This window comes from Malaclemys terrapin, chromosome 1 (assembly GCF_027887155.1).
Source record: "Malaclemys terrapin pileata isolate rMalTer1 chromosome 1, rMalTer1.hap1, whole genome shotgun sequence".
Taxonomy (NCBI): Eukaryota; Metazoa; Chordata; order Testudines; family Emydidae; genus Malaclemys; species Malaclemys terrapin.
The window spans coordinates 71,482,089-72,559,030 of NC_071505.1; the positions used below are offsets into that span (position 1 = coordinate 71,482,089).

Sequence of the window (1,076,942 nt, forward strand, 5' to 3'; positions counted from 1 at the left end):
TGTGTGCGTCATAATATCTGTGAAGCAAAGGAGAAGTTTCTGCAGAGGAAGGGCACAGAGGTGGAGCGCCTGTCTGCTGATTTTGAGCAGCCAGATATCAGGACTATAAAAAGTGCTCAACGGGGAGCTATACAGCTCAGGGAGGCTTTGAAGGACCATTTTAACAATGTGCCACAGTAATATGTTACTGTAGTGTGCTGTGTCTGGCATTGGTTTTTTTGCACCCTGGTATGACCCTTGTAAGGAGTGCTGTGTGTGTGTGGCAATAGAACATTTCAAATGCATCTATTGCTATTATCTGTGAATGACGTCAGTCCCAGCAACCGTATGTTGTAGACTAATAAAGTTTCCATAAATAGTGAATTAAGTTTCCATAAAAGTACCTTTGAAAGGGAAAGAACAGTCATTTCCATTTCACAAACACATACATCAACTGTCTCTCTCATAGGTCAGTGTATGTGCAGTTGTGATTGTGTGTACTCTCCTGTGGGGTAGAGTGGTAAGAGAAGTGCTGGTATCCTGGAAGATACATGGAATGGGGGGGGGGGGGCGGGAAGAAGCATAAGGAGGTCCCGGAATGCAGTTCTTTATGGGCTACAGGGGGAGGCAAGCATAGTTCTGTTCAGCCTGAAGTTCAATCAGAGACCGCAATCATATTTCTTTGCTCCATGAGGAGTGCTATCATCTCTTGCTGCCCATTTCTCCTATCCTCACTAGCCCTCTGCAGTCTGTCCTTGAGCATGACCCTCCAAGCCCTGTGCTCAGAATCTGAAGCACAAGAAACTTGCAGGACCTCCTGGAACATGTCTTCCCTTGTCCTCTTCTTTTTCCTCCTTATCTGGCCAAGCCGCTCTGCTGGTGTGGATGGAGAGACCCTCAAGGCCACATTTCTAGCTGCTAAAGAAACAATGGACAGAGGTACTACTGGGAGTGCATTCACTCTCCTTGACAAGTTAGAAGCACACCTTTCACACTTCTCCTGGGGATTCATAAAGCACAGTGGCAGTCCCAGCCATGGTGAGTACAGCCCAGGAAGGGAAGGGGGCAAGTTGAGACAATGTGGTGGGTAGCTCAGGGGCATCAGTATACGTGGATAGGGCAATTGAACTGAATGCTGGCACCGTTTGGTGATTTTAGCTGATATCTCACTCCTGAGGCTAATGGCGGCTGAAACAGAACAGTTCCTGCACGGGTCTGGCTGCAGATCAGGTCAATAGGCTGCTAGCCTGTGTGCTGCAATGGTGCCTGCTGAAGTAATTGCTGACTGGCATGGGAAAGTATCCTACCATGTTGGAAGAAATAAGGCAGCCCTCCACAGAAACCTGCAGCAGAGGATTACAGGCTACTTTCAGGAAAGTTTCCTCTAGATCTCCATGGATGATTCACCGGACATCCCAGTGCACATAAACAAACTGTTCCGCAGGGTCCCCTCTGCCTAGCTGTACAGGGGAATGATAAGTAAATAGCAAATATACCTCTACTGATTATTTCACTACCTCTTCGAGCCTGATATTTTTTTTTTAAAAAGTAACAACGGATGAGTCCCTGCAATATTGAAGCAAACTGCATACTCCCTCACATCTGGCTTGCCAGTGCGGGACTGCTGGGGGTGGCTCGTTCAGGAGTCAAAAAGAGGTCCTGGCTCACCATTCTACAGGATCCCTGAGTCTCCTGTCCCCCATCCTGCTCCTCCTCCTCTTCCTCGTCCAACATCTAGTCCTCAGGGTTTATTCCGATGGCCTGTGACTCCCGTTCCCCTGAACTATCCACGGGGCCCTTGGGACTTGGGTCGTCGCAGAGCATGGCATGCTGCTCCTTATAGCAGTGGCATGTCTGAGGCTCCACACCAGAGCAACTGTTTGCCTCCCTTGCCTTCTGGTATGCCTGCCGCAACTCCTTGATTTTCATGTGGCACTGCTGCATGTTCTTGTTGTAGCCCTTCTCCCCTGCCCCAAATAATCTGTCCGTAGATTGTGACATTTCTATGGCTGGATTGGAGCTGTGACTGCACAAAGCTCCCCACAAAGCCAGGAGATCCACCATCTCCTGTGGACTCCAGGAAGGAGCACGTTTGCTGCATGGAGCCGGCATGGTCAGCTGGGCAGTTGCTATGTGAACTCTCCACACTGAGCAAACATGAAATGGAATTTAAAATTCACAGAGCTTTAAAAGGGGAGGGACATGTTCCTGTGTACCTGACCGCCAGGCAGCAGAGTTCAAAACCATGGTCAGAGCAGTCATGGTGGGGCATTGTGGGACACCTCCTGGATTCCACTAAAGTTGACATCAGTAACATAGTGTATATGCTGACACTGCATCGACCTAACTACATTGAACTAAGCGCTATGCCTCTTGCGGAGGTGGAGTTATTAGGTCGATGTAGCGGGCGAGTTAAATCGGTGGGAGGAACATTGTAATGTAAATGCTTACACAGTTAGGTCAACATAAGCTGCCTTGGATTGACCTAACTCTGTAGTGTAGACTGGGCCTGAGTCACACAGGGGCTGACTTAGAAAGGGAATCCTGTGGCAGTATAGGCCCAGAGGCAGGGCCCCAATGGCTGGTTTGAGTGTGCTGTGGGCTGATACATTACAAATTCTGTCATTCCTGAATCTGCTCTTTATCTGCTGTAAAACTGGTAAGAGCTTTATTCATGTCATGGCCTGAGCGTGTGTTTTTGGTTTCATTTGCTCCCAGCACTCTTAGGCTCTCTCCATTTTATGGAACTGGTTGGTCTCCTTTTTTCTCTCTCTCCACCACCATTTTACCGCTATGGTCCACATTTATTTTCCTTTCCCTCCCCCCTTCTTTCAAGTCATAACTTACAGAGAACAGAAGCATAAAAATGAGAAAGAAAAAACACTGTGACATTCTCGTATTTTTATTTAATTTTTATAGACAGGCCATGATTTTCAGTTTCTTCTCTGATGCCCATTGTAGCTTCTTCTATTCCAAAGCCTCTGTATTGTGACAGTTCTCCTTGCTTAGTGATCATTTAGAGTAGACTGTGACCAAGAGATACAGGGTTAAATATGGGTCTGATCTTGCAGCTTATTGAGGTAGGATCTCTCATGTAATAACTGCATGATTGGGCCCCACTTAATGTCCTTTTAAAAAATGAAAGGTTAATCTAATGTTTTAGAAGTATTGTTGGCCCTGCCTGAGGGCATTTATTCAGGAGGTAACCACAATGCTGATCATTGTGCTTCATGAACGCAGTGGGAAAGGCTAACTAGCACTTCTGGTCAGATTGGACATTCCTCCATGGATCCTGAGTAAGGCTATGAGTTGGTCACGGACTCCGTGATTTTATGTGACCACCGCAACTTGAGCCCTGGGTGGCAGGGGCTCTGGTTGTCAGCCCTGGGTGGCAAGGACTTGGGCTGTCAGCCCCACACTGCGGGGACTGGGTTTCCGTGATTTATTGTTTATTGCCCACATCCTGTCCCTGGTTTTTACTCTCTAGGTTTGTTGCAAGACTTGTCTTTTCTCATGGCTGTAAGAATTCCTTAGGAACTTGGTAGCAATTGGTTTATGGCTAGACACTCATCCTCTTTCCCCTGAGAGGTGGGTAGATATTCAGTAGGGGAGTGAAGTTTGCTTACAGTAAGGGAGGCATCACCACATAGGCTAAATAATGTTTTGTTTGTATAATGTAAAAAAGTCACAGGTGCTTTGACTGGGCTAGGAGGGGCGCATGATGCAAATTCCCCCCACCATCAAAACCCCATACACACACACAGCCCCTACCAAATATGTCATTGCCTTAAACCAGGCAGACTTCCTGTGGAGGACCTCTAAGATAGGGATGTGGAACTATGCAGTTCTCATGCTGCCTTCTCCACATGTGCTAATTTCTGTTCCTTTCTTCTTTCATTATAGGAGGGGTGCATTGGGCTTAAATTATATAAACAAAACACTGCTCAACCCTGTAGGACGTGATTCTTGCATTCCTTGTGCACACAAAACTCCCCTTGACTTCACTGTGCATGTGTGAGTGTGCCAGGGATGCAGTATTGTGTCTGTAAAATTATTGGCACTGAAATAGCTTTCTTTTAACTCACCAAGTAAATGACATATAGAAAGCAGCTGCTGGGGTCTCTGGATCTGGGGACAGAACAGCAGTTTTTATGGACACACTGGAAGTAGGTGTGTGATTTTGGCTCTGAAATTTGTCAAATACCACATTTCCCCCAAGAGCATAGCTAGACCTCTTGGGCTAAATTATAGCTGTTTCTCCATGGTGCATTAGATGGGTGCAAATAGCCCCTTCCTTTACCCCCTCCCTTCCCACCATCATGGCCTAACACACCTGTACAAGAAGCAGTCACACTTTGACTGCTAGAAGTGGGGAGTTGTCTAGCACTGATAGGACCAAAGGGTGTGTATTTGAACTGAGCAGGAGCAGGGCCATAGCTTTCCCCTGGAAAACACCACTAGGGAAGTGTTGGGTATGAAAAAGCAGACTATACTTTTTTTCCCCTGAAGGTGTAGTAAGACTCATTGCTTACTGTGCTTCCAATGGCAGCTGGGGCATTATGACTTCCAGAGTTGTCATGCCCTCATACACTACTGCTGATTTGCGCCCCCTCCTTTCCTCTCCTCTTCCCCCAAATCTAGATGCCATAATATACATCTTATATGTTAATGCATCTTTCACTAAACATACTAAATAAAAACAGGCACATAGTTATGGAACCTATTGCCGTATATTAAAGCTTAATACAAGAATTGTAATCCTGTAATAGTCTGTACTGGCCAAACTATGGTGTATAAAGTGTAGATTACGATTCACCTTTGCACCTGGAGTGGTACCTTTGGCCAATGAAAGGGAAAGATATTAATGTGACATTATTATTTATAGAATTTAACGTTTTCCATTTGGCAATTCTGAGAAACCTTGACACCCTGTGATTTACATGCAGTAATAATGTAATTTAGGCAGGAAAGAAGCTTATTCTTTTTATATCCATTATTTATATTTGCAACAGCTACATTTACATCTAGAACTGCCTCCATTTCCCTTTGGAACCTCCGAGTAGCTCTTTATGTTCTATTAAACATTAGACAAAGAGGACAGGTCTAATTAAAAGTTGAAGAAATGTGCTTCTGTTAATTGAATTTGTGGTACAGTTACATTTTGCGGACCAATATTAATCAAAGCTCCAGTTCAGAGTGGACGGAGCTAGGGAATTAAGTTAGCTGTTATATTTCCTTACCTGAAAACGCCAATAAAATCTGCTCTGTAAAAACCAAAGAACTCAATTATGGCGAATTTTATTTGCAGCCATTGATTAGATGTTACTGCACACGAACTCCTCACAGCTGTAGGGTTGGAAAGCGCCCATCCAGAAGGCAATTAAAAAAAAAAGGAGTATTAAAAAAGGGTCAGAGAAATGAACAAGTTCACCAGCTCCGTTTGCACCTGGAAAGCAGCAGCAGCCGCCTCCTGGGCTCTGTTTCTGATTAAGAATCTTGCTCTTTTACTTTTATTAGTGCCTATGGTTCCTGCTCACCCCTCTGTCCCATCCCCCATCTCCTGCTTTTCTCTTACTGTGCCTCTCTTTGTGGTCGGTAAATGCCATACTATAAATTGCCTGAAGTCCCAGGGGGTGGGGCGAATCAGGTCACCCAGCCGTCTCTATTTCCAGCGCGCAGTTTGCAGCACTGCTTGGGGGTCATCACTTTGCCGGTCCAGAGGACTGATTTGATGTCCTTGATTGTCATTCGCAGGGAACTCCCTCCCGGCCCCCTTGCCCGCTGGGGGGGACAGAGACTAACAGATCCCTGGGATGGGCGATGCCAGCTGAGCAGGTCCACCTATTATTAGTGCTGCCTGATTGGATAGCGGAGGCAGCATCCCCGCCTCTCAGCCAATCAGGCAGCCAGGGCTGGGGGATGATGGGCTGCCTCTCACTGGAGGGATTCCTGGAGAAGCTGCAGTGTGGTGATGCTCTACAAGCTGCACAGCCCCCAGTATCTCTCCTCCTCCTTCACCGCCCAGCCAGCAGCAGCTGAAACTTAACACCCAACACAAAGCGAACCCCACTGAGAGCAGGGGGCTATAGAAACCTGCTGGTGGATGTGGGAGGTCTGCCACACACACACACACACACACACACACACATCTTTTTGTATTGCAGTCTCCTCCCATGAGAGGCAGAGAGAGCGTGTGATTGCTACTAGACAAGGAGGCGAGAGCACTGAAGGACAAACAGACTCCTCCTGCCCTGGTTGCCAGGTAAGGCAGTGGTGTTAGTGCTGCTGCTGGATCTGTCTGCAATGTTTGCTGTCTTGCAGTGACTTGGATTTTGTGGTTACCATGTGGGGGGGATTAAGAGATGTGTACAGAGAAAGAGAGAGGGAGACCCAGGTGGTCTATTGTGTGGGCGGTGATGAGAGCGCACATGTTCCTGTTAACAGAGGCTGGAAAACAGTTTGTCCGGTGTCTCCTGATTTGAACGCTGGGTTCAATTCTGGCAATCCCCACCCGCGCAGTGTTTCTCCTGTCTCGGAGAAGGCTGCTTTCCAGTCCACTGGAAGGTGGCATGGGACGAAATTGGGGGAGATCGGAGGGGTGGGATTCTGCAGGCTAAAGGAAACTGGAGGTAAAAAAAACTGAACCTAAAGCAATCAAACTGATTACAAGCGAGGAAGCAAATCCTCGAACTCCTGCTGTGGGAGAGGGAAAACTGCTTGACTTTACTCGTCTTCCAAGTGGATCTGCCTTTCACTTGACTTGTTCAGCTGGAAATAAATACATGTAATTGTTGGTTTTAAGCGTCAATCACCTGACTTCTCGTTCCTTCTCTGACCCCCTCTTGCATGATTGTTTGACACCGAAAAAAGAGTTTCAGTATCAAAAACTTGAAATCTCAGGTAACAAAATAGAGAAGGATTCGTTTCCAAGATTTGCTTGCAATCTTTGAACAGATAGTGTTCTTATTAAGACTTGTTGTTTGAAAGACTGGTGTTGTTCTCAAGGCACTATTCCCTGGAGGATCTGCTTTTCTGATGGTAGAGGACTAAATTAATCCGCTTTGTATTGCAGTTTAAAAAAAAAACACCTTAATTAAATGCCATGACGCCTGCTTCCCTTTCTTAGAAAAAGCTGACAAATTAATTTTCTTTAGATTTTTTCATATAACTACATCTTTCTACCTTTAAGACTTGCATCTTTCTACTCTCTCTGTCCTCCTCTTTATACTCCCCTTTTGCCTTGTTTTCTAATATTTTGCAGTGTGTATATTATGGGCACAGAGGGTGCTAATATGGGTTCAAAACTGTGTTTAAAAGTTAAATGTGTATTGGCTTAGGCACCTATCACATTACAAAAAGTTTAGGGAGTATAGACAAAAAGTGGCACAAATGTTTAATAATTTTTCACAGAAAATGGTGGTTCTTTTTTGTTTTAAGTCTTGTAAAATAAAGACCTCAAACAACTACAAGCTTCTAGCCCTGAGCAGAGTAAGTAAATTAAATGTACTCATTGGAATGAGCCTTTATGGCAGTTTTAACAATGTGTAATTCAATCATCACTGATACAAGCTGCCTTTTACCATTATTCATCAGACCCAGCTGAATGATTTCTGTCAGATGGGAAGTAGAAGAGAGAAATCTCTAGGTAAATGTAACTGGAAAGCTTTCCAAGAGGAGTCCTAAATGAGCACAGAAAAGCACTTGGCCACAATCTGCAGACAGATGTTAGTATCTAAATAAATCTTTTCCTTTGATTGTCAGGGGGGAAGTCAAGTCTTATTTTTCTTACTTAATATCTATTTGTGAATGAAGAAGAGGGATCTCTGTGCTTAGATGACTATGACCTTTTACATTTAGTGTAAAATGCTGTATTTCAATAGTATTTCCCTATCTTTCAAATGCTGTATTTTCTATACAAAGGTCAGTACAGTAATTTTAGATACTCGTGTGTTGTCGCCTGCAACCAGACCCTCATTCTGTCAACTACATATTGATCCTCTGAACAGATATCCTATTTTGCCATCCGTGTTTCACGTTCATCATTCTTATGCATTTTAAAAAGCGCTTTTTCATCTGTAAGAGTTATTTCTTCTTCAAAACCAGACATTACCAGCACTTGTAGATCTGAGAGGAGACCTTCTCCCTTGTGGAGTGGCATCCAGAATTACATAAATGTAATTATTTTAGGGGTGATCTCATACCTATATTTAAAAACAACACAATACCTATAACCTTCCTGCTCTTTTAAGAAATGATAGATTTGGCTACAATGACAAATGGGCAATAAATTAATTTACCTTTAGTATAGTGTATGTATGTAGGAATTAATAAGCATTAGTCATGGTAAAATGGACAAATAGCAAAAGTATAGGGGAATTCCTTATATTCCTTCCTGATATGGTCAGAATAGTATTTTCTTGTCTTTATTGGGAAAAAATAAAACTTGACCTGGCTTTATGTCTGAGAGACATTTTTTCTCTCCAAGTTTTTGCAGTTGTAGTTCTATTAGTAGTGTCCAAAGGGAATATACCTCAATATGGTATGTTACTTGACTTGTGATGTAGTTGCTCAAAATTTGAATACATGCTGTGCACAAAATGAAAAGTATGTAGCTTGGAAACTATATAGCTTAAAAACATAGTGCAGATAGCCTGAGTGAAAAGAGATAATTTTAAAAAGAACCACAGGGCAGAGGATAATGACATACTGTAGGAAATTATCGTACTACTGCACTTGCAAAAGCATGAAATGTCCTAGTGTAGCCATTTCATACAAACCCAATTTTCCTTCACGTTAAGAGCGCCTAAGTGAGCCATATTAATGTTTGATGCAAAAGATGCTAAATCTATTTTCAAGTATTTATACTGGACTTTTAAGCATTAGCCCATAGATCAAGAGTACTTGTTTGCTTTTCTACACATAAGTATAAAAATAGTTGTTTACAATGTATAATAGTAGCGTAAATGAAATATAGGAAACTCCATAAGAGATCAGACTAGCAATTTATCCTGCCAATAAATCATGGCTACAGAATAATATTTGGTTTACAATACAAAACTTTATCACATCTTACTCTTAACGTAAACCGAATATCTGGAAAACACTCACTGTCTTATATTGGCTTGATAGTTTTAAGGATGTAAGAGAACTGGAAAAAATCTGCATTTGTCCAATTACCATAAAGAAACCATAAGCATAAACTCAGGTGGTTCCCCCCCCTCCCCCCGCCCCCCCCCCCACACATAATCTTTTGACAGGTTCACTATCGCTATATTATATATATTATAGCGCAGGGTCTTAACACAAGTTTTTAGAGCCATTCACCCTTCTGGAACTCAAAGTTAATTGATGCCTCAGATGAAACAGAAACTCTTATTTGTCATACTGTGTCTTGCCTATACAACAATATATAGGATGTTACCGTTTAGGAGATCCTGGTATATAGAATGTTACTGGTAAATGAGATCAAAGTAAAGATGACAGTGCATCCTTATGACATTACATGCTGAGAGACACCAAAGTTCACAATAATATTGTAAAGGGCAAGCAAAGATTTCCCAACGTTCTCAAATAAAAACATGGAAGCATCATTACTTATAGATTCCATGTTCTTCTCAAATCTGCTTATGCAGCGCATCTTCATGTTCAACTTTACAAAGAAAAATATCTGACCACTTTGGGTTACTTTGATCCTCTACAGGATATGTTTGTTTTAAACATTATTCTGTATCTTGGAAGAGCTTAATTAGAAATACACATAAGGGAAGCTTGCTAGCCAACTATGAATTTGTATTTACCAGTGACATTTACAAAAGATACTTCAGGTTAAAATAAAAGCATTTGCCAAACTGAATAAACAAATCATTATGTTAACAAATATTTTCAGGATCTTTATATATGAAAGTCCTCTTTGCTACAATCGGCTTAACTCATTCGTGATACACTCCAATCAAAGAGAGAGGATTACAAAATGCTGGAAATAATATTGTATCTTTTTCAAAAAATAACAGAGTAGTGGAGAGTTCCTCATTAAAAAGAGGACATCTATATAGGGCTTTTAGTGGTTCTTTGGATGAAAGACTAAGACCAGTTAGAGACAATGCTAATATGCTGTCTGTCTAAATCTTTCTCTTTACTCAGGATTTATGTGGATTTGAGGAAAGGTTGTTTATATAAACAATGAGTGAAAAACTTGCCCAGTCAAACAAAATGGAAATCTACACTTAGACATTTTTTGTTCTAAAGGAGAATATATTTTTGTATGCAAGACTTATGATTTGAAAGTATGAGACCGGCTGTGATAAAACTGTTTTCTAATACTTTTATCAGCTGTTGCAATCAAAATGTTTTTTATATTAAGCTCTTATTTATTCAAGGGATTTTATGAGTAGGCTATCATCAGTTTTATGGATTTTCAGTTTTTTGGGTTATTAAAAATCCTTACCAAAGAGTTTAGTATTTTCTTACTATGTTTTTATTTGTCTTTGGGAACTCCCCCAAAACTGCATGCATTTAATGTCTCCTTTTCTTTCTAGAGGGACTGGGGCCTCCCTCTTTAAGATTCTCAAACATTTGCTAAGTCAAGACATCACTTTCTCTTTCAGCCAATTAGCTATTACCTAAAATAAGTGTTTTAACATTCAGCAGTTGTTAATTGTAACATTAATATAAAATCTCTTAGTTAACTGTGATTTAAAAATAATTATGATTACTTAACTATCTTAAGGGTAAATTTCCAATGACTCTTCAGGATATATGGATAAGCACAATTTTATCGTGGTGTGCCTACGTAGTAGAACTGATGCTGTGTGTTGTCTGCTCGATGCGTTTTGTCTGCTCACTGCTGATTTAACAGAGTTTGTTATAATCCTGTTTACCTATTCTGTTTGATACTTTTTGTCTGAAGAAATAATTTTATTGCAATGAGGGTGAAATTCAATTCACCAGTGTAATGTGGGGGAGCTAGGGAGACACAAATCTACCACTATCCAACCTGGATCCAAGACATAAATCTGTAGAAAAGAACCTCATCCCTGTCACTTGGTGACTGAACCTTTAAGAGGTGATGGGTCCAGCCCCAACCTGTGATGCACTTAGCGACACACTTAGCTCACCTCCCCAGGTGTTCGGGGGTTTTTTGTTTTTGTTTTTTTTTTTAAAGCAAAGCTCATGGCAAGCAGGTCATGTGGCTAAAATCAAGCCTTCTGGGGTGGCTATAAAAGCAGAAGTCTCTGGAGAGCCAAGGAGAGAGAGAAGAGAGGCTCCGTAAAGCAGATTTGGACCCTGGCTATTGGAAAGCAGGGAAAGCTGGCTTGAACCACTCCGCAGTCCCATGGAGAACTGTAGAATCCTTAACAAGGAGGAAGGGTTTGCACCTGAGGGGCCAAAGGAGACTATTTTTTATAAAGGCTTAATAAGTTGGACCCCAAGAATGGGAATATTACTCTAAGTACTTTGGACTGTGAACAAGTTATTTGGGGAGTGGCAAGAGGGTGACATACTACACCCTGTGAGCTGAAATGTGACCATTGCTCATTTGTACCTCTTAGAAATGTAGGTCAGTCCAATGGTCCATCCAGTTCAGTACCCTCTCTCTGACAATGATCAATACCAGATGTCTTAAAGTAAGAAGTACACCCACACAGAGGCTCTGACTTCCAAAGTTCTTGGGGGTGGGATGCTCCATCTCCTCTCTGCCCCAGGCCCTGCCCCCGCTCCACCCGTTCTCCCAAACCCCCGCCCAACCTCTTCCCACCCCACCTCTTCCTGCCCCCTATGCTCTGTCCCCCACCTCTTCCCACCCTGTTCTGCCCCCTCCCCTGCTTCTTCCTGCTCCTCCCCCCTGTACCTCCTGCACACTGTTGAACAGCTGATCACCGTCAGGCAGGAGTCGCTGGGGGGAGGGGGGGAGAGCTGATCGTCAGGGCTGCGAGTGGGTGCTGACCACCCACTATTTTTTGTGTGTGTGTGGGTGCTCCAGCCCTGGAATACGCATGGATTCGGCACCTATGCACCCACATAATGGGCAGCTAGCAATAATCTTCCAATAGGCTTACTTTCTTCTTAATTCCAGGTGTTTAGTGGTTGATTTATGAATGGCATGAAGGTTTTTATCCCCTATACATTTTTGTCCTATCTAATGAAACTGCTGGTATTATTATTAACCATTGTCTCCTCTTTGAATTCTATTAACAAGCCTTGGAACACTGGGGAAGTTCCAGAGGGCTGGGAAAAAGCTAATTGTGCCAATATTTTAAAAGGATAAATGGAATAACCCGAGAAACTTTAGAACAGATAGCCTGACACGGCGCCTGGACAACAACATGGAAAAGTTGATGGGGAATGCAATCAGTAGAGAATTAAAAGATGCCAATAATTAATGCCAATCAACATGATTTTATGGAAAATAGGTTTTTGTCAAACTTGATATTGTTTTTTTTGGAATCACAAGTTTGGCTGACATAATATACTTAGCCCCCATGACATTCTGATTTTAAAAAACAGAACAGAAACTCACTATACAACAGGTTTCAGCGTAGCAGCAGTGTTAGTCTGTATCCACAAAAAGAACAGGAGTACTTGTGGCACCTTAGAGACTAACAAATTTATTAGAGCATAAGCTTTCGTGGACTACAGCCCACTTCTTCAGATGCACCGAAGAAGTGGGCTGTAGTCCACGGAAGCTTATGCTCTAATAAATATGTTAGTCTCTAAGGTGCCACAAGTACTCCTGTTCTTTTCACTATACAACATCAGTGCAACCCCTATTAAATCAAAGAAAAGCTGGTTAAGTGATGATTACAAAAATAATTATAAATGGGGAATCATCATTCAGAGAGGGTATTTCTAGTGGGATGTCACAGAGATCTTTTCTCAGCCCAATACTGTTCAATATCTTTATCAATGATCTGGAAGAACATTCGCAAATCCACACAAAAATTGAAGTGGGAAATAGTGGTGGGGCAAGACTGTTATACAAACTGATCTGGATTGGTTAGTAAAGTGGAATGAATTGAGCAATATATAAATGCATATTTGTAAGGTCATAGTTCTAGAAACAAAGAATGTCAATGACACTTACAGTTCCCCTACTTATATCCTGGAAAGATGTGAGACTGAAAAGGACTTAGGTGGTCCGGTAGATAAGCAATTGAATGTGAACGACCAGTGTGATTCTGTATCTCAGAGGGAAATATGCAATTCTTGGATGTATAAGCAGGGAAATATCCAGTAGGAGTAGGTGGTTTTATCACTTTATATGTCATTGGCGAGACTATTGTTGGAAAAATGTGTACAGTTTTAGTGTCCAAACTTCAAAAAACATGATGACCAATTGGAAATGGCTCAGAAAAAAGCTACAAGAGAATAATATTAGGTCTAGGAAACGTCTTCTAGCGAGAAACTAAAGAAGATTAATCTATTTAGTTTATCTAAGAGGTTAGAAGGTGCCTTGATCTTGGGCTACATGGAGAAAAGGTTTCTGATAGTTAGAACATTCTTTAATGTATCAGAAAAGGCACAATGAGATGCAATGGTTGGATTCTGAAGCTAGACAAATTCAGACTAGAAATAAGGCACAGTTGTTTCTTTTAAATAGTGAGAATAATTAACCATTGGAATAATTTACCTAGGGATTCTTGGTCACTTGAAGTCTTTAAAACAAGACTTGATCTCTTTTCTCTTAAAAAAAAATTATAGCTCAAACAACAGTTATGGAGTTCTTGCAGAAATTACTGGGTGAAGTTCTTTGGCCTGTGTATGCAGGAGCTCAAACTAGATGACCATAATGGTCCTTTCTGGCCTTAAAATATATGAATCTGTGAGCCTTTTAGCCTGAATATCTTGTGGCAGTGAGTTCCATAGACTGAATAATTCATTGTGTAAAAGAGTAAAGTATTTTCCTTGGGTAGGGATAGGGTACAGAGGGACCTAGACAAATTAGAGGATTGGGCCAAAAGAAATCTGATGAGGTTCAACAAGGACAAGTGCAGAGTCCTGCACTAGGACAGAAGAATCGCATGCACTGCTACAGACTAGGGACTGAATGGCTAGGCAGCAGTTCTGCAGAAAAGGACGTAGGGGTTACAGTAGACGAGAAGCTGGATATGAGTCAACAGTGTGCCCTTGTCGCTAAGAAGGCTAACTGCATTTTGGGCTGTATAAGTAAGGACATTGCCAGCAGATCGAGGGGGGTGATCATTCCCCTCTATTCGACATTGGTGTGGCCTCATCTGGAGTACTGTGTCCAGTTTTGGGCCCCACACTACAAGAAGGATGTGGAAAAATTGGAAAGAGTCCAGCGGAGGGTAACGAAAATGATTAGGGGGCTGGAGCACATGACTTATGAGGAGAGGCTGAGGGAACTGGGATTGTTTAGTCTGCAGAAGAGAAGAATGAGGGGGGATTTGATAGCTGCTTTTAACTACCTGAAAGGGAGTTCCAAAGAGGATGGATCTAGACTGTTCTCAGTGGTACCAGATGACAGAACAAGGAGTAATGGTCTCAAGTTGCAGTGGGAGAGGTTTAGGTTGGATATTAGGAAAAACTTTTTCTTTAGGAGGGTAGTGAAGCACTGGAATGGGTTACCTAGGGAGGTGATGGAATCTCCTTCCTTAGAGGTTTTCAAGGTCAGGGTTGACAAAGCCCTGGCTGGGATGATTTAGTTGGGAATTGGTCCTGCTCTGAGCAGGGGGTTGGACTAGATGACCTCCCGAGGTCCCTTCCAACCCTGATATTCTATGATTGTATGATTTCTTTTATCACTTTAATCAGTGGCCTTTACATTTCAGAGAGTATATTCCTGATTCTTGTAATATTGGGAGCATGTATTTGAGCTGATCTAAAGCCTGTTGTAAGTCTTCACATTGACTTCTGTGGGCTTTGGATAAGTCTCTATGACTCTCTTATATGAGTCTCTTAATGCCTCAAATTATATTTTATCAATGAGAATTCTGCTTAAAAAGTGATGATACAATAGGGCTCTCTGCTAGGTCCTTCTAGTGTTCCTACATAATATTAGGCATACAGATAGTTTGCTTTCTCACTTTTCCCTAGCACTACTTTTCCAGGCAATAATTACATTAAATGCTGGGTGAATCAGTTTGGATCCTAAATGAATGAACCATTTATTTTTACTCTTTCTATCTTTTAGCCTGTTTCCAATCCATGACAGAATCCTCTCTCTCTCTCTCAAGATTACTTTACCGGCATTAGTGATGGACTTTATCAAAGTCTTTTTTTTAAAATCCAAGTAAAGCTACAGGTGGTTCTTTAGCATGTCTTGTTGTGCAAGATTTAAGGCCACTGAATCTACATAGTGGATGGATTTTGTAGGTCTGTAATATGCTTACATCCAGCAACATGGCTCATGCCAGGCTTTGAAAGGCCAGTTTGGATACCCCTTCGTTAGTATACAAACTCCTCCCAAAGTAGCCGCTACATCAAGGGTCCTCTTCTAAACAAACCTAATGGCGGTCTTGTGTTATGTGGATGGCATTGTCCTGGACCTCTGAACCAGAAGGAATTTCATTGTGCATGTACTACCTTGCTCCAGGGTAACTTTATCTTGTATGCATCACCTTCCAGTCCCTAGGTGCTAGGAAATTATATTTACATACACACGCCATAGACAAGGGGTCGGCAACCTTTCAGAAGTGGTGTGCCGAGTCTTCATTTATTCACCCTAATTTAAGGTTTCGTGTGCCAGTACTACATTTTAACGTTTTAGAAGGTCTCTTTCTATAAGTCTATAATATATAACTAAACTATTGTTGTATGTGAAGTAAATAAGGTTTTTAAAATGTTTAAGAAGCTTCATTTAAAATTAAATTATAATGCTGAGCCCCCCGGACCGGTGGCCAGCACCCGGGCAGTGTGAGTGCCACTGAAAATCAGCTCGCGTGCTGCCTTTGGCACGCGTGCCATAGGTTGCCTACCCCTGCCATAGACTGTTGCCACTGTTTATAAGTGAGTCCTTTTCATTTTCAGTGAACTGCCTTGGTGAATTGACAAGAAAGGATGGTTGGAAGGGGCTCTTCTCCTCTGGGTGTGTCACTGAATTGTAGAAAATGGGAAATTAGGTGGCTCAGGCATAATTGAAAAGATGCTTATTGGGGTGGGTGGAGCAACATCAATCTTCTAGATTTCTTGTGCTTGAAATTAAGAAATGATGTTTCTATTTGAAGGGTCCAAATGTTTAAGTAAACATACATTTGGTAAGCTATTGCTTTTGATATAAATCTACAAATTGATCACCTTTTTATTCTTCTACACTGCATTTTACCATTGCTGTTTCCTGTTTAATAATAATCAGGACACATCATGAATTTGTTCCTCACTTTGATCTTTCTGAGTAACTGATGGTTAAAGCAGAGAGACAAGGGGAACATGTTCAAGTGACCTTGGCGGAGGTCAAATAGATCTGCATGATATACTAGAATCGCTTAAAGCTATGAGCAATCTGATGTGTATTGCTTTTATTTTTATAAATACTTGCAAAATGGGATTGGAATGAGGTTTTATATATTAATGTGTATTTAGTGCCATTTAAACATGTTGGGATAAGTGCTAAAACAGAAGCACTCTGGGGAAAAATCAGCTGGGACAAAATAAACTTGCAGGCATCTAATCTAACTCTGTTGCATTTGTTCTTTTCAAAATTTATATCCATTTTTACTGACCTTGACAATGACTTAAATTTATTTTAATACATGATCTTCAAAAGTTGGATTTACCATTTGTACATTAATTAAGATCCCTGTTAGCTGGTTACACATGAAAATTAATTTCTTTATAAATGTGGACAGAAATCCTGTACTTTTAAAGATGAATAAGGCATAGAACCCACTATGAAAATCAGCAGTGTCTAAGAAAATAGTGGCACTAAATATTTCTAGCTCCCAATCAGGCAGCTACAAGAAGCTGTAATCTTAAATTGATCACTGTTTACCCAAATGTCAACTGACTTCCAAAGTAATAAACAGCTAAGTGTTTACTAAAGGTGATGAATCAGATTCCTGGAGGAATAATTGAGACTGTCTACTCTGACTATTCTTGAAGGATTCAAACGTATCCCTAAAGCCAAAATTTATTTCTGCTTTTCTGACTAACTTGTGGACCTCTTTATCCGTCAATTGGATTCTAAAATGCACATATCACATCTTGGTGAGATGAAAGATAATCAGTGCTAGCATAATGAAAGACGACAGTGCCCCTCTATTGGAATTCCCTTTTTTAAATATCAACATGAGTTTTGAGTAGCATATAACTAATCAATTTGCATTTTTATTGGGTTGAAATTTGGCTCTAAGCAATGGCTTTTTTATTCAAATAATTTTTTGGTTTTTAAAAAGACATAAAACAGTTCAGCAGTCTTAAGGGCTCATTTCAGAGCTACAAGGGCAAATTCTTTGCTGTAAATTGACTCAACTTACTCACAAACCATATGGTGCTCTCCCTCCCACACTGCAGTTTCAGTACAATGGACACCTTCCTGAGATGAACTAAAGCCATCTCCTCTGAGGAACTCCGTATGTACAATTTGTAGTGTGTTAGCCTTGTAGGTTCTCAAGAAGATGAAGGAGTGTAAAGTTAGGGAGATCTGTTGCTGATGCACTAGGGTAGAAGGAAGGGCTCAACATGAGTATGTAGAAAGTAGTGAGCCTTGTTGAAGGTAGAGCTTTTTGTATGATAGTGTAAAAGGTTGAGCACATTTGTTCCCCCTGCTAGGCCAAACATTTTCTACCATACAGGTTATTCTGAGGATAAATTGTATTGCCCCATCATTGTAGTATCTGAGCACATCAAGTATCTAGAAACAAGTAGGCATGCAAAATGTTGGCATTTGTCTAGTCCTTCCCTAGTTACACCCACGATACTACTAGGGCTGCATAAATGAAGTTGCTTTAAGCAGGCTTAGTGGTAATTATGCTGCTCAAATTCTCAGTACAGTTTCTGGGTCAGCTATGATGTCAATAATTTTAAAGTTCTAACACAACTCAAATGTTTCCTTTGAAATCTCCATAAGGGTCAGATTTAAGCCATTTAGGTAAGGGCACTTTAATTTAAAACTGTTGTTCCATCGTCAGTCAGATCACGCTTTCACGTCTTCATGAAGCTATTGCACACATGATCAGACTGCCCACTTTACCATCTGAAATTATAACAGGGCTTGGTGAAGTTAAAGATAATGGCCTATGTTCAGTCCATGCCTGCATGGGTATATAAGGAGGGGGGGAAATGTGTACAGTATTAAAGAGTAGCTGCAAAAATCTGTGCCCATGATGTTGGGGTAAATATGATATATATCATAACACTACCTGCCAGAGTGAGACTGTTGCTTCAACAGGGCTAGGAGCATGGAATGAGCAAATTCACCACAAGGTCAGCCAGAGTCCTGGCAAATGTGTACATAGTCATTCACAATAAGCACAAGCTGGCAGCAATCACAGCAAGTGAGTTGCTCAGAAGACCAGGGAAAGTAGCATGTGCCCTGTAGCACATACAGGGCAGCCTGAAATGGAAGCCTGCACTGATGGAAGGTTTCTTGTTGCAAAACCGGTTGCTGTCCCATATTCCCTTGCGTTTGTGCAGGACTTGGTGCTTTGTGGCACACTCCGCTCTGAACATCCTTGCTTTTGTGCATTTAAGTCACATCTTTCTTTTAAAGCATAGTTCTATAAAATGTAATTTCCTTTCATAGGAGAAGTTTAATTCCATCTTCTAAATTTTAATTTAGATTTCAAAGCACCAGTGAATAAGCCATGTGAATGATGAAGAAAGTTGCACAAAACAAATCATCCCGTGTCAATCATAATTTAGACAACACAAGTCTAAAAGCCTTAACCGGATATTACTTTTCTTTATATCCCATCTCTTGTCCTGCTTTCAAGGGCTCAACAAATGATTGAGAAGATCGGTTTCAAAATGCACTCCCAGTTGTTTGACAAACATAAAATATAGTTGGCAAGTTTCTTCCCTTTTGCCTGAAAAGAAAAAGTAGGAGCGGATGGTACTCAAATTGTCCTTGTCCTCATATTAAAACTATGTGAGTTTATAATGGTGAGTTGCAATCAGTGGCAGCAGTTTCAGAAAGAAAAAAAAAATATTCCCTATCAGGAAGAGGCAGCATTTACTCTGACTGTAAACCTTTCAGAACAGGGACCATCATTTTAGTTGTGTTCATATAGTGCCTAGCACAATGGGACCCTGATCCCTGACTGAGAACTCTACCTGTTGCCACAATACAAATATTAATGTACCCAAGTGCTCTAAAGGTGGGGTCATTTATGGTACCTGCAGATCAATGAACACTTTGAACAGTAGATCTCTGTAACCATATTAACCATCTCCATCATATTATGGATCCTGATTGTGCTTTAAAACTAGTGAACATTCTTTATTTGTTATACTGTTATTTGCTAGATATACAGGAATTGGTAACAATACAAGTTATAATGGGGAACAGATATACTAGGAAATTGGGATACTGGATTTATTAACTATAATTAGAAACTAGTTCTGTTTGGTTACCCAGTATACCAGCTTCCCAGTATAGCCAATAAATCCATGTTCTAGTTTATAAGCAGCACAAGTTTCCCATTATGCCAGTTTCCCAGTATGTTCATCCACCAGTTTCCAGTATAATCCCAGTGAATTGTTTGCTAATTTTAAAATAACTAGCATATACATAGGGCCAGATTCTCAACTGAGATATGGCTCCTTTGCACTATAGAGAACACAAAGGGGTTGGATTTTGGCTGTAAACTGCCAGCAAGGAATTTAAATGGGCTGTAAATGGCAAGCTGATGAGGTGGCTCCTGTTTCAGCAGCCCCCACTGCCTCTGGTGTTGGAAAGGCAGGGGACATGTCAGGGGCCTAGCACTTTTTGTCTTCTTACTGTACGTGCTGCCCACAAACCTGTTTATGTTGGTAGCTGCCTATATGGTGGCCCCCATAAAAGCAATATCTGACAGCTTCACATCACATTAATAAATGCCCTGTTGAAGTAGGGATGTATAAACCTCTTTTTACAGATAGGGGTGGGGGAGAACAGAGGCACAGCAGGTTGAAGTGATTTATCCAAGGTCATTCTGGAAGTGTGGCAGATTTGAACCCAGATCTCCTGAGTCTCAGGTCATGGTCTTAGCTCCAACATCACCGAGGGAAGTAGAATAAGGCCCATGACTGTAGAGCTAGCACAAGAAAGGCTCAGTAGCATTGTAAACTAAAAGATTTTTCTTTCAAACCCACTGTGCACGATATAATTAAGTGGGTTTTGTTTTGGGTGTGTCTTAATAATGGAGGTGTCAAGCTAAAAATTTGGTTAAAATAAAAGCAATCATATATTTATTTACTTTGCTGGAGTTTAGAAGATTGTATTTCCTTAAAGATCATACGTACCCCCACCTCTAGCAGATATTTCATTGCAATATCTTGACAGTATAAGGGAGTAGCTAGTTAAAAATAAACCACATTATTCAGAGCTCAGAGTGTGTGCGCAGTTTTGCCTTATTATAAAGGAATTGATGTGTGTGTTTGCCAAATCCCTGCAGAGCTGTCAAGAAAGAACAAACTTTCTATCCTTGAGCAAGATTTTGAATGGTAATTAAAACTTTACTATTGGCTGCTTAGAAAGTTGTAAAGTTAAGAGCCAGTAAAACTTTAAATGAAGACCTAGCACAATGTTTTTTGGGGGAAAAAAGTTTTCTTTATGTCCTGAATGTGATGGGGGCAGTGGTTAAAGATAAAAGGGGTGATATTTGTCTACCTGCCTACAAGTGTTCAATAGGGAGAGGGTGAAAAGAAGTTTCCCCCTGTCTTATTGCTATTGCACAAGGTTTATCAATAACTGTGATTCCTGAGGCATTCTCCAATGCACATTGAAGTCCATGGGAAAACTGCCATGGTCTTCATTAAGCTTCGGATCAGGCCCGTCACGTTGAAGGAACCAAGGAGTTCAGCACCAACGGTAGTGCCAGAAATATCAGAGGGTGAGAATGATGAGGGTGGAACCATGGCTTCTCCTCTCTGCAGTCTGCAATGTTGGTCTAAGTTGACTAAGCAGTTATGGTTTTTGAGCTGTATTATAAAAAAACGTTTAAGATATTTTGTATTATTTATCTGTACGAACTTGTTCAGAAGATCTGGGTAGCTTGTGACCCCCTCAAAGTCATGGCATCACAGTTCTTTAAATGGGAACAGTATGTGATGTTAAAGCCTCGGGGTGTGAAAACACGTTTTCAGTGTAGTGCTGGAAAATATGCAGGGGAAAAGAACTCTGCTATATAAAGATAAAAGAGAAGCTGGCAATGTGGAGAATAAGATATTATGTATATTTTAGGCTTATAAAGATTTTTTTTTTTTTTTTTTTAATCTGAGACTGGCTGTTGTTTCACAGTATCGTATATTTATTTTTACATCAGCTCTAAAGAGGAGTGTTAAGTTAGAACAGTCTAGGAAGCGAGATTCAATACAGCATGTGAAAAATCAGATCACAGCAAAATGGTCGTCCTTGTTGATCTCATTTGCCACTAAAATGTATCACTCATTTCCATCTTCCTTTAAACTAACAGCTAAATGTGATGTTTTGGTAGTTGATTTCTGGCTTATAAAGGTTAATTTAATTATATATAAATGCAAAATAGTGGGTCTACAACTGATTTCTCTACAAGTATGGAAATTCTCATGTATCTGGTTTTGCTCCCTCTCCTACTTTCCCCTTTGTATTTTGATATGAATTCATGTGAAAGAGGCCAATTATACTTTGACCATAGTATAAATAATGCAAAAGTTGTTGCCATCAATAGAGGAAACAATTTATTTTTAAAAACCTGTGACCAAACACAAGTTGAAATGTTGAGGAGGAGATTAAAGGGACCTTTTAAAAAAGAGAAATAATTTTCATTCTCTTTATCACCTTATCACCTGTTAAAATAAAGTGAAACACAATCTTAACAATTTTAGCTTATGTTGTCTTTTTTTTTTTTTTCTTGGTCTGAGTATTAAATTTGATAATGAAATCCCAGATCATCCTCTGAGAACTGTGTGCGTAAGAGCATCTTCCATGCATTGACCTCCTCCTGTGCTGCCTCTGTAACATTGCCCTCCTATTTTCTCTAGAGCCTGTGGAAGACGATGCACCTTCATTCTCAGTCAATTTTGGGAGAGAAATGTTTACTAGAAGACACCTAATTGTCCTTCTCTGGCCCTATGGAGAGTACCTAGAAAAATTAATACAACCACGGACTGTTATTTTTCTGTGGTTATCTGTAGCTATCTTCAAGCGTCTGCTGTTGTCAGAGGGAGTTCTTGATAGCACTACTTCAATGGAACCATGCTACAGATTACTGGGGAGGTGGGAGAGAGCAGTCTCCATGAATAGATTCGTAGTGACATTTCCTCCCCAGTGATTTCTCCCTTGGGTTTCATTCTGGGGGAGAGTGAACTGGCTTGAAATTTGACACAATCTATACATTAATATTCAGTGGGGCTTATCAACCTCTGTAAATCAGCTTATAAAAATCATCTGTGAATCTTGCTGGACCATATGCCTGCTTCTCCCATGGTGCCTCCTATTGCAGAATCAGCATTGGCTTAAGAACTGACTTCACATAATTACTTGTTCTGTTATCAAAAAGTGGTGCTGTTAAAGGTAAAAGAACCTTTCTAATGGGAAGATAAATGAAATACTGCATCTTCGCTGGGCCTTAAAACAGGAGTAATGAGATAAGCAAGTATCTTGTCTCTCTTTTTAAACAGGGAGCTCAAATTTATGCTTTTCTTCTTTATCTTGATGCTTTCATGATTGAGCTGCTTCCTTCCAGATGGCGCCTATGCGTGCAAGGACTGGAATACACACAGCTCAATCTGTTCAGCTGCAGGCCTCTGCCATCAAAGGGAGCCGTAGGTGCTGGACATGCTCGTCTTTTCAGAGTGGTTCAAGAGTCCATCTCTTAGCAAACATTCTCATTTATAATGCTTTTATTTCCAGCTAAAAAGGCTTTGGAGTAGTTCTTTTCATAGTTGATGATAATACTGTTACAGGATTCAGCTGACAAGAAATGCAAAAATCCAGAGACATCTACCACCTGTCTACAGAGGGAGAATTAATTCTCATTTCCAAACATGTTCATGCCACCACAGAACTGTGACCTAGCATTTTGAGTTTGCTCCAGGCCTTTGCTTCTTAGCGGCCAACTTCTGTTCATTGTGTTGCTGCTAAAATGTCTGAAATGTTCAAAAACATAGCATCATATTGGAGGAAATGCCAGAAAGAATGTTTAAATGGTTGTAAATTTGGCAAGGGACTTCTACCAAAAACCCAAAGAGGTGAAGAGTTTTGATCTGAAAACAAAAACTCAATATGCTTGGCCACAGAAGTGCTGGTCAATCCTGGCAAAGGATCTAAACAAATCTCACATTTTTGGGAAGCTTCATTTTTAGTCCCTCATTGTTTATGCCTCTGGCTAGATTATGTCTAACCAGATTGAATATGTCATTTTTTTCTTATTTTCTCCACTCCCTCCCCTTCACTCTCTCTGATTTCCTCTCCCCCTCCCCCGCTTGAAATGAATACATGTGCAGTAATAAAATTTGATTGCAAGCCAAAGAGACAAAACAGATTTACCATACTGGAAGGCTCAAAAGGTGCCATGTTCATAATCAAAAAATAACTGTCAATAATACAGTAAACAAGATGATTATATACCACGTTGTTGACCCTGTGTGTTCATTATTGTGATTCAGTGGGTCACTCAAGTTGCTATTTGACAGTTAAAGAGGGTGAATTTTTTCAGTGCTGCTACTGTATTCCCACTGGGCGGTTATAAGTTAAAATGTAGTTTCCATGCTTGTCTACATTTTCAAGACCCTGATCCTGAAAGGTGCTCTGTGCATATGGACCCTTAACCTACACAGATCCCCATTAAAGTCAGTGGACTAGTGTGCAAGCAAAAAGATTCACCCACACAAAACATCTTGCAGAATTGGACCCTAAAGATATTGCCATCAACTGATTGCTTAAGGAATTGAGTCCACATACTGTAATGGAAACCTTCATCCATTGCTAGTCATTTTAGTCAGAGACACAAAGCCATTTTTCTATGCTAAGGATCATCTCAAGTAACACATTATCAATATCTTTGTTTATGAAAGAATACTATAGAGATTAATAGAAAATTTTATCCTTGTGTAGAATTCTATGAGACATTTCAAAGAGCCTATGGAGAGAACATCATTCTCTATGACATTCTGGTTACAAATGCCTGTTAAATTTGCATAAACCCCTATTGGCTTAATCCCTATCATTGTTTTCTGATAAGAAAACATTTCAGAAATATGTTTGTTCTTAAAACTGAAAAAAACATAGATTTATGTTTGTTATTGCACGTAAGACTGTGACTGAGGCTCTTTGGTCTTAGAATCTATTTGCCTGGAAGTTTGTCTGTGTTTAGAAACATACATTCTTGAATCAAAGATACATTTGCTCTGCCATATTACAGCAGTGCTAAAAATAATAGCTGTAAATGTATAGGTTCAGACGGCTATCATGGCAGATAGCTGCAAAAGAATGAAGAAGTCCCATGTGGAAAATATTGTCATTATTCGCATGATCTCAACATTTCCCAGAATGATGAAGGTCATTTTATCAGTATCCAGTATTAAAGAGCCCAAAGAACAGAGCCCTTGGAATTGTATTTCCTGTTTCTTTAATGGTCATTTGAGAGAAACGAAAGAGAATTAAAGGACTGCTACTTCTTACTACAATGAGCAGTAAAACGAAAGGAAAAGCAGTCATTCAAGTCACTTGGTGACATCAGTGAACCTTCTGTACAGGTTCAATTTTTATTTTATTTTTTGTGGTAGTCAGAATTGATTTCTCTATTCTGCTTTTTGTAAAAACGAAATATATATCCCTGGAGTCCCCTCCCCACACTTAAAACACCACCATAATACATGTCATGCTAAATTTGTTTCCCTCCACAAGTGGAAGAGCGAGGGGTTTATTTTCCTGTCAACAAGTGAAGACAAATTATATTCCAGTTTTCCTACATCATAAGAAGTAGTGATGTATCATGCCTTTTCATTTAGGTTGTGCTTCATAGCTTTTGCAATAGATATCCTTGGGTCATACTCCAAACTCAAGATGTGGTCAGTGTGCTACTAGGATTATTTGGTTTTGGGTGGTTTTCTTTCTTTCTGACAGAAAATGAATTACCGGTATGTAAAAGAAGCCTCTTCAGTGAACAGTTTGTTGCTTGTACTGCTATAGTTTCAGAAAAGTTAAGTGAGATAAGAACTAATCAATTTTAATGTAATAAATGATTTGACCTCACTGCACATTCCAGGCAAGGATAGGAGCTAGTGCCCTCTTAAAAAAAAAAAAAAAAAAAAAAAAAAAAAGGCTCAGATGAATTCATCTCTTCAGTTTCTTATTGGTAAATGACAGCACTGAATAGTAAATTACTGTTATTGATAAGACTAGTGATTTAGAGTATCCAACTTAAAACACTTTTAAAAGGGCTTTTTGTCCACAAGCGCTGAGTACATACACTTTGGAAGTCAGGCCCTGCACAAGCTCCACCCAAAGGCTATTTTCATTCATGTGTGGCAGAAGCTGAAGTACAATTGGATAAAAGCATTAGGACAGTCCTGATATAGGTCAGGAGAAAGTTAGTTATTCTAGCTAACTAAGGGCCTGACTCATTGATGTACATGGAAAGATTCCCATTGACTTTGTAGGCACTGATTCAGGCCTTAAATGTGTAACAGTGCTACCTAAGAGGCACAACTGGGGCATATTTTTCTCTGCTTCATGGAACTTGCTGTTTTGCCTTGACAAGTATTGAAGATCTGATATCAAATAGGAGGTGGGGAAATTCTGGCTTATCAATTTCAGGCTTCAGTTGCCATAGAATTAGGACACTGATGTCCAAGTGGAGATCAAAGAGCTGTCAATGTTTGTCTCACCCCGCCTTCAAGCAGGAAATGTGAAGCCAGATATTATTGACTAATAAAGAGGAGCTTAGAAAGATGCACAAATTCTACTTTTTTGTGAAATAAATGTAATAGATTTCCCTGGGTATTGACCAGCTAGTATGTATTTATTAGCTACAAATCACTCAAACAATCTGTACTGGTAAGGTAGAAAAAGCACTTTAAAGTAATGCATTCATATGTTAAAATCTAATATTCTTACCTAACAGTGTGCTAGTGAATAGTTTTGTCATTATTCTTCTTTGTATCTGATACATATTTCACTTGGTGTTCTGCAATTGATTTGCATGCATGATGCTTTGATTTTACAAACTTGAATGAATTTCTGCATCTCTTAAAACACAAACTGCATATGACATGAAATGTTCCTTAATAGGCTTCTGTAGAGTGCCTTTCAGTACTCAGTCAAATGTTTACATGATCACTTAATTGGAAAACAGAGCAATTTAAGATTTTTTTTCTTTCTTTCTGTCCCTGGAAACCATAGATATGTGCAAATATCTCAGCCCAAAATCTGGAAAAGATGGTGTTAAATGTAGTTGTGCAAAGCTATCTGAAAGGCTGATTTCACCACCTTTTTACTATATATAGAAATGTATGGAATTTTAGACATATCTTAAGTAAATTAAAATATATTTGACTGAGGATATTAAGGTGTGGTTTGTTTTCTTTCTTTAATATTAAGCTTACATTACCAAGTAAACTGTTACTAGCACTTGTACCTCTCTTCCTTGTCTCATTGGTGAACCCTGTCCAGCATTGCTATAGATTAGATTTTTTTTATTATTATGATTACTATGGTAGTGTCTAGGAACCCCAGTCATAGGCCAGGGTTGCATTGTGTTATAGGAGCTCTACAAACTCAAAACAAGAATTTTGTTTTAAATCAATGTAATATGTACTAGATGGAAATAAACTCCAACCCTTTTCACACCTTCATGAGATAAAATCACTGACCATTTCATGAAACAAGATCTCTTTATTAGAACTATCCACTGTATGTATGTATGTAGATGAATAGGATCATTCTTAAATGTATTCTAGCTAAGGCCCCAATACAGTAATACATGGAATCACTTCTTACTATTAAACATGTGAATAGTCCCATATGACCTGAGATTAGTTTTCTATTTAAGGATTTTGTCATACACCACAGTGGGACTGCTCATATAATCTTAAAGTTACGTGCACTTAAGAGCTTTGCTGGATTTGCTGATCCAAAGTCCATTGAAGTTAGTCTACACTAGATTTTTTGTTAACCTCAGGTTGATTGTTAATTAACTCAAGGTAGTTGATGAGATGCATCTGGAACTGCTCTATAATAATTTATTAATACTGGATGTTGACTTGATTATGAGGATGTTTGCTATATGAATATATTGGATAAGCTGAATAAAGGGATGTTTAGAAAAGCAGGCAGGAAAGACGAATACAGTAGAACCTAAGAGTTAAGAACACCCCCAGGAATGGAATGTTCATAACACTGAGCAAAGCATTATGGTTGTTCTTTCAAAAGTTTACAACTGAACATTGACTTAATACAGCTTGGAAACTTTACTATACAGCAGAAAAATGCTGCTTTTAACCGTCTTAATTTAAATAAAGCAAGCACAGAAACGTTTTCCTTACTTTGTCAAATCTTTTTTAAACTTTCCCTTTATTTTTTAGTAGTTTACATTTAACACCATACTGTAATGTATTTTTTTTTTTGGTCTGCTGCCGCTGCCTGATTGCATACTTGTTGTTCCAAATGAGGTGTGTGGTTGACCAGTCAGTTTGTAACTCTGGTTTTCATAACTCGGAGGTTCTACTGTAGTTCAAGATAGCCACTTCTCAGCAAACACTTGATAGCTGTTAAGGGATAATGCAAGGACAGGAAAAGGCCTGCAAACACTGAAGATCAAAGGAATTTTGGCAAGTTTAAATGGTACCTTCTATCAAGAGAGGTAGCAGCTGTTCAGAGAAACCAGACTGAGACACGGGCACGCTGCGGGTGTCTGCCAAAGTTAGACCTGCATAGGTCACCATCAAAGGATGTAAGAATCTCTAAAACAGTCTACAGGCATGGCTACCTTGCCTAAAGTCCCCCCCCCCCCAATGCTTATTTCCTACTGTTAAAGTAAATAAATGTCCTACTGTTTGCTTATTTCCTACTGTTTTTAAGAAGGTTGCCTGGTCGCTACATAGCACTAGTCACAGGCTCCCACAGGGAAGAATCATGGGTACCTGAACTCAGTTGGGTTAACAGGGTCAGGGCCGGCTCCAGCGTTTTTGCTGCCCCAAGCGGCGAAAAAAACCCAAACAAACCACGATCAGCGGCACTTCGGCAGCAAGTCCTTCCCTCCAAGAGGGACTGAGGGACCCGCCACCAAATTGCCACCAAAGAGCCGGACGTGCTGCCCCTTTCCGTTGGCTGCCCCAAGCACCTGCTTGCTGGGCTGGTGCCTGGAGCCAGCCTGTACAGGGTAAGCACAGTGGATTCGGAGTACTGCAGCCTAGGGCCCGTCTAAGAGTGCGAGAATTGCAGAATTCCAGCCTACGACAGGAAAAGCTATAAGGCCAAGCACCTGCTATAAGGGTGCACTCAAAGGGGACACAGATGCAGCTAAACCTGTAACTGTACATTTGTAAAGGCTAGTGTGGTTACCCCCAGTGTTTGTATTCTGGAACAAACCCTAGGTAAAGCACAAACATTTTTTTGCCTGGAAGAAGCATTTGGAGATCATCCACACTGGTCAAATACGTTAACTGCCAGTTAACTTGAGGTAATCAGTTAACTCCGTATAAAAGAAATCTAATGTAGATATATCCTCAATGTCTATAGTGAGTTTTGGAGTAGACATGAGATTTTTTTTTTTTTATTGGGTTCTTTTATTTGCCGTCTGGTTTTGCTTGTTTTTTAGCCTGGCAGAGGGAATCACATTTTCAAGCTATTCTCTATAACCATGAGAGGTAGAGCCCCTTTTTTTAAATGCAAAATGTGATTCTGGCATAATCATGTGACTCTAAGAGCTGAGACTTTAAGATATTGCAAATATTGTAAGACATTCAGTAAAATCTTGAGATTGACAATACTGCTGTGATTTTCTCTTTCCTGTGTAACCCACAAACAATACATGATTAAATCCCTAATATAAAACAAATCTCACAATGTATGCTATTAATGTTTAAATGGTAATTCCAGTTAACAATATAACATATTGAAAGTGTCTTTAAAAATGTAATAAGTGATTGTGTAACAATCTTATAAGAAAATGTCACAAAATCAAGAATGTTTCCCTAAATAATCCCTAATGGACAATGATGCTAGGGTTAAAAACAAAAACAAAAAACCCCCTCTTTTAAACAAGCAATTATAAAACAGTCAAGAGTAGGTTTAGTTATTAACCATTGAACTTATTTACTGAAAGTTACTTAGGACTTGACTTGTCTACACAAGAGCAATGTGATAAGTAAAACGCACTAACATGCTGCACTTTAATTTCCCTGAGTAGACCCTTCTGGTGAGCTCTAAAAGGTAGGTAGTTTGCACAAACATAGGAGTGTTTGAAACAGGACTAAATTAACTCTAAAAAGTACCTAATATGTGTGTGCCAGCAGGATCTACGTGGCAGTTAGAGCACATTGCCAGCTCTGAGAAGACAAGCCCTTAGTTCATTAGAAGACTAGTGGCATTCAGTAGGGAATAGTAAATAGGCAAGAATTTTTTTTGTTTTTGTTTTTTGCACCACAAGAGAAGAGTAATTCTCAGCATGTTTGGCCTAACAGTCTCTCTAGAAACAGGCATGAATGTTTATAGCATTTTCTCTAGAAAGGTGCAGTAAAATTGAATTATGTTTAAGGGAGCATTTTTAGAAGTTCAAGAATATTTTCTCTTCTCTTTTTGTATCTTTGGAAAAAATAAAATGAACTGAGATGCAAGTCGTCTCATGCTTTACTTATAAGATGCCTGAAGGTGATACTCTACCTTTGTAGTTTAGAACCAAATTCATTTTTGCTCATTAAGGACTGAAAGTTTTGTTCCGTTGCAGACCGTGGAACAGTATACAAAAGACATAATTTTTAACCATATATTTCCTTATATCAGCTTCATGACTGAGCTCTTCTGACATATGTTGTTTCTTGTCACATTGTTCGTGATTTGAAATGTTAGCTAGCTAGCTAGCTAGGTTTACTGTCTTGTCTTTTATGATCTACTTGAACCTTACAGATTTAGTGAATCCCTCTGGAACACACAGTGGGAATAAACCCTTTTATAATGTGCCTGAGGCATACTTACGTGATGTGATTAAAAACGAGGAAACTGTTCAGTTCAATCTACCACGTTAGAACCAAAGTTCACCAATTTCAGTAGACAAAGCCAGCATAGATTCCATTGTGTTACTAGCTGTTTTTTAAAGTGTTGTTTTTGTTTGTTTGTTTGTTATAAATTCAACCTTTTTAAGTTTAGTTTCTAGCTATCTAATTTCATGAATGTGTTGTCTGAAACCTTTCTTTATCAATTATTCTGAGACAAAAAGCCATCACAGGGAATAGAAATAGTGTTACATTTTTATATGAGTTAGAAACTTGTATATCTCTGTTAGTATAATAGCACTTCATATAATATTGGGGGGGGGGAGGAAATTGATGCCTATATTTGGCTCTGGGGCCTGAAAATGTGCAACAGGTAAATTAGTCTGTAGATAGTGAAGAACTGACTAAAAAGAACTGGAAGAATATGCAACTGAAAGTGATCTTTTGTAGTAAGTGTCAACAGGACTGGCGCAACCTATTAGGCGACCTAGGGGGTCACCTAGGGCACTACAATTTGGGGAGCGGCGACTGCGGTGGTATTTCGGAGGCGGGACCTTCCGCCGCCTCTGTGGGGAGCGGCATTTCAGGGCAGGACCTTCTGCCGCCTAGGGTGGCAGAAAAGCTGGCAGCGCTTCTGAGTGTCAAACAAGTCAAGGTCAGTTTCCTGTAGTGTTTGTTAGGCTAATGAGGAAATATTAGCCAAATGACACAGTAAGAAAAGAAATCAAAAAATTAAGATTGGAACTTGAAAAAGAAACTGAAAAACAGCAATAGAGGGAGAAGTGAACAAATGGAAAGAAAAAGGAAATAGCTTTATCTACTAATAAAGATATTTAAAGGAACCAGTAGCTTGGACATTAAATGAAAGAGGGGTCTTCTGTATCGGTATCTGAACTAGAGGGTGTAGTCCTGGTGGTGACTGATGGAGATTGTGGCATTAGATGGCTCAGGAGAATGAGACTTGGAGAGGAGACTTCTGAACAAGGTGTTTCCAGAAGTTCTGCAACTTTGTGAGGATCTGCTTCCAGATATGACTGTCAGCAGTGCCTTGCACCAGAAGGTACAGGATTCTCCAAGGTTCCCAATCACCGGAGTGATGTAAAATGGGATGCTAAAGAATTTTAGTAGTTCCAACTATGCTAGTTGTACAGAAAATATGGGTAAAAATAATGAAGGAACAGCCAGAACTTTTTTTCTGGTTTCTTTTCCTCCTGGATAGGTGAGCCCAGTTACGATGATTCTGACATTATAATGCTGGGTTTTACTGTGATCAGTGAGTACTGGTAGGAAATTTAAATCCTCAGCCAAACATTCTGATTCAGAATTCTGCATCCAATTCAGAGTTCTGAAGATTCTGTCCAGGAAGGGATTTTTGGCTGCCTTTTTCCCCCTGAAATGATGGATGGGCTCAAGATTCCAAAGTCTCTTTGGACTAAATTCTCTTTGGGTTTCTAGGAGACTTGCACTGTGAATGTGATAAAGTGGCTGTAACACTTTGGATGTTAAAATATTATTGTTTGTGACACTTTCTTTCTTCTTTTTAGCTTTTATGGTTAAAGATCTGTGCTTCACTGTTTCTAGAAGTTAGTTGAATACAAGAGCATATGTTGATTGCAGCTGAAGAGATCATGAGGCAGATTTTCAAAAGTGCTTGCCACCTAATAGCCCTCATTTTAAGTATACCATAACTTATGGTTTTTCAACACTTGGGTAACTTCCTGCCCAAAAAAATATTAAAATGGCTTAAAAATCTTGAAGTTTTAAAAATTGTAGGTTCTTTTTATTTGTCTTCTGATTTTTGAGCCTTTTTTTGTGCAACCATGAAGACTTGAAACCTTTTTGTTAAATGAAAGCTGATATTTTCACATCATGGCATGACTCCAGGAGCTTGAGGCTTTAAAAAAACAAATATTTCTGGACTTACACTGCTTTTTGTGAACATGAGAATGGTATATTGAAAGAGCTGATCATTTGAATGGAAAACTTAATTATGTTCTGTTGGTCCTAAAATCTGAATGCTAGAAAATAAAAACAAATAGATTTAAAAAAAAAAAACAAACTGGCCAGCTGCTGTTATCATCCAAAGTTAGGATATACCCCAAAGAACTTAACAAAAATATGGTTGACTGACCATCATGGTTCAATGGAGTTCACTTAGTTGGATTCATAGTGTTTACTGCTACAGTAGTATGTCAATCTGGTTGTGATTTTAATGGTCAATAAATACTTCATACTAACATGATTGCCACTGACACATCATGGCAAATTCAAAATGTTGCATCTAGGTACATATCAATGTTGATATGCAATTTGGCTTAGAATTGATTATTGATGGCATCTATTTGTTAAAATTAATGTGTCAAATTTTGTTTCCTGTCAAATTTCCTGGTAGTGGGATTGCACGGGTATAACTGAGAACAGAATTTGGCTCTCTGATTGTTCTTTTCATTTCCTTTAGAACTTTGAGGCAGATTAAAAGATTACATTTTGGACCACAGTGAGAATTTCTGATCTATAAATGAATAAAGAGGTATAATGATAGCAATACATTAATTTATTTCTACTAAACATGTACAGTAAGATTGAAGCAGCCTGACTCAAATGCAGAGGGGACAAGAGCTTGACCTGGGCTGGGGGTGAGGGCAGAGAGAATAGATTGGGGCAAGGAGCCTGGGCAGGGGAGACTGGAACCAGGAGCTAGGACTGGCTGGGCTAGGCAACTGCAATAGGATGCCAAAGGAGATGTGGTGGTGGTGGTGGTAGTAGTAGTTCTTGGGAGTCAGTGGGGTGAGAGTTCAGATTGGAGGAAGAGCTGTGCAGGGGGATGCTGGGACTGGCTTGGAGAGGAGACTAGAAGAAGGAGTGAGGAAGGGGAAAGGCTGAGGGAGGAGGGACTGGAACTGGAAGTGTGAGGAGAAGACCAGGACAAAAGAGATCAGGCTCTTGGGGAATACAGAGCAGAAAGGTCTGTGACCACAAGACATACTGCCTTTCAGAACCTGGAATAGAACCCAAGATTCCAAATTGTCACTGTTCCTCTGTTAGCCAAAATCGGTGAAATCTACTAGCAAAACATGCGTTCCATCCGTCTCCTTCGAACTGGCTCACATAGAGGGTGACATACCTGTAAGGATATGGAGGATTATATAAAGCTCTGAATGAGAATGGCCCTGGTTATATTCGAGACCTTTTCCCTGAGCCACCACCTGATAGGTATTAGTGGGCAATCAAAACTTTGCTGTGGCAGGTTTGATGGTGTGGAACTTGCTCCCTCCTGAAATCCAGTTCATTTCATCTCACCCATTTAAAAAAAAAAAACTAAAAATTTACTTTTTTCAGAGCTCTTTTTAAATTACTATCCTGGTCACAGCACGCCACAACATAATCACGACCGCTGGCTACCGCAAGAGTCGGTCTGCTGCTCCAGCCATGGTGAGTAAGGCCACGAGGCATGGGGCGAGAGGTCTTGTGCTGCAGCTTTTGTGAAGACATCCTTGGGATCACAGGTTGGAACTGCAGAAAAGCTGCCTTTCCCCTAGCAACCTCCATGTTGCTTGAGAACAGGCACCAGTGTAAAGTCCCCCAAATAGTTTGGTTTTTACAGAAGCGGCACCAGGTTGGGGGGAGGGGGAAGGGTGGAAAGGGAGACAAACGGGAAGCCACCCCCCATTTTTAAGTGCAGATTGCAATACATGGTGATCCCTTCCAACCACAACCATGGCACGTTTAGGAAAGCGTGGTTGTGTGACCCATATTTGACTAAACAGGGTGTGGATTCCTTGTTGAATTGTTTGCAGTTTAAGGGCTAGCAATGAGAACTTCCCCCATTTCCCCTAGGTGACCCTATGCAATATCACTCTCCTGAGGGTAACAGAGGCAGCAAAGGAGCAGATGCTGCAAGCGTCTGGGTACAGACCTGGTCCTTATGCTGCAATGCTGTGTTCTGCAATGATGCCAGCAGAGTTAATACTGGAGTGGCGCGGGAAAGTGTCATACCATGGTGGACGAAATAAGGCAGCCCTTCCCAGAAACCTTCTGCAAAGGATTGAAGAGTACCTCCGTGAAAGTTTCCTAGAGATCTCCATGGAGGATTCCCGGGCCATCCCCGTGCACGTAAACAGTCTTTTTCGGAGCGCACGCTCTGAGTAGCTGGCGCGGCCATCGATTTCCACTACGCCTACTTTTTTGTTAAGATTAAACATAAAAAATAATAGCATGTAACCCCTCCAGTTTGACTGGAAATGTGTACTCACCAGTGGTACGTTCCCCAGCATCACGCTCCGCCGCCAACTTGGTCCTGTGAAGGGATGGGCTCCGGGGTAAAAAACGGTTCTTGGCTACTGGGGAGAATGGATCCTCTGCTTGCCTGCCTCACATTCTTTTCCTTCTCCTCCTCTTCCTAGTCAACAATGTCCTCCTCATTGTTGCTTGAGGTCACCCAGGGCTCCTGGGAGGTATCCACAGAGCATTTTGGGGGTAGTGGTGGGGTCGCCACTGAGAGTTGCATGCAGCTCCCCAGAAAAGCAGCATGTCTGTAGGGCAGAACCAGAACTACTGTTCACCTCCCTTGTCTTCTGGTATGCTTGCTGAAGCTCTTTTATTTTCACACGGCACTGCTGCATGTCCCTGGTGTAGCCCTTCTCCCTCATGCCCCGTGCTATTGTAACCCACACACCTCCTGGGTGTGCTGTTCTGTCCCATCTAGTGGCTCCGAGACCACTTGGAGATTAATGAGTTTGCTCTACATCCTTAATTAACAACCAGTTGGCTTTTAGCTCATGCGGTAGAGACTCATGCTTTAAGTTCCAAAGACCCCAGGTTTGATCCCACCCGCCAACGACCGGGGTCTGTTGGGATTGCACTATCTTGGCATAGATGTCAGCATTTCTTCTGCTGGATAGGAGCTCTGCCTGCACAGACTCTTCTTCCCACACAGCAATAAGATCCAACATGTCCGGTGTACTCTATGCTGGAGCACTTTTGCGGCCTTGAGTCTCAATGATCAGCTATTCTGGTGAGCTCTCCACGCTTATCAAACAGGAAATGAAAATTCAAAAGTTCTCGGGGCTTTAACAGGGGAGCAGCTGTTTCCTGTGTACCTGACTGACGTGCAGTGGAGTTGAAAGTGCTCTCCAGAGTGGTCACAGTGGGACACCTCCTGGAGGCCAATTCATTCCAATTACACAACGCAGTGTCTACACTATCCCCATCTTGACCCATGGATGTCGAATCAAGCGCTACACCTCTCACAGAGGTGGAGTACAGAAGTCAACTTTACAAGCCACTTAGGTCGGCGGAAGGGACTCAGTAGTGTAGACACATATGTTATTAGATCGACTTAATGCAGTTATGTCAACCTAAGCTTGTAGGGTAGACTAGGCCACAGTGGGGGTTTTCTCTCATCACCTGTTGCATGACTGGAACAATAAGCTTCCATTAAGCAATTGATATAAATTGGGAAAATGTATGTGCTTATCTTAAAAACTGTAGTGTACCAGCTCAAAAAATGAAGTTAATTCATTCAATAATAGGTCTTTGTTCATCGCTTAGTCACACAAATTCACGTTGATTTTTCTGTTAAACTAATTTTCATCGTGTGTGCTATTTAATAATAAAAAGATTGTTCAGTTTATAAAAGCAGATCTGCTTCTTAGATGACAGTTAAATGCAACTAAAGAGAAGAATAGTTTTTTTATATATATTAATAAGAGAGAAACTTGTAGAATCTGTTTAATTTAAAAAGTTATCTGCAACTTATTATCCAAAGTTGTTATCCACTTCCTCTGGCAAGATAAAATAAATTACAGTATATTGTTGCATTATTACTCTGTTTCTGAATAATATTGAGCTAGAAAATGTCTGAAATGGTATACGGATAATGGTTGGCTACTTATTTTTTGGTTTCTTTGTTTTGCTTGTTTGTTTTTTTTACTGCCTCTTGCATAAAAGTAAACGATAAAATCTATAGGTGTTTTAGGTTACCGTGACTACTATTCATTAATTGAAGAGCACCATCAGATTGGAAATTTATAGGATCTTTCCTGGGATTTATTCCAAAATCTGGATTATTTTCTTTGTTCTATAAATGAAAGCAGTTTGAAGATCTGAGCCTTTAAAATAAGCCAATTGCCTTAAAGTCAGAATTAGTTGAACAAGAAAGTGGCCTTTTATTGTATTACAAGGATAGTTGAAAATGCTCTTTAAATCCTGCTTTATCTTTCTTTAGCTAACGAAAGCTCAAATTGCAGTGGCTGGGTTAACTCTTTCATCAAGAAAGATCAGAACATACCAGGGCTGAGCAATGAACACAAGAGAACAGCACTAGAGAGATACGTTTAATATGCCAATCTATTAAAAACTGACCAACATGGAATCTGTTTGAAAGATAAGAATTCTGCTAAGATAAAAAATTAAAATATTAATAATTTGTCTTCTGTTTTTTAGATTGGAAAAAAACATTTAGAAAAGGAGATGCAGTTGTTGTTTCTTTTAAATATGTCTGATTTCTTAGGATAGAGTATGTAGTTATTTTACATCATCATATATTAGACCAAATATTCCAAACAAGATGATGATGTTAGCAGAGTAATTGTGACTTTGTGATTTTGCTTCCAATAATAACTAATTTATTGGAAGTAATCTCATAGTCCAGGGGTGGGCAAACAGGCCACGTCCGCTCCGTCTGCCCTTTTAATCCGGCCCTCGAGCTCCTGCCTGGTAGCGGGGTCGGGGGCTTGCCGTGTGGTGCCCGAAAGCAGCAGCATGTCCCCCTCTCCAGCTCCTATGCGTAGGGGTAGGCAGGGTCTCTTTGCATGTTGCCCCTGCCCCAACTGTCGCCCCCTGTAGCCCCCATTGTCTGTGAACCGCGGCCAATGGGAGCTGTAGGGGCGGCACCTGCTGACTGGGCAGCACGCGGAGTCGCCTGGCTGTGCCTCCATGTAGTAGCCAGAGGAGGGACATGCCACTACTTCTGGGCTCCACTTGAGGTAAGCGCCGCCTGGAGCCTGCACCCATGAGCTCCGCCCGTGCCGCAACCTTCTGCGCCAGCCCTGATCCCATTTCCGCCCTCCAAACCCCTTGGTCCCAGCCCGGAGCACACTCCTGTACCCCAAACCCCTCATCCCAGAGCCTGCACCCCTAGCCGGAGCCCACACACACACCCCGCACCCCAGCCCGGAGCCCTCTCCCACACACTAAACTCATTTCTGGCCACACCCCAACCTCCAATTTCATGAGCATTCACGGCCCACCATAAAATTTTTATACCCAGATGTGGCCCTCAGGCCAAAAAATTTGCCCACCCCTGTCATAGCCTGAGTCTGACTTGGGGTGCAAATATTTAAATGTATTTCAACTGGTATAAAATTATAACAGATGTTCATCTTTGAAATCTCCTTCAGGTTTCCATTGGGCTGAACACTGAGTGCTTTCTTCTTACCTGAACCTCAGTGATTCTACAAATTATTATAATCTGAGGTCCCTGGATCTGACTGTTAAAACACAGCACCACGCCACACACCAAGTACTAACCTTAAAAACACTCGCACAGGTCCCATCTGCTATAGGAGAATTTATGCATGTTTGTTAAATGGCAGAATTTGTCCCACCACTGTGATACAGTAGATTGTCCAGCTATACCAAAAGAAGGACAGGAGACACTTGAAATAAAGATTTAATCAGGCCGTAACTTTATTAAATGTCTGGGACTACCTGGCAAATGAGAGTGTACAGTGCAGGAAATTCCATGTTCATTCAAATAACTGCCTGGGGCTTCCACCAGCCCCCGCTTCATTTTCCATCCAGGTTCCCCAGCCAACCCATGGCTGGGACCTTACCATCCAACTCCCCCACACCCCTGAGAGTTAAGGTGGCTATAAGAAAGTGGGTTGGCTCCCTGCCATACCAATTATAGGAGCCCTGAATCCCCCACCCCGTTTTGTTCCTTTAAGAAGCACCTCCTTTTTAAGTCCTTTAGCAGGGCATTTATCTGGTCACTGGGTGCTTTCCTATGGAGTACCTGCACTGGACATCCATCCCACACTTACATAAAGGGTGTGACATCATCGCTTAACTCCCTTTCCTTCTCATCATAATAGGTCCTCCCTGACACCCACTGTGGAGAAGGTGGGGAAAAAAAAAATTCCACCTAAGCCGATATGGTGGTGAGGGAAAAATTCCTTCCCAGCCCCCTACAAAGGAGAAACTCGCTCAATACCCACAGCAGGCCCTAACCCAACCTCATATTTATCACATCGAGGGGAGAGAGGGTGGGTACTGCCTTGCCAGCTGTGTGGCAAAAGCAGGGCCGACTCCAGGGTTTTGGCCACCCAAGCAGCCCAAACAAACAAACAAAAAAAGCCGCAATCGCGATCTGCGGCGGCAATTCGGCGGGAGATCCTTCGCTCCCAGGCGGAGTGAGGGACCGTCCGCCGAATTGCCGCCGAGTACCTGGACATGCCGCCCCTCTCCAGAGCGGCCACCCCAAGCACCTGCTTCAGAACCAGGTGCCTGGAGCCGGCCCTAGGCAAAAGGGCTTCTAACACCAGGGCTTGCACCTTTTAAAGCCTTCCACCCTTATGGTTCCAGGGGATGAGTCAGCATCGCCAAGCTGACCACCACCCACCTTTTTGCAGCAGTTTCTGACCTCCTTTCCCCTGCCCTCCCCCTAATAAAGCACTGCTACCTTCCTCTGGCAAGCCCAAACAATGTCCCCTCTGCTTCGGGTGCAGTGCAGCCAACCTCTCTAATCTGCACTTTCCTAACCCACACAGTTTATAATCTCCACAAATATTGGTGGTGTCTCGTCATCTCTCAGGAAAACTTTAATAGTGAATGCTAATAGCTCTATGATAAAAGCTAGTACAGTGCATTTACTATTATACAAAGAAGCATTATCATGAATAATTAAAATTATACTACAAGTGACCAAATAAATGCGTACATTTAGCAATGCCTTTTTGTTTGTTCGTTTAGGGTCAGGTTTTTAAAAGTACCTAGGTGACTTTCAATGGTACTCCTAAATAATATAGAGTCTTCTGAAAATCCAACTTTTATTCATTAATTTGCAAAGTTCTGTAATTTGCAGTAAATCTTCCACTCGAGGTTCAACTGAACATTGGCAGATGATAATGAATTCTTAATGAGAAACATTTACTACCTTCCCATATATAATTGTATCTATCAAGGACACTGACATTTTTTGTATTGTATTTCTTTCCATTGCAATATTCTAAAGGCCTAATTCCTACTTTTGACCACTGTGGACATCTTTGAGTAATGTATAACCAAAAGTAACAATAAACCGAATTTCTCATTCTATAACTTACTCTGCATGTGCTACTATGTGAACCTATTGGTCCAGACATCAGTGTAGGCTACTTGCCAATTCCCCTTTACCTGTGTGCAACACACGTGGGTTGACAGAGCTGCATATTTCATGCTCAAATAAACCTGGAGGAAACCCAAAAATATTTAACCAGAGAGATGGGACAATAGGCCATTCTTTACCACACCTTTGGAATCTCAGCTCTGGGCTTGGCACCTCACACTAGGTCTGGGCACCAGAATTGAGAATAGGGAGACTGCCTCTCCTGTGCTCTTAATGACTGCATGCTGGGCCTAGGCTTCATGCAGGAGGAAGCTTCCTGCTTTGACCATAATGAGAGAACAAGATCCAGACCAGGGAGAAGGGCATAGAAACTGGCACAAGGATCTTAGGGGGAGTGGACATTGTGATTGAACAAGGACCCCTAAGAAGGAGACTGAAACTATGAGCCAGTGGGGACAGGGAATGCAGGTGGGAGAGGACTGGAAGTCAGAATTGGGAGCAAGAGACTGAATGGTTGAGGAATTGGGGTGGGGGAAGTGTGGACTGGACAAAGAGACTGGGGATAAGGACCAAGAAGGAGGGTGGGGTGCTGGAATGGCTGTCAAGGAGACTGGGATGGGGAGTCTGGAGGAGTGAGAGTAGCATTTTCTGGGGAAGAAGACTGGGACTTGGGACTAGGATGAGAAGCCTGAGGACTGGAGACTGGGAGTGTGTAGGCAAGGAGAATGGGATTGGGAAAAGGAGCTGGGGGTATAGAAGAGACAGGACAGGGACAGTTTGGAGGGAACAGGGCAGAAGCGTCAAGCTTAGGAGGAATGGGCAGAAGAGGCTGTGCCCAGTTAGACCACACACCCCTCCAGAGCCAAGACTCCTGAGTGTACACCGTTCCTTTGCTATCAGTACACATCTGTGAAACCCAAATGGCAAGGTGTCCCATCCCCCTCTAGTGACAAAACCTGCCAGATCTGAAGAGCATATGTGCTGGTTCACATGGAGTATGACAACATACTACTGGTATCAGTTACTCGATGAGCTCAAGTGACAGAGGACTGTGTGGTGAATCTAAAAATGCCATCCCTGCTGATGAACAATGTGAGTATCAATATACCACATGAGGGACTTTCTATTTGCTTTATAAATCTACACAATTACACAGAAACTCTCTATATTAAAAGGACATTATTAAGACTACAGAATCAAGCACTCAAAATTTAGGAAATGCCAGAATTAAGGTTGTCTGTGCATATTAATTCACCCCCTTTGTGAATATACATTATGATAATTCCATGATCACCTACTATTTTTTCCTGGCTTTGAAAGAATCTAAAAATTAATGAAAAGGTTTCAACTTGATGATTTGATATAGTCATAATTATAAAACTGCATAACTGACTCTTCAAACTTGACTTCAACTTATCTGAGAAAACCTTAATGCTGAATTGCCTTATCACAGAGGAATATTTATAATAAAAATAGTTCTCCGCACTTAATAGTATAATTTATGTATAGGCTTTCCTATGGTGATTGAGTGCCTCACAAACAAACATTATTGAATGACTTGCAATACCTCCAAGAGCGTTATGACTTCCTCGCCTCATTAACATCATTGAGACCAGCAGGTGCTCCACACCTTTGAGAAGCAAGTCAAGTTTCACATCCATCTAAAATGAATGGTCACTTTTGAAAATATTGGCTTATGTGACTTGCCCATCACCATATAGTGAATTAGTGGCAGAGATGAGAACAGAGTCCTGATTTTTTGAGTCTCAGTACAAACTTTTAACCATGGACCCATGCTACCACTTTTGGACTTGCATAGATGTTGAAGCATTTCACAACTATTAATGAAGTAAGCCTTGCAACACCTATTTGAAGAAGGCAGGTGTTGTTATCCCCAATTCACAGATGAATAATTTTAGAAGAGCATGTCTGTTTTCGCTCTGCTTCCACAAAAAAACCTTTGCAGATGTTAAACAACTTGCACAAGGTCACACAGGAAGTCAGGCAAAATTGGGAATAGAGTCCAAATCTTCAACTACTAGTCCCATGCCATAACCGCAACATTCAACCACATTATTGGTGGAATAATTTTTTGCCGTATTCAGCCAGCTACAGTGAAATTAGTTCAAAACAAAGCACTTCACAGTTCAGTTTGTTTATTTTATTTCAAGTAATCCTAATTCTAAAATTACCGAATTTAAGTTAATTTTCTTCAGGTTTGTTTTGAAGATGTCAATCTTCACTTAAAAAAAACTTAAACTTTTAAAAAAATCTGTCCAGCTCTGAAGAGCATGGTTTTTTTGTTGTTGTTGTTGTTGTTTTTAAAGTATGCTCACAACATGATTTCTTAAGCACTGGCATATTTTGTCCAGTCAGGCTCTCTGCTCCCCCTAATAGAAGCATTGAGAATGGTACCCATCACAAGCTCTGACAGAGAATTTGCGCAGATGTTTGTGGAAGTAATCCTTCTAATCTAAGGGCTGCTCTACACTTAGGTCAACCGAGCTACGTCACTCAAGGGTGAGAAAAATTCACAACCCTGAGAGACTTAGCTAAGCTCCCCTAAACCCTTGTAGAGGCACTGCTAGATTAGCGAAATAATTTTTCTATTGACCTAGCTACCATCTCTCAAGAGGGTGGATTTACACCATTGATGAGAAACCATCTCTAGTTGCTGTAGCAGGTGTCTACGCTACAGTAGCATAGCTGCACTGCTGGAGATGTGCTACTATAGCACTTATAGTGCAGACACAACCTAAGACTCTTCACACACAATATCAGCCTCAGCTTGAGGAGCATCTAAATGTGTGCCAGCTCACACTGATGCTGCTTCCTGGTATCATGGAGACTGGCTCTAATACAATCAATTTTCTCATCAAAAAAGTTCTAGAATCTCTCCTAGTGATCAACTGATGAACCTGCTTTAGGGAGAGATTCTCTGGATGCACCAGACTCTGATTTACTTCCCTGCTTTACTAAGGATGAAGGCATTCACTTGTGCTAAGAAGAAATGGAAATAGGTGAAGTGGGAATATACCCTGTGCTATCCCTCTGAGTGTGTGGCTGTTTGAGGAGTCCTGATTAGTGGTGACAGTTAAGTGTATTGTCCATTATTGTAATTTGCAGTGATGCAGATTTCCTTCAAAATCGTGCACTGTATGGTTTTGACCCCCTTCTTCTGCCCCAACCCCAGTTGGGACTAACATTCATAACTAAGAAAGAAAACTAACATTTTCAGCTTCCCCAAAGCTAAGAGGGAATTGTATGACCTAAAACAGGGCATCAGACATTTGAGACTGCAGTTTGAGCTTTTGCTTTGTCTGTAGTCCTTTCTTTGTTTTGCTGATATTCTGGTGCCTTTCACTTACTAGGACCATTTGACTGAGTGCTTGCACTGAGGCTGGTCCTTAATGAAAGGTGCTGACTGCTTATCTTGCTCTGTTAGTAGAGCAGCTCTTACAGAAGAGGTGGGGACAATATAGTAGTTGCTGCAGTGATCGATTTAAGACTTGGGATATTGTCTTATGTTCTGATAAGCAGAACTGAAATTTCAGGAAGATGTACTGAGATTACACACATATAAGGGAAGAAAAAGTAATTGTAAATCCAAAGGAGAACACAACTTGCACTTGCACAGGCATAACATTTTTCACAAGCTGTGTTTCAAAACAAGGTTGCCTGAATAGTCATGAGGTGCCTAGAGGTGTGGTCACTTCTGAAATGTGAAATCCCACCACTCAAAGTAGCTGTGAATTATTTGTCTGTGCATCCAATGTAGTTGATTCATTTTCACCTTTAGGGTGAAATTGTTGTGCAGAGCCAGCAAAAGACCTATGCACAATTTAGATCCCAAGTGTTTTGAGGACTCAAGTTGTCCATAGATCTGTGCTGCTATACTGTACAGAGTGAATTTCACTATTAATTAACACTGATGTGTTTAAAATCATCCCAATACAGTACTTTAATCAAGATTGTGAGTTTCAAATGAATGATGAATGGATTTTATTATTATAATTTTTGAAAAAAACTATTAAACATGAAAACCTCCTTTCCCCTATATATCCTGTTAGTAGGCAAAAACCCATCTCTTCTTTTTATTCCCTTTGCAGCAGTATCAATCTGACAGACTACATTTTAAAATTTGTGAGCAGTTTATAAGGGATTTGTAGAGAACATAATTCCTGTCTATGTTAATCCTCTCTGTGATTTTTCATTTCTCTCTCTCCATCAATAAAACTAGTATGCTGTTTCTGATTGAAGCATCTTAGTCACATGGCCTACCAGTGAGAGTGGAACTAGAAGCAGGGGACACAGAATTGTCATGGCATCTCAATGCTGCCTACTGTTGGTAGCCAGTTAAGCTGGCTTTCCAGCTGCTTCATCCTGCCAGAACATAAGAGAAGGTATAGGCCTAGATACTTAAAGCTTGATTGAAATATGATTGAGACAATATATATTTGCAAATACTGGGTTTCAGTTCAGGGAGGAATTAATATAATTAGTGGGCCACAACCCTGCTTACCGTAGTGATCTTGTTTTTTATTTTTATTGTGGGAGTACCTAGGAGTCCAAGTCATAGACCATGGCGCTAGGTGCTATAAATTCACACCCTGCAGTGGGGGTGGTATCATAGAATCAGTTCTGTAGCAGCCGAGAGATTCTCTGTGGTAAATACACCTCTACCTCGATATAATGCTGTCCTTGAATTCGGATATAATGCGGTAAAGCCAAAAACTCTTACCGCGTTATAGGTGAAACCGCGTTATATTGAACTTGCCTTGATCCACCTGAGTGCGCAGCCCTCCCCCCCACCCCACCCCGGAGCACTGCTTTATGGCATTATATCTGAATTCGTGTTATATCGTGTTATAGCGAGGTAGCGGTGTATCACCTATTACATACTAGCTCTCACCCACAACCATATAGACAGTGAACTTCTTAGCTTCTGAACAGTTTATATAATTATTTTTAAACCCATAAATACACATACCACCTACCTCCAAAAGCAATTAAACACATTTTATAGAAAATAATGTGCACTTCTTGACAATAGAGAAAATGGTTCTCAGCTGTGCATGCTAACTAATAATTTAAAAGCAGGAGACCTGCAGCAGGAATCAGATCAAGTCATCCCAAAATCCTAAGAAAAGTTTGTTTTTGGAAGGAAAAAGGCAAAAAATGTTAGGTTCTGTCTGAACCTTTGGGGACAGTAGTCACTGATCCCAAGGCTGCAGCTAGCCTTTGTAGTATTGGCACTTGTTTTCAATTACTCCATATAAAAGACAGTTAAATGGTTGCATTTCGAAATGTAAACAAGCTCAGAAAGTAATTGCCAATACCACTCTTAACTTCAACACACTGTTGGTTCCATGTCTCAAGTATACAATGCAACAAGCTTGTTGGGCCTGAAGAAAAGAAAGGAAAAGTGTCTCATGCAGTTCATGAATGCTCTCCTTTGACTGTACATTATCTTGTGCTTACACTACACTTGAAACTGCATTGTTTCTTTTCAGTGCACAAATTTCTGTGTCATGACCTGGTTTCAGCAGAGTAGCCCTATGAAAATTTGATTATAATTAGCAGGGCATATTATGATTTAAATTACCGACATGTTTGTAGATATTTGAATTTCTAAAATCTATACCTACCTTAGTGTTTGATGTGTAAAATAGCAGTTCAGGTTAGATATTAATGATGAGCAGGGATCCTAGAAATCCATTCCAATGCCAAATTTGTGTTTTTACAGAGAACTTTTAGCTTTTACATTTTTGTGGAGAAAAAAAATAAAAACATATGTTAACTGTTAGCTAAATTTTACTGAAAGTACCAGTGTCACTTTTTCCAGTAATGCCCAACCTTATTACACAGGAGGACCACATAAACCTAAGCCCAACCTTGTGTGGGCCAAACAGATTCTGCATATTTTAATAAAATGTCAGCTGGCAGTGGGAGCCCTGCCACCCAGTCAAATAAAGTAGGAGCTTTATTTTTTGTTCATTTAAAAAAAAAAATTCTGAATACAGACATAGAAGTATTTGTATATGTAAGAAATACACATTTCAATTCTACAGATTTTATTTTATTATAATGATTGATGGCACTGGTAAGCTTTGAACTTGCTTAAAATTGTAAATATATCAATAAAACATTGTGTTCAACTGATACTTTATATATATTGTGGCTAAGGAAACTAAAATTCAGAATTTCATTTTAATTGCAGAAAAGCAGATTATGGGAGGGTTTTTTATCTGAGAACTTTTGGGGGGGTTTTCACAGAAAACTAGCATCACTGATGATGAATGTAATGTCCTTAACTGAAGCCTTAACTATTTTAGAAACTCACATGCTGACAATATAACTTAGTAGTTGCTCTTTTATATAAATAAGACTCTGTCATAGGAGTGAAACATCCCATCACAGACAATGTGAGTTCTGTGTGTAGATGAGCAACCTAACTATCTCTGGTTTAACCAGTCCACTTAAAACCAAGGTCTTGACAAGTTCTCTCCAAGTTCTGGATGAGTAAACCACTGCATCTTAATAATGACGCATTCATTGGGCCAGAGCGAGAGTAAGAATGGCTCTATGGTTTAGTGGTTAGGGCACTCAGCCAGGTACGTGGAAGACTCAGGTTCCAGTTCCCCTGCTCCACATCAGTCAGATTGGGAATTTGATCTAACCACTGGGCTAAAGGTTATAAGGGGAGGCACCATCACCTCTTCCTCTATCCTTTGTGTGGATTTAGGCATGCTACTGGACTGGGTTCCAATGCAAGATAGGCATAGGAAGCCTAGTTTGTGCATCACATTGGGGCTTAGGCATGAGTTAAGTGCTGAGATGTTGGGCAGTGTCAGGACTTGGACAGCTACGCACATGCCCTCCCACTGAAATTTAGGTGACTGTGGAACTTTAATGGTGGAAACTTAGTTGTCTAGGGCAGCAGTTTGCAAATTGTGGGTCGGGACCCCAAAGTGGGTCGAGACTCTGTTTTAATGGGTTGCCAGGGCTGGCTTAGACTTGCTGTGGGCTGAAGCCGAAGCCTGAACCCACCACCTGGGGCTGAAGATGAAGCCTCAGGGCTTCATCGCTGGGCATTAGGGCTCCGATTACAGGCCCCCTGCCTGGGACTGAAGCCCTTGGGCTTTGTCCCCCCACCTGGGGTGTGGAGCTCGGGCTTCGGTCCCCCCTCCTGGGGTCATGTAGTAACTTTTGTTATCAGAAGGGGGTCGCGATGCAGGGAAGTTTGAGAACCCCTGGTCTAGGGACTTTAAGTGCCTATAGGGTTAAGCAGCAGCTGAGCACGGGTTTTGTGAATGCCAGTGGTGCTTAAACATTGGACTTAGGTGCCTAAAGTGGCAGCTCGGTACCTAAGAACCCCTTGTGGTTCCAACCCCCTTTTATCAAAAATGGTGAGTTGATGCCTAATTAGCAGGAAACAGGGTTACCTTCAACTTCTAATCACCACCAGGTTGGGAGACCCAACCCCTTTCCCCCTAATAGTTATATTGTCAAAGTGTAATTTGATCGTTGCACAGGACCAGCTGCCACAGTGCCCCTACCCTTGATCTTAGCTGTTTGAATCTGTCCAGAATCTGGTTTCCATTATTTTTCAAGGAGTTTAGTATTAAGTAACAATTTAGACACAGTTTAAACTCAACCTAAGGCCATGTGAGATTCAACATAACCTTAAAGTGTGTTTGGATGCACTTCCATATTTCACATGTGAAAGGTGAGATATGGTGACGTGGCTAAATAGCAGCCAGAGATCACCTTGTCAAGGGAAGTTACCGGGGATAAGGCAATGGAGCTGTAACTGGGCTGCACAAGTACAAAACATGGCTCTACGATCTATGTATCATGAAGAATTTAGTTTGCAAGGACTTGCTGGAAGGAATTGATACTTTGGAGGCTTCCAAAATGCAAGTGTTAGAATAACTTGTAAATACATTTTGTGTTGGTGATTGGCTTATCTGCGCAAAACGCAATAATAAACTCATCGCTTTTTCCCCAGACACTATAAAAAGCAACAACTTTAATGACCAATTTTATTAAAATATATCTAAAATCCACTTGCACAGTTTCTAAAGTTTCTAAACATTAATAATCGTCGTTCAGTTGCATTGCATATGCATTAAATTAACAATTAGAAAACACGATTGAGGTATTTAACCAAAACAAAATATATTGTCTGTTTACCTCATTATGGGCTTGCTCCAGCTCCCATTGATGTCAACAAAAATGTTCACAATGAGAGCTGATTCAGGGCCAGTAGAAAACTAGCAAAAGTATATTTTTGTCTATTTTAGGAGGAAGGATAAAACATGGAGAGTTATTTTATTTGTCAGTTTCTCTACCTACCTATTTTCTTTATCTTTTCTAATATAGAGGATGGGTTACATGCGTTAGGACTAATCTCCCTTGATCATAGTAATTCATTTTATTTTTGAAATGTACCTATGAAAAAGGAAAGGACAAAAATACAGAACCGGATGACTTTTGATGGTATAAATTAATTTTGGTTTCACTTCTGGAAAAGGGTTTGGAAATGGCAATCAACTTGTAAAATAAACTATTAGAAACTTCAGAATTGCAGATTCCAGCATGATATTAATGTCTTAAATTATTAGCTATCAACTTGGAAAGGTAACGAATGAATTACAAAGCTCATTTAAGAAAAAAACAACAACCCACTTTTGACATGTGCACCCCCCTGTCAAGTCCAAAATGTATTAAGGGATATAAGCATCTTTTCTAATCTTCCTTCCCAAAGCTGATTTTCTTTCTGAAAGCGTAATAAAATAGCAGAATAATTAAAATTTACAGTAGAAAAGATTAAGCAACACAGGATTCTAGATTAGTTCCACTTGTTCCAATTTCAACATCAATAACCCCAAGTAATATCTATCTGTTCTAAAGATGAAGTATACCCTCTGAAAATCATAACAGAATTATCCAACCAGAGAAAACATTAAACCAGAGATAATTCTGGTTGCTATTTTCCACTATGGTTCAGAATGCTAATTATTTGGTTTTTAATAGGGTATCAGAGCAAGTAAAGCGAAGCTCAGGGAGTTTTTAAAATGTGTATATGTACATACAAGTTTTCTTCTCTTTATGAACAAAAAATATTAAACAGGTGGTGGTACTAATCAAGGAGTGCTTTTTACACAACTCTTCTTAACCCATTCCAGCTACTGGATTGTTTCTAATTATGCAGTGCACTAATCAACAGCTCTGATTCCATCAGCTTGATTAGTAATTTTTAATCATTAGAGAGAGGTGGGAGAAAATGCTAATATATTGTAAAATAAAAGTAAATTGAGCTCCATACACCATGTGTGGACATTGTTTTTCCTTGCATAAATACGTATCAGGACTGCCTTGACTAACAGATCAAAGATGCCAAATGACTTACAGATATTAGGCATCACACCCAGGTTGGGATACAAATTTGTCTGGGGGTCTGGATATGTGATACTGGTAGCCAGCAACTGTCATCTCATTGTCATGCCCTTCCTGGCTTGTGAAAGAGTCATGAACAGCTGGTGCCTCTCCTGACCAAAATAGCCAGTGCTTCATTCAGAGAAGGAATCTTCCCTTCCTCCTTCAAATACACAGTAATCAGACCAATTCTGGAAAAAAAAAAAAAAAAAAAACCCCTCAGCCTGGATACTTCAGTTGTATCCAACTATCACCAGTGTCAAACCTTCCATTCCTGAGTAATCTCATAGAGAAGCTAGACAAAGACTGACTACATGCTCATCTAAGTGAAGCCAACATTCTAGACCCAACATAATGCAGATTCAGGCCAAGACATAGAACTGAAACTGCTTTAGTGGATAGAGGACTGACATCCATTCTCATCCTTCTGGACCTCTCTGCAGCATTCAATGCTGTTGACCAGGAGATACTGCTGTCTTGCCCGAGAGAAGGGGCAGGAGTCCAGGCAATGTGCTAAAATGGCTTTAGCTCTTCTTGGGAGGGATGCAACCAAAGAGTAGTGATGGGAAATTGCACTTCCACCCCTAGACTTCTCATCTGTGGGGTTCCACAATTCTCTCTGGTGCTTTTCAATATCTATGTGCAATTACTAGATGAAATAATCAGACATGGACTCAAGTGCTGGTCATAAGAACATAAGAATGGCCATACTGGGTCAGACCAAAGGTCCATCCAGCCCAGTATCCTGTCTACTGACAATGGCCAATGCCAGGTGCCCCAGAGGGAGTGAACCTAACAGGTAATGATCAAGTGATCTCTCTCCTGCCATCCATATGCAGATGACATACAGCTCTACCTATAGTTCACCCTTACTGCCAAGATAGCCCAGAGCTTGGAAGAGATTCGTTCCTGAATGAAGAACAGCTGACTGATGCTGCACCTGTGCAAACCAGAGGTGATACTGATGGGCAGAGGAAAGTATTTTGAGGAGTTTGCAGCCATGGTGCAGTCTCCTTTGATTAAAGGTTCACATCTGCAATTGGTCAATTCAGTACTTAGTCTTGGAGTACTCTTGGATTCCTCTCTGACACTTAGCTCTCACATTGCAATAGCCATGAGTAGTGCTTTCTACCATCTCCAGTTAGCTAGGAGACTCCATCCTATCCTGGCAGATGAAGACCTGGCCTCATTTATTCATGTCTTCATCACCTCTCAGCTGGACTACAGCAATGTGATATACCTGGGTATAAAACCTTCAGCACATGGGAAACTCCAACTAGTACAAAATACTGCAGCATGTCTCCTCAGGAACACAGGCCATTGTGAGCGTATCACTCTTGTCCTCTGCTCTCTACACTGGCTTCCCATAGAATTTTGAATCAAGTTCAAGGTCTTGGTCTTTGTTTTCAAAGCACTTGTGGTCTGGACCCAGGAAACCTAAAAGACCATTCAAAGCTCCGGGATGATGACTGTCGTCCATAACTTCGCTCCTCTGGCACTATGGTGTTGTGAGATGCTACCGGTTTGGTGCTTCTGCTTTCTCCTGTTGATATCACTCAGCTGCGTGCGCATGTTCCCTTTGTGTGCTGCCCCAGCTCTGCAGATAGCTGACACAGCAGACCCGACGAGAACCCCCAATGACCACAGAGTCTAGTAAGGTACAAAGGCACCTCGGCCAGGTTTATTGCGATCTCGGACACAATTGCAGTTCCCTGTAGGTTTCTGAGCCTAATTCAGGGCATACTACGAGAAAAGTGCCTCTTGGCAAGGACCCGGCTCAGTGGCGGGACTTTCCACTGCCCCCGTGGCCGGACAAAGACATCCACTCAGGGATGCATTCTTATACACAGATACAAACAAGTTACACATCACTCCTGACGTATTGAGGTTCAACCCCTCCACGCAGCAAGGTACAACCCCTCTACGCAGTAAGGTGCCGCCTCGCACCTTGTACCTGTTGGTTCGATCAAAACAACTCTATCCATCATTTTACCCTTTTGCCCCTGTCATTGGGATGGGTTGGCCTGTTCCATGTTATCTGTGGAATGTTCCGGTATAGTGTATCTTGGTACCATGTTTATACTGTAACTATGCTAAATGAATATGTATTTCTGCAACATCAACCCTTTCCTTGCCAGCTTCTGTGAGCAGGGCCTGCCTCTTGCTCACAGCTTAACTTTGCTTTATGTTAGCAAAGTCTTGACCATTACTTTAGTTTGGTTCAGGCCTCAGGCCTCATACTGGGCCTTTATTAGGCCTTCACTTACTACATATGGAATTCTCAAGAGTAAGAGTAAAGCTCATCTGTGCAGGAGACAGAACCTTCTCTGGGGGTTGTCTGAGATTGGGCAATGAACTTCTCCAGGAACTAAAGACTATCACAAACTTCATCACCTTCCGTTTCAAGTGCAAGGCACATTTCTTTTACCTTGCCTTCTCTAATATAAATACATAGCAACAGGTATGTTTAACAGCAAACCAACCCCCTCACCAAATCAAGACATTCAACTCCACATGCTTCTCCTTCTGGGGAGAAGCTGAGAGAACAAACAACACATGATGGATGTGTAGTCACGTTGCCCTGCACTACTGGACGACACTCAGATACTACAGTGATGAGTGCAGTTTAAAAACTTATACAGAATAGAATAGAAGTGTGGCTCTGTCTCTTTATAATCTTGGCTAAAATTTTCAAAAGGCGGTCTCTGAATTTTGGTGCCTCCATTTTGGATGCTCAACTTTAAGTACCCATGAGCTTGTTCCACTCCTGCTGGCCTCCTTTTGTGGCAATTTATCTGGAGCAGCCTCACAGGTGGTGAGAAGGACTTTCAGTCTGGATGCTTCATCTCTACACCTCCACCCCATGAAGCCTGACTGCAGGGCCTGTGTGGTGTCATGTCATCAGGGTCTTGCTCCCTGGATGTGTTGGAAGAGTGAGGTTTTGAATTATGGAGACCCCTTGTAGTTTTCTCATTTTGCCATAATCTTGTAATACTCTTTTCAGTTATTCTTTCCTGATGAGATCGGCTTTTCTGTCTGAGCGGTTGTGGATGGCTCACTCAGCCAGTCTGCCTTACTACTTCAACTTCCTCAGACTGATTCTCTTGTTCTTTGTTTTCCAAGTTTCCACACAAGACTTTGATTGCTGGCACTTGGTATTTTTTGCCTTTAAAAAGAAATATAAGGGTATTTTGCCTTCTTAGGTGAATGCTACTGACATGGTTCCTGAAGGCACATAGGAATGGAGGGGATTTCGGACAGATTTAAATAAAATATAGTAGGTTGGTTACTTGTCTGTTTTAAATTTGTCTGATTAAAAATTTAGCTTTGCAATGCATGACCTGAAAACAAGTTCACCTACTCTCCTCTTAGGACATCTCTGAGAACAGAAATAATTGGACTGTGATTAATATAATTTTTATGACAGTGAATGACTCCGTAGTAACATCTAGTTAATGAATCCTAGCAAAAGTCCATTACAACTTGATGCTTTTTTTTTTTTCTGCATAGGATAGAGTGACATAAAGCATACATTAAATCTTGTTTCTTTGGTACTGTTGATTTGTACCATGAAGGTTGTGCTGTTCCCTAGATTTACATATGAAGGGCATACATGCATACATAATGTTCATACAGCTATTACTAAATAAAATATCCCACAAATGCAGTGGTGGTATATGTGAGGCAGCCATGGCATTAAATGTGAGGAAGTGTATGGTCCATGAATGAGTTTTCCCTACCTTTCAGAGCTTATTCTATTCAAACTGTGGGGTTTCCTTTGCTACAACCTACAGGTCTGTAAATGAATGAGGCTAGTTGTTTTGTGCAACATTAGAAAGTGACCTTTTCCCCTGAAACACTGCTTGAGTCATTGCTATATTTGATGTATTTTTCAAAAACAGCAATATGCTGGTACTGTGGTGCAATTGTGATACAATATGTTTAACCAGCTTCCAGATTCTTGACTATAGACAAGCCTCGAGCCCCTAAGCAGTAATTCTTCACTCACAACTCCTCTTTCTGAAATGATCGACCACTCTGGAGACCTAGCTGCACATCTATGGCTCTAAGATAGAAAGCATCTCTCTTCCTGCCATTTGCCTTGTGTTCACATACACGTTTTCCCAATATTTGTACAATATCATGATAAAAGGCCTGGTTCTTCTCCCACTGAGGTCAATGGCACAATGACCATTGACTTCAGTGTGGACCAGGATCGAACCAGTGGTAGAAATTGTGTTTTGGGAGATTAAGGGTGGGATTTTCCAAAGTGTTCATCGACCATCAACTTTAATGAGAGATGAGTTAGGCCAAGAGCAGTCTAGGCCTAAATGTAAATGAAAGATCCAATTACATGAAAATAACTGGAGTTCCAGAGAAATTAGACCCATTAAACATTTTCTTAGTAAATACATTTTGATTCAATACCTTATATTAGGAAAATAACCTCAGCTCCATAGTTTTGGTAGTGCACAATGATGTGAAGAGGACATTGAGAAGAAGAGGGACTTTCTTTTGTTTCTGAAAGTGATGCACTTAAAGTGTAACTAGATCCTGTTTTCCCCCAGAGTCGTCTTATATAAACATAGTTATGCTTAGAACTGTATATACTGCTTTTCGTGTTCAAAACACATTACAAAAATTACCTTAATTAATCCTCACAACCCCTGTGAAAAAGGTAAAGCAAATATAATCCTCATTTTTACAGATTTTATCCAGAAACTTGCGTAATGACACAATGGGAGACATGGTCAGAGCTAGGCTGGGAACTCAAAGGTTCTTTTTTCCCAATCTTTTACTTTGTTTGCTGCAACACAATTCTTTCATACAAAATGCTTCTCAGAGTTATAAATTTTTAAGATATTACTGGTCACTGTTGGACTATAGTGTTTTGGTTTGTGTTTATCCTTTTTGGTCGAAGCAATAGTTTAATCATGGAAGCAATCGAATTCGTTGAAGGTCGAATATAACACAATCCCTTTAAACAAAAATGTCGTGTTACTCGTCTGTTGGGTCTATAATTAGATAGCAAAAGGTAGTAGGCAATGTTGATTATGATTGGTTCATGCAATTCTGCAAAGTCAACAGTCATCTAGATATTTAAGCGTATAATGGAATAGGCACTGTTCTATGAAAGGAAGATATGTTTACTCTTCTCCTGCAATCTATTGGTTCAGGGCACATTAATATAACAGTGCCATATTACAATAAATGCACAACATGCTGCTTGTGAAGATTTTTTTTCAGTGCCATGCATTTTGTTTGACTTCAGGAAAAATGCACATGCTGTGCATATATTTATTGGAGTAGAATTTTCTGTTCTGATAAAAAGGAAAAACAGGATATGGGGTTGGTAATTTTTATCCATTTTTTGAGTGTAGTTTAGAATGCCAGGAATTGAAAATCAATACTGTGCTTCTCCAATTATACTTTGAAGGGAGGCATGACTGTATTGGGTGTCTGCAAAAATTCTAGAGTACCATCTATGTCTTAGGTCTCTAATCCCGCAAGCAGGAAGACATGTAGAGGCTGAATATGTTAAAAGAGTTTCCTATTTGCTCAGCTTTTGAGGGACAATTTGACACAGTATAAAACCCTAGAGAGTCTGGAAGGTTAGTAAATAATACATTTTAAAGGGGAGATGGAAGAAGTAAAAGTTAAAGGAGTGGGATGGAACTTTGGGATGCCCTGAAAAACTCTAAGTCCTGCAGAGCATATATGAGGAATCTTTGGCCTGATTCTCCACTGCCTTACGCCATTTTCACCTGTGCAAATAGATTGCAAAAGCGGGTGTAAAATGCTACCCCTGGAAGTGGAGAATTCTCCATAGGTAGGTTTTTACACCAACTTTTGCACTCATTTACACCTGGGTAAATGGTGTAAGGCAATGGAGAATCAGCCCTTATGAATTTAACTGAAGGACAAGATTTTAGTAATTTTATCTGACATTTGACTGGCTACCTGTGCAGGGGTAGCAAGAAAGAACAGGATCATTTATCCACAGGTAGCAAAATTAGTCATCAGCTGAAGTGTTAGGTAATTTTTCAGGGTAATTATTAAACTTACTACAGTTGCTAGCGTAGTTACTATAAGATTTGAAAATTTGAAATGTCATTAGCTAGCACTCTCCTCCATCCTTTTTAAATTTTAAACTGCAGATTATCCTCTCTTACGATTTAATCAAAGGATTGGATCACATACAAATGTAACTGTTTATGATGCATGTTATCGGAAATAGTCATTTCTTACTAGTCCGTCAGTTCTCTATATAATACATACACTTATTTTACAAATCATGGTTTGTAAGTGCCTTATTCCATTAACTATATAGAAAGTGTTTATCCTTTTTGTTTTTCACAGTATGAATACATTTAGTAGGCAAGAGTTATTTTAAACTGTTCTTGGAATCTTAACATTATACACTCAGTAAATTGCCTCCTTGTCACTGGATTTTATTTAACAACCTCGGAGAATTTCAGAAAAAAAATATTGCAATTTTTAATTATTAACATTAATAGCTATTCCAAATTATTTAGCATTCAAATTTCTTTATTTCTAACAAATTAAATCCTCTGTCAGTGTCCTTCCAAAATAATCTACTATGAATATAGCAGTGATTATTTTTCTTTTGTTAGCTACAAATTTAGTGAGACAAGACATTTTTCAAAAATATGAACACTAAGGACTTTTATTTCTTTCATTCCCCTCTGCTGCAATCTCATGCAAAGGCTTGAGTTTGAGATAATCACAAGGCAGTGCCAGGTTTTGATTTACAAGTCAAAAAGTCATTTTGTTTTGTAAAGTCTTCTGATGGATTTATTCAGATGGTGATTAAGGCTCAGCTGGCAAGTAGAGTCTAAAATTTGAATGTTACATGCACAAACTAAAAGGTCAGAAGGTTACAATCTTCTCTTTCTGATCCCCTTTTCTGTCATCTTTCTCCAAGTGGTCACAGTCTTTCTTAAGCTTCTGTGCTATGGCTTCCAGGATTCTAGGAAATTTTATCTCAATCTCGCCTCAAAACCAGTGAGTCTTCATCATGACTAGATTTCTCCCACAATTCTACTCCATTTTGTACTCAGTGTCATTTCAAGTCACCTCAGAACTCTTGATCATGTGTCGTACTCATCCCTGGAACCCCGCATCACAATGAACTCACACCTCCCTGGTTCCTTCACAACTGGCTAGCATTTGGCTCATTCATGCCTCTCCCAACTGAAATGCATAGATAACAGCAGCTTTTAACAGCTTGGGAATCACTTGAACCATGTCCCTGGGGGAAAAAACTAGTAGACTTGAGTTTTGTTCAAAGTCTTTCTTTGCTTTCCCCGAGTTTATTCCAAAAGTTGGTATTGAGAGGTGCTTTTGATGCCCTGTATTTTTTTGTAAGTGACCTAACATCTGAGCAATAAGGGCACTGATATGGTTACTAAGATAATAGACAGAGCCACAATATGCAGAAGTGTTTAAGTGTGCAGGTATCTGAGGAGGTTTTTATTAGAGCTTCCAGGATAACTTGTTTGTCAGTTTATCAGAGGTTCAGAAAAATCAGAAAAAAAAAAACATTTTGGGTTAAACAAAATGTTTCATTTTGATTTCATGCTTTTTTATGTTTTTTTTTTAATGAAAATTGAAGAAATGTCAAAACCAAGTCACTTTGGATCAAAATGGAAATGTATCATTTAGAAAATGTCAAAACAAAGCATTTTACATTTTGTTTAAATTGTATCTGTTTTTGTTTTTTAAGCAAAACAATTCAGCAAATTTGACAGAAATTTGCAAAATGTTCAGGTTGACCCAAATCTGCATTTGTGGCTGAAAAAATGTTTGTTTACACAGTTCTAGTCATTATAGCAGATATCAGAATGAATAACTTGAGGGGAAATATAATTTTGCAATAAACTGGGCAGATCTAGATAAGGGAAAGACATTTTAAAAGGAGAAATGGAAGTTAAATCACCTGAGTGCAGTCACTCATTGTGAGCAGAAGGTGCCTGCACTATTCAAATAGCTGGCAAAGAAATATAAGACTCTACCTATAATCTAATCTGTCTAGGTGCTTGTGTGTATATAACTGTATGCACACTGAGGAAAACTTCCCCATTCTAGGCTTACCTGAAGGATGGAAGGGAAATGAAAACCCATGAGCGATAAGGATACAGATTGTTTAGAAAGATATTGGAAGGGAAGTATTAGAAATAACTAATACCTCAAATATACTGTTATGTTCAGGTTTGCATAAAAAATAAAACCGAGAAGAGAGATTATGTCCCCAGAGCTCAAACTCTTACATAGCTCCAACAGATTGGTCTGTGACTTCAGTGAATAAAATTCTCTGAAATCCTTGGCATATTGTAACTCCCTGCTCCTTCCTTTCTCTACAGTTTGGGAATGCATAAAGCATCTGAGGATATTATTCTTGCACTGCACAAAAGAGATGAGTGAAACCACATTTGGGATACTGTGCAGAATTCTGAACAAAAGTCTGCATACCAAACCAAAAATAATTTCAGGATAATTCTTTACAATGCAAATAAATAGTACCTGGGATAAATAACTAAGGACAGCAATAAGACAAATAGTGTAGACAGTTTAGTAAGTATAATTATTGTGAATTATAGCAGCTAACCAGATCTGCTTTCGACTTGAAACTTCCTGTGTTCCTGTTTTGTTTTTGTTTTGCTGGTATTCTACTGAGGACTGTTGTCATGAGAGAGAGAGAGAAAGGACTACCACATCTTATTTACTCTTCTTTGCAGGCAGTGATGGAAAGAGGTTCTTTTTTATTATGTTTGATGAGTAATAAATTTTAAAAAGGCAGATTTTTGTTAACAGCTTGTAAGTTCCACAAAGGGTAAGTTTATTAGTTTTTTATTAAGTAGGCATCCTTGGCCTAGTAAATGAATCCATTTCTTACAAGCGACGTTTTCTTGGATGGCAAAGCTTGAATAAAATGTGAAGCAAACTAACCTGATTCTACAGTTATTCTAATATATTTCTTTTGGGTAAGTGTCAGTTGACTCTAGTCCAGTGGATTTTGTACATCTAAAGTGAAGATTAAGTGAAGGAGGCCAGACTTTCCCTTACATCAAAGGAGAAGAATTAATGTCCTCCATAAGCTTGTTATTTTGCTACTGTTCAGTATAATATAGCTGTGATTAATCAACTTAGCCAAATTGTCCTTCGCTCCTGTCAAGGCTGATTTCCCCACTCAGGCATTTTGAGTGCAGAAGGTGGGGGCCCGCAAGGATTCTAAAAATTAATACTAGCCACTCCAGGCTGGTATTAAATTCCCAAGGTTACAGCTTTTCTTTGACCTTGGATGGGTATATGGTGCCACCACCCAAGTGCAAAAAAAAAAAAAAAAAAAAAAACGCTTTGAGAACTCAGGAAGGAGCACTTGGAAATTTCTTCCTGTGGGGTACCCTCAAGCCCCTTCACCCCCACTTCAGGGAAGAGCTGAGAAAGAAAACAAAGAAAATCAGCTGTTGTCACCAGTTAATTAAACAACATGTGCACAAACATCTTAGGACACAAAAATCCAATCTTGTTCTTTAAAAAGGTAAATTTTATTACAAACAAAAAGAAAAAATACATCTAAAAATTCAGACTATTGCTAGATTTTAAAAGGAACCATTTATAAGGAGTAAGCATTAAAATAACTTCCTTGAGGTCCAACTTAAAGGTTACAAGCAAAACAAAAGCACCTGGGGTTAGCACAGAGGAGCCCACAAGCCATAAAGAAATAAGAGATAAACCTAATCGCGTCTTCCTTGACATTTCCTAATCTACTTACATATCTGGGGTTTCAAGTGAGTAGTTTCTAGGTATGATTTTATGATTTTTCATACCTGGCTCAAAGCTGCTTACAGCATTGCTGCTCTGTGTCTCGTCTCCGGAAAAACAAGACAAAAAGGGGACAGACAAAAGGGGAGTCTTGTTTCAATTTTAAAAAGTTATAGCCTTCCCATTGGCTCTTTTGGCCAGATGCCCCCTCACGTCCCTTTAACTGTGCATGCAGTCAGATGTTCTAACCCTTTACAGGTAAAGCAAATAGAGAACAGCTACTAACGGGAATTTAATAGCTAACTGGCTGGCTGGGTGTCCATAAAAGGTAGCTCTTCCCCCTTCATTTATCACACTTCCTATCCCCAATTTACTTCTGAAGAGACTAGGTAAAATATACAAAATGTGGGCAGCATAATTGCTTGCTTATGAAGAGTTTATTTCATTGGAACATTTGTAATTCTAGACTTAAAGTAAGTGAAGTAAAGGTATACATACAAATGATATATAAGCTAATTACTTCTAAAGCATATGGACTCTGTCTGATCCAAATCTCACTGAAATCAGTGGGGTCTTTCCATTGGCTATACTGGGAACTGGAACAAACCCAAACGAATTCAGTCTGGAAAAAAAAAAGTCAGTTGAATAAAGCATGTCACGTGTACTATATAGAAAGAGTATTTAGTAAAATAATATAAATAGGAGCCTGAACTTGATTGTTTTAATTGCACAATATAAAATCTTAATTCAGTACACATTATAGATCAGATATGTCTTGGCAGCAATATCAAATGGTGAACTTTTCAGTGACAGTAATATATATTGCTGACAAGACATCATCTGATCTTTAATGTATACTGAAATAAGTTTTTATATATAATATGAGAAAGAGAGACACTTTGCAGTATCCCACTTTATGATACTTGGTACAATACCGGATGTTTTTTACATGATAGGGAAGTTTCCCACAGTGATTATGTATGAGTTTGTTGTATGCATAAAGTAATTAATGGCATTCATCAAACAGTTTTAAAAATATCTCTTCCAAAATGCAGGTTGTGCAAATACTAATTGTGACCCAAGTGCAGCTACCCTTACTCAAATTAAGCAGTGCTTTTCTCTACAAGGAGTCCCGTTGATTTTTATTGGGACTAGTCACAGAGTAATATACTACTCTGTGTGCAAGTTCAGCAGAACCTGGCCCTATGTTATTATCAGAATGCCTCAGTCAAAAACAATTTTATTTTTATAGCCTTCATTAGAGAGGCTAGTCTAGAGTATCATTTTACAAAATAAAGGCAGCCCAAAATCTGTAAACTAACCTTTATATCATGTTGTTTTTCTACCCAGTTACATGTGCATCGTATAATATTACCTACAGAAAATCAAAGATACTAAGTAAGCCTTCAAGAGGAAATGCGAGAAGCAAGGCTCCCCACACAATTTTAAATTTGTCCACCTTGTGTGTACATGTTATTGTAGTCTTTCCCAACATCCCACGGGAAGTCTATGATAGAGCCAGGAATAGTACCCAGCATTCCTGCATCCCCATTCTGTGCCTTAATGTCAAGAGACCCTTGCTCTTATTGCAATCCTCAGCTTTCTTTACTGTCAATGAAGCAGGGGTCCTGCAGAGCATAATATGTGATTATATAATTCTGTCATACTGCATACACAGGAGGGGGTTGAATTAAGTTTGCTTGGGCTTTGCTCAATAATAACCGCTATAAATTCCACAGAATGATTAATACTGGTAAATGGAAGAGATGGGTGTAGAACCCCTGTTTTCTTCCTGGCTCCTACACACTTCTCATAAATCAAATGTCTGCTGCTGCTACATTCTGTGTAGATGTAAGCTTGGGAGGGTATGAGCGCATCCTTAATGAAGACAGGCTGTTCAAAGACTTTAGCAAGCCTCCAAAAAGCTCTGAGTGTGTCAAGTGGCAACTTTTAGCAGCTTATATGGTGCCCAAATCTAGGTATGTTGTCATGGGAACAGCACAAGGCATCATTCTGGATTCTGAACCATGCCTGTGTCAAATTTTAATCTTCCTATTTCAGACAATGGAAGCAATTGGGGGGACATGGAATTTAACACTTGCAAAACTACCTGTTTTTTCCCCATGTTCGTTCTTGGAAATGGCTGAAACTTTTGCTGCAACTCTCCAAACAAACTTCAGGCTGATGCAGGGACCAGGCATAGAAAGTTTCAGCCCAAATGGTTAAAGTTTGGCATGGATATAAGCAACTGAAAACAGGGGTTTTATAATGGAAAGTATTAGATAATTTTATCTATAGATAACACTGCCAGCTCTGCCTATAGATTTATGAAGAAGATTTTTAATATTATTTTAATACTGACATCAAAAAAACTAGCTACCAGTTAATAAACACATTGTTCTAATAGTGAAAGTCTGAACAATATTGAATAGAGACAGCTCTTCAGCTAGTATAACTTGACATAATTGCATAGAAGTCAATACTTAATATAGTTTAAAAGGAAAAAGAAAGCAAATGCCATCTATGATTATTTTGGGAGCTGTAGAAAATTGTTTTTATGTGACCTTACAAGCCATTTAATGCATAACATGAATAGAGAACAGTAAACCTGATTATTGATCAAATATTAGTAAATTAGTTTCAACATACAATGTTTAGAGTCTGTTACAATGTCTGCTGAAGTAAATGGAAAGACTCCTGTCAATATGCAGCTGCTCTTTAATAATTTATGAATACTTTATGTTGTTGTAACTATTGGGATGAGGTTTACTGTATGTATCTATTGCTTTAACTCAATAGGTGTCTATCTGGATTACTGGACCAACATATATAAGATATTATCTCACCCACTTTGTCTCTGTATCTGACATACAGGCAGGAAGGAAAAGAATAGTTCAAGATAGCTACCAATCAGCAAACACTTAAGAGTTGTTAAGGGAAAGTGCCAGCTCTATTAGCCTTGGTGAGTTTGTCTCTGGTCTCCAGCCAGCCTATGAACCTGGTTTGTCCAGGAAATGACAAGACCTGAAAAACACAGAAGAACAAACAACTCTGAGCATTTAAAAAGGGCCCTGTCAGGGGAGGGAGATCAAAAAGTGGGGGGAGGGGGCAAACTGAAATGAGATGCAGACACAAGAACCCACTGAGGGTGTCTAGAGAACCCAGGCCTACCTAGATGGCCATCATAGAATGGTAGGACTTTAGGCAGAATAGACATGCATGCCAATTGTTCGTTGTTTTAAAATCCTTTTTTCTCTAAAGCTTTGTTCTTACTGATAAATAAAAAACACTTTTATTTTTAAGAAGGCTGTTGGGTGCATCACTGGCCACAGATGCAGGTGTCCAGTCAGTCCTGCAGGGTAATAATTGGTTGGCATAGTGGTTGTGCCCAGATCCCATCTAACAGTGGGAGAAATGCAAAAATTCCAGCTCAAGACAGGCATGAGGTCTACAACCTAGGGGCTGCACTCAGCGAGTCAGAAAGGGGACAGCACAGGAAGCAGTCCCATAACAGTGACAACTCCCATTGATTTCAGTGGGTGTTGGATTAGGCCTTTAATGGACATGTCAAATTGTGCAACATTTAATAACAGAAATGAGTCCAAACCAAAACCGAAGATTTGAACACTTCTGAATTTTGAGGAAGTTCAGATCCAGATTAGAAATTCAGACCTTGTAACCATGGCTAATTATCAATATAGCAGGTGAAATTGATTAATGGTGCATATTGTCAGAGCTGGAGCCTCAAGGAGTGCTTGTACAAACTATATCTTGATCAGATATTTCATCTGACTATGAAATGTAATAGCAGATGTAATTTCTAATAATAATGCTTTTTTTTTCTTGCAGGAGAACACATTTGTATTGACATTTAAGTATTGCTCAGCTAAAAAGTCACACAGCTAAGGGAGAAGGGAAAACTTTCACTTCCCAACAAATTATAATTCTTTCTTCTGAGTGACTAAATTTGACAAGAGGGGAGGGACAGAATAGTAAAAGGGCCACAGAAGGATAAACACTGTTGTTCCTACCTGCCCTTTGCTGTAATGTGTGCCAGTTTTTCAGGGGCTCTCTGTGGTTCCACTTTCCCTCCAGCCTACTCCATCCCCCACCAGCACCCTTCCCTGTGACAACCCTCACCAGTGACCCAGATCTTCATTTTGAAAGGCAATCTGTAGGAGGTGGTTCCTGCAGCCACAGCTCTTATTTTGGGGACCAGCTGCCACTGCTAGGTAACAAGAAGAGAGAACTTGGTGACTAGTTGGCAGGGAGAGAAAATGTTGTTCTTTTGCTAAAAATTGTTGCATCTATTTAAAAACAATCCTGTCACCAATTCTTTCCAAAGACTCCAATAGTTCAGTCTTCCTTAGTCTTTACAAGAATGTAGCTTGGAGTTTAAAGAATTCACTAAATGTTCTTTAAATAGCATCAGATATTACACTTAAAACGTATCTACAGTTATCAGTCTCTTTATGCTGACTGTTGACATGTGCTGAAAAATTTGGGTACCAGAGTTTTCTAGGTGCTTTTTCTAGCAGTCTAGTTTTCCCTAGTATTTAGTAGATTTAAGTAGCGGAATATAGTGTTTATTCTATATCTTCAGAGAAAGAGATTTATAGTCTGGACATGATATACATTATTCTAATCTAATCCACTCTAAATTTACTATGCATTATAAAATTGAAATACTCTCCAGTTACTAATTGGGCCATTTTGGGCCACCATCAAATGTAATCAAGATGCCATATATACTGGAAATATTCAGTTCAGACAGGCTGCTACTGGAACAAGGTATAGTAATAAAAGAATTAACTTCAATCCTTTTGCAAGATCTAGTGAGAGATGTTTTCTGAATTCTGATGAGTTACTGCATCTGTGAACCATTATCTGAATTGGGGTAATGGCTCACTCTGGCATCTGGAGCCTATCTTGAGATGTTCAGTGCAATCATGTAAAATCTTCTGAGGTGTACAAGATTAATCTGCATCAACTCTATATTATGTGCATTGAACCCTGCCTGTTTTGGAGATCAGCAATAGTGCAACCTTGTGGAAGAATCCCTGTAGTAGTTACATATTTAGGATATTAGTGTAATTGCATTTTGTATACCAAGAAGTGTCAGTTAAGAACAACATCTAACGAGGAAGTAAAATGAAAAAGCTGACTGTATGCAAGGTCCCAGTTATCTTCCTAGATAGTTCCACAAAAAAATGACAAATGAAACTCTGGCATCCCTAAAGTCCCATCAGCTTAAAATAATAGTAGTCTTGGATTTGTTTAGCATACACTGAGCTTCTTAATTGACCTTAACATGATGCATAGCAAGGTTACTTCTAGAAAGGCAACAGTGCCAAAAATGTTTGACCATGCAGCGTGAACAGAAGGTTGGTTGACAACTGCACACATTGTATTCATGTGTACCTGTGAGCATTTGTCCAGTGTAATATACGATGGTGGTCCTCAAAGCATGCAGCTGGCTGTTCTTAAGTGTCTTATAAAATAAGAACACAGGTGGTAAAGGTTACATCAACTTTTAATTCTCATTTTTTTAGCTTTCTTAAAGTTCTACAGATAGAAAATAATTTAGATCTAGTTTCAGATTTTTTCTCAAGCTACAGACAAAATAGCAAACACTGTTCAACTTTGACAAACAGCATTTGGAATGCAATTAGTTCATAGATATCCAAGTACAATTGGTATATGAACTAACAATTCTTGTAAATATTTGAGGTAATGAGGTTTTGAAAACTAGCTATTAAGAGTACCTAGTAGACAATTTCAGTAATTACAGGTGAACAATTTTATTAAGGGATAGGCTAAAAGCTAACCCAAACCTGAGCCATTCTTTTTAGGTGACAAATCTGAGGAACTGTCCCAGATTGAGGTGTCATTAGAGGAGGCTTTGGAACAAATTGATAAACTAAACAGTAATAAGTCACCAGGACCGGATGGTATTCACCCAAGAGTTCTGAAGGAACTCAAATGTGAAATTGCAGAACACTAATTGTAGTCTGAAACCTATCATTTAAATCAGCTTCTGTACCAAATGACTGGAGGATAGCTAATGTGATGCCAATTTTTAAAAAGGGCTCCAGAGGTGATCCTGGCAATTACAGGCCGATAAGTCTGACTTCGGTACTGGGCAAACTGGTTGAAACTATAGAACAAAATTGTCAGACACATAGAGGAACATAATTTGTTGGGGGAAGAGTCAACATGGTTTTTGTAAAGGGAAATCATGCCTCACCAATCTACTAGAATTCTTTCAGGGGTCAACGAGTATGTGGACAAAGGGGATCCAGTGGATATAGTGTACTTTAGATTTTCAGAAAGCCTTTCACAAGGTCCCTCATCAAACGCTCTTAAGCAAAGTGAGGTGTCATGGGATAAGAGAGAAGGTCCTCTCATGGATTGGTAACTGGTTAAAAGATAGGAAACAAAGGGTAGGAATAAATGACCAGTTTTCAGAATGGAGAGAGGTAAATAGTGGTGTCCCCCAGGGGTCTGTACTGGGACCAGTCCTATTCAACATATTCATAAATGATCTGGAAAAATGGGTAAACAGTGAGGTGGCAACATTTGCAGATGATACAAAATTGCTCAGGATAGTTAAGTCCCAGGCAGACTGTGAAGACTGGGTGACTGGGCAACAAAATGGCAGATGAAATTCAGTGTTGATAAATGCAAAGTAATGCACGTTGGAAAATATAATCCCAACTATACATATAAAATCATGGGATCTAAATTGGTTGCTACCACTCAAGAAAGAGATCTTGGAGTCATTGTGGATAGTTCTCTGAAAACATCCACTCAATGTGCAGTAGCAGTCAAAAAAGCGAACAGAATGTTGGGAATCATTAAGAAAGGGACAGATAATAAGACAGAAAATATCATATTGCCTCTATATAAATCCATGGTATGCCCACATCTTGAATACTGCATGCAAATGTAGTAGCCCCATCTCAAAAAACAGATATTGGAATTGGAAAGAGTTCAGAAAAGGGCAACAAAAATTATTAGGGGCATGGAATGGCTGCCATATGAGGAGAGATTAATAAGACTGGGACTTTTCAGCTTGGAAAAGAGATGGCTAAGGGGGGATATGATAGAGATCTATAAAATCATGACTGGTGTGGAAAAAGTAAATAAGGAAGTATTATTTACTCCTTCTCATAACACAAGAACTAGGGGTCACCAAATGAAATTAATAGGCAGCAGGTTTAAAAGAAACAAAAGGAAGTATTTTTTTCACACAATGCACAGTCAATCTGTGGAACTCCTTGCCACAGGATGTTGTGAAGCTCCAAGACCATAACAGGGTTCAAAAAAGAACTAGATAAATTCATGGAGGATAGGTCCATCAATGTCTATTAGCCAGGATGGGCAGGGATGGTGTCTCTAGTCACTGCTTGCCAGAAGCTGGGAATGGGCAACAGGGGATGGATCACTTGGTGATTATCTGTTCTGTTCATTCCCTCTGGGGCACCTGGCATTGGCCACTGTCGGAAGTCAGGATACTGGACTAGATGGACCTTGGTCTGACCCAGTATGGCCATTCTTATGTTTATGTTCTTAACCAGTTATACAAATTCCCCCTAACCTTTGAGGAACAAGTTATTACAGTGGTTAGAGCAGATCAGAGGAACTCAAGAGAATTGTGTCCTAATGCTGTTTCTGCTACAGTCTCACTTTTTGACCTCAAGCAAGTCACTTAACTTCTTTGTGCCTTTTCCCTCCTTCTGGATAATAGTATAGATAAAATAAATCCAAATTTTATGACATTTATTCAAAAATACCTGGGCGTTCCTAACCTAATAATGGATTTTTGTATTTTCCTCTGACTTTACAAAAAGTGGCTGTCCCCTGAGACTTTGTAAAATCTAGGTTTACCTGTAATAGCTTTTGTTAAAGCATTCTGACATTCCAGAATGGTGGTTGCTATATACATGTATATTATTGCTATAATAACTATAAAATGGCATCTAGATCCACACCACCATTTTTTACATTTAACAAGATAAAACCTGGACTGGTGAGAACTTGAAAACCCAAAGTCACTCAAAGTTTTGCTGCAGACTGGAATACCCTAACCATGCTGCTACTCCCAAACTCAGAGGTTTGTCTAAAATTGGACAAACATTTGAACCACTCCTATTTTGCAAAACAAAACCAAATCTCAAAGTACTTTACAACCATTATTAAACGTCAGAACACTGCTTTGAGTTGATTAAACATTATTTACCTTATTTGACATATGGGGAAACTATGGCAAATTGATTAAGATGCCAATCCTGTGAGGAGAACTAACTATCTGTGCTAAGTGCTGTGTTTGTGAGGGGTCACACTGAAGTAAGTATAGGCATATACACTTGAAGCTGAGACGCCTCTGTGACTTATGCCAGGCCATGCAGTGAGTCTGTGGCAGAGTTCAGTGTAGAAAATCCTAGGAATGTTGCCGCTAAGTCTTTTATCCCCAGAACTAAGCAACACTTCCCTATTATAACTAGGGCCCTACCAAATTCATGGTCATGAAAAACCCACTCCTATACTATACAGATTTTGGAGGAGGGGTGGGCGAGACTAGTGTTTCTCAAATTGGGGGTCCTAACCCAAAAGGGAGTTGAAGGAGGGGTTGCAAGGTTATTTTAGGGGGGTCATGGTATTGCTACACTTACTTCTGTGCTGCCTTCAGAGCTGGATGGACAAAGAGCAGTGGCAGTTGGCCAGGCACCCAGTTCTGAAGGTGGCATCTTTACCTTACCTCACCATGCCATCCTTACTTCTGTGCTGCTGCAGTCAAGGGCTCTGCCTTCAGAGCTGGGCTCCCGGCCAGCAGCTGCCATTCTCCAGCTGCCCAGCTCTGAAGGCAATGCTGCCACCAGCAGCAGCACAAAAGTATGGGTAGTAGTACTGCAACCCCCCCTTCAATAGCCTTGTGACCCTACCCCCACAACTCCTTTTTGGGTCAGGGTCCCTAGAATTACAACACGGTGAAATTTCAGATTTAAATAGCTGAAATCATGAAATTTATTATTTTTAAAATCCTATGACCATGAAATTGACGAAAATGGACTGTGAATTTTGTAGGGCCCTAATTATAAACTATTCAGATTTTGTAATACGATGAGTTGAAAGCTAAAACCATTTTTGACTCCATTGTAAATAAGAACAGGATCAACTATATGGAGAAAAGGCTAATGCTTTGTATCTAATCTTTACAATTAGCGTGAGGTTTTTTTAGAGTTAAGTGGGGAGGTAAGGCTACCATGTGTTGTTAACTTGTCCTGTTGTGTCTGGGCATTATAGCACATATGGTGCTCTATCAGGAGTTCTAAGAACAGTGGGAGAACTTACAAACCATATGTTCTGCTATACCTAGTCACTTGCAGGGAGTTGAAGATGATGTGGCAGTTTTAACTTATAATTTCTTTTTATTGGTATGTATCTCAACTTTAATGTCCTCATTTGCATAAGTTTAAATAACTATGTAAATTATAGCTTTGAAACTGACATATGGTATTTTTATGTGCACATCTATCCTCTAACATATACTTAAGGAATACAACACTTTGACTAATAGAGCCAAAATGCTATACTAGAGACATGTTGCCTGCTTCTATAGTTTCTACATTTCATGTCTGAATTTAAAAAAAAAAGTCCTTTTTATTCTGCGATAGTTATTATGTAGGATGCAGTTGAGTCTAGCTTGAATTCAAATAGAACACAATATAACAAAAACAGTATGTCATAGTGAGAAGTCTAAGGTATTTACAAAACAGACTTATTTAGATTTTTAAAATCTAAATGGACCTAAAGTTTAATGACTAAATTCTTAATAAGAATATTTTCATGAAAGGAATATTTCAGAACTCTCCCAGAACTCCTTTTTCAGAACACTTGGCAAAATTCTTGTTTGCTTACCTGTATGCTTTACTAAGATGCACCTGGCAATCTTTTACAAAAGGCACCATTACAGAGTTGGCCACTACTGTTTATAGTCTCCACACTGTCACCACAGATACCTCCTGTAGTAAGTATAAGTGAGAACTATGGTAAACTCAGATAAACTCAGTATGTGGTAGTTCTTTGTCAGTGTGATTTTAAATGAAAAGAAGGTACATTCGGGTGATGTTGGTGCATCCATATAAACAAACACAAAACTAAGCGATAGACAACTCAATAAGAAGGAAATATTAAATACAAAAGTTTATGAGTTGGGGAGTTTGACATTATAGAGCACAGGGAGAAAATGGAAGAGTGAATGATGAAATTACTAAAATCCTGAAACTTCATTTCCCTTAAATTAAGGCTGCTGGTTAAAAGCAGCTGTCACTGATGATAGCTGCTATGGAGCTCTATGGCTGGTAGATCCATTTAAAAAAAGCAGGCTTTATTTTTTTTTAAATGTGAAGAAAGATGGGGGATTTTTTTCCAGCTAGCAAGATACTTACCACTAATGTTATTACATTTCATGTTTAATGCAGAGGATCATCCGCTTCACTATTTTATTTCCCTAAGGTGAAATTCTTAGCTCCAGTGCAAACTCTGAGTAAATGGATTTTGCACAGGTGGGGGAAGGATGCAAAACACCTTCACAGCTGATCTTGCAGGTAGAAAGGCTTCACTGTTCACAGACTGGCTGGCCAGCCATATCCCTACTGTAAGTTCAATCTACCTACAAATTCTCCTGTGTACCTTTATGGAGTTCTGCTACATGTCTGCTCTTCCACCTGTCTCCTCTCACCACTGATCTTGTTTCTTGCAGGACCATTATAAGTCTCTTTGTCTTTGAACTTTCCACAGTGGTGGGATGGGTCAGGATTTCACCTTTTGTGAGGCTAGTCAAAGATAAAGGCAAAGAGCAGGAGAAAACGAAACATATTTTATTTTTTCTCTTATTCCAAGTGTAATTGGAGCTGCTTAGCAAATTATGAGTTTACTATTTAAAACTCTGGAATGGGAGAAACAAATATCTCTTGACATATCCTTTTGAATAAAAAGTGGAGTTTTGCCCATAGCTGAAGTGCTCTTAAATCCTGTAGCTGTCCCTGTGAGGGATATGCAGTGAGTAGTAAATCAAGGAAGCTTTTAAAAAGCTAATATTAATGTTGTACTTAAACCATCTGTAGATTAAGAATTTTGTTGTAAATAACTAAACCAATTTATTTTACTAATTTTAAGTTTACTTCCATCCCTTGCCCTAACAATTTTAAAAGATGTTTGTTTGAATTTCACAAAACATGCATGGCAATACGCTGAATACATAACTCCTGTTTTTTTTTTTTAAGTAATCAGAACTATATTTGTTGCAGTGGATACTTTCCCCACCCATTGTTTATTTTCCTTTTTCTTTGTTACAATAAGACTAATCAGATGAGACAATGAACGGTAACTAAATGCTCAAGAATTCCTCTTTTCACAGATGCTTCTATAAATTATTTTTCAAATAAGAATATACATTCACTTTTTAAAACCCAGGTTATAACAGCAGCAACATGCCAAGTAGCTCTGCACTTTTTGGGTGCAAGAAGATGATCTAACATGCATGTTTCATATATGCTTGGCGTATGATTAGAATTCAAATTAAAAAACAAAAACTGACAATGTTGTGCACTTCCAGTTATGGCATCTGGTAGACAGAGCACAGGATTGAGATTCAAGAGACGTGGGTTCTATTCCCAGATCTGTCACTGCCTTACTGGGTGACCTTGGACAAGTCACTTCGCCTCTCTGTGCTATGGTTTTCCCCATCGGTAAAATGGAGATAGTGATACTGACCGCCTGATGAAAAGCACTGTATAAGAGCTAGCTGTTATTTATTATGATAAGAGATATTAGACCATATAAGCCAATGCTTGATTCCTGCATCCTATATAGAATTTATAGTGTAGTCATTTCTAAAAAATATTCAGGCTTAATTTACCACTGTTATTCCAATGTTACACCAATAAAATGTCCTAGAAATCAGTGAAAATGCCATTGAAATCAGTGGTAAGTCAGACCCAGTACACTTCTAAATGACAATGAAAATGGCAGGCTGCTGCTTTCTTCTATTTCGTTTTTCCTCTCTACACCCCCACCGTTAACAAGTGAGCATTTATTTTTTAATATTTTACTCATGTACTATTAAATTAACCCCCTCTCCACACATGTCGCATGTCACCAAGAATTATGCAGGGGGTTCAAGTGTCCAAATTTGCTTCCATTTAAGTCAATGGCAAAATTCCCAATGACCTCAGTGAGAGCTGGATCAGGCCTTTAATGGGTAGGGGATGGATTATTGAAACATACGTACCAACCTGTTGACAGGGCTAGTGGATGCAGTATAGTCTCTCTATGATCAATACTGCAGCCTATGGATGCTTGGGACTATTTAGGAGCTTAGAACTATATAAGCATGAGTCTACCCCCATTCTGCCCAATAATACTGGCCTCTTTGGAACAGCATGGAATAACCTCTATGGTATCTAGGAGGTGTGGGGACCTGCTGCTCCTTTCACATCTCTGCTGTATTGAAGGCCTGTGTGAGCCCTGTACACCTGGGTGGATTTTACCAAAATTTGCAGTTTTCATTCAGCAACATACTCAGTTATCTCCATACTAATTTATACCTGCCTCTGGAAATTTCCATTACTTGCATTTGAAGAAGTGAGGTTCTTACCCATGAAAGCTTAAGCTTCTGTTAGTCTTAAAGGTGCCACAGGACCCTCTGTTGCTTTTTTCAGTTTTCTTTAGCTTCCTTACTTTTCTTTACAGTTGCATTTAAAACGAGCAGAATTGCATTTTGATTACTAGTGAGCCTGATGAGCCCTGCCATTATGAAGCAATCAAAATGCTTTTTAATTACTTTCATTACTATATGTTTGATAGTATTCATTCAAATTGGGGCTTCTAATTGCGTCTTTAGTAGTTCATTTCTCCTAAGGAATGTCATTCGTCTGAAACTCTGCCTTTTCACATCGTTTAAGGTTTTACTTCAGTGTATTTGTGAAGCACCTCCAGTGCAACTTCTATTTGTGCCTTCTTCAATAATTTTTGGTCCCTACACCGGTATCTCCTGCCTATTGTCCTTTCTAGGACAATATCGTTAGAAATACATGCATGATACACCCGTATGCAAGGTTGATGCCAGCTTCCTTATAACAGCAACATATTAAAGCTGCCTGCTTTGACATGCTACTGCGAAATCTCTCTCTCTCTCTCTCTCTCTCTCTCTCCCCCACTCCCCTCACATCCTTGTTTTTCTTTCTTTCTTCTCCAGGGAAAACTCCTCTGTGGAGCCAATGACTTACTAATAAACACTATGGCCTTCCTCCCCAGTGCTGCTAAAAACATCTACTACTATTAAAAAGCTCCGTAGTTTGTTAGGTGACACATTAGCTCCCTATTATTCCAGTCCTGTAGTCAGAATAAAAGGTGCCACCAGGATCCAGAAAACGAAAGCTTGACTTGCTGATTCCCACTGTTTTTCACAGTGCTAAGTAAAGATCACTTATCACATCACCATTATGGAGCAACTGAGGAAACAAATTCACCTGACTGAGAACTGCAGAAAAAGCAGCTTTAACTTATCCAGCCTCTGAGTAGTCTTTCAGCGACAGCAAGTGTGTAATGATGCAAAATGATTCTAATATCTTGGGATTTAGACATTTCAGACAGGGAAACCTCTGAGGCACCCTCTGTCGGGGATTTAGTTCTCTAGATTCTTCATGAATACAAAGTCCTGTGATGCAAACAATTGGTGGTTAACAGTGTTTAGTTGAAATGATTAATTTGAGAACCTGCCAGGTTCTTAGGGAAAAAAAATGAGCAAGTGGATAACTTTTTCCAGTAAGAATCTGGCATATCTGGGGCAAAATTGTATCCTTGTTTTTGGAGGGCACTTTGTGGGGTGGGTGGTGGAAGAGAAGGTGGGTGGGAAAGAGATAGAAGATCCAATGAGCCGCTTGTCTTCTTCATCCCACTGGGCATCTAGTAGTAGAGCAGGTTAAACTTTTTCTGGCGCTCTAGCTCTATGCTTGGCTAACATGCACACTGATGTTCTACAGGACCAGTGGGAGAGGCCATTAACCCCACTGTATGCATGATGCAGTATGCAGCATGGGAAAGGTGGATACAACCACATTCTGGTCCATTGAGGAGCAGAAGAAATGTGTGCTCCAGAACACATTCCCTCGGGCCTCCTTAAGCATCCTGACCTGCACCAACATGATAGATGCAAAAAACTATTTCTAGCAACAGGAAGATTTGCTTTTAATTTTTCAAAAACAAAAACATATTTGAATGTGGTTTTACAGTTATCTGATCAATATGAATGGTGAAACAGGAACTTAGACATATTTCTAAGTTCCTTCCTCACAGGTCTTCATTAATCAGTAGGTTAATAAGATCAGCTGCATTACTAGTGCAAGGTTTTGTGACACCCCAATTCTCTCCCACCTCTGGTTTGTGTTTGACACATCAAGGTTTGATTAAATATGTAATCTTTTAGCTTTGCTCTTCCTAATACATCACCAGTGTTTTCTGGCATTCACTGCACCCGAATAAAACAGTCAGTGTTCCTTTATCTTTATCAGAAACTCCTCTTGCTGTTTATTTGTTTTAATCTACTGATGGACCGACAAGTACATATTTAATACTTTAATTATGATTGTGATAGCAGCTGCTTGCTTAAATATGAATTGACCCAAGTTAACTTTAATATTATGTGTTGGAGCAGGAACACCAGAGAATGTTATACTGTATTTTCTGTTAATTCCCTTGGTCGCCCATGGACATCTGCTCTGTGGAACTACCTCTTGACCCACGGACAGTTCTGCTACCAGATTAATGCACTCTTGGAGTGAAAGAAAAAAGTGAATTTATCTCACTTGATAGCGAAAAGGCTGGGAGGCAAGTGTGAACTGAGTGGATTGGGAAGCGAATTAATGATATTGATGTGTGAATGGGGACTGGTGGAATGTCACAGAATGAGTGGGAGAAAGACAAACACATATTCTCTGTACCTTCATTAAGAAGATCTAGGGAACCAGGAACCAGTAGCTAATGTCAGGCAGTAAAGGGGACCATTCGATACCACAGCGAAAGGGCAACCTTATAAAAAGCCTCAATAGATAAATATACTTGGGAGCAAAGCAACGGCAATGAAAATTGCCTGGTGTCAGTGTGACAAGGGGAAGTTGAATGTAAAGTCTGCTAGAGGGTCATTGCATTTATTTTTCTTTGTCTGTCAGGAAAATACCCAGGTATTTTTAAAATCTAAAGTCCACATAAGCAGCCAAATAAAATGGCTATAAGAGCAAAAGAAGACAAGAAAAGATTTGAAATGGCCTAATAATTCTCTAAGCACTGCTCTTCAGGTCCCTGAGTCGTGACTCCAGTGTATAAAGCTCTGTTAGCCAATAAAGAAACAGGAACATTACCATGTAATTTAGGTGGCCTATTACAAACTGAATGATCATAATAAGTATATATTGAATTTGCATATTGTCTATAGACTGTCATTTGTTCGTATAAATAAATTGACAAACTCTGGCAAATAATGAACCAATTCAGGGAAAAACATGACTGACGGAGCTTACCACAGATCCCAGGAAGTGGCTGCTGGTTCCCTACAGCCCCTAAACACATGGGCGGCCAGGGAGGCTCCGCACGCTGCCCTCATGCCTGCAGACACTGTCCTCGCAGCTCCCACCGGTTGCGGTTCCCAACCAATGGGAGCTGTGGAGCCAGCCCTTGGGGTGGGGGCAGTGCCTGGAGCTTCCCTGGTTGCCCATGTGTCTAGGGGCTGCAGGGACCTGGTGGCTGCTTCCAGGAGCCGTGCAGAGTTAGGATAGGCAGGGAGCCTGCCTTAGCCCTGGGCCCCCCTGCACCACCAACCGGACTTTGAACGGCCCGGTTGGCAGTGCCGACCAGAGCCACCAAGGGTCCCTTTTCACCTGGGCATTCCAGTCGAAAACCAGATGCCTGGCAACTCTACCCCTACTGCGTTTTTAAATGCTAACCTATACACTTGAAGATATACATACCAAAGGGAACTTGTTATGCATACAATAGTGCAGATTTTTATAGCGGCAAGTTGGTTAAAGGGATAGGACATAACAACATAGTGTGACAATGTTCTTGAGAGATTAGTGAGACAGGGTAACTTTCTGAAGGGAGAGATGATGGAGAATGTTTTCAGATGCGACCAGGGATTGGTCAGCATAGATGAGATCATGGATAAAAGAAGGGAAGGGAGAGGGTATGTTGTCAATAGCCAAGGATAAGACTGGGATAAATGACAGGACTATGGAAGCTAAGGATGGAGGTGAAATTAGAGGAAAGAGAGTGAAGATGAGTACTTGACTGACTCCCACTACTCTTAGGCAGATGAGCTTTAACTCCTCAGAAGTCTATGGAGAGCTAGTCCAGCATCAATCCACTGATCTCCAGTTCACTGTGAGGGAGAGAAATGAGAAATGTCTGGGGGTGGTGGGGATACCCCTGACCATCCCCTTGTACAGAAGGTGCACTGCGGATTAAAGGTTGGAGGAGAGAAAAGGCAACTAAAAAAATTGCAACAAAATTGGAGATGAATGCTAAATATTCAGTCATAACTTGGAGTTGGAAGTTAATGGAAAACCAAACCACTCTGCCAAATGGTTTCTGCTAGGTTAAAGGTGGCTAATTTGCAACACCAATATAACAAAATTTGTTATGCTGCCTTTGTTTCTTACACAGAACAGTATAAAAGTGTGTATGTATTCATAGTATTGTATGAAATGATTGAGGTCCTCAGCTTTTCTCCCAGATTTTAAAGTTGTCCCTGGTACCTTCAAACTTGAATAACGTTGGTTGACAGTATTTTGTGGTTTAGATTTATTAATTGATTATTATTATTATATATATTTGCATTCTATTCAATTTGTAAAATCGTCTTTACAAAAACAAATTTTCTCTCTCTCTGTTCATATTTTGGATTAGGTCAGAGTAACCAAAAATAATCAATGGTTAATAACTTACTGTATGAATTCCATCAGATTCAAAGTCATGCCTCCTAACCCAGGCACTTCCCACATTAAATAATCATGAAAGTGCCTACATGTTTAAAGCACTTTTAAATATTTCATTTAATTTTTGTGATTATTTCACTTGGATGGAATAGGAGATGTGAAGGTAGAATGATTCTGCTGCAACTCCTCAAGGATCATAATTACTTGACCCACTTTGCATGGGTACTGTAATAAGCTAGCTGTGTTTGCCTGGAACACTTGCCTCTCCTGTTGTTAGCATGTGTTGCTCCTGCTTAGAGAAGATTTAATAGGACTCTACTGATTCAGAGTCAGGTGAGTTATTAACCTACTGGTATAAAAAGGACATGTGAGTGTGTGGCCCTCTTAGAGGAAACAGGCTCTAAGATGTGGACTGAGCAGTCCTGAGGGGATACTCCTAGGATCACTGAGATCTGGAGAGAAAGTTTGAGCCAATGTTTATTATCGTATTGTTGTCATTGTTAATCAAGTCTAGGGAATGAGTGTGAACAGTGGTTCTAAGAGCAGTTTGGGGAAGGTGTCTGTTTAAACAGGGTGTTGGAAATTATGAAGGGGGGTTGTTTGTTTTTTGTTTTTTTTAAACCCTCTGCAAGAAAGGTATACAAAGGAAAAATGGAAAAGAGATTGAAATGGATGATGAAGCAAAAATGACAGCAAGCCCAAACTACTGCTCAGCACCACCGACTGTGCCAGGAACTGATGTTATAGAAGCTCACTAACCTCAAGACAAGGAATTGGAACTGGCCACAATTTCTGAATACATCTAGGCTTTTTCACCCCAGCTTTGACCTTATTCTAGAGGTGATGACATATACTAAACCCTTTCTTGGAAATTACTGTAAGATTACACTGTCACCAGTGCCTCCACTTTTTGTACACCCACCCAAAATGTTTGAACCCCTCTGAATTTTCATATGCTCTGAACCCCATTTCTCTTGGCTAAAAGTGATATTATAACACCTATATTACAGGCCAGGTTCTCCTCTCCATTATATCAGGGAAAGTTAGCGCTGAACTGGTATACCTAAGTGAAGAATCAGGCCCCATACCTCGCTCAACAACATTAGATAAGAATAACATCAGTGACATTTGACCACTTCTTATTAAGTATTTCCAATTACATTACAGTGTTCTCACCAAGTAATTACTCTATAAATAGATATTTAAGTACAGGTTTGTTACATGTAACTATACATACTAGCAATTTACGTAATTGTTATAATTTGTGATATCTGTAGGTACATAATTACACCAGTTTATTGGATGGATTTGTTGGGTACAAAGTATTCCTTTTAACAATGTCAAGTCTACATTTTCATAGTGTCATCGGTTAGCTCAATTTATAATTCACTACATTTGCCATTATCCTTAATTACACAGATCAGGAGACAGGATTACTCCATTAAATAAAAAGTCAAAATGCACCCAGCTTCAAATCTCACAATGGACTTGTATTGTGCTCTAATTAGACATTTCAAATGTACTTGTTGAATAAGTACATGGACTTCATATTTACAGTCTTCTCCCTATATATGTACTTAATTTAGAATCTCATAATTTATGTATATTTGAGGTGTCTAATGCAGTCAGGAAAACTAAACCTGGAAAAAAATAAGAACAGGTTTATTTCTAGAAATCATCACTTTAATAATTTTCTGGTATGTAGTGATAACATACAAACTTCAGGTACTATGGAAATAAAAGAGACTTTAATGATACTAATTAGAAAGTTTTATCATCTATTCTTGTTTCTATCATCATTGTTTTGCATAATGATGTATACTGTAACTAAGTCATAATTAAGTAATATCTTGGTTGGTTTTCAGAGTGGCAATACTGATGATTACTTCCTGTTATACAGATGGATCAGTATAAAAAGTACTGTATAGCAATGTTCTTTTTTTGCTATCATAACTAATGTAAAATTCTAGCATTTATTTGAAAACTGTGTGAACGTGTTGAAGCAGAAAAACAAAACGGTTGCACAGTAATTGGTTCCTCTTTGACAAAATATGTACTTTCAGCTACTCTGTCATGTTAGCTCTTACACCACTGAGGGGAAATTATTCCCTTAACAAGAGAGTGGCTATCTGTACTGATATTCTCTTTCTGGTGTGTAGGTGTTTTTTGTTTTGTTTATGGTGGTTTCTCTGATGTTTTGGGGATCATCTGGACCAGTAAGTGGTTCTGTCAGCACCTACCTTGTAACTTCGGGTGCTTTAATACTATGCTACTATGACTCAGAGCCCTGGCACCAATAGCCAGTGCACAAGCATGAAGTTTTCACCATGGTTCTCACCAGCTTACTTCCTCCTTGCAGGATGACACTAATAGCCCTGCTGGTCCTGAATCTCCCCAAATCCATCTACCCCGAATTCTTAACTACAAGACACCTGGACTTTTCCCTGCTGGTTCATCACACCTGACGGTGTGAAAACCTCCCCCAGTTATCAGTTTACTTTGGCACCCACATGCCACACAGTTTGCACACCAGAGACCTGCTTGGGGTAAAAATAAACAAAATGTTGGTTTAATCGAAAAATCACAGATTCAAAGATGAAATAATAAGGAAAAGCAAACCCATACAAGTCACACAGAAATAAACATCAAGACACAACTTCAGTCTTTACGTGTCTATATTAGATAAATGTCCTTTTCTTATACAAGTTACCTATTGCCTTTGAACAGTTTCCCAGCATGTCCCAGCCCTAAGGTGCGATCTAGTGTTCCCAGACAGCCCCCACAACTCCACTGCCTTTGAGACTGTCCCTCTGTTCTGGATCAAGACTTCAGTTTCAAGCTCCCTTTTTAAAAGGCCTTTTTTTCCTTTTCTTTTTCTTTTTTTCCTGGTATGGTGACTCATGGTCACTTAGGATAGGGAACTTGTAGCTGGGATTTCTCAGTGTTTTTCCATTAACCCTAATGGCCTAATTTTGTCTTTTTTCTGAGTTGTACAATGCCAGGTGCTTGGAACTAGTCTTCTCCGGTTGTGGAGGCAGCCCCTGCCTGCTTTACTGCACTGTTGTCAGGTGATAAGTTGCATCACGGTTACAATTAGAATTTGCTACATATATAATACATTCATAACTACAACCTATATACATAGCTCATAGGCACCAAGTTCAGAACATTACAAGCTTTCATAAAAGACCTTGACCTATTTTGATACACAATAACATTGTATACAACCATTTGATTCAATTGCTTATTCTTTGGGGCTCAGACCCCCTAGTCTCCTCTTGGGGGGTCTGCACCCTGATAGTCACAGTTTGTTTTAAAAAAATCACATTTGGGATTTGTTGGTTTATATGAAATTGTTGTACAGGTACTTGGAGACATTTTGCAATGGATCCTTTTTTAATACATTGAAAAATAGATATATAATTACAAGGCATCTGATGTTTTGGACCCAAATTCTGCAAGTTACTCCATGTGGGCACATCCCCTGCATCTTCCCTGAAGTCAGTGGAGCTCCTCCCAAAAACAGAGTTAATTGTGGGATTGGAACTTTGGACTGTGATCTCCTTAGGACAGGGATTATGCCACTATCTTTTTTTGGCAAGCCCCCAATATATTGTGAGTGTTACTAGAACTATGTAATAGACAATAATAATTTACTTTGTTTATTGGATAGTTTTGGAGACCTGTCTTACTCTAGACTGATATGACACAGAAAGGGAGAATTGTGTCAGTTCCCTCCCTGCCCCCCTTTGGGATATATTACAAAGCAGTGTGTGTTGAACATCCTCTTTTAAATCTGATCTTTGCTGCCTCATCCTTACAAAATTTAGTATACAGTAGTAAGGAAATCAGATTTAAGACAATCCCAGGGTGGACAGTCTACCATTTCAGAACCCCTGTAGTGCATGGACGTGTCTTCATGAAATGGTCTAAAACTAATATACAAAAACATGTTAGGAATAATTAAAGAGAATATCAGCCTCGATTTTCCACTTTGAATTTTCCTGCTTCTGTGAATCTGATGGTTATTTCACATTGATTTTAATTAATCTGTTTGCTTTAAATTTCATGGATATGTGACTTCTGTGTTTTAGAAAACAGTATTTTTGTTTTGTTGATTATTTTACCTCTAGATACTAATTTTCATCTCATTAATCTTCTACTAGATGTGCTTCATAGTGTAGTATCAAATTTATTGGTACACTTTTGCCCAACCTCTAACCTCAGATGCATAGTAACAGATTGTTTTCAAGATGTGCTGTGATGTGCTCTATGCATTTGACTCTTTCTATGATTAAAGTAATATTTTAGGAACAATTTACTTGACTTTCCCCGGGTGGAAAAAAAATGAAACAATTTTTGCCTTAATTTGATTTTAAAACATCTAATTAACATATTTTAAAAATGCTGTTGGGACTTGTGTTCCCCACCCCATTAGATGAAGGCTATCTAAGGGTATGTCTACACTTCAATTAAACACCCATGGCTGGCCCATGCCAGCTGACTTGGGCTAAGGGGTTCGGGATAAGGGTTTGTTTAATTGCAGTGTAGACATTCAGGCTCACGCTGAAGCCTGGGCTCTGGGACCCCATGGTGGGGGGAGAGAGGGAGGGTCCCAGAGCCTGAACATCTACACTGCAATTAAACAGCCCCTTAGTCTGAGCCTGGCGAGCTGAGTCAGCTGGCACAGGCCAGCTGTGGGCTTTTAACTGCAGCGTTGGCATACCCTTAGAAGTGATTCATTTAGACAAGGGAGTGGAGGAGCATTAGGAGTGCTGGCTGTACTGTTCAGCACTCTTGGTTAATTCCTGGAAGAGCAGGCTGCATATATTACTGCAACATCAGGGGTACAGCTGCTTTCTTTGTGCACTTTCACAACTCCCTTAAACAACTGGCTGATTAGAAATTGAGAAAAAAATGCTGCTCAGCACAAAACAAGAAGGTAGGTGTCTTTCATAGATTCCAAGGCCAGAAGGGACCATTGTGATCATCTAGTCCAGGGGTCGGCAACGTTCGGCACGTGGCTCACCAGGGTAAGCACCCTGGCGGGCCGGGCCAGTTTTCTTTACCTGCTGACGCGGCAGGTTCGGCCGATCGCGGCCCCCACTGGCCGTGGTTCGCCGTCCTGGGCTAACGGGGGCGGCGAGAAGCAGTGCGGGCGAGCGATGTGCTGGCTGCGGCTTCTCGCCGCCCCCATTGGACCGGGACGGCGAACCACGGCCAGTGGGGGCCACGATCGGCCGAACCTGCCATGTCAGCAGGTAAATAAAACTGGCCCGGCCCGCCAGGGTGCTTACCCTGGCGAGCCGCATGCCGAACGTTGCCGACCCCTGATCTAGTCTCACTTCCTGTATAACAGAGGCCATAGAATTTCTCCAAAATAATATCTTTGAGAAATGCTGATCTGGATTTAAAAACTGTCAGTGATAGAGACTCCACAACTCTTGGTAAATTGTTCCAATGGTTAATTACTCTCACCATTAAAAATGTACACCTTCTTTCCAGTCTGAATTTGTCCCAGCCATTGGATCATGTTATACCTTTTTCTGTTAGATTGAAGAGCCCATTATTTAATATTTGTTCCCCATGTAGCTACCTAAAGACTGTAATCTGGCCACAAAGGAGGATGGAGAAACAGCAGGTGGTACAGCCTGATTTAATGGACACAGCATAGAACTGACAGCAGAGTATTCCTATCTTCTAATCCAGCTCCAATATATAGTCTGGGGCCTTAATCATGTTGCTTAACCTTCCTACCTTAATCTCCGTGCCCATAAAATGGGAATATGTGCCTCTGTCACAGCAATGTTATGATGATTGTATAATAAAGCTCACCTGTATGCATACATAGGCCCTCGGTGACTGAGGCTTAATAGACTACAGGCACCTGAGCTAATTAGAGAGAATTTTTTCCTTGAAACACTTTTAATTGTTGGCAACCATGCATGGCACCACGCACACCAGCTGGGCTCCATGCTTCCTCCCTCTGTATATACATTGAATTAGTTACATTTGTTGTTAACTGAGGATCTCACTGACTCCAGACTTCTAAATGCCCTAATCCTGGCCTTGCCTGCACATACTGTTTTCAGTTACATTTGGAGTGGAGTGCAGTGGATGTAAAAAAAAGGTTTTGCAGGCCCACCCCAAAATGCAAAGCCTGGATCAACTTATGATAACAAAATATGTTTTCCAACTACCTCTGCCATCAGAAATTATGGTAATTATTAAAACTCCGCTATATTTCCCATCAGTCACTCTTCTTAGATGGCTGGAGACTTCATTTAACTGTCAACAGGCAAAGGAGGGACTCTTTGAAATTCTACTGAAACCAGTGAATGTGCTACAACAAGGGCAGAAGATGGATTTATATTTATATTCATCTTCACCCCCATCTTATAGAAAATTCCTCTTCAAAAGCCAGGGCACACTATGAAAACAGGACAGACTGCTTACGTTGATGGAACACCTCACTTCAGACAGCCATCAGGGAGTAAGTACTAATCATGCCAGTACTCAGTAAGCCATGTCTGAAAGCTTGCTTGTTCCTCTGGGCTTAATATGGATAAAGCAGGTAGTGAAAAGAAAAATTGGGAAATGTGGTTTTACTGATAAGAAAACCTACCATAAAGTTTGAATTAGTGGCAGTGTAACAGATTTGCATCTGGAGTGTTTCATTAGTATTGTAGGGGCTCCATTGCATTTTAGCTTTCTGCTGACCTGATGTAATTCCTGTTCAAATACATGCATTTAAGAAACAAGCTAGTTTCTCACAATCTCCCCCCTCCCCGAAAAAAATCAGAATAAAATGACAGATTGGACCAGAGACATAGATCTAGTCTGTCCAGGCAGTGAAGCTGTGTATGACAACATTAAGCAAACAGCTGCTGTCTTTGTGTTGCTCACTATATAGGCTGTTTTTTGCAGATCCTAATGAGGACAAAACCAATTAACAGATTAGAAATTGCCAGGAATAAAAGAGAGAGCACTTAAGTAGCACCAAAAGTAAAAATGCCTTTCATCAGTAGTGTTGCCAAGTACTGTTGATCTAAGGATTGTAGGTGAAATCACTGAGCAATACATTGTTTAAAAGGTCATATTTGTCCAACTCTTTTTTATTTTGTTTATTTTAACTGAGATCTTGATGAAATTCCAGCATTAAACAAGTATACATTCTGCAGCTGAAATAGTATGCTTTTAAAATGGAACCTCAGAGAACTGATCAAAGCTAATATTCAAGGGCTACATAAAATAAACTGCAAAACTGAACATGTTAATAGTTTTAAAGTAACATGAGAGATATTTTTCAAAGAATATCTATATCTCATTTAAATGTAAATTTGGGGTTCAGTTATCAAAGCAGACATGGCTTTTTATAGTCCTATATTTCTAGAGATCTGGGATCAAAGTCATTGATTGGACTTGCAAACCAAGTGTTTGAGGTGGCTAGTGGTAGGGTATGAATTGCATCGAAGGTAGAGTTCTTATGTAACTTTTGCAGCAAACAGAATAAAACTGAATTAACAGTAGAGAGATTCTAGAGTAGAGAGATTCCATAATATAAATAATACTTTGTACCTATACAGCATTTTTAACTATGCTCTCAAATGAGTTTATAGACATTAAAAGCCAGATTTTGCCTAGGCAGGTGCAGAAAGGAAAAAGGGGATAGGGGTAGGAGCTGGACATGATAGTAGTTCTTGCTCTCTGGCAGTGCAAGAACTTGGCAGCACCTCTGATACGAGCTTGTGTAAAGGGGGCATGGATGCACCTGGAAAAGACCATGCCTTGGGGTGTGTAGGTGAAGCCGGTCAAATGTAGTGGGAAGTGCCTGCAGCACTTACTTTACTTTGAAGGTGGCATAGCAACTGCAGGCCAGCTGGTACTCAAGCATTGTGTCTTCCTAAGGTATAGTGCACACAATTTAACCCTGACTGATGCATTCCAGGGCAACTCTGTATGCACCTACGTAATCTGTAATCAAGGTAAATTGAAACATTTCTGTGAGCTTTTGGGGGGTAAAAGAAGATGAACAAAAATTGTTCAGGAAAGATTAAATTGAAGGAAGTAGAGTCACTGAGCCAAATTCCAAGTAAATCCAGAAAAACTTCAGTGGAGTGAAGACTTACCAGAAAAGAGATATCGTGTTAATAATCTAGAGAAGTAATGTTGAGTAGCCATATGTTGTAGTGAGACGTAAGAGGAAGGGCCATACATATGAGTGGCTGGTCCATTAAATTGTCAGCAAAATTCAATCAGAAATGTACTTCTCCTTTTCTCTCTCTTCTGTTGAAGTGTATAAGAAATCTGTTTTTATTACTTGTATCACATGCAGTAAGCTGGGGTAGAAATGAAGTGCTGTTATGTCTATTCTTTATGGAATGATGCATTTGTCTTTCCTACCATCTGCCTTTTTGTAACTGTTTGTTCTGATATAGGTGATTTTTATTATGGGTTGTTGTTGTTATTAAAGGAGCTGTCATTTTAATAGGCAATTAAATCTATGGTCTGAAACTGAGAAGTGAATGATTGCATTTCTCTTTATAGTCATGCTAATAGTATGGAACTTCACAAAGTAATTTTTGAAACAGTGTCTGCTGTTGTGAGTCAGGTGTTAGGAAGACTCAGTATCATGAGCCGATCACCACCAATGGGACACTGAAAAACCTCCAGAATAAACAGGGTGGACAGAATTCAATTTTTATTTTATATAACATTTTGAGAGACAATATCAATGTTTAATTTTGAGCATATTTTTATTTTTATCTATTTAATTTTTTTACAGTTGCAGAAAATTATGGGGGGGGTCAGACAATAATTATTTTAATGACAGATTTTGAGATTCAAAAAGTTCAAGCTTTATAACTGTTAAAACACCAAGGATCAACATCACGTGTCAAAAAATGCAGAGTAAATAGCCTTATATCAAACTCTAAGTTTTCAAGCAGCATTTTCCTTACTTTGCCTATGTGTAAACTTTGATCATTATTGATGGAAATATTTTGTCAGTTTTTGTGTTTGTATGATGGAATTGACATTCACTGATTAAAATCTTCTAAGCCTAAGAATAAAGTACAAAACCACCCCACAATGGCAGACCACAGGATAAATTCTATCTGACAACTACTTATTCTATCCAGATAAGTAACTCAGTCACCAGCTCTACATTACTCCATAGTAACCATGTCTTGGAGATTAGATCTCAACCATCCCCAAAAGTGGGCTTTTCCCAGTCTAACCAGACCCTGCCTGTTCACTCAGCATCAGAGAGAATCCTGTGCTTAGCTCTAGGGAAAGGAGTAACTGTACTGAAGAGGCAACTAACCTGTCATCCCCCGTATCCTTAGTCTGATCCTTAGTCATTCTTATTTCAACAGATGACAAGGGAAATACTCTCTAAATATCCCTTTGTAACTGTCTAGAATAATTCAAAATCCCTAAAGTCATGTGTCTAGTTAAATTAGCTTGTTCCTTTATAAAATAGTAATCCAAAGACATTTATTTCTAAAGAGGTCAGAACTGAATGCACATGCATATCTATCATGTGAAGCTATGGTTAATTGAAAGAGCTCAGCAGATATGTTCCATAACCATCCAGGTTTCTTGTATTCATTCAACTAAGTACATTTTGAACTATGTTCATATAAGTTTAAAAAAAATAGCATACCGGTGTTGTATCAACCATTGGCCTCCAAGTATGTTGTTACAATATATTAAACGAAAGTGTATGTATATTCAGAGAGGAAGGATGGTCTACTGGATAAGTCACAGAAGTGGGACTTTGGAGATCCATTTTCTGTTTCTAGTACTGCATTAATATACAGCCGAGGGTCTCGTATACTATGTTGATGAGCCATAGAAAAGCCTTTAACTAAACATATATTTCACCTTCCTCTAGGTAATGAGGGGGATTTCTTATTGTGTATAGAAGTTGAAAATTCCTTACTTCTACCATATGCCAATTTCAGATCAAAATATACGGTCCCAGGTCCTTTGCAGCACAGGACCATTGGCATAAAGCAATCCTGAAATTGGTATAGCCAGCAATGGTAGGATCACCTCACCAACATGGTGCCTCCTATGCCTCATCCCTATTGCAGTTTTACAGGCTTCCTTATGCCCTGGAGAATTAAGGTTGCAGTGTCATTTCTTGAAACTTAAAGCAGGATTGGGGTGGGAACACAGACAGGCCTGCTTAGGGATGTGGGACTTTTGCACAAATCATTTCCTGAGTAGAGCTGGGCAAATAAAAAGATTTTTTGGTTTGCTTGAAAAATTAAAAAAAATATCATTTCAGATCAAACAATGTTTAGCTTGAGCAGAAACAAAACATCTCAGTTTGACTTCAAGGATTTCAAATTTTTTAAAAATTAAATTAAAGGAAATCTTGAAATAGTCATTTTGAATCAAAACTTTTGACCTTTTTCAGAACTTTTTTAGGATTTTTGGACCAAAGCAATTCAGTGAAATCAACATGAACACTCAAATATTTCCATGTTGCCAAATCTGCATATTCTTCCCTCACTATGCCCCCCAAAAAAGTTTCAACAAAAAATTTCACCCAGCTCTATTGCTGACCAATCCAGTGTGTTCCTTGGCCATTGGTGAGGATCTGGTCTAGAGGCTAGGAAGTCCTATTTTGTAATGTCATTCTTACCCTTTGTGAGTTTAACAATTTAAGTTTTATTGCGATGCTCTGATTTTATGGCACTCCCCTATTTCTAAATGTATTTTTATACTCTTTTGTTAAATGTCTGAGCATCGTAGCAGAATTCTTAAGCTAGCATTTTATAAGCTGTCTAAATAGCCAGTAGGCTGCTAGTTGTGTACCGAGAAACAGTATTTGGACTATCAAGAAAGGAGGCTTGAGCAAAGCACAGACACCTGGATCAGAATTATAAATTTGTTCTGGAGGTGAAGCTCAAGCTTTTTATAGAAGAAAGGGGAAACTGGTGAAGGTATTTTAAAGGAGAGACGATATGGTCTGAGTGTCAGGACAAGAGTGTGATCTTCACCATTGAATTCTGTATAGACTGAAGCAAAGAGATAGAAGAGGACAAAGTCAGAGAGGCAGGCGGTCTTGCCTTGTAGTTATGACAGGAATCAGATGTAGAAGGCAGAGCAGGTGTCTAGGTTGGGGAATGAAACTAAGGGTCAGCACCAGAGTCCACTGCCAATTACCAGAGCCAGGGGCCAAGCCAGAGATGGAACCATTAATCAAAGCTGATAGTCAGAGCCGAGGTCAGATACTAAATGCCAGAGCCAAGGGTCAAGCCAGAATCAGAGTCAGAAGTCAGAGGCCAGGATCAGAGCCAGGACTGGTGATTGAAGGCAAGGTATAAGGGCAGGAACTGGAGGAGAGGCGAGGATCCAAGCACTGAGCAGGAGCAGAGGCAGGAGTGGAACAGGAATAGGGTTGGGTACAGGAGACAGGCACAAGCTGGGTCCAATGCAGCCACAACAGGAAATCACCTCACTGGTCAGACAGTTTCCTGTGCTTCCTTTTGGCTTAAATACCATGATTGGCCCAATTGTTGGAGTCGGGTGATCCTCCAATCAGGGCTTCTGGGGGTGGAGCCTTGGCTGAGGCTATAGTCCTATTAGCTGTCTGAGGACTCCCAGGCCTGGGTTCAAGACATGGAATATGACATAAGGAAGATGAAAGCGAACTACCATACCTATGATATACATGGCATAGAGAGATAGACAGGCTGAATTTTGTATGTTATAAATACAGTAGTGATAGGATTTAGTAGCTGTGAGGAGAAAAGGTGAGAGAATTATCAAAGAGGACACTATGATGTCAAGGCTGGATGATGAAGAGGTTGGATGCTCACAGAAGTCTGCAGTAATAGGGTTAATAGAAAAACGTTACAGATGTATGGCTGTGGGAGGAAAATGAGAAGTGGGTCTAGCCATGTTGGACTGAAGTGGTAGAGGTTAAAAGGAAATACCATATAGAAGCTCTGGGATTTAATCTGAGTTTAGTATGGCTTTTTTGCTTAGCTACGGAGAAACATTTTGGAACCTTATGCCAACTTTCTTGACCTCATTCACCCACAACATGGCTGTTAGTGAAATATAATTTTTTGACCTTTGGAAAGAGCAGACAAAATATTTTGCATGCTGATGAATAATGCAAGCACACTGTAATGTGGTGCATTAGAAGTGAATTAAATTTTCTCTTACCTGCCAAATGCTGGGGCATTGTGTAATTTAGCTGCATGTCTCTAAAAAAAACTAGTTTAATTGCTGATAGAATCCAATACTGAGAAAATTTCCTTTGCATTATCTATTATCAATACCCATGTAAATAATTCACTGTTAGATCTCTTCTGTACATTAATGTATTAATGCAGAGCAGTGTCTTCTGAAGTTTCATATCCCAGGAAGCTCACAGGGGTTTCTGTTAAGACTTTTTCTTAGTCATTTATTTATTTATCATTTGGATTTCCTCCTACCCCATTGTTTGTTTTAACTTGTATAGAAATCAGCATGCCTTCATTTTGTTTGTTCCCTGGCATGTGAGGGAACAGTACTGATGATGCTAACAACATTGTGCCTAACTCTGGAGAGTAATGTTTGTTAATTGCTACTGCATATCCAGGAGAGGAAAAACAAGAGTATCAAAGATTGTTGGGTTTCTTTTGCCCAAGTCCCATTTGAATAATGTCTTCTGGGAGGGGTATGTGTCTTTATTTTACATGAAATGTTGCCCAGGTTTCACTACACACTGCTGATTCCTGACTCTGTTTGGCAGCTGGCATAACTTACAGTAAAGTTTAGACTGCTCAAAATTGCACTGGGGGATTGGTCTGCCAAACATCAGGCTCAGCACTCCATCTTTGCACTTCGTCTTGAACAGCGTTGTTTTCGCCTCAGCTGTGGCTAGGGAGCTGTGCCTCTATATTTGATGGGCATACTAATACGAGGTATATAGCTAGATGGGTGTTCCTTTCCCCTCATTCTTGAATGCTTATCTTAATCCAAGATAGTGAAGTTTGTCAGATTTTTTTAGGTAAAAATGAGACAAATTTCTTGTATATATCTCTGTAATGGCCTAATCAATTCCACAATTCTGAACATCATATGCTTTAGAATACTGGACTGAGGTAATAACTTTGAGACTCAAACCCATCCCTTGTACTTGGTGGAATAATGTAATTGATGTAGCTCAAGTTGTTGGGCCAAAAGGTCCCAGTTGGGGAATATTGTGTCAGGTGCTGTACGTACACACACACACACAAAAGATAGTCCCCCAAAGAGCTTACAATCCAAATGTAAGACAAGAGTCAGTAGGTGGATGCAATGGAGCAAGGAGGAGACCAAGTTAAGTGTAATAAATGGGGGTTGCAGCTAGAAGTGGGTGCAACTTTTCAGGCAAATAGCTAATTCTCCCAAAAATACAGTTTTGGTTGAACCAAAACTATTCGCGAATTTGACACAAATTCACCAAATAGCTTCAGAAAAAAAAAAAAAAAAAAAAGGGACTGAGGAGCCATTTGCAAAAGAGGAGGAAGTGGAGGTGGTAGTCCCCACAACCCATCTAACCTTTAACCCAGTGATTAGTGCACACACCTGGGATGTAGAAGATCCAGGTTCTAGTCTTCCCCCTCCAATTAACACTAATTATTTATATGCCGTGGAACAGCTTCAACAGGCGAGAGAGTGAATGAGCCATCCCTGAATAGCCTGGAGTTAGGGCAGGAACCTGACTTCAAATTCCTGTTCCAGAGCAGGTATTCAAACCTGGGTCTCCCCCATCCTAGGTGAATATCCTAACTACTGGGCTAAAGGTTATAAGGGGGCATTGCCACCTTCTCCTCCAGCCATTTTGTGAATCTATCCCCTTAAAATGCTCAGAAACAACCTGTTTTGGATTGAATGTAACATTTAACACAGTCCAAAATGGACTTTTTCGGTTCAGCAAAAAATTCAGATTCCATTTAGTCCAAAATGATTTTTTTTAACTATCACCCAACCCCAACATCAGTTCTTTGCCCAGCTTCAGTCACAGCACACCAATAGCCTAGCCAAGTGACAGTGCTACAGTTTGAGAACCTTGATTCTAATCCCACAATGGATGCATTTTGCAGGCTAGATAATTACTGTATTATGTAATTCAATTTGTTTAGTGATATTTTTTCCATTATTAATTTCATCTAAATTAAAATCCCAGTTCTGCAGCCTTTATACGGAGTAGGGTTTACTCATGTGAGTGGGGCCATTAATTTAGTTAGCAGCATGCCATATAAAGACAACAGATTTGGGCCCTATACTAGCAGTTATGAACTACACATTTTTGTTTTCCAAATTTTAGAGGCCTCTATCCCACAGTAAGGAGTCAGCCAGCATGACTCCATGCCTGTCAAACTTCAGTTTAATTCTCAGTGAAAAATAGCAAGTGATGTTTAATTGTACTTGCCGTATGGCAAAAATGGCTTATGCAGTGACATGAGAAACCTTTCATAGCATTATCTTCTTTGGGTGAAGGCCTTCCACTGGTGTGGAAAAAATACCTCGTGCAACAGGAGGAGTTTCACAAGGATAACAACAAAAGGTGTTGAACCTGATTCATGTTCCTAATTGAAAGGCTTATGGTAATTCAAGTCTTGCATGCAAATATGTTCTCTAATAAATCATGGTGATAGCTGATTTAGGTGAAAGGGATGAATTCACTCTCTACAGACCAGGTTTTTTTAGCTGTATTGCGACTTACAAATGTCAGCATCGTGGAGTTTATACTAAAGGAATTGTAAGTGATTTAGAGGACTAATATTTTATGAAAACACCACCTACCTCAGTAGCATAATATTTAAATGATTAATACAGTATAAGAAATAGTTATGAACAAACTGCAGGCAAGACAATAAATTCTCCTCAGCTAATTTTAACCATTTCATTAAGAAGACCATCAATAATAATAATTTTCTTGAATTACATTCTGTATTGTCAAAGTATAACACGATGACTTGTTTTATGAAACATTTTCAATCTAAAGACATTAGCATCATTTTATTTGCATTATCATAGCACCCAGGAGCCCTAGTTTTGGAGCAGGACTCCATTGTGCTATGAACTGTACCAATACTGAACAAAAGATAGTCCTTATTTCAGAGACTTTACAGCTTAATCATAAGAAAAGAGACAACAGATGGATAGAGGCAAATGGGGGAGTACAAGGGAACAATGAGACAATATTGGTCAGCAGCACTCGAGCAGTCTAACTGTTGTCAATTTTTTTTGTAGGCATAATTTTGAGGAGGTTTTGGGGGGATAATGAGTGAGTTTTGTGGATGTTTATCGGGAGCTCCTCCAAAGGATGAGGGGCAGCAGGGAAGAAAGCATAAAGGTGCTTGTCTGAACATTTACCAAGTGAGTGATGGAGCTAACATCATGGTCTGATCAGAGGCAAGAGTCAGCCTCCAGATAGCAAATGAGAAATGGGAGCGAGAGAGGGGATAGGCCATGAAGGGCCTTGAAAATGAATACAAGCAGCTTATATCTGATGCACTAGAGAAGGGAACTGTAGACTGTGTGCTCAGTCAGTTTAGAGATGGAAGGGAGATGGGCAGTGGGATCAAGGATGTGAGTGTGGTTTTGTTTTTGTTAATATATATGGAAGAGATTAATGCATGATAATATTGGGGGCGGGAGACAGAGGAAGAAATTGGTGAGATCGTCTGTGGAGAGAAAGAAGTGGAAGCAGGAAGAAAGGAAGATTTGAGGAGTGAGTCAAAGGTGGTGAAAAGGATTGTGGGCATGGAATTCAGGTAAGGTGGAGAAAGAGTTGTTTAGCAAGGAAGATGGCAGAACTTAAAGAGGAGAGCATGAATTTGTAATAGAGGAAGTTGGCTTGGTCATAGGATTTCCACCAGAGACACTCTCCAGTGAGAAAGCATGAGTGGGGGAAATGGGTGCAAAGGATGAGCCAGGGTGGTTGTTGACAGGGTGGACTTTGATATAGGAAAGAGGGTAAAAGAGTTAAGGATGGAAGAGAAAGAAGCCTGGAAAGAATAGACAACCATATAAATGGAAAAGAGGGAACACAGGGCATGGAGGAGAAGGCTGAGACTAGATGAGAAGCCACCAGTGCTGGATGGACTGGAAGTCACAGAATGGCCAAGTAACAGGGCATGGGAGGGGGAGGTAATGCTGAAAGGTAATGCTGAAAGACACCAAATGAGGGTGGTAGAGGGAGATGGGAGAGAGAGAACTCCACAACAGAGATTAAAGAGAGAGCAGTGCTTGATGAAGACCAAGTCAAGTGGCTGGTGCTTTTGATGAATGGGAGAGTTGAACTAGAGCTGCAGGTCAAATGAAAAATGTGCAGCTAAGGAGTTGGATGGGTAATCATCAGGGAAGCTTGTGAGGACAGGATAAGAAAGAGAGAGATAGGAGTTGAAATAGGAGAGAAAGGCTGATGGGGAGGAGGAGGTGCATGGTAGATGACAGAAGAGTCTGATGCAGTGCTGTTAACGAGAGAGAGTGGGAAGGGGAAAGGGTGGAGAGGGAGGAGATGGAAGCAGCAGGAACCAGGCAGAAGCCCAGCATGGTCTGATCCAGGGGACCTCATCCTGGAAAAAAATCTTTTTATTTGGCCTTCAAACAACCCCCCCAATCTCTCCAAGCTCACCATTAGAAGCAAACTCTCATACACCAGGACATACCAACTCAAAGTGGCACCAAACCCTGCCAGAACAACAGATGCAAAACTTGCAGACATCTCTCCACTGCTACAATGAACAACACACCACACCTTTCAAGATCCATGGGTCCTCTACATGCCTATCACAATCTGTGGTGTACCTCATCCAGTGCACTGAATGCCTGCATAACAACTATGTGGGTGAAGCCAGACAATCACTATGCTCTCTAATGAACTCTCACAGGGAAATGAATGATAAAAGATAAAAGCATCCTATCATCTGTGACTGAACACTTTTCACAAACCAGTTACTCTATGGCTGACCTATCAGTCCTCCTCCTCAAAGGAAATTTGCACAAGGCCTTTGAAAGACAAGCCTGGGAGCTTAAATTCGTAATTCTGCTGGACACTAAAAATCATGGGCTGAACAGAGACACTGGATTTATGGCTTATTACAACAATCTATAACCCACTAACCCCCTCTTTTTGTCTTATGACTGTGGAGGTGTTAACAGGCCACTCAACTTTGAATGGTCCCTTAGAATATGTGTTGACCATTTATGCTAAACCATATGTTCCACCTTGGATTTAGCTGTGTCACTCAGAGTACCTTTCCCAGACCCGAAGATTAGCTCTGTGTGGCTTGAAAGCTTGTTTCAACAAAAGTTGGTTCAATACAAGCTATTACCTCAGCCACCTTGTGTCTCTAACATCCTGGGACCAACGTAGCTACAACTATGTTTGCATACAACATTTTTAATTACTGGCCATTATCTTGTGTAATACTGAGTTTGGCACTGAAAGTGAATGGTCATGTAGTCTCTAGTCATAGTTCTGTTTGTTGGAAAGGAGCCAATTTTACATGTGGCCAGATGCTTCTGTGGCTGCACGTTGCTGTCCCTTCTGTAGGTGCAATGCCTGTCCAACCAATATCAAGTCCACTACAATTTAATACAGACTTTCAGCTTTCTTTTCAATGTAGCATGCGCTATGAAGTAGCCACTCCCCAGCTCTAACCCCACTCTGGCTTGTCTCCTTCTTTATCCACTCCAGGTGGAGACCCTGAGTGACCTTGTTGATTAATACTTATTTTGGGTGAGTTAAATATATATTTCCCATATATCTCATATGCAAATCTACATGAAAGAAAGGATCAATCTTTCCAGATTTCATGTACCTAACAATATGCTCTAGACTAATAGAGCACTGTGAATGTTAAAATGTTACTGCTCTATTTTTCTGTGCTAGAATGATGGTGGTTGTGGGAGCTGATCTCTTTATTTAATCATATTCTATAAAATCATTCCAGTATTTCACCTGAAATGAATTGCTGTCCAGAGGCCTTATAGGGTCTTATGTCTGAGTTTCTTCTCGAATACTAATGTAGGCTGTAATTAATCATTTGTGATCTTACAAAGCATAAAGCATTTATATGATCTTCATACCTGACATCTGAACTCTCCACAAGAGACTAGCTGAAATAGGACTAAAACAAAAAAGTATATTTCTTCTAGAATGTTCATACATTTGTAATGCTAGAATGTATGTATTTAAAATACACTTTGAGAGAGGTAGTTCAGATATGCCATTTGATCTATAGCTCTGCATACAGTCTTGATTTTTAGTGTTGACATAGTTAGTTCCCTTGTAACTATTCTTAATGTCTAAAAGGTATTTAAATAAAAAAATACTTGCTTTGGTTCAGTACTGGTGTTTTTAGAGAACAAAATACAAACTTAAATGTTAATTAAAATATTTAAATTATTCTGTTAAACTGCCAAAATTGTAATTGTAGCCTTCACATGACTATTTCTGGCTTACAACCCTGTTAGTTAAAATGTTAAAAAAATGAAGTAAAGATGAGTAGTGCCACTCAAGAAATAAGCAGTTTCTTAAAGGACCTCAACACATTTTGCTGTTTTTAGTAACATTGGTAATGTCTTTTTTTTTTTTTTTTAAATCCCCAAAACTTCAAATAAATCAGTGCATTGCTGTAAATAACTTTTTGCCAGATATCAATTAGATTCTGATTTTTTAAAAACATTTCTTTCTTAATAAAGTATTAGCTGTAATAACTACAGGTTTGTATAGTGTCTAGCACAATGGGGCTTCACCCGTGTTTGGCCCTGAGGCTCTATCGTAATAAGCATATTGATGAATAATAATAATCTGAATGGAAATAAATTTCAGTTTCTGTGAGATCTTGTGCCTGATCTGTCACTGGTCAATAGGAGCTATCATAGATGTGAATCTAATTTTCAGTACAAATAATAGTTCTTGTTACCCATGACAGTTTATGAAACCTACTTGCTATATCGTGCTTTCACCTTAACAACGATATTGTAATTAGATAAATATAACCTTATATCTGCACAACTCCTAGCACAGTGCGTTACTAACTGGGATATCTGGGTGCTGCTGCACTAGGAATAAATAAGAATTCTAAGGGGGAAAAAAACATTCATTATAACACTTGGACATACAAACACCATGACACCTTAAAGAATGATAAAACAACTTTTCTTATTTTGAATAGATTAAACAAGGAACGGGATGCTCTTTGGAATTACCATGGATCCATCATGCTACTCATAAAGCCCTGTTCAGTAAAATGCATTAGTATATTCATTTTGATATAGTTTTCCAACATGACCAAATAGGTGTTCTGGATGCACATCTGTGACTGGAAAAACTCTGAATTGCCCATCTGCAGAAAGCCATATTATTAGCAAGTTTTCTTTTCTAAACACCACTGTAAGTCATTTCTTAATAGGAGCATTGTGGAACTTGACTACGGGGAAGCCAGCAGCTGCTACGGCTTGTTGAACAACTGAGTGCTCTCGTAATGAGGATCATACACTTAAATTTGTTCTATATTGTCTTTCACCCACACAAGAAATGGGTGAAGATAACCAACTTTGTAATAACCCTAAAACAAGGTCTTTCATATTTTGCAGGTACATTTTTGTGTCCATAATAAACTGTGGTATTAAATTGCAAGCACAATTAATTGTATGCATAAATAGTATTTAGACATCTGACTTATTGATTGTACCTGCAAACCAGGTTATTAGCAAGCGATATGATCAGATTAGCAATTAAATAAATTGAGTAATAATGTAATAATGACTGCTAAAATATTCTCTCAAAACTGGACATCTTTATTTAAAATGTTGGCTCTGTGTGAAAATGTTAAATATGGCATGTGAAAGAAACATCGAGCTGAGCAAAACATAACCTTCTTGGGCTGGATGGTGGAGAATCATGCAAACACAGAAATTAGAGATGGAGACTGGGGTTGGGTTATCTACTTCACTCAGCCACATTAAAGTTTGATTCCCTTTAGCACACCTGGTAGAGCCACTGCCTGCAGGTCAGGTATCCTCCAGTTTAAGGTTTGTTCTGCTGCTTTGAACATTATACTCTGGTAACTAAATCATGGGAGAAGAGTCTCTGCTAGTTGACCTAGGGCCAGATTTAAAGGTTTTTAGATGCCTAAAGATGTGGATAGGTGCATTTATAAATCTCACCAGATGCCTAGGTGAGTTAAATACCTAACTCCCATTGAAAGTAAATGGGAGATAGACATGTAACCTGCTTAGAAGATTTTGTAAATCCTATTAGGTTCCTAACTCCCATTGACTATCAAAGGGGCTTAACTCACTTAGGACCATTTGTTAATCCCAGTAGGAGTCTAACTACCTTTGTAAATCTGGCCCCTACTCTAGACAGGACCTCATACTAATCATACATTGATGTAAATTAGGGGTAACTCCTATAGAAGCCAATTGAGTTACACTAGTTAAAATCAGAGTGAGTTCAAAATTGGGCCCAATGTCTCTGGTTGTCAGTGGGCAGAGAAAACAACAACAACAAAAATGCAGAAAAATGCATTCTGAAGACAGGAAGACAAAAAATTAAATTACATCCATGTGACACAAAAACATTAGAAGCTTGATAAATCTGGATTAGTTGCATCTTTAACAATAGCTGATATTAAATCCCTGGCCAGAAGATAGATAATTGGAATCACACAATACACAGCACTTTGGTTTGGCATCAATTTCATAATATAATAAAACTTATCATTTGTAAGCTTGTCTGGTTTTTAGAAAGACTTGGAACAATTTGATCTGTCCTGGTACATCAGACAGCACAGTGCAGGTGGCTTAAAAACAAAGCATTTAATCAGGCAAAATTTTACTTAAACTACCTGATGATTCATCATCCAGTCCTTGTTCATTGTCAGTTGTCTTTCTAAGCTATTATTCACAGAATATTTAAACAGCATGGACTGCATGTGCCACTGCCATGAATGCTATTGTACTGTAAATTACAGCTCCAATTTGTTTCAGATTCAGTATAGACTGTCAGCATTGCAGTGACTCATCCTTCTGTGTCTATGAATGCTCTGCAATAGCTATACAGAAAATCAAGCTTTGCCACCAATAATTTCTTGGTGACACTGGAATATTCTTAGACTATTCTTTTGTGGGCTCGAAGAAATACTAGAAATTTAGGCAAATCAGAAATGTAACATTTATTCTTTCCCTCATGTTTTCCCTGCCTCTTATACATGCTGCAGTATCGAATTCTATTGAAAATTGTGCCTTTGACAATATGGGCTGTTATTTAGGTGCAGTCTCTGTGATCCCAGTATCAGCAATGCATTTAAATTCCAAACTGTTAGTCACATTTTACCTGCTTCTCCAGAGTAGTTCCCTGATGGTCAGAGTAAAGCAAAATAAGGAGCTTTCATAACTGCTTTTTGGTTGGATTGCATGGAGTATGGGGAATGTCAGGGCCGTCAGAGGGAAATTGTAGTAGTCAAAGTATGAACTGATCAAGAGCTGCACAAGACTTTTGGCAGATGGAATAGAGATGAAAAGACATCGTTGAAGCAGCTGTAGAAAGGGTGGGGAAGCAGGATTTTCTGGTAGTTTCTCTGTGAGGCATCAAAAATGTCAATATAATTTTGAGGCTGAGAGACAGGAGAAGGTGAAATTGCCATTGGTAGTGATGGGTACAGGACTTGAGAGAGATGAATATTTTTTACATTGAATTAGTGGTTGAGGCTAGAGATGAGAGACTAGGTCGAGTGGGAGAGGTTCTCTGGGAGTATATGACAGTAGTTTTAAGCTTAGATAGAGTGGCAAAGTTAGGGATTGTGTGTAAAGATAGAGCGGGTGAGTCAAAAATGGATCCCCCCAAGGTACACTGGTAGTGACCTGAGCAGGCTGGGGAAAAAAAGAAGTAAAATTTTAATGAAGAATTTTTATCAGTGTCATATTTTCAAAAAAAAAAAAAAATTGATCACTCTGTAAGGTGGTCAAAAAACAGCAAATATTTTAATTAAATTAATTTTTATTAAAATCCAAACATCATCTGGCACTAGCAGTGACCTATTGCTTTTGTGTGTATACTTCTGTATTCATGCATGGTGATACCTTACCACCACACCCCACTGAGCCAGTATTCTAAAGAAGCTCTTTCAGGCCCTACCTGATGTCCTAGAGCCAGTGGTTATCACAATGCCTGGGAACAGCTCAGTAAACAATTTTGTAGGGTTTCGAAAAGAGAGACCCCAATACCCACTGGTACTGTATCATTCAGTGGCAATGACTGACCAACCTTCAGTACCACAGGATTGCCATTAGGTACCGCACAATCATGCTCAGGTACCTACCTCCTTGGCATCAGGAGACACCCAGGAGCAGCAGAAACCCTAGATCAGAGGTGGGCAAACTACTGGCCACATCCGGCCAGGTCCCTGAGCTCCCGGCTGGGGAGGTTAGCCCCCGGCCTCTCTCCTGCAGTTCCCTCCCCTGCAGCCTCAGCTTGCTCCGCCGCTGGTGCAATGCTCTGGGCAGCGGGGCTGCGAGCTTCTGGGGCAGCGCAGCTGCAGAGCCGCGGCCTGACCCGGTGCTCTGTGCTGCGCAGTGGCGACGATGTGGCTGGTTCCAGCTGGGCGGCGCGGCTGTAGCGCTGCCAGCCACCGGTGCTCCAGGCAGTGCAGTAAGGGGACAGGGAGCGGGGGGGTTGGGCAGGGGAGTTCGGGGAGTGGGCAGGGGTGTGGATAGGGGTCGGGGCGATCAAAGGGCAGGGGTTCCGGGGGGGAAGTCAAGAATGAGAGGAGGGGTTGGATGGGGTGACGGGGGGGCAGTCAGGGGCAGGGGTTTTGGAGGCAGTCAGGGGACAGGGAGAAGGGTGGTTGGATGGGGCAGGGGTCCCCGGGAGGCAGTCAGGAAGGAGCGGGGGTTGGATAGGGTGGCAGGGGGGCAGGGATTCCAGGGGCAGTCAGGGGACAAGGAGAAGGGATGGTTGGATGGGGCAGAGGTCCCAGGAGAGCCATCAGGAATGAGAGGAGGGGTTGGATGGGGCAGTGGGGGGCAGTCAGGGACGGTGGTTCCAGGGGCAGTCAGGGGACAGGGAGTGGGTGGGGCAGCAGTCCCGGGAGGGGCCATCAGGGAACAGGGGGGGTTTAATGGGACAGGAGTCCCGGGGGGGGAGGGGCAGATAGGGGATGGTAGCTGGGCCATGACCGCCTCCCCTAACTGGCCCTCCATACAATTCCCGAAACCTGAACGTTCTGGAGCTGAACACAGTTTGTTGTGCAGGCCAAAAAGTTTGCCCGCCCCTGCCCTAGATTGAGGAAAACTGATCTCCATCAACTAAGGCTCAGAACACTACCAGTACCGAGTCCTTTCCTTTGGGCACTTTGCAGCCCACACAGTCTTTACAAACTTCTCACAACACTGATGACCCATCTATGTCAGAGGAGAATAGCAATATTCCCTTACCTGGATGATTGGCTCCCGAGGGGTCAATCAGCTCTACAGGTACACTCGGTGAGCAACATCCAGAACTCTAGCCCTATTTCAGTCTCTAGGCTTTTGCATCAATCAAAAGAAGTCTACATTGACCCCAATCCAAAGATTAGACTTCATTTTAGCCACTCAGGCTCTGGCAATTATAGAGTTTAATCTCCTCACAGAAAGATTCGCCACTCTGTCCAGTTTAGTCTCGACAATACAACACAGCCCACAAACAATGGCAAGCACCTGCCTACAAGTCGTAGGCACGTGTCAGCCCCCACATTCATCACCTTTCATGCAAGACTGCACCTCAAGTGCCTTCAATGTGGCTAAGGTTGATGTGCAACCCAAACAGACATGGTCTCTCCAAACGCAACACAGAACCTCAGAAAGTTCTGGACTTTCTCAGGTGGTGGAAAGACCCAATGAAGGTCTGCATGAGAACCCCATTTTCACATCCCCCACCCTCAAGGATCCTCACAACAGATGCTTCTCTTCTGGGATGCGAGGGGCTCACCTCTAAGGGGCCATCGCCCAGGGCAAGTGGTCCATACAAGAGGTAATGCTCCAGGTGAACATTCTGGAGCTGAACACAATTTGTTGTACTTACCAACACTTCCTTCACACCATCAGGGTAATGCTTGACAACAGAGCAGCAATGTATTATATCAACCAACAGGGAAGAGCAAGATCTTGTGCATAAATTGTGTAACTGGTGCATTTCCCATCAGATAGAAATCTCAACCATCTATCTTCCAGGCCTCCAGAATACAATGGCAGACTCCCTGGGCAGACACTTCCTTCAGGACCACAAATGGGAGATCAGTGATTCTGTCTTCCACAGCATCTGCCAGACATGAGGCTCCCAAGGAGTGGACCTCCTTTGTCAACCTAAACAATGCAAAATACCATATTTTCTGCTCCCAGGGAGGATACAGCTGCAACTCATAGGAAGATGTCCTCATGACACTGTGGCCCCTAACCTACTGTATGTTTACAGACCTCTTCCTCTAATCCTCAAGAAATTACTCAAACCATACCAAGAAAGAGCAAAGGTTATCCTCATAGCACCATCCCCCCCAAGACAAATGTAGTACTTGAACTTCCTTTACCTCTCTGTGGCAATGCTTCTTTGAATATCTCTCAGGAAGGATCTCTTGTCACAGAACTCGGGGGCCCAGATCCATCCCAAGCACTTCTCCTTGAACCTAAGAACATGGTTCTTAAATGATTCTCAGGCATGGAATTCATCTCTTTTTATGAGGTCCAGTCAGTTCTCCTATCTAGCAGAAAACCTAGACCTTGCAAAACTTACCTTCAAAAGTGGAAACAGTTCCACTCCTGGTGTTCCTGTCACTCTTCCCAAACCTCAGATGTTCCACTCTCCAAAATCCTGGGCAACCTCTTGGATTTAAAAATGTAAGGTCTGTCAATGAGCTGAGCGAGGGTACGTTTGGCCACTATAACAGCCATCCACTCACAAATTGAAGGCTTCACAGTGTTTGCCCACCTTCCAACAGCTAGATTCCTCAAGGGCTTATACAACTTGTTTCTCCCCCGCCCTCCATACAGAATCTGGCTTTTCAGTGGGAACTCAGTTTAGTTTTCAATTCCCTGAGGAAACCTCCATTTGAACTTGTGTTAATAAATACAGGTTTCACTGCATCCCCATCCTTGCTTCTCCCCAAAGATCTCTTCAGAATACCACATTAATTAAGAGATACACCTGCCAGTGTTCTACCCAAAACCTCATGCTTCTAGAGAGAAGACCAGCCTATGTAAACTAGATGTCAGAAGGGCTCTCGCCTTCTATCTTGACAAGATTAAGACCTTCCAGGCTTCTCCTAAGCTATTTGTATCACTTGCAGAGAGGATGAAGTGTCAACCTATTTCCATTCAAAGACCGTCAAAGTGGGTTTTGGGTTGCATCTATGAATCCACTGGGATGGAAGCTCCTCATAGAGTGACAGCACATTCCTCTAGAGCTCAGTCCACATCTATGGCTCTACTCAAGTACATTCATATAAGAGAAGTGTATAGGCCTGCAATTTGGTCTTCCATTCATACCTTTGGCCAAGCATCCTACCTGCTTCCAGGGATAACTTTGGCAACAGTCCTCTGAACCATCTTGGACTTCCGTCCTTAGCACCAACCTCCTCATTGAGCTACTGCTTGAAAATCTCCTATGGTGGAGCACCCATAGGGACATTTCCTTGAAGAAGAAGGAAAAGTTACTTGAGTTCTTTGAAGTGTTTTGTCACTACGGGTTCTCCACCTCCTCCCCTCCTTCCCTTTGGGTGTGGAGGCTTTGCTTTATTTTTGAGAAGGAACTGAGTGGTGATGGGTCCACACCAGGGCCGGCTCCAGGCACCAGCTTACCAAGCAGGTGCTTGGGGCGGCCACTTCGGAGAGGGGCGGCATGTCCAGCTGTTGGGCGGCAATTCGGCGGACGGTCCCTCACTCCTGCTTGCCACCGAATTGCCGCTGCAGATCGTGATCGCGGCTTTTTGTTTGTTTGGGTTTTTTGGTTTTTGTTTGGCTGCTTGGGGTGGCCAAAACCCTGGAGCCAGCCCTGATCCACGCCTACTTATATGCCCTAATTTGGAGTCATGAGGTGTTGCTCTGCACAGGTGTGGGCCTGCAGCACTGCTTTTCATTCTCCGGTTGAGAATGCACTGGTGTGTGCTCATCCTATGGTGGAGCATCCACAAGGACAAAAAATCTAAAAACTCAAGTTACTGTAAAGTAAGTAATCTCTCCTTTTTTACTGTGAGGCAGATATTTTTGTGAGTGATATATCTGTGAGGAGCTAATGGATCCAGGTGGTGCCATAGGCACGACTCTGGGGTGCTCTGCGTCCGCCGCCAAACAGCTGTTTGGCAGCGTTGGCACGCTCCAGGAGGAAAGGGGAGGAGTGGGAACATGGTGCGCTCAGGGGAGGAGGCAGGGAAGAGGCGGGGCTGGGGCGGGGATTTGGGGAAGGAGTTGGAATGGGGCAGGGAGGGGGTGGAGTTGGGGTGGGGACTTTGGGGAAGGGGTTGGAATGGGGCGGGGCATGAGTGGGAAGGGGCAGGGCAGGGGTGGGGCCTCATGAAAGGGGTGGAGTGGGGGCAGGGCTGTGGTCAGAGGCGGAGTCGAGCACCCAGGGGAAAGAGGGGAAGCTGGCTCCTATTGGTGGTTCTGTATCCTATTACTTTGTTTGTCAGTTAGGGACATGTTATAAGTAAGAGCTTATTCATGCTACTCACGAACTATCAAGCATTTGTATCTGGTTATTTTCTGCACATTTCATTTTGAGGCCTTGGAAAAATAAAAGCATTAATCTGCAATTAGATCATTTCATCTTTCAAAATGTCTAGTTAAGGTGAAGTGTATAATTAGATGTATAAAATTGCATGCCATTGCCACCCACTCAGAGGCGACATGTGCTATTTTCCTTCCCCATTAAGTCCTGTACAAGAATTCTTTCATGGTATAATAGACCCATGGCTTCCAGGGTAAATAAAAGTAACTGAACATGGTATCTCCATCATTATACTGGATGTTCTAGTATGATAAAATGGATGTTGGGTGGGTATACCGTATATCTAATATATATTAATAGAAGGAAGGTATTGATAGAAAAGACTCAGTAGGTTGTGTAGTATTCCCTCTGCCAAGGCAGGATTGTACCCTACAGTGTACTTTGTTGTATTTGAAAAAATTAGTTTCAAATATCTCAAATATTTTCTTCCAATGTATCTTTTGGGGTTAATTTTGCTCTTGGGGATGTGATCTTTGATGTTCCCCTATATAGTCAGATCTTCTCCATCACCTTGTTTTCCCCCACCCACCCAAAATAATAATAAGAAAACAAATGAAAATGTAAAAACTATATTGGCCTAGCTGAATTGTTGTCTTTTAGGCAACAGAATCTCATACATCTAGTTTAAAAGGAAACAACTCACATTATAGTAAACAGTCTACTTGTTGCAACTAAGCTATAACACAATAAATGACTACATCATGTGAAAATGAAGTGGTAGTGAACTTTTTTTTTTCCTTTTAGTGTGAACACTAATTTTCAAGGGAGCTAATTAAAATCTTTATCTGATCCTTAGCTATGAGAAAGCTCTGCCTGGATGCACGTGATAAGTTCATAGCCTTTGGGATTTTTTTTTTTATTGTATGATTTTGAATTGTCATGACTAGAGGTGGTTTTTTTTAAAAAAAATGATCATAGACATTTGTTGGAGCAAACAGCAACCTCTCCTCTAAATGCTGTTGCTAAGAAACAACCATTTAAAAATGAAAGGTGTGTGTGTGTGTAAATAACGTTTATTTTAGTTCATCATGGCTGACGGGGTAGGGGGAGAGAGACACATCATCTCCCTCCTTACTAGTTAATGAGTTGTTGTCTTAAATTCTGTCCAACAGAGGGTACAGTGTATAGTGCTCAGTGTGATACCTTGGTAACTTGCAAGATCAATAGTCAAAGCTCTGAAAAAAGTATTGTTTTATCAGCTTAAAAAAGTCACACAGAGGTCTTTAGATACGGAGTGATATTCTGTATCAGTTGGACATCAGTAAAGAGCACTAAACTCTTATGTTGGGGTTATAGGCTGTCAGCTGATCACATCAGTTGACTTTAATATTTTCTAAATGAGCACTTACACAAATCAAGAAGAGAGAACCTCAAAAAAATTGCCCTTTTTCTGACAGCTTGTTAGTTTTATGTGTGCAGGTTTTTTTCCCTTGTAGCATTAAAAAACAAGTTTTTTTTCCCCATCTGCACAAGGGTCTTATACCAGCAGATTGATCATGTTTTTTGAAGTCTTTAATAAATTGAAGGTCACACTGATAGTTTAAGCTTGAGATATTGTGCTTTAGCAGCAAGTAAATGAGTTGATCGGTATGGAATTGGGTTGGCAAGGGAGGTCAGAATGTAGACTTACGGACAGGACCTGCTGCATTATAAAGAAATGGTGTAAAATTCATGTGCTTATTGTGTAGTGACCTACGGATTTATTTATTTATTACTGTATATTCCAGCATTTGTGCATAGGGATAAAGCTTATGGGACATCTAAGCAAGAAGCTCTCTGTATATTCTAACCTAGCTATAGAAGAAAATCAAAGTTAATAACTTGAATTATAGTTTAAAACCAAAAATATTCTAAGGGGTAGGAGAGATCCCAATTAGGGTATTCCATCTGATTCTGGTTAATTGCTGACAAATAGTTTGTGTGTCTGTTATAGCCAACAGGTCTCTTCAGAATTTGATGGCAAATGCAGAAGGGACACTAGCAGATTTTCTAGAAGTGTTATAATCTATGTGACAATATTGAAAAGCTATATAATTTGGGGAACCCATGCTGACACAATTTTATAATCTCGCTTGCACAACACTGACACTTTTCTAAAAAACTATATACATTTTATTGTCCTATGACTCTTGAGAAGGAAATAGAGAAAGAGGCCAAACTCTGTTATGTGTACATCCTGAAAAGTAATCAGTTAAAGTAATAGCATTCAAGTGAGTTAAGAATTTTGCACAAAGACTCCTTTACCTGTAGTCCTGGTAGATATATTGGAAGTTAAGAAGAAGGTAAATATTTTCTTGGAAACAAGGATGGCTGATTCTCTTCCATGGCCTTAACACACAAGGTATTGTACAAGTATTCTATTGAACAGAGAACATGAGTCACAGAAAAGTCAAATGGCCTAGAACAATGTGTGAGCATCAGCTGGGTAATGCTGAAAGGTAACACACAGATGTTGGCAAGAGAACTTGCAGGTCATTATTTTTATAGACGTTCTTATAAACAATACCGAATACAATTTATATGAATAACACATACTCTGTAGTGGCTGCTAAGCAGAACAGGAACAGTCCTATTGCATGACAGCCATTCATGTGCAGCACTGGCTTTACTAAGAGTTAGCCATGCCACCAAGCTGGCAGGATCTGGCTAAAGTTGTCTCTATATAAACAGATACAACATCTGTATATAAAAAAGATTATTTATTGTCTCTCATCCCTTATCTGCTACATCCTTAGTTGCAGGAAAAGAGAGTGGGTTGGAGAAAATATCCTGCAGAATGTAATCCCAAGATGGTTGTTGCAAAGTTACTTGGCTGGTCCAGAGTTATTTAATCTCCCGAATAGGACTATATATGCTTATGCAGTTCTTTCTGGTCTTATATTTTGGCAGGAGGACTCAGTACACCTGGTATTGGCACTCTGGTATCCTGCAATAATTTTTGCCAAGTAATGGAAAGGAAGCATCCCAAGTTAAAGCCATAAAAAATAATTTGGCACAAATGAATGTGCACGTTTCTCCCTTAATTTCAGTTCATGATTGGGGCAAAATGCAGAATGCATTCTTCTCCCCATGCTTGCACAGCCTTACCTAATCCCTTGATTGATCAGGCATCAATTTACATATCTGCCTTTGTTCAGATATAAAATGTGGTATAACTCAAGCCTTGCCACTCTGGATGGGATTTTTCATATGTACAGTACTCTACTAAGCCTTCAAATTTTATAAAAATACAGGATTGGCCATTTGTTTCATTACAAAATATTGCAAAACACTTAGTCTCTGGAATACAAAGACTATACCAGAAATCTTCCCATGATAGTTTTTACATCGAGAGAATATAATTTCTCACTGTGCAGTTCTAGGGCAGAAATGACAATACTGACAAATGTTTCCCCACTGCATTATTTGTGGGGTCCATTGTGAACATGTTCTCTATTAATGCTACACAACAGCCCATTAACATTGTTAGTAGAGTTAATTGCAAAAAAATTAATGTGGAGACTCAACATTTGGCTATAGAGTGCATATCAAGTTTTGTATCATCTAAATGTTTGTAATATCCTAGCTATTATTGTACAAGCTGTGTACGAAAGCTATGGAAAAAGCGTACGGTGACATAAGCCGGATTTTGTTGAAACCTGGGCAGTTATCCAAAGTATCAAATAGAAGGGCAAGGAGGATCTGTTATATACCAATGAAGCCCTTATTATTTATATGTTTTGTGATTTTCATTTAGACAGGAGAATCATGTAATAAACTTTTTATATTGTCCCCAATTTAGTGTGGTGTAGCTTAAAGATTGTAGTGTAACTGAATCATAACAAAATATAACGTGATCCAAATAGCTGCGTGTGTCACCTCATGCATTTAGGTCAAGGCTGACTGAAAGCTCTTACTGTATAGGAACAGATGCCAGACTTCTTAGAGATTCTTGTCCCCATTGTTGAACAGAGATAAGTTTTAACCTGCCTCAGACTAAAATAAATGCTATTATGATGCAGGAGATAAACGTACAGTAGGCAATCAGATAAAAGTTGAGATGATTTAGTATATTTTAGAATTATAATATTTGAATTTTACTTGTAGATTAATGATGCTTCCTGAAACTATTCTGTATTTTTATGGCTCTAACATCTTAAACTAAAAAAGGAACAGTGCAACACATTGTATACTATTAAAATCTGATTTGAGAAAGGATTGAAAAGTTTAAAGGAGGTGTGACTATTGGGTCAATTCATAAGCTCCTTGCACTGGGCTAGATTGTGTTAACTGCACACACCCACAATAGAGGGTGATGCAGAGAAAGAATTTTTATTCTGAGCAAGAAAATTCCTCTCAGATTCCAGGTGTGCAATGAAGACACACCTGCTGCTTACACCCTTCCTCTCTCCTCCAAAATACTCTATCTCCCTACATTCTCCATCACCACTTGCAGTTCCAGGATGCTCTCTGTCATTTTGGCTCACAACTTCATTTCCATTTTTGATCGCTGTCCCTTCTCCTTCAACATTAAAACTGTCATTGGTTTTTTTTTCCCCATAACAGCTTCACCAGAAATCTGTCCTTCATCCTGAGTCCAACCCCCAAGCCCTTTGTCCAGGTCTTGATCCTTTTATTCACCTTAGCTACAGTAACTTCCTCTGCTCCAATCTCCCTGATCCTTACTTTACTCCAATGAACCAACCAATCAATCCAAAATTCAGCTGCAAAACTGGTTTACCTTGTTCTCTGCTCTAAACCAGTCTAACCCCTCTATTATATACAGGGCTTTGGAGCTGTGCTCCAGCTCCGGCTCCGCTCCAGCTCCAGGCAAAAACCTGCAGCTCCACTGCTCTGGAGCTGCTCTGCGCTCCAGCTCCGGGCTCCGCTCCAAAGCCCTGATTATATACCTTTGCTGTCTTCTCCTAGCATTCCTGATCAACTTCATGCTCTTTGTACTTGCTTTCAAGCACCTATAGAATTTCTCATTACTACCTCTTGGTACTAGTTTCTCTTCCCTTTCTATTTTATCCCCTTTGCTCTACTCAAGTTGTTCAACTAAACCTCTCCCTTGTCTCCTTCCATGCTTACCTATTCTACAGACTTCCTGTGCCTGGATCCCCCTTCCTGACCATACCCGTCAAGCTTCCATCCTTTCCTCCTTCAAGTCTGTTCAAAACAGTCTTTGGTGAGACCCAATTTTTCCCTTGTGTGTATGTTTTAGAAATAAAAAAAGCCACCTAAAACCCTCAAAGTTTTGTAACCTTCAAGATAGATTAATTTACTAACTTCAGTAGCTGCATAATCCATTACTGTAGCCCTTGTCTTCCCATTCTCTTATCATCCCAGTATTTATCCCCATTCTTTGTTAGATTTTTTTGGTCTTAAACGGCAACCTTCTTGGAGAAGGTATGTGCTCTGCATTGTTTGTAATGGCTCTTAGCTCTCCCACTATAAAAATTGTTCCAGCACCCCTGCTTTGGCCCATTGGAGTTTGGTTTTTTGTGTCTACTGAGGAAATATATACGATACACAAGTTCAACCACTAGCTGTTGAATGAAACCAGTCTGGATTTTTTTTCCATTAAACATTTTTTTTTGGAAAATGTAGATTCATCAAAACTGAAGCTTTTTGTGGAATTTTTTTGGCCAAATAGAATTCTTGTTTTTCAGCCAATCCAGTTGTTGAAGAAACTAGGAATGTCTCATTAAGTATCTCGGCACCAGTTGGCAGATACCAAATACTCTGTTTCACCAAATTTTCCTGTAGACACTACAGTAGCATAAACATATTTTTGTAAGCATTCAGACATGTTAGTTTGACTATCATTACATCATGTCAGCATGAGCTCATTCTGTGGTTCACCAGACCTCTTTTTTGGAAGTCTACAGAGAATATTTTCCTCTTGCAGAAAAATTTCAACTTTTGTAAAATCTCTTTCTCAAGTTACATTGTGTTAGAGATGTTGGGAAGTTACTCGGGCTAACACACACCTATTTATTCTAGTCTTTACAATGCAACTGAAACTATGATGGTCTTTAAAAAATTCTCAAACATCTTCAGATTTAAATAAACACTGCAGTCTTCATATGCAAGCAAAACGAGGGAATGAACTGACCTCTGTATCCTTCTAAGAGGGAGTAAGCACTGAACTGCCCTTCTTGGGTCTGGATAATGAAGTCTACTGTAATCAACTAGTAACAAACATTTTGTTTCAAACTGTGGAAGTGGCCAGTCAACGTTTTTTTGCTTGTTTGGACTGAATTTTTTTCTAGACAAAGTTTAGACTTAATGTTTGATTTTACCTACATCTTCCAGTGCTGCTATTACTATCCTGTACTAGCTGATCACAGACCTTTCTAGATAAGAGAGCCTTTTCCTGCCCATTCATGATGACTTCTCTCTCCTTCTTCCCCTGCCCTTGAAAAAAGACACTAATTGTGCTAGGAGGCTGTCTGAGGATCAGGATCTCAATGAAGAAAGGCTAGTTCATTTTTTTTTTTAAATGGGCTGCCTAAGCCACTAGCTTGAACAGGTATTAATGAATCTGAAAATTTGGATACAAAATGCAAATGGAAAAGATTTCTGCATGTGATTTGTATTTATACAAAAGATATGTCAGAACTTTTTCCATAAAGAACCATTGGTATTCGGCAGTTTGCTACATAGCCCATCAAAGTGCTGATAGATGCAGTATTGTATAGAAATTTAAGGACTATATTCAGGTGTTCTATATGCATCATGCAAATAACTGAGAATTGAGAGTGAGAAGTATTATGAGAACAAAGCATTTAAAATCTGCTAACACTGCTGTATTTCATAACGTTGTAGGATACCAAAAACATCTGCTTGATTTTCCTGCTGCATTTTGTCTCAATAGCCAAGTTTGCATATATTTAGGCTTCTTTATTTCATTATGCAGAGTATTATGCATTGTTCGTCCAATAAGTGAGGCGCTCATTTTGTAACCCAAGGGACTTGTTCTTGGCGATCTAAAACATCTCTTTATACTTACAAATACTTGTTAAAAGATGGATCATGTTTCACTATCACTTCTATTAATAATCTAAAATGTACATTGTTGACTAAGTTATCTATTTCTTCCTGAATCCCAAAAACTAACCCCTGTTGGTATCAAAATATTGCTGTAAATAGAGTTTTCACACAAGGAAGACTCTTAAACAAATAGTACTCACCACCTAAGGTTTGCCCACCAGTTTCCATTATAAGACCCTGTTTTCAGTTGCTTATAACTTCACCAAGTTTAACCGTTGGGATGAAATTTTCCATTCTGGATGTCTGCCTTAGGCTGAATTTATTATTTATGTAGCCCATAGAATTATTTTGCTAGCTATTATATCCTACTAATCCAGCCAGCCGTATCAAATAATATGTTTCTCTTTCTGAATTAATCCATTTCATTCTTGTATTTTATCACTATTAATTCCTTTGAATTTAGGATGTGTTGAGGCATATGATATGTGTTTCCTCATAATTATACATAAGTTTTGCTGAAATGCAAGAAGCCTATCGGCCTGTAAAATCCAGTAAGATCTGCTATATAGCAAAACGTATAATCAATTAAGAGTATGTCAGCATAAAAGCTGGTAACCTTTGGCACAAATAAAAATGGTCCCTGAACTTTGGGGAACCAAAGGGAAGAACTATACACATCACTAAACAGGTTTATCTGGTGTCTACAACCAGTTGGTACCGCAGGGTACACCACAACTTGAAAGTCACCAAGAGAGCCTAGATTGGCAGTTTTTGGTGTGAGATACTCTCTATATATTAATAAGGATTAAGTGTCATAAGTCACTAACCTATAGGATAAGGGTACCCATAAATGTCTTAGGGTATAGTGTCCTATATATAGGATCCTATAAAATACCTTGTAAGGAAGTGTCTTGGAACTCACTCTTTTAGCACTCTTTGAGCGATTCTTCTAGTCTTTAGCTCTTTCTTTAGTTCTCCTATATTCTATAGACTACCTTTTTATCTACCTATCATTCTATCTTCTATCACGCTATCAGCTCAGCTTGTGCAGTATAGTATTACTACTCAACATTTCTAACTATTGGGGGAAGCCAGAACCATCGCCAAAACTTCACCTCCTATTACCAGGTCTTCAAGGAAGGGTGTGAGTATGTTAAGTTAAGGAACTTAGGGTATGTCTACACTACCCGCTGGATCGGCAGGCAGTGATCGATCCAGCGGGGATCGATTTATCGTGTCTAGTCTAGATGCTATAAATCGATCTCCGAGTGCTCTCCCGTCGACTCCTGTACTCCAGCTCGGCAAGAGGTGCAGGCGGAGTCGACGGGAGCAGCAGCAGTCAACTTACCACAGTGAAGACACCGTGGTAAGTAGATCTAAGTACGTCAACTTCAGCTATGTTATTCACATAGCTGAAGTTGCGTAACTTAGATCAATCCCCCATCCCCACCCAGTGTAGACCAGGGCTTATAATAAGAATGTTACCATCAGAGGTTTTGGAATTCTTTTACTATTTTGCAGTTATAAGTTTCATATCATTTATTATTCTTTTGTTAATCTCAATAAAGTTTTTATCAGTTTGGTGTTGTCCTCAGTGCAAGTGTTTTTGCCAAGCATCCCGAGAGTCCTCTCCTGATATAGAACTCTGAGTTCTTGAACCCTGTAGTCTGAATTGGACAAGAACCTATAAATCTTCTAGTCAGATGCGATCAGTGGTGAGCCATAACAACTAACCTATCAAATTCAGGTCAACATTTATTAATTATTATTATTATTTTATTTCAGACAAAATGGTGCAGCTGTTTCCAAGAATGAGATTAGGGAAAATTAGCAGCGACTTGAAATTTGGAAGAGGGGTGGCCTTTTTGTCAAGAGTGTTGTTCTTTGACATCCCTGTAAAAATCCACCCAAATTTGGCCAAGATATATTGGAAAAATTGCAGTGTGCGCATGCTCAGTAGAGACTTGCTAGAGCTTAATAGCTAAAATCTCTGAAGATTCTGTCCAAGGAAGCATGCTTGAGTCTCTCACAGCTCCTAGCATTGATCCCATGGAGCAACTGAGCATGATATATCCCCTCAGAGATCTTACACACGACAGGACTGCATGCTCCATCCCCACAGAGCAACTGAGCGTGATCCAGCCCAGGGCTACAAAGGCTTTCCCTGTAATGGCTGTTGCCAGATGCTCTGGGCTGGAGTAGGACAGGGCACTAGAGGTGAGAGCAGGGAGTCTGTCTCTTCTGTGTTCAGTGCCTCCACCACAACTTGTTCCCACCTGGGTAGTGGGAAGAGGGAGGTGTCTAATTTGAATGCAGAAGAGAGAAAAGCGAGACTTGGGTGGGGGAGGGGGGAGAAGCAAAGAAGTAAGTTGGGACAAGGAGCTTGGGGCAGGGAAAGTGGGAGAGGAGGGGAGAAACTGGGAGTTGGAGGGGGAAGACTGTGATGGTTTGGACAAGGAGACCGGCAGATGATGGGGGAAAACAGGGCTGGGAGGAAGAGAGATCTGACAAGGAGCTGTGGTTCAGAAGAAGAAATGGGACTGTCTGGGCAAAGAGACTGGGTTCTTGTTCCATGGAGGGGGTGTGGTGGGGACTGGAGATTGGACGAGGACCCTGGGGAAGGAGACTGGCGGGCATCAGGGTGGGGAGAGAAGTGGGGAGAGACAAACCAGATGAGGAGCAGGGGAGGGCTGGGACTGGCTGGGCAAAGAGATTAGTACTATGTGTAGGGAGGAGGTGAGACTGGGACCTGGATCCACAGTGTTTATCTTGTGAGTGCCTAGAAAATCACTGGAATCCACAAACTGGAGGTTAGGTGCCTAGGGTCCCTATGCAATGAATGGGATCCATAAACGCCAGCATGCTAGGTGGGGAGCTGGCTATGTCAGCCAGTGGGAGATGCTGGTGAGAGGAATGTATCCTAAGCTCCAACCCTCTCATGAAGTGAAGTGCCCAAGTCTGTGGTGGAGGGAGGTACTTATCTGGTCTTGGGATCCACAACTGGGAACCCCTCACCTGGAGTCAAGTGTCCAAGGTGTTTCCTGTGAGAATGGCTTAGGCATCTAACTCTACACTACATCCAGGGGGTGGGGAGGAGGAGGTGACCTCCCTTATAAACTTTAAACCAGTAGTTATGGTGCTGGGCTAAAGGCTATAAAGGAGGCCTCTTTCTCCCACCCTAAATCTGGGATTCAGGCACTTAAATCCATTTGTGGATCTGGGCCTGAGCATCAGGGGGAGGGGAGAGATTGGGACTTGAAGAAGGAAATGAGAGATAGCTGGGTAAGGAAACTGGGACAGGCGTGAGACATCTGAGGACTGGAGACAGGGACTTGGTAGGCAAGGAGAATAGGACTGGGCCAAGGAACTTTGTGTGGGGAAGAGACAGGACTGGGACAGGGTGGAAGGAACAGGGCAGAAGGGCTCAAGCTTGGGGAGTGGGGATGGGAACATGCAGAATCTGTGCCCACTAGAGCACATTCCCCTCCAAAGCCTAGAATGAAACCCAAGACCCCTGAATCTCACCATTCTAGGAAATAGCTGTGGAACTCACGGGCAAAATGTGTGTCTTATCCCCCTCTAGTGTTGGTCCTCATAATAAGCTACTACTGCTATCAGTTATCATTACCTCAAGTGGCAGAGTCTGGGCAGTAGATTTAAAGGTTCCAAACCTGTTGATAACCGATGTGGGTGTCAGTACGATGTCTCATGATGGAGTTTTCTATTTATTTATTTTTTTAGTTTTCTTCTTTGAATCTCAGAAATTGCACACAAAATAATGTTAAAACATGATTAAAGTTACAAAGTCAAGTACTCAAAAGTTAGGAAATGGCAGAATTAAGGATGCCTCTGCTTAAGTGGCTCTGGAAAAGCTAGATTTGAAAGTAATTATTTCCCAACCGAGGATATTCTTTGAAGATTCACATGCATCATGGGGAATTTTGAAGAATCCTGGATTTATACATAATTCTGTTTTGTCATTTTATCCCTTTTTTTTTTTTTAATACTAAACTGTTCTTTTGAAATTTATACTGGCACAGAAGAAAAGAGGATATTTTCAAGCATCTAAAGAGGAGTTGAAGAAAATAGTCTAAAGCTATAGAAAATATTTAGCAATATCTCTAAGCACAATCTCCTGTTTTTTCTGCAATTTTAAATGTAATCCTGTGCTTTCAGTGATTTTTAAGAAAGTGCATTTAATGTCTTCTGCTACAATTGTTTCCAAGACCTTGCAAATATGGAAAAAGCCTGAACTTCACAATAATGTGAAAAAGTCGCTTACTTTTCTGTGCCTCAGTTCTCCATCTGAAAACTGAGTAGGACACATCATTTCTCCTGTCCTTTGACTGCCTTGTCTATTTAGATTTCAGTTCAGCGACTATCTCTTATTATGCGTTTGTACAGCACTAGCACAGGGGCATATAGTCATAACTCTAATGTTAATAATATGCAGCAAAGGCTATTTAGCTCTTTGGATGCAGCACCCTAATTTGGACTTGCATCAAGAGACCCGTTTGCCTGAAACACCCCACCAACTTCAGTAGGTATTGATCTGGGGGAAAATTGGTTCTACTAAATCACTAGGTGAGGTGATTCATTTACCCCACCTGAGGTCGGATGTAAGATGTGGGTGGAAATTTAGGAGTAGCCAAGACTGTGGAAAAAATTTGAACTGATCTTTGTTACTGCTGCATCTTTGTCCAAGTGGGTTAGCCAATATTCAGGGCCTTGCTGCGTTGTTTCATTAGGAGGAGAAATTGATGATGAGTAAAGTCCTGTTTTCCTGACCCCAATTGGAATAAGCAACAGCAGGGAGTTTCCTTGCTTATCACTTCCAAGCCTGCCTTTCCACCCTCACTCATGCCTTCTTTTCTGCCTTTGTCACCCATGCCCCACACAGAAAACCACAGCTGCAACCAAACAACCTCCCAGCCCTTGTGTTCACAGTTAGTCCCAGGGAGAACCCTCTCACTCTCCCTGAGTTAGTTCTTGCCCGGGTCTTCTCCTGTGGCACAGTGTTGGGGGGGGGGTGGGAGTCTGGTTTTTCAGGTATCTTATTCCATAAATGAGCTTAACTGCTCCTTCCATTTGGATGAATGAAGGGTGGCTCACATGCCTATAAGCTTTAATGAGGTCTATGATTGCCTACAGCTCAAAAGACCTGCTTGCTCTCAGTCATTAACACCTTCCAGCATAACATTATGTTGTTGTGGTTGTTTTCTTTGTTGAAAAAGCTAAACCAAAGGAAGACTTTCCATATTGTGTGAACTGTGTTTATAGAGCAGATTGGAAAAGCCACCTGCTCAGAGGGCCAAATTCTATAAAGACTGATCCAAAGCCTATTAAAATCAATTGGAGTCTTTTGATTTATTTCAGTAGACTATAGATCAGTCCCCATAATCTTTACCCAGAAGAACTCCCATGGTAATCAACTGAATCCATTAGGTATATTAACTGAGTAAGACCTGTGGGCTGTGGCCCAAAACAAAGTGTTATTCCTGCAGAGCGAATTCTTCTATCCTCACATTTTACAGTAAAGAGTTTACTCAAATCTGACTAAAGTAAGGACACCTGGGATTCCTGTCTTCAGTTGCCACAAATTTCCATTGACTTTTCTAAAGTCCATATCAGCAAAGCATTGTGGTGAGAGTGATAAACATTCACATAATTTTGGTTCTGTATTAGGGCCTTTAATCTCAAACAGGCAGAAAGAGGAATAAATGATCAAGAAGTTAAAACTATGGAATCATTCTCTCACATGTTTATCAGCTGGCATACAAGTATCTCATTGGTGTGACAGCACTAGAATGGCAAATTCACCATGTTTGCCTCAGTTTTAAAAAGTGCAGAAAACAAAAAATATTGTCACATTAATAAATTAAATAAATAAAACCCCATGTGTCAATGATAAAGAGTATCAACATAAAGAAGGAAGAAATTTCTTTATCCAAGGTTCATTTTTCTAGATCTTATGATTGATTATCCTTTGTTGCCACTCAACCTCTCACAATCAAGAAATGAAGGGGATAGAACAAACCAAGAATAATTAATGTGTTTTCTAAACAGAAGTTTGTTGTGGGCAAAGAGATAATAGCAAATGCAAGTAGAGAGGTGCCAGACAGTGTTTAAATGGAATCTCTCTCACTTTCTATTTTTAAAGTGAAAAAGAAAGGGGAGCTTGAGCAGTGAAGAATTTAGAACCTGACTGGTACATACTTCACTCGAGATTTCCCTGTGAGCAGAAAACTGCATTGATGCCGATCATATAAGGTATTTTAAAAACACCAACAAATGTTTGGTATCCTTGTGGATTTTGTATAGTTTGTGGTATGTTTTAGTGCAAGATACTTTTCTATAGAGAAAATTATTATTTTTTTCTAAAAATGGCTTTTTCTGATTTCAAGGGTATGTCAAATTAGTGGAGGTGTATTTTTATGGCTCTTATGTTGCTATTTCAGATTGCAAGGATAAGCAAAAAACAATCTGTATGCATTTGCTGACTGTTCAAATATTTCTTGCATTCCTTTGACTTCTTTCACTATCAACTTTTGCTTCATCAAATTCAAAGTTGTCATGGTTCATTAGCCATAGATGATCTTGAGCAGTCTTGCATCATAAAAAAAATATGCTGTGGCATCTGCCTTTGAGCTTTTGTGCACCACTGTACATATCACTTCTAGGCAAGGTTATCTATCTTAGGTTAAACCAATGTTTAATATACAGTATTGATGGGTACAGCAGGATGTATCATTGTTTTACATATGTATGTCTCAATCCATGGAAACTGTATACATTACATTGTTATGAACAGTGTAGTTGTGTTTATAAAATGTCTGCTTTATTGTTTTAGCTAATGAGTTTCATCCAATTCAATTATTTCACAGCTCAGAATCTTCATTAGCCAATCAAATTGCTCCCTCAGTCTGTCATTTTGAGTTCTTGTACTGAATGTAAGAGAGTGTTTTGAAGTTAGTTGTAATTGAATTATGAATAATGATCTTTTTATTCAGTCCCATGTTTTCTGAATATTCAGATTTTAGAAACCATAAATGAATTCCACAATCCTGACACTTTAGATTATTAATATTGATTATATTCATAAAAGTTAATTATGTCCAGACACTCAGAATTATGTTTAATGAATTGAATAACCATAGAGGAAAATAAAGATTCAAGTGGTTACTAGTTTAAAAAATACTTTTTTAAAATGAAAACTTATGCACTTAGATAATGGTAAATAAATGCCAGTTCATGCTCTTTTGTATCCTACAATTCACATGCTGAATGCCTTTGATTAAGGATGTTTTGAGGTTAACATTTCTCTATGTACTACTTTGCTGGGGTAACATTTTAAATTTAATCAGAAGTTAACTTACTATTAAAACTGCATTCATTACTTCTGACTTCTTTATCTGAAAACAGATGCTTTCAGTAGTGCCATTCACTACTAATTCTTTTAGCTTTGTTTCAATGCCTCTTGAATTAGTAAATGTTTGAAATAATATTGTGAAGGCTACTTCCCCACTTTGAACTTTAGGGTACAAATGTGGGGGCCTGCATGAAGACTTCTAAGCTTAACTACCAGCTTAGTTCTGGTCCACTGCCACCATTCTCAAAAACTAATTCCCTTCCCTGGGTAGCCTTGAGAAATCTTTCACCAATTCCCTGGTGAATACAGATCCAAACCCCTTGGATCTTAAAACAAGGAGAAATTAACCATTCCCCTCCTTCCTCCCACCAACTCCTGGTGAATACAGATCCTATCCCCTTGGATCTAAAAACGAGGAAAAATCAATCATGTTCTTAAAAAGCAGGCTTTTAATTAAAGAAAAAGGTAAAAATCATCTCTGTAAAATCAGTAGGGAAAATAACTTTACAGGGTAATCAAACTTAAAGATCTCAGAGGACTCCCCTCTAGTCTTAGGTTCAAAGTACAGCAAACAAAGATAAACACTCTAGTAAAAGGTACATTTACAAGTTGAGAAAACAAAGTAAAACTAAGACGCCTTGCCTGGCTATTTACTTACAAGTTTGAAATATGAGAGACTTGTTCAGAAAGATTTGGAGAACCTGGATTGATGTCTGGTCCCTCTCAGTCCCAAGACGAACGAACTCCCAAACAAAGAGCACAAACAAAAGCCTTTCCCCCCCCCCCAAGATTTGAAAGTATCTTGTCCCCTTATTGGTCCTTTGGATCAGGTGTCAGCCAGGTTATCCAAGCTTCTTAACCCTTTACAGGTAAAAGGATTTTGGAGTCTCTGGCCAGGAGGGATTTTATAGTACTGTACACAGGACAGCTGTTACACCCTTCCCTTTACAGTTATGACCAATATGAACTGAAATAATTGGCTTTATGTACCCAAGTGTAGTTTATTCTTAGTACACTATACACAGGTACTTCTGCCTACTACAGCCCAGGGATCTAGAGACACTCGGGTGACATTCTCCCCTAGGAAGTCATAGCACAAGAGAAACATTAGATTCCCTATATTGTTACAAGCTTGATACAACTTTTGATTAAAATACCGTAGTATGCACCATTCCTTCTGACTGTTGAAAGATATTTTCATAGTCTGAAGTTATTTTCAAGACTTTTGATGTATGTCACACATTATTCATATCACTTTTTTCTTGCTTACATTGCAAGGACTTCATTTCAATAGAGCTTCATGCTGCTTGTATGTGTATGTGTCTGTGTCTGTCCCCTATGAAAATAATACACTTACAAAAGTTTAGTATTATTTTTCTATTTGTAGAGGGGGGTCCCAGTGAAGCGAAGTCTTTCAGTCCATCTGTGACCTTAGCTATGTCTCTTGTTTTGCCAACAGCCTGTTTTATTTTCAGTACAAAAAATTCAATACAACTTTTTGCAATTTGTAAGAAAGGGGAGGAGAGATGGAGATTGGAAAAAAAATTATCTTCTTACTCCCCCAACACTTTCTCACACAGATACTGTTGAAAATGAATCTTGATTGCAGTAGGAGTGTGTTCATTAGGATGATAAAGATTAATTTCCATCTCTGTGTGCAATCATATGTGTCTCAGTCATGTGTAGCTTCTTCTGGGAATATGAACTACTTCTCATGAATGTGTCTGGGAGTTAAATAAGTCACCAGTGTTTAAATCTGTTCTCATAGATAACTCATTCTAACTGAAATGAGAACTGGCAAACATTTTGGGATCTGAGAGCTGAAGTTCCTATTTGAACTGTGGCTTCCAGGACTTGCACTCACATCTGACTGTGTTTGAACCTGGATTGCTACTAAACAGCATACCCACGAATACCTGTGATTGACAATAAGATACGTAACTAAGAACATGGAATAGAATAAAGTTTCCTGTAAAGTAAATATAAAGTGGAAAGTACAAATGGAACAAAACTATGTCTAGGCATATTTCAGAAAAATCTATAAAGGGAATGTTGGGACTGAATGGGCTGCACAAATCCACTTCAAGCACTTTAGCAATGAACTCTAAATGTCTGCCAGGTAGCAATCACCATCCCATTCTTTCTTAGCTGAGCATTCCGGCATTGCGTTTTTAATAGCATCTTCCAATATTGATAATTCTGCAATGTGTTACAAGTTATCAGTAAAATTTTGATTAAAGGGAATTATCTACTAAGATCTCAATTACACAATGGGATCCATGCAGATGGACAATTATGCTGGCACAAAATCCACTGGACTTTACTGGGATCCTATTGCATGATCAGAGTGTGTATCTTTCAAATTACAGATTATAACATTTTGTATCAAGTGACTTCGGAAACTTTGGATAAACTCAACCTTCGGGCCAAACTCTTCCCTATCACAATTACCTTGGCCTCTCCAGAAATTCAGAGTGACTCACCAGAGATGTAAAACCACCTTATCGGAGACCCTAGGGATTCTCATACTTTAAGAGGAATCCTCAAATGGCATAGAGCTGTCAAAGCAGGCCTACTTCAGCCCACCGGCTCTGCCCCTGTCATAGGTGGAATATGCAGGAGAAGGCGGGATAGCCAGTGAACCACTATGCCCCAGTGATTCCCCAGTTATTGGAATGGCCCCTTTGGGACTAGTAGCAATACGAATACTGCATACAGATGTGGTCTCCTCATCTCAAAAAAGATATACTGGCACTAGAAAAGGTTCAGAAAAGGGCAACTATAATGATTAAGGGTTTGGAACGGGTCCCATATGAGAAGAGATTAAAGAGGCTAGGACTCTTCAGCTTGGAAAAGAGGAGACTAAGGGGGGATATGATAGAGGTATATAAAATCATGAGTGATGTGGAGAAAGTGGATAAGGAAAAGTTATTTACTTATTCCCATAATACAAGAACTAGGGGTCATCAAATGAAATTAATAGGTAGCAGGTTTAAAACAAATAAAAGGAAGTTCTTCTTCACACAGCGCACAGTCAACTTGTGGAACTCCTTACCTGAGAAGGTTGTGAAGGCTAGGACTATAACAGCGTTTAAAAGAGAACTGGATAAATTCATGGTGGTTAAGTCCATTAATGGCTATTAGCCAGGATGGGTAAGGAATGGTGTCCCTAGCCTCCCTCTGTCAGAGGATGGAGATGGATGGCAGGAGAGAGATCACTTGATCATTGCCTGTTAGGTTCACTCCCTCTGGGGTACCTGGCATGGCCACTGTCGGTAGACAGGATACTGGGCTAGATGGACCTTTGGTCTGACCCGGTACGGCCTTTCTTATGTTCTTATGTTAATTGCTACAACTTAGAGCTGCCCACAGGCTTTTGTGAATTTGGTGCTTTTGGCCCTAAAATCAGGAACCCAAAGCTAAACAGTCTTGAGAATATGGCCTCTTGAATTCAGTGAAGTCATGCCTGCTTATGTCCGAGCTGAATATGTTCCTGTTTGGCAACTCTTTTGCTTTCTTCTTAACAGTGTTCTGTAGCCCATTGATTCAGAAACACAAGAACAAAATCTGGAAACCTTATTCAGTTCTCATGCTGCAAAACTCTGGTGACTCTAATAGAGTACAGGGATTCCAGGCAAAACTCCATTCTAGTCCATGGAGTTGGCCAGTGGAACAAATGGAGGATTTAGCTCACAGACATTTTATCTTCAATATAATGCACTTATTAATCTTATAAACATATATGAATATATACATATTTTTATGCAGTTAGCATGGAGTAGATATTATGCCAAAGTGTTGCTTCCTGAGTGTTCTTTAAGTGGGTTGAGAAAAATGACAGGTCATCCTAACTAATCCCAAGTATTTTTTCCTCTTTTCAGAACCCTTTTTCCTTGCCAATAGACTTACCAAATTCTCTGGACAATCGAAAGTAAGGCATTATAAAGTGTTTCTATATCAACACCAACTATTTTCTGAAGTAAGGGATAGTCCAGCTGATGAACTCTCACTTGAAACTTGTTCATTGCAAGTGTTCTTCAAAGCTGTTAGAATTTGCAGATTTGTCTCAAAGAACAAAGGTCATAAAGTGTAATAACACCTATGAAAATATGAACATCTGTCCATGTTTCCTCTTTCCCTTCTCCCTCCTGATCTCATAACCAGTACTCCTTTCTTTTCTTAATCCTCCTCTGGTTACCCAGTGATAAATAAAAATCCCTCTATGAAAACCTCTTGGTATTCCCTAATTAACTTGGAAGTAACACAAAATTCTTCATTCTGTGGCATCACCAATACCATCAGTTGCAATGAGACTTCTGGGTTTTTTTTGTTTTTCCCCCAGATATCAACAGTGAACAAGAAGTACCAAGAGGATTTTGCAGGAAAAACTAGAATTTAAAGCAGGTAACATAGCTAAGTACAGGCTTTATTCTCCCGTATCAGAGAGAAAATAGAAATGCTGGTCCAAAAAGTTTTTTCCTCTTGGTGGGGTGCTATATTTATTATAGGCCTTTAACAAAGTTTGTAAAGCCCCGCAGAAAACAACCACAGCCTCTCTACATTGGGTCTCAAGCCTACTGTTTCTGTTAGTCTGAAACAGAAACAATTGTGCACAACCAGTTCAAAAGCTTGAAGAATCACTCCAGCCAACTAATTGGGGTAGGGGCCTTACTGTGAGCTCCCTGCTGTCCTCGGTCTCCCAAGAACCTTCCCAGTGGAAGTCAACAGGGAAGCTGGTCAGGAAATGGGCTTTGTTTCTACAGAAGACTTCAATTTTTTTCAAAAACTTGAAAACCAAAAAGATTTCAGTTTTCATCAAGGGGGAACTGAACAGCTTTTAAGGAAAGACAAGGTTTGCCGCAAACATTTTCATTGGATTGAAAACCCAATTTTCTATGGAAAAAAAGTTTTGAGGGAAATTGTTTGACCAGCCCCAGTCACCAGATTGTGATCCCTAATTGGCAGGGTGATAGGTCCAACTCATTGTTGCACAATATCATTGAGGCCAAGAACATAGCAAAATTCCAAAAGTCATTGAACATTTATATGGATAACAAGAATATCTAGTGTCATCTTAGCAAATTCCAAGAGAAAGTTTTAGAAGAGAGAGAAAACTGCATGTTCAGGGCATGAACCAATCTCCAATTACTAGATGTTAAGAGGAGCCTCCCACGGAGGTCAGATTATACTACATCTAACTGCATGCATCTTCCTCTGAAGTATTTGGTCCTGTCAGATACCTTGAGTCAGATCCACTATTGCAATTCCTATCTCTCTTGCATCATAGTATGAGATAGACCCTCTTCACTAAAAGCTTGATCAAAACCAACAACTTGACATCCAACCATAGCAATCCATTGTGGGTTCATCTGAATAATTACATTTCCCATCCCTTTACTCCCTGTGCATGGAAGGTACTTAAGATAATTAATTAAAATATTGATTCATGCTATTTTTCCAGCAATTCAATTGTTTTGTTTTGTTTTTCTGGTTTGTGCATTGGCTGGAAGATAGGCCAAATTTTTCCCTGCTTGCAACTCAACAGACATCTGGAGGGCAAATTTGGTTCACTATGACACAGTGGTCTCAGAGCTTTGCAATGAAGCATACACTGTGTAACTTCCCCCTCTAGGAATTTAGTAAAGAAATTACTAGGATTAGGCCTGTTATCTTCATTACCTCTTGTTTCCAACTAATGATGCTCATGCAATTTTTTTTCTTATCTTGATGTTTCTCTGTTGTGGTGAAGAAACCTTAGCTGATGAGCAAAAACAAAGAGCGCAAAAAATAAATAGTTTTGTGTAAACTAGGAGACCGTGTAGACTGACTGGCTTATACAAAAAGGCAAATACTCCTCTCAGTTACAGCAGTGTACGTTAGGAGTAACTCCTTTTTAAGTCAGTGGAGTTACCTGAATGTGAGAAGAGTATTTGGCTTAATATACATTTTGGGGGCAATTTTATTTTTCTTCCAGGTGTATAGTGATCCAGAACTTGACTTCCTGGACTAGGAAGAAGTCAATCTCTTTCCTAGGACTCGGAGATAGATTTCTCTGTGCCTCAACTATACTCTTCCCCTTTAAAGGTACAACATTGGTTGCCTTTTCTTCCTTACAGTCTGGAAAAATTCATATTCTGTGGACACAGGGGGCCTGGCTCTTCTTTTATCTTGACATCTAGACATTTATATTTGAACAAATCAGAATGGAGTCTATAAAGAGGATCAGAAGTTTAGTGCTATGGCCTAAGGCTAACAAGGATCTGAACTAGTCTTAGTTTTTATAAATGGTATTGGAGTCATGGACCTGAGAGGGGAAAGAGCCTTTGCCAAAACTTAGTCCTTTCTGTGCAGAAAGGACTAAGTGTAATAGTGAATGACTCCTGACATTTGTGTATGATCTCTATATAGCAAACACTGTGTATCACCTTAAACATGAAATGCACATTTCATATTTGAAGTTACTATAAAGAACAAAACGGAGCTGAGTTTCTATTATTAGCCTATCCAAATGATGAAGAAATTCTACTTGGGGCTTAATCCTGCAGTCAAATTTTTCACATTTAAAACTCCCCGTAAAGCAGAGTTTTGCCTATGTAGGACTGCAGGATTGCGTCCAAAATAGGGTTGCCAGCACTCGAGGATTATCTTGTGGTCTCCAGGAATTACAGATTTATCTTTAATTAAAGATTATGGTCATGGGATGAAACCTCCAGGAATATACCTATCCTAAATATGTATAGTGTTACTGTTTCATAAATACTGAGCCTGATTCTGATGTGGGTTTTTTATTATTATTATTGCTGTAAGAACATTGATTTCAAGGAAGTTCTTCTGTCTTTATGCTTCCTATGAACTCAGAATCTGCCCCAAAGTTTATTTTATGGAAATAATTTTATTTTCAGCAAAACTGTGTTTATGGTAGAAGTGGAGAGCCACTGATTTTTGTTGTTTAATTATTTGTATCCAGCGTGCCTTGAATCTTGTGCTAGTAAAGAAAAGCAAGCAGGCTAAATTCTGCCATGGTGCATCCTACTGACCATACTTCCTATCCATTCAGCCTTGCTGGCCTGATTCAGATAAAGAATGCACAATGTACATAGTATGTGTGTGTTTATAACTACCTCTTAACTGTCATCATTCAAATTCTATGTTAATAATGCCACAAACACCACATTAATGGCCAACTTTCTAATGGCAGCCACAGTATGTAATGACTGGTATTTATATTATATATATCTATATATTATGGAAATGTATAGGGTTAGAGTGATAGCAGCATTCCTACTACTGTTTATTCCTGACATTGTGAGGAAAGACAGAGAACCAAGCAAAGCAATTCACTGACTTTTACAACACGACCAACTGGTTTGAACAGTTTGTCCAAACAATTGGTTTCTTTTCTTCTATCTTTTTTTTTTTTAGACGATATGATGTGAAATCTTTGTATTTTTGGAAATACAACTGCTTATCTGTGCCTGACACCACATCATATCATTATGAGAGGTCCAAAATTTGCAATTCTTTCTTGGATTTAATTATCTAGCACTTTTCAACAGTAGCCTGACTGCTACTGACATGTAGAATTTCAATTTGTTCAAATATCGTGTGTGTATGTGTGCCGCCTCCTTGATATTGATAACAGTGGCTTCTGTTAGTGCTTATCTACTCTGATTCTTAAAATGGAATAAAGAGGGAAAATACAAAGTAATAGCTACATGCTCTAGTTAGCGAGGCAGTGATCAAGGCTTTTTATCACACTAATATTTGGAAAAATACAGTATGCGTGTTGAAGCTTAGTTTTTCAGATATCTCAAGGAAACAGAGATTGCAAGGAACAGGTTTGGCATGGCAAATATGCCCACAAAGCAAAACAAATCATCATCCAAACAAGGAGTGATTGGTCTTGTGGGATTCTTTGTTACATATTCCTGATAGCTTTCTGACATGTTAATTATCGTGTTTATCTCGCTTGCTAGCTACAGTTTTTTGATTCTATGGTGTACTTGATGTTTGGGTTCGTTGCCCAAACACAGCAGAAATGAGAAAAGAAGCCATTGTTAGTTTTTCAGTGTAACATGAACCAGTCAGAGTGGCCAGTCAAGGTAAAGAAAATTGTGAAGAGAGGAACCCTGTATTCTTGTGTTTGCGAAATAAAATAGATTCTCTAAGTAATGAACAGTTGGCAAAATGGAAGCAGAATTGAAAATATGGGTGAATTTGAATTCATCTGTAAAGGAAGTCATAAGATTCAGAAAGCATGGATAATGTAGGCACAGGTCAAGTGTTATATTGTGCTCCCTTTTAAATGAGTGGAAACATTGAAGACCTGTATATTGAAATTACACTATAAAACACAACTTATGTTTATAAAATATTCTTGTGGCCCTGCCACACCCCATCCCAGAGAAAGGCAGTAGAGAGTTCCTCCAAGCTGCCTAGAGTGGCTGTGTGGGAAGCAGCCAACCATGGCCCAGCGGGTCAGTATAAGAAGAGCTGCAGGGCCAGAGTGAGTTCAGTTCCTTGCTAGAGCTGAAGGAGAGTGGATGGTGTTCCAGGCTGGCTGCTGGGACTCCATGAGGACAAGGTCCTGAGGTAAGGGTGAACAGTGTGTGGGAGCCACGGGGAAGTGGCCCAGGGAATTACAGCAGGAACGCAGTTTATTTAAAGGGACATTGTGAATGACTGCTATCTATAGGGTCCCTTGGCTGGGACCCAGAGTAGAGGGCAGGCCCAGATCTCCCCCCCCTCCCCCTCCAGCCACTGGGAAAGTGGCCTGGACTTTGAGGCACTCCAAAAAGGGGACTGAACTGTAGTGGACCAGCTGAAGAGTTGGGGCCAGAAAGGCCCTGAGAGGGTGAAGACACTGCCTCCAGGGAAGGAGCCCTGGAGCACTGCTCTATTCCAGAGCAGGGACAAACAGAGAGACTTCACAGAGGGCACTGAGAGAGGCCCCTGTTGGACTTGTACCCCAAAAGGGGTTTGCATTGCTTTTATCACAGATGGACAGTGTATGCGACTTGGCCAGAGGGCTGAATCACTGAAGACCTGCCGAGAGAGAGTGCAGGCAAATGCTCTCAGCCAGGGGGCACTCGTGAGAGGTGAGTGCAACCCCGTTACAATAATAAATACAGTATGGTGGTGTTTAGTTGACATTTTGGGGGTGAAAATCAAACATAGTCTATAGAAATATGAAATGCTGGTATTTTCTAAGTTGCAATTTACACAAAAGTTTAGTCTTAAAGAATATTAATTCTATTTTTATAGCTGTCACTTAGGAAACTATTTTGGGCAAAGTAAAATGTTCTTGATATACAGTGCCCTAACCAATGGACTGTTGGATGCACACAGGCTATCAATGCCTCTATGTTGTTTTTTTGTGAATCCAGCCCTTTATATCTTTTGCTTTTGTAATGCCCTAACCAAAACACTTTGTGTGACAGACTACATTATTATGTTCACCTTTTTTATAAAACTATGATAAATTTTGTACGAAGAATGCTGTCTGAGGTATCATTTGAAAACTCATAATTTGCTGAACATTATTGTTCTGGTAAAATATGTGTGGCACCATTGTATGTAAAATTTATAAGATTTATCTGTATAACATTGCTGTAACATGTTCCAAAGTTAGAAAAGCAGACCCAAACCAGTTCTTCAGAGTCAAAAAGAGACACTGAGGCCCTGGCCAGGTATTGGCATAATCAAATGGACTATCCTGAACTATCACCTGGCAAATGGCCATTCTTTGGAAGGAAGAAGGGTGTGAGCAAGAACTTTACATATTGGCAAAGACACAACTGGGGTTTTTCCATGTAAACAGACTATTGCCTGAGCCCCAGCTGGAGGTAATCCTCAAATTGGGAAGAAGGGTATAAGAATGAAAAACAGAGGCACCCAAATCACCTCTTTCCCCATCTCTACTCACAACATCAATATCTTAAAGACAAAGGAAGCATTACTGAACTGTGGGGAGGTCCTGGCTGAAGCAATCCAGCCCGACTGCTGTAAGCTTATAGTGAGGAAAAACCTTTTGCTTTTAAGTACACATAGCTTGATAAGTTAGATATTAGTTTGCCTCTTATATTTTATTTTCTTTGTGACCAATTCTGACTTTTATGCCTCATTACTTGTACTCACTTAAAATCTGTCTTTCTGTAGTTAATAAACTAGATTTATTGATTTTTATCTAAACCAGTGTGTGTTGGGAACCTTCACTTGAAATAACAGGACTGTGCATATCAATTTCCATTAATGAAATGTCAGACTTTCTATGAGCTTGTATTATGCAGGAGGTTGCTGGGCAGTACAAGATGAACATTTCTGGGGGACTATCTGGACTGGGAAGTTGCTGGTGTTGTCCTATATATAATTAATGAGTGGCTAGCCAGAGCATTCATGTAATTCATCAGGAATGAATGTTGTAGGTACTGGCCAGGAGTGGTTGTTCTCACAGCAAAGCAGAGTAAAATGCATCCCAGCTTGGAGAATTGAGGGGGGACAGCTGCTGAACAGTCCAGATTGTACGCTGCAGAATATCACACTTTGTTACACCCAAAATGAAACATTTCCAACTTTTTTGATTTGCTGTCAATTCTGAAAAAATGTGGGTTTGGGTGGAATCAACATTATTTTTCACTTTTTTGGAACTGCCTGCTAACAAAAAAATAAGTTATTTGTACCGATGTAGCTTCCATTTCCACGTTGGCCTCCATCTTGTCAATGTCAGGGATTGAACAGGAACTTCCCGAGTTAAACACATGAGTCTGTATAATTTGAGTTTAAGAGCCAAAATTCTGAGCTGTAACACTCAGATATTCTCTCTAGATTGTGTATACAGTGGCAGGGGACATGTAACATGCACTGACCAGCGGGAGGGTGCGGGATCAGTGTGTGTAGAGTCAGAGGGTGGGAAGAAATCTTTCTTTATAATTGTGAGCCTCGCCAGGAGGTGGGACAGTTGGGTACATCTGATATATTGGCTCTTGTAAGTAAGTTTTAAAATCTACTGGAACCGCACTAAAAAATAAAATTAAAAAAAAAAGGAGCAGGTGGAGACAGGACAGAGAGCTTCCATCACTTAACATCATTCCAGTTCTTTCTTTCTTAGAAACAGATGGCTGCAATGAAATGGGATTCCTTTCTATTTTATAAATCTTAGTACACTTTAAAGTAAAATTGTACTTTGTACATTGGAGTTATAACACAGGGAGAGAACGTAGGACTACCTTTCAGGGGAAGGAGAACAGATGAAAGACAGCAGGTTGGCATCCTTAGTATATATGATTGGTTTTGGCTGGAGAGGTGCAGGTCATTTTACAGTATTTACTAAAAGACAGCTGCGTTATGATTTGTATTTGATGGTAGAACTCTCGTCCACATCACTTAAGATGCACATGTACTGGAGAATATAACAAACACCTAAATAATGGACAAATTGTCTTTTGCAAAAACTTGAATAAATGAAGCACAGCGTGTGAAATTTCATTCAACTGCAGCAAAATTGTACATATTTATGTACGTGGGGGATGCTTGATACTTCTTTGGTAAGCTTGGAAATACTTTACAAGTGAATAGTTGTGTACATCACACTGTGACTTACACACATTTTTTCCAGTATATTTCTGCACTGCTGTTCATTCTGCTTCCCTTTTTCACCAGCAACAAAATGGCTTCTTCTGTGTTAATACATTTTCCATGTTTGCTGCTGTAAGAAAGATACATTCTGGTCTTTCTATACTCCATGTTTTAAAATGTGCACTTTGTCCATTTATAAGCAGCACGGGACACTACCTAGCTTTAAAGTCTGGCATGAAGTACTGCATGGAAAAATCACATTATAATAGTGAGAGATGTATATGCAGCTTTATGTTTAGAATGCAGGCTCATCCATATGGCCACTCAGACGTGTTCTATCTTTAAAAGCATAAGGAGGCTGGCTAGATGATTTTAAATTCCCAGACATTTTCCTCTGCTAGGTTTCTGTGATTCAGCTACTCCAATTACAAGCCAACAGGTTTCTTTCTCTTTAATTATGAATATCACAAAGTAGCCAGTATTTAACTAGGGGTTGTTGGGTTTTGTTTTGTTTTTGTTTGTTTTCAGGGGGATTTAATCATCACTTCCCTCCTCTTCTTCAGCCTGTCTATATCACAGTTCACTTACTGCTTGAGTACTGAAGGGTCTGGTGTTAGACGTCACCACTAGGTCATTCTATTATTATGGTTTGGTTAATGTTGGTTCCCTGGAATAAAAATACTTAACCGCCTTCAAGAACCAAAACTTACTAGGACAAAAAACAAATCAGGGAAGCAGTGAATGGAGAAGTGTAAGAGTGTTGGACAGACTGGTTTGAATAAAATAAGCACTGGTCCAAACCTTCACCTGTCCCTAAACCAAAATGTGAAGCAAACACTTTGAAGGTTTGAAAAACTTCTGAACCTCATTTACTTGCCTGTTGCAGTGGATCTTTTGGGGGTAGGAGAGGGCTTCTCCTGTCCCTGAAGAGGTCTACTTCCTTCTTAGTGGGCTTGGTGTCCGCATTTTTAAATGCAAATATACTGTATCACCAATCTTCTGTATAACTTGTGACCCATTGTGTTCCTCTTAGTTTTTAAAATCCCCAGAACAAGTATGAATCCCTATCCCAAGGTTAGCAGGAAGGAAATGAGCTATCTAATGTGCTCTGGAATTTTACTATTCATCACTGCTTTCCAGGAAGTCCCAGAGCGCCTTTCCATTTGAAATATAGTTCAATAGGACTGAGTTCCACATGGTGCCTACTTATTGCATCCAGGTGGGGTTTGGGAAAGCTGTCTACCTCACTGTCCTCTAAAGAGGAAACCTGCTTCCTAGCAAGATGCAGTAACTCCTCACTTAACGTTGTAGTTAAGTTCCTGAAAAATGCGACTTTAAGCAAAACGATGTTAAGCGAATCCAATTTCCCCATGAGAATTAATGTAAATGAGGAGGTTAGGTTCCAGGGAAATTTTTTTCAACAGACAAAAGACTATATTTTATACACACGCGCACACTCATGCGCACACACACACACAGACCGTATAAGTTTTAAATAAACAATTTAATATTGGTACACAGTGATGATGATTGTGAAGTTTGGTTGAGGTGGAGGAGTCAGAGGGTGGGATATTTCCCAGGGAATGCCTTACTGCTAAATGATGAACTAGCAGTTGGCTGAGCCCTCAAGGATTAACTCTCACATTCTACAAGGCAGCAGGAATGGAGGGAGGGGAGATAGCATCGCAGACAGAGACACACACCGTGTGTGAGAAAGATGCGCATTTCACCTTTAAGTACGCTGACCCTACTCGTAAGTAGACTGCCTTGTTAATTAGATCAGCTTGCTGAGACCGCAGCTGCTGCCAGCAAGCTCCCTCCGCGCTGAGCCCTGTTGTTTGTCCCCCCCCGCTCTATGGAAGATGGGGCAAGCGGGGTGCAGGAGCAGGGGGGAGGGGGACACCCTGACAGCCCCCTCTTTCTCCCTTCCCACCTGCACAGCAAGCAGGAGTCTCGAGGAGCAGCTCCAAGGCAGAGGACAGGAGCAGCACATGGCAGTGGGCGGAGGGACAGCAGCAACTGCTAGCCTGCTGGGCAGCTGCTGCACAGGGAACTTAGGGGAGCGGGGAACTGATTGATGGGGGGCTGACGGTCCACCCTGGTTCCAAGCCCCCACCAGTTAGCTGCAACGGGCTGCTCTTCCTGCAAGTGGACAAAGCAGGCAGCTGCCAAACGACGTTAGAAGGGAGCATTGCACAACTTTAAACGAGCATTTTCCCTAATTGATCAGCAACGTAATAACGAAAACGTTAACCAGGATGACTTTTTAAGTGAAGAGTTACTGTAGCATGGACCAGCTGAGCTACTCCTCTCAGCTAAAGTGGATCTGCTAGATGAAAACTGGTTAGGTGAGAGGGTATTCTTTACTGGGGAGGGTGATGCTGGAAGCCTATGGTTAGGACAGTTGAGAGAGATTTTGAATAAACATCTATAATTTCAAGTGCTTATCTAAATCCTTTGAGGTTTGTCCACCACTAATGTATGTTATGTGCTCGCACCACCCATAATATGATCTCTTGCAGGAGCATTTTGTTCAGTTAGTGACTTGGCCAGCCACGACCTGATGACCAGTTAACGTGAGTGCAAAGATGCAGTAATGCACAACATTATGTCACTAAGATCAATTCAAAGTGCTTGACTTGTAATGTTACCACTTTACTTTCCTACCATTGCTTTTGCAGCATGTTGAACATACTACTACCATTACCAGGGGAGAAAGGGCTTTTTCAGCCTGCATGACCAGGAGGAATTCTTTTTGATGCAATTTTTGCCCCTTCTGACCCTCTGCAGCAAATGCCCAAGAAAAAGCTTCAACTCTTGCTGTATTTAGCAGCTGCCGCTTGGCAAAGTGCCTCAATCTTATCTGTGAAATTCTGCTGGGGATATATGGATATTTTTAGCTTTGATTTCTGTCTTATGCAGAACATCATAAAGTAAAGACTTGTAATGGGTGGCAGTGTTGGCCTAAACTACTCCACTCTCCGAACAGATGTTGCTGTTATGGGAGGAAGAGTTAAACTGGCTCTAAATTTCTATGGCAGGTGACTTATTTCCCTAACTGGATGTAAGAGAAGTGGGAGTAACTCTCAAGAGAGATGGAGGATCTAGGGTGGAGGAACTAAGCAGTCTTGGGATAGCAGTCTCTTGGAGCAGTCAATCCTGGGAAGAAGGCTGGAGTTGAACTTTATTTTAATTCAGTTTTTTTTTTGTTAGCAAAGCCAGCATCCAAGAAGAGGATTTTTTTTCTACCCGATGTGCAGACTTAGTTATAGAGCGGGTTCAGAAAGGCACTGCTCTCTGGCTGCTCACACACTCCCGTTGATATTAGTGGTCATGTCACTCACGCTTAGGGAAGAATAGGGCCCTAACTCATTTAGGGTCTGCTCTCCCCTTGCATTCATCTGTTCAAGTCCCATTGATGCTAATGGGACTTTTCAATATGTATTGACAGGAGAATTAGACTTCCTTTTTTCTTCTGTCACTTGGTATTTATATAACTTGACTGCTTCACCGAGAAAACTGCTGTTTTGCCGATAGAACTAAGTTTAAAGAGAGGATCAGATGGTGATGACATAAGGGAGGCTGTTTTTCCTTTTTACTTCAATGTTTTCCTACATGTCTCTCTCCCTACAATTATCAATTTAACTCAGGCTTTTTCATACCCATCCTTTCCTTTGTTCTTGCCCATCACCTTGAAATTCTAACTGTACTTCTGCTGATCCACTGACTTCATTTTAACAAGTGTCTGTTCAGCCAGGACAGTGCTAGTGTTAATCAATTACATGGCTAGGGCCAGCAACCCCTAACTGCCAGTTAAGAGGTGACTGCTAGATTGAACACATCTTTCCTTGAACACCTAATATCACATAGCAACACTGCAATATCAGTGCTAGCTTTGGGATTAGACATAGATTAAAATTATGTAACCCTTCTGCCATGGGCTGTCAGCAGCAAAACGGGCTGTGTTCAAATATCTAGAAGTATGGGCTGGATGAATGGACTGTAAGGTGGATAGAAAGCTGGCTAGATCGTCGGGCTCAACGGGTAGTGATCAATGGCTCCATGTCTAGTTGGCAGCCGGTTTCAAGCGGAGTGCCCCAAGGGTCGGTCCTGGGGCCGGTTTTGTTTAATATCTTTATTAATGATCTGGAGGATGGTGTGGACTTCACTCTCAGCAAGTTTGCAGATGACACTAAACTAGGAGGCGTGGTAGATACACTAGAGGGTAGGGATCGGATACAGAGGGACCTAGACAAATTAGAGGATTGGGCCCAAAAAAACCTGATGAGGTTCAACAAGGACAAGTGCAGAGTCCTGCACTTAGGACGGAAGAATCCCATGCACTGCTACAGACTAGGGACCGAATGGCTAGGTAGCAGTTCTGCAGAAAAGGACCTAGGGATCACAGTGGACGAGAAGCTGGATATGAGTCAACAGTGTGCTCTTGTTGCCAAGAAGGCTAACGGCATTTTGGGCTGTATAAGTAGGGGCATTGCCAGCAGATCGAGGAACGTGATCGTTCTCCTTTATTCGACATTGGTGAGGCCTCATCTGGAATACTGTGTCCAGTTTTGGGCCCCACACTACAAGAAGGATGTGGAAAAATTGGAAAGAGTCCAGCGGAGGGCAACAAAAATTATTAGGGGTCTGGAGCACATGACTTATGAGGAGAGGCTGAGGGAACTGGGATTGTTTAGTCTCCAGAAGAGAAGAATGAGGGGGGATTTGATAGCAGCTTTCAACTACCTGAAGGGGGGTTCCAAAGAGAATGGAGCTCGGTTGATCTCAGTGGTGGCAGATGACAGAACAAGGAGCAATGGTCTCAAGTTGCAGTGGGGGAGGTCCAGGTTGGATATTAGGAAAAACTATTTCACTAGGAGGGTGGTGAAACACTGGAATGCGTTACCTAGGGAGGTGGTGGAGTCTCCTTCCTTGGAGGTTTTTAAGGCCCGGCTTGACAAAGCCCTGGCTGGGATGATTTAGTTGGGAATTGGTCCTGCTTTGAGCAGGGGGTTGGACTAGATGACCTCTTGAGGTCCCTTCCAACCCTGATATTCTATGATCTAGGGGTTCCTCTTAAAATTTACAAATGCCACTGGCGCAAATCCCAACCCAGAAACCTAGGAGAAACTAAATACCTTCCCTGGCCAGCCTTAACAAACACTGCTTCCTCTCTTGCAAGCACAATCTGTGTATAACGCAAAGAACTTTATTAAGGGGGAAACGACCACAGCATTAATTTGGGGAAACAAAAAACAATAAATGTAAAGTATGTTTGTACAAATTGTAAGTAAAATGCAAACCTTGGGCAGTAGTTCTTTGCCTCGGTCTCTTGGCCTGCTGGTTTCAACCTGGGATTGACAAACAGTCCTGGTTTGTTGTCAGTGGTTAATGAAGTCCCAGAGCCCAGGAGTGCACTCGGGCAGGTCCATCTCAAGCCCCTGTAGGAGGGAAGAAGGTCTGCCTGGCTTCCATTAAGAGACACAGTCTCTGCCTGTAGCCACGATGCCATCTGTGTGCTGTGCTGTTACCTCTAGCTGCACAGCTGTCTTATGTGCTGTCGCTCCTAACTGCCTCTATATCACTGTCACTGCACCACTGTCTCCATGCCATCGCTCATCTCTAGTCACAATTCCAGATCTAGGTCTTCCAGTTCCTAACTCAGCTATAGTGATCACAGCTCTTAGAGTTGCTGGTAGATGCTGGATCCAGCTCCTTGCCATAGTCCTTCAGCTCTGTCATTGTACTTGGAGGGAGTTCAGTAGTACTGTATGTAGGACAGTTGAGTAGAGCCCTTGCTACTAGGGATTCACTCCTCCCTACAAGGTAGGAGTCTGTCTTTCTAATTTCCGTTACCCAGCATTTTTGGTTAGGGCATGTCTTCAGTCTGGTCATATCAAGTACAGTTGTATTGCCCTTTTGTCACATAATAAGAATATTATTTTTTATTTGTATAATTGTAGCATATAGGAATTCCAGTCATGGATCAGGACCCCATTTTTATGAATTTTAACCAAAATGCCCCCACTGGGAGGGAGAGTAACAAACATGCAAATAAGGCTTGCTCATTCTAGCTCAGCCTGTCATTCACCAATAGAAGGCAGCAGAGAGCTCATTCCCCGGAGCTGCAAAGTTGCCAGAGGTTTCCATATATTATCCTGCTGCTACTGTTGCTCTGTTTAAAGAGTTGTGTTCTTTAATGATTTCAGATAATTAAAAGTGACAATGAAGCTATTGACAAGCTTTGTGCTAAATTTCACTTCCCCAACCCAGTTAGTCCATTCTGTGAATCATAATACTTATCATAAACTGTGTATATGACACAGATGTGTGCGGGTCTATCTGTATGTGGAGAGAGAGAGACCGAGAGAACACACACAAACATAGCACTAGAGCTTTACAATTACATTTATCCTGTGGGAAAGTAGTTTCTGTATTTTTGGGGTGGAGGGGATGGTTATTTTTATTTTAAAGAACTTCAGCGTTCAGTGTCTTGCAGAACATCCTCTGCAGGAACTGTGAAATCTTGAGGTTCAGAGCTCTGTGTGTGTGTGTGTGTGATATTTATATAGTTATTCAAATATATGCTCCATCAGAGTGCCCATGCCTAGCTCTGACCACCCTTCACAAACTCTTAAAAATACAGATTGTGGCAAGTGCCGACAGATAACAGTACCCTGGCAGCAACATAAATAACAAAAGCTTAATAAATCCCACCAACAAAACCACAGCCAAAGTCTCCCTCCATTCTTTGCATGATTTATATGGCTTTAAAACAGCAGTCTGTAACTGTCTACCATGACTCAAACTTGCACTGCAGAAAGACAAAAGAATCTTGGACTTCTGTGCTCCAAGTAATGGATAGCAATACTAAAGGTCAAACATCATGTCAGCTGCACTTCCAGACTCTGATTGTATTAATCAAAAGTAACATAATAAGCAGTCTAATATTGTATTCTTCATCCCTGTATATTGTAGCATCATTGCAGACCTTTAACTATTTTATGCAAAACTGACTCAAGACTCAAACAATATAACAACCTATCTGTTGAGAAAGAAAAAACTGATGTACTGAATAACTGCTACCTTGTGGTGCTTAAATACATAGGAAGTAAAATGTTTGCTGCAGCCTCTTGTTATGTTACAAATCATAGCTTTTCTTTTCACTTTTTACGTGGATTTTCTTGTAAAACTAATAAATTGGACAAAGCAAGATACAGCATATTGGAGTATACTTTTGTCATAAAATGTCTAATCTCATAAAAGTGAGAGACTACTGGCACAGGCTAAGGCCAGGAATCATGTAGCTAACTGCTATATGAGTTTCCTCACACCATTCTGCCAATTTTGAGCTCAGTTCATACTGGTAAAACTGCTATTTCAATCCTAACCACTCTTGGGCAGAAACTCAGCCACACTAAACTATCCAAAGGGTTTGAACTGTGAACATATATGTACTAGTTACCAAAATCATTTTTACTTTTTACCAAGCTCTAGTGTTGTGCCAGCTCTTGAGAAAGGACCGTGCCTTGCAGTACATGTCCTTTTTATACTGAACTTATAGCTTTATATTGTATAACTACAGACCCAGAGGTCTGTACTGGGACCAGTACTGTTCAACATATTCATAAATGATCTGGAAAAAGGGGTAAACAGTGAGGTGGCAAAACTACTCAAAATAGTTAAGTCCAAAGCAGACTGCGAAGAATTGCAAAGGGACCTCACAAAACTGGGTGACTGGGCAATAAAAGGGCAGATGAAATTCAATGTTGATAAATGCAAAGTAAAGCACATTGGAAACCATAATCCCAACTGTACATATAAAATGATGGAAAGATCTTGGAGTCATCGTGGATAGTTCTCTGAAAACATCCACTCAATGTGCAGCGGCAGTCAAGCAAGCTAACAATGTTGGGAATCATTAGGAAAATGATAGATAATAAGACAGAAAATATCATATTGCCTTTATATAAATCCATGGTACGCCCACATCTTGAATACTGCTTGCAGATCTCATCATTTCATCTAAAAAATGATATATTGTAATTGGAAAAGGTTCAGAAAAGGGCAACAAAAATTATTAGGGGTATGGAATAGCTCCCATATGAGGAGAGATTAATAAGACTGGGACCTTTCAGCTTGGAAAAGCGACGACTATGGGGGAATATGATAGAGGTTTATAAAATCATGACTGGTGTGGAGAAAGTAAATAAGGAAGTGTTATTTACTCCTTCTCATAACACAAAAATTAGAGGTCACCCAATGAAATTACTAGGCAGCAGGTTTAAAACAAGCAAAAGGAAGTATTTCTTCACACAACGTACAGTCAACCTATGGAACTCTTTGCCAGAGGAGGTTGTGACGGCCAAGAGTATAACAGGGTTAAAAAAAGAACTAGATATACTTATAGGATAGATCCATCAAGGGCTATTAGCCAGGATGGACAGGGATGGTGTCCCTAGCCTCTGTTTGCCAGAAGCAAGGAATGGGCGACGGGATAAATCACTCGATTACCTGTTCTGTTCATTCCCTTTGAAGCACCTGGCATTGGCCACTGTTGGAAGACAGGATACTGGGCTAGATGGATCTTTGTTCTGACCCAGTATGGCTGTTCTTATGTTTTTAAGTACAATACAGATTATTTAGGGCAAGGTTCTACCACCCTTGACTATGGTAAGTAGCACCTTACTTCACAAGTAGTCCACTGGTTTTAGTGGGAATAATCATGGATTAAGATGCTATTCAACATGAGTGAATGGCAGAATCTACCCCATAAGGTCCTAGTCTTAAAAACCCTTAAACAACTAGTTCTTGTCAGCAGCTAACGAACTCACTCAAAGGCGAGGAGTAGAAATAAACCTGCAGGTAGTTAACATTACAGCATAGTGTTCATTAACTTTAGCAAAAGGTGATTTTGAGGGGAAATGTTGCTATCATCCAATGTGTTAAATAAGCAATCATACCTTGGACCATATCTTGGATGGTTTAGACCCAACAAATCCTGCATCTGGGCATGGGATTAGACTAGATGACCCTGGAGGTCCCTTCTAACCCTGTGATTCTATACAAACAGGTGATGGGCAGAGATCTGAGAGTTTCCATGAGACAATAGGTGGGAGGCAACTCATTTTTCCCCAACAGATATAAATCTTGCATAGTGAATTGTGTAACTGTAATAAGAAATGTTGTGTGTCAGGTATATGAATCATAGAAGCTGAGAAATTTAAAGACACATTTTGAAAGGGTGTTCTTGTATTTCTTTATTTGTTTTGTGCTAGAGGCCTCTATAGGGGTTCAGGCCTGATTATGCTAGGCACTAAACACACACATAATGGAAAAGACAGTCCCCAACTCAAAGACCTATTTATTTAGCACTAATTTGTTTGTGCTCACTGAATTCAATACTGCAGCAGTTCTCCTCTGTACTGCCCATTAGTTGTGTATAAACATCACTCAGATGTGGAATATTACATCTATAAAAATGTCGATCTTTCAATATGGGTAGTCTGCTTACACATGATGAAATACAAAGAATAATATGATGTGATGAATGAACAGGTTTGGATAAAATAACTCACAACCTGATTCTTTGACCAAATCTTGCATTAAGTAATTTTTTGAGATTTAGGGGGTTAAAAGCATTTTTGTTTTGTTTTTTTGCCAGTACTTTTTAATTTAGCAATCTCATTTGATTATTAGCTTTGGCTAAGAATGAAAGTTTGCAGTTTCAAAATATCCTTAGAAAATCTGTTCTTAGGAAATTTCCAGTTCTCTTGACTTAAAGATTAATATTCTGTAGCTTTGTTCAGCATCTCAGCTTTCAGTGCTCATCCAAACAGAGCCACTGACATGTCTGAGCTTCACTTTTCACTAATACTGTGTGTTCACTTTCACATACTGGGTGTGACTCTCCACTGCCTTAAACCTTGCATGGTCACACCTGCGCAAAAACAGAATGAAACACTCCCATTTGGATTTGCTAGTATTTTATACCTGCTTGGCATAGTCATTTTCACTTGGTCAAGGTACACGGCAATGAAGAATAAATCCCATTGTGTCTGGGTAGGTTTTGCATTATCCTGGATGGGCTAGGGATATAAAGGTATGCAGGTGGTAGTTAAAGATCTCATGGCACGTTTCAAACAGAATAGTCCTCAAGTGTCCCTTTGTAGTGTCCACCCCTTGTTCCACTGAACACTCTCAGATTCTCTACTCCCAAAGGAATAGTACATACTGGCTTACTAGTTTTAACCCAGGATCACCATTCCATTTAACACATAGCACTCAAATATATTTGAAGTGAAAACAAGAATAAATGTATTATCAAAGAACAGAGATTCAAATGATAGCACATAAGAATATTGGAAATAAATGGTTACATATAAAACAAAATCATAACATGCTTTCTAGAGCCTAAACTTAACTCACAAGACATTCCCCTGTCTACTACAGCATAGCTTACCCCAAATCCTTTCCCCAGCTTTTTTGCCCAGGATGGCTGAGATCTTTTTTTCATAAATTAAAGCCTGCTGGCAATTGCCTTCTCAGACCAAAGGATACCTACATCCCAGATATACCAGACCTTTCGATCTTTGCCTGAAGACAGGGTCACCCCACACTGTTAATTTTCTTTGGGAGTCCCCATCCCCCAAGCTCTTCATTAGCATTTGACTTGGTATGGTAATAGACTTCTGTTATAAGATACACACTACACAATGGTTAAGTAAAGGAGATAAGCGTCTCTCACCTCCCGTCTGGAGAAGTTTGTCTCAAGGAATGCACGCTCCCTTTAACTGCAAGGCCTTAAGAACATAATTTCCAACGTATCTTCCAACATACCAATGATTATGATGACCAGTGTGGTGCAGGCTTTCATTAGAGGTTTTAAGTGACATTCTTTGGGACACTAGGATATAGACACCAGACCCAGAGGATTCCTGTAACACTGATTTACTTCTGTGCCCTCTGCCAGTTGGCACAATGAAGGTCACAGGTGGATTCTGTTTTAATAGGTTTGCTTGCATGAGTCCGTACTATTCAGCTGGAGTAAGAGTTGAAGGAATGGGCTATCAGAAGTGGAGCAGGAATCTGAGCTGAGATTAAACCCTTGCTCACCAGACTGAGCAGTGCCTCTACATCCAATCACAGCTTTCTGTACAACCAAATTCTGTCTCCTGTAAGGGAAGTGACAAAGAACCATGGAGAAGAATAATTCAATGACTGTGTGAAGTGTGTGCCATTGTCTTCAGTGGAGAATATTTTTGTAATATTAATCAAAAGGAGTAAAAAATGTTTTCCATTATATGGAACTCAGAGTCCTACAAGAAGTGGAAACTAGGTCAAATTACAAAGGATGAATATAAACAAAACACAAGTACGTAGGGACAAAATTAGAAAGGCCAAGGCACAAAATGAGATCAAATTAGCTAAAGACATAAAGGGTAACAAGACAACATTCAACAAATACATTAGAAGCAAGAAGAAGACGAAGGACAGAGTAGGCCCATTCCTCAGGATGGGAGAAAAACAATAACAGAAAATGTGGAAATGACAGAAGTGCTAAATTACTTTTTTGTTTCAGTTTTCATTGAAAAGATTAGAAGTGATTGGACATTTAACATAGTGATGCCAGTGAAAATGAGGTAAGATCAGACGCTAAAATAGGTAAAGAACAAGTAAAAATTACTTCGATGTCTTAAAGTTACCAGGGCCTGATGAAATACATCCTAGATTACTCAAGGAGGTGACTGAGGTGATATCTGAGCCATTAGCAATTATCTTCGAAAAGTCATGGAAGACAGGAGAGATTCCAGAGGATTGGAAAAGGGCAAATATAGTGCCCATCTATTTAAAAAAAAGGGGGGGGGAATAAGGACAACCGGGAGAATTACATACCAGTCATCTTAACTGATCTGAGTCCAGTTCTGTTCAATATCTTCATCAATTATTTAGATAATGGTATAGAGAGTACACTTATAAAGTTTACAGAAGATACCAAGCGAGGAAGGGTTGCAAGTGCTTTGGAGGATAGAATTAAAATTCAAAATGATCTGGACAAACTGATCAGACAAATGGTCTGAAGTAAATAGGATGAAATTTAATACGGACAAATGCAAAGTACTCCACTTAGGAAGACACAATCAGTTGCACACATACAAAATGGGAAATGACTGTCTAGGAAGGAGTACTGTGGAAAGGGATCTAGGAGTCAAGTTAAATATGAGTCAACGGTGTAAAGCTGTTGCAAAAAAAAGCAAACATTGTTCTGGGATGTATTAGCAGGAGAGTTGTAACCCAGACAAAACAAGTAATTGTTCCACTCTACTCTGCACTGATTAGGCCTCAACTGGAGTATTGTGTCCAGTTCTGGGTGCCACATTTCAGGAAAGATGTGGACAAATTGGAGAAAGAGTACAAAAATTATTAAAGTTCTAGAAAACACGACCTATGAGGGAAGATTGAAAAATTTGGGTTTGTCTGGAGAAGAAAAGACTGAGAGGAGACATGGTAACAGTTTTCAAATACATAAAAGGTTGCTACAAGGAGGAGGGAGAAAAATTGTACTCCTTAACCTCTGAGTATAGGTGAAGAAGCAATGGGCTTAAATTGCAGCAAGGGAGATTTAGATTGGACATTAGGAAAAACTTCCTAACTGTCAGGGTAGTTAAGCACTAGAATAAATTGCCTAGGGAGGCTGTGGAATCTCTATCGCTGGAGATTTTTAAGAGTAGGTTACCCAAACCTCTGTCCCAGACGATCTAGATAATACTTAGTCCTGCCATGAGTGCAGGGGACTGGACTAGACCTCTTGAGGTTCCTTCCAGTCCTACGATTCTATGATTAAGGCAACAAAAGAATTTTTTTGGTTCTTTGTTGTGACTCTCAGTTCTTCATCTAGATGTTTCTTTCAGCTTTCACTTTTTCTTTATTGTAGTAAATGCTAATTTTTTGGCAGTCTCGCCCTCCAATTCAGAAAGCCTGGGAATGTTTAATTTGCATGGATTAAGCGAATGATTAGATTAACTGAGAGGTTTGCTTTAGGTAATTTCAAGCTTTTGTAATTCTACTTTAAGTGCATCCTCTGCTTTAATTATTTGCATGATGAAAGAATTTAAATATTTAAAATCAAGGACCACAGGCACATCAAAGAGTTTCTAAATCATTATTGAACAAAGTCTAGTATATACTGGATCTGTAATGCTACAAAAATGCCTAATTAAAATCACTTTACAATAAAGATTTTCAACACTAGATGCAAACTTTAGAAGAAATTGTATGGAAAAGGTAAGTTTAATAGCAGAATAAAGTATGTCAGTGCGACTCCCCCCTCCCCCCCGGGGATGGAGGGAATAGTAAATTAAAAGTCGTCATGGCACGCGCTTTCTACTCATTCTTTATAATTTACATTCATTAATAACTTATTATGTCTTATAGCTGTGATTTTAGGAGAAGGAATAACAATATATTTCTAGCTTCAAGATGAAAGATTCAACATGCTGCATCTAATCCTCCACAACCAAATGCTTTTGATTTCTACTTTAAAAAAAAATGCTTTGGAAATATAAATATTTTCTGATCATCTCCTCTTCTCCTGGTTGGTTCTTCTGAAATGGTTTGGCTCTTGACCATCCATTTCAGTACCTAGGTAACTATGCTATAAATGGTCTGATGTTATATTTGAGTTGCCCTGAACTCTTGCCTCCAGCTTATTCAATTTATATGCCATGTTAACTCTGGCTGTGCAACTAGTATAGCGTCACTTAAAACTACATTCATTTAATGATCATATTGTCTTTGCAACTAAATTGTTAACAATTCCTATATCATTTGCCCATTCTTAGTTAGGATGAGGGAAGGAATAACTGATTTAAAAAAAAATCCTGTGTGAATAATGAATTATGGTTGGTCGCGCTCTCTCTCTCTCTCTCTCTCACACACACTCACACACACACACACACACACACACACACACACACACACGGTAATATGTGGCAGTACAGTATCGTGATTTTATAACAATAAATTTGCAGTGATCAAATTTACTAATGAGTGAGTTATGTAGGTCATTCCAGCTGAGTGTGCATTAAAATCTTTTTATTCTTCAGCACACAACATATTGTGTTTATACCATATATTTTAGAGAAGTTATATTAGAAAATCTGAGTTTCAGATTTTTGGGTGGATGTAAAAGTATTGTTTTTCATATCCTCTTAACTGTAAAGTCAGTTTGCTTTAGTTCCCATATACAGAGGGGAGAAATGCTATTACATTTTTAAAACCTCTTAAAGTGAACTTCAGTAACAATTTTATAAATCAGGAATTCATTATTTTAAGGTCTGAGCGCTTGCAAACTTCCATGAATCAAAATGTATGTTGTTTCTCACTGGTAAGCCTGGAATCTCAACTTGCCAGTGAACAGAATGTATTTGTAGGCAAAGCAAGTCACACTATCAGACCATAAACTGTCACAGGTATGAACATGAATATTTCCAGTTCTTGATCTTGAACCAGAGTAACTTGCTTCTCTGATTTCATCTGATCCATATTTGGGGGTGGGCTGAAAGGGGGAAGGAGAAATAAATTTTGAAAGATTTTAAATAGCTTCTTTAATATTAGAATTTGATATGTTGGAAATGTAGAAGAAATAATTTTGATCAACTTCAGCTGCAAGGCATGTTAGCATATGCGAAGTATCAATAGTGATTAAAATGTATGTGAGTTCAAAGGTGCAGAATAACAGCAGTTTATTTCATGGTTCTACTGTTTATTCTATGGTTATAGTAATAATGGAATTTAATCCATGCTTATTGACTGTATATGTGGTATAAATAAGCGGGTGTGTAGTTTCAATATCTCTGTAAAGTGGGTCTGAATTGTTGGAGACATGGGGGGGAAATTTTCAAAAAGTACAAATGACATTTAGGTAATGGGAGTTGGGCACCAAACTGCCATTTGTGCTTTTTTTTAAAATCTCCACCAGATTAATTAAAAAACTGAGGTTCTGATCGCTTAGGATCATTAATGAGCCAAAAGCACTATTTGTAAGGGCTCTTTTTATAAAGATACTAATTTAGATTATTATATAGTGTCCACCTATGCCTAAAATTTCTCCTGCAGTAATATGTGTATTTACACAGAATACAGCAACCTCTAGAGTGGAACAGAGTATGGTAGTTTCTCAACATTGCACAGGAACATAACAATTTAGGACAGGAAGTAAGTTTTAAGCATTTGGAATTTTAGGTAAGTGGCCTTAGACACATCCTTCTCTTGCAGAAACTGTGCAAGCTCTTTAAACGTAATATTCAATCAGGATCTGAATTTTATTTGCCAGGACTTCCACTTCACCTGAAAGTGCCTCCAACAACATGATGCCATTTTAACACCATGCCAGAGTACTCTTAGAGAAGTACATGCTAGGGAAGGCTGTGTCTTCACTGAAGAAAAGGTGTGTGTTTATACCAAGATAGCTAACCGAAGAGCGCTGCCTTGATGTATAATCTTAGTGGAGACAAGGCACTGTAGTGTTTACCTTTCATGTAGCTTGCTGAGATCAACCACAAGTGGGTAGTTGATCTCTATTAGCTACACTGAGGTAAAAACTACCTATGTGTTGTCCTCACTAAGGTTTTGTACCAAGTTAGCTATCTCAGTATAAGTTAGCTACATATATGTTACATCAAGTTAGCAACCTCTGATCCAGAAGATGACTGGCCCTGACCTTACTTAGTTTTGATTTCTGGCTGCAGGCAATGAACTAAAATTGATTTTAATGCAAGAGAGAAAATGTACTTGAGAGGCATGTGCTTACACTGTAGTGAGATTCTGTAGTAACAAGGGAATAATTTCTTGGCAGAACATACTAGGCCTGATCCCCCTCCCCAGTGTAACACCTTTGCCATTGATAAAGTTACTACTGATTCACACTGGTGTGATGGGAGAATGGCTAATTAAAAAAATATTGCAGGGGGAGCATAGCTTCATTTCTACTAATTACAGAAAGATTCATTTCATTTTATAATATTATGTACAGCTTTCTTATCTTCTTAGGGCTAATCCCCTAGCAACTAGTGCACTGGATGGTGATTCAGGAGACCTGGGGTTCTATTCCTTGCCTGGCTGTTGGGTGACCTTAGACAACTCACTTTGGCTTTCTCTGCCTCAGTTTCCCCCATCAGTAAAATGGGGATAACAATTCTGATCTCTTTTATAAAGCACTTTGAGATCTACTGATGAAAAGTGCTATATAGAGGTTTGATATTACTATAGTAGGGATAGTACAATAAAACTATAATTAATTTCATTCATTTATTTTGTTTCCCTAGAAAAGAGGAAACAGGTTGAAAGAAATTGAATCTTTATACCACTGTTATGTAGGATGTGCCCTGGAAGTCTGCTTTTACAAGGCTATGGGCCAGTAAATCTTAATTATTGGTCAAATTCACCTAGTTGAGGGTGCGCAGCACCTTACATTATCAGACTCTATGTTCTTGTTTCTGCCTTCTAGTAAAAACATTGTAATCTTTTTGAAGTCAGATTGATTCTGCATACTACCAGGCAAGATTTGAATTATAACTCTGTAAATAAACTATTTTCCACTTTTAATGTATTTATGATAGACTCTTAAGACATCTGTTCATTGAAACTGCCTTAGCTATGAACTCAGTGTGGTTTTAGAAAACAGTCCAGTATGTGAGAGGCTGAAGTCCAGGAAGCTTTGTGAATCAAAGCTTGGGCCAAGATTTTCAAAAGTGTCAACTCATTCAGAGTGGCTCATTTTTGGGTGCCCAACTGGAGATACCTAGATGAGGCCTCAAAATCAGGACCCTTTATGTTGTCTCAAATTGGATACCCAAAAATAGAGGCACCCCCACATCACTAGTCTTTTCAAAATCTTTCAGTGGGTTCTTTTTTTTTTTCTTTCTCCCTCTTCTTTGCTTTGGTGGTTGTTTGGTTTGATTTGTTGTTCTATCTTTCTTTGAGGTGGGGGAAGGTTGGACCCATAAACCTTGTGGCCTTGTACCTTGGGTCTGGCCTAGTTCAGTGCAGGACAATGTGGTCAGGGCACAGATGGCTTTACTTTACAGACCTCTATTCTCAGTTCCTGTCCCTAATTTAAGCATCCAGTGGATATTAGAGCAGCCTGACTGCTACTCTAACTTGTGTCTGGCTGCAGCAGTCTCCAAGGGGCCATCTCAGAGGCTGAAGATCACTGGAGCACAGCACTGTTCCAGCCACATCCTCTGACACATTCCCTTTACCACCCAGAGATTCTTCTGTTCTGGACTGGAACAAGGCACCTACAATCAGAGCTAGAATCTGGCAATATATATTTCCCACTTTATTAACATTAACATTTAAATAACTACTGTCTCATTGACAAAGGTTAAAGGTGCTTAAGTACATCATAGGAGCTTCGTTAAATAGGGACCTATGTTGAGAACGAGTGCACCTACAAAATGTCAACATCACCCAGAGTCTCCTTTTCAGGAAGTCCTCTGTTAGCACAAAAATGACTTTTAGAAGTCCCTCAAAGATCAGAATACTTTGCATTGGAAATGTAAGGGCCTAATTTTCTCTTGGTTTGGCTTCTCTGAAACAAATCTGCAGGGAGAACTTGGTACTAAATGTTGTCAGTACTTCTAGCATTCAGATCTTGTAAATGTTAAAGCTACTTTTTACACTTTCCGTGTCGATTTATCTGAAATGGCATGACTCCTGACAGTCTAGCTGTAAAAGAGTCATTCACTTTACTCTCAGCTCATTAGAAAGCCGTATATTTAAGGGTAGAAAAGAGTAGCAGTTAATTAAGACCTCTATAAAATAAAAACCCAATTTCTTTTAACATCCACTTTTGTGTGCTATAGAGTTTGAGTTAGTGGTGCACTGATTGAGTAGACGGAGCAGTAATACTTTCAGTGCTGCATGGGTGGATGTGGCAGCAGGCAGTAATCTATATTGCCTTACACTTCTACAGAATTATGACTTGTTAAAGAAATTCTATTACAGTTGGGAGATTTTTTAACATAGTGCTGGGACACTGTCCATTTTAATGTTTATGACACAGCTATTTGTAGATAGAATGGAATAAGAACAGCAATAGCAGACTCTTAAAATGCATGACAAGGTTTCTTGTAGATGTAGTGCTAGAAGAGTTAACTGATGCAAAAATATCAACAGATTCCCTAAAGTTTATATTAGGACATTTTACATCACTTTCACTTTTAGATGTACTAGGTGGTTTTTTTTTTTTTTTCATTTCTTTCCTCCAACAGATAAGAGTTCTTAAGAGCTGTGCTTCTTACAGAAACCCATTTCTAATCCCATTTATTTTTCTCCTTTTATTTACATTTTTAGATCTTCATTTGACCTATAAAAATCTTATTTGCTGAGCTGATTTGGGATGTTCTGTTTTTTCTATGTCAAGATTTGTGTGTGTCTGTGTGTCTGTGTGTGTGTGTGTGTGTGTGTGTGTGTGTGTGTGTGTGTGTGTGGTTTTTTACTCCTTTCAGTTTCGTGGTGGTAGTTAATTTTTAAGTTGATGCGTGAAGGCACCAACACCTCTGTGTTAGTGTCTGACAGCTTTTGTTGTGGGTGTTGTGAAATGCAAGGTAGTAGTCTAATAGAAAGCTTGTCAGGTCCCTATACCTAATCTGAACACTCCCCAACCTGAACACTCATCTATGTAAGATAAAATCCTATTCACCTAGTGTATATTTAGATAAACACCAAAGATGTACAGCTCTGTACAAGACACAAAAACATCTCTGGCTCGAAGTCTTTCAGACAAAAAGACAGATGTATGTAAAAGAAGATGCACTAGAAGGCCTATGGATTTTTGTTAAGTTAGCAAACATATTTCCTTCCCCTCTAATACAATATTGAGGTGAAGAGACTATTTAACCAATGTGGATTAGTGTTTGTGACTTCACGCATTAGTGTTTAGAAGTGGTTTGAATTGGAGAGAAGAGTAGAGGCATCTGTGGCACTGTGGTTGCCTTGGGGGCAGCTTGGAAGAGGTCACAAAGCCAGGAGTTAGAAAAGGAGATGAACAGAGGGGTGAAGCTGGCATCACCGATAGGGTGAGGAACAAACAAGCTCTGAGGAGTAGCTTGGAGCAGGGACATGAAGGTGAGAAGGAATAATTTATACTTGATATGATGGGAATTTCAAGAGGATAATTGTGTGATCTGCTTGGGTGAGGAAGATCACTTTAGCTGTTGTATTGTAGGTGGACTTCAGCATACCAATGTGGTAACAGGGAAGCCAGAGAGATGGAGGTTAAATAATGAAGGCAGGAAATGACCAGATCCTCACAAGTGTTTTGGCTGTTGAGAAAGAAGGGTTAGGGGTGGAAGGTTTTTTCTGTATTGTGGAGGAAGAAGTGATAGGATTTAGGGCTTGTCTTTACTACAGGGGTAAGTTGACCTAAGTTATGCTACTTCAGCTACATGAATAACATAGCTGTAGTTGACGTAGCTTAGGTCAACTTACCCCAGCATCTTCACGGTGCTGAGTCAATGGAAAATACTCTCCAGTCGACTTCCCTTACTCTTCTTGGAGAGCTGGAGTACCAGGGTCAATCAGAGAGCACTCTGCCATCAATTTAGCAGGTCTTCACTAGACCTGCTAAATCGATCCTTGCTGCATCGATTGCAGTAGTGTCGATCTCCCCATAGTGGAGACCATCCCTTAGTAGCAGCTTGGTTGTGTGGAAAAAGGGTAGAGTGTGACCAAGTTTATGAGCCTGAGTGATGGGGGAAATAAGGGCTTTGTCCACAGCAATGAAGAAAGAAGGAAGCATTTGGGAAGAAAAATAAAAACTTCAAGTTTGGCTCCGTTAAGTTTAAGCTGGTAGTAGATCACCCAGGATGATACATTGAGAAGATAGAGGAGACTGAACAGTTGAGGGGAAATAGATGTGAGTCATAGGCATAGATATGATAGTTGAACCTACATGAGGTCCCCCAGCGATAAAGTTAAAGAGAAGGTGACCAAGGACTGAATGCTGTGGGGAAGAGGAAGAAGGAACTACAAAAGGAGATGCTGGAAGAGTAGTTGGAAAGGTGAAAACCAAGAAAAGACAAGACCACAAAATCTAAAGGATATCAAGGAACAGGGAGTAGAGAATAATATCAAAGGCTGCAGAGCAGTCAAGGAGTATGAGGAATAGATGCTCTAAGAGTGAATTGGTTGGGAAGAGATCACTGGAACCCTTGGGGAAACCGTTTCAGTGGAGTGGGGGAGGACACTGTCCCGACTGGAGAGCATCTAGGACAGCGTCACAGGAAACAAAGTAGCTTATAAGGTGAAGGGGATGAATAAGATAGTAGATAAAGAGACAGAGGTAAGGTCTGCTTTTTTTTTTTTAAAGAATGTGGACTATTGTAGCATGCTTGTACTTTGAGGGGAAGAAGTCAGAAGAGAAGGTGAGATTGTTGATAAGGAAGAGGGAGGGATAGCACTAGCAGCATGGGACTGCAACAGTCAAAAGAAAACAGGGTCAAGGTAAGGTCATAAAAAGGTTGGAGGCAGAGTGTGAAACACTTCAGTCAGCAGCTAAGAGAAAGAAAGAAAACACAGGAGGAGGGAGGAGGAAGAAATAAACTCATGCCAGATTTTGTCAGTCTTCTCTTTAGAGAAGTCTGAAATAACTCAAGGGCAGAGTCAAAGGTGGCAAATAGGCATTGCAGTTATCGTCATCAGACTCAATGAGGCATGAGAAATGGAGCCATTTGGTGAGGAGAATAGCTGTGCTGAAGTGTGGGAGGACAAACTGAAGTCAAATTGAACTCACAGCTCATATGAGTGAGACACCGAAGGTTTGGTCTATAGTATATTTTCATTACAATCCCAAGTATGAATTGATAGCACATATCGCAGGCATAACACTTCTAATCCATAGATTCCCAGCAATGGCTTAGTCTTTTAAATGTTCAGCAATTAAAAGATTAACCATTTTGAAATACCACATTATTTTGAGTGTTACCAATTCATATTTGGGACTGTAAAGAAAATAAAACTGCGGGCTAAATCCTGTTCAATCAGATAGTTCCACTGACTTCAATTAAAACGGCACATTGTATGTTAAGGGCGTAGATAAGTACTGATCCACCTAGCCCATCCAGCACCCACTGAGAAGAACACCCTGCTTAGCAGCAGGCAGACTCAGTAATATTATTGAAGATGTAAGTACGTGTCAATTCTCTTATGATCATTCTTTTTCCTACTTGCTCCTTCTCCAGTCACCTCTTGTGACAGCATAGAAATGCATCTTCTCCCTTCTCTCAGATATGTCATATTACTCCTTTTTCCAGCTTCCAATTCAGTTATTTTCTATAATCGGATCAGCTCTTTCTCAAGAATACCAATACATGCTCTGATCAAGCCCCCTTTTACTCTTCCTTTAAATGCTGGACATATTCAGAGCTCTTGAAGCCTTTCATCATAAAATAACTTTTTAATCCCCAGATAAGCCCTCCAGCTCTCCTTTGCATCCTTTCAAGAATATGAATGTCCTTAAACTTGGAGTCCAGGACTGGACATGACATTCCAAGTGTGGCATACAAGGTAATGTTTGTACCTTGCATCTGTGGGTTATTTAGCTTTCCAGTGTTAACTGGCCCTGCTCTGTGGGAAGACTTCAGCCTTTCTGTACTGGACTCTATATTCAGTCACCTTTTCTTTGCCTCGGTGGAAGCCTGTGACTACTTCACTATCAACACCCAATTCAGTTTAGATTAAACAAAAAAGTAGTATTTATTGGGAACTAACAGAGCACACAGAAAACAGTAAACAGAAACTAACTAAAATTTGTACTCTAGCATGTACAAATTTCTCTAGTACACTCTTCTCCTACAGGAAGAACCTAAAAGCTAACGTGACGAGTATGAGTTACAGAAGAAGATTTTAAGATTTCCTTGTCTGTACCTTTACCTGTCAGAGATACTGTACCTCCAGGAATGGTGGCTCTTCCGAGAAAGCAGTATTTTGAGCCATGGGAAATCTAGCCCACATGTAATAGGTGGTTCCTGCGAACTCAGTTTGTCAAAAGATAGGTTTCCCTTATGATATTATATCAGAAATATATCCACTTTTGTTGCAGACACCTGGCCCATGTGAAGTTGAGAGTACACAGTTGACTACCCTCCTTCCTCTTGGATTATCACTGATTTTCCTTTTTATCTTCCTTTATATTATTCCAGTTCATATATAGTCATCCTCTATTACCCTGTTTCTGAGTAAATAAAATTATTGTGTAAAGTTTAATCATCTCTTCAAGTTGCCTATCTAAAGATTGACAGGAACACCATTTCTGCCATTAAAAGGGTAAATTATTTTCAATTTTTATCTGCTTTATGTAAGGAAATCTTAAGTTCGCAACCGTAGAGATTTCAACTCTTAAAATCCATATGTACAGTTATTTCAAAGATTAAAAATTTGGAGAGGCTGGATATAGCCTGCAACATGAGGATTTGGTTTAATGTAACCATTATTTCTTTTTATTCATAACTAATCCCTTTCCTTATGCATCCTGAGACCTTACTAGCCTTTTCCTTTAACAATTGTCACACACTGGTATTCTATCTTCAAATTATCACATACTGATTTCAACAGTGTTACCTGAAACGTAGGATATAGGCTTGTATTGCTTTTTGATTTGCTTTCCCCAGGTGCGTAACACTTATTAACCTTAAATGTTATGATTTCATGTTCGCCCCATATTCCTGTCCTATTTAAATCCTCTTCTTAGTCTGGCAATGTCTCCCCTGCTAACCACCTCCAAGACTTGTCTCATCTGAAAATTTTATCATTATTCATTTCAAATCCATTTCTAAATCATTAATATGAACTTTAAACAAAAATGGCGTATACGTTAACAGTTCAAATTCAGCCCAAGCCTGTAGTGGCTGAAAGTCATTATCGGCTGATGTCTGCTTGGTAGTTTATTTGAAGCGAGCCATTTGTTACTCCATTTCTCCAGTCCAGTATGAACAGCAGCATTTTTGACCTTTTTATACCGGCTTCTTGTGAGATACTTTATCAAAAACTCAGCTAAAATTGAGATAAATTAAGTCAGAAGATCTCCCTTTATCTAGTTAGTTACTACTCCATCAAATACTGTGGCTGTTGTTGGAGATTGGATAAGTTTGGTCTGTAATAGGTCAAGTGAAAAATTCTCTAAGTTATATCAAGCACCAGAGTAATCACTGTACAAGTTCTAGATTAAAATATGCAATAATAGACATACACATTAGTGATCCTTCATGATTCCACCTCCTGGTAACTGGAATTAAAGCTGTTTTTTTATGTGTTATGAAATATGTCCATAAGTAATATGTCTGCCTTTAAATAACATTGTTCATATTTAAACAGCTGTTGTGTCTTCAGCTGAGTTTCATTTATGCTGGTTATAATTGCAGTGCTGTACAAAATAGCTATTCTATTTTAATTTAAAGCCTGACATATGAGTAACTTTACAAGTAAACAGAGAGAGGTTTTTCAAAATCGGAATCAATTTAAATATTAACTAACAGCAGTGGTGGAAACATGGGACTGCGGATTCAGACATTTAAAGTAAAAAATACATTTATAAAATTCATGAGTACTTGTGAAGATGAATTATGCTTTATTAGTATGACTTGACTTTTGAACTGGAAAGACTGTTTCCTGAAGAAAAGTGTAAATTTTTTTCTTTTACTTAATGAGTCATTTTCTTTGATTGCAACTGTTGTAAGTGCTTAACAGTGTCAGCTTTTTATATTTCTGCACATGCTTGGGATATTAAATGTCAGTAGCAACAGGTAAAATCTGGCACCTTTGCCAGTCTATGGCAGCACAATCAATAACTGCCAAATATTCCTTAATTTTCAAGAAAGCAAGCTTTTACTAATTCCATTGGGGAAAAAATCAATTAAAATAGACCTTTACTTTCTCATAAATATGTAATTTATTCACTTTCTAATCTCTATCTCTACCATTTGGGTTTCTTTCCATCCTCTTTGCAACACACTTTTGTTTTCCTTAAAATGGGAAAAAACCCTCCTCTAATTTACTCCCTTGCTTCTCTCTGCTACCAAACTCATTTTACTCTCTTGGCCTTCTTCCCTTTGTTCCCCTGTAATTTGGCTTTTACCCCTTTTACTCCCCAGATTAATTTTTAAGCCTTAGAGAAGTGCCTTTTCTTTGTCCTTCTGAAATACCATTCAAGTTTGGCTGAATTATACACTATGAAAATTACCATTTCCCTTCTGTTGTGTGCTTTGCGCAGGAAAATATTGGCAGCTTGCCAGTATCATTGAATATTCTGGGGCCAGGCTCAAATTGCCACCAAAAGCAGCCTCACATGACTGTATTTTCCATTGCCCTGTTGTTTTTTAAAGGTTTAGCACTCCAGAGTGTGAGGTCCTGGCAGCCATGGGCTTTTGTGTGTTGTGTGCTCATGGTTTGATCCTTGACAAATTTCAATAAAATGATCTAATGTGAAATAGTTCAACCTGGTCTGGGAGTGTAGGGGACACGTTATACTGGGAATGCCTGAAAGTTGCTGAGGCAGCTGTAGTTGGGGGTGAGAGAAAGCCAGCTGGACTCTGCCCAACCACCTGCCCCTGAACCCAGCACATGATCTCAGTAAGACTATCCTGGGGTGGGAGAAGAGAGAACAGTGCCCAGGCCACCGCCTCCTCCTCCTCCCCCTTCATTGGCTAGACCAAACAACTGGGCACCAAAGCCTACCTTCCCACCTTTCCCATCCAGTATGATAAGCTTCACCTATGGCTAGCTAAAACAGTTTGTCCTGTAGTTCAGGTGGTTGAACTCTGTACCACAGTGTGAAAGGTTCACATCCTCTTCATGTACAGTTGCATGTAATTTGTTTTTTACCTTTTTTAAAAAAGAGCTTAGGAAATGACATTTAAAAATATGTTAAAAGAACATTATTTAGGTTGCAAAGTCAAGCACTCAAAAATTTAAGAATTGCCAGTATTTAGGTTGCCCCTGAAATCTGAATTCTCTCCTTGATGAATATGCAATATGGTACAATCTTAATTACGTACTCATATACAGATATTTTTGTTCTGTAGAGCCCTTGCCTCATCCTCATTCAGTGAACAGGATGGAGGCACAAGTGGGCAGAATTAAGGTTACACAGGCAACCTTAAACTGGCCTGTCAAAGACAGAGCAGGGCCAGTGTACCTGTGCCACATCAGCTGGACAGGATTAGGCTTTAAAAGAGGGCACATGGGCCTAGGGAAAAGGGATGTCTGGTGAGTCAGAGCTAGGAAGGTGCAGGATGGCCAGAGTCACCTGAGAGGGTAGGCTATGAAAACCTGAGAGGACCTGTTCTGAAAAGGGGGATTCAGGGAGAAAAGCACTGGTGGGTGGTGCTCAGGGAAGAAGGCAGAAAAGATGGGAGCAGGACTGTCAAGAGTTCCCTGGGTGGGGATGGAGTCAGAGTATGTGATATAGAAGGGAAACATTGGTGAACTGAAACTGTTTATTTTTGTTTGTTCTGTTTAAGATTGATGTAGTAAATCTGCCTCGAAAGACTGTGGGTGTGGCAGTGTCTTTCGGAGCTGGGGAGGAGCCCTGCCTAGTTATACATGGTGGAGAATGTGGACAGACAATTGGTCCCTGTAACTGAGGGGAAATTGAAACTTAGATTTGACTGTGTTGGGATTTTGTGGTTCCCAATGAGTTAGATGCTGGGCAGAATCAAGGGACTTCGATTCGATGCGATGCAATTCAATTTGATTCGATTCAATTTGATTCAAAAGGCTTTATTCAATGTGCACAAAGGGAGAGCCCCTGGTACAAAAATCAGGCAGAGTCCCTCCAGGAAGGAGACCCTCCCATTGTTATTTTATAGCATATGGCACTTACATAACAAGTTACATAACACGTTACATAACACAAACCTCTAACCAATCATATTTAGCCTTTCTATATATGGATTTGTTCATCACATGCTCATAGTTCTCCACTCCGCTGAGTTCACCCCCCTCCCCTTGGCCTTCTCTAGAAGGGTGGTGAGCCACAGCATGCTTCCCTATGCATAAGCACCCTGCAAACCACATTTTATCCAAAATGAACACAAGCATACCCTTCAACTGATACCCTCAACCCAATTTGAGTGACCAGGAATTGATGGAGCTGAAGTATGTGGAAGCCTGCTTTGCTAAAGGTAGATCCATCCTCCCAAGTTGGTGCAAGGAAGAATGGCAGCAACTGGAGGAGTTCCTGCTCCAGTTTCCGCAGGTGGCCAGATGACTAAAGCAGCAGGAGGAGGTGCAGCTTGATCTACAGAAGTGACTATCCATACTCAAGGAACAGCAGCAGCAGCACCTCCTGGAGATCCCGCAGAGGGAAAAGATCTGTGGGCACAGGTATAAAACAGTAAAGCGGCATTTGAGGATCATGCAACATGCGGCCCAAAGGAGGGAATGTTTTGCCTCAGGGCAAGAAGGACATATAAGAAGCATTTTTCCTTATGTGAACCGTGCTTTTAAGACTGGCTCAACTGTTCAGAGCATAGAAGAAACAGGAGAGTCCTAGCAGACTGGTTCAATTCGGAAGGGCAGGTGACAGCTGCCAGAGAACAGGGGACCTGAGGAGAGGCTGAAGGCAGGGAGAGGCTGAAGGCAGGAGAGAAGTAAGAGGGGTTTGTTGGCTCCAGAGAGCCAGGGCTGAAGGAGAAGCTTGTCAGCTCTCCAGCCCTGGAGATGACCGTAGGTAGTACAGAGGCTGTGGAGTTCCTACTGGGAAGAGTAGAGGTTGCACTCTAGCTGTAAGGACTGAGGTGGCTGTGAGCAGGAGAGCACTGCACTGAAACCAGGGCATGATGAGGGATGCTGGAACTGCGCTGGAGAGCCCAGGTAAAGGCAGAGAGGTACAGGGGAGTGGAAGCTCATGGTGGAGGCGAAACACTTAATAGCAGGGACCCAGACATGCCTTCGGTTGATCAGTGTGCAGCAAGGACCCAGAGGGCCTCAGAAGAACAGTGTCTGTGAGAAGGGCACAGGTATAGAGATTGCAGGAAAAAATGGATGCTGCAACACTAAATGCATGAGCACACCATGAGAGGAGAGGCGAGGCAAGGCCTGTTTTTTGTGAAGGAAAAACGCTGGGTAGAGCTTACTGCTTCTGAACAGTGCTGGCAGCAAGCCCTAAAATGAAAGGAGTAGCTGAAAGAAATCCGAGAGTTGAAGTTACAGGTTGAGCTCCTGGAGGATGAGTGGGATTTGAAATATATCCAGGGTTTGCAAGAGGTGCTCCAAGGGAGAGATGAGTTATTCTTTGAAATCAGCCAGCTAAAGGAAAAGCTGGAGCAATTACAGACTGAAAAACACATTGGTAAGGCCAGAGATGGGGATGATGCTCTAATGGTGGTGCCCTGGTGTGGTTATGAACTACAAGGCTAGCATAAAACCCAGAGTGGCAGGGTCTGGGGACTTGTTTCCTCCAGGAGTGGGGGGGGTGTGTGTGTGTGTGTGTGTGTGTGTGTGTGTGTGTGTGTTTTTAAGACTTTGAGGAACCCTCTGTGCAGGAACATTCAGGGAATGCACATGGAATAATTGGAGTAAAACATTTGTAGGGAATGTGGGGAAAGTTTGAGAGTCCACTTTGGGGGGCGGGCTGGACTAAGGATGGGTTTTAAAAGGCTTACCCAAGGGGTTTGGGAAGAAGTGATACAGGGTGACACTGGCCCTCTAAAAGGGAATAGGGCCAGTGCACCTTGCTGCATCAGCAGGGCCGGCCCACAACATTTTGGCACCTGAGGCAAGGAGCTCAAATGATGCCCCCAAGTCCCCTCGCTTGGGCCAAAACTTTGAAAGGTCTCAATTCTGCCTTCTTCCTGTTCGTCTGCTCTCATGGTACTGCTCTGCTACCTACCCCAATAAAGGAAAACTAACAACTTAAAATGCCTTGTTCAGAAATTTTAAGTAACACTTAACTTTCAAACACCTGAACAGCAAATGTAACTTTTCTTGTCTGCATAGTAAACACTGGCATTTTTATCTGTTTGAATAATCAAAGTGATGCTTTCCCTGCCTTCTTGGTTGCAAAGATTTGAACTGCTTCCCGCTGAAGGTCCACAGTCTGGGCCAGTTCATGCTCTATTGAGATGGTTGCAAGGCCGACCAGCCTCTCCTGTGTCATTGTGGAGCATAGATGTGTTTTTATTAACTTCAGCTTGGAGAAGCTGCGTTCTCCACTGGCAACCGTTACAGGAAGTGTTTAGAAGTATGCGCAGAGCAACAAAAGCATTTGGAAAGAGGATGGTCATCTTATTTGTGCACATATATTCCAGAACAGCCTTTGGAGTTGATCCTGCTGAAATGTATCTTGAAAGGGCTTTCAGTTCATCACCTAAATCACTCGCATCAATATCGTGCATCTCATCATGTGTCAACACTGTCTCTAGTGCCCTGCATTGCTGGTGTAGGTCTTCTTCAGGTATAGTGAGGAGTTTTGGAATATCGTATAATATACCAAATATACTGCTGTGTTTCTTGAGCTGCATGAAACGTTCTTCAACTGACTGTATTGCACAATCTAGCAGCTGGTTAAAGAATTCAACTTTGAATTTTTGTTTGGGGTTTCTTATGGGATTATCCCGTGCCTCGTAATCAAAATGTCGTCTTCTTCGGTGACTCTTGTATTCTTGAATGGGTGGGAGAATAGCTTCAGTGTGAAGTTCCTCTGCCAACTTCTGTGCACTCTTCAGAACATTTTGAAATCCCTCATCTGATTGGTCAGACTGTAGGTATGACTTTGCTTTGTCCACTTGTTCCAGATATATCAAGATCAACACCTTGGAGTCTCTTGCTTACAACATTTATTTCAAACAGTATGTCATGCCACAACACTAAGCCACACAGAAATTTGAAGTTATGTATGTTTCTGGTGATACCATTTCCCTCTGCCACTGTTCTCCCATGAACAGTTCCTGTCATAGCATTATCCTCCATAATGGCAACTGTGGCATCATCTATCTTCCCAATTTGGTGTTTGATAGGCTTTATTGCCTCCACTCGACTTTCCCATCATGTGGCACTCAGTGGTTTCAGTGTCAGAGAGGATGTTCCCAGATGTTGCTTCAAAATTTGCCATCGATGAGTTGATGCAGAGAAAAATACATAGATGCTTTGAATTACATTAAAAAATTCAGCAGCCTCACTAGAAGCTGATGCTGCATCCCTGACCACCAAGTTCAATGAATGAGAACTGCACAGGACAAAAAAAGCTCGAGGGTTTAACTCTCGGATCCGTGTCTGCACTCCTCTGTTCTTTCCTCTCATGTTGGCACCGTTATCGTAGCCCTGACCTCTCATGTCAGTTATTGCAATTCCCGTATCTTCCAGCTTTTTAAGAAGCATATTTGTCATACCAGCTCCTGTAGTATTATCAATGTCATTAAATTCTAGAAAATGCTCTCTGAAAGTCACCATTGCAGGGACATTTTCACTAGGTTCTGTTGTTGTAACAAAATGCACCCTTAAAATCATTTGTTCCTGTCAAGGCTGTATCCCCACTTTGAACTTTAGGGTACAAATGTGGGGGCCTGCATGAAGACTTCTAAGCTTAACTACCAGCTTAGTTCTGGTCCGCTTCCACCATTCCCAAAGCTAATTCCCTTCCCTGGGAAGCCCTGAGAAACCTTTCACCAATTCCCTGGTGAATACAGATCCAAACCCCTTGGATCTTAAAACAAGGAGAAAATAACCATTCCCCTCCTTCCTCCCACCAACTCCTGGTGAATACAGATCCAACCCTCTTGGTTCTAAAAACAAGGAAAAATCAATCATGTTCTTAAAAAGCAGGCTTTTAATTAAAGAAAAAGGTAAAAATCATCTCTGTAAAATCAGTATGGAAAATAACTTTACAGGGTAATCAAACTTAAAGAGCTTAGAGGACCTCTCTCTAGCCTCAGGTTCAAAGTATAGCAAACAAAGATAAACACTCTATTAAAAGGTACATTTACAAGTTGAGAAAACAAAGTAAAACTAAGACGCCTTGCCTGGCTTTTTACTTACAAGTTTGAAATATGAGAGACTTGTTTAGAAAGATGGGGAGAACCTGGATTGATGTCTGGTCCTTCTCAGTCCCAAGAGCGAACGAACTCCCAAACAAAGAGCACAAACAAAAGCCTCCCTCCCCCCCCCAAGATTTGAAAGTATCTTGTCCCCTTATTGGTCCTTCGGGTCAGATGCCAGCCAGGTTACCCAAGCTTCTTAACCCTTTACAGGGAAAAGGATTTTGGAGTCTCTGGCCAGGAGGGATTTTATAGTACTGAACACAGGACAGCTGTTACATCCTTTCATTTATAGTTATGACAGTTCCGTATGGCTGATGTCAGGTGTGCAGTCCAGAATAACAGAGTAATACCTTGCTGACTTCAGATCTGCCACAATCTTCTGTTTGACTTTTGTTGCCAGTACCTGTATGATCTCATCTTGAATTGTTTTTCCAAGGTAGTGGTGTGCATTTCTTAGGTGGTGACTCTTCTTAGATGCTCCTGGAGTACAGCTTCAAACTCAGCCATCAGCTCCACAATTTTAAGGAAGTTTCCATTGTTTGGCACATACAGCTGATCTGAAGTGCTACGCAGTGCTAGGTTTGGGGTAGCAAGCATTCTCACAATGCCAATGAGCCTTTTCAGAACATTTTGCCAGTAAAGAGTCTCTGATGCAATCTTCTCTTGATGCTGATCATCTATGGTGGCCTTTAACCTTAGTCTCATCTCAAGCTCTTTCCACCTATGGAATGCTCTCTGGTGATTTGCTGCTTTCTCATGCTATGCCAGATTTCTAGCCAGATTTTCCCAGTCCTTTGTTTCTGTAGAATCCAATGTGGCTGGAACATTAGACTGGAAGAGTTTGCAACAAAAACAGTATGCAGCATTCTGGGTTTTTGAGTACATAAGCCATGGCCTCTCCACTTTGTCACCATTGGCAATTTCACGCCAGTAATGTGTTGGATGGAAACTTCTATTTTCATTGTCTTTGGGGAACATGAAGTTTTTCACTTGCTGTGGCCTGTGCAGTACAAGGAAGTCCCTCAGGCTACTGCTCAAGTGGGTTCACAGTCCTGGATCATCTAGACTTAAGGAACTAAACTCAGCAGCAGCTGTTTCTTGAGCTTCCACCACACTTTTCTCTGAGCTACACTTTTCTTCAGGAATGTGCATAGTTACATCCATTTGAGATGGAGATACGGATGCTGCAGTAGCTGCCAGGTCACCTGCACTCTGACTAACTGGAAGATCAGACATCTCCTCACCATTCACATCCTCACTGGGGCCAGAGGGCTCACCGTGAACATTTGTGTCTACGTATTTCAGGAGAGCTCCTTCCTGCTTAGATAGAAAAGCTTCCTTTGCTTTCTTTTTCTGAATGCTGCCCTAGAGGGGCGTTTTCTTTTTTCACTCATGACTGCTGTTCTGTGCCAACTATAGTGGCTCTCAACACTCAATTGAAGGGGACAAATAAGCAGGCTGGTAGCAGGGCCTGAGTGAGGGAAGATATCAGCGTCTTAAGGGCCTAACTGGCTCCTACTACTTCAGTTGACTACCTGTTCTCCTCAAGTGGGTTCACGGAGGCAGCAGGAAACAAGAAGCTCCCTCAGAAGCTGGTGTTAATCAGTCCAGGCTCCTGGGGGTGCTAGAGAGGTACATAAGAGGCTTCTTCTCCTCCTCCTCCTCCTCCTGTCCCTGCGGCTCCTGCTGCTTTCTATTATTCCCTCTCACCTTTTCTCCTGCCTGCTTGTGATGTCTCTTGTGCCCTCCTTCCTCCAGCACAGCACTCCACCCATGTCTGTGCATGTAGAGCAGAGAGAATACATATGCACCAGCAGCAGACACACTTTTCTACACTCTGGGTCCTAGTGGCGCCCCCACACAGTCTGGCAGCCGCCTCAGTTCGCCTCATGGTAAGGCCTGCCCTGTGCATCAGCTAGCCCAGATTAGCCTTTCAAAAAGAGCACCTGGGGATGAGGGAAACTTGGTGAGTCAGAGCTAAGAAGTCCTCTAGGAAGTAAAGTAGTGAGATCCTGAGAGGTAAAGGAGAGATGAAGAATTGTTTGTTGTTGTTCGTTTTATTATTTATTTGTTTTTGTTTTTGCTTAAGTTTTGGACACTAACGCAGCCTGAGACTGTAGGTAGGGCAGCGTGTCTTTGGGAGCTGGGGAGAAGCCCTACCTTGTGATATGGCCTTTCCGAACTCTCAAGTGCTTGACTTTGCAACCTAAATAACATTTTTAACAGACTTTTTATTTTTAATGTGTGTCTGTTTTAAAACCATATTAACAGAGTAACTTAAGTAATTTAACTATTAAGTCTTCTTTCCAGTGACTTTCTAATATACTTATCTTTTATGTTTGTTTTTATGATTGACATCAGTTGAGAACAGCTGACCTGAGTCCAATAGTTCATTAGTAAGATTGGTATGGGAGTTATCGGAGCTTGCAACAGCATAACTCATTAACATAAACATTAAAAATGAAAGCATGTTACTGCTGTCTGACAGATACTCTATTTGTACTAAATGCCTGATGGATAGTTGAATAATGCTGAAGCATTGTCAATTAAGTATGACTCCAATAGCATACTTCAACCTATTTTTTTCCTGCAATGTAGCAGATACAGAATAATTGTGGAAAAGATCCTGGCAAGGACTAATTGTCTCTTTATTCGTATTAAAATATTTTCCTTTTTCATAATTCATCTTACCAGTAGGTATTCCCTATCAAGCAAAATAGATTAATTTTTTCTATCCATAATGTTACACGTTGCTTTTGAATGATACACTGCACCATGTAATGACACTCGCACACTGAGCTGATGCAAAACTTCATTTTGAGAAACAAAACTAGTGTCAATTTATGGCAAGAGAATGAATACTATATTCTTAACTCATATAGGATCTGACATTTCAAAACTAAAATAAATTATTCGGAAGGCCTACCCTCTTCTTCATTGACCTTGGTATTAATAATATTTGTGCCCCCAGCATGTAAATGAGGCCCGTTACCGAGGCCCTTCTCCATCAAAGTAAATTAACAGCTTTTTAATTCATATATCTACGATTTATTTTCAAACAAGTAATTTCCATCTATCTAAATCAATTTAACCAGGAACAAGGTTCGGATGTGACTCATTTGTTTCATGCTAGTGGTTAGCATTACATTGTCAAACAAGAAGCCCTGACAGATTTGTGAACTTTACTGGCTATTTCCAATTAACATAATTCCCAGCATCTTCCCCTGCTAAAGCCCAAATGTGGGATGCAGAGTGTGACAGAAACTTTACATGAAGGTGACAGACAAATTCATCTAAAAATACTTTTAGATTAATTCTTTTAGGGTAAATTCTTTCTATAACCCCAGTTTCACCATTCTTTCTTTGTGACATAAATATCAATCTCAAAAAGGAGGCAACACCAAACTTGTGTGGCTGGAGGTAATTTTGGCACTAAAAGTGAGTGATGTCCCTCACTGAGGGACATGTAAAGAGGTATGCTTTCCATGTCAATAGGATAAGAAACGCAAAGCATTTGCAGTCAGTAAAAATATGGATATTTAATGGGTCAAATCCGCAAATCCCTACTGCTTGCTGCTCAAGGTGAAGAAAGCTTCTTGAGAGGGGTTCAGCGAAGTGCTGAGCTCTTCCCAGGAGGCAGTCAGCACTTCTATTGGATCAGGTCCTCACTCAGGTAAAGGCTCTGTGGAAGTCAACTGGAGTTTGGACTGAGAAAACAATGAAGTACTTCAGGTGTTAGCATTATTAATCAAACCATCCTAATGACAAAAGCAGTAGGCAACAAAAATAAAAACAACAGCAAAATACTAGCTTGGGCATGAAATGTGTGACTCTGTTTCTGGGCACGCATTTGGCATATTTTTTCTTTCAGTTGCACCTGTGAAACCCCAATTTACTCTTCTCTTCGGCCCTGATCCTCTAAATCCACGATCGGCCGAACCTGCTGTGTCAGCAGATAAATAAAACTGGCCCGGCCCGCCAGGGTGCTTACCCCGGCGAGCCGCGTGCCAAACGTTGCCAACCCCTGCTCTAAATGCTGATCCATGCGCTTCACTTGATGCCTACTTTCTTCAATGGGACTGTTCACACATATAAAGCTAAGCATACCTGTAAGCATTCACAGGACTGAGGTCTTTGAGGGAAATGTTTTGGAAATAGTGGTCAGTACATGTAAGCCTTCTTTACTTGCAACTGTATCAAGAAATGTGTTTGTTTACTTAATTCATGAGAAATTCTGGGCATAGATGCTGGATAAATGGACAGAAGTGGAAAGACAGAATCAGGTGTTTAAAATGCCTAGTTAATGAATTGGGTTTATTTTTCTATGATAGCTCAAAGCCTCGTATTTCCAGAATTAGAGTTAATGTTTTTATTTGTTACAGGATCTTTGCTCTTTAAGTAACACTTACTTATTGTAGCTATTATCAGTGTAGCAAAATCTGCAGTACTTTTATGAGTTTTGAAAAGGAAATTAACAAACGAATATCTGGAAGTATGCACTAAAATATTAAAAAAAAGAATTACTCTTTTTGGAATATATTTTTGATCAATGTCCCTTTTTTATTAAAAGATTTTAAAGAATGATAAAACTGAATCACAAGGTATTTGTTGGAGACAAGGAATTAAACACAAGCAAAATCCCCTTTGAACTTGAGGGGGGAAATATTAGTAATACTAAAAGCTAACTTAAGATGAAGCAATATGAATAACTTGTAATGTGAAGCACCTTGATTTTTACACCCAGTCAAAATACTCAGCATAAGGTTGACTAATGTACAAAATTAGTTTGTGGTTAGTTTCCTCCTTTATGGAAGACTCAGTCACAGATGCACAATATATTGGGATTTTTCATTTCGCTGTCCACCAAATTTTGTGGCCAGGATGTAAAGAAAAAGTAGTTACAAAAGGGAAAATATTGTTATTGTTACTGTTTATCTAGCCTAGGTTAATATGAACATGCCCTCTTATTAGATATTCACGTTCTCAGGATAAAAAGTTCCCAGCTATAAATTCTGCCCACTACATTCATATAGAATCATAGACATGTAGGACCATACAGGACTTCAAGAGATCATCTAATCCAGCCCACCTCACTAATACAGGACCAACTATACCTAGAGCACTGCTGATAGGTATTTGTCTAATCTGTTCTTAAAAACTCCCAATGATGGGGATTCCACAACCTTCTTTAGTAACCTATTGCAGTGCTTAACTACCCTTATAGTTACAAAGTTTTTTCCCATCTAATCTAAATCACCCTTGCTGCAGTTTAGTTCTTGTCCTACTTGCAGTGGACATGGAGAACAACTGATCACAGTCCTCTTTGTAACATCCCTTAACATTATTGAAGATGGTTATCAGGTCCCCTCTGAGTCATCTTTTCTCAAGACTAAACATACCCAGTAGTTTAGCTTTCCTCACAGGTCAGGTTTTCTAAACCTGTTATCATTTTTGTTGCTTTCCTCTGGACACTCTCCAATTTATCCACATCTTTCCTAAAGTGTGGTGGCCAGACTTGAACACACAACTCCAGCTAAGACCTCACGAGTGCTGAGTGTAGCTGGACAGTTACCTCTCTTGTCTTTGGTATGACACTTCTGTTACTATACCACCAAATTATATTAGCCTCTTTTGCAACAGCATCACATTATTGACTCTCATTCAATTTGTGATCCACTATAACCCCCAGATATTTTCTGCAGTACTATTGTTTAGCCACTTATTCCCCATTTTGTAGTTGTGTATTTTATTTTTCCTTCCCAAAGTTCTTCCTTAGTCCTTTGCACTTTTCTTTATTGAATTTTATTTTGCTGATTTCAGAGCAATTTTCCAATTTTTCACTTTGAACTCTGATATTGTCCTCCAAAATGCTTTCAATCTCTCCCTGCTTGGTGTCCTCTGCACATTTTATATGCATTCTCTCCGTTCCATTATCCAAGTCATTTAATGAAAATATTGAATAGTATCACACTCGGTAGCAACCTCTTTGAGTATGGTTTTTCAACCAGTTGTGCACCCACCGCATAGTAACTTAATCTAGACCACATGTCTGTGGTTTGCTTATGAGACTATCATGTGGCACTGTGTCAAAAAGTCTTACTAAAATCAAGATATATCTTTTCTACATCTTCCCGCCCCCCATCCAGTAGGCCAATAACCATGTCAAAAAAGGAAATTAGGTTTGTCTGGCATGATGTATTCTTGACAAATCCATATTGGTTGTTACTTATCACCCTATTATTCTTTAGGAGATAACCGTATCCAGTATCTTTCTAGATATCAAAGTTAGGCTGACTGATTTATAATTCCCTGGATCCTCTTTGTTTTCCTTTTTAAAGATATGTACTATGTTTATCCTTTTCCATGTCTCTGGGATCTTACCTGTCCTCCATGAGTTCTTGAAAATAATCCCAAATAGTTCTGAGATTGCTTCAGCTCTTTCCTTACCTAGGGTAAATTTTATCAGGACCTCTGACTTGAATACCTTTAATTTATCTAAATATTCTTTAACCTGTTCTTTCCCAAATCTGGCTTGTGTTCCTTCCTCCTTGTTGTTAATATTGTGTTGAGTATCTCATCACCATTGAGCTTTGTAATCAAGACTGAATCAAAATAGGCTATTAAACACCTCAGCCTTCTTAATATCATTTGTCATCCGCTGTCTCTCTCCTAAGACCTACACTTTCCTTTATCTTTCTCTTGCTACTAATGTATTTCAAAAACCTCTTTTGCCTTTTATGTCCCTTGCTAGAATATAGTAACTTATTTTGTGCTTTAGCCTTATTTTGTGCCTTAGCCTTTCTGCTTTTATCTCTACAGGCTTGAGCTGTTCTTTTGTATTCATCCTCAGCAATTTGTGCATCTTTTCTTTTCTTTTTTCTTTCAGGAGTCCTTTTCGATTTTCAGGTCATTAAAGAGCTCCTGATGCAGTCATATTGACCACTTACTATTCTTCCTATCTTTCCTTTGCATTGGGATAGTTTGCTGTTGTGGCTTTAATATTGTCTCTTTGAGAAACTGCCAGCTCTCCTGAACTCCTTACTCCCTTAATTTTCTTCTCAAGGGACCCTACCTACCAGTTATCTGAATTCATTAAATCCTGTTTAAAAAAAATCCGTTGTCCTTATTCTGACTCCTTCCTTTCCTTATAACTGTGAAATCTATTGTTTCATCATCACTTTCACCCAGATTGCCTTCTATCTTCAGATTTGAAGGCAATTCCTCCCTGTGAGTCAGAATCAAGTCTCACATGGATGCCCCAATGGTTACTTCCTCCATCTTCTGAAACAAGAAGTTGTCCCCAATACATTCCAAGAACTTATTGAAGATTTTGGGGTTTTCCAAATTCTTTTTCCAATAGATATCTGGTAGTAATGGGGGGACTTTACCCAGGTTTTGTGAGTTGGATATTTGTTTTAGAAATGCCTCCTCCTTCTGGCTTCATGGTATGTAGTAGACACCCTACCATGACCTCACACCTGTCCCTTGCCCCTTTTTTCTTCACCCAGAGACTTTCAACTGATCAGCTTCTCACCTCCTTTTTGGACCTCAGAACAACTGCCTACATTATTGATGTATTATGCAATACCTACTCCCTCCTTTCCCTGCCTGTCCTTCCTATACCTCTCTATACCAATATCCCAGTCATTAGATTTATTCCACCAAATCTCTGTGGTGCCAGCTAAGTCATAACTTAGTCTGTGTACTCAGACTTCTAGCACTTCCTGTTTATTCTACATATGCCTTTCATTTGTGTATAGACATCTAAGATATTGAGTAGATTCCCCCATTGTATTTCTCTTGTTGTTCCTGTGATCCTGTTGTAACTTATATTTTCCCACACCAACTTCCAGAACTCTGATAAGGTCACTTTTATTTTTTTTTTTTAAATATCAGAGCTGGAAGGGACCTCAGGAGATCATCTAGTCCAACCCCCTGCTCAAAGCAGGACCAATCCCCAACTATTTTTTTTTGCCCAAGATCCCTAAATGGTCCCCTCAAGGACTGAACTCACAACCCTGGGATTAGCAGGCCAATGCTCAAATCACTGAGCTATCCCTCCCCCACTTACCTATACAGACTTCCTTCACAGAACAGCAACCCCTCTTGTCACACCATTTGTGCAGCCTCACACTCATCTCCAAGATCTGCATGTCCTTGCTTGGTTCCTCACCCCCAATTAGGAGGATGGATGAGAACACCCAACTCCTCCACTCTAATGTATGTGTCGTTCTTATGTGGTGTATGTACAAGATCTGCAGGTTTGTTCCACCTATTCCATCTCACAGGTTGGTTAGATCCTTTCACTGAGAACTAGAACAACATTCTGGAAGTTCTGTCTCTGCTAGAGGAAATTCTTCTTTTATGATAGCATTGCCATACTGGTGACATGCTTTTTAACCTTGTTTAAGGTTAAAAGTGATTTCTTTGGATGTCTATTTTTTAAAAAACAACATAATGTGTCTATATGCACATTTTTAGATGTAGAGGCCAAGATTTTCAGAAGAGGCTAGTGATTTTGATGCCTGTTCTTGGGTCTCCAAATTGAGACCCCTTAAAAGGGCTTAGTTTTTCACCGTGGGTGTACTGCACTTGAAAATCAGCAAGGAGTCTGGTGGCACCTTAAAGACTAACAGATATATTTGGGCATAAGCTTTCGTGGGTAAAAACTTCACTTCTTCAGATGCATAGAGTGAAAGTTACAGATGCAGGCATTATATACTGACACATGGAGAGCAGGGTGACCCCCGATACTTGAAAATCAGGTCTTTTTCAGGCATCTCAGGCTGGGCATCGAAAATCACTTATCACTTTGGAAAAATCTTAGGTGTTTTATGTAGAAATGTAGTACAATTACAGGGAAAACAGAGGTACAAATAACAAATGTATACATACCATTTGTTAAACTGACTGCATTTACAGAGCTCTATCATGTAATGTATTAGGATGGTTGGGTATCGATATCTTACATTACTGTAACTCAGCTAACTTAAACAGTCTAGTAATAGGAAGATATAATTATTATTGTACAGGACCTTGGGACTACCACACAGTATTTATATATTTTTGAGAAGAATGAGCCAGAAGAGAGGTCAAAGAGCAGGGAGGAGAAGGGGGAGAGTAGGATCAAGGGAAAACACTCAGAAAAGGATTAAGTCAAGCTGGGGGGAGGGGAAATGAGAAGTAGAAGGCTTGTAGTTTGAAAAAATAGTTGTAGTTAGAAGCAAGGCAGTATGGAGTCAAGGGGGGATTGAAGATCAGGAGGAGTTGGAGTTTATGAAAGAAGAGAAGGGGGGAAAGGATGTTCAAAGCAGAAAAGTGGGGAGTAGGGGAGCAACAGATGGGTGGAAAAAAGAGGTCAGTGAGGATCATGTTGAGCTGTTTGAAGAAGTCTATAGATCTCATGCAGGGGACCTTTAGAAGGGAGTCAAAGACTAAATAAGTAGAAGGTGTAGCATTCATCTAGAGTGGAGAAGAAGTGTTGCTCAACAAGGAGAGTAGCAGAGCTGAAGGAGGAGAGAGCAGACTTGCAGTGGAAGAAATCCACTTGGTCCCCAGCTTTCTTCAGAGGCATTCAGACTAAACAGAAATATGGTATGGGGCAAGGAGGCTAGAGGTTGGAAGGAGAGGGAAGTACTAAACATGTTGATTATGTTTGAATTTAGTTCTAAATCATTTATAAATCCCATATTTCATTACATTCATCAACTTTATCCTGAACTCTAAACACAAATCTCGTAAGAACTGACCTCTGAAACTCAGAGCCAATTTAGTTATTGCAGATGTCCTTCCAATATCTGAGCAATGTCATTGTATCTATCAAACTTATCTGGAGCCATTCGATTCTAGTGGGAATCAAAATAGAAATCCTAAAACAAAAAGCCAGTTTAAGTATGTTTTCATGTAGCAACCTTCTTATTCTATTGCTATTCTATATGGCTTTTTAAGCCATGCTCATCACCATAGTACCTGAGTGCCTTTCAGTAGTGTACACATTTATCATGTTTGTTCTCTCATCCTGTCCCCAGAGGGAGAAGTGTGTGGAGTGTCTTGTTTTGGTAGGGTGTAGTTTTTATTATTGTTGTTAAATATGCCTATTGCTCTGTGTATGTTAGAGAAGGCGAGGTCAAAGAAATGTGCCTTGCACTTGGAGTGGAAAGTGGTGAGGTTTGTGATGGCCCTTAATTCCTGGGGTAGTTCATTCCACAGTGTTGGACCATTGCCATAGAAGGTTCTGTTTCTCACACAGACAACCTTTCTTTTATTGTTGAGAATTCCATTGTGCCAGAGGAGCAAAGTTGTCAACCACCGTCTTTGTCTTGGAGCTTTAAACAGTCTCCATGGCCTGGGCCCCCGGATTGCTTTGAAGATCAGGACAAAGACCTTGAAACAGATTCAAAATTCCATGGGAAACTAGTGTTAGAGAGCAGAGGTCAGGTGATCAGCTCATGGTAGGCTGTGTTTCTGAGGAGATGTGCTGCAGCATTTTGTACTAGTTGGAGTTTAGTGCTGAAGGTTTTGTGCATAGGTATGTTGCTTTGCTGTAGTTCAGCCAAAAGGCGATGAAAACATGAATAACTGAGGCCAGATCTGCATCTTCAAGTAGGGAATGGAGTCTCCTAGCCAACGGGAGATGGTAGAAAGCATTACTCATGATCACTGTGACGTGAGAGCTCAGTGTCAGTGAGGACTCCTAGACTACAGACTGAATTGACTAATTGTGGATGTGAACCTTAAATCAAAGGAGACTGAGGTGGTAGCAGCCACGATTCAAAATAATGTGGACTTGAAAGGGGTAGTTTTAAATGTTTGGACACTAAGTAATTTTGTTTTAAAAATGACTACAAATATTTAGTTCAGAAAAAACAAGAAATGGTAGGTCAGCTCTTACTAATTGGTTCTCTGACTGCCAACTCGGCGGTGTGGAGCCCACTATTGAGTCATAGGGGTTCTTTTACATACTTTAGAGGCACCATGATCAGGACTAGGCAAAATAATTATTGGTACTGACCATGGCTACTTTATTGTTCAAGAAAAGAAATCTGCTTATTTAAAACATTGTGGTCTATTTCAATGTAGTTGGGCTGAGAGGGAGATAAACAAACAATTTGCAAAATTTTACAAAAGAAGCCATTTTTAAAGCTTTTAATTTCAAAAGCTATTACTCAGTTTCTCAGAAACATCTTGGAAAAATATCCGTTGCTACTAAGAGCTCGACCTTAAAATGTTGAGAATATGGTCATTTTTATTTTTGGAGTTCGTAGGGATAGGACAGTATTCCTGAGAATGGAAGCCTGGTTACAACCTTAACAGCAGAGCTCAGAATTAGAGAGAGCCTACAAAGAGTTCACATACTTTAGATGCGAGCAAGACAGCCTGTATTACCTTTGTAATCCTTTGAGATGACTTGTATGAAAATCTATTTAACCTGAGACATCAAGCAACAAACTGGTTCATGACAAAATACTGAACTTGTACTCTGGACACAGAAGTGTATGATTTCAGAAGGAACAATATAGGTAAGGTCAACAACTGGGTATTCTGTACCTTTTTAAGGACATGAAACTGCTCTCATTGAAGTCAAGTGTGTGTTTTTCTTTGAATCACATGGGCTAGGATCAATTTCAAACTGAGATAAAGGCATACAGAGCTTTGTGCTTATTTTCCTGAGTGGAAAACATGCCTGATAATCCAAGATAATGTCTGTTTGCACATAACAAATGTAATCAAGTCATGATCACTTGCACCTAAGCAACCACTAATACTTAGTTCTGGGATCAATTCCTCCTTACCTGTTTAGATGTGGTCTAATATAGAATTCCCCCATGTTGAATGCAACAGCTTTAGTTAGGAAATTGTCATCTATCATTTTTAGAAATATCAAGGACATTTTAGTACTGGCAGTATGAGACCTCCAGCATATTGAAATCCCTCCCATGACAGTGCAACTTTCCCCTCCTATATATGATAGATCAGGGGCTCTCAACTTTTTCTCTCTGAGGCCCCCTTCAACGTGCTATAAAAACTCCAGGGCCCAGCATAGGTGGGGATGGGGACTCAGGGCACGAGGCTGGGGATGGGGACTCAGGCATAGGCGTAATTTGAATTATATTTTGGGGGGAAGAGGCCAGTGCGGCTTGAGCCAGCTCTGCACAGCAGGGTCCAGGAAGGCAGCGCCACCTCCACCCCGACTCACCTCAGCAAGCCACCCAGACTGTCGGGGTTGTGTGTGGTGGGGGTTCGGCTCAAAAAGTTAGAAAACTGCTCAGGGTACAGAGACAGGGGTAGCTACTGGCTGTGTGGAGCCAGGGGTGTAGCTTGGGGTTCAGGAAGGGGGTAGCTAGGGGCTGTGTGTGGGCAGGAGGGCAGCTCAGGATGCAGGGAGGGAGTTGCTACGAGCTGTGTGCCAGGAGAGCTCCCCTTTAGTCACTGCTCCCCGAGGGCTCTGCCGGCCACAGAGCAGGGTCCCCCTGCCTGGGCAGCTCTTACAGGCTGTGTGAGCTGAGGAGCAGCTGCAACCCCAGGCACCAACAGCAGACAGGGGAACGCCGTTGCTGCCTACTCCATGGCACTAGCCAGAGCAGCAGCTGCGCCACTGCCCATTCCAGCTCCCGCCTCCGACCTGGCCAGGGGGTGGGGCCTCGGGGATAGGGAGAGGAGTAAGGGGGGGGGGTGAAGCTTCTCCCGGGACTGCCTCCCTCTGGCACTGCAATGGGGGAGGCAACCAGTGCTCGGGGTTTCAGCCCTGCGGTGGGGAGCGCCGGGGCTCCAGCTTTGCGGCCCCTCTGAAAGGAGGGCTGCTGCCCCCCGGTTGAGAACCTCTGTGATAGATGGTCAATCTGTTCTTTAGTGTGATTTTACTGGTGTGTAGCAGACAACAACTGGTATTCCATCTTGTGTGTTTTATTGATTAGAGTGTTGATCCATAACATTCAAGATCACTTGCTTCTGAGTTGTCAGTGACCCTGAAATAGATATTTGATGTATCTCCCTCCCCTTTTGCCAGCTTGATCCTACCTAAATAGATTTGTAAAATTGACTAACATTCCAATCATGCACATCTTCCCACCAGGTTTCAATAATACCAACTAAGTCAAATTTATGCTCATAGTAGAGCAGTTCTAATTCCTTTTGTTACCCATGCTCCTAGCATTGGTATATAGGCCATTAAAATGTTTCTTCTCCATGGCCCTTGGTGTCTTGATGAATTTGTTCTTAACAACTTAATTTTGTGCTAATTGAGTGTTCATTTTTTTCCCTCTTCACCCTCCCCTTTTGCTGTTAGTTTAATAGCCTCCTGACTGCTCTAGCTAGCCAGTCCCCTGGCAGATTTGCTCCCTTTCTACTGAAATGGAGGTCATCAAACCTGTATAGCCCTCTTATCCCATAGAAGGTGAACCAGTGTCCACAAAACCAAAACTCTCTATTTTACACCACGTATCTAGCCAGTGGTTTGTTTCTAGAGTCTTCCGACTTCTGTCTTCCTTCACTTGTGGGACAGGGAGGATCACCAAGAAAATCATTTGGATGTTCTTTTCTTTCAGCACCCTTCAGAGTTCCCTGAAGTCATCTGTGAGGTATTACGTGAAGCAGTGTAGCTGGCGCCCATATGCATCATCACCAGTATGGTTCCTTGCATTCCAACTTCAGAAGTCTAGCCAATCTTAGGGTATGTCTACACTGTGAAGTTGTTGATAAAACTTTTGTCTTTCACGGGTACTTAAAAAAGCCCCCCTACGAAAGACAAAAGTTTTGCCGATGCAAGTTGCAGTGTAAATGCAGCTTTGTCGGTAGGAATGCTCTCCTGCTGACAAAGCTAATGCCACTCACGGGGTTGGAAGTATTCTGTCGGCAAAAGTGCCGACAAAGTACTGACAAAGAGCGTTTACACATGCTGACTTTTAGCGACAAGGCTGTGTCGACACAGCCTTGTCGCTAAAAGCTGCGTGGTGTAGACAAACAAGCCCAGAGTCTTATCTCATATTTTGACTCCAGGAAGACAGCACACCATCCTGTTGTCTGTTTGTCCCTTGCAGAAGGTTGTTAGTATAGAACACCTCAACAAGGATCTTCTGTCTTCTTTGGATGGTTGGAGATCATTCTGGGAACACTTGATTGTCTTGCAGGTTAGGCTGAGCTGCCATTCACAGTTGTGTCCTGTATAATGATCTGTTCCATTTGAGCAGCTGAATCTTCAGAGATAACTTCTGTAGTTTCCATGCTGAGAACCTGATGATAATTTGAATACTGCTATCTGTGTGGAATTCCTCCTAGATGTCTTCATTTTTGCTCGGGGCAGCTTGCCATCCTCCACTTTTGTAGAATGCCACCTGGTCCAGTTTCCTCTGGTGCTCTGCCAAGCACCTTCTTTGATTAATTCTCTCTCTAGTTCCTTGATGTCCAGCTTCTTTCTTCCTTGAATTTGGGGTGGTGATGTTTCCTGAATCTTTTACAAAAGAACTCCTCTCAGCCTCTATGCTCCATAGTGTCTGTACTTACAAACTGTTAATCTTTTCTTCCCGCATGGCCACCAAGTTGCATTTCATACACCAGAAATAAAAAAACACAACATATCCATTGCAGGTCATAAGCACTGATTCATTACTGACCATTACATTTTTAAGTTTTGAGTTGTACCTAGAAAGAAAGCCTCATGCACTCTGACATACCGGGGTACAATCCAGACCAGTGAGGGGCCTTGTCACTCCTGCCCTGTAACCTGGGGTGCCTTGCAATGCCTTGCCTTGCAGTCTCCAACCTGGTCTGCTCACAACCAGCCATCTGCATACAGGTCTGTCTGTATGTATTCATGTAACTGCAGCCTGCCAGTTACACCTTGGCTCTCACTAGTGTTGGCTATACTGCAGGATGACCCCAACACTGGACTCTCAGTCCTGGACTCTCCCCAGAAAGATATGTTCTGTACTGCCCAGTCCTCTCCTAGACAGTCCAAATATATTAAGTCTGCTATTCCTTTAAAAGAATAATATACACTAACTTGTTATTTTAAATAGCTACCCAGACACTTCTGCTTAAACACACTGGGTTAGGTAAAACAAACTTATTAACTGCAAAGAGAGATTTTAAGTGAGTACACATGATTTTTATGCCTCATTAGAAATGGTTACAAGAAAAATAAAGATTAAATGTTTTCTGGCACCTTACTTAACAAACTAGATTAGATTCAAGCAAAACTTCTCACCACTTGCTTTCCAGCAAGATTACTAATTAAACTCTTCAGCTCAGGACCACCCTTCTCCCAGTCCAACAGCTGTTTCATTTTCTTTTCTCAGGTGTGGATAATTGGATGGACAGGGGCATGGGGGTGCCTTGGGCTATTTGCCCTTCCTTTTTATAGTTTCTGTCCCCTTCTTAAAAAATATGTCCAGCTGAAAACCAGCAGACAAAGAGTCTATGTGGAAGGATGTTCCCTTCCACCTATTTGAGCATCCTCTGTTTTCCCTTCCTGCTTGATGACTGTTTACTGCTTAAATACAAATTAAGACAAGCAAATAGTCCTTTGTTCAAGACAGACCTGTTTGGCCAGTTTGGTGCTACATGATTCTGAACATGTGTTTTTTAACATCATTCAGGGGAAATCGATAACTTTATGCATAAAGCTGCTGCACACATTTTACCATGATATTACTGATCAGCCCATTATGAGCTTTCAAATGATACCTTGTAAGATATACCTTGTACAAAGATTATTACAATAATGTGTAGGGTGTGAATACAGGGGTGTATTCCGTCACACTCCTTCAACTTCCTCCAAAACTCCCCGGTTTGACACTTTTGTTTGCCTGCCAGAGCTGATCTCACTAGGAACTTAGTGAATAGGCAAAAGCTTGTTGTAAAATCAAGAAACATGTTTCTATATAAACTCTAGCAGCAGTCTTTCATTTTGTACAGAGGCAGGATGCAACTCTAGAAAATAGGGCAATGTAATGGCCTGGTAATTTGGAAAATATAAATCCAATCAATTAAAAAAAAAGGAAGTTTGAGGAACTTGGACCCAATTACTGTCAAAAATACTAATTGGGCAATTAGTGTCCTTGTAGTATTTTCTCTAGTGAGGAATGCGTATGTATCAGCACACCTGCATTGTATCTCGGAAACATGCTCTAATGTGACTTTGTATATTTGTGGAACTAAAATTAATTTGTTTATTTTTTAGTAAGAGGTCTCAAGGACCACATCCAGAATCATGCTTTGCCCTGCCCCCTGCTATCTTCGTTCTCTGATTTTTCTAGGGCCATATGCTACCCTCCCCTATCCAGTGCCAAATTGAATTGGCCTTGTTAGCACTGACCCTCCACTTGGTTAGGCAACTCCCATCTTTTCATGTGCTGTAATATTTATACTGCTTACTGTATTATTTATTCTGTGCATCTGATGAGGTGGGTTTTAGCCCACAAAAGCTTATGCCCAAATAAATGTGTTAGTCTCTAAGGTGCCACAAGGACTCCTCATTGTTTTTGTGGCAGAATAGGATCTCATTTTAACTGTAGAGCAGGAAGAGCAATGGCTCCCAGGCATGCCCTTCTTTGGCCCTAAACATATGAGTAGCCCCACTGGTGCTACTTCTTTTTTATCAGAGGCTTCATGACTGGGGCTTGGTAGAGATAGGAACGTTTGTGGAAAACCTTCTACAAACATATGAGAGTTCACAATCTGAATTAACACATGACACAAGCTGATACAACAAACCGAAGGAATAGAAGAGGAAGGTAAAGGTTGTCGGGGAATATTGTTCACTGGCCTCTAATTTTGTTCCTAAAATCAAGTGCCTGAGAATCAGAGGCAAAACCAGTTGCAAACAAAAGATAGAATTCAGAGGCGGAATTCTGAAGTGCTCAATGTCACTCTAATACTGCTGCTGTTGAAGTCAGCAATTGTTTGGTACCAACTAAGTCCCCAGGCCTACAGTCTGATTCATGCAGGCACCTATTAAGGCTTAAAAGGCTATATTTAAAAACTTGATCTTGTGTGTTCAAACCACTGTACAGACATTAACTAATTAATCCTCCCAACTCCCTTGTGAGTTTTAACTTAACTAAGGTCACAGTGAGTCAGTGGCCAATCCAGGATTAGAGCTCAGGAGTTCTTGACTTCCAACCCTGTGCTCATTCTTCCAGACCATGCTGCCTCCATAATAACAACTCGGTACTCACTGAGAAATTTTTGAAACAGTGAAAAATGTATTTGTCAATAGCTCCTTTTCTTGCCAGTACAAGAACGGTTCCTATAATACATTTTCTAATGTTTTTCTTCATTTAGTTTTAAGTGTCCCAAGCAATAAGGCTTCCACCACTTTTCTTGGCAGACTATCCCCCAGCCTACTATGTCTTAAGGAAGCTTTTTCTGATAGTGAGCCTACACTTCCTTTTTCTTAATTTCATTCTCTTATGCCTACTTACACCTGCTGGTAACTCTTCAAATAGCTCCTCTTCAATCGTGGGTGTTTTCATCCTTCAAATTCTTACTGTGCTAGTGTCTGCTCTGAGTTTTTACCTACCACATTTATATATATTTCCTCATAAATCAATCTGTCCAGGTTCCTAATCACTTTTGACAAAATGGAGGAAATACAGAGAAAGTCTTTTCGTGATATTGATGAGCCCAGAACTGAATGCAGTATTCTAAATGTCATCTCATGAGACCCTTATAAAGCACTATTGCCTCCCTGTAACATGCACTGATGCCTCTGTGGGTGAAGCCTGAGTTACATTGGCTTTTTTTTTTTTTTTTTTTATTTTAGCTGTTACATTGTAAACTCACACCTTAGGACGGTGCACTAGTTAAATGATTGGAATTAGAGCCCAGGTCTATAGTCCTATCAAAGACTTCTGTGTGATTTTGGGCAAGTCACTTATCCTCTGCTTCAGTTTACCCTTATAAAATACTTATTCTATTCTCAGGGATGTTGTGAGGTTTAATTTGTAAAGTGCTTTCCCATCTTGGACTCAGAGGAGCCATTGAGGTGCAAAGAATCCCTTATTACTCTCTTATTGTGCAGATGTGACTCTAGAATTAAAGGCAAGTCTAGCATTCTATTAAGTCCCAATGTGTCTACACTACAAGCAATACAGCGGTTCAGCTGTGGCACTGGAACTATGCTGCTGTAGCGTTATAGTAGTAAGTGCCCATACAACAATGGAAGAGGGTTTTCAATTGCTATAGTAAATCCACCCCCTCAAAAGGTGGTAGATAGGTTGACAGAAAAATTCTTGTGTCAACCTAGCTGCGTCAAGAGGCACAATGTTGCACAGGGCTGAGTGACGTAGCTAGGTTGACCTAAGTTTTAGGTGTAGACCAAGCCTCAAGTTGGGAGGAAGCGGGAGAAGGTGAGGAAACAAGACAGAGAAAGGGGGTGAATCAGGGAGACGGGGGAGATTTTTGGTTTCTTTTCAGTTACATCTTGTCTCTGAATTTTCGGGGTTTCTATTGTTTAAGAAGTACAAAGTGAGGTAATTTTGTCCTTAAATTACTGATATGTGCTATCAATCTTAAATTCAGTTAAACAATTATGTTTGGTTATTATTTATTAACCCTTCTTGCAACTTGTGAGCAAGGAACTTTCTTTGTTGGATCCTAAAATCTCCATGTGTCACAACTCTGTATTAAAGATTTGCAGACTGAATTGTAGAATTCCATCGAGTGAATTTACTTCATGTGCCACACTTCTGTAACCCCAGAGAGAGCACTGAGAGCTGATGGAAGAGGGCTGATTTTGCCAAAGGGAAAAGAAGCAGACATTCAGAGTTTGCTGACTGGATATTTAATATCACTGGAAAGTTGAGATTAAAAAACTGTCTGCATACTTCAAAGATAGTAGAAATTGATTGAAACAGTTGATTGTGTTCTATTCGAGGAAATTGATGGTAGTCATATGAACACCAAATGTGCCAGCCAACTTCAGATTTGTTGACTTGAACTTCAGATTTCCTTTTTACAAAAATTTATATTAAAAGCTTCCCCTCTCCGGATTATCTTTATCAGATGTTTCCCCTTTGCTGAAATGTAATTTTAGACACAAACATTCCACGGAGCAGGGTGGGATTTTTTTTCTCCCCAAAAAATCCATTTTAAATGCTCTTAAAGGTGCTGAAATGACAGCTCCACTTAGTGAAGTCTTGTATGTAATCTCCCTCACACATGCACCCACATATTATTCTTCACTCCACAGCACGTTCAGTTGTGTCCATCTATCATTCATAGTTTTATTTTCCTCAGCCCCTTCCCCTGCCCCAATAAGCTACAGTTGAAAGAACTGTCCAGTGGCATTTGGTAAGGGCTGTCCTGGGACATCCAGCAATGGATGTTTTTGGAGTTGGTGTGAAGGCAGCAGCAGCAGTTTGGAAGCTCAGATGGAGAGAGAAGGAAGAAAATCTTCACTCCATTGCTGGACTGACTAATACTGGGGATGCCATTGAAGAACTGGACAAGGAGGCTAGTAGAAGTTATTTATGTGGAAATTATTGCAGGGGTTGCTCCCTGGAGTTTGTCCATTCAAGCTGTTCTAGAAATAGTAGCATTTCCTTCCTGAAAGAGGTGTGAGAAAGAGCCCTCCTAAAATGTTTAACAAAACGTAATTAAGAGAACATATTACAGTACTATGTACACAATGGCCAAACCTCACTTTGTCAGTGAGAGAAATGAACAAGACCCATTTTGGAGGGTGATTGTGCATTGAGCTAGAGCAGGGGTCAGCAACCTTTCAGAAGTGGTTGGCTGAGTCTTCATTTATTCACTCTAATTTAAGGTTTCGCGTGCCAGTAATACATTTTAACGTTTTTAGAAAGTCTCTTTCTATAAGTCTATAATATATAACTAAACTATTGTTGTATGTAAAGTAAATAAGGTTTTTAAAATGTTTAAGAAGCTTCATTTAAAATTAAATGAACATGCAGAGCCCCCCAGACCAGTGGCCAGGACCCGGGCAGTGTGAGTGCCACTGAAAATCAGCTCGCGTGCCACCTTTGGCACGAGTGCCATAGGTTGCCTACCCCTGAGCTAGAGTGTATACCTGCCTCTAGTCTAGACAATACAGACATCTGTTATGTTTTCTAACTTTGTTTCTTGCTGTTTTGTGCTATGGGTAGTACAGATTGCTTTTGTTTTATAGGTTTTACTAATATGTTTGCAAATTACAATGAAAGAATCTCAGAAAATTACTCCATACATCAGTGCAGACAGTACAAATGATTTTTCTCCTTCAGACTGTTCTAATGTGCCACTTGAGTGCAAATCAGTAGTTATAAAGTGGCTAAAATCAGGTCTGAATAAGGTAGCTATGCTGTAAAGAACCCAATAATAAAATTAAAATGTTTTCCCACAACAACTAGAAAGATTAAATTAAATGGAGGTTTAGGTCAAACGTGGTTCTACAAAGATTTACAAATATTTCTACATGGATTACAGTACTTAGCATCATTAGTTAAACTGGCCCAATTAAAATATTTGCCATATGTCTTTTAGAGTTTCAAATAGACCTGGTTTTCATTTTCCTTGATACAGAGATACCAACATTGAATACAGCACATTTTATTTTAGCTGAATAAATCAGCTATCCCTATCAGATGTCCTCTGGCAATATCTGGCTGAGACTGATAATTTTATAGCCAAATGCAATAGCAAAGTGTCTCTTCTTCATTCAACTATGTAAGAAGCAATAACCTTAACTGCCTTTTTTGCTGTTTCCAGACGTCTCTACCTAGATTCATTGCATGATGTGTTGCTTTCTGATTGGACTGTCAGACTTTCTGAAGATCTTCTTGATGGTTCCTGAATTGTCCTTTCATGTGAATTTGCAAAATCAGGGCTTGTCTTGTGTTGTATCCTGTCACAAATTGCTTGCATTTAATCTGCAAGGATTGCTTCTCTAGCACTCTATCAGCGGAGTCAAGAGTAATAACTGTATAAAAGAAGTTAGGACTGAATTCTGCAGTCTCTATAGTTTTTGCGTCTAGTTTCATGACAAAAGAAGTCCATGGAATTTTTATCTTTAGCACCCCAAAATCTGCATTACAAAAATTGTGTGTATTTGTAAAGTATATGTAATGTTATGAAGGACAAATTTAGTGCATTTCAATATCTAAATTCCTTATCAAAAGGAATTACTTTCTGCTGGCAATAGGATAATCAAGTATCATAGCTGTATAATCTAATAACTTTACTCATTTAGGCCTTTCCAGGGCACAACCTGAATTCGTCAGGTTTTATGTAGGGCTAGCTCCATAGGAAAGTGACATATATCCTCTAAACTGTGGAACGGCTGTGCAGCTACAGTTTCTGAGGCTGCTATAGCCCCTATGGCTACACACCATATCCTCCAATAACTTTCAGAGGCCATGGTCATGCAAGATCTCCTCTCACTCGTTCAGATTATATCTTCTTCAGCAACTTGTATTCTGACCAAAAAGTTCACCATTAGCTTGCATTTATATTAATTACTCACAGGGCCGGCTCCAGGGTTTTTGCCGCCCCAAGCAGCCAAAAAAAAAAAAAGCCGCGATCTGCGGGTCTGCTCCGAGCGGGAGTGAGGAACCTCCGCCGAATTGCCGCTGAATAGCTGGACGTGCTGCTCCTCTCCAGAGCGGCCGCCCCAAGCACCTGCTTGCCAGGCTGGTTCCTGGAGCTGGCCCTGATTACTCAGAGCTCTCAACTTGCATGGATTTTTCACGCGATTACTAACTTTGGCTCTTCCCCTTTGCCCTCCTGGAGTGCCCTCATGCACTTCTCTTCTGTGTCTAGGCAAAAGCTTTGCAGGAGCAGAGAAATCCAGTGACTGGTGCTCAAGTAGAAGTAGTGGAACACCAATCACATTGCTTTGTGCTCCTTAGCCTCTACTTCCCTAGTGATGCTATTTGCTGATTTCCCCAGGGCACAGTCTTACATGTTACCTTGATGATGGGTGATAAAAGTTCCCAGCCAGGTGGGGAAGACAGGTGATAGTGGCAGTAGTAGATTTGCAAAACAAATGTAACCGTTTTTTATAAAAACTAGACTAGTCAAGCCTCAGTGGCACCTCTTTAAAGTCCTGTCTTCTTTACCGCTTGTCAGTTTTTTTTCTTGTTTCTTTTTTCTTCTTTTCTTGTTTTACAGCTTCTGAGAGTTGTAGAATCATCAGCCAATCAAAATGCAAATTTTTTTTACAACTGCATAGTTTTTTCCACTAATTATGCAGAGGATGAATATTCCGATGGCTTATTCCAATGAAGAAGACTGAAGGTGGCATAATGTGAATTCATGTTCTTTTGAAGAAAAAAATTGTAATGAGTAAACAGAGACACTTTTGTTGTTGTTGTTGAAGGGTTAGTAATCAAGTTTTTGATAAATTTGATTAATAAACCCCTGTCTATTTTAGCTTGAAAACATATGACTGGCCACTTTAAAACCTACAAGTAATATTTTTATCAGCAATTTCAATATGCTCCCATTTAAAACTATTAGTGTTTATGAATTTGGTAGGGGACTTTCACAGTGTCTTAAATAAATGGCCCCTGGGTGATTATGACTAAAGACCACATGAAGAGACAAAAGGCCAGACCATTTTCTCATGCAAAGGGCATAGCTTTACTGAAACCAGTGGAACTTCACTCACTTACCTTCACTGAAGAGTGGCCAATAAAATCCTCTTTGACAGTGGTCAGGTGTCATGCAAGGAGGCAAAGGTAGTTTTGTGCTGCACAGTTTCCAGCTCTTTGTACAAAGATTAAAAGGGGGCAGGAGTGTGGTAGAGCAAATCATGTGGCAGATCATGTCTAAAAGGAGTCAGAAAGTGACGCATCTTTATATAATATTAGTTCTGCTACCTGCCAGTCCATGCCTTTGAGCAGTCCTTACCTCTTGGATTAGTAGATAACAGAATGGGGGGGAGTGAAAACTTTGTTTATGATTGGCTTCACCTGAGGTGTGTTTTAAAAATAACACAACTGAAGGGTCACTACTACATGAATAGGTTCATAATTGTTATGTAACCCTTTGGCCAGGTGGTGTAGGCAGCAACAAGGGCTGGATTCAGTATTTCGGGATTCCTCTTAACCATATAAAACAGACCTAGCTCAAGCCCCCACCCAAAAATCTGAGAAAACTGAACACCACCCCTGGCTGCTTCTAAGAAGTAATACTTCCCCACTCACAAGCATTGAGTCTATGTATAACAAAAGAAGAAGAAAACACAGCATTAATTTGGGGAAATATTGCAACACTAACTTGAAAGAACCCAACCAATAAGTAAAACACCCACCTTACAATATCTTGGGCAGTGTCTTTTTTTCTCTGTTTCTTACCTTGCAGTGGGGAAATCCAAGAGATGAATGTCTCTTGGACATGCCACTCCCCTTTTCCCTCCACTGCACTCACTCATAGTTTGTTGTCTAAGGTCAGTTATGTGTCCAAAGTCCAGGCATGTGTTTGGGTGGCTTCACCTCCCGAGGGGAGAGAGTGATTGTGTGAAGCCTCCACTTCTGCTCATCAGTGTCAGTCTTTGGCTGCTATATGTTGCTATCACTGCTGCTGTCATTGCTGTTGCTTGTAGCTGCCGCTGTTGCTGCATCCTCTCACTGCAATGCTGTGTTCTGAGGTCCTACCAGTTAGCTGAAATCCCTGAAGTGTGTTGTCTAATATTTCACTGGGTAGTGGGGAACCTTTCTGCTGCTGCCTCTTTGTTGTCTTTTCACCACAACACTGTCTCTCTAGCAAGTCTAAGGTTCAGCCCCTTACATCAACAACCTTGGCACTAGTGATCACGGAGAAAGAAAAAGTTGCTCAAATGCATCTAGTCAGCTCAGTCTTTAAACACTGGAGATGGAGGGTCAAATGGCTTCTGGGAATCTTCAACAGGGCCACACCACTAAAGAGGAACACCTGTCCCCATCCCCAAATCGCACTTGGATTTGGCATCACTATCCTCTGCTTAGCAAGTGAGGTTAAAGTTAGGATGACCCCGTCAGTTAAGGTGATCCCCTCAGTGAGGTGCCATCCTGCTGCCCTTTACTCAAGATAACATTTCATTACCCCTGAATTTTTACCCCAAACAGCCAAAATTAATCTCTTTAACAACACAGTTCTGTCTGCTGCTCCCTTAAGCAGAGTAGGTGTGTCCATGCAAATACAGTCTGCTCTTGAGGTCTTTCCCCACCCCAGTTCATTACCAGATGTCAGGGGAAAGCTCATTCAGACCCTGGTTATGGTTAGTTTACTTTTATTTTCAAGCTTTTGTTTTACAATAACTTTTAGTTATTAAGCCAAATACCCATTTTATAATAATCACTTTAAGAGGAGTTCCATCATAAGTATTAAAACAATAGTAAAAATTAGAAGGAGCTGTATATGAGAGAACATCTAAGATGCTACTTAAACCCCAGTCACTCTTCAACAATCCATACTAGTTTTAGTGCATTTGTTCTCGTGTACGTCAGAGTAACACTGGCTGTGTAGCTGTTTGGGTCACTCTTAATAGTTTTCTTTGAATTGATGTATCTAAACTGCCAGTAAAGATTGAAGTTGCTGCTGTCTTTAGTCACCCTTTGTGTACTATGGCTATGAAAACAATTTACCCATAGGATTATATTACTTGATCTGCTAAGGTGCTACTTAGCAAGTTAAAAGAGTATGGATTGGATGAATGGACTATAGGGTGGATAGAAAGGTGGCTAGATTGTCGGGCTCAATGGGTAATGATCAATGTCTAGTTGGCAGCCGGTATCAAGCAGAGTGCCCCAAGGGTCGGTCCTGGGGCTGGTTTTGTTCAACATCTTTATTAATGATCTCGATGGGATGGATTGCACCATCAGCAAGTTAGCAGATGACACTAAGCTGGGGGGGAGAGGTAGATACGCTGGAGGGTAGGTATAGGGTCCAGAGTGACCTAGACGAATTGGAGGATTGGGCCAAAATAAATCTGATGAGGTTCAACAAGGACAAGTGCAGGGTCCTGCACTTAGGATGGAAGAATCCCATGCACCACTACAGGCTGGGGACCGACTGGCTAAGCAGCATTTCTGCTAAGCAGCATTTCTGCAGCATTTCTGCATTTCTGCAGCATTTCTGCAGACCTGGGGATTACAGTGGATGAGAAGCTGGATAAAGTCAGCAGTGTGCCATTGTTGCCAAGAAGGTTAACCACATATTGGGCTGCATTAGTAGGAACGTTGCCAGCAGATTGAGGGAAGTGGTTATTCCCCTCTATTCGGCATTGGTGAGGCTACATCTGGAGTATTGCGTCCAGTTTTGGGCCTTCTACTACAGAAAGGATGTGGACAAATTGGAGAGAGTCCAGCGGAGGGCAACAAAAATGATTAGGGGGCTGAGGCAAATGATTTATGAGGAGAGGCTGAGGGAATTGAGCTTGTTTAGTCTGCAGAAGACAAAAGTAAGGGGGGATTTGATAGCAGCCTTCAACTACCTGAAGGGTGGTTCCAAAGAGGATGGAGCTCGGCTGTTCTCAGTGGTGGTAGATGACAGAACAAGGAGCAGTGGTCTCAAGTTGCAGTGCGGGAGGTCTAGGTTCGATATTAGGAAACACTATTTCACTAGGAGCGTGTTGAAGCACTGGAATGAGTTACCTCGGGAGGTGGTGTAATCTCCATTTTTAGAGGTTTCTAAGGTGCAGATTGATAAAGCGTTGGCTGGGATGATTTAGTTGGTTGGCCCTGCTTTGAGCAGGGGGTTGGACTAGATGACCTCCTGAGGTCTCTTCCAACCCTAATCTTCTATGATTCTATGATACTCTTTGGAGTGTTTTATGAGTGAATTGCTGGCCTACATTAATGCTTCGTTGTAAAGCAGTATCAAGACATTTTATACATCAGACTTTCCGAACAAAAAGATCAGCAGCATTTTGAAACATGTAATCATGTCACACAGTGGATTGCATAGCATTTTGTTGGCTCTTTTGTCCTGTGATAAAAGCAATTAGATATTGAACCTCTTAACACTGAAAGATGGCCAAGTGAGTATCGAAGATACTGAAGTTCTTATAAGTGATTGCCACTAGATAAACTAGAGTTGGTTGCATAACATACACCATCTGTAAATGTCAAGATCTATGTTATCTGGCTGGGAAGGAGTTGGAAGACTGATTAATAACCTTCATTTGCTGCTGAATAAAAGCTTTGATATAGAGTTGTAGTGAACAACCCAAATATGATTTCTGAAATCCACTTCATGCTAAAAACTGTTTTATTTCAGATCTAATATAATCAAAGAAAATCTGTCAAATTCCCTTTTTACTCCTAGTTTGTTTAGAAGCAATATAGGGGAAAGTAGTTGATTTATTTCTATGATTCTCCATGGAGAAATAATATAATAGTGGCAGCTTTTTGACTTTTTGTCTAGGAATGTCAGCAAATATTTTGATTCAGATTTGATAAACTACTGTCATCAATGTTGGTAGTTTCTACTGATGTCATGGGAATCTTTACCAAGCAAATTCAAGGTAACTTCTGATGCATAAGCTACTAAGGACTTAATGGCATTAATATGCATGTTCTAATGGTTTTATCTGTGTGTGCATATCTGGACCTATGTTTTGTGCTTCATGTAGAGCCTGAGGGATGCTTATGTCTTTATCTTTTAAGTGGCTTTGGACCCAGGGCCAAGCTAGAGTAGCAGGCCTTGCATTGGATACATGGAAGTGGGAACTGGGGGACCTGTGAGGGGAAAATAATTCTCTTCCCACACCTAGGAACACCTGGAGTCTTGCTACATGGAAGTTATAGTCCAGATACTGAAGAATCCCTCCATAACCCGTTGTTCTGCCCCATCTACCACCTATTCACTGACAGAGAGAGCTCTTTGGAGATGGGTCCCATGCCACCTCCTTACATATCCACTCCCCACCCCTCCTCATACAATAGAACCACATCAGTTCTGCTGCCTGGGGTATCTCCATGAAGGTGAAGCTGGATGTAGCATTGAATACAAGGGAAAAACCATAGTAAAGTTTCAGAACTCATATCTTTTCAGGACCCCTAGATATAAACAGGTCTCCTCATATGAATGTGATTCTAAGTAGCTGATTCAAATACTGATCTGTGACTGTGCTGTCATTGGCTACACAGTGTGTATTGTTTCACTTTAAGTGCTTAATGTGAGAATGATTTTGTGGGTAAATAAAGGTGTCACAGTGAAATAATTAACAGGTTTTTTTTCTCATGAAAAGAGAGCACTGTAATGCCCACTGATTCCTGTGATTGTTTATTGATCATGGTGCTCTGATACAGAGACAAGCGTTATCATAGTTCAGTTATCAGAGTAGTATGTTGTCAAATGATGTGCTCTTTTGACTTGGGATCAAGCTGAGGATGAAGCAGAAGTTGCAGAAAGCTATATAAATCCATCACAAGAGCTATGGGAGCCTTGAATCCTTCCAGGCTTCTGTCCCTATTTCAGTGTGTCCACCTGCTGCAGAGCGATATTGACCAAGATATTTAAATCTCTGAAGTTGTGCTTCAGAGGCTGGGCCCTATTAACCAAATTGCCTCTGAGGCCTGGGCACCAACACTTTTAAGACAATGAAGGAAAATGAAGCTAAGCCCTTCAGTCTGGAATTTCATTTTAAAATGTATAACACGATGGTAACTGGGGCAACACCATAAGGAATGAGATCACAGAGGTGTGCAACAGAGTGGGTTCTGGCAGTACATATAGTGAAGAAGTTGGACTGGTGAGGATGGAGCTAGAGAGGCAGGCGGGCAATTAGGAGTGGCAACAGCTACTGCTACCAGATTACTGAAGGAGCTATAGCTGCCTGCCAGCTATGCACAACAGAGAAACAGCATGTCAAAGGAGAGAGGATGGGGGAGTAAAGAAGTGAAATTGGATGGAAAAGGAAAGACTGATAAGGGGAGTCAGAAGAAGACTGTAAGCTGCAACCCTTTGACCGCTAACAGTTTTGGACTGACTTTTTCCCCTGAGGTGCCAGTGAAGTTATATGGAAGCAATGGTGCTCACCACCTTTGAAAATCTGGTCATTGAGATGTTGGGCTAGCTAGATTAGAATGTGAGTGAAAAGAGGCCAAAAGATTCAGGCCTATGGCGTTGTTGCTAACATAGTAAAAGTGTTTCCAGGGACAATTCTCCTAACGGGCAGGGTTCTGGGGGATGTCTTGGAGGCTGAAAGTGGATTTTGGTGAACTACAGACCAATTTAAATATGAATATCCTAGTTCAGGGTAGGGTTACCATCTTTGAAATGCAACCCACACGCAGCAAGCCCTCCACAACCACAAGTCAACTCCGTAACCCCCTCCAACAGCCACTTATAGTGTCTAGAGAGATAACATCCCACGTCTCCTCACTCTTGTGTGACTCAAACCCTTTCTCACACACGTGCGGTGCACTTGTGCGTTGGTGGGCAGACAGCTGCTGTATTTTCAGCAGTTTTGATCTGTTATCGCATAAACTGCAGAAGTGGGAACACTGCAGCATCTTTAGCTGGACACAAACTTTTAACATTGGCTATTCTAGTGTATTGTGATAATAATAATAATAATTAATTCATAATAATAATGCAAATCTTTAGACCCACATAAAAAAAAAACAAAAACCCAGCAGATTAAATTATTTTTCTAGCAACTGGCAAATCCATTTTTAAAAAAAGGCCAGATAGTAACCCTAGTTTGGGGCTTGAAAAAGTTTGGGGGCTAGTAAATATCTGAAAATTTGGATATTTATCCAAAACTGTGGAGATCCCACAACAGACCCTTCCTCTCAACAAATGTTTTGTCTCTGGATGTCTTCTTGTGAGGAGGCACTCACTGGTGTATTTGGAGGAGGACGACATTCCTCCAGCATCTCCCTCTTGGGGAGAGGGATTGGAGACAGTTTGGAAAGGGATGGTAGGGCTTTTCCTCTCTCTGGGATACTTTCCTTGAGGGGAGATAGGGTTCTCTCATTTCTCCTGATTTAAAATGCCATTTTTCTCTCTCTGCTTGGCCTTTTGTCCTTGTGTGTATCCTCCAATCCTGGCTCCTTCTCTGTCTTCCCATTTCAGTGTGTCCCATCTATCCTCCTTTGTGCGCCCATTCCCTCCACCACCACCCCTCTGTCTCCCTTTCCCCTTCCAAGTAGATTCCTTTTCCATTTCCTTTCCCTTGCCCTCTCTTTCACTGCTGCATTGGGAGGAGGAGGTTCATGATCCTCCTGCACTGGGCAGAGGGACGTAAACAGGGAACTGACACTCCTGCTTCTGTGTAGAACCTGCAGGCAGGCAGCCACATGACACAATTTCCTTTCCTACTTCCTGTATTAGCTTCTCCTGCTGGTGCACTAGAGATTACAGAGAGGCTAAGGAAGGGCTTGGCCCTGCCTGCTCTGTACAGAGACATGTAGTGGCCGGAACACTGTTTGCTCTCATTTGGTAAGTATACCTAGGAGTGCTCATGAAGTTTATCCAGACCTGTACGCAATTTTAGAGGGCTGTTTGAAAACATGGCTCAGATCAGTGTTTGCATTGCCTATGAAAACTTTACTTTTTAACAATACTGAATAGTTCTCAAATTTAAATCAAACATTTTGTATAATACATGTGTGTTTGTGGTGTGTCTGCTCAGCAGAGCACTTTCTGCTACACATTTTTGGTATACAACATAGCGATGACTATTGAACGTCTCCTTCATTATTCTCTCACCAAACTGAGTCATCACCCACAACCATTCAGTACTAACATATTTGTAAAGTAAAATGGATATTATTTTTTGCTGTATACTGTCTACCATTTGTTTATATGGTGGTGAATGCTGTCATTTAAAATTAATGAACTTGAATGAATGATATTTAGTCTTTTTGTTTTTCTTGGTATATTTAAAGGCAGGTTTCCATTCTATTACATTAAAGGCCTCAGTTCAGACAGTAATGACCTGAATAGTGCCTGTTTTAATGTAATCTCTGCTGACTGCTGTTCCAAGAATAAAAATTTAAGCCCAAAGATTTAATGAAATCCCTTGAGATTAGTGCTTACTGTGCTGAAGAAATTGCATATCAACCTTTTCTCTGCACTCTAACCATAAGGTTTGGTGTTTGAATAGAAGGGTGTCCAAGAGAGAGACAACTCTGAGTTCATCAATAATTTACATTTTTGTTACTTACAAACCTGGTATTTGGGATTCTGTTGCTATAGCAATCCATCTGGGCCTGAATGGATAGTGTTTTAAGTGGTGGTTGTATACGGATTCACAGTGTGTGCTTTAAATCCCATGCTAAACTAATCCTTAGATCTGTGCTGTGAATTATTTGAGGCTTCAACAAAATCAGTGTTACTTACAGTTAATGTTACAGACATTGAGCAAATTAAGCTTATTAAATATTTGAATATGAATATTGGGAAAGAGTTTGAAATTGCACTACATTGCAACTTTCATATGAATATGTGAGGCATTTAACAAATTTACACAACTCCCTCTATTCAAAATAAATCTAATTTGTTGCAGATCTGGAATTTATGTAGGTTATGTATTTTGATTTAAGATACAGACCGGCTTTCTACATAATATTACATATCAGGATATTAGCTTGGCTTTCCGAGGTACCATTGTTATGTCTTAAGAACATCCTGTCAGTCATACAGTATAACTCCAGTCAGCATACAGTATAACTCCAGTCTTCAAATAATCTGGTTTTATCTCTGTGAAGGTAGTCCGGGTTCTAAGGCTGAGAACAAGATTTTAAATTCCCATCTGCTTTGCTGACGTTAAACTAAATTTACTATTTGCAGTTGAGGTTTTAAATCCAGCTTCATAAAGCCCAGCAGTTTTATTTCACACTTTGGTTTCAATTTGCATGGTTTTGCAATCCCAAAATTCAAAATGAAACTAATTTGACATCACCTGGTATCTACATAAAACCATAAATCTGCCCGGGGTCAATGAAAAATTCAAAGGCATCTCAGTGAACCTGAGCTGAGTTTCAAATTTACTGCAGAACCAGAAACGAAGCAAGTTTATAGATTCATGGATTCCAAAGCCAGAAGGGACTATTGTGACCATCTAGTCTGACCTCCTATATAACATAGCCCATAGAACTTCCCTAAAATAATTCCTAAAGCAGATCTTTTAGAAAAACATCCAATCTTGATTTTAAAATCCTCAGCGTTGGAGAATCCACCACAGTATTTGGTAAGTTGTTCCAATGAGTAATGCACGCTTATGCTCTAATAAATTTGTTAGTCTCTAAGGTGCCACAAGTACTCCTGTTCTTCTTTTTGCACAATTTTATGTGGCTTCTGTTTTTTATAAGAAAAATTTAATGCGGTTCGAATCTAAAATTATAGTCAAATCTGTCATATGCCGTCATGACTTTATTATCCCAAAATAAAGAAATTCCAGTTTGGAAAATATTCCCAGTGTTCAAAAGAATAGATACGTAAATACACAATGAAGTAAACAAAACCTGGACATATTGATCCAAAAATTTAAGGAGATAGGAATTGTTATCTCCATATAGAATAGACCGCCCCATTCATCTTGGGGGTGTTGTGCATGCAAAACAGTAATAAAGTAAAACTGTCACAAATGTTCCAACAAGTCTTGAAAAATGTTTAATTACTACACAGCTACTCTTTTGAAAACAGGTCTCTCAGAGAAGAAGGAAGCATAAAATAGAGGGGGGTCTAGTTTGCTAATGTTTTTATAAAGTAGAGGGGTTCCATGTTTCCCGTAACAAGTTCCAATCTACTTCTGTTCTATTTAAATGATTTAAAACAAAACAAACCCCTATTTATTTTAAAGTTATAGGTGATATTCTGGCTCCATTGAACTCCCCTTGCCAACGTATTAAGATTTCACCCTATAGCGACATACTCGGCATATTGGACTAGGTTTATTTTAGGGGTCCCTAAAAAGGTTTATTTTGATCCCCTTACTTAATGGAACTGTTCTCATAGTAGGGTACTATTCCGTGTAACTGGGGGTGGAGGAGTTAAAATGAGACCCAAAATGGCTTTATTTTGTTGGGTGAGTAGTCATGAGTAAATGAAATAGACGTTGCAGGTTATTTATGTGACTGCTTAGTGCCCTGAAGTATCTTTTGTAGACACCATATGTAAAATATAGATTATGCTTCAAACAGATATTGTAAAATGCAGCCAAGCATATCTAAATGTATTTTATTCTGTTGGTATTTCTAATGGCTTTCATTAGAAAACTGTTTCCTTTCAAATACCATTGAAATGAAACCAAATCGTGCAAGAGACTAGTAATGTGACAGATGCTACATCTGTAGCTTTGGAAATGTAGTTGTCACTACAGGGGATCTTTCGCACTGAAGACCCACAGGAGCCCATAACTAAAGCTGAGTAAATTAATCTTCCAGCACATCTCATCAAAAATATTCTGTTTAATAGTAAGCAATAGAAGCACAGATGAACTCCCATTGTAGAGACATTTTTTATCTTCCTTTTACAGTATGTATTTTTTATTTCTTTTGTATCTCTATTGTATTTCTGAACTCTGATAGTAACTTTGAGAAGAATTTCAGTATTTAGTCTAGGCAAAGCTTTCTGGTCATTGTGCTATGTTTTTTTTTTTTTTTTTTTTTAACTTATTTATTCAAGGCTGTTAATATGTCACGAACTGTAGCCTAATCTGTGTACCATTATTACCTTGAGGGACACTCCCTCTGTTAACACCAATGAAGGTAGACAGGCTCTCTTTATTTTTCACTTAATAAACCACATGACATGGTCATGATGTTGCATAATTTTGTTTCACTTTTTTTGTCTTCTCTGGGGCAGGGACTATATTTTTATTCAGTCCTTTTCGATTAATACTCAAGTAGGGATCTATATTTTCATAACTTTATCTGGCATTCTCTGTCTTTATGGTAAAAAGAAATAGTTTTCATCTGTGACACATAGTGATAATATGACACAGCTTGACACTGACAGCTTATATAAACAGAGTAAGACTGAGACAGTATACAACAGCGCAGGTGTGACTGTGTGTGTTAATTTGTCTGAGGCTCGGTAGTTCTATCTGTTTTAATACTAAATGTACACATGGATCTGAACCCCAGGAGCAGGTTTGGGTCCAAATTTCTAGCTGAAACATATCTTTGTAATGAACCAAATGTGAATATGCTACAATTTGGGAAGGTTCAGATTTGGGTCTGAATTTCAAATTCCCAAATTTTGGAGGATTTGAACCAAAGTTTGATCTATAGCAGAGGTGGGCAAACTTTTTGGCCCGAGGGCCACATCTAGGTGGGGAAATTGCATGCAGGGCCATGAATGTAGGGCTGGGGCAGGAGGTTCGGGTGCAGGATGGGGCTCAGGGCAGGGAGTTGGTGTGTGGGAGGGGTGCAGCAGGGGGTTTGGGTGTGGGATGCAGGAGGGATTCGGGGTGCGGGCTTTGGCCCGGCACCGCTTCCCTGGAGTGGCTGCAGGGTGGCAGCGGCACGGAGCAGGGCTAAGACAGGCTCCCTGCCTGCTCTGGCCCTGTGCCGCTCCCAGAAGCAGCCGACACCACGTCCCTGCAGCTCCTGGGGGCGGGGGGGGGGGGGGGCAGAGGGATCCGTGTGCTTCCCTCCCCTGCGGGTACCTCCGCTGAAGCTCCCATTGGCTGCGGTTCCCCATTCCTGGCCAATGGGAGCTGCTGGGGGCGGTGCCTGGAGGCGAGGACAGCGCACAAAGCCCTCTTCCCCCTCTCCCCCAGGGGCTGCAGGGATGTGGTTTCGGCTGCTTCCAGCAGCGGCGCGGGGCCCACGGCACCACAGGGGTGGCAATCCCGCTGGCCAGATCCAAAGCCCTAATGGGCCGGATCCGGCCTGCGGGCCATAGTTTGCCCACCCCTGATCTAGTGGTTTGGTTCAGCCCACTGTAGAAATAAGAAGCTGGCATCCAGGAATTTGGATTAGGCCCAACAATGGCAGAATCAACAGAATTTATATTGTATCTAAGAATGACCAAAGTCATTGTTCTATATGCATGCATGAGATTACTCACAGCTGAACTGAAAAATCTGGGGAGGAAATTAGTTCAACCCACAGCTATGTGTTGCTAGATTATTCTAAACCTAACCTCTTCTTTTTGAAATAATGGTCTCCTGTAATCCTGCCAGTCAATTTTCTATTATTTCATTGCTCCAGAACTCTTCGTCATTTTGTCATACCAGCGACTCTGCTAGGTGGAGGAGCTAGAACATATAGTTTTGAAAAAGTTTAAAAATTAATGTTCTATCCCAAAGGCTGCAAAATAATGTTTTTTTCAATGTAATGGAATATGTAACCCATCCAGCTCCATTGTCCAACAGGTGTCTCTAGCTGTGACATGTGAAAGGATGGGTTTTGGGGCACCACAGTGACTGGAAGAACCCCAGCACAGGAGCTAAAATTAATGCTTTAATAAAAAAAAAGGAGGGAAGCAGATTTACAATAATTTACATGCTGAGGCCTTTGCTAATTGTGTCATAAAACATAGTTGCAGGGTTAACTAATTTGGAGTGGGATGATGGAGGGAATAACAAATTATCTTTTTTAAAAATATGATATGGTTTAAAGGTTTTCAAAGAACTCAGCCCTAGGTACTGCCAGTGCTATTCTTCTGTAGAAAGGTTGAGGTAAAAGTACAACTGCATTTACCTCTCTTTGTAACCCTCCACCTGGCTTTCTAGTTTCCACTGTATCAGACAAATTGCTCATCTTCACTTTTAAGTTCCTTCAAAGATTGGCCCTTCCCTCCATTTAATCTCTTATATCCTAGCAACCATCGAGTTCTGCCAATGATGCCTGCCTTTGCCCAGTAGTCCAATTTTCCCTCAAACACCTTCCTGTTTTTACTATGCTGCCTTTATGCATGGGAATTGCTCCTTGTAACAAACTGTGAAGTCACTATGTTACACTCCTCCAAATCCAGCCCTAAAACTCATCTCTGCTGTGATGTCTATAAAACACCTGACAATGGTGAGGTAGCTGGTTGCTGTGATCACTGCTTATCATATAACTGACTGACTGCATGACAAGGTGGAGTGAGGCATGAGGCACCCCTGCAGCATTTTCCCCATTCTTCCTCTGTCAGGGGAGGGAGAAGGCTGAGACAGTAACAGGGAAGAAATAGCGTATGTCTCTAGCCTCTTCATTTTCATGGGGACCCTGTTTAAGAGTTAATACAACCAGAATGTGAAATTTAAGTGGAGGATTTCAGTGGACATTGCCCCTAGGTGAAGGCCTGTCCGCATAAGAGTTGAGGAGAGCCTCAGGAGTGCCTCAGAGGCCCAGATTTCAGAAGATATTGGACAATCCATGGGTTCTGGGGGGGCCAAACTCTCTGCTTCTACTGCAGGATACAAGAGTCAAAACCACTGGGTTCAAAGGAACCTTTGGAAAGGGAACCTTGAAGATTTTCCTCCCACTCTGTCCCCTCCCATGGTAAACCTGGGCTGTAAATCTTAGGCTATGTCTACATTGTAAATGAAGCTGTGATTGTAGCATGGGTAGGAATATCCATGAAAGCTTTGATTGAGCTGGTCTGGGTAACACTGATAGTAAAGTTGTGGTGATGCGGACTAGTCACCTCACTACACGCCCATTCGGGATTCTGTGTATGTTCTCTGGTTGCTGGCCCACACCAGGATCTGTACTCCCTCATCTTCACTGCTATTGTTAAAGCTAGCAAAATTTAGTACCAGCTCTAGCTAAATTTAAACTAGTGGGGGTATGCCTACCCGGGTTGCAATGACACCTGCATTTGTGGTGTAGATGTACCCTTAGAGCGTACACAAGTTAACTAAAAAGGCGAACCTGTGGCATGAAGTAGATGTACCTGATTTGTTTTATGCATATGAGAAATCTAATTAATGTTTTTCTTACAGAAACCTGGAATCCTGAACAAAGAAAAGATTTGGTCACAGAATCTGTATTCTGAACAGTAAGTAGTTTGATTACACACTATAAAGATGAACATTGTTTTTTTTACCCCACTGTAGATAACTTTCCACATTTGCCTTTCTTCTACCTGTGTAAGAAATTTAGTGTAGTAAGCAGTTTCTGCCTTCTCTGAAAACTCAATTTCATTTCACTGGAGTGGATTTTTATTAATTTACCCTATAATCCTCTTAGATAAGATCATGATAATCCATGCAATGTATCTTTGGGTCAGTACGTAGTGAAAATATTGGTGTTGCTTTTACTTTTTTTGTTTTGTTAACAAAAGTGCATTGTTGTAATACTTGAAATTAGCAAAGTAATAAAGAATAATCTGAAAATTGGTCAAATCTGGGATTCTATGTAGTTTAGTGATAAAACAATAGCTGGCTCTTCGGTTTGAGATATACAATTCATTCAACGTGGACAGGGTGAGGAGAGAATTCTGTGTGCTCATGTTATCTCTTTAATCATTAGTTCAGAATCACAAAGTGCTGACATAGTCACCTACAAGCTTAAAACTTACAGCTGTTCTGTAAAGATTAGTCTTTGATTTCTACTGCTTCATAATGCATCAGGAAATTAAAATTGTCTGCAGAGATCAGACAATGAACCATGATGTCTGTGTTGTGAATAATATTGGTATCTTCTTTTAAAAGAATTTTTCAGGTTGGTGATGAAGTTCAAATTGTGGCCTGAAAAAAATGCAGACAGTGTTTTTATTTCCAATCCTCAATAGTATTCTTTGCAGAAAGTAGCAAAAGGTATATTAGTCCTGTATCTTTGGGTATCAGAAGTGACAACTCTCTAATAATCAGCATAAATAAATGTGTTTAAAGCATTTCTATTTACAGTTCAATCCAAACAGCTGCTGTGCATTATGCACTAGTAGAGGCTGCCTCTTTGTGGCAGAATATTGTGGGCAACGTGTATTGTACATAAGACATATACTATTCTTTACTATGCTTTGTATACTGTATAGTTGAAATGAGGGCCTTTTCATGGTCATATTTGAAATCTCTATTCAGATAACTAGTTTGTTGTATAATCCTAAATAGACTAGAATAGAATCACACATTGTGAAGACTCTTCAACAACACAGTGTGGCAATATACTTTGGCTGCATAGAAGATCCATGGGAGGCCATGGGGGGATTTATATATGTAAGTTTTTAAAAGCCAGAATACAGCCCTTGATCTCTGTATGTACCCAGGTTCAGTGAATGGTTTTAAGATTCGGTTAATCACTGACATCATGAAAAGAATTATGTGACATTCTGTTAATGCTGCGTCAAGTGGTACGCTTCTTTGAAAACCTTAAGCTCCATCTTTGCCGTTGTTCATATAGCACCCAAAAGTAGGCACTTCACCAGCATAGAGTGAATGCATGCCCTATACCGCTTATCTAAAAAGAATGCAACATTTTTTAAACGTTTTATCCATCAACTAGTATAATGATTGCAACCAACCCTGAGCTCTTATTTTCCATTTTTAACTACACTAAATATATTTTTATTATTGCAAAATATGTTTAATTTTTTACGCTTTGTTCGTTCCCTGCAACTTTTGTCCGTTCTCCCCAAACTTTACCCTTTCCTGCAATTGTTTTTCCCCATTTCCTACTAATCGTAACCCCATCCACTCCTCCTCCCCACCATATAGCCACACCACAACCCCTAACCTCACTTAGTTTCTCACCACGCACTCCTACCCAAAAATCACCTGTCTTCCTCTTCACAGAGTTGACTTTTAGTATGTTTCAGGTTAAAATATTACAGTATACAAATCAGCCACTGTGGATAAAATTGAAATTACAAGCTAAACTTGTGTCCTAAACTAGGCAAAATGCTTAATTTCCAAGTGTAGTATGGGATAGAGGGCCATGTGTGTCAAGGCAACCTGATAATGCAGTGAATAGGTTCTCATATATATATCTAAGGAAATTGAGAGGGATTGCAAAACATGAAATATGGATGAGCTGTTGCAATTTGTATTTGAAGTTAGACCTGCAGAAGGATAGCTTTTTGACATTGGAAAAAGGTGCAAATAAATCAATTATAATTTAGCCTCAAAGGTTTAGGTTCTAGCAGTAGATCATTGATGGAGGTGTGTGTACATGGATTGTAGCAACTCCCCAGTATTTTGTATTGCATTAATGGTTTATGCATTACAAAAAATTTCATGAACCTCTATATTTCTGTCTATAGAAGGTGAATTTCTCTTTCCTCCCTACACATTCACATACTCTCACAAATCCTCCTCACCTGTCTTCCTCTGCTAACTGGCCAGAACTTTTTAAATAAAACAGCTGTTTCAAAAGAGTGTGAATTTATTTGTGTACACGGAGAATAAATTAATCAACTTTCACTGGTGCTCCATCACATACAGATTCCTTCCCTCCCGCTGGCAGAATAGGATGATGGAACCTTTTCAGAGAATCCATTACTTAATTTATCAGTCATGGTATTATGGTTATAGAATACAAATGCCCTATCCATAAATATATAATTACAGAAACAGAAAAATACAGTGATTATTTAACATTTGTAATACATAATTTATTTAATATCCTCTTTGGAGTATATGTTAGAAATTTATTTTTATATTACACCCATCATCTTCAATAAGTCACATTACTAATTTGATCAGGCTATACATCCAATCATATAGAGTAAATTCAACTCACATTGGCTTTGTACCATTCAGCTTAATGTTTTTCACATGAATTGTACATTTCTTATACACTAGAATGTTGTCATGCGTTTGACCTGGGATAATAAATTATATATTACCATTTTAAAGTATTTTTATTTCTCAACCGTTTCTCACAATGAAAATCCTGAAATGTCTAGAGTTAGTGTAAAAATACAGACCTTATCTCAAAAATAGGAGGAATATAATGAATATTGCATTAAATGCTCACCTTGTTTAGCTATACAATTTGACATTTTGAATTATGTTGATGTGTTATTTTATAGTGCACTTACAGGTGCCCAGAAAATGCACAGAAGACAGACTTCTTCAGATATTCAGTCTAAGGCCCCAGTTCAGAAAAACAATTAAGGATGTGCTTAATTTTAGGCAAATAATTACATCCCGAAGTTCAGAGGGGTAGCCATGTTAATCTGTATCCACAAAAACAACTAGGAGTCCGGTGGCACCTTAAAGACTAACAGATTTATTTGGGCAAGCTTTTGTGGGTAAAAAACCCCACTTCTTCAGATGCATCCTTGTTGTTTATATCCCAAAGTTAAGGACTTGCTGAAGTATTGTCCTGAAAAGGGATACTTTCCTAACTCACATGATGTTCAGTGGGCTTTGGGTCAGGCCCCAAACTATGCATGAGCATATCCCTGTGTTTGCACAGAGCTCTGTTGACTCCAATGCAGCTGCACACCAGTGCCCATTCTATTTGTGTACGTATGATTGCAATATTAGGGACTTGATAACAAACCACTGAAGATATAATACACACCATCAAGGCGGAAAAATCACAGGTTATGCATATACAGTTATGCACTCACTTTGTTCAGGCTGGCATATGTCTAGTCTGTGTCTTTGATGGGTTTCTTTTGTTGTTAAAAATACACTGCTGCTTACACATTAGGAGTGACTCAAGCAAGATTACGATGTAGGCTTGTTAAGTACATTTGCAATAACGTGAATAGTGTCTTCCAAATCTATAAAGTTCTGATTAATAAAAACATTCTTATTCAAGACAGCACTTAAGCAAGTACTTAAATTAAGCATGTGCTTAAGTTGCATGTAAGTTAATTGCCCCATTATGTTTAAAAAGTTACCATCCCATATCATTATTACATCTTTGTCTGTTTGCTATAGAACTAGTGATAACGAAGGGGCTGACTTCCCTTCCATCTTCCTATTGACTTTAATGGGAGCTGGCTCAGGCTCTCATGCTCTTCCTAGAGCTCTTCTCATTTCTGTTTATTTTAATGAGAGTTCATGCAAAGACAGAAAAAGATCACGGAAGGGGCAGCCATCTTAGCTTTGGCTTAAAAGGCTTAGACACCAAAGTAAGTGGGGGAAGAGGGGGATGCAAACTATTCTGTGATTTTTAACTTTTACCATCTTCATTTAAAATGCAGCAGCCCTTGTAATTTGGCTTTGGTATTTTAAAAGTTCAGAATCGTGCGGCTGTGGAGGAAGAAAAGAATCTTGCAATATGTGTACCACAAGCGGTGTTCATCATCCTTCCGCATTTAACTGCAATCAAATTTCATCTGTCACTACACATATTTTGGTTTATCATGTAATTGACAGCTTTGATGGTTTTTAATGGCTGTCTGGTTAATGACAGGTTTTTTTCCATTATTTATGCATAATAAAGAAAAATTCATGTAATGTAATATAAATTAGGAGACTGCTCAAATCAACAATCAGTGCATGAGGAGCCTGGGAGAACTATAGTCTGCTACAATGAGATGAGAGTGGACTTATTCTATTGAAAATAATTGCATGGGCAGTTTCACTCCATTACTTCTAGAGGAATTGAATTCGTGTTTTACTTATTAGCTCACAAATACCCAGTATTATAGTGTGTTGTTTACTCTAACTTCTGTTCTGAAGCTACCGTCATATAGAACATTCATGTATTGTAATATCCCAATAAACAGATCCTATGAGAAGCAGGTATTTTGATTTTGGAACTGTCAATTTTGTATAAGATGAATTTATAAAGATTTGAAAAGAAATAAGTCAGTGTTTTCTGAATCTTTCATGGAAATCAGGATAATGTTATGTTTCATTAAAATAATATACATGCTTTAAAATCTAGAAGCAGCATGCAGTCACCCTCATTCCCCGTGCTCCTAGTTTTCTGATTGCCCATCAGACTTGTGTGCATATACCACAGCTTGGGGGAGGGATTGCTCAGTGGTTTGAGCACTGGCCTGCTAAACCCAGGATTGTGAGTTCAATCCTTGAGGGGGCCACTTGGGGATCTAGGGAAAAATCAGTACTTGGTCCTGCTAGTGAAGGCAGGGGGCTGGACTCAATGACCTTTCAGTTCTAGGAGATGGGATATCTCCATTAATTATTATTAGCTATAGATAAAATAATTCATTCTAATGCTCACACTACCTGACTTACTCCATAGTGTTCTCACAGAAATTGATTTTACATAATTTCTATGAAAGTACAGACTTTTGTTACTGCAGGGTATAGCATTTGCACAGAATAGTATGATTTATTTGTTTTTACCTCTCTTTTCGTTGTCTTCTAAGAACTGGTGAAAGCAGTACATTCTTTGTGACTTGCCTGCTCATGAATTCTTATGCACAAAAACTATTTTCCTTCCCCCATCACTTGTCTGTATCTGATATTAGGGCTACAACATTACATTTTCAGCTGAGAAACCTCAGACATAGATTTAGATTCTGTAGTGCTTTGAGATATACTAGTTATGCAACCTAATTTTGCAAAATGGCTGTCTACATATTTCCCTGGGGCTTCAGTTTAGTTGTCGTCTATCATTTTAGCACCTTGATAAATTAAATAGCAGAGAATAATCAATCTTCTGTTTCTTAGCTTTTTCTTCAGTTGGCAAATACATACTTTTCTAGACATATTTTTAAATGCAGTGCTTGCCAAGTGCCCTAGAAGTGATGCCTGGAGCCACCTCTGGTCAGAAGCTACAATCGTGCTCATCTAGTCTGACCTCCTGCATATTGTACTAGACCCCTAACCTCTGAGTTACTGAAGTCCTCAAATAGTGATTTAAAGACTTTATACCTTATAACTGCAAATTTACTGGCTTAATGACAGGCTTCTTTGTAATTCACAGAATATTTTCACTTTAAAATAGAAAAGTAAGCACATGTTAAGTGTGTTGGTTTACTAACTTTTGACATTTTGAAATATGAAATAACCAACACAGTATTGTGACTTTAAATTAGGTTACTACACACACTTCTGGGAATGTTTTTCCATTTAAAAAAAAACAGGATTTTTTGCATGAAGATTTAGTGTGTATGTACATTTGGCAGCAGGAGTGAAATGACTGACCATAACATTTCCAAGGAAGCTACTGCAGTTTATTGGGTCTGTGATCCATGAATCAAGAAGCTTGCACTTTGAATTTCTTTGCTTTCCTTGTTTTGTGTAGACTTTAAGGCCCAAAAGGACCATTGTGCTCACCTAGTCTGAACTTCGGCACATTGCAGGCTACAGAACCTCACCTACCCACTCCTGGAATAGAGCCATAACCTCTGGTTGAGTTACTGCAGCCTTCAAATCATGATTTAAAGACGTCAAGTTACAAAGAATCCACCATGTACTCTAGTTTAAACCAGCAAATGAGCCATGCCCCATACTACAGAGGAAGCCGCCCCCTCCCCCCCCCAAAAAACAGGGTCTTTGCCAATCTTACCTGAGGGAAGATTTCTTCCTGACCCCAAATATGGAATCAGTTAGATCCACAAGCCAGACACCTGGAAAAGAATTCTTTGTAGTTACTTAGAGCCCTCCTCATCTCTGGCCCTTGGAAACATTTTACTCCTGCACATGTCCAGAAAACAGAGGTGAGGCCTGGGGGACACACCGGGTGATGTGCCACTTTCCCCCCCGGCTCCATTTCTGTGAGTGCAGGGCTACCCGGCTGAAAGAGGGTGCCACTTGCTGACTCTGCAGCTGGATACTGCCTCCTGGGTTCTTGTGTTGGTTGTGCTCCCTTTCTGTGTGCTAGGAGCCATCCTGTTTTCTGTACAACAGTGAGTGCCCAGACCCCCTGTGTTGAGCCCCAACCACCCTCACCTTGACCCTCCCCTGCACAGTCAGAACCACCCAATGAGCCCCTGTGCATCCAAATTCCTCACTGAGCCGCCCACTCCCAGATTGCCCCAACACAGAACCCTCTTGCCCTCCCCCCCGCACACGCTTGGATCCTGCTGAGCTCAGCCTGCCCGCCCACACCTGGGGTGTCTGTTGCAGAGGAGTAGGGCGCCAAAGTGTTTCTAGGGCAGGCCCGGCCCTTGCACTGTGTCAGGGCCGGCTAGAGCCTCACGGCTGAGTCTGTGGCCCAGGGGAAGGGCAGGGAGGGCTGCAAGGTGATCTCCCACCTCTGTGCAGCCAGTCACCTGTGCTTCCCACTGCCATGCTGGAGACTCCACATTTATTTATTGACAAATAAAATTTGCAGAATTTTAAAATATTGTTTGCAGATTTTTTATTTATTTATTGCGCAGAATTCCCTCAGGAGTAATATTTGCTACTAGCAGTTGCATATGGGCCGCAGGACATTGTAGATAATTTCTTCATACCATCTTCTCCATAAGTTAATCAAGCTCAGTCTTGAAACCAGTTAGATTTTTTTGCCTCCACAAATCCTTCAGGGAGGCTGTCCCAGAACTTCACACTCCTCTGATGGTTAGAAATAGTCTTCTAATGTAAAGCCTAAACTTGATGATGGCCAGTTTATATCCATTTGTTCTTGGGCCAACATTGGCACTTAACTTAAATAATTCCTCTCTCTTCCTGGTATTTAACCCTCCTGATGGATATACAGAGAGCAAACATACCTCCTCTCAGCCTGTCTTTGATTAGGCTAAACAAGCCAAGCTCCTTAAGTCTCCTCTTGCGAGAGGGGTTCTCTATTTCTCTGATCATTCTAGTAACCCTTCTCTGCGCCAGTTCCGGTTTGAATTAATCTTTCTTAAACATGGGAGACCTGAATTGCAGGTCTCACCAGTGCCTTGTATAATGGTACTAACGCTTCCCTATCTCTACTGGAAATACCTCACCTGATGCATCCTAAGATTGCATTAGCCTTTTTCATGGCCACATCACACTGGCAGCTCATAGTCATCCTGTGATCGACCAAAACACCCAGGTCTTTCTCCTTCTCTGTTGCTTGCAACTGATGAATCCCCAGCTTATAGCAAAACATTTTGTGCATGACCCTGCACCTTATTAAATTTCACCCCATTTTTTTTACTCCAGTTTTCAAGATCATCCAGATCTTCTTGTTTGATATTCTGGTCGTCCTCCTTATTGGCGATACCTCCCAGCTTTGTCATCTGCAAATTTTATTAGTATGCGCTCACTTTTTGTGCCAAGGTCATTAATGAAAATGTTAAATAAGATTGGAACCAAGACTGATCCCTGAGGAACTCCACTAGTAACCTCCCACCAGCTTGACAGTTCACCTTTCCGTATGGCCTGTTGTAGACTCCCCTGTAACCATTCCTTACCCATCTTTCAATTCTTGTATTGATCCCCATCTTCTACAATTCCCTAATAATTTTTCATGTAGAAATGTATCAAATGCCTTACTGAAATCCAGGTAGGTTAGATCTACTCCATTTCCTTTGTATAAAAAATCTACCTTTTGTAAAACCATGTTGTATTTTATCCCATTTACCTGTATGTCCTTAACTGCTTTCTCTTTCAAAATGTGTTCCAAGACCTTGAGGTCAAAACTAACAAGGCTGTAGTGTCCTGAATCACTTTTTTTCCTTTTCTTAAAAATAGGCAATTCTCCAGTCATAGGGTACAACTCCCGAGTTTACGGATTCATTATAAATCCTTTGCTCTTGGATTTGCGATTTCATGTGCCAGTTCCTGTAATATTCTTGGATAGAGACTATATGGGCCCCCGATTTAGTCCCAATAAACTGTTTGAGTTTGACTTCTACCACAGAGGTCCTTGTTACCTTTATTAAAAACTGAGGAAAAGTATTTATTTAGATGTTGGACCACGCCTAGATTATCTTTAATCTCCACCCCATCCTCAGTGTTTAGCGGTTCCACTTCTTCAGTAAGGTGGAAGCTGTAATTTATCTGAAGGATTTTCTTTGGTTGTGGATTGTACTTAACATTTTGTGGGAAAAAAATCTCTGTTCAGAAAAGCTGTTCAAGTCACAAATTATTAGGTTGTTTTTTTAACTACCTCAGCATAGTTCCAACTGTGCCATATTCCTGCCTTTAAAACAACAAGTAAATAAGACATGCACTTCTCCGAGATGCAATCAACAACCTGGCGTGCACATGTCAAAGACAGTGTGATTAGCAGTTGTTTTTCTTTCTTTGGATCAAAGACTGTCCCTTCACATCCTCCCTCATTCAGGGAAAAATCACTTTGGATTCAGATACATATTTAGTTAATTACCAGTCAGTAATCTCCAGCCCATATTTCATTAAAATGCTAGAGATAGCAAATGTCACAATCCTGTCATACCTCTTGACATACCTTACTGACTTCATCTTATGAGACTATCAGAATTCTCTTTTTCTATCGATCCAGATGTTTGACAGTTATGGCACACGAGGTTTAACTTTGACTTCTCAATGGTATGTTACAAATAGCTGCATGTATAATTTAATATTGCCTGGCTGAGATGGGTCTCCGGTGTGCAGATAACGCTAGCTCATGATATTGAGTCTTTATTATCTTCTAAAAATAATTTGGTAGTTTTGGGTAAGCTCTGTGTAAAGACTTATTCTTCAATGCTACTTTTTCTTGTCTTCCTGCTTTTTCTTTCAAAGATTTCCAATGTAGACTTTCATTTTAGGGATTTGTAGCCACCATAAATATCACACTCTCAGAGATTTTGAATCAAATGCTCAGCCTGTACACATTTTTTTTGTACCTAAGGTTAGAGACATTTTGTTCGATTGGCTGAAGATCAAACTGATTTAAATGGGTTCATCCAGAGTGGGAAAAGGTATGTCTGGAACATATTAACATCAAACTTGACCTTCATCTGTTTTGAGTCAGTGATATGCTGCCAAGATTTTAACATTGAGCTTCTTGTAGAGAGAAGGGAGAGAGGGTTGGGAAGCCTAGTCATTCATTTTCTTAGTATATGAATACTTTTTCAGAACCATAACCAATGAAGGGTAGAACTGCTTGGCAAAATATATTAAATGCATATTGCTAGAGAAGTTTATACTTGATTTCTTACAAATATTTTGCATTACTGGTGATATAGGAATTATTTTTGAAATATCTGTAAATATCTGTTACTTGGTGCTGCTGGGGGCATTTTGAATAAAAATAGGGTTACCATATTTCAACAAGCAAAAAAGAGGACGGGAGGAGCCCCGCCCTAGCCCCGCCCCTGCCCCTCCCACTTCCCGCCCCCCCAGAACCCCCAACCCTCCCCCCGTTCCTTGTCCCCTGACTGCCCCCTCCTGGACCCCTGCCCCTAACTGCCCCCCAGGACTCCACTCCCTATCTAAGTCTCCCTGCCTCTTGTCCCCTGACTGCCCCAACCCTTATCCACACCCCCACCCCCAGACAGACCCCTGGGACTCCCACGCCCCATCCAACCACTCCCCACCCCCTGACAGCCCCCCCTCAGAACTCCCAACCCATCTAAACCCCTCTGCTCCCTGTCCCCTGACTGCTCCAATCCCTCTCCCCACTCCTGCCCCCTGACAGCTCCCCCCCAAAACTCCCAGCCCCCCACCCCCCCACTCCTTGTCCCCTGACTGCCCCCTCCTGGGACCCCTGTTCCTAACTGCCCTCCAGAACCCCACCCCCTACCTAAGACTCCCTGTTCCTTGTCCCCTAACTGCCCCCTCCTAAGACCCCCCCCAACTGCCTCCCAGGACCCTACCCCCTACCTGTACCCTGACTGCCCAAAACTTTTTCCACTCCCCCCAAAAAGCCCCCCCCCCGTTTCTTGACTGCCCCCTCCAGAACCTCCCTGGCCCCCTTACCCTGCTGCTCAGAACAGGGTGTTGGGCTCTGTGCCAGCCGGACACGTGGCTGAGCTCCCCAGCACAACAAAACCCGGTCCCTGGCCCTGCACAGTGCTGCCGGACCGGGCTGCAGGAGGAGGAGCTGCCGGCTCAGAATGCAGGGAGGAGGAAGCTGCTCCGGAGTCCAGCCCGGGACTTTCCTGCAGCCCTCCCAGCCGCTCGCTCTGCTCTGCCGGGGAGGGGGAAATCCCGGACATTTTGAGTGATTTACAAATTCCCCCCGGACGCTATTTTTAGCACGAAAAGGAGGACATGTCCGGGTAAATCCGGACGAATGGTAACCCTAATAAAAATAATTTTGCATTGGAGACGTATTTTTCTGTTTCCTCTGAATAAGGGGACAGAAATTATTTAGTAGCATCCAGAATGAGAGTGAACTCTTTCAGAGGCAAGAAAATCACCTGTCACTTCAATTTGTTGGAGTGTTAACAAGCAGCTCCCACAGCTCCGAGTGCAATACAGCACTGATTTGAGCTGAAGGTAAAAGCTTTCTTAATTACAGGTACATAACATGGTCTAATTTATATTTTTTTAAAGGGTAAGACAACAGGTGGCTGTAAGCCAAGTCTAAAGAAGTCTACATCTTCAATACCATTGTTTATGCCTAGGCATTGCTATACAAATGACAGTACTGCCAAGCCCAAGCACTCAAACATCATAAGTCAGGCTGTTGAAAATCATGAGATTGGCTTGAAAATCATGAAAATTTTTCAAACAGTAATAGATGTGGGGTTGTTTTTTTTTTACTTGCCTTCTGGTTTCTGAGTCCTGACACTGCACTTGGGTCACATTTTCAAACTTTTTTCACAACCATGAAGGCTAGAATCTTACTACTTTTTTTATCTGAATTGTATGAATCCAGGAGCTGGGGCTTTAGGAATAAAAACAAATATTATGAGACCTATTCACTGAGAGATTTGACAACACTGGGTAAGATCCCTCACTGGTCGCAGGACTCTGTTAATACTATTAATCTTTTCCAGATCATGACTTGCCCAGAATCCTTCTCACATGTAGCAGAGACCATCCCCTGCCATTTAGCAATATAAGAAGGGTCAGGTGGTCTTGACACCTGAGCACTTATTCACATGCCTGCACGTTCATGATGGTCTCCAGTTGAGAACATATACTTTAGAGCAAGAGGGTAAGAAAAAGGATAACATGTCACTTGGGACATAGAACCTTAACTATTAATTTTTTTTAACGGAATTGTGCTCTGGGTAACACATGATACAGAATGTGACTCTTTAATTTGAATCAGACCCATAACACAAATAGGGTGTTTAAAGGTTTTTAGCAGTAATTTAGGAACCCCAAAAGGTCTATTAAAGTGCAGTTTAAAACTATTAGCTATGCAATTATGAATTTATCCCGTAGACCACAATGATTCCTTCTGAGGAGTTATGGTCTGTTGGGCAAATATGTATTTAGGGAGCTTTTAACATGTGAATTACTTCCTAGACTATATAATTATGTATTTAGACCTTTCAAAAAGTATAGTAATGCCCTTATTTATACAAGGAGTATCTGTTTTGTTCTAAACTGTAAGTAAAGTAGTAAATCTGCAGTAGTTACATTTCAGTTGCTGTATCTTTGTCACTTTAATATTTTAAGTGAAATTTCTTCCAGGTCATTGATAAAAATGCTAAAAAAATGTAAGGCCAAGAACAGATCCATGTGGGACCCCCATTAGAAACAGACCCATTCAATGATGATTTCCTGATTACAGTAATATTTTGAGACCCATTAGGTAGCCAGCTTTTAATAATATGATGTGTGCCATGTTAATTTTATATCATTGTAGATTTTTAATCAAGATGTTGTGCAGTACCAAGTCAGTGCCTGACAGAACTCTATGTACATTGCATCAACACTACAAATTTGGTTGATAAAGGTAATAATCTCATAAAAAAAAAAGATAACGTTAATTTGACAGGATCTATTTTTCATAAACCCATGTTGATTGGCATTAACTATTTTATCCTCCTTTAATGCTTTATTAATCAAGTCCCTTATCAGCCACTCCATTATCTTGCCTGGGATACATGTCAGACTGACAGGCCTATAATTACCCGTCATTCTTTTTACCTTACATTTTTCTTGCACTCAACGCTTTGTGGGGTTACAAAGGGAGAATTTCCCTGTACTTCCCCCCACTGGCGTATCTTCACAGTGCCAAGTGACAGAGTCACAGTAAATCGGCATTTTCCTTGTTTTTATAGCCCATAATTACCATTTGAGACCTACCATCTGAGTGGCGCACTCAGATACCACCTGCTTCCCAGAGATCTTACCATGGCTTTTTTGCTTATTCATTTTCAATTGAGGAAAGGGAATAATACTTTGGGATGTTCCCTTCTCCACTTGTTTGTCTCCAGCTCTTTCCTCTTTGAAGAAACACGGAAAGACATTTTTTCTTAAGAATGATTTTTAATATGATCACTGTTGTTCCCATGTTCTCTTTCTCCACACCCAATATTTTGGACCCTATGGATTTATTTTATATACATTTTAAGGGGCGGGTAGGTGTGCCCACAAGAGACTTTTTTCATGCTGTCATCAGTAATATTGTGGAGTGGTCTAGAGGAACAAACATAGGATGCAGAGTCAGGAAATCCTGAGCATTAATGCCAGATCTTCCCATAACTTTCTATGTGCCCCTGGGCAACTCACTTAAACGGTCTCTGAGCCAGTCTCCCGACCTTTGAAATAGGGATGATTGTAATTGCATGCTTCCCAGGGGTTTTGTGAGGATAATCCTGCCCTGAAGTCAGTAGGACTTTTGTCATTGACTTAAATGGAAATGGGACTGGGCTTTTAATTAGTTAATATTTACACAGCACTTTGAATATATAAAAGCTACATAAATGCTAAATGTTATTTATTATTATTAATTCAGACTTTGAAAGCTCCATAAATATCTATTTGCTTGATAGACCATAACTACATAGAAGAAGCTGTTATGGTGGAATATTAGGTTAATGAATTTTCTCTGCGTCTAATTATGTTGAGACCATGTTTATTTAAGCTGCTGTTAACTAGAGAAACCTTTAAATTCCTGTTAGTTTTCCTTGACTTCTTGTGGCTTGAAAATAGTTGGTGTAAGTCGGATGAATGCTCAGAATTCCATAGTGGGCTTTTAGTCATCAGTATCCTTGTTTTTGTTGTAATGTCAACATTTGAGTTGGGGGGGTGGGAAAAGGGAAGGCAAGGGGAATATTCTGATATATTACCATCTTGATCTGCTGCCGCCTCTTTTTTTTTTCTGCCTACCATTTAGCCCTTACCCTCCCGCATTTTTTCATGCCCTCATCTCTCTTTTGAGTTTTACTCATCTTCCCCCTGCAAACAGGGAAGTTTGGGAGTTGGAGAAGGAGATTCCCCTGCTGAATGAACAAGGTGCGAGTACTAACATTGGGGTGAGTGAATTTGTTTGGCTGTTTGTGTTTTTCTTTCTCTTTCAGGTTATTTCAGTTACTGGGTCAGTTGGGATTGTGTGTCTGGGGCCTGTTTGAGCCTTTGTTCTGTGGATCATCCTTGATCATCTTTGATCAGCCTCAGTCAGCTTTGTGATCACCCTCACCTGTGTGATTAACGAGGGAGTAGGGTTGACCTAGGAGAGAAGGGCTTAAGAGCCAGAGGCTAAGCAACTAAGGGGAGCTAGCGAACAGGGGAGTTTGAGAGGGAGTTTGTAGGAGGGAGTTGTAATATAGTCGCTATGGTTAGGAAGGGCTGCATTGCCAGTGCCAACACTGCTCCTGTTTCCTCCACCTGCACCTGTATCCAGACAGACAGCCTAATCATGGATGCTGCTACCCAGATCCTGGTGTGGATTTGCAGAGACTGTGGCCTGCATTTCCCACTCTCAGAAAGCAAGGCTGGGGGACCATCCAGCGTGAAAGGTTCCTGCTGGTGGAATTTCTCAGGAAGCAGGTGGGAGAGCTACAGGAGGAGGTGGCTAGGCTGAATAGCATCCGTGCCTATGAGGAATTCCTCAAGGGTATTCACATGGAGACATCCAAGGCTGAGGAAGCTATCCAGCTACAGAGGATTGCTGTCACACCACCAGAGAAGGAGGATATGGCTCTGTCACAGGGAGGACACTGGCAGATGGTTACTTCTGGCAGCAGGCATTGTTCCACCCCTACTCCAACCCACCCACCCTGGCGATGGAAAACTGATATGCTGCCCTGGCAATGAGCGATGAGGAATCACCCCCAGAGGATAAGGAGAAGCCATGTATCCCCAAGGCTGGGAGGATCACAGCCACCACTCCCAGGAGGAAACACAGGGTAGTGGTGGTTGGTGACTCTCTTCTGAGGGGCTTGGAGACACCCATCCGTCGCCCTGCTATGGCATCCCGGGAGGTATGCTGCCTGCCAAGGGCCAGTATCCAAGACATTACGGCGGGATTGTCGAGGATCATCCGGCCCTGTGACTACTACCCTTTGCTACTCATCCACGTGGGCACTAGTGATACTGCAAGGCATTACCCTCAGCAGATCAAAAGTGACTACAGGGCTCTGGGAGTTGGGAGCACAGGTGGTGTTCTCTTTGATCCTTCCAGTCCAGGGTAGGGGCCAGGCAGAGACAGATGCATCCTGGAGGTGAATGCCTGGCTGCGAAGATGGTTTTGCCAGGAAGGCTTCGGCTTTCTTGACCACGGGATGCTGTTCTGGGAAGAAGGATTGCTAAGCAGAGATGGGGTCCATCCACTGAGGAAGAGGAAAAGCATAATTGGATACAGACTGGCTAACCTAGTGAGGAGGGCTTTAAACTAGATTCGAAGGGGGCAGGTAACTAAAGCCCAGGTACCATAATTCAAGAACATGGAAACCTGGGAGAAGGCTTGGAATTTGGGAGGAGCATGGGCTGTTATAGCAGGGATAAAGGAGAAACAAGACAGAACTTAGATGTCTGTATACTAATGCAAGAAGTATAGGGAATAAGCAGAAAGAACTCAAAATGCTAGTAAATAAACACATCTATGACATAGTTGGCATCACAGAGACTTGGTAGGATAATACACATGACTAGAATATTAGTATAGAAGTGTACAGCTTGCTCAGGAAGGACCAGCAGGGAAAAAAGGGAGGATGTTGCCTTATATATTAAAAATGTATCCACTTGGACTGAGGTTGAGATGGAAATAGGAGACAGACTTGTTGAAAGTCTCTGCGTAAGGATATAAGGAGTAAAAACAAGGGTGATGTCATCGTAGGGGTCTACTACAAACCACCTAACCAGGAAGAAGAGATGGATGAGGCTTTTTTTTAAGCAGCTAACAAAATCATCCAAACCACAGGACTTGGTGGTGATGGGGGACTTCAACTACCCAGACATCTGTTGGGAAAATAACACAGCAGGCCACAGATTATCCAATAAGTTATTGGAATGTATTGGAGACAATTTTTTATTTCAGAAGGTGGAGACAGCTACCAGGGAGAGGCTGTTCTAGATTTGATTTTGACAGACAGGGAAGAACTGGTTGAGAATTTGAAAGTAGAAGGCAACTTGGGTGAAAGTGATCATGAAATGGTAGAGTTCATAATTCTAAGGAATGGTAGGAGGGAAAACACCAAAATAAAGACAATGGATTTCCAGAAGGCAGACTTTAGTAAACTCAGGGAGTTGTTAGGTAAGATCCCATGAGAAGTAAGTCTAAAGGGAAAAACAATAGAAGACAGTTTGCAGTTTTTCAAAGAGACATTATTAAGGGCACAAGAGGAAACCATCCCACTGCGCAGGAAAGATAAGAAGTACTTCAAGAGACCACCCTGGCTTAACCAGGAGATTTTCAATGATCTAAAAATTAAAAAAAAAAAAAAAAAAAAAAAGAGTCCTACAAATAGTAGAAACTAGGTCAAATTACAAAGGATGAATATAAACAAATAACACAAGTATGTAGGGACAAAATTAGTAAGGCCAAGACACAAAAAAAGATCAAACTGTCCAGAGACAAAAAGGGTAACAAGAAATCATTCTACAAATACATTAGAAGCAAGAGGAAAACCAAGGACACGGTAGGCCCATTACTCAATGAGGGGAGAAAAATAATAACAGAAAATGTGGAAATGGCAAAGGTGCTTAATGACTTCTTTATTTCGATTTTCACCAAGAAGATTGGTCGTGATTGGATGTCTGACGTAGTGAATGCCAGTGAAAATGAGGTAGGAACAGAAGAGGCTAAAATAAGGAAAGAACAAATTAAAAAGTACTTGGACAAATTAGATGTCTTTAAGTCACCAGGGCCTGACGAAATGCATCCTAGAGTACTCAAGGAGTTGACTGAGGAGATATCTGAGCCATTAGCGATTTATCTTTGAGAAGTCATGGAAGACAGGAGAGATTTCAGAAGACTGTAAAAGGGCAAATATAGTGCCCATCTATAAAAAGAAATAAGGACAGCCCAGGAAATTGCAGACCAGTCAGCTTAACTACTTTACCCAGAAAGATAATGGAGCAGTAATTAAGCAATCAAGTTGCAAACATCTAGAAGATAATAAGGTGATAAGTAACCATCATAATGAATTTGTCAAAAACAAATCGTGTCAAACCAACCTGATAGCTTTCTTTTACAGGGTAACAAGCCTTGTGGATAGATTTATTTGGGCATAAGCTTTCGTGAGTAAAAACCTCACTTCTTCGGATGCAAGTGAGGTTTTTACTCATGAAAGCTTATGCCCAAATAAATCTGTTAGTCTTTAAGGTGCCACCAGACTCCTTGTTGTTTTTGTAGATACAGACTTACACGGCTACCCCCTGATACTTGAAGCCTTGTGGATAGTGGGGAAGCGGTAGACGTGGTATGTCTTGACTTTAGTAAAGCTTTTGATACTGTCTCGCATGACCTTCTCATAAACAAACTGGGGAAATGCAACCTAGATGGAGCTACTATAAGGTGGGTGCAAAACTGGTTGGAAAACCATTCCCAGAGGTACTTATCAGTGGTTCACAATCATGCTGGAAGGGCATAACAAGTGGGGTCCCACAGGGATCAGTTCTGGGTATGGTTCTGTTCAATATCTTCATCAATTATTTAGATAATGGCATACAGAGTACACTTGTAAAGTTTGCGGATGATACAAGCTGGGAGAGGTGGCAAGTGCTTTGGAGGATAGGATTATAATTCAAAACGATCTGGACAAACCAGAGAAATGGTCTGAAGTAAATAGGATGAAATTCAATAAGGACAAATTCAAAGTACTCCATTTAGGAAGGAACAAGCAGTTGCACACATACAAAATGGAAAATGACTGCATAGGAAGGAGTACTGAGGAAAGGGATCTGGGGATCATAGTGGACCACAAGGTAAAGGTGAATCAACAGTGTAACGCTGTTGCAAAAAAAAAAATCCTTCTGGGATGTATTAGGAGGGTTGTAAGCAACACACAAGAAGTAATTCTTCCAGTATACTCCGCTCTGATTAGGCCTCAACTGGAGTATTGTGTCCAGTTCTGGGCACCACATTTCAGGAAGGATGTGGACTAATTGGAGAGAGTCCAAAGAAGAGCAACAAAAATGATTAAAGTTTAGAAGACATGACCTATGAGGGAAGATTGAAAAAGTTGGGTTTGTTAAATCTCAAAAAGAGAAGACAGAGGGGACATGATAATTTTCAAGTATGTAAATGGTTATGAAGAGGAGGAGGAAGAAAAAAATGTTTTTCTTAATCGCTAAGGATAGGACAAGGTGCAATGGGCTTAAATTGCAGCAAGGGAAGTTTAGGTTGGATATTAGGAAAAACTTCCTAACTGTCAGGGTGGTTAAGCACTGGAATAAATAAATAAATAGGGAGGTTGTGAAATCCCCATCATTGGAGATTTTTAAGAGCAGATTAGACAAACACTTATCAGAAATGGTCTAGATAATTAGTCCTGTCATGAGTGCAGGAGACTGGACTAGATGACCTCTCAAGGTCCTTTGCAGTTCTATGATTCCTCTGTATCTCTGTCTCTCATTTTTACCCATTTCTCCAGATCTTTGTCTCTCTTCCCCAGTCCCAAATCCATCCGAACCCCTTCCCCTCTGTCTCTCTCCTCACTCCCCAGAAAAGGTCCCTGATCCCCTGTGACATAAATTGTCCTCCCTGGTCTAACATACCCTCCATTGTCACTCATCACCTGTGTTCCTAATGTCCCACTGTAACAGAGCGCACTCGGCTCTCCTGGCTCCTGCCTCTGCTAGGCTCAGATAAAGTCACTCAGAGACCCTCGGGTTCTGAAACCACTTGTGCTTTTATTTACAAGTTTGTGCTCCCACCACCTTCACACCATACAGCGTACACAGCTCTAGGTTCCTTGTGTTCCTACGTTCGCTCGCTCTCCTCCATCCCACCACCCTGCCTTCCTACTTCCCAGCCTCTTTCATAGCCCTGGGCTAATTGGGCTGGCAGCTGGCTCTCATTCCCCAGTTAGGGCAAGTTCTTTCCAACCAGCTCCACTTTATTCACCTAAATGGGGCTGGCGTGGCAGGGGGTGGGTTCTGCAGTCTTCCTGCTCAGCACCCTGTCACACCCACTACCAAGTTTCTTCCCCACCCCCTGTTCCTAGCTTTGTGGCTGGCCATGGAACAGTGAATGGGATGGAGGTGGCTTCCAGCTGGTGGTGCACAGCACAATTGCCCTTTTAGTTCTAAGTGAAGTAACTGAGAAGAATGAAGACAGTTATCTTCACATCCACATATCCACATCCACATATCCTCATCCAGCTGCTAACAGTTCTTGCGGCATGCTAGAGCGGATGGCATGGTGGTGGGGTAGGGACTTTGGAGCAAGCTTTCTTTCTCAACTGTTTTCTTCATTCCCTGACCTTAGCTTAGAGCAGAGGTTCTCAAACTGCAGGACTGTATTCTGGGGAGAGGGCAAGAGATGCTTTGGAGGGGGGGAAATTACAGCACACATTTTACTCTCAGCAATGAATAACTAGCAAAGCTGATTCGTCCAGACGTATCAGATCCTCGGATGGCGCTGTGCCTTTCACTCTAGATTGGGGTGGGCAAACTTTTTGGCCTGAGAGCCACATCGGGGTTGCGCAACTGTGTGGAGTGCTGGGTAGGAAGGCTGTGCCTCCCCAAACAGCCTGGCCCCGCCCCCTATCTGTCCCCTCCCACTTCCTGCCCCCTCACTGCTCCTCTCAGAACCCCCAACCGATCCAACCCCCCCTTCTCCTTATCCCCTAACTGCCCCATCCCAGGAGCCCCGCCCATCCAACCCCCCTGCTCCCTATCCCCTGACTGCCCCGACCCCTATCCAAACCCCCGCCCCCTGCCAGCCCGCCCAGGACGCCCATCCCCTATCCAACCATCCTCTGCTCCTCATCCCCTGACCACCCCTCCTGGAACCCCCCCGCCCCTAACTACCTCCCGGGATCCCACCCCCATATCCAACCCCCCCTGCTCCCTGTCCCCTAACTGCCCTCCCGATCCCTATTCACATCCCCACCTCCTGACAGGTCCCCTGGGACTCCCACTCCCAACCCTCCCTGTTCCCCATCCCCTGACCGCCCTCTCCCAGAACCTCCACCCCATCCAACCACCCCCTCCTCCCTGACTGCCCCCCAAAACCCCCCGCTCCCCGTCCCCTTACCAGCAGCAGGAGCTCGCAGCCGCAATACCCGGCCAGAGCCAGCTGCGCTCCCCACGCTGCCCAGCAGGAGTGGCGGGCCAGAGCGTGGCCAGCATGGCGGTGTGGAGGAGGAGGGGGGGCAGCGGGGGGAGGGGTTGGGGACTAGGCTTTCCGGCTGGGAGCTCAGGGGCCATGGCCAGATGGTCCCGCAGGCCGGATGTGGCCCGCGGGCCATAGTTTGCCCACGTCTGCTCTAGATGGTGCTGTGCATTTTGACGGATTTCTGTTAAGCTTGCATAGCATTATACAAAGTCATTGCCATCTCTACATTAAACCATGTGCTATGACACGATGTGCACATTTAATTGTAAGCATCGACCACTATAGCAGCTTTGCTTTTCCTCTTATTACAATGGATCGTTGGCTCTGTTTGAATCAATGCCTTACTGTTTTTAATATTTAGTAAGAGTTGCATATTTTGTTTTGTTTTTTATCAGTATATGTACTTGTGTGGTGGGGGGAGGTATAAACAACTACAGACACAAAAAAGGGGGGCATGATTGAATAAGTTTGAGAACCACATGCTTAGAGAGAAGCTCTTTGGACACTGGAGGACTTAGTTTGCTTCATCTGCAAACTGCCTCCTGCTGCTTCACTCCCACCACTTTCTCCCCATTTAGTGACCCAAATGGAGCAATTTTTAAATTATGCAGTAAATGCTACAAGAACTTCTTCCCCAGCTTTTTGTTGGTAGTTTAATTGTTAACATTAGCAAACGGAACTGTACCTAAATTATCTGACTATAACACGCATTGTCTCTGATCTGTTTGAAGAGTTTCTGCTTGCTGCTGTGATTAGGTATTTTAGTGAGAGCTCCATGAAACTCTGTTTATGGGGGAGGGGGAGATTGTTGGGTTTTTTTTATTATGTTTGCTGGAACATCATGTCCTTGGTTGTCAAATAGCTTTTCTCAGCTGAAGTTTCAATGCTCAATTGAAATAAATTAAGCAGAAGCACTGGAAAGTGACTCATTATTACAATAAAACTGAATTTTAAAACACAAACTATTCTAAAACACAAACATTATTTAAAAAAAAAAACCCTGCTATCTCCACGAAAGGCTCACTAAGATACAGTACATAAAAATACAAATGCTGTGACACAGAGATTATGGAACTCCACAATTTTTTTATGATGTACTTGTTTGGGTTCAAAACAAAGCTCCCTCTCCTTAATTCTAAGTGTCCTTTCATTTGTTGCAGTAAGTTAAATCAGGAATAACCCTCCAAGGTGCAACTTCTCATTAACATTAGTGTCCTGGAGGTACAAAGCTAATCTGTAGCAATCAATCAACTAAAGATTGACACAACACAAGAAATAAATATGGATGGTTAGGCAAGAAGACATTAGTGGTACATAGATCATAATATCCTTCTTATTCATGCAACACCAAAAGGAGATTTTTTAAAAATAACTAAAGTATACAGCATTCAATAAATGTATAGCTGCTAATAATGTGTCTTTATTGACTTGTTAAACCAATATGGTGAGTTAGTATGTTTGTCTGAAGGAGAATGGGAATGACAGATTATGAGTTATAGACTTCCAGGAGTTGTGAGCTACAAAGAAAGCAGTTAATATTCATCTAAGAACTGTATGACAGTGGTGAATCCTAGCTGCATAAAAAATCTCAGCTCTACAAGCAGATATTGCAATCTGCAGTAACATTTTCTGCAAACCTCCCTCCCTGAATTTTTTTTTTTTTTCCTGAGGTGGAGATCACACCCTTCTAAGGAAATGCCCATGAGAAGAGGCCCAAGCATGAAGCCTTCACTATGTTCCCTTTGCATTTTCCTCTGAATTCTTTTGTTAGGAGGTGGGGTTTGCAAGGGGTCAAGGAAATCTTAACAGATATGCTGGAAGCATACCGCTGTCTGTGCAGAGGCCCTGTACCTCTGCACTGGCTGTTGGCCTCCTGAAAACCCTCTAGTTCCCTGGCAGATTGAGTCCATTGGAGCCCTATTTCCAGTGACTACCCATCCAACAGATACCCTGAGACACCCCAATAAAGGGATTTCTGTAGCACTGAGAGCAACTATGCTAAAGTTACTATGGAGCTTGAGGACCAGATGTAAAAATGCACAAAACCCACCAATCCCACCGGAGCCTGTCCCCTGCCCAGGCATGCAATCCAAATGCCACAGAAGTTGTTCCATCAAATTCATTGCACATGTAACAGGAGTGGACCATGAAAGCAGGGTCTTCTCTTCAGGTTGATCCTGCGGTAAAGAGGCAGTTCCTTGCCCCACTGTCCTAGATTTATAGTGAATTCCCGCTTTATTGAGCTATCCCAGACAAAACCTCTTGGTTTGATCAGATTGTGCTAACCACTTGGTGAGAATCATCTCAAATGAGGTTTTAAAAAATTCTTTGCAAGAAAGACTTGGATAATTTTCACTTGTAAGTGTTTTTAAATTTAATCAACTGTTTTATAAGAACTGCTCTTCTTCAAGGGATTAACAAAAGGAGCAGATGAACCCTAAAGAAGCAGGGTTTCTGTTGTAATTTTAAGTGTCATAAGTAATAAAAGGCCAGAGAAAAGAAATACAGGAAATAGGAAATGCCAGAATAGTTTCTAAATAGAATGTGCTCTAAAGTTTTCCATGAGGTATCAGGCATCATTCTACTTGTTTTACACCATTCTCTAGATAAACTCAATCTAGCCTATGGAGGGAGGAAGATGTTTTAGAGGAGAAAACAGATAATAATTGGGGGCAGAAAGGAGTTTTTCCCCAGGTCAGAATGGCACAGACCCTGGAGGGGTTTTCTATCTTCCTCCAGGATTGTCCTGGAGTCTTCAGGAATTAAAGATTATGTCATGATGAAACCTCCAGAAATGCATCCAACCAAAATTGGCAACCCTAGCAGCCTGGGGCACAGGTCACTTGCAGGTTTAAACTACTGGTGGATTCTCTGTAACCTGAAGTCTTTAAATCATGATTCGAGGACTTCAGTAACTCAGATGAAGGCTAGGGTCTATTACAGGAAAGGATCAGAGCCCTATAAGAGGCCAAAGTGCAGGAGATAGGTGTGAAATGTCAGCACAAAAGTGATGGTCAAACACATGGATGGGATGGGATGAGTTTCTCTATGGAGTTATCCAAGGACAGTGCTGTAGTGTAAGAAGTGAGCCATGATTAGAACTCTGAAACATCCTAATAGAAGAGATGTAGTGGAGAAGATGTTAGCTAAACTATAAAACAAGAACTACAGCAATAAAGAAGGAAGGTACAGTTCTTATCATATATAGTGCCCATCTATAAAAAGGGAAATAAAAACAACCCAGGAAACTGCAGACCAGTTAATTTAACTTCTGTGCCAGGAAAGATAATGGAGCAAGTAATTAAGGAAATAATCTGCAAACACTTGGAAGGTGGTAAGGTGATCGGGAATAGCCAGCATGGATTTGTAAAGAACAAATCGTGTCAAACCAATCTGATAGCTTTCTTTGATAGGATAACAAGCCTTGTGGATAAGGGAGAAGCTGTGGATGTGGTATACCTAGACTTTAGTAAGGCATTTGGTACGGTCTCGCATGATATTCTTATCGATAAAGTAGGCAAATACAATTTAGATGGGGCTACTATAAGGTGGGTGCATAACTGGCTGGATAACCGTATTCAGAGAGTTGTTATTAATGGTTCCCAATCCTGCTGGAAACACATAACGAGTGGGGTTCCACAGGGGTCTGTTTTGGGACTGGCTATGTTCAATATCTTCATTAACGACTTAGATATTGGCATAGAAAGTACGCTTATTAAGTTTGCAGATGATACCAAACTGGGAGGGATTGCAACTGCTTTGGAGGACAGGGTCATAATTCAAAATGATCTGGACAAATTTCAGAAATGGTCTGAGGTTAACAGGATGAAGTTTAACAAAGACAAATGCAAAATGCTCCACTTAGGAAGGAACAATCAGTTTCACACATACAGAATGGGAAGAGACGGTCTAGGAAGGAGTACGGCAGAAAGGGATCTAGGGGTTATAGTTGACCAAAAGCTAAATATGAGTCAACAGTGTGAAGCCGTTGCAAAAAAAGCAAACGTGATTCTGGGATGCATTAACAGGTGTGTTGTGAGGAAAACACGAGAAGTCATTCTTCTGCTCTACTCTGCGCTGGTTAGGCCTCAAGTGAAGTGTTGTGTCCAGTTCTGAGCACCGCATTTCAAGAAAGATGTGGAGAAATTGGAGAGGGTCCAGAGAAGAGCAACAAGAATGATTAAAGGTCTTGAGAACATGACCTATGAAGGAAGGCTGAAAGAATTGGGTTTGTGCATTACTATTTCTGCATACAAAGGATAGAATTAATACATGTATTCCTAATTCATTTAGGACATTAGAAAATGGATTACAGAACATATGCAACACTTAATTTTTGGTTAATTTAAAGTATAACCATAGCTAAAATACTGTGCAGACCTTTTTAAATGACACTGTCTAGGTTTTTTAAACAACTTATATAAGAAGATAACTTGTAGCATCAAGATTTCTTAAAAAATAATCCAAGGCAAAATGAATTGAGACATAGTGTCGCAGGTATTCGCTGACGCGAGTGCCTGCATTGGTGATCAGGTGCACCTCTGTTAGTGCAGAACGCCCTATGGCAGGGGTTAGTGCAGAACGCCCTATGGCAGGGGTTCTCAAACTGGGGGTCGGGACTCCTCAAGTGGTTGCAAGGTTATTACATGGGGAGTCATGAGCTATCAGCCTCCACCCCAAGCCTGCTTTGCATCCAGCATTTATAATTATGTTAAATATATTCAAAAGTGTTTTTAATTTATAGGGGCGGGGGTTGCACTCAAAGGCTTGCTATTTGAAAGGGGTCACCAGTACAAAAGTTTGAGAACCACTGCACTATGGGGCCTGATGAGTGCCTTATCGACAATGTAGAGGTGGAGGTATTGGGGCTGCCCAATACAGTGGCCAGTTGTTCTACCACTATGTGGATTTACAAGTCAAATCTCATCTACCCCAGCAGGACTCCAGTTGCTACTGTAGCTCATGGGCTGTAGAGAAACTGATCAGGGATAAAGATTCCCTCTCCTCTATCCTTTCTTGGATGCCTTGTGCAAAGCCCATTTACTCTGAATTAGTCAGAGGACGGCAGCATCTCTCCATCAGTGGGGAAAAAAGCATACCCTTGCTAGAAGTTGTTGCTAAGTGGAAGTGATTTCCAGCAAGGTAAGTCTTGCTAACAATGAAGTAGTTGGGTGAATTTTACAGGGAAGTCACCAAATTAATTTCTTGCATGTTTAAAGTAATCTGTTATTTCTTGCTCATTAGTTATGTGTGATTCTCTGCCCTATGCATCTTGCCATGTATTTGTGGTTTTTTGTGTGTCTGAAACAATATGTAGTTTATTCATTGTACTTTAGATGTTAGGGTGGCTGATTAATAATTATTATGGTGTTGATATTACCAGGCCTAGTGAATGTCTAGTTAACTCTGGGCACTGGTATTTTTCATGCAGGGAAGTTGTCTTTTTCCCCTAATTTTCATTTGTACACACTATCCTGAATCTTAGGAAAAATGTAGTTGATTCTCAGGAGCAAAAAGCTTTTCATGTGAAAAGTTGGCCCTTTGTGTGTAACAGAAGGCCCTAAGTATTAAAATGTTGGCTTTCCCTTCATCACTCATTACTCAGCCATCATCATAAGATAGACACTTGCCAAGAGGCTGTCTTCTCCATGGCAGGAGCTCAGACAAATTACTTTAGTTCAAGGGTGTGCGTGTGTGTGTGTGTATGTGTGCTTTACTGTAAAAGCCCACCCTTTTAAAACTTCTCTTTATGCCTGTTTTCAATAGTCCCTCGTTATCAGGGAAGGCATTCAGTCCACCCTTAGGTCACGTCATTGCTGCTTCTTAAGCTAGCAGCTAAGACTTGCTTGAGGATAGCAGAATATGGGGCATTTCCCCAGAGACTGAGCCTGTCACATCCAACCCACTCTGTGATGCCTTTGAAATTTAAGTACAAAAATATCACCTGCTTGTGCCAATGGTGCTGTCAAGACAGCTAGGTAAATGGTGAATTAAACATGCATCTGAGTTACAATAGCCTACCAAAGGGAATTCCCATAATGAGCTTGTTCAGATGCCCCACGCTATAATTTACAGCTGGTATGTGAACATTTGGATACTCTCTCTCTCTCTCTCTCTCTCTCCATATATATATCTTTAGGTGAGGGATGTACACATGTAGCACATCTTTCTGGGAAAAGAATAAACTGGTTAAATTCCATAGTTTCTTTATGAAATAATCAAAGACTCTCCAAGCCATGTTGCAAATTAAACAAAAATGTTGACTGAATGCAAATCTGCAACACAGGACCATTGACTAATAAACAGCGTATCTGGTTTTGGAGACTCTTAAAAAAATAGCTCTCAGTTATCATTTTGGCTACTGAAATATATGGAAAACAGTAAGTTGACATACTGTTTGGTGCAGCATGTAAACAATGTCTTCCCCAAAACAATACCCAGCAAACATGATGTTATTGTTGTTTTTTATGGCTACATCTGAAAAAGACTATTTACCTCAGGGACTGTTCATGGTCTAGTGATACTCCAGGTCATAAAAGGGAAGTTGATAATGGCCTTTAATGTAGTTGAAGTAGCATGTAATAGTACGTAATAGTCCTATATCCAAAGTCACTGTATAATAGAGTTGTTTTCTGAAATATGCATAATTATCCACATTTCAGTGTGGGTAACTAGCAGATGTGAAAAAAGATGTATGATTTTTGCCTGCACTGTTGCTTTCCATTCCCTAATAAGTATTAAATTCATTCTATGCTACCTGAATTAATACTGGATGTCAAAGCTGGGGGGAGGGAACCCCAAGTTTTTGTGTTTATCATGGAAAGTTACACTGTAAACTGTTTTTGGTTACTGCCAACTCATATACTTCGTTCCAAATAAATATGCATCTATAAAAACCAAAAAAGACTTTGAAATTATTATTGCTGGGTAGATAAATGTGCAGCAATTTATTATCATTTATCTAAATAACAATTAAGTGATCAGATTTGCTCTTAGAAATCCATCTTAGCCCTTCTACTTTCCCTTTTACGTATTGCCTATTGTAATCATGGTTTTGTTTATTGGCTAACCGAGGGTTAGATTTTCTAATTTTGAAAGATTTGTCAGGCTCAAATAACCTCTGAAACCTTTTCATTTAGTCGTATTGGTTTACTTATTTCCTTACTGTCACTCTCCTTGTTCAGAGGTATGAATGCCTTCTAAGGAGCTATTATTGTATTTTTATGTAGCATGTATACCACATCTAAGAATTTTACTTCCTTTACTTTTAACTTTTTTAAAGCATTTTTGACTAGATGCATCGTTTTACTGAACTCACTCATGTCATGGAAACTGTTGTGATAAAATAGAGCATGATCACCTAACTTTAGCATTAATTAATAAATAATTAGGATCAGATTGCTCCTGAGAGAGCATTGTTGGTTTGGGCTTTTGCTAATTATTTAATCTAATTTTTGGTTTAAGTGCTAAGAACATATTAAACATGTGAAAAACATAGTTTCAAGCTATACTGGCCTAAGTCCTGGGCTGTGTTAAGAGAGCTTTGTGCCAGTCCTCTTAGTCTAGTGGAAAGTTACTCAACATTATACTACTGCAAATCATCCCTAGATTGGTGAGCACAAAAGGTGGCCTAAAACTAGAGCTGGTCAAAACTCAAAATTTCCATTTTGTAGGGAATTTTGACATTTCAAAATTTTGTTTTCATTCTGAATCAGAACAAAACCAAATATTTTTGGAATTTCCTGCAAAATAGAATTTCTGAAAAAAATCAACTTGGAAAAATGTATTTCTTAAAATTTTGAAATTTCAATTCAAAATGTATTTTATTGTTTCTTTGTTTATATTTATTATACTATTTCATGATATCTCATTGGTAAAGCACATAAGATGACATACTACTATATGCCTGCTACTATACATTGCTGACATGGCATATGACATAATAGTCAAAATATTCTATTAATTTATTTTCAGGTAAGTGCTCAGTGTACTGTTAGAGCAACAACAGTTTTCAATATCTAGAAAAATTATTTCAGGATGTAGCGGGGTGGTCACCCGCTCCTGCCCTGAAGGGCTTGAAATCAGCCCTGAAAGAGGGCTGCAGTGGTAAAAGCAGCCCTGGAGAGGGCTGCAGCTCTAAAAGCTGGCTGATTGGAGAAGTGGCTGCAGCTGGGCCACACTCCAATCAGGCCACAGCTGGCCTGTATGAAAAGGCTGGGAGCCAGGAGCTCAGAAGTCTCTCTCTGCATTCAGAGAGAGAAGGGCCTGGCTACAGGGAGGTTAACCAGCTATCTGGAGTGGAGTAGGGCTGGGGAAAAGCCAAGGGAGCCAGGCAGCACCCCAGACAATAGGGCACCGGGTCCAGGAGGGACACGGGGGGCAAGCGGTAGTGGAACACCGGCCTGCAGAGGGCGCTCCAACAGCTGGAGAGCTAATCCCTGGAGACGACCAGCAGGAGGCGCTGCAGGGGTGAGTCCCGCATTGCTACGCAGTATAATACAAGAATATTAAACAGCTTGTATTAATAGTACACTTAATGCTTATCTGATTTTCTTGTACAAAGTGTCACACTGTTTCATTACAACATAAAGCATGAGAAGGAAGTTTCAAGCAATACGAAGTAGCAGCTGCCCTTAATGTGTAATAAAGAAATATTCCATTATTTTATTTTAATTGCTATAATATGTCATAGTATGCCCTTCGACTACTATGTCATAAAATGTAAAAATAATAACATACAAATGAAAAACATTTTAAAACATATTTTCCATTTTGAAATGAAATTTCTAAATGTTCCCAAAACAAAATTTCAAAACATATTTTTGCTATCCAACTATTTGTTTTTGAAGGAAATTTTATTGAATCGCTATGATTTTGGAAAAAAAATCTTCAGTTTAGATGAAACAGTATTTTCTGTCTGAAAACTGTTTTGATGAAAATTTTTCACCTAGCTCTACTTAAAACCACCAACCCCTTTTTTCTGAGCTTCACAGAGTTCTCCTCTGTCCCAGCCCATGATCTGAGTATGCAAGATATATTTGCATGCCAATTATAGAAGCCAATTAATGGAGATATCCCATCTCCTAGAACTGGAAGGGACCTTGAAAGGTCATCGAGTCCAGCCCCCTGCCTTCACTAGCAGGACCAAGTACTGATTTTGCCCCAGATCCCCAAGCGGCCCCCTCAAGGATTGAACTCACAACCCTGGGTTTAGCAGGCCAATGCTCAAACCACTGAGCTATCCCTCCCCCCAAAATAATTTTATATGGAGACATACATGTCAGCAGTGATTCCAGGGAAAGGTTACAAGCCCATTCTACTATCCTGAGAATGTCCACGTATGAAACAACACATCCAGTTGAGATTACAAAAATGTTTCCAGTCCAGTTCTGTTAATGAAGTTGAAAGGGGATTGCAAATCTGACTGTCACACCAGCTTTTCAATAGGAAAATAAGAATGACCACAGCGACTCTATGAGGTCAAGGCTGGGGAGAGTTTCATCCCCTTCCTGTCCAAGGGCACTGGCCTTCTCATGTTGTTGTTACTAGAACCAGCCAAATTACTACCAAGTCATAAATTCAAAATACTGTATAAAGAAAACTGCCTATAAAATTAAAATCCCTTTTTCTCTTCTTGTTCTGCAATCTGTTTTCCTATATCTTGGTGCACTTTCTCAGTCCTTTCCAGTGTCCATATTTTCCATCCAAGTAATTTTTCAAATGTTTCCATTAATTTTCAGAGACTCTTCTTTTTTGATATTTGCCTTTGTTTCTTAACTTTTACCCTCAGTATTTTCTCTTTCCTATCTCTGTCCCAACTTCTCCCCACCATTTCTTCCTCTCCCCAAGTCCTTATTGGATGAGAGCTTGAGCACAGATGATGAGTGGTGACAGAGTGTATTTGCTGTGTATCGCTTCAAATGTGAGTGAGCTGACGGCCCTGCATGTAGCTGGCTGGGAAAATCCTGTTGTCTGGAAGGCTAGAACAATGAAAAACCAGTTTGGACAAATAAAATGTAATTACATGTTGCCCCACAAATAAGCAGCTGACCTGTATTTTAAAATCCTGAGTACACAGATGTAGTGACATATGTCAAACCTGAGGCTGAAATGAGAATGGACCTTCCACCCCAGTTTCCTTGTATATGCCACGGAATGACAGAATTGTATGACTTGTTCAGCTAGCCAATTGCTTTGCTAAAAATTCTTCTTCTGGCCCTGCTCAGTAAGTTATATTCCCCGTATTGTATCTTAGAAAGAATGGACATGGCTAACTGTATTTCCTCTACTCTACGTTTTTATATGGGGCACAACTGCAGTTCACTGGTATTTACAAGAAAACTGAGGCAGGAGAGCAGTTCTCTTTTTCAGCCCCAAATCTGACACATCAGTCAGCAAATCCAGGATTTCTACAGTCAGGTCAGATCAGGTCAACAGCTTGTCCTTGACAAAGAGACATACAACATTGTCATTTTGGGCTGGTTTGAGTACCAAATTTGGATTCAGGTTATTTCTGGACAAATTGCACATAAAGCATGCCCTAGCAGGTAGTAGCATGTGTGTTTTAAAAAGTTTGGCTTGAAAACACCTAGTCTATTATTCATACAGCTGAGTAACTAAAATAGTCTGATGTAGTGAATGTTCCAGTTGTGGCAAACAAATGAAGCAGCCTTCTGAATACGCTTTTCAATATTGTCCACAAATAATGCAAGTGAATTTTGTGTTTTCATACCTTATTGAAGTATGACTTAGTAATATTCAGTACAAATGAATAACAACAATTAAAATAGAAAATCAGTGAATAAGAAAAGCATTGAAAAGGGTCAGCAGAATACGTCAGAAACACATTTTTGCGTCATACTCTTCCTGTAGGGATATTTTTAAACATTGATATTGCTGTTTGCAATGGCATCAGCAGCCGAAAGCCCAGAATGTAGTTTAGCTTGTGTATTTTAACAGACTGTTTCATCAAATGCAGTTCTGTGTACTGTTGAAATTATCTTAAGTTTTTTAATTCATTCCCTGTTTATCTAACAAGTTTCCATGATAAATAGCTAAGAAAAACTCATACGGAAGTGGATAAGAAAGCACAGCTTTGAAAATACTGATACCCTCAGTCCTGTCAAAAAATACTCATTCTTCAAAAAAGGAGCAGAGCTGGAGTTTGCTTTAGTGCAAATTAACCATATATCTTGTTGTTCCAGCTGAGATTTATTCATGTAAAATTGTGGCTGAAGGGAGGTGGATAAAAAGTAATGGAAGGAGGGCTCCATCTTGTTGTGTGTGTCTCTGCTTGTATATGTGTGGGTTCATGTCCATGAGAATTCCACCTTGATGTTTTCCAAAGGTTTGACATGAAAAATGTCAAAGTAATTAGTGGCAAACATGTAATGTCCAGACTACCGAAGAATGGAAAATGGCACTTCTTCTATATGTAATGCTTTCTAAAGCCTGGAATAGAAAGGGTTGGTCAAGAAACAAACCTTTAAATTAGTTCTATGAAAAAATAAATAAAGTCACATCCCAGTGAAATATTAGATCATATATAATATATATGTAATCATAGAATCAGAGAAATGTAGGTCTGGAAGGAATCTCAAGAAGCCATTAAGTCCATCCCCGTGCACTGCGGAATGGATAAGTATACCTAGGCCATCCCTGACAGGTGTTTGTTCAACCTGTTTTTAAAAACCTCCAATGATAAGGATTCCACAACCCCCTATGAAAGCCAATTACAGTGCTTAACTACTCTTACAAAACTGGACACAGTATTCCAGTTGAGGCCTCACCAGTGCTGAGTAGAGGGGGACTGTTATCTCCAGTGTCTTACGTATGAGACTTCTGTTAATGCACTCCAGAATATTAGCCTTTTTCACAACTGCATCATATTGTTGACTTTCATTCAGTTTGTGATTCGCTATAACTCCAGCTCCTTTTCAGCAGTATTACCACCTAGCCAGTTATTCCCCATTTGATTTTCCTTCCTAAGTGTAGTACTTTGCACTTCTCTTTATTGAATTTCATCTTGTTGATTTCTGACCAATTATCCAATTTGTCAAAATCATTTTGAAGTCCAATCCTATCCTCCAAAGTGCTTTCAATCCCTCTCAGCTTGGTGTCATCGGCAAATGTTATAACCATACTCTCCACTCCATTATCCAAGTCATTAATGAAAATATTGAACAGTATCAGACCCAGGACTGACCCTACAGGACCCCACTATATACACCCTCTCAGTTTGACAGTGAACTATTGATAACTACTCTTTGAGTATGGGGTCTTTCAACCAGTTTTGCATACATCTTATAGTAACTTCATCTAGAGCAGGGGTTTTGCAAGACATTTTTGGTGGCCTTTAGTGCGAACACCAATTCTTGCCGCTCTGACAATTTTTCTTAAGATACTTAACTTTAGGAAAAACAAATATGCACATATACATGTCCAAATCATTGTAATTTATTTAAGTAGGGTTTTTGCTGACTCAGTAATAAAAATAATGTACAATTATCTCTATTCTTTACTGGACATAAACAGAATAAAAACAAAATAAGGTGCTTTGCATGGTCTTGTCCTTTTTTGTTGTTTCTTTTACCTTTTTTATTCCTTTTCTTTAGATTTGCTAGTAGTAAGTCTACTGCTCTGAAAACTGATATTTGCATGTTTGTTAATATCACTTTTAACAGCAGACTAACTATCTAGCTAGGAGGTAGTTAAAATTGGTATTAACAAACATACAAATATCGCTTTTCACAGCAGACTTACTCAGCCCCGGCACAAGCCGGGTGACAAATTAAGCCCTGGATAGAGAGGTGGGTAGGGAGCCAGTGCAGGTCAGGGCGATGGAGGGCAGAAGGAAGTGGCGAGGTCCAGGAAGAATGGGGCGTTGGTGAGCCTGCAACCGGAGCTTGAAGCCCTGCAGCCGGGGGATGGAGCCCTACAGCTAGAGTCGGCCGCCCGCCACCCCAGGGCAGAAGCCTGAACCCCACTGCCCCTGGGAAGATGGGGGAACTCACATCGGCTGCCTGCTCCTCTGGCATTCGTGGCTCCAGAGAGTGCCAGGGCCCAACCCATGCTGGTAGCCCCAGGAGAGGGGCCACTGCTTTGCCCCCCCCATCACTGCCCAGAAGGGTGTGGCCGCAAGAAGAGCCCCTGGTGACCACATTTGAGAAACACTGATCTAAACCATATTTCCTTAGTTTGCTTATTGAGAATGTCAAGTGGGACTTTGTCAAAAGCCTTACTAAAATCAAGATATTTCATATCTACTTCTTTCCCCCATCAAGTTTGGCATGATTTGTTCTTGACAAATCCATCTGGCTATTCCTTATAACATAATTAGCCTCTTACTGGTCTTCCTATCTTTTCTTTGCATTGGGTTAGTTTGCAGTTGTGCCTTTAATATTGTTTCCTTGAGAAATTGCTAGCTCTCCTGAATTCCATTTTCCCTTAGATGTTCTTCCCAAGGGACCCTATTTACCAATTATCTGAGTTTGTTAAAGTCTGGTTTCTGAAGACCATTGTCCTTATTCTGCTGCTCTCACCCTTTCCTGTCCTTAGAATCATGAAATCTGTCATTTTATGATCACTATCACCCAAATTGCCTTCCACTTTCATATTTGCTACTGATGCATTCCTGTTGGTCAGAATCAGGTCTAAAATGGCTGTCCCGTAGTTGGTTCCTCCATTTTCTGAAAGTTGTCCCCAATACATTACAAGACATCATTGGGAATGTTATGTTTTGCTGTATTACTTTTTCCAACAGTAGTTTGTCCCCCATTACTTCCAGTTCTTGTGTTTTAGATATTTATTTGTTCTAGAAATGCCTCATCCACCTTCTCTTTCTGATTTGGTGGTCTATAATAGACTCCTACCATGATGTCAACCCTATTTTTACCCCTCTTACCTTTACCCAGATACTCTCAATTGGGCTGCCTCCCACCTCCTTCTGGACCTCAGAAAAAGTGTATATATTCTTGAAGTATAATGCAACACTCCTCCTTTTTTACCCAAGCTGTCCTTCCTGAACAAGCTGTAACCCTCTATACCAATATTCCAGTCATGACACTTATACCACCAAGTCTCTGTGATGCCAATTTGTGATAATTTAGCTTATGTACCAGTGCTTCCTGTTCATTCCCTATAATCCTTGCATTTGTGTATTGCTCTTTAAGAAGTAGAGCAGATGCTGCCACTGATTTCCCTTCTGTTGATCCTGTGACCCTATTGTCATTTTCTATGTTCCCCCTCCAACATCTAACCCTTTATTAAGATCACCTTTTTTATACTTACTTATGGGCTTTTGTCACCTGCCCCCTTTGAACTTAAATCCCTCCTCTCTAGGCTGGCAAGTTGATGTGCAAAGATGATGGGCCCCTTCTTGGTCAGGTGGACCCCATCTCTTGCCTTCTTCCCAGAACAGCATCCAAAGGTTGTGGAAGCTGAAGCCCTCCTGAGAACACCATCTGTGCAGCCATGCATTCATCAAGATGGGAGAGTCCCTGCTTGGGCCAAAAACAACAAGGAGTCTGGTGGCACCTTAAAGACTAATAGATTTATTTGGGCATGGGCCAACACCTTCAGTCGGGAGGATGGATGAAAACACAACCTGTGCTCCTGACCTTTTCAGCCTAGCTCCCAGAGCCCTGTAGTCACTGCTGATCTGCTCAGTGTCAGACCTGATAGTATCCTTAGTGCTCACATAAGCAATGTGGGATACTGATCAGAGGAATGGTAGCCTTTCTCTAGTGTCTCAGCTGTGGGCTCCACGCAGACAACATGCTTCCCAGGACATCATATCAGGCATGCAGTGTAGTTGTAGCCATGTCGCTCCAAGGGTGTTAGAGAAACAAGGTGGGTGAGGTAATATCTTTTATTGGACCGACTTCTGCTGGTGAGAGAGACAGGTTTTTAAGTCATACAGAGCTCTTCTTCAGGTATGCGAAAGGTACCCCAAGAGTCACAGCTGAATGCAAGGTGGTATCGATTGTTTAGCATAAGTAGTTCGCACATTTCTAAGGGATTATTCAAGGTAGAGCTCTGTGTGGCTCGAAAGCTCTGTCTCTCATCAACAGAAGTTGGTCCAATATTACCTCACCCACCTTGTCTTCATATCAGGTAGGCAGAGAGATGTTTCCATTCCCCTCAGAAGGGAGCCCCCAGCCACCAACACTCTACACCTACCTGACCTGTGTGTGGTAGCTGTAAGCCTCCCAGCCTTGGAGATGAATTGCTTCTCCTCAGCCATTGGGGTCTGCTCCTTGCCTTCTGTTGCCATTACAACATGCCAGTTTTTCACCTTGATGGATGGGGCACTCGATGGGTGGGTGAGTGGGTAGAGCACTGCCTAAGGTGGATAGCAGCCAGTTCTCCTCCTTGTACTGCTGCCAGTTTTCCTTCTTCCTCTGGTGTTGCTGCAAATAAAGCAAACAAAAAACAACTCTGCCGCCCTCTGCTGGCAAAATTAGCTGGTTAATTCTCTTAGTCTCCCACCTATATTCATTTCCTATATAACATATATAGTGTGTGTGAGAGACAGTTGTATAAATAAAAAGACTTTGCAACCTTAATAATGTTCTTTTAAATTTAGGCACTCAGAAGTTAAGAAATGTCAAAATTAAGGTTGCCAGTGTAACCTTAGTTCAGCCTCATTGTGTATATGTATTTTACAGTCTTTATCACATCCTATATTTTCCCCTGCCTCATGCAATGCACAGAATAGATGGTTCTAACTTAATGAGGAGAGATTCAGTGTTTTGTTTGTTTGATGTGTGCCCCGTCTTATTTACTGTGCACTCTTCCAGTCCTGCTCTGAAGACAGAATTATTAATTTCCTCATGGGCTCCCCTATGATGCTCATCTATATGGTATCTGAGTGCTTCACAAACAATAACTAAAAAGGGATGAGAGACTCAACTTACCAATGGATCTCTCCGATATTTGTTGACACCAGAGGCATGATGAGGAACTTTGGGTTCAATTCCAGATAGTAGAGGAGTGTCTTCTAGTGCAGTGGTTTTCAAACTGCAGGTCGTGACCCAGTACTGTGTCGTGGACTGTAGAGCACTGGGTCACAGCGGCTCTGCCAACTGGGCCATTAAAAGTCCCGACAGCGGTGCTGCCTGGCTAAGGCAGGCTAGTCCCTTCCTGTTCTGACACCGCACTGCACCCCAAAAGTGGCCAGCAGCAGGTCTGGCTCCTAGGCGGGGGAGCCACAGGGCTCCACACGTTGCCCCCACCCCAAGCACTAGCTCTGCACTCCCATTGGCTGGTTGCTGGGGGACAGGGGGTGCCTGCAGACAACAGCCATGCGGAGCCGCTTACATGCCTCCGCCTATGAGCCGGACTTGCTGCTGGCCACTTCCAGGGCATAGTGTGGTCTACAGTTCCAGGACAGGCATGAAGCCTGCCTTAGCACCCCCGCTGCACTGCTGACTGGGAGCCGCCCAAGGTAACCCTGTGCCCCAATGCCCTGCCCCAGCCCTGATCCCCCTCCAAACCTGGAGCCCCCTCCTGCACCCTAAACCCCTCATCCCTAGCCCCACCCCAGAGCCTGCACCCCCAGGCCAGACCCCCTCCTGCACCTCAACCCCCTAGCCCAGCCCCGAGCCCCCTCCCACATCCCAAATCCCTCATCCCCAGCTCCGTTGGGTCGTGGGCATCAACAATTTTCTTCAACTGGGTCACCAGGAAAAAAAAGTTTGAAAACCACTGTACTAGTGGGCAGAGCCCTCCTGCCCCTGTTACTCCTTCCCAAACCTGATCCCTTCTTCCTGTATGTCCTCCAGCCTTCCCTGTGATAGCCCTGTTTTCCCCCAGCTCCTCATCCCAATCTCCCCCACCCAGTGCCAGTCAGTCCTGGACTTCCACTCTGAGTTCTTTGTCAAAGTCCACATCTCCCTCACAACCCAGTTTCCTTGCTCTGCCAGATCCAGTCTCCTCACACTCCTGTTCCCACTCTGAGTGGTCTTCTTCATGGGCTCCCAGTCCACATCTACCTTCCCCCACCTCCATCCCAGTTTACTTGCCCAGTTTTGGCCCCAGTCTCCTTGCCCAGCCTGTCTTAGTATGAATGTATGTACATTTACGCCCCCCAAGTGCACACTCTTAGGCTAGGTCTACACTGGGGGGGGGGGGATCGATTTAAGATACGCAAATTCAGCTACGCGAATAGCGTAGCTGAATTCGACGTATCCGAGCCAACTTACCCCGCTGTAAGGATGGCGGCAAATCGACCGCTGCGGCTCCCCCGTCGACGGCACTTACTCCTACCTGGGCTGGTGGAGTATGCGTGTCGATTCGGGGATCGATTGTCGCGTCCCGATGAGACTCGATAATTCAATCCCCGAGAGATCGATTTCTACCCGCCGATCCAGGCGGGTAGTGAAGACAAGCCCTGAGTCTTCCCCTAAACCCCATGCTGACTCCTTATCCCAATCTAGTCCCTGTCTGCCAGGATTAGCTCCTCACCCCTGAATTTCAGTCAGTCAGCTTCCTCCTCCGTGCCGCCTGGGAGCCAATGGGAGGGTTATTGAGAGCTTAGGGGAGACAAGCACTCTGTTCTCAGTTCCTGGGTCCAGGACCCCTGCAGTCTTGGGAAGGAACATCCTTAGTGAAGGTGGAATCTTTGGGAAATTTAGCTGCCAAACACTAGCCAATCTCTACTGAGCATTTATGGCCTGAGACTTTTTCAAAGGCTCATCACTTAGTTATATGTAGATGATTTTTCACAGGAATCAACACATTTCTGATACCAGAGCAAATCTCTTGGCAAATTTCAAGTCTCTGTGCTCCAGTCCCCGGGGATGCTAGAACCGCTCAGTGAGAAGTCTGTAAGAAATTTTTTAACATCGATTAAAACAACATATTTTTCTCTAACCTCTTTCTGAGAATGGCTGAACTGTTTTTACTGAAATATTCTTGAAACATTCAGTATGAGGCATGCTCCGGGTGTGGGAAATTTCAAAATGAAATGTTTAACTTTATCAAAGTTATAAGCAATGAAAACTGGGTCTCATAATGGGAAGTGTCGAGCAAATTAAGTATAACTGGTGCTACTTGTCTTGTCTATAACATTTTAAATAATTTATTTTTTTATCTATCTCTCATATATTTATATGTAATGACAACATTAGTAACTTTGGTGTGGAGAGGAAAATCTTTAAGCTAAAGTTCCAAATGACTTTTTATTAAATGAATGGATGCATAAATCTAACTCATTAAGCTGGGGGACAAAGCAAGAAAAAATTCAATTATAGGATCTAATAGTGCATTGTGCTGTGATTTAAATGAGTCCCATGAAAGGATGAACAAAGTGCTTTAGATTTTTATTTCTTGACAAATTATTTCCATTCAAGACTGTAAGCTTATTTTCATTAAAACCCTTAACTATGGGAGTATCTTCCTTTCTTCAGGAATCTGGCTGCTACACGTTTTCAGTAAATTATTTTGCAGTTTTGAATGTCAAAACTTTCTAAAATATCAAGGTCAAATATAGACTTGCAAATGAATGCAAAAAATGTAATTAACATACCAGTAGTAGTTATTCTAGTCAAATGCCACTATTTTTACACTGGAGGATGCATTTAAAAAAAAATCTTTAAATTCTCTGGGGTTTTTTTTTACAATTTTATCGGTTGAAACTGATGGCTTAGTGTCATTGGTTTAAGCCAGGCATGATGCAGGCAGGTGCTGTGTAAGATTTTCCCATGGAAATCTGCCAATGTAACTCAGTCCTGACCTGAAAAAACCCTGCTAATCTAGTCCTGGCTCTCTTGAACAGAGAATGACACTCTTGCCAAGCAGCATGGTACTTTTTTTTTTTTTTTTTTAAGTGAACAACATAGAAAATAAAGATAACGCTACTGAATAGGCAGGTTCCTGTTTAGGCTAAAGTTCAGATTGTTACAAGGGGATAGCATTTTTGCCTGTCTTAAATAGAGAACAAAAATCACGTTTTCACTTTATTTTCTAGACCTCTTAGCATGAAATTCATCCATCTGCAGAAGTGAATATACGTAAGCATTCCCAGGCCTTGTGCAGGCCCCCTACATTGAGGGTAATTTCAGCCTTTATTCATTTATAACATGCATGTCTATGCAGAGGTCACAGCACTATTAATATCATGTAAGTGCAAGTAGAACATCTTTCATGTTAATACAGGAGGGACATGTTCACATCCATGAGTTCCCTTACACAGGGAACATCTTAATACATACATAATTATATCATGAGTAGTACTTCTGGTCTCAAAGTGTTCCTGTTATGCTGTGTCTCTCATAGAAATTGGAAATCATGAGTAGAGCTGGTTGGGAATTTTTCAACAAAACGTTTTTTCTTTGGAAAATGTTGATTCCTCAGAACTGAAACTTTTTGAGGGGAACGTATTGGTTTCAGTGACCTTTCATCAGGAAAGGATTCTCAAGTCCAGCATGGCATTGAGAGAAACACCCATACTAGAATAATTAATAGCCCAGAGGTTCAGGTGCTCACCCATCATGTGAGAGATACAGGTTCAAGTCTCTGTTCTGCCTGATTCAGATGGGAGAGCTGAACCTACATCTTCCATATCCTAGGTCAATGCCCTGACCTGGCTATTCTGGGGTGGGGTGTGTGTGAGGTTTCTCTTGTTTTTCATGAGAAATGCCAAAAGATCTTGGGTTTGTCATAATGTGGAATGGGAAACATTTCAAAAGTTTTCATGGGATCGGAAGACTGTTTCTCGTCCCACTCTAGCCATGATTCTAAGGATGTACCAAACAGTTTTCATTTGCAACTCTAAAAATTAAACCATCATTTTAACTGGAAAAAAATACCCTGGAAGTGAAAATAGTAAAGGCTTGGATAGTACCACGGGAGAGCCAGTAAACAAGTAAATCTAACTTGGATACGAGGCTAGTATTAATTCAGCAAAAATCCTTTTTTGAATTTAGCAAATTAGTAAAGTCCATAAAACTGCAAAAACCTTGTGGAAAATGTGGGGCAATGACTAGATTGCTGATCCATGTTACAGGACAGCAGAAGGATAAAAGTTAGAAGCAGGCTAAATATCATATTTGAAACAGAAATGCCAAAGGAACATTTGATCTTTGTCTTAGCCCATCCAACTTTCTATTGTACTCTAATTCCTGTTTTAAAAAAAAGTGTTTTGAGCTGCCTGTCTTCCTAAAAGAATCATTTTAGAAATTGAAACCCACAAGTCAGTTAAGTGTAGCAATTTGGTATTAAAACCTTAGGATCTCTTTGAATATTGGCCTGTTAACTGTCAAAGCAAATGAACATCATAGAAAATATCTAAAAAGCTAAATAGTTTAGCTGACTAGTGTCTTCATTTTAGTTTAGGCTTCTAACTTGAGCCTTACATACCAATTTCTATATGTGGCAATGAAGTTGTGGTGAGGGAGAGCTGTTTGACAGTGTCCACACCATGTCTGTCTGCAAGTATAGACTCTCTTCAGCTAACAGACAGAATGAGGCTGGGCTGTCAGTCAGGATAGGATTTTAAGTAAAAGGCAAGTTCATTTTAAAATGTGATAGAAGGAAGAAAGTAGTCAGAGCAAAATCACTTAGGAGGTCAGGTACCTTTTTTTTTCTAAATCTTAAGTAATTTTGATTTCTAGACACCCACTATGGTCCTTCCCAACCCCATCCTTCTCCTACACCTCCTTTGGATCAGGGGAGGTTGTATAATAGAAATACTCTTGTCTTGGGCTAAAAAATTCAGTATCTAGTTGTGACTTATGCTTTAAATGACTAGATGAATTTGTCAAAAGGCTCTTCCACCAGCTTTTGTGAGCCTCCTATCTCTGCAGCAGGCCAATTAAGTCAACAGCAAGAGAGACTGGTACATGCAGACAGCCACTAATGGTTACAGCTGGTAAGAGCCCGGAAAAGTAAGGCATACATTTCTGTAACCCTGCTTCACGTGCAGGATGCACCCTTATTGAAATGAAGCCCTCACTTGCATGAAAATGATGTGCTCTGATTTACTGTTGCATTCTAATGATTTTATAATAATAATAAACATCTGATGCCATTTTGTTAATAAGTAAATATAGTAATTAATATTAAATTGCTGGGAGCAATTTGAAAGGAAACAGCTCACTAGTTAAATGCAAATAGTTTTAATTATTAGCTATTAGGCCACAGGTTTGAAGAGGCTAAGCATAGTATAACAGCAAGGGAGACAAAGCAAAACTTCATATTAGTTCCACTGGGTGTCTTGTTCTTTGGTTTGAGTAATGACATGGATAAATGGACAGTTTCCAAAAGAGGATGGAAAAGCTGGTGCTTGCTGTGTGTGAATGAGAGAAGATGAGCAGGGGAATGGGCAAATCGAATATGAAATTTGACAAACAGCATGAATGTTAATGGGATCCAGCTGGGTAGTACTTTGACTCAGCACGTTTCACTGATATCTGTCACAAGAGCAGAGAATTTCCTTAGACTCAGTGCACTCTGGGTCATCTCAGAGCCCCAGATTTAAAGGGCAGCATAGAAGCAGCAGAATGGTTTCCTGACCCACTGTTCTCCAGTAATTCAAAAAAAAGTTTGTGTTTTGAAGCAGACCCACCTTGCTGGCTCCCTGATGCTCATCAGGGGGAAAACAGAAACTAGGAGATAGGGAATCAAGGCAATGGCTGGTCACTGAAAGCATTGGAAAGCAAGGGAGTTAACTACAAGTAAACTTCCCATCTTTCACCTAACCTTCCTCCTCCACAGTATAATACAATAATGGAGAGTCTTATTGGAGGGAGAGAACCATGGAGCATGAGAAAGAAGGATGAGTCATTCACATTGGGGGTGTGAATGTTTTCTGAATAGTCAGACCCCCAATTACTGTGTGAAGATCACCAACACTAAATAATTAGCTACTAGCCCTTATTAGTGAACAACCCCTACCACTGGACCAGATTGTGTTCCTCTTACTCCAGCTGCTGAGCAGTTACTCTCATGAGTCCCCCCACTGACTGCTGCAGAACAGGAGGGAGAAGGCAGGTTCAGGAGAAGTCAAAAGGAAAACACCTCTGTGTCTTGGGTGCTCTATGGCAGTGGTGGGCAACCTGCAGCCCATCAGGGTAATCTGATTGCGGGCCACGCGACATCTTGCTGACATTGATCATCCTCAGGCATGGCCCCCGGCAGCTCCCAGTGGCCGCAGTTCATCATTCCCAGCCAATGGGAGCTGTGGGAAGCGGCGGGCCACAGGAACATGCTGGCCGCCACTTCCCAAAGCTCCCATTGGCCGGGAATGGTGAACTGTGGCCACTGGGAGCTGCCAGGGGCTGTGCCTGCAGACGGTCAATGTAAACAAACTGTCTCCCAGCCCGCAATCAGATTACCCTGATGGGCCATGTGCGGGCTGCATGTTGCCCACCGTTGTTCTATGGCCTCAACTGTCCATGGACATCCAGAGGGAAGAAATATGACAAGGTGGAGTAGGGGTGCATGAACTGCTGACCTAACACCTGGCCATTACTGCTGCTCTAGCCCAAGGGCTGGAGTAGCATCTGCTGTGTGGAGGCTCAAGTGCCTCCTATTTAGATGGAAGAATTTTCTCCTCTTTAACCTCAGCATAGGTCACCCTTGCAAAACCCGTTCATTCCCCAAGGGAATAAACAGTTATTTGTGTTTTAAACTACCTCTTTGATGTTGGTTGAATAGGTAGGGAGTTTCTGCAAAAGCTGTTGGAAAAGTTCCTGGTGTACCAGCTACAGCCAAAGAAAATCTATCCTGGAATTTCAAGTGTCAGACATTTTTAGTCAAGCTTCTATACAGATGTGGAAACTCTACTAATAGCTGCTGAGGAAACAATCAAAAGTGACCTTGGGGCACTGTGGAAAATAAATAGTTGCTTATTGTCAATCACAGTTGAATGTCAAGCTAACTGTAGGTAATTTTGTTGTCGAGCTCTGTTTCTGGTGACTTCAAGCGATTGGATTTCTGTCCCGCCTTTCCTTGGTACTTCATCGGCTCAGAACTTGGAATATGAAATACTGTATGTTCATTAGGAAACTACTAAATTGCTGCTTTGAAACGCTGATGCTGACACGATAGCTCTTTATAAACTATTTGTGTGTTGCTTTGCCTGGAATTTGGACAAGCTGGCCACCGAAGCAGAAAAAGCACAGCCAGTGTTGTCAACTATTATTGGTGCAATGTGCCTTTATATGTGCCTGGCTGAGCAGCATCAAATGGCATTTGACATGGTTCTTTCCCAAGGCCATAGCTTGCTGTGTACAGCAGACTCCAAGTTAAATCAGTTATAGATAGAACAAGATTAACGTGAAGAAAAAATGATATTTTACAAAGTAGGCTGGTGCATTATAAGTGGAAATCCTATAGAGATGTGTATATATCATACCATGTGTATAGGGGGCCTTGTTATAATGCCTCAGCCTGCTTTGCGTAAATTTGTCAAGTACCATTTTTTTCAGGTTAATCTTGCGCTCCGACTGATTAATCATTTGAACCATAGCATCATTACTAAAATAGCTGAAATGAACAAGCATGAATGCATACAACAGTGATGCTATACAGCAGTCAAAAATAAGATTTCTTTAATAAGTAATAAAGAGCAGGCCTAAAACCAGTAATTTAGCTGCTATTAAAGGATACTACTGGAATTTTTCTCGGTGATTCTTTTGGATGATGCTTTTCAAACCTGTGAATATTTGTTTATATAAAGCAATGAATTGGCCTTAGAATTATGGGAGTACATAAGCATTATTATTTGTTTCTGGTATCAGTGCAAATACAAATCAAATCCATTAAGTAATATGTTCTACTCTGAAAGATGAGGGGAAATGTCAAAGTAATTCTCAAATAGCATTATTTTAAAATAAGCCTGTGCTTTATTAGTAAAGATTTCTTTAAAAACCTGTGATTCAGCTCCAAAAAAAGCAATGCTTGTTTACAGCACTCCGTTATTAATATTCACTTTGGAAGTGATGACAATAGTATTTCAGATCCGAATTACGATTGATGCCCAACATGCATAAACCTAACACGCTAACAAATATGTGCTTCTCTTTTTGCACAAAATCATTTCCTAGACCAATAAACATAGTTAATAATTGGAATTAATATTGGAGACAGGCTGCAAGTGAATATAGCTTGTGTAGGTCTAAAGAACTGAATATGTATTTATTTTTTAGTTGAATTCTGGCTAGTACAGACAGAATAATAAAGGTGAATCATATTCTTTTTTCTCCATGCTGTTTTATTTTCTGTACCCCAACTCACTTGAGGCTGAGAAAAAAAACACCTGCCAATCGGTACTGAAACATTTGTGTTTCATGGATTGCTACCTGCAGGGACTATCCCAGTAATGACTGTGTAACAACTTTGGGGTGAAAATGATCTCCTTGTCTAGTCTTGTGTGGGATAACGCCCTAGTGTGAAGGACAAATGGCCAAAACCCCACTGCTGCTTTGCTCTAGGCTTGTCTTTTCAGTAAGATTTTATTCACCATGCTTCCTTCCTGCTGCTAGCTGCAGATGTATTTTTTAGACATAGTAGATTCTTTCTTATGAAAAGACAGTTTTTCTTACCATATTCAAGTGATCCTATTAAAACCTTTTGAAAGGTTTGAAACACAGTGCTATTAAAGCCTGTGCATTCTATCCTTATCTTGACAAGACAAATCAAAGTATTAACTTTTGACTCAGATAATAATCTATTTTTTAAAAATTCTTCTAGCTTCAAATTGGAAAAAAAAAATATGGTGGATTATTTCATGAGGTAGAAAATAAACTTTAGATGGTAAGAATAAGATGTTTTGGGGCATAATATAAAGCTACCTCAGGCTTAGTAAGTCTCTTACTTCTTTACTCAACCCGATGGTACTTAACTGTATTACTTTATGTTGGTGATCAGAATGTAAAGGGACACCATCAACTTGGCATCTTATCATTTAAAAAATTTATTTAAATAGTTTCAGATACAGTCCAGCCTCTCTACCAATTTGTGGTTTTTATAGTAACATTTTTCTAATTTTTCAATATTTTTCTCCTCCCCTTGGTGTGTGAAAGACCCATACCAACAAATGAGGAAACTGCCTCCATAACTGTGAAATTGACTAGACACAGTGTGCTATGAGTAGAGCTAAGTGAAATTTTTCAGACAAATTATTACAATCTTCATAGCACCTAAGAATACCAGTCACAGATAAGGACCCAATTGTGGCAGGTGCTGTACAAAGAGAATTTTGGGTGAATAGTTTTGGCCAAGGAAAAAAGCAATGGACATTTTTTTAAGTCAAAATATTTCATTTTGACATTTTCAGAACGAAACATTTCAAATTTTCATTTCAAAATAACATTTCAGTAAGAAATCCAGCTAGGTTTATATAAGACACAAAAAGGATTTTAAAAAGCTGTAAATTAAATGAAGAAGACCGTGTTTCAACAAGAAAAAATGGAAAATTGGTGTTTCTAGTCACCTTGAAACAAATTTTTTTCAGATTTTTTGTTTCAGCCACTAAACCAAAAAAATTATTATTCTCTGAGATTTAGCTGTCAAATGCACAGAATAAACTGGACACGATTAAAGAGACACATTTCTCCTCTAACCTTTTTCAGTTATGGCAATGTCAGGTGTAATAGTATGGTTCAATTTTGTTCAAAAGAAGCACATACAAACCATACCTTGGTACCACTTATTTCATTTTCTATAGATTTTATGTTTAACATTTATTTAAACTCCTTTGCAGTACATTCATATCTTCATGCGATAGTATTTCTAGGGAAATTTTATTTCCAGGATAGCTGTTTTTAACTCATTTGAACTGAGAATTGTGACTTCTAGATACTTTTTGACAAGTTTCAGAGTAACAGCCGTGTTAGTCTGTATCCGCAAAAAGAAGAACAGGAGGACTTGTGGCACCTTAGAGACTAACAAATTTATTAGAGCATAAGCTTTCGTGGACTACAGCCCACTTCTTCGGATGCATATAGAATGGAACATATAATGAGGAGATATATATACACACATACAGAGAGCATAAACAGGTGGGAGTTGTCTTACCAACTCTGAGAGGCCAATTAATTAAGAGAAAAAAAAAAAAAAAAACTTTTGAAGTGATAATCAAGCTAGCCGAGTACAGACAGTGTGATAAGAAGTGTGTGAGTACTCTCACACTTCTTATCACACTGTCTGTACTCGGCTAGCTTGATTATCACTTCAAAAGTTTTTTTTTTTCTTTTTTTTTCTCTTAATTAATTGGCCTCTCAGAGTTGGTAAGACAACTCCCACCTGTTTATGCTCTCTGTATGTGTGTATATATATCTCCTCATTATATGTTCCATTCTATATGCATCCGAAGAAGTGGGCTGTAGTCCACGAAAGCTTATGCTCTAATAAATTTGTTAGTCTCTAAGGTGCCACAAGTCCTCCTGTTCTTCTTTTTGCGGATACTTTTTGCTAATTGAAAGAACAGATTTCTCATATTGTGTGTAGCGTGAGGGTGGGTTTATATTTACAATTTTCTGCAAACCTGTCAACACAGCAAAATGTCATAGCAGACTTTACTTTTTTTGGGAAGGCGGGATGCCTTTTTTTCATTATATTAATGTAACCTGGCTTGATGAATTCCACTGAATTCCTGTTAAAAAGACACTGCTTTCTTGTAGGGCAGGTGGAATTTTAAGCTTTAATGTTGCTTATATTATCAATATGCAAATCGTACTATTTTTGGTGAACTGAAGATTCAGGACTTCATCTGATTTTAAATTTCTCCCCCTGAATATGAACTCTTAATTTTGTGACTGGGCACAGGTAGATGAAATACTCCTCTTCGGTGTCTTCTGGCTGCTTGAAGCTTGAACATATTGGCCAAAATTTTCAAAAGAAACTAGAGAGACAAGGTGGGTGAGCTTGTCTCTCTACCAACAGAAGTTTTTCCAATAAAAGATATAACCTCACCTATCTTGTCTTTCTAATATCCTAGGACCAACACAGCTACAACACTGCATACAAAAGAAACTGGTAATTTTAGGTGTCCAACCTGAGATGCTTCAAAGGGGCCTGATTTTCAGTCAGTCCTGAGCATGTACACTCTGAAAATCAAAGTGCCTGCAAGGTATCTCAAATTAGGCACTCAAAAAAATCACTTTTGAAAATCTTGGCTATTGCTTCTCTGAAGTGATCATATACAAGAGCAGCTGCTTGCCAATGGAGACCCCTTTCATGATCTGTTGATATATTGAGTTCTTTTGTGAACTAATAGGCATCGTCTGAGACAGATCTGATTTAAGAAGAACATAACTTTCATGATCCTAGAATTGTTGCCTCACCACATATTATTTCAAAGCTTGTGAACAGCACACTAAAAAGGTTGTTTGAAGAGCAACTTGAATTGGTCCACTATATGAGCATTGATTTTTGTCCTTTGGAGCTTTGCCATAGTTACACTAGGAAAAATAGAGAAATAACTGCAGGAGGCACAACCCAAAAGCAATTTTCTACATTGTGAGCACAACCAGAGGAGAAGGTACTGTTTTAATATGCTCAACACTCAATAGCCCTGTTTTTGCACGACATCTTGGCTTGTGACAAGACAGTAATGAAGATTGAACCAAAAGAGTAGGTAGGATTCAGTCCTGGAGGATGTGGTATCTTTAGTGTCCCTGCTAGACAGGAAGTGAAATCATTCACATCCATATTACAATGAAAATGAGTTGCACATCATTTTGTCTGACCTTGGAAACAGCTAACCAAACATTTTAAGTTATTCTATTCAAATATAGTAATCCACCTGGCATTCAAAAAGATTTATTAAACCAAACACTAAAGCCTGGTTGCAAAAAAAGAAGATCAAGTCCAATAAATGTTCCTTTCTGATGGTCATTATTTATTCATTGCAAGTAGAACTTTAAAGCAAGGTAATTTGGAGTAAACGGATACATTGTTAATGGTTATTCCTCACATAGGAATAAAAATTAAAAATTTAAGACTGATAGGCCTAGAAGGCTGCTGTTTTGTTGAAAGTGCCCTTTTTAAGTGCACAAGAATGTAATCATCTACTAAAATGCATTTTGGAAGTATGCATTTTATTTTTCAAATATTGGGTCACTCCTTGTGACCAGAGAGAGAAAATGAAGTGATTTATTTTTTCAGTAACATGCACTGCTTTGTTTTGATTTGTTTTCATTTTAGTCTTAATTTTCACTGAGGTTTTAGAAAGTATGCATGCCTTGAAAAAGGAAAAACACATTTGAAGTCTGCCTAATTAGCTTTTAAAAGGACTCTGACCAAAGACAATTGGCAAAACTCAACCATTTTGTATCTCTGTTGAATTTTAATGCTTAACATCTATGGATTTACAGCAGAGATGAGATTGACCTACAATATTTTGTCTGTTGTCAAGCCATTGTTTCTATTTGTACATGGCTCAGACAAGATTATACTTATTTATCTGTGTACACACAATCTTGAAATAAAATATAACTATTAAGACAAATGAGATTGTAACTTTAGCTTCATGGTATGTGCTTTCATGGGAATAGTTTACTTACACAAATATTAGAAAATACAGAATGTGTTGAAAAAATATTTAAGATTCCTCACAAAGGGATTTTTCTTTTCAAAAGATTCACTGATAAACCCAATGAGTGAGATTCTGTGCTCTGCTTCTTTGAGGCCCCTGTACCTATGCGAAGTTCATTGTAGCACCAAAGCCTAGTGATGCTTTGAGAAACAGTGGACTGGCTGGAGATTATATGTAGGGGTTCACAGATGATCCAATCCCCCTTGCTCCTGAAGTTCCGTGTACCTCCTTAAAAACATACTGCGTACAGATGTGGTCTCCTCATCTCAAAAAAGATATACTGGCACTAGAAAAGGTTCAGAAAAGGGCAACTAAAATGCTTAAGGGTTTGGAACGAGTCCCATATGAGGAGAGATTAAAGAGGCTAGGACTCTTCAGCTTGGAAAAGAGGAGACTAAGGGGGGATATGATAGAGGTATATAAAATCATGAGTGATGTGGAGAAAGTGGATAAGGAAAAGTTATTTACTTATTCCCATAATACAAGAACTAGGGGTCATCAAATGAAATTCATAGGCAGCAGGTTTAAAACAAATAAAAGGAAGTTCTTCTTCACGCAGCGCACAGTCAACTTGTAGAACTCCTTACCTGAGGAGGTTGTGAAGCCTAGGACTATAACAGAGTTTAAAAGAGAACTGGATAAATTCATGGAGGTTAAGTCCATTAATGGCTATTAGCCAGGACAGGTAAGGAATGGTGTCTCTAGCCTCTGTCTGTCAGAGGATGGAGATGGATGGCAGGAGAGAGATCACTTGATCATTGCCTGTTAGGTTTACTCCCTCTGGGGCACCTGGCATTGGCCACTGTCGGTAGACAGGATACTGAGCTAGATGGACCTTTGGTCTGACCCGGTACGGCCTTTCTTATGTTCTTAACATCCAACAGACACAGTGGTCACCAGGACTGAAGTAGTGGCTTGCAAAGCTGCTCTGCAACCTTGGAAGAGGATTGTATTCCGTACCTTTTTCTTTCTTCTCACAGAGTTGTATTTTATTTAATCTGTGCTGAACTCAGGAGGGACCTAAGTAGACACAGAATGAGAAAAGGTCCATGAGAGCAGCAATTAAATACTATCAGAGTTGAAGACGCTTCTTCTGTTGCTTTGGAAATGCTGTGTACCATACGTCATGTGACTTGCTTAAATATTTGACTTGAATCATAAAAGTTGTTTGAAAAAAATCAGCAGCAGAAAAAAATTTGCCCCACAGACTGTTGAGGTTTTACTGAATGGAGAGTAGGAGGAATTGTAAAGAGACTCAGGGCTAATTGACTCATAAAATCCTCAATCAATTAATAAGTCATTTTAAAATATATAAACTTCAAACCCATCCGAACAATGAATCACAGCATTTTGTAACTCATAAATCATTATTAATACATTAAATTTCTTAGAATAAGCCTTTTCTGAATTAACTCATTTAGGCATCATTTATGTATTCCACAGGTATTCCAATCAAATTTAACATAAATATTCCTTTGCTTATGCCCTAAAATCCTGCACAACGGGAGCTGTCCATTTGGTTGTAAAGCTAACACTAGATAGTAAATGGTAAAGGACTCTTTGGGACAGCCATATGGAACAGTCAGTACTAATTCTAAATCAAAGCATGCAAAACTGCTTTGGCTTCATCTGCCCACTTCATATTCTTTTATGTGCTCCATGACATGGTAAATGATGCTGGATGACATGATATGTTATAAATTATAAGTTAGAAAAACAGACGAAGGTGAATACAGACGTGTGGAATATTTCTGGTGAAGCCAAGGACATAGAATGTCAACTGGAAAACAAATACATTGTTTGTAAAAATGAGGCACTAGTAAATCCACAGCCATTTCAAACATCTGGCCTTCTCTCCAGTTCTTTAATACTGTAGTATCATTACAACTTAGGGAAATTGGAAGCCCAAATCCGTAATATAGTTTTGCTTGGGAGTTATAAGAATTAGGTGAACTTAAGCAGGTTTCAAAAATTGTCCTAGAATGTATGCTGCCAGACAGCTAAAATGCTTCATTTAGCCAATACTACAGTGATATCCCTTTAACATAGTTAATCAGTTGTGTTACTCTGTGTCTGAGAGAGCTGTCTAATCATCCATTAACAACATCTTTAGTTATTTCAGGGCCACAAAATGATGCCTGTACTCCTGTTCAGTGCATTTAATAGTTTACTTGTAGGGAGATTTGTACAACTTACCCTTATTATGGAGTAGAGAGTGTGTCACAAATAACAGCTACTGTAATCTATAATAATACAAAATAGAGTTTGGGTAAAAACCAATTCATGGGCATTTTGATGGACAAATGCTGCAGCTCACTCTACACAGACAAAGTAAATAATTGTTAATCGTCTAGACAGACCCTTTGGTGCTGATCTACTCCATGTAGGTTGTGGCGTGAATTTAAAATGTGGCATAGCTCTGTGCTGTGGTTGGTGTGAAGTTGCATTTCATCAGTGAGCTCAGTAGTGAATGAAATCTGAGGATCATAGTATGCAAAAGGCCAATCCCCACATATCTGTGGCAGACAATGTGAAGTGGCTTTTCCTCCACAGTCCTTCAAGCCATCCCAAGCAGGTGGTCTAGTTACAATGCTGCCGTTGGCTCCGAAGCTGTTGTAACTCCACGCTAAGGTTGTGTGGCTCTTTATCCCCATCTAGCAGCTAGATCATGTGTAGAAATGTATGAGTCTGCTACTGCGTTTTAGCTAATGTACATGGCTTAAGCAGTAGAAGTTCATGCATTTAGATTTGGAGGTCCTGAATTCATTCCCCAGAAAATATCTGTTTTGGGGGCACTGTTACAAGTGTGGCTTCCTATAATGAAGCTTCTGATCAGGTCAATATGCTTGGGACCGGGTGCTTTTCCATGTGGCTGTGCGCTGTTAGTCAGCCTCCATGTAAAACCCCTGGAAGAGATCGTGAAACAACATGAACTAATTTGCCAGTGCTGTGCAGATAATATTCAGCTCTGCAGCACCTTTGCATTTGGTGCATACAGCACCATCTGCCACTTATCTCAGTGCCTTGATCAAGAGAAACTTTCTGAAGCTAAAATGATGATGGAGAAAGACAAATATTTCGAGGAACTGGATTCACTGATGTCCACAGCTGCTAAAAATAATGCTTCCCAGCTCTGGCTGCTCAGAAGTCTGCAACCTCTCCTCAAAGATGAGAACCAGGTCATGGTGATCCACTTATTTTGCACTTCCAGGTATGGCTATTGCAGCACATAACAGGGAATAAAAACAGGGTCCCTGAAACAACAACTGCTGGTTCAGCAAGCAGCAGCACACCTGCGCTTCAACCCAAAGCACTAAGAATATATCACTCCTTGCCCAGAGACTCTCTATTTGCTCCCCACTGAATACTGGATCCAAATCACAATTGTGCTCCTAATCTTCAAAACCCTTGAGTGAGGCAGTTCAAGGCAGAGTTTACATTACTGACTTTTGTCAGCATAGCTGTGTCAGTCAGGTGCATGACAAGTTGTGATCCCTGACCAACATAACTGTGTGGGCAAAAGCCTGTAGTGTAGGCTGCTGTAACATCAAAAATGTGCTACTGTTGGTATAACTTGTTTTGCTCCAGGGCTGGAATAAGTTATATCAGCAAAAGTGAAGCTTTGCTGATCTAAACAGCATCTAAGCAAGAGGCACTTAACTTTGTTAGTATACTGTTAAAATTATACTGTGGAGGCTAGAAGCATTTTGCCCTGGCCAAAGAAACCTCAAAGATCACGTGTCACTTTAAGATTAAAGACCGCTTCATTACTTGAGGACACTGGAGTTGTCAACAACTAGAGTGAAATTAGTGGGAGTAGGGACAAAACTTTCCTGTTAGATGGTCCCGTTATGGAATTCCCTTCCTAAAGAGCTGTGAAAGAGTCTATGAAAATAGACCTGGCTCTTAGTGCAGTCAAGACAGAATGAAAAATCCACCTTTCTGTGTTGTGTTTGCCAAGATGATGACTTATAAAGCAAACAACATCCACATCAAAAGCAAAGCAGAGAGGGCAAGTATTGAATAAAACTGGAGACAATTTTTTGTAAGTCATTGTTGAAGACCAGTGTCCCAAGGGGATGGTGGATACTTGTATTTCAGCCTGTGCTGTGCCTTTTCTCTGGATGAATGAGACTCCAAGTGCCAGGGCTGCCAACAAGCAATTTTTAGGAATACCGCATTCACTTAACTTTTTAAACAATATGGATGTCTTCACATAAAACAAAAAGAACATCCAATGGATAATTCTTTTACTCTTCATTGAAGTTTACTGTAAATGGATGATTTTGGGAGGTGTGATGGCATCATGCACATTTCTGTGATGAACTCTTTTTTGGTAGTATTTATTTTTAGATAATGAACCTACTGTAAGAGCAGAATATACATCTTTTCAGCAAAACGATACTACACTGGCTGAATCATGGCCTGACTAGTACAGGATGTAAGGGAGTTTAAGGCACCCCCTTTACACCTCTGTGTTGGCAAAGGCTCTACAGAGCTGCTATATCCCCTCTGTGTGCAGGTGAGCAGGAGGCAGCAGGGAATGGATGGAGCCTTGGCTCTACTCCCTCAATATGTCCAGCAGCATAGCTGTGCCGGCAAGTCCAGGCGCATATGCAGTCTCAGTATAGATCAGAATGTCATGATCTACCCCCAGATAAGTAATGAGAGAAAGGAGTGGTTCCTTTGTAGCTGGTGTACCTTTATGCCCATTATACTTTTAGAATACAAATAGTTGCTTAAAGCTATTGTTTCTTTTGTAGCACTTCATCTGCAAGAAGTGAGGTTGACAAGTCTTGACATGCACCATTAGCACCTTAATGAAATTGGGCTTTTATTTTTATAAGGGCATGAGTAGAAAAAACAACAGGATACTATTGCTTTTAGCAATTATTTACCTGAACTGATAGGCTGGAAAATTGACTGGAGTCTTCCTGGGTCTTCTTTCCAGATTGTGATAGCCTGGAGATAAAGATGTGCGACAGAACGTTTTATAGATGAGCACTATGTCACTGCTTAATGTTAGTCATCTCTTCTCTTTTCTTTCTTTCGTTCTTTTTTTATTTTTATTTTCTTGGTGAGAAATAAATAAAACAGAAGACTCTACAAGTAAATGTATTGTCTCTGATCCAGGAAGTTATCGTCAAAGACAGACAATGGTACTGTAGCTGAACTTCCTGGTGTAAATTGACTTTACAATGCATATAACTTCAGAACATTAATGAGGGGAAATATTTATGCTCACTCTGTTGATTCATGCTCAGTTCAACCATATTTGTACCCCTTTGTCTATGTATTTTTGTGAATATATTTAAGTTATGGATTTGTTCATCTGAATTGAAAAAAAGCTTAGGATTGTAGCTAAAATTCTTTTTTGCGATAATATACATTTGGTTTGCCTGAAAACTAAGGTAGGGGGTTTATGAACGACAGGAGACTGAATAAAAATAAGGGGTTTAGTTGGAGCGAGAGTCGAGGAAGAAATGGGAACAGAGGGGAGTTGGAGTTTGAGGAGGAGGGAGTTGAGAATGAGGGCGGGAGAAGGCAGATTGTTTTTGTGTAAGTATTTTCAGCATAAAATTTGTATCATAATTAGGTGTTACTTAGTTTGGTATAAAGCATTCTATAGTTCTTTGACATAGCTCTGAGCTGGAAGCACATTTGGGTTACTGGCATACCGAAAGAACTCCATCCAAAATACTATAGAGATGTTTTGCAAAACGTACTCTCCCACATTGAAAATCAGAGGTGAATTAGTACTTATGAAAGATTCTGCATTGATGGCAACTGAAATTCTGCCTTTATCTACAGAATAGATATGAACAGTGTCAGTGAAAGCTCCTCGAGATTGCCATAACAGTGCACTTGAGCCTTTTTCTGTGTTTAAATTATATATTATATTGTTATAGTTTATGTTTAAATTCAAGCTATATCAACTAGGGGCAAAGCTTTTCTTGACCTGCTGCTCACAAACAGGGAAGAACTAGTAGGGGAAGCAAAAGTGGATGGGAACCTGGGAGGCAGTGACCATGAGATGGTCGAGTTCAGGATCCTGACACAAGGAAGAAAGGAGAGCAGCAGAATACGGACCCTGGACTTCAGAAAAGCAGACTTTGACTCCCTCAGGGAACAGATGGGCAGGATCCCCTGGGAGAATAACATGAAGGGCAAAGGGGTCCAGGAGAGCTGGCTGTATTTTAAAGAATCCTTATTGAGGTTGCAGGAACAAACCATCCCGATGTGTAGAAAGAATAGTAAATATGGCAGGCGACCAGCTTGGCTAAACAGTGTAATCCTTGCTGATCTTAAACGCAAAAAAGAGGCTTATAAGGAGTGGAAGATTGGACAAATGACCAGGGAGGAGTATAAAAATATTGCTCAGGCGTGCAGGAGTGAAATCAGGAAGGCCAAATCACTCTTGGAGTTGCAGTTAGCAAGAGATGTTAAGAGTAACAAGAAGGGTTTCTTCAGGTATGTTAGCAACAAGAAGAAAATCAAGGAAAGTGTGGGCCCCTTACTGAATGAGGGAGGCAACCTAGTGACCGAGGATGTGGAAAAAGCTAATGTACTCAATGATTTTTTTGCCTCTGTCTTCACGCACAAGGTCAGCTCCCAGATTGCTGCACTGGGCAGTACAGCATGGGGAGAAGGTGGCCAACCCTCTGTGGAGAAAGAAGTGGTTCGGGACTATTTAGAAAAACTGGACGTGCACAAGTCCATGGGGCCGGATGCGCTGCATCCGAGGGTGCTAAAGGAGTTGGCGGGTGAGATTGCAGAGCCATTAGCCATTATTTTTGAAAACTCATGACGATCGGGGGAGGTCCCAGATGACTGGAAAAAGGCTAATGTAGTGCCCATCTTTAAAAAAGGGAAGAAGGAGGATCCGGGGAACTACAGGCCAGTCAGCCTCACCTCAGTCCCTGGAAAAATCATGGAGCAGGTCCTCAAGGAATCAATTATGAAACATTTAGAGGAGAGGAAAGTGATCAGGAACAGTCAGCATGGATTCACGAAGGGGAAGTCGTGCCTGACTAACCTAATTGCCTTCTATGATGAGATAACTGGCTCTGTGGATGAGGGGAAAGCAGTGGATGTGTTATTTCTTGACTTTAGCAAAGCTTTTGATACTGTCTCCCACAGTATTCTTGCCACCAAGTTAAAGAAGTATGGGCTGGATGAATGGACTGTAAGGTGGATAGAAAGCTGGCTAGATCGTCGGGCTCAACGGGTAGTGATCAATGGCTCCATGTCTAGTTGGCAGCCGGTTTCAAGTGGAGTGCCCCAAGGGTCGGTCCTGGGGCCGGTTTTGTTTAATATCTTTATTAATGATCTGGAGGATGGTGTGGACTGCACTCTCAGCAAGTTTGCAGATGACACTAAACTAGGAGGCGTGGTAGATACACTAGAGGGTAGGGATCGGATACAGAGGGACCTAGACAAATTAGAGGATTGGGCCGAAAAAAACCTGATGAGGTTCAACAAGGACAAGTGCAGAGTCCTGCACTTAGGACGGAAGAATCCCATGCACTGCTACAGACTAGGGACCGAATGGCTAGGTAGCAGTTCTGCTGAAAAGGACCTAGGGGTCACAGTGGACGAGAAGCTGGATATGAGTCAACAGTGTGCTCTTGTTGCCAAGAAGGCTAACGGCATTTTGGGCTGTATAAGTAGGGGCATTGCCAGCAGATCGAGGAACGTGATCGTTCCCCTTTATTCGACATTGGTGAGGCCTCATCTGGAATACTGTGTCCAGTTTTGGTCCCCACACTACAAGAAGGATGTGGAAAAATTGGAAAGAGTCCAGCGGAGGGCAACAAAAATGATTAGGGGTCTGGAGCACATGACTTATGAGGAGAGGCTGAGAGAACTGGGATTGTTTAGTCTCCAGAAGAGAAGAATGAGGGGGGATTTGATAGCAGCCTTCAACTACCTGAAGGGGGGTTCCAAAGAGGATGGAACCTGTTCTCAGTGGTGGCAGATGACAGAACAAGGAGCAATGGTCTCAAGCTGCAGTGGGGGAGGTCCAGGTTGGATATCAGGAAAAACTATTTCACTAGGAGGGTGGTGAAACACTGGAATGCGTTACCTAGGGAGGTGGTGGAGTCTCCTTCCTTGGAGGTTTTTAAGGCCCGGCTTGACAAAGCCCTGGCTGGGATGATTTAGCTGGGAATTGGTCCTGCTTTGAGCAGGGGGTTGGACTAGATGACCTCTTGAGGTCCCTTCCAACTCTGATATTCTATGATTCTATGATTCTATGATTCTAACATATATAGAAGTCAGAGGGACATTCTGGGTACTGGTAGGCTGATAAGGTCATCAAGAGCTTCCCAGAATGTAAGAGCCTTCTGTTGTGAGTTGTATATTTTGACACGTGAGCAGGGCTATTGAGGACAGAACATGACCCTCCCCCCCAGATATGTGTATTCATCCTATTCAAGGTCCTCTGTGTGGAACAGCAGTCTGATTTAGCTAAAACTGGGTATATTTCCAAATATATTCTCAGTAATGGAATAGACTCACAGAGGATGAATTTGGAGACTACTCTCCATCACTCTCACTTGCAAAGTACATTCAGTGTCCAAACTATTCACTATGTCACCAATTTGCCTGCATCCTGATTGAGCTGGGAGAGATTTCTGTGTACTAGAATGCAAATATCCATATATAAGGCAAAATAGTGCTGATTGATGTCAATTCATAAGCTACCACTGCTACTAGTAAGGCATTCTTCTACCTCACAGCTACGTAACAGTAGTGCAAGCATATTAGTGATGCACAAACAAATTAGTTATGTTTAAAGGTTTGGAGGATCTGTTCAGTTCTGTTGCAATATGCACCCCAAAATAGACAGTTTAATTTCATACATACAGGCTTTCCTTCTGGCCTGACTGGAAATCCCGAAGCAAAGTCTGGGCAGCCTTTCTCATGGTATTGCTGCTTTTGACCTTAGCCAGTACTGGAATTGCAGAGAAACTTACAAGTGAAAACTTATAGGGTCAAAAGTGTTTAAAACATTTTCAAACTTCTTAAATTTCATTTGGACAGAGTTTTCATTGAAAGTTTTGTTTGGCTCATATTAGGTCTGACCTGCTTTGCTCATCTCCATAGGAGTAGAAACTCTGAAAAGTAGAAGTTAGTCTGGAATTTTCAGAGGTCTAAGAGTCAGGTACTTGACTCCTGTTGAATTCTGAAGACCCCTTAGGTGTCTTTGAAACTCCTAAACATATTAAGTGTAAAGAACGGCATGTAGTTTACTTGCTAGTTTACTTAGAAAACGTCACTGATATTTTAACTACTCATTGATCAAAATTCTTAACTAAATTCCAGCTGAGCAATTACTTTCTGCTTACCTCAAATTGTGTCTCCTTTGGTGCCATACTCTGTCCGGAACCATGGCATAGTGCAGTGCGTTTTTAAAGTGTTGCTCCCTTCCACCCCAAAAATGTCTGCACTCAAGAAATGCATGAGTGATTTCCTTCCAGTGTATTCTGGGAAAGGATGGCAAGCAAGCTTGTTCTCTTTTCCAGCATCTCCCCTTTACTTCTTTTGGGTCATACTAAAGGGGTATCCTCTTTCTTCCCTTGGGAAGGCAAGAGGATGCTCCCCTCTCCTTTTACTTCTGGGAAGTAGTGGGGTTCCTCCACAGCTCCCAGATCCCTGAGAAGATTTCTTGTGCACTTTAAAGGCTTTAGGACATGGGACTTCAGAACTTAATCTTGAAATGATGGATGAAGTACCTGTTGGCCTTTTAAGATGAAATCCAATAACATCTACCAAGAATGGCCCTAATGATCATGATAGCGAGACACTTTTTTTTTTTTTTTAATTGGAAGGAGTGTGACTTTTGTAGCCTTATTACCACTTTAATTGATTTACAGTTCAAATGGTGAAAAGTTGGATTTTCTTATGCCATGTAAATGTCTAGCTAGAATCACACCTCACCAAAATGAAGAATGAATAAATATGTAACTTTGTTGCTGCAGATAACTGAACTACTGTTCAGCTTTACAACAAAAGCTACCTGATTTCTCCTTGTTTTAAGCCTCTCAAATCCTCATGATTTAGTTCTACAAATATAACAAATCATTTCTTTCCCTAGGTTGCTCTGTACTGTTAAAAAACAGAGGAAGCTACATGAGGCCAGTATGAAGAGACTGTTAGTGTCAGTACTTTACAATACTTACGATTGTACTTGAAGATGTCTTTGCATTATCTATGTATCTTTAAGAAGTGCATTCTTCTAGTTCATTCCCATAAAAGAGAAGAACTAAACTTGAATCTCCCCATTTGATGAGTTTTTCAGGCTGTACAAAATGGCTATTAGGACCAGAGAATTGTGACTCAGTGGGGTTAAATTAGATTTGTTACTGCTTGCAACTGAACTCCCTTTGGTAGTTGGAGTGAGCTTCTATAGCAGATGGAAAAAAATAGAGCATGAGGCACACAGCAATTTTTCATAGTTATTACAGGTGACATATCTAAACTGGCAGGATGCAGGCACAGGAAGGGCATATAAATTAGACAAATAAAAGTTTCTGTAGACTCATTCAAAATCACCAACAGAAATATAGATAGAAAGAAATGAACTTCAGTGGGGTCTGAGTGTGAATAAAATTATCATGCCTTCTTAGATATCTTTCAAAGAAAAAAACCTAGAGGAAAGAAATGTAGCTGTGGCCTTTCATTGCGGAGTGACTCAAAAAACAAGTGTGACATTTAAGCAAAATCTGTACTAACTTGCCCTGCTTCAGAGAATGGTGTGCATGATACATCGTCCTTTCATTTTAGAAAGCATTTAAACATCCAGGTCATTAATGATCTCTTCAAGGATAAATATTTTGTAAAGGGTTGAATCTTTCTGCTCCGTGGATTTTATTAAAAGATTGTACACTTTATTCACATTTTTATTGTGTGAAAAGAAGATTCAATAACAGTAGGTCACAAGTAGCATGTGCATCATACTTAAAAGCTAATTCCTGTGAACATTTTCCCCCATTGCAATACAGCCACACTATCTGTTAGGGGGCATATGATTATTGCAAGTGAGGACTACTGATAAAGCGGTCTGAAGATTAATTCAAGCAGGGGTGCTGAAACAATTTGTATGGTGAGAGCCATTGAACCAAACTGTAAACCCTATATATAATTGAATCCACTTCAAGCCCGGGGGGTGCAGCAGCACATCCCACATCCCTAGTTCCAGCACCTATGAATTCAAATATTAACCAGTGCTACAGTACTCTTGTTATTCTATCTAATCTTATCAGATTTAAGGCATTTGTAGTGCACACTCTGCAGTGTTAAATACAATAGTAACACAGAGTCCTGTGGCACCTTTAAGACTAACAGATGTATTGGAGCATAAGCTTTCGTGGGTGAATGCCCACTTCGTCGGATGCATGTCACCCACAAAAGCTTATGCTCCAATACATCTGCTAGTCTTAAAGGTGCCACAGGACTCTCTGTTGTTTTTTACAGATGCAGACTAACACGGCTACCCCTCTGATACTAAATACAGTAGTGCAATTTTAAAATACTCACTTCTATGCAAAATGAATTATTTATCTGCTCTTCCCTCACACAGGAGATCTTCTTATGCCCTGTGCTGGGGGTGGGTAGGTAGGTAGGGGTGGGTAGGTAGGTAGGGGTGGGTATTTCTTGTTTTGTTAGTCAATTTTATTGGAGGTGAAACATGAACTCATCTTGATCTTCAGTGGTGAGAAGCTACACAGCCGAAGGCCTCTCTACCGCAATTGTCCTTTCTCTGTTTTGCTAGAAACGTATCATTGGCTCCATCTACTGTAATAACCCCACAGAGCAGTGCATTCTTGGTTGGCTGCATAAAGATAAGGGTCCCCAAGTTGTCAGACTGAAGCCCACCAAGAGCTTCTACTAATCTTTCATTTTCAGGAACATCAAAACTGTACAAGTAAAAGTGGAAAAACCCACAGGCCTTTCACTTGAGAGACTAACGTGCAGAGAAAGAGTCAGGAAGAAAATAAATATTTTGAGATGTAAAATCTATATTTGAAAGAAACTAGTTGTTACAGAGTTGAAATATTTCTCTCTGTTTCTATAAAAATGATTGTACTTTTGCATTAGTCTCCAGAAAATCGAGGCCAAGGTATTATTTCCCAACATTATTGTGAGGCCAGTCTTCCTATATCCTCAAATAACTAAGGCGGTTTATAAATGGTCAAAATAATTTTGTTGAAGAAAAGGTGGATCATGCTGGTTATTAATAACCAGACAGTTTATAATTGGGCAAAATAAACAATCTTAATCCCATTAAACTAAAGAAAATATTTAAATCGGTTACTTAGAAGAAGTCATTTAAGGAGCTGTTTTAGGCCTATTACAGGTATTTGGAATCTCAAAGCAAACTAAATCCCACCATTTACTTTTTTACCAATGGTCTCTTCTCAGGAATACATGGTCTCACAATTTGGTGATTAACAGGAGATACTGTTAATATTTTAAATTACAATTGCATTTCAACATTACAATAAAATCATTACAAGAGATTTTAAATCTAATCCCTTGGCAATGTCTTAGTTAACTTTCTTTCACCAATCCATGTTGACATTTTTGGGAGGATTTCCTTGGACTGGTTTCTTCTTGAGTCGTCTCTGTTCTTAGCTGTTTGTAATAGTTTGCTTGTAGAGATGGACAGGATGAGTTGTGAAGCATTTGCATGGTAGCAAAGGATGTGTGTGGGGGGTGCTCACTTCAGAATTGTTATACTCTTCTCCTTCCTATTTCCATGAAATTATAGGAAGACACACCTGCGTCAGGTTGTCAACCTTGTTTAGATTCACAGTTGATTGCTGTCACCTTTTACCTGGCTCCATGGCTTTGGGGTTGGCTTAGGTGACACCTTCAGCTCCTCAATATTCAGTCTGCATAATGAAAATGTAGCTAGCTAGCAGGAGTAGCAAACAGGAGTTTTATGAGGAAGTTCTCCAAATGAAGGAGGAAAGACTACATGTCTCTTGAGGTGAGTTTGTCTGCCAGTTTGTTTTGTTTGTTGTGTGCTTGCTTGTTTTCTGTGTCTCTGGCTGATTAAAGAATACAGTGTTGTCTGTTATGGGGGCTGTGTGCTGAGCCAAGTGGGCCTGCTAAGCTAGGCTGAGAGCTTCTCCAGTCTTTTGTTCCCTCACCCCTTAAGCATTCCTTGAAGGGGGGGCACTAACTCAGGGAGAACAGGGGTTTAAAAAGGAAGCTCCTAAGTGGCAAGGGCAGAAAATGGGAATTTTTTGAGGGAGTTTAAAAAGGAGTGTGAGAGGCAGATACACTTAACAAACATATTCTAAACTTAGGCCAATAACCCTACATCCCCCATGTCCAAAAGTACCCCTTGCAAGAGTGACAATGATGCAGCCAAAAGTCCTGCAGAAGATTGGAGGCTATTCAGGTTATTGCTCTGAATGCAGAATACATGCTTACCTGTCTCATGGGCAGGAGGCATGTGTGTTCATACAATGCAAGCAGCTCTTGGCCCTCAGAGACACCATACAGAGTCTTGAGGCCAGAATGGCTGAAGTGGAGGAGCAAAGGAAGACAGAACAGTGCATAGAGGAAACTTTCAGAGACACAATAGAGCTTTCCCACCTCCAGTCTTATAGGTGGTGTACTGTTAAGGAAGATTAAAGTCTCTCAGGGTAGGAGGCCATCAGGCTGGAGTGGAGGTAAAGAATTCCATAGTTTGGACCCTCCTTTCAGATGATGTCATGGTATCCTCTTGCACTGAGGCTATCCCTCTAGGTGAGGGAACCCCAGTTACTAGGAAGGGAAGAGCCTGATAATATTAATGGGGGATTTGATTATTAGAAATAATTATTATTATTTATTAGAAATAATAAACAGTTGAGTTTCTGATGACTGGGAGAATTGCATGGTGAATTGCCAGCAAGATGTGAAGGTGGCGGACCTCTTTAAACATCTAGATAGACTTATGTGCAGTGCTGCGGAGGAGCTAGTGGCTGTGGTAGCAAGGTAGGTACCAGTGACATAGAAAAATGTAGGAGAGAGGTTCTGAAGGCCAAATTTGGGCTTCTAGATAAGAGATTAAAGTCCAGGACCTTCAAGGTACCATTCTATGAAATGCTTCCAGTTCCACGTACAGGGCCAGGAAGACAAGCAGAACTGCTAGGTCGCTATACATGGAAGAGACAATGGTGTAAGAAGGAGGGATTTAGGTTTATTAGAAACTGAGGAACCTTTTTGGAAAGCAGGAGCCTATACAGGAAGGATTGGCTCCACCTAAATAAAAAAAACAGATTGCTGGCATATAATGTTTTTTAAAATAAAGGCTGGGGTAAAACTGACAGGTGCAGAGGAGCATATGGTTTGAGTGGAGACATCCCCTAAGGATACATTTGTAACACCGATAGCCCCTGGTCATCGACGGGTGGGATCAAACCTGGGGCCTCTGGAGCTAAATGCATGACCCTCTACTGCATGAGCTAAAAGCCATATGGCTGTTAGCTAAGGCTGTAGAGCAGATTCATTAAACTCTCTAAGTGGTCTCAGTGCCGCTCTGTGGGACAGAGCGCCACACCCAGGAGGTGCGTGGGTTACACATTTATTAAAAGAGGAACTCTATATCCTCGTAAAGAGGATAGGAAAGAAGTTGTAAAGTCCTGGTAGGAGCTAATGAGGAACAGTCATATGTAAAAGAGTCCCATTTAAATATAACACATGAAGGCAAAAAAACAGAATATTGACAAAATGTACAAGTGCTTATATACAAATGCTAGAACTCTAAATTCTAACATGGATGAACCAGAGTGTCTGGCATTAAATGAAAATATTAATATAATAAGAACATAAGAATGGCCATACTCAGTCAGACCAACGGTCTATGTAGCCCAGTATCCTTTCTTGTTTCAGTAGCCAGTGCCAGATGCTTCCATCGAAATGAATTTATTGAGTGATCCATCCTCTGTCATCCAGTTCCAGCTTCTAGCATTCAGAGGGTTAGGGACACCCAGAGAATGGGGTTGTGTCCCTAACCATGTTGTCTTGTAGACATTAGTGGACCTGTCTTCCATGAACTTATCTAATTCTTTTTTTAACCCAGTTATACTTTTGGCCTTCACAACATCTGCTGGCAATGAGTTCCATGGGTTGACTGTGTTTTGTGAAGTACTCCCTTATGTTTGTTTTAAACATGCTGACTATTAATTTATTGGGTGACTCCTGGTTCTTGTGTTATGTGAAAGGTAAATAACACTTCCTTATTCACTTTCTCCACACCATTCATAATTTTATAGATCTCTGTCATATCCCCCTTTAGTTGTCTCTTGTTCTAAGAGAACAATTTCAGTCTTTTTTTGTCTCTCCTCTTATGGAAGTGCATGCATTTTGGTTGCCCTTCTCTGTGTTTTTTCAATTCTAATATATATTTTTGAGATGGGGGACTAGAACTGTATGCCATAATCCAGGCATGGATATACCATGGATTTGTGTAGTGGCCTTTACTAGCTGTGTTTATCTGTCCCTTTCCTCATGGTTCTTAACATTCTGTTAACTTTTTGACTGCCTCTACACACTGAGCAGATGTTTTTGGAGAACTATCCACGTTGACCCCAACATTTCTTTCTTGAGTGGTAACAGCTAATTTATACCCCATCATTTACTTTATATAGCTGGGATTATTTTTCCAATGTCCATTTGCATTTATCAACATTAAATTTCATTTGCCATTTTGTGTCCCAGTCACCCATTTTTGTGAGATCCCTTTCTGATTCTTCAGTCAGCTTTGGACTTAACTATCTTGATAATTTGTATCAGTTGCAAATTTTTCTACCTCACTGTTCACCCCCTTTCCCCAGGTCATTTATGAATATGTTAAACAGCACAGGTCGCAGTACAAATCTTTGGCGAACCCTGCTATTTACCGCTCTTCATTGTGATTAAAAACCCATTTATTCCTACCCTTTGTTTCCTATCTTTTCACCAGTTACTATGAGAGGACTGTCCCTCTTATCCCATGATCGCTTACTTTGCTTAAGACTCTTTGGTGCGAGACCTTGTCAAAGGCTTTCTGAAAGTCCAAATACACCATATCAACTGGATCATCTTTGTCCACATACTTGTTGACCCCCTCAAAGAATTATATTAGATCGGTGAGACATGTTGTCTCTCCCAATATATTGTATTCATCTATGCGTCTCTGATCATTCAGTTTTTTCCTATAGTTTCAACCAATATGCATGGTGCTGAAGTTAGGCTTACTGGCTTGTTAATTGTCATGTTATTGCCATTTATTTTTTATGCTTATATCTGACAGCACTTGAATATAGATTTCAAACACAGTATGGTATGACCACTTCTATCCCTTCCCCTTCTCCATTTTGTAACAACATATTCAACATCCCTTTATGGTAAACTTTTGCCAACAGCTGTTCCACATGCCCATCAGCTGGTTGTTTTCAACCTTAATTGGAAGCAACTAGTTCCAGAGATACTATTATGGAACTGGTTGCATCTTATGAAGTTTGACTGTAGTTCTACCCAATCATGCTTCAGGAGCAAACTCGCATCCAAGTATGGATGTGATCAGTTAGCTGTCAGCAGCAGAAATCCTCTGGCTTTTGAAGCATGAAGGTGCAGAACTCCAGTCAGCAACATCTACTAAACAGATGGTTGCTGTTGTTTAAATTGGAAAAAATGGAAAAGGTAGAGTTGATGGGTCACACAGGGGAAACTTTGAAATGAATTCTTATAAAGCCATATTTATGTCTCTTGATGTGTTAATGATTTGGTGACCGTTTCTGCTATCCTATGACATAAGGCAAGGGAAAGAAATATTAGAGACATATTCCCAATTTGCTTTACCCTGTTATAGATTAATAGATTCCAAGGCCAGATGGGATGGTTGTGATCATCTAGTCTGATCTCCTGTATAATATAGGCCATAGAACTTCCCCAAAATAATTCCTATAGTATATCTTTTAGAAAAAACATCCAATCTTGATTTAAAAATTGTCAGTGATGGAAAATCTGCTGCATCCATGATAAGTTGTTGCAGTAGTTAATTACCATCACCCTTAAAAACTTTACACCATTTTTCCAATCTGAATTTATTTGCTTCAATTTCCAGCCTTTAGATAGTATTATACCTTGCTCTGGTAGATTGTAGAGCCCATTATTAAATATTTGTTCCCTGTGTGCATACTTATAGACTGTAATCAAGTCACCCATTGGCCTTCTCTTAGTTAAGCTAAATAGATTGAGCTCTTTGAGTCTATCGCTATAGGGTATTGTGATGGGGTTGTGATGGGATGTACCTCCGGGATGAAGCCTGGAAGATGTTGGAACTGCTGTGCCCCCTAACTATTAAACTGTTGGCCTCTCACTCCGCTTTTGCTGATGACACACAGCCAGCCCCTCCAGGCCTTACCATTCAACAAGACAGCAGGTGATGCCACACCCCCAACTGAGTCATGTGAGTGCTTTACCTAAGTAGGGTGACCAGATGTCCCGTTTTTAAAGGGACAGTCCTGTTTTTTGGGACTTTTTCTTATATAGGCACCTATTACCCCCCACCCCCGTCCCGTTTTTTTCACAGTTGCTATCTGGTAACCCTATACTTAAGCCACTCATGGACCAGCAATGGAGGCACCAGCCAATTTCCCAGCCTTGCACCCTACTGGAGTATAAACCCAGAAATATACCATCTTGCACTGCATAGGGATCTGTGCAGTGCAAGCTCATTAATTAGTCTGGTCCCCCCTCGATGTGGGGCAGATATACACTACCCTTTGTTAGCAGAGCTAAGATTCCCTAACACTTCACTCAAAAAACCACTGGTTAAGATAAAACCTAATACAGGTTTATTAACTATGGAAAGATAGATTTGAAGTGATCGTAAGTGATAACAAACAGACTAAAGCAGGTTACCTAAGATTTGATTCAGCAACATCTCACCCTCAAGAGAGAACCAGAAGATGTGTTCTGGTGTCATTTGCATTCAGCAAGGAGAAAGAGGATCTGAGAACTTGAGCCCTGAGGTAAGGGTGAAGAGAGAGGATTTATATGGGAAAAGGCCCAAGAAATAGCAGCAGCAAACTGGAGGTAGCAGTACATGGATGCTGTTTATTGGGTCCTGGGTTGGAACGTGGAGTGGTGGGCAGGCCCAGGTTCCCCCACTGGCCACTAGCAAAGTGGTCTAAATCCCAAGAAGAGGATAAGGCTTGCTAAGAAGCTCAAGTGAAGGGACTTAAAGGCCAAGAGATGGGGCTGAAGACCCTGGTGAGAGCAGATAGGGGTTTGTTTGGGTTTTTTTTGGACTTTTGCTACCACAGAAGGGGTTCATCTATTTTGATTGTGAGACTTGGCTGAAGAGCTGAGCCACTGAAGACCTGCCTAGTGAGGTCACCAATCTACAGGGGACATCAGGAATAGGGAAAAAAGATTGCACACTACACTCAACTGCTAGGAGGCACCCAGGAGCTGAGTGCCCCATCACAGGCATGTTTTGTAATCCATTAATAATTCTTGTGGCTCTTCTGTCAACCCTCTCCAATTTATCAATATGCTTCTTGAAATGTAGACACTAGAACTGGACACAGTATTTCAGCAGTAGTCACACCAGTACTAAATACAGAGGTAAAATAACCTCTGTAGTCCTACTCAAAGTTCCCATGTTTATGCATCCAAAGATTGCATTAGCCCTTTTGGCCACAGCATCACACTGGGAGCTAATGTTCAGCTGATTATCCATCATGACCCCAAATCTTCTCAGAGTCACTGCTTCCCAGGATAGAGTATCCCATCATGCAATTGCGGCCTACATTCTTTGTTTCTAGATGAACACATTTACATTTAGCCATATTAAAATACATACCATTTATTTGTGCCCAGCTTACCAAATGATCCAGATTGATATGAATCAGTGACCTGTCCTCTTAGTTATTTACAACTCCCCCAATTTTTGTGTCATCTGCAAACTTTATCAGTGATGATTTTATGTTTTCTTTCAGGTCATTGATAAAAAATATTGAATAGCATAGGGTCAAGAACCAATCTCTTTGGGACCCCATGAGAAACACACCCATTCAATTATTTCTTTACAGTTACATTTTGAGACCTATTAGTTATCCAGATTTTAATCCATTTAATGTGTGTCATGTTAATTTTATATCTTTCTAGCTTTTAATATAAATGTCATGCTATGCCAAGTCAAATGCCTTACAGAAGTCTAAGTACTTTATCTCAACACTATTACCTTTATTAACCGATTTTGTAAGCTCATCAAGTTAGCTTGACAGGATCTATTTTCCATATATCTGTGTTGTTTTTTGCTAATTACATTACCCTCCTTTAATTCTCTATTAATCAAGTCCCATATCTGCCTGTCCATTACCATTCCCGGGATCAGTGTTAGACACATCATACCATTAATGCTTTTTAAATATTGAAATGACATTAGCTTTCTTCCAGTCTTCTGGAACTTCCCCAGTGCTCCATGTTGAAAATTAACATTAATGTCCATCGAATTCCTCAGCCAGTTCTCTTACAACTCTTGCATACAAGTTAATCAGACCATCTGGTTTAAAATTGTCTAAATTTGTTAGCTGCTGTTTTACATCCTCCTGAGATATTAGTGCAATGGGAAGAGTTATCATATAATATGATTACATCATCTTTCTTTCCTAGATGCAGAACAGAAATATTTATTAAACTCTACTGCTTTTTCTGCATTATTATTGATAATTCTAGTAATGGACCAATATCATTGTCAGGGTTTTTTTTGTTCCTAATATACTTTAAAAAATCTTTGTTGTTCTTACCACTGTTGGCCATAGATTTCGTGTTGTGTTCCTTGGCTTCCCTTTCAGTTTTCTAGAGTTCTGATTTATACATATTACTATCAACTTCCCCTTTCTTTCATTTGTTATGTGTTATTTTTATAACTGTCTTCACTTCCCCTCTAAATCAGCTTGATTTTTAGCCAATACGACTTTCTTCCTCAATTGTAGGATTGTGTCTTTTGGGTCATCTAGTAACGTGTTCTTAAATGATTCCCAATGATCATTCACATTTTTCTGATTTAAATTCTTCATCTCAATTGATTTGGCTCATAATGTGTCTTCAGCTTTGTGAAACACCACTTATATATCACTGGTCTGGACTTCATTCTGTTTGGACATCGTAGATGTGATCAAATTATGATCAGTTGTACCTAAATTACCATTAGTTGTAGTCAGTTCCTTTATCTATCAAGGTGAGGTCTAATATAAAATTCTCCTTTGTTGGATGCAACACTTGAGTTAGGAAATTGTCATCTATAATATTTAGAAATTTCAGTGATGTTTTAGTACTGACAGCATGAGACCTCCAGCATACGTCACTCAAATTGAAGTCCCCCATGATCACACAGCTTTTTTTCCCTACACAATCTAGACAGGTATGTGGAGCTGGTTATCTTGTTCCCTAGTGTGATTTGCTGGTCTATACCAGACACCAACTAATACCCCATCTTGTGCTTTATCTGTTAAGACCTTGATCCATAACTTTTCAAGATCATTTTCTCCCAATTGATCACTGGGTATGTCTACACTGCAATTAAACACCCATGGCTGGCCCTTGTCAGCTAACTTGGGCTCGCAAGGCTCGTACTATGAGTCTGTTTAATTGTGATGTAGATGTTCGGGCTCAGGCTGGAGCTTGGGCTCTGGGACTCTCCTGCTTTGCAGGGTCCCAGAGCCCAGGCTCCAGCCCAAGCCTGAACATCTACATCACAATTTAAAGAGCCCCTTAGACTGAGTCAGCTGACACTGACTAGCCGCGGGTGTTTAATTGCAGTGTAGACATACTCAGTGACTTGGAAACAGTTTAGTGCCATATCTAACATAGAGTTAGGTTCAGTGAAAAGGTTAGACACATTTGTAATATGAATGGTATGGTGTTTCTGAAAAAGGAGATGAGAATACATCTGAGCAGTCGGAAAATGGCATGATGTGACACCAACACACCTGGGACTCCCTTTTCTAACAAAGTTTAACTTGCTGCTTCTTTCTTGTTAAAGTCAGTGGTGGTGATACTTTAAGAAACCATAGGGGGCTAAGCCAAGATTTTTTAAAAAGTGACTAGTGATTTGGGGCACATCAATTTTTGGGTTCCCATCTTCTGGTCCTTTCAAGGGGTGCTCAGCACTTCCTAAAAATTAGACCTCTGGAGATATCTTGAGTTGGGCACCCCAAAATTGAAATAACTACCTGCTTTTGAAAATCTTGACTTTACATATTTACACTAGCTGAGGAACTGGATCCAAATGGTGTAGGTGGCACCACTTTAATCTTGTAATTAACTATGACTAATCCTGCTGCTTACTGCAAAGCTGTGAGTATAATGGAGTGGTTTTATATTTCTGTATGCATGCACAGTACCCGCTCGCTATTAAAGATTGACATCACAATTAGAGGAGAGGAACTTTGTGGAGTTGGACAGATTTTTAATTTAGCTTTCAAATTATTTTGGGGGCTCACAGTGTTCACAAATCTGGTTGGTTTGTGAATAATTTCTTCCTTTAATTTATAGCTATGGATTTTTGCCAAGACAGGTTTGGTTTTAAAAAACAACTAATACAAAGTCAGTGTTCTGTGTTAGGTACAGTATTAGGGAGAAGAAAATCCCTCAAAAGCTAGGCTGACAATCCAGTACCCTAATAAAGTAAATGAACAACATTCTTAATTGAAATTTTCTCTCGCCTTCTCAGCTACTTGTTTTACAGACTCTTTATATTTGTTTGTCCCTCTTCAAGCTTTGTTCCATTTTCTACTCTTCTCCGCCCCCGACACACAGACACATACACACACTGGATTTTTCTCTGTGCCTTCATTTCCATCCCCTAAACAGAATGTGAACCCAGAGGTGTTCCGATGAACTTTTAACCCCCCTGTGTGTGTACTAATTTGAAAGTAAGTACAGCAAGCAGACCTATTCCTAACAATGGTATCATGATAATACTTGCATAGCACCTTTCATCCAGGGATTTCAAAGTACTTTGTAAATGTAGGAGAGCATTATTATCTCCATTTGACAGATGGGGAAACTGTGGAACAGAGAAATTAAGGCAAAAATGGGTGGCTTAAAATTAGGCACATAACAAAATTCATTCCACACATGGATGGAAAAAATTAGAGGGAACTGCTTATGACTTATAATGGGGCCAGAAACAACGGTATTCTTAATATTTTATTTTTATATTCCTGGCTACTCGGTGCTTAATTTGTGCCGGGCCTTGCTGGGGCTATGCCTCGGCGCCTCTAGGCTTGGCAGTTCTTAGCCCTGGCTCCTCTGGGCTCCCAGCCATCAGCCACTGACCAGCTGGCTGACCAGCCAGTGCTTAATTTGTGCCAGAGCTTGCTGGGGCTAAGCCCTGGCATCTCTTCCATTACAAATTAATCCCCGTGGCTACCATTTTTTTCCATTTTGGGGGGTAGTCCTGAGATCTCGTCACGCCAGGGAGAAAAGAATGCAAGAGGTGCAAATATACCAGCTATTTAAACAAAAGTACGGCAGCATTTTTATGGTGCAATATACGGGTAGCAATTAAAGTATCTTTCATTCCTAGTCTAGTTCAAAGCACTCAGACATTCACTGCACCTGAGTTAATCTGTATTTATATGTATACAACTTGTGAGTTATTACTTAAGAAATATACTCAGACTCTGTGATATAGGGAAAACTATAGCATGCATTTCCCAAAACTTTATAAAGAGAGTTGACAAAGGAAACATTGTAAAAGAATCTACTAATGAATCTTTTGTGTGTGCAAAAGCTAATTAAATATATTAGTTGATTGCAATTTGAATAGTTACACTGCAAGTAAGAGTAGAAGTTACAAAGAAAATGTAAAAGTTTAATCATCTAATTCCAGAGGTGAAAGTAGCCAGTACACCCCGGTACGCCGTACCGAGGTGGATCAGCTTCCCTTGGCAGCAATTTAAAAGGCCTGGGGCTCCCAGCAATGGCTGGAGCTCCAGCAGCCGCTTCGCCCCAGCCTTTAAAATAGCCGCTGGAGCCCCGCCACCGCCTCCCCAGGGCTCCGACAGCAGGGCTCCAGGGATGATTTAAAGGGCCCGGGGTGGTAGCGGCAGCTGCAGCCGGAGCCTTGGGCCCTTTAAATCACCGCCCGAGCCCCGGCTGCCACTGTTCTCCGGGGCTCCGGCAGCAGGGCTCGGGTGGTGATTTAAAGGGCCCAGGGCTCCCACTGCCGCTACCCTCCGGAGCCCTTTAAATCGCCACCCGAACCCCACTCCTGGAGCCCTCGGGTAGTGGCAGTGGGGCTCTGGCAGTGATTTAAAGGGCCAGGGGCTCCCGGCTGCCGCTACTGCACCGGGGTAGTGATGGCAGCCGGGAGCCCCCTCCGATGGTGATTTAAAGTGCCCGGGGCTCCGCTGCAGTAGCGGCCTCTGCAGCTGGGAGCTCCTGGGGTGATTTAAAGGACCTGGGGCTCCCAGCTGCTGCTACCACAGCCCTAGCCCCGGTCCCTTTAAATCCTGATTTAAAGCACCCGGGGATTTAAAGGCCCCACCTCTTCCGGTAGAGGCCATGATCCCTCCTAAGGACTCCAGAGTACCGGTAAGTCCTTTAAGTTACTTTCACCCCTGTCTAATTCTTACATTTTCTTTCCATAGTATTTTTATTGCTTAATATTTTCCTCCATTATTCTCTATTCCAAAAATTAATAAGGTTTGAAATCTCTTTTCAATATACACCCCCAAGTGAAGATTCTTACACTAATTATTGCTTCCCTTATCTACAGCAACTCTTCTAGCAATAAGCAGTCTCTACATGAATCATATGTAAAAATTTGTTGAGGGGGGGAGGGCGAGAAAGAAATCATGATTACCTCTCTTAGAACAAACTCAGTGATTTATTTCAGTTGGTATAATCCAAGAAATATCATATAGAATATAAAACATAAAAGGGACTTATTTAATTTTTATAACAACGTTATTCTGAAACAGCTCAACATTTAAATTCAATGAGTGAGATTGTGGTCCCATTGAAATCAATGGGAATTTTGTGATGACTTCAGTGGAGTCAAGATTTCACCTATTGTGGATGTTAAGGGAATATGTGTAGAGATTTCATGGAATATATAGATGTTTTAATACATAAATAAAATTTTCATATGGGTTGCATTGTCTTTGTTATCAATATGAATAACATTGCCTATTCACCAGTTTCTTGTGCCTCCCAGTTAGCCATTTTCTATTTATGTGCTTGCTCAGTGCTTCTAGTAGCTATCACTAATGCATCTCAGTAACATAAGTAATATAAAGATGGTGTTTTAAAAATAAATCTAAGCACAAAATAAACATATCAAAGAACGAATGCTACTTAGTTCAGGTGAGCAAGTACCTGATTTGACTGTCTATACTTGTGGGCCAGGATGAAAACAGTTTCAGCAAATTAAATAATATATGCTGAGTGCCGGCGTGGGAGTCTGAATCTTCATGAATTTCGTACTGCATGTTCATTTCTCAAAGTCTAAAACAAACCATGATGGCCAGTTACACCAAATCTATGTGTGGGTAATGCTTAGTAATTAAATGGTTCATTTTTCTTATTCAATAGGAACAAAAAAAAAAGTTATTCAAACAATTCTAACCAACATTTCTAACGTTGAACTCACTGTCTCTCTGAAGACCTAAGTCTCTCATTCAGGTTCTCATTATCTCTCCCATCTTTGTCAGTGTAGCTTCCTCTTCACTGATATGCCCAACACACACATTGCTGTGCCCCCCTCCCAACAGTCCGTATAAAACCACCAGCAGAGATCTTATGTTCTGTTCCTCTGATCACATCTTGTCTTTGAATCTCTCTTCTCCACCACATCAAGTTCAAGAGTCTTGTGAAAGCCATTATGACACTACATGGTTTGCCCCACTCCTGTTCTTGTCTCTCCTTCAATAACCCTCCTCTCTCCATTCTGTCAACAATTTCACCTTTGTAACAGTAGGGAGGAAAGAGACCTATTTTCAAGGTGGGTGAGGTTATATTTTCTTAATGCACCAACATCTGTTGGTGAAAGAGACAAGTTTTTGAGCTTCTTCAGAGCTCTGTGTAGCTCAAAAGTTTGTTTCTCTCAGCTACAGAATTAAAAGATATGACCAATAAAAGATATTACCTCACCCACCTTGTCTCTCTAATATCCTGGAACCAAGACGGCTACAACAACACTGCATACATATTTTCAAGTTTGATAACATGTGTGTAAAATTCACTGGTTAAATCTAACTGCGCTTTTAAGTGTTTTAAGAAACTTTGGCAGCATGTGTAAACTTTAAAGTTGCTCTTTTGCGTGATTGTTTCATTAGTGAGAGATGATCTCTTTTGATTAAACTAGCTTCAAATGATATGTTTGAAAAAGGACATCATTTTATGGAGATATCTTTCAAGATTTTGTAGAGGACCTCTCCTTTTTCTGTATAAAAACAAGCAAATTTCAGTTGTCAGAGAGTTCATCTAGTTTGCACATTTTTCCATGTTCGTAGCATACTGCATCCGTTAAACTTAGATAAAAGGTTAAAAATGGCAAGATGTGATCACTTTTAAACGGGATTTTTTGGTGATATTTTTTTCACATTGTGTCAGTTAAATGAAAAGTCAACCCGGCTGTCTCTCTTCGTTGTTTAACTGTCCTAGCTGTGGCTGCTTTGAAAGTGCCTGTGTGACAATGCAGGCAACAGTTTTATAGTAGAACATCCCTTCAAATAAATGGAATGTCAGTATGTGCCAGGTATCTTTCATGTGCCCTTAGAAAAGTGCATTCACTAGCTGTATCTGCTCCATCATTAACAGTGAAGTGGTTGACATCATTGACATTGACATTTTGAGATTAAAAACTTAACAATTGAAGCTTCAACATTAATACCACAATCAGATGAATCAGGAAGTTCATACTTTTTTTCCTTGGTGCTATTGTTTCAACCTGTTAGGTTGCAGGCTAGGCAAGATGACAGACCATTGTTTTACTTTGCAAAGGTTATCTTCAGAAGCAGAAGGGCTAGCAGCCTCCTCACTATAAAAGAAAAGCTTAGATTTTGGAAGACCAACAATCAACGTAAGAAATCCCTAAATCTGCACATTTCCATTGTCATTGGTTACATTAATAACTTTGCAATGTGGAATAATGTGTTGCTAAAATAAATTGTCACATCAATAATAAATGGCATATAAAATAATGCGTTAGTATTGTTGTGATTTCCAAGGATTCAAGATGTGAGTTAATTTCTCTTAAGAAGATAAAGGAGTGGATTTGGACACAAGCTCAGAAAATGATTCAGTAATTTTTATTTACATTATGGTATAGTTTCTATGTATGGCCTGTCTATCTTGATTACTGTGGAATATGAAGGAAAGCTGCTTGAAATTAACTGCTGTGAATAATCCTCGTATTATTTCAAATGGGCCCTCTGTGTGAGAGACAATAGCCTATCACATCTCATGCTTGCCAAATATGGCTCCCATCCAGCAAGTTGCTGAGCATCCGCTACACCCACTGGTGTTAATGGGAGCTGAGGGATTTCAGAACCTTGTAGAAAGCACTCTGAGAGCTCGTCTATATGATCATCTCCAGGGATCCCGCCAGCTTGCTTCTGAGTGAGAATTGTTTGATTGTTTTAACTATTTGTTGGGAAACTCCTTTGCATTTTGTATTGATCTTACTTTATAAAATAATACAAGAGTGTTATACTTTTGACACATCACAGGACCTTGGGCCGGATCATGTTCTCAAGTAATCATCTCCCCAGCCATATATCTTGCATTTCTGCATAGATGGGTAAGAACCAGTTACCTTCAGGGCACTATCTCCCCTTCCTAAAATCCTACAGAAAGTTGTCCATGGAGTTGGGATCTGCAAAGGAGAGAGGAGGGGGTAAGGCAGGCTTAGGAGCTAGAAGAGGATAACCTTATATTGGGCAGAGTTCAGGTCAACTTATATACGCTGTCTCCACTCACTCCCAGGCAGCACAGAGCTTACATGGTGGGGATTCCCATTTAAGGTGTCCTTGTATTCCTGACCCCCTCAACAGTCTAGGAGGAATCATTTTCAATTGACTCACCATGTGTTTGTTTGGTCCTGAAGCATCTCCAGGTGGCTTATCTTATTACTTTAAACTACCACAGCTTGCTGTAAAACAATCTTTTCCTTGCCTTTTGGAAGCCCTTCTGCCTATTGATTCCCAGTTATAAAAGGTGTGGTGTGGTGTGGTAAACTATTTTTAACCTGCAATGGAGTCTAGTGACACACTGAGTCACTTTAGGGAATAGATGAAAATTAGTTATGTTAGGGTTAAACTCTCCAAAAGTATTTCTTTATGCGAAACTCCCTTTGACTTTCTTGGATAAGCAAACAAGTGGATAAAGCTCGGGCTCAAAGGAGTTAGATGACACCTCCTCTCAGGATAGTTTATAATTTTCTACAGATGGAAGCACTGGGTGCACCACTAGTAAAACTTGAGGACCACTGGGGAGAGCTTGTTGGATCCAGAGTTTTTCACCATGGGTCCTCCCAATTGAGCGCTCTCTCACTCTTTTGACAGGATGATTCCTTTAATACCAGTGCTGCTCTTAGCTTTCTATCTAGATGCTGATGTGGATCTCATTACAGTATTATCTCACAATAATTAATTGATTTTTATCTTCAGAACACCCCTGCGAGGTAAGCAGTGCTATCCCCATTCGGGGAGTCAAGGCACAGGATACAGTGACTTACACAGGAAGTGTGTGGCTGAGCTTTGTCTTAGTCTATCCGTTCTACCACTGTGCCTTATCCATTAGACCATCCTTCCTCTAAACCCTTGTCTTTTCCCAGGCCCATCCACAGAGCTCCTCGAGGGACTTCTTCACTTTTGGGGAGCTATGGAAGAGAATGCTGTGGACATGCAGACCTCTCCCTTCATGTCTGTGGCCCATTCTCTCCTGCTATGTTCTCTTTTGCCTTGTCAACTGGAGAAGACCCTGTTACTCTGAATAAGGAATACAAAATCTAGCCTTTGGTAATTTGTACTCTATACAGAACCTGTGTTGCCAGGCTTTTTCTTACAGTGGGCATCATTTAGAAATTTAACATTTGCTATTCTGCAGTTATTGTCATGCTGCAAAATCTGCTATCCTAAATGCAGTTATTGCAGGTATTGAAACTGTGTTTCTAAGAGTGCCCACAATATGCAAGCCCAAACATGGGTGGAAGGCTCAGTTATTGTCGCTGCTTAATATATATCAAGCCTTTTATTTTTTTGTAAATAGGTAACTATTGAGGTGGCTTTCAAGAGACATACACTCCCCAATGTCAATAGTGTATCAGTTTAATACATCCTATATCTTTAATTGGAAGAACAAATCCTGATACTGTATCAGAATGCTTTTCAAATCTTCTCCTGTTCCTCATTTCAGAATACAGAACAACCTTGTAGCAAATGCAATAAAATTCAGAGAGCTGAAAGCAGAGCACCCCTTTTCTCATAGCAATATCTTTAAACGTGATTTCTCCTTGGCCATAGTCTATTCACTGGTTCACATTTTAATGAACTTGATCACCTTTGGTCCCAGTTCTGGAAAATGCTGAGTACTGTTAGCTTTCATTATCATCGGTAGAAACTCTGATCCTCATTCAACAAAGCACTTAAACAGTTGCTTAAGTCCAACTGAAGTTAATACTTTGCTGAAACGGGGTCTTGGGACACTCAGCACCTTGCTAGATATGCCCTAAATTATATTCAATATACTTAATTGATTCCAGTACAAAGTAAAGAGTATTAATGCACTAATTACTGCATTACTACATTAATTCAGTAATTAATATGATTGTAACATTGTTAATAAATAATTCAGAATTGTATTTTCTGAACCTTTGAACCTGTAAACAAAGAAATGAGTAGAATAGCAATGGGAAAAGGACATGTAAAACAGGTTTTGCTAGTATAGGTACAACTACTTTTCAGATATCTAAATCCTGTCATTCCTGGGGAGTTTGGCACACACCTCTCTAAAATGTAGCCATGATATCAATTCATTTCATTTACTGTTACCAGAATTACCTTGTCATGTTACAAGACCATGTGATGTTAGCCTGCATTGAAGGCTATGTGATAATCAGAATGTTGCATTAGAATACATCATTTTCAATTACAATTGTGTACATCACTTTCACTACATCAATTATGAGTTGTCATTAGTTAATGCTTCATGCATTGTAGAACTATAGCTAAAACTGTAATTATCACATAAAATCAGTTTCTTACAGAGGTAATTTCATACTAGACCAACCTTCCAAAATTCTACTCGCTTATCTGCCTGGAGGAGGTGAATAATCTTTTTGATGGGCAGATAAAATGTCACCATACCATTGCCAGAATGAGCATGCGGGGTTTTTGCTTAAGCTAGTATATTTTTCACAATGACTTCATAAATCTCTATTAGCCTATTTTTCATGGATTTATAAAGATTTTTCTTTGCAAAGGAATGTTAAATTGCTGCTACCACAAAATATCATTCTGTGTTACTTTAACAGAAAGGTCTGTATCTCTGAAGTGAATGGTTGAGAAAGCTGCCCACCATGTGACTTGGGAGTTTATGAATAGAGACTATAATTTTTTAGTACTGGTGCAAGTTCCTTGTTTTTCATTTGTAAAAAGTGCAAACAAACAAACAAAAAGATTTTAATGGATTTATTATGTTGTCATCTTGCTCCTCATCCATTTATAACAGAACCCACCTTCCACAGAGTTTAAGATCATTTTGTGAAATTTTCCATGTAACAAAATATATTTGTATTTAATGCCTTCTGACTGCTAAGTTTTTATTTGAAGCAGGTATTTTATAAACGCATTCACAGTGTTTTCCTAGATATCAATCAGAGCTTTAAGAAGTTTAATTTGGCCTCTCTTGCTTTAGAGCTTAGTAGGAATTCTTCAATTTTAATGCTGAGGATGAACCTGCAAACACCGTGGAAGATAAATGTGCTAATGAGAAAATATTCAGGAATGCTTCAAATCTGTTTGTAATATTTATTTATTTTTACTTCCTGCATTGACTGTTAAGTAAGAGAGGGTAGCTTAATGACTTATAACATTATAATAATGTGTCATGGTAATTAAAAAGGTACGTGAACATTTTACATAAGATTGTAGGCTTTCTAATTACAGCCTGAGAAAACCCACCTGGTGAGCAAGCTTGATTATTATTGTTAATTTTATTTTACTCTTTTATGTATTTTATGTAGTAATTTTTTTCGTTAAAAAAAAATCACTTCACTGATGCTCAGATTCGGCAATGGGTTGTAAGCCCCATTGAAGTCATTGTTTTAGTCAAAGCTCCCTGATTGTCAGGGCAGATCGAGGCTACGGTGAACTCTGGTGTAGGTTTGAACAGCATGGGGGCTGCTCTAATTTATGCCAGCTGGCTATGGTGCCTAAGGAAACATGCACCAATTCAATATAGCTGAAGTGCAGTGTGCTCCAGTTCCTATGCTGGAAACAAGTGCGGGGGCATGGTGCAGCAGAAGCTATGCTGGTTTCATGCCTACTTAGAACTCCTCCCATGCCAGGAATATTCTCATTTTGGCCAAATCTAATTGCTTTCCAGTGTTCTGTGCTGCTCATGTGGCTCAAAGGACCATGTTCTTGATTGCTTTTCTGGTCCTACTATGGAAACACTGCACGGTATCATGTCTGATACCGTGCAGCAACAAGTTATGTTCCTACAAACTCTGTAAATTTAAAATAAAAATTGTGGCCCTAGGGATAGCATAATTAAAGTAAAAGGATCAGTGAAAAAGGGAAGGTAGGATTGTAAGAAAAAACTAGAAAGAAAGAGAAGATAAAAAGAAAACAACGAGGAAAAAATAAGTGTGACACGGTGGACTTTAGACAGAATTGAGAAGGGAAGATTTGGTAATGGTAATCTCCCTGTTTAAAGTATCCCATATAGGGTTCTGCATAAGAGGCATGCACACAGTTGTGCATATCTGCACAGATTGACTGGGAGAAGAACACTGGCCTTAGTCTACACCACAACAGGCTCCATGCTGAACCAGTTCCATTACTCAAACTTCCCTTTCCCGTTCCACCCCTAAGTAGCTGCCAGATTCTCAACAGTTTGGAAATAGATTTTTTTCCCTAATTGTATTGCATAATGCTGCACCATGGCAATATTGGGAATCACATATAGAGATAGGAAGATGAATGAAGAAGTCAGAAAAATTACTGGACAAGGGACCCTCTCACAAATAATCTACAAAAGAAGACATCAGTGGCTGGGACATGTGCTGAGAATGGAAAAAAACGCTTACCAAATACCGCCCTGGAATGGAAGCCAGAAAACACAAGAAGAAAGAGAGGAAGACTGCGAATAACATGGAAACTAACAGTTCTGAACGACATCAAGATTTGGAGAGAAGGGCAGTTGACAGGCAAGGATGGCAAATGCGGGTAGCCCAATGTGCAGCAAAGCACGGGATGGACTAAGGTCTAAGTTACCATGGTGTTGGGGAGCTTCTGTGAAGGAAAAGGATGTAGTGAAAGTGCTATCTGGAAAGTGTTCACTGGTATCCCTGTTTTTTTAAGCCTAGATTTGGCACTGATTCCATGTGTTGTACCTTTGCTGGACTTCACCCTGGCTGGTCACAGCTGCAGCTGTAGTACAGGAACTTTTTATAACTAATGCCTGGGTTGATATATTACAGAACACATGGAGGTAGATCCCATTATAGTGGCCTTAAATGTTCTTTTATTATTTGGCTTTTTTCATTATCTCTGAGTCTCAAGTGAGCTTTTTCCAAACTAGTAGCCTGTGACCCAGGACTAAGGAGATAAAACATCTTAGAAATATAAAAAGGTAGAAAAAGAAATTGTGAGAAAAATTAGTTTCAAGCTTCTGTTGATAGATTTTTATATAGTAAAATAAAATCTTTGCCCATTATGCCTAGACAATGAAGTGATGCTAGGCTGTTGTAATAGGTGTGCAGCCCAAAGCACAGCAGAGAGAAAAGCATACAGTGTTCCAACAGTCAGGCGGCGACTTAAGGGAAGATCTCTCCTCCAAAGTTTGCTATTTTACTGTAACTTGGGGGCAGAATCAGCACCAGCATCTGGTATGGATGGCAGAGATGATGAGAAAAAAATCTGTTTCATGAAAAATATTGAAGTTTCAAAATTTGTTGCCATTCCAACATGAGGCAAAAATAAACCCTTTCACATTTTGTGAAAAAGAGAAAGAAAGAGACCCACCTCAAAATAACCAGTAGCCTGGTAATCAGGACACTCATCTGGGATGTGGAAGGCCCAAGTTGAAGTCCCCGATTCAAATCAGATAGAACCAGTATATGAACATTGGTCTCCTACATCCTCTGTGAGTGACCTAACCACTGGGCTACTGACTATTCTGGGTTGGGGTAGTTTGAAATTTGTGTTGAAACCAACATATTTCCATTAAACACTTTGCTTTTGACAAAATAGCATTTTTGATAGGGAATAAAAATCATCTTTTTTCAACCAGCTCTTCCAGAGAGAGGTCAGGTGATGGAGGAAGTAGAACTCTGGAAATGTGGATTCAATTCCTGGCTTTCCCACAGGCTTCCTGGGTGACCTTGGATAAATCCCTTTATCTCTCAGTGCCTCTCTTCCCCGTGTGTAAAAGGAGGCACATTACACTTCCCTTCTCCCACCCTTTGTGTGCTTTGTCTGTAAGCTGTTCAGTGTACAGATTGTTTCTGTGTTTGTACAACCCCTAACATGAGGGAACCCTACACTTGGTTAGGGCATCTAGGTACTACTTATTAATTATTGCACTGTATTGTATTAATTGAATTTAAAATTATTTATCTTACTAGATGATTGCTCACCTACATAAATATTGAAATGTTCGTAACTGAATGTTTCAGAAGATAGAATAGAGAATTTAACTTAATGAACACAGAGAAGGGAATACAAAGTTGCAAACAAAGCTTAAAAGCACAACAGACCCAATCCTATGTTCCTTACTCATGGAAAACGCTGATTTACGTCTGTGGGAGTCTTGCCAGAGAAGGATTGGGACCTATTTGTGTTAAATTAGAAGTGCAAAAATGGTGCGAAAGGAGTGGTGATAAAACACAGCTGTGGGAATTAATAAGCTGTTTCCTTCCCCTATGAACAGAAATACAAACAGCCATAATATGACTGCAACATGCTGCCCTGATCGCTGTGTTGCCATGTTTGCTTTGTAACACTTCATCAATATGCAGTATGTCACAATGCAGTGTCATCACATATTAACTCAATACAACACAAGTATGTCAACACAATGCCAGGAATGAATGGCTCCATTCAACACAATATATCCCTCTTTCTCCATCCTCCCTTCTGGCTGCCAGAGAGGAAGAGAGAGAGACCCCAGCAGTTCCTTATCTCGGATTTGCGGTTTGGGATGGTGCCCAAACCTCTGATCTGTTTTCATTAGGGACCACTAATCAGACTGGTGGAATCAGTAAGAACCACGAACAAACAGCTGCTAAGTATGAGGCACGTGAGCTACAAGCAAAGTATCTCTGACTTAAGACATAGGAGAGCAGGGGCTACAGGACACCATTTGAAATGGGGGACTATGCTAGGTGGAGAGATGAGTCCTGCCCTCTGGGGCTTGTGATACAGGGGTGGGGGTAGCATCCTGCCCTCATGGGTGAAAAGTCCTGGTTTGGGGGTGGGAGGGTTGGACACCAATCCCATCCCGAATTCACTCCACAGTGGCTCCTGTCCCAGAACTGGTCTGCTTCTCCACTCTGGCACATTGACTTTCCACATCAAGCAGGCAGGGCCCTCCTCCCATGATTCCCCATCCCCACCACTGAGTCTCCTGCCCCAAGCTGGGCTAAGGTGGGCCAAAAAGGTGTTGGGCCATTGTTTGGATGACCGTTCACCCCTCCAGCTCCATAGCGTATGCAGGACAGTATTGCCAACCCTAAGAGTACAAAAATCACAAGTCAGAACAATCAGAATTCATAAGAATGGGCTAAAAATAATGAAATTCAAAAATATATATTTTTGTTAGTCTGATTTCTGGTTTTTGAACTCCCAATCTCTGCTAGTGTGTGTGTGTGTGTGTGTGTGAGAGAGAGAGAGAGAGAGAGAGAATTGCAGGGTGAAAATTCAATTTTAAATGCCTACAGAATGTGTGCACAAGCCCTGGGCTCCCCAAATCATCCCCACTGGCAATATCCCACAGCTGCCCCATCATCAGCCAGCCCAAGAAGGGCTTCCAGAAGGCTCTTCCGTCCCTCTCACTGTACTGTGGTGGAGGAGGAGAGGGTGCTACTGCTGAGCATGGAGCAGGGGCCAGCTCTGCTGTACAGGGCCTGCTCATGACCACAGCCCCCTCCAAGCACACAGAGGTGTCTGGTGCTCAGGTATCTTTAGTGGTCAAAGATGGAAATTGCAAGGAGTTTTGGCAACATTCCTGAGCTGGCTGTATTTCATCACAAGAAACCCTCAAAGTCTATAAAATCACAGTAGTGCCACAAAGTTGACCCCAACTGTAGGATGACCTTGTAAAACAACTTTCTCTCATCATTCAGTGTGAACATTTTTGCTGATTGCACATGTAAATTCATTTAATTAATTTCTAACTTATGTTTGTTTGCACAAACTTTCATCTATAAAAGCAGTAGAGGTTACAATGGGTATCACAAAACACTTACAAAAACGAAAAAGATTAAATATATTCTACTCCCAAACTTAATTATTGTTGTTACATAACATTTATAATAGGATATTTGGAAACCAAGAAAATCCTTAAGAATATGTTGCAGTAATTGTTACTTGACAAAAATAATTATTGTGAATGATCATTCACTTGAGATAATTCATTGCTTCAGTGTCAGTTGGGAGATCAACACTTATGCACTACACTTTTTTGCTTTGATCATGCAATCAGTGTCTCACTTGCTAACAGCCTATATGCTGTCTCACTGAAGGACAGGCTGGATTTGCGCAGATTCATAGACCTTTCTGTATCGTTCTCCTTTCTCCTCATTTCCTCAGCCCTCTTCCCCATGAAATAAATTTTTAGCCGTTCCAAATAGAGTTCATGCTGCATAGGCTGTTTCTCTGCATAAATGCTTAACTCGGTAAGGAAGATAGTTGTAATATCCATATCCATGACTTTTGTTACTATGGGAATTCTTATATTGTGGATTGTTTGGCTGGTGTTTGTTCATTTTCTTTATGCACATTGATACAGCTGCAGCAGTGTTATATAACTCAAAGTGTTAATAAAAAAAGCATACATGTGCTTAGAAATGAAACATAAAGACTGGGAGCTAAATCAGTGCAGCGGCTAAGAGACATGTCATATTGATATTTCCCTTGATGAGAGGCTATGAAAATGTTCAAAGTGTACAGTAAAACTTTATAATGTTAGATCATTGTCTGAATCTCTGTAATCAAATGTATTTTAACCTCTTTAATCAGTCTAGACTGTTCCACAAAAAGCATTGGGTTTAAATTAGAACTAGACTCTAGTATTCACTGCATTTTCTATCATGACTTTTAATCATTTATTGATCAAGTGTGTGTATGATATTATGAGACCGTAATAAAACATTACATTGTGAATCATTATTCATTAGGTTAAATAGTCTGTCATTGACTGGGGTATCTTTCTTCAGTGTACTCTGATGTGCACCAGGACCCAGCAGCTTGAGATATGGAATTAGCATATTGTTTCTCGGGGAATGCCCTTGAATGTGCTTGAGTAGCTGTCTTTTGCAAGACGTGAGCTGCATTGCTGAAGGAAAGAGGGGAAATTTTGTTTCTGGCACCACGTATAAATCCTGTGTGGCTGTGTCTACTTTTATATCTCAGGAAAGCTCTTCAGAAATGTCAGGATCACTGTTCAGTGATTAACGAACAGCCAGTGCTGGACTAGTGTTGCAGCTGGGGAATCAGTGCTAGGTCACTTTACAGCACACTTGTGTAGAGCTCCAGAAAGGGACTATATTGGGTACCAGGTAAGAATCTAATCCTCACGTCTAATGCTCTGAAGATATTGCTGAGAAAAAGATAAGCAGAGCTAAGGCCTCTCCGTTGCTACCATATGAAAAATCCCCTCATGTAAATTTTTAAGAAAGACTTTTATAATGGGTGGATTTTCTGAAATGTATTTAAGATTTAAATAGAGGCATGATTGACAAATCTCACTGAACATAAAAAGCTATCAAAGATCAACCTTGATGTGACCAGCCAAGAGAGACAGCCAGCATGACTTTTTATTAATGTCACATGCCAGGGAACATTGTGTCACTTGCTAAGATGGATGGAACAAAATGTTTCCATTTGGCATAATGCTAAGAAATGGAGAAAATTGCAATCAATCAAATGCAGCAAACTTAGTAAATCAGGAAAAAAAATAACACTAGCAACATACTGTGTAACTGTCTCCTATTAACACTCATTTATTTTATGTACAGAAATATAAGATTTAAGTCTTTTTTTTATTTTCAGACTTTTAATCAAAACTTGTATTGTGAGAATTAAATGTGTGTGGACCTACTGCTTGAAGGAATTATTCTGTACTTCCCTCATCATTTAAAGCTGAAAATGTCTGTGCCTGCCTATAGTGTACAGTACTTTAATTAATTTATTTATGGTAATCATGTCAGCCACAGAAAGCTAGAAAAATATTACTCTTTGAATTAGGCAATATCAGACAACAGGCTGCAAATTGTGATGAGCGCTGGCCTATGTCCACATGTACCTTTTTGTGTGCAAGGTAAATCCAAATGCTACCCAGACATGTGACAAGTGAGGATATATAGCAGAGTGCAGACCCTGGATATTTTTATTGTAATGGCATGGGTTTTTTAATATTAAAAAAGTCGTATTGCTGTGCAGGATCATAGAGATACATTTGTGTATGCAGATAGGTACAATATCTAACGATGATGCTAAGTATAAATTACATCTTTTAGCAGGAGATCTTTCAGTAATCATAGGAACATCACCATTAGTGAGAGTCATATACATGTATGCATACACTTTCCCATAATTCCCATCAATCCTTTGTTATGTATTATGCTCTCTCTGTGTGTATGTGTGTTATGTTGTCATAGGTAAAGCTTAATAGATGTTCCCTTCCTGTTAAAGAACATACATCACTCTTGGCATTAGGTAAGGCCTCGTCTACATGGGGAGTTGTTGAGGAACAGCTATTCCTGATTAATTCCCCATGTAGACTTTCTTATTCCCAAATAAGTATGCTTTTATTCCAAATTAACTTAATCTATTTTGGAAGTGAATTAAGCTAATTCATAGTAAACTAATTTGGAATAAGAGCATCCACATAGGGAGTTAATTTGGAATAACTATTCTGCTTGAAATTGACACCCAACTTTCATCTGAATTAACGTCTCAGTGTAGACAAGTCTAACCTTAAATAAAACATTATTCTTTGCCTGCAAGCTTCATCTCATTTTCATTCACTTTTTATTTTACTATAAAAATGAACGTGTTTAGCTTTCTTACCTTTATTTTTCTTCATGAAGAAAACAAACTCTCTGCCATCGTGGGTGAAAATTGCTGCTGAAAGCCGTAGAGGGATCAACACAGTCAAAGAGCAAGAACATTTATAACAAAGAGAAGCTGTTGTCATTGCTGCATGTTGTAGTAGTGCGGCAACTACAGTCATGGCACCTATAACTTTGATTTTGCTTTGGAAACCCTAAATCAGGAGAAGTAAACATCTCTTGGCTATTCTAGATAAAAGGGGGCAAACTAGAAGCAATGAGGCCAAAAGTGAAGGGGTTATTTGAAGACTAAAGTCCCCTAGAGATGATGAAACACACAGTCTCTGGAGCAAAAAGCACATTTTTGCTAAAAGAGATTATGACCCTCCCTGTGGGAGAGGTTCTGCCTTGGTTACACTGGAATAAATCTGGAGTGGCATATTGAATCCACTAGTGTTAACTCCTAATTTTTTCTTTGGTGAAAATGGGAGCGGCACCTGACCCTATACTAATCCTTGTTATAAAACTTTGCATGGTCATTTTTTAAGTTCCATTCAAAGGATATAAATTTTACAAAACATCATTGATATGCAGTAGACTCTGTCAGATAACATTAAATTAATTGGGCTAAATTCAATTCTCATTTACCTAAGTCAAAATATGCAGCGGATCTGTTGAAGTCAGTGGAGTTACTCCGGGTTTATATTCATCCAGTTGAGAGCAGAATTTGACCTGATAATTTTAGATGAAAAAATTTAAAACCTCATTCTGTAAAATGCATTATTTAGTATTGACTCCACCATAATCTTATTTGGCTAAATTAAGTAAAGCAAACAATCAATCAGTGTTTCATTTCCTTTTAAATATCTATGTCCATCTCAGTTAAACTAGTTTTATAAGCACTGACATTGTTTAGTTCTTTGTTAATTAAACAATGTTTCAGTCATTTGCAGTCTTTATTTTTATTGACCCCCATCATGTGTGTCATTTTTCATTTGCTTAATAACTGGCAAAAGCCTGTTGCTGAATTTCCTATTCCCCACCAAGTCATACTTGCCACACACACACACATCCCAAATCAAAGCATTTCAAACACATTTCTACTAATTTCCATCACTAGGTTGTTCAAAAAGCCGGAAGCACTGATCCTAGTGAGCATCACGTCCTGGCCACTCAGTAGCACTGCTGTGAGGAGAATCCAAGCTGCAGCTGCTCGGGACCCCCACAGTGTTTAAAGCCCTGAAGTCCATCCATTGTCCCAGTACCCAATATCAGAGTCACTAGGACACTCAGGACACAGACTTTCTATCGGTGTTGGAACCTCCATCCAGCTGCCTAGCCCCTTTGAACACACCGCAGACCCTTCACACTCCCCAACACTTAACACACCCCTCTCCCAGAACTCCACCCAAAAGGTCTGAAACATCTGATTTACAGTTTAATTCTCTCAGGAGTCCACAGCAGTTGTTGAGCAGTTAACACACACATATATAAGGCACGGGGGAGTACAGATCCTGCAAAACAAACATCTCAGATGGCAATATTCCTCATTTTCTCACATCCCTTCCCTTGTGAATCCTTGAGGAAATCTCCATGTCCAGGAAGGCAGGTAGGCAAGGTGCTCTTTGCTCATGCAGGCTGTTGCATGCTAATTGGTCTTTCTCCGTCATTGGTGAGGGGACCCAGCTTCTGTGACCTTACTGTCTCCTGCCCCATGCTTCCTCCTTCTGAATGCCACCCCACCTTGTTCCCCTGGGTTTCACTATGCAACTCACCTAGTTTCCTTCATCCTGTCTTTTGGGTGCTTGCCTTTTCCTCTCCCTTTGGAGGAGTTAAGCTAAAACTGGTTTTCTAAGGATGCAGTTCACCCATTGTTCAGCTGTTTGCATCTGAATAGAGTCATTGAGTCCCACCCCATTGTTTCTCTGGTGTGCATGCGTGCAAATCTTCCCTTTTTATGGGGAAAAGTGTATAATAAAGCAGACCCATCTAGTTTTTATTGCTTTTCAACATTATTCTTTCTACTTCATTCATAGAATCATAGAATATCAGGGTTGGAAGGGACCTCAGGAGGTCATCTAGTCCATCCCCCTGTTCAAAGCAGGACCAATTCCCAACTAAATCATCCCAGCCAGGGCTTTGTCAAGCCTGACCTTAAAAACCTCTAAGGAAGGAGATTCCACCACCTCCCTAGGTAACCCATTCCAGTGCTTCACCACACTCCTAGTAAAAAAGTTTTTCCTAATATTCAACCTAAACCTCCCCCACTGCAACTTGAGACCATTACTCCTTGTTCTGTCATCTGCTACCACTGAGAACTGTCTAGATCCACCCTCTTTGGAACCCCCTTTCAGGTAACTGAAAGCAGCTATCAAATCCTCCCTCATTCTTCTCTTCTGCAGACTAAACAATCCCAGTTCCCTCAGCCTCTCCTCATAAGTCATGTGCTCCAGCCCCCTAATCATTTTTGTTGCCCTCCGCTGGACTCTTTCCAATTTTTCCACATCCTTCTTGTAGCGTGGGGCCCAAGAACTATGTGCTTAGCTTGTTCATATATTAGAATATTCTTAACACTGTGGTTCTAAGTTACATAGAATGGATGGTACCCCTCAGATAAACTCTGCTCTCAGTTATGCCAGTAGCTTCAGTAGACATACTGACTTTGGTGGATTTCCCTTGATGTAGAAGACAACAGACTTTGTCCCCTTGCCGTCAAATAAAGAGGTTCCAGGCATGAGCTCGTGCAGCCTTCACAAAAATCCCATATGCAGCAGACAGGTTATGATGAATTAGCGACTTCAGAGAAGAGAATGAGAGAACTTGTTTGCCATAGCTCAAGCAATGCAACAAGCACAAAAAAACTGTCTGTTTTACTGATGTGCCATTATGTACATTATCTGTCTACAGCATATCATGAGTATCAGTTATGGTATATCATCTGAAGGAATTTATGTGTTACTAAACTGGTCAGCATCCTAAGATTTATCTTTAAATAAAAACCAATCTGTATTGGTTTATGAACTCATTTACATATTTAATTGATAAAAATGTTGAGAATAACATGTAGCTGTGATTCAATATTCAACCCATGAAGTATGCCATAAACTGTTAAAAAAAACAACACTTATTAATGGTGAAGTGTAGAAATGGACAGAAGACTGAGTAGCAAATAGAAAAATGCACCCTTATGTTGGTGCACTGGGCTGGAGAATTAGTGTCTGAAATTTCATTACAATGAATTATTAATTTTGAAAGCCAGAAGAGGTTTTTTTAGATGAAGATGAAGAATAATTTGTTGGCTTGTGCAGGGTTAAATTGCATTTAGAGAGCTTGGATTTAATGTGTCTGCCAAGCAGTGACCAGACAATTTAAGTGTATTTAGGCAATCAACAGTGAACCTCTATTCATGGCTGAGCTTGTTTTTGTGTTCACCATAAGTGACACAGCAGCCATGCCTCACAACATGACATTCTGTCTGCAGGCAGTGTTTTACCTGGTGTGGTAATAGGAGCCAGTAAAATTTGTGCTAAGTTTTCTCACCTGGAAGTCACTCGCACATATGACACAGAGACAAAGGAAAAATAATTAGAACTGGTTAATATGTAAAGTAGGCAGAGCTACTTAGGAGAAAGCAATATGGGATATGAGCAATGAGAATTTGACTCATGTGGTTTTTACACCTGCTATGGTAAAGCCAAAATGAGTAAAGATCTCTCTTTAGGAGACCAGTATCAGGGGATAGCCGTGTTAGTCTGTATCTACAAAAACAACAAGGAGTCTGGTGGCACCTTAAAGACTAACAGATTTATTTGGGCATAAGCTTTCATGGGTAAAAACCTCACTTCTTCGGATGCAACTGAAGAAGTGAGATTTTTACCCACGAAAGCTTATGCCCAAATAAATCTGTTAGTCTTTAAGGTGCCACCAGACTCCTTGTTGTTTCTTTAGGAGACCCGTGCATGAAAACCTTTATGTGTTGGTGATGGAGGAGGAGGAAAAATGAACACCCATGTTAAGGTTTAATTGGACTCTACAAATTTTAATGCTGCATCTGGAGAACAGATTAATGTAAACTGCTGCAGGTATAATTACTGAAGATAATTGCAATGCAGCATGGGTGGGGGGATTTAAAAAACTGCCAAGCAAATAAAACCACAAGCATCAAAAAGACAAAAAGTTTGTGATAAATGGTTCATTTAGGTATACAGTGCTGTGTGGGCAAAATTGGACTGCAATCATAGCCATTTCAAAAAACGAAAACATTAAGAGAAAAGGAAATTGGACAGAAATGGCATGGAAATTACAGCCTTTGATCCGTTTTTGAAGAACCTTTTATGAGGCATCATCATGAGTGGGCAGCAAATTCTTTCCAATCTCCTCTTAAAGCACTTGTGAAAGCCTGGAGACCATGAGACAGAAATAAATGTTTAAGTACAGATTGTGGTGGCATATCTCTCTGACCTTTTTTTAGCTTTTATAAACAGTATAAAATTGCACTACATATTTAAATTGTTTTCAGATTTTGATATGGAAAGGAGACCATATTTTTTTTTATAGTACCATTGACCTACTCACCAATGTTCTGTTAATAATCAAGAGCTACTGAATGAAAAACACTGGATATTACTGTTCGTGAGGTGTTAGAACGGCAGGTAGTATTTGCAGGTTTACTGTCTGAAGGCTGATTTGAGTTGGGTTGGTTGTTTTTCTCTAGCCAAGACAAATCTGCCATCTTTATTCTTCTTAATCAAGTAAAGTTTTGAATCTTTTGGGTTATCCTGTTATCTTGAATGAATGATGACTTCTTTTCAAATATACAATAAAATAAGTAAATGTAGACCATGTTTGGAGTGAGGAAGTAAATTGTTAACATGAATAAAATACTGTAATTGCCAAGGCCTGCACAGTCCAGCTCTGTATTAGCTACAATTAGATTAAGCTCTGAGGCTATAAAACAATGATCAGAGGCTTGTTCAATCCAGTATTAAAATATCTGTAATTCTGCTGTAACACATTAATGTATGGATGTACTCTTTGGTGTTCTTTATTAAATACCAGTAATTAATGGGTTCAACATACACCGAGCTAGCTGACCCATTTTGTAAAATCAGAGTAATTAGCTTTCAGGTAATTGGTCAGATTAGTTACTGTACATATAATGATTGCTGAATATTGTCTATGAAAGGGAAAATGTTACATCCTGATTTCAAGGAGCAGGGATGCTGTCATATAAAAGGAATAAGCACATTATTTTACGTTTCAGTAAACAACAGCTGGATTCTTCTGAGACTGCTGCTTAAATCAGATTCGGGCTGCCTGAAGCAAAATCTCTGTTTATTTTCTTATTTTATTTGACTTGACTGGGTTCTGTTTTCATTAACATTTCTATTTGACCTTTTGAATTAGAGAACCTTTCTATTCTACGACGATGTTGCTATTAAAAAAAGGTGCCAGTTTGCTTTAGATCTGAGAAATTTGGGATCTATGGCTTTTTGTAGCATTATTAATGTGAAAATAGAGGCCAGATATTTCAACCAAAACTAGAAGGGGAAACAATATAAATTCATTAAAAATGTTTTCTGGACTATAAGTGACATACAGCAGAATGTCTGTCTGGGTTTTGTTATTGTTTTATTGCATAGATGGTGGAGATAGATTTGTAACTTACACTGTTGTTGCTTATATTGTTGTTGTTATTAATAATCTATATATTTCCCAAAGGTTGCTATTCACTTTACAAGCAAATAAAAGATGCAGTCCATGCCCTGAAGTGTTTATAATCTAAAATTAGGCAAAGCACAAGGAAGGCAACATATAGCTGTGCCTGGGGCAAGGGAAGAGGAGAACAAGAACTATGTGATGAGAGCATATTGTTGCGCTTCTTAAAGATTCCACATTTGAATCCTTACATTTTCTTCTCATTTTACATACAGCAATAGCTAACAACATTAGTAACTGTTTAGGTGGGACTAGCCTGAAGAGTTTAGGGTTGATATGAGGGAAGTGAGCATTTGAGAGGGGAGGTAGAGGAGGTCTTTTGCAGAGTAAAAGGAGAGGGAAGAAGAAGAGATGGACACAATGAGGGGTGCGGATGAGAGAGAAGGAAGACAAGAGGGGTGCATAGATGGAGGCAGAAGGTAGATCAGAAGGATGAGATGCATGGTGGGCATGTGAGCGTGAAGCTGGTGAGCAGAGGGAGTGGCTAAAGACCTGATCCAATGCCAGTTGAAATCAATGGAAATCTTCCTGTTTATTTCAACAACTGTTGGTTCAGCTCATAAATCCTGGAGGTGACAGGATGTTAAAAACAAGAGATACCACAGTCAAGACAGAGTTCATTCCTGAAAGTTCAGCTGGTGCCTTTTGAATTTGAAGCTTTCCTCCTCTACCTCCTGCTGCTGTTGGTGGCTGGTGGCTGCTGCTGTTGGGACATCTGGAGCTGGGGGCCCTGTAAGAGGCAGCATTAGGAATAAATATTGGTTTGTGGAGGTTTTTGAATGATTATCTGCCTCCCAATGGCTCAGAAGTGAATTGATTGAATGACCATCCAGAGAGTTGTATGCTGTGTTGATGTAGCCATATTGGTCCCAGGATATTAGAGAGACCAGGTGGGTGAGGAAATAACTTTTATTGAACCAACTTCTGCTGGTGAGAGAGAGAAGCTTTGAAGCTTACACAAAGCTCTTCTTCGAGTTCTGTAAACTCACAAGCTTCTCGTTCTAACCAACAGAAATTGGTCCAATAAAAGATATTTCCTCAACCATCCACAGGATGTGTTTTAATACATCTCTTCAAAACACACTGAAGTGGTGTAGAATGAACTCTGGGCTAAAATGATATTGAAAATTCTCAAGTTCTCACAGGAAAAGCTAAAAGCAAAGCTTTGATTTAGAACTTAAATTGTAGTATTTTTTATACCGAATCACTGAACTATAAAGAAACTTAAATGGTCTTTATCAATTTAGCACAAGATTTGCCAGTGGGTCTGCTTTGCAAGAAATTATACTGTATGCACAGTATACCCTGAGCTGGTAGTTTAATTCAGTCTTCCCCGCCTTTCTTTACTTTTTTGGCATGCACATGCTTTTTTTTTTTAATTTTAACACTATTCCATCATCTAGTTGTGTGATAATGTGTGGTATACATGCCAATGTTACTTAGCCAAGAAACTAAATGTAACTTCATCCAACCTCAAATGCTAATCTGCAAAATCATTTAAATTCCATCATTGAGAGCTCTCTCCATGTTTAGGACATTGCTGGCCTGTTTGTTTCCTGCTGGGAGGATAAGTAATTGGGACTTGGCTGTCTTTTCTGATACTTCCCATATTGGTCCATGTGTTGTCGTTGGAGAATGCTACAATGTATATTTATTTCATGTATTTATTTTGATTTATAAAATGCACCAATAAACACAGGAACCATAGAAATCCTTTGCAAAAAATCCTGAAAACGTCACACTGTCTCATTCACAAATGCTCCAAAATAAAGATGAGTTTTATAGTGTGTCTAAACAGTTGGTAAAGCAGACTTCTGGCAGACCAAGGCAGGAAAATGCATTCCAGAGCAAAGGTATATACCCCTCTCGTGTAGATCTGGAGTGCTCTCGCTTGAGCACAACTGTACAGAAGTTTGGCAGAAGTAGAAGTGGGAGCTAGGGGTCAGGTATAGCACATTTCCCCCCCCCCACCCTAGAATCATAGAATTGTAAGACTGGAAGGAACCTTGACAAGTCCCCTGCACTCACGGCAGGACTAAGTATTATCTAGACCACCTGTGACAGGTGTTTGTCTAACCTGCTCTTAAAAATCTCCAATGCTGGAGATTCCACAGCCTCCCTAGGCAATTTATTCCAGTGCTTAACTAAAACTCAAGCACATTAGGCCTTAATAGATATTCATCTGCATCTCAGATCACAGCATACAATAGGTGAAGTGAAAAAGGATTTAAATATAACAAGCAGGTAACAAAGGCAATTTTGCTTCAAGTAGGAACTCTCTATGCTTAGAATAGAATTGTATGGCAATGGAAAATGTGCCGAGTCCCATAACTGTTCGTTTCTAGTCTTTTTTTTTTTTTAATATTTGGAATTACTTTAAATATTAGAGGTTTGTACATAAATTGTTTGTTTGTAATTGTTTGTTTTCGGGATTCTCTGGAATCCATAGAAAAACACAATCACCCTTATTTCTTTTTAATGGGTTTTTTAATGTGTGTGAGTTTTTCTGTCTTTCAATCCTTTCTCTCCATTCAAACTGAGATTGGGACTGTAAAGTATTGTTTTATAGTAAAGAGTCCCATTTTATTTACAAACTTCAAGCAAATAATATAGAAAGTTGTTGTTGTTTAGTAATATTTGTAAGGATATTGAAAGAATATTTTATAACGAGATGTTTCTCAGGTTTTAACATACTGACTTTTTCATTACTCTTTCCAGTGGTCATTTTCATATAAATGAAATTTGTAAGTAGCAACCTGATCCATTTCTGCATTGGATTGATTACAGTGAATGGTCCCAAGGCCAACAATGTAGAGACAATCTTACCTCTGCCACTCTTTCAAGCTAAGTCAAGGATCCAGAACTTTTTTCAATAAATGCTGGATGTTATCAACATAATAACAAAGAAAACAACATTAAACTATCTTTCTCTTATTTCTCGTTTATTTCCTTTTTTCCCCCATAGTCACCACTAGAGATGTGCAAATATATTTTTAACCCAAAGTGAAATTTGCTAGTTCTTCTTTCCGCAAAACATTTCTAACAATGTGTCTGAAATGTCACTGACAGACTGGAATACTGGCCCTTTCCTTGCCTCACCTTCTGTACTAAATAGAAATGAAAACCCTTGAAAATCACAGGCCTGTTAATTTTTTTAAAAAGAATCTAAGGAGTGGGTTTATACCTCTGAGTGCTACCTCTTCCCTTTCCCTCCTATGTTTTCTTGTCAGTTTCAACTTCCTGTTGCAGCATCTTTTCCAGCTTGCTGTTTTCCTGAAACAGAGTTGTAATGCAGTGCATTGTGCCTTCCTGCAGGCACCAGTGCTGTCTGCGACCTTCAGAATCTTGCCACTAGGCCACCAGGGATTTGGTGGCTCCTAGGAGGACAAGGTAGAATCCAGGCAAAGTTGTTAAAATTCCTTAGAAAAACTCATCTCTTTACATCTCTTTCATGAAAAGGAATCCATTACCTAGTGCTGATTACTCTCTGTAGAAGTTACAGATTGCTGATTACTGATGACTTTTATATTACTTTGGTGTCGTATGTTTTAGCTGCACTGTGACAATTTAGCTTTTTGGAGTGCTGTGACAGCCTTCCTTACACCTGGAACATAGATGACTAGATTGGTTAGAAAAGCAGTGTAAAGCTCCCAGAGAAGTATTTCAATACAAGTTCCTGTATCTCATCTCAGGAGGAGAGGAGGAGAACTTATCTTATTAATAATTAATGATTAATTAATTAATGAAAGATGTCACTAGGACCCACAATGAAAACAAATGTTGCTGCTTGTGGAATTCCATGTCTAATCAGTATTCCAAAATCTACTCCCCAAGATGCATTTTAACAAAGCTTTTACTGGCATGGTCAAGTGGAAGCTTGCTTGTTGCTCAGTGGTACAGCTGCTGTGTTTGATCCATGAAATTCCTCATTACAGTCGTGGATAAAATAACATTAAGGTCTTGCACAAAATGCGGGGGGCTCTTCCAACTCCTTAACGAATGGATGAATGGACTATAAGAGGGATAGAAAGCTGGCTAGATTGTCAGGCTCAACGGGTAGTGATCAATGGGTCCATGTCTAGTTGGCAACCGGTATCAAGTGGAGTGCCCCAAGGGTTAGTCCTGGGGCCGGTTTTGTTCGATATCTTCATTAATAATCTGGAGGATGGCATGGACTGCACGCTCAGCAAGTTTGCAGATGATACTAAACTGGGAGGGGTGGCAGATACACTGGAGGGTAGGGATAGGATACAGAGAGACCTAGACATATTAGAGGATTGGGCCAAAAGAAATCTAATGAGGTTCAACAAAGACAAGTGCAGAGTCCTGCACTTAGGACAGAAGAATCCCATGTTCTGCTATAGACTAGGGACTGAATGGCTAGGCAGCAGTTTTACAGAAAAGGACCTAGGGATTACAGTGGACGAGAAACTGGATATGAGTCAACAGTGTGCCCTTGTTGCCAAGAAGGCTAACAGCATTTTGGGCTGTATAAGTGGGGACATTGCCAGCAGATCGAGGGACGTGATCATTCCCCTCGATTCAAAATTAGTGAGGCCTCATCTGGAGTACTGTGTCCAATTTTGGGCCCCACACTACAAGAAGGATGTGAAAAAATTGGAAAGAGTCCAGCGGAGGGCAATACAAATGATTAGGGGTCTGGAGCACATGACTTATGAGGAGAGGCTGAGGGAACTGGGATTGTTTAGTCTGCAGAAGAGAAGAATGAGGTGGGATTTGATAGCTGCTTTCAGTTACCTGAAAGGGGGTTCCAAAGAGGATGGATCTAGACTGTTCTCAGTGGTACCAAATGACAGAACAAGGAGTAATGGTCTCAAGTTGTAGTGGGGGAGGTTTATGTTGGATATTAGGAAATACTTTTTCACTAGGAGGGTGGTGAAACACTGGAATGGGTTACCTAGGGAGGTGGTGGAATCTCCTTCCTTAGCAGTTTTAAGGTCAGGCTTGACAAAGCCCTGGCTGGGATGATTTAGTTGGGGATTGGTCCTGCTTTGAGCAGGCGGTTGGACTAGATGACTTCCTGAGGTCCCTTCCAACCCTGATATTCTATGATTCTAGGATTCTAAATCTACTCTTCTCTCTGACCACCTGTTGGCAGACAAAGGTGTCTATTCATTTAAGAAGCTTTTTATCACAGCTTAAGCAGACTTCCTCCATGAACGTCTGTTCTGTTGTATTTACCTCTGTGGAAAATGATTCCAAAGAAGCTTGTATCTGTTATATTCTATTACAGTTGATTCCTAAGATGTCTAATATCTCTAGTAATTAAACTTCAGTTTCCCTGCCCAATTCAGCAAGATTTAAATCGCTAGGTTGAAACTACTCAATTGTGTTGCTGAGATCTGGAAGTTGGAATGAATAAAAAAAGTTAGCTTAAATTTATGATAGCTTAGTGATTACTTTGACATGCAGTTTATATCTTTTTTAAATGACTGTGATTAAGCTCAACTGCTGATGGAAAATAGTATGCATTAATTAGTACAAGGACTGATAAGCATATTAAATCAGACACATTTGTTGCATATAAATTATAATATTATGAAAGAGAGGTTGATGATCAGGATGTACTAGTGCTAATGGTGATTTATAAAACAATTTTTAAAAAGGAAGTTGATAAAAGCTGCCCTCAGAGGTAGACATTTAACATACGGAAAACTTCCTTACTTTTCTGTCTTCTCCCTACCTCACGCCAACCCTTTCCTTGATCAGCTACTATAATTACATAATTTTAATAAGAGAAACTCCATTTTCCCACTTCTTCAATATGGCCTCTGAATAGAGTCTGGCATTTAATTCCATGCAGATTTCTTTTATTAGGCAACAAGCATGAGCATGTGTCAGTGCTAATGGCAGAGGAGCAAATGATCAGTATTGTTCATCCATTTTGTAGTTTGACAATATTAAACTTTACAATCAAATTACCCATAAACTATTACCTGAACTACTTAGTTTACTCACTTAGACTAGAGAAATGTCTCTACTCCTCTAAATTTATATTAACATCTAAGGTTCAAATGTACTGAAAAGTAAGCCACAGCAAACTTTTTGTATTATGTTGACATCATTTCACATAAACTCTTAATTCCCTTCTTTGAAACAACACACAATAAATAACAATGGTGATAAAGCCTGTTGAAGTGCAAACTACCTTGATAAGACACCGAAGGACAGGTATTGCTCACTTGTTTGTGAAACCTTAAAACATTGTTAGATTAAAATTAATATATCCTATAAATATTATTTATATTTTAAACAGCTTTTCACTCCAAAAGATTCCAAAGCATGTGAGAGGAGAAGGGCTCCCACTGAGGAGTTTTACCTGTATAGGGAAAGCAGGCTTGTGTGTGTTTGTACACACCCATACCTACAACCACCCAACCCTCTTCGCCCAAACACACACACAAGAGTGCACTATTTAAATGCAACCAGCTCTGGGGAGGTGGATGCAACATATTGCACAGCAATCGTGGAAGGGTAAGTTTGGTTAAGAAAGCCAGTTTTAAGGCCTGCTTTTTCTCAAAGAGCCATGAAATCTACAAAGTCCACAGATCAGAGAGAACCTCCAGCCAAACTTTTCAAATGTAGGTGCTCAAAATTAGGCATTTAAATCTATATTTAGGTACCTAAATAAGAGGCCTAATTTTCAGAGGTGCTGGGAACCCACAGCTCCCATTGGCTTTAAAAAGCATTACATGTACACAGCAACTGTGAATAGCTAGTCACTCATTTATGTGCCTATGATTTTAAGTACCTATCTTTTCGGCAGTCAAATTAAAAAGTGACTCCAGTGTTCTTTAAGGTGTCATCTGAAAGACCCAGCTCCCATTCTACCTCTGCAGTAAACATTATGGTAATTAGTCTATGAAGGATGAAGAGCTGAATGAACATTGTTGAGATATGAACCACTGTAATCTAGGAAGTCCACGTTTTATGATAACCTCTAAGTTTGTGCCTGCCAGATACAGATTATATTATAAATAAAGAGCTGTTAAGAACCCTAAAGCACGAAGTTTGAAATGTTAGCTTTTTCCATTTTCTGATATAATTGCATGATTGTTTTAGAATTCACTTATTTTAAGCAAAGTAAAATACATTTTAATTTAAAATATAGTATTTGCCCAATGGGCATTGACATACAAGCTGTCAGTTGGAGCTGTTAACTTGTTTTTTTTTAAAATTAACCATAATTATTTTTTTGGCGAACTTATAAGGCTGACTTAATGCCTGTAGTTTTTAGAAGAACAGGAGTACTTGTGGCACCTTAGAGACTAACAAATTTATTAGAGCATAAGCTTTCGTGGACTACAGCCCACTTCTTCGGATGCATGTAGTTTTTAGAAAGCTGTTAATAATTTAGAGTTGTCCTAGATTCAGAAAATGTTGTTAAAATTTGTGGATTAAAGTATGCCTGAGAAAGACCCATTGTTATGGGTTAAAATTGCCTTTCTTATGTGGAATATATGTTTCCCTATATTTTTATTTGCTCTCTAGTGGAAAATAAGAATTTCATCTTGTGTTTGCACACACACATTAAGTTTCCTGTGTTCCTTAATATTTACTATAGTGAATGAGATGCAGTCACCTCTCTGACAATCTATTGGAAATTCTTAACTATGCACCAATTTGGGGGTTATGACATTTATGTTGCCTCTCAATAATTCCTTTACTTTTTTGTTTGTTTGTTAGTGCTATTTCAGTGATCTAGCCTTTTGGCAGGCGGCAATAACAGACTTACAGTCTTAGACCTTAATGCCTCAAGATAAATAAGCAAATGAGTGGTCTCACTGAAGTCAAATTTGAGTAGGCAAGGCCGACGTTAGAGGGTAGCAAACAAGGCAATTGCCTGGGGCCCCACACCACAGGGGGCCCTGTGAAGTTAAGTTACATGATATCTGCAGAGTCACTGTGAGTAAATGGAGTATGAGTAATTTAATTTCTAAGGGTGGCAATAAATCACACTAAAGCAGAGGTTTTCAAGCTATGGGGCACATCCCCCTAGGGAGGCATAGAGGAACAAGGGAAGGCAAGTGGTGACACCAGCCGGCTCAGGCTTTAGACCCAGATGGTGGGGCTCGGGCTTCAGAGCCAGGTAGCGGGGCTTGGGCTTGGCTTTCAGACTCAGGTAGTGGGGCTTGCGCTTCAGTTTCAGCCCCAAGCGTCCAGGCTTGAGCTTTGGCTTCAGAACCGGCTGGTCAGGCTCTGGCTTTGGCTTTGGCTTGAGACCCAGGTGGCCTGCTGAGTCCAAGTGCTGTCTGCCTAGAAGTACTATTTCAGTGTTTCTGCAATAGTGTATGCCGGTCAGCACAGCATTCAGCTAAATAATCAAAGTAAACTATGATTATTATCTGCTGAAAAAAAACTCCTCTTCTTTAAGTAGCTAGGTTTTAGGGTAATTGTAGGCTCTGTAATGTTTGGGGCGAGGGCTTGCAGCAAGAGCTGTTACAATGATTAAATATCAAGACATTTACATTGAACTGGGTTTTCCCTGTGTTACTTTCAGATGAAGGTTATCGTAGTGAAAGGTTGTTCCCAGGCTACATACTCCATGTAAATCACATTGTGCAGTTCGGAAATGCCAAACATGAGTCAATATTTATTGTATTAATCTGTACAGCACAAGCCAAGTCTTCTGCCATCAGGGCAAACTCTGCTGACACAGGTTGAAATTTATCCAGGCATGGAAGGGCTGTGCCAGACCTTCTTCATTTACCCTCCATGTTGGTCCCAAACAGGTTTGAGTTGGGAAGATGATGTGGGAGGGCAGAGATTTACACAGATAAGTGACCCTCACACATTGATCTTATGTTTTCAGAGTTGGTTGCTGCAGAATGATATTCAAGCTCCATGTCCTAGCACAAACTGAGGGTTTGAATTTTTCTGGACCCCTGCTAACTTTAGTTCACCAAGAATTTTGTCTGCATAAGGGCTACAGAACTGGGGAATTTAAAAGGGGTTGTGGGGAGAGAAGCTGGTAGCGACTTTGTTTCCTTTCTTGCTGCTGGAGAATACAAAACAAGTAAGTTCTGCAGAGCAGCGATTGTCTTTTTCTGTGTTTGAAAGCACCTAGCTCATTTTGGTTACCACTGCAATTATTAGTAATAATAGCTGATATTAACTGTAACCACAGGCTACTGCTTCTATACACAGTGTACAAAATGTACCGCGTATGACTACAATATGTTACAATCTACATGTATTCAAACAGATGCTTAAGTGATCTGTAATTGGCTATTGCAATTTGGGGGCAATTATTTATCATTACAATAGCTGAAGAGGTTTTTATTGGTAGGCATTTGCTATTGGAAGAGTTGTTTTGTTTTCTGTTCTAAAAAGACTTTATAATTGATCAATATTTGTTTTATTAATCTTAAGTCTTTTATTGGCCTGCGTTTATGGAAATTTTATTAACATTTCTCTACCCTGGTTTAGTCCAGGGTTTAGGGGAAGTAAGAAGATCCCTATCCCTGTTTGTCTGAATACATATTAGTATCTGTAACCTCAGTATTTCTCTGGACTTAGAAGAGCAGTTACCTGTGGGTAAATGTTGGCTTTTTAATGGTAACCACTGTATAAATCATATACGTATAGATGGGCATGAAAACTCATACTTTTCAAATGTATTATGGTGTTTGGTATGGCTGGAAGATGACACAGATCATCAACTGTTTGTGGTTTTCATCATTCTATCTGAAGTCAGCAAGTGATCAGATCTCTTTTTTTGTGGTGAGACTTTGTTGAATCCCCTCTGCCTGAAATTTCATCCCTCTTTACTTAAAAAACAGCAACAACCAAATCTCAAATACTTCTTTAAATCCCCAAAAGTGTTTTTAGAAGGCTCTCTTAATGTCTTTCTTTCCTTTAAGATTGAATACCCTTCCTTGTTTTGTCTTTGGATTTTCAGGTTGTGTTGTTTTATTAGGCTTTTATTATATTGCATTTGTTTTTATTCTGTTGTATAACAGCTCAAATGCTTTGCCAAGGCCATTCTATGTAAATAAAATTATTTTATTGTTCTAGTTGTTAATAAAGGAGACACTGTCAAAGTTGACTGGCCAAAATCCTTTTAAGAAAAAAATCCTCCTGGCATATTTTACGCTTCTTATACTCTGGTTGTGAGAAGATGGGACATTTATGTAATCCTGCTCTTCTCCCTACCTCTCGCCAACCCTTTCCTTGATCAGCTACTCTAATTACATAATTTTAATAAGAGAAACTCCATTTTCCCGCTTCTTCAACATGGCCTCTGAATAGAGTCTGGCATAATCCTGCTCTTTCCCCCCCTCTGGTTTACTTCAGCAATAACTCCTGCATGATTTTTCACTCATAATTCTGTGCTTGGGGAAGGGGAGCATGCTGTGCACATGGGGAGCTCCCCTTTCTAGATGCCTCTTTTAGACCTACAGAAACAACCTCCTGGGTCTTTGATGGCGGGGACTTCTACAGTGTCCAGAGGCAAGAAGGGATCATATCATGTTGGCTTCTCCTGCTCCTGTAGATTTGTGGAGTTTTCGGCCTCATTTTGCTCTTTGCAACACATTCTGGAGGGCTACCTATATGACGTTCAAAAGGCAGCATGATTGTAGCTCATTACATGATATCTCACTAATCTTAACCTCAAATTTACCTCTGTGCTGTGAAGATGTGGTGTTACCTCCAGTGTTTATTTGTTACATGAAATGGTGGTGTAACCATCTGGGTCCCAGGATATTAGAGAGCCAAGATGGTTGCGGTAATATATTTTATTGGACCAGCTTTTGTTGGTGAGAGAGAGACAAGGGCCTGGTCTACACTACAAAGTTAGGTCAAGGTAAGGCAGCTTACTGTAAGTGTCTACACTAAAATGTAGCTCCCACCATAAGTCGCCCACTATATCAACTTAATAACTCCACTTCTGTGAGAGGCATAGCACTTAGGTTGATGTCATTAGAGCGACACAATGTTGGTGTCAACACTACATTACTTACATCGCCTGTTGGCTGTCAGCCTCATGCAGGGGACAGCTAGAGCCATGCCACCCCAGGCAGAGAGGGCTCCAGCTATGAGCCGCGTGCCCAGCTGACCGAGCTCCGGATGTGAGTCCTGTGCCGGGCTGACTGCTCTGGCTGTCAGCCTCAGGGCAGCAGGACTCCAGCTGTCAGTGCCCCACAATGACCCGTTTCAGTCGATGGAAGCACTCCTGGTGAGGGCACACACTGCCAACAGAAGGAGCATAGTGTGGATGTGAAACACTTTAAGTCAACTTAACTTAAGTCAATTTTTGTAGTGTAGACATGGCCAAGATTTTGAGCTTACACACAGCTCTTCTTCAGGTCTGGGAAACCAACTCAAGAGTGTCATGGCTAAATACAAGATTTGAACAGATGGTTTAGCATAAGTAGTTAACACATTTCAAGGGACCATAGAAGGTGAAATGGCCCGTTAACATCCTTCCAATTCAAAGCTGTGCCAGACCCTGCCAGAACAACAGATGCAAAACCTGCAGACATATCTCCATTGCTACAATGATCAACACCCTCCACAACACACCTTTCAAGATCCATTGGTCCTACACATGCCTAACAATATGTGGCGATCCTCATTCCTGCACTAAATGCCCCAATAGCAACTGTGTGGATGAAACCAGACAAGCACTTATGCTCTTGAATGAACTGACACAGGAAAATGATAAAAGACAAAAACACCATGTCACCTGTGTTTGAACACTTTTCACAAACCAATCACTCTATATCTGACCTCATCCTCAAAGGAAACCTGCACAAGACTTTCAAAGGACGAGCCTGGGAGCTTAAATTCATAACTTTGTTAGACACTAAACATCAGAGATTGAGTAGAGACACTTATGGTTTATTATAACAATCTATAACCCACTAACAACCCCACCCCAATTACTTCCCCCTCCTCCTTTTTCTCACTAAGACTGGAAGAATGCTAATGGGCCAGATTTCCCAGACCTGAAGAACTCTGTGTAAGGTCAAAATCTTGGGCATGCCCACACTACAAAATTAAGTCGACTTCATTAGTGACACTTTGAATTAGGCCACGTCTACACTTACAAGCTTATAGCGGCACAGCTCACGTAGCTTCGTTATGCCAACAGGAGAGAGCTCTCCTGTCTACATAATAAAACCACCTCAACGAGCGGTAGTAGCTATGTCGGCAGGAGAGCATCTCCCACCAACATGGAACTGTGCACATGAGCTTTTATGCCAGCAAAACTTAGCGACAAAAGGGCTAATGTAGGCATGGCCACAGTTTCCCAGACCTGAAGAGTTCTGTGTAAGCTCAAAAGCTTGTGTCTCTCACCAACTGATAAAAGTTATTACCTTACCCACCTTGTCCCTCTGTCTATTTGTCGTAAATTAAGACATCAGAGATGCTCTATCTTAAAGCAGAGGCTGTTGGATATGTGCTAGGTCAAGAAATTAACCACACAGCATTTTAAGGTTTTGGTTGTTTCTCATTTCCATTCTATTGTTGAATGTTTATGTCCATATATTGAGGGCCATCGATGTCACAGCATGCATGATGCTCTGTGATAGACACTGGAATAGGATCTGGGAGATCTGGGTTCTGTTTTGAGTTCTGTCACAAACCTCTTTTAATTTTTATGTGCCTCAGTTCCCCACTTGTAAAGTACAGAGATAATACTTTTACACCACCCCAAAGATAACCCTGTGCTGAGGGAATCCTCAGCTGTCCCATTATTACAGTCCTCTTTGCAGTGCTAGTGTAATGCGAAGGGCCATATCAGACCAAAAATCTTCCTCTGCTTGTTTCACGCAGCACTTTTCTTTACAAAATGTCAGCTAATTAGTGTGTTGTATGTATTATATGGGAACAAAGACCCTGCACAAAATGAAGTTACTAAGGTGTAGTAAATCAAAATGATATATTTCATTGTCATGGGATAAAATTCTGGACCCATCGAAATCAATGGCAAAACTCCCATTGATTTTTTAAAATCAGGATTTTTAAAGGACCCAGGATTTTATCCATTATTTACATCTGCTTCTTGGAGTTCATCTATTTTACACAAGTGACTGATTAAAGGAAAAGTTCTGTTTAATATTCAAGTTGCTGTGCCAACGTGTGAATGGAGTTTATGTGAATATAAGTGGGTATGTAGTGGCAAATTTTCTAAATGGCCTTTAACCAGCCTCCCTCTGTGCACTTGCAAACAGCAATATGCACAAGTGTTCCATAAACACCTAGGTGTGGAGGTGGCAGTGTGAAAAGGTCAGGTGCCAGTATTTGCACGTGCAGAATGGCATGCACATGGATGGGAGTCGTGTTAGAATGTAGTCCATAACTTTCAGAACTTCACAAAGGGTAGCATGGGCTAATTTGTTTATCTCTGGGGAGGTTGTATTTATACATTTTTTAAAACATTGGTTTGAATCCGTTTGGCATTGAACACTATATAGCTTTACATGGCTCTGTGAGAGTTAGAGTACTTGGCAATATTTTGCAACAAAAAATATCAATCCAGTACATATAAAACATGCTTTTTGAAAGTGGGTTTAAGTGCACGTTATTCCAAGAATCCAATCTACCTAGCCTGGCAAGTTTGCCATATCTCAGATAGATTTATAATGAAAATAGATTTGGAAAGTGCTAAGTAGAAAGGTTGACGGTGACCATATAAGAGAAATACCTATTGCAAGATATTGCCTTGAAATGTAGGACAGTAGAATAGTGAGCAAATCAAGGCTGATTATACCTTAATCAGTAAACAACATGGAGGAGACAAGAAAAGGATCATGACTAGGTTTGTTTTCACATTGTCTTCTATACTGTAGTTAAAGGGAAGGAGTCAAGGCAACAATCATGTTTTTAAAAAACAATTTCCTTATTTGTGTAATAAAAAAACAAAACCCAACCCCCAAAACCTACAGTCGTTAAAACTGAAAGGGTTTTTATCATCTGATGTTCTTCTCTCCATGCTGTTTGCTAACTTACAGCATTTCTCTCAGCTTGGTCAATAACGGGGATGGGTTTATAGTCAGTTTCACAAAAAGGTTCTCATTTTTTTGCACAGTGCTGCCATGTTTGGGTTGCAGGCACTTCAGAGGTATATTTACATTCATATAAAAATGGTTTCCATTGGGATTTTAAAAAATTGAACCCATGGAGTAATTTTAGTTTGTCTATGGTTATGCAATTTTAATTTTTACAAGCCTAAATTTTAGGGCAAATTTAACTTGGCAGTATCCCTTCAAAAGGCACTTAAATGTGAAACACACTAAATTAAATCACATTGTACCAATTTTCATGTAACATTAAAAATATACTCTGGCAGAGCATCCCTGCTCATCACCAGAGCAGGCTGGGAGCAGGTGGGGTGTATGCTTTAGGTCTACCTACCCTGTTATGGATGTAAACAACTTCTATTGGGTCCCTTAATATCTTGTTGCCATTTTCTGCCCTGATCCTGTAAATAACTGAACTAGTGCAGACCTCTATGTGATGGGATCTACAAACCCCACATTGGGCAGGAGGGAGTCAATGAGGGCCTGTGGGCCCAATCAACCCTGCCTCACTACAGCTGCAGTCAGTGTCAGGAGTGTAAAGGGGAGTTAAAAAGAGGGCTTAGGTCAATTGGGGGCTGATCAGAGAGGAGAGCAGACCTCTGCCTCACTCTCGCTGAGGGAAGCCTCATTGCAGCCAAACCTGAGTCTGCCTGGTAGCTGGGTGGGCCTCCCCAGGGACAAGGAGACAAGCCCAGAAGAGAAGGGCAGGGTCCTGCTGAAGACATGATATATGACCCCCTCTTCAATTCCCTGTTCACCCAGAGAGAGGCAGCAACCAACTAGCAGAGACCCTATGGCAAGGTGAGTTGTGCCATATTGGACCATAAGGGGGGCACCATGGAGGTGAACCCTGCCATACCCTGCAAGTCTTTGGAAATCTGTGGAAGTCTGGAGCCCTGCATAAACACAAATGTTTATATTAGCATACCTGCTTGCAGGAACAGGCCCTTAGTTTTGAGGTTTTCACTCACTGTTGGATCCTTTCCTTGCTGTCAAATAATGTTGTCCAAGTGAACAATTAAAATATGACAAGGGCATTTTTAAAAAATCCTGCTCTTTCTTCTCTGTCTGCTGGGACAATACACCCATCTACAGGATGTTGTTGGCCCACTTCCTTGTAAAGCATATAACAGAAATGACCTGGAGGTAGAGTATGACATCTACTAACTAATGCTATTGCCAGGATGGCACACAGCTTTGGAGGGAGCCCACAGGGCAGCACTGCCAAAACCAGCCCATTAAGGACCTCTGTCATCTTTTGGTTTACATCTAAAATGAGCTTGACTAGCACCTGGCTTAGCTTCTCAAATTATTACTTATTAAAAGAGCTGTGTTAAATTGGGTCTGCAGCAGCAAGAGGGTGATGGCGAAGACACCTCTTAGGTCTGGAGTGTAGACCTAACCTATGTCGGTAAAATTACATTGCTCAGGGGTGTGAAAAATCCACAGAACCCCAGCGACGTAGTTATACCGACAACGCCCCATGTAGACAACGCCATGTTGACGAGAGAGTTTCTCCCATCAATGTAGCTACCATCTCTCAGGGAGGTGGGTTAACTACACTGACAGGAGAGCTGTTTCTCCCATCAGTGTAGGAGCGTTGTCACTTAACAGCTACACATCAGTGAAAATGCACCAATGGAGCGCTTTTAGTGTAGACCTGCCCATAGAAAAGCCTTTGTGTGGTACACTGCTTTTAATGACTGATGACCGAACTTTCAAAGGTTCTGAGTACCTTCCTCTCCCATTGACTTTAATAGGATTTGTGACTGCGCCATACCTTTGAGAATCAGCCCTTGAAGTTATTTTCTTTTCTTAATGTGAAAGTATTTTATACATTTTACTAACAGGTAAAACAATCACAATTTTCCCTTTCCATTTTATCAATGTAATAAGTTACTCCCTGCTGTGCTGTAGATCTGATCATTTCTCTTCTCAGGTGAGTTAGGGGCACTTGGCTTCTCATAACTCACTGTGCACTGAAGACTCCCATTAATCAATATGAAATATCTCTCTTCTTTTTTCTTAGAGGCAAATAAAATAGTGACAACTTTAAACTAATTTTGCTATATTTAACTGAACAGATTCCACATTTTATTTTGATAGCTACCTATAATATACACAGTGAGTGCATCTTTGTAATAACCATATTTTCTGATAAAAATCATTCACTCAGCACCTTAGATTACAGATACAATACAAACAGCCTCCAGGTTAATAATGGAGAACATGGTCTAATAATGAGTAATCACCTCTACAGTAAAAGCAAACCAGTGTGCTCAGCTCTTTCTTAGACAATTAAATTATAAATCAAATTCTCATTAAAGGAGATGAGGTGCTTCAATCTGTTTTGAAGGGATATAATTGGTGCCACTTCTCTGTGTTTTTGCACGTGGCAAAAGCCTGCTTGTTCTGTAAAGTATGGGTGCACGAGAACTTCAAGGGTTGGCATGCTACTGCAGCTCAGGCACACTGGATGGAGTATTCATGCTGGCCATCCTCAACCCACTATTCAATGCTGAGAGCTTAAGCTGGTTAATTCACTTGTCGAGGATCCACAGAACCCTACCCTACCCTTTGCCTCTCTCTGCATATACCCAAATCCTTCCTCCCAAGCTAACTACTGAGGCATTTTACAGCCCCTGAATACCTTGTCCTTTCTTCCATAGTGGAACTGCACCATTTATGCTGCATTGAGGGCTCCTCATTTGGTCCAGAGGATTTAGCCCAGAGAAAGCTGAAGTTTTTACAGATGTAATTTCAAGGGTGCCCAAACTTTGCTTAGTTAACACCAGTGTTGGTGATTTACCAGGAAGCCCAGAGCTATAACTAATTGCATTAAAAGGAGCATGTTGTACCCACTATTCTATTTAATATAGAGGTACAGTCCTAGGGTGCTGAGACCAACATACAGGAAAGTTTAGAATCTAAGGGATTGTCTACCATTCTGTGTTTGTACAGTGCCTATTGCAATTGGGCCTGATCTTGGTCATTACCTAGGCACTACTACAATAAATATGATGAATATAACTAACACTGTCATCTGTGCAGACTGCTGCTTCATATTGTTTTAGTTCATTAGACCATCATCACATCTAATTTAGTAAATTAAAGCTGTACAGCATTCATTGTATCTAATAATGCTAAATGGTAGTGCTACATAATCAGAATTATTCTATGATCCATGAAAAATATTCCATTGTCTAATTGACCTTATATGTGGTTTCTTTCCTCATATCTAACTTAAATGTTCTCTTAGTTTCAAGCTATTACCCGTTGTTTACCACTTTAAACAATTCCTCCTTCACTTTTATGTCATTAGTTCTCAAGCGTGTTGAGAATCAGAATGAAACCCGTTGAGATATTTAAAGTATCCTGGCATTACTGATGGCCTTTTTTAGAATTAGACCAAGTTCTTCATTACACAATGATTTTAAAACCCTTTTGGTAATTTTTATTGAATACGTTTTCTAGATAATCACTAAAGATGAGGACAAATTAAAAAGATGCATAAGTTGTACTTAAAATTTTTCTATCCGTATGAAGGGATTCATCAGCTTTAAGGATTTAGACCTCCAAGCCCTTTTGAAATGTTCTCGGTATGGACAATATCTGTTGATAGTAGACATACTGAATAATAGAGTCAAAGCAATCATTTCTATTTTGCTTTTTATAGCTTTCAATCCTACCTCCTGTTGCTGTGTGTGGACGTATCCGTTTTGTTTTGCAAAATGTAATTGGATTATACTATTTCAGAGGTGGTTAGTGTGACAGCAACTCACACCAGGCTCTTATTGGTTTTCACTCAGCTTCAACAAGTCAGCATTTGTTACTTTTGAACCAAGACTAAGGTTTGGTTTGAGAACCTCTTTTTGGAGTTCATGGCCTACAGAAAAAGTAAGATTTTTCTAAAACTGAGTAGGACTTTCCTTTTAACAGTAATTGCTCTTGTAGGAAAAGCCCTATGGAAATGAATAGGGAATGATGAACTTCATATAGAATTTTTAAACCAATCTGCAAAACTTAGCTGTATGAGTATAATTCTGTATTAAATTGTTTTGGGAGGTTGAAAATCCTGTAGAGACGTAATAATTCCATACGTTTTCAGTGTACTTTCTGTAGTAATTACTATTGGATTCTTTCCTGTTCAATTTAATAGGACTTTTCCATTAGAGACTGATATTGTAATTATGTCAGAGCCTGTGAGAGAAACAGAGTTTTACCAGAACACTTTAGTTTTTGGAGACAGAGAGATGGTCTTTCTAATGCATTTGTGTGAAGCTGCAATGCCATCCAGTGCTTTATCTGGTTAATATTATTAGGTTTTTGTTTGTCCCAAATCGTATTTCAGAATTAAGGGTAGTGTTATGAGGAGGTTCCGATCATTTTGTTTCTCTATTCAGGCTATTTCTATTGAGCACTTTCTTGTATTGACAGAGAAATCATGTAGCAGTGATCATTGAGGATCCCATGGCAGCAATTTATGCAGCATATGGGGAACTCATGACTCTACCCTTGGTTGCATCTAGTGATTTTTAAACAAGTATATTAGAACATATCTGGAGTATACAGGCATGGGAATTTTATTAACTGATATTTTATGCACTGGTATACTAGCTTCAGAAAAACCGACATTTAATGACTATGGCTAGCTGTGAAAGGGGAGGATTATGCGAGTAGCCTTACTAAAATAAGTTGTATTACATAAAAACACATTATACATTCCTTCATAAAGTATGAGGGCTTTGGAATAACCTTTGTACTATATGAACTGATCCTGTTTGTTTTCCTAGAGAGGCCTGAATTTAGAACAGCACTGCTCAATCAATATGAAACACGAGCCAGAAGTGGGTCACAAAGGTCACACACCATACCAGTGAAGGGGTGGTGGGTGAAATCAACAAAATTCCTCACTCTTTACAACCCAGCTGGAGCCTGTGGAGGAGAAGAAAAGAACAACACACTCCCAGACAATCTTCCTCTGTTCACGGCTTCTGCTGCTGGTGCCATCCCACCACGGCATGCCCCCTCATTTAAGCCAGTCACACTGGCACTCCCCTCTTTCCCATCTAGCACTTGGCTCTCCATGCAGCAGTACCAGCCTCTTCCACCAAACAAAAATTGCCAAACAATTCCTCTATAGGTTATGCTGGGTTAAAGAACCAGAGGATTAGGGAATATAAGTGTTCCCTGTTTTAAAAGTTGACATCTGACAAAATATGTAAATAATATATGAAAAGTTTATGTTGTATTTACATTTCCTAAGCAATCCACTATGCAGTTCTCCATTGCAATTGATTTTTAAAAAGTGACCTAGTCCGTCTTCTTTTTCTCGTATTTTTATTTAAGTCCACACTCCATCCAGTATGAGGACTCTTCAGAGCCTTTATGATTATCATCTGACTTGTATCACAAAGCCAGGCTCCTTCAGTGTCAATAACCCATATTGGGAATGTGTCCAGGAAGCAAGGCCTAAAAGAAAATGCAATGTTCATAGCAGAGAGAAGACTGTGCTGATCATAAAAGGTGCACATGGAACACCTATATTCTGCAGTAATTACTGTCCTATTGGTGTCATTGTAAGTTCAGTGCCAGCCAAGATGTTCTCAGTATCTCTCTTCTCTCTGTGGATGCTATGCATGTCCATCAATCTCCTGCCAATGACAGTGGCTGTTCCCCTGCATGATCAAAAGAGAGTGTATTGGAAATGCTGCTTCCAAAAAGAGGCAGCAGCTGGCACACACCTGGGATCATGGTGTATTTAAGGAGCTTTTGTAATTTTTGTGTGTTTTAGCAGTGAACACATTCCCAAAAATTTGTTGTAGAGTTCTATTACACATTCATGTATTCCTGCTCCACATCTGTCAGGGAGCATTATAAAAGCCTTTATGAAAGAATAAGTTGAGCCCTGTTGTTCCTCCTCAAAAACCACTTTCACATCCTTTGCAGTTTGTCTATTGGGTAATTAGGACACTTCCTCCCATCAGTTGGGGTCAGTTTACAGATGATGAGACTTGATGGCCTGCAGGAAGCAAAGCACATTTTCTGGTCCTTACAGCATGACTCCTGCGATATAAAGGAATCAGAACTCCATTGACCTGGGAAACAAGAAAAGTAAAGCTCCTCTTAAACCCAGCTTTAACATATATCAGCAGGCAGAGACGATGCATAACTATGGACAGTGGGGGAGGCGCACAATTTAAAGGTTCTGGAGGGGAATTTGACTGCCCCACACGTCTGAACTAAATCTAAAACAGAGGTTTTCAAACTGTGGAGCGCGCCACCCTAGGGGAGTGAAAAGGAACGTTCCGGGGGGAGGGCGAGCAGTGATTCCAGGTGGCTTGGGTCAGTGATGTCAGGTGGTTCAGGCCAATGACACCAGCTGGCTTAGGCATCACTCTAGGGCTTGGGCTGGCCCCACACAGTGGGGCTCAGGGAGGGAGTGCCACCTCCACCCTATGACTCACCTTAGAAGGAGAAGCAGCCGCATGTAGTGAGGGCGTGGGCAATGCTCAGCCCACAGCCAGCCAGCCACCCTGCTGCTTCCTCCCTCCCAATGCTGCACAGACGCACAGGGAGTGCCACTGCCAAGGGGAGCCGCTGCATCCTCGCTGCTGAACATCCCAGCGAGAGGCGGGCCAAGGCCTTGCTTGCCCCTGCTGCCCTGTGGGGCGCAGTCTGCAACAGCACTGTGGGAGGGTCCCTTCAGAACATTTAGCTGTTGCTAAATGGAAGGCAGAAATCTGGAGGAGCATGTGACCCAACGTACCCCCACCTCTCCCCACGCATCATCTCTGTCAGCAGGCTCTGATACTGTGAAACTATCAGACCAGCTGTATCATCTCTCTTTCCTGGGCATTTGTATCATTGGGATCACTTTTGATGTCTGGTTTTGTCACACATTTCAATGAGATGTCAGGTTCAAAACATGCATATTTACTTTTAAATCATGCTTTTATTGTAGAAACATTGTATAAAAGGGTTTTAAATCATTAATCACATGAGACTCTGCCACAAGTTGCATGTCGCTTCGTGCACTATTTGGCCTGTAATTGTACTATAGTTTTATTTGCACCGTCTAATTTTATTTGATTATGCTGATATATTCAGTGACTATAGATTTTCAAAAGACCAAAATGCTGCATCATAGTTTTTGAATGTGTTTTCCCTTGCATTTATACTTCTCAAAATACCTTGGAATTTTGTCATGGTGCCTTTCATACATATACATGACACGCCACTGGAGAAGACAGAACTCTTTATTTTTAGAACTTATGAAAAATGTATCCAAACTTCAAAGATGAATTAGAAATCAAGCTTTCTGATCAGATATTTTAGGATTTAGATGATGTGAGACTACGGGAGTGTAGACAATTAAAAAAATGTGCTGTTTTATCTCTGGAGGGGAAAAAGAAATGTTTTATGACTCCTGAGTGACCATCCAAAAGTTCAAAAGGCAAGAAGGGGAGGCCAGGCAGAGCGTCAGAATGACTCTCTAGCCTGTGGTTAAGGTGTGCTCACCTGGAAGACAGGAGACCCATTTTCTACTCACTCTGCTCCAATCATATTTAATTGGTTATGCCACTGTGTCAGTGCCTTTATGATTGTCATCTGACTTGTATCACTGCACCAACAGGAGAGACTGAGAGAGCCATGTCCCAGAATACCCCATAGAATAAGGTTACTCATCTGGGAGGTGGGAGACCCAAGTTCAATCCTTTTTCACATCAGGCGGAGTGGGGATTTGAACCCAGTTTTCCACATCCTGAAAGAGTTCCCTAGCCACTGGGCTGAAAGTTTTATAAGTGAGAACCACCAGTTTCTGTGGGTTTAGACATACTCTGAGCATATCTACTGGATGGGGTTGGCAGGCAGGGGAATGACTAGTTTGTGAATCCTTCTGGAGCTAAGATGTTAGGAGCTGAGCTGCGGGGTGATAGAATCATAGAAGTGTAGGGCTGGAAGGTCATCGAGTCCAGTCCCCTGCCTTCACAGCAGGACCAAGTACCATCCCTGACAGATTTTTGTGCCAGATCCCTAAATGGTCCCCTCAAGGATTGAACTCACAACCCTGGGTTTAGCAGGCCAATGCTCAAAACCACTGAGCTATCCCTCCCCCCCACAGGGGTGCCTAAAGTGGCAGTTGGGCATCTAAGTCCTCCTTGTGAAGCCCACCTAATTACTGTGGTTTATGTTGTGTAAGGCTTTTTCACGAAATCACATGCTATTTCTAAAATATATGGATAGCTATCTGGCAGCTCGTAATACTGTGTATTACTTTATGGAATGTATGCTCATTATGTTCATTAAAGTAAAAGTATATAGTAACCAACTTAGACAATATAGTATAGTATAATGAGCTATAATTCCAGGATAATTAGTGAAAGGCATTCTCTTGGCATATATAAAGCTTTTCAATTAAAGTACGGAATTGACTCCCAATAACTAGATTACCATCCATACTGCTTCATTAATACACTTATTATAATTATACTATTATTATTTAGTGCAATTAAATACTTTGCTGGAACTATACATTTTTAAAATCAGATGATGGGCAACGAACAGTTTTACTTTAGTTGTAAAGTTAGAAATACCTTGTTAACATTCAAACCAGCAGTGCACAAATATAAAATCTTTACAAGAAAAGATTGTACAGTATTTTAAATACAGTATATCAGAACCTTGCTAAACCATGCTTTCTATTCTATACAAAAAACTTTGGTATCTCATGCCACCTTTCAAAAAGATTTAACAGATGCAGTAGTGAAGTCCATTGTAATGAAGAAATTAGTGTAAACATACAAGACTGAAATCATATGTGAATCTGCTGTAGAAAATAATTTTCTGCAATATCATTTGAGGAAAATTATGTGATTGTAGAATTAAAGACTAGTCATAATTCACATGAATAACCAGGAAAGCTAGTTTCACGTTCAACATTGGCATTGCCAGTCTATTGAACATTTACATTTGTAACAAAGCTTTGGTAACATTATATTTTAATTTCCCTGTTTCTTTGCAAGAAAAAACAGGAAAAATCAAACCGTCTTATGTTCGTGAAGCTTGTAAGATCTTTGAACTATGTTCAAGGCCTCAAGCTTTTGGAAAACTCAAGCTTTGCCATTTGAAATTGCTTCATCAGTTTGCTCTTCCGGTGATTATATATTGTGCCAAAGAAAGTGTCTCTTCTGTGGAGTTCTCAAGCTAAGCCCAAGAAAGAATCCCTGCTGTGTAGTTTACAAGCTGTGTAGCAGAATAGAGACTTCAAAACAGAATCCGTTTCCACAGTGAAATCTGTCTACAGAGAAAATCTTCCATGTTTAAAACTTTATATATATATTGCGCTAGATCTTCAGTAAGCATGCCCATTTAGGCATAACTGTGCTCATTCACACCAGCTGAGGATCTGGCCCATTACGTATAGTATTTACTTAGCATTGCACTTAGCAAAATAATTCATCCCAAAGGCAACAATAATTCATCCCAAAGTTACTATTGCACATATGCAGAATTGAGTTTTTAAATAGTCGCAGCTTATTTCCTTCAACCAACAAAAGAGCTTAGTTCTCAGTGGGGACTAGACAACCTGAACATTTCAGATGTGCAAAGTTCTGCTGTTTTTTTGTTGTTTGCGCAAAATATGTCTGCATGGACTCAAAACGGAAAGTGTGCATTTCTCATTCTTGATTAATTCAGACATCTGAAGAGACTTTGCTCAACAATTAGACCTCCAAACCCCCCTCCACCACACACACACTGTCACTAATGTGCTGCATGGAAAATTTCAGGGAGGAAAATTTTTGCTAGGCAAGAACATATGAAAATGGAATTTTAATTGAAAGCCCTGAAGTTAACTTTGATCATAGAAGGCACTGTGTGGCACCCACTAAAATGACTTCAGAATTTTGCAAGATACAGTATTGCACTGTGAAAGGGCAACAGTGAAAGTGGTTATTGCTGGTACGTTCAACTGCCTAACTGAAACCGTGTTTAAATGTTTAGACTTCTTAAATGTTTGTAACTATTTTATGATAATTAAATGTAGTAGTGTTGGATAATTATCACCTAAATTCCCATATTTACAGAGCTTAATCGTGATTCATATCTTGTGTGAATTATGCAGCAAAATCACAGTTGGAATTTGGCCAAATGCAGCTGCTCCACATGTATATGTATGGAGGAATATAGTAATTTACTATACCTGATCAAACCTATGGTCCATGTAGTCCAGAATCCTGTCTCAGACAGTCACAGATGCATCAGAGGAAGATACAAGGTGCCCCAAAGTGAGTCGTTATGTAATAACCTGCCCATAAGGAAAGCTTCTATCTAAACCTCTGTCAACTGGAGGTTACCTTATGCCCAAAAGAATGAGAGTGTATACTTCAATATACTGATGGTATAGATATGTATATGGGGGAAGGGAGAAGGTATTGGAGAAATGAGATTTGATAAGTCGGGGTCGGAGTGGTGTCTGTTTGTCACATTCCATTTCCCCTCCACATGGAAACATCTGATATGAGCATGGTCAGTAGAATGCTCATTGCTTACTTTTTATTAGTGTGTGTGGTGGGGCGGGGGCGCAATTTCTCAAGCTGTTTGATATCTGTTTTTGGTGTTTTTGTTTTAGGAGAGCATCAAAGAAGAATCACATCTATATCTATATATGTATATGTATGTTGATTACAGGCTTTTCTTGACACAAATTAGTTCAGATGAAAGAGCCCCAAGTTATGAGTGGCCCTGTGTTTATGTAGTGCTACTTTCCATTACTAGTGGAAGAGATGATCTTAGAAATGTAGCTGTTTAAATTCTACACAGCATCATCAGGGTGCAGTACTCAGCAGGGCACCCAGGGTTGGGTAAAGAGCTTTGGCTTTTGTTTCCTATATTATTATAATGATTTTTCTATCACAAAGATACCTTTCAGCAGTCTTATACATAATGGGACAGTCCCTTCATTTTAGATTCTAATTTCTTTCACCCCCCACACAGTTGTGATTTACTAACATCACAGGCATGAGCAACATTAAAAAAGGCCTGCTTATTATTCATATGGTATTTCCAGCTATACTAATTGGATGGATTCTCCACACCTGTACCCTCTCTTAGAAAGAGAATATCAAGCCTGCTCAAATATCAAACCTGTGTTCTCTCTAGTAGTTGAACTAATGACTCTGCAGCTTTAACCCATTACATGGATGCCTGTATTATTTTTTGTAAGCAACTGTCAGGAATTCTATAAGTAACTTATTAAACATTTATACGGCCCCATTATCAATTTTACATGGTACTTTCTGGGGAATGTAAAAGGACAGTCCCTGCCCCAAAGAGCTTGCGCAATCTAAATTAGCGAAGCAAAGAAAAGTAAAGATAGTAGACAGGAAGGGAGGGAGGGAGAGAGAGACAAAGGGTACAAGAAATAAAAATTAGTCTTATTCTAGAATAGGAGAGTTAGAGATGTGAGGTAAGGCAAGTGGGAGGAGTAGAGCAAAGAAATGAAAGAGCACCACAGGAAAGAGCAGGAGAGGAGGGAGCTTCGAGGAGGGAGCTGAAGAAATGGTGTGAAGGCACTAATGCACAGGAAGAGGGGTGTTGTTCCAGGGTTAGCAGAGTAATATGGAAAAGTCACAGAGGTAAAACTTGGAGGAGAGAAATGGAGTAAAAAAGGCAAGAAACCTGGAGCAAGTACAGGGGTGAGGTGAGAACAACTGGAGATAATAATTGAGATGGAAACAGAATCTTTGAAGGGAAGTCAAGAAGTATGAATTTATGTAGAAAGAAACAGACCTGCTTGATACCCACATACGAGGGAGGAGGGCATCGGGCTAGAGGTGATGGTGTAGGCCCATGACATACCCTTTATGAAAGACAATCTGGCAAAGAAGAGGAGGCTTGGCGCTATATGTCAGATGAGGTTCTGTTCTCAGCTGTGCCTGAAGTGACCAACCACTTAGTTACCTTATTTGTAAAACGGGTGAGTGACACTTGCCTGCTTGGAGGGCAGGAGTATGAGGATGTGGTCAGAAATATGGGTTATGAACTGCACAAAAATATTAACACTGCTCTAGGCAACACTCTCCTCCTAAAGCAAGAAATAGAAATCAGGAATTCTCATACCCAATACTCCACAGTTGTGTAACCCTCTGGCAAAGTGTGTGTTGTATTCTCCTCTTAGAAGACAATAGACTACTTCTGTTACCAGTTATTCCTTTAACTCAAGTAGAAATTCTCTACTGTGGATCTAAAGAACTTGGATAAAAACAGTGTTGATGGTCTAGGTCAGAAAAAAATACTATGTGATCATAATACACCTCTACCTTGATATAACGCTGTCCTTGGGAGCCAAAAAACTTACCGCATTATAGGTGAAACCACGTTATATTGAACTTGCTTTGATCCACCAGAGTGCGCAGCCCTCCCACCCCCCAGCACTGCTTTATCGCATTATATCCAAATTTGTGTTCTATCGCGTTGCGCTATATCAGGGTAGAGATGTATATAGGCACAAAATGATCAAATTAAAGTTGCACAGATAACCTCTATGTCATACTCCCTAACTTTTGAGTTCTAAACTTTGCAACCTTAAAGTTCTTTTCAAACAGCCTTTTTGTATGGTAGGTATATAGACAGATATACAGACAGGAACTCTTCATAAGTCAGCACTTACTGGGGGACGGCATGCCTTGGGACACTTCTAATCAGTTACTGTTGTCACCAGTTTGAATCCAGCCCAGCTCGTAAGGATTAAAAGGATGCAATCTTCAACTATTCCCAATTTCACGTGCACAGTATGCTGCTAATGGAATGTTATACCACCATGGATTGTTACAGAAGGCTGGTAAATTGTATAAAAGGAATGCAAACCCTGAGTTGTGTTCCTTAAAGAGTCCCCTACTGATTTTGGACTCATGGGATTGGTGTGTAGGATAAACAAATAATTAGTCAAGCAACCACCAAGCTTTAATCATGGTTTTCCATCCACAATTGTTAGTAAAGGAATGTTTGAGTGGGAGGGCGAAAGGATGAATTTGTTGAATCTAAAACTCACTAAAGAAGCATCATTACACTACGCTGCTTCTGTTAAATTTTATTTTGCACACAGGCATCAGATTTCCCAATTAATTTTCTGATTGCACTGTATCTAGACTTCTTGTTCTACTATAGTGACAACCTTTAGTTTGGTTGGTAGTAGCACAGTTCCTACATCTTCAGCATATCTTCCGCAAGAACTGAGAGTGTTTCACAGAGATGGAGCCCGTCCTTCTTTGGAGACAGCCAGCTGCCACTATATTCTTTCTCTCCCAGTGGAGTACTTTGGCAGTAGATTTCTTTTACAGTTGTGGCTACAATTTCAATGAGGAGAGTATTGGTTTAGAAAAGGAGGTATTTAGCAGAGCACAGAATTATTGTTTTAAATGGCTGGGAAAGTGATGAGAATTCCACTCCCTGGGTTGATCTTGCAGATTAAACACAAATATCACTGGCTACCATAAATGCTGCCTTTTACCCTGTGTGACACCGGGGCAGCTGAGATAACTGAAACACACATGCAGGAGTTAAATAGGAAAGGGCTTTCAGAGAGGGTCTATTGACTCTAAAACTTCAAACTCCAGTGCTGCTCATACTGACCACAGATTTGTTAATCTCTTAAAGGACTATCACATTACATGGGCTTTTGTATGTGGGGAGAGATCTGAGGTTCTTTTTCATTTGTGGGGATTGGGGTGGGATGGGGGGTGAGAGAGTTGGAGTTATTTATTGGTATTGAGCCACTTTGTAAAATTATTCATTATTTTTGTATTGTAAGTGTGCTAAGAAAATATGCAAGTTACAGAACTAACAAAGTCAAATATGGCCCTATTTGAGCTCAAATTTCCTTTTAGTTTTTGAAATGATCTTAACCTATTCTGTTTGACTTCCTTTAGCAGTAATAATGTAAATAAAATGAAGTCTGGGTTGCCTTACATAAAGTACCATGATTTAAAAACCCCAGAACATAATGCAGTTACCCTAGTTTGAAAACTAAACCAGTTTTTGGTATTTACTGTATTTATTTAAAATGACTTTTTCTCTAGTACCACCTTCTCTTCTGGATATAATGTTCTTTGTTTATGTGTCTCCCAACAAAGTGCTAAATTCTGGCCTGACTTAAATCATTGGCTTTGTTTGGGTTGCACCACTAGACGTCAAGCTTAAACTTGGACTATAGTCTCTTTGCATTTCTAATAGTCTTTGTCTTCCTTGTAACATTCCTTGTATGTTGAATCTATTTTGATTCCCATGGTACTCTAGTCTCCATTATAATAACCAACTTTCTACTTGTACTGTACAATCCCTAAACTATCCATCCTTTGCTGCTCTGTTTTCATCAAGGTCCTGCCCTTGGCAAATAGGATAACAGCCTGCTAGAGAAGATTTCTTCCTTTCACACACCACAATACATCTTTGCTTTTCCAAAGAGATTTCTGAAGCTCTTCAGACAACCTCACTACAAAACAATGTGTCCATGTGCTCTGTCCCAGATAGCCACCTTTTCTTCTCACACAGCTTTGAAAGAATGCCAACTTATTTATTAGGTTCATCTAAACATAAAGCAAACAATTCATTATTCATGTTAAATCCTTCTGTGCTCCCTTTTTATACAGTTGGTATAATAGCTTCTGAGGAGTTCTGTGATTTCTTTAGCAACCAATTCTGTAGTCATTGTGCAGCAACCAAGTTCCAACAAGTGTCATTTATTTCCAGTCCAGGATCCAAACCTCTGACATAGCTGAAATGCACAGAGTACATATTAGGAATATGTGTGCAACAGTGGCTCAAAGCTCAGGTTTGCAGACCCCTGACCTTGTTGCGATTCTGTGCATACTAACTGGCATAAATTCTAAATTAGAGAAAAGGCTTCTCTAATTTATGCCAGCTACAAATGGTATAGGACTGCTACAAGAGGTTGAAACTGAAGAAAAGGATCTATGTGGCATCCCAGCCACTCCCTCTTTCCTCTGACTGCACCTTCTTTTCTCAGCTATACAAGCAGCAGTGAAGATGAATGACATCAGAACTCCGCATACTGACTCTTCTCCTTTAGAGAATCTATGTTTTGTCGGGGTGACTCCTTGAGTTGGTTAAACCCACTTCTCAACCAGATTGTGCTGTCATTGTAAAAGTAGCCATACCCCATTGGAGGATCTGTTCCTTAATGTCTGAGTTCTATACTCTTAAATGCTCTCTGACTTCAGGGTGTCTGCTTCTCATATCATGGGATGGTCAGTAACCATGTTTTTGATGGATAAAATTGTGTTGATTAGATCAGTGACCATGATTGCCAGATTGTTATGTCATAGCTGAACACTGAGCTTTCCAAGAAGTTAGAGTAAAAAAAAACAAAGTCAGGACAGAATCTCTGACCTGAAAAAACTTCAATCCGAGGACATGCATATGGTCATGCTAGGATAAATTACCGTATATACTCATTCATAAACCGAATATTTTTGGAAAAAAGTTACGCAACAAAGAGCGGGGGTCAGCTTATAAACGTGTCTGCACCAAAATTTTAAACTCTATGGAATCATTGAATTGAATATCTAATACCGTGTTGTTTTGTTTACCTGGACCATCTGCAGGCATGGAGCCCCTCGGCTCCCTGTGACCGCGGCTCGCTGTTCCCAGACAATGGGAGCTGTGGGAAGTGGCGCTAAAAGAGCAGTGCTGCAGATCTGCATGACATTTGACCCATGCATTTCACAAAATGCTATGCCTTACAAGCCAATCAGAAAAATGCAGTGAATGATCATATTATAGCATTGGTGTCAGTCCACTACTATGTAATTTGATCTCTTCATGCATTTCTAGCAATGGACCTCTTGGAGCGTCTGCAGGCACAGAGCCCCTCAGCTCCCAATGGCCGTGGTTTGCCATTCCCAACCAATGGGAGCTGTGGGAAGTGGCGCGCCACTTCCTGCAGCTCCCATTGGCTGGGAACGGCAAACCGCGGACACTGGGAGCTGAGGGGCTCCGTGCCTGTGAACACTCCAGGTAAACAAAACGTCCAGGCCCGCTAACAGCTTACCCTAATGGGCCAGGAGCCAAAGTTTGCCAACTCCTTAAATATAGGGTCGGCTTATGAAAGGGTCACAGAGTTTTTGCTATTTTTACCTAATCATCTTGGGGGCTTGGCTTATAAACAAACGGGCTAATGAACAAGTATATATGGTAAGTGTGAAGAGATGACCAAATTATTAGTATGTTTCATAGGTGAGGTTTTAGAAATGATAAAGTGGAGAAGCAGGGTATCAAAGAGAATTGTGAGTTCTTTCATATTTCTCTCTTGACTTCAAGCTATTCTGATATTTTGTTGCACAAACATTTGCTCACTTGCACATCCCCTGTTGGTATTCAGCAAAACCCAAGTGTATCTTTACTGTCTATTCTCTGCTTGAGTAAGGTCCATGTAATCTTTCTGGATCTTCTGCTGTGTTCATTCCTTCTGAAAATGAAGACCTGTTAGCAGATGAATGTAGCACCCCCTATCCACCTAGTTATCTCCTTTAACACCAGGGTCCTTTCAGGTTTTGATGGACAGGCCTGGGTTCTTCTGGATCCAACCTCCAGCTTAGCAGGGTGTAATGTAGTTTATTTTCTTCCCATATGAATTTATTTAGCAGTGTCTTTGCCCTCCTTGCTCCTTCCTGGCAGGGTCACCAGGACAGCTTGAAAGGAAAATTCTAACCACAAGGAAATGCCCAGTTATTTGCCAGATAGTTGGAGACTCCCAGGAAATAACACAAATACATACAATATATTCAACAGAGTAATTATATTAAACAGGAAGTAAATATAACAGAACAGGATAAGACAATACTCTTAGAGTCACTGTTGCCTGCACTGATAATATGCAGTGAATTTCCCCAGTCATGTAACCTAATATAGCAAGACTAAAGTTTAGTGTTCCATTGGTACCTGTACTTTGTAGGGGTCCTTGATGGCCTGTGACCATGATATTCTCTGTGCAGCAGTTAGCAACTTGGCCGACTGGCTTCATTGCAGTCCAAATGACATGGGATAAGATGGTAAATCTATCCACAGATTTAATAGCAGCAGGTAATAACATCCCCAAACCCTTATCCCCTGGCTTGAGGACATTGGGATCTCCCATGCAAGTTCCCTGACTATCTAACTAGCAGATGGTGCACTCAACTCCGTGAATGCACCTCAGATTCGGAGATGACTCTGGACTCCTCAGTCACTGCACAGTGGCTGATGACCACTGCTGGCAGGGATCCTTTTCATGCAGGAGTCAGGCTGCTTCTGGTCCTCAGATTTCCCCTCATCACAAAGGGAAGCAGGGTTCAAGGTGCAAATTACAAAAACTCAATGAAAGACCCTAATTTTAGTCTCTCCCCTAGTGTTCAGATATACTCACAGCAAGCAAGCAGCCCTGGATTAGCAGCCAGTGAAGAGCTGACTGATTATGCCTACAGAGCTGGAGGGTTTCCTCTGCCTGGCTGGGTAGACAGTTTTCCCAACAAAACTCTATAAACTGAGAGTCACCTTGAAAAGGAAAAGTACCAAGCTGAGGGATGTTGCTTCCAGGTCCTCAGAGGCCAGTTCTCAGGAGACCTTGCATGCAGACCTGGGATTCACCAGTTCACCCACAGCCAGTCTTGCCCTTTCTGTGGCTGGCTCCAGACTACTCCAAAGTGGCTTTCCCCTCTCACAGTGGTCTCAAAGGTGAGCGTCTCACTTCCTATTGGTCAGGCTAGCTCTTCTTCCCAAGCTTCGTTGGAAGAGCGAAGTGGACGATGAGAGGAAGATGAAAAAGGAGGGGAAACACACACCCAGCAACATGAAAGGCTGTGAAAATATTTCCATTAAGGGTGCACTCATTGCTATCTTTAATTGCTGTCGAGCACGTAGATACCAGGATGACAGGCACTTTAGAACAGAGGAAAAACATGTACTTCCAATTTTCAAGCACTGTCGATTTGCTTTCTGGGGTTCCCACATTTTTCCATAATACATGCTAGATATTAGTAGAAAAATTGCTTTGTGTACACCTCCCCTCCCATTCGTAATCATATAACAGCCGTGTGGCAACTACATGTTACATAAGAGTAATAGTAGGAAAATGACATTGTTAGCCACTTTAAATGTGATTTAGCAGGAGGAGAGTTAGAACTGTGCAACAAGCTAGCTCTCTGGACCACCAGGAGCTGCCCCATGGCCTCCAGTGTCACCCAAACACAGTTTAGGAACTATTAATTTATAGATTACACAACTACCATAGGTACAGTACTTCTGCCCTAATTCAGATCTATCTCAAATGGTTTCAATCCTGAGTTTCACAGGACAAAATGTCTATAGTTTGAGATTTACTCCTAGAAATCCCTATATAAGAGCTAAATGTCATTAAATTCAAAATCCTCTGACTGCTTTCTTCCTTTCCCTTTGTTTTATCTCTTCATCCTCATGCAAATGTTGTCTTCACGTGTGTTCTATGTATATATTCAGTTGCAAAATCCTTCAAACAGTGCCTTTGTCTTGAGTGCCTAGCTCTTCTCTGGAGCCATAGAAATAATAACAACAAAAATAATGATTATGATAAAATTTTAATATCCTAACTCACCTTGGGATCATCATTCATTGCTAAAATAATTGAAAATGTAAATATCACTTAGATGGACCATTTATAAAGATCATTCTCCAATTCACCATAGGGACTCCAATCTTTATAATCGTAAATTAGCTTGCTTTTATTTTCAGCAGAAAAATGTTACAAATTAGGAACTAATTGTCCCATGATCGATTGATAATTTTCCCTCCCATTGTGTGTGGAAAGCTACTAGATGGCAAGCATTCTGCTTCCAACAGCAGGGGAAAGTATCAGTCAATTATGAGACAATTAGTTCAAATTTCTACTACTTTTTTGCATGTGCTGACAAGATTGCCTTAAAAGTGTAAAAACAGTGATTAACCATAGACAACATGTAACTTACTTTTAAACTTAAAAATCAAACCTAGAGGCAGATGCTTCCAGAAGTCATTGTTTCTTGGAGAGGTGAAATTAATGAAATAATAATTACTGTTTGACAGCAATTAGTAGAGACTGTCATGACCAAGTCAACTTACATTTGTGGTTTTTCCAGGCTGCTCATGATTGCAGCTATGACATGACATGAAATGTTCTTGAAAACCTCATCAACATTGTTAATTAATTTAGACTGTGCATCATAGACAAACCCCTTACTTCACCACAGCACCCCTGAAATAACCCCCAAACATAAGTTCCTTTATGCGAACATTCGTGGAACAGAAAACATCACAAACTTCAAGGATCAAGACATAATAATACTCATTAGGTCAGCTTCGTTCTCGCCCTTACTGAATAATAATGCATCACTAATCTATAGGGTGTATCTGAGATTTATTCATGTAACTTATGTATGTGAATACACAATACATATATTAAGTTAATATTTGTGTGCTAAACTCATGGTCATTTTATAAATTACATTTGTCCTGCGCTTTTTGAGTGCAACATTTGAGTCCTTTATTGCATACACATTTGCAAAGCTTTGAAGCTGATCTTCATGATTCAATCAAATGCAAGTATTCTTCCCATTAGAATGCTTGGGTGACAAATGTTGAAGTTTTAATACCAAATACCAACCATTTTCAAGTAAAATGTTTTTCTAAATGCCAACGGTATAAACTCAAAGAGCTGAAAGACTAACTGAGTTATTTCCTTCTCCCACATGCCACCAGTAACACAGGCCAAATTTTATGCCCATTGGTACACAACCACGTGTAACCCCAGTATTCTAATTATGCCTTCAATGACCATACTGCCTACAATAGGCTTTCACAAATGTACCTGACTGGCCCTTGGAATTTAGTAAATAATTCTGTTGATGATGATGCACAGGAGGAATAGAATCCAGCCCATATTCTCTTAGTTGTTTGGCACTGCAAATTTAACAGAAAGAAAAAATAGTCAGTACTTAAGTCCAGATTCTTTAATCATTAAAGTCAACAGATATGACTGAATATACACAGGGAGCAGATCTTTTCAGAGAGAAGGTGCCATTATATATAGTCACTTGTCAGAGGAGAACCACGTTTTAAAGTACCAGTTATTTTGCAACCTAATTCTAAGGATTAACTACACTGTGAGGTAACACTAAAATGTGCTTCTCCGGTCCCTGTATTTAATACTTCAATGCATGCATCATCCTGCATGTTCCTAATTAATTTAACTAATCCCATGGTTACTGAGTGCAGAAATTTGGACAAGTAAGAAATATCAATTGAAGGAAAATTCAAATGGGAAAAAAAGTGAATTCAGAATTGTGGCTTACAGATATTAAAGAAAGCATGTTACAGTAATAGCATCTGTCTTTCATGAATTTTACAATTTCTGTTGCATTACTGCTTATGAATTTTATCACTTCATATTTAATCTCTATGGCTTGTTATTAGTTTCTAGTCTTTTTTTAAAGACAGTGATTTGACAGTAGCCAAATATGTGAATAGAAATTGATTTTATGCAATACACACAACAAGAATTTTATTGATATAAAGGGCTTCATTATTTGTAGAATTACTCTAAAATTATTTTGGAACAGCAAGAACTCTCTCTGGACTATATTAAAATTTCATGCCTAAATGCAGTTGAACATTAATTTTTATGTGAGTTCTTTGTTTTGTGCTGCAGTATAAAAGAAGTCTGTTGGAAGTAAATATCAGGGGAGTACAAATGCAGATTAAAGCTTCAGGAAACAAGATGTAAGTGTGAAAAATGACAGAATGATCATGTGGGAGGCAATAGCTGTAGCTTTTTTCTCTCCTTCATTCCTATTCATAATTATGGTTAAGAGCAAGGACCTCAGTCATTTTACTGCAGCATTCACGGATAATCGCGGGAGATAGTGCGGTTAAATTATATGCATTCAGACATTTTGGCAGGTTCAATAATCTTACCAATCTTGATACACAGAAACCATGTCAACATCTAGAGATACAACTTTGTCTCCAGCACAGTTTCCTTTAATATTAAGCAAAAACATATTACTAAGAATTTCTGTATTTAGGGTCAAATCCTGGCTTCAGTGTATAGCCCATTTAACAGGGGCTGGCTGGAGTTCAACTCCAGCCACATGTATGTATTGGGAATGTTTGCAGGGGATTTGTGTATCAGGATGATGATGTCTTTACTCTACCCCAAATTGCCATTTTTAGGCTGTTATGTCTGCCTTAGCTGCTATTATGACACCCACTTTGCATAGTGGAATGGCTATTGCAATCAAGTTGCTAAGGCTGGAATTTTCAAAATCATTCACTTCAAAAGTATTTGTTGGCCTACCTTTGCTCTCATTGAAATCAATGGGAGGTTTACTGATGACTTCTGTGAAAGCAAAGATACACTAGTCCTGAGCACTTTTGAAAATCCCACCCAGAAATTGAATGTTGACTGATATTACTTATCATTACATTGGGCTGATACATTGTCTAGGCATGTCGCAAAATGAAAATTAATGGAAGAACATGCAATTTATAGGCTAAGATAGAAATTCTATATGCATTTATGCTTCTCGATACAGTTACTTCAAATCCACGTTTGGCCCAGAAACACAGTTTTCTTTGGAAGAAAGTTCAGAATCGTTTTGAACCAGGAGTTGATGTTCACTTGTGTTATCTGCCTAACCAATGAAAGGTGGCAGTCCTAGAGCTTTTAAATGGTCACGTACTGGTAACAAGGCTTGGTAGTACCACATGCTTTCTGAGTGGCTGTTTTACAGTTTTGTGTATGACTGTTTGACAAGAGACTGATGACAGTTTTAATGTAGTACTATAGCCCTGGAGAAATGTTTTGAGTCGCAAAATAGTAACTTTGGCCTGGATACACAAAAGGAACTAGGTGTTGTGTTGCTGAGCATCACAGAACCTAACTTTTAGGCACCTAGAAAATCACTGGGATTCTCAAACCCTGAGTTAGGCCCCTAAACACTTTATACAATGAATGGGGGGAGAGTGGCACCTTCACAAAAACCAGAATTCTAGGCAAGGAGCCACTTAAGCTAACCAATGGGAGATGCTGACCAGAGGGATGTGTGAGCCTCTCGCAGAGTTGGGTCGCTAAGTCAGGGCTGCAGTGAGGTGACGATTTTTGAAGTTAAGCAACTGCTTCAACAGGAGAGATTGAAGGAACCCCACATTTGAATATCCCATAGGTCAGTGGTTAGCTCTGACAGATGTCAGACCCCTTTTCACATCCCTTCTTCCCCCTGAGGCAGAGGGGAGACTTCAACTGGGGGGTCTCCCACATCCAGGTTGAGTATCCTCATCCCTGGGCTAAAAGTTATAATTGATGATGCAAAAATCTAGGTGCCTACAGGGTTCAGCTTGAGTTTTGTGTACCTTAGAGATGCCAAAACTGGGATTTAGATACCTAAAGCAGGGATTTAAACACCTAACTACTTTTGTGTATCCAGGCCTCTATAGCTTAGACGGGAATACCGTAGCTGAAGTCGACGTATCTTATTCCAACTTACCTCCCATCCTCACGGCGCGGGATCGATGGCCACGGCTCCCCCGTCAACTCCGCTACCGCCGCTTGCTCTGGTGGAGTTCCGGAGTCGATGGGGAGTGCGTTCAGGGATCGATATATCGCGTCTCGACAAGAGGCAATATATCGATCCCTGATAAATCGATCGCTACCCGCCGATACGGCGGGTAATCTGGACATACCCTAACACTATAAGGGATGTTTTCTACTCCTTTAATCATTCTTGTGGCTCCTCTTTGAACCTCTCCAAGTTATCAACATCCTTCTTGAATTGTGGATACCAGAACTGGATGCAATATTCCAGCAGCGGTCGTGCCGATGCCAAATATAGAATTAAATTAACCTCTCTACTTCTACTTATGATTCCTGTTTATGCATCCCAGAATCTCATTAGCTCTTTTAGCCATAGCATCAGATTGGGATCCCCCTGATTACTCACCATGGCCCCTGTGACTGAATGCATCCCTATATTCACACCCTGCACACATTTATAATAATCTCTATAAAAAATATGCCTTGTAAGGTATCATTTGAAAACTAATAACTCACTGGTCAATAATATCATGATGAAATGTGTGCAACAACATTATATAAAAAGTTATAAACATAAGCTGAAATTAGGTCTGAAATGTGTTTACCAGACAAGTCTGGGTAAACCAGTTTCTCAAAGACAGAGGACAAGCTGACACTTCTAGCTAGCTGTCATCAAAGCTGATGGTCAATCAGCTATAAGTGGTCTTTTTTAGCAAGGAAAGAAGGCAGGAACAAACAGATCATGGAACAACATCATGGAACCTTTTTTAACACCAGACTCCTTGTATCCATCCTTAGCGGAAATGAGCTTTCTCTAAAGATAACCCTCAGGAAAATGCATGTCCAAAGGGTGACTGAACTATAAAAGCTGTTGGACTTTGGGTACAGATCCTGGCCTAAGAATTTGGTCAGCAGTGTTACTGGAAACATGTGGTAAGGGATTTCACCTTGAACCAAATCTAGTTCACTAAGTTTTAGTACTAGGAAGCATTTTATCTTTATTTCTCTTCTAACTATTTCTGACTTTAATGTCTTGTACTCACTTAAAATCTCTATTTGTAGTTAAATAAACTTGTTTTATTCTTTAATCAAAACAAATCAAGTGTTGTGAATTGTTTGAGTAACTCCATTTGGGGTAGCAAAGTGTTTTATGTTGTTCCTTGCCAGCGGCAACAAACCTAAAATATCTGAACTGTCCAGGAGAGGCTGGACAGTGCAAAACACATGTTCTTGGGGGCAAATTCAGGAGTGTGTTGGGAGTCACCCTGCAAGTAGTAACCAAGGCTGCTGGAAGCCAGTGCATAGCTGGAGTGTGCTGACAAGCTGCTACGGTCAGAGTTGCTGGACCAGGGCTAAGGCTATACACAGACACTCTCAGCATGACCTGCATGCTGACAGGCTGATTGGGTGCCCCACAATGCTTTGCTGTTGTAGCTTCCAACTTGGGTCGCTCACAAAGTTGCAGGGCAGGAGCGATACAGCACCTAAGTTCCCGCTAAGCTGTGCAGCTGCCGATTAAGCCCCGTGAAGGAGCTCAGGTTTGTGGCGGGGAGAGATGCCTCTCCCCCAGCATGGACTTGCCATGGCAGGGAGCGGCACCCCTCCCTGCCGGCCCCAGCACAGACCTGCCCCGGATTTGCCGTGGCCAGGGGAGAGGAGCCCCTCCTTCGGCCTGGCTCGGCCTGGGCCCGCAGGAGCTGCTGGGAAGAGGAGCCCCTCCCCAGGACCACTAGAGCTGCCTGGCAGAGGAGCGCCTCCCTCGGCCCAGCCCAGCCCCGCTGGAGCTGACATGGCTGGGAAAAGGCGCCTCTCTCCCAGCCCCAAGCTGCTGTGGCCATTCAGCAAGAGAGAGCTGGGGGGAGTCCTCTCTCCCCACCACAGCCCTGGGGCAGCCTGCACCCCAAACCCTCATCCCCAGCCCCACCCCAGAGCCTGAACCTACTGCACCCCAACCCTCTGCCCCAGCCCTGAGCCCCCCCCACTCCGAACCCCTTAACCCCGGCCCCACCCTAGAGCCCGCACCCCCAGCCAGAGCCCTCACCCTCCCCCCCGCACACCAACCCCCACAACATGAATTTTGTTATGTGCACCAATATGAAGGTGAGGAGTCACACATCACCTCCATATTGATGCACATAACAAAATTCATTCCGCACATGGACGTAAAAAATTAGAGGGAACATTGCATAGCACCTCACTGGTCTGGATTGCATCCTGGAATGTTACAGCCCCCAAGTCTTTTTCAGAGTTGCTGCTTCCCAGGATAGAGTCTCCCATCCTTTAAGTATGGCCTACGTTCTTTGTTCACAGATGTATCCGTTTAGCCATATTAAAACATATATTGTTTATGCCCAGTTTACCAAGTGATCTACATCGCTCTGAATCAGTGACCTATCGACTTCAAAATATTTACCACTCTTCCAATTTTTGTGGTATCTTCAAACTTTATCAGTGATGATTTTATGTTTTCTTCCACCTCATTAATAAAGATGTTAAATGGTGCATGACCACAAACTGATTCCTGTAGGACCCCAGTGGAAACAGACCCATTCGATGATAATTCCCTGTTTACAGTTACATTTTGAAATCCAGCTGTTAGCCAATTTTTTTATCCTTTTAATGTATGCCATGTTAATTTTATATTCTAGTTTTTTAATCAAAATGTCATGTGGTACCAAGTCAAATGCCCTACAGAAGTCTGTCTATTACATCCACACTATTACCTTTATCAACCAAACTTGTATTCTCATCAAAAAAGATATCGTTAGTTTGACAAGATCTATTATATAGGCAGATAATGCCCATAATTGTTCACATACACATTCCTTCCACATAAAGGGCAACATAGATCCCAGGGAGATTTAAATTCCACTTTCATCATGTTGCCTTTTTCACAAGCAACACTGGCCATTTCCTGTACCTTCTTTAAAACCATACTAAATACAGTTTGTATTTGAAGGCTCTGTGGCAGTGTTGAAATGGCTGTTTTGATATAACATCTTTATCGTGACCCTTCCATTCTTCTGAAAACATAGTTACAAGCCTATCTTTACAAAATGCTTAGAAAAGCTCTTTTTGGAGCTTGTCTTTTTAAAATAAATGTCAGTTACTGAAGCTCGAAAGATAGGCTATTTCATTAATGGGGAGATGAATGAGGAAGAAATGTATTATTAACGCCAGAATATTTAAACCTGGGAAGAGATCATTTATTTCAGATATCTTTAGACACTCTGCTAATGCTTCTATTTTGTTAATGATGAATTCACTTCATTTAAAGAAAAAACTAATGGAATTTGGTACATTTTCAGTATAATGTGAAACCTTTCTCCATTCCCAGTATATACTTATCCTGGCCCTACTGTCACTGAAGGTTAATAATGTTGTCTCTCGCCTTCATTGTGCTATAGGATATAGCTGTAAACAGAAAATGATAGAGCAACTAAAGTAATTTTTACTTGCCAAGTATTTAGTTTTATCTTAGTGGGCTTTTTTCCTAGAATGTGTTTTGTAATTATGTTCAAAGTAATTATTGTGGTGAACATGTTTGGGGTGCTGAATAGATCTACTGTACTCTATATACCATGCATAATCTGGAAGCAAACTTCCAATATTTGATTCTGATTAAAGTACTGTACCCCTCACTGTAGTTGCACCACAATCATTGAAGTAATGTTCATAATTATTGCTCAGAGTTTTATAACTGCCCATCGAAATCTATTCTGGTGTGAAACTTGCCATAACAGGACTTTAAAAAAAAATAGTTTCAGCCATTTTAATTTGTAAGAGGGTGGTAAATAAATAGTTGGTACTTTGCAGATCATGTTACTTACTCCTTTAAATTGATAATACTTTTTTAATGGCATTGATGAGGTTCAGTGTTGGTCCAGATGCAATATTTTGAAATGGCCAAAGATCTCAAACATCTCTAAAAATCTTCATATTAATGATAAGAGGAAAAATAAAATAGACACTTTCCAGTAAGTCTCTCACTGGTCAAGCTGCCTTGCTCCTTCAGTTTGAAGGAGCAAACAAAGACAAGGTAGGCCTGCTCTCCTCAATTCCTCTGCCTTGAAGGGATGGCACCAATTCTTTGTCAACAGGGCTAGAGGTGTTCCACCAGATCCTTTTGCTCCTGCTGTGCTGGACCCATACTGTACGCCATTCTGGGACCTGATATGCCCATAATGGACAGAGCAGAAAACCATAGAAACTTGACTGGTTTAGACTCTAGCCTGCACATCCAGAAGGAATGCCAAAAGGTGATGTACTTTGGTGAGTTTCACTCTCAATGAAATCTGAAACTGACAAGGGGAGGGTTCACTGTGAGCATTTCACACATCTCTAATTGGCATGTCTTGAAAGGATAACAAAGATTTCGCCTAACTCTTAGAAGTGGTTCAGCTTTCTTTTCAAGAACACTTTAGAGCAGGTCAAGCAGAATTCTAATGAGGTCAGCCTCATGGCCCCAAGCTCCTTCCATTTTCCGGTGTGATGTCCAGATTTCAGCTTCAGTGTGCATGTGTTTGAAAGGGGGAGGTGCTGCCTCTGCAGCATATTCCCTCTTCTCCAACTCTCCAGTCCTATGGATGGGAAAGAAGGAAGGTTAAATCATGGATTTAACTCCCCTTTCGCCCCATAGGTTACATCAACTTTGTCTATAAAAATGTCCACTGCCTTCCACTTCTCATTATGACCCTTCGAGATGGGTTTCAAGGGATCTCCTTGCATAGGACTTCTGAAGGAATCCTGCACAGGGACAGCTGGGCAGAGGCAGGTGCTTCCATAAAGAAACCTCTGATGAATACCCAAGATTTTCAGATTTGTGTGGTTGTAAACTGTTCAGATACTAAGGAATGAACAGTGTCATACCTGTCCTAAAAAGGTATGTACCTTCTTCAGAGGAAGAGTTAGGAAGAAACCGAGTTGACACTAATGGAATGTCCATTCTCTAGTGATTATTCATGCATAGTGGAGATTGGAACCATAAATTCTAGCATTCTCAGTGGTTCAGATTATCATCTCTCCCAGAATTAGTTTCCAATTCCTGCAGATTTCTATATAGAAGAGAACAATTTTCCTTAATAAGAGCTCCCGATAACACTTTTACGTTCTCTGTCGGCTTGTTTGGTTCTTTGTTTTATATCTAGCTTTTAAATATGACTTCTAATAAACTAAGCACTAACATGTGTGGATAGCAGTAGTGATACACAAAGGAATCAGTATGCATAAGAATAACAATTGTCTGTGGGGTATTTCAAAATCACGCAATGTTGACAGTATTACACTATTTGGCAAATGCATTAGAATATAACACAAGGAAACTGCACTTTTTCTTATAACTGTAAATCCATATGTAATATTCCATAGAGGTCAGTATAATCATATAATAAAACTGTATTAATGCTGCAAAGGGAATCATAACTTCATTCCATGGCTACTTATTTCTTAACCGAAATTTAGTTTTGATTATTTTGTGTGCTTGTGTCTATGGCTGTCACTTCATAAATCGCAAATATTCTACTATTGTAAAAAGCTTTACCTTCACAAACACACTGTAGTATTAAAGTAATCTTTATTTTACAAAAGAACAGTACACTAATCATTCAGACTCTATGCTCTATAATAATGCCACTACAGTGTTTATACCCTCCCTGTGGAATAGAATAGTAATATGGTAAAGGCAGCCATTGGGTGCCATCTCAGTGCACATACGTGCTGTTCAGAAGCTTGAAATTTATTGCAGGGAACTTTTCTGGATCACATTTTTTTTTCTTTTAGGTCCGAACACATCTTCTAGAAATACGACTGTCTTTGGCATGTAAAGGTGGAAGGCTTTAAGGCAGGTCTCAGAGTATTTGTGCATGCCTCATTAGATATAGTGACCTCTTACTGCACTATGAATCTAGAGAGGACTGGTCCTAGAGATCAGAGGAATCTACTTGTTTCATTATTTTTCCTTACTTTTTTTTAAGAAACATTTCAAATGTGCTCTTCCAGTACATTTTTTTAAAAATGTGACTCCAAAATTATAAATAAATAAATTACAACATTTGCCTTAATTTTTAATTAGCTGAAAGTCATCACTGGAAATTGTGTCTTCCATTACAAGCCAGAATATTCAACTGCCAGGCCTGAAATAATTAAGCAATATATTACAATTAAGCAATGTAATTTTAATTTAATTATGATATATCATAGGCTCTGCTTCTGATTTAACTGACATTCATTGACAAAATGCTATAACGTAAAATAACACTAAAATATACAGCTAACGGCTCTGCATGTTTTATTTCATAGTATTTGGCATTTATCAGAGCATATGGAGAGAGATCTTTCTAGTCTGAAATAGCTGGCATGTTTTTTAGTGCTGGGCACAAATGCTGCAATTTTCATTTTGCCCTAATGTAATTGTGGTCAGTGACTGAGGAGAGTTAGTCATAAGACCTGATCCAAAGTCCACTGAAACCAATATGAATATTTCCATTGACTTAAGTGTGCTTTAGATCAAGCCACTGTTGAACTTCCCCCCACCCCATTATAGGCAGTAGGTAAATAGATTCATGTTTGCAAATAACATAAGCAATGAAATATTAGACAAAGCTATATCATATAACCTCTGGTGCATCATCGTCGTCATCCTTTTCTGTTAGTCTGGAAACGGCACAGGGCAGATGCAGAGAATAAGGTAAAAAGCTAAGAGCAAGACAAGGAACACAGGGGCACTCAGCTCTGGGGTGGGGCCGGGGATAAAGGGCTCAGGGCTGGGGCAGAGGGTTGGGGATCAGGGGTGAGGGCTCTGGCTGGGGGTGCGAGCTCTGGGGTGGGGTTGGGGATGAGGGGTTTGGGGTGCAGGAGGGTGCTCAGGGGCTACAGTAGAGAGAAAGGACTCCCCCCAGCTCTCTCTCCCCACAGCAGCACCTGGGATGGGGGGCAAGAGGCACCTCTCCATGCTGCAGCGGCTCTGGGGCTGGAGAATAGGCGCCCCTCCCCCGGCCCCAGCAGGTCTGGGCCGGGGGAGGGCCGCCCTAGCCCGTCTGGGTCCGGTCCAATCCAGGCCGGGCCACCCCAGTCACAACTGGGGCTGGGCCGCTTCAGCCATGCCAGGCTGCACCACAGCAGAGTTGGGACCAGGGGAGGGGTGCCCCGGCCACAGCAGGTTGGGGGTCGGGCTAGGTGGGAGCTGGGGGAGGGACGCCCCTTCCCCGGCCACGTCAGGTCCCCAGGAGGGTTCCTTGAGTGCCTGCGTGGTGCTAAATAGGCTGCTGCATGGCCCTGCAGCTTACAGGGAACTTAGCTGCCAACTCTCAGTTGAGTGCTCTAACCAGTGGGCTCTGGGATAGTCTAATGTGGGGCTCCCTCAATCTCTCCCTGCTGAACCTGTTGCACTGTGGATAAATACAGTCATTGGAGCAGGGGGATTGGATTCTGGGTCTCCCACATAGTGGGTGAGTGCTCACTATTTTAAAATGTTTTAAAATTACAAAATATACACACAAAAGATATTCATAAAATAAAGCAAAACATAGCTTAGTTAAGTGAACATTTAACATGAATCACTAAAACATCATCGCCAAGTTCACTCAAAATATTGTTAACAGCAAGTCACCCGAAAAGTGTCCAGGTTACATGTCAGTTTATGAAAAGTATAATCAATCCATAGCTGGGCCACAATGGTGCATGTGGAACAGCTCTAGCACGTCACACCCCATAACCCCAGCTACTATGTTCTCATGAGATTTCAAAAGGGCTAGTTTTGCCTGACCCAGAAACCAGCCAAATGAGAGCACTGTCTCATTCCCAGAACAAACAGGCTTGGAGAAAACTCATCCCAAACCACTGAAAACTGCTGCAAAAAAAGAAAAAGAGGAATCAAACAGGGGTGTCTGAAACAGAGCAAAAGGGATACTGGGCAAATGCCTCGGGGTAATATGGTGCACAAAATAATTGGTTGCTACAAGTCACTGAAGCACTTAGGCAGAGGTTTGTACAACGTACTCCAAGCCGGGGATATAGTGTCACCCGGGACAGAAGCATCCTACAGGCTGAATCAGGAAGATCAGAGAGGGTGGCATAATACTGCACTTTGACTCATATATTACAGAGTTGCTTCTTGCTTATGGTTGCAAAGGGAACATTCACCAAATCCTTCCAGTACCAACAATCTGCTGGTTGCACAAGGATCTCATCCACAGAAGGGGAGTCAGCTAGGGAGGGGAATACAGGATTCAATCTCTGCAATCTTTGCAAAAAACGTACTGCAACTACTGAGCTGTCTGTTGTCGAAGCAACACCTGCAGTTCAGCGAGGACCTTGTCCAAAAAATGCACAGACCGGATTCTGGTCTGAACAGCAAGAGTTGTTGTCAACTTCCAGCTTGACCAACTAGAAATAATCAGGTAGGAGAGCTTGGTCAACCCAGCCTACATAAAGGCAGGCAACAGGCTCCTGGAGGAGAGCACTTCATCAGGAAAACGTGGGTTAAAAAACAGCAGCTCTTCCGAGAGCCATAAACTGGAAAACACCTGCTCAGGCTGCACTCTTTGCAGAAGTCACCAGGCATTAGAGACCATTATAGAATCGAAGCAAATCTAGACTCTGTAACTGAACAGGTGCAATAAAAATAGGTGAGAGTCAAAGTCCATCCCCCCAGCACAATGGAGGAGAGAAAAAGCAAGCGACTTCCAGGCCAGCAGGGAGTCAGAGTACAGCAAACGCTAAACAGACTAGAGGCAAAAAGCTGCCACCGGACTGACTAAATCAGTGAGCTTCTGGCCTCCTTCATCTAATGACAGGAACGGCAAAGCAGGGCACAACCAATGGGAACTATTTAAAAAAAATGATTAATATACCTCTGAGTACTGTCCCAAAAGCCTGGGGAGGGTCCCAGACACATTAGCCGGTGCCACAACATTGAGGCCACAGCGTTGTTGGCAATCAAAAACCTGTCCCCAAAAAGAGTCCTGGAAGGAACCAGCGCCATTTCTGCCAGGTGATCTTGCACCTTCTCCTTGGCCACCTCCTAGTTCCTTAGCATATATTGCTCAGATCCGGAAAAGACCCCTAACATGTTAGTCTTAGAGGTCCCCTATAGCAATTGTTGGGGCAACAAAGGGGGACCGCTACACTGTTAAGAACCCAGTAAGACTGAATTGCTCTTAGACCTGTAATGCAGGCAGACGATGCCTGTTCATACACTTGTAAACAAGCGCACAGTGCCTGCACGTCACTGTCAGACGCGAGGAAAACTGGCAGAGAAAGGCCAGACAGTTTATGAGGAGGTGCAGGAATGGCTCCAAACTAAAAGCATACAGCATCCCAGAGGACACCACTGACAAATGCCTCTGTGAACTGGGAAGTTGAGGCTAAAACCCCCTTTAATCTTTTAGGAAAATAAAAACATTATGGTACAATAAAGAAATGTATGACGCAAACTCTGGCCCAATCCCAAAAGCTTCTATCATTTATAAAAGAAAGTTATAATTAATTCTGTCAAAGGCCTTCTCCTGGTACATTGAAATAAGCCCCAGATCCAGATTACAAAGTTTGGTAACCGTAGTACATCACCCATCAAAAACAAATTATCAAAAATACAGTGTTTAGGAATACAATATATTTGATCGGGGTGTATCAAAGAATCCAGATAGTCCTTCAGTCAGTTAGCTAAGGTCCTGGATAAAATCTTATAATCAGAGAAGAGAAATAGGTCTCCAGTTCCATGAATCACAGAGGTCCCCTTTTTTGAGATCACTGCCCTGCAGCCACTGAGGGGCAGTATTTTCTCTTGGATACACTCCAGCACCACTAGAAAAAAGTCAGGACCAATAAGATGCTAGAAATGCTTGTAAAATTCAGATTGCAGCCCATCAATATTTGTGACTTTGCCTGTAGAGAGCTGCTGGACACCCTGCAGTGACAGAAGGGTGTCCAGGCACCGCTGTTCCTCACCAGTCAGACGGGGTAACCCCTGGTCCAGCTCCTCTATTGCCAGCACATCACAGGCATCAGGTGAGTACAGAGTAATGTAAAAAGAAACAGCTGCTTTCCAGCTCTCAGCAGGATCAGCCATCAGATGACCACCCAGCAGTTGTAGGCAAAAATCTGCTGACAGCCCATAGACTCTTTCTCCAACCCGAAAAAGAACATTGTAGGAGCATCAGTTTTATGCAGCTGAGTAAAATGGGCCCGAACCAGGGCTCCTTTGCACCTTCTCTTCCAACAAGCACCTCAGGAGCTGGTAGTCCTCAGTTAAGGTTTGGTGAATCTGCACCTGGTTTCCCACATCAAGGTTGCCATGAAAGCCCAAGATGTCTCATTCCAGGGCATTGATGGCCTGATGCAAAGACCATGTGGCAGCATGGGTATACTGTTGGCAGAACAGTTGAATCTGGACCTTTCTGACATCCCACCACTGGTTCCTGTCTAAAACATAATGTACAGTGCAATTGAAATTTCTTCCCAGAACAATAATATCAGAGGATCACAGTCAAGCATGGCATGGGCAAGTGTCTGCAGAAAGGAGAAAAGATGTCGCCTCAGAGTAGGGGCATGCACAGTAAAAAGATTAAAAACAAAAGTGCCAGTAGGTGTTCCCTCTTGAAGAAGCCAACCCTGCACAGTCTCCTTCATAGGAATGATCTGTGCCACTGCACCCTGGGAAAAGAGAACAGGCACCCCAACAGTGACATTGGCTCAAGGAAGCTGTCTGTTCCTTCAACCAGTTTCCCTGATTATCAGAGTCCGAATGCATCTCTTGTAAAAGGATAACATCAGCCCATTTTTGTCTGAGAAATTCAAAGAGTTGTGCCCTTTTATGACCATCCCAGCATCCATTAATAGTTAGAGTGCCAAAGTTGAGCAGCACCATAGACTCTAGAAGGAGAGAGTCAAGCAGCAGAGAGAAACAATGGAAAGTGGAAATACTTTGAACAAAATGAGCCATGGAGAGGCCTCCCCACATGCTTCCTCACCTTGCTCAACAACTTTCCAAGATGGAAATGTTTCCTACAATCAGCCGAGGTATCCCTCTTTGTGCTTGTGGTGGGGTGTATAAGCTCCATACCAGGGAAAAAAGGGTTAATGAACAGCTCTGGGCTCAGATGCCCTGCCCAGCCACACCTGCTGGGCATGCTCACAATTGAGGCAGAGCTCCAAAGGGAGCATCCCAGCTCAGTCGACAGACTACACAAGGGAGCAGTCCTAGGCTTGTAGCTCCTCAGAGAGGCTGCAGGAGTTCCTCACCACCTGGACCAGACCCCGCTGCCGAGCTGCCGGAGGCCCCCATGTAGACTAGGAAGGGCGGGCCACGACTAACAAAGAGAAGCCTCCGGACCCCGGTCATAGAGAAGCCCCCCTTGGTGAGTCCATAAGCTGACTCTGTGACTTTGGAGGGGCAGAAGCCACGATAGGAAGTGACCTAGAGAGTAGGCTTTGTGGCATCTGCCCCGCAGGCTACATATCGAAACAGCTAGTCACAGGGCCCTGCTTTGCAACCTGTTGGAGCAGGAGGACCAGGTTTCCCCTAATACCGGTTGTAGACTCTTGCTGCTTGGCAACATGGCCACAGGCTCTCGGCCACAGACTCTTCGCTGGGCAATACTGCCAGACTCAAATGCAAACCCCCCAACACAGCTGAATGAACGAAGCACTGTAAATCAGGGAAACAGGCCTCGACAACAATTCCCCGCTTCTCTTTAGCGCTATCTACAAAGTTACTAATCTCCGTCATGCTGTACCCCCCCTTTCTATACAGCTGACTGGCTGGGACATCAGGAACCAGTGAAGAGTCAGAGAGATCCTCATCATCTTCTTCCTCTCCCTCAGATTCCACCAGCTCAGAAGAACGTTGAGCTGCTATTGTAACATTCTCATTATTCATGAAGGAGCATGCTGACATATCTATTTTCCCAAGAGTGGGAGGCAGCACAGCCTCAGGCTGGGACCCAGCATCATCACTGCAGCATGCAAGACTGGAGGCTTGAGGACTCACGATGCCAGGGGAAGTCAGTACCCCACTGGGAGCTCCACGCATGGAGCTACCACCCTTTGCAACACTCTGTTCCTTTTCAGGGCATGCAGCTCCATTCTCAGCCACTGCCAGCAGCTCAGGGGTTTCCAACATCTTAGCCCTTTTAGAAATAATCTCGGATAAATGTCTCGTTGGTTTGTTCTTCACCTCCATCTCTAGAATCTGTCTCTCCTTCCTCCGCAGGGAGGAGCTCCTCAACCTCCTTGCTTCTGTCCAGGTACAAGTGATTGAGTCACAATAGAGGTTTCCTTGGAGAAGGGGAGGAGCTGCTCCCTGAACAACAGCAGACCATATATGGCAAGGGGGGAGATAGAATCTGTCAGTACAGTTGCCGGCTGTTTCCTGCTGCTCCCTTGATGTCCCAGCCCCTTCCCCACTATTCCTGGGTCTCACATTCTTACCAGGGGCCTCCTAGCCAACAGTGGGCAGGAACCCTTCAAATGACCAGGGCCACCACAAAAGAAATATTTCATGTTTCCAGAGGTAGCAAATATTGTCTAATCCACCCCATCAGTGTGGTACTTTAAAAATGGGTTCAAGGGCTATTTGGGGTTATTTAGAGCCCCATAAACCTGGTGCCAGAATGACATAACATGCCTCATATTTGGGTTCTTGCATCCTAACAGAAATAGCCTAACAGCAGAAACTGCCTTCCCATAATGGGAGAGAGAAGACACTATCATCTCATGTGGGACTTTGGAAAAAATTACTTTAGCAGGAGGAGTAAACAAAGGAAAACATGAACAAAAGACTCCTTCACCCAAAGTCCCTCCTGTACCAAACAATTCACAAACTGCTCCTGGGCCAGGAAAATCACTATAGATTTGCTCATTTGAGAGGCAGATTTTATAGTAGCACAGTCAATACTTTACCTACACTCAGCAACATATCTTTCCCAGTGCAGGAGAGAGCAGGGACACACAAAACCCCTTACTTGCGGGTCAAATTGCTAAACCCATCTGAAGTGGGCCCCATGGAGAACCCTCACCTAAGGCAAAAGGGGAGACCCAACAATGCCCCTAAAACAAAGAAACAGCCAGTAACAAAACAGAAAACAGACTAACAGAAACCAGCTAGTGCACACAGCATGTAACAAACACATCTTCCGTCTCAGGGGAGCGGGGGCGGGGGTGAGAGAGAACAAGAAAAAATGCACAAACATAAACACAAGTGACTTTATAGAGTGGTGGTTGGAGCTCTGACCCAGGATATGGGAGACCCAGGATCCATAAATCCTTTCTCCCACTCAAGGGGGGGGGGGAATTGAAGTGGGGGTCTCCAACATCCCAGGTGACTACCCTAAGCATTGGGCTAAATGTTATGAGGGAGAAAGTCCTCGTCCTCAGCCTTGTGCAAACATGGCATAGGGGCCTAACACCAGGAGAAGGTTTACAGTTGAGAATCACTAGCAGAGAAAGGTTTGAAATTAGGCCCCTATCTCCATGAGAAGGATGGGGCTTAGCACACATCCCTCTGATCAGCATCGCCCATTGGCTAGCTTAGACAGCATCCTGTGTAGTGTGCTGCCTTTTGTAGATCACCATCTAAGGCTCCTATCTCTGCCCATTTATTGTGCAGGAGCCTAAGTGCCTAACTCGGGCTTTGTGAATCCCAATGATTTTTCTAGGTACCTAGAAGTTAGGCACTGTGATGTTCAGCATCACAATGCCTAACTGAAGAAGTGGGTTTTTTAGTGCCTCTGAAGTAGGTTTTTTACCCATGAAAGCTTATGCCCAAATAAATCTGTTAGTCTCTAAAGTAGGGTTACCGTAATCCAGCAAGCAAAAAAGAGGACGGGAGGAGCCCTGCCCCTGTCCTGCCCTAGCCCCGTCCCGTCCTGCCCTAGCCCCGCCCCTGCCCCTCCCACTCCCCCCCCTCAGAACCGCCAAACCTCCCCCCCTTGTCCCCTGACTGCCCCCTCCTGGGACCCCTTCCCCTAACTGCCCCCCAGGACTCCACCCCCTACCTAAGCCTCCCTGCCTCTTGTCCCCTGACTGCCCCCTCCTGAGACCCTCCCCCCATCCTAACTGGCCCCCTAGGACTCTACCCCCCTACCTCTACCCTGATTGCCCCAACCCTTATCCACACCCCCACCCCCAGACAGACCCCTGGGACTCCCACGCCCCATCCAACCACTCCCCACCCCCTGACTGCCCCCCCCAGAACTCCCGACCCATCTAAACCCCTCTGCTCCCTATCCCCTGACTGCTCCGATCCCTCTCCCCACTCCTGCCCTCTGACAGCCCCCCCCAGAACTCCCAACCCCCCCCCTTGTCCCCTGACTGCCCCCTCCTGGGACCCCTGCTCCTAACTGCCCTCCAGAACCCCACCCCCTACCTAAGACTCCCTGTTCCTTGTCCCCTAACTGCCCCCTCCTAAGACCCCCCCCAAAATGCCCCCCAGGACCCTACCCCCTACCTGTACCCTGACTGCCCAAAACCTTATCCACACCCCCACCCCCAGAAAGCCCCCCGGAACTCCCGACCCCCCCCGTCTTTTGACTGCCCCCTCCAAAACCTCCCTGCCCCTTCTCTGACCCCCTGCCCCCCTTGTTGTTGGCCTTTCTTCACCTAATGTCTGGTGAACTTGCTCAGGAACTGCCTGAGCTGCTGGGCAGCAGCAGGGGAGGAGCTCCAAACTGCCGGAGCCGATCTGCGATGCAGGGAGGGAGGGAGGGAGGAGGAGGAGCCCTCTCTGGCTGAGTGTCGGAGCCCCATGTAAGTGACACCGGCCGGCCGGCAGCACTGTTAGCCGTGCGTGCTCTGCATGGGGGGGGAGTCCGGACATTTGCAAATTCCTCCCGGACGCTATTTTTAGCTTAAAAAGCCGGACATGTCCGAGGGAATCCGGACGAATGGTAACCCTACTCTAAAGTGCCACTGGACTCCTCATTGTTCTTATTGCCTGAGTAACTTGAAGAGGCCCATGATGTAAGTTGAGAAAGATTTGGGTCTTGATTCATGAATTTGCTACGTGGAAGTTTTTTGCTCATTTCATTTTCATGTGTCTCATTTTGTTCATTTGGTGGTTATTTAAATTTCTCTATGGAAGGCTATAGGCCAAGTTCCTTTTGGGACTGTGAGAGCAGTAGTATACTCAGAGCAATAATGAATGATTGTTATCTCTCAAATCCCTTCTCCCTCTGGTTTTCTGAAATAAAAAATGAAGGATGATTAGTCAAGTCAATGATATTTAGGACACAGTGGAACATCAGAACACTGTTAAACCAAGACAAACACTTCAACCAACCTTCTGGTAACACTAAAATTGTGCCATGTGGGCCCCATAACAAGTTTTTATCCTATAGCTCAAGTAAAAGTTTTGCAAAATGCACCTCAAATAAACATTACATTAAAAGTATGTTAATGTGGGAGCATATGTGTGTCAACATTGTGGTTGCTTCAATCTGGCTTCAGTTAACTACCTCATCGACATAGTTCATGAATACACCGGTGAAACATAATTTAAGAGAATATTGTCTGTAGCAAATGTCATAGGAAATGACTAGAAGGGAAGTTACTTTCAAAAAGTGAGGATCAGGAATGGATGCTAATCAATTTCTGCATAGTGTACAATTCTGCTTAACTGGGTACAACTAGTAGATTATTGGTTTTGCAAGAAAGCTTGGAGGTGTTTTTCTTATATGATTATAATTTCTTGATTTATTTTACATAAACATCTTGGCTCTGACTCTTCTCACCCCCTACCAACACACACGCACTTCTGTAAATACAATATAGTGTTTGTTTATCTTGAACTGCTGTCAGTGAGTTTACTTACACTTTCAAAATTAAAGGGCAAAAAGCTAAATCTAAGCAACAGGGTTATAGCAACTGTGAGGTATCTAACAGATTCAACAGTTCAAAACTCAGCAGTGTTGGAGAAGTATCATAAGATAATAACTACAGCTGATACTACCTCTGGAAAAGACCCTTTCCTGTAGTCTAATAAATATTGTATGAACCAACAAGAAGCAATATGCTAATGATGTGATATTTACCCAGTATGCTGGAGCATCAATTGATGTCCTGTATCTTTGAGACCTGTTGATATAAGAACCATTTAAATATTTTCTTTTGTTTCTATTTTTCCAGTAGCTGTTTCCCTGGAAACGAAAATGGTGAGTGAAAGTCGTCACGAGGCCCTGGCCGCACCACCAGCCACCACCATTGCAGCTTCACTGCCAATTAATGTCACAGAACCAGCCAGTCCTGGAGCAGGAGGTGGAAAAGAAGATGCATTTTCAAAGTTAAAGGAGAAGTTTATGAATGAACTGAATAAAATTCCATGTAAGTAAAATATGGTTAGATAGACACTCTAATGGTAAAAAGCTACTGCTAATATTCTAGATCTTTTTGAGAAAATATTTCTACAGTTTAACTAGAAAATATTAAAACCATATTTGTGGGCCTTTCAGCAAATCAGATGGATGCACCAGGAATGCTGACACTTGATTTTAATTTTATTTTCAGTTTCCAAAACATTAACTATATAGTTATATATTTTCCAAAACATTATTATATGACCAAACCTCTTTACTACATATAATTATATATTATTAATAATAATAAATAATAGTTTATGAAAATAAAGTACAGTTAATAGAATATTATTAGAATCATTTCTGAAGTGATATTGCATTTAATTATAAAATTCCTTTTCATTTCAAAAATTTCACACAGTGACACAAATAGGTTATTTTGATACTTTACTAACCTCCAAAATGAGTTAAGGTTTTTTTTGAATAGCAGCTATCATAACAATGTCCATGCTCTTAAAAAAATAGCAAGTAGACAGTACAAGCAAATTAAAAATATATTTGGAAAAGCATTACATTTAACAAAATAGATTTTTTCCCTAGAGGTTATAACTTGTGGAAAGGTATAATATAGTGTGACCAATAATGACAGGTAACAAATCAGAATATTAATCGATTTTTGTCTCTGAAATGGATTTTGGCAATCTGGCAGATGCAATTTTTGCTAAATTGATAGCAAACAGCTTTGGTCTGTCACTCCAAATTCCCACTTGTAAGAATAGAGGTGTTACAATAGCAAGAAGGCTGCATGTCATTAGTTTGGTAATCTGCACAGTCCAGCATGGACCACATTCAGGCAGAATTGTCTGATAATATCGTAGGGAAAACAAAACTACTAGGAGCAACAAGAAAAAAAAAGCATTTAGGAAAGTGGTAACATGGGAGCATCTTTATTGTTTAATTTATAGTTCAGGGTGTTATCTAAATGAGGCAGACTAGAATTTTATATAGGATATACCTTTATTTTTCAGCTTTGATGTTAATATGACTAAGGGCATGAATGGTTTGTACTATGCGAAATTCTGTAGGTTGCAGGTCTGGGAATGGAGTCCGTACACAGAGATAAACTTGAAATGCAGCACATCTTTCCTTTCTAAAATAATAATGAAAACAACTGGAAAGCCTAATATCGAGAATTTGCCTTTTGTTTTAATAAAAAGCTCCTATGGTGCACAGCATTATGGATGAAGGAGGATAACCTACTATTAGTCTCTGAAATTACTTGCTGGAAATTTTTTTTTAAATCCTACATGTTTCATGCACTATTTCATAATATACTAAAAGTGACATGAGTCTGTACCTTGACAGTTTCAACATGACTTGTTCTTCCTACCTGCGTTAACTCTTAGAGAAATACTATTATGTATTATCATTTAAAAATGGAGAAAAAAGGACTGTATGGATGCAGAATACCAGTAAGCCAGCCAAGCCCCAAAAGAATTCAGTTAAGCCAACTGTCTATATTCCTGAATGATGCTGGAAGTGGATCAGATGACCAGCTTGGTGATTTCCATGTGTATTACCTACGCTTTTGATAATTCCCCTACCTGGAAACATCTGTGCATGGGGATAGAAAACATCACAATGTTCCTTCACAAAGTTTCACCAGATCATGCTTTTTGGAACAGAAACCCCTGGTCCTTAAAAAGTCAGGACCTTCATTGCATCTCCACACTGCCTCCGGGCACTCTACAGCTCTCTCGCTCTCCACCAGCACAGCATCAGTGAGCTCTGTAGTACTCCCAATATATCCCCGCTGCCACTCCCCAAAAGAGGGTTGCATAGTGCAGAGGGGCTCCACAAGAAAATTAATGCAACCAAGCTATATTACCCATTTATATGGGCCCCCATCACGATAGTCTGAGTGCCTCAATCTTTAATGTATTTGTCCTCTCAACACCCCTGTGAGGGAGAAAAGCGCTATTATCCCCATGTTGTAGATGGGCATCTAAGGCACAGAGAGGCTAACGGCTAGCTTTTTAAAGGGATTTAGGCACTCGAACAGATATATGTCTACATCCATCATGTAAGCACCACTGGCATTTTCCAAAACTCAGCTCAGGTGCTGGCTAACACCTTTAAGTGCCTGTGCTTCCATCAGGTGACATTTTCCAACCAGCCAAAATGCTACTCAGAGTGATAGCTCAAACTGGAGCTGGGGCAGGATTTTAAAATTAGGCAGGGAAACACCTATCTTGCCAGCAGGGCCCAAACCTGTAGGCCTGCTCTGAGCACATCTGAGACCGGTCAGACCCTGCAGCAGGAGGGCTAGATGCAGGCCACCAATGGTGCAGGACAGCACAGCACCCAAACAAAAGACAGCCAGGGGCACAGGGCACTGTAGGGTGGCCGTGAGAGAGCTATTGAGTGTGAGCAGGAGACACAGAGTGAGAGACATGGTTTTGGCTGCTAGGGCATGGGTCTGTATCAGCATAACTATATTGGTAAACATTGCACCCGTACCCAATACAATTATACTGGCACACAAAAAAAAAAAAAAAATGTGTGGGGACTAAATTGTTTACAGTCACATTTCCCTACCTACACACACAAATCATAAAATGTCAAGTCATGGATATTTTGTAAAAAGCCATTGATTTGTGGCTTGCATGATGACAGCCACAAAAATGTAGTCTCCCTTTAATGATCAGTGAACACGCCTGAAATATACCTTTCCTTCCAGTACTTTTCAGTGAAAACTGTATGATTTATTTTAATGTGGATTAAAAGGGAATCAAAAATCTTTAAAAATAGTGCATTTTGTAGAACATTAAAGGTCACATGCCTAATGTAATGTGCAGGCCTAAATAAGAACAAAGACAGTAGGCATGTTTTAAAGCAGAAATTTAAATATCAGCTGGCTCTTAACAAACTAGCCAAGATTCCAGTCCAAAATGTTAAATTTCACCTTACTCTACAAAATTCCAGCGTGGGATGCATTGGATTTAAGTGACATTCATCATTGTTGATGTGCTTTATAACACAATAATTCTATTCCTCCCAAAGGCCAAGGAACTTCCCACAGTGAGGGAATAAAATTATTGCCAAGGAAAAGAGAGGGGGCCAATTACACTACTGCTGCTATAAGCTTAGCTAATACAAATTTTAAAAACCTTGTTACAATTCCTACTTATAGAGGCTCAAATCTTGGCCTTTCACTGATATCTGTTCCCCTAAAAAAGAACAGTGTACTGTCCCCCATGTTGTGTACGAAGAGTCTGAGCATCAGAAGACATGCAGAATGTTCAGGAAGATGTCTCATCATTCATTCTACTGTGGATAAAATGATTGGAGTCATTTTATTACAGTGACTCATACAATTAAAGTGCAGAGATGCTATAAGGTTACTGAGGCACAACTGTAGAGATTTTTTTCTCAGTAATGCAAATCCCTGCACTCTGGTTGTGGGTGTCTGATTTTCATAATCACAGAACAGTTTCTGAATAACTGTACTGTATGTAAATCTCTCTGTGCTGATTGGCTGCTGTAATCCTTCCACTTTGAATTGTCTCCTATATGCAGAAATTTCAAACTATTTAGAAGCAACAAAGACTCCATCTCAGCTTTTTACTTCCTTCATTTTAAACAGAAAAATCCCAACATTTAAATGAAAGAGAAGGAAGAAACAAATCAAAAGGAAAGAAAATGGCACTGTCAAACTGATGAAAGGGAAATTGCTTTGAAAAGTTTTTCAGACCTCCTTTTATTCATTTCTTTTCTTTCTCTCATCGTTTTTCCTCTTGGTCCCTCTCTACAGGCCAGCAAAGCTCTTGTCCTTACAGTAACTGATGTATATTAATGTTCATTTTCTTTACATTCGAGAATCCCAGCCCCGCCTCCTAAATTCTGTAGTGAACACTATGTAAACAAAAGTGTATTGCAAGTGGTTCTGGGGACAAGGGCCTTACAGTACTGAAGGAAGGAGAGATCAGGGAGGGAGAAGGTGAGAGGGAAAAGGATAAATCATAGAACAGAGGAGGGGGAAGTAGAAAGGGCAAAGCGGGGGGGCTACCCCTTTTTTAAAAAGTCCCTTTAAGCTGCTTGACAGTCCCCATGGGATTTTTATTGGGGTGATTTCCCCCTTAATTTGAAGTTTAAATATTTAGTTTAAAAATTTGATGATGATGATAACGATAATTACACTACATAAATGAGCACCCATCTCAAATGCTAGATGACTTTGAAAAACTCTTTAAAATATATTCATACATAAACACATTCCTGTAATTGCCCACAGATAACACTCTCCTGGGAGCAACATAAGTTTAACAAACATGAATAAGCCCCACAACAAAGCCTACCAGAGTTCCCCTAATAATAATAATAATTAATAAATATGAGACTGCTTCCTGTACCCTTAGAAGTAACTGTATTGGAATTCAGCTGTCATAACTTCCAGAGCTTGATGTATGTTTCTCCCTCCCTGTCTTTCTTTTTCTATCCATTCTGGCCCCCTTGATTTACCAGTTTAGGTTGGATTAAGTGTTCTTATTACCCCCTCTAAGAGACATTAAACTCATTTCTTGATTTTTCTCTCTTCCTTGACACCGGGATTTTGGGCTATTACTTTGAATGATACTTTCTAATTACATTTTGGGTCTTTACACACACTCCTACATGGTATTTCTGAAATCTAACTTTTATGGGCCGGCCATTTTTACTGTATTTAGAAAATAACTTAGGGCTTTGTTCAGCTTTCAACTTTCTCCATAGTTGTCACTCCACTGAGGTCAATGGGACACTCATGAGGTTCTGGTCAGTGTGACTAAGGATGGATAGAGAATTGTCGGAGAAAAATACAGATATCACTTTTTGTTTGGGTACAGCAAGTCAGATGCTTTATTTTCTCTCTATCAATTGCATAGAGGGAGAGAGCTAAACAGGTCTCTCAACAGGTAAACAATTACAGCAAGCATTTATACCTTTTGTTACAGACAATAATGAGCAACAGCTGCATTTTGTTTATACAAAGGTCATTCTGATATCTTGTTTTGCTCACTAATGTAGACTCAGTCTACATTCCATATTATCTACACATTATCTACACAAGGTCGCAACAACTTCTCACACAGTTCTTTCCCACTCGCCTCACACATTCCTCGCGTCTACAAATCTCGCGTTATTAGGGTTACAGTTAGCATAACTCTTGCTAACAAACTGTCATGCATTGCATCCCCTTCCTGTCAGTTCTTTCTCTGCTTCCACAACCCCCCCTTTTGTACTACTAGTTCACCAAACATTTTTCAAATCTCTATTTGCATTAAGTCTTGGAATTCAGATTCTACTTCAGATGCTTCAACCTTAGGGTGGATAGATCTGACCCAATCATGCAAACGGTGCTCAGGAAGACCTATTGAGTTCCAAAACTGTTCTAATACGCAGAGACAACAAATATAGGAAAATCAGCATTAACTTCTTATTAATTATTTGTATTACCATAACACCTAGGAGCCCCGGCCATGGATGAGGACCCCATTGTGCTAGGTGCTGTACAAACACCAAACAAAAAATCATCCATGCCTCAAAGAGCTTGCAATCTAAGTATACGACAAGAGGCAACAGATGGAGACAGGCAGACAAGGGAGTGCAAGGAAACAATGAGACAATATTGATCAACTGTCTCAGTACTCCGGCAGTCTAAACCTTGTCAAGTATTTTATAGGCTTCGTGGCAGAGGAGAGTTTTTAAGGCGGAATTAGAAGGAGGGTAAATAAGTTAGTTTTGTGGATATTTATGGAGAACCCCTCCTGAGTGTGAGAGTCACCACTGGAAAAAGCACAATGATCCTAGGCTCACTTCCTCCTGTATCACCCCCTCCCCCCCCATCTTGCAACACATGTTCAATTGGCTCATGTCATTCAAAGACATTCATTGTTCTACATGGGTGGCAAATATGAGTAATTATGAATAGTGCCTTATTGGTGACATACAATAGAAATGGGAAGAAGATATGACAGGGCAGTAGCAGGACAAATCAAAGATCCAATGTTCTTAACTACTGCAATTTTTTTGCAAATCTCATAATAAATTTCATTAAAAGCCCATCTCCTAGAGTCCTCCGATTACATAAAATCTCAGCTTTCATTCTTTTTAAAAACAGTTTGTTGTAGAGACAGGCTAGAAAACATGGCACAAATGCACCCTGAAGACTCAGAAACTACAAGGTAAATAAAAAGAACCCAAATTTATTATTTTTTTTTAGAAATCTCATTTTATAAGCTACCTCAATTTTGGGGAGCCTGACCCTTAATTTTTGAATGCTCAGGGTTGATATTACTGAAAATCTGGTTCCAGAATGTATTGCTCTCTATGTCGCTATGAGTGAGTGGAAAATATAAACTAAAAGCTCATTACACAGAGCACGACTGAAAAGAAGCATTTGTTAAGCAAATCACGGAATCTGACATCCTATTTGATTATTTAGTGATGTGGTGCTTATATTTGAACAACTGACACAAACAAAAAAAATTCCCTTAAGGAAATAATGATTAACCCAGGTTATCCTAGTAAAATGATGATTGATATCACCTCTTTAAAATGTTCTGTACATGATGTATTAGGGTGCATGTCTAACAGGCAGCATCTTGGCTCTCAGACTAGGAACTGAACTGGGGACCTACAGAGCTTAAAAGGGGCTATTACAGACACATATGCTCTGCAGATCAGGCACAGGGGGAACCTGTAACACATACTCACAAGCAGGTTACATCCTTCCTCTAATAAAAGAAAGCTTGTCACAGACAGCTGAGGTTTACAGCAGTTCTAATCCAGGGCAAGCCCTGAGTTATGTGATGACCACCATCTTGGCTGACATACCGAGGATTGAACCAGAGACCTCAATCAAAAGTGAGAGTTGCTACAACCTCAGCTGAAGAGCCAGCTGTAACACACACACTCACCCGTGGAGGGAGGGATTTGGCAACCTATCAATTTGTTGTCTTAAGTATAAAAAATGCTTTCTCTTAGCCAGAACCCCAGAAAAAGCAAAATCTCCCTGCCAAAGAGAGTGACACACTATTAATTACATTTTCTGGAAACTGTATATTTTGTTCCTGAAAAGGATACTAATTAAACCATTCATATAATATAGTGTTTTAATTGTGTGATTTGAAGTGAGGGGAAGACAATTAAGACCTCATAGGGGACCTCTCGTGAATGTTTTTGAAAATACCTGGTGCAATCATATTTTCTCTACCACAGGGAGAAAAGGAATCTATGATAAAGAGGGGGTTGAGCACATACCATACATTTGGTGACAGGATTTTAAGAAGGGACTCCCAACAAGCATCAAGGGTCCCTGTTCACCCCACACCAGAAAGGAAGGGATTAAAAGCAGCCTCGGGAGGCTGTGCAGGAGTAGCCAATCAGGGGCTGGTGGGCTTACATAAAAGGAGCTGCAGGGCCAGAAACAATCAGTTGCTTTGGGGAGCCCCAGGTGTGAGGGCTAGCAAGCTGCAGAAAGGGTAGTACCTTGGGCAGAGCAGTTGCTGGTAGGGACTTGGGGAACAAGAGGGAGCTCCTGGCTGGCTGCTGGGATTTGCTGGCTGAAAGCTCTGAGAAGAGTAGTGGGCGGGCCCAGGTCCCCCTCACTCACAACTGGGGAAGTGGCTGGACTGTTGAACTCAGATACTCCTCCCACCCCCACCCCGGGAAGGGCGGAAACACAAATGGTGACACGGCTGGAGGGCCAAGTCATGAAGAGAACGCTGCGGTATTTGGACTGAGGCAGGTCTGCAGGCGGAGACAATGATGGGAGATGCACCACCTGGAGAGGGCACATCAGCTTGTGGAGCTAATCCCCGTGATGGCCATCAGGCCGCTGTGGTGAGTAGACTCCGTCACAGTCCCCTCCAGCACATCATTGTGTTTATTTCTTTATAGTCATTACAATGACTGTGTAGATATTTTATTGCATTATGGATATGTCAAGTTGTGGCAGTTCTTATTAAATTGAGTAGAGAATTTAATTTGCAAACAGAAAACTGTGAACATGTTGTTCACAAGTTTATTTTCAGCACTGGGAATTTCTTTTTAAATTCTTTATATTAGAAAAAGGTGGTACAAATGTGTTAAAAATTATTTACATATATTGTATAATAATTTTGCATGTTCTAAAAATTACATGTAGATGGATTATCTACTAAAATTATGCTATATGTATAGTTTATTATGCACTATTGTACTGAAAATTCTTGTGAAGAAAAGGTGCACAGGACAGTTATGAACTCACAATTAGCAACATATTAAAACTGAGTTTTTCTGCAGCAATCTATTATGTGAAGAAACATGACATTCGGTACTAAGTTTAATACAGTTACTTAAAAATCTAATAAAGGTATCACAAAATCAAGGACATTCAAATTTAAGCTTGGCATTGCATCTTTAACTCATCTATTTGTGCCTAGGTAGCATAGCATCTCTAAGCCATTATCACACAAAGTTATTAAAAACCTGCAGTAGGTTGGCACAGAGGTACAAATTAAGAATAGACCATCGGTCTTCGCTATTAATGTTTGTTAAACAGTAATCTTTCACGGGATGTGCTTGGTTCTGCAGAAGATCCAAAAACAAGTAAGACTTCCCTGATGCATATGACAACATTAATTTAGGTTTGTGTACGTTAACTATCTTGTTTTGTTAACTTTTAAAAAATCATTGCTATATCTTGGAAGGCTTGCTCAACACTTCTGACAATCAGGCCAAAGTCACTCATGGTGGGCACCCAAAAACTGAGGCACAAAACTGATGGATCCTTTCAAATATTTGAGCCCATTAATTGTAGTCCAAAGTACATTGGATATAGCTTTCTTCACCTTCCTCTGGTCTTTATTCAAAAAAAGTCTTCCACGGCTAAAACTAATCCTATGTCTAATATACGTCATCTGTAAGAAAATATGTGCATTAATCAGGACAAGCAAGTGAATGGCCACAACTTTATTAAAATTGAACATCAGAGTGGGGGAGTTTTTTGCCCATCTCCCCATACCAGGCATTCAGGTGGGTCCAGTGCAATGTTTACAAAACAGGCCATCTATCATATAGCCCATAAGTCAGGGTAAACTGTCCACTGCCTACCCCGAGAATTCAGCTTGTTTTGCGGAATCCTCTCATCTTCCCCCTACAAAGGGGATAGAAAGTACCAGATGGGACCCTGATCTGCAGACTTCAGGTCTCCTTTTTGCCCATAGACTTGGGGTCCACCAGCAAAATCCCATGTCTCTGATTGTTTGCTCTTTGGCCTTTTATTAGTACTGGACTCTGGCTGCAATTTATGACAAACTAACATTCATACGATTCCTAACATTAAACTCCAAAATCCTATATCTATCAAATCTAACTGTGTCTCCATGATGATATGAGGAAGGCAAAAAAAAAAAAAAAAACTAGGCCCCAGCCAATTGGCTCCAATGGGAAAAATACCTTACTGGTCCCTTCAGCAGGTGATCAGTCAGGCCCACAGCATCCTTGTACTCTCTTTTATCCTATCGCTGTCTGGCAGCTTGCAGACCCAATAAAGTTTCCCACCTGTTAAATCAGCGGGTGGCATTCTAATACTCCGATTTGTCAGAATGAGAGGGAACTAAGCATTTACTTTATTGTGTGGTTCCTAAATATGAAGTTAAACAATTTTATAATTTCCAAAAAATTTGAAGATGGAATCACGGAAAACATTTATAGCACCAGGAATAGGTTAATATTCGTTGATTCTGTAGACAAAAAGACTTTGGTACACATTCTGGATCACTGCCTGTCATTGACATTTCGCTGTTCTTCTGTAGAACTGCATCCATCCTGAATTCTTCCTGAATTCTCTTGTTCTGTTTAGGCTTATAATTGCACTTCAAGCCAGATCCTCGACTGGTGTAATAGCTTTATTGACTTAATTTGAGTTATGCCAGTTTGCGCCAGCAGAGGACTTGGCCTCAAACCTTTATAAGAATCCTGGTGTGGGTAGGTGAGACGCTTACTATACAAAAGAGACTATAAAACCCTGTTTGAATGATGGGCTTGTGAAGACTCAGTTCCAATTGAGTAATCCATCTGCTAAATCCCATGCAGGCTTCTCAGTCTGAATCTAATCTTAATTATCAACTTCGGCAAAAGCAGCCTAATTTGCTCACTGCCCCTATATTATCTGGAGGTACGTTTCAGTACTCTGGCCAGCATCATTTCCCAAACTCGGGAAAGGATTGCCAAAACGAAAGAAGAGGGGATGGGTGGGTCTTTTCAAATGGCACAGAAATCTACTGTGAACTTTGACCAAAACAGGTCCTCCATCTCTTGGTCTCTTGTTGTCAGTGTTCTGTAAGCAAGACTTTGCCATTCATTATGTTATCTCAGTTCCCACTGGGTGAAACACTTCATTTACTAAAGATGTGAAGTTTACTTTTCCTATCATGAATGTGTAGTCCAGGAAGGCAACATGTTGTTGGTGTTTAACAGTAACAAGTGGGGATGTGTGAAGACAAAGCTTTCCTCCCCCAGGCGGTGGTGATATTTATTTTTATGAGTTATTATTACAGTTTTCAATCACTCCTCACCATAGAAGACTTCTCCATTACCTTCATTTATGCATTTATTAACACTTCCTTATTAGCCAAAGTCACGTAGAAGATTTGGCCTGAGCATGGCCATCACTATGCCAACGTTGAGGCTTGTTTGTTGTCTTTGCTTAAAAATCTCCTTGCTCTTCCTCCAAGTCCAGACCTTTTATAACCAGGTTTCTCAGCTCACAGCAACCCACTTGCTCTGTGCTGAAATGTAATATTCTAGGTGTCCATCCAGGAGCCAGCTATTTGTTTGTAAATTCCAGTGATGCAGATTTATGTGCAGCGTGGGCAATGGAAGAAAGACAGTGGAAGATAAGGCAGGTTTACTATTCATAACTTGCAGTCTAGCATATCCTTTTAGATTATACCTCTGTGATGGTAATCACTTCACATGAAACTGCTCCAGAATACCAATTTCTAAACTGTCTTGCCTTGTGAAACATTTGTTGAAGGGTTTTAAGTCCTAGGACTGGCGAGATGTCCCAATGCACTGAAAAATAAGTTTAAAAAAAAAAAAAAAAAAAAGATTAGTGGACAAATAGAAATACCTAATGTAATCTTAACTCGGGCATAGCATTTAGCCTTATAAAATGTCATGGAAAAAATACAAATCAGAAGTGACTTGACTGATAGCAATTCTGAAGCAGCCTTGCGTATATTTAATAATGATTGTGTGGTATGGAGCTATTTAGTCACGTCACCCTCTTCATCTAAATACACATAGTGTAGGAAGGAACAGACAAAATTGGAGAGAAAAAATCTTTACTTAAAGTCTTTTTCTATTAAATTAATATATAAATAGAAGCTTAAGGGTATGTCTACACTACTGCTGGGAGCTAGCACAAGAAAGTAGCAGTGTAGTTGGGGGTAGCTTGGGCCATGGCTCAGGCTAGCCACCTGAGTACACACCCAGGGAGTCTAGACAGGTTGGTATTCAGGCAGCTAGCCTGACCTGCCCTCCATGTTACCGCTGGCTACTGTGCTATTTTTAGCATGTTAGCTTGAGCAGAACTAATGCATGTCTGTCTATCTGCACTGGGAAGCATGCTCCCAGCTGCAGTGTAGACATACCCTTAGAGGCCTGCAACATCCCAAAGCCTGCTTTTACTGAGGGTAGGTTTACACTATGTAGCTATTCTGCCATAACCCCATAGTGTAGACACAGCCTACACTGATGGACAAAGTAGTTTTGTGGTGTAGGAACATCTCCTCAAGCAAAGTTAGTTAAGTTGTCAGAAGGATTCTTCCATCGACATAGCTGTATCTATGTTGGGGGTTAGGTCAGCATATCTATGTCAGTTACGGTGTGGTTTTTTCACATTCCTGAACAACATACCTATGTCAACCTAACTTCAGTGTAGACCAAGCCTCAGGCACAGAGGTAATTGCAGGTTTGGGGCCTTACTGCCATGCTTGTGTGACCAAAGAAGGAAACCAAAAAAATAATTTATTTAACAATAAGAACAACTAACATGATTCATTTTTCTATTCAGAGCTGAACAACAAATAACCCCATTGAGGCAGGAACAGAAGATTAAAGGTTCTTAAAAAAAAAAAAAAAATCAACATAAGTTGCCCCACTTCAAACAGTGTCAACACAATGAGTCCAATTAACAGACTGGTGTGCCACAATCTACTACAGGTTTTAGAATCATATAGGCCTCAGTCCAGAAAAGCACTTAAGCATTTGTTGACCTTTAAGCACTTCAGTGATCCACTGACTTCAGTACAGCACATACTAAAGTGCTTTGCTGGTTCAGGGCCATAAAATCTTAATACCTCAACTGCATTTAGTTTCATTTAAAACAGTGGCAAGGGGCAGAGGGTAAAAAACCTGAAAGAAAAAAAAAAGACACATGCAGCAATTTATTTAATGGAATATTGTGTTCATTCACCTGTTTTTAGATTGTTTTTCCACATGTAAAATAGTTCTACTGTATTAATAACTTTATCTTAATAGAGAAGACATTTAAAACAAAATAAGATGCAATAGCAAAAAAGTGTATTGCCATGATGTACTATATGTCAGAATGTTCAGTACCAGAAAAATTTCCTATCAAAATATTCATAAATACAAGCCTGTTTTTCCTCCCAATTCATTTTAGCGTTATTGTTTTCCACAGCTGCTTGTTGAGTGTGTGTCCTTTCCATTACATTGACCCAATGACTCATTATCACAACATGCTTCTTCAAATTTGCTTATCAAAGAGACGGTATTTAGCTAGTTGTTAAATTCTAAATGTGCAATATTTTTCTACTTTGACATAATTATTTGGGGAACTATTGAAAGCTTCCAGTGAAACTGCTTGGAGAATTCAGGTAGGGAGAATATTACTATCTTTGTTGAAATTTTCGCCAGATTGCTAAACATTTTAATCCAATTCCTTCTGAAATGATTGAGCATCTTTCAATTTACTTTAATAGGAGTTGGATTGGGCCCTCAGGCATTGCTATCCTTGTAAGAAGTCCCATGGGTATGTTTAACCACAGGTGCTCAGTACATAAGTGTTATGCCTTATTCAAAGGACAAGACCTCCTGTAGTAGAGTGTTTTCCATGCCATCTCTGGGCAGTGTTATTAACTCAGAGGGAAACCTGCCACCTTCAGCCTGTCTGAGTGGGGTCCAGGATACCGGCAAATGGCATTGTTAATTTTCTTCCTGTCTATTACGTTTATGTGGTCACACACACAGCATAGTGATCTGGGTGGCTGGTGGGATAGTGCTGATGTGTCTATAACAGTGATCAGGGAGTGGTTATAACATCTTGCTAATTCTTCCATTCTTTGGGTTCTTGGTTGGTAGAATTTTCTGTAAGTGAGCTTTGGAATCTGGCAGGGTCCAAGAGTTTTCAGTGGCAGTGGAAGGTGAGGTTCTTATCCTTGTGGAGAAACAAGTTTTCAGGATACTCTGGAGGCTGATCCCCAGACCATCTACTGCTCTCTGGCTGAGCTCCAGCATGGAGAAGAATACAGTGGAAAAAATTGTCTTGGAGGTGTATGCTGATTTGTGAGTTCAAGATCTCCATGTTGCTGAAGTACTGGATGGCCCTGAATAATACTGGGGACTTCCAGACTGTGCTAGTGTTATTGGTGGAACTCACTTCCTAGTTCTTTGCCAAAACTATTATAAAAGGGGATAGTGGGCCACATTTTGTTATTACTGTAAGTCATGCTATGTGGTCATACAGGCTGTGGAGTATCACAGAGGGCCACTTTTGGATGGGCTGGTAAATTTCTCAATACCAGAATATTTTGTAAAAGATGTACAGGAAAGGACAGGCTGTGATACTGTTACCCCAATACAGCAGGGAAATAAATGGTGTGCCTGGTGCTGGGGTACACAAACCCCACACTGGGCAACATGGGGTTAGTGAGCTAACGTGGGCTCAGGTGGTCCCACCCCATTACACCAGTGAGTGATGTCAGAATTGGAAAGAAGGAGCTTAAGTGGGAGAAACCCAGGTGAGTTAATGGTAGGCCAAGAAGGAGCAGAGCTTCATACCTCAGCTTCTGGAGAGAGGGCTATGTGAAGGCAGGAGCTCCTTGGAAGGCCCCTCAATGAAAGAAGGGAGGACCTGATCCTGACTCACTTTGAGAGGCTATTCCTTAGTGTTTACCAGTGAACTCAGAGAGCCTTAACCCAGCTTTGGAATGATTCCTCTGGGTTTAATTCCCCTTTTGTTCTGTTCATTGACAACCCGAGAAGGGGCAGACTATCCAGGATCAGGTGGAGGACTGAGCCTCTTAGGACTGGGACTAGAGTGGAAAACCCACCTAGACATTGCAGAGATGTGGCCCAGGTTAGTGCTGGGGCCCTGCCCAGAGCCTAGTACAGGGTTTGGCAACCTTCGGCTCGCAGCCCATCAGGATAATCTGCTGGCAGGCCGCGAGACATTTTGTTTAAGTTAACCATCCTCAGGCACGGCCCCCCGGCAGCCCGGGAAGTCGCGGGCCGCAGGGACGTGCTGGCCGCCACTTTCTGCAGCTCCCATTGGCCGGGAACAGCAAACCACGGCCACTGGGAGCTGTGGGGGGCCATGCCTGCGGATGGTCAATATAAACAAACTGTCTCGCGGCCCGCCAGCGGATTACCCTGATGGGCCATGTGCCAAAGGTTGCCGAAGGGACTCCAGTGACAGTCTGTACTTACTGTAATAGTTGGGTAGCCTGCTTATCCTTTATTGCCCTGGAATGGGCCTGGATGATGAAGCTATACCCAGGTTCTGAGAGTGTTGAGAAACAGCAGGTTAGTGACTGTCTCAGCACTGACAAAGTGGTGGTGGTGGTTGCTGACACCGTCCATTTTCCCAGACAAGCATGGTAAGGGTGGCTCTATGCCATTGTTTCATTCAGACTGTTATTCAAGGAGTGGTGAATGAGAAGCTATGAAATCTCCATGTTCATATTCTGATGTTACATGACCTTTCATTAAATTGCATTGTAAATAGATAGTTTTTGTTAGTCAATCATTCCTGTAATGTAATAAGGAATTTGTTTGAAAAGCATTTCCATGGAATCCAGTAGCACAAATATTTTTATTAAACAATAATGAATACTTTTAAAAATATTTCAAACTATGTAGAGCCTGCAAGCTGAAGTGCAGCTAATGTGCTTAAATGCAACAGATGGATCACAATGATAGTTCATGTCTTCACAGTATCTACAGGAAGTAGATCTGCTGTTTTGGAATAAATAGGCCCTTCATTCTAGGAGTAGAGGAAATAAGAATCATTGCTATGAAGTATGTTGATTAGAGATGGGGCTGGAAAGTATCAGAAGTCATATCTGTGGTCTGGGAGCAAATGATATTAATGCAGCCATCATCATATGTACACTATAAGCCCATATCTCTATCTGTTGACTGCAACTGTTCTCGTGAGTCTCCATTTCCTCTGTCTTTTCTTTAATCTCTTTCTTAGTCTCTCTTCCTTCTGCTTCTCTAGAAAAACCAGCATTCTGTCACCCTCATTATCCATAAAGACCCTCATGGAGTCTATAGTTTTCTCTTAATTTTTCTTCCTTATCTGCCTTAAATTATTAATATCCTCTGACACTCTCATAGGTTACTTTTGACATATAGATGATGCAGGGACACTACGCATTTGGAATGGGAGGAGGGGTTGTTATACATGGTTGCATCCTCAGGTTGTCTGGCAGGCCTGGGATTCTGTTAGTAACATGTGAAGCATTTCACTCTGTGAATGTAATCTCATCAGCCTCTGAATGTGAGCTACCCTTTCTCTGCTGACCATTGTATCCCAGGTTCAAATTGTGACCTTGATGTCATTTTTTTAAAGCTCTTCACTACACTTCAAGTCAACTGTGCTAATTTCTTTCCTTAGAAAGGACAAAGGAGGGCTGAAAAACATCCAGCTAGCCTTATAGCAAACCGGACCACTGGATAGTGATTTTTTTTAAAATAACTTCAAGTCTAATATACTGCAAAACATATAGAATTCAATAACACAATAGCGGGACTAGTGAACAGAGGACTCACTCTTTCCTTCTTGAATGCTTCTGCCATTGATTGCCCATTACCCACTGTGACTCTATTGAACATTCCTCTGGTGACCAGTGAACTAGAAGCTAAATCTCTGCTCAGATTTCTTAGAACGGATATGCTCCTATATGGTTGGACAAGAAGGGTATTTGGAAGTAGGGTGAGAAGGTAAATGTGCCCCCCCATACCACCTGTGACCCTGGGGCATCAGTGGCTGTCAGGAAAGTTCTATGTCATCTTAGATAAAGGTCAGGGAAAGATACAAGCTAGGATAAACTTCCTCATTGGCTAGATCACAGAGTAGTGAAAGAAAGAGCTATCCATCAAGAACTGGTTACAACTCTGGCTCCCAGAAAGCGGTAGGGTTTTTCTGGCATGAAATGGCTTACTTGAAGGCATCCCAAGACCATAAGATAGTTACTAGCCACCTGCAAAGGGGTTATTTCACAGAAATTGGCTACAATCTGTGCACTCTGCCCCCATGGGGGTCTAGCAAAAAACTCCTCACTGATGGCCCCAGGATAAATTGACTGCCTACACAACAGTTTAATAGTTTCTTTTAACATATTTTGGATGTTCTGCTTATGGAATCCATTACAAGGATGCTGGATCTCTGAGCTGTCAGCACTGAAGGGCATGTCATTTAACTTCTGCACAATACTGCTTATGCTGTTAACAAATGCTGCACCACTAAGACGTTCTAGGAAATGGTGCAGTTCCATATTCTGTTATGCAATTCAGGGAGCTTTGGTGGAAAGGGCTGAGGCAACATTACTAATGTGAGCAATTATTGATTGTGGATTGGTTGAATATTAGTCACAGCAAGAAAACAATTCTATCTTCTGGGCTCACTGAAGACTGGAGGAAATAGAGAGAGAGCTTCTATCCTCACCGTAGGACAGTTTCGTCATAGCAATAAAAACTGGCATGGCTCTATTCCAACCCTCACCATCTGCACTGACCAGGCCCCAAACTGCATTCTATATGTAGCAGCAGCTGTGGTTCCATAACCATTCTATACTTCTAGCATGACCCATAAAACAGTTTTCAGTGTTGTCTTCCTTCTCATATTCCACTTGCAACTTGTGGACAGTGATGAACCTGATCCCAAAATTCATGGGCTCTGTGGCAGGTCTGGTTATGATAGGGTTACCATATCTCATAAATAAAAAAAGAGGACCCTCCACGGGCCCTGGCCCCGCCCATTTCCCCACCCCTAGCCCCGCCCCAACTCCGCCCCTTCCCTGCCCCTTCCTGCCCTAACTCCGCCCTCCTCCCTCCCACTCCCAGCCAGGGGGAAAGGGCTGCCCCAGTGCTACCGGCTTCAGGGTTTGCCGGGCAGCCCCCAGACCCTGTGCCCCCAGCCGGCGCTTCCCCAGCGCAGCTGGAGCCAGGAGGGGAAGCGCCCAGCCGGGGGCGCAGGGTCTGGAGGCTGCCCGGCAAACCGTGAAGCCGGTAGCGCTCGAGCTTTGGGCAGCCCCTATGCCTCCAGACCCTGCGCCCCCAGCCGGGCACTTCCCCTCCCGGGCTCCGGCGGCGCAGGGTCCGGAGGCACGGGGCTGCCCGAAGCCGGTAGCGCTCGGGCAGCCCGGCTCTTAAACAGAGACGAAGAGGAGCAGAGCCTCCAGCCGCGGGGGCTCTGCTCCTCCCCAACTCTTCGGCTCTGTTTAAGAGCTGGGCTGCCCGAGCGCTACCGGCTTCGGGCAGCCCCCGTGCCTCCGGACCCTGCGCCGCCGGAGCCCGGGAGGGGAAGTGCCCGGCTGGGGGTGCAGGGTGTGGAGGCACGGGGGCTGCCCGAAGCCGGTAGCGCTCGGGCAGCCCGGCTCTTAAACAGAGCCGAAGAGTCGAGGAGGAGCAGAGCCGCCATTTTCCCGGACATGTTCGGCTTTTTGGCAATTCCCCCCGGACGGGGGTTTGACTGCCGAAAAGCCGGACATGTCCGGGAAAAAGAGGACGTATGGTAACCCTAGTTATGAGCACCCGGTCCATCTCCTCAAAAATGAATCAGGTTGTCTGCCGGTTGCTGGAGACCTTATTTGAATCCTTGAGTATTGGACCTGCATGAACTTTATTTTTCCCCAGTACTGTAGCAGTCCACATGGTTAAGGTTCAGCTGTTAATAGTATGGCACAGTAAAAGATCTTTGTGATCAGAGTCTTAGAATCTGATTTCCCTTGACCTTTGAGTCCCAATGTGAAATATTTTAAAATAGCCACTTACAAGCTAACATTTTTTTTAAAATACTGTCTTATTTACAAAATATTTTTATTTTAAACTACCATTTTTACATATGTTTGACCCTGCCAGCAGGTAGGGGATCTTGGGGGACAACTACTGCACTGGTGGGGTGCAAAATAAACTTTATTAAGAAAATGCAAAAACAGGGGAAAATTCAATAGTGAGGGATACGGGGTTTGTTAAGGTCGACAATTGGGGAGGGGTTTCTTTTAGTAAATAGGATAGGGAGTTTCAATAGTGGGGTACAATACAGTGGGGTCCAATACAGTTGGTAACCAATTAACACTGAAGTATAAATGTAACGGGTAGCTAACAGTTCCTATGTAAAAGGTGTGTCACAGCAGCATATAACCAACTAACAGTTATGGGTAAAATGCGTTAAATAACCAACAACTCTAGGTAAAAATATGTCACAGTGGTGTAAATGTAAAATGTGAGGTGTGTTAGAGAGAAAAAGGGTAACCAATGGGGTTTTATGCTAGACTTCAGTAATACAATTAAGGTTTGGCAGCAGCAGGAGCGGGGTGAGCATGTGGGGGAAGGGATTAAAAGAGAGAGAGAGAGAGAGAGAAAGGCAGTGGTAGAGGAGTGAGGTTGGGGGATGGGGAAAGAGGAGCACATGGTGGAGCAGAGACCAAAGGCAGAGGCTCTGCGGAGGGAGATTTAAACTCAGGGAGACACAGAGAGCAGACAGGCTGCAAGTTTAAACAGCAGAGAGACTGCAACGAGTGACTGGGGAGCTCAGGGGGAGACATGGGCAAGCTTGGCGGGAGGGGTTAGGGCAGCGGGAAGACAGACTTAACCACAATTATACAGAACACAGTAAAATTTTATCTATGATCTAACTTAACCAAGACTACACAAATTAGCAAGTAACAGAACACAATGCAACAATTTTTTTAAACCTAACTTACAGAGCACAATACAAACAATTATTTAAACCTAACTTAACCACAGCTATGCAAAATGAAATTACAACTTATCTAGACTAAGAACCTGATTCTAATAGGTGCACCTTACACTATGCCGCTTCTTTGATCGGGAGGAGCAGTTCCAGAGGGCAAAGTGGTGTGTGCCCAGGGTACAGCCCCGGGGGGGGGGGGGGGGGGACGTTAACTAGTGGTGGCTGCAGTAGTGGGGTGGCTGCAAGCTGGCAGCCCAGGATACAGTCCAGGAAGGCACAGCCTAGCAGCGGCACAGGCTTATTTCCAGCAGCAAAGGCGCTGCGGAGCAAGAAACAGATTACAGATACAGACCAAGGAGGTAGCTTGGGTCTGTCTGCTGGGAAAACAAGGCCAGCAGCTAGGACAGGGGGAGTTTGCAAGAGGGAGTTCTTACCAATCCCCAGGACAGCAGCAAGCACAGAGACAGGAACGGCAGTAGCATCGGAGGATGGAGAGAGGACTCGATTCGCTTACAATAATCAGGAGATCTCCAGGCACAAATTTTGTTGTTCGTGGGAGGGAAATTTAAAAATGGGGGTACGCTCAAAAACAAACGAGAGCGGGGAGAGGGCCCCCCAAAGACCCCTAGCTGATCAGACCAGGTGGCAAAGCAAGGACCTTCTCCGAGGTCTGATCAGAAAATGTCAGTCTTTAAAGACAAACTCAGGCAGTTTCCCACCAGTACTTTTGATTGGCTTCTCTTGATACAGGGGAGGAGAGAAGGCAGGGAAAGGCTGCAGGTAAGCATAGGCATGCCTGGGCATGTTCTGAGCCACAGGTATGACTCATTAGTTGGCCACTTCAGGTCTTGCATTTCTGGGCAGCGCCCCCCAAACCGAGCCCGGGTCTGAACAAAGGAACCAAACAAAGAAGCCCCCTCCCTAGGCAGAGCAATGGCTCCAGTTAGTCTGTACAAGCCATTCCTAGGAATAGGGCTGTGACTTTAGTTAGAACAATGGCTGGGAGGGGCGGCCACACAGGACAAACAGAAAGGAGAGGGGGGAAAAGGAATGCAGCAGGGGGACAGCTGTAACAGACAATGTTATAGAAGGCTCCCGGGCTTGCAATCTTGATTGAGGTACAGGTACTTCACTGGTTACTGACCCTACAATGCATACATACGTTATACAAGGAGTTTACTCTGTATACAGTTTGCTCTGTATATTTCAAGCTAACCTAGAAAACCAAAGTGATCAAGGCCAGAGCAATACAAGTAACTGCACTATGTCTAAAGTGCTGAATGTTCAGCCAGTTGCTTATAGCCTTTTAAAATCCACGGTACAAAATACAGTGATATCACAATAAGAATTTTAACAATAACTATTTCTTCTAAACTCTCCTCCACCACTCTGCCACAAAATTATGGTATCTGGAGAACTTTACACCAAGGAAACTCTACTTTGGATTTTGATTTTTAAAAATCTCTATTTATTTAAGTGCCCTAAAGTGTTTTCACTCACACCTCTATTCAGTTTATAAACAGAAAAAAAAATGCAATACCTTCTAAGAGGGCCCAATTGGCCTATGCCTTTATACTGTAGTTCCCAGCCCCATTAATCCCGAGTGTACTTATTCACATAGGGCAACATTCACCCAAGTGCAGAGGTCTGTACAAGAGTCCATGCAGCACTTAAACCTCACCTTAATGTGGGTCTTAAATTATAGTGCTCCTTAGCAGGCCTTCTACACTGCAGTGAAGAATTTTTAAAAATACCATGAAGATTGATCAATGATAGGGTTACCATATGTCCAGTTTTTCCGGACATGTCCGGCTTTTCGGCAATCAAACCCCCGTCCGGGGGGAATTGCCAAAAAGCCGAACATGTCCGGGAAAATGCCGGCCGGGCACTTCCCCTCCCGCGGCGGCTCTGCTCCTCCCCTGACTCTTTGGTTCTGTTTAAGAGCAGAGCGCTACGGGCTTCGGGCAGCCCCCATGCCTCTGGACCTTGCGCCGCCGGAGCCTGCGAGGGGAAGTGCCCGGCTGGGGGCGCAGGGTCTGGAGGCATGGGGGCTGCCCGAACCCCAAGCGCTACCGGCTTCACGGTTTGCCGGGGACTGCCCACAAACCATGAAGCCGGTAGCGCTGGGGCAGCCCTTTTCGCGTGGCTGGGAGTGGGAGGGAGGAGGGGGCGGAGTTAGGGTGGGGTTGAGGCGGGGAAGGGGCGGAGTTGGGGGCGGGGCTGGGGGTGGGAAATGGGCAGGGGCAGGGCCAGGGCCCCGTGGAGGGTCCTCTTTTTTTATTTGATAAATATGGTAACCCTATTGAATCAATGAATTGAGTCTGACATTTTATTTGAAAATTAACTATGACTTTTTCTGCAGATGGCAACTGATGGTCTCTGGCAGGTTAAGTGACACTGTCAAATTAAAAAAAAAAATCAAGCACAAACACTTCCTTACCTGTGTTGTTAATTCCACCTCAAAACCTAGTCCGGTCCACATTAGTGAGAATAGTGCTTGTTGCCATTAATGGGACTACTTATAGCTGGAAGTACTGCACCTGGGAATAAGTGTTTGCAGGAATGGGCCCTTCAATGGTTTAGAATAAATAGAAAGTAATGGGATTTCACTCTAATCCCTGTTTACTGAAACACAGTTAAGTGTAAATGGGTTTCATTGTATACTGAACAAAATATTAAAATAAAGATAAACAATAGAATAAATATAGCGTACAGCAATCAATTATGCTATCCTTAAACACACTAACATTCCTAAATCTGTTACAACATGGCTCTCATTTCAATGATGAAGCCTTATTTTATCCTTACAGTGAATCCAGATGGGAACTGCTCCTGTCCAGAGGCAATGGGCAGGAGGAAAGTGACTTCGGCCTTCTTTGTGATTCACAGTTTCTGGCCCAGGCAAGGAGTTTGTCTATTTTAGAAGCCCCTACAGTGGCTTCCCACAGCTATCTCTGGGCTCCTCCAACAGTCCAGAATAGCCATAGCATAGTCTGGCCCCACTTTGTCCTTCCTCAAGATTAGGGTTACCATACGTCCGGATTTTCCCGGACATGTCCGGCTTTTTGGGCTCCAAATCCCCGTCCGGGGGGAAAGCCCAAAAAGCCGGACATGTCCGGGAAAATCAGGACATGCCGGCCGGCGGTGCGGGTGCTCGGGGGTCGGGCCGGGCCGGGGGCTTGGGGGCCGGGGGCTCCGGGGCCGGGCCCGCGGTGTGGTGCCTGGCCGGGGGCTCCGGGGCCGGGCTGGCGGGGCCGGGCCGGGGGCTCGGGGGCTCCGCCGGGGCCGGGCCGGCGGGGCCGGGGGCTCGGGGGCTCCGCCGGGACCGGGCCGGGGGCTCGGGGGCCGGGCCGGCGGTGCCGGGGGCCGGGCTGGGGACCGGCGGTGCGGTGCCGGGGGCCGGGAACCGCAGTGCTGGGTGGGCCAGGGGCCGGGCCCGCGGCCGGCACCCCAGGGCCGGGGACAGCCTGGGCCACGCCTCCTCCCCCCACACTCCCCCTTACCTGCTTCAGGCTTCCCGCAACTCAAATGTTCGCGGGAAGCAGGGGAGGGGGCGGAGACTTTGGGGAGGGAGCAGAGTTGGGGCAGGGGTGGGGCTGGGGGCGGGGCCGGGGCCCCATGGAGTGTCCTCCTTTGGGATGCACAAAATATGGTAACCCTACTCCAGATGGGGTGGCATAGAGCAATTCTGCCAGCTCTAAACGAGCAGGGAAGCTTTTTTATGCCGCTGTTTTTCCTAGGATCTGTCCCCCTTCATACTCCTTTCCCACTACGTGAGCAGAATGAAGTGACCAGAGCATGGAGAGAGAATTGAGGCCTGTATTGTTAGTTCTACTAACACTACACGTTCTTGTTTAAATTCATTATTACTTTCCTTTTAATGTAGATTGAAATTTCTCTTATTTGGTTCCCATCTTACTTTGTCTAGACAGAATGGTGAAGACCCTGGGGTTTGTTCTTTTAAAATTCCCTGTCAATGTGGTTTCACACCCTATGTGAGTGTACGCTGAGGAGAGGGGCATGGGAACTAATTTCTAGGTGTTATTTTATTCCCTCATGGCACATTTTGATTCTCGGCATTGATAGCTGTTAGGTCAGGATTTTGATCATGAGCAGTGAGTTTCCTTGCCAAAAGAGTGTCTGTGAAATGATTATTTACTAGGGGAAAGTATAGTAAAAAATATATATTCCAGCTACTTCACAAGCTAACACCCTGATCCTGCAAACATTTATGCCCATGCTTAACTTTACGTGCTTGAGTAGTTGTGTTGAACTCAACTATTCACACGAGTAAAGTTACACATGTGCTTAAGTGTTTGCAAGATCAGGATCTCAGTTTATTAGTGTCCACTGCTGCTTTTCTCCCCTCTATGCAGTGTTGTGCAATGAAGGATCTTAACACTAAATAGAAGTGATTTTTGTTAAAAGGCAATTCCAAAGAGTGAGGAAGCTAAATAGCAGCCTGACCAGCTTCCAGCAAGCTCTTTACAAGCTCAGAAGGCATTCTCAGTGCAACTGTGTTCTATGCAGCTCTCAAGCTGCTTTGCAGATCCACCCCATATTTAATTAGACAAGGCTTAATTAGATTACAAAGGCAAAGTTGCATCTGTGTATCACTTAGTACTTTCAGCCAATAACAAACCAGCAGCTCATTTGCATTTGTTTTAAAATAATTAACCTTTTATTTGCTGGATTACGTGCTGTGCAAAGAATATATATAACACAGAGGTTGATGTGTAGTTATTATCGTGCAGCACCTTAGAGCAAAGACAACAGGCCCAAAAGATAGAATGTTCAAGGGAAGAGGGAGGTAAGTTGCTCTGGAGAATAAATGTGCTGTAAAATGTCTCTGAAAACTCATTAATACTTATCCAAATAACTTTAAGAACACTTATTTTCCAAGGCAGTTTTTGCTAGCCTTTTGCTGGTTTTTTTGTTTGTTTGTTTGTTTACCCTTAATAACCACTTTCTTCTGAAAGTTATGTTTTCTTTGTTTTCATTTCTTCATGCTTCATAGACACTATTTTCTTTTGCTCAGTGTATCTCTCTCCTACAGCTAACTTATTCAGAGACAAAGAATTAATTGTTCAGTGCTGGTGATTCTACAGGTTTGAAAGAATTGTCAATTAACTATAACAAAGTTTCTGTTAACATGAGAAAGCACAGCTGCTCCTTTAGTTAATGGCAAAACACTTGCCTGGGTAAATGAAGACCTGGGGTGAAATGCTGGTTCCATGGAAGTCAATGGGAGTTTTGCCATTGACTTCACTGGAATAGGGATTTCACTCTTGGGTTCCAATTCCAGTGGTGATTATTTTCCCTGTGTCTTAATTGTGTTTTTTTTTTTTAACATCTCCTTTTAATGTTTTTATTTTGACTGAGCCATAGGGCTTAACTACTTGCTGTATATTTGCATTTATATAAAGACTGCAGCAAGAACCCACTTGTGTGGTTTTTGCTGTAAGATTTTGTGATTTTCAGTTTAGCAGAAAACTTGATCTATAGCAATGAAATGGATCCACAGGCAAATTGTTTTTTCCGGCTTTTGCCACACACAAAAAAATAAAGCACAACGCAGAGGATCCCACTTGGCATTTTTATTTTGATTATACAGCAAAAAAGAAGACTAGTCCATATGCAGCAGCTTCTGGGGGTAATTCACAAATTCTGAAAAACAAAACTATGCTATAGTGGGAATGCTGACCATCCTAATAAGAAAGATGTGGTCTGAGTATCTTTTTTGTAAATCTCTTTTTTGACACATACGTCCTCTGTGGCTTTAGACAAGTAATTTATCCTCCTTGCCTCAGTTTCTCCTCTGTAAAAGAGGAATAATACTTCACTTCTCAGGAGTATTATGAAGATTAATGACTTCATGTTCATAAAATGCTTTGAAGATGAAAAGGAATATTTAGAAGCCAAGCATTAACATTATGACATGGACATTGGGAAAAGTAAGCATGTTGGCAAACCCCGTACTGTAGATCTGAGTCCTTTATGGAAGTATGGAACAGATCCCAATGGCCATTTAATGGAGTAAGATTTTACATAGCGTTTATTGTTTAATAGAGTGTGTGTGGAGGGGAGTTCAGAATATACAGTTCTAAATATCTCTTTCCTGTGGAATTGTGGAGGTTGGGGATATTGCAGAGGTTGGGTTTTTACTGAGCCTGTAGCAGATATGTCAAATTCATTTGGCGAACAAGGCTTGACCAGGACATAACCTTAAGACTCCATGCCAATTGGCCCTTCCATTCATGGCAAGATACTCAATAATATCAATGGAAGGCTGCACACGGAGTAAGGGTAGAATGCAGCCTTTATCTAGTCACTAGCATTTAGTTACTATTATTTATGAAGTACATTGTCACAATCAATAGGCTATTTCTTCTCCTCCAACTTGGGCCACTTCCTTCATATCTTTTCCTTCCTCACCCTCTTTTCTCTTTTTCTCATATTCTTCTTGGTCTTTACATCTCCTGTGTTCATCCTCTGCGTTTCCTTTCCTGGAGCAATACCCAATTCTCACCCCCATTAGACTTCTCTTCCTTTTCCCTTCTTCGGTCGATTCACTCATAATCAACAATGCAATAATTAATGTGGACATTGAAGTGTCATCGTTTTAGCTGACACTCCAAGGAGTTTAACAGGCCACAGGAGTGTTTGCATCTCTGAGTCATTATTTCAAGCTCTCTGCAAACTCAGGGAGGTAACACAGCAGTGGTTTGCCTTCAGTTCCCATTTGGAAGGGTTTTTTTTAGCAGCCATGAGAGCTAGAAAGATATTATTTTATGAAATATAAAGTCCCTCTATTCTGGATGCTAATGTTACCCCAGTGACTCCACTCCCCTGTGCACTAATCCGGAGAGCAGGCCAGCTATTCAGGGCAAGAGCAGAGTCACTGTTTTTTAGGATGATGCCTATGTGCACTCAGTCAGACACGGTCCCTCCCAGAGCTTCCCCCAGGGAGGGACAATTCCGTAATTCCCCTACTCAAGGTTTCAGCTAAATATTGCAGTTCACATCGGACAGATGTGAACCTTGTGCTGAGGCTGTAACACACAGTAAATGGTCTAACGGGGTTGAGGGCCAGCCTAGAGCATATGTGAATTAATTATGCATACTATAATTAGTCCAAGTCTAAAGCATAACATGAGGCAAAACCTATTCCTGGAATGCAAAATGAATAGCTACTTACACTATCCTCATCTGCTTGGTATGGGAAGTGACAAGTACAGCAGAGATTATGATTGTCTCACACTGGTGCCCTCCCGAACAATAGATGAAGGATAAGAGAAACAATTTGTAGTTAGAATGTAGAAAATCTAGATTAAAAGGCCAAAAAACAGATTGCAGTCTTGTCATTTCACAGTCACGGAGAAGCCAAATTATCCACAACACAATCCAGCCTTTCCATGTAGATTTTTCAGTGTTTGTATGAAATTCATGCTGTATAATGATTTAATAGATTAGGCGTTCCTAATTCCTAGCAAATGCTAGAAAATCAACCCTGCAGATATTTTCTCCCTCAAATTAAATACAAGGGACTAATTAATCAAAGAATATTCCCCAACATTCTTGTTTGGCATTCTATATTCACATAGGTTTTTCCTGATATTTTGTAAAATGTTCCCTGATCTTTGATAGTTACGCAGTTTAAGCGTTCAACACTGCCACCCATCACAGGTCCCCTCTTCTAAAACTGACCATTAGGTATTTTAAAAAGCATTCACAATATCCATTCATTCAAGGCTAAAATTTTTATACCATATATAGCACTTCTTCAGTCCAAACATCCAGCTCCCACAGAGACCAATAGAAGTTGCAGATACAGATCAAGATCAGTATCTGGCCTTCTGTATATGGACTGCTGGGATAGTTATGAAGAACGTTAGGACCCAACAACAGATGCTTATTCTCCATCCCCAAGTTATTGTTACTCAGAGCTTCAGTACTAACATAAATGGCTTTTGAAAGCTGAGCAATTTGCCAAGATATACAATCTTCATTGGCCTTGTACAGAATAAAAGCTTGTCGTTATTTTGTTGTTGTTTTTTAATTGAATCCTAAATATGTTTAACTGACTTTGTAAAAACCAATGTGCTCCAAAGCCAAATAGAAAGAAAAGAATAAGGCAATAACATTTGCTTTAAAACATTTTGGGTGAAATCCTGGCCCCACCTGATGTTCAGTGGGGCAAGATTTGACCATTTGAGTTTATTGGGACTGGCAAAAAGAGTCTCAGTCTACTCTCCTAAAATAATTGTCCTTCTCTTTAGGTACATGTAACTTTGGATTTGATTAGAAGCCATTAATGAGGTCAAATAATGCTTTAGTCTAGTAGCTAATGTAAACCAAATCTATTTATCACCTTGGCAGTGGCTTCTGCAAGGAAGTTAATGACCATTACTGCTCTGCTACTTAGCCGATCAGAAATCATGCTTTTTGTGCAGAAAAGCAGAAGCCGGTAATCAATCATCATCATCCTCATCATAATAGCATGTTAAATGGGCCTCTAAAAAGGAAAGAAAAGCAACTTGGCTATTAACCTCAAATGCATCTTCGAAATTGGTTTCTTTGTACATCGGCTGTCTCAGAAATCTGGGTTACATTGGAGGTGAGAGTTCCTTGCAACTTAAAGGAGGTGGAAACACTAGGCAATAGGAGAACCCACGTTTAGATGTTTTATTATATCTTTAAAAATAAAAATGTATGTTTAAAAAAAAAAAGTTTGAGAAAAAAAAAAACCCACCTGTTTTATTTCCCTAAAGACTAGTTTAAAATAATAGGTAAAAGCACCAATTTCTTATGCAAGAGACACAAGTTTCATGCAAACCATAGATAATCACATGGGATTTCTTTCTTGTCTCAGCATTGTAAATGGTTAATAGCTTCCATTTTCCATGCACGGATGTATTAAAATTACCTCTCTCCCCCACCACCAACTCACCTTTGTAGTAATGCCTACAAAGAACTCAATAATGGCTAGGCAGTTGGGGAGCTGACACTACTACATAAAATGCCAAAGATAATTGTTTCACTTGTTTCTTTTCCTCGCCCTCATTTGTTTGTTTTATCCACCTGTTGTCTCTTGTCACATGCTAAAATCCCCTTCCCCCAATCCTGCACTGTAATTGGCAAGAGTGAACTGGTGCATCCACACACAACACGTCACAGACTTGAGGCCTTAGGGCAGGGGTGGGCAAACTTTTTGGCCTGAGGACCACATCGGGGAATAGAAATTCTATGGCGAACCATGAATGCTCACAAAATTGGGGTTCAGGTTTGGTTCAGGGTGCATGCTCTGGGCTGGGGCTGAGGATGAGTTTGGGGTGTAGGAGGGTGCTCTGGGCTGGGACCAAGGTGTTCAGAGGGCAGGAGAGGGATCAGGGCTGGGGCAGGGATGCAGGTTCCAGCTGAGGGTGTGGGCTCTGGGGTAGGGCTGGGGATGAGAGGTTTGAGGTGCATGAGTGTGCTCTGGGCTGGGATCGAGGGGTTTGGAGAGGGGGGGGGATCACAGCTGGGGCAGAGGGTTGGGGCATGGGGAGAGGTTCAGGGGTGCAGGCTCCGAGAGGCGCTTACCTCAAGCAACTCCCGGAAGCAGTGGCATGTCCCTTCTCCGGCTCCTATGCTGTCCCATCTGCAGGGACTGCCCTGGCAGCTCCCATTAGAGCACCGGAGGGGGCCACTGGAGCGCGGTAGGAGCCAGAGTGGGGCCATGCCGCGGCTTCCGGGAGCCACATGGTGCAGCCCCCAACCCAGCGCCCGGCTGGAGCGCCGGAGCAGGGCCAAGCCATGTGTTGTGGCACATGACCCAGCACCCCGGCTGGAGCACCGGAGCGGGGCCGAGCCATGTGTTGCGACCCACGACCCAGCACCGGAGCGGGGCTGAGCTGTGTGGAGCGGCCCCTGATCCAGTGCCCCAGCTGGAGCGCCAGTGCAGGGCCAAGCCACAGACCCCGTATCCCAGCAGGAGCTGGCAGCCAGGCTTAAAATGGCTCGTGGGCTGGATGCGGCCCGCGGGCCGTAGTTTGCCCACCCCTGCCTTAGGCCAAAAAAAAAAAAAAAAAAACATGGCAGAGGGTCTTGGAGCCCAGGTTTACAGCTTTGGGCTCGTGCTCTGACACTAAAAATAGCTGTGTAGACAGTCAGGCTCGGGTTGGAATTCAGCCTCTGAAATCCACCCCAGTTCCTGGCTTTCAGAGCCCAAGCTCCAGCCTGAGCCAGAATGTCTACATGGCTATTTTTAGTGTCACAGCCCAAGCCCTCTGCCACTGGGTTTTTCTCTTGCTGTGTAGACATACCTTAGATTGTAATTAAGCCCTTTGGGCAGGAACTGACTTTTTGTTTCGTGTGTATAGTTGCTGAGTACTCTAGGGTCATGAGCTTTGATTGCGGCCTTTAGGCATTACCATAATTCAAATAATGTAATATTAATAATGATAGTATTGCATATAAAAGAGTCTCTGTTAGTTCAAAGCTAAATGTGGAAACATGAGGAAATGTGGAAGTTGAATTGATTTGTTGGGGTTGCTGTTCAGCAAAATAAATATGCATATTCAGAATCATTAGATACCTTCCTGGCACAGGAAAGACACAACCCATCCTCTCAACAATAATTACATACCTAATACAATTGACCTAACATTGAGTATATAAAAAAAATGAATAAAACTCTGAGAGTAATTGGGTTTTTTAGTGTGTTGTTTGATTGATATGCTAGTTGAATTTTCAATACTCCAGGCATGTGATTTAAGAATTTAATGAGAAAAAAAATCGCTGACAAATAGGGAAGACTTTAAAAGAGCTCCTGTCCCTACTTGGGAATGAAGCCACTCCAGCTGTTAACTACATTTAAGCAATGCTTTCCTATTGAAGTGATAAGAAGAGGGGTTTCCTTTTGAAAAATTACAAAGGTTTTTAGGACTGAAAATGTTAACCGTTTTTCACAGTCAGTTGTTTCCCTGATTTTTAACAGCAAAAGATACTTAAATCCTGGGTCATTATGCTGCAAATAAGTTATGGATAAAGACCCAGTTTTTCATCAGTGCCTTCTCAAAGTCAATATAGCTCCACATAGGCACTCTGGTGGATCGCAGTGCAAGATCAAGGCCTATGGGGCATTTCTGCCATAGCTCTCTTGGATTCCATGAAGTTTATCATTTAAAAAATAAAAATCCTTGGCTCTTTACCATGTTGGTCTTATATCATACTGGTAGGCAGTAAACAGTTGCAATTACAACAATTACGTTGAGAATCTCAACGGCTGCCAGTTTAAAATCTGAGCTGGATGTAAGGCTGAGCGACAGCAGGAACTGTCCGATATTAGGATTAGTGGTTTTCCACAGGGATCTGTGTAAGTGATTCCAGGCAGCTCCCTGCAGAGATTCAATACTATTTTGATTAAAATAATACAAACCATGGGGAGTTTAGCATTATTTTTATTATAAATTCATGACTTGTGCCTTTTCTCCAACATCTAGTCCATGTTTTTTTTGGATAATTTACCATAAGGGAACCAGTAGGAAAGGGGGTAGGAGGTCAGATCACACAAGGGACCTAAAGTCATTGCTGTTTGTTGTTCTCACAAACTGCCATCACAACTGGCACCCATATGGTATTGTCAATAGAGACTGACTGAACACCCTCCTAGAAGTAGCTCATCTACAGTAGAAATGACTCATTATGGTGAATAAATGTGCACTGCTGTTTGCCTGACACCTTTTATGAGCACTAAATTTGCTTACAGTTTTTATAAGCTAATAAACATCCTGCTGATAGTGGCATGGGACTCAGGAGACCTGGTTTGTATTCCCAGCTCTGGCTTACTGGATGACTTTGGGCAATTCACTTTCATCTCTCTGTGCCTCAGTTTCCCTGCATGTGAAATGGGGCTAATGATACTGACCTCCTTTGTAAAGTGCTTTGTGGTCTATTGATGAAAAGCGTTTTAGTCTAAAACAATATGACCCAAGCAACAAAACTTAATATTCCTCTGTACTATGCTTGATGAAGTTAACACTGAGTCTTATTTTGAGGTCTTCTAAATTAATGTTGAGCATCAATAAATCAAAGCAATGACTTTCCTTGGGAGTTGGGCATCTAATTCCTAAGACTGCTGAGTCACACAATGTTATGTGTTTTCTTAAAGTCCCAACTCCTGAATTCTTGCAGTAAGTCAGCATATCAGCTTTTATTTGAAAAAATGAAGTATATTTCTAGCCCTCGTGGCTGCAGGACAAACATTGAAAATGTGACCCAAATGTGACCCAAAAGATCAAAAACTTAGAAGGCAAATAAAAATAACCCAAAATGTATTACTGTATTTTTAAATATCTCATAATTTTTAAACCAATGTAATGAATTATTGAGGCCTGACTCAGGATATTTGGATGCTGGGGCTTAGTATTACTGAACTTTCTTAGCTGCCGTTGAAAATCCCAGTCTAAAATCATAGGCAGATGTCTGAGTTTTTCATTTGTTTTTGTTTTTTTCCTTGAGACTATCAATCAAAGCTTGAAGTGTAACATACAGTAAATGTCACAGGAAAAGTGAAATGCTCTTTAACCACAAAATACCATTGTCCACAACATGATTGAAAATGCTGTCTCAAGCTTCTACAGGTTTTTAGAGCTGAATATTAGCTCCTTGAATTTCCTTGTTGTCCTCCACTGGCAAGTTACCTGGCATCACCGTATGTTTGCAAATGCACCTTTCCTGAAAGCCTGCAGCAGAGCTGCCTCCTGTCCAGCTTTTGGCTGGAGGCTCCAGCTTTCTGCACTCTTCTCCAGTTGTGCAGCATGCCCCTGCTGCCTTTGGCATTTCTGGAAGTCATCCAGAGCTTTTCATTTTGTTATGTTTTATTCTAAAGGCTTTATGGCCACAGCTATGGTGCATTCCCCACTAACTGCTAGACAGGCAGGAAGCATCAGGCTCAGAGACACACCTCCTTCCCTGGCCCAGTTGCTATACATGCACAGGGCCGGCTTTAGGAAGTGCGGGGCCTGATTCGAATACCCGGCGGTGGTCCGGGTCCTCGGCGGCACTTCAGCGGTGGGTCCTTCACTCGTTCCGAGTTTTCCGTGGCACTGAAGGACCTGCCGCCGAAATGCTGCTGAAGACCCGGAGCGAGTGAAGGACCCGCCGCCGCAGACCTGGACCGCCGCCGGGTGAATAAAAATTAAAAAGGCGCCTAACTTAGGCGCTCTTCTTTAGGGCGCGGGGCCCTCTTAGGCATGGGCGCGGGGCCCTCTTAGGCACAGGGCCTGATTCGGGGGAATCGGCCTAAAGCCGGCCCTGACATGCAGTGAGTGTGCTAGGGGCCTGTTGGAAAGGAAGAGATTTGGAAACCCCTCTGCCCTACTTTCTTTACTCTCCAGAGTCTCCCAGAGAAAGGATGGGTCAAAAGGAGCAGGTGAGAGGGGAGTAGGCAGAGAGATTTTGGGGGAAGAGGGGTAAAGAAATGCGGGGAGAGAAATTGGTGACAAGGAGAAAGAAAAAAAGACTCAGCCATACAGAGGAAGATGGGGTGTTGGCCTGATGTTTATCTAGGGAAGAGAAGCCTACCATCTGCCCTGAAGATGAAGTAATTAAAACAAATTGCATTTCCAATAGTTTGTAAAGCATATTTATGTAAATTAGCATCTACTTTATGCAGATTTGGCCTCAGGCATTTGAAGGGCAAGGTAAGCAGGTCTGCTCAGCCAGCATTCCAAGTGTCTTGGCTAGGTGTATAATCCTGTCAAATGCTGCCAGATAACAGGCTGCAGCTCCTCTGTGCCTGCTAGACTGCAGGTCAGTTCATTTGCCAAGTTTGGAATATTCAGCAATACAAAGTGTGAGTGATTTTGCATGATAACAGCTAACAAACCATTTAGGCAGCAGCATATTCAACAAGTGAAACCCATCTGATCAGCACACTTTCATGTCACACTATTTTGCATGGAGGGAAGTTTTGCTGTCATAACACACATCTCTTAGCTCAGTTACAGCTTCAGTAATTTCCAGAAGGTATTCATGGAGACTGCCTTCTGCAATACCACTTTGAATGCTCAAACAATAGACAGAGTGGGGAAATGTCAGCATCATTCCATTTCATTAAGATGCTTTGTCCTGGTTCCCTCTAGTGGTAGGTAGGATTTAAACACACATTAAGTAAGCACTAAGCAGAGCCATATAGAAAATCTAAGATAGAAGTAAGGAAGTGAAAATGGGAGTGAAGTATGAATGCCATATGCAAAGTGTGCTCACAGAGCCACACAGCATATGTAACTGTGTCTGGGAAAAAACACATGTGCAAGTAGTGAGTGTTAATATTTAAACTGTATAGATATGATAGGTGGTTTTTCTCTTCATGCCTTCCCAGTGCATTCTGGCATTCTAACAAGTCCACACCAGTACTTATATTTGTGTTTTTTGGTAACCTGCATACTGCCTCCTCAGTCAGCTGTCGTATCTTCTTCCACTGTTTACATTCCAGGGTGGGTTCCCAGAGCATATGTTCTTCAGTCAGCCTCAGTCTCATCCTTTCACCTGTGTTGCAGACTAGTTTGGATGTGGATTTTGGGAGATAGGGACATTTTTTTAATATCTCCTGAGCTGTAAAGGTACTGTTGGACAGCTATGAAGCTGCCCTTTCTTTTCTGTTTTGGCACCATCAAAAGTAAATAGCAGGAGTAAGAATAGAGCATATTATAGAAATGACTAGACAAAAAAGTACCCGTCCATCTACACAGTACTTCTTAATAATAAAACTGGGGTTTGTTAGTCAGATGTGCAATCTGGAGATTTTCAATCCACAACTTCTTATGGATGGATGCACAGAGAGCAGCTGTTTTCAAAACAACTTTCCAACGTCAGTACTTGGCAAGAAGCTTGCAACCCTTTTTTCATCTGTGAAAGTTGTCAGAGTTATCCATGCTTTTGCCACCACAGTTGGAATGTTTCAGTGTGCTTCACATGGGATTACACCTTCAAACCATTTGGAAATTGCAGCTGCCTGCTTACTGAGTAGTATGTCTCACAGAGAGCATGATTTCTGGCTGAGATGCTGATTTTGATCAATACATTCCTAAATGGTTTGGTTTCTGACTGCTTTAGAGACCGCCTACAGTTGCAAACCCTCCAGGATTGTCCTGGAGTCGCCAGGAATTAAAGATTAATCTTTAATTAAAGATTATGTCATGTGATGAAACCTTCAGGAATACATCCAACCAAAATTGGCAACCCTAAGACCACCTGTTTCCCTGTAGTATACCCTGGCAGTTGCCATCAGCTATGGGGAATTAGCTACTATTCCCCTAGCTTAAATAGGAGTGGGATACTGGCAGGGCCTTCTTGATAAAGGGCCCTTAATTTTGGAATTCAGTTCACTCTCTTGGTCCAAAGAGCACTGTTCTTTCTTTCCCTCTTCCTTGTTTTTAAGCTTCAGAGCACCAGGCTTTTCCCTGATGTTAAAGACTGGATGGAGGAAGGGGAGATGCTTACTGGTGTGGGTGTTTGGTGGGTAGTGGTTGTTTCTGTTTTGGTGGGTTTTGTGCCTTCCTCCCTCACTCCCACTTCTTATAACTGTACAGCACCTAAAGCCCTTGTGCTCACATAAATAAACTAAATTTAGGAATGTTAATGTTACATATGCTGTTTTTTGCTTTTCCTCTCTTTGTTCCTTTCTTTTTCTTTCCCCCTCCCACTTCTATTCTCTCTCTTTTTTGTGGCTTGACTTTTCTCTCAGACTTAACTGGGTCTCCCTTGTTGTGTCCTTGGGTGATTTCAAAGCACTAGTCCTTTATACAATTTTTCCTTTTTTTCTGCTGTCTGTTTTCCGCATTCCCTGATACTTCCTTACTCCAATCTCTCCATCTTTTTTTCCCCCCTGCCTTTATCCTTCCAAACATCTGAGCTCCCTCCAATGGAGGAGAATTTTTTCTCCTGACACTGAATGAACATACCAACTTGTCTGATTTGGCCAGGAAACTCAGGGTTTGAAGGGCGCAATCTCTGTTCAATACAAATAAGTAAGGGAATTTGGGGGCCCAGGATTTGGTGTGTATTTAGTTTAATTAGAATATATTTTACCAGTGTCAAGCTGTTATGCTATAGAATTCTATTTTCATACCAAGTAAGATTCATTTTTTTTATCATTTAGTTGTTAAAAAAAAATTTATGATCATATAAAACCCAGGAAATTTCCACTGGTATTTTCAAATCGGTTTCCAAAGGCAGATTCCAAGATTTTAATTTAAACCAAACAAAAAGCCTTAACAAAGTTGTCCCTTCTGATCAATTGTAAATGTTGGCAAATATGGTAATTTGTATCAATTGGCAATTATCTCTTTCTTCCCTATCCTACCCTGTGTGTGTGTGTTGCTAGGCTATATAATATAAGACAGGCATAAATCAGTAGGACTTATAAAAGCAAACTGGAAAATATGAGGATTTCACAAACCGAACCCATGCATAAAAGTTCTGCTCTACTGAGGTAGCAGCAACTGATGTGCTAAATTAAGTACTACTTTGCTTTTGATTATTCCAGGATAATCCATTATAGTTGGAGCAAACTTGTTGTCAAGCTCTGTTCCTATATGCATATTCATACATGTCTGTGTTAGGGTGATACAGTTCAAAACATCAAACTTATTGGACTTCTAGTCACCTTGTAGTTGTCTGTAAGTTAGCCAACACCAGGAGGATAATACATGTCTGAGAATTATGACAAGCCTGATGCCACAGTTATTGCAAATGTCCTTATAAAAATACAGATTCATTTGACTAGGGAGTGTCGAAAGCCAGTGGTGCATGCCCTGAATTAGAACCTGTCAAAATCAGTGTTGAAGCTTTCCAAACAAGGGCTTTTACACCATTTTGTAGTTTTATAGATATTCACATTTATTAAGGCATTTTTGAGTTGTTTGCATAGATAGAGTCCCTCCTACTAGTGTACACCAACATTGGTACTTTGATGCTGATATGCAGCTTTCTTCTTCCCTCACTTTGCCTCTTTCTCTGGGATCAATTGTCCTCCCTGGCAGTTAATAGTTTTAGATTGTCTCGCTGGAATGTCAGCATTGAACTTCTCCAAGCATTTTTTGTAAAGCTAACCAAAAAAAAAAAAAAAAGGTTTTATACAAAGGACACAATTTTGCACCTCTTCCCATTTTGCAGCTCACTCACATAAGTTGTCCTTTTGAACTTGGTGGATTCAGTGGGACTACTCGCATGAGTCATTGCTGCTCAACATGAGTGAGGTCAACAGAAATGGTCCCTAAAATATCTTGGTTAATGATACAATCCTGATGCTTATCTCTTTGGTTCAGTGTTATTGTTCAGGGGGGGAGCTGTACCTTTGACCTCTCTGTCTCTCCATGGGTACCCTTTCCAAGTGACAGGCCTACACCTGAACTTCTCTGCATCAAATCCCATGATTCACCCCACTTCAGACTGGATCACCAGGCTGCGGCATCCCTGTTGACAAACCATGCTACCTTCAGCAGGTCCATCTTGGTTTGGCCCCTGATATAGACTTCTTAAAAGCATGTGACAGGTATGAAATTGCAGTGACTCAGGACAGCTTCTTCAAAACAAGTATTAGGTATTTGTCCACAAGAACATATCAGGTAGGGAAGACAACAATGAAAAGCCTACATTCATGTTATCTTACTTAAACTTTAGTCTTTCCTTGCAACTATATCTTATTCCTGCTTGTTTCAGGCACACCCACCCAACATTGGAGCTGGGTGAGACAGGCTGTACCTCCTACTGCTCCTGCCTTTCTGATGGTCTGACCCACCAGTCAATGTGTCTCCCTCAGTCTGCCTTTTTATCCTTTTCAACAGTTCAGTGATTCTTTTTTTTCAAGAGTCCCTGCCCCAGATTTCCTGGGGTTTTGAGCAGCCTGAACCTGGTCACACATTTCTTCAGAGGGGGTCCGAGATCGCCTTCCAGCAATGTATTGTCCATTGAATTAGAGTCTTTGCCAGATTCTTGGATACCTGGCAAGAGATCCAGCTGGAATTAACCTTTAGGGTTCCATAAAGCCAGCCACCCCATAGTTACTACCAAATCCACAGATTATAAGCTTCATAAAATTAATACAGATATCTCCCTCATTCTTCAGATTCAGTATGTCAGAAAATTAAAGGCTATAGGCATACATTTGCAAAAGTGACTAGTGAGTGCCTCTGTTCTGGGATGCCCAACTTGAGACATTTTAAAGGGGCCTGATTTTCAGAGGCTCTGCTCTTTCTGACAATCAAGCCCCTTTAAGGTATCAGAAATTGGGACACTTGAAATCACTAGACTCCTTTGAAAATCTTGGCTTTATCATATAGCATAAGTAATTATATTCAGAAAGATTTAAATAAAATTTCTATGAAACATTCTGAAAACAAACACCTGGTTCTGTTTCAAAGCCCATACAGTTGAAATTTTACTTGTTTTAAACCTCATTTGTACATTTAGTGCCAGTAATATAAGGCTGAGTGCTCTTTGCCAGTAGCAGTATTGTGATGAGCCATCTTCTTGACAGAGATTGTACACTCATATTGAAGAAAATATTCTTTACAGTCTGTCTGGTTTGAGGTTTTTTCCTTTCTTTTCCTGAAGATTTGGTTGTTGAAGTTTTTTTGAAAGTCTCCAGAGCTTGAACTGCTTTAAAAGCGTCCTTCCGTTATACCTGTATTGGCTTTAACAAAAAACTGGGGAGTGTCTTCTTTGAAGAGATCAATTAAAAATTCTATATCGCTTTGAGCATCGCAGTCATTTATTTGTGATTTAATTATAACACGAGTTACTGTCTGCAATTAATTACAAATGGATTAAAATAAACAGTAAACAGTTTAACAAAGGAGCTGAGGGTCTGTGTGTCAAGGCAGCAGTGCTTGAAGAACTCCCCATGGTGCTGCTGCCTCATTACTCTGGGGAACCAAGGCAGCAGTGCCAGAGGACCCCTTCATTCGGTATGGAGGCATCTGACTGCCCCAGACACCCCCCTCTCATATCGTCTTTCTTCCCAGGCAACGTGCACATCCACGCTAACCCCCATCCTGCTAATCTCAATCCCTTGTGTCCCCCCACCCTGGGTATATTCTGTTTGCCTCTCCATATCCTCCCTTTCCCCCCTCTCCCCCCACACAGAGTCCCCTCTTTCTTCTGAAGTCCATCTTCATACCTCCTGTTGCCAGCCTGCTTCCCCACATCACTGGGAGTATGTGCAAAGCACAGCTGTTGAAACGGGTCTGCAGCACTAGAAAACAGAAATAACTGATGGATCTGAGCAGTTCCTTTGGTTAATCTTGGCATAACGCAATTAGATGATACCAAGTAAGGAGACTAGCACTTTATATTTAATTTCAGATGTTAAAAGTGGTCTACACCTCTGTTGTAGTTGTAGACTGTGTTTACATGTGATGTTTGGAATTGACAAGGACTGTGGGTTGGTGGACGGGGGGGGGTTAATAACAAAGGAACCCAAAGAAACATGAGGAAAATAAGGTAAAAATTCCCAAAGGCAGCATTTTAAAATGGTTTCTTCTGGAAAAGTTAGTAAATACTTTACAAAAAAATAAATGACATAGAAAAGTCAATTGCCCTCTAAAGTATTGTGCCAAATTTGAAAACAAAATTCAATCGTTAAAGCATGAAATGGAGATTTTAGTCTTGCAATAAGTGCAGATTTCAATGCAGCCTTAACTATGGAATTGCTACTCCCACCTCCATAAAATCTCTCTCTTAAACAGCTGCTAATCTGCTCACTGTATCTGTTAACATTCATTTCTTTGATAATCAGTTCACATTTATTCTACATACGGTACAACATCTCTTTTATGGCAACTACATTAAATGAACATTTGGAGACACATAAAGTGTTATGGAATTTATTATTTAACTATTCCAAACATGTCTCCTACAGTCTTTTTATATCTATCAGTAAAGCAGTTTGAAAAATAAAAAGTACAAATAAGGAAGCTGCTCACTAACACTTTAATTTCCTTTTGAAGTGGCAATCTCTAGTGCAACTTCCAGTATTCATGCTTTCTACTCTACTTGGCTGCTTTAAGCAATTAATTTTTCTGTATTTTCACTATCCATTTTCCTTTCGTAATTCACTGATATAAATTTGGTTACCACTTTCATTGTGCCCTGTATAATTTTAGAGATTTTTATGTATTGAGTTGAGAGAATACCTTGCAGATCTGATAGGCAGAATACATTTCAAGACACAAAAAATGTTTCTCCTCTTTAAAACCCCATTGTTTATCACGTTATGTATTTTGTCATGTATGTCAATGAAAAGTATGGGAATCAGAAGAGGTCATATTAAAGTTTACTTATGTGAAGATAAGTCTCGTCTTAATTTTTGCAAGACCAATTCATCATCATTATTATTATGTATTCTTTGTTTGTATTACAGCAGTGTCCAAAAGCCTGGACTGAATGAATAAACTAAATATGTTTTTCTTTATAAGACTTCAATGAAAACATAGATGTACACTGAATCATTGCCAATATCTGAAGGACTTGATGGTTATCAGCATAGATGCTGGATTGAGCAGTCCTCTGACCTTGGTCATTGTTTACTGATAACCTTGACCTCCATCTATAATGAGTAGCTCTCTAGTCTGTCAAATAAAACAGTGGAAAAATGCTGCTCATTAAAATTGCCTGTGTGGATCAGAGGCACTTCTTTACCTAAGCTCTGTTGGAGGCAAGTACCCAGTCAGCGCCACATGACTTCAGGCTAGGTTGGTTTACCAGGCCATAATGCCAGGTGGGTTACAAGAATGATTATTCAGAGAGATGTAAACAATTTCCTCTAAACATGATTAACATTTTAAAGGTGGTTTTTAAATTGTTGCTAGATGCGTATCTTGTGAGTACATTAGACAAATCAAATTATTCCTGCTGATTAATCTAAATAACTGCAAGTTCCATTCTTTGTTTATTTCCAAGTATGTAGATAGATAATGCTTGCTTTGTTATATTAATGTTCTCTGTGTAAATGTTCAATTGAGGGAAATATACAAATTCAACAGAATATTTTTAGATACATGCTCAAAAGGTTGATAAAAGGTTTGGCTACAAATGAAATCTATTGGTTTTTACATTTAAATTTACTAACAGTGTGCCACTTTGTGTGTGTTTCTTTTTCTCTTCCAGTGCCACCTTGGGCCTTAATAGCCATAGCCATAGTTGCAGTCCTATTAATCCTTACCTGCTGCTTTTGTCTCTGTAAGAAATGCTTGTTCAAAAAGAAGAACAAGAAGAAGGGAAAGGAAAAGGGAGGGAAGAATGCTATTAACATGAAAGATGTTAAAGATTTAGGGAAGACCATGAAAGACCAGGTAAAGTAGCCATCCTGTTCTTGGACACTGTTTATGTTTAAAGTGTTAAGTCTTCTAGCAATTATCTATTTATGGTATTGCTCAATGGTTGGATAGTGGTGCTGAGTAGTGGAGACCAGCTGTCTGCGCTTTGTATTGGAATTCCAGTTAGTAACCCCCTGGTGCCCACTGGAGGATACCGACTCTACAGGCAAACGCTACTGGTGGCAGCACTAGTCAATGCTTTCAAAGCAGCCAGTTAACTTCTCTCCAAATGAGAGGAGGAATACTGCAACTGGTCCATATAGAAGAGAGTTTTTTTGAGAAAATGGTGGTCTCAAAAATATAGCTGTGGGAGAGTCTTACAGCCATATCTATATAGGACTTTGACTAGGACCAGGTGCAATAGTGAGGTAGAGAGAACCCATGTTTGGATGACTGGTACTAATCAAGTTCTTGTGAGACTAAATGACATGCAAGAGTGGACCTGGGCTACTAAATCTCTTGCTGCACAAAAACAGAAGCTTACCTAGAGAGAGACCAAAAGCAAAGTGCAGCAGAAGAATGGTGGAAGAGACACAAAGGAACAGGGGAAAGGGACAAGAAAAGGAAAGAATAAAAGAAAATTGGACAGGGGGATGAAGGCAGAGTTATATATGTGGGAGGGAGAAGGAGATTAAAGGTGACAGAACACAGTTTTAGCTGAGAGCCAATGAATGGCTCGGGGACAGATCATCATGCTGCTATTTGCGCAACATTAATTGGAGAACAGCAAAGAAACCCTTGCTTCTGACCTGTTGTGTGTGAGAGAGGTGCTATACTTGGGCACTAACTGGAAGGTTGCAGGACCCTGCATCTAATCCAATGTTCCCTTGGCGCCACAGAATAGATTAGCATTGATCTGGAAGAAGACTGTCTACACTTTTGATCAGAGGAAAATTCCACAGTGTTGGCTCTCTTGTGGGATGGGGTGGTAAAGAGTTCAGATGTATGGTAAATACAGGGGTGGTAAAATACAAACGAAACCATCTTCACTAGTTATCTAGTTAGTGCTAGGGTTGATGAGTGGGGATAAACCATACTGTTGTGTAGATCATCTGGAAGTATTTCAGCAGCTAAGGCCACACAGGAGTACATTTTTCAAATAATGTATATTCAGGAGAATTAAGGAACTGCAGCACAAAACCTTTTCAGCTGGAGTAGATGCTTCAGCTTCACTTCTGCAAATAATTAAGACTTTGCATGGGGAAGATTAGAATCTGAAGGCACTCTCTGTGCACTTGGGATCTAATCCTGCACCACTAAAGCCAGTGGAAGTTCCACGGTTGACTTCAGCAGCAGCAGGATCAGGCCCTTAGCAGCATGCAGTATTCAGCCAGAGAGCTCTTTAATATTTCCTTACTCCTTACATTTGCAGGCCCATTGACTAAATTTAGAGGCACAGTTTGCACATAACTGAAAATGGACTCTTCATTTACACACCATTTGAAAGCAATTAGCTTTATCAAGATATTACAAGCAACAAAGAGTCCTGTGGTACCTTATAGACTAACAGACGTATTGGAGCATGAGCTTTTGTGGGTGAATACCCACTTCGTCAGGATTCTTTATTGCTTTTTACAGATCCAGACTAACACGGCTACCCCTCTGATACAAGATATTACAGGCATTCCCTATACTGAATAAGTAATATTGTGGGGAAAGCTCATTACTTTAAGACTATATGGATCAACATTTTAATGGTGACCACTGCATATAGCTTTCTGTCATCAGAAGTGCCACAAAATATGTTAAATTCCACAGTTAAAGGGCTCAATGAGGTGAAGCTCAGAATATTACTGAGCAGAAAACTTGGATCCTCCCTTGCAAAAGTCTAATGAGGATTTTGTTTTACTTAATATGATAAATGTGAAAAAGAAATGTCTTATACTGTCTTGATTCAGGCATTTTGAGGAGGCATGCTTGGACTCCCTGTGTTTGAGCTATACAATTTGTTCTAGTTTATTAATATTAAAGTACTTTTGAGATATTTCCCTCTGAGACATTGTCTGAAAAAGCAGTCCATTAAATGCTTAGTTAGCCCTGGCCAACTTTAGCAAACTTTTGACCGTAGAAGTGAAAATAATTTGAAAATACCATTTGAACATTTTTTAGGATAAAATTCACTGTTTGTTGTGTGCCATGAAATGATACTAACGATAACAAACCTAACATTTCTTTGTAGGACAAGTAACGTATGTTGTTAGTAGATATCTGTATGAGATGTGTTCTGTATCATATAAGACTGTTCTTGTACTTACAGTATATTATTAAGTATATTATTAAGTACTTATAGTATATTATTATACTTGTTATGACCTGGATAAATGACCAATGACTCTAGCATTGAAATATAAAATTACGCTTAATAGTTAATGAAGAGTTTGACACATAGTCCCTTTTTGGAGGAAAACAAAGGTCAAATTCCAGTTACTAATTCATTGTCATGGAGATAATCAAAACTTTGCAAAAAGCATACAAAAAGCTACAGTTTCAAGTCATATAGAACTTAATATCTTCACATGATCTTTATATTTATTTTAAAATAAATGTGTCCATATATTTAGAATTTAACCAGTGGTCTGTTGATAAATTTATGCACCACTGAACATATAGGATTGGATCCTCAGATGGTGGAAATTGTTATATCCATTGAGGCCAATGGAGCTATCACAATTTACACCAATTGAGGATCTGTCTTGCTTGCCAACATTTTCAGAAATGCTAAAGTTAGGCTCTTAGGTCCATATTTTGGCATCTAAATCAGTGGCTTTATTTTCATAAGTCCTAAGTACCTATCAACTACTATCAGTTTTAATTCCTAATCTGGAAAACCTTGACCATAATTTGCAGTATTTGTTTTTCAGTATAAGCACAATCAGTTAATGATTTATTCTTGAATCAACACCTCAGGTTTTAGCACTTCCACATGAAGACAGTGTATTGCTAAATTGAATGTAAGCTATTTCAGAAGGTAATCATTTTAGTGCCGCTGTTACAAATAAAATGGCAAGAGAGTGCCTCTGAGATATCGAGGAGATACATTTTAAAGCAAAAAGACAAATCTATATGAAAAAGGTCTACTCTAATCCACCTGGAAAGAATTATTGCATTGGCCATGTATGGTACCAGAAATCTGAAATGTTGCCAAAGCACGAAGGCTTAATCCTGTAGTCATTAGGCCCTAACCTGCAAAGTTCTGATCACCTCCTGGATTCAACACAGTGCCTTCACTTCCCTTTGATTTCAGTGGAAGTTGAGTGCTCAATATCTCTTGGTAGGCAATAGGCAGCTTGCAAGTTCCAGTCCATAGTGCATGCAGAAGTCCTATTAACTTCACTGGGAATTATTCCATTTGATAGAGCTAAAGGATTGGGCCCTCAAAGTAACTTCTTTTTTTCTTCTTCCAATAAATATTCATTAAAATCAATAACATTCCACTGACTCTAGGCCCTGATCCTGCTAATAGCAGCCCCTGTGCCCACCTAGAGCCCCTCTGAAGCCAATGAGGCTCTGCATGGTCACAGGGGTCCATACTAGTAGATCTAGGGTGACCAGCAGAAACGGGACAGGGGGTAGGGGGTAATAGGCGCCTATATAAGAAAAAGTCCCAATAAACGGGACTGTCCCTTTAAAAATGGGACATCTGGTCACCCTAAGTAGATCTGATTGCAGAGTCAGAACTTTAGCCTTATCACTGGTAACTGTTAGACACGGAATTGTGTAATATCCAGTATTCAGAAAGATTTGTCATATTTCAGCATGTTCTTTTTCTTTAACATAATTTTAATATGATATTTTGAATAAATGTTGTTGCTGTGAAGAGGGAGAATAGTTAAAGTACAGATTAGGATCCTGATCTTCAAACCCTTACTCATGAGAGTAATTCTTATTTATGCAAGTAGAGCTATCTGCTCCAGCAGGACCAATCGCATGAGTAAAGGTTGCAGGATCAGGCCTTTCTTGTGTAAAGGAGGTGAATAAAGAATATATTCTCTGTGAAAAAGGTCATTTCTCCATGGTTTTTACTAATGTTTGTGCATGGATATTTTAATTTTTATTTCTTCCTTCTATGTCATCCTTATCTATGTTGTGTCTCATGACTGTTCTGGATTGTCACTTGCGGTAGGTTTATTTTGCTATTTGGACACGCCTAATCTAAAGCTCTGATATATTTAGTCTTCTGACAGCTGTGGCTCCTCAGCTAAGATTTATACATAGCTTTGACACATCAAAAGGCTGAACTAAATTGATTTTTTTTTTTTGGTGGGATAAAAGGTTGTCATTTTCTCCATACTTAAAATATATTAAGTCAAAATGTACTAGAAAGCTCAAGTTTAAAATTGGTATGTGCAAAAAAAGAAATGTACTGCTTTTATTTCTTTTTAATATGCATTTTCACTGTATCAAATCTAGACCAAAACAGAAAAATATTCAAAAACACCAAAACAATGGTCTCTTTCTACTGGTGCTAAAATAATCAGTAACTCATGCTATTCCTTTATTCTCGTTATTTTGTAGTCTTAATACAGTGAGTACACTTCAAGGTGTCAGCCAAAGTCTACTCCACACCAGATTGATTTTAGTGGGGTAATTCCAGAATGACACTGGTGTACCTGGATGCAGACCGAGTCCAACATTTTTTAAAGATATCCCTATCACAATTTTCTGTGCTTCAGTTTATCAGTCTCTACCAATCTCCCATAATTTTCTCCTGCGTTTTTTTTTTCATCTGTAGAAAAACATCCAACTCTAGAGACACTGTAATAGCTGCTGATTTAATGGGTCTGAATTTAATGCATTGGTACAGCAAATTTCTTGCTTAAGCTCAGCCTTTGGGAAAGGAATAGACTTATTCACTTCTGTGATGAACAGTGGCACTGAAAAATTATCAAAAATTCAGCCCTGTTTCTTGGAGAATAATTGCCGTGATGGTCTGCACCTTTTATTGGGTCACGAAGCATTTGTGAAGAAGGCGATTTAATATCTCAGCCATTTCTAATTGCATCAGGCTGAAACACTGCTATTTGTGAGAGATTTTTATCTTGGGGGGAGTTTGTGTATTAGCTAAAGCAGAAGATTGGAAATTAGGCTGTATGGATTCCATCCCCAGTCCTGCCACTGACTCACTGTGTGACCGAGGGTAAATCACTTAAGAACATAAGAATGGCCATACTGTGTCAGACCAATGGTTCATCAAGCCCAGTATCCTGTATTTCGACAGTGGACAGTGCCAGATGCTTCAGAGGGAATGATGGACCTATCCTAAATGAACTTGTATAATTTTTTAACCCAGTTATATTTTTAGCCTTCACAACATCCATTGGCAATGAATTCCACAGGTTGATTGTGCATTGTATGAAGTACTTCCTTATGTATGTTTTAAACCAGCTGCCGATTAATTTCATTAGGTGACCATTAGTTCTTTTGTTATGTGAAGAGGTAAATAACACTTCCCTATTCACTTTCTCCACACCATTCATAATTGTATTGATCTCTGTTGTCTCTTCCCTTAGTCATCTCTTTTCAAAGCTGAACAATCCCCATCTTTTTTAATTGCTCTTTGTATGGAAGCCGTTCCATACCCTTGATCTTTTTTCTTTCCCTTTTCTATACCTTTTCCAATTCTACTATATATTTTTTAGAAATGGGGCAACCAGAACTTCATGCAGTATTCAAGGTGTGGGCATATCATGAATTTATATAGTGGCATTATGATATTTTCTATCTTATCTATCCCTTTCTGGATGGTTCCTACATTCTGTGGGCTTTTTTGACTGTTGCTGCACATTGAGCAGGTATTTTCAGAAAACTATCCACAGTGACTCCAAGATCTCTTTCTTGAATGGGAACAGCTAATTTAGAACCCACCATTTTGTATGTATAGTTAGGATTATGTTTTCCAATGTGCATTACTTTGCACTTATCCACCTGGAATTTCATCTGCCATTTTGTCACCCAGTTTGTGAAATCCCTTTGTAATTCTTTGCAGTCAGCTTTGGACTTAATTATCTTGAGTAATTTAGTATTATCTGCTAACTTTGCCATGTCACTGCTTAACCCCTTTTCCAGATCATTTATGAATAGGTTGAACAGCAAGCATAGCAAATGCTCTCTCTGGTCATTCCACTTTGCAGCTCAGAGTATAGTCCAGTCACTATTTCAAGCAATTGTGCCAAAGGGGAAGACAACTCATTGCCTGATTTTAACCTTTATAGCAGCCTGGGGCTTCACATATCATAAGGCTGGCTATGCTTATGTTAATTGCACTGTAAAATGCATACAGTCCAAATTGGATAAAGTGACCTATTGTGGTTATATGATTCATTTAGATTATCATGTTCAATTTCAGCAAACTGATACTGGCTGCAGATAAAGGGGTTGCTTGTGGGGACCATATCTCCCACACTTAGTACAGTGTCTTCCAGCTTCCAGTCCATGTTCAGATTGCACCAAAGATACCAATATGGCTACAAACAATACCCAAATGAGCCACTGATATCTAATGAAACACTTCAAAAGCCTTGTCTAACCTCACAACAGTCCTCAAAACCAAAACATTTTGAGTAATTGGCTGTCCATTTAAAACCTGTATAACAAGGGAGAAAGTGATGTCAAAACACTTCGTGTTGGACACAGCTCATTACGTGCCTCGGTATGGCCCACTGCTGATGCAGGACAACAGTCTTGCAGCAGTAATGGATAAAGTAGAGTTCACAGTAACCAAAGCCTGGCTCAGCCACTGGAACCTGAGAAACAAAATGGGTTTTTAATGAATTCATGGAGAGAAAGCAGATGCTGGAAGAATGAGACTTGCCTCTCCTTCTGAGGGACTCTGATAAGCGAATGTAGTTACAATAGCGAGGAGACCAGGCTGTTGTTTTGGTGGATGAGGGGAAATCAGCCAGTAACTTTTAAAGGTCCTCCTGTCCCTATGGGATAAAAGATCAGGAGAGTCACAGCTATGCTGTTCTTGAATGTGTGTGGAACTGATATGATAAAAGATATGTACTCATATTGTGGGGATTTCAGCAGTTCCTCATTGTTTTCTTTGGATATTCAATCCACCTGTGGAGGTTAGAAAAAACAAGCCTGAATGATTATGCTTGAGTTTGGCTTGAAATAAGAGAGAGATATGGAGCTTGGCCATCAAATTTGGGAGAAGGAGGGAAATTGGCCTTGCGACAAACTGCATTGTTGGACATAGCACAAAATTTTCTCTTTATAATATGAATATTGTTTTCCTGCCTGCACATTCAACAAGCTTTGCACAATCCTGAGGCCAGGGCAGCATGCAGGCATTTAAAATAACCCTATTTTTCACCCTATGAACAAAAAGATTGGCTGATGGGATAGCCTTGGGTGGAATTCAGACTGCAGTGAACGTTGCTTGGCAGGTAGACTTACAGACTGTACTCTATGTGATTTTGTTTTATTTTTACTACCAAGGTGCTTTCACAGTTGCTTTTGTTAACTGTGTTTTGAAGCATGAATTCATGGTCCACTTAGTGGGTGGAAACAATCCTGATGAAGATATCCTTCTATAAGTGACACTGAAAGAGTTTAGCCTATTTGGAGTCCTAGCGAGGTCACAGTGAAATTAGTGAGGAGCTAGCAAATGCAATCCTGTAAGATAACTGAGACCAGAGGCATAATGAGCTGTAGACTTCTTCATGGATCTTTGCATGGAGATCTCTCATACATGATTCCTTTCCCTTTCTATGTAGTAGGTGGAGGAGGACAACCCTTGCTGCAGTATTTTCCCATTTTGTGATTCACATGGCTCAGCTCTGTGTTGATAGAGATTCAGGAAGTTGAGGAGGATCAGAGGACCCACTATGCTCATTCCCTTGCAGACCTTCAGAGTTTCCATGTGAAATTCTGGGAGTGAGTAAATAGAGCCTGGAGCTGTTTTAGTCCTTTGGGGTCCCCTTTGTGGCTGATGCTGAGAAGTTACAGGTTAACCCAATCAATGGGAGCTTGGCCTTGATGGGGGGCTATGCTGTGAGGGAGGGAGGAAGGGAAGGACAGGAGAACCAGCAGAAGAACAGCTGTCCCTGCAGGATAGCTCCTGTCTGCACATGAAAAGGGCTTGTAGGGTGAAAATTCAAGAAACACTCTTCGTTGAACCCTACAGAATTCTGACTCCTCCCAAGTTTTTCTAGCACTGAGGGAGTCAAGAAGAGATGAGACTACTGAAAATGAGGAAGAGAAAGGATCTTTGTTCATAGCAATGCACAAGGAAATAGAAGTGTACAAATCCACCCTTAATTGTGCTATGGAAATGAGGAACGAACAAGCACGTTGTGACTGTCACTCACTTCTGACTTGAATTGTTCTAACGTAGTTTTCCGGAAGGCACTTAAACAGCAGAAGAGCTTTAAAAAGAGTTAACTAAAACATGGTAAAACATAAACATACAAGATATATAGTGTGGCTGAGTTATGTTGTAGCTGGAACCATAACTTTTGCATTTCCTGACTTTTTGTGAGATGAGTGTGCAACCTTTCACCTTTATGTTGCACTAACACAGGAGTTTTTTTGCACTGCTCTGCATGTTTACATATATGTATATACATAAAACACACATACGTATGATGATATGGTATCATGATTTTATTGTTTTTTGTATATATTACTCAGAAATGGTGAAATCTCATGAGTGAATTACGAAATCATCCCAAATTAGTGCACATAAAGCCTATCTCCACAACCACTCCATGATGTAGTCTTTTTATGCTGGATATTTTACAGAAAAACAAATTTTAAAATATTTAATGGCCTTTAAAAAATTATTAGAGAAACTTTTCACATCCCTCTCCCTGTAAACCAGTGCTACCTGAGTACCATGAAATCAACTGTACAGGCATGAAGAGGAAGAGAAATTATAATTATAAACTTTTTAATAGTACTAAAAAAAACCAAAATAGCTTACAGGCATACTAGATCACGAAATATTGGACCTAAAAACTAAAACACTATGATCAGCTGGAAAAAAAAAAGACCAAAAAAACCTGAGGGTCACAGTACATTTCCTTTAAATATCCCCTATCCAAAGAACCTCAACATAAAATAAAAATCCCTAGGTGGTGCTTCAACTACTTTGACACAATCCAGTGCTTCTTCCTCTTTGGAACAGAGTAGATGCATCACACGAGAAACTTCTGTGCCAACTTCTTTTGACCCAGATTCTATTAAAGTACCAGCCTTTGATTTGAAAGCAAATTCCTTCCTTAAAGATAAAAATTATTGTACGCAGCTTGCTATGGTAACAACCAGTCCCTCCTCGTCTCCTGACCTTGGTAAAATCAACACACTTGATCCTATTCTCAAAGTTTGATAAGTCTCCTGTATTTCTGGTCCAAGGTCAGAAAGAACGATCTGGCTCCTTGATAGAGACAAGTCATATGGTACCTTTTCTTTCTCTTCTACCCAACAGATACCTTCCAAATGCCTTCTATAATGCGTGTGGAAGGGATTCTAATAATTCACTGGGGTCTGTGTGCACTTAGCATTGTGCAACAAATCCACCACTGTTATAACTTCCTGTGTTCCCTGTTTTGTTTTATTTGTTTGTTTTAAGATTTGTTTGATAGTGAGATCTCTGTAGCTCTGGCATCTGTGTGGATATTTTTTCTTCCCTAGAGAAAACAAATTACTTGCATGTAATTCTTGTTCTCTGCAGGCAGTATCCTAGATTATAGAGACCTATTCTCACCGACCACTTCTCAGTGAGTCAGTAGATGGCTAACATCACTAAAAATATAGTCAGAGAGGTCTTCTCTCCACTCCCTGAAAGACAAAGGCCACAGTATTTGGCCTCTTTCCCCCTCCCCTCTCCCCCCCCTCCCCCAAGAAACGGCAGCAAGGATGCCCTTGCCTTCAAGAGAGGCAGGGACAGCAACAGGGGGATCTCCTCTTCCTCTGCCCCTTCCTTCTCCCCCTCCCCCAATACAGAGGATGGGCAGTGCTCACCCCAGCAGCTAGGGTGTATGTGGATGAATATGCTGGATCTGTTTAATTCTCCTGCCACAGAGTCCTCTGCTGGGGTGATGTTAACAAGGCTCCTCAGAGCAGTGCATCATGGTGTTAACACACAGTTTGCCCCTCTCAGAGCTATTATTCCTGGCAGTCTGCAGACTCAGTCACATGTCTCTGTCTCAGTTACACATGGTCGCAGCCTCAAATTCTTCTTCACAACTGAGGGGCCTAGAAATGTACTTTTTTTTTTTAAATGAAAATGGAGATTCTGATGTAATCACATGATGACTCCAAAAACTGGGGCCCAAGACATGGGCCTTATTCTGGCCCTGCTCCGATGCTATTCTTTGTTACCAGGCAGCTCATTTTTGCAGTGCCATCTTTGCCAGCACTTAAAAGATTGCCATTCAGCCATAGCAAAGGAGCTTCAGTAGAGACCAGCAGCTCAGGGATTAAGAAATGTAAATGTTACTCACATTTTAAATAGGTTTAGCACAGCCAAAATGAAATATTTTTCATTAGAAAAATATTCCACCATCTCTTTCAGGTTTACTGACTTGACTTCATAGGAGATTTTGATCATTTTTAGCATTTTTTCCCTTGTTAAAATATCCAGTAATTTATATTCTGACTAAGAGAGCTCAAATCATTAATCGGCATCCATCATTCACTAATAGAATTGGTATCTGTAATATCTGGACCAGATCCTCATCTTGCATAAACTGATGTTACTTCATTGACTTCAGTGAAGAAAGTATGCTGATTTACACAAGCTGAGGATCTAGCCCATTAGCATCAGATTACAAAAGTTTATTATAGTACTTTACAATTCTGAATCTGACCTTTAGTTTACAAGTGATTCTTGGCAAACAAATGTTTCTGCTTCAGTATTCCGATTCGAATCACTGTTGCTCAGCCCCTGCTCTCTTTACAACTGACTAAGAAGGTTGATGCTTTTGCAGAGAACTCAAGTTGGCAAAGTTGTAATGCATGAGTTTTTGTGAGAACTGGTATGATGTCACACAGTCCCCCGATCACAACTCCAGAAAAAAACAAAAAGACTGAGTGAGGTTGCTGAGAGGGACAGTCTTTTAGTAAAGCTGCCTAATATCATTCAGCTCGACTTTCCCATCAATGACTCCCCTCTACACCACTCAGCTTCAGTTCCTGTCTGCCCACTGGCTGATTGGTTCTCACTCCCAAACAATCTGTCTCTGGCCAGCACCCCCCCACACACACATTCCAGAAGTGCCTGGAAGCAGGGCACTCCTCCACCAATGAGGGGGCTGTGGATGCCATAATGGTGGAGCCCCCCTCCCAGCTCCCATGACAGAGGGGCAGCTGGTCTAAATTTAAGTGACGTTGTGACCCAGCACATGAGCTTCTGCTCCTAGAGATTTCATGAAGTAAGCATGAATATGTGAGACAGGGTGTCAAGGCATGAATGTGACATAAGTGGTCTGGCTTTTGCAGCCAATATTTCTTTGGCAACGAGTGCCAACTGTAGGTATAGCCTTTGTCACCTTCGTTGTACCTGGATCTCAAGTATATACACCCACCTGACATCTGTGTCTTTACAAATAATGTCGATTCATTCTAACCATCTGATGGCATGACAGGAAAAAGAAAAACAAGCAAGTGGTTCTCTCACTGTCCTGTACTCTCTGCATTTTATTAAAAATGAGTAATATGAGCCCTTTTGAAAATAATCAGTGCTTTATATTGAATGCCACTTTCATGCTGATAAAATTTGCATATATAACACTGTATATTCATACAATCTACTGGTGCAACATGCCAATTATCCCTAGGTAAAAAGAACAATCTCTGATTTTTTGCAAACTATTTAGCATTTTACCTTCCAGAAATCTTAGTCCAGTATTTTAAAGGGGTTGAAAGATACAATCCTATTTTTTCTTCCCACAAGTCCCTCTTCTAAAGTTCAAGTGCTAGCAGATATCCTATATATTCAGTACAGAGGTTATTAATAACAAAAACAAGGATAGTTGGAACAGGTCCTTACTATTTGACTTTCTGAGCTAAAGCATTTAGGACTTTCAATAATGAGGGGCATTGGGATACCAGGGCCCAATCTTCTTCACATCAAAGTAAAAAACTAAACTCCCGTTCGCTTCAGTAGAAGTAAGATCAGTGTATATTGTCTTCACTGCTTTTGGGAAGTTATAGAAATTTCAGAAGCTTTTCAAGTACTCCCTAAAAGGTACATGCAAGAGTGTAAATCTATGATGAATTCAGTTTTTCTCATATCAATTCCAGGTAAGTATTCAGTGTTTAATTCTTTGCCTTTGTGATCTTGATATTATTTTCATGCTTATGAGGAAATATTAATCATTTTATTTTAATATTTGGCTCATTACCCTGAGCCCCATCATTTAGTTCTCCCTCAGGCAAAAGTTTGCAAGATGGGGCAGTTTTAATGTTTTCATAATTGTATGTATTCCTGTGCAACAAGAATACTTCTGCTTTCTGGTACAGCACAAAAGGATGTTTTCAAATTGTATTTTTCTCTTGTGTAGCATCTAAGATAGCTGCTGCGTCTTAAAAAGAAGAATGCTATTTTATATAATAGACAAAATGTATATTTCTCTCTAACTTTACAAAATCAGTGCATCTGTAAATCAGTTTGGTTCAGCCTAGCTTTGTATAAAGAATGAATAAAAGGACAATGGGACTAGTGTGGTGGCCTTTTCTATGAACATGCATTTGCTAGTGGCATGGTGATACCTTTTGCTTTTCATATTCATCCTAAATAACAACCTGTCAAATGTAGGAAGAACTCACCCACAATACTCTCTTTTTACCAGCCGTAATCCTACAGAAACCCATGGCTCTATCGCAAATAATTCACAGCATGCACAGCTAGATTTGACATTGCTGAGATCTCTTTAAGAGGAATGAATGTGACTTTGCCTACTTAATAGCATGTTTGTCCACATTTGGCCTCTTTAAGAGGCAATTGGATTAGAGCAGACTTTTTAAAATATCAAGTTGACATTTGCTTTCTGTTTTCAGACTTTGTAACAGTTCTTGCTGGCCATGTCCCAAGAAGCTTTCTTCCTACTTCCATTGCTTCCCTGCTGCTTGCTGATTTAAAAAAAGTTTTCTTGCGCAACTTGAATACTATAAATATATGTAAACAGCATATATGGATTTGTGCCATCATGCTTGCTTTAATGGCTTTACAATAGATTTGAGGACAGAGTATCTATTTTAGGTTAGTGTTAAGAAGCTAGTCATATTTATTATGGTTTCTTTTCTTCTTTGCAGGCCCTTAAGGATGATGATGCTGAGACTGGGCTGACTGACGGGGAAGATAAAGAAGAACCCAAAGAAGAGGAAAAATTAGGGAAAATCCAATACTCTTTGGATTATGACTTCCAGAACAATCAGGTGTGGAACAAACAACCAGTGATACATTGCTGTGCAGGTGAAAGGAGACTGCAAAAATACAGGCATGCAGAGTAGATACTTGGCATTCTAGCTTGCATTGAAGAAAATTAGAAAGCAAGTCTGAGGCTTTATGAAACTATTCCTTCTCCATTTGTGTTTAATACATGTTAAGGGTACACTGCATTTCTAATCAAACTTTATGCCAAAGTTTTTTCTAATGATGATGATGATTTATTAACTATTTGTATTACAGTATTGCCTACAAGCTCCAACTAAGACTGGGCCCCATTGTGCTAGGCAGCCTATGAATGCATTGTAAGAAACAGTCATTGCCCTAAGGAGTTTATAATCTAAACAGATAAGACAGACAAAGTGTGGGAGGGAAAATGGAGGCCCAGAGAGGTGCAGTGACTCATCCAAAGTCTCACTGCAGGTCAATAGTACAGTGAGGGATAATCTCCTGACCGCCAGTCTAATGGTCTATACATTGGCCCATGCTGTCTCTCTAATTAATTAGAATTCCAGGCTCTCTTATCTAGTTCTGTTGGGTTGAACAGAAATGTACAGCCTGCTAATCCGTCCTTAGTCTGTCAGTGAAGTCCAAATAAAAGGGCTCTGCCCCTAAGAACTCTGCAGGGAGTTGGGTAGAAAAAAATCTCCTACCTCCACTAATACCACCACCTGAAATTTGGAGGCTGGAAACTGATACAATTGAGGTTTGGCTGCTTCTCCAGACTATGAACAGGAATAGCAGCCATAAAAATTTCAGGGGCGTGGATCTGTTTTGTACGGACCTGCTTCTCATGTCTTCACCACTCCCTGAGCTTGCCCACGTTCCTCCGCTCTGCTTGGCTTCTTGCCAGGCATGGAGTGCAAAGCTTCCTTGTTTGGGATCTGCCTTCTTCAGTCTCCACAATTTGCATGCTCGTGCATAAGCACACACTCACATTGAATAGACTATTTCATTTATTTGGGACAGAAAACTCCAAAGAATGTTTCTTCTCCAAATTATTGTCTTTGGGTGAACTTTTCATTTGAGAAATCACATCAAAGGTTTGTTGTTTTTAAGGCTTTTAGCCAGAACAAAAAATTGTTCTCTATTTAGGGAAAGAAATTAATATGGACTGAAATTCCTGTAAATTTCTTCATCTAAACTAACTTCCATATGTAGTTTGCAATCTATTTCCACTAACATAAATTCAGATTCTTTAGCTAATGGTCTTCTTGACATAACATATGTTTGTTTCAGGGGGCGAAGGGGGAGTATCGGCAAAAATTAAGTAAATTCCCTGTATCTACAGGAGGACATTGCATAAGGCTATGTCCTGGCACTATCCTCTCCAAATCATTTAAACTAACTTCTGTCACTGCTTCTGCTTTTCAAAGCAAGAGGCAAAAAGAATTCTGAAATCTTTCTAGAGTCTATGGATGAAGGAATTTTTTCCTCAACTCCCCAAGAAAACACTGTAGTAAGAATTCTCTGCCCTATAGTCCTTTACTTGGCCTGTCTTCATCACTTGAAATCCGTAGGAAACTTTAGACTCTTCAAAGGGTAGAAGATCTAAGGGAGGAAAAAAGAAAAGAAAAGCTGCAAATCTTTTGTGATAAATAGATCTGAGATCCCATAGGAGATGAAAATAAACTTTCTTTGTGAATTTTATTAAGGAAATGCCACATTGAGGTTGAGAACTAAATTTTCCAAAAACAAAATAGAATGTGATGAAAATCATTTATTTCTTTTCCCCACACCACATCTTTGATAGTGTGCTGTGTTTAATTAAGGTGTGAAATTGTATGGTGTTGTGGGTTCCTATTTTATTCTGCTGCCCTAACTCTAAGATTAAATTTCCCTTCTGAGCTCTGGTACTTCCTTGGGATTGGATGTTAGTGGTGTGATGGTGCAGCACAGCTGCATGGAGCTGGAAACCCAATTACCATTTGGTGTGTTCATCTGGGTTAAAAATGGGGACAAGCTGACCAAAATACTCTCTCAAGCATGATGTTTCCGTTTTAGAGTGCAAGCTTTTAAAATGGAAGTGAATTCCTTTTCCACTCTGTTAACTGTCATAGGCTCATTTTTCACTCTTTGATGTGAAAGATTTGAGGTAGATCCTGAGCCCGACCATGTATTCATGAACTATTATGCATGTAGAATAGCAATGAAAGAGAAAAGGAAAAGTGCCGAGTAGAGGTAAAGGAAAAATGCTTCATGGAGCTTAAGAAGGTAGGAAAGCACATGACACATTTTGAATTTAAAATAGGCAAAAATAAATCCCACTTTTAAGAATCTATGAGAATACAATTCCTTTCCCAGGTGAGAATTTAGCTGTTCCAATTGCTTGAGCTCCTATTTCTAATTTTCAAACAACTGGTCTATGAGAACAAAGAATGTCTTGTGGTAAAGGCACTGGATTGTGTCTTAGAAGGATCTGCTTGTGTGTCCCAGCTTTGCCTCACATTTCCTGTGTGACCTTGGACAAGTCACCTGGGCCCAGAGTTTTAAGGTATTTAGGTATTGCTGCACACAGTGTTGCAATGTCTAACTAATCTAGGAGCCTAAATCTCATTTTCAAAAAAGGACTTAGGCACTCTGAGTTGATGGGATTTTGGCTCCTGTGTGCCTAAATCCCCTTTTGAATGTGAGATTTAGGCTCCTAAATCAGTTAAGCATTGCAAAGCATGTACAAAGATGGCTAAATGCCCCTTTAAAAATCTGGGCCACAAGGACTCTCTGTTTCAATTCCCTGCCTGTAAAATGAGTTTGCTAATACTGCCTTTCTCTAACCCTGTGTATGTGTTGTCTATTCAGCTTGTAAGAGCTTCAATGCATGGAGTGTCTTTTACTAGCCATATGTACAGCATTTAGCAGAGTAGGGCCCTGATCTCAGCTGGTTCTCTAGGGGCTACTGTAATACAAATAATAATCATCGTCTGCTTTAGAGCAGGACATCCATCCTTCTGTGACTGAAAAAAATGGATACTGTGGGTAAAATTATCAAAAGTGCCTAGGGCCCAGGTTTTTAAAGGTATATAGGCATTGCTGTGCTCAGTGTAGCAATGCCTAAGTGATTTATGAGCCTGTCACATTTTGAAAAGGGGTTTAGGCACATAAATGCTTGAATTCATTTTAAAATTAGATGTAAGCTCCTAAATCAGTTAGGTATTGCAATGTTGCATGCAGAAATGCCTAAATACCTTCAAAAATCTGAGCCAAAGTGCCTTTGCCACCTAAATCTATTTTCAGAAGTGATTTAGACACTTAGAGCCTAAACCTCATTGACTTGTAGTCACTTATATGCCTTTAAGAATGTTACTGTTTAGTGCCTAAGACCCATGTTTGCATAGAGAAATAAATGTGAAATGTGAAGATTGCAAGACCCACTTGTTTCTATGAAAATTCTATCCCATACCAAAGATTTGCATTTAACGTTCTTGTTTCTTTTTTTATGTAGTTTGGGGATGGTTTTGGAATACAAATTTCATAGTCAAAATTGCACAGTGCCCTGCACAGAAAACGAACATACAAGCAACTATAGCAATTGGGAACCTATTTGATTGCAGTTTAAAAAAAAATGAATTTCATATTTAACTGTAATCAGCTGCTCTTTAAAAAGCTTCTTTTCTGCTTAAAAACACACTGCCTGGAGTCTCCTTCTTCCATAATTGGTTTTGTGCAGTCTATAGCTTTGCTCCATTTGCCTTGTGTGCAGAGGCTCTGGAAAGGATGGTAGATGTTTTTGTTTGCTTTTTTCTTTTAAAGCCGAGCAACAAGCAAAAAAGAAAGGGTAGTAATGACAGAAAAATCTCCATTTTTTTGACTACATAAATATTTCCTTAAATGTCTCTTCAGTGTTCCGTTCTCTCTCTCTCTCCTTTCAGCTTTTGGTAGGGATTATTCAGGCAGCTGAGCTGCCTGCTTTAGATATGGGCGGAACATCTGATCCCTATGTGAAAGTTTTCCTGCTGCCTGATAAGAAGAAGAAATATGAAACAAAAGTCCACAGAAAGACCCTTAACCCTGTCTTCAATGAGCAATTTACGTTCAAGGTATTCCTTTGATAATTCTGTTGCATTTATTTCTTTGCTCATTATATAGAGTAAAGGTTCATCTCATGCTCAGTTACAGTATTGCTCATGTCTTAGTTAGTTGGTGACCTGAGGCACAGCGGATTTTTCTGTTGCAGAAACCTTTGAGATTCAGTCTTGTGATGAAAAATGTAGTCACATTGGGCCAGATCCTTTGAGGGTGTAATTAGACTTAGCTTAATTGTAGTGAGTGAAGCTATGCCCATTATTCTAACTGGGGGTCTGGCCCCTACCTTGTAGTTGGAGACTACTACAAAATAGAGTGACACTTTGACAAAGGTCTATGTGAATTTCCCTCAAGCAGCATTTTCTTAAAAATCTGTTGCAGTCTGATTTATGAATTCTGGTATAACACTCCTTTTCCCCCTCCCAAATAAATTAAAGCATGAACAAGGCATATGGATGAAGAGAACAAGTATGAGATCAATCTTGCTCAGTTTTCCTGTATCCTGACATAGTAATGCTTACCATGCTCCCTTACATAAGAGGCGAAATCATGACCCCCAGCTTATAGGGCACGTATTAAATAAATGTAGTTAAGGGTTTGGTTGTAAAATTTCAGCAGCAGTATTAATAGTGACTTAAGAAAATTCTAGCCATGCTAAAAGTCCAGTTAAATGTAATAAAGAAGCATCGGGTAACCTATTTCAAAGGGATTTTCCTAATGCGTGTCTTACTTCTATTACTTTAGGCTCTTCCATGTATATGCTCAGTCTTATAATGACAGCTCCAGTTTGAGAACAGGAACAATAAGAGACTCAGGCTATGCAATCACTCAACGAGAAAGATATCCCCAGAGGTTACAGCCACTACTGCATACATAGTCTGTTTTTCCCCTTGAAGATGTTCATAAAAATAATCCTTTTTTGGGACATTTCTTTACTGAGCTTTCCTATGAGAGTATTTAAAAGAAACCAGAGCTATAAATTACAGATCCCAGGGTAACATACACAAGAAACAACAAACAAATCTGTCATCTAGCAGGAAGACACAGTGAATAAATCAAAACACTCACTCACAGGCAGATAATGTCCACTTATTTTAAGTCACAGCTTTAATAGTCACATTTTGGAACCTAGAAGGAAAGGTATGCTGAAATCTTTTGCCTAACAAGCTGTGACTGAGGTGTTTAGGTGCACCATAACACAGTACTGATAGTGGGCTAGATCCTGCAATCTTTACTCAAGCAAAACTGACGGTGGTTTTGCCTAAATAAGGACTGTAGGCACCGGCTCAGTGGTATAGTTGCTTTACTTTCTGCAACATCAGTCGTTTGTCTGCATGGCTGCATGCACGCATTGCTTTCGGGTACTTCAACACAACATGATTTTATCTTGGTTTCACTGCTTTGAAGGATAAAAGCAGCTGTTCTTTGAAATACTCACTGTTTAAAACATTCTAAATTCTTAAATTACATTTATTATCATAAATATTAAGAGGGGGGAAATTTAACCTATACAGCTACAGCTTGCCCACAATGCATGGAAATGGGAATCCAATTGAATGGGATTTATTCCATTAGCATATGGAGGTAAAGTGCTGTTGTAATTTAAAGGGTTCTCTTTGGAGGGAAATCCCAGAAACAATTTCTTGGTGGTGTAGGGTGGAGTAATTTCTCAAAAAGAAAGAAATCTCCAATCTCTGTGTTTTCTGGGCTGCTATCCAGTGTCTTGCAAAGAGAAAAGTTCACCTCAATATCTCAATTAGTGTAAGTTTTGTCACTGCCTTCACTGGGGTCAGAATTTCATCCTTTATATTGTACATTACACCTGGGAGAATTCTGCACTACTGCATGCGTGAATAATTAATGAGCTGTGCATTTTTTTTTTTTTTGCGCAGAAAAAAGCTTCTGCTGAAATGTTGCTGCAGTTCTGCCTTTTGCCCACCTGAGGGCACTGTGGTGCAAGAACAGCAGCAGCTCCCAGCAGAAAATAACTTCTGCAGTTCTGCCTTTTGCCCACCAGAGCGCACTGTGACAATAGAATGGAGCAGCAGCTCCCGGCCAGCTAGGGAAAAGAAAGAACCTGCCTTCTTCACAGCACCTGTCAGGCTGGGTCAGGAGACAGGGGTTATGGGGAGACAGACAGAGTGGGGTGCTGTGGGGGATCAGGCAGGGGCTCATAAGGACTAGTAGGGGAGGACAGACTGGGGCAGGGGCTGAATGGGAGTGGAGGCACAGGGAGGAGGGAGGTACAGGGCCACTTGGTGATGGGGGAGGGGGTGCAGAGCTACATAGGGATGGGGGTGGCTGAGTGGGGGTACAGAGACACATGGGGAGAGGGGGAGGAGGTACAGGGACACATAGGGACAGAAGAGTGGCTAGGTAGGGGCACAGACACATAGGGATGGGGGAGCGGGATGCAGGGCCACATGGGGAGGGGAGAGTGTGTGTCTGAGTGGGGGTGGAGGGATATATGTGGAGAGAGGGTGAAAGGACATATGGGGGTGCAGGAACATTTGGGGACAGGGGCATATGGTGCCTGACTGAATGGGAGAGCTGAATGGACTTCCAGCTCTCAGTGAACATGGAGGTAGGCAGTACAGCATAGACCATCTGAAAATAAGATTGGTGACTGTATGCTGGGCTTGCCAGATGCCATCATTTTCTTGGACACAAGCAAAAGAAATCAAGACACCAGGCATGTGGTTTAACTAGGTTTCAGCTTTATTAATTAGTGACTCCTCTGGAAACTAACTGGTAATAACTTGTCCAGTGCAGGGACAAGTACCTTCTGAGTCTGTACCCACTTGGTAAAGGGCTCAGCCCCCATCTCCTCCACACACACCATTTACCTGGCCCCAGCACCATTGCAAGAAGAGCTTGCACAAGGGCTAAGGTAGGAGGGGGAAGTTTCCATGCTGCACCAGACATTAGAAGCCCCAACCCCATTCCCCACCTTCTTTTGGGGATGTCTTTTTCTAATCCACTTCCAATTCCTGCTTATCAGGGAACTAGACAGGAATGAGTACCTGTAATGGGCACCTGCCAAGTTGCAACATCTTGAATTTTACAACCTAACTACCCACCAAGTCCCTGGGCTGCTGAGAGAAAGGTTAAAACCCTGCTCTGCACAGGCCAGTATGGGAATGAGGGGGAAATTTCTTCCCAGATTACAAAAGGTGACTAGTGCAATGTCCAGAGCAAGGCCCAAACGTCCAGTCATCCTCTGATCCTGCTTGGAGGAATGGGGAGCATTTCCTTATGGTGCAGAATGTCACCCTGTGCAGGGGGAAGGGCTTATAAACCTTCCCCTTATAAGTGAAGTAGCCAGTAGATTTACATTATATCCCTTCTCTCCTAACCAATCAGCCGTAGAGTCTGCCTCCTGAAGCCCGCAGAGAAAGAAGGAAATGAGAAGAAGCAATCCTTAAAGGGACCAAGGGTTTTCATTGCCCTGCTGGTCCAGACAAACCCTCCCAGCCTCTGAAGCAGGGGAGAAGAGGAGGTGGCATTGTTGCCAAATCTTCTTTTAAAATGTATTTGAATAAACTAAACTTTAACAAAATGCAGTGCCTAAAGTTACTGAAGATAAAAATTAAATAATGGCTAATATACCTTATCAAATTGATAGGGTACATTAAGTCTAATGCACAGTGAATATAAATTTCTGAAAAGGGACACTTTAAGACATGTCTGTGTTCAGGAATTTGATTTTAATATTGCTGTAAAGACAAGTGGAAATGTACTTAAAACTTTTCTTACTGTATGTTTAAACCTACTACGCCATTTAAAAAGCACTCATTACAGAACTAATTTACAATATTCAAAATACATTTTGCTATTGTGTTTGTACCATGTTAATGTGCAGGCCTGTTCCCATTGAGGTCATCATAGACTTTAGCAGAAGCAGGATCAAGTCCTTAATTTGAAATATTCTGTGTAATTGTTCTATAACAGTTTTTGACTAAAGGTTAAATACCATTGGGTCAGTCAATATTTTAAAAAGCAAGTGAAAGCCAAATAGTCACACAATATTTGAAGACCCAGAGCTCAACAGACTAGAACTTTTGGGTGTTCATGTGACCAAATATTGTGCCACGCTATGGCTTCCCTTTTTATGTAGACAATTACTAGAGAAATGTTTACTGAAGCATATGGTGATCATTTAAACTTGCAAAATATAGAGAATTTATTAAAATTGACCAAGCCTTCAATGCAAGTTCAAACCATTTTAATTAGGCTTTTCTACCCAGCTACTCAAGTGTAGCTTACCTGAACTGCATCACTTATCCCGAATATTAAAAATGTGTCTAATAAAGATCCTAACCCAGAGCATCTGTCCCATATCCATCAGAACAGCTGGAGAATTAGTCAGGACTTGGCCTGCTGCCGCCACAATTTCTAACCATACACTGTGTCTTAGAATGAACTTTAGCATCTATGGTGTGAAAGGTATAATGTTGAAAAAATATACCTGGATAAGTAATAAATAGTTACCCTGTAAGAAGACGATCTAGTCTCTAATTACCTTGTGTCAGATGCAGTAAGTCAGTTCTGTAGTTTCTCATCAGTCTCTGGGCTACCCTTTTCTGAGTGTTGACAGTATGATTTATTGGCAGAAACCATACTGCAGTGTTAAAAGCTCATGTATCTTTGGGGCAAATAACTGGCCTCCAGTTTCAGTTTCACCACACACAAAATAATAATTGAGGACAGAGGGCAAAAACTGGAGAGTGATAAGTGAGCTGCCACATTGTTCTATTGAGTGCCATATTCTGGTCTCGGGAAACAGTGCATCAGATGACTACAAAAATATATACCTCATAATTTTCCCCCCGTTCAATTTACCCAAGATGACAGCTGGTAAACCAAAGAAATTGATTTGCATTGCAGTGAACCCATCTTTATTGTCTGAGCTAGAGAGCTTGTCATTTTTTCTTCTTTATAGGTGCCGTACTCCGAACTGGGTGGAAAAACCTTAGTGATGGCAGTATACGACTTTGATCGTTTCTCCAAACATGATATCATTGGGGAATATAAGGTGGCCATGAACACAGTGGACTTTGGTCATGTGACTGAGGAGTGGCGGGATTTGCAAAGTGCTGAGAAGGAAGAGGTACGAAAAACAATTGTCATATTTTTGGCTGCATACTTTTATCATTGCCTGGTGAAACAGTCAAACTAGTAAGTGGGAATTGACTTATAGCAAGAAACCTATCAATATTTCTCAAGTTAACCTGATAGCAACTTGATGGAACTAAACCATCTTGTAAACATGTATTGCTATCAGAAGATTTTCATGGTGCATTATACCTTGTTACCCCCTAGTTCCAATCATTTGTGACAGTTTTGGCACTTTGTTGTGGAACAGACTTAAAAAGGGTGACCTTTCTCTTCAGTGGGTGCAGTTTGCACCCACAACATTTGCACCCTCATTTGCAGTTGAATAGTGAGAGTGATTTACACCTGCAGTTAATAGTGAAACATACATTTGAGAATTTGTATTTCTATGCATCAAATTGTGAGGGAAGATGTTGTTGGTTTTAACATACAATCATAAAATATTAGGGTTGGAAGAGACCTCAGGAGGTCATCTAGTCCAAACCCCTGCTCAAAGCAGGGCCAACACCAACTAAATCATCCCAGCCAGGGCGTTGTCAAACCGGCCTTAAAAATCTCTAAGAATGGAGATTCCACCACCTCCCTAGGTAACCCATTCCAGTGCTTCAACACCCTCCTAGTGAAATAGTGTTTCCTAATTTCCAACCTAGACCTCCCCCACTGCAATTTGAGACCATTGCTCCTTGTACTGTCATCTGCCACCACTGAGAACAGCCGAGCTCCATCCTCTTTGGAACCCCCCTTCAGGTAGTTGAAGGCTGCTATCAAATCCCCCCTCACTCTTCTCTCCTGCAGACTAAATTACCCCAGTTCCCTTAGCCCCTCCTCGTAAGTCATGTGCCCCAGCCCCCTAATCATTTTTGTTCCCCTCCGCTGGACTCCAATTTGTCCACATCCCTTCTGTAGTCGGGGGACCAAAACTGAACACAATACTCCAGGTGTGGCTGGAGTAACATGTGGCTTTAACATACTAGATTGTTATTATCATGTAACAATTCAAACAGTATTCAGTGATAAAAAATGATATATTAAAAAAGAGTGCATTGGAATGAACTGTACTATCCATAATATTATTCTCTCCCTTGCCTTTTGCTGTCTCTAAAGATCTGGTTGGTCACAGTCAGCTTCGGAGAAGGACGTTTATAATAATTTGCTATCTACAGTGCTGTGTACACATATAGCACTCTTTAGAAATATTTAATGACTAAATTGTGCATTCTGCAGTGTTGTTCATACCAGCATATCCACATTTTGCTTATCATGAGAACATTTTTTCTTAAATTTTACATTTTTCATTTTGATTGTCAGGTAATAAATAGCTTCCCACTCGTAATAGACAGAATGTACAGCATATTTCAGTTTTCTGGTGAGGCTAGAACGAATCTGAGTCTGATTTCCTTATTGTCTAGTTTAGCCAATAAATTGCTTTAGATTCCAACCTTGTTTTCTGTGATTAGAGGGACAACTACCGGATAAAATTCTTTGCCAATCCATGTGAAGAAAAGCTGAATACTGGATTCAGGTTCCTTGTTCTGAACAATATATTGGTTTAAATTTTCTTCCTTCCCGCTTTATATCTTCATCACCAGTGTCTTCTCAGATCTTCAATTATGTATTTCATAGTCTGCCTTTTCTGTGTTAGCTTTTGATGACTGTATCTGCCAATAGATTTCTGTTTTTCTGGTGTATACTCATTTGAAAGTCACTGCTGCATTTAGATATTTTTCTGTGGCATTTTCTTGGTCATCACATCTTTCGTAGGTTTCTCTTACTAAAAAAGTCTGTAACATTGGTAGCCGTGTATTGTGGCATGTTTCTATCCCGCTCTTAAAGCAAAGGTCAAAAGCAGTATGTGAATCATATTATCCCAAGAGGGCCTGATCCTAGGTAACTCTTCTTTAAAGTCCGTGCACACAGGAGAGTCAGAAAATGTTAAACCAGTGTGTATCTGATCACTCCACTCTGTAGTAAGTGCCATGAAAGTCATGGAATCAGATTTTTACTTGACTATCTCATGACTTCTATTTTTTCACAATAAAAGCTACAATCAGACAGTATCAGGGTCTCACACCACCGCACCTCAAAAAGCATAAAATGAAGCCAAATGATGCATGAAAAGTATTTGAACCTTTACCTCTTTAACAAAAACTTAACCTTTCATACAAACTATTACTTTCATGTGCAGACAGCCAGTAAAATAATACAGGTTAGTGCTGGGTTTAGCTTGTAATGTGACAGATAACCGTCTGTTGAACATGTACTTTCCATGTTCGCAGTAATATTTGCCTTAGTCCCTCTGTTCTTTGGTAAAGTTCACACGCTGCTAATACAAAATGATGTTAAAGTTGCTACAGACAGATGTTCTACAGTGCATGCTAACTCTGTCAGTCAAATACTTGCACAACAGACTTCTGACTTGACTGGAGCCTGGCTTTTTATTAAAGGTGAAGCGAATTAATTAAAAACATACATTGTTCTTGAACTTGGAAGTTAATAAATATAATAATTCATGTAAAGTACATACAGCCTAGGGCTGCATGTAATGATGCATTTTATTTGTAGATGCAGGGGCCATAAATGCATGGACAAATGTGTTATTTTTATGTACGCATAGAAGTTAGACATCTAACTGGCAATGCACACATACAGATACCATGTTTGCATGAGCATTGTGCTAACTAATGGATCCCTTCATTGATTCCCACCAGTTCACATTTAAGTTTTTGCCCTCACATGTAAAGCCTCCTACAACACTACCCCTCCCTATTTATTCACTTTGTCTCTTATCTCATTGCCCTACCCTCTTCTATTGTGGTTTGATCCTGCAAGGTGAAGACTCCTGCAAGATACGGACTAAGTGTCCTCCACTCCCATCAGTGGGCTGGGGGTGCTCAGCTTGTTCCAGAATCAAACCCTTAATGGCATGGTAGGAAGATATTTGTCAACATGTCATTTCCTAAACCACCCTACCCAGGCGCATGCCCAGCTCAGTAGGTGAAACTCCAGGTCCAGCAGCACCAGGGCCAGGAAGGGGACAGGACATAGCCAGGGGAGGGCCCCGCCTGCATGCAAACATGCATATTGGTGATGCTGTGACAGGTTCCTCTAAACCCAGGAATGATAAGAGCCAATGGGCTGGAGCAGGGAGCCACGCCCAGCTGCACAGGACAGGAAGCACTGCTACAGGATGCAGGCAGAGCTGGCTCAACACCGCCCCCCACAAGAATATTTTCCCCAGCTGCCTGTAGCTAGGGTAAATAACCCCAAGAATGTATCATTTCCCTCATCCTTCCTCTGTTCTTCTCTTTTTATTCATTATATTTACTCAATGAAGTAGTTTCAAATTTGATTGCAAGGTCTTTGGTGCTACCCTAAGTTTGTATGACACCAAGCATGATGTGGAACTGATCCTGAGTGGTGTTTCTATATGCGATCACAATATGAATAACAAATAAAGATAATAGCTGCTATGCATGCAGGTCAGGTGTGCAATTGTGCATCGCTCCGGGCTTCTGTCCCTTTGAAAATCAGGTCCCTAATCTCAAACACATACATCAAAAGACCAAATAATTCCCATTTCTCATTCATTTTAAGATTAATTCTCTTCTCTATTCCTGCCTAATTGCTCATGGCTATATTCCAGGTATCCTATGTACAGAGGAGAATTTCCATTTGTGTATAATCTGGTTTGATTTGGTTTCCCACTATTATTATGTGGCGATTTCCCTTTATAACCGTTAGGCAATTTGACATGGAAAAATTTCCCACTGCATAAAAATATTTGTCTTGTAGATGATTGAATCCAACCACTAAATACATTCCCATAGTAAATGGAGTAAGTTTCCAATTTCTTTTTATATCTCTGATTATATGCCACATCTATTCATGTGAGTTTCCAATAAATGTGGAAAATTATCATTGTTTAGGTTAGCTGAAGACTTAGATTAAGTTTAGATTTCTTAATGTTAGAGCAGTTGTTCTTTTGACAGTATGCAGCACTGCAGTACACACAGCTATCACTGCACCCGTGCCAGCTGTGGTATTTTTGTTGTTATCGTTAATTATTCTAAGCTCATTTCTTGTGGACATCATGGAAAAAGTGGGATTTTAGGAGCAATTTGAATGAGGGGAGGGTTGTTGTGCAAACTGTGATGCATTGGATAGGTAAGCTATTTCACACAATAGACTCAGACCTTACTTCCACTGGCTCCCCCCTCTCCTTTCCCACACCCATGACAGACTTATACAAACCTCCAGAGCCCAAAAGAGAAGAGCTCTTTGTTTAAGAATATTGGATTTTGCACTGTTCTTAGTAGGTCTCTGAAAGATGAGCCTTGCACACAGTCTCCTCAGAATGGATTTTGTTATTCTCCATTTAGATTCTAAAGGACTTAATCAGATGGAGATAATAACACTACAGTGATTGCATAGGAGTTTTTTTTTAAACATTCACTAGTCTAAAATCACTTACGGGTTCTTTACTAACCAATTTATGAAATGTGCAGTGCAATACAATGCAGTATAGCGTGATACTGTATTGTGTTTTGCAAACAAAAGTCTCACAATGTACCTCCATTATAGTACCATATAATGTTTTCAAAATATAGTAAGAAATGAGAGGTAAGCGGGAATGCAAGGAACGACCCAGGAGGTATCTGGATATAGTCAATATAGGAGAGGTGCTTTCTGAATTGTGTTGTTAAAAGTATCAGTGAGAGGCTTAGCCAAGGTTCCCTTTCACCTGGTAGGGGGAAATTAGCATGCAGAGGGTCTCATCTGTGCGTGATATTGTGGTGGGGGAACAATCCTTCCCCACCCATTCCCTTGGGTGAGATCAATGACAAGGTCATTTATTGGAAAGGCAATTCTGAACTTCTTTCCTTGGATTGATAATCAGTATTTACCCCCCACCTCTTGGCCCCACGTTATAGGGGTTGGATTTCATTTCTCAAACCACTCAGCACTTCACTCACAGTTATGGCTACATCTTCACTGCAGAATTAACTTAAGTTGACTCCCCATGAGTTAGCCTAACTTGAGTGAGAATTAATCCTTGAGCTACACTGAGTGCTTGGATTACGGCAAAGAGTGGTTGTACTAGCAGCTGATGAGTTGTACAAATTCAGGCTGTAGCCTGTACTCACAGTGGGCTAGCCAACTTGAATTAAAAGTACCACTAGGCTCGAGGGGTGTGTGTGTGTGTGTGTGTGTGTGTGTGGACAGTACTCAAGTTAGGGGCAACACTTGGGTTATAACTGCAATGACGATAAGCCCACATAACCCAGTTATTTGGGTTCTATGCAATGGATTTCATCCAAAGAGTCTTTATGAATGTTTGGTCTATTATGGATCCTATGTTTATTTGTCTTACATTGAGCCTGATTCAGAAGAACTTCATTGCTTATGCTAATTCTGGAACCTAAATCTCTCCAAGAACAACAGAGATAAATCTGTAAATGGTTTGGAGAGATTTATTTTGCAGGACATTTCTTGGTTTTATATTTTCTATTTCTTGGCATTTAGCTATCAGTAATGTTACAATCTGCTCCCTAACTCTGCAGTGACGATACCAAACAGCCTAATGGCAAGACCTGACTCAGGAGAATCTCTAGTAGAGCTTGCTCTGAGGACAGAATAACTTATGTTTGGTGCCCTGTTCTTCTCTCCAAAGATTAAGGCGACTGGGCCCTTAGGATTTGAACAGCCTTCATTGATTCAGGATCACAGGAAATTCCCAAAATACTGCTTTCTCTTTACAAATGAGGAAACATTTTAAAATAATAGTAGTCTACTTTATATGAAGATAAAAGGAGTCTGGATATTTTGTAATTGAGGAAAAAGAGAGCGAGAGAGACTGGTTTGGTAAGCTAATAGCAAACTTCTACTGCATGCATGCATGCAAATAACAATCCCTTTCAACTTGCTCCTGTCATGACCAGGACATAGAGAGCCTGGCCTAGCGGGTAGAACCAGGAGTCAGTAGCCGACAGTCAAATCAATGGTTGGCACTAGAGTCAGGGGTCTAGTCAGAAATTGTAGCTGGAGCCAGGGATCAAGCCAAAAGTCAGAGCTGAAGAACAGAACCAGGGTCCAAAGTAGGGAACAAAAGCAGGGTCTGTGATAGCAACAGGCCAAGTACTGCCAAGTTGCACAAACAGTTTCCTGGAACTTATTCTATGTTTGAATAGTGCACCTGGACCAATCAGAGGTCACAGGGCATGCTGTCAGTCGGGTCTTCTGTGGGCAGCACTTCCTGTGGTGCTTAGTTACCCAGAGTTTATAGTGCTTTGATTGCAGCTCTGTGATGGCTGCTGGATGGTGGCGTGGAAAAATCAGTCACCTGAAGACTTGGGTTCTAGTTTTCTGAATCCTTACAGCTTCTACAGCTCAGGTTCTAGCACTGATTCTGAATCAATCAATCTTTAGCTTCAAATGTGTATATCAAACACCATCCTTTGCTTCAGACTTACTAAATACAAGACTGCCACTACAAACACAAGAACAGAGTTTACCTAGGCTAGATGTACAGCAATGGACCGAGGCGTGTGTCTTGTTAGTGCTCATGAGCATGGTGCAGCAACCTAATCTACTAATTACAACCAAACATGATAAAAACAGGATAAAACCCTAAGGAATTTGGCTAAAATTGTATGGACAAATGTAATTACATTAGATTACTGCAGTGACATTTTATAGCATATTCCACATATAATAACTGCAGAATGTAATGTTCATCATTGAAAAGCAAAATCCGTATATAGTCCGTTCATTTATAATATCCATTATATGAGGAATATCATGTAATTTATTTGCTTACAACATTAGTTAGGTTTTTTGGGTCCTAACAACTTGTCACTAAGTGGAATTATAAATAAATTGGCAATTAAGTAGATGTGAAGTCAGATGCTGAAATGCTCTTAATGTTTTAAATTATGACCCTGAAGTAAGATGTATTCCAAAGTGTGTTAATGGCAGTCATAAGCAATCACTTTGCAAGAGTCACTTAAGTGACCTCAATCAACTTTAGCATGAAGATCCTGTTTTATCGCCCTTTACATAGAATTCAGTTGTTGCACATAATAACACATACATTTTAATGAACAGCACAATCACAGAGGAGAAAAGCATCTGATGAGCAGTTAATTGTCCACAAAGCTCCTCTGTGCGTCTCAGCCTCTTCCTAAAAGTATCTCGGAAGAAGTCAGAGGGTGAGAATTTAATGAGATATTAGAAGCTTCCTTCTACTCTCATGACCCAGTCAAATTTGAATGCCATCTTTTCCCATCTCTCTTGGAAAAGGATGATTAATAAGTTAATGTTGCTAAAGCCCTTGAAAGATAAAAGTCTCTGTATAAGGATTTGTTATGCACTATGCAAGTTTTAAAGAACAGGGTCGCTCTGCTCAATGATTGCCTGATATTGGGCAGTCCATTACACATGAACTACATGCCCAGAATCCATTTTACCTTACTCCTGCTATCTTTGTGCATAATTGCTGCTGATATAATATATTCTTCAGGTTCACATGACTGGAAGAGTGGAATTGATGGAAGAACTGTTTTCCTGCACCAACTCTGGCATGTAAAATTTTGGGCAGAAAATGTAGAAAAAAAAGGTGTTGAAAGGAGTTTGCTCCTCAGTGGCATAGGCCAGATGTTGTTGCAACTGACTTCATATGCATCATGTGGATGTTAACACTTCAGTACAGTGGACTAGAGATACCCCCTTAATGCTTATTGCTTTGTGAATCTTTTAGAATGTCACCTTCATTTATTGCACATGATTAATTTTTTTTTCCTTCAGACATTTTGACAGTATTTGCACTTAAGCCGAGATACAGCCCCAGTGACCAGTCCAAGGAACTCAACTGGCTGATGGGAATCTCTGTGGGGGGGAAGGAGAGAATCTTCCTCATAGACAGCAGAGCAAGAGCAGAGCCATTAAGGCCTGGAGTAAATTCCACAACCCTAATAACTTCCTTCCCTGGGGAGACGAGCTGCCAGCACCCACTGCAGAGGGAGGGGTGTGTGGGTGTGTGTGGGTGTACACTACTGCCATCCTTCCCCTTCCATACACAGTGGTTCTGCTGTGTTGGGGACCATCAGTACCTGACGTGGAGGAGATAGGAGTTGGGCTTCCAGGGGAGACTTCTTATTTTAACACTCAAGCAAGCTTCATAGAAATTAAAGATGGAAGATACCAATTAAACCATCTAGTTTGTTGAACCCCCAGTGCAGAAACTCTGGAAGTGAGAGTTCAGGTCATTTATACAAAGAGGAGTTCACTTCACCAGTCATTTTCTGTTATATAAAAGATGGACAAATGATCTAATAGGCCTTTTCCATCTCTAATAATAATATTTGGCTCTTACATAGCTCTGTAGATAGTGATTTACAAAGGAAAGTATCATTATCCCTATGGAGATGCTGCCCACAGTGCCAGACACATTTTTTAAAATTGAAGTTTTTATTTAACTGAATATGAAAATGAATTCCGTGTCTTCCGCTGTGGTGTTTAATTATATATTAAAATTATTTTACATTTTTAAAATTGTCATGGTGGTGCAGAATTGTGTATTATCATTGTACCATGCTGTGTTATAGCACTTCTCAGCAGGAGAGATAGGGGACAGTTGGGGCTTTTGGAACCTGCGAGGCAGTTTAGGTTTGTGGGAAAAGCATCTTAGCTGGACGTTAAAATCACCAGCAGTTAATTAGTTGCTGTTTCCCAGGAAATATGCACCATAAAATATTATAACTTCAGAGATAACACCCCACTGAGATGAATGGAGTGGGGGGTGAACGCTGTCTGGTTGGAACTACCCTGTTTCCCCGAAAATAAGACATCCTCCGAAAATAAGGCCTACTTACAGTTTTGCCTCTCATTGTAATATAAGGCATCCCCCCGATAATAAGACCTCCCCGATAATAAGGCATCCACCGATAATAAGGCATTTTTCATTTCTGAAAAATAAGACATCCCCTGAAAATAAGACCTAGCGCATCTTTGGGAGCAAAAATTAATATAAGACACTGTCTTATTTTCGGGGAAACAGGGTATTGTTTCAGGATTTGCAGAACTATATATTTCCTTTAGGGCTCCTCATATTTACGATGTTGGTAATCCTATTACACACCTTCCTTGAAGTAGCATCCTCTTTCTGTACTCCCTCTCTGGAATGAAATGTGCATATGGTGGTCATGGGCATTTTTATGTCATAAATGAGGGATTTAATTGGCTCATTGAAATCAAAAGGGGAAAAAAGCCTATTTGTGTGTCTTGATTCACCTCAGACTACATGGAGATATAGCCATTAAATGTACCACCAAAACAGTAGAAAAGAAACCAAATATTCTGCAGTGGAATTAAAATCTGCCTCCTTTGGGGCCTTTCTGTTTCTGGGCAGCAGGCTGAACAGAGTGTGTTCTGAGGTCAGAAAACCTTGTGTTGCTTATTTGTCAGAAACAAGTTAATTACCCATTTGACTTCCACATGTAGAAATGTGTCTTGAGCTAATCTGCTGAAAAAGTACTTCCTGGCATCTATATATTTGCAGCTAGTGTTAAAACATCTTTTACCAATCAATATACAAAAAAGAATAATACCAGGCAGAGTACATTCCTGACAACGAATAATACCAGATGGAGTACATTCCTGACAAGTGTGCAGAAGGTCAGTGGAGCAAAATGGAGTTACAACAAGAAAGGTAGGAATAGCAGAGAGAAGCTTTGCTTATTTATTTATTTTTTTACAATAAAAAAATAGTTTTTTTCCCCCATGTTGAAGTACAGGACAGAGAATAGAGGAAATAGATAAATTCAAGTTCACTAAACTTGAATGATTAACATGCTATGGCATTTGGAAAGTAGTGTTATACAGGTTTTTCTATAAGCTTCTTAGAAACATGGTGGGAGAGGTCAAAATGATCTCAGCTAATTCTTTCTAACAGGTTTACGGAGAGCCTGGATTGCTCAGGGGCGGGCAGTGGTCTGCCAACCAATTACCTCTAGGTCTTTAGTTCAGATGATTGGTATGCCAATCATTTACACTGGTTGAAATCCAGTTCAAGGGAAAGATTCTTCCCTCTATGCTGGAGATGCATTGGAGAGGGCTTTGTCTTGCTGTGGAGCTGCAGGGGGAATTCTCGTCTAGTTAGCTATAATTTCTTCTGGGGTCTCCTGGTGTGCACGTATTGTAACAGTAGCTCTGGCACCCTGGGGGAGATTGCAGCACACTCTGTGCTCTGCTACATCTGGTGGCTGATGCAGAGGGGCAGTGGATATGTGTCCCTTGTTTTGTGTCTATGAGTTTGCCTGCATCCCTCTTTCCCAGCCTTATTTAGACAGCCAACGTCTGGGATGTACTGTCCAGAAGCAGAAACTGCATTCCTCAAAAGGATTCTGGTCATTCCCCTTTAAAGAAGTCCAAGAAGAAATGGGAGCTCCATGCATTTCCCCACACTCTTTGCAAACCCATGCGGGGTGTGGCTAGATCAGGCCCCAAGTCAGCCTGTGACCAAAAATCATTATCTGATTGCTGTTAGATGAACTGACTTCATGAGTCAGATATTTGTGTCTAAATAGTATAATACCCCATCATAGGTGTCAATAATTGGCAACCTTGTTTGGTAGTCTCTCAGCATGGAGATCTGCATTGTAATAGACCTGAGGAAATACCAGCTTTCATACTGGTGAAACTGGTCCACTCAAAAAAAAAAAAAAAAATTGTTGAGGCACATTGGTGTTGCAGTGTTCCTGCTACCCATGCTGTACCTACTCTGTGGAGAACTAGAGCTTTCCAGAAGCATCAGAAAAATGCATTTTTGAAAAGGTTAAAGACAAAGGTTTGGGAGTAGTAGTCCATGAAAAAGAGAAATTAGTCATTTTCTTCATTTTCTTTTTTCTGGCAGTTCTTAAACACCAATTTAGACCATGTCATCGATTACCATAGTAACCATTTAGCCTCTTTTCTGAGCCTTTTGTGTTTCAGTTTAGTTTTAACAACTTGCTTAACTGACAGCTGAAGCACTTCATACTGTAGCTATGATAGGTACTGGTAGCATGAATTGCCTTTTTTTTTTTTTTTTTAAATTGCAGCTATAGTCTAAAACACACCACAGTATTGTAAACCGTAGTGTGCTGGACTTTTACTGTAGATTACTGTAACATTTTAAAAGATTAGATTACAAGAAGTTAGTGTATGATATTGTCATGTGTCTGTTGGCCCCTTCCTATTTACTTTCTATGATAGGTGGAAGGCCTGCAGGGATTACTAATACCTATTTTATATCTTAAAAACTGTTTTGGATCTATCTAATTATGCACATAACTGGTCTCTGTAATCATATGTCCTTATTGCTATAACTCTCATACTTCCTTTCCCCTTTCCTTCATCTCTTTATTACACTTACTTGTTGTTATCGTACCCCTAGAAAGACCATTGGCTGCATCATGTCTTAAATTAGAATATAAATTCTTTGAGGGGAGCCTTTTATTATGTGTTTATACAGCACCTAGCACAGTGAGGCCCTAGTCCTGACTGGCACTAATCAGTTATACATAATATAACTAATAATGTGTAGAAAAACCCCTTCCATTTAATTTCTGTTTCAGGATTTTATGCATTCCTTCCTGCTATGCTAGTAAGAGACTGCCATTTCTAGGTTTTAAGACTTTGCAGTGTGTCTTACATACATGCAATCTCTTTTTGTAGGAATGATTATAGTGAATCTTTAACTTCAGTCACACAGATCAAGGTGAATAATAAATTCATAAGATTACTTATCATTCTCAGATATTCACAGGTAGCACATATAGGTTGCACAGAGAAAATATTTAAGAAAACAAAAGATGGCTATACATGCTGTTCTGTAGATTAGTCTAGAACATACATTTATAAAGGTGGTAAAGAGCAATTTGAATTGTATAGTACCATCTGTATCATCTGGGTTTCTCACACTGGAATCATTCTCAGAACTAGACTATTCTGTGAAGATCAAACCAACACCTGTCTCGACATTCTCTCTCTCACTGAAATCACTGACACTCCCATTGGAGATCATAGTAAAAGTTAGACTGATCTCCTAACTTCTCATCCTGGTTGGCTAATTTTGTTCCATCATTCTGCATATGTGATTTGGATATGATAGCTTAGTTGCACTTTTTAGCCTGTGTACTTTAAGGTGCTATTGCTCTTTCATGATGGCTCTTTGGTCAAGATATTCAACTTTTGTGAATCGTTCTCTGCTAAGAGCATTTTCATTGTGCATATGTTAAAAATGCAGGCCTGGGTATGGCACAGAAACATATCTGTCTTTTCTGATCTAGCCACAGTGGAAGAAACCAATAAAGCCTCCATGATGATTGATTTAGTTCTGTTAGCAGCCTTTAGTACCATTGACCATGACACCATTGACCATGACGTTTTGTTGACTCATTTGTGGTGCTCTGATTGGATAGAAGGATGGATGAAGTGGTCCTTTTCTTCTTCCTGCAGAGATGCCAAGGTGTAGAGTGAAATCTGCCTCAAAGGGGCTTTAGAATGCATATTGCCACAAGGTTCCATCTCATTACCCCTGCTGGCTGCTGGGACAGAGTGCAAGGCATTGTGGGCTGCAGTCATCTGTATGCAAGTGACATGCATCTCTGATCTCCTTTTGAATCCACATTGTACTGTCTCTGTGCTTCTCAGTTCTGAGTGATGATTTGGATCTGGATGGGAGAGAACTGACTGTGATTTAACTTGATGACACTGGTGGGCCTGAAGATTCATTTTAAGGATCGTATCTGCACTTACAAACATAGAAATAATGCCAGAGAGCAGCTGTGAGCTTGAGTGCCTTTTTTTCATTTGTGGCTGACCATAATACTGCATTCTTTCTTCTTCAACACAGACCTTGTCACAGAAATCTATACCTATGGCACTTCCAAGCAGAGTTAGTGTAATGTGCAGTTTAGTTTCTATAGGTTGGAATCCCTATAAAGTTGGTGCAAAACATGGCAACCCACCTTCTAAGTGGGTTGGATGGCTGGCTATGTGTGTTCCACTAGCCCCCAAATCAGTTGTGGGTACAATTTAAAGTGCTTGTAGTCAGGGCTGGCTCTGGCTTTTTGGCCGCCCCAAGCAAAAAAATAAAAGAAAAACGGGGCGGCCAGAATGGCAAAGCCCAAAAAAAAAAAAAAACTGCGGCGCAGCCGGAGCCAGGGTGCAGCAGGACTCCCTGCACTGCAGATGTGCCCCGGCTGGCGGGGGAAGGGGGAGGGTGCGGGGGGAGCCCCGCCGCCTGCCGGGAGGGCTCTGCACTGCTCCGGTCGGCTGAGAGGGAAAGACACGGGCTGCCCTGCCAGGCTTGCTGCAGGGTGCTCCCATCCTCTGTGCTGCCGTCCCGTACAGGGCAGCCGGAGCGGAACACCACCAAAAAAAAATAAATAAATAATTTTTTTTTAAAAAGTGGCCGTGCCGCCCTAGGATTGGGCCCTAGGATTGGGCGGAATGCCACCTCCTACAAGCTGCCACCCCAAGCACCAGCTTGCTCGGCTGGTGCCTGGAGCCAGCCCTGCTTGTAGTACTCTTCTAAAGTTCTACATTGTCTGATACTCAGTTATTTATGTTCTGCCTCTCCTTATCTTCCATAACAACTTTTAAAATCCCATTGAGGAATCTCTGTTGTTGATGCCTGGCCTTGCTGCCAGTTCAGAAAACTGAATGCGTTATCATCTGAGTACCCTAATATCCTGAACTTACTTCTCCCGACTGTCTATTAGTACCCAAGCCAGAGATTGTTTAGTTTCACATTATATTGCACATGTTTTTGGTTCATTTAGGCTTTTATATTAATCAGTCAGGCTGAACATTCATTTCTTCTTCTGATGTTTTCTGTGAAAGGCAGGACATTTGAATCAATTTTGATTACTCTAACTTTCGTTTGCACTTTTGTACAGAAGGTAGACACAATTGTTAAAGGTGCTATACCACCAAAATAAATTCTGTACATTTCCCCTCATGAGGAAATTTCCTTTAGTAACCATGGTTTTCTTTTTTGTAATTTTAGATGTAATTTCCTTCATTTTCTTACTTTTCATATTACTTTTTAAAATATTAACCTGTATATTACCATGTGCATCAAAACCCTACTAAAGAAACCTCAGTATTTGCATGTGTTATCCAAATATGCAACTAATCTAATGTTTTTGCCTCATTTCTACAATGGGAGATGTTTCAGCTCATTGACATTTGACATAGCTACCCAGAATTTTTTTTTTAATCTATTATTTACTGAACAGTGTCAGTTAATATTTGATACTGATTGCTACAGGAACACACAAGTATGCAATAAATGTGCTTTCATGTCACCAGATCCTGGCTAAAGTTTGAATTTTCAAATAGCAAATGAATCATGTTAGAGAGCTTATTCCTTCACTCTCCCACCTCCCTGGTCCTTCTCGCATGAACAGAGAACAACAATACCCGAAGTCCGAAGGTACAAACAATTCGATGTTTATTGGGGTGAACTTCCAGCAAGCTTAAATCCAAGTTCCTTTTTCCTTATTTTCGAATCCCAACTTACTTCCTGTTTGCCCCTAATTTATATAGTAATATTCCTAGCTATACCTTAACCAATCATTCAACTGAAATTTACCTAACCAATCCTAACATATTGTAACATGATTAGCTAACCAATTATATCCCACCACCTTAATTAGTTTACACCCAGCAAAATTAATTATACAGCAGACCGAAACAATCATAGAACCAGACAGAGACCATGCAAATAAACATAGCAAAGTGGGAACTATAATGACAAAACAATACAGAAGTGAGGATTTCACAACTACATCTATACAGACATAAGGGTTTCCCAGCTGTGTCTATTGATAAGTGAGTTCTTACCAGACAGAAAACTATCAAATTAAATTTCCTTTTACATCTTCTAGGCTGTTCCCTTTCTCTGGAGGTGATAGCTCAGATCACCTTCCTAACAGCCCCAGATCACCTTATTTCAATATGGCTAGTTTGGAATGTGAGGATGTGACCGCACGCTTCCCAGCTTATGGCTGCCTCTTAGCCAAAGGCATTGGCCTAAGAACAGGGCCTCAGACTGTCACAGTGAGAGAAGGCCCTTACACAGATTCTTTCTTTTATATCTCTATAACTAGCTAAATGATAAACCTAAATTCTTAAAGTATAGGCCTTTACAGACAGGCTTGAATATCTATATCCTAACAAATCATAGAAGGCAGAGATAGAAATAACCTATTGGATTATCCAGTCAAATTTCTTGCCACGGCAGAATTGTTCTCTATTGTACATTTGCTAGTATTCTGTCCAGTCTCATTGTATATGTTCCATGTGAAGGGGGTTCCATGTCTTTCCTTGCAATCCTATTCCACTGCCCTAATGCATTTTTGTCAGGAAGTTTCCCCCTGATAATATATCATCAAAAAGGAATGACTATAGCTAGGTATTATTCACAAACAGAAGAACTGTCCCCCTTCCTAGACTGGACACAGCTGCAACAAAACAGAGGAAGTATATATAGGAAAATACTTTTGGAAAAGAAGCATGTAATAATGCAATTGTTAATTATGTGGAATTAATTTTATGCATCAATTTACTAAAGTGTCCGTCTCCAGAAAGAGTTTATGGGACAGGGTCCATACTTTAGATAAATTTAAAGAAAGCTAGAGCTAATTCCTAAAAAAACAGCCATTCCTTAAAATCAACTGACCAACAAAAGAAGAAGTTATGAAAAAGAATGGGCAAAATGATCAAGGTGTTACCCATCTTAATAGCAATCTGCATTGCACCACGCCTCAAAAACAGCCACAGAGGGAGTTCCATAGATTGGATCCTGACTGGAGACCTCCTCTCCCACAGACAGCTCAGATGGAACTTGTAGAGAGAGAAAATCTATATGATCTCGATATGTTTGGAGAGTCGTGTGGGAGAGAGAGTTGCTCAAATATTTTTAATGGACTTCACACAGTATGAATAAGGCCTTAAATGAAGTATGTGTATAACTTCTGCAGTATTTATAAAGTTTAAAAAGTGTTCTAATGTCTCTGAGAGCTGTGACTAAATCCATAATGGTTTCTTCATTTGCAGTGCCAAGCCCCCTTCCCGGTTTTCTCAATCCCAGCAGCGCTGGTCCTTTTCAAGCTGTGCACCACCATCTTAGCTTCAAGATCCTGAAAGTTCCATGGTTTGCTGTGTTCTCTTTTTCATACTCTTTCTTTCCTATTGACACCATTTTAGGTTTCTTGGTCTCTTTGATACTGCTTTCTTGCTTTTCATCCTCTTGACTTTTCTTGGTCATCTTCTGGCTCTCTGGAATCTTCACAACAGGAGGAATAGATGTAGCCGGAGCTGTTGAAACATTTTGCAGAATTTATCAGCAATTATAAATAATTATATTACTATGACCCTATCCACTCTTCTCTTGATCCCCACCCACTGGTTTGTTTAATCTATCTGTTTACAATCTTGATTAAGGACAAAAGCAAGGTCATTGCGTCAGGAAATCTATTTATGCTACATGTTTGTACAGCACCTAGTACAGTGGAGCACCGATTCCTGACTGCGACCTCTAGGTGCTACTGTAATACAAAAAGTAATAATGTACTAGGAGGTAGTTTGTGTGTACAAAATTAAGCTTTGCTCACATGTGTTCTTAAGCTTTTAGAATCCAAACATTTTAATTACAGTCCTCTGATGTCTACTGGCCTTGTACATTTTCTGATATGCGATATAATGTCAATCTAAAATCTCTGATACAGTCACTTTCAGAATCCAAGGTAATCGTTCGATAGTAGGAACTGCATTAACTAAGCAGTAATGTGCACATACTTATTATGAGAGATGTCTTTAAATCAAGCAAGGGCACTGTACTATGGCCTCCCTTGTCCTCTCACAATAGGACAAAGATTATCTTTAGCGTGGCTACAATAGACACATAATTTTACCATAATTATGGAAAAGCGTTCCTATTTGACTTCTTACAATATCTGGTAATCAAAAAAAAAATTCCTTCAAATGTATTACATTTCCTCTCGGTGTTGTACTTAGACTATTCACTCAGAGAAGAGCCTTGTGACATGCTATAGTTAATAAGTTTTCCATGCTGTCAAAAGTAATAATATTAATGTGCCATTCTGAGTTAAATTAATTTTGTTTTGTGCATTGGCTTGCACAAACGTGAGTGACATTTAGAAATATGATCAGGCAGGAGCTGAGGAGAAACCAAGTGGCAAAACAGAATGAGATGCAATCATTAGAGCATAACAGCCAGCTGCAAGCATTTGTGGGGTAGGCAAAGAGTTACAAAACGCCATTCCATCATGCTTTTGGGGTATTTGTTTTAGTTCATTTTCCCCCTTCTCATTTATTCAGAAATTACATTTTCCCCCTTTTTAATTAGGAATTCAAGATGTTTGGTAGCGTGGCTCCCTGTTTTGAAATGGAAGTGCACATTCCTGCTAATCTCTGATTTCAAGTGCCTTGAGCCACAGCTTATTCTCATTCCACAAGAGGCAGCTGATTGTAATAGCTTTTAAACTGATGACCATGAAGTGGTATTTTCAACTCATAATGACCGTGTTTATTCCTATTTCTTCTGCTTTTTAAAAAAAGCATCAGTAAAAGTGCTTTCTATAAACAGTTAAAAGTAATGAAGAGTACCAAAAGGAGGAGGCTAACAGAGGATGAATAATAAATATTGTGATCAAAATGATTGGTCCAAGTTGTTGCCTAACTTGCCCTCAGCTCTGATTTGCCAATACACTGGAAAGCATTAAATGATTAGGCCATTTAACAAAATATGAATCCATTTATTTTTCTACATACTTTTCACTGCTTTGTTACTGTGACGAGAGAGAGGCCATGAAGCCATGCACTAGTAACCAGTGATATAAATTAGTGCAGTCGGATTTAAAAATAAACAAACAGCCCAATTTATATAGGTCTGCTACCACTACTCTGTCTTTTCTCTCTGAGAAAAGATGCTATGACTGGTGGGACCTCTGCTATTTCTAACCTATGGGGAATGTAAGTAACAGATCCGTAGGTGTGTGAAAGTTACGTGCCAAAGGAGTAAGAAGAGTAGGATGTAGTAGGAAAAGCAACCAACTGGAATGTACAAGATCAAGCAGCTCTTCCTCCTTTCTTACCAGTCCTATTTCTACACCCAGATCTCCTCCTACTTGCTTAGCATGTAATTTTCACCAGATTGATGATTTTGCTCTTTCCATTACACAGATTCATAATTTACACCACTATGTACAGCAGCTTCCAATTTGGTCCTTTACTTCCATGTTTAACCCTAACTACCATGTTTTCACTGAGGAGCCAGAGCTAGGATAGATCTTCCAGTACTTTCAATAAATTCTCCTGATTCACACAACCATTTCAGGTTCCGGTTCAAAACTGCCCTCCTAGTTTTGAAAACCTACCTCCTGGACCTTGCCTCTTTGATTCCATCTCCCCTCTCTCTATTCATTTAGCACCTGCCTCCTTTCCATCCCTTCTCAGAATTTTGTCACTGTTTGATGCAAAAACCTTCTTCCCTGTCGTTTGGAACAGGCTTGCTGCATCTCTGTGCCCTCATGGACTTTCCACATCTCTTCTTAAAACATAACATTTATCACTTGACTGTGCCTCTTAATTTTCTCTGAGTTTGTGACCAAATGCTTTAATTTTAATTAATTTTTTTAATTTTAATTTTAATTCAGTTTTGAGGTTCTACCAAGGCATGGGAGGTTTGAAGGGAGAATATGACCAATGTATTGGATCTAAGCCCCAGTAATAGTAAAATCAAGCAGGGAGATATTTTGTCCATTGGTACTTGAGATCACCTTGGAGGTTAATCACCTGGACTCCTGTGAATAAAGCCTGCTCTCCTAAGTAAGAAGGTGCATGATAGGACAGCTATCTGTACATTATTTATATTTAATGATAATTTAAAATATTTTAATCAGGAAGTGTGGTTTGTGCAGTTCTGAAGATTATTTCTTTTTTAAAAATAACTTCTTAGGGATTTTTAGCACCTGTATAGGTACATTGAGGCAGCTGTTTTCTTGATAACATGGAAGCAAAATAATCTTAGCACTGCAAAGGAATAGTTCTGCTTGTCAGGTTAATAATTTCATAGAATTCATCTAGTCCAGTCCCCTGGACTCATGGCAGGACTATGTATTATCTAAACCATCCCTGACAGGTGTTTGTGTCATTAAAGTCCCTAAATGTATATTTAGAGGGTCTATAATCTACACTTCAAAAGTCTGTAAATATGTATTTCCATAATCAGCTTTTTGAAAAGGTTGGGGGAAATTATGCTACCAGTCTCACTGAATAGCACCTTACCCCAAGAGCAGTTCATGAGCCCATGGGCAAGATATTACTCAGTGTGAATGAGGGTGGCAGAATATGCCCCTATGCAAATATATAGTTACGTTGTTATTAAGCCACTTTTGAAGATTTCCTGGTTTGTCATGTGAATAATAATTACCTTCAGGTGATTTTCTGTCTTTCAGGGCAGTTTTGCCAGCACAGTTGCTATTGATGTGATTGAGTTTATTTTGAAAAGAAAATTAATATACACACAGAGTTGCTTGAGTAATGCTCAAATTGTTCCACAAATTGACAAATCTAAAAAGATTCAGTGCTACTACTGACATCCTATTCTGAACTCTTCCCAGTGCCCCTCTAGACAGGGCACCTCTTTCAGATTTCGGTGTGCAGAGAAACAGAGACATCTTTGGCATCATGGGCCCATCGTCCCCTTTTGCAAAAAAACCCATGAGAGAGGAAAAGATACTAAGGAAGGTCTGTGTGGTTCAGCAGGTGGAGTTTCCTAGCTACCAAACGCTCAAGAAGAGAGATTTGCAAGCATGTGAGGGCAGAGCGAATGAGGATGGCCTTCCAGCAATGTGAAGCATGCGACCCAACCTGGCAGAACTTGATGCAGTTGAGAGACTGCCCCTCCATGGGTGTCCATCCTCACTTGAGATATGTGTTTCTAGCACCTAATCCAACCTGTGCCATCCCCACTTTCCCAGAGAGTTTTAGAAGGTGTTGATTGGCAAGAATGCTACTGAGAGCAGCATAAATTCTGTCTGGAAATGTTGCTGGGGATAATGATACATGAAGGAGTCCTTTTCTCCCCCTCCTTCCAATCTAACATGTAAACCTATGGCCAAACCCAACAAATTGCAGTTGCAACTTTCGAAAGCCACATTGCAGCCCCTTTAAATGCTCCTTTTTCTGATCATTTTCTACTCCTCTCAGTGCTGCACAGCGGACAAGATAAGGCCCAATATTGTTTGGGGGTTTTATTTGTTTTTTAAAGTATGTCAGAAACATCAACTTTTTTGTATCCTTCTTATAAAAAGTATGAAGAATATTATATGCTCGAGAGGGGCACTATTCCTAGAGATTAAGCACCATGAATGAGAGTAATCTGTGTATACAGCATTTTTTTTTTCAATACCTCATTAGGAAACTATTTTACCAAGACAAAACTGCAGAATCAAGAGAAGAATCATCAGAAAAGCACGAGGCACTCAGAGGCTTCTCTACAAGACAGCTTCTATCTCAATAGGTCTTAAACTGGCCTTTTGTAAAGCAGCAAAAATGGTGCCTGTGCTGTCATGAATTCATTTCTGTTCTGCTCAGTTGCAGCCTCTTTAAAAGTAATGAAATTATCAAGCTGCTTAGATGGAAGGAGCCTTCTGATTGGCAGTTGGACGTTCTAAGAGAATAGGTTAATGTCTGTGAACCTCACAGTTGGATGTTTCTAACACTATAACTGGAAGTTTCCATCCAGTGATCAAAGTAATTTATTAAAATAAATTATTTATACACAAAGCTGAAAGAAATTCAAAATGACAATAAAGCCCCTGCATGAGATAATCACCCCATCAGAGGCACTAATCTGTATCCTGTAGCCCTGTAGGGGTTGGCAATTATCTCACAAAAACCACACCTCTACTGATGGCTTTTTATTGCTTCACTGCAATACAGCCACTCAGAGTATTTTGGCTGCTGAATATTTCAAAAAGTTAACAGATAAATTACAGTGCACATTAGAAATATAAAATTGGATGCAATATTGTACATATTAGGAATAAAAACTGGACGCAATAATTTACCCCAGAGGCAATTTCTTTGATGTGTAGGAAGCATTTACAGGACGCACTAGCACAGATTTGAACAAAAAATTGTGTACTACATGGTACTTTACAAGCTTTTAAAGAGGTGCTTAAGCTGTTTTCTCAGGTTTTTCATTGTGATGGGCCCATGTTTTAATGCAGTTTCCCAAACTGTGGTCCAGGTAAAGCTTGTTGGTGATCTGTGAACTCGCTGTTCACATGGTATTGGCTCCTCCTCCTTGTTTCCTAGGTGCTAAATTGCATGTGAAGAGGCTAAAAATAAATGCTTTCCTAAAGTGACCTGATTTCCTGCATGTAAACAATTGTAGTAGTTGCCACAGAGATCTTACATGATTGCGAATGGGAAGAGAGGTAATCCATATGAGACATGACAATCTGTCTTTTAGGATGTGGTTCACCCCATGAAAAAATCCGGGAAAGCCTAATTTAATGTGTTGGCATATGAGAGCCTGTAACTTTTAAAAACTAAAAGCATTATTGAATTGTATGAATATCAGGAATTAAAATCCCCTAACTTAGGGTAAAATGGTATTCCTTGTCATAAGGGGAGCTCTCTCTTGAGTTCTGTACTTAATTTTAGAATAATTGAAAATTAAAAATTGATTTAAAGGAATACTGGGCTGCACAATGCAGAGATATTCTTACTACTTAAAGCCCTGATTCTGCATTCTTCTTTCTTCCTTTCTTTCTTTCTTCGTATGGTTGGGGTAGGTAGCAACAACTACAAATGTATATCTAAATTTGATAGCCAGCATATTGCTGCAGCACTGAGCTGGTGAACGTCCTTCAGGCACCCTGACAATAGAACGAAGGGAACACTCAGATACGATGTGCTCCATTTTTTTGTGCCTGGTGACTAGTAGGGTGACCAGATGTCCTGATTTTAAGGTCTTTTTCTTATATAGGCTCCTATTACCCCCCCACTCCAGTCCCAATTTTTCACATTTGCTGTCTGGTCACCCTAGTTACTAGGGTTGCCAAGCATCCAGTTTTCGACCAGAACGCCTGGTTGAAAAGGCCTGGCGGCTCCGGTCAGCACAGTTTACAGGCCTGTTAAAAGTCCAGTCGGTGGCGCAACGGGGCGCTCCCTGCCTGCCTGCCTGGCTCCACGTAGCTCCTGGAAATGACGAGCATGTCCCTGTGGCCCTTAGGCACAGGTGCAATCAGGGAAGTTCCATGCGTTACCCCCGAACCCCTTGCCCCAGATCAGAACCCCCTCCTGCACCCTAATTCCCTCCCAGACACCGCACCCCAACCCCCTGCCACAGGTCCGAACCCCCTCCCACACCTCAACCTCCTTCCCCAGCCCAGAACGCCCTCCTAGAGTCCGCACCCCGTCCTACACCCCTGCCCCAGCCCAGAGCTCCCTCCCATACCCTGAACCCCTCATTTCTGGCCCCACCCCAGAGCCTGCATCCCCATCTGGAGCCCTCACCCCCTCTTGCATCCCAACCCCCTGTCCCAGCCCAGTGAAAGTGAGTGAGGGTGGGAAAAAGTGAGCAACAAAGGGAGGCTGGAGTGAGGGGATGGGGCCTCAGAGAAGGGGTGGGGTGGAGGTGGGGTGGTGGGGAAGGGGGCGGGGCAAGGGTGTTAAGTTTCGTGCAATTAGAAAGTTGGCAGCCCTATGTGACCACAGTTGCATACAGGTGTTTGCCTCATTTTCCATTTAAAGAAGGTTTGTCCACATCTCCCATGTGTTGTCCTGATGCGATTCAATCTGTACCAGTCTTTCGGACTGTAGCGGGGTGGTCACTGAAGGGGTTAAAGCAGCCCTGAAGAGGGCCGCAGCTGGGAAAAGGTAGGCTGATGGGGAAAGCAGACACAGCTGTGGCCAGCTTAATCAGGGCCCAGCTGGCCCTTATAAGAGGGCAGTGGGCCAGAAGCTAACACATACTCTCTCTCTCTAGCTTCCTGAGAGAGAAGGACCTGGCTGCCCAGTAGCTGAGAAGGGTACCTGAGGTGGAGCAGTGCTGGGGAAGGGCAGACGGAGCTGGGGAGCTCCAGCTTATTAAAACCCCAGGCTGCTAAGAAGGCCTAAAAGGTACTGGGGCTGCAGGGAGGCAGCCCAGAGACAGGCAAAGGCAGTAGGTCCTAACCCCCCTTGCCGGTGATGAGTGGTATACAAACTGCAGTCTGCCCCAGTGAGCAGGGGCTAGATGGAGACTGGCAGTAGCCAGTGAGGCAAGGTGGGGATAGAGAGTTGGTGGTTCCCCTGGGTGGGGAGTCCCAGATTGTGGATTGCTGCTGGGGGCAGAACCCTGATGATAGAGAGACACCGGGATCTGGGAGGGACACAGCGGCCAGCGGCAGGCAAGCCACCAGCCTGCAGGGGGTGCTCCGGGCCAGAAAGATTTTATTCCCAAGATGGCCAGCAGGAGGCACCGTGCCAGTGAGTCGTCGCCTCGCCACACCAACATAAATCAAAACCCAGTGGTTCCTTGTTAGGGTCAACAACGAGCTGTTTGGTTTGAGCAGTCAAAACACTCTATGTGATTCTCCATTGAGCCTCAGCATCAAAATTGGGTGTAAGGGTCTTAATGCGGTTCCATAAAGGGTTGCGGGATTTTAATCTTGTCTTTGGCAGGTTCTGCAGCTCATCGTGCAGCGGGAGCCTCACGTTTGCATTGACATGGTTAAGAAAGCGAGATGTCTGAGCAGCTCTTCTAATTTGTGGAGGGGCTGGATGTGCAGTAGGACCGGGACACAGTTGACTGGAGTCGATTTGAGCGTCCCTGTCGCTATGTACATAGCATTATTGAGTTGAGTGTCAAGGAGTTTAGTGTGACTGCTGTGAGACCACACTGGTGCATAATATTCAGCTGCAGAGTATACCAAGCCAATTGTTGCAGTTCGTAAGGTCCATGGACTGAATCCCATGATGTTCCAGCCAATTTTCTGATAAGCGCGACATGAGACCTGACCTTATCCCGGTCAGGTGTTCTCGAAGTGTTGTCGCAAGATGAAACTCCAGTCCAGTATAAGACCAAGATATTTTGGACCTTGTGGTTGATGCTCTTACCACAGAACTGCACATCAAGTTTGGTATTAGCCATTTTATTGTTCAGATGGAAAGCAGTTATCATGTTTTTTTTTTTTTTCCGGTTAGGCCTAAGTTTCCAGCATTGGAAATAATCAGCCATTGTGCTAATATCTCGGGTTAGGGTGCAGCTGATGGTATGGAGGCTTGTATGCTGAACAGCCAGGGCAACATCATCCGCATACGTGAATCTCCTTGACTCCGTCACTGGTATATCTGTGGTGTATAGATTAAAGACTATCAGAGTCAGGTCAGAGCCCCGAGGAATGCCATTCTGCATTGAAAACCATGTGGGCAGGCCCCTGCACACTAATGGAGCCCTGCTGAAGTCAAGCCATCCAGTTCTTAATGTAGGATTAGGGTGTAACATTTCAGTATGTGCTGCATGGATGCATATATGTCTCCGTGCTGACAGGCTATGGGTTCAAATCGCACAGCAGGATCTGGTTCATATTGAGTGTTGACTCTGAAATGATGGTGTAGAGGAGGTACTGTCCTATTCAAAGTATTGATAGAGAAGTTTAACAAGAACTGCAGAGTAAATATATAAAATATATATTAATCACTATGGATGATATTTTCAAAAGCACTTAAGTTATTTAGGAGCCTAAATCCCAATGAAAGTCAATAGAAATTATACTGCCAAAGTCACTTTTGAAAAATGGGACTTATGCTCCGAAACCATTTAAGCTCTTTCAGAACTTTTACCCTGAGTGTCTAAAGATAAATAGGTACCTAGCGGGCTTTTCAAAAGCAGCTAAGCAGGTAAGATGCTTAATTGCTGTTGCCAGAAATAAAGTTGCTCTGAAATCATTTCCTAACTTTTGAGTGCTTGACTTCGCGACCTTAAAAATATTCCTTTAATACAGTTATTTGTATATAATATTTATCTAAGGGCCAAAACCTGATTTTTATGCAGGACTCTCCATTGTTTCCTTTGGGGAGTTCTGTGTGAAGACTTTTAGCAGTGTGTGGTTATTAAAAAGTGGTACTCAAACTTGCAGAGCTAGACAACAACTTTGTCACTGAACAAAAATTAACAAAATCCCATCCAGTGTGGGAAAATATGATTACAGCATAGGGGAGGCTTTTCTGGATGTTACAGAGGGCAAAATAGTAAATTTGTCCAAATCAGATAATGACAATGCCACTGTGAATTCATTCCCTCTCCCTGTACTGAAGTACACACTACTTAGGAAAGCAAATATTAAACCTGCCCAAATAATGCAATTAAAATACAACTGTGTATCATTAAAAATAGATCTGACGTGAAACACATGTAATAGACAAAAATAATATCATTACTTTTTTATGCCTCCCTTATCTTTCCCTAATTATCTTCCTTTCCATCTGCTGTCATCTCTTCCTATGTTATGTCTAATTTAGGCCCAGTCCTTGACTATGGTGGGACTTTGGGCCAGAGTAAGAGTCTGTGCATGCAGCTTTACGTTGTAGGCTCCTTAGGACATGAACACTCTCTTCTGCATGTCCGTAATATTTCAGGCACACTTATGGGTCTGTTTAAACAATATTATCAGTGATTTTCCTCCTCTGTCTTAGCTGAGGCTCTGATTTGTACACTTAGTTTCTTCAAAACTGGCAGCTGCCATTTCCTCACCAAGTTCCAAGTTGGGAACCAGCTGCACTTTCAAAATTGGCTAATTTGGACAAAACAAAAAATTCGTCAAATAAATAGACTTGTACTGTACTGCAAAGATGCATTTGTGGGCTGGAAAGATTTCTTTGCTCCCAAAATTAACTGTGGGATTAGATTATGTGCCAAAAGGAGTGCCATTGTTTGAAAGAGAAGCAGTGATGTCTGAAATGCCTAATTGAAATGTTTAGTGTAACCTGATTCTTCTGTTTGCTAAAGCAACACAGATAACTCCCCAGAGGCACCATTGTGAATGAGAGGAGATAGCAGATCTAATCACCCTCATGATCATTTCTGAACAGTGTTTTTGTTCATTTATATCTCTCTTGTATCTTAAAGTTCAGAAGTATTTGTCCTTATTTTTAACACAAAGTTTCCATAATTTTGAGAGTAATTCAGCCTTCCCTGAAGTGCCATCACTGTAAGGAATATATTTAACAGCAAAACACAACAGTTTTGTGGTCGCAGGCTCCCCACTGATATGTTGTAATGCTCAAAGCAAAATGAAGTGCCTCCAGGCACTCAAGATGTGTAGAGGTTAGCACTGTGACCCTTCCCAGAGTTGCCATCCTACCCAATCTGGTACAATGTGAAGGAGACAAGACCCTTTTGCAATCAAAGAAATGTAGAGCGGGCAGAGACCTTGAGAGGTCATTTAGTCCAGTCCCCTGTACTGAGGCAGGACCAAGAAAACCTATACCATCCCTGATACATGTTTGTCTAACCTGTTCTTAAAAACCTCCGTGGACGGGGATTCTACAGCATCCCTAGGTGACGTGTTCCAGTGCTTAGCTACCCTTATAGCTAGCAAGTTTTTCCTAATAACCAAACTAAATCTCCCGGGCTGCAAACTAAGACAATTACTTCTTGTTCTACCCTTGGTGGGCATAGGCAGAGGGTGAAAATATTGTTTGGGTGTGAGGGGCTGAGGAAAACTTAATAGCTACCCAGAGAGGACCGGGGTGTTGGAAAGTGAGTCTACCCCACATTCACCGGCCTGCAGTGTACGTACTGAAGTCCCCTACTACTGCCACATCCTCCTTTCTGCAGGAGAGAGGGGACCTTTCTGCTCCCTAGGGGAGTGAAGCCCCTGCTACCATTCCTGGGAGGGAGGACAAGGAGTCCCAGTGCCACAGTTCATGCCTCGCTGGGAGAGGACCCCTACCACCAACACTCCTAAAAGATAGGGGATCAGAGTGCAGGGGCAGAGTTCCAGGGGTGGAGCCACGAGTGACCCAGGACATAGTGGGCCCAGTCAGGTGGTTATTCAGTGGCCTGCCAAATCCTTCTGTGGCATGTTTAAAGCATCCATTACTGTAGTATAGAAGTCTATGGGAAGCAATTTGGTGGTCTCAGTTCCTTTCCTTCTGAACAAATATCCATGCCCGATACAAATATTTACAAGTATTTTTCCAAAGCACTGCAGCTCACCACGAAAAATGAAGGGACATTTCAAGGGCAATAACCGACTTTCTTAGCAGAGAGAGGCCAAAGACTGTACAGGTCAGGGAGACTGATATATTCTGTCACACACCGATCAGGGAGAAGTCATGTTGGCAGCAGTGGCTTCTGTCCCCCAGGGCTGGACCCAGGCTCTGTGCTGGGCTGGCATGGGGAAAACGGGTGGTGAGGTTGGAGAGTGGGCCTGCACTCACCCAGGGGACTTGGGGAACAAGCCCACCCAGCCCCACACTCACCCCAACAGCAGTGGCTCCCTCCTGTCCTGCGGGGCTGGACCCAGGGCTTGCAGAGACAGTTCAACTAGCTCTGTGTTCAGTCTGGGCAGCAGCAGTTCCATCCTGTCCCTGAGTGCTGGCCAGGGCCCAGTTCCCCACTGCGTTCCATTGGCTCTTGGCGCTAGGAGGAGCCAGCGACTGCATCATGTGGTGCACATCAGGGCTGGGCATGTGGTGGCAGGGGGCAGATGTGTGCTGAGTTTATAGATTTGGGGGGGCTGGACCCACTCTATCCTAGCCACCCGATGCCTGTGTTGGTGTGCCTGGAGAATATTGATGACTGTCTCTTTATAACAGCTTCTGACATATTTGAAGACTGATATCATGCACCTCAGTCAGCCTTCTGTCCTCTAAACTAAACATGCTAAAATTCTTACCTTTTCCTCATAGATCATGTCTAAATTTCTTATAATGGCTTCTGTTTGCATGGTAGGAATGACCCTAGTTTACTGTTTCACTGACAATAATGTAATGATTATTTGGATGAGTGCTAACCAACCAACTGAAGCTGAAACACAATATGAGGAACAAAAATTGTAACTCTGCTGCTTTGTGTTACAGCGCAAGTGGAACCTCTGAAGGCCTGATCTTGTGGGGGGCTGACTTTGTGCAACTTGCACTGAAGCCAACTGAACTCATGGGCATGCAGCACCTCACAGGATACAGCCCAATGAGCTTAAAACAGAGTTGCTGAAGCAGGGTTCAGGTTTCCCACTTTTTAAACTGAACAGCTTGAAGCTGATTTCTCAGACTGTAATATTACACATTTTATTTTAAAACAAGTGTTTGAAATACAATCCAATTAACCTACTTTGCGGGCTTTCAGAAATCCATGTTTTTTTTAAAAAACGTACTTAAACTGATTAAAAATAGCACATTTCCTTGTTTGTTTTCATAGCAAGAGAAGTTGGGTGATATCTGCTTTTCCCTTCGCTATGTGCCTACTGCTGGCAAGCTGACTGTCGTCATTCTAGAGGCAAAGAATCTGAAGAAGATGGACGTGGGTGGCTTATCAGGTAAGTTTAAGGAAGTCTGCATGTAGCAGATACTCTGCTAACCTGTAAAGCAAAGGAACTGCTTTTCCACAATAGCCCTCTCCCTTGAGAAAGTGAAGAGTCTTGCTTATATTCTGAAGTGAATTTTGCAGTCACTGGTACTCATTGGATAGCTGTGTGCATGAGAGCCCTTACATAACTTAAAAACAATCCAGTGCATTATGCATTGCATTCAGGACTTAGACAAGATCTAAACAATTAAACAGTCAGATGACACTGCAACCTCACTGTAATTTCTTCCTTTCCTGTTGCCTGGAGATAAATATGGATTATTCAAGAGGAAAAACTCTGATTATACTTCTATTGTCTTTCTAATCTCCCACCAAACCTTGAGAATGAGCTGCATTTCTCTGCAATGTTTCAGACACTGTATAATACAGGTACTTACAACAGGTCACTATACTGGCTAGTGATTGAGGTGCTGGGGGTGATTGTGTCTACATTGCAAGGGCTTGATTGTGACTGGCTCATGCACAAGGGTAGGAGGGACACCCTCTCTCTTGTTCCTATGTGGGGGGTGGTCACAGTTGCAGTCCCTGTACTTGTGGGAGAACAGGGGTTGCTTCCTCCCTGCCCCATTGGTTGCACAATGCCCGAAAGGGGTTAGGAAAGCATGGCCCCATCTACCTTTTGGCAACAGCTCATAGTAAGGCTGGCACACTGTGGGTAGGATCATATGCCATTCTAAGGGATGGTGAAGCCTGCACATGGGAAGATTGGAGCAGGATTGTGAATCACAGTCCATTCCCAAAATCCTTTGGGAGTGGTGGAGCTCCACACTGATCTCCATTCATGGCTGTGTCTAAAATACAGAATCTAGCTAATGCATGAATTACGCATTAGCAGAAATCAAAGTGTGTGCTGTTAAATAAGATAGTTTGTACAAGGAGAGATCTTACAAAAAGTTTTTTTTTTTATTCACCTCATGTTTAGAAGAGACTATTTGTAATTTCTCATCAGTTTATACAAACACAATGGGAATGGGGTTGTTTCTAATAACAACTAGGTCATGGTCTAGAAATAGAAACCTTTAATGATGTCACTACGGTGGAGAGAGGACTGGAGACTATACCATAGGGAATGATCTCCAGTTGGCAAGGAGATGATGGATGAAATGATCTCATAGGTATGTTTTGCTTATTTCTACAAATCTATGTTAGGACTAGAAAGAGTTGTGTCGAATATTCATACAGAACTCAGGAACTTGCTCAAACGACGTACTGCATTTGATAAACTTAAGGAGGGAAGGTCACAAAGTGAGGAAATCTGAGTTCCTCACTAGCTGCCTAGGTCCCTTCTTTTTCCCACCAAATTTTGGGTCCCCACCCTCCCCCACTATGTGCCATTTTTTTGTCTTCAGGGAAACAAGGTGATCTCCCTTCCCTTCTGATACTTCCTGTGCCTTTGGGGGCACAGGTATCCACTACTCCTATCTTTATAGAGGGACTGCCAGCCTGGGTCATAGCCCCTAACTTCTACTTACAGGAAAATAGAAGATGGAAACACTCCCATTTTCATCACATCTAGCTCTGTAATAAGCCAAGAGGCAGCAAGTACCCTTAAGGTTTAGCATAGTAATTAGAGATGCCCTAGGAAATCACTATCTATCATGTGCTATCAGTAACGTATTCACAGACCATAACGATAAGACAGACAAACTTGTATTTTTAAGATAGCAGACAAGTGAACATCCATAATGAAGATTCATAGATTTTAAGACCAGGAAGGATCACATGACCATCTAGTCTGACCTCCGGCATTACACATTTTATAGAATTTTCCCCAGCAATTCCTAGATGTAATGCAATAACTTCTGGTTGAGCTAGAGCAAATCCTTTAAAAAGATATCCAGGTTTGATTTATAGCTTCAAGTGGTGGAGAATTCACCTCATTTTCTGGTGTGTTGTTCCAATGGTTAATTCCCTTATTAATTCTTTTATTGAAACTTTTGCTATTCTGAATCTGAATTTGTCTAACTTCATCTTCCAGCCATTCGATTTTTTTATGTATTTGTCTGCTAGATTAAACTGCCATCTACTATCAGAAATCTCTTCTCATTGGTAGGTACTTATATACTGTGATCAAGTCACCTCTTGACCTTCTGTTTGGTAAACTTAATAGATTGAGCTTCTAAAATCTTTCACTGTAAGACAGTTTTCCTGAACCTCAAATCATTCTTGTATCTCTTTTCTGAATCGTTTCTAATTTTTCACAATCCGTTTTGAAACGTGGACAATGGAGACGTGGTACTGCAGGAATAGCCTCATCAATGCTGCATATGGAATGAATTGCAAATAGATGCGAATGTGCATCTTCTTTGAGCCTTATACTGTGATCCTTTCAATAGCATTTTTTATTACTTTGTATTATAACCTATGATCAGGTTCACATCATGGGGTAAGTCTTGTGACTCAGTTACAGGGCAGAGAGTCAGGACATCTGTATTCTACTCCAGGCTATGCTACAAACTTACTGATATTGGAAAACAGTAATTCAACTGTGTAAGTAGTAATGGGACTACTCATGTGAGTAAGGGGATCACAATGTGGCCCTAACCTCTATGTACCTTGGTGCTCTCATCTGTTGAAAAGGGATGATAATTCCACAAAACTGTTTTGTGAGATTTACAAACCTTAATGAATTAAAAGCATTCTGTGAATTTCAGATGGAAAATGTTATCTTAAAAATGATTTGCAAATAAGCATGTTTAGTATTGCTCTAAGTGCTGAAATGCCTCAAATAGTGCAAGAGATTATTTCTAGAAGGGAATTACATTCTGCGTTCCTTTGCTAGGACCAAGCCATCCTAAAGATACTACCCCTCCTCGGCAACAAGCAAACCCAACAGGACCCAGCAGTTGTAAATGGTGGGGTCTGAAAGTCACTGATCTGAGGTCAGCTGTAGAAATATGAATTTCTGCCAGAGCCTGTTTATTTGGAGCCTTTCAGAACATAATACAAAACCTATTCTAGGGTAGATGATTAAAAAGAATAGAATAGAATTAAAATAAAAAACTAATCAAGATGATTGATCACAGATGGCAGCGTATTACAGTCCTCCATGCTGTTGACCATCATCATTTTGCAACACATGAATTGAGATCCCCTCCAAAAGAGTTTTGTTTGCCTGACAGTCACAAATAGCAGCAAATACAATATCTCTAATATAAAAACCAAGGCCTTGTCTACACTACACAGTTCTGTCACAAAAGTCAGCTTTTGTCAACAAAACAGCAGAGGTGTACACCCGGAAATGCTCCTCCTGCCAATCCCCTGTTATGCCGACCTAATAAAACCACTCAACGAGAGGCATAGGACTTAAGTCGGTGTAGTAAGGGCGACGCCATGACTGTGTAGATGCTGCGTTCCTTACAGCGGCTGTTAGCTGTCATTCTTGTCTGCTGCCTAGTCTCTGCTCCAGGCTCCCCACTCCCTACCGGGAACCCTGCTGCCCTCTGGCTCCCTGCTCCCCCCACGGGAAGCCTGGCAGCCAGCTGGACTCCAGGTGTAGATCTCCCTGCCGGAGGCGAGAAACCCTGGGCAGCCTCCCCCTGCTCCTGGCTGGGAGCGTGAAGGTGAGAAGCCCTGAGGGGCAGCTGGGCTCCCAGTGGGGAGCTGCATGGAGCTGAGAGCCCTCGCTCTGAGTCCCCCACAATGCCCTTCTTCAGTTGGTGGAAGCGCTCCTGGCGAGGATGTGCACCTCCGACGGAAGAGGGAGGGTAGTGTGGGCATCAGTAATTACTGCGATGGCTGTAAGTCAGCCTAAGATAGGTCAACTTATCTTTGTAGTGTAGGCATAGCCTAAAGGTGACATAATGTCAGTTTAAAGTGGGAGAGTTGTTTTTACCATGGAATATCTCTCTCCCACATAAATCATGCAGAAGCAACTTTCAAAACCAAGACCCAGATTCTGCCCCCACCTCACACTAAATAGCATCTTACTCTGCAAGTAGAACTACTCTTGGAATAAGATGTTATTCAGTATAAGTTGGGGTGGCAGGATGTGATCCCAACAAATGAACTCCTTTCCCAGTATAGTTTTTGATTTCTGTCCCCCAGAAGCAAAAATTGCTTTTCATTTTGTAAAACTGCATCACAGTGGAGGTGGGAATATGTGAACAATCAAACATGATCTTAAGCTGAATATTGCCCACACATTCAACAGCACTTACTGTCACTCGGAGGAGGCCATTAGCAGGAGATGGAAATTATGTAGGTGTCACATGGAAAAAAAATCTTAAAAGTTTGTGAAAAATAGAGAAAAGTCTGCTGTTTTTCAAGTTAAAAACCATTTTATTTTTTGTTATCCTTTCCTGTTGTAAGAAGGGCATGCGAAAGGGGGAATAGGAAGGGATATGGCATTATGTTACATCTGAACTCTGCGCCCCACAGAAGAGTTTGTTACCTGTATGGCATGTTCAAAGGAGGAGGAGCACCCCAGCTCCTGTGGAATTCTGACATGGGCATGCTTCTGGGCAGCACACACATTGCAGGTGCATCAGAGAGAGGGCAGCAGGTTTCCTTCACCTTTTGGGTTTTGTTGCTGGTGTTGGTAAATGTGCAGTGCCTTTTTCACATGGAGGAAGATCCCTATGCAGCATTTTAAGGGGGTAGGAACTAGTACCCTCAGGGTATGTCTACTCTGTAGCACACAGACTCACACTAGCGGGTCGGGAGCTATGATGCTAAAAATAACAGTGAGGACATCATAGTTTGGGCTGGAGCTTGGGCTTGACCCCCTAGGCTTCAAAGCCCCAACTCCAGCCCAAGACATAACAACCACATTTTTATTTTTAGCACACTAGCTTGCCGGGGTGGCTCTAGGCACCAGCAAAGCAAGCACGTGCTTGGGGCAGCCCATATGCAGGGGCGGCAGGGATCCAGCATGGGAGCTGAGAACCAACAGGGGGCCCTGGGAGCTGTAGTTCCTTGGTTAGCTCCCTGCCTATAGAGCCAGTCCTGGAGCAGGGAAAGAACTACATTTCCCAGCATTCCCTTGGCCACTAGCAACAGGAAAGGGGGAGGGAGTGAGGAAGCTGAGACCTCATTCTACAGCCTGCTGTGAATGGAGAGCTGCACTGTGAAGGGCAGGGATACCATATTTTAACATTCAAAAAATAGGATACTCCACGGGGAGGGAGGGAGGGTAGCCCCACCCTGCCCCCATCCACTCCCTCCGACTGCCCCCCACAGACACCCCAACCCATCCAACTCCCCTGCTCCTTGATCACCCCCTCCCAGGACCCCTGCCCCAACTGCCCCTCAGGACCCCACCCCCTATCTAAGCCCCACTGGTCCTTGTCCCCTGATTGCCCCCTCCTGAGACCCCCCCCAACTTCCCCCCCAGGACCCCACCCCCTTCCTGTCCCCTGACAAACCCCTGGGACTCCCATGCCTATCCAACTGCTGCCTGTCCCCTGAGTGTCCCCCCGAACCTCCGCCCCATCCAACCCCCCTGCTCCCTGCCCCTTGACTGCCCCCCCCCCGGAACTTCCTACCCCTTCTCCAACCCCCCAGCCCCCTTACCGTGCCACTCAGACCAGCGTGTCTGGCTTCGCGCAGTGCCAGACACGCTGCTGCATACGTGCTGCCGTGCTCCCCTGCGGAGCCACAGCCCCCTCCCCCCAGCACCTGCCTTCCAGATTTGATCACCTCAAAATTCAGGAGTGCTCAAGCTCAGTTACTTCATTTCTCCCAAATCAAATATACTGATCCACTGTAACTTGCTGTAGAAAAAGTAGGATAAAACTGAGCAAGAAATGCTTCCCAGTGGTTATTAGGACTGGAATTGCTATTTTCAGCAGCCATTGCCTTTTTTGTTTGTTTGTTTAAAAGGAAGACAGTGATATCGCATTGGGAAATTCCCCATAGAAAGAAAGAGTGGAACAAAAGAATAATAAAGGCACCTCAGCTTTTCCTCATTTATGGAGGACAGTCTTATAATATGCATCCAGATATCCTCCAATCACACAAGCTGAAAATTGATCCACTTTACTGCAGTTCTGTAACCATATGGGAACCAATTCTGTCTGTGTTCTGTGCACATCCAAAATTCCTGCTGAATGACCTGCCCTGGGAGCAAGTTACCAGTGACCCAGAGCTGCAGGGGAAGGAGGGTGCAGGTGGTGGGGGGAGAGCCCAGGGCTGGGGCGGCAGGAGGTGTGTGGGGGGGGGCAATGGTAGGGGGAAGTCCAGGGCTGGGACGGCAGGGGGGGGTGCGGGTGGGGAGGGTGAGAGCCCAGGGTTTGGGCAACAGGGGGGTGCGGGTGTGGGGGGGGGCGGCGAGGAGCCTAGGGCTGGGATGTGGGGGGGAGCCAACATTTTTTTTGCTTGGGGTAGCAAAAAACCTAGAGCCGGCCCTGCTAGCTTGAGTTGCACTAGCATGAGGCTGTCTAGCTGGGCTGGGAGGTTCAGTGTAGACATACCCTCCGTCTTCCTCTGCCCCTCTTCCCCCACATAGAACTGGCCATGATGTCGCCCAATAGCTTCCTAAACCTTAATTTAGCAATTTGTAAAATTGTTGTTGTTCTAAGACACCCCTGTTCAGGACAGCATTTTAATTTACCATTATAGTCAGTGGGATTTAAGGACATACTTAAAGTTAATCATGCATTTAAGTGCTTCCCTAAATAGGGATGGGCTGAAATGCTTTCGGGAATGGGCAATAAACTTCTAGGCCTTAAACTTAATTGCAACATCAGGCAGCAACTAAAGCAAGCCTTAGTTTGAAAACTGGAACTGCTTGGTCCTAGCTCATCAGCTCAACAGAACAAGTGGAAATTCTTGCTTTTGCTGGATTAAGGCTTCTGGCAAACAATTATATATGTTTAAAAATGACATTTTTAATATTTTATTGCACTTTGATATCTGGAAAGTGTTATCTAGAAATGTTGGGTGTGAAAAGATTGTCTCTGTTTGCCAACATTTGGTAAGACCTTGCTACATAGTTTTATAGGTAAAATTTTCAGAAGCATCTAAGTAATTTAGGCACCTAAGTCCCTTTGCAAGTCAATGGGAGATAGGCTCCTAAGTCCTTTAGGAGCTGTTCAAAATTTCATCTATATTATTTGGACAAGTTAAAAAGATTTCAAAAATGGGTTGCAACTCAGCCCCTCCATACAGCCCACAAAGTAAGCCCAGATTTACAGCCTCCTCCCTGCAGATACTGTCTGCATTTCCCCAACAGGCATAAAGCCTGTGTGGCAAACTCCTATGACACCTGAGCATAAAGGGTGAAGAGGGGCATGGCTGGAGTGCACTGCATTGGACAGCTCTAATCTATGCCAGAGTCAGGATTAAAGAAGAATTGGGAAGAGAATAGAATTGTAATTGGTTCCTTGATGGTCCTTTCTGCAAAATCAAGCAGATCTTGGCATAAAAGAGAAACTGGTCCATAATCCAGCCCATTATGTTTCTAAACTAATCTCAGTATTAATGGATTATAAATAGAAAATACAATCAGGTTTTCAGCATCTTTTTGTCGGCAAAGCAAAATACCATAAACATAAAACTATCCCAAGGGATCAAATTTATATTACAACAGAAATAAAGCTACAGTTTCCTGTAATTAGAAATCTATTTTCAACACCACCTTCACATTTAAAAGGCTTTCTTGGGTGTCTTATAAAAAAAAAAGTCATTGACAAGAAAAAAATAGTTTAGAGTCAGAATTTTTGAAGAGATAGTGAATGCTCATGAATTATGCAAGTCAGAACTTTCATTTTAATAACTTCATTAAAATATAAAAAACCTTAAAAGCCAGCCAACATGAATACATATAATATTGTAGAAGAGAAATACATTGAGTGCTGTGACCTTGCTACCAGCCATATTGAAAGAATAACGCGAAAAACCTTAGAGGAAAAGAAAAGAGATTTATTAATGGGCAAAATTAACAATAAAAAACAAACACCACCACAACTACATATCCACCTATATTAATCCTAAAGACCCCATCAGAGTCTTTACACTCTGTACAGAAGCTATCCAGCCATCTTAGGGTTGTCTGTAATGCCTATCACCTTAACATCTAAGCTGTCAGTGACTGGCAGAAACACAGGCAAAAGATGAGTGCAGCCTGCATAGTTATCTAATCCCTCCTGAACAGCCTCATGTGTGACCCCAAAGTAAATTCTGTTTGTGTTAGATTGTCCACCTGCGGGGGAGGGGGGGTGTCAACTCAAAATAACCAGGTATCATCTTCATAGCACCCTTGTGTTGAAACTGACTCTTCTATGTTGATCAAAATAGCACCTAATGATGTCCTCCATATCACTGTGTAGACAGAAATTTACCTCGCTGATCCCAGCCTTTCTCTGCTCTGGCACAGCTGGTAATTTCTGTGCAGTCTTTTACCTGCACAGAAATTACCTGGCAAGTTGCTATTTCTGATTATAGAAAAGGCCTAAGGGAGTTGGTCCGTCCAATCCAACTCTGTCCATTCCATCCATCAGTTGATCGTTTTCCTCAACCGCGGAAGCCAGTTCTGAGGCTGAAAGCCTCAGGGATTTGACATTTATATGGGCTAAAAATCTCCATATTATATCAAAATTAAGAGCTGCAAACCCTCATACTTCAGGGCATATGTCAGCCTGGGTTAGGAAGAAACTTTCCTTATGGATAGGTTTTCCTATGTTTGTTCATTTGTGGCGTGAGTGGAGGAAGGGAAGAGAGGGTTGCACTTTCCACTGAATCATCTGCTACAGGCTACTTGACTGCAACAGCATATTGAATTAGATGGACCATCTAAAATATGGCAATTCCTACTAAGAAGGGACATTATTTCAGCAGAGTCAAATTGTTCTGCTATGTTTTCTTGCAATGCCTAGGGTGAGAAATAGATTGTACATGCCGATTAATGATTAAATTAGAATTGTACCGAGCTTGTAAACATTGCTCTCAGAAGCTTTAATACAAGCCCTGTACTACAAGCAAAAGACATATAGATTCATTCAGGATTTACATATAGTAGCTATTTTAGCAGCTGAATTATTTGAGAAGGGAGAGATTTCTAATTACATGTATAAACACCTATAGTAATACACGTTGACCAAGGATAGAGTGATCAACAATCAGCTGGTCAGATTGATAGATGAACCTTGTAAGCAAACTGCTCATTATCTCAACTTCAGATCCGCAAAAAAAAAAAAAAATGTGGAGGAGGAGGATTTATCCTTCCAGTGCTAATTTTCCATTCCTTCCCTTTCCACTTTTAAAAAGTAGTAATCGTGCCTTTTTAAAACTAGATTTTCTCATTTGGTCTAATTTTAAGAGGGTTTTTGTTTAATTTATGTTGTACACCTCTACCCCGATATAACGCAACCCGATATAACACGATTTCGAATATAACACGGTAAAGCAGTGCTCCGGGCGGGCGGGACTGTGCATTCCGGCGGATCAAAGCAAGTTCGATATAACGCAGTTTCACCTATAATGTGATAAGATTTTTTGGCTCCCGAGGACAGCGTTATATCAGGGTAGAGGTGTATTTGTTTTTATTCTGTTGTACAGCAACCCCAAGCAAGAGGAAGGCCTATCTACATATAATTATTATTAACTTATTAATAATTATTTTATTAAAAATGTAGTTCTTAATAGCCAAGATTTGGCTTAACTCTACAAGAACATCATAACAATACGAGCAGCTGTGAAATAGATTCAGAAATACTGTAGCTAGTGTTGCAGTGCTGGAGTTCTTGAGGCGATTAGTCAAACAGAGTTGCACATAGGCTTACCAGCAGGTTTAATTTGCTTTCAATAATGCTGAAAGCTGCCGCAGTTGAGATACTGGCTGTAAAGCTGCTGCCTATTTCTTGGTTTTGCTATAATTGTTTATAAGAAACAATTTTTTAAAAAATATTATGCTAAAATCAGGGAAAAAAGAACCAGAATAAATATATTTTTAGATCAATGCTTAAATTTTGGCAAAAGCTTGAAAAATATAGTTTAGGATTTTGGGGGTGAGGGAGGGACTCCGTAATGCCACATGATCTGTAAAGCACCACAAGCATTTTATTGACATTGCTGTGCACTTCAAGTTCTAGGGAGCTTGTATTACTTTCTAATGAAATTATAAAACGGATTTGAAAATCTGATTACACATTACTTACATTTTACATGCTTTTTTCCCCTTGTCTAAGCCGTGTGTGGGCAGGACAGGTGATTGATGTGTACTATTTTGTGTGTGACTGTTTTATAGGCTTCCCTGTTCTGTTTGTAGGTGGGAAACTGGCATGTGTGTGCATCTCAAAGGAAAGGGAAAAAGTCACAAATTAGAGCCTTGATCCTATATTCCCACTGAAGTCAGTGGTAGTTGTTTACAGTAATGAGAATTGAGACATCTAATGCCCAATACTGTGCTGAAAATATACCTGTGAATGTATAGGAAATGGTGGTTCTGGCACTTCTATTGCTAATGTATACTTTTCTTGTAATAAAATATATAGGAAAATGGGTTACATATTTCTTATTCTCTAGCAGTATTGCCAGTTTATATATACTTTTTCAGGTGGTTTGTTTGTGGAAATTTGTTTACTAGTCTGAAGACTCAAGGTTCATCAAATATGTTAGAAAATGTGTACTTGTCACTGGGAGATTAGATTGCCAAACAAAAATAAAAACAAAGTTCCAAGTTACAAAACTATGCCATATCAAAGCTCTTCTGTTTCAAGGTAAATAAAATTAGGAGAACACCATGATTTCTTCTCTCATTGAGTCCAGGCTCCTCCGCTTTCAGTTATCCATTTCCTCTTCTGCTTTCTGTGAACGTCAGCTTGTTTCTATAACATAATGTGCCTCCAAGGCATTCTCTCCCCAGCAACTTTACATGTCCTGGTTTATTTCCATAACCCTGCAGAAGTGACAGAGAAATCAGGATCATGGGCCTTGGTCGTACCTGGGCAACACAAGCCAAGCTGTCTTTGGGCTACTGTGTACAAAGGGGTAGAATATCCATGACAGTAACTTAGTTACATGGGAATTAACCACTTAAGAGGATAATCAAATAGCTATGGAAAGTGTAGAATTACCATTTTTGCCTCTTCCAAAAGTAGGACGATGATGATGGAGCTGAGAGAGCAGTGTGTATCAATAGCTGCATGGTACAGTTTCTTGATTGCCCTTCTACGACAGCTGTGGCCCTGAAATCTCCAGTCCTTTTATTCTAGATGTTATCAACCTAAATTACAGATTTGGGGGGAGGGGGAAGGAATTAAGAAGAGCTGAGTGTACCTCATTATGCAAGAAAGTCACTATGTCCATTCACTTGGGATCATAGTAAATGAGGAAGACTGGGGGCATCATTAGAGTTCAGTGGCCAATGGAAATAAAAACATCAGTGTTTTGAGTTTAAAGATCTGGTATCCATTGAGAGTGCTTGTTGCTCCCAGCACCTTAGTGAATTATCAAAACTAACTGGGTAAAATGCCCATGACTGACTGCTCTTTTGAGACTATTTTTCATTGCATTGGGTAGCTTCTTGTTAGTACATCTGACAACAGTGCTGCACAAGTTTTGAGCACCACAGTTTAGGAAAGATGTGGATAAACTGGTGAGAGTCCAGAAGAAAGCAACAAAAATGATAAAATGTTTAGAAAACCTGAGGGCAGGTTAAAAAAACTGGGTGTGTTTACTCTTAAGAAAAGAAGACTGAGGGAGACCTGATAAAAAGTCTTCAAATATGTTAAGGGCTGTTGCAAAAAGGATGGTGGTCAATTGTTCTCCATGTCTACTGAAAGTAGGACAAGAGGTAATGGGTTTAATCTGCATCAAGGGAGATTTAGATTAGATATTAGAAAAAAAATCTAACTATAAGGATAGTTAAGAACTGGAATAGGTTAACAAGGTAGGCTGTGGAATTCCCATTATTGGAGGTTTTTAAGAACATGTTGGACAAACACCTGTCAGGGATGATCTAGGCATACCTGATCTTGCCTCAGAACAGAGGGCTGAACTAGATGACTTCTCAAAGTCCTTTCTAGCCCTATAATTCTATGATTCTCTTAAAAGAATAAATACTTTATGCCTTGTAACGAGCATATTTAATAGGCTGTGTCCCATGGTTAGTATAAACCATACAAAATTAAGTATATACAATACTTCATAAGCGCTTAACCACATCTGAGTGTATCAGGTATGTCTTTAGCAACTGGGTAATGTTTGCATAAGCAGGTGCAATGGGGGCACAGCAAATGAGGTTAAATTAAAATAAATTATACTAATTCATAATGCTCTTTATTGGCAAAAATACAAATTTTCAAATAATTTTAAAGGGAAAGAAAGCTCAGGAGAATTACCCACTTCCCATGTTAAGACGCATCAAGCAAAGCAAGGATGCTGAAATATTTTATAATCATTTGAATAATGAGTTGATATGAGGAAAAAAAACCTAAGACTGAAATTTTTAAATTAAGGCACCTAAAGTTAGTCCCTGGGGTGGGATTTGAGCATCTAATTGTCTTAGGTTCACTTGAAAATTCATAGAGTCATATATTTTAAAGCCAGAAAGGATCATTAGATCATGTAGTCTGACTCCTGTAAAACAGAATTTCCTCTTGTTATTCCTGTACTGAGCCCAATAACTTGTGTTTGGCTAAAGCTTATCTTCTAGAAAGACATCCAGTCTTAAAGACTTCAAGAGATCGAGACAATTTCACTTGCCTTGGTAGTTTGTTCCAATGGTTAATTGCTTTCACTGTTAAAATCGTTTGCCTTGTTTGTAATTTAAATTTATCAGGCTTTAACTTCTAGCCATTGGTTCTTATTATACCTTTAAAAAATCCTTTAGTACTAGATATTTTTTCACCTTGAAGATACTTATATATTATAATCAAGTGACTTCTTGATCTCCCTTTTGATAAACTAAACAGATTGGGCTTCTTGGTCTCTCACTGTAAGATTATTTTTTCTAGCCCTCAAATCATTTTTGTGCCTTTTCTCTGCACCCTTTGCATTTTTTTAGTGATAAGCATGGGCTTGCAACATGTAGATTTTTTTTAAGATCAGAAGCTATGGCTGTGCAGAAGATGAGGGAGGGCTAACTCAGTGGTTTGAGCATTGGCTGCTAAACCCAGGGTTGTGAGTTCAATCCTTGAGGGGGCCCACTTAGGGATCTGGGGCAAAATGGTCCTGCTAGTGAAGGCAGGGGGCTGGCCTCGTGACCTTTCAAGGTCCCTTCCAGTTCTAGGAGATAAGATATCTCCATTTATTTATATGAATAAAGGTTTGTTTGACTTCACGATAGCATCTGCAAAGTGTTGTAGAGCAAAACTGGTTATAGAGTATTGGTGAGATAGGGTGAATGGTTAGAAAAAAGTTTCATGTTACTTTGTAGATAAAATCATTTGGATGTTTACAGAATTGTCTACTGCAATGGAAACACAGCACTGTTTTGAGGGGAGTCTTCTCTTCTTGCTACTTTCACTCATGATCCCTCATGCTAGGTCTGCTCCAAGTTAAGGGGGTCCAATGGCAATTAGACCAACGTCCTTCCTGGCTGGTGAAGGCAAGTAGGGAAGTACTGTCTCAGTTGTTGCTGGAGATTGTCCATGTTACCTTGTGTGTATGCATGTGGAGGTGGGAGCTATGGTGATGGCTATTCTTAAGAATGTTATTATCTGGCTGTGGTGGGGTCCCTGAGGTGCAACCTGGATTATGGAACTGCTGAGCCCTGCAAATCCACCAACCTGGGTTGCCTCTCACATTGTGATGCTGATGTCAAGCTACAAGCCTCTGAAAGGCACTGCACTCACACAGACATCCACAGGCAGGGATATGCCTAACTAGTTTCATGAATGATCTCCCAGCTAACCGTGAACCATCAATAGGGAGGCTCCAGCCAATTTCCCCCGCCCCCCAGCTTCCCAGTCTTGCACCCCAGAACTGTACCATGTTGCACTGGTCAGAAGCCTGGCCAGTGTAAACTTAGTTTGCCACTTCGTCAAAGGAAAGTGGACATGCACCAGCCTTTGTTATCTGAGCAGATTTCCCAAGCGCTTTAGACAAATTCACTTGTAAGGATAAAACATTAAGATAAGTTTATTAACTACAGAAAGATAGATTTTAAGTGATTATAAGTGGTAGGCACAAAGGTCAGAGATAGTTACCTTAAGAAAATAAAAAGTAAACATGCATTCTAAATCCTAAACTTTTAGTGTAAACAAGAGTTGAATCAAACCGCTTTTCTCACCCTGACAAATGGTACAAGGCTGGAACTACCTTCCCGCTTGGGACCAAACTTCCTCAGTTCAAAGTCTTTGTCCTCCAGACATCCTTCCAGGTGTTGAGTTGGGGTGGGGAGAGAGAGAGGCCAAGTGATGATGTCACTGTCTCTGTCCAGCTGTTAGAAAGATCCTTGCTGTGACAAGGGAGGTCAGTCAGTCCCCATTGGTCAAGCAGTCTCTATTGTGTATGTGCCTTCTCTAAGGACTCTCTGGAATAGTGGATTGTGTGTTGATGAGTCATTAATGCCATCTGGCTATTGATGGCTACTCCTTTGGTGTAACTGAAAGGCTGGTTATGAGTGTTCCCAAACTCACAATATATTTCACTAACACATATAGCAATACTTCATAAATTTACATATAATGATAGCACTTACAATCCAACAGGATATTAATGTTTAACAGATTGAGACTTTTAAAATGATACCTCACAAGATATACTTTGTACAAAACCTATCATAATTAGAAGACAGTAGTGAATATGGGGCTTTCAGGGTGCTACTTTGAGGTATGGAGTGTCACACTGGCCTCTACTCAAGAAACCAAAATTCAATGAGGATAAACAATTGGCCTGGTTGAAACCTTTTACTGTGTTGGGATTAGTCACTGAAAAGGTTGTAGTAGAGCCATTCCGGAAATTTCTTGAATCTGCAGATTTCTTTGACTTCTGTCAGGCAGGTGTCAATCCTGGGTGTGGGGTAGAAACTGCTCTTATAGCACTAGTTATTGATCTCCTCTTGTCCATTCATTATGTTAAAGGGCCTGATTCTCCTCACACTTACACCTCTGTTAATCAGGAGTAACTCTTGGGGTGAGGTGTTTTGCACTGTTGTAAACTGGAACAAGTGGGAGAAGAATCAGGTCCCAAGTGTCCATGCTCTCCTTTTTAGCTCTGTCAGCAGCCTTTACCCCCACTGACCACATGTTTCTGCAGACTTATCTTTGGACTCCAGCTTGGGTGGGACAGCATCACTCCTAGGTGCCTCCATTTTTATTTCCCTGAGAGGAGTCAGAGGGTAATGGGTCGGCAATTGCTCCTCTGCATGTAAGATAACATAGGGGTCTATTCTGTCCTTCCTGTTGCTCAATGGGTATAAGAGGCTGTTGGGAGGGTTAGTGAGGAGACAGAGACTACAATGTAACTCTGTATGTTCATGTCTCTGCCTCTACCATATCTGACTTGGTTGGAATTCCTCTCCGAGTGCAACTTTGTTTACTTTCTGGGCGCATTGCAAGGCCATCTTTTTTCCCAGGCATGTGGGAAGCAGGTTTTATTTCTCTGCTTGCTGTGGAGGAGGCTTTATTTTGTTATTAAGTCATCTGGGGCACATTTGTTCATTTATTGCAAAGATATTCATAGTGAAAATTAAAATGATGTATATGTCCAGTTCTTCCCCCCCCCCCCCCCCCGAACCTAGGATAGATGATCTTTTATGTTTTTTTAATCAAAATCAATTAATCAATCAGCACATCTCCCATGTACCCTGGTCCCACCCTTCTCTGTCTAATATATTTATGCCATAATATGTAGGCGTTGTCACAGTCAACTCAAAATCCTACAGAGGATGGGCTTTGCACTGATGGAGTACCCCAATGCCCTCAAATAAGCTGACCAAAGACACAGCTGAATATAGTTCTATACATATATATACACACATATAGGACTATATTTTATATATATATTTTAAAAGATCGTACATTGTTCTGTACAACTGCAAACTGCAGAGACAAAAATTCTTTGCTGATTTGTATTTCACTCTGTTCCAATTTACTTATTGTGTGTCTGGTTTCAAGCCCTGGCTAAAAGAAATTAATACAGTTTTTCTTTTTGGTTTCTATACTGTTCATAACCATTCCTAGAAGCCATTACATTCCTTTTCATTTCTGATTGTACTGTATCCAGAGAGGACCCTGAATCTGGGGATTGCGTTTCAACAGCCAGACTGAGTGACCTAAATCGTACAGATTTTATAAAGCACTTTCTGCAGCTTCTGTTCACTCTTGATTTCAGCACAGAACACACAGAGTCCCTAAGCCATTGCTATTTGCATAAGGGTTTGCTTACTTGGAGTCATTCCTAGTATAGACACATTGACTTTCCTTGTTTACATTCTGTTTGCTATATTTTCCCCTTGTTTACAGTTTTAGCATATTTGAATGCTGATAGAAGATGAAAAGGAAGAATAGAATCACCCAAAGTGCTGCTGCCTGACCTACCCAACACACATCTTGCTTTTAGAAAAACCCAATCATTCTTCAGCAGTGCTTTGAGGTACATTCAAATCTGCTTTGGCATCTGTCCAGCCCTGCATAATATCAAGCAGGGGACGTCCTGTCTGAGAGAACAGATTGTTAGTTCAATTATACTCCTGAAATTGAGTTAAATTTCCATGAAATCTGCTTCAAACTGTGAAGAGCCCCAGGGGAATTTTTTTGTTTGTCTGCTATTACAGCAATCGGGCATATCAAATGGAAGAATGACATATATTGTATACGTGAGTGTTTTGTATGCTGTTTGTGGTTGTTTATTTCACGTGTTGGGTAACAAGGCAAAGGTGAACTGTTCTAGCTTGAGAATGTTGATAGTGCTGCCATCTAAAGACAAAATCCAGCTGTTGTACATGCCTCAGTAATGAGAAAGGAGGAGCTGTGACTTTTTTACATTTAATTGTATAATAATGTTATTATATTATAACCAAAAGGAAATTAGGAGTGCTTTAAGAGTCTACCTCTGTAAAGATGACTAAAGGAATTCCTCAACAAGATAGCAAGCTGTTTATATCGTAGGATTGGGTCAGTAGTTTTTAAAATGACCCTTATATATTGTACTACCTGGAATCTTCAGGACCGACTTGATAGCAACCACTCTACTAGTACCTTATGTTGTTGTTGCTAGAATAATAACAATATTTCCCCATGAGCATCACATCTGGTGCATACACAAGCATGATGAGGTTTCCCTGAACTTTACTGCATCACACAACTTTTAGTTCACTTTCTGGCAAAGGGACATACGGGTGCAACTTTTTTGGCAGTGACCCAAATATCCATATGGTACAAACTTGCTCTGCATTGATTTCAATATTGTTTTAATAAAATATATTCTTCTAGTTACATGGATCCTGTCACGCCTGGTTTTACATGTTTTACCTTTGATTTTCACTCTCCATTTCTATATTTTCTCTAAAGTTTGAAAACAGTATTTCCCCCTCCACCTGTTTTGTCCTTTCCTTTACAATGAACATTTATTTTCCTGCCTCCTAACTTCACACATTTCTTGGGAAACACAAGCCAACACAGCTTTAACTTACCTTGGGTCAGAGTCTACCACTCCTTCTCAGGTTGATAACATGCATACTCACAAATTATCCCATTGATTTCAGTGTATAACTTGCCTCCACCTTCAGTTTTTGAAACATCCTTGTTTAAAAAAAGGTCAGCAGTGTCAGCACAGGTTTGAGAAAAGGGTTTGCAATTTAGCCAGAGCTCTCTCTGATGGGTAGATAGCTGCCTCTCAAGAATCATCAAGGAACTTTGTCTATTATTTATTTTTAATTTCTTGGTGACAGTTGGTGGGTTTTTGTTTTTAGCTTGGAGAGGGTTGGGGGTGGTTGTAACAGTTTTATAAAATCCAGAGGACCTTTTCCAATATGCCAGTTCCAAGAACGGTCAAATCTAGGTCTTGAGAGTGTCCCTTTTCGTTGAAAAATGAGAGAAATAAATGCTTATTAATGTCTATGCTGTATCTTAGGCAATTCATGGCTTTTAAAATATTCTGCATTTTACTTGTAAGGCAGTAACTTTTTTTTCATTTAAGTATAGCACTCTTTGATTCTTTCCTGCAATTTTCCTGTCAATTTTTACTTGCAGAGAATGAAATTAGACTGTATAGCACATATTCCAAAATGGAATTTAAGGCATAGAAAAACAACAACATATGATCAGATATTGCCTAGCAAGCTTATCAGATATTGTCTAAAAAGCTAATCAGAATGTAGGAAAGACAATAGGATATACTAGAAACAGTAAATCACTTGATGACTTAATTAGGTTAGCATGACTTCCACACAGTGATATACTGTAGTCTCTTAAAACCAAATCTCTAAGAAAAGTATTTGAAAGTAATGACATGCAAATTGTCAGGAAGGCAATAAGCTTGGCTTTCCAAAGGACACCAAGAGGTGCAAGCTATGCATCACCACAGATTGTTAAGGCTGAAAGCATGCTCACAGGATGGGTTTGATAAAGATCATAAAACACAAAGTAACGTAGAACAGTACAAGCTGTGCAGTATCCACACTAATCTACATAAAGCTTGTGCATGTATTTATTTATTTATTTATTTATTCATTCATTTTTGGCATGCACTCTTTCTCTGGACAGGTCTAAGTAAGCCCAAGTATTAAGATTGGTTCAAATGCATATTTTTCAAGCTTTACATCAACTCATTTACAGGATGACAGAGGGTAGACATGGATGGTAGGAGAGAGATCACTTGATCATTACCTGTTAGGTTCACTCTCTCTGGGACACCTGGCATTGGTCACTGTCGGTAGACAGGATACTGGGCTAGATGGACCTTTGGTCTGACCCAGTATGGCCGTTCTTATGTTCTTACATTCTTTTACACTGCTTTGACAAGTAAAGGAACCTTCAACTGGACAGAAATCTCCCCACATAATACCCCTTGTCTATTAATTAAAGACACTTTAATTCATATAATACCTTCTAATGCAAGTAGCTCTATAAAGAATCTTTTGGGCTTAAGCTAATGCCTACCTGAGCTTTTTCAATCAATCAATAGAGAAATACTTGACTACATCCAATTTTAGTCATCTATCAGCTAACTGAGATATCCAAATTCAAAAAGGAGCATTCGGAAGAATCGGGTGGATTTGTATTACACGCCCTTAAGTCCTTAACTCCACAAACCCAAGACTGGATTTCAATGAGAGTTAAGCACAGTGACAAATGATAAAATGTTATTTAAATGAGAGTTGTGGCCATTACTTCAGACCACTACTCTGAAATTTTCCAAGAGGTAAAACAAAGAGAGATGACTAAAAGAGAGAGAGAAATGAATGATATATGTCTGGGATATGCCACTAACCTCCGCATCAATGGGTCTGTATAAATTATAGTATCTCCCATGGCCTGGGCACCACTGTTGTGCATGATCCAGTTGATATAGTTGATGGGGAGGCAGAAAGTCCAAGATAAATGGTCAATTTCTGCTCTGATTTATAAGTCTCTTTGTTGTATTGACGCCTTGTGTTTATGTAATAGGAAACAGAATTTGAGTCACAGGTAAATAGGGCAGTGGCGAGGATTCGGGAGACCTGAGCTCTATTTCCAGCTCTGCCACTGACCTTTTGTGTGACCTTGGGCAAGTCACTTCATCTCTCTGTGCCTCTGTTTTCCCTTCTACCATTTGTATTGTCTATTAAGGTCTTGAGGTAGAGGCTAGCTCTTACTGTATGTATGCACAATGTGACCTCTAGGTGCCACTATAACATTAATAATAGAATAGACACACATTCTTTGAGCCCTTCTGCACTCAGGAGCACTAAGCTGTGGGGGTTTTCTGCCTCCTTTTGGCCTTGCAATCCAGGCTGACCTTTTCCCTGTATACATGGCCATATTTCTATTGTTTATTATTTGTAGACAGTACAAACACAGAACAAAAAGACAGTCCCTACCACAAAAAGCTTGCACTCTAAGTAACAGTCCAGAATAGTCAAGTTAAACAAGAACCAATTTGTGCTAAATGTACTTGCTCCTCCCTACCAACTTAACATGAGAGTCGGGAATCATAGTGGTGGGCAGACAATTTTGTGCACATATGATAAATGCTAGGGGTAGAGCTTTTGTTTTTCTTGGCTTATTTATAATTCATTGCTAGTGGCATGTAAATAATAAGATATTAAGAATCATATGATATTAATCCAACCCAGTACTTACAATAAAATGCAGGTTGAAAGAATCGTGACTGAAAATGCAATGGAATGCATTTTTATACCCACAAAAAAGTCCATTTTGCTGTTGTCTGTTCTCTCTTTTAAATTTCCTATGTACTCAATCCTGCTGATTGAATTAGAGAAAATCTCCACTCCATTCAGTAGTAGTAGGTACCTGAATTTTGCTAAACTATTTGGTACCTCTGTAGCTGAAACTGTCTCAAGTTTCCACTGAATCAGATAATTCTTATCAGATATCCTTGAGGATGATAAGAGGATCAGTGCTGTCACCAAGAGCAAAGCAGCACAAAATTATGGTTCAGTTTAGAGCTGTTTGCTGCCATCCTGGTACTGTGTGGCAAGAGTTTTGAATGATCTGAATATGAGATTTCTGATACAATAATTTCTGCCATGAATGAGCCCTGAAATGATTACTTGTCCCTGTAGGGTAAATGGAACAGCTCATCATGAAGGTCTTTGTAGAGATAATGCATATACCTATTAGGAAGATTTAATATTCTTGGTTGAAATACCAGGTCTGCAGCTCAAGGGTTAGGAAGGATGGTTAAGCTTTAAAATTATTTGGAAGCAGCTGATTTTAAGTTGCCATGGCAAAGGATTTTCAGACAATGAGAGGCTTTTACATTAATAGCATTGTAAGACTTGTTGTGATAGAATTGTCTCACTGAAGAGCAGCCTCTTTTTTGCTCCTGCCGACACACACGCTGATAAAATCATAAACTAATTATATAGTGTTATAATGATTTCTGGATACCTTTTCTGAGGGCTTTGTAACTGGGTTGGAGATTACTTTTCTGATAGATTTTTCTAATAGGACCTGTACTATTCAGTATTTTTATCAATCAATTATCAAAATATGCCCCAGGACTATACAAATGCTACTTTATGGAAATGACAATGAATTTCAGTTATGTTAGTCTGTTAAACTAGAGGCATGGCTGACTGTGAATAGGCTGCTCTTTACTTGAAATGGAAAATATTTTCTTATGGTTTATTGTGATTTTCCTTTAGATTCTTCAACTTTTGGGCTGCAGTGGCCTCTATGTGCCTCTGATGTTCAGTTGCACATCTTCTCAAATCCAGATTGTGTCTTTTCTATATTCCCAGTGTGTAGCCAAGATAGAGGGTTGGAGAAGTGTGATCCAGCTGAGGTTGAACCTGGATAGGACTGGCGCTTTTTGGTGGGGGAATGTGTTTGAAGGAATTGACAGGGGTTTATTCTCCTCCCTGTTTTGGATTCCTGGGGTTGTCTATCCTTTTCCAAGATCTCCATAGAAGCAGTAGTAGCCTATAGTGCCCCTTTCTATGTATGGCTAGCTAAAAAATAAAGCAGCTTCTCTTTTGTAATGCAGAGCATGAGTGAAATTCTGACTTTGTTAAGGTTAGTGGGAGTTTTGCTATTCACTTCAATGAATCCAGGACTACACCTCTTGTCATTGTTATCTACGTCTTTGTAGCCTGGGAGACAGATGCGCTCCCCTGGTTCCAGGTGCTTTGCACTTCTCAGGTGGTACAAAATGGCTGGAACCTGGCCCTACTAACTGAAAACGTGTCTGGCAAAGGGAATCTCTCAAATGGCATAAATCCAGCATAAGCAGCTGTGTGTCTACTGCCCTTCTGGTGTATGGGGCATGTTGGAAGTGGCTGGGAGAGAGGCAAGGTGGAGTGGAGCAAGTCTGTGCCCTGCCAATTCTCAACTGGAGTTTGGTCCCTTGGGAACTATAGCCCCCTGGTGTAAGCTGGAGTAGCTCCTAGGTTGCTCTAATTTACACCAGAGTCACAACTGAGGAGTAGTAAGTAGCTGACTGACTGCACCGATCTGCTTCTCATCCCTCTCCTTTCCTGACTAGGCTTCAGTAACAAAGAGAATATAGGCCAATATTATATGGCAGTGTCCCCTACTGGGAGCTGTCCACTTCACCACTCAGAAGCCTGCAGCTGGTGCAAAATACTGCTGCCCATCTCTAATGTGGGAGAGGATGCTGGAAGCCCATCATGTTGGTGCTCTGTGTTTTGCCCTTTCTCCCTATTGACTTTGGGGTGAAATTCCAGGTGCTGATTGCATGAATAGTCTGGAAGTCAATTATTCGAAAAGCCCCTTCTCTTGCTGCGGTGACAGGATAGACTGTCACTAGTCACTCCTGAGATAGAGCTCTCTAGGCTGACAGCAAGGCTGTTTTGGCCGCGCCGCATGTTCATTTCCTGTGGCACTCTGTGAGACCAGAGTTTGATGGGTTTCAGGACGTAGTATGAGGCACATTTGTTCTGACAAGCTTTTAATTAAGGCTTTCATCGGAGGCTTTTAATTGAATTTTTGCTTGACACTGACCACTTCCTTGTTCGTGGTTCAACAGATCTAGATAGATTTTAGTGGGGGGGGGGGGTTATAACTGTAGGTTTTAAATGTAGTTATTAGTTATGTACTATATGGGAGTGCGCTGTTTCTTATATGTTCGCATGGTTCAAAGGCTGCCTAACTGAGCTGCTATGCCTGAGTTGAGGACTGAATCCCCATTACAAAGCATTGGCTCCGCGGTCTATACTGCCGTTTTAGTGATAACAGCAGTACACAAGATAAAGGGGGTCTGACAGCATGTTGCAAATATTGTCAATTTAATGGTGTACTGTAAGCTATATGAAGCACCCAAGTGCCATGGTGATGTACAAATGTAATACATTTAAACAATTACTTAAAAATAAATAGATCAATCCAATGAATCTCCAGTCCATATATTTTTGTAGTAGCATGTGGCCTTTTAGCTACTCAGTTCCCATTAAAGCTCATGGCTGTTGCACAGAAGGGCTTAAAAACCCAAACAAACGCCAAACCCTGCTCAGCTTTGAAAACCCTCAGTCATTAACCCTTGAAACTAGCCAAATTATTTACCCTGGGTGAAATGAAAAGATTAGGTAAGGATTGTAGAGGCAACTGAAATTATTCACAATGCGATATTAAATGATTTATCGTAGCCCCCTGAAAAGAAGCCATTTTGGAGGAGCCAAAGTTATTAAAATCTGCGAAAGCATGGCTAGAGAAGATTCTGAACTGTTGAGATTAAGATGGTTACATGATAATGGTAATTTTTAAAAATGTTACTTATCGATACAGCAATATAAGAGAAAACATAACTGCCAGTTGTTGATCTTGTTAGCACATGACAAATTTCACTCAGAGACCCCCAACTTTGAGAAATAACCACACTGCAGGATTTTCACATGTTCAAAACTCCTCTGAAATCCTAAAGGGCCGTAATTTAAAGCCGCAGTGAGATTTTAGGGTACTTTTGATCATATGGTTTGCTTTTTTTAAATTAAACTTGTATTGGTATTTTCAATATAGTTGACAAGCTATTAATTCCAATCCTATCCTCTTTATTTAAAAACAACCATAAAAGATCCTAGGCTTGATTTTCAGATGTATCAAGGTCTCAGTTGCCTTTCTGACTACTCTGAGCCTGACAGGGGAATAAACTGACCCTCAGCATACCTTAGAGATGCCACAGGGCTGCTTTAACATACAATGGCTGGAAACAGTTTCTCAGGGGCCATTCCACTGACTGGACACATTCACAGAAGCAAACCACATTCTGGCCATACTGCAACTGCTCCTTTGGAACTCACGCTGTGTAGAAGAGGGTGCAGTGGGTGGTATAGAGACATGCCATGGTGGCCTCCCCTACATTAGGGAATACCCAGTTGTCCTTTATAGTCCTGTTTGCACCAGTGGAGCAATCTGATATAGGGACCTGGCCCCTTTTACGTGTGAGAGAACCTGTACGCTGAAGTAGATGAAACAGGAAATTAATCATTTAACACTTTTAAAGATTTGCGACAGAACAATTTTCTATGCCACAGAAGTAATAACAATAATGAAGGTAAAAGTAAATGAAAAGTAAAACTGAAAGGATAGAGGGTCAAAATATGGCAGAAAAAAATGTACCATAAAAAGGACAACTAGAATAAATAGCTGTAATTTGGGATGGGTTACAATTAACAATAGAACCCTATAATCTAGAACAGAAAGCTATTTATCTACTGAACAAGAGCTTGTAAATGTTAGCATTAATGAACAAATAAATCCCTTGAGTGGGAATAATCCTCCATCTGGAGCACGACTGTACAGATGCCCTCCAGTTGTCCACACATCAGACCACAGGAGAGCAACTTGTAGTTTTCAGAACCAGGGCAATATGGAACTAATGAATGAATGAACATCCAGCACACAACATTAAGCGGATGGTCCACATCTATGTTCATCACTGGCAGGCATTTAGGATACACACATTTGTGCACTTTGCTACTGTCAACAAATGCATTGCAGAGTTTTTGATGATAAGTGAAAGTCTCTTATTTTCCAAGTATTTATTTTTCCATCTGGATTTTCACCTATAAATTTAGGAATTGGCAATACACAAAAGAAGAATGGAGAATAGAACTAAACATGACAGAATTATTTAAGATTTCAATAAGGTGTATATCAACCTTGTTGCTTAAATGTGTAGAAAACCAAAGCCCACAAATTCTAGTGGGGTTCAGGAACCATAGAACGAAGAAAATGGTTTCAAAAGCCTAAGCTATTGCCATGCAGTAGGCTACCACTATTCAGCATAAAAAATGGCTCCATATTGATGCCTTTTGTGGATCACATACTGGATTGGAATCAGGGCAAACCAAACTACTGTGGATGATAGCTTGAGAAAACAGCATAACTCACTACATTATAGACTTATAGTGGGAACATAATGCCTGTTTGAGCGGCAATAACTTGATGTTGGCAGAAATTTTCTCCTCAGAGTGGAAAGTAGATTCCAAAGCATCCTGGGTAAACTGCAAATACTGTGGGGTGTATCCCAAAGGGGTGAAAAAGCTTATTGCAGGTGTAGCCATAAGTGTAGCAGTGCAGTGCTGTGTTTCGTTCCCCAGCAAGGGAATTGACTTTTTTGCCTTTCTTTATCGGTCATGTCTAGTCCTTCTTACTGCCAACTACTAAAAATACTTCCTTTTCTCTTATGACTGGGTGGCATTCTATACATCAATTTGTGCAGCCCGTTTTTGTAATGAATTTGTATAGCATTTTTCCCCTTTTGCACATTTTTATTACCTCTTAAATAATGAAGCCAATTTATGTGCAACCCAATTATTTTGGAGGAATTAGAGTTTTCTCATTACATTTTAAATTACATTGTGAGTCCAGTGCATTTGAGTGGAGATTCAGTTTTCGCACAAAAATAGTGGAGAATTGTATCCCCCACACTGTATTGCCAGTTTTAATATATGGTTCCCTGCTATATCATAACACGTTTTGAAGAGTCACATCTACCTATGAAAGAGTATGTTGATTCTGTTTTCTTGGCATATATGAAAGAACTTTATTGCTCTTTATATGTGAGGCTTAATTGGCTTTCTCCTGAATTACACAGACAATATGTTTCTTAATTTGTTTGTATATAGGGTGTTTAATATCAAAAACTCTGAATTATTGTTTGATTGTTTACCCTTTTCCAATAATGATTATTTACAAAGAGTAATTTATTGTAAACATCTGGTTTGTGGATATTGGTATCCAATTTGGAATAAGCTAACTATTACACTGAGAACTGTTCTTTAAATATCCAGGTTTAAGAATGTAAAATGTAATCCTATTTGTCAATGAAATTCTTGTGGTATTTGAATGTCACTTTTGTTTGCTATATTTCTTGTGGATAATTAGTTTTATGCATATTCATTGCTTATCTGGCCACCCGATTAGCATTTAAGATGATTCTTTCTTCCTTCTTTTTATACAGTTGACAAAATATTCAGTGAAATATTAACTGAAACTATGTTTCCACAGAAAATTAGCAACCAAGATGTTCAGGAGATTGTGACCTAATCATGGCATCGTGAATCCTTGCTGTACTGGACGGATTTTTTTATACAGAAGTTGTTAAGAGGTTTCAGATTTGCTTAGTCATTTGAGACATAATAACTTTTGTGTTGTGAGTTCATTTTGAGAAGAAAAAAAAAAAACACTTTTTGAAAAACATGTAGAAAATGACTAGGTTAATCAAAATAAACCCAGCCAGGGTCATGTCAAATGTGCCATCTGTTGAGAGAGACAGTAGCCTGACAGTCCAGCTTAGAATTGTTCAGCCATTTTGACTGCAACCACACTGATTCCCTTCCTTCCTGTGCTAGTGAGTTCTGACAGTTGACCCTGCTTCAACACTCATAAATACGCTGTCATGCAAGGTACTGTACCAATTAGACAATACGAGAAAATGTTACTTTTCATTTTGGTGGTTGGAACGAAGGGGATCTCTTGCCTCAGATTAGTACAATAGCCATCCAAGGGTCACACAATGACTTAACATGGAGAACTTAGGAGCTTTATTTAATACAGTGGTTAACATTAATAAGTCAGCATTTGCCAGTATTTAGCCATAGAGTGCAGTCTCAGACACTTGTTTTACATATAACCATTATGTGGTAAGGGTGGCCTACTAAAAAGACGGTTACTCACCTTTGTAACTGTTGTTCTTCGAGATGTGTTGCTCATATCCATTCCAATTAGGTGTGTGTGCACGCCGCGTGCACGATCGTCGGAGAAGTTTTTACCCTAGCAACACCCGGTGGGTCGGCTATGGAGCCCCCTGGAGTGGGGCCTTCATGGCGCTGAATATATACCACAGCCGACCCAGCGCCCCCTCAGTTCCTTCTTGCCGGTTACTCCGACAGTGGGGAAGGGAGGCGGGTTTGGAATGGATATGAGCAACACATCTCGAAGAACAACAGTTACAAAGGTGAGTAACTGTCTTTTCTTCTTTGAGTGCTTGTTCATATCGATTCCAATTAGGTGACTAGCAAGCCTTACCTAGGCGGTGGGGTCGGAGTGAGACATTGCCATGTGCAAAACCGCCGATCCGAATGCAGCATCGTCTCTGGATTTCTGTACAAGCGCGTAGTGAGCTGCAAAGGTGTGGACTGATGACCAAACTGCAGCTCTGCAAATGTCCTGGATCGGAACTTGAGCCAAGAAGGCAGTTGAGGAGGCCTGGGCCCTCGTGGAGTGAGCGGTGAGGTACAGAGTCGGGACACTGGCCAGGTCGTAACAAGCACGAATGCAGGACGTGATCCAAGAGGAGAGGCATTGGAAAGAGACCGGTAGGCCCTTCATCCGGTCCACTACTGCAACAAAGAGCTGCGTCGTCTTACGGAATGGTTTTGTATGTTCAATATAGAAAGCAAGGGCCCTGCGCACATCCAAGGAGTGCATGCGCTGGTCTTGACGCGTGGCGTGCAGTTTAGGATGGAATACTGGGAGGAATATATCCTGGTTCACATGAAAAGCTGAGACCACCTTGGGAAGAAAGGCAGGATGGGGGCGAAGCTGCACCTTGTCTTTATGGAAGACTGTATACGGAGGCTCAGATGTGAGTGCCCTGAGTTCAGAAACACGCCTTGCTGAAGTGATGGCTACGAGGAAGACTGTCTTCCACGATAGTTAAAGGAGCGAGCAGGTAGCCAATGGCTCAAACGGAGGCCCTGTGAGCTTGGAGAGAACCAGGTTAAGATCCCACGCCGGAACAGGTTGGCGCTGCTGCGGGTATAGCCGGTCCAAGCCCTGAGGAATCTGACAACCATCGGGTTAGAGAAGACCGAGGAAGCGTGTTCTCCTGGGTGGAACGCCGATATAGCGGCCAGGTGAACTCTGACTGACGATATCGCCAAGCCCTGCTGTCTCAGGGACAGGAGATACTCGAGTATGATGGGAATAGACGCCTCCAGAGGGGGCGTGGCCCGCTGTTCGCACCAGCAGGAGAACCTCTTCCACTTGGCTAAGTAGGTGGTCCACGTAGAGGGCTTTCTACTTCCTAGCAGAATCTGTTGCACCGGCTGTGAGCATTGCAGTTCCGTCTGATTCGGCCATGGAGCATCCACGCTGTAAGGTGGAGCGATTGCAGGTCGGGGTGACACAATCGACCGTGGTTCTGGAGATCAAGTCTGGGCACAAGGGAAGCGTGATCGGCGTTTGAATCGATAGCTCCAGAAGCGTGGTGTACCAGTGCTGTCTCGGCCAAGCTGGTGCGACTAGAATCATACGCGCCTGGTCTCTGAGTAATAACCTGTGGACCAGTGGGAACGGAGGGAAAGCATAGAACAGCTGGCCCTTCCACGTTAGAAGAAAGGCGTCGGAGAGGGAGCCCGGAGGGAGCAGAACTCGTGGCACTTCCTGTTGGCTCGAGATGCGAACAGGTCGACCTGGGGAAATCCCCACCTCTGGAAGATGGAATAGATGATGTCCGGGCGAATCGACCACTCATGCGTCTGGAAGGATCTGCTGAGAGAGTCCGCCAGAGTGTTCTGGACTCCAGGGAGGAAGGATGCCATGAGATGTATCAAGTGGGCAATGCAGAATTCCCACAGGCGAATGGCCTCTCGGCATAGGGGAGACGACCGGGCTCCTCCTTGCTTGTTGATGTAGAACATGGCCGTGGTGTTGTCTGTGAGGACCAACACGCAGCGGCCATGCAGGAGACCGAGAAATGCCTGACAGGCTAGGCGTACTGCCATGAGCTCCCGAACATTGATGTGCAGAGCTAGTTGGGATGCGCTCCACAGGCCTTAGGTATGGTGTTCCCCGAGGTGAGCCCCCCAACCCAGAGACGAGGCATCCTTGACTAGGTGCAGGGAGGGCTGTGGGGCGTGAAACGGTATTCCTGCACAAACTGCCTTGTGATCCAGCCACCAGGTGAGAGGTCAAGACCGAGCTTGGAATCGTGACTACCATGTTCAGGCTGTCCCGAGAGGGGTGGTATACTGACGATACCCAGGCCTGAAGCTGACGAAGCCGAAGTCTGGCATGTCTGGTTACGTAAGTGCAAGAGGCCATGTGGCCTAACAGACCGAGACATGTCCTTACAGTGGTGATCCGGAAGGCCTGAAGTCCGCGGATGATATTTGCGATGGCGTGAAACCGAGTGTCTGGCAGAAGAGCTCGGGCTCTAGTGGAGTCTAGGACTGCGCCGATAAACTCTATTCTCTGGGTTGGCTCCAGAGTGGACTTCTCTTTGTTTAGTAGAATGCCTAAGTCTTGGAATGTTTGTAGTATTAAGCTGCTGTGTGCCCGAACCTGTTCCCTGGTACGGCCGCGGACCAGCCAGTCGTCTAGATACGGGAACACCTGTATCCTTTGCTGATGAAGGTATGCTGCCCCCATAGAGAGGAGCCCAGAAACCTCCTGTATAAGGGATGCTCGTGAGAAAGGTCCCTGAAGAGGGACGGGGAGGGGGGGTGGGAAGGAGGGGAAGAAGAAAATTGGAGAGCGTATCCCCTCTCCACCGTGCGAAGGACCCAACAGTCCGAAGTTATAAGGGACCAAGCACGGTGGAAACAGGAGAGGCGATCCCGAAAGGAAGGAAAAGGATCCTGGGTGATGGCTGGTATGCCGTCCTCGGGCGCAGCTTCAAAAGTTTTGCCTAGGGCCTGGAGGTGGCCTAGGTGGTCCCTGATTCTGACCCTGCTGACGGCCAGTCGACTTCCGTCTACCACCTCGTCTCCGCCGTCTGGGGAAGTCCTGTCTCGGACGAGGAGGAGGAGGGTAGAACCTCTGTGGTTGTGGCCTAAATGGTCTGCATTGGGGTCCTGGGACATGCATCCCCAAGGAGTGCATCATGGTTCTCGAGTCTTTGAGGCTCTGTAACCTAGAGTCCGTCTTTTCCGAGAACAAGCCTTGTCCGTCAAACGGCAGATCCTGCAGGGTCTGCTGTAGTTCCGGTGGCAACCCCGAAACCTGGAGCCAGGAGACACGTCGCATGGCTATCCCCGATGCTAGTGTCCTGGCAGCCGAGTCCGCGATGTCTAGGGAGGCCTGTAAGGAGGTTCTAGCCACCTTTTTGCCCTCCTCCACCAGGACCCCAAACTCCTCCCTTGAGTCCTGGGGAACCAGCTCCTTACATTTCCCCATGGAGTTCCATGAGTTATAGTTATATCTGCTTAAGAGCGCCTGTTGGTTTGTGGCTCTAAGCTGCAGACCCCCCGCCAAATAGACCTTGCGTCCAAACAAATCAAAGCGTTTGGCGTCCTTTGATTTGGGCGCTGCCGCCTGTTGTCCATGGCGTTCTCTGGCGTTCACTGATGAAACTACCAGTGAACACGGTGGGGGATGTGTGTAGAGGTACTCGTATTCTTTGGAAGGAACAAAGTACTTCCTCTCTACACCCTTGGCAGTGGGAGGGATGGAGGCCGGGGTTTGCCAAATGGCCATAGCGTTAGCCTGGATTGTTTTGATAATGGGTAATGCTACCCGTGTTGGGGCATCCAATGAAAGGATGCTCACCACCGGGTCCTGCACCTCCACTATCTCCTCGGCCTGTAATTCCATATTTCATGCCAGCCTATGTAACAGATCCTAGTGGGCACAAAGGTCTATAGGAGGTGGGCCTGCGGGCGTTGTACCCACCACTGCCTCATCTGGGGAAGATGAGGAGGACGCCTCAGGGGGTAAAGGACCTGAGTGGGGTTCCGGCTCCATGGGACTCGAAGGTGCCGGATTCCCTGCACCAGGATCTGGCTCTTGCATGGGCGTCGGGGCCACGGCCTCCATGCCCCCTGGTGGGGGGCAGGAAATGGTGGCCTCAGGAGCCCTGTGCTCAGAGTGAGTCGAGCAAGAGGGCGCTACTGGAGCCCCTTGAGCCTGGTGATACGCCCAAGGGATCCAGAAAGACCAATGCGTAGGGTCTTGTTGCAAGTCTTCTGCCCCTTCCTGCCAATGGCCCAAGTTGTCTTCAGCTTGACCTTGAGCAGGGTACGCTGAACAAGAGGCTCCTTCAGACGTGCGCGACACCGATCTCGAGGGCCAGGGTGGTACCGAGCGTGTGTGCAATGAGTCGTCTTGATACGGTGCCGAGTGGTGCCGACCCAACGGCGAGCGACCTCGGCGCGGTGCCGGCGAACGGTACCAGGATTGACAGCGGTGCCGATGACCATGTCGGTGCCGAGACCCAGATCTGGATCTGGACGATGAAGATCGTCTGTAACCATGGTGCCGGGAGCGGCTTCGCGAATGTGAGTGGCGCTCGTACCGGTGCCGGGAGCTGCACTTTGACTCCAACCGGTACCGATGCTCAGGTCGGTGCCAGGAAGAAGATCGGTGCCGGGAGATAGATCTATGCCGCGAGTACGACCGGCGCCGGGATGGAGATCGGTGCCGGGACTGCGAGCGGCGTCGAGACCTGCTCTGCGAACGGGAGCGGTGCCGCGAGTCCACGCCTGGATACGGCGGGCGTATCAGGGTAGGCTTGCCCCTGGACTGTAGTGTACGAAGCGGTGCCGCAAGTTGAGAAGGTGCCGGCTCCGTGAGTGCGATAAGGTCTCGCGCCGTGGCGAACGTCTCCGGTGTGGAAGGGAGACAGGGCTCCACCACCTGACGAGGCGGTGAGCCAGTCCGCGTCAGACTCGACAGTTCTACACCCGGTGCCGGAGTCAACGGTGCCGATGGTCCTTGCACCTTCTGTCGATCAGGAGCCGGGCACGGCTCTACCCCTGCAGGGGGAGCCGGTGCCTGAAGGACCGCAACGACCTGAGTCTTACGGGGCCTTTTAGGACCCGGAGACAGGGACCGGCACTGAGGGGCTTGAGGTGGATGCGGTGCCGAGGGAGGATGGTGCCGAGGTGCCTTCCCCGCATCTGCCCGCGGTGCAGTACCGGACGGTGCCGCTGGGGCGCTACGCACCGAGGCGCTTGGTGCCGGAATCTGGCGCGCCGAAGGAGGATCCGGGCTAAGTGCTGCCTTCATGAGGAGCTGCTTAAGTCTGAAGTCCTGCTCCTTTTTCGTCCTTGGCCTGAAAGCCTTGCAAATTCTGCACTTGTCCGTTTGGTGAGACTCCCCTAAGCACCTCAGACAAGAGTCATGGGGGTCTCCCATTGGCATAGGCCTAGCACATGCTGCGCACGGCTTGAAACCGGGAGCCTTGGGCATGAGCCCGGCTGTGTGCCTGGGGCGGGGGGGGAAGGGAGGGAATATAGCCCCCTTAACCCCCACTAACTTATGAAAACTATTTATAACTATTTATACTACTAATCACAACTAATCTAAAGAACACAACTAACAACTATCTACAATAAACAACAGGTAAGCTAGGAGAGTGGAGGACAGCTATGCCGCTCTCCACAGTTCCAACGACCGTCATGGGTAGTAAGAAGGAACTGAGGGGGCGCTGGGTTGGCTGCGGTATATATTCAGCACCATGAAGGCGCCACTCCAGGGGGCTCCACAGCCGACCCACCGGGTGTTGCTAGGGTAAAAACTTCTCTGACGATCATGCACGTGGCGCGCACACACACCTAATTGGAATCGATATGAGCAAGCACTCGAAGAAGAACCCAGGGTTATGAGTTCAATTCTTGAGGGGGCTATTTAGGGATTTGGGGCAAAAATCTGTCTGGGGATTGGTCCTGCTTTGCGCAGGGCGTTGGACTAGATGACCTCCTGAGATCCCTTCCAACCCTGATATTCTATGATAAATCTATGATAAATCTCTATGATAAAAGTTCTATTTTAATTGGCACTTCTCTACTGTTGGAGGGGAAAAAAATCTACCTGCTGCCTAGGACTCATCTAAAAAATCAGAGTTAAAGGACTGTCTCAGCTGTAGTCTCTGGAACTGTAAAAAAGATGGTGTTTACATATAGCATTCATGGTTTTTACATTGCATTTAGATTGTAAATATTTCGGGTCAGGAATTATCTCTTACACTCTGTTTATAATGGTGCCCCTTTGACACTACCATAAAAACATAACAGATAATAATATATCACATTTCTGTATTTTAATACCAGAAATAATAAATGTTAAAGTACAGAACTTGTTACCAGAATTTTATGATTCGAAAAAACATATTACCGAGTAAATGGTTACCTGAGCAAATTTCTGAATAACATGAGTCGTGTAGACTTGTTTTGGTGGCTCAGACATATAAATGTGTCACAAAAGAGCAATGATTTAGAAAACAGAAACATTTTTTTTCCAATGCCAGAATATCAGGACTAAGGGGAATTTGGAAGCCTGGTGCTTAGAATTTTGAGAAGCTCCTTGGGAAGGGAAGAAACTAATTTAATAAAGAAAGACACAGTCCATAGGTCATTAACTCCAAAGCATATATTGGGAAGATGGCCAGGAGCTAAAGTGGACTCTTTTCATTATTTTCTAGACATGGATAAGATTGCCAAGAGCAAAGAAAGACATTCTCTTTTCAGATCATTAAAGTAGAATCTTTAGTTGATCCTCCAACAGTGTTGAGTATAGATAGCAAAAATTACACATGATTACACCACTAAGGGAAGTGAGAATAGAAAATAGATTGTTTTTGTTCAAGCTGCTTTGCTTGTTGTGATGAGAAGCCAAAGAAATTCTAAAACACCTGAGAGTGCAAAATATGTGTGAAAATACAAGACAACAACATGAGTCTACATATGGCACCTAGCTGAAGCAATGAACAGAATAATTGAGCACACAAGTTTCTGAGGTAACAGTCTGCAAGCTAACATGTTCTAGTGTTGAGAACCCTCATGCACTAATGAATATTTTATCGGTTCCCAAAAATTACAATATTCTGCTCCACTTGAGCATTTTAAATGGCTGTGAGAATACTCCTGGTGCTGTAACCAAACACACTGTGGAAAGATAGACAACAACCACTGATGGTTTTATTTTGTTTCATCCAAAGGCAAAGGTTAAATCTGCTTGAATAGTAACAATCAAGCTGAGTTTCAAGGCCCTTACATATCTAAATTGAAGAGAAACAAACACTGAAGTACATGAGAACATTTTTTGTTAATTTAACATTTTCAGTGAATTTAATGCCAGGTATCAGAATGACAGCCCTGAGCTAGATGCCCTCTCTTCACAGACCAGGTAGTGCCACTGCTTGGGCAATGTGCAGCATCAGCCATGTTCTGAAAGGAGCCACTGGTAGGCATGAAAGTATTATTTCTGATTAACCTACTGTATGTAAGAAAATCAGGACTCTGACAATACAGTAGGTAACATGAGCACTTTATATTAGAAGAACCCCTTAAAAAGAAGGAGGTCATGTCACAGGGATCAGAAGAGAAGATTCCAGAAGGTGGCAGGTGAGTTCAGCTGGAGAAGGTGGAATGAGAGCAGGACAGGGTGGAGTTCACTATATTTTTCTGATTCAATATACATAGACATTTATAGCAAATAATATTACACAGCATATTTTGGGTGCATGGGTGTTTGTATTGTTAACTAAACAAGAAAACCTATTGTAATGAAGCAAATCAAAGACTCCCTTACTGTGTGCATACTGTACACATAGAACATGCAACTAACATTTCAGAGAAGGCTATGCCATTTCCATGGGATGTATCTTTTTAAGTCAGTACCGGCCGCTGTCTAGGCCTAAGACCTCATATTGCAGTGAATAGAGGTATTGCTATCAGTCTCTGGGAGAGAGTACAAAGCATCTATCATGTTTAACACACTCGAGCAGTAGAGTACCAAGAAGAGGTTATAGTCGCAATGGAAAATGACTTCGCAGCTGCAAGTGCAGTGACTGCAGTTGCCAAAAGGGAGCAGGGACTGAACAACTCAAGTAAGATGTGAGGAACACACAAAATGTTATTCATATACAAATGAGGACAATACCTTCATAACATTTATATATTGTTATTTAAATCTGGAATTAGAGAAATCATTCGAGGGAGAAGATAGACTCTCTCTCCCCCATCAGCCCTTCAGCTGGACTTCAGATTGCAAGCTAGAAAAATCATTATTAAGGAATTGTTATAGAGACTAGATGAACCCAGATTTCCTAGGTGGACAAAAGGTTTTACTCATTTACCCCTTTGCAAAGTAGATATAAAATGCCACCAGATCGGAATGGCAGGGTTTTATATTCACTTTGCACAGATGAAAATAACAATGCCAGGTACAATGCGGTGGACAATGAGGCCTAAGGAAAATAACCCCACAATTTTGGACTGCTAAGAGGATTGCATCATGCTGGAAGGTGTCCCAGGTGTCTGAATGGTGAGTTTATACTGCACTTATTAAATTCTGACAAATTTACCATTCCCTGCTGCTTATCCTGATATTTCTAGTGGATATGACTAAATACAAGTAGTAATATACTGATTTGAATAGAAATGGGCAGGCTGATATTACTGTAAGTTGGGATGTCCCTCAGGCTCTTGTCAAAGGGGGAAATGTTATCACTGGTTTTGCTTGGAATGAGCAATTGAAAGTAGAGCAAATAAAGAAGGAAAAACTTACAGGAAAAAGACAAACAATGGGCCAACATTATCCTAATGCAGCTTGCAATTGATCTGGTCTAGTGAAGATGACATGCTGTAGTATCAAAAGCAGTGCACCTGTTGTAATTCAGTATTACAGTATAATGCCATTTGACAGCATAACAATAAAACCTAAGCTGATGTTGATAGTATAGGATCCAGGTGCTCCTACCCAATACTTTGTTCATATACATAATGGTGGGAGGAGAGTCCAGTGGATCTCTGTTAATCAGATTTTGTTGAAGGAAACATGCCTGAGTTAATTGTCTGTTAAACCTGATTTAATTGGTTTTCTTGTGAAATTCTCTGCTCGTGTAATTTGACAAAATTTCATTTAAGTCAAGAGTGATGTGCCCTCTTACGCTAGCAAAGAACGTGGCGCCATATGTTTGCTGTAGTTTGAAATGTCTTTCTGGCTTTGTTTTGTTAGAACCCTTTTCCAACTATATTAAACCAGTGCACTGGGGGCTGGTTCATGGAGAGCACTGAGAGGCATTATTATTATTAATTATTTGTATTATGTAATGGCAGCTAGGTGTCCCAGCAGTGGAACAGGGCCCCGTTGTTCTTTGCACGATACAAACAGATGACAAATTATGGTCCCTGCCCCAAAGAGCTTACTGTCTATTCTGCTCCAGGGAGATTGTTACAATCCTTGATGGGGAGCAGAATAATCTCCAGCCTGCTCTGTACCACTTGGAAGATAGAGAGAGAACACTCCCTCTGCACCTCTGAGTATAAGCCTGTAGTTGTTCCAGGCTCTTATGTGAGTTACTAAGGAGGTTGGGGAAAGTATGGTCTGGCCCTAAGTCATAAGACATAAGTCAGACAAAACTCCCAGTGACTTCAGTTGCCATTGGCTATTTCTCTCTGCCTGCATATAGCTCACCTGCCCCAATGTACTTCAATTAATATTCAGGAGACTAGTGTTTCTCAACAATCAGTCCATGGACTGGCGTCCGTCCCAGAGATCTCCCTGACACAATTTAGGAAGGCAGCAAGCCATTCTCTGGTATCATAGAAGGTTGAGAAATACTGCAATGGACATGTCATTGATTTTTGACTGCCTGGGTCATCCTTATTTCTGAGGTTACCTGTGTTTTTGTGAGTATGGTTTTTACTGGCAATGAGTCCAATCCCGAAGTCCTTGTTCAGGCAAAAGACATATTTACTTCAGTCTGAAATATCCTACAGCAGGAGTGTCAGAACTTTCTGCGGAGATGGGCAATTCCATTTTTAATTATAACCTGTGAGGCACAGTATAAATTTAGCTCTGCACCCTACCCTCACTGCACAGGACAATTCCTGCTGATGTCATGGGAGGGCTGCACAAAGATCCAGGGTAGAATACAGCCTTTATATAGTAATTAAGTTCTTTGTTATGATATTATATATGACTTTTTCAATGCCTTATTCCTGTACACAGCTTCAATCAGTAGAAAAATATGGTCATCGCTGTTACTACTCTTTCTCTTCCTTCCCCATCATCCTTCCTCTGTATCTCTCTCCATTCCTGTTTGTCATATCTCCTGTCCTGTGTTCCCTCTGAAGTACTCACAATTCTACACACACACACACAGATATACATATATATTTGGGGCTTTTTTCTCACCCTCTTCTCTGTTCCATCTTCCAAAATTATCAGCAACGAAATCGTGAATGTTGACATGAAAATGTCATCAGAAAGCTTTAGAGGGAACAACCCAGTGAGATGAATGCTAAGTGGGAGAGTTCACTCCTCTCCGGTACAGGTAGCCTCTGGGGTTACAGGTTGCCTGTTTGCAGACTCAGAAAGATAACAGTGCAGTAGTTCACATTCATTTCACATCTGGAAGGTTATCTTTGCAACCATGTGAATTAAAAATATACACAGACAGGCTCTGAACATGGCATGAGGGCCACAAAAATACATTTAGTCTGGCTAGCTCCAGCCTATCGGCTGGGTGTTTGACATCACTGACAAACAGGATCCAGCTACATTATATGGAATTATATGAGTAGCCATAGGCATTTGTAAATTTGGAACACTTCTTGACCTTATTAAAGAAGTGTAGTGGATGCAACTCTCAGATCACACAAATGCACCATAGCTACATAAGGGATTTGCACTTTATCCAGCCACGCTGATGGCTAAAATCTCCACTGAAGGCAAGGCCCTAGTGACTCAGAAATATACCCAATTTATCATTTTGTGACTAAACACAGAGAGTGATTGGTCTGTCGCATAACAGAGTGGATTGAAAGGGAGAGTGAAATCTCCTAAAACATGTTGTACCGATATTCTACCTCCAATACATGAGTGGAGCTGGAATTCACAAAGTCAATAATAGAACATCATTTGTGTGTCAGTAGATATCAAATTAGTATAAAATAATCAGCCCATATACTTCTTATAAAAAGAATGTTTCCCCTTGTTCTTTTGAGCTGGGTGTACAACTTTCTTGTTATTAGAATGATGGTTATTGGGTAAATTTGAGACATCAATTTGTACAATTTTGGATTCATTTCACTATGCCTTTTTTCATCATTCATTACATTGTGCAGTAGTCATTATTTCCAGCTTCTACAGCTGCAGAGAAAATAGTGTGAAGATGAAAGTCAAACTAAAATTTAGGTCACTGATAGTGTAACTTTTTTTTTTTCCCAGAAACCCTGGCAAGTTGTTTTTATATACTGATATACCTACATCTGTGCAAAAATAACACTGGTTATATTGCATGTAGTTGTCCACTGGAAGTCTCTTCAACAGACAATTTACATTCTTACTATTATACTCCATTGACAAATAGTGCCAGGAAAAATGACAAGAATTTCAAGACTGAATCTAATAAATGCTAGAGTTGTGTCAAGGGCACCTTTTCTTTAGATGGTAAAAATAATTCTACAGGGGAATTATGGTACAAAGCATATCTAGAGATCTCCTGCTGTTCTTGTGAGACATGATATTTGAAACTAATCAACTGGTTTTATTGACATTAAGGACTTCATAGGAATAGGTTGCTGCACCCTGCCAATTACTTTTGACAAACTCTACCAGGACACAAAATCTTGTTTTGATCTACTCTATAAGTTCACCGATAGAAGACCATGAAGAGGTGTGGAATTATAATGCTTTTCTCCCACTCTAACAACTCTCCCCCTTATGCTTATTCTTATTCTGAAAAAGATAATCCAAGTCACGAATTAGCAATGGTATAACCCATTAACCAAGGCTGAATAAATTCAGTAATGTCATATGTGCCTGGTAAATAGACATTTAGATGAGCAGTCTGTACAGACTCTTCTACAATGCCTTTTGTTGTGCAATGCATCTTTAAACATAATCTTCTATAAAATGGTTGCCATCAAAAAAGTCAAGATTTGCTGTACCTTGGTGGTTGTGTTGCTTTGGTACTCCAGTTCTGAATATGAGTAGTAAGTACTGAGTTTTTAGTGCACCTACTATGTAAGCTTATACCCTAAGAATCAATACAGAAACAAGGCAAAAAAATACATCAAATTCAAAGATACTTGTGGTTCCTTAGCGATGTCTGGGTTCATCGGGTTTCTTTAAACCCCATCAAAGCCAATCAGGGGACTGCAGAGGGCTTATAATGTACGTAACAGGAAAGTATATTAATGTAGTTAGCTCACATTGTCTAAATGCAGACTGTGTGAGCCAATTGCATTAATCTGAAGTCTTTAAATCAAGATTGGATACCTTTCTGAAAGGTACGCTCTAGCTCAACCAGAAGTTATGGCCTTGAGGCAGAAATCACTTCATGAGATTCTGTGGCAGGAAGTCAGACTAGGTTGTGATTCCTCCTGGCCTTCAAATCTACAAATGAAACCGAGATTTGAGGAAAAATAAACTGCAAGGGAGGATGTGCACTGGCTTCTGGAAATGTGATCAGATTCAGGACATAATTATGACTTAACAACAATGGAAGTAAGATCCCCTTTCACGTAAATAAAGGCAAAAAAGTGATGTTGTGTATATTTGTTATATCTGAATGACAGCCCTGGTTTTATATAGTATAGTTTAAGATTAGGGTTGCCAACTTTGGTGGGATGAATGCCTGGAGATTTCATCACATGACATGTCTTTTAATTAAAGGTTAGTCTTTAATTCCTGGAGACTCCAGGACAATCCTGGGGGGTTGGCCACCCTATTTAAAGTCAGCAGACATTTTCTTCTAGCTACAGTCGACATGAAAATAGGAAGAGACAAAGTGGGTGAGGTAATATCTTTTATTAGATCAACATCTAAGGATGAAAGACCAGCTTTTGAGATTATGTAGAGCTCTACTTCAGTGTAAGCTCAAAATCTTGTCTCTTTCAGCCACAGAAATTGGTCCAATAAAAGATACTATCCCACCCACCTTATCTCGCTAATATCCTGGAATCAACCATGCAAACAACATGTAAACAAGAAGTAAGACAACTGTGCTTTAAATAATCCAGAGCTTGTAAATCCATGCTAACAGACCACGGGCAAGAAATCTGATGTTATTCGTTGAGCATATTATATTAGCCTACAGAAGCGTTCTTACTCGACCTATGAAAGTTCTCTTCCTAAGTATCATGGTCCTGGGCAGGAGTGAATTCTTGTTTCATGCTAGTCTTGAGAGTGTTGCCAAAGCTCTAAGTCTAACCTCCATAGAAACAGAGCAGGACAACCTGGCACCTGAATCAGAATTATGCAGCACAACTGCTTTGCTGTGGAAGCCACAGGAAGATTTTGTGACAAGGACTGCAACGATCTACTTTTGTCTGATTAGATTCCTAAATTTGTTTACTTTTTTGCTCATGAGTGGCAACCTAAATAACAATAATTGACAGTGGTTGTTATTTCCTCCTACCACATTTTGAATGTGGGCTATAGGAACTTTGATGAAAAATCGAACAGCAGTGAAGAAGCATAACCTGAGGTCAGAGCTTTGAGAACTGGTGCGTGCTTTAGCTCACAGCAGTCTGGTAGTGAATCAGACAACACAGTTTGAAACCTCTAAGAAGAGCCCCGGTCTCCAAAACTTTTGCAGCACTTATAAAAGACAAAGCTGATGCCTTGCCCAGTTAAGTTCACTGTGAGACAAATCCCACCACAACAGGTTGAGAGCAGCAGGCAGGGACATGTAGAAAACTCGGGGGCGGCATATCATACTACTATTCACTTTCACCCCAACAAAAGAAGGTGGGAAAGTTGGCAGGTAGGGTTGTTAATGAAAGGGTTTATTGCTATTTTTTTAAGATTATATCATGGCTATATTATTATTTTTAATCAGAGAACCACAAGACGAGAGGTAGTAAGGTGATTTATGTTCTTCTGTTGATAATTAAAGGAGAGTATCAGTATTGCCAACGCCATTGGTTTAGAGATTGGTCTTGATATTGGTTTAAAAACCCATGAAATTTTTTAAAAATAATAAATGTTGGGTGCTTTCCTGGTTCTGAGCCTTTAGGGTTTAGGTTTTCAAGCTTTTCCTTACAATTAGGGTGGCTACAGAAATACTTTTTGTTTCAAGTGAAAGCTGAGATTTTTCAGATGATAACATGCCTCCAAGAGTTGGGGCTTTCAGAAATACATAGCATATTTCAATACTTGCAATAAAATTACACAAAAGTTGGCAGCACTACAGTATACCCAAAGGAAAATTTATACACAGTTGATTTTATAGTCTCACTTCTGTAATGATACAGATCTTATGGCAGCCAGTTGTTAGCAAAGCTGGAGTTATTAAATCTATAGCCATTAAAGGGCTTGATGCATTAAAATGAAGTGTGTATTTTGATCCACATTAAAAGAATGAGTATAGTACCCTTTCAGAACTCAAACAAGAGTGCAGAGGCAGCCTGAAAGCCAATATGATGCCCAGGAACCAGTGGCAAATGAGAATGTTTAAAAATAACTGCTTTACTTGTTAAACAAGCTTAGCAGCATCACGCTGTTTGGCATAATTCAAGTTTAAGCATTAGTCTTCATCTGTGACTTTTTGTCTTCTGATTGCAGTGGCTGTCTCAGACAAGAGGGAGGGCTGTCTCTGTCATGAGGAAGGGCAAGAGACTCAGCTGACATTTTGCTAGAGACCTTTAACACTGTATGGTCATCTGTGACTCAGACAAAATGCTGGAAAACAAAACACTAGCTTTTGCTGTCATTGAACCAGCAATATTTAAAATTGCCACTACTTTCTTTTTGGTTTTGGTTTTATTGTTTGCTTTAATATGAGAGCAGTGCACAAAAAGTGGCTACAAATTTCCCCAAAGCATCTTTCTTCCATTTTTATAAAGTGGTATAGTGCATCTTACAAGTTTTAGCGTACAGTAAGTATACTTATTATGGTGATACAAAATTGGTTGCTCTTTTAAATGCCCCCAACAATTTTCCCCTAAAATGTATTTGATTGCAGAACAACAGTAATAACCATTTAAATGTTCGAATGCTTCCTTTCCTTCCAGAGCAGCCATTTATCAAGGCAATGAAGTTTTAGGTTAAAAATTTCTTAGGTGCCTAATACTATATTCTGACCTAGTCAGTGACTGGAAACTATAAGAGGTTTTCTCTCAGCTTTTGTGCTCCATGGTTGCATTAGTGACTGAGAGAAAAATGGGATATGACACAGGCGTCTTACCCATGATAAAAGTTTGGCAAAGTGACCTATTTAGTCATGAAAAGTAAAACATATAAAGAGTTGTTTTTTAAATCACTCTCCATCTTTTTAGCTGTCTACTACTGCTTCTCAGTCTGGGGTTGGATAAAGAACAATATTGTCACATGTAAAGACATATTTATGACATGTTCAAAAGCTTAAGAGGCAAAGATATTGATGAAGGAAGAATACCGTGCCTTGCTACCAGTTCCAGGAACTTAGGTTGAGGCTCTCTTTTGGGGTTCTCCAAGGGCAGCATGTGAGGGTAAACGTAGGATGAAGGGGAAATCCATAAAAGGATTATTGTGGTGCACCACAGGTTAAGTTTGGTTTACAGAGTTCAATTTTAATAGGAGCTTTAAACATTTATTTGTAAAAATCTCATTGAATTGTGAAAAACCAAAGCATAGTATTTCACTGGATTATCTCATGTTTTTAATACCCCTTTTGCAACAAATCTAAAACAGTTTGGGACCTCTGTTGTGACCAGAATATCCTTGTGTGCTTATTCCTAGAATATCAGTTACACATTGGTAGTGTTTGTTATAGACTATTTTATAACTTTAGCCATAACAGAAAATATGCCTGTCAAACTGATGACAGATTGGTTGTGGTGCAAATGCCATCATTCACTTGCAGAAGAGAGAGGGAGTAAAATGAGACCCAGTTCAGGACATCCCTCCCCCCAGCACCCACCTATATACAGAACTGTGCAGGTTGGGGCCTTCTATTCTGAGGCTTGTGAGAAAACTGTAAAAAAGAAGCCAGTAACAGACTGTAGCCAATGGGGGCAGAAACAGCCAAAGCAAGGGTCTTTGGACATTCAGAGAACTTTCTACAGATTTGTTTGGAATTTGTCTGCCCCAGTGGTTCTCAATATATTTACCATTGTGGGATGCATATGCAGTTCTCTATATGTTATGTGGGCCGCATCCGCAAAATATATATATACTACCTGTTTGGCCCTGTGGATGTCACATGGGCCGCAGCTGTGTGCTGATGGAGCCACAAGCGGCCTACGGGCTGCAGGTTGAGAACCACTGCCCTATACTGATTGGCTGCTGGCTCCAACCCTGCTGCTTCTCCTCTCGCAGCCTCTTCACCTTAACTTCACTCCACGCCTGTTAAGGTGACCAGACAGCAAGTGTGAAAAGTCAGGACGGGGTGGGGAGTAATAGGTGCCTATATAAGACAAAGCCCCAAATATCAGGACTGTCCCTATATAATCGGGACATCTAGTCACGCTAACGCCTGTCCCTCTTATCCTCTCCTCCCCTGCTCTGTCTTTTTTCAACCCTTTCCTCTTCCCCTCCAATACTGCCAACGTCAATGGATGGAAAATCATGAGATTGCCCCAAAACGTCATTAGATTTTTTTAATATATTGTGGGTGGGTTTTGGTCTATCTTTTGATTTTTTTTTTTAATGCCCCCTGCCCATCCCGTGTCTGTGGATGGGAGTATATGAGAGAGAGAGAGAGAGAGAGAGACACACACACACAGTTAGTATTGCCCGCTCTCCCATATGTATGGGGTAAGATGATTTTGGCTCCACATCCACAATCTGTCCATCCACTACCTAGCACTTAATCCCGTTTCCAGTCCCCACATAAGTTATGTCCCAACCCAGCCAACTCATCTGTTCATGCCCCACCTCTCTCAATTTAACGCCACCCCCTCAGCCTCACCTCTGCTCCTCCTGGAAGTCTTCACTCCCCTCTTCCAGGCCTGGGGCGTGGGCTGCAGTAGAGTCCCCTCTCCCTCTTCCTGCCTGTGGGGCAGCTCAAGGGGCTCTTCATCCCTTTTTCCTCCTTGCCAGGCCAGGGGCTATGAGGGGGAGGGGGAGGAGCAGAGCCACCATCCTGTGAGAATGGTGAGCGGAGGGAAGACACTCTACTGGTTACCAACAGGGTTGAACGTCTCCAGGGGACCAGAGCCTCTTGCGGCATCATGAGACAAGCTTCAGAATCCCCCAAAATCTCATCATTTATGAAAAAAATTATGAAAGTTGACCACACTGCTTTCTATTTCCCCTAACCACCCACCCTCTTCCTCCCCCCACAAAAAAACAGTGTGGAACTAACAGGTGGTTTGCTATCATCACTGTGTTCACTGCTTGTGTGTTACACTCCTTCCCCCACCCTTGTGGCTGTCATGTCTGTTTAGAATCTAAACTCTTTAGAGCAAGGTCCATCTACTACTCTTTGTTTGTACAGTGCCTAGCACAACGGGGCACCACTTTTGGTCAGTCCTTAGGCACTACTGTAATGAACATGTTAAATTTTAAAAAAGGTCTATCAGTCACCCCTTCACTAAATACCTCAGAAGGCTAGGGCACAATCTCTGAGGTAAGATAGAGAAGGCTGTGTAAAGTCCCATGTAGTACACTAATCTTAGTACTGACTTCAGCTATGAACGCAACCTAGAAAACATTTACAAACGAGCTACTTTGAACATTCCCCCCTTTTTAAAATAAGTTATTTCATTTTTATTGATTCTTATCCCTCCTTAAAACTCTCAGTAGCTATGTAAACTACTATATCAGTGGCAGGTTTTGTTGTCACCTCTAAATAGAAAGAAACCTCAACAGTGTTAAAACAGGTTAAAGTCCCTAATGCATGGAATTTGTGATAGATGTGCTGACCTATTGATATAATTGTACATGAGGTCCCTGTTAAGGTTTTTCATTGGAGTATGAGTTTGCTGAGGGGGCACATAATGCTTTTTTGGTACAGATGGAAATGAAAGCTTTATGGAGTGCTGGAGTGTGCTGACATATTGCAGGCAATATAAAGGTGGAAAGGAATGCACAAATCTTTCCCGTTGTTTTTTTATTTCCTTCCTTTCTTTTAAGGTTTTGTGTGAATAGAGAGTGTCCTGTCACAATCTTGATGGCCACTAAGCGTAGTTGTGTTCATAAGTTTTGTTGCCGTTTGGCTGGCCAGATAAGACTGACTTCCATCAGGTTGAAGGCTCAAAATGTCAGTATATCCAAATAGGTGAAAAGACAGCACACAGTCATTAAGCCATTGGTAGAAGAAGAGACACCTTTGAGGATAGAGCCAGTATGCCTGAGAGGAAAGGAAGTGTCATATTACCACAAAACAGCAGCTCCTTTCCCTTAGCAAAGACCAGAGAAAAGCGCAAGTTACAACTGCCAGGGCCACTTCTTCCTTCCCCTCAGCCACTGTTTATTTCCATACCATGCAGAGGTGCTGGCATAGAGAATCCCTTTGTGTCCCTCTGTAATCAAATCCCACTCTAGGCTGCTTTAGGCTCCTGCCCTGTCAGAGGAAAGGTTTGTGGGACAAGACCCAGAGGGAAGTGAAAGAAGCCCAAGGAAACAGGGCTTAGTCTAGGTATGTATGCAGCAATTCCCTTGCTTCCTCCCCAGTGCTCCCAAGCAAAGGCAACCATCACAAATACAATTCTAGCCTTTTTAGAAGATAGAGGTACTGCTGTTGCTTAGCAATGTACCACTCCCACTCCTCTCCCCACTCTTATTTACCATGCAGATGATTTTATGTCTGTGGAAATTTCAGCTGTCTAAAACTGAGTCCACGTGGATTTCAGAATGAAATATCTACTGGTAGAATGTTGTTCTAAAGAAAACTGACATGCAGCAGAAATATTAGTTTGCATGAGGTGAGACAGGGTCTGCTTCACGGTTAGCATGATTATATTATGAGGTAGTGAGTAACGTGCCTGAGATGACAGGCTAAATAATATAGTTTTAAATAAAGGGAGTTCCAGCCACCATATCTGTTAGCTTTCTCCCTGCTCAGATGAAATCAGAAAAGTTTGTGCATTCTGAACACTCCCATTATAATCCTAGGAATTTGCAAAGCTTGAGATAGGATTGGAATTTTTGGAGTAGAATCTATCAGTCTCAGGCTGGGTCTACACTACCCGCCTGAATCGGCGGGTAGAAATCGACCTCTCGGGGACCTCTCGCAGAGGTCGATTTTGCCGCCGTCCTCACAGCAGGGTAAGTCAGCTGCGATACGTCGAATTCAGCTACGCTATTCATGTAGCTGAATTTGCGTATCTTAAATCGACCCCACCCCCACCCCCCCGTAGTGTAGATGTAGCCTCAGTGTGAACTTCTGGACTGCCAAGCAGCAGGAGTGAGCATTTTCTTGTGTTTTAGTGGCTTTTGGCTTATGTTATTGTATGTTGTGCTATTACTTTCACTCATATTTACTATTATGTTAAGCATTCATGCTTTATCTACACAAGCCATTTCTCCTACCTAAAAGTCCCAATCCTCCAAAGATTTATGCATGTGTGTAACCCTTCTGCCAGATGGAGCCAGCAGCAACGAGGGCCAGGTTCAGTATCTAGGGGCTCCTTTTCATCAATACAACACAAAACCAGCTCGAGCCCCCACCCAGTGACCTGGGACAATTACACATCACTCCCTGGGTGCCTCTAAGAGGCAATACTTCCCCTCTCACAAGCACAGAGTCTGAGTGTAGCAAAAACTTTTAATAAAAGGAGGGAAGCAACTCAGCATTAATTTGGGAAAACACGGCAACTAGGGTTCATAAACACAAACCATGAGCAAAAGACCCACCCCCAAGTAAGTTGGGCAGTGTCCTTTTCCCCTCAGGGTCTTAAGTCCAGCAACCCAAAAGTCCCTTTAACGTGCCCATCCCTTCTCTGTACCCCACTCACAGTTGGGGTCCTTGGCCAGTGCAGCCCCAGAGTTCAGAGGTTCATCCGCAGAGTTTGCCTCCCACCCTGGGTGGAAGGGGGTTGTAAGGAGGCACCTTACATGCTCCGCTGCTCAGGCAGTCGCTCGTCATCCAAACGGCCAATTGCTGCACCTCTCTGTGGGACTCTGCTCTGGCCCTCTCTGCCAACCACCCTGCTGGCCCCTCACCAAGATATCAGGGCCCCCCACTTAACATAGCTCTCAGTGATTTCAGCTCTTAGTGAGGTAGCCTCACTGCTGGTGTACTCTGGGCAGCTTCTTGCCATAGAGACACTGTCCCAAAGTAGGTCTAATACTTAGACCTCAATATCAGTGATTTCAGCTTTCCAGCATGTAACAAGACCATGAGTTGAGTCTAAATTAGTTTTTTTTTTTATTATTATATCATGGAGAAAAGAAGGGTCAAATAGTGTCCAGGACCCTTAAACAGGGCACACACACCACCCAGTACAAATATCTGTCCCTGCCCTCTCTCAGTTCATTGGGCTTTGGAACCAATGTCCCCTGCCTAGCGAGTGCCGTTCAGTTGAGAGTGAGTCCCTCCATCACGGTATGCCAGGTACAGTTCTGTTGCCCTCAGTTCACACAACAAGGATAACAATCTTTTATTATTCCTCCCCCAATAACAAGGAGACCGGGGATCCAACACCAGTTACAAGTGATCATTTGGACAAGCAATCCCATCATGCTGAGCACCTAGACAGGGTGGGTATGTCCATGCAAACGAGATCAGCTCCTGAAGTCCTTTTACACAGCTCACCACTAGATGTCAGGGGAGAGCTCATTCAGACTCTGCTTACATATGCTTAAATTTAAATATGTGTGTAGTCCCATGGGAGTCCATAGAACTATGCACATGTGTAAATTTAAGAAACCCTGTAAGTCTTTGGGACCTTAACTTGTTACCTTCTTTCTACATAATGCTATTCTACATTGTGCCATCTGTTATTCACTACAGCAAGAAGAGCTATGCAAAAACAGTTATTGAGGCCCTGATTCAAGTTGATCTTTCCATATTTGTGCCATGTCTCTAGATTTGACATATTAGCTCATTGCTTATAAACCATGGTCTTGGCCTAGGTAGTCTTGAGGCAATTACAGAAGGCATTACACAAGACATGATCCTGTTTAGATTGTCTTCATGCATGTCTGTCTATCATGTTTTTGGCAATATGTACTATAAGTAACAACAGACAACTTAAATGTACTACCTAGTCTCTATCCCCTACCCACAACTTCCATGGGAGTCATATTATTAATTGCCTTTATTAATCTGTGTAGTTTTAAACAACATTTCATATGACAAAGGATTGAAACTTGCAATCCCATGTTTCCAATTCCCATGATTTTATCTTGTTTTTCTTAAAGTTCCAGCTTCTGGAGGCAACCAATTATGAAAGAATCTCAGCTTTTTTTTTTTTTTTTTTTTTTTTTTAAGTAAATTCTAGCCCTCATGGCTGATGAGAAACACCTGAAAACATGAACCAAAAGGCTCAGAAACCAGAGGGTAAATTGAAAAAAAAAGCCCACATTTATCATGTTCTAAAACCTCATGATTAAGCCAGTCTCAGGATTTGGGGGGTGTGGGACTGACTCATAAATTTTGACTACTTAAGGTTATCAATACTGCAATCCTCACACAGACCAAACTCCCAATGGAGCTTCAGTAGGATTTTGCCCTGAATAAAGACGGCAGGATTTTCTCCTTTAAGTTTAATTATCTCAAACTCATATGCCTCTGAGCATCTCTCCCTTCTATCCTTTATTTATGTTTCTTTACCTGTTTGGGTATTTTTATTATTATTTATTTTATTATGTATTTGTATTACAGTAGCATTTCGGAGCCCACATCATGGATCAAGATCCCATTGTGTTAGGTGCTGTACAAACACAGAACAAAAAGATGATTCATGCCCCAAAGAGCTTACAGTCTAAGTTTAAGAGGACATAACAGACAGACACAGACTAGACAGGCATGGGACTATGTGGAAACAACAAGATAATATTAGTCAGCATGATAGGCTGTGCTATCAGCACACGCACAGGCTGTTTTGTCAAGTTTTTGATAGGCTTTACAACTACTGAGTTGTAAGGAGGGATATGAAGGAGGATAATGACATAACTTTGTGGATATTCATGGGGCGCTTCTCCCAAGCATAGGACAGTATGGGAAAAAGAACAAAGATGCGTGTTTGAAAATTTAACAAGGGAGCAATGGAGGCTGGTATCATTAGTGATTTGGAGGTGGGAGACAACATTTCAATAATGAATGAGAGATAGGATGCAGATGGACTGTAAGGGCCTTGAAAGTAGCTTAACAGACAAGTATCTGATGCAATAGAAAAGAGGGAGCCAATGGAGAGATGCAAAAAGAGGGGTGATGTGGTCAAAGTGATACGCCAGTAGGAGAATGATCTATGCAGCAGCATTCTGAATGGATATGAGTGAGGTAAGACTGCATTTGTCAAGACTAGAGAAAAAGATGTTGCATTATTCGAGACACAAGATAAGTGACCAGACAGGAGTTCTAGCTGTGTGGATGGATAAGGAAGGATGTATCTGAGCGATGTTACACATAAAGAATCAGCAAGATTTAGACATAGCCTGGATGTGACGGCCTATAGAGAGATCCGAGTCGAAGATGACACCCAGGTTTCAGGTCTGAGTGACAGGTGGGATGGTGGTGTTGTCCTCAGTGATTGAGAAAGGAGGGCAAGTAGGGGTGATCTTCAGTGGAAAATATTAGGAGCTCTGTTTTAACATGTTGAACTTGAGCTGATAGCTGGACATCCACAGGGAAATACCAGAAAAACAGGCCAAGATTTTAGTTTGGAAAGCATGAGACAGGTCTGGAGTACAGAGGTAAATCTGAGTTGTCAATATAGAGATGGTAGCTGAATTTGTGTTTGTGGATGAGATTACCCGAGATGAGGTCCAGAGGGAGAAGAGAAGGGAACCAAGGACAGAGCTCTGTGGAACTCCCCACAGAGAGTTGGAGAGAAGCATAAGGAAGATTCTCCAAAGGACTTCTGTTGCTTCAAATTCCTGTATCAGGCTTCATCTGGCTGCATGTAGTGATTAAGAATTTCAGTCCCAGCACTTCTCAGTACTTGGTGCCTAATGTTTAAGTACAACTGAAGTAAAATCTATAGATTTTAATCATTTCCACTTGGGACTTCTTCCTTACACTGGTGACACAATGAGGTAAATAGCCTGTAGGCTATCTGTTACTGGAGATGGCGCAAAAAGCAGCCATAGATATGTTTTGAAGTATGATATCAAGTACTACTGCTCTGCTTTCATACACAAAGGGCTGGATCATTTATAAAGCATGTACTTTAAATGAGATTTTCTATGAAGTACAAGACAGATCTCCAGTTAAAGAATTACAACACTTATGATTACAGGAAATCGCAGTAGAAATTGAATGGCCAGATTATCAAGTGGTGTGCACTGACATTTACTTCAATAGAGCTAAGCCAGTTAACACCAGCTCAGTTTCTTCACTGCAATATGGGCTGTGTATCTGACCCAAAAGGATTTATTAAAAATATTAGCTAACTTTTGAAACTAAGGATTGGTGTGTGACTCACAGCTCAGAGGCACAACAAAATGGAAGTAACAAGGTTTTCTTGTGTGTCCATTAGATCTGCTGGTTTCTAGCCAAAATTTTGTAGAAAGTCTGATAGAAGTGATGGGGCACTATAATAAAGCCTACTAGTCATTTTTTATTATTACTGTTATTTATTTTGTTTCCTCAACCATTTTGCTTTACTCATTTAGCTGGAAGGCAAACACATTCCCTGTTGATTATCCCCACTCAGCCATAAGCTTCTGCTACACATTTTGATTCCTAATATGGTAGCAAGAGATTTTGTATGAGTTCCAAAGAGCTCCTCTCAGCTTGTGGAATGCAGCAAGAAAAGAATCCTGCAGAGACAAAGATCTGTGTACTTGTACTAATAAAGAACAGAAAATGGACTCCACATACTCTAAAAGTTTGTGCTTTCATTATTCTTGAAATCACCACTTTGTCTTACTTTACACCAAGGCTACAAATTTTCTGTTATTTTCCTGAACAGACTTTCTTAACCATTTCAAAAATCATATGTCCAATAACTTTGAGGTTTCCTTTACCAAGTCTACTCTATCAAGATGAAGTTTTTATTATACTAGCTTATAGCCTGAAAGCGTGCTGCTGTCACAGTACCAGTAGATTAGTTACAACACAAGGAATGAAATGTTAGGGGAATTGAGAAAACTTAGAGATTTCATTTTAAAAAGTATTTTAAAACATTTAAAACTTTTCAGTGCTGTGAAATATCTGCTGTCCATTCACTGGATCGGGATAAGACCAGTTGTTTATAATCAGCTTTTGTAATGTTTATGAAGTGCTTTCCAGATAATTTTCTGGACACTTCACCAAATCCAGAAATGTTTGCTGTTTGAGCAATAACTTTGTGTGGGCTCTGTTCAGTGAAGAAATTTAATCCTTTGGGTCTTGGTACTGTGGAGTGTGGAGTTTATTTCACCCAAAATAATGAACAGTTTGTAGTAGTCTGGCTTTGGATAAATATTTCTTAAAGTTATATCCTCTTTAAGCCTCACCTAGCTTCTGTAGAAAAGGTGTCATAAAGGCAAATATAGTCTTTCCTGAATCTTACACTGATCACTTTTTTGTGTGTAACTTTAGCGCCCTCGTAGCCAAGATGGAGTCTGCTCTGCAGACAGCTCTGGCCAAGAGATGGGGCGCGCAGGAATGCAGCAGGAGAAATCCCTTCCACCCCAGAGGCACCTGTTCCAAACCCCCCAGAGTGAAGACACACACCCACAGGAAAAGTACAGTGGATATAACAAGGGAAATATTTATTTACAGAGGGATGAGAGGACAAAAACAACAAGGGGAAATATAGGGGGAGCAATAAGACAGGGCTGCATCCAAGCCAAGGCCCCACAGGCCCAGTGTTAGCACAGTCTGGAAGGGCAGAGCAATGTGTCTGCACACAGAGTTCAGGAGTCCTGAGCAAAGTTCCAGTCCAGTGGTGAGTCTTGGGTGCTCCTGGTCGTATTCGGCACCAGTGAACTTTCCCCCAACAAACCCCTCCGGTGCCCTTTTCTGACGCTCTCTGCAAAGCCACCCAGAGCGACCACCTCCCCACTTAACTAGCTACAGCCTCCCTCCTTGTTCCCAATGCAGAGTCACAAGCCCCAGTACTCACAGCCCCATGCAACTCTGGGCAGCAGTGATACTGGGTCCAGCTCCGGCCTGTCCTTCGCGGCAGTTCCTCTCTGGCACAGTGCTCCTCCTGGCTCCTGTCCTGGGGTGTCCCCGATCGGCCCTGTCCTTCCCAGGCCTCGGACAGGTTCTCTCTGTTTCACTTTTCCAGGGCCTGCAGGTTGCCTCTCCCTCTCCTTGGAGCTCCAGCACTGCCCCCTGGAGTTTCCCTCCTTTTTTCTTACTCTCCGCCTTAGGAAAAAGCTTTAAAGGGCCATGCTCTCTAAACCCCAAAGGGGTTACATGTGTGTTTGTGTTTTTAATTTTTGGTAATAGACCATCTGGTCTTTCTTACTGACATCCACATATTTAAGATTCTTGCTGCCACTTGCCCTAGCTCTGGATGGACAGTAAATAACAAGAATTTAAACTATTAATGTATTAACAGGTGACAATCCCAATTCTCAGCATTCAGAGATAAAAGGCTTGATTTTCAAAGCTATGTAGGTACCTTAAGATACAGATAAATGCCTAGTGGGATTTTGAAAAGTGCCTAGCCACTTTACTCCTATTGATTTCAATACAGGCACCTATATAGAAAATTTGACCCAAATTAAATATTTCTCCACCATCATAATGTTTTCTGCCATTGTTTCTGTATCACTTACACTAAGTAGTGCCTTGGCTAGGATAGAGAACACCATCCATCCTGTCCCAGCTATCATATTATTTTATTGAGCTTGCATACAAACATTTATCAGTCCTCCTACGCTCCCAATAAGTGTAATTATCTCAAACAACTAGACTCATTCTTTCAACTCTGAAATTTCCAAGGTCTTCTGAAATTCATACATGATTTATGGGTTGTTGGTTTTTTGACATAGCAGATGTTCCTTTGACTAGACTGTGTCCAGATCTTGTCTCAATAGAATGGCAAACAGAAATATGCTGAACTGCTCAAATTTAATCGAAGTAGTCAGTGAACCACAAGATCTGCCTGCTCTACCACTTTCATACCGAATTGGATATCTGCAATCCAAATCTGTAGCTGAAAACTATCATGTACCTTCAGGTTTCTGATAGTTTGTGTCATGTTTCACTGCCTTTTAAGCCAAAGTGAGATGCAGTAAGTGGCAAAACTGCAACATGTCAATCAAATACCAATTTGTATTGGTGAATGGCTGGAAGAATTTGAAGCATCCTGAGATACATTGGGCCACAGGCTACTGACCACATTATCAGAAACACTTTCTCCCTTTTTCTAATGATGCAGTTTGCCAGGTCTTCTTTTCTCTTGTCTGATAATAGGAATAACGTTCTTGGTGTTGGAGTATTCTCACCACTGTTGTTGATAGCCTTGAATACTTTTTCTCCATTCTGCCTTGAATATTAGCACTTACATACTTTTCAGGACTTTTGTCTGAGACAGAAACCTTTTCATCTTGTACCTGTTTGTAAATTGCCATTCACACATATGGTGTTATACAATAAATAACATGTTCATTCTTCCAAACAATTTCAACAGTTGCATGTATCTTTTGAGGTCTGACGCTCAGTCACGTTCCAGTTGTTCAGAGAACTGTACATCATAAGTTAGCGGCTGCTACTTTTCAAGAAGAATAACAAATAGCTCCTGAAGAGAAGCACCTAAGCCCCAGATGTATCTTTGCAAGCACTTGTGTTCAAAGTCTGCCTTCTGTACGTTTCAGATTTAAGTGGAGAGCGGAAAGAAGTTAGTTTTATTGTGAAACAGCAAAATTGCTTTTCACCAGATTTTAAGATGTCAGCTTGTTTCTTGTTCAGCTAATTTCTTGCTACCAGTTAGCACAGTTGCAATCTAAAGTTCCACTGAGACATTTTTAGGAAGTGGAACCCTGATCATTAATATTATTTAGAAGCAGAAATCATGCAATGAGGCAAAATAGTAAATCCTGAAAGCCTAATCTCTGAATAACATCTGTGAGTTGTCTTTCACCCTTCCATTAGTATAGTAAGGGACAGATTGTGGCTATAAACAACTTAGCACAACAAAGGGTAATGTGACAAGGACATACTGGGCAAGATCAAGTTGCTGGTGCAAATTGAGCCTAAACAACATCTCAAACTACTAAAACAGAGATAAGGGTGTTGTCCTGCACTAGGAAATGTGGTCAAGTTTAGGTTGGGTTTCTCTAGCTTGTGGTAACTAAGCCCTATCTAAACTTGCCCACTTTTCCTAGTCTGGACAGAGCCAGTCTCTCCAGGAGTGTCAAGGGAGCATGGGCCAGAACAGCCCCTTTCGCACCTAGAAAGGATGCAGTATGTACTCCTTCCTGTGCCAGCCCCACTGCCAGTTTCCAGTCCTCACCCCTTTAAGGAGGCAACAAGAAGCACACAGGCTGTATTTGTCACTAGCCCCTGCACAGCAAAGAGTGGGGAAAACGTCCTCTATCAATAAGAATGTAGAAGTAGATGTCCATATCTTATTGCTTTAGGTTTCAAATGTAGGATTGTTGATATAAGCTTTGAGCCACTAAAGATTGCTCCTGCCTTTTGGGAAAAAGTTTTGTTACCTTGGGGAAACCAATACAAAACTGTTCACGCTGTATTCAGAAAAGGCTGCTTATGGAAGAGGTGTGTATGTGTGTGTTGGGAGGGAGGGATCTATTAAACAAATACTTTCTCCTGGTGTTGGTGACCTAGTTGTTCTGGTAGGCAAAAGCAACACAACAATCGTTCAAATATACTGAAGATCTGGAATTTTTTTCCTTAAAGCTGTAATTGCTAGAAAGATGCAGACACTTAAAAAAAACCCACATTACTGAGCTACATGTAAATATGAATTTCTCAGATAGAAAAAGGAAGTTGTTTCAGATTGAGAAGAAAAAAATCTGAGTTAGTAGGATCCTTTTTATATAAAACCATTGATGAGTAAAATGTGGTATGAAAGTCATGATATGCTCTTGAAAATAAATATCAGCTTTGATAAAGCGTAACTAGGACTGGTTTCTCACTCAGCTGTGAAGTGTGGAGATCAGGTTTCTTTGATGGTCCTTGTAGTTGCAGAAGCTATAAGAAGAAAACTCCAGGACTGTATTTTTTATTCTTTCTATACTGCAGTATTCCTACAGTATTAGATGTCATTGATTTGATACTTTTGACTTAATGATTTGAATCATAAAACATGCCTCTTTCATGCTGTCAGATGTCAAAAGACTGCATGTTTTCCTAAGCTCGACTAAGAAAAACATTGTCAATAAAGCAGCAGCAATGGGCTTTTAAACAAAATTCTACAGTTGTACAATCTGTAGTTTTGCACATTTTTCTCTATACCTGATACAAATTAAAAGTATTTTTCAGGCCTGAGTAATTGGTTTCCTTACCTTTATAATGTATGTAGCTATATAGATGTGAATTTAAAATAAAATGAATTAAATTTTAATCACTCGTACATTACTTTCCTATTTCATCATCTCCCTGTCCTCTCTACTTTTTCTCCAACACACTTATTTTTGATTAGGAGTACGTCATATCCAGTCATAGCCATGTTTGCTGAATTTGGGGAAAGACTAGCTTGTAAGTAGAGTCATAGCACAGTAGTTTGTATAAGGGGCAGCCTTTTTCTCTGCTTCTGTCATCTTTCCAAATATGTTGCTTCCAGTTCTCTGGATAGGGGAGGAGGAGAGAGATTATTCGTAAACATTGTATCATCCTTTTTTCCTGTGCTGAAAAGCAGAACCATGGTGATGTGCTGTCAAGCCACAAAGCTGTAGTGTAGTATGATGCAGCATTAAAAGACTATCACATGAAATGTACATTTTTGCTACAGTAAATTGCTAATAAACTAATTGGACTTGTTGCTGTTGTTAATATACTTCCCTTTGATAAACATTGTCACTCAGATTCTCTTTTTTTATCTGTGATAGTGAAAGTATTGCCTGCCCTCAGGTCAGTTTGGGATTAGATGAGGTCTTGTTACTTCACAGTGACCAGGCTGTTTTTACCATGAGAGACGTTGTTTTGGTCTCAATTAGTAGTTTCTGGGAATGTAGACAGGAGTTAACTAGAGATAGAGAAAAAAAATCTATCAAGTCATTTTTGGTAGGCAATGCCTGTCCCAATACAGGATTATTCCCTATAGCAATATATACTTTACAATGCTTTGTCCCATCCATTTCTAATTGATTCAAGTGATGGGACTTGAACCACTTTCCAGGAGAGACTATTCTAGTATAATAATTTCTTTTCTGATATGTGTTCAATCTAAAACTTCCTTTAGTTAATTTCATCCCCATTTCTCCTAGTTATATGCCCCCTTTTGACATCTTAAACAATTCCTCTCCTCAACCTTCATTGACTTTCACACGACATCATAACCCCACTTAGTCAGTGTTTGGCCAGGCTGCACACATTTAGTTCTTCTACTCTTTCGTCCTGTCAGTCACTCCAGTCACTTAATCATATTTGTTACTTTTTTCTGAATTACTTTGTTAAATAGCTGCCCTGGTTCTGGAGAGCTCAGAACTGTACCCAGTATTCCAGATGCTTCAGCAAGAAACCATTTCTGTGGTTCTATTAGAATCTTTTTTCCCGTTGGCTTCCTGATATTTCTAACCTTTCCAAGCCCCTTTGTATTCTCTCTCTGTCCTGCTCATATTTGCTCTACCACCCAATTTAATAATATCTGTGAATTTAACTAATGTCCTGTTTAGCCCCTCTTCTTCCATAGCATTAATCATTATCATTAAAACACTAACTAAAACATGCCCAGCACTGATCTCAGCAGCACCCCATTGAACCTCTTGTTCCAGCTTGATAGATTGCCACTTCCCTCTGTGTTGAGTCTTTTAGCTCGAAATCAGTCCCTGTGATGCTGTTTATAGCCGCACAATTTGAATTCATGTATTGAGAAAGATTGCATTAAAGATAATAGGTAGGTTTGAGTTATACCCACTAGTTCATGCTCGCCATCATTTAATATCAAGTCTACTACAGCTCGATTATGATTACCCGCACTGCTTGTGTTTTTGCATAGCCACAAAGTATAATACCATTCCTTTCTATTTTTGTTGTTTTGTTCTTGCCTAAAGTTGAAGGACCACTCCTTCTTCTTACTCAAACTAGAAGCACATGCTGAATTTTTTTATCTGCATTAAAGCCTGATCAACAAGCAGCTCCACCCCCTTTGAAGTGAGTAAGCTGGTGCCCCATCTGATGCAATGGAAACAGGTTTACTGCTTTGTAGTTTGGTATTTCATTTGTAATCAAAGTGCTTGATTCGGTTGCTTTACTATTACAGCAGGGGGTTTAGTTTTGGCTCAGGATTAAAACATAAGGCATGTTTTGCTGCTGGGTTCAGCCCAAATTTACTGTGCTTTCTAAAACAATTTGATTTGCATATCTGTAGCTAGGTTAAAATGGCTGCCAGTATTCAAGTGAGACAGATCAATTGCCCATTCTTTGGCAGTAAACTTTACCTCAGGCTCATAAGCACTAGGCTGTGCAGTTTTTAAATAAGTTTTGGGGCGGGGTTTGTTTTGGGGTTTTGTTTTGTTTTGTTTTTTCATTTAATGCATCTTTTCCCATCTGGAGTTCTAACATTTGTTGTACAATTCTGGTTGGAGACCACTGTGGATGGAATTACAGCCTCAGCTTCTGTCTAAATAGTCCTCAGGCCACTATGAACAATTCTGTTTCTACTGTCTGCTTTACATGGTTAGCAATCCCAGCCTGGAATTCTCAGATGAGTAAATCATTGGCTCTTTGTCAGTTTTCCTCCTTTGCCCCAATGTTCTCTGATTCTCTGGATTCAGCATTTTAAGACCAACTTCATATTCATTTAATTGTACAACAGTGAAAGGTTGTTATTTTTGAATCGTGTTTGGCTTCTTTCCCCATTTTAATTTCCTTTGCGGCATAGTGGCTATTGTTAGTACTTATAGGGCCGGATTCACAAAGAAATTTAAGCATGGTGATGCTGAATAAATTTTAGCTGCCTAGAAAATCACTGGAATTCACAAAGCCTGAGTTAGGCTTCTAGGCTCTCTATTCAATGAATGGGGAGAGAGACAGACACCTTAGACTGGGATTCACAAAAAGTCAGTGTGTTAGGCAGCTCCCCAACTAAGCTAGGGACACCAAGCTGAGGGATGTGCTAAGATCCACCCCCCCTTTCAGATCCAGGCCCAAGTCCAGGCTGCACAGAGGCACCTTCCTCTGTTTGGGATTCTCAGCTGCAAACCCTCTCTTGAAGTTAGGTGCCTATGCTGTTCTTGCAAAGGAGGAGGAGCAGCTCTCTCATAACTTTTAGCCCAGTGGTTGGGGTACTCACCTGGGATGTGGGAAATCCCTGGTTCAAGTCCCTCCTCTGCCTAAACGGAGAAGGTTTTTGGACAGGGATCTACCACCCCACAGGTGAGTGCTCTGAGCTATGGGATAGTCTGATATGAGTAGGGCCCTACCAAATTCATGGCCATGAAAAACACGTCATGGACCATGAAATCTGATCTCCCCTGTGATATCTGTCTATTGTAGGGGAGGGGCAGGACTGGGGGCTCCCCAGCTTAGGGCTCCTACCCTGTGCCGGGCTCCAGCTGCTAGTCCTAGCCAGGCTGGGGAGGGACAGAACTTCCTCTTCTCTTGCAGGGGTGGCTCTTGGAGCTGGTTCAGACCCACCTCCATGAACCTCCCCCAGTTGCAGGAAGCTCTGCGTGTGCTGGCTGGGAGCCCAGCTCTGAAGGCAGCGCAGAAGTGAGAATGGCACACCTTCCCATGCTTTCACTCTCTGCCTCTGGCCCAATGACTCTTTCATTATTTATTCACAGTGGAACAGCTTCAACAGCTTTCCCCTCCTCCTCTTCCACCCCATCAACCATTTTGTGCAAGCTCACCTATAGGCACTTGCTTCAGTAGGCGAGGTCTGAGCATGCTTACCAGATCAGACCCCATAGATGAGTTAGATGGAGGGAAACCTATCGTTCCCTTGTTTGTGCATTGCACTGAGGCTTATGCGTCTGGATACATGGTAAGAGGCTGCAGTATACATGCACAGAGGCAGAAACATAGGTACCCAGAAAACTTCTACTGCAAAAATGTAGGCACTAAGCAAGTTTAAGCAAGTTTAGAGGGGTTAGCAACAGCTGAGTAGGTGGTTTGAGAATACCTGTGGACGTGAATCTGGGACTTAAAGACCTGAAGAGGCATTTAGGCATCTAAGTCTTTAGGTGGGAGGTGGTGGAGTCTCCTTCCTTGGAGGTTTTTAAGGCCCAGCTTGACAAAGCCCTGGCTGGGATGATTTAGCTGGGAATTGGTCCTGCTTTGAGCAGGGGGTTGGACTAGATGACCTCTTGAGGTCCCTTCCAACTCTGATATTCTATGATTCTATGATTCTAAGTCTTTTTCTGAATGTAGCCCATAAATGTGAATTCCGTGTAGTATAAAAAAGTCCTTGCTATCAGAAAAGTTGCTGTTTCTGTGAGAAAGATGTTTAATTTTAATGAAACCACATTTATAAAATGCTTCCATCTCAAAATTCAGCACTCTGTGAGCTCTTCCTCTAGAAGGGCTTATTTAACGATGTGTAAAGAAGTAGGAGTCAGTCAAGATATGTAAAAATATAGACCTTATGGACAACAAATTCCAAGGCTTGCCCGTGCTGCATCTGGTTCAGGTCCCAAAGGAAGGGCTGTAAGCAAGCACCGACTTGGTCTCTGACAGAAGGTAGAGCAGCCTTGAGGCTGTTCTATTTTACACCCAGTTGCATATGATGCTCAAGGGCCAATCTGGCAGCTATAGACTAACCTTATCAATGACTCTTTGCCCTGGCCACGGCCACTATTCCATGGGGTGGCATAAGGCCAGCTTTCAGGAATTCCCCCATGTAGCAGAATCTCCAGCATGCTGGTTAGGCTGGCTTTAAAGGCTGCTCTGTATTGTTGAGGCCATGGGTGGCACAGAAATCACCGCAGAATCAGGGTGCTAAAATGGGCACTTTTGCAGCCCATCCTTTCCCACCCCAGCTGAACCCAGAAGATACTCGGCACATCTCAAGATCTGTCTCATGACCCTCAAGTGAGTTATGCTGTTATGGAAATTGTGATGATGTCCCAAATCAAAGAAATCTTAATAATGGTTGAGGAATAAACATTAAACACCAAATAAACTCCAAGGACTCAACAATCCCATTTTCATGCAAATATTGTTGGCAAGAAAAACAAACAAACTATATTTTATGCCAAGAGAATTGTTTCTAATTACAAGGTTTTTCAGTGTTTTCCTTGAGATGTCAGCTGCTCTTAAAAGATAACACTACATCTTGCTCATTTGTGTAGGCATGTAGAAGGCACAGCAGCATGAGTTAATGAGTATAAATCATAACTTTTATGAAATGTAGAATGCAGCACAGTATTTGTACTGATTCTTAGCCGTTGTACCATATATTGCTGCTTCCCCAGAGAGTTCAATCTTTCTCCTTCTGGCTTTCCTTCCAGTTCCAAGGATCACTCAACACTCATTAGAGGTTAGTTCCGAGGCCTTAATTATCCCCTCCTACACACAAATACACAAAAGGAGAAAAGTTAAGGCAAATTATTATCCATGGCTTGAAAGCCACAAGCATCATACTGACTCATCCCCTCTCACAAGGGATGGAATTGTGTGCCCAAGGAGAGAGGATGTCCCAAGATCCATGGGAAAATCCAGCCATGGTGAGGAAGCCACATGGAGGGCTTGCCCTGCAGTGCTCCTCTCTCAGGAGCTATGCTGCTTCTGTCCGCCTCCTCCCCACCCCCACCCCCCACAACCAAACCCCTGCCCCACCTCTTCCAAATGCAGGAGACAGCATAGGGTAGACTAAAAGCATTAACCCCCAATTCAATTGCCATAGAAATTCAATAAGTTTGCTACATAGAGCAGACAAGGAGCTGTTCCCCATGCTGTCCTCCCATCGCCACAAAGCCCTGTCTGCACAGTAGTTGCAAGGAGGAGTTGCAGCAGGCTTCGCATAGAATGGTGCTGTACTGATTCCATTGCCTGTCTTGCTTCAGCCTTTGGTACAAATCTTTTCCATCTCTCTGTGCAGTGGCAGCCGGGAGAGAGCAATTCTAGCCCTCTGATATCTTTCTCATTATAGCTTTACCCTTCAAATCACCTCTATTCCAAACATGTTTTGAGATCCATGTATAAAACATGCATTTCCAAATTTGACTTTATTGGATGCATTTCTGGGCTGTTCTCAACAGTTTATTCTGTTCCCTAAAATGGAAACTGTACTGAACACTTGGCATTTTGTGGTACTGCTTTGTCATCAGTTTTGATCAACATTTCTCCTTAAAGGTGGAATGTGCTAATTAGCACCCTGAACTTCATAAACAAAAATTTGACTGTAGGCAATTCTAACCCTATGTTTCTGCCCAATTACCAATTTTAATTGCCAAGTATCATCTGACATATAATTTTGTCATGTGATAATTTATGATTATGCAACTGCACTTATTACTAGATTAGTCTGGCTCGGTTTTTCATCTATTATTAAGCATGCTGGCTCACTCAAGAGTTACAGAATTTGTGGGTTTGGGGTGTTTTCTTTTCTGATCTCCACTCAGGACTGTGCAGATTTATTTCTTTTTTTAAACAATCACACGCACCCCTAGGAAAGTAGTCACTCTTGTAATCAATTTCCAATGTTTTCACCTACAGCAGTTTCCAAATTTGTCAACTTTCTATCTGCTAGCTTTTCGTACTTTGATTAGATTACCACAGAACAGAGACCTGACAAATATTTATCAAAGATCAGCACTATTTTTATGTTTGTGTTCAGAATAAACCCTTGTAGTAATACCATTCCTATTTGGCTGCTTTGTTGACATTGCTGTGCTGAAGAAAATTTGTTTCACCAATTGGAAATTCATGTGTTCTGTAAATTCTGTTCTTTCTGAAGGAAAATAATACTGATTTTTCATTTAAGACTAATCACCCACAACTTGATTTTCATCTTAAAATCCGCAGACAAAGGCTCTCCAGCTCCTTATTTTGTTTGTCAGAATATTTTTATCTCTATTTTGTTGCACTTTACAGACTCTATCTTGACCTTGAATTTTAGATGCTGCTGACACAGGTGATTGACTGAAATGTGCCATTTTCTGAGATACACATTATTTTCGCTTGAACATCAAATACATTACTGTTTTTTCTTATCTAACAAATTAAATGCACCCAATCCACAAAGTGGTGGTGATCTGGGTATTAGTTTTAGCAGAATGATTCTGGTATTTTAGTAGCACTGTCTCTAAAATCAATAACTGTGTGTTTACTGCCTAGTTGACACTACTTCAGCTTCCATTTCAGAGGAAGCACAGATCTTTTAGTTTCCTTTAAATAACACCCTGACATTTTTACGGTAAACTTCAACAAAGCAAAGGATGCCAGGTTGGCACCCCAATGCTTTAAAAGCTGCCTTATGAGCCTCCCTTGAGATATTTTTGTAAAACCCATGATGCACAATTTGAGTGATGATTTTTACAGCTTTTTTGCATTTGTGAATAGAATGTTAATGAGAGAGCAACTGAAGTAGAAGCAACTAGTATTTAATCCCACCGTCATCTTAATATGAAGTTAGCAGGGGAGCATGGCCAGTCCTATCCCCCAAGGAGCCCTATCAGAGGATTACCTGTGAAGTTCCACATACACAGCCCTTCCTCTTTCACATGGGCCAAGGGAGATCCACAACAGAGGATCCCCTCATTGTGGAGGTAAGCTGTGCCCCTGTCTCAGTTTGATCTAGGCAAACCGTTAAAGTTGATTCAAAGAAGTGCACTCTGCCTTGTGAGTTGTGGCTACATTCATGCTGTACAACTTTTGTCCATTGTGCTCAGGTCTATCACCCTTACTCATGTTGAATAGCATCTAACTCAATTAGACTATTCACATATAAGGTATCACTCAACATGAGAAATGCTGGCAGAATTGAGCCTTTGGTAAAACTAGAAAGTATAGCTGTTCTCACTAAACTTTATCACTGAAAATCACTTGCAGTATTTTTCTGTGACTTTTCAGATAAAAGAACAGTCTATCATCATTATTTTCACTCTGTTATCTTGTGTTCTTGCAATGGTTTGCTTCTGTTAGTTTGTGGAAGAGAGATTCTTTTTAAAAGGGATAACTTTATTTTATTTTTTTAATTGAAAAATCCTTTCCTTTAAATCCTTACATATTCTTTGTCATGCTTTGCTCTGGAGGGATAATCCACAATATAAAGAAAATATTTTAATCATAAATGTGTAATACAATCTTTCTTTGCTAGTAGTTGTAAAATTTGTTGAATTATGTAATGAAGTAAGGTAATTTTTTTGGCTATAATAAGGGGGGGAAACAACAAAGTAATAACCATCAACGGCTATTAGCCAGGATGGGCAGAGATGCTGTTCCTAGCCTCTGTTTGCCAGCAGCTGGGAATGAGAGACAGGGAATGGATCACTTGTTGATTACTTGTTCTATTTATTCCCTCTGGGGCACCTGGCACTGGCCACAGTCGGAAGACAGAATACAGGGCTAGATGGACCTTTGGTCTGACCCAATAGGGCCGTTCTTATTTTTTATGTTTGCCTTACTGGTTGAAATTTTATTATTAATTTCAGTTCTAACACCACACTTCACTGTAGCAGATCGTAGCCTTCTGAGATGAATGGCTACTACGGGTTACATGCAGTGTTGTTTTAATCGTGTTGGTCCCAAGATATTAGAGAGACAAGTTGGGTAAAGTTATATCTTTCATTGGACCAATTTCTGGTGGTAAAAGAGACAAGCTCTACTTCAGGTCTAGGAAAGATACTTGGGGCATGTCTGCACTTAAAACACTGGATCAGCGCAGCTGCGCCACTGTAGCGCTTTAGTGAAGATGCTCTATGCCAACTGGAGAGAGCTTTCCCATTGACATCGTTAATCCACCTCCCTGAGAGGTGGTAGCTATGTTGGCAGGAGAAGCTCTCCCGCCAGCATAGGCCTGATCTACACAGGAGGTTAGGTTGGTATAACTACATTGCTCAGGAGTGTGGATTTTTCACACCCTGGAGCAATGTACTTATACCGATATAGGTCTGTCATGTAGACCAGACCTCAGAGTGTCACAACTAAATACAAGGTGGAACAGATTGTTTCACATAAATAGTTAGCACGTATTCTAAGAGACCAGTGAAGGTGAAGTGGTTAACATCCCTGTAATCCAAGGACAAAAAAAGGCATTAGTGGGTTACAGATTGTTGTAATAAACCATAACAATGTGTAACTCACTAAACCCCCCTTTGTCCTACGACTACAGATGTGTTAACGGGCCACTTCACCATTTAGGTGGCTTGCTGCCTAGTGGAATCCATAGCCCCAAGTTAGGCACTTAGGCTCCCTGTACCATGTCTGGGGAGCAGTGCCGGCTTTAGGCCGATTCAGCCGATTCGGCTGAATTGGGCCCCGCACCAAGAGGGCCCCGCGCTGCAGCTGTCCACCCCGCCCCCAGCTCACTTCCCCCTCCTCCCCTCCCCTGCACGCTCCACCCCTCCCCTGCTTCCCGCGAATCAGAGATTTGCGGGAAGTCTGAGACGAAGCAGGGGCGGGCCGGCAGCACAAGGTAAGCTGGGGTGGTGGGGGCGGGAGAAGGGCTCCGGGGAGGCGCGGCCCGTTCCCGCAGGCCCCAGCGGCTCTGGCCCGGGTTGGCTCCAGCCCGGCCCCCGTGGCCCGGCTCCGGCCCGGCCCGGTCCCCGCGGCTCGGGTCCCCCCCCGGCGCGGCTTCTGCGGCGCGGCTCGGGTCCCCCCCCCGCGGCGCCGCGCGGCTCGGGTCTCCCCATCCCCCCGCGTCCCCCCGTGGCGCGGCTCGGGTCTCCCCGTCCCCCCATGTCCCCCCGCGGCGCGGCTCGGGTCTCCCCGTGTCCCCCCGTCCCCCCCGCGGCGCGGCGCAGCTCGGCTCTCCCCGTGCCCCCCCCCCTCCGTCCCCCCCGCGGCGCGGGTCTCCCCGTGCCCCCCCCCCCCCCCGTCCCCCCGCGGCGCGGCAAGGAATCGGGCCCCGCTCTGGCTAAAGCCGGCCCTGCTGGGGAGAGTTAGATGTCCTCTGTGTACAAAGCCGGCTCCAGGCACCAGCTTACCAAGCAGGTTCTTGGGGCAGCCACTTCGGAGAGGGGCAGCACATCCAGCTGTTCGGCAGCAATTCAGCGGACGGTCCCTCACTCCTGCTCAGGGCGAAGGACCTCCGCCGAATTGCCGCCGCAGATCGCGATCGTGGCTTTTGTTTGTTTGTTTTTTTGTTTGGCTGCTTGGGGCAGCCAAAACCCTGGAGCCAGCCCTGTCTGTGTATATATATCTTCCTACTGTATTTTCCACGGCATGCATCCGATGAAGTGGGTTTTAGCCCACGAAAGCTTATGCTCAAATAAATTCCTTAGTCTCTAAGGTGACAGAAGTACTCCTGTTCTTTTTTCTTTGAGCATAAGAATGAGATTCACAGAGGCCAGCAAGCTGAGCAGAAAGTTGCTAATGCTAGGGAATGCTGAAAGAGGTGTGTGGCCTAAGCCCAGCCCTTTGAGTGATTTAGGTGCCTAAATCTAGACTGGAGGGAAGATCCTGCCTCTGCCCAGATTCACAACCATTAACCCTTTCCTGGAGTTAGGCACTTAAGAGGGTTTTTGAAAGACACTACATTGGTGGTGCTGCTGCTGCTGCTGTGGTGGTGGCAGCTGCTGCCTTAGCCCTCCCTCCCGCCCCCTTATAATCTTTATCCCAGTGGTTAGAGCACTCACCCAGGCGGTGGGAGACCCATGTTCAAATCACTCCTCTGCCTCATGTGAAAAAGAAATTTGAACTTGGCTCTCCCACCTCTCATGAGAGTGCCCCAAGCACTCGGATATTCTGGGCTGGGGTCTCTCACAACCTTTCTGTTTCAAACCGAGCCACTATATGCCAATAATTGAATATGTATTGGGCCAGAGAGAGAGTGAGAGAAAGTGACTCTGTAGGCCAGTGGTTAGTGGCATTAAGGCTCCTAAGTCTCTGTGAAACTAGTCCTTTGCTTCTGTGATTTTCTTCACCCACCCCTAAACTTCTTTAACACTGTTTTCCAACCAGTACTGATGCTGAAATGGTCTTTTATTTCAAACCAGCTTTACACTCAACATGGAGCCTTAGCAAAACCGACAATCTAGACCACTTCTTTCGGGGAGGAGAGAACCATCTGCTTTACACCATCAAATCCTTAAAAGCGTTGGTGCTAAACCCAGTGTTGAGGCTGCAGGGGCAATAACTCTTCTACTGAGAAAAAGCCAGGAGAGTTTTAAAGCTTTTCACACAATACTTCCTTATTGTAGGAGGAAGCAATTGTTCCCAGATTCTTCAGGCACCGATTCTATTGGACAGTCCTGAAAGATTGTGTACTCGTAGTAAAGATAAGGAAATTTAACAACAAAGTGTTTACTGGTTTCCCTTCCCCTCACCTGCTTTCACAGAAGGGAGTGATGCTCTCTTTGATAGAAATAATTTAATAAAAACCTTCATGCAAGATATGCCAATAGCGACTTCCAGCTAGCAGGCATTTGGCACAGATCCTGTTGTTTTGCCCTAGGGGAGGCTTCCTTGTTGCTTACATTGCAGAATTGCTATCTAAAGCCACAGAGGTTGTTAGTCAAGTCGTGGCTGCAGTAACGTACAGGATGTTACAAACAGTGAGCCTGATTCTCTCTACCACTCAGTGCTTTAATTGTGTATGGCTTAAAACAAGTGACTTAGGGAAGTTACTCCTGATTTACACTGGTACAAGAGGAGAACTGGGTCCAGTAAATCCATTCTCTGAATGGGGAAAAGGATCCACTAAGCACTCTGTCCTAAGCAGGCACAATTCCAATTGAAGTTCTAGCCGCCAAGATATTATTTCAAAGCAGTAACTTCACTGGGAGTTGAGCTTGTGCAAGGAATCTGTGATTAGGTGATAAATCTGTTCTTATGTCTGGCCACCAGTACTCATACAAACTCATGAACAAGCAGAATTCAGTAGAGAGTAACAACACTTAGTTATATATGTATGCGTCTGTAAAGAGCACAGTAGTCCCCTACCACTATGTAATCTGGCTGCTTCTACAGACAATCAAACCCAGTGCACATGGGAGTTTGGGGGAGTAAGAAGAGCAGCACATGCGGGGAGATTGGGATAGAACTATTATGCAGAGTTAGAGTGGCTGGGACTGTCTTCCCAGATCATTATTCTCTGTGTTCTAGAAGTGGTAAATGCCAATTTCAGTGAAAGGCATTGTACTAGACCCTGTACAAACATATACCATGGAGCAGAGTGAGGTTGGAATTTACCTCCTCCTTGGACTTGTGCATAAGTGGATATAACAAGAACTGGTATGTACCTTATTTAGTACAGTTTGTATTTAAATGCCAGATATAGCACTTGATCAGATTTCGTCCAATGTAAATACAGACTTTGTTTAAATGACCATTGTTTGCTATGAACATGTCTAATTTTTCACCAAATAGTCATTTCAGGGATTACTCTATATGGGGATAGTCAATTATTTTTTGTGAAGGTCCACTTTTCTTGGTCAGGGAATAATCAAGGTCCAGATTCCAGAGAAAATAATAAATAAATAATTATTATAAGTAAATAAAAAGATTTCAGGGTCTGCTTAAAATCTGGATTTGGCCCGCAGTCCACCTGTTGACTACCCCTGCAATACTCATTAACTTGATTATCATTTCTTAACTACGCTTTTTCATTGTAATTATTCAGATCCCTATGTGAAAATCCATCTGATGCAGAATGGTAAGAGACTGAAGAAGAAAAAGACAACAATTAAAAAGAACACTCTGAACCCCTACTACAATGAATCGTTCAGCTTTGAGGTACCCTTCGAGCAAATCCAGGTAATGTCAAACCCTGCTTTCCCCTTCCTCTGAATTCCATTTCTCAGCCCTCATAAATATTTAACAGGGACCTTGTTAATTCTGAAGTGTGCATGCCTTAATTAGCACCTATGTGCCAGCCCCGCTTTACGTTAGATGAGTGTGACTGCTTCAAGAGGGAAATGATAACATGCACGGAACTTATGAAGTGTTGATTCATCAGTGAAAAATGGATAACTGATGTTTTAATGTCAGAAGCGATGGATTCCAAAAAGAAAAACCAAACAGGAAGATAGTGATAAGAGAAGAAATGCACTAACAAAAGTTATAGGGATAGGAGTTAAATGAGTTTCGGCCATTTTCCCCATATCATATTCATTATTTAATTAGCCTCATCGTATCTGTGGTATCTGGGGATGGAGGTGTGATATACAGTTTCAGTACAAAGGCTACAGTGGTTCTACAGAGTCGGGCCCATGCTCAGAAGGGGCCCCCGCCTGCTCTGCTTGCACTGCACCCCGAAACCCCACTGGCTCCCCCGGCACACCACTTGCTCCTCTCAGCCTGCCTGCCAGCTGGCTGAGAGCTCCTTCTCACTCCCTAGCCCCACCCCCTGCTCCTCTCAGCCCCCTGGTTGGACCCCAGTGCACCTCTGGCTCGGGGCAGTCTCTGCTTCCCACCACCTGTGAGTCACCACCTATCTCCCCGGAGCTGAGCCGCCCAGGACTGGTGTAGAAGCCTGGCCAATCTCAGCCAGGTGTGGGGGGAGACAGTGCGGAGGGCTTGGCTGGGCAGGCCCTGGCCTAACTGATCGCACCACTCCCAAAGGGCCGGAGCGATTCATGGCCCTGGGACCAGCCCTGGCTGTGCTGCTGGCTCAGCCCGGTAGACACGGTCGCCTCCCAGCAGGGCTGGTGAGTGCGGCTGGGAGGCAGGGCTTGGGGGAATGGGTCTGTGGGGAGCATTGGGGGATGCTGGGCTGTGAAGGGGCGGAGAGGATCTGTGTGTGTTGGGGCACTAGGTAGTGATGGTTCTGTGGGGGGTGCTGGGCAGTTGTGGTAGGGCTGAGGGCAGGGGTGGTGTTGTGCAGGGTGCTGTACATTTGTGGGTGGATCTGGGGGGCACTGGGCATAGTGGGTCTGGGGGGGCCTCTGGCCATAGGGAGTCGGGGGGCGTTCGGGGAGGGGGCTTGTGGTGTGGCTTAGGGCCACCTCCAAGGGGAAGAGGTATGCTGGCAGCACAGGGCCAGGCAGGCCATTTACAACTGCCGGTTTGTAAATAGCGCCCTCGCACTGGACGGAGTAGGGCCTCCCCTGCCATGCCATGTCCCATTGCCTCTGGCTGGCCCCTCGCTCCAGGGACTGACCTCCCCACACCATGCTCCATTGCCTCCATGGGGGCCCACAAATATGTTTGGCACCAGGCCCACAAAAGGTTAATCCGGCCCTGGCAGTTATAGTTCCTGTTGTTTGACTCTTCTGAATTATCCATTTTAAATGGAATAAAATGCTTAAACACAAGTAAGTTAACTGACAGATCAAGAATAATTTTCAAAAGCAGCTAAGTCCCATTTTCAAAAGTGATTTAGTAGCTAGATTTATCTAAATATCTCAGTATTCAGGCACCTAAATATAAAAAAATCAATGGGAATTAGGCACCTAACTCACTTACGTGCTTTTGTACATCTGACTCTTGGGAGCATAAGTGTCCAAGGCCCTGATTTTCAAAGGTATTTAGGTACCTAGCCCTCTTTGAAATCAATGGGCCTAAATATCTTTGAGGATCCTGGCCTAAATCACTTATGAAAATTGGACTTAGGTACCTTTGAAAATTTTACCCGTCCTGTTTTAATTGTTTCAAATTTAACTTTCTTGTGGTTCTGTTAGAATGGTTTTATTACTGTTTACCTCATCAGGGAGTCTCAATTCAAAAATGTGTAATAGGGGACCAATATCATAAGTCATTGTATTTAGGTATTTGTTATAAGAAACTGTAGTTTAAAAGGTAAGTTGTGGTTATGTTACTTCCATTTATAGAAAAACGTATTTAAACATTATTTAAATGAATACTGTAAATGTTGCTGTGACCTTTGGTACTTCAGGTATAACATTCATTTAGGTAAACTTCCACTAACATGTCGGGTAATGGAATAATGGTTATACAAGGTCCAAGATCATTAGAGAGCAAAGAGAAGAAAGGGATCTTGGAGGCAAAGCAGAGTTGTCAAAACTAGTAGGAACAGCTCGTTAGCAGCACCAATGTGGACCGTAAAACAGGATACGAATAATGTCTTTCAACAACCTCATCGTAAATTCAGATTTGTGTATTTGTGAACAGTCTGCAGCTATGCATGCACACAGAATTGTGCAAAAGAGAGAGGTGATCCTGGAGCACTGAGTTTTTTTAAAAAAAGACTTTAGTGAACTGCTATCTTAAAAGTGCTGAGTCAACCCCACTGGAGTGTGAAATCCTACACAGGACAAGCACAAAATAGGCAGCTACCCCATTCTGTTCTGCCAGTGTCCAGCTGTTAACCTCTGAGTGTGAAAGAATAGTTCAGGCTCCATGCCCACTCTGGCCACTCTGCTGAGGTTGCCAATACAGGTGCTTATTGCTGTTCTTGGTCTTTTATAGCAATATCCACAGACATTTGCACTGAAACCTACGTTTCAAATAGGCCACCAATCAGCCACCAGATGGCAATGATTTTCAGTCACTAATTAAGCCGTGCAGATTTGAATCAGTGACCAGAAAATGAAACTCATTTCATGATCAATCCTTTGAGCCCTCCATTCCCACCCTCTCAAGGCCACAACACTGTTTGTACTGTGTCCATCCTTGGGGGTATGACAATTAAAAAAAAACATTCCACTAGCTAATGGTTCCCAGTAACATCAGGCATTTTATTTTGTACCATAATAAGAATTTTAAACAGTTTTACACTAAGATAAAGCCAATCCACTTTAGAGCAATGATCATACCCTGCTCTAATACATAAATGTCCATTTAGGACGATCATTGACAATAAAAGCAAATACACTGCAAGCAACATTATGTTGTAAGACATCATTCTGGCTTCTAGAAATAGAAGCATGAAGGATATTGCATTTTATCATGACTGGATTTGGGGAAGAGAGTCTGAGTTTGATGTGCACTTTTGTCATAAATGATTATGTAAATACTTACATGCCTGGAGCTGTCATATCCTCCTCTGGCTCATTGGTTTGTGCACTCTCTCATGGGAAGGGGCTATAAAGAGTCATTATGACTCAGCTCTTGTAGCCTTTACTCACAGGAGTAATCCCATTAATAGTAGTGGAACTACTACTGCAAGTAAGGACTGCAGGATCTGGCCTTTTTAGAATAAAAGGATGACTGACCCCTTGGCACTAAAAATATTTATCTTTGTAAATTATGTTTTCCCGCAATTCATAAAACCTACCTGTAGAAACAAATCCCAGCCTATCATGAATCCAGGAGCTGTGTACATTTATAATATCATGAAGCAGAGTTGGGAAAACAGGCATACATTCATCTTTTAAAATGAAAGTCTCGAAGGGAAAGTGTATACAGTTAAGTCAAATCAGCCTGAGGCTGTTTCATCTCAGATGCTATTGAGGAAAACCCAGTTTCACTAGGGGAATAAGTTATGTTTGTGCTATTCAGACAAATAATAAGGACCAAATGAGCACGCACGCACTTACTAATGCACAACATAGACACCCTGAGATTCACTTAGACTGGGCCATATGGGAGGCAATACATAAAACGGTGTAATATCCAATCTCATTCCAGCCTCCTCAGCATGTAGATTACATTAGCCTGACTTGCCTTAGACTTTCTCATGCACCTAAATGTAATTTACACCCTTATGTAACAACTCTGAATTTGGTCTCCTGAGTCTACATTGCTGTAACTAACATCGTGGAGGACTAGAAAAGAGGCCTGGAACACAAAATGCAACTAACAACGAGGCGAGTCTAAGAAGTTGTAAGTCACACTTCTGAATCTGATCCTCTGAGTTTGTGAGTGTAACTTACACAAAGGGGAGGATATAAGTTACACCAGTGTCAACACCTTTAGATTCACATCTCAAGTTAGCCCTACAAGCCTATGCCAGTCTAATCATCTTTCCACAAAAAACAAGTTAAGCTGTTCGTTTTTTTAAAAATATTGCCTCAGAACCCATTTGAATAAGAAATTTGATTAGAAGAAAGCTGTGGGAGGGACTTTGGCTCAGAACCCACCCACAGTAGCTTTCTTGGAACGTGCTGTTTATTGTCCTACTTTAGTGTCCTGGCTTCTATTCCCGGCTCAGCCACTGACCAACCTTGGAGAAACTGAGGCACAGAGAGGGGGCAATGACCTGCCCATCTGTAAAATGAGGATAATGATGCTTACCTCCTTTATAATGTACTTTAAGGTTTACTGATGAAGTTCACTATATAAGAGCTAGGTAGCATTATTATTGACTTCCAAGGTGGGTGCAAAAGCCCATTCCATGGGAAGATAAAGTGCACAGTAGTCATTTCACATGCTCCGTTGCTGCCTGCAAAAAACAATAGCACTCTGACTCCTATGTAATTCTGTTTGTTTGGGATTTCACATCAGAAGCCCAAATAAAAAGACGAGAATAAACAGCTGTGTTTTGGCTCTGTGGGTGGGTTTCTTCTCCAGAGAGTTGTACTTTTGCAGTCATATTTCCTGTCGGAGCTGATTAAGATAATAATAAAAATTTTCATGTGGTTTTGAAGATGTATCTCATAGTGGGCCAAAAAAAAAAAAATAACAAAAGGTATATCCATACCTGGCTATCGTATTTTACTTCACACACATCTGATCCCTACTCACATGGTTCCTTTCAGCCAACCACTGCTTTCTTTTAGAATCTTTCTAAAGTCCATGTCTTCAAACATGCAGAAACAGGAGCTACATCATCTTATGTTGATATAAATGAATGTAGACCGAGGGTGCAGCCCTCTTGGTGTGGCAGGGTGGAAGAGCCACCCTACACATTGGCTGTGTGTACGCGATTTGGGGAGCACAAGAACACTGGGGTATGCCACCTCTTGAGCTGCACTGTGCATTCCTTAGCCATAACAAAGGATCTCTTCCATATAATGAGCGTACCAATCAATTGCCATGGCTGTTTTGATCTTGATTTCATTTGTAGGAGTTTGCTACCTATTATTTCAGACTTTGAATTCTCATATCATTAGGAATCTGCTACTACTTATTGTGCTACCCACCCTCCCCCTTCTCACCCACAAACTCTGAATTCCAGTTCTGTACTGTATTTATCTGCAGGTCTTGCTCATTGCTCTTTCTTATCTCCTTTTAGAAAGTGCAAGTTGTTGTGACTGTTTTGGACTATGACAAGATTGGCAAGAACGATGCTATCGGGAAAGTCTTTGTTGGCTACAACAGCACTGGTGCAGAGCTACGACACTGGTCAGACATGCTGGCCAACCCAAGGCGACCCATTGCACAGTGGCACACCTTACAGGTTGAGGAAGAGGTAGACGCCATGCTTGCAGTCAAGAAGTAAACAAAAAACAAAAGAAGCCTTTCTGCATTTGCCCACATAGTGCTCTTTAGCCAGTATCTGTAAATACCTCAGTAATATGGGTCCTTTCATTTCCAGCCATGCGTCCCTAACACAGATGAGTGGTACTTAAAATCCTGTTTTAATTTGCACAACTTTAAATGTAGAGAGCCCTCTAAAGGCCTTTCATTTCACCACTGCCCCCAGATCTACTCTTCTTTTAAGCAATATGATGTGTAGATAGAGCATGACAGAAATTATTTATTGTATCACACAGTTGTATATACCAGTATGCTGAGAATTTATTTCTAGTTTGTGTATTTGTATGTTGTAAACGTTTCCTAATCTGTGTATATCTAGATGTTTTTAATAAGATGTTCTATTTTAAATTATGTAAATTGACTGAGATATAGGAGAGCTGATAATATATTATAGGGTAACTATTGTATCGTCTGCATTCCAGCAAAAATTCCAACTTGTAAGGCACTAGTAGTGTTACACTGACGTATTAAAGGACAACTTAAATCTGAGCTTTCAAGTGAACCGTTTAAAATAACAAGATATGCCTACGCAGTACACCTTGGAGGGGTGAATCCAATTTTGTAGACTTCTTTTTCACAGGCAACTTAGCATGATCTGAGCAGCTCCATGGCTGACCTCAAGGAAGCGTAGCCAATATATCATTTTTTCTGTATATATTTAAAAAACTGAAATCATGGCTTTACACCGACAGTTGAGGAAGCAGTTCCATGGGAGATAATTTAACATAACAACAACATGGGGGAGATTGTGTAGGGGGTGGGGGGAATTTCAGCAGTAATGAAACGCTGCATAGAACCATGAAAAAAAAAGTAGCTCTCCATTATCACCTTTATACAAAATTAACATACTGTGAATTCCAGTTGCGATTTCACATTCTAGGATTCTAATGAGTTTGCACATTAGACTTTGTAACAAAATATTTTATTATACTAACAGATTAGAAGGAATGCAGAATATTTTTAAGCACAGCCGTGTATGTTTATTATACAAGTTTCATGGTGAACAGACAGTATTGTAATCCCATCAAAAGAAGACAAAAATTAGCCATAGTTCTGAATGCACTTCAAAGTAAGCCAAAAGAGAACAGCTAGTGACCTTTTTATATACTATTTATACTTAAGTTTTAATTTGTCCTTTAAAAACAAGTGAAACAAAACAAACAAGTTCAAGAAAACTGAAGCAACCTCTTATGTATACTAGATGCTCATTTCAGGAGGAGTTTTTAAATGTTTTCAATGTTATTCTGTAGTAAATGGCACTATTATAAAGCTATTAGTCATTCCATAAGAGTCTTGAAAGACTGCTCTGTGTACCACTGTGACTGCCGTGTGTGCTTAGAAATGTAGTTTTCTCAGTGGATAGCAATCAATTTATTCCGTAGTGATAGTGTACTAATACTGCCATTCCCTTCTACTGCACTGCCGAAGGAGTGCATAGCACAAGCAGGTCTAGTTACTATGGACCAATTTAGAACTGACGCGCTATGCGTAGGACAAGGATGTTATATAGATTGGGATGACCACACAGCATTTTGTCCAGCACTGTGCAATATTCCACATTCCACCCCTTCCCTCCCACCCCCCATTTGTAGACAGTTTCGTCTCATGGCTAGACAGCATATGATCTCAGATTATAGAATTTCATCCTGTCATTTTTGGGCATTACGTTTTATCTCACATTTCATCCTTTGAGACTTTATTTTATGGACTGTGAATATATTTATAATGCTTTGAAGACTTAGTTCTTTTCAGTACCACTAAACACCAAAAATACACAATACACCTTTTGGAGGTGTGATTTTCTTAAAAAAAAAATAAATAAATAAAGCTACAACCTGAAATTATGTTAAACTAAACAGGGGTGTGAGCAGTGGAGTCCATACTGAAAAATAAATTCCCCAGCCCCCTCCAGATTTTACTTATGAGGGATAAGGTGTAGCCCTACAGAATTCAGCCCATGTGTAGCAAACCAACCCAACTCTCATTAAACTGGGAAGCACAAAATGGATATGAATCACACCACTATAGTCGCTCCCCACTCCAAAATATAGGAATAGCAACACTGATCATTTTTAGAGTTGTTTCTTTTGACATGAAACATGGAAAAGGTACAACTAAGGCATATTCTGAGATAACATGTGTGAACACAGGAAGTGTCAAGCTGGAATATTTTTTAAAGGACCAAATCCCACCAGAGAAAGGAACTAGGTTGACAGAGTTGCAGCAGAGAACAGGTATTCAGCTTCATGATATCCAGCTTTAAGTTGTTCATTCAAGAAATTTGCAGGTTCAAACTGCCAGAACCGATTCATTGTGTTAAGGTATTCTTAATGCATTCCTACACTGCCAGACTGAATGTCACCAGAGAATTGGTTTGTAATGTACTATGACTCTCAGAGACCGAACCTGCTATATGACCAAGATGACATATTCATCCTCAAAGAAGCCACATGTACCTTTCTGACAAAGCTGTGTAAAGTATTAGAATCTGATGCTGTAGAAAGATCCTAGTTGCCTTTGTGTATATTTACTGCCTGCTTGAGTGTTTCTACATGTGGGTTTTCTCTGTATCTTGTAGAAATGTTTGGGGTGTTTTATCCTGCCATATTGCTCGTGACCCACGAGCTGACAACTTTAGCTGTATTTTACCTTCATTTTTGATGAGGTGGTTTATATTTTGTTTCACTTTGTGTAGTAAATCCCCCAGTAGAGTTGTCGTTAAAATAACATACATAGATATTCAATAAAAATGTTTTATTTCCTGTTGATGTCTCAGTCTTTCAACTCTTTTGATTTAAAATAAAAAAGACATTGCTCCCTAATGTTTATGAGCACAGTCACAGTCTGGCTTCACTCTGATACAAGTGGACAAGTAACCAAAAATCTCAAACTTAACAGCTGCCTGGTCTCTGTAAGTATAAGGGCTAACTACGAAGAAAACCCAGACACTGTAAATGTGCTTCCATTACTTTCCATCAGTCAAGGGCAATAAATTGTTTTTACAGCTCAAGTACTGTTTTCCCAAGTAGTTTGAAGTACTGAGTGTTTATTGGTGTCTATATTATGATTTAGGACTCATACTGCCCCATCAGGACATGCATTAGCTTCTATACAGAGCCAACGAGTAAGCCCACCCAACCAGCTTCTATCCATTTACTTTGTGTTAAAGTGACAAACATCAGAAAAAATACTCATCTTTTTATTTAATTTCCACTCCAAATAGTGAGTGACTGAAATATCTGGAGGAACATGACCAGTGGCAACACAAAGCACAGAGAAAGGGTTCAGGATTTAAGTAACTCCTTCCAAGAAGAATGGTAAAAAATGAAATAAGTTTTTAAAGGCATTTAACTGTCATTTAACATTTACAAATATTTATCACCCTGTGGGATTCCACCTACTGTCATTGCTTTCCTGTTCTCAGACCAGGAGGTAACTGTTTGGTGGATCCCACACAGTGGTAACTGTTGATAAATATCTTTTAGCAGCAACCTCTGTATTGCACCACTGTTTACCAAGAAGTACAGTATCAGGGGTAGCCGTGTTAGTCTGTATCCACAAAAACAACGAGGAGTCCGGTGGCACCTTAAAGACTAACTGATTTATTTGGGCATACGCTTCCGTGGCTAAAAAACCCACTTCTTCAGATGCATGGAGTCATGCATCTGAAGAAGTGAGTTTTTACCCACTAAAGCGTATGGCCAAATAAATCAGTTAGTCTTTAAGGTGCCACTGGACTCCTCATTGTTCAAGAAGTATAGCTTGTTTTCAAATTGGTTTTGTAATTTTTTTTTTGGTTTTTACACATCCCTGATTATTTTGTTTTATGAGTTATACTGCCACCACATAATCCTTATTTCATTTGCATTCAGGGCTAAGGGTAGTTTTCCGTGCTCCTCTTTACTGTCCAAATAGCATTTGCACAGTAGAGTGTGTTAGGCTGGTTCCCTCTTTCCTGTAGGCCTTGATTCAGCAGTCCATCCCTATTAAGCATGTGCTTAATTTCTCTTTGACATAAGTACTCTACTGAAGTGCTTTGCTCAACAGGGACAGCTTTAAGAACATGCTTAAAAGCTTTGCTAAATGTGGGGCTCTAGTGCTGCCCTTTCTAAGAATAAATGACAGCCTTACAGTTAGCATTTAAGACCAGACGGGACCACCAGATCATCTAATCTGATCTCCATACAGCACAGGCCACCAACACACTGAACCCAGCAACTGCAAATTAGATCAAAGTATTACAGCCCACAGGAGCCTAGACAGTTATGTGTCACAGGCAAGGAACAAAAACATTATGTGACAGATAATTCTGGCAAGTGGCCCCCCCACCCACATGTTGCAGAGAAAGGTGAAGAACCTCACCATGGTCACAGCTAAGCTGACCACAGGGAAAATTCCTTCCTGCTCCCTGACATATGGTGAGCAGCTAGACCCCGAGCACATCACCAAGAACCAACCAGCCATGCACCTGACAGACAGGGAATGCTTGATGTCACCTCAGAGTTGTCGTTGTCCACCCTGCCCAGTGTCCCCTCTCCAGCCATGGACATCCTGGATGCTGCAGAGAAAGAGGATTTTTTTTTTAAAACTGAATACATTTGGTGGGGGAGAGAGAGAGAATCCCTTCTTGACCCCTGCAGGTGGCCAACTGAAACCCTGAAGCGTAAGCTTTTAGGCACATAAGACAAACCAGAAGTGAGCCCCAGGGCTGCTAACTCCTGCTCCCGCCCACAACAATCGACCCTGTCATATAGTTGCACTCATAAATTTGTCCAGCTCTCTCTATGTTGTTTGCCCCCACAATTCCTTTTGCAAGACTGGTCCAGAACCTCACCCTGAGATGGTTAGAAACCTTCTAATGTCCAGCTTTGTTCATTTGTTCATGGCCATTTTATACCCATTTTTTTCTTGTGCCAATATTATTCTTCATCTTAAATAACTCTTCACCCTCCCTGGTCTTTATTTATAAAGAGTACTCATATCCCCTCTCAGCCTTCATTTTTTGCTAGACTGAACAAGCCAGGCTCTTTTGGTCTCGTCTCATACGAGAGACCCTCCATTCCCCGGTCATCTTACAGCTTTTCTCTATACTTGTTTCAGTTTACCTTCACCTTTCTTGAACAGAGCAGACTAGAAATGTACACGGTATTCCCAATGAGGTCTTTCAAGTGCCTTGAACAAAGCCATTAATAATGCTCTATCTGTGTAAATGCATTGCCTGATACATCCTAGGATCACATGGGTGGTTCACAGTCATCCTGTGATCAACCCACATGCCCAGGGCTCTCACCTTGTCTGTCATTTCCAATCAATAAGGCCCCCAGCTTGTAGCAGAAATTCTTATTATTAGAGCCTAAATGCTTGACCTTGCATGTTGTACTATTGACTTTCATCCCATGTCTATCATTCCAGTCTTCAAGACCATCCAGATCTTTCTGTATAATAGTCCAATCCTCCTCTGTATTGCTGATGCCTGCTAACTTTGTGTCATCAGCAAAATTTCATTTGTGTGCTCCTACTCTTTGGGCCAAGATCGTTATAGGCTTGACTGCAGCTCAGGTTTGAGAGCCCTTCAAGCCTACTGAATACCATGAAGAAGTTCAGCACCTCACAGGTGTGCTGAGCAGTTTACAGGATCAAACTCAAAATGACGGAAAATAACGCAACTCGTATTTTATGGTAGACTTATGATGAAATACATGTATCAACAAACTACAATTATAAAGCAAGCCTTTGCTTACAGCCATGTAACCAAAGAAGACTTGCTTTTGTTCTTATCTAGCCCTATGAATTGTCTCATCAGCAGTGTCTGCAGATTATCAGAGTTAGCCAGTGGGTGTCTTTACAATCTTCTGGAACCCTTAGTCAGTCTCCCAATTCAATCTACCAGATAAACCTGACCTTGCTGAGAATGCCTAAAGATGCTAATGCCCGCAGACTATTCAGAATGTCCTCTCCTCCCCTAGTCACACTGTTCCCCCACCAACCAACCAGCCAAAACCTTGTGTCACTGACAACTCCAAGCAAGACAAAGCAATCATACGTCTTCTCAAGTTTCCAGCCCCAAAGTGATCTTGAGCGCAGTCAGGCTTTCAGGTAAATGATGCATGGAATCTGCATCCATGTATTGTCAGAGATGCTGTGAGGCGCTCGCCCTACAGGTGCTGCAGCATACATAACGTCCCCCAAGCTGCAAGTGGTACCAACTTCAGGAGAAATTGGCTTCTTTTTCTCCGTTCAATCTAAGCTTCTGCATGTTCATAAGAAGCATCTGGTGCCTCGGCTCAATAGCTTCTGATCCCATATGAGCAGCAGTTTGCTTGAACACAGTTTTTCCACTTTGTCCTAGCGCATAGGAAAAAACAAACAAACAAAACAAACCCCCATGCTTCCGTTATCTGCTCAGTTTCCATTCTTATCAGCCATGTTAGTTGATTTTCAAAATGCTAGCCTTATGGCAGCCAAAATCAGTTTTTCTACCATGGATAATCAATTAAATCTTGTCTTTACAACTAACATAAGGGGAAAAAATGCTTCAGATAATAGCTGTTATACTAAGTGGGAAAAGCAGCAAAAATTACTCATTTTATTCAGCTCATTTAACCCCTAATCAACTGTCAAGTAAAATATTCTTCCCAACTGACAGCCTCAGTTAGCAAGGACCTACATCTCTCAATCACTTTTCACATCATGAGTTACTGAAAGAAAGCTAATTGCCTCTTACTTATGCAAAATGAGAATGAGGACATTATATATTCTGATTACTGTATGGGCCAGTTTCCTTATTTATTTTTCCATTAGTATTTTCATTTTATATATTGCCAGATCAACTCCTTACCCTTAAAACTGATTTCGCAAGATATGCATTAAGAAAAAACATTACTGCTGGATTCCTATTTCTGGCGTCAGTTTAGGAACAATTTTATTATCCACACTTGATATTTTTTTTAATTTTTAAGAATGTTCAGTGTGCTAAAAGTTATTTTTTTCCCTCCTACAGATACCAGCATTAGTAGGACTTTCTTAGGTCACAGGAAGAACAAACACATCATTTCTGTCTTTGAGTGCTACAGTAGTGGCCATTGGCAATTTTGCCGAAGATAATTAGTTACGGTAACCTTGTCATCTGCAACACTCCTTTGTACTTAATACAGGGTAGACACTGAATATTGCAAATATTGAGGTTACCTAATTTCACTCAAAAGTTTAGGGGTGAAAAGTTACGTTCTGCAAAGCGGTATTAACCGGTATGGTACTTGGCGATAACTACAGTAATGGGCTCTGAAACAAGTAGCATCACCAAGTAGTTTATTAAGATTTTTTCCTGTATTCAATATAAAATTACATTTAATTACTAGGGACACATCCTGTGTGATACTTAGTGGCTCTTCTGAGACACCAAACCTGCCAATGGGAGGCAAGAGTTTTACTTGGATTTTTAAGCTCCCTGGGCATGGGCATATCTGTGTGTACAGTGCCTAGCACAATGAGACCTGAATCAGTGGTCTCTAGGCACCACCCATAATATAAATAAATAATGGGGGCTTGGCCTCGCACAGGATTGTGCCTACCATGTGACTCCTCAAGCTGAGCTCTTAGACTGATTCAGTGAAGATTTATTAACTCTCAGTATTGACATGTACTATATGTATCATCATTATTTAAAAACATTAAGTCATGAAACCACTGCACAGGCTACTAAACTAATACCACTAAACAGCAGTGCTATTAGAAGCAGCCTTTTGCCGAAGAAAAGGAAGGCATAATTCCAAGTGGCCATTATACATAAAATCTAATCTCCAAGCCTATCCCACATTCCTTCACAAATCCCTCAACATCTTACCACTTCATCCTTCCAGCCCTCTTATCTATGATTCCAGGGACATCTCTGCCCTTATAGTCTTATCACATGTGTTGCACTTGGCCAGGGATGCCTATTCTTTCATCTTGTCTCTTTTTCCTAAAATATAACTCACATCACCCCTAAGAAGTTGTTTCCAGTGCACTGAACATGGATTTGTCATCAAAAAAATTCCAAGTATGGGCTTAGGATAAATGATCTATGGGACAAGATAAACTTATCACAAGGAAATGGTCTGTGACTGTAAATCCTGATTGAAAGTCTGTCAGCTTGGCACTCAGAATGTAACACTGCAGTCAATTGTTTCACACCTAGTCAAAAATGTTATCATCCACTTGTTCTGGCAAAAGACAAAATGGAGTGTACTCACTCATATCCCACTTGTCACATTTTCTTCTTTAGGAGAATGGCAATTTTATTAAACCAATTTCTTGGAGACATTTTCTGTGACATTCAGAAAACCAACTGATCTTTCATATGCTGTTTCTGAGTTTCTTTTTCTTATAAAAGGTTGTCCTACTCTTACACCATGAGGGTTAAGATTTTCAAATATGATTCACTGAAATTAATAATGTGTGGTTAACTTGCCTCATTGGTTTTGACAATCTACACTTAACTTTGGTAATCTTTTTCAAGGTTCTCAGATTTTTCACTCATTCCTTCCTCATAGCTGATCTTGACTGACAAGGTCCCAGCTGGACATTTTTTACAGAAATTAAGTGATCATAGGTTGAGAGGTAGAGCTCTCGTCATGGATTTAAAAATGGCTACGAGATAAATCAAAGATTAAAAATAAGTGATCAGTTTTCAATATGCCATCAAGTTAATGGAGAAGTTCCAAAAGGCTCAGTACTGGAACTGATATTTATTAATGATCTTGAAAGCAGAGATGAACCGTGAGGTGCTGCATTTGCCAATGCACAAAATTATTTGTGTTGGAACAGATCTGAATTATGAACCCATCTCTAATTTCAGCACCTTTAGTCATAAATATCCATGTAGGCACTTCAGCCTACAACTATTGATTACTTTTTCCACAGTGGTCCATATGCATGCGTGTAATATCTCCAAAAGATACCAAATAAGGGGTAGAAACCACAACTGCTGCCCACGTCATTAATGAAAAGCCATTAATGAACAAGAGGACAGAACCCCTTACACTTATACAGAGCCATTACGACAAAAACCAAAAAGCTCTTCTTGTTGATGGTCTCCTGGCCATACTATATGCACACATATGCAGGATGCAACTAAAAGTTCACAATGAACTATATATTGAGTGTTTTAAGCAAGACACAAGAAGAGATTACTTCTGTAATTGGAGGTTCTTACAGATGTGCGGGCCCTACCCACATTTCACACGTGGGGTGCGCATATATGCCTTGTGCCTGAGGCCGAAGTTTTCTCCAAGCAGTGTCTGTTGACCTGCAAATGTGCAGTGTCTTCTCTCGTGCTTCCGACCGAGGGTATAAGGCACGGTCTGGGTCAACGCCACTCCAGTTCCTCCTCTTACTGCAATGCAATCAAATCTGAAGCAGAGGGGAAGGCGGGTGGGTAGTGGAATACACATAGGGCCCATACATATGTAAGAACCTCCAGTTACAGTAAGTAACCTCCTCTTCTTCAATCATGGTCCCTATAAGTATTTAACACATGCAAGCAGTGATTAGTGTGGCGATAGGTGCAAGGAGGCCAGTGGCAGAGCAGTTTGTAATATAGCCCTTCCTACTGTTGCAGCCATGGCTGTTGCTTGAGTCAAGGTGTAGTGTGCTGTAAACAAGTGGACAGATCACTGTGTTGTGGCTTTGCAAATGTCCTGCAATGGGCTGGCCAATAACAATGCCATGGAGGCAGCCTGCGCCTGCGTAGAGTGAGCTGTAACATTCCCCAGGAGAGGGAGGGTTTGCTATCTTATAGCATTCTAGTATGCAACCCACGACATACCTAGAAATTGTCTGAGAGGATATGGCTTGACACCCCCCCCCCCCCGCCCCTTGATCTTTCTGCTCTTGCAACAAAAAGTCTTGGAGACTTTCTAATGGGCTTGGGTCTTTGCAGCTAGACAGTAGGCGTGTCTGACATTAAGGGAGTGCAGTTTCTTGTCTTCAGGCAAGGCATGTGGCTGATTGTTTGAGATGGAATTCAGACACAATCTTGGGGAGGAATTTGGGGTGTAACCATAGGGCAATCTTCTCCATGTGAAAAACGATATAGGGAAGGTCTGCCATCATGGCTGCTAGCTCACTGATTGACCTGGCCAAAGTGATGGCTACTGAGAATGCCACATTCATGGAAAGGTGGCTTATGGTACAGGTTGCTATAGGTTTGAAGAGAGGCCCTGTGAGAGAGACAAGGTTAAGAGCCCACTGGGGCATGGGTTTGACAACTGGAGGAAGGAAGGCACTAAGCACCACTAGGTGTACTTGGAGGGAGCTTAGGGCTAAACCTATTGTCTTTAGGATAAGGATAAGTGGGCTGCTCACTGTGTTGAGAGAATGGTGATGGCGGTGCGCCCACACCGAGAAGTGGTGCCACTTAGCCCTGTAACATGCTCTGGTCAACTCTTTCCTGCTCTGATTAAGGATCTCCTGGACCGAGGCAGACCATTCACATTCTATGTCTAATACCCACCCAAACACCAGGTCATGAGGTGGAGAGAGCTCAGACTGAGGCGCTTGAGTCTCCCATGGTCCTCTGTGAGAAGAACTGGGAACAGCCAGACCTGATTGGTGGAAAGTCTCAGGAGATCTGGAACCAGAACTCCTGGGGGCAATAGGGTGCTGGGAGGATGCCCATGGCCCCATCCTGGCAAACTTTCTGGAGAATTTGGGGAATGGGGGGAAAGCATATCGAAGGTCAACTGTCCAGGGAAGCAGGAGAGCATCGCCATGGGAGTCGCTGCTTACGGCCCCCCTCAAGCAGAACATGTGAGAGTTTAGGTTCATCTGGGATACAAAGGAGTCCTAGTGGGGAGTATCCCACCATGTGAAGAGATTGGTCAGGATTGGGTCATGTATTTTCCATTTGTGGCCTATACCGAGAGTTCTGCTAAATGTGGCTGCCAGGGAGTTCTCAGTGCCCGGGTGGTACATGGCCTGCATGGTAACCTGGTGTCTGACAAAACCAGTTCCATGTTCTAACCACCTCAAAAGCAGAGGGAATAAGATCGCACCCCTCCCTGCTCGTTGATATAGACAACTGAGGTCAGACCCGCGGACAGCAATTCTGGGCCCTGGGGCAGAACAGTCAGTGGGCACCCTACAAAGGGATGGCTGAGGTTTGATTCATGCAGGGCGGGCTGGAGCCAGGCCCCACGCTGCTGCCGGCATCATGGGCACACAGCTGGACCATGTGTGGCAGCTGGTACATGCATGCACAAGCCACTCCCGTGCAGACGCAGTCCACCTGGCATTGGGCAGTGCCGCGCCTGCGCTGGCTAGTGCCCAGCAAGCTGCTGCTTGGTGCACTCTTCCGGCACAGCTAGTATAGGCGCTGACGCCATGGGTACTCCAGGGGGAGCACTCATGGGGAAAAAATGGTGGCTGCTGAGCACCCACTGGTAGCCGCCCTACCAGAACCTCCCCAGGGCTCCCGGCTGCCACCACCGCTACCGCAGCAGCTAGGTGGACAGCTCTGAGCTCCAATATATTAATGTGCAACCTGGTTTCCCGTGGTGGCCAGTCACGACCCTGTGCCATGTGGTGGTCCAGGTAGGTACCCCCCATCCCATAAGGGAGCTGTCCATCACAATGGTGGCCCTCCGTAGGGGAGGGCCGAAGGGAATCCCAATCATGACCTTGGAGGGATCAGACTACAAAGTGAGAGATGCCAGAACTTCTGCATGAAGAGTGACTCTGGCATCGATGAGCTACCTGGTCGTTGAATGGAGCCAGGCTTGTAGGTACCGCAGGTGGAATCTGGAAAGGGGTGTCCCATAGACGCAGTGAGAGAATGCGGCCGAACAGGGTGCCTATCGCAGAGAACCTGTCTGCCGGAAAGAAGGCTCGCATGGAAACCAAATCCAGCCTTGCCCCTATAAAATTCATCATCTCTGTGTGTGACAAAACAGACATGCCTTCATTCAGGCAGACACCTAAGACTGTATCAAGAAGGCAATTTCTTGTTGGGATTGTCCCACCAGAAGCCAGTCATCCAGGTACGGAAACACCATATGGCCTTGACGTCACAAATGGGCCGCTACTACTGCAAACACTTTCGTAAAGACCCTTGGTGCTGTCTCAAGACCATAGGTGAGGAAATGAAACTGGTAGTACCGCTGTCCCTCCTTGAATCAGAGGAACCTCCTGTGAGATGGGTGAATGTTGACATGGAAATACACATCTTTCATGTCTAGAACCACACTCCCTCCTGGAAGGAGGAGATTATCAATGTCAGTGTGCCCAAGCTAAATTTCAGCTTCCTGATGAAAATATTGAGAGGTTGAAGATCAGGATGGGCCTCTGCCTTGTTTTTTTGTTGTTTGTTTTTTTGGAACAAGGAAATATGGTGAGTAGAGCACACTTCCCTGGTATTAGGCAGGACACCCTCTATCGCAACCTTGAGGAGCAGAGAGTCTGATTCCCACTCATTTGTTGGGATGGGTCCCTGGAGGGGGGCGGGGGGATCAGGTGGGAAGGAAAGGAACTCTATAGTATGGATAATCTCCAGTACCCAGATGACCTATCAAGGTACCTTCCAGTCCTGTATTTCCATGATTATATCCAAATCATAGAATTGGAAGGGACCTCGAGAGGTCATCTAGTCCAGTCCCCTGCACACAAGGCAGGACTAAGTATTATTTAGACCATCCCTGACAGGTGTTTGTCTACCTGCTCTTAAAAATCCCCAATGATGGAGATTCCACAACCTCCCTAGGCAATTTATTCCAGTGTTTAACCACTCTGACAGTTAGGAAGTTTTTCCTAATGTCCAACCTAAACCACCCTTGCTGCAATTTAAGCCCATTGCTTCTTGTCCTATCCTCAGAGGTTAAGAATAATTTTTTGCTCTCTTCTTTGTAATAACCTTTAATGTACTTGAAAACTGTTATCGTGTCCCCTCTTAGTCTTCTCTTCTCCAGACTAAACAACCCCAATTTTTTCAATCTTCCCTCAGAGGTCATGTTTTGAGAAAAGATTGAAAAAATTGGGTTTGTTTAGTCCGGAGAAGAGAAAACAGAGGGGAATTCAAATTCAAATTCCCAGTTTCACATAAGCATTATATTCAGCATATGTTGTGTTATATAAATACTTTGCGGTTCAATAGTGTCTTCCACCCAAGTGCTTTACAAATAGTGAACTGAGCCTCAAAATGCTTTATAGTGAAGTATATTGATGTAAAAGCGTACTGTAGGATCTGACAAAGATTTGGGAGAGCTCTTCTGTTGAATCTCCATGGCAGCCAGATCAATAGCTCTACCAGAGGATATTAAAAGATTTGAGTGTATCTGCAGCAGAGGGCACTGCAGGGAGCAACCCAAAAAACAGCCAAGATCAGGTGAAAGCACTTGCAAATTTATTTTGGTTGCCATTTAAATTAATAGCAAAGAGACTCCAGAAAGTGGGTATGTATGGAGCCTGTCTACAGTCTGTGCATTGTGTTAGACCATATCCATGCTATGGGTCCTTCAGCGCTGCAGCTATAGCACCATAGTGTTGATGCCTCCTACATCGACACAAAAGTTTTTCCCAAATCGCTGTAGTTAATTCACCTGTCTGGGAGGCAATAGCTAGGTCGATGGAAGAAATCATCCGTTGACCTCTCCAAGTATACGCCAGGGGTAGGGTTGGTTTAACTATGGCACTCACCCTGAGAGATGCAGCTAGGTTGATCTAATTTTTAAGTGTAGAACAGGCCATAGATGCAGATCGGAATGCCCCATACTTATGGAACACAGATGAAGAATTTGAGGTCCAGACAAAGGCAAGGAAGAAGTGCAGAGATGTGGGTTGTAGTCTAGGATCTGCCATGAAACTCTCTGTGCTTTAGATACAAGACCATTTTTTAAATTTGAGAGTACAGCAGGCTAAACCTCCTGGCGGGCCAGGCCATTTGTTCACCTGCCACGTCCGCAGGTTCGGCGGATCGCAGCTCCCACTGGCCACGGTTTGCCGCTCCAGGCCAGTGGGGGCTGTGGGAAGCAGCGCAGGCCAAGGGATGTGCTGGCCACCGCTTCCCACAGCCCCCATTGGCCTGGGACGGCAAACCACGACCAGTGGGAGCCGCAATCGGCTGAACCTGCGGATGCAGCAAGTAAACAAACTGGCCCGGCCCGCCAGGGCACTTACCCTGGTGAGCTGCGTGCCGAAGGTTGCCGATCCCTGAATTACAGTCACTATACCAACTGAAATGTCATGTTAAAATTATGACGATATTCTTACAGTTTGTTATTTCTTAAGATTTAACATTAAAAAGAACAGCCATACAAAAGCTCTGAGCACTGTGACCATAATCAGACTCACAGTGGCCACCAATCCAGCAGCATAAATACTAATATACAAACAAATTAATTCCTCCAACCAGCAACCTTAATAATCAAATGGCGATAATAATTTACCTCAATCAGCTGACAATAAAAATTTCCAGAAAAAAAAACACATCATACCTAGGCTGGCATCCTCATATAGGGCAACCAGATGTCCCAATTTTATAGGGACAGTCCTGATATTTGAGGTTTTTTCTTATATGGGCACCTCTAACCCCCCACACTCTGTCCCGATTTTTCATACTTGCTGTCTGGTCACCCTATCCTCATATATCCCCCAAATAGGTAATCAAATGTTGGTTATTTTGGACCAAAATAGGGAGCAAATTCCAGAGGTTGGGGGCCCTCCTTGAGAATACCCCGGTGACCAGCCCCATCTCTTTTTTAGACGTTTAAGCATGTCATAAAGTTTCTCAGATGAATGCATCTCCACTGGCCTGCAGACCAGGATATTAATCATCATGATGTGCTCATAAAATCTGTCCTATTTCTACCGAAACCACTGTAGATCATACATTGCCCATCAGATGTACTATCTTATTTAGCGTATAAAACCTTCATCAAGCTGAAAGGAACATTAGAAGATTTACAAAACAAAATACATTGTGGAAGAAACTAACTCCCACCACCGTCAGAGTGATTAACTTTTTACGATTGGGTTACCCTCATTTGCATTAATGGATAATTTCCTATGGTTTGTACCTCTCTCTACTCTGCACGTGTTCATACTTTCCCTTTCTGCTCCCAGACCATATTTTCATCTCACAGTTTTCTTCCCCTCCTCCTATTGAGGACCATTGCTGTACCAAGGCTACATTTTTTCATTAGGCTCCATCTTCCCCCCATTCCTATCATAATAATGTACACATACGATGCCTCCCATCCTGTTGATCCCAAATATTTGCTAATCTATGACAGTATGGAACACCTCTGCAGTGCTCCATCATTCATCTAGCCAACAAACAGCTCAGCTGTTAATTCTTCCCATCCTTCTCCTTTCTGTACCATTACTTCTATACCTCTTCCCTTCCTGATGCTTTCCCAGACTTTACCTCATAAATGGTTCCTTCATGCATGGAAGAATCCCATGCACTGCTACAGACTAGGGACCGAGTGGCTAGGCAGCAGTTCTGCAGAAAAGGACCTAGGGGTTACAGTGGACGAGAAGCTGGATATGAGTCAACAGTGTACCCTTGTTGCCAAGAAGGCTAACAGCATTTTGGGCTGTCCTCTATTCGGCATTGATGAGGCCTCATCTGGAGTACTGTGTCCAGTTTTGTGCCCCACGCTACAAGAAGGATGTGGAAAAATTGGAAAAAGTCCAGCAGAGGGCAACAAAAATGATTAAGGAGCTGGAGCACATGACTTATGAGGAGAGGAGAATGAGGGGGGATTTGATAGCTGCTTACAACTACCTAAAAGGGGGTTCCAAAGAGGATGGGTCTAGACTGTTCTCAGTGGTACCAGATGACAGAACAAGGAGTAATGGTATCAAGTTGCAGTGGGGGAGGTTTAGAATGGACATTAGGGAAAACTTTTTCACTAGGAGGGTGGTGAAGCACTGGAATGAGTTACCTAGGGAGGTGGTGGAATCTCCTTCCTTAGAGGTTTTTAAGGTCAGGCTTGACAAAGCTCTGTCTGGGATGATTTAGTTGGGGATTGATCCTGCTTTGAGCAGGGGGTTGGACTAGATGACCTCCTGAGTCCCTTCCAACCCTGATATTCTATGATTCTATGCAGGGAACAATTAACCGTCACTTAATAACACAGGATTTGCTGTATTAGCCTTTACAGTTAGTCAACACCTGATGTGTCAGAGGTCACAATGCCTCTAATCAGTTCCACAGTACCGTATGTGCTGTGCTCGTGTGATGTGATTTGATCAATATATGCAATTCCTTCCTGATGATCACTTTATGACCAATCAGCATACCATATACTGATAGGTTAACACTATCTTGAATTCCTCAATCAAATCCCCTGTAATCCCTTTAGATTTTCCAGGCTGAATAACCTTAGTCTTCTTCAATTTGTCATTGTAAGTAAATTTAATTGTAGCCAAAATTGATATATGGGTCATCCCCATATATTCTGGCCTCAGCCAGTTTTCCACTAGCCCTGTTTGGAGAGGGAATTGCAACCACTTTTCTCTTGACTAAGCGCTAGACAATTGCCTTAACTCCTGGCTCAGCCTCTAAGGTCTCAGCTCAAGTTCCTTCTCTCCAAGACATCTCACAATGAGTAATGCGAACTACACCACATCCAAATCCAGTTATCTTAATGAAGAACAAAAGTTATATGCTATAGAGTAGAAATTAAAAATGAGGCAGAATGCAAGTATAACTAATCACTATGAAAAGCACAATTAACTGGGATCTAAATTTGTAACTATATATTAAAGGTAAACAAGTTGAAAACCTTTAATATTAGAGTTCCTTTCCTCACCCCACCTCTGCTGCCAGGATATCTTCTTTAAAGTGTCTGAGTCAAAGTCTCTTTAGTAATTTGTATTACATCAATTATTGATTAAGTATCAACTCCTTCATCCCGCTTATATTCTTGATATTTCCCACAGTTCAACTCTCCAAGGACAAAGAGGCTCCTTCACACAGTAAGGTTCCTGCAATAACACAATTTGGTTCTTGACCATCAGTTGTTGAATATAAAAACTTCTTAAAATGTTGGGTCCCCTGTATCTCCTGAAAGTGCAGGTTTCATTACCATGTAAATAGCAATAACCTGTTCCCTGTTGACTATGCTGGATGACATAACTTCCAGGACCACAGCTTTAAAAAAAAAAAACTTTCAGAACCCTAGCAACTAACTTTGCAGATTTTTAATTACCTGCAGATATAATCTACAGACAGACACAGCAACAGTCATGTACGCCACCAGTCAAATCAACAGTCATGTACGCCACCAGTCAAATCATCTTAACTGAAAACCATGTGGACTTTCTCTCAAAACTCCATAGAACTTGCTGCGCACTTCCTCCTCCAGATATAAAGAGAAGTAGTCCTAATACTCTCTTCCAGTCCATCCCCTATTAACTTCTTTCCATGTTGTAGATCAGCCATTCACCATAACTTGGTTTCATTGTGCTTAGCCAGTTTTTAAATCCATGCCAATAGCAAACCCTCCACATCTTTGCTACCTACCAGAACACAACAAAACATTTGTTCCTATTCATTATCAAGAGGCTGCTCTAAAATAACTGATTCCTAACACATCACTTCTTCAAAGACTGTCTGAAGTAAATGGGCTAACTTTAGCTGTCAAGGTAGGAGGAGGTTTCAGAGTAGCAGCCGTGTTAGTCTGTATCCGCAAAAAGAACAGGAGTACTTGTGGCACCTTAGAGACTACCAAATTTATTAGAGCATAAGCTTTCGTGGACTTAAGCTTTCGTGGACATAAGCTTTCGCCCACTTCTTCGGATGCAAGGTAGGAGGAGGTTAACAGACATCTGGGGCCAACTTTAGAATCACTAGCTACTTGCTCATATTGTGAAATCAGTCAGCCAATTTTCCTTTAGCTAATAACTGCAGTATGCTTAGCGCCAAATTCTCTGCCCCACAAAAGTAGCACAAAGCAACCAGTTTTGTCAGTACCAGGTGGGGGCCTGTCAAAGATGTGCTGATTAAGGGCAGGAAGGGGGCAGAACCAAAATCTCTGAGCTCCTCTGGTGGCCAGCTTAAGTCAGAGCAGCCATAAACCTGCTCTAACTGGTGCCAGATGTCTGTTAGACCTGCAGCAGCCACAGAACTGGGAGAGGAAAAAGGTGGCTTAGAGCCATTTTCTCTCCCCAGCCTCCCATCAGCTGTGCCAAGGTCTGAGGTTAATAAGTCCTCGACCTCCAAATACATTATTGTAATTTTATATCGATAATAGGGCTCAATCGTCTGTACTGTATACAAATGTCTTCAATCATATTTTTCCTGAAAAGCCTTTGTATTTCTGTACATAAAAAAATGGATGAAGCACAGTTATGAAATTTTCTGAATGTGTTTCACCATTTGCAGCACCTGTGACTTTGTCACATACAAAAGGAGTTGTGCCGATGTCACATTTGGCATTCTCAGCACTTCAGCATTTTGCATGGTTCTACTTCGCAACAATAATGTTTATATAGCACTTTACTTTTCAATGTGCTGTACACGTTTTAACTATGTCATTCTGAAAATACCCGTGTGAATGGTAGCATTGTTACCCATTTTACACATGTAGAAACTGAAGAACAAAGGTTCTATGTTTTACCCCAGGCAACATGGTAACTCAGTAGCATAGTTGCAGTTAGAACATTGGTCCTAGCTCAAATTTCAAGACTCTGTGGGTTCTCTGACACTGCGAGTAATGATAATTGGAGGAATTTATCAAAGGATTTTAACAAAGCTATGTTATTATTATTGTATTATATATCACTGTACATTTACACTTTGCAAAGGAAGGAAAATATGAGCCTAAGAAAGCAACAACATCTGCATACAGATATAGCTAGATTTCTGACATAGGGCTTGTCTTTTCTACCGGGAAATCGACGCTGCTGCAATTGATGCAGCAGAGATTGATTTAGCGAGTCTAGTGAAGACCCACTAAGTTGACAGCAGAGTGCTCTCCAGTCGACTCTGGTACCCCAGCTCCCCGAGAAGAGTAAGGTAATTCAACCGCAGTGCAGTGAAGACCCGGGAGTAAGTCGACCTAAGCTATGTTGACTTCAGCTACGTTATTTATGAAGCTGGAGAGGGTAATTTAGGTCAACTTATCCTGGTGGTATAGACAAGGCCATAGTTGCAAGACTGAGCTGCTATGTACTTCCACTTTAAAGATGAAAAACTTATCTGCTGGGCACTAGTCACTACTCCTAAATGAAAGCACTAGGGGACCTGTTCTGAAAAACAAACAACTCCCTTCCTTGAGAGAAATATACTAGACTGCTGTAAGATAAGTTTTGCATCCTAAAGTAAAGAAATGGCATGGCACAAGGAAGCACTCTATACACTTCATTGCTCACTCGTGCTGGATTAAGATCAGAAGCCCAATTTCTGCACCTAGCAATCCACAAGTTAGACTGATGAATTATCCCTCCTTCTCTTTCAGTTGACAGGCAGCACCTTTGGGTCAGTTCAGACTATGATTTCCTTAATGTTGATCCCTGATACACCTTTACTTCTCTTAGTGCAGTTGTAGCTCCACTGTGTGGAAAATGAGGGAAGACAGAAAGAGATCCAGGTGTGATACTTACATGGTTATGTAGAGGTTTTCCAAGCCTCAAGGATGCGTAGAAGATGTGTATTTAGAATCTAGGGTATGAAACGTCTCATCCACCAAGAATTAATCACTAAGCCTTCTCTGTATCTGGTTATATATTCACAGTTCTATCTGAAAAAATATAGCTGAGACTTGAAGGAAAATTTATGAGGACTAAACCAACCCCCACCCCGTTCATTTTCAATGGAAGGCTTGCACATTCTCCCATAAATCTTTGCTACTTTTCAGTGCTCTACATATAGATATCACTGAAACAAAATACATCTGCAAGATACTGAAATCAAGAGACTGAAGGAGAACGATTTCTTGCATATCTAGGTATGCAGCCATGGAAACTGGCAGGCCGCAGTTTCCAGCTCTGTAAAAGGAAAGGATGCTTTTTCAGCATATGCAGTCTCTTGTTGAGTATCATGATGGGAATTAAAGTTTTTTTCCCCTTAGAAAGTCTTCCATTTTTAGCGCCAACGATGGAGCTGCAGTAATATGAATTTGGGTACCCAGATACTATAGTGGTAGATGCCTTCAAAATGTGTGTAATAATTAATAAAAAATAATAATAGTGATTTTCAAAAGACTGCTTTCCTCTTTCACACACTGGGGTGGGTTTCATGGCATTTTTTGCCACGAGGGACTGGATTTCTTCAAGTGATCATCTGGCCATTTGCTCATCTGGAGGTTTTTCCTGTTTAGATGGTAAGGGCTTAGAAGCCTCTGCATCCAAGTAACATCCCTCTTCCTTTTCATAGGCAATGATCATCTTATCACAAACAGGTGATGCAGTACAACATGTTGATGCTGTCAGAGTGCCACTGACAGAGACACTGTCTGCACCTTTCCTACCAGCACAGGTTGTGCTGGATGTCATGTCACTGAATAGACCCCTCTCACTACTGCCCAGGTTCCGTGCTTCTGTGGAAAGTATTCTTCTCTTGATCATGGTCAAATTGGACACGCTGAGAGCCTCGATGCTCTGATCAGTGCTGGATACAACAATTCAAGATACATCAATTGAAGTAGGATACAGCTTGTCATATCAAAATAGTGGAAGCAGGGATCTAAGACTTATCTTTTCAGACGTACAGTGCTGCAGGTAGGGACACCAGTCTCAACTCTGGATCCTTTGAGGCCAATGCCTTCAAGGGTTTCTTGGCCACCTTCAAGCCATGCTGAGCAAAAGAACTGAGGGCAACAAGGAGAGCTTTGGAATGTTTCCTCACTGGGCCATCAATCGCCATCTCTCTTAGCGCAGTCATTAGCTTTGTTGAGGAGAAAGGGGGAATGATGTAGGCATTCTCTGAACACTTTCAACATTTCATTTCAGTACTGCTCTATCTGAAAGAAAGAAGGAAGAGGAGAAAGGGGGAAAAAGTAACAAAATAATTTGATGCAACATTCAGAGAGTATTGAGTTGGATGCCTCAACTACTGCTGAACTGGAGCTCTGACGCCTACGTTCGGCATCGAGGGATGCCTTGAAGCAATAAAGCATGAAGCTTGTAGCACTTGAGGAGAGCACTGAAAGCTCAACAGTAGTCCAAAGGGAGCAGAGGAGAAAGCTTGATGCTGCTGGGTACCTTGCTGATGGCCATATGATCAAAGGAGACCTCCCTAAAGAGCTCTGCAAATAGGCCTGGAGCCCTCATGTTCATTGACTCTGCACCTGCACAATAGTGGCTCCAATAGGAACAGGAGGGGAAAGCATGAAGCTCTAGTGGAATGGACAATGCCAGTAAATAAAGGCTGAGAGGAATCACCATGGAGTATTGTGTAAAGGGATCTGGGGATCATAGTGGATCACAAGCTAAATATGAGTCAACAGTGTAACAATGTTGCAAAAAAAGCAAACATAATTCTGGGATGTATTAGCAAGTGTTGTAAGCAAGACACAAAAAGTAATTCTTCTGTTGATACGGCCTCAAGTGGAATATGGTGTCCAGTTCTGGGAGCCACTTTTCAGGAAAGATGTGGACAAATTGGAGAAATTCCAGAAGAGAGCAATAAAAATGATCAAAGATCTAGAAAACATGACCTCTGAAGAAAGATTGGAAGAATTGGATTTGTTTAGTTTGAAGAAGAGAAGATTGAGGGGGGACATAACCATTTTCAAGTACATATCAAGTTGTTACAAGGAGAAGGAAGAAAAATGTTCTCGTTAACCTACAAGGCTAGGACAAAAGCAATGGGCTTACATTTCAGCAAGGGAAGTTTAGGTTGGACATTATGAAAAACTTCCTGTCAGGGTAATTAAGCACTGGAATAAATTGCCTACTGAGTTGTGGAATCTCTGTAACTGGGGGGGTTTTAAGAGCACGTTAGGCAATCATCAGTCAGGGATGTGTAGATAATAGTCCTGCCTTGAGTGCAGAGGACTTGAACTAGAAGACCTCTCAAGGTCCCTTCCAGTCCTACGATTCTATGATCTGCTCAACTAGCATTAGTTCAAACTGCAGACTCTTCAAAAGACATTTAAAAAGATATAAATGTAATGTCTTTGCAATACTCTTTTTTTTTTTTAAACAAGAGTCAAAAATGATTGAACATCTTGGAAAAAATAGAAGATCCTTTGGGTCTGAAGTTCAAATAGGGTGACCAGATGTCCTGATTTTATAGGGACAGTCCCGATTTTGGGAGCTTTTTCTTATATAGGCACCTATTACTCCCCACCCCTTGTCCCAATTTTTTACACTTGCTATCTGGTCACCCTAAGTTCAAATTAGTCCAACCTGGGAAAACCCACTGGATTTCTCATGAACAATCCTTGGCTGTCGTTAAAATTAGTGCAACCATTATTACTGGCTTTGGGAAGTATCTACCAACATGGGACAGATCTAAGTAGTGAAGCTGGTGGACTACTTTTGCTACTACATTCAGAAAAGACAATCGCCATTCTCTCTCTTGTAAGTCTACTGTTGCAATCTCTTGGGTCATTAAACAATGCCATCCAGGGATCTGCTACAACTGTAGTAGATCTTTGTCCAGCAATAGAAGCTACACTTGGATCTATCAGAAATATATCCATTGAAAATGTACTGGGAAAAGTAAAGACTTCAGTCCAGAAGTCAGCTAACGAAGGCTCTTACACTGAATCCTTAAGTGAAGAGGACAAGAGGTATTTGTTAAGCCAGCTGAAAAAATACACAGACTTTATTCTTACAAATAAGTGACTTCTGGATTCTACTCAACCTCTATGTAGCTTTTACAGATGCTTGTCTTTCAAACAGTGACAGTTGAGTGAAGTGAGGCACTACCAGAAATGGGCCTCCGATGTAATCAGGACAGAATAGAGAATTTGAACACAGGAGTGGAATGTCATACAATGAATGAATGAAGATTTGATTTCAACTTATTTTTTTATCATTACTAGTGGCTTGACCCAATCTTTGTGCGATGTTTCCTGGGATGAAAGAAGTAGGAATTCATCCCTTGCTACTTCCAGTCACAACAGCTACAGCTGAATAGAATTTTGTGTTCTGAAAGAAGACAACAAGAAGGATGTAGAGGTTGGGTTTCATCGAAAGCTTGAGTAGCCAACTTTAATTTGTGTGATGATTTTAAAACATAAAAGTTAAATCTAATAAAATGGTTGTGACACATTTTTCAATTTTTACTATGGTACCATACTGCCTGCCTTTGCCTTCACGGTCTCATCCCTCACCCATCCCCCTGTAAATTCAAACCCCTCCCTAATTTCAATTCCGGGGGGAAATACTGAAAGTGTCTCTCTCAGCGGCCCAGGGCAGCTACAGACTACAGCCAAATGAACTGAATATTGGAGTAGTGGCAGCAGCCTATGAGACATGCCCAGCTAGTGCCAAGGGCTTAAAGAGCTTTAAATTCCTGCCTGCTCCCCACACAGACCCATTAATCCGTGGTGGGAATTCCCGGAGACAGATCTCTTTAGAAAAATCAAAATATCTCCTTTCTTGGATAGCTCTAGGGCTGCAGACCATGTAAACAGTTTGATCTCTGAATGAATGGAATGTTGAGTGGAATGAAGATGAGGGAATAGGTGAACAAAACAGGCAGCTTCTTTAAAATTAAAAACATACCTATCTACCCACTGCTTCATACACATGCATGACTGGTTCAGGTTGTTCCCAGGAAGAACAAGATCGAGTCGTGCGGCATGCAGGAAAAAAAACTGCTTTAACCTTTACTTAAGGAAATGAACTTTATGAGACTCTAAAGCATGTGTCACCGTGAGGCTTATCTGTCAGTAGGGGGAGACCCTGAAGCTGCCGAGTGAATTGCTGAGTTAATTTGAAAGCAATCCAGAGCCATCACAGGAGAGTTAAACACATCGATTTTATATCTTGTGCGCTTAAAAAAAATGCTCTTCCCCTTATTTCTGAGCCATGATTTAAAAAATAAACTATGAATTGGTGACCTAAAAGCTAGGAGAAACTTAAAGACAAGAGACTATCCAAAAGTTTGGGTGAGATTTTGTGTGTTCATGTACGAAAATAACCTTAAATGGTTGTGAAACTTGAATGCAACTATTTCACAAAAGCCTGGCTCTTACTCAGAACCTGATGTTACAGTCAAACTCTTCAGTACACTAACATTCAGTATTAATTTATAGGCTCATCTAGGGCTAAGCTATATGTTGCAGTGGGTGACAGTCAACACAAGGTGGCAGAAACACACTGTGAATTCATGCTTCTCAGCACAACAGAACTGAAAAAAGGTGTCTTAGCTACAGGAGTCTCACAGAATCTGCAGTAGTAAACATTCCCTTCATAAACAGCTGGCTGGTACAGATGCAAATGCTAATATTTTAATCATTATTTCACACTCACGGAGGGTAAGAAAACTAGGAAACATGTTTATGACTATTTGTTATCCCAGCAAAAAGGTGAAACAATATTATCCTTTCCACCTGATGTTGTTAGTGCTCTCAATTCTTCATCAGAAAAGTGATCAAGCCATAGCAGAGGTAGGTATTATTATTTTTAAATACTAAGTGTTCTATACAGATTATACATGCTTAGGTCAAGGGGCCAATGCCTTTTTTGTTTAAAATGTAGTACCATAAATCATTTTGATAGCAGAACACATTGGAGCCACAATTCAGTCGTATACTGCAAAGTTACCATGTTTCCAATACATAAAGCTACTGAAGCAAGGATTTGAATCAAACCTTTTTACGCCATTTTATTTAAGGAGCCTGGGGGGGAATAAACTTGAATATTGTATTGTGTATATTTTTTCCTGTCCACTACAATTCCTTTTACTTCATTCAAGTGAAAATGTCAATTGTCATTAGTGAAACTGAATTCAGTATACTGTAGACCTAAATTTTCGTGAAAACGAAGAATATGGTGTCTCATCACTCTTTGGTCTTTCCCTTCGCTAGGAAAATCTTGACTCTTTGCAGGTTTTTGTGATGACATGCTCTTATGTTTTCAGAGGGTGTCTAAACCAATGAAAACCCCCATCCATAATCCTTAGTGACTGGAAAGTGCAGTAATGCAAAGAAGCAGTAACAAGACTCTGGAGAGTTCACTCACAGGTGGCTCTGGTCATCCATCATAGGCCGTTTAGGAACTAATTTCCAGCCTATTTGAAAACATTCTGTACAAACGTGTCCCAAGAGCTTTCAGTAAATGGATTACCAAGTCTTTATGCTGTCCAATTCTAAATCACTAAGGATCCTATAGACACTTGACAATCACCACTGCTTTGGCAAGTCTAAATTCAATAGACTTCACAACATGTGATTTGGCTCTCTTGGAGACTCTTTCCATAAGACTCCATTTGGCAATCTCCAAGTTGTTCCGACTCCCACAGATGCACAGAACTTAAACAAAATCCAGGCTGTTCTTTCTTGAAGTGCCAAAGTCCTTTTTCAAATCCCCTGGAGATAAGGCCTTGGCTGTCCCAATGTTAAACAAAGGGACTCGGGAGTTGAGGGTTGGTGCGGGGGGGGGGGGGGGGGGGGGAAGTATTTTTGGTTCAGTAACTAAACTGACTTCATGAACTCAGATCAGAGTATTTTCTTTCTATAATTAAAAAGACAATTAAAGCCTTGTTTACAATAAATACTTTACTGCAGTTTTTAACTCTTACAGGCTTAAAATAAGCTACATTCACTATCTGACTATGTTCATTAGTTATTCTGATCATTCAATTGCCCTGCAAAAAAATTGTTCGTTCTAGGGTCTAGTACTGGACATTTTTTATGTAACTCTAATGCTGCAGCTGCATTAATCTTTTAGTTTCTAATAAATATACACTTTGAGACTCTTGTCCATGCCTCACAGAAGTGGATTACCATTACACTACGATTTTTTTCTTGTTGTTTCACATCAAATGAACTAAATTAACTCAGATTAATGAAGCCCAATTTGATTCTAATCCAAACCACACACCCTATATGTTCCTGCCAAATGGGCTTTGAATTACCAAAAATCATGAGCACTTCTAATTTAGTGACCTGCAGTACTGGAATTTATAATAGGGTTGACAGGATAGCATTGCAGGTCAGGAAAAGAATGTTGAATGTGGAAGACAGTAAACAGATTGGCCCAGAGACCTGACTTTATCAAAACTATGTTTCTCGTGGAATTCAAATGCTAAGAAGAGAGCAGAACTTTGTATCAGGAAAGACGACAGAGAGAGAGAAAAAAAGCACTTTCTTTATATGCGCAAAATAATCTTTAATTGTTTTAGTTACAAGGACTGGGTAAAACTGCTTCATGAAATATTTGCAATAAAATTAAATTACTATGTGGGGCTGTACAAGAGAATAGAGACTGAAATTAATTTCCCCCCTTTAATCAAATTAGCAAGTGAGTCAATAATTGAGTAAAATGATGTAAGCGCTGCCTCTTCCTTATTACAAACACTTGGGAAGTCTCTTGTTTAAAAGGCATTCCTTTACCTTAGCATAAAGACAGCACTAAGCCAAAATTCATCACTCTTTTTACCCATGCCTTCCCACCCACCCACCTCTTTTACTATAGCTCTAGTAGTTATATTTAACTTGTGTTAAGATATAATAGCTTTTATACATTGAACAAAAATGCAGCTGGACTGTGAGCTAATATTTCTAAACAGTAATGCCAAGTAATCCTGCAACATATTTCAGCTTAAACAAAATGACAGAGTGATAGTGTGGCTTACTCTATGGTGCCACCAGGCCTCAGTCTTTCTCTGGCTGGTTTGGTCAACTCCAGGTTTGTAGGATGATTTTAGTACTTTGGTTCTCCCTTTCCATATCAGAATAAGAATGCAAACGAAACACACAAATCCAAATGGAACACGTTCTTCAGGGTTGACTCGATGTCTTTTGCCCTGTCTGGGCTAATCGTTCCTTCATGCTCAATGCAGGACTCCCCTTCTCCCTTTGTATCAGAGCTGACCACAATCCCTGTGTTACACAGCACAGTTGTCTTTTGCCTCTGGTCTTAAGACTCTTTATCCTTGAGGCAGGAGCTTCTTTAGGGGACATCATAGGAAGGTCCTAGCCATGAGGGGGGATTTGATAGCAGCCTTCAAATACCTGAAGGGAGGTTCCAAAGAGGATGGAGCTCGGCTGTTCTCAGTGGTGGCAGATGACAGAACAAGCAGCAATGGTCTCAAGTTGCAGTGCAGGAGGTCTAGGTTGGATATTAGGAAACTCTATTTCACTAGGAGGGTGGTGACGCACTGGAATGGGTTACCTAGGGAGTGGTGGAATCTCCATCCTTAGAGGTTTTTAAGACATGGTTTGACAAAGCCCTGGCTGGGATGATTTAGTTGGTGTTGGTCCTGCTTTGAGCAGAGGATTGGACTAGATGACCTCCTGAGGTCTCTTCCAACCCTAATATTCTATGACTCTATGGGAACCTAAACTGTAGGCAGTAGTTTGCCCCAAGCCCAAGTCTGCCCTTTCCACTACTTCCCATGGCCATTTACTCCTTCAGGTCTCAGTGAGTTGGCCCTCTTCAAATGGTCCTTTGCTGAGCCCCTCTTGGGTGTTTCCCTATTTTCTCTGATCCAGACAATCACCAGACGTACTTCAAACCCCTGGCTGCTGAAGAGCTTTTCCAGCTAGCTATTGCCCACTCCAGAAAACTCTGCTCCTGGCTCTCCCAGATCAAGCCCCTCCAGAGGCCTGTTTCTTCTTCAAGAAGTGCCTCACAACATATACTGCTCAGCTTGAATCTCTGTCTTGAGTAAGGCATTGTGATGTGCAGGAAGTCTTAAGTAGTCCTGCCCTCACATGATCCTCCATAGTATGACCCTTCCTAATCAGTCTCAAAGAGCCCATAAACCCTAACAGAAAGCTAGGTTCTTAATGGACCAGCTCACACTAACAAATATTTGTTTGAAATGTCTTGTCTGAAATGTATGTTTTCATTTGAACTGCATGATTCCAATAATTAGACTATTGAAAGCAAAAAAGTTGACTTTGGATGTTGATCCTGCAGTATCTGCACAAGTTTATATCATCTCCTATTGCACAGTCTACAATTTTCAGAGAGACAAGTTGGGTGAGGTAATATCTTTTATTGGACCAACATCTGTTGGTGAAAGTGACGAGCTTTTGAGCTTCACAGAGCTCTTTTTCAGGTCTGGCAAAGTTAACCAGTGTGTCCTCGCTAAATACAAGGTGCAACAGATTATTAGGCATAGGGAGTTAACACATGTTGCAAGGAACCACTTAAAATGAAATGGGAAATTAACACCTCTGCTGTCATACAATGAAGGAAATTAGTCAGTTACAAATTGTTGTAATGAGCCATACAACCAGGGTCTCTGGTGAGTCTAGCAGTTATGAATTTAAATTCCAAGGCTTATCACAATTCTCCAAACAGTTCATCACATGACACAGAACTTGTTTCATTAGCAATAAGCCATGCAGTAGACAGGCAGTGTTGTAGGAAAGAGATTGTTACTAAGTATGCTGAGAGGCCAGTGTTATATTCTATGGCTCCAGAGTTCGAATGCAAGCAGCCTCTGACCCATCTTGCTTTCCTGATTCCCTTGGTATGACACCAGACTAGGTCCCTCCTGAAACCTGAAATCTGACCTTTCGTTCTTCCAGTTCCACTCATCATATTACAGAATGTGGAAGAGATGTGAGATTCATAAACAACTTAATACCAGTGGCTCCCCAACGGTGGTCCTTAGAAGTATGTGCCGGTGTTTTATGGAGAGCTGGCGGGTCATGATGATGATCCTTGTGTTTTTCAGAGAGAAACCAAACAGGAGGAGAAATGCAAGGAAGAGAAAAAATAGATAGTGTGGTTAATATTTTATGCAAGCATTTTCTGTAGTTGTCACAGGGGTAATCTACCATCCTCAGTGGAAGGAGGGGTGTTCACAGTACTCTATATAGTGAGGTTCATATTATGGAAAATTGTGGAAATTCCTGCCTTATACTTATTATTGTTGCTTGCTGTAGGGTGACATTTTTCTAATGTGAAGGCCTTCCACTGGCTTGCTGTAACATTTAGCCCCCCTACACTAGGGCTACATGAGGATAAGGGAATGTAGGTGGAGTCCAAATAAATGTTGTTATATCTGTTTTTTTAACTGCCTTTTGATTTACTTAGATGTGTATAGAAACCAGATTCTAGAATGCTCATCCCAAGCTCTGGGCACCCCTTCCAAAACATAAAATTCTAAATAAAAATAAGACAAAACAATTTACTGCCTGTATTTCCAGTCATAATCAGATGTGGGTCTAGAATGCAACTCTCCCATGCCAATAAAGAGCCCCATCGAACTATCTTCGCATTGTCTCTCCAAATGCTGGGATGGGTTTGGGGGGAAGCTGAGCTTTACAGTGTATCCAAAAGGGTAATAAGTCCAAGCTCCTATATAGTAAACATGAATGCATAGGGGGAAGCGTAATCCAGAGCTGAGGACTTCTCACGGAACACACCCTACCAGCAGCTCCCTCTCCTTTATCAAGGAAACACCCTCATGAGTACGGTGACTTGCCCTTTAAAGTAATCTGGAGAGCTAGTCCAAGATTTCTGTGTGTGTGAGATTAATTTTATTGATTTTCAAAAAGAAGCAGACAATGAGAAGTACAAAAGGTAAATGATTTACAGCAAATACTGCTTGCTTCACAGAATCACCAACAGAATTATGCAATTACTCAGCTTTACAAATGGAAAGCTACAAGACCAGACAATACTACATAGACATAACATGTTAGGTGGGGGAAACCATAATAAAATAGAAGACATACAGGAATAAGGAGAGGAGGAAAGGATGGAACCAGCAGGGAAGGGGAAAAAAAGGAGGTCTGGCATTCTGAGAGTCATCTTAGTATTTTTTATACAAATGTATCTCCAGAGAGGTCCAAATTTCTTCAGATTTGTATAATTGCCTTCTACTTCAATACGCTATTCTTTCTTTGGCTGCTAACCCAGACAGATCCAGACAAGACCAACACCAACTAAATCATCCCAGCCAGGGCTTTGTCAAGCCGGGCCTTAAAAACCTCTATGGATGGAGATTCCACCACTTCCCTAGGTAACCCATTCCAGTGCATCAGCACCCTCCTAGTGAAATAGTGTTTCCTAATATCCAACCTAGACTTCGCCCAGTGCAACTTGAGACCATTGCTCCTTGTTCTGTCATCTGCCACCACTGAGAACAGCCGAGCTCCATCCTCTTTGGAACCCCACTTCAGATATTTGAAGGCTGCTATCAAACCTCCTTCACTCTTCTCTTCTGCAGACTAAACTTCTATGATTCTATGAACTAAGTGATATGTGTTGGCAAATATTGCCCATTTATTGGTGACCACTGTATCTCAATGCCCCATTCTGTATCCTGGTTATCAGAGGGAGTTTCTTCTCTTGCTGTGGAATTATCAAATCCCAGACATTTCACTCACTGGTTCATGAACTCCCTGGGAAACTCTGTTTGCAGCCTGCAGTGCATGCTGAGTCACAGACCTCTGTGCAATGCTTCCACCCCACCCTGGCAACCTACATTCCGTAGCTGCTCGCCCATCCCCAACATATGAATTTCAAACAAAAGACTAGAAGGACACACCCACACATCCTCAGAAAACCTCCCTAATTTCAATTACTCATTCTAAATCCAGAATCTGCTGCTGCTTCTGTTCTCCTGTTTAATCACTCCATGTGGAGCAGAGAGACACCTCATTTCTCTTTCCACTGCTTCACATTGACACGCTTTTAAAAATGTAAGCAAAGTGTCCTAAAAATAAATATACATAGTACATCTGCTACCATCTTCACTAAAGGCCGCTACAAAGTAACATCAGACTTTTTATCAACTAAAGATTGACCAAACCGCTAGCATCTAAAAAGAATTGACTGCCTGGAAAAGGAGAACCTTTGGCCCTTACTTTTCAGTGTATAGTGTGGAGGCCATTCTGGATGACTGTTTGACTGCTATTATTTTTGCTGGATGCTGGAACAGGCTGTCTGCTGGCAGACAGGCTCCACTCACTCTTCCCTTGCATTTCACTAGCTGTCTCCATTTTCATTTGTTTGTTATTGTAACTCCTTCCCCGATCAATATAATTTGCAATACTGTACTTTGATTTGTTACCTTTCTGCCCCTTTTGTTATCTCTTGCCTTGAAGATCGCTTGCCTCTATACCTCCCTTCGCACTGCCATCACTCCCTATTGCACTAAACAAACAGTCCTAGAGTCAGAAAGCTCGGGATTTAGATTTTAAACCAAAAACACCACATTTTTGCAGGTTCAATGTTGCTTGGCTAGCACAACAGCTCTTTCCACAACACAAACATCTCACCCAACAGCACTGTCTTTGCCCATCCCATGTCTGAGTTTCCTCCCCTCCTATTGCCCCAAGCTAATGCATCTTCCCACACATGCACCTAACTCCACTGTGAGTCCCCTACCTGTTGTGCAGTCTGACCTTTATTCCAGCTCCTCTCTTGCTGACACACCCTAGAATTCTTTAAGCAACAAAAAAAAGGGATTTTTCGTATGAACACTGCAATACAGTTGAGCAGACTAAAAAGCACTAATTAAGAAAGATAAGAGACTCCATAAATCCACTAGGCATTTTCCCTGACTCTATTATATTTCATTTGATTTCAAAGGCTTCCTTTCACCAGTCTTGCAGCTTACTATTCCAAGCCTGTTACCTTATAGCCGTGCTATTAAGAAAATCCAGCTACTTGTTTAATCTGCACACCTATTGGTTGCGATCTTGGACCTCCAGCACTAGGTAATGTAAACTATAGCCAAAGCTGCCTTTTTTTCCTATGTATTTAAACTATAGCTAAGGCTAATAGAGACAAGTCCTCTAAAACATGCTTGAAGAGTATAATTGTTCTGCGACTGGTAAATTATGTTACAGTGTGGATTTTTAACAACTTTTATTAAAACACTAAAATCTGCAAATTACTTTTCCGTTTTGACATTTAAAAGATTCAGTTATAAACTTCTATTAAGATCTTGTTTTACAGGGATCTGATTTTATAAGTACTGAAAAGGTTATTCTTCAGAACTATGTATTATCTTTTCTTTGTCTTGCAAGTGCCAAGAATGTTTAACAAACCAAGGAATGGAAGATTATTCGAGGAACAAAATAGGATTAACTTTCCTCACCACAATTCTGAATTAGGACATTTTTGCACAGATAAACGCAAAGACAAAAAAAAAACAAAAAACCCCAAAGTACTATTTGTTTTCTATGTCTTAAAACAGTATGTTATTTTAATTCTTGTGTAATTGAGGAGGAAAAATATGTTTTGTTCCAATCTCTTTGGAGAACTTTGTATGGCTTTGTGCCATAGTGCTGGGGGGAGGAATCTCTCTTTAGTGCCAATGCTTAGTAAACTATATCCTGTGTCTCACTGCCTCAGAGCACTCCAGAACAACCAATAGCTCTGTTCCTTGGTATCAGAGCATAGTGTAATTTGCATTAAAAAAAATGAGACAAAAATTCAGAGATTTGGGGTGGTGGGGAGAAAATGACATGTTGCCAGTTTGCATGAATTGAAGTTGATTCATACTGTCTTTTGGGCCCCCATATCAGCACTTGGTTAATGATTCTGCCCTGTACTATGTTGGTTCAACACTCTAGTCATAGCAGGTTACTAAGACAGGGTAAGTGTAAGGTTTAAGAGAAAAAAATAAAATTATTTACCAGTAACCATTCTTCATCTCAGTGGATTACTTTCTCATAGGCTCTGGACATCTCTGTGCTTCCCAATGCGTAACCACGCAGGACTTCTAACAGAGTCAAAATGTTGGGTGTTCAAAGGCACCACGAGGAGCATCTCATAATATTATCATCATTGTGTGCGCTTCTGTCAGTGCCTTAGGCTGCCCGTATTAGACTAAAAGTCCAGTAAAATATACAAAAACATTACAGAACTCTCAAAGCTCAGAGAAAGAAAGAGGGAAGCTGGTAATCCACTGGGATATCCTTTGGCAGATAAAAGAATATATAAATAACTGGATGCATCTCAGGGGAGTTTAGCTCTTGAAGACTAAAAGAAAAAAATCAAGGGATATCTGTAAAATGAAGCATAACAGAAAAATTGCAATGGAAGAAAATTGCCAACTAGACTTTTGTGATGTGGAACTCTCAAGAAAACAGCAACCAAATGAAACTAAAATAAAAATAACTAACAAACAGAATGGAATGGTGTTAAAAAGGTACCAAACAGACCGTCTGGAGAGTAGGAGTACTTTATTAATCTACTGAGTAGGCAGAGCATGGACATCCGCTTCACTGTGCGCCCTACCAGTGTTCTGGAAGCACTGCCATGTACTTGTACCTGGAATGGAACCACCCCACTCATGTTATGTAGGCTGTCATGAAACTTTGTCAGTCACTACCATCTCTGAAATATTAAAGATTTCCAGTATCCATTATACATCCTACAAGGCAACCTACTCTACTGGATTAGGAGACCATTAAAATCAGCTAGGCTACAGGAGAACAGTTTTCTGCAAATTCTTTGCTGCTTCCATTGGTGGAGTAAATTATAGCTACTGTGAACCACCGCTTCAGAATATGGACTCCTGCCGAAGGTGTCTAAAGTAATTTGATCTGTTGTCAGCTCTCTCAGATAAAATATTGATAGTGTTCGAAAGCCTTCTGAAATTGCAGTAGACAGGTTTTAAAATAAAAAAGGATGAGATAGCTAGACAGACTGTTACTGAGAGAGGCAGCTGGCTGCTTTAAAAGGAGTTTGAAGAAAGAGAGCACGTAAAGGCACTCTAACTTTGAAATCTAATGAGTTTATTTAAAAAAAAAAAAAAAAAAAGGAATTCAAAGAGGTTTTAGGTAAGTGCCTTTCTTGAGACCCCTGCTCATTTTTGTGGTTTTACAGTCACAAAAGAAACATGTATACAAAATATTTTTCTCCCGCTGTTGCTGTGCAAAAGAACCACCCAAAACAAAACAGGAGAAACTGATTAACTCAACTGATTTCAGAGCGGAAACAATAAAAACTACTGTACACATAGAGAACTTTTTTTTCCTCTAATCTCTTTCAGTTTTAGTCGTCGTAGGTGTTACTTGTAACAATAACTACTGTAGATAACCATTACAATACATGGAGAAAAATGGCTTACTAGTGGCCAATACTAGGGGTGATCAGAATGTAGTAAAAAATGTTAGGTCATGACACCAGCCAGCATAGTTGCTAATCCTACTTAGTATTTCCTGTCGGACATGGCTATTTGACAAAAGCAAATTCAGTGCAACAATTTAAAATAGCGTAGAGGAGAGAAGTATGTTCGTTCTAAAACCAAAAAGAATCTTTAATGTTGGACACTTAAGAAAAAAAAATATAGTGCCAGGGTGACTTAAATGTAACATGTTTAATATGAAAATCTATAGAATTCTATTGTCTGCCAATAAATAAATGATACGTGAGCAATATTTTAACCAGTTTCCCATAAAAAATCCCTGTCGTGGCATGTAATGCACCCTGTGTACCATCTGTGTGTTTGTTTGCAGAACTGTTTGCTAGTAAACACAATGGATTGGGGAGTATAACTGGGGGTAGAGAGAGATACCTGGGATCTTTTTCATTGAGGAGGCAAGCGGATAGCGTGACTTGTCTCATGAATGGAAGATCATAGGGAAGCCTGGCTGTAATACATTGGAAGGACCTGGGGGTGAGTATTTCTCTATAAGACATGACAGTAACTAGTTAAGTAAGTCTAGGTTCTAGAATATATATTGTTTTTATTTTATATGTAACCATTTGTTTCCAATATTTCTACTTGCTATCACTTGAATCCCTGTCCTTTGTCAAATCTTTTACTTGTTTTCATTATAAACTTATCTAAGTGCTGTGTGCTAAACAGAGCAGTGATCAGAGATGAAGCTGGTAAGCTGGGGTGTATTGTTTCTTGGGGAAGCAGTGACTCTGTGAACACTAAGTGTCCAGTGCAGCAGGGACTCCAGAGGGACCTATCACTAACTTGTAGACATCAGGAGCCTGCATAGACTGAGTGGGGAATACTTGTGGTGCCTGTGGCCAGTGGGATCAGGGAGTTGACTCATGGCTGGCACAGAAAAGGTTTCCTTATGCTAGCGGCAGGTGGGAGGAAGGTGCTTCACCACACTGGGTACCCTTGGGAAGTGTCACAGGACTGCATATATTTAGCCAATACTTTGTTCCTAAAATATAAGCACACAAGAGTACATTACATGTATTCTAATTGGGTGATTTTAAACCTTTTCTTCTCTATTTTAAACTATTACACAAGCACCTACATACAAGAATATGTGATTTAAATTAAATCAAAGTTAAGAAAATAAATTGACAATATAACACTATGTCCCATTTATGTTTTAAAAGATGGGAGAGCTGGTTTTTGTTTTAAACATCTGACATAATGCAACATGGTACATTCTGTAGGCAAAACATTTGTCTTCAGAAGCCCCAGGAATCATTCATCTTTGGCACATTTTATTTTACAGCATGCAGAGAGAGGGGAATCCCAACTCCTCTGCAATTTTCTGACAGAATTTTAACAAGAGACTCCCATCATAACCCAATAGCCACCTCCAGCACATCACTGCAAGGGATAAATAAAATGCTAAATAACCAGGGCCAGTTTTAGACATAGACTACCCAGTCAAAAACACAGTATTACCACCCCGAGCCAGTTTGCAGCCCTTGACAATTGGTTGGAGCTGGAGTGGGGGTGGAGGTATGGATATCGAGGAAGAGTAGTATGATTTGGCATATAGCCCCAATTCCTCTACCTACAACCCAGCCAGGACTGAGAAAGATGATTTTTAAGAAACACAATTCTAAAGAATTCCTTGAAGAAGCAGCTAGGAGCTATTGTCTCTCGGTTTCTTGTAATTATAGTTCAGTCTTGTGCAGGGTAGGGGAAAACTAAAGGCTGAAACCACTATTGTTCAAAGTGGATCCTGGACCGACTAGACAGCAGGAGTGGCTTCAGGTCCTTATTAAACAGGGGCTTCAGCTCCCCATTTTCCCCTCTATTTGATACTGCCAGAGTAATGAAGTGTCACATCATTTTGTACGTATATTTTGCTACAGAATACAGTAAGCAGGAGCAGGCACATAAATAGAGGTGGGAAGAGAATGTCCCTAATAGACAGAATTAAAATCTTTCCTTTCATTTATCCATGGAGAAATTTGAGAATTGTTCAAGTTTATTCAAGAGTCTAAACGCATGAAGACTTGGTAGTTTGTATTCTCCCCTCCTCCCAACCCTTTAAGCATATTTGGTTGACTGCAACCACACCTACACTGCTGCAATCAAATATTAAAATGTTTCTAAAATGCATCATTGTTATTAAGAGCCTTGAGTCAAAAACATGGATTAATTAGTACAGAGAAACGAAAATTTCATTCCAGACTCTTGGTCTACAGAATCCGTCCGAGTTCCAGGGATAAATACTAATGGGTCAATGTCAACATGCCAATAACCATATTGGAGCTTGTTCAGATAGTCTTACGAAACACCCAAAAAAACCCATTTTCTTACAAATCATCATTACATTCCTTATACAAAGCCCACAGTTATAAAGAACGAGCACAACAATCCGGATTTGTTACACATGGTTAAATGGTAGACATTTAGCACAATGTTTGTGCTCATTGTGCGTACTGCAACACCTCACTATCTTCTGGTAATTCATGATTAAGAAAAGGTTGGATTTTTTTTGACTAGCCCACTCGTTTAAGTGATACAAAGAAGCAAATGTGTGTCCTTTAGCTATTTCAAGAAGTGAAGTCAACGTTCAAATAGTGAATTGTAAAAAACTGTTTAAATCGTGTTTTCCTTTTGACAGAAAACATACCCTTAGATGTTAACACTAAGTATGTATAAACTCCAATTAAAAACCCATGGCTGGCTTGGGTTAGTTGATTCAGGCTCCAGTTAAGGGGGTGTTTAATTGTGGTGTAAGACCCTGGGAGCCTAAGCTTGAATGTTTAGACTGAAATTAAACAGCCTCACAGCCTGAGCCAGCAGGCATGGGTATCTAATTGCTGTGTAGACATACCCTAAACATGACCTACATATTGACATGCCATTTCTGTCTGATACATTTTCATCATCTTCTGATTACTAGCAATTTCAGTTCCCTGAACAAAATTTTATACCTCATTAGCTACAGTAGTCTACTTTTTCATTAAAAATATACAACACCACACTAAAAACAAAGTATACTTAGTTTCTTGCTCTCTGTGGTAGATGACTTCAGTTACAGGTTTGCTCTGCAAAGACGCCAGGAGATAAAAGGTGCTGTGTTTAAGGATTTGTGAGGTAGCAATTTTTGACTCAAATATTTGCTTGATTAAGACTTACATTTTTACTGTTGATGGCTTGTAACTGTTTTAGCACTAAACAGTTGACATTAAAGGAATATAAACATTTCTCTGAAGAAAGCCTAAACTATAAATGAAAAAGTGAGAGAATGCATCATGACCTCTTGGAGCAGGTATTAAAGCTGGTCACATACCATTTATGAGAGTGACATAATAAAGAGGAGCAGAACTGGCATGAGAAAAGAAAAATTATCTGTCATTTTGATTCTTTGAAGACATCTTTCAGGACGAGTCTGAGCTTGAGACTGGCAAAATGACCTTAGTTCTCAAGGTTTTTGACCCTCAAAGCCAATGATAGTAGGGCAGAGCATGAGCTGGGTTTTCTAAAGGCTGTTGCACACCAAACCCTGCTGAATATAAAGGACTGCCCTCCAAACATTCCAGTCAGTTTCTTAACTGATCCAGAGGTGAAGATTCCATAAAGAAAAGTTAATTCAAGATGATTGACATGCAATACATTAACAATAAGGTGCAGGAGGGGGGAAAAATATCTAAAAAAATCCTCCCAAGCTCTCTAGAGAGGTGGACATGTGAGTGAGAATCCTGCAAGAGGATACATTTAATTCTGCTTCTCTGTAGGCAAGTAATTTCCCCTTCATAACAGAGACCATCTGTGCAACAGTTTCCCACTCTTGGACAGTAAGAAGTTTGAGTAATGCACAAAAGAACATGAGAGCAAAGCTGCAAGGAGAGTTTGTTTAATTTCTATTAGATATATGTCAAAATATATAAGGTATGATTGATTTACAAGTCTATGCAATGAGAGCACAGTTTGAGAAGAAAACCTTACTGAAAAAATTTTGGTCACCCCAAAACAAAAGACATTCCAAAATTAAACAAAATAAAAAAAAACAACCCTTATTTTTGCAAGGGTGGCAGATTTTGTCCTTCAAAACAAGTTTTGAAGCAGAAAATCTAAAACAGGATTCCCTCGTGGAGGCTGGATTCAAGTGGTTATGCTTTATGAAAGCGTGGCGAGAACCACATAGCTGTTTTACAAATATCTGTGAAGGAAACATCTGCAAGGCAGATCTCCTCTCAGCAGGTAAGCCTCAATGTGGCCTTCTAGTTTTAGGCCAACCAGATCATAACAATGGTCCTCTTGGCAACAGCATTATTTAACAAACTCAATTCAAAATGAACAGCTAGATGGGCTTTCTAAGAGGTTCAGTCCACTTCCAGATTGTGCAGGCATGCCACTATTACCACCAGGTATTTCCTCAGAACATGCAATGGTGACAATAGTCTAAAAGGCAAGTCATTTAACCCTACTACAAATACAAGATACTTTCAGTACTTAGTAATTATCCTTATGTACACAAAATTGTCTGCAAGAGCTAGAATGAGTGGCCAGCTGATCTTCTCTAGAAGAGCTATGATAGCTACCAGGGTAATGACCTACAAAAAAAAAAAAATGGAGGTGGGTGGAGGGAGGGCAGGGGAGATAATTTAATCCCTTTCATCCAGGATGGGCCAGAGCTTTCCATCTTTCACCCAGTGGCACAATGATGTTTACCACTGCAGCTTCCTTTGATATTGAGAAGCATGAGATCATTTTGGAGGGATTAGAGGCAATTTGAAGAAAAACAAAACTTCCTCCAAAGAACTGGATCTTGTAGTCCAGCCCTGAGCCTTGTTCAGTGGAGGAGTCTGTGGTGACCATGGGATATACAGGATAAAAGGTTCCTCTGTCTGAGGCAGACTTGAAGCCCCAGCCTGCTACTGGTAATAGAAGACTATATAAATGCTAAAGGCTTTTGAAAAGTTTGAGTGCTTGCTGAATGAGGACTTTGGATCCCCCTAGACAAGTACCCTGTGGAGGACAGCCATTAAGGACACTAGATCTGAAAGCCTGATTTCCAGACAGAGCTCTTGCCCTGACGGAGGGACCCAAGTGACTAGTCCAAGAGAATGAAGTGCAGCCTTTTTAAAGTGTAAAAAGGTCTGCACCTGCCTCCCAAACAAGTTCTGTGGTTTAAGGCATGTGCTTGAGATTTCTCTAAACCTCGTGGTGGAATCCAGATGCCGTTAGCCAATCAGACCTACAGGGAGATCCACCTTTGAGGCAATGGCAAGAGGCGCAATAAGACCAGAACTTCCTGAACCAGAAATGCCAACTCTTGGGTGCAAGCATCAGTCTCAGTGCAAGAAGTGCTCCAACTCCACAATATCCTCTGTCAATGCAGACCAAAAGAAATGCAATGAAGGTGATAGCTGAGCTTCATGGTTGTCTCAGAAAGGACCAGGTGTGATCAAGCTACATCACTGAACACATGCTAAAGATCAGAACTGCCATCAGCCTCTCTACTTTGAATACTTAAATGCAGAAGGGAAACATCTGGAGACTTCACTATAGGAACCCTGACAGAAACATGTCAGAAAGCAACTGGTCCTCTCTTGGTACTTCCTACTTGGCTAATTGCCAAAACTCAGCACCATTGACTTTAAGTCCTGAATGCATCAAGGAGTCAATGCTTGGCAGTGTCATCATCTTTACTGGTAATAAATGCAGGAACTTCAGGATGTAAAGCCACCCCATTGGGTTTACCTTTGAGAGAGTGGTCCTGACACTGAGACTTAAGCCTTGAGTATTAACCCTTCAAAGCATTCTGGCCAGCTGACTGTTGAATTTACAAGAGATTCCCTGGGATGTCTCAAAGAGAACTCAAAAGATGCTCACTATGTGTCTCCAGCATGTGGTGTGACATCTGCAGAAATATCTGGCATTCAGGCATGTTGTAGGAACACAGAAATTGCTATACTGGATCAGATACGAGGTCCGTCTAGTTCAGTATTCTCTTTCCTACAGAGGTCAATACCAGATGTTTCAGAGAAAGATGTAAAAATACTTATGCAAGCCTTCCATTCCAGAACGCCTTGCATAAGTTGGATTTTGAATAAGTCAGGAACATATCTCCGACAATTACGCAAAAAAAAAAAAAAAAAGGAACTTATTCCGTAAGTCCAGATTTCCGTAAGTTGGGTTTGCATAACCTGGGGTGTGTCTGTAAACAGAGGAGGGTAATTCTGCCCCCCACATAAGATCTCATCCTGATTTCTAACAGCTAGAGATTGTCTTGAATCCTGAAGCCTGAGGTTTAATATCCTTTCCAAAGTTTATAATAATTAGAAGTCTGGACAATCTTGTTATCCATATATAAATGTCCAATCTCTTTTTGAATCTTTCTAAGTTCTTGGCCTCAACCGCTTCCTGTGGCAATGAATTCTACAGTCTAATTACTCACTGTGTGCAAAGTATTTCCTTTTATCAGTTCTAAATTGTGTTGGACTCTGACCAGACAAGACAACAAAAATGGTTGCCAATCAGAGATGTTGTTTTGCCATACAGACGTGCTTTGAAGCTGTTAAATGGTCTTCCTTCTTCCACTGATTCCAAACCTACAAAAGAAAAGTGGATAGTTGTGCTTTGAGGGAAATATTGGACCAAGCAAAGAAATGTACGCCCAATACCAAGATCATATAGATGTTGAATTGCAACATAAAAAAATTTGGCAGCAAAGAAGCAGAGCAGGCATCTATGCACCTTGACTTAAGGTTTCCTAACAAGAACTGGGACACAAAAGATAGACATTGAAGTGGCATGAAAACAGATGCCAAAGCACCAGAAGTGCTCTGAATTACTCAATACAAACACCTAAAATTTGAAACTCTGAATTGTACCTCACTGGAAAGATTAGCTCCAGAGTTAAAAAACAACCAATCAAAAACAACCTTCATCAGTCTCTCATAAAGGTATTAACATATAGGAGTGATACCATCTGTGCAGGTTTATCTTTAAAAAATAATTCCAATAATTAAATACAAACACATACCATGTCTTATTCAAGCAGGTGTTTTTAAACACATTGATTAACATCATCATTGTGGTATTTCTGTAGTAAGTGGATTGTTTGAATCAAAAGATTAAAATCAATATTATAAGCTTCAAAATAATTCATTTAAATCGGTTCCATTTCCCTAATGCTCCGTACTGTTGCACACTGATACACAATAAAAAAAAAGAACAAGTGTATGCACTAGGCTGCCCTTGAGGCCTCTGCGTGTACAAATGTACACACACACACACACACACACACACACACACACTGCAAGCATTCACACATGTGCAAGTCCCAGAGGGACTGAGTGTATTGTGGAGTCAGTGCTTTCAGCACCCTCCAGGAGGAAGCATCTTGTATACATCTTCTAAGACCTTCAGCCAAGCGAAATAACTGGACTTACAGCTCTAGAAGCAGCATTTCCAGATCTCTTTACTGAAGGTAGGACATTATTTCAGTCTATGAAGGTGAAATGGGATACAGGGTAAAAGAAGAACCAAGTAGAAGGCTACAAGTGGAGGTGGAAGGTGGTTCTAAAGTAGAAATTAGATGTAGCCAGACACAAAGAAGGTTGTAGCTGGATCTGAATTTATACTTTGTTTTTAATCTATAGGTCTGAAGTGTAATTTCAGAGTAAAAATAATGAAACTAAGAGCAACTTACATGTGAGAACTTCCCAACTTTGATGATAGGCCACAGTTAGTGTATTTGGTATTAATTTTAGTCATATACTATTATTTCTCTTTGAACACATTCAAGAACAAACTCAGACTTAAAAGCATTTTGTTTTTATTTGGACAAAAGGAACACAGTCTTTATTGGTAGGTTAATAGGGATATCTTACCTGCAAAAGTAAATTTCTCAATACCATTTTTTTTAAACAAATGTTATCATAAGATAGGAAAAAACACAACTAGCCAATGTTCAAAAATAAAAAACATTCAGTTCTTTATAACTAAGTGATGATTCAGCTTTTTAAATACATATAACGGTTATATTTTAAAAATGACTGTACATAAATTTTAAGACTGGATTATGACAAAATTTTAAATGAAAAATGTAGTGGGTATAACAATTTTGCCTCCTTTCCTCCGCCCCCCCCAAAAATATCTCACAACCACAACCCTGAACAACAGTACACCAGAAATCCAAGAATAAAAGCAACAAGACTAAATTAACAGAATAACGTACATCTGTTGCAATATGAGGAGAAAGGCATACATTGAGATACAGAAAAAGTGATTTTAGTAAGTTAACACTTTAAATTCATGACTTGGTACATCAGCTGCATAGTTACATCATTTTTGTCCTGCATACATATTATAAGCAGTTCTACATAAATGCATAACACTAATATAAGTCATGTCTACACATGTATTGACACCAAAATTATTGGCAGGGAATAGACCTATAGTGGTATGGAAGTTTTCTTTTACGGCTTCAAGTTACCTGATCGCTCCCAGTAACCAATTTTTTCATTTTTTACTGTTTGTAGAAATGCTATAATCAAATGTTTAAGTTGGAAAACACATTTTTATGCTTTTCTTCCCATTAGCTGATTATGACTGTGAATTCACTGGGTTCATAGATACTAGTGCAGACGGGTCCACGGGGCTCATCTATTCTGACCTCCTGCATAGCTCAGGCCATAGAACTTCCCTGAAGTAATTTGTTTGAACTGGATCAGACCTTTTAGAAAAAATATCCAGTCTTGATTTAAAAATTGCCAGTGCTGGAGAATCTACCACAGCCAGTGGTAAATTGTTCCAAATAATTAATTACCATCATTGTTAAAATTTTACACCTTATTTCCCATCTGAATGAGTTGGGGGAAATAAACCGTTTGCTCTGGCAGTTCTCCTTCATGACAGAAGGCCATCTTACTTGCTTGTGATGCCAGCTGTCTAGATTATTAATCAATACTGATGAAAATGCATCAATACAACTGACATCTTCACCCAGAGAAGTATGAACTCAAGAAATACTGAGAGGCAAACATGATAGTAATACCTAAATTTAAAAATAAATTTGCATCAATAATTTCCACTAATTCCCAATAATCACCTCTCTACTTCGCTGCTATACCAAATTACTTTGCTTCCAGCTGGAAAAAAGTAGCAAAGACCTTGCTCCAAGACAACAGTTGAAGCCTACATCTCTCTACGTTAGTAGTGCATTTTACAAAGTAATGCGATCGCCAGCCTTCCACACTGACCTCTCTTACAGCAGCAAAATCTGCATGTTGCCAGTACACTAGGCAAGCTGAAATGCCACTTGATGGAGATTAAAATCAGCTTGTTTGAGCTATATAAAATTATTGAATAATGTTAATGCCAATCATTCACTTTAGCTAGTTCTCAGTACAAATAAACAAATTGCTAGGTTATGCTTGATACTTTAGGGCTATCAGTTTATTTCCTGTTTCCAAGCTATATAGTCCAAACAGATAAATTAGTATCAATTACTTCCTCCCTCTGCAAAAAAAAAAAAAAAAAAAATTCAGACTCCATCTAAAGAAAAAATACAATTTATGTTTCTGAATGTATGATCCAAAACCTGGTTATAGAAAGGGAACACTTTTTGGCTTTTAAGATATAAAAAGCCACCCATTTTCAAACATAGGCTGTTTCTCTGGTTAATAAGTACATCAAGTAATGTCAAAGCATAAGGATGACAGCTTAATTCTTTTAAATCAGAATAGCTTTTTTTAATTTTTAAAATATTCATATACCATTAATTTCTTATCTTCAGAAAAAAATCCCCAAAATATTAATGCATACCATTTGTGGTCAGTATCTACATGTGCTATTTTAAATTTCAGGTCTTCAGACATAATATCTGTCTGCTGCACAACAGAACTTGACAGTCATAGTCATAGAAAAACCTCATAATGCATTATCAGGACAATAAATTAATGCATGGCAGCTCATCCATTATGGAATATATCGTGTGCCATTCATTATGAAAATAAGATAAAAGGAGATGTCTGCCCTATTAGTTTTATTAACAGTCTACACCGACATTTGTTAAAATTTCCAAAGGTGACCAAGTTTACATTTTTTTTTTGTTGTTTTTTTTTTTTTTAAGAAATATGTTAAGTCTATGTAGTTTGGTCCCATTTTTAAGAGATGAAAGTACGTAAATCTGTCTCACAAATTTACTTGCACAATTTATATCAGAACATTAGCGAAACCAAACCTCTTGCATGTTAGGTTCACCTTACTACAAAATATCCAGATCAGCCTAGGAAACATACAACCTTCCCAAATGAGGTGGGGTTTCACTTTAAGGCCTATTAAGCTATTGCTCAATTTCAGTGTCCCTGATATTTAACTCACCCCAGTCTACATTAATTCCGAACAATCCAGCAGTAAGTAAGCAGGTAGGAGAAAATAAACAAACTGTAAACGATCAACAAAAAGTCCTTATACTAGAGTAGCTAAAGTAACACCCTCCCAAACTACTTAGATTAAAAACTTGCTGTGTGTTTGAGTTTAAGGATACCCTACTAAGATAAAAAAGTATTGGCTACACAAATATTATCAGTTTAAGTACTGCATCATTTTTCTATAGAACGAGACTACCAAACTTCTGCCAAGAGCCTGATAATACCGTAACTTACCATAAATTTTTGCAGTGACTAAAATACTTTCCACCGGAAATATTTAAGATCTACAGGACTGTTGACTGAAGTGTGGGGGATCTTAATGGTGCAGTTGTGTAAGATCATGCAGGGTATTACATATGTGCATTTATGCAGAGCCACATTAATGCCATGAGCCACTTTCTGTCTAACTCCCACAATTTGTATTATGGGACCACACTTAATGATGGCACTGTAATTGAGTTGAAGCACAGTCATTTTCAAGGATGTTAAAAACTTTACCTCAAAAGCCCCAGGGAAGTCTATTGTAAATACTTCTCCCATACTATTAAAAAATCCCTCTCAAATTAAATATGTCAAAAGGAAAAAACATTGTTTGTGAACTTCAGCCATTATCTTTTACTTAATTCATTAAAAAAAAGTTAATTTATGAAGAGGTAATGAGATATAGAGAAATACTGGTCCATTTGCTTTGTTTTCTTTCATGGGCTGAAAATACATGATTATCTAAGAGACAATATTAAAAGACAAAAGAGCAAACTATCCTGATGCGAAGAAAAGCTCAGAAGAATAAAGGACCAATACGCCTCCATCAGGAGTTCTTTAATGACCTGAAAATCAAAAAGGAAACATACAAAAAGTGGAAACATCGACAGATTGCTAAGGAGGAGTAACAAAAGAATAGCACAAGGATATAGGGACAAAAATCAGAAAGGCTAAGGCACAAAATGACAGTAAGGAGAGTTTCTATAAATACATAAGAAACGAGAAAGATGAAGCAAAGTGTAGGTCCTCTACTTAATGGGGAATGAGAGCTAATAACAGACAACATCAAGAAGGCTGAAGTGTTTAATGGACTATTTTAATGCCTTCAGTCATCACTTAAAAGGTTAATTATGACCAGATACTTAAAACAATATTAACAAAAGTGGGGGAGAAAGGAAGCTAAAATAAGGAAAGAATGGGTTAAAGAATATTTAGAGCCTGAAGGAAATCACGCTAGGTTACTCAGAGAACTAGTCAAAGAAATCTCAGAACCGCTAGCGATTATCTTTAAGGACTCACAGACAACGGGTGAGGTCCCTTAGGGGACAAAGGGGAACAAAAAGGACCTAGGTAATTTTAGGGCAGTCAGCATAACTTCAATACCTGGAAAGATACTGGAACTAATTATTAAGCAATTTCTATGCACACAGAGGATAATAGGGTTATAAGTTATAGCCAGCCTGGATTTGTCAAGAACAAATCATGCCAAACCAAGCTAATACACTTCTTTCACAGGGTTACTGGCCTAATGGATGGGGGCAAGTTGCAGATATGATACATCTTGATTTTAATAAGGCTTTTAAATAACTCATGACATTCTCATAAGCAAACTAAGGAAGTGAGGTCTAGATGAAGTTACCATAAGGTGGGTACATAACGGGTTAAAAAATTACTCCAAGAGTAGTTATCAATCATTTGCTATCCAACTGTGGGGCCATACCTAGTAGGATCTTGTAGAGGTCTGTCCTGGGTCCGGTACTAGTCATTATTTTCATTAATGACTTGGAGAATGGAGTGGAGAGTATGCTTATAAAAAATTTGCAAATGATACCAATTTATGAGGGATTGAAAGCACTTTGGAGGCGAGAATTAGAATTCAAAATGATCTTGACAAATTGGAACATTAGTCTGAAACCAACAGGATTAACTTCAATAAAGACAAGTGTACACTTGGGAAGAAAAAAAATCAAATGAACAACTACAAAAATGGGGAATAACAGGCTAAGTACTTTTGAAAAAGATCTGGGGGTTATAGTGGATCACACATTGACTAAGTCAGTAATATGATGAAGTTGTGAAAAAGGCTAGTACTCTGTGGTGCATTAACAAGAATGTTGTATTTAAGACACAGAAGGTAATTGTCCCACTCTACTCACATGTTGAGGCCTCAGCTGGACTACTGTGTCCAGTTCTGTGCACCATACTTTAAAAAGGAAGTGGAAAAACTGGAAAGGGTCTAGAGGACAGCAACAAAAATGATAAAAGGTTTAGAAAACCTGATCTTTGAGGAAAGGTTAAAAAAGGGGGCACATTTAGTTTTAAGAAAGGAAGCTTGAGGGGTGATCTGATGATAGTCTTCAAATATGTTATGGACTGTTATAACAACGATGGTTATCAACTGTTCTGTGTCCCACTGAAAGTAGAACAAGTAGTAATGGACTTAATCTGCAGCAAGACAAATTTATGTTAGATACAAGGAAAAACTTTCTAACTAAAAAGATAGTTAAGCACTGGAATAGGCTTCCCTAGGAGGTTGTGTAATCCGTCATTGGAGGTTTTAAAGGACAGGTTAGACACACACTTGTCAGGAATAGTCTAACTATACTTGGTCTTGTTACAGCATAGGGGACTGGACGACATGACCTCCTGAGATCACTTCCTGCCCTACATTTTTCTGTGATTCTATGTGAAATATAATTTAGAAATATCCAGTTCATAACTGTTTATATCTGACATTATGGTCTCTGTATGTTCAGAGTAGGACACTAAGCATCTACATTTTCTTGGTATTACATCAAATATAAATTTGGAAGCACACTCTACAAATCCTTAAATTTTGCCTACAGATTAAATGGAGAGGGAAATAGATGCTATTTCAAAGAAAGTTTCAATGTTCGGTTCAGATCTATTAAGCCCACTTACATGGGTGACTATTATATAAAGTTGTTTTTTCCCCACCTCTACATGTTTAAATTTCCAATTTTGTAAAAGTGATCAAATTAAGGACCTATTATTGCTGGACCAAGATATAGATTAGTGCTCACTCATGATCTTCACCCTTGTGCCAATTAAACCCTGCATTAAGGATTTAAGCTCCGAGTAAGACTGTGTGGGCTCACTCCTACTGTGAGCACTAACTTCCAAGCACATTAGAAGGTAAATGTACTGTGTAATACTTCTTAAGCTCTCAATCTCTTCTCTCTCATTGGAATACAAAATAAACAAAGCAAAGTAACCTGTTCAATATTCAGAACGAAACCAAAGCATCTAACATGGAGTGATAATTCCTGGATTTAAAAAATTAAGAATTCTTTAGTCTCATTAAACACAAAGACTGTTTAACTCAAAACAGAAGCTATGGGCAAATCTTTGTAGATGGCCATCATTATGTATTAATGTTATCTTTATATTTTAAGGCAACAAAAACTGTAGATGTTTCAAACTTTGTATTCTGGTATATTCAAGTTATGAGAAGAAGAATGCTCGGAACTTCAGGAAGGTTTTAAAGCTGATTTTGTAACTCAAACACCTTAAATATTTTTTAAAATCAGGGATGAGTCCAAGCATAAGTTTCAGTCTAGCAAGAATTTTTAGGCCAGAATTATTTGTGACTGAAGACAGTGGTTTATATATCATGAAATGTCATCTTGCACTAAAAAACAATGCTAGCATATTGCCCCAAGTGGCTAAAATTAACTGCATATGCAAGCTTTAATTTTCATACGCATTAGCGGCAATTAAGATTCAATGTTTTTATAGTATGTTGCATACTTCATGTTTTTCAAAGGCCTAAATAATTTATGAAACTTCCCTTTCATACATTATAACTAACAAGCTTTATCACAGCTTTAAAAACCCTTAAAACTCATTTATTATGAGCACTAAATATTTAAAATAGGTAGATTTAAATATAATTATGTTTTAATACTTTTGCAAAATGAAAGCTCCAGGCTTTGTTTATATTCTCAATACACAAAACAAACTTACTGTAGGATAGTAAATTTGCATTTCACTGCTAAAGCACAAGCATTATGATATACTATAGTGCACAACAGACATGTTACAAAAAAATTTAATGTTGGTAACTACAGCTGATTTATTGAATTTTAATAAAAACTTATTTTTCCCCAAGACAACTGCTATACAGAAGAAAATCGCTACTCAAACATGGTCTGTCTTTCAGATATAGTAAAAAACTCACAACATACAAGATTTGTATTTTAGAACAAGTAATCAATCTGCAAAATGTTACACATCAATAAGGCACCTATACTTTACAGCGGTCGAAACAAAATGAAAATATTTCCCAAAATATATATATTTTGGATCTGTGTAAACAAAGCTTATTTTTATTGCTTCCTTTCGTTCAAGAAAAAAATATACACCCAACAAAGACCAAAAGTGATCCTGGCGCTCTGATTTTTAAACTACTATAACCAGATTATATGTAGTAAGAAGACAAAACCCAATACAACAACCATGAATTTAGTGTTTTTGAAAGATATCAATTGTTAATTATTCTTGATGTGAAAGGTAAGGTTAAAAATACCCACAAAAGTTGATGCCATTTTACTGAATGAAAAAGAATGTATTATGAAAATAAACATCCATCTGGTTTCCTAATAATAAATATAAAGACTTGGTTATTTTAACATACTGCAACACAGGAAGTATTACTGTAATGTTGACTTTATCAATCAGTAGTTTTTAAATCTCTCTCTCCTCATTGAGGTTTGAATCTTCTACCTTGTCAGCTGTCCAACAACTTTTAAGAGGGTCTTATTTTCCTGCTTTAATTGCTCATTTTCATCCTCTATATCATCTAGGTCCTTTGGGGAAAAAAATAAAAACATTTGTCAGGATGCAAAAGATCAGTACATGAAACCAAGAGATTATAGGGCAAAGACAGAGGAAGAGTTAGTTTCACAGCATCTATATTTAAAAGGGCTAATGAAGCAAAGCAAAAGTGGCTAAAAATTCACATATTTCCAATGCTACTGTCATGACAAAACATTCATTTCACATTCCCAGGTGACAAGCTTCTTTTCAAAATAAATATATAATCAAAAACTGACTGTGTCAGGAAATTAATAATAAGAAGCCACTTGGCACGTGCCCGTGTTACTTCATATTTGCAAAATACAGGGACTTTCGCGCACCACAGTGCACTAGTAGCCTACTGACATACACACACACAGTTTATTAGCATAGGACAGCATATTAAATTTTACATATTTTTTTAAAATACAAGTTTGTTGTCAGAGGCTTATGAAAAGTAAGTTAGCACACTTTCAATTCTCATTTTCTATTTGAAAAAATAGTTGAAAAGCCGTATCTTGCCCTTGTCAGAGTTCTGATTATAGCTAGATGGCTTGAAAATTAGAAGTCCAATTTATTTTTTTCAACAGAAGGCGAGGGTAAGGGGACCAGAGAACAGCAGGGTTGATAAAAAAAAAAGGGGCATCCTATTTCTCTGCTTCCGTCTTTCCTTCCCTCTTCACCCAATATTCTGCCTGCCATTCCCCCCATCTCTCTCGCCAGCTTGCCTCTTCTTCCTCCTTTGCTTCTTCACTTCTGCTCCCACAGTGAAGTTTAACTGAAAGGCAGCACAGCTGCTATGGTCGGCAGTGCCGTAGAAGAAGGGAAAAGAAGAGAAGTGGAAGGAGAAGGGGAAAAGGTAGAAAAGTAGCCCGGTGAGCGGTAAAAAGAGGTGGATGGTGGAAGTTTGGAGGAGAAAAACCAGAGATGGGGAATTAGGGTTTCCGCTTCCTTTTCAATGAAATCCCCACAATAGTTATGTCAGATGGGAGGGGGAGGGGAAAAAAGTGGTGAAAGATTATCCACTCCCCCATTCCCTTAATTTTGAAACACACACTTAACAAAATGATCATATGAATTTGCCTGTTCCTTTTGGTGGGGGCATCCCAGAAGTGCACCTTTGAGCGTAGGTGCTTAGCTGTGCCATCAGTATAAAGCTCCAGCCTGCCAACCAAAACATGGCTTTGGCAATCAGTGCTCAAAGCCACACTGCAGTACCTTTGCAGTTACTCTTTTGTCCAATGTAGCATGCAATACAGAGATTAGCAGCAGAACATATTATGTGCCTAACAAAAATACAAACATTTTAGAGATGTTGTATCAAAATACAGATGGCTTTCTGGAACAGATGATATTTAATTGTTCTGAAGACACAGATGAACCAAACATTTAATCATGATATATAAATCTGGTAATTTGTATTTAGAGGTAAAAACAGTGCATGAACACATAGCACCTTATTTTAACTAACCATTGTAGGCTTTGCTTTTTCTATTGCAAAGTCCATGTCAGCAACAGATGTAGTGGGAACAAACAGTTGTAAGGAATAATGAAACGGCACCTTTTCAATAAAATGGTTGAAGTGCAGCTTTCCGTAATCATAATTTTATGCTTATTTTTGAAGCTAACTCAGCCAATTATGTACTATAAGTAAATGGTAGATGACTCCATTACATCGAAACAACTGTTTAAAAGCCTTTGGACAAAAATATTTCAGAGTTATTCAAAAATTAGATAAAATATAAAAGACTTTGTGGAATGTTTATGCTACAGAAATAACATTCCAAAGATTACTGTAAGTATGGGCTACTTGAATACAATCCAGTAATAACAACTGACTGTAGTTTATATATCTAAAGAAATAATAATAATGGATGCATACATGTAAGTGACTTTTACCACTTTAGATTTAAAAAATTACATTATTAATTTAATACTGTTTATTATAAAAGAACTATAATGGCAGAGAAGTGTAGGCTTCAGATACCAAAATGACAGATGACTAAACAACTGATACTTTAATCAGAGTGCAAATGTTCTCTGAATATATTCTCTCCAAACACACATTTAACTACAGTGACTCCCCAGTGAGGTCACAGATGACCAACTCTAAACTACTCCAAAGTTGAACTAAGTCAACAAACAGTTTAATATCTTCAGATGCCTTTCCTTTCAGACAGCTGGGAACTTTATGTACACATTCTCCCTTTCTTTTAAAAGGTAGCGAAGTTCATCAAATAGCTCAGCCATTGAACTGAGACAACTCCATTTATGGCACAAGGTTTTTGCAGGGTTCTCAATGCAAAGGGATCTCTTGTTCTAGAAGCTTCTCCGTAATCTGCTGCCTGGTTTTAGTAAAAATCTTTCAAGTAAAAAGTTATTTAACCTAATTTACTTAGAAGGGACACAACTTAAGAAGTTTTCTAGATTCGTTAAAAAAACAAGTTACAAAAGTGAAATTTACTTACCACTGACTAGAGTCCTTGAACAGCCTTTGTATACCCACACTAATGGGGGACACATCACTGGTGCAGTAGGACCAGCAGAAACCTCTAGAAGTGGTGCCTAGAAGTTGGAGTGTGAGCCTATGCCTGTTGGCAGCTCTGAGTGTTCCGAGAGCTAGACTATAAAAGAGGGCATCATAACAGCTTCAGTTCTTTCCACCGCAAATCGACTGCCTAGTAAATAGCAAAAGGTCTCTAAGGAAAAAGGGGAAGGTGGAGGAATAGCTTGAATGTCCAGAGGCATAATTAGAAGAACTCTATTTGTAAGGAACCTTCAGTACTTCTATGAGTGGGCCTCTGCTAAACTCCCATTAGTGGGAATGTATAAACAGTGTATCCTCTTTTCAGAAGAGTGGGATGAGGCTGACTAGCTAAGGAGTAATTGTAGAACTGATCTCCCAAATTGGGATTCTGAACCTAATGCCAGGTCCATTGCATAATGTTCTGTGAATGGGTGGATTGAGCTCTAAGAGGCAGTTCTAAAAATCTCAGCTATTATGTTATGCCTCAGATAAGCCATAGAGCCCACTTATCTAGTGCTAAGGCAACCTCTCAGTCCCTCTGGCACAGGGACATTAGCCTTCCCCAATACACAGCCTGATCCAATTGGTCAGGCATTAGGTTGTAGGGGCCTTTTACCAGAAAACACAAATGTAACCAGGGCCGGCTCCAGGCACCAGCCCAGCAAGCAGGTGCTTGGGGCGGCCAAGGGAGAGGGGCAGCACACCGGGCTCTTTGGCGGTGGGTCCCTCACTCCCTCTCGGAGCGAAGGACCAGCCGCTGAAAACTGAAGCTGCAGCGGTAGTGCGCAGATCGCAATCGCGGCTGCTTTTTTTTTTTTTTGGCGCTGCTTGGGGCGGCAAAAATCCTGGAGCCGGCCCTGAATGTAACCTCAGCAACCTTCTATACTCTTTTGACTTACATATATGAAAGGCTACAATCCGCAACCTCACCTCCTGGGGATATGAGCGTGGTTTTGGAAGAAATACTATTAGATTCAAGGTTTGGTTAAGATGAAAGCCAGTTACCACCTTGGTGCATAAATTTAGTTGCCTCTGAAAGAACTATTTTGTCCTCATGGGAGCCCATAAAGGGTGGGGTCAGCAATGAGCATTTGCAGTTCAGAAACTCACAGCTGATGTCATGTCTAAGATAAAGACGGTCTTGATGAAGAGATGGGAAAGGGAACATTTTTCCCTGGGTTCAAAGGAGAATGCATCACTGAGTGTCACACCTCGCTGAATCCTTTAGTGATTATTCATGCTAGTCTCGCTGATTCCTGCTCATGCAGCCAGCAAGCATGTTGTCCTTTCCTGCCAGATGGGCAGCCACAGGATAAGAGAGAGAGGCGATGCATCACTGTCATAGGATATTGCTTCCCTTCACTGCTGGGTGGAGGGAATCCTTCCTTCCCCTTTTTATTGACATAAAACATTGTTATGGTATTGTGGGTGACTATTTGCACCACAGGTGACAGATTGAAAAGGTCCCTGCAGAGTTATAAGTGGCTAACTTAGTAATGGCAACCTCACTGGGGATGATTTTTTTTTTTTTTTTTTTTTTTTAAACCAACAAAAGAGTCTGAAGGGAGCCTACGGACTTGGAAACAGAAACTTGAGAAGTTTTCACTCCCGTATCTGCAGTCCTAACTTTTGCCCTGGAACCACGATGAAATGTCTCTCTCTTAGGAAAGGAAGCCATCCCTATGTATCTGTTTTATGCTTCTGTCCTTCTGTCCCTTGTGTGTAAGGGTCAAAGAGAGAGAACTGAGTCCCAATTGCAATCAGGGCCGCCTTTAGGCCAATTCCCCGGAATCGGGCCCCACGCTTAAAAGGGCCCCGCGCCTTAGGCGCCTTTTTAATTTTTTTTACTCATCCGGCAGCAGTCCGCTCTGGGTCTTCGGCGGCAGGGGGGGTCCTTCAGTACTGCGGAAGACGTGGAGCGGACCCCCTGCCGAAGTGCCACCAAAGACCCAGACCGCCGCCGGGTATTCGAATCGGCCCCGCAGGTCCTAAAGCTGGCCTGGATGCAATTCTCCCTCATCCGGATTCAATACCAGGTTTGAGGGCCATTCATGGCCTGGGACCTTAACTGAAATGGGAGCCATGGATCGGCAATGGCCATCAACTGGGGCGCTGGGAAAGACTGATTCCCTATACTCTGAAGGAACTGCTGAAGCTTTCAAACAAGGCTTGGTCAATAGAATGAGCCAGTAGGTGGAGGTGGTCAGATTCATACGTGATGGATCCATGACTATTAAAACCTTTAGGCTTAGGTCTACACCCAGAAGCCAACATCTTAACAGGCCAGTTCCTTTCTAGCAGTCGGATATGCATGTCATAAGATCCTTATCAGCTGAATCTTTAAATATGGCTCCATGTATGGAGACAGATACCTGAGAAGCAATTTGGCCAGGTCTCTTAGTCCTTAGGAAGGGCATTAGGACCTGAGGAACACCTCTCGAAACTTAAAACATTCAAGGAACCAGGAGTATCTAAAGCAAACATCTTTCCCATGAGAGCCTCTAGTAGGAAGACTGCCTACAACCAGTTCTGTAGCTCCTTTCTAGCCTTTTGGGTGAAAGTCTTGCAGACAGACCACCTAGGTGCGGGATAACATTCCCACAGAAAGTTCAGACAGTCTCTGGGTATCTGAAACCAGGAAGGTGGCAGGAGTAGAGGGGCACCTCTCAAACTTTGGTCTCTTAGCTTTGGAATCTACCCTCATGAGTATGGGAATGTGCAATAGGTGGCAGAAGATCCCTAAAGGCCCAAAATATTCCTAAAAACTATCTAAATTACCGATACTCACTGGAACTAAAGTTTTATTTAAACTACAATAAATGTGTAAGAAAAGTATTTGAAAACCAAGTTTCCAGAGAATTGAGTCAAAGTGTCAGCAGAGAGGATCAGGAGCCTCATTATTGTGACTGGAAGGAACTAAAATGGTTAAGCCCGGCCCTTCCCATTTTTATAGCCTCTCAGAACATTCAGAGCAGCAAGGGGGAACATGCAGGCACTGTAGTGGGCATTGCGTCTAGATGTTTCCTCTGGTCCAGTTGTAACCCCGGCACTTTACTGGGAATGGGCATAGGCCACTTCAAGAAAGAAGTCTATTAAATCTTAGAGATGGAAGAATTTGGAAGCTTTTCTCATCCTTGTGTAATACATGTACTTACTCTGTTTAATAAATCAATTTCTTCCTTCAATTTCCCAATCTGTTCCTCTTTGTCCTGTGTCATCCTCAATAATCTTACATTTTCTTGCCTCTCCTTGGCTAGTTCCTGTTAAAGACACAAATTAACAGTCTCAAATTGAATGTTCTTCCAGCACTCCTAAAAATTAAATTTGAAAAAGGACAGTTTTAATATACTGTAATTAGGAAAATTTTGCTTCTTACCTGAAATTTCCTTTCTTCAGATAGCTAGGCCCACAAATCCTGCAGTGTGTCTTCAAGCCCTTGTAGTTCAAGGAGGCCAAGCAGACCTGTTCTGCCCCTGAAGAGCCCACCAGTGCGATGACCTCCAAAGCTGAGCTTTTAACTGATTAATTTCTAACTTAAGCCCTGATCCTATAGTGAGTTCTGAAACAGTGCCCAAATTGGATATTAAAATAAAAATATCAACTCCTAAAGTAATCACGCTGGTGGGCTTTTCAGAGGCAGAATATTGCTCCGATGTATGACTAAGGTCTACTTGGCCTCCTTGACCTATAAGAGCCTGAAGACCCACCCATGGGCCTGAATACAAAGGTGTATGAAACTAGGGTTACCATTCGTCCGGATTTACCCGGACAGGTCCTCCTTTTTGTGCTAAAAATAGCGTCCGGGGGGAATTTGTAAAGCACTCACAATGTCCGGGATTTCCCCCCTCCCCCGGAGCGGCTGGGAGGGCTGCAGGAAAGTCCCGGGCTGGACTCCGGAGCAGCTGGAGAGGAGCTCCGCCCTGCATTCTGAGCAAGTGTCTCAGCACAAAGTGCAGCCCTCCCCTTTTGCAACTGGGAGCGGTTACTGCCATGCAGCGTAGCAAAACGGGAGCGAGAGCACTTTGTGCTGATACAAGGGCAGCTCTCCCCTGCAACCCGGTCCGGGCCAGGGACCGGGTTTTGTTGTGCAGGGCCAGGGACCGGGTTTTGTTGTGCTGGGGAGCTTAGCCACGTGTCCGGCTCGCACAGAACCCAACACCCTGTTCTGAGCAGCAGGGTAAGGGGGGCAGGAGAAGGGGCAGGGAGGTTCTGGAGGGGGCAGTCAAGAAACGGGGGGGGCTTTTTGGGGGAGTGGAGAAAGTTTTGGGCAGTCAGGGTACAGGTAGGGGGTAGGGTCCTGGTGGGCAGTTGGGGGGGGGGGTCTTAGGAGGGGGCAGTTAGGGGACAAGGAACAGGGAGTCTTAGGTAGAGGGTGGGGTTCTGGAGGGAAGTTAGGAGCAGGGGTCCCAGGAGGGGGCAGTCAGGGGACAAGGAGCAGGGGGGTAGGGGGCTGGGAGTTCTGGGGGGGAGCTGTCAGGGGGCAGGAGTGGGGAGAGGGATCGGAGCAGTCAGGGGACAGGGAGCAGAGGGGTTTAGATGGGTTGGGAGTTCTGGGGGGGGCTGTCAGGGGGCAGGAGTGCGGAGAGGGATCGGAGCAGTCAGGGGACAGGGAGCAGAGGGGTTTAGATGGGTTGGGAGTTCTGGGGGGGAGCTGTCAGGGGGCAGGAGTGGGGAGAGGGATCGGAGCAGTCGGGACAGGGAGCAGAGGGGTTTAGATGGCTTGGGAGTTCTGGGGGGGGCTGTCAGGGGGTGGGGAGTGGTTGGATGGGGCGTGGGAGTCCCAGGGGTCTGTCTGGGGGTGGGGGTGTGGATAAAGGTTGGGGCAGTCAGGGGACAAGAGGCAGGGAGGCTTAGATAGTCCTGGGGGGCAGTTAGGGGCAGGGGTCCCAGGAGGGGGTAGTCAGGGGACAAGGAACGGGGGGAGGGTTGGGAGGTCAGGGGGGGCGGGAAGTGGGAGGGGCTAGGGCGGGGCTTCTCCCGTCCTCTTTTTTGCTCGCTGAAATATGGTAACCCTATATGAAACATTTGTCATACATGAGGCTTCAGTTACTGAAGAAGTTATTCAAACTCCTCCCCCATCTCTTGCTATCCTTTTGGTAGTTTGACTGGTTTGGGAGGAAGCCAGTTTTGGAAGGGAGAGATTACAAGGCAATTTCAGTTAACTCAAGGATTCCGTGATTCCTAAAAATATTATTTTTATATATATATATATATATTATATATATAGAAAGAAAGAAAGAAAGAAAGAAAGAAAGGCTTCCTGGTGTTTTACTCCCATCCTTTTTAGGAGGAAGATCTCCCCCAAACAATATTTTTATTTAGCAACTTTCATCTACAAGGATTCAAGAGTATTTGGTAGGTTATATTACAAGGATCACTTCAGAGGGAGCACGGAACCTCAGGAATATGACAGATCAATGGCTCAGGAAAACATCTGTATGGGATTAGGGTTTAGGTTATGTTTCAGTGCCTGAGAGGAAAACAGGAGGTGGTTGGTTCTCTGATCAAATCACCTTTAGCCTTGGTATTATTCCCTGGTTGGGCAAATGGCAATTTAGTATTTGTAATAATACAAATTTCACATTCTTCTCAGACAATCTGATTCTGTATGCATATTGGTATTCACAAGAAATTATTGCTACTTTTTATTAAAAATTTAGGACCATTGCTTAATATTTTTGTAACACTGACCACCCCCAGTAATCATCAGCGATCACACCTGGGACCTCTTGAGCTTATTGCATGAACCTCTACTGCCTGAGCTAAAACACACATCTCTTAGCCAAGAGTGTAGCAGGCTCATCAATCTCTACCTGGCCAAGCCACCACTAGAGAGGGAAAGAGTTCCACACCGAGTTGGCATGGCACTAGTATCTCCTCATGGAATTTATAAAGTATTTTATTTTGAAACTAACATTGGGCATAAGTTAAATTTGTATTTACCCTTTCAAGTTCTTCAATCCTCTTTTCCAAAGCACTGCTTGGTACAGAATTCCCAGAAGAATTTGCATCCCTGCTGTATCGGCTATATCCTGTCCTGTCTGTTCGGGAATATCGATTTGGACCATCATCTTCAGGTGCATTAGTTGCACTGTGAAGTAAAGATTAAACTTTATTAATATGCCTAGTGTAAGAAATAGGTTTGAGTAAATATTTCCTGTGTCCCTTATATTTTTCTCCTAGTGCCAATACATTCATGTAAAATTGATTTATTCATATTGTAAATGACCACTACTTCAAGACAACATGGATAAAACTTAATTTTCTTACCTGTAATTTTGTCTTCTCTGAGAAACAAAATCAGTTGCTCGGTCAGACCTGCAATTTCTGGGTTTTTCTGTCTCTAACTGGATTTTCTTTTCTTGTCTCTAAGGCAGGACAGCGGTACCTGTTTCCCAATACCCCAAATGCAATCTGCCTCTCATTGATCTATATAGAACTGCACAGCTGTTGCTCCAAAGTCCCTGAGTTTCTAGGAACTCAGGTTAATTCCTTCAAGGGGTGCATGGGATCCAGGAGGAGGGTGGGAGAACAAGTATTTATATCCCTTGGCAGGCACATAGTATTTTTCTCTGCCAATCTGAGGTGGGAGGAAGAGAAAATGGATCTGCCATAGGGACCTGACAGGATCCATAATGGTCCTGTTGAGGGGTAGGGTCCTCTTTTATATGCGCTCTTAGTTGTCTCTTTCCAAGCTAAAAATTCCCAGTCTTTTTAATCTCACCTCATATGGAATCATTTTTGACCCAGACCCAGAATCATTTTTGTTGTTCTTCTCTGTATCTTTTCCAATTCTAATATATCTTTTTTGAGGTGGGATGACCAGAACTGCAGGCAGTATTCAAGGAGTGGGTGTACCATTACTTTATATAGCAGCATTGTTATATTTACTGGATTATCTATCCCAGCGGTTCTCAAACTGTGGGTCGGGACCCCAAAGTGGGTCACAACCCATTTTAATGGGGTTGCCAGGGCTGGCGTTAGACTTGCTGGGGCCCAGGGCCAAAGCCCAAGCCCAAGCCCAACCGCCCGGGACTCGGACACTCTGACCTTGGCTTCAGCTCCTGGTGGTGAGGCTCAGGCTTCAGCTTCAGCCCTGAGTGACAGGGCTCGGACTATAGCCCCCCCCCCCCGGGGGCTAAAACCCTTGGGCTTCGACTTTGCCGCACCCGTCTGGGGTGGCGGGGCTTGAGCTTTGCCCCCCCCCACGCCCGGGTTGGTGGGGCTTGGGCTTTGCCCCCCAACACACACACACACACAGGGGGCGGTGGGGCTCAGGCGGGCTCAGACTTCAGCCTCCTCTCTCGGGGTCATGTAGTAATTTTTGTTGTCAGAAGGGGGGTCGCAGTCCAATGAAGTTTGAGAACCCCTGGTCTATCCCTTTCCTAATTGTTTAACATTCTGTTAGCTTTTTTGACTGCTGTCGCACATTGAGCAGATGTATGCAGAGAATTATCCACAGTGACTCCACTGTCTCTTTCTTGAGCAGTAACAGCTAATTTAGACCCCATCACTCCCTATGTATAGTTGGGATTATGTTTTCAATGTGCACTGCTTTGCATTTATCAACATTGAATTTCATCTGCCATTGTTGCCCAGTCATCCAGTTTTGAGAGATCACTTTGTAATTCTTCATAGTTCTTTGAACTTCTATATACTGACTAATTCTGTATTATCTGCAAATTTTGCCACCTCACTGCTTATGCCTTTTTCCAGATCATTTATGAAAATATTGAACAGCATTGGTCCCAAAAAGAATCCCTGGGGGACACCACTATGAGAGAACCTTCCTTCTTATCCCATGAGTGCTTATTTTGCTTAAGAACCTTTGGTGAGGGACCTGGGCAAAGGCTTTCTGAAAGTCTAAGTACACTGTATCCACTGGATCCCCTTGTCCATGTTTACTGACCTCCTCAAAGAATTCTAATAAATCGGTGAAGCATGATTTCCCTTTACAAAAGCCATGTTGACTCTTCCCCGACAAATCACATTCATCTCTCTGTCTGATAATTCTGTTCTTTACTATAGTTTCAATCAATCTACCTGGTACTGAAGTTAGGTTTACTGGCCTATAATCACCAGGATTGACTCTGCAGCCTTTTAAAAAAAAATCGGCATTATATTAGCTACTGTCCAGTCATCTGATACAGAGGCTGATTTAAGCAATAGGTTACATACCACAATCAGTAGTTGAGCAATTTAATATCAGGTCCTGGTGACTTATTGCTGTTTAATTTATCAATTTGTTCCAAAACCTCCTCTATTGACCCCTCAATCTAGGGCAGTTCCTCAGATTTGTCACCTAAAAAGACTGACTCAGGTGTGGGAATCTTCTTAACATCCTCTGAATTGAAGACCAAAGCAAAGAATTCATTTAGCTTCTCCACAATGGCTGTATCTTCCTTAAGTGCTCCTTTAGCACCTTAGATCATCGATTGGCCCCACTGATTATTTGGCAGGCTTCCTGCTTCTAATGTACTTAATTCATTTGCTGTTAGTTTTTGAGTCTTTTGCTAGCTGCTCTTCAAATTCTTTTTTGGCCTGCCTAATTATACTTTTACACTTCATTTGCCAGAATTTATGTTCCTTTCTGTTTTCCTCAGTAGGATCTGACTTACAATTTTTAAAGAATGCCTTTTTGCCCCTAACTGCTTCCTTTACTTCATTGTTTAGCCATGGTGGCACTTTTTTGGTTCTCTGACTGTATTTTCTGATTTGAGGTATACATTTAATTTGAACCTCTATAGCAGTGTTTTAAAAATATTTTCCATGCAGTTTACAGGCATTTCACTTTTGTGACTAACAATTTCCATTTAACTCACTTCTTCATTTTTGTGTAGTTCCCCTTTCTGAAGTTAAATGCCACTGTGGTCAGCTTCTTTGGTGTTTTTCCTCCCACAAGGACATGAAATTTAATTATACTATGGTCACTATTACTGAGCAGTTCAGCTATATTAACCTCTTGGATCAGATCCTGTGCTCCACTTAGGATTAAATCAAGAATTGCCTCTCCCTTTGTGGGTTCCAAGAAGCAGTCATTAATGGTGTCTAGAAACTTTATCTCTGCATTACATCCTGAGATGACATGTACCCAGTTAATGTGCGGATAGCTGAAATATTATTATTGAGTTTTCTTTTTTTATAGCCTCTCTAATCTCTCAGAGCATTTCACAATAACCATTCTGGTAAAGTGGTTGGTAGTATATTCCTATGCCTATATTCTTATATTCCTATATAAGAATATAGCAGTGTGTATATACTATAGTACATTATAAGTGTGGGTGTATATTTAAGTCTATAGCAGTTGCTTCACAAGTGTACCTGGCTTTGGCTTTAAATCAAACAGTTTTAAGCTGGAATCAGTTGAAAATAAAGATGTGTAAACTTCTGTGCTATTCCACTATCAGATTTGCAAGTGTATATGAAAATGAAAGAACAGACCCCAACCTCAGTCCAAGCACAGTATTTGTTAGTCTACATGGAGTATACAATTTTCACTCCAAATCAATTCTTTAACTTTTTTAGTTTGTTCTATTGGAAAAAAAAAAACAAAAACAAAAAAACCGCTCTTCTGAAAGCATTTTATTAGCCAATGTGTAACAAAATTCCTGATACCCAGTTTAAAAATCTTTAATAGTGTTAAAAGAAAATGTCAAAGTCTTCTGAAATACCAATATTAAAAAAACCCCAATCTATTTAAAAGCCAAGCAAGGTGGTTTTACTTTAAAAAGGAGGGTCTCACAAGAGTCATCATCAAAAACTAGAGTTTTCATAAATGCGTTTTAAGATGGGAAACTCATATCTCAACCTCATACTAGGAGCTTCTTCAAATTAAGATCAGTCACCTAATGAACTAAAGCACCGTGATAGACTCCTTAACAAATGGAAATTGTCAGAGCACAGATCCCCATTGAAACAAAACTCAAGGAGGAAGTGCAACTACATTTTCAGTTATGATTATGAAATTTAGATAATATAAAATATGGCCAATTTTTAAAAGTTACACTGTGAAACATTTTCATATGGGAAATCTCAGATTCAATACTGTCTCTCTTCAAGTTTGAATAAGGGGCAATATTAAATAACTCTGAAGTAGTCCATAGCTACGTCTCCTCAACCAGGACAGTCATCACCCACAATGCAGACCCTCAAGTAGAAGTTACTGTGAATAGTAAAATATATATAAAAATAAAAATATTTTTGGAAGTTTTCTACATTTTCAAATATATTGATTTCAATTACAACACACAATACAGTGTACATTGCCCACTTTATTTTTTGATTATAAATATTTGCACTGAAAAAAAGAAATAGTATTTTTCAATTCACCTAATACAAGTACTGTAGTGCATTCTCTTTATCATGAATGTTGAACTTACAAATATAGAATTATGTACAAAAAACCTGCATTCAAAAAGAAAACAATGTAAAACTTTAGAGCCTACAAGTCCACTCAGTCCTACTTCTTGTTCTGCCAATTGCTCAGACAAAACAAGTTTGTTTACATTTGTAGGAGATAAATGCTGCCTGCTTCTTGTTTACAATGTCACGTGAAAGTGAGAACAGGCGTTTGCATGGCACTGTTGTAGCTAGTGTCGTAAGATATTTACATGCCACATGCACTAAAGATTTATATGTCCCTTCATGCTTCAACCACCATTCCAGGGGACATGCGTCCATACTGATGTTGGGTTCTGCTTGATAACCATCCAAAGCAGTATAGACCAATGCATGTTCATTTTCATTATCATGAGTCAGATGCCACCAGCAAAAGGTTGATTTTCTTTTTTGGTGGTTTGGGTTCTGTAGTTTCCACAAAGTGTTGCTCTTTTAAGACTTCTAAAAGCATGCTCCACACCTCCATGCTCTCAGATTTTGGAAGGCACTTCAGATTCTTAAACCTTGGGTCTAGTGCTGTAGCTATGTTTAGAAATTTCACATTGGTACCTTCTTTGCATTTTGTCAAATTTGCAGTGAAAGTATTCTTAAAATGAACGAGATGTGCTGGGTCATCATACAAGACAGCTATAACATGAAATATATGGCAGAATGTGGGTAAAACAGAGCAGGAGACAAACAATTCTCCCCCATGGAGTTCAGTCACAAATTTAATTAATGCATTATTTTAACAAGCGTCATCAGCATGGAAGCATGTCCTCTGGAATGATGGCCGAAGCATGAAGAGGCATATGAATCTTTAGCGCATCTGGCATATATGTCTTGTTTTTGAGTGCAGTTATGTAACAAAAAACCCTACATTTGTAAGTTGCACTTTCATGATAAAGAGATTGCACTACAGTACTTAGTATTTTTCAATTCACCTCATACATTTCTTTTGTTTAGCATTTTTACAGTGCAAATATTTGTAACAAAAAATAATAAAGTAAGCACTGTACACTTTGTATTGTGTTGTAACTGAAATAGATGTATTTGAAAATGCAGAAAAACATCCAAAATATTTAATAAATTTCAGTTGGTATTCTATTGTTTAACAGTGAGATTAATTGGGATTAATTTTTTTTTTTTGAGTTAATCGCATGACTTAACTGCGATTAATCGACAGCCCTAATATATACACCTCTACCCCAATATAACGCTGTCCTTGGGAGCCAAAAAAAATCTTACCGCGTTATAGGTGAAACTGTGTTGGATCGAACTTGCTTTGATCCACCAGAGCACGCAGCCCCGCCCCCCCCCCGGCGTGCTGCTTTACTGCATTATATCCGAATTTGTGTTATATCGGGTCGCATTATATCGGGGTAGAGGTGTATGTGTGTGTGTAAATAAAAAACCATACACTGAAGAAAGAAAATATTTTGTGATTGGATGGAAGAGTAAATGATATTATATATTTATCACCCCACACACAATCTCAACTGCCAAAGAAGGGCAGCAAAACCTAGTTGGAACCATCTTCCAACAAGAGAATTGCAAATCATAAATCATGGGACTGAAATGAGCATGTGATGCAGGGAACCTAGGATGCGTAAGCAAAGTACCACCACTGTACCATATATTATTTCATTTAAAAACACTTAAGAGTCTGTTTAAAATGCTCATTTAACAACCATGCATTTCATAATTTTAGAAAGCCCTTGACAACGTGCAAATCTAGATGGATAAAGTGCAAATTAAAAGCAGGCATAACTTGGCATGAGATGATCTTTTCATGGATATAAATATTGTTATGCTCCAGTATGTGTGAAGTTTCCAAGGCACACTGACAATTGTAAGGAATTTCCTAGCTTAATGTTATCACCATATTTAGCACTGTTTATTCTTCATTTAGAAGGTTTAAAAAAAAACAACAACATATTTCTAGGACCAGATATGCATGTTGCAACACAACAGAACAGAAATATTTTAGATTAACCCCATAAATCCTAGAATATTTGATTTTTAAAAAGATTTACTTTCTACTAGTCTACGCTCCGAGTGCCAGGAGGGACTCGGAACACTATAAAACTAACTTGCCTAATCTCTAGTCTCATCACTCAACAGTAACCCTTTTGCCAAGACTGGAACAGTATGGACTTGCTTCAGTCAATCATCTTTGGCGGTGCTCTTATGTGAAATTTGGAAGAAAGAAACTAGAGAGAGGATTGTTTTCAGTGGTGGTGAAAAGGATACTTCAAGGGAAATAAGGTATTTTTAATTGGCAATGTTCTCTTCACATCCTTGCTTTAAAGGAAACTTTCTTGTATTTGACTAGGGTAGTGGAAGAGGAAGGGAGACTTAGACCCACCTCTCAACAGCCCCTACTAACCATAGCTGATGTCTATTCATTTAGCCTCAGTAGCAGAGAAGCCAGATAGGAACATCTTCATGAACAGGCAAGTAGAGCCAAGAGCATGGCCTGGCATGCTATAAAGAGAATTTTGAAGTGGCGTTGGAAGAAGAATCATGGAAGAGCTCATATATCAAAGAGGAACCAAATGACATTTTTCACTTAGCTGAAACAGAAAACTGATAGAATTTATTATGCCATCAATTATCTAATGGCCAGTTACTTTGATAGCTGCGCCCCACCAATAGCCACACATGATGCCCAGGAAAGTAGAGCAGCACTGAGGACCTCTTGAGATCTGGTGGACAGGAAGAAAACCTTTCACAGGGAGAGGAATTTCACAGTCCTATTGTGACTAATATTAGAAAATTTGTGGGAGGGTAGAAGAGTCCCTTTATCAGATAGAAATTAAATTATTTCCTGTCAATCCTATAGGCTTAATCCAAGGCAGTATACCAAGGGTGCAAGGCAATGTCTACCAGAAGCTCTAAATTCCTGCCCTTGCTATTTAAAAAGTGCTTGGTCACTGATAACACTGTCACTATGCAGGATATAATTATGAATAAAACACTTGATTTACTCTTGGTCTCATGAACTATATGAGGCTGCAGAATAATCTCAGCACATAATCTGCAGTTCATGGAATACAGATAGTGGCACCTAACCCTCCTTTGCAAACACGTCTTTCCTCAGAGGTCAACAAAATATGCAGACAACTTACAAAAGATGTAGAGTCTGTGATGGAATGCTCTGAAAGTGTAAGAAACAGCATCAGAATGTTTGGTACTTATGTTGTTCTCATGGAGGAGGTTGGCTGCTGTATCTGTAAAATGTAGATCAGCAGAACAATTCTGAATTTGGAAGGACTGAGGAGGACTGCTTCAGCACAGGAACAAAATCTCTGTCATTGCAAAGAACTGTCAATTTACTTCTCAGATCAATCTGTGGGAGCAGAGTGCAAGCAGAAGGGAAGAGATATATATCCTCTATTAACTGATTTTCACTCCATTTGGATTACTGAAGTTCTGGATGAGTTTAGGACACTCATTATAGCCAGCCACCAGTGAAATGAAGCTGCGTCTTTCATGACAGATTAAAAGACACACACTGGCCCCTTTCTATCTTTTGAGTTATTAAGGTACTTTTTCAGGAGGGCAAGCCACTGAATATGCTTACATAGAGGATAGTAGTTTAAACATTGTTTACTCAAGAAACAATCTTTGGACTTTAATAACCTTTCACATGATCATCCTGTCCTGAACTTCCTTTTTTGAGAAGATAATCAACAGGGTGATGTGCCAGTTCCAGCTAAACCAGTACTCCATTATTGTTTAATCTTATCAGTTTTAGTTCAGATGAGGGCATAGAACTGAGAGTGTATGGATGATTTACTTCTAGCAATGAACAAACAAACTGGCCATGCTGAGTACTAATCATCAGCAGCTTTTGATATTGAATATAAGGCATTGTTTACTTGCCTACAAGATTTTGTGGTATCATACAAAATAGCACCTTAGAAGGCTCCTGCTTCTCACAGAAAAAGAGGTTACCACAGCAGTTAGAGGCCGTGCAACTGGAACTAATTTCCTTGGTGTCCCACCCAAGTGAAAACATAACTTCTAGGGAACAATGCTGTGTTTGTTTTGTTTAGCATTGAATTAACTTTTGTGCATGTTTCAATACCTGCAGTTGAAACGTCTTGTTGGCTTGGCAACAGGGAGTATAGTAATTGATATTATAATTTTTCAGAAAGAACATCTGACAGCTTAATTATAGCTGTAGCAAGACTTCTGTTCTTATATCAGAAGGCATATTTGGGCATTAAGTTGAGCAGATCATCATTTGGGTATCAGACTACAATGCTTGTATGATTCTTTAGCAAACGAGAATGGATTTCGTTGAACACACTAGTCACTGTTATGTTAATAAGGGGAAGAATCTGGCCCAAGTGATAAGATGTTTAATAAAACCCTTGTTACTGTTACAACATTAAATATTGAAGCAGAGTCCAGAGTTTTTTGTAAAGTTATCGCTAGGTACCCCAATTGTAACTACTAAGGTGCCACAAGTACTCCTGTTCTTTTTACTATAATCAAAACCTTTTAACAAACATATGGGGGGGGGCAAATTCACACACAAGAGTTAAAAAACAACAGGACAGATAAAAAAAAAGAGAAAATGTATTTTTCTGTTTGCAACCAATAGGGCTGAGAAATTGTAGGCACAGCACTGTATTGTTCGCTACTTAAACCTGGCAAACTTATCAACCTCAGGATTTTTAAGGCATTACTTTGAGCTTGTCTCTAAGATCACAAGATCGCAACAGTATTGCAAGCAGGTGGATATGTCTTGGCTGGCTATGCTGAACTCTTACTAGATGGATGAGAAAAAAGAAGAAAACACTGAGAAGGAAAAACAACACACTAATGAGAGGGTAAAAGCAGGAACTTAAGCTCACATCCTAGGTGTTGTTCATGATTTAGCCAAAGCTAACGAAGGTGGTAATATAATCTGGTGCGCTCTCTCTCTGACTTGGCCTGGTCGAGACAAAAAGACCAGCGGTGTTATGCAACACCCTAATGTGGGTTCCAGCAGACAGAAGTGAGCACTGCTCCTTCCAATCCAGCTCCCCCACACACCTCATTGTCCTACTGGCTCTTTCAATTGCTCCCAAATAAGCAGCATCCACAAATGGTGCCATCTCATCGAAGTTACCCAATCAAACATACATTTTGGTTATTTAAACTATAAACATTTCCTTGTATTTCTAGAATGTTTCAGCTTTATGTTATGCCAACCCACGATGTTACAGGAGCCTTGACGACTCCTAATCAATTTTCTTAGCCAGAAACACGGCTATTTGGTTCCACTTTCTCTTTCTAGAATTTTTGCTTTCTTTTATACAGTATATATACAGGTTGGTTGGACTTTTGTTATGTTGGACAACTTAGCATGCAGAACTCTGCGCAACATCAGTAGGGGCTACAAGAGGATTAAGAGTGAAAAGATCAGAGTGCATGTGCCCACTCAACTTTCTTCTCTCAGACCCTGCAGAGGACTCTGATATCCCCATCCCATCTTAAAGAAACTCATGGTCTAGCACTATGGTAGCTGCCTCATCCCCAACATAAGACACCTTAATTGAGACTACAAGTCTATTGTGAGGCCCAAACATAACAGTTAAGGGCAGTATTTCAAACCTCACAAAAATAAAGGGAATCCTGATGTTACGAAATATTTTTGTGGTTACATATTTTGGTTTAGTGAGACCCAGGAGCTGAAACTGATATGGGTGGAAGCTTTTAGTCACTGAAGTAATACATTTAGCAAGAAATTCTAAAAGGCTTTAACATTTCATCCATAGTACTTCCAATTAAGCTCTACTGATTTCTTACAACTTATTTAACATAAGGGTTTTAAAAATGCATTTCAGAGCACAACATACAATCTCTTGGAATTAGAGGGGGCAGTTTCTACCCGCTTCATCTCAGTGTTCAGTACTGTCAAATAAACAAAACCAAGAAGTTGGGCTTCTATTTTATTTGTAAACCATATTGTATCAATTTCCAGTATGGAATAAAACCTACCAGGTGAGCATACTCCACAAGAGTCACTAAGAGTGTGATAAATGAAAGGGGGCGGCAGGGGAGAACCCTTTTATGGCCACCCAGCCAGCCAGTTAGCTATAAAATCTCTCAGTAGTTGTTCTCTACTTGCTTTACCTGTTAAGGGTTAAAAAGTCTCCCGGCATAGGTTAAAGGAAGGGAGTGGGCACCTGACCAGAAAAGCCAATGGGAAGGTTAAAACTTTTTAAAATCGGGGGGGAACTTCCCCTTTGTCTATCTATGTTGTTCTCCTGAAGAGCAGAGACAGAGCTGAAACTATGCTGTAAAAAGCTTTGGGCCAGGTATGAAAAACCATCAGATCATACCTAGAAGCTACTCATTTGAAACCCCAGATATGTAAGTAGATCAGGAAATGTCTAGGAAAATGCAATGAAATTTATCTCTTATTTCTTTATGGCTTGTGGACTCCTCTGTGCTAACCCCCAAATGCTTTTGTTTTGCTTGTAACCATTAAGCTGGACCTCAAGAGAGCTATCTTGATGCTTAATCCTTGTAATTGTTTTTTTTTTAATCTAGCAAAAAGCCTCAATTCCAAATGTATTTTCTTTCTTTTTGTTTTTAATAAAATTTACCTTTCTTAAGAACAGGATTTGATTTTTGAGTACTAATATGCTTGTGCCTATGTTGTTTAATTAGCTGGTGGCAACAGCGGATTTCCTTTTTTTCCTTTCTCAGCTCTTCCCGGAGGAGGGGGTGAAAGGGCTTGAGGGTACCCCACAGGAAGAAATTCCCAAATGCACCTTCCTGGGTTCTCAAAGGGGTTTTTTTTTTTGCACTTGGGTGGTGGCAGCATCTACCAATCCAAGGTCAGAAGAAAGCTGTAACCTTGGGAGTTTAATACAAGCCTGGAGTGGCAAGTATTAATTTTTAGAATCCTTGCGGGCCCCCACCTTCTCCACTCGAAGTGCCAGAGTGGGGAACCAGCCTTGACAAAGAGGTTCTCATCTGACTCTTATTGTAAATTGATCCAGCCAAGTCTGTCTGATCCATGAACCATTGCAAAACCTTTGAGTTATTCTTAAACCCTGATTTGCAAGTTTGTTGTTTTCTTAAATTAAGACTTTAAGACATTTTAAAAACACTTGATCATAGAAGCCAAATAGCTCCAGAGCTAGTAAATGGAATTCAAAATGAGCTGTTAAAGTGAACCGTATCTGTATTTTCTTTTTTCCAACTCTTTTGTGTTTAAATTCCTTGCCATGATTGTTACATTTTCAACTGAATTTCTGATAACAAAAAAGTTGATTCCTGTGGATATGTACTCTATGATCAAACATTCAAATAAAGTCAGCCTGATTGTGTCATTTCACCATGAAACCATCAAGTATACATTCAAATAAATTAGTTTCTTAGGCCAGGTGATATAATCACAACCCACTCAGAAAAATCAAAGTTACTTCAAGGGGATGCGTGCTTGACTCCCAAAAAAATGAGTGCCCACATAGCGACTTGGGGACTGTAAAAATCCAGGGGTTTGACAGCTTGCAATGAGTAAAATGACGCACACAGGTCTGGGTTAGGGTATAACTGAAGACATTTGGAAGATGAGGAAGTGGAATTTTGTCACAGGAGAGCATTTATATGAATGTTTTGTATAAGCAAAGCATTGAGAAAGTATTCATTCCCTTTTTCAGGCCTTTCATACCCCATAGTGTTAGCAGTAGCTTTCCTCCCACTGACTACTAGATGATTGAAGGCAAAGCAGATTTTTTGACCTGGCTGGTGTTTAAGACTGTATACTGAGTCTCTTTCAAAGATATAAAATATTAAATTTATTTTAAAGCAAAATACTTAATCATGTTATAAAGTAAATATTTGTAACGGAGCCTTTAATTATTGGCAACAAGTGAAGTGACACCTTAAATCAGTGGTTCTTAACCTGGGGTGCATGCACCCCCTGGGGGTGCGAGATGCCTTTTCTGGGGGTACAAGACATGCCAGATCTTTTTTAGAAGGTAAATCATAGAAAACACAAATTAAGCACAGGAACGTAAGTACAACTACTTTGTTTCATCAAACCTATGTATTTATTAACATTATACATTTTAACAATTACTGTAATATTACTGTACAACTACTGTAATATACAAAAAATATCTAGGTTTAAGGAGTGTGAGAACATATTTTGATTTTTGATAAGGGGTGCGCGAACATATTTTGAGAACCAAAGGGGTGCAGGCTGCAGTAAAGGTTAAAAACCGCTGCCTTAAATTCTACTACTCCTCAGATAAAATTCTCTGTGGGAGGGTCAGTTTGAGGGACCTCAAAGTTCAAGGAAGAAAATTATCAGAAAGTTTCTCCTTTTTGATTTTTGAACCTTAAGATTGTGAGATAAGAAGACCAAAAAGGGAAAGACTGTCTCTGTACTGAAAATGCTTCCTGTGGTAGCAGAATGGCAGATACTTGCAATGTTGAAGGGTTTTTGATTAGAGGCAATCCAGAGGCAGGGTCCCGCAATTGTAAACTAAGATCTGCATACTGAACTTTCATTGTCCCATCATTAGTGAGGCAGACTCAGTTTGTCTGGTCAAGCCATGACAGTTGTCAAGAAGCAGGATGCTTCCTGTCCACAAGGTCTCAAGACAAAACCTTCTCTATCGATAAAATGTGTGTTTAACTAGGAGAAGGGAATCTGCATCCACGTCAGGCTTGTACGCTGACAGGAAATAAAACCTGGAGTACTGGTTGGCCTTCTAACCTACTGAGGAGCTCCAGTTCCACTGGCCCTGAAAGCAGGGAGCTTGTCTCTACTGTGCTCTCAATGAGTCTTCTCTGCTGGGCCCAGGTAGTGTGGATGAGGAAACTGACGGTTTGAATTCAAAGTGAACAAGAGACCAGGGTGGGAGGCTATGGACGACAACTCCATTCATTATTCTTTGAGAAAATGAATAGCCAGGAACAAGGAAAGGCTGTAGCAATGGGAAGTATTCACAGACCACACTTATGTCGGTATAACTTGCATGGCTTAGGGGGTGTGAATAAGCCAGCCCCTGGAGTGCCATAAATTACACTGACCTAAGTGCCAGTGTTGACAGCACTATGTCAGCAGGAGAGCTTCTCACAGAAGGGGTTTTATTATGCTGACAGGAGAGCTCTCTTCTATCAGCATAGAGCATCTTCACCAGACGCACTACAGCAGCACAGCGTCATCAGTTCAGCTGTGCCGCTTCTAGTGAAGACTACCGAGGATGTAGAATATCAGCCACAGACATAAAAGGATGAATGAACAATTCTGTGGGGTAGAATGACACTCCACACTACTAGAGATACTAAGGGTTGGTTACAACTATTCTAATACAATAGCCTATGAAGACAGAAAATAAATTTGGTAGAGAGAACAAAAAGATTATCTTAATGTAATCAGGAAAAACCAAAGGTATGGCAAAGTAGCTTTTGAATAATGGACATTAAAAAGGGAACATTCTTTGGTTGAGTTTAAAACAAAAATCTATTGACATGTTTTGTTTTAGCTGACATGTCCACAGATTCTCAGTAATACTTCCTAATAAACTGACTGAAACTGAGTAGTAAAGGATGGCTGTATCTATATTACTGCTAGGTTGCCAAAAATTACAAGTTATTGGAATTTTATACTCTTTCACCACTGTACCAAACAAACTACTGCAGCACTATTCGTCTCTGAAGTTCCAAGATTAGGACCACAAGACTCTTGGTTCAAAGGCTACGAACAAGACATTAACGAATAAATAGAGAACAGGATGTTGGGTATATCTATCTCTAGTGGCAGGTATAGAATCATAGAATATCAGGGTTGGAAGGGACCTCAGGAGGTCATCTAGTCCAACCCCCTGCTCAAAGGAGGACCAATTCCCAACTAAATCAGCCCAAACAGGGCTTTGTCAAGCCTGACCTTAAAAACCTCTAAGGAAGGAGATTCCACCATCTCTCTAGGTAACCCCTTTCCAGTGCTTCACCACCCTAGTGAAAAAGTTTTTCCTAATATCCAACCTAACCCCTCCCCCGCAACTTGAGACCATTACTCCTTGTTCTGTCATCTGGTACCACTGAGAACAGTCTAGATCCATCCTCTTTGGAACTCCCTTTTAGGTAGTTGAAAGCAGCTATCAAATCCCTCCTCATTCTTCTCTTCTGCAGACTAAACAATCCCCGTTCCCTCAGCCTCTCCTCATAAGTCATGTGCTCCAGACCCCTAATCATTTTTGTTGCCCTCCACTGGACTCTTTCCAATTTTTTCACATCCTTCTTTGTAGTGTGGGTCCCAAAACTGGACACAGTACTCCAGAGGAGGCCTCACCAATGTCGAATAGAGGGGAATGATCACATCCCTCGATCTGCTGGCAATGCCCCTACTTATACAGCCCAAAATGCCATTAGCCTTCTTGGCAACAAGGGCTCACTGTTGACTCATATCCAGCTTCTCATCCACTGTAACCCCTAGGTCCTTTTCTGCAGAACTGCTGCCTAGCCATTCAGTCCCTCGTCTGTAACAGTGAATGGGATTCTTCCGTCCTACATGCAAGTGCAGTATGTTGGTGAATAGGACAGTACCAAATCAGCCCAAGGACAACTGTCCCCCAAACCAGAGGAGTGACTTCACATGCAAGACTGAGACAAACAGGTGGCTCCTATGTTACTTCAGACAACAGCCAACTTACCTGCTTTGGTGGAGAATGCTATGGAGAGCACCAACTCCAGTAAAGTCTGACAAAATGCTGGCTTAGTTGGTTAAAAAATGGCAAAATAATAAAAGAACTATTAAGAGATGGTTACATCTCTTACTCAGGTCCTGTGATTAAATACTGGCCCAAAAATCAAGTCATGGTATTTACAGCAGAGGGAGTAAGGCCCTACTGTTGACAAATATTCCAAATGTTTAATCAACTTCACTTCACTTTAGACAGGTTCACAATATGCAAAGATAATAATATTTTTAGAAACTAAGTCCCTTACCTTTTATATCTGCTTGAAACTGTCCTAGAGGATTCCTACAAGAAATTGAAAAAACAAAAGGAAAATATAATTTCATGCTTTTCATTAAATACACTAATGCTTTTATGAACACTCAACCATCTCATATACAAGCAATTTACAAATAATTAAAAATTAGACTTGCAATTTCAGATCAACATAAACATCTAGCTTTTACATTATCCTGTCTATGACCTACTAGTCCAAAAGTAGCAGGTAGTAACTATAGGGTGGGGTGGGATAGGAGATAGGTGGGGAGAAGAAGAAAGGGCCCTACAGCAGAGGTAGAGCCAAAATTCTGATGAGAAATCCAGATTGCTGCCTCATCCATGTGCTGCAAAATCCAGATCCCTGCCCTACTCAGATGTTAAGGGGCAGGGTCCGAGATTTCTATAAGGACATGCTTTCTACATTCCAACTACATTTCAGCCTTTAGTTAGTAGGAGTCACATAAATTTGAAGACCCTTCCAGAATGTTCTGGCTACCGAAAGTGTAGGTAGATGTCTCTCCATTATTCTACCCTTCCTTATGAAAACACCAATGTCTGTTTCTACTGTTGCTCCTCGGTTTGTTAAAGGACAGCTGAGTGAAACTGCTACGATTCTTTAGGGCCACTGCTGAACGACAAAAGTAAAACTGTCCAGTGTTTTAATTTCACTATGTAACTGCTGAGCAGCAACACTGAAGTATTCTGTCTGCAGACTCAGTAAGACAGTAATGTGTTCATTTGCATTCAGTTAATTTTGCAAACATGATCTTCACATATTTCTAGACAGTAGTTCAAATGTTGCAAAAATGTATGTTTGAACTTCGAACTTGACAGAATCAGCTTTGTACTCATCACTGGTTCGTGGATTTATTTTACTTTTTTAAAAAAAAAATTCTGAATACAAGCCATGAACATATTTGCTTTTTTCACCGCTGCTATGCAATGGATGCAGGTTTTTACTAAGTGGTCTACAATGTTGCCTAGGCCTGTTTTTCTTTAGAGTTACAGTTAAATTTAGAACTTGTCAATATAACAGCTTTCTATATCTCAAGCAGTCCAGGATTCAGTTTGCGTTTACTTATCAATTTTTTCAATTAACTGAGTTTCATTTTTCTTTAATGTTCATAGCATTCAGCTTAGAACCTTTATTTTGTATGACCTTGAAACCGTACCGCTTGCAACCACACACTTCACATTGGCTATTTTTAACTAATATTTTGGTCCATCAACCACAGCTGGGAAACCTCCAGCACAGAGATGCATCCTCTGGGTGGTGAATGGGTGTAGCCAACTTGGTGAAACCTAGAAGATTGCAATGAATATTACAGAATAAGGTGCTGTGAACCAACAGTATGTAGGAGAAGGATGGCCAAACAAAAAATCCCAGACTGACCACATTATGATTAAAAGGCACAGATGCCACTTCTATGGACTAATATCCAACAGTGACCAAGTAGGACAGTAATAATGAACTTCTAGCAGGAAAAATTAAGTTTAAGTGGAAGAAAGATGGTGCAACTGGAGCCAAATTTGATTTTGATAAGTTAAAGGATCGCTCTGTGAGGGAGGAATACAAGGTAGAGCTTGCTGGGCATTTCAGGCTATTAATTTGCGATGATGAAGAAATCTCACTACAGACTGGATGGAAAATATTCAAGGATGCAATACAAAACAGCAAAGGAAGTTACTGGAATGCATAAGCAAACAAAATCTGTACAAACAAGGAAACAAGAATATTACAGGAAAGGTGTAAACAAGCTAAGAATGCTGGGAAAGTGAAAGTAGTAAAAGCATTATGCAAAGTGGAGAAGTCAAAGGTTGGACAAGCAAAAGTTTTGGAAAGAAGATGCTCAAGAACTAGAGAAGGCATCAAGAAAACAAGGTGTAAACAATATACAAAAAGGTAAAATTATATGAAAACTCACTCTAGTCAATGATGCAAGTGGTGAAGAAGGCTGCCAGTGAATGGACGACAAATGCCAAAGACTTGCTGGAAACCCGGAAGGAACATTTTGACAAAGTGCTGAACCCTGCATTTCACCCAGAAGCAAGCATTCTAGACATGCAAGATGAACCGGGCAGCTTGCAAGGCAGAATGGATATCAGCTCTGAACCACCATCAGATAAAGAAAGAGCAGTGAAGCAGTTAAATAGGAAAGCTACAGGAATAGACAACATAACAGCTGAACTGCTAAAAGCCAGTGCAACAAGTGTTATCAAAGCATAAGGGAAAAAAAACAAAACAAAACAGGGGATATCTGAGCAAGAGGAGCTATTAGACAACTGGCTAACAGCAATAGCTGTACTAATCTTGAAGAAAAGAGATTCTGCCAATTCAAATAATTATAGATATATAATGCAGAAGAAAAATAGATGACATGGTGGCAAAGAAAATAACATAAGCACAACCAAGATCAGTTTGTCCTAGAGGCTGACCACCGGCTAAATGGCAGGATATTGTACACAGGGACACGAGCAGGCGGGGCTTAACAGAGGAACAAATCATGGACAGAAATGAATGGTGCTGCTGTACTGCTCCACGTGTCTTCAAAGATGCTCTGGGATTAAAGCAAGACAGGTAGCTTATTGAATAACTATTCAGTGTTGCATTCTTTTTCTGTAATAATAAAGAAACTGAGCTACCCTGAATCATTTCCCCAGTTGTATTGGGTTTTGGGGGTTTTTTGGTAGAAAGATGTGCACTGAAACAGCAGAAATGAATATAGCATTTTGTACCCTGCTGATGGATCTTGGCCAAAAAAATGACCATGCAATTTTTTTTATTATTATTATGCCAACTGGTAGGAATATCCTATGATTACCCACTTAAAGATGTTGAAAAACAAATTTACAACTGTTGTGTGTGCATTCAGAGAGTTTTACAGCTACCTGTTTCTCTTCAGGCTCTGTGTGGTTTTCCCGCCTCTCCTCCCCATCCCCAATGTGAGTAAGTGAAGCTCCAGTGAAAGCAGAATTCACCATTTCTCTTTATTATTAAAAAAATCATTTATCACTTTTCTATTCTGGCATTGTAGATAGGAAAATGGAAGACAAGCAGAGAGTCAAGAGGACTTTTTTTCTGTTACAGTACTTGTGATAAAATACATTATGTATATTAAGAAATAAAAATACTATATGCAAGGATATAATCACGTCAATACCTAGTGGCCATTCAAGATCAGAGGTTTAGAGGGGATCTACATGGAAAGGTAGGACATGTTTAATCTAGTGAAAAGATGGTTGAGGTTAGACACGGCAAGTCTACAAATATTTAATGAGATGTTCTAAAAAGAAGAGGAATCAATTATTCTTTTGGTCGAAGACCAAGCTGGTTGCAACAATAAAGAAAAATAGTTTAAAATTCAGGAAACACTTTAAGAAAAGTTAAGCAAGGGAAAAGGTGCCTAATGAGGCTGAACAATCATTATTGCGGATTATAGTAAAGAATGTAACAAGACACCCATCGATTAATGATAATGATCTAAAGGTCTAAGTTTATCAATGAAGCGAAAGGTAAGAGATATTTTAGTTTCCGCTCTTGTAAAGCCCTTTGCATCCTGGGTGTTAAGTGTGTAATGTCTTACATGTAGATAACAGTACAAAAGTAAATTAGCCAGCGATGATAAAGAAAATTATGATCTCGTTATGGAAAGATGCAAGCTAACTATTTTAACCTGACATCAAGTGTTAGCTATTTTACAATTCACAATGGCTAGAAGTGGGACTTTTATACCATTGGAAAACTAGTATTTCACAGCTTTCAAAGAGGAAACAGTCACTTCTAGCTCTGGATGGCCAAGGAAATAGAACTTTAAAATTGTTACATTAAGTTTACCAAGATTTATTCACTTAGATTCTCCCTCCCTCCCCCACTCCCTGAACCAGTGAACTCACAGTGGTGAAGAGTATGGCTTTATAAAAGTGGAAGGATGCAAGAAACAGTACCAATTTATTACATTACAATATGGTGTTGTATAAAGTTTCACCACTCATAAGTTAATGCAGCCATCCTATGCTCCTGCCCCCACCCCAAAAAGAACAAAAACAAAAACTTTTGTCCCAAACAGCATCACGTACTTCTTTAAGCTATTTGTGTTATTTGTAAAGCAACAACAATATGCTTAAAAAGTTTAATAAAACAAAAATAGAGAAAGTAATTTGCCACAAAAAAGTTTGTGATCTACAAGAAAAATAGAAGACAGGATTAACTGGAAATCCCACAGGAAGGGGCTAACTTGTACAAAGTTTATTATTACAGCTCACTGCTTGTGCGCCTAAATATATGATCAAGTCCCTTTCCCCCTGAACTTTCCTCAAGATCTTATTTTTTCATGCCCTAGTTACATCATTACACTGAGTTTTATATATATATATAAATTATTGCATTATGTTTGTTTATTGATCACTAATAATACCACACAACAGGGGCAATAACAACAAGAGTTAAGAGATTCAAAATAGGCTGAAGTGAGGGAGAAGACTTCAATTCTTTTATACATTTCAGCAAACTTTGTTCCACTTAGGTAGCTCCAAGCTGCCATAAACCCAAAAATAGTGGTCACTGGAAGATTCCACAAGCACAGCAGAATCGTCAGGTGCCACAGAGTAGAGATCATTCTAAGCCCTTTTCCTCCATACTCCAGAATAACATTTGATCACCAAATGATATTTCATTGAATAAAGCTTTTTTTTTTAATTAAAGAAAAATTTAATCTTTTAAATCAATTCCTCACAGTAACAAAAGGTACAGATTCATATCACATACAAGAGGCAACTCCCTCTGGAACCAAGGTCTGCACTGTCAGCACTCTGAGTTCAAGAATTACTATCCTTCCTTGTTCTCCTCTCCTTGATCTCCATTCTTCACTTCTATTAGCCTAGTGACAGAAGAGTCAATGTGAACATGTATCTAGTATTTGGCAATTCCACAGAATGCCACTCTGCCCCCTCTTTTTAATCTAGAGAGTGGCCTATATACATATTTATATATGGGGGACCAGATGGTCAGAAAACAGAGTATGGGACATAGCACTTTTCAGCCTTCAACCACTAGTCAAAATATGGCTCAGAATAATAGTGTGTGAAGAGATGGCTGTTTGCTACCTTATGTGAAAAGAATTTGGTGGTCTCAATCTAACTCCCCAGAACATCAGTCCATAGTATTAAAAGACCCAGCACCATGACTGACACTAAATAGTATCCTGTGACAGTCTCAAAAGAGGCAAAGAACCAAATCAGTACCTATGAGCAGTTATTCTCTCACTTCTAAAAATGCTTTCCCCTGGTCATGAGGGAAACATTTCTACTGTGCATGCCATATTTATCCCCTGAATAGAGGACACCAGTCTCCAGCTCATAAACATCCCATTTGCCAAACAAACATTAATGTGTCTTAATATTGTAAAATGTTTATACATGGCAATTCTGAACTCCTTAAGTGAGGCACTAAAAGGCTGACTAAATTCAGATATGATATGGGCCTCCACTCATCTTCCCACAGAGGTCTTTACTGAAGCGACAAGTAATTACAGTTAATGGCATATAATGTATACACATATTACTGAAAAAGCTTGAAATAATGATGTCAGATAATGTTTACCATTTACATAGGATTTAAGAATTAGTAACCAATCACCAAAAAAATTTAAAGGTAGTTCCTATAGCCTCTATGGATCTATTACACTAGACATTATCTTAATATTGCAACACAGTATACAACTTCATTGTTCTCCAAGGAGAAGAGGAACTTTATAATGCTTTTTAAAAAAAATCACTTACTTTCATTGATGATCTCCATCTTCATGTATATAATGCAAATACCTGGGGACAATTTTCCAAAGGGAGCTTCTTTAGTGTGGGCAAATCAGGCAGTGAGGTACACAATTACATCCACTTGTAAGACAGGAATGAAAATGTGGGGAGAGGAGCAGGTAAGCTAATATCTTTTTATTGGACCAACTTCTGTTGGTGAGAGACACAAGCTTTTGAGCTACACAAAGCTCTTCCTTGGGTCTGGGAAAGGGACTCAGACCAGCTCAATACTACAGACCTAGATCGGTATAAGTACATTGCTCAGCAACATGAAAAATTCACACCCCTGAGCAATGTAGATATACCAACTTAACCCTCGCCCAGGTGTAGACACTGCTATGTCAATGGAAGAGCTTCTCTTGTCAACATAGCTACAGTCTCTTGGGTAGGTGGATTAAGTGGGAGAGCTTCTCCCGTTGGCGTAGGAGTGTTTTCACTTACACACTGCAGCTGCACCGATGCAGTGTTTTTAGGTGTAGACCTGCCTTCAGAGTGTCACAGCTAAATCCAAGGTTGAACAGATAGTTTAGCATAAGTAACAGGAGTACTTGTGGCACCTTAGAGACTAACAAATTTATTAGAGCATAAGCTTTCGTGGGCTACTGCCCACTTCTTCGGATGCATATCCGAAGAAGTGGGCAGTAGCCCACGAAAGCTTATGCTCTAATAAATTTGTTAGTCTCTAAGGTGCCACAAGTACTCCTGTTCTTTTTGCGGATACAGACTAACACGGCTGCTACTCTGAAACCTGTCAATTTAGCATAAGAAGTTAGCACATACTCAAAGAGAACATTCAAGTTGAAGTGGCCCGTTTACACCCCTGTAATCATTGGACAAAAAAGGGAGGTTAGTTGGTTATAGATTACTGTAATAAACCATTAATCCAGTGTCTTTAGTAGGACTGTGATTTTTATCGTCCATCAAAATTATGAATTTAAGCTCCCAGGCACATCTTTTGAAAGTGTGCAAGTTTCCTATGAGGATGAGGACTGGTAGGTCAGACAGAATAATCAGTTTGTGAAAAAGTGTTCACCCACAGGTGAGAGGGTGTTTTTGTCTTATTTTTCTATATGAGTTCATTTGAGAGTGTGGTGACAATCTGGTTTCACCCACATAGTAGTTACTGAGGCATTTAGTGCACTAGATGGGGTACACCACATGTTGTGATAGGCATGTGTAGGACGCCTGGATCTTGAAAGGTGTGTTGGGAGGGTGTTGATCATTATAGCAGTGGAGATACATCTTCAGGTTTTGCATCTATTCTTCTAGCAGGGTCTGCCACTTTGAATTGGTGTCCTAGTCTATGGGGAGCTTGCTTCTGACGATGAGCCTGGAGAGGTTGGGGGTTGTTTGAAGGCCAGAAGAGGAGGTTCAGAAAAGATCCCCATCAAGTATGATTGCAGTTGTTGGATATACCCCAAATGGGTTCAAGGATGAATGGACTATAAGGTGGATAGAAAGCTGGCTAGATCATCGTGCTCAACGGGTAGTGATCAACGTCTCAATGTCTAGTTTGCAGCCAGTATCAAGTAGAGTGCCCCAGGGGTTGGTCCTGCGGCCGTTTTTGTTCAATATCTTCATTAATGATCTGGATGATGAGATAGATTGCACCCTCAGCAAGTTCGTGGATGACAATAAGCTGAGGGGAGAGGTAGATATGCTGGAGGATATGGATAGGGTCCAGCGTGACCTAGACAAATTGGAGAATTGGGCCAAAATAGATCTGATGAGGTTCAACAAGGACAAGTGCAGAGTCCTGCACTTAGAATGGAAGAATCCCATGCACTGCTACAGGCTGGGGACAGTTCTATAGAAAAGGACCTGGGGATTACAGTGGAAGAAGCTGGATATGAGTCAACAGTGTGCCCTTGTTGCTAAGAAGGCTAACGGCATACTGGGCTACATTAGTAGGAGCATTGCCAGCAGATCGAGGGAAGTGATTATTCCCCTCTATTCTGCACTGGTGAGGCCACATCTGGAGTATTGCATCCAGTTTTGCCCCCACTACACACACACACTACAGAAAGGATGTGGACAAATTGGAGAGAGTCCAGCAGAAGGCAACGGAAATGATTAGAGGGCTGGGGGCACATGACTTATGAGGAGAGGCTGAGGGAACTGGGCTTATTTAGTGCACAGAAGAGAAGAGTGAGGAGGGATTTGATAGCAGCCTTCAACTACTTGAAGGGGGTTCCAAAGAGGATGGAGCTTGGCTGTTCTCAGTGGTGGCAGATGACAGAACAATGGTCTCAAGGTGAGGTGGGGTGGGGGGGGGTCTAGGTTGGATATTAGGAAAAACTTTTTCACTAGGAGGGTGGTGAAGCACTGGAATGGGTTACCTAGGAAGGTGGTAGAATCTCCATCCTTAAAGGTTTTTAAGGCCCAGTGTGACAAAGCCCTGGCTGGGATGATTTAGTTGGCGTTGGTCCTGCTTTGAGCAAGGGGTTGGACTAGATGACCTCCTCAGGTCTCGTCCAACCCTAATCTTCTATGATAGGTGACAACTAGGGGTGTGCAGTTGGAGTGGGTTTTATTTCTGTATTGAAGCAGGTTGTCTCGGGGTATTTGGCCCATTCCATGATGCGATCTACTTCTCTGGTGGAGTGTCCTTGTTTGATGAAGGCAGTTTTGAGTGTGCTAAGGTGTATATCCCAGACTTTCTCCTCAGAGCATATTCTGTGGTATCTGAGTGCCAGAATAGATTTCTTAGTGTGTTTGGGGTAGTTACTGGAGCTCTGAAGGTAAGTGTGGTAATCTGTGGGCTTCTTGTATATAGTTGTTCATAGGCTTCCATTGTTGAAACGGATTGTGGTGTCCAGAAAGTTGATGCTAGTATAGTATAGAAGTGTTCCAGAGAGAGTGGTGGTTGCTGAAGTTGTAATGGAAATCTAAGAGGGAGTTTAAGTCATCTGTCTAGAAGATGAAAATATCATCCATGTATCATAGGTATATCATTGGTTTCCTGGTGCATTTGTCCAGAAATTCTTCTTCAAAGTTGGCGAATAGGAGAGCCATCCTAGTACCAATGGCTGTTCTCATGGTTTGGACAAAGTATTTGTTGTTAAATATAAGATTGTTATGGTGAGGAAGAAATGATGAGTTTGAAGATTTATTTGGGGTGTCTATCTGAGGGTTATCCATTGTCTTATAAATATTTGAGGCAGGCAGATATGCTGTCATTGTGAGGCATGTTGGAGTATACAGAAATGACAACCCTAGTGGCAAAGATGGTGTTCTGAGGGAGGGTGTTAATGTCATGGAGTTTGTGAGGCAAGTTGGTTGTGTCCTGGAGGAAGCTGGTCCTTTGTGTGGTCTTTTGTTTGAGGATGGTTTCTACAAGTCCCGATATTACTTCAGTAAGAGTGCCATGGCCAGATATGATGGGTCTGCCTGGATTCCCTTGTTTGTATATCTTTGGAAGCATGTAGAAGGGTCCTGGGGTAGGTTCATGGGACATGAGTTCATAGAGTTTCTCTTGGAGTTGTTGGAGAAAGGATTTGATTATACCCATAAATTTAGGATAAACTATCGTAGGGGGTCTTCTTTGAGTTCTTTATAGTAGGTGGTGTCAGAGAGTTGTCAGTTGGCCTCCTAACATAATCATCATAGTTGAGGATTATGATGGTGCCCCTTTTGTCTGCAGGTTTGATCACTATCTGGTGATTAAATATCAGGGACTATATAGCTGTCCCCTCAGCAGTGGATAGACTGTGGTAGATATGATCTTCGTTAAGGATTGCATAGGCATTTTTTTCCCCCAATGCAATCAATGTAATGATCAAGAGCGTGGTTTTGTCTGCTCTGTGATGTCCCGTCAGATGATTATTTTTTGTTATGACTAGTGGTGGGAATGTGGTAATTGTGAGTGGTGGTGTCATTGTTGTGAAATAATTCTTTGAAGAATTCTTCTAGTTCTCCACATGGTAGCATGGTTCTGTGAGGGGGCAGAAGTTCAGTCCGTTACAGATAACTCAGCTCCAGTCAGGGGTGGTCTAGATAAATTGATATTTGGGTGTTGTGTAGTGTTCGGGTTGTGGTTTCTCCCAGTGGTGTTCTGTGGGTAGTTGGCTCCACTTTTAGGCCTGGTCCACACTAACCCCCCACTTTGAACTAAGGTACGCAACTTCAGCTACATTAATAACGTAGCTGAAGTCGAAGTACCTTAGTTCGAACTTACCGCAGGTCCAGATGCAGCAGGCAGGCTCCCCTGTCGATGCCGCGTACTCCTCTCGCCGAGCTGGAGTATCGGCGTCGATGGCGAGCACTTCCGGGATCGATCCCAGAAGATCGATTGCTTACCACCGGACCCGGAGGTAAGTGTAGACCTACCCTTTGTTTTCATGTTGGATGGCTGTCATCAGGTTTCCTTTAATAGTTCTTTTGGATTTCTTACATGATTTCCAGGTAACTTTCCTGATTTTTTTCTTTCACCATGTGGGAACATGTGAGGATTTCTTGTCTGTGGCAGTCCCTCCTGGTGTATGTGAGATGCAGTAAGTGGTTCCTCCATTTTTCTGAAGCCTGTCTGCAGAGCTGTTCATCATATTCGGAGTTATGTATAGTGGTTAGAAAATTTGGCAGTGGTATTAAGATAACCAGTTTTGGAGGAAGGCAAAGATAGGAAAAGGGAAATAATCAGGAGCACAAGAATGTCAAGCTAGCTATATGTTTGCTATAAATGGCAAGTATTTCAACACTGGAAAAGCAATTAACAGAGCATTGTGCTGTGTTTTAAACAAGGTATCAAACACCGAGATAGAGTTTATAAACAACAGATAAACATAAAAAACCCCCATAAATTAGTATTCTGATCAGCAAAGTTGCCTTGCAGACTTGGTAAAGTTTGGCTTATGTTATTTTGGCATTTTTATAACAAACACACAGTTTAAAGTATTATTTTGGTTCTCAGTGCACGCAACAGAATAGAACTGTGATGCCAAGAGCTGTGTTTTTGTGCTGTCATTCTATTTTGAAAGATTATTAGAATATGCATTAGTTATCCAAAAGACATTTGGAAGATACAAATAGATGCACTTTTATAATAAACTGTATTATGTACCTGTTCAGACAAAAATGGGTCTTTCACAACTTTTCCAAGACATAATATTAGTTTAAGCAAAACACTGGTTTCTTGCCTAAGGAAATTAAAAAGAAAAGGGAAGGGAAATGAAATACAAAGGATTGTGACAAACTGAAAACTCCTTTGAGACTGCAAAATCTTTGGGGAAGGACAGTGACTTCATCTGTGTCTTGTCTTCACAGTAGATAGTACCCATGCTTAATAGATAAGAATAGTACAATGTACCTCTGGTTTATATTTATAGCCTTTTTAGTGTGGCACCCACCTGAAGTTTTGAAATTTGTTTTGATTATATTCATATTTAAAAACACTTGGTGAATTGGTAAAATAATGCATTCCATTTCAAGAGCTGCAAAGACAAAGTAACTCATCTAAGAGTCTCAAGAAGACCTCCCTGCACAAAGTCTGACTGGAAAGAGTTTGAGTGTCAGAGAAAGTCTGAGTGCAAGCAAACAAGCAATAAACCAACAAATAAACAAATAAGTAAATGGACTGGCAAAGAAGCTGGCAGAGAGAAGAGATGAATGTATGAAGTCATTAGTAATATTAACACACTGGTTTCTTTTATAGTGGGAAAATATTTTCAGAGATAGATTCCGTTTTAAGAAGTGAGGTTGTAATTAAACACTTTTGCACCAATAATGTACTTAAAAATAACTTCAAAGGCATGGTTTCATCTCTTGCACTTTATTGCGACAGCTTTCAACAATAAATGTTACTATTAACAATTTATGTAATTTAAAACTGTTTCTTCTCTTTCCCCATCTAATCAATTCAGATTAACTTTCCTTCCAGCTACTGGTTATTTCACTTGGGCAACATGTAGTTTACCGAAAATCTGGATGTGCTCAAAAATGTGTTAGCCAACAGGTTTGAACTAACAGAGTTGTCTGGTGTTGGCCACAACTAGCTTACCAAAGATCTGTTAAACCTTATATATATTAGTGTTCAAAAACATGTTAGTTAAAATGCATTAGTTAAAACTTTTTAAAAAACATGATTTTCTTAGTTTAGTTGATCCCTGTGTTTGTACATTAGAATGTTCATCTTCAAGCACTGTTCCAATTTTTAAAAAAATAGTTACAAGCCACTGCCATTAAAGTAGACTATGTTGCCTGCGTACAACCATACTATTGACATGCACTAGTACCCTATGGATATGTCTACATTACAATTAAACACCCGCAGCTGGCCCATATCAGTGACTTGGGCTTGCGGTGCTTGGGCTAAAGGGCAGTTTAATTGTAGTGTAGACTTTCAGGCTCAGGCCACAGTCCAAACTCTGGGACCCTCTGACATCACAGAATGTTAGAGCACAGGCTCTAGCCTGAGCCTGAACATCTACCCCACAATTAAACAGCTCCTGAGCCCAAGTTAACTGGCATGGGCCAACCGTGGGTTTTTAATTGCAGTGTAGATATACCCTCAGTGTCTATCCCTTCACAGGCTCAAACTATAGCTCCATCAGCTTTTTAAAACACAAATTTAAAAGTCCAAAGATGCAGGAGGGAGGACACATGAAGTGGGAAAATAGGTCCAAACTCTTTCAAGAATTTCAGAATGGTAGGATGTAAGAGACTGAAGACCCTCAAGACTGTAGGATGGTATACTAACAACTGCAATATTAACTGTAACTGAAATCTGGCACAATCCAAACTAAACTAAACAATCAGTAATAGTTTACATAATTGCCTGCAATTTTGATTAAGATTACCATACCTGTTGAAAACTCAATGAAAATGTTTTCCATTTTAAGGCATAGGCTTTCTTTGTTGAAGACTAACAATTGTCCAAGTAAATCCTGCTTAAATTCTCTGGAATAGTCTAAGCTATTTTTCTTCAGTAAAAACAATGTGTTTTTTTACACACCGTGCTGGTGGAGACACGGCACTGGTAGATTTAAAACTCTATGTAGTTAGAGGAGGTCTGTACCCCACAACTGGGATGTACCTTGACTAGGTCTACCACTGTCTTGTAGGATTTTATATCAAAATATCTATTAAAAAGTGTTTATTATATGAATGGTGAATACACAGCCTGCCAGGCTAAGGAAGATCTTGAAGGGTCTCACTGATCAACATATTTGGGAAGCAATTTTCTCCTGGGTCAGATTGGCTGAGATCAAGGGTTGGGTTTTTTTGCCTTCCTCTGCAGCACGGGGCAAGGTCACTTGCAGGTTTAAATTAGCGTAAATGATGAATTCTCTGTAACTTGAAGTCTTTAAACCATGATTTGAAGACTTCAGTAACAAAGCCAGAGGTTAGTTGTCTATTTCAGGGGTGGGTGAGGTTCTGTGACCTCTGACGTACAGGTGGTCAGATTAGATGATCATGATGGTCCCTTCTGACAAAGTTTATGAGACACACTCATCCCAACTCTATGATTAGACCCAGAAGAAACAGTATCTGAGCTGGAGATTCTGATGTGAGGACTAGGGAGGTTCAAATCCCAAAACTGATGTGCTCAAATAGAAAATAAACTACTATGAGAGGTTACATCCAATCTTATCACTCTTTGAAGCAGACTTATTTAGAAGGAAAGTGTATATAAAAACAAATCTTGACTTCAATATAGTTGGGAGTTATTTATCAGGGATGCAAGGGTCTCTCCTGGCTCTAGAGCAAAACTGGGAACACTGTTTTCTGTCATAATTGTGCTAACTGGGATTTTCTTTATTTGTGAAAAATTGATGTAACACATGAATCCTTTGAGACTATTTGTCTGGAACACTACATTTTCAACTCCGATTGCTCTCCAGTATGTTCTCTTGGCTGTGGCTCTCTGTTCCTAGCAAAGGCACTATGTAGCTTGCAGTAAGCTGGACTAAAATTTTGTGATGAGGTCCACGGAATCTGCAGAACTTAAGCCTGGCAAAAGACAAAGATCTACCAAAGGTTTATTTAAACTTAAGGAATTGCAGAGAAAGAGGATGCAGAGAGTATGCTCCAGAACCCAAGAACAAATAGCTATGGGAATACTGAGAGGCCAAAGAAGTACCCCCTCTACTTCCCCTACACCTCCCCCCGACCCCTACCAGGTCTCCTTGAGAGAACTGTTGTGTTAGGAGTTATAGTGTCATAGAAATCCCACCTACAGTTGATTCCAACCCCTTGAAGATTTCTGGAGGGAATTTTCACACAAAAACAACACTGAAGTTGTTTTACACAGTAAAGCTTTCACAAGTTGCAAGCTATCCTTGCAGCTTCCATCCTGTCTCCTCCTGTTCACACCATGTTCCCGTGAAGCTGGGAGTAGAGGTATTTATGCCATTTCATCACATTCCCATTGCTCCCTCTATGCCACTGTAACTATACAATGTCCAAACCCTTCTACAGAGGAACCCCACCCCCCAGCAATAAACTCCCCATCAGATTTTATATTCAGATTTCCAAAATTACTCCGTTAAATATTTTTTCTGTTAAGGATTTTCTAGAGATTATTTCAAAATATGGAGAATCTTTATTTATCGAGTAATATCTCTCTGATAAGTAGCCGTTCTAAAAAGGTAAGTTTTGTTTTGTGGAACTGTTGGGTGGTGATTACCTCATCCATTCTTATTAATCAACTAAAATACATTTAAACAGGAATCTGCTAAAAATCAAACAAAAATAAAGGCTGACCTATTGTAATTGAATAGCTCGACAAAAATTTTTCACATTTTGATCTTCCTTTCATTTGCACACTGTCAAGGCTGGAACCAAGACCATTTAAAAGAGAGTTATGTAATGTATACTTTTTGTGTTAACATGGCTAACAGGATGGGCAAAGATTGGACCACAGGAAAAAAAAAAAAAAGAAAAAGACATTCTTTTATTCCTGGGATTAACACTCAATTGTTTATACATATTGTAGACCCCAGAAGTCCCTATGAGGATCAAGACTCCGCTGTACTTGACATGCACAAAACATATGAAAACATGGTCTTTGCCATGAGTATACACTCTAAGACAAAAGTTATGAGATGGGGGAAAGATACAAATGGGGTGGGGGAAAGATACAAATAAATACATACAAGTTTTATATACACACACCTTAATAAATCTGCAAATGGCAAAAGTAATATGCCCACTACTCCCAAGCTCTGGATATATGGACAGCTGCTTTGAGGCACTGTGGCAGATATTAGGGTTGCCAACTTTTTAACTGCAGAAAACCAAAAACCCTTGCCCCACCCTGCTCCTTTCCCGAGGCCCCGCCACCCGCTCACTCCATCCCCTCTCGCTCTGCCGTTGGCTCTCCCCCCCGCCTCCCACCCTGGCTCGCTCACTCACTCATTTTCACTGGGCTGGGGCATGGGGTTGAGGGCTCCGGCTGGGGGTGTGGGTGGTGAGTGTCCGGCAGAGGGAGCTTAATCCAACCTGTGAGAGCCTCCATGAGAACGGTGCTACCACGGGACAGGTGAGGAGCATATCCAAGGGAACAGGGATAAAAAAGGACCAAATAGCTGGGCACCACATCCAGGAGAGAGGGCAGCCAACAGTAGGGTAGGAGGTGACGATCAGGGAACAGAGAAGCTTGTATAGAAGAGAGCGCAAGGAACAGAAAAGATGGAAGGAGACTAAATGAAGAGCAGCAGGAAAATGACGTATAATTAGCTTTTTTTCCAAGAGCAGACACTTGGCAGTAAAAATATATCAACATTTTTTATGTAAGTAATTGCTGTTTTTGCCACCATGATGTTATGCAACTGTAAGTGGGAAGGACAATATTATGATACACACTATGAAAAGGTTTGAGAACCCATCTATACACCTGTTTCTATAGCAAAATATTTTTTTGCCTATGTTTTCTGCAAGATAGAAAAGGAATCTATTTTACTCAGTTAGACATGTATGAATATATTTGGCAGGAGTCCACCACATGCCAAGCCCTGTTCAGGTCTACCACTTTCATCTAGATACTCACAAGGCCCACATCATTGCAGTGTAACCTGCCTTCAAGCTCATGTCACAATTTGCATTAAAATAGTTCTTGGAGATTCCAGGTGGAATGAACTTCGCTTGACTACCAGTTACATGGATCTGCTCTCTCGGATAAGTAAAGCCCATGAAGACTGAGTGATATAATGAATACCTTTCTCAGGAAAGGCAAGCTCTCGGTAGATCTTAAACATTTTGGGGTTCAGACCTTGTTCAAAAACCCAATGCCGGAAAACTATCACCTTGCCAGTACTACAAAGAAATGACGGAGGTGACTGAGAAAGCCATATCCAGTAATAAGAATGAGGAGTACTTGTGGCATCTTAGAGACCAACATATTTATTTGGACATAAGCTTTCGTGGGCCCACGAAAGCTTATGTCCAAATAAATGTGTTAGTCTCTAAGGTACCACAAGTACTCCTCATTCTTTTTGCTGATACAGACTAACGCGGCTACCACTCTGAAACCATATCCAGTAATGACACCCTCTGATTTTCTTGGATCCTTGTAAGCCAAACTTTCAAACTTGGTTCTGGCATGAAAACAGCATTAACTAAAGTGTTCTCTAGTTTAGGGGTAGTGGACAGATGCCAGACATCCATGCTACTAGTATCAGCAGCTTTTGACATCAGTCATGCGATGCTACTTACTATATTAGAGGACCTGGGAGGAGTGGACTTGCCAGTTTAAAGGGGCTTCACTTGTTCCTTTCAAAATCCTTACAATTTATAATGCAAGATAGTACCTCTACCTTCCCAGAGTTGTCTCAGCTGAGTAATGTCACAGCACTTTATCATCACCACTCCTGCTCAATATTTATATGAAACTGTAAGGGAAGATTGTGAGGAGCTGCAACAGCATTCAGCACAGTGTCTTTTTTTACAGATGAACAAAAATTTCTTTCCTGTTCTCCCTAGTTATTTGAGAGAAAGAGACCTGGCTGCAAACCAGCAGTCTCATGTTCATTCCAGAGGAGACAAAGTGATGCTGGTCAGCAGAGGAATGCACACAGAAGAACTGGCAAAGCCATCTGCTCCTTCAATTGAGGGTATCTGCCTACCAAATAAAAAAAAATGGCTTGGAGTTTGACTTATTGTGCTTCCCATTGCTCGTGCCAATATGAAAGTTCCAGCTGGTATGGCATGGGCTAAAGAGGAAAGCAAGATAGGAAAAAAACTTCATGAACCTGAGGGTGAAAGAAAAAGTAATAAATCAGGCTATTAATGCAGAGTTAGGAAGTATGACATTTAACACTTGCACGACCCTGTAAATAGATATTCATCTCAGCTGTGTCGATCTGTGAATGGGAAAACCACAAAAAAACTGAACAAAAATTTCTTAATGGAGACATCTTATTTGAATTTAGAGAAACGAAAGACAAGAAATCCAGACTTATTGCATCTCATTCTGTCTGCACTAAGCTGCACTAAGACCTAGAATTAAAGGACACAAAAGCCTTAAAGATGAAGTAAGAAGCCTCTACTGTGACATGCCCAGTTCTGGGAAGTTTAAGTTGGTCCAGTGTTATTTTTATGTAGTTCTTAGGATTATATTTATACAAGAACTCGTAATCAATTATAAAAGACTTCATGGGTAAGTTTAATGTTTTGTTAGTGGCATTGAAATGCATTTGTGGAACAAAACTATCTGAATTTAAACCACTGATGTACTAAAAGTACATTTTATTGAACACAGATGATGAAAATATGTCACTTTAAAAAAAGAAAAAGAAAATGAAAGTTTGTCTATCATCAGTAGTTTAATCTATTCTGACAAATGTTAAAATACTGAGTTCACATCAAACCTTCCAGCAGAGATTAAACTCTCTCAATGGTTACATATACAACTTGCTATAATTACATACAAGTTTTCTTCTGCCAAAATAGATGTGATTTCTCTTAAACTATAGGTCATATTTAAATATGAAAAGTATGTGTGACACCCAGTGCACAGACCTCTGACACTTGCTCTCACGGAGTATCTGATAGAGTAGGCTGTGATCCATTAATTATGCAGACTAATATTAGAGGGAGAGGGACACTTAGCCAGTGGATTTCACAGATATTTGCTGACGGGAGAGGAATGGTCAGACCCAAGAAATCTGGGTTCTGTTCCAGGCCCTAGGGGAAATATGTTCTAGTGGCCATAGACGCTTCTGTCCATTTCCCTACCAGCTTGACCCCTTCTATCCTAATCCTGTCTCTTCCCAGTGCTGGTTCCTTGTCCGAGTCTAACCTAGCCATTCTCATTGTCCACTCCTCTCATCCCAGTCTCAGTCTCCTTTAAAAGCTACTTCCCATTAGCCCTCATCCCCATCATTTGATCATCATATTCCTTGCCCAACAAGAGATCAAATTTCCCACCATCCCAGCTCCTCACCAGATCCATCTTCCCTCCACCACAACTCCTTTCCCCTGCCTCACTGGTTCCCAGTCTCAATCTCCTTGCCCAGCCAGATCTCATTTGCTCCCTTGTTTCTCATCTGATCCATCTCTTTTGCCCTCCTTTACCCATGTTCCTTGTGTCCACGGTCTCAGCTGCTCTTCCTCCGGCCATGGGCTCCCGCTCCAATCTGTGACCCACTCCGCTCCCCACGCTTCTTGTCCCAGGCTCTTTAGCTCAGCAAGTCTTAGCTCTCTCCCAGCACCCTGACTCCTTATCTGAGCTCAGTCCCCCACCCCGCATTTACTGGCTCCCAGTCTCCTTGCCCAGCCAGACCAGTGTTTCCCCTCCCAAACTTTCTGCCAGCCTCCAGTCCTAATCTCCTCTCCCAGCAGCCTGTCTCTTGTCCCTCTGCTTACAAATCAGGCAGCTTCGTCTTACATGCTGCTTGGGCCCAGCAGGTGTCATTATAAACAGGGGAGACAGGTTCCCTGCTGTCAGTTCAGGTGCCCCGACACAGCAGCAATTGCAGGAAAAGTCCTGCTCAGTCCCTTGCTGAGCAATTCTCAGTAACGACAGAATTTGGGGGAATTTAGCTAATAAAAATCAATTAAATCTAACGGAGTCTGTGCAAATTATCATTTTTCAAAGATTTAGAAACTGATCAAGTTTGGGAGGATTTTCAAAGAGATGAAAAAAGGCACATTCCTGACACAAAGGCTATTTCCCTGCCAAATTTAAGTCCCTGCTCAAAGACATCAGTGCACTAGAACTTTTGAAAGAAAAGAGATGCCAAATTAATTTTTTAACATGGGCAAAACAATGTATTTTTGGCCCTAGTCTTATTATTGAAAGTGACTGAACTATTTTGACAGAGATTTTCCAAAAATAATCCAGCCTAAGTCAGACATCGGCATGTAGAATTAGAGCCCAAACCATTAAAGTTTGACAAAGATATAAGCAACTGATAAGAGGGTTTTATTAAGGTTGTCTGACACTTTCCTATAAGTGGGGATACCTGATCTATAAGTTAGTGGTCTGTCATGTTTCTAACGGATGCATCCACATCCCCACTACCACCACCAGTATATACGCAGAACAAGTATAGCCTGGGCAGTAGCATGCCATCATTCCCTCCACACCATGTTTCACCTGTGTCCCGGACAGGAGGTGGTAGTTCAAGTCCATGCCCATTTAGTCCTTTGCTGAGACTGACAAACAGCATGCTGTGAGCCTTTATTCGTTTGGAGCAACACATCATCTCTCTCTGGTGAGTCAAAAGAAATCATTAAACTCCTTCCCCATGAGGAACAATACATGCTTTACAGGATAGGGTGTTTCAGATAAATATTGCCATTCTGGTACTGCCAATCTGGAAGGAGATGCCAACTGGGGTGATGGAAGCAGAAATGATAGTGATATAGTGATGTGAATTCCTGGTCATTAGAAAGTTGACAGACTAGTAGTTTATTTCATGTAGAACACCGAAAGATCAGAAAATTTTCTGTCACTTCCATCCCGTGCTAAATTCAAACTGTGAAGATAGAACTGAAGATCCTTGTGCAACTCATCATCAATACCTTGAGCCACACAGGTCACCATCTAGTCATTTTGAGAGACAATTTGCATTACTCCCACAATTGATCTATGTCTAAATTCTACTTAAAAGTTCCAATGTACAAATTCACAGACTGACTACTTTTTGAAGAAGAATGATAGATCTTCCAAAAACAAAAGTAATTTCCTGTTCTTTCCAGTACTTCCTCCCTATTTAATAGGGCTTTTTGAAAATACTATCAGTCTTAAGATTATGTACAAATGTTATTGTAGGTCTATCTGTTAATATTCAAAATATACAGAATTTATAAAATACACACACCATGAAAGAGGAGGTTACTCACCTGTGCAGTAACTGACATTCTTCGAGATGACTGTCCCTGTGGGTGCTCCACTGTAGGTGTTGGTGCGCTCATGCGCCGCTGTTTGGAGATTTTTACAGCAGTATGCGTATCAGCCGCACATGCACAGAGCCTGCCTCTCATACCAGTCTTGTCTTAATAGTGCGCACGCGCGGCCAAACTCCTCAGTTCTTTCTCTACAACGGAGGCTGCCCCAGCTCCGAAGTAGAGGAGAGGAGAGTGGGGAGTGGAGCACCCACGGGGACACTCATCTCAAAGAATATCAGTTACTGCACAGGTGAGTAACCGCCTCTTCTTCTTTGAGAGGTGTCCCTGTGGGTGCTCCACTGTAGGTGACTGAAAAGCGGTATCAAGGAGATAGGGACTTCAGCTCTGGAAGGAATGCAGTAGATAGAACAACTCTGCCCACACGCATATCGGTGATAGGTCCCTGTGTAAGAGCATAATGTTTTGCAAACATATTTTCAGAAGCCCAAACGGCAGCTCGGGAAATGTCCTTAAGGGGGACGTTACATAGAAAGGCCACTGAGGCTGCCATGGATCTGGTGGAGTGAGTTCTGATAAAAGTAGGAGGAGTCACGTTCTGTAGTTGATAACAGAGAAATGCAACTCGAAATCAGGTTGGAAAGTCTGTGGTTAGAAATAGATGAGCCCTCAGAGCATTCTGCAATGGGGACGAATAGCTTGCCAGAACGCCTAAAGGTTTTAATCTTGTCCAAGTAGAAGGACAAAGCTCTGCGCACGTCCAAAGTGTGCATCGTAGATTCACAGGAATTCGCATGTGGTTTTGGAATTGAAATGGAAAGATGAGTGCACCTTTGGTAGAATTTTGGGGAGTAAGTGTAGGGTGACTTTGTCCTTAAAATATATGGTGTATGGTGGATCTGCCATGAGTGCTGCAATTTCTCCTGCGAGTCTCGCAGAGGTAATTGCTAATAGAAATGCAGTTTTCATAGAGAGATGTAGGAGGTAACATATGGCTAACGGTTCAAATGGTTTTTAGGTTAGGCATGTTAAGACTAAGGGAAGGTCCCAAGGTGGATTAGGCGGTTTGATGTCTGGGTATAGGGTTTGGGGTCCCTTAAGGAACCGTTTAGTAATGGTGTGAGCGAAGATAGTCCTATCGTCGATGGCATCATGGAACATTGCAATTGCGGACAAGTGGACTTTGATGGAACTCAGGGAGAGTCCAGAGAGTTTAATCTCCAACAGATAGTCGAGGATTAGCTGGAGAGAAACAGAAAAAAGGAGCGGTTTCTGTGGCAGCCCACCAGTGTGTAAATCTTGTCCAGTTATAAAGGTAGATGGTGCACGTAGAATTTGTTGTGCCAAGAAGGAGTACATTTCTAACCTGTTCCGAGCAAGTTTGCTCGGCATGAGAGAACCATGAAGGAGCCAAACCTTGAGGTGTAACATGGTTAAGTTGGGGGTGGAGTAGTAGACTGTGTTGTTGGGACAAGAGATTTGGGCAGAGGGGTAGTGGGATGGGTGCGGAAAGCAACATCTTGGTAAGGAAAGGGTACCATGCCTGTCTGGGCCACGTGGGGGCTACCATTATGACCCTGGCTTGGTCTGTTCATATTTTTATCAATACTTTGCGTATGAGAGGTATTGGAGAAATGCATACATTAAGTTGGTGTTCTATGTGAACATGAACACATCCCCCGAAGAGTGTTTGTCTAGTCCTGCTCTGGAACAAAATCTTGGGCATTTCGTGTTTGCTGCAGTTGCGAAAAGGTCTGTGGTTGGGTATCCCCATGTGTGGAATATGTCTAGTACTATATCCTCGTTCAGTTCCCATTTGTAGTCTACAGGAAATGTTCTGCTGAGGTCGTCTGCGGTGGTATTCAGAGAGCCAGGTAAGTATGCAGCTGATATTCAGACATTGTGTCTGAGACACCAGTTCCATCGTTTCATCGCTTCTGAACAAAAGGGAGTGGAATTGTACCACCCCCCTTGCCTGTTTACATAGAACATGCAGGCAATATTGTGGGTCATTATCCTGACATGCTGGTTTTGTATGAAGGGGAGAAATTGGAGGCAGGCCTTTTGTATCGCTCAGAGTTCTAGACATTGATGTGAAGGGACGTCTCGGCAGAAGACTAAAGCCCCTGGGCAGTGTATTGGGGCATGTGTGCTCCCTATCCCGTAAAGGATGCATCCATAGTTATGATAACCAACGGGGTGTAGAAAGGGGACCCCAGAGCAAAGGTTGTGAGGCACTGTCCACCAGTGGAAGGAGTCCTTGACTCTGGGAGGTATGTATAAAAGTTTGTTCAGACCATGGACATTCGGTCTGTAGACAGGGGTCATCCAGCTTTGGAAAATCTCATGAAGAGGCGACGGACTACAAAAGTGCAAGAGGCCACGTGGCCTAGGAGTTGTAGGCAATCTCATGCAGTCATCTGTGGACTGTTGCACAGCTTGGCAACTAAAAGGTTGATGGTGTTGAAAAGGTGGAGTGGGAGAGATGCTATTCTTTTGCATGAGTCGAAATGTGCTCCTATGAACTCCAGTTGTTGGGTGGGAGCGAGCGCAGATTTTCTTTGTTCATTTGCAGGCCAAGAGCATGGAAACATTGGACTGTCCGTTATTTGGATTGAATGGCTTCTTGGAGGTTCCTGGCTTTGAAAAGGCAGTTGTTGAGGTAAGTAAAAATTAGGATTCCCTGCCTTATGAGATGATCTGTTACAACTGCGAGGAGTTTGGAAGAGACACGAGGTGCAGTTGACAGGCTGAAAGGTAGGACCCTGTACTGGTAGTGTTGTGAACCCAGAACGAAGTGAATAAAAGGTCTGTGGGCAGGATGTATGGTCACATGAACATAAGCGTCCTGCAGGTCGAGGGCTGAAAACCAATCTCCCTCCCCAGTGCTGGTATTATGGTTGCAAGAGTCACCATTTTCAATTTTTTTTTAAATGAATTTGTTGAGGCATCTGAGGTCGAGAATGGGTCACCATCCCCTAGTATTCTTTTCTGTTAAACAAGAGAAGAACCCTTTTCCTCTGTGTTGGTCAGGCACTGGCTCTACTGCTCCTAATTGGAGGTGATGCACCTCTTGGTGGAGCGGTCCCTGAAAAGGGACTGGGGGCAGGGTGGGTTAGAGAGGGAAGATAGGAAGGGAATGGGCACTGAAGTAGGGATGATGTTTTCTGTACCCTCGACCACATCTTCAAATTTGCTTATTAATGGGAGGGGTTGACATGGAGCCGATGAATTGGTACAGCGACATTGATATCTTGGTTGCTGATGCTGTTGTTCATATGGTCTATGAATTTGTTGAGTACACGTCGGGTAGTGTGGACATTGAAAAGGTTGGTATCTATATTGTCTCCTCCTATTTGCAGGGGTTTGGATACCAAGAGACCGTAATGTCACTCTTGAGTCCTTCATGGAGAGAAGCCCATCATTGGTGTTGCTGGCAAATAGTTTTTCGCCATCAAAAGGGAGATCTTCTATGGTATTCTGAACCTCGCGAGGAAAAGAAGATGATGAAAGCCATGAAGCTCGACGCATCATGACTGCTGTAGCAGTGGACCTTCCAGCTGCATTAGCAGCATCAAGAGCAGCCTGTAGTGCGGTTCGGGAGATGATTTGTCCCTCAGAGACTATGCTTTAAACTGATGTTTTTTGCTCTCTGGAATGTCATCAATAAAGTCCATGAGTTTCTCATAGTTTTTGTGATCATATTTTGCCAAAACGGCCACATAATTAGATATCTGGAATTGTAATGTGGACGAAGCATACACTTTACGACCAAGCAGATCCAGCCTTTTACTGCCTTTATCAGTTGGGGTAGACCTGGGAAACTGGCATTTGTTCTTTTGGTTAGCTGCCTCTACTACCAATGAGTTTGGCACTGGGTGAGTAAAAAGGAACTCAGACCCTTTGGAAGGAATAAAATATTTCTGGTCAGCTCGCTTACAGGTAGGTGTGCTTGTAGCCAGCGTCTGCCATGTTTTTGGCAGGATCCATAATGGCTGAATTTATAGGTAAGGCAACCTTGGATGTGGAGGAAGGTTGCAGGATGTCAGTCGACTCATGTTGATTTTCAGAAACTTCCTCCAGATTAATCCTCAACTCATTGGCGACTCTTTTGAAGAGGTCTTGAAATTTTGAGAAATCATCCGGGTGTTGGTGGGGGAGGCAGTATAGCTTCATCCTGTGTGGATACGGGCTCCACAAGGTTTGGGGAAGCATGTGTAGCATGTTCATTGAAGTGTGGAGTAACAGCTTGTTGTTGTGTCTCATTCATAGCCATATGCACTGGTGGTGATGAGGTGGCATTGCTCTTATTTCTGGCATCTTGGCGATCATAGTGGAATCGCTTATATGGAGCCCATGGACCCCAGTATTGCCACTAACCAGGGAAGGGCATAGGGTGGTGCCATACACAGGTTTATATACCAAGGAGGGAAGGTCTTTGATGAACAAAGACCTAGATTTTCTGTGACCAGTGCTGATTTGGATCCGTGACGGGAAGAACTGGTATAGTGAAAAGTTTCCCTGCACTATGGCTTCCTCATCACTAGAAAAGTGAGATTCAGCAGGAGACAGCTGTCTGGACCACATGCAAATGTCCAGAGAAAAATAGGTGTCAAGTAGAGGTGACTGTAGGTTAGGTGACATCTGTAGCTCTGGTGAATGAATGAACTGCAGTGCCAGAGAGCCTGAGAGAGATGAACCCTCCGTTAGGAGCACCTGCGACGCTGGAGGGTTGTTCGTCATGGACGTTCTCTGCACCGTAGTACTCAATGCATGCGCTGAGGTCGGTGGAGCTGTGGAGGTAAGCACAGCCCGTGTCTGTTCGGGCAAGGTCATCTGTGCTGGTACCGTGTCCATTGCAGTGCCGAACGGTGCAGTGAGAGAGGCAGGCAACTGGAAAACTGAAGCCTTGGCACTGGGAGTTTGCGCTGTCGCCGCAGCCACAGGCCGGATTAGCGCGATGTTGTAGGAACCCAGCACATCAAAGGTGCTGAGCCGGGGGAAGGTCTGCATAGAAGAAATAGACCTGCTCAATGACCTTTTTGCTTGCAATGTTTCCCTTCTGGGAGAGGGAGGCAGGCGTTTTCTTTTTTTGTCCTTTTTGGAGGTGGGAAGGCTGCGGTTCACTGAGGAGCCCACACCTGGGTCAGAAGCAGGTTCGAGTGACTTCAGCATAAGAATAATTTTCAGTCTGATTTCTCTGTCTTTACGTGCTCTGGATTTTAATTTGGAACAATGGGCACATTTTTGAGGAATGTGGGATTCCCCCAGGCATTTTATACACTGGGAGTGACCATCCGAGATAGGGATGGTGTCCCTACACGTAGCATATTAGCGTCAGCTGGAGGCTGAGAGGAACAAGCGGGAACGGATTTTTATTTATTTATTTTTAAAGGGATGAACTTATCTAGTAACTAGAGTGCTAAACTAAGGGGAAAAGGATGCACAATGGATAAGAGAAAAAAGTTTTAATGAGTCTGCTGTAGGTCCGACTACGGCCGGGGACGGCAGAGAAGGAACTGAGGAGTTCGGCCGCGCATATGCACTATTAAGACAAGACTGGTATGTGAAGCAGGCTACGCGGATGCGTGGCCGATACGGCTACTGCTGTAAAAAAAATCTATGCACAACGGCGGAGGGGCACACTGAGATCTACAGTGGAGCACCCACAGGGACACCTCTCGAAGAAGAATCTCAAAATCTGAATTTGTTCTTGACCTTCTTTTGCCATTAATACTTCCTTTAGCAAAAGTATCCTTAAAGCAAATACCGTACTGAAAGGATGTTAAGTCCTGACATAGGGTTTTTTTGTTTGTTTTGTTTTTAAGTTACTCTGGGGTGCTGCAGAGAGTTTTGCTGTAATAAATACCATGACTATTCTGTGTGAAAGCCTCAAAACTCAAAGTTTCTCTTCAGGCTCACTTATGAATTGCTTCACCTTCTCTTCCCTGTGGAAAGCTAGGCATCTCTATTTAAGTCATCCATTTTCTATGCACATTCTATTTGCTCACTGTGTTTGGGTACAAATCCCGAATCACTTGCATATTATATTTTGCACAGCATATGTCTCTCCTTATGACTGGGGTTCTTAGAGAAGTCTCTGATCATGAGATACAATTGTTTTGATTATATTTAGACAGACTATGTGGTACTAATACACTTTTTTTTGATAGGCAGAAATGAAAACTTGCATTAGGAAAATATCCTTATAAGGTATTAATGCCTTTTGGTGTTTACCAACTGTTTCTTTTTTACAACCGTGTCATACAGCTTACTTAGCAGTGTATTCTTTGGCAACAGAACTCTCACAATGCTCTGACATCAGGCAGGTAATACATAACAGTTTTTTCATACAATTAGAGTGATGTGACATCATCTGATTAAAATAGGACCATATAGATCATTGTTGCAACCACTGTTCTATATTTGCAACAAATCTTGTACAAAATATGGCATGTAAGATGTCTATAAAAAGGTGCGATTTGCTGGTTATGATTATGCTATCTGTGGGGCAGAAGCAGGGCTGGGAGTGAGGTGAGCACAGGGAGGCAGAGAATCTGCAGCTGTGTGTGCTGAGCAGCCAGCAAGCTACTGCTGGGTTTAAGAACTGGCCTGCTAGCTTCCTCAGCTAGTCAGACAGCGCAGTCCATCAGGCAGCCTAGCTGACTTGTTAGGCTATCAGAGACTGAGCAGGCACAGCTGTAGGGCCTTACTCCTGACATCTCCAAGTAGTTAAGAGGATTCCTTTCAGAGTATTTATTTTCAACATTAAATGGAATGACTTGTGAGCAGGATGACCAGATAATGGCTATGCGGAATGTTGTGTTGATTCTAGAAGTTCAAGTGATACTCTGACAGCAGGTATCAACCTCAGATGCACCAATGTAATCATATACATGACAGTGCTGAGTACACGGACAGAAAAAAGTTGAAAGTCTTCACTCTGCATGCTAAGATCTCCAAGGGAACTCTGTATTGGGACCAAGCTTTGGCTATTCTGATGAAGTACACACATCTTTGAAGCTATGGAAACAGGATAGCAAGCTATCCTGTATGTCCTTCCATGCCTTGGCCTCAAGGATGATAACTGGTGTGGACGCTATGGAGGCTGCAGTCAGTGGCAGTTTAGCTTCAAGCTATCTTTACCGTGAGTAAATTGGAAGGTGTCTCAAGAGTTCAGAGGGCTCCTTTCTGTGCAGAGCTATGTACTTTGGGGGAGATTAAGAATATACTTCAAGTCTATTCCAAGGCAGTATAGTGAGTGACTCAATGTTTCACCATAGCACCAGGGTATCACACACATCTGGATGCTGAGAAGGCAGGAAACTTTGGAGCTTAGCACTTCAAACTTATACTGATGTAAAAAGCACTGACACCATCAACCAAAAGGTAGGATGTTTAACCACCTCTATTGAGGCTTCTGCCTTTGAAGCTTACCAAGTGAATTAATGCATGAGACATTCAAAGTGTGTGCAATTGCAGACGAATTTTATAGAGGATAACTATAATAGGATTTTAAAGAGGATAACTATAATAGAGACATTGGAAAAAGGGTCTGATGAACAAGGGATAATTTTCTTGGAGATTCCATCATTGTCGCAGCAACAGCAGAGATCCATGCAGGAACCCCCAGGAAGCCCCTCCACATTCAGAAATAGAAATGAATGGATAATTGAGGCACTAGATTATTGCTACTGTTTCTAATTACAGGTGTGCCTAAGGGCCCCATACTATACACCGTACAAACACTTATTGAAAAGACAATAAGCACGACTGCAATAAAAGGAAAGTGAGCCATGTCTCCTCATGGAGCCTCTAGCTTTAGAGCTTTTAAGATGTGGAAGACTCCCTCCCCTACCCCTGGTTTGTGCTAGAAGCACAACTCAAGAGCAGGGATATATTAGAGCCCCTTTTAGAGATCTGTTTCTTAATGTTTTGAATACCATGAATGCCCTAAGCTCTCACCCCTTCCCTCCCCTTCCCCTCATTTAGCAATATGGGAAGGGCAAAATGGCTGAGACTCCCTGACAACAGATATGACCTCCTGTGTGTCACAATGCCCAGGAAGAGAATTCATGTCATGTTTTGCCCCTGGAGAGAAGCATTCAGAACAAGCCAAAGCTGAACTGAGAGATATTCAGCAAGGGCAGAAAACCACATTCAGCACAGAAAATCTTTGCATCTACTCTGAGCTCGAACAAGAGATTCAAAACTTTGCCACACAAGGGTCAATAAACTTCTATGTGGAAAAGTAGTTTCCAATGTTGACAGCCCATTTCTTTGCATAAAATAGCGAAGAGGCATGCGTTAGTGGGCTTACGTTTAATAAATTTCACAAATTTTACAGTCTCATTAAGTATCTTTTGCAGTTCCATTGTCATCTCTACTGATGAAGCTGTTAAATAGAATGGATGGCCCCTTTGCTTTCCCTATCATAGCCTGGGCATCATCTGGGCAGACACCTGTTCAATGACGCAAACCCAACCAAGCTACAAGAGAGATAGCTGTTGGAAAGATTAAAAGATAGCCTGCTCCTTCCCCCTTTTGGGCAGTATGTCCTGTCAGTGGACAGCAAAATTCATGTATGGATTCTTCCAACTAGATTGCACAAAATGTTAGAAGTTGAGCAGAAGAATCCACATCTTAGTTTCATCATGTTGCATTGAGAAGTACTGGCCCTCCTGAACATCTGCAGATATGGTCAGGAATACACAGGCTGACTGTGTTACCGGAGGGGAATTGTTTCAATTTGACTCTCAGTAGCAGATTCCAACATAAGTTAATGACATCTAAGACAGATGCAATCTACGGTTCCTCGGTTTTGAGGATTGGCAGCTTTTGCTATTTGCATGTTTGATGGGTATTTCTGTTTTCAGCATGGTCATTTAACAAAACGATATTCTGATTTTGTAAACCCATTAGCTTTCACTTGAAGAATTCAGTGGATTTCTTTTGTAAAGACTGATGCCTAGTCTCCAACTGGCTCAGTGCTTCCTCCTTTTAATGGCCATAGGCACACCTTTGGAAGCTTCTGGAAAAACTGCAGTTTGAAGTACTGAAGCAGAATCTGGTGTACATTTCAGTCCAAGACTGCAAGAAGAGAAAGTCAGGCTGCAAGTGTCCTGCTGTATCTTGGTGCCCCGTCTCTCCGTACCCACCTGTTTCACCTTATATTTGATTGCAAGACCTTTGAAACAGAAGTCTTGTACAAATAAATACTCAAACTTTAAGGCCAGAAAGAAACCCAAGATCATTTAGTCTAGCCTCCTGTACATCGCAGACCATTAAATTTCAACAGTTACCCCTGTATTTAGCTCAATAACTTGTGTCTGACTAAAGCAGGTTTTCCAGAAAGGCATTCAGTCTTGAATTTAAGATATCAAGAGCTGCAGAATCCACCATTTTCCTTGGTAGTTTGTTCCAGTAATTAATAAACAAACATCACTGTTAAAAGTGTGCCTTATTTCCAACTTGAAGTTGTCTGGCTATGACTTCAGCCATTATGATTTTTCCGCTAGATTAAAGAGCACTTTAAATTTCCAGTATTTTCTTCCCATGAATGTACTTATACACCACAATCAACTCACTTCTCAATCTTCTTTTTTATAAATTAAAACAGACAGACAGAGCTCCAAGTCTTTCACTGTAACGCATTTTTCCAGCTCTCAAATTAGCTTAATGGTGCTTTTCTGGCCCATCTCCAAATTTTCAACATTTTTTAAGATGTTACCACCACGCCCAACTGCAGTATTCCAGTATCAGCCTCACCAATATTGTATGCAGAGATAATGATTATCACCTCCATATTCCTACTGATTACTCCCCTGTCTACACATCCATGGATCACATTAGCCCTTTCAGTCACAGTGTCACACTGGAAGTTCATGTTCAGTTGTTTGTTCACTATGACCCCTAAAATCTTTTTCAGAATCACTGTTTTCCAGGATACAGTCCCACATTCTGTAAGTGGGGGCTTCATTTCTTGTTCCTAGATGTATGAAAGTTTGCATTTGGCAGTATTAAAAACTCATTTTGATCAAATGGGCAGGTCCATATTACCAAACGATGCAGATTGCTTTGTATGGCTTATTATTAAATCAGTCTGCCAATTTGTGTCATCTGCAAATGTATTCAGCAATGATTTTATATTTGCTTCCAAATCATTAATAAGATCCTGAATAGCATTGGGATCAGTACTAATCCTTGAAGAATCCCACTGGGAATACCCCCATTTGATGACTCCCTATCAACAACTACTTTCTGGAAGTCTGCGGGTTAGCCAGTTCTTAATGCACTTAACGTGTGTTTCACTGATATTGTATAGGGCTTTTTTCTTTTAAAGCAATCTGAATGTAGTACAGTGCTGCTTCTTCACCTTACCTCCATCAGTCTGGGTCAGTGGCTCTTGTTCTTCACCTCCAACCATTCTTGTCAAGTGTTTTTTCCAAGCTGACACCAGCCTTCCTCAGGTCTTCCTTCAGCATCTTGAACCACCTTTTTCTAGGACTTCTTCGTGGTCGCTGAAGTGTGATTATTACTCTCTTGTATCCTTGACCAATATATCCCACATCTTGTCATCTCACATCAATCTCAGCTAATACTCTCTCAGCTTTTCTGTGATAGAGGCTACCTGTTGCATGGCTCATATTATTTCACTGTGTAAACTACCAACTCTAGCCTGACCCAGTATGCACCTGGCATTCTCATTTTGGCAGTGTGAAGTAATAATTCTCTCTTCCTCATTGGCCAACATTGTCATGCCTGGCCTAACAGTATTCTTATAGGCTTTGCTTGGTAGTCCACTTGGCATATTCTTATCACAGAGAATTCCCATTAACTCCCTCGAATTACATCAAGCACTCTCCATGAGGCTCCTAACATCTGCATTCATATTCCCATCATGGCTCAACACTAAACCAACAAATTTAAATTGTTGCATACACTAACTTTATACCATCTACTTTAATTGGCTTCTCGTTGTCCCTCTCTCAAGAAAGCATCATATGTACAGTAACTCCTTGCATAACACTGTAGTTATATTCCTGAAAAATGGGACTTTAAGCGAAACAATGTTAAGCGAATCCAAGTTCCCTATAAGAATTAATGTAAATGGTGGTGGGTGGGGGGTTAGGTTCCAGGGAAATTTTTTTCACCAGACAAAAGACTACACACACACCATAAGTTTTAAACAAACAATTTAATACTGTGCACAGCAATGATGATTGTGAAGCTTGGTTGAGGTGGTGAAATCAGAGGGTGGATTATTTCCCAGGGAATGCCTTAGTGCTGAATGATGAACTAGCACTCAGCTGAGCCCTCAAGGGTTAACACATTGTTAATGTAGCCTCACATCCTACAAGGCAGCACAAATGGAGGAAGGGGAGACAGCATGGCAAACAGAGAGAGAGAGAGAGAGAGAGAGAGAGAGAGATGCACATTGCCCCTTTGAGTATGCTGACCCCACTCTAAGTACATTCCCTTTTTAAGTAGGCCAGCAAGTTGAGACAGCAGCTGCTGCTAGCAAGCTCCCTCTGTCCTGAGCCCTGTCGTGTCCATCCTCCCTCCCCCCCACCCCACTCTATGGAGATGGGTTAAGCGGGGTGCAGGAGCAGGGGGTAGGGGGACACCCTGACATTAGCACCCCTCCCCCCGCACAGCAAGCATGAGGCTCCCGGGAGCAGCTCCAAGGCAGAGGGCAGGAGCAGCACATGGCAGTGAGGGGAGGGACAGCTGAACTGCTGACAATTGATAGCCTACTGGGCGCCTGCCACACAGGGAACTTAGGGGAGCTGCCAGTCCGCCCTGGTTCCAAACCCTCACCAGCCAGTTGCAACGAGCTGCTCTTTCTGCAAGCAGTGGACAAAGCAGGCGGCTGCCAAACGACGTTATAAGGGAGCATTGCGCAACTTTAAACGAGCATGTTCTTTAATTGATCAGCAACATAACAAAACAATGTTAACCGGGACGACTTTAAGTGAGGAATTACTTTTCAGATGATTTGTAAGCCATTTTCTTCTAATACAGCCCTTCCATAGTACTAGGTCCATTTCCAGTTTGTATTTATCTTCGTGGCATAATTGACAATAATGTCATTGACAAAAAAAGCATGCTTCAGAGTCTCCCCTCTAATTTCCTGCATAAAGGTGTCCATTACAAATCACAAACAGTAATGGGTTTAACGCTGATCCTTAATGTAGGCCTACCTTCACAGTGAATAATTCATGTTGTACCATACCAACTACACTAAGCTCCCTACAGAAATCTAGGACTATTACATCTATGCAGTTATCTTTATCAACCAAACCTGTAATTTCCTTAAAAAATGAAATCGGGTTTGTTTGACAAGACCTATTTTCCATAAAACTGTGACCGACTGGGCAAGAGACTAGGACAAAGCACCTGGGAGAACAGAAAGGGACAAGGAGATTGTATCCCTGTCTCATTCAGTGCACAAGATGGACCTGCTCTGGGGATGAATAAGGATTATGTAGTGAAGCAGACAGGTCAGTAGAACCCTTGCTTCATTTGTTGCAGAAGTTGGAACATGTGCAGTGAAAGGCAAGGGATTGAAGGGAGCGAAAGGAGGAGCTTATGGGTAAGCAGGGCCAGCTCTGGCTTTTTTGCCGCCCCAAGCAAAAAACGCCCAGCTGGCCGGAGCAGAGGGCGGGGGCGGGGAGGGGAACAAACCTGCCCCCGGCTGGAGCGGCGAAAGGGGGGGGACACGACAAACTGGCCGGCCGGAGCAGCAAAGGTGGGGGGGGGGCGCGCGGGAAACAAACCTGCCCCTGGCCAGAGGGGAGGGGGGAGAGAACAAACCAGCCCACCACAGCAGCAAAAGGGGTGGGTGGGAGAACAAACCGGCTGGCTGGAGCAGCAAAGGAGGGGGAAAGGCTCGGCGCCGCTCCGGTCGGCAGGCAGGGAAGGACGCGGGCTGCCCTGCCAGGCTTGCTACAGGGCGTTCCCCTCTTCTGCCCCCTACAGGGCGGCGGGAGCAGTAAACCAAAAAGAAAAAACCTGCAGGGGCAGCCAAAGCGGTGAAGCGCAAAAAAGAAAAGATTAGACGGAATGCCACCCTTTGGAATCTGCCGCCCCAAGCACGAGCTTGCTTGGCTGGTGCCTGGAGCTGGCCCTGTGGGTAAGGCAGTTGAATGATACCCTGGAGAACTGAATTCTATCCCTGCATCTGCCACAGAGAGCTCCTAGGTGATGCTAGGCAAGTCATTTAAACTAAACTTTTCAAAGGTGGTCACTAACTGTGTTCTCATTTTCTGGGTGCCTGAATTGAGACACTGGGGTCTAATTTGTAAAAGTGCTCACCATGCACAAATACAACTGAAATCTGTGGGTGCCATACTTTGAAGTGCAATGCCCCTGCTTGTTAGTATTTACTTCCGGAATATTCAGAAGTGAATACTCCCTAGTTAGTTAGTAAAATAGGGACTTTATCATACTTTATTTCTGGAGAAACATCTCACGTGCTTTGAGCATATATAATGCCATATAATTTTATGTAATTGGAAAAATTAGGCCCTAGGCATCTCACACTAGACATTTTTATCACCATTTTAGAGAGGAATCCAAGATCAGACTTATAATAGAAAATAAGTCTCAATCTTAACTGAGGAGGAGCTGCCACAGATGATTCATTACAGTATTGTATTTTAATAATGATATTAAAAAGTTTACAGTTTGTAGATTCTTACTCAGTTTTTTACTAGCAAAAGTGAGAGGTTACAATTTTTGAGAAGTCGTCTGCTTCAGAGACAAAATGTGCTGTTTATTATGTATTTTGATGTGCTGAATTCAAATATGACAATTAAAACAACTGATTGGCTACTGTTTCTAAGATATTTACGTTTTTACATTTTATGTCTATGTATATTGTGTAGATAGTAGAGTTTTAATCATAAATTGTAAACCTAGGTCTTTTCATGTGTTTATGGTTGCTTTACATGATAATATTTCACCTGTCCTGTTTATGTAACACTTTAAAAATCAGCAAAAGGGTTATAGAAATAAAATTTATTATGAAACAAAAGGCAAAACACTATTATGTACATAGTTTAGTCCTATTCAGTGTCTACTCGGCACTTCTTGGCTTGTCTCTTGGATTTATTAAATGGAGCATCTCTTGTCACTGTCCAGCAATAGTCTGCAAGCACTGATGGGCTCCATTTGCCCTGATAGCGTTTCTCCATTGTTGCAATGTCCTGGTGAAATCGCTTGCCGTGCTTGTCGCTCACTGCTCCGCAGTTCGGTGGAAAAAAATCTAGATGAGAGTGCAAAAAAATGTCTCTTTAGTGACATGTTGCAACCAAGGCTTTTGTATGCCTTGAGGAGGTTTTCCACCAACAACCTGTAGTTGTCTGCCTTGTTGTTTCCAAGAAAATTTATTGCCACTAACTGGAAGGCTTTCCATGCCGTCTTTTCCTTGCCACGCAGTGCATGGTCAAATGCATCATCTTGAAGAAGTTCACGAATCTGAGGACGAACAAAGACACCTTCCTTTATCTTAGCTTCACTTAACCTTGGAAATTTTCCACGGAGGTACTTGAAAGCTGCTTGTGTTTTGTCAATGGCCTTGACAAAGTTCTTCATCAGACCCAGCTTGATGTGTAAGGGTGGTAACAAAATCTTCCTTGATTCAACAAGTGGTGGATGCTGAACACTTTTCCTCCCAGGCTCCAATGACTGTTGGAGTGGCCGATCTTTCTTGATGTAGTGGGAATCTCTTGCACGACTATCCCATTCGCAGAGAAAACAGCAGTACTTTGTGTATCCAGTCTGCAGACCAAGCAAGAGAGCAACAACCTTCAAACCGCCACAAAGCTGCCACTGATGTTGGTCACAGTTTATGCACCTCAAAAGTTGTTTCATGTTGTCATAGGTTTCCTTCATATGGACTGCATGACCAACTGGAATTGATGGCAAAACATTGCCATTATGCAGTAAAACAGCTTTAAGACTCGTCTTCGATGAATCAATGAACAGTCTCCACTCATCTGGATCGTGAACGATGTTGAGGGCTGCCATCACACCATCGATGTTGTTGCAGGCTACAAGATCACCTTCCATGAAGAAGAATAGGACAAGCTCCTTTTGACGGTCACGGAACATGGAAACCCTAACATCACCTGCCAGGAGATTCCACTGCTGTAGTCTGGAGCCCAACAGCTCTGCCTTACTCTTGGGTAGTTCCAAATCCCTGACAAGGTCATTCAGTTCACCTTGTGTTATGAGGTGTGGTTCAGAGGAGGAGGATGGGAGAAAATGTGGGTCCTGTGACATTGATGGTTCAGGACCAGAAGTTTCATCCTCTTCCTCGTCTGACTCAAGTGAGAATGATTCTGGTGCATCAAGAACTGGCAGTCCTTCTCCGTGGGGTACTGAGCGTATAGCTGATGGAATGTTTGGATAATGCACAGTCCACTTTTTCTTCTTTGACACATCTTTCCCAACTGGAGGCACCATGCAGAAGTAACAATTGCTGGTATGATCTGTTGGCTCTCTCCAAATCATTGGCACTGCAAAAGGCATAGATTTCCTTTTCCTGTTCAACCACTGGCAAAGATTTGTTGCACAAGTGTTGCAGCATATGTGTGGGGCCTACCTCTTGTCCTGATTTCCAATTTTGCAGCCAAAATAAAGGTGATAGACTTTCTTAACCATAGTGCTTATACTGCGCTTTTGTGATGCAAAAGTCACTTCACCACAAACATAGCAGAACTTATCTGCTCTGTTCACACAAGTACGAGGCATCTCTGCTAACTTTGGCTAAACAGAAATGTGTCCCTTTGCAAAATCAAACACTGACAAATAAGAGAGCATGACACTGTATGAGTTCTAGAGCTGATATAGGGCAATTTGTTCAGCAGAGTGATGTAAGCTTCGTTATGATTGCATCATCCATGACTTCTAGGAATAACAAGATGCAATTCATATCATGTATGACGGGGGGAGGGATAGCTCAGTGGTTTGAGCATTGGCCTGCTAAACCCAGGGTTATGAGTTCAATCTCTGAGGGGGCCATTTAGGATCTGGGGCAGAAATCAGTACTTGGTCCTGCTAGTGAAGGCAGGGGCTGGACTCTATGACCTTTCAAGGTCCCTTCCAGTTCTAGGAGATAGGATATCTCCATTAACTTAATACCAGCTTTAGATTGCATCATTCATTGTTTTGCCTAAAAAGCAAGTACTGTCCAAACCCAGTCATAGATTTATTCATAGAGCCAGTCAAAGATGTATTTTAGTCATTTCTGGTTTAAATAGAGATCCCTTCCCTTTATAACTCACTTATCCTCCGCCATTCCCAAGTCAAGGGTCATATATACTGATCCAATAGCATATCTTGAAAACTAGAGCCAATCAACAATTTTAAGCATCATTTTCGTTCTCAGTGACCCAGAATTAGTAAAGTTTGACTACATTTATTTCAGAAGCATTTTGGCCTTAGAGCAGTGTTATCTGTTGACTTCCTGAAAATGAAAATGGTATCTTTATTTATGAACATAGACATCCTTTGCCATATAACTAAGTTTAGTCAGTCTAATCATTAAAAACAAAAAGATAGCAGATATACACATTCAATAATGTTTAAAAAAAAAAAAAAAAAAAACACACTTTGCTTATTTGTTTAATGGAAATTTTCCTGGGACAATGCAATGAACAATAAAGTTCTTAAAAATACACTACACTAATTGTTTAAAATGGTTTCCTGTTCTCGAAAATTTGTTCACAGAAATCATTCAATTTAATTATAGTTTAGAAAGGTCAATAAACAAATCACGTATGTCATGATAGATCCCAGTATGTGAAGTTTAAACATAAATAAATCAGTAGCTTGTAACCCATAGAACTAGCCTGCTTGCTTATATATAGGGCCCTACCAAATTCACAGCCATGAAAAACATGTCACGGACTGTGAAATCTGGTCTTTTGTGTGCTTTTACGCTATCTATATCTATATATATATATACATACACATACACATACACATACACATACACACACACACAGATTTCACGGGGGAGACCAGCATTTCTCAGATTGGGGGTTGTGGCCCAAAAGAAAGTTGTGGGGTGGGGGGTGTCACAAGGTTATTTTAGGGGGGTGGGGGGGAGTCATGGTATTACCACCCTTACTTCTGCGCGGACTTCAGCTGGAAAGCAGTGGCTGTTGGCCGGGAGCCCAGCTCTGAAGGCAGCACCCCACCAGCAGCAGCACAGAAGTAAGGGTAGCAGTACTGCAACTCCCTCTACAATAACCTTGCAAACCCCCTCGCGCCCCCCCACCCCCAATTCCCTTTTGGGTCAGGACCTCTACAATTACAACACCATTAAATTTCAGATTTAAATAGCTGAAATAATGAAATTCATGATTTTTAAAATCCTATTGCTGTGGAATTGACTAAAATGGACTGTGAATTTGGTAGGGTCCTACTTATATATCCTTTCTTATAAAAGAAAATCAGGCAACAATGTAACAAGACAAATAGAATTAATGAGCATTTTAAATATGATAAAAATGAATGATGACTAAATCAATGTACATTTTAAGTAATCCAATGGACTACCTATTTTGATAACTTGTTTCCACTTACTCCACTTGGTTGGAGTTGAAACAGAAGTCAGAAACATGAGATTAACCAAATTTAAGTCTGGAATTAGCAACTGAATTAAATTTTAACTGGAACAAAATTTTAAGTTCTCACCTGTATTAGATATGAGCCACCTGGGTCTACATTGGCAGATTCATTCTGCATTGTATTCTGCTGTGTAATAGCATCTTCCCTCTTTCGCTCCTTCTGTCCTGTTTCATCATCGTCATATTCATCTAGACTCTAAAAACAAAATATTCGTCTGAAAAAAAGCTATTTTACGTTTTGGATTTGTATGCAAACAAAAACTGAAGCAGTCTATGAAGTTTATACATCAGTATTAATACTTTCAAAGGTTAGTTCAAGATTTATGTATTTTGTTTAAATTAACATGGCATTTTGATTCTATATTGGTCATGCTAAAATAGTTTAAATATAGGGATCAAGTTTGGGAAACTAATATTGTTTTTTTTAAAAAAATAATAGTTAAGGAAAAGTCAGTTCCCCAAAAAACTCCCAATTGGCATGAGCAACATTTGTAGTCCTGTATAAGCCCAACAAAGAAAATAAGAGAGGAAATGTAGAGTTAAAGTAGAAAAACCAGACTGACACTTCCACACCCACCACTGGACCTTCTTTTTGGCACAGCAGCATTTGCTAAGATTGGAACGTCAATCTGAATTTTCTGCCTTAATTATAAGTTTCCATGCTTTTGTCATCTCAGTTGCACTCTTAACATTAAACAAATCTAGTGGTCTGATTTTGTTTTCAGTAGTTTGTGTAGCTTGAAAGCTTGTCTTTTTCACCCATAGAAGTTGGTCCAATAAAAGATATTACCTCACCCATATTGTCTAACTAGTAAGGCTAGTGAGTAAGGCTGCGTGACTGTCACAGAGGTCACGGATTCTGTGACTTTCCATGACTTCTGCAGGTGCCGGTTCAGGGGCTGGCTGGGCCAGGCAGCCCCTGGGCCAGCAGCAGCAGTTTGAATGTGTGGGAGGGGCTCACGGTTGGGGCAGGGAATTGGGGTGCGGGGGTCTCCCCGGCTCCCACCGGCATATCCCTGCAGCTCCTAGGCTCTCATTGGCTGCGTTTCCCAGGCAGTGGGAGCAGCCAGAACCAGTGCTTGTGGTGGGGGCAGCACACAGAGGCCCCCTGGCCACCCTTCCCCCTAGGAGGGTCAGGGACATGCCTATCGGAACCAGGTAGGGAACCTGCCAGCCCCACCAACCCTTTCTCCACCCACCCACCCCCCACACACCAGCAGGGGTCCCAGGCCATCCCCCTCCAGCAGCCGCGGTTCCCCCACCCAACTTTTAGTTGGCGGTATATAGTAAAAGTCATGGACAGTTGGGTGGGGGAACCGGGACTGCTGGAGGGGGATGGCCCGGGACCCCTGCTGGTGCTGTTTACTGCCCATGACCTGTCCGACTTTTACTAAAAATACCCATGACTAAAACGTAGCCTTATTAATGAGAGATTCTCCTCTTAAAGACAGAATACACTAGCATTTATAACATAGAAAATGCTACAGGCTATAGCACTAGAAGCTGAAGACCAGCCATTATCCTAATAATTCATTCTGATGGAACACAAGACTAAATAAAACAAACCCAAACAACTGACACCAAAAAGAGAATGTAAGAACTAAAGATGAATTCCTAAGTCAGACTTCGACAAAAAGAACTATTGACTTGATACAAGATTTCTCAAATGAAGGGAAGATTAGTGTCACACAGTGTATGTATGATACTTTACTGGAAAAATAAAAACCAAGATTAAAACTCAGTGCAGATTCTGTCCCCACATTTCAAAATATTCAATTAATAAAGTGAAAACCCTGGAAAACCTCAAAGGAAAAAAGTTTTCAACTTTGAGATTAGAGTGAGGAAAGCTCTCAAACTATCATGTAATAAATCTCAAAGTTATAAAAAAAAACAAGCAGAAAGCAATTATCTCAAATAAACTCTTTACATTTTTAAAAGGTTATCAATCTAAATTTACACAAAATGTACACCGAATACAAAACCTCTCAAGTAGTTAAGTTGCTATTTTAATCAGAAAAAAAACCCTCTTCCTCTGCTGCTTCAACTTCATCTCAAATGCACCTAATTTAGATTTTGTAGCAATCATAGTGAGACGAAACATTTTTTCCCCCACTAAATATGATTAGCTTTTCAGTGCAACGATTGTCTACTTGTTACTAAGAATTGTATTGAAAATACCCTTAGCAGTTTTGGACATTAACATCATGATTGGTATGGGATTTCCACCCTCAACATTTTAGAGAAAAATATTAAGTTAGCAGCACATTGAGCAGTGCATCTCCCCCACCCCTCATCACCATGAGCTCAAAGGACACACAATAGTGACAATAAATCGATACTGTCAAAGTGCATTACACACAAATACTCCAAATGAGATTGCAACTGAACTGTGTAGTGTCAGGCTCACTCCCTGACAGGAGAGCAGCTGTGTAAGCCTAAAACTGCATGATTACGGCAAGAGGAGGGCGGGGAGATTGCCTCCCCTCCCAACTGAAACATGGAGCAGAACCCATAGACCAGCTCGTGCTAAGGCAATTGTGAGCTGTGCAGAGCCACAAAATGCTATGGTGCCTTATGACTGCGTACAGATGCACTAAGAGAAGTTTGCTGAGATCCACCTGTAAAATGGATCATCTGCGCCTCATGGTTCCTTACAGCTAATAAAGCCTTGACAAGGATTGTTCATATCTCTCTGAAATGGACAAGCTGCCAGCAATTTTCAAAACCTGTTACAGTCTCAAGAAAAAAAAAAATTCCCTAGCTGAAAACATATTGACATGCTAATATAGACGTAATATTTACAACTATTTTAAACACAAGATGTTTAACCTAATATTTTCAACAATATTTATGAAGAGCTATTCTTAGCTTTCAGTTCTAGTGACCATGGTTCTAAGTTTTGGAAGTAAAATATGATATGTGATAAAACTTGAGACTTTTACTGACTTTAAGTGGTAGATTTAATTAAGAAGGTATTACTTAAAAGTTAGAAATATACAAAACCTCATTGCAGTCTGAGTATGGTTATTAAAAACAGACTCTCTTACTGCTGCAATTATCTAGACCATTAGGACATTTCAGTCAACTGGAGTGTTGTTTTGCCTTGCATTCCATTCTTCTCTGAAATAGTTTGCTTTGCTTCATAAAATGGTTCCACATCATTAAACACAACAAATACAAGAATTCATGTCTGTCAGCAGTATCAGCGTCCTGTACTCATGTCAGCATCACACCTCAGTGGTTATCATACTTTTCTTGCTTTTTTTTTTTTTTTTTTTTTTTTAATTTTGCTGCTCGATGCAAGGGACTTCAAATCTCTAAAAAATGTATTTTCCATTCAAATCACTTGTGTTCTGGTACAGCAGATATTCAATGTGACATTTGCACATCTGATCTTAATACTAACAATCCACAGAAATTCCTTAGGTTTTCTAGCATTTCAATAAATATTTGATGCTGTAGCATAAACAGTTTTTCTATAAACCTCTACTGTGGAAAATAAAAGTAGGAAGTTTTCTTCATCATTCTAATTCACTTGAAAACAGCCACAAAGATATTCCTGCATTCCCAACTCACTGCCAGTTTGCAGTTGAATTTGACTTAGTAGAAAGAAAACATTTTAAATGAATCACAGCTGTACACAAACACTTTAGTGAAGTGACTAAAAACAATTAGAGATTATGTTTTTTCCCATAACTGAAAATGGTGTTTTTCTAATGGAAGAAAAGTCTCTAACTAGATCAGTTTACACTAAACATCACATTTGAACACATATGAGCAACTACTGAAATTGCAGAATTCAAGCACCACTGCCTGTTATTTTGAAACTTCTTTATAACAAAAATAACTTTACTGTTTAGGAGGCAAAACAGATATGATTGTACAGAAATTGGTTAGAGAACAAAATTCATTCTAGTCTACAGCAAACAAGCCTTTAATCTAGTAAACAACAATATATTAACAAACTTTAAAAAAAAAAGTTTGAGGTACTAAGGATTCGCTGGTGTTGAAAATTAAGCAGGCAACCACGGAGACAGAGATACAGAACTGAAATAGTTAAAAGATTTTCTAAGATTCCCTTTTATCACAAAAGAATCAGCCCAAGAACTTAGCTATAATGGAATTCACTTCGGGAGTAACCAACATCTTGCTTCCTCAGCTGATTATTTATAAAAGCTTAATAAACTTAGCTGAAAGTGTGAAAGGACTACCTTACAAACCCCTCTTTTAAAGTCACCTTTTTTCTTAGCATTCAGTTTCCACTGCTGCGCTGTCTGCTCTTACTGTCGCACCTAAACCTGGTTTGTCACCAATCTGTCCAACTTCAGTCATAAGGCTTCATCTTCCTATGTTTGTAAAGAGTGTTATGCATACCTATGAAACACTAAATATATATATTTATGTATATTTATTTAAAAAAATACAAGCCTCAAATACTATTTGGGGATATAACTTAGAGAATTTTTCACTTGACCAGAGCTCAAAGAGCCGGGAAGCTCTTTTCCCCAAAACCTTCAAAGGAGGTGGAGCCACCACACATTTATTTAGGTCATATCTTTTTGGCAATTACTGAAATATTTAGCTGAACCTGTAGTAATTGCTTTGCATTTTTACAGAATTCTTTGTATGTAAAGAACCTAATGGCTTTGCAGAATTAGCTAGTCTACAATAGGGTTACCATATTTTAAGCCTCCAAAAGGAGGACACTCCACGGGGCCCCGGCCCCACCCCCAACTCCGCCCCTTCCCCAAAGTCCCTGCCCCAACTCCGCCCCCTCCCCTGCTTCCCGCGAATATTTGATTCGCGGGAAGCCTGAAGCAGGTAAGGGGGGTGTGGGGGGAGGAGACGCAGCCCAGTCTGCCCGCTCCCTCCCCCCCCCGGCGTCTCCAGCCTGGGTCAGCCGGCCCGACCGCCGGCCCCCGGCCCAGCCCACCGCCAGCCCCCATGTCCCGATTTTCCCGGACATGTCCGGCTTTTTGAGATTTCCCCCCGGACGGGGATTTGGAGCCCAAAAAGCCGGACATGTCTGGGAAAATCCGGACGTATGGTAACCCTAGTCCGTTCCAGATGTTTAACAGAGAACACCAGCACTACAGAACTGTTTAGGCCAAAGAATGGTGACTGCAAGATAGGCAAACAGCGTTCAAGCAAGAATCAAATGTTCAAGTTCTGCCTATTTAGGAGCTTTACAAGACTCGTTAATGGCTTGTTCAACACTCTTCCCAGGAACCTGCTCAACAGGTTTTAATAACCTATGAGAGATGTGACAAATATTTGGATCTTATACAGGGCCTTTTGTACTCCACATATCTCTAAGTGCTTTCCATGTAATAGGTTAAATACTAGCAAGCAGTGACTATGCTGGATAAAAGGGCAGGTATTATGCACTCAATTCACTTAGTCTTTCCGTCTATAATCTAGAAACTATTTTACTGAAAAGGGAAACACAGTGACATTAGGATTAGCCACTTATCTTTTTTTTTTTATTTTATTTTTTTAAATGCTAGACTCTTACTACTCACATAAAATAAACATGAGTGTCCCAAGCAGGGGCTTCAAACATCTGATCTCAAGGAAGGAACATTCAGAAGTGCAGAAGGTAACCACATCAAAGTAGAGCATTTCAGCATCTATACTGGTCATGGTCATAAGCATGGATTTTCAACTAAGGGGCAGATTAAAGGCAGAAAACTTTTGTATCAAAGAACATGTGAATGCAGCAATGGGTCAGTGAAAAGCAGGTGGCCCACAGTTGATTACAGACTGCATGGTGGAATGCTTTTGGGTTGATTGTGATGCCTCATTTGGAAAGAAAGACAAGGGTTCAAAAAAATGACAACTACTCCTGGGGATGGAAATAGGAGCAGGATTCCCTGTGGGGAACCTCAAACTTCTCGTGGTTATAAGCCACATTTTACATGAATCTTTTCAAATTGATTGTCATGGTAATACAAGTTTTGCAGTCAGTTTCACTGCTGCTATTTAGAAGACCATGTGTAAAAATGAAACTGAATAATTATGTAAGTTACATGCTGCTGCTTGGAGAAGCTACTATATGAGCAGCTGCAGGCACTGTAGTTATCCAAAGAAAACATCTTTGCCATCCACTCCAAAAAAAGGGAGAGGCCGGAAGAATAGTGGCCAAGGCTCCCTTTTCTCAAATCAGCCAGGAGGCTTCAGCAGGAAGAGACAAAGCCCTGCTTGAGGGGAGGCAAATAGATGGGTTGACGCTTCAGTTTAGTAGACATGTACATGCTAAAGGCTGATATTTAAGCTGGAACTGCCTCAAGATACCACACTGCTAGAAATCCCTAGCACCATCCTCCTTCCCACAACTGGGAACAGTCTCTTTACCAAAATGTTGTACTTGGACTCACTAGTGGGGGCTCCTTTACCATCAACAGGGCTGGCCTTAGGGGTCGGAGGGCTGGGGTGCCGCTCAGGGCACAGTACTCAAGGGAGTGCCCTGCTAGTACCTCCCGCCCACCTTGGCAGCCAGCAAGGCTTAGAGACAACCAGGCAGGAGAGGGCAGATGGATCAGGCTGCAGTTTTATTCATATGCTATGAGAATATTCCCAGATATACATACTCTGGGTTAAGAACAACTCTAATATTACATTTTGACATGGAGTCAATTCCCAAAGCTGCCATTCTTGGTATTACACAGTTCCATGTCAGCTTGAAGTGATGATTCCTCTAGGTAGGAACATGGTGTGGATAGCGGAGAGGAGGGTGAGTGGCAGAAGGGGATTAAACCCAGTAGCAGCAGCATTAAGAGAAAGGAAGGAAAGTGTTTTACTTCCCTGGTTCCCACTGGGAAGTACCATTCACAGGATTTTGCCGATTTTTGTTTTTCCAGCCATGTGTACCAATAGGCAGCCTAAGTTTCCAATGACCCTCAAACCCAGTATAGGTTAAGAAACATTGCACTAGAGCAGGGGTCGGCAACGTTCAGCATGCGGCTCGCCAGGGTAAGCACCCTAGCGGGCCGGGCCAGTTTATTTACCAGCTGACGCGGCAGGTTCGGCCAATCGCGGCCCCCACTGGTCAGGGTTTGCCATCCCGGGCCAATGGGGGTGGCAGGAAGCCACGGCCAGCACATCCCTCGGCCTGATGCTGATGATCTTGAGGACATGGAAAGGCCATGCGACAGAAGAAGAGGGCAGTGACTGATGAGTAATGATGAAAGACACCAGGTGATGGATGGACAAAGGAAAATCAGCATCAGAAAGATCAAAGGGAGAGCAGTGTTTGGTGAGTTCAGTGAACTTTTTGAGTGCGAGTTGAGCCAGGGCTGCAGGTCAAATGATGAAGTGAGAAAATGCGAAGCTAAGAGTCGCATTGAAATTTCAGCCACTGAGGAGTATGAGAGACTGGAAGGAAAGGACTCAAAATCAGAGTGGCTTGTGGTCCACGGAAAGGGAGAAGAGCACAAGAGCCAACGGTCCCACTGCATAAGCAGGGGCGCTGGAACAATTTTTATAGTGGGGGTGCTGAGAGCCATAGAATCCAACTGTAAACCCTGTATATAATGGAAACCACTTCAAGCCAGGGGGTGCAGTAGCACCCCCAGCAACCCTAGTTCCAGCACCTATGTGCGTGAAAAGGATACAGGTATGGCAAGAGACCACCCTGGCTTAACCAGGAGATCTTCAATGATCTGAAACTAAAAAAGTCCTATAAAAATTGGAAAGTAGGTCAAATTACAAAGGATTAATATAAAAAAGTAATACAAGTATGTAGAGACAAAATTAGAAAGGCCAAAGCACAAAATGAGATTAAACTAGCTAGAGACAAATAGTAACAAGAAAACATTCTATAAATACATTAGAAGCAAGAGGAAGACCAAGGACAGGGTAGGCCTATTACTCAATGAGGGGGGTGAAACAATAGCAGCAAATGTGGAAAGGGCAGAAGTGTTTTTTGTTTCAGTTTTCACCAAAAAGGTTAGTAATGATTGAATATCTAACATAGTGAATGCCAGTGATAATGAGGTCAGATTGGAGGCTAAAATAGAGAAAGAACAAGTTAAAAATTACTTTGACACATTAGATGTCTTCAAGTTACCAGGGCCTGATTAAATACATCCTAGAATACTCAAGGAGATGACTGAGGAGTTATCTGAGCCATTAGCAATTATCTTCTAAAAGTCATGGAAGACGAGAGATTCCAGAGGACTAGAAAAGGACAAATATAGTGCCCATCTACAAAAAAGGAAATAAGGACAACCCAGGGAATTACAGACTAGTCAGCTTAGCTTCACTACCCAGAAAGATAATGGAGCAAATAATTAAGCAAGCAATTTCCAAACACTTAGAAAATAATAAGGTGATAAGTAACAGTCAACATGGATTTGTGATGGGGGTAACAAGCCTTGTGGATTGGGGGAGCGGGGAGAGAAGCAGTAGATGTGGTATATCTTGATTTTAGTAAGGCTTTTGATGCAGTCTCGCATGACCTTCTCATAAACAAACTAGGGAAATACAACCTAGATGGAGCTACTATAAGTAGTGCCTAAATGGTTGGAAAACCATTCCCAGAGAGTAATCATCAGGGGTTCTCAGTCAAGCTGGAAGGGCATACCAATCAGTTCTGGGTCCAGTCCTGTTCAATATCTTCATCAATTATGGCAGAGAGAGTACACTTATAAAGTTTATAGATGATACCAAGCTGGGAGGGGTTGCAAGTGTTTTCGGGGATAGGATTAAAGTTCAAAATGATCTGGACAAACTGGAGAAATTGTCTGAAGAAAATAGGATGAAATTCAATAAGGACAAATACAAAATACTCCACTTAGGAAGGAACAATCAGTTGCACACATACAAAATGGGAAATGACTTCCCAGGGAGGAATACTGTAGAAAGGGATCTGGGGGTCATAGTGGATCACAAGCTAAATACGAGTCAACAGTGTAACACAGTTGCAAAAAAAGCGAACATCATTGTGGGACGTATTAGCAGGAGTGTAGTACGCAGAGGTAATTCTTCCGCTCTATCTGTTCACACCGATACAGCTGTGACGTTGTGCAGTCTATATGGTTTTATACAAATATGATAATAAATGAATATAATGTAACTGGAATATGCTTCATGCAATAGGTCTCTTGTAAGGTATCATTACAAAGCCTATAATCTACTGAGTGCGATCATCCTATTTGTATAAATGTACCACTCTTGTAGCTAAAACTAGAAATATAAAATACAACTCTGAGGGCCTATTGTAATTATGCAAAGTGTGGGCCATTAATGGTGGTTTGGAATCTTGATGACTCCCATTAACCAGGATCATTGTCTGCAGATGGCTGTGTTTTACCTGCGAGTCTTCCTGTATGTGTGTGTGCTGGCAAGTGGGTAATGAAGCCTTGCAGTGACATGTGATCATGTCACCTGAACTGGAATCCATCTTTAACCTGGTGCTTTTCCAGTGAGGGGGGGTGGAAACCCAGAGGGACAAAGGGTTCCCGCCTTATGCAAAAGATGTATAAAGGGGTGAAACAGAACAAAGGGGGAGAGAGGAGCCATCATGAAGAATCCCCTAGCTATCACCTGAGCTGGAACAAGGGCTGTACCAGGGAAAGAATTGTGCCCAGGCCTGGAAGGTGTCCAGTCTGAGGAAAAAACTTACTAAAGCATCTCTGAGGGTGAGATTATCTGTATTCAGTTTGATTAGACATAGATGTGCGCATTTTATTTTATTTTGCTTGGTGACTTACTTCGTTCTGTCTGTTACTACTTGGAACCACTTAAATTCTACTTTCTGTATTTAATAAAATCACTTTTTACGTATTAATTAACTCAGAGTATGTATTAATACCTGGGGGAGCAAACAACTGTGCATCTCTCTATCAGTGTCATAGAGGGCAAACAATTTATGAGTTTACCCTGTATAAGCTTTATACAGGGTAAAAGGGATTTATTTGGGTTTAGACCCCACTGGGAGTTGGGCATCTGAGTGCTAAAGACAAGCACACTTCTGTGATATTTAAAGTGCAGCAATGGGGCAATTTAGGTTGTACATTAGAAAAAACTTCCTGTCAGGGTAGTTAAGCACTGGAATAAATTGCCCAGGGTGGTTGTGGAATCTCCATCATTGGAGATTTTTAAGAGCAGGTTAGACAGACACCCGTCAGGGATGGTCTAAATAACACTTAGTCCTGCCAGGAGTACAGGGGACTGAACTAGATTATCTCTCAAGGTCCCTTCCAGTTCTAAGACTCTATAGCGGGAGCCGGCATCTGTGGTTCAGGATTTCATGATTTACTGTTTCAGGGAAATAAATCCTTTTGAGCTTCTGGCTTGATACTACTGAGTGCACTCGGAGAATGGGTGGTTTACAATAAAAGTTGAACAGGTGGAGAGAACATTTTTCCTCCACTCTCACGATTCACAACTGCTCAACATGGTGACATGCAGCCAGTGCCTGGAACAAAACTGTTAAACCCCCATATGCACTCTGTACTGGACAGTTTATTGTAGTACAGCACGTAATACTTACTGATTGAGGTTCTCTATACAGCACTGTCAGGCTGGTTCGCTGCCCACGTCTCAGGGACCATCTCCAGCACTATCTCCTTCCTGAGTCCCTGTCTCAGGTATGCCAAAGTTTTGGCTATCTAGGGAAATCTCTTCATTGGCATTTGTGGTTGGCTGGGTGCCTTCCAAACTGTCCTGAACACAGGAGTTCTATGGTGGCCACCCTGGTAAAAATTGGGTGCAGCTCCTTCAGCACTGCTGAAGGCGTTTGTGTTCCAAATGTTTTTTTATAATTCTATTAGAGCTTTGGCACAGCAATGGGTGTTGTCCCAGGAGTGTCCTTCAACCTCATTTGTTCCGATAGCTGTTTGTAGATCTTTGCATTGGACTCCTGTTCCGATAGCCTGGACATGCTCCTCTTCCAGAGAGCAAGGAAGTCAGGACTCCCAGATAAAATGATACAGAAACATAGCAGCCATGCCCTATAACAGACTCTGGGTATATGAACTTACCTCAAGGGGTGCACCTGAGAGTGTACCTTTTCAACAGGGAGGTGACATCCAATCAAGATGACCCCATAGCTAGGGTTACCATTCGTCCGGATTTACCCGGACATGTCCTCCTTTTTGTGCTAAAAATAGCGTCCGGGGGGAATTTGTAAAGCACTCACAATGTCCGGGATTTCCCCCCTCCCCCGGCAGAGCGAGTGGCTGGGAGGGCTGCAGGAAAGTCCCGGGCTGGACTCAGGAGCAGCTGGAGAGGAGCTCCGCCCTGCATTCTGAGCAAGTGTCTCAGCACAAAGTGCAGCCCTCCCCTTTTGCAACTGGGAGCGGTTTCTGCCATGCAGCGTAGCAAAACGGGAGCGAGAGCACTTTGTGCTGATACAAGGGCAGCTCTCCCCTGCAACCCGGTCCGGCCGGCAGCACTGTGCAGGGCCAGGAACCGGGTTTTGTTGTGCAGGGCCAGGGACCGGGTTTTGTTGTGCAGGGGAGCGCAGCCACGTGTCCGGCTGGCACAGAGCCCAACACCCTGTTCTGAGCAGCAGGGTAAGGGGGGGCAGGAGAAGGGGCAGGGAGGTTCTGGAGGGGGCAGTCAAGAAACGGGGGGGGCTTTTGGGGGGAGTGGAGAAAGTTTTGGGCAGTCAGGGTACAGGTAGGGGGTAGGGTCCTGGTGGGCAGTTGGGGGGGGGGTCTTAGGAGGGGGCAGTTAGGGGACAAGGAACAGGGAGTCTTAGGTAGGGGGTGGGGTTCTGGAGGACAGTTAGGAGCAGGGGTCCCAGGAGGGGGCAGTCAGGGGACAAGGAGCAGGGGGGTAGGGGGCTGGGAGTTCTGGGGGGGAGCTGTCAGGGGGCAGGAGTGGGGAGAGGGATCGGAGCAGTCAGGGGACAGGGAGCAGAGGGGTTTAGATGGGTTGGGAGTTCTGGGGGTGGGGGTGTGGATAAAGTTTGGGGCAGTCAGGGGACAAGAGGCAGGGAGGCTTAGATAGGGAGTGGAGTCCTGGGGGGCAGTTAGGGGCAGGGGTCCCAGGAGGGGGTAGTCAGGGGACAAGGAACGGGGGGAGGGTTGGGAGGTCGGGGGGGGCGGGAAGTGGGAGGGGCAGGGGCGGGGCTTCTCCCGTCCTCTTTTTTGCTCGCTGAAATATGGTAACCCTACCCATAGCAATGGAGAAAAAGGCAAATAGAGATGATGATCCAGATATGAAGCATTGCAGTGTGGGATAGCAGTGGGAGGACTGCCTGAAGTGATATAGTTAATTTGAAATATGGATGCATCCACACAAAACTTGTACCAATATTATTCATTCTAGAATAGAGTAGTGTTGCATACAAAGCGAGTTAAATGGGGGATAAGACAACAGAGATATAAATAGATAAAAGAAAAAGAACTTGTATGTGGACACAAGGAAGTTTATGTAGGAAAAACTAGTTATACCAAAAAAGGTTTCCTAACCTAACAAGGTCTTTTTCAGTTTGTTCAAGGAGTGATGCAGTTTTTGTTGTTTAGGGATTTAACATCAGGCTATCCCATGCTTTAATTGTAAAATATTGGAAGTCCTCTGTCCAATATTCAGCAGTCAAGATTTCGGATTCCTGGGGGAGGCTGCCGTTTTGGGACAACAGATCCTTTACAGTTTGTGTATTTTCAGGTCACATACTTAGCAAGATATCAGCTTTGTCCTAGTAACTGTTAGTAATAAGACATTTTATTTAATGATGAAGCAAAAAGTCAACTACATATAGTTTCCTATCTGTAAAATAGGGATAATGATACTAGTTTCCTTTGTAAAGTGCTTTGAGATCTATTTATGAAAAACAAAACGTTAGCGCTAGGTATTATATATTGAAATTATGATCTTTATATGCATGCATCCTATTGGGGGTTATTCTATATTTTATTGGCCAGGGGCTCAACTGCTAAGGCAAAGAGTAGCAAGGCTAAGGGTAATCTTTATCTGCTTTTCTATTGTGTGTAAGGGGGTTCTGAGTTTAAGCCATTCACTCAGATTGGTGGGTATGGCGGGGGGAATGAATACAAGATGTTCATCCATGAGATGAATTAAACTCCAAATCCCATGTGGTGCAAATTAAACTGCTATTATCACTACTTTTATTCTGTGGTAAACTCTCTCAGCATCCAGTGATAGACCAAGAAGGTTACTGCCAGAAAGTTTATGGTTCAGGTAAAAACATTTAGAGTTATTGCTACAACTGCACTATAATAAATCCATTTGGAGGAGGTGGGGAGGAGCCTGGATGAGGAGTCTGCTACTCATGTTATTAAAATGTGCTTTTAATTTCTCAGACTACAGGCTAAAGCCTGTAATAATATCACTTGGAAAACAGAAGGCTGAGTGAGCATGAGGTAAAAAGGAATGTTTTCACAGGCGCAGTTAGTAAATACCACTGGCTCTAGCAGACATTCTTCCTTAAATGGAAACTAACACTGATTTAGCTAAAAGAATCTTTTGCTACAATAGAAGTGACAGGCTAGCTATTAACCTTTAAAAAAGAACAGGAGTACTTGTGGCACCTTAGAGACTAACAAATTTATTAGAGCATAAGCTTTCGTGGACTACAGCCCACTTCTTCGGATGCATATAGAATGGAACATATAATGAGGAGATATATATACACACATACAGAGAGCATAAACAGGTGGGAGTTGTCTTACTAACTCTGAGAGGCCAATTAATTAAGAGAAAAAAAAAAAAAAACTTTTGAAGTGATAATCAAGCTAGCCGAGTACAGACAGTGTGATAAGAAGTGTGAGAGTACTTACAAGGGGAGATAGTCAACGTTTGTAATGGCTCAGCCATTCCCAGTCCTTATTCAAACCGGAGTTGATTGTGTCTAGCAATGCCCCTCTGCCATGTACATTGGCCAAACCGGACAGTCTCTACGCAAAAGAATTAATGGACACAAATCTGACATCAGGAATCAAAATACTCAAAAACCAGTGGGAGAACACTTTAACCTGTCTGGTCATTCAGTGACAGACCTGCGGGTGGCTATATTACAACAGAAAAACTTCAAAAACAGACTCCAAAGAGAGACTGCAGAGCTAGAATTGATATGCAAACTAGACACAATCAACTCCGGTTTGAATAAGGACTGGGAATGGCTGAGCCATTACAAACGTTGACTATCTCCCCTTGTAAGTACTCTCACACTTCTTATCACACTGTCTGTACTCGGCTAGCTTGATTATCACTTCAAAAGTTTTTTTTTTTTTTTCTCTTAATTAATTGGCCTCTCAGAGTTAGTAAGACAACTCCCACCTGTTTATGCTCTCTGTATGTGTGTATATATATCTCCTCATTATATGTTCCATTCTATATGCATCCGAAGAAGTGGGCTGTAGTCCACGAAAGCTTATGCTCTAATAAATTTGTTAGTCTCTAAGGTGCCACAAGTACTCCTGTTCTTCTTTTTGCGGATACAGACTAACACGGCTGTTACTCTGAAACTTGCTATTAACCTTTGTAGCACCTGCACTAAAACCCATAAAAGCAGTAGGATACTTGAACACATACATTGCTTTTCAAGTGTGTTTCATTCTACAATGAAAGCTTCATTTTCCTCCCATTTTATGTTTGTTTTTTGTATAGCTTTGGCAGAGAGAAAAAAAACAGAAGTGTCATATACAAATATAAGCATTATAAAAACAGAAATAGCTCAACTAGGGCAAATCTTATAAGGCCTTAGACAATTTAAGGATGGGAGAACTAGTTCAGATAAAATCAGAACTGAACCTTCATCCAAAATTGTGGGCAAGTTTCATTTGCCAATTTAAAAAAGGATCGCTCTTAAAAACAATAAAAGTGAAAATAAAAATTATTTTCACCCCCCCATCTGCAATTCCTTATTCCATCTGAGAAACACCACAGTGCTCTCTTCAGCTTCCACCTCCCACCCAGATTTCCAGTCCAGTTTGACAAAGATAATAGACTGTGTGTCATATTTTGAACTATACCACCCCAAAGTCTGGATATGCCTCTGAACTGAACATTTCTAGACCTGACTGTCACCTCACATTAACCGTACATGCTTACAAAGGACAAACTCTGTGCTTCTGGATTAAAGATTTACGAAAGCGAGAGAATTGTAGGACTTTTTCCCTAAAAAATTCCCATGGTAGCAGTTTCCCATTTTTACTGGTTCTTCTCCACTGGTGTTAGCAATGATAAGAACATTAGTTTAGGGCAGAGATTCTACAGCTGCTAGAAATTTTTTTTAATCGCTTTGTCTAACACCACTCAGAGCAGGCAGACACACACACACACCTTGGTAATTAAAGCATTATCACCTTGTACACTCAACCATTACCAAACACTGTTACTTCCGGTGGAGGCTGACCTACTGGTAAGGATGGTGGGAAATTTTTAGGAAGAAAAATATGGTGTAGACATGACCACAGAGACTGCAACATAACATTCCACCTAACATTCTAGGGTTTTAAGCTTCTTTTATTCCTGTTTTAGGTAAATTTTCTGCTACATTAGGCTTACAAAACCGCTTGTTTTCCTTAGCATGGTTATGCTCTATCTAGACTTCCAGCACATTGTTCAGATAACAATTAAATATGCTCTTAAGGCTTTGGACAAGCCTATAATACAGAGGCACAGCTACAGTGCTGCAGCTGTGTCGCTGTATTGTAGCTACTTCCTAAAATTGACAGTAGTGGGTTTTTGGTCTATGCTGGTAATCCACCTCTCAGAGGCAGTGGCTAGGTCAACGGAAGAATTATTCTGTCAGCCTACCTGCAACTACAGTGGAGATTAGGTTGACTTAACTACATCACACAGGTATGAATTTTTTCACAATCCAATTTTTAGGTGTAGACCAAGCCTAGAGCCCTGTCTACAATAGTTTTATTACAGAGCTAAAAGAAACAAAACATGGCTAAATAAGGTATAAATTATTGGAGCTGTACTGGGTTCTAATAGTTTGTCCTAAATGGGCTGGAACCCTCTCTAGGAACAACTGAGTTAGAAATGTGTGCAAACACACAGTTTAAAAGTATTTGGGCTGCAGACACATGCATGCTATGTGCTCCACTTTCAGTGAGTACCTTAATTTTTTGTTTTGCTTCCCCAAGTTATTAAAAAAAAGTATATTTTTTAAAAAATATTACAAATTGAAAGAGTTTATAGAAAGGAGAAAATGCATGTGCTTAGCATTAGTACTTGAAATAGTCCATGTAAGTGCTGACATTCATATCACTTTTATATGAAAGCTGAGTGGAGGATTTCTGCCACAGGTGCACGAATGCACACACAGATTGACCAACCTCATTGGGTCAGTGTTAACAAAATCCCACCTTGTTAACTGAATAGGGCCATCTTGATGCATTTATGTAGCCCTCGAATCATATTCTGATTCTGCAGAACTTCAGCTTTCATTTTAAAAGTCTCTCTCTCGTGCTAGCAAAGAAAATCTACCGGTGTAAACCAATGCAGTGATGTCTTCCAGATCCTGTAGAAAACCTGCAGTAGTGACTGAGGGTGTGCCTACACTGGAAGTGAAGGTTTGAGTGTAGCACAGGTAGGCATACTTGCACTAGACTAAAGCTAGCTAGCATGAGTAACACTGTTAAGTGTAGACATGACAGCTCAGGCTACATTTCCTGGGCCCCAATGGGCTTGTACTCTATTTGCTAGCCTGTGCTGCCAAGTCTATACTTGGATGAGTTACCTGTGCTTGCTAAATTAAAGCTAGCTCAGGTATGCCTACCTGTGTGCTACATTTGCAGTGTGGACATACACTGAGGTATGAAATGCAACCTAGACCGAACTACTATAAGATGGGTGCAAAACTGGTTGGAAAACAGTTCCCAGAGAGTAAGTTACCAGTGGTTCACTGTCATGCTGCAAGGGCATAACAAGTGGGGTCCCGCAGAGATCAGTTCTGGGTCCAGTTCTTTTCAATATCTTCATTAAATTATTTAGATAATGGCAAAGAGTACACTTATGTTTGCAGACAATACCAAGCTGGGAGGGGTTGCAAGTGCTTTGGACGATAGGACAATGATCTGGACAAACTGGAGAAATGGTCTTAGGTACATAGGATGAAATTCATTTAGGAAGGAACAATCAGTTGCACACATACAAAACGGAAAATGATTGCCTAGGAAGGAGTACTGCAGAAAGAGATCTGGGGGTCATAGTGGACCACAAGCTAAATATGAGTCAACACTGTAACACTGTTGCAAAAAAAGTAAACATTCTAGGATGTATTAACGGGAGTGTTGTAAGCAAGACACGAGAAGTAATTCTTCTGCTCTACTCTGTGCTGATTAGGCCTCAACTGGAGTATTGTATCCAGTTCTGGGCACCACATTTCAGGAATGATGTGGACAAATTGGAGAAAGTCCAGAGAAGAGCAACAAAAATGATTAAAGGTCTAGAAAACATGACCTATGAGGGAAGATTGAAAAAAAATGGGTTTGCTTAGTCTGGAGAAGAGAAGACTGAGAGGAGACATGATAACAGTTTTTGAGTATATAAATGGTTGTTACAAGGACCAGGGAGAAAAATTGTTGTTCTTAATGTCTGAGGATAGGACAAGAAGCAATGGGTTAAATCAAAACTATGGCACAGCTTTGTAGTATAGAAAAAAAAAGTTTCCAGATTGCTTTAAAAAAGCATTGTGTTTTCTCCCTGTGAAGGTACTTCACCTTTCATTGTTCTTTTTGAAAAGCTTAACAGATTGAGATCTTTAAATCTCTCACTGTAAGGCATTATCTCCAACCCTCAAATAATTTTTATGGCTTTTTTCTGCACTCTCTCCAATTCGTCAGCATCCTTTTTAAAAATGTGGACATGAGAACTGGACATAGTATTCCAGTATCAGTCTCACCAATACCATATACAGAGGTAAAATCACCTCCCTGCTTCTACTCACTATTCCCTTGTGGTCCTTGGGTGTATAAACATTAGCCCTTTTTCCACAGCATCACACTGGGAGCTCATGTTCAGTTCCTTGTTCCTAGATATAGATCTTGGCATTTGACTGTATTAAAATCCATTGTGTTTGCCTGGGTACAGCTCACCAAGTGATCCAAATCGCTTTGCGTGACTGCCATCCTCATCATTTACCATGCCAATTGTTGGGTCATCCGCAAGTTTTAAATCAGCAGATTTATTTACTTTGAGATCACTGATGAATACCTTTGGGACCTGCAGAAGGCCCACTAGAAAAATCCTCAATTCAATAATTATTTCCCATTGACAAGTACTTTGAGATGTCAGCCATTTTTAATCCATTTACCATGTGCTTCACAGATATTGTACAGTGCTAATTTTTAAATCAGAATGTTGTGAGGCACTAACACCTTAGGAAAGTCTAAATATATTGCATCTACGTAGTTACTTGTATCAACCAAATTTGTAATCTCCTCAAAGAGGGAAATCAGGTTTGTTTGACGAAACCTACTTTACATAAAACCATGTTGATTGGCTCTTATATTACTATCTTTTAATTCTTTATTAAATGACTCCCATTTTGGCTTTTCCATTATTTTGCCAGAACTGATGTCTGGCTAACCTGTTTATATTTACCCAGGTCATCCTTTTTTTCCCATTTGGCCTTTTTGAATTTTGGCATAACATTAGCACTCACTCAGCATTCTGAAATTTTCCCAATATTCCAAGATCTATTAGAAGTTGTCAGCCACACCAACAATCTTCTCAGCCAACTCCTTTAGAATTCCTACATGCAAGTTACCCAGGCCAACAGATTTAAAGATGCTTATCCCTAGTAGATGATGTTTAACAGCTTCCTTGGTTACCAATGAAATGGAAAGTATTTCATCATCCCCTAGTGATGCAAGTGCACAGCTTTGTTCCAAATACAGAACAAAAATATTTATTGAACACTTCCTCCTCCTCCTCATTCATGGCAAACACCTTGCCATATGCCAGATTAGTCCTTCATGTAAGCAGAACTAGGGCAAAACGGAAGGGAAAGGGGAGTAGCATGTCTTGATTTAAGACACCTCCTTGGGGACCCCTTTGTTAGAGACATGTAATCTGCACTGAATTCACTGAGTGCATCTGTATCCCTAATGTTCAGTTTTCCCATGAGTGCAAGCTTTGAATATTACTCATCTCCCCCTTCATGAGAAAGCTGAAAACCATTAACTGAGCCACTTATTGCCCAATTCTAATGTTAGACTAACTCCATGAGTATCACTACTTATTTTTACTAATGATAAGATCCAAATTGGGACCTCAGAGAAATCTTACCCAAGATTTCTTTTAAATGTACAGCCAAGCCATACCTTTGATTTTTAAAGTATTTCCTGATGGTTTAATTCATAATCCCCCACTTCAGCAGAAAGAGTACAGTGTGCCCCACTGCATCAGAATAATTACAGTAGTGGCTAGTTTACACTGGGGGCTTTGGCCCTTTTTCTTAACCTATGATTGCTTAAATGCATGCAGGATCAGGCTCTAAACTAAATACCAAAATGTATTTGCAAAGAATGCACATTTTGAAGCAAGTCTTTTCAATCAGTGTGAAAACCCCTAGAACAGATACCATGCATTCCTAGGAGGACTGAAATTTGTTTGAGGAACAGCAAAACCTGGGTTTTGGGCAATGGTTTGGATTTAAACCTTTTAAAAGTTACATTTTTAAACTTTTGAAATATTCTATCAGTTCTGCTGATCACTACCAGATGAGGACAAGAAATCTGTAAAAACTGACTTTACATAGTGTATGAGATTTTTTTAAAAAAATATGCAGGCTTAGTATGTTGTATTTCTAAAGTGTACTTAGCTTAAATGTTTTATACTTTTAGTAAGTTCAGATTCCAGAGTAGGTTGTTGATTTCAACTGAATCTTTGAAAAGTAATAATTTGAATAGTTACCTGTAAATTTTTATATTCTTCAAGTGGAATTCCTAAAAGGTTTTTGGTTTTATTGTTGCTGGAATTTGTTTAAAGGCAATTTCCTGGTTGCGTATGCCAAACCTGATTTCCCTCCCACCTGCCCAACTATAAATCAGTCATTAGAATAAAATAGATGTTATTAAAAAATATCAAAGAATCTCAAAATAGTCTTACTAAATCCACCTCCCTTCTCAACTATTCAGCTTTCAGTCTCTCCTCTTGTGGTAACATAACTTCATTAGTTCTCCATTCACCGTGGAGTGATCCATGGTAAACAAGGCCAGAATTATCTACCATAAAAACAAGTATAGTAAAACGGCATGGCTGTAAAGTAATTTAGAATGGTCTGTAGGCAATACATAAAATTATACCACCAAAAGGTAGGGGAAGGGAGGTAGGATACAAGGGATTTTTTTTTTGACAGTAGATTTTTTTTTAGTTGTTGCCGTGGCACTCAGCAGCCAAATGCTACACCAGGATTAACCAATGGGAACCACTTTTTAAGGAGAGAAAACATTGGTAGCTGGGCGCTGCAGCACTACCTGGATGTATGGTCCATCCCACCGACTGTCTCTTAATCCAAGTCAAGGGGAAGACTGACTCAATACAAATATTCATAGGATAATAATGAAAATTGGCATAAAGCTAGAGATAAGGACAGCTACTCACAGTTTCCCAATAATTTTAGCCTTTTTTGAGCAGCTAAGGACTATTCCGATAATAAGAGGTATGAAACAACAAAATTAAACATTAATATTTACACAACTTCACAACAGAAAACAGACTGCAACAAAGTAGTAAAATAGGTATTTTTAATTCTATAGACACTTTTCATTTAAACATTATAACATCAGTAGTTACTGTCTCTATTTAGACCAGCTGCAAGTACTGTACTGAAGTCTTTCTTTCCAACTGCTCTTTAAACAATATTTGCCAGAGAGAGGGGATTGGGTGACAGTAATCAGCATGGAGGAGCAGAGGGCCCAAGGCAAAAGCAGTGAGCGGAGGACCTTAACATGGACATTAATTCCCAGAAAATGTCAGACCCCACTATCATAACTGTGAAACATTTGAGATTAGTAAATGAAAACAATTGAGAATTTAGTGTTTTATTCCTGTGACTGAAGTAAGCTGTGGGGTTTGTTTTGCTTTAAATACCACACATTTCACAGCAGTTGGCAAAAGGTTGAGTAAAAAAGGGAAGTAGGACTTTACATCTAATGGAATTTAAGAACTCCCATTTATAGTTCAAATCATAAGTCTAAAGAATAAAAGTGATGAAGTTTCAAATCCATGATTTATAACGTGCAAGGATAATGCACAGCTCATGCATTAAGTTACCCTGACATGATTCACATTAATCTAACTATCTCTACAGAACCAAAATGTTACATGACTTATATTCTTGGAAAATAACACAATAGTTCATTCCTTTTGACAGTCACACAACCTTCAGTTTAGTAAAAATTAAAGTATTTTACATATATAGCTTTTCAATTGCAAAATAAGGAGGAAGAGGAAGTGCTTTTATTTAGCTTTCTTTGAGAAGTACACCATGACATGAAAATATGCTATACAGCATGCGTATATTTGCCATGTGCATACGTAAAGACACATGGAGGAAAAGTCAGATATTTGGGCTAAATGTTAGGTGAACCCGAAGAGTCCTGTATAAGCCTGAGAGCTTGTCTCTTTCAGAACAGAAGTTGGTCCAATAAAAAAAGCATTACCTCATCCACCTGTATCTAATAGCCTCATTTTATGTATTTATATATATTAGGGCTGCCAAACAATTTTAAAAATTGCAATTAAACAGGAGAAAAAAATAATCACCATTTTAATCGCATTGTTAAATACTAGAACACCAATAAATATTTTGGATGTTTTCTATATTTTCAAATACACTGATTTCAGTGTCAAATATTTATAAATATTTGCACTGTAAAAAAAGAAATAGTATTTTTCAGTTTACCTCATACAAGTACTGTAGTGCAATCCTTTATCGTGAAACTGTAATTTACAAGTGCAGATTTTTGTGTTACATAACTACACTCAAAAACAAAACAATGTAAAGCTTTAGCACCTACAAATCCATTCAGTCCTACTTCTTGTTCAGCCAATCGCTAAGACAAAAAGTTTGTTTACATTTACAGGAGATAATGCTGCCCACTTCTTATTTACAATGTCACCTGGAAGGGAGAACAGGTGTTCGCATGGAATTGTTGTAGCAGAGGTTGAAAGATAGTAACATGCCAGATAAGGGGCATACAAATGGTTAGCCTATCTGGCACATAAATACTTTGCAATAACAACAAGTCTGCCTTTGCAAGTTTCACTTTCACGATAAAGAGATGCAATAATATACTTGTATGAGGTGAACTGAAAAATACTCTTGCTCCCAGGTCTGCAAGATTTAAAAAAAAAATAATAATAATAACTGCACTGCCTTTTCAGAGCAAGCCCAAACCAAGCCAATCCCATTTCGGAGGCACTGCTAATCAAGCCAAAAACAAGCCGCACACTTCAATGACAAGGCTACTTAAAGAAAAGCAACAGGCTTAATTTAAATGATGGGCAATTACATACACAAAGAAGCCAATATAGGCTTGCTAAAGCAGAAAAACAAAACAAAAAAACCCAGCCCATCCCCACCTGGGAAAAACCCCAAAAGAAGCAACAGGCTACTTAAAGAAATGAATAGGCAATTAAAGTAACAAAGAAACCAATATCCGCTTTGCTGGGAGCTGCCGTGGCAACAAAATATATTTCTAATAAAAAATAATATAAAGTGAGCACTGTACACTTTGTATTCTGTAATTGAAAATAATATATTTGAAAATGTAGAAAAACATCCAAAATATTTATTATAAATTTCAGTAGGTATTCTAGAATTGTTTAACAGTGTGATATATAAATAATTAAATAAATGGCATTTGGCCCAGCAATTTTGCAGAAAGTGTTTGGGCAATTAAGATGAATTTAAGACAAAGGATAGAGGAAAAAAACAATATTTTTACTAAGTTATAACAAAAAATGTTGTAGTTCAATTATGGACTCAAACTCTACATCTTACACTGAAAGACAGCCAGCTATTCACTGTTTTTCTTTTTTTAAAGATGTTCTAACCTATTTACAATACACTACCATAAAAAGGTTCACAGATTAAGTGGCTATAAGTTATAACATTTATCACAGAAGATGCAACTTCCAAAACCTTTCTTAAATCCTTGACATGCTTTGCCTTAGAACCAAGTCCTCACCTCATTCCTTTAGAAAAGGATTTAATTTTCATGTTAGCAAAGTTAGCATGATCATAAATTTTGTTTATTGTAATAGTTAAGAAAACATGAAGGGAAAATTCATGTGTGCACTAATACAATAAATTATTTTTTAATAAAACTGGTTAGCTAACAAACATGATACTTGTATTTGCAATTAAATTATTTCATATCAATGAAGGACATCTTCAGAGCAAAATTATACCCTGCCCAAAGAAAAAGACATTTTACTTCATTGTGTAAAACAGCTGTTACCCCATATTGAGCCCAATAACTTGTCCAAGGCTAATGCATATCTTTCAGAAAGTCAGTCATGAGCTAAGATACCAAAAGATGGAGAGTCTACCACTTCCCTTGTTAGTTTGTTCCAATGGTTAATCACTCTGTTAAAAATTGTGCCTTGTTTCTAACTTGAATTTGTCTGGCTATGCTTTCCAGGCATTTCGCCTTGTTATACTTTTCTCCACCAAATTAAAGAGCTCTTTAGTATATGCTCTTTCTCCATGAAGGTATACTGTGCAAACAGTGTAATCAACTCTCAATCTTCTTGAGAAGCTAACCAGATTGATCTCCTTAAGTCTCTCACTGTAAGGAAGTTTTCTCCAGCCTATGAATAAATTTACACGCCTCTTTTTTGCACCCTTTGAGTCATCTGCACATTTTTATCAGCAACGGTTTGGTATTTACTATCTGATAAATCAATAAAAGTATTCAATAACATCCAGGCTAGTAACACCCTTCGGAACCCCACTAGAAACATCGTAATTGAATAATGATTCCACATTGAAATCTCAGTTAACCAATTCTTAATCCATTTAATGTATGCTTTATTGATAAAATAAATAATTCCTTGGTAACAGAGATAATGTTAACAGATTTTAGGATTACAGGATGGCTTTGTGGGCTTTCCCTAGATTGCTCTGAGAGACTCCCTGGGTATGAGAAGCTCAAGTAATTTATTCTTTTTGACCATGTGGCATCACATCCCTTGTGTTGACAGTTAAAGCACATAACTTGCCCACATAAAAGTTTACAACCAGCATCACTAAAGAATCTTGACAGAATGATAAGGAGCAACCACTCTTGAATGATTCTGCTATTAGTCTACCACAGGCATGATGAAAAAAAAAAAAAAACCCCGTCATCTACCTTTCGTAACTATTGTTCTTTGAGATGTGTTGATCATGTCCATTCCATTCTAGGCATGTGCGTGCTCATGTGCACAGCCCTTGGAGATTTTTGCCTTAACGGTATTCGTAGGGCCAGCAGTGGTGCCCTCTGGAGTGCTGCACTCATGCTGCGGTGTATCAGGCGCTGCCGGCTCTACCCCTTCAGTTCCTTCTTACCGACAATTCCGACAGGGGCAGGAGAGTGGGTAATGGAATGGACATGAGCAACACATCTCGAAGAACAACAGTTATGAAAGGCAGGTAACTGTTTTTTCTTCTTCAAGTGCTTGCTCATGTCAATTCCATTCTAGACGACAAGCAATATCAATGGAGGTAGGCATGGAGTTCACCGTCATGCAGCTTGTAGCACAGCTCTGCCAAAGCCAGCATCATCCTGAGCTTACTGGATCAATGCATAGTGTGAAGTGAATGTGTGGACAAATGACAAGGTCATGGCCTGACAGATCTCTTGGAACAGTACCTGAGCAAGGAAAGCTGCCAAGGATACCTGCACCTTAGTCAAGTGAGCAGTCGTTATCGGCAGCAGGGACACCTTCGCTAGCTCATAGCAGTAGCAGATACAGGCTGCGATCTACAAAGATATTCTTTGAGCAGACACGGGGCAACCTTGCATCCCGTCTGCCATCGCCACGAACAACTCCGTTCACTTACGGAATGGCTTTGTTCTATATCAGGGGTCAGCAACCTTCCAGAAGTGGTGTGCTGAGTCTTCATTTATTCATTCTAATTAAAGGTTTCGCATGCCAGTAATACATTAACGTTTTTAGAAGGTCTCTTTCTATTAGTCTATAATATATAATTAAACTATTGTTGTATGTAAAGTAAATAAGGTTTGTAAAATGTTTAAGCAGCTTCATTTAAATTTGACCCGGGCACTGTGAGTGCCACTGAAAATCAGCTTGTGTGCCGCCTTTGGCACACGTGCTATAGGTTGCCTATCCCTGTTCTATGTAGAAGGCCAGAGCACATCTGATGTCCAGGACATGCAACCTGCATTCTTCATTCGTCACATGGGGCTTAGGACAAAGAACCGGCAAATATATATCTTGACCAGTATGGAACTGGGAGATAACCTTGGGCAGAAAGGCTGGGTATGGATGCAGCTGAACCTTGTCCTTATAGAAGGCCGTGTAAGATGGTTCAGATGTTAGCGCTCTGATTTTGGACACTCGACGGGCCGAAGTTATGGTGACTAGGAAGGAGATCCTTCAGGAGAGAAGCAGTAGAGAACAGGACGATAGGGACTCGAAGCGGGGACCCATGAGTGGTGACAGCACAAGAATCAGGTCCAAGGGGGTACCAGATCCCCAACATGCGGGTAAAGGCGCTCCAGGCCCTTCAGAAACCATGCAGTATAGGGGGACAAAAACCGACCTGCCTCAAAATGGAGGATGGCTCTTTATGAATGGTAGTGTTACAGCTAAAATCTGGTTTCCATGCTGCCCCATCCCCTCAAACTTGCCCTTTTACAAGGACTATCTAAAGCAGAATCTTTCTAGATGATCTCCAAAATGAAATATTTTTACAAACAACAAGAATACTCTTTCCTCAGTTGAGGACAAAGACTTGTTCCTGAAAAGCTGTCAAGGCAAAAGAGGTATTGATGGCTTCTGGGGACTTGAATGAGGATGTTGCCCATGTCAAAGTAAAGGAAAATGCCTTTAATCAATAAGAGTGCTATCAGAATGACTGGTATCCCTTGGGAAAGTTCCAGACGAAAAAGGAATTAAAGGTCAAATAGACTAAGCATGAATGCCAACTATGTAGTTTGGATTGAAACCTCAGTAACCTTGGGTGTCTGAGTTTGATGAATATGTCCGTGCATGTATTTCGTGATCAACTGACGTGAAGAGTATGTCTCCTGGAGACAGAGTTCCATGGCATAACAGAAGTCCTTTCATCACAAATTCTGAGCATTTATTGGCATATATCCAATCCCAATAACTACTGGTCATCTTGAATACTCAAGAAATTTTCAGGTTCAAACACCCCAATCTCAAAATGAACAATCTAAAAGATATGACCTAGTTCAATCACAAGTTACTCAACTTGGTGAAAAAATTACTGGTGAAAGTCTATAAGCTATCTGCAAGTGGCCCGACAGATAATCACAATGGTCACTTCTGACCTTTAAAAAAAAAAAATCTATAAATCATCATTTAAGTTTCCTGGGATTTTGAAGTATCCCAGGAGATCTAGGATAGGACATATCTGAGGTGGGGGGGTGGGGGGGGAATTGAACTCTAAGCTTCCCTGAGCCAACATTATATTGGACCTCTTTCCTAGGTATCTGATAACAGTTCTGCAAAGGGAGACATTACAGATTTGGGAATGAGTTTTATTGTTCCTGTTCCCTCTGGCTGGCTTTTTTCATGATGTGGACATTGAATAATTAGAGCCATTTCTGCAAAGCTTATTCTGTTAATAGGCCCAAAATGAACTCTGTTATTTTCTGGTTTATTTAGTTATTAACTTTTCTACATTGTAAGCAAAAGCCTAGCTTAGTATTTCCTAAGGAGCTTCCTTGCACAGAACTTTGAAGCAGAGAGGGTTTTGCCTGAATTCTCTGGGCATAAATCCAGACAGGTCTTCTGAGAACAAAGGAATCAACAGACCTGGAAGAAATAAGTAATCAGAAGCACCATTTGCCATGAAGGATGTTGCAAGAAACATTTCCTAACTGTGCAGCAAAAAAGCTGCTCATTTCAAAGGATCATACTCCAAACAAATATTTATCCCTGATTGGAACGGAGAAAATGTCAGTGTTTCACATAAGTGAATCTTTTATCTAGTTATAGGTCTGTTTTATATAAAAATAGCCATGTATAAAGCAGGAGGGAACTACTACATCCAAATCTGACTATAAAAGACTGTTCTTATCAAGTTTGTCAAATTTCACAAATTGGCAGTTCACTGGACTGCTCCCACTCAGTCTGACCTTTGTTTAGAGGAATGACAACATTTCACATAGACATACCAAATCCCTCAATAAAACTATATACTAAAAATAGGTTAATTTAATGTATACTCCCCCCCCACACACACACCAAATGGCCAACACTTCTCCACCCCACCCCACCCCCCAAGTGTTGTAAAGAGGCATTAGATTTCTGACAAGGATAATACAGTAAATATGTGCTTTCAAGAATGCACACTCCAGAGCACCACTTGGAGCATTAACCATGTAAAACTAGGAGCCTGCTGGTCTTTTTTCACTGCTACTAGCTTTCACATGACCCTGGAAGAATTTTTTTTTTTTTTTTTTTTTTTTTTTTTTTTTTAAACTACATCCTTCTCAACCATCTATTTCAAACTTCATGCACAGGCTACAACTCCATGCAAAGGGCACACTCTGAACACTAGCATGTACATTCTCAGAGCACATGAAATATGAATTGAATGATCAAGTGAACCTGACCTTTCAGGATACAGTAATATACGCAAAAACACATCTCCCGCTCCCCCCCTCAATTTCTCATTTAGCAGACACACTCCTTCCTACACCCGAGAATAAGACTAACCTGAATTGTACATGATTTTATCAAAAGATGAAGTGACTACACAAGAGATTACACAAGAATGAATCCAGTGATGAGAATTCAGTAAACTGGAATCAGTTGCCTAACCAAGTTTATTTTTCATTTCAATAGATGTACCCAGGTATACATATGACTACTACGACCAGTTGGCTCTGTGATTCAGCACAAAACAAGACGTTCTATGGCGTCAATTTTTAGAGTTCACCAAAAAAATGATTTCCCCGTCTCCAAATTTCCAAGTAATGTTTTAGGAGTCTGACATGTCCTACTCAGCTATATTTCTTAAACACATACTTAGTTTTATGTAAGTGTTATGGTGTTGATTTGTTTACCTGCTCTTCCCAGCTTCCTTAAATCTTTTACAAAGCCCTACCCTATACACCGTGAAATCCGATCTCTCCCAGGAAATCCAGGGGCTCCTACCCTATGCAGGCTGCAGCTGCTAGTCTTGGCCAGGGATAGGGAGGGACAAGTCTTCCTCTTCCCCTGTCGGGGCTGCTCCCGGGGCGGGTCAGACACACATCCAGGAAGCTCCCCCGCTGCAGGAAGCTCCCCCGCTGCAGGAAGCTCCCCTCCTGGAGAGGCTGCGCCTCCAGCTGTCAGCCCCCAACCCAGGCGGGAAGCTGCCAGGAAAACTGGACATATGGTAACCCACTCCCCCCATAGCTTGCAACCCTCACTTCTGAGCTGCTGCTGGCAGCAGCGCTGGCTTTAGAGCTGGGGGCCTGGCCAGCAGCCTTCCTCTCTGGTTGGCCAGCTCTGAAGGCAGTGTCCCCAGCAGCAGCACGGCAGACGTAAATGTGGCAATCCCACAATCCCCCTACAATAGCCTTGCAACCCTCACCCCCGACCACCTTTTGACTCCCACGGTTACAATATTGTGAAATTTCAGATGTAAACATCTGAAAACGTGAAATTGTCTAATTTTAAATTCCCCTGGCCATGAAATCGTCCAAAAGTGCCCTACCACATTTACAGTCCTTAACTATAACCTATAATCAGCAGCTACATTAAGGCTCCAATTCAATAAGGCACTTAAGCCTAGGTCTAATTTAAGCAGGTGTAGTCTTACTTATTCAATGGGAATAATTCAAGAGCTTAAAGTGAGGTACCTGCTTAGCTACCCCACTAAAATCAAGACCTAAATGAATACATCATTGATTTTTGTCTTTAAGTCATAATGATATACTATAGATAGCTGGTAAAGCTCCTCTCCTGAATCGTGACAGTTTCCAGGTTAAATGCAAAAGTTTTTTTTATTGCCCCCTAGTTTTATTTTTAGATCTTGCTTGGTTCTCAAAACAAACTGCATTTAAAGAGTTTCAAATACCATGCTACTACATCTGGACTTTCCCCAGAATCCTCCAAACGGGGGACGGGGGGGATAGAAGAGAACAAGTATTTTGCTAAACAAACAGAGTTAAAAAATAAAATGATATGCCAATTTAGGTGTTCTGCTAGCAGGTGGCAACTACTGTGCACTAGCGGTTATGAAAAATTTAGATCAAATATTCACTATCCAAATGGGATGAAACCACCTAATCAGATTCCTTATGCCTTATTTTTGGACATCTATTTGATGTTAGCACACAACATGACAAATGAATGACAAAGCTGAATTCTGTTTACCTTTACTTGCTATAAAAGTTGTATTTTCTATTTAGATTTAATCATACCAAATGCTAGAATGAACAGGACATTCTGATCAGTTGTTCCTCCACTAAGCTTGTGTCAAGCATTTCCCAAAAAACACCCACAGAGAGACATTCTGATGGAGGAGCAGTACGTTTAAAAATAGTACTATTATTTGTACAGAGATGCCGACCAGTTCTGTCTGGTGCTGCAGAATTTGTCTTGTTGACAAAAGCAGTACAAGTTCAGACTGATTAGGCTGAAAGATGACTACCTTAGTGCTATCTTCAACTCCAATATTTCCTAAAATGGAGAGGAATGCTCTAGATCAACTGTAATTTATAGCTCCCTGATAAAGAACGAAATCTCAGGTATTGGAGCACAGAATTGTGTTTTCAACAATGGAAAAGGAGACTTAGGATTCAGCAGTTAGATTCATTTCATAAACCTATTAGAAATGAAAACAAGATTTAAAAAAAAAAACGTTGGTCAATCTATATGCTTTATTAAAATTAAAACTAAGAATCAATACACAATAAATAAGTATTTGCATTTAAGCAGCCAGTATCACATACACGAAGGACAAATTCTTCAAAGGTTTTCCAATAAGAAATGTTAAGATAGATGTAGACATTTTATCAGAATGAAACTTGCTTGTATTAACTTTGTAGCCTTCAACAGTAAAGTAAAAGGCAAAAAGAACCAAATGCTCACACTGTTTAAACAAACAAACCAGCAACTACACATTTTCTAGCTAATTTTAGTAAAAAATTATCTCTAGTCCACTTTAATTCCACACTGCCTGCTTTGGGGGGAATTTATTTAGATCTCTGTTGTGATCTCCATCCCCTCACATTTTTGAACACACAGCTTGATGCTACTGGCCTCACTAAATTCAAGGCTGCAAATTCCTGACATTCACATCTTCTTAGTCTGCTTAGTCTACTAACGTAACTTGAGGAGCTGGTTAAAAGTTGACCTTTGCTCTGCCTCATCTGCACTTGGAGAAGAAATAGAAGGTCTAGTACATGCAATATGCATTCACAATCTGAATGAACAGGGTTTTTTGTTTTGTCACGTTTTTGGCACTCAAGCTTTAAAAAGTAAAGCTTTTACAAATCCAAAAAGGTGACTGTTTGTATTTTGTTTATTTATATATATATTCATTTATTTTACTGATACAACAGAGGTTTTGCTAGGAGTATTATGACCACCACAAATTCATATAAGTAGTGAAGTTTTAAGCTGATAAATTGAAGAGCAACAAGTCACTAGAACATCCATGAGTTCCACAGGAGTTTAGCAATTATTGACTAAATTCTTAATGAACATATATAATCTCCTTAAAAATCAACTACTACACCAGATGACAGAGGTAACAATGTACAAGTTAAATCAGGGGTCAGCAACCTTCCAGAAGTGGTGTGCCGAGTCTTCATTTATTCACCCTAATTTAAGGTTTTGCGTGCCAGCAATACATTTTAATGTTTTTAGAAGGTCTCTTTCTATAAGTCTATAATATATCATTAAACTATTGTTATATGTAAAGTAAATAAGGTTTTTAAAATGTTTAAGAAGCTTCATTTAAATTAAAATGCAGAGCCCCCCGGACCAGTGGCCAGGACCCGGGCAGTGTGAGTGCCACTGAAAATCAGCTCGTGTGCCGCCTTCGTGCCATAGGTTGCCTACCCCTGAGTTATATAGTTGACAAAAGGTTGTGACGGGTTGGATCACAGAAACCCCCTTGGGAGCTGCCACCTGATGTGCAAAAGACTACCTCTGTTCCTGTTTTCCCTGCCAGCTCAGGACTCCAGCACCCTGTCTTGCTGAGCCAAACACTCCAGTCCGCTCCAACAAAGACCCAGGATCTGAATCATTTGCCCCAAAGCTGCAAGTTTACCTAAAAACACCTCACAGAAGTGTGCTTGTCTTTAGCACTCAGATGCCCAACTCCCAATGGGGTCTAAACCCAGATAAATCCGTTTTACCCTGCATAAAGCTTATGCAGGGCAAACTCATAAATTGTTCACCCTCTATAACACTGATAGAGAGATATGCACAGCTGTTTGCTCCCCCAGGTATTAATACATACTCTGAATAAATTACTAAATAAAAAGTGATTTTATTAAATACAGACAGTAGGATTTAAGTGGTTCAAAGTAGTAACAGACAGAACAAAGTAAGTCACCAAGCAAAATAAAATAAAATGCGCACATCTATGCCTAATCAAACTGAATACAGATAATCTCACCCTCAGAGATGCTTCAGTAATTTTTTTCTGAGACTGGTCACCTTCCAGGCCTGGGCACAATTCTTTCCCCGGTACAGCTCTTGTTGCAGCTCAGGTGATAGCTAGGGGATTCTTCATGATGGCTCCTCCTCCCTTGTTCTCTTCCACCCCTTTATATATCTTTTGCATAAGGCGGGAACCCTTTGTCCCTCTGGGTTTCCACCCCCCCCCCCCGCCCTCACTGGAAAAGCACCAGGTTAAAGATGGATTCCAGTTCAGGTGACATGATCACATGTCACTGCAAGACTTCATTACTCATTTGCCAACACACACATATACAGGAAGACTCACAGGTAAATACGGCCAGCTGCAGACAATGGGAGTCATCAAGATTCCAAACCATCCTTAATGGCCCACACTTTACATAATTACAATAGGCCCTCAGAGTTATGTTTTATATTTCTAGTTTTAGATACAAGAGTGGTACATTTCTACAAATAGGATGATCACACTCAGTAGATTATGAGCTTTGTAATGTTTCAGAGTAGCAGCCGTGTTAGTCTGTATCCGCAAAAAGAACAGGAGTACTTGTGGCACCTTAGAGACTAACAAATTTATTAGAGCATAAGCTTTCGTGGTTTGTAATGATACCTTACAAGAGACCTTTTGCATGAAGCATATCCCAGTTATATTACATTCACTTACATTTTTATAAAACCATATAGACTGAACAACGTCACAAAGGTTATTGAGAAAACTAGTCATGGGACAGAGATGAAGTACTGGCATGAATTTTAAAACGGCTTAGAAGACAAAAAAATAACATCTTGCCATATTAAACATAACATAAAAGATAACATCTTGAGAGTGCCCCAAGGTTACATATTAGGATCAGTTCTGCTCACTATATTGATTCATGATCTGGAAAAGAGGATAAACAGCAAAGTGATCAAATTTGCAGATGATGCAAATGACAAAGTAGTCCGACTAAAAACAACTAAGGAATTTTAAAGACCTAACAAAGCCAGGTGAACTGGCAGCACAATTACAGATGAAATCCAATGTTCACAAATGCCAGGTGCACACTGAAAGGAATAATTTGAACTACCCCTACATACTGCTTGTTTTTTTTATTAACAATCATTCAAGAAAAGATTCTGGGTGGACAGTTTAATGAAAATCTCTGTTCAATGTACACACTGAAAAAAAGCAAAGAAAACAAAGATATAAAACTGGGATCAAAATTCCTGAAAACATTAGGAAACTACAATATCATAAATCCATGGAATATCCTAATATAGAATTCTGTATTCACTCTGGTTACTCTACCTCAAAAAATATTTAGAAAGAGAAAAAGAATGAAAACTAAGGGCATAGAGAGACTTTTGTAGGCAGACAGATTGGAAAAAAACTGGGACTACATAGAGAAAACATGATAGAGCTATAAAAAACAATGGTATACACAAGGCGAGTCAAGGGCTCCTATTTATCTTCTCCTGAAATACAAGAACAAGGAGACTTCACTAACATGACAATGCTGAGGATTCAAAAAAAGGGTTAATGCAATTATATGGATAAAAGGAACATTTAAAGCTACAGCAGAGAGGATAAAAAAATGTTTGATGTACATTTTTGTTTTGTTTTTAGAAGGATATTCATGCTTCAGTACATAATTTAACTAACTGATGAGATATTAGGAAGAAGTCTTCCTCTATGAACAGGTTATTCCATGACTAACATGATTTCTTGAACTTTCTTCTGAAACATTGATATGGGACATCTTCTGAAACACAGGATACTGGACTAGATGGAGCAATGATCTGGTATGATGATTCCTCTGGTCCTACAATATCTATGAAACCTTCACGGCACACCACCCCGTAATCTATGGTATATGTTTTACAGAACATAAAATAGTGGTAATGGAAATGAGTTTTAAATTTAAATATTTTATCTCCAGTCCCCCTACCTGCCCCCATACCATAACTCCAACTACATAGGACATGGGAGGGAACAAAGAGTAGCACACAATACTTCTGGGAATCTCCTAAAATACCTTTCCAAAAGCTATGTCCCAGTTACCAGCCTTATCTTCTTATGCTGCTGCCCTGCTTTCCAAGGTGGCTGCTGCTCCCTTTTACTGTCCCCATGGTGGTTCACTTCAAGCCCTTGAGTATAACTGGGCAGGAAACAAAAGAAATCAGGACAGACTTCCTAATGGTGAACCCTATTAGCCTGTCTCCTGCAAATCAATCAAAGCTCCATCGTTTGGGACCTTTAAATTGAAATTGACAGTGTATAGGAGAGTATCCAATAGGAAACAATTCTGCAGTAGAAGAGATTGAGAAGATGACCTAGTAAATGTTTTCTACATCTAATATTTATGAAATTCAGCTACCTGGGATCAAGATCACACTCTTTGTCAAAAGATATTAGATTCTCAAAACAATGACTACTTCATCTTTGATCCAAAGATGATAGCCAGAAAAAAGTATTTCTTATAGCTAGAGAATATTAGTTTTTCATTGTGAAAATAAAGAACTGCTGGTCTAACCTGTTCTTAAAACCGCCAATGATGAAGTATCCACAACCTCCTTCGGAACCTTATTCCAGTACTTACCTATCCTAACTGTAAGAAGGTTCTTCATAATAATCTAATCTAAATGCTGCAGATTAAGCCAATTACTTCTTCATACCCTACCTTCAGTGAACAATTGATCACAGTGTTCTTCGTAGAAGAAGAAAGTCAAGGAAAGTGTGGGCCCCTTACTGAATGCGGGAAGCAACCTAGTGACAGAAGATGTGGAAAAAGCTAATGTGCTCAATGCTTTTTTTTGCCTCTACCTTCACAAACAAGGTCAGCTCCCAGACTGCTGCACTGGGCAGCACAGTATGGGGAGGAGGTGACCAGCCCTTTGTGGAGAAAAGTGGTTCAGGACTATTTAGAAAAACTCGACGAGCACAAGTCCATGGGGCCGGATGCACTGCATCCAAGGGTGCTAAAGGAGTTGGCAAATGTGATTGCAGAGCTATTGGATATTATCTTTGAAAACTCATGGCGATCGGGGGAGATCCTGGACGACTGGAAAAAGGCTAATGTAGTCCCCATCTTTAAAAAAGGTAAGGAGGAGGATCCGGGGAACTACAGGCCAGTCAGCCTCACCTCAGTCCCTGGAAAAATCATGGAGCAGGTCCTCAAGGAATCAATTCTGAAGCACTTAGAGGAGAGGAAAGTGATCAGGAACAGTCAGCATGGATTCACCAAGGGCACGTCATGCCTGACTAACCTAATTGCCTTCTATGAGGAGAGAACTGGGCCTGTGGATGACGGGAAAGCAGTGGATGTGTTATTCCTTGACTTTAGCAAAGCTTTTGATATGGTCTCCCACAGTATTCTTGCTGGCAAGTAAACGAAGTATGGGCTGGATGAATGAACCATAAGGTGGATAGAAAGCTGGCTAGATCGTCGGGCTCAACGGGTAGCGATCAATGGCTCCATGTGTAGTTGGCAGCCGGTATCAAGCAGAGTTCCCCAAGGGTCGGTCCAGGGGCCGGTTTTGTTCGATATCTTCATTAATGATCTGGAGGATGGCGTGGTCTGCACACTCAGCAAGTTGCAGATGACACTAAACTGGGAGGAGTGGTAGCTATGCTGGAGGGTAGGGATAGGATACAAAGGGACCTAGACAAATTAGAGGATTGGGCCAAAAGAAACCTGATGAGATTCAACAAGGACAAGTACAGAGTCCTGCACTTAGGACTGAAGAATCCCATTCACTGTTACAGACTAGAGACCGAATGGCTAGGAAGCAGTTCTACAGAAAAGGACCTAGGGGTTACAGTGGACGAGAAGCTGGCTATGAGTCAACAGTGTGCCCTTGTTGCCAAGAAGGCTAACGGCATTTTGGGTTGTATAAGTAGGGGCATTGCCAGCAGATTGAGGGATGTGATCATTCCCCTCTATTCGACATTGGTGAGGCCTTCTCTGGAGTACTGTGTCCAGTTTTGGGCCCCACACAACAAGAAGGATGTGGAAAAATTGGAAAGAGTCCAGCAGAGGGCAACAAAAATGATTAGGGGGCTGGAGCACATGACTTATGAGGAGAGACTGAGGGAACTGGGATTGTTTAGTCTGCAGAAGAGAAGAATGAGGGGGGATTTGATAGCTGCTTTCAACTACCTGAAAGGGGTTTCCAAAGAAGATGGACCTAGACTGTTCAGTGGTACCAGATGACAGAACAAGGAGTAATGGTCTCAAGTTGCAGTGGGGGAGGTTTAGGTTGGATATTAGGAAAAACTTTTTCACTAGGAGGGTGGTGAAGCACTGAAATGGGTTACCGAGGGAGATGGTGGAATCTGCTTCCTTAGAGGTTTTTAAGGTCAGGCTTGACAAAGCCCTGTCTGAGATAATTTAATTGGGAATTTGTCCTGCTTTGAGCAGGGGGTTGGACTAGATCTCCTGAGGTCCCTTCCAACCTGATATTCTATGATTCTATGTAACAGCCCTTAACAAATCTGAAGGCTAATCAGGTCCCCCCTCTGTCTTCTTTGCTTAAGAAAAATCCCAGTTTTTTAAACCTCTCCTCATTAGATGAGTTTTTCTGGCTCTCCTCTGGACTTTCTCCAGCTTGTTCGTATCTTTCCTGAAGTGTGGCACCCAGAACACAGTATTCCAGCTGAAGCCTTCCCAATGCCAAGCAAAGCAGGATACTTATCTCCCATGTCTTGCATACAACACTCCTGTTAATACACCCCAGAATATTAGCTTTTTCTCAACTTCATCACATTTTTGACTCATTCAACATGTGATCCACTATAACCCCCAGGTCCTTTTCAGTGGTATTATTACAAAAGCCAGTTACTCTCCACTCTGTATGACCAATGCTGCACAACCAGAATGCAAAAGGGTGTCAAGATGGTAAATATGATGTTTGGAATTTATTTATTTCTGTTTAATTATCATTGAATGTTAATTTTTTTGTATAATTACTACTGCAGACATAAAATATAGAAAAACTACTAGAAAACTTTAAAGGGGCTGTTAAATACCCCACGAAGTAATCACCTGTTATCCACACATTATGAGCAAACCGCCACCACTACATGTTAAAATAATGATGTGTGGTTGTCAGGCCACATGAGTTTTTCATTTCTAGTTTATCAGATTTAGGGATTCCTATCAACTTCTGGTTGGGAACACAGAAATATCCCAAATATAGATCATGGGTTAATACAAACTTTGAAAAAAAATCTTGCATTTTATGAAAAACTAAATTAAGAAATTAAAATATAGCCAAGAATATAATAATCGAAACATTTGGGAGGTAGTTTACGAACGAAATGCAATCTAGGGCATTAAACCCATTAATTTACATTGTACAAAAACATCATGTTCTATTTGTAAATATTTTCCCTCCAATGGATTCCAAAGTATTTTACAAACTGTAAATCTACACTATTCACTTCCCACAGCATTGAAGAGGTGAGCAGAAACATTAGTGCATAGTAATGCTACACAGCAGTTTGGGACAGGAAGAAACGGTTACCATATTCCACTGAAACTGTGAAGGTAATTAGACAGAAATTGGTCAAGACTCCAGCTTCAACACTGCTATCACCATAGCATCTTTGGATCTGTAATATAAATGATCAAGACCTCATAGAATCAGAGACGTGTAGGTCTTGAAAAGGACCTCAGGAGTTCACCTAGTCCATTCTCCTGTGCTAAGGCAGGATCAAGTATACCTTGATCATTCCTGACAGATGTTTGTCTAACCCAGGGGAGTCAACAGGTGGACTGCGGGCCAAATCCAGACCACCAGATGCTTTTGAATGGACCCCAAAATTTACTTACTCTTATTATTGTTATTTTTTTATATTATTTTCTCTGGAATCTGGACCTTGACAAAAAAAAAAAAAAAAAATAACTGACTTCCCCTGGTCAAACCTCATCTTTACAATGAATCCAAAAGAGAGCAAACACCAACACCATTCCAGAGCAATGGTGCAATATAGTTTAATATAAAGAAACAAAAAAACAAAAAAAGAGCTACCATCTGATTTCCCAACACCATTTTATGCAATAGTCCATATTTTTCTTAGTTTTCCTGTTCAGTTATTGATCAGTTATTGTATTAGCTTACAATATATTTCAGAATCAGTAAAAAATGGGAAAACTGCATAAAAGCTAGTCACACTTTAGGGATTGTGATGGAAACTTGTTCATAAACTTTAAGGCCAGAAGGGACCATTAGATCATCTAGTCTTACTTCCTATCTAACACAAGCCACAGAATTTCTCTCAATTATCCCCGTATTTAGCCCAACACTAGCTGCCAGACTCAAGCATGACCCTCAGAAAGGCACCAGTCTTGATTTAATGATATCAAGAGCTGGACAATCCACCACATCCCTTGGGAGTTTGTTCCAATGGTTAGTCACCCTCACTGTTAAAAATTTGTGTCTTATTGCTAATTTGTCCAGCTTTAACTTCCAGTCATTGATTCTTGCTTTGCCTTTTTCTGCTACATTAAAGAACCCTTTAGTAGCTGGTATTTTCTCCCTGTGAACGTACCTATAACACCAAAATCAAGGTGCCGCTCAATATCCTTTTTTGATAAACTAAACAGATTGAGCTTTAAGTAACTGTAAGGCATTTTCTCAAGCCCCCAAATAATTTCTGTGGCTCTTTTCTGAATCCTATGCTGTTTTTCCATCATCTGGATACAATATTCCAGTACTGTTCTGTTGCTCTATACCAGGGGTAGGCAACCTATGGCACGCGTGCCAAAGGCGGCATCCGAGCTGATTTTCAGTGGCAGTCACACTGCCCGGTTGCTGGCTACCGATCCGGGGGGCTCTGCATTTTAATTTAATTTTAAATGAAGCTTCTTAAACATTTTAAAAACCTTATTTACTTTACATACAACAATAGTTTAGTTATATATTATAGACTTATAGAAAGAGACCTTCTAAAAACATTAAAATGTATTACTGGCATGCAAAATCTTAAATTAGAGTGAATAAATGAAGACTCGGTACATCACTTCTGAAACGTTGCCGACCCTGCTCTATACCAAGGTAAAAACCTCCATACGCCTATTCACTACTTCCGTTTATACATCCCAGGATTGCATAGCCCTTTTTGCGACAGCATCGCACCGAGAGTTGATGTTCAGTTGTTTGTCCACTATGACCCCGAGCCCTTTTCAGTTTGTTTTGAACAAACTAGCTAGATTTGCAGGACTTGTTTAACAAATTGTCATGAAAATTTATCAGTTCAAGTACAAAAATGTATGCCCACTTTTTACCGAATTAACTGATAATTCAGGGGGAAAAAAAAAAAAAAAAACTTCACTTGTTCATAAGTCTTACCCTTGGCAAATATAATTTTGCAAAGCTATGTTAAACCTAGTTAATTTACACAGAAGTGTAGCTGCAACTAATCTCTCTAATGATTAGAGGGAGTTCTATAATCAGATTTATTTATTTTTAACTAGCTCACCAAGTGACCAGGAAGATTTTCCTCCATCTATTCAATAGATTACAAACATTCCTTTTAAGCAGACCTTGCTATGCACATTTGTCATTGCCAAGTGTCTAATATGGCAAATTGCTATCACACAAAACAAAACAATTTAAGGAAGAGAGTATCACCTTCCCTTGTAAGACTTTAAAGATTCTTTGCAGCTTCTCTTGGGATTTCCTGTAACGTAACCTTGAAGGCATACATAGGATAAATAACTAGGTGCGAGGTTAAGAACTGGGTAACTGACTAAGTATAGGTCTTTAAAGAAAGTAATTGATTAGAGAATGATTTGAGTTGAAGAGTGATGTAAGTGGACATGGGGCTTCAAGATTTGCAATGGCATAAGGTTTCGTTTTATGGGCTGCTGGTATTTTTGTGTTTACAGTAATCAGAAACCTAATTTGGTTTTCACTGAGAATCTCACTAGAAGAGAACATTGTCTAAGAGGATACTTACTTTCATTAGCACTTAAACTTCCTCACTGTTAACACCCCTCTGACACTGAGAAGTCTCCAACACTCCTTCTAGAAAGGATGTCAAAAGGGTCATGATGGGCAGCTGAACCTGTGCATCAAGATGTTTCATCTATGGAATTACAAAAGGCTCCGGCCCATGGTCCTCTGCTCTTTAACATGTAAGGAAAATTTCTGCAAGAGACCATGAGACAACAGGACCTCAAAGGCCAGCAACACAGACAACATCCAGCTCTGTATTTCCTTTACCACAGTACAGACAGTACCATCACCCAGCTGCTCTGGTGCTGAGATCAGAACATGAATGAAAAGAAAGATACTGGTTGAAACTGATCTAGGTAACATGGAAGAGGAAAAGATTTCAAGGTAACACCATTTTAACCTTCTGTGAAATCTCTAATCACTAGGACAGTACACAATCTAGGAGTCCCCCACCCCCCGACACTTGACTACTACTGCTAAAGACCCAGAAGCCTTAGCTTCTAATAACTCCTTCCATCTACAATGGCCAAGAAGCTAGACCTCCCCCAAGAGATCATTGAAATGATAATGCATGCTTTTGTCACCTTTACTATCTACAACTGAATGCACTGCAGTTGGGAATGTCAACAGGGTCACTGCAAAAGCACAAGCTGGTACAGAATGCAGCTTCTTGTCTGCCAAAATACCAACCTACAGTTAACATATCACCCCCAGTGCTCTGAACATTCTACTGGCTCCCAGCTGAATACTGGCTCAAACTCAGGGTCCTAGTCTTGTTCTTCAAAGCCCTCAGACTTGGGCTCAGGCTATTTCAGAAAGTGCTTCTCACTGAGATAAAGATCCACCACAACAGCTATGATGAAGAATAACAGAGGTGTACACAACTAGAATGAAGATTATGAGAGCAGAAGGCAGAGCTCTTAGCAGCTCCATGGCAATTATAGAATTCCAGTCTGCAAGACCCAAAAATGACCATTTTCATAGTAAGACCCTTTGACTTTTCATTACACATACACACCTGCAAAAAGTAGTAAATGCACTAAAACATGTGGTCAAACATATAGCGCAGGAGATGGATCCAGAACCCAGGGTTTTCTCTATTGCTTTGCAGAGCTCTTTTAAATTAGAGGGATGTATCCCACCACTACACAGCTCAGAGGGGCTGGAGAGAGCCTGCGTAGGATACTGAGGAAGAAACTCATGCCTGGTTGGATAGCTGATAATATTCTTAGCCTTCATCTTAATGAGGCTTTTAAGTCATGTTGAGATTACTCAATAGAGGCTTAAACTGAAAAGACACTTTGCGGTAGGCACTTCACAGCTCCTTCACTTTAATCCTGCACTGCAGGACGTCCCGGTCATGGCCCCTTTCCATCATGTCCTTTGATACCTTCCCGAAGATATTGTAACTTCTACGGCTAGAGCGCAGCTGGGACTGTACAGCTTCCTCCCCCCAAACACTGATGAGATCCAGCAACTCACCATTGCTCCATGCTGGGGCTTGCTTGGTGCGTGGAGGCATGGTCACTTGGAAAGATTCGCTGATAGCACTCCACGCCACGCCGGGCTGAGCAAACAGAAAGGGGATTTTTAAAATTCCCAGGGAATGTAAAGGGTGGGTCACATGGTTGGTTACCCGAGGCCAGGGCAGTAGAGTTTGAACTGATGACCAGAGTGGCTAGAACAGGCATTGTGGGATACTGCCAAATAATTCTGGAGGCCATTCACAGCGCATTGGGCAGCCACACTGGCACCACAGCGGCAGTGCAATACTCGCTATTCCTCTCGGAGAGGTAGAGTATATGCAGCACTGCAACCATAGAGATACAGCGCTGCAAATGCCTTGCCAGTGTGGACGGGGAGTGAGTTACAGCGCTGGGGGAGCCTTTACAGCGCTGTAACCCGCAAGTGTAGCCAAGGCCTGAGAGAAGATTCCTGTAGGTAGGCAAGGGACTAAATGTCAAAGATTCATTTTTCCCCCCTTTAATAAAGCAACTGGATTGCTGTTGCACTATAAGTCTTTTACACCCATCTGAAGAGAGGCAATAATATAGCTCTATAGAAGTTTAGAGTTAAAAAGATTTTAACTGAATTCCTTCTTCAATCCTTTAAGATAATTTGGGGAGGGGGTGAGGGGGTGTTTTCTCCATCTTCCTACTTTCCTTTGTTTAAAGCAAACAAACAAAAGTATAAATGAAAGAATGTGCAACTATTCTCAGATGGTTTGTCAGCTGCAATTCCTTCAGGATTAATTTTTCTCATGGCTAGGTGGTTCTTTGTTTCACTTCAGAAACATTTATTATGGGTTAAATGCCTTGTCTGTCAATGAGAATTTTTCTATAGCTATCATGCATCATTACCTCAAATGAACTTGTTAGGACATTTAGACTCTTGGTCCTTTCTCCCCTTAATTACTAGCACACACGGTCCTGCTAGTATCTGGGCACTGCCAGAATTTTGAGGAAGAAAGAAAAGTCATGGTTGGGAAGACAAGGGACTAACAGGATTGTTTAATGGTTTTATAAGCCCTTGTGCTTCTGATAGAGAGAGAGTTCCCATCTGCCCTCGCTGCTATTGGCCTCAGGCATTTTATTTCTCATGTAATTAGGACATGACTGAACTTGCAATTTTGAGGAAATTCTTTAAGCCAAGTCTGCAGCTAAAAGCGATTAAGAGAGTTCCTTTTTTGGTTACAATCTATGTAAATAGTCATGGGCAGAAAATGCTTGAGGGTAAGGTAGATTTAATAAGCAGAAGACCTGGCTTCATTGTTAATACATTTTCACTTCCACTCACAGTGGCACGTTTATTTTTAAGCTCATCTCTACCACCAACAGCCACTAACTAGTTATGAAAACAGTAGCTGGTAGATTTGTAACTATGTGCTGAGAATTACAATTACTATTCTGATCAGACTTACCTAGCTAAAAGTGAAGTACACCACAAAAAAGTGTTTGGACCCTCACTGCTCCTTTATTTCCAAACAAAAGCTTACTTGACAAACAGCTGAAAGCCTTCCTTGGAAGCTAGCTACCACCCCACAACAAATTTTAAAATTTTATTAAGAGGTTAAAAAAAAATTGTGAACAGAGTTTGAGCATAGACGTTTCTGGTTATCAGGGAATAACATACAGATTATTGAGGGTGCAAAGTTTGGTTTAAGATCAGGTGGCATGAGGAATACATAATCTGCAATATCCCCGATTGGGGGTAAAAGCTTGATGGGTCAAAGTACAGACATTGAGATATGAGGGTATGAAGTTCATAGAGTGATTGTGTTCAGTTATGGAGTATAATGAGTTGATGTGATGATGAGGATGGATTGACCCTCATTTGGTGAGATTTAATGTTTAGGGAGTTTATGGTTCCAGTTCATATGATCCAACGGAGAAGGTCACTTGGTCCCTTTCTCGTAGTGGAAGAATGATGTTACTCTAGCTCACGCCTCCTGGTACTGTCGGTGGCTGGTGATGTGCTCGATGTAGATGTCCCTGGACCATCGGATATTGCACTCTTTACAAACTTCTACACCTTTTTTATATAAAAGGTTAAGACATCTGGAAAAGCCCAGTTAAGGAATCCAGCAAGCATCCCAGTGCTTCATCTCCCCCCCTCCCCCCCCGATTTACATCAACCAGTCAGCCTTAAACTTGTCCCCTAACAATTGCAATAGTATGTGCAAGAGTCAACACAAGTTACTAAAAAATTATTGACAATCCCTTGAATAGGAAATGGGGTTATATGATCTACTAGAAAGTATTTTTTGAACTTAATGTTGCTCCCAACCACTCATTTCCCAGTATTTAAAAATCTGGAACATTTAAAAAAAGGTGTAGAATTTCTCTGGAGAAGCTTAACATTGGTTTTGGGTTCCAGATAGACTAGACAATGAAACAATTTTCTGGCGGAGCTGCAAAAGTGTGATTGGTGTACAAGGTCTGAAGGACGAGAGTTCAACTCTGGCAAATCTGAAAAGGGTCACAAAAACTGGGTTCTCCTCCTGCACACTTTAGCAAATTTATGGAAGGAGCGAGGGGGAGAGAGAGATGGAGGTATCTGTGCCCTCACTGGAGGGGTGAAAAAAAATCATCTCTCCATCAAGGATGTAAAGTCCTGGTAGGGAATAGGGAAAATTGTACTTCAACGTAGCTGGTTGAAATCAGCCCCAGGTCAGGATGTAGGGCTGACCGTGACCAGTTACAATGTCATCTGAGCCTTTGATCCACTAGAATTTTACATTAAGACAGCTATTCAAATTTAAAAAAGCAAAAAAACACTTTTTGCAGTGAAGACAAAGCTTTTGAGAGGGAGGATTTAACTCAACACAAAAATTAATTTTTATTTCTAGAAAATGAAGTATTTGAAGTCTCTTGCCTTTCCCTATCCCTCTGCATGCTCCCTCTCCTTGTCAATTCTTTCCATCCTCCTCTAGATCACCCCCACTGGACTACTGCACATTTTTCCCATTATCCTTCCCCTCCATGATCTGCCATTCTCTTAGTTCCTATTTCATCCCATCTCCTGCATTCCAAAGACCAGGGGCCTGCCTACACGGAACCTCCAATAGAAATAACGAAATAAACTGTAATTCACACTGTTAGGGCTGGTCTAAAATACCAGCCAGATTGATGGGCAGCGATCGATCCAGCGGGGGTCAATTTATTGTGTCTAGTATAGACGTAATAAATAAACCACCAATCGCTCCAGCATCGACTCCGGTACTCCACCTCAACGAGAAGCACAAAGGGAATCGACGGGAGAGCTTCTCCCATCGTCACACCGCAGTGAAGACACCATGGTAAGTAGATCTAAGGACATCAACTTCAGCTATGTTATTCAGCTGAAGATGAGCAACTTAGATCGATCCCCACCCCATAGACCAGCCCTTACTTTGGTGCAAGTCTGTGCAGACAGACATTTCATAATAAGAGCACTCTTATATAAAACTTATGGTGTGAATTACAAACAAGTTATTTTGGTTCCAGTTTCGAAGTAAACAAGTGCCTGGAAACAGCTCCATACCATGTAGTCAGGTACCCCCAGTTCATAATCCTCACAGTCCATTGGCCCTTCAAGCACACCTTTTCTGCTCCGCCCCACTCCAATTCATCCCTAGAATTGGCAGAGGCTACTTAAAAATTATTTTAAATTCTGCCTTGCATACATATGAGCACAGCTCTATGAATTTATACTCCAGTTAACTGAAAGAGAGGGAAGAGGATGGGAACAATGACAAAATATTGCCTCTAGCCTCTTTAAGGCATGCACTCCCTTTGTCCAAAGCATTTCTTCAGCCAAACAATGTACAAGCAGTCAGAATCAGCATAAATCCAGCAAGCAACAGACTTCTCAGATAACACAGTCCTGTACCATTCAGCATTTTATCCTATAAGCCAGCACTTGGAATGCCATTTAGCAGCTTACTGGAAGCCAGTACGGCTCATGGAGCCCGGTCTAATGTGCTCCCAACATACAGCTGCACTCAAATAGGCTACAATGTTTTGTATTAGCTTCAGCTTCTTTATGCTCTATAGGCCTATGGAGAGTGCATTATAGAAATCTACCTTCAAAGGGGGGGGGGGGGGGAGAGAAGAGTATCAAAGAGAAAAGGGATACATTTATCTTGACAGGTGAAGATAGTAAAAAACCATCTTCGCCACAGCCATTACTCTTACATACAGGGGAATCGCAGGTTCTAACACTACCCCCAAGTTACACACCTCTTTTGCTAACGGTGATTGCATTACCTCAATAAGTTCTGTTCCAGCTACTTCCCCCCAGCAGACCACCACAGTTTTCAGTCTTATCTGGATTAAGTCGCAGCCAACTAGCGCTCATCCAAACAGAGCTAAGTGTTTTCAGCATAGGGAAAGCATTGCCACCTCATATCTCATTAACTCTCCTCACAGTCTCATACACATTGAGCAAGAGAAATGAGAATCTATACTCCTATCACATTCTGCAAAAGAACCCTCAGAGCAAATTAATAATTGCCTCAGTTACTCTATGTACTCTCTCAAAGACGGAACTAGAGCTACTCAAGAGCAGATCCCATACACCTGTTAGTCTTCGCCAGGGGTTCTCAAACTGGGGGTCGGGACCCCTCAAGGGATCATGAGGTTATTACATGGGGGGTCGCGAACTATCAGCCTCCACCCCAAACCCCGCTTCACCTCCAGCATTTATAATGGTAAATATATAAAAATGGTGTTTTTAAATTTAAAAGGGGGGAGGTCACACTCAGAGGCTTCCTATGTGAAAGGGGTCACCAGTACAAAAGTTTGAAAACCACTGGTCTTCACCCACAACTCCATAAAGTCTCATGGTCAGCAGAATTAAAGGATATGAACAGATCTAGAAAAATCAGCAAAGACTATCTTCATCCACTGTTTGGAAGAAGATAACGCAACCAATACGATTTCTGCTCCATATCTAAGTCTATAGTTAGATGACTGACCAAGGTCAAGAAAATCCGAGGAATCAAGAAACTGCTTGAGTTACCCCAACACAACCTTTTCAATAACTTCGCTAACAGTGGGAGGTGGGATACAGGTTGACTGTTGCTGCTTTGATCTGTCATAACTCCAGGAGTAAGTTCAGCCAATGAAGGTAACAGAGGTTTCAGTCAGTGAAAGCAGGGGGATTGTAGAATGACACTTGAAGATCCCACAAGAAAGGCTGCAAGAGAAACACTTGAGGTAGATTGTTTCTGCATTTCTCTGGTCACAATCCAAGTAGTGGCCAGAGACAACTGCAGAGGTCAACTTTCTGCACATGGTAGGACTCAAGCTGGAGAAACAGTTTTCTTCTTGCTGCATCACAGGAATCTGTCTGGCCACAAAGCCAGAATCCCAGCTCTCTCATATTTCCCACAGAAGCTTTTCATCAAAGAGCTAGCTTCTGTAGGATTCAAGCTTCTGTGTTAAAGCACATTAAGAGGACTAGTTAAAAGGTGAGAGAATGAGATCCTCTGAGATGTCATCTTTCCTGAAGGTGACAGCCTGTCTCTGCCCCTCTAGTTTGTATACTTCAAGTGCTTCTTGAACTCTAAACCTAGCCTTCCTTGGGTTACACAGCTCTTTTAAGCCTCTGTTTTGTAGATTTGCAGTTCTTTGTCCTAAAACTAAATTCCTGGTACCATAGGACAGTCACCTCACCCAGAACAAGAGAGCGCTCTATGCTGTCCTGTAGTCCTCTGTACTTTGTTTTGCATAACAACCAGGCGGCCCTTTGCACCAGTCACAGATTTTTCACCATGCATAAAAAGGACCTCACTTTAGAGCAGGCGTGCACAACTCGTAAAGCGGCGAGGGCCATATTACTCCAAAGAAAACAGCTGACAGCTGAAGGCCGAAAGCCCCCGGCCCAACCCCCCCAGTGCCGCCCAGCCCCCCCCAAACACAACACCGCCCAGCACCGCCCACCCCACGGAAACACCTCCCCCCCAGCACCACCTGCCTCCCCCCCAAATAACCCCGTCCCAGCACCGCCCGCCCCGTGGAAACAAACCCTCCTTCCCCAGCGCCGCCCCACCGAAACAGCGGTATTGAATCTTGGTAATATGTTATAGAAATGGAAAAACTCTCCACACAGCTTTGGCCTAAGAAGGACCTTTCAAACATACTTAGGCTTATTAGAAAGCTTCAGGGGAACCCTTTTTCCATTTCTCTTGCATGGTCCAAGGAATCTTTGTCACGGTCAAATGGATATAAGTTCACTATTCAGGAGGCTTACAAAGCTACAGAAGTTCCTGTCCAGGGAAACTCAGAGCTCACTCCGGGGCCACCCCTAACTTGGAGAAAGGAGGCACACGTGGACAAGCTTCACAAAGCTGTGATTTTGGGTACCCTGCACTCTTTCATTAGGCACTATCAGCAGAACACACAGGTATATGCAGATACAGAGACAGCCCTTGACCACAGAGCATTTAAAGCTTCTGTGAGAAGCCCTTACTTTCTCTTTCTAGTTCCCCCCATTCAGTCTCTTGTTCTGCCTAAGGTAGGGTACTGCCACGCAGAACTTGGTGCCTTCACTATTGCGAAGAAACCAAAAGAAAGGTCTTTAATATGTTGACCCAAATTCAAGATAAACATTCAAACTTCCTCTTATGTAAATACAGTAGCTTTATTTGTCTGAACATAGAAAAATAAGTTAATTTATCACTTTAGTTAGAGCACATATACATTTATGTGCGCTATAATACTAGCATTTGAGATTAGGACACGCTTACAAATATATACATTTCATTATGGATAATTAAAAGTATGATATGCACCTCTTTGGCATGAACATCCTCCATTCTCCATCATCTTTCTTTTCCAAATCTTTTTTTCTGGGCTTTGTCAACATGACAGCTTAAAACTGCCTGCTTTGCCTCACACACACTCATTTTAGAAGCATTTGCTAGAACAAGATGAGAACCCAGTCGTCTAAGCTTCATTGATATTAACACAATTTTAAATATCTCCTGCAGCAGAGCTTAGTGTCTTCTTTCATCATCATCTTCAAATATATTTTCTAGTAATTTCAAGAAGAAGTTACGATTAAGCAACCACTATTATTAAAGCAATCATATATGTAAATGTGAGCACAGGGCAGGGAAGAGAAGAAGAAAATTAAGAAAAACAAAAGACAAAGGGGGAAAAGAAAAGGATATTAAATTGGAAGTGAAAGAATGTAATTAACTACTGAGTTACAAGCAAGCAGAGCTCAAACTGCCTCATCTTCCCCAACCCACTTCAATCAGATTTTGGACTAACCCTTTTCTAGAAGTCAAAAGGGACTCAATCTACTCAATCCTTCACCAAGCGGTCCCCAAACTGTTGGGCATGCCCCCTGGGAGGGGCGTGGAGGAACATTCAGGGGGCGCGATGGGACCCGGTCTGCCCCCACAAGGGGTGGGGAGGAAGTGCCCCTCAGCCCCAGCTCCGGCCTTGGCCTCTGGGCCCCGCTCCCAGCAGGGGTCACAGATAGATTCCATTGCGGGTGAAGGAGGGACAAAGTTTGGGGGCCACTGCCTTAGCTAGTCTGCTTTATGTACAGTATTCAGGCTATGGGACAGTGAACTGTGATTTATTTTACTAGAGCCAACAAAACAAAAGTTTAAGCACTTCTTGCTAAGTAAAGCAGAGGGCAACAGATTGATGAGACTGAGCTGCCTTCTTGGCTATTAATTCTTATTTTAAGAGACAGCACTATTCAAACTAGAATGCATTCTAGTGGCTCTCCCTAAACAACCATTTTTCATTTTAAATTTTCATGCTCTTGTAAACATATTGAGTATGTTAACACTAAACTTGCATTAAAAAAATCAATAAGCCTATATTACTTCAAATGTGCATCTAAAATAAAATGTAAAGTGAAGATATTTTCTATCATATTGCATTTACTATGGCCAATAATATACTGTAGTAGTTCAGCCATCTAATTTTAGTTTAATCTTAACCATTTGTACAGTATTAATAACTGCTAAACTTGTGAAAATGTAGAGACAAAATTCCCGGTCCAGAGAGCTCAAAATCTACATAGACAAGAGACAAACGAAGGAGACAGAAAAAGAGTGCACACAAGCATGCACACACCCACAACTGACTGGCTCCAACATCCTATTTTTTTACTCTAGACCAAAGCCTACCAAAGCCCCATAAGATTGTGTGTTTGTTCTGAGCTGAAGTTGTGAACTAAAACCACAAAGAAACTCATTGGATATGGTTTTGAAAGTCTGCTCCTGCCAGAGCACATAAAAGAAGAGACACCGGACACTGAGCAGCTCAGTCAACATACAGTAGCACCTATGCTCAAATTACTTTAGGGTAAAGTTGACAAAACTGAACTGACATCTGCAGGTTCCAAGTTTAAATTTGCTCTTTTAAAAAAAGAAAAGAAAAGAAAAATACAAACACGCACCACAGGCCTATATTATGATGCCTATTTTAGTTTGATATTATGCAGTGGCTGAAAAATTGTGGGAAGTGTCCTGCAGCTTCCCTTCTCGGCATCTTCCTAAAAACGACTGTCTTAAATACGGTGATAATTCCGGCATTTAGTTGTAAGAAGCACCCACTTGAGACTTCTTGCGTCATACAAAACAGAGATACATGTATTAGTCTCATCAGAATGAGAAATGTCTTTCTGAACACTTATACTATAAGTTTTCTTACCTGGTAATTTTTAAAGGCAGTTTATGGCCCAGCTGCTTTTTAAAAAAATCCTAATATATTTGGAAATACTAAAACTTTCATGTCTTGCTAGCACTGGGAATCCATGTAAGGCATGGGGGTGGGGGGGACCTTATCCACCAAGTAATTAGATCTGTCTCAGAGTTTTTCATTCCTCTATCTTAGAAACAAAAGCTAAGAAGTAGAAAAACAGCTTTCCATTCAAGATGCCTAATAGAGAAGATTAGGACTAACAACTTTGAAATTTAGTGCCTAAATTTAGACAGCTAAAGCCATACTTAGCCACCTAAATAAGTGGTTAAATTTTTAGAGAGACTGAGAACCCACAGTTCCAATATACTTCTTGGACTTTTCAGTGCTCAGTACCTCAAAGTCAACCCACTTATTTAGCTGCTTGACTTAAGACTCCTGAGTGAGAAAACTTTAGCATCTATGTATGAGCTGGTTCACACTTCAGCAGGCAGCTTCAGAAAGGAGACCATCCTAGGGGGTAAAGAGATAAGAAAAGTGGAAATAAGTTTAAATTCTCTCCTAATATTGTCCATTCTTAGTGTGCAAGAAATGCTCTACAAAAATGTAATATAAAAACTAAACTTATCACAATACACTTTGTTACTTGGAAGACTAGGGTTATTTGAGCCAGAAGTTGAAACCAAAGCTAAAAAAAAAGATATCAGATAAAGAGCAGCTAGCCTTTCACCTGCATTAAAAATAAAATAAAATAACTATTGCTATAGAAGGCAAATGCTACAACCACTGAGAGCTTAGCTATAAATAAACCTCTAATTAATGTTTTCCCAAGAAGTATATGTATAGTAAGTTTATTTTATTCTCTCACATACACACCCCCTGCTCATATTAATTAATTTTTTGGGTGGTGTGAGGGGAGGGAGGGCAGAGTCCTAACAGTATCTACATTTCTCAGGATTTCTTCAGAATACAGAATGACCAAGCTTTCTTGCCCATGACCAAAATAAGTGATACAGTACTTTTCACTAATTTACTCCTAGGGAGATGCACTTAAATATTTTAGTGATACAGGATTTATTACACTAGCATAAATCTACCCTACAAACTTGTGCATCCTTAAAATAGCCAAAATACACCTATTAGATAACATTAGAAATAAACTGCTGTCCACTAAAAAAACAATTAACAAAAAAATATATATATATATCTACACACATCAGTGTGAGGTACTAATGGATGGTAAAGAGAAATATGACTTATACCGGTGGCTTTTGGGGGGGGGGGGGGGGGGGGCGGGGAGAATCCAGAGACTTCTGAAATTTCCATAAGGATGGTCATAAACTCAGCCAAACTTACAGCCAAGAATATTTCAGGTTGTTAGTACATTACTGTGACAGACTGACCATATTAGACAAACCTTATGAAATTAAGATAAACATTACTGAAGCTTAATACCTTCAGAGTCCATTGCATTAAAAAAAGGAACTGTCTGTTTCTCTCTGTTTCCATGGGAAGGACAGACAGGAGAACAGGAGGGAGCAAATTCACCCACACTAATATCTCCAGAGAAAAACACACACCGGATATACTAGTTCAAACTGGATTCTCCAGGGACAAACAGACAAAACAGATTTTTGGATAAATATCCTGTGGGCTTTTTTTAAAAAATTAGATCAGGGCCTTCTTTCTGATCCAGCAAATTGACAGAGCCTCTCGTTCATGGTCAGAAGGTCCCACCCATAGGGAATGGTTGAAAGGACTGGGCCTACTGAAGCCCCATAAGACTGTGTGCTTGTTCTAAGCTGAAGCGGTGATGAACTTGAAAGCATAAGGAAACTCCTTGAGTGGTCTGCTCCTGCCAGAGCCCATGTTAGGGTGGGGTGATCTCTGGAAAGCTTTAGTATGTGTGCAGGTTCTTTTATTGTTTAATATGTTTTCTCTGTACTGCTTTTACCTTAAGAATACAACAGGCTTCCATAGGAAGTGCTATGTGCTACCTTATAATGGTGGGGAAATCACTCTGTTGTTAGTCTCCAAAGAGAAGGCCAGAGAAGCTTGCTTAGGGCAGCCTGATTTTTGCTGGAAATAACACAGCAGCAAACTTATCACCCTGGAAATACATCTCATTCCCTCCTGACCAGGGTATGTCTCCACTCAAGAGAAGTGACAGCCAGAGGAGCCAAAAGCCTGAGTTTGATTGCCCTTGCTGAACGATAGAGGGGGAAATACAGGTGCAGTTGCCCTGAACTGTGGCAATTACCTCATGCATTTCAGCATCTGGGCTGCTATTTCCTTCCGTCACTGCCAAATTCCCTACTTCTAGACAGCTTCAAGGACTTACTGCAGAAATCTACAGGATTGTATCTCATTCTGATTGATATTGGTGACCTGATACCAATTTTTAGAGACTTTCCCCATGGCACCTCAGAATCATATTTTACATACAAAACAGTTTCTAGTGTGCAGAACTCACTTGGTCTAAATATCTGCTTCAGTTCATCTCCCTTAGCCTTTAGATAAAAAGAACACGAAGGTTTTTCCAGAGAAGTTCTCTCATTTGGTCAGTGTTAGACACTTGGAGCAGCTTTTCCAAATTTATTTTTGACACCAGATCATTTGGCTTTTGAATTATATAATCCTTTTTTATATTAGTTATATTTAATTATATTTTAAAATGTTTGTGCTGTACTGAGAACACCTTGGTTCTTTACAAAGATAGGTACAGCAATTACTGTATACATAAGCCAGACCTTCATCCATCCATCCAAGTATATGGCAACATGCAATAAAACTTCTGCTCTTGTTTATATAGGATATTTTAGTGTGGGGATCTCAAAGTGCTTTATGGGGGAAAATTCTGAACATAACTGTGAAACATATCAATCTGTAAAATACAAAAGCAAAGAGGAGAAAGGTTAAATAGCTTGTCCAGAATCATACTAAGTCAAGGACAGAGTCAGAAACAGAACCCAGAACTTCTGAATCTGTATCGTGTTCTAGCTACTAGACTATACACCTTCCAAAATACATAAATTGTTAATCAAAGTTGACTTCACAGAAAACTGAATGTAATAAGTTTTTATTACTACTTACATGGAGGAGTTCTGCAATAGTCGGTTGAGTTCAAGAGGTGATTGTACCTCTAGAACAAATACTTGAGAGAAAGCATATCATGGTTGATTTAAGAAGGTTAAGGATCCATTTATAGTGACCCTGAATAGACACCAGCAGAAAGTATAAACTTGTGACACTGTCCTTAGCCACTTAATTTCTAATGCCTTTACTGTAAGAATGTGATTTTTATGGAATCAGGAAGGGACAGGATGGAGGAGGAGAAAAGACAGCATCTTCCATACAAGAGTGCTCCCCTCTATACCTCTCGCTCCTGTCTTCCCAAACTATGACCCTGTTTCACAGAATAGGTAGGAATATGGCAAGGGCTGGGGGGGGGATCAGGTAGCTCAGAGTATGATAAGAAGATATTCTTAGATATGGTTACCTAGCTCTATGACTGCCACTGATTCTCCTTTGCTGTGCCTAGCAGCTTTAGAGCTTGCTGAACAGATGCAAGTAGATAGGAGTCGTTACTGTTCACACTGTATATGGTAGCAACTAAGAGTTTACACACCCTGGCACCGGCCTCTGATCTATAATCAGTACTGTAGCAATAAGTCTGTTTATATTCAACACTATAAAGTTAGAATGAAGAATCTGTTTAAACAGAACATTTCAAAAACAAGATGTGCACCCAGCAGAGTTTTAACCTAGCTAAGTATTAGTTATTTATATAGCTAAATCCATTCAATTAACTCCTAATTCAGTCTCCAAACAGAAAGGAGACTACTTCCGTGCAAAGAGTTGGAAGCTATATTACTAGAACAGTTTAAAAATATAATTCTAATTGTATCTTGTGGAATATGTAGCCAGACTAAGTAATCTGCTCTAAGTATTTTTTAGAAAGAACTTCACTTTTAGTCCCAACTGTAAGGTGTAATAGAACTAAAGTCACTTGCTCCTGCACTATTTAAAAAAAAAATTAAAAAGGCATTGAAAGATATTTTACTTTGATATTTTTCAGCTCTCTTAACAGAAATCCCCCCCACCCCAACCCCACATCTGCACTCTATGAAGAATTCCATTCATCTGGGTCAGTAAATTAATAAATAAGACCAGAAGGGACCATTGTGATCATCTAGTCTGACCTCCTGTGTAACAAAGACAACAGAACGTCCCTGAATTAATTCCTGTGAAGAAGAAGAAATGCTATTTCCTTATAAAAATGGAAAGTAGTAGTTTTATCAAAATATGTAATTCAATTTTTAAGAGTTGTCTGTTAGTTTATCCAAGACTAAAATTGAATATGCAAATACATAACTCAACATTTATGAAGAAAGGGAGGCTGAAGGTGACAACAACTACAAATGTCCAGTTTCTGATTTACTACCAGCCACACCACATCACTCAGGGGTGTGAAAAACCCTACACCTCTGAGCGATGTAGTTAAGGTGACCTTACCCCCAGTGTAGACGGTGCTAGGTCAACAGAAGACTTCTTCCACTGACCTAGGTATGGCCTCTTGAAGGTGGATTAACCACAGTGAGGGGAGAACCCCTCCCATCACTGCAATGGGTGCCTGCACTGAGGTGCTACAGCATCTTAAGTATACACATAACCTCCTTTTCCTTTACTATCGTCTGGTGGGAGAAAGGGTGATCAGATAGCAAGTGTGAAAGGGGGGGTAATAGGTAACCATGTAAGAAAAAGCCCCAAATATCGGGACTGTCCCTATAAAATCAGGACATCTGGTCACCCTAGGTGGGAGAAAGGGTGTCAATAGGTATTATAACAAGGCAAAACACTTCTCTGTTAACTACTGAGAAACTATTTTTTTAAGTCAATGACCCAGTCAAGATTGAAATGGAAGTGTTTTTACTGTAAATTATTATTTGTACCAGTGGAAATATATTTATATGTTGGGGAGAGGTTAAGATATGTATTTTTAAACAATGTGGGCCCAATTTACAATGGAGTTTTGACATGCTCCACACTTGCATTTACTTTGTACTAAAAAAAAAAAAAAAAAAAAAAAAACCACACCACACCAAGCATCACTAAAGAAATTAAAGACTTTACATAAAAATTTACAAGAGTGATCCACTGTTTTGAAAAATGTTTTAGAGATAATAGCAGCTATATAAAGAAAAAAATAGCATCAAATAAAAACTTGAGCAGATTATTTAGCATTTAAACTTGTAATAAATTTCTTTAGGCAAAAAGCAAAGTGCTAAACGCCTTGTTGTACATATACCTACCTATATCCATACAACATATCTTTTATATAGCACTCAACACCTTTCTGCTTTTATGCACCATATAGGAAAGAATGCATGCAGACACTTCCGAATATGAATATCCAACCAAACTATAACAGATAGCCTGGGCTGCCATATCTCTCACACAACACTCATGCATTTGGCAGCCTGTCATGCCTCCCCACAGCCCTTACTCAGATGTCACGCATTTGCAGGGCTGCTAATACTGTTCTGCAGCACTCCTCAACATCACTGAGCTGTGGTGGTGCCTGCTCTGCAGCTGCCAGACAGCCTCTCTGCCTCACCTCTCACAAAGGTGCTGCTGACTGAGGCAACCATGGCAGTAGCAATGGCAGGTCAACAACTAATAAGGTGGGGAGGAGCACTGGCCTACCCGTCTCCTCCCAACCGTCCCAAGCAATCTATAGGCGCGCACACACCCCCACATGCACCCCCACACCCACCCCGCACTGCCCAGACACATTACCCAAGCCACCACTCACTCCAGCCCAACTCAAATTGCTGCAGGCACCCTCACCTCCCAAATATCCCAGCCCCAAATGCTTCACCAGTCTCCTCCCAACCAGCCTCCAGCAAGAGCCCTTCTCCATCCAACACACTACCAACCTCAGCAACTTCTGCCCCCATCCCTCCTTAGAGAGGAGATCCGAGCACGTACACAGAGGGCAACCCCTTCAGTATGTGTTTCAGGAGGCTTTCCCCTACAATTCAGGGTGCTAGATGGGGGGAGGACAAAAGTTATTCTCTCTCACCTGCATGGAGTCACCCTAAACTTTGCAGCTATGTATAGCCCCTTTGGCTCATTGAAGTTCATGACAGACTAAGGAGCTGGTGAACAGTGCATATAATACTATTTATTGAATACTGTGTTTGGGAATGAGCCAAGAGAAGGTAGATTTCAGAAAGATGGATCCTTGTAGCATTACATAGAGGTAGACTATCACTTCTGTTAATACCCCTACAAAACAGATTCAGCCCCAGGGTGTTCTCTCCTTTAGCTCTTACTCACTAATAGTTTCTCTACTATTCTTTACAACTAGGTCAGGAGATTGTCGAAAACAATGCATATTAGCCATTTTACACAGTTATATTTGCAGCTGCCACAATAGTTTTCATTAATTTAAAATGACACTATCCCATACAATAGTAATAGCTGCAGATCAAGCACATTAAAAAGCATGGACTAAAACATGGTTTGGAGATTTTACTTGTTTTATGTTATTTCCCATGCTTCACAAGGTCATGGGAAACAAAAGTTATCCACCTACACTTTTCCATTTGAAAGGAAAACATCTTTTAACTAAAAAAAAAAGTAGTACCATCCAGAGGCAAAAAAAACAAAAACAAAAAAAGAGAAACAGTAAAGCCAAAAGTCCAAACATTAATAATGTGGGTGGGTAAGTCAATACATTCAAGGATACTGTATGCCACAAACTTCACAACTGATTCTTAAGCAATGCTTACCAGATCTAATAAATTACAAGGCTTCTTTACAGGGCACATCTGTGTACTATAGTTATATAATTAAAAAATCCTTCCATAACTCAAAGTTTTAGAGATATTGCGAAGCCTAACAAGTGGGACACTCCCCTTCCCCCCAACTCTTCCTGTTGACAAAACCTTTGCCCTTTCCAAATGGAAATCAAATGTAGTGAAGAAAACGTTTTTAGAATACAGCATGTAAAACTTCAGAACTTGCTTAATCAATGGTTTGCTTTATAAATCATCCTCAATTATGGCTAAAAATAGATTTAGTAAGTTAAATCTAGGACATTAATGCTGCATTAAGCACACAGTGCAAAAGTTAAGGTTCCCATAGCAACATTAATTTGCTCATACTAAATGTACTGTAGATATTAAAGTATACATTTAGTAATTAGCAAAAGGGGAAATCCCCCCTATTATATAACACTTTACAGGATTATCTGTACCTCCCAGAACTGTTTTGTAAATCAAACTTAAAAAAATTCAGGACATTTTACTTGTATAAGATTGTGACTATCAATATATTAATTACTCCCATCTTGGTTGAAAGAAATGATATACTTTCAAAAAAGCAATGTACAGTTAGTAGTACAAGAAATAGAAAGAACAGCCACTTTGCAAAACATAACAGAATTTTGTGTGTGTCATATCTCAACTATTTACAAACTACTGGATAATATTTACAACTATGGAACACTGAAAATCTGGAATTATGTCATTCAAACTAGCTGTAGGACTATCATTTGTCAGGAGAGGATTTCCAGTTGTGCTTATCTGCATGTCGTCATATTTCCATATCTTAGGATTTAAAATATTTCAAAATGTGAGCATTTCTATGCCTTTTCACCTCCATTTGGAGGGTGGGGTATTTAAAATGTTTTCATTCATAAAGATGGTGTAACAGGGTGTGTTCCATCCCTGTCTTAAGACACCCCAGGAACCTCTCAGACTGTCCACTGAGTGGCAACTTCATGTTATTTATTTACACTCTCATCCCCAACAACAGAGTCCCATGCAGCAATATTACACATAGTGCTTTTCTGTCTTTAGCCCTTTTCCACAGGCCTGGGGAAGAACTGAGATCTCCCTCCCTTAAGATCTCTGCAAACACTGGGCTCAGCTAGCCTTGGTTACTCCCTTTCCTGTGTCCTTTTTATACCCCTCAGCTGTTGGGGTAACTGGCTCATCCAGCCTCATCAGCCAATTAGCTTGTACATCACCCTATCAGCCTTTTCTAGGGGAGATGACTGGTGCCTCATGATCAGAGTGCTGGCTCACCTGCTAACTTACCCCCTGCCTCTCAAACCTTCCTTGAGCAGTTCCTGGAGGAAGCTCCCTGACCACCCCTCACCCCAGGCCCTCCAGACCTTTTCATCAGGCTCCTACCCCGCAAACCCCCCCAGCCACCCCCTCTGCATACTCAAGGTGTCTGTACAACCTGAAGCCAGTTCACTTCTGAACCATGCCAAGGGCACAGCTGTACACGCTCATGCTCCACACATTTAATTTCCTCTCTCGTGTCCAAGTGGCAGGACCTTTTACCACCTGCTGAGGGTGAGAAACCCCAGTGGGCCAGCCTGTATTCCACTGGGGATATCAGCTGGCGCTGTGAGCATGGGTGTGTACCTGGAGCAGTTCACTTCCATCTGACTCCTGTCCTTTTCACGGCTTAAGGGAGACCCTGGCACACATATACCTGCAGTGTATCAGGTTGCAGCCACTTTTCCGGCTGCTCCAGAAGCTCCTGTTGAGGTTCTGGCTGCACTCCCCCTCCCCCCCCCCCACACACCTTTTTCCTCTATGCACACCCTGTCCATTGCCCCATGAAGTCACAAGACCTCATCAACCTCCCCTGGTGCTGGCCAAAGTGCCCATTTATGCCACCAGGAGGAGGAGGATGCTGGACAGGGAGGTGCTCTGTGACTGTGGGGGCTATTTCTGCTCCTCCTTTGGCTTACGTATCTGGGCAGAGTTCCTCTGGGCCACATCCGCTGGCTCCCTATTTGAGGAGCAGTGGGTACTGTCTGAGGTTCTATTGTGGGTGTCCCCTTCTAGATCTCTAATTTTGAATTTATGACCCTCATGCCTATTCCCATTTTATCATTTGTTGTCATCCACTTTCATTTGAACCTCTGGTGTAGTACAGTCTCTCTCAAATGTGGCCACCAGGGGCTTTTCTTGCGGTCATAGCCTTTGGGGCATTGACTAGAGGGGTGGGAGAAAACAGCGGCCCCTCCCCTGGGACCGCCAGGATAGATTTAGCCCTGCCCCCACTCTGGAGTCACAACGCTGGAGGAGCAGATAGACAGTGCGAGTTCGCCACCTTCCCAGGGGCAGTATGGCTCTGGCTTCAGCCCTGGGGCAGCGGGCTCCAGCCACAGGCTCTGACCCCCCCAGCTGCAGGGCCTGACAGGCTCCATCCCCTGACCCATCCACTCTGGCCCTCACTGCCTCCCTACTCACCCTCCCCCATCCAAGGCTTAATTCATCCCCCAGCTTGCCAGGCCTGAGTAAGTCTGCTGTGAAAAGTGATATTTGTATGTTTGTTAATATGACTTTTCACTGCCTCCCAGCTAGCTAACAAGTCTGCTGCTGTGAAAAGTGATATTAACAAACATACAAATATCACAGAAGCAGACTTACCAGCTAGCAAGTCTAAAACAAAATGCAACCAAAAAAAGCACAAGACAAGAACAGACCATGCACCTTATCTGTGTTTCTATTCTGTTTAGGTCTAATAAAGAAGAGAGACAACTCTACATTATTTTTATTATTCAGTCTGCAAAAAAACCCTTACATAAATAAATGACTGATTTGGACGTGTATATGTTCATATATCTTTTTTCTAAAGTTAATTAAGTATTTTAGGAAAAATTGTCGGAGTGACCACTAGCAAGAGCAGGCGGCCGTACTCTGAGACCACCAAAAATTTTGTTGAGAGAACACCTAGTCTAGTAGCTCCTCCCCTTAGGTTCAGAGCGGACTTTCAGAGGTGGCGGATTAACCCACCCGCAGGGTTCAATAGGTGCTACCTTCCAGCACTCTGTCACACATGGAAATAGCACAAATAAATCATACAGGCAAAAGGCACTTGTTAGCCACTTGCACATCATCTCGGACTCTGCACACAAATTCAAGTTATGTGAAGTGGAAGACTTCCAGTAAGAAACCTATATGGCCTATTAATCATGACAGTTGACCCGATTTCAAAAGAAAATTCCTGATGAAAACCAAAGTTTCATCTGGTATATGCATACCCAGATCAGTACAAAATGTTTTGGAATGGACAGCTAGAAAGATTATAGAATAACTCATATCTTCTGACTCTGTATGGATTATTAAACTTTGAAGAGAAACAGAATGGATGGATCTTCCTTTTATAGGGTTAAGTTTGGAGGCTGGTGTCTTCCCAACCAGATCTTTGTCCAACAGCTTCTATAGGGAGATTTTACTATCTGGAAAAAGAAGAACAGGAGTACTTGTGGCACCTTAGAGACTAACAAATTTATTAGAGCATAAGCTTTCGTGGACTACAGCCCACTTCTTCGGATGCATATGCATCCGAAGAAGTGGGCTGTAGTCCACGAAAGCTTATGCTCTAATAAATTTGTTAGTCTCTAAGGTGCCACAAGTACTCCTGTTCTTCTTTTTGCGGATACAGACTAACACGGCTGTTACTCTGAAACTTGTCTTTTTACTATCTGGGTTTTTCCAAGTTTTTGTTCAACACAATAAAAATTCTCTTATCTCTGTATCTAAATACAGAGATAAAGGTATTTCTAATTGTTAATTTTTAATTTTCATAATGAAGGGCATCTCCTGGTCTGGACACGCCTTGCCTGTTTATCAAATTATACCTGGTAAAATTAAATTTGTAGGATGTTCTAAATTCTATTGGACCAATCTTGTAATATACAGTGGTTTTATTAAGAATATATTAGGGCTGTCAATTAATCACAGTTAACTCACGCAATTAACTCATAAAATTAATTGCACTATTAAATAGAATACCAATTGAAATTTATTAATTATTTTTGGATGTTTTTCTACATTTTCAAATATAATCAATTTCAATTACAATACAGAATATAAAGTGTATGGTGCTCACTTAAAAACAATAAAAATACAAATATTCATAAAGAAATAGTATTTTTCAATTCACGTCATACAAGTACTGTAGTGCAATCTCTATCATGAAAGTGCAACTTACAAACAATTTTTTTGGTTACATAACTGCACTCAAAAACAAAACAATGTAAAACTTTAAAGTCCACTCGCTAAGAGAAACAAGTTTGTTTACATTTATGGGAGATAATGCTGCCCACTTCTTAATTACAATGCACTGTTATAGCTGGTGTCACAAGATATTTATGTGCCAGATTTGCTAAAGAGACATATGCTTCAGCCATCATTCCAGAGGCATGCTTCCATGCTGATAATGCCCATTTAAAAAAAATAATGCATTAATTAAATTTGTGACCGAACTCCTTGGGGGGAGGGGGGAAGAATTGTATGTCTCCTGCTCTGTTTTACACACATTCTGCCATATATTTCATGTTATAGCAGTCTCAGATGGACTCAGCATGCTGTTCATTTTAAGAACACTTTCACTGCATATTTAACAAAATGCAAAGAAGATACTGATGTGAAATTTCTAAAGATAGCTACAACACTCAACCCAAGATTTAAGAATCTGAAGTGCCGTACAAAATCTGAGGGATGAGGTGTGGAGCATGCTTTCAGAAGTCTTAAAAGAGCAACACTCTTTTGGTGGTTTGGGTTCTGTAGTTTTGTACATAATTCTACATCTGTAAGTTCAACTTTCATGATAAAGAGTTTGGACTATAGTACGTGTATTAGGTGAATTGAAAAATACTATTTCCTTTTGATTTTTAAAGTGCAAATAGTTGCAATCAAAAATATAAAGGGAGCACTGTATACTTTTTATTCTGTGTTGTAATTGAAATCACTGTATTTGAAAATGTAGAAAACATTGAAAAATATTTAAATAAATGGTTTTCTATTATTAATCAATTGCGCGGTCAGTCTTTTTAAAATCGCCTGACAGCCCTAGAATGTATTAATAGAAAACATTAGTTTTAATTTGGAAGTCATCTCCTGGGGTCACTACAGTGCTGCAACAAAGGGAGTCCAAAATCAAAAGGGGGAAGAAAAAAGTTTAATTGTAATGGCATGTGTGGTTGTAATCCAGGAGTTGCACCCAGATCAGCATGCGCCCTCCAGGATTGGGGGGAGGGAGAGGGCAAAGAGGGGAGCAGAAGGGGGGGGGGGAGAAATACAAAAAGTGACAAGGAAACTGTTTTAAACAAACCATTCTGTATTTTGCTATTTACTCTATGCAAGTCTTTTCTGATGTCAGTCCAAAAAGAGGCACTCTCAATATTGCGAAGCCCAAGCATTCAGAAATCATGAGACAAGAGAAAACCATGAGATTTTTTAAAGGATACATTTGGATTTTTTTTTTATTTTTCTTTCTGGTTTTTGAGCTTTTAGAGAGTTACCACATCTCAGACTTTTTTTCTGCACCCTGAAAGACTAGAACTTAGTTTAAAATACTTAAGATCTGAGAGTCGTGTAAAACACCCATCTCTGGAACTAGCTGGGGCATTAAGACAGATAACTACCATCCTGAGAGGTAGCAACATGGCCTTGGAAGTAAAGCCAAAAACATCTGGGCAATTTTCTATAAAATAGCCTTCATTTATATTCTTGGGGGGAGGGAGGGCTGAAGGAAGAAGAAAATCCACGGGAATAGCCTTTTCAGACTTAATAGCTTTATGTGTTAGAAAATCTGACAATAAAACAAGGGTTATGACTGAGAAAGGAGAAGTGCTGAATTCTCACTATGTTTAAATTTGTATCTTTGACTTGTCCTAACATGTTGTGTGCAAGTGAAAATGAGCAATCTGTTTATCCAAGCTGACTGAAGTAAGAAAAGGTAAAACCAATCAAAATGGTGATGAATTAAACAAAAAACCCAACTCTAGAGTGTTTAGTTGTAATTACATTTCTTTTACTTTTAGAATTACAATTATCACCTTATTAGTATTCATTTAAATAAATATTTTCCTCCCTGTAGTAGGAAAACTTTCTAAAAGTCGCCCTGCCGTTGCCAAATCCAGCTCAGTTCCACCACAGCGTTAGCAAAACAGAGTCATAATGTAGCCAGAATTTAACACTATCTCAATTAGATTTGCTCTGAACCAGGAATAGGTGACAATGTTAAAAATGCCAGTAGAAGCCAGCAGCTTATCTATGCTAAAACTCCCTATGTTACCAGTACTGGTGGAAAGTTAGAAAGTTTCCCTAAAAGAGAGACACGGCCTATGGTCTGTTATACTAAACTATGCCATGAGTAATAAGGGTTTGCCACACAGGAATGTTGGAAAGCAAGGGACTAATTCCTGGCCCCAGTCACATGACCTAGGTCAGGATGATGAAGGTTAATACCCTTGTCTTATGACAAAAGTCAATACTGCCTGAATTCCAGCAGCTACTGTAATGCCAGGTAGTTTCTACAGAATAAAGAGCAGGGAAATAAGAAAGATTCTATTTAGATTTGAAATACAATCTCTTGGAAAGTAATAATTTTTGATGGGATTTACACCTGTGAAACAACAGAACCTAACTAACCCAAAAGCAATGTTTTCTCCATTGCAGGAGACCATTAACCTAGTAATTAAGTAAGGCATTTCTAGTTCATCCAGCTTGAGGGTAAGATTAAAACACTTTACAAGCCACCACAAGCAATTAGCAAGTGCTTTGAAAATGACCACCATGGGTTGACAAGCTATACACAAATTCACTGACTTGTTAGGGTGCATTATGAAATGCACTCCATTCTTGTGGAATAAGAGTACTAAAGGACATACACCTATTGGTTTAATCTGAAGTGCCATAGCACAGATTTTCCTCTAAAGGTCACAGGGGTAGATCAATCATCTCTCTTCAGCCAAGAGGCAATGTAAAAAGGTTTAGTTTATAAGGAGGCTTGCTACAGGACTGAAATGTGGACAGCCCTGATAAAAAGGCAAGAGAAAAAGGTTACCGGGCAGAGAGCAAAGCTACAGATTTGAAGGAAACTTTCAGCCACTGATTAGAATATAAAGTGAGAGGACAGAAGGAAATATCCTTGTGTAGTCCATTAAAAGTATACGAACATTATCACTTGTTTTCATTTTGCTTATATTGAACCTATTTTCTCCCACTGGAATTTGTCAATCCATACTTGCAAATAAACTTGAAATATACAATGGAGAGAATAAAGCACCCTAAAAATAAAGTGACAGAGTGTCCAGAATAGCTATACCTAATTACTAAAGCTGAAGCTAGTCAAGGAATACCACACCACTGTTCCAGAGACTGCGCTCAGAAGTAAAATAAATAAATAAATACATACATACATACAAATGCTGAAATCAAAAGAAGCTACGGGGACTTCTGCTACTTTTCACCACTGTCCATTCCATGTCACCAGCATTCAGTGGCACATAAGTTACTAGTCTCTGGTCAACTGCAAATATCCACAACACAAAAATCACCATCATAATCTACCTTTGATGAAAGCCTCACCAGACAAAGATTACCCTCATCTCTTAAAGTGACCATTCCACAACTGGAGTATAGCATGCACTATCCTATTTTATCTGCATGAAGAGGACTTCTGTTTCCAGTGTCACCAATCCTGCAGTTTCAGGAGCTCTACATTTTAAAATATATGAAAGACACCAAAAAGAGAGGAACATCCACAAAAATACAGGATGGGGGGAGGTGGTGATAAGGACAAAGACAGAAAGGGGAGAGGGCTGCATTATTTTTAAAATAAGTTACAAACAAGGCAATAAGATGTAGAAACTGTAGTTATGTTCCCATCAGGAACAAATTTGTTCTGTTTACACTGGCAAACTTTAAAGCTGTAATTCATTATCAGTGCAACTCCACCAGCAGTAACAGTGGTAGAAGCAGTACTGTAGCCTGGACTCCATAGTGGTAAAATAAATAAATGCTGGACACCATATCTATCTACTGTTGCTACCACTTGTCATGAGTTCGTGTTAAAAGTGTTTGGTATATAGACAACACCTGGGAGCAGAGGGCACTCCTCACAGGATTAGGCACTCATGTTGTTTCCAACCAGAGCTCTCAAGCTTTGAGAACTCATTTTCCCTCCAATTGAAATGTTCTGTCATCCCTGCTTTAATATCTCCTCCCCTCACAATACCAACATTTATACAACCATTCATGTCACCAGAACATGAACTTTAAACCTTAAAACCACAGTTGCATACTTAATCTTTGATTTATCAAGTTTTAAGAAGGGAATTTCTTTTTTGGGACTTTGTTATCTTATCTTCCCAGCATGAGCAAGTTTAAAAAAAAAAAAAAAAAACACCCACTGATTTAGCTATTGCTTACAGTTTCAATGAGTCAAAACTACGTATCAACGGTTTGCCATTTTATTAAAAGCTACAATTGAAAAGTTACATAAAGTTCACAATACAGATTTGCTCCAGCAACATACTGCTGTGACAGTGTACCCCATAAGGCTTTATGGGGAGGGGGTGCTTATAAATGTATGACATAACTGGAATATGTTTTGTGCTGCCTGTGCCATGTAACATATCTCCGTAAGGGTTATGGTCTACTATATCTATTCATCCTATTTGTACACATATATCATTTTCTACTCGAGGTTAAGAATATGGGCTGTATGCTTGCCTGATTTCTAAGTAAGCTTTGTGAGGCATTTGGTCAGCTTCTTTAGGAAGGAATTTGCCAGGTTAAGTACCTGATCAGGAGACACTTAGGGAACAATGCATCTTGGAATGCTCCAATCCACATGAGAAGTCTTCCTGGAGACATGCAAGATGCCATGTGGACAATGGCGTCGGCCTGCAAAGACTGAGTCATGCAGGGGCATGTGACTTGCCCAGGTGACTCCAAAACTCCATCTTGGAGCTGGGCTTTGCATAGGAGGGAGGAGGGGGGTCTCCACCCACAAGAGAGAGTCTACTTAAGCCTGTGGGAGACCCCTCCAGGTTGTCTTCAGCTGGCTAAAGAAGGAGCCTCTCCACCCCCCCCAGGATACTTGAAGGAGACTGAAACAAGAGACAGTAACTACAGGGGGTGTGAGTGATTGCTGGACCCAGGCTAAAAGGAGCTTAGCCTGTAAAAGGGAGCACTCTGGAACTGGTGAGGAAATTATCTGTATTCAGTTTGATTAGGCATAGATCTGCGCATTTTATTTTATTTTGCTTGGTGACTTACTTTGTTCTGTCTGTTACTACTTTGAACCACTTAAATCCTACTGTCTGTATTTAATAAAATCACTTTCTATTTAGTAATTCACTCAGAGTATGTATTAATACCTGGGGGAGCAAACAACTGTGCATATCTCTCTATCAGTGTTATAGAGGGCGAACAATTTATGAGTTTGCCCTGCATAAGCTTTATACAGGGTAAAACGGATTTATCTGGGTTTAGACCCCATTGGGAGTTGGGCATCTGAGTGCTAAAGACAAGCACGCTACTGCGAGCTGTTTTCAGGTAAACTTGCAGCTTTGGGACAAGTGATTCAGACCCTGGGTCTGTGTCTGGAGTCAGACGGGAGTGTCTGGCTCAGCAAGACAGGGTGCTGGAGTCCTGAGCTGGCAGGGAAAACAGAAGCAGGGGTAGTCTTTGCACATCGGGTGGCAGCTCCCAAGGGGGTTTCTGTGATCCAACCCGTCACAACTGCTTTATGTGGATGAGTTTATTTGCTCAAAACTAGTTCACCCTAACATTAGACAAAAGTGTAATTACTGTAATTTGGCAACAGACATTATTTGAAAGCTGGATTTATAGTCAAAGGGGCAAATATAAAAACAGTGTTCACAATTTTGTAAGAAAAATATTTTGAAATATATACTTTTACTTTAGGAGGGTTGATAGTTTTTTTTATTGCTGTTAAACATAGTTCATGTCAACCTTGTGTTACCTACTGATATTAATTCTGGTGCAAGAAAGTTTTCCCTATAACATTATATACAGCTCTCTAAAAGTGAACTTGCACTAAATATATTCCCAACAACCCATGCAAATTCACTCACCTAGTCTCATTTTTCAAATTAAACAGACATCAATTTGTGGGTAGGAAGTAGGAAATCATAGCTAAGATTTTTTACCTACTGTAAATGAAAAGATCAAAGGAAAGAAGTTTCTGCTTTTTTCCAGCTTGACTCAAGAAGCAGATGTCACTGAAGGTACTTTAACACCAAAGATTGTGAAACATGATAAAAATCCAGATAGCTGGCAAGAGGATAGCTGTGGTGAGAGGCTGGGAGTGCGGGCCCTGGGGATGAGGTGTTTGGGATGCAGGAGAGTGCTTCGGAGGATGGGAATCAGGGCTGGGGAGGGGGGTGGGGTGCAGGGGGGCTGAGGGCTCCGGCTGGGGGTGCAGGCTCTGGGATGGAGGAGGAGGGTTTTGGAGTGCAGGAGGAGGATCTGGGTTGGGGGGGCGGGGGGGCTGGGGCACGGGCTTACCTCGGACAGCTCCCAGTCACTGGCGCAAAGGTAGGCTCCCTGCCTGCCCTGGCTCCACACCCCAGAAGAGGCCAGTAGGTCCGGCTCCTAGTCAGGGGGGCCAGAAGGGTCCTCATGCTGCTCTCGACCGCAAGCACCACTGCCCCAGCTCCCATTGGCCACGGTTCCTGGCCAATGGGAGTGCGGAGCTGGTGATCAGGGCGGGGGCAGCATGCATAGCCCCGTGCGCGCCCCCCCGTCTAGGAGCTGGATCTATTGGCCGCTTTTGGGGTACAGTGTGATGCCAGGACAGGTAGGGACTAGCCTACCTTAGACCTGCAGCACCGCCAACTGGACTTTTAATGGTCCGGTCGGCAGTGCTGACTGGAGCCACCAGGGTCCCTTTTTGACCACACGTTCCGGTCGAAAACCGGACACCTGGCAACTCTATTGCATGCTCCTCTGTTTCAGCATTCTAGTTCTACCAATTGCTTGAAATGGGTTTCATTGCTTTGTGACAGCATGAACATAATCTCCTTAGGCAATGTAATGACTTAGAAAGATTATTTTCTCTACAGAAATGGTAGCTCTTTATTCAAGTGCTTGTCCACGTAGCAGATTCTATCCTGTGACTATCTAGCATTTGTCGAATTGCTTGGAGATGGTCATTAGATAAGGACAGTCCTATCAAAATGGGTATCTGACTGGAAGCCCCTAAGGCAGTGGATCCCAAACTTGTTCCGCCGCTTGTGCAGGGAAAGCCCCTGGCGGGCCGGTCCGGTTTGTTTACCTGCTGCGTCCGCATGTTCGGCTGATCGCGGCTCCCAGTGGCTGCAGTTCGCCGCTCCAGACCAATGGGAGCTGCTGGAAGCGGCACGGGCCCAGGGACGTACTGGCCACCGCTTCCAGCAGCTCCCATTGGCCTGGAGTGGCAAACCGCAGCCACTGGGATCCACGATCGGCCGAACCTGCGGACGCAGCAGGTAAACAAACCGGCCCGGCCTGCCAGGGGCTTTCCCTGCACAAGCAGCAGAACAAGTTTGGGAACCACTGCTCTAAGGAATAGTAAATAGTCCCGTATTACTAAAATAGGTGTTGAGGAATACAGCTGGTGATGAATTGTACAAATAGAAAACCTTGTCCATTTAGCTATATAAGCAAGTCTGGTTGAAGGTTTCCTGCTTTGGAGAATAAAAGTTCTGATCTTCAGCTGAACAGCTTTTTTAAGTGGACATCAGCCAGCCAGGATCCACGCTGTTAGATTGGCACATTGATCTGTGGGACGGTGTCAGCCAAAGTCCTTCAGCCATGGGGCCTGCACCAATAAGTTAATTAGATACATGATACTTAAGAGGCAGAAGGAAGTGAGTGAGGAAGAAAATCAGCTGTCAGGGGAAGAACTGCTGCAATCACTCCATCCTTCTTAGATGAGGCAGTGAATTTACCCATGTGTGCCTCAGTTGATGAATTCAAAGTATTCCAGAACCTAATGAAGTGCATGGAAGCAACTTTGAATAGCCCCTTGGTGGTTCAAGAGAAGCAACACATGTCTATCATGGTGGAAGACTGCCTGCATGTTACCACAGGCAGTGCTAGACATGTCTGACACTACAGAATGCATGATGGCCCCTGCAATAACCATAAGGAGGTCAGCATGGCTTCAATCTTCAGGGATCCACAGGGTAGTCCAAGTAACAATGAAGACCTCCTATTCAAGGGTAATGAAATGGAGGAGACCCTTCTCCATTTCCTTAAACTCTTCAATATCACAGCCCTATCTGGGCCTCTACATTCCTACCTCATGGAGGAAGCAATCATGCCAACAGCCTTCCTTCAGACAGTGCTTCCCTGTCCAATATTACAGTGAGGCAAGAGGACCTCAGAACTGCAGAGGAGGAGACAGACTCTATCATAAACAACTCTCTGCCCACAGTCTGAGGCTTCCACCAGGCAGCAGGCATGATGACATTGTTAAATTCCTGGTAGAATGACCTGTGGATCTCTCTGCTTAACCCTCCCCGCCCTTTCTAGGAAGAACAGCTTCAGATGAGTTTTACTCATTCTGAGTGTGCTTGGAAAAAGAGCAACAAATGGAACATCACACCAGGATTTGGCTTCCAAGACAGAGCAATCACTGTTAGTGTCTGTCATTAATAGGCATTAAAGCATCACACCCATCTTAAATCCTGGTGACTTTACTTCTGCCATAATATACTAGTACCTGTACTTAACTGTACTTAACTGGGGGAGGCCGGGAGCGAGAGAACGAGTTAGCCTCACTAACACTGACTGAAGGGTTTTTTTTTTTAATATATGTTTTGCCAGTAGGTATAACAGAAACTACACTATCTAAATATTATATACAAGCCTAAGGAATATTACACAATATAGAGAAAGTGGACACTGCAGGGGTTCAGTCTCATGTAACAAGGAACTGAGGAACAGTTGGGCCTGCTCTGCCCGTTATGCCCTGGGGCAGGAGAGCACAGACTTGGTCCAAAAGGATACTGCTAGCCACAAGAATTCATGCTCTCAGCATGGGGCACATCTGCGCCAAGAGTGAAATCCATGTGAACATTCACTCTAAGACCACCATTAGCTCACACCGACTATGCTTGGGGCATTTGCTCACTAAATTTGTCTAATGAAAACTGAGTTACTCTCTATTGTTCCACACAACAGAACATACTGGAATACTGTGGTAGCAGGAATTTTACCTTTAGAGTGTTTATTTCTCTGCCTCATTTAGAACTTTCACTTTCTGTAAGTTCTGGCAGTATTAAGCACCACAGATACAATATACTCTAAAATGATTACGCACCTATTACTATTTATTGAATACTGTGTTTGGGAATGAGCCAAGAGAAGGTAGATATCAGAAAGATGGATCCTTGTAGCCATTACACAGAAGTAGACTACCACTTCTGTTAATACCCCTTCAAAACAGATTCAGCCCCAGGGTGTTCTCTCCTTTAGCTCTTACTCACTAATAGTTTCTCTACTATTCTTTACAACTAGGTCAGGAGATTGTCATGTCTAGAATATGGTAGCCACAAGATATATAGATCAGAGTTCTTTACACTCTCTTAAATCATTCATCACCCTGTCAATAACAAAAGAACACCTCTGAGTTTAGAGGACATTTCCTAGTGCAAAAACATAAATGCTGTCAGTGAGGGTATTAAATCAAAACCAACTGTCTAGCTTGCTGTCCTACATCAGCATATATCAGAAACATGCATGCGTCTATCATCTGAACAGTAAAATTTTGATTCATTATACCTTTTAAAATACAATTCATTATAATGGGGAGAAATGTAGTCCATAATATAGCTACTATTTTTGCAGCTTAAGTGAACATTTACAAAGTACTATGTGAAAATAAAACATCTGCTAGCATAGCTGAGAAACCATACGAGTTTACACTATATGACATATACTTTGTAGATTTATAGCTAACACTTCCAGTAAGTAGACAAAGTGTCTCAAAATTACTGGGAGGGAGCTCTACTATAGAACTAAAAAAGTCTCTCAGGTCTAAGATTAATGCTTCTACCATTAACAAAGAGGCGTATTAGTAGTTCTTCCTAGTAGTAGTTTTCCAAGTCCCCCTTAAAAATCCCACTCCTACAGACACTCATGCAAAAAAATGGCCCTATTGAAATCAATGTAATTACGCAAGAACATGCTTAACTTTACTCCTAGAAGTGTTTAAGATGGAGCCCTGAAACTTATTTTCTTGTTGCTTACAAGGAATGAGAAACTTGACCATTAAAATAATAACCTATTGAAATCAAAGATAGGGACGTACAGCAGAACAGACAAACAGGTACCCTTTCCTGCTCTATTCCACTACTTATTTGTTGAGCTCACTCATTGCATTACATTTAAAATAAAAGTGTAAGTTCCTGGAGCAGGGACTTTTATTATTATTATTATTCCTGTCATATGTCTAGACCACTATTATGCACTATATAACAGTTACAATGCAATTTGTATTTAGCAGATTATTCCCTTTTACTATTACCACCACACACACAAAAAATCAAAACAAACATACCAGACCAGAATTCTCATTTTTCACCAGTGCCATCCTGCTGATTGGCAACAGAGGTGGAGGGACAGTAGCATGAGTACTTAAATATGCATAGTGGCAAAAAAAAAATCCTTAAAAGTTCTCAATACTGATACATTAGGGCATCTCAGTGGTGAATTTAGAGAACATAAGACTCACAAAGAAAAGGAACAAAGACAGTAAAACCCAGTTGAGTCATAGAACATACTAGGATGTAAATATAATTTTTTAAAAGTACCCGATTAAATGATTAACCAATATAATTTTAATCGTTAATCTACCCCTGGCTTGGTGGGGGAGCACCTACCCTGCTGTCTCTCCTTGGAAGTGGAGTGCAGTGGGCTGGGGGATCATTTGCGTATGCAAGGCTGGGCGCCGCGTGCCAAGCCTTGCATAGATCCTATCCCTCTATCTCCCAGTTACTAAGTGCGCTAGTTTGGCAGATCACTGCTGGGAAAGCAGTGGTGCCAGGGCAGATCCAGTGGTTCCCTGGCAGACCCACTGCTACAGCCAGCTGCAAGAGAAGCAGAGCTGGGAGGAGGGGGTTGCCGGGCTGCCCCCAGCAGTGCCCTCTCCACCAGGCACAGGCTGCTCCAGCGATGCCCTGAGTTGGAGCTGCAAGCTCCCGCACCCCCACCCCCACCAGTATTGCTGTGGCATTTTTAATGTGCACATTAGGTATTACAATGTCACGAAATTTTACCAATCTGTTTTAAATGTTAATTGCAATATATTAACGGTAAGACTAATACTTATCGGTTAGGTGTTTAACCGTTCAATATTTCACATCCCTAGAACATACTAGGGTATAGGTGCTGACTCCCCGGGGCTGGAGCACCCACAGGGAAAAATTAGCAGGTGCTCTGCACCCACTGGCAGCCAAGCTCTCTCTCCCACCCCGAGCACGCCGCATCCCCGCTCCTCTCCCTCCCAGCACTTCCTATCCACCCCACCGCCTAATAGCCGTTTGGCAGCACTTAGGACTTTCCAGGAGGAGGGGGAACGAGGTGCGCTCAGGGAAGGAGGTGAAGAAGAGGTAGAGCAGGGGTGGAGACTTGGGGGAAGGGGGTGGAATGGGGGTGGAGCGAGGGCAGTGCAGGGGCAGGAAGAAGCGGGGAAGATGGGTCCAGCACCCACTGAGCAGAGGGGAAGTCAGCGCCTATGTAGTAGGGTAAATTTTAAAAGTGCTGATGGGGTTAAAAATGCTATTGTCCCATTAAAGTTAATATACAGAACAGCTAAGTCACTATGTATAGCATTAGAAAAATCTATCTAGCTACCTGAAAGAGGAAGGCGTCAACAGGTGCCACTGTTTCTGTGTTTCTCATTCTAACATTTTCAACCCAAGTATAGAAGTCATCATCTGTCCAGCAAACTTAAGGTTTTTTTTTGTTTTGTCTTAAAGTCATGTAAAGGGAAAGATGTCTTTACCTTATATACACATGTTGCTTTAAAGTATACAGTGTCATCTCAAACTATATGCTGAACATATGAAAGGACGTACGTGTAGCAAATATTCAGAATACTAATTACATAATTAATTTGGTTTATAAAGTACTTATACTAGAATATTTTCTTGAAGTTCAGATAATACAGAAATGTCACTAAAAATAGAATTCATTAATACAATAACTATAATCAAATCTCACGCCTGAGGGTTTCAGCTAGTCATATGCGGGGTCAGGAAGGAATATTTCCTCTCCCCATGCACAACTGGCCAAGCATACTCTCAGGTTTTTGGCCTTCCTCTGAAGCATCACAGATTGGCCAGAGTGGGAAACATAATACAGGATGGGGTGGATCAGTGCTCTGAAGTGGTACAGAGAATCTTCTCTTAGATGTCTGGCTGAAGTGTCTTGCTCAGGGTCAAATTGACCACCAGATTTGGGGTCAAGAAGGAATTTTTTCTTCCAGTCAGATTGACAGAGACCTTGAGGAGTTTTCACCTCTATCTGCAGCATGAGGAGTGGATCACCACATTAATGCAGCTGATCTAATCAATTCCCTCCCATTGCAGTGGCCTGTTCTCGGTCTTTGGCATACAATTTAGAGCATGCGTCCTAAACATCTGGGAGTGAGCCTCCCAAACAGGTCCACAGACTCACGCTAGTACTCCAAAAATAGCTGTGCCGATGTTGTTTAATATTGCGGCTTGAGTTAACACGTTCACAGCCCTGCAGACTTCAGAGCCTGATCCCCTGCCCAAGCCACAACATTTATACAGCTGTTTTTAGCGAGGTGGCACAAGACACGCTAGCACAAGTTTGCAAACCCAGGCTAGAACGCTCATTCCCAGATGCGGTGTAGACATGTCTTAAGTCTTTTGAGAACTGAAATGCTTGGGTCTAACATCATTAGGCTTAACATTGGGATATCTGGATGAAATGTAATGGCTTGTGTTATGTAGATCAGACAATGATTTGAGGGTTCCTTCTGGCCTTGAACTATGAATTCTTAGTGCTACATATACTCCTATTTTAAAATATTAGTCTTAGACTTTCAAGAAGTTGGCCTGATCTCAAAAAAGTCAGTTTCATGTAAATATTTGCCTGTCAAGATGCAATGTTCACTTATGAATTCTACCCACAAGCCAGAACAGCTGGGGGGGGGGATGCAATCAGCACCTTAAGCAGTCCCTCAGATCTGCAGGTTAAGTAATTTTATTTAGCTACTATCATAAATATAAATGTTATAACAAAAGTTGACATTAAAAAGAAATCAGTTTCTTGGTCAAAGTGTACCTAATTTTAAAAAGAGACACTAAAAGGTGTGAAAGAACCCTTTGTTTATTGTTACTGGCTATGAAGTTATTCAAAGTTTTAAGACAAAACATATACCATGGCAAAAGCTTCATTAAGTTATTCCAAGGAATGTTGACACATGGTGAAAGATTTTGCGAAGTTATTCTTAAAGAGACAGATAGAAAAAAGTGGTCACCCAAGGCAAGCAGATATTTGGGACCAAATGGGAAAAAAGAAGCTGGCTGTCTCTTTGGAGTAGAGAAGAATCACAGTGGCCCCAACAAATCCATTGCTTTAGTAGTATAAGAGAGGAAAGTAAGGGAGCAGATCCATCCAGGCTATTTGTGACTGAAGAGAGGGAGAAACCAAAAAAAGGGATAGCAGGCCCTAAGCCACTGCTCCTCTAATAGTAAGGGAGTGCAAGCAAAAAGCACAGGGCCCAGGTTCAAGGGAAGGGCAGTAGAGGTGGGAGCAACAATAAGAAGGCAGGACACTACTGATTTAATATTCAGGAGCAGCAATAACTGGGCACATGGAACTGATTATATAAAACTATTTGGTGGAATGCAGATGTGGTACGTAATTTAAATAGGTGTGGTGGTGCAGGTATTTTTCACACAGGCTAGAAGGATCAGTCTTCAGGGATGTAGGTACCAAGGAAGTTTTCAAGCTCTGAGTTTTGTTGTGTTTTTTTAAACTCACAACTTTCCTCCCTTTCAAGAGTGTGAGTACTTAGGATCCAGTCCTGCAACCTTTCACTGCAAAGTGAAGACTGTGCAAGTAACAAGGCTAATCACTTGAGTGAAAGTTATGGAACTGAGCCCTAAAACAGAATTTTTATTTAAGACTTCATTTGTTCCTGCTGCTTATTCCTCACCTGACAAGTGGTTGCTGTGAAAGTGATTATGTCATCACAAAGAAAAGATTAGTGACTTCAGGTGAAGAAAATAGGATTTCGTCTTCTCCTGCTGCACAAGACACAAAAGATTGTTTTTCATGCAGCAGTCCCTAGTAGATGAGGAGAAAGAGTGATATAAATGTTTTCTAAAATAGTGTTGTTCTTTATCATCAATAAAAAATTGAAGAATGCAATTCAGCTTTGTTTTAAGTCTCCTCTAGCCTTTAGCTGTAAAAAGCAAACGATCTGGTTATGCTTCTGAATTCCTATAAGAGTATTTTAAATGAATGCCAGATTTTCATGCTAGTAGCAAACCACAAAGAACAGTTGTGTTGGCTGATAAAAATATTCTTCTCAGAGTCAAAAAAATGCACTTCAAACCACTGCATTTTTTCCAATGCAGGAAATTGTTTTAGATTAGAAGTATATTTACACCTGAATATTTATCCAGAGCTTGATACCATGATGTCCTTTCTTCAGTGTTTAGATAAGTAACTGACTAGTAACGTGAACCAATGTACTTTTTAATTTTACATATTTATTAAGATTAAAAACTCACCTTCAGATTTGAGTAATAGATGACAAAAACAAAAGATAATCATTAAAGATTACCTTTGATAAAAGATCACCACACTGAGTCTTAAGTGGTGAAATAACCAGACTATAATTAGGAGGACATTTCATATTAATGAATACTTTGCAATTCTTCTAATGCACACACACTATTTCACATCCTAGTTTCAACCAGGACACACTAAAAAGTGCCATACTTGTACTTATTTTAAAAAGTGCTCAAGGATATATTGAAGATGCTATTCTTGTCAATGTTCACTAATCCTTCCTCATTAGGAGCCCAAGCCTGCAGCCATGCAAGCATCACAACATCGGGCTCAGACCCAGCCCAAAGTGTTTGGAACCGGAGGACTCTGTTTAATCTTGTTTTTAAACTCACAGTTTAAGTGTGGGGGGGGGGGGAAAGAATGACGTTACAACCCCGGTCCAGCACACTGCCAAAATCCCACCAAACGATTCCCAAACCAAAACCTTTAGCTTTGCCACTGACAAGCCTATTATTGGTCCCCAGAGGGTTGCGGACAGGATGGACGATGCTCCGCCCGCGTTAAGCGCGCAGCCTGTGATACAGCACATCTCACGGATTAGGCAGCTTCCCCACACCTCATCCTGAGCAGGAGGGAACAAGCCTCCTTCGCTGCAAGAAACTGGAAGCAATCCCACCGCCTGAGCAGCTCCGGGGCGGGGGTGGGATCGGCAGGCAGCAGAGCTCACAGCTAGGCGCTGGCTGCTCAAGTGCAGCATCCCAGCAGGGCTGCAGCCACCCTTCGCCCAAGCAGCGAGCTCACCGAGCCCCTGAACACACCCAGCATCCCCCCTACCCCGGGCAGGGGCGCAGGGCTCACCTCGGCGGCGGGGATGTTCACCACACCTGTCGATCGCCTCTTCTCCCGCAGCTTCCTCTTCTCGATCTGCCCCTTCCCCTTCCTGGCGCTGGGACCGGAGCTTTTCCCCTTCGCCACCGCCTTCTCCTCCTCCGGGGAGCCGGGCGCGGCGGGGGGCTTCCCCGCAAGCTCGGCCGCTCTGCCCCCGGCTGGGGGCGGGGGCTCCTTGGAGCCGGCTCTGGCGGAAAGGGGGACACAATTCGTGCCCCCGCTGGGGGACGGGGCGCCCCGCTCCGGGGGGTGCGGCGGAGCGGCCAGGCCGGCGGGGTACAGGGTGCTGTTGAGCTCGGCAGCCGAGGAGGCGCTCCCGGGGGCTTTGCCGTCAGTCCCGGCCGGTGCCCCCGGCGGCAGCGGCGGCGCCTGCTTCGCCCGCATCTTCTCCCGCTTGGCTTTCCACTCCTCCAGAAAGTCCGTGGTGCTGCCCCCGCTGCTCCGGTAGCCGCCGGACGCCATGTTCCCAGCGGGGCAGATGGGCGATGCTCCGGGGGGAGGGGCGGCTACGGGCCCAGGCACCAGAGCCTGCGGAGAGCACAGGGGAGTGAGCGAGCCCCGCCCCCGGGGAGCTCCGGCCACACACCCCTCCCCAGCGCCCAAGGCAAACGCCGCTCAACCCACGTCCCCACTACCCCCCAACCGCCCCCACTCCCAGGGGGCCCCTCACTAGCCCCCCCACCCGGGCCCACTCCGCCCCCCCCCACTAGCCCTCCCCCCACCCGGGCCCACTTCCACCCTAGGGGGGCCCTCACTAGCCCCCCACATCCAGGAGGCCCCTATGAACTCCCCCCCAACAATCCCACACCCCTCCCCCAGGACAGCCCCTATTCGGCTCCCCCCACGGGAAAGCACCGCTCATCCCCCTCAAAAAAAAAGCCCCCCCTCCCCCGAGAGTGCCTGTCCACCCCGCCAACACTCCCCCTGTGAGTGTTACCCCCCCCCTCATGGGAAGCCCCCCCCCCGCAAGTCACCCCGCTCCACACGCTCCGGCTGCTCCCGCGCCCCCCTACCCCAGCAGGGCCAGAGCAGCGAGCGCCCCCCAACCGGCTCTAGGGTGGGGAGGGGGAGTAACTACCGGGCTAGTCCCGGGCCCTCCGGCTGGGGCTCTGCGTTACCCGCTGCAGGGGGCCACCCCGCCAGGAGAGGCTCCGCCGCGCAGCCCCGTCCCCGCACCACCCCTCCTGCAGCAGCGACTGCCGCGCCGCGCCGCTCCCGGACGGGGCTGCTCACCTACCTCGCCGCTGCGGGGAAAGGGGCCGTGGCGCTGCCTGCCCCGGCTCCAGGTGAGTCGCGGCGGCTCGCACTGCCCCACTCCCGGAAGGAGCTGAACGGCTGCTCCGAAGTTTCCCGAGCGCCCCGGGCCGGGCGGCGGCGAGCAGAGCCGAAGCGCGGGCGGAAGCGGCCGAGAGGGCTTTAACAATGGGGTGCGGGGGAGGAGGGGGGGCGCCCTGCCAGTGCCCGCGAGCGCGGCGTCCTACCCGCAGCGCCCGCCCCCGGGCGACGCCAGCCCCGCGGGGACACCTGCCCGCACGTGGCGAGCCCAGCGAGGCGTCGGACACGGGGACCCGGCTTCTCTGCGGGGCTCGGGAGGGTCCTTATGGGGCAGCTCGAGTCCGTAAGCGCAGAGCGGTGCGAACCCGCCTGTCCTGCCGCTGCGCTGTGTCCCTGTGTGGGGAGAGCCCGCGAACTGCTCTGCCTTGCCGAAAGCCCGGTCCCCAGCTGAGATGCCTCGTTCTCACCTAGTGGGAGACCACCTGTGTTTACAGAAACAGGCGAGCGCCACCCACTCGGGGGTTGGTTAACCATTCCCACAGCTCAGAGGTTATCCCCAAAGTTGCCCCCAGCTCGTCCATCGGCAAAGCGGGCTGGAAAATGTAGATTGTGAGGTCTCTGGCACAATGACAGACTGTGTTTGTACAGTACCTTGCACAATACGATCTTGGTTTTGCAGGTGCTACCACAATATACATAAATAATAATGATAATGGGTCTTTGGGAAGGTTTCTGGCCCTACAGTCTGACCAGAAATACCATGAGAACATCCTTTCCTGCCTTGTGCTTATGGTTCCAGACAGGAAAGGAGATATATAAATTTATATGAAAACCTCAAAAAGTTTAAATCCAAAGATTTGAGAAAGGGTGTTCTTATTCAACAGAACCATTGTCAGATTCTACCTACAATACATGTAAGAAACAATTGGTTTAATAGTATCTCGGCTCTTTGAGCTCTGGTCATGTGTTACTGGTGTTTTATTCCTCCTATTAACTGGCAGAAGCTAGCCTAGGAAGCATGATCAACCAAGGTTTATTTCCCTGAATATCATGGTAGATACCCTGAAATGTAATGGAGTTTTTAGACATTAGCAGTTTTAATATCGTGGAAGTTCATGATCCACCTAATCCTGGTTCACAATGGGTATATTAACTAAACTGAATGATTTGCTTATTTCAGTAGATGCAGGCATCTTGGGACAGTGGGAGGGAGATGTGGTAGCATGATATAGAAGTTTGTGTCGTAAACGAAGGAAATCCAGATACCTGGAACTGTGGAAGTTGGAGCATATCTCACTATCATCCATCCATCTCTTTCCTATCTCATTCAAAATCCATTGCAAATTTGGCCATCTGGTTAATAAAACTCTTAATGGATTTTAAAATGTAACCTCTCGGGGGGGGGGGGGGGGGGGGGGGATGGTTCATTGTGTGTTTAGCACAATGATGCCCTATACACTTAATGGGGCATCTAGGCATTCCTACAATATAAATAATAGACTTAGTCCATGGTTCTACTTTGACCTCATGTACCTCTCCTCCCTGCTCTCCCCTCCAGTGTTAGCACTCTGTCACCTGGCCATTCAATGGCTCTATGGTGATCACTTAATTCACTTCTAAGTATCACTCTCTGTGACAGTATTTTTGAGGGGCACATGTGAAGAAAAAAAGTTCACACTTGAGACTTGTCAGTCTAGAATGATTTCTCTTGTATTTTTCAAGGCAAGGGAATAGTCCAAATCATAAAATATAATCCTGTGGGATATTTTGGAACACTTTCAATAATAAGCAGGATAGTAACTTCAGAAAAGTTAATTCTGCATCAGCACTAAAATTATTTACCACAGTATTCACTCAACAATATGTACATACTACGGCTGGTTGACATTTTTCTAATTTCCACTTATCAATGACATTTTTGTCTAAACCTTCTCAAAAAAAGAAAATTCTCAGATTTGATTGTGGTGGTTTGTTTCTTTTGTTTGTTTGTTTTTGTTATTCCACAGGCCATAGAGCTGTCAGTTTTGAAAATGATTAGAATGTAAAAACAGTAAAATTTAATATCCTTCAGGTGAGTTCTGAATTTATGTGGCAGATATTGCTTCCACTCTGTAGCATTCTTCCTGACAATATGCAAAGGGGCATTCTCTTCAGAGAGAGATGCATCCAACACAATACCAATTGTTCTCCACTGCACACACTCCCCAGAGTCGCTGATGAGGCAAAAGAATAGCTAAAAATGGACCCGAAGTAGAGAAACTATTCTTTCCATGTAATATATTGTGTACATTTTCTACCCCTTCTGGGCTGTAGCTGCATCAGCCATTGTTAGATGTTTTTGCTTCTCAAAAAATGTGTTGTTTTTTTTTTAATGCCAAAAAAAGCTCTGTGACCCTCACAGTCTGTTATTTATTAACAGAAGTTATGTTGTGGTGAGGTTGGTTTAAGTGCCCAATGCAAAAATGCTGACTGTCAGATGTTTGCATCTTAATAAGGATGTCTGTGCTGGTGATCTTTCAGGGATAAAGTCCCAAATAGTTTTAGTATCTCACTGCATGTTTTCCTCAGCCGCAATTGGGAGAAACTTACTAAGTTGGAAAACATTTTCAGAACAGCCTTTTCCTTCTAAAAATCTTAAGCACGTGATATTTTCAAGGTCTAGAAATGCACTTTTATTTTATAAGTTACGTATTAAACAGCATGCAGACAGAGGATCATAAGCCTAAAATAGTGAATTTTACATAGCTTTTATTATGGAGTGAGAGTCTCTTCTCCTTAGTTAAAGTTGCAACCAGGATTTGGAAGGCTAATTTTAACCTCCTTTGTAAATCAAAAAACAATAAATGCTCATGTTTCAAATGTATATGGTTAAACCTGGTGTGCATTCTTAAAAACTTGGGGAAATTTAGTATGTATTGAGACTATGCACCTTAAAACTGGTTCCTTTTTAAAAGGTTGCAAATTGTCTAATGTTTCTGTCTCCTTCTAGCAGTGCAACCAAATTACCCAACCCCGCCTCCCCCCCCAAAATTCCATGCAAATGTAGATTTTAACATAGACTTATTATGCAAAGAGGCAGTTTACAAGGGCAGGATAGTAAAATGTTAAAGAAATGTACATTATTGTCCTAATGAAGGAAGGCCCTGAACTCAACTTCATGGCATTTCTCCATTTGTCTGCTACACACAACTTCCCAAACCCAGTGAAAATCCTCTGTACTCATTTCCCCACTGAAATTTACTCTTTCCCCACCTCACCACTTTTAGAAAAATCTCCCCCTTCTGGTGAACTCCACCATCTCTCTCTCTCTCTCTCTCTCTCTCCTCTACTTTAGTTCCACCCCACCCACTTTACCTAACCCCCCTATGAAATACCCACTCTCCCTAGAGCCATCTCCCTGCCGCTACCCCCCCCCCCCCAGCCTCATCTCCCCGAATGAAATTACCCTATCTTCCTCCTTGAAAATCCTCTGACTAACATTCCCAGTGTTCTTCCCCCGATACAGCCAGTACAGCTTGTTGCCTCACCACCCCAATGAAGTTCCCTAAGTAAGAATCATCAGTGAAATCACTTCCAGTGCCTCAAACCTATCCCATTAAATCTACCTTCCTACTGCCTCAAACTTCCCCTGCTGAATATTCTTCAAGTCCATCACTTCAAACCACTGTCACTTACATGCCCACTGTCTCAGCACTCCCCTACTGCCAGTAAATCACCCTCACTGTCTCATCTCAAGCCACATCTGGTGACAACCGTGCCTCAGACCACCACCCCTTGATTAAATCTCACCAACCTCCCTCGTGAAATACCCCTTCTTCAGTCCTTGCCCATGAAATCCCAACCCACTGCCTCAATTCCTCTTCTCCATCCTTTCCCTTGCTACTATCCCCGCCCTCCGTAAAATACCCCCACACTGCACCTCATTCTCTCACAAAATCCCAGTATTGCCTCACCCATTCATGCTGCTGCCTCCTCCACCTCAGCTCAAATCCTCCCCCTCCCCCACTTCCACCCCATCCCCATCCCCACACTGCTACCTTGTTTCCTCTTCTCTTTTTCTATCTCAGGCTCCTCTTAATGATGTTCACCCACTTCCATTCCTCACGGTGGTACTTACCTTCCCCTGTACTTCAAACCCCTCACCCTGCCTCACCCAGGTATACACAAGACCTTAACCTTGTGGGATGTGTTTCCCAAATGCTCATTTATGCCCCTCTCTTCTGTCTCTCTGTTCTGTTACTCAGAATTACCTTTCTGATGGCTGCAACGTAAGTCAGAAGAATTTCAGAACTTGAGGCCTTATCCATAGAACTTGAATATTGCCCCTTGCACATGGACTTCAGTGGGACTCTGCCAAGGTGCAGGGGTTTATTATGTAGTCTCGGGGCCTTGAAGAATAACTGTGGAGCATTCTTTCTGATTGCCCTCTGGCCACACATTCTGTCTCACCAGCAGGCTTCCTACTTTTCGGATACTCAAAGAGTTTCATATTTGTCTTTACACTGGTAGCTGTTTGTTCTTCAAATTCCCTCTTAATCTCCATTTTACCTACCAAAATGTAAATTCTGTTCTGTTATCACTTGTTAGGTTACTTTTTTAAAAAGATTATTTTAGTGTGAAAAATCTCGTATTCCCTGCCATTTAGCATGGTATTTTTCTTGCTCCTTGTTCTTAGCTATGCATACCACCTGTGACTCTGATAAGACATGCTTAGGCAGCCCACATGGTGATTATGTGGATTTTCATTTCCCAACTTTCCCATTAAGTTGTTACTAACTTCCTCATTTATCTTTAAATCCCTCTCCTGAAGTTTAGTGTCACAGTACTTACCTACTGATAAGATTTCTCTCTACAAGGATCTCCCACTTAATTATGTTGTAGTCCAGGGGCGGGCAAACTTTTTGGCCTGAGGGCCGCATCGGGTTTAGTAAATTGTATGGAGGGCCGGTTAGGGGACGGGGTCGTGGCCTGGCCCCCACCTCCTAGTTTTCCCACCTCTGTTCTAGTCACTAGTGTTAGCATTTAAGATTGACACTAAGTCCATACCTTTCAGTCTCATTTTTGCACTTGAAAAAAGGCAACTTATTTTCTTATCCTTCTTGACCTCAATGTAATAAAGGCCCAGATCCTTAAAGGAATTAAGGTGCTTAACTCCCATTCATTTCCATCATGGAAACTCTGTTCTTGGACTCACAGCCTCAAAATTGCAATGAAATCCCTATTGATGCTATAAATATGTTAATCAAATGCTGCCTTCTTCACAGAGGCCACTCACTTTTTGAGCTCATCCTTAAACAGTTGCTCACCTTAGCTCTGCCCCTGATGTGACAAGTAATAGAAAGGCTAAAAAGCTGAAGCACAGAACTTGAAACCTTGAGAGAGGAAAACATTTTTCCTTTTCTGTATTGTGGTGGTTGTTGCATTGAAATATAACAGAAAGAAAATGCACACAGATTACCTTTAATGTATAAAGGATGGCAAATGTATAAAAGATAATATGTTAGCTGAACGCAGAGATTCTAGCAACTATAAAACACATTAAAAGGGTCATCATGTTTATAGTATGAAAGCCAAAGCAGTATAATCTCAATTCCATGATTAATAAACTGTCCCAAATAGAACATTATATAAAATTTTAAAGACTACTGATGAGTATTTAATTACAAAGTCTACTTTATTCCCATTGCATCAAACTCCATTTTTCCCCACTATTACCAATATTTCTATTGCCCTAACTACCATAGTGTACCGAGGCCTCACATTCTTAAAATAATTTTAAAAGTATACACTACAGTAACTCCTCACTTAACGTTGTAGTTATGTTCCTGAAAAAATGCGACTTTAAGCAAAACGATGTTAAGCAAATCCAATTATCCGTAAGAATTAATGTAAATGGGGGGGGTTAGGTTCCAGGGAATTTTTTTTCACCAGACAAAAGACATATACATATATACATATATATATACACACTCACACACAGTATAAGTTTTAAACAAACAAATTAATATTGTACACAGATTGTGAAGCTAGGTTGCGGTGGTGAAGTCAGAGGGTGGAAAAGGTGGGATATTTTCCAGGGAATGCTTTACTGCTAAATGATGAACTAGCTTTTGGCTGAGCCTTCAAGGGTTAACCCATTGTTGTTAATGTAGCCTCACACTCTACAAGGCAGCACGAATGGAGGGAGGGGAGACAGCATGTGAGACAGAGACACACACCCTGTGTGAGAGAGATTGCCCCTTTAAGTATGCTGACCCCACTCTAAGTACATTGCCTTTTTAAGTAGATAGCAAGTTTAGACAGCAGCTGCTCCCAGGAAGCTCCCTCCATCCTGAGCCCTGTGTGTTGTCGTCCACCTCTCCATGGAGATGGGGTAAGTGGGGTGCAGGAGCAGGGGGGAATGGGACACCCTGACAGCCCCCACCACCCTCAGCACAGCAAGCAGGAGGCTCCCAGGAGCAGCTCCAAGGCAGAAGGCAGGAGCAGCACATGGCAGTGTGGGGAGGGACAGCTGAACTGCCGACAATTGATTGCCTGCTGGGCGGCTGCCGCACAGGGAACTTAGGGGAGCGGGGAGTTGATGGGGAGCTGCCGGTCCACCCTGGTTCCAAGCCCCCACCAGCTAGCTCTGACGGGCTGCTCTTCCTGCAAGCAGTGGACAAAGCAGGCGGCTGCCAAATGACGTTATAAGGGAGTATTGCACAAATTTAAATGAGCATGTTCCCTAATTGATCAGCAACATAACAACGAAACAAGGTTAACCAGGATTCATAGATTCTAGGACTGGAAGGGACATCGAGAGGTCATCGAGTCCAGTTCCCTGCCCACATGGCAGGACCAAATACTGTCTAGACCATCCCTGATAGACATTTATCTAACCTACTCTTAAATATCTCCAGAGATGGAGATTCCACAACCTCCCTAGGCAATTTATTCCAGTGTTTAACCACCCTGACAGTTAGGAACTTTTTCCTAATGTCCAACCTAGACCTCCCTTGCTGCAGTTTAAGCCCATTGCTTCTTGTTCTATCCTTAGAGGCTAAGGTGAACAAGTTTTCTCCCTCCTCCTTATGACACCCTTTTAAATACCTGAAAACTGCTATCATGTCCCCTCTCAGTCTTCTCTTTTCCAAACTAAACAAACCCAATTCTTTCAGCCTTCCTTCATAGGTCATGTTCTCAAGACCTTTAATCATTCTTGTTGCTCTTCTCTGGACCCTTTCCAATTTCTCCACATCTTCTTGAAATGCAGTGCCCAGAACTGGACACAATACTCCAGCTGAGGCCTAACCAGAGCAGAGTAGAGCGGAAGAATGACTTCTCGTGTCTTGCTCACAACACACCTGTTAATACATTCCAGAATCATGTTTGCTTTTTTTGCAACAGCATCACACTGTTGACTCATGTTTAGCTTGTGGTCTACTACAACCCCTAGATCCCTTTCTGCCATACTCCTTCCTAGACAGTCTCTTCCCATTCTGTATGTGTGAAACTGATTTTTTCTTCCTAAGTGGAGCACTTTGCATTTATCTTTGTTAAACTTCATCCTGTTTAACTCAGACCATTTCTCCAATTTGTCCAGATCATTTTGAATTATGACCCTGTCCTCCAAAGCACTTGCAATCCCTCCCAGTTTGGTATCATCTGCAAACGTAATAAGCGTACTTTCTATGCCAATATCTAAGTCGTTAATGAAGATATTGAACAGAGCCGGTCCCAAAACGGACCCCTGCAGAACCCCACTCGTTATGCCTTTCCAGCAGGATTGGGAACCATTAATAACAACTCTCTGAGTACGGTTATCCAGCCAGTTATGCACCCACCTTATAGTAGCCCCATCTAAATTGTATTTGCCTAGTTTATCAATAAGAATATCATGCGAGACCGTATCAAATGCTTTACTAAAGTCTAGGTATACCACATCCACAGCTTCTCCCTTATCCACAAGACGCGTTATCCTATCAAAAAGAGCTATCAGATTGGTTTGACATGATTTGTTCTTTACAAATCCATGCTGGCTTTTCCCTATCACCTTACCACCTTCCAAGTGTTTGCAGATGATTTCCTTAATTACTTGCTCCATTATCTTCCCTGGCACAGAAGTTAAACTAACTGATCTGTAGTTTCCTGGGTTGTTTTTATTTCCCTTTTTATAGATGGGCACTATATTTGCCCTTTTCCAGTCTTCTGGAATCTCTCCCGTCTCCCATGGTTTTCCAAAGATAATAGCTAGAGGCTCAGATACCTCCTCTATTAGCTCCTTGAGAATTCTAGGATGCATTTCATCAGGCCCTGGTGACTTGCAGGCATCTAACTTTTCTAAGTGATTTTTAACTTGTTCTTTTTTTATTTTATCTGCTAAACCTACCCCCTTCCCATTAGCATTCACTATGTTAGGCATTCCTTCAGACTTCTCGGTGAAGACCGAAACAAAGAAGTCATTAAGCATCTCTGCCATTTCCAAGTTTCCTGTTACTGTTTCTCCCTCTTCACTAAGCAGTGGGCCTACCCTGTCTTTGGTCTTCCTCTTGCTTCTAATGTATTGATAAAAAGTCTTCTTGTTTCCCTTTATTCCTGTAGCTAGTTTGAGCTCATTTTGTGCCTTTGCCTTTCTAATCTTGCCCCCGCATTCCTGTGTTGTTTGCCTATATTCATCCTTTGTAATCTGTCCTAGTTTCCATTTTTTATATGACTCCTTTTTATTTTTTAGATCGTGCAAGATCTTGTGGTTAAGCCAAGGTGGTCTTTTGCCACTTTTTCTATCTTTCCTAACCAGCGGAATAGCTTGCTTTTGGGCCCTTAATAGTGTCCCTTTGAAAAACTGCCAACTCTCCTCAGTTGTTTTTTCCCTCACTCTTGATTCCCATGGGACCTTACCTATCAGCTCTCTGAGCTTACCAAAATCTGCCTTCCTGAAATCCATTGTCTCTATTTTGCTGTTCTCCCTTCTACCCTTCCTTAGAATTGCAAACTTTATGATTTCATGATCACTTTCACCCAAGCTGCCTTCTACTTTCAAATTCTCAACGAGTTCCTCCCTATTTGTTAAAATCAAGTCTAGAACAGCTTCCACCCAGTAGCTTTTTCAACCTTCTGAAATAAAAAGTTGTCTGCAATGCAGTCCAAGAATTTGTTGGATAGTCTGTGCCCCGCTGTGTTATTTTCCCAACATATATCCGGATAGTTGAAGTCCCCCATCACCACCAAATCTTGGGCTTTGGATGATTTTGTTCGTTGTTTAAAAAAAGCCTCATCCACCTCTTCCACCTGGTTAGGTGGCCTGTAGTAGACTCCTAGCATGACATCACCCTTGTTTTTTACCCCTTTTAGCCTAACCCAGAGACTCTCAACACTTCCGTCTCCTATGTCCATCTCTACCTCAGTTCAAGTGTGTACATTTTTAATATATAAGGCAACACCTCCTCCCTTTTTCCCCTGTCTATCCTTCCTGAGCAAGCTGTACCCATCCACACCAACATTCCAATCATGTGTATTATCCCACCAAGTTTCAGTGATGCCAACAATGTCATAATTGTATTTATTTCTTAGCACTTCCAGTTCTTCCTGCTTATTACCCATACTTCTCGCATTTGTATATAGGCATCTAAGATACTGGTTTGATCTTTCCTCCCAGTTTTGTCCTGACCCTCCTTTCTCTCTGCCAATATAGCCCACACTCCCTCTTGTTTCCGACCCATCTCCCAGGTCTCCATGTTCCCCACTTACCTATGGGCTTTGCTCACCTGTCCCCGTTGACTTTAAGTGATTAATTACTGTACTGCCCACATATGATAGTCAAGCAACTATGACTCTGTAAGCTTGTTAAAAGCAATATAAGATGGAAACAAGGTGGAAAAATAGGTCTGTGGGTAAATAATGGTATCATTATTCACATAGAAGAAGCAGAATTACAAATCTATAAATTCAAGGTAATATGGTTTTTATCTGATCAAGAACAAAAAACTTTATTTCTATTTATGGTACATAACACCTCCATTAGCAGTTGCCAGATTGTTTATCAGCATATGATGGTCTCCATTAGTACTTAATGCAGATTCTTTATACATTCCAACAAGCTACTATTATTAAAACTGAAGAGCTACAACCATCTTTATCAACAGTTGTGCAGCCCCTACAGCCAACCTTTTATATTAATTTAAACCATGATTTCACTTTGTTCTTACTGGTTTAATAGACCCAATATATGACACAAAAAGCCATTCCAACTCCTGCCGTCTTATACCTCCAAACAAGAAAGTATGTAAAACTCTTTAGATCTGAATATTTAGAAACCAAAACCAACAATTATTGGCTCTCTGTCAATTTGTGTCGTGTCTGTACTAGTTAACAGAAACTCAGATACCTTTAGGGCTCTTTTACATCAACAGCTCTATAAATCTTATCATTTATTTTGATACTCCCAAGGACCGATATAGAACCACTAAAATAGTTTAGGCCCTAATCCCGCTACACTTTGGCAGAGCCCAAGTGACTTCACTAGGGCTCTCTGCAGGCAAATGGGATGCACATTGCAGTCCTCCAGGCCATGTAGTATGGAACATTATGGAATGCATTGCCAAACGTGTGACAATAACACTGCCATGTCCCAAAAGAATTAGAATTATGATTTATAGGTCTCCTCAAAAAGATGATGCAGATTAACATGCTTGGCCTTGGTAGATGCTGCATGCATGGTTTTACGTTTTATGTGAGCTTTCAGTTGATTTGGAGATTTTATTTGTTTTTATTTTTTTCTTAGCAACAATATTTCAAGTGTCTACACCCATTAATAGCGTGGACAATAAAGGAACATCCCTGTAAAGAGAGACAGTCAAATATGTTAGGAATTTAGTTATCTGACAGTGTCCAAACCAAACACAAAAGAAATCACAGTCCTTGCCCCCACAAGCAATCACCGAAAGGCCATGTTATTTCTGTGGGGGATTTATCGGAGAGGTAGGTGTTCGATTGCATTGAGCTTATAGCAGAATTGGGAAGTAAGAAGTCAAGCAACATTCAAGGGAAGAGAGAGGTTTAAAAAATATACAGCAAAACATAATTTTACAAAAATACCGTAATAAATGTCTGAAGTTAAAGTTGTTAGCATTTTCCATTATACATCATATTTTGAAAGACGTGTAATTTTACTGTAAAAACTTGCTTACAGCATGAAAATTTAGGCATAAATTGTTTTGGGAGAAACTGGAGCAAAATCTGTATGACTATAAATATAATTAAAAAACAAATATGGAGGACATTTAAAACATTTAGGTGCCTTAAAGATTACTTATTTGTGATCTGTTTTTCAGAAGATACTATAATTACATACCTGTTTTGAGAGAAAAATCAAAGCCTACCAAATTCATTTGTTTATTTAAACATGGATCAATTTTGCTGTGAGTGGGTATTAAAAAGCGCAAGGAATTCTAACACAGAAAGTTACTTGAAAAGAATGTAAATTTCAGAGCCCCAAACCTGAGAAAATTCACAATTAGTGTTCAGATGTACCATTTGTTCTACAGCTATGGATAGGCACAACAGGAAATAATCTTAATTACTTCCCTATTGTTCCTCCTGTGATCTATTTCACCAGAAACTGTAGATATATTTGTTTTTACTCTTTTGACACTAACTTGCAGACCTTTCAAAATTCTATGAAAACCTCATTAAAGACCTAAATCCTGCACTCCCCCCCCCTCCCCCCCCCCAGATTGAGTAGGCCCTTACTTATAGAGCTGGTCAAAAAAATGAAATCTGTTTTCAAGTAAAATAAAAAAAAAAGTTTTAATTTCAAAGTATTCAAAACTGATCTTTTTGTGGGGTTTTTTTTTGTATTTTTTCACAAAATTTATCGACATTACCAAAAATGTTAATGAATGTTTTTGTTTAAATGACAATAACTATTTTGATAAAGTTTTTGAAAAAGGGGCATGAATTCTTCTTGCAAAACATAAATTTCAACAATATCAACAATTAACCAAAACACCATTTTTGAAACAAGGCTTTTTTTTTTATTTAAAAATCTTTCTTTAAAGAGCTTCAAGCAGTTTTACTTATGACACAAGTAGTCCCATTGACATGAGCAAAGGTGGCAAAATTAGGTGTGTAGTACTTCCTTTCCTATCATTGTTGATTACCTAAGTGTTTAATATAAATAGAAATTCCCTCTTTTATAACCAGCCTCTTCCTGCTTAATGTATTCAGTTATGCCACAGTTCAGAATTCAGAATTTGTGACATCATAGGTAGTTCTCTTCATGAAAACACTGGATTGTAAACATCAGTTGATTACTTGTACACATCAAAGGCATTGTAAATGAAAATGTGGAATGTTCTTCTAAAGGATATGGTGGAAGTTCCATTATGAGTCATTTAAATCAGACTAGACAAAGCACTAGAAAATACAGTGAAAATACAGAAACAAAACTGCATTGGCAGTGGGATGGATTGGATGACATACTAAGAGTGTGTCTAAAAAGGGAAATTGGTATAGCTATTGTGGAATAAACTAATCTGCAATAGCTACTTTGGAATAGCTCTCCAGGTGGACACACTGTTCCAAATAAAGTGACTTTTATTCCACAATTGAGTGTCCACACAGGGAGCTATTTCAGAATACCTTACTCTGGAATAGTTTATTCTGCTCTCAGTATGCTGGTCAATTTTCCTACGTAGACAAGGCCTAAGTGTTTTAAATCTCTAATTCTTCTTGTTTGAGATTCATGAAGAGGTGGAAGGAGCCTAAGGCTACGTCTTCACTACCCGCCTGAATCAGCGGGTAGAAATCGATCGCTCGGGGATTGAATAATCGTGTCTTGTTGGGACGCGACAGTCGATCCCCGAATCGATGCTTGTACTCCACCAGTGCAGGTAGGAGTAAGCGCCATCAACGGGGGAACTGCGGAGGTCGATTTGCCGCCGTCCTTACAGCGGGGTAAGTCGGCTCGGATACGTCGAATTCAGCTACGCTATTCGTGTAGCTGAATTTGGGTATCTTAAATCGACTCCCCCCCTCGTAGTGAAGATGTAGCCTAAGAGCGAGCATCTGTCCAGAAAATGTCTTGATGGGAAAGAAAACAAAAGAAAATAATATGATCATTGAATCAGCTGGGTAGAGGCAAATGGGAGAAGGGGCTGATTCCTAAAGAGAGACTAATTGGGCTGTGAGCAATGGATGGATTAAGTAGGGACAGACTGGCATTAAAATAAATAATAATAATAAATGGAGAGATCTCCTATAACTGGAAGGGACCTTGAAAGGTCATTGAGTCCAGCCCCCTGCCTTCACTAGGCAGGACCAAGTACTGATTTTACCCCAGATCCCTAAGTGGCCCCCTCAAGGATTAAACTCACAACCCTGGATTTAGCAGGCCAATGTTCAAACCACTGAGCTATCCCTTCCCCCAAGGTAATAAGTGTTCAGCTACTATACTGACAAGCATGGTACAAGAACCAAAATGAATTAGTGGTTGTCATAACTATAAAGGGAAGGATAACAGCCCTCCTGTATACAATTCTATAAAATCCCTCCTGGCCAGAGACTCCAAAATCCTTTTACCTGTAAAGGGTTAAGAAGCTCAGGTAACCTGTCTGACACCTGACCCAAAGGACCAATAAGGGGACAAGATACTTTCAAATCTTGGTGGGGGGAAGGTTTTTGTTTGTGCTCTTTGTTTTTGGTGGTTGTTCGCTCTTGGGACTGAGAGGGACCAGACATCAATCCAGGCTCTCCAAATTTTTCTGAACAAGTCTCTCATATTTCAAACTTGTAACTAAACAGCCAGGCAAGGCTTGTTAGTTTTATCTTTGTTTCCTTAACTTGTAAATGTACCTTTTACTAGGGTGTTTACCTCTGTTTGCTGTAACTTTGAACCTAAGGCTAGAGGGGGTTCCTCTGGGCTCTTTAAGTTTGATTACCCTGTAAAGTTATTTTCCATCCCGATTTTACAGAGATGATTTTTACCTTTTTCTTTAATTAAAAGCCTTCTTTTTAAGAACCTGATTGATTTTTCCTTGTTTTTAGATCCAAGGGGGTTGGATCTTGATCCACCAGGAGTTGGTGGGAGAAAGGAGGGGGAATGGTTAATTTCTCCTTGTTTTAAGATCCAAGGGGTTTGGATCTGTACTCACCAGGGAATTGGTGAAGAGTCTCTCAAGGCTACCCAGGGAAGGGAATTAGCATATTGGGAGTGGTGGCAGCGGACCAGATCTAAGCTGGTAGTTAAGCTTAGAAGTTTTCATGTAGGCCCCCACATCTGTACCCTAAAGTTCAGAGTGGGGAAGGAGCCTTGACAGTGGTGATGGAGGGGAAATGAAGTAAGCAAGGAGGATAACTGGGATGTCATGTGGGGAGTCAAATGGGGGTAAGGAAAAGGCTGGGAAAATAGAGAAATTTCTTATGATTGGATTGGAACCTTTGAGTTCATCAGGGATGTGTGTTTCTGAGCAGTGGGGGATAAGTAGGTGGAAAAAAGTAGTGGGAGAGGGTCAGGAGGAGGAAGAGACAAGTGGAGCAGGAGGTGTGTGTGTGTGGAAGCCACTGAAGTGCTAGAAAGACAAGACAAGCTGAGGAAAGAAGCTGTGGTGGCTGGGGAACTTTTGCAATGAGGGAGAGTTGGAGGAGTGAGTAGGGAAGAAGTAGGCGGGAAGCAGCAGGATTAGTAATGGAGAGGTGGGCAAGGAGGTATTTAAAAAGGGTGAGGCTGGGTGTGGGACTAGAAAGGCCAGTGGGAAAGAGGCAGCTGAAGAGCAATTGCATCAGGGAAGCAGTGCTTGGCTGGAGCCACTGAAGCAGGGGAGAGATGGAAAGACCAGCTAAGAGGAGGAAGGCAGAGAGAAGCTGTAGCTAGAAAGAAGAAAGCAAATGGGGTGGGGTGAGAGGAACATTATAGTGGAAAGGAAGGGGCAGCAGAAGCCAGGGAGGCAGCTTGGGAAGAAGAGCTGGAAAACAAATGGTGAAGGAGGAACTGTAGAGCAATAGGAGGGGCAGAGAGGAGTTGCTGGGGAGACTGGCAGCCAGGGAGAAGCTGATGGGTGGGCATGTTTGTGTGATTGAAAAGTTGTGTCACGACAGGAGAGCTGCAGCAGTTTGTTGGCTGAGCAAAGTGAGATCTTACACTCAGCTCGATGGCATTTCTCTTTTTGCCTGTTTGTCTGTAACATGATAACTTTTGAATGCTGCATCTGATCAAGTGCAAAATTTCAGGGAATGTTCTAGGCTTCAGTGGCCAAAACCTTTTTGATTTTGACACCCTGAATGACTTATCAGAAAGAAGAGCAATAAGAATGGTGGAGTGGAATGGGGAACACGGAGCCCCTGATATGGGGGGAAGTGGGGTGGTGCACAGAGCCCCTGGTAGAGGGAGCACATGGGAATTTCTGGTGGGATATGGGGGGAAATAGGAGACCTTGGTATGAGCAAGAATGCAACATGGGAGAAAGGACAGAGAATGAGGGGGACAATGAAGGACAATAGCTTGGGGGACACACAGAGCCCCTGCCACATGGCAGAGGGTAGAATGGGTCACACAGTGCCCCTGGCATAGGGGGAGAATCCCTGGCATAAGGGATGGGTTGCTGGGGGTCCCTGAAATAGAGGGGATGGAAGGGTGGCACGTAGGGAGTTTGAGGGGAGACTAGAAGAGGAAGGTGCCCCTGAGGCGTGAAAAGACAGTTACCTTTTCTGTTACTGGTGTTCTTCGAGATGCATTGCTCATGTCTATTCCACAGTAGGTTTGTGTGCTCACCACGTGCACTGGTGCCAGAAGTTTTTCCCCTAGCAGGACCCGTAGGGGAGCGCCCCGCGACCCTTGGAGTGGCACCTCCACGGCGTGGTATAAGGGGCGCTGCGCGCTCCCCCCACCCTCAGTTCCTTCTTGCCAGACAACTCCGGCAGCGGGGAAGGAGGGTGGGATGTGGAATAGACATGAGCAAAACATCTCAAAGAACACCAGTTACAGAACAGGTAACTGTCTTTTCTTCTTTGAGTGATTGCTTGTATGTATTCCACAGTAGGTGATTCCAAGCTATATCTGTTGGAGGTGGGTAGGAGTTCATATGTTCTTGGGATGGAGCATAACCCTGCCGAACCCGGCGTCCTCCCTGGTTTGGAAGACGATTGCATAATGCGAGGTGAAAGTGTGAACTGAAGACCACGTAGCAGCCCTACAAATGTCCTGGATGGGGACATGGGCCAAAAAGGCAGCCGAAAGGCCTGCGCTCAAGTCGAGTGTGCTCTCACAATTGGTGGTGCAGGGATTCCCACCAGGCCATAACAGGTACGGATGCACGAGATGATCCAGTTGGAGAGCCGCTGAGTGGAGATTGGCTGACCTTTCATGCCCTCGGCTGAGGCAATGAACAGTTGCGAGGACTTTCTGAACAGCTTAGTCCGCTCTAGGTAGAAAGCCAGAGCCCATCTCACTTCCAGCATGAGGAGGCGGCGCTCTTCACTGGACGCATGGGGCTTGGGGCAGAGGACCAGCAGAAAAATGTCCTGACCCATGTGATAGGCGGAGACCACCTTCGGGAGGATCAAAGGGTGTGGGTGGAGCTGGACCTTATCTTTATGAAACACCATGTACGGGGGCTTGGAGGTCAGGGCCCTGAGTTCCGAGACCTGCCTAGCAACCAGGAAGGCCACCTTCCACAAGAGGTGTGACCAGGAGCACGTGGCTAGCGGCTTAAACGGGGGCCCCGTGAGACGGGCCAACACCAGGTTTAGATCCCACTGCAGGACAGAGGGCCTAATATACGGGAAGAGATGAACCAATCCCTTAAGGAATCAGCCAGTCATAGCATGGGAGAATATTGTGTGGCCCTGCACTGGCGGATGGAAGGCCGATATGGCCGCCAGGTGCACCTTGACTGACGAGGGCGCCAGGCCCTGGGCTCTAAGGTGAAGGAGGTAGCCCAGAATAAGCTGGATTGGAGCGGCCGCCGGGGAAACGCCCCGCTCATCCACCCATCTGGAAAACTGAGACCACTTTGCCAAGTAGGCTCAGCGCGTGAAGGGCACCTACTTTCTAGAAGGACATGCTGAACCCCTTCCTTTCCTCCCTACCTCACCATTGAGCAGCCATGCCATGAGGTGGAGTGCCGCTAAGTTGGGGTGGAGGAGGCGGCCCTGGTCCTGGGAGAGCAGGTCCGTGCGGGATGGCAACGGCCATGGCGGGGTGACCGCCAGGCCAGTGAGGGTTCCATACCAGTGCTGCCTGGGCCACACCGGGCCATCAGAAGGACCCGAGCCTTGTCCGACTTTATCTTTTCCAGGACCTTGCCGATCAGCAAGAACGGGGTAAAGGCATAGAGAAACTGGCTTGACCAGGATAGGAGGAAGGCATTGGAGATAGCGCCCCGTCCCAGCCTGCCCCGGGCAGAACCAGGGACAACGATGGTTCTGCTGAGTCGCGAACAGGTCCACCTGGGGAGTTCCCCACACTTGGAAAAGTCTGTGCACCACCTCTGGGTGAAGAGACCACTCGTGCTGAGAGAAGTCCCTGTTCAAGCGATCTGCCCGCGTGTTCCGGGCACCCGGCAGATGGAAGGCCTGGAGGCAGATGTCGTGGGCTATACAAAAGTCCCACAGCCTGAGGGCTTCACAACAGAGAATCGGGCCCCACCTTGCCAGTTGATATAGAACATCGAGGCCGTGTTGTCTGTGAAAACCCTGACTACCCGGCCCTCCAGGTGCGAGTGGAAGGCCATGCATACCAGCCATACCGCCCTTGACGTTTATGTGGAGGGTCAGATCCTGAGCCAACCACAGACCTTGGGTCTGAACGTTCCCCACATGGGCCCCCCATCCCAGGTCAGATGCATCGGACACCAGTTCCAGGATGGGGATCTGCCCCTGAACGGGACCCCTTAGAGCACATTTCTCAGGGAGGACCATCACCGTAGGGAGGTGATCACTGGCTCGGGCACCGTGAGGACTTTGTCCATCCTGTCCCTTGCCTGGGAGAACTCCGAGGCCAACCAGAGCTGAAGGGGCCTCATCCTGAGTCTGGCGTGATGGACCACATACATGCACGCCGACATGTGACCCAAGAGCTGGAGACACGCTCTGGCTGTTGTCACCGGAAACCTTGTGACCGTGTCGATGAGCCCCTTCAGGGTCTCGAACCTGTCTGGTGGGAGGGGGGCTTTGGCTGATGAGGTGTCCAGGACCACCCCGATAAATTCTATGCATTGTACCGGGACTAACATGGACTTGATGTTGTTTACCAACAGGCCCAAAGTGGTGCACGTGGACAGAAGGAGTGCCACGTGATCCTGCACCTGCGACCGGGAGCTGCCCTTGACCAACCAGTCTCCAGATAGGGGAAGATCTGGACCCCCCGGCACCTGAGGTAGGCCTCCACCACCAACATACATTTCGTGAATATCCTGGGGGTAGTGGACAGGCCAAATGGGAGGACCATAAATTGGCAGAGTTCCTGCCCCACCGTGAAATGGAGGAAGTGTCTGTGCCCCTCGAATATATTAATGTGGAAGTACTTGTCCTGCAGATCGAGGGTGGCATACCAGTCCCCGGGATCCAGGGAGGAGATGATGGAGGCCAGGGAGACCATGAGGAACTTGAGCTTCACCATGTACTGTTTCAGGCCTCGCAGGTCCAAGATGGGACTAAGCCCCCCTTTGGCCTTTGGGATAAGGAAATAGCGTGAGGAGTACCTCTTGCCGTTGAACTCCCCCGGTTCTGCTTCCACCGCTCCTAGGCCCAGGAGCCGCCCCATCCCCTGGTCAAGCAGAGCCTCGTGCAAGGGGTCCCCCAGGAGGGACGGGGCCTGGGGGTGATTAGGCTGGGAGGAAGTAAACTGGAGGGTGTAGCCCCGGGAGATGGTGTTGAGGATCCATCGGTCCGAGGTCAGCCGCGACCACTCCGGGAGGAAACCACACAACCGATTGGAGAAGGGAAGCTTTATTGAGGGTGGATCCCTGATGAGAACTGGCAGGGTGCCTCCGGGCGTCCCATCAAAACTGCCTTTTCCCCGCTTGCTTGCCCTTGGAGGACCCAGGCTGGGGGGTAGGCCAAGACTGCCTCTATGGGTGCCTCTTATAGTGGCACCCATAGACACATACAGCGACTTCTTATAAGCGGTCTCGTATTTTGACTGGGTAGCCTGAGCAGGAGTCTGCTGCGGCTTGAACTTAGGTTTAGCCGGAGCCGGAACATAGAGGCCCAGAGTCTGGAGAGTTGTGCAGGAGTCTTTCAGGCCATGCAGCTTTGTATCCATTTGTTCCGCAAACAGAGCTTTGCCGTCAAATGGGAGTTCCTGCAGGGAGGTCTGCGCCTTGCTGGACAGCCCAGATTGCAGGAGCCATGACACATGGACACCGCGGAGGCCAAGGACCGCGTGGCCGTGTCCGCTGCATCCGAAACTGCCTGCAGAGTTGCCCTGGCAGCCGCTGTGCCCTCCTCCACCAGCACTTTGAACTCCTTCCTATCGCGCTCCTGGAGGAAGTCCTTGAACTTGGGCAGAGAGCCCCTCAGATTGAACTCATACCGGCCCAGGAGAGCCTGGTGGTTCGCCACCCATAACTAGAAGCTCGAGGATGAATAAATTTTCCTTCCAAATGAGTCCAACCTCCTTGAAGCTTTATTTTTCAGGGTAGGGGATGATTGGTGTTCCCCTACGGGTACTGCTGGGGGAAAACTTCTGGCACCAGTGCATGTGGCGAGCATGCACACCTACTGTGGAATACACATGAGCAATCACTCGAAGAAGAAATGTGCTTGGCCTACAAAAGCAACAGAGTACAGCCCTCTAGTTTACACAGTGACCCTGACATGCTGTGCTGTTAAAGTGAGGTGTTGGGGTGATGGGATTAATAATGTTTTTTTTTATATATTTCAGCCAGATTCAGTGCTGAAGTAAAGAGCTGGCTGGTCAGCCTTAGAGACTGAAGTTCTTTCTGGATTCCCACACCGTCCCTGATCTGGGAGCCTCTAGGGGAGTGAGAATAGTTTAGGATCTAGGTCGGGGTGGGCACACTTTTTGGCCCGAGGGCCACATCTGGGTATAGAAATTGTATTGCAGGCCATGAATGCTCAGGAAATTGGGGTTGAGTTGCAGGAGGGGGTGCAGGCTCTGGCTGGGGGTGCGGGCTCCAGAAATGAGGACTTCATGGTGTGAGAGGGGGCTCCGGGCTGGGGTGGGGGGAGGTGAGGGCTCCAGCTGGGGGTGCAGGCTCTGGGGTGGAGCTGGGGATGAAGGGTTTGGGGTGGCTCAGGGGCACAGGCTCCAGGCGGCCCTTACCTCAAGCAACTCCCGGAAGCAGTGGCATGTCCCCACTCCAGCTCCTATGTGGAGGCGTGGCCAGGCAGCTCTGCTGTGCATTGGTTCCTGGCCAATTGAAGCTATGCTGGTGGCATTTGGGGCAGGGGCAGCATGTGCAGCGGAGCCCCCTGGCTGCCCCTATGCGAAGGAGCTGGAGGGGGGACATGCCACTGCTTCCGGGAGCCAGGTGAAGCAACCCTCAACCCTGCTCCCCGGCTGGAGCACTGGCGCAGGGCAAGCCCCAGAACCCGCTCCCCAGTGTGAGCTCGAGGGACCAGATTAAAATGGCAGGCAGGCCGAATACGGCCCGCTGGCCATAGTTTGCCCACCCTGATCTAGGTCCACTCTATGCATAGCCTGACACTTCAGTGCTGATTATGAAGTTGCAACTTGTCCAGTAGGAACCAAATTGAGCCCACAATCTCCTTTCCCACAGACTGATAAGTAGCCATCCTTGGGTAACAACTTTCTGCCAGTAATGACCTTTGCTGGATTTCAATTAGCAACCCAGATGTGAAAAACTTGGTGTCCCATTTCCAATCTTCTGAGTCTGCAGGCCCTTTTAATGGGCTCCTGATAAAATTGTCTCTGGTTCTGCATGTTTTTGTGAGTGAATTAACTTTAGATTTCTATTCAGATCAAAACACTTCATCTCTCATTTCAGAATTTGTTTAACATTCATCGAGGCAGATTTTTCTTGAGCAAATACTACATACTCATGTAAAAAAACGCTGTAGGAACCACACCATCCTTCCAGGCAAATACTACATGGAACTCATAGACAGGGCCGGCTCCAGGCACCAGCTGAGCAAGCTGGTGCTTGGGGCAGCAGATTGTTCGAGGCGGCATTCTGCCCAATCCTAGGGCGGCACGGCTGCTTTTTTTTGTTGTTGTTGTTCCGCTCCGGCTGCCCTGTAGGGGGCGGCAGCGCGGAGAACCAGAGCACCCTGCAGGGCAGTCCTCTTCCTTCCCTCCCCGCCGACCGGAGCGGAGCTCTCGCGGCAGGTGGCAGGAGGCGCCGTGTGGCAGCGCCCCTGCTGTAGCCCTGGCCGCCCCCTTCTCTCTCTCTCCCTCCCGCTCCCTCCCCCTCACCCCCCCTCCCCCAGCCGGTCCCCCTGCACCTGCGCTCCGGCCGTGCTGCAGGGTTTTTTTTTGTTTTTTTTTTTTTGCTTTGCTGTTCTGGCCGCTTGGGGCAGCCAAAAAGCCAGAGCCGGCCCTGCTCATAGACTTTGTGCATAAATTTCTAGATCAGATTTTGTTTAGAAGGGTGGTGGTTCATCCTGTCATGCACTGGGATAAACTGTGGGCAGGACTGAAACAGCTTTCTCGTGCCACCTACTGGCTCACATTATAATATGTAAGAAATCCCTTCAACCATGTTGATGCTTAATCTGGAAGGTTCACAAAACTGCTCCCAATGTGATTGTCTGTTAGTATGAGTAAAGTAATATTATAGCATTAAACATTCATGCTATAACTGAATCCACATGAGCAACTTTATTTTTTCCCTCTTGTAATCATCTTTGGCAACAAAGCAGTAAATCTAATCAATATCCAAGTTTTGTTTTAAAATGCATTTACATATGGGAACAGAAAACATATTAAAAGTTTGCACCAGGGTTCTCTCAAACTTCTTCAGTATGCAGATCACATCTTAACAGAAGCTGTCTTGTGCACATGTTCCTCTCCTATTTGGAGTCAACTACATGTGTCAACTAAAACATTTGCTTACATAGAATGATGATGGAGTCTCACATTGGTGTGGACGTACAAGGATTCAGCAAATATTGTCATAGGCACCAACTCTGTGGGTGCTCCGGGGCTGGAGAACCCACGGGGAAAAATTGATGGGTGCTCTGCACCCACCGGCAGCTCACCCCCCCCGCACCCCCCCCCGGCTCCAGCTCACCTCTGCCTCCTCCCCTGAGCGCACCACTGCGTCCGGCTTCTCCCCCCTCTCTCCCAGCGCTTGTGCCACGAAACTGCTGTTTCGTGCGGTGAGGGGGGAGGAGGGGGAATGTGGCTCGCTTGGGGGAGGAGGTGGGTCTGGGGTGGAGATTTGGGGAGGGGTCCAATAAGGGCAGGGAGGGGCGGAGTTAGGGTGGGGACTTTGGGGCAGGGATGGAGCACCCACCGGAGAAAAAAATAGTTGGCGCCTGTGAATGCTATAGGTGAACACATATCTGTGATGTCAGACCAATGGGAGAACTGCAGGCACAGTTACATGTGGGACAGACAAGATTGTCCATGACCATTGCAGGCTGTTGTACCCTTGCTTTGCACTGTTCATGTTTTTCACATAAAATGTTAATGCCCCTTGCTTCAAAGCTGTTAACAGCAACATGGCAAATCTGCCACCATCTTTCTCTGTCATGGAGTGTTGCTTCCCAATTGCGAGGGTCAACCAGACATGCTTTCAATTATGATTTCAGTCTCTCTATACTGTTTGCACTGGCCACTATGAGAATGGGTACCTTGATTTAGCTGACCGTAAAACTCAGCCTTTGGGTATTCACGAGTCAGCCATACATGAGGTAGAGGTGTCCTTTATGTGCTCCTGCCTGGAGTACACCGGAGTTGCTGGATTTGTTGGGAGAGGAGGCTGTGCAGTTGCAGCTCTGATCCAGCCATAGGAACTTTGACACCAAGAGCAGATTGCTTATGTCATGGATGAGAAGGGGCACGAAAGGGACACGCAGCAGTGCCATGCTAAGATAAAGTTGCTGAGGCAGGTGTACCAGAAATCAAAAGAGGCCAACTGTCACTCTGGTGTGGCACTGAAAACATGCCACTTTTACAAGGAGTTGCATGCCATGCTCACTGGTGACCCCACCGCCACCATCCAGAGCCCCTTGGATACTTCTGGGGGACTGGAGGCAGCGGCCACTGGAGTTAACCCTGAGGACGAAGGAGGAGGAGGGTTTGGGACAGGCTCGTCCAGTGGTGTGGCGAGCCAGAACCTCTTTTTGATTCTGGAGGGGTCTAGCCAATCTGGCTCTGGTGCACCTGAAGCAGAAGAGGGAAGCTCCGGTAAGTATTCATTTTGCTTTTATACTGCATGGTTCTATGAGGTAGACGTGTCCTTTATTTTGTTACATGGTGCACTTGGGAGAAGGGATTGAAATTAGCAACACTAGGTACTGTTTGCAACTGCTTCACATTCCCCTGTGCAGCTATGCAGTGGGGGCCTTGCAGAAAAATTTGTTAATGCACATCAAGATCTCCTGGGAATTCTCCATAAAAACCTCTAAGAAACTTTTCTGCAATACTCTGCCAAAGGTTCCTTGGCAGAGCTGCTTTGTCTTTTCTCCTGTGGTAGGAAACTTTGCTGGGCCAATCGGCAACTACTTCTGCAGGAACCAAAGCAGCACACAGGTGAGCAGCATATGGACCCTGTCTGAAGCCGCCCACATGCAGGAGATGCATCCTTGCCTCTTTGGTTATCCTCAGTAGTGTGATTTCAGCTTCAATCACCCCTCACCTGTGGAAAACAGTGCCAGTATTCAGAATAGTGTCTGTAGGCGCTTGTACCAATCCCCTTCTGAAACCACCCAGACCCTTTGTCCCATCTTGCACCTTCTTCCCCCCACCCCACCCCCAGCCAAACTCACCATGTTCAGTGCTCTGGCCACGCTGCGTGCTTGCCAAGGAAAAGTGAGAAAGCGGTGTATGCAACTTTTATGATTCAAGACTGAGTGCACACACAATACTGATTCTGTGTATTGTTTCTTTTGCTTCTTCAGATGTGCCCTTGAGGGCCAGCTCCTACACACTGGTGGAGGACATATTTCAAGACGTGCTGCAATCGTCTGAGCAGGCTTGTAGCGAGCACAGAGCATGGAGAGTGACAGTAAATGAAAAACTAGAAATGGATATCTAGGAAAGGAGACGGGGGATAATAAAAGGGCAGGAACAGATGATAAAGCTCATGGAGTTCCACAGGTTGACTGTGCGTTGTGTGAAGAAATACTTCCTTTTGTTTGTTTTAAACCTGCTGCCTATTAATTTCATTTGGTGACCCCTAGTTCTTGTATTATGAGAAGGAGTAAATAACACTTCCTTATTTACTTTCTCCACACCAGCCATGATTTTATAGACCTCTATCATATCCCCCCTTAGTCATCTCTTTTCTAAGCTGAAAAGTCCCAGTTATATTAATCTCTCCTCCTATAGAAGCTGTTCCATATCCCTAATAATTTTTGTTGCCATTTTCTGTACCTTTTCCAATTCCAATATATCTTTTTTGAGATGAGGTGACTAGATCTGCACAGATGTGGGCATACCATGGATTTGTATAGAGGCAATAGGATATTTTATGTCTTATCTATCCCTTTCCTAATGATTCCCAACATTCTGTTAGCTATTTTGACTGCTGCTACACATTGAGTGGATGTTTTCAGAGAACTATCCACAAGGACTCCAAGACCTCTTTCTTGAGTGGTAACAGCTAATTTAAACCCGTCATTTTATATGTATAGCTGAAATTTGCCTGGCTCATTTGTGGGTTAATAGTGATAGGATAGGTATTAGAGTTATAAGGAAGTGTTTAGACTATTAGATGCTCGTGAGTTGCTGCATGCATTAATCTTACTTGTAATATCTGTATTACATAATGTACTGTAATATTTGAGTGAATATAATGTGAGCCTCATGACCGTATGAATCACCATACAGGAGAGGGGCATTAATTAGTGGGAAGAGTTGCTCTTTTATGGAAATGGTTATGCCCCTCCCAAAAGAAGAAACTCCTGGATACCAGTCAGGCTACCATTGGCTCTTACAACTGGAAACTCCCCACCTGTGGATTGAGAAATTGTTAACAAAAGGTTTAAAGACTTTTATTGTTGTTCTGCTCTCCTACATATGAAGATGAATCATGCGAGTGGACTCTTCCCGTCAACTGAGTTTGCCGCTGAGAGCATATACCAGGAGGGGGATAAAAACCTCACACAAAAGGAACGAAGGATCTTCTCTGTTGCTTGCAGGGGGCTGTGGGCAAGGAGTTTCCTAAACATAAGAAAGAGATCCCAAGCTGCTTAGCTTGGGGTAAACCTAAAGGACAAATAGAACTTGCTGATTATCAAAACCACTATTACCTTTTAAAATTTAGGGCTGTAATTCATTCATGTGTCCATATTCGCTTGCTTTAACATTGTAAATAATTCTCTAGTTTCCATTTCCTAATTACTAAATCTTCATATAGTTTATTACAGAATTGTCAGCAAGCATTGTCCTTGGTGTGAGCTCTAAAGTGCAATTGACCTGGGGTAAGTAACTGGTCCTTTGGGACTAGGAGTAATCTGAATATTGCTGTGATTCTTGGTGTTAAGGGACATTTATCACAGAGATAGCCTGGTTTGTGTTGTCACCAGGTGAGTGTATCCAAGGGGAATGTCTTTGACTCTATTTAAGGCTGTTAATGGGCCTGAGGAGTTGGTTGGTGAAATCTAGGTTTAAAACTCATGACCAGTTTGGGGTTTGTGCTGTCAGTGTTTTGCCAGTCTGCCCTGAGATTGGTACTCACACTCTTGTATCACTGGTGGGAGCATCAAAAAGACTCTTCAACTCCCATGACAAAAAGTAAACATCCAAATAGTTAGGATAACCCTCATAATAGTTCTACTGCTGTACTGTGGGCTAATCACCACCAGCACGCAGCTGCTGGCCCATTTTTACTAGCCCTAGACTAAAATATGTCTGTCTGATTACTAATGATGATGGAGAGAGGAATGACTGGCTTAGAGGAAAGGTCTACAATTGGGTAAACTTAATACAGAGATGCAAAAGTCATCCCATCAGCATTTTTAAAGTGTGGGGTCCAAGTTGTAGGAGGCGGCGGGGGAGAGGGGGGTTATTTTGATTAACAGAGTTGAGGGTCGGTCCCTTTCTTACTTTTGACAGGTCCATTCCTGAGATAAGAAATTTATACCATCCACTCATTCTTCCAAGAAATGGAAAGGTAAAGTCAAATAGCTGTCAGAAAAAAGCTCCTTGCTTGAATTAATGAATGGACTTGTCAGCCAAGAAGGAACCAAACAATGAATTTCACTGCTTTGTCTATTTCAAATTCTGTCTCAAGTGCATGATATGTTGACAATCAGAAATTAATCATCTCTGATATTAGAAAAGTAGAGAGACTTTAATCTTACCAAGGAGCCCAGTTATGGAGTCACAGCTCTTGAAAACAGATGTTCAGAGGCTATTAAAGATCAAATTTTCAAAGAAAGTTAGAAAATACTCCTATGTTGTAGGGTAAGTTACCATTTTTGACTAGCTGAAGCTCCATATGATACATAGTAATGTTGATTTCAATTATAAAAATCCTTCTCCAATCCAATTGTGGCCAGAAAACTACAGCCTTCTCAGTCCATTTCCACAGACATCATCCATGCCCTTTTTCACTCTAAGATGAGGCTACTGTAATGCACTCGATATGGTTCTATAATTAAAATCCATTAAGACACTGAAGCTGGTACAGAATGCAGCAGGCCACCAAGATATCTTACTGAAATCACATCACCAGGGCTCCATAATTCACAGTGACTGCCTCTTGGTTTCCTGGTAGAAACAATGGGGTTTTGTTCAAACTTTAATGATCTGGAACCTGTTGGTCCAAAAGTCTGCTTCTCCAACCTATGCTATGCTGTTGCAGTTGGAATCAGCAAGGCACTTTAAGCTTGGTTTAGGAGAGGTATTCGGTGTGTAGGATGCCTGACACTCAGATACATTCCCTTCCTCAATTCAGAATAGACCAAATTTACTGGCCTTCAGGGTGGTGAGCAAAGTCCCAGCTTTATGGGGAGAGTGAGGTAAGGAGAGAACAGGTCTTCGAGGCAGGATGAGAGAACTTGGATGTTGTTGCTCTAATTATAAAGGTTATTGGTGTTATGGAGTTGAACTGACTGGATTGGCTTTTCCGATTTCTAATTTAATAAAATATAGGTGACAGATCTTTTAATTTTCAGGGGACCTAGAGCTCTCCATTTTTCTCCTATTACTGATTAGATATGGAAAGTATGTATCCGTTAGATGAGGAAAGAACAGTTGGTTTAGGGCAGTAGTTCTCAAACTTCTGCATTGCTGACTCCTTCTCACAGCAAGTTTGAGTGCGACACCCCCTCCCCCATAAATTAAAAATACTTTTTTTTTTATATTTAACACTATTGTAAATGCTGGAGGAGAAGCAGTATTTAGGGGTGGAGGCTGACCGCTGGTGACCCCCCTCTAATAACCTCACAACCTCCTCAGGGGTCACAACCTTCAGTTTGAGAACCCTTGGTTTAGAGTTTGTTTGAAGTGCTGTCACCTGTTAGATGTCTAAAGTTTCTGTTTACTAAATATTATGAAGGGGAAGATGCTTTTTTCTATTAAACACTTATTTTGCAGAGTTATTTAATATTTGAAGGAATAAACAGGCACAGCTATTGTCTAATGTTATGGCTGCAGTATATTTTAAGTGGAGAATAAAGCGTATTTAAGACTAAGTGAGAAATAGTTTGACACTTGGCTTCCCAGGAAAGAAACTGCTTCTCTTCTGCCTCCTCACCCCTTTCTCACTGTGTTTCCAGGGTGTTTTTTCAAATTAATTATTTTTTAGCAAAAACAAACAGTGCAAGTTTGTGTTTGCCTAGCTCGCTGGCATTTAACACAGGGACGCAATGCTTTGGGAGATGGATTGTGCTGCCTTGCCTAACTCTTCTTGATAAGCTTCACTAAGCTAGCAAGACAAAAGTGTAAGGGCCAGCTAAGTAAGGAGGATTGAAATAATTACAAAGTTGGAATGTGAGGCTCTGGTCCCTGCTATAATTATCCATAGATAGAAACTTTAGACATCCAACAGGTGACCGCACTTAAAAAACCCTCAAATTATAGTTTTCTCTTTTGTTCCGAAGATTAGATACGGAAAGTACGTAATCAGTAATAGCAGCAAAAAGGGGAGGCGCTGACATAAGCAAGAATAGCACAGGATTTAATCAGCATGGCAGCAGTTTTGTTTGTGTGTGTAAGTGATTCATTAGGAATGTTTTTAAATCCTATCATGTATGCACCTTTGGGGCTGCTGTACATGATACTCTAAACTAAAACAGAAATCAGTCTAATTTTGAGCAGGATACAGCTGCAGCTATTTGCTACCAAATACCAGCTACTGCTCAAGCAAGCAAGACAAATGCGAAAGACATCTGCTTAATAAAGCTGACTGGAAATTTTCCAGCAAAACATTTTTGCATTAGAAAGTGCCCATTCATCAAAACCAAGATGTTTTGTGGAAACGGGTAGATTTTGACGAATCTTCCAACAGAACATTAGAAGATTTTGAAACCCGCCTGGTTTCCTATCAATTTGACTGCCCAGCTGAAGGACTGCCTTGGAGTGGGGACCCCAGGCCTTCCAGACTCTTATGCCAGTTGGCTCCATGGACTGCCTGACTTCCACAGCCTGGGAGCTAGCTCCCCTGAGAGTTTGGCAGTTGCTGGGGTCAGGTAGCCCTAAGGTTCCTGACTCTAAAGCAGGCAGCATGGTGGGGCTGCCCAGAAACCAACAACACTGAAAGGCCAAGAAGCTGCTGACTGAAATTGACACAATGCTGATCAGTTTCATGACTGCCCACTACTGAACTACAGCTATGAAACTGATCAAACTGGCCAGTTAGCAAAGACAAAAGAACCACAGGAGCTAGTTTTGGTGTTTTAAAATGAAATATTACAGGATTTAAGTTCCATGAAAAACTGAGTTTTTGGCCTTGTTCAGATATGGAAAAAGTTTTTCTTCCAAAAACTCTATTATGGAACAAAAAAAATCTGTTTCCTGGCCAATTCTAGTGCTTAACAATAATACTTTCCCCTGCTATCTGTGGTTTTTGACTTAAGGTGAACAGAATCTCTCTCAAACTAGGTGTTAAAACTCAGTATATGTGAGCATCCCCCCTTCTTAAAAAAAAAACCCCAAACTACTTAAGATAGTGCATGCATCCAAAGAAGTGGGTATTCACCCACGAAAGCTCATGCTCCAATACGTCTGTTAGTCTATAAGGTGCCACAGGACTCTTTGCTGCTTTTACAGATCCAGACTAACACAGCTACCCCTCTGATACTTAAAATAGGTGAATGTCATCCCTGTCCCCCCAAAAGTAGTCTAGGTATTCTCATATGAAAATGTCTGATAAATGTCAGATGTAACTAAGAGTTCTACAGAATTTCACTTTTAGTTTTTTTAAAAAACAAGGTAATTCTTACAGGATTTTTTAAAAAATAGCAGGAGTATTCTACTGAGTTATAAAAATTATAGAAAAGTTTTATAGAATTTTTCAGTATAATTTAACTTAGAACTGAAGAATGTCTTTTTCTTAAGGCACACACAAAGGAAGTATTGCTAGATGTTCTGGAAGTAACATTCATGTCTCTCAAGTAGTATTATGTACTGATGAGAAGAAACCCCAAAAAGGCAGTTGCAGACCTTATGTTCTTAGAGTATTGGTCCCACCCTATTTAGTGGAGTCCCAGCCTTATACAACATTCCATAACAACACATTCAGTTTTGTAGTGGCTGGGTACTTACATCTGGTCCAACAGTGAATCGCATCTTTAGTTTGGTGCAACAGAAAAGCAGCCTTTCCTACTTAACTTCAAAGAGAGATAATTTGAAATTAAAATTGTTGCATAACTTCTGGTTTTGCAAGTGGATAAACAGGTAATAAAAGAACCAAGTTTACTATCTTCATGCTGCATCATGAAGTCATGTATGTAGAAGCCCCAACTGAAAGAGAGGGAAATTATTCAATCCAGTAAAAATGTAGGTACCTTTTAAAGTGGCTCTCCCCTTTTCATTCAGAAGTGAATAACCTCATCCTTCATCAGACCAAAGTGTCAGCTAAGTATGACAAAATCAACAAGATAAAATGTATGCCATTACTAACCTTAGGCCAAGGACACACAATACGGGGCAGGGAACTCCACATTTGAACTGCTTCTAGTTCTCATAGATGGGTTTGCTGCCTCTCCCTATACAGAACAGGCATAGGGGTTTAGCATACTGGCCTAGCAGATCTGAGAACACTGCCAGAAGCCTCTCTATCAAGATTCTCAACTTCTAAGATGGTGTGACAGCTGCTCCCTGCCATTTCATTCCTCTCACAACACTGTGGAGATTTCCTATGTATGATTATGCTGACCCTGTTGGAAATTAAGTAGTGTCCTCTCTATTGAATGAAAGCCTCCTGATCAAGGCTATGATAGAGACAGCAGCTCTCCCATTTGGTGGAGCCAGATTCCTGTAGTAGACATGCAGAAGACTTCTGTAGGAACAAAGTAAAAAGGAAGATCCCACGCAGTTGGCACTCTCCTTCCTTACACCCAAAGAGAGACTGGGATGAGTGGATTTACATTTGGAATTCCTGCTTGAGGGGAGACACCCTTGCTAGCCCTGAGTGAGCTAGTGTGCTAAAAGCAGAGTAGCTGGGGCAGAGCAAGGCCTTCCCACCAAGTACATACCTGTGGGTCTCAGGCAGGATCATATGCAGGGCAACTAGCTCCTCCTGCAGCTACACTTTTTAGCACACTATCTCAACCAGAGGGAGCACAGCACAGTATGTCTCAAGCTAGAATTTACATCTCCAGCTTGAAAGGTAGACATACCCGAAGCTCGGTATCCTCTGTTCACAGACATATGAATGCAGGAGTCAATTGATCCCCCTCCCCATGTTTAAAGTGGTGATTTGACCCAAATACTTCTCCAATTTATAAACTGAAAACAAATAAATGCTTACCCCTTGTCTCCAAATACGAGTACATTTGCTTTGCTTTGATCCAAACATGTTCGTGTCCCTTTTCTTTAAAAAGCAGCTGCTGCACAATGAGGTGGAATAGGGAATAAGACGACCCAGCTAGGTCTGCAATGTGGATAGAACGGATCGGGCTTTACACTCTAGAGCACAAAGCGGAGTTTTGCAGGGAAGTATGCAGCTCAGACAATGTCAATGGAGAGAAGCCCTCAGTGAGATAGGAATGGATGATTTTTTGATTTGATGTAGGTGAAAGAAATGGAAACAGAAGAGAAGGGTGCGCAAAGACAGAAGGGAAAACGAATGGTGGTTAGCTGAAAACTTACCTCAGTCTTTTTTGGGTACGGGGAGGAAGTGGCAGAACGCTGCATGGTGTGTGCACGGTGGGGATTGGGGAAAAGCACAAAGGGTTGTTTGGGGAAGGGAACTAGAATCCAAGAGTTCCAACTTGCAGTCCTCCAGCCAAACGCCAGAGTCAGGGATTGAATCAAGAAACTGACACCCAGTCTCTTACAAGCCCAGACCTCCCTCCTGGCCCCTCAATTCCCTCCAATTGTGTGTTATTTATCTAGTCTGTATCCTCATACATGGTCACTCCTTCTAAGACTTTGGTTCCGTCCTTGCCGGGTGTTATGGCCACATGAATTGGTGCCGTGGATTGTATGTGCTGCCCTACTCCTGCGCTGCTTTAAATCTCAAGCACCAGCTGTTTCCATGCATGTTCACTATTAACTCTGGCACAGCTCTCTCCCCACCCTGGAACACGTCCATTGAAAATACAAGTTACTGTTTTGAGCCAAATGAGCAAGCAGACCTCCAAAGCAGAATTCTGTTCTAAGTTCTGTCATTTGCAGGCTGGGATGTGGTGTTCTGGTTCAAGTTCAGCTTTGGGGGTTTGTCTATCTCCAGTAAAGTTTAGTTAGCAAAACATTTATGGGGAAATGAATTGGTGCTACAGAATAATCAATTCAATTCATCAGCTGCTCTAATAGATTCAGGGTTGTATTTTACTGTGGTAATAGCACAAAAAACTGGTTCTCAATTAAGTTCTGCATACAGACAGGTTTATGTAAAATATATAAACATTTGTCCAAGTTGTTACAGATTGCATAAATATGGCATTTTTACTGGTGCATTTACATATGTGCATGTACAAGGATGTGCAAATAATCACAATTTGATTACAATCTTTGAAAAGCACTTGAACTTTGCATCCAAGTAAAGCAATGAATGAAAAAATGCCCACTGAATAATTTAAATACCAAACTCATAACATGGTTTAAAATATCCTCAGTAAAACTTTCACACATTTAAAATAGTTTTTATTCATTTTATTTGTATATGTCAAAATACATTTTTTCCAAAAGAGTGGGTTTTGCAACTAGTTTCATGCAGATACAAGGTCTGCTCAGTACTACCAATAAAATCAATATAGCACAGTAGCCGTTCGGTTTTTAGATAAAGAATAAATAACCTAAATATAAAACACTAAAATATTAGAAACACGTATTTACTCATTCACAGGCACCCAAACTTTACCAAATATAATCCAGAATATGCCTAAGTGTCTCATAAGAGAACTGAACATGTTGCATCCATTCAAACTGATCAATTCTCTGCCTTTTACGTTAGCGTAAGACAATGGTGGTTCCCTATATTCAGACCCATCTCTCATACAGATCAATTATAACAAGATATCTCAAAAACTATCCTTGTACCTTTAAAATCAAGAATCCTGAGCTTGGTAGTAAGAGCATAACCTTACATCTTCAAAAAACCAAACAGAAAGAACATGTTCCCCTTACCAAAAAACCAAAACAAAACAAAAATAAAACAAAAAAACAAAACACACACACAAAAAAACCCTCCCCACCCCAATTAAACAAAACCCCTCCCCAAGAAGTAGGCAGTAGAACACAATGACCTTTTTAAATGAAGGGGTACAAATTCACATTTAATATAGTATACAATAACCAAGAATACAATAGCTACTACAAGCTTTACAATGTACAATTTATTTTAATGGCTGAACTGTTCAGTGGTATTAGGCAATAGTCTATGTGCCAATAAGATGTCATCTTGTATAGTTTAGTGAAAATATAAAAGCTGTTTGTTTCTAACAAAAGCAATCTTCACTTAAGTACTTTTTTAAAAAAAGGCCTCTGAAATGTATAAAATGGTCTGAACATGATGGTGGTATCAACTCAGATGCCTTTTCACATGGCAATAACAGTGCATATAAACATTGTGAGTGTAATGGGTTAGGTTTTTCAAATGATTTAGTAACTTTACTTTGGCTAGCACAACAGTTTTGGACAGCACTCAGATAAATACAGGTATGTGAAATGTAGTGAAGCAGTTATATTTATGTAACTTTTATTATGGTGAACACTATCAAATGAAAAAATGGGAGGAAGAAGGTAATAAAAGTATTTTATAGTTCAAACCTTTTGTCAAGATAGGGCTCCGTACAATGTACAATGTGTAAATTCATTATACCATAAAAATCAATGAACTTTGTTAAACACACTATTCTGGAGTAGCCTAATTTGCATTAACAGACATTTGCAATAGGGAAGATATTCAAGCATGCCACGTGGTGGTCTGAAAATCAAAACAGTACACATTTATATATACAGCATCACTCAGTACCTGCTAAAATGAATGTGAAGATTACAGGATCTAACACGTTTCACTACAAACTTTTTTTTTTTTTTAAAGTGACCAATAAAGGCAGAAAACAGGACTTGTAAAATAATTCTAGTTTCAACTGACTTTAAAGCATCGTGTATAGGAAATAAATGCATATTGCACAAACAGTGAAAGCAAATGTTCCACCAAACATTTCTGTTCCAGGTGGTTGGACAATACAATTCTAGTTAGCAACACAAAGATGTATTTTAAAGGGTTGTGTGGTCTTTGCAAATGATAAAGCCGTGAAAACACTGTACAAGAAAAAAAACTGGTACATGAATAATTAAAAGGGAAAACACAAATCCAAACGTAGATGTAAAGAAAAAACTGAGTATAGAAAAACTATGAACTGTGGCACAACATGAGTAACTGTCTTCTGTGAGAGCTGAAAGCTTTTGTTGATGCAAAAAGTGTTTATGTACAACTAAGGCTTTACTGGTTAAATATCTGAGGCATATCTGGCCTTGAACACTTTCCTTATTTGCTGTAGCTGTAAACAAGATTTCTCAGTCATTTTATCTTCTCAGCAGCTGCACTTTAACATGAAACAATGATCCTGATAAAAAGAACACAGGTAAGAGGGCATTTGGCAGGATATCTGAAAATGACAGTCTCCAAGGAATCTTCCCAAGCTTCCAGTGACTGCCACATCATGGTCCACTGGAGTTACTAGATATGTGCAATACCATTTTGCTGCTGTAGTAAACCTTTTTATTTGGAAAGTTTGCTTATAACTCTGATCAAGGCCCCATTTTCATCTTTTAGCCTCTGGTTGTCTGCCTTCAAGTCTGGTAGCATCTATCAAAAAATGGAAGCACAATGGTTATTTTGCTGGTATAACCTAAAACAAAGGCAAAAAACTAGACAAGGCAGTCATCAGAAATAGAACCCTTATTCATAGAAGTTGTTTTAGTTCTTTCAGTAATAAACTGGTTTTATTTAAAAAATAAAAAACGAGGACACTCCACAGGCCCTGGCCCCGCCCCTTCCCCACCCCAACTCCGCCCCTTCCCCAAAGTCCCCGCCCTAACTCCCCCTCCTCCCTCCCAGCCACGCGAAAAGGGCTGCCCGAGTGCTACCGGCTTCACGGTTTGCTGGGCAGCCCCCAGACCCTGCGCCCCCGGCCGGCACTTCCCCAGCACAGCTGGAGCCCGGGAGGGGAAGCGCCCAGCCGTGGGTGCAGGGTCTGGAGGCTGCCCGGCAAACCGTGAAGCCGTAGCACTCGGGCTTCGGGCAGTCCCCATGCCTCCGGACCCTGCGCCCCCGGCCGGGCACTTCCCCTCCCGGGCTCCGGCGGCTGCTGTGCTCCCTGAACTCCTGGGCTCTGTAAGTGCCGAGCTGCCCGAGCGCTACCGGCTTTGGGTAGCCCCCGGAGCCTGGGAGGGGAAGTGCCTGGCCGGCGGCTCAGAGTCAGGAGGCAAGGGGGCTGCCCGAAGCCAGTAGGGCTTGGGCAGCTCGGCTTTAAACAGAGCCGAAGAGTCAGGGGAGGAGCACAGCAGCCGCGGGAGGGAAGTGCCCGGCCGGTATTTTCCTGGACATGTTCGGCTTTTTGGCAATTCCCCCTGGTTGGGGATTTGATTACCAAAAAGCCGGACATGTCTGGGAAAAACGGACGTCTGGTAACCCTACTGGTTTAGAGCACTTGGCCTTCTGGCATGAAACAATTAGGCTATGGAATATAAGTTCTCCTTTGCTAGCACTGGATGCAGTAAAACTCAGTAGCTGGAAAAAATGGCCTCATCCTGCTCTAGGTGCTTTTGTGCAAAGTAAATGTTGATTAAATTGTTTTAAAGGTTTTAATTCCTTACAAGTGCACAACCGATGTTTGTGATCAATTGATTCTTACTATTCAAGAGGCCCATCTACACTAGCAGGCTGCATTATTTCATCAAGATTTAATATTAAAGCTAAGCATTTCTAGTTCTGTTTGTTCCTGCATTGGTTCCAGCTTTCCGTAATACCCAGCCTGTTCAACATAAAATGCTTCAGCATGTCTACCTATAGCACTACCTTCAACCTATGCTTTGGAGCACCCATCCCAAGTAGCAGAGTGTACATACACCCAAGAAAACTACATTAAAAGAACATTAAGGTTGCAAAGTCAAACATTCAAAAGTTAGAAAATGCCAGAATTAAGGTTACCTAGAAGGCTGGGAAATGCATAGGCACAGAGAGTTAGGAACCAATGGACGGGGGAGGGAGGGTGGACAGGCAGAGAGAGGGAGGGGGGCAGGAGCTGGGATGATAGTTGGACAGGATCAGAGAGGGAGGATGGGCTAGGATCACAAGGATCTATAACCATTACAGAGAACACTCCCCTACAGAAATTACTCTCCACATTCACCTGCTGTCAGAAAATCTCTGTGAAAACACTTGGCAAACTGTGTGTCCTCACCCGACACGAAAGATAACAGCCTATTTCTGCAAACAGTTACCTCAAGCATCAGAGCTCTGTGCTTTGGATCTAAATGTCCAAACCCTGCTGATGACCCATTCAACACAATTCCAACATGATTTTTTTTGTTTAAAAAAAGTTAGCAAAGTGCACACACAACAACTCCATATGTTAGAAGAACATTAAGGCCGCAAAATCAAGCATTCAAAAGTTAGGCTGCCCACACAATGTAATTCTCCCCTCTCCCCCAGTGTATACGTATTATGATACAGACTGACTACATGATCACATTCCCCGCCCCCATAATACCCGTCTCTTCAGTGCACAGGACAGACCTGCCCAGGGAATGAATCACGGCTGTGTAGTGAGTTACGGTGTCTCATTTGCAGAAAAGTGAAGGTGCGTGGTGAGTGTAGCAGGACATTGCAGGAAGAGGAAAGATGGTCTCATCATGATTAAGGAACTTGAATGCCACCTGGAGAACTAGAATCTATCCTTGCCTCTGCCACAGCGTTCCTGTCTGAAGCTAAGCACACTTAAAACCAGACTTTTCACAGATGCCCACTAATTGTGTGTGCCTCATTTTCTGGGGGTCCAAATTTTTGACCGTGGGGTCTGATGTCAGAAGCGCTCAGCACTCACAGCTGCAACTGAAGTCAATGGGAGCTGAGCTTCGATCATATAAACAGCTAAAAAATGCTATGGACTTTGAAAAATCAAGCCCTGTCTCTCTCCACTTGGGCACCCAAAATTAGCAGGCACTTTACTATTCTGACCTTAATCTCTCTGAGCTTCAGTTCCCCAGCTGTAAAATGGGGAGAATACCCCTCATCTCAGGGGTGTGATTAATGTTTGTGAAGCACTCTCATGCTATGGTCAGAGAACCATAGAAACACCCACGAGGATATTAATAATTCTATCTTCAGATCAGGGTTTGAATGGTATGCGTTAAATCAGGCATGGGGCTGACCACTGAACAAAGGAGAAGATAAAACTTCATGGAATGAGGCAGGGGCTTTTGAGCACTTGACTTTGCAACGTTAACTCTTAATGTCTCTTTTTTTAATGCAATATTATCTCTAGTTTACTGTGGTGTATGTATTACGTGTATGGACATATCTCTGCACCATGTAATATGGTTTGTGCTGGTGTTTGTCCTATCTGGGGACTAGTGTACAGTGAAATATACATGAAATGGCCAAAGACTACCATACTCCTACCTTTTCTGCTGCTCAGTTTGCTCTGGGCTTCTAGACCCAGAATCCTATGGAACCTCAGTGCCCTCAGTGTCTGTGCTTGCGGAGGTAAGAGACTTGGTTTTATTCTTCGTATATTTGTAAAAATAAAATTATTTTGTTTAACATAGTATTGTTTTTGCTGGATTCTTGTTTTGAAGCTAAACAGTTTTCTCTTTAGGATCTAGAGAGCAGAAAAATGCAAGCTCAGGTGTGGAGTGAGAACGTCTCTCTGACCTATCCATGAGGCTTAGTCAATTCCGCCATGTTCCCAAATGTACTAGTCAGTCCTCAAGGCAAATTCAGGGGAGTGTGGTATGGCAGGCTGACCAGAAGGCACTAGTGCACCTGAAGGAGATAAGTACCCTAGAGAGCTGAGTGTTACTGGTGTGTGTATGGGGTGGGGGGAGCTTGGTCTGTTTTCACAAATGGTTATTTTTTTATTTTCTGTATAAATCTTTGGTGTGTGGGAGATGTGCCTCCAGCTCCACAGTCCTGTGCCAACTCACTCCTTAATGAGGGAGCTACAGTTATGTATGTGAGCACACACGAGCTTTAGCTTTTCCCCCCCCTAGTGAATTTCCATCCAGATGAAAAAAACACTGTTCAAACATAGGGCTTTATCTAAATACAGTCTATTTGGTATGCAGTTACATAGTTGCCAAAAACTGTCCTTAGTAGTTTTTATTCTGATGAAGCTATTTGTGCATTACTACTCAAGGGAGGAAGGAGTAATGGGTAGAGAATATATCAGCCAAATACTGAACGGGGGAGTTGACAGCACCAGTATTCTCGATTACTGCAGTAGTAGATATGGGTATTATGGGATTGATCTGGGAGGACAAACTGAAATAGATTAGCTGCAACTCTGTGCTCCTTATGTATGCTGAAATGGTTCAACGTGAACCAGCAGAAGCAGAACAACCGACCAACATTTGCTTGCAGCTAGTGCAATCTTACTGGATTTAGAAGTTCTGGCGGCGTGTCCACGTACCCAATACAAAGGGGCAGATCCTCAGCTGGTATAAGTAATGAAGCTCTGACAAGTTACACCAGGTGAGGATCTGCCCCCAAACTGTTCACTAGCATTTCAGGTGCTTGAATAGGTGGTGTAAGTGCCAAAATTCTCTAGTGTAGCCGAGCCTTTAGTTAACCCTTAACTATATATGTAAAGCTTCAATTCCAGTTTACTTCTCCCTGAAAAACAAGAGCATCTTTCTGTGGTCTCTTAAATAAGCAAGACCATAATATGCACTATTTATGTCTTGTTATATTATTGTGGGTAATTTTGCATAGGTCTAGTTGATGCAAAATGTCATTCAATAGTCAAGAAGCACGTCTTTTAGTAGCCAAACCCAGATTTTTACAAAACCAAACCCACAAATGATTAACAGTTTTGCATAAACAAAGGTTTCAACAGACCGTGCTCATGAGCATGTGTGGCCTCCTACCCCAACCTCCCAATGGAAAATTCTGAGGCCTGAGGCATGTAGGCAGAATAAAAAAAACAACGCATACGTCCCTCTTCTCTCCTGGGACAGAGAGAGAGAGAGAGAGAGAGAGAGAGAGAGAGAGTGAGTGAGTGAGTGTGTGTGTGTGTGTGTGTGTGTAAAAATGATGATGGTGTGAGAGCCATTATCCATAAAAAAAATTCTATTTTTAAAGATATTTTCATCTGGCCCAGATCCACAGGGCTCAGAGCTTCAGCCGTGCACAATTTTTCTATCAAGGACAAAGGGCTAGTGGGCTGAAAGATTTGGCATGTGGAGAAGGGGCAGGGGAATGGGTCAAATTTTGTTTTCTCAAAGGTAGCCACCAAATGGATTTTTCACAGATGTCCCCTGTAATTGGATTTCACACAGGTATAACATGTGTAATCTTCAAATCAACACTCAGATTTCCTTTGGTTTACAGTTACAGATTTTCAAGCCTATTCTAAATCTGGTTTGATAAAAAGAATATTAGCACAACTGAGCCAGACCTGAACTAAACAAAGTATTTGAACAAATACATAATAAGGCTTGAAATTAAAATATATTCTTGAAGAAAAGAGGACTTTTTTGCATACCAAAACTCTACATACTGGAATGTAAAAACTAGAATAGCTGATGCAAACAATCAAGTCCATAATCCTGAAATCATTATTCAGATATTCACTAGTACAATTTTGATTTGGGTCAGTCTTATAAAAGTTAACTATAGTGGAGAGAGGAAATCTTGGAAATATATTGGAAATCTTGAGATCAGTCAATTTTCAAACTCTGCATCTTGTACAAAAGTCAAAACAAAGGAAACCTAATGCTAGTTCAAGTCCTGTGTGAATAGCCATGCCTTTTGGGGCACCACAACTTTACATAACCTATAAACTACAATCAAAAATCTTGTACAAGCCAAGACAGACCTATTTCTTGAACTGTCCTCTGATTAGTCTTTGAATGCAAAATGAGAAGATATGATGCTAGTAAGGATAATATCAAATCCTACCAATGTGTCTGTAATAAGGAACAGTAGCTGGGACACTGGACATCATGCATAAGCCAAACTTCTGTAATCAAGCAATAAGTAAATCTTCGGACACACAAGCATTAATAGTCAAGTGCTGCCAAAGCACTAGCTAAAATTCAACACCTGCCAAGCTACTCAAAGGAGAAAAAATGAAGAAAGAAGAAATTACAAGTCCACAGAACGTAGTTGCCTACAGGACCCTGAGAGCTTTGTAACCACTCTGGTCAAGGCCCTATTCTCAGCCAGCAGTCGCTCATTTAAATGTCTCAAAGATTGAATCTGCAGGAATCATAAAGAAACAGGAGTGAAAACAAGAGAAAACCAAGTATAGTATGTTTAAAAAAACCACAGACGAGGAGAACTGAAAGAAAACTTAAATCAAAAGAGACAGTCATGTTAAAAGCAGATAACTAGCTGTGAAAGGAAAGGATCAAAAAGTGGCACATTCTTGAAATGTAATCTAAGAACAGCCAGTGATTAGTCACAGCTTTCCAGAACAATTCAGGATGCATTAACAATGAGAGTTATTCCTGGAATTCTTTACTTAAAATTCTAATTACATGGACTAAATTTCCTATTCAGCAATCTGCAGATAATCATGTGCTTAACACTACATGACACTTACGTGACACTACAGCAAACAATAGGATGAGAGTTAATCTTCTAATTAAAAACATTAATGTGTGGCTGCAAATAAAGAACTTTGTAAAACTGGTAATATATCATTAGAAGAATGATAATTTTTTCCCATGCTGTAGTTTGCTTTCTGTCCCAAATATTATTTTGTCCTCCATTAAGGCACAGTTACTTGGCTCTAAATCTAATGCAGCTAAAACAACATGGTTGTCTTTTGTATACTTCTCTGCTTCTCATCATCCATTATGTCAGCAAGAACTCATGTATACATTTAAAAGAACAGTATCTGGAAGTAAGTGCTGTTGCAGAGCAGCAGAGAGAACTCAAAAATGTGATTTAGAAGAAACCCTTTAGCAACAGAATAGCGAATACTGGCTGTCAATAGACTGGTGGTGTCTCTCTAAAACTATGGCATCCAAAGATGTTTTCTAGTTCACCACATTCCAACTGCTTCCTTGGTATAATTTAATTTGATCATCAGTTTGGTTGGCTCACTTCTGGAGTTTTGTCCATGGATATAATGAAAAATGTATATACGGTCAACTCCCTGGATTAACCTTATTTAGCTCAAATCATATCACTCAGGACCTAAACTGGGTAAACTTTGGAGGGAGAAAAACTGTGCATGCAACCATATCATGACTTAAGAAAACACATCACAGAAATTAACTCAAACTACAAGGTTAAAGTCATATTTAAAAAAAAAAATTGCATAGGCCAATCCTCTGTTTCGCACTACTGTAAGAAGTTAGTGAAAACCATACAATACCATCTCAGCCTCTAAAAGTGATTCACTTTTCCCCTTGGTTTAAGTTAAAATAAAAAAAAGACTACCGTAGAAACGTTTGACTTTTCTCCCTGGTCACCACCCTAAACTTGTAAATCTCAGCCAATTTCTTTAAAGAAAATAAATATATTTAAAAAAAAAAACCCACCCTTTGCTATTATAGCCTTTGCAAACAGAAAAGCAATGGAATTGCAGATTACTGCACAAGAGATCCTGTTGTGTTGGAAACTCAGGGAAATGATGTATTTGCCTATTCTCCAGTGAGATTGCCAACAGCTGGAAAACTTCCACCTTACAAATAATGTTAACAACCAATGCACACTTTTACAGAATTAGTCACAAATGGCGTGACACACTTACTTTGAGTTCCTCTTCCATTTCAGATATCCGTCTTTCTAGAGCTCTTCGTTCCTAGATCAAAAGAGTGGTGTTAATGGTAAGCAATGCAAATTGCATTTTTAATACTTCTTGTAAATATGGTGAACATTGTGATACATGTCAAGTTTCAAAGACCAAACAACTAGAAGCACAGAGCGTACAGGAGACTTGTGATGCCAGTGATGTGTAGAAAATTCATTCACATTAAAATTTAAAAATTTAGATGGAAGAGAGATTAAGATATTCATTAACATTTTCAAAATACACCCCATCTCTTCCTGTACATTAATTTGGACAGGGTATAAGTTTATAAGTATCCTTTGTTCAGATTTATTCCCTCAGGTAGACTTTTGTGATAATTTAACATACAAGAAATGCAGAAAATGCTCAGAAACAAACAAGTATATTAAAAGAAACAAAAGCACAAAAAGCATAAGCTTTCATTGACAAGCAAATATAGCTGAAATGTTTGTCTCCTCTCACAATCTTCCCAAGACATTTTTTTTTTTTTAAAGTTCATTCCCATAATATATTCTAGCTTAACAATGCAGGCAATAGACTTGATATCATGATTGCTTTCTTTGTGTAAGACAATGCAGTGGCTCTTATTTAAAAGCAGTTGCCATAGTCAATATTTTACGGTCTAATTTTTCAAAGAGTGAAAGGCAAAAGCAACAGATTATTGCAAAGTGTACATTTATATCTGCATACAATGGTGTTAGGCAAAACAGCAAGCAGCATTAACTGAGGTGTGTAAAACTTTGGTTAGATCATACCGCCCAGTAGATACTGACTCTTGCCGGTCACCTTTCAGATACAAACCATTTGAATTTAGTTTAATCATAGTGAAGTTATTTCCCAGACATATTTCCCCATTTTAGCAAATAACTTTAAAGGTTTAGCAAAGTAATCATTTACTGCAGTTGTTAGTATCCGTAGTTTATTCTACGTTATTCTTTTGAGTTGAGAATTGTGTTTTGACAAGATGATACTGACAGATAATAATGGGCATAGTAATGAGTACCAGTGAGTTAACTGCAGTAAGCAAGTGAATAACAAAAACAAAATAACAACGCCAAATAAAATAATTCCAAGAATGTAGTAAACCCAAGTTACCAAGAATTACATCAGTTACCTATTACACCTCTACCCCGATATAACGTTGTCCTTCGGAGCCAAAAAATCGTACCGTGTTATAGGTGAAACCATGTTATATCGAACTTGCATTGATCCAACCAGAGCGCGCAGTCCCTCCGCCCCGGAGCACTGCTTTACCGCGTTATATCCAAATTCGTGTTATATTGGGTTGCGTTATATCGGGGTAGAGGTGCATTAGTTTTTAAGGGTAGCATTTATTACCAGAGTTCTTAGAAACTAGCGGTCAATTAAATACAGTTCAAACTTCATTAAGTTTTTACAATTCAAGCCAGGGTGGATTGATTCAAATCAAAGCAATTTAAATAACCAATTTCAATCATGATTTAAATCAGCAAGCAGGAAACACTGCTTTAAAATAATTTTAATTGTGTTTCGCAGTTGTACTTCATTTTTTTTTTTTCTAAAGAAAGGTTGATTTTCATTGGTTGATAACCAATTAAAATGTTGATTTACAACTAAATGTAGCCTTTAGACTAGATCTGGTGCTTAATTTTGCTAACCAGGAGGATATGCTATATCTATACATTTATTTAAAGATTTACTTAAAACAGCTTATTTACGCTTATTCACATTCTTAACATGTTTATGTTAGAAAATGGTGATTATCTAAAAGTTTATAAAAACATGTTTTGCATTTAAAACTGATTTATTAAACAAAGGAAGTGTTATGCCTAATTAATGAATTGAACTGACTGTTTCTGGTCATAATCAGAGTTTAATGTCAAAAGGGACTACCAGATCATGTAGTCTGACCTCCTGAATATCTACTGCCACTGAGCACCCGCATACTAAACCCAACCAAAATGTTGCAGCCCATAGGAAACTAGACTATTGTGTGTCACAGGCAGAGAATAGGAGGAAGTGAGGTGCACCAGTGCCCGAGTCCCGCAATTGCGGGGAAATAATTAAGTAGTGTATACCCTGATAATCCTGGCAAATGACCCACACCCACACGTAGTGGAAGGCAAACCCCCCAAGGTCACAGCCAATCTGACCTGGGGAAAAATTCCTGCCTGGTCCCACATATGGTGATCAGTTAGACCAACTCCACCAGAGAGGTCCTTTGGGGCCATCTGCCTGTCCCAAGTCAGGATAAAGGAGGAGGGTTGGGCGTGGGGCTAGCAACTCCACCCCGTAAAAAATCAACCTGCTATAGAAATGCCAACAATAGAGATAACAGAGACTTTTAGCCTGGAAAAAGAAGGGTCTTCGACTCGAAGACGCATGATGCTGGGTGGTGAAAGTCGTGAGGAAGCCACTAAGCTGATTACCCTTCTTGCAACCAGGAGGATTACCATTGGTACATGGAACGTGAGGACCATGTAAGAGTCAAGAAAGATGGCACAGGTCGCAGCAGAGATGAGGAGCAACAACTTGACCCTACTAGGCATTAGCGAGACAAGATGGACGCAAGCTGGACAAAGACGACTGTTGACAGGAGAGCTGTTGTTGTATTCCGGACATGAAGAGAGTGACGCACCCCACACACAGGGAGTAGGCTTCATGTTGTCCAAGCAGGCACAGAGGGCACTGATTGGTTGGGAGGCACATGGTTCAGGGATCATCACAGCATCCTTCAGAACTAAAATGAAGAGGATTAAGATGAATGTTGTACAGTGCTATGCTCCAACCAATGACAGTGAAGAGGGGGACAAAGACTATTTTTACAATAGACTTCAGAAAATATTAGAGATTCTCCCAGACAAAGACATTACCATCCTTATGGGAGATTTTAATGCCAAAATTGGACCTGACAACACAGGATATGAACAAGTCATGGGGACCCACGCTCTGGGAGAGATGAGTGAGAATGGAGAGAGATTTGTGGATCTGTGTGCACTTAACAACTTGGTCATAGGAGGTAGCATCTTTCCTCACAAGCGGATCCACAAGAGTACCTGGGTATCGCCAGCAGGCACGATAGAAAACCAGATCGATCATGTCTGTATTAGCAAGAAGTTCAGAAGATCTTTGCAGGACGTTAGAGTTAGAAGAGGAGCAGACGTAGCGTCCGACCATCACTTAGTGGTGGCCAGATTGAAGCTGAAGCTGAAGAAGAACTGGATAGACGCGTCAGATAGAAGAGTGAAGTTCAACGTTAGCCTTTTGAAGGATCATAAGATCAAGGAAGATTTTGGACTGATGCTGAAGAATAAGTTTTCAGTACTACAGGATCGGTCTGAGGAAGAGGAAAACAGTGTATCCAACAGATGGCAGAAAGTGAGAGAGACACTTAGGTCAGCATGCCAGGAAGTGCTTGGAATTAAGAAATATCAGCAGAAAGAGTGGATCACAGCAGAGACCTTGACTAAGATAGAAGATAGAAAGAAGAAGAAGGCAGTAGTTAATAACAGCAGGACTAGAGCAGCAAAGGCTAAAGCGCAAAAAGAGTATGCTGAAGCCCATTGAGCAGTGAAGAGGAATATTAGGAAGGATAAGAGAGATTATGTGGATGGACTGGCAGCAGAAGCGGAGCAGGCAGCATACAACGGTAATATGAAACAGCTGTATGACATCACCAAGCGACTGTCTGGAAAGTTCAGCAAACCAGAGCGTCCCGTCAAAGACAAGCAGGGAAAGTCTATAACAGAAATAGAACAACAGATGAATAGATGGGTGGAGCACTTTGAGGAACTCCTGAATAGACCAGCACCATTAAATCCACCAGACATTGACCCAGCCAACGAAGACCTTCCAATCAATTGTGATAGACCAACCAGAGATGAGATCAGAAAAGCCATCACTATGATGAAGAATAGGAAGGCAGCTGGACCTGACGATATTCCAGCAGAGGCCCTGAAAGTAGATCTGGATGTTTCAGTGGAAATGCTGTACCCCCTCTTTGAGAAGATATGGGAAGAAGAAGTGATTCCAGCAGACTGGAAAGAGGGATATCTTATTAAAATCCCCAAGAAAGGAGACCTCAGCAATTGTGCCAACTACAGAGGAATCACACTTCTGTCGGTGCCAGGGAAGGTCTTCAACCGAGTTCTCTTAGAGAGAATGAAGGATGCCGTTGACCCACAGCTACGAGATGAGCAAGCAGGTTTCCGGCAAAATAGATCATGCACGGACCAGATAGCAACGCTTCGCATCATAGTCGAGCAGTCTATGGAGTGGAACTCCTCATTGTACATCAACTTTGTTGACTATGAAAAAGCATTCGATAGCGTGGATCGAGAGACTCTCTGGAAGCTCCTTCGGCACTATGGCATCCCAGCAAAGGTGGTCAACCTGATTAAGAACTTATATGATGGCATACACTGTAGAGTGATCCATGGAGGGCAGCTTACAAACAGCTTCCAGGTGCGAACCGGAGTCAGACAAGGATGCTTGTTGTCACCATTTCTCTTTCTCCTTGTCATTGATTGGATTATGAAGACATCCACTTATGAGCGTAGGAACGGAATCCAGTGGACGTTGTGGACCCAGCTTGATGACCTGGATTTTGCCGATGACCTTGCACTCCTTTCGCATGGCAAACAGCAGATGCAAGAGAAGACCAACGTAGTGGCAGCCATGTCATCACAGGTTGGCCTCAACATCCACAAGGACAAGACCAAGATCCTCAAGATTAACTCCATCAGTAATGACCCAGTCACACTGAATGGAATCCCTCTGGAAGAAGTGCAGTCCTTCACCTACCTAGGCAGTATCATCGACCAACAGGGTGGCACGGACGCAGACATCAAAGCAAGGATTGGTAAGGCAAGAGCAGCTTTCTTACAGCTCAAGAACATCTGGAGCTCTAGAGAGCTGTCTTTGGCAACAAAGATTAGACTGTTCAATTCCAACGTGAAATCAGTCTTATTGTATGGAGCTGAAACCTGGAGGATAATTAAAACCACCACCAGGAGGATCCAGACCTTCATAAATAGTTGCCTTAGAAGGATTCTCCAGATCCGCTGGCCAGACACCATCAGCAACATCTACCTCTTGGAGAGGACCCATCAACTTCCAGCAGAGGAAGAAATTAGAAGGAGAAGGTGGGGTTGGATAGGACACACACTACGCAAGCAGCCAACCAACATCACTAGACAGGCATTGCGGTGGAACCCCCAAGGCAAGCGGAAAAGAGGCCGTCCAAGAAACACCTGGCGACGCGACCTTCAGGCTGATAGCAAAAAAATGGGCTATACCTGGAACCAGCTAGAGCAAATGGCCCAGGATAAAGGACTCTGGAGATCTGTGGTTGGCGGCCCATACCCCGACTGGGGTGACGGGCATGAGTGAGTGAGTGAGTAGACCCTGAGCATGTGAACAAGAACCAGCCAACCAAACACCTGCATGAAAGAATGCTTGGGCCACCTCAGAACACTAGCCCTCCCCATCCGGTGTCCATGGTCACCATGTCCTTCAAAATTTTAGAACTAGCAGATCTCATGCTTTCTCACCTAATTTGTATTCATAGTTTAGAAGAGGAAATCAAGCTTTCCTGCTTTTTTAGCTCCCTATTGGTGTTTCAACTTGGAATGAACTAGTCATTGAACTGAACAAGTTGAATAAACTGAAATGAAGAAAATATTCTCTCTGCACCTACAGAAGAGGCTACTGCTGTGAAAGCTAGCTTAGCACTTCAACAAATTCTGTTGTGCCAGCTGTTTTGCCAGTGACTTCCAAGAGTTCAGTGGTATGTCTTTCTTTAAAATTTGGCAAACGTACTATTTGGTATTTAAATGATTTTAATAGATTATATAAAGTTTAGGCCTTAAAATAGATTGTCTATTTCAAAATTTAATTAATTTTAATTTGAAACAGATTTTTTTAAAACAAACCGGTTTTTAATTTGAATAAAACAATCCAATTTAAATAAAAAGAAGTTTTTAAAAAAATAGAATTGCTTTTTATCTACACTAGTCCAAGCTACACAAGAGGGACTCTTAATTGGCTGACCTAGTAAATTGTTTGATATGCAAATAGCAGAATTCTGATTAATAAGTGTCCGGAAAATGAAAGTTGTTTCTATGATACAGAAGCGTCCCTAAAAACAAGCTTCTTACTGTAGTGGGAGTACATTTTAAAAAACAAAACCACAGTTACAGTCACTATTTTCCCATGGAGAAAAAAACAAACCCTGGATTCCCTGTACCACAACTTACAGAAGTAACATTTAAACAGCAATTTTAGCAGCTTTCACTAGTTAATAGAAATACTGACCAGTTATTAGTAGGGCTGTCAAGTGATTAAAAAAATTTATCGCAATTAATCGCACTGTTAAATAATAGAATACCATTTATTTAAATATTTTTGGACGTTTTCTACATTTTCAAATATATTGATTTCAATTACGACACAGAATACAAAGTTTACAATGATCACTTTATATTTATTTTTGATTACAAATATTTGCACTGCAAAATACAAAAGAAATAGTATTTTTCAATTCACCTCATACAAGTACTGTAGTGCAATCTCTTTATAATGAAAGTTGAACTTACAAATGTAGAATTATGTACAAAAAAATAACTGCATTCAAAAACAAAACAATTTAAAACTTTAGAACCTACAAGTCCAATCAGTTGTACTTCAGCCAATCGCTCACACAAACAAGTTTGGTTACAATTTGCAGGAGATAATGTTGCCCATGTCTTGTTTACAATGTCACCTGAAAGTGAGAATAAACGTTTGCAATGCACTATTGTAGACGACATTGCAAGATATTGATGTGCCAGATGCACGAAAGAGACATATGTCCCTTCATGTTTCAACCACCATTCCAGAAGACATGCATCCATGACGGGTTCTACTCGATAATGATCCAAAGCAGAGTGAACCGACATGTTCATTTTCATCATGAGTCAGATGCCACCAGCAGAAGGTTAAATTTTCTATTTTGGTGGTTCAGGTTCTGTAGTTTCCGCATCACAGTGTTGCACTTTTAAGACATCTGAAAGCATTCTCCACATCTCATCTCTCTGATTTTGGAAAGCACGTCAGATTCTTAAACCCTGGTCGAGTGCTGTATCTATCCTTAGAAATCTCACATTGGTACCTTCTTTGCGTTTTGTCAAATCTGCTGTGAAAGTATTCTTAAAACCAACATGTGCTGGTCATCATCCGAGACTGCTAGAACATGAAATATATGGCAGAATGCAGGTAAAATAGAACAGGAGACATACAATTCTCCCCCAAGGAGTTCAGTCACAAATTTAATTAACACTTATTTTTAATGAGCATGATCAGCATGGAAGCATGTCCTCTGGAATGGTGGCCGAAGCATGAAAGGACATATGAATGTTTAGCACATCTGGCACGTAAATACCTTGCAACCCTGGCTACAAAAGTGCCATGCAAATGCCTGTTCTCACTTTCAGGTAACATTGTAAATAAGAAGCAGACAGCATTATCTCCCGTAAATGTAAACAGACTTGTTTGTCTTAGCAATTGGCTGAACAAGAAGTAGGACTGAGCGGACTTGTAGGCTCTAAAGTTTTAAATGATTTTGTTTTTGAGTGCAGTTATGTGACAAAAAAAATCTACATTAGTAGGTTACACTTTCATGATAAAGAGATTGTACTACAGTACTTGTATGAGGTGAATTGAAAAGTACTATTTCTTTTATCATTTTTACAGTGCAAATATTTGTAATAAAAACTAATATAAAGTGAGCACTGTACACTTTGTATTCTGTGTTATAATAGAAATCAATATATTTGATAATGTAGAAAAACTTCCAAAATATTTAATAAATTTCAATTGGTATTCTATTATTTAACACTGATTAATCGAGATTAATTTTTTTGAGTTAATCATGTGAGTTAACTGCGATTAATCGACAGCCCTAGTTATTAGCCATATTTTTCAGGAAGTTGTTCTTTTTAAAATTTCCATGTCTGTTGGACTAATTTTAAGTTACAGGATTAAAGTCAAATCATTATTTGTGCATCCCATAAAAACAACAAAAACCTTTCCTCACTTCTCTTTGAAGATTTAGTCCAGAGATGTATTGAAGTCTCATCATGCTAAGACTTCATTCTCTGTTGTATACTTGATTTTTAACCCTGTGTTTGTTTGCTTGCCAATTGCAAAAATCTTCTGTTAATTACAGTGCATTAGTGCTGTTCAACTCTATTCAATCTAATAGTTTTATTTATGAAGTGTCCTCCCCAGGTGCCACTGAAAAAGTAAGTCTCCCTCAGAAACAAAAGGTCTGATTTAAAAAAGAAGTAAATAGCAGTTATAAAAAACCAAAGCCATACTATTGTTCAAAAAAAGCCAGAACCATCATTCAAGGTCAATGTTGCATGCATTTTCCCCTTCCCCAAAGTAACAGATGTGTCTTTTGACATAGTAATGTTTGGATCATGTAACACATCAGCTCTTTCACATTTCAATTAGAGTTTTGCTTTTATCTAATTCTCTAATCCTACCTAAAAAAAAATCTCAGTCAGAGCACAAAAATTAGCTTTACTAATCCCTCACTATATGCTTATTTGTCAATTATGAAATTTCTGATTCAGCTAACTGCAGTATGCAAATCCTGTATTCTGAATAAGGGCCATGGGTACTTCTCCTGGCTACTCTCTATCCACATGCTAACTAACACAGGCACCACAACCTCTGACGCTCTCCCCAACCGCTTCAAAGATTAAATACCATTAAATTTAAAATAGAATTACTTTTAGCAGGAGAGGGCCAAAGGGGTTTGCCAAAATAATGAGATGTCTGGGGTTTCGTAAGGTGACAGGCTATAGCCAAGCACTATTGAGGAATTAACAGTAATCAGAATGCAGGTGTGAGAAGAAGTACTTCAGTATAAAAATGAACAACCTAAGGATATTCTCTATTACATCAGTAGCAATCATATTCTGAGTTTATAAACACCTCAACCTTTCACCTCAAAGAGTTGGTTTATCCCAGTACACAGTTATTGCCTCCAAACAAGAAGCATCCTTGGGTTATATGGATTATGTTCAATAACTAAGGTAGAGATGTCCCCAATCCAAATACTCATATCTGAGCAGCCCCACACTTTGGGGAGACTTCAGGATGAGGTTTGAAGTCCTGATCAAGATCCAAATTTTGCAGTTTTGGCTCATCTATTCTGTGATGGTAAACAACTTTCACTGTACTACTTGGAATGCCCAAAAGCATGCCTAACCTACATTACCAAGTTAAGGGCTATAAATGGAACCCTTAATCTTGTTCTGCCTAAATATTGCCGGGATCTCCTAGCAGTGATGAGACATGTGCCACCCATCCCAATCTTCATAGGACTGGCCCAGTTCCTACAACATTGTAACTAATCTCAAATAACTATGTTGACAATGAATCATCAGTTTATGGCATAGAAACATTTTTTTTTTTTTTTTTTTTTAGAGCTGGCAGGAGTATTAGTCAGAATCAACTTCTAGAATAACTGTTAGGCTAGTACTATAAAACATAGTTTTAATAAGTTTATTTATCATTAGTGAAGAAAGGTACATCTCATCTTGAAAATGGGTCATAACCCAAACGATTCTATTAGCTTTTCCTTATGGTAACACCTACCTCCTTATGGTAACACCTACCTGCATCTCTTCCAGCCCCTCCCACTATTTCATTTTTTTCCGGTTCTGTTTTTATATGAATATATCCTCAAGTTTTGATTTTATGTAAAACATGTGTCTCACACTTGGCAAAATAGAACATGAGTTTTAGCTTACTGCTTCATTTATGTATAGGCTTGTGCTGCCTTTAAAAATTCTCAAAATGACACACAAAAAATTCTACTAAATAAAGGTGTCTAGTATATTTCTGGATAGCCAATCTTTATTTACTGCTAACAGTTAAAAAGTAATTGAAGTGGGATTTTTATTAATAAACTAAATTCTAGAGTATAACAACGTTATTTTGAAAGGGAAGCTAATTAGAGATAATTCTATCCTCATACCACTTTCTTATTATGAAGAATATTTGAATGAAAAAAAGAATCTTTAGTATTTCATTGGCTATTGCTGTCGATTCAGCTGCTGAACTCATTCCTCTGTGACATTGCTGTTGGGAAAGAATTGATGTCACACACAACTACTTCTTCAGATAAAGAATAAGTATTAAAGGTGGATTTTTTTTTTTAAAACTACGCTCAAAATGGTATCTGAGCACTAAATAAAATAACTAATATTTAAAGTACAGACGCTCCCCGGGTTATGCAAACCCAACTTACACAAATCCGCACTTATGGAAAAAGTTCCGCAAGTTCCATAAGCTAGAAAGTTTTTTTTTTAATTTTATTTTTTTTATTGGCGTAATGGTCTGGTATTCGTTCCTGACTTACGCAAAATGAGTTACGCAAGGCGTTTCGCAATGGGACACTTGCGTAAGTCGGGGAGCGTCCGTAAAAGAAAGCAGGGAAATGGAAAAGGAGAAAATGTATAATCAAAAGATAAATTCTTTTTTAAAAAAATGTTCCTCATATATCAGAGTTATGTTTGAGTTGGTAAAATAAAAAGAACAACTCCATTCCTTGAGCCAACTAGGTTTCAACTACTTAGTAATGCTATCACAACCTTTATTCCTCCCTTGACCCGCTACGTGTTTTATGTAATAAATTTGGTAAAAGAGTAACATTTCTACAGTGAAACTGACTGGATAAAAAGTCTCCTCCATGGAAAACAAACAGTTTCATAGGGTATGTCTACATTACCCACCGGATTGGCGGGCAGTGATCGATCCAGCAGGGGTCGATTTATCACATCTAGTCTAGACGCGATAAATTGACACCCAAGGGCTCTCCCATTAACTCCTGTACTCCACCGCCGTGAGAGGCGTAGGCAGAGTTGATGGGGGAGCGGCAGCAGTTGACTCATCGCAGTGAAAACACCGCAGTGAGTAGGTCTAAGTATGTCAACTTCAGCTACATTATTCACGTAGCTGAAGTTGCGTAACTTAGATCGATCCCCCCCACCCCCCAGTGTAGACCAGGCCATAGTGTCACTAAGTCTCTTAATACAATGGCCTATTTTAGAAACTGAGAGCAAAGCAGGAATTTTGCTACTGAAATACAAGAGTATCATGTACTACACATGTAATTAAATTGCAACGCCTATTAAAAAATGGGCGCCATTACACCTATGATATACATAATTAAAAGTAATAAATTCCACTTGTGTGACCACAGTGGCAAAGGAAATGCCCGTTAAAGCAGGTGATTGTCACTACCCAGAGAAAAAGATGAGAGCTACCTTAGGGGTCAAAAGAATTGAGGGACAGAAGGTGCAGACAAACTGTTAGAGCTATCTGGAGAGGAAGCAGTAATGAATGAATGCAACAGTAAGGAAAGCCGTCTTCATCTCTGCATGCTTTCAGGAGCCTTATTTTCCTTATGCATTGTTCATTCACTAAATTACCATAGTGGAATTTCAGTCGGTTAGTGCAGCTGAGCATTTCTGCACCTCCCTGGTTCCCCACCATAACTAACAAGTACATTTTTATTTTATCATTGGTAAGATTTGTAGAACTAAAAGTGGCTTCTTAATCTGCAATAATTCCTGTTAAACTTCTAGATCTAGTACTCCTGTATACTATTAAAACTATATATAGCGCAGGGTTGGCTTGGGGTTTTTTTGGTCTGGTTTTTGTTTAGGGGGCAAAAGGGAAATTTAAGGGATTCATATAATATTCCAATATAAATAATTTACTTTAAGAATAACGAAACTAACACTACAAAAAATCCTCCCCTCACTACTCTTCTTTTTATACCTTAAAAACAGCTTAAAAACCATTTAAATGAATTTGGCGTTTTTTAAAAAAAAAGTTGCTCGAGAAGAGCCAAACTTTTGTTCAAAGGAAATTTTCACAGCTAAGTTATTAGCTTTGAAAAAATGAGTCTATAATGGAAATGCAGACACAAAATTAAAAGTTTGTGTCATACATTAAGTTCAGTATGACCATAATTTTAAACCCTGTGTCTTATTGCTTACATATACATTTGTTTACAAATATACATATTATCTCTCACAGAATGTGAGTGATCTGTATTTTCAACAACTTCATCTTCACTCTGCCTACAAATCCATCTCCTTTAGGACTACTAAAATTCCCAACCTTTGCATGGCTTCGAACAGATCCTCTCTGCCAATTTAAAAAAAAAAAAAAAAAATACCACCCTCATCAATTTTCTTCTTCTCCCCTCCCCCAAAGTGGTATCAGCATTATTACTGATGATAAAAGGAGATTCCAGTGAGACACCCCGTACTTGCTTTTCACCCTGGAAAGTTCCAAAACATCAGATCCTAAGTAAACGAGGAGAAAGTTTTAAGATTTTTTTTTTTTTTTTTTTTTTTTTAATGAAGCTGTTTGAAGCCGCTTAGAGATATGGAATGTTAGACATAATTCTGGGGAAAACTGTTTAACAAGCAGAGTACAGAAGTGGAAGTCAATGGTGCAACTTACTACATCACCACCACGTGTGGTTATATTACATATAATTAACGTAGAATATTGTATGCAGTGTTATTGCAGCCATGTTGGTTCCAGAATATGAGAGAGAAAAGGTGGGTGGGGTAATATCTTTTAATGGACCAACTTTGGTTGGTGAAAGACAGACTTTTGAGCCACACAAAGCCCTTCTTCAGGTCTGGGAAAGATACTCTGAGCATCACAGTTAAATAAGGTAGAACAGAGCTGTGATACACACACACACACACACACACAGCTCACCCACCTTTTCTCTCTAATATAATTGACAGTTTGAGGACAACTTATTAAAAGAAGTATTACTGCCTATAATGCTACCTTACATTTATTGCCACTTTGCATCCTACAAACCGAACATCTAAATCATAAAGAATCAGTTCAATAAAATACATCCACCCTGGGGTATGGAAAACAAAACGAAACAAACTTAAGTATCCACTAGATCTTTTGCAGAAACTTACCCTTTTTTCCATTTCCAAGAGTGACCTGTCAGCAAATCTCTCTTGTCTCTGAAATACAATGTTAATAATTAAATTTGGGATTTATGGTGGAAAAACAATATAAAATATAGGAGGCAAACAATAAAAAAAATAAAAATCAATATTTTAACTCTTTATGGTCTTAACAGTCAAAGAAAAGTCAAAAGTCAAAGAATTAAATAAAAGCTTTTTTGCATTCCTGAAATCAAATCATACAATTTTACATAGTATTTAATCTCATGCCCAGGAAACTCTTTAATACCTATATTCTGAGAGACAGTGTTGTAGTTAAGGTTCTGGAATGGTATAAAAGTGAATGGAGTTTGTTCCTGGCTCAGTCACAGATGTCCTCTGTGACCTTGGACAAGTAAGTTAATACATCCTTACCATTAAGGGTGTTACATCAATGATTTCATTGATGTTTTTGAGATGCTTAGGGCTAGTCTATGCTACTGTGCTACATTGGCGCAGCTGCTGTAGTGCTGAAGACATGCTATGCTTACGGGAGAGCACTCTCCCGTCGGCTTAATTACTCCATCGCAATCAGAGGCGGAAGCTATGTTGCCAGGAGAGCATCTCCTGCCAACATAACAGTGGTATGGACACCGCTTTAAGTCAATGCAACTTACATCACTCGGGGGAAGAGAGGGGAACTTTTTCACACTCCTGTGCGAGGTAAGTTACATCAACTTAAGCAGTAGTGTAGACAAGCCCTTAGATACTACAGTGATGTATACTGGGTACAGATATTTATTTATCAATTCTTTCTACAATAATTTTTAACAAGAAACCTACTATTAATCTACAGATGTGATATCACCATATGCCACATTGTTATTTGAGAGCAGTTATCTGCACCTATTTAGAGTTGCACTATTTGCCCTTTAACCACAAGACAGGTTGTCTAATCAGCCAGTGACAGCATGGCAGTCTGTAAACCTGCCATCAAGTTTATAAATCAATCAGTTCATAAGTTAAACATTGATACTTTGAACATAAACATAATTCAACAATGTGGAATCATTTTCTCTGTTTTTACGCCTTCCTCCCTGCAGTGAAATTAGTTAGATATATGCCGGCAAGCATCACTGATTCCTTAACAATTAACACTTGCATTAGGCGACCTTCCCTCCCATCTGGCCTTCCCTCGTCTCCAGCAACAAGGGCAGTTGCAGTACTTAACCCCATTCTTTTAGAAAAAGAGAAGGTAAAGCCAACACCTGAAAAAAATGTGAATTCTATTTCCAGGATTTTCTGGTTTGTTACCCATTTTACCAGCCAGAGACTTTGCTATGTGTGTGAATACAAACCTGAGTGGCCTTTTCCAACTGTAGTTTAAGATCCGTCAGCTCCATGTTGGTATCATGTAACTGTGCTTTCAGCTTTTCATTTTCAGTTAGAATCTGTTCGTAAAGCTAAGAGAAAATTTAGACAGGTTTAAGAAATATGCATCTCTTTTGGTTGCATTACTTAATGTATAAGGGGCTACATTCTTCTAAAACTTTATTTAATTGTATGAAAAGAACGAATACATTTATACTCAGAGGTTCTATAGAACAGAACAGTACTTTTCTGTGTGTGTTCTGAACCAACTTAATAGAGAACTATATTCCCACCACTGAATGGCTCAAAAACACCTGCAGAAACAATATCATTTCAACTAGTTTTTAGGGCATTTTCTTAAGAATATTACTAGCTTATCCCTTATTGAATTATACAGTACAATTTCATAAGGGTGACAAAAGTATTGTAAGTAGTAGTATTTGAAAATTCTAGCTTCCACAGGTAAAATGTTTAAATTCCCTGAAAGGAGAAACTTTTGTCTTTTATATTACAGACAAGACAAAATGTGTGATAATTTTACCTTATAGTTCCATAATACAGAAAACAATTGGAAACATTTTTCTTCTGAAAAAAATCTCTCATTGACAATAAGTTGAACAGTTGCTCATTTCTTCACAAGTTTCTTCTAGTTTTCAACAAGACTCGATTTTACATTGTACTAGCAAGTGCACCAAATAAAAGGCTCCATTATAGATGTCAAGCAATTCTAACAACACAAGGACCCAGGTAGTGGTATGTGGTGTCATTCAAACAGCATTTGGCTCCTCTGGACCTTCCCCTTCTCTTGCAGAGGTGAATGCAAGGGCCAGAAGCTACTATATAGCCAGGGAAGTGGATACGATTCTTCCCCTTTGCCTCTGTGGAGTTCCAAGTTGAGTTACTTAGGGTATGTCTACACTTACTGGGGATCACCGCTGCGGCGATTGATGCACCGGGGGTCGATTTAGTGGGTCTAGTGAAGACCCGCTAAATCGCCTGCTGATCACTCTCCTGTCAACTCTGGTACTCCACTGGAACGAGAAGCGTAAGGAAGTCGAAGGGAGAGTTTCTCCCGTCAACCTAGTGCGGTGTAGACACCGCAGAAAATCGACCTAAGCTATGTCAACCCCAGCTATGTTATTCACGTAGCTGGAGTTGCGCAACTTAGGTCGACTTACCCCAGTAGTATAGACCAGGCCTTAGGCTGAGGCAAGATTTGGGACTTAATGCAAGTAATCTGATTACTTCAGGGCAGAATTTGGGGGGGAGGAGGGGGAGAAGACTGCACATAATAGTTTATTTTAATATCAGAACTACTGGCCCAGATACCTTTTTAAAGTCAGTTGCATCTTCTTTTTCTAGCCTACTACAATATGGTTTTCGTTCTTCAAAGTAACTCTGTGACCCAGACCGCCCCAGCAGTGAATCATAACGGTCGCCTGATGATGTGCTGATTGATCCTGTATCGTATCTTTAAAAGAAGAAAAGTTTATTATTTTCATAACATTGCTAACCTGGTGCAGTGTATCAAGCATACTTAATTTATTCATACCATTATCTCCTATCCCCTCTCTAACTGGTGGAAACAGTTTTTAAAGTTTTCTTTCTTCCACTCAACACTAAGATTTATTTAAAATGAAAACAGGTTTTCTGACTGTCAAGTATGGCTTAGGGAGTGCAAACATTAGCCTTCTATGTCAACATTTCTTTTGAATTAAAATACATTCCTTCAAGACATTGTTGCATGATTCTGAAGACGACCTTGTCAAGATTTTTTAAAAGAACTTTTCTTTGCTTATGCATCTTTTATAAGCACTGAATTATATTTTCGGTTTTATTTTTAACCTCAAAAAGATCTGCCAAGTCGAGTCTGGTCTTCCCAGTTTTACTGGAGGACTTCAGGAAATTCTCCAGGATATTATTTGTGAGCTCAGCTACCTTTCCAGAAGCAGCATGGCTCCTTTAACAAAGGCTTCTTTTAGTCAATATTAGTCACTGAAGTAAAATAGATATTAACACACACACAAAAATCCAAACGGCTTTAAACAATCTGACCAAAAATCTGTTCCCCTTCCCATTGCTCAACTTGCATGGTTCAGCTGTTGTAACGTCCTCATTTAACACAGAGGTTTCTAGCACAGACAGGACCTGACTTCTTAATGTTTTTTAAAGAAGTAGATTGTTTTTGTCTATTTATTTTTAAAGAAGTTTTTCAGGCCATTTATCATAAAGCTGTTACAATGAGTACACACATTTTTTCCTTTGCAAGTTTCTTTTAAAAGAGTTAACTGCAAATAAAAGACTTAATAGTTCAGGATTTTTGTAATATTACTTCTTTAAGATTAAATCCTCCAAATGAATGAGTTAAGTGGCATTTTCAGCCTATTTCTAATGTTCAATGACTTTGCATTTCAGGTCTACTGAATGCAGCCTACTTTGCTTCCCCATTGAGCGTGACACCGCAGAATGCTCCATATTCAGTATCAACTCACCGATCAAGAGCAATGGCACTAGCTTGCCAAAAGCCAAGTCATATTCGCATACATTCATTGTTACTTAAGAAATGTTTTTGTACATAAGGAACATCTAGAAATGCACATTATTAGGAGTGAGGAATGCAGGATTTGTTTCTCTCTGACAGATAAACATCTTGAGAAAACTTCAAGAAGCCTGATTTTCAGAGGAGGCAGCACTTTCTGACATGAAGCCCCTTATAGTGTCTCAAACTGGGTATCCAAAAATTGAGACAGTTTATGAAAATCTTAGCTTTGCATTGTAAACTGCATGGGACACAGTCTGGATCGATTATGTTCTGCAAAGTACCTAGCATATTTTAGGTGCAGTATAAATAAATACTTCAGCACATAACCAAAACAACATTTTGGACATATCTTCGGGTCACCTCTAATCTCTCACCTGCCTGAATGTGTAAAAAGTCAATCCTATGGCTTTATTACTATATTCTATATAAAACATACTAAATCTTTACAGCATTAACATTTTTTCAGAGCTTAACCTAACCAACTACTGAGAGCAAAGTAGGATCTGTAAATTAAGAACTTAAAAAATAGAATATGAGTCAAAAAGGTTTCTGTTTTATAAATAAATGATTTGTTTAAATCAAACACCTACCGTGAAAGACTATCACTCTGGAAAAGAGAAGGAAAAAAAAACATTAGGACAAATTGATATTTGTACATTCATTAAATATAATATTCAACATATCTGCGAATAAATGTAGCGTGGCAGAGTTGTGTTAAAACACAGGAGAAAGCTGAATGCTATTCAACCATTCATTATCTGAACACCATGTACAGCTTCATTTTGTTATGGCTATCAACGAAGAGGAAACGTGTTAGAAAGTATTTGCCAGAAAAATGTTTTGCAAACAAGTTAGTACAAACTTATTAGAAGGCTTAGATTTTAGTATTATCTGAAACGTTAGAATAGTTTTAGAAGTATGTAAATTCCTGTTTCTCTGCCATTTGGCAAAGTTATTAAATAAGAGACAAGGATTGTGTCCACCTCCAATCCTCTTCCTCCTACCCTTTTTTATTTTTTAATTGGAGAGCAGTATTTTAAGAGCTCAACTGTCCGAGTCACTACATACCATCCTGAACAACATTCAGTGGCAAGCTAGAAAAATATTGGCATTACTGTTAAACAGGATTAAACTGGGTGGGGAATCTGAACTGCTGCCCCAACAATATGTAGCAAAATGAAACCTTTTGTACACAGCTACTCAATTTAAGATCATATACAAAAGAGTAATTAACTCCCAAATTACAGAGGAGTTTGCAGACACAGCAAAGTCTCACATGTTGGGTCAAGAACCAAATTTAATGAAAATTAATTATAGAATTGTATGTGCGGGAATGCACTTAAACACTATAGAACTTCTGGTTCTCCATTATTTTTCCTTTGAATGATCAATATAATTGTATTGTTTTATGAATGCAGGCTCTTTCTCATGACTATAATGCTACCTGCACATTCCCAGCTATGTTTATCTACTAGGCTACTTAAGACTTGATTTTGTTTCCTTTTTTACAGCTTTATGACGTATGAGGGAATTTCTGAAAGGGCTGGATCGTTTGTTGTCCTGTAAGGAGCAAAACAAAAAAAATCCAAATACCTCATTTTTCCTCTTCCGCTCTGGGATATTCAATAGTGCTAGCATTGACCTAACTCTACTCCCACTAAATTCAATAGTAATACTCCCATTAGTTTCAGTGGGAGTGAAGTTAGGCTAACGCTGGGCTCTTCTGAAGACTCCACTCTGTTTCTAAGTCAGAGATTTTAAACCCTGCTGCATGAGAGACACACTAGAATGGATTTTAAGCAATAGGCTGCAACTTTATTAACATTGGTTGGAGGTGGAGCATGACCACCCACCTCAAAAACCAGGCATTTAACTGGGTCCAGTGTAGGGTTGCAGTTCTCCCTACATAACCAATAACCCAGGGCAGACCCTGCAGCCTAATGCCAGGACTCACGGAGCTATAAAGGGTACCAAGGGTGGTGCGGGGGGAGGAGGGGGGGAGGGGGGAAGAGAAGAGGGGAGAGGAGAGAAAAGCTTGGCCTGCAAAGAATTCTGGCCTTCCCTTCTCCTTACAAGCACATGGTCTGGGAGCTGGTCCTTTTAGCTTTTATCTGCATTGGCCCCATTTGCAACAAACTACCCATACCCATATTATCTCTTAATATTAGAATTCCAAATTCTATTTGTTATCCCAACTGCATCTCCACAGTGCTGCGAGGAACGCAAATAACTCATCTGACCCGTGTCTAATTTGGCCCAATAAGAAAAAATTTCTTCCTGATCCCAAAACCCAGGTGATCAGTCAGATCCACTGCATCCTGGAAACAGTCCCCTATCTAGAACTACAGGTAGGAGTGGGGCAGCTGGAGAGACAAGGGAGTCTTGAAGCCTGGGGGGAAAGTTTCAATTGTTTGGGGAGGAAAAATCAGCTCATAGACTCAGACTTTAAGGTCAGAAGGGACCATTATGATCATCTGGTCTGACCCCCTGCATGCTGCAGGCCACAAGACCCTTCCCTGGACTCTGCCGTTGAAGTCCCCAATCCTGTGTTTTAGTGACTTCAATCGGCAGAGACCCTCCTGCTAGTGATCCCTGCCCCATGCTGCGGAGGAAGGCGAAAAACCTCCAGAGGCTCAGCCAATCTACCCTGGAGGAAAATTCCTTCCCGACCCCAAATATGGCGATCAGTAATACCCCGAGCATGTAGGCAAGAGTCTCTAGCCTGACCCTTGTTGGCCATTATACTATTTACGTACCATTGCTTGGTTTTCCTTGGCTGCTATGTTTTACCATTAAACCATTCCCTCCATAAACTTATCTAACTGAATCTTAAAACCAGACAGGTCCGTCGCCCCCACCGTTTCCCTCGGAAGGCCGTTCCAATATTTCACCCCTCTGACGGTCAGAAACCTTCGTCTAATTTCAAGCCTGAACTTCCCCACGGCCAGTTTATATCCATTCGTTCTCGTGTCCACATTAGTACTAAGCTGGAATAATTCCTCTCCCTCCCTTGTATTTATCCCTCTGATATATTTAAAGAGAGCAATCATATCCCCCCTCAGCCTTCGCTTTGTCAGACTAAACAACCCGAGCTCCTCTAATCTCTTTTCATACGACAGGTTTTCCATTCCTCTGATCATCCTAGTCGCTCTTCTCTGCACCCGTTCCAGTTTGAGTTCATCTTTTTTAAACATGGGAGACCAGAACTGCACACAGTACTCCAAATAAGGTCTCACCAGCGCCTTATACAACGGAAGCAGGACCTCCTTATCCCTACTAGATATACCTCGCCTAATACATCCCAAGACCGCACTGGCTTTTTTCACCGCCACGTCACATTGTCGACTCATAGTCATCCTGCGGTCTACAAGGACCCCTAGGTCCTTCTCCTCTTCCGTTACTTCTAACCAATGCGTCCCCATCTTGTAACTAAAATTGTTATTAGTCATCCCCAAGTGCATCACCTTACACTTTTCACTATTAAATTTCATCCTATTTCTGATACTCCAATTCACAAGCTCATTCAAGTCTCCCTGAAGAATATCCCTATCCTCCTCCGAATTTGCAACTCCTCCCACCTTCGTATCATCCGCAAACTTTATCAGCCCACTCTTGCAATCGGTTCCGAGGTCAGTTATAAATAGATTAAATAAAATAGGTCCCAAAACCGAACCTTGAGGCACTCCACTAGTAACCTCCCTCCAACCCGACAGTTCACCCTTTAATACGACCCTCTGCATTCTCCCCATTAACCAATTCCTTATCCACCTCTGGATTTTCATATCGATCCCCATGTTTTCCAGTTTAACCAATAATTCCTCATGGGGTACAGTATCAAACGCTTTACTGAAATCCAGGTATATTAGGTCCACCGCATTTCCCTTATCTAATAAGTCCGTTACTTTCTCAAAGAAGGAGATCAGATTCGTTTGGCACGATCTGCCCTTCGTAAAACCATGCTGTAATTTATCGCAATTGCCATTAACCTCAAGGTCCTCAACTAGTTTCTCTTTCAGAATCTTCTCCAGCACTTTGCACACTACAGATGTTAAACTAACAGGCCTGTAGTTACCCGGGTCACTTTTTTTCCCTTTCTTGAAAATAGGAACCACGTTGGCTATTCTCCAGTCTAACGGGACCACCCCCGAGTTTACAGATTCATTAAATATTATCGCTAATGGGCCTGCTATTTCCCGTGCCAATTCCTTCAATATTCTCGGATGAAGATCGTCCGGTCCTCCCGACTTAGTCCCATTAAGGCGTTCAAGTTTTGTTTCTACCTCGGATGCGGTAATCCCCCATCCTGTATGCCCCTCTGTAACGGTGCTAGTATCCCTAATACCTTCATTGGCCTCATTAAACACGGATGCAAAATATTCATTGAGATATTGCGCCATGCCTAGATTATCTTTAATCTCCTCTCCGGCTATAGTCTTCAGTGGTCCCACTTCTTTCTTTGCTTTCTTCCTATTTATATGGCTGTAAAACCTTTTACTATTGCTTTTAATTCCCCTCGCTAGGTCCAACTCTACACGGCCTTTGGCCTTTCTCACTCTATCTCTACATTCTCTGACTTCACTAAGGTAATTTTCCTTACTGATCCCTCCCCTCTTCCACTCTTTGTACGCTTTCTGTTTTTTCCTAATCGCCCCTTTGAGTCGGTTGCTCATCCAGCTCGGTCTAAATCTTTTGCTTAGTAATCTTTTTCCCTTATTGGGGATACAGGCCTCTGACAGCTCATGCATTTTTAACTTAAAGTAATCCCAGGCTTCTTCTGCCTTTAGATCCCTTAATACGTTTGCCCAATCCACTTCCCTTACCAGTCCCCTTAATTTGTTAAAATTGGCCTTTTTAAAATTATAAACCCTAGTCTTTGACTTAATTCTGTTACTCCTTCCATTTAGTTTAAACCGAATTAGCTCATGATCACTGGAGCCCAAGTTGTCCCCCACTACCACTTCCTCAACGAGGTCCTCGCTACTTACCAGAATCAAATCTAAAATGGCCTCCCCCCTCGTCGGTTCAGCTACCACTTGATGAAGGAATTGATCAGCAAGCACATCTAGGAACATCTGAGCCCTATTATTGCTACTAGCGTTTGTTCCCCAATCTATATCTGGTAAGTTAAAGTCCCCCATAATTACACAGTTTCTATTAGTATTTACTTCCCTTAATACATTAAATAGTTCCTTATCCATATCCTAGGTTGATCCCGGCTGTCTATAGCACACCCCAAGCACTATCACTGGAGAGGCTCCAGTAGTCCTTTTACCCAGTGTGAGTATTGCCCAGACGGACCCCGTGTTATCTATTCCATCCACTATTATTTCTTTACAGCTTATTTCACTATTGACATACAATGCCACCTCCCCACCTTTACCTTTATCCCGGTCTTTTCTAAACAGCGCATACCCCTCCATACCTGTGTTCCAGTCGTGACTGCCATTCCACCACGTTTCAGTTATTCCTACGATATCCGGTTTCAATTCTCGGACCAAGAGCTCCAATTCCTCCATTTTATTACCTAGGCTTCTCGCATTGGTGTATAAACACCCTAATGTATGTCGTTTAGCCTGTCTCCCATTAGTAGCACTGTATGTTGCGGGCCTCTTTGTGTCCGTCCCCCCTGTCCTTCCTATGTCCAATCTCATCTCCCCGGCTATGTCTCCTCTTATTTCAGCTCCTACTCTTTCTCCCCAGTCTACCAACAGGATGCAAGAACCCAAGGAAAAGGAGTGGCATCTGGCATCTTTGGGAATGCACATTCTACCATCACCCCCCGGGGGGAGAGCATCCTTTTTTCTGATCCAGCTAACAACCCACCCGCTCACCCACAGTGGAGGAAGCATTTCTCAGGCATGCCCTCCGCTCCCTCCTCCTCACTGCTGGGGCAGTGCACTCCCCATGCAGTCTGACCAAACATTGCCCTCCATCCCCAACCAGGAAAGGATTGTTGTTGTTGCTACCTTTATATTAACATTCCTTATTATTTTCGCCTCTTGCTCCCTTTCAAAGTTTTTCCGCCTCAACCAAAATTATTCTGTATTTAATAAATACTTCTAGAAGATCGTATTAACCCTTTGAACACTGGCATTTTAGGACTAGAAGGGAAATGGGAGCTCAGGAAGACATATCTGCAGCATTCAGAAGGTTTTTAAAAGAGTTCTGCATAAAGCGAGTTTTGGTGAGAAGTTTCCAACACAGGTATTGGAGAACATTCACATCCCACATGAGACTGCTTGAATGCCGTAGCAAATTTTCAGTTGTCAGTCTGTGTTCCTAATGCATTCACAAAACTGAACAGAGTCTGGTGCCTAATTTTATCCATAAATTTTCCATTATTGTTTGTGCATTGTTAGTTACACTGCTTCATTTTTTCCCATCTATGCAAGTAACAATAATGCTTATCTCTAAACACCATTCACACTACTGGGGCTATATAAATAAACACACACACACACAATTACAGAATCCTATGAAAACATGTATTGAGTCACCATAGAAGTCTTGTTGATCCTTAGGACAACTATCAGTAAAGAAAATAAAATGGGAACATATGTGCACTAATCATATCCTGAGTCGCTGTTGTTACTGAGCAGTTTTTATAAAACTGCCACACACACGATTTGAAAGCCGAAAAACACGACTGGAGTGCAGTATTAAATCAAAGTCACTTGTGTCAATCTTTGGTGTCTGCCCAGGTGGAATTTAAACATCCAGTGACATTTGTTATCCTAATATTGGCAACCTCAAGCTTCCAAAAGTTACGACTCAGTACTCAAAAAACAACATTCTATTCTATTTTAATTCTTATACTTTATCCATTACTGTGGTGTTGGCTTAACCATCACAAGACTTTAAAAATAAATTACATCTGCGTTTTGCCTGTCTGGAGATTTGAGAATACGATGGCATGTGGCCCATCAGCAACTGCCAATAGCAAAAATCCCCAACTGCTGAAGATGGGACACTAGATGGGGAGGGCTCTGAGTTAATACAGAGACTTCTTTCCCAGGTGTCTAGCTGGTGGGTCTTGCCCACATGCTCAGGGTCTAACTGATCATCATATTTGGGGTTGGGAAGGAATTTTCCCCCAAGTCAGATTGGCAGAGACCCTGGGGGAGTTTTCAGTTTCCTCTGCAGCATAGGGCACGGGTCACTTGCAGGTTTAAACTAGTGTAAATGGTGGATTCTCTGTAACTTGGAGTCTTTAAATCATGATTGGAGGACTTCAGTAACTCAGCCAGAGGTTAGGGGTCTATTTGAGGAGTTGGTAAGGTTCTGTGGCCTGCAGGAGATCAGATGATGATCATGATGGTCCCTTCTGACTTTTCAGTCTATGAATACCCTTATATCCAATTTGCATGTGAAAATACAAAAACAGAAGGACAAGCCTCCCTCTGACTGCTAGGTGGTGATCGATCGGTCATTCCCTCATAATTAAGGCTAAGATTTTGTCACAGTTATTTTTATTAAATATCACAGACAGGTCACAGGCAATAACCAAAAATTCACAGAAGTCCTGATCTGTCACTGACTTATTAAAAATAACTATGACAAAATGGGAAGGGAGGAGGGTCCAGCATCCACTGCTGCTAGGGGCTCCAAGGTACCCCACACCCACAGTGGCTGAGAGCGCGGGGTCCCCACTGCTGCCAGCAGCATCTTAGAGCTGTGGGGGTGTCCCCGCCGTCCAGGAGCTCCAGGCCGCCCAGGAGCTCCAGGCCACCCCCATAGCGCCCCTGCTGGCTGACAGCTCCTGCCCCACAGCCCTGAAGCTGAAGCAGGATTCCGTGACAAAATTTTAGCCTCTCTGAGGTGGGAGATCTGTCTCTTTTTCCTTCTCTGTCTGTCTTCCATATCTCCCTCTCATCAAAGCTTTCACCACTCTCCCATTCTCCATGCCTGCTCTTGCCATCTTCTATCCTCCACATTGAACTCTGCCCCTCACATAATCCATGCCTGCCCTCCAATATTACCTTGTTCCTGTTACTCTTTCTCACAGTCTGTCCTCCAGCATTCCCTTGATCCCTCTTAATTATTCCCATCACCACCATCCTTATATCGCCTGTTCCCTCACTGTCTCCTTCCTGTTCCATACATAATGAGAATGAGGGCTGGTCAATTGAAATAATAGTAGCCTAGGGAAACACTGGTCATCTGAATGATGGCAACCTGGCTTCAATTCTATTGAAAGTAATGAAAGTGTGACAACAGTTTGTGAAATGAAAACTTTTAAATAACACCTAACATCAGACTTACAATAGTATCATGAGAGTTGGCAGTTCTGTGAGGCCTTTAATCTTTGTCAAGTGTCCTGGCCAACATTCCAGTTCTATCAAATCAGGTTCTAACATTCCAATTTTTGAGCATTATTTTTGCTAAAAAGCCAAATAACTATCCCAAAATAATAAGACGAAGACATGGATTGCAATTTACAAGACCAAATTAAATTCTGAAGTACAATCTAATTAGTAAAAAGATAGAGAACAGACTAATTGTTGAAGACTACTTGATCACAATGAAACAACACATCGCTAAAGTAAATGCCTCCTCTACAGCAACCAGCAACGAACCATGTCATTCAGGCATGTCTGGAGGCAACAGTGTGAGCTGTTCGGTGGTATTGCTCTGGAATGCACATTTTAAAATTAGTGCTTATGGCAACTTAACTACTGAAGTTACTTCAGTAGTTAAATTATTTTGTCACCTTCCTCCTTGAAATTCATCCTAGTTGTGAAAAGATTTCATTGCTAGTGATATGACAAATGATCAATTTGGACAAAATTTTACAATCTTTCCTTGGTTTTTATTCACACAAACTAGATCTCATTCACCAGTGCAGAAAATGGATGTGCGTATTTTCAGTGAGCCCTGTCTTACAAGCAGTACTGCTTCCTAACCCCTCTCTCAATCCCTACTCAGAATTCAAACCAACTTAAGATAAGGGTTTCTAGAACCTGACATTTAGAAGAATAGAAACTATTGGTAATCAACCTGTAGCATTTCTCTAGCACAATGCTACATCGATGGAATGCATTGGTCTGGAAGACAATTCATCTTGAAATTGAGACTACAAAGGAATACCAATTCAGGAAGTGAGTAGAGAGAGCAGTGAACAGTACTGGTATATTGTAATTAAATATAGGGCTTCAATGAAAGACCTTTAATTTTTCAGAATGGAGATATTGCAGAACCATTTGCAGACAAGTCCCCCCCCCCAGTTTACTTAACAATTTATCTTTATTTCTTGTGTGGGTCTAAGTTTATCTTCCTTGTGAGAGTACAGATTTCCTATAAGTAGCAAAGTATTTTGAATTTATGTGCTGTATTGGGAAATCCTTGCTCTTGGCACAAAGCAGCTGAAGTAAAATTATATTATGATGACCTTCAAGTTATAAACTGTTACTGCTGTTTGACTTTTCTTTTTTTAAAAAAATAGGGATGAATGATCAGCTAACTAGTGAAAATGCAGTTCTGTACAGGGAACATCAAAGCATAGACTGAAGACTTATTATAAACAACTTTTCAAAGACCTCTGATGTTCAAAAATATTTAACTAATTTGTCAGGTTCCTTACAGATTTCATGCCAGAAACCATTCTGTCTATTTCAACTTTCTTTGTGGCATCTGCGAGACTTGTTCTTGACCTCTTCCCTTCAGTTTAAAGTTTTGAGTTACCGCCAAGGCTGTCAGAACTTTTTAGCTGCTATCTTCTATCTCTGGCTTGTAACTTCACTAGGCAATGAAAGCAACAGCAGCACCACTTAAGGGAGTAACAGAGAACTTCATTATCTCAAATGATTTTTATTTTCTGACCAATATGTAAAATAAGCAGCAAAAATCAATACATTATTCCAAACTGTATTTCAATATTTTCAAAAACATGTTATGAATTTTTATTTGCCCCATAACCTGTATGAGTTATTGGGGCTGGTGGTTTGGGTATGCAGAAGTGAGCAAAAATCAGTTTTTCCAATATTAATCATCACAGTAAATGGTGGGCAAGTAAATTTTGTGCTTGGGACAGTAAGTATTCACAACAATTGTGCACAGGTGCCTTGGAGGCAGGAGTTTTTCAGTTTCTATTTAAAAATATTTGAAAATGTAGATTTTTAATAGCCCTGTATTATTTATTTTGATATTAAACCCATTTTCATGCTGTCCCCATATTTTCTGATTATGATATACCAGATGTTTGTATAAACAAAGCATAACTGTAAACTGGAGGTACAGCCGTTGGAGAAGAGAACTCTCACATTTTCAGCGCTATTATTTTAAGCGGTCTGCAAACTCAGTAATATGACAGTGCAAAAATTTATAATTGGTTAATATTTTCAAGGTGCTCTCCACAACCATAAGAGATAGAAACAATTTTTAAAAAATGAAAGACTGGACACTGGAGCCCATTTCTGTGACAGGCCATGGAATATGCAGCAAATTCTGTGGCTGCAGAATTACAGAATACATGAATGGAGCCCCATTTACTCCTTTGGCTTCTAGTCTATTCATACAAAAAACACGTGTTAATGGTAAGATTGAGAAATCAAACAATCATATGCCAGGAAATGAGAGGTAAGCTTCAAAATCAACCTTAACTCTGCCTCCAACTCTCATTCATATATGTCTTAAAATATTATCTTTGCCATTACATAAATTATTAATAAAAATACAGTTTGTAGTAATACCAGCCAGAATTTCTTATACAACTCCACCTACAACTCAGTACTCAACATTCACACAAGTCATGTTTGAAGAAAATAGTTTAAATAACTTTGAAGTTATGAACATTCAAAGTTAAATGACCCAGAACTGGAGACAGTTCAGCATTTTAAGAAGCTCTAATGGCAAATGATAAGTCTCAGTGTGATAGCTTCATATGTTTAAAGCTTTACAACTACTAAAGTGATTACACCTCTGCCTCAAATATCAGTGTTATGTACAGAACAAATATGAACAAAAACACATTCATTCATTTCCCCCCCCAAAAGGTGCAAGTATAAGCTTTCTGAATAGAATGCAAAAAGCTTTTTCATTCATCCACACCAGTTGTACTCAAGTTTTTCAAAACAATGCAATTCCTAGCTAAGAAGCTGCAGGGAAATTCCCAGCCTACAAGGCATTAAAGTGGTCAAGCTATCAACAAATCTAAAAAGAGAGTAATGAAGCATGTTGGCGTTCTATACTATAGTTTATGCTATGGTGAACATTTTCCTCCCTTCAGCAAGGCGGCTCAGTTTTCAACTAGTTCTCCTGCAACTCTGATACTGGAATCTGCTTTTCTGAAGGAAGCACTTCATGCCTGCATCTGACAAGTAATATAGTTTCTAGCCTGATTAGCTTTTCCCCCCGACCCCCTTCTTCTGGCTCGTTGTATCAAATATTCCTTTTGCTTTCTTAAAAATTATTATTCCCACCCCTTTTCGGGATTTGCTTTACGCAGGGATCTGTTTCTCAACTTGCGTACACTACCTGGCTACTGTATTGTGCGCAATGCTGAAGTGGTTCAGCTGGAGGCAGCATCATTTGGAAAAGCAAGAACTCAGCCCACCACTACTTCTTTAATGGACAAGGAGCATGGTGTTCAGCTAGTCCAATCCCATGTAAAAATTAGGTTATGGACAACATTTAGTAGTGGTAGAGTGTGTAGCTTTATTTGAGAAGTTCATTAATGAAATCCCTCAAGTTAGCATCCACATAGCTTTGCATGTGTCAAAGGATTTACAATAGTAAATCAAGCCCAAAATTATATATTACTTTGGCTCTACATTCCCATAACTCCTTCAAAATTACCATAATCACATATCAGACTACAATTCCACAGAAAGAAATAAGGAAGAAGTAAGTAATGCTCAATGTAGCAACATGAAAGAATAATGACAGATCCGAGGGCAACAAAGAATCTGCACTGGAGACTGATGACGGAGAAAGGAAATATGAACACACAATCCATTAGGCTTATAGAAAAGACACAAAAGCAGCAAAAGAGTAAACATGTGATCAGAGGATGATGTTGCGGCTCTACAGATGTCCTGGAGAGGTATGTTTGCCAGGAAGGCCATCGAAGATGCCTGCACCCTCGTCGAGTGGGCTCTGACAATCAGCAGCGTGGAACCCCCGCCAGGTCATAACAGCTGCTTATGCACTAGGTAATCCAATTGGAAATCCTCTGTAAGGAAACTGGGTGAGTTGAGTCGATTTTTGGAAAGGCTTGGTACATTCTAAGTAAAAAGCCAAGGCCCTCCGGACGTCCAAGGCATGAAGACGCCTCTCTTCACTGGTCTTGTGTGGTTTGGGACAGAACACCGTGAGGAAGATGTCCTAGTTCATATGGAAGGTGGAGACCACCTTTGGCAGGAAGGCTAGGTGGGGCCGCAACTGAACCTTATCTTTGTAGACGACCGTGTATGGAGGTTCTGAGGTCAAGACTTTAATTTCAGAGACCCGTCTTGCCGACGTCACCACCACCAGGAACGCGACCTTCTATGACAGATGGGAAAGGGAGCAGGAACCCAGTGGCTCAAACGGCAGGCCGGTGAGCCTAGAGAGGACCAAGTTAAGATCCCACTGTGGGACAGGAGTCCGTACCTGTGGGAAGAGTCTCTCGAGCCCTCTCAAGAACCTGACCATCATGTCATGGGAAAACACCGTCTGTCCGTGGATCGGCGGGTGAAAAGCGGAGATGTCCGCTAGATGCTCTCTAATGGAAGTGTGTGCCAGGCGCTGGTTCCTCAAATGGAGCAGGTAGTCCAGGACAGTCTATATGGAAGAATGCAAGGGAGAGAAGCCACGCTCTGACACCCAGCGGGAAAACCTCGTCCACTTGGCCAGGTAAGTCAGTCTGGTTGAGGGCTTCCTACTCCCCAGGAGGACCTGTTGGACTGCTTCTGTACAGGTCTGTTCCTCCGGGTTCAGACACGCAGTATCCACGCCAAGAGGTGGACGGACTCGAGGTTGGGCTTCTAGGAGCTGGCCATGGTCCTGTGACAGCAGGTCCGGGTGGTTGGACAGGGGCCAGGGAGGGGCCTTCTGACAGAGCGGACGAGCACACTCCACCTTGCCTGTTGATGTAGAATGTCGAGGCTGTGTGGTCCCATCAGGACTCGTACCATCTTGCCCAACAGGTGGGGCAGGAAGACTCCTCATGCCAGCTGGACTGCTCGGAGCGCTTTGAAGTTTATGTGTAACCGCGCATCCTCTTTTTTAATGTCTGGAGGTCACCGATATGTGCACCCCAGCCGAGGTCCGAGGCATCAGACACCAACTTAATGGAGTGAGGGGGCTGTCAAACGGAATCCCCTCCAGGACTGTCCTGCGGTTGGTCCACCATCGTAGCGAGGTAAGAATTGCCTGGGGAATAGTAACCATCTTTTCCAGAGGGTCTCTGGACTGGGACTAGATCATCCCCAGCCATTGTTGCAGGGAATCTGCGTCGGATACCTGGCCATCCATGCCTCATGCTAATCGACCGGGACCTACTATGAGCCGGTTGCCAGGAGGATCATCCTGAGAAGGGCGACCTTCCTTTTTGGGGCCGGCGATGATGGCCCAATGATCTGCGAACTCTTGTGCCTGATTCATCCTGGGCCCCTGAAGATGGTCGGGGCCGATCCCGGAGTTCTTGCCAGGTGGTGTGTGCCTCAAAGGGTCCGCACCAATCTACCAGCGAGGTAAGCCTCGAGTCCCTCGATCAGTGACCCTGGTGCGGGGACTGAAGAGGCTCTGCTGAGCCTGCCTCTCCCGTCCTGAGGCGTGTCAGCTGCAGGCGAGCGAATGTTGTCGGAACGCCCCTCTTATGGGGAACGGTACCGCTGAGGCAGGGAGGGGACACACACATAGGCTCCAATGCGGGTTTTCCCCAAGACCGGGGTACCACAGAAGCTGGTGAGGGCGGCACCAGGAGTATCAGGATCTCCTGAGCGGCTTGAAGAGCTTCGTGCATCGACGGTACCTGAAGCTGGTTGGGGCCTACACCACTATCCGGAGTCACAGTCAAGGCATGGGATGGGCTGCACAGCTCAACTTTAGACTTCCCGAGGGGGATGTAGAGATGCCCAGCATGAGTCTTGGCTTGCTCCCTGACCTCTCCTTTCCCTTGCGGGAGGTGGGAGATCTTCTCCTCACAGTCTTTTTCAGCTTCTTGACCTGAGCCATGGAGGGATACCGGTGCCAGCTCGTGGATGGCGCCAAGGGAGCACTGCACACGGAGGCCACGGTGCAGAGTCGGACTGCTGCTCCGGTGCTGGAGTGAGTGCCGACTTCATTAGGAGTACTTTCAAATGGATATCATGCTCCCTCCTCATCCTAGGTTTGAAGGGCTTGCAGATATGGCACTTGTCACTTATGTGTCCCTTGCCTAAGCACCTTAGGCAGCTGGTATGTGGGTCACTGACAGGCATAGGCCGTTTGCAGCGATCGCAGGGCTTAAAGCCTGGGTACCGGGGCATGCCCCGACCCCTGGCTGGGTCCCGTTTGGGACTAACGAAGAGTTTGAGAACTACTACTAAGGATAACTAAGAAAACTACTATGTATAACTATTTTATAGGATTTCTAAATTTGCAAGAACAGAGAAGGAATCAATGCTAGCCGAAGCAGCAGACGTTCCAGCCCCATCACTGGTGGCAAGAAGGAACTGAGGGTGAGGGTAGCTGGTGGCGCACCATATACCACGCCATGCGGGCACCACTCCAGAGGGCACCAGAGCCAGTCCAGTCCTGATAATGCTGAGGGGAAAACTTCCAGCACCGGTGCATGTGGCGAGCACACACACCTAATATGGAATGGACATGAGCAAGCACTTAAAGAAGAACTAAGAATTCCCTCAAGTACCAGCCTAAGGATCAGTTAGAAATAATATCAACATTTACGACAAATTCTACTTATCTATACCTAGAATGCAAGGAAGGGGGAGGTAATACTCAAACAACCACTATTAAAATATATTAAAAACTATCATTAAAGCCTGTAGTTCATTTATAAGCTAGAAGACATCTTTCACACACAAAACTGCAAATGAACTGGTATTGAAACATCCCATGATTCAAAAGATACCCCATCAGATGTGTTCTTATAACCGAATCTAATTGCAATAAAAGAAAATTAAAACACAAAATCTGTCTCAAGAGATCACAACTGAATTAAAAATACCCAACATTACCTGGGTTTCTTTCTTATTTGTTCCTTCTTCTGAATCAGACTGGTGTTCCTGTTCATTTTCATCACTCTGGAGAAAATAATAGTAATAAAAATAGTAAGCTTTTGAAATGCTATTGAGAGTTTTTAAACATTTTATATTTCTAAGGTCAAAATTCAAGACAGAGGGCTGATCTACATTACAGCTTAAGTTGATGTAAAAGACGGTTACTCACCGTTGTAACTGTTGTTCTTCGAGATCTGTTGCTCATATCCATTCCATTAGGTGTGTGCGCGCCGCGTGCACGATCGTCGGAAGATTTTCTACCCTAGCAACACCGGCGGGTCGGCTGTGGAGCCCCCTAGAGTGGCGCCTTCATGGCGCTGAATATATACCCCAGCCGACCCGGCGCCCCCTCAGTTCCTTCTTGCCGGCTACTCCGACAGTGGGGACGGGGGGCGGGTTTGGAATGGATATGAGCAACACATCTCGAAGAACAACAGTTACAACGGTGAGTAACCGTCTTTTCTTCTTCGAGTGCTTGCTCATATCCATTCCATTAGGTGACTCCCAAGCCCAACTTAGGTGGTGGGGTCGGAGTGAGACATTGCTGTGTGCAAAACCGCTGATCCGAAAGCAGCATCGTCTCTGGACTGCTGCACTAGTGCATAGTGAGCTGTAAATGTGTGGACTGATGACCAAACCGCTGCTCTACAAATGTCCTGGATCGGAACTTGTGCCAGGAAAGCCGTCGAGGAAGCCTGGGCCCTCGTGGAGTGAGCGGTGAGGTGCGGTGCTGAGACACCTGCCAGGTCATAGCAAGTCCGGATGCAAGACGTAATCCAGGAGGATAGGCGTTGTGAGGAGACCGGTGAGCCTTTCATTCGGTCGGCCACTGCAACGAAGAGTTGCGTCGTCTTTCTAAAGTGCTTTGTGCGGTCAATATAGAAGGCCAGGGCCCTTCGTACGTCCAGGGAATGCAAACGTTGATCCTGGCGAGTGGCATGTGGTTTGGGATGAAAGACCGGGAGAAAGATGTCCTGGTTGATATGAAAAGGAGAAACCACCTTAGGGAGAAAGGCAGGATGTGGACGAAGCTGCACTTTATCCTTATGGAAAACTGTATAAGGGGGCTCGGATGTAAGCGCCCTGAGTTCAGAAACGCGCCTTGCTGAGGTGATGGCTACAAGGAAGGCTGTCTTCCAGGATAGGTACAAAAGTGAACAGGTGGCCAGTGGCTCGAATGGAGGACCTGTGAGCTTGGAGAGAACCAGGTTGAGGTCCCACGTCTGAACGGGCTGACGTTGTTGTGGGTACATCCGGTCTAAGCCCTTGAGGAATCTAACGACCATCGGGTTAGAGAATACCGAGGACGCGAGTTCCCCTGGGTGAAAGGCCGATATAGCGGCCAGGTGAACTCTAATTGAAGATATCGCCAACCCCTGCTGTTTTAGGGAGAGGAGATATTCCAAAATGAGAGGAATGGGTGCCTGCAACGGGGACATGGCTCGTTGTTCGCACCAACAGGAGAACCGCTTCCACTTGGCCAGGTACGTGGTGCGTGTTGAGGGCTTCCTACTGCTCAGCAGAATCTGTTGGACAGAGTACGAGCATTGCTGCTCTGCCTGGGTGAACCATGGAGCAGCCACGCCGTGAGGTGGAGTGATTGCAGGTCGGGGTGACGCAGCCGGCCGTGGTCCTGAGAGATGAGATCCGGACACAACGGAAGCGGGATCGGTGTCTGAACCGAGAGTTCCAACAGTGTGGTGTACCAATGTTGTCTCGGCCACGCTGGAGCGACCAGAATTACCTGTGCCTGGTCTCTGCGCAATTTGAGCAGTACCTTGTGGACCAGAGGAAACGGAGGGAAGGCATAAAACAGGTGGTCTTTCCAGGGAAGGAGAAACGCATCCAAGAGGGAGCCCGGAGCTCGACCTTGTAGGGAGCAGAACACGTGGCACTTCCTGTTGTCTCGAGATGCAAACAGGTCTATCTGGGGAAACCCCCACTTTTGGAAGATGGAATGTATGATGTCCGGACGGATAGACCACTCGTGCGTCTGGAAGGACCTGCTGAGTCGGTCCGCTAGAGTGTTCTGGACTCCAGGGAGGAACGATGCCGTGAGATGGATTGAGTGGGCGATGCAGAAGTCCCACAGGCGAATGGCCTCTTGGCATAGAATTGACGAACGTGCTCCTCCTTGCTTGTTGATGTAAAACATGGCCGTGGTGTTGTCGATGAGAACTAACACACATCGGCCACGTAGGAGGTTGAGAAATGCCTGGCACGCCAGGCGCACCGCCATCAGTTCCCGAACATTGATGTGCAGGGCTAGCTGGGGTGCAGTCCACAGGCCCTGGGTATGGTGTTCGTTGAGATGGGCGCCCCAACCCAGAGATGAAGCGTCTGTGACCAGGTGCAGAGAGGGTTGTGGGGCGTGAAATGGCATCCCCTCGCAGACCACATTGTGATCTAGCCACCAGGTGAGGGAGGTCAGGACCGAGATCGGGACCGTGACCACCATGTTCAGGCTGTCCCGATGTGGTCGATATATTGACGAGACCCAGGTCTGGAGTGGGCGAAGCCGAAGTCTGGCATGCCTGGTTACGTACGTGCAGGAAGCCATGTGACCCAGCAGGGTAAGGCACGACCTCACCGTGGTAGTTGGGAACGCCTGGAGCCCTTGAATGAGGCTCGTGATGGTGCCAAATCGGTTGTCTGGCAGGATGGCTTGTGCACGTCTGGAGTCTAGAACTGCGCCTATGAATTCTATTCTCTGGGTAGGTTCTAGAGTGGATTTGTCCTTGTTGAGTAGGATGCCCAACTCGTTGAATGTGTGCACTATTATGTGGACGTGAGCTTGAACTTGCTCCTTGGTGCGACCGCGTACCAGCCAGTCGTCTAGGTACGGGAACACCTGTATCCCTTGCCGACGAAGGTACGCTGCCACGACAGCCATACATTTCGTGAACACTCTTGGGGCCGAGGATAGGCCGAAGGGAAGGACTGCAAATTGGTAGTGCACCGCGTTTACCACGAATCGCAGGAAGCGTCTGTGAGGTGGGTAAATTGAGATGTGAAAGTATGCGTCTTTCATGTCGAGGGCGGCGAACCAGTCTCCAGGATCGAGGGAAGGGATAATGGCCCCCAAAGAGACCATGCAGAACTTCAACTTTACTACGAATTTGTTGAGTCCGCGCAAGTCCAAGATGGGCCGCAGACCTCCTTTGGACTTGGGGATCAGGAAGTAACGGGAATAAAATCCCCTGCCCCTTAACTCTATTGGAACCTCCTCTATGGCCCCCATGGCCAGGAGCGTAGAAACCTCCTGTATAAGAAGTTGCTCGTGAGAAGGGTCCCTGAAGAGGGACGGGGAAGGGGGGTGGGAGGGGGGATAGAAGAAAACTGGATAGCGTTATCCCCTCTCCACCGTGCGGAGGACCCAACAGTCCGAAGTTATAAGGGACCAAGCGCGGTGGAAGTGGGAGAGACGATCCTGAAAGGAGGGGGCTGGATCCTGGGGGATGACTGGGGCGCCGTCCTCGACCGCACCTTCAAAAGTTCTGTCTAGGACCTGAAGGTGGTCTTGGTGGCCCCTGGTTCTGACCGGGTTGAGGGCCAGCCCATCTTCTCCTACCACCTCGCCCTCGCCTCCGGGCCGAGTCTTGTCTCTGACGAGGCGGGGGGGGGGGGTAGAAGCGCTGAGGCTGCGGCCTAAATGGTCTGCGCTGAGGGCCCACAACATGCATCCCCAGGGAGCGCATGATTGTTCTCGAGTCCTTGAGGCTCTGCAGGCGAGAGTCCGTCTTGTCTGAGAACAATCCATGTCCCTCAAAGGGCAGATCCTGTAGGGTTTGCTGCAGCTCCGGAGGCAAACCCGAAACCTGAAGCCAGGAGATCCTGCGCATAGCGATACCCGAAGCCAGGGTCCTCGCAGCTGAGTCTGCTATGTCCAAGGAGGCCTGCAAGGAGGTCCGAGCCACCTTCTTGCCCTCCTCTACCATGGCTCCAAACTCTTCCCTGGACTCCTGGGGAATCAACTCCTTAAACTTCCCCATAGAGTTCCAGGAGTTAAAATTGTAGCGGCTCAGTAGCGCCTGTTGGTTCGCCGCTCTAAGTTGCAGCCCTCCGGCTGAGTAAACCTTACGGCCAAACAAATCGAGCCGCTTAGCCTCTTTTGATTTAGGCGCTGCAGCCTGCTGGCCATGGCGCTCTCGTGCGTTCACTGATTCCACCACCAGTGAACACGGTTGGGGGTGGGTATACAAGTACCCGTAGTCCTTAGACGGGACAAAGTATTTCCTTTCCACCCCTCTCGCTGTGGGTGGGATAGAGGCAGGAGTTTGCCATATCGTATCCGCATTTGTTTGAATCGTGCGGATCAGGGGTAACGCCACCCTCGATGGGGCATCCGCTCCAAGGATATTCACGATCGGGTCGTGCACCTCCACTATCTCCTCCGCCTGCAGGTCCATGTTACGGGCCATCCTGCGCAGAAGATCCTGGTGAGCCCGAAGATCTATTGGAGGTGGGCCTGTGCACGATGTGCCCGCCACTGCCTCATCCGGAGAAGAAGAGGAAGATGCCTCCGGTGGAACAGGATCCAAGGGCTGGTCCTGGTCTCCCTGTTCCTGGGCTGGAGCATCACCTGTGCCTGGGTCCAGGGCGTCAGGTGGTCCGGACCCAGAAGCCTCCATGCCCCCTGGCGGAGGCCGAGAAATGGTGGACTCCGGGGCCCCTCTGATGGAGTGACCGGAGCGAGAGGTCGAAGCAATTGGAGCCCCTTGCGCCTGATGGTACGCCCACGGGGTCCAAAACGACCAGTGAGATGGGCCATGAGAATGGTCCTCTGCCATCTCCTGCCAATGGCCCAAGTCCTGTTCCTCGGCTTGCCCCTGAGGGGGGTATGCCGATCTCGAGAGGTCCTCCGAGGAGTGGGACACCGATCTCGATGGCCACGGCGGTGCCGAGAGCGTCGAGACGATTCCCATTGGCTGCGGTGCCGCACGGTGCCGGTCCGGAGATGATCTATCTCTACGCGGTGCCGGCGATCGGTGCCGGGACCGCGACCGGTGCCGATGACCTCGTCGGTGCCGGGAGTCGGATCTGGACCTCGACGAGGACCTGGAGTATGCCCGGTGCCGGGAGCGGCCTCTCGACGTCGAGCGTCGACCGTAGCGGTGCCGAGAACTACGTCTCGACGTTGATCGGTGCCGACGATCATAGCGGTGCCGAGACGTAGAGCGGTGCCGCGAAGATGATCTTGGCCGCGAGTACGACCGGTGCCGAGGCGATATTCGGTGCCGGGACTGCGAGCGGCGTGGGGACCTGCTTCGGGACCTGGATCGGTGCCGAGGTTCCAGCCCTTGCGATGGAGGGCGCATCAAGGCAGGTTTCCCCCTCGACTGGACTGGGCGAGTCAACGGTGCAGTCGGTGCCGGTGGTTGAGGCGGTGCCGGCTCCGTGAGAGCTATTAAGTCTCTCGCCGCCGCGAAGGTCTCTGGAGTCGACGGGAGGCACTGTATCACCGCCGGTCTCGGTGGAGACGCTATCTGCACCGGACTCAACGGCCTCGGCACCGGAGTCGACGGTGCTGGAGGCACCTGCTTCCGGTGCTCCACCGGCGGACGCGGCTCTACCCCCGGCACTGGGGGAGCCGGCGTCTTCGGCACGGATGTCCCCGTCTTGTGGGCTTTTTTATGCCCCGGGGATAATGACCGGCGCCGAGGCACTGCTTGCGGTGCCGACGAGGTCCGGTGCCGGGGAGGCTTGTCTGACGCCACTCGCGTGGTCGTCATAGCCGGTGCCGCCGGGGCACTGCGCACCGAGGTGCTAGGTGCCGGGGCCTGACTTGTAGATGGAGCGTCCGGACTAAGTGCCGCCTCCATCAGGAGTTGCCGGAGCCGAAAGTCCCGCTCCTTCTTGGTCCTTGGTCTGAAGGCCTTACAGATCTTGCACTTGTCTGTTTGATGGGACTCTCCCAGGCACTTCAGACAGGAGTCGTGCGGGTCGCTCGTGGGCATAGGCTTAGCGCAGGAGGCGCACTGCTTGAAGCCGGGAGCGTTGGGCATGAGCCCGGCCCCGCGGCCGGGGGAGAAAGGGGGAGACGACCCCCTTAATCCCCTGAACTACTTAGAACAACTAGAACAACTTTTAAACTATTTAACTATTTAACTATAAACACTAGAACTATAACTATAACTATAACTGTGATACAACAAACTAAGCTAGGGAGAGTGGAGAACAGCTAAGCAGCGCTCCACAGTTCCAACGACCGTCAGGGGCGGTAAGAAGGAACTGAGGGGGCGCCGGGTCGGCTGGGGTATATATTCAGCGCCATGAAGGCGCCACTCTAGGGGGCTCCACAGCCGACCCGCCGGTGTTGCTAGGGTAGAAAATCTTCCGACGATCGTGCACGCGGCGCGCACACACCTAATGGAATGGATATGAGCAAGCACTCGAAGAAGAACTTACATTCCTCAGGCGTGTGAAAAAGACACCCCTCTGAGAGACACAAGTTACAGCAGCCTAAGCGCTGTCCACACCAGTGCTATGTTGGCGGGAGATGCTCTTCCACTGACATAGCTTCTGCCTCTTGCAGAGGTGGAGTAATTATGCCGATGGGAGAGCGCTCTCCTGTCGGCGTACTTCTTCCCTAAATGTGCTACAATGGTGCAGTTGCATCGGTACAGCTGTGCCAATGTAACTCTGTAGTGTAGATTTGTCCAGAGTTTATTTGAATTAAATCTATTTTGTATAAAAGCAACAGAAGCGAACATAAGGACAAGAATTTCTCCAAAAGTACCCCATAACATTCCTGGATGGCTTTGTTCTGTTTAACAAAACAAAATGGCAGAAACATTGAACAAGTAGATATTTTCAGTACTAGACTACTATATAATGGAAGAAAGTGGGATTATACAGTTAGCATAAGGAAACACTTTCCAACAGTGACATTTAAACACTTATTTTTAGAAGTAAAAGGAAAAGGCAACCAATCCCACCATTGGGAGTATAGGCCTTCTTGTTAATTTGCTCTGAATTCACTTATCTTAATTACTTTCAATTATAAATACACAGTAATTTGCAGAGTACAGGATAATTGATCTACTTCTCACAAATTAAGTATGTGAACTAAGAAGAGGGAGGAAATTTTGTTCTCAATTGATCATCATTGCTTATGTTTCTCAACTGTGAAACTACTCATGTTAGCATTATCTGGCACCAGAACAGCTGGCTATAAGAGATATCTATTCTTGCCCATTAGACACTTGTTCAACTGCACTTGAAGGATCATGAACTTTTTTTTTTTTTATGGTGTAAGTATCATTCTAAAATGACAATACTTTAGGTCAGAAGAGTTTTAAACACATCACAAACAACTCTGGGACAGTGGCTAAGGTCAGGGCTCTCTTCTCTGGACTATCTTAATAGGCTGGACAGGGAAGGTATTTGTTTTATATACCAGTTCTACAAGCTTCTTCAAAAGGAGTGAGGGGCCTTGTTTTAAAATCAAGGTAGGAAATCCAGGAGAGAATGGGCCTATCAGGCTCTTCTGAATTTTATCCTCAATTTCTTTTCTCTCTTATTCTCAAAACCCATGCTATGTATGCAATCCAGAAGGCATATTATTATTTGTATTACAGTAACATTTGGTGCCTCAACAAATTGTGCTAGACACTGTACAAATAGAGTAAGTGAAAGTAATTATTTGTTTTTTACCTATTGATCCTACCCAGATTCCTAGGAGCACTTTATGTTAACCATTTGACATGTTGAATATCGACCATTTATTCCAACACTTCGTTTCTGAGCCAGTTTCTAAACTATGTCAATACTTTACCTCTTATACCATGACTTAGTTTTCTTAAATGCCTCTTGTGACAGACCGACTTTGTCAAAGGCTTAAAAAAAGTACAAATGTGTTGTCAGCTGGTTTTCTTTAATCTACTATTTGCTCAAAGAATTCTAGTAGATTAAAGTTAAATGATTCTGGTTAATGAAAGCTGTCCTATCATATCATAATCATCTATGTGTTTTAGAATTCTTTTTCATTATAATAATTTGATATGTGCACTGCGTGGAAATGTTACTATCCCTTCAAAATAAGGTGTTTTCTAAATGAATGATCAATACACCCCAATTTAGATGTGTTTAAATCTGATCCCAAGTTACTGCTGCTCTCATTGTTTACCTGCACTTTACAAGTAGACTCCGTTAGCTTGTAGACCTATACAGAACAACTATATCTAAGCACATCACCAAAAGTCACTTTAAGCATGATAGGCCTACGGGTTTAACAACTGGTGTGGCCACACTCATGCAAAAGGAATGACGATCTATACATTGGTCATCTCATTCTATGTATTACTAATTTAAATGGCCTGGGAAGAAATCCCAGACAATATAGACCTCAACAATCCATGCTACTCCAACATGCTAACACATTTTATATAGAGAAAAACATGTTACAAGCAAGTTAGCAATTATTTTTGGAAGAACTCACTAGTATGGGCATAGTTGAATCCATCTCATGATGTTGCATTTCCTATGTTTTCCAGAAAATCATATTAAATCATAACTCAGTGGTTCTCAAACTTTAGCAAGCCGAGGACCCCCATTTTTATTTAAAATTTTTCATGGACCCCAAGTTCCCTGCTCAGCCCCAAGGCCCTGCCCCCACTCCACCCTTCCCCACAAGCCCCCCCCCCCCCCCCCGTCACCCCACCTCTTCCTGTTCCCGGACAACCCCTGCCCCTCCTCTTCCCCTCCCCCAAGCATGTCCCATCCCCGGTCCTCCCCCTCCCTCCCAGCACCTACTGCACGTTGCTGAACAGCTGTTCCCCAGTGCGAAGGAGGTGCTGGAAGGAAGGGAGGAGTTGAGAGAGGGAGGGGGAGAAGTTGATCAACGGGGCCCACAGACCCCCTGGAGTACCTGGCGGTCTACGGACCCCAGTTTGAGAAACACTGATTAAAATAATAGGATATAGCTTAGAGTTTTATGTGATAATTTTACATGAATTCTAAATGCTGTGAAATAGACATGTTTTAGTTGTTTTAAGCAGTTTCTCACATCTTGAGTCCAAAAGGAAACTCCTGTAGATCTTCGTTTTTCTCTTGGTCGCCGCCTGTCTCTTATTGATTTTGACTGTGATTTATCTTCTTCCTTCTCTTCTTCTTTTTTCCGGCCTTCTGTTAATAACAACATTTTTTAAATATGACACAGAAATCGTGTGATCTTCTGTAATATACAACTTACATGTTAATCTGAGAGGTGCTGGAGCAAGCAGCTCAGTAGCCAGTTTTAGAAATTATGTGGTAACACACATCTGCTCAGAACACAGATGTGAAATATTGTTGTAAATACCATTAAAGTGGTCTGGCAAGTATTTTGTATTTCCCAATTGCTTTCTGTAGCATTCTACTTCAGCCACTTAACCAAAATATTTCAATATAATACTAATACTGCTGACAACAATCTAGAAGTTGGTTCCAATATTCAAGCTTTAAAACTTCTGCCTACTTTATTACGGGGGCATCTGACTCAAGAGAAACAAGCATAAAAGAATACCAGGTCACACTTCCTCACATAAATATTTCCTTAGTTATAGCATCAAGAATTCAGTGCAATCGACATATGTTCATTTAAGCTTTCTTTGCAAAAAATCTCTTTTCAGACAATGTACTGAAATTTCCTGGATTTCATTAAGTTTGTGCTACGGATTTCCGTCTTCCTTAATGGAAATTTAGTTTCAGTTCAGCATTGGCCTTACTGACAAACTCTCTCACTTTTGAGTTCTGATTTTCCATCTCTCACAGGCTTTCAGCAAAATAAGTATTATTCACGGTTGCACAAACAAAACATTTACTTCCTTTAATGTATTTTTAACTATTTATTTACCCTTCTATTAATACAACAAATCATACACAGCCAGCAGACACTGTAGTAAGCACTACACTAACTTATTTATTTCAGTACTTCCAATCTGCATGGTTTTAAAATGAATCTGTTAAAAGATGAACCAAGGATGAGATAGAAGGAAAGAAATAAAACATTCAAGGTGAAAGCATCCCTTTGCTTTGATTTTGGCTTCCTTGAACAGCATTCTTTTCCTCTCACCAAACTCACAGAATTGCAACATAGTATTATGGAAATCTGACCCAAATTCAGGATCACTTCACGATAGAGGGAAATAAAGTATTATATATTGGGAGGCACCACTTGAAGACAGTTGCTTCAGAAGATAATGATCCCAGGGAGGCAGCGATGCTTCAAGTGGCATTAAGAAATCCCTTACCTCATAACACATGCAGTTTAAGACCCTCTGTAGAGGCAAAAGATCCTCTAATAAATAAGGAAAGAAAAAAGTCAAAACATATAGTCTTACCTCTCTCATTTTCTTTTGTTCCACTCCTGGGATAAACAGAAGTTATACCTATAAGGCTGTTTGGTCTGTTTACTTGACTTGAAGTAGAAAGAGAACTAGTGGAGGTGGAAAGCGAAGAGGATGATGACGTAGTTGGAGTTGTAGTTGAAACTGGCCTATAGCGATGATAGGGCTGTTCAGCAGAAAAAAGTAAATATTAATTTCCAAAGATTAAAAGGACACAGATAAAAATACCCATCATACAGGATATTAACATAAGACATATAAACAAGTAAAGAAAACTTAAGCCTACTATAATTTTAGTACCACCAAACAAAAATTAAGATTTATACCAATTACACCACTTAAAAAAGAAGAGTCTGAGATACCTCCTCAAGAGTTCTGGAATATCTTTGTCTAAAGTCATCTTCTTTAGTTTCTGATTCCTTCTTGTCCTCCTGTTTTTCTTTGTCTTGTTTTTCCTTCTCCTCCTTCTCCTTTTCTTCATTCTCTTGTTCTCTGGTTCGTGTAGGACGACTTCTTCCTATAGTTTTTTCAGCTTCTTGAAGATCAGTCAGTGTTACACCCTGTGGAAAAAAACAGAAGCAAAAAACATTTCAATAGGTGTCACTTACAGTTTTTACTATTACTGTTGGCCAGTCTATAAACTCCTAAAATAGATTTAAAGTTTTTAACTCTAGAGTGTTTCTTGCATTTTGCAATTAACAAAACTTACTCTTCATTCTGTACCCTCAACACGTGCCTGCTAAACTGTAGATCAACAATGGCTGCTTCTTCTGTGATATGATTTTCAATGGGATATTACACTCCTAAATCATGTAGGCACTTTTGAAAATTCCACCCTAGATCTTTTTCACTATATTATAAGCACTATTAATACTTTAGAGAGAAAGTTTATGAAAATAACAGTATTCACGTGTTAGACGGCTAAATTTAAGAGGCGTTGAGCCTTCAGACATTCCACTGACTACAACTGGAGTTGTGGGTACTCAGCACAGATGAAAAAAATCATGCCTGCAGCATTAATACCCTTACATTTCCTCACAGTGGTTTCTGCTTACCTGAATAGGCTGACATTTATCCTTAAGAATTTTCATGTTACTTTGAAGATAAAATTATCTGAGCCGGAGTAAGCTGTCTACTGCTATGGAAACAGAACATCTCAAGGAAATGCCAGGTCTTCTCTTCTCGGGTTTCAGCCATGTGACTTACTGAAATTCTGATGATGCCACCTGCGAGGTGGGACTAGGACTAGCTTATGTGAGCTGGACCTATTGTGTCCAGCATTGATGGAGACTGCCAACGTTTCCCTACAGAAGCCATTGTGTCAGCTGTTCTTAAAGAAACTGTTGTGGCCTCTTTTCATGAAGCCAGCTCTTGAAAAAGATCATCTTGCTGTCAACTCTCTCTTTTCTAGGGAAGGGCATGGACAGGCTTGTGGTAAGGTAGCTCCAATAGTTTCTTCAATTTACAGATTCTCTTGACTTTAGTCAATCTGATTATAGGTTTGGTTTTAGATTATAAAGTGCAATGATTATATTATTTGATTATTTCTTCCTAGCCCTGGATTAAGTTAAAGCAACCTTGCTGAATCATTTCAATCTGTCAGCAGACTAACAGGGGTGGATCGAGTCACTTTTTGGTGTTTTTGCTGCTATCTTTTTGAATGGACTCAAATGGTAATTGTGGACAATTGTTCCTCTGCCTTTAGGGCATTCATATGGGGGTACCAAAGCTGTCTTTTTGGTTTTCCTCTGTGTTTTATGTGTATTTGAGGATACTGGAAGAGTTAGCGGAGGGATGTGGGCTGCAACATATTCAATATACTGAGGACTCCCAGATCTACCTCTTTTTCACATTTTGGTATGGGCTGGTGAATTGGAACACGTATACTAGGGACTATATGATTTTTAGGGATTAGAGGAGTTGCAACTGGCTACCAGTCAATCCAGATAAGATGATGATACGGTTTGTTGTTGGCTTGGGAGAAATAGCTGAAAGATTGTATCAGTGCCCGAAATCAGAGTGCCCAACTATTACACCTCTACCTCGATATAACGCAACCCGATATAACATGGTAAAGCAGTGCTCCGGAGGGAGCGGGGCTGTGCACTGTGGTGGATCAAAGCAAGTTTGATATAACGTGGTTTCACCTATAACGTGGTAAGATTTTTTGGCTCCCGAAGACAGCATTATATCGAGGTGTATTTGTAAAAGACATACACAAAACTACAGTGTTCTTAGATCTTGGGTTAGTCCTAGATGTTCAAAGAGCACTTCTCTCCCTCCCCGCTCCAATCTACATCTAGGCATACTAGCTTGAATTTTTCTCTGATGTGGAACACGTCACAGATCCAGGTTTGTCACTTCAACCAAGGGACCATTCAGAAACTGAAGCAAATATAATATGCCAGGCCTGCTTCTTAAATAGAGTTTCAAGCCTGGAGCACATTGCACTGTGTTTCAGACAATGTAATGGCTACCAGTAAGTTTCCTTGTGGAATTCAAAGTGTTGGTTTTAAAGGACTAAATAGCTTGGGATCCAATTATCCAGGCATGTCATATTGTCACAGCTGAAATCAATAAAGATGTTCAACTGGAGCCACTTTGCTATATAACAGGAAGAGGCTTTCAGGAATACACTCTGTGGGGAAACCTCTGCTTGCTTCCCTCCAGTCTGCAGTCTGGATCTGTTAACCTTAAGGGCACACTGGAAGGCCCATCTTTTCTCCCAAACATTTTGAGAGGAAGAGCTTTAAAATTTGGAGAGGTGGTGTTGTTTGCAGTGTGGATTATTTTATCTGATGGTATGTACTGAGTTTACACTGGGGAGAACGGTCACTGTATTTGAAGTTTTACTGTGAAAATTATGAGGCTATTGCAGAGTTTGGCACCAATTTATGTGTTTATAAATAAAAAAACAAACAAAAAACTGTACCTGTGTGGATCTTCTGGACTGTCTTGCTTGCCTGGATCTAGCTTTTCTTTGGGACTCAGACTCTTCATCCCGAACAGGAGTGAGGTATGATCTAAAGAGTAAAATTAAAATAATATTTAAAACCACTAATTTTTGCACAATGCATTAAATGGTTAAAGAAATGAACATCTGCAATGTGATATGATTGAAAATCAATGCAATTATAAGAAACCCCAAAACTAAATTCTACATAATGTAACTAGATACCTAAATCTGTCTTTGAAAATGCAAGACATACAGAACTGTATTTTGAATAAATCTCAGCATATTTATAGCCAGTTAAGCTTTAAGTGTTATATCAGAATTATATCACCAAAATGCACCACTGATCTAGACAATATCCTAACCAGTCAATTTTCTTATTTACAATAAACTCATTTTGCCATTTTCTCCCAATACCACTTTCTTAAACTATTTTGGTATTCTACCAGTCTGCTAAAACAAGGGTGGAATATCTCCGATATACAGTGTGTAGGTATATATGAGTGACTGAAGCTTTAACGAGCATTTTATATGCCTATTGTAAAGAATATGGCTATTACAGGAAAGCCCTACTATGCCATCTATTGTCTCAGAGTATTAAAAACGCAGAGTACGTGATTGCTCAGTAAATGAATTTGGAAAACTTCAGAAACAAACCATATTTAGCACTGATTAGGTAGCATTGTTACCAAGCAAATCTATTTCATTTACAACTTTGCTATTCCCCTAACTTTAGTCTACTCTGGATATAGCTATAGGTTAGTGAAATATTGTCTTTTTTCAGTATTACAGGTTTGTAGTCATTTTATAAAAGCAAAGACCATACGAACATCTAGAACAACGGCCTCTAAGTAATAGATTTTTAGCCGTGTTGCCAAGCAAAACAAAACATTAAAACATAACACTTGGCCTCACGACTAATCAACCTCCCCCAAAATCCATGGCAGTTAAAACTCCCAAGTAGTCTTACAAGACACAAGATCTAAAACTAGCACTCCTCTCTAACTCTGGGGGAAAGAGAACAAAGTTTTCTGAATTATTTTCATGAGAGATTCTGTTTCATATATAAATTTGAGTGCTCTATCCTAAAGCCATTAAATGAATTTCTGCTTTTGAGGCTTCAACTTTCTCAGATTTGAATGGCATGCCCTTTCATGCCCTGCAAAGGAGGACAGAACAATTTGTATAGACGCAGATCCTCAAATCCTACCCCTTCCTTTCCCTTAGCCTGTACATGTACAGCCCACTGTGCATTACCATACAGGGACCCCTGCACATAGGGGGGATCCAATTTATGGATGCTCCACCGCTCCTTTACACTAGCTCTAATTGCGTAAAAGAGTGCTGAAACCATCACAAGGGCCCCAAAAGAATATCTCCTATGTACAGGGAGACTTCTCTGCAGGTGTACACTACGCCAACCCTTGACCTCTTCCATCAGAAGCCCGTGGGGCAGGTGGCTTGCTTGAGTGCTCTCACAACCCTGCTAATCCAGCTGCTTTAACAGCCCACAGAATCTGTTAGCAGTTCACTACAAATTAGTCCAGGCAGCTCAGCACAAATTAATCCAGCCCTCAAAGCTGCTCTCACTTGTGGTAGAGGCTATTTTAGCATCTTTAGAGTAACAAAGTTGGAAAAAAAAGCTGAGATGCAACCAAAAATGAAGGCCTTGAAACAAAGTTCTATTCACAAATTATATATCCTGCATTCCAAGTTTGAGGACAACAAACTGTGCAGCCTTGAACCATTCTGGGTCCCAAAACTGGTCAGTTTATCCATCTTTCACAATAACGACTTAGCTACTATCACATTTTCTGATGTTGTATACAAAACGGTTGGTTATGTTTTATTAGCTTTTTTGTAAAGAACATATTTGTTAATGTTGGAAACATTCCTTTACTTTTGGGAGACCACTCGCTACAAACATCATTAAGAACAGCTCTTTCAATTAATGAGATGACGGCCAATTTGAAAATACTAAAATTATTTAACATTTTTGAGAGGATGTTCCATCTTTTAAAAAAAAAAATAATAATTGCACAAACTAATATTGGATTATCACCCATGTTCTACCTCTACTTTAGCAACAGACAGATTAAAAACAAAAAGACAAATTTGCCCTAATATATACAAAAATAGCTATTTTTACAAGTGCCCTCCATCCTGCTATGTAACATCTATAAAATACTATCCATAAGAATGTTCATTTCCCATCCTTCTCTCACCATCCATGTAGTATTTTTGGTAGCTCTTCTCCTTTGCTAGATAGTGAGGCCTAGTCTAGATTAGGAAAAAAGGTGTTCTGTTTTTTAAAAACTGGGCTAGCTAACATGTTTGGAAATACCACTTACCACTGTGGAAGCAAAGACTAGACCATGCCTTCATCAGGAAAACCACATATTTTTAGCTTATTAGGTAACAAACATGTTAAAATTCTAATGTAGAAGAGACCAACCCCTGCTGGCAGCCCTGGGGATGGGGCCACTACTTTACCACCCCCTTCCCCACCCCCATCAACACCCAGGAGGCTGTGGCCACACTAAAAGTCCCTAGGGTTTACCTTGGTTGGCTAACACATGCTAAAACACAAACTGCCATGTCTACACTAGGATTTTAACATGGTAGTTAACATTTTTACACACACACACACACACACACACACACACGTTTTATATCACCTTAAAAATTGTCTTAGCTGGCCAGGCTCTACTCTGGGCTTCCCCCGATTAGACCAATAAGCTAACAAGATTTTAAAGGTGTTAAACTGCTTCTTCACTAGATGCTAAGTAGTGTTTCAAATTGTGGACTGGTTTACACTAGAAAATTAGATCGACCGAGCTACGTTGCTCTGGGGTGCGAAAACTCCACAACCTTGAGCAACGTAGTTAAGCCAACCTAAGTCTCTGTGTAGACAGTGCTAGGTCAATGGAAGAATTCTTTCATTGACCTAGATACCATCTCTTGGGAAGGTGGATTACCTATGCCAACAGAAGAAACCTTCCCATAAGCATAGGTAGTGTCTATATTGAAGTGCCACAGCTACAGTTGTGCCTCTGTAGCATATCAAGTGCAGACACCATGTTAGCAATCTTGAATTAGTGATGCACAAGTGCTAATGTTCATCGGATTACCCACCAGGACCCTCAAAATCTTTTTCAGTCACTACTTCCCAAGACAGAGTACTCCATCCTGCAAGTATGGCCTACACTCTTTATTCTTAGATATAGGACTTTAGTGAAATGCATATTGTTTGCCTACGCCCAGCTTACCAAGCAATCCAGATACCTCTGTATCAGTGACCTGTCCTCTTCATTATTTACCACTTCCCCAATCTGTGTCATCTGCAAACTTTATCAGTTATGATATTACGTTTTCTTTATTGATGAAAATGTTAAATAGCCCTGGGCCATGAATGGATCCCTGTGGAATCTCTCTAAAAACACACCATTTGATTCCCTTTTACAATTATATTTTGAGACCTAACAGTTAGCCTATTTTTAATTCATTTAATATGTGCCATGTTGATTTTGCATCTTTCTAAGTTCTTAATCAAAACGTCATGCGGTTCCAAGTAAAGTGCCCTACAGAAGGCTAAGTGTACTATATCAACCAAATTTGTATTCTCATAAAAAAAGTGATATGAAGTTTGACTTCCATAAACCCATGCGGACAGGCATTAATTACATTACCTTCCTCTAATTCTTAGAGTTCCATATCAGCCATCCATTATTTTGCCCAGAAGAGATGACAGACTGGCAGGCTTATAATTACTCAGGTTATCCTGTTTACTCTGTTATAATATCGGTACAACATTAGCTTTCTTCTGGTCCTCTGGAACTTCCCCAGTATTGCAATAGTTACTGAAAGTCAACATTAACAGTCCAGAGAGCTCGCTGGACAACTCTTTCAGAGCACTTGGAAACAAGTCATCCCACCTGCTGATTTAAAAATATCTAACTTTGCTAGCTTCTGTTTAACATCTTCCTGAGTTACTGTTGGAATGGAAAGTATTTCATCATGATATAAATACTTCATTTGGCTTTTTTCTAAATACATATCACAAATATCTATCGAACATTTCTGACTTTTATTACTGACAATTCTACCATTTCCATCTAGTAAAGAACTACTGTTAGGATTCTTTTTGTTCCTGATATAATGAAATAACTCCTTATTGTCCTTAACTCTGCTAGCCATAGATTTATTTGTCCTTTTTGCTTTCCTTATCTATTTTCTAAAATTCCTAGGTTCCTGTTCACATTAATTGCCCTCAGCTTTTTCTTCCTTCCATTCTCACTCACTCTCTCACACATGAGATATCTTCTTTCAGACCTCATTTCCAAGTCAGGTTGGTGTTATGTTGTGGCTGTTTTTGTTTTTAAACAAGCATAGCCTTCTTTCACAATTGCAGATTTTTGGTCATCTAGTAAAATGTTATCAAACAATTGCAGGTTATCATTGACTTTCTTTTGTTTATATTTTCTCCCAGCTGTTCTGACTCAACTGTTTTTAGCTTTGTGAAATTGCTCCTTTAAGGCATCACTTACATATATATTACTGGTTTGGACCTGAATCTCTTTGCACATCACAAACAATCAAACCATCATCATTTTAAACCTTCCTTTAGTCCCTTTGAATATGGTTTAAACTAAACCAGAAAAAAGCCACTCTTACACCTGATCAAGATTGTTCAGACAGGGAGTTACACTGGTATAATTATACTAGTGTAACTTCCCAGGTAGATAAACCTCTAGTCTAGAGAAAGCCCTAGAGCCTGCAATTACTATACTAGTATTTGTTACTGCTAATATACCTATAATAGAAAAGCTCCCATACCACTAGAATCATTTTTATAGGCTTATAATTCTGTGTGCAAAAATGTGTGACAGATTAAAATTGCATAAAGATTTATCTGATAGAATATTTTTGTCCCACTCTTCCCTATTTTGTTCCCAATCTTTTTTAAAAATTAGTTACAGATGAACACTTTCACTACTTTAATTTGCCCCAAAATGCACTGTTTGTTTAGGCACTAGAATAGCTTTGAATGGGTTTACTTTTCAAGTAAGATTTTGCAGACATTTTGTGTATTAATATGGACTAAGTCACTATATTTTTTTTAAATTTAGCAAGCTATGCACTACACATACAATCAACACTTTTCATTTAAAACAGTTTTACATTGCACCAAATCTTTTGGCCAGTATATAATTAAAAATCAAAGAAATTCAGTCCACTTGCAGAAATCTAACAGTGGATATTGTGATCTTATGTAATATATGTGCAATACCTAGACACACTAGTAAGAGTGAATGACAGAGTGACAGCCTTAACTCTGAATTTCCTTGTTTTTTTCAGTCCATAACAAACTTTCATTGGTTACAGTAACAGTTTAAAATTCAAACTGTTGTGATAGAAGGTTTTCTTTACTGGGAGCGATACTTCCACTAATTTTACATTGATTGCATTTATTTATATGAATTGTATGTGACAGACATTTTGCCTGCAGCAACCATGCTACTTTATGAAAAACATATGCGAAGTAGTGCTTACTACAAAATGGCTCGTGAGCCACATCATTCCCTCAGATGCCTCCAGTGTCAAAGTGGGGAAGACAGATTAAAAATTGTCCTAAGTCTAAATCACAAAATTAGCATGTCTGCCATGTGGTATCTTCTGGTGTAGTAAACCAGAAGGATCTAGGTTTCTCCTGCCAGTTTTCCACCTGTTGTGAATGCTAAACATCAATTACATTACATTTGCAACTAGAGAGCTTGATTTCTGAATTTCCTTAGACCTTTTATTTTCCAAAGAGAAAGTAGTATGTGATTACATATTGAAGATAAATACTTAGGGCTTGCCTACACTACAGGTTATGTTGGTATAATTTATGTTGCTCACAGGTGCGAATAAGCCATCCCCAAGCAACGTAAGTTACACTAACCTAAGCACCAGTGTAGACAGTGCTATGTCTCCCACCAACATAGCTACTGCTTCTTGAGGAGATGGTTTTATTATACCAATGGGAGAACTCTCTCCCGTCAGCAGAAAACATCTTCACCAGATGCGCTACAGCAATGCAACTGCATCAGTGCTGCTGTAGCGCTTCTAGTGTAGACTAACCCTCAAGGTATTTCTATGCAGCCTACAGCAGCAAGCCTCCCGGGTCAACAGACTTTGGCTCGCAAACTTGTGCTACCATGAAACCTAGAGAAGGGTGTGGACTTCAGAGCCCAAGCTGCAACTTGAAAGCACTGTCTAACGCAGCTATTTTTAGCACAGTACCGCAAGCCCAACTTTATTGATCTGGGCTGGTAGGCTTGATTCTGCGTGAGGTATAGACATCACAAAGAATGTTTGGTTCAATGTTCTGTATCTCTATGCGATCAGACATACACACTAATAACTGAAATAAATACTACACAATGCCTTCTTATTTCAGTGTATGATTATTGAGATACTTCTAATATTGTTAATCTTTCCAGCTATACTCTTAGCCCAGCAGAAGAGTCTGTCCTATCTCGGGGCCTCTCCTTTTGTCCCTCCAGACCCATGAACATGATACAGTTCTGCGGTGACCTAGAATTCTACTTTCGACGTCTCCGACTCAAAGAATATTTCCAACATACCTCTGAACAGCATACTAACCCACAGAATCCCCCCTACCAGCACTACAAAAAAAAAGGATTCTGCGTGGACTCCTCCGGATGGTTGAAACAACAGACTGGACTTCTACACAGATTGCTTCCGTCAACGTGCAAAGGCTGAAATTGTGGAAAAGCAACATCACTTGCCCCATAACCTCAGCCATGCTGAACACAATGCCATCTACAGCCTCAGAAACAACTCTGACATCATAATCAATAAGGCTGACAAAGGAGGTGCTGTCGTCATCATGAATAAATTGGAATATGACCAAGAGCCTGCTAGACAGCTCTCTAACACCACATTCTACAGGCCATTATCCTCTGATCCCACTGAGGATTACCTAAAGAAACTACACCATCTGCTAAAAGAACTCCCTGACAAAGCACAGGAACAAATCTGTACAGACACATGCCTAGAACCCCGACCAGGGGTATTCTATTTGCTACCCAAGATCCATAAACCTGGAAATCCTGGACGCCCCATCATCTCAGGCATTGGCACCCTAACATCAGGCTTGTCTGGTAATGTGGACTCTCTCCTCAGGCCCTACGCTACCAGCACTCCCAGCTATCTTCGAGACACCACTGACTTCCTGAGGAAACTACAATCTATCGGTGATCTTCCAGAAAACACCATCCTGGCCACTATGGACGTAGAAGCCCTCTACACCAATATTCCACACAAAGATGGACTACAAGCTATCAGGAACAGTATCCCCGATAATGTCACAGCTAACCTGGTGGCTGAACTTTGTGACTTTGTCCTCACCCACAACTATTTCATATTTGGGGACAATATATACCTTCAAGTCAGCGGCACTGCTATGGGTACCCGCATGGCCCCACAGTATGCCAACATTTTTATGGCTGACTTAGAACAACGCTTCCTTAGCTCTCGTCCCCTAACGACCCTACTTTACTTGCGCTACATTGATGACATCTTCATCATCTGGACCCATGGAAAAGAAGCCCTTGAGGAATTCCACCATGATTTCAATAATTTCCATCCCACCATCAACCTCAGCCTAGATCAATCCACACAAGTGGTCCATTTCCTGGGCACTACTGTGCTAATAAGCGATGGTCACATAAATACCACCCTATACCGGAAACCTACTGACGGCTACACTTACCTACATGCCTCCAGCTTCCATCCAGGACACACTACACGATCCATTGTCTATAGCCAAGCTCTAAGGTATAACCGCATTTGCTCCAATCCCTCACACCGAGATAAGTACCTACAAGATCTCTATCAAGCATTCTTAAAACTACAATACCCACCTGCTGAAGTGAAAAAACAGATTGACAGAGCCAGACGAGTACCCAGAAGTCACCTCCTACAAGACAGGCCCAACAAAGAAAACAACAGAACACCACTAGCGGTCATCTTCAGCCCCCAACTAAAACCTCTCCAGTGCAACATCAAAGATCTACAACCTACCCTGAAAGATGATCCCTCACTCTCACAGATCTTGGGAGACAGACCTGTCCTTGTTTATAGACAACCCCCCAACCTAAAGCAAATACTCACCAGCAACCACACATCACTGAACAAAAACACTGACCCAGGAACCCATCCTTGTAACAAAGCCCGATGCCAACACTGTCCACATATCTATTCAAGTGACATCATCATAGGACCTAATCACATCAGGAGGGGCTCGTTCACCTGCACATCTACCAATGTGATATATGCCATCATGTGCCAGCAGTGCCCCTCTGCCATGTACATTGGCCAAACTGGACAGTCTCTACGCAAAAGAATTAATGGACACAAATCTTACATCAGGAATCATAATACTCAAAAACCAGTGGGAGAACCTTTAACCTGTCTGGTCATTCAATGACAGACCTGCGGGTGGCTATTTTACAACAGAAAAACTTCAAAAACAGACTCCAACGAGAGACTGCTGAGCTGGAATTGATATGCAAACTAGATACAATCAACTTAGGATTGAATAAGGACTGGGAATGGCTGAGCCATTACAAACATTGAATCTCTCCCCCCTTGTAAGTATTCTCACACTTCTTATCAAACTGTCTGTACTGGGCTATCTTGATTATCACTTCAAAAGTTTTTTTTCCTCTTACTTAATTGGTCTTTCAGAGTTGGTAAGACAACTCCCACCTGTTCATGCTCTCTGTATGTGTGTATATATATCTTCTCAATATATGTTCCTTCTATATGCATCCGAAGAAGTGGGCTGTAGCCCACGAAAGCTTATGCTCTAATAAATTTGTTAGTCTCTAAGGTAACACAAGTACTCCTGTTCTTTTTGCGGATACAGACTAACACGGCTGCTACTCTGAAACCTGAGATACTTCTATATTTATATTAGTAAGGGTAATTACTTACTACAAAGTTCATTGTGCTATTTTAATCACTTCAGTTGTCAACCAGTTTCTTCCCTCCCTACCCCCCCATATAGAAATCTTTCCACAGTGTTACTATAGGTATTTGGGATTTTTTTTTTTTTTTTTAGGTGAACCGTTAAGCAAAGAACAGATATATAAACCTGAAAGTAACCTATGCCAAAAATCTACATTATAATTCAAGGGCAAAACAAAATAGAAGTAACATGAAAGAGCATAACTCAATGTTATCTTTAGTTTAAGATATTTTGTGAGATTCTTTGGAAGTTTCTCTCAAAACAGTTTTTGGAAGGTTAATGAAATCTGTATCATGTTGATAGCTGTTTCAGTACAGTTAGTAAACAGACAAGTATTGTTTCACTTATTGTACTAGTTGATTTACAATTAACTACTACACTTTTTTATAAATAAGAAAACGATCATTTTGTGTAATAGCACCATTACTCGCAGGACCTTTACACACCTCCGTCTCTCCCTGACCTCTGACGTGGAGGACACAGTGCCAGAAGTAGTTGTAGTCATGGTTGTGGTAGTAGCTGTAGCATTTACAACAGATGGCGCAACAGGAACGGTCACTGCTGTAGGAACATTGTCCTTTTCTTTCTCAGTACTATCCTCAGCCCACAAACGATTTGAGGTACTATCGCATCACAAGCAGCAACACAAAAAAGAGAAAAGGAAACGCTAAACAATGAAAGCACTTTACTAAACAGCAGATAACATGTAAGTTGAGGGATGGATTTTTTTAAAAGAACAAATGGAGAAATGTCTCTGCTATGAAATATGAAGCTCACCTAGAGCCATTAAATTAGATAAATTCAAAGTTAAACAGTTCACACTGCTTGAACTTTATTATTCTTTACCCTTCTAGCACTCAATTTATTCTTTTACAGACATGCATAGCTGCCACTTAATAGCGAAAGCCATCCACAATTATTTTTGAGCCAAATTGTATATGTTTAAACAAATTTAACAGGAAAATGAAAAAATCCAGAGCCCCGTGACCTACTAAACAAAAAAAGCATGCACATACATAAGCACACAGTTGATCTGACACACAGTGTGTTGATGCCCTTACCTGCTTTGTACACCTGCTGAAGTAGAACCCGTTGTAATCTTTGTAGTAGTGTTTGTGCTGGAAAGCAGATTTTTCTGAAGACCAGCTGAAGAGGTAACTGTTGGTGCTGACGTAGTACTTGGAACATGAGAACTAATCAAGTCATCTTGTCTTCTACCAAAGGAGCCACTGAGGGCGAGAAGCATTTATATAGGTTGTGTTTGTATCATTTATATTTGCACATAAAAACGTCATCAAGCTATGAAGTGACTAATTAAAACACATGACCTCATCTCAGACACATTTTTTGGGCAAAAGGAACATTTCCAAATTGGAATTCCATTCCTATTTCCCTTTATTCAGCCCCTCTTTCAGCCTGAGATGCTGGAACCTGAGAGTCATCCTTAATCCTGGACTTTTCTTCTGCTACTCAGGCAGATTTGGAGACAGAATATCACCACCCCATAGGCTTACATATATGTAGTTGTGTTTCAATTGCCTCTGCTGAAGTCCTCATCATCTTCACTGTCTCATTCTTCGACTAATGCATCACTCATCTCAATGGATTCTCCAATATCCATACACACAGATGCCAGCAAAATTCTCAGTTATTCATATCTGCTACCTCTCTTTTCAAGCTCTCTGTGGATTTGCTCCATCGTAGCTCAGAAATATTACGTCACTATTTCTAACTCTCTTTCTAACACTCCCCCTTTCATCTCAATATTTCAAGGGGTAGAGAGGAAAAAGAGGTCAGGAGGAAGAAAAGAACACAAAGGTTCCCACAAAACTGTCCCTGAACTTCTCATTCTGCATAGCAGAGTTGAAAGCACTGTGATCAGATATGCTTTTTCTGTGCCTGAACTTAGTAGCTCCATCCCTCATGGGCTCTACAGACTGTCACACTACTGCAACACAATAGTATGAGTACGGTCAGTTTGCCATCACTACTCTGGATTTTTTATTCTTCTACAGCTGTTAAATTTGCATACAAAGAAACCTATGATAATGTACAACTTTTATGTTCTTTTAAGAATGCAGGAATTACCAACTTAAAGAATCTGAACTCTACCCCTTGTGCAGATGGAATATAATACAGTCTTCAGCTGCATGATTTCATGCTATTTCTCAAGCCATAGCAATATAGGTGTCACATTCTGATTTGTTTACTGGCCCCTTTGGGCTGCCTGAATTACACGAAAGGGGCCAGAGAAAGCAGCTGCCCATCTTAGAATGCTGCTAGTGTGGGGAGCTCTCAAATGGTACCAAGCTGGCACACTAAGCCCCCACTCAGTCCTGGTGTGGGAACCCTGTGGGATCACAGCAGGAAGGCAGAAGCTGGAGCAGCAACCAGGCTGCTTTAAATTATGCTGAGGCTCAAAGCAAGCAGATCCTCCCTGAGATTCAGTGAGCTGTAACCATAACCAGCTCCTTGAGAGAGCCCACTGCAGCAGAGAATCTAAGCCACAATACAGAAGCTTTTTCAACAACTTAAAATATACATGTGCAGCATCTTGCTGTATTCTATGTTTGCCAAAGAACCAGCCTCTATTATTTTTATCCCCTCCCTTCAGCCCTTCTCCCACTGGAACACTCGCTCCAGCATATTTTTTTTTTAAGCCAGCAACAGTATCAAAATATGCACACAATGAATTTAAGCAAGCACATAATATTATTGCAACTTCATTCACCACACCTACCCCCCAACTGTTTGCTACTCCAACTAGTTGTACTAAGTTATAATTTAATTTTAAAGGGTTCTTGGGTGAGGAACTTTGTCTTACTTATTCTCTCAAGAATTTACTATACTTTAGGCACTGGATAGATTAATAAATACTATTACTAGTAATATATAGTTAGCCACTTTTAAACATACTACAGATAACTGTAATAGTGAACAAACTGAAAATTTGCTGGTGTAGATGTAATAGGACACCTAAGTCTGAAGTTAAATAAGATTCACAGTTAGCTGTCTTACCACTGAAGTGCACCAAAGGAAGGCTGAGCTGTTACATTAATAAAGTATGCCTAAAAGAGAGGACAACTAAACATTTAAGTATTCAATGATATACCAGACTGGGTAAAATTTTCAAGAGTGCCTGACTGACTTAGGGAGGTCAAGTTTGGTTTTCAAAAGTGAGTTAGGCTCTTTGGAGCCTAAGCCTGACTGAAAGTCAATGGGGCTTAAACCATTATTGAAAACAGGACTTAGGATAACATTTTCAAAAGCATCTATGATAATAAAAACAGTGCAAGTAAAAAAGAATGAAAAGATATTAGAAAGTGCTACATGAATAGGTCAGATATAGAAAAAGCTGATTGCATATGAGAAATAGCATTAAAACTATACAATAATGCATATGCACAGAAAGTTGCTCCTACAACCCTAACTTTGACATTTTCCAACTGCTAAGATTATGCAACCTTTGTCTTAAATTCCATTTAAAAAAATTAAAGGTTTTTCTTTTCTTTTAGAGAAAAACATGAAAGATATACTCTATAATATGGAACAATTCAGCTACACACTATTGGAATCACTGATTTGCATCTTAGTGACAAAGAAAAAGGCTCTGAAGGAGCACACCTCACCACCTTTTGCACCATTAGCATAAAATAAATAAATTAAATAAATTAATGGAGATATCCTATCTCCTAGAACTAGAAGGAACCGTGAAAGGTCATGGAGTCCAGTCCCCTGCCTTCATGTTTCAGCGTGCAGTTAGTTATCCATACATCCATGGGTAGCACAGCCTTTTTTAATCTATAAACTTTACATGCTTATGGCCCAATCATACAAACACTTACCGACGTGAGTAACTTTACTCACATGAGTAGTCCCATCAGTGGAATTACTCAACTGAGTAAAGTTATTAATGTGTATGTTTTCAGGACTTGGCCCTTTGCGAGAAAACTCTCTGCAATGTATACTGTGCATGCATGGATAGTTATTTTCAATGGAATCAAATCTCATTCATATCAAGAAGCTTCTTTAAAAAAAAAAAAAATCCAGAGTAGGCATATGTCTATATTCTATGAAGTCTGCGGCCATGCCTAATTTTAAAATAGTTCCATCCCTAGGAATATTGGCACAAGAACTTTGTCCCCAACCCCACCCCCCAAAAATCACAATTTTTCTACCCCACCATCCTCAAACTTACAAGAAGAGGCTGAACCATTTTATTCAAATATTTAAAAAACAGTCACCTTGTATTAGGATAATTAGTTACCAAATCTGGAATGTTCAAGCAAACAGGATGGCAGAATGGAAAAATTTATGCAACTTTAAATATAGTAGTTACTGCTATTCCTACTTCACATGCACAACTCTAAGCTGGTTTGTAAAACCATGTTTAGAAAAAATAATTGTTTGTGAAACAAGTAATTGGAGTGTGTGTGTGTGTGTGTGTGTGTGTGTGTTTTAAGAATAAACTTACGCCACAAGGACTTTAACTTCTCTTCCTTTTGGGAGTCTCTCTTGGCATTATTTTGGAATTAATTTTTGTTTTATGATAAAAAAGGGTGACATCTTTACGGTGGCAACGTTTAATTGAAAAATGTCCTTGTAGGGTAAAAAATGCATTAATCATTTAATAGTTTTCTTAAACACAAGCTAACAATTTGTTCACTTATTTTGCTGAAAGCAATACACATGGTCACAGCCCTTACCTTTTTTGATAACTTGTATTTAGTGATGTAGGTCCTTCATTCAAGCTGTTTTTCTTGACATCTTCCTCCCATTTTCTTCTTGTGTAAGAACCACTACTACGTATTGAGCTAGCAGATGAATCCCTGTAAAAGGATTGTATTTGTGTAAGGCTTGTATTAGTGATAGTTTTGTTTGTTTCTTTAAAGGGGATTGCAGAAGAGGAAAAATACAGGATTGGGACTTGCGAAAGTAAGCATATCTGTGCAGACAGCAATAAAATTACCTTTTAGTGAGCAAATTTCAAAGCTCCTATAAATTATTATATCTAGTCATGTTAATACTGATAGACATATAAAAGAAAACACATGGATGAAAGGAGGCTATGGAAGAGACAGGAAACCAGAAATATCAAATTAATAGTCATATTTTACATGTTGACAACATTGGTTTTTTCTTCTTATGACAGGGGCAAGAGTCTAATGCTACTGGGACACCATAATGCAGTCAAGGGAAAACTACTTACTTGTAATTTTGCTTCTCCAAGCCAGTCTCCCAGGATTTCTCACTCTTTGGAGTATCTCCCTAGTTCAAAAGCTGTTTTGCCCTTTGAGTCACTGGTAATGTGGGCTAGTGGGCAATATGGCCTACAATGTCCACCATCCAGTGGACTGCCATGTGACATTACCTATCACCACCTAAGTCCCTAGGAATTTCCAGCCAAATCTTGCAGTACATAGGAAGCACAAGCTCCCCCAAAACAAATCAATTAGAAACTTTACCATGAAAATTAATAAACAAATCAGTTTGTTTTTGTGTTTAAAAACTTCAGAATTGAATAAAAGTCCAGGGAAAAGAAAAGCACTGACTGGTAAAAGGGCATCAGTAGGGTCTCATGTACTAGCTAGCCTTCACTTCCTCCGAGTCGAAAGCTCTTGAATTAAAGGAATTCAGCCCTGTCTTCTACTGGAAGTCTGAGACCAAAGAGTGAAAATCCTGTGCAAGAAGTTTCTTTAAATAATGTTTTTCCATTTTGATGGAAAGAAGGCAGTAATGCATTGTGTGGGCTGTATCATGAACAAAGTAAAAAGAACTGGCTGGAGGGTAGGGGGTTTGAAAACTATGATTTATCACTTTGTACAGTGTAATTTCGGCATTCTCCCTCCAAAAAGAAAAAGATACCCAATCAGAGATCCTTCTAAACTGCTATATTCTCAAAACTGTCAAGACTTTTGCAGCACAGTTTAGGAGGATCTCTGGTTAATCTACTGATCTATAAGAGACTAGATGAGCAACCAGTCTTCCCACTTCAACCCTCCACTCCAACAGGTCTACACCAGAACTTTTGCTTTTCTCACCTCATGTACGTTTTCCTAGACAAGAGCAAAGCTCAGAGAGAGGGAGAAGTGAAAAGAGTCTTCTAAGGCTTTATACAGCTATAGTGTTAGATCAATCGGCTCCCATGGGTCTAACTGCAGGCAAGGAAATCCAACAAACTTTTTTTTTTTTTTTTTTTTTTTAAATAAGGTCAGTGTCTAGCGAGATAGAAATTCTACAACTCCTACAGCCACATATGAAATGGCTAACACAAGTACAGAACACAAGTCCCCCTTGGAAAATATATTTGCCTCTACAAAATAAAGAAAGCCTACAACACACCACAAATTTTATATTGGAAGAAAAATGTTAGCGGCAACCTAAAATGGTAACATTACATGTGATTCAAGCAAAAGAGAAAAAGGATGCACTTGTAACAGCAATGTAAATATGTAGAAAATGATTATTGTATATGAAGGGCCTTAAATAGCTACTACTACCATCTTAGTACAGGAAAACAGTTAACAACCTATTAAAATATTCTGGAGGCATGACATCATTAAAGACAACTCAACTTTTCTTTTGGAAATCCAGAGGCTAGTTTCCAAGAGATTCTGATATCAAATAATTGTGTGTATAGTTAAAAAGCAAGTTACAGCTTCAAGAGTCACCTGTTTTCTTTCTCATCAACGTCAGATGTACTGGCCAGTCGTCTTGGTATTGTAGGTGCAACATATGCAAGTCTAGTTCCTTTATTATCCTTCTCCTTTAAAACAGAAAATTTTTTAGAAGTCAAGAATAGCTTTGTATGATAGTCATAAGTTATATTAAAAGCTATTCAAATGTCCCTAGTTGCACTCCTGTCAAAGTTACAAAATTATCTATGCCAATTCCAACTATTTATATTCCAAGTTAATTTGCACAATTAGCATCAGGCAGAAGTTAAGAACAACAAGCATCATACCGGGAACGGCAAACTGCTCAAAGGACCCAACTGTCTTAATTTTATGTCCTTTTGTTTTTCTATTAATAGGTCTCCAAAGGTTCAGTTTAAAATAACAGCCAATTGTAACTACCGTTTAAAGTGTTTTAGTGTTTTCCTAAAATCTGCAAACATATTTAATCAGGACTACGTGCACAAAGACTTTAGAACTTGAAAAAAGGAATTACATTACTTTGTAACAAGCAAAACCATGAAGTATTTTTGCTCAAATATCTATGCCAAATTAGTAACAGTTTTCATTAATGATTAATTTAGAAAGATAAAAGATTAATCTTTGTCCACACAATACGTGAATGAAGGGGTATAAGGAGGCTTTTTTGGTCCTCATCCCCAGCACTCTGTGATAGTTTCTGTCCCTTGCTGCAATCTTTGCACTCCCTTCACTGCACAAGCACAACTAGTGGTGCAAGTCTTCCCAAAGGTGGCAAGGCCCTGCACATACACTCTTGCACCAGCTAATGAAGCTGCTCTGTGTGGAGAGAGAGGCCTGCTACATTTTTCAAAAGATGGCACGACAGCTGCATTTCTTCTAGGGCAGCTCTACTGCCTATCAAGACCACAATGCCACAATTTAACAGCTGACTTTTAGTAAAACTTCGTAAGAGCATTATGTACTCGTACAGATAGCTACATTGTAGTGGAGTTTATATGACGTTCACTTTAAATCATAACTAATATTTATACTAAGTTAACTGGCCAGAATTTAAAATGTTGTTTTATATTCTGAAAATGGTTACCTTTTCTTTGTTGTCTAATGAAGAAGAGAGTCTGGGACTTGAAGCCGAACGCATAACACCTGTAGAGTCCTTTTCTTTCTGAGCTTCTTTGGAAGCTGTAATCTCTGCGAGTGCCCCATAGCTGCCAGTCTTTCGAAGACCTAACCTCCAAGAGGCAGGAGATTCATCTTTTCTCTCTTCCTCTTTGGGAGAAACCTTGGTTGTTGAAGTTGGAAACTGTAAACAAAGACATCATTAAGTTAAACGTCATTAACGTACACTAACTCTGGTATTTCATGCTTCTTAGGGATATTTCAAAATACTTAGCTACTTCCAGTTATCATATTGGATTTTTTTTTTTTGGTGGAGGAAGGGGCAATCAATACATGTTCATTTCCTGGGTAGGTTAATGACATAAGAAACAAATGGATCAAAAAGGAAAACAACTTTTCTAAAAGTTAGCTTGAAAACCCTCTACACTTCATAATACACACGGTGATAAAGAGATGCAAACAAAAATTTACACACAATTGAAAACCATGCAACTCTGGTATCAACACTTTGATTAAATATGTTACTTTGCAACCTGAAACAAATCCTGTACACACCAAAGCCTCACCATAGACTTTTCACCCTTATTGGGCACAAGAACAATGCCAGTTTTGCGCAAGCCCTGCCTCCATGATGCAGGATGTACTGATTCCGCCACAGGCATGATAGGAGGAATGAAATCATACTAGAGCCAATTAAGACAAGACACAAAGATGAAGAGTGAAAGAATGGAAATAGAGAAAAAGAAGCTTTTTGTTTTAAATCCACACACTCAATTCCTTATTCATGTACACTGCTCTTCTTTGAAGCACAAAATATCTAAAAGCAACAAGACATTTCTAATACTTTGGTAAAAAGTTCCTATTAAATACACTACACCACGTTGTGAAATCATACATTTTGATACAAAAATGCATGTAGTTTCCACATACAAAAGGCAATGAAGCTTTCATATACAACAAAGATAATTACAACGTTCGGATATTTTACATTTTGAGAAAGTTTATCTGCTGTACTTTTCACACGGTAGACCCAAACATAAAACTTACCATATATAATGGTATAGAATAAGCTAAATGACCAATGCATTCCAGTTTTTAATCATTTGTTCAATATATACTGTCACCTTGAAGTTATATTTAAAATGTTTTCCCTTTTAAGTTATAAAAATACTTTAGATACCTGAAATCCAAGAATTCTGTGGAAGATGGAGGTCATACAGCTCAGATAGTTGTGTAATCACTAGGGACAATTTTAACAGAAACTAGAAGTCAGAGAAGCTGGAATGGTTACCAGACAAAGAAAGACTGGATATGTCCAAGGAGAAGGAGGCTTGAGATGATGGAAAGCATGGAGCAGCCTGAGTGCAGAGGTGATGGGATGGGGTATGAAGGCTGGACAAAGAGCAAATCAATCAAATTGCCACATTATAAATAATACACACATCACTGTGTGGACCGAAAATCCATCTAACAGTAGCCTATCCAATCCACTGGTTGGTGAAGTTCACATCAACTGTTTGTTCTTACCACAGTTGAGCACAGCTATGAAACTAGCAATTACTGTTGGTCAATGGGTAGTATCCTCTTCACCTACTGAAAAGCCTATATTTCACTGTGCCTGATCCTTCCCCCTTAGTCAATACTGACTCATTTTTTACTCTTTGCATCTCTCTACATTTCAGAGATCAAAAGTGCCATGTCTTTCCAACTCCATAGGGCATACAAATGATGTACAACTCTATTCATCAACCAGCAGCACACACTTTGCAAATGTGTGTCATCTCATTGAATCTAGCCTTCATCAACTAAAGGAATAAGATACCAAAGACTGTTAATGATCATGGGTCCCTGACTGCAGCACAAGAAAGAGGATTAAGCAAGAGTGACTTTGCATCTGACTGTGACCTTTCATTGATACCTTTGGTCAGGACATATATATACACACACATCCAAAGATGCTCTCATCTCCACACAGTATATTGGCCATTATCATTAGTGACCTACAACTATTTTTAACTCTAGTGTATTTTTTATTTCCTTTCTCCCCCTCTCATAACAGAAGAGTGTACTATACTGCACATGTTGCTATGAAGGAAGATGATACAAGCAGTTGATGGGGTCTTCAGAAATAAAACTAGACCACCACCTTTCACATAACCACTCCACTTTAGAAGCAGAACCATTCCTCTCCAAACCTTGGACGTTTAACTCTACTACAATGCAATATATAGCACTATCAGTTTGGTCATCCACTAGTTCAAATTTACTTTTATCCAAGCACTGATGGAATCTCAAAGGCTAAGCTAATTTTTATTACCTACCATAAGATAACATTGCATGAGGAACTGTGGCAATTTATAGGATTCTCTTCTATTTGAGCAGGTTTGAGGCTAGAACATACATTGCAAGTTGAATTACTGCACAAAATGGGATGTATTATGCCTAAAGCACAGCCCTCAGGACCTCTAGAGAGCACAAACATCATGCTCCCTTCAAGAAGAGTCAGTGCCTGCCCATAAAGCCTAACCTCTTCTTCCAATGTTCTCTGGTGACCCACTTCTACCATTACACCTACAGGAAAACACCAACTGATACTGACTAGGTAGATAGCTCACAGGGATCCTTGATATCCAGTTTGTTTATTCATAGCCTCTAATTCTAACTTATTAAGAACCTTCTGGCTGTGCATATAACTTTATAGCCATGGCTTGCATGTTCTACTATACTACATAATCACAGGTTTCCCACATTTTTTTAGCCTCACGATCCCTCCCCCTCTTTCTTTAGATTGTGGGATATATCCACTTGTTGCATTTTTTTTTTTAAATTAGAACTAATTTAAGTTCTTTGGGTAGGAACTGCCTTTTATGATGTGTTTGTACAGCCTAAATCAAAGGCACCCCTTATTTTCTCCTCCTGGCCATACTGCAATACAAACATTATACTCATCCACTTCGAAAAGGCTACTGCAGCACTAGTTCTTCATAGTCCTTGAAAGAGGTGCTGAGCTCGAGGCTCCTTGTGCACTTCCCCTTCCCCTCCCCCCAATCCTGAGCATTCTCTTGGATATTATGTCCAGAGTATCTCAACTCTTGATATGCTTTGAGACACTAGCCTGAAGATGCATCACTACCTTAATACAATGGTTGAAGCCTCCTAGAGTTCTGGCCATTACGTTTTGAGAAACCAAACTCACAGAGGCTCCGAAAGAGAGCTAACAACCCACAGAAATTGGCTTCTCCTCCCATACGGTGGAGGGCCCTCTTGCAACTAGTATGAGCCTGATGTGCAGAAGTTGCCTACCCCACACACACCATGGCGCTCAATGGTGTCTTCCTGAGAAGGACTGCAGAATAAGGATTTGAAAGTGGGGCAGAAATGGTGTATCCACAAGTAATTTCCCCATCAATGCGGTCAGTGTACAAGCAGTGCAAAGGCTAGAGCTATAGCAGCCTGAGAGTAGAATTCTTCCTTCGTTTAAGTCCTGGAAAAGCTCTCCAGCACATGACCCAGCTACACTGGGGTCAGGATTGGGGCCACAGCAGTTTATACTTCCTGTTTCAAGCTTCTCTTTTCAACTCCCATGGATTAAAGCTAGTGGAATCCTTCCAAGCACTCCCTTGAGACTAATCCAGTCAAGACTGCTTCTATCTTTCCTTGAAGAGCACAAGACACACTGGAAAGAAGCCTGAAAATAAGTCTTCTTAAAAAAAAATATATATATTGAAACAGACACAGCTTTAGAGTTTAACACACTCAAATACCAGCAGGGATAGACTCTTTAGAAATCTATCATTACTATCTTTAGATGAACTTCTCTGGTTTTGCTAGTGAGAAAAATGGTGGCCAAAACACTAGTCCGGACATCCACACAAACTGTGAACATAGGCCAGAGGAAGTCAATTCCATATGGCACAAAAACCCTTGATACAGTCACATTGAAAATATCATCCTTCAGATAATTAAGGCAAATGATCATACTTAAATTCCTTTTCAAGGCTCTCTTCTATCATGCCTACTGTTAATCTAGCTGACCTATACTAATATGCATACACGTATATTGTTAAATTTAACCTTTTTGCTAGCTGTGACCAAGTCATGGCCACTCTACCAATAGGTTTTACTCCTTCCCCTCTAACATCTATCTTGTTATATGCCTATCTTTAGACTGTGAGCTCCTTGTGGCAAGAGCAGTACATTCTTTTCTGTCTGGAAAATGTCTGGCACACTGAACATGCTCTCGAACTACTAATGCTAACGCTAGATGCCATCCTCAGCTGCACAAGAAACGTAGCATTTATGCTAAAATTACCGGTACCTAACTATTGATGTTTAAGACAATCTTGCTCTGGTAAATCTAATACAGGATTTCAGGTAAGTTACAACAGTCTTACATATTACTTCCATATATGAAAAGTGAATTAAGCAAATAGCTGGCCAGGTTAGCCTGTTGATATATAATACAGAAACATGATTGTAGACTGACAAATGAACACCTTGGCATGTTCTATTTTGTTTAAAATTCACTTAAGAATTTAAAACAGAAAATTCCCCAAGTTAGTGCTGCTGTGTATTCTCCTACCAGGACAGGGCCCCAGGGAGAGATGGGATTCTCTATCCTTGTTTCAATAGACATTTAAAAAAAATAAGAAAAACTTTTAAAATAAAATGTTGAAAGTCCTATCCCTACCATTTCAATGCAGAGTTCTTACCTGTACTTGTTTTTAAAATTAATGAATAAATAACATTCACTTCTCATGTCTATCACTCCCAAAGGACCAATGAGAGGGAACCACATATACACATATGTATCGGAGGACAAAGTTCTGACCAGCTCATATTGCTGCAAATATAATTTTACACAAGTTCTGAGAGAGCAGGGAAAGGTTGGGTCCTTTGTGGGCCATCACATTGTATTTTAAAAGTTTATGAGATGTCTCCTCTACTGCTTAAGCCATTTTCACAGAACTCCTTCCCAGAGTTCAAATGTTCAACACATCCTTTCTGCTTTATAAATCTGTTATTTTTGTAACTGGTGGGGTTTGGTGATAAACATAACCAAGACTGGCCAAGATTGAAAATGTAGTTATTTAAAAAGCTGCTTCACCATTTCAAAACATTGTGACTAGAAAAAGAAATATCCTTCATTTTATTTCAAATTCTTCTGTACTTGTCTGATATTTGCAACCTCAGATTTGCAAAGAGGAGGCAGAAGCAGCAGAGATATTTTGAGGCTTTCACTTCAGCTGCATGACTTTAGAACTGATGAACACTGTGGAACTGGTATAGAAAACACAGGAGAAGCTGAATAACCAAGCACAGATCAGTCGTTAAGATTTAAAAAAATACTACATGGGAGTCCTCCCTCAACTATAGAGCAGTACTGACAGGAGACTGAAAGCTGTATGACAGAGGACCTGAGCAGATTTCTTCTCTCAAGTCCCTCCTCCAACAAGTCTAAAAATGCAGCTTGTATGTCTAAAACAAAAATTCAATTTCAAACTCAATTTCCATTCTACCCATCTATCCAGGTTTATGAGTAGCTTAATTGATTCCAACACGCAACACCCTGGATCTATCAACAATGAACACATATGGTCCCAATATGTATATACATTAAACAATAAGTTACATTATTTGAAAAAGTGTTTTCAATTAGATTACATATATAGAACATCAGTTTAAAATTCCTGTCCTCTATTGGTTTGTGATCATGTGTTAGTTTTTTATTAAAATTGCTACTTGTTATTTCCTGTGTTTCAGAAGAGTCCAAATGTTCAGGAACACAAGTACTTCCTTTTCTACACAACTATATACACCTCTACCCCGATATAATTCGACCCGATATAACACGAATTTGGATAAAATGCGGTAAAGCAGCGCTCCGGGGGGGGGGGGGGAGGGGGAGCGGAAAGGGGGAGCAGGGCTGTGCACTCCGGCAGATTGAAGCAAGTTCGATATAACACGGTTTCACCTATAATGCGGTATGATTTTTTTGGCTCCCGAGGACAGCGTTATATCGGGTTAGAGGTGTATACGGTATGTTAAGTTACATTCTTGAGGTTCTTGTTTACAATCTGCTTTGTTTAGATTTAAATAGAACAAGTCCCCCCACTCTCCATAAAAAGTAGAGTGGGTTTATAAATAAAAGATTTTTTTAACAGAGGTGCTTTTTCTTGGACAATTTTTTTTTGTTAAACAACTACTATCCTTCAGGTATGTAACATACATGTAGAAGTCTTAGTAAAACATGATGAAACTCAATTTTGAAAATACTTAAAGCTGTACGTTTTATAAAAATTGAAAGCAAATATTCTAAAGAAGAATACAGAATACTTCAATATTCTTGGTGTATAATCTAAAACTCATTCAGTCAAGCCAATTCACATTTTTACACTGGACTCAACACATAGTACTTAGAATTTATTCTAAAACAATAGAACACTATCTAGAAACACATACATAAAGAAATTTTGTTTTGTTTTACCTTCTTAATGGGTGATGTAGGTGTCACTTGACCAGTGGTTATGGAAGATGCTGTCACAGCTACAGAAGCTGGTTGTGCACTGATGTTATTTGTATTATTAGTTACAGATGGCAAAGGTTTGGTTTTGTCTGCAAATAAAACATTTAAGATATGTCATTTGTAAATTTCTTGATTTCATATTTTATAGAAATCACATTTCTTCAGAATAGCTTAAAACCCTAGTTAAGCCTTCCCAAGTAATATACTGTTAGTCATGCCATTTTCTAGTCTTCAACATTTACTCCTGCCCCCACCCATTTTGATTGTCTCTTGATCAAAAATAATAAGACCTTTCCCCGTAGTCATTAGACATACAGCATTCCCATTCACATTAGTCAGAATTACATGCTCTTAAGGGTTGCAGCTTCAGACCCTAGTCATTTGCTGATGCCCCTCAAAAAAGTTAAGCTCTCAGATGCATGAAGGAAAAAAAAAATCAGCCTACTTAGTTTTGGACAGTGTGGATAACGTAATCCTTGTTAGGTCTGGACTGCTTGCCTTCGGAAGGATTGTAACTGCTTTTTCCTAAATTACAACATTCTTCTATCTCTTTATTAACAAAGGCCTCCATTCAGCAACGTACTTATCTATGTGTTTAACTTTAAGCCTCTAATTAGTCCCATTGGGACACCTTGTGCTTAAAGTTACACATGTGGTTAAGTATCTTGTACTGAGTAATATACTGCAATTCAGCAAATAAACACCGATTCTGATCCAAAACTGATTCGGAGTTTTCAAAGATAATACAAGACTATTTACAAAGTGCAATGAATGTACATTGCACTACAGTAAAACAGGTCCTTGCTTTAAAGAGGTCATAGTCTAAAGACAAAACAGGTATAATACAGTACAGCATAAAACACAATGGAAAGATATTAATGTGTGGTTCTGCTGTGAAAAGTAACTAATTAAATAACTGGCATCTCCTTACTCCAACAATCTGCTCCCCATACAAATCCAGTCATATATGTTATTCACTAAGTTTATACTACTTTTAACTTATATAAGCACCGAAGAGCCAACACAGTCCTGGGAGAGCAATTAATCAGTGAATAAAATTGTTAGTTTGAGGTCCAATTGCAGAATCTTTATTGCTGGTGAAGCATGTGGCAAAGTACCTGGCTTGGCTTCAGGTCAAATTTGCAAGCCTGGTACTTAGTAAAAACACATTTTAACTGGTAAAGTGAGCACATCTACAGGTTGGAGGGGTCTTGGTGTATGTGATATGGTGTGTATTTCATAAAAAGCTCCTTGCACACACAGGGAAAACATAAAAAGGCAAAAACTCTGTATTCACTTGACAAAAAGATCAATTAGACTAGAAATGTGGATTGTCCATGTGAACTGACAGAAGTATGGAGACAAATATAGGTGCAGTAGTTAAAGAGAGATTTATAAGTGAGGAGTACAGTCCTGAATCTAATGTGGAAGAAAAGAAATAGCAGCATAAGAATTCAAGTATGTGGGAAGAGGTGCGAGATGGGAAGGAAAAGATAGAGCAACATGACAACTTTTGAAATGATCTGAGGGAATGGCAGGCCAGCAAATAAAACTAATTATATGAGTTAGTATACATACTAAATTCAAAAATCAGGAGTCAAGCTACCCCAAAAATCATGAAACTTAAAAAATGAATAAATATTAGGTTTTTATTTACTTTCTGGTTGGTTAGCCTTCAGAGCATGAGTTCACATATTTAAGCTTTTCTACACCCCCAGCCCTTACAGATAGAAACTTATCTTAAAAAAAAAAAAAAAAAAAAAAAAAAAAAAAAAGGGCAGATTCTCACATAATCCATAGCCTCCGGGAGCTGAGGTTTTATGAAAACACACCAACTATCACATTACTTGTAATAAAAGTCACAGGAGTTTGCAACACTACATTTGTGTGGAAAAGCGCTTTACATTATCCAATTGGAATCATCAAATTTCTGAGAATTTTCACTGTAAAGCTACATTAAGAGGAATAATGGGAAAAAAGGGAAAGTACAGCTGAAATTTAGAGATGCAGCTCTTCAGGGAAAAGCCTAACTTCTCATGCTTGCCAAATAAAGTATGATAAAAGCCTTGTTTATATTAAAGAAAGTCCAAAGTTTACATGAAAATTAATTCTTGTGTCACAGTCAAATTTTCCTGGCACAAAACCATCTACTAGTAATCAAAAGAACACAGTTAGAAAAGTCATGGAGTTCAGGAAACATTACAGCTAGCGCAGTGACTGAGGCACCACTGCATGATGTATCAAAGGTGACTTAAGTTTAACAAACCTCAACCTCTCTAGATGAGGGATGCAGGAATAGCAAAGTGATGTTTGACTCTCTAAGTTTGAGAGTGATTTTGCAGTATAGCATTAAACATTTATAGGAGACGATGGTCTAATTAAAATCTAAGAACTATGAAAATCTAGTGAGAATTTAGTTCTGGAGCTTACCCCATCCCACAAATTCATTTATGGAAAATATTTATAGCATTTTTATTGGTCCAGTGTTGCAATGTAGCTCAGGTGGATGAACTATATGAAGGCAGAATATTTTAAGATTAGCAGAGATGGCTGACAAGGATATTTTAATTATTTAAAAATGTTCAAGTCACTATGTCCAAGAGATAGTTTTATTGACTGTATATGAGTATCATTGCACTATAATGCTAACAGTTTTAACAAAGATTTAACAAGATTATGACAAAACAACTTAGAAACATTAAACTGATCCAAATATATTGTCTGATTTGGAAGAATTTTCTTCTTCACTGTAGGAATGTCAATCTGATAAAGTGTCACAATCTTCTAACAGAATTTTCAAAGGTGAGGTAGCAAAGGCCTGATGCAAAACAGCAACTTGACAGAGAAGAGAGCTATATAAAGTGTCTTTAAAAAAGAAAGGTTTCAGGGTAGCAGCCGTGTTAGTCTGTATCCTCAAAAAGAACAGGAGTACTTGTGGCACCTTAGAGACTAACAAATTTATTAGAGCATAAGCTTTCGTGGGCTACAACCCACTTCTTTGGATGCATAAAGTTATGCATCCAAAGAAGTGGGTTGTAGCCCACGAAAGCTTATGCTCTAATAAATTTGTTAGTCTCTGCATCCAAAGAAGTGGGTTGTAGCCCACGAAAGCTTATGCTCTAATAAATTTGTTAGTCTCTAAGGTGCCACAAGTACTCCTGTTCTTTTTTTTGAAAAAGAAAGAGGATCTTTCTGAGGGTAATCAGGGGAACCCTGTATGAGAACCAGAGAGGGTAAGGGGAAGCCTAAAAAATGCAGACAGTTTCTCTCATATGGATGCTTATTATGGGCCTTTTGTAGTTCACCAGAGACCCAGCTCATGAAGTGGCAAATCAAACCAGAAAGGAGAATAAGGAAAGCTAAAGTTCTGCTTTACTGTTTTTCAAGCTTTTTGGTTCCAATGAAAATTTATTAAATGAATCCAATCTTTCAATGTATATAATCTATAGTATTCTTAAAAATTAGTGTTAAAATGGTAATAGTCTAAAAATAGAAAACTAAGTAGTGAAACTATATATTAAGCAACTCTCTAGATATTTTGATGCATGCCTCTAAATTAGGTACAAAATAATTTAACCCTCTGCAAATTTCTTTCCAAATACTATGTGATTTCTTTTCCATTAGGCATTTGTTCTTTAGAATATAACGTACGTACAACATTTCTCTGTTGTTTTACATATTAAAAACATTGCTATATTATTAATAGCGGTCTATCACTGCCTAGCATATTTTACAAATCACACAGAACACAAGTTTAAGCAATGTATTTACACATTCACCTAACACCACATGCAAGCATAAAACCCAGCCTCAGATATACGTGGAGGCCCAGGTGGTAATTTAAGTACCATTGCTTTTGTTTGGTGACAGAGAAAAGCTCCTCATTTGATCTGCCTGCAGGGGGAAAGGAGCAGTTGGGAAAGCAGCTGGTAACTCCTCTGAAATTGTTTGATCACCCACATAGACTAACCAACTTCTCCTCTCCCCAACTCAAGGGGCAGTCCCTAGAGCAGCCACATGCAGATGGGTAGGCAGTTATCCAAACAGGCAACAGCAGCATTGTTTTTCCAACTATCAACATACCTAGACAGAGACACAGGAGAGGAAAGTTGTAAGGAGATAAGACCTATTATGCAATTTGGTGGGAGCATGAGAAGAGGTGGCAAATTTTGATAGACATTTGGGATGGACCGGGTTTAGGAAGAAGATGCTAGAAAACGCTGTACCTCCCAATTCCCCCCAATCCACCGCCCGATTACCACACAAATACAGTGTGTTAGACTCTTAAATATTGTTACAGCCCTGTGTACATGTACACATACACACACACACGTGCACAAAATGCTGAACATTTTCTCCAAATCTCGGAGTGCACAGAGAAGTCTGAACAATGGCATCCAACTTAGATTTTGAAACAAGACTGCTGTAGTGCCAGTTTCTCTACAAATGAATCTAAGCTCTTTTGAGGTACTATTAATCTTGAGCTGAAGTTGCATGAGAAGCAGATGTTGAGCTACTACCAAAAATAATACTTTTTAAACCACATTTATTCCAGTATATAATAATTAATCCGAAACACAGGTCTCTCTAATTTGTCAATATCTGAGCCAGAATTATTCACTGCATTTGCCAGTCTGTTTCAAGATGACAGAACACATGAGGCTGTTTTCTTTTCCAATGCTCCATGATGTAATGCATTAGGCTGGTGAGCAAAGAACTCTACCCATAGAGGTCTTATTTCTGTCTTTTCCTTTGTCTCCTCCCTGTTCCAAATCCTTTTTAGGTATGTTATTTGAAGTCTCTGCTACCTTATATTATTCTCTGATTAAAAATACTGATTATAAATAGCTAATCAAATTACTGAATTAAGAGTTTCAATTCCAATCACTGCCATAAATACAAGAATATAGCTCATTGCAAAAGTCTTCATATGAATTACATTTTGTGTTTATAAATGGGGATTTAAACTTGTTTAAAAACTATTAAAATATTTATTGAAACTAGAAAGTGGCCATCAGTAAATGAAATGAAAAGTGGAATCAAGAAGCTACAATGATTAATTCTCATCATATAAGCCCAGTATAATGAATGTAACTGAAGCAACATCCTAAACCAAAGATACCTCTCCAAAATTATTTACCTGTTTCAGCTTCAGATTCTGAGTCTTCTTCCTCATCCTCTTCACTTGAACAACTGGATTCATCCTTCTTTCCCTCTTCTTCCTCATCTGCTTTCTCTTGTTCCAGAGACTCAATACTAGATGCATTCTTTTCTTGCTCAATAATCAAAGTTTCTTTACTGGAACCAAAAACATTAATTTCAAATAAAAAATATAGAATATCTAATCTTAACTTCAGTAAAACCAACCAGCCAACAAGTACTTAGTATTTGTGTAAGTTTGTGAAGTTATTTTCCTCACCAGGAACATCTTAATGATTTACTTACTTTTTAAATGGCTTTTGTGACTGATTATTATCCATGTTGGCTGTAGATTCAATTAAGGGAGATTTCTTTTCCCGTTTTTCACTATGAAGCTTAAAGAGATATAAAATGATGCAATTAAAATGATAGTATGGTATAAATTACACATATTTAATAAACATTTGATTAAAAGATACCGTCTTCTGCAGAATATAAGAAATACACTATTTACAACACATATAACTTAACACCCCCAAGCAAGCATATGCCAAATAACTGTATATAGCATTTGCCTTGGGTAGTTAAATACAGTGAAAGCTTTGCCTAAAAAACATCACTTTTCCTTTCAAGATTTTCAGATCAACTTCACTGACCAAATAGAACAAGGAAGAGTGGCACAGAAGGACAGTTAAGCACCTCAAGTCAAACCCGAAGATTAATTCCATATACTAATCTGAATTAGTTATAGCTTGCATATAAACACACATGCACCATAATACATACATATAAATAGAGAGAGAGAGAGAGAGAGAGAGAGAGAGAGAGAGAGAGAGAGAGAGCGAGCTCTCTCTAAAAAGCTTACCAGATTTTGCTTCTTTTGTAATTCTTCTAAATATCCTAGAATATCTTCATCTGCTACATCAAATGCTGTCTGACCCTGGTGTGGAAGGGAAAAAATGTAATACATCATAATTATAAAGAAGGATTTAAAAAATAGATAACTAGTCACATGAGCATGTAATAAGATACACAACCGTAAGTATGAGCTAGATGTCATCACAAAATTGGTAGCATTCCACCTGTCTAGCAGTGATTCAACAGAATTTTGCAAATCCACTTCTACCTGAAGCTGAAATGAGCAGGAAAATATACATGCTCAGAAAAGCATTTCTCCATGAGGAAAAAAAGATTTTATTGTAGTAAAATTTTAAATTCCATAATGCCATGAACCCAGCTTAAAAAAAAAAAAAAAAAAGTGTTTGAAAGACACTTATCTTACTCTGAGCCTCAATGGGTTTTAAACAGCTAAGAGAGTCATCCTAAAAGCTGCTTGTTATATGGTGCTCAGAAAAGGTTGGGGGTGAGTAGGATGATCAGCTCAGATCAGTGATATATGGGAAATGGATGCCAATTTCATTTAGCTGGAGACATCTGCAACTTTCTATTTCTCACAGGTCCATGGATCAGAAAGTTAAAAAAATTAACTTGCACCATGTAAACAGATAAAAGCAGTGCAGGTAACATTGCCTATAATTAAGGTTGTCTGACACTTTCCCTTATAAGAACCAGTTTTCAGTTGCCTATGAGTTTACCATCTTTAACCATTTCGACTGAAATTTACTGTTTACCTTAAGCTGAATACTTTTGAAGAATTTCAGCATTTAACTGCTCAGCTATTTCTTCAAACAAGATTAAGGGAAAACATGTTTAGCGATGTTAACAAGTTTCTTACAAACTGTTTAAATGAGAAACTAGTGCATAAATGCTTTGGAGCAAGGACTTGACATTTGACATGGGGATCACTGGGTTTCAGGCATGTGCTGTTTGCTGTCCCCATAAAAATTCACCCAAATTTGGCCAAGCTCTGAGCCTCTGAAAAACTCAATTCACATATGCTGAGTAGACAATTTTTAGAATTTGGCAGCTAAATTCTCTGAAGATTCTGTCTAATGAGCAGGTTTTCTGTCCAGGGCCGCAGGGCTGAGAATTTCCCTACAATAGCTCCTGGTATCCTTCATTCTGATGTTTCCTAACTTTTGAGTGCTTGACTTTGCAACCTTAACATTCTTTAATGTATTTTTTATGTAATACTATTAACAATGTTATCTGAATTATCAGGTTACTTTATTTTATTGTATTTGATAAAATGTTTCCCCAATCTTCCCCAAGGCTGGCTGAAAAGATGCTGAGAGGGAAAGGATTTTTTTTCCCTGTTGTTCATAATATAAAACGCTCCTTTTACTTTAAAATGAATAATTTTTCTTAAAATAGTTACTGTAAGTCTTTAATATTAACCGATAAGGGGGATTTTGGTAAAAATAACCTTACACCTAAATTTCTTAATATTAAATGTTCTCTCATATCTGATGTTGTCCTTTTGAATTAATGGTTTTCAAACTACAGTAATATACTTTAAGGGTATTATGGATTAATGATGCTCCTTTAGTTTCATGCTTCACAACCATCAAGTCATGTCATTAGATTTTAAGACACACCCTTAGTCACTGTATATAACCTTGCAGGGGCACCTTCTTTTTATTAAGGGCATAGCTCAAGGTAATATTTACATCAAGTGAATCATTTTAAAATGTTTAGGTAATAAGCAATTTTAATAAAAATGCAAGATCTATGAAGCATTTTTTCTCTCCAGATAATCTGTATTTCAAACTGAGACATGTTCTGACTCATCTAGTCTAAAAAAACAGTTAATTTTAACACCTGTCGGTCAGTAGTTGTTCACTGCAGAAAAGGAATTTTTCCAGAGAGAAATTGACCAAACATAGTAATGATGCCTTGATCAGCTCTGCCAGGAGCCTCTCTGGTACAAATTTCCAGAATGCCAAAAGCTCATTCTTTAGGAAGACATTCTCTGTAACAGTAATGTGCTGCAAGTCAATCAAAGCCAGCTCTGCTTATGCTCTACGTAGCTGCAGAGCTATAGTCTTTTAGATGTAACACAGACTATTTAATATTGTGAACAGTTCATGATCCTGCCATCCTATAGTGAAATAAACAGTTGTTCCAGTATGAATAGTAGTAGTTGAGGAAACTGGATTTAACTATTATTCTGATTTTGCAGCAGCTATTTTTTCAAACGAAAACCCATTTCCCCCCTCTAACCTAAAACCAAAACATTCATGACTATTAGAGTTTCTCCCTACCTACTGTGACTTTAGTAGTTCATAACTACTCTGTTTCAATTTTGCCAGCTGTAAAATAGTGGTAGTAATACTTACCTACCTCATAGCAATGTTGTATGCAATTTTATGTTGAAAACTACTATATCAAATAAACAAAGCTGAACTAGCCAGTGCTAACCGCTAAGATCTAAAACAGGCACTGCAGTCACTGATTACAGTGGATTCAAAAACTGAAGGTTTCCTTTTGCCCACCCACTTGTCTACCTGGTGCAACAAAAAGGTCCTAAAATCTGATTTGCTGGGAGTTGAGTTCTGATATTTTAAATATACACAACTAACTTCCCTTCAAATCAAAAGCTTTGTTAACTTTAAAATAAAGTTTCTTCTCTATGAAGTGACTATGATAGGGTGACGAGATGTCCCAATTTTATAAGGACAGTCCTGATAGTTGGGGCTTTGTCTTATATAGGTGCCAATTACCCCCCATCCCGTCCCAATTTTTCACCCTTGCTATCTGGTCACCCTAGACTATGAATAAATAGCCATTTCTGACTCAACAAATCTCTTCCCTATATGTATTCAAAAATCACATAACTTTAATGACTAAAGAAAGCTTTTACTACTGCTTTTCATTCCAGTTAGCCTTGAAGAACCAACACAGCTAAGAGGGTGGAAGTGGCGGCAGGGAGAGAGAGAGATTCATTCCTCCTTGTGCCTCAACAATCTTTTTTTACAATAAGGACCAATTTATGCAAATATCTGAAAGGTAGGAGAGCTGTTCGGGTGCAGTGGAGCATATTAATTTAGCTGGCACAATACTGATCATTTATAAAGAAGAAATAATAAAGTCTGAACTTGCAGCGTACATTGCAGGAAAAAAGGATCTTTTTACTTGTAAACTGAACACAGACATGTAACAGAGAAACTGCCATACTGGATCAGACCACTGTTCCACCTAATCCAGTATCCTGCCTTTGACAGTGACCAGTACCAGCTACTTCAGAGAAAATGTGAGAACCACTGAAGTAGGGATAATCTGCCCCTAGAGAAAATTTCTATCTAAACCTCAACAGTTAGAGGCTGTCATATCCTCTGAGGCCTGGAGATTGTTTGCTCTTCCAAAATTATCCTTTTTAATATTTGTTGTTATAACTCTGGATAGTCTTATCCACAGAGGCATCAAATCATTTTTTTAATATTGTTACTCCAAATATCAGGTGACAGTGTTCACAGGCTAATTGTACATTCATAACAGGAAACAGTTTCAGTTTTAAATTTGATCCTGTTCAGTTTCATTGAGTGCCTTGTTCTTGAATTATGAGAAAAAGAGAAGACTAGCAGTACCCTTATCTTCTTAATATTATTATCGTTATTTCAGGTACATTTACAATGTATCTCCAGTTATTCTCCTCTCTAAGATTAGAGAGTCCCAGTCTCTACACGGAAAAACCATCTAACCAAAAATCTAACCATTCTTATCACCCATCTTTGAACTGCTAACTCCTTTTTGAAAAGAGATAACCAGAACTGAATACAATATTCCACATGAGGGCATACCACTGATTTATATAATAGCAATATTTTCTTTGTTCTCCATCTCATTCTGTATACATGTTAATATTTTGTTTGCTTTTCTGACACTGCTGTGCACTGGAGTACAGGTCTTTACTGAGCTGTCCATTATTAAGCATGGGGTGAAATCCTGCCCCCACTGAAGTAAATGTGAGTTTTGTCATTCAAGGTGTCCTGGATTTCATTCCAGGTCTTTCTTTATTTGATATAGTCCATTTAGAACCCATTACTTTGCATTTCTCAATAGCAGATTTTATTGATTATTTATTCAAAAACAGACTCCAAAGAGAGACTGCTGAACTTGAATTAATATGCAAATTAGATACAATTAACTTAGGTTTGAACAGAGACCGGGAATGGTTGGGTCATTACACTAATTGAATCTATTTCCCCATGTTAAAATATCCTCACACCTTCTATGGGTCATCTCGATTATCACTTCAAAGGTTTTTTTCCTCTTTCCTGCTGATGATAGCTCATCTCAATGAATTGGCCTCTTACAGTTGGTATGGCTACTCCGACCTTTTCATGTTCTCTGTATGTATAAATATCTTCTGTGTGTTCCATTCTATGCACCCAATGAAGTGGGCTGTAGCCCACGAAAGCTGATGCTCAAAAATTTGTTAGTCTCTAAGGTGCCACAAGTACTCCTGTTTTTTTGTGGGTACAGACTAACACGGCTGGTACTCTGAAACCAGATTTTATTGTGTTGCACATTTATCGCATTTATCCATTTTGCTGGAAGTTTTATAAAAAACCCATATGCCCTATAAATCACCTACAAAGCACACCACAGGCAACCAACACTTATTAGCTGATAGCCCTGTATTCTTTTTTCACATTAGTTTTTAAAGATCAGAAATAATAAATTGTTTGGTTGTCCGCCCCAACCAAGAGAATATTTAAATATATTCAGTTTTAAAACTCACAGTCTGATTCCTATAGAATATGCATTCATACAAACAGATTATGAATAAACAAATAGATAAATATGCAGATTTAAGCCTGTCTTCACTAAGTAAATCTGTTGGTTGGTTGGAATGCCATCATCTTGCAATGTCTTGAATCCACACAAAACAGTCATTGCAACTATTGGTTGCATCAGGTAGTTGCAGTGCATGAGATTCCATCTTCAGATCTGGCTAAACTGGTGGTGACTTCAACAATTCCCTTTCTCCAGCCCACAGGAACTGCTGAAAGGCACCAATACACACTGTCCTACTCAATTAGTCCCATTATGCAGTGATTTATATTTGGAAGCTTCTATTTGGAACCAAAGGCCCGTTTCCAACAACAGTGCTGTGAATCTACATGAAGTCCCAGATGCACTGGTAGAAATCTCAGCAAGCTGGGCAGATACAGCAAAACTATGTCAAAAACAGTATAGTTGTAGATGCACTTAAGTGTGGCAAGGATAAGGACAACGACTAAGTCCTTCAAGCAAACATCGTCTGGCCAACTGTTTCCTGGATGTGTTTACGCCATGCAAGGAGGAAACAGTTGGCCAGACAATGTTTGCTTAAAGGACTTAGTCCTATCAGTCTGATTGAAACAATAAAGACAAGTATGAACTCCTCTCCTTTATCTTAACAGCTTCAGATTTAACAGCTCATTATGATCATTTTTAAATGCCAACACTGCTGATTTTTTCATTGCTGATTTTTGTACCAAAACATAATTTGGGTCATTTGTCCATTTAAAAATGATCATAATGAGCTGTTAAAACTTTAAAGATGCAGAAGACCTATTAGTTTGTGTGTACAATCCCCAGCTGCTCTGTAATGGCAAGAATGGATTCTGGGTGGCTCCAACGAGAAGGGAAAGGGGAGTGCATCTAAACAGATTATCTAGTATATTCAGTAGAGGCTGACTAGGAAAGTTTGTGAGAGTTCATTCTGCAGCTTACTCATTTCAGCAGCTGACAAATAATTTCAGATTCTCAAAAACGTTCAGCATACCACGTGGATTTAAGGGTGTGTGTGTGTGTGTGTGCACGTGTGTGTAAGAAATGTAGGGTATCGTCTCAACCTGCAGCCACAAGCCTCTATATGGAAAACTTCAAAGAAAAGACCTTCTCCACCTTTTAAAAAGAAGTGTCCAAGGAGGGGAAAAAAGTGACTCCCGACACTGAATGAAACAAGACAACTTCAAGAATCATCTTAAAAACAGGTCAGAGATTTTGAGGGGGGGAAAAAACCTGTTCATACTGTCTGCACTCTCTTTTTTCACTGGATCCTGATAAAGCTTAGATCAAATTCAGCTACATTTGATTGACTCATCTGTTCTGTGAAGGAAATTTAAAGCTTGACAAGTGTCCATAAATAACAAAACTACAGTATTTGTGAAAATCTCTATGGAAGTTCTTACACAAAGCTATTCCATCAGGAGTGTGTTAAGAAATAACAGGTTGATCTGGGTCACAATTTGCTTGACCACTTCAAAGATAAAAGCACTCCCTCACCTGGAACCATCATCTGTGGGCTCTACACTTATAGTACTCTACAAATAGAATATTTTAGCGATAATGGAAAACTTATGTACATTTATATGCACCGTAAGGCCGTTTTCAAGCCTGTCCGCCTAAAGTAAAACACCTAAGTAAATGTTTTATTTTCAAGAGCTATTGATATAGGCTTATTTTCCTTAGGTAAAATGATTTTGCAATAAAAGTATTTGTTGAAATGCCTTCAATCCACACACAGCTAGGCACCTAAATAAAAGTGTCTTGGTTCTCAGGAGCTGCTCAGCACCCACAACTCAGATTAATTTCAATTGAGTTGTGGGTACTCAGCATCTCTGAAAGCCAAGCCACTGATTGGGTATTTTGCAGAGTTACAGATGGAATATCTCAGCTGCACAGGTCCCCAGCCACCACTGCTCAGCTTCTCTTGTCTGTCTCTCCTCTGTCCTTTCTTGCCTCAGTTTGACTGAAGATATCCAAGTTTTCTCTGGGACAGTTCTCCAGAATACCAACACCACCACCACCACCACCTGCACCTCCAGGCCACAAAAAAGTCTAAGGACCCACTTGGTAAATGAACTAAGTTTCAGGGCAGATTTAAGAACAAAGATTAATAGAGCTCAGTTAAATCACTTTCTGACGCAACTGAAATATGTTGTCTGAGTACAGTGTTATCTTCTGGTTTTCAGTGGTTCTGTGTGCATTAATACAGGACCAGAAAGTTGTTTAAAAGACAAGTTCACCTTTTTTTAATGTTTTGACTCTCTAAATCTAAGCTAAACTTTTAGGCATAATGTTTGATTTCCAAGATAAACTACAATATTAACCTTAAGTGGTTTCCTCATTATATCAATGATCGATATTTACAAACTTATTTCCAGTTTAAGTTTTTACACCTAAAACCTTTTTTTTTTTTTTTTTAAATAAACATTTAAGAAGGGCTTAGTGAATGAATCCCCATACACCTTAAAAGGTGTGCAAGAAAATTCACATGCACTACAGGCACTGAAGAGTGGAAGTGGTTCAGGGTCCAGGTGAAACAAGGGAAGCTACCAAAGCCTCAGCCCCTATTGGCCTGCAAAAACAATTTCAGTCCTTGTGAAGCTTATAAACATCATAGGAATGTTTGGATTTTGGGGTAAGCAGGTCCGCTGCAGAGTTAAGGAAGTCCACAGCTCTTAAGCTCTGCCCCAGGGAAGAGCTGAGAACCTGCAGCAAGAAAACATGAAGCTACACATTGATATATCATTTAGTAAGCCCAAAGCTGTCTGCTACGTTTTCCAAGTACACAAAAGCAGCAGACAGTGTTAACACTTTTGTGCACATAATACAAGAAGTAATTGCTTTTAATAGTTAATTTTGCCATCCTGCAGCTCAATGCTAGTCAAAGACACCAGCATTCACCTAGGTGAAACATATTAAACTCAATCTGGGGTTCAAGCAAAGCTACCGAGTTATGATGAGCCAAAAAAGTTAAGAAAATGTCCCGGACGTAAGAAACTGAGTAACATTAGAAATCAAAAATTGAAAGGCCTTATTTTATTTAACCCTAAACATTCAGAAAAATTCTACCACAGCATAAGTTCTCACTAGTTTTATTTCAAATTTAATTTTCAAAGAAAAATAGCAAAACATATGGGCAATCGTTGAAAACTCAGTACAAAGTGAGTCAGCCATCTACAAGTCATTTTAGAAAACAAAAAAATTAAAACAAAATCTGAACACACAAACATGCTGGTTCTCGCAAAACATGCATTACAGAAAGTGCCATGTACAGGAATGGCACATTATTACTACTGTTCTTACCCTGGCTTCTAAAGTCACTTTAGAGACCAGAACTTTGCATCTTGACAAGGATTACATAAAAATCCTACCACTTTGTTGACAGTCTCCGTATCACACAGGTTTTCCACTAAAATTCGACATGCTTCTTCTTTACCCCAGTGAGCAGCAGCATGAAGTGGTGTCCAGCCATCATAATCTTTAATATTTACATCATAGCCAGCCTGTATTAAAAGCCTAAAGGAATTAGAAGAATTAGATCTAGTATACCACTGACAGTAATAATTAAACTGCCACTAAGTGATAAATTATTTTAAACGGTTTTAATTTTTCTTGCCTTCATTTCACTTCTCACACATAGGGGTAACAGTAAATCTATGTTAAAAGGAACACTCAATTAAAAAACAACAACAAAAATATACCTTCCCAAGAAATATTTTCAATCTTAACACAATTCCCATGATTACTACAACAAAAATTCAAAAGTTTGTTTTTCCAGTCTGTTTTGTCCACATGCATTTAACATTTTATGTACTCTCACAAAGAGTTCTCCCTCTTTGTGAGAGTCTTTTTACAGGAACAGGGGACATAGTAAATAGGCAATATTGTATATAGAAACAACCCATCTAAATATACACAAAACAAGATGAACTTAAAATATAAATCCATGCAGGTGACTTTAAATCTTAAAATATGTAGAATCTGTTTGGTCAATACAAATGTGCTTAGATTTATGTGGCCATCCTGTATAATAAGGCTGGACACCACTGAATTAGAGGATAAGAGAAGTCTGAAGGTTTGCAGGGAAAAAATTGAGTTATCTTGATAAGAATACATCTTTTAAAGCCCTTCCCTAAGTAATCCTTCAAGTTTTGGAATAAAATTACTCATTTTCTTCTCTCAAACCTGGATAGCTTTAGTCTGGACTACTTTTACTGCACAAAAACAGCACAGTAAATGATGGTTGTAAACCAGGTGTTTTATCCCAAAGATAACAACTAGCATTAAAGAAAGGTATCCTTTTTCCTTAATATATTAAGTTAAAATATACTTCAGAAATATGGATATTTTTGCCATAGTGATATTGAGGATTCAAATTTAATACGTACAATACTGTCAAGTTTTGAATAACTTAAGTAAAGTCATGACACTGTTTAAAGTTTCAACATTAATTGAAAACAGGAAACATAACTGAGAAATAGGTAATTCTAAAGATCACAAGGTTCCAGGATGTAATCCAAAAAGTTTCAATAATATTAACGCCAAGTTATTTTACACTAACATCTGGACAAGCTTGGAGACATGGGAAAATCTACCATTTAGAAATAATACTTACTTTAAAACTTCTGTATACCCTTTAGCAGCAGCGACATGAAGTGCTGTACCACCAGATTTTGCATGCCTGACATCATTTATACGGCCACTGTTAAGCCACTGTCTTGCATCTCTAAGCATTATCCGTTCTTCTTCTTTTCGAGCTGCCGCTATATCAACCCCTAATTGAAAAAAAGAGAATAGTATCATTTCAAACATAAGCTCATCATTAACTGATAATTCCTGAACATTCCTTGCATGTGGCAATAAAAACACTGGCTAAACAATATCATTAATGTATTGGGGCAAACGTTAAATGGATCTTTTAAAATAAACTCTGAGAAAATGTGGGCACATCCATTTTGTATGCACAAATGCATATTTTTACATGCAAATCCTCTAGGATCATTTTCAAAGACCTACTAAAAACTGGCCTTTTAATTTTAAACTTTTATGGTCAAGACAATACTACTACTACAGTCGTCACTATTAAACAAAAAAAGATTGATTAATTTTTGTCAAGCTATCATACTATTACATCTCAAATAATGTAATGTTATTTCCTAAATAATGCAGCTTGTGATAATGTTGAAAAAACAAGGTGAGGGGGTGGCAAAGGGGTTCCGATTGTGTGCACAAAGACACAAGCAATGGCTGCTGAAAATTGTGTTTCCCGCAATTAAGACATTTTTAGAGTTATTGCTGTTTTCCAAAGAACCTTTCGTAAAAAGTAGTTTCTAGCTTCTCTTTTTGAAATAATGATTTTCACCCTGGTAATCTAGCCTTGGAAAAAAGCTTGCAGCATAAATAGCAACAGTATATCATGAACTTTTACCTCAGAAATCTCAGAATACAAGTTTTAGCAAAGCATCTCTCATAGAAAACAGTTTGGGGTAGAACAGAAAGAGCACTAAAAGTTCAACAAAGCAATTTAAGTAGCGTGTTTAAAGTCTATAAAGTTGATAAAAGGATGCTGAACTGTTAAAGTGAGAATGTACCAATCTCTTCTACAGCATTTTTCACAAATAGATGTCAAAGCACTTTACAAAGGAGGGGAGTATCATACTCCCCTATGTGAGTAGGAAGCACACAGCACAAACATTTTAATTGACTAGCTACAGTAAGAGGAGTATAGAAAACTATAATTAACAGAAAACAGGAAAGAGATGGGGGCTGTAGCTAAGCAAGAGTCTGCTGTTTATGCTGAATGGGAGAACTGGACTCAAGGATAGCTGAGAGCAATACACAGGGGAAAACAGCTCTAGGAAGTGTGGTTATCAAAAGCTCAAATCAAAATTGGTTGACCTGTAATAGAGAATTTGGGCTGTTTGAGCTAAAACAGTATACAATAATAAAAAACAGAAAAAGAATACTACTCCATGTCTAAATCCAAACTGCACAAGGATTTTAGATGGATTGAATGTAATTACCCAAATAATAATTTGGCTAGGACACCAAAGTTAAACATCTGTTTTTGCAAAAATCACCATGTGGCTTTTAATGAGCACAAGTGGACAACATGGTAATTTGTTTTATGATAGTATATATGACACCATGCTGTTTTCTTGTCTGTAACATCAATTTAATTTTCTATTTCTCCTTCTCTAATAATCTACAATGTGTTTCAAAAAGCATTTCAGCAATACAGTTTTCTCTTTGCCTTCATTCTGCAGTGAAGTTATTATGCTAAATTTGATATTTCCATTAGAACGGCCGTACTGGGTCAGACCAAAAGTCCATCTAGCCCAGTATCCTGTCTACCAACAGTGGCCAATGTCAGGTGCCCCAGAGGGAGTGAACCTAACAAGTAATGATCAAGTGATCTTTCTCCTGCCATCCATCTCCACCCTCTGACAAACAGAGGGTAGGGACACCATTACCCTTACCCATCCTGGCTAATAATAGCCATTAATGGACTTAACCTCCATGAATTTATCCAGTTCTCTTTTAAACGCTGTTATAGTCCTAGCCTTCACAACCGCCTCAGGTAAGGAGTTCCACAAGTTGACTGTGCGCTGTGTGAAGAAGAACTTCCTTTTATTTGTTTTAAACCTGCTGCCTATTAAATTTCATTTGATGACCCCTATTTCTTGTATTATGGGAATAAGTAAATAACTCTTCCTTATCTACTTTCTCCACATCACTCAATTTTATATACCTCTATCATATCCCCCCTTAGTCTCCTCTTTTCCAAGCTGAAAAGTCCTAGCCTCTTTAATCTTTCCTCATATGGGACCCTCTCCAAACCCCTTGTTCCATCGCAACAAATATGGAAATCAAGTTTTAACTTAATTGCAGAATCATGTAGAAAGAGATACTGGGTTGAAAAAGATTTCTCATTCAAACAAGAAACTATGATGACAATATTAAGAGTATTTTTATTAATACTTTATAAAAGGTTAATAAATTACAGATGTTGCTGACAGGAATAGTGTGTGTTATAAATGATTATAAACACATCAGTAGAAAGTATTATAGATAATTTATAAGCAGCCTACTGAACTTTTGGACATAATTAATTGACTAAAATACCAAAGATTTATGAATCCTTTATAAAAGTATGCTAAACAAAGTCTGGTCAAAACCACAATAATACATGACTCTAAAGGTTCACAGAAAACCTACTTAGCCAGGAGGCTAAAATTTACAAGCTATGTGTACATACAAGAGATGGTGCCGTGGTGAAAAGTTTAGAATGCCTCCAAAGGAAATAAAGGACATCCTGTATATACCACCAGACCCAAGGTTGACTGATTTAAAAAAAAAAGAAAAAAAGAAAAAAAAAAAGATTTAAATCAGCCAACAAAACATTGGTTTAAATCATCAATTTTAATCATATTTTGCATTTGTACTTTTTAGTTATTGTCCTTAAAAAAGGCTGATTCTCACTGGTTGGAAGCCATTTACACACGTTGATTTGCAACTAAATATAGCCTTTTTATGGTATTTCCTTTTGCTAACCAAGAGGATACACTATGGACATGTCTACACATACAGCACTGCAGCTGCATGAATTACCCCCAGGGAATTCTGCACCACTGAGTGTGTGCAGAATTCATGTCTCCCACAGATTTCTTTGCTTCTCCGCAGAAAAATGACTTTCTGACAGGGATGCAATGGGAAGCTGCAAGAGCAGTAACCACTCCCTAGCAGCGCAGGTACAACGTTTCAGGGACCCAGAGCAAACAGTGGAGAGGTAAATCACCACGGGGCTGGAGACACCTCAGCCAGTGGCTACTACCTTGAGCCAGGATCAGCTGCTACTCCTGGCTAGGCTGGAGGCAGGAGACGACGGGAGCTTCCTCTTCCCCTGCAAGGAATGGCTGGGGCTGTGTCAGACCCACTGCCAGAAACCTCCCCCAGCTGCAGGAAGCTCAGCATCCTCCCCTGCTTCCTGCCCCCATCACTCCTCAGCTGTGGGGGAAGGGGTCACTGTACATAGAGCTGCTCCCCCATCCACCCAACCCCTGTGCACCTGGACCTCCCATGCCACGACACCTCTGCCAAGCTTCACGTAGTACATCCAGAACCCCCCTAGCCCTCCATATCCGAACCCCAACCCCTGCATCTAGAGCCTCTTGCACCGAGACCCCCCCCACTGAGCTCCCTGCATTCAATCCCCACACCCTGATGCACCACCCCCTGCACCACCCTGAGCCCCCACATGCTACTGACCACCAACTAGCTCCACCCAGACCTCCCCACCAAGCCCCACTTCCCCAGCACCCAGACCCCTTTGCTGAGCCCCAACAACCTTCACCTGGAAGCCCCCGCAGAGTCCCATTGCCCCTGTACCTGGAACCCCGCAATGAGCCTGTGCATCCAAATCCCCCCCGCACCTAGACCCCCCACTGAGCTGCCTGCACTCAGATTGTCCCACACAGAATTCCTCTCACCCAACACCTGGTTCCTTCCCACCCCCCCACTTGGATCCTGCCTGGTTGAGCCTATCTGCCCCACACCTGGTGCACCTGGCACAGAGGGACATGGTCTGAGGGTGTTTCTGGGGCAGACCCAAGCCTTGTGCTGTGTCAGGGTCGGATGCAGCCTCTTCACTGAGTCCGGTCTGAGAGGGGCTGCAGGGTGATCTTCCACCTTCGTGCAGTCAGTGGCCTGTGTTCCCCACTGCCATGCTGGAGCTTCTGCATTGAGTTACTGACAAATAAAACTTGCAGAATTTTAAAAATATTGTGTGCAGAATTTGTAATGCCCTCAGGAGTAATCAATGCAGCTGCACTGTTGCAGTGCACCTGGTGAAGATGCTCTACATCAACGGGAAAGAGCTCTCCTGTCATCATAATAAAACCACCTCCACAAGCGACACTATGTCACTAGGAGAAGCTGACCACACAGGTTCTTATGTCGATGTAACTTATGTTGCTCAGGGGGTGGCTTATTCACACCTCTAAGTGAAATAAATTCTGCCAACACAAAGACTATGTCTACACTACATCTTATCTATACACATTTATTTAAGCAATTATATAAATTTAACTTTTTACTAAATTAAATTTTTATTTGTGACAAGCTCTAGTTGGATGGCAATTCAAATTCAATTTCAAATGCACAAAGAGCATTGTAATCTTTTTATTAAATAAAGCTACCTTAAATGTGCCAGATACTTAAGAAAAAAGTTTATCAAAACATGTTTTACATTTAAAACTAATGGATTAGTATCAAAGGAAGTAGTATCTGCAATTAGAGAACTGAACTGATTGTTTCTGGTCACCATGTCCTTCAAGATTTTAGAACTAGTTCATCTACCAGAAAAAACTACTGCTTTCAAAAGCTGGTCTAGTATTGCAGCCAACTCTGGTTCCAAGTGCCTAAGAAATGACTTCTAAGACCTTCTTTAAAACTCAGCAGCAAACATGTACTTCTTAACATTCTTAAAATCATTTAAATTAAATACATGAAAATAGATTATAAATAAGTTTAGGTCTTAACATAGCTTGCCAATTTCAATTTGAATGTGAAAAGAATTTTAAAAAAATACAAGTCTGTATTTAAACAAACCCAATATAAATAAAAAAATCCATTTTTATTTATTTATTTATTTTTATCCACCTCACCCCAAACCCTGTCAAAATCTTCTGGTTCTCCTCCACCTGCAGCAGCAGCTTTATCTAGGTAGCTCTTGGTGAATACTGAGCTTCTCCTCTCACACCCCATCCCCATGAAGAGGCTCCCCATATTCACTTCTCTTCCTGGTAGGAAGGGGAGCTGAAGTTGGTCAGTTATCTTCTCTCCCAACTTAAGGGTGAGGTGTAATCCTTGCACAGCTCCTTGCTCTACCCAAAACACATAGGTGCTTTGCTCACTGCCTAACTTCTTAGTTTAAGCTATTTGTTTGCTGCCTCTGCTTTCCACATACGTATATTGTTTTCATTCAAATTTCCTTCCTTTGCCTTCACAGCATCTTTCATTGAAAAGTTATCCTAATGTTTTTTCCAGGACAGCACCTCATCTTTCTTGCCATTTTTCTTGCTTCAACACTTTCAGTACGTTTCTCATTTTGTCTTGCCCCAGACTTATCTTGATCAATTTCAATATCTGGGTGGGGTAGAGCCAAGGTCTCCCAGTTAGGTGCACTAAGCAGGTAAATTCCAGAGTACCTAGATCATGGGTGGGGACTTAATGGAACATTCTGAATACTGCTCTTCAATTTTTGCCAAAGTTGGGGCATGGAGGCAAAGATTCAGAAAGGAAAAGAAGAAAAGAGAAGGGACAATGACTGGAGTTGGTGAATCTAGAAACAAAAGGATTATGGGGGAGAAGGGTAGGGACAATGGTAAAAAAAAAATCAGCAGAAATTTAAAATATCTGAGTTTTAAGCTGTAAAATGCATAGTGTGATGGTATCACTGGACTGTGTAGGGGTTGTGAAGGTGTGCTGCTATACCCAGTTCATACTGTGCCAAGTATCTATATTCCCAAGGCAGATTCCACCCTGGGAGGTCCTCCAATGCCTCTTAGAGCCTATGTAGCCAGTAAAATTCTGGGTAATTAAAAGTAAATAAGATATCTGAGGGGTTCAGATACTACAGTGATAGATCTATGTAACAATTTACATACAGATTTAAAATACCTGCAAGAAACATGCTTTCACAATTCTCCCTTCACTAAACCATTAAATATATTATCTGTTTTTATTGAGTGTTCACTATTAGCTCCAAGTCTGAAAGAAAGTCAAACACAAAAAAAGGATTTGTAGTTTGTAATAGTCTATGTGTAAAGTGCTTGGTAATCTTCTGGAGGAGAGGCACAATATTATTATATTATTGATCTGAGGTTCCTGTTCTTGCCTTACAATTATTAGACTAGTAAAATTTAATCTCTGTACAGATTTATAGTCATGTGAACACTAACATGACTAGTCCTGTGGGACAGGAACCACTTCTGCAGGACCACTTCCCAAACCAACCCCTCCTCTCAACCCTCCTCTGCATCCGGCCAGGAGAAATGTATGTTTGCCTTGGCCAGGGCCCAGTGATGGGCTAATCCAGCCCTGGATGTGGCAGCCCATTTGGAACCTTCCCATGACCCAATGGAGGTCAGGATCCACTGTTTGGAAACTGACCAAAAGCAGTTAAGGCAAAAGCCTCTTTCATGACAGACACTGAAAGTCATGACATTTGGAAAAGTATAAATACCACCATTAGTTTAATTGTAAAGACTGAAAATAATATAGATACTTAATGCACTACATGACATTGTAATATTTATGAAGCTTGAGTTGACTTCAAAAGACAAAGATGTTTTCCCATTGGTTCTCAAAATAATTTAAGAAGTTGTACCCTCATTAAAATAGGAGGAGTGCTCACGGATGCAACACATTTTATTTATTTAAATTATTTAAACAGATTATAGTAAATTTAGGATTTAACATGTTGTCATAATTTCAAATTTAATTTTAAACAGTTTTAAAATAAATTTATTTAATTCAAATAAAACATTTAAATAAAAACATTTTTTTAAATTATTAATTTGTATTTACTTTGCCTTCAGGGTATGATACAATGCATACATTTTTTGTTTAACTCTTAATCTATGTGCTTGTTTTTCCACCTTTTTTTATTTTACTCTTGACCATTTGGTTGTTAATATTCTTTTGGCAGCAACAGTTGTAATCCTTTTAATATTATTACCTATGGTAGGCAGCTTATGATATTTGAGTCCTTATTTTGGCACTAGGAATTATTTTTAAAAACCTTAAAGAACAGTGCCAATATCTGGTGAGTTTTACATTGTTTTGTTTACAAAGAAGAATACACATACAAATAATTTATCCTCGTATCTGGAAAAGACTTGCCTAACTAAGCTTCTGTTTACATTACATTTTCTTTCCTGGTGATAATACTATTGCAGACATGGTACTTAAGTTTCATTATTCATTGCACACTTGCCCCTTTTACAACGACATGCCAAAGCCCTTATCCTGCAAACACTTATGCACAAGATAAACTTTTTGTACTGAGTAGTCCGTGTATAAAGTGAGTTCAGCTGTGTGTAAAGTTACTCATTCGTGTTTGCTAGATAGGAGCCCAAGACCTCTTCCAATCAATGAAAACAGAAGGGTCCCAATGACAGTGAGGGAGGAACTTCATAATTAAAAAAAAAAAAAAGAAAAAACTCCCCATAAAGGCCTATGTTTGTAATTCTCAAGGTTAGTCTTATATACATGGAGATCAAATTTCCACTGTCAAACAAGAAAAGTGTGAGTCAGAAAAAGGATGTGCCAATTTATATAAAACATCCTGTGTTACAACTGGCACCAAAATGGGAGATGAACTTTTCACATCCTAGAGCAGGAAGAAGATATACTTAGAGACACTTCAAATACATGTCCCCAGTATTTGTACAGAAAGTAAAATGTAAACATGTTTTAGATTACCTTAAATGGAATTTCCTCTCTGCTTTTGTTTTCAAAACTCAATATTGAGGGCAGAGGAGGTAAAACAAACAAAATCAAACTCACTGCTTCTCAGACATGTAAAATACTTTCTCCAAGTGGCCCATAGATGGTGATGTGGTGCCTCTCAGCTCAACAATATTTGACAATTTACAAATGCTTGTAAACTTTACCTCAGGTAGGCTAACAATTCAAAAACTGTTAATACAAAGGACAGATTCATAAATTATTGACTAAAGGCTTTAAAAACTTTGTTCAGAAAAAAGTTTTATATAGTAATTTTTAAGGAGACAAAATATTATGCTGCTCAGCAAGCATTTTATAAAAATATTGAAATGCTGAATCACTGTTTCAGCGCACACTAGCAATATAAAGACATGTTTATGGGTATACTATGTAAAAAATCAACCCACTTTTTATTTCATGTAATAAATGTTTCTACATATAAACACAGTAGTCATATGCATTTGTATGCACATAAACAAAGTTGAGTCAAACTCTGCATTTAACTGATCCACGCCTATAATTATTGTTTACATTGAAAGATAACTATACACCCTCCGTCAAATAGAGATGATGATCTCACTATTATATATTGCAGAATCATGGTGGTAATAGGGCACCTTTGACCACCTACCTCATCTGGCCTCTGTCCACCAATTCATCTCCACAGCACTTTAACATTCCAAAACTCATGAGCCGTTTCAAGCAACATGATTCTTTTTATTTTAACTGCAGCTCCTTGAAGCGGCTCATGAGTTTTTGGAATGTTACAGTAAGTGCTGTGGAGATGAATTGGTGGGCAGAGACCAGATGAGGTAGGTGGTCAAAGATGCCCTATTACCACCAGAATTCTGCAATATATAATAGTGAGATCATCTTTATTTGACAGAGGAGTGTATAATTGTCTTTCAATGTAAATAATAATGATAGGTATGTATATATTCTATGTATTTCTTCTCTCCAACAAAATATGGAGGTTTTGTCTCGCACAGTTACTCCTGCTCAAGGGCCCAGGAATAGGCAAGATTTGGTCCTGGTCAGTGACAGACAGCTTTTCTGTATGCGAATGTCAGTCACAGTTCAGGGCAACTGCACCTGTATTCCTCCTCCGTGGTCCAGCAGAGTACCAAAGTTTTAGGTTTCTGGCTCTTAAGTTGTCATCTCTCTTTGGTGGAGAATCATGCCTATCTCATCTCCCTCTTGAATGTGGTTTTCTAGGCTGCACAGCTCCCTGACTGCATGAAGAGTTCCCCCAGCAAGTAAGAGTGTCTAAAGCAGGCCTGCTTTGTAAAGAAAATTAAGGAAACAAAATTATCCCATTCTTTTTCAAATTCGTGTCCAATGACGCTCACAATGGGATCTGTACATCAAGAAAATTTGGATCACTATGAAAATCTCCTTTGTGAACATATACTTGGGGTAGATGTGGATTTTTAGCTTTAAATGCTAGAAGGAATACATTTCCTTAGTCACATTTTTAGATTCTTCTTTTTGTTCTGGGCTCAAATTTTATCTTTTTATTTGGGATTGGTCTTGTTGGGTAAGTAATAGAAAAGTTCCACAGCATCTGAGAATTACTCAGATTTTTCTTGGGTGGTTCTAATTTTTTAACATAGTTGAAATCAACTCAGATTTCCACTGATACTGCAACAGTAGTGCAACCAGCCTATAATCTGTCATGTATATATGAAACATACTTCTATCCCACAATTTACCTTTGTGAATTTAGTGCCTCTGTCAAGTCCCTTTTTGTGTAAGATGTGTGCTGTGTTTTGATCAAAGTCCCCAGCACAAGTTTCAATATACTTATAGGAATTGAACACAAATGTAGACACACAAAATAGTAGTCTGGGGAAAGCTGATTAGTTACATGACGCAAACTCTTTCCTGGTCTACCACTGGTTCTGCTCTGGTTCACTGCAGATAGGAGCATGGAGTCTTGCACAAGTAGCTGGAAAAAAAGGAGGATGTGCCAACCTGTTAACTGTACTAGACAATCAAGAGTCAATTAAGGCAGGAATCAAGAATCAAGACCCTTGGCTAGGAAGAAGCCCATATATCCACCAAATATGGATCCAAGGGAATGACTCAGAGAAAATTGAAGTCTGTAATGCAGTGCTTAAACTGTGCCAGTCGCAGATCCAGGAAAAACACCAGTATATCAGTTCACATCCAGAAGTTTCCTTACCACCATAAGGATTAGAAACTTTGTTGTTGGTTTTTTTTAAATTAAAGTTTAAATTCTCAAGAAAGTGATAAGGCAATCAGAGAGGTGCCAATCAGGAAACCCAGAAACACAGGATCTAATGTCCCTTAATTGTGTATGGAAAAAAATTACAACACTTCTGGGATAGAAATGAATAATTACACCATAACATTCAAAAGCAATGACCATAGCAGAAACTAGTAATCTTTCTTATCTTCTGTTTAATATACAAGATCTAGATGAAGAACTAATGTTCTTGGTCTCCAACAAAAAGAGATGTTTAAAAGTTATGTTAACTAATATGACAATGACATGCCATCAGTTTTGCTATTACTAGCCTGGGTCTCCAAGAGCTAACATCATGCATTCGAACAAAGACCCTTGTCCCACCATATAAAGCTAGTGGAGAGGTGATTTATCAAATAGCACTGGGGGTTATGTCAATGACAAGAGAAGGCTGGTTTTATTCTACAATTTAATAAATAATATTATAAGGTATACCTGCCTCAGCACAGGTTGGGGAGGGGGAGGAGACACAGAATCCGACTAGATGTCCCTAGAGGTACCTTCCAGCCCAATATTTCTATTATTTCTTTTTAATATTTTTTAAATTAGGTACGTATTATGTTTCCTCGCTCAGCTGGGGGTGAGGGACCATCAAAAGTTAAGGCATGTGGATGGGGAGATTCTCCTCCAACAGGAATGCAGGTTTACACAGAAGGGCATCCTTCATGGGTCGAGCTTATTCGAGGCACCCCAGAGCTACCTATATCTGTTATTGCTGCCAGGAGCTAGTGAATGGATCAACTACACATTTTTAATAGGAAGCGTCTGAAATTGGGCTCTCTCTATGGCAGTCAATTTCATATTTTGTGTTAAAATATAAACAAACTACCCTCACTGTTCCACCTCTGCCCCCTCCCCCCCAGCAATAGCCATTATTTGTTGGCTCCCTAAAGGATCAATAAATGTATATGCTTCCCTGTCTTGTGATGCTGGATGCCTCAGAAAGATATGAAATGTATTGAAAGCTAAGATAAATATAGTGTAAATGTTTTGTGTTTATGAATACAGAATGTATATTACAATTTTCACTAATCTGTGTTATTACAAGTTATTAAACTGTAAAATTAGTATCAAACTAACTATAATGTTAATGAGAACTAATATTTACTAAGACAAAGCTGAGAACTGTAAAATATGTAGTACAAATGTGTAAGAGCTTGTATAAGAAACTCCAAAAGATAAAATAAGAAACCATTTTATTTTAATTTGGGTATTTTCCAAATTGAGTATGATTATTCACATTTCAGTGTAGTATCAAGGACAACTAGGATGGCATTTTAGTGAAGTCAAATGTATCAGAAAATAGCTTCACAAAACAGTTATGAAGAGGCATAAACTGAAGACAACACTTCATATCTCCTGCAAGACTTTTTTTTAAAAAACTGTTCTACCAAATTAAGTGAAAGAGATAGGGGTTTTGTACAATATGCCAGCAAACTATCAATTTACTTTGGTGTCCCTTTACACACTAACCAGAGTCCAAATCCTATAGTTAACATTTGGTTACTACAAAATGTTTGATCCAAGATTCTAGAAATATGGGTCTCCAAGAGCTAACGTCATACTAGTACCTAGATGACATCTTCCTTTCGATGTCATGTGATCCTATTGACCAGTAAATGACAGTACCTGGTTTAGACAATAGGCAGATTCAACCATAACCATTTAATCCTGACAGAACTTGGGTCACTGCATAGTTTACTGTTACTTGAGATTATTTAGATAACACCTTGAAGCTAAAGGTATATAATCTCCCCTAGGTAGGCATGTATAATTCAGTGTTATGGAGAACTGTACACTAGAATGAGAGAAAGTACCCTTTAAAAACAAAAAGGAAGAAACTGCCCGTGACTGTTTGGGACAGGGAGAGACTCTGTATGTGTCCCCAGTCTGATTTTGTGGGGAAAAATGTGTATTTCAGCCTCCATTTTGAGTGTCACCTTGATTACGTACTTCACTGTAACTGTCAGGTTAGACTGCATCATTCCTCATGTTTTATTTTTTTGGGGGGGGCGGGGCTGGCACCTAGGTATCTGATCCTTAGAGGGTCATCGACTATTGAGTAGCCTTATCCTAACTTAACAACCCTCTGCCAGCAATTCCACTCCAGGGCTGACACATCGAAAATCCTAGCATAAGAAGAGAAATAGAAGAAAGATGTCATAACCAGCTTTTAAAAGGGACAGGCTCTCTAGCAAAAAGACACCTTCCAGAATGAGAAAGCTAAGCAGGAGGAGTGAGAGAGCAGAAATGGCACTGACCACCTGAAGGACACTGACCAAAATCCAGAAGACTCTCAGCAGTGGTGAGACCACTGGAGGGAGGAGTCTGCATTCAGGTGTGTGTTAGTTTGTCATATATCAATAAACCTCTGACGCTTTTCTATGAATAAAATGTTTGTGTTTAATAAGATCCTTTCCAAAAAGCCTGTGTGTTCTTTACATTAACTACAATAATGGATCCCAAAAGAGTTAAATGGTAAACTGGCATGCCTATGCTAGTGGATCTTTGGGGAGAACATGCGGGTAGGTATACTGGGAAAACTGGGGAGGTTGAACACTGGTCTTGGGACCTACAGCAGTTGGCTAACAGGGCCCATATGCCAAAAAATGGTATCAGAATGGAAGTCTATGCCCCAGGACTGTGCCTGAGAGGTCAGAACAAGCAACAATGTCTGGACACTGCTCAAAGCCATTTGGACACTCAGAAGCATATGGGATAAAAAGACTGGATCCAGTACAGCAGCCTGTATTGGCTCCACAAGGGGGAACTTAGACAGGGCTGTAACAATGCCTTGGAGGTAATGTTTAGTAGTATATATGGTTCGCTGTAATTCTTTTAAATATAAAAATTACTAAAGATGACTTTCAAACATTTTTTTAAAATACATTCCTATAATGTATACTTGGGTTCAAAAGATAATACTAGATTTCCACATTCAACATTACCTTGTCTATTTACTTCATTTTGAAGCAGCTCTTCCATTGCCTCTTCCTCAGCAATATCTAATGGAGTGTCTCCTTCACTATTCACAGCTCCTACATGTGCTCCTTGACTAATTAAATACCTGTAAAAGAAGGGGGGAAAAAAGAGTTGGAAGCCAAACAAAACATAAGGTGAGCATCAGGTTAATAAAGTTGGGTACAGTGAAAGAGTAACAAAAGCTGTTAGAACCTGGGACCACACACTGCAACTAAATATTTTATATTACACACACATACATATACTGTAAGAATAAGACCACAGTTTACCTACAAGTGTTAGCTATTTAGGGCAGCATTTCAGATAAGATGGATCTTATTAGTATGTGGTGCCAATCTCTGTAGTTAGCCACTGAAAAAATTCAGTCAGATCTCTTCAGGGCTTGGAGGCACAAAAAGAGACAGTCCAATGGTAAATGAAAGGTTTCCCTGAAGGACATAGGGGCCTGAGACATCAATAATTGCAGGATTTAAGTTTTCAAATTAAGAAAGTTGACATTCCTAGTACTTATGATTGCAAAGGTAACATTTGGAAGGTTGATACATTATTCTTTGCAGATTTGGGAAGAATAATAACTCCAGTGCCTTCAATTCTGCTCCTAACTTAGCCAAGAAGCAGAAAAGTTAATCAGACTGCTTAGTTTCACTCTCACTATTCATAATTCTTTAAGTAGCGATGAAACTTAATCACCTCAATTTCACAGTGCAAATGCTGATGAGGAAAAGCTATGAATAACAGAAGAAGGGAGGGAAGACAACTACTGAAGACCTCTTTTCTAGTCCCTTCACCCTTCAGCTACCAAGAGGATGCCACAGGAATAGCATACTGAAGGCCTGCCCCCTTGCGGCAACTACACAGCTCTGGCAGCAGTAAAAATATTCTCTTTCCATTACAACATCTAGAGGGAGCGAGGCTTCAAATTTAGAAACATACTAGCCAAAGTTGCATATTAGAGATGGCACCCCAAGCAAGGTACAGATTCACATACTGGCAAAAATCCAAGCACCTTCCTGTGCAGCAGCACAAGTGGAAGAAGTTATTGCGCATTTCACCAGAGGGCTGATCCAGTTCTTGCTAGCAGGGCCCTTTACATCATCATTAGATATATATGCGCATGCAAGCCCACATACCTTTGTCTACCTAGGTTGAGCATTCCAGCTGTTTGGTGTCTAATATGTTTCAATATGTAAAATGTTTTATTTTAATACTAGGGTAGGCACTGAGACCTGCAGTCAACAATCCAGATCAGGAGGAATTTATTTCTGGTTCTGGAATATCAGATAAATAGGTTCCAACAAGGAGACATAAGAAAGACATTTTAACAGTTAGAACTTGATTAACTCCCTTATCTCTATTAAACTAGAAGTCTATGAAGTCTTTGGAACCTAGCAGCCCAACGTATATTCTACTGATGTCAAAGTACCCAATCGATAGTGACTGAAGCATCAGCACCACTCTAGATTGCAGTCTTACAAATTTCTGACCATGAGGTTACTACCTCTCTTATGGATTTACTTTGTTACAGTCTTATTCAGGGGTCCAAATCAGCACCCCATTGCACTAGAACATATAAAGACGGTTCTTGCCTCAAAGAGCTTACAATTTAACCACTCAGTGACAGACTTGAAGGTGGCAATTTTGCAACAACAACAAAAAAAAACTTCAAAAACAGACTCTAAAGAGAGACTGCTGAATTAATATGCAAATTAGATACAATTAACTTAGGTTTGAACAGAGACTGGGAATGATTGGTTCATTACACTAATTGAATCTATTTCCCCATGTTAAGTATCCTCACCTTCTATAGGTCATCTTGATTATCACTTCAAAGGTTTTTTTCCCTCCTGCTGATGATAGCTCATCTCAATTGATTGATCTCTTACAGTTGGTATGGCTACTTCCATCTTTTCATGTTCTCTGTATGTATAAGTATCTTCTGTGTGTTTCATTCTATGCATCTGATGAAGTGGGCTGTAGCCCACGAAAGCTTATGCTCAAATAAATTTGTTAGTCTCTAAGGTGCCACAAGTACTCCTGTTCTTTTTGCGGATACAGACTAACACAGCTGCTACTCTGAAACCGGTCATTAATTTAAGTTGGCTTTTGAAGGTATTGTGCAAGTGTCTTTGGAGGACAAGGATTGCGAGATCCAGTGTGGAATGATTGCTTTATGAAAAATGTTCGCCCACGGGTGATATGGTGTTTTTTTTTTAAAACAATTTTATGTGAGAAGTCATTCAAAAGCATAGCGATTGATTTCACCCACATAGGTGTTGCTCGGGCAACTGATGCACACCACGTGTTGTTGATAGGCAGTAAGACCCATGGATCTTGAAAGCTGTATGTGTAGTTTGGGGGAACGGGGTGTGTGTGTGTGTGAGAGAGGAAGTGATCATTGCAACAGTGGTGCCATGTCTACAGATATTTTCACAAAGTGATCACTCCAGATCTCATCTTTCAGTCCTCATCCTCAAGAGTGCCAGCACAAAACTTAAAAAGATGAGCCCAGGAACTTAAATTCATAACTCTGCTGGACACTGAAACATGGACTTAGACACACTGGTATTATGGCTTATTTCAAAAAGTTCTAACACTTTACTGCCTGCTAACACTTAATTGCCCACTTCATTTTAAGTGGTCTCCTACAGCTTGTGAAAAACCCTTATACTTAATCTGTCCCTCTTTAAATTTAGCTTAGACACTCTGGTTACCTTCTCCAGACCTGAAAAAAAGCTCCGTGAAGCTAGAAAGCTTGTCCCTTGGCCCAATAAGATTACCTCATCTACCTTGTTTCAGTACATACTATATACAGAAATACATTTTGTAAAAATAAAATATTACTATGAGAACACCTATAAACATTTTTGCTCTAACATCTTTGCTGAGAAGTGTGGAAATCACTATTGTTCTATAAATTATGACGTGTAGAATAGTGAGACTTCGCTTTAAGTATAATGGCACAATTTAAAGTTTGCATTTCTATGCAAATTATTTGCCACAAGTTCAATGGTATTTACTGAAAAGTACATTCCATTTGTGAAAGTTACTGGAGTAGAAGCTCTAGAAAGTACTCCACAAATCTATACCACTATATGTATGTAAAAGTTCTCACTTCCAACTTATTTTCCAAGCTTAAAAAAATGCTGTGAGGATTAGATAAATTTTAATTTTTGACACTGCAAAAACAGATAACATTTGTTACTTCAATATAGCTTTCTTAAGGGATAGAAATGACATCTGGAATCATCTGGGTAGGGTCTGGCAGTTTATAAAAAAGTCAAAGATGGCACATGCCAAGTGACTTTGTTATGTTACTTCCAAAAGTTCAAAAGTTGCTGGAAAGGAAGAGAGATTTAACCATAAGTAGGTATACAAATTTTAACTTACTTTTATTCTTTTTAAATCTAGTTAATCCAACATTGTGAAAATATTTGGGGAAAGGAAACCACCACTGTACAATTCCAATAAAATAACAGGAACCTTTGATACCACATCCAAGCAGTTTCTTTTCAGCAAGGCAAGCTCTGAGGCAGTGGAAAAGTAAACATTCAATATACAGTGGAATCAAACTATTACAAGCAAGTCTTTTCAGATTTTTAAACTCCTTCAAAGCTTTTGGACAAAGCACTCAAAACAAGTTAATTTTTTAATCTCCAAACTTACCATGGGATTGGACAAACTGGCTATGCACTGCACTGTATTTCATTTTTAAGTGTTATTAAGCAGAGTACCCTCTACAGATATAAAGGATACATTCTGGGAGATCTGCACATTCCATTAGAGATTTCTCTAGAGATATATGTTTAAAAAAAGTTAGAGAAACAGCAGTCTGATCACTGCCAAGGCTATCTTTGGACCAAGAGGTTTCAAGTTTGGAGACTTCAGGTTTGAAAATCATTCTTAAATGCACAACTATGTGGGCTCAAAATTGTGAGTGCAAAGAATTGAAGGTGCAATACTATGGATACAGGGAAAGGCATGCCCTCCCCCCTCTCAAAAAAATCAGACCCTCTCTTGTCCAGATATTTCTAAACACTACTGTAACCTGACCTTAGATTATGTATTAGTTATACTGATTACTTAAGAATCCCCAGTTATCACTTTGAGGGTTGACAGGTTCTTGCCCAAAGATCTGGCCCAGTATTATTTAAATTATTATATAGTTGGGAACCCTGATGTGCACAGTTGCAACACTTGCAATATAGGAAATCTTGTATTTACAAATATAGTTCATTAATACATTTAGCACAGTCACAAACACCCCAACTTAATAAAATAGATATACTACAGAATGTACATCTACACACCCATATACTCACACCATCCCTTGTAGAACAACTTGAAATGTTAGCCATCATCTTCCTCATCACTATCAGCTTCCCCATCATCACCAGTGGCCATCATTCTGGTAGCTCCCAAGGGCTACATCTTGCTCTCCTACTGCCTCTTTTATAATATGTTACACTGACGCCATTATGTTTAATGCATATTCAGTAGGGGATTTTTCCTTTCTCCTTATTTGTATTTCTTCACCTCACTAATGCTGGAGTGTCTTTTTTCCTATAGGTTAGTATATCAATGAGCTCAATTTATTATATTTGTCAATTCGTTACTATGGCGCCCTTTTGTGGTTAGATAACACATTTGTTATTTCTGCCCTAACTGGTTATTTCAGTTATTTCCAAGTTCTAAGTCGTGGTGGACCTGTTAAGTTTAAAAGGGGATGAACTTAGGAAAGCCCCTGTGCCAACCTGCTTTAATGCATCCTCTATGTTAAAGGTCACAGTCATACCTGGACCTTATGCTTTAGCTCCATTTATTTAGCTGAAAGGTCCAAGACATATGTATGCTAACTTGCTGAAGCTAATGTCTTGCTGGATAAAGGCCTGTAGGTTTCTTGCATTACTGCTGAATGCAAAGCAGTAAAGATAATGAAGGCAAGCTAGCCCACTGAGCTACAATAGCAGTGAATATAATAAAGCAAACTAGGCCACTGGGCTATACTACATGGCTTGGCTGATATTGGAGAAAGAAGTTTGCCTTGAAATCCCATTCTTCTGGGGAGGTAAAACTTTGTTTGTGGCCCGTATATTTTAGGAACCCTACTCGATATATATCCCTCAACAGCTCTTACATGCAGAATTTAGACTAAAGTTTGCAGGTCCTATCTTGAAAAATAAGAAAGCAACTCTCCCCTTACATTACTATTTAGAAACCCCTGACACACTTTCACCCATTTATGGGAAATGCATTAAAAAACCTTTCCTAATAAAAACATGGAATTTCAATAATTCAGAGTCAAAGATCAAGTCTCGTATAAGATAAATGCCACATTTTGTCTACTCTAAGTCTCAGTTTCAACAGGTCTGAAGGCCAATATTTTCTCTCAGGGCTTGGCTTAAAAGCTCTGCCTCAAGATCTTCATGTGATGCAGCGAAAACTATTGCAAAATTCTATTAATATTAAGCTAATCTCTACAGTATACTGGGACATGGTTTGTGACCAGAGAGGGAGGGGGCTTCCTTTGAAACACAGATAACTGAAATAGGGAATTAAAGGGTTTAGAGAGAGACTGCTTCAGAATCTGGCACAATGCTCAAGCTCTAATCTACTTTAGGCATAAAGAATTACTTTGTTGTACAGGACTTCTAGACATCATGATTTAAGATTTAATCACTATTACTTAAAAGGATGGTAGTAGAAAGATGGGCATGTATCTTTATTGTGGTTCTGCTAGAATACTTAGTTTCTGGAACCAGGTTTGCAAGGTCAGTAGGGAGATAACTGGATGGTTGATACTGCTGGATCTGATATTTATTAGTATGGAGACTGAAAGAAAGTGTCACCAAGTGGGAGAAGTGGCCAGACAAATTGTTCTTAAATTCAGAAAAGACCTCTCCTGGAAGTCTGGACCAAGATTTAACAAGTAAAAAATAAGAGGACTGCCAAAAGTCAGCGTTCTGTAACTATAGTGAAGTCCAAGTGGAGGATACCTCCTGGAAGGTGTCTTGTTATACAAACCCATGAGCATCCCTCAGGATGCAAATTTAGGATATGCACTTTTGTTTGGTTATTTAAAGTAACCAATGTGTGGGGCCAATGTGTCATTTTCAGCCAGTTATAGGCGATGTTATTTTTGAACCAAGTTTCTTTAAGAAGTTATCAAGCCTATGTAACAAGCTTAATATTGAAAACTACCGTATTTTCCGGCGTATAAGACGACTGGGCGTATAAGACGACCCCCAACTTTTCCAGATAAAATATAGAGTTTGGGATATACTCGCCGTATAAGACTACCCCTCTTCCAACGCACACCAAAAAAAAAATTAAAAAAATATCAGATTTGATTTCAATATGGTAATTTTAATTCAAATGCTTATGACATGCAGGTACTTAGCAGGAAAACTGTCACTTATAAACATAAGGCTGTTTGTCATCAAACATGTAAACATAAAACAGTGCAAGTGGATTAAACTTTTCCTAATTCACTCTAAAGCTGAAAGGAAGGATAAGACAATAAACCCATGGGAGCTGCCATGCTGTTTGTTTTCTAAGCTGTCAACCAAACTGGAACTGATGATGATAGGAGGAAGATAACAAACAAGAGAGAGAGAGCAAGTGCCGGGCAAGTCCCTGGCGAGTTAGCAAAGCCCATCATAACTGCAAGCTACGGTATTTTTACAGGTTTTGCTGGCGTGACAGTTTCCCTTTAAAAGCCTTCAAAATCCTCCTGTTCGTCATCTGATATCATAAGTACATCAATGACATCTTGTGATACATTTGTAAGGCAGTCATCGTATGGATCGAATTCCGTATCAGATGGTGTGGTCTCAGCTTCGGCTTCCTCTTCATCTTGCCACAAGTAGTCGTCCTCCATACCATCTAATGAATTTGATATGCCACACTTCTTGAAAGACTTGATTACTGTTTCTGCATCAATATCATTCCAGGCTTTTATGACAAACTTGCACAAAACATCCAACTGTGGAGCACGCATGTTTCCTCCTTTTGTGAATGACTTCGCCGCTAACCATCCATTCATTCCACTGTTCTTGAATGCGATCTTTAAATGGCTTGTTTAGGCACACATCCAGTGGCTGTACCAACGATGTCAATCCTGCAGGAATAACTGCCGCATCTGTGTTTAGTCTTGCAAGCATTTGCTTGGGGCTGGGAGTTAAATGAGCCCTGAACATATCCCACACCAGTAGACTACATTTTTGAATAAGTCCACCTGGTCGCCTGCTCCATACATTATCAAGCCATAGCTTTACCCCTTCTTCATCCAGCCAGCCTTTTTCATTCACATGTACAAAACAACCAACAGGGAACTTGAATTTCGGCATTGTTTTTCTTTTAAAAATAATCATTGGTCTCAGTTTGGCGCCATCACCTGTGCATCCTAGTACCACTGTAAAACTGGACTTCTCATGTCCTGTTTTAATTAAAATGGTTTTTTCACCTTTTTGGTGGACAGTTTTATTTCCAACCATATCAAAATTCATTGGAGTTTCATCCATATTTCCAATACTACTTAACGCATAGCCATGTTTAGTGCGCTGTTGTATTACGTATTGATGGAAACTATTTACTTTGCTATCAAGATCTGCAGGTAATTTTGGGGCAATTTTCATCTTTTGCCTCAGTACCATATTATGCCTTCCCATGAATCTAGTACACCAGGATACAGTGGCCTTAAATCTGTTGCTGTGATCTGGGTTAGATTTGGCCCACTGAAGTGCAAACAAATGTATTTTATTTCATGTCACTACATAGCCGTTTTGGCGATGCTCATTCACCATGTCTGCTACATGTTTTTCGAGTTCTGGCCAATGTGGAGTGCCTCTTCTTAATGCACACTTACCCCTTGGCATACTCTTTAATGCTTTTTCATTTGCTTTCCAGTCCCGAACCATCTTTTCTGTTACTCCATATTGTCTTGCAGTAGCGCAGTTATTATGTTCCATGGCAAAGTTTACAACTTTAAGTTTGAAACTGGCTTCATATTTCTTTCTTCTTGCTGGTGGAGCCATGATGGGGTTTTGACTGTTGGACATTTGTATACTGTACTGTATGTACTGGTGCTATACTGTATGAACAGGTACAGATACTGGTGCTGTACTGTATGTGGTACCCAGTATACAACAACCAGCCAATCACGGCAAGCGATGTACCTTACCGGCGATTGGCTGGTTGTTGTATACAAAGCCTGCTTGGATTGGTCAGCTCTCCCTGCCTGCCCAGCCCTCCCTGTCTCCAAGACTATCAGAGCGGTAGCGCAAACACGCCTCTTTCACCCGTCTGGCCCGCCCTTGTATCCTATTACCTCCTTCGCTGCCTCTCAGATCTCGCACATGTGCGCCTGCGCCGCTTCACTGCAGTCCTCAGGAGCGAGATCTGAGAGGCAGAGAAGGAGGTACGGTAATAGGATACAAGGGCGGGCCAGACGGGTGAAAGAGGTGTGTTTTTCTGGGCACAGCGCCGCTCTATCTTTTTTCCATACCCCGGGCGTCCCGGATGCCTGCAGCTTGCTCCGCCCTTCACTTACACCTTCCCGGTGAGGCGCCCCCTCACCTCGTCATCGGGCGGGGATGCGGCCGCGGCTGCTTTTGAGCTCCCTCCACCATATGCAGCGACCGCAGATTCTCCAGTCCGGCTCGGAAGTTTCAGCACCCGCCCTATAAGACGACACCCGGCGTATAAGACGACCCCCGACTTTTGAGAAGATTTTCCTGGGTTAAAAAGTAGTCTTATACGCCAGAAAATACAGTATATTATTCCAGTGCAAGAAGTCTTTTTAAATAAGGGTAACATACTTTTCTAAGCATACTCAAGAAGAGATGCACCATTTTAACACTTCCGTATATATTTCTCTTTGTGGTAGAGACAAGAAATCTGAGCTCAAAATCAATTTTGTGGAAAAAATTACTGGGAGTCTATATGAAGTTAAGACTGGAAAAATCTAACTTCATGACAGCTGTGACGTCAGTTACTGGCAGAGGAACCAAGAAGTATAGTGTGCTGCTTAGTTTTCAGGATTTAAGAGTAAATTATGGTTTCAAATCTGTGTCTATATACCACTAACTATGTTTTTAAACAGCTTTTAGAATCATACAATTTCTATGGTTTTGGTTAAATAAAACCTCTACAGTTCACCTTTAAAGTATACTTTGCAAATCCATTCATTTATTAACACAGGACACCAAGGGGAATTCTGCTAAAATATCTGTCTACACAATTAAGTTTCTTTTTATTACATTTAAAAAACGGAGTTTGAGAGAGTGCTTAATATTAAGAGGTCAGAGTATTCTAAAACCTTAGAACAGCTTATCAAATGACCCTTTTACTGTTCACTTTTCCTGGAGTTCACACTTTTAGAAAAAGATAGGAGTCACCACAACAGGATTTTAATGAACATAAAACTAACATTCAATGGGAATTCTGCCATTGATTAAACTGGAAAAAGGATTGAGTCCAAAAAAACCTTAGTTTTAAATTAAAGGGAAAAACTATTAGGAATTCAGGAAGGCAGGCAAATCTGTAACTAAGTGAAAAGTATCAAGAAACATGGTATACACTTTAATTAAAGTTAATATTTGTACTTTTATGTAATACTTTTCATCCACAAATCTCAAAGCACTAAAGCATTAAATAAAAGACCTAGCATTTTCATACTTATCCACAATATTTTTAAAAATTAAACTCACATTTTTAAAAAAGTGAATATTTTATATCAACACAGACAATACAGTGCCAAATTCTATCCTGGTGTGTACCTTTTTACTTTGTATAACCCCAATGAAGTTAATGGACTTTCGCAGGGTTTAAGGCAAAGAATTTAGTCCCTTGGGCAGCAAAGAACCGAAAACAACCTCACCTCACCCACCCAAAAAAATACAAAGCCAAAAAAGTTGTACCATATTAATCTAATCTCAAAGTACTCTAAGCAATTTTTTCTAAATAACTTTTATTCTAAGATTATTTCTTGGCTTTCAGTGCTATAAAATTAAGTGATAAACATACCCCCAGTGAAACACAGATTTTTTAGGCTTCTTTTAAGAAGGCTTCTCTGAAAAAGTCAGTTTTAAAATAGCAATCCAATTACTTTTACCTATAATATCAAATCAATAAATTTGAAACTTAATTTTTAATTCATTCCAATAATGAAACAACAGGTATATTTCACAACAATGATGTCACTACACATCACAAATCTATTTCATTCTAAATATATATCTGTCAATGTCACAATATATTCTTCAGGTTTATAGAAATAAAATCAATTGTTTAAAAAACATCTGTATTCATGTGGGAGGGATTTTTTGTTGTTTTTTGTTTTGTTTTGTTTTTTAATTATTATTCCCTTTAATTGTATTTCACCATATAGGAAAATGAATGAGGATTTTGCAGTAAGTTGCTCAAGAATACCTAGTCTTTTAAAGAAAACTTTCATACAGAGGAAAATTTCTATGAAACCTTACTTCTAGTATAGCTTGTCTGCAGTGTAAATACACTGTTTCAGAGAGTAAGACAGCTTCCACCAGCCTCACCTATGTGGATCAGGAAAGTGATTAATATATCTAATGCAGAATGGCAAAATTCCATTAGCCTAGGAAAAATAAAATTGACAGGTCCTGAGCTGCTGCTGGGCAACATGAAGACAACTGTGAGGGAGCGCTACCTGCTCTGCTTAAGTTCTGTAGTAGAATCTGCTTATTACAGGAGTTGTAGCTAAAACTCCTTTGCTTCAGGCTTCCCTCCCTTCTGTGGGGGGAGGTAGAATAGCAGAAACCTACACCTCTTACAGCAGTTAGAGAACAGGATTAGAGAGAAAAAAAAAAAACAGAAAAAAAATTGCAGGAAAAGATATACAGTACCATGATCCATTTACAGGAAAGAAAAAAGGAAATAAAGCCAGATAACACCACGATGGGTATGGTGTAAGAATCCAAACAGAACAGAAATAGGAAGGGAAAGAAAGTGATTTTTACATTGTATATTTGATTTTAATATTATAAATAATTACAGTACACAAACCGTGCACAATTGTTTTATTCCTTTTCACTGCATGGATTAGGGATGTGGAACAGCTTCCAAATGAGGAGAGATTAAAAAGATTGAGACTGTTCATCTTAGAAAAGAGACAATTAAAGGGGACATGACAGAGGTCTGTCAAATCATGAATGGTATGGAGTGTGTGACTAAGAAGTGTCATTTACCCTTTCACATAGCACAAGAGCCAGAGGTCACCCAATGAAGTTAAAAGGCAGCAGGTTTAAAACAAACATAAGGACGCACTGTCAACCTGTGGAATTCATTGCCTGGGGACGTTAAGACCAAAAGCATAACTGGGTTCAAAAAAGCATTAGGTAAGTTCATGGAGGATAGCTCTATCAATGGCTATTAGCCAAGTTGGTGAGGGACAAAACCCTGTGCTCTTCCAGCTGCTAGAAGCTGGGACTGGACAACAGGACGGATCACAATACTTGACCCATTCTGTTCCTCCTCTCTGAAGCATCTGGCACTGAACACTGTCGGAAGACAAGATACTGGGCTAGACAGATCACTGATCTGACCCAGTATGGCCATTCTCATGTTCTTAGCTATGGCCCTAACACAGCATGGTGGCACAGGTACTTTTCACCATGTCTAGGTTGGTATCTTGTATGTTTTTAAATCCCTGGCATATAACAGTGTCCTGCTTCTCTCCCCCAAATGAACAACAGTTACGAGAAAAAGGGAGGTTAGTCCTCACTGAGGATGGATGAACAAAATAAACGTGGAGTTTCTAGACCAGACTATTTTTGAGGTAGGACATTCTTCAAAAGTGCTAGAAAACTAAGAAATGAAACTTCATTTTTTTATAAATCTCATACAACTAAACAAGTCTCACATTCAAATTCCAACTCTGACTAGAGAGCAGCAAAAGTTTCAGATAGACCACACTGCATCCACCAAATCCCAAATTCTAAACCCAAAACCCAGTGTTGACATTGATATTGTCAATATCAAACTAATATCTATATATATATATATAGCTATTTATTTAGGAACTTGTAACAGGTTTACAAATAATTGCCACAAACATCAGAAATAAAACATTAATCATTACAACATTAAACATATCTTTTTGTTTAGAGGAACATTATGTGGTAATATAATCAACAGGTCTCTATATTTAGCAGAGTGTTTCCATATTACAGTATGAGACTTTTACACTACCCAGGACATACCAAACTCATGATCATTTAGATGAATGGGGCAGTTCACACTATGGAGCTTCTACTTCGGCATATTTCACCAATCTAATACACCCTTCAAGTTCTCCTGGAAACCCATTTCTTCCAAGAGAAACCCTAGCACTCTGCTCAACCCATTATTTATTAAGTAACAACATATGGAACCATCACATTGCCTGCCTAACAATTCCTTTTAATCTCAGATTTGTCATCCTCCTACCAACATCACATTCCCACTCAGTCTATATTTTCTAAGGGCCTATCTACACAGCAAGCACAACCATATCACATAGAACTTATCATGGGTCAGCTTATGGTGCCTATACACAGCACATTAACTGTATTTACATGGATTTGGGGGGAATCTGAGCAGCTTTCTTTACCACTTCAGCAAGGAACTGGAAGGCTAAACACAATAGTAAATATACTTTGGAGTGTCCTACTGAACTGGGAGCTGACAAGAAGGAAGACTGGATACACAGACTACATGGACATGGTAAGAAGGTCCAGTGTACACTGCAAAAGTGTGCCAAATCCATTACAGGAAGAAAACCACAAGACAGCTTGAGAGAGATGAAAAGTGAGACACACACAACATCCAATGCTTCCAAATGAATATTAACCATGTGGGGTTTGGACAATGACCATGTTTGTAACCAGCCATGTCACTATCTACATTAGTTACAAACTCAATTAAAAATTGTAAACACAGACTGAAGGCGTTTCAGAGAAGGGACCGAGTACACACTGCAGTTGCTACAATATAAGTGCTCTAAACTGTGGAATACAGTGTTTTGCTTCACATTCAGACTTCACAAGGATCAGCACCAGAACTGAAAATAACAAAAGTATGCCAGATCCCCTCAAAGGAATAGTTACCATCTCTGCCCGTTTGTGCTCTTTCCCCTAATCTATCAACAGTATCTTATCTGTGTGCTTCCACTAGTTGGTTCTCATCCAAGTCTCAATCACACCTACACATAGGGAAAGTTGATCAACTGCACAGGCAGAGTCTGATGAGAGACTGAATTCAGCACCCTCAACAAACTAATCTTTCCTGGGAGATTCATGTTCATATAAGAAGTAGTTATAATGGTATCCTGCAGTACCATAAAGACCTCAGGACAGATGAACTGTCAACGAATGCTAACCTCTGAATCATCTCATAAAAAGAATGGAGCCTCTCAAACACAACTCAGTTTTATCTTTACAAGGATCTTCAAGAATGAAAAGTGAAGGTGGTCAAAAACAGTAAACAGATGCTAGATAATAAAGAATCTGCAGCATCATTTGATAATTTTTAACCAAAAGTAGACCAACCAATTAAACTGCTGTAGTGTTTTCTTTACCATGCCTAAACCTAAAATATGTCTCCCATGGTCAATGAGTCTAGACATTTCAGGTTGCCTCATTGCCTTTTTTTATAACTTTCCCTCAACAAAATAAAAAAGAGGGAGGTTAGGAATGGGATAATTAGTTACACTGTCCACTTTGAACATGAGTCTCCAAAGCATCCGGGGACATCTTCATGACTAAGTCCCAAGGTCAATACTCCATCCCCAATGATGACAAGAACAGTTGAAAGAACAGGAGTACTTGTGGCACCTTAGAGACTAACAAATTTATGTGAGCATAAGCTTTCGTGGGCTAAAACCCACTTCATCGGATGCATGCAGTGGAAAATGGGTTTTAGCCCAACTGTTCTTGTCATCATTGAGGATGGAGTATTGACCTTGGGACTTAGTCATGAAGATGTCACTGGATGTACTCCTGTTCTTTTTGCAGATACAGACTAACACGGCTGCTACTCTGAACAGTTGAGAAGTCAGTCACCCCCTCCTTGAAATACTATCCTTCCTTGGCTCTAAAATCTCCCCTCTTCTGCTTCTCTTTCTACTTTCTGACACTCCCCTTCAACGTCTGTGTCAGGAGTTGTCCTATCCCCCATTCTCTGAGGGGATCCCACGGGGGTTCAACCATGTCAATTTCCTCTTTAAAAAACACACACACACTGTTTCTCTGATGATCATTGCTTTCAGTGTTTCAAAAAAACATCTTAAATTCTGATTAACCTTGACACTTCTCTCTCCATTCAATCCCGTATCTCATCTTCTGAGATCTCAACACTCTAACATTAATCTGAACTTGACAAACTGAACTTCTGATCATTCTCTGATCATTCTTTACACTCCCAATTCGGTTACTAATACCACCTTTTCCCCTGTAACTCAGGCCTGTAATTGGGATCCAGACTGTGAGGGGAGCTGCTTGTAATATTTTATATATATGTTCCATCTAGCTGTTACTGTGCTGTTTGCTATATGATTATAAAGGGTTAATTCAAACAGGGTTTAATTGTACTTAAGCAGGAAAACAGTTTATAGCTTCAGACAGCCCAATTACCAATTACCAATACTTAAATGACAATGCAGAAAACCAATTACTTTGAAGTCTACCCTGGACAGTATGGAGAGCAGGCTAAAACCAGTCTGACCAGATTAAAGGGGCAGAGAAGACGACAAAGGACTTGGGAGGTTTTATGAAGGGATGCATTCCTGAAAGACAAAAGACAGAGAGGGGCAAAGACTGCTGATGGGGAGCAGACTGAACCTCGGTCCCCACAGATGGCATGTCTGGGGTAAGCTAGGCCTACTTAGATTTTAGGTAAAGAAAGAAGTGTGTGTAGACCTTTTATTGTATTAAAAAAATCTTCTCTCTTGCTCCTACTGATGTGATTCAACAATATTTAGCTTTGAAAGGCTGCTTGGATCACTATATTCACTACTGATCACAGCTCCTAAAGGAAGGCTCACTGGACCGAAACTCAGATGGGCCTGCTGAGTAATCACAATTAATACTCAGGGTGCTGTAGCCTTCAGAGCTGGTCCAAAGGGTGGAAGAATCACAGGATCCTCCAAAGCACTGGTTCTCAACCGAGTACGCATACCCTTGGGAGTACACAGAGGTCTTCCAACAAGTACATCAACTCATCTAGATATTTGCCTAGTTTTACATCAGGCTACACAAAAAGCATTAGCAAAATCAATACAAACTAAAATTTCATACAAACAAACAATTACTTGTTTATCCCACTCTATATACTATACACTGAAATGTAAGTACAATATTTATATTCCAATTGATTTATTTTATAATTACACCCCTACCCCGATATAACGTGACCAGATATAATACAGCAAAGCAGTGCTCGGAGGGGAGGGGGGAAGCTGGGGGGGAGGGGGGGACTGCGCACTCCGGCGGATCAAAGCAAGTTCAATATAATGCGATTTCACCTATAATACGGCAAGATTTTCTGGCTCCCGAGGACAGTGTTATATCGGGATAGAGATGTATAAGGTTAAAATGAGAAAGTAAGCGCTTTTTCAATAATAGCATGCTGTGACTTTTGTATTTTTAGGTCTGATTTTGTAAGCAAGTAGTTTTTAAGAGAGGTGAAACTTGGAGGTACACAAGATAAATCAGATTCGTGAAAGGGCTACAGTAGTTTTGAAAGGTTGAGAGCTATTGCTCCACTGGACAGGTGAAAGCAAGAAGCTTAACAGAGAGATGTAGGGTTGAGCACTAGACCCATCCAAAAATAACTGGTTAACTGACTGGTCAAACATAGGTCAAAAGCAAAAATGGTCAAATATTTTAAAGCACTAATTTATTAGAACAGTAACAGCAGCAACAAAAAAAGAGTAAGACTTTATGATTGCCAAGAGGTTTAGCCTTAGATAGATGCTTATGCCTAATTCCAAAAATAAGTTACTTGAGTTATTTTAACTTGGAAAAATAGAAAACACAATTGAGAGAGAGAGAAGGGGGGAAGTTATGAAGGGAACTTTTGTTGAGAAGGAAGGAGTGGGGGGATTATTTACATGGGCATTTAATGTGGGCTGTTTGCTTTGTTGAGGATGCACCATACAGATTTGTTGTTGGGCACCTTTAATAGTTGTGATACTTTTGTTTTAAGGGAGAAGCTTGATGGCTTTGCATCTTTTCTCTGTGTTGAGTGAGGAGGTTTAATAACTGTGGACCCTCCTCTCCTTCCCCCAAAGTTAATTTCTACGTATTTGTCTAGTCAGTCTAGGTTATAAGCTCGTAGGGCAGAGACCATTCCTTAACTTGTTTAATGTGCTTTCTAAACTGCCATGTACAATTGATGGGATGGTATACAAATAAAAATATATCAGCAGATATACAATGTTTGTTCTAGAAGATCCAGCCAATCAAGATGTTCAACTTTCAATTAATTCACCTTTTTCACAACAGATGGCATCAACATATAACTAGGCTTGCTAACAGGCGGTAACATGATGTAATCAAAAAGGTAAACCAACACTTTTTTGCGCCACACATCTAGGCTGATGCAATCTTGACTTTCTGTCCAGATCGTTAAAATTCATCCACTGCAACCTCCTCTTCTCTGGTCTCCCCAGTATGTAGGTCACTAGACCCTCCCATTAATACAAAAGCATAGTTGTTGAGATCCTCTTCCTCCCTAGTAACTCTGACCATATCTCTGATTACCTCCACTGGCTCCTGCTATTTTAATTTACTTGTCCCCTTCAAGTACTTTTATAACTTTAACTCTCCTCCTTAAATTTTGTCTAAGAATGCCTGCCTTCACACTCCACCAAAATTGCCAGCCTTGGCTATCTATTTGTCCACTTCTCCCAAAATCACTGCCCAACAGTACTTAAGAAAGCTTAAGGAATAGCTGACATTTAGTTTAAAAGCTTGACATATATTTATAAATATATGATATTATTCCTGTCCTCCATGCTTCACCTATTGTATATCATCTTAGACTACGTTCCTCAGACCAAGCACTGTGCCCTGTGTGCACTAAAAAAAACTTCACATACAATGAGAGACCAATCTTAATAGGTCCTTTGCATGTAGCTATAATACAAGTTAATTTTAGGTAGTATGTTGTAGAATCAACACTATATTTTACCTTCTCCACCTAGTCATTCTTCCTTCTTTTTCTTGTGCATCAAACCCTTTCAAATGTAACTTAAATGGAATGTTAACCTAATTAATGGTTTTATCGTGTTGTTATTTTTGGAAATGGCTTTCAGGGCGGCATACATATCTTCTACTTTGGTGGGTACAGGAGAATGCTTAAGTATTATTAAAATTAATGTTCTAGCCTTTAAATTCTTGAAACCAATACCAGTAGTTTAATTCAAATCAACTACACACTGACAATTATGCATGGTACCAGATCAGACCATGAGAAAGTCTATATTTAGCAAACACTAATTTTTGCAGCTCAAGAGAAGTTACTGCTATTTCATGAAGTTTATTTTACATCAGTCTTAGTACTATATATAAAGCACAGAAAAACACATAGTATAAACATTTTAAAATTGCTACTATTAAATGCCATCTCGTGCTATTTCTCCTCCTATTCGCTAGACTGCAATTTAAGATGCATAAGAAAGAAGAATTTGCTAGTTGCAAAAAAGTCCCTAGATTTTTCAAGTACCGTATATACTCGTTCATAAGCCAAATATTTTTGATAAAAAAGTGACACGTCAAAGAGTGGGGGTCAGCCTATAAACAGGTCTACACCAAAATTTGATGATTTTAAACTCTATGGAATCATTGAATTGAATATCTAATACACTGTCATTTTGTTTACCTGGATCATCTGCAGGCATGGAGCCCCTCAGCGCGCCACTTCCCACAGCTCCCATTGGCTAGGAACGCAAACCGCGGACACTGGGAGCTGAGGGGCTCCGTGCCTGTGAACACTCCAGGTAAACAAAATGTCCAGGCCCGCTAGTGGTTTACCCTAATGGGCCAGGAGCCAAAGTTTGCCAGCCCCTGAAATATAGGGTCGGCTTATGAAAGGGTCATACAGTTTTTGCTATTGTTACCTAACCATCTTGGGGGGTCAGCTTATAAACTAACGGGCTAATGAAAGAGTATATACAGTAGATCTTTTAAAGTGTTCAGCAGTTTAAAATTATCACACGCACCAGACAAAAATTTGTTGATACCTACATAATTGGTTTTGCTGGATTTGTTACTGTTGTTTTAGAAAAAGGTAAATTTAAAGTTTTATCCATTATGCACCTTTAAAATAAAGGCTACATATAGTTATGCACAAAAAGCTTTGTTAAAGTTACCACAAAATGTAACTGGACAAAACTAAGGAAATAAAAAGTTAAGCGACATAATTATATTCTCCCTTCCTTAACCCCACCACACCCACACACCTTACTACCATCATGAAAACTACAAACCACAGAACACGCACCTCAAACTTAACTGCAACCAGAGGGATGCCAACCTTCCAGTTAAGGTATGACTTGATCAGTCTGTATCTACTGATACAGCATTATATTAATAAGTATACACCAAACACCACACAACTCCTAGCAGGCCCCAAAACAGCACAGCCAGTTACAGCACAGCTTACTGTAGTTCACTGTTAAAATGCTCTTTCAAAGCCCCGCTGAATCATACAGCTTTGCGCTGAGCTCTTCCAATAGCCCTTTTATCTGGCTGTTCAAACTCAGCAAGCAGACAGACACGCCACCTCTGCCCTGATGGCAACTTCTCCTCCTTTGCTTTACAGACATTATGCAGGACACAACAGTTATAACTATTGCGATTTTTTTTCTCTGAGATCCAATCCTGTGAGTAAACAATGCCTATGTCCCTTCAATCTACCAAAAACAAGTTCAATCATCATTCTGCATCTGCTGAACCGTTAGCACCTTCTTGGTGCTATTGAGGTGGCTAATGTGTGGCTTCATGAGCCAAGAGAGAAAGGATTAGGCTAGGTCCCCCAGGATCACTATTGGCATTGCAACATCGCCAGTAGTAATCTGCAGTACCTTTCTGAAAAGTTTGGTGTTCTTAAAGATGCGAGTGTCATGCACCTTCCCTGACCATCCAACACTGATGTTGGTCAAGCATCTCTGGTGATCCATCAATGCTTGCATAACCATAGAAAAGTAGCCCTTTCTGTTGACTTACTCTGTGGTAAGGTGGTCTGGTGCCAAAATGGGATTTTGGCCATCTCTCTCCAATACAGCTTGGGAACGGCATTGCTGCAAATTCATCCACTAGGACCTGCACATTGCCAAAAGTCACAGTCCTGCATAGCAGAAGATGATTAATGGCCCTGCACGTCTGCATGACAACAGCCCCCGCAGTGGGTTTTCCACTAACCAGCAGCAATCTGACATTGCAAGTTTCAACAGTGTGAATGACACTCACTTCTCCACTGTCAATGCAGCTCTCATTTTGTTGTGCCTGCACTGGAATGAGCTCAGCACACAGACCTAGGAATGTGCCTTTATGCATCCAACATTTCTGCAGCAAACTACTCATCATCCCAAGCCTGCATTATGATGCAATTCCACTAGTCAGTGCACATTTCTTGGGCACAGAAGCAGTGTTCCATCTGCAGCTGCTCCATGAATGCCACCAACAACCTTGAACTGGTTCTTGCTATGTCCCACAGCAAATCTGTCTTCCAAGAAATCATGTTCCTGCTGATCCAGTTCTTCTCATCGCTCTGAAAATACCGAGGATTGTATATCCCGTGCTTGCAATACTTAAGAGAACAGTGAAGGGTTGTGCAGCTCCAGGATTCTGTCAGAGATGACTGACAGAGAGAAGGCCACATGGGTTCATGGGATTTTTTTAAAATGGTGTGAAAATTATAGTATATAGATGACATTATGCGATGGAGACAGCTACATGCTGGGAAGTTGACCTATTGCTCCCAGTTACTAGTTTCTGCCCCACTATGCATTGTCAAAACTTCCCAAAAGATGGATAGTGGCAGGCTGCATACCAGGATATCTACCCACAGCACACCACACTGTGCATCAACACAAGCACTGCTGGTGAGTATGCAACGCGCCAGAGCAAGGTGCCAAGTACACAAAGCGCACAACAGATTTACTAATTACAGTGGCTTTATGAAGAACAGGAGTGGCTTTATGCTGATGTAACTTGCATCGAAGTCTGCAGTGCAGACGTGGCCTTAGAGTGTGACAGATGCTTGTTTGAAAAGCTAATTAAAGCTGTATAGTACTTACTAGTAATTAAATATCAGAAATACCTACCAACACTCAAGCAGCTAAACATTTGAACAAAGATTTGTGTGTACATTAGCCATAAGGAGTAGTATTTACCGGCAAATCTGAAGAATTTTCATTTAAAAAAACCCACAAATACTATGAACATTTGAGTTTAATTCAGGATGCAGCCATACATCCATTTGCAAGCAGCAATCTTAAAGCATACAGCTATGTAACGAAATGCCCTGTCATCTGAGCCAAACTAAACATGTAAAGGCTTCAAAAGCTGCAAGAACATAAGAACAGCCACACTAGGTGACACCAAAGGTCCATCTAGCCCAGTATCCTGTCATCCGACAGCAGCCAATGCCAGGTGCCCCAGAGGGAATGAACAAAACAGGTGATCAAGTGATCCATCCCATCACTCATTCCCGCCTTCTAGCAAACAGAGGCTAGGGACACCATCCCTGCCAAAAGCCAACGATGGGCCTATCCTCCATGAATTTATCTAGTTCTTTTTGAAACTTGTTATAGTCTTGGCCTTCACAACATTCTCTGCCAAAGAGTTCCACAGGCTGACTATGCGCTGTGTGAAGAAATGCTTCCTTTTGTTTGTTTTAAATCTATTAATTTCATTTGGTGGCCTGTAGTTTTTGTGTTATGAGGAGGAGTAAATAACACTTCCTTATTTACTTTCTCCACACCACTCATGATTTTATAGACCTCAATCATATCCCCCCCTTAATCGATTTATTAATCTCTCCTCATACGGAAGCCGTTCCATACCCCTAATCCATTTTTGTGCCATTTTCTGAACCTTTTCCAATTCCCATATATCTTTTTGGAGATGGGGTGACCACATCTGCACGCAGTATTCAAGATGTGGGCGTACCTTGGATTTATATAGAGGAAATATGATATTTTCTGCCTTATTATCTATCCCTTTCTTAAGGATTCCCAAAATTCTGTTTGCTTTTTTGACTGCTGCTGCACAATGAGTGGATGTTTTTAGAGAGCTATCCACAATGACTGGAAGAACTGTTTCTTGAGTGGCAACAGCTAATTTAGACCCCATCATTTTATATGTATAGGGATTATGTTTTCCAATTTGCGTTACTTTGCATTTATCAACATTGAATTTCATCTGCCATTTTGTTGCTCAGTCACCTAGTTTTGAGAGATCCTTTTGTAGCTCTTCGCAGTCTGCCTGGGCCTTACTATCTTGAGTAGTTTTGTATCATCTGCAAATTTTGTCACCTCACTGTTTACCCCTTTTTCCAGATCATTTATGAATACATTGAATAGGTCTGGTCTCAGTACAGACCCCTGGGGAACACCACTATTTACTTCTCTCCATTCTGAAAACTGACCATTTATTCCTACCCTTTGTTTCCTATCTTTTAACCAGTTACCAATCCATGAGAGGACCTTCCCTCTTATCCCCTGACAGCTTACTTTGCATCAGATCCTTTGATGAGGGACCTTGTCAAAGGCTTTCTGAAAATCTAAGTACATTATATCCATTGGATCCATTGGATCCCCCGTCACCACGTGCTTGTTGACCCCCTGAAAGAGTTCTAGTAGATTGGTGAGCCGTGATTTCCCTTTACAAAAACCATGTTGACTTTGCCTGAACAAATTATGTTAATCTATGTGTCTGACCATTTTGTTCTTTACTATAGTTTCAACCAGTGTGCCCGGTACTGAAGTCAGGCTTACCAGTCTGTAGTTGCCTGGATCACCTCTGGAACCCTTTTTAAAAATTGACATCACATTAGCTATCCTCCCGTCATTTGGTACAGAAGTGGATTTAAATGTTAAAAGGTTACAGACTACAGTTAGTAGTTCTGCAATTTCACATTTGAGTTCCTTCAAAACTCTTGGGTGAATACCATCTGGTCCTGGTGACTTATAACTGTTTAGTTTATCAATTTGTTCCAAAACCTCCTCTAATGACACCTCAATCTGGGACAGTTCCTCAGATTTGTCACCTAAGAAGAATGGCTCAGGTTTGGGAATCTCCCTGAAATCCTCAGCCGTGAAGACCGACATGAAGAATTCAATTAGTTTCTCCGCAATGGCCCTATCATCCTTGACTTCTCCTTTGGCATCTCGATCATCCAGTGGTTGTTTAGCAGGCTTCCTGCTTCTGATGTACTTAAAAATATTTTGCCGTTGCTTTTTGAGTCTTTGGCTAGCTGTTCTTCAAATTCTTTTTTGGCCTTCCTAATTATATTTTTACACTTCATTTGCCAGAGTTTATGCTCCTTTCAATTTTCCTCATTAGAATTTAACCTGGCATTAACACGGCAAATTACATGGATTAAAACGGGCTAACTGATAGGTCTCAAAATGTAACTGTAAATGGGGTATTATCACTGAGCAGGTGCGTTTCCAGTTGGGTCCCACAGGTATCCGTTCTTGGCCCTACACTATTTAACATTTTTTCAATGACCTGGAAGAAAACATAAGACTACACCTCTACCCCGATATAACGCGACCCGACATAACACGAATACTGATGTAACGCAGTAAAGCAGTGCTCCGGGGGGGGGGGGGGGGGGGGAGGGAGGAGGGCAAGGCTGCGCACTCCGGCGGATCAAAGCAAGTTCAATATAACGCGGTTTCACCTATAACACGGTAAGATTTTTTGGCTCCCGAGGACAGCGTTATATCGAGGTTTAGGTGTACTAAGTTTGCAAATGAGACAAAAATTGGGGGACTGTTAATGAGGAGGACATGTCACTGATATAGAGCAATCTGGATCGCTTGGTAAACTAGGTGCAAATCAATGCGTGTTTTAATATGGCTAAATGTAAATGTATACATCATTGAGGAACAAAGAGTGTAGCCCATATTTATAGGATAAGGGACGCTAACCTGGGAAGCAGTTACTCTGAAAAAAGGTTTGGGGGTCATAATAGATAATCATCTGAACATAAGTTCTAGTGTGACTCTGTGGCAAAAGTTCTAATGTGATCCTGGAGTGCATACTACAGAGGAATCTCAAGTAGGAGTGGAGAGGTTATTTTATCCTTGTATTTACCCCATCTGAGAACGCTGTTAGAATACTGTGCCTAGTTCTGATGCCTAACATTCAAGAAGGATGTTGATAAACTCGAGAGGATTCAGAGAAGAGCCACATAAATTATGAAAGGATTAGAAAACATGTCTTAGAGTGACAGACTTAATAAGCTCAATCTATTTAGCTTAATAAAGAGAAGGTTATGGGGTGACATGTTCCCAAGGATCATGTTGGAGTCTCCATCACTGAATTTTTAAATCAAGATTTGATGTTTTTCTAAAACATATGAGCTATGAATTATTTTGGGGAATTTCAATGGCCTGTGTTATACAGGAGGTCAGACTAGATTATCACAATGGTCTCTTCTGGCCTTGGAATCTATGAATATCTTATTTATACTTCAGTGCAGTCTCATGTGATGTTTTCTGTGGCAGGGGATTGCAAGCAGGCAAAAGAAGATGCTCCTCCTGCAGCTCTGGGGCCTTATGCCCCTCTCTGTCACTGCAAAGCCCAAAAGAGATTTAAGTGACAGAAGGAAATAAACCAGAAGGAACCAACAATAGTTTTCAGGTAGGAAGTTGCTGGCCCAGTCATAGGTGAGGAGAAGAAGGGAGTGGCTGAATTATTTTTGTTCCCTCCTTCCCGCTTTTTAAAGACGTGTTGCCCAACTGTTTCTCTTTCTCCCCCTCCCATCCCCCCCCTGTTCAAAAACAGCTCCTGAGCAGCTTCTCTCTTTCCCTCCCAGGTCTCTCAACTGCAACATCTGGGAGTCACTGAGCAGCAGTAGCCACCACTGCCATCCTCTAAAAGGGAAGGTAGACATTAACTGGGCCATTAGAAGGGAGGTAGTCACCCCAATGAGGGTATAGAATAGAGAATTCCTGCATTAATTTTGTGTGTTTAAGGGGGTGAGATTTTCCTGAAACGTTGCATGGGGTGGGAGACTGGCATTAACTTTGGCATGATGCACTGCATTCATTGAAGGTGTGGTGTCCTGAAGACTCTGTTGGAATGGCAAGCTACTTCTTTAACGGTGTGTGTGGGAGGGAGGGGCAGCAGCAGGGGTTCTGGTCCTGCTTGCAGGGCAGGGGGCTCTGTAGTGAGGCATGCGATCTGGGAGCAACCATTAGTTTGTAGAAAGCAAGCCTAGAGTAAGGTGGGGTGAGCTGTACCTCTTGGTTTTAAGGAGAAGCCTGCTTTGTCTCTGTGTTTTGGGGTTCTTTGACGTAATTGTTCTGAATTCTAAGAACGAAAGTAGAATTAGGTTGCAACTTTCCAGCAAGAATATCTTTTTATCTAACTTCTGTGTATATGTCATGAACATAAGATTTGTTTTTTGGAAGTGGATCAGTTAAACTACAGGGGGACTGCATTAACTGAACTTTGGGGCATAAAACCATAATCCACCTTCCCTCTGAGTCCGCACAAGAAGGCTGAGCAAGGACTTTTCTTCAGACACTGTCCCCACACAACAATCCCCATCCCCTTGGGCTCCCAATAAGCAAAAGGTAGAATACACACGTTTTACTGAGCATCACAGCCTAAGCAACAGATAACAGTTTATGTATAAAAGCGGTTTTTAATCTGTTACAGATTAACTTGCGGAAGAGAAGCAGCCACAGCTGGGGCCACGCCCCAGTCGGGCCTCAGCTGGCCTTATAAAAGGGCTGTGAGCCAGGAGCTGGAAGAGTCTCTCTCCAGCCTTGGAGGAAGAAGGACCTGGCTGCCTGGGAGCTTAGGGTACAGGAAATGGAGCAGAGCTGAAGGCAAGAGGAGCTGGGGAGCTCTGGCCTGGCAACTCCCCAGGTTGCAGGCCTTGGGAAAAGGCCAAAACAGCTACTGGGGTTGCAGAGGCTGCAGCCCAGGCTTAGGAAGAGACAGCTGGTCCGAACCCTTTGCCAATGATGAATGGCCTTTACAGACTGCAGTCTGCCCCAATGAGCGGGGGCTATATGATACTAGCAGTAGCCAGAGGCAAGGTGGGTTGAGAGGGTTGGGGGTTCCCCTGGGAGGGGAGATCCAGAGCGTGGTGAGGCACTGCTGAGGCAGAACCCCGAGGTAAAGGGCACTGGGGTCCAGCGGCAGGTGAGACATTAGCTGGCAGAGGGCACTCCAGAGCTGGGAAAGAGCTAATTCCCAGGATGACCAGCAGGAGGCACCGCACCAATCTGGTTCAGATGGAATTCTGAGATGACTTTAGAAGTTAATTTAGGGTATAATCTCCAGGAAAGTTTATCCTTATGAAAGGCTATATAGAGAGGGTCAGACATAAGGACATCCAACGCACTCTTCTAGCATAGGTGACTGCAATCAGAAATGCAACCTTCATAAAGAAATGTATTAATCAACAGGAGGCTACAGATTAGAATGGGGTATTCAGCTGTGTTGATAGGACAAGACTGAGGTCCCATATATGGGTAGATTCAGCACTGGAGGAAAGGTTTGGATCAGTCCTTTCAGACATCTCACTATAATATGAGCAAAGACAGTCCACTGGAGGGTGAAAAGTGCTAACAGCTGCCAAGTGGGCTCACAAGGAGCTGATGGATAGCACTGTCATTTTTAGAGATAACCCACAATAGTAGGGATGTCAGATATTTTCAGGGGAATCTAATGATGCTGGCATCAGGTATGGAAATCTTTTCCATTTTGCTATATAGCATTTTCTCATGGAATCTTTCCTACTCTTGCTAAGGATAGATTGTATCACCTCTGAACATGACTTTTCTAGGTCTGTCAGCCATCCAACACCACTCTTTTTGATAGAGGGCTGCTGGGCTAGGGTGTCTGATCTTGCCTGTGTCCTAAGTTAGTAGGTCTGGGAAGAGGGGAATATGGATACATGGATGTGGGGAGTTCTGAAAAATACTCGGGAATCAGAAGTGCTTGGGCTACTGGGGAGCAATGAGGATAACCAATGCTCCAGCTTGTTTAATCTTCTTCTTCAGGACTCAGCTCTGGAGTTGTGGCCCTAAACTGCTCTGGAGCAGGTGGTCAGCCACTTCTTGTTCTCCTGAGATGCAAAGAGATCCCACAATAGAAATCTCCACTTCCAACAGCTGTCTGTGGCACCAAGTTGTACAGCTCCTACTACTTTCTGCTAAGGCTGTCTGCCAGTGTGTTATGCATTTCTAGAAAGTCCGCAGTGGAAGGGGACGACATAGTGGTGAATGCAACACTTCCGTAGATTGACCACTTCTATGAAAAGAAGGGTGGACTTTGCTCCCCCAACTTTGTTTGTTGATATAGTAAGCCTGACACATTGTCTGACATGACCCAGATTTGAAGGGTCCAACTAAAGACTTCAGAAGGTTTATGTGCAAGTGGGATTCTTGGGGGGGGTTCCAAGTACCCCATGCCACATGTTCGTGGAGGTGGGCAAATAACCCTATGATAAGGCTCTGTACTTCCTAATAGGATTTCTCTGTGGGCAGTCATCTAAGTAGGAGAACTCTGACAACATAGGTGAGCTACCACTACAACTAACACCTTTGTAAATACTCTTGGTGTTGTTGAGAAATGAAGGGGAGCACTCTGTACCGGTAATGGCCTGGACCCACGGTAAATCTCTGGAATATCATACATGCAGGGGAGATGTCTATTTAGAAATAAGTCTCAAATTGAGAGCTATGAACCAGATGCTCGTGTTAGGAGATTATTGAAGCCCTCGCTAAACATCTACCGTCTGAACCACAGATGAAGATGTTCAGTTGAGATCTAGTATGGGCCTCTAGCCTCCTTCCCTTTTGGGGCTGAGGAAATATCTTGGGTAAAATACTCTTCTTCTATGCTGAAGAGGTACTAGTTCTATAGCTCCCACACAGAACAGGGACTCTACTTCTTGTCTGAGCATCCACTCATGAGAGGGGTCCCTGAAGAGGGAAGCGAAGGAGAAGAGAGAGCAACTCTATCAGATAACCCAGTGATGGACAGCATATGGCCCATCAGGGTAAGCTGATTGCGGGCTGCAAGACATTTTGCAGATGTCCCTGTGGCCCGCCGCCTCCCACAGCTCCCATTGGTGGGGAAAGGCGAATCGTGGCTACTGGGAGCTGCGGAGGGCCGTGCCTGGGAACGGTCAATGTCCGCAAAATGTCTCGTGGCCTGCAATCCGTTTATTCTGATGGGCCGCATGAAGCCCGCAGGCCACAGGCTGCCCCCACTGATATAACCAGTGGTGATTGTTTCCAGAACCCATCTATCTGATGTTATATGGTACTAAGCCTGGGAAAAATTAGCTAGGCAGTCAGCAAATGGAGTATAAGAATCCTGAACATATAAGTGTGGCAGGTGGACTAAACTAAAGCTCTCTCGAAAGTCCTGTCAAAAGGTTTTTATGGTGGGAGGCTGAGGCTGGAAGTAGAATAAAGGGATGACATTGTTTACACTTTACTTCATCCTCTAGCATTTCTTAGGCAGTTCATATGCCCACTCTCTGATTGTAGAATGGTTGTCACTTGTAGGGTTTAGACTTGGGATATTTCCTGTACGATTGATACTCAGTGAGTAAAGGATTGCTCGAGTCTTTGAGGGAATGTAATGATTCCTTTTTTTGCCCGCAAAAGCCAGATCATGATGGATTGAATTTCTCTGGAAAATCTGGAGCCACACAGCCATATTCATGAAGTTCCCATCAAGTGAGAGACTGTATCCACAGAGGCCTGGAGGGCCAAGATAGCTAGCAATTTATCTTCATTGATAATTGATTGGAAATGAAGTCTATCTTCTTGAACGAGTGTTGCTGGTGTACTCATAACTCATTGCAATTAATAAAATCCTCTTTCAACATCAATGCTTGGTAGTTTCCTATGCGGAACTGCAAGCTCACTGAAGTGAAGTTCTTCCTTACAAAGAGGTCTAAATTTGTGGCCTCCTTATCAGTGGGTGCAGATCTCAGATGGTGTTGCTTATTCCTTGGGTTACAGCTTGCCTCAAAATAGGGTGCAAGAATAAGTATGCTGTCCCCTTAGATGGCACAAAGTATTTCTTCTTCTCTTTGGACTGGGAGCACAACTGGCTGGACAGGCCAGTTCTAAGATGGCCTCATTAATTGGCAGCATATCTAGCCCTTCATGCTGGAGAATGGAGAGGCCATCTGTCCTTTGGTGGCACTAGTAGTGCTGGCTTCGAACAGGCCACATCCTTTGGTACTAACAATTCCTCTCTCAGTATCAGTATAGTCTGTGTAGGAGGCATCTTCTGCCTTCTTTCCCTCGCCAGTACCATATTCCTTGGCAGCTCGTGATACTCCTGTACTAGGGCACAGAATCTTGCCTGACTTAGAGGGCCTCCTCTCTGACATCCTCATTTCTGATAAGGACCTGGAGGGGAGGTCCTTCTGATAAGGATCTCTCACATTTCTTGTGAGAGTGGTTGCTCTTACCCTTCTCATGTCTGTTTCAAAGAGTCGCTAGTGGAGTCTTTAGCCCTGTTCTGGTTATCCTCAGAGCTGGATACTACCATGCTTGGAGAGGCACTTCTTAGTACCTCTACCTGAGTTACAGGACGTCTGATGTGCCAGGATTGGACTCAGGCCTCATTGCATGGTCCATCAGGAATCTTCTAAGGCTGAACTCACAAGATCGACAGGTTTGGCGAGGGAAAAGCTGATAGATATTGCACTTCCAGGGAGTATGAGTTTTCCCTAGGCAACAGAGGCACATGCAGTGGTCATCGCTGACTACCCCTTTCCCGCCTCAATTTGGAGCATGTGGAGAAGAATGTAGGTGCAAACCAATAGACAGTGCCAGGAAAATCTTCCTGTCTGAGGCACATTGAAATCATGCACACCTCAAGTGGAATACATGTAAGGACCATCACTCAAAGAAGAACAAACTTTCTGGATCAAGTTATGAATAGACGAAACTGCATCCAACCTGAGATTCTGCAAGAAAGTTTGCGTTCTCTCACAGGAGCAGATGTGAAGGCTATACCCAGTGTCCCATATATATAGTGGGAAACAGGACAAAACTCCAAATTCTGCAGTAATTCGCTTGCTCCCCCAACTACCTTCAAACCACACAATTTTAGTTCACAGTTGAAAACACCTGCTAATGTAAATTGTATCTATTTTTGAGGATGCACTCCCTCCCTCTTCTGTTGTCCATAGCTCAGCTCCACTAGTCTCAAAAGTTGTGATGTGGCCCACTGAGTCCTGCTCAGGACCTTTTCCCTTCCACTATATGTGGAAATGCTTGTAATTAGCTTCAGCAGCTCATCTTCACAGAACTTTGGGCCTTAGCTGTGCAGTTATCCAAGCAGCCCACCTGGTGATCCTGCTGCATCGCCTGCTGTATCCTCTGCTCCCTGTCTGCAAACTGGATTCCCAAACTCCTACTCACTGGTCCCATGGAAAAAATGCAGGGAGAATGTACCATAATCCAATAACCTCCTCTTTGTGGGAAAAGCTAGAGACCACTGAAGACAAGTCCTGGCAAGGCAGGAAGAGATGATAAAATGTCAGGTGCCTGGCTTCTGCAAAATGGTACATTTCATAGAGAAATGCTAAAGAGTTGAAGGAGCATGTTTTTCCATGGGTATGGGAAACAACACTTTTCTTTGAGCTTGGAGTCTGCTTGCCCACAGCAAATTGGAATGCTCAATCAACATTTTGATTTTAGCACCCTTTTTGGGAGGAAAGCAGGGGGCTTTACTGCTTTTAATGCTCTAGAAATGGCAAGAATCCAGAAAGAACTTCCCTATTGACTTAAATAACTATCACATTGTGAAAAGGTATATATTTTCAATACATACTCAAAATACGTGAAACCATTACAAATACTTTCACAACATCTAAAGGCAGAACACAAGTTACAGAGGCTGTGCATCCATCGGCCACAATATGTCCCATCTTTTGCAAAAGGATGAAAACAGTCTCCTCTCTTTAAAAAACTTGAAATTCTTGGCTGTAAAACTGGTACACAAGACAGGCTTCAGATTTTTCACTCATCTTTTATCCATGTAGCCACTACATTCATTATAAATGCTTCCCAACCTTTCATGGCCAGGATGGCAATTCTTACCCCCTGAATTTACAATTTCAGTCCTTTGTCATAGGAATTATTACCAGGGTAGCTATATATTCAAAAAACAGCCTATGTTTCCTCCAGGTGTAATGCTGGATCAGACAGTACCCTCAATACAGCAGAACTAATGGAATTTGCCTTAACCCAAAGAGACAAGAGACAGACAATGGCCTTTTTATGGCAAGAACAGCATGGTGGCCAACGCTTGGAAATCTACATGAAGAGGGGTCAGAATAATATATATCTATCAAAGTAAATTTATTGAAACGGATCGTTCCTTCCCCTGGAGACAATGTTCTCATAGCAACTGGAGAAATTTGGTTATCTATCATGTCATCTTCAGAAGCACTCAGCAGCCTTTTGAAGAAAAAGAGGCCTCTTCCTGGACTCTGTGGGTGTCTGACTAATTATGTCGATAACTGACCCTTAACGCTGACTCTAACAGTCTGTTCTAATTTACACCACCAAAAGAACCAGGAGAGGAAGTTACACAAATCACATGACTGAAAAATTAAAGCATCAAAATTGCAAATACAACCAAGAATGGGACCTATTATGAACTGATACTAACCTTAGACATGGCTTCAACCTGCTTATAGGATACAAATAAAAAAATTAAGTCCCAACTGTACTACAAGGAAAAGAGCTTTGAAACTGTCACTTGATTGTTGAGACTTATTTGGATGGGCCCTATGAAAACTGATTGGATAAGGAGTCTAAAAAGGAAAATAAGCAACTTTAAGATGTCCAATAGGTATGTACTAAAAGAATAGACAGCTACAAAATATAATATACAAAATGTCTCAGAGAGCTCCGCAATTTAAAGTTAAAAACACTTGTTTATGAATGCCATCTGCTCCAGATAGTTTATCAGCAAAACAGTAATATATACACACACAAATATTTTTAATATAGGAGAAAGAGTCCTTACTCTGCTATATCAAGATATCCACAGGATGAAGCCGCATGTAGAGGTATCCAACCTTCATTATCTGGTTGATTAATGTTTGCTCCATTTTCCACCAGAAATTTCACCATATCTACGTTATCATCTATGCAAGCCTAGAAAGAAAGAAACAATAAAAATTCACATTAAAGTCTTGCTTCAAATTAATTTTTCTCAGGGAAAAAACCTTCAGAAAAGAGAACACTGAAGTTTTAGTTCTTTATCATCAAAAAGAAAATTCCCAAACAAAACAAACAGGAAAAACAGCTCAACAAATCTAAAACAAATATCTATCAAGTCCTCAAATGGATTTGTTCTAACTAAGGCCTATTTTTTTTATAAATAAGTCCCTATTTGAATCACGGGATGATGTTCAAATAATTGCAGCAAAGTTGCACACAAGACATAGAAAAATCACGGAAAAGCAATATTGTAATGGACCTTTGTTGACAGCGGTAATTTGGAAAAGCCAGACTAGACCTATTCATTTAAGAAAAATTTGCTGGAACAATATAAACCCTCTGCTATGAGGCTACCCTCTACATTATGCAGTCTATTTTTTTTTTTTTAATAACCAGATATTTTGCTACAGCTATATTATATTCATTAAAAAAAAGTGACCAGTACAATATAAAATTCAGAAGACTAAAAGTCTTAACCAACTAATGCAGAAATCAAGTTCAGTCATGTTCGTCTTTTACATTTTTACAGGCACTGAATATTCGTGCAGTACAGTACTAACTGTATACTCAAAATACATGCAAAATTTTGGACTATGGAAAGTAAGCTAATTAAAATCAAAATTGCAGTGGAAAGCTAATATTGCAGGATCTGCAACATTACAAATTAAGTAGGGCCTTTCCTATAAAGCTTTGTTTACAACTATAACTATGCTGGGGAACCTGGTTACAACATGGTTCCATTTAATATTGCATAAGGGACCCAATCTGTTCCCCAAGCTATGCTACTTCCTCAAGTAAGTTAACTCGTGTTGGTACTTCAGCACTGTTTAGAAAGCCAGTTAAGGTTCTATCTCTATCATAAAATCATATTGTTTTAACTGGGACAGAGGACTACAGTTTTAACTGATGCCCCACTATGGTTTTGGTTTTTAGCTATAGTGCAAATTGGGCATAAAAGTACGGAATGAAAAGTAATATTGCATTTCTACAACTTCATGGAGTTTCCACTGCAAATGACATTCCATGCCACGTTTTTATTCTTTAAACTACTACAGGGGTGGGCAAACTTTTTGGCCCAGGGGCCACATCTGGGTATAAAAATTGCATGGCAGGCCATAAATGCTCACGAAATTGGGGTTGGGGTGGAGGAGGGGGTTAAGGGTCTGGCTGGGGGTGCGGATTCCAGGGTAGGGCCAGAAATGAGGAATTCAGGGTGCGGGTCGGGGGAGGGCCTCCGGGCCGGGGATAGGATGCGGGGGAAGGGTTACGGCTGGGGCTGCGGGATCTGGGGTGGGGCTGGGGATGAGGGCTTTGGGGTGTAGGAAGGTGCTCCGCTGGAACCGAGGGGTTCAGAGGGCAGGAGAGGGATCAGGGCTGGGGCATGGGGCGTGGCTCAGGGGTGCAGGCTCCAGGCAGTGTTTACCTCAAGCTGCTCCGGAAGCAGCGTCATGTCCACCCTCTAGCTCCTACATGGAGGTGCAGCCAGGCGGCTCCGCTGCATGCTGCCCCTTCCGCAGGAGTCACCCCCTGCAGCTCCCATTGGCCGTGGTTCCCAGCCAATGGGAACTGCAGGGGCGGCGCTTGAGGCCAGGGCAGCGTATGGAGCAGAGCCCCCTGGCTGCCTCTACATGTAGGAGCCGGAGGGGGGACATGCCACTGCTGCCAGAAGCCACGCAGAGCAGCCCCTGACCCTGCTCCCTGGCTGGAGCATCAGAACAGAGCAGCCCCAGACCCTGCTTCCAAGTGGGAGCTCAAGAGCCGGATTAAAATGGCTGGTGGGCCAAATGTGGCCCACGGGGCTTAGTTTGCCCACCCCTGAGCTACTATATCTATATCTATCTTTTGGTTCCCTATGAATTTGTACCTTTAAAAGGCACATGTATCAATTTCAGTGTATTGCGAGAGATAATCCACATGTTTTCTAGGGACAGCCCTGTGTATTCTGCTTGTTATACAGCTGCATGAATTACCACATATTCATCTTTGTTGGTGCTGCATAAATATACAAGAACAGACATTTTCTAGTTCCTCAACTTGACCACCTGCTGTTCTGCTTTCCTCCTCCATGTTACAGTATTTTTCCTCACAAGGGGGTATTACAGTAGGTTTCCCTGCCAACTGTCATACTGCTGCCCTTAAAAGGGCAGAGCAGAATGCAGAGAGAAGGCCCTTTTTGATTCAGGACAGCAAGGACTCAAGCAGCCAGATGCACAGGACCTTTCCTCATAGTTTAACCTACTAAACTATGCCACAATATGCCTGCCCCCCCCCCCCCCCAACAAGCCACGAGATTGAAAGAAGCACCTCTACTGAAGAGGTCCTAAACCCCTCAGAAGTATTATTCTTCAGATACAATGCAAATAACGTGACCATTTATAATATACTTTCACTCTGATATAATTTTCTACCAATTTGCCATACTACTACTTAAAGTTAATGATTTAATATTACTCCAAAAATCCCTTCTACCTTCTTTGTACAGGACAGATCATATTATCATTCAAAGAAAAGAAAATTAAATGCAGTAAGTTGTTAATGCAACTATGTTAATATTTCACTGAAGAATAAAAACAAAAGTGAGTATAAACAGTAAAGTTAACTTGGCTACAATGCACATATACAATATTTTCTAGTCGTTTTTCTGGTTAAAAATTCATAGACTAATGCCAATCATCAAGAGTATACTGCATGGCAGGGGTAGTCAACATGCGGACCAGGGGCCAAATCCGGACCACCAGGTGCTTTTGAACTGACACCGAAATCTATTTACTTTTTTTTATTATTATTTTCTCTGGAGTCTGGAACTTGACTAGACTTTCCCCAAGAAATTTGGACCTTGACAAAAAAAACTGACTACGCCAGCTCTATGATATACAGCAGGCTTCGGCAACGTTTGGCACGCAACTCGCCAGGGTAAACTGTCCCGGCCCACCAGGGTGCTTATTTACCTGCTGATGCGGCAGGTTCGGCCAATCGTGGCCCCCACTGGCCGCGGTTCGCCATCCCAGGCCAATGGGGGCAGTGGGAAGCCGCAGCCAGCACATCCCTCGCCCGCGCCGCTTCTCGCCACCCCCATTGTCCGCGGCCAGTGGGGGCCACGATCGGCCCAACCCGCCGTGTCAGCAGGTAAATAAACTGGCCCGGCCCGCCAGGGTGCTTACCCTGGCGAGCCGCGTGCCAATCGTTGCCAACCCCTGGTGTACAGGATAAATAACGTGGTTAAATTAATGTTAATTTTGGAATTTAACCTTTGCATTTCCTGACTGATTTTAACTATGCAGCTTTCAATGTTGCAATAATTGGTATTGCACTTAATAGATGTGGCAACCTCTCTTTCAAAAGCATTATCTGGAAGAAGAAAAAAAAGGGGTGGGAGTATTTAAAGTGTATTCGTTCTGCATGGCAAAATAAACAGCCCTTTTGCTTGTGGCACTAATTGTCCACAGAACAATCCTCTTGTACATTTTTAAAGTATACATAAGAGAAAACTGCCAACACATAAAAATATTGTTGCTAAGAGAATCAAAAGCTTACACATGCAGCACATTTAAAGACATATGACTAACTGGCTTAAAATATTTGACCAAATTTGGTCAGTTTATTGTGCCATATATGGCAAGAATCAGGAAAGCTTAAATATACTTCGAAAGTCTTATCAGAGATTGTTTTTCTTAGCGTTGCAGGAATGTGTAACCAGCATGATTATCTATAATAAGAGACTGGATGAAGACACTTGTCATTTACTTCCCAGGTGCATATGGGTTTAAGATGACTTTACTGCCTATTATAGTTCTTAACTGATTCAAGAAACTGGTTCTTCAAAACACAAACAAACAACTGGTTAAGTCTGAAGAAACTGAGCAACTGTTAAAACAAAGTTGTGCTGATTTTGTTACTTATTTTAAAGGACAAGCTGAATAGACCAAGAAACTGAAGCCTAAGAGGGAAGACAGTTGTATGCTTGAGTACTGTACAGACTTCAGCCTTTTTTTTGGTGGGGTGGGGGTGGGAGAGGTATTTTCAAAGACAAGACATGTTTTTTATAGGAGCTCCTTTGTGCAATGAATACTAAAACAGGATTAGAAGTGTGCTATAGTTACTGTAAGTAAACAGGAAAAGAAAAAGCACCTGCAGTTATCACGCAAGACAACTTGAGATTTTTTTTAAACTTATTTTAAAGGCTTTATAGAAATCCTCACTGCACACAGATGGTAACAATCTACGTGGACATGTATAAAAATGTAAATAATGTGTTTACATGTTCATGTCAAATCTGAACATGCTAGACTGAGTTTCATCAAAGAAAACTCTAGACAGTTTGTATAGGTTTTTCCCTAAATTAAAAAAATAAATACATATTTATTGATTTCAGCAGCACCTCAGGTGATTTGGCTGAGTATTCTCTATACTGTTTCTGCCACTTTCTCTAGAAAAGAAAACTTGGGTATTAGCAAGCGCTTACTATCAGACTATCGAGACAAATTTAGTAAAATTAATTTTTATCTTTTCCTCTTTTCTTTTTTACTTCCTCTATTGAAGTAAGGGTGATAAGAGGCCCTCTATTGTAGGGCCTCTTATCACCCTATTCACTTTTAAAAGTGATTTTTTATTACTGAATGTCAGCATTGCCTCTATTGTTAGCCACCGAAGTTTTAGCCCAAAAAGGAAAGCTTTGTATAGTTGTAAGCTGAACTGAAAGACGCAGCTTCAGAACAGATTTTTCTTCTCAACCTTAACATGCAATAGTCTGAAAGCTTTAATAAAAGGAAAGAAAAGCATGCAACATATAAGATTATAGGATGCAAGTACAAAATACCATGCACCATTACTACAGTGCAAAATAAATATGCCAGGCAGAAGCGAACCAGAGCAAAATCAGGTAATACAATGGCTGGTTACATTTTCTGGTAATGGACATAGGGACAGAATCCTGAAGAGCAATAAAGGGGAATGTATTTAAGACAGAAAAAAAAGTTGTGTTCCACTCCCACCATTAATCTTAACTCTAGGACTGATGAGCTCAGCACATAGCACCAGCAATCCTGTTCCCATGTAAATTCCAAGACAGACCTGTGTTTTGGAAAATAACAGTCTACACTAAATAGTGAAGACATGTTTAAAAAATTTCAAACAGAACCCCGACTATCCTTAAGTGATTGTGGTCCAGTCTGCACACAGTCCTGCTAGTCATGTTGGATTCCAGATTCTTAAAGTTATTCAAAATAACTTCGGACTCCAGTAACAACAGGAACGTGTAAGATAACTGCCTCTTGTAAAGGAGACCAGGGCATTTGGGAAGAATTGACTGAAGACTATGATGAAGAATAACTAACCTATTTCTAGGTGAAGTAGTTTCTCTCTCTCTTTCTCTCTCTCAGGTGTTTATAAAGGTCACTATCCCTGAAGTACTTAAGCTCTCTGGGGGGGAATTCTGTTCATAAGCACCCCTAAAAATACAAAAACTCAAAACAGTTAAGCCAGTTCTCAACCAGGGATACGTATACCCCTAGGGGGATGCAGAGGTCTTCCCAGGGGGTGCATCAACTCAGCTAGATATTTGCCTAGTTTTACAAAAGGCTACATAACGAGCACTAGCAAAGTCAGTACAAACTAAAATGTCATACAAACAATGACTTGTTTATTCCACTCTATATACACTATACACTGGAATGTAAGTGCAATATTTATATTCCAATTGATTTATTTTATAATTAAATGATAAAAATGAGAAAGTAAGCAATTTTTTGGTAATAGCATGCTGTGACACTTTTTTTAGGTCTGATTTTGTAAGCAAGTAGTTTTTAAGTGAGTGAAACTTGGGGTACACAAGACAAATCAGATTCCTGAAAGGTATTCTGGAAAGGATGAGAGCCACTGAGTTAAGCTATTTAGACAGTTTAGTTCCTCAAAAGACAATAATTTTGCTTAAAGAATTCAGTACACATTGCTCCTTTCTGTAAAAGAAGAAAAATACATTTACATTATAATAGTATTAATTTAAAAATTCAGAATGCTGGTAAGGAAAAAGCTTGTTGCAGTTATTTAAATACTGTACCACAGAGAGCAGAGTTGTGCTGTATTACTGAATATATCCTATCTTGGTATACAATCTTTAAAATTTGTTTTATTTTTACTTTTCATCAATCAAGTACACATTATAGAACCTTCTGTTCAGTTTTTATATTTTAAATAGTACTAGATTTCTCAGCCTAATATTTCACTAACACTTTCTAAAGAAAGTAGCACAAGAATACATCTTAAACTGTCATCTGATTAGTACCTCCCTATGAGCTAACAACTAATTTTAGATTATTTTCTGCCTATAAAGGAGTAAGGAAAACAAACCCTATTGTAGTAACTTGTCAAACCATCTACTATCACCAAACTTTATTTTGCCTTATTTGCCCTCAGTACAATGCTGAGATATATATTTAAAAAGTACGTAACATGCAATAATGTGGATATAAGGCAACATATTACAAGTTACAAGGCTGAAAGATTTATAGTATGCTCTAGGACAACATTTACTTTTATAATAAAATATCTAAGATACAGATTATCTGTCATGCTCTCTTTCTGTTTTAGTCTCCTCAAGAGTGCACCCAAAAATCTGGTTTTAGGGCTAATGGACTGGACTGGACGTTGCAAGATCTGGGTTCTATTCCAGCTGGGTCACAATCTGTATGACCTAAGGCAAGTCACTCTCTCTGCTTCAGTTTTCCCATGTGTAAAATGAGGAATAATGTTACAACCCTCATGTTATACATTAGCTTAGTTTATATTAAAATATTATATCCGTTAGAAGGCATGATAAAATATGTACGTCCTACTGTCTCATGCTGCTGCAGGCACTATGATCTTCAATTTAAAACTTTCAGCAACTAGCATATTAGAAAGCAGTAGAAATGCTAGTTGCAAGAAAAGAGCCAGCCTGCAGTGTGCATGCAGGGGTTCTGAGGGAAAAAACAGTACAACACTGTGTAATTAAAATCTGTATTAAAACGCACTTACACAAGTTTAGGTTGCAAGGACAACCTTATTTCCTAACCGCTGAGTGCCTGCATTTACAAAATTAACATTCTTTTAGTGTACTTTTTTGGACGTAATTTTCTAGGTTTTTTTTAAAAAAAGCAAACTAAAGAAAACAAGTTCTATCATATGGAACCATATTGACAGCCACATGACTCATCAACAGGGTTAGAACCTGTAGATCCATAACAAACCTCTGCTATTTGAGCTAACAGAGTAACTAACAGCAGTAGTAGGTTGCCATCTTCTCTAATCCAGCCACTAATGGGAGATGAGATAGCTGTGAAACCTGTTGGCAAAGTGTATTTGCTGACAGCAGAGGAATGGTTAGATTCAAAATCCATAATTGAATCGATGGGAAGTGTACTCTAATGGAGATAGATAGCTCAATCAATAAAAATTATTTTTATTTATTTATGACCCTCTTGCCCCACCCCCTAATCATGATCCCTCCAAGCTGTCCTGGTACCAACCCTCCTCCCTGCAGACACACATCCAAGTTCTGTTTCTCCACCCCCCCTCGCCCCCGATACCTCCTGCCCAAGTTCCAGTCCTATACCTTCTCCCTCTTGTCCCAGTCTCCTCTCTCATCATCCCAAGGGCCCAGCTCCACAACCCCATTCCAGAGGAGGCCCCTTCCTCCTCCTCACTGCCTGAGAACCAGCAGGGTGAGCAATGAAAGCACAAGACAGTCTCTCTGCTCAGTTTCAATGCCCAGCGCCACAGTAGCACCTAGCTGCCAGAAGTCGCAATTGTAGGGAAAAGTCCTGCTTGGTCCCTGTAGCCCTAAGCGTGAGAATACCCAATGCAGATGGAATCTCTGGAGAATGTAGCTATCAGCAGGGTGAATAAAAATCAATGATTTTTTTTTTAAATAAAAAAATCTTTTTTTTATTTAAATCAATTTTTTTGATAAAATGCTTTTTGAGGAAAAAACCTATCTAAAGATAGTTTTAATTAAGATACATTATAGCTCAAAGATTCCCATTCTATAATATGAGAATATATTCAAGTAATGTTTAAGAAAAGTTTTGTAAATGAGTTCCAATCGTTCATGGATTAGGGACCCAATCTTATGGGGTCCCAGGGGCTTCTATACAGATTTAGGTTAATCTTTCTATCTACCCAATGGGATTCAGTGCTCAGTCTAGAAGATACCATCAGAGAAGCTTAGTTTTGCAGTTCTCAAACTGTGGATTTGTGTCTCCAGAGATAACATTTGTTAACAGCAAAAATGTTGGTAAATAAATAAATAAATAAATAGAGAGGTGAGAAATAACAGACCTTATTGTCTTCTGCAAATTTGGGTACACAGTCAATCCCTTACCTCTCTCTAAAAGTGCAGAGTTTCAAAAAGTTCAATGAATAGAAAATTGTTGGGGGAGGAATAGATCTGGACAAGGAGAAGAAGTCTGGAGATAAATGTGAGAAGAGAGGGACAGGCAGTAGAAATAAACGTGAAACTGTTTGACCAGAATATTCCAGAAGTCTTGAGGTCTGAGTGTAGCCTTCATTGATTTGAGATCTACCATATGATTCTCTCACTAGAAGGGAAAACCTATAATGGCAGCAAGCCGTAAAAGAGACCCAGTTAGGGAATATTTTAATGAAGTTCCTCTACCTGTGGGTAAGACAGCCATGCATGCAAAATGCAAACAGTGCAACAAAGAAATGCAAGGCCTGGATGCCCGAATGAAACATCATCATGAGAAGTGTTCCTTCTCAGGAGGAAACTGCGTTGAAGATGTTCATTTCATCATGTCTGAACATGCAGGATCTTCAGGTTAGTAAAACTTTTTATTTCATACTTCTTTCTTAAGGACTGTCTGTTTTCCTTCTGGACTATTCTTGAATTCTCAAGTTTGAGCAAAAAAATATAGTTGTTACTCTATGGTACAGATGCAGTTGTGATAAAAAAATAAATAGCTAAAATAGGCAGATCTTCCTTTTACAATTTCACCTTTAAAGTAGTACTGAGTGTCAGTGAATGCAATGAATAATACTAAATGAGCAGTATGGTAGTAACTAAATAACTGAATTGACTTTTTTTTAGGAGAATCCATCCTCAACATACAGGATTCTGAAGACTATCCACATTCAAGATCACCATCATTTTCTATAGTTTCAGAGTTATCTGCCAATGATAGCGTTTCAGTCACATCACGTATGTCACATAGCCACAGTATATCACCTGTAGCAAAAAGAAAACAAAACAAAACTTCATCATCCAGAAACAACCATAGATAAATTTGTGATAAGAACTGGCAGATTACAAAAAGAGGCAACTGATGAAAAAATTGCCTGGTTTGTTTATGCAACAAATTCTTCTTTCCGTATGATTGAGAACCCACACTTCATTAACATGGTTTAGTCATTAAGACCAGGATACAGTCCACCCAACAGAGCAGATGTCGCAGGCAAATTGCTGGATAAAGTGTATGAAAGAGAAATTGAGCAGTGTGCAAAAGGTCTAGAGGGTGAAATTGTTAACCTGAGTCTTGATGGGTGAAGCAATATCCACAATGATCCTGCTGTATGTCCTTATGTGACAACGGAAGAAGGGAATGTCTTCCTTACAGAAAGAATTGATACATCAGGAAATGCAAACACAGCAGAATACTTAAAAGAAGTAGCAATAAAAGCGATAAACTGTGGGAAAAAAATTCAAATGTCTAGTACGCAGCTTGGTCACACAGACAATGCTGCAAATTTACCCAAGATGATAAGAAATTATTTAGAAGAGCCTGAAGAGAGTCCCAAGCTAATAACATATGGTTGTTGCAGTGCTCATTTCATTAGCGTTACCATATTTTGAGTGTCCAAAAAGAGGACACTCCACAGGGCCCCGCCCCCGCCCCACCCCAAACTCCACCCCTTTCCCAAAGTCCCCGCCCCAACTCCGCCCCCTCCCCTGCTTCCCGCGAACATTTGATTCGCGGGAAGCCTGAAGTAGGCAGCAGGTAAGCTGGGGGGAGGCGCAGCCCAGTCTGGCCCCCCAAACCGAGCGGCTCCCTCCGGTAGCCGGCCCCGGCCCCAGCGTCTCCATCCTGGCTCGGCTCCTGGGGTGCCGGCCCCGGGCCAGCCCCCGCCGCCCTGGGCCCAGCGCCCCTGGCCCCGCACCCCCGGGCCAGCACCGCCGGCTCCAGCCCGGCCCCGCACCCAGCGGCGCCGGCCCCTCCCTATTTTCCCGGACACGTTCGGCTTTTTGGGATTTCCCCCCGGACGGGGATTTGAGGCCCAAAAAGCCGGACATGTCCAGGAAAATCCGGACGTATGGTAACCCTAATTTCATGCACCTCTTAGCCAAAGACTTCAGTGTTGCACAAATAAAGGCTAATGTTGTTGAAATTGCAAAATATTTCCGTAACAACCACTTTGCAGCAGCTGCTCTGAAAAAAGTGGGAGGAACCAAGTTAATTCTCCCACAAGACGTGCGATGGAACTCAGTAGTGAGCTGTTTTGAGCACTATCAAGAACTGGTCTAATCTGATGACGGTGTGTGATCAAAATCTTGAAAAAATAGATGGCACTGTCACAGCCAAAGTTCTCAACACTGGCCTTAAGAGAAATGTTGAACACATGCGGAGTACCCTGAAGCCTATTTCTGTAGCCTTGAACAAAATGCAGGGAAATAGCTGTTTTATTGCTGATGCTGTTGACATTTGGAAGGAACTGAGCGAGATCTTATAAAGAGAAATATGCAATGACAGAGTTAAATTACAAGCATTAAAAAACACTATCTCCAGCTCATTTTCTTGATTATTCTTATTCATACTTTTCCTCAACTTCATTGTAAAAAACAAATTAACCGTTTTCCCTGAAATTTTAAATAAAATAAACCTGCAACAGCCACCCAGCATGGAAAATTTCAGCTGAAATGGTTAATTTTTTTATGGAAAGTGTCAGGTGACCTTAACTATAGGCATCATAACCTGTGTCTCCTATAATAAATAGTATGTGCATGCCACAGTTCCTTGGTATCTGCAGCTGAATCCCACTCTTCCCACACCATTATGCTCCAGAATTTAAGCTTTCATTAAAAAGACCCTCAAAGGGTTTTACCTCATATGACTGACGAAAACCTTATAAATCTGAACCATATGTATACTGATGCAGTGACGTCTGCTTGAATCTGCAAACCCTAAACAGCTGAAGTATGTCCATTCATCTTAATGCAGTAGTAACTCTGCAACCTAATGACACTTTAAACCTCAATATTAAACTACTTCACTGCTGATTGCTGTAGCAGAAACATCCAACTAAGATGCTTTTCCCAAAATCAAAGTCCTTCACTATTTTCCACATACCAAGAGTCCCAAATTCCTCCTCTATTTGTCAAAGCCTTCACCCTTTTCTCAGCAACTTCCACAATACAGATATGTTTTCATTACAAACTTCTATAGCACACTAAAAGTGGTATTTACAAGCAGCATATCATTTTAGTCACTGAGACAAATACAAAGCCTCACAACGATATTCAAACAGTGTAACTTTGCAGAGATGAACTATACTTTGAGATACTGACGGAAGTCCTGAGTGCAGATTTCAAGTTAAGTGATACTCTGTATTATTAAAAAAAAACAAAACAAAAACAACCAACCAACCACCATTTCAGGGTTGTCTCACCTTGTACCCTCATTCCTTCCAGAGTAATTGAAATCTACTCCAATCTGGAAAAATATCAAAGGTTTGATTAAACGAAACACACACACACACACACACACACACACAATTTACTTCGCATCATAAACATCTATGCCTTAAACCAGGGGTCAGCAGCCTTTGGCACACGGCCCATTAGGGTAATCCGCTGGCGGGCCACAAGACATTTTGTTTATGTTGACTGTCCGCAGCCACAGCCCCCTACAGATCCCAGTGGCTGCGGTTTGCCATTCCTGGCCAATGGGAGCTGCGGATAGTGGCAGCCAGCACGTCACTTCGCACACCATCCGAGGGTTGAGAATGCGTTCTGGCACCTTCACCTTCAGGCTATTGCGCCCCAGGCGGTAGGCAGACGCGAGCCATGGGTTGCAAGGGTCTGAGCCTCAGTCTGGCATGCCGGATCACACAAGTGCAGGCTGACATGTGGCCCAGGAGACTCAGGCATCCCCTTGCAGTAATGATCGGGTACCACCTGAGGTCTTGAATAATATTTGACATGACTTGGAATCAGGTTTCTGGTAAAAACACCCTTGCCTGTACCAAGTCTAGCACCACTCCGATGAACTCTATTCTTTAGGTTGGTGATAAGGTTGACTTGTTCACGTTGCGGAGGAGGCCCAGTCTTTTGAAAATGAATCTGACTAAACCGACCTGAGATTCTACCTGCTCCCAGGTGCGCCCCCTGAACAGCCAGTTGTCTAGGTAGGTGTATACACCTGCACCTGCCTCCTCCGGAGGAAAGCTACTATGACCGACATGCACTTGGTGAACACTTGGGGAGCTGTTGATCGACCAAATGGGAGAACCGTGAACTAATGTTTGTGCTGACCACAAACCATAGGAATCGTCTGTGCACAGACCGAATGGCTATGTGAAAAATATGCGTCTTTCATGTCGATGGTGGCGTACCAGTCTCCCAGATCCAGGGAAGGGATAATTATGTTCAGGGAAACCAAACTTCAACTTCACCATGAATTCGTTGAGTCCTCACAAGTCTAAAAGGGGTCTGAGACCCCCCCACTTTGCCTTGGGGATTAGGAAAGAGTGGGAATAGAATCTCTTGTCCCTTAGCTCCTGAGAAACCTCCCCCACAACTCCTATGGCGAGGACCGCCCGCACCTCTGGATAAGGAGTTGCTCATGAGAAGGGTCCCTGAAGAGGGACGGGTAAGGGGGGAGTGAAAGGGAGGGGAGGAGCAGAATTGGAGAGAATATCCCACTTCTACCATGCGAAGAACCCAGCAGTCTAATGTTATTTGGAACCAAGCACAGTAGAAGTGGGATAGACAATTCATAAAACAAAGGGTAAGGATCCAGTGTCGTGGTGGGCATGCCGTCCTCGGGCACACCCTCAAAAGGCCTTAGAGCCCGAACGTTTGGTTGGGCCTTGGCCCTGTCCAGAAGGGGAATTGGACAGTTTACACCTGCCGTTCCTATAAAAATCCTGCCTCGGCCAAGTAGGATATAGGAGTTGCTGCTGCAGTTGGGGCAGGCAGCTGAGTCTAATGAAACCGGCAAAGAGGTCCACGCCACTGCCTTCCCTTCATCAATAATGGCAGAGAACTCTACTCTGGTGGAATTAGCTTTTTAAACTTCAATACGGAGTCCCATGAGTTGAGGTTAGCTATCCTCAACTGCAGGCCACCAGTTGTGTAAACCTTCCTGCTGAAAATGTCAATCTTTTTTGAGATTGTTGATTTAGGGGCCCACCGCTGCTGCCCATCTCTTTCTCATTAACCACCAACCCTACTAGAGAGCATGGTTGTGTGTGAGGAACAGATACTCGTACCCCTTAGAGGGGACGAAGTACTTGCGCTCAACACCCCTGGCGGTAGGTGGGACTGAAGCAGGGGTCTGCAACACAGGCTTAATATTACTCTGGATCGTTTTTATTAGTGGCAGAGCTACACGGTGTGACGAACTGGGACCGTTCTTAATGTGGTCTTTGAATGCTGAAACAGGACTCTCCCCCCCCCCCCCATTAGGTGCATCTTGGGGTCGCAGGACACCACAGCCCCCTTGGGAGTCAGAGCCCTGTCTGCCTCCCAGCCATTCCACCAGCCAGCTCCTGCAACTCTCTCCCCCCAGCATCTCCTCCTCCAGCCTTTGTTCAGTTTCCCGGGCAAAGGTGTCATCTGGTCTCTAACCCCTTCCTGGGTTCTCATGTTACCTGCTCAGGTATTCTCCCTCGGCCAGTCTCCCATCCCCCAATGCAGACCATCTTAGCCAAACTCCCCTCTCAGCATTCAAAGACCACATTAAGAACAGTCCCAGTTCGTCACACACGGGATGGCCCTTCTGGTGCAAGGATGTTGACCATGGGGTCCACGGGTTCGACCACTTCCTCTGCCTGTAACCCCATGCTGAGGACAATCCTCCAGAGAAGGTCCTGGTGGACCCTGTGGTCAACTGGAAGAGGGTCTGAGGCTGAAGCTCCTGCCACCGCCTCTTCCGGGGACAAAGATGAGGGGGCCAGAGGCAGCATGGGGTTCTCCTTAGCCCTCCAGCTCCCTGACCTCCCGGGGGTCAGAGTCTGGGGTCTCTGTGGTGACCATAGCCATGGTGATGATAGCCTGGCCTTGCAATGGGTCTTGGAGTCAACTCAGCTGTGACCTGGGCCGGCAGTGAGGCTTGTGCCAAAGTCGCCTCGGATCCCCGGAGCGTAGGCTGGTCCTTGGCTGGCTGTAGTGGTTGGTGCTCAGAGGCCACTGAGTGGGAGCCCCTGGAGAAAGAGCCCTGGGCCTGATGGTAAGCCCCGGGGTCCAAAATGGCCATTGTGCCAGAGGCTGCCACTGGGGGTGCCATGCCATTGGTGTCCCTCCGTCGCCTGTCAGATCTGTGTCGGCTGCGATGGGAATAGAAGGAATCACCATCCGAGTCCAATGAGACACAGTGGAGCTGAAGGGTACCGTGCTGGGGACTAGTGCTGAGCTGATGGTGCAGAGGGACCCGTGTCGAGGCACCCATGCCGGGGACCAGAGGAGGGAATCCAGTGTCAGGGATCAGTGACTGTCCTCTCTCTGAGCTGGGGATCAGTGCCGCTCTATCTTCGGTGTTGGGGAAGGGGAGTGACGTCCTGCTGATGTTGGGAAACCCTGCACGGAATCCGGAGTGCAGTACCTTGGCGATAGTGATCTGGAACGGTGAGAGGAGAGGGTGACTGCTGCATCATGGTCGGCTCGTCTCTAGACGGCACCAGTCGCTGTGATGCTGGATGCTTATCTCTAACTGCGAGGGGCTGAGGAGCCATCATGGCAGTTAAATCTCTGGCGGCTTCAAAAGTGTCCGGGGTGAATAACTCCTCCACCTGGCATTGCCCATCCAGGGAGTCACTGGGCACTGGACTCAATGGTCCCCTCAGGGGAACCGAAGTCAACAGCGCCGATTCTTGCTGCTTGGGTGCCAGGTACTCCTTCAAGGGATGCACCAATGCAGCACCTGCTGGTCCCACTGCTTTCGGTACTCTGGTTGGCTTTTTTATGTCGCTTGATGGTATCAGTGAATGTAAGGCCTGGTCCCCACTAACCCCCCACTTCGGACTAAGGTACGCAAATTCAGCTACGTTAATAACGTAGCTGAATTCGAAGTACCTTAGTCTGAACTTACCGCGGGTCCAGACGCGGCAGGGAGGCTCCCCCGTCGATGCCGCGTACTCCTCTTGCCGAGCTGGAGTACCGGCGTCAACGGCGAGCACTTCCAGGATTGATTTATCGCATCTAAACCAGACGCGATAAATCGATCCCAGAACATCAATTGCCTGCCGCCAGACCCGGAGGTAAGTGTAGATGTACCCTAAGCAGTGCCAGATTGTCTCCTCAGCATGCGGGGCCGAAGAGCGCAGTGCCGAGGGTGTCTCATACTAGAGTCCTTGATCAGCACCATGTCATGTACCGGTGCCAGGGCACTCCATATGGACGTGCTTGGTGCCGGGTCCTGGTGGTCCGCAGCCGACTGGGAACAGAGCGAATTCCATGAGCAGTTGCTTAAGTCGGAAACGTCTCTCCTTTTTTGTCTTGGGTTGGAAAGCTCTGCAGATCTTGCACCTTTCTGTCTAGTGCATCTCCCCCAGACATTTCAGACACAAGTCGGGGGGGGAGGGAGGTCCCTCGTTGGCATAGGCTTACTGCAGGTTCTGCAGGGTTTAAAGTCTGGGGCTCACGGCATGCCCGGAGCCCAAGGGGGTGGGGAGCTAGGGATTGGGGAAACCCTGCTCCCAAACCTTACTATATATATATATACACACACACACACACACACTATCTAGTAACAATAACTATAACTATAACTAAACTAACTATGAAAGAACGCTGAGGGAAGAACATGATAGGCAAGCGATCACAGTTCCGCCGACCATCACTGGCAGCAAAAAGGAACCGAGGAGGCACGGGGTCCTATATCCAGCGCCATGAAGGCATCACTCCAGAGGGCTCCACAGCCGACCAGAAGGGAGCTGCTAAGGGAAAACTTTCCGACGACTGTGCACGCAGCGTGCACACACATCTGATTGGAATTGACATGAACAAGCACTCGAATAAGAGCAGCATTTTCCGACAGAAAAACAAGGTCAGAAAAATATGCCCACAGCTCTAGGTACAACCTCCAAGTAAATTTGTTCTGGTGACAAGTTACAAGTTGGTTTAAACAGCAATTTTTTGCCTAGTCTTTATTTCACAGCATTGATCTTGACACACCTTTAAATAGAACAGATTTATGTTTTAATTCTACAAAAATTCATAATATTAAAAATTTAGACAACTGATTGCGCAGTTCTAAAATGAAACCTAGCCAGCAGGTTGAAAAGGAAATCAAACAAACAATCCACACTAATCAACTAGTATGACTTACTAAACATTTGCAAAATATTTTCATGATCTTCTAGTGGGCCAAGAGCAATAAAAAATAGGTACACTTAAGATAAGACTGCCTCACTGTCTACAGCATTTACTTTTACAGTGGTTCCTTAAATAGTCAACATACACTTCGTTTTCACTGAAAGCTTTTTTAAATATAGTGTACAGTTGTATTTTGGGATGGGGAGTGACTGCTGTAAGTTTTCAAACTGTTACCAGACAATATTAGCAAGGCAAGTTATTTTGCTGATGTGGATTTCTATGAAATAGGGCTAATATCTCCTGCAATAATAGAATTAAATCTATTTTAAAGTAAAGCTCTCCCTTTCTAATGCTCATTTTGCCAATCCACAAATAAATTTTTTTGAATACCCAGTCCCCTGAAAAATTTAAGAACACAGTCATAGGATGGCAATGCAAAACATAATCACATCCATAAAACAGTATATTAACTAGTATGCTATAAAGTAAAGTATATTTTATTTTAGCACATTAATTTTTGATGCACGTGTGCTAGTTCGCAAAATGTTGCCATATACAGTGGGCCTCTCGCATTGTAAAACAACAAGGATTGAATGTAGTATAACCAATTCTAAAACAAACTTTAGGGGCTATGATCTCCAGCTCTCTGTCCAGAGGATAAACTGTTGATTTAAAATTACAGGCGGATTGGTTTTTTAACTCAATAGTTGAAATATAACTGTCCTATTAAACAAATGTCAAATTAATAAGAATTGTCAAACATGTCTCCTTGCTTCTATTACCGGCTACCTTCTACTCTTGAAATTCATGAGAAGCATTTCTTCTGGTCTAAAAGTAAGTAAAGAACCCAAGCTTTTTAAAAACTTTGGGCCAAATTTGAAATGAGAGTGCATTTAAGAAACATAACAGAAAAACTGGTGTACACACTTTCCTTTCCACAGCATTACTGAGTGGTACCTGTAGCTGATGTAATCTTTCATGTTTGTTCAAGTCTTATGGAGAAGGCCTGCAGAGCTGATCAGTACAAAGCACTTACTGGTTACACTGGTCTACAATTTTTGAGAAGTCGTCTGCTTCAGAGATAAAATGTGCTATTTATTATGTATTTTGATGTGCTGAATTCAAATATGACAATTAAAACAACTGATTGGCTACTATTTCTAAGATATTTAAATTTTTACATTTTATGTTTATGTATATTGTGTAGATAGAGTTTTAATCAAATTGTAAACCTAGGTCTTTTCATGTGTTTATGGTTGCTTTACATGATAATATTTCACCTGTCCTGTTTATGTAACACTTTAAAAATCAGCAAAAGGGTTATAGAAATAAAATTTATTATGAAACAAAAGGCAAAAAACTATTATGTACATGGTTTAGTCCTATTCAGTGTCTACTCGGCGCTCCTTGGCTTGTCTCTTGTATTCATTAAATGGAGTATCTCTTGTCACTGTCCAGCAATAGTCTGCAAGCATTGATGGGCTCCATTTGCCCTGATAGCATTTCTCCATTGTTGCAATGTCCTGGTGAAATCGCTCGCCGTGCTCATCGCTCACTGCTCCGCAGTTCGGTGGAAAAAAATCTAGATGAGAGTGCAAAAAATGTATCTTTAGTGACATGTTGCAACCAAGGCTTTTGTATGCCTTGAGGAGGTTTTCCACCAACGACCTGTAGTTGTCTGCCTTGTTGTTTCCGAGAAAATTTATTGCCACTAACTGGAAGGCTTTCCATGCCATCTTTTCCTTGCCACGCAGTACATGGTCAAATGCATCATCTCGAAGAAGTTCACGAATCTGAGGACCAACAAAGACACCTTCCTTTATCTTAGGATCACTTAACCTTGGAAATTTTCCACAGAGATACTTGAAAGCTACCTGTGTTTTGTCAATGGCCTTGACAAAGTTCTTCATCAGACCCAGCTTGATGTGTAAGGGTGGTAATAAAATCTTCCTTGATTCAACAAGTGGTGGATGCTGAACACTTTTCCTCCCAGGCTCCAATGAATGTCGGAGTGGCCAATCTTTCTTGACGTAGTGGGACTCTCTTGCACGACTATCCCATTCGCAGAGAAAACAGCAGTACTTTGTGTATCCAGTCTGCAGACCAAGCAAGAGAGCAACAACCTTCAAATCGCCACAAAGCTGCCACTGATGTTGGTCATAGTTTATGCACCTCAAAAGTTGTTTCATGTTGTCATAGGTTTCCTTCATATGGACTGCATGACCAACTGGAATTGATGGCAAAACATTGCCATTATGCAGTAAAACAGCTTTAAGACACGTCTTCGATGAAACAACGAACAGTCTCCACTCATCTGGATCGTGAACGACGTTGAGGGCTGCCATCACACTATCGATGTTGTTGAAGGCTACAAGATCACCTTCCATGAAGAAGAATGGGACAAGATCCTTTTGACGGTCACGGAACATGGAAACCCTAACATCACCTGCCAGGAGATTCCACTGCTGTAGTCTGGAGCCCAACAGCTCTGCCTTACTCTTGGGTAGTTCCAAATCCCTGACAAGGTCATTCAGTTCACCTTGTGTTATGAGGTGTGGTTCAGAGGAGGAGGATGGGAGAAAATGTGGGTCCTGTGACATTGATGGTTCAGGACCAGAAGTTTCATCCTCTTCCTCGTCTGACTCAAGTGAGAATGATTCTGGTGCATCAGGAACCGGCAGTCCTTCTCCGTACGGTACTGGGCGTATAGCTGACGGAAAGTTTGGATAATGCACAGTCCACTTTTTCTTCTTTGACACACCTTTCCCAACTGGAGGCACCATGCAGAAGTAACAATTGCTGGTATGATCTGTTGGCTCTCTCCAAATCATTGGCACTGCAAAACGCATAGATTTCCTTTTCCTGTTCAACCACTGGCGAAGATTTGTTGCACAAGTGTTGAAGCATGTGTGTGGGGCCCACCTCTTGTCCTGATCTCCAATTTTGCAGCCAAAATAAAGGTGATAGGCTTTCTTAACCATAGTGCTTATACTGCGCTTTTGTGATGCAAAAGTCACTTCACCACAAACATAGCAGAATTTATCTGCACTGTTCACACAAGTACGAGGCATCTCTGCTCACTTTGGCTAATCAGAAATGTGTCCCTTTGCAAAAATCAAACACTGACAAATAAGAGAGCACGACACTGTATGATTTCTAGAGCTGATATAGGGCAATTTGTTCAGCAGAGTGATGTAAGCTTCGTTATGATTGCATCATCCATGACTTCTAGGAATAACATGATGCAACTCGTATCATGTATGACGCAATACCAGCTTCAGATTGCATCATTCATTGTTTTGCCTAAAAAGCAAGTACTGTCCAAACCCAGTCACAGATTTATTCATAGATCCAGTCAAAGATGTATTTTAGTCATTTCTGGTTTAAATGGAGATCCCTTCCCTTTATAACTCACTTATCCTCCGCCATTCCCAAGTCAAGGGTCATATATACTGACCCAATAGCATATCTTGAAAACTAGAGCCAATCAACAATTTTAAGCATCATTTTCGTTCTCCGTGACCCAGAATTAGTAAAGTTTGACTACATTTATTTCAGAAGCATTTTGGCTGTAGAGCAGTGTTATCACTAGTTATACGGCAATTAGTTTAACAGTCCTATTTTAATAAATTGGTAGACAACACCCACAAACTTCTCTAAAAAGGTTTCCCTTCCTGCACCATATCTGTAGTCACAAAAAATGCATCATTATGTAAAATTTAATTCATAATCTTTTTCTAAAGCTAAGGAGAGAGACAGGCAAACTGACATTAAACATCTGAATTTCTTTTGTATGACAACTTGAAAAGCAACATTAAAGGTTGATGGCCATATTTGTCATGCACTCTATGGCTTCTGGTGGCATGGAATGAATCAAGGCTGTCCCACTGGAGAAGGTCAGCTACTCACTAGATGTGCCATGGTCTGGAAGCGTCAAGTGCTTCTGCACGATCAATGCCATCAACGTGGCAACCTATCAAAACTCTGGCAGTCTGAAAAGCAACTCAGACTACAATCTCAATATTTGAACTAAATTGTTAAGTGCATAATGCTACAGATAGTTTACAGGAAGGAAAAATCCAAATTTAAGCTATTTGATGTCAAAAAGCTACACTAAATAGAACATGAAAGAATTTAAAAAGTCAAGATATTCCAAATAATTGTTTTTATTTTATATATATATATATATATATATATATATATATATATATATATATACACACACACACACACACACATTTGGAATATCTTGACTTTTTAAATATAAAGTTTAAACTTTATAATATAAACTTTGCCCTACTGACATACAGCATTATGAAATAATTTTCATGTATTATAGTTTTAGATTTGCAGTACGTAATGTTATAGTTAAGATTGCAACTTAATTTCTACATGTGCGCAATGTGGTAAGATGCTATGACAGCTGTAACTTTAATATTAGAGATAGATTTAGTGTTTGGCAGGCTTTTTTATTTACTGTAATCTCATATGTAAAGTAAGTACGTAGATTTACCACAATTTTAATCTGAGGGGTAGATATTTTGTCACAAGTGTGCATAATTGGAAGTCTGCATGTTTCAGTTTTGTTACAAGCTTATACAGGGTAAAATTCTTTGTTCCTTGCACACCAAAACACCCACTGAAGTCAATAAGTGGGCAAGGAAAGCAGGATCAGGTCTCTAGTATGACTCAAAATCTGGTTTCTTCTTCCCTTATTAAAAAAATCATTAAAAACAATGTGTATTATGTATAAGTCAATCCAAAGTTGCCCAATCAAAATATGTAAGACAAGAAAGAAGTTTGCAAGTGTTTCAAAACCTCCCACAAAGTATTTAGATTTCCCCACTTTTAACACTTTCAAGTAAGCCGCAGGTGTGTTAGAAATTTTTTACTAGATGAAATCATATTAAAAGTTTTCAGATAAGTAACGGTCATTCACTTTGGACCAAAAAAAAAACCCCCAGAAGAAATCTAAAAGATGTGATGTTAAAAGGGTTAGCCCCCACAAAATGATTTAATCCACCATAGAAAGAAAGGAAATAAATCATTTAGAAAAATCAGCATTCCTAGATTGAAAGATAGATATGGGGATAACACCCAATTACAAGCAAGGTGTTTTAGACTAGGATGTACAAGACCAATTAAATTACCTATTCTCCCTTGTCTCAAGTCTGGGATCTACCCTTAAAAATTTAGGTTGACATAACTACTTTGCGCAGGGGTGTGAAAAATCCCCACCCCTGAGTAATGTACCTATGTTGACCTAAGCCCTAGTGTAGATGCAGGTAAGCCAACGGAAGAAAGCTTCCACTGAGCTAGCTACTGCCTCTTGGAGAGGTGATGTTCCCTTTAGCAACAACAACAACAACAAAAAAAATCCCCCTTGATCACTGTAGGCTGCATCTACACTATGGGGTTATCCCAGCATAGCTACGGTGCTGTAACTACACTGCTATAGCCCCCATTGTGTAGACAATGCCTCAGTAACTTGAGCTAAGTATGTTGGAAACAAGGATGCAACTAAGCAGCTCTCACCAGGGCTCTCAATAGAGCAGGTCAACCTCAAACCTATGAAACTAAATCCCTTAGGAGTACTGTGTTTGTAGATTTTGCAGGAGCCTTATTATTTCATATTAAAACAAGACCTGTACATTCTGAGAGAGTAAAGTAAGCAGTTTTACCGTCTAAAACAAGGCATTCAGGGATAGCTTGGTCACAATGCCAGTGTGCCTAGGAACTTGAGCTCACTGTAAGACATGCATAACAGAGATTGTGGCCTAACCAATGTATGGTTCTGACAGCATACTAAAACAGACTAATTGAAATCCATGGATTGCTTTGTTCCCCAAAGACTTTTGTGTATATGTAGATTAGATATGACAAGTTTTGGTTCTAGTTTTACACTTTGTTGAAAATGGTTATCCTGTTTTGGCACCCATTCTACCAGTGTTAAACCACATCCCAATATTTAGGCATTGTAATCTCAGAGATAGCTTCACTGTTATTCTGGCCTGTGTCCAAGTAGTAGCGATGATGGATCATATACTAAGCTCAGTACAGATGTACAACGGTCCACATACTTCACCCGAAATGTGTAGGGATATGATCGACATACAGGATGGATTACTAGATTGTGACTGGTTAAACAGAGAAACTTAATTTTACTGAATAACTATAAAAGTGCTTAAGCAGTGCAATCTAGTGACATAAGGAACCGTGTCTTGACTCTCACAGCTATTATATTAATGTGTCCACAAATACTGATTAGTGCTCATGATAAAATAAGGATGTCCAATCTACAACATTTTAAATTTTGAGGTGGGAAGCTTGAGTTGACATAAAAATGTGCTCAGGACCAGGTCTAACCTCAGGATAGGCTAAGTAAACTACTCCATCAGAAGTTAGCCATACTTAATTCATTCAATTTTTTGGTACGCATACATACACAGTCCTACTTTTGGGAGAGCTACAGTCAACAAAACAGGTTCACAAACCAAAGATGCTCATCTGTCAAACTACAAATGTTGGTATCCTGAAGCATACACACGGCTGACTTATGAATCTTAAACCACATTAATCATTCATCTACAGAACACACTGATAGCTTCAGAAAGAAGTCACCACAGAGTACCAAGTATTAAGAAAAGTGTCTGCGTAGATCAGAGGTATAATTTTCTGACACTTGTCAAGATTCTTGTCACTTCTTTCCCCATCTCAGCCCCTCTGCCTATCATCTCCAAACAGGCTGAAAGCTCTTCTGCAAAGAATCCTGCACTTCCCTTGAAGTACAGGATAGAAACAAAGTAAAATTGACTACAATTGTCAGATCATTTTGTAACATGCAGGGAGCATACTAGTAGTCCCTAGTCAACAGTAGGAGAATCTCTTATCCCAGTAGGTAGTGACATTTGCAACCCTCTCCAGCAACTCTCCCTAGCCAACTGAAGCAGCAAGTCTCTCACTGTGATGGGAGAAGTATCTCCATAAGGTAAAATCAGGAGGTAGGGGAAGTGTGTGATTCCAAAAGACACCCCACGTGCATATTGCCTAGATACAATTGAACAGCCCCCTATACCCAACATAGGAAAGCGTGCTCACCAGATACCAACACACTGCTCTTACCTACAGAAATTTATTCAAGAATAAACAAGAAAGCAGAATCAAGTGTACAAAAAACAGCAGAGATAAAGAAAATCAACAAACACTGCTTTGGGAAAATGCATATCTAGGTATGTCCACCATCACCACCACACCATCTAAGTATCCACCAAATAGATTGAGATAAATTTATCCTTAACACCCCATTGGGGTAGAGAAGTAAAGGCAGAATTCTAGTGACTTGTCTAAAGCCTGCCATAGATTATGGAATCAAGAAGTGAAACAATATCTCCCAATCTCAGGCCAGTGCCTTGCCATAATATCACTTTCCTCTTGAGTTGTACCACAACAGTTAATTCTGGAATTTGAAGCAACATTAGAATGTTGAAGAGGCTAGAGTCAAATTGATTCTTGTTGTTTGGCATGTGTCCTGGGGACAGACTAGATAGAATAGTCAGGAAAACTTTAAACTAATAACAAAAGGGGAGGATAAAAAGATGACAGGAGCACTCATTTAGCACAGAATCAAGCTATTGAGAACAAAAAGTAAGACGACACAGGACATGAGAAGGAGGCTGGGTAACAAACAAGAGGAATTGGAATTGCTCGTTATGATTTTAACTTTAATCTAGCTGGTATTACTGAAACCTGGTGGGATGATCCCTATGACTGGAATGTCAAAATCAACAGTTATAACCTATTTAGGAAGGACTGATTGGGCAAAATGGGTAGAAGAGTAGCACACTGTCAAAAATGGCAGATTCCAAGTCACTGATAACTTGCAAGAAAATTATCTGGAATGCTTATGGATCAATGCCTTAACAGCTAAAGCACAAGATGGGTATTAGTGTCTGTTACAGATCACAAAAGAAAAAAAAAAAAAAAAAATCACACTAGGGAACAGCATAACCACCAGCTCCTTAAGCTGCATCATGTGAAACTTCAACTGGAGTGACATCTGCAGTAGGTCTCATGCTGTCAGTACTAAAACATCCTTGGAATTTCAAATTCTAGATGATAAACTTCCGAACTCAAAAATCTAACAATGGGAAATTCTATATTAGACTGATCTTGACACACAAAGTGGAACTGATCACCTACCTGGTAGCTTAGGTACAAGAGATCATGACTTGATCACATTTACAATGTGCAAACAGAATAAAGTCCAAACCAGTAATATATGTGCGGTGCTTTAAAAAGGCCAATTTGACAAACCTGGAAGAAAGAATTTAATAAAGATGTGAATGATAATTAGGAATTGTTTAAGAACTATTTAGACACCCAGCAGTCCACTATTGAGGAAGACGATCATATTGGAAAAAAACAATCTAGTTTACAGGGGAAGTGACGGCAACTATAAAAAATTAAAATATATATAACAAATGGAAAGGGGAATATTATATTAATGAATATAAATCAGAAGTTAAGAATTGCAGAAAACTGATCAGGGAAGCAAAGGGACACAAGGAAAAAAGATCTAAGACCAGCAGAGATAAAGACAATAAGGAGTTAAGTATATTAGGAGCAAAAAGAATCCAGACAATGGTATTGGACCATTACTAGATGGAAGTGACCGAATTATCAATAATGCAGTATTTGGGGAAAAACAGATGTAGTTAGATGATGATGTTGATAATACTCTTTCCATTCCACTAGTGTCTCAGGAGGATTTAAGCAGATCCATATCCAAGAATTTTAAGAACTGGCTGAAGAGCTTGTCAGATCATCCATGTTGATTTTCAACAAGTCTTGAAACACTGGGGAAATTCGAGAAGACTGGAAATAAGCTAATGTTGTGTCAGTATTTAAAAAGGGTAAATGGGAAGATTTGGTAATTATAGGCCTATCAGTCTGACACAAACCTTGGTGAGATAATGATGTGGCTGATATGGGACTCAAAAAGATAATATGATTAATGCCACTGGACATGGGTTTATGGAAAACAGATCCTGTCAAACTAACAACACATTTTTATTGTGATTAAAAGTTTGGTTGATAAAGGTAATAATGCTGATGTGTCACACCTGGACCACTGTAAGGTGCTGACTTTGTACTGCATGATATTCTGATTAAAAATCCAGAATGATAAAATTAATAGGGCACAAATTAAATGGATTAAAAGCTGGGTAACTGATAGGTCTCAAAATGTAATTGTAAATGGGGAATCACCATCGAGAAGCTATTTTTCTAGTAGGGTCCTGCAGGGATAGGTTCTTGGCCCTACACGCTAACGTTTTTTGCATTTTTTTTTTTAATCATCCAGAAGAAAAGAAAATCACTGATAACATTTGTAGATGAAAAACTCGGCAAGTGATTAACAATGAAGAGGACCGGACACTAATACAGAAAGATCTGGATTGCTTGGGCATAAGCAAAGAGTGTGCATTCTAATAAAGCTAAATGTAAATATATACATCAGGAACAATTAATATAGGCCATACATACAGGACAGGGGACTATCTTAGGAAGCAGTAACTCTGAAAAAGATTTTTGGGTCATGGTGGATAATCAGCTAAAATGTGAGCTCCTGTGCAATACTGTGGCCGAAAGGGCTAATATAATCCTTGGCTGGATAAACTGGGGAATCTCAAGTAGGAATACAGAGGTTATTTTACCTCTGCATTTGGCATGCATGCAACTGCTGCTGGAATACTGTGTCCACAATTCAAGAAGGATGTTGATAAATTGGAGAGGGTTCAGCGAAGAACCACGAGAGTGATTAATGGATAGAAAACCTGCATTATAGTGATAGACACAAAGAGCTAAATCTACTTAATTTAACAAAGAGAAGGTTAAGGTGACTTGATTACAGTCTATAATTATCTATCTGGGGAAGAAATATTTAATAATGGACTCTTCAAACTAGTTGGAAAAGGCATAACATGATCCAATAGCTTAAAGCTGAAGCTGGACAAATTCATACTGGAAATAAGGCTTACATTTTTGACAGTGAAAGTAATTAAACATTCAAAAGCTCATAGTGGATTCTCCATCATTAAAATTTTTTTAATCTAGATGGTATGTTTTGCTAAAAGATGTGCTCTAGGAATTATTTTGGGGATAGTCTATGGCTTGTGTTACATAGGAGATCAGACTAGATGATCACAATGGTCTTTTCTGGCCTTGGAATCTATGCATCTTCCATTTCTGCTTTTCCAATCTACCACCAATTTAGAGAATTGTTTCTCACAGCTACAAACGGATAGCTTTTTACTTATGCTGTATAACAAAGAGAAAGAAATTATGGAGAGGAATTACATGGCTGATCTGAATTCTAATTTAGATATAGCTCCTTGCTTAAACTAGCAGTGTAGTGCAACAGAAGGCAAGTTCCTGCAAAGCTTAAGATCGGTCATTTGAAAAGGTTTTTTTGTTTTAAATCACTGTAATTAAATATAAGATGCCCCTTTTCAGAATAGGGCTCCAAATTCAATACATTATAAATCTTTATTAAAGACAAATCTTTATGTAAATGTTTTTAGACCAAGTTTGAGACTTTCAATGAAAGAAAACGTGAAAAAAATTAAGTTTATTAAACACTTAAGCAATTCTTATGTAATAATTTGGATAAGATTGTATGGAACTTGGCTAAAAAGCAAAAATGATTTTAGCCATCCTTTAATCACCCAAAAAATGTTTTAGTATGAAATAGAATGCAAAAAAAAAAAAAAAGTAGTTCTGTTTACACTGAAGTAACCAAAGTAATCTAGCCAACGATAAAATGGTAGAGCTTATCCAGAATAATCCAGCATTATCATTGCTCAAATACATATTGTTTATTATCAAATTAAGAATCATTTGCAGTTTGTGAAACTGTCCATTCAAGTGTATTATTTTCATAGACATGATATGTGTTAAGACGGGGATAAGGAAAGGGGAAAGATATTTTAATCTTGTAGCTGTGAAATTCTGTCTGCGCCACCCCTCTCCTTAGATGTTACTTTTTCAACTATAGTCCTACCTTTATGGGAAATACAATTCAGTAGTGTCAGTAATTTACAGGATGGATTGGTTTAAATTTTAAGATTTAAAATTGCCGATTTAAATCAAGATTAAAATCAGCAAGCAGGAAACACTGATTTTAATCAATTTTTAACCTTTTTTTGCATTTGTACTTTAAAGTTGTTTTCCTAAAGGTTCATTCTCATTAGTTGGCAGCCACTGAAATCTGAAACTAAATACAGCCTTTAAAAACTAAATTTGGTACTTTCTGTCAAGAAGAGTGATACCTTATTTCTATAGAAATTAACTTAAGCAATTATATAGTCTAACATACATTTATTCAGAGTCTTAATTTTTATATATTTATATTATGTTAGAAAAATAATGAATTAAGCATTTCTTACTCTTTTTTTAAACACACTCGTGATTTTGTGTCATGCTTCCTTTGGATGGAAGTTGGAATTCGATTAAAAATGTACAAAAACCATTTACAATTTGTTTTACACTAGTTAAATAAAAATTACCTTAAGTGTCCTGGATATGTAAAGGGAAAAAGCACCATAATGTGTTTTATATTTAAAAACAGATTTATTAAAAAAAATGTATAAGAACCTGAAGAAGAGCCCTGTGTAGCTTGAAAGCTTCTCTATTTAGCCAACAGAAATTGGTCCAATAAGAGATTGCGTCACCATCTTGTGTCTCAAACAAAGAAAGGTGGTTTAGCTCTCTAAAATTTCAGAAGCAAACAAGTATTACTTGATTTTTTTTAATTTAAATTATTTTAATGTTATGGTAAGTTTAGGCCTTAACCCAGGTTATCACGGTTTAAATTTAATAGATTTAATCTATATCTATATAAAATTCAAATAAAAATATTTTTTTTTATTTTTTTTAAAATCATTGATTTTTATTTACTCTGCTTATTTAGTTTAAGCATCTTATAAGAACAGGCTGCCAACTGCATGGTGATTTTCTAGTGACTCATCATAGGCTAAGCCAAGATGTACTGTCTCTGAACACTAAGTACTGTTTCTCAGCATCTGGCTGTGTTATGATCAGTATTGAAATTCTCAGTAAAGGCACATCAGAGCATTTGGGGAAAGAGCACAATTTTTAATAGAAATATGATCTTCATAAATAAGACATTATTTTCTCCCAAAATGTATAACACAAGTTGATCCAAATACATCAGTGCTTTACAATATACAAGCTACATAAATCTTACATACTAGCAGTTATTAGTTACAGGATTCCAATCTCTCTCTTTCCCCTCACAACCTCCTCAGTCAAAAGACTGTGTAATATCGTAATAAAAATGTAGTTTAATGACAGTTACAGATGCAGCAAGACACACCTCCAATCCAGCACAAGTCTCAACACCATGGAAATAAGAATTTATGGGGAAGTTTACAGCATTCAGTTCCACTTGATAGCCTTGCATACTTTTAGTACCACTGCAAGATTGCATAAGGCATTCACTTCCATCTCAACAGATACCAAAAAGCAATATACCTTTGCCAACTTCAAAGTCACAATCCAACACAAAGCTTTAACTGGTTCACTTACATTCTCGTACCAAATAAAACAGCACATCCGACTATTATGTTGTCCATACATGGGTAGCAATATCGTATCTTAAAATCTTAAATGTAACATCAGCAATATTGCATTCAGTCATGAGCCTGAGGAAGGTAGACTGTCTATTGCAGGGGTCAGCAACCTTTCAGAAGTGATGTGCCGAGTCTTCATTTATTCACTCTAATTTAAGGTTTCACATGCCAGTAATACATTTTAACGTTTTTAGAAGGTCTCTTTCTATAAGTCTATAATATATAACTAAACTATTGTTGTATGTAAAGTAAATAAGGTTTTTAAAATGTGTAAGAAGCTTCATTTAAAATTAAATTAAAATGCAGATCCCCCTGGACTGGTGGCCAGGACCTAGGCAGTGTGAAAATCAGCTCACATGCCGCCTTCGGCACACGTGCCATAGTTTGCCTACCCCTGGCCTATTGCATCAGCATCTGTTGGAGGAGGAAGAGAATGCCTTATATAGCAGCACAGTGAGCTACTGCCAACACTGAAGGAGGTATAAAAGGTAGAAACAAATGAAGACTTTTCCCCCTTAAATTCTTATTTCTATGCTTTCAGGGTTTGTAGAGAGCATCTCATTCCAGACATCGTAAAAGAAGCCCCCTCTCCTGTTTAATTCAGAGGAGGAAACAATGTTAACACAAGAACCTCAACTAATTACAAGGGACATGGTACTACATGAGGAAGTGACAGCCTAAGGTTGCCATTACTTAAATCAGAGAGATCTTTACAGGTCAAGACAAAAACTTTTGAATTGCATCCAAAACTAAAATGGAAATCAGCACAGACCACGCTGTACAGGTGTCACTCAGATGTTAAACCAAGGAGAAGCCTCACTGGCAATTTCAGCTAGCACACAAACTACCTTCAAGAGTAACTCCCCAGAGAATGTACTGCAGCTATCCAACAGTGACAAAATAAATAATGGTGGAGAGGCTTAAGTCATAAAGGAGCAGTAGCTATTACTTATGCTTACACAAACACAGGGGCCTACCCATGGTCCTAGAGGTCTGTCATAAGTTATAAAAAACAAAAACAAAAAAACACCTTAATTTCCCACACATTAACTCCCTTCCAGCCCATAAATATGATTACCCTCAGAAGTCCACCTGTCTGTAGCAGTCCATGTACACAGATGTGTTTTATATAACCTAGAAAAATCACTTTTGCCCACAGCTGCAACTTGGTCCTCTTTATCCCTGGCTTCATTCAACAAGATATCCAGATTGTTCAATTTATTAAGCAAATCCCAACTAGTGGGAACAGATTATCAACTCTTATATATATTTTCTTCTAGCCAGTCAAGATCATCTGTTTCCCCTTCTTCAGCCAAATTTCATCTAGATCTCAGTCTTTAGTTGACACTGGAAAATGCCAACACTGTCTCCTAGACAAGTCTGGGGAGAGAGTAGGGCCTGGTCTACACTAGGAGGTTATGTTGAATTTAGCAGCGTTAAATCGAATTAACCCTGCACCCGTCCACACAACGAAGCTATTTAGTTCGACAGAGAGGTCTCTTAAATTCGATTTCTGTACTCCTCCCCAACGAGGGGAGTAGCGCTAAATTCGACATGGCCATGTCGAATTAGGGTAGGTGTGGATGGAAATAGACGCTAATAGCTCCGGGAGCTATCCCACAGTGCACCACTCTGACACTCCGGACAGCAGTCCGAGCTCGGATGCTCTGACCAGCCACACAGGAAAAGCCCCGGGAAAATCTGAATTCCTTTTCTTGTCTGGGCAGTTTGAATCTCATTTCCTGTTTGGACATCGTGGCGAGCTCAGCAGCACTGGCAACGATGCAGAGTTCTCCAGCAGAGGTGACCATGCAATCTCAGAATAGAAAGATGGCCCCAGCATGGACTGATCGGGAAGTCTTGGATCTGATCGCTGTGTGGGGCGATGAGTCCGTGCTTTCGGAGCTGCAATCGAAAGACAGAATGCAAAGATCTACGAGAAGATCTCAAAAGCCATGACAGAGAGAGGGTACAGCCGGGATGCAACGCAGTGCCGCGTGAAAATCAAGGAGCTGAGACAAGGGTACCAGAAGTCATGCTCTGCAAGGCAATGATCCCAGAGTACTTGCAGAGCATGACGGCATACGGCCCTGGTTTTTGCTGGCTTTCTAGCAGCACGCGTTCTTTCTCGGTCTCAGAAATTCTCAGCAGAGTGATGTCGCTCGTGGTGACCTGCTTAGAATTAGGGGAATGTTACCATTGGGACTGCTTGCCTGTTCCTTTACAGAACTGTCACTGGAGGTTTACAGCCACGCGGTGGAGGCGGGAGAGAGGCAGCATACAGGAATCTTTCCCAGGGACAGCCACGAGGGGGTGGGACAGGGGCAGAGTTCATGCTTGCCGGATTGCCGGCAGCAGGAACTGGCCAACGATAGGAGCATTGGTTTGAACGTGAAAGGAGGGCACTGCTATAATTTAAGTTTTAAGCAGCCAAAAGTCTACAGCTTACCATGTCAGCCTGCTATCTGAATTCTGCTGTCCTGCCCCGCTTGTCTGATCTCCACTGCAAGACCCCAGACACTGAATGTGAAGGCTGAAAATTCGACCTTGTCCTGAGTGCGCATGTGGTAGGTGCTGTGCATGGTCTTGTTCACAGAGAAAGACTATGTTCATTATTCACAAAAAAATATCTTTGTGAGGAATTCACTCCCTTTTTCCCCATCCCACAACTGTGACTGTCTCCCGACCTACCCTGGCATCCCCCTTGCAAAGCCTGGCGCAGATTAGGCGGAGAAAGAAAAGGACACGGGGCGACATGTTCTCAGAACTTATGGGCTGCTCCCGAGCCGATGTGGCCAGCAGACCCAGTGGAGGGAGAACATGTCGCAATACCAGCGAGCACACAGCGAACGGGAGAAGAGGCAGCGGCAGGAAGACCAGCAGGCGACTCAAACGCTGCTTGGACTAATGAGGGAGCAAACGGACACGTTCCAGCGCCTTGTGGATGTTCTGCAGGACTGGAGGCAGGAGGACAGAGCCCCGCTGCAGTCTCTCTCTAACCGCCCTCCCCCGCCACAAACTCCCATACCCCCCTCACCCAAAGTCCCAGGAAGGAGGGGCGGCAGGGGCCGTGAAAACTGTCGCTCCACCCCTGCAGACTGCTTAAGTAGCAGAAGGCTCTCATTCCCAAAAATTTGATAAGTCCTTTCCTTCCCGCCTCACCCAAGCCCCCGTCCCAGTTGCATCCCCTAACTGTGTAGTTGCTAATAAAAGATATGTTTTTGTTAATTACTGTTTCCATCATGTTCTTTTAGGGGAGAGTGTGTTTGAAGGAGGGGAAGGGGGTTGGAAATTGGAGAGGACAGTCACTTTTACCAGGGTACAGACACGGGGGCAGGTTCAGCAGAAGGTCACACACACATTGCAGTCACTAGGCACCCTGGTCAGTCTGGGAGGTGGTTTTCATGTTCGGGGGGAGGGGGTGGTGGGGGACATGACTTTGTGGCAGGGGAGGGCGGATAGAGATCTTATGCAGTGGTCCTTATCCTGGATCACAGAGCCATGCAGCAGGGGATCTGTAACCGTCCTCCCCCGCCACAAAGTCACATAGCCCCCACACACAGAGTCCCGAAAAGGAGGGGTGGCAGGCTCCGTTGAAACAACCCGTCCACCACCGCGGACCACTCTAGGAGCAGGAGCCTGTCATTCCTCGAGTTTAGAAGCGTTCTTTCCATCACTACACACACTCCCCACCACAGTCTGCGTCCCAGTTTCAACACTTTACCGCGAAATCCTTAATAAAGAAAATGGTGTTCATTAACAAAGTTCCATTTATTTTATTTTTAAACCTGTGTTGGAAGGGGGGGAGGTGTATGTAGCTGGAGAGGATAGTGAACATTCACTAGGTAAAGAAACGGGGGCAGGTTCAGCTTCTCTTTAAACAAACTTAACAGTCACAGGTTACCCTGCTCACTGAGGAACCTAGCTTTCAAAGCCTCCCGGATGCACAGCACATCCCGCTGGGCTCTTCTAATCGCACAGCTGTCTGGCTGGGCGTAATCAGCAGCCAGGCTATTCGCCTCAACCTCCCACCCCGCCATAAAGGTGATATTGGTTTCGCTGAGATCAGAGCGAGTCAGTAAGCTTCTCCATCTCCCCTTGAGACATCCAAAAGCACACTCCACCACCATTCTGCACTTGCTCAGACGGTAGTTGAAGAATTCTTTTTCAGTGTCCAGGGCGCCTGTATAGGGCTTCATGAGCCAGGGCATTAGCGGGTAAGCTGGGTCCCCGAGGATCACTATAGGCATCTCCACATCCCCAACAGTTATTTTCTGGTCCGGGAAGTAAATACCTTTCTGCAGCCGTCTAAACAGACCAGAGTTCCTGAAAACACGAGCGTCATGAACCTTGCCCGGCCATCCTACGTTGATGTTTGTAAAATGTCCCCTATAGTCCACCAGTGCTTGCAGCACCATTGAAAAGTAGCCCTTTCGGTTAATGTACTGGCTGGCCTGGTGGTCCGGTCCCAGGATAGGGATGTGAGTTCCATCTATAGCCCCACCGCAGTTTGGGAATCCCATCGTGGCGAAACCATCTATGATCACCTGCACGTGATCACTACCTTTGAGAGCAGTAGTTCAACGACTGCGTTGGCTACTTGCATCACAGCAACCCCCACGGTAGATTTGCCGACGCCAAAGTGATCCGTGACTGACCGGTAGCTGTCTGGCATTGCAAACTTCCAGAGGGCTATGGCCATTCGCTTCTGGACAGTCAGGGCTGCTCGCATCCGGGTGTCCTTGCCCTTCAGGGCAGGGGACAGCAACTCACAAAGTTCCAGGAAAGTTCCCTTCTGCATACAAAAGTTTCACAGCCACTGTGATTCATCCCAGACCTGCAGCACTATGCGGTCCCACCAGTCAGTGCTGGTTTCCCAGGCCTAGAATCGCCGTTCCACAGCATCAACATGACCCATTGCCACCATGATGTTCACGGTGCGGGGCCCTGTGCTTTGTGAGAGGTCCGTGCCACTCTCAGACTTCATGTCCTCACCGCACTGCCGTAGCCTCCTCGCCCGATTTCTCAGCATCTGCCTCTGGAAAAGGTGGATGATAAGGTGCGAGGTGTTGACAACGGCCATAACTGCAGCGATGGTCGCAGTGGGCTCCATGCTCGCAGTGCTGTGGCGTCCGCGCTGTCACTCACCAGAAAAGTGCGCGAACTGATTGCCTGCCAGCGCTTTCAGGGAGGGAGGGCGGGCGTGACGTTTGGATGACGACAGTTACCCAAAACCACCCTCGACACATTTTTTTCCCCAGCAGGCATTGGGGGCTCGACCCTGCAGTTATGGCAGTTGTCAACACCTCGCACCTTATCATCCACCTTTTCCAATGGGCAGCGGGGACTGCGGGAACTATGGGATAGCTGTCCACAGTGCACCGCTTCCAATGTCGACACTTACCCCGTTAGTGTGGACTCACGAAGTCGAATTACTGTCCTTAGTGTGGATACACACATTCGACTTTGTAATATCGATTCCACATATTCGATTTAAGTACAATTCAACTACTCTCGTAGCATAGACATACCCTGAGAGAACAGAACCTTCACCCCTCATATTGGCATCCACCAGCCAACCATGCACACTGACAAGAGAACCCTGAAGCACTCTGTGCGAGACTAGCTGCCAATCCCCACTTCAAAAGCTCTGCAGAAACACTAACACTTGAATCTTTTTTTGGGTGCCAGGGGGAGGGGGAAGGATGGGGTTCTGCCCCAAGCCATGTCTAAACAGGCAAGTTTTCCTTTCTGCCATAACTATACCAATATAACTATACTGAAACAGTGTGACCATATCACTTTGTTTATGCCGGTTTAAGCTACTTTCCACATGAATCACTTCCATCCACAAAGCGCTGCGCTTTTTCAAAATTAACTGCACAGCATTCCATCGTGCAATGTCCTGCTACTAGACCCTATGCATTCTGAGATTTCTTCTCACAGCACATTGTGGGATACCTATGGAATATATTGGAATTATGGGACTTGGGCTCAAAATAATAAACTCTCATGATTGCTTGCAAGGTATTCAATAGTTCATCAGGTTTGAAAATGGCGCTGGATCATTAAAACTGCTGCCAAGCAGCATGGAGGGAACACTGAGTGATGTGATTCTGAATCATTAATACAAACACGACCCTCCAAATATACTGACAGTCACACATCCAGATGGCTTTGGATGAGCTGGGATGCCAGCTACAAGCACAGCCACTACAATGGTGCATAGATACTGCTATGAGGAGGAGGTAGTAATGGTAGTGATAGAGGAGGATGAAATTGAGCAGCTATTTCTACATAAACACAAATTCTCACGGATGAGGAAAAAAACTGATAATTAACAGTAGTGAAACCTAGTGGGATGATATTCATGTTTGGGAACCTGTTTAGGAAGGAAAGAGTGGGCAGAAGAGGTGGCACTCTACATGAAAGACACCGTTACCTGTTTGGTAGTACAGGATCTTGGATACATATGGATCCAATCTACTACCCTGATTTGATTCTTTGAAGATGCTGAAAGTTTCATACAGCCAGTAGTAAATCAGAGTTTCTAAAAATTACATATAATTTCCACACACACACACACACACACACACACACACACAAAAAGATACTGCACCCACCACAAGGAAAGTGAAGGTGGTCCATATAAGGGCTGGATGCTTATGAGAAAGCTCTGCCCTGTGTTATAGTTGCTTGCTGTGTTTTGAACAACATCTGAGAGCAAGGGAGAGTGCCTCACTGTGTGCTGGGAGGCTGAGGTAGAGAGACTAGAGGAACTTTATGAACAGACTCTGCAAAATGCCCCAACTGATTAGGGAATTGTTGTGCTCCTACTCCGATATCAGAATATAGTGGAGAAAAATTAAGGTAAGGTAACCAAGGAAATAAATGAAGTGAATATGTTTTGTGTAATGATTTTATTAGGAATGGATTTCATTAGCGGGAGCTGTTCTTCAATAAAAATTTTTTTAATGGACTTGTAATTCATTTAAGCAGGTTATTAACTGCATGCGCACCGCTGTAGGCTGCTATAATTTGGATATGTGAGCTTGCCAAACGTAGGATTCACAAAGGGGAATATCTGGATGTGTGCCAAGATTTAAAATGAGGAGGTGACATTCTGTCAAGATGACCCTGGAGTAGGAGGGCACAAAGAGGCCAGTCCAAGTGTAAAGCAATGCAGAGTGAGACAGCAGTGGTAGGGCTACCTGAAACAGTACGATTAATTCAAGACAGGATACATCCACACAAACCACACACTGGCATACATCACTTCCAAAGTGGATTAAAGTGCAATAAAATGCCAGATTAAAAAAAAAAAAAAAAACCAACCACACTTGTGGTCACAAGGGAGTTTGTGCCAGAAAAACTAAAGTTATTTAAAAAAAACTTTCCAATTTAGAAAGGCTTCAGAGAGACAAGAAAGGAGTTTCAAGCTGTGTCAACAAAACCTAGTGGTCAATAGTAACAAAGGCAGCTGAAACAGCATGGAAAATTCCTATTTGTCCTTTTCCATCACTAAGAGATCACTTTAGATCAAATGGACCAATGCTGTATTTGTACTATAAACTTGTCTAAAGACAAACTAGATGGGGTCCAAGAAATCTGTCAAACTCAGGAATGCTAAAAGTCATTTTACCACAACTCTCCCCAGAAAAAGGGTAAATAAATGGTGGTAATTGGGCAAAATCATCCATGTCAAAACACATTTAAAGCTGACCTGTTGGGTGACCTTGGGCAAGTCACTCCCTTTCCCCCTCCTCCCTATGTTTCAATTTTCCTATCTATAAAATGGGGACAGTGATACTAATTTTCTCTTAAAGCAATTTGAGTTCTACAGATTAAATATGCTAACAGCTAGATATTCTTTTATTTTAAAGCAATGGCTATTTCAGAGAAGCTGGAAACCTGTCGTCTGTCTACTCCTGGGGGAATTCTGCGCCTCCGCGCTCATGCAGAATTCATGTCCCGTGCAATTTTTTTTTTCTCTGCAGAAAATACATTCTGCCAGAGAGGCACTGCAGTTATGCCTTTTGCCCACCTGGAGCTGCTGTGGCGCCAGAAAAGTGAGGAACCGGCTGCATTTCTCACAGTGCCCTGCTTGCGGGGCCAGATTAGAAGGCATGGGACATGGGGGGCAGATAGAACAGGGCACATGTGGCCACAAAGACTGAGGTTCAGAAGGATTAACAGGGAGCACACAGACTGGGGCAGGAGCTGAATGGAAATGCAGGGGCACGTGGGGACGGGGGACTGAGTAGGGGATGTGAGCAGATGTGCCTGACTGAATGGGACAGGCCAGGGATCAGCCAGGGTCTTCATGAGGGAGGCTCTCCAACTTCCAAACAGTCCCTCCTGTACCCTCCCCCCACAAAACAATACCCGTTCCATACTTCTCCCACCCATACCCAACAACCCTCCAGGTTCACTCCCAGGTTCCTTCCCATTACTTCCCTCTCTCATCTCCTCTGTTACCTCTGACTCCTTTAAGCCTTTGCACTGCTTCAGAGGGGTGCAGGAAATATGTTTTATATTGTAGTTTAAATTAATTACTCAAAGTTCTGTATTAATATACCTAGTAAGGAATCTATTTGTCAAAAAACATTTCATGAGTCTTTTTTGTCTGTATTGGTACAGTCATACTTTCCTGACAGGTATTTTGAAATAAATTACCAAAATAAATAAAATAATTGAAACTGGTGTGATTATATTGTATTATTTTGATAAATAAAATATACAGAAATTTATTTTTTGGGGCACAGAATTCCACCAGGTATCTCTCTCATAGGGATGTGAGTTAAATACTTCACTGATAATTGATAAACATTTCAAAAGCGCTTATCTGCCAACTGAATCCTATGACCCAGAGGAACAGTGACAAATTGCAGGTTGGAGCCCTAAAGTACCCTAAGCAGCATACACCAGGCTTGTATTGAGTTTAATAATTCTCTTTTACTTGAAGGGTAGAAACCTTGTTTATCTGTCTCAGACAGGATAAGGGTAGATTATGATGCAAAATCCTCCAAAGAAAAACCTCAATATATTCAGAGCAGTGGCGGCAGGGCGTGGTGTCCAGGTCTTGGTCCATTCCCTTGGATCAAAGTCCCTCTCTCTAGAGAGTTCTCCTTCCTTTGAGCCGCGTAAGACTTGAGCCCTGCAAAGGGACCTTCAGACAAATTCTAAAATCCTCTCCCCAGGTGGGCATGTGGAGAATGCAGAGCCAGCCAACCAGACATTTCCTTGCTGCTCCTATCCATCAAACTCAGATGGGCAAGAGCAGCTGCAATTGCTAGGGCACCTCTCCCCCGGAACATCCACAGACCTGTACAAGGAGTCGCAAAGAAATGTTAAAAAACAAAAAACAACATACATTACTCCTTTTTCCTTGGTCTCTTAAAAAGCTGAATTTAAGAGCCAGAGTGTACAGGTCCAGCTGGGGAAAGCACAGCAACTCCTGGTCCCTCACCTTAGGTGATGGATCTCAACCTCCTAGCAGGTTTTACTACTGACCACGGCTCATCCCTCTTCCCCAAGAGAAGGAAAAAAGACTTCAATTGATCTCTCTGCTCTCTGAAGAGAGAAAGGCCCACCTGGCAGCAAGGGCATGCAAGGCCTGCTATAGTTCATACCATGCCCTCTCTACCTAAGGAGTACTGCCTTATTTTCCTCCTCGGAGGAAAACCATCTTGAGCCACCAAATGGCAAATTGAAATGTCTGATCCTGCAAAGGTAGAAAAGAGACTGGTAGTGAGGAAGGATGCTAGCTGAGGAGAGCGGTCATAAACCCTTATCAGTCAACTGATTGAGCCACATGATTAAGCAAAGGAGAAGCAATTCAGTTTCTGGAATCTGAGAGCCCCTACAAGCAGCAAAATTTCTTCACTGTAACTGAAGATACTAGTGGTAAATGGGTGTAAGATCCAAATCATCTGTAAAAAGATAGTGGTGCATATCCTTCCTGCATAAGAGGACTTATGAAGTATGAGCCAACATGTTTTCTGCCAATGCTTAACCTTTTAGATAGTATTCTAAACAAAGCACCAAAGCTCCAGTAGTGTCCATTTACGACTGATCTCTTGAGAAACAGGTTTGTGTGAAGCGAGAATTGGTGGGAGACAATAGGAACTGTAACAACCTCTAGCACTGCAAGGTACTCTCTTCCCGAGTAACGTTTGCAAATTCAGTAAGTGAAAACAATCCCCTGACATTAGCCCCTTTTAGAGTTTTCCTATTAAAATAACCCTCCATATAAGAGCTATTTAAACAGTTTTAATACAATAGGTCAAATGCACAGAGAAAGTACTGTCTTGTAATGGAAATTCAAAGTTGTTGACTTCTGCAGCCTAAACTTTGTTTAAAATACCTACGGGATCAGCCAGTAATTTATACCATGCATGGCTGAAGGCATACCAGCCTATATGGTAGCTTAAGTCCATTCTGCAACAAAGTTATATAATCAATGTGCTACAATGCTTTATTAAAATAACATTAAATCTCCGGTATGTAACTACTGCCACAAAAGGAATTTCTTCCACTAGGTACATAGGCTTCTGCTGCATTTTAAGTTTTAGTAATTTAGCTACTGTGCTACTGAAGAGGCCAAGAAAAAGAGCATTATAGACAAAGTTAAGCCAGCAGGTTTTTTTTTTTTTTTTTGGATGGCTGCCTTCGTTTCACTGAAATGCTACAAAGCAAGTTGACCATATAAGGCTCTGGGATTCCCACAGAAAACGCTTAAACAAATCAGATCCATGCATTGGCTTTAGTTTACATAATACATAGTTATACAATACAGGAGTACTTGAAGCATATTTTCAGAAGCCATTTAGAAATTCAGACTTTCAAGGACAGTAATAGCTTTGCCCAGCTAACTAATTTTATAATTATATAGGTGATTTTTATTTATGCAAAGTCTTAACACTTCCAGAGCTCATACCATCTAACAAAAAGCAATCCTTTCAAATATAAACAGTACTACATGTGTGGAGGGTCTACTTATAAAACGAACAAAAAATGGAAGGAAGAAGATATAGGTCTAATAGTAATTGGCAGAGCAAAGTGATGAACACTCAATGGCATTTTTTGGTCTAATGTGATAACTTCAGACCACCACAACCAATCAATTCTGAAATTTCAGAGGATGTGTTGGGCATCAATGGGGCACACCCTATCGATTTTGATGCAAACTGGAACACTAGAAAAGCCTGATTCACAGGAAAATTGAGGCCCTTAGACAGCCCAGTGTTGCAGACAGAGCAATGTCTCTGCCACCCCCAGCCGCTGCCCACCCGTACCATAGGCAGCAGCTTAACTTGCTGTGTGGGGAGACTGCCTACAACCTGGACTCTAACAAATAAGAGCCTTACAGGGTGAACCTTGTAGTGGGGAGAAATGAGAATTCAGAAAGGGAGGGGGGAAAACAGCCACGACCAGAGAGATGAAAGGGTGGTGGGCAAAGCAGGGATGTGGAGGGAACTGGGTGATGAAGGCACCCATGACGACAGAGACCACCAAGAAGGGGAAACTGAATGGAAGGGTGGGTGGGTAGGCAAGCATGGAAACAGGGAACTGGAAGGAAGGGATCACAGAGACCCTACCATGAGTGGAGGTAATGCTGGACCCTGGTATGGGAAAATGGGGGTGTGGGTGTGCCACACATCCTCTGTCACAGTGGTATGGGGGAGACCCTCAAGCCCTGGACTGAGGGAAGGGCTTGAGGGAGCAGAAAGGGGTCTTTCTGAAAGAGGGGAACATGGGGACCTTGGGCGGGAGGAGGGAGGAAATGGAAAAATGCAAGATGCCCCAGTTTATGCAATGCACTCAGCCTACAAATGCGTGTGACTCCTTAGTTCTACAGTTCCCCAGGAAAAATTAAATGGTTCCTAAGAAATGGGGAAGGGAGGAACAGGAAGCTCATATCAACTCAATTTGGAGGAGTACACCTGTCATATGCTACCAGGATTCACTATCTGGGAATTGTGTCTAATCTGTGATTTCCCCCCCCCCCCCCCATGCCTTCTTTCCCTCACTTGACAGGGGTCACAACCATCTCTTTTAGATGCGTATATCAGTGAGCCATGCCTTTATCACATCAAGACAATAATTGCAATGCATGCTACAGCCCTGACTACACTTGACTTATTTTTCTAAAAGACTTTAAAGGATCAGAGTGCTAGTGTATATAGGACTCCATATGGCCACTGTTATAAATTAATGGACCACTTAAAGCATGTTTGACCAGGATTAGAAAACAGAGTTATTAAAATGACAGTAAGTTAGTCTACAGTAAAAAAAACTCTCACCACTGCTGCTGCTACTAGTGGGATTTTCAAAAAATAAAGTGTAATGCAACCTATACAGAGCTACTCCCTATAAAAAACTTGACTGTTACTGAAAGTGGCTGTGCTCTTAGTTCACACAAGGAACATCCACCATCTGCAATCTCTAGTCTGCAACAGTTTCCAGTTGGTTCCTTGGTGAAATGTAAAAAATGTTAAAGCTAATATCTGGTTCTCTCAGAGACCATTTTCCTCCTCCCCATTAAAGCAACCAATGTAATGCTCGGGCATTTGTGATCAGCTGAGAGCCTGAGATATCCTCCTACAAGAGGATGACAAAAGGCAGGGCGTTTTCAGGAAATAGTTTTCTGCTTTGAGATCTAGTCCCCCTAGTGGTGCAAAATATGTTTTAGGGCTTATCTACATGGAGCAGCAAAAGCACCCTAGAACACTGCGATTTATGAAGCATTCCATCAGGATCTACAAGGGGCAGTTAGAACCCAACTCATTAGAGCACTTTACAAATCACATCCCACCAGATTCTTGTGCCACACCGTGTAAACAAGCCCTTAGATTACTCTGCAAGGCTTATTTATTCTCCCAGGTCTTCCTGGGGGCTGTGAGAGAAAAGCTGACAACTGATATGGTGCAAGGGCTTTGTGGATTTCAATTTAAATGAACTGTATTTCTGAGAAAAGGAAGTACGAGAGATAGCTGTGGTCACCTGTTCAGTGGAAGTCAGACGGCTATGAATTTGTCTCACTGGGCAAACATACTTTTAATTAGCACTATCATAGGCTGAATTTTAACTATTAACCCCCCACCCCCACCCCCACCCCAACCAATTACCAATGCCTTCAGCTATTCATTCTGAACAGCTGCTGTTTCTGGGACACATGTAGGTACATCCAAGTTGCTTGCTAAAGTATTTTAGAGTTGGATAAAAATGTTTCCTTAGTCGCTGATCCATTCACCTATTTCAGGGTATTTGAAAAATTTGAGGTAGTGACTACACCAGACCATCATCAAGTACACAATGTATCCTTGACACCAGACTTAAGGCTGGTCTACACTTGGGGGTGGGGGGTGATCGATCCAAGATACGCAACTTCAACTACGCAAATAGCGTAGCTGAAGTCGAAGTATCTTGAATCGAATTACCTGGGGTCCACACGGCGCGGGATCGATAGCTGTGGCTCCCCCATCGACTGCGCTACCGCCGCTCACGCTGGTGGAGTTCCGGAGTTGACGGTGAGCGCATCTTAACGAGACGCGATATATCGATCCCGGATAAATCGATTCCTACCCGCCAATACAGCGGGTAGTGAAGACGTACCCTTAGAGTACTTTCACCTCCTTCACTCATTTTCTACGAAATGCAATCAAATTTTTAACATACAAAAACATTGCAATTTTGTTAACTACTGACCTGGAGAATTCTATATTGCAATGCTTAAGATGAGATTCCTGGACAACACGTATTGCTTCATCATCACATCTCCATGATGTCAACATTCTGAAAGTTAGAGGAATCTCAGAGACAAACCACTGAAGTTTAATTAAGTATGGGTATTTCTCACTTTAGTGAATTAATAAAAAACTGAGGGAAGGAACTAAATGCAAGACACGAGAGGCACTTAAGTTATTCCAATGCCTAAACTGTTTCTATATCTGACAGCTTCATCAGCCACAGTTAAGGTAATGATCAAGTGGCAAAAGGTCACGATTTGTTTAAAGAAGGGACATACCTGGAACCCTATTGAATGTCCTTCTAATAGTAACTGTCATGTTGATTTAGACCAAGAATCCTACCTTCCACAGTGACTACTGCCAGGTGCTTCAATAGAAGGTGCAGGAAATTCCATAATGAAATAATATACCTACATGAAACTTTAATAGCTGATAGTGGCTAACTTATGTCCTGAAGCATGAAAATTTAATACTCCCTTCTGTATTTTTTTTTCTTATAGAAGTGGGGATTTTTTCTTCCCTATTTGAGTATATATTTTAACTGCAATAGGTTTTATAAACCCCATACATTGCCAAGACACGTTGAGGATTTTGTAGTCTGTCTTGGGGACAGCGAACAAAATGAGCACACTCCAACACCTGGCAAAACTGTAAATCTTGAAAGGATAGTCCTCTACATTTAATTAATTAATAAAGAACAAGTGATAAGGGAGAGAAGCAGGCTTCCAGAAAGCTGGTTGATCTTTTAGGTCTCAAAGGAGCTGTCTCCCATGAGTTTGAAACCCATAGCCAGCCAGTAAGACAAGGGACTTCCTTAGCTTCCACAGGCTTTATCAGTTTAACACATTAAACATCGTGTACCACCTTGTCAACACTAGACTTTTACAGTGTTCTTTTACATACCTAAGGCACAGGCTTGCCTCAAAAAATCAATTTAGTAAACCTAAGAACCTCACAAGGGATTGCTTTAAGCTCTTCATACCAGGCTCATTACAAGGGAGCAGTAGCAATTTCTGTAGTTAAACAGAAAGCTCTCTTCCAATTTAAGAGCCAATTTTTCCAAGTGCTCTGAAATTCACATCACACCCAGATAGTCATGAAAACTGCTGTGTTAGTCGAGTGACCAAATACAACTAATGGTTCAAGTTTTGGGTCAGTTAGCTGACACCCACCCACCCTTATGACTTTTTTTAAAAAATGTGCGTCTGTTCTTACAACCTTTTTGCCCATTGTGAAGCAGTAGTCACATATAACCCACATCTATGGACAACCTCAGAGCTCATCCAGTCTCCAGCACCAAAATTCATCTTGAAAACCTAATAATTCAAAAATTAAGACTCATTCAGGATCAATAGGGAAGCTCATATGCTTATCTGAGCAAGAAAAACTAGCATGCATGCAGGAAACCCCTTAGGCCTGTGGTTTACACAATGTTGCACCAGTTTAATTCAGGTTTAATTTTAAACTGGAAGCCTGATTTACACTGGTTTACTTTGGGTAGAATAAGAAGTTTTGTAAATGAGTTCTAACAGTTCATGGATTAGGGACCCAATCTTATAGGGTCCCAGGGGCTTCTGTATAGATTATTTTGGTTAATCTTTCTATCTACCCAATGGGACTCAGTGCTCAGTCTAGAAGATACCATCAAAGAAGCTTAGTTTTGCAGTTCTCAAACTGTGGATTTGTGTCTCCAGAGATAACATGCTTGTTAACAGCAAAACCGTTTTTAAATAAATAAATAATATATAGAGGTGAGAAATAAGACCTCAACCCTATTGTCCCTCTGCAAATTTGTGTACACAGTCAATCCCTTACCTCTCTCTAAAAGTGCAAAGTTTCAAAAAGTTCAATGAATAGAAGATGGTTGGGAGCAGAATAGATCTGGACAAGGAGAAGAAGTCTGGAGATAAATGTGAGAAGAGAGGGACAGGCAGTAGAAACAAAAGTGAAACTATTTGACCAGCATATTCCAGAAGTCTTGAGGTCTGAGTGTAGCCTTCATTGATTTGAGATCTACCATACCATTCTCTCACTAGATGGGAAAATCTATAATGGCAGCAGGCCATAAGAGACCCAGTTTGAGAATATTTTAATGAAGTTCTTCTACCTGTGGGTAAGACAGACATGCGTGCAAATGCAAACAGTGGAACAAAGAAATGCAAGGCCTGGTTGCCCGAATGAAACATCATCATGAGAAGTGTTCCTTCTCAGGAGGAAGCTGCATTGAAGATGATGAAAGGAACATGTCTGAACTTGCAGGATCCTCAGTTTTTTTTATTTTATACTTCTTTCTTAAGGGCTGCCTGTCTTCCTTCTGGACTATTCTTGAATTCTCTTATTTGAACAAAAAATATTTATTACTGTATGGTACTATCATTTTAGATGCAGTTGAGATAAAAAAATAATACCTTTAAAGTAGTACTGAGTGTCAGTGAATGCAATGAGTAATACTAAATGAGCAGTATGGTAATAACTAAATAACTGAATTGACTTATTTTGTTTAGGAGAATCCATCCTCAACATACAGGATTCTGAAGACTATCCACATTCAAGATCACCATCGTTTTCTATAGTTTCAGAGTTATCTGCCAATGATAGTGTTTCAGTCACATCACGTATGTCACATAGCCACAGTATATCACCTGTAGCAAAAAGGAAAAAAAAAACTCCATCATCCAGAAACAACTATAGATAAGTTTGTGATAAGAATCAGCAGATTACAAGAAGAGTTAATTGATGAAAAAAATTGCCTGGTTTGTTTATGCAACAAACTCTCCTTTCCGTATGATGGAGAACCCACACTTCATTAACATGGTTCAGTCATTAAGACCAGGATACAGTCCACCCAATGGAGCAGATGTCTCAGGCAAACTGCTGGATAAAATGTATGAAAAAGAAATTGAGCAGTGTGAAAAAGGTCTAGAGAGTGAAATTGTTAACCTGAGTCTTGATGGGTGGAGTAATGTCCACAATGATCCTGTTGTATGTGCTTGCGTGACAACAGAAGAAGGGAATGTCTTCCTTACAGAAATGCACACAAAGCAGAATACTTACAAGAAGTAGCAGTAAAAGCTATAACAAACTGAAAAAAAAAATTCAAATGTCTGGTACGCAGCTTGGTCACAGACAATGCTGCAAATGTATCCAAGATGAGAAGAAATTATTTAGAAGAGAGTCCCAAGCTAATAACATACAGCTGCAGTGCTCATTTGATGCACCTCCTAGCCAAAGACTTCAGTGTTCCACAAATAAAGGCTAATGTTGTTGAAATTGCAAAATACTTCCAAAACAACCACTTTAGAAACCATAGAATATAGGGTTGGAAGGGACTCAGGAGGTCATCTAGTCCAACCCCCCCTGCTCAAAGCAGGACCAATCCCCAGAGATTTTTATCCCAGTTCCCTAAATGGCCCCTTCAAGGATTGAACTCACAACCCTAGGTTTAGCAGGCCAATGCGCAAACCACTGAGCTATCCCACTTTGCAACAGCTGCTCTGAAAAAAGTGGGAAGAATCAAGTTAATTCTCCCACAAGACTTGCAATGGAATTCAGTAGTTGACTATTTTGAGCACCATATCAAGAACTGGCCTAATCTGATGACAGTTTGTGAACAAAACCTTGTGATGGCACTGTCACAGCCAATCCAGAATTACATAATGTTACAGTTTTAGTTAAGTAAAACAATTTAAATATCTGTCTGGTAATAGTTGAATTGGAGATAGTTCACCTCCCGGTGACTTCATAAATATCTGCTTCAATTATCTTTGGTAAAAGAAATAACCAAACAATCATTCATTTTCTGATATAGCTGTAAAACTAATCTGAAAAGTTTTCATAATAAATAACTTTAACAATGTATATTGTGTACCTTCTAAAACGAATCTCTCTGAGTTGTCAAGAATGTGTATTAAGGTTATAACAACTAACAAGAAAGCACCTTTTATGTAGAAATCCATGATTAAATCGAGTCTTCCTGACTAGTGAAAGAAACTCCTGTGAGATTGCACTAGGCACAAAGATTGACTGGGTCTGTGCCAGGAACAGGCATATATATTGCATGCCACAGGCAAGCAGAAGTACCCTGAGGAATGAGAACAGGTATAACTGGTGCATGGCACATGCAAACAAAAACTAGAGTGAGGACATGTTCAATACGTAAGTCACACAGTACAGAGAGACTGGGAGTAGAAGAGGAACACAGACTACACCAACTGAGATGAGATCAATAGGGCAGTTTGTACTGGTCAGAGCTACTGTTTCTGTCTAGAGTCATCTCCATGGAGTATTCATTCAGCTGAAAACAGCCCACTATGATAAATAGGCCATTTTACATCTGAACTTCCTATGTTGTACATGGGAGTTTACGGCTTCTACCACTTACACCAGGGATGGGCAACTGGTGGCCTGGAGGATGATCTAGCAGGCCAGCTGTATTTTATTCGGCCTGTCCATAGGCAGCTGATGAAAATATTCTGGATACAGGGCTGAACAGGAGTGTAGCCATAGGTGGACCACAGCCCACCCCAATTAGCTTTCAGGCCCAGTTACAATTTGAGCATCATGTAGTGTTTAAAGTGAGGGAAGTTATGGGGGGGTACAGACAGGAATGGAACCTGGGACTTGGAGCAGGATCACATGCATCGCAATGCCATTTATCAGTCCAACTAGGGTTACCAACTTTCTGATTGCAGAAAGGGTATCTGCCTTAGCCCCGCTGCGCTGCTGACCAGACTTTTAAGAGCCCAGTCAGCAGTGCTGACCAGAGCCACCAGGCTCCCTTTTCGACCGGGCGTTCCAGTCAAAAACCGGACGCCTGACAACCCTAGGTCCAACCATGTGTCCATCAGTCACATAGCAGAGGAACTCTGCCCTATGCCACCTGGCTCTGCTTACTGCCTTCCCATTGGCTTCCAACACCCACAGCCAATCGGATTATAGCTAGCCCAACCTATCTTGGCCATGGGCAGGCATTAACCAGAGCTGGGTGGTGTAATGGCAAAGCTCCTTCCTTGCTGGCATGATGAAGGGGAAGGCTGGGCCAAATTTGAGTGGCACTGCAACCTGATTCATGTGTTCCTGCTGCTCCACCACAGACACAGACTGATACATGGTGAGCCATGCACCAGGCTCCCATTGACAGAGGCTCCAACTCCAACCTACACACCCAGCTCTGGTTACCTCCTCCCCGTTGGTGAAGTTGTACCTTGCTCTTACTCCCTGCTGGGGGGCCATGGCCAGAATTAGATTAGCTCTCAGCTCCCAAACAATAAGCCAATGGGCAGGCAGTAACTGGAGCTAGGTCACATGGCGCAGACTTGGAAGGGGAAGCAGAGCCGAACTGAGTAGAGCAGTATGAGGCAGCAGCAGCTTTACTAAAAGACCGTACGCCTCAGTGACCTGGCTCAATCTGAATTATGTATGGCTCACCAAAGGGTACTTTGGAGTTTGTGGCCTACCACCTTAAAGTTGCTCATCCTTGCTCTATACTTCTGATGGCACCTTAACAAGTCTGGGGCTCTCTTCCTTTTGTTGCCTCCAGCTGGTACACAAACTCCTCAAAGTTCTATGGCTACCGGTTTGCCTCTTTTCCAAAGGCCACGATAGCAGATCTGTAGCAGCATGGCAGTAAGTGACCAGGAAGTCCTTCTGTGCCAGTCATGTCACCTCATTACCATTGCAAAAGAGTGGTGGAAGGGAATTAACTGCATTTTAAGTAAAAACAAGCCTGTTCATCACTGTTTCATGCCCTTCTACAACACGGAGTGTGGCTAAACCCAAGCCTCTACAGACAAGGAACATCTCCCCACTCCACATTTTGAGTGCAACCTATGCTACAAAATTATAGGACTGTGCCCTTCCCAAGGGTTAGGAGAGCAACGATCAGTGTATGGGAACTTTTAAGGTCTCACCTTGATTAGTTAAAAAAAAGGAGTTTAGGTATGGTCTAGCAGATACAACTGCTAAATCCAACCATTATTTTTAGTCAAGGAACTCCCTAGTTTCTCACCACTTTCATCCTGTCTTGAGGAATCCCTCTGAGATATCATCTTTGGCTACTCTTTACTACACTTTGCACCACAAAATGGTGTGACACACCACACTGCTAGTACTCACCAGTATAACATTACAGCAGAGGACAGGCATCATGTCCATGCCATTGTGATTATGTTAATGCCAGTGCAGATGTTGAATTCTGGTGGATACCAAGAATATGCAAGGGGTTGTTCTGATGGGTGAAATGCTTGTTTTCTTTTCTTACTGACAGCCCTGGTGGAACATCAGCTTCAGAAGGCAAGAGTAAAACACACTAACCCACCTGCAAGCACTTCCCAGATAAAGATAATGTTTTCACCCCTCAGCTCACACAGAGCCTACTAGCTGCAACATATTGAGGGATGGAGCAACTGTCTGATTAGGAGCAACATGCTGAGCACAGATCTCGTCTATGTTCAGAATGCCTACTGCCATCTCCACATGGGCAGAGTTAAGGTTGTGTGGGAGACTACATTACCTCTACATTTTCTGGCTATTAATCTTAAGTTTAGCTACTTTTTTGAAAGGAGATGAGACAGTATCAAGTAACCTTATGTCTGCATTAACAAAATTCTACTAAATACACCTCTACCCCAATATAACCATGACCCGATATAACACGAATTCCAATATAACACGGTAAAGCAGCGCTCCGGGGGGACAGGGCTGCGCGCTCCGGCGGATCAAAGCAAGTTCAATATAATGCGGTTTCACCTATAACGTGGTAAGATTTTTTGGCTCCCAAGGATAGCGGGGTAGAGGTGTATAAAATTAGCTTACATCCAGTTTAAAGTAAAGTAGATATAAGCCTGGTGTAAAGATTTAAGCATAAACAGAGGTTTGCACTGCTTTAGCCAGTTGATTTTTAGTTAAAACTGGTTCAACTTGTGTACTTAGACAAGGACTCAGTCATTGATTCAGGCTGTGTGCAAGTGAAAGATAACATTTAATTAGTTTAAAACTGTTTACCATTGGAAGGGATAACCATGAGGACTAAAAGACTAAGTGAGAATTATGGTTCTGCAGATTCTAAATTTGCCATGCAGGTCACATAAAGCAGTCCAGACCCAGACCATAAGGCCTAAGTTTGACATCAGTGGCCTACATATAGTTTAATAGTTTTCCCTATCATTTTGAAATTGATCCCAGCCCATACTCAAAATTGATAATTGTGCTTTGTGTAGCGTCTTAGTTCTTAATCAGGGGTCCAGAGCCCCCTAGGGGGCCTCAAGCACGGTTGTTTTTTTTTGGGGGGGGGGGGGCGGCGGAGGGAGAGTCCAAGCAGGTCCAGCATTAGTCTCGCTGGGGACCAGGGCAGAAAGCCGAAGCCCCACCGCATGGGGCTGAAGCTCAGGTTCCTGAGCCCCGCCACCCAGGACTGAAGCCTGAGCAATGTAGCTTTGTGGGGGCCCCTTTGGCACTGGGCTCCAGGCAACTGCCTGCTTTTATTTGCAGAAAAACAGTTGTTGTGGCACAGGTAGGCTGTGGAGTTTTTATAGCATGTTGCGGAGCGGGGCCTCAGAAAGAAAAAGGTTGAGAACCTCTGGTGAAGAGAGCTCTCTACCACCACCACGACGCTTCCTGTTGTACAGTGGCCAGCAGAGACAATACCTATACGCAATCCAAATTCTCGGCCTCAGATATATACAATGAGCTCCCCCCACACACACACAGACACACTCTATGTAGATGTGAATGTTATCAGTTTTTAATTTGCTTTTTATTTCTGGTAGCATGATGTCCGCTTGTTCTTGTGTTAGTTTGTGATCTGTGGCATCTTAAATAGGAGCTCGAAAACGGCTTCAGTCATTTTTAATCCCCACCTAGACTAGTTCCTGGACAAATACTGATCACTCCTGGATTCCTCAAGTTTCTCTACCTAACAGCCATACCCTGGATGAGAAGACATTTGCCAGAATGTGTGTTTATTTAAAGAGTCATATTTACGGCATAGGGGTTACCATTCTATATTAGTGTTATTTCATGGTTCTTTAACAAATATACTTAGAGAGCAACTAAGCACGTGAGCAATGAAAGCTGAGGCACGTGGGAAAGGGGGAGGGGGAAAGTGAGTTCCCATTCCTCAGTTTAAGATCATGATTAGTGTGTTCTAACAAATGCAGGGTTTCTAAAAAAATTGTCCTTGACTGCTTTTAAAAATGCTCCTCACATTGCAATGGAGGTCAGTAATCCTACCTCACAAGACAATTCCTGGCATTACAATCCCCACATGGATTGGCTACCAGAAAAAAGTGTTGATAATCTAAATATGGCTACGGTTTAAATTGCTAAACCATGAGAAATTTTAGTTGTTTTGTGCTAGTGTGGACAAAAGTGAACTGTAACTAAACAAGGCCAACCTAGAAAGTACAGACAAGCTGGAATTTTATAAGCAATCAAGGAAAATGAAGAACCTCATTATTCAATTAAATATTTTAAAATGTAGAAGAGAAACCTATGGAAAAACAGAATCCTCACAAATAGTTTACTAGTCTTGGCCTCAATTCAGGGAAACATCCCTATATACGCTCTCCTGAAGTCATGGCCCCTGTTTGGAACACAGCACACACACACACACACACCCCGAGACTCTTGATCAGGACACCAAAGGCAGAAAAGTCTACAAGTAGAATTGATTGTTTTGTTTTCAACATAAGCAGAAGCAAAGTTAGTGCTTTCCATAAGCTAACCAAAAATGTTTTAAATCTGATTTTATGCAAGGTGTTATTCACATGACAAACTTGGATGCATATGTAACAGGGTACGGTGCAAAAAAAAAAAAAAAAAAAACCCACAAGATTTTGTACGTAGTAAGATAACTTTATTCTGAAGTCTTAAACTGAAGATCTGGAATTTACAGTCAAATTTTATCACAAGTTACAGTTCTACCCTGCTGTCACACACCAACACACTAGTGTATTCTTTAGTTATTCTATCCCAACTTTCGTTTACTCATTCATTTACATTAAAACATATAGCTCATCTACAAATCTTAAACTACTGAAATTTGAAGACTAAGGGCTTGTTCACATGGTGATTTAGTGCACACAAGCCAGGGTGTCAATCTACAGTGCATTAGCTGGCCACATGCACCCTGCTACCGCACACTAAAAGTTCCGTAGTGCACTTTGAAATAGGAATATTCAAAGTTCACTATGGAACTTTTATGCATCCGAAGAAGTGGGCTGTAGTCCACGAAAGCTTATGCTCTAATAAATTTGTTAGTCTCTAAGGTGCCACAAGTACTCCTGTTCTTTTTGTGGATACAGACTAACACAGCTGCTACTCTAAAACCTATGGAACTTTTAGTGTGTAGTAGCAGAGTCCACATGGTGAGACAGTGTATGGCAAGCTAATGCACTGTAAATTGACACCCTGGTTCACATGCACTAAACTGCCATGTAGACAAACTAAGATTATTAGTCACAGTCCCTTGTGTGTGTATTAATGTTGTCAGAAGCCTCTCCCCCATGCCAAAATATAGCCAGAAACCAGAGAAATAATGCCATTTAGAGAGCTTGTTAGTGTCAGATAAATCTTTTTTCCGTAAGTGGCAATGTTCCACAACACAAAAGGACATCTATTCTAAAAGTGACTTTGTTGCTCATTAGATAATCTTTTGGACATTAGGAAAAATTTCCCAACTGTCAGAGCGGTTAAGCACTGGAATAAATTGCCTAGGAAGATTGTGGAATCTCTATCATTGGGGATTTTTAAGAGCAGGTTGGACAAACACCTGTCAGAGATGGTCTAGATACTTAGTCCTGCCATGAATGCAGGGCACTGCTCTAGATGGCCTCTCGAGGTGCCTTCCAGTTCTATGATTCTATAATTTGATTTTCCATTTAAATTTTGAAAGGCGCTTTGAAAATAAAAACCAAGTGATAAATTCTCAAAATACTTATAAAAGCATAAAGCCCATCACTTGGCAAAATTGGCAAGAGCCAGAACTTTACACTCTTTGTTTAAAATTATGCAGTGCCAAGATAAAATGTGCTCAGGTGTTTGTGTGAGGAGGAAGCCAATAGAATGGAATGGTCTTCAGCCAACATGCAGGAGAACAAGTCATAAAATGCTTAATTTTCATATCATGTTAAGGATAAGCTTATTTAACTGTCTTTCTACTAGCTTCTACTCTTGCCTCGTATTAAGTAATTTTTTCCATTACTAGAGACAGGTTTGTTTTTATTGGATGCCTTCACTCCAAGTATGTTTAGAACGTCTACGTTTTACAGGACCATGGTTACAATGAGATTAAAAACTGCTTTTCTTTTAATACTTTTCAATTTTTTGTTTCAGCAAAAAAAAGTCATGGCCTTCTGTTTATTCTATAATTAATCTATTTTTCCAAAACAGGATAAAGATCCCAATTTAAATGGTAGTTTTGTTTGCCATAAAACTATATGCAATGATAGTCACTTTACATTCCTATACACTTTAATTCAGAGGATAATAATCAATGCATTGTAGCCACAGTTCTTTAAACAGGGATCATTATCTACTGGATTTATAGGACAAATGAAAACTAGGGAGGCTGTATAGATTTTAAATCATTTCCTTTCTACTGTGCTCTGTTACAAATAAAATTTCATTGAACAGTAAGACTTTTCAAGTTTTGTTCTTTTAATGCTTTTTGGCTGAAATCCTGAGCCACCGTCTCCCCACCCCCCTCACCCCTGGAGTTTTTCACAGCATATTGGGGGGCCTCAGAAAGAAAAAAGGTGAGACCTATAAAAGCAGGGGTTATTGTGTTAATTCACTGATGTATTAATTCATCTTCCAGAAACAATTCACTGCTTACAGTGGTTTACAGTAAAAACATGCTATTTTGTTAGCATATTTAATCCAATATTTTGCTCAAAATTTTAAATAAAAGTCTGTCAGCACAATTTTACATTTCATAGGTTCTGACAAGTTTTTTGTGCAAAGATTCAACTGATCAAACTGTTGGACAGCAGAAATGCTGGCAAACGTCACAGTGCTCCACAATTTATATATTGTAATATTTATAAGGTGCCTATCAATTCCTGGGGGTCTGTACGGAGAGGTTTAGATGATCTCATAAGCCGTCAGCCAATTACTAGGTGGAGGAAAGTTAGAAATAGTTAGGAAAATAATTGCAATTGTATGTATGATTGTATTCCTCTCTTCAACTACTGCAAGGTCTTCTTTTGGAAGCTCTGCAGAGTAGGAACGACATCCTCATAAGTTTGTATAGCACCTAGCATAATGAGGGCACCATTCATATTGGGGCACCTGGTGCAATTGTAATAGATGACAGACCTTGTGTACGATAGGCTAAAGCAAAAAAGTTACTGCACACCTCACCTTTTCTTGTCTAGGGATAGAAACTCCTGCTATTCAAGTGGCTTACCTAGACAATTTTTTGCAAGGGGAGGGAGGAGGAAGAAGAAAGGGAGTAGAGAACAAGCCAAAAAGAAAAAACACTGAAGAAAAGCAAGCAATGCCTTGTGAAAGAGGCACCTGCTCTAAAGGGATCCTAAGCTCTGATGGAACATAGGCCCTCCAAGACATTAGACACCCACAGCTGCGGTTCTCTTCAAGTGCATCAAAAAAGGGTTTCCTCCTATGTAAATAAGCTCTGCCACAGGACAGCAGAGATAAAATGGCTTTAAGGGGCGGGAAGAAAAGAAAAAATAAAAAAAGATTGAATCGAGAAGCCTTCCCTTTTAAGCACCTGCACTCATGAGCACAATTCCTGGAAGAATTGTTCAGGGAATCCCTTAGAATTTCCACATCCAGGGAAATGCCTAATCTGCAGAAAGTTCCTACACTGAGTATGCACCTACTCTTGCAAGCTATTCTTTACATCGTTAACAAAAAAATCCATTTGAGTCCCCTTCTGAGGCACCTACTCACCCCCACAGACATGGCTGCATGTCCCCCAGTGTAGAACAGGATATTAAACGGACTTGTGGCAACTGGAGGGAAATGTCTTTGCTGCGTAACACACTGGGCCTTAATATCAAGTGCTCATGGGGCTCAGAAGCTGCCCTTTGAACACCCTGGCATGATGGACATTCTGCAGCAATTTTAATTTATCATTTGTTTAAAAAAAAAAAAAGCCAGAATAAAAAAGTTGCAAACATAACATTGATTCTTTGCAAAGAAACTGAGAAACACTGCCAACCAAATTCTCTCATTGTAGGGATTCCCACACAAGGGCGGCTCTATATTTTTTACCGCCCCAAGCACAGTAGGCAGGCGGCTTTCAGCAGCATGCCTGCGGGCGGTCCGCTGGCAACGTGGATTCGGCGAAATGCCTGCAGGAGGTCTGCCAGGGCCGCACCATCGGCGTCCCCACCGCTGAATTGCCGGCGAAGCCACGGGACCGGTGGACCTCCCACAGGCATGCCACCGAAAGCCGCCTGCCTGCGGCCCTCACAACGACCAGCAAGCTTCCCCCTGCTGCTTGCTGTGCTGGTGCCTGGAGCTCCCCCTGTTCCCAGAGTCACATAGAGGCCCATTTTGACTGGGTTCCCTCCACCTCCATTCCTACTGCTATTCTCCCTCATTTGCCCTATCCAGGAATCAATGTCTGCCACATGCTGCTTCTTGGAAAGGAGAGAATTTGAAATGACCCTGCTGGCTTGCGGCTAGCTTTGCCCAGAAAAGGGATGAGTCTCAGACAGGCAAGCGAATTATTGAAGCTGGCTAGTCTGTTCTTCCCAAATAGATTTCTAACGATATGCCCATTCTCATACATTTGTCAGCAACTATTAGTGAAGATTTGTCAGCGTTTAACCAACCCAACCAGCTCATGTTCAGCCTGGAAAGATGGGGCTTGTAGCAGCTCAAGGAAAAACCACAAGCTTTAGAAAACCCAGGATAATACTGATGAACAAGAGATGCTGAGTGTGCTCTGGGCAAGATGAAGAAAGAAAGGTTCCTCTGCAGTTCACTTCTATCCTTTTATGAACAGATGAATAGTATGAGATACAAATCCAATCAACTCTCCTTTGTAACCTGGAGAACAGAGACCAGCCAGGTTCTGACAGGACAGGAAGAAGGAAAACAGTGTCAGGCACCTCTCTGCAGCAAAAATGGTGGCTTCCATGGCCAAAAACACAGAATTCTGTTTTAGGAACAACCAAAAGTCCATAATATGTAAAGCATGGAGCATACAGGCCTTACATCAGCCCCAGCTACAACAGAACTTTATGCATTCCCCGCAATCACCATGACACTCAAATGTTACTCAGGCAAAGGCAAAAAAAAATACATAGATTTTGCTGACATTGAGCCCTGAAGGTTTGCTTCTCCTCTGGTCCAGCAGGTGTCTGAGCACAAGGCCCTTCACTGAGAATAAATTGCCTCTAGTCTCCAGCTGTTACTTTATGAAATCTAGGAACACACAGTTGACTCTAGCCCATGAAACAGACATTAGCAGAAGCATCACACCAGGTGCCCCTTCAAGACCAAAGGCATAAAGATCCTACAGTTACAGTTAAAATTATTAAATAGGTTTCTCTAGTGATTCCAGAAAAGTCAACATGTCTCTTCAAACCATCCAATTCATGGGGATGACAAAACTGCGTGGGAGCTGTTAACAGAGTTAATAAAAATTCACAACTGATTAGGAAACATGTGCCACATGGTACTTCTCAGATAGCACAGTCATGCAGCGCTGGTGTCAGTAACGACCTCATAAGAACACAAGAACGGCAATACTGGGTCAGACCAAAGGTCCATCTAGGTCAGTATCCTGTCTTCCAACAGTGGCCAATGACTTGTGCCCCCGAGGGAATGAACTGAAAAGGTAATGATACAGAGATCCATTCCCTGTCTCCCATTCCCAGCTTCTGGCAAGCAGAGGATAGGAACACCATCCCTGCACATCCTGGCTAGTAACCATTGATGGACCTATCCTCCATGAATTTATCTAGTTCTTTTTTGAACCCTGTTATAGTCTTGGCCTTCACAACATCCTCTGGCAAAGAGTTCCACAGGTTGACTGTGCATTGTGTGAAGAAATACTTCCTTTTGTTTGTTTTACTCATTGTTTTTTCAGTACTTAGTCTTGTATAAAACTCTGACTAAACTTACTGTTTGTGCTAAAAACATGCTAATGATTAGCTGGCCAACAGTGTTCATGGGCTCCTAAAACTGACAACTAAATTTGGTTGTCCTGTATTCACGACTTTACTTACACCATTTTTCCACAACTTGATGCAATGAACTGCCACAATTTTCTTCGCAAGCTAGCAGATTTGAGATAGATATCTGCACTATCAGGTTTGTCTGCTAGAAGAGGAAGAAGGAACTCAAGACTGTACTATCAGCCATCTTTCATTTTCTTCCTGTTGTGTACTCAACCTATGACTACAATGGTGATCAACACAATAGCTTATTTATGAAAAGCAGGTGGGTGAGGAGGCTGATGCTACACAACAAAACTTTTTTTTTTGGGGGGGGGGGGGGAGGTAGAGAAATCTGGCTTTGATTCAAGTCCTGTGTAAAAGTGAACTAGTAGAGATAGGTTAGCTGAGCAGGCAACTGGCAGACACTTCTGAATAGCATCTCTCTGAGTTCATGCTCCACTGTGATGCAAGAACTTGAGTTATTGATGTGGAACAACTTTTAGCAAGTAGGCGAGAGAACCCACCACTGTTTTTTCATTCATGGAAATCAATGCAAGGTGGAAGAACTTAATGGACAGGCTGTTCCACTTCTGGCCAGTAGCTCTTCTCTATGCCTTTCTCAGGATATCCAAAACACTGTGAAAAATACAAGAAGAGATCAATGGCTTCACCATTCTGGTCCAGAGGCCTTAGGCATTTGGAACGGCAAGTTCCTATCAGTCTGAGTGATTTGAAGGGAAGACACTTTTCAAGTCAGCTGTCAAGCTTAACAAAGACTTTCACTAGAATATTAAAGATGCAATGTTGCTGCCCTGCAACTAAGGCATAAGCACATACGTTGAATGTGCTTAGAGGTGTCTAGCAGGTTCTCCAGCAAAACAAGACTTTGGTATGTCTAATGCAGTGGTTTTCAACCGTTTTCATTTGTGGACCCCTAAAAATATTTTACATGGAGATGTAGACCCCTTTGGAAAACACAGTCTGTGGACCCCCAAGGGTCTAATATACACTATCAAGCAAAGGGAATATTTTTGGAAAAACTAAATTTCTAGGTCTTCATACATCACAGAGAAGCAAAAGGTGACAGCATCTTTTTTAAACTTTTGTAGATCAGAATGTAGATTCTCCTAAAGCTGGAACATAACTGGGATATTTTCCCAAAAATAGGAGCTACGCCTCCTGTGGCTGTCAGGGCTGGGCCTGCCTCTTGGAGCTGCAGAGGAGACAAACTTAATGGTGGGCCTGGATAAATGCAGAAATACTTGGGTAATGAGTATTTTCAAAAGCTAGACTAGCTTACTAATTCACTTGGGTGAAGGGGTGACGTTTTGAAGACCACTCAGAAGCTTTATCTGCAAAAAATAGGTCTGCTCTGCTTATTGAGTAGCAAGGAGCATATTCTACTAGGTCTCCAACTACAGTGACTTCCTCTTCCTGCACAGGCTTCCAGGTTCAGCCCAAATAGTTCTTCATAAGCTAAGATGATCTTAGAGAGATCACATTCCATCTGTCTAAGGCTACTTCCATGTGTAAAGTCAATGGTCTAGCCATAAAATTCCATGGAATAGCCATTGCTGTTTTATAAGTAATCACAGCCCATTAGGATGGAAGTGGAAAGTGCCTGCTGCTGTGTCCTTTCTCCCTCCACTCCACATCCCCTTTCTTTGAAAAGGTTCCAGCTCCTCTGATATATGGTGAAAGGAGTTAAGCACTCTTTACAGAGTTAGAAGTGAAAGATCACATATTCAGCTCTTCGACCCAGCATTTGTGGATACTGGTTAATGAGCAATATGAGAGAGCAAAAAAATCTACTGATATTTTGTTGCAAGTCATTTGTACTGTATGGAGGACACTTCTCTTCTCATCCTTTGTATTGAATACTGCTCTATCCAGGAGCTCCTGGAACAGTCTACAGTCTCTCACAATGTGGCTCAGGTCATGAAAAACATGTTTGAGCTGAACAAACTGATGGTAAGTGCTACCTTGCAATAGCATTACTTGTCAAGCCAAAAAAGAAGCCTAAAGACAAAGACAGCTAAGGAAAACTTGTGAAGCATGACTTGGGGTCCTCAGTTTTAATTAGACCACCTCAGATTATCTGCTCAAAGAACAGCAAAGGAAAAGTAGTCTGAGGATTCTTAAATCTTCAATTGTGTCAATTTCAACACATTGCAATACATTTCACTTACTAACTCAGGGGCAGGAAAACTTTTTGGCTTGAGGGCCGCATCGGGTTTTGGAAATTGTATGGAGGGCTGGGTAGGGGAGGGGGTTATGGCCCGACCCCCACCCCCATCTGCTCCTCCCGCCCCCCCCGGGACCCCTGCCCCCTCCACCACCCCCACCAGGTCCCTGTCCCCTGACCTCTCCCTGAACCCCCGCCGCCCCATCCAACCCCTCCTCTCATTCCTGATGGCCCCATCCAACCACCCCTTCTCTCTGTCCCCTGATCACCCCCAGAACCCCTGCCAGCCCATCCAACCTGCCTTCTCATTCCAGACGGCCCCCCCGGGACTCCTGCCCCATCCAACCACCCCTTCTCCCTGTCCCCTGACTGCCTCCGCAATCCCTGCCCCTGACTGCCCCCCACCGCCCCATCCAACCCTTCCTCTCATTCCTGACTGTCCCCCCAGAACCCCTGCCTCCATTCAACCCCCCTATTCCCTGCCCTCTGACCGCTCCGACCCCTATTCACACCTCCCCGTTCCCTGCTCATCCCTCGAACTCCCCTGCCCTCTATCCATCCCCTCCCCCGCTCCCTGCCCCCTTACCGCGCTGCCTGGAGCACCAGTGGCTGGCTGGAGCTACAGCCAGCTATGCCGTCGCCACCACACAGCACAGAGCAGCAGGTCAGGCCGGGCTCTGAAGCTGCGCTGTCCCAGGAACTCGCTGCCCAGAGCATTGCACTGGCAATGGAGCAAGCTGAGGCTGCGGGAGAGAGGCAGGGGGCTAGCCTCCCGGGCCAGGAGCCAGGCAGGAGGGTCCCACGGGCCAGATGTGGCCCACCTCTGCACTAACTGATGGGTAATTCAGGCAGGGCCTTGTCTTATGAATGAGTGAATTAGTTACGAAACTGGTGATTGTGACATCTATTTTAAGCAGCAAATTAAATTTTTAGCACAGGGCCTAAGAACTAACAAAGCAATTCTGAAAGCCTTTTGATCTTGTTTGCCTTCCCATTTTTACTATCACTTCTCTCCCCCCACCCCACCCACACACATTCTCACTCCAAAGACCTGGGAAATGCACTTCTTTCTCTAACCCCATTTATTCTCAGATTACTCCTTTCCAATGGGCTAAGTGCATAATTATTACCTTACTCTGGCATATGTAAACTAGAAGAAAACAGATTACCCCTCACTCAGTATCCTCTTCTAAACTGGCTTTGTTTATTGTGGGACTGAAATGTCATGTGAAAACTTGCTTAGATGGCTACAATTTCTTCCCTGAGACTATTGCTTTTTATGATTTAAGAATGTTGACAGCACAGTATTCAACTCAACTACACCTACCTCGATATAACGCTGTCCTCGGCAGCCAAAAGAAATCTTACCGCATTATAGGTAAAACCACGTTATATTGAACTAGCTTTGATCCCCCCAGAGCACTGCTTTACCGCGTTATATCCTAATTTGCATTATATCGAGGTAGCAGTGTACTTTCAAATAATGGTTTGTAACACTGAACCCAAGTTTAAGTTCTGTCATCTGAATCAAAGGTCATTGGGACCTTTGGTTGATATGTTCAAGACCTGGAACAATTTTAGGATAAATGTCTTTAGAAACCAACTTCCAACAGTCTGTGACCAATAAACCTGAGTGAATCCAATACCAAACCAGATGAGAACACAGTTCAACTGGGATGTCCAAAGTTCAGCAAGGATGTTGATCCGTATTCCACAATTATACTAAATTAAAAAAAAAAAAACAAAAAAACCATTTGCTTGGCTTTACAGAAACAGATTCTTCTATTCTTCACACTCAATCACCTGTCTAAAGTAGGGAGTTGAAGTAGTAATTTATGCCTTCACATTTTAAGTTCTGTGCTAGGAACTAAAGAGCCATGAAATGCTGGCAGCTGTCAAAAATTTCTTGACACACAAGGTAGGTGATGTAATATATTTTATTTTATCAACTTCTGTTGGTGAAAGCAGCTTTTGAGCTACACAGAGCTCTTTTTCAGGTTCAGGAAAGGTACTCAGTGTCACAGCTAAATACAAGGTGGAACAGATTGTTTAGCATAAGTAGTTAACATAGTCTAAGAAGAGACCATTCAAGGTGAAGTGGCCCATTAATACCTCTGCAGCTCCAAGAGGCAGGCCAAAAGAGGGGGTTAGTGGGTTACAGATTGTTGTAATAAGCCATGAATCCAGTCTCTTTATTAAGACCATGAATTTTAGCATCTAGCAAAGTGAGTTTAAAGTTCCAGGCTCACCGTTGGAAGGTGTTGTTCAGGTTTCCTTTGAGGACAAGGACTAAGAGGTCAGATATGGAGTGATCATTTTGTGATAAGTGTTTGCCCACAGGTAATATTGCATTTGTGTCTTATTTTTCTGTGAGAGTTCATTTGAGAACACAGTGATTGTCTAGTTTCACCCACATAGTTATCAGAGCATTTAGTGCACTATATGAGACAACCCCCATACTGTGATACACATGTGTAGGAGCCATGGATCTAGGAAGGTGTGTTGTTGGGGAGCACTGATCATCGTAGCACTGAAGATAGGTCTGCAAGTTTTGTGTCTGTTGTTATGGCGGAGTCTTGTGCCGTTTGGAGTTGGTGTGCCCTGGTCTGTGGAGAACTTGCATCTGATAAGCTTGGCAAGGTGGGGGGAGGGAGGGGGTTGTTTGAAGGCGAGAAGAAGGGATTCAGGGAAGATCTCTTTCAGGATGTGGTTCCCATCGAGTATGGCTTGTAATTGTTTCACGGTACCCCATATGGGTTCCATTGTGGGTGGCAGATTTTCTTGAGTCATTGGCTGAATGGAGGCATAAACAAAGCAAAATATATATATATATATATACACACTGAATTTCTACAACAGTTAAAAAAGAGATCTCTCTTTAGTAGTTAGAAGTATAGCATGGTTTACTGGTTATGGTGCTTTACTGGGACTCACGAGCTCTAGGTTCTACTACCAGCTTTGCCACCGATCTGGGTTGTCTCCTTGGTAAAGTCATTTCATTTCTATGTGCCTCTTTCCTTCCTCCACCCCATACTATTTATCTGTCTTGTCTATTTATAGCGTAGTTCTTCCAGGTAGGGACAGTCTCTTGCTATGTGTGTACACTGTACAATGGGGCCCTGATTTTCTACTGTAATACAAATAAGTCACAACAGTTATTCAAATACTCTGATTTAGAGCTATACTTTCTATTTAGATGGGGGGCTTTTCAAACAGGTTTATTAGGAACCAAGTGGATACACCCAAGAGCAGAATTTAGGCCTCATGTTTATTCCTAAATTTGGCTCAGAAAAAGTATAAATTTTGTAAGAGTTAAGATTTTAACATCAGCTACCAATATTTACATACATTTTAAAATCACAATACTGAACAAGTTCTTCCAGGGTCTGAGGAGTCCACACCATTAGTTCCTACAGAATTTAATCTCCCATCCCCACCCACACCCTACTTACTTGTATTGAAATTTTTAGGCTATGCAACACATTCTGCAGTAGTGCTTTTGGTGGCTTATTTAGGAAAGTCTGAAATCCTTATCATAGCTACAACAAAAAAAACTCTAGACAACTAGATAAGATCATCTTGTTCTGAAGACAGTTTCTGCAGAACTGAACCTTAATCAGGATGTCCCCCAGAATCTTCCTTTTGCCTTAGCTCCCACCCACCACATTTTTTATGAGTACTAGGTATTTCATAAGATTTTCAAGCACTGAGATGACAACTCAATTATGCAACATAGCAGCAACTCAATTTTTAAGATACTTCAGTTATTGTACCTTATGACTCTGGTATTTTGTATTAACAGTCTTTTAAATGAAAAAAGCTTTGCTGTACACTTCTGAAATTGAGACTTTACTGATGTTCCTCAGTTGCGATTCCACACACCCCTCCAAAACAGTATCCCCAACTGTGTTTTTTCTCATCCCAGAGAACCTGCTCATGGCCAGGCTCCAGCGTGCTATGGTAACTTGCTCATATGTGGGTGGCTTTCTGCTGCAAGACAGATGCCAGCTCCAGACAAAAAAATCAAAAGTGACTTTTAGTCACCCATAGGCATCTTATCCAATCAGTCCAAAGAGCCATAATACTGTTCCATTAATGGGCAGATCTTGACCCACAATCTGCCCTGCTTAAAGTTCAGTACAGCAAATGAGGATATAAAATTTTACATGTACCTGAAAACAAACCCCTAGGTATTATCTCAGTACTGCTACCATTCCTGCCCTGCTGTGAAGCAGAAAAATTCTGAAGCTGGAGAATATAGCAGCCTGCTGTAAAAAGCCATTTTACCAAATAGCTATGGCTGGATTATGTTCTCCCCTAGAAAGAAAGTCCATAATCCTAGGTAGAAAGAGGGAGGCTCTGGAAAAAAAGAAAAAAACAATCCAAAAAACAACCTTCTCCTGGGTGCAGGCTGCCACCAAGTATTGCTGTATCACTGTCAAAGTACATCCACATCTAGCAACCATGGTGAGAGAACAGCTTTTCTGCCATCTCAACTGTGTGAACACAAAATGAACCAATCAGCCAGTTAAGATAACTGGCTAATGAGTAAGGCTAAGATTTTGTCATGGTTATTTTTAGTAAAAGTCATGGACAGGTCATGGGCAATAAACAAAAATTCAGGAAGCCGTGACCTGTCTGACTTTTGCTGCTTCGGCTCCACGGTTTCCCCTGCCATCGTGATGGCTGGGAGCTGCAGGGGAGCCCGAGTCCGCCCATAGCAGCTGGGAGCTGCAGGGTGACCATATTTCCCAAAGAGAAAATGGGACACCCCCAGCTGCTCGCTCAAGGAGCCCCGCCGCCCATGTGAGGCTGTCGCCCGTCGCTGGAACCCTGAGGAGGGCCCCCTAAGGAGTCTGTCACCTGTCGCTGGAACCTTGCCAGGGCCCCACTGGTTACCAGCTCCAGAGTCCGGCAGCCCCTGGGGCTGAAGCAGAGAATGTCACTGAGGTCTCTAAGTCACAGACTCTGGACTTCCATGACCTCTGTGACATAAACATAGCCTTACTAATGAGTAATAAAAATATAGATCTGGGTACAGTATGGATGGGATGAATGTAGGCTGACGTAGGATAATGAGGAGTGATCTGATGTCACATATTTACTCAATGATGTTGATATCACTTTTGCATAAAGACTGTTTGGACTTGAAAACTAGCTGCCAAACCAAATACTCAACTTATCTTAAAGGACAAAATGCATTCTTGTTCTCTACATAGCACATCTCTTCATTAACAAATATTCAGTAATCAGAATTCTGATGGCCAATTTGTTGATGCATGGAGTAGATTACAGCTTGTCCTTCCAAACTAACCTGGCTTTTTAGTACAGGTTAGTAAAGTTGTTTGAAGTTGTAGATTTTTCTAAAAAAACAGAAACTATACATATCTTCACAAGATTCTTGGGTTTTTTATTTTTATATTTATTTGGTGAAGTTTTTATAGGGCTCTTCTGCTAGAAGCTATTACTGCATGTTGTCCTGACCGAAAAGTGTGCTGTGCTGCCACAAAATTGACTGCTGCAAATAGTGCTTAAAATCAGCGTTAAGAATCTACTATCCAGTGGATATTTTAAAGATCAGCCACACTCCCATTCAGCCACTTGAGACCTTTGACAACACTCTAACGAGAAGGCAAGAGAATAGAATACATCTGACTTGCAGGCCAATAAGGCATTTTTTCCCCCCTGAACCTCTGAAACACAAGGTGGAGGATTACTACACTAGCACAGTTTAAAATTTTGCCCTTTAAGGGGTCAGGGGCAAAAGCGTGCAGTAAAAGTTTAGACTCATTTAATGGGGCTTTAGAAATCAAGTCTTTGCTGAAAGTTAGAAGATTTATTGTTTAAGTAAGGACTTCTCAAGCTATTCAAATAAAAAGTCGAATTACAGAAATCAAGAGAAATGTTGTAGGATGTACTTCAGCCTTGCAATGTTTTACCCGCCCAGAGTAATTTGAGGGGTAAGATTTAGGGTGAAACCCTGACTCCTTTAAAGTCAGTGGACAAGACTTCACTGGAGCCAGGATTTCACTGTTAGTCCCTCCTTCCCCTCATTTAAAAAAAGGGGGGCAAACTGCATGTAGGATAGTATTGTAATGATTTTGGAGGACTTGTATTTAAGGATCCATTCCTGGGTTATCCTGCCATATTTTTGTCATTATTATAATTACAGTTTGTGACACCCTCAAGCGTCTGAATTTTATTCATAAACTAGGCTAATTAAAATTTTGTTTTTTTAAAAAAGGCTTTCATTTTTAACTCCAATGGATATTACAAAACCTGACTTCCACACATTTATGAATGAAGGCCAAACTTCTACTGCAAATACATTAATACTTTCATGCAAGTGTTTTCACCATTGAGAGATGGGGAACAAGCAGAGTTAACGTAACATCTACAGAAGGAGGAATAGAACCCAGATTCCCTCATTCTTAGTACTGCAGTTTAGCCACAAATCTAGACTTCCCTGTTTGTAACTCACCTTATTAGAAGATAATTTCCTGCAGTGCAATTGTCATTATGATCACAGCTTGATAACAGTTACCTCCCTTTCAGAGGAACAGCAGAGTAATTTAAAGATTCTCGTTAGTTTCACAGCTCTAAGATGCATGGGTAGAAGTTGTTGGAAGTTTCACTTTTGCTGTTCAGAGTGCTGAGAAAGAATTTTATCTGTATCTTTACAGTAGGTGTGGTCTCGGCAGGGGGTGGGGGGGAATAATGGAACAGGTAGACCAAATTACTCATTTTCTGCAAAAGAAAAAGCTATGAGTAGCAGTAGTATAGGCCTATTAGGAAAGTTATGAGCAACAGTAGTAAAACTAGATCATAGGTGGAGGGCTGGATGATAAAAGAAAGGGATGGTGAAAAGGGGAAAAACAAAGAGGAGCTTGCTCACTTCTTATTGCCTCACATTCAATCCTCCCTCCACCCCAATCAAGAAAGGTAAAACTATTTCTCCTCCACAGCTGAAGAGCTGGGGAAACTGGAGAAGAAAAAGTTGTATTTGGCACCCAGGTACTACTATTCTGGGACGTGTGCAGGGAAGAAGGGGGAGAATGGGGAGTGCCTAAGAGTGTCTTCACAGCAGGTTCACATCCACAGCTGGTCCATACTAGCGGACTTGGGCTCACAGGGCTTGGGCCGCATGGATGTTTCATTGCTATATAGACGGTTCTGGGACCCTCCCACCTCACAGGGTCCTTGAGCCCAAGCTCCAACCTGAGCCCAGAAGCCTACATAGCAATGAAACAGCCCCGGAACCCGAGGATCCTGAATCAACTGGCATGGGCCAACCATAGGTTTTTCTTTATTACGTAGACATACCCTTTGATGCTTTTACAAATAACCTGCAATGCTTGAAATAGCTATGTGCCAAGTAAAAAGTGGAAAGTGTCTGACAAATTGTGAGAGCCCGAAGCTATTGATTTCTGCAGAATTTAAGAACCTTTAGATGGGCTAGCTTTCTAGTCCCTTTACTTAATCTTCTAAATTAACTGAACACAAACCAATGCTGTGTTATCTTTCTGAGTCAGCAAGCAGCTCCAATGGCTCTGCTGCATCAAATGGTATTCCCCAACAGCAGCATCTTGAAATTAAGATTAGGAGTTGTAAAACTAGTCATTCAGAACTCCATGCAGCAGAGAAATCGTCAAAGATTGTTAGTTTCAGGATACTGTTACAGAAAGCTATAAGCAAAGACAATCAGAGACATTCAAGGAATAAGCATACTCCAAAAAAGGTTCCAAGCAGCAACGAGACAGAAAGCTCCTACTTTGCAACAGTTATGGGGAAAATATAATTTGAAATTTAACACATACTGGCCAGAGGATAATATAAAGAATTGAGACCCCATGCAAGAGCCATTGACCACACCAGGAGTTGGCAACCTTTCAGAAGTGGTGAGCCAAGTCTTCATTTATTCACTCTAATTTAAAGTTTCGCGTGCCAGTAATACATTTTAATGTTTTTAGAAGGTCTCTTTCTATAATATAATTAAACTATTGTTGTATGTAAAGTAAATAAGTTTTTTTTAAATGTTTAAGCAGCTTCATTTAAAATTAAACTAAAATGCAGAGCCCCCCGGACCGCTGGCCAGGACCCGGGCAGTGTGAGTGCCAATGAAAATCAGCTCGCGTGCCATAGGTTGCCTACCCCTGGACTACACCCTGCTACTTTATTTACAAGCAAGCTGGGGGTTGTCAAGGACTAGGCTTCTCAGAAAGGCACTGCTTCTGGATACCAACTGAAGCTCCCTCTTACCTAAATTTGCCCCCTTTCACCTCATCCCCCCACTAGCTAGTCTAGTAATTTAAGATTTATGTATTTATTGCACAGTACTATACACTAATAGAAGTTTGGGGAGTATTTGTTAGATTATTACCCTCCTCCCACTGCAGCCAAAGAAAGTGTTTCGTTTCAAACACTTCCAAGACCAAAATATTTTGAAATACCACAGCAGAGTCAAAATAAACTTCCCTGGTGAGGAGTCCTGTGTTCCAATTATCCAGCAAGCAAAGGGACATATAGGGGTTAACAGCAAGATCCATCCTGGCCTATTTTTTGTACTGGCCTCCAGCTAGGAGATACCGGTAATTACAGTTGCCCAATTGTCTAATCACACAAACCCAAACACCCTTGCCCCATCACAGCCCATGAGGCCCCGCCCCTTCTCCAAAGCCATGGTCCTGCTCACTCCATCTCCTCTCCGTCACTCACTCTCCCACACCCTCACTCACTTTCACCAGACTGGGACAGGGGGTTGAGGTGTGGGAGGGGAGGTGGGCTCCAGGCTGGGGCTGAGGGGTTTGGAGTGTGGGAGGGGGCTCCGGGCTGGGCCTGGGAAGAGGTGTGGGGTGCAGGTTCTGGGAGGGAGTTTGGGTGCAGGAGGGGGCTCAGGGCTGGGGTGCAGGCTCCGGCTGGGCAGCACTTACCTCGGGCGGCTCCCAGAAGCTGCCAGCATGTCCAGTTCCTAGGCTCAGAGGCAACCAAGTGGCTCTGAGGGCTGCCTCTGCCTTGCAGGCACCACCCCCACAGCTCCCATTGGCCATGGTTACTGGCCAATTGGAGCTGTAGAGTCAGTGCTTGGGGCAAGGGCAGTGTGCAGAGGCCACCTGGCTGCCCCTACACCTAGGAGCCAGAGGGAAGTGCCAGTCTCTTCCGGGAACCGTGCAGTGCCAGGGCAGGTAGGGAACCTGCCTTAGCCCTGCTGCACCGAAGACCAGACTTTGGCCTATTAAAATCTCCCGGATTGCCTTTAATAGTTACTGAGAGATTGAGGCTGATTTCGGGAGACTCCCGGCCAATCTGGGCGGGTTGACAACCCTAATAAAGATTCAAATGTGTTCAGTTCTAGTAGGTTTTTTTTTTTTTTTTTTTTTTTTAAACTGCTTTTGAACCAAGAGGTAGTTTTTAATCTTCAGTGCTACATGCAAGATCTTGTTTTTACATAAACCAGGACTTCAGAACTGTTCACATTAATTGAGAAAGGTGCTAAAGTTTGAAATAGACTGGGGGTGAGGATGACATGACATGCCACAAATAGCAAAAGAGGTGCAATAATTTCACTTAGTATATGAATTAAAACAGCAAATAAAGTATTGGAGGGCTAGCGGTAGAGAGAAAATAGTCACACTGCACCTCTGTTTAATTAAATGTCTCTTCCCAAACTAACAGTAGAAACTAAATAGTAATATTAGGCCTCCTACATCTTAGTCAAGTTACCAAAACACCAGTAAGAATATCTTACTTTATCTTCCTACAGTCAAATAAAAATACATTTCCCTTAAAACACAAGTTAGGTCTCCAGTACATAAAGTGACATGCTGGTATCAGTATTAGATACCCCTTTTCTACACAAGTACTTTGGCTATATACAGACAAGTGCCAAGTATTTGGTTAGATAATCTAAAAAGATGATACAAAGAGCACAAGCAGCAGTACATGTCTAATAAGGGGACTGCATACAGAAACTCACTTACAGCCACAGTACTGGTGAAGCACACCCTCTCTGCTATGCTATTCTTGAGAGCCAAGAAACTGACATTACACAAAGATTCTCCTTACAAAAAGGAAGTGTTAAACTGTTTTCCATGGAGTTGGAGACAAATTACATACTCTATTCAAAGTAGCTTTAATCACTTAGGGCCCTTATAATAAAGTGCACAACAAGTTTCACAGGTTAGACAAAGTGAGAATGTAAATCTTCTAATAATTTGCAGTTGTACATAATTTGTGGTTTTAGTTCCATCGGATACTGACTGGGGAGGCCTCTAGGCATAATTAATACAATTACAAACTTCACTCTTTACCTGGACTAAAACCCAAGAGAGGGATGGTACAAGACAGAGTCTTCCACTTATCCTCACCTGAGCTTTTTATGAAGGTTAGGCACCATCAAGTCATAAAGCACCAGTACATAGTGATTTTTAGACCAAGGCAATTTACATTTAAAGTCAACTGTAGATTAGTAATGCTCATTTGAAAATATGTTAATGTAAACTTAAAGTTTAATTAAATGCTGAGGCTTTTTAACTCACCCTTCTGGTAAGGTCTCAAATTTTACAAAAATACTAAAAAGACAAGATACATAAAGTTAAGGTCTTGGTCCTGGAAACACTAACGCAGTTATGTAAAGTAGTTCACAATAATAGAATAGTCTGATTTCAGTGGCTATTCATGTGAGTAAAACTAAGCATGTCCATGTTTACAACATTGTAAAGTTGTATTTATTAACACTTTAGTGGCATAAAATCTCATTTCAAAACAAGACTGAAAGTTTAGACTTTCAATACATTAACAAAATTATCACAAACTTAGTTTTTGTAAATACATAGGCCAAAGTTTTCAAAACAAGGATCCTAAGCCTATATTTAAGCACCTATGGATATGATTAAAAAAAAAAACTACATTATTTAGAAGCTTATGGAGAAAGATAGCCTAGTCAAAGAATTTCAGCTATCTTTCAGCTTTTCAGAAGTTCAACAGGTTCACAAATTCCAAGGTCAGAGGGAAAACTATGATCATCTAGTCTGACCTCCTGTACAACACAGGCCATAGAATTTACGCAAAATAATTCCTAGAACCGATCTTTTAGAAAAACAGTCAATCTTGATTTAAAAATGTCTAAAGATAAAGAATCCACCACAATTAAATTAGTAAATTGTTCCAATGGTAAATTACTCTTAAAAATGTATGCCTTATTTCCAGTCTGAGTTTACCTAGCTTGAACTTCCAGTTATTTGATCATGTTATAGCTTTTTCTACTACACTGAAGAGCCCGTTATCAAAATATTTGTTCCCCCAAGCAGCTCCTTATAGACTGATCAAATTACCCCTTTAAATTTCTCTTTGTTAAGCTAAACAGCGGTAGAGCCAAGGAGCTCAAGCTATGAGGCACATTTTCCATTCTTTTAATCATTCTTGTAGTTCTTCTCTGAACCATCCCTCTCCAATTTATTGACATGCTTCTTCAGTTGTAGACATCACAACTGGACACAATCTTCCAACAGCAGTGCCAAATACAGTGATAAAATACCCTCTCTCTCTTACTCAAGACTCCACTGTTTATGCATCCAAAGGTCACATTAACCCTTTTGGCCACAGCCTTGTGCTGGGAGCTCATGTTTAGCATCATGATTCCTAAATATTTTTCATAGTCACCACTTCTCAGGATCGTGTCCACCATCCTGGAAATATTGCTCCTAGACGTATATGCATTTAGCCATATTATGGATGGACATTTTTATAAAAAAGCAATGTGCCAAATAAATTAGTTTGCTTGGATGCTGCATTCCTTCCCTCTACCCTTCATGTTTGTCCCTATGGTAAGCATGTGTTTTTAGATGGTCTCCTCTTACGAATTTGGAAAGCACTACCTAGAACATTCTACATTTACAAACATAAGTATTAGTACTAAAATAATTTGTGGCCAGCCAATTTTGATTGAGAGTGACAGATTTTTGTCTGAAGACAAATAGAATTCTTATTAGCGATTAAAAGTCAAAAGCACTAACTAGCACTCTTGTGGAGAAAATCCAGAGTCAGCATAAGCAGGTGCAATGCCAAACTGGGCCTTTGTGTGATTATTTTGTCTGTAGTGCCTCAGCCTATTTATTAAAATCCCTGTATTTATCAAAGATCAATTACATTTATTTTATTATTTTAAATGCCCCCATTAGCCTTATATTCATAATACGCTCTAAGAAGGTGTATGACAGTAATGGAGAAACTATTATACCAACTGAATGCCACCACTCATATTTGAAAACATTTCTAAAACTCTGCATCGGTAAATTTAAAGTGGAAGACAAGATAAACTGTTTCGTACAGTAGTTAGTGACGCCTCAAAATCCATTAACACACCACTTCCGTAGGTGGTAGTTTGACAAAACTTACTGTACCTAATTTGAAACCTATGTTTAAAACTCCAGAGACCACTCATGACTAACCGTTTTGTTTGTTGTAAATACATGATAATCTCTGCCTTACTAACATATCACAATGCACTTTTAACAGACCACTAGAAAGGTGACAGCTGAGGAATGCCTCCATTCCTATGCCAAGATTTCCATTGACTCATTTCAGGAATGCACACAGCAAGCATGACAGCTTGGAATGTCTCCACCCATCTGATAGCATCTGAACATGCACTGCTTACAGCTTGCAGTACAGACTTGCAGCTCTATTCCAATTAGCCAGATCAACAAAGAAAACTAATAAGAATAACGACTTTTACATGCAGTATGAAATTTTGCACTTCTCAATGCATGCCAAGTAGTGAATACTTAATTGTGATGTACTTAATGGCTAAAATCTTAGTTTTTAATCTCAGAAGGGAAATTTAACCGAACAAGAGAGAATTAAGAGGCAAGTGCTTGCTCTTATGTAATTCATCCTTTGAAGGATTTGGTCAGAACAATAAAATATAATCAGGTAAATGTTACTGAATGTTGTGTTGCGTTCTCTTTTGTAGGCCTCAAACCACTTATATCAGTAAGCATAACCTATTAACTGGAATAGACCTTATAAAGGTCACCAAAACAACAAAAAAACAACCATTCAAAAGCTTATATTATTTCCAGTTATGCCCATAAGTGTGTACACAGAAGACATGGGCACAGATCTCAGCTTAAGGATGATCTTTTGAAGTCATGGCTCCAATAGCAATCATCATCTAAGGATCTGCCCTTTCTCCTCCCCTCCCCCCCCCCCAAGAGCTCACAATACAATTATTATTATTATATCATTTCAGGAAATAGAAGTGAAATAGTTACAAGTTATGTTCAAAAGCTACAATGACACCTAGGCTTAGTCTACTCTACACCTAAAACCAGCTAGCATGACAGAAGAATTCTTCCATCGACCTATCTACTGCCTCAAGAGTATGGATTTACTAGAGCAGGGGTTCTCAAACTGGGAGTCAGGACCCTTCAGGGGATCGCAAGGTTATCCAATGTGGGGGGGGGGGGAGGGAGAGAATCACAAGCTGCAGCATCCACCCCAATCTCCGCTTTGCCTCCAGCATTTATAATGGTGTTAAATATATTAAAAGGTGTTTTTCCATTTACAAGAGGGGGAGTGTCAAACTCAGAGGCTTGGTATGTGAAAGGGATCACCAGTACAAAAGTGAACCACTGTACTAGAGTGACTACTTGTCAGAGTAGCAAGTGTCTATACTAGTAGTTCTCAATCTATTTACCATCGTTGGCTGCATGTGCAGGTCCCTAGTGTTATGTGAGCCGCATCCACAGAATATATATACTACCTGTATTGCTCTGAGGATGTCACATGAGCCGCAGACATATGCTGATAAGTGGCCCGTGGGCCGCAGGTAGAGAACCACTGGTTTACACTATAGCAGTTTAACTGCAGCGGTAGCACAAGTAGCAAAGACATCTGCCTAGATCAGCAATTAACTTCCTCAACCTGAATATGTTCACATGCAGTGGTTCCCAAACGACCTATTGTTATGAGTGGTTTATGTAACATTCCTTTTACTACACAACAGTAGGTTACAAAACAAAAAAATTCAAAATCGATCAAATGTACCATATGTCAGACCACGCACAGCATTTAATCTACACGTTTCATTGTGCCAATGAAGTCTGTAAACACATCAATGTACTCAATCAAGAATACTTAATTCCAGGATAAAGTTTACAACTAGAAGACATGGGTCATTCAGCAGCAACTTATTTTACAAAATACAATTATATTGGCTGTAGTTATTGCCTATATTTTGAATTTGTTATGAAACCTATATGACTATCTGATAAAGCTATTATTCAAATGTTATATTACAGATACTATAAATAAGTTTGAGATGTTTCTACTCATGTCATTGCCAGTAGTTTTTAAGACGGAAGTTTCCCAACACTTTGTCTCAGTCTAAATGCTGGAATTCAGTTCAGTTATTATATTTGTGCATTTAAAAGAGGACACTAAGCAAGGACAATGTGATGTCTTTACACACAATTAAAAAAAGAGAGAGGTTGGGTTCAAACTTGGCATATACACCTCTACCCCGATATAACGCAACCCAATATAACACGAATTCAGTAAAGCAGCGCTCTGGGGAGCAGGGTTGCGCGCTCCGGCAGATCAAAGCAAGTTCAATATAACGCAGTTTCACCTATAACACGGTAAGATTTTTTTTTGGCTCCCGAGGACAGCGTTATATCAGGGTAGAGGTGTAGTTAATCCTCAGTACGCACAAGTCTGTTAAGCCAAGTTTGGAGAGGTATAATATTTACAATTTTTGCACTCTACAAAAATTTGTATGCAGTCACATGCTTAGTAGAAAATACTGTTTTTCTTATACATAGGCTAAGTACTATAGATGCTCTAAGTTATCATGTAGTAGGAAGGGGCACATGATGTGTCCAACACTTCATATACTTTATCTCTTCCTCCACCACAACTACTTCTTTAGAGAGAACAGAAATTAGACAGGCCTTTATTAATGCAATATTAAGGTTGCAAAATTAAAGCACAGAAGTCAGGAAATTAAGAGTTATCTTAAAAAAGTTATTAGCTTGGTCACACTGAAGTATTATGCTATTCAATTCCCATTTCCTGGAAATGAACAGGTTTTACAGAATCTATGGCCAGCAGAAGTGTTTGCACTCATTTCTTTACATTATAATTAATTTTTTAAAAACAAACATGTTTCCCAGTCTGAAATCAGACAGTGCAACATTAAGAACATAGAAGTGAAACTGATTTCCCCACTTCTGTTGCCCGACTGAGACACACGCAAAAGGAAAAAAGCAGAACAATGACCAATAAAGGATTTTTTAAAAATCCTCACCTCTAAGTATACAGTGTTATCAGAAACAAGAAGGATTCCCCCCCCCCCCCCCCCCATGGAATTCTGATGTATGGATTTCAAGATTTTTGTGCTAATTTTTTTATATCTAATGTAAAACTAATTGTTTCTGCAAATGGGGCAAGACTCTGTCCTCCAGTAAGACCAACACCACTGAAGTCACAGCTCAGGGAGTGGGGGTTGGATGCTGAGGTGGCTTTGAGCCATTTTTGCATCATCCTGATCCCAAATTGCTCTGCAGCTCCTATCATTATGTAGATGGCCACAGGGGCTTAGATTACAGCAATCTAATCTGGCTACCGGGCTGCCATGCTGTATGTTGTGTCCCCTTTCCCTTGATACACTTCCTATCCCAGGGCTTGCAAGGGGGTCCTCAGAAGACAGCCTTCCAGCTGTCTTCCTCTGTTTTTAAGCCAATGGACTCCATCCACAGCTCAATCACTGGTTTTTAAGCACCCTTTTACACCACTCCAGCCCTTTAATCAGGTGTAAAGGCACTAGAGGGGGATATGGCTATTACCCAAGATATTTAATGACAATCAGTACTAAAGCCCATGTCAGCATGAGTGATCAAGTATATACATTTGCCATAAATAAGCAATAATTGCATCTCTTTGAAAGAAAGGGGAGGCAGTTAACTTACGTCTGAGATTGGTAAATATTAAGATAACAATAACTAGCATACATGGCATGTAGTGCCATCTCCAAGCTTGCCCTTTGTCAGCCAGAAGCAGATCACTGTACAGTTCTATGATGAATTATCTATGGTTATAGTGTTGTTAGCCATTGCTGAGCCAGTGCTATACAATATCAAGACAACAGCATTAAGATAGTTCCCCCACGCCCCACATGAAAACTATGTTTTAGCTATAAAGTGGGTGAGGTAACACTTTTATTGGACCAACTTCTGTTGGTGAGCAATACAAGCTTTCGAGCTACACAGAATTCTTCTTCAGACTAAACAGCAGATTTTGTTAGGAAGAAGAGTTTAAGAGATAGCAAAGCAATAAAATCAGTCTGCACCATAATATCAAGTGTTCAATTCAAATAGCTAGCATTATATTCCCACATCAGCCTGATCACCAGTTATGTGGCAAAATAGTGTCAATACTTCCCCATAGCTCACAGGTGTAGGAAGACAAACGACTGTTCACAAAGCACTCCAATATCCTAGGGATGAGCCTATTACAGATTCAAAAACCTACCACTAAGATGTGACTATACATACTATGCAATTTAGATCTGCTGGTCAACAAGTTTTAAAATAATTTAGCAATGTCCTGTTACAAGCAAATAATTCCATAAAACCCATGTTTTATGTTGCTCATGTCAGTAAGTCTGTTCTCAGAGTTAGCCTGTACTAAGAATTGCTATTTTTTTTTTTTTGGGGGGGGGGGGGGGGGGAGAGTGATAATGTGGCGGCTCTAACAGACCAGCCATGCACAGGCAATTTCTTCCCCTCCCCAGAGATTAAATGCTAGCAAGTAGAACATGACATCACATCTCACCTCCTGATTCTATTCTTTTCTTAAGTCCCTGCTGAATTACCTGGAAGGACACATCACAAGAAAAAAAGAGTTTCAAAGACCCCCCCTACAATCCCTGTGTTACATCTATGCACATGACAGTTATATAGAAAAAACGCATTATTCAGAGCCTCTGTCTTTTACAACTTTCATTGAGTTAATGGAACATTTTGGATTAGGAAGCCCCAACCCGAAAAACATGGAAACCAACTATGCACAACCCTGTCAAAGGCACAAAATAAGAATCAAATTCGAAGAGGTTAAAATCAGAAGGGACCATTATGATAATCTATTCTAACCTAGATTACAAAAATAAATATTTTTCTTCACTGATTTGCAAATAGCAAGCTTAAATACTACTTGGAATATAGGTGGTAAATGTGACAAAATGTAGTTTAAGATGTTGCATCCCTTTAAAAAAGAAGTGCACTTAACATGCACCATGCCTACTTCTGCACAGCAAAATATAAAATGAAATCGGCAATTAGTGTCAAATCACTGTAGAATTAAAATGTGTAGGCAGAATGGGGGAAGAGAAGCACTTAGACTTTCCATCTCAGATATAAATGTCTGCAGTATACATTGGCCTTTAGAATGCATACTGAATAAGAAGTACACTAAATTTGTTTGGTTATACAGGAAGAGGTACAAAAACCCCGCCTAGTTCATCCTACAAATTTTATTACTCCACCCAACTAGCTTTTGAGCCTTAATATTGGAACAGATTGGCTAATGAAAGGCCCAGTGGTTTGGCTGGTTGCCACAATGGAAACTGAGGGTACCTCTACACTGAAACTGTAGGAATAATTTCCATTTTGGGTAGACACATATGCAGAACGTTGATCCAGCTAGTATGCTATAAAAAGCAGGGTAGCCATGTGGCAGCAGCAATCTACCTGCTCAAGTACTTACCTAGAGACTCCAACAGGATTGTTTTCAGGCAGCTAGCTTGCACTGTACAGCTACACTGTTATTTTTAGCTCACTAGTTTTATCAAAGCTAGCGTGCATACATGTACCTGAGCTGGAAATTACACCTCCAACTGCAGTGAAACTGAAGCTACCCCATGTGTTCAGGGCTGAACATGTTGAGGAACTGCCACCAACCACCAGGGCTTTGAAGGAAAGTGCTGCTTACCCCTTTTTCCTATACTGCCTTGTATCTACATGAAAATATTACAAAAATGTAGTTTATGTTCCTGCTCCAGTGCACTAAAACTTAACTCATGGTGGGCCACTCAAGACAGGAGAACGCAGCTGATGTGGAAAAAATGGATGAGAACAGGGGGAAGAGGTCCAAAAATGGGGATAAATCACTTCATTTTAGATATCATGCCGGTATTCTTGTTTCACATGAATGAGCAGGTCTAAATTGATTGATATAGTGCTTAAAAATGATGGCAACCATGGAAAATCTTGTGTATAATAGGGCTTTCAACATTACCAACACAGGTGAAGTCAAAATGGCATTAGCAAAGTGCCAAACCTTTGAGAAGTTTCCCTACAGTACATATGGCCTTACTTCATACCACAGCAACTCTCATTTAGAGTAGACCCATATATTATAAATATGGTGTCCAGCATTTTTTATTTTGTCTCAAATGCATAAATAACAGAGAAGTTTGGCTACACTAAAGACTGTGTGTCAATTAAAGGTACACTGTAACCAGTACATTCCCTGAAGAGGTTGGGAGATTATACAATCATTTACTAAACTACCTTAAGAAAACAATCAATTCACAGTTAAATCTCCTAATTTGCTTTTCAACTAGATGTTTGTTGACAGAAGCTTCTCAAAGCCATTTTTAGTTATACCATATAGCAGTGACACTAGAGTAACAACTACTCCAACAGAAGTTTAAAGCAACAACAACAAAAATCTGCAGCTATCTTTATCTCCCACTATCTGTGGTCAGCTTGCAAATTAAGGAGGGGTGAAAGTCTGACAGAAGGGAAATAAGGATGACATTAACAAGTGCTAAAAATGTTGCACTATGGTATCATAAAGTTGTCAAGGAGACTCCTCACATGCTTTTTAAAAAGGCTTCTCAGAATTGCCAAAAACTGGAAACTTTAGTCTTAATTTGTTGTTCTACCAAGAATGATAAAAAACAACACTTCATCCTTTTGTTCCCCACTATTAAAAGTTCTATACATTCTGGATCTGAAAGAACCTGTTTACATATTAACATCTAACCAAATAAGATATGACTTCTGACTAGTAAGACATTTCTTCAGAGTACAAGTATCCAGATTGATTAAACGAAGCTACCGTATACTAGTTTGCCAAACAACATAACCGATACTGAAATTAAGGAGTTTGCCAGAATGTTACCAAAACAGAAATTTGATGATTACCCCATAAATTGTCATGTTCATTCTTTCTGTTATTTTTTTTTTTTTGCCCATAGGAAGCATACCAATTCTATCAAGGCTAATAATTCAATGAAAGGGCAGGTGACAACTTTTGTACAAGGAAACACTGAAGCTATACAGTAAAAGTTAAAAGCATAAAATCCAGTTCTCAGCAATCCATTTATTGTTAGCTATTTCAATAAATAATGGGGCATTCCTCATACTTATTTCAATATCAAGATGTTTACTACATTCTAAAGTCACCAGTTTGTGTTTAGAAAGAGAACACTGTTACTACACTGCTCTGAATTCCCTCACTGCATTATTTTGGAAAGATTTTTACCTGATCAAATTAGAGCTCATAATTACTAAGGCTTTCTGGAACTACTGAGGTACAAAACAAAAATTATCAAAACAAAAAATTAATCTGTCAAAGAGATTATTCTTGCTTTTCTGAATTTAGTTCAGTGAATGTAATATGCTGCTATGGTTTTTGGTCTGTTGCAGAAACGAAAACTATTCAGGCAAACCCACATTATCTCTGGATTGCCACTGCCTTTCCTTATTTGGCTAACATTTTCAGATTCCAATCAGATTGCTATAAAACTTTAACATGCACAAAGCATCCATTTTGAGGAAACTTCACAGCCACTTTCCTTTCCATTCCATTCCCCCCACCCTAAATGAAAGTTAGATCTCAGTTCAAAAACCATGAACAAAGCAATCCCTTCTTACAACCTCCCACCGCAGGAAAAATATACCGTAAAAACACTGCTAACCTAAGAGCAGGGCTTTCACACTGCGGCAGAAACCATCAATAAAGAAAGACGCCTGTCTCCTATTGACACACGTTTCTATATTAAGAACAAAACACAAGTTCCCCATAGAAACCAGAGAAAAATAAAAGAGTCGCCTTCACAAAAAGCGGATTTAATCTCCTAAAGTGCAGAGAAATTGGAGGGGTCGGGGCAGCAGGAAATCGGTCCCGATATTAACAGCAAACATGGGAGTGACCCCGTTTCTCATCCCACCATCCCTACCTGCCAACACCACCCCCTTTCCGGGATCTGCCTTCACCTCTCCCCTCCCCCCTACTCCGGGGCGCCATCTCGCCTTCCTAGATGCACAGCGGGCAGGGCCCCGGCGGACCCCGCTTTCTCAGTGACACCCTCAATGCCAGCCACAGCCAGGGGGTCCCACCGACACCATCCCCGGGGGAAGGAAGGCAGAGCGGACCCCGGAACACCCCAGCCAGGGGAGGAAAGGGCATAGCCTCCACCCCAGCCAGTGGAGTAGAGCCGATCCCAGAGATTAGGGAAAACGAGGAAGAGCAGCCTCCGCAGAGCCGATCCATCTACCCGGGGCGACACTCCCGGGAGAGACCCCGCTCCGGAGAGCTGGATCCAAACTTGGCAGCACCCAGCCGGGACCCGATCACCGAGCCCGACAGAGCCCCTCCCGCCCCCATCCCCAGCCGGGCCCGACAGAGCCCCTCCCGCCCCCGCGCGGCCAGGCCCAGCCCCGCTTCCCCCAGCTCAAGCCGAGCCAGGCCCCGCACGGACCTGGTGCAGTGCGGTGAGCCCGTCCACATTGGCGTAGTTGATGTCGGCGCCCCGCTCCAGCAGCCGCAGCACCTCGTCCGTGTCCCCGCTGGAGCAGGCGGCCAGGAAGACGGCGCCGTCATCGAACTTCACCTTGGTCTTTTTGCGCTTGACCACGGGCGGCTCCAGGTCGGTCTCGGAGCCGAGCCAGCGCTTCAGCTGCTCGTTCCGCTTCTGTTTGGCGTCCGCCATCTTCATACCCTGCTCCTGCCTGGCCCTAGCGCTCTGAACCGAGGATAGCCTCTATCCACCACTATCCCATAGAACACCGCGGCCGGGCCGGCCGCCGCCGCGCCGCACTCGCTCACCCGCCTAGTGGGAAAGAGCTGGAGAGAGGGCGCGGAGGCCGGCCGCTTTAACATAATCTCGCGAGATTCCTGAGGGGAGGGAGACATCAGAGGGCGGGACTGCGAAAGACTGGAGCGTGAGATCAGACCTGAGCAGAGAGAGTGGGCGGGGATATGGGCGAGGCTTTGAGCGGGCCGGGAGGGGCTGGAGGAGGCTGGGCAGGGATGGAGCAGCAGCGGCGGCGGCAGCCGGAGGGTGGGGAGGATCGGAGGGGCACAGGGACCCTGACGGGGGAGCGCGCCTAAGCGGCAGGCTGCTGGGCGGGGGGCAGCAGAGCAGGGGACCGTTGTGCCGCGCGCGCGGGGTGGGGTGAGCAGTTCAGCGGGAAGGTCACGCCGGAGCAGGGCGAGGGGGGGCAACCAGCCCGCAGACTGGAACGGGGCGCGCGCGCCAGGGAGCAGGGCCCCACCCTTCCTCAGTCGATAACCGCCGTCTGCTCGCTGCGCCTGGACCGGCGGCCGGGGACTCGCCTCCCGCCTCCCCCGTCCTAGGTGCTGCCTGGCCGCACGTGCGGAAACACGGGGAGTCGTGACAATGAGGAGTAGCGGCTGTCACCGGTCCGTCCCTGAGCAAGTGCCTGCCCGGGCAGGGCCGTGGTGGGCTCCTGCAGAGCCCCAGGGGAGGCTGCGTTCACTTTATGCAAAATTCGCTTCAGTTTCCCTCTTTGAACGAAGTGGGGATAATACACCTTTCCTATGGGGGGAGGAGATAATACACCTTTCCTATGGGGGGAGGGGATAATACACCTTTCCTATGGGCAGGGGGATAATACACCTTTCCTATGGGGGGAGGGGATAATACACCTTTCCTATGGGCGGGGGGATAATTCATCACTCTCGGTAAAGCACACTGGCGTGCAAAGCAATACATGTCTTATTTATATCAACCTCGCTTTGGTTTCTACCTACGTTGAAGGAAGATACGGGTTTAAATTTACTGGAGACAGGGCCGGCCTTAGGCCAATTCCACCAATTCCCCTGAATCGGGCCCCGCGCCTAAGAGGGCCCTGCACCCAGTGGCAGGGCTGCCGGGGTGGGGGGCAAGTGGCCGAGAATCCCTTCCCTGGCTAGAGGCTCCTTTTTAATTTTTACTCACCCGGCAGCGCTCCGGATCTTCGGCGGCATTTCAGCGGCGGGTCCTTCACTCGCTCTGGGTCTTCGGCAGCAGGTCCTTCAGTGCCACCAAAGACCCGGAGCGAGTGAAGGACAAACCGCAGAAGACTACGAGTGCCGCCCGGTGAGAACAAGCCCCACATGTTTTTTTATGTGTTTTTTTTTTTTTTTTTTCAGTCATCCCTGCCGGGGCCCCGTCAAAACTGTTCGGGCCCCGCACTTCCTAAAGCCGGCTCTGACTGGAGAAGAGCTTGAATTGTATTAATAAGAATCAAAATGTAGTCTGAGACATTCACAAAACCTCTAACGCTTCAAATCCTGCTAGGTTACCCTTTCCTCATTAGAAGGGTTCCTTTTCTTTACTGCAGCCATTCCAACAGGCTTCCTTTTTCTTTTCTGCCGATTGATGTGTGCCAGCAGTATTTGACAAGAGGCAGTTACATTAAGGTTACCTACCTGTAAGGATTAGTTTCTCAGTGTATTTTGGGGTAAATTTCCATATGCAGACACCTTTGTTGTATCCACCAAATTTGCTGACACAGCCACTGTGCCTACAGAACCTTTATGCAAAATTTGCAGGCACAGTGGGTGGGTGTGAACATATTCAACAGACATCATTTAGGCAACAGCATTAAGACAACTTTTCAAATGTCAGCAGTGGAGCATGAACACAATTTGCAGATATAACAAACATCCCCATTGACAAGATGCATAAATGTCCATCGACACATATTAGGCACCTGCAATTAAAATTGTGACCCTATGTGGATAATTTATATAGTACCTTTAATCCCCAAAGCACTTTAGAATCAGTCTTCATAGTGGTTTTTACTAACATGAGTAACCCTATTTTCTCTGTCAGAGTCCTGATTGAGTTCCCTTGTGTGGACATTCACCAGCCTACTGGGTTTGGACCTGAATGCTGGATCTGTGTGCTTCTAAACTCTCTTGCATTTGGGCAGGCTTCAGCCAGTCTCTAGCCTTGGCCTCTTGGGCACCGATTCTGTGGAATAGGATCCCATGGTCCAGCTGCCCTAGGTCCCAAGACCAATGCAGAATCCCCCAAATATCCCCAATAGCTTAAGAACATTCTCCCCGAGCACCATCCTAAAAGATACGTTGGTTTATAGTTTGAAGCAAGTAACAACCAGACTTGGTAGAGGAATTCCTAAACCACTTTACTCATAGACAAATCACAAGATACACAAAGTTCTAGGCAAAATAAACACCTGTTTGCAATTCCCTGGCTCAGAGTCCTCACCACTCCTGAGCATTCTTCTTTGGGTTTTGATCAGTGCTTTCGGGGGGTCCCAGGTCTCTCTCCTGGAACCCACTCCTCTAGCTCAGTTCTGTCTTCCTGATCAGGGAGTCTCCTTTGGCTCCTGCAGCAAGCTCCCATTAGCTGATTCAGGTCTGGTGCTCAAAAGGTTCCTCAACTCAGAGTATGTCCCTTTGTGTTTCCTGAATCACTCAGAGTCTGTGTTTTTAAAAGCTATTCTAACACCTTGTTTCTTTGCTTCTGCTGTGGGTTTTCCATTGTGCCAACACCACACCCTGCATCCATTTCATTGTTCTAGGTTGCTTCCAACCTGAATGGAAGACCTGAAGGAAGGTTAATATTTCCTTGTTGTTCCTGTTTACCTGTATAGACTTGGTTGGGAGCTACATGACATAAACCATGTGAGCAAATAGCTGATTCGCTATACACTGAGGCATTCAATGATTCAGCAGTTTCATAAAACCATATATTTTACACAGACATTTTGCAAACTGTCACACGTTCTATAGTAAGTGTTTGGAAGAGTGGACTCAGTCCTGCAAGGTGCTGACTGCTCTGGCTCAATCCAGCAAAGCACTAAAGCACATGCTTCATTTAAGCATGCAAGTAGTCGTATCAATAAGTCAGTCCCATCATCTCTGAGACTACTCACATATTAAGTGCTTTTCAAGATCAGGCCAGAGTGCTTAATAACTTGTAGATTCAAGCCCTAAATGCCCTGACCACTGAAATGCACTCTACTCTATGAGCTGTTAACAGGTATGTTCTCACTGCAAAGTTAGCCCAGGGTCTTAGGCAGGCATTAGGCCTCCAGCCCCTTCTAATTCACACATGCACACACCCTGCCTTTCACAGAATTTAGTGCAGCTTTCAACGTGAGCTAGCTGACACAGCTGTGATTGTAGGTTAGGGCCCACGTTCTGCTTTCACTTGGGCCAATAACTTTACAGTGAGGATGCATGCTAAATCACTCCAGTGCTGATAAACCTAATCCTTAAATACCAAGGACCGGCAAGTTTTCCCACAGTTCATGTGGGAAAATGGTACTCAGCTTACTGTAGAACAAAGAATCAAGGAACATGCTCCCAGAAGTTTTAGCAAAACACCCTGGGGACTGGAGCAGCAGTAAGTATATGAACTTGAATGTGGTTTTGCAGTGTGGCTGTCCACAGTCAGGCAAGGCAAACCTGGGTGCTCAGACCTGGCAGCCAAGCTAACTTTGCAGCAAAGACATTCTTTAAGGCTATTCTACACTATGATCTAAGAGTGTGGTACCCCTGCTCATCTACCCATGCACTAGCTTTCATCAAGCTAACATGAATATAAATAATAGTGTAGCCACAGTAGTACAGGTAGCAGAGGTATGGCTGTGCTGTGCGGTGCCAAGTATAAACCCACCTGAAATCAGTGAGTATACACTCAACACTCCTGCAACTATGGCTTCATTGCTATTTATACTTGTGCTAGCTTAATGAGAGCTAGCACAAGTATGTATACATGAGCAGGGGATCACACCCCTAGGTCATGGTTTAGATGTAGCCTCACAGTGTACAGCAATACTACACAACATTTTGGAACAAGAGTTTAGTAAGAATGCTAAACTATGGTATTTTGTCTCTTCAAAGTGCTTCACAAATAATATCAATATCTAAATTTGAATTTGGCCAGGATACCAGGGTTAATATACAAAAAGATGCCATGGTCTATGTCATAGGCACTGATGCTGTGGGTGCTCCAGCAAGCACTCACAGACAAAAATTAGCAGGTGTTTAGCACCCACCAACAGCCAAGCTCCCCTTTTCCCTCCCCATGCAGTGCCTCCTGCCCACCAGCAGCCCTGATGATCAATTCCTCCCCCTCTCATCACCTCCTGCCCACCGTGGATCAGCTGTTCGGTGACGTACAGGAAGCACTGGGAGGGAAGGGGAGGAGTGGGGATGGGACATGCTCAGGGGAGGAAGAGGCAGAGCAAGGGTGGGAAGGGGCAGAGACAAGGCCTTGGGGAAACAGGTGGAGTGGGCTGGGGGCAGATGACAGCAATCTGCCACACAAGCACAGCTGGTGAAATTCAACCCTGTGCAGAGGGTCAACACAAGTCCTCTGCACCACTTAAGTCCTACCTTGAGGGTTCTGTTCACCCTTTGAAAAAGAATTTTATCTTGACAACAGGTCCTATCTCTACTTAGCTTGTGTAAACCAACAAGATCACAGAATAAGATGGGGTAACTGAATAACTGCAGGGCATATATATATATATATATATGTATGTAAATCCCCCAGGTTATCAAACATGAGCAGTGATTATAAGTGCTTCAATTTTTGAGTGCCCAATTTAGCACCCACAAGCAGCCAAGCTTCCCTCCTTTCCCCCCCCCCACTCTCCCCAGCACCTCCTGCCCACCAGCAGCCCTGCTGATCAGCTCCCCCACTCCCTCCCATCACATCCCTGGAACCTGGTTAAAGGAACTTGGGTTTTGGAGGGTAGAGGAGGAGAATTTCCTGAAAACCAGGCCACCTTGAGTTGCCTCAAGTTGAGCATCCAAAATCATTAGTTATTCTTGAAAATCTTTGTGTGTGTCTATATGCACAATACTATTAGAGAGAGACCAAAGACAGTTTACGTAGTTGATATTCAGGCTTGGTCTACACTATGACTTTAATTCGGATTTAGCAGCGTTAAATCGAATTAACCCTGCACCCGTCCACACAACGAAGCCATTTATTGCGAAATAAAGGGCTCTTTAAATCTATTTCTGTACTCCACCCCGACGAGCGGAGTAGCGCAAAAATCGATATTGTCATTTCGAATTAGGGTTAGTGTGGCCGCAATTCGATGGTATTGGCCTCCGGGAACTGTCCCACAGTGCACCATTGTGACCGCTCTGGACAGCAATCTGAACTCAGATGCACTGGCCAGGTAGACAGGAAAAGCCCCGTGAATATTTGAATTTCATTTCCTGTTTGCCCAGCGTGGAGAGCACAGGTGATCACAGATAGCTCAGCTCATCAGCACAGGTAACCATGCAGGCCGATAATCGAAAAAGAGCACCAGCATGGACTGTATGGGAGGTATTGGATCTGATCGCTATATGGGGAGAGGATTCAGTGCTAGCAGAACTTCGTTCGAAAAGACGAAATGCCAAAACTTTTGAAAAAATCTCCAAGGGCATGATGGAGAGAGGCCACAGTAGGGACTCAGATCAGTGCCGTGTGAAAGTCAAGGAGCTCAGACAAGCCTATCAAAAAACAAAGGAGGCAAATGGTCGCTCCGGGTCAGAGCCGCGGACATGCCGCTTCTACGCCGACCTGCATGCAGTTCTAGGGGCGGCCGCCACCACTACCCCACCTCTGACCGTGGATTCCGAGGCGGGGATAATCTCATCAGCTACACCGGAGGATTCTGCGGACGGGGAAGAGGAGGAGGAGGAGGAGGAGGAGGATGAGCTTGCGGAGAGCACCCAGCACTCCGTTCTCCCCAACAGCCAGGATCTTTTTCTCAGCCTGACTGAAGTACCCTCCCAAGCCAATATCCAAGACCATGACCCCATGGAAGGGACCTCAGGTGAGTTTACCTTTTAAAATATAAAACTTGCTTTTAAAACAAGCGTTTTTTAATGATTACTTTGCCCTGAGGACTTGGGATGCATTCGCGGCCAGTACAGCTACTGGAAAAGTCTGTTAACGTGTATGGGGATGGAGCGGAAATCCTCCAGGGACATCTCCATGAAGCTCTCCTGGAGGTACTCCAAAAGCTTTGCCACAAGGTTTCTGGGCAGTGCAGCCTTATTCCGTCCTCCATGGTAGGACACTTGACCACGCCATGCTTGCAGCAAGTAATCTGGTATCATTGCATTACAAAGCCTGGCAGCATATGGTCCCGGTGTTTGCTGGCATTCAAGCAACATTCGTTCTTTATCTCACTGTGTAATCCTCAGGAGAGTGATATCGCTCATGGTAACCTGGTTGAAATATGGGAATTTAATTAAGGGGACAGAGGTGGCCGTTCCTACTGGGCTGTTTGCCTGTGGCTGAAAAGAAATCCTTCCCTGCAGTTAGCCAAGCGCGGGGAAGTGTGTGCGGGGGGAATTGGCCCTGAGCTTTTCGCGTTTGGCTAGCAGGGATCTTCCCTGTTACCAGCCACGCGGTGGGGGGAGGGATAAAGCGATCATCCCAGAGAATTGGATGGGGGAGGTTAGTTTGTTTTCTGCTGCTGAAGGTTAGCAGGAAAACCACAGCAGTCAACAGGCTTTGCTTAGTATGTGGGAAAGGAGGGCACAGAAGCCGAAAGACAATGGCTTACCATGGCCGCATGCAAGCTGAATTCTGTTACCCGGACCTGCGTCTGTGATCTCTAACACCAAAGCCACAGGTACTCAATATTAAGATGGAAAATGCGACCTTGTACTGAAATCACATGTGCTATGTAATGTGAATAGTGTTGTTCACCATGAAAGAGTATTAGCATTGTTCTGTAAAATGTATCATTTTAAAAACTTCTCTCCTTTTTTTCAACCCTCCCTCCAGCAGCTGCAAATTTTTCAAGCCTCCCTCCTCCGTCCCGAAGGCTATCTCAGATAAGGCGGCAGAGAAAGAGGACGCAAGACGAGATGTTCACGGAAATAATGGAATGCACCCACAATGAAAGAGCTCATTTGAATGAGTGGAAGGACACTGTATCTAAATTTAGGAAAGATGCCAGTGAACGTGAGGTCATCAGGGACGCTCGAGATGAGAGGTGGCAGGCTGCAACGCTGGGGCTGCTGCGTGATCAAACGGACATGCTACGGCGTCTGGTTGAGCTTCAGGAACAGCAGCAGGATAACAGACTGCCGCTGCAGCCGCTGTATAACCTCCCTCCCCCCTCACCATGTTCCATATCCTCCTCACCCAGACGTGTAAGAACACGGGGGGAGGCTCCGTGCACCCTCCCACTCCACCCCAGTGGACAGCCCAACCAAAAGGCTGTCATTATATTGAATTTTTTCAGTGGCTTTTTACTTCCCTCCTATCCTCCTCCCAAACCTCACCCAGATTACCTTGTTGGTTCTCTCCCTATGTTTATAATCAATTAATAAAGAATACATGATTTTTAAACGAAAGTGACTTTATTTCCTTTGAAAGCAAGCTGGGGGAAGGGGGAAGGTGGGTTCCTTACAGAGAATGAGTCAATAAAGGGGGCGGGTTTTCATGAAGGAGAAACAAACAGAAATTTCACACTGCAGCCTGGCCAGTCGTGAAACTGGTTTTCAAAGCTTCTCTGATGCACAGCGCTTCCTGGTGTGCTCTTCTAATCGCCCTGGTGTCTGGCTGCACGTAATCAGCAGCCAGGTGATTTGCCTCAGCCTCCCACCCCGCCATAAAGGTCTCCCCCATACTTTCACAGAGATTGTGGAGCACACAGCAAGCAGAAATAACAATGGGGATATTGGTTTGGTTGAGGTCTGAGCGAGTCAGTAACGATCGCCAGCAACCTTTTAAACGGCCAAATGCACATTCTACCACCATTCTGCACTTGCTCAGCCTGTAGTTGAACAGCTCCTGACTCCTGTCCAGGCTGCCTGTGTATGGCTTCATGAGCCATGGCATTAAGGGGTAGGCTGGGTACCCAAGAATAACTATTGGCATTTCAACATCCCCAACAGTTATTTTCTGGTCCGGGAAGTAAGTCCCTTGCTGCAGCCGTTTAAACAGATTAGTGTTCCTGAAGACGCAAGCGTCATGAACCCTTCCCGGCCAGCCCACGTTGATGTTGGTGAAACGTCCCTTGTGATCCACAAGTGCTTGCAGCACTATTGAAAAGTACCCCTTGCGGTTTATGTACTGGGTACCCTGGTGCTCTGGTGCCAAGATAGGGATATGGGTTCCATCTATCGCCCCACCACAGTTAGGGAATCCCATTGCAGCAAAGCCATCCACTATGACCTGCACATTTCCCAGAGTCACTACCTTTCGTAGCAGCACCTGAGTGATTGCTTTGGCTACTTGCATCACAGCAGCCCCCACAGTAGATTTGCCCACTCCAAATTGATTCCCGACTGACCGATAGCTGTCTGGCGCTGCAAGCTTCCACAGGGCTATCGCCACTCGCTTCTCAACTGTGAGGGCTGCTCTCATCTTGGTATTCTGGCACTTCAGGGCAGGGGAAAGCAAGTCACAAAGTTCTAAGAAAGTGCCCTTACGCATGCGAAAGTTTCGCAGCCACTGGGAATTGTCCCACACCTGCAACACTATGCGGTCCCACCAGTCTGTGCTTGTTTCCTGGGCCCAGAATCGGCGTTCCACGGCTATAACCTGCCCCATTAACAGCATGATCTCCAAAGCACCGGGTCCTGCAGTTTGATAGAATTCCATGTCCATATCCTCATCACTCTCGCTGCCGTAGCCTACTCCTCACCGCCTGGTTTTGCAGGTTCTGGTTCAGCATAAGCTGCACAATAACGCGCGAGGTGTTTACAATGTTCATGACTGCTGTCTTGAGCTGAGCAGGCTCCATGCTTGCCGTGGTATGGCGTTTGCACTATTCACCCAGGAAAAAGGCGCGAAACAGTTGTCTGCCGTTGCTTCCCTGGAGAGGGGGGAGGATATACCCAGAGCCACCCGCGACAATGTTTTTGGCCCCATCAGGCATTGGGATCTCAACCCAGAATTCCAATGGGTGGAGGAGACTGCGGGAACTATGGGATAGCTACCCACAGTGCAGTGCTCCAGAAATCGACGCTAGCCCCAGTACATGGACGCACACCACCAAATTAATGTGCTTAGTGTGTCCGCATACATTCGACTTTATACAATCTGTTTCCAAAATTCGAATTATATAAATTCGGATTAATCCCGTAGTGTAGACATACCCATAGATTAGATTAAGCATATAATTGTGTGTGATCACAGCAATACTACAAAGAGACCAGAAAATATAAAGTAGGTGACATCAGTAGCAGGAATATGAGATAATAGGGAATTAAGAGTTAATAAAAAAAAATTGTTAGTGACAGTTAAACTTGTACTAAGATACATCTCACCAACCCAGAATCTAACAAATATGAAATAAGAGGAAAGTGTCCAGTATTCATTGCCACCTTCACATCTCCCACACACTATCAATAACACACACACAATCTTCAATCGATATTGAAAAGCAATACATACCCCAATTTGCACTCTCATGCAAAGTCTTAACAGTGACCTCATAATCTGTTATATTAACAGATTGGCACATGTGTTTGGTTTTGTTAAAAACTTTTTTTGCAATTCTAGGGCTTTGTTAGAAACCAATTAAATGCAGATGCCATGGCCAGGTCTTGGGCCACCAAACAACAAGAAAGGAGTTGAGAGTCAGCTGGGTCAGGCTACCAGGAGATCACAAGCAGAAGACAAACTTGAGATCAGAACCACAAGTCAGTAACTGGAGGCAGACTGTGTCAGGATACCAGGAGGTCAGAGACTAAGTGGAGATCAGAGCCACAGAAACCAGGAGTCAAACCACAGGAGCAGCTTGCAAAAGGCACACAGTCTGGAGCAAGACAGATCCCAGTTGTTCAGACAGCTTCCTGGTCTTGTTGCTGGCTGAAGTATGCCTAATGGGCCAATTAGCTGCTCTGGGATTCCACCAATAGGACCTTGGGGTGGAGCCTCAGCCTGGAACTGGACTTCATGGGTCTTGGGTAAGCAGTTGTCAGCAGGCTGCTAAGTAGAGGGTTGGAGCATGGCAGCTCCTGCAGACCTGGGTTCAAAGCCTCTGGGTTATGATAACAGGCTTCCATATTACAGATGAGGCTTTTGCACCAGCCAGAATATTCCACTTGTATGCTTTTTCGGCTGCAGAAACACTTCTTTCCCCAAGCTTCTCAGGGAAGGGATTGTCTTTGTTTACATTTTGAACAGCACTTGGCATATTGTTGGTGCTTAACAGTATAATCAGTAGCTGCCTCAGTGGGTAACTGGAAGCTTCAGCATAGTGCTCCTCTCTATGGTTCTGGCAATCTTTCTTCTCCCTGTGTCTTTTCTACCTCTTGGGTAAGGGGCTCATTAGCCTGTTGGACTCTCCTCAGCCCATCCCAATCCACCCATTAGGCACAGCAGTTTCTAATAGGGCTACTTCAGAGCAACTACTTGTAGTTGCAGTGACCAGAGTGCTGCATCACTACATGTTTCCCAGTCTCTAATCCCCCGGAAAATGATATGCTCAAGTGGATATCAGTAATGTGATGCATCCATCATGTGCTGTTTTTTTGTTGTTTGTTTTACAATCGTATTGCCCTATTTTTTTAAAATGTCCCCCTCTCACATTGTTTTCGGAGAGGGGGCAAGCCATAAACCACAATGGAAATTAATAAACTTCCCATACTGGGGAAAGAGGGAAATGGTATACACAAAGTGCTGTCTAAGGTATAAGGCAAATAAACTGAAAAAAACTGAGAACTTTTTTCCTATATCTTTAAGTTGTTAAGTACTCTTAGGGGCTTCCTGGTAATAACATGGGTACAATATTTTCAGACAGAACTGTGATATCTGAGTTGACTTTGTCCCCTAGAAACACAGGATCCACAATAACCCACATTGCTTGAAGTGGGGGTTACTTTTTAATGCTATGTAATGCTGAGTCATTAAAATCAACTCATACAATAATAACAGAGGTACATATTTATAAATTATCCAGCTCTGAATCAAAGAAGCAACAGCATATTCTCTCAATTTAATATGTGAGCTCTACACAGATTGCCATTTTGATATTCTTGGATGGGAATGCAAACTAATATTTAGAATTGACTCACATACAGGCTCTCTGGCATGTCTTTATTCATGCCCATCTGTTAAAATGGCATTTAGCCTACTCACAGTTCCAGCTAATAATAGCTGTTCTGATGAACAAAATGTGACATCACGTTTGATTTGCAGAGTTCTTGAAGCTGCGTTGGTCCCAGGAAATGTGAGGCTCTATGCTTCATTGTAAAATGGACATTATGTGCCCATTTTTGTTTTCTTTGAATCCAGTGAACATTTTGCAATGACTTCAATAAGAGCAGAACAAAACCATATATCACTGACAAAGTGCCAATATTTTTATTCGATTTCTCTGCAATCCTGTAAATTCTGCATGTGGAGAAGGATAGGTGTAGGAATCTTGTTAGCCAATGTCTTATAGTGTTCAGATTGCTTGATCGCTATCTCTTTTTGGGTGGAGTGTTCTTAGGCACTCTTATGGATTATCTTTGCCATTTGATGTCTTCCAAATCTGCAGGGAGTTTAAGGACTTACAGTTGCTTTTATCCTTTTCTGGTCAGAATTTCTTCAGTGTGCTTTTGTGTTCCTTTTTTACTCCTTCTGTATCTTGAGTCAACGAATGCACTATTGAACTAGTAAAACAACATTTAGATGCTGGGGGCAGGGAGAGGGTAAGGGGAGAGTGAAAATGTTCCCTGGTAATGTGTGCAAGATGTTCTCTTTGTGCTGCATTCATATTGCAGCTGAGACAAACACTTCCCTGGCTTCAGGAGATCACCTTGCACAAAAGGAAATGAAAGCCAGCTTCTGTTCCAGTTATTCCTTTCACAATATGAATGTAAGAATAGTAAAGGGTCACTGATAGGCTCAACATTTAAATATCTTCTACCCTTCCCCTACTACTAAGCATATTTATTTGTTTAAATATATTTCTTGGTACATAAAAAGTCATCTTTCTTTCAAATCAAAGTTAAAATCTAACTAAGTTAAAATCTCAGTGAGGCACTGACCTGAGCAACTGGTTTGGTTTGGATTCAGGGCATCCATTAGCCTGCCATGCCATCCACTCTGCCGGCAAGCTCTGTTTTCATGAGTCATCTGAACATATAACATAACCACAAACTTATAATACGTGCACACCTTACCCAGGTACCAACCTAGATGACAACAACAAAATAAAAAAAATGAATAATAATGTTTCTCTTTGGCCTGAGCTGTCAGCTGCACATGAGACCCCTTTTAATCTGCCTCTAGTACATACCCTCTGGTGACCAGTTTTACAAATTTCATCCCTCTCTAGGTACCATGTAGTCCTACCACTCCTACAATGAGTGTCAGGGCCACAGCCCCCCTGTTTAGCAACTGTGATAACATGACAGGCCCAATAGTTTTTGGCACCTGTAAGTCCTTTTCTTCCAGGAGCCTGTGACCAGTGGCTGATTAAAGTGACTCAAAAACAGCTTCTGCAAAACAGTTATTATTTATTCACCCAAAAGCACATAAGCAGAGAAAAAGGATAAAACAATGAAAATCCTATAATCTTGGGTCTTACCTAACTTGCATGGGTCTTTCCTTGCAAGTTTTAGATAAGTTTCATTCAGCCCAGATATCCCTACTGCTGGCCTGGGAGAGACAGACAGCACCTGTCAGACTTAACCTCCAGCCACTGCTGTCCGCTCACCCTCTTCCTCCAGTGCAGGGACCTTTAACAGTTTATTGTCCCTTTGATATTAGGCCTGGGCCTGGGCAAAATAGACCTGCTAATCTAGCTGGATCCAGACAGATGGGTATTTCCGAATTAATAGCTCCCCTGCTTGTCCTTTATGGTCCCTATTCTCATTGGAGTTACCTTATCTCTGATACATTTTCATTTCCTGTTTGGTTTCCCTCAGCAGCCTCCTGCAGGTAGGCAGAGTAATATCAAGCAGGTAAACTGAGGTGCAAACAATATTTATACAAAATAATACAGATAACTCCCTCATTCTCTGCAGGTGTCATCAAAACAAATGCACATACTAACACATATTCAGTGCAGGGAGTACAGTAGCAGCATGAAGAAACCCATGAGCCCACAAAAACCCTAATATTAGTGAGCCCACAAAAATCTATGAGCCCACAAAAACCCTAATACTAGTGCTACAGTGTGCTTAATTAAAATATATTATTTAAAATTATATTAGTGTTCTTTTAATTATTTAATTGGGATTGTGACTTATTGAGTAGAGCAGATGACTAGAGAGTAGGAGGCCTAGGTACTATTTCTGGCTCTTCTGGTGAATCTCTTTGTAACCTTGGACAAATCATTTTAAAACTCTTAAATCTGCACTGCTGAGCTCAACTCAGATACCAACATCAAGACCTGAGTTTGGATCTTTGATCTTAGTGTTTAATATCTTTTAATTTCCACTCACCGCTTTAAAGTTGGAATTTTAAAAGACTGTGGAGTTCAAACATATATAAATATCAATTTTACTTTTCATTTTAGACAGTAGCAGAAAGGAAACAATTCCACCAAATTCTGCTCCCTCTTAATCATGTTGAGTAGTAGTACCCTACTCCTTGAGTAATCTAATTGATTTCAGAGGTACTATAGGTGGAGGAAAGTACTACTCATCATAAATGTAGCAGAATCTGACTCCTGATTTGCGCCTATGGTGGCTTCATTCTTATGCTGTTTCTTTTAAAGTCCAGAAAATGTACAACAGTGTAAAACAGTTAACTTTACATGAAATAAATTTCAAGCCCATCCTGTTCCTGTTGACATTAGCAAGAATTCTGCCACTGACTTCAGTTTGAGTAGGATTGGTCTAATAAATGGACAAATACAAGATGACTATAAATTTACAATGAAATAAAATGTGTTGCCACATTTTTAAAGTGACTTCAACTGAGATTGATGGAGATTTTCTTGAAACTGAAGATGCTTCTGTATGGAAGCCATTTGTCAACATGCTGTTCAACAAGAAAGGTAATCTTATCTGAGTAAGGACATTTAAATGGCTTGATACATAAAATTCATGTGCATTTATCTCCTTTGCAATACAAGTAAATTAATCTACCAACTATAAAAAGTAGCCAAATCTTTCTTACATATTTCAACTCTTACATATTTCTTGCCAATGTATTCAAAGTTCTAGATTAATTTTGTGTTTTTTTCTAATTTATGGGCAAATTATGGCTTGCCCAATATGCCTGTGAAATGGAGTAAGGGGACATAACGTGCTCTGTTATTCCCTTACGTGGGTTATGTGACAAGCGTAGCGCAGCCTCTCTGAGATTGATACTTCCCATTCCATTCAGGTGGGTGGGCAGGATTGGGAAATGACAGAGCCTTGCTTCTGCCTGGGCCAGCACACAGACCATCACAGCTAAACTAGTGCGAAAGGGGACATAATCTGATAGTGGAATTAACCATTGGCAGATTACTTTCCCCTGGAGCAAAGGGGGAACCAGAGAGAATTGTAGCTCTCAAGGATTTGTCTTCATGTGGAGTTATACAAGAGTCACAATTCCCTCCTCAGTTTACTCCTGGGGCAGTATAGCTACTCACTGCCCCTTACTTAGAGCAGACTGTAAAATTACAATCTAGCCTTAACTTATCAGAGATGAGAGGATTGCTATATCTCTGCATGAACTAGCTAAGAAACAAAAACAGATGAAGTGGCACTTCAATCCATATCAGAATCAAATAGTTATTCAGTGGCTTTACAAACAGCATCATTTTAATGTTAATGAGATTCTGACATTCTGTCTTCAACTTTCCTGTTATTCAGTGTTCTGAAAAGATTTTTCTTTCTGGCAGGCTTGCAGCTTACCTAAGTCACTAATCAAATAGCTTTAATTATACTGAAATATAAGACAATAATTATTTCTTGACGTGTTTATAGTTTCTTGGGCCAATAAGAACTCCTTGAAAGCCCCTTTAACATTGAAAGTGAGCATTACATTACATGGAATGGCCTAAAATACCATTTTTAAGACTTTCTTCTGGAAAAAAAATAGCAAATGTCAAAAATTCATACATTAAAGGTGACCTAATGCAACTCTACCCTGTGCAGTTTTCTGTGCTCCATCCTGGAGTTTGTCCTTGCTTTCCCACAGACATCAAGCAGTCTCTCCAGACCAGAGGTTCTTAAACTGTGGTCCGCTGACCACCAGTGGTTCATGAGCTCCATTCAGGTGGTCCGCGGATAGTTCCCTCTAAGGTGTGCACCTGGGCGGCTGCACATAACAGAATGAAGGGCCACCCACCTAATTAGTGGAACTGCACAGACATGACTACACTAATTAGTTGCCTGGACCCTGGAGAAGACGCACATGCAAGGTGAGGTGATGGCCTTGGGGGAAAAAGGGGTAGGTGGGAGGGGGCAGTGGGGTGAGAAGACAGGGTGGGGGGAATTTGGAATGTGCAGGGCTACGGCAGCCAGAGAAGAAGGTGATTTTCCCCCGCTCCAGGGCTGCGGCTGCTGGGGAGAGATGGCTCTCCTTCCCAGCCTCAGCTCTGTGGCTGCTGTGGCAGGGGAGAGACCCCACTCCTTCCCAGCCCCAGTGGGGGAGAGGGGGCAGATCCATCTCATTAGAAAGGTAAGACAACTGATATTAAAATGAGTTGTGTGCTTTTATTTGTAGAACAAAAAAAAGTTTATTATTATTATTACGTTTGGTTTTTTATATAGCGCTTTTATCCAAGGCGCTTTACAATAGTTAGCTAACGGTACAAACAACATTTGGAAAGATCATTAAGTGGTCCGCCGAGACCCTCAGCAATTTTCAAGTGGTCCATGAAAAAAAGTTTGAGAACCACTGCTCTAGCCATAAAACAACAATTCCCTGCAATCACATACTGTACATAATAATCTACTAGTCTCGTTTCTATACAGTGGCAATAGAAGCATAGAACAAAGAGGAATTTTAGTAATATTTTGTATTCCAAACATTCACAATTATGTTTAATGATGATTACCTCTTTGTCTTAAAGCATAATAATTGGATAGCTAATGCATGTATAGATCATTTAGGTGCTCACACTTAGCTTTAGAAGCCATGAATATACTTGAATACAGTTGATCATGAGTAAGTGCTTTCCAACATGAGAAAAGGTTCCAAAATCTGTTCTTTAATTATATGTTAACTTATTACAGGGATTTGTAATGTAGTCAATTTACAGCCATATTATTTTTGGTTCATATAAAATATAAGGGACCTGGTCTAGCATCCCCTACCTATCCAACATTCCCATTGATTTGCAGTTTAGCTTTAATAAGGCCTGAAGAATCAGGCCTCAAAATAGAAATTAACACAAACAAACTTAATATATAGAGAGAATAAAGCTAAATATAACATAAAGAATGCCATTTGTCTATACCGTATTAAACAAGCCATAATCAAAACAAAGTTAAACAAAAACATCCAGTTACCTAGAAACAAAATTATAAATGTCTCTCTCTCCATGACATGACCAAAATCATTTATGGCCCGATTCTGCTATCCTTGCTCTCTCTGAGTAGTATTCACAGGTAATCAATGGGACAATAATTGATTTAAGATACCATTCTCTGTGAATAAGGGTGGCAGAATCTGGTCATTGATTAGGTAAATCAAATTATTAAGTGTGAGAATCTGTATATTTTAAAATAAATAGAATATAAATATCTCTGACCTTAAGACTGCCATAAAATTATATATCTTATTGAACCTGTTGACATGTAGAAGGTACACATTCAGGACCAGATCATCAGCTGCTGTAAACTGTTGACCTCCATTGACTGAGGATCTGGATTGCAAAGTTTAGTGTCTTGGGCTTTGATTCTGGTCTCAGATATGGGGAGTAAATTCTGAGCAAGTTTAGAGTAACTCTTCCAAAATCAGTGGAGCTATTTTGAATTTATGCTAGTATAACTAAGACCACATTATGATCTATGTTATCAGAGATGGGAGGAGGGATGGGAGTCCCCTGATTTTGCACTTTATCTTCAGAAATATAACTGGAGGTTGGACACAGCAAAAAAATATGTAAGGGTTGGGTTGCAAGGCTACCTTTAGCTCACTAGTTTCTATTTCTCACTGAGATGTAAAAAGATAGAATTTCTTTGCCTCATTAGGTAAATCGGATGATGAACATGGATAATGCAAATAACTTTTAGATAAGTTTAGTATAGATCTCACTGGCTTGGCTCCTTTGTCTCTCTTGATAAGGCTGCTTTCTATGGACCATGAAGGGACCCATTCATGTCTTGACTGTGAAAATATATAGGATATACGCATGGCCTGTCTCTAGATAGGGTTTAAGACTCTGATCCCCAGTTGGCAGATATAAGGAGCCACATTCATTGACTTAAATGAAGTTGCACCCTCAATTAATCTGGTCCAAGAAGTCTGTGAACTTTCTTTGGCACCACATAATTTTAATATATTAGTCTGAGATGCAATCATGTGAGTGGTCCCATTAGAAACAATGGGCCTACTGAAGTGCTCAGTAGTGCGAGTAAGAGATCCACAATCTGGCCCAAAATTAGGGTTTGGGGGGTTGCAAGAGGGTAACTAAGGGTGGAATGTGGCTTTAGTGTTTTTTTCTGTACCTACAGGGCAGAAGATGCTATGGAAGATGTGGGGCAACCTGTTGGGCATGTGGGTCACAGTCTTCATTAAAGGGTTACATCCTTCCTTAGGATGTTGTGGAGCTTAAAACAATGGCTGTGAGGAGGCTAGCATATGCCCAGTGCTATACAAATGATCACTCTAACTGGGGGAGAACAGTAATACCTCTGCAACACTCAGTGTCCTAGTGGAACAAATCAGAGTAGAATGGGATGTGTGGCTATATTTCCTGATGTATCTGCTTGCAGCTGTAGGACTATGCAGCTTGCATAAACATGAAGGAAAGTTGTGCTCCTTCCAACATACCTTTTAGCATTATGCCTATTCCTGGCTTTAGGCAGTGCAGCTCCTCATCCACGTAGCACAGATTTGGCCCTACAAGCCATAAGTAAACTCTAACTGAGCTTCTCAAAAGCAGATGATTTTGCATAACATATTAATGTAAAATGGGGTAGGTTAAATACAGGGTATTAGCTTTAGTATTAAATTGTCTGCATTTTCTGGTTTCTATCATAACCTCAAACACTGCATTCCCAGTGTCATACATATGATTGTAAAACACATCAATAATATATATTTTGATCTGCTCACAGTGAGCTTCATTATTATCCAAAGAAGAACAAAACTATATTTTCAGATTATTTTCATTTTTATAGCATGTTAAATAAGTAGATTAAAAAAGTCATGTCACGTCCTACGTTATGTTGTGTTAGTATCCAAAGCAAATCTCAGTTTCCAGTGCCTTGTCTCTTTCAAATGGTTTTGTCATAGCCTAGTAAACAGATTACAATCATACATTAGTCCTGCTGTTGCTGGAAGGTCTGGCAGATGTCCTGCCTTTTTCTAACAAGTGTCCCTTTTGCTTGTTTTTTCCTAAGTACTTTTACAAAGGAGACAAGCTAAAACACTTCAGGAATATTTTAGACACTTGTGGTTGTTTGTTATGGGATGGAATAAACCATGCTACTATGGGAGTCAAATGTAATCACTCCGACCCATGCAATTCCAGTAAAGACAATCAGGTTGCACAGTTGGAACGGAAGGCATGCTGTGGCTCTCTGAAGTGTACTGATTTTTGATACTACATTGTAAGAGCCCAGTCCTGCAAGATCTCTGTTGATCGAACTCCCAGTAACTTAAAATTGTCTGTTATAATAATACATTTGATTTACCCAATTCATTTTTTATTTATAAATGTCATTCTGTACAAAGAAAATTCCTTTTAAAAATATTAAATCACCATTGTTTTCTTTGCAATCATTAAAAATTGTTTATGTTGGGCCTGATTCACTGGTGCTCCATGTGTTTGTGTAGTCGTTTCAACACGTGCAAAGTGATAGTGTCAACTATGCATTTTGTACTCTTTTTTTACTGGTATAAGTGGCTGCAAAAAGCTCATGGTAATAGTGAATCAGGGCCACTGAGTAGTATCTCACTCTGCAAGTAGTCCTCCTGATTTCTGTGAAACTACTTGCAGAGAAAAGAATTAACTGATATGAGTAAGGATGGCAGAATCCATACCAAATGCTTACTTGAGGCCGCATTTACACTACAAAGTTTAGGCAATGTCAGTTATGTAAGCATAAAGCCACCGACTTTTGTGTATTCCTCAGTCCTGTACACACTTGGCTCCTTGTGTCCACACGGCATATTCACCATAAGTGGTTGCATCAATAGAAAATGTGATGGGTAGGGCACCAGGGGTAGGTATCGCAAGGTGCCCATGCTGCCATCTGGCATGATGCCTCCTGGGATGTTTTTGCAGTACTTTGTGAAATACTAGCAATTTCCCCAGAGATTTCTGGGAAATAGGGTCAAGTTCCCACAATGCCACTTTCTCCATCCCATAATGCTTGATCTATTTCATAATTTTTGCACCACTTTTAAAATTCCTACAGTACCCATCTGTGCCTTTTGGTTTCTGCCACCTTTCTGGCAGAAGCATGGATGCTGCACAATTCAATGCAATTCTAATGACTGTTTCTAATACAGGAAGCATGATTCTCCTGTATTTCAGAACGTAAGAATGGCCATGTTGGCTCACACACCATGTTGGCTCACACCATCTAGCCCAATATCCTGTCTTCTGACAGTGGCTGGGGCCAGATGCTTCAGAGGGAATAAAGAGAACAGGCAATTATCGAGTGATCCATCCCCTGTCATCCAGTTCCAGCTTCTGGCAGTCAGAGGTTTGTATACCCAGAGCATGGGGTTGCTTCTATGATCATCTTGGCTAATAGCCATTGCTGGACCTATCCTCCATGAAATTATCTAATTCTTTTTTGAACCCACTTATACTTTTGGCCTTCACAACATCCACTAGCAAAGAGTTTCACAGGTTGACTGCATTGTGTGAAGAAGTACTTCCTTATATTTGTTTTAAGCCTTTTGCCTGTTAATTTCATTAGGTGACCCCTGGTTCTTGTGTTATGTGAAAGGGTAAATAACACTTCCTTATTCACTTTCTACCCTACATTCATAATGTCATAGACCTCTGTTATATCCCTCCTTAGTCAACTTTTTTCAAAGCTGAACAGTCCCGCTCTTTAATCTCTCCTCATATGCAAGCTGTTCCATCCCCCAATCATTTTTGTTGCCCTTCTCTGTACTTTTTAGGGTGACCAGACAGCAAATGTGAAAAATCGGGACAGGGAGTGTGTGTGTGTGTGTGTGTGGGGGGGGGGGGTAATAGGAGCCTATATAAGAAAAAGACTCAAAAATCAGGACTGTCCCTATAAAATCTGGACATCTGGTCACTCTAGTACTTTTTCCAATTCTAATATATCGTTTTTGAGATGAGGTGACCAGATCTGCATGCAGTATTCAAGATGTGGGCATACCGTGGATTTGTATAGCGGCAACATGATATTTTCTGTTTTATTATCTATCCCTTCCCTAATTGTTCCTTACGTTTTAAACGCCTCTGCACATTGAGCAGATGTTTTCAGAGAACTGTCCACAAAAACTCCAAAATCTCTTTCTTGAGTGATCATAGCTAATTTAGACCCCTAATTTTGTATGTATAGTCGGGAGTATGTTTTTCAGTGTGCATTATTTTGCACTTATCAACATGGAATTTCATTTTGTTTCCATCACCTAGGTTTGTGAGATTCCTTTGTAACTCTTTTCAGTCTGCTTTGGATTTAACTAATTTAAGGAATTTTGTATCATCTGCAAACTTTGCCACCTCACTGTGTACCCCTTTTTCCAAATCATTTATGAATACCAGTTCCTGTACAGTTCCTTGGGGGACCCCACTATTCCCCTCTCTTCACTGTGAAAACTGACATTTATTCCTACCCTTTGCCTCCTATATTTGAACCAGTTGCTGACCCAGGAGAGGTCCTTCCCTCTTATCCCATGACTGCTTACTTTGCTTAAAAAACTTTGGAAAGGGACCTTGTCAAAGGCTTTCTGAAAGGTACACTATATTCACTGCATCACCCTTGTCCACATGTTTGTTCACATCTTCAAAGAATTCTCCTAGATTGTTGAGGTATGATTTCCATTTACAAAAGCTTTTTGACTCTTCCCCAACATATTGTGTTTATTTGTGTGTCTGGTAATTCTGTTCTTTACTACAGTTTCAGCCAGTTTGCCTGGTACTGAAATTAGGCTTATGAGCCTGTGATTGCCAGGATTGCTTCTGGAGCCTTTTTTTAAAAATTGGCATTTCATTAGCTATCTGGTTCAGAGACTGATTTAAGCGATAGGTTACATACCACAATTAGTAGTTCTGCAATTTCATATTTGAGTTTCTTCAGAATTCCTAAGTGAATATCATCTGGTCCTGGTAACTTATTACTGTTTAATTTATCCATTTGTACCAAAAACTCCTCTATTGACACCTCAGTCTGGGACAGTTCCTCAGATCTATAATCTAAATAAAATGGCTCAGGTGTGGGTATCTCCTTAACATCTTCTGCAGTGACCAATGCAAAGAATTCATTTAGCTTCTCTGCAATAGCCGTGTCTTCCTTGAGTGCTCCTTTAGCATCTTGCTCATCCAGTGTCCCCACTGATTGTTTGGCAGGCTTCCTGCCTCTGATGTACTTAAAACAATTTATTGTTTACTTTTTGTGTCTTTTGCTTGTTGCTCTTCATATTCTTTTTTGGCCTGCCTAATTATATGTTTATCCTTGAATTGCCAGAATTTATGCTCTTTTTATTTTCCTCAGTAGAATTGGACTTCCAATTTTTAAAAGATGTCTTTTTGTCTCTAATCATCTCTTTTACTATGTTGTTAAGCCATGGTGGCACTTTTTTGGTCCTCTTACTTTTTTTTTTTTTTTTTTTTAAATTTGGAGTATACATTTAGTTTGAGCCTCTATTATGGTGTTTTTAAAACATTTTCATGCAGGGATTTCACTCTTGTGACTGCTACTTTTAATTTCCATTTAACTAGCCTCCTCATTTTTGTGTAGTTCTTTTTTTTTTTAAGTTAAATGCTACTGTTGTTGGTTTCTTGAGTATTCCCCCCCCCCCCCCCCACGCTCACACACATAAGGATTTGCAGAACTTTAAAGAGTACTGCTATAACCAGATGTGTGAGGAGAAAGAAAAGGGAATGTTCAATGATGATGACAGGATGCTTTATTGACACAGTGAATAAAAATGCCAGGTTACTGCTGGCATTCATGCAGCAGCTCAACATAGTGGATTGCCATTTCTGGGCCTGAGAAATGAGCACTGATTGGTGGGATTGATTTGTAATGCAGGTTTGAGATGATGAGCAGTGACTGCAGAACTTTTGGATGCAAAAGGCCACATTCCTGGATCTGTTTGCTGAGCTCAGCGAGCCTTCCAGCCCAAGGACACCAGAATGAGAACTGCATTGACAGGGCTTTATTCCTTATAAGCATTTTTTACCTTTTCTTTGCCCGAAACCTCATTTCCTCCCACATCTACCCCATTTTAAAATGGCATCCATTTCACTCGTGTGTTTGGAGAACAAAGGCATTGATTCTTGATTGCTCACTTTACTTGTAAAATTTTACAAAACAAAATTTAAAAATTACTATGGCACTCTGAATTACACAGTCCACATCAGATCAGTGTCCTGTGGTCAGACAGAGGTAGAAGAAAGAGGTAGATGTGGTATCAGCTCTTCCGTTCTTCGGCTTGTTGGGGGCTATCACTAAGTCCAGTTTCTCTGGCTGGCAAGATAGACTGGAAAGCCAAAGAGGACTGTGTGACTACATGGTAAGACTGTTATAGTGCTTTAGGAATTCATACTTATTCTTGGTTGGTGAAATCTAGTTCTAGAGCATACAACCAGTTTGGGATCTCTGCCCTGCTTCTTGATAGTCTGCCTTGAGGCTGGCACTAATTGTCGTCATCTGCGCTAGCATGGCATGATTGGCTTGACTCTGGTGGAGTTTCAAACAGCTCCTGGCTCACTGCATGGTTTGCATTTCCTCACACTGCACATTGTCAGGGCCTTTGCATCAGGCTCCTATGAAGTATCCACACACATGCAGGGGTGCAGGTAGCATCTATGCCAAATATAGCATGCAGTTCATTGTAGAAACAGCTCTCCCTCTGATACAGCTGCTGAAATTTGTTTATTTTCACACAGCACAGCTGCTCATCTTTGCTGTGCCCCAGGTTCAATGTCCCCTGTGCAATCTGCACAGAGATGTCTGTGCAAGCAAAGCTCAGAAGCAGATGAAGAAATACAGTCTCTTCCCCGTAGGCTGAGGAGATCCATCACTTCTTTCCTGCTCCAGACGGGAGTGTGTCTAGTAGCTCTCTGCATGTGTGGATCTGGCATGGTTGTATGCTCACCACGGTGGGCCAATAGGTGTGCTCATCAACGTAGGAAATCAGGAAAAGGCATTTCAAAAACATGCTAGGAGTATTAAGGTGCGGGGGCTTCTAGTGTCTATGACCACAGAGCAGTGGAGTTCAAAATTGTGATTGGAGCAATCACTGTTGTAGGGACAGGGACATTATAGGACAGCTGCTAGTAAACTTGAGAGGGTCCCACAGATAATGCAGTGTCTACACTTGCACTGCATCAACAAGAGTAGGTTGACTGTGCCTCCCATTCAGGAAAGTGGTGTTACTGTGTCACTGTAACAGGGTGCGTACTTTGCAAATGTTTACACCTAAATACGTTTCCTGCCAAAGTTAAGCCAAAACTAGTTAACTTAGGTTGACCTAACTTAGCAGTGTAGACCAGGCCTGAGAGAGCAGATTTGACAGAAATGCAAATAGGCTGTAAGTACTGAGTTATTGCGCATAACTATAACCACAGCTCTTGGAATTCCACAGCATTCACTGTACTTTGCAAATTCTTGGGATTTATTTTTAGGAATCTGATTCTCTTTGATATACTCAGGACTCAATAGCACCCAAAACATATTTCTAGCCCTATAAGCATGCATTATTCACTTTTTGAAACAGGTCTGTCTCCCCCAGAAATCAATGGCAAAATGCTCCATTAGTACCTCTGAGCACAGGATTAGGTCCACTGCTTTTAATTCAAGTACACATCAAAAATATTACTTAATTTCTGTATAATAAATTCTAGCATACTGAAATTTCAGGGCTGCCAAGAAATTTCTTACAAAGGAAAGCAAACACTGTCACAAAGATTTGTCACTGTATTTTATTGTCTGACCCTCACCTATGTTTTGTGGGCACAATGTGATCTTTAGTAGCTTAGGCCTGGTCCACACTAGGCCCCCAGTTCGAACTAAAATACGCAACTTCAGCTACATTATTCACGTAGCTGAAGTCGAAGTATCTTAGTTCGAACTTAAAGGTACTTACGCGGGTCCACACGCGGCAGGCAGGCTCCCCCGTCGACTCTGCCTACTCCTCTCGGGGAGCAGGATTACCAGCGTCAACGGCGAGCACTTCCAGGATCGATTTATCGCATCTAGACAAGACGCGATAAATTGATCCCAGAAGATCGATTGCTGGCCGCCGAACCAGCGGGTAAGTATAGACGTACCCTTACATTATATAGTTAAGTAAGAAGAGTTCACTTTTTTATTTCAAGAACTAAAGACTGGTTCTTGTGTTTTTAAAGCTAAGAAGACATTAAAGAAGTCGTTACAAATACGTTGATCATATTGATCCAAGGAATTTTGTTTAATTCAGTAAATTCCAAATAAGTCACCTTTCATCCTCTTATATTTTTGGTGTGTGGAAACAATTTGCTACTAACCCAAATGCACAGTCTTTTAGCTCTGACAATGAGAGCTTTTAAATTCCCCAACTCACTTTAAACAGATTCTTCTAGCTCAGTACAGAGAGATCTGGCAGCAAAAGTAGGTGTTAAGTGCTACAGTGAAAGAATAACTTAAAGGGACGATTTAAACTGGTTACTAATAAAAGTGATTTTTCTTACAACTACTTGACCTACACATTTGTAAATTAATTTTAATTCAGATAATAGCAACAATAACAAGATATAGCACATATGGAGTCTTCATATTATTTTACAAATATGAACTAACAAGTCCCTTAGCATGTGTCTATACTGAAGCTGGGAGTGTGCTTCCCAGCCCTGTAGACAGACATGTGCTAGCTCTGCTTTAGCTGGTCTGCTAAAAATAGGAGTGTGGATGTTGCAGCGGCGGCTCGGACTAGTAACAAGCTCAGATACAGGGTGGGCTTGTACTTCGGTGGCTAGCCTGCCACCCATACCACAATATCTAGATTGCTATGTTTAGTGTCCTAGCTTGAGTAGAGCTAGCGCATGTCTGTACGCGGGCTGGGAGGCATGGTCTCAGCTGCAGTGTACGCATACCCTTATTCCAAGGGAAGGGCCCAGCAAATTCAGATTAGAAAGTATACAGTATTCACTTAATTTGTTGTACCCACTTAGACAGACTCCTACCAAAGAACAATCAAGACAAAACAAAAGCTATAATAAAATAAGAGCTAATCTTGAAATCATTTTAAATAGCAGTATGGGGCACATAAAATCCAAGAGGCCAAGTAAACCAGCTGGGAACCAAGACGACCTATCCTGGCAAAGCTCAGCCTAGTGCATAAGGAAGAGGGAGGAACTGCATTTGCTTGATGGGTGAAAATAGTGCAACTGCTTGGGAGAATGGGGAAATCCTGTAAATTAACTCTTTCCCCCCACACCTACCTTAAATGATCCAATATATAGCCCTGACCTCCTCTCTACAGGTGGGGCTGCAGCATCTGTGTCAGGACTTACAACCTTAAGGCTAAAGTGACTCTGGCAGGAGAGAAAGACCTTTTGGGCAAGTGGTTCCTGGTGTTTTGTTTTACAACTGAAGTCCAAATTGCATATGTGTGAGGTAGAGATGCTTGATCACTGGAGAGACTGATGTGTTTTTTTCTCCCTAGGCAATTGGCAGGGTGGTATCTCTAGTGCAATAGGGTCTTTTCACCTCTCCAATGATGAGCTTAATTTCTGAGCTGTCAGTCTAGGAGAGGCCATTGTGTCATGCAGACCCTGTCAGACAGTTTGCCAAGGGAAGAGACCACCACCGTAGGAAGGCTGGGGAGGCAATGAACATGATACTGGTGTTATCTCCATGGACTCAACTGTCATATGGCAGCACTAGGTGCAATCTGAGGGCGAAAGCTTAACTCCATTTAAGTCAAAGGCAAAACCTCACTGGCCTCAGGGGGTTAGGCCTTGGGTCACCCTGTAAATTGTATGTGTTGGTCTCTCGTGAGACAGGACGGATTCATCAACCTGTTAGATTAACAACCAGCTTCAGAGCTCAGAGACACCTGTAGGCACTGAATCGAGGATAGAGTTGCGCTCAGGAGGGCCATAGTGGATTCTTCAATACTGCAAAGGAAGACAAGTTCTGCAATAACCAAATCATGGCAAAGTGGGGATTATGTCTGCAATGTCAATTGCAGGATTAATAGTGATATGAGGAATCAGTTTTGTTCTCAAGTGGGTCACTTTTACACGTTACAATACAGAACTGGAACTCTTGTTAAGAGCCCAATCTTACTCCCTTTGAAATAAATTAAATGCCCAAAAACTTCATTAACACAGAGCAAACGTAGCCAAATAGTGCCTCATGCTCTTCCAGAATATTGAGTTCATCTACACTCAAACCAAGGGAAACCAGGAAATGAAGAGTTAAGGCATCAGAAACTTACACTTCTGAGAGCCAGGAAATAGAGAGTTAAGGTACATGCAACCTTCACTCTAGCCCAGTGGTTCCCAAACTTTAACAATCTGTGAACCCCTTTCACTAAAATGTCAAGTCTCGCAAACCCCCTAGTAAAAATGAATATTTCCAGGGATTTTCTCTTTTACCTGAATATAAATGATAAAAGCAGTGATCCTGGAAATATAAAATTTGTTTTTATGACATGCTTATTACACACTATTTATTATTATTATTTATCATTACAGTATTTTTATTACATTATGAAAACGGCAACACTCTTCCAAAATCTTACTTTCATAGCTTGTATCACTTTGAATAAGCCTGTTATAAGACAAGGCTCCTATGTTTCATCAAGGAGCATCAGATGTGAAACAGCATGAAGGTATTTAAGAAGCCAACTCAAAGAGTTCTTCCTACACAAGCATTCAGGTCTTGAGCAGTCCAGGCAAACAACGCATGCTAAAACAAAGCTTAAACTTGTTCTTCTTAATAATTTTAAAAACAATACTAGCTGCCTATTTAATTTTAAAAACAGCAAAAAATATCCACCTCCCTTTCCATTTCTTACAAGGAGTCTTGAAGTTTAAATCTCTTCAATGTAATAGATATGCTTGGTTTGATCTTCTTAACTCTTGGAAGTCCAGGGGCTCCAGGCTGCTGGCCCCGTGCTGCCCACGGTCCCTAGGGAGAGCTCTGTCCGCCATTAGGGAGTCTGTTCCCAAGAACCCCCTGTAACATTTAGCGAACCCCCAGGGGTTCACAAACCCCAGTTTGGGAACCACTGCTCTAGCCTCTGGGCAGGCAATGGCCACTGGGGATGGTTCAGTAAGGGCAGTGCCATAAGTACACAGAGAATGACTAAGAAAATAGGCCATTGTTTGTGTTGTGTTTCACCAATTTGAATTGCAACATTTATCTGCATGCACTCCAGCTGTGTTCATTGAATTAGGTGGAGCTGTATTGAATAATAGAGGGACTAGATGGAGCAGGTTGTCACATTGCAACTGTGATGTGAAGAGAGGTGCATGTACCCGGAAGGATCAAGTATACCTCATTTCAGCATTGAGTTCAGTATGTTGTGTCAGTAGCAGTGCCTAGGGAACTACTTGTCATGGGGTGGCGTACGACTATGGTCTACAGGGCTTAGTGAGGAGCAAATGAAGGAAATGGCTCAGAGGGACTCCTCAGGACAAAGGATGGTAACATTTTGCATGTCTGGGATGGTTGGTGTGACGTAGCCTCAGTATTTGAGTGTAGGTAACTGCTGTGAGCTATGCATTCCCCAAAACTGAGTTTTCCATTAGCAAAGAGAAGGTGTTAGATTGTGATGTTTTGGGGCTCAACCAGACCAGTAAGGGGTTCTGTCATCCCTTGCCCTGTAACCTTGGGTGCCTTTATGCTGTGCAGCTTTGGTTCAGAGCCAGTAGCCTCTCCACAAGCACAAGGTCTCACCTTGGCTTTCATCAGTCTAGTTACTGCAACTGTTCCAGTCCTGAGTCTCCCTAAATCTGTCCTCCCCACATTCTTAAGTACAAGACACTCAGACTGTTCCCTTCTAATTTGTCACCCCAAAAGGCATGAACCAGCCCCCCCAGACACAAGCTTACTCTGTCACACATACTACACAGTTTGCAAACCAGAGAATTACTTGGGGTAAAAATAAACAAAAGATTTATTTAATAGAGAAATCCAATTCTGAGATGAAATCATAAGGGAGAGCAAACACCTACAAGTTACAAAGAAAATAAACAAAGATGCAACCTCAGACTTTACAATTTCAAATGAGAGAAACTCCCTTTTCTAATACAAGTTACCTATTGCCTCTAAACAGTTTCTCAGTGTAGGCGTGGCCCGGCCTCCACCCTCATCCAACCCCTTCTGCTTCTCGCCCCTGACAGCCCCTCAGGACTCCTGCCCCATCCACCCACCCTGTTCCCTGTCCCCTGACCGCCCCCAGACCTCCTACTCCTAGCTGCCCCCCGCTGCCCCATCCAACCCTCCCCTCTCCTTCCTGACTCTTTAATTAATGATAATTTCCTTGACAGTACTCTTACAGTTAAATCAGAGTCTGCATGTGGATTTTAGAGCACTTTAAAATATTGCTCCTAAACTAGAAATTGTAGTCTCAGGGCAACACACCCAAACAGAGCCTGAAGGAAGAGACCAAGCGACATTCACAATACACATTCTCTGAAAACTGGTAAGCTCAAGCTCCCAGCCCATGCTTATAAGTCAGGTTCACTTGAGCCACCCAGCTTCTGTGACAGCAGACTGCCTGCAAACTTTCTGGCTTCAGTAAAGCCCTAGTCTTGTTGCAAATGCACATTTCACTCTCTTTGGACCAGCAGTTTGGGTTGACCCATGCTGGACTAGTAAACTTTACCCTTAATAACCTTTTCAGTATTGCTTCCCTAAAGGAGTAAATGGGTGCTATGTACTAACTGAGATAAACCCTGAGTGACTGAGATACGTTTGGGGACGATTACAATTTTAGTTTGAGCCCCAGCTGTGTGCAAAAAAATGTATGAATTGGGTGATTTTGTAAATGCATGATTTTTAAGTGTGGGGGTGTATCTTTGAAAACCTTTGCTCAAATGAATTCACATTTGGACCACTAACTCTAACCCACACTCCCATGAGGCTCAGAAAATTTCAAAACAATCTGAGACAGCCTTTTAAACAGTGACTCAACCTTAGCTATAGCAGAATGACATCTCTGCTGTAACATTAACTCTCCATTGACTTCAAAGGGAGCAAGATCAGGCCACAAATAGTTGCCTTGAAGAAAACAGAAACTGTTGAAAAGTACCTAAATGTATCATTTACAAGTAGCAGTGAAAATATATTAGTAATTCACTATAACCTTTGGAAAACATTAAAATACCAAAGTATTTTATAATATTTGTTCTGAAACTAAGCAAAGTTTATTACTTTTAACTAACACCAAAAATGCCTATTTTCTGGAGAGCTGTTGACGGTAGAAGCAAATATGGCAGCCATTATGTACTCAGCATTGGTCACACATTGCTTTAATACTTGTTTTGCTGAGAAAGCAAATGCTGCCCAAGCCACCAGGGTTATTCCCCTATTCTTTTCAAAATATACCGTGGAATCTTTAACTTCCAGAGACCTTGGGTCAACAGCTCGTTTAAGAGATGAAACCACTAATTGTGTAGCCTCCTCTCTTCTCTGCAGCATCAGGGAATATAAAATCAAGTTCTGCTAAGAGATTTAAACTCATGACCTTTCAGCACAGAACCAACTGAATCACACTGATACTTCTCATTATGTATCATGGTTGTTGGTTGTTTTTTTTACCAGCTAACATTCTTTCATTCTTTAGAGTGCAGTAGTGTGATCTTCAAAACACTGTGATGCACTAATTAGTCCAATCCTGTATGAGCTAGATCCTCCCACCCCCGCTTTTTTGTATCAGGATATTAACTGGTTTGAAGAACCACTGAAACTAATTAATTAATAACCATCTATAATCAATGCCAAGAAGTCTTTATTGTAACAAGTATAGTAGCAAAATAAATTATTGCTATTACACACAACCTGCACCATAAACTAGAAATAGTTTTTCTTCTGTTGCTGCCTTCTCCACCCACAACCAGTTCAAATGAAGCTTTATTAAAGTAATGACAAACTTCCAGAAATGCAGGTGTACTGCTTAATCATGCTGGCTGGGTGACTAAAGGCACTTGTCTTCCACCTTACATCAAGGGCACCAGAGATTTTTGGCATAACATACATTGTTATATCAGTCACTTTGGTAATTACTGCTATAGTTAAGGTTGTGAACAGTTTTCATCCTAACCCTCTGTTTTAATCATGTACTCATATTTTTCCAGAACATTTACCTGTTTGGGCTGAAATCTTCCACACTTGGTTTTGGGAAATTTTGAGAAAAATCCCTGGAACTATCTTGGTATAATAAGAGTGTGAAAAAATACATTTTTCCCTTAAACAAATTATAACCAGCTCTTTTTTTGCCCCAGGTGGGAAACGCAAAAATGAAAGAAACTGCAAATTTGGAATGTAAATAGACCATAGCAAGCAGCATGTGTTTTGATAGGCTTGAAAAAAAAATTAGTGTATAAAAACAAAGTTAGGAATGTTTGAAAATGTGAGACTGAACATCCACAGCAGAAAACCCTGTTAAGCTATTAGCTTTGAATTTAGGGGCAAATGCTCGCTGCAGAGCAGTCTGAGTAAACTGGAGGTCTGCAGGTATCACCATGGGGATGCAATAATCCCTCAAAGCCGTAGTGTAGCTGTTCAATAGACTTTGTTACATTCTCAGGACTAAGGGATGTAGAAAAAAATTCTGTCAAAATAGTTTTGTTTTTTTGTTGACAAACTGGAAACCTTTATGAAAAAAATGTTGTTGAAATTTTCAAATTTCTGTAAAAAAAAATATACTGAAAGGTTTAGCGTTTTGGCAAAATCTCAACAAGTTGAAAGCTATCCAAGATAAATATTGTTTTAATCAAAAATCATTTCCTGACCAGCTCCCTTTGACCCTTAGTCACCCTCACATTTGCTGCATGCTGCCTACACAGGGGAGAATGATTTGTAGCTCAACCATAGTCCTGAAACTAGTTACCTCACACTGACCCTGTTCCCAATACCCAACGCCACAGCACTATCAGTGGAGCTATGTTTCATGGTTGATCAGGCTGTGGTTCCCAATGGGAAGTCTTTTTGTCCACTTTCTGGTTGTCAGTGAGGAGCTGTTTGGTCACATGGTGCTGGTTCCCCCTCTTTGTTCCACCAACAAAATTGCATTAAAAGTCAGTTAAAAATACATTAAATCCTCTCCTCATATTAATTCCCTTTGTATGCAAATAACAGGATTGCTACAGAGCACTGTGGTAATAGGAAGGGGTCTGGCCCACACTATAGGGTCCTTGGCCCTCTCCTATGCATCTGACTTAGAGAGTCAGTGTGCAGCCTTCCTCTCTGGGCTACAAGTGGTGCAGAGATCCCTCCTGCACATCCACTCCACCTGTGACCCACTTTCCCCAAGGGTACTTGCATGGGCCCTTCACCACCGGGTAAAGCCAATGAGGAGGAGAGAAGTACATTGGGGAAGCTATGTTCTTATATAAAGAGGTAGCCTGTCACAAGTTAAAATGTTATGAAAAGGTTTTTGTGGCAGTTGCTATGCCAGACTCTGGTCTCCTTGGGATGAGTGTAAATCAAGAGTAGCCCTGTTAAAGTCCAGGGAATTTCTCTGGATTTATGCTGGTGAAATGGACAGCTGTATCTGCCCCACTTTTTAAAAATTACATTTCTAACAAATATGTATGCACCAAGATATTGCACCACAAAAATGAAATGCAAGTCAAATAATAAAGTACTCCTATAGCCCTTCCTTCATGAGCGTGCACAGAAACTTGTTACATATGCAACAAAATGTACTCTTTAGGTTTTGCCATCATGTTCACGATATTGTAGACCATCCCTGAGCAAGGTCTGGACTACAGTTACTCATTAGTATGATTTGTTTAGAAAAGTGGCATTTAAATATTTAAATGTACCAGGTCCTGTATGTTTAATTTCATTGTTTAACCGTCACATAGTTTCCCAACTATGTAGGCGCTGGCACAAAGTGGTGGGCTGCACAGTATTTATGTGCTGCTGCTTTCCAGAGCATTTCAGCGCTCGCCAGGCACTTCAATTATGTGTTATTCTTTTGTTGCTGTTGAAGACGTACGTCAAAATACATAGGATACCAGCAAACCCTCCTTTTATGGAACATAGTAACAAAGAAGAACCCCCCTCTCCAAAATACATGCAGTACTTGGTTTCTAGGAATCACAGCTCTTACAGACACTAATTAGGAATATGGTTTCAATGCACTATGTAGGGAATCAGGCATATAGTATATGTATCCTACAGATAACAAGAGTTGTATACCCACAGTTTCTCTGCACCTTGCTTCAAATGTTCTCTGAGGAATCTAAGTAATGTTCATCAATCAGTTCACTGCTACCGTATAAGATATGGAGTAGGCTACAGCAAAAATTCAAAGTTGGTGCCCCAGCTGTCTCTCCATCAAACACACTAATAAATGTTTATAGCAGTGGCTCCCAAACTTTATTGGTTCATGTACCACCTTCTTAAAAAATTGCAGTGACGTGAATGGATGGAACGTTAAGCTCATGTACCCCAGTTTGGGAACCCAGCTTTACAGCACTACATTCCTTTTTACAAAATGGGCACTCTCAGAAAAGGAATGTCATGGTCTGATAAAGTTTCTGACCATATTGATGTCCAGTATAAATACACAGACTATTAACCAACTGTTATAAAAATGGAGAAAAATAGATCTGTGTACTTATTGCTAAGCACTGAGATCATAATAAAGTGATGTCACATGTGCTTATGATATTTAAAGAGAATGAAAATAATTCTTTATAAAGAAATCATTAAGCTGGAGGATAGTGAGGGGAGGGCCAAAGATATGGGAGTTAAGGGGCAAAACAACACATTATAGGAGACACAGAAAGGGATGGAGAGATGGACAAAAATCATAGGGGAAAATGCTAAAAGGCATTGAGGATAGGCACCCACTTGAAAACTCTCACCCAGCAGTAGAGGTTTGGGATGGTTTCCTCTATTTTGGTTGTCCCTAAAACCCCGTGAGAAGTCTCTCAGGCCTTCTCCCACAGAAGCTGTTGTAAAAGGGTGTGGGATAAGGATGTGGGGTGCATATGTGATGTGCATAATTATGTATGAGTCTCACCTGACCTGGTATGGCCTCTAGGCACAGCTCACCTTTCTTCAATACAGATGGCTCTTGCTTCTCAGAAAATAAACTCATAGACTTTAAGGCCAGAAGGGACCATCATGATCATCTAGTCTGACCTCCTGCACATTGCAGAACCTCACTCACCTACTCCAGGAATAGACCCATAACCTCTGGCTCAGTTACTGAAGTCAGAGGGACTGTGCTTTGGATGGCTGCTGGTCAGAATACAGATGCACACTGACTCGGCTTTTGCAGTGTTTCGGTGTGCTTATTTTTCAGATTTTTGGCTAATAAAGAGGGAGAATATTTTGGAAACCACTCGGTTAAAAATGTGTTCTTAAAAGGTACCTACAATGATGCTGTAATTCCATCTCTGAGGTTCTCATGGTTTATGTCAGTGCCAGAGCCCCTAGATGGAATTGAAACCTTCTTATGTACAGTTCACATAAGGACAAGTCCTGCTTTCCCTTCCTTCCTAGAGAAGCCCTGATTGCAGTAGAACTGATGCAGTTTGCTGCACAGCTTTGCGAAACCTCCCTGGACACAAGCACAGAGTTGGGTAGGGTCAGGGCTTGCCTACACGCAACTTGTGATTTAGCTAAATTGATATAAGCCATATTTCAATTGCTTTAACAGTGCCTATGGAGGATCCAGCATAGGTTTATTGATTTAAAAACCCATTATAGTGAAACTGGTGCAAGTTTGTGTGTAGACAGGCCCTCCTCAGTCTCAAAACCCAGCACTGTGCAGGGAGAATCTTATCAAAGCTTTGCAGACAGACATCTCCCCACTCATCATTTTCAACAGTGTGGACATTCTTACACTGATTTAAACCTGGCTTATAGTTATTACACTGATTAATATTTGGTGTCACATTGATGCAGTGATGTGATTATGACATAATATGTCTTTCATACATGTAATTATCAACAACCTTCTACAGATTCCATTTGTAACTAATACACCTTGTGATCCAGCATTAAGCCTCTTTTCTCTCAAAGGGGAAAAAATCAGAGGAAAAACAAAAGTTAAAAGACAAATAAGCATAAGATAACAGAAAAAATGCACTCCTCTCTCCTGAGGTTAGTAATGATTGTTGCATTAATATAAATGTCTTTTTTCTTGAAAAATTAATAAAAAAATACTTTAAGAAACCCAAACTCTGTGGCAGTTCATGGCATAGTAGCTCCCTGGATCTTTTAAAGAATTCTCCTTTGAAACATTTTTTCAAATGCTGGCAATTCTGATTTAGGTTATATTGCCCAGACCTGCAGTCAGTACAAAATACAAGCTGTATTGAAAACAATTAATAAAATTTGTTCTTATTAGTAACTATGACTTCATTTAGACAACTGGCCCTCAAATACCTTTATATTCACTTGAAAGAAGGAATATATTTTGCTTTCCTTAATATTATGTACTATTCTAGTGCTTTAAAAATGATTGGAAGCCAAATGAAAAGTAATAAGTTGTCTAGCAACAAAGAAACAAACATTTCACTGCAGCAGTTAGAGGCAGAAAACACTGAACGCAAGAAGTGGAGGGAAAGCGAAAAGCAGGAAAGAGAAGAGAAGAGAAGGATTCTTACAACAGGGATGCCACAGAGAGGCTGATTAAAGTTCTGGCGCATCAAACCGACACACTCCAGACTCTCGTAACACTGCAGACTGAGCAGATGCCAGCCCGCCCTCCCCTTCAGCACATTCAGAACTCTTTCCCATGCACTCCCCAAACTCCCTCTGCACATTCCTTTCCACCTTCTGGCACTTCGTGCTTTCCTCTATACTCCACCCCCGCAGACAGCTTTTCAAACGAAAGCTGGACCTATTCTTAGCTATGAAAATCAGCCCCCACCTGGTACCTTCTTCCCCACCAACAGTGTGTGTGTGTGTGTGTGTGTACACACGTACATATCCCCATGGCCTATTTGTCAATAAAAGCAAACATTTTTGAATCATAAGCACTCTTTGTTTAGTTGCAAGGTATGATACTTCATGGCATCTGCAAATCAACAAGCACTTTATTTAGTTCCTTTCATTGAATCCTAGGCCTTAACAACCACAACTGTGTCCTAGCCTACCAAATGTAATTAATCATTGCAGTCCCAATTATAGCAACAAACATTACTGTTTTTCCTCTTCAAAGTGTTGTCTCAAAGCATCCCTAATTCTTACAGCCCACATTGCTCCCCTCTAATAGCCCTGGGTGTCCAGCTGCTCAAAATCAGCAGTCAGGTGTTGTGCCTTGGCAGTCCACCCCTGAGTAATCCGTTTGCCCTTCCCTTTACAAATATTATGCAGCATACAACACGCGGCTATAACCATGGGTATATTTTCCTCATTCGGGTCTAACCTGCCACATAGACATCGCCAGCACGCCTTTAATCGGCCAAACGCACATTCAACTGTCATTCTACACCTACTCAGCCTGTTATTGAACCGCTCCCTACTGCTGTCTAGGTTTCCCGTGTACGGCTTCATGAGCCATGGCATTAAGAGGTACGCTGGTTCTCTCAGGATCACAATGGGCATTTTGACTTCCCCTATGGTGATCTTCTGGTCTGGAAAGAAAGCCCCTGCTTACAGCTTTCAGTACAGGCCAGTGTTCCTAAAGATATATGTGTCATGCACCTTTCCAGACCACCCCGCATTAATGCCAGTGAAATGCCCATGGTGATCCACAAGCATCTGCAAAACCATGGAGAAGTACCCCTTCAAATTGATGTATTCAGTTGCAAGGTAGTCCGGCACGGGTGCCATGTAGGTAGGGCAGAGGGGGGCTGAACTCCGCCGAGTTTCATATGGTGATGCTGCTTGCTCCTCTGCCTCCTCCCCCGTCACCAGCTGGGAGTGAGAGAGTGACACAGGCTGCTTACATAGCTTACTCCTACAATGTGGCTCGCTGTTCTCCTACCCCTCCCCTCCCTGGGCTGACTATTCTTTGCTCAGCCAATAGGAATGCAGAGGTGTATCTGGCAGAGTCAATAGCAGGGATGGGAGCTTCTGCAGCACTTTTTTCAAATTCATTTTCCTGAAACAAACAGCCTGTCTGAAACATGCTTAGGGAAAGGAAGCTCTGGGCTTAAGTCAGAAGATGCTTGCTGCAGATTTCATCATGATCTGCCATTCACCTTCACATGTTGACATGTTACAAAGACACAAGCAAGCCCCTTGTGAAACCAGTAAACACAGAGCTGCTCAGGAGTGGGAGAAGGAAAGGGAGAGAGGTGGCTACTGCCCCAGGCATATTCAGAGGATAATTATTCCCACAGACAGCCCAGCTTTGGAAGTTTCAGGCTGCAAGAGCAGTGCCAAAGCATGACTACCTGGGATCTTTCCCTGCTGTCAAGAAACAAACGTACTGTTGTAACCTTTGAGTGGGCTAGAGTTCACTTCATTTCCTGTCACCTGTGCCTTAAAAAAATACCCAACATCCATAGAAAGTAGCTGGAGACCCAGTGTTCAGTCTCTAAGGATTTTCAGCAAGGATTGCACAGGGTCAACCTCCCCACATTCAAGTCCCAAAAGGAACTAAAGAAATTAATTTAATTAAATAACTTTATAAAATCTTATGATAAAGAAACAAATAATAATCTAATTTTTATATCATGACATGGCTATTGTATAATCCACAGACATTACCTTCACAGTTATACATGAACATAAATAAAGGAAACAAATTAAAATCTGAACAGTTCAGTCCCCACAGAAATACAGTGAGAAGAAACGGAAAGTTCCCAAAAGCTTAGGTTTTGTTCACCTAAGTCTCAGTTAGAGTCTTTGATCACCAAATCTATACAGTCTGCTGAGTCTAAAACAACATCTTCCCTCCACTTGCTTGTAGGAATCTTCAGTTGGAATCCATGCAGACTCTTCCTCGGCTGAAATCACTGCTAGCCAGTCAGATAACTGATTAACCAACCACTCTGTTAAGGGTATAGATTTAAAGAAAACCCTGTTACAAGAAAATACAAAACTGAGAATAGCAAAATAGAAATGACTCTTTCCTCATAAAAAAAAAAAAGTTGGTGAATCAGACTAGTTGAGACAATTTAACTAGAACAGTTTGGCTAAAATCAAAACATTCAAAGCATACAATTAAAATAGAAGTTATTTTTCCCACCCAATTTTCCCTGGCTATAATTAGCATTTCCCATGCTTCCCTGTTAGAGGGTTAACAATATCACTAGCCTGCTGCAAAATGCTTCAGAGTTGGGGACAATAGCCTGCTTCTTACTCCTGGGCTCAGCTTCTCCCAACTCACACAGGTCACATCGCCTTCTGCAAAGCAGCTACCCTGCTTGCCCTCATGGAGTCTGACCCTAGCAACAATATGGAGCAGACCCAAACCTACCATGCCCAATTCCAGAAGCTTCTGGATGTGGAGTGCTTAATCTGCCTAGCAACAATGACCCAGACACAACTCACTCCTACCACCCCCCAATGGGTCTCTTAAAGAGCAGGGCCGGCTCCAAGTTTTTTGCTGTCCCAAGCAAAAAAAATTTCCCGTGCCCCCCCTGGCCCCGCCCCAACTCCGCCCCTTCCCCGTCCCATTCCAACCCCTTCCCCAAATCCCCAGCCCGGCCTCCTCCCCCAGGCGTGCCGCATTTCCCCTTCTACCCCTCCCTCCTAGGCTTGCCTGGGAGGGAAGGAGGGGGGAGAAGCGGCACGCTCGGGGGAGGAGGCGGAGGTGGAGCAGAGGTGAGCTGGGGGGGAGCAGTTCCTCTGCCTCCTCCAGGGTTACTTCCTGCAGCCCTCCCCGTGCTCCCCACTGCCACAGCTCACCTCCGCTCCACCTGCTCCCCTGAGCACACCGCAGCCGCTCCACTTCTCCCCCACCACCACTGCAGCTCACCTCCGCTCCACCTGCTTCCCTGAGCACACTGCAGCCGCTCCACTTCTCCCCCCTCCACTTCTCCCTCCCAGGCTTGCTGCAAAACAGCTGATTCACGCGGCAAGCCTGGGAGGGAGGGAGGAGAAGCGGAGCGGTGGCGCACTCGGGGGAGCAGTCAGCAGTGAAGCGGAGGTGAGCTGGGGGGGGAGCGGTTCCTCTGCCCCCCCCCCAGGGTTACTTCCTGCTGCCTTCCCCACGCCCCCCACTGCCACCGCTCACCTCCGCTCAGGGCCGCTCCCCACTTTTTGTGCCCCAAGCAAAAAAAAAAAAAAAAAAAAAGGAGCCGGAGTGCCACCCCTTGGAAAGTGCTGCCTCAAGCACATACTTGGAGCGCTGGTGCCTAGAGCCGGCCCTGTTAAAGAGATATCTTCCTATTAGGCACCTTGGTTACACTGTCGCATCATAAATATTGTTTAAATTACACTTAAAACTTTCCATTAATGGCAATACCCCAGTGTGGCCATTTATTCTACGATTTAGTGTCACTGGTCTGTGAGAGTCTTTCCTTTGCCTACAATGGGTTTTGGGTCAGGTTACCAGGTAGGTCCATATAGGCTATTACACACAAATGCTGAGTCCTCTGTGAATGCCTTGATCATACCAAAGCTCCCCAGGGTTGCATTTTTCTAGGACCATTTCCCCAGAACACCTTTTGAGGAGCTGCTGCTCCTTTACATGTGTAGATACAAGCAACTGCTGCCCTTAAGCAGCCATTTTATAGCTGAGTGTCTGCTGTGCTTTATCTCCTTCTCTTCCAACTGGTAAGTAATCTTAGCTGTTGTTTACTTACTCTTTAATATTTCTGAGGGTGGCAGAGTCTCACAAAATTGAGTACTATGAGTGAATTTCATTGAAGTGATGTTTAAAGTGTCTCAAATCCTTCCAACTTAATCCTTTGTATTTATCATAACTATTTGTATAGACTCTTCAATGCACATAAACCCAAACCAATCTGAACAATTAGTAATCCAAAATTTATTATAGATCCAAGCTGCTAACATCCTTCATTTAATTACACTCTATATATTGACTTTTGAAGAGATTTTTTTTAAAAGTTTGGTACCTCAGCTACTTCTGAGCCATCATTAATTTAATCCCCCCCCTTCATTTGTTGATTAATGCACATACTCTCTAACACTATTTTTCCCCTTTACAAACTTTTAAATGTTCATCTTAACCCCTGTAGTTTAGCATCAGCTCATTTATGCCAATGGTGAAAGATCAAGTTACAACACAATCAGAAAATTTCTTTCATGATGAATTAGAAACACCTCCAAAAATATCGTGCCCAAGAATAACCTAGAGATTGTACAGCCACTGTGATGGCCCTGTGTATGATGGAAACCACTTTAAGCCAGGGGGTGCTGCACCCCTAGTTCCAGCATCTACTTATTAAAAAAAACAACTATTATAAAACCGTAAACTACAAAAAGGTTCCAAAACCTTTTTTTAAAAGACTACATATCTGACTGAAAATAGTTCTTAGACCAAGATTACTGGGCAGTGTTAGAAACCCAAACATTGGAGCACTGGGTCATTGAACGTGAAATGAATTAAAAGTTGTAGACCTGTTTTTTTTTCATTGTCTACACTTAGAGAAATGGAGATAGTAAAGCACAGCCAGGCTGCAAGAGCTGTGCTGCAGAATAGAAAAACCTGTAATCTTTCCCTGCTGTGAAGAAACAAATATGAGTTGCCACCACCACCACAAATATTGTTTAAATTACACTTAAAACTTCCTATTTTTTCCAACTCTCTAATTTTGTAGTGAATGGCAGTACCCCAATGTGGCCATTTATTCTGCCATTTAATCCCACTTCTCTGTGGGCGTCTTTCCTTTGCCAATAATGGGCTTTGGGTCAGGCCCATAGGCTGTGACACAGAAACACCGATTCCTCTGTGAATGCCTGGATTTTACCAAATCTTCCCAGAGTGGGGTTGCACTTTTCTAGGACCTTTTTCTCAAATACCTTTTGAGGAACTACTGCCCCTTGACTGCTACCCTCAGGCAGCCATTTTGCAGCTTTCTGCTGTCTCTCCTCTTTCAGCTGGAAAATATTCTTATCTCCTGTTGTACTTACTCTTTAACATTGCTGAGAGTGGCAGAGTCTCACAGACTTGAGTACGATCAGTGAATTTCATGGATGTGATGTTTACTGTATCAAATCCTTACAGTAACACACCAGAAAACTCCTTCCAACTTAATCCTTTGTATTTATCATAACTATTTGTATAAACTCTTCAGTGAACATAAACCTAAGCCAATCTGAACAATTTGTAAGATTCAGCTGCCAAAATTTGTTTGTTATAGATCTACGCTGCTAACATCCATAATTTAATTGTACTCTACATAGTGATTCTTTTTAAAGGTATAAACCCTAGTGTTAATAAAAGAAATGTTTAAATAAATAGATAGGGCTATTTTGGGGCTAGTTTTGAAGTGACTGTGGACTATTGATTCAGTAGAAAATAGCCCCGGGAATCATGGTTAAAGTTGCTTCCCCCTATCAAAATCTGAAATGGTGCCCCTGTGGTCCGGTGCCAGAATTGGAATGTGTGCGCCATCTATCGCCCCTCCATTCTGCAAAGCCATCCACAATTTCACACACGTTGCCAAGAGTCACGGTCTTTTGCAGCAGGATGCGATTAATGGCCTTGCACACACGTGTTAACTCAGCCTCAACAGTCAACTTCCCCACCCAAACTGTTTGGCGATCGACTTGTAGCAGTCTGGAGTTGCCAGCTTCCACACTGCAATTGCCATGCGCTTCTCCACTGAGATAGCAGCTCTCATTTGGCTGTCCTTGTGCTGCAGGGCTGGGGTGAGATTAGCACATAGTTCCAGGAAGGTTGTTTTCTTCATCCAAAAGTTCTGCAACCACTGCTTGTCATCCCGGACTTGCATAATGATGCGATCCCACCACTCTGTGCTACTTTCCAGAGCCCAAAAAATGACGTTTCACTATGTTCAGCCCCTCCATGAATACCAAAAGCAATCTAATGTTACTGCTTTCCATGTTGGACATCACGTCAGGCAACTGTGCCTGCCATTGCCTTTGTAACTTCAAGAATAACTCCACTGCCACTCGTGATGTGCTACTGAGAGCTAGCAGAGGAGTGGAGAGCAGTGCAGGATCCATTCCTGCATATAGATATGGCAGGGAAAGCAGAAAACAAGGGACTTTGAAAAATGCCATGAACTGAAGATGGACGCATATGGAATGCTGGGATAGAAAACAGTGCATCACGGGGCACTGAGCCCGGACCCATGATGTGCTGCGATCCCCTCCACCTTCCAACAAGTCCTAGTGGCAGAAGGGAGAGAGCTGCACTGTGGGATAGCTACCCACAGGGTACTGCTCTCATTGGCTATGTAAGTGCCGCAAGTGTGAACACGCTATGCCGCCAATGGAAGAAAATGTGAACACACAACAGTGGTTTTCTTTAAGTGCTTTTTTATCAGTGACAAAGCTCTTGGCGAAAAAACTGCCAGGGTAGACATACCCTTAAAATGCTATGTTTTGCTCTATATATCAAGAAGTTAGTTGATCTGCGAGCTGGCAAGGTGTAACTAAGCGGCCTTTGGCGGGACACCACTGAGAGAATCAATTTAGGACAAATTACTTAGAGCAGGGCAGTCACAACCCAAGGCTGGGGTTCCTCCATTATTAAGGCACACCAAACCAGCCAAACAGAGAGGACTTCAGTTTCTCCCCACTGGCTAACCAGAAGTCATACAAGCAATTTCCTCAGACACTCCAGCTTCCCAGTATCACCACCAGTGCTACTCCTTATGGGAATGAATGGTTATGAAAACCAATACCCCAGTAAAAGAAAAGAGGTTCTCCCAATTCCAAAGGACCAAGCCCCAGACCCAGGTCAATATACCGGTTAGATCTTGCCCACAAATCACGCTGTTGCCAATCCTTTAGAATCTAAAATCTAAAGGTTTATTTATAAAAAGAAAGAAATATAGATGAGAGTTAAAATTGGTTAAATGGGATTAATTACATACAGTAATGACAAAGTTGTTGGTTCAGGCTTGTAGCAGTGATGGAATAAACTGTTGGCTTAAGTAAGTCTCTGGAGTACATCCACTGCTTGGATGGGTCATTCAGTCCATTGTTCAGAGCTTCAGTTTGTAGCAAGGTTCCGCCAGAGGTCAGAAGCAGGACTGAAGACAAGATGGAGAAGATGCAGCTGCCTTTTATAGTCTCTTGCCATGCAGCCTGAGCTTCCTTTGTTTCAAACACAAGCTGCCCAGCACATGGCCTGAAAGCCTTAGCGTTCTCTCCATAGGCATGTCCCTGCATGCCTTGCTGAGTCATAAGGTGTATCTGCCTTCTCTTAATGGGTCAATTGTACAGCTGACGGTCCTTAATGGGCCATCAAGCAGGCTAGGCAGTGTCTGGGGTGTCACAAGTTTGAAATACAGACAGTATAGTGCCAATACTTATAACTTTAAATACAAAAATGATACACAAATACAGACAGCATAATCATAACCAGCAAATTACAACCTTTTCATAGACACCTTACTTGACCTCCTTTGTACAAAATTTGCTGCAACTATAGGACCTTGGTTGAAACAATGATCTAGTCACACTTCATGTCAATAACGTCACATAAGGTTCCATGCCCAGATGGCGCATGGGAAATTTCTATAAGCATTTGCTTCTTGCTTCTGTGAACTGATGCTTAGTATATGCAATGTTGCTAGAACAATGAATTCAGCAATGTCAAATGACAGTGACAATGAACCAGTGAATTCTTCCTTCCAATAATTAACATGTAAAGGTACTGTTTACGCTGATGGCCAGTCATCTTTATTTAGGTCACAAAACTAAACTGCAGGCCATCCTTGCAAGGTAGGCAACTTAGCTATGTTTCAGTTCTGTACCCCAATTGTATTAAGGCCTCAGATGTCCTATATGAATTTAGCAATAGTTGGGGCCAGCTAAAAGTATGCATCTGTTACCTGCATTGTGATTTTGGGCCTCGGACAGGGGCAGGCAAACTTTTTGGCCTGAGGGCCGCATTGGATTTCGTAAATTGTATGGAGTGCCGGTTAGGGGAGGGGGTCGTGGCCCGGCCCCCGCCTCCTATCTGCCCCCCCCCGGGACTCCTGCCCCATCCAACCCCCCCGTTCCCTGATGGCCCCCCTGGGACCCCTGTCCCATCTAACCTCCCCTTCTCCCTGTCCCCTGACTGCCCCCCAAATCCCTGCCCCTGACTGCCCCCTGCCGCCCCATGCAACCCCCCTCTTTCCTGACTGCCCCCCGGAACTCTTGCCCCCATTCAACTCCCTGTTCCTCCCCCCGACCCCTATCCACACCCCCATCCCCTGACCACCACCTCAAACTCCCCTGCTCTCTATCCAACCCTGCCTGCTCCCTGCCCCCTTACCGCGCTGTCTGGAGCACTGGTGGCTGGCAGTGGTATAGCCGCGCAGCCCGGCTGGAGCCGGGCCGCGCTGCCACCGCCGCCACCACAACCACGCAGCTCAGAGCACTGGGTCAGGCCCGGCTCTGCAGCTGCGCTGCCCCAGGAGCACACAGCCCCGCTCCCAAGAGCATTACGCCGGCGGCGGAGCAAGCGAGCTGAGGCTGCATGGGAGGGGGAACAGCAGGGGAGGGGCCGGGAGCTAGCCTCCCTGGCCAGGAGCTTGGGGGCTGGGCAAGACGGTCCCGCTGGCCGTAGTTTGCCCACCTCTGGCCTAGGATGTACATGATTTTAACTTCATTTCCATTGCTAGAAGCTGAGCAATAATTATTAAAAAGGGAAAGAAGAATGTTATTTTTATCCTGATAATGTTATAGAAGAAGGGAGAAATTAGGGAAGTGTAAAATACTCTATATTACTGTATGCCACATATCCAAAGTCGGATTTGGTTTTGCCATTGGAAAGGCACAAGAGAATGCCTGAGTTTTGACAAATCCAAAGCTGAGCTATCTCTGTGTATGCTCAGCAAGGCAAAAATACAGCCCAGATGCACTTCCTGTGTAAGGAGATTTAAATTAATGGAGATATCCTATCTCCTAGAACTGGAAGGGACCTTGAAAGGTTATCAAGTCCAGGTCCCTACCTTCACTAGCAGGACCAAATACTGATTTTGCCCTAGATCCCCAAGTGGCCCTCTCAAGGATTGAGCTCACAACCCCCTGTGTTTAGCAGACCAATGCTCAAACCACTGAGCTATCCCTCCCCCAAACAGAACTGTTTATAGTAAGGCCTTGAATATATAGCCAAATCATTGTCAGCAGAACATGGCCAATGCTCAAATAGGGTCTGAGTTAACTACTGTAAAATTCAGCAAGGAAGAAGAAAAGGAAATGAGATCTTCAACCCTGTCACACTTTTTAAAAAATTGTAAAGTAAAAATAGATCTGAAAAGGCAAGCTTATGTCTCTGAGCTTAAAAAGGAGGTGATTTCATTAGATGAACGAGTGACTGATCAGGAGATGGGCCAGAATGACACTGCCATGAAGAGGGATGAGAGAAATGGAAACTTGTCAGACTCAAAAACTGGGAGAAATGTCAAGGAGACTGGAATGCTGAATGGAGCATATACATTCAAGAAAATCCCTGGAAAATGAGCTGTGACAATCGTTTGTCTTCCTAGAAAATAGATTGGCCTAGTGTATATGTTCCAGTGAACATGGACTTCTTCAAAGAGATTTTACAAAATTGAAATTGAAACTAAGCAGACTACGGCCCCCAGATCTGGCACCAACTGAGGTCAGGCTGAGAAACTGCAGGTGCATTTATTTGCAGGAAAAAGCAGGATCTGTAGTCTTCATAGGCTGTTTCTGCACATTAAATAGGAGGGTGATTATTTTAGAATTGCTTTTGGCCCACAAGTCACATTCTATGCACTTCTATACTTCAGAATAGTTCCAGAGGAAGATGCACTTGTTTGTTTAATGAAGGTCATTCTGTGATTGGACAGTGGTTAGGGGAGAAGTTGTAAATTGTTTTTAATGCATTGAATTTTCTTTGTATAAATAGACCGGAAAGCGTATGCAGCCAAATCTTTGCTTTGCCATTGCATATTTCTTACATGAGATGATAACCCATCATTATGTCACATTTATCATCATTGCATTAAATAAGGAAATTAAAGTTTTATTTTCTCTCTCTGGTCATGAAATCGTAGAAAATAATAAAAATCCTTACAAGCACGTCTTATTCTCCTCCTCCCCTTTTCTCTTTCTAAATGGGTTCCATAATGGCACCTGATGGTAATTACTAGATTTCAACATTGCTTCAAACTTCACAATAGAATCAGCCCACTCGGAGTAAGATCTCATTGTTGTAAACTGATTCCGTAGTGCAATGATCATGTCAAGCTGTGTCCTTTTATTTTTAATCCCCCCCTCCCGGGGGGGCAATTTGTTCCAATTAGTGCCTCAGATAGCAATTATTGCTGTACAGTACTCTCATTGTTATTCAAGTCTGGACTAGCTGATTCAAAATCACAGAATCCCATGTGTAATGGAACATACATGCTAGTCCAGTGCATTTTCTGTAAAGAAGATCTATTGTTAGGGCTCATTTTCCTCTGTTTTTTGAATAAAGTCTTTCTTTGCTCTCAGATTCCTCTTATCTGTGGTGTAGAGGAAGTTATTTTAAAAGCTTGCCTTTCCCTGTGAAATTGTGTAGGTACCTAGTGTATAGGAGCAAAAATACTCCAAATAATCTATTTGGATGATTTATCGTTCCTTGTTCTCTCTGGGCCAGATTCTGATCCCTTACTAACATTGACGAGCACCTTATTCCAGAAGTGAGCCCTTTGACTTCAGTTGTACTACTCATGGAGTACTGTACTCTTTAAACAGTTTTTGTCCCCATTTTCTTGAGTACAGAACACACCAGCACAGGAACCGTCCATATGTCAAATTTTCTCTAGCAATGTAAAAAAATGAGGGAAGAATTATGAACTTAGCTGATTCTGTGTCACAGCTTTAAAAATCAAGATGTAACATTGAAGAGAGGTTAGCTACTCTGCAAAAAACTGCTTCTGAGTGGAAAACCTTAACGATGTTGTTGAGAACAAAAATAATCTCTCTGGAACTTTATTTTTGACATTTAACTTTGCTTACAATTAACAACTTCTTTCAAGACAGAGGCTGTATAATTGAATGCAGAGCTAACGATGGTTAGGAGACTCATGCCTGTTTTCCATACAAATGATCATGAAAAATACGAAAGCAGCTGTATTTCTGCAGTATCTATTATCTGAAACTGTGTAATACTGCAGATTTTAATTTCCTGAAGTTGCATTTGCCCATAATTTCTTTGGCTGATAACAATGTTTAAAGTTATTTTGTACATATCAAGTAATGAGAATTCCACTAACTGAATTACAGTTTATTCATATTGGACCCTTTCCCATAAATACTTACCAGGAAAGATTACTAAAGAAACCACAAATGATGGCATCGCAAAGCAGTCATTTATGAAAAGGTAAACAACATGCATCTAATGTTCTGTGCATTTTATACCAGTCTGGAAGACCTGGTGTCCTTTTGTCAGCAGCTGGGACAGGACAGTATTCCCTTTCATTTTCTCTTTCCATTGAAGCTGGAATCTCTCTCTAGAATATTTTCCTTAAATGCAGATTTTAAGAGAGTCATTGGGTTACCAAAAATGCTGCTTCCTGCAGCTTTATTAGTGAAAGGGGTTCCAAACACAGAATGCCATCCAAAGTTCATTGAGATCAATGGAAAGATTCCCATTGACTTCAAAGGACTTTTGATCAGGCCAATAGTGAGTTAGTAGAAAGGACAATTACACTATACAAGGAATGTGGGATTCTGGACAGAGCCAGATTTTGTATATTGACTCCAAAGGAAGAGATTTGGATTCATCAGAGAAGATGTTTCACCTGAGTCACGGATCAAAAATTAATAGGTTCCAAATGTCACAAATGGCACCTGGCAACCCAAAAGTTAACCTCAACAAGGGATTTGGTGACTTCTTATTAGGGGACTAATGTGCCCATTATAAGAACATAAGAATGGCCATATTGTGTCAGACCAATGGTCCATCTAGTCCAGTATCCTGTCTTCCGACAGTGGCCAATGTCAAGTGCTTCAGAGGGAATGAACAAAACAGGTAATCATCAAGTGATCCATCCCCTGTCGCCCATTCCCAGCTTCTGGCAAACAGACACTAGGGACACTTTAGGGCATGGTTTTGCATCCCTACCCATTCTGGCTAATAGCCATTGATGGACCTATCCTCCATGAACTTATCTAATTCTTTTTCAAACCCTGTTGTAGTCTTGGCCGTCAAAACTTCCTCTGGCAAAGAGTTCCACAGGTTGACTGTGCATTGTGTGAAGAAATACTTCCTTTTGTTTGTTTTAATTCTGCTGCCTATTAATTTCATTTGGCAACCCCTAGTTCTTGTGTTATGTGTTATGTCTTATTTACTTTCTCCACACCAGTCATGATTTTATAGACCTCTATCATATCCCCCCTTAGTCATCTCTTTTCCAAGCTGCAAAGTCCCAGTTGCATTAATCTCTCCTCAGATGGCAGCCATTCCATACCCCTAATAATTTTTGTTGCCCTTTTCTGAACCTTTTCCAATTCCATTATACCTTTTTTGAGATGGGGAGACCATATCTGCAGGCAGCATTCAAGATGTGGCCATACCATGGATTTATATAGAGGCAATATGATATTTTCTGTTTTATTATCTATCTCTTTCCTAGTGATTCCCAACATTATTAGCTTTTCTGACTGCCACTGCACACTGAGTGGATGTTTTCACAGAACTATCCACAATGATTCCAAGCATAGGCGCCGATTCCGTGGGTGCTCTGGGGCTGGAGCAGCCAAGGGGAAAAATTGGTGGGTGCTCTGCACCCACCGGCAGCTCCCAGCCCCACCCCGCCCCAGCTCACCTCCGCCTTCTCCCCTGAGCGCACCACGGCTCCGCTTCTCCCCCTAGTTCCCAGTGCTTGCCGCCGCGAAACAGCTGTTTCATGGTGGAAAGCGCTGGGAGGGAGGGGCGAGGAGGGGGAACGCACCACTCTCGGGGAAGAGGCAGGGCCGGGGCGGGGATTTGGGGAAGGGGTCCAATAGGGGCAGGGAGGGGGCGGAGTTTGGGTGGGGACTTTGGGGAAGGGGTTGAAATTGTAGATAAATCTGTGATAATTTTCATATGACTTTACATTGTGCCTCTTCATATAACCTTGTGATGGGTCTACCCACGTGTAACCTCTGTTTTCATGGAACTTTGTATCAAAGCCTCATTTAGAAACTTTGCATTGCCCTTGGTATAATATTATAGCCCCTAAGGATAGAATAAGATAGAAGAAAATTTCCTTTTGCTAGCAGTAGAACAAGAGCTCTCCGCCCCCCACTCTTAATCAATTGCCCTGTTGAATGAATGAGGTGTGAATGAGGAAGGCATGGAAGGCAGCACCTCCAGACAGCCTCAACTGTTGGAAAGGGGCTGGGAGCCAGACCCAAGGACAGTAAAACGTGTCAAGTGGGCTCATTAAAAACAAGCAGACATACGGACGGCCTCGGGGGTTAGAAGCAAGCACCTTCTTTTGGAAACACCCTCTTTGCAGCATTGGGACAACACTCAAAAGAAAGCAGCACAAAGGACCATTGGACACAGACACAGAGTTTGAATCTGGTATAGATTTGCATGAGAGGGAAGCTGCTATAAAAGTGAGGTGTTTTGCAGAGGACCCCGGGTCTCGTCTTGTCAACATGGGAGCATCGATCTGGATCGGCAGAAGCCCGGCTCCACCCCCTCCCCCATCTAACTCACCTGGCCAGTGCAGTTAAGGGGAGCAACTAATTGGTAACAACAAGACGGAGTGTGTTTGTGTGTGTGTGTGACTGTAAGTGTAATATATATTATATGCATATAATACAGTGTTAATGAATACATGTATTACTAATAAATGTGGCGTTTTGTCTTATTCCCCCTGAAAAGATCCTGTGCAGTACTTTAAGTACAACAAAATGGGGGCGGAAGGGGGCAGGGCAGGGGTGGAGTCTGGGCAGGCCCGGGGGGGGGGTGTGTGTTTGAGCACCCGCCGGTGCTGGGAAAAGTTGGCGCCTATGATTCCAAGATCTTTTCCTTGAGTGGTAACGGCTAATTTAGACCCCATCATTTCATATGTATAGTTGGGATTATGTTTTCCAATATGCATTACTTTGCATTTATCAACATTGAATTTCATCTGCCATTTTGTTGTCCAGTCACCCAGTTTGTGTGAGAACTCTTCCAAATCTGCTTTGGACTTAACTAGCTTGAGTAGATTTGTATCATCTGCAAATTTTGCTACCTCACTGTTTAACCCTTTTTCCAGATAATTAATGAATATGTTGAACAGTACTGGTTCCAGTACAGACCCCTGGGGGACACCACTATTTACATCTCTCCATTCTGAAAATATTCTTATCCTTTGTTTCCTATCTTTTAACCAATTACTGATCCATGAGAGGACCTTCCCTCTTATCCCATGACAGCTGAAGCTTACTTTGCTTAAGAGTCTTTGGCAAGGGACCTTGTCAAAGGCTTTCTGAAAATTTAAGTACACTATATCCACTGGAACACCCTTGTCCACGTGCTTGTTGACTCTCTCAAGGATTACTAGTAGATTGGTGAGGCATGATTTCCCTTTACAAAAATCATGTTGACTCTTCTCCAACAAATAATGTTAATATATGTGTCTGATAATTCTGTTCTTTACTATAGTTTCAACCAATTTACCTGGTACTAAAGTTAGGCTTACTGGCCTGTAACTGCTGGGATCGCCTCTGGAGGGTTTTTTTTAAATTGGCATCACCATTGCTGGCGGATATCATAGGCAGGGATATCAAACAGCCTGGGGTGGCCCCTCCCACGCTCCACAGCCAGACCCCCTCCTGCCTGCTGCTGTTTTCTTTGTGGCTCAGAGGCTGAGGCAGGCAGGCTGGGTGCCACGGTGTGCACAAGACCCCCGGGCTGGGGCCACGCCGTACTGCACTGCCTGTCCTCCTGGCACTGAGACCACGCTGGCCACCTAGTGCTTCAGGGCTGGGGTGCTCCAGCCGTGCCACCTGCCTGTCCAGCGCTGGGGTTGGGGTCGATCCAGCCACACTGTCTGTCCGCACACCCAGTGCTGGGGCTGGGGGCCCATGGGAGGGAGTGTGTGTGGGGGGGCAGAAGGGGCAGGGCCGGGGGCTAGCCTCTCCCAAGGGCGCATACACCTGCTGCCCATGGGCATCACATTAGCTATCCTCTGTCATCTAGTACAGAAGCTGATTTACTAGTTGTTTAGCAGGCTTTCTGCTTCTGATGTAGTTTAAAAAAATGTTTGCTGTTACTTTTTGAGTCTTTGGCTAGCTGTTCTTCAAATTCTTTTTTGGCCTTCCTAATTATATTTTAACACTTCACTTGCCAGAGTTTATGCACCTTTCTATTTTTCTTAATAGGATTTAACTCCCTTTTTAAAGGATGGCCTTTTGCCTATACCTGTTTCTTTTACTTTGTTGTTTAGCCACAGTGGCACTTTTTTGGTCCTCTTACTGGGTTTTTTAATTTGGGGTATACATTAAATTGAGCCTCTATTATGGTGTCTTTAAAATGTTTCCATGCAACTTACAGGGATTTCACTTTTGACACCGTATCTTTTAATTTCTGTTTAACTAACTTCCTCATTTTTGTGTAGTTCCCCTTTCTGAAATTAAATGCTACCATGGTAGGCTGATTTGATGTTCTCCCCCATACAGGGATGTTAAATTTTACTATGTTATGGTCACTATTACCAAGCGGTTCAGTTATATTCACCTCTTAGACCAGATCCTGTGCTCTACTTAGGACTAAATCAAGAATTGCCTCTCCTCTTGTGGGTTCCAGGACTAGCTGCTCCAAGAAGCAGTCATTTAAGGCAGGGGTGGTCAACCTGAGCCTGAGAAGGAGCCAGAATTTGGAATACATCAGCAGCCCCCCCCCCCCCCCCCGCCATCAGCTCCCGCCCTCCAACCCCTAGCATCTCCTGCCCGCTGGCAGCCCCACCAGTCAGTGCCTCCCGCCTGCTGCAATCAGCTGTTTCGCATGTGCAGGAGGCTCTGTGGGGAAGCGGGAGGAGTGAGGGCATCTCAGGGGAAGGGGAAGGGGCAGGGGCCTTGGGGAAAAGGGTGGAGCAGGGGCAGGGCCTGGGGCAGAGCAGGGAGTTGAGCAGTGAGCACCCCCCAGCACATTGGAAAGTTAGCATCTGTAGTTCCAGCCCCGGAGTCGGTGCCTATGCAAGGAGCCGCATATTAATGTCTGAAGAGCTGCATGCGGCTCCAGAGCCACAGGTTGGCCACCCCTGATTTAAGGTGTCAAGAAACTTTATCTCTGCATCCCATCCTGAGGTGACATGTCAATATGGGGATAGTTGAAATCCTCTATTATTATTGAGTTTTTTATTTTTATAGGCTCTCTAATCTCCCTGAGCATTTCAGTCACTATCACCATCCTGGTCAGGTGGTCGGTAATATATCCCTACTGCTATATTCTTATTATTCGAGCATGGAATCCCCAGAGATTCTATGGTACAGTTTGGTTCATTTAAGATTTTTACTTCATTTGACACTATGCTTTCTTTCCTATATAGTGCAACTCCCCCACCAGTAAGACCTATTCTGTCCTTCTGATATATTTTGTACCCCGATATTACTGCGAACTATCTAACTGTGCAATATATCAATTATGGTAATGTATACCTTCTGTGGGTGTCAGGCTCTGGGTTCTAGGTGGTCAGTCCTGGTAGTTGGAGCTGTGGCTGAAGCCAGACATAGAATCAGGACCGGGCCAAGGGCAGTGCTGAAATCAGGGTCTGGGGACAGGCTGTGAGTCAGAATCATGGTCAGAGTCCATAGACAAGCCAGATCAGGATTATAGTCAGAGTCTGGATGCAGGCCGAAAGTTGAAACCAGGTTGGAGTTGGTCCAAGGGTCTGGAGGATCAAGAAAGAGGTGCAGGACTGGAACTGGTCACAACTAGGACTGGTGCAGGGTCAGAATAGGGCACAGATGAGGCTGAAGCAGGGTGGAACAAGACTCAACCAAGGCTGGGGTAGGAACAGGGACAGGATCGAGGGCAGACTGGAAGTCTAGGGAGTCTGTAACACTGGGCAGAATGTGGCAGCTGTCTAACAGTGTGTAGTAAGAATACACAACAGATCAGATCAAGAAATGAATACTGTATCCATTTGAAAAGACAGCATCTCGAATAGTGCAGTGCTTCCTAGCAACCTGCTGGAGGATTTGTTTGATGACTCATAGGGAAAAGTGCAACCTATTGAGTCACCAACACCACTCTGCAGCCCTCTGCGTTTTCCTTGGAGGGTTCCCAACCAAGTACTGACCAGGCTCAACCCTGCTTATTTTAGGAGATCTGATAAGTTCATAGGCCAATGCTGTATGGATTTAGGATACATTTCTGAAAATATGCAGTCTTTGTGTCATATTTAGCCTTCAGTCAAATAGCTGCACTGCAATCACTGACGTTATTTATTATTGCCTAGATTAGAGCCAGGAATTAACAGACAGAAAATATTCTCAGCATTTTAAACTGGTACTGTGGGTTATGGGAGATGGTTAAAGGGCAGTAAAATAATTTAAACCAAATAACAGTTTGGAAGAAACAAAGATTTCTAGAACTTGATCTCTGAAAGCTGCCCAAATTTTGCTTCTACAAATTAAAAATTTGAAAGATCTCATCAAGAAAGGAATGTTTTCAGGGAGGTATTCAGGTTTGGTTATATTCTCCAACTTGGTTCACTCATCTTCACTTTAAAAACCCTAAGCCAAATTGTGCCCTCGGTTACTCTTGTGCAATGTCACTAAAGTCACTGGGGTTCTATGGAGATATACCTATCTCACAGAACTATCTTAATGGGACTAATGGGAGTAACACACTTTTCATGGTGAAGAGAGGTGGCAGAGTCTGCTTTCTATTAACCATAAACAAACCAACAAGCCAAAAGAAAAGGAACCTAATAAAACAACCCTCCCATCTTTTTTTCCTTCCCCACAGAAATGATAGTTACCATAGTATCAGATGCCATAAGAGGCACCAACTAAACCACTGTCTCATAAGAAGTTAAATGGTTATCAGATAGCCAGTTTGTTGCAGCAAGCAAGGAGACATGTTCCCCTAGAAGAGTAATAAGGCTCTGTAATTATCAGGTATAAAATGCGCTTGACTTACGCAATTCTGGGAAGGTGGGATGTCATAGATTCAGTTGGAGAAAAGCTGGCAAGATAGGAGCCGAGTTTAATGGTCTGAAGATGTAATACATTAATTGGGCCCTATGGCCTTACAATTAATTATACTAGTATAATGTGTGCTTGGAATGATTAAAAACAATATACAGGGATGTTACAGACTGTGTGGAACAACACAATGTTTGAATATTTCAATGCCTAATGGATAATACTGTCTTCGATGCTGAAAATATTTACCAGTAAATACATTAAAAAATGTTAAGCTTTCCTGACCAACACATCACTGCGGACCATGGACAACTCTGCCAGCTTACACCCGAGCTGCCTTGCTTTTCTGGAATGTTTCTTTTAAAAGATAACAATTTTTGCTTGGAAATGGTATTTTCCTAACTTGGTCAGTCTGCGTACACTGGCTACATCACAAGAGGAAACTTCTCTGGCTTGAATCCTGACTTCCCCTTTATAGTCACTGCCATGGAGCAAAATATTTAAGCAACAGAAGGTAAAAGATGCATATGAAAGAAAATATAGTGCCTAGAAAGAATAAATAAAAGGAAAAGGACCAGACTTGTCAGATCCATTGGAAGATACCCCCATCTGGATACCAGGGAGATGCAAACTAATAGAAGGTGACACTACTCACTAGTAAACAACATGCTTCATCAACCTACCTACTAGATGGTTTAACTTCTTGCTAAAGTCAGGCAAGTCTTAGGACAAGTAGCTATTGAAATAAATGGGTGTTAGGCACCTAATACCTGAACTCAGAAGGCTAAAGAGGGGAAGCAATGCTTGGACAAGAATTCTTTGACTTTTGTGGTCCTCTTGGCCAAGAGAAAGTTGTGTTTGGCCTGGAAATACTCTCTGATATTGAGACTCCAAGTCAGCGTCTCGAGTCTAATTGCTGGAACAAATCTGGGGTTTTGCCACAGCCAGCTGCCCTTTCAGAGGCTGAGCTAGTGGTTCAAGGGAGGAATTGCTGCCACTCCTCATTCCTCAAGTGGGCAGCCACCACCAACATTAATTTTGTGAAGATCTTGGTGGGGTCAAAGTTAATCAAAGAGATGAGCATGTTATAGTAGGTGTAGATTCCTGAGGCAAAACTTGAGGAATTTTTGGTGCTGATACATTATTATAATAGTCAGGTTTGCTAAGGCTAGATAAAGCTCCCAGGCTGACACAGGTGCTAATCCTATCTTGGAATGCATGGAGACAATTTACTAGTTTAACCATTTCAGGACCAGAAGGGTGGAGTATCATCCTACCCTCTCAGAATCAATGGAATAAAGCTCTGAGAATCTCTAATCTGAGGGGACATCAGTTATAACATATTAGTGTTTCTTAGGTGATTGGCAGTGTCTGAATTTTTTTTTTAGAACATCTTGAGAATGGAGAGAGGTCAAACTGAGGCAGAAAATATTCACAGGACTTGATTAAGTCTCTGGGAAATTGCTGGTTGCCTGCAGCGATCTCCTGTGCTTTGGATTGAGCAGATCCACCTCAATAGCTCTTCCCATAGCCAAATCTTGTGCCTAATTAGGAAAGGATGAGCTAAAGCAAAAATGAGTCCTGTTTTGTACATGTTGGAAGTAAAATGTTTAGGGAATTTTTTTTTGGAAAACTGGTATCATTGTGTTCTCAGCTAAGTCTCTGAGCTCATGTTCTACCATTTCTCCTAGCAGTAATGGATTCTGGACAGGCCAGTATGTATGGACTAGTCTGAATCAGCCCATGGAAAAGGGTTAATATAGAAAGGGACAGGAACAAAAGGTATTTAAAGACAGTGTTTGGCACTAAACCCAAGAAGGACTTTATCATTATAACAATGTGTTTTAAAATGGTTCCTTTTGGGCATTCACTAACTCTTTTAAAGCTGAAATACTGCATAAAAGCTTTTAAAATTAAACTAAATGATATATACTCAGTTTTATGAGCAAGTACTGCACTGTTAAAAACCAGAATGCATGGCACTGTTCTTAAAATATTCAGCAAGGATTACAGGACCATTTTAGCTGCCTGTATGAAGTATGATATCAATCACTCAACTCTTTGGTCTTACTTAATTGGGTTGTGCAGCTTATGACAGTACAGCAAAAGCACTAAATAAAGAGGCCTTAAGTAGTCAATTATATGCAACATTAATATCAAATGTATACAAAGCACACAAACTTTAAACAAATATAATTATCTCTCTCAAATGCAACAAACAATAGCTAGGACAGAAGGCTCAGGCTACAATTATTTGGCTCAATTAGATTATATAGTGTAGCAGTTTTATATATCTTAAAATTAATTACAAAGGCAACAATATTATGTGCTGGCTTTGCTGCTATCTCTTGATTTATTTTTGTAGGCTTACTTTTATTTTGCTTTATCCACCCGAATTAAGCCAAAACAAGTCATTTCTGCATACAAATACAGTGTGTAGAAGAAAAAGTGATCAAAATTCAAAGATCATGGTAAAGTTGTATTAATTATTAATATTCACCAACATTTATGTTTGTTTTCCTGGTGTCAAATTGTATGCAACAAATAAAAGATAAGTGTTATTATGCAAAGTTAGAAACATTTTGTCATTTAATCCTAAACTAGATCTTAAATCATTTTGGCAGGAGAGGTAACCTCCTGTTCAATGGAAAGGATACTATCTGTGATTATTTTCTTCTATAATACAATGACTATTATAAAATAATTGAGATTTTTGATTTGTCAATGTGAATAGAGGACAAAAATACCTGCTGAGAAAAGTGCAGACTCACCAGCAAATATAAGTTACTGTTAAAACCTGACTGCTTCATAGATACCAGTCCTTACAACACTAGCCAACCCTTTCCAGTTTCACACTGGGTGGTACAACATGTGCAGGTAAATGCCAAAGGGTACACGTACACTGGAGCTGCAGGTGTGATTCTCAGCTCAGGTAGACATACCTGGGGTAGAGCCGACTGAGCTTGTGTGCTAAAAATACAAGTGTCGCCATGCCGGTGCAGCGGGGCTAGTTGCTCTGAGTACTAATGTCTATGTACTAATCTAAACAGAAAAAAAAAAACTGCAAAAGCCTTGGATTGTCTGGAAACTAAGATTGGCTGTTAGAAAAGCTGCACTGGTTTAACTATTTTTTTTTTAAATCAATCTTGTTAAACTGGTACGAACCCCTAATGTAGATGCACTTTACTTTACTTAAATTTGTTTAGATTGCAATGGTAAATTACCATGTTAAATTAAACTGATTTAAGTGCAGATTAAACTGGTTTAAGTGCATCTACATTTTTTTATTGTGCTAGTGCCTAAGAGTCCCAGTCATAGAACAAGCCCCTATTGTGCAAGGTGCTGGACAATCACAGACTAAAAGACCCTTATACATTAGGAATTTGCACTGGTTTAGATCTGTTTAAATCGGTTTAGTTAAACAGTCAACTTTTCTCATGTAGAGAAGGCCTAAATGGCAAAAAACTATACGTCCTAAAAAATAATGCTAACCAGTCACGTCCCTTTCAGGAATTAAAATGTAAACAGTGTATTTCATTTGATAAGCCATAGGACCAAGCCGCAAAGGTCAGATCCAGATCCACCTTCAAGTTTCTCAACTTCAGCTGTGTTTGGATCCAGGGTTTGCTTTGGCTCTTTATAAACATAAAGGCTGGCTGCAAAGTTCAGGTCTGGATGTGAGCTTTCCAAAATTTGTGGGCGTCTTTATCTGCAATTTGGTTCAGGCCCACACTTCTATTTGAGGTCACACAAGGAATACTCTATTAAATAGAAAATGAAACACTCTTCCTAATTGGGCAAGATACTGACAGTTAGGAAGCAATCCAGATGCATACACTTGGGGTAAACTTCTGTAAACATGTTCTGCACTCCAGCAAAGAAGTAAATGTCAAGGTAAGCTTGGCAAGCAACAAGGAAGGATGAGTCATATTCCTCCAATTTAATTCCAAAGATGCTATCTTTTACCCTCCTCAGTACTGTGGTCACAAGACTGACACTGCTTCTGCTTCTTTATGGGAAACAGGATTCAAACACTCTGGAGAAATAGTTTACAGGAGCCCCAAAGTCATTTTTCACCTATACTTAGTTTTCATTACCAAAATCTGGAAGGAGTAAATTTCCGTATGAAGCAATCGATGTAAAATTGTCCAGCCAAAATGTTAAACGTGGATATGTGAAAAACAAACAACTTTCCTCCCCCCATTCTCAGCCAATATACAGTATTTAAATTAAAACATATAAAGTTAAACAGTTTTGTAAGAAACCTCTTGTCCAGCACTTATGGGCATCTACAATAACCTAAGGGCCAAATTCAGTGCTGTTGATTTTGAGGTAGGGAAACATTATCTCCATTTTGTAATGGGGAAACTGAGGCAGGGGCTCTAAGGCCAAGGTTTTCAGAAATGGCCACTGATTTTAGGTGACTTAATTTTGGGGTAGGCAAAATGAGACATCTTGAAAACTGCCTTTCAGAAATGCTGGGTACCCACAGCTCTGATTGAAATTCCTGGGAGCTGTGGGTGCCCAGCACCCCTGAAAATCAGGCTGTGCACCCACTCTCAGGCAGTCGTCCAGAAATTGTGGCCACTTGTGAAAAGACATGCACAAATTCACACATGATGTCTCTGACAGAGCCAAGAATAAAATCCAGGTCTTCTGGCTTCCACTCCTGTTCCTTTACTATGTAATTATCATTCCTCTCTGATGCTAGCAATTAATGAGTATTTTCCTGCCACCTACAGGTAAAAGGTGTGTAACATATTTTTGTTGTCCAGCTCCTCCCTACTTCCTTCTTGATTGTTAATTTGACTGTAACCTTATTTTATATTTTTCAGGCATGACTAGTTGTTCTATACTGATATGAAGTCCATATATGATGTGCTCAAGAGGGCAGAACAATAATTCTAATAGTTTACAAATGTTTCAGATGAGTCCATCAATGGTTTATGTAACTTGAATCACCATAATTGAGAGGTAGCGTGATGGTTTCCTTTTGTCTAATTAACAGACGCTGCAATTTCTGTTTCTGAATGAAATATTAGAAAGGACCAAAGATGCAGTGCATTTAAAAGTACAGAAAGCAATTCAGTTGCACGTTTACACTCCTAATTTATCAGGCTCATAGAACTTTTCTACTTTTCATTTAGGATTTTTATAGAGATGGGTTTCAGAATGATAGATACTAAATTAATTTTATGCTCTTGGCCTGATTGTGCAACCCTTACTCATGCAACTGCTAACATTTGTGAACTCAGTGCAACCGCTTCCATGACTAAGTGCTGTTCTGAATGAGTAAGCACTGCAGAATCTGGCTCTGTGTATATATGTGTGTGTGTGTGTTGTTTTTTGTTTGTTTTCCTTTTAGGTGGAAAGTTTCTACCTATTCCACATGGTATAATCTATATTATAAGACCATTTGCTGTCTGTAGGACTCATTATTAACCTGAAGATTTTTAAAGCATCCCAACTACAGACACTAGAAGTATGAATAAAATTGATAACTTATATAAAGGGACATATTCCAGCTAGCTCTTGATTATTTATGTATATATTACCATTGATGTGCATGGTAGTACAGATAGGTCACTTATTTCAGTGATATTGTCCACGAAACACTGAGCCTGTTTTGAACAGGAAAATCACTGCCTTTTCATTCTGTTCTACAGCCTGCCATATTTAAATACAAGAAAGATTTACACAGAACACACCCATTTTGAAACCTTATGACAACAACCTTTAAACTAGTGATGGAAAATTTCCAAGTGGTTTGGCTCAGATATGCATCTCAGTGTCTGCTACCTTACCGTTTTGGGAATCTCTCAAGGTCAGGTATGTTTGTTTATTTTGTTTGTTTGTTTAGAGAGATTTATGGTGCCTCCTGTTTTGAAGGAACCAGAAATAATCTTAGAACATTGATTCTTGGAGGATTTCAGTTCTCCCACCTGCAGGCAAAACCAGGAGGTGCAAAGGCCTGAAAATAATATTCAAAGCAAGAGAGATTCAGGTTTGGTTGTATTCTCCAACTTGGTTCACTCATCTTCACTTTAAAAACCCTAAGCCAAATTGTGCCCTCAGTTACTCTTGTGCAATGTCACTAAAGTCACTGGGGTTCTATGGAGATATACCTATCTCACAGAACTGGAAGGGACCCCAAAAGGTCATTGAGTCCAGCCCCCTGCCTTCACTAGCAAAACTGATTTTGCCCCAGATCCCTAAGTGGCCCCCTCAAGGATTGAATTTATAACCTTGGCTTTAGCAGGCCAATGCTCAAACCACTGAGCTATCCCTCTCTCCTAAACTCAGTAGAATATGGCCCATGGTGTGAAGAGCAGCATGATTAGATATCTTTGGTAGTAGTGGGAAAAGCTGAATAGCAGAAGATGATCTTCAAAAAAACACGGCTGCTTTGCCAATGTTCACTTTCCACAGACTTGTTGCCTGCACTGACTTTACTCAGATTTTTTAAAACATAATTGTACTTTTAAAATGTCCTTCAGCAGTCATGGCCACATTCAGTTGTGAGACAACAGATTTGGTCTCTTTCAGTTATGCGTCTACCAGTAAACATCTTTTCTATGATTTTCACAGATGTATGGCTGCTGTATATCCTTCCAGCTCTTCTTGCTCCAGCACTTCCCACCAAGTCTTACTCTGAAAAGCAAGTCTACAAGGGGCATTGGCACTTTCATCCTCCTACCAACTATTTTCGATACTATTGACTACCAATGGAATAGCTTGAATAGGAGAGATTTGGAGAACCCCACATCAGAATATCTCATAGCTCAGAACACTTTCCTGAGAGGGGAGAGAAACTTGTTCAAATCTTTTCTTCCCATCAAGCAGAGGAGGGAGCTGAACGTGGCTCACCCACCTGCCAGCAGAGTATTCTAATCACTGGACTAGAAGTTAAAAGGTCACCACTACCAATGGCTGTTTTGTGTGAAGTGAGGCAGGTGCCTCAGTCGCCTCGCTCCAGGAAAAGGATTCCTGGTTCTTGATTGCCAGTAGAACTAGGTGCCAATCTCTGTGGGAGAGGTGGGACTTAGGACACACCCCTCACATTGTCCTCTCCCATTGGATAGCTTACCCAGCTCTTAGCATGCTGGCTTTTGTGGATTGCATTCTTAGGCACCTATTTCTCCCCATTCATTGTATTGGGAGTCTAAATGCCCAACACAGGCTTTCTGGATTGCAGTGTTGTTCCAGTGATTTGTCTATGCCCCTAAAAGTTAGGTGCTGTGAAGCAGAGCACTGCAATGCCTAAATCCCATTGTGGAGCTAGGCCTCAGTGCCTGAGGAAACTAATTATGGGAAGGTGGGGTTTTCTTGATTCTTTGGCTATCTGGGTTTAGCTGGTTATTGCTGGGATACAATGGAGTTGGCCGCTGGATTTGTCTCTCATGTTATAATTTGTCTTTTAAAGAAATGTCAAAGTTGTTGAGAGCCAGGACCCCACTACAGCCCCCATGGACCAAACATGTATGTGAATGGGGAACCCTCTACAAGCAACTTACCCCCTCAGCCAGATGTACAAGGCAGAGACAGTGCCCAGGAACAGCAGGGACTTCCCCAGTAACAAAGAGTGGAGGCAACAGCAGGAGGGCAGGGATGAGGCCCTTCAATGTAACAGAGAAAGGTATAACATGATCCACTGGCTGGGAGCAGAAACTAGACAAATTCAGACTGGTAATAAGGTGTAAATTTTTAACAGTGAGAGTAATCATGGCGGATTCTCCATCACTGACATCTTTTAATTCAAGATTGGATGTTTTTCTAAAAGATATGAATTATTTTTGGGAATTTCAGTGGCCTGTGTTATACAGGAGGTCAGACTAGATGATCACAATTGTCCCTTCTGGCCTTGGACTCCATGAACCTCTGAGGTACCTTCAGAACCCAAGGCCATCCTGTCGTCAGAAGACTACATTCTAAAAACTGTACTGTGGACATATGTTTTCCTCTCTGCTGCTTGAACTTTATTTAACTTTCTTCTGCCCTTTTTCCTCACAGCTCCTCCTTTGCTGGTCTAAGCCCCCTGCCCTCCCTGTTCCTCTTAATCTGCAAGATAAAATCATTTACCTTCAGAATTGACTGATATAGCTATTTTGGAATATTTATCCAAAGTGGACTAAGCTAACTCATAAAAAGGTACTTTATTCATCTTCTTCTCCTCACTCTCAATGCCCCTCTTCTGTTTCTTTTTTGTGCTCTCATGCTATTAGCTCATTGCCTCCCTCCATTCCCCCTCTTGCCATCTCTACTCTCATTTTTAAATGTAACAGGAGAAAAGGTAAATGATTCAGAAATACCAAATTATGTGCATAACTACCTTCTAACCATGTGATCAGATTACTATTAATCATGTGCTCTCTCTCCACCTTGTCTCCTACTGTTTATTACTCCCATTTGTCATGTCTTGTCTTTAATTAAACTTGTCTTTAATTAAAGCAATCTGGGCGGGGGCTGTTGTTTACTCTGTGTTTGCACAGCACCTGATAAAATGGGACTCCAATCCTTAGGGAACTAATGCAATATAATTAATGCTCCTTATAAAGCCAATGCAATACTTGCATAATAATCACAAATGAATAATTTACACTTCAATTTCCTGGTGTTATAAGGATGTTTTCCCTCCCTCCTCTAATCTCTTTGTACTCTTCCTTGCCTTATTTTTGAAGTTATGTTAGTTTCCCCATCCTCCCAAATGCACTAGTTCTTAGTGAGACCAGGTGGGTGAGGTAATATCTTTTATTGGACCAACTTCTGTTGGTGAAAGAGACAAGCTTTTGAGCTAACACAGAGCTCTTCTTCTAGTCTGAGAGAAGTAGGCAGAGTGTCACAGCTAAATACAAGGTGGAACAAGTTAAGCATAAAGAGTTATCACATGTTGCAAGAGACCATTCAAGGTGAAGAGGGCAGTTAACATCTCTGCAGCCATAGGACAGAGGAGGGTTAGTGGGTTACATATTGTTGTAATGAGCTATAGATCCAGTGTCTTTAATGAGTCCATGATTTTTAGTGTCTAGCAAAGTGATGAATTTAAGCACCCAGGCTCATCTTTTGAAGGTGTTATGCAGGTTTCCTTTGAAAATGAGGACGAGGAGGTCAGATATGGAGTGATCATTTTGTGAAAAGTGTTCACCCAGGGGTGATATACTGTTTTTTGTCTTTTATTATTTTTCTGTGTGAGTTCATTTGAGAGTATAGTGATTGATTTGTTTCACCCACATAGTTGCTATTGGAGCATTTAGTGCACTGGATGAAGTATACCACATATTATAATAGACATATGTAGAACCCCTGGATCTTGAAAGGTGTGTTGGGGTGGGGAGTATTGATCATTGTAGCAGAGGAGATATGTCTGCAAGTTTTGCATTCATTGTAATGGCAGGGTCTCGTTCTGCTTTGAGTTGATATGTCTTGGTCTGTGTGGACCTTGCTTTGATGATGAGCTTGGCAAGATTGGGTGTTATTTGAAGGCCAGAAGAGAGGACTGGGGAAAGATTTCTTTCAGGTGGTGGTCCCCATTGAGTATGGGTTGTAATTTTTTGATGATACCATGTATGGATTCCAGTGTGGGATGGCAGGTGACAAGAAGGGGTGTGTGGTTGGTAGGGTTTTTTTCCCCTGTATTGAAGCAGGTACTCTCAGGTTATTTGAATGTCCTGTTCCATGATGCGAGCTACTTCTCTGGTGGAGTGTCCTTGTTTGGTAAAAGTGGTTTTAAGAGCATATTCTGTGGTATCTGAGGGCATGGCTGTGGGTAACAGATTTCTTGGTGTGTTTGGGATGGTTACTGCATCTGTGAATATAAGTGTGGTGTTTTATTTCTTGTAAATAGTTGTTTGTAGGGTTCCATTGTTCTAAATATCATGTATCTTGTCTCATTCATTCCACAGTTCTTCATCAAGCCTGGTCTCAAACCAGCTCTAGTTAATTCTAGTTATTCCTGTTGTCCTAGCCAAAAAGAACGGATCTCTCTCTATATAAAGATGCATCACAGTACAGTTGGGCTGCAGCTATTTCTTTCTGCACTCCTCTCTTTTTCTGTGGCTCTGTGCTTTTCCTTGGTTATGACAGGCATGTAGCTTTTACACGTATATTAGGCCCTAAGCTGCACTGTATGGCTTTGCAGATAGAAAGATTCATAGAAGTTAAATAATACAAGACAGAATATAAGGTCATCTAGGCCAGTCAGCTGTTTAAACAGGTTATTTCCTACAGTATATACCGAAAGGGGGGCTATTTGGCACTGGAATCCATATAAATTTCAGCTTTCTCCATCCTCCTGCTCCTAGAGGTGCTTTCCAATGACTTTTTCCTATACATCATTTACTTCAGATGCATGATTTTAACAGTAACCCTATGAGCTAATAGACTGGTTCATCCACAAACTACTCTACTATTGCTCTCTTCTCACAAAGACTTTAGACGGACACTTGTAAAAGTTATTTGCACTTCTGATGCCTCAGGGCATTGCTGACAGGCTACAGAGCCCTTCCCCTGTAGGTCATAAGTTTGAATACAGCCCACCTCAGCAATTAAAAGTTGTTCCCCTTCTATGGGATGTTTGGTAATTTCTCTATGAGAAAACCTGAGGAGGAGGGAGGTCCATTTCCAGCTTCCACAAACTCACGGCTGTGCTTTGCTGTAAGCTGTTCAGTGCAGGGACTCCTGCTTACTCTGTGTTTGTACAATGGCGCCCTGATCCTGGCTGAGTCCTCGAAAAAAAGCTCCTGCAGCAGGGGCCAAAATCATGTTATGAACCATTTGAGAGAGCCACCACCATTTGAATTGTCACACGCACAGTAGGGGTAGGCAGGTGGATTCAAAATCAGACGAGACCACAAACATGAAATCATCATCTTTTAAAAATACATTTTATGATTTGTCAGCCAGGCTCTTGATTTTTGAACTTTTGGGGTTGGCAGTATTGAATAAGTATGTAAATACTGGAAGAATTGCTGTCTGGGCAGCTGGCTTCTGTAAGGCAGAGCTACACATGCTCTATATAGAACTAAGCTTTTTTTTTTTTTTAATCAAGTACAGACATTCCCCAAATTAATCAGACATATGACAAACTGTTTTTACTTGAGATGTGGCTTGAAGGCTTCGCTATTACAGCTGTTCAGTTTTCATCAGGTCTCTAAACACTGTAAAGATTTAGGGCATGGTCCTGCAAGCAGCAGGTGAGTAACCTCCTTTGTGTGTGGAATCCCACTGAGATAATGTATAGTAATGTGTATAGGATCAAGCCCTAAATCATAATTTTCTCCATCGTGCCATTCAAGCACAATAGATTGGCATCCAGATAATAGAAGGTGTTTTTCTATTGAAACAAAAATGTATGCGTAAATCTCTGACCAAAAAACCCACAGGTTACCTTTAAATTAATAAATGGCTCAGGTTATTTTCTTAAGCTTAATAATACTTTCCATCATCCCTCCGTCTTTAATACCTACCTTCCATTGTCTAATCATTCACATATTTTGTTTTTCGGCATGCAGATGAGTCATGAAGTGCACATTACCATGATAAATATTTCATCTCTGTTTCCTTTTACTGTTAACTCAGCTGTGTGATTCATGCCATAACACTATTTTACTTGTTCCATTCTGTTTATGTCAAACCTTGACTTTATGAACATTAATAATACTGCTGCAATCACCTGTTCTTACTTAAAAGTCAGCATGAAGTTATCTGCTTTACATAATCTTATAAATTCAACGTGGTGTAATTCTTCATGCCATTAAGTCAGTTACTTGTAATCAAGAATAATGTTGTATTATGAGCTGCAGAAACAAAAGGGATTTTCTGCATGATTCTGTCATTTGACTATTTTAAAAGGATTTTTACCAGTCCTTTTTTTATTATTATTATTATTATTTTTTTTTTTAGGTAATGCTGTTGCAGGGCACGATTTCAGGCTCTGCAGTGGCCCCTATAATGGGGCCTGTTATGGCCACACTCACCATTAGAAGTGCCCCCTCATGCCTGGAGGTAGCATTGCAGGAATCTGTCTCTTGCATGTTTCTTTGGCTGCTTCATCCACTTTGTGATGGCCTGTCTCTGTCTCTCCGGTTACACCTACACTGCCATAAAAGACAGGTAGCATGGCCATGGCTGGCCTGGGTCAGCTGATTTGGGTTCATGGGGCTCAGGCTGTGGGGTTATAAAATTGCACTGTAGATGTTCAGGCCCAGGTTGGAGCTCAGGCTCAGAGACCCCCTCATCCCTCACAGGGTCTTTGAGCCCACACTCCAGCCTGGGACTGAACATCTACACTGCAATTAGCCCTCCAGCCTGAGCCCCGAGAGCCCAAATCAACTGAGCCAGGCTCTGAGACTCAGTCCCATGGGGTTTTTTAATCGCAGTGTAAACATACTCTGAGTGTTCTGTGGCCTGTTCCTCCAGCCCCATCTCATAAAAGTTCAACCCCCGCTTTCTGCGGAAACAAAAAGGGCCAACTGTAAGTCTAAACTAAATGTCCCTCTTGGGGAACCTGCAGTTCTCTGCTTCTTTGCCCTTATACGAGGACCCTGCAGAACTGCTCTTATGCTACCTTCTTCTAGCAGGATTCTCCCACTACCTCCCCTCTCCTAGGACTTTGGCAGCAACCCTTCAAGAGCTCCCTGAAGGCCCTAGCTTAGGGCATCCCCCATAGGAGCCTGCCCTGCTCTCTCTGAGTCCCTTTTAGCCTGATTTCCCTGGCCTTTCCCAGAGAGAAAACTGCCCTTGCATCTCTCTCCTGTATTGTTATGCTGAGTTCTCAACTCTGCCTATATAGGCCTTCCTCCTTTCCCTGGCAGCTGGCGTCAGTCACTATAATTAAGTCTCCCAAACAGGTTCAAGTACTGTCACTAATTATCCCTGGGGTTGCTAGGTCACAGCAGGCAAGATTAAACTCAGCTTGCCTAAAAGGCCAGCCATGACAGGGCCACAAAGCCAGCTTAACCCTAGTGCAGGGCCAGCATAGGCACATACTAGGGGCTGCATAATTCACACCAGTGGTTATCAACCTGAGGTCCGCAGACCCCTGAGGTCCACAGACTATGTGTAAGGGGTCTGTGAAACCTGATTATTAAAATAACATTTCAGATCCCAGAAAAAGCATTCCATTTTTCTGATCAATCAAAAGTATGTGAATAGCCTCACCCTACAGGTCAAAACCCAGAAGTGTTGTCATTACTATAAAAGTTCAGTTTAGTGCCCTTTCTCATGCTGCATCAAATGCTGTACCAAGCAACATTTACATGCAACATTTTATAGTTGAATTCTGTTCAGTCAGTTTTCAGTTAAAGACTTCTATGGTAGGCGTCTACAGAACACAGGTTGAATTTCCAAAGGGGTCCACACCTCCATTCAAAATTTTTTAGGAGTCTGCAATGAAAAAAAATGTTGAAAACCATTACTTATATGGATGACTGCAGTCATCAGCCCAGAATCATATGGTATGTACTTTGATCCTCTGGTTTTATGTTAATAGAACATCTGCTGTCATAGTTTTATGACAGCCTAATATTTGATGGTCCTGACTGAATGCATTCACACTTTTCCATATAGGGCTGGGGTGGATGTGGAGCTGCTATGTAATAATCTAAGCATAGCAATATGTAATAATTTTATGAATACTGTTTGTGAGCTGGTCAGTGAAGTGAAATTACTATATACAGGGCATTAGACTTTGTTGTATGAATAAGTCGGTCTTGCTTAATGTAGGGCTGTTGGAAAAACAAGCAGGAAAACAACACAATGGCTATAGGTTAGCAGCCTCCCAACAAATATTTGTGGGGCAATTACAAGACCATGGCCTACTGTCAAGGCTGGGAGTCTAGGCATCAAAGGGATAGTAAACACTTAAAAGTACTGTCTGGAGAGGGGGTGGAGTTGTTACTGGAGAGTACAGGCCCACATGGAACCCATACACACGTCTTGTAGGAGTGTCTGAAAATACTTAGGGCCTTTCCCAGCTTCCAGGGAATGGTGAGCCTTAGTGAAAGACAGGCACGCATATAGACTATTTATTGTTTCATAGATCTGTTTTCTCTGAAATCTTTTGGTTCTAAATAAAATAAATCCTTTGCTTTAAGAAGGTTGTCTGGGTTCTGGATTCCACTGTCGTAGCTCACAGAGGGAACAAAGCCTAAGGCAGGCCTGCTGAGGGAATCCCAGTCAGCACCTGGGGATTGTAGGCCAAACCCTGGTCTGAGAGTGGGTGAATCAATGATTCTACTCTGAGATAGATAATGGCCCAAGGCCTGAGAGCTGAGGGGGTGTGGTCCCTGATTATCAGAGGTGCTGAACGTACACCGCTCCCACTGAAATCTATGGGAGCTGCAGGCGCTCATCCCCTCTGAAAGACAGGATCAAAGTCTATAGTGTAGAGTATGGATGAAATCCTAGCCCCATTGAAATCAACTGGAATTTTGTCCTTGACTTCAGCTGGGGTCAGGATTTCATCCTATGCATATTACGTAAGGCAGCCTATATGAAATACCATTTATATTCATTTCATGTAGCCATATCTCTGAATAGCTTAGAGACCAGACCACTAAATAGGATAAAACCTCAGGTTTCTACTTTCACTCAAGGATGCCGCTTTACCTTTCTGAGTAATAACTAACACAACCAATTCATGGCATAATTCAGATTTTTCTATGTGTAATTGTGATTAATTTTAAAAACATAAGCAAATTTCATAACACTTGAAAAGCTCCCTCTTAAAAGTATAGTAGTATTTTTAAAAGGTGAATGGATTATCTGATAGCATGCTATATTTTACTATTGTCAATCAGCTGGGAACTAGTATAAGAATATTACTATGTGATTAATTGTTCTGGGGTAGCTTTAATGCTGGACCTTTGTTCCATCATTAACCATGACCACTTAATAACCAATCTACTCACTTTTCCCTCAGCATGGTATTGAATGTAGCATTAGTATGTGCCATGGTTACAGAGAAAATGCACATTTGACCCCTCTTCAGTCTCTTCTCAGTGCACCCTTTCCAGTGCCAGGCCCTGAGCCTTCACTCCTTTCTGGAGCAAATCCCATGCTTCTCCCACTCATAGACCACATCCCTGGGCTGCAGCACTTCTGATTACCAGGCATGTTTCTTCAACAAATCCAGCTGGGTTTGACCTCTGCAAGAGACTTCCTTTCAGGAGCTGTGACCAGTAAGTTATGCAGTGACTCAGAACAACTTCTTCAAAACAAAAGGATTTATTTATCCATGGAATATAACAATCAGAGAAAAGGGGTAAAAACACAGAAACCTGCACACATCTTGTCTTACCTAAAGCTTAGCTCAAACCCAGATGACACGATGTCTGGGGACTGGGAGTCAGTGAGTCCTGGCCGACACTATCTCTGTGTCTTTTGTCTTCCTTGAACTTCAGGGGATGTCTTTTTAAAACCAGAGAGGCTGGTTTGCTCACTGTGTCCATAAACTGGACTTTACCAAATTTGGCTAGTGTTTCATGCACCACATGTTGGGTTATAACACAAGAGTATTCCAAGTTTCAAAACTAAACTGGATCTCTAGTAAGAGAACAACTTAAAGAGGTGCTGCAGTCGCAGCTAGCATTCTAGCCGTGTACACACAGACTAACTTCCTGGTGCTTTCTCTAAACTCTTCTCTCCTACATATATGGGCTACTAGATTTACCCCAAGGACAGAAAGATGTTTACTTTAAAAGCTAGGAGGCCAAAGGACTGCTGACCATTGAAGACTTTGTTCCTAAGGCATAACACTATTGAAATTTCAACACCTCAGAATTAAATTTAATCTACCTTCTTCTTGGGATTTCTATATAAACCTACAGTTTAGGAACTACCTAGATCTGGTTACTAAAGGAGAAATTCTACAATTGGGAAACAATAGATTAGAACTAGAAGAAATACTCAAATGAAACAACCCAAATAAGCTCTTCCTTTTACTGTACAACATATTCATTGAGAAAACACATCTACATAAATTTAAATATATATGCACACAAATTTCTATGCGGTCATACACACCCACATTCACACACCCATCTATGATTATTTTTAAATAAGAAAGGCCTCAACACTTCAGTTATTGCATCTGAGAAGACAAAGTTTTAGGCCTAAAATTAAAACTCCTGCAATAGCTCAAAGCAAAACAGGAATTAAGAAGAAACAGGAAGCATAGCATGTTAATCAAACAACTCTAATTTAACAGTGAATGACAAAAAAGGTTGCAGCAACACACTGAACTATTACACTCTTATTTATTCAAATTGTTATGAGATTGTGTAGGGAAAGTCAGCTGATCTGGTACAGCTACACTGCCTGGATGGCCCATGCACAGCACAGAAACAATTCATTGGAACCTGGATCATTCCAGTCTGGTTATAAGACTTGCGCTTAACTCATGCAATCACTTAATAGTCAAAAATATTATCATCACTTTTGTGTGTGAACATGAAGTGTTTTGAAAATGTTTCCAGTGCTTGAAATGGTTCTATAAATGCCAAAGATCTCTACAGCAGATGAGTTTTTCAGGATTCGGGCCTGAATTCTCAGTCATGCTAAGGGTACGTCTATACTTACCGCCGGACCCGGAGGTAAGCAATCGATCTTATGGGATTGATCCCGGAAGTGCTCGCCGTCGACGCCAGTACTGCTGCTCCGCGAGAGGAGTACATGGAGTCGACGGGGGAGCCTGCCTGCCGCGTGTGGACCCGCGGTAAGTTCGAACTAAGATACTTCGACTTCAGCTACGCTATTCACGTAGCTGAAGTTGCGTATCTTAGTTCGAAGTGGGGGGTTAGTGTGGACCAGCCCTAATTGCCCTTTACACCACTCTAGCAATGTAAAGGAGTTTTAGTATAACTGAGAATTCAGGTCAGTGTCTTTGCCTCTCCCTGCTGCAGAGAACACAGAAGGATCAGGTCCAGAGGAGTGGTTCTCCTCTTGCCTCAGAAGACCACAAGAGGAGTTAGCAGGGAGTTCTCCCCACTTCTTTATTGCTACTGTGCATTTCCTTTCTTCTTGAAGTCTATTTTCCCTATCTCATTTCCAGTGCACATAATTTATAGATTCATAGATTCTAGGACTGGAAGGGACCTCGAGAGGTCATCGAGTCCAGTCCCCTGCCCGCATGGCAGGACCAAATACTGTCTAGACCATCCCTGATAGACATTTATCTCACCTACTCTTAAATATCTCCAGAGATGGAGATTCTACAACCTCCCTAGGCAATTTATTCCAGTGTTTAACCACCCTGACAGTTAGGAACTTTTTCCTAATGTCCAACCTAGACCTCTCTTGCTGCAGTTTAAGCCCATTGCTTCTTGTTCTATCCTTAGAGGCTAAGGTGAACAAGTTTTCTCCCTCCTCCTTATGACACCCTTTTAAATACCTGAAAACTGCTATCATGTCCCCTCTCAGTCTTCTCTTTTCCAAACTAAACAAACCCAATTCTTTCAGCCTTCCTTCATAGGTCATGTTCTCAAGACCTTTAATCATGCTTGTTGTTCTTCTCTGGACCCTCTCCAATTTCTCCAGATCTTTCTTGAAATGCGGTGCCCAGAACTGGACACAATACTCCAGCTGAGGCCTAACCAGAACAGAGTAGAGTGGAAGAATGACTTCTCGTGTCTTGCTCACAACACACCTGTTAATGCATCCCAGAATCATGTTTGCTTTTTTTGCAACAGAATCACACTATTGACTCATATTTAGCTTGTGGTCCACTATAACCCCTAGATCCCTTTCTGCCATACTCCTTTCTACATAGTCTCTTCCCATTCTGTATGTATGAAACTGATTTTTCCTTCCTAAGTGGAGCACTTTGCATTTGTCTTTGTTAAACTTCATCCTCTTTACCTCAGACCATTTCTCCAATTTGTCCAGATCATTTTGAATTATGACCCTATCCTCCAAAACAGTTGCAATCCGTCCCAGTTTGGTATCATCTGCAAACTTAATAAGCGTACTTTCTATGCCAATATCTAAGTCGTTAATGAAGATATTGAAGAGAGCCGGTCCCGAAACAGACCCCTGCGGAACCCCACTTGTTATGCCTTTCCAGCAGGATTGGGAACCATTAACAACAACTCTCTGAGTACCGTTATCCAGCCAGTTATGCACCCACCTTATAGTAGCCCCATCTAAATTGTATTTGCCTACTTTATCGATAAGAATATCATGCGAGACCGTATCAAATGCCTTACTAAAGTCTAGGTATACCACATCCACCACTTCTCCCTTATCCACAAGACTCGTTTATCCTATCAAAGAAAGCTATCCGATTGGTTTGAAACGATTTGTTCTTTACAAATCCATGCTGGCTATTTCCTATCACCTTACCACCTTCCAAGTGTTTGCAGATGATTTCCTTAATTACTTGCTCCATTATCTTCCCTGGCACGGAAATTAAACTAACTGGTCTGTAGTTTCCTGGGTTGTTTTATTTCCCTTTTTGTAGATGGGCACTATGTTTGCCCTTTTCCAGTCTTCTGGAATCTCTCCCGTCTCCCATGATTTTCCAAAGATAATAGCTAGAGGCTCAGATACCTCCTCTTTTAGCTCCTTGAGTATTCTAGGATGCATTTCATCAGGCCCTGGTGACTTGCAGGCATCTAACTTTTCTAAGTGATTTTTAACTTGTTCTTTTTTTATTTTATCTGCTAAACCTACCCCCTTCCCATTAGCATTCACTATTTTAGGCATTCCTTCAGACTTCTCGGTGAAGACCGAAACAAAGAAGTCATTAAGCATCTCTGCCGTTTCCTGTTTCTCCCTCTTCACTGAGCAGTGGGCCTACCCTGTCTTTGGTCTTCCTCTTAATTCTAATGTATTAATAAAAAGTCTTCTTGTTTCCCTTTATTCCCGTAGCTAGTTTGAGCTCATTTTGTGCCTTTGCCTTTCTAATCTTGCCCCTGCATTCCTGTGTTGTTTGCCTATATTCCTCCTTTGTAATCTGTCCTAGTTTCCATTTTTTATATGACTCCTTTTTATTTTTTAGATCATGCAAGATCTCGTGGTTAAGCCAAGGTGGTCTTTTGCCACATTTTCTATCTTTCCTAACCAGCAGAATAGCTTGCTTTTGGGCCCTTAATAGTGTCCCTTTGAAAAACTGCCAACTCTCCTCAGTTGTTTTTCCCCTCAGTCTTGATTCCTGTGGGATCTTACCTATCAGCTCTCTGAGCTTACCAAAATCTGCCTTCCTGAAATCCCTTGTCTCTATTTTGCTGTTCTCCCTTCTACCCTTCCTTAGAATTGCAAACTCTATGATTTCATGATCACTTTCACCCAAGCTGCCTTCTACTTTCAAATTCTCAATGAGTTCCTCCCTATTTGTTAAAATCAAGTCTAGAACAGCTTCCCCCCAGTAGCTTTTTCAGCCTTCTGAAATAAAAAGTTGTCTGCAATGCAGTCCAAGAATTTGTTGGATAGTCTGTGCCCCGCCGTGTTATTTTCCCAACATATATTTGGATAGTTGAAGTCCCCCATCACCACCAAATCTTGGGCTTTGGATGATTTTGTTAGTTGTTTAAAAAAAGCCTCATCCACCTCTTCAGGTGGCCTGTAGTAGACTCCTAGCAGGACATCAAATTAATGGAGATATCCTATCTCCTAGAACTGGAAGGGGCCTTGAAAGGTCATCAAGTCCAGCCCCCTGCCTTCACTAGCAGGACCAAGTACTGATTTTTCCCCAGATCCCTAAATGGCCCCCTCAAGGATTGAACTCACAACCCTGGGTTTAACAGGCCAATACTTAAACCACTGAGCTATCCCTCCCTCTAGCAAGCTAGAATGATCTATAGAAAAAAACAATTATTTATGCATTTATTCATTCTATATGTAAGCAGAGTCTGAATGAGCTCTCTCCTAACATCTAGTGATGAGCTGTGGAAGAGGACTTCAGGAGCTCATTTTGTTTGCACGGGCACACCACCCTGCCTAGGTGCTCAGCATGATGGGATTGCTCACCCAAATGGTCACTTTTGGCTGGTCTGGGATCCCCAGTCTCCTTGTTATTGGGCAGAAGTAATAGAGTTGTTATCCTTGTTGTGTAAATCAAGGGCAGCAGAACTGTACTTGGCTTTTACCGATTGAGGGACTCACCCTCAACTAAATGGCACTCGCTAGGCAGGGGACATGGGTTCCCAAGCCCAGTGAGTTGAGAGAGGGTGGGGGTTATGTGTAAGGGTCCCAGACACCATTTGACTCTTCCTCCCTTCACTGTGTAATAACAGAGCTAATGTGGACTCAACTGAGAGTCTTGTTACACACTGTAGAGCTAAAATCACTGATAACTAGATCTAAATATTAGACCTGCTTTGGGACAGTGTCTCTGATGCAAGAGATTTTCCAGTATGCACCAGCAGTGGGGCTTCCCAATTAACAGCTCAAATCACAGAGCTGTGCTAAGTGGTGGGCTCTGGGGACAGGTTGGTGAGTGGCCAGTAGGGTGGTTGGTGGAGAGGTGTGGCCAGCATGGCGGCTGGTGGAGAGCAGGGCCCCATAGAGAGGGGTGGCAAGTGAGTGCCTGAGCAGTGGAGTGAGTAAAGTGCCTCCTTACCTCCACCCAGTGTGGGAGGTGAACTCTGCAGATGCATCTCTGACTTCTGGGTCTGCACTGTCCCAAGGACAGCAACTATGAATGGGGTGCAGAGAAGAGACGGGCACATTAAAAGGACCTTTGGTTTGCTGGACTTAAGAACTTGAGAGGAAAAGTACATTGCTCAACTTACTTGGGAGTGGGTCTTTTGCTCATGGTTTATGTTTATGAGCCCTGTTTGCAGTGTTTCCCTAAATTAATGCTGAGTTACTTCCCTCCTTTTATTAAATTTTTTTTTGCTACACTCAGACTCTGTGCTTGCAAGAAGGGAAGTATTGCCTCTTAGAGGCACCCAGGGAGTGGTGTGTAATTGTCCGAGGTCACTGGGTGGGGGGCTCAAGCCAGTTTTGTGTTGTATTGTTGAAAAGGAACCCCTAGATACTGAACTTGGCCCTTGTTGCTGCCAACTCTGACTGGCAGAAGGGTTACATATATATAAATGGATATATTGATCAGACTCTAGACTTGGTTTTTTGTATCCATAGAAACTGAAGAATGCTAAAAATGACATCACATTTCCTTCCCTTTTGCTGATCTTGAGAAGAATTTCTTAAGCTGTAATGCTACTTGATATTTAATGAATGAACTTTTTAATATACCTTTTACTCAAACTAGTGAATTTTTTTTTAAATTAGCTAATATTTAATTTTGCAGGAGAATTTGGGAGCTGGTTACCTCTAGGACTATAGCTTTTATCCATTTTTTATGAAATAAAAGCTATCTTCTCTTGGTCATTCTGTTCATCCCATGACTGGGATGCTTTCACATACTGTGCTCTAACTTTCTAGCCTTCCTGTTTCTTCACAGCTTACCACAGCTTCTCCCTTCTTAAGAGCTGCTGAAAATGTAAGTACTGATGTTACAAAGCTATTTGTCACCTAGAAGTGGTTCCTATGACAACAGAGGCAGAGAGCGGTATAGAGGCAAGTGTGAATCCTTCCAGAATTCAGCTCCTGTACCTTTGTAAACACAGAATAGCAATAAAAATACACGTTACCACTATTATCACTACAATATATCACTATACATATGAATAGATATTCAGTGTTGTTATCTGTCAGGAAAAACTAAATGTTTTCCCTTTTGACACTGTGACAGGGTAACATCCCACTTCTACTCTGTCTATGCAGACTTCGAGACCTTCAGTTGTTAGACACCCCAGTGCAGTTTACTTATATTTGCTCTTCCCATCATCTTACTATACCCCCTTATTTAGTTTCAGTTTCTCCTCAATTCTCTGATGAGGGGACAGGGCTCATTCTAGTCAGAGATCATTGGCTCTTTCTCCCTCTCTACATAGCTTTCCTGTGCTGCCTTATCTTCCTGTGTTAATGGGTCAGTTTGCTCATTAATCCTCACCCAACCCATTCTGAGCCACCTACAAGTCCCTGTCAAGCCTACCCTGGGGGGAATTAATTGGTGTTTACCTGACCAGAGTGCTGGTTTAGCTGTTGATTCCCAGCGCTGTGTCACTGATATATTTGGCTAACTCATGACTGAGGCCTGGTCTACTCTTGCAAGTTTTTTCGCCAAAAGGCATCAGATGTGTACACACTGCAGAGCCACTTTTTGTGCTGAAACTCCTCAGTTGCAACACTGTAATAAAACCACCCCGACAAGGGTCATAAGGCTTTTTGCGCTGAGGTTTTAGTGCTGTAGTGCCAGTGTAGACACCAAGCTTGATTTTAGTGCTTTTATTGGCCTCTGGATGGTGTCCCACAATGCCCATCCTGACACTCTGGTCAGCAGTTTCAACTCTGCTGCCAGGTAAACAACCTTCCACCCCTCCTCCTTTAAAGCCCCAGGAATTTTGAAATTCCCCTTTCTGTTTGCTTGGTGTGCTGAGCTCACATAGCATCTTCCCAGCTGACCATGGTGGCTCCATGCAGCAAACAATCTCCTGCTTGGACCACTGCAGAGCTCCTGGATCTGATAAGTGTTTGGAGAGAGGAGACTGTCCAGTCCCAACTGCGCTCCAGCCATAGGAATTCAATACTTACGTCCAGACTGCGCGCAGCTTGCACGAAAAGAGATATGACTGGGACATGCTGCAGTGCAGAGCAAAGGTGAAGGAATTGAGGAACGCATACCACAAGGCAAGGGAGGCAAATCATCGCTCCAGGGCTGTGCCCCAGGCCTGCCATTTTTATAAGGAGTTGGACACTATCCTAGGTGGCAACCCCACCTCCACTGCAAAGAGCACCGTGGATACTTTGGCGGGTCTGGACCCAGTGGAAAGTGGACCTAACCCAGAGGAGGAAGTCATTGATGAAGAGGTGGAGGATGAAGAAGATGTGGAGCCCTGTGATGCATCTAGTCAGGAGCTGTTCTTCACTCCAAAGGTGTCTAGCCAGCCTCTGCAGCCGCTCTCTGGTGAGCCAAAAGCAGGAGAGGAGACCCCGGGCAAGTGGTTTTGCTTTGAGAAGTTCTGAAGCAGGTTGGGGGCAGAGAAATGTAGAAGGCTGGCTTTGCTGGGCATTTCCCCGCACAGCTAGGCAGTACGGAGGAACAGGGAGTTGATGCACTCTGTGATTTCACAGGAATCCTCCATAGTGCTCTCTAGGAAACTTTCCTGGAGGTATTCAGCAATCCGCTGCCGAAGGTTCCTTGGCAGGGCTGTTTTGTTCCTTCCCCCATGGAGAGACACTTTCCTATGCCACTCTGCAATCACTTGGGCAGGGACCAAAGCTGCATGCAGGCGAGCAGTATTGGAACCAGGGCGGAAGCTGCAACCAAGTAGCAGATGCACCCTTCCTTCCCTGCTTACTCTCAGGAGCGAGATATCTTCCATAGTGACCACCACCTATGGAAAACAGTGGGAAAGTTTAGAGTGTTGCCCTCTATAAGTGCCCCGTGACCTTTTCAGATTGCTTTTCTGTAGTAAACAAAGCCCCTGCCCCTGGGTTCACTCACCATTCTTGGGGTCTTCTGCCTCTTGTGTGCTTGCCTAGGGTCACTGAGAAAGTGATAGGTATGTTACCAGCAGTATATTAACGTTACAGTTTCAATGCTCTGTGTGTAGTTGACAATAGCACTTCTGTTTATTGTTAATTATGTCTCTCCAGACTTGACCTTGATAACCAACCCCCCAACAGCAGCAGAGCATCTGCGCAAGATAAGGAAATGGCCGAGACAGACCAAAGAAGATATGTTCCAGGTGGTGCTGCAGCAGTCAGAGGCAGAAAACATTGAATGCAAGAAGTGGAGGGAAAGCAAAAAGCAGGAAAGACAAGAGAAGGATTCTTACAACAGGGATGCCACAGAGAGGCTGATTAAAGTTCTGGCACATCAAACCAACATGCTCCAGACTCTCGTAACACTGCAGACTGAGCAGATGCCGGCCTGCCCTCCCCTTCAGCACATTCAGAACTCTTTCCCATGCACTCCCCAAACTCCCTCTGCACATTCTTTTCCACCTTCTGGCACTTGGCACTTTCCTCTACACTCCACTCCCCGCAGGCAGCTTTTCAAACGAAAGCTGGACCTATACTCAGCTATGAAAATCAGCCCCCACACGGTACCTTCTCCCCCACCAACAGTGTGTGGTGTGTGTGTGTCCATATGGTGGTGTGGTCTATTTGGCAATAAAAGCAAAGTTTTTTTGAATTAAAAGCACTCTTTATTTGTTTCCACGCAAAGTATGATAACTCATGGCACCTGCAAATCAACAGGCATTTTTATTAGTTCTTTACATGAATCCTAGGCTTTAACAATCACAACTGCTTCCTAGCCTACTAAATGTAATTAACCATTGCAGTCCCAAGCATAGCAACAAACATGTTTTTCATCTTCAAAGTGTTGTCTCAAGGCATCACTGATTCTTATTGCCCCACGTTGCGCCCCTCTAATAGCCCTGGTGTCTAGCTGCTCAAAATCAGCAGCCTGGCGTTGAGCCTCAGCATTCCACCCCCGAGTAAACCTTTCACCCTTCTCTTCACAAATATTGTGTGTATAACGCACGGCTATAACCATGGGAATATTTTCCTTATTCAGGTCTAACTTGTCATATAGGCATCGCCAGCGCACCTTTAATTGGCCCAAAGCACATTCAATGGTTATTCTGCACCTACTCAGCCTGTTGTTGAACCATTCCTTACTGCTATCTAGGTTTCCCGTGTACGGCTTCATGAGTCATTGCATTAAGGGGTACGTTGGGTCTACCAGGATCACTATGGGCATTTTGATTTCCCCTTCTGGTGTGGAAAGAAAGTCTCTGCTTGCAGCTTTTTGTACAGGCCAGTGTTCCTAAAGATTCGTGCATAATGCACCTTTCCAGACCACCCCACGTTAATGTCAGTGAATCACCCACAGTGATCCACAAGTGCCTACAAAACCATGGAAAAGTACCCCTTCCGACTGATGTACTTGGTCCCAAGGTGGTCCACTGCCAGAATTGGAATATGCATGCCATCTATCGCTCCTCCACAGTTCGAGAAACCTATTTCTGTAAAGCCATTCACAATTGCATGCATGTTGCCAAAAGTCACAGTCTTTCACAGCAGGATGCGATTAATGGCCTTGCACACTTGTATTAACACAGCCCCAATGGTCGACTTCCCCACTCCAAACTGGTTCACCACCGACTGGTAGCTCTCCCTGCCCCTACCCTCCCGCAGGTAACTCTGGTGGGGCAGGGAGAGTGTGGTGGTCCTCAGGCTGGGTGCAGGGTGGGAGGTCACTGGGGAAGGCGCCAGGAGCAGGTTCCCTTGCCTTTGGGCCCAGAGGCATGTGCTCCCTGCTCCCTAGCCCCCCCAGAAGCTGGTGGAATTGGCTGCCTGAGCCCAGGGAAGTGGGGCTGGAAGTTCCTCTCATAGGAGACAGGGGGGCAGTCACTTTGTCCTCCCCTTTATATTGTGACTCCCCAGTATCAGGAAGCATAAGTCATCTATGCTTGGAAGCAGCTCCTGTCTCTTCCTGCCTGTAAACCAACAAAAGGCAGCTAACATCTCCAGGCTGTTGCTGGCCATGAGAAGGTTAAAGCCCAGCCCCACAGCCCGGTCCGCCTGCCTGCGGTAACACACATGGGCTCCTGCACCTGCTGGCCCCCTGCCCAGGGCCTTTTGCCCATTTCTTGCTGTGTCTGGCCCTCGCAGGGTGGCGGCTCCTGCCTCACTCCTCTGCCTGCTCCCCTGGCTGCAGGCATGGCACAAGGTGCAGGAGTGGATCCTCTGGGCACGCAGGGAGCTGGAGGAGGAGAAACTCTGAGTTCAGCAGCTCAAGATACCAGGAATCAGGGCCATTGGGAGGGGGCATCCTATGGGGTTGGTGCGGGCATCTGCTGGGCAACAGTGCCAGAACTGGGGAGGCCAGGGGGCCAGGCCCTCCTCCCCCATCTACAAAGGATCCAGTGCCCTTACTCCAATGCAAAGGGGATGGGAGGATGGGTCATGGAATACACGTCTGCATCACATCTCAAAGAACTACAGTTACGGTAAGTAACCACTGCTTCTTTGAGTAGATGCAGATGTTTATTCCAGGTAGGTGACTAGTGAGCAGTACCCCCATCGTGAGGCAGCTCAGAGTTTGCCTGAGTAAGGATCACAGGACCACTCTTCCTACATTAGCATCTGCTCTGGAAGAAGCAGTGATCACATAACGGTCTGTAAATGTATGGATGGATGACAATGTGGCCACCCTACAAATGTCCAATATGGAAATTTCATTGAGGAACGCCACTGACATTGCCCGTGCTTTCGTTGAATGCACCCACATCTACTGAGGCGGCATAGCTGACACTATCTCATATGCTGTATTGATGCAAGAAGTTATCTATCTAGAGGTGGTCTGTGCAGAGCCCACTTGTCGCCATGTGGTCCATATATGATATGAACAGGCAAGGCAAAGCATGAAACTGTTCAGTCATCTTCAGACAGAAGGCTAGACAGCATCTACTGTCTAGCATATGGAGACATTAGTCTCTGGAGAGGAATGTGGCTTGGGGAAAAAGATAGGCAAATACACTGCCTGGCTCAAAGGAAACTGAGAGACCACTTTGGATACAAACTTTAGGTGTGGCCGAAGCACCATCTTCATCCCTGAAGAACAGCGTGAAAGGAGGCTCAGCCATCAGGGCCTGCAACTCTCCGCGCCCCCTCTCCCCCGGTAGAGGTAATGGCTATCAAGAATGCAGTTTTCTGGGACCGGAGGGGCAGTGGACAGGAAGCAAGGGGCTCGAATGGATGTCCCGGATTGGAGGATGCAAGCAGAGAAGTCCTTTCAGAAATCTCATCACCATGATGCTGGAGAAAACTGATTTCCTTTGGATAGGTGGATGAAGCATGGATATTGCTGCCAAATACACTCTCAGAGAACTGAATGTGAGGCCTGATTCTTGAAGATGTAGCAGGTACTCCAAGATATCCGATGGAAGCCCCTGCTGGATGGGTCCCACGGGCCAAGGACCACACAGAGAACCTCTTCCGCTTCACCAAGTAGGCCATTCTAGTGGAAGGTTAAGTAGGACCTGTTGGACAGCCTCCGAGCAATGCCCTTCCTTCTCCTTCAGCCATGCAACAGCCATGCTGTAAGGTGCAGAGAGCTGGTCGCCAGGTGCAGCTGTGGTCCTGTGTGAGAAGGCAAGGAAGGAGAGCAAGTGGCAGGGGAGGCCGAATCAACAGAGCAAGGAGGTCTGAGAATCCGTGCTGCCTCAGCCATGCTGGGGTGATCAGGAGGGGTCTGGCTCAGTCCTCCTTGAGCTTGGCAATGACCTGGGGAAGGACTAGAATAGGAAGGCATAGGAGAGGGCGCATGGGCTGAGCCCATCCTGAGAGCAGAATAGGCAACACTTCCTGTTTTTCATGGTTGCAAAAATCATGGTCGATCGTGGGGGTGCCCCATGCTGTGAACACCATCCGTAGGATCTTCATCTTCAGGAACCACTTGCGGCTTGTGGAGAAAATCCTGTTGAGATGATCCATGAGATGGTTCTGGACCCCTGGTAAGTGGTAGGGTGATATCCTCTTCAATGCAGAACTGCCACAGGTTGATCACCTTCAGGCACAGTGATCTGACGTGAACTCCCCTGTGTTTGTTCACATTCTACATCGCGGTGGTATTGTCTGTTAGTATGTGAACCACATACCTGATGTGGTCCTGGAAGGTGTGACAAGCATTGAGGATGGCCCAAAGGTCCAGCATGTGGATGTGGAGCAAGGCCGCCTGTTCTGACCACAGGCCTGCATCCTCAATGAGTCCAGGTGCGCTCTCCAACCCAGAAGAGATGTGTTGGTAATCCCGTCATCTTCTTTTTTTGTACGACTGGTGTAAAGCAGCAACTACAATTTCAGTAGCCACTGACTTGGTTGGAGAGGGCAGAGCGAAGGGTACCCCTTGGCACACATTGTGTGGGGACTCCAACCAGCGCAAGTACTCCAGGACTGAAAGAGGAAGACAAACCAATCTGTCTAGAGAATGCAGGTCAATAAACCATCCTTAGCCACATCTGAAGAAGGCAAAGGTGCAACCTGGAGAGTTGGGCCACATATCCACTTGCACCTAGGTGGTCCAATAGGCTCAGGCACACACGAACTGTCATGGACGGTTGTGACTGCAAACAGAGGCACAGCTGTCAAATCACCTGGAAGCAGTTGGTCTGCAGGAATGCCCTTGATTTTGTGGAATCTAACAGGGCCCCAACAAATTCTGTTTGCTGAGTGGGGACCAAGATCGATTTCATGGTGTTTAGAATGAATCTCAAATGATCGAGTAAGCGTATGGTGTTTAGAATGAATCTCAAATGATCGAGTAAGCGTAGTGTGGTGTCGACATGGGCAAGAACCTCCTCTCTGGAGCCACCCTTCAGTAACCATTGAGATAGGGGACGATATGGATTCCTGTCCTCCTGAGATACACTATGACCACCACCATGCATTTTGTGAAGACTTGGGGGGCAAAAGAGAGGCAGAATGGGAGAACAGTGTATTGAAAGTGTTGGTCTCCTACCAAGAATTGAAGATACTTCCTGTGACTTGGTAGAATGGCTACATGGAAGTAGGCGTCTTGAAGGACCAGAGCAGTGAACCAGTCATTCTGAGACAAAGAAGGGAGGATAGCTGATAGAGTGACTATGCAGAATGGATTTGATGAACTTGTTGAGTCTGTGGAGGTCAAGGATGGGCCTCATTCAGCCCTTGGCTTTTGATATCAGGAAATATTGGGAGTAGAACCTGTGACCTCCGTGTTCTTGTGGAATCTCCTCCAGCACTCCTAAGTGCCAGCAGAGAGCTGACCTGCTCAAAGAGTCTTCAATAAAGACTACTTCCTGGGGTAGTCTCGCTGTCTCGGGGGGAAGGGCTGCACAAAGATGTGCTGTGACCTGTATGGCTGCTGTTGCTATGCCTCTTAATGGCATCTCTGTGTGGGTGTGTGATGGGGTGTGCGTACCCCACACCAGGCAGGAAAGGGTTAATCCCACACTATGGGCAGAGGAAGTCCCACCCCTCAGACCCTGCTGGGCATGCTCCAACTGCTGTGCTAGTATAAAGGAGAGCAGCCCAGCTTACTTTCGGGTGACTGCCAAGGAGGAAGAGTGTTTGCCCAGAAGCCGTTACAGCCCTTGCCTGTGGGAACCAGAGATCCCGAGACCCACACTGGAGACATGTTGCCTACAACTAACCGGCAGGACTTGGAGTCCCAGGGAGTTACCTGTGCCGAGGAGCCTGGAGACCCCAATGTCATAGGGATTACAACAGCAGGAAGTACGGTAGGAGGTGGCATGAGTGGTATCTCCCACCCGTGTAAGGTCAGATACCTTACATGTTGTGTGACTGGACCACTCCGCCACTGTTAAGGTGCTGGACTGGGACCCAGTGGAGTTGGGTGGGCGTGGGTCCCCATACCCAGCCACCCCCCCCACGTTGGGGTGGCCCCCTAGATCTGGCCACTAGGCCATGCAGCCCAGCACTGGAAGGCCACACTATTGACTCCGGCCACTAGGCCACACAGCCCAGCATGGGAGGGCCGCTATATTGACTCTGACCATTGAGCTGTACTGTCTTGAGTCCCAGGAGTCTTCGGTGCTGTCTTGAGTCCCCAAAGGGTGACGGGGGTGTGCATATACTGCCACAGTGTGGTGAGACCTTAAGGTAGCTGTTGAATCCTTGAAGGAATGGAGGCAAAAGTCTCCAGCTCTGGCACATGGGGCACACACACACCTACTTGGGATATATGTCTGCATCTACTCAAAGAAAAAGGTACTAGGTTCTAATCCCACCAGGTTCCTGGCTAGGGGAATAAAACTTCTAGCTAAGCACGGGAATAGGCTTCCAAGGAAGGCTGTGGAATCCCTGGCATTAGAGGTTTCTAAGAATAGATTAGACAAACACCTGTCAGGGATGGTCTAAATCAGCGGTTCTCAAACTGTGGGTTGGGACCCCAAAGTGGGTTGTGATCCCCATTTTAATGGGGTCATCAGGGCTGGCTTAGACTTGCTGGGGCTCAGGGCTGAAGCCTGAGCCCCACCGCTTGGGTGACCAGACGTCCCAATAAAATTGGGACCGTCCTGATATTTCGGTGTCTGTCCGATCAGGACGCATTTTGTCCTGACATCCGCCGGCAGCACTGTGTTTGTTTTTTTTTTTTCTCTGCCGGTGGGAACCCCCCACCACCCCATGTGTCCTGATATTTTCTTCCTTTCATCTGGTCACCCTACCCACAGCCCTGGGCAGCGGGGATCAGGTTACAGGCCCCCAGCTGGGGCTGAAGGTCTTGGGCTTTGACCCCTTCCCCGCCAGGGGCAGTGAGGCTCAGGCTTCGGTCCTCCCCTCCTGGGGTCGTGTAGTAATTTTTGTTGTCAGAAGGGGGTCGCGGTGCAATGAAGTTTGAGAACCCCTGGTCTAGATATACTTAATCCTGCCTGAGAGTGAGGGAATGGACAAGATGATCTCTCAAGGTCCCTTCTAGACTTATATTTCTAGGCTAGTTGGAATGTCACGTGACTACATACTGCTTCTAAAAATATTAATTGTATTGCCAAATGTATGTACTGCCTGAGTGTTTCCATAGTGTTTTTTATGCAGAAATAGTTTGTGAAATATTGTACAACCATCCATTAATTTTGCTATTGACAATGATTTTTGCGATAGAACTACAATATAGTTAGAATATACCTCTAGAGGTTTGCCATATTCCTATGCCCTATCAATTGGTTTTGAATGGGAGAGTTCCTAGAGGGCTATGGTATTGAACTGCTAGATGTCTATGCTATTCTTCTGGAGTTGTTAGTGAGCCGGATAGATGGAGACTTGACCTCTTTTAAGGTAAACATATGAATCTAATCTGTAGAGAACATGGGCAGGGGAGGAAGGGAGACAGAGAACGTTTCAGATATAATCAGTATCAAGGAAGCAAAACAATGCCTTTCCCAAGTACCTTATATGGCTACAGCCAGCCTTAGTTACCTCTTGGCAATTCTTGTTTTCTTTGTGTTGGTGCTACAGTAACCCCTCTCCATTTATTGTTGGCATGTAGAGGAGATCTCCAAGAATGAACTCCTTGACCTTCCCAGGTGCCACTCGTTTGGAGTCCGGAATACTGTTTCTTTTCATAGGTAGTAAGTTAAGTTGGGATTTTCTTTTATTTAATAAATGTTGGCAAGAAAAAAAATTAATATACTGCTCAGCAGCTACTGCTACCTAGCTGGCAGTTTTCATTAAGGATTTTAATGTTCTATCTAAATGCAGTTAAAATCTAATGGAGGGTATAATTTTAATTAATAAAACTTTCAAACAATTGCTGAGGCATAGCAGCCATTTTCTCCAAGTCCTGCTATCTGACGTTGTGCAGAGAGTATTACGGAGCAGAATAGCAAAACGATGTCTAAAAGTGGCAGGTTTATTTGTCATGGAAATTAGTTTCCTACTGTAGAAATAATCTGAACATCAGTAGTGCAGTGAATCATTATATAGCCACTGAATTGCTATTGATTTAGTGTATTAGCCGATATAGCAAGTGTTGTCATGTTTAAAGCACACAGGGAATTTACAGTGCAATCTGAGCAATTTTGCTGCTATTAGAGAACCAACTGTCTCTCACTTCATGTATTAATATAGCACTAATGAAGCATAACAGAGTGACAGACTCTAGGACCCTAGACAGGCATGCAGGGCTGCAGGGATAAGGCAAACACTCTATGAAGGTGCAGCTGAATACATCAAAATAGCGGGACTGTCTACACTAGGAAATAGCATTGTTTCAGCAACTGGTTGTCATTAATCAGTTGAGCTGAACTGGTATTCGATTTAACTGTAAGTGAAGGCAAGGAGAAACTGTGGTCAACACAGTTAACCCCAGAGTCAGAGCAGCATTGACCATGGTTTGTCCTAGTTTACATTTATAGTTAAACTGTGGTCAGCACTAAATCAGATGAATGGACCATGTACCAGTTCAGAAATGTCCTCCAGAATCTGCAGACAACTTGAAATGCTAGCTCCTAGAGGTATGATCTGTTCCCATTCTTACAGGTGGGTATTGACTTGGAAACCTAATGACAATTTAAAATGTCAAGATTAACTATTTCACTGCTGATCATTCAGCAGAAACATTCTCCCACTCTATTAGGCCAAATGGTGTGGAGTAGATGGATACGCTCCTGGGTTTGCTGGAGTGGGAAAGTAGGAGTTCAACAAAACGCCCATCCTTCTAAGCAAACAATTTCAAGTCACATCTCTCCCTGTCCACAAGAGACAGAAATGACACCTCCTACGTTTTCCTGTCTGTCAAAAGCTCCAGTTCTCTAGTCATCTCCTAAAACTTTGAACTGGGAAACTGTCAATACAGAACTCTGCTGCGTGATGAAGTAGAATTATTTGAGGACAACATTAGATAAAGTGAATTTAATATAATAATATACCAGGAAATGTGGGATATCAAGGTGATTATTAATTTTTAATTCAATAAAGCCCTCCCTTTTTAAAATTTACACCCAGCTGGCTGCAGAATTTCTAGTTTGCCGAGTCAGAGAAACCTGAGGACTGGTTCAGATCCAGCTTGCAGCAGAATACACAGCACTGTGCTCATGGTAAATAAAATTCTCTCTTTAAAACTAAATTCTGTAAATTTTGTCTAAGTTCATCATAGGGTTTGACAAACAGCAGGATAACAATAAAAATGCATTATGTCACCCAAGCACTATTTCAGGAAATGGTGCAAACAAGGTACCCAGCAAACAGCATACGGCATAAGTATTTTGTCATCCAGAACATTGTGCAATTTCATTTAACATGCAATGAAGTTATACCTAACAACTTTCAACACCAGCTAATTGCACCATATGTAACTTCACTAAATACTCAGAAACCTTGCACTCAGCGGCTCGCTTATGTCAGCACAGTGAGTTTACAGTGTATGGGCCTGATCCACAGCCCACTGAAGTCAATAGAAATGCTGACCTGTGCAAGACCTATTCATGTTGTTGGATTTTATTTATTTTTACACTATCATAAGAATATAAGAATGGCCATACTGGGTCAGACCAAAGGTCCATCTAGCCCAGTATCCTGTCTTCCGACAGTGGCCGATGCCAGGTGCCCCAGAGGAATGAACAGAACAGGTGATCACCAAGTGACCCATTCCCTGTCGCTCATTCCCAGCTTCTGGCAAACAGAGGCTAGGGACACCATCCCTAACCATCCTGGCTAAAAGCCATTGATGGACCTATCCTCCAACAATTTATCTAGTTCTTTTTTGAACTCTGTTATAGTCTTGGCCTTCACAATTTCCTCTGGCAAAAAGTTCCACAGGTTGACTATGCATTGTGTGAAGAAATACTTCCTTTTGTCTGTTTTAAACCTGCTGCCTAGTAATTTCATTTGGTGACCCCTAGTTCTTGTGTTATGAGAAGGAGTAAATAACACTTCCTTATTTACTTTCTCCACACCAGCATAATTTTATAGACCTTGTGAGAACTGAAGTGTGTGTGTGTGTGGGGGGGGGGGGGGGGGGTAGCTCCCTTATGGACACCCAGCCAGCTAGTTAGCTGTAAAATCCCTCTTGCTGTCTGTTCTCTGCTTTCTTTACCTGTAAAGGGTTAACAAGCCCACAGGTAAAGGAAAAGGAGTGGGCACCTGACCAAAAGAGCCAATAGGAAGGTAGAACTTTTTAAAATTGGGAAAGAAACTTTCCCTTTGTCTGTTGTTCTCGGGGCTGGAGGAGACACGGAACAGCAATGCTATAAGCAGAAATGCTGTGTAAGGCTTGAACCAGGTATGAAAATTCATCAGATCATACTTAGAACTACGTATTTGGAACCCCCCAAATATGTAAGTAAATTAGGAATGTTTATCTAGATGTGATCAGGTTTATTTCTTTATTTAGCTTGTGGATCTCCTCTGTGCTAACACCAGATGCTTTTGTTTGCTTGTAACCTTTAAGCTGAACCCCCTAGAAAGCTATTTTGGGTGCTTAATTTTTGGAATTGTTCTTTTAAAATCTAGCAAAAGCCTAAGTTCCAGATGTATTTTCTTCCTTTTTGTTTTTAATAAAATTCACCTTTTTTAAGAACAGGATTGGATTTTTAGTGTCCTAAGAGGTTTGTGCATGTTGTTGGATTAGCTGGTAGCAACAGCTAATTTCCTTTGTTTTCTTTCTCAGCTATTCCCCAGAGTGGGGATGAAAGGGCTTGAGGATACCCCACAGGGAGGAATTCCCAAGTGCACCTTCCTAGGTACAAAAGGGTTGGGTTTTTTTGCATTTGGGTGGTGGCAGTGTTTACCAAGCCAAGGTCAGAGAAAAGCTGTAACCTTGGGAGTTTAATACAAGCCTGGAGGGGTACACATTAATTTTTAAAATCCATACAGGTCCCCACCTTCTGTACTCAAAGTGACAGAGTGGGGATTCAGCCTTGACAGACCACAATCATATCCCCCCTTAACCATCTCTTTTCCAAGTTGAAAAGTCCCAGTCTTATTAATCTCTTCTCATTTGGAAGCCGTTTCATATCCCTAATCATTGTGTGGCCCTTTTCTGAATCTTTTCCAATTCCAATATATCTTTTTTGAGAAGGGGCAACCACATATGCATGCAATATTCAAGATGTAGGTGTACCATGGATTTATATAAAGGCAATATAATATTTTCTGTCTTATTATCTATCCCTTTCTTAATGATTCCCAATATTCTATTTGCTTTTTTGACTGCTGCTGCACATTGAGTGGATGTTTTCAAAGAACTATTCACAATGATTCCAAGATCTCTTTCTTGAGTGGAAACAGCTAATTTAGACCCCATCATTTTATATGTATAGTTAGGATTATGTTTTCCCATGTGCATTACTTTGCATTTATCAACACTGAATTTAATCTGCCATTCTGTTGCCCAGTCACCCAGTTTTGAGAAATCCTTTTGTAGCTCTTCACAGTCTGTCTGGGACTTAACTATCTTGAGTAGTTTTGTATCATCTGCAGATTTTCCCACCTCACTGTTTACCCCTTTTTCCAGATCATTAATGAATATGTTGAATAGGACTGGTCCCAGTACAGAGCCCTGGGGGACACCACTATTTACCTCTCTCCATTCTGAAAACTGACCATTTATTCCTACCCTTTGTTTCTTTTAACCAGTTACCATTCCATGAGAGGACTTCCCTCTTATCCCATGACAGCTTACTTTGCTTAAGAGCCTTTGGTGAGGAACCTTGTCAAGGCTTTCTGAAAATCTAAGTACACTATATCCACTGGATCCCCCTTGTCCACATGCTTGTTGACCCCCTCAAAGAATTCTAGCAGATTGGTGAGGCATGATTTCCCTTTACAAAAAACATGTTGATGCTTCTGTTGTATCCACCAAGCAAAGTATTAACAACTTCAACAGAACTTTATTTATAGTGGAAGTCTCTTTTCCAAGCTGTAGCTGCACACTCTGTAATTCTCCCAGCCTCCTCAACTCCTCCCCACTCCTTCCTGTTTCCTGTCCTTTCAGACTCCCAACAGCCAGTGCTCCCAGTTCTAATAATCACATGCAGCATCTAAACACCACATTCCCTCTTCTCTTAAGAAACTTTCCAAATTAAAATAAACATTGTTGTTCTAACCACAGGAACAAATATGAAACAAGACACTATACTGTTGGCAGGAATATTACACTGAAAACACTGTAGATACTACATAACATAGTCTTTAGTCCAGGCAGGTGGTCATCTGAGTCTGACAGGCTGTCTCTCAAGCCCCGGTTCCAGTGCAATGTCTTGTTGTGTTGGTTCTACAGTGAAATCAGCCAGTGCAGACTGGGTGTTGGCATAATCTCCTCTGGGTGCATAGGCATTCCATACCCACCCATCAGAAAGTCGATAGGTATAAGGTCCCTTCTTCTCTATGATTTTAAGAGGAGCTGTGAATTTATGGTCCCCTTTGCATAAGATTCCAGGTTTTCGTATTCTAACAAAGGAACCACACTCAAACTTTGGTTCCTTAGCACCCCGCCATTGGTCTGTGAAAGCCTTAGGCCTGGTCTACACTAGGCGTTTATGTCGAAGTTAGCGCCGTTACATCGAATTAACCCTGCACCCGTCCACACCGCGAAGGTATTTAGTTCGATATAGAGGTCTCTTTAATTCGACTTCTGTACTCCTCCCCGACGAGGGGAGTAGCGCTAAATTCGACATGGCCATGTCGAATTAGGCTAGGTGTGGATGGAAATAGACGCTAATAGCTCCGGGAGCTATCCCACAGTGCACCACTCTGTTGACGCTCTGGACAGCAGTACGAGCTCGGATGCTCTGAACAGCCACACAGGAAAAGCCCCGGGAAAATTTGAATTTGAATTCCTTTTCCTGTCTGGCCAGTTTGAATCTCATTTCCTGTCTGGACATTGTGGCGAGCTCAGCAGCACTGGCAATGATGCAGAGCTCTCCAGCAGTGATGGCCGTGCAATCTCAGAATAGAAAGAGGGCCCCAGCATGGACTGATCGGGAAGTCTTGGATCTCATCGCTGTGTGGGGTGATGAGTCCGTGCTTTCCGAGCTGCGCTCCAAGAAACGGAATGCAAAGATCTACGAGAAGATCTCTAAAGACATGTCAGAGAGAGGATACAGCCGGGATGCAACGCAGTGCCGCGTGAAAATCAAGGAGCTGAGACAAGGCTACCAGAAGACCAAAGAGGCAAACGGACGCTCCGGATCCCATCCCCAGACATCCCGTTTCTACGAGGCACTGCATTCCATCCTAGGTGCGGCCGCCACCACTACCCCACCAGTGACCGTGGACTCTGAGGATGGGATATTGTCCACGGCCGGATCCTCGGACATGTTAGCGGACGGGGAAGATGAGGAAGGAGAAGAGGTGGACGAGGCAGTCGACAGCACTCACAACGCTGGTTTCCCCGACAGCCAGGATCTCTTCATCACCCTTACAGAGATCCCCTACCAACCGTCCCCAGCCGTTACCCCGGACACAGAATCTGGGGAAGGATCAGCCAGTAAGTGTTGTAAACATCTAAACATTTATTTTTAACAGAACAGGAATATTAACAATTAAAAAAATGGGTTTCTCATGATTAGTTTGCCCTAGGCGCTTAACGGTTCAGTCATGGGCAGTGCAACTATTGAAAAAAAAATCTAGCAATGTCCAGTTTTGCATGATTGTCCTGCCCAAGCCGCTCTACTGTTTAGTCACTGCTACAGCAGCTAGAGTAAAATGCGGTCTATATGTCCGGGGATGGAGCAGAAATCCTCCTGTGACATCTCGAGGAAGCTCTCCTGGAGGTAATTGGAAATCCGTTGCATTAGGTTCCTGGGGAGAGCGGCCTTATTGGGTCCTCCGTAGTACGACACGTTGCCGCGCCACGAGACAAGCAAGTACTCGGGAATCATTGCTCTGCACAGCAGGGCGGCATACGGCCCTGGTCTTTGGAGGCTTTCCCGGAGCATTCTCTCTTTCTCGCTGTCAGAGATCCTCATGAGGGTGATGTCGCTCATGGTGACCTGCTTTGAATGAGGTAGGGGAATGTTAGTGTTGGGACTGCTTTACCGTTCCTTTACAGAACTGTAACCGCTGGTTTGCAGCCACGCGGTGGAGGCGGGAGAGGGGCAGCCGAAAGGGATCGTTCCCGGGGACAGCCGCGAGGGTGTGGGACAGGAGCAGAGTTCCTGCTTGCCGGATTGCTGGCAGCAGGGACCGACATTGATTTCAATGTGAAATGAGGCCATTGCTAATATTAAAGTTTTAAGCTGCCACGAGTCTACGGCTTACCATGTCTGCCTGCAACAGAAATTCCGTTGTCCTGACACGGTTCTCAAATGTGCTGTGCAAGACCCCAGGCACTGAATGCGAAGGCCGAGAATTCGACCTTGTGCTGAGTGCGCATGTGATAGGTGCTGTGCATGGTCTTGTTCACAGAGAAAGACTATGTTCTTTGTTCACAACTACATTTATCTTTCTGAGGAATTCACTCCCTTTTTCCCATTCCCACAGCCCCATCTGCGACTGTCTCACAACCTAGCCTGGCATCACACTCCCAGAGGCTAGTGAGGATTAGGCATAGGAAGAAGAGGACACGGGAGGACATGTTCTCAGAGCTTATGGCCTGCTCCCGAGCCCAGGCAGCACAGCAGACCCAGTGGCGGGAGAACTTGTCCCAAATGCAGCAAGCAAACATGGATCGGGAGGAGAGGTGGCGGCAGGAAGACCAGCAGGCGACTCAAACCCTGCTTGGACTACTGAGGGAGCAAACGGACACGCTCCGGCGCCTTGTGGATGTTCTGCAGGAACGGAGGCAGGAGGACAGAGCCCCACTGCAGTCCATCTCTAACCGCCCTCCCCCGCCACCAAGTCCCATACCCCCCCTCACCCAAAGTGCACAGAAGGAGAGGCGGCAGAGTCCACGCAAACTCTCACTCCACCCCTGCAGAGAGCTCTAGTAACAGAAGGCTCTCATTCCCCAAAATTTGACAAGTTCTTTCCTTCCCGCCTGACACAAGCCCCCGTCCAAGTTTCACCTCCCAGTTCCATGTGTAGTTGATAATAAAAAATATGTTTCTGTTAACTAATGTTTCCATCATGTTCTTTTGGAGGAGGGGGGGAAAGGGGGATGGTAATTGGACAGGACAGTCACCTTTGGCAGGGTACATAGGCGGGGGCAGGTACAGCAGCAGGGCACATACACAGTGCAGTGACTAGTTGCCCTGGTCAGTCTGGGAGGTGGTTTTCATGTTCTGTAGTGGGGGGTGGGTTGCTCTGTGACTTTGTGGCGGGGGAGGGCAGTTACAGATCTTAAGCGGCGGTCCTTATGCAGGATCACAGAGCCACACAGCAGGAGATCTGTAACCGTCCTCCCCCTGCCACAAAGTCACATAGCCCCCCCATACACACAGTCCCGATCAGGAGGGGTGACAGGCTCCGTTGAAAGAACCAGCCCACCACAGCGGAGCCTGTCAATCCTTGAGTTTAGAAGCTTTCTTTGCGTCACTACACTACACCCGCTCCGCACCACAATCCGCGTCCCAGTTTTAAAAAATTCCCGCGAAAACAGTAGTAAAGAAAACGGTGTTCATTAACAAAGTAGAACTGATTTTATTTCGAAACGTGTGTTGGAAGGGGGGGAGAAGGGGGTATGTAACTGGAGAGGATAGTCAACATTAACTGGGTAAAGAAACGGGGGCAGGTTCGGCTTCTCTGTACACAAACTTTACAGTCACAGGTTACCCTGCTCACTCAGGAACCTAGCTTTCAAAGCCTCCCGGATGCACAGCGCGTCCCGCTGGTCTCTTCTAATCGCCCGGCTGTCTGGCTGTGCGTAATCAGAAGCCAGGCTATTTTCCTCAACCTCCCACCCCGCCATAAAGGTCTCCCCCTTGCTCTCACAGAGATTGTGGAGCACACAGCAAGCTGCTATAACAATGGGGATATTGGTTTCGCTGAGATCACAGCGAGTCAGCAAGCTTCTCCATCTCCCCTTGAGACGGCCAAAAGCACACTCCACCACCATTCTGCACTTGCTCAGCCGGTAGTTGAAGAGTTCTTTTTCACTGTCCAGGGCGCCAGTATAGGGCTTCATGAGCCAGGGCATTAGCGGGTAGGCTGGGTCCCCGAGGATGACTATAGGCATCTCCACATCCCCAAGAGTTATTTTGTGGTCCGGGAAGTAAATACCTTGCTGCAGCCGTCTAAACAGACCAGAGTTCCTGAAAACACGAGCGTCATGAACCTTGCCCGGCCATCCGACGTAGATGTTTGTAAAACGTCCCCTGTGGTCCACCAGTGCTTGCAGCACCATGGAAAAGTAGCCCTTTCTGTTAATGTACTGGCTGGCCTGGTGGTCCGGTGCCAGGATAGGGATGTGAGTTCCATCTATGGCCCCACCGCAGTTTGGGAATCCCATCGCTGCGAAGCCATCTATGATCGCCTCCACGTTTCCCAGGGTCACTACCTTTGGCAGCAGTACATCAACGATTGCCTTGGCTACTTGCATCACAACAACCCCCACAGTAGATTTGCCCACCCCAAACTGGTTCGCGACTGACCGGTAGCTGTCTGGCGTTGCAAGCTTCCAGAGGGCTATGGCCACTCGCTTCTGGACAGTCAGGGCTACTCGCATCCGGGTGTCATTGCGCTTCAGGGCAGGGGACAGCAACTCACAAAGTTCCAGGAAAGTTCCCTTCCGCATGTGAAAGTTTCGCAGCCACTGGGATTCATCCCAGACCTGCAGCACTATGCGGTCCCACCACTCAGTGCTTGTTTCCCGTGCCCAGAATCGCCGTTCCACGGCATCAACATGACCCATTGCGACCGTGATGTCCTCGGCGCTGGGTCCCCTGCTTTCTGAGAGGTCTGTGCTACTCTCAGACTTCAGGCCATCACCGCGGTGACGTAGCCTCCTCGCCTGACTTATCTGCATCTGCCTCAGGGAAAGGTGTATGATAAGCTGCGAGGCGTTGAGAGCGGCCACAACTGCAGCGATGGTCGCAGTGTGCTCCATGCTCGCAGTGCTGTGGCGTCCGCGCTGTCACTGACTAGAAAAGTGCGCGAACTGATTTCCTGCCGGCGCTTTCAGGGAGGGAGGGCGGGAGTGATGGACGGATGACGACAGTTACCCAAAAGCACCCTGGACACCTTTTTTTTACCCAGAAGGCATTTGCGGCTCCACCCAGAATTCCAATGGGCAGCGGGGACTCCAGGAACTGTGGGATAGCTGCCCACAGTGCACAGCTTCCAATGTCGACGCTTTCCCCATTAGTGTGGACTCACAAAGTTGAATTACTGTCCTTAGTGTGGACACACACGTTCGACTTTGCAATATAGATTCCAAAAATTCGATTTAAGTAAAATCGAACTACTCTCGTAGTGTAGACAAGGCCTTAGACTTTGCTTGGTTCTGTTCAACTGTCTTTCTCACATCATCCTTGTTTGGGGCATCAGGTCGTGCCTTTAACAATCCAGCAATGTTCAGTTTAGTAGTCATCTGTTTCCCATGAAGTAACTCTGCGGGTGATCTTTGCGTTGTGGCATGTCATGTAGCCCGGTATGCTTGCAAGAAATCAGTAGTGAAGGGTATCCACAATCGCCCTTCCAGTTTAGCTGTTTGCAAACTCTCTTTCAAACTTCTGTTAAACCGTTAGATTTCCCCATGGGCTTGAGGGTAATCTAGGGATGACCTCCTGTGTAAAATGTTTCTCTCTGCTAGAAAAGTTTCAAACTCCAGGGAAGTAAATTGACTACCATTATCTGAAACCAGTTCTTTGGAGTTACCTCCCGGCTAAAAACTGAAGAGAGGAACTAAATTACTGTAGCAGAAGAAATTTGCAATGTAAACACCATCTCAGGCCATTTGCTGAAATAGTCTATTAAAGTGATGGCATAACAACAGTCAAGTGGAGCAGTATCAAAGGGTCCTAATGTCAATCACCACTTTTTCCCATGCAGATTCAGGAAGAGGAACAGGCTATAATGGAGGGCTACATGTCACTGCTGTCTTATCATGCATTTGGCAAGTGACACAGGATTTTATGAATGCTTCAGTTTGAGAGTCCATCCCTGGCCACCAATACAGATCCCGTAGTCGTTGTTTGGTTCTGACAATTCTTTGATGAGTATCGTGTGCCAGGTGTATGAGTTTTGACTGTAATTCTTCTGGCACAAGTAGCCGGTGTGTACCTCGTAGCACACAGCCATCGAGCAAAGAAAGTTCATCCCGAACTCTAAAATAAGGCAGCAAAACTGGGTCAAGGTTTTTAGGGTTACTGGGCCATCTCTTTGTCAGAAATTCCCATAATTTTTATTGAATTGGACACGCTGAACAAGCAGCTTGAAATTGTTCTCTTGTAACTGCAGTAAGAGTGCTTGTAATAAGCGCAACTACTACATCCTCATCCTCCGGTGGGCCATCTGGTGAAGGCAAAGGCAGGCAAGAAAGGCAATCAGCTACCACATTTTTGTTTCCAGTTTAGTTTTGTTCCAGGCTTATATTCCAGTTTATAATTGAAAGAAAGTAGTCTTGCAGACCATCTAGAAATACGATATCCTGCTCTTCCCAGTCCTTTTGTGGTGAACAACATTGTCAAAGGGCTGTGGTCTGTGCGCAACTTGAACGTGCGGCCCCACAGGTAAGTTCTCCATTTTTCAGTAGCCCAGACACAAGCAAGTGCTTCTTTTTCAACTGTAGAATATTTTCTCTCAGCATTACTTAGTGTCCTTGAAGCAAATGCAACAGACTTCTCTGTGTTGTCCTCATGAAGTTGTGTGAGGACAGCCCCAAGTCCATAATCAGAAGTATCAGTAGTTACAATTGTGGGCAATTCGGGACTGAATAATGCAAGTACTGGACTATGTACAATCAAGTCTTTCACCCTTTCGAAACTAACTTGTGCATCCGTTGTCCACACTAAGGTTGAACTTCTCCGTAGTAATTCTCGTGACAGTTCAATGACAGAAGCATAATTGGGAATGAATTTTGCATACCAGGAGGTAAGACCCAAGAAGGAACGTAAGGTTTGCAAATCTGTTGGAGGAGGAGCATTTGAAATTGCCAGGATATGATCTGGATCATGTTTTAGTCCAGCCTGTGAAATTGTATGCCCCAGAAAGGAGAGTTCAGTTTGTCTAAATTTGCATTTGGACCTATTGAGCTTGAGGCCTGCTTTGCTGATGCAGTTTAGTACAGACTGCAGGTTATTGCCATGCTCCTCAGTAGTATTTCCAAACACAATAATATCATCCAAATAGCACTGAACTCCATGTTGATTCTTCAGAATCAATTACATCATTTTTTGAAAGGCATTCGGGGCTAATGCGAGACCATATGGAACATGTTTAAAACAAAATAGTCCCTCATGTGTAATAAATGCTGTGAGGTCTCTGCTATCTTCATGCAACATAACTTGGTGGTATGCGCTCTGCAAATCAAGAGTAGAAAACATCTTTGCTCCAAGGAGTTCTGCAAATACTTCCTCTATGTGAGGAAGAGGATGGCTGTCAATCACAATGGCTTTATTTGGCTCCCTTAAGTCCACACAAAGGTGAATGTCTCCACCCTTCTTCTGCGTCACTACTATAGGTGAAACCCATTCCGAGGAGTTAATCTCTTCAATAATGTCCTTTTGAACAAGTTTTCTAAGTTCCTCTGAAACAGCTTCCTTGACTGAAAATGGTAAGCGCCGTAATTTCTGTCATACAGGCATCACATTATTCCACATTTTAACTTTATGCAGAAACCCATAAGCACAGCTGAGTTTCTCCTCAACCTGGAGTTGGGTCCCAGCTGAAACTGGTGTGTGTACTGCAAGAGTGCTTTGCTGAGACAGATTAATTTGTCCATTAACTACCCTGAGATTTAAAGCAGCTAATCCATCTTTGCCAAGGATAGGAGTGCCTTTGTGAACAATGTAGAATTCCGCAGTTACACAGTGATCACCAAAAGTAACTATTGCTGGCAAGCAGCCATGTACTGGAATATGGTTTTTGAAATAGCATACCAAGTGAAGTTTGGGTTCAGTAAGAGGCACATCTTTAAAGTAATGCAAATAGATGGAATCAGGTAGTATAGATACTGCTGAGCCAGTGTCCAACATTAGCTGAATAGAGTATGATTTGCCTGAGGGTATGGCAGAAACATTTACAGTGCACTTTATCTGTTCTGGAATATGTGCAGTAGTGATTTTGTCTACACTCAGCACAGTAACAGCTGGTATTGTAACTGCATGCACCTGTTGATTGAACTGGCTACTGTGACATACTTTAGCAAAATGCCCAATCTTTTTGCAATGATTGCACTGAGCTACTTTTGCTGGACATCCTGTGTAGCTTGCAAGATGTTGTGGGGATCCAAGCGAAAGCATGCTTTTACTGTATTTTGCATTCGCTGATTCAGTGGCTTTACATTAGTTTTCCTTTTGCAATTGTTTGTCTGCAGTGATAGTGAACTTTTCTGCAAAGGAGTCACAGCCTGGACTGGGCCTCCTGTACCCTGGCTCATTATTTTGGCTTCAGCTGTAGCTGACTCAATCTGAGTAGCAATGGTTATTGCTTTTCCTAGTGTAAGTTGTGGTTCTAGAAGTAAGCGTTCTCTTACACGAAGCATGGTTGTTTTCTCAATGAGCTGGTCTCTAATCATCTCATCTGCCATATTCCCAAAGTCACAAGTTACAATCAGACTCCTCAGGGAAGCCATATACTGCATTATAGTCTCCCCTGGTTTCTGCTCACGCTGGTGAAATCTGAAGCGATTAGCTACGATATTCACTTTTGGCACAAAAAAGTTCTTTAATGCAGCGAGTGCAGTCCCATATTTATCATCTGCAAGGGGAAAAGTGTAAAATATACACTGCCCTTCTGCTCCAAGGCAGTGGATTAGCAGAGCACGCTTTCTTACTTCAGAAATCTCTGTAGCACTGATTGCAAGCAGATAAGTCTCAAACATATGGATCCAGGCCGTAAAAGCAATTGGAGGCTCACCTGGGCTTTGCAGAAAGGTGCAGGTGGGTTCAGAGGCAGAAGATCCATCCTCGTCGCCAAAATGTTGTATCCACTAAGCAAAGTATTAACAACTTCAACAGAACTTTATTTACAGTGGAAGTCTCTTTTCCAAGCTGTAGCTGCACACTCTGTAATTCTCCCAGCCTCCTCAACTCCTCCCCCCCTCCTTCCTGTTTCCTGTCCTTTCAGACTCCTAACAGCCAGTGCTCCCAGTTCTAATAATCACATGCAGCATCTAAACACCATAGCTTCCCCCAACAAATTATGTTCATCTATGTGTCTGACAATTTTGTTCTTGACTATAGTTTCAACCAGTACTGAAATCAGGCTTACTGGCCTGTAATTACCGAGATCACCTCTGGAGCCCTTTTTTAAAATTGGCATCACATTAGCTATCCTCTGGTCATTTAGTACAGAAGCTGATTTAAATGATAGGTTACAAACTACAGTTAATAGTTATGCAATTTCACATTTGATTTCCTTCAGAACTCTTGGGTGAATACTGTCTGGTGGTGGTGACTTATTACTGTTTAGTTTATCAATTTGTTCCAAAACCTCCTCTAATTACACCTCAATCTGGGACAGTTCCTCAGATTTGTCACCTAAAAAGAGTGGCTCAGGTTTGGGAATCTCCCTCACACCCTCAGCCGTGAAGACCGATGCAAATAATTCATTTAGTTTCTCCACAATGGCCTTATCGTCCTTGAATACTCCTTTAGCATCTCGATCATCCAGTGGCCCCACTGGTTGTTTAGCAGGCTTCCTGCTTCTGATGTACTTACATTTTTTTTTTGCTTTGGCTAGCTGTTCTTGAAATTCTTTTTTGGCCTTCCTAATTATATTTTTACACTTCAATTGCCAGAGTTTATGCTCCTTTCTATTTTCCTCAATAGGATTTAACTTCCACTTTTTAAAGGATGCCTTTTTGCCTCTCACTGCTTCTTTTACTTTGTTGAATTTAATCTGTCATTCTGTTGCCACGGTGGCACTTTTTTGGTTCTCTTACTATGTTTTTTAATTTGGGGTATACATTTAAGTTGAGCCTCTATTATGATGTCTTTAAAAAGTTTCCATGCAGCTTGCAGAGATTTCACTTTTGGCGCTGTACCTTTTAATTTCTGTTTCACTAATCTCCTCATTTTTGTGTAGTTCCCCTTTCTGAAATTAAATGCTACAGTGTTGGGCTGCTGTGGTGTTTTCCCCGCCACAGGGATGTTAAATTTAATTATATTATGGTCTCTATTACCAAGTGGTCCAGCTATATTCACCTCCTGGACCAGATCCTGTGCTCCAGTGAGGACTAAATCAAGAATTGCCTCTTCTCTTGTGGGTTCCAGGACTAGCTGCTCCAAGAAGCAGTCATTTAAGGTGTCAAGAAACTTTATCTCTGCATCCCGTCACCCCGAGGTGACATGTACCCAGTCAATATGGGGATAGCTGAAATCCCTCATTATTATTGAGTTTTTTATTTTCATAGCCTAACTTCTCTGAGCATTTCACTGTCACTATCACCATCCTGCTCGGTAATATATCCCTAATGCTATATTGTTATTATTAGAGCCTGGAATTACTATCCAAAGAGATTCTATGATACAGTTTGGTTCAATTAAGATTTGTACTTCATTTGATTCTATGCTTTCTTTCACATATAGTGCTATTCCCCCACCAGCATGACCTTTTCTGTCCTTCCAATATATTTTGTACCCTGGTATTACTGCGTCCCATTGATTATCCACATTTCACCAAGTCTCTGTGATGCCTATTATATCAATATCCTCATTTAATACAAGGCACTCTAGTTCACCCATCTTATTATTTAGACTTCTAGCATTGGTATATAAGCACTTTAAAAACTTGTCACTTTTCAGCTATCTGCCATTACATGATGTACTTTTTTTTCATGTGACTCTCTCTCATCAGATCCTACCTGTATTTTATCATCTGCTATCCTCTCCTCCTCATTAGGATATATAGGATCTCCATTAATAGATCTTCCCCTAAGTGATGTCTCTGTCCGAAATAGATCCTCCTCTAAGGGATGTCTCTGTCCAAAAATGTATCTGAGTTTCTCTAATTATATACATGTATTCTCTTTGATTAATTATCTTAATTCCTCTGCCTCATTTTCTCCCCATAAACCACTTTTTCCTCTTTAGCCACAATCTCCTATATCTGTTAATCTGATAAGCAGGGAAGTCAAACGGATCAGTTGGGAAAAACCAAAATAGGATATTAACTGACTGTTCTGCAAAGATTAGGTGACAAATCTGAAGAGCTGTCCCAGATTGAGGTGTAAATAGAGGAGGTTTTGGAACAAATTGCTAAATTAAACAGTACTAAGTCACCAGGACCGGGTGGTATTCACCCAAGAATTCTGAAGGAACTCAAATATGAAATTGCACAACTATAAATTGTGGTATGTAACCTATCACTTAAATCAGCTTGTGTACCAGACGACTGTAGGAAAGATAATGTGACACCAATTTTTAAAAATGGCTCCAGAGGCGATCCTGGTAATTACAGGACAGTAAACCCAACTTCAGTACCAGGCAAATTTATTGAAACTATAGTAAAGAACAGAATTAGATGAACATGATTTGTTGGGGAAGAGTCAACATGGCTTTTGTAAAGGGAAATCATGCCTCACCAATCTATTAGAATTATTTGAGGTGGTCAACAAACATGTTCACAAGAGTGATCCAGTGGATATAGTGTACTTGGACTTTCAGAAAGCCTTTGACAAGGTCCCTCACCAAAGGTTCTAGAGCAGGAGTCTCAAACTCTCGGCCCACAGGTCATCTCTGGCCTGCTATCCTCCCCAGTGTGGCCCGTGGTGCTCCAGCAGTTTTGGGGCTGGGTCTCTCCCTTGGCCCCACTTGCCACCCCAGGGTGCTCTCCCCCCCAGGGGCCCCGGCAGCACTGCGGAGCTGAGCGGCGTCTGCCTGATCGCTCCAATGGCTGCCAGCCCCTCCCTGCGGCCTGGGGTGAGCCGGTGGGGCTGTGCCTCCGTGCGCTGTCCCCACCCCGAGCGCCCCTGCGGCCAGTGGGACGCTGCAGGGGTGGTGCCTTGGGGCAGCAGCGCACAGAGGCCTCCCAGCCCACCCCGTCTTGGATCCCCAGGTAAGTGCCGCACCCCTCGGCCCCCTCCCAGAGCTTGCACCCCCACCCCTTCCCCACATACCCCCTCCTGTCCCCAAACTCCCTCACAGAGCCTACACCCCATCCCCAGACCTCCTCCCACCCCCAAACTCCCTCCCAGAGCCTGCACCCCAGACCCCTTCCCCCACCCAAACTCCCTCCCAGAGCCCACCTCTCACCCCTTCTGCACCCAAACTCTCTCCCCGATCCTGCAACCCAGTCCCTTACACCAGACCTCCTCCCCCACCCAAACTCTGTCCAAGAGCTTTAGGCAGGTGGGGGCAGTTTTTTGGGAGGAGGAGTTTTTGGGGGCAGGTTCTGGGTGGCATGAGTGACATTGGCCCACTGGGAGGATTTGAGGACTGGCACTGGCCCTAAGATAAATTGAATTGACCCCTGCTCTAAAGCAAAGTAAGCAGTGATGAGATAAGAAAGAAGGTCCTCTCGTGGATTGGTAACTGGTTAAAAGATAGGAAACAAAGGGTAGGAATAAATGTTCAATTTTTAGAATGGAGAGAGGTAAAAACTGGTGTCCCAAGGGATCTATAGTGGGACCAATGCTGTTCAACATATTCATAAATGATCTGGAAAAAATGGTAAACAGTTAGGTGGCAAAATTTGTAGATGATACAAAATTACTCAAGATAGTTAAGTCCAAAGTAGACTGCAAAGAGTTACAAAGGGATCTCACAGAATAGGTGATTGGACAAGAAAATGGCAGATGAAATTCAGTTTTGATAAATGCAAAGCAACGCACCCTGGAAAACAATCCCAACTATACATACAAAATGATGGGATCTAAATTAGCTGTTACCACACAAGAAAGAAGTGTTGGAGTCATTGTGGATAGTTCTCTGAAAACATCCACTCAATATGCAGCAGCAGTCAGAAAAGCTAATAGAATTTTAGGAACCATTTTAGGAACCATTAGGGATAGCTAATAAGGCAGAAAATATCATAATGCTACTATATAAAATCAATGGTATGCCCACACCTTGGATACGGCATGCAGTTCTGGTCTCCCCATGTCAAAAAAAGATATATTAGAATTGGAAAAGGTACAAAGATGAGCCACAAAAATAATTAAGGGTATGGAACAGCTTCCATATGAGAAGAGATTAAAAAGACTGGGACTTTTCAACTTGGATATGAGATGACTAAGGGGGGATATAACAGAAATCTATAAAATCATGAATGGTGTAGAGACAGTGAATAAGGAAGTGTTATTTACTCTGTCACATAACACAAGAACCAGGGGTCACACAATGAAATTAATAGGCAGCAGGTTTATAAGAAACAAAAGGAAGTACTTCTTCACCCAATGCATAGTCAACCTGTGGAACTCCTTGCCAGGGGCCGTTGTGAAAGCCAAAAGTATAAATGGGTTCAAAAAAGAATTTGATAAATTCATGGAGGATAGGTCCATCAATGGCTATTAGCCAAGATGAATGACCAGGGATGCAACACTATGCTCTGGGTGTCCCTAACCTCTGACTTCCAAAAGCTAGGGATGGGATCACTCAATGATTTCCTGTTCTGTTCATTCCTTCTGAAGCACCTGGCTTTGGCCCTGTTGGAAGACAGGATACTGGCTAGATGGACCACTGGTCTGACCCAGAATGGTTGTTCTTCTCCTATCCTCTCTCCTAGAACTGGAAGGGACCTTGAAAGGTCAGCCCCCTGCCTTCACTAGGCAGGACCAAGTACTGATTTTGCCCCAGATCCCTAAGTGGCCCCCTCAAGGATTGAACTCACAACCCTGGGTTTAGCAGGCCACTACTCAAACCACTGAGCTATGGTCTAACAAGCTGGTAAAAAGGAGTATTCTGCCAAGCAGTTTACACCTAGATCATAATAAACCTTCCTTTTTAATTTGACAATTACTTCAAGAAGAATTTCATAGGAAGAGTTCCATTTAATATGCTTCATAAAGTTGATATTAAATTTTCAATGCATGTTTGCATAAATACATATTATTTAACTGACAGTGTAATGGCTGCCTCAGAACTGTTGTAGTTGGCCACGTACACAGGTAAGTTGGAAACTGTTAAAAAGCAGATAATGCACATGATAGAGTTAAATATTTCTTTTCCTGCTTTCAGAATATTTGCTGGTGTTTTTCAGTTTCATTGTCCCTGAGAGACCACAGCTTCCTATCACCACTTTAGAAACGGCTCACCTGCCAATGCTTTCTGACTTGCTGACTGGACACGGCAGGAAGCCACAGATGCTCAGTAAATTTATCTCTCCACATCTCACAACTCTGACAATGCAAAGCTATTTGGATAGCAAGAAGCTGCAGTGACTGCAAGCAACCACAAAATGCTAAAAGGGACCTTTCCCAGTTATTTACAATACTCAGAGTAAGAGCAAAACAAGTGCATTTTTTTTTATTTTTAATTTTTTTACAAAACAAGTTCTTTTAAACTCTAACATAAACACAGAAGAATAGTAGTTTGGGTGCAGGCACTCTAATTTGCTCTAAAACAAAATCCTCACCCTGCAGATTCAAAAATTCACCCCTCCCTGGGGTTTGGTTTTGTTAAAGCAATGAATAACATAAAAACACAACCAGAATCTCCAGACAGTCTATCTTGAACCTTTTCTTCAGGACAGCGGCTCCTACAGTGCCTACCTCAAAACTGCTCAGCCCAAAACCTAGATCCCTTCTGTCTCTAGAAAGCAGCTCCCCCTTCCTTTGCAGTAAAAAAAACTTCCTGCCCTGGTGAGTCAGCAGAATCCATTTAGCACTTTCCCAGTAGAGTAAACACCAGCTAGAAGGGAGAGGTGTGTGTCAGGGCTGCTTCCCCACTTTGAACTTTAGGGTACAAATGTGGGGGCCTGCATGAAAACTTCTAAGCTTAACTACCAGCTTAGATCTGGTCCGCTGCCACCATCCCAAAGCTAATTCCCTTCCCTGGGTAGCCTTGAGAGACCTTCACCAATTCCCTGGTGAATACAGATCCAAACCTTGGATCTTAAAACAAGGAGAAATTAACCCCCCCCCCTCAATCTTCCTCCCACCAACTCCTGGTGGATCAAGATCCAACCCCCTTGGATCTAAAAGCCAAGGAAAAAATCAATCAGGTTCTTAAAAAGAAGGCTTTTAATTAAAGAAAAAGGTAAAAATCCTCTGTAAAATCAGGCTGGGAAAATAACTTTACAGGGTAATCAAACTTAAAGAGCTCAGAGGACCCCCCCCTCTAGCCTTAGGTTCAAAGTACAGCAAACAGAGATAAACACTCTAGTAAAAGGTACATTTATAAGTTGAGAAAACAAAGATAAACTAACACGCCTTGCCTGGATGTTTACTTACAAGTTTGAAATATGAGAGACTTGTTCAGAAAGATTTGGAGAACCTAGATTGATGTCTGGTCCCTCTCAGTCCCAAGAGCGAACAACCCCTAAAACAAAGAGCACAAACAAAAGCCTCCTCCCCCCCCAGATTTGAAAGAATCTTGTCCCCTTATTGGTCCTTTGGGTCAGGTGTCAGCCAAGTTACCTGAACTTCTTAACCCTTTACAGGGAAAAGGATTTTGGAGTCTCTGGCCAGGAGGGATTTTATAGTACTGTACACAGGACAGCTGTTACCCTTCCCTTTATAGTTATGACAGGGTGTTTCAAGCAAACTGCTACCCTGTTACACAGCATTTTTTTTTTTAAGAGATGGGCTCCTGATTCAACCTTTGGATCTGTAGCCAAACTTTCTCAAAGTTTGTAGCATTCAGATCCAGGGGTTTGGTTCAGATACAAAGGGCAGCTGCAAAGTTCAGTTCCAAATCAGAATTCTTCCGAAGCATGGAGGTGTTCAGATCTGTGGCTTTGGTTCTGGAACCGACTCTCTTTGTTTTTTTGTAGATATGAAAAAATCTGACTTGGCAACAACCCCTGAATGAGACACTTAGGATCAAGATCCTCATGAAACTTCCTTTTACAGTGGGATTATTTGAAGCAAAATCAAGGCTTATGTCAACAATTTTATTGAAGATTAAAGCCTGATTCTACAAGTAGTTCTGTGCAACTGTCTATTGACCCATTCACTTCAGAGGGGCTTGGTTCAAGGTTCACTTAAGAGGTGATTCTGATCTTACAGTAACTCCACTGAAATCAATGGAGTTGCTGTTGAGATCAGAATCAGGTCCTCATGCCTCAAAGTCATTGACTTCAATGGAGTTACACTTGTATAAAACCAGACCTACATTTTAAAGAGAAGAACAGGAGTACTTGTGGCACCTTAGAGACTAACAAATTTATTAGAGCATAAGCTTTCGTGGACTACAGCCCACTTCTTCGGATGCATCCGAAGAAGTGGGCTGTAGTCCACGAAAGCTTATGCTCTAATAAATTTGTTAGTCTCTAAGGTGCCACAAGTACTCCTGTTCTTCTTTTTGCGGATACAGACTAACACAGCTGTTACTCTGAAACCTGTCATTTTAAAGAGAGAGACTGTGATGGGACAGGGAGGGAGAACTAGGCCTTGGTGGCTCCCTACTGATGGCTCCACTGCTCAGATATGTTGCCATATCCCAGAGGGCCGGAGGGGGGGCAACAGGGTTCGTTGCCCAGTGTGTGTCGCACCAATAGACACATCAGGATGGAGAAGCAAACCAAATTTATTCAAGAGCTCTGAATAGGTGCTAGGAGACCAGCATGTCTCAAATCAAGCGCAACAAATACAAGCAAGTTTCTCATTTTATATTCCAAGCTGTTTGTGTACAAGCCTTTGTTCTGTCCTCCCCCTACCCCTCCCTTCCCGACAGCAGTTACAGCAGGCAGTACATTGTGGCACGTTAGAAGAGTTCTCGTCCACATGTTTATCTTCGACCTTGCGAGCTCTACGTAGTAGGCCTTTCCCTCCCCCTTTCTTCCTTCTTATCACTACTGCTTCTGCTAGTGTGAGCGAAACTGCAGCTGTCTGCTAAAAAAGCTGACCATTACATATTCTGCTTCAGCATTTTGGCTGTTAGCATGGAGACTAGTAAAAGTTCACAAGATGGAGTTACTGTGGCTCACTTAGACCCAGAGCAGGGGGGTTTAATCGGCACTTATGGCCTTCCACCCCATGCCCTCTCCCCGAGTTACCTGGTAGCTATGCCTAGTGATGCTAACAGCTACATTCCTCAGGAAACTTATCTGTGAAGAAAAGACCAGCCATTTTGAATATCATCAAGATCTAGTCCTCCAGCAGCCAGAAGGGTGGGGGACCAACAACAGCCAATCAAGGCCCATCAAGTCAAAATAAAAGGAGCTGCAAGGAAGTCAGTTCTGAGCTGGAGCTATAAGAGTGAGGAGGGATGCTCCTTAGGCTGCAGATAGAGGAACCAGGCTGGGCCAGGGCTATTACTGGCAGGGGCAATGGCTAAGAAAGAACCCTGTTGATTCAACTGGAGAGAGGGAATTTAACCCAGATAGTGTGAGATGCTATTTTGTTTATAATTGGTCCTGGAGTGTAAGGAACTGTTTCTATCTTTAGAGTTTGTTATACACCAGAAAAGATTTTGGAGTGTGTGACTGGGCCACAAGGCCAAGTCCCAGAAGACCCATGGGGGCAATGGTAGCTCAAGAGAAGAGCAAAACTGTAACTGGATGACAAGGGATCCTCAAGAGATGAGTACAACCCACCACAGAGGCCATAAAATACTTCAGGGAAAAAATTCAAAGTTAGGCACCTACATAAAAGTGACTTGATTTCTTTTCCCCCCAAAACACTGAACTCCCCTAAACTTCCATCTTTAGATTTCTCTCATGGCCATTGTTCTAGCAAGTAGCTTATAGTATCAGTAATGATACATGTCTTTAATTAAAGATAGTAAATAAAAATTAATGGATATTTGAGCATACTCAGTCTTTTCAGCTAATAGGCCAGATTCCATGGTCCATTCTGGCTGCCTTTTACCACTTTAGAGTACCTAGATGCCCAGTTCATCTGGCCAATTAAACCAGGTTTATAGCTGCTTTGCACAGCTGTAGTGCCACAAAGAACCACACCAGTGAAGCTGGCCCAACTGTTAAATTTTTACAGGAAAATGTAAAATACAGGAGCACAAGCAATATAAGCACAGAGTTTGATATACCTTAAATTTTATGTAATCTAGTAGAGAAAATTCTGAGATTATTTAAAAGAAATGATCTACACTTCTTGTTCCAATTACACCAAGGAAGACAAACAGTAAAGAATGTGAAAGTTAACTAAAACCTGTCCTAAAATTGTGCTGAATTCAGTAGTGGCAAGAAGATGGTGAAGCCATATTGGCTTGTACTCTACAACAAACAAGATTTTAAAAGAGTATTACAGGAAAAATCAACAAAAAGCAATATAAACTGGTCACCATTTTCAAATGTAGGTGTCTACACTTTGAGAGGCAATGCGGTTGTCAGGAGCACAGCTGGCTCCCAGCCAGGTCACTAGGCAAACCAGCAAGCTCAGCTGGGTGCAATACACCTTTGCTAAATGACTGCGCTTCCTGACTGGGCATGGGAGTCAGCAGCTTGCTACTTGAGTATTCCAGTGGCTGTAGCACAGCAGCTGCTCAACTCCTGCTATGCTGTAGTCTTGGCTTCTTGCTCCAGCCTCTGATTCCAGCTACTTGGTCCAGCCTGTTTTCAGTCCTTACTCTGCCCCTGCTTTAGCCTTGATTCCTGTCCACTTCAGTCTACTCCTTGCCTCCAAGTCCTGATTCTGACTCAGACTCCCACCTTTGGCTCGGCTTCTCAACCCTGATTTTGGCTTACCCTTTGGCCTGGTGTTCTCTATCGTGTCTCCAGTTCTGACCTTTTGTCTTGGCTCCTCCACTCTGACTCCAGCTCACTCTTGGACCTGTACCTGACTCCTGAATTGACACTCGCCATTATTTCAAACTGCTGCCACAACTACCAGGCAAGGCCCAGGACCACCCATTGGGTAGACCAACCATGCCCTTGCAACCTACAGTTTGAGCAGCCCCTGAAAGACCAGGTGTAGGGAAGGCATGGGCCTAATGATATGGAGGTCCCTCCTGAAATGACCTCAGCAGGAGTTCTGCTCACCCTTGTGGACTTAGTTGGAGCCTTGCAGGAAATGCAGACCTAGAAGAGGAACTGCAAAATATCTATATATAACATGTATGTATAAATTAAAATATTAACTTTCTAAGGGTATGTCTACACTGTAATGGAAGCGCAGGGGTTGTGGGACTTGAGCTTGCAGGCTTGTTCTTTTTAAACTCAGACTTGAGCATCCACGCTAAATATTGACCACATGTTTAGAATTTCTGCATCTGGATCTTACAGCTGTGCTCATGCATCCACATTGTACTACACAGACCTGAGTCAAACTAACCTATGCCTAGGGCCTCCCCTGCTGTAGCTGCTCTAGCCCTTTGTCATGGTGCACTGTGGTAAAACTTGACTGTCTATTCCACAGTACTTTACAGGAAATTGTTGCAGCCTGCCAAGCTGTCTTTTAGGTCTGCACATTTAGGCAATTGGAGCCAGCAACACGGAGGGGTCATCATTTTGAAGAAGTTTGAAGAAGCCTGCTTGGGCTTTCACTCCTGTTCCATGAACCAGGGAGAGCATCCAGGAGGTGCTGGTGGACATTTTGGTGGCATTTTCTGATCTAGCGAAGGCACCTGTCTAAGGAGGAGAATACAGACATAGCAGACTTGAAGTGGCTGATGCTACACGCAATTCTTGGTATAGCTTCTGATGCTCCCCTGGTAGACCAGCATTTATGGAGCAGGGCTACAAGCACAGACTGGTGGGATAACATCATCATGCGGACTTGAGGTGTCTGGCAATGGATCTAGAACTTTCACATGAAGAAAGGTCCAGAAATGTAGCTTTCTGAGCACCTTGCCCTGATCCTCTAGCATTGTGGCACATGTATGAGAGTGGCCATGCCAGTCCAGAAGTGAGTGATTACAATCACCTGGAACCTAGCTACCCCAGACCGCTACAGGTCCATTGCTAATCACTTTAGTGGTGGAAAGTCAACTGTTGGTAAAGTCATGGCTGAGGTTTCTGATGCAGTAAAGCATGTGATTTTACCCAAAGTTGGTGGACATAAAAATATCCCTGAAGTAATTGCTGGTTTTTAGGGAACGGGGTTTCCAGACTGCATCAGGGCCATTGATGGGACTCATGTGCCCATAATTTGTCTTCCTCAAGAAACACAAAAACATAAACCGCAAACTACACTGTTATGCAGGTCCATGTGGACTACAAAGGCTGATTTATGGATCCCAATGTGGGCTGCACTGGAAAAATTCATGAGGCTAGATTTTTCTGTTGACCAGGAATCTGCTTTCATGGATAGGCCAGGACACTATTCCCACCAAATGCCATTGTTATAAATGGATTAACTGTCCCTGCTGTTATTCTAGAGGACCCAGCATACCTCCTTCTTCTTTTGCTTATGAAACCATATCATGATAAGAGGCCCTTGCAAAAGACTCTCAGTAAGTCTAAGATGGTGGTTTAAATGTGCATTGAGATTGAAATCCTGCTGGTGCTGTTCACACGTTTGGATTCCACTTTCATCAATATTGTCTGCATTATTGTGGCTTGCTGTGCTTTTTACAATCTTTGAATCCAAAGGTGAGCATTTTCTGCCGCTAAATGGACCTACTATGACAGTAATGGATTGCTGAGCCAGTACACACAGCTAGAAAGTGCATCTATCACAGTGGGATGGCATATATCACATTGGTAGATGTGCAGGTGAACGAGCCCCTGATGGTATGGCTGATGTGATTAGGTCCTATGATGATGTCACTTGAATAGATATGTGGACAGAGTTGGCATCGGGGTTTGTAACAAACCATCAGCCATACCATCAGGGGCTCGTTCACCTGCACATCTACCAATGTGATATATGCCATCATGTGCCAGCAATGCCCCTCTGCCATGTACATTGGCCAAACCGGACAGTCTCTACGCAAAAGAATTAATGGACACAAATCTGACATCAGGAATCAAAATACTCAAAAATCAGTGGGAGAACACTTTAACCTGTCTGGTCATTCAGTGACAGACCTGCGGGTGGCTATATTACAACAGAAAAACTTCAAAAACAGACTCCAACGAGAGACTGCTGAGCTAGAATTGATATGCAAACTAGACACAATCAACTCCGGTTTGAATAAGGACTGGGAATGGCTGAGCCATTACAAACATTGAATCTATCTCCCCTTGTAAGTATTCTCACACTTCTTATCAAACTGTCTGTACTGGGCTAGCTTGATTATCACTTCAAAAGTTTTTTTTCTCTTAATTAATTGGCCTCTCAGAGTTGGTAAGACAACTCCCACCTGTTTATGCTCTCTGTATGTGTGTATATATACCTCCTCAATGTATGTTCCATTCTATATGCATCCGAAGAAGTGGGCTGTAGTCCACGAAAGCTTATGCTCTAATAAATTTGTTAGTCTCTAAGGTGCCACAAGTACTCCTGTTCTTCTTTTTTTGAAGACTTAACACTGTTACCCTTATCCTCTCTTCTCTTCCATTATTTGTTAAACTCGCTTGCTACACGTTGTTTTCCAGAATGTACACTCTTCAGAACAGAGACTGTATCTTCCTATACAATTTTATAGCAAGCAACAAAATGGCACCACAGTCTTGACTGGAGCCACTGGGTGCCACTGTAATATAAATACTTAAAAAAAAAAACCACATGTGAAGAACAGCCTAGGATGATATGATGATAGTTCCATTGCAATCGCCCCAAGACAGTGCACTAGTTGATTAGGGTTTAAAAATGTTTGAATGTTCTAGTTCATCTCATGTCATTGTTTTTACTTTAATTTGCGTGTGTGAAACCTGTTTTTAAAAAAGCGAACCAGCTCACTTAATGTGAACTTTCCTGCATAAATAAAACCATCTGGTTTGCTGGCTAACCATCTGGTTTATCTAAAGATTATCGTCTCCTGAGTATTATTCACAAGCTGACATGTGATCAGCCCTCCACAGTCCCTTGTGCTTTGTACGAGCTTTCCCACGACATTGTGATTTTAATTGTTTTATCTGTTTTTCTTTTTGTAAAAATTTGGTATTTTAATCTGCATCTTGTAATGCTGTGTGTGTTTTTGTGCAGTATCTATGATGCCATGAGCAGATAGATACTATGACTGAGATTCTGTTGGGGGCAGGTGAAGAGAGGGCTGCAAAAGAACCATTTGGAGTGCCTTGTTTCTGGGGCCCATTCAATGCTGGCCCTGGTCACAGTGCACTCCAGGGTAGCCCCGAGACTGCTCTAAACTAAACCAGCTATTAATGACCAACAGAATGGACTGCCTGCCTGTTAGGGACTGCATTGTGGCCCCAACCCTTCCCCATCTCTCAACCCAAGTGCTTCAGTGAGTGGATGGTGTAGGAGACGCCTATGGCAGCTGGGGACTCCCCAGCTATGGGATAAGGGCCAAATCACCTCCTAGAATCTGGCCTTGTGTTTATAAGATTTATTATTGGTGTGCTGAGTATTAAAGGCTGAAGAATGACTAAGTTTCTGCTGTCCCTCTGCTTCATAGACACAATGTTTTCCACTGGGAGCCCTAGTAATGCCTTGCCAAAAGGGTTCCTCCTCCTCCAGAGTTCAGCTACTCCTGTTTCTGGAGACAATGTCTCAGTTCTCTTCTAGATCAGACAGTATACGACAGTTCACCTGCCTTGATACTTCTGCCTGATCTGCCATCCTACCACAGGCTGCAGAAAATATTTCAGTCAAATGACAGATTCAAATTATACAAATAGAAATGACCCGATTAGAGACTAATATAACTAGAATTCTCCTGTTCTAAGCAAAACTAATGTGTTTGAATAGGCTGGTTGTGTGCACAATTCATACTCTAGCACAACTTTTCACCTGCTGTACCATTAGAAGATAGCACTTTTCTGTGTGCATTACAGTGAGATGAGTTTTAAGGAGGGACATAGAGAAAAGGTGGTGTTTTTACAGATCAAGTTTATTAAATACAAAGGATAGATTTTAAGTGATTATAAGGGATAGCAAACAGATCACCTTAATACAGGGGTTCTCAAACTGTGGGTCAGGACCCCAAAGTGGGTCGCAACCTCATTTTAATGGTGTTGCCAGGGCTGATGTTGGCCCTGGGCCCCAGCAAGTCTGAAGCAAAAGCCCAAGCCCCACTGCCTAGTGTTGAAGCCCAAGCCCCACCGCCCAGGGCTAAAGTTACATGCCCCCCACCCAAGAAGCCCTTGGGCTGGCAGGGCTTGGGTGGGCTTGGTCTTCAGTCCCCCCTCCTGGGGTTATGTAGTAATTTTTGTTGTCAGAAGGAGGTCACGGTGCAATGAAGTTTGAGAACTGCTGTCTTAGTAAATAAACAAAAACTGCAAGCTGATCTTAACACACTAGATATGTAGGATACTGTATAAAATAGCAAATTCTGACCCTGAGTGATAAATAGGCTGGCAGTTGCCTTGGCTTTCCCAGGTTTTCATACAAAGGCTAAAGATCTTCTAGCCTGGGACTATCACTTCCCACAGTTTAGTCCTTGCCCCATATTTGTTTCCAGGTGTGTTCTTGAGGGAGAGTGAGGTACCCTCATGAAGTCATTGTCCCTTTTTATATCTTCTTCCCACTTGCTGGAAAGCTGTTTTGCTGTGACCTGGGTCAAACAGTTCCCACTGTGTAGAGCTATCTCTGAGAAGTTTCTATTGTACACATTTCCTGGGGTAAACATTGTGCTTGTGTGCATTTCCTCAATAAGCCATTAACATTGTTTGGTCTTTTTACTGTTGTACCTGAAGGGCTGCTTGTGGGTGTTTTCAACCTCACATGTTTCAGTAACACATACATAGCCAAACTTCATAACTTCACATATGACAAGAACACATACAATTCAATGAGATATTAATGTCTAGCAGATCAAGACTTTTAGAATGATACCTCTCAAGACACATGTTGTACAAAACATATCCTAGTTACATGACAGTGGTGAATATTGGGGTGTTGGAGTGTCAAAACAGGGAAGCGGTATTGACATACCTAGTGAGCCAGAGGAGAGGAAGCCAGGATAGTGCATCTCTCTGCTGAGGAAAGTTGAGAGAGAGCAACAGGTCCGAGTGTGCTTAGGCGGGGAAGCAGACTACTGGAGGAATTGCATTCTGCTTCCTCAGCAGCTTAGGAAATCTATTCAGGCAGTTTTAGAAAATCAATCCTATACATTGTTTGCAATTCTGTTTACTGTTTGGTTTATGTGAGCACCTAACTCAGATATAGTGGGTAGCCTTCAGGTCAAATTTTTACTACTTTTTGTTGATCTTTAAAACCAAAAAAGAAACACTTCTGTAAGGAGGGATTTTGTGCACACGTGTGCTTCAGAGGAGAGTCTGAGTTGTGGTAGAGGCCTAACCACAAGCTAATTCTTCTTCACTGTAAACCAAATTACACTATACCCTTGTACACCAGAAGGGAATTCAAATGCACAGTGTTGCACCATTTCCAGTCAGAGGGCTTGATCCTTAGATTATTGCTTAGCTAGCACGGTGACTGGGTGTTTCAGTAAGAGATAGCTCTTACAGTCCTTAGGTAAAAATCACATTGAAATCCCCAGGAATTGAGATTATTCCTGAGTAGAAATGGCAGGATTGAGCCGTATGTGATCTATTAAGTTTCTATTTATTGATGGACAAAGATTTTAATACAGGCCTATACATTTAATACTTTTTCAAATTCTACCATAAAAATTTGCATTTGTGACTTCCATCCAATGTGATCTAAGCCTTTCCACAGGTCAACCCTATCTGTGAGCAGCTACCAGAATTCACAACAATCAGGATAATATTTATCTTTACATGCAAATATTTTAAATAGCCTTTTTGGAGATGAGCAATTAACCCAATACATTTGCATTACACCCAAGTAATAAGTAATATTTTCTAAAGGAATAATATGGAAATCTTGTGCAATCCCAAATTGTTTTGACAGCAATATTTTTAAAAGCTGGGAAGATTCATTTTCCTGGATGCATCAAACATTTTTCCATTGGTCACAGCATTCTTGCACTAATTCAGTTTAGAAGACTCTTCAGCTGTTGTCTGGATGACTATAATCCGTGAAAAGCAAACACTGGAAATAATGTGATTCTTGAGTCAATTACACATTTTATCATCAAACAAGTACAAAATGTAACATTACCGCTATACACTAATACCCTGAGGACTAAGGATAATAAGATTTGCTATAGCAAATAAGGCCAATGGTAGACCAAGTTAAATATGACAGGTTTCAGAGTAGCAGCCGTGTTAGTCTGTATCCGCAAAAAGAAGAACAGGAGTACTTGTGGCACCTCAGAGACTAACAAATTTATTAGAGCATAAGCTTTCGTGGACTACAGCCCACTTCTTCGGATGCATATAGAATGGAACATATATTGAGGAGATATATATACACACATACAGAAAGCATAAACAGGTGGGAGTTGTCTTACCAACTCTGAGAGGCCAATTAATTAAGAGGAAAAAAAACTTTTGAGTGATAATCAAGATAGCCCAGTACAGACAGTTTGATAAGAAGTGTGAGCATACTTACAAGGGGAGATAGATTCAATATTTGTAATGGCACTTTAACCTGTCTGGTCATTCAGTGACAGACCTGCGGGTGGCTATATTACAACAGAAAAACTTCAAAAACAGACTCCAACGAGAGACTGCTGAGCTGGAATTGATATGCAAACTAGACACAATCAACTCCGGTTTGAATAAGGACTGGGAATGGCTGAGCCATTACAAACATTGAATCTATCTCCCCTTGTAAGTATGCTCACACTTCTTATCAAACTGTCTGTACTGGGCTATCTTGATTATCACTTCAAAAGTTTTTTTTCCTCTTAATTAATTGGCCTCTCAGAGTTGGTAAGACAACTCCCACCTGTTTATGCTCTCTGTATGTGTGTATATATATCTCCTCAATATATGTTCCATTCTATATGCATCCGAAGAAGTGGGCTGTAGTCCACGAAAGCTTATGCTCTAATAAATTTGTTAGTCTCTAAGGTGCCACAAGTACTCCTGTTCTTCTTTTTTCAAGTTAAATATCTTCCTCCTGGCAAGTCTGAGAGGGGACACTTCCTGAGCCCTGCAGTGATCATTTTTTGTCCTAAATAAAGAATAAGGTTTTTTTCACCCATCTGTATCTTAGCATGTATGAAGGAGCATTAAGTCTTTTTACTGGTCAAAATTATCCACCCCTTTAAAAAAAAAAAAACACAGCTATGCACCATAGTAGATTATGACCTACTGGTATGTGGCAGCAAATTACACATGCTGAATACACAGTGTATAAGAAAAGTCTTTCCTTTTATTTATTTTAAATTGACCTTTAATTTTAGAATGAGACTTTGTTTTCACATTATGAGACAGCACAAAAGGAGTGATTGATCAATTTTTGCTACATCTCTCAACTTTAAATATTTCAATCAGGTCCCCATCCTCTTTTCCCTCTTCCAGCATCTGTGCTAAAGGTATGTGGAGTTCCCCTTACTATAGTGTGTGTTTCCTCTCTCCTTTCATACAGAAAGCTGGCCTTATTGACATACCTTTGCCTTGATACTTCACTGCCTTGTACCTTGTGTAGTTATTTATTCCTATGTACAGTCCGTATAAAATACTATCATTCTGACCTGCGTATGTTTTACACTCATTTTGTACAAGCTGCAAGTGAAGAATCAGGTCTTTTGTTTCACGTTTGGGTCCACTATGTTTAACTTCCAAATGTTTAACCTGAATATAAGTAAAAGGCCTGATAGAAATGAATCTCCATGAGCTTTCCCTCACAGCAATCCTGCAAGTTTTCCCTTCAAGGTGACACAGTTTAGGTAATGTAGAATTTGCACTGAGTAAGGATTCTCAGTGCTATGCATCCTAGGGACAGAAGCCACACATCAACGGAGGCAAAAGCTGTTTGCATGAATAGGCTCCAGTAAAAGCTGTGTTGCAACAGATTGTATCCCTCTGTGGCTGGTTAGTAGTAGCCATGGAGAAGATTCAGAGGGAGATAATATTGCATTAACTTAATTTTATGCAATTACTCCCAGAATTCAGTGCTGTCATAGAAATTTGTACTAATATGAAGAAAGAGAGACATAGGAAAGACATCATTCAAGTGCCTATTGCTATTAACTCTTAACTGTAAAGATTCAAGCCAAAAATTTCAAAAATGACTAGTGATTTTGGATGCTCAATTTGAAACATATTATTAGGAAGTATTGAGTACCCACACTTTGAAAATCAGGCTCACGTAGGATGTCCCAAGTTGGGCACCCAAAATCACTAATCCCTTTTGAAAATTTGGCTTCAGATCCTAGATTTCTCAGAACTCGTTAAAACTCTTCTCCCACCAAACTCATATTTACAATAACCCAATGCAATGTTAATTCATGAGAATTCACAACATATACAAACATACACATCTACAGACACTGTAGGCACAAAGTTCTCTCTAAATACCTTTTGCTGTTAGGCTCTAATCCTGCAAGAAATTCCATGCAGGTGGACTCCTGCACCCTCACAGAGTTTTCTATGGAATCAGGACCTTGCAGTTAAGATAAAATGTTGTTTTTTTCTCCAGACTTATAAAACAATTCCTCATAATTCTGAATGGAAAATCTCTTTCGAATCCAAGAATTTAAATGGTGGTTGTTAGCTATATAACAAATGTCCTATAAAATGCCTTTCCCAGTTGGGTCAGAAAAATCCTACCTGTTCCAGGAGTGATGTTTCTAGTAAGGACAGATGAACAACACATAAATCTTACATTTAGTAGGAATTAGTAGTTTGTATTGTCATTTACACCTGTGCAAAGCAGATAGAAAATGTTACCTGGTCAGTATGTTATATTGCACAGGTGCAAATGAGTATACAAAGCACAAGGAAGTGGAGAATATGGTACTGTGAGTTTTTCTGGAGATTCTTGTTGTCTTTTCTTTCCTAATATTAGTTTTATTGCAGCTTTAGGGTGTGTGGTTTTCTAAGTGGGTTATCAGAAGAGATTTTGTATGCATTGATTTTCTGAACTGCAACACCTTCCCTAGTCTGGAACCTTTTTCTCTATCTTGCCATTCATCTCTATTTTCTCCTCTGCTTCTCACTGGGAACTTTTCCCCCCATGATCTCTGTGAACATGGTTATTTGTGACATAATTTTCTCTCTCTGATGTTACATACTCTACTCCCTGAAGCATAAGCTTCTAAATTAAATAGCTTCTAGCTTCTATTCCAAGATTTGTATGGGCCAGAAATGGAGAAAAAAAGAAACAAACAAAAGAAAACCCCAAACCCAGTTCTTTCTAGAATCACTATTAAATGTCCAACTGTGTGCTAATTACCGCTTTACTTTTCTAACAGAATATGGAAAGGCAGATAGTCAACTTTATAAACCATATCTGTAGCATGAATTTTAGTGGCATTTCTAGACTGTTGGCAGAGACTTGCAGCAGGAGATGACTATGTGAGTGGGAATGAATGTCACAGGATCTGCAAAAGCAAAATAAAGGAAGTCTTATGCTAATAATGCACTTGAATGCCCCTATTTAATTGATTATTTAATACTTAAGCCCTGATTTGCATTGAGAATTGCGTTGGCGTAGAGAGGGATCCACCCAATACAGGTTGGGAATGTATTTATAAAGTTGTTGGGCATCTAAAGGAAATCCTTTTGCAGGTCACATTTAAGACCCCAGCTACGCAAAGACTTAAATGTGCTTAACTCTATGCACTGTGAGTAGTGCGTTTTACTTGAATGGAACTATGTAATGTGCGTAAAATTAGGCACATGTGGAAACCCTCAAATGTTTGGGGGCTAAAAGGGATTAGGACTATTCAATTGTACTGGTTTAGGACTATTCAATATATTTATTTACAGGCAGAAGGTTTGGTTGTTTAATGACAAATTAAATGTATAAATAAAAGTATCGACTGTCAACAAAAATCTGTTTCAGAAATACGTATTCATTCAATCTGCATACACATGGATTTCATATAGAAGAAATGTCTTCATACTCATTATTATTGGCATGAGGGTTTTTCACTCTTATTTATTATCTGTGTTACCACAGCACCTAGGAGCCCTACTCATGGACCAGGACCCCACCATGCTAGGTTCTTTGGGGCAGGGACCATCTTTTTGTTATGTTTGTGCAGCACTTAAACATGGATCCATTGTGCTGGGGCTTCTAGGTGATACTACAATATAAATAATAATTTGGATATCTCAGAACTTACCCAAGGAAGCATTATCATTTCCCAACAACTCCTCAGAACACCACTTTTGAGCTGATACCAAATATGATAAAATTCAGACATCTGTGGGTTTTTTCCATGATTTGGTCTGAAGCATTTGAACACAGGTCATCACAGGTTAACTAATGCAGTGCTCTTTTAATATTCACCATGCCCATCTTAGCAGCATTCCTTTATAAGAAGTGCACTAAATAGCCTCTAGGTGGCACCTGGATTCTTTTGTTTGTCAAATGTCTTTTTGTTCCATTTAGCAAAATGAACTCATACAAGAGGAGAGTTTCAAAGTTAGGAGAAAATCTCTCACACTGTGCACAAACTTTAAAGAACTTGGAACTTCCTCTATTTTCAATGTCTGTCAAGCTTATATTTACAGAAACGTTATTTCCTTTGAAACAGGCCTGTCTGATCCTTAGCCACAAAGTTAAAGTAGTAAACAAAATAAATGAACAGAAATAATTACAAAACATTACACTACAAAATCAGTAGAAAAATTTAAACTTAAAAGGACCATATGCCACTGCACCAAGAGCCAAGCTCAGAAGGAGTGGTTCTAAGTGTCTGGGGTGCTTTTCAACTCACATTGGCTAAGGTTAAGTATTAAGTGAAATACTTTGGGTGATAGTGCCATTTGTTTTAGATTAAGCATTTAATTCTACTTTGCACCAAGTTTTTGTGTTGATATAGGACACAATCTTGAAAGCTGTTCCATGTAGATAAGCCATTTTTACTCAGAGACTAGAGGTCTTGGGACGGTTTTATATTTTACTCACCACCTTGGTAGTGGTTACTCCTTATCATGCTCAGATACTATGGTATAGATACCTAGAAAACAGCACCTACAAATAGCACCTACAAATAGACTGAGGCACATGAAAAAATGTATCCAGATGGGAGAGATCCCACTGATTCCAGTAAAATTCCCTCTTTGTAATGGGGAAACCATGCTGGAAGTGAAAGCCTCCTTTTAACCAAAAGCTTTTTTAAAAAAAAACGTATTTAGAAAAGGACCCATTGCGTGAAAGGGCCCAGGCAGAGAAAACCTTGGATGGGTCTGAGGAGCTGCTGTCGCTGTGTAACACTAGTCAGTACTGTTTAGTGGATTATTTGGGTTAGTTTAATGATAACATAGGTGAAAGCCTATGCTGTTGTACAGCAGTAATTCATAAAGTGTAAAAAAATAAAAGAGCACGGAGAACTTAAAAATTGGATGGTAACAGACCACGAATCCCAGTGAAGACTGAACCTGGTGATACTCAACAGAAAGATCTCACTCATCCATGCTTGTAGCGGTTTCCATCATTTCACAGTGACTCAACAGTCATCCGAGGCGTCAGGGTGACACGCAGTGACAATCCTAGAACCTTATTGTACAGCAATACCCAGTTATTACATAGATTTACCTTATAGCCTTTATCTTTATTATGGCTCTGAGCATTGGACAACGGGGATTGACTGAGACGTTTGGTGAGTCAGGGGACTGTAGGACATGAGAGAGCTGGTGCTGGAGAGAAGGGAGAAGGTCTGGAACCCTAGGATTAGGGGACACTGCGAGGCTGGTGCTGGGAATGGAAGACACTGACACTGGGGAAAATGGTGGGATTGGAAGATGCTGGAGGGGGAGAAGGGGGAGCTGATGCTGGGATTGGAGGTAGGGATGTAAAATGTTAACCATTAGTCTTAACGCTTAACCATTAACCCTTGGACCGGCGGGCCCCAGCAGCCACACTGGCCAGAGCAGCCCCAGCCCCAGCTGCGCTGGCGGGATTGGCCCCAGCTGCTAAATCGGTTAACCGTTTAAACCAAATCTTTTAACAGTTTAAACTATTAACTTTTAAAACGGTATTTACATCCCTAACTGGGGGACATAGAGAAATGCTGGGAGTGGGGGCCACTGGGCTGGGGGTGCAGTTGGGGATTGCAGCTGGGATTGTGAGATGCTGGGAGGCTGGTGCTGGGGTCACTGGGGAGCTGGTGCTGGGACTTGGGGAGCAGCTGGGGACTGGAGCTGGGATTGTGAGGTGCTGGTGCGGGGGCCGCTGGGGAGCTGGTGCTGGGACTGGGGGAGCAGCTGGGGACTGGAGCTGGGATTGTGAGATGCTGGGAGGCTGGTGCTGGGACTGGGGGAGCAGCTGGGGACTGGAGCTGGGATTGTGAGATGCTGGGAGGCTGGTGCTGGGACTGGGGGAGCAGCTGGGGCGGGGGGGGCGGCGAAGAGGGACACTGGGGGACGCGCTAGAGGTGACGATCGCGCCCTGCACCAGCCTCTTCCCGGCAGCTCTCTCAGCCCCGCCCCACCGCTTCCGAGACTCCTGTCCCCCTTCCTTCGGGCAGCCGTAAAGCGCGGCGGGAGGGAGCCGTCTCGCGCGGCCGGAAGTCAGGCTGCGCTTTGCGGCTGGGCTGCCCCTGAGAAGCGGCTCCGGAGGCCCCGCTCTCTCTTTTGCTGCTGCTGTCGCTGGCGGAAGGTGAGTTTTCGGCAGCTCCGCGCCCCTCCCCCCTCCCCCCTCCCGCTGGGCCGCGCGCCGCTCACCGCCGTGTCTGTCTGTTGCAGGAGGAGCCATGCCGGCCAAGGGGCCCCTGCAGAGCGTCCAGGTCTTCGGGCGGAAGGTGAGCGAGCGAGCGGGCGGCAGCGCCCCCGGGACCAGGCCGCGCTCCCTGGCCCGGCAGCTGCGGCCTGTGCGCTCCGCGGCGGCCCGGGAGCCGCAGGGGCCTCCACGTGTCTCGCCCGGGCCCAGCCCCGCGGGGTGGCCGGTAACCCGGCCCGGGGCTCCCGCCGCGGAGCTGCCCGGGATGTAGCCGTGGGGGCACCGCGCCATCGGCCGAACCCGTCATCGCGCTGGGAGCCAGGCGGCTGCGATAGGCGCGAGCTGCAACACCCCGTAGTGCGCACAACAGCCTCCCTGCTACACCCACCCACAGCCCCCATAGGTGTTGGAAGTGGGGGTACGGCAGCGCCCCCGACTTGAAGTAGTTTCCATCATGTACAGGGTTTACAATGTGGGTCAATGGCTCTCAGCGCCCCCACTATACAAATTGTTCCAGTGCCCCTGCTCTCCCCGCCCCCCGATCACACACAGGTAACACTGTAAAAAGCCTTCTCCACGGCATGACTTGCAGGGATGGCAGACGGTGAAGGTAATGGCTCGGTCTCTGGGCCTCTCCTGCTCCCTCCATGATCTAGGAGGCCTGATTGCTGGTAGTCATCACACTTCCCACGTGTAGAGCAAATTTTGTGTGTTTTCAGCAAAGCTGACTCGCCTATATATTTTTTTTATTTTAAGTCCTCATCTGACCTAGTATGTTTCAGTGGCTTGCAGCAGTGGCTTTGCTTTAAATGAAACCTGCTTTTTGAAATCTTGAGTGTCATAATCTAGACTGATAGCACTGTATGCTAGTCTGTAAAGGAGTTGGTGCACAGTTAATAGTATACAAATGCTTTACTCATATATGCTTGCTTTTTTAGAAAACAGCTACCGCTGTTGCTCACTGCAAGAGAGGAAATGGTCTCATTAAAGTGAATGGAAGACCCCTGGAAATGATTGAGCCTAGAACCCTGCAGTACAAAGTAAGCACTTTATTGGTTTTCTTTGGACATTATTCTATGTTTATGTACTATATATATGGAAGAGCAGAAGAGTTTCTTGTTGCCATGATGACGTACAGTAGATCGGGGCGGGCAAACTCTTTGGCCTGAGGGCCACATCTGGGTATGGAAATCGTATGGCGGGCCATGAATGTTCACGAAATTGGGGGTTGGAGTGCGGGCTCTGGGGTGGGGCCAGAAATGAGGAGTTCAGGGTGGGGGAGGAGGCTTTGGGCTGGGGCAGGGGGTTGTGGTTCCCAGCCAATGGGAGCTGCAGAGGTGATGCTTGGGCGGGGGCAGCGTGCGGAGCCCCCTGGCTTCCCCTACACATAGGAGTCAGAGGGGAGACATACCACTGCTTCTGGGAGCCCCGGCACACATGGAGCAGGGCAAGCCCCCAAGCCGCTCCCAGGCGGGAGCTTGAGGACCCGATTAAAATGTCTGAAGGGCTGGATGCGGCCCCCGGGCAGTAGTTTGCCAACCCCTACACTAGCCATCTCTTTTTTTAGTGGCCATGTAGGCTGTTAGCTGTAGCTTGACTATTTGTAAGTTTTGTATACAATTTTAGATTTTTGGAGTTGAGTACTCAGGTTAAATAATAAAAGCTTAGAAGTGTATCCTCACTCAAGTCACTTTGCAAAATGGGATTTGAGCTTTTGTATCATTTAGGTGTTTTTCTCAATTTTACTCTGATGTATTTTCTCAATTCATTTATTCTTATTAGTGTTGATGGGAGCAAAGCATACATGTGTTAATCTTCCTTAGATCTAACTTCATCAAGTTTAATATTACCTAGTTTGACTCATCAGTTAACCTCAAAGCACTGTACAAAGTATCATTGCTCCCATTTACAAATGGGGAAACTGAGGCACGGGAAGGCAAAGTGACTTGCCTAACGTCATCCAGCAGCAGAGTTGTGACAAGAACCCAGGTCTCTGCTCTTATCCACTAGTGACTAGGCCACGTTGCCTCAGTGGTTTTTATTTAATTACCTTAGTGTGTGCATTGTAAATTCAAGGCTCGTAGCACCAAACATTTTATAAATCCATGCTTAGAAACCTTGCTCAAAACACTGATTGCTGCCTCTTGATTATAAATATGTTCTCCTAATTTAATACAATTTTTATGTCTATTTCTTAGTTGCTTGAACCTGTTCTTCTCCTGGGCAAGGAACGCTTTGCTGGTGTTGACATCAGAGTCCGTGTTAAGGGTGGCGGCCATGTAGCACAAATCTACGGTACGACTCTTGTACAAGATCTTTAGTATGGGCTGGAATAGATTAAACTACTTATTAATAAATTATAAATATTTTTTATCTTGGGGAATAAACACCATCTACAGTTTAAAGCTTTGGCTATTACAAATACCAGTTTAATGGGTGTATCTTGAACTATATCTGTATCACCTGCTCTCATTTATACACATGAATGATCTTTATGGAAATGATCTGAATGAAACTGGCATTAGCATTTCCCTCTTCCAGGGCTATATAAATGATTATGTGTGATTGGTCATAAATTGGATTTTGGGATGAGGTTAAACAGCGTTTTCTAACTGCACTGCAAAGTCAAGCAGTTATTTGTCTCAGATAAAATTGCTCAAATAAAAATCCTAGAATCAGAATTTAACTTGTAACTTATACACATTGGGCAAAATAGAACATAAATTGCTTTTCAGAAGTGTTAACGTGCTGCTGCTAGTTAAGGCCTGAAAATTCATTAAAATGATATGGCTCAGAAGAGGCACAGTAAGCAAGTAGATGTATTAACCCAAATCTTCATCTGTTTTAGTTAACCATCCGGACATTATTTTAAAGTCAGTTTTTGATTAAAGGGTGTGGCTTGAGGTGGAAGGTGTATGACACAAAATGGTTTGATGTGGTTTTATCATTACACTTATAACTATTTTTCATTTGTCAAATTAATTTCTGCCAACCCCTCCCCAAACCTTTGCCATGTTTTCTATGTAAACCTGAATTTATTGGATATTATTGTTAACTTGTCTCTTTCCTCAACAGCAATTCGTCAGTCTATTTCCAAAGCATTGGTGGCTTATTATCAGAAGTGTAAGTTGATTGTTTTGATTTTGTTTTACTAGCCTTTTTGAAGTGTTTAGCTTCAGACATTAAGTGCTATACGTAGAACAGTAATAGATGGCGGTATAGAAATGTTAGTCACAAATATGATCTTTTTTCAGATGTTGATGAAGCTTCCAAGAAGGAAATCAAGGACATCTTAATCCAGTATGATAGGACCTTACTGGTTGCAGATCCTCGTCGTTGCGAGTCCAAGAAGTTTGGTGGACCTGGTGCCCGTGCACGCTACCAGAAGTCTTACCGTTAAAATTGTTCTTTACCCTTGTATCTTGCAATAAATATGGGGAAAAGTTAATAAATATTTCAAGTTTCTAAATCTAGTATTTGGTTTATATTGGATAACTGTTTTTTTTTAGGGTTGGGAGTCCTTCGGTAGTTAAATATTTTATTAATATAAGAGAACTGACCTTAAAAAAAGCACAGGGGAAGTGCTGGTATCTAGAAATAAAGAAAAGCACTTTGCTGCTGTTAGATACACATTTTTTTTCTTTGTTTCAAACAATAAACTCCCCATACTGTGCTCCATGCACCCTTGACAAACCACTAACAAATCTAGCAGCATAGCTTCTAAAATTGTTAACCCTGGGAAACCAAAAGATCTTATCTCAGCCCTCCCCCAAACCCTGACCAAATGCTACAAAGCTGTATTGCTGTTTTGGAGCAAGAGGAGTAGGTTTCCTTCTCTGTTGACAAATCTATAGTATGCATGTTGAAGTGCAGTAGCAGACTTCTTAAAATACCCTTGTGCTATGTGAATTTTTACATTTATATTCAAGACTAGAAAACTTGATTTTTTCCAAAAATCACAAAAGCTTTCATATGTCCATCATTCAAGCTAAAAAATGCTTAAATATAATTACTTACAATGCTTCAGAAATACTGAACATTGAAAGGGTTGCACAATGCTCTGAAAATGAGAAAAAGGTCCTTACTCTGAGGTGCTTTGATACTAATTTGGGCACATGTAATACACCCATAACAGATCAGACACAAAGGGGTGCAGGTAAGAATGATATGTGATTTACAAAGCCCCCTGAGTTATCAGTTTGGAGGACAGACATGTTTCCTGTCTCTCAAGATTGGGGAGGCAATTCCAAGCCTTGGAAGTACATGTGTAAGATCTGAGATTGACTAAAAGCAGACACATGGGGAGTAATTTGGAGGGAGATCTAGATTAGCGATTTTCAACCAGGGGTATGTGTACCCCTTTGGGTACTCAAGATGTCTTCCGGGGGTACAGCAACTCGTCTAGATATTTGCCTAGTTTTACAACAAGCAACATAAAAGGCCCTAGCAAAGTCTGTACAAACTATAATTTCATAAAATGATTTGTTTCTACTGCTCTATATACTATATCCTGAAATGAAGTACAATATTTATATTCCCATTAATTTATTTTATAATTACATGGTAAACATGAGAAAGTAAGCAATTTTTCAGTAATAACAGGCTGTGACACTTGTATTTTTATGTCTTATTTTGTAAGCATGTAGCTTTTAAATGAGGTGAAACGTGAGGTTACGCAAGACAAATCATACTCCTGAAAGGGGTACAGTAGTCTGAAAAGGTTGAGGTGTGTGCAGTGTATGAGAGGAGAAAATCGTGGAGATGCTAGGGAGAGAAGTTGCATCTATTTACGTAGATATTGAGAGGAAAAAGATAAAGAGGGCGGGTGAATGATGAGGAAGCCTTAAATGAAAAAGAACTAGCTGCTGCCAACAAAAGAGCTGGGACATCAGTCACAAGTGACCAGCAAAAATCACGTGACAAACGGGTGCTCAAATACTGAGTAGAGGCCTGACGCATGGGAGCAGCTCTGGGTCATGATGAGAATAACTGCTTTGTATACGCAGCAGGAAACCATTTTGGACAGGAATGGAAAACACCATAGGCTGACCAATAGAGAGACTCGATTCTTGACCATATCACAGTTTAAGCAAGATACTATTTTCTCCCCCATTAGACAACTGGGGGCTTTTTGAGGGGTATCTTCCAAAATTCTTTCTTTGTACTGTAGCCTCCATGGTCCTGCATTGTAATGATTCCTTCCCACCAACAGCTAAACCCACTTCCTTTGCTAATTGGGGTGTTGGAGATGATCTGTAAAGGATTTTTTAAAAACATTGGACTTTTGCTCTTCTTGTATTGAGTGCTTGCAGCGTTTTTTTTTTTTTTTTTTTTTTTTTTTTTTTTTTTTAACCTTAAAAATATCTGCAGTCTGGTCTTCCTTGTTGCTGCTTGGGGAGCTCATGGATGTCTGAGAATGAGCTTAAAATATTTTAGTGTAAGGGAGTGATCTTGTTAATTAAGATTTCCTTTTTCATAAATGTAGTCATTAATATTATAGTATTAGCATAAATTGAACAAAACTTCTAAACCGGAATGATAAGTCCTGCTCTCATTTGCTCAGCTTTCAATCTCTGTTGATAACTAATTTTTCAGTCACAGTTGTGTGTTCCAGAGTGGATAAGACCTGAATTTCAAATTCAATGCAACTGAAAAATCAAACTGTTATTCTTTCCTCACATCAGAAAGAAAGGAGGAGGAATACAGGAAAGCAACAAGCCCATTTTTGTTTCCTTTTTGCAGATCTACTGTGACCCACTGGCAACTTGTTTGCCAGAGGTTTTTTTTTTTTTTTTTTTTTGTCCTGCAGCAAATGAACGATATGCCTAATTTCACTTTAGAAGTTTTATTATGGTTTATTATTGTTCTGACTGATCTCTCTTGTGGGATGTTCTCTGGCTTCTCTTTCCTCCCAGTCTCCTTTGACCTGTGAAACTTCTCATCACCCCATCTAGGGATGCAGTATTGGCTGGTTAGAACACTGGAGCTCATCCAGGTTTCTTCTTGTGATCAGGTTGATGATGAATGATGAGCTATTCTAGCTCCTGGGCCATAAAAACTCTGCCTTCCCCTTTCTAGGCCTGAGTTTTTGAACGCAGAGATGGGGAATGAAACCTGGATATATTATATGGCAGTGCAGAGCATACTGCCTCCATGGCATTTCTTCAAACAGAGAAGCCCTTAACCACAACAAAAGTGAATCAAAATGTTTTCTAAAGTGGATTTTGATCTCATGAAAATGTCCTGTTAATCTCTGCAATGATGTCACGTCAAACTGTTTGATTTTTGTTAATAAGATGTAAAATGTAAATGTTACTTGATGGGGGGAGAGTGGTTTTATTTTCTGAAATACAAGTAAATTGGTGTGAGCTAAGTGCATGAGAGCACAGTGGAAATAGGATGTAGTAGTGAGAACTCTGTTTTTCCTATTTATTCTCTCTCCTGCCAATTACCTTCAGTAGGGGGATGAGTGGTGAAAAGGATTCTTCTACCATCAATAGTGATAGGAGCAACTTTACCAGCTCAGCTCTTGCATAGCCTGCCCCTCCTCAACTAGCCCTTATCAGCAACAAGATGTGTAAGACCAGAAAGGGGTCCCCCAGCAGCAGAGGTGCTGAACTGGAAATTGGAGATGGTCTGGTTCCAGCTTGGCCCAAACCCCACCCCAGGACTCACTAGCTGCAGGAGCATTAAGCTTGGGAGGCAGGGTAGGGACTGGAAGCTGCTGTGCAAATGTGGATCCTGCCTAGTCTGTCCACCTGACATTGGGACTTACCAACCGTGGGTGTGGTGCAAGCTCTGAAAAGTTCCATGTGCCACTGGCATCAACAACGTAGGGAGAGCCGAAATTGGGAGTAGCTGTACCAGTGTGGCTCTGGCCTGGTGTATCCTCACTGACCAGATTGCCCTTTTATGCTGCACAGTCCTTAAAGAAGCTGAAGACCCTCCTTGCTGTTATGGTTTTGGAGTCATTGAGATAAATTGTGCTTGACTGTAATACCTACATAGATTATAAATGGTTATAAAAAGTTTATTAAATGAGGCTGTTAATTTTGTATAGTTGAAGTCAGCCAACAAACTTTTAAATACAGAATTTATATCTTAAATTAACGTCATTTCTAATAGTAGAAAGTCTAGATAGAGAACACCTATTAATTCGTTCAATTTGTCTCCCTGCCAAAATGCAGGATGGTTACCTAACATATGTGTTCTCGTGGGCTTTTTTCCCCCCCCCCCCCTTGATTTTTCAAAGGTCCCAAGTAATGGGGCTTCTACTTATTCCCTTATGCAGGCAAATTCATTTAATCGTCTGAATGTAATTCCTCCAATTCAACTTAATTTCTCCCCCTTTCCCCCCCTTCCCGTTTCTTAATTTTAATCCCATGACTCTTGTACCACAGTCTACCTCGCTGAGTAATTCCTTTCCTTCCTTGGATGCTTGTTGGACTGTTACGACCTTACCTTATCTGTCATCCCCCTATTTCACTAGTGACTTTTGTTGCTCTTTGTTTCCTCAAATTTCTCTGTCTTTCTGGTAATATAGTTGCCAGACATGAATGCAGTTTTACGGGTGCAGGTGTATTAGAATCGTAGAGAGGAGGATTATTGCTTTGCTGCTATATGCCTTGTTATGTTTGTGTTTTGAAGGCCTACCCTGCATGGGCCTTTTTGCAGCTATAACACATTGCAAACTAATGTCTAACATGTTTTCTAGTATGATTTCCTATTCTCTTTTTAGCACTATTGCTTTCTAAGTTTCTCAGTCCAAATAAGTATGTGTGTTCTGGAATATTTCTCACTTTGCATTATTTCAAGATTAATCTAATTTTGTTGTGTTCTTTCTGTATTTCTAATATTTCTAGGTTCTTTTATATTATTCACCTGTCTTCACTGCTTTTGCAAGGACAAAGAAATAATACAAAGGAAACTAGATACACTGTACTGTAAAGTATGATATTAACATGTCTTTTTCTAGCACTAAATGCTGGACACATTAAATAGCATCTAAACAACAGTAAGAATAACTTCATACATTGGTTATCAGTCAGTTATTGGTTACCCAGTTGATGTTCCATGAGACTTTCAGGACAGAGTCACTGGTGTGTACACAACACGAAAAGAAGTTATGTCTAGGCCTTCTTCTTTTCCAAATGAGTGTTAAAACTCAGTAAATGAAAGCTTCAAATTAAAGAAGTCTCCTCATATTTTCAGAGTTGTAGTGGTGGGAAAAATAATCTTTGGGTAAGAGTGTACAGAATTAAAAGAATCCCTGAGAATCAGACTGTGGTGGGGACAAGGGATGGTGAGAAAGAATCAATACCAAAATGCCTGGCTCTGAAGTAACGGCAAAAAGGAATTGCCAACATAGGAATAGTGATGTGAGAAGAGGAGAATAGAAATGAAAGTGGAGAGGAAGAAGAGTGAAAGACTGATACATGATGACCTCTCTCCCAACTTTCACCCCTGATATTAGTTATATTTTATAATATACAGTGGTATGTTTTGTTACAGAGGTACTTTATATTCATAAGAATTGGCCCTTCTTTCAGTAGATAATTTCACAGTAGCTTCAGAAAACTACCAAATCATGAAGGTATTGATATGCACCAAATACTCCAGTCATCTCACTTACATAATAATTACAGAATAATTTTTAGGTGGCTGATTAGGTTTAATTCTAAACAGACACTATTTAATGTGTTACTTTATGTTAAAATAAGGTAATAGAAATATTTCTATGTCCGGGGAGCTATGCAAGTATGATGCATTTATATATAATTTAAAGTATGGGCTTGGGAATGGCAGAATCTGAGGTCAGATTATCTTTACATCTCTGTTTTTGTAAGAGATGAAGAAAGGAAAGATGAATATATTTACAAGGCCAAAATAATTGATGTAGAGGACCAGATGGCTCGGGAATTGGTAATAGAATTTGGAGCCTCTCACCTCTGCATTGTTGGCTTGGGTCCGTACCAGGCTGGTAATGATCAAAAGTCATTGCCATCTATTAACTCCTTTTGGTGATCTGTGAAATTAATGGGAGGTCTCAGTCCAGCTCTTAATAGACAGGAGTCCATTCATCATTCACACTAAGTGGCTCCCATCTTGACAGTGAGCAGAGGTGCAAAGGCACAGATAACAACCTACTCTCTTACTCATCCTGGCTGATTTTCAGTCAGTGTTGGAGCATATGTTACTCAAAAATTATCCCTTTGATCAATCAAAATATACCACTGATGTGTCTTAGAAAACACCATGTACAGTTCTTGCCTGCAAAGTCCAGGACACCAAGGCAAGGTCTTCAGTTGGAGGGGTGAGATGTGGGAAGGGTTGTAGGGAAGATGATTTTGCACTGGGAAATATTTTCATTGATTCCTCTAGAAGATAAGAAGTAAATGGGCTAAATGAGACAAAATGGACAGATAAGCAGAATGCTTAAAATGACTTTTTACTATACATTTTATAAAATACCAAAATGTGGAGAAATACATCATGGAGTTTGTTTTTCAAAAGTTATATTCATTGCTAAGAGTCATCTATAGAGATTAGATTACTGTAATGCACTCTAAATGGGGCTACAGCTTAAATCAACCTGGACAGAGAAGCAGGTGTACAACAGGGCAGCCCGTTTAGTAACTGATACATTTTTCCAGCCGTACATAACACCAGTGCTCTAGCTGCTGCACTGGCTTCCTGTTCGTTTCTGTGTCAAATTTAAGGTAGTGAATTTGAACTATAAAGCTTTAAGCGGCTTGAGGCCTGACTTTTTGAAATACTGCATCTCTCTCAGTCAGCGAAGGCACTCAAGCTAGATGGATAAAAGAAAGGGAACTGCTGGTAGGACAACTTCCATGCAAGGCCCTCAACTTCTGAAGTCACTTGGGTCTAAAATAGCCTTCCAGCATGAGTTTAGAGACATGTTGCATGTTGTTACTTTTGGGGAGGGGGCATGCAATGGGGGCTGCATTGATGGGCTCAATACAGCATTGGTTGGGGTGGAAATCTGATTGGTTATTCTCCAGTTTGTTTTGAGGAAGCTGTTGGCTTCATCTTTTAAACATGTCAAAGGCACAAAAAGACCACCCTAATTCATCTGTAAACAATGAGTTAAAGGTAGTTTCAAGTAGTACACCTGCCCTGGGGTCCCAGTGCCAATTCTTATGGTTTTACTAAAACATTTTCTTTTTCTTTATTTATTTTTAAATCTGCCCCTGTGTGAAAGAGCCTCAGGGGAAACTGGCTAATCATGGTATTGTCAAAAGCACAAAGTAATTTTTTTTTTAAAAGGAAAATATGTTTTTCTAATCTGTCTATTGGTGTACTTAAATACATTATCACTGTACAATTATACCATTCAGTTACAACAATCGTTTGTGTGTTGCTTGTAATCAATAAAAAACAAACAAAAACAAAACCCCAGAACAAAGCAAATTATTTTTTAGGTCCCTATAAGTATACTTTGTAACAATTTCTCAGTAAATACCATATTTTCTTGATGTATATGTACAGAAATCATCAGTATTCTTTATTGTGACGCACACACCATAAACCTAAATGATGCTTTACATAAAAATAAAAGGTAATTGGTGAAATCCTGGCCCCATTGAAGTCAGTGGCAAAACTCCTATTGATTTCATTGGGCCAAGATTTCATCCTTCATCTTTTACACTGAGGAATTTATAATCAGCAAGAATGGTATGTCAGTGAATACTATGCAGTAGTGTGCGTTTGCACGGTTTGACCCTGGGTTAAATTAAGACATAATGACAAACACTAAATTGGCTATGGAAGGGATAGGAAGAAGGGAAGGCACAGTACTATGATCAAGTGGTTGTTTGGATTATTAATGTACATGTTTTGATATACAGATTTTTTTTTAAATCTGCAATTAATTTGAAGGGAAGATTAGTGTAGTTCTAGGGCTAGGCTAGATGAGGTAGTGTCTTTCCTTTGTTTACATTAGATTTTGATGAAGAATATAGTCAAGAGGATGGAAAAAAATTCCTAAAAACTTATGCCCCTGCACCAACAGTTTTTCTCTTTCTGTTATCTATGAGATTTTAAAACACATTTTATTTAAAAAAAATTATAAACTTCTGGGCAGTTTTCTTTTGTGACACTATCAAAATGTTACAAGGAAAAAAACTCATTTGCTTCCACTAGGTAGTTAAAATCCAGGTAATTTATTTAATGGAAATGAATGTCTCTTATTTAAAATGTTTGTTGAATACTTTAATATATTTGTCAATAAAACAATGTAGTGGTACGTTCTACAAGAACATTATTGTAAGTTTGAACTTAAAAGTTTTTTTTCATTTTAATAAAAGGTAGAAAGGGCAGCAGTTTTAATTAGCACAAGTTTCAAAACACACAAACGTGAAATGACAACTGCTTGAAAAATCTTTCAAAGCATCATGACATGGCAAAATTTCTTTCCATGTCACTATCCATGAATGTTATAAAGGGTTGATTCAGTCCAAAAGAGCAATAAGCCTTGCAGGTCTCGTGTAAGTGTAACTAATACAGGCTCTGGTCAGG

At 41.4% G+C, this 1,076,942-nt stretch overlaps 4 protein-coding genes and 3 long non-coding RNA genes across 17 annotated transcripts; 4 read left to right on the forward strand and 3 right to left on the reverse strand.

The window, feature by feature from the left end:
* The first annotated feature begins 5,959 nt into the window (after window positions 1–5,959).
* On the forward strand, window positions 5,960–507,543 carry SYT1 (synaptotagmin 1). 5 transcript variants are annotated; one of them, XM_054027093.1, is made up of 11 exons: window positions 5,960–6,241; window positions 115,722–115,831; window positions 194,352–194,407; window positions 339,327–339,521; window positions 379,896–380,080; window positions 393,368–393,490; window positions 397,370–397,537; window positions 402,466–402,633; window positions 431,128–431,245; window positions 499,079–499,212; window positions 504,533–507,543. In XM_054027093.1, the coding sequence occupies exons 4-11, from the start codon at window positions 339,350–339,352 to the stop codon at window positions 504,737–504,739; spliced, it is 1,275 nt and encodes a 424-aa protein (XP_053883068.1). In that variant the 5' UTR covers window positions 5,960–6,241; window positions 115,722–115,831; window positions 194,352–194,407; window positions 339,327–339,349; the 3' UTR covers window positions 504,740–507,543. The 5 variants fall into 5 exon arrangements, with proteins under 5 accessions (XP_053883068.1, XP_053883103.1, XP_053883085.1 ...); XM_054027128.1 differs by having other exon boundaries at window positions 393,377–393,490; XM_054027110.1 differs by having other exon boundaries at window positions 339,330–339,521.
* LOC128836679 (uncharacterized) lies at window positions 441,718–483,499 on the reverse strand. Its single transcript, XR_008444825.1, has 4 exons — window positions 483,341–483,499; window positions 445,469–445,636; window positions 442,311–442,459; window positions 441,718–442,132 (listed from the first exon to the last, which is right to left on the reverse strand). It is a non-coding gene; the product is annotated as an uncharacterized LOC128836679 (long non-coding RNA).
* A 28,897-nt stretch (window positions 507,544–536,440) lies between the features above and the next one.
* Window positions 536,441–601,863, forward strand: LOC128836672 (uncharacterized). Of its 2 annotated transcripts, XR_008444823.1 has the most exons (4): window positions 536,441–536,561; window positions 569,228–569,371; window positions 600,752–600,838; window positions 601,539–601,863. It is a non-coding gene; the product is annotated as an uncharacterized LOC128836672 (long non-coding RNA). The 2 variants fall into 2 exon arrangements; XR_008444822.1 differs by lacking the exon at window positions 569,228–569,371.
* Window positions 546,784–693,613, reverse strand: PAWR (pro-apoptotic WT1 regulator). 2 transcript variants are annotated; one of them, XM_054027147.1, is made up of 7 exons: window positions 693,422–693,613; window positions 692,155–692,712; window positions 615,886–616,014; window positions 578,072–578,106; window positions 562,670–562,817; window positions 559,882–559,986; window positions 546,784–554,210 (listed from the first exon to the last, which is right to left on the reverse strand). In XM_054027147.1, exons 2-7 carry the CDS (start codon window positions 692,644–692,646, stop codon window positions 554,124–554,126), a joined length of 996 nt encoding a protein of 331 aa, XP_053883122.1. In that variant the 5' UTR covers window positions 692,647–692,712; window positions 693,422–693,613; the 3' UTR covers window positions 546,784–554,123. The 2 variants fall into 2 exon arrangements, with proteins under 2 accessions (XP_053883122.1, XP_053883115.1); XM_054027140.1 differs by having other exon boundaries at window positions 693,418–693,505.
* A 31,946-nt stretch (window positions 693,614–725,559) lies between these two features.
* On the reverse strand, window positions 725,560–944,280 carry PPP1R12A (protein phosphatase 1 regulatory subunit 12A). 5 transcript variants are annotated; one of them, XM_054027181.1, is made up of 26 exons: window positions 943,926–944,280; window positions 863,719–863,849; window positions 832,411–832,529; window positions 819,299–819,458; window positions 818,055–818,199; window positions 809,870–809,944; window positions 809,311–809,399; window positions 809,006–809,163; window positions 803,827–803,954; window positions 797,308–797,523; window positions 796,239–796,333; window positions 794,274–794,396; window positions 790,629–790,796; window positions 790,014–790,190; window positions 780,507–780,597; window positions 777,937–778,134; window positions 777,569–777,740; window positions 776,254–776,372; window positions 767,205–767,270; window positions 752,637–752,653; window positions 750,834–750,975; window positions 749,492–749,596; window positions 748,164–748,211; window positions 735,130–735,180; window positions 733,516–733,625; window positions 725,560–728,009 (listed from the first exon to the last, which is right to left on the reverse strand). In XM_054027181.1, the coding sequence occupies exons 1-26, from the start codon at window positions 944,160–944,162 to the stop codon at window positions 727,994–727,996; spliced, it is 3,156 nt and encodes a 1,051-aa protein (XP_053883156.1). In that variant the 5' UTR covers window positions 944,163–944,280; the 3' UTR covers window positions 725,560–727,993. The 5 variants fall into 5 exon arrangements, with proteins under 5 accessions (XP_053883156.1, XP_053883193.1, XP_053883164.1 ...); XM_054027197.1 differs by lacking the exon at window positions 733,516–733,625 and adding an exon at window positions 735,924–735,954 and having other exon boundaries at window positions 727,919–728,009; XM_054027208.1 differs by lacking the exon at window positions 725,560–728,009 and adding an exon at window positions 735,924–735,954 and having other exon boundaries at window positions 733,546–733,625.
* Window positions 944,281–1,031,749: 87,469 nt separating this feature from the next.
* On the forward strand, window positions 1,031,750–1,049,655 carry LOC128830407 (uncharacterized). The gene is made up of 3 exons (XR_008443575.1): window positions 1,031,750–1,031,866; window positions 1,047,770–1,048,008; window positions 1,049,504–1,049,655. It is a non-coding gene; the product is annotated as an uncharacterized LOC128830407 (long non-coding RNA).
* A 15,653-nt stretch (window positions 1,049,656–1,065,308) lies between these two features.
* Window positions 1,065,309–1,068,877, forward strand: RPS16 (ribosomal protein S16). Its single transcript, XM_054016201.1, has 6 exons — window positions 1,065,309–1,065,344; window positions 1,065,431–1,065,486; window positions 1,066,343–1,066,444; window positions 1,067,603–1,067,699; window positions 1,068,480–1,068,527; window positions 1,068,659–1,068,877. Exons 2-6 carry the CDS (start codon window positions 1,065,439–1,065,441, stop codon window positions 1,068,802–1,068,804), a joined length of 441 nt encoding a protein of 146 aa, XP_053872176.1. The 5' UTR covers window positions 1,065,309–1,065,344; window positions 1,065,431–1,065,438; the 3' UTR covers window positions 1,068,805–1,068,877.
* The last annotated feature ends 8,065 nt before the right edge of the window (window positions 1,068,878–1,076,942 follow it).

Bases quoted from the DNA above. Each gene is read 5' to 3' on its own strand.
- PAWR (XM_054027147.1), bottom strand. From the start codon at position 692,646: ATGGCGTCCGGCGGCTACCGGAGCAGCGGGGGCAGCACCACGGACTTT. The intron at 578,107-615,885 runs GTGAGAACTTAA...AATTTCTTGTAG, and splicing joins GTGGCTCATATCTAATACAG to GAATCCTCTAGGACAGTTTC. The intron at 562,818-578,071 runs GTAAGGGACTTA...TTTACTTCACAG, and splicing joins GTTTCAAGCAGATATAAAAG to TGCAACTAATGCACCTGAAG.
- RPS16 (XM_054016201.1), top strand. From the start codon at position 1,065,439: ATGCCGGCCAAGGGGCCCCTGCAGAGCGTCCAGGTCTTCGGGCGGAAG. The intron at 1,067,700-1,068,479 runs GTACGACTCTTG...TTTCCTCAACAG, and splicing joins CCATGTAGCACAAATCTACG to CAATTCGTCAGTCTATTTCC. The intron at 1,068,528-1,068,658 runs GTAAGTTGATTG...ATCTTTTTTCAG, and splicing joins GGTGGCTTATTATCAGAAGT to ATGTTGATGAAGCTTCCAAG.
- PPP1R12A (XM_054027181.1), bottom strand. From the start codon at position 944,162: ATGAAGATGGCGGACGCCAAACAGAAGCGGAACGAGCAGCTGAAGCGC. The intron at 790,797-794,273 runs GTAAGGGCTGTG...TCTCGCCCTCAG, and splicing joins AATACAAGTTATCAAAAAAG to TGGCTCCTTTGGTAGAAGAC. The intron at 776,373-777,568 runs GTAAGACTATAT...TGTTATTAACAG, and splicing joins AACAAAAGAAAATGAGAGAG to AAGGCCGGAAAAAAGAAGAA.
- SYT1 (XM_054027093.1), top strand. From the start codon at position 339,350: ATGGTGAGTGAAAGTCGTCACGAGGCCCTGGCCGCACCACCAGCCACC. The intron at 402,634-431,127 runs GTACGAAAAACA...TTGTTTTCATAG, and splicing joins AAAGTGCTGAGAAGGAAGAG to CAAGAGAAGTTGGGTGATAT. The intron at 499,213-504,532 runs GTAATGTCAAAC...ATCTCCTTTTAG, and splicing joins TACCCTTCGAGCAAATCCAG to AAAGTGCAAGTTGTTGTGAC.